Genomic DNA, 1,067,500 nt, shown 5'->3' with positions numbered 1-1,067,500 from the left:
ATCCCTGACACCTTCCAGGATAGAACGAAGGGAAGCCATTTTGAACCTTTTAGACACCAAATAGCGATTCAATCTTTTAAGGTCTAGAATCGCTCTCCACCCCCCTGAAGACTTTGGAACCACAAAGAGGTTGGAGTAAAAACCCCTGTCCCTTTCTTCCTGTGGAACCAACTCAATTGCTTGGATCTCCACCAGGTGTGCAATGGCCTGACGCATCCCTTTTTATTTCACACTTGGAAGATGTGGAAGTTTGGAAGAAGTTTGGGGGGATGGAAAGAAATTCCAACCGCAGGCCAAATCTAACTGTATTCAGGACCCAGAGGTCAGAAGTAATACTCTCCCACTGGTCGGCAAACAACGCCAACCGGCCGCCAATGGTAGCGAACCACAGGAGCATCCGCCGTCGGGACCCGCAACATTTGAGAGAAACCAAGCTCCATATTATAGAAGCGCCTATCGTTCCCACCCGGGGTGGGGAAAGTACCTGGCTTAGCCCACTGCTTTTGAACCACATCCAGAAATACTTTTTGGCACAGGAATCTCCTCCTTCCTTGCAGCAGGCTCCGCAAAGAACCCCCATTTCCTAAGGGCCTTCTTGGACATTGACGCCTCGACCGCTGGCTCCTTCTCCTTCTGCTTTTCCGCCTCTGTCTCGACAGTAGCTGTACTCTTGGCCTTGAACAGCAAAGAATGAAACAGACCCGTGGGGAACAGGCCCGCAAAAGCAGGAACATTGGGCATCAAACCTTCGTCATCAGAGAGCTCCAGCTCCTTCTGTTCGTCTTCCTCCTGGACAGATATCTCGCTCCTCAGTGAAGGGGACACAGCCCTCTGCGCCCTGCCCAAGCGAGTGGCCAGCTCCAGGGCTTGCTTATGCTTTGCCACCATCAGCTCCACATCCGCCTGGTCAGAAGACTGCCGCTGAAGAGCTATGCCATGTGCTATGGCTCAATGAATAAGAGATTGAATGTTGTCAGGTAAATCATCGAATTCACCCTCAAAATGGCCTGGGTGCCAGTCTTTGCTTCAGTGCTGGTCTTGAAGCAGGTTCTAAGCATGCAAAAGGGTGGAAAGCACTTTCCTCTTCATCTACCTCAGAAAGAGGGGGAGAGATCGAACTCGCCCTCAGAGAATCAGAGAGCCTAGGGGGAGAGGGAGAGCGGCACTGCCCTCAAAGAGGGTGGAGACTTGCGAGGGACAAAGAGGCCTTGTCCCCACCATCCTATCTGGGCTTCTCTGCCTGCCCCCATCATCATTGCTGCCACATTTGGGACCAACTTGTTTTGAGATGGCTGGAGGATCAGCCGAGGAAGCCTTCCTCTTCTTCGAACTTTTCTTGGAGGAGGAAGAGGCAGCCTTAGAGGTTCCTTCACCTGGGGAATCAATCTTAGCTGCACCCCTACACAGGCCCACACATGTTCGGCCCCGAAACCCACCTGGGAGAAACATAGCACTGCTACTCCCTCTCAAACCTTGTGACCACACTCACAGGTACCAGCAGCAGCAATGAGCCTGGTGTGGCAGAGAAGTGTAAACAAAATGGCTGTCACCCTCATGACTCATCAACAAAAGCAACCAAAATGGCTGCCACCTTGTGGCCTCACATAAAATGGCCACCACCACAAGGCCCCTACCAAGATGGCCACTGCCCGGGAAAACCCCATCAAGATGGCCATCCCAGGGGCCACAGTACTCACAGGCAGCCATTTCCACAGGACGATAGGCTGGGCACTCAGATGGCCCTGAGGCCGAAACAGCACTGCCGCTCCACAAGTCGGCGCCGACAGCACCCCGGCTTCGCCGACCACAACCACTGCCATGTGGATGTGCCGACGCTCTCCCGACGTGTCCTCGCACTCGCAGCGCCGCCGAAACAGTCTGCCTCTGATAACCAGCGGCAATCGCAGGAGCCCACAAGCAACAGATAGGAAGCCGCACGAGTGCCCTGATAGCCGGCACAGCTAACGGCGCTCCCCTTACATCTGGAGAGCCTCCAACGGCCAAACACAAGGCAAACCAAATCGAAAAGAACCAAGGTGGGAACAACTTGGACAGTCAAGTCAGCCACTCATTCCAGAAGTGCCAAATTTAATAAATAGAACAGAAAAAAACAAAAAGAAATCAACTAACAAAACCCTCAACTCATGAGTAAGCTAAAAATGCATCTCTTTAGGGGCAAGACTGAATCGGAATTGGGGCCAAGCAGGAAGGAGCTAGAGGCGTGGCTTCAACTGTGACTCAGTCTCTTGGGCAAATAAGGACTGAACAACCATCAGCTGCAGAATGTGATTCCTTCCGTCCTTCTTTGCATGTAACATTAGCAAATAATTTTGGATTATTATATGGTCAAAAACTGCATATACTTTGCAGAACATAATATTTTTTATTGTTCCTCTCTAATGTTGATTAAAGTAGTGTGCCAGAGGCGGGTTCCTACCAGTTCGCACCTATTCGGTAGAACCGGTTCGTCAAATCTACCGAACCGCTTAGAAGAGGTTCCACCAGTAGACCCGGAAAGCAGGCCACACCTACAGAAGAGGTTCCAAAAATTTTTGAAACCCACCACTGGTCCTTGGATATGATTATTCTACACTATCATGCTCCTATTTATAAAACTCAGTGCCTCTGTGAAAGGTAAGGATGACTACTGCGTTTGTGGTGCAATCAGAACATTGCGTGTGTTGAAGTTGTTTTAACGCAAACCAAAGATGCCTTTTAAAAAACAAGTTTACCTCATATTCTTATGCATGCCAGTGCTGTGTGTGAGGTAATTTAAGGTGGTTCTGACAAGTGTCATCGGCATCTTCATATCCGGTCACATGGGCGGCAAGCCACTCCCACCCGGTCACATGGGCGGCAAGCAACTCCCACAAAGGAGGCCACACCCACAGAGTAGGTTCGAACAATTTTTGAAGCCCACCACTGTAGTGTGCATATACATAGCTGAGACCTTAAGGAAAGGGTTGCTGATATATTAAAATAACATAAATTTATTTTTACATTTTAATTAGAGAGAGCTGAGCTATAAAGGCTTAAAAGCAGTTACTTTTAAATATATATTAAAATGTAATCTGTCTTTTTTTATCCCATATTGTAAGGTGAAAACAATGATTTTCATCAACAATTGTTCTGAGGGTAAATGAAATACACATTTATAACTAATTTTATGCACTCAAAAAGTATCAGAAATGAAAAAAAGAATAAACAAGAAAAACTACTAATTAGATTTCAAGAATTTGTAGGCAAAAGTACTAAAAGGAAATTAAGAAGAAATTATTGTACTTTATCAAATGATAGTACACTCTATCTGTTTCAGCAGGTACCTTTAAAGCTATATCATATGTAGCATTGCTCCACAGTTCTTTTTCTAGCGTTAACTGATGAATCTGAGCCTCCAATCTCGTCCTCTGCAATTCGTACAGCTCACGATATTCATCTAAAAGACTAAAGGACATGAGAAAGAGATATAAAACACACTCTACAATTCACCCCATTAATGTACCAACTATTATTTGGAGAATATTCAAAACAATTATTTTTATATAATATAATAACAACAACAACAAAAACAATAATAATTGGATGAAACTGTTGATCACATACTCAGCTGCTGTAAAAAAATCACGCAGACTGATTATAAATTGCGGAACAATTCAGTAGCACAAATGATCCACTGGAATTTGTGCAAAAATTATAATATTAAAACAACAACAAATTGGTGGGAACATAAGCCTGAAAAAGTCACTGAAAATCAGATGGTCAAGATCTTATGGGATTTTCGTATACAAACGGACAAAATACTGGCACATAATACACCAGACATCACACTGGTTGAGAAAAATAAGGTTGCAATCATAGACATCGCAATACCAGGTGATAGCAGGGTTGACGAGAAGGAACATGAAAAAATCGTGAAATACCAGGATTTAAAAATCAAAATTCAACCATTATGGCACAAACCAGCAGTGGTAATTCCAGTGGTAATTGGCACACTGGGTGCTATTCCAAAAGCACTGGAATTACATTTAAAACAATTAAAAATTGACAAAATCACCATCAATCAAATGCAAAAAGCCGCACTGCTTGGATCCGCACGCATATTACGAAAATACGTTACAATGTCCTAGGCCCCTGGGTAGGGCCCGACTAGTAACCAATGCCAAATCCGGCGAAACAACTGGCCGCTGTGATACAATTGTGATAATAATAATAAATAGTTTTATTGAACTCTTAATGACTCTGGGGGGTCTCAGAACAATCAAAACAAAGAAATTACAATAAAACTAATATGGCAATAAGTTAAAAAGAAAGATGGCCAGAATGTCAGACCAGATTTAAAAACCTGATCAGATCACAAACTAAAAGACACAAATAATGAATATAATTAAAATCATGATCTGATATATTTGCAATCTTTATTTGCTACATAATGAGTTTTTGTCAGATTTTCACAATTCTGGAATATTGTCTAATCAAAGGAAATCCACGAAAAGATTTGTATTTACTTTCACAAGTTAAAACCAGAAAAAGTCTGAAGATTGAAACAAGAGGTCCATTGGCCAAGTGTATCTTTTACCCATGCTGCATTACATATCAAACATTTCTAAACCTTTCCCAAGAACTGATTGGATGTTAGCTTCTGAATTCTTAGTATTAGTAGTGGAAGTGGAACCTTGACACCAAGAGGGGTCACTGAAGAAGTTTTGAAAACAGTTACTGAACTTCCAAAGTCCACTTTTTATTGCTCTTACACAAATTGCACAGATTTCTGAATGTTTTCTGTTGTGGCCCAGCAGGAGCCGTTGGAGCTGCCGATGGACTCCGATAGCGAGGACCCCTACGAGTCTGCTATGGAAGATGTGGAGGACCCTGGGCAGGGTTCAGACTCAGAGCAGGGACCAGAGAGGCTGGTTGGCCACCAGGAGGCGCCTGAGGCATGGAGCAGTGGGGAAGATCAAAGGGTGTTTGTCCCTGACGCCAGGCAACGAAGGGCGGAGAAACGGAGGAAGCAGTTACGGAGACAGACTCGTAAGAGATAATCAAGCCCAGGTGGTTGTGGCTTGGCCCCTCCCAAAGAGAGTATATATATATAAGAAGAGACTTTGGGAGGAGTCCTTTTGCAGGACACCCTTTCGTAGTAATCTGGAGAACTCCTTGTCTGGTCTGCCTTGTGTCCCCGTGTCTGTTGGAGTCTGGGTTGCTGCCAAAGTCTTGCCAGTGAGTTATATCTGGGCTTTCAGCCAACAGGATTATAATTGCTGTGAATAAAGAGTGGCAAGCAACTAAGCCTGTGTCTGTGTTCATTACCGGACGGAGGGGGGGGGGGGGGCAGAACAGTTTTCTTAATTACATTATCCCATTCTTCACTCAGAAATTCTGTTCCCGTGTGTCAAATTCTACAATGATTAACATTGCCATCAACATAATCAAAGACTCACTTCGCATTCATCTCGGACTCCTTTACTGCTCTTGCTAGCTCCTGATAGGCTTGTTCAGCTTCAAAGGTGGTTCTATGGTCATGTATTCGGATAGTATTTAGTTCCCTGTGGTAAGGACAGATATTCAGAAGGTTTCAACAATCACAGTTTTTATTCACAAAATGAAACAGAAGCATTGATCCGGATCTAGACCTTGTCAGCTGTCCTATAGCTTGCTTGAAATGGAATAACTCATCAGTAATGTGTTTATCCATTACTCTCTGGGCCATCATTTCTCTGTAGAGAGTCCTCATCTGCCTAGGAATTCGTTCTAGCAATTCGACATATCTTTGTCTGTAAGATAGAAACAAGTAAAAGGGGAAAAATACTTACTTTTCTTAAGCATATTTGCATATAATTTAAAAGTTTTTTTTTTTTTTTACAAAGACTGGGAAATTACAAATAGAGAAGGAACATTTGTACATAAAACTAGACAGAACTAGGTTATTAAAAAAATCAAGAAAGGTTTTTTTTTTTTTTTAAATATATTTTATTCAATTTTCACATTCCATTTGCAATCATTTATATACAGGGTATTCACTATAAGAAAAGAAAAAAAAAGGGAATAAAACGAACAGATAAAAAGGAAACACAACTCATCATTCACAACCCCACCTAACCCTTCCATCCTCCATACACCCCATCTACCCCCTCCAACTTTCCTTTCTCCCTCTAACACTCCCCTCCTACTTCCCTTTCCCCTCAAACCTTCCTTCTCCCCTTACTCCCCAGACACCCTCCTTACATTCCCCTTACTCCTTACATTCCCCTTACTCCTTCCTTACTCCTCCCTCTTCCTTCCCTCTACCTCCCTCCTTGGTGTATGCCTTTATTCGAGTGTTGTTTGATCTGATAAAGGTAAAATGAACCAAGGAAAAAAAAAAGAAAAAAAAAAGGAAAAAAAAAAAAAAGAACCACCGTATATAAATACATTCTTGTTCTTATTAAGGCTATGTTAACACCCCCCCACCCCACCCCCCACAAATCCCCATCCCTAATCCTCCCGACTTCCCAGGGCCCACACCTGGCGCTACCTTCTGTCTAAAATATCTTGTGTACATATGGATTAAAAAATAAAAGTAATATATCAAAAGAAAAAAAAACAGAGAAAAAACAGAGAAAGAAAAAAAAAGGGAAAAAAGAAAAAAGGAAAAAAAAAGGGAAACCACTCTTTGTGTTGATCTCAGCCCCCCATCTTTATCTATGTTTAAATAGTATAAATCATTCTATCTATATTTTATTCTCGTCTCTTACTTCTTTGCTATTTACCCCAACCTTCTGTAGGTTCTCCCGTTCCTCTTCCTAAACCTCATGATCCCTTCCGATAAAATTTAAGCAACGTGGTTCATGCCATATATTCAAATATAACTTTACAGACAAGTAATCAAACTTTCCCTTCTAGTAAAATCAAGAAAGGTTTAGATGACACAATGGAACTCAAGTATCTTATGACATTCGTCCCCATGGATATCCTAGAAAGGGTGTTGTTATAGGCTTTACCCATTTCATACACCCTATGTTACACACTTTTAAATTAATCCTACACCAGCAATCAAAATACTTACAACACGGTCATATTTGACTGCGAATATGTTTTGAATTATATACCTCCATACCTAAGTTTAGAGAGGACTTCTCCTCGCTCTGCACAATCCACGCTGACTTGTCGAATGATTTCATGAAACACAATATTGTAGATGTTCTGCTCCACCTTCATCACATCCAGGATATTGTGCATCTTGGGAAAGATATGCGGAAACGATGAAGATTTTTGCAGAACTAGATGTAAAATGGTTATCTACCGTTTGAATGAGTTAGGAGAAAGAAAATAAAAACTTTGAAATATATTTAACATTTTAATATCATTTTTATTCCAGTTGGGTGAGTGTTGAATTGCTCATAGAAGAGATTCTACTGATCATGCCACTCTCAATTATTCAATGGAAAATAGATTTTTGTTACAGCTGAACAATCAGAATATCCCAAAGAACAACATCTGATTTTGACCTTTAATTTTAATGAAGCTATTGCATACTATACTTTGAGTAAAACTCAGCTAATTGTTTCTGAATTGCCCATTCCTCTGGGAACAAAGAGAAATTACAGACCAACCAGAGTCAATATTTCTCTTATTTGCATAAGTCAGTGGATAGGATTTAACTATATCCATCAAGAAAAAAAAACGTTGCAGAGAGGAGAAAATTGGACCAATAGGAAGTCATGGCCCATCGTTTTATTTTAAAAAGCCTAAAATAGTTGTTCTCCCAAACACAGCATACGTTAATATGCTATCTTTCCATCTATCAATAATATTCTTTTTTTGTTAAAACCAGAAAAACAATCTTCATTAACTTAACAAACTCCCCAAATATGGTTAATTGCAGAAAAAAATCAAAGACATGTTATTTAAATCTTGCTAGTAAGTCATGTTGCTAATTTAAAATAATCAGATATGGACAATATAAATGTATGCATGGCTAAATAAAATTGAGCACCACTGAACACTTGTCTGGGATTACAAAACAATTGTTGAAGTCAGATTCCTTTGCTTAAGGAGTTAGAATTTGTGAAGTATTTTCTAGACTAGACAAGGGGTCAGGCATCTTACATATCAAAAACTCTTGACAGTCTTTGGCGTTTATTATTTACTTAATACTTTATCCCTTTTATTCTATTAAAATACATGAAATGCAACATCTCATCACCACTATAAACTCATAATGAAACAATAGAATGAGATGTGGTACATTAAATGGCAAGATTAAGATTTTGCCTTTAAAAGCTGACCTTCTAACACAACCCATTTAGGTACCGGACACCTGTCTATCATTATTTGCAGATTTCCTTCCAGACAATACTGATCACATTTAAAAAAAAGATTATACAGATACTTCTTGACTTACAATCACAATAGAGACAAAAATAGGGACGTATTTTTCAGAGTATAAGACTCACCAGAGCATAAGATGCGCCAAGGTTTTGAAGGGGCATTTTTTTAAAAGTAGGTAGGTAGATAGAGGGATAGAGAGAGAGAGAGAGAAAGAGAGAGAAATACAGTAGGTAGGTAGGGAGAGAGAGAGAGTAGTTAGATAGGTAGGTAGGTAGAGGGATAGAAAGAGAGAAATAGAAAGAGATAGAGAGAGAGAAATATAGTAGATAGGTAGGGAGAGAGAGAGTAGGTAGGTTGTTGGTAGGTAGAGGGATAGAGAGAGAGAAATATATATAGAGAGAAATACCGTACATAGGTAGGGAGAGAGAGAGTAGGTAGGCACATAGGTAGATAGAGAGGGAGAGAAATTCAGTAGATAGGTAGGGAGAGAGTAGGTAGGTAGGTATAGGTATAGGTATAGGTATAGGTATAGGTATAGGTATAGGTATAGGTATAGGTATATAGGTAGAAGGTGGGAGGGAGGGAGGGAGGGAGGGAGGGAGGGAGGGAGAGAGAGAAATACAGTAGATAGGTAGGGAAAGAGAGAGAGTAAGTAGGTAAGTAGGTAGATAGAGGGATATATATATATATAGAGAGAGAAATACAGTAGGTAGGTAGGGAGATGTTTCCAGGTGTATTTATCCATGTGCTGGAGAAGGAAATCGCTGACAATCTGCAGCACCTAAGACTTTGTTTCTGCTGGCACAGCACTTGATCAATGTAATTCTCATCAATCAGTTAAACAGCTTTCCAAAAGGAAAAAAAAAAGATTTTGCACTCTGCAAATCTCCCCAAAACAACTCATTTTTTTGCAAAAACAGGCTTTTTGATTTTTTAAAGGCATGAATAGCCTTGGGGGGGGGGGCTTGCAGAGTGCTCCCAGGGGGGTGGGGAGGGACAAAAATGAGCAAAAAACAGCCTGTTTTTTGCAAAAACAGGTCCATTTTTTTGTTAAAAAAATTGCATGCATAGCCTTATGGAGGCTTATAGAGTACTACTAGGGGCTGGGGGGGGGCAAAAAAGGCCCGTTTTTTGCTCATTTCTCCCCTCCCTAGCCCCCAGGAACTCTCTGAAAGCCTCCATAAGGGTATGCACGGCCATTTTGGTGAGGCGGTGGGGATTCGGGAGGCAAAAAATGCTGTATTCGGTGAATAAGATGCACCCAGATTTTCAGCCTCTTTTTTGAGGAAAAAAGGTGCATCTTATACTCTGAAAAATACGGTACATTGTTGAGTGGCATGGCCATTATGGGAATTACGGTCATCATGGGAATGCACCCAGTTTCACAACCTTTTTGCCACAGCTTCTAAGTAAGTTATCAAATTACTGCCACTTGCAATCTTCCCAATGCCTTCCCTATTGAATAATTATAGGAAGCAATGTGGGAAGGTCACAAATGGCAATGATGTGACCATGGCATGCTGTTCCTTTGTAAATATGGGATAGTTGCCTGTTCTGACCCCCCTTGTCCCACACCAACACACACTCCGAGCCAAAGATAAGTTACGGCATTTAATTAACAGACAGACAGGTCCTTGGCAGCAAACCGGCACAGACAAGCTTGGGCAGCAATCCAGCACAGATAAGGCTTGGCAGCAATCCAGCCTGCCAAGCTCACCATAATGTTCTCTGACATTCGTTCCTGCGTTGACTTCTGCAAAGAGGGACGTGTGCACAAGCAGTTCTTTTATAGTCTGGAGAGGAGCCTAATGACCACCAGCTGAATGCTATTACCTCCTGTAATTGCGTAATTGTTCTTTACGCCTATTAGCTCTCCGGTGCCAGGCATCTAGGAACAACTCCCTTGGCTCCTCCCCACAGCTGACGTCCGGATCACACTTCCTTGTCTCCTCCCCACTGGTCCAAGGCTCAGGCGCCTCCTGGTGGCCAACCAGCCTCTCTGCGCCCTGCTTGGAGTCGGAACCCTATCCAGGGTCCTCCACATCCTCCAAAGCCGACTCATAGGGCCTCTCACTGTCGGAGTCTGGTGGCAGCTCCAACGGCTCCTGCTGGGCCACAACACATGCCCAAACCATGATCAAGTGACACTGCAGTGATCATAAATATGAGGACCAGTCATAAGTCACATTTTCAGTCTGATTGTAACTTCAAATTGTTGCTAATTCAATGGCCATAAGTCTATGTATTGCTGCAGAAGTATCAGGAAAATTATTACCTGTGAAAGCCCTGTTACACCAACATTCGCATCATTAGTTCCAGCCTTTTCCAGCATGGTATCCATCACTTTCAGCAGCTGGAGAACCTCCAGCCTCCCAGAGGGCTTCCTAATAAACCAGAGGAGATGAAATTGTCCAATAATAACACACACAACTGGAGAATTTTGAATTTAAATACAGTATATAAGTGTTGCTTACATAGATGGAAAAACCCGCAGCCTGTTTTCCTCATCTTCAAGCAGAGTTGTGTATTTACTGCAGGAAGTAAAAATAGGATAAATGGCTTGGTTTTTATTGCAGGATTAAACGGCATGTTTATTTTAAATATTTGTGAAACTATGTAGCAATGGTTAGACTTATATACCGCTTCATAGGGCTTTCAGCCCTCTCTAAGCGGTTTACAGAGTCAGCATATTGCCCCCAACAACAATCCGGGTCCTCATTTTACCCACCTCGGAAGGATGGAAGGCTGAGTCAACCTTGAGCCTGGTGGGATTTGAACAGCCGAACTGCCGAACTGCAGTCAGCTGAAGTAGCCTGCAGTGCTGCATTTAACCACTGCGCCACTTGGCTCTTCAATATATAACTAGAACATTATAACAAATGAAGTTGAATGCATTGGTAGCACAATTATTATTTAATTACTGTATTAAATTAGCATAATTTACAACACTTTTTAAAAACAGATATAAATAATGCTCACAAGAAAGTTATATTGACTGTACGCAAAGCTCTGATAGTCCCAGACCTATATTAAAAGCCCACCAATTTGCAATGAAGGTAGTACAAAAGTAAGGAATTTTGCCCATGGGGGAAAAAAAATCCCTATACTTTGAAAGAAGAATGATAATATTCTCCAGAATATCAAAAAAGATCTGAAAACAAAACGAAAATATTAAAATGACAAGGAATAGACGATAGAATACTTTTAATGACTTATAAAAAGTTAAATCAATCAAATTCTATATTAAGCAATGCCCTTTGGAATGGTTTGTAATGAGAAGAATGAAAACCCGTATCATGTAGTCATCACTGACTTGCATAAATGTATAATAAATATAGTTAAGTTACATAAATTGGAAAAAAAAATACAGAGGGAAGCTGGAAGTGTTGCAGCGAGACTGGCTGGAAAAAAGCATGCTCTGCTGAGCCTTGCAGAAATCCAGCCCGACCGAAACCTGTCCTGGAGGGACAGGGGAGAAGGAGTGTTTTGGACGACGTAGAGCAGTGTTTCTCAACCTTGGCCACTTGAAGATGTCTGGACTTCAACTCCCAGAATTCCCCAGCCAGCATTCGCTGGCTGGGGAATTCTGGGAGTTGAAGTCCAGACATCTTCAAGTGGCCAAGGTTGAGAAACACTGACTTAGAGGAACCAGCAGTTCGCTGGCTGGGGAATTCTGGGAGTTGAAGTCCAGACATCTTCAAGTAGCCAAGGTTGAGAAACACTGATGTAGAGGAACCAGCGGTTCCTCGGGAGTTCAGAGAAAAACCCTTCAAACTGGCAGCTGAGGCAGCGGTCATAACTGAATGACCGCCACAAAACTGAGGCATCTGGACCTAAGTTATTGTGCTGGAGCAGTGTTGGAGCGGAGTATCGAAACCGGGTGAGTGATTGACCAACTCACAGGAAAAAAGGAAAAAAACAAACTGATTTTAATCTTAAAAAGGGTCCCGGAGCTGAATTAGCAGCTAACTGGCTTTCGGGGAATTTTACTGAAGTTAAAGAAAGCAGAGAAGGTTAAAAAAATCAAGCATTTCATCTTCTGCAGTTTGGAAATGAAAAAAAATAATAATAACCAAAAAGAAGAGGCATGGGGGGGGGGGCGTCCTTTTTCTCCTTATTTTATTTTAATTTTTGTGGATTAAAGGGGCGCTTTTGACAGCTATTGACAGTCAGCTGCTGGATTGTATTGCGGTTTGGAGAGAGCCATCTACTGGCAAGCAGAAAATACTACATCGGCTAGTGAAAGAAAAAATAAAATAAAAGTGAGATTGCAGGTGTGAAGTGTGACCTTGGCTACAGGGAAAGATACTTTGAAACCATGAGAATTGTTAAGGAGTATCTGTTATCGTAACAAATGTTTGGCTGCCACTGTTTATAGCTGTGAAAGAGGAAAAAAACCTTCAACTTAGACCGGACTGGATTAACGCTAAAACTGAACAATTGAATTTGGAAGACTCTAAACTTGTAATTTAAATGTGGCATAACCCAAAATTTAAAAATCTGTAAAAATAGTTAAACTTGTAAAATGGAGATTTAGATGTATGAGGAGTTATTTGGGATGCTGAAAAGTCTGCATAAACATTAAATGAGGAGGGGGAGAGATAGAAAAACAAATGGAAAATATGGAGCAAGAAGAGGGAGTAAAAAAGGACACAAATGAGGCGCTAGAAGATACTGTGAAAGGAAGAAAAATTGAAAATAAAATGCAGATAGATGATTTCACTGGGATTTTTCAGTCACAAAGAAAAAGCAGACGAAAGGGAAGATCGCCCCAAAAAGACACAACAAGATAGAAAGGAAAAAATGGATTGACTATATACAAAATAAATACGGGACCAAGAAATTCCAGTTAGCCTATGCTTAAGATCAGAAATGATTTAAATTGTTTAAAGTTAGCTCAGCAAGAAGAAGCTAAGATCAATGTAGAGATGTCATTAATTTCTTTATTTCTTTTTTCTCAATAGATTTTAGACTGTGTTTCTTAAAAATCCATACCGTGTACGGGTTCTGGGAAGTCGGGGGGGGGAAGGAGGAGGGGGGTTGGGGGCAGGGGGGAGGGAGGGGTATACATTAGGCTAGACAAGAATTTGGTGGTAAACTAGAACTATTTTGACACACAAAAAATTGTACTCCGATGTCTTACTGATTGAGGAAAGATGAAATGTTTGTTTTAAAAGAAAATAAAATTTTTGAACCTGAAAAAAAAAAAAAGATAGAAAGGAAGGGAAGAGAACAGGGAAAATCCTGGAGAAAGGTACCAGAATAATAAAAACGAATACACTGAAGAAAAGACACTATAACCATAAAACAGGGGGGTGGGGGAGAAGAAGTTAGAAGAAAGGGGGAGAAGAAAAATGATTAAAAGTGGAATTCTTGAGAGCCCAAGAGAAAATGGATAAAGGAGAAAGAAAGGGAAAAAGAGTTGTATTGGTAGAAGGAATAGTAGTATGAGTGGTATTATTTTGCAACTAATTAAGAAATAAATAAATTATAGCATATTGTTAATTGTAGAATAGCAATAGCAATAGCAGTTAGACTTATATACCGCTTCATAGGGCTTTCAGCCCTCTCTAAGCGGTTTACAGAGTCAGCATATCGCCCCCACAGTCTGGGTTCTCATTTCACCCACCTCGGAAGGATGGAAGGCTGAGTCAACCTTGAGCCGGTGAGATTAGAACCGCTGAACTGCAGATAACAGTCAGCTGAAGTGGCCTGCAGTACTGCACCCTAACCACTGCGCCACCTCGGCTCTTAAAAAAAAAAATTTTAAATTAATTAAAAGAAATGCTCTCTATATTAAAACTTAAGTAGAGGATATATATTGTTTGTAGTAAAATAGACTAATAGAGAAATATGAAACGATAATGTGGTGTAATTTTAGAGGGGGCAATTGAAGATATTGTTTATGTAGTAAGAAAAAAGAAGTATGAAAATGGAAAATAATGAAAGAAAACAATTTGGCTGAATGTGAAAACCAAGCTATGGTGTAAAATGGATTAGGTAAATGAGAGGATGTAAAAGGAAAGACTTTGTTTCTACAATATGTGTAAATTTGTATTAAAAAAAACAACAACTTTGGATTGCGAATAGGTACAAAGCCATATAATAGTACTCACTCATCATAATATTCCAAACCTAGGACACCTCTGTTCTTTACAATGTGAAATTCCTCTGGAACAAAGGTGTCTGCTACATTTGCTGCCTAGAAACAGAGCAAATTAAAAGAGAGTACATGAGGCAGACAATAAACATTCACAAGTTCTCCCAAAGATAGAATCGACTTTTATAGATATGCATAAAAATGCTTCCTGACATTTTTAGTGTGTTACTTACTTTTAAGTAAGTAAGTTTTATGGGGGTGGGGGGAAAACTACTTTTTTGTAAAAGTATATACCAGGAGACCTTATTAAAATCTGATTGTGCATCTTCTCACAGGGATACAGCTTGGGGAAGCAAGTTTCAAGTTTATTAGAATTTGTATGCCGCCCACTCCCATAGGGACTCTGGGCGGCTCACAAGAAACATTTAATTTTAAAAAATAGAGATAAAGAAATAAAAATACAGTATTAAAATTCATGTCACCCATTTCATCTAAGCGGGGCTGGATATCAATCAACAGCCCTAGGCCTGCCGAAACAGGCAGGTCTTGACGGCTTTACAGAAGGCCGGGAGAGTGGTAAGGGTCCGGATCTCTGCAGGTAGATCGTTCCACAGGGCCGGCGCAGCAACAGAGAAGGCCCTCCCCCGGGGAGTCGCCAGCCGGCATTGTCCGGCTGACGGCACCCGGAGGAGGCCCAACCTGTGCGATCTTGTTGGTCGTTGGGAGGTAAGTGGCAGGAGGCGGTCTCTCAGGTAGCCAGGTCCTAAACCATGAAGGGCTTTAAAAGTAACGACTAGCACCTTGAAGCGCGCCCGGAAACCAATAGGAAGCCAGTGCAGCTCACGGAGGATAGGTGTAATATGGGTGTATCTAGATACACCCCATATCGCTCGCGCGGCTGCGTTCTGGACCAACTGTAGTCTTCGAACACTCCTCAGGGGCAGCCCCATGTAGAGCGCGTTACAGTAATCCAGTCTTGAGGTGACGAGGGCATGAGTGACTATTCGAAGTGCCTCCCGGTCCAGGTAGGGCCGCAACTGGTGCACCAGGCGAACCTGGGCGAAAACACCCCTGGTCACAGCTGACAGATGGTGCTCTAATGTCAGCTGTGGGTCCAGGAGGACACCCAAATTGCGGGCCCTCTCTGAGGGGTGTATAATTTCAACCCCCAGGCTAAGAGATGGAATGTCTGGACTAACCTTGGGAGGCAGCATCAATAGCCACTCGGTCTTGTCTGGATTGAGTGCAAGCTTGTTCTCTCCCATTCACACCCTGACAGCTTCCAGGCACTGGCACATCACTTCCACTGCTTCGCTGAGTTGGCACGGGGCGGACAGATACAATTGAGTATCGTCTGCATATTGATGATATTTAATCCCGTGCCGCCAGATGATCTCACCCAGCGGCTTCATGTAGATGAAACTGCCTTAATGGCATTTTATTTAATCCAGATTTTTTTTAAACCAATTGATAAATCATGTCTGCCTGAAATCATAGTTTTCACTAACAAACAATCACTCTGCTTGCCTGTAGGGTGTAACAGACTAGGCCCAGCCAATCTCACTGGGTGAGTCTGGGCCATTCTGTCTTTCTTAGCCTACTCTACTTCACACTATTTACTATTCTGGGGAAAAATAGGAAGAAGGACTGACATGAAAGGCGAGATATACATCTAATAAATAAATATTAGTGCTGATCGTGCCAGCTTGTTGTTTGATTTGGGTCTCTAAATAAATAGTGAATATCGCAATCTCTATCCTGCTCTGGCCATTGCATCATTGTTAGTTAGGATATACATTATCTAACTAGATGTAAGAAATATAATTTGTTTAAATACTCTCTCCATATTAGGTCCCTAAGCATGACTTAGAAAATTTAGCTAGTAAATATTTTTGTCTTATGGTTTTATTTTGGAAAAAAAACCAAAAGGACATAAACAGCTATTTGAAGTCCAAATGACATGTGATATTTTTAAGACAATGTGACTACAGATGGAAACCTGACTAAATGCAAATATACAAAAAGAGTAATGTTTTTGACAATTGGCCTCGCTTCTTTCAAGTACATGCTCTCCTGGTCCTATAAATGCTTAGTGCTCAGTCCAAATTATGTCATACCTCCAGAGTTCTGAGAGTTGTGAAATGTTGTCAAATCTTAATCCTGTGCTTAATACTATCAAGATTTTGGCAAAGAGACAGACTCACAGGCTTAGCTGCATATGCATCCTGTTTCAAACCCCTTGGTCCTTTTTGAGAGATGATATCATACAGAAAAGAGACATCCCTTGACAAACAGAATGAAAATAACAGCTTAATTGGGAAACTGCCACAGAATCTTGCCTCTAAAACTCAGAAGAGTACTAACATATGAACATCTAAAGGCACAGTCTGCAAATACCATGCTAATTTTCTGGTACTCTCAGTCAAAATTCTTGCCTGACTATTAACAGGTCCCCATTGCACACAAAATTGCTTTATTTCTTGTAACGATGTTTGCCCAAAACATTTTCCTGCCTTAAAAAAAGTTTTATTTCACCTTTCAGAATGAGCTCTTAATTATCTCCCATTATTTTCATCTTTACTTGTCCGTTTTCTCAGATGTTCAGCTCTCTGTTTTCCTATTCCTGCTTGAAAACTTTGTCAATTCATGATCGCAAACACTTTAACTAGATTTACGCAGTACATTATGAAACTACTGAATTTGCACAGTATCTTAAAATATGGCTAGCAGCAATATGTCGTGCAAAAACAGATAATGTAGCTTTTGCTTCAGTTGGTTGGACAACTATATAAGCATTAGAAATATGCAGAAATGCAAACCTATGATACCACTGTATCATTTCTGCAGATTTGCCTCCCTTATTTATATAGTACAACATGCTTCGTAGTTTTTTTCAGCATTCTTCATGCTACAGAGGTTTTACAAAGGGACAGCTAACATGTCAATAATTTTATCTAAAGTTTTCTAGTGTTCTATCTTATTACCTTCCAGCTCTGGTCAAGGAGATAGGATGCTGTATCAGGTATTGAAATTTATTTCTACGAATGGGGTGTTGCCAGACTCCATCAGCTGTACGGATGCAACCCTGAAGAAGAGGAGAAAACATCAAATCATACTTAAAGGATATGGATAGTCCTGGGGTTACAACTGGTACCCATAATAGATTAAGCCTCTAACATCATAATTGAACTATACACAACATAAAAAGGCACACTTGTATGCTTCAGTCATAATTAATTCTGTTCAGGCATTATAACATTGGAAATTAACTAAATAAATACCACTTACAATCCCCGTCTCTCTCACTGATGCTTCTCAAATGATATCAGCCTCCTATATACACAGTACATATTTACCATGCATATGGTACAATTGTACGTTCTTACTAGGACTTTTATTTGTCAACTGTAGAAGAGTGTACAACTATATAAAAGCTAGAACATATAGAAAGCAATATATACGCAGCCTTACATCCTTCTCTTCTCTGACGATATCCACATAGCCAAAGCCAGACTGTGTGAAGTCTGCAGGAAATTAACATTACCTAAGCTATCATGGTTTAAATGGGGCTTACTAGGAATGCTAATAGGTTAAGTGTTGTGGCCCAGCAGGAGCCGTTGGAGCTGCCGCCAGACTCCGACAGCGAGGGGCCCTAAGAGTTGGCTCTGGGGGATGTGGAGGACCCTGGACAGGGTTCCGACTCCGAGCAGGGCGCAGAGAGGCTGGTTGGCCACCAGGAGGCACCTGAGCCTTAGACCAGTGGGGAGGAGACAAGGGAGAGTGATCCAGAAGCCAGCAGTGAGTTGTTCCTGGATGCACACCATCGAAGAGCTACTAGGCGTCAGGAACAATTACGCAATTACAGGAGGTGATTGTACTCAGCTGGTGATCATTAGGCTCCTCTCCAGACTATAAAAAGCTACTGGTGCACATGCCCCTCTTTGCAGAAGTCAACGCAGGATTGAACGTCGGAGGACAGTTCTGTGAGCTTGGCAAGCTGGATTGCTGCCAAGCCTTATCTGTGTTTATTGCTGCCTGAGTTTGTCTGAGTTGCTGCCAAGGTCCTTATCTGTTTGTTCTGCTTGGCTTTCAGCCACCGAGGTTTTGGTGTCTTGCTATTAAAGTACATTCTAGTTAAGCTTGTCTCGGCATTCGTTACTGGACAGAGGAGGGGGTCAGAACAGTTAAGCATTCTTGATCTCATGTTGCTGGTGAGCACTTCAATACAGCTTACCTGTTATTGGCTCTGTGTAATGTTAAGAACCCCTCCACTACAACTTCTTCTACAAATCATGATATAAAAATTCTACTTTGATTTGCTATGTTCAAAATGAAACTCTGGTTGTTGTTTCTTCCATTCATTTCTCACATCTCACCTTGCATTTACTATGCTTAGTGGCCTCTCATCCCACAATCCTACTTCTTTTTTTTTTTTCTTTCACTATTTCAACCGATTTATAAAAATAAATCGTGATTCTTTATTGCTTTTTGGTGGCTGATTTGCCGAGTGCCAGGAACAAACCAACGACATGAGAACAAGGTCGACATAAGATCAGGTTCTAAACCACTAAAGATTTGTCTGTTTGGACCTAGTTAGAGAACATGGCACGACAAAATCGCGCTCGACTAAAGCACGCCCGATTAAACCGCGTCGCTGATGTCATCAACAGGGCGACAACAGCGCGCGCGGAGAAAGAAGGGCGCTTTAAATAGCGCTTTGAAAGCAAGCCGATCCAAGTTAAGGTAAGGGTTAGGTTTAGGTTTAGGGTTAGGTTAAGGGTTAGGGTTAGGTTTAGGGTTAGGTTAAGGGTTAGGATTAGGTTTAGGGTTAGGTTAAGGGTTAGGTTAAGGGTTAGGTTTAGGGTTAGGTTAAGGGTTAGGTTAAGGGTTAGGTTTAGGGTTAGGTTAAGGGTTAGGGTTAGGTTTAGGGTTAGGTTAAGGGTTAGGATTAGGTTTAGGGTTAGGTTAAGGGTTAGGTTAAGGGTTAGGTTTAGGGTTAGGTTAAGGGTTAGGTTTAGGAGGGTTAGGGTTAGGGTTAGGGGTTAATTTTAGGTTTAGCGTTTACAGCGTGCTTCTGTCTCCGCGCTGTTGTCGCCCTGTGATGACGTCAGCTACGTGGTTTCGTCGAGCGCGCTTTAGTCGAACGCGGTTTTGTGGTGGAACCGTTAGAGAGGTTTGTGCAAGTGGAAATCTACAAAGCTTTAGCATCCCATCGGCTGCCGGGTTAAACGGCTGCTTCCCTTGTTAACCGATGGCAATTAAAGAGGCTAGTCCTGATTAAGGTCCCAAGGGGGAAAAAGAAACCACTAAAATCTACAGGGAGTGCTTCCATAATTTAGCGATTCCCCCCAAGGAAGGAGATCTCCACAATTAGATTTAAACGTAGTTTGCGAAGAGACAGAAAAAAATCTACTTCTGTAGCTAAGAAGGAGAAGGGAATATCTCTAATAGGTCTCCAGGGTTGCCTGTGCTAGTACAAAACCTGCCAAATCCAAATGGCTGGTATTATTCAGAACGATAGCAGACCATTAACCAGTATATGTTGTGATAGATTTTATGTCCAAGGAACAAATATTCCAATGGTGAAAATGAACTTGCAGACCTGAAAGTCAAAAAGTTTTGTTTTCTTGGGTGGTCTTAAAAAAGGAGGATATTGGACTGGATTGGCAGCCGAAGTCAGAGCAACAAATATCTCTTCTGGGATGAAATCACGTCGCAAGGATTTTGAATGGGGTTTGGAGTAAACCTCCACAGTTGATTTGTCTCTTAACTCAGGGAATTCTGGAAAAAGAAGGAAAGACATATAATCACTTCTAAGAAAGAAAGAGATGTCTGCAGCACCAGCAGCAAAAGCAAAAACTAAGGCTGTCCAAACATGGCAAGAGCCTAGGTCTACATCCTAGTGGCAAAAGTGGCAGCATGGCAAAGCTTCACCCTTGCCATATTTGCAAATTGCCATCCTATTTTAGGATGGCAATTTGCATCCACAATAGGAACAACATGGTTACTATGGCATATGGATAGATTGGAACAGCAGTTATTGGGGTACTGTAAACAATAGGCAGAGCATTTGGAAGGTATTATTATTGAATTATAAGATTCACTAGATGTTAGATGTCAGCTGGACAGGTCAATGAGGCCTTATCTTGTGAGGTTAACTAAGATGGGTTTATGATTTTCCTTGTTTTGAAATCTCTAAAGACTTTTTCTAATAACCATTTTGGTCTGAATAAATTCAAGACAATATAAGGAATTAATGCCACATAAGAGTAGTTTTTTCAATGTATTCTTTGAATCCAGGAAATCTGGGATTAATCAGGGGTGAGGCGGAATCAAACGCAAATAGGAAATAATCGCATTTAAATCAATAATTAAAGATGAATAAACTAACTTCAGTCTTCCCTTGGCAAGTTTCTACCCTTAGGAGTATATTAGATATGCATTTTTGGGCCTGGGAAACTATTTTAAATTTTGGTTGTACGTTAACATATACTTTAGGTAGGGATTAAGAAACAGATAATATCAGCTCCCAATTGGAACACTTTGCAAAGCAATAAGGGAACAACGTTTTTAAAAAGAAGGGGTCACTTATCTAGATTCCCAAGTATTCTCTACCTACCTCATCACATTTATCTACTGGAGACCTAAAAACTCACCTAAACTGTTTATTTGTTTGTTTATCCTTTATTTAATTAGATTTAGATGTTACAAATTCCAAAACAATTCTGGATGACTCACAATGGAAAAAAACAAACGGAAAATGAAAAACACAATGCAATATAAATAACCAAGATGGCATCTGCCAACTCAATACAGAACATGTAGAAAATCTTCTCTAAGAAACCCTGTCCATCCTAACCAACGCATGAGCAGCTAAATCTTCAAGGTCATTTTGGAGCCTTATCATGATGGATCACGGCTGGGTAGAAAAAATGTCCCCCGCCTGGGTTATTAGCTAGAATTGTTTAATGAAAGGAACCTGGAGTGCGCTAACTCTGCCAATTTATACCAGCCAGGTGGAACCATGGGAGAAAGGTTTATAGGCAGGAAGAATCATGGGCTAGTCTTAAGACTGGAACTACAGACTTGGGGATTGGAAACAACGGTGAAGTAGAATTGCTATACTTCTTTTCAACATTCCTACTTTAAACAAGTTTTCTGTCTAAGTGGCAACACAAATGCCTGACTGCTTTACAATAGCGAATGGCAGAATGGAAGGTTTGGAATCAGGGATGGGTTCCTGCCAGTTCTAACCTCTTCTATAGAAGAAGTTCCACAAATCTACAGTGCTGTTTAGAACCGGTTCCAGCTCCCTCCCCCCGCCCGTCCGTACATCATCAAGATGAAGAGCGAGAGGAGGAATTCTGGGAGTTGAAGTCCACAAGTCTTAAAGCTGTCAAGTTTGAACACCCCTGGGTTTTTTCTTCTAAAGGGTTAGGGGTGCAAGGATCTTGTAACTTGTCAGCTTTAAGACTTGCGCGCTTCAAATGCCAGAGTTTCTGAGCCAACATTTTGGTTGCTAAACAAGAGCGTTGTTAAGTGAGTTTCACCACATTTTACAAGTTGGCCATGCCCACTCAGTCACATGGCTGGCAAGCCACTCCCACCTGGTCACATGGCCAGCAAGCCACTCACACCAAGCAGGCCACACCTACAGAAGAGGTTCTAAAAAATTTTGAATACCCACCACTGTTTGGAATGGATCTCAGAGATCATATAGTCCAGGAGTGTCCTGCTCGTGGCATCATGGCAGCGTCACATGATGTATCGGGACTTCCCCCTACACTAAACCGGGCATGGGAGTAGCCAGTGCATGACGCATCCAGCCCGCAGGGGGGGAGTTTGACAGCCCTGATATAGTCCAACTACCTACTGAGCACAGGAGTCTACTACTCTAGCTCATCTGGCAGAGGATCATCTAGTCTTTTGTTCCTCCAGAGGAAAATCTTTCACCTCCCAAAGCATTCTGCTCCTCTCTTGAAGGACTCCTACTGTGAGGAAATTTTAGCAATAGCAATAGCAGTTAGACTTATATACCACTTCATAGGGCTTTCAGCCCTCTCTAAGCGGTTTACAGAGTCAGCATATCGCCCCCACAGTCTGGGTCCTCATTTCACCCACCTCGGAAGGATGGAAGGCTGAGTCAACCTTGAGCTGGTGAGATTTGAACCGCTGAACTGCAGATAACAGTCAGCTGAAGTGGCCTGCAGTGCTGCACTCTAACCACTGCACCACCTTGGCTCTGTTTTTTTCTTACTGTTTGGCCTACTGTTTGGCAGGTAGCGCTTTGCAGAGAAGATAGCAAATAATCCATTGTCTCACTTTCTTACAGCCATTTTATTTATTTAAATATATATGGCCACCTATCTACAACAGTGATTCTGGACTTTGTAAAAGGATTAAAACAACAGCTTTAAGCAATAACCTATGATACTTGAAATAAACAATACATTCCAATCATCAAAAACCAAATCAGCAGCAGAGCAAATGTAGTGAATCAAATAATATAAAATGGCATTAAATAATACTTGTGAGATTTACCTTTACTGCTGTCATTAATAAACACTAAAGGGTTCATGTCTTTGACTTGTTTGCTCTCTTCTTTTGAAGTAGAAGGCAAGGCTGGAACTTGCTCCCTCTGATCAGACATGATAAAACATTGATATGGGGTGGTTTTCTCATCAAGAAACTTCTTTGCAAAAGCAAGTTATCTACAAGATATATAGATAAAATAAGAATAGATGGTATGACTGAAAATGACAGTATTCAGCTTCAAATTCTGTACTTACGGATTCCGTGTATATACCTATGCACACTAAGCATATATTTTACATTAATGCCCATATGGTAAGTCTACAAAATACACTCATGTTATCACTTGTGGTGAGAATGAGTTATCTACAGCAGTCTTCCCAACCTGATGTCTCCCATATGTGGCAGACAATAACCCCAAATTCTAGGACTGTTGCCTAGTTTAAAAAAATCTTGGAAGAGGGCAAAAAACCCTACCAACTCTACTTCTTTAATGCTGCCATGTTTGTAAACAGCAGGAATTAAACGCCTTGAAGTTATGTAAGCCTATTGTAAGTCTATAAAACTTCCTCTTATGAAGCATTAGTAAAACCTTTCCTGTTCTAAAGGGTAGTTCCAATATATTTAAACCAGTGGTAGTCAACCTGGTCCCTACCGCCCACTAGTGGGCGTTCCAGTTTTCATGGTGGGCAGTGGGGGTTTGCTGTAACTCTGCTTTATAAATTTTATAAAGTAAAGTTGCTTCCCTACTTTATAAATCACCATTACTGTGGAACCGGTGGGCGGTTAGAAAATCTTACTACTAACAGAGATACAAAAGTGGGTGATAGTTATAAAAAGGTTGACTAACCCTGATTTAGACTGTTGCATAAACCTAATACCTAGTGGAATTAATAATCCCTAATTAAAGGGATTTGTTATTAGGAATATGATCTCTACCTAGGATTTCTGTAGTAATTGTTTTTGGACATTTGAGAAACAGTAATAGTCACAGATGTAGAACTTTATTTACTGAGTGACTATCAATTGATTTAATTTAGGGGGGAAAAACCTAGTTAATAAGAATGCTACCATTTTACTCTCCATCATGAATGTCTTTTTAAATTATTATTTTTTCTGGCTTAAACCCAACGCAATCTTTAGTTTGGATTTCTGAAAATACATTCAAAATTTTAAGAATCTGAGAACCAATCTGAACATCCAAATTCAACAACACAAATAGTAAGCACACCTGCTAGGGAAGAGAATAAGACAAATGGACACACTTAATAATTGAGTGAGTAGATTTAGTTTCTTTAAAATATATATATATATATACTAATTTTGTGTTAATACATGGGGCATCTCAACACTTCATAACTACACGAATTGATTTTCATGTGCTTGAAACCTAATCTGTATAATATTGCTTTGAAACCGTCAGTCACATCACCCTTGAAGTGTAATATGAATTGCCTCCTTATTAATCACCATGCAAACCACTGGATATCTTCCATATTATGTCAACAGCTTTGAAATGTCATTGCTTTTAACGAAGGGAGGATCCTGTAACAATTTAACCATCTGCCCGTTTTTTTAAAAAAAGCCAAATCTGGAACCATTCAAGGAGCCAGTTTTATGAACGTTGTGAATCATCAGAAAACTGTTGCAGGACGTATTTTCCCGCTCCTGGGAACGTCTCTCCAACCTCCAAGACTGAACATTATCCACCACTCCGTCCCCAAGTAAGCAATGAGCTTCCAAGCGATTGCTTCATAAGGACTAGAAGCGTCACCATTCGGCAGCGGGCTGAGTGAAGACAAAAGAGCTCCAAGGATTGCTTTTACCTATTACTTCCGGCTTCCTGGCGGCCGCTGTTGCTATGGGAACCTACGACGCCTTTTGCGTGGGCTTTTCCGGTTTCCTGGCGGCCGCTGTTGCTATGGGAACCTACGACGCCTTTTGCGTGGGCCCTTCCGGCTTCCTGGCGACCGCTGTTGCTATGGGAACCTACGACGCCTTTTGCGTGGGCCCTTCGCGGAGACAAAAAAAAAAAAAGCCCCGCCCAGGAACTCAACCTGCCTCCCCCACCCTCCACGCATGCGCGCTTGGACGCCTCTCCAGACTTCTGTTTGCTTGATTCGGTTCCCGATTCTTTAAAGCAGTGTTTCTCAACCTTGGCAACTGGAAGATGTCCGGACTTCAACTCCCAGAATTCCCCAGCCAGCATTCGCTGGCTGGGGAATTCTGGGAGTTGAAGTCCGGACATCTTCAAGTTGCCAAGGTTGAGAAACACTGCTTTAAAGAAAGCCGTTTTGTTTGTTTGATTGATTCCTGTAAGGCGCAGCGAGAGATGCAGCGAGCACCGTGAATAAGAAGCGGCAGGAACTTAAAAGTACTTAATGCCGCCCATTTGGGGGACTCCTACAAGAAACTGCATCCAGACACGTGAATGCATGGTTGGGATGAGTGTCTTCGAGGTTCCAGATAGAATCCTTACGTGCATTTTAATGTTCCAAGGGTTGACTTCATAGTTGTCTTTGCAATGAAGCGAGGCGTGGAGTTCTCCGAGCTTGGTTGCAGACGTTTCGTTACCCAACAAGCTAAGTCATAGTGGGCAACACACATACTGATATTATAGGTCAGTGGTCTCCAACCTTGGCAACTTTAACTGCAATGATGATTGGGAGAGAAACTAAGATATTATTAAAAGTTGATTTAGTCCAATAGCAGTAGACTTATATACCGCTTCATAGGGCTTTCAGCCCTCTCTAAGCGGTTTACAGAGTCAGCATATTGCCCCCAACAACAATCCGGGTCCTCATTTTACCCACCTCGGAAGGATGGAAGGCTGAGTCAACCCTGAGCAGGTGAGATTTGAACCGCTGAACTGCTGATCTAGCAGTCAGCTGAAGTAGCCTGCAGTGCTGCATTTAACCACCGCGCCACTCCGGCTCTTAGTCCAAGTTCCTAGTTTATTCTTTTCCGAAACTGGCTATTGTTTGAGTGAATTTGCAAATGAATAGGGAAGTTAATATTGCACTCGATTCTGGGGTTCCACCACAAAACCGCGGAGGACAAAATCGCGCTCGACGAAAGCGCGCAGTTGACGTCATCACAGCGCGATGAAAACATCGCGCTGTGATCGAAAAATGTAAAAATAAAGCGAAAACCTTACCCTAACCCCCCCAAACCTAACCCTAAACCTAACCCTAAACCTAACCCTAAACCTAACCCTAAACCTAACCCTAAACCTAACCCTTAACCTAACGCTAAACCTAACCCTAACCCTAACCGTTACCTTTATGTGAATCGGCTTGCTTTAATTTTAATTTTATTTCAATTTTTAATTTTTTTCGTCGCGCTGTGATGACTTCAAATGCGCGCTTTCGTCGAGCACGATTTTGTCCTCCGTGGTTTTGACGGGTCACGGATTCTGGGCATAATTCAAGCTACTTTTCATGATAATACCAAGTCACATGTTTTTTTATTATTCAAAAACCATTTAGCTATGTCAGAGGTGTCAAACTCGATTTCATTGAGGGGCGCATCAGGGTTGTGTTTGACCTGGGGGGGGATCGGGGCTGAGCATCGCCAGCTCTATGTCACTCTTGCCCATGGCGGCCAAGTGCTAAGGCAGGACTTCACTCAGAACCGTGATGGCGAACCTATGGCACATGTGCCTCAGATGGCATGCAGAACCCTCTCTGCGGGCATGCGATTTGTTGCCCCAGGTCAGCTCAGTGCATGCACACGCGCTTCCCACCAGCCAGCAGATTTTTGCTGTACTTGCATGGTGGCGGGGCACATCCGGGAGATGTGCACACGTGCATGAGTGCAGGGGGGGGGGGTTTCACATGCGCATGCGTGGGGGGGCGAGGGAGCATGGTGCTCCCTCCTATGGCCCGTTTTTGGTCCCAGGAGGCTGCAGGGAGGCCTACTAGGCGCAAAACGGGGTGCGGGGGAGTGCATTATGGGGGGCGCTTTCAGCACTCGACAACAAAAAGGTTAGCCATCACTGCCTCAGACGCTCCCTCACTCTCATTATAATCTTCCTTCCTTCATTCTTTCTTCTTCCTTCCCCTCTTTTAATTTTTCCTTTCTTGCTCTCTTCCCATCCTTCCTTCTTTTTCTTTGTCTTTCCCTTTCTCCTTTCCTCCCGTCAATTCTTACTCAAATGGAAAAGGGGAAACATTTTGTTTTGCTTTGTTTTGCTAGCCCTCTGCCAGCAAAAATGTAGCTCTCCCCCCACCCCACGACCTCCATTTTTGCTGGCAGAGGAGGCTATCGTGACCATAAACAGCCCGAGAGGGACGGACACACACACACACACCAAGCTCCGTTTTTGCTGGCAGGGACACCGCGAGCCAGTCCTTTGCTGTTTTTAGAGCAACCCCGCGGACCAGATCTAAGCCCCCCATGGGCCAGTTTTGGCCCTCAGGCCTTGAATTTGATACCCCTGAGTTATGTGTTCTCTTTATCTATCTTCATGCTGTATTCTTTAATTGCAGATCCTATCGTATTATAGTTTGTCTTTAGAATGGAAACAGAAAATTGAATTTGTCTTTTAAAGAAACGAGATTAAAGAGAGACACAAAACTTTTTACCTTAGAACAAATTTAGAAGAACACAAGTTTTATTTCAAAGTAACAAATTCAGTATTCTTTCTGTAAATGTTATTGGATTTGTCCACCACGTAATTACCAAATATAAATAACAAGCATTCCGTGCCAGCAAATCTTAAAATATATACAATGATTTTTTAGGAAAAGCTGGTTTCAGTGTGAAAACTTTCAGTGTGAAACTAGTTCTATTAATATGACATAATTTAAAGGTTTTAATTTATATCAGTCATGTAAAAGTCATGTCTTATATCAAATCTTCCAAGGTTTCCTTCAGCTTGTCATCTTCTAATTTTTTTAAAAAAAAACAACAACATAGTATTGAAACGTGTCTGTTTAATTTTCAGAAATCAAAGGGTATTTCAAATATATTTGCAGAATGAAAATCTTCCAGTTGCCCTTTTAATATATATCAAGCTACTTTTATCCTGGAAAAAAAGATTAACTCTGGTGCTCTGTGGTTACATTAAATCATTTCAGTTAAGTAATTAAAGTTATACTACAGAAAACAAATACAGTACGAGTTCAGTTTGACAAAATTAGACAAAACAGAGAGAAAAAAACAATCAGTATCTATAATGCACTAGAGAACCATGACTCAATTATGAAATATATATATAGACTGTATTTATTTTCCCCATCTCCAACTTTTTTATTTAATTGTGTCACAGCCCCAATGCCTTATGAATAGTTCCGTGACCCGTCAAAAGCGCGGACGACAAAAGCGCGATCGACAAAATCGCGCCTTTGACGTCATCACAGCGTGACGAAAAAGATCAAAAAATTCAAATAAAAATTAATAAAAATTAAATTAAAGCAAGCCGATTCACATAAAGGTAAGGGTTAGGGTTAGGGTTAGGTTAAGGGTTAGCTTTAGAGCGTTAGCGTTAGCGTTAGGGTTAGGTTAAGGGTTAGCGTTAGGTTTTCCGTTACTTTAACGGTTAGGTTTAGGGTTAGGTTAAGAGTTAGGTTTAGGGTTAGGTTTAGGGTTAGGTTTGCGGGGCTTAGGGTAAGGTTTTCGCTTTATTTTTACATTTTTTGAACTTTTTCGTCGCGCTGTGATGACGTCACAGCGCGCTTTTGTCGAGCGCGATTTTGTCCTACGCGCTTTTGTGGTGGAACCGAATAGTTCACATTGACTAGTGAAACAGAGTTCTCTAATATTTATCCACAGGCTATATATCAGCCCTTGTAGGGTATTAACTGTCAGCTACCAATATAGTGATTATGTGTCACATTGGCAAAAACATGTCTCAGGGTGTTCCATACCTAATCCATCCCATTATTACTTTCAAAGGAATGTTACTGAGCAAACTGCTATTTTAAAAAGGACACTGAAGTTTTCCAAATCAATGGTTTTTTTCTCAGTTCTTCAATGCTAATTATGATTTGTATCACTGCAGTGGTCATCAATAAATGTAATAATAATGGGCATATGACCACAAAAATAATGGGCATATGATCACATACTAATAATGTTTGTAAATAATTTAATACTGAAGATATTATGCTCATAGTTGAGAAAGACTAGCTCACAGAAATCTAATGCATGAAACTTACATTTGCTGGCTGAATGAATTTTTATTGATAGGGGGAAAAAACTGTCTATGATTGCAAACAAAGAGAGCTTCACTTCCAAATTCTTTGAACTAAGATCATAACAAGGAAGAGAAGGTAGTATAAAATATACCTTTTATGGCAACCTCTTTTTTTAAAAAGTATCATACAATTGTTAACTGGGTTAATAATATCACATTTAAATTGGTCTTAAATGGCAACCTTTTTGGAAAAAAAGTATCATACAATACTGGGTTAATAATATCACATTTAAATTGGTCTTAAACTAAAGAGAGAAGGAAAGTTTTAAACGCATTTCGTTTTAAATTCTGTGATCTTCAATAGAACACATCATCAGTACAGAAACTGGTCCTAGTCTGAATGTTAATGGAACCCACAAGGCTGCCCCTGATAACTTTGCTATAAGCTTGCCATGTAATTTACAACAAGTTTAGTACTTAACAATGTTCTTCTATTAACAGTTCAAAAACTAAAAGATAAATGAAGCTGGTAATAAATGGCCACTCTTGTGTCGTCAGATTATTAAGAAACTAGGCATCAAGGGAAGTACTAGACGGTACAGTCAATAACACTGGGCTTACTTTAATTTGAAAGAAAAATACTGAAAGATGTCAAAGCAAAACGTTAGACACATTTTTCACAATACACTATTCGTACAGGCAATAATTTTACCCTTCAAAAGCAGTGTTGGATCGTGCCCAACTTTTATTTACCCGAGGCCAAATTACAATTTCTACTAATATCCGTTGGACGGCTGCATCCATAGAAATCACATATTTATATTATTACTATTAGGGGAGAAGCCCCCTTGTGGCAGGTGATCTGAAACCAGGTATTAATACATTCACTTACAAGGGAGGGATATCTTTGATTCATCACCAAAGAGGGCTCTCAGTAACATATTTCAGCAATCCTTTATGATATGGTTTAAGAAATAAAATAAATTGTAAAGGTACCTTAACTGTTCTTTATTTTTTCCCCCCCTTAACCCATATCTGTTTTTTTTCCCCTCAGGTTCTGGACAAAAGTAGCAGCTGGCTTATTCGTTCTGCAGTACAAATACTGTCCAAATGTCCCATTTCAAGTGTGATTCTGATAAAAGAGTTATGCAAATAGTCACTATTATCCAGATCACACAATATTATTTTTTTAAGGAAACAATTGGTAAAAAGGAATAGTACACAGAGAACTATTTGCAATAAGCAAAACAACTAGAAATTTCTTCACTAACCTTTTAGCAGATTTCATGACCAGCATGGAAATGGCTCATATTGGAATAGCTAAGAATGAGAATAATCTATTGGGCCTTGTTACAGGTTTAGCTGCCTAGTGCGCCAAAATGCCATCATTTTCCAGAAATACATACAATTTCCTTTTTAAAAAAAGGCTCAACACATTTATATCATTGGACCCAATCTGTTATCGTTTGACTAAAGAGCATCTTCTGATCTCGGTTCTAATGATAACTCCCAGAGGTCTTCATATCTTAAGGGGGCAAGACCAAGAACGTGGTTTCACATAATCCAGGAAAGTTGGCTAGAAGACACAAGAGGAACAGTAATGTTAGGCAAAAAAAGTATAGAATACTTTGCCTTGTCTAGCACCAGAGGTGGTTTCCTACTGGTTCGCACTGGTTCGATAGAACCGGTTCGTCAAATCTACCGAACAGGTTGAAGAGGTTCCACCAGTGGACCCGGAAAGCAGGCCACACCTACAGAAGAGGTTCCAAAAATTTTTGAAACCCACCACTGTCTAGCACCATCCAATAAACCATATTTACTCACACAATAACCCAAATATATTTTCATTTGGTAACCAGGAAATGCAAAGAATTTATAGAGAACCCTAGGATTCTCATAAATCTACAAGACTCTCCTTGCTAATAAAAGTCTTGACAGACTTTTTGGAGGAGAAATCAAAATTGCCATCACTTCCAGGTATTTCTCATTCAGATTCAAAGTCAGATCCAAACCCTCTGTTTTGAAATTGCTCCATCTGAGATTGAACTTCAGTAAACTTATATGAGGATAAAGCAGCAACTCTACCTGGATACAGAAGCTTTTACAAACTTCTACAGTCCAGGTACCAGACTTGGGAATTATACAATGACATTTCACTCATACACAGTCTCATTGTATGCATGTACTTATGAGATGTGTTCTGGCACTGCAAACCACAACAGAAATGGTGAAAATCCTAATGAACAGAGTGGAACCTAAAGCTAGTGGAGAGTCTAAGAAGTTAATAGAATGAAGAAATTACTAACTTCCATACGCATGTAGTTCCTTGCGGTTCACCGATAAAAGGGCGAATGACAAAAGCGCGCCCGACCAAACCGCGGTGACGAGTTCTAAAGCGCGCCGACAACAGCGCACCGACAGAAGCGCGCTGTACACCTAAATCTAACCCTTACCTTAACTTAAATCGCGCTGCTGTCGGCACGCTGTTGTCGCCGCGTTGATGACGTCACGGTTTTAGCACCGCGGTTTTGTAGGCGCGCTTTTGTCGTGCGCGCATTTGTCGGGTCACGGTTCCTTGTTACCTTCCTGCCTTACCTCCCAAGAATGCATGATCTTAATTTTTCTAGAACTGGAATGCCAGCTGAGAAATTCATAATGTATATATAATATTTTTTTGGAGTTCTTGTCTCTAAATTAATGGCTCTCAATAGCAACTGAACCTATTCTCATTACAAACATATTACTCACATTTTCCCTGGGACAGTACTGACGGGCATATAACTCTTGCCCATAAAGGCAAATAAGGACACCTTGGCCAAGGAAGAGGGACGCCCACATGATGATGTTAAAAATGGGGTTTTTCCGCCGGTCGTGGAGAATGAAGTTGAAAACCACTGAAGGAAGGAAACAACAGTTTAGATTATAAACCCTACTCCCCCCCTCTAGACCCAAATGCATCAGAACATTGTTGCAATGATAAAACATGTTTAATACACTACAAGGCCAGTCAGTCAAGTTGAAAATTAACAACGTAATTTGAATTTTATACTCCAATATGGAAAAATTAAAGGCAGAACACACAGCTATTAAGAGGAGGAAGAAAGAACCTTTCACTCTACTCTATCGTCTCCCCACCCCCTTTTTTCAACTCTCACAATGTTCTCCAGCAAATCTTGGACATTCTTTACTCACACCATCTGTTTTCCAATGAGTACCCTACATCTAAGATATTCCCACCAAACAACTCCGTGCTCAGCCTCAAAACTGGCTCCGGAAAAGAGGAATGACATCTGAGATCAGAAATGATTTCTGGATCAGAGTTTATAAATGCTAGCCATGCTGGAACCTCACCAATATGACATATTGCAAATTTGCCATTTATTATTCAAATTATTTCTTCCCCTCAACATTTTGCTATACTGCCAAGGGATATATTTAATACTTACTTCCAAAACACAGGAACAAGGAGAACATGACTGGATACAGGTAACCCAAGCAAATCGCCAGGGTATATTCATGTACTGCAGCGGAAACGATGAAAACTGACAGCATAGCAATTGCTTTGAATTTTTTTCCAAAGAACTGAGGTTGACAAACAAAGAAAAGAAACAATGTCCAACAGTTAAATATATATATATGACTATATATATATGACTATATATATATATATATACTTAAAGTCACAACCCCTGGTATGCCCAAGTGTGGGAGGAAGGTCACACTTCCACTCTCTGTCATTAGGCTCGTCACAAGAGTCCATCCAGACAGAAACCCAATATTTTTACTGTTGCCTTTGTTATATTTGTGTTTTTATTTGTGCTGATAAATAAATAAAGGAAGACTAGTATAGATCTATTTCAAGCTATTTAGCTCTCATCAGCTAGCCATATCCTTACTGGGATTCGAACCTGTGCTCTATTGCCTCCCAGGCAGGGAGTTAACCATTTGAGCTACAGAGAACGACTCCTTTTATCAGCCAGCCAGGGTGGGAGGTATATACTTAAAGTCACAACCCCTGGTATGCCCAAGTGTGGGAGGAAGGTCACACTTCCACTCTCTGTCATTAGGCTCGTCACAAGAGTCCATCCAGACAGAAACCCAATATTTTTACTGTTGCCTTTGTTATATTTGTGTTTTTATTTGTGCTGATAAATAAATAAAGGAAGACTAGTATAGATCTATTTCAAGCTATTTAGCTCTCATCAGCTAGCCATATCCTTACTGGGATTCGAACCTGTGCTCTATTGCCTCCCAGGCAGGGAGTTAACCATTTGAGCTACAGAGAACGACTCCTTTTATCAGCCAGCCAGGGTGGGAGGTATATACTTAAAGTCACAACCCCTGGTATGCCCAAGTGTGGGAGGAAGGTCACACTTCCACTCTCTGTCATTAGGCTCGTCACAAGAGTCCATCCAGACAGAAACCCAATATTTTTACTGTTGCCTTTGTTATATTTGTGTTTTTATTTTATTCGAGCACAGGTTCGAATCCCAGTAAGGATATGGCTAGCTGATGAGAGCTAAATAGCTTGAAATAGATCTATACTAGTCTTCCTTTATTTATTTATCAGCACAAATAAAAACATATATATATATATATATATATATATATATATTTCTTCAGCTTCTAGAAATCATCCAAAACTTCCTATTAGCAGTTTGTACAGAAATTTATAAATGTAGACTTTTTAAAAATATTGTTTTCTGTTGTGGCCCAGCAGGAGCCGTTGGAGCTGCCACCAGACTCCGACAGCGAGGGGCCCTATGAGTCGGCTCTGGAGGACCCTGGACAGGGTTCCGATTCCGAACAGTGCACACAGAGGCTGGTTGGCCACCAGGAGGCACCTGAGCCTTGAACCAGTGGGGAGGAGACAAGGGAGAGTGGGCCGGACGCCAGCAGTGAGTTGTTCCTGGATGCCCAGCACTGAAGAGCTACTAGGCATCAGGAACAGTTGTGCAAGTACAGGAGATAATTGCACTCAGCCGGTGGTCATTAGGCTCCTCTCCAGACTATAAAAAGACTGCTTGTGCACACACCCCTCTTGCAGAAGTCAACGCATTGACTAAAAGTTGGAGAACTTTTGTAACTAGCTTGGCAGGCTGGATTTCTGCCAACGCTTGTCTGAGTTGCTGCCAAGGTCCTTATCTGTTTGTTATGCTTGGCTTTCAGCCACCGAGGTTTTTATTTTCTTGCTAATAAAGTACATTCCAGTTAAGCTTATCTCGGCATTTGTTACTGGACGGAGGAGGGAGTCAGAACAGTTTTCTATCAGGAGGTACACTAATATGGGCTTCTTTAGAAGAAATAATGGTGTAAACATAGAACAAAATAAATACAAATGTGATATTTCTCTGAAGAGAGAGTTTCCATTAAGTTTTGTACTTAACTTAAATACATGTGTGTATCAAATAAAATAGTTAAATTCAAAATGTACGGATGTACTGCTTCCTTATGGCAGGGAGTGTTCTTGGGGAGTGATGAGTGAAGAATGCTGGGAATGTCCTCCAAGACTATCATATACGACTATCATCCCAGCTGCCAGCTAAAGTAAATAGGCACCTATAGGCAGAAGTGATATAGGAAGAAGCTGGAGTAGGAATTGCTTTAGAGACAACAGCAAAACTGTCATTTCATTCTGTGCAGGAGGCGGCAATGGTAAACCACTTCTGTATTTTGTCAAGAAAATCCCATGGATAGAAAATCTTGGAAGAAAATCTATCTAAAGCGGTTACTTAGAATTGGCATCAACACAATTAGTCAATTACTTATAAGTCTGCTGCTCACCCAAAGGAAATCTCTGTAGGCATAGTAATACAGCCAATCGTGTACTACGATATTCCAGGTTCGGTAATAGTTTGAAAAAGATGTAGAATTCCACCAGTCCTAAAAAAAAGGTGTAAAAACAGAGAATGAAGTTCAGAATTGAGGACCACTATATCAAGGATCTGCTGCTGTTCAAATATTTCAATAGCACCCAAAATATAATCTTCAGATCTCTTAAATCGAGAGATGTTGCCACTTTAAACCAGTTAGTGCAGTGCAGGGGTGGGTTTCAACCGGTTCGCGGCGGTCCCTGCGAACCGGTTGGTCGGCGAACCCGGAAGTAAGTAACTTCCGGGAACGGCGAAGGGCGCACCCGCCCGCGCTCCTTACCCGGTTTTGACGAGTTCTGCGCTTCCACGCATGCGCAGGACGCATACAGCGCCTGCGCGATCCTCCAGGAGCAGCTGGAGCGTCGCGCAGACGCTAGTACGCATGCGTGCACCGCGCGCGTGCACGAGGATGCCACCGGCTGGAACGGGGCAAGAAACCCACCCCTGGTGCAGTGGTAGTGCAAAAACTGGGAACCTGTGAGTTCTAGTCCCACACCTTAGGCAAAAAGCCAGCTGGGTGATCTTGGGCTATCCAGTCATTCTCTCAGTTGTAGGAAGGAGACGAGGGCAAACCTCTTCCAAATATTCCTTGCCAAGAATGCTGCAGGGACTAGTCCAAGCAGTCAACAGACTAGCCCAAAGAACGAAAAAGAAAACAGTTGCAACTTATATTTCTTTTTTTTTTTTAAATACTTAATCCGGGTATTGCCGGGGTCTGTATTTACACTGGAAAAGTTTTTAAACAGGTTTTTGTTTGGCAAAGGATGTCAAAGTTGATCCAAAGTTGGTTTCTACTCAAGCAAATCCTTCCCACTTACGGATTCTGGACTCGTTCAGAACGAGTCTTATTATTTCTTATATAAGCATAAAAAAGCAAGTTAATTTTAACTTAAAATTAAAAACAGGCTGCACCTTCGGTCTGTTCAGTGTTCCAAGTATCCTAATGATGCCTATATAACTTATATTTCTAACCTATTGAAATACTTTAGAATGGAAGCATTCAACTTGATGTTTCCAGAACTGTTGGACTAAATGACCCATCGGATTTTGTTGGAATAGTCAGTGAACAGGAATAAGGTGAGGTGTGACCCCCAAAACATATGGAAGACCCCACAAAACCCTCCCAATATAAGGAACATATTTCAAAAGATCTCACCATATTCTTTAGGGCTTGTCCCTAAAGATCTATCTATCTATCTATCTATCATCTATCTATCTATCTATCTATCTATCTATCTATCTATCTATCTATCTATCTATCTATCTATCTATCTTTCTTTCTTTCTTTCTTTCTTTCTTTATTAGACTTATATACCGCTTCATAGGGCTTTCGGCCCTCTCTAAGCGGTTTACAAATTTTTTAGCAAATTGAGTCAGCAACGTGCCCCCACAGTCTGGGTCCTCATTTCACCCACCTCGGAAGGATGGAAGGCTGAGTCGACTTTGAGCCGGTGAGATTTGAACCGCTGAACTGCAGATCACAGTAAGCTGAAGTGGCCTGCAGTACTGCACCCTAACCACTGCGCCACCTCGGCTCTTCTTTGTAGGGAAAATACTATGAAGTAGATTTGCTAGGGCTCAAAAACTACTTTTTTAATCATTGTTTTTAGGCTGCCCCAGAAACTGTTACAAGCTTCAAGAAAACAGCAGGTTCAGACAAGCTTCTGTAAGACCATCTGCCATTCAAAGACTTCAGCAATTGCTAAGACTAACAAAGCATTTTTTGCTTTCTGGACCATGCCAAACTACCGACATAGTAACAGACAGTGTAAAGTGTAAACACATGGCAATTATGTCTGTCTCTCAGTCTAAATAAAGGAATAAACAAATGTAACTCAGTGCATAACATGCATGTACATCAGAGGTGGGTTCCTACCAGTTCGCACCTATTCGGTAGAACCGGTTCGTCAAATCTACAGAGCCGGTTAGAAGAGGTCCCACCAGTGGACCCAGAAAGCAGGCCACACCTACAGAAGAGGTTCCAAAAATTTTTGAAACCCACCACTGGTCCTTGGATATGATTATTCTACACTATCAAGCTCATATTTATAAAACTCAATGCCTCTGTGAAAGGTAAGGATGACTATTGCGTTTGTGGTGCAATCAGAACATTGCGTGTGTTGAAGTTGTTTTAACGCAAACCAAAGATGCCTTTTAAAAAACAAGTTTACATCCTATTCTTATGCATGCCAGTGCTGTGTGTGATGTAATTTAAGGTGGTTCTGACAAGTGTCGTCGGCATCTTCATATCCGCTCACATGGATGGCAAGCCACTCCCATCCGGTCACATGGGCGGCAAGCCACTCCCACAAGGGAGGCCACACCCACAGAGTAGGTTCAAACAATTTTTGAAACCCACCACTGATGTACATATAGCACAAGTACTACACATCATTTCTTTTTAAATGGGCACCTTTCCCTTTCCTGCCCATTGTCAATTTCTTGCAGTTGTACAGTTGTATAGTTGCAGTTAACCCTTCAAAAAAGGCTGGGAAGACTATGCACTTCTGGGCCTCAGTTACCTGATAAAACATTCTGTCAGCGAAACGGAGCACCTCAGCAAAAGCATTAAGCCAGCAATGAAGGAATGCGAAGAAGGTCAGGAACAGAATCAATACACCTAGGTAAGAATTAAAGGGGAAAAAAGCAAGTTAATTTTAACTTAAAATTAAAAACAAGCTGCACCTTTGGTCTGTTCAGTGTTCTAAGTATCTTAATGATGTCTATGAAAACAACAAGTATGGCCTCTCGTTTTTAAGGATTACTTGTAAGAGTTTACCTTCTGGGGTAGCATTTGAATGAATAGATTTCAGGAGCATCTCAGCATCTCAATGCATCAGTGGTGGGTTTCAAAAAATTTTTGAACCTACTCCGTGGGTGTGGCCTCCTTTGTGGGAGTGGCTTGCCAGCCATGTGACCTGATGGGAGTGGCTTGACGGCCATGTGTTTTCTCTCTCTCTCTCTCTTCCCTTCCTTTTGTCTCTGTCCCTTTTTCCTTTTTTTCTTTCATCTCTCTCTCACTCTTTCTTTCTTTTTTCTTTCTTTCTTCCTCTTTCTCTCTCTGTGTGAGTCTCTCTGTGTGTGTGTCAGTGGTGGGTTTCAAAAATTTTTGGAACCTCTTCTGTAGGTGTGGCCTGCTTTTTTTTCTTCTTCAGTAAATGTGTTTTTATTTTCCATTTTCATTTCGTACAGTCACATATATACTGTGCATAACCGGGGCCATATAACATTAAACAATAAACACAGCCATTCCTCTTGTCAACAATACCCCCCAAAATACAAACCCAATGTACCACTTCGACACTTCATACACCCTTTCTTTCGCCCCCCTCTCCAACTTTCCTTCTTCCCTCCAATATTCCCCTCTATCCTACTTCCCCTCCCCCTCTATCACTCCTCTCTCCCAGTACACTCCCTCCCTTCCTTCTCACCCTCCCTCCCGTCCTCTCTCCCACCCTCTCTACCCCTCTTTCTTCTAGCCCTCTACTCCTCCCTTCGGTGTATTTCTACTATCTATTAATATATTAATATAGGTGTGGCCTGCTTTCTGGTAGAACCTCTTCTAACCGGTTAGGTAGATTTGACGAACCGGTTCTACTGAACTGGTGCGAACTGGTAGGAACCCACCTCTGCAATGCATGTTGAAAAGTGGGATTTGGTTATGAGGGCAATACTGCCGTGTGCAAAACGGGAGAAAGGATGAAAAGGAAACAAGCAGAACAAGTTGACCACTAGGTGTTTGGGAACAAAGTTTAACAATAAGAAAATAGGAAATGTTTTATATATTTAAAACATCTGCTTTGAAGAGTGTTCACTTCAACAAGTAGTATCCTTCCTGTAAGTAGATGATTACTTAGTAGTCAAGAAGAAATATCCACAGTGGTTATATTATCTGGCCATGGTGATGGCCACCTCCTCTGCAGAACATCCACAAAGCACTGCCACTATCTCTATAGACCAAGTAGAATGATGTCTATTGGCTGGTGGGAGGCTACCGGTGGCAGTAGGTGGTCTCGCAGGTACCCTGGGCCCAAGCCATGGAGCGCTTTAAAGGTCTTAATTAGTACCTTGAATCGCACCCGGAAGACAACCGGCAACCAGTGCAGGCCGCCTAAAAGGGGTGCAACATGGGAGCACCTAGGTGCCCCCATGATAACCCGCGCAGCCGCATTCTGGACCAGTTGAAGCCTCCGGGTGTTCTTCAAGGGCAGTAACTGCATTGCATTCAAAAGCTTTGAAGGAAAGACCCACAGGCTGATTGACAGGAGCTCACCTGGAAGAATAGAGTTGAAGATGCAAAGAACTAGTCCTCGTAGACTGAAGTGTCCCAGGCTGTAATTCCGATACGTTGGAATACAGAGTCTTACAAATATGTAGTAAGCATAGAACAATGAACCAAGAATCTGATGAACAAGAGGATAAACCAAAATCAGTTGACAATCAAAGAAATTTGGAAGGAATCACAGGGCAAATTTAAAAAAAAAAAACTGTTGACCATCCATCTCCACCTCAAGTGACTTTTGTTTATTTTACTGCTGCTTAGAATCTAATTGTTCTAGAGGTAGACAGAAGGGTGGGAAATATACTTCTATAAACAAAGAAAATTAGAGAACCTAAACCTCTCCAGTTGCCTTAGGGCAGTGGTGGGATTCAAATAATTTAACAACCGGTCCTCTGCCCTAATGACCAGCTGGGTAGGCGGGGCTCGGTGGTCATGTGACTGTTTGGGCATGGCCAACTCAATGTCACTCAGGTCGATGGGCGCTTCGCCTTAGCTGTTACAATGGTAATAAGGGAGAGGCAGTTTCTGTAAGCAGGGCAATAAAGATTAGGCTAGAAACAACACCAGAATGTTTCCTTCCTGCCTTCCTTACAGGATTAGCCCTGTAAAGTGGAAAAAAACAAAAGGAGATTTCTTCCAACAATCGGTTCTCCGAACTGCTTAGAAAGTTACCAACCGGTTCTCCCGAATAGGTGCGAACTAGCTGAATCCCACCACTGCCTTAGGGCTACAATTCCATATTCTGGAGAGGCTTTCTATAAGTTGCCTCTGGTTTTGCTTTCAGAGTTCTCAGTAGGCAAAAGAAAAAGTGGCAGAATGCTTCTGATCACCCTTCCAACATGTATGTTGGTGGTCTGGACATATGAACAAATGATGGGGTGGACTCTTGAGAGACCGCCTCCTGCCAATTACCTCCCTACGACCTATTAGATCACACAGATTAGGCCTCCTCCGAGTTCCATCCGCCAGTCAGTGTCGACTGGCAACTACGCGGAGGAGAGCCTTCTCAGTAGTAGCTCCGACCCTTTGGAACGATCTCCCCGTGGAGATTCGCACCCTCACCACCGTCCAGACCTTCCACACAGTACTCAAGACCTGGCTATCCCGTCAGGCCTGGGGATAAAGATTCTAATCCGTCCCCACCCGAATGATGAATGAATGTTGTGTTCTATTTTTTACTTATGTGTTGTCTCATGTCTTGTCTTGTATCCCCCTCCCATAAATTGTAAGCCGCCCTGAGTCCCCTCAGGGAAAAGGGCGGCCTATAAATAATAAACAAATAAATAAATAAAACAGTGAGTTAGTTACTATCTATGATTTAGTTGCCACAGGAGTTAACTAAGGGGACTAAAGAAAGAAAAAACCAAAAATTGGAAAAGAAGGAAAGTCTAGTTATTAAGGGGACCCTTCCCACATATGACTAGCAAAGTTGCCAGAACCGATGGGAGTGGGGAGATATTTTTTAAAAATCCCTCAGCTTTGCTGAGGTGGCGCAGTGGTTAGAGTGCAGCACTGCAGGCTACTTCAGCTGACTGCAGTTCGGCTGTTCAAATCTCACCGGCTCAGGGTTGACTCAGCCTTCCATCCTTCCGAGGTGGGTAAAATGAGGACCCGGATTGTTGGGGGCAATATGCTGACTCTGTAAACCGCTTAGAGAGGGCTGGAAGCCCTATGAAGCGGTATATAAGTCTAACTGCTATTGCTATTGCTGAAGGATAATAGCTATGGATCCCCAGCTCTTCATTAGTATTACTATTTACATGTGCATTTTCTCAGGATCTGGAGGAATATACTCAATAAACGAACAGTTGCTTTGAAAACCAAGATAGCTCTAAACATTTTCTAGTACTATTTCTATAGTTTCTGAAGACTCTGAAAATGAATCCTAAAGGACTGGTTCTGGAAATAGATTCAGAAACTGTTCAATGAAGAATCTGAACCGTTTTCTTTTTGCCGACCTCAAAATAATACAAAGGTTCCAATTCTGATTGTAATTTCAACATATCTAGAGGGCTCCACATCATGGAAGGCTAGAATAAGCCAGCATCTTATGTTGGGCTTGTAATAAGCAGTTTGACTTTCCCTAAGAGAAGCCACATATTTACTAGGTAGCAAAACAGGCTCTGATTTATAGCAGGGGAAAATAAAGTGATATAGATATACACAAACAAGACAGCTAATAAGTACCTTTATGTCTAAGGAATGTTTTCCATCCAGGAAATGTCAAAAAGTCACTAACCTGTGCAATCTTGGTAGCCAAATAGCTCCATCTTATTGTGGGCGTTCTGAAAAGAATATGATATCACATTTTCAGTTCTCAAATGGTTTGGTATTATTCCACGCCATATTTTTAGCAAGTGTAATTAAGGGGCTGCCCTTGAAGAGTGTTCGAAGACTTCAGTTAGTCCAGAATGCAGCGATCTATTTCAAGCTATTTAGCTCTCATCAGCTAGCCATACCCATGTTGGGTTTCTGTCTGGATGGTCTCTTGTGACGAGCCGAAGACAGAGAGTGGAAGTGTGACCTTCCTCCCATATTTGGGCATACCAGGGTTGTGACTTTAAATATATACCTCTCACCCTGGCTGGCTGATAAGGAGTCGAGCTCTGTAGCTCAATGGTTAACACATCTGCCTAAGAGGCAATAGAGCACAGGTTCGATTCCCAACATGGGTATGGCTAGCTGATGAGAGCTAAATAGCTTGAAATAGATCTATACTAGTCTCCCTTTATTTATTTATCAGCATAAATATATATATATATGATTTAAAAATATGTGATTTGATATCTATTGCAAGTGATGACTATGGAAGGGATGCACAGAAATTTTATAACCCAACTGACACACTTTCTATAATTTGTAATGGAAGATGCTTCTATGTTTTTTGTTTTTTTGTTCTGTCCGATTGTGTTTGTTCAAAAAAAATTTAAAAAATCTTTTTGTTTTTTTAAAAAGAACTCTGTGAGGTCCGCTGAGCTGAGAGTGAGTGAATAGCCTCAAGTCACGTAGTTGGCTTTCATTCCTAGGGGTGGGACTAGAACTCACAATCTCCTGCTTTCTAGGCTGGTGCTGGCTCTCTAGTTACATCTGGGCTAAAAATGAGCAATACTACAAGCAAATGCATACAACACCAATCCTTTCACAACAGAAATGAAATTGCCAGATGCAAAGTTATTCATTACCTGGGATATTCATCTCGGTAAATAAGAGTGGGAGCAAAAAGAAAATACAGATACTGGGAAACTTTAGGAAGGTGAATAGAATCTGGAGGAAAAAGAAAACAGAAGTGTAATTTGGTACTAGCACATATAACATATGCACAAAAATAAACATGTTCTACCTTGTTCCTGGCTCTTATTAATTCTGAGTACAATGATGCTTCTTTCATACTGTTCTGCCTGAGTAGACAAGTCCTATATCAGTGTTTCTAAAAGTCAGCTGTGTAGACTTTATTTCCCAGAATTCTGGGAGTTGAAGTCCACACAGCTTAAACTTGTTGAGGTTGAGAAACACTGGTGTGTAAACCAGTCCCATCTAATAGAGTGCTACTCCCAAAACAACAAAAAGGACAAGGTGGCTTTATCCCCGACACCTGCGATCAGTAGTCCTTGACTTATGACCACAATTGGGATCAGAACTTCCACCGCTAAGCAAGGTGGTGGTTAAGAGAGTAGTACCTCGCTTTATGATTTTTTGCTATGGTTAAGTCAGTTACTGCAGTTATTAAGTGTATCATGCAGTCATTAAGCATTGCTTGTCAGAAACTAACTGGAAAGTTTGTACATAGTGATGGCGTGACCCCGGGATATTGTAACTCTCATAAAAATATGCTGGTTGCCACAGTGACGTGTGGTGAGGTTTATGGCTGGTGAGGCAAGGAGGCAAAAGCCGCCGTATGTTGGACACAGGGGCAGAGCTTTTGGACACCCCGGCGCTGTGTCCACCATAGAGGTGGGATGCTCGTCTGCCATGATGAAAATGTAAAAATGTAAAAGGAAAAAGGCAAGAGCTGCTGAGGTCAGGCTGGGTTAGCTGCTGCCAGAGTCCCCAATGGATGACTCTGCTTAACTGTTTAAAAAAGCCTCTTAAAAAACCGCCCTCTACAGGAGGAGGCAAGAGAACCACGTGCCTCATCTACATAAGGAATTTTTTGGCTTTTAACCCTTGCTTAACTCTGCTCGAGTGATCATAAAGTCAGACTAAATGAGGCACGTGGTTCTCCCGCCTCCTCCTGTGGAGGGCACTTTTTTAGAGGCTTTTTTAAACATTTAAGCACTAAGCAGAGTCATCCACTGTGACTCTGGCAGCAACTACCTCAGCCTTTTTCCTTTTAATTTTTTTTTCTTTTCATGATGACAGTGGTGAGGCTCTGCCTCCCCTGCCTCCACGTCACTGGATTGCCAAGCACCCAAATGTTGATCATTTGGGGTTATGCTGTGTCGGTTGTAAATGCGAGGACTGGTCTTAAGTCACTTTTTTCAATGCCATTGTAAACTTTGTAGTCACTGAATGAATAGTTGCAAGTTCAGGACAACCTGTCTAGAATTAGCACAAGGGACAATTACTCACTTGACTTTTGAGGAGTAGCAGAGATTATTCGGGGAACATTCTCCCTGACAAAAGAGTGAGCTTTCATCACAAAACGTATCTATAAATAAAACGACAGGTAAGATCGATTAAAAAATAATAATAAAATGGAAGGAAAAGGGCAGATATGGAAATGAGGTAAGAGGAAAAAAAATACATACTATATATCAAAATTTCAATTTTTAAACATAGTATTTAGCCGTGCCCACAAGGAAAAATCTTGAAAAGTTATTCTGTTATATCAAGAAAGGGCCAGCACACAAGCAGATGCTATTCATCCAGGAGTGTAAATTCAGCAAACTCTCGTCTTTCCACAAAAGAGGACATGTTTTGCTGCACTGGTTACTTAAATAATCCAGAGTTCATGTATAAATACATTCCAAATGCTTGAATACGACAGAATAACCTTCGTATCCTTAAAATGTATCATTCGTTCCAAAACTATATTAATAAAATTATAGCTATTCTACTGAAATGGAATGATAGTGGGGAAAATCCAGACTGTAAATGACCAGCATTGGGAATTCACTGACAATTTCTTGAGAAGACGACTCACAAACATCTTTTTTTCAAGGGTACTGAGAAACCCTGTCCCTTAAGGATGAATTAATCCAGCCACAGGTGGCCTTGAACAGCCAGAAAAGCACGGATCGTGTTCAAAGACGATCATGTCTCAAAAACTGTTTCCATATCCTTGGGTCCAACGGGATCAAACTGTTCCCAGATAACCAGGTAAGTCAATTCCCTAGACAATCTCCATAGGCCTATATCACTCTTGGCCTTCAACTGGGAACAAATTCAGGCAAATGTATCCACTAGATGCACACGAAATTCCTCTGGCTGATCCTAGAACTGTGATTGCGCGCATGCACTGCCTTGTGGGTGCACGTATGCAGCGACAAAAAGGTTAGCTATCACTGTCCTAGAGCTAAACCTCCGAACAGAAATTAAATCCTTGAGTTCTAGATTCTAATAATGACCATCCAAACAAAGATGCTCTATATATGTATATTCCAAAGATGCCCAAATTGGAAAAGTAACACAAATTGTTGGCTTTTTATGCATAGTTTTTCTATGTATTTGCATTATATAACTATTATTATGTATTGCTTTTTAAGTTTTTTAAAATGATAAACACATATAACCCTAGGGGATTGTTGTTTCCATAAAAATGTTACTTTTATCCCTTCAACTATAGAAATCAATATTTCAGTAATATTTACCTTTACTTTTATTTTCTCCATTAACTCATTGGGTTCTAACCATATAAATAAGGTATCATTTTACTTTTGTGGTTGACATATTGACATCTTTCAGACACAAAATTTTATAGGTATTCCTTTTGAACTTCACATATTTGTCATATGGTATTTTTGGAGATGAACATTGGGATTTTCTGCTAAATGGTAGATTTTTCCCAATGACCCCTGTTTAAAAATAAGCTGTTTTGATTTATGTTTTTATTTTGAACTGGATGAAAAACAGCATTCCACCCACATACAAAAGGAGAATTTGTACTTGTTTTCCTCTAATAATCTACATATTTCTGCGGGAAAAAGATTTATGCCTTAAGATTTTAAAAGCTACAAGTCCAGTTCCTTACATCCACTTTACAAATAATGAAACTCACCTGTTCGAGTATAATTATAAATCGAGAGGCTGGCGGTAGATCATAAGCCAATACAATGTAAGTTGGTCCAAATCCAAGACAAACTGTTTGGAAAATCACAAACAGTGCCCCAAATAAAGTGGAACGGATGATCTTGTGGGAGGAGTTATGGAACCCCTGGGCCCACTGGACAAAGAGGGCGTAGGGCACAAGTAACGTGGAGAAGAACATGCAAAGCCAAGTTGGAACGACGATGGAAATTTTGCCAAAAGAGTAAACGAGGAAATCAAATTCTAGCACAAGCCTTCAAAAACAAACAAACAAAGAAAACAAAAATATTAATGGAATTTCATTCACCAGGCAAAGATATAATATTTGGGGTGCGATTGGGGGTGGGGGAAAGGAATTAGGAGCTATTAAAATCAAGACTACATGGGGCTACCCTTGAAAAGCGTTCGGAGACTGCAGCTAGTCCAGAATGCGGCCGCACGAGCGATATTGGGTGCACCGAGGTACACCAACGTTACACCTGTCCTCCACGAGCTGCACTGGCTACCAATTAGTCTCCGGACGCAATTCAAGGTGTTGGTTATTACCTTTAAAGCCCTACATGGCTTAGGGCCAGCGTACCTTCGAGACCGCCTACTGCCACATACCTCCCAGCGGCCAGTAAGATCCCACAGATTGGGCCTCCTTCAGATGCCGTCAGCCAGACAGTGTCGGCTGGCGGGCCCCCAGAAGAGAGCCTTCTCTGTGGCTGCTCCGACTCTTTGGAATCAGCTACCCCCAGAGATCCGGACCATACCCACTCTCATGGCCTTCAGGAAAGCTGTAAAAACCTGGCTGTTCTGGCAGGCCTGGGGCTGTTGACCTCACTGTTGAGGTCCAGCCTCGATTAGAATGAATGTATGTGGTGTTGTGATTTTAAACTGTTTTTTTTCCTTCTCTTTTTTGTAAGCCGCCCGGAGTCCTTCAGGATTGGGCGGCATATAAATTTTATAAATAAAATAAATAAATAAAGAAGACTGACAAAATAATTTTACGTCTGATTATTTTTTTAAAAAATACAGGACCCATAAGTAGACAGAAACTTTAAGATACTTCTACACTCACTCAAATGAGAGATATAAACGAGACTGGAAAAAATGGATTGACTATATACAAAATAAATACGGGACCAAGAAATTCCAGATAGCCTATGCTTAAGATCAGGAATGATTTAAATTGTTTAAAGTTAGCTCAGCAAGAAGAAGCTAAGGTCAATGTAGAATGTCATTAATTTCTTTATTTCTTTTTTCTCCATAGATTTTAGACTGTGTTTGTTAAAAATCCATACCGTGTACGGGTTCTGGGAAGTCGGGGGGGGGGAGGAGGAGGGGGGTGAGGGGAGTTGGGGAGGAGGGGGGCTGGGGGGGAGGGGGAGGGAGGGAGGGGTATACATTAGGCTAGACAAGAATTTGGTGGTAAACTAGAACTATTTTGACACACAAAAAATTGTACTTCGATGTCTTACTGATTGAGGAATGATGAAATGTTTGTTTTAAAAGAAATAAAACTTTTGAACCGGAAAAAAAAAGATACTTCTAATAATATTAAGCAGTCTTCATTACTTCAGTGTGGACCGGATATGTTGGCTTACAATTTCTACTAGACTTAGACGATGTAACTAGCAGATGCCACACTGAGAAAGGCTACTATAAAATATCAAACAACATAGTATCATTCAAATGTACCCAAGGACCTCAAGGACAGATTTCAGAACCTTGGCAAGGACACATCCTTGGAAACGTGCCTTTGTTGTAACAATCTCTGTAAATATAATCATGGAGTTCTCTGCAGCTTTCCTCCTCTACACAAAGAGTTGTGTGAGTAATCCCGCCACATTTTATTCATTAATAGAGAAGAGCTGCCAGTGATTCAGGTGTCCAATGCCAAAATGCAGTACCAACTCTGCCTCCAGCTAACGTTTTCAAAACATCCTTACCTTCCCTCGTCAATGAAGTCCACTACGAGTGTGCTGAGGATGAACAACACGAGGAGAGCAATAAACATGTGGTAGATGGTCCGGATGTGATTCACTTCAAATAACTCACTATGAAAAGAAGTTCAATGGGATAAAATAAAATTAGGAAATTTCTAGGAAGAAAAGGGGGCAAAACACTAGTCATTATGATCTTTTAAAAATATTATTGAAAGGGCAAGATTTCTAGTTTGTTCCCTTCCCTCCTAATGATCCTTAAGCACTCAGAACCTTTGTGAATAACTGCCACACAAATAATGAGTGTGAGTTAGTACGTAGGTGAATGATTGCTACGCATTCTACTCACATTTCAAATCTGCAGTCTGACAATCTGCAGCACCTAAGACTTTGTTTCTGCTGGCACAGCACTTGATCAATGTAATTGTCATCAATCAGTTAAAGAGCTTTCCAAAAGGGGGAAAAAAAGTTTTTGCACTCTGCAAACCTCCCAAAAACGGCCCGTTTTTCACTAAAATGGGCCCGTTTTTTTAAAAAAAGGCATGAATAGCCTTGAGGGAGGCTTGTACAGTGCTCCTGGAGGCAAAAAACGAGCAAAAAACGGCCCATTTTTTGTGAAAATTGGTCTGTTTTTTTGTGAAAAAAATTGCATGCATAGCCTTATGGAGGCTTATAAAGTGCTGCTGGGGGCTGGAGGGGCAAAAACGGCCCATTTTTGCTGATTTCTGCCTTCCCCAGCCCCCAGGAGCACTCTAAAAGCCTCCATAAGGGTATGTACGGCCATTTTGGTGAAGGGGCAGGGTTGCGGGAGGCAAAAAATGCTGTATTCGATGTATAAGACGCACCCAGATTTTCAGCCTCTTTTTTTTTTTTAGGAAAAAAGGTGCGTCTTATACTCTGAAAAATACGGCAATACAAAATTTGGCACCTTACAACAGACTTATCAGCCTCATAGCCTGAAATGTTTTTATCTGGCCTCTGAACTAAGATAAGATGCAATCAAAGCAATGCTTATCTACAGTTTAACTTGGAAAGAAAAAAGTGAGAAAAAAGAGAACAGACTATCCCATGTTTATATCAACTATTTTTGTAGCTTGTATATAAAGTTTGAGTTACAGGTAATCCTCGACTTATGACAAAAATTGAGCCCCAAATTTCTCTGCTAAGCCAGGCAGTTGTTAAGTGAGCTTTGACCCATTTTATAACCTTTCTTACCACTGTTAAGTGGATCACTGCAGTTGTTAAGTTAATAAAGTTAGTGAATGGAATCTGTCTTCCTCATTGAAGTGTGAAAAATGGTCATGTTTTTCACTGCCATTGTAACTTTGGTCACTAAACAAATAGTTGTAAGTAAAGACTACCTGTACATATAACAGGAAGTGGCATTAATTAATGATACTTAATTTGCACCTTAAAGGATCAGATAGTTAATAGAGGAACAGCTTCTGTCTAAGGATCAAATCCGCAAAGCCCTTATCCGCGGAGACATAAGCGCGAAGACTAATTGGCACCGTTTGAAGCGCTAAGGAAAAACACGACCCTACCGTGATGACATAATCGCGGAGGGCAAATCCGCGCATTCCCAAGCACTCAGTACCTTAAACCTAACCCTAAACCTAACTGTAAACCTAACCCTAAACCTAACCCTAACCCTAAAACAAACCCCTAAACCTAATCCTAACCCTTACCTTAATTGAAATCGGCTTTCTGCCGCGGCGCCGTTTTAAAGCGACCTTCTGTTGCCGCGCTGTTGTTGCGGCGGTGATGACGTCGCGGCTTTAGCGACGCGATTTTATCACCGCTATTTTGACGAGCGTGGTTTTGTCGTGCCACGCTGTCTAAGACTCTGAACATCTCCTACCTATCAAGAAGTTCTTGAGTCTAGCTAACACATTTCCTCCCTAATTGTGAATCCTTTATTTAATTGATGTAAATTTTATCAGAGCATCCACCAGTAGCCATCTACTAGGGGTCACTTCCAAGTGATACATACATCTAGACTAGTGGTGGGATTAATTTTTTTTTTACTACCGATTCTGTGGGCGTGGCTTGGTGGGTGTGGCAGGAGAAGGATACTGTAAAATCTCCATTCTCTGCCCGTTCCAGGGGAAGGTTACTGCAAAATCCGCATTTCCTCCTGATCAGCTGGGACTCGAGAGGCAGAGAATAGATAGGGGCGGAGCCAGTCAGAGGTGGCATTTACCGCTTCTCCGAAGTACTCAAAATTTGCGCTACTGGTTCTTCAGAACTGGACAAAACTCCAGAACTGGACACGGCCTTCATGAATACCACCTCTGATCTAGACAGGAGACCAGCTTTAAGGAAAAAAGGGAAAAGCAGTGAGTATAAGCCATGGTCATCTCTAACTGGAACTTTAGGCACACCATAGCTAACCAAATGCCTAGTTTCAGCCAAGGTGGATAATGAAAAAAACCATGTAAAAGAGGATAAAAATGAGACAAGTGACATTTACACAAAAACTGGAGAGCTTTAATCACATTTCCAAAGTGGACTGAAGCAACAGTAACTTTAGCATCAGTACGACTGTAATATACAAACTCATTAAAGATACTCACTCCAAGAGAGACTTTCTGGGAATAAAAACTTTTCCATGTTCTGGAGGGGCTCTTGTTCCCCTGTGAAGAAAGGAACAGGCACTATTAAAAAAAAAAAAGACAAAAGATCTCCGGGTGCGCTTCAAGGTGCTATTAGTCACCCATAAAGCCCTGCATGGTAGTGGATCTGGATACTTGAGAGACCGCCTCCTGCCAATCACCTCCCTGCGACCAATTAGATCACACAGATTGGGCCTCCTCCGTATTCCATCGGCCAGCCAGTGCCGGCTGGCAACTACAAGGAGGAGGGCCTTCTCAGTAGTAGCCCCGACCCTTTGGAACGAACTCCCCGTGGAGATTCGTACCCTCACCACCGTCTTGGCCTTCCGCACAGCCCTTAAGAACTGGCTAGCCCGTCAGGCCTGGGGACAAGGATAGTTACCCCTCCCGAATGATGAATGTATGTTGCTTATTACTTTTATTATGTGTGTCTATGTCATTGTTTTACTTCCCCTCCCTGATTTTATGTGAGCCGCCCTGAGTCCCCTCAGGGAAAAGGGCGGCCTACAAATGTTAATAAAATCAAAATCAAATCAAATCAAATCAAATAAGAAATCCAGTCTACTGAGTGAAGAGCCAACATACTTGATTTTGTGACTGTCTTTCTCTGGAAAAGCAGCTGGGGAAGATTCCAGCAGCACCGAATTTGCAACCAAACTATTGACAACTTCAGTAAAATGCTTCTCCACGCTCTTCATGAATGCTGGCTTCAACTGCTGAAAAAATTTGAGAGAAAGAGTATAATAAAAAAATCACAATCACTTAAAGCAACATCTCACCCAAACAAATGCTTGCTCAAACCTTCTTAATATGGGGTCTTTCCTACTCACACTAACTGTAACTGTGGCACAAAACATTCAGAAGGAGGGTTCACTGACAAATGCGCGCACGACAAAAGCACGCTAACAAAACTGCGGCGAGAAAGCCGCGATGTCGAGATCGCGCCCACAACAGCGTGCCGACAAAAGCGCGCCATCAACAAACAATGTGAAAACAAGGTAATAGCCCTAACCCTAACCTTAACCCTAATCACGCTTTTGTGGGTGCGGTTTTGTCGGGGCGCTGTTGTGGGCGCAATTTCAACGTCGCGGTTTTCTCGCCGCGGTTTTGTCGGCACGCTTTTGTCATGCGCGCATTTGTCGGGTCACGCAGAAGGAGCTCTTGAGAAAATTTTTCTCAAATAAGTGAAAACTATTAGCTGAGAGATCTTCTGGAATATAATTAGCATTAGTATATAATTAGTTGTCTTCCATTCTTAACGTATTTCACACATATATACAAAAATTATAAATTAAGTCTGTCACTGAGGAGTCAGATGCCTGCACTATTGTGACTTTTAATCCTTTAACTCCTTGAATTTAAGAAGAGCTTAAAGCAATCAAAATCTTTCATTTAGAAGGTTTAATGCATTTATAGAACTATGACACCAATTTTGTTTTGATGCAGTATTACTTTGTAACAGAAGAAGGAAAAACAACAACGGTCAGCCCCTTATTCTAAAACAAAAGGAGAAAAGGTTAGTGTTTAACTTTGGCTTGTGATCTGCCAAAAGCAAACAAACCAGGAATTTCAAATTGCAAGTTCAGTAAGTTCACAAAAGGCAGGGATTGTTTTTAAAAAGATTTTTTGTTTGATCAATCGCTGCCATCTAACTCTCCACATAAAACAACAAAAACACGTGCCACTTATTTTTACCGATCTAAAAGTCAAATTGCCATTTTTTCCCCCAATTTAAAACGTGGCCATTTTTAATACAGGTAGTCCTTGACTTACAACAATTCATTTACTGAATAGGTTGCCTCTCCACAGTAGGGACAGAATCAAACAGGGTGTGTGGGAATCAGCAAGGTATCTAAATGACCTGATCTTCCCAACACAAAGAATAGCTTTCTTCAGAGCCAGATTTAACATTCTTCCTTCAGCACTCCTCCAGGGCAGGTATAAGAGAACACCTATAGCAGAACGGGATTGTATATGTGGTAAAGGAGAAGTGGAAGATAATTCACATGTTCTATTACACTGCCAGCTATACAGAGCTTGTAGGTCTGCATATATTCTCCCCTTATTAGAGAGATTGCCAGGGAGGGCAGACCATTTTTATCTAGGGTTTCTCCTCCAAGACACTAACCCGGTTACCACGTATGCAGTGGCAAAGTTCTGTGCGGCTGCAATGTCCATAAGGAAAAAATTGGCTACAGAAGTATAGTTGTCATCTTGTACCAATTATCTGGACATCCCTCTAATAATCTCTGGACCATTATGTTATTATCCACTTTTAATGTCAATACTTTTTAATTATATTTTAATGTTAGTATTTTTTAACATAGTGTAAAAACTAATGTGTATTGCTGGTCTTTGACCGTAATGAAGATTTTACTTACTTACTTACTTATTTACTGACCGTTCAAAGTTACAACGGCATTGAAAAAAGTGGCTTATGATTGTTCTTCACACTTAAGAGCATTGCAGCATTCCCAGCATTTGGCCATGTGGTGAAAATTCAGACACTTGGCAACTGCTTCACATTTATGACGGTTGCAATGTCCCAAGGTCATGTGATCAGCTTTTGAGGCCTTCTGACAAGCAAAGACAATGGGGGAGCCAGGTTCACTTAACAACGGGCTTACTAGCTTAACAGCTGCAATGATTCACTTAACAATGGTGGCAAGAAAAGTTGTAAAACGGGCCAAAACGCACCTAACAAATGTCTCACTTATCGACACAAATTTTGTGCTCAATTGTGGTTGTAAGTTGAGGTCTATAGCAATAGCAATTAGACTTATATACCGCTTCATAGGGCTTTCAGCCCTCTCTAAGCGGTTTACAGAGTCAGCATATCGCCCCCACAGTCTGGGTCCTCATTTCACCCACCTTGGAAGGATGGAAGGCTGAGTCAACCTTGAGCCGGTGAGATTTGAACCGCTGAACTGCAGGTAACAGTCAGTTGAAGTGGCCTGCAGTACTGCACCCTAACCACTGCGCCACCTCGGCTGTACAGCAATCTCCAGTAGCAATGTAATTCCCTCAGATCCCCACAATTTCTATGTAACATGGTCAATGGAAATTCTGAGAATTGCAGAAGCTCTTAGAACATGAGAATGGAGAATCTGACTACAGGCTAACTTGGAGTTTGGAGTTTGGAGTAGTTTATTTATATGCCGCCCTTTTCCCTGGGGGGACTCAGGGCGGCTTACAATTCGAAAGGAGGGGAAAACAAACAGATTAACACATAAGACAGTACATCATTAAAAGCACAACATTCATACAATTCGGGTGGGTTACAGTCTTTAACCCCAGGCCTGACGGGATAGCCAGGTTTTGAGGGCTGTGCGGAAGGTCTGGAGGGTGGTGAGGGTACGAATCTCCACGGGGAGATCGTTCCATAGGGTCGGAGCTGCCACCGAGAAGGCTCTCCTCCGCGTGGTTGCCAGTCGACATTGACCGTTTACTTGCTTGTAAACAGATAGGCAGAGCAATATATAACCCCAAAAAAATTTGTTGGTGACATTTATTTACCTCTGCTTCTGCTAAGAGTCGCATCTTTCTTGTTATTGCATGATCAACATCAATTCGACCTAAGGAAAAACAAACCATGTTTTGTCATCTTCAAACAGTAACCATACTTTACTACATATCTTGAAAACATCACTATAACATCCGTGCAGGAAAAAAATATATATCTAAAAGTATACTATGTTAAAATCCATATAGGAAATTAGAGGAACACCCCCCCAACCCCAATTATGCACTCACCTGTATAAGCATGGCAATTCTATTATTTTATTATCAGAAAAATAACTCTTCCAAAGTCAAAATGTTTTCTGCCTCAACGGAATTCTTATACATTATAGAAAAATAGCTATTTGTAAGCTTAAGAACTGAAGGTAATTGGCACAGAAAATTTTGAAGAACTACTCTGGGAATTTAATAAAAAAGAAGAAAACATATATATCAAAAGCAGAATTTTAGCCTAATTTCCCCCCCAACATTATGGTTTTCTATATGGCAGGAATTAGCTGTTTTAATATTTAAGCATATAGATTCTACTTTTACATGTTCAGGTGGTACAGATAAAATATATTTATGTCAATAAGAAAAATACCCAAGGTTATTTTCTCATGAATTTTAAATGTCTCAAAGCTATAATATGCATAAAATGGCTTTTAAAAAATAGGACCCATTCTTCAATTATTGCTCACATAAAACATGCTATTGCAAAAGCTGTATAAAATGCATTTTTCCCACTCTCAAAACTCCTGGACATAAGCATGCTATTAGAACATTCTTCAGCAAGAATGAGATTGCAATTGAATTTTTTCCCCTGTACATCCTTTATTTAAAAAGCCATTAATGTGACTATTCCATTTTTTAAGTTGTGTTAAAATAGTTCCAAATCCCATTCCTATAAAATAGGCAAGGAAATAAATATTTTGGCTTCCAAATCAACACACCAGAGATTTGCATCCTGAACAAGGCAGGTGAATGGGTTAAATATAAGATAGCTATGTTTATCTTTTATATTTCACTTGCAGAATTAAATATTAAGTACAATTGATATTACTTTTCAACACTCAAAGCCAAGTCATATTAACACTCTCAAGGCACAGTAATTCCCAACAAAGTCAGCATGTAATACATAAATACTTCTAGCCACTTGCCTAACTAATTGTGCTTCTATTTTGGAAGACTGTAGTTCTCATTCAATAGTTAGCTTCTAACTATTCTTGGAAGTTATTCACATGACCTCGAATGTTAGGAAACAAACAAATGATAGAATATCAAATCTTGGAAATGGTTGTTCCTTTGTAACTCTTGCATATTTTCCAAGGTCTCTATCTTACACCAATCCTGAAAAGGGCACAGATGATCTAAATCTCTGCTGTAATACAATTTATGACTATAAATTAAAACGTGTTAATCAGAGGTGGGTTCCTACCAGTTCGCACCTATTTGGTAGAACCGTTTCATCAAATCTACCGAACCGGTTAGAAGAGGTTCCACCAGTGGACCCGGAAAGCAGGCCACACCTACAGAAGAGGCTCCAAACCTTTTTGAAACCCACCACTGGTCCTTGGATAGGATTATTCTACACTCTCATGCTCATATTTATAAAACTCAGTGCCTCTGTGAAAGGTAAGGATGACTACTGCGTTTGTGGTGCAATCAGAACATTGCGTGTGTTGAAGTTGTTTTAATGCAAACCAAAGATGCCTTTTAAAAAACAAGTTTACATCATATTCTTATGCATGCCAGTGCTGTGTGAGAGGTAATTTAAGGTGGTTCTGACAAGTGTCGTCGGCATCTTCATATCCGGTCACATGGGCAGCAAGCCACTCCCATCCGGTCACATGGGCAGCAAGCCACTCCCACAAAGGAGGCCACACCCCACAGAGTAGGTTCGAACAATTTTTGAACCCACCACTGCATGTTAATGGTATTATATTCCTACCAACATAATACTACACAATATATTCTATACATATTTAGCAATTCAGTTGGTTTAGCTGGTTTAGCTTTAGGACCATTCCCTCATATATACAGCTAAGATGACCTGGATGGACCACCAATCCATTCATTAAATTGGCAATCTAAAATGGCCAGCACAATTATAACTAGGGAGAGACATCTTAACAGATAACAGTTAGAGAGAGCTCTCACTATCTCTCCCCACTTGTACCTCAATGATAGTGGTTGTGACTCTTAAGGACACATAGCATACAGAAGGCAGAAATATACAAGCTATAGCATTGGATGAGGAAAAACCTTTATAAACTGTTTTTATCTTAGTTATGGGAAAGAAGCTGTGTATGCATATGTGTATGACTGTACAGAATTAAACAAATGTCGGGAAGTGGAGAAGCTGCAATGGGAAACTGAGTATCCTATTGTGAAAGTATATTTTTGCTCATGTGACAATTTATTCCATTCATTTTAAGGTCTCATAAAATACACAACATGTGCGTGTATATTATTTATTTATTTATTTATTATTTATTTATTTATTTATTTATTTATTATTTATTTATTTATTTATTTATTTATTTATTAGACTTCAATACCACTTAATAGGGCTTTCAGCCCTCTGTAAGCGGTTTACAAATTTTTTAGCAAATTGAGTCAGCATATCGCCCCCACAGTCTGGGTCCTCATTTCACCCACCTCGGAAGGATGGAAGGCTGAGTCGACCTTGAGCCGGTGAGATTAGAACCGCTGAACTGCAGATCACAGTCAGCTGAAGTGGCCTGCAGTACTGCACCCTAACCACTGCGCCCACCTCGGCTCTATATGCTCATATTTAGGAGAATATTTAAGACTGAATGATTCCTGATAATACATAGATGAACTTTCAGCATCCCATGTAAATCTGTTCAAGATGAACAAAGCCTGAATAGGCCCTCCACATTATATCCATTACAAAATAATATAAAACCATGCCATTATTTATGTAATTTTTACAGATTTCAGGAATAAGTCTCTTTGACCTGCCAGCATGAACGATTATTTTTAAGTCAGCAGATATATCCCAAAGGTGCTTCTTCAGGAGGCACCTGGACTTCCTTGTTTTTTTTTCTTTGAAGACATTTCGCTACTCATCCAATAACTTCTTCAGTTCTGACGGGATACTGGACTTCTTGGATGAGAAGCGAACCGAAGAAGCTTCTTGGATGAGAAGCGAAACATCTTCAAAGAAAAAACATAAAAGTCCAGTTGCTTCCTGAAAAAGCACCTTTGGGACAACCATGACCTGGAGGACTGAGAATCTCTACAGAGTGTCAGCAGATAAAGTACCAGAAACACATTTAATAGCTCTGAGATCAGTTAGACTTCGTATTAACTAAGATAGGAAATCAGCCTCAAGTCTTATATTACTCAGCCCTATATAATCTTTGCAACTGTTGACTGCTAACCACCCTCCAGACCTTCCGCACAGCCCTTAAAATCTGGCTATCCCGTCAGGCCTGGGGTTAAAGACCGTAACCCACCCGAATTGTATGAATGTTGCGCTTTTAATGATGTACTGTCTTATGTGTTAATTTGTTTGTTTTCCCCCTCCTTTCGAATTGTAAGCCGCCCTGAGTCCCCCCAGGGAAAAGGGCGGCATATAAATAAACTACTCAACTCAACTCAACTCAACTCAACTAATGGGAAACTAAAAATGTCTAGAATGTTATTAAAGAGGAAAATATATGCATCCATCACTTTATTTAAGATATTGTAGTTGAAACTGAAAGGGGAAAAAATACTCTATTTACTCCACATACTCTTTCCCTCATTCTTTCTCCCTGTATAGGGAAGGGGAGATGTAGGAAAAAATGTGCTATGATAGTGTATCAGTGCTTATCATGTTTGCACAGATTTATGAGAGCTTGCTTAGTATCAGTACTGATAGGCAATACTGCAAAAGTAACTTTGTGTTAAAGTGTCAGTGTTAGAAGAAGAGGAAAATGCAAGAGATAGGAACTTGGTCTGCCTAATTGTTCAAGGTCCACCGTAAATGAATCACTATTCCGGAAACTTTAGAACACACAGTCTTTTGCTGAAGTCATCACTTACAAGAAACATGTAGCCTTCCTCTCATATGATTAATGAGTCTCTGTCTATTTGAGCATTGACCTCTGGTAACAAGGCCTTTGTTTAAAAAGCCTGAAATGTGCTTGTCAGTTGGAGCACTCTTGAAGCAAACTTTATGAGGTTGTAAGATTTAGCACAGATAACATGAAGCAAAGAGCTGGGGAAGAAAAAATATTTTATGCAGAGGAACACATGGGTCTGGATCAGAGGTGGGTTCCTACCAGTTCGCACCTATTCGGTAGAACCGGTTCGTCAAATCTACCAGTTAGAAGAGGTTCCACCAGTGGACCCGGAAAGGAGGCCACACCTACAGAAGAGGTTCCAAAATGTTTTGAAACCCACCACTGGTCCTTGGATATGATTATTCTACACTATCATGCTCATATTTATAAAACTCAGTGCCTCTGTGAAAGGTAAGGATGACTACTGCGTTTGTGGTGCAATCAGAACATTGCGTGTGTTGAAGTTGTTTTAACGCAAACCAAAGATGCCTCTTAAAATACAAGTTTACATCATATTCTTATGCATGCCAGTGCTGTGTGAGAGGTAATTTAAGGTGGTTCTGACAAGTGTCGTCGGCATCTTCATATCCGGTCACATGGGCGGCAAGCCACTCCCATCGGGTCACATGGGCGGCAAGCCACTCCCACAAAGGAGGCCACACCCACAGAGTAGGTTCGAACAATTTTTGAAACCCACCACTGGCCTGGATTCAAATTCAATCTCAGCAATAAAACGGCTTCTCTCTGCCTTGGTTCCGCATCTGTTAAATAAGATGGGTCATCGGAAGAGTAGGAAAGCAGAACACTAAGTGAACATTGATTGAGACAAATAAGGAAGAGCATATCTTCTCTATTGAAACTGAACCACGCAGAATCCAGAAGCTAATCCTTTCCAGTGAAACTGGAAACGTGGGAGGACTACCCAGAAAGTGAGCATCTTTTCTACTGAAACAAGAAGAAATAGTCACAGAGAGAATCCTCTCTTTCCCCTCCGTGCTGTCGAGCCCAGGAAGTGACAGGGAATGCTCCCATCCCAGAGGGAGATATACCTGGTGGGACCCAGAAGAAGGGCCTTCTCTGTGGTGGCTCCTTATCTCTGGAACATCATTCCCCCAGATTAGAACGGCCTCCACTCTAGTACTCTTCCTGAAGGCACTGAAGACATGGTTCTGCCAGTGGGCCTGGGGAACCCAGAGCGGGATGCAGCCCATTAAATGGCTCGTGTGATCTGCTGTTGCTGGGACGGGGGTGGTGGTGATTTTATTATATTATACTATATTAATTTATTTGATTCTTTTTATTGGTTTTATTGTTTTAAATATGGTTTTATATTCTGTAAGCCGCCTTGAGTCCCCATGGGCAAACAGGTGGTTATATAAATTCAATAAATAATAATAATAATTCCTAGCGTTCAGTGGTTACAGAAAAGTTAGGGGACTGAAATGGAAGGCCAAATTATTGTTTTCAAGCAATTGTATTAAATGAATATAGGCCTCTTTCAAAAACTCTCTACAAAGGGTTCTACCACAAAACCGCGGACGACAAAATCGCGGTCGACGAAAGCGCGTATGTGACGTCATCGCAGCGCGACGAAAAAGATCGAAAAATGTAAAAATAAAGCGAAAACCTTCCCCTAACCCCCCCCAAACCTAACCCTAAACCTAACCCTTAACCTAACCCTAAACCTAAACCTTAACCTAACGAAAAACCTAACGCTAACCCTTAACCTAACGCTAAACGTAACACTAACGCTCTAAACCTAACCCTAACCCTTAACCTAACCCTAACCCTAACCCTTAACCTAACGCTTACCTTTATGTGAATCGGCTTGCTGTAATTTAATTTTTATTTCAATTTTTCGATCTTTTTCGTCGCGTTGTGATGACGTCACATACGCGATTTCGTCGACCGCGCTTTTGTGGAATGCGGTTTTGACGGGTCACGTCTACAAAGCTATATAAGCTAATTATTCACAGTGACTCCAAGTCACAATTCTCTTTAAAGCGGGAGTATGACTTGATAAATGCATTATGAATCTAGGGCATGCTGTACTACAAGTGTGATCAGGCAACCACTCCTACGTTTCTATTAATGGCACATATACAAGCATTTCTCACTCATACTTAAAATGTGAATATTGCCTAAGCTCTAATTCTATAGGAACTAGTGCCTACTCGGATCAGCAAAACCCAATTGAACAATGATGAAATTCTTTTAGCTATAAATGTGAAAGGAGGGAATGCAAACTTCCGTGACCCGTCAAAACCGCGCCCGATTAAACCGCGCCTGATTAAACCGCGTCGCTGATGTCATCAAAAGGGCGACAACAGCCAGCGCGGAGAAAGAATGGCGTTTTAAATAGCGCTTTGAAAGCAAGCCGATTCAACTTAAGGTAAGGGTTAGGTTTAGGGTTAGATTAAGGGTTAGGGTTAGGTTAAGGGTTAGGTTAAGGGTTAGGTTTAGGTTAAGGGTTAGGTTAAGGGTTAGGTTTAGGGTTAGGGTTAGGTTAAGGGTTAGGTTAAGGGTTAGGTTTAGGATTAGGTTTAGGGGGGTTAGGTTTAGGGGTTCATTTTAGGTTTAGGGTTTACAGCGTGCTTCTGTCTCCACGCTGTTGTCGCCCTGTTGATGACGTCAGCGACGCGGTTTAGTCGAGCGCGGTTTTGTGGTGGAACCGCAAACTTCATTTGTACTCTATTCAAAGATGATTCCATTCCCATGTATTCTGAAATTAAGGGCATTCCTCTTTTATTCCATCGAAATTCTTAGATACTTCCAAGTATTTTCTATTATAAATCACGATTAGGTGTCAAAAAAATTCTGGCAGACCCAGTTAGAATTTGCTCATTGTGAATTGCCTTGCAGATACCTAGCTACTTTGGAAATTAATACTGGAGCCTGGAATATTTGTTGTGATAATTTACTACTCTAGTGAAGGTGGCATTTTCACCAAAAAGAAAAAAGCATTATATGTTCAGTCTTATTACTGTCAGCCTCTGCTTTGCTGCTGCTTCGACTGCCATTGAAACGGGGAGGGGGGGCATGGTATTTGGGAGGGGACTACTACTTGTGCTGGAGGAAGATTCTGGAGTTTCTGCTGCCCGTCTTACTGCGCATGCGGAGGAGGTTTCCCGCCAAGGCCAACGGCACCGACATTCCATCTTGGTGATGCCTTTCGAAGTTATCTCGCACCTGACACTTGGGAGAATTATGATTGGACTGTAACTGGGATGCCAAGGGGTGGGGAATGGGTTATTCTATATATTGTTTGCTTTCGCGCCTAAATAATCAGTCTTCGCTTTGCTACGCTTCTGATCATTTATAATTAGTAAAAGTACACTTGATTTCTATCAATGGAGTCTCGTGGTTTTCGTTCCTAATTATCCAATGGAGGAGTGCTGACAATTACTTTATCCTATACCAGTTTGTTTTTGCTTATACTTCCTCTCATACACACATAACCACCACCCAATTTTAAAGGTAGTTAAAAAGATATGACCTCACTTATGACATTTGACCAAATGAATGTCTGGATGAGAACAACTAGCTTCTCATGCAACCTAGAGACGTGTCTAATTTTCACAAACATTTTTCACTGGAATTATCGTAGGAAAAAAAATATATGCATTAGGCTACATCATTCTGGTCTCCCCAGATATGCTGGATTACTAACAAAAGGATGTTATTGTTATCTAAACTTGTTTTGGTAACTGAGAAGCATCCATGCCTGTGAATTCTTCTGTTACAAAGGAGTGAGAGAAAAACCACTGTTTCTAATTTGATCTAAAACGAAAAGTAGCAGCTGAGAAAAGTTGTGGGTCAGGGATGCCAGGACAATATTTCCTGCATTAAAAAGTAAAGGGGTGCAAATGAAGAAAATTTAGGGAGGAATCATCAGTGAAGGGTTAAGGACCTTGCTCCACTGCTGATTATCCTTGATGAGTTCTTGTTCTTGGCAAGAAAGAAAAAGATTTATGACGGTCAGCCTTGTGCTGATAGTATGAAGTTCTCCAAGAACTTTAAACTTAATTACATCTGAACAATTAAAGGTGATAAAGAGTCATTGTTGTTCTTCAAAGAATACCAGGTAGAAGCATCTGGAAATTATCCATGCTTAGGTGCTTGGAGGAACTGGCATGAGAAAACTGGTACCAGAACTAGGCAAAATTCTATGTCCATTAAGCTATGTTTGGATAACCAAGCTTCCTTCCACACACCAGATTTTGCAAAGAAGACTAATATTAGTAGTTCTCACCAAATCTGCATAGATCAGTGGTAGTCAACCTGGTCCCTATCGCCCACTTGTGGGCGTTCCGGCTTTTATAGAGGGCGGTAGGGGTTTTGTCCGATACCGAAGCACTTTCCTTTTTTAAATTTAATTGACTTCCCTACTTTATAAATCACCATTACTGTGGAAACGGTGGGCGGTTAGAAAATTTTATTACTAACAGAGATACAAAAGTGGGCGGTGGGTATAAAAAGGTTGACTACCCCTGGCATAGATAAATGTAACCAAATGATTGGGACAAATTATTTAAACATTCAATATTGAAATTAAATTAAATTAACATTAATATTGAATCACCTGTGCTAAGACTGAAGTAAGATAGTAAGCACAAATTGACATTTCATTTGGAATTACAGGTTTGTTTGCTCTAAAAAACAAACCTGTAATTACAGGTTTGCTCGCTCTTTTAAAGCCCTACATGGTTTAGGACCTGGCTACCTGAGAGACCGCCTCCTGCCACTCACCTCCCAACGACCAACAAGATCGCACAGGCTGGGCCTCCTCCGGGTACCGTCAACCGGATAATGCCGGTTGGCAGCTCCCCGGGGGAGGGCCTTCTCTGTCGTGACCCGTCAAAACCGCACTTGACTAAGCCGCGCCCGATTAAACCGCGTCGCTGACGTCATCAACAGGGCGACAACAGCCAGCGCGGAGAAAGAAGGGCGCTTTAAATAGTGCTTTGAAAGCAAGCCGATTCAACTTAAGGTAAGGGTTAGGTTTAGGGTTAGGTTAAGGGTTAGGGTAAAGGTTAGGGTTAGGTTTAGGGTTAGGTTAAGGGTTAGGATTAGGGTTAGGTTAAGGGTTAGGTTAAGGGTTAGATTTAGGGTTAGGTTTAGGGTTAGGTTAAGGGTTAGGGTTAGGTTAAGGGTTAGGTTAAGGGTTAGGGTTAGGTTAAGGGTTAGGGTTAGGTTTAGGGTTAGGTTTAGGGTTAGGTTAAGGGTTAGGATTAGGTTTAGGGTTAGGTTAAGGGTTAGGTTTAGGATTAGGTTTAGGGGGGTTAGGTTTAGGTTTAGGGGTTAATTTTAGGTTTAGGTTTACAGCGTGCTTCTGTCTCCGCGCTGTTGTCGCCCTGTTGATGTCAGCGATGTGGTTTAGTCGGGCACGGTTTAGTCGGGCGCAGTTTTGTGGTGGAACCCTTCTCTGTTGCTGCGCCGGCCCTGTAGAATGATCTACCTGCAGAGATCCGGACCCGGCCTTGCGTAAAGCCGTTAAGACCTGCTTGTTCCGGCAGGCCTGGGGCTGTTGATGGATATCCAGCCCCCGCTTAGATGTAATGGATGATGTGAATTTTTAATATTGTACTTTTCCATTTTTAAATTTAAAGCTATGAGCTGCCCAGAGTCCCGATGGGAGTGGGTGGCATACAAATTTTAATAAACCTTAAACCTTAAAAAGAAGATAGGTATGTAAGGTAGACCCATTCAGCGCTATACCCCAGTTGAGTGAAGACTACTACTTAGTACTGTTAACCTTACTGGAAATCATGAGTACTAGGTTCACTACCATAGAAAAGAAAGAGAAATCACAACCTCAGTTTCCTTGGGAAAGTGGGGGGGAGTCAAGAAAGGATTGTTTCTTTTTTTTTTTTTAAATTACAATTACAAAAACATATTCAGAGTCACAAGATGCATTACAAAACAGACTACACAGGCCAGCAGCTACTGAAGCCTACAATTACAGGGCTACCGGTCAATAGAAATTAATGACCCTTCTTGAGCTTGCTTTGCAATGACAAGATATGCTTTATGTTGATGGGACAAACAAAGCAGATATTATTTTGTACTGCCCATTATATGCTTAGTGCAAAGCCACTTGTGCTTTGGAAAGTTACTGTCACCGTGGTAGCACTCATACAGTCCAAAAAAGGATCTTTCCTGTAAATTGTACCCTGGCCAATACTCAAGGAGTTTTCGGAAAGAGAACGGGAGAATTCATTTATGACCTAAATTAAGCAGTCAACACACATCGTCTTTTTGGTGTAATTCTGCCCATTTCTTTTTGCCCAATTAGCAGGCTGTAATTAACCGAATGCTATATAATTACATTCATGTTTAATTCTATGGTTTGGGGTAAGCGACTTGGGGGAGCCTGCTGTCTTGAAATAAGAGGGTAAAATTGCATGGAAATATTGTTCTGTGACAGTAATGGCAAATGAATGAAGGCAGAATCAGGAGAGAGAAGAAGAAAAAAGGGAGAGAAACTTGGGAAGAAGGAAAAAAAACTTTGTACTCTTTTTCCCTTTACTCAAGAGATATTAATCAACCTGGCCTTTGTGTATACAATTCTGAAAAATGACCAAAGGTACCCTCAGATACAGAATGACTGATTTATATCTTACAAGTCCAGGACTACAGAACCGAGACCTCTCACATACCTCTCTCAAGGCAAATTACTCACTTGATTATGGTCCAAGGTTGTTTTAAGAGGGTAAATAAAGTTCAAGGGAAAAACTTCTGGAAAACAGCCAAGCATGACTTTGCATGTGATTCTGAGCAATACATTAGCCTTAAATCTTAACTAACCAGACTGAATACAATGGAGTTGGAGTGGTGTTTGTTTTCCGTCAATTAAAAAGAAAAGCACTTTCTGAAAAACAGTCACAGCACAACCAAGAACAGGTCCCACTTTTGGCCAAAGTTACAAGGAAGTGCCTCCGTTGATTTTGGCTCAGCTCATCACATCATATAGGAGTAATTAAGAATGTGTTTATCTTCTTTTCTCTCTCTCTTTTTTTTTAAGTAATCTTTATTAGTTATACATTTTTTTAAGAGTAAAACATAGAAATACAAATACAGTTTTAAACATACAACCCCCCCCCCGCGGTGACAGTCATTCACAGCCCAACTTTTTTCTTTCCTTCCTCATTGTTAGGTCTCTAAGCCACATCTTCTCATTACAAAATTCAGGGATCTATTACAATACCCATGTTCACTTTTAACTTTCCCCGTTTTAAGTCCCTGCTGTTCTCCTTGCCGCCCACATATACCATAAGTTCCAGCTAAGGTGATGTTCCGTTTCTCCTTTGTCCCTCAGCCAACCCGTCTATTCTGTCCATTTCTGCACATTCATAGATCTTTTTTAATTATAGCATCTTCCGACGGTATGGTAGTGGATTTCCAAAATTGTGCATAAGTTATTCTTGCGGCCACAATTATATGTAGGCTCAAATGCCATATTGAATTGCTCATGTTTTCTGGTTTAATGCTTAGTAGAAGGTTCTCGGGTCTCCATTCCATGCTTGCCCCGGTAACCTCTTTTAGCCATTTTTTAATCCTTCTCCAGTACTTCGTGGCCTCAGTACAGGACCACCAAATATGGTAGAATGTGCCATCCTTTCTTCCACATTTCCAACACAGTGGAGATAACCCAGGAAACATTTTGGCTAACCTCATTGTGGGGAGGTGCCATCTATAAACCATCTTGTAGATGTTTTCTTTGAATGCTGTAGATATTGTAAGTTTAATGGTCTTATCTTCTTTTCTCACGCAAATCACCTGGCTTGTATTACTGGGAGAGGCTGTGTGAATGGATCCATGCAGTGGTTAATGGTTGCTTGAAAGAGTAGGCGATTCCGCTGGCTGTAAAACAGGTAGAGGTCTACCTCCTTTTCAAGAAACCATTGCTGGATCCAAAGGATCCTAACTTTTGAGAAGTTAGTTGACCTACAACTCCAAAAGACCCTCAAGAAAGCAGATTATCTGCCACCTCTTTCAGTGAGGTACAGTACTGATAGACTTGGAAGTTTATTTATTTAGAGCAGTGTTTCTCAACCTTGGCAACCTGAAGATGTCTGGACTTCAACTCCCAGAATTCCCCAGCCAGCGAATGCTGGCTGAGGAATTCTGGGAGTTGAAATCCGGACATCTTCAAGTTGCCAAGGTTGAGAAACACTGATTTAGAAAATGTATAAGGCTGCCTAATTCAGACATTGTGACTGTAGATGGTGTACGCATTAAAAAGGAAAAAAAAAACAGCAATAAATACAGTTAGTCCTCAATTTACAACAATTCATTGAGTGACCATTCAAAGTTACAATGGCACTGAAAAAAAAGTGACATAACTGATTTTCAGTTACGACCTTTGCAGCATCCCTATAGTCATGTGGTCAAAATTCAGATGCTTGGCAACTGGTTCATATTGCAGTGTCCCATTTTGTGACCTTCTGACAAGCAAACCAGATTCCAGATTCACTTAACAACTTTTCAATATCAACTGTGGCACAAATACTGTTGCCATTATGAACAAACCTGCCTGTACATAGAAAGTAGGGAAGGTAGAAACGAGCCAGTTTCCACTGCACCCATACAAAGGTGGAACCATAGAAACCAACCCACTCCTATCTTCTCCCAACCTCCAGGACCCATTAAGGTGAAGTTATAGCAATAGCAATAACACTTAGACTTATATACCGCTCAGTGGTGGGTTTCAAAAAAATTTCGAACCTACTCTGTGGTTGTGGCCTCCTTTGTGGGAGTGGCTTGCTGGCCATGTGACCTGGTGGGAGTGGCTTGCTGGCCATGTGTTTTTTTCTCTCTCTCTCTCTCTCTGCTTCCTTCCTTTTGTCTCTCTGTCCCTTTTTCCTTTTTTTTCTTTCATCTCTCTCTCACTTTTTCTTTCTTTTTTTTCCTTTTTTATTTCTTTCTTTCTTCCTTTCCTTCTCTTTCTCTCTCTGTGTGAGTCTGTCTGTGTGTGTGTGTGTCAGTGGTGGGTTTCAAAAATTTTTGGAACCTCTTCTCTAGGTGTGGCCTGCTTTCCAGGTCCACTGGTGGAACCTCTTCTAACCGGTTCGGTAGATTTGACAAACCGGTTCTACCGAACTGGTGCGAACTGGTAGGAACCCACCTCTGACACCGCTTTACAGTGCTTTGCAGCCCCCTCTAAGGGGCTTACGGGATCAGCATATTTCCCCCAACAATCTGGCTCCTAATTTTACCAACCTCGGAAGGATGGAAGGCTGAGTCAACCTTGACCCTGGTGACTCAACCCTAACCACTTCCCCACTGTGGCTCTTATGAATAAGAAGAGGACAGTTTTCACCCCATATAAACTGTAGAACCTTGGGTGTTGGTAGGAGAAGGCTGGAAAGGAAGTTGGGAGAAGATAAGAAAAAGCCAGCTTCCTGCTCCCTCCCCCATCCCTCCTTCTGGTCCCACCCAAAGCTTACTGGACTGCCTCCCATTTAAGGCAATAACTGTGCTGCACTTATAAGTAAATAAATAACGATTGGCAAACCAAAATAATGGTCATCATCCTAGTTAAAAACAGGTAAGAGCTTATAAATTCAAATGCCGTGAGAAAGCAAGACCAGTTTTACACTATAATTTCTTCAATGCACAAACTAAATTTTGGAGTACAGCTGCCACTTGCCATTAGCAATAGCAATAGCAGTTAGACTTATATACCGCTTCATAGGGCTTTCAGCCCACTCTAAGCGGTTTACAGAGTCAGCATATTGCCCCCAACAATCCGGGTCCTCATTTCACCCACCTCAGAAGGATGGAAGGCTGAGTCAACCTTGAGCCGGTGAGATTAGAACCGCCGAACTGCAGATAACAGTCAGCTGAAGTGGCCTGCAGTACTGCACCCTAACCACTGCGCCACCTCGGCCATACTAGTCAAGGCTAATAGGATGTGAGATCCAAAATATCTGGAAACCATAGCTGCCTACCTCAGGTATAAGCCTATGTTTGACCAGAGGTAGAATTGAGTCAACAGCTGCTGACATACAACTTAAAAACAGAAAAGAAACGCCTCTTACAAATACCAGAAGATTTAATAACTCATAGAAATACACCATTAAACAAGTAAGAACAAGCTGTATGTCATGCAGTTAATCATGAAATCTTACCATTGGTTGATTTAGAGAATGACCAGTCCTCTTCCAGCCTGCTGGGTAAGTCATCTTTCTCTTCTGCAGTGCCATATGTAGCTCGGCGATTTCTTAGAGATATATTGTCTTCTCCCACCATGGTTACAAAAAACTAAGACACTGGAAGGGGAGGAAGGGATAATTAGTTAATGTAAAATATATCACCTTTCTGCGACTAAGCAGTTAGTTTTATTAATTATATTCCAAGGCACTGAGGGATGGAACTAGTCAGAGGTGGGTTCCTACCCGTTCGCACCTATTCGGTAGAACCGGTTCGTCAAATCTACCGAACCGGTTAGAAGAGGTTCCACCAGTGGACCAGGAAAGCAGGCCACACCTACAGAAGAGGTCCCAAATTTTTTTGAAACCCACCACTGGTGGGTGTGTAATGTCCCGCAGTTATCTACGCATTAATAATGATCTAGTAATATTTCCTTATGCATTTTAGGGACCTTTCCTTACATAATTGGTGTTTTCTTTCATACTTTTGGATTTCTAATTTCTGTTTCCGTTAGTTGGCAATTGCTAAAACCAATCCCACGTGAAAAAGTATTCAAAGCCTTCTTGATTTTAATTGTCAATTTATTTATTCCTGCACGTTGTAGTATTTATTCATTTACATATCTTTGTTTTTCCACTGTTGTGCAAACACAATTCCAGCAGCTGCTAACATGTGTAAAATTAAATATATATTATACTCCCTTTCAAATAGCCAACAAAATATTTCTGGTTTTAATTCCATATCTTGCTTTACGATTGCTTCTAACCCCTAACTTCTGAATAGCTACTTGGACTGACCTAAGTACTAATTCATAATTTCATATCCGGTCACATGGGCGGCAACGCCCATCCGATCACATGGGCAGCAAGCCATTCCCATCCAATCACCTGGGCAGCAAGCCACTCCCATCCGGTCACATGGGTGGCAAGCCACTCACACAAAGGAGGCCACACCCACAGAGTAGGTTCCAACAATTTTTGAAACCCACCACTGGAACTAGTGAAGCGCAAAATTAGGAGTCTGGTAACTCTAAGATTACTTAAGACAGGCCAGGTGCCAGGCTAGGATCAGAGTAAGAAAAGAACAGCAAGTGATTTCTTACAACAAATGGATGTGAGAAAGAAACTCAAATCTTGGGGCATACACACACCTTTTGGTGAAGGGGCAGGGCCTCGGGAGGCAAAAAAATGCTGTATTCGATGTATAAGACTCACCCAGATTTTCAGCCTCTTTTTTGAGGGAAAAAAGGTGCGTCTTATACTCTGAAAAATACGGTAAGTAAAAATACAATAGGGTTTATCACATTCTGTTCTTATGCTTAAGGAATTGTAGGTTTTATCCGTCTCTGACCTTGTTTTACAGACATATAAAATATTAACTACATACAAATACCTGCTTTTCTCTCATCTATCACTGCAGGAAGAAGTCGCCAGATCCAGTTTTGAGGGAAGCCACTTTTAATTCACAACAGATAGTATGGATACCTGTTATGCAGTGGTGGGCTGCAAATTTTTTAACAACTGGTTCTCCTCCCTAATGACTGGGTGGATGGGTGGGTGTGGCCATGGGCATGGCCATGGGGTGTGACAGTACTTAGCTCCTACAGTATTCTGCCAGCCAAAATGGGGCATGGGGGTTAATTACAAAATTAATTACAAAATGTGGGCTTTGCTTTGTGACATCCAGACCCAATGATCAAGGGGTGTGAGCTGCACAAAATTATACTTTTGTTTGAAATCTCCCCAAAGTCAGGTGTACACTAAATGTAGACTGACTTTTAGTTACACACCTCCCTAGCAAACAGCAAATTCTGGAGCTCCAGGTAAAGAGGATTCATTTTAGGATGAGTAACCACAGTTTGTAAGGGATGCGGTGGCTCAGTGGCCAAGACGCTGAGCTTGTCAATCAGAAGATCGGCAGTTCAAATCCCTAGCGCCGCGTAACGGAGTGAGCTCCCGTTACTTGTCCCAGCTTCTGCCAACCTAGTTGATCGAAAGCATGTAAAAATGCAAATAGAAAAATAAGAACCACTTTTGGTGGGAACGTAACAGCGTTCCATGCGCCTTCGGCATTGAGTCATGCCGGTCACATGACCATGGAGACCTCTTCGGATAGCGCTGGCTCTTCGGCTTTGAAACGGAGATGAGCACCCTAGAATCGGGAACTACTAGCACATATGTACGAGGGGAACATTTAGTTTTAGCTTTAACCACAGTTTGTATGTTGGAGGTTCCTAAAGGAATGCTGGGAAACTCTGTATTTTAAAGAACGTTTGAGGGAGGGGTGCAGAATAGCCCTTCTATCAATAAATACTTTTTTGGTTTTAGAGAGACTCAGAGCCTGCCTTATATCCAGTGGATTTCATTTTAAATCTTGATATAATTTCTATGAATAACGAATGTAGAATCATAATGGCTAAGTATTTGGTCCTTCACATATCGAAAAAAATACAAAGCTAAGGGATAAACAAATAAAAAGATTGAAAAAAGAAAAGGCTCAGGAAAGAAAAAGAGTGGAAGTGTAAGAAAGAAAGAGGAATAGAAGGAACACCAAAAAAGAATGACTTCCAGCTTTCTTTGGTACAGATATAAGTAAAAAAAATATCAAACTCTAACTCTAAGATTCTATAATCCCATACCCAATCATCAAAGTCCAGATCAACTTTTAATTTCAGTTTCTCACAAAACTCCAGTAATGGTTCATATCGCTTTAATCACTATTTGTTAGGGAAACCACAACTGATTTATGTAATTGTACCAAACTCTAAATAAAACAGGAATGGAGAATTCTAAGTGGTAATGTAGACCCATGCTTCTCAAATTTGGCATTTTTAAGGTGCATGAATTTCAATTCCAGAATTCCCAAGACAGCATGAAGTTCGCCCATCTTAAACTTGCCAAGACTGAAAAATGCTGATCTACAGATAGGATTTCCCATTCCTCTTTTACTGGTTCTTACTTACTTATGAGCGATCATAATGCAAAATGCTACTTTCCACCCCATTCCAGAACACTGATAATGCAAAATCTCCACTTCCACCCCATCCCAGAACACCGATAATGCAAAATCTCCACTTCCACCCCATTCCAGAACACCGATAATGCAAAATCTCCACTTCCACCCCATCCCAGAACACCGATAATGCAAAATCTCCACTTCCACCCCATTCCAGAACACTGATAATGCAAAATCTCCACTTCCACCCCATTCCAGAACACCGATAATGCAAAATCTCCACTTCCACCCCATTCCAGAACACTGATAATGCAAAATCTCCACTTCCACCCCATTCCAGAACACTGATAATGCAAAATCTCCACTTCCACCCCATTCCAGAACACTGATAATGCAAAATCTCCACTTCCACCCCATTCCAGAACACTGATAATGCAAAATCTCCACTTCCACCCCATCCCAGAACACCGATAATGCAAAATCTCCACTTCCACCCCATTCCAGAACACCGATAATGCAAAATCTCCACTTCCACCCCATCCCAGAACACCGATAATGCAAAATCTCCACTTCCACCCCATTCCAGAACACCGATAATGCAAAATCTCCACTTCCACCCCATCCCAGAACACCGATAATGCAAAATCTCCACTTCCACCCCATTCCAGAACACTGATAATGCAAAATCTCCACTTCCACCCCATTCCAGAACACTGATAATGCAAAATCTCCACTTCCACCCCATTCCAGAACACTGATAATGCAAAATCTCTACTTCCACCCCATTCCAGAACACCGATAATGCAAAATCTCCACTTCCACCCCATCCCACACCAATGATAATGCAGTTATTCATCAAATCACTGCAATTGTTAAGTGAATCATGCAGTTATTAAAAGAATCTGGGCTCACTCATTGATTTCCCTTGTCGAACATTGGCTGGGAAGATCCCAAACCCCATGATCCTGAGGTGTGGTAACCATTGCAAATATATGCTGGTTGCCAAGCACCCAAATTTTGATAATGTGACTGGGGGGGGGGGGGGTTGCTACTCTGGTTGTAGGAGGACCAGTCATAAGTAACCTTTTTCAGTCCTGTTGCAACTTTGAATGGTTGTAAGCAAAGGACCACCATTGTTTTGAAAGTATTTTTCCACCACATTTTAAAAACTTTTGTCTCAATTATGACACCTACAGTTTTTTAAGAATAGCAAAAGACCTGCTGAAGCCCCCTGTTTTCATCCTTAATCAAACACACAATTGTTATTAATCCACCAAGTTAACATTTCTTTCTATAAGTTAGAGTTTTGCCATCTGCTAGACCAGTGTTTCTCAACCTTGGCAACTTGAAGATGTCCGGACTTCAACTCCTAGAATTCCCCAGCCAGCGAATGCTGGCTGGGGAATTCTAGGAGTTGAAGTCCGGACATCTTCAAGTTGCCAAGGTTGAGAAACACTGTGCTAGACAGAGAACAAGGATTCATCTCTTGGCTGTTCCTGCAGTCACCGTACAAAAGAGGCTTCCTTGGATTAAAAACTCAGAACAGGGAAGCATTCTACTTTCAATAACTCACTGTACCATTTTAACAATAACCTCTGAGCTGGTTTTCCACGTCTCAGAACTTAGCTCAAATGTGAACAAACCAGAATCCCAACATGTCTTTCCCAATATTTATTCTATCTGTGAGCCACAATGGTGCAGTGTTTAGAATGCAGTACTGCAGGCGGTTCACCGACAAAAGGGCGACCGACAAAACCGCGCCCGACTAAACCGCGGTGACAAAACCACATGTTCTAAAGTGCTACGATGAATTAGCGCTGAATCACACCGACAACAGCGCGGCGACAGAAGCACGCTATAAACCTAAACCAAACCCTAACCCTAAACATAACGCTAACGCTAACCCTAACCCTAAACATAACGCTAACCCTAACTCTAAACGTAATGCTAACCCTAACCCTAAACGTAATGCTAACCCTAACCCTAAACGTAATGCTAACCCTAAACGTAACGCTAACCCTAAACGTAACACTAACCCTAACCCTAAACATAACGCTAACCCTAAACGTAACACTAACCCTAAACATAACGCTAACCCTAAAAGTAACCCTAACCCTAAATGTAACGCTAACCCTAAACATAACCCTAACCCTAAACGTAACGCTAACCCTAAACATAACGCTAACCCTAAACGTAACCCTAACCCTAAACGTAACCCTAACCCTAAACGTAACCCTAACCCTAAACGTAACCCTAACCCTAAACGTAACCCTAACCCTAAACGTAACCCTAACCCTAAACGTAACGCTAACCCTAAACGTAACACTAACCCTAAACGTAACACTAACCCTAAACGTAACACTAACCCTAAACATAACGCTAACCCTAAAAGTAACCCTAACCCTAAATGTAACGCTAACCCTAAACATAACCCTAACCCTAAACGTAACGCTAACCCTAAACATAACGCTAACCCTAAACGTAACCCTAACCCTAAACGTAACCCTAACCCTAAACGTAACCCTAACCCTAAACGTAACCCTAACCCTAAACGTAACCCTAACCCTAAACGTAACCCTAACCCTAAACGTAACGCTAACCCTAAACGTAACACTAACCCTAAACGTAACACTAACCCTAAACATAACGCTAACCCTAAAAGTAACCCTAACCCTAAATGTAACGCTAACCCTAAACATAACCCTAACCCTAAACGTAACCCTAACCCTAAACGTAACGCTAACCCTAAACGTAACACTAACCCTAAACGTAACACTAACCCTAAACGTAACACTAACCCTAAACATAACGCTAACCCTAAAAGTAACCCTAACCCTAAATGTAACGCTAACCCTAAACATAACCCTAACCCTAAACGTAACGCTAACCCTAAACATAACGCTAACCCTAAACGTAACCCTAACCCTAAACGTAACCCTAACCCTAAACGTAACCCTAACCCTAAACGTAACCCTAACCCTAAACGTAACCCTAACCCTAAACGTAACCCTAACCCTAAACGTAACGCTAACCCTAAACGTAACACTAACCCTAAACGTAACACTAACCCTAAACGTAACGCTAACCCTAAACGTAACGCTAACCCTAAACGTAACACTAACCCTAAACGTAACGCTAACCCTAACCCTAAACATAACGCTAACCCTAAACGTAATGCTAACCCTAAACATAACGCTAACCCTAAACGTAACACTAACCCTAAACGTAACGCTAACCCTAAACGTAACGCTAACCCTAACCCTAAACGTAACACTAACCCTAAACGTAACGCTAACCCTAAACGTAACGCTAACCCTAAACGTAACACTAACCCTAAACGTAACGCTAACCCTGACCCTAAACATAACGCTAACCCTAAACGTAACGCTAACCCTAAACATAACGCTAACCCTAAACGTAACGCTAACCCTAAACATAACGCTAACCCTAAACGTAACCCTAACCCTAAACGTAACGCTAACCCTAAACATAACGCTAACCCTAAACGTAACCCTAACCCTAAACATAACGCTAACCCTAAACGTAACCCTAAAAGTCTAACTGCTATTGCTATTATCACTATTTTTATCACTGAAAATAAGAGTTGATATTAGTTGAGATACATTAAGTTCATTCAGTCTTATGTCCAGTCTTAGCTTTCATACTTGTACAAGATGCATTCAGTTTAAAATAATCTGTTTTAATCAGTGAATTAATCTAAGTATATCATCTATACCAGTGTTTCTCAACCTTAGCTACTTGAAGATGTCTGGATTGCAACTCCCAGAATTCCCCAGCCAGCGACTGCTGGCTGGGGAATTCTGGGAGTTGAAGTCCGGACATCTTCAAGTTGCCAAGGTTGGGAAACATTGATCTATACTATCCTAAATATAGTTCAAATGTTTCTTAACTCATATGTCACACTTTAAATATGCAATGATGAATTTCAACTTTTATTCAAAGCAAATAATTTTTAAACATGAAAATATACCGAAATTTATTTTCAAATCTATTCTTGTTATTCTATTTTTTTAAAAGTATTTATACAAGCTGAAGCATCTTCCGTTTGCATACAGATGCTAATCTGCTGTGACCCAACCAATCTTTAACTATAGAGCACCCCCCTCCAGATTTAGTAACCTCAAATTTCTGCAACCCTTTAAGCCTGATTAAGGGAAGCCAGAGCTGTACTCTCCACTACATTTGAAAGGCGTTAGGCTGAGACCACTGGATGAAGACGATGATGAAAGATAAAATAATGTGCAACTAAAAAGAGGAGAAGAAAGATATCGATTTCACCACAAAGGAACAAGATTCAGGAAGTCTTTAAGTTTGACAAACAACAGAGAAGAAAGTGTGGCAAAGTGCACTAGAAGGCGCAGGATCATATGATCAGATTGCAAAAGGAAATGAGAATGTTGAATTTAAGTTTAGACTACCGGAGGTCATTAGTCGGTTTTCAAACTCCTAAAACTGAAGTGTTAAAAATCAGTAGTGTTGAGCAGCGCCATTTCTTTAATAGCAGTAAAAAAAAAGGAGGGACAGTAGTAAGAATTCATAACTAAATTGGAACATCAAGAAAATGTTCTCTCTAGATGTTCCAAGAGAAAGCATTTTGACTAGGTCCAATTTTTTTCAGTTCACCCAAATTCCTCCAGTAATCTCATTTACAGACTGTCTGTCTCAACTAGGATTTCTTATATTCCCCAACCACACTTCTCTTTGTCCCACTCTTTTCAGTCCATGCTAACTGAATTTCTTTTGAGGTGCAACAGTAAACCAGTAAAACATACCTTTTAGTTACCCTTTTTCTCTGCCAATTACCTCCAATAGACCAATCAGATCCCACAGATTAGGCCTCCTTCGAATTCCATCCGCCAGCCAATGCCGACTGGCGACTATCCGGAGGAGAGCCTTCTCTGTGGCTGCTCCGACCCTCTGGAACGAGCTCCCCGTGGAGATTCGAACCCTCACCACCCTCCAGGCCTTCTGCAAAGCCCTTAAAACCTGGCTGTTCCGACAGGCCTGGGGCTAAAGAGCTGTTGCCTCCCCCCCCCCCCCCCCGTCTCGAATGGTATGACTGTTGTGTGTTTTTAAATTATGTATTGTTATGTTTCGTCTTTTTATTTTCTGTCTGTACCCCCCTCCCTGTTTTGAATTGTGAGCCGCCCTGAGTCCCCTTTGGGGAAAAGGGCGGCATATAAATGAAATGAAATCAAATCAAATCAAACCAATTCTCTATTGCTTTTCAGGCGAGTAACCCCCCTATAAAGTATAAAATGGTATTTTTAAAAAGCAGATTTAATACGGTATAAACTTTCTTCACTCAAATCCACTTCAACACTCCCATTGTTGGATGAAAAAGAAAACTTAAGTAGCTGTGAAATGAAGAATATATAGTGGGAGACTGAGCCAGAGTTTCACTTTGTCACAAACTATGTTTTATACCAACATTTGATACCCCTATTCATTTCTCTCCCCCACCTACAAAACAGAGAAAACAGTTTGGAAATTTGCAGAAACAGATTCTATTTCAACATTTATGCCCTAAAAAAAAAAATGAGCCTTTTAAATATCACAAGAAGCACAAGGAAGTGTAAATAATGTTCCTATTTTCTCCCCAACAATCCCATGAGGTAGGATAAGCCAAGAATGACTAGCCCAAGTCATTCAGTTAGCTTTTAATTACAGAAGTGGTTCACCAATTTTCTTCATCTTCCTTTTTTAAATTTTTTTTATTTTAAACACATCAACAAAAACAAACACATGACTTAAATAATGTAGGAACTAGAAGTTCCATCATATATCATACAGCAGTTCCGTATCGGTTTCTTTACAGTTAGTGTTTTCCCTCCTATACATTTCTATCTTACATTCATGGTCCCCTTATTCGTTATCCATTTTTATGTACTATTCTAAATTTATTTATAACAAAATATTGTTTATTCTTTTTCTTTGCCATTCTTATACCTTTATTATTCCATTTAAAAGGTTATAATATACAGTTTGGGTTGCTTTGTTTACCATCCCTAGCACCTGTTGTAACACCACCTTATTTTCCCTTTCTTTTCTCCCTCCCTTCCTTCTCTACTTCCTTCCTTCCTCCTCTCCTTCCCCTTCCTTCTTCCCTTACCTCTCCCCTACTCCTACCCTCTCTCTTCCCCTTCCTACCCTTCTCTTTCTCTCCCTTCCACCCTCCTCTCCTTACCTCTTTCTTCCCTTGCCTCTCCTCTACTCTTCCTCTTCCCTTCCTACTATCTCTCCTTCTCTTTCTCTCCCTTCCACCCTCCTCTCCTTTCCTTCTTCCCTCCCTTCCCTACTTCCTTCCTCCTCTCCTTCCCCTTCCTTCTTCCCTTACCTCTCCCCTACTCCTACTCTCTCTCTTCCCCTTCCTACCTCTCTCCTTCTCTTTCTCTCCCTTCCACCCACCTCTCCTTACCTCTTTCTTCTTCCCTTGCCTCTCCTCCACTCTTCTCTTCCCTTCCTACTATCTCTCCTTCTCTTTCTCTCCCTTCCACCCTCCTCTCCTTACCTCTTTCTTCTTCCCTTGCCTCTCCTCCACTCTTCTCTTCCCTTCCTACTATCTCTCCTTCTCTTTCTCTCCCTTCCACCCTCCTCTCCATTCTTTCTTCATCTTCCTAATCTGGCTAGGAAAAAAAATGAAATTGCCAAGTGATTCCTCACTCATGCATTTACACCTTCACTAAAGTACATACATACACACCCATGCATTTACACCTTCACTAAAGTACATACATACACACTCATGCATTTACACCTTCACTAAAGTACATACATACACACTCATGCATTTACGCCTTCACTAAAGTACATACATACACACCCATGCATTTACACCTTCACTAAAGTACATACATACACACCCATGCATTTACACCTTCACTAAAGTACATACATACACACTCATGCATTTACACCTTCACTAAAGTACATACATACACACTCATGCATTTACGCCTTCACTAAAGTACATACATACACTACCATGCACTACGCCTATACTAGGTCTTGTTGGTAGGCATAATTTCAGCTTCCTTCCATTTAATGCCATGAAGATATGATGGTCCCACATCACATCATCATCTCTGCCAGCTGGGGATGCTGATCCCATCACCCCCAGCTGGCAGAGAGGTGGGCTGTTTAAAAATGATGTTCAGTCTGGCTGTCCAGCAGAGCCAGAGAGGGCTCCCCACCCTACTTCCTAGGAATTGAATTGAATTTATTGCATTTATATGCCGCCCTTTTCCCCCGAAGGGGACTCAGGAAGGCGGCTGGATGTCCACGGTGCAATTCTGAAATCCAGGAAGAAGCCCCCCAGCCAGGGCGCTTTCCTTTCCCTCTCGTTCTCTTTTCATCCACGACCCCAATGAAGCCCCCCCACCCACCCACTCCTCCTTCGATTCCGGGTCCTTGATGGAGGGAGTCCCAATTGCCCAACTCTCCTCCAACCACGTGCAACAAATCGGAAATGGGGAAAGAGCAACGCCGGAGAAGCGACGCAACCGGAGAACTCGCGGCTCGCTCTCGGTCCTGCCCTACGCCGTTCCCGTTGAAATGAACAGAGGACTCTCCCCCATCCGAGGAGCCGAAACGGATCGTGGGGATGGGGGGAAAGGCGCAAGCTCCGCGGGGTTGGATGTTCGAGGTCTCAGCCCTTTAAGCACAAGGGGAGGAAGCGGCGCCAGCTCCCCTCGCTTCCTGCCCCCTTCGCCCCTGCTCCGCAAAATGCCTTGGAGGGGATAAGGAGAGGAGCCGCTCAACCTCGCACGCCTCCCGCCTTCCTTACCTTGGGAACCGCTAGCTCTCTCTCTCTCTCGCTCTCCCTCCGCTGCGCTTTGCGCCTTGCACCACGATGGAGGAAAACAGCCGGGCGCCGTCCGTTTTTCTCTCCGCCGCCTTCGTCACTCAGAGGGCGGGGAAACCCACTCAAGAAAAGGACGAGAGCCGCCGCTGCCCATTGGCTGGGAGCCGCAGAAGCGGCCGGGGCTGCGCCAGCTCCCGAATCCGGGTCCGGGTCCTGCTTAAGCTCGAGGAGGCGGCCAAACTACTCCCAGCCAAGGGAACGGGTGGGCGTCTTCGCTGCTGTCGGGGGCCGCTCTTTTGGGGCGGCTAGTCTGGCGGAAAAGGAAGCTCTTTCAGCGCACAGGCCCAGAGGCAATCGCCCCCCCCCCTGAACCCCGAGCTCCTCTCCCGATGTATCCTTAGGGAAACGAATGAATTAGTATTAGGAGATAGATAGATAGATAGATAGATAGATAGATAGATAGATAGATAGATAGATAGATAGATAGATAGATAGATAGATAGATAGATAGATAGATAGATAGATAGATAGATAGATAGATAGATAGATGATAGATAGATAGATACATTAGATAGATAGATACATTAGATAGATAGATAGATAGATAGATAGATGATAGATAGATAGATAGATGATAGATGATAGATAGATAGATTAGATATACATTAGATAGATAGATAGATAGATACATTAGATAGATAGATAGATAGATAGATAGATAGATACATTAGATAGATAGATAGATAGATAGATAGATAGATAGATAGATAGATAGATACATTAGATAGATACATTAGATAGATAGATAGATAGATAGATAGATAGATAGATAGATAGATAGATAGATAGATAGATAGATAGATAGATTAGATATACATTAGATAGATAGATAGATAGATACATTAGATAGATAGATAGATAGATAGATACATTAGATAGATAGATAGATAGATAGATAGATACATTAGATAGATAGATAGATAGATAGATAGATAGATAGATACATTAGATAGATAGATAGATAGATAGATAGATAGATAGATAGATACATTAGATAGATAGATAGATAGATACATTAGATAGATAGATAGATAGATAGATAGATAGATACATTAGATAGATAGATACATTAGATAGATAGATACATTAGATAGATAGATAGATAGATAGATGATAGATAGATAGATAGATGATAGATAGATAGATAGATAGATTAGATATACATTAGATAGATAGATAGATAGATACATTAGATAGATAGATAGATAGATAGATACATTAGATAGATAGATAGATAGATAGATAGATACATTAGATAGATAGATAGATAGATAGATAGATAGATAGATAGATAGATAGATAGATAGATAGATAGATACATTAGATAGATAGATAGATAGATACATTAGATAGATAGATACATTAGATAGATAGATAGATAGATAGATACATTAGATAGATAGATAGATAGATAGATAGATACATTAGATAGATAGATAGATAGATAGATACATTAGATAGATAGATAGATAGATAGATAGATACATTAGATAGATAGATAGATAGATAGATACATTAGATAGATAGATAGATAGATAGATAGATAGATAGATAGATAGATACATTAGATAGATAGATAGATAGATACATTAGATAGATAGATAGATAGATAGATAGATAGATCGATAGATAGATAGATAGATAGATACATTAGATAGATAGATACATTAGATAGATAGATAGATAGATGATAGATAGATAGATAGATGATAGATAGATAGATAGATGATAGATAGATAGATAGATACATTAGATAGATAGATACATTAGATAGATAGATACATTAGATAGATAGATAGATTAGATAGATAGATAGATAGATAGATAGATAGATAGATAGATAGATAGATAGATAGATAGATAGATAGATAGATAGATAGATAGATAGATATCCTGGTGACTCACAATCTGTAGTTTTCCGTTGGTTGAGGTGGCTAAGTCACTTGAGCATTATATCATCCTTCCTTCTCTTTCTCACCCACGGAGTTTTGCTTGCATACATACTCAAGAGTTGCCAAAGGAGATGCTCTTGAGTCAGCTTGAGGTCTGACGTCACAGTTGCACCCAGCCTTTCCTAGATAGTTTAGGTTCTGGAATTCCCCAAAGGTTTCCCATCACGGAAATTCAACCCGGCTTCTCTAACAATAGCAATAGCAGTTAGACTTATATACCGCTTCATAGGGCTTTCAGCCCTCTCTAAGCGGTTTACAGAGTCAGCATATCACCCCCACAGTCTGGGTCCTCATTTCACCCACCTCGGAAGGATGGAAGGCTGAGTCAACCTTGAGCCGGTGAGATTTGAACCGCTGAACTGCAGATAACAGTCAGCTGAGGTTGGCTGCAGTACTGCACCCTAACCACTGCGCCACCTTGGCTCTTCAAGACCAAGGAAAGGTGAGCTGGCTGTTTAGATACTCATGGTTGTCTGAATTGCACCAAACATTGAAACTGCAAGTTAAGGCTGATCAAATTCATTCAGCCTCTTAAAGGGTAAAACACGATTAGTTTCTTTGGTGTGGGAAGTTTATCACCCAGACCTCTCCCAGAAAAAATGAAATAACCTAGGAAATATTGAAAAGGCAGAATATTTCTCTGGATGTGAAAAGAAAGAAACATGTTTTAAAAGACAAAATAGCTGCCCATCCCCACTTTTTCAATGGGCCATTAAGAAGGCCAAGCTAGTCCCTTTACATAATAAAGACTTCTCCACTTCAGCTCCAGGGGGGATGGGATTAAAAGTATGATAATATTGGCCCTTTACTCAACTGACCACATGGCATCTGAGAACTCATCCATACCTGGATTCAAAACACAGCCTAGAGAGTAGCCCCTGCACGGCCCCATGGGAGTCTGATAACCAATCAGAATACATTTCTTACACAGGAACAGGAAACAGAGAGGTGGGACTGAACAGGTTATAAAAAGCCTAGCCAGCCCCTCCCGCAGCCCTTCTCTTCTTCTCCACCAACATTGAAGCATGTGATCACCTTTTCTGTTTAGGATTCAAGCCATGTGGTCCTGTCCACCATTAAAACCATCTTTCCAAGCAGCCTCCATGTCTCCAGTGTCTTTTCCCCCACTTGGAGCCGAACCCAGAAGGACATTTCTTTCATCACTGAATTGCACCAAACATTGGAACGCAAGTTAAGGCTGATCAAATTCATTCAGCCTCTAAGGGTAAAACAGGATTAGTTTCTTCGGTATAACTATGTGAACCCAGCCCTATGGCGATGACTTAACTCTGGCCAGGTTTATTGGGTCCACGACTCCACATGCCATTCAACGTCAGCCTAATTTGTACAAAGTGTTGGGCTAAAACATGGATCGCTCAAGGTGACAATTCTTATCGGCCATATCAGGTAGTTGCATTACAACTCTTATCTGAACTGGGCGGGGAAATGTAGTATAATGTAACTGGAGGACACCAGAATGGTGAAGAGGCTTTCAAACGCTTTTATGTGGCAGTAGCTTGTGACAAAGTTGCAAATGCTAAATATATCATCTATACCAGTGTTTCCCAACCTTGGCAACTTGAAGATGTCCGGACTTCAACTCCCAGAATTCCCCAGCCAGCGAATGCTGGCTGGGGAACTCTGGGAGTTGAAGTCCGGACATCTTCAAGTTGCCAAGGTTGGGAAACACTGATCTATACTATACTAAAATATAGTTCAAATGTTTCTTAACTCGCATGCTGCACTTTAAATATGCCATGATGAATTTCAACTTTTATTCAGAGCAAATAATTTTTAAACATGAAAATATACCGAAATTTATTTTCAAATCTATCCTTGTTATTCTATTTTTTAAAGTATTTATACAAGCTGAAACATCTTCTGTTTGCATTCAGATGCTAATCTGCTGTGACTCAACCAATCTTTAGCTATAGCATCCCCTCCAGATTTAATAACCTCAAATTTCTGCAACCCTTTAGCCTGATTAAGGGAAGCGAGAGCCGTACTCTCCAATACATTTGAAAGGCGTTAGGCTGAGACCACTGGATGAAGATGATGATGAAAGATAAAATATTGAGAATGGTGAAGAGGCTTTCAAATGCTTTTATATGGCAGTAGATTGTGAGAAAGTTGCAAACGCTAAACATGATTTTAAATGTACAATTAGAGTGTATTAGTTTACATATCATCTAATCAATTTTTTTATGGCTATTACATTTTAGGTTTAGTAATCTGGCCCAAATAAATGCAATCTTATCCGCAACATCAGTCTCTGGAAAATTCTGTGTTGCAATGTCCTTGAGTAATCTTTCATGTCAGTGTTTTTCACCTGTGGGAAGTTATCACCCAGCCCTCTCCCAGAAAAATGAAATATCCTAGGAAATATTGAAAAGGCGGAATATTTCTCTGGATGTGAAAAGAAAGAAACATGTTTTAAAAGACACAATAGTTGCCTGTAGCTTCCTGCCCATCCCCAGTTAATGGGCCATTGAGATGGCCAGGCTAGCCCACTTTACATAATAAAGACTTCACCAGCAGCTACAGAAAGGCATGATAATATACTCAACTGACCACAAGGCATCTGAGAACTCATCACAGCCTAGAGAGTAGCCCCCTGCATGGCACCATGGGAGTCTGACAACCAATCAGAATACATTTCTTACACAGGAACAGGAAACAGAGAGGTGGGACTAAACAGGGTATAAAAAGCCTAGCAAGCCCCTCCCTCAGCCCTTCTCTTCTTCTCCACCAACGTTGAAGCATGTGATCACCTTTTCTGTCCAGGGCTCAAGCCATGTGGTCCTGTCCAACAATAAAGCATCTTTCCAAGCAGCCTCCATGTCTCCAGAGTCCCAAAGGAGTGGGCGGCATACAAATTTCAATAAATTGAAATTGAAATCCAGTGTCTTCTTCCCCACTTGGAGCTGAACCCAGAAGGACATTTCTTTCAACACACCTAAGGAATCCAAAAATGTATATCTTAACCAGAAAAAAAATGGGCTGTTTTCATCAAGCTTTATACAAATGTGTGCTTCAAGTCAAATAATTTAAGCTGTAGTTAATTACATTTTTAACAAAATAGAGAAAGAAGAAAAGTAATGGATTCTGAAATTTCTTTTAACACTAGAAACCGAGGAAATTGTGAGTTCCAGTCCTGCTTTAGGCAGAAAAACCAGCTGGATGTCCTTGAACCAATCACTATCTTGAATTCTTGATCCAATCCACCTCAGAGGGTTTGCTTGCGGAGAAAACAAGAAAAAAGGATTATTAGATATGTTTGTTGCCTTGAGTTATTTATAAAAAATATAAATGGCATAAAAATCTAATACATAAATACTTTAATTTTAGGTCTGTGGGTCACATGACTTTGAAGGAAGGTGAAAGGGCTTGAAATGGAGCATTCCAATTTTTCCAGCATTTGCTGAGCTATCTCTCCTTAATACTAAGAATGCACTAGGCAATTTCTTCTCTCTGCAATCTCCAGCAAGATCTACTCCACTTTAAAAGTGTGTGTGTGTGTATTGTGGGAAGTTATCATCCAGCCCTCTCCCAGAAAAATGAAATATCCTAGGAAATATTGAAAAGGCAGAATATTTCTCTGGATATGAAAAGAAAGAAACATGTTTTAAAAGACAGTATAGTTGCCTGTAGCTTCCTGCCCATCCTCACTGTTAATGGGCCATTAAGAAGGCCAAGCTAGTCCGTTTTAGTAAATAAAGTATCTGCTGAGCAATAATGTTTTAAGACGTAAGAATTTATAGTTGCTACTTTTCTAACGGTTTGTGAACAGGCTATGTAGATTTGAACCTGTTAGGCAAGAAAAGGTTTATTTCCTTGTGAAACAGTGCCACCTGATGTCATTTTTTAGAAACCTGAAAATTAATGGAGCCTTTTTATTTAAAAATGAAACATGTTATTTGGATCTTTTTCTAGATAAGAATGCACCAGGTTTCAAATCTTGTTATTACCAGTAGCAGATATTACGTCTATAGATGAACAATAGAGAAAAGTTAATTAAGGTGCTGGCTTGGAAACCAGGAAATTGTGTGTTCTAGTCCTGCTCTAGGCATGAAAGCCAGTTTAATGAGTTTGAGTCATTTCTAGTCACTCTCTCTTGCCCAATCATCTCACTGGGTGATTGTTGGAAAAAGAAGGAGGAAGGACTATTCTATATATTTGCCACCTTGAATTACTTATAAGGATGGGATAAAAATCTAATACATAACAACAACAACAACAACAACAACAACAACAACAGGGTTGATGAGAAGGAATCTGAAAAAATCGCAAAATACCAGGACTTAAAAATTGAAATTCAACGACTATGGCACAAACCAGCAGTGGCAATTCCAGTGGTAATTGGCACACTGGGTGCTATTCCAAAAGCACTGGAATTACATTTAAAACAGTTAAAAATTGACAAAATCACCATCAGTCAAATGCAAAAAGCCGCACTGCTTGGATCTGCACGCATATTACGAAAATACGTTACGACGTCCTAGGCCCCTGGGTGGGGCCCAACTAGTAACCAATGCCAAATCCGGCGAAACAACTGGCCGCTGTGATACAATTGTACAATAATATAGCTGGCTGGGGGATTCTGGGAGTTGAAGTCCACCAAGCTTAAAGTGGCCAAGGTTGGAGACCCCTGACCTATGGGGTGCTTGGGAATATAGCAAATTGCGACTGAAGCACTTTTCGCAATTCTTACTGCAGATAGCAATAGGCATTCCTGAGTCATTACTACATAGGGTGCAGACCTGAACAACTTGTGACTCTCCCAAGTTAAAATTAAACTAACTAGGACAATCAAGCCTGTGTCATAGAGTACCAACATTTAGAGAATAAAGGAAACCTTTTACTATGGGAAATTGTACTCCTTCATATCCCAAGCAGAGCCCATGGCTTGTTTCTCAAAAAAAAAAATTAATTATTGCAAACAGAAAGACACATCCATAGGCTCCAGAAAATTTTTGTTTCCATTCATAGAATTAATTCGCCATTTTTTATTGCCTGATAGTGATAGTTCAGCTTCAGTATGCCTTGAGGTCATCAAGTTACAGAAAGTTGATTAGAATTCAATGAGATGTTTTATGTATATTACATATCTGGATATTTATAATTATATAGACATACCCAGGTTATGTAAACATTTTGCATGTGATTTCAGAGTTAGAAGTAATATAAAGGTCACTACTGATTGTTATCACTGGGCCATGATTGTCATCCAACCACAGATTTCACCATTATGACTTCTCTGTGTAACTTAGTATCTTGCAAAGTGTCTTGTTTTTTTTTCTTTGGCAAATGACTTGAAATTCTGAGAATTGCAATCCAATAATTTGATAGCCATCATGTTAGAAATGAGAATTTCAATGTTTGCTGTTGTGGCAGTTTTCTAAATATATACCCTCCATCAGAGGTGGGTTCCTACCAGTTCGCACCTATTCGGTAGAACCGGTTCGTCAAATCTACCGAACCGGTTAGAAGAGGTTCCACCAGTGGACCCGGAAAGCAGGCCACACCTACAGAAGAGGTTCCAAAAATTTTTGAAACCCACCACTGGTCCTTGGATATGATTATTCTACACTATCAAGCTCCTATTTATAAAACTCAGTGCCTCTGTGAAAGGTAAGGATGACTGCTGCGTTTGTGGTGCAATCAGAACATTGCGTGTGTTGAAGTTGTTTTAACGCAAACCAAAGATGCCTTTTAAAAAACAAGTTTGCATCCTATTCTTATGCAGGCCAGTGCTGTGTGTGAGATAATTAAGGTGGTTCTGACAAGTGTCGTCGGCATCTTCATATCCGGTCACATGGGCGGGAAGCCACTCCCATCCGGTCACATGGGCGGCAAGCCACTCCCACACAGGAAGCCACACCCGCAGAGTAGGTTCAAAACAATTTTTGAAATGCACCACTGCCCTCCATCATTGCTCACGGGGAACACAACATTATTTTATTCTTCTGTCACACATAATGACATATAGTTCTTTAAAACTGGACAAAACATTTGTTTCGTAGAGTGAAGGATACATTCAAAATGCATAAATCACGTGATTGCATCTGACAAGCTGAGAATATTAAGAACTGCAGGACAGAAACGGCAGTAAGTATTGGTGGGATATGACTGAATAGGGCCTCCTCATTTCATTTAAGTAATAAATATATCCAGGAGGCACCGCTGGACAGTGGAGGAAGAAAAAAATAATGGAAAGAGTTCTGGAAAGAAAGTGGTTAAAAAAATAGGCTATTCCTCCTCTCCTTCTGATGTGCTGTGGCCCCATTTTGCACATTTATTATCAATCAAAAGGTTAAGAATTCCACTGGGATGAGTTGAAACCATCCACAGAACAACATCTGCTTTCACAGCATCAGCTAAGTGGAGAAAACTATTGAAACGCAGAGGCGTATGACTTCACCCCTTTTTCTGATGGACATCAATCCCTTTCAAGGATTGACTTTATACAAATCACTAATGATTTATTTTCCAGGGTGAAGAAGACAAAGATTGCGGCGAGGGTCCTCTTGGATCATAACCCAGTCTGGACGGAATTGGGAAGGGTAGTGCAGGCAAGAAGGTCTTGGAGGTTGAATGAGAGTTTATTTAGATATGAAAAGTATATTAATGATTGTAAAAAATTGCTATCTGTATACTTTGTTCTGAATACGAATAAGGGTATATTCATGGAATTTGTAGGGGATGTAAGTAAAGCATATATGAGAGGAGTACTAAATGAAAATGAAATAAAACATATTAACCAGAAAAAAATATATTAAAAAACAAAAAGAGAGGAGTACTGATGAATATAAACAAAATACATAGACATAAACAAGGGCAAAAACGAAAAGAATTGGAAGAGGAAATTAAAAGAAAAATTTGAAATGTATCCAAATTGTGTTATAGAGGGAAGGAGGTACAAAGGGGACAAAATTAAGGGTTTAGATATAGACAGATACTTAGATAAAGAGATAATACCCCTAGTTAGAGAAGACTATAGGCAAAAGTTGAACTCACAAATAACTTCTGGGGAAATTCAGCAGGTAATCAAACAACTAAGATTAGGAACAATGTAAACTGCTTAAAGTTTGTGTAATGGCAAGAAGCTGAGCTCAACGCAGAGATTTTATTGACTTTTTTTTCTTTTTTCTTTTTTCTTTCTTTTTTTTAATTTCCTTGGTTTTAACATATCTTAGACTGTGTTTGATAAAAAGCTATACCGTGTACGGGCTCTGGGAAGTGGGGGGGGGAGGGAGGTGGGGTCATAGGGGGGAGGGGGGAAATATAGTATGTGCTAGATTTTAAAGTAACACGATTGCACTTGTATACTGTTGCCTTTTTAATTCTAGTGTAAAAATAAGAAGCTGAATATATTGGTAGAAATACACTGAAGGGAGGAGCAGAGGGAAAGAAGAAAGAGGGGTAGAGAGGGTGGGAGAGAGGATCGGAAGGAGGGTGAGGTGGAAGGGAGGGAGTGTACTGGGAGAAAGAGTTTAGAGGGGGAGGGGAAGTAGGTTAGAGGGGAATGTTGGAGGGGAGAAAGGAAAGTTGGAGGGGGGGTGAAAGAAAGGGTGTATGGAGGGTTGAAGTGGTATATTGGGTTTGTATTTTGGGGAGTATTTTTGACAAGGATGGCTGTGTTTATTGCTCAATGTTATATGGCCCCGGTTATGCACAGTATATAGGTGACTGTATGAAATGAAAATGAAATAAAACATATTTGAACAACAAAAAAATAAAAATAAAAAACAAATAAATAAATAAACTGAAAAAGCTAAGTGGAGAAAACTATTCTGTTCATCTCCAGCCTCCAATTCTACAATTGGTACGAAAATAACAATAAAATAAAATTCAATAAAATAAACACATCCTAAAGAATATATCTATATTTAGAAAAATGAAGTTCACAGGAGATGAAAGTAAATCCTCCACTGGAGGCAAACAGATTGCAAAGAGATAAAATACAGTGTTCAAAGCATTACCTCAGTTTCCTTGTAATGGAAAGAGGGCGAGGCAAGTAAATCATCAAACACTATTGTTTGACATATGCACCACAAAAGTTCTTTAAAACAAACAGGATCCCCTCAGTTATTTTTGTTAGGTATAAATTACTGATTGTACAATTGTAGAGATTAACCAGATTTTGCATTTAATAACCGCAGCCAGACTGTTGGTGGCGCAATACTGGAAGAAGGAAGACTTGCCTACTATTCAAGAATGGACGTTGAAAGTAACAAACTTAGCAGAGATGGCTAAAATATCTGCATATCTCAAGGACCATTCAAACGAGAGATATAAACTGGAGTGGAGAAGATGGATTGACTATACTCAAAATAAATATGGGACTAAGAAATTTCGGATAGCTTATGACTAACGAAACAAGGAATGATATAATTTGTTTAGAGCTAGCCTAGCAAGGAGTTAAAGCTCAAATGAAAGATGATATTAACTTTTTTTAAAGTTTATTTTAGAATGTTTTTGTTAAAGATTTATACCCTGTATTGCAGTGTTTCTCAACCTTAGCAACTTGAAGATGTCTGGACTTCAACTCCCAGAATTCCCCAGCCAGCGAATGCTGGCTGGGGAATTCTGGGAGTTGAAGTCCGGACATCTTCAAGTTGCCAAGGTTGAGAAACACTGCTGTATTGGTTCTGGGAAGTTGAGGGGGGGGAGTTTGGGGGGTAGGGTGGGGTGGGGAGTAAATATTTGTAAAAGTTTTTTTTTCAAAATTTTCATTAAAAAAAACAACAACAAACAAACAGGATCTATGTATACATTACAATTTTGATCAAATATTACCCATGAGATTAGATACTTTCTCATAATATTATTTTAAATATGAATATAAATGCCTTATAACTAGCTAACAGAAGAGAAAGATATACTTTTGAAAGCGGGCATTTATACAAAAGGTGTCTACTACCCATTTCATAGGACTGAAGACTGTTTACAGCAGTGGTGGGTTGCAGATGGTATGCCCCGGTACGTGTGTACCAGTGCCTGCCCGGAGCACGGAGTACTGTTCCGGTATGGTGCTCCGGAGGGCTCGCCCACCATCCCTACCTGTATTCGAGCTCTTTGGCGCTTCCACGCAAAGAACGTACGGTGCCTGTACAACGCTTTGCCGAGCAGCTGGAGGGTCGCAGAGTGTCGCAGGAGGTAAGGACGCATGCGCTGAGCCGAGGTGGCGCAGTGGTTAGAGTGCAGTACTGCAGGCCACTTCAGCTGACTGTTATCTGCAGTTCAGCGGTTCTAATCTTACCGGCTCAAGGTTGACTCTGCCTTCCATCCTTCTGAGGTGGGTGAAATGAGGACCCAGACTGTGGGGGTGATATGCCGACTCTGTAAACGGCTTAGAGAGGGCTGAAAGCCCTATGAAGCGGTATATAAGTCTAACTGCTATTGCGCGTGCTGCGTGCGTTCATGTGGCGGCTGCCGAGTCCCGTTGTACCGTACTGGTTGCACCAGGATCCGGAACCCTGGAACGATCAACCCCCTGAGATCCGGACTCTCCCCACTCTCTCGGCCTTCCGAAAGTCTATTAAGACCTGGCTGTTCCGGCAGGCCTGAGGCTGCTGATCCTTGATTGATCTCCAGCCCCACTAAGATTGAGTGCATGTTGTGTTTTTAAATTTGCTTTGTCTTGTATTTGAAATTCTTTTCATATTTTTTAAATTGTTTTTATGTAAGCCGCCCGGAGTCCTTCGGGATTGGGCGGTATACAAATCCATTAAAACCTTAAACTTTAAACCTTAAACCCACCATTGGTTTACAGTATCACAAAAAGTTCAAATAGATACGGATCCATAAAATAATCAGAATTATATGGTATCTGTGGATGCCAATGTGTCCAATATAGTGAGCTACTGCCTAGGCTGTGTTTTGAATCCAGGTATGGATGAGTTCTCAGATGCCATGTGGTCAGTTGAGTAAAGGGCCAATATTATCATGCTTTAATCCCATCCCCCCTGGAGCTGAAGTGGAGAAGTCTTTATTATGTAAAGTGGAGTCGCTTGGCCTTCTTAATGGCCCATTGACAAAGTGGGGGTGGGCAGGAAGCTACAGGCAGCTATTCTGTCTTTTAAAACAGGTTTCTTCCTTTTTCACATCCAGAGAAATATTCCGCCTTTTCAATATTTCCTAGGATATTTCATTTTTCTGGGAGAGGGCTGGGTGATAACTTCCTACACACTCATGGAAAACGCCAGATATGACTATTTCAGATGTCCCCTTTTACCCCCGTGCCAGGATAGGGCGGGTCAACGAGACCCTTCCGACGAAAGAAATGAGCACGGGCAAGAAGCCCAAATCTCTCTTATTTATTCTTTCTCGATCCATTATGCCGAAGGGAGCGAAGCCAAAATACACGAACAGGACTCCAAAAACCACTCCCTCCAAACCAGACTTGCGAAAGGCTCTTATCGCACCTTCAGCCTCGGGGGAGAAAAAATCCCGAAAGCGAAAAGGGAAATGAGATCATTGCACAACTGGGCTTGGTCTCGGCTGCCCAGCGATATCTTGCAGTCCGGTGCCGTATAGCTCCGGCTTCCTCCTTTCCGCAAGGCGGCCATGGAGTGCCAGGCTGGGCTGCTCTTCTACGCCTGCTTAGCGTTGCAATTGACGGGGCCACAAGCGAGGAAGGACCGCGGGGAAGAAGAGGCTGGGAGCGTGGATTTCCTGAGCCGGCTGCAATACGAGGATTTGCAGGAGCAGTTGGGGGCCGTGCGGGACGCTTCCCGTCGCTACTGGGACTCGCTCGCCTGCCAGATGTGGCAGGAAGGCTGCGAGGAAGAGGAGGAACGGGGGACGCAGGGCGAGGAAGAGGAGGAAGGCAGCGGAGGCATCCTGGGGCAGCACGGTAGGGTCTCCCCTGGCGCTGGCTCCCTTTCTCATTGGCGAAAGCTTCATACTTGCAGCCTCCAACTCCCAGGATCCTTACCGTGGTCTCTTATGGGAGAGAGGACGCGGAAGTGCAACACTTTCTCAGTCTATTCCAGTGTTTCTCAAGCTTGGGCACTTGAAGATGTCTGGACTTCAACTCCCAGAATTCCCCAGCCAGCGAATGCTGGCTGGGGAATTCTGGGAGTTGAAGTCCAGACATCTTCAAGTGCCCAAGCTTGAGAAACACTGGTCTATTCTGAACGTGCTATTATAGCTAAAGCATTCGCTGGCTGGGGAATTCTGGGAGTTGAAGTCCGGACATCTTCAAGTGGCCAAGCTTGAGAAACACTGGTCTATTCTGAACGTGCTATTATAGCTAAAGTATTTGCTGGCTGGGGAATTCTGGGAGTTGAAGTCCGGACATCGTCAAGTGGCCAAGCTTGAGAAACACTGGTCTATTCTGAACGTGCTATTATAGCTAAAGCGGGTGTAGAAATAATCCCGTTTGACATTGATATTTTAAAGCTCGGGGATTCAGTCGGATATCGCCCCCTTCCTCTTAAGAAATGCCCCAATAAATGGATTCAAGGATCAAGTAAAAACTGAACTCCCTGAACTCCCACAAGGTTTACCAACACCATACATAGGTTTAATAAATGGTTTTTATGCTGGTTTATCTAAGTAGTTTGGAATATGTTTCATGTTGTTCTGAGACAATTGTAGTAAAAGTAAAATGTCAAACTTTACAACCAAAGTAGCAAAAATCCCTTGAGGACGCAGAAGTGCTGCTCTTCAATGCGACACGAATGTTGGTTTTGAATGTTGGTTTTGTTTTTAATATGTTGTCTTTGTCTCGTTCCCCCCTTTCCCTTGTCTTTTGTGAGCCGCCCGGAGTCCTCCGGGAGTGGGCGGCATACAAGACAAATAAATAAATAAATAAATAAATAAATAAATAAATAAATAAATAAATAAATAAATAAATAATAACAACAACAACAACACTTTCAACACCGTTTCTCTGTCTATTCTGAACATGCTATTGTAGCTAAAGCGGGTGTAGAAATAATACCGTTTTACATTGATATTTATTTCAAAGCTTGGGGATTAAGTTGGATATCGCTCCCTTCCTCTAAGAAATGCCCAAAATAAATTGATTAAAGGATAAAGTAAAAATGCTCCCTGAACAAGGTTTGCCAACACCATACACAGGTTTAATAAATGGTTTTTATGCTGGTGTAGGAAGTTATCACCCAGCCCTCTCCCAGAAAAATGAAATATCCTAGGAAATATTGAAAAGGCAGAATATTTCTCTGGATGGGAAAAGGAAGAAACATTTTTTTAAAAGACAGAATAGCTGCCTGCAGCTTCCTGCCCATTTTCCTTTGTCAATGAGCCATTAAAGCCTGAGCTAGTCCACTTTACATAATAAAGAGTTCTCCCCTTCAGCTCCAGAGTGATGGGATTAAGGCATGATAATATTGGCCCTTTTACCCAACTCTCCACATGGCATCTGAGAACTTAACCAAACCTGGATTCAAAACGCAGCCTATAGAGTTGCCCCTGCATGGGCCCATGGGAGTCTGACAACCAATCAGAATACATTTCTTACACAGGAACAGGAAACAGAGAGGTGGGACTGAACAGGTTATAAAAATCCTAGCAAGCCCCTCCCTCAGTCCTTCTCTTCTTCTCCACCAACATTGAAGCCTGTGATCACCTTTTCTGTTCAGGGCTCAAGCCATGTGGCCCTGTCCAACAATAAACCATCTTTCCAAGCAGCCTCCATGTCTCCAGTGTCTTTTTCCCCACTTGGAGCCGAACCCAGAAGGTCATTTCTTCCAACACTGGTTTATCTAGGTAGTTTGGAATATGTTTCATATTGTTCTGAGACAATTGTAGTAGTAGAATGTCAAACTTTGCAACCAAAGTAGCGAAAACCCATTGCCCCTTTACAGTGTTGTTCTCTATGAAGCAAAATCAAATTTATACGTGCAGCAGAATGAGAAAGTAAAATCCTATGGTGACTGGGCAGAAGAGCCTATGATAGAATCACACGCATAGTGTGTGAAAATAAATCCCCAAGAGCTTCAGGGAAAATGGATTTTTTTAGTCTCCTAATAGGGAGCTAATTCTCTCTCAAAAAATTGTGTGACAAAGAATGGGACATCAGCGGAGAAAAACCTATCCAATTCCAATCTCATCTGAATTACGGTAGTGGTATTGAGTGTTTAAGTTTGCTGACTCCTGGCCTAGGTGCAATTCAAATATTTCTTTTCCCAATCTGATGTTATTACCTTTTAGATTGGAAGTTACCCATGATGACTGAATTAGTCTCTACCTGGTACTGTGGCTTTGGCAGGTGCTGTCCAACAGGAGACTGCAGAGTGGTCAACAATATCACAGGTAAAGACTTTGCTTTCTACTTATTTTAATTCCTCCCCTCCTCCATATTAAAAATACTGCATTACCAAAGGTCAGCATTTATGCTTCTGAAATTTAGCAATGCGATCTGGGACTCCTACACAGCTTTATTTGGCTTAAAGGCTGGTCAGCTTTGCTTTAAACAGTGTGGATTGTGTGTATTATTAAAAAAAATAAGTTATAGTACTCAATACTCTTTTTCCTAACTGAATCTCTTCTAGTATAATACTATATCTTTCTGGAAGATGACAAAGCTATGAAACCAAAACCTTTCCCTTGTAGTTTCAACACACTAAAGTTCCACTGTTCCTTTTTTATTCGACATGGGGACCAATTCTTTCAGTTATAAACTAATGATTGAAGCACTGAGATTGAATACATATTTGATCAAATTAATTGGAAAGAAAGGGTGAACTGAAGGTGATTCTGCTAAAGGCAAGTAGATTGGCTCTTCATAATTCCTCTCCAGACAAGGAGACAACTTGAGATCACCCACAAGTGCTCTGTACGGCGCAGAGGTGGGTTCCTACCGGTTCGCACCAGTTCGGTAGAACCGGTTCGTCAAATCTACCGAACCGGTTAGAAGAGGTTCCACCAGTGGACCCGGAAAGCAGGCCACACCTACAGAAAAGGTTCCAAATTTTTTTTGAAACCCACCACTGGTACAGTGTCTCCACCAAGCTTTGATGGGTTTTGTGTTCTGGGAAATGAGGAAATAGCCATTTTGCTCAAACCACAATTGTCACTGGATGTGCATATTTTCTTCCCTAATCACTTTCAGAAATATTTTTGGTTGATTGTTTTCCATCCTGATTCATTCTGCAGGTCTTGTCTTGTTTTCCAAGTTACTTGCTGAAGCAAAGGATCAAAGATAAGAGATAAGAACGTACATAGAGAGTATGTACAATGAAATGCTGTTATCAGAAACCTTTACTTTCTGAAGGACCATTAGAGATTTTCCCGCCCACATTAAGCATATCATCTTGCATAGCTACAAGAACTATTAGTTTACATAAAGAAAGAAAGCACAGTGAGGTGTTTTGACAAGTGGATTTTCGAGCCAAAGATATAACTTGTGGTTTCGGCGTGCCTTTAAGCAATCCTTACGTTTGACATCTCAATCTCAAGAGAATTCTAACTTGATCTTGCAATCTTGATTTATAGCAATGTAAGAGTTCTGCGGTTTCCAACATGACATGCAAGAGATTCATTCTCTCTTTTTCTGCCCCACAGGCTTGGAACTGGTTCTGAGCAAACGACTCCATGGCCAGCATTTGGCCAAAATAATCGTCCTGAAAGCCGTTCAGGATTTCTTGGAAACCCCACAGCCAAAGAAAGCCCTGACTCTTTCTTTTCATGGCTGGTCTGGTACTGGCAAGAACTTTGTAGCCCGGTTAATGGCAGAGCATCTTTATCGAGATGGCCTAAAAAGTGACTGTGTTAAAATTTTCATCTCAGTACTACATTTCCCTCATCTCGATTACGTGGACCTTTACAAGGTGAGAGGATATTTGTGTCTGTGTGTGTGTGTGTTAAGCAGAGATGGGTTCCTACCAGTTCGCACCTATTCGGTAGAACCGGTTCGTCAAATCTACCAAACCGGTTAGAAGAGATTCCACCAGTGGACCCGGAAAGCAGGCCACACCTACAGAAGAGGTTCCAAACATTTTTGAAACCCACCACTGGTCCTTGGATATGATTATTCTACACTATCATGCTCATATTTATAAAACTCAGTGCCTCTGTGAAAGGTAAGGAGGACTACTGCGTTTGTGGTGCAATCAGAACATTGCGTGTGTTGAAGTTGTTTTAACGCAGACCAAAGATGCCTTTTAAAAAACAAGTTTACATCCTATTCTTATGCATGCCAGTGCTGTGTGAGAGGTAATTTAAGGTGGTTCTGACAAGTGTCGTCGGCATCTTCATCTCCGGTCACATGGGTGGCAAGCCACTCCCATCCGGTCACATGGGCGGCAAGCCACTCCCACAAAGGAGGCCACACCTACAGAGTAGGTTCGAACCATTTTTGAAACCCACCACTGGTGTTAAGTACAGTGTTGTTACTTAGAAATCAGGCATGAAGAAGGTCCATGGATCAATTCTTTTATCTTGGGCAATGTACAAAACAAGGAACTTGAGAATTCCTGGATGTTTACAGAACATAACATTAGTGAAATTTCAATATGTTATACCACATATCCGCACAAGTAGCCTTGATTGTCATTACCTGGGTTATTATACATTCCTGGTTTTAAAAAGCCCTGGGTTGGCTAATTAACTTGAAAGTTGGCTATGTTCATATAAATCTTCCTATTTCCAAAGATCTGCTTGGGTTAATCCTGCTGTGGTTTCTCTCTCTAGCAAAGGGCATATTGGCAGTGGCCGGTTCTTAGGGATTCAAACAAAATAGTGTAGCTTGGCGAGATTAGATCAAAGTACATGGGTTATTTATTTTGACGCAGGATACAAATAGTAAGGACAATATTATTGATCCAAAGGGTACTTCAAAGGCAGGCCAAAGTTTAGAAGTCTGGGTGAGTAGGTTGAATGATGGGCCCCTATTAATATGAATAACATCCAGAGTTAGGTGGCATAAAATTTTAATATATTACGATTGGCTATGCAGTTGGCCAGATCTTTAGAGTGGATTTGGCATTTTTGTCCACTTCTCGAGCTCTAACCAAGGATCTGGGATAGAAAGATAGTGTTAAATAATATTGATAATATTGTTCTGCTCTTAGCCATTGCCAGGTCTTGCTGTTATCTGCTTAGCCTGCTAGCAATAGCAATAGCAGTTAGACTTGTATACCGCTTCATAGGGCTTTCAGCCCTCTCTAAGCGGTTTACAGAGTCAGCATATCGCCCCCACAGTCTGGGTCCTCATTTCACCCACCTTGGAAGGATGGAAGGCTGAGTCAACCTTGAGCCGGTGAGATTAGAACCGCTGAACTGCAGATAACAGTCAATAGCAATAGCAATAGCAGTTAGACTTATATACCGCTTCATAGGGCTTTCAGCCCTCTCTAAGCGGTTTACAGAGTCAGCATATCGCCCCCATAGTCTGGGTCCTCATTTCACCCACCTTGGAAGGATGGAAGGCTGAGTCAACCTTGAGCCGGTGAGATTAGAACCGCTGAACTGCAGATAACAGTCAATAGCAATAGCAATAGCAGTTAGACTTATATACCGCTTCATAGGGCTTTCAGCCCTCTCTAAGCGGTTTACAGAGTCAGCATATCGCCCCCATAGTCTGGGTCCTCATTTCACCCACCTCGGAAGGATGGAAGGCTGAGTCAACCTTGAGCCGGTGAGATTAGAACCGCCGAACTGCAAATAACAGTCATCTGAAGTGGCTGCAGTACTGCACTCTAACCACTGCGCTACCTCGGCTCTACTGCTACTTTTTTGTTTACTGGTTCCGTAATCCTTTGCAATGCCATATTTCTTTTCTATTCTTTAGTTGGTTTTTATGGCAGGCTCCCCAACCTTTGGGCTGTGGCCCACCTCTTGACCTTGAATCATTTAGAATTGGGCTGCAGATGTGGTGGGCGAGCGCATGCACATCATGTACACACACACTCCATTTGCGCAAGAGGTGAGCGGGGCGTGCCTGCCACTCACACGAATGGAGTTGCGCATGTGCCTGTTGGTTGCGCGGAAACGTTCCCTCTCCCACCCCACCCCTGCCGATCCGCAAAGCCAAAAAGTTGAGGAATTCTGCTTTATGGCATCTTCTTCACTCTCCACAAATACTCTTTCAGTATTTATCCCGTGGCACGACAAAACCGCGCTCGTCAAAATAGCGATGATAAAACCGCGTCGCTAAAGCCGTGACGTCATCACTGCGCGTCATCACCGCCGCGACAACAGCGCGGCGACAGAAGGGCGCTTTAAAACAGCGCGGCGGCAGAAAGCCGATTTAAATTAAGGTTAGGGTTAGGGTTAGGTTTAGGGTTAGGTTTAGGGTTAGGTTAGGCTGAGTGCTTCGGAAGGTGCGGATTTGCCCTCCGCCCTTATGTCAGCGCGGTAAGGTCGCATTTGCTTTAGCGATTTGGACGGCGCGGATTAGCACTCGCGCTTATGTCTCCGCGGATAAGAGATTCGCGGTATCGTGGTGGAACCATTTATGCAAAGATAAATTACATTTCAAACTAAAAAAAAAGAAAAGTCCAGTTGCCATAACTCAGCTTTCAGACAACTCTATCTGGATGACTGAGGATCTTCATCGAAAGTTTGAAAATTGTTTGTAAGCCAGTAACTGGCTTGTAGTTGGAGATCCCTTTTGTTGGATCCCCCAGTTAAGATCCCTTTTGTTGGATCTTTCATTATAAGGTAAGTTTTGCCAGAAGTTAGCCATTCTTCAATTTCACATCCTTGTGGTATATTGTTAAACTGCTTGGCTATGAGTGAACACAGACCAATCATATGTTTCAACCAAAAGCTGTGCAGTTCATCTTCACCAGGTCCTGATCAATTCTTGATCTTCCTTACCTGTTTCTCTATTTCTGCTGTTACTACAAATTATTTCCTTTCAATGTCTTTTTTTTTAAAATTCTTATCCACCTCCTTTAGCCAGGCTGCATTCTACTTGTCTCATATCTGCTTCCAGAAATGTGCTTTGTTAGACAATTATACAAGCCTTTTTTCCTATTTTCATAACGTATAATCACATGTATACTATTACATAGCCAATATCATAGTATGTTGCTTATTAATTACATCAGTTCATCTTGCCATCAACTCTCGGAAAAAAACAGAAAACAAAAAACCAATTATTGGCTCTTCTGCTCTCCATACACCATATTTATGCCTTATCCACCACTTTCTTCTGCCTGTCTCCTCTCCCTCCCTACCTCCTTTCTTCCCTCCATCATCCTTTTCTATACTTCCCCTTCCTTTCTCTCCTTCTCCACTCTCCTCTTTCCACTCCTCTTTATTCTCCTCCTCTTCCCCCCCCCTTGCCCTCTCTCCTATCCCTCTTTTCCTATCTTTCTCTCTCCTCTGCTTCCCACTCTTCCTCTCATTCGCTTGGTGTATTTCAGCTTCTCAGCAAACTCCATTCTGTGTTGATGGTATTTATACTTCCATTTCAGGATATATAACATATCTTAGTTTTAAAGAAAAAATAAGAGAAGACAGTATACATGTGCAATCATATTGGGATGAACTCCCCGTGGAGATTCGAACCCTCACCACCCTCCAGGCCTTCCGCAAAGCCCTTAAAACCTGGCGGTTCCGACAGGCCTGGGGCTAAAGAGCTGTTGCCCCCCCACGAATGGTATGACTGTTGTGTGTTTTTAAATTATGTATTGTTATGTTTCGTCTTTTTATTTTCTGTCTGTATCCCCCTTCCCTGATTTGAATTGTGAGCCGCCCTGAGTCCCCTTCGGGGGAAAAGGGCAGCATATAAATGTAATAAAATCAAATCAAATCAATCAAATATTACTTTAAAACCTAACTCCCCTCCTCAAGCCTAATATACTTCCCTCCCTCCCCCCTCCCCCCCAACTTCCCCTCCCCTGACTTCCCAGAACCAATACACGGTATAAATCTTTAACAAAAACAGTCTAGAATATATTTGAAAAAAGAGTAAGAAATTAATAACATCTTTAAATTGAACTTAGCTTCTCCTGTCTAGGAGAAGCTATACAAGCCTTTTTTTTGTGGGAGACCTTTAAAACACTCTCCCTTGGAAAATATTTCTGGTTTCCTTACTAATAGCATATAAACAAGGATTTTTTAAATGGAAAAAAAAACTTTTGATTTTGTTGATAAGTTCATATTGACTTCATTTTTCTTGATGTTTTACAGATTGCTTTTAAAAGTTATTAAGGCTTATGTGATAAGCATCAATTCTAAAAGAGGGGATACAAGGCCATTAATAAATCTCTGGCTACACCAATTTAATCATATTCGTGTCTAAGAGCCGAGGTGGCGCAGTGGTTAAATGCAGCACTGCAGGCTACTTCAGCTGACTGCAGTTCTGCAGTTCGGCTGTTCAAATCTCACCGGCTCAAAGGTTGACTCAGCCTTCCATCCTTCCGAGGTGGGTAAAATGAGGACCCGGATTGTTGTTGGGGGCAATATGCTGACTCTGTAAACCGCTTAGAGAGGGCTGAAAGCCCTATGAAGCGGTATATAAGTCTAACTGCTATTTTCCCTGTTTACTCAGGTCGATCTAACAAAACAAATCACGGAGACCGTTAAACTCTGTGAACAATCCTTGTTCATCTTTGATGAAGCAGAGAAGCTTCACCCGGATCTCCTCAAAGCCCTCGAACCATATATGGGTCGCAACGGCAATGCTGACCAAGTTGATTATCGGCGGTCCATCTTCTTATTCTTAAGGTAAATTTTGTTTTGAGTGTTAAGAGACAAATCCTAAGTCATATTTTTTGGGGGGGATTTTTCAGAATATTAAAAGTCTGAGCTTTTAATATTGAGGAGTAATAATCCAGGGTAAAAAATAAATGAGGTAGAAAAATCTAGAAACATATCAATACGTCCATGAGTTTATTTAAAAGCTTCCTGAAACTTTCTTGCCACTTCCATTAGCAGATCCCGAGTTGCACTTTCTTTTGGCCTAGTTTAAAAGCTGAACTTTGCAAAAGCAGTAAGACTTATTTCTGTCCTTTTACAAATTCTGAATAGTGCAAGTACAGAAACATACAGGAGAGTCTCATTTTGTTCTCTGACTTTACTATCCACAATGTTGCTGATATTCAAAGATATCTGATATTTAGAGAAGAAAGATTCGTGTTCTTAAGAATACCTCTGTCTCTAATCAACTCACCAGTGATACAATAAATAACATTGACTATAAAATATTCATGGGGTCCTGGCACTAGGAATAAAATTCAGGGAAAAAGTTGTCTCTCTCTCAAAATTGCTTCTTTCCGATTCGATTTGAATATATTGATTTAAATCTGGGGATAAATGGGGAAATAAATGGGGAACTCATCAAATTTGCAGATGTCGCCAAACTGGCAGGAATAGCCAACAATCCAGAAGACAGGCTTAAGATACAGAAGGATCTTGACAAATTTGAACATTGGGCACTATCTAATAAAATGAAATTCAATGGTGAAAAGAGTAAGGTTCTACATTTAGGCAAGAAAAACGAAATGCACAGGTACAGTATAGGTGGTACCTTGCTCAACAGTAGTAACTGTGAGAGGGATCTTGGAGTCCTAGTGGACAACCATTTAAAGATGAGCCAGCAGTGTGCAGCAGCTGCCAAAAAAGCCAACATAGTTCTAGGCTACATAAACAGGGATAGAATCAAGGTCACGTGATGTGTTAATACCACTTTATAATGCCTTGGTAAGGCCCTTCCTGGATCGGGATGCTCTGTGCACAGTCACTCATGCCCTTGTCCTTTCTCGCCTGGACTACTGTAACGCTCTCTATATGGGGCTGCCCTTGAAGAGCACCCGGAGGCTTCAACTGGTCCAGAATGCGGCTGCGCGGGTTATCATGGGGGCATCTAGGTGCTCCCATGTTACACCCCTTTTAGGCGGCCTGCACTGGTTGCCTGTCGTCTTCCGGGTGCGATTCAAGGTACTAATTATGACCTTTAAAGCGCTCCATGGCTTAGGCCCAGGGTACCTGCGAGACCACCTACTGCCACCAGTAGCTTCCCACCGTCCAGTGCGACCCCACAGAGTTGGCCTCCTCAGGGTGCCGTCGGTCAGACAGTGTCAGCTAGCGACCCCCAGGGGGAGAGCCTTCTCTGTGGGAGCGTCTTCCCTCTGGAATGAGCTGCCCCCCGGAGCTTCGTATAATCCCTGACCTCCGGTCCTTCCGACGCGCCCTAAAAAGTTGGCTTTTCCAGCAAGCCGGCCTGGCCTGAACAGAATAAAATAAATGATTGATTATTGTTAATTTTAATTCGATTTTTAAAAAAATATGTTATTGTTAATTCTAATTGGGTTTGTTTGGGATATTCTGTTTAATTTTTTTTAAACTTTTGTATTATGTGTTTCTTTTAATGTTGCACGCCGCCCTGAGTCCTTGGGAGAAGGGCGGCATATAAATCTAATAAACCTAAACCTAAACCAAAAGAGTGGGAGAAAAAAGAAATGGGTAAAGAACTATGCTCCACATTTTTATCTCAGTCCAGAAAACAGGAGGTTAAAATGCACATATGATTGTAGAAAGATTGCCTGTCCTTACATTCCACCACAAGCCATTCTGGGTAATTCAAGTGAATTCAAGCTTATTTAATATGAGATTTAATATGAGCTGATTTAATATGATTTAATAGAAAGGAGAAACTTTCACCCTCAGGGACTTTATTGTATAATGATTAACAATCTTGCTCTGTGATACTATTGTGAATATAGGACCAGACAGGTCATTTAAGGTTATATTTTGGTACAACTGCTAAATTCTCTTGGTCAGTGCAGGGATGGGTTTCAACCGGTTCGCGGCGGTCTTCGCGAACCGGTTGGTCGGCGAACCCGGAAGTAAGTAACTTCCGGGAATGGCGAAGGGCCCACCCGCCCGCCCGCATTCCTTACCCGGTTTTGACGAGGTCTGCGCTTCCATGCATGCGCAGGACGCATACAGCACCTGCGCGATCCTCCAGGAGCAGCTGGAGCATCGCACAGACGCTAGTACACATGCGTGCGCTGCACGCGTGCACGAGGACGCCGCCGCCCCCGTTCCAATCGAACCGGTTGGAATGGGGCGAGAAACCCACCTCTGGGTCAGTGAGATACAGGTAGTCCTTGACTTATGACCACAATTGAGCCAAACATTTCCATTGCTAAGCAAGACAGTTAAGTCAGTATTGCCACATTTTTACGAACTTTCTTGCCACGATTCACTGCAGTTGTTAAGTTAGTGACACAAATGTTAAGTGATTCTGGCTCCCTCATCGACTTTGCTTGTCAGAAAATCACCAAAGGTGGATCACACGATCCCAGGACACTGCAACCGTCATAAGTCACATGCCAATTGTCAAGTGTCTGAATTTTGATTCTGTGGGGATGCTGCAGTGGTTGTAAGTGTGAAAACGGTCATAAGTCACTTTGATCTGGGTACTTGAGAGACCGCCTGCTGCCAATTACCTCCCAAAGACCCATTAGATCACACAGAGTCGGCCTCCTCCGGGTTCCGTCCACCAGCCAATGCCACCTGGCTACTACCCGGGGGAGGGCCTTCTCTGTGGCAGCTCCGGCCCTTTGGAACGAACTCCCCGCAGGGATTCGGACCCTCACCTCTCTCCAGGCCTTCCGAAAAGCTGTCAAAACTTGGCTTTGCCGGCAGGCCTGGGGTTGATGAGTTCCCCTCCCCTCTCGACTTGTGTGGTTGCGTGATTCTTGCTTATTTTAATTATCCGTATTTTGTTCTATGTTCCCCTTTCCCCCTTTTTGAGTTGTTCGCTGCCCTGAGTCCTTCCCGGAGAAGGGCGGCATACAAATAATAAAATCTACCTGTAATGTCCTTTTTTTTTTTGTACCCAGTAACACTGGTGGAAACATCATCAATAAGGTGGCCCTGGATTTCTGGCAAGCTGGTCAAGCTAGGGAAGAGATCACCATGGAATATTTAGAACAATTCCTGCGGAGAGAGCTGCTGGATGCCCCAGGTGAGTTGCTGTTTGTTCCTAAAGCTTTACCACCACTCCAGTTCTAACTCGGGTAGTTGTTCTCCTTCTCCGTCCAGACTTTTTTAATCAGTCCAGACTCTCGTTGGCTGAAAGCCCAAAATAAACAAAGAGATAAGCACTCTGGCAGCAAGTCCTACAAACCTTGGCAGCAATGCCAACAAACTCTGGCAGCAATCCAGCCTGCCAAGTTTGTTTCTCGTTAGTCCTTAACGTTGACTTCTGCAAGAAGGGCGTGGCACAAGCAGTCTCTTTTATAATCAGGAGAGGATCTTAATGACCATCAGCTGAGCGTAATTACCTCCTGTAATTACATAGTTGTTCTTGATGCCGAGTAGCCCTTCGACGGCGTGCATCCCGGAACAACTCACAGGTGGTTTCTGGATCACTCACTCTTGTCTCCTCCCCACTGATCCAAGGCTCAGGTGCCTCCTGGTGGCCAACCAGCCTCTCTGTGCCCTGCTCGGAGTCGGAACCCTGTCTAGGGTCCTCCACATCCTCCAGAGCCAACTCAGAGAGTCCCTCACTGTTGGGAGTCTGGTGGCAGCTCCAACGGCTCCTCCTGGACCACAACAAGTAACTATCCATTGTCACACAAAAAGTGTTGCATCAGAACACTATACGGCAGGGTGAGAACCCACTATAGTACCCAGCAAGCTAACCAACTGGAGATAAGGTACCTATGTGAATAATTCAGCAGAATGGGTTCCCACAAGCATTTATTACAAGATGCCTGTACAACACGCAAAGAAGAGAAATGAAGAAAGCAGGTATGAGACCAACTGCTGTATATGGCACACCCTGGCATACATCAAAAACATTTCGGAAGCAGTAGAATGCAGCTTCTGATATCTGAAAGTGGGTATTGCACTGCCCAGAGGCTACCACATGAGGACAAATCATTGAAGAGCCGAGGTGGCACAGTGGTTAGGGTGCAGTACTGCAGGCCACTTCAGCTGACTGTTATCTGCAGTTCAGCGGTTCTAATCTCACCGGCTCAAGGTTGACTCAGCCTTCCATCCCTCCGAGGTGGGTGAAATGAGGACCCAGACTGTGGGGGCGATATGCTGACTCTGTAAACCGCTTAGAGAGGGCTGAAAGCCCTATGAAGCGGTATATAAGTTTGCTATTGCTATTGCTATGCATTGCAAAATTCACTTGGAGGTGGGAGTTACTTATCATGCGATCTACCAGGTCTCTTGCGTGGATTGCCCCTTTGACTGTGTAGGATAGACGGGGAGGAAAATAACCACTAGATTGCAAGGACACAAGTGAACAGTCAGATGAAGAGACTCAAAGTCATTGATAGCCTTTCATTGCAGTGAACAAAGACATACATTCAATTTCACAGCTATTAAGATTGTTGGCTGTGCAGGTACAAAGAGAGCCAGGGAAATGATTGAAGCCTGGGAAATGGGCCCCTCGCCAGTTGATAGTTTTGATTTACCACTTGGAGGTGGGAGTTTTGATTTATCACTTGGAGGTGGGAGTTACTTCTCATGTAATCTACCAGGTCTCATGTATGGATTGCCCCTTCGACTGTGTAGGATAGACGGGGAGGAAAATAACCACTAGATTGCAAGGACACGAGTGAACAGTCAGATGAAGAGACTCAAACTCATTGATAGCCTTTCATTGCAGTGAACAAAGACATACATTCAATTTCACAGCTATTAAGATTGTTGGCTGTGCAGGTACAAAAAGAGCCAGGGAAATGATTGAAGCCTGGGAAATGGGCCCCTCGCCAGTTGATAGGAGTTCTGATTTACCACTAGTTTATCATGTACTTAAGAGCTGAGGACTTGGCAGTACAAGGAAAAAATAGTCAATCACTGTTATTATCTTAAAATAGTACACGTGCATCAAAGATACTATTAAAAATAAACTATTTTTGGCCTCCCCAATAATGCCAAGTAATTAATGATGGTCTAACCTGGTATATAACAATAATAAGGAGATACCGGATGAATTGTCCTGTTCTTTCTTTTTTTTCAGATGCCCACAATTTCCTTCTTCAGGAGAATCTCATAGACTTCCTGGTACCTTTCCTGCCTTTGGAATATCGCCACGTGAAGCTCTGTGCTCGGGACGCTTTTCTTGCTCGAGATCTACCGTTCACTGAAGAGACGCTAGATGAAGTTGCAAGGACGCTATTTGCTCCAAAAGGGAAGACATTGTTTTCTGCTCAAGGTTGCAAATCAGTATCTCAGCGTATAAACTAGTTTCTTCTTTGACAGGGGAAGGTGAAGATGATTTGAGTTTGTTCTCTTTTATCTTATACCAGGGACACATATTTTATTTATTACACTAAGTGGTGTAATATTAACTACATTCCCTATATTATTGGGGTTGCCCAGCTAAAAAAAGGTAAGAAAACTCCATTATGGATATGGAATCTACATGAATGGTATTACTGAAATAGTAATATATCCAGAATATTTTTCTAATACGGGTTACAAATGATGCCTTTGGATCACATATTATTTATCCATTACATTGAGTGTGTTTTTAGACAGCCTGGGGAGGAGACCCCAGTTCTACAAGATGTGAGACTGACTTAATTTTATTTCCAGGTCTTAGGTAGTTGACAATGATTTGAATCAAGCAATTTCCTAGCCTGCATTCTTGGTTGTGTGGCTGGGTGAGGAGTTATCGTATTTCCTTATAATGCAATCTACCTCTTCTTCCACAATCCTGGTGTCGAATTAAGGTATGAAGGAAAGATTTCGTCCCTTATTAGAGGCCTGGTGTCAATCGTTGTTTTATATATATATATATATATGTGTGTGTGTGTGTGTGTGTGTGTGTGTGTGTGTTTATTTGTGCTGATAAATAAATATAACAAAGGCAACAGTAAAAATATTGGGTTTCTGTCGTGATGGACTCTTGTGACGAGCCGATTGACAGATGATGGAAGCAGTTAGCTTCCTCCCATAATTGGGGCTTACCAGGGGTTGTGACACTAAATATATATATTTAGTGTCCAATATTTTTACTGTTGCCTTTGTTATATTTGTGTTTATTTATGCTGATAAATAAGGGTATGGCTAGCTGATGAGAGCTAAATAGCTTGAAATAGATCTATACTAGTCTCCCTTTATTTATTTATCAGCACAAACACACACACACACGCACATATATATATATATCTTTTAAATATCATTTGACATGTGTTAAAATTGCACTTTTCAGAGTATACATATCAAGAGACTAAATATGTGCCATTCTTTTTATTATAACTTTTACAACAGGACATACGATATACTTCTAGTCCAGCACTGAAATTGAGCAATGAAGTTCCAGTTCTATGTGATAAGCACTTCTTGCATAAGCCACTATTGAACTTCTGTCATCCTTGTTGATTAAAATGTTGAGTGTTGCTTTTGTGAGATATTGAAGCTTTGGCATTTACAGCAGGAGGCTTTGCCAGATTGAGCTGGCCAGACATAACTCTGTTTGTAAAAGCTATGTACAGCACGTACACAGACTGACCGAACGCACTATTTAAATTTTTGTAAAATACACAAACCTTGTGCAAAATTGAGCCGTACGTGGAAGGCCAAGTGATTTTGAGGCAACATAAGTGCCCCCAGAATCTGACCTTAGTACAATCCGAATTTAGGAGAGGAAATGTTAGATTATAGAGATTTTAGGGCAAATGATAGTAATTGGGTTTCTCGTTTTCACATTTTAGGAATAATGCTTCACAATTGTAAATACAGGTAGATCTCACTTGACAACTGTCTCAAGATGATGAATAAAAAGTAACTCTGAAACACATTTGCCATTAGTCAGTACATGTCTTCTGCCTGATCTTCCCCCACTGAAACAAGTGATCTTTTCCTGAACTTTCTATCACAGTGTTTTCTCCCCAAAAATGCTACCAGCAAGTTAAGAAGCTGAGATCTGTGATTTTAATTAGCCAGTTTTCAGCTGCTGCCTGTAACTGACAAGTCTTTAGTCATTTTCACACATTTGGTTTTTTGTCTCCTATGCTGCTGGGGACTTAAGCCTCAAGTAATAGCAATAGCAGTTAGACTTATATACCGCTTCATAGGGCTTTCAGCCCTCTCTAAGCGGTTTACAGAGTCAGCATATCGGCCCCAACAATCCGGGTCCTCATTTTACCCACCTCGGAAGGATGGAAGGCTGAGTCAACCTTGAGCCGGTGAGATTTGAACAGCCGAACTGCAGTCAGCTGAAGTAGCCTGCAGTGCTGCATTTAACCACTGCGCCACAGTGGTTAAATAAGCGAGGTAAACAGCTGGTGCTGATGTACTTCTTTGCATGTGTATTTCTCATTGTATACCTGCTTACTCTCTTGCAATCCCTTCCTCTCCAATAAGTGTAAATACAAACATTAATTCCTTTCTTGCTAATTATCCCAGCCTCATCTTTGGGTGAACATTCCAAAAGGGAAAAGGGAAACTGAACAATTATGGGCACAGACAGAGTCATATAGTGCTGAGATGAAAATCCCAATTACGTCTTTTAAAACAAGGGCTACCTATAGTCCCATATAGGGAATACTTTAAAATCTGCAGATAGGCAAGCAGTTGTGCGTTGTGTGCCAGGCGAGTCATGCCCTATATTTCTTCTCCCATAGATTCTGTGAATGCAAGCACATAGACCTAAACCTTCCATTTAACTTTCAGAGTGGCTTGTTACAAAAGCTTATGCAGACTATTGTGGCTAGCCAAAAAGGTATTACACAAATTGTTGACATTTTGTTTTCTAGCCAAAAAGGTATTACACAAATTGTTGACATTTTGTTTGCTAGCCAAAAAGGTATTACACAAATTGTTGACATTTTGTTTGCTAGCCAAATGTCAGCAATGTTGTATTTACTGTCTAAGTAAGCTTGCTAAATGATATAACATTTGTAACCTGTGACTGGGGGTAAAGAAAGAAGAGATCTACAGTGCAGAAGAAAATGTGCCTTGTTATTCTAGAAATATGACCCTGTCTTGAGTTAGCAGCTTCAGCAGAGCCATTCCCATTTGTGTACAACATTTCAGCATCTGAATGTACGCCGGCAAACTGTGTGGATGGTTTCCACAGGAAACTATTGTGAGTTCCTTGAAGGTTGACCTATAACAAATCATTTGTTACAGCTTTCCCATGTTCAAGTCATCATACATGTTAAGTGTGAAATGCCAAACCAGTTCCTTTTCTATTTTTTTAGGTACGTAACTGCATTATTTTCTTTGAGATTCATTATTAATTCAGTCACTAAGCCCTAAAAGAAACATGTCCTGAAATTTAATTGCCAATAAAATATTGCAATTTTTATTTAAAACAAAATGCAAATTGGCAAAAAAAAAATGTTTGGAACAGGCGGAGAGGCAATGCCTCTAAGGGCCTTACTTACATCAAGTTAACACTGTTTGCAGTTCACAGTCAGGAAATAAGTGAAAATTTAAATTAGAAAAAAAAAACCAAATATATTACAAACAACAACAAAAAAACAAAATAACATTTGACAACACTAGTAGTGTGGGTTTTTCTGTGTGAGTCGCACATTTCAGTTTCACCCATTTTAATCGTCAGTGAATTCAACTAATGGAGTGCTGGGTTGATTAATATCCTTAACCATCCATTCCCCCCCCCATCCACCCCCCCCCACCCCCTGGAAATCTACCCCTTACACATCACATAATGTTGGCCAATTTTGCCCTAGGCAATTTCAGAGAAATTAGACATTCCTTAATATGCCACCTTTCTGGATTAGAGGAAAAGGCCACATTTTCACATCATGAGTTGTACTTGAACCAACTGTGCGCACAGGCAACTCTTAATACAGTACTGTGAATGGGAAATAGAAAGTGGTGTCTGATCGTGCTCGTTATTTCAGCATTTCCAAAGTCTGCATTTTAAAACAAGCATGCCATCCGTGAAGAAGTAGAAAAGGGGGTTAGCCAATAATCTACTTTTTGCTTAAAAGAAAGACTGACGTGTCCGAGTTAATTTTTAACACAGGGGCTCATCATATATCAATAGGAGACTGAGCATTGAGTAAGAGAGAAGGGCTACCTCTCTTTAATCTTTTGTGCAGAGGGGGTCATCTTAAATTAAGGCTCATTTCCTTTTAGTTAAGTATAGTTGCAAGATCCACGCTGTCTAAAAACAGATGCATTGGGATGTCCAGTTAGCTGCTTGGGAAATCTAGCAAACGAGCAACATTAAATCAATAAATACCTATCCTAGATTGCACTGAGATGAGGGAAAGCGCTTCCATTAAGATCAAAAGTAGAGGGGAAGACATAAAAGAATATCACAAAGGTTCATCCTTTTTTTCCAAAATACAAGTTTTGTAAATTGATGGCAACTTTTAAACAATTACTTATATTCTGAAATAATACAAAGATTGAACAAGCTTTAATATTTAATTTTAAAGCATGGATGAAATATATCTTAAATTTAGCAATATTTTTTTCAGGAGGTGGAAAATGAAAGTTTTTTTCCCTTGTTTTTTGGCAAAAAAAAAAAAAAATTGAACAAGAAGGATTTGAGCCAGCTTCAAGGACAATAACCAAACAATCTGTTTTTAGTGACTTCCATGTTTAGTGTTTTGATGATACTTCTGAAAATAGAAATCTTAGGCTTCACATCTCAGGCTACTTGCCTGGTGTCACAATATGCCATTAAGCAGAACGACGTCCTTAAGAGAATGAATGCTTTATCTTCAATCCTGATTAAGACCAGAGAACCACGGAAAATGTTACTGAAAACGCTAATTTTCAATGCAGAGCTATGGGTAGCCTACAATCCTTTTTGATTATTGATCCCCTAAAAACGCTACGGTGAAATTTCAGCAGCAAACCACAAAAACAGGAGCAATGAGAAAATCAAACAATAAAAATCTGTAGGTTTATATTTTTCTTTAAAAAAAACTTGTATGACACAATTAATTTAGTAATCCTAACAGCTTGAAAAATTGTTCTTGCAACATCATTCCATTCACAGGAGCCATTAGTTACCCCCAAATTAGAACAATTTTTTGAGCACCTTATATCCCTGCCTTAATGGAAAGATAATATTTCACTATTTTACAAATCCTGTTTGTCCAAAACCACCCATGGATATTATTTAGAGATGAATTTGCTGGAGAAGCCTGATATTTTCGTATAAATTGTGTACTTTATTTTGAACTAACTGGAGTTCGCCAATCTTCAGTGCTACAATTATTAAAAAAAATAATTTAAAAAAGCATGATAATACACTGCTCTAGAATTTCTGCCATTAGGAGCACAATATTATTATTTTTGAATGAACTGTATGTAATATCAAAAGGCTATTTCACATTACGCAAGAGGACTGATTAGCTTCTTACAGTTCCAAGGCAATCTGGGAACATTTTGAATTAAGGAACCAATCTATGTATAGAACACAAATTATTCCACCAACTAAAACCAGAATTCTCTCGTAAGATTCCATTAACTATTAATGCCATCCCTTTGCTACAAATAGACTGTCATGTTTAGCCAGAAGGAAAAGAATTACACCTTAGACTCACAGTGAATTCATTTCTGAACTACTCAGCTTCAAGAACATTATACATAATATACAGCGCTGTCCCTGATATCTTCACTGTGGCAAGGTAGCCAATAAAAAGAAGACATGGAGCACAAATTGTATAAGAACAAAAATAAGGTTTAAGCATTATTGTCCCAAAAGAAATTACTTGAGCAAAAGATATTATCTTCCTACAGTTATCAAGAAAGATCAAAATGGTTATCTGAAACTCATGCAAAACCAGAAAAAATTATCTGCACATCCAAGGTTTCAGTGTAGTATAATCTCAAACAGCTTTCATTCAAACAACATCCAACCTTAAGTTGGATAATGCTAAAATATATTGTATGTGAGTTGAAATTAAACTATCAGGAAGGTACCAGTTGAGGCAATGGCTTTAAAGCTTTCAATGCCTACCAGATATATTCAGAGTCCCCTAATGATCCCTTAGAGGGGGAAAATTGACTGCCTTTCCAGATATAGTGGCTTTCAAATGCTATTTTGCTTTATTACAAAGAGTGGAATGTCAATTGTCTCTGCATTTAATATACAAAATAATGCCAGGATTCTGATTATTATTATGCCATCCTCTAAACTGGGATGAGAAGCTAAAAACAGTCAAAGGTGATTGAGAAGCATTAGAAAAGATCACAGAAAATATTAACAGAAATCTGCCTAGAGTTGGAACTTGATAATTTCTAGTTAAACTTTAATATTTAGCAAATGTGGACTTAAAAACTACATAACAATTTAAATGGACAAAGAAACTTGCGCAATCCTAACCGTTTCGTTATAATTAGCTTCCTGTTTAAATGGAGTAAATTTCATTCTTGATTTCTTATATTTTTGAATAAAGACGTCACCAAATTTCTTGGCTGTGGAGTGTTTATTGTTCAGCCTTCATATGGTGCAAAACTGGAAATATTTCAATAAGTCAGAATACAACGGGAAGGGAAATTGGAGGTCCTCTAATCCAACACCCTGCTCAAGCAGGAGACACTACGCAATTTGAGACAAGTAGCTGTCCAATCTCTTCTTAACTTCTGAAGGCAACTTCTGTTCCACTGGTTAATTGTTTTCACTGTTAGAAAGCTTCTCCTCAATTCCAAGTTGCTTCCCTCCTTTATTAGTTTCCATTGTTTCTTGTCTTGTATTCTGGTACTTAGTCCTTCAGATGTTATTTGGATTCTACATTTCATCAGCCCTACGGTCAGGGATAATAAGGAAGATGATAATTCTAGTTAAGGAGGACCACACTTTCTTCATGAGAACACATGGCCCACATGTTAACACAACGTTTTATCTAAATATGAAGAAAATAGCTAATTTAGTTGTTTGGATTTAGCCAGATATTAAATTCTACCTCGCCCATTCAAGGAAACTGCACAAACTGAGAAGTGAATTATTTTCAAATATAAAGTGAGTTTTGCATTATGAATCCATAAATGCACCAGACTTTGTGTGTATAATTTTGGGAGGGAGCCTGATCAAAATGCTAGAATGAGTACTAATATAACAGTGAAGTACAAGAGAAACCATGTTTCTCTTAATTATCATGCACATTAATATCAACTTTAATCTTCAGTGTCATTTGCTTATGCTATCTAAGGCAGCACCCAGCCATCAGAAGAAAATAATAAAAGTTTGACATAAAAGTCCATAAAACTAGGGAGAAAACCTGAGTGGGAATTCTCAAACTATTCAAGGACCAAGCATGTTCATTTGACATGAAATGCCGTGACCCGTCAAAAGCGCGGTCCACAAAAGCGCGCTCGACGAAAGCGCGTACGTGACGTCATCACAGCGCGACTAAAAAAATTAAAAATTGAAATAAAAATAAAATTAAAGCAAGCCGATTCACATAAAGGTAAGGGTTAGGTTTAGGTTTAGGTTTAGGTTAAGGGTTAGGGTTAGGTTTAGAGCGTTAGGGTTACGTTTAGCGTTAGGTTAAGGGTTAGCGTTAGGTTTAGCGTTAGGTTAAGGGTTAGGTTTAGGTTTAGGTTAAGGGTTAGGTTAAGGGTTAGGTTTAGGGTTAGGTTTGGGGGGGTTAGGGTAAGGTTTTTGCTTTAATTTTACATTTTTCAATCACAGCGCGATGTGATGACGTCACGTACGCGCTTTCGTCGAGCGTGCTTTTGTCTACCGCGGTTTTGTGGTGGAACCATGAAATGTTAATAACTTGAAGGAAACAAGGCAAGGCAAGAAACACTGGATGGGAACTAATCAAGGAGAGAAGCAACGTGGAAATAAGGAAACTTTCTAACATTGATAAAAATTAACAGCTTGCCTTCAGAAATTGTGGCTGTTTCATCACTGGAGGTCTTTAAGAAGGCTGGACTGGAGCCACTTGGTCTGAAATGGTGTAGGGTTTCCTGCTTGAGTAGAGATTTGCATTAGAAGACCTCCAAGCTCCCTTCCAGTTCTATTCTGATTGATTGAAACAGGTGAAAATGTGTTTGGAATCTATAACAAAGAATATCCCATGATATATATTATCTATGTTTAGGGGGTGATTTCTTCTGTTCACTCTCCCAAATTTTGGAAATGTTCGCCATTATACTGAAAATCCACAAAGAAGCATGGACCAAGAAACCTGAGTTTTCTGAACTAATGCACAAGAGTCTATTTCAGCTTTCCTCCCAAGCCACTGTCAATTATTTCAAATTTCAGAAGTTAATAGATATATTGCTCTTTTTTTTAACTTGATGAACAATGTGTAGTTTGATGCATCTGGCCTATGAAGCAAAAGGATTCTTTTCATTTTTCCATTAGCATATATTGTGTACAGATGTAATGACAACTTTGTATTCACACAACCGCTAAGAGGTTCGCCATAAAAATCAATAGGCAGCATGTAATGTTTTAAACTTTCAATACCCAAACATGACCAATTAAAAAAAATTAAAAGGTAGATGAAATTTGGCCCTAATTGATTTCAGATTAATGCTTCTAATTGATGGAAACAAGATACTAAGAAAGGTGCAGTGGCAGGTAGAAGTGATGGAGAAGCTAATGAGAAAATGTGCCCAAGGAAATCCTAACAGAGTGGTTCCCAAACTTGGCAACTTTAAGACTTGTGGACTTCAACTCCCAGAATTCTCCAGCCAGCTCTGCAGAGCTGGCTGGAGAATTCTGGGAGTTGAAGTCCACAAGTCTTAAAGTTGCCAAGTTTGGGAACCACTGCCCTAACAGAACAGCAAACAAAGGAGGAAAAAAGATAAAGAGCTTTTTCTCAAGAGCTGTTACGAAGAAAAGCAAAGTAGGGTGCTTTATATATTCCTTCTTGAGCTCTTGTGATTTTCCAAATCACAGAAAGGAATTGTTCCATTCTGTTTTGATCTGGTCAGAACCAGTTAAGTATTATATCCACTCCAGTTCTTAGCACTTTATTTTATATCACACTTCTTAATCACCCATTTCCCGCAGAGCATCACCGTTATAAGAAAAAATTAGATGACTATAACAAGTAGAAAGAGAAGCAAGAAAGATGATCGGGGACTGGAAATCAAGTGCAACAGGAGAGATGGAGGAAACCAGTCTTGAGAAAAGACGGCTCAGAAGGGAATAAATACCAAGGCACAGAAAAAATGGTCTCAATTGTCATATTCCTGCTGAATGTTAGAATAATTTTCAAATTATTCAACAGTCAAAACAGTTTTTGTGAAATAGTAGAGTTTCCATTCACTTGAAATCTAATATCCGAGCAGGAATTGGACTCAATGGTCTAAATAAACTATATAAATAATATAATGTACAATTCTATGACAAACAGTCTGGTGTAAAAGGAGTCTACAGACATGAACCACTGGAAAATGTGTGCGTGTGTGTACGTGTACGTACACATGTGCAATATCAGAGAAGTACATTTTCCCCATCTCAAGCTACCTGCTACTTACCACAACAAAGTCAATTTATTTTGGAGCAGTAATTTCAGTGACAACAGAATTAGAACTCTGTGAGGGGAAGATTTTTATAAACTATCCCAGCCAGGCAAATATGAAGTTCCATGGCCCCTGCATTTTTAAGACAGATTTTGTATTAAGAGCAGCACACGTAAACATATAAACCCTTGTCCGACATGTAAATAGTATAACTCAAATCCAGAATTCTCTCAGGGAGGCAGAACAGTAACTGAAGACACAATGGGCACCAGAGACCAATTCCAAAAGCCATCAAGAAAAAAAAAAACTGCATAAAAATGGACTTCAATGCAATTATTGTAGACACACGCATAGATATCCATATATTTTTTTCTTGCTCAGAAATGGAAGAAATTGTGCACTGGATATCTGCAGCATGCACTATTCTCCCAGGCTGTGCAGCTGTTTGGATTCAAAATGGGAATAATGATTCCAGGTAGGAGGAACACTCCCATGGAACCTATTGAAAACTACTTAAAACCTCTAAGAGGTTTAGGTACTAAACCTCTTTAGGTGCTAAGAGTGTTAGGTACTGCCCAATCCAAGAAAAAAAAGACAAACTGCAAATAAATATTACGTGAGTAGCTTCGGATGCTCTTTAGCATTGCTGCTTGTTCAGTGTAATTTGTGGAAAACTTAATGGCAGGATTCTAGGTTAGTATGAATGTGCTTTCAATCTCCTTCTCCAGACAATAGGGCTAAAAACCCTTCCATTTATGTATGGTTTAAGGCTGAAATGAACCCACTTGTGACTGAGGCCATACCATAACTAATTATTGGTAGCCAACGGCGCCAGAGGACAAAGTGTTATCACCGTGTTATGTGGGGTGGGAAGATCAGGATTCCTAAGACATTTCAAACAGGGTCTCCATGATTTCTTCTTATTAAGCCTTTCAAATATCTTCCTTGTTTTGTTTCTTGACAAAAAAATAATAATGGGAAACCACAGCTCCATTTTTCAACAGTTTGTTGCTGAATTTCAATAAACAGAATGAGTTCAGGGGATCTGGGATAAACAAAAATAAAAGAGGCCTCATGGAAGCATATAGCCTGATTTCTCTTATCTTTCAGAAGCAAACGTGTTGTGCAAATGCTAGTTTAAAGTCACATTAATCACAGAAAAAGCCCAATATCGTTTCCTTAACATCAGTGGATTTTTCAAATTAGTGGTCCCTATAGCAAGCTGACTTTGGAAGATGAATGAATTTTTGCAACAGGACTACTTGAAGGGAGATGGCAACATGTTTATACAGACTAATCACTTATAATGAATCCATGTGCAGGCAGTGTCTTGAAACTACAAATAAAGCACAAAATCTAAACAAAGAATCCATATCAGCAATGCACCTGAACTGGTATTTTCCAAGAGCAAATTTATAGTTCTACTAGAAAATAGGAAGGCCTCGGGTCTCTAGTTCTCTCAAAAAGAAATGACATTAAGGTAAGCACAATTAAAATAGGAATGTAGAGAACACTAGCAGCATTCTGTAGTGTTTTTTAATTCAAAAGGGCTCCTCAAGGTATAGCAAAGCCACCACTGTACCCAGGTTCGAACGCCAGAGATAAATTAAGAGTTTCTTGGGCATGCTATCCCCCAAAGAACTCAAGTGATTGCCATTGGTTAGCTAACCACGCTATGCTACCCACATGGTGATGATTGCAGTTTGAGTGTAAGGTGTGATTGTGTGAAATCCAGTGGCAAGCCTGCTTAAATTGTCATTCAAGATGCTGTGAAAGAGTGAAGGTGTAAGTGACTAATATGAGATGGGGATGATGAAGGGGGATGCATTTCATCTTCCAGCTCTTTCGTTTTGTGTCTTACGATTACAGCAACCAAGTGCACTGCAGAAGGACTACCAGACAGGCTGGCGCATGCACTTCCTATAGTGCCAATCCTTTTTTGTTTTTTTTAAATATAAAAAGACTTTTCCCTCAAAATTATCCTCTCTTTCTTGGAAAGATGTAGTTGACGTCCAATGGCACCTCTAAGCCTTTCTGACGGGACCTCAGAAAATTAAAACACAAGAGTAGTGCAGAAAAAGAACCTCATCTCTTGTCCAGTAATTTTAATCAACTGGGCAAGCATCCAAGAGAATAAAGCACCTTATTCAAACCAAAGGTATCTTCGTGGAATCTCCTTCCTCCCGGAAATGATCAAGAGCGCGAGCTCTATTTTTGCAACTTTTTTTCACCAAGGCAAATTCTCAACATTTTTCCTGCCTTAGCTGCAATCACCTGACCCCTGTGAAACCTGGCTTCCCTCTTATCTGCCCCATGTACTGAGATGAACCTGTAAACACGTGAGCTCAGTGATCTGAGGTACTTCACATAAAACTTACTCAAGCATCAGTCTTCTCCTTTCAAAACATTAACATAGGGGGGAAAAAATGATTAGGAGGAGAAGTCACTCTCGACTCTCCTCTCAATTTTGTGAACTCTTTTTTTTTTTTCCTTCCTCCTAAAGCAGATGGTTTGACAGAAGCTACCTCTGAACAACATCACTGATTTCTTGAACACAAGACAATAAGTTATTAAGTACAGGGTTTGTTCCGGGCAGATTAGCAGCCATCGAGGACACCTGCAGTTCCTGCAGGCTGAGTTCCAGTTTGCTCACGGCTTCCCGGAAAGCAAATTTGTTGCGCGTTTGAGGGATGCAATCCACATAACCTGAACAGTAATCTAATAGTTGGTGCCCAGTATCCACCAGCTGGCTATTGGTGGTAGGTTCTGCGATGGCACTGGAGAGGAGGTCTGCGCATTCCAGAAGCGCCTCTTTGCTGATCTTGTCTGCCGAGATTCTCTCCGCGGTCTGTTTGGTCTTTCTCAGAGCAACTTTAGCTCCCGCTGTGCCGTTGGCCATTTTAGCAGGTGACGAAGACAACGGTGAAGGCACTTGGGGTGGAGGCATGATTGGCCTTCCAGCTTTTCCACCGGTAGGTGCCGCTGTTGCCTTTTTGCTGCCCTCGCTCTCTTGCCCAGGCTGTACCAATGCTCCGTTATCCAACTCTTCCACTGTCTCTGAGGTACCCGGAGGCTGATGAAGGAGCCTCAGGACTGCTTGCGGTGGCGGTGGCGGAGGAGGGGGTGGAGCACACTTTGGTTTTATCCGCCTGGGTCTATCCCTGTCGCTAGAAGCAGCGCCCTGATGCTCAGACAAGAGCTTGAACCGATTCCCCTGAGAGTCTGTGCCGATGAGCTGCACCTCAGCTGGTGTATGCTTCAGAGTAGGTGAGATGAGAACGGGCACTTTGTGATTATGAGTGGTTGGGAGTATTGCTGCAGCCTTGGCTGGAGAAGGCCAGCCTGGTTTGTCTTCCCCTTCTACGGAACCTTGTCGCATCCCACTGTTTTTCTCTTTGCTTTTCAGGCTCGCTGTCGCCGTGGGCCCTTGGCCGTCCTTCTCCGAAACAGATGTGTCCACAGAAGGAGTCCTGAAAGGAACGGCTGTCGCGCCCCTCGGCAGCAGTTTAGTTTTTGGTCGGCTTCTGGTCAGCGTATGAATCTCTTCACTCCTTTTAGGGAGAAGATCATTGGGCTTGTCTGTGTTCTCCTCGGGCTCGGAGGAAGTGGATACCGTCCTTTCCAGCTGGACTTTGGACCGGTGGCAATTTCGGGGAAGAGTCATTGCCATTCTCTCCTGCTCAGGAAGACCTGCAGACATGGAAGATGTGGAGTTTGATCGGGGGAAAGGTTTCGAGGCTTCATCACCTCCAGTGGGCCTCCCAGCTCGTAAGCCAAATGTCTTTTTAATCAGGCGAGGTGTAAAGAAGCCCGTGAGGCCTGACCAACCACTACCAATGCTTGTGCCCCCACTGCTGCCGCCGCCGCCACCGCCACCACCATCTTCCCCATAGAAGTTCCGTTGTGCAAAGCTCCCAATATAACACTTGGATAAGCAAAGATTTCCATCCTGCTGGGAGGGAGTAAATGAAAATCCATCAATATGCTGCAATGGACCAACTCCGGAAAAATTACCCGTTAATTCGTACTTCTTATGAGCCTGATTTTCCATTTCACGGAAGGAACTGCTACGTTTGGGAGGTGTGGGAGCGTTTTTCTTTTTCATAAAGGAGCTAAAGAAACCACCTTTTCTGTCTCTGGTAAAGGTAGTTTCTCTAGTGTCTTCTAACAGGCCACTCGGTGACTTGTCTCTCTGTTTACGAGGTAGTGCTGGGGATCCGCTGGTTTGCTGTGTGCTTCTGATAAAACCTAGACAAAAGAACAGAAATGTCTGCTGTTCAGGGTGATGCAGTAACTTTGTGCCTCCTTCACACTGAAAGGAGAGGAAACAGCCTTGCTGTTCACCAGAGAAATACTGATATTTAACTAAATATAAAGAATGGGATTTGGTCTGCAGAATTATCCATATATATATATATGTGTGTGTGTGTGTGTGTGTGTGTGTGTGTGTGTGTGTGTGTGTGTGTGTGTGTGTTTTATTTGTGCTGATAAATAAATAAAGGGAAACTGGTATAGATCTATTTCAAGCTATTTAGCTCTCATCAGCTAGCCATACCCTTACTGGGATTCGAACCTGGGCTAAATTGCATACTAGGCAGAGTTCTTAGCCATTAGGTATGTATGTATGTATGTATGTATGTATGTATGTATGTATGTATGTATGTATGTGTGTGTGTATATATATGTATACACACATACATACATACATATATACACATATATATACATACATACATACATACATACATACATACATACATATATATATATATATATATATATATATATATATATGTTGTATTTGTGCTGATAAATAAATAAAGGGAAACTAGTATAGATCTATTTCAAGCTATTTAGCTCTCATCAGCTAGCCATACCCTTACTGGGATTCGAACCTGGGCTAAATTGCATACTAGGCAGAGTTCTTAGCCATTAGGTATGTATGTATGTATGTATGTATGTATGTATGTATGTATGTATGTATGTATGTGTGTGTGTATATATATGTATACACACATACATACATACATATATACACATATATATACATACATACATACATACATACATACATACATACATATATATATATATATATATATATGTTGTATTTGTGCTGATAAATAAATAAAGGGAAACTAGTATAGATCTATTTCAAGCTATTTAGCTCTCATCAGCTAGCCATACCCTTACTGGGATTCGAACCTGGGCTAAATTGCATACTAGGCAGAGTTCTTAGCCATTAGGTATGTATGTATGTATGTATGTATGTATGTATGTATGTATGTATGTATGTATGTATGTATATGTGTGTGTGTGTGTGTGTGTGTATATATGTATACACACACAGACATACATACATACATACATACATATATACACACATATATACATACATATACATACATACATACATACATACATACATACATACATACATACATACATACATATATATATATATATATATATATATATATATATATATATATATATATATGTTGTATTTGTGCTGATAAATAAATAAAGGGAAACTAGTATAGATCTATTTCAAGCTATTTAGCTCTCATCAGCTAGCCATACCCTTACTGGGATTCGAACCTGGGCTGTATTACATATTAGGCAGATGTGTTAACCGCTAAGCCACAAGGTTCTCCTCCTTTATCAGCTGAGCCAGGGAAATAGGTATGTATTTTAGTGTCACAACCCCTGGTATGCCCAAATATGGGAGGAAGCCTACTGTTTCCTTTCTCTGTCTATCGGCTCGTCACAAGAGACCATCCAGACAGAAACCCAATATTTTTACTGTTGCCTTTGTTACATTTGTGTTGTATTTGTGCTGATAAATAAATAAATTGTGACACTAAAATACATACCTATTTCCCTGGCTCAGCTGATAAAGGAGGAGAACCTTGTGGCTTAGTGGTTAACACATCTGCCTAATATGTCATACAGCCCAGGATATCTGATATATATATCAGATATTCCCTAGCATATTATACAAATGAGTAAATTTCTCTATATTATGTTGCTTAAATTTCTTCTGTTTTATTATGCTATACTGCATTCTTAGCAAGAAAAGCAGTTAATCTACAATTGACTGGATTTAGGAGGGGAAATATTAAGGGGGGAATATAACTATGCCATTACTTTTAATACAGAAGTCAGATTAATTTAGGAGTTTGTGCATTCAAATTGATCTAATATATAATCTAAATAGCTGACCAGATATTCTGCTTCCTCCACCATAAACATGGAGGGATGTTTCCATTTTTTTATGTCTATTCACCAGCAGAACAAATGTAACATCCCATTTTAATTACTTATGGATATTTTAACCTGTTCTAGAAGATTGGTGCACCCTTCACATTAGATTTCAAGATTTTTGGGGGGGGAGAAGATGAGAAATCATGTGCAGCAATGTTAGTTGTGATCCAATTTTTCAGAATTCTTTCCCTTCCTTTGAAACATTATTTCCCAGAACCTGAGTTCCCGAGTCTGGACCACTCAAATAACATACCTGGAGCAGAACTGGATGCAGAATGCTCGATGATCTCCTGTGCTCCTTCAATGTTCTCTTTGTTTTCTGTTTGTTTTTTTAAGGTTCTAGTCTTGGAAGGAAGTATAGGTAATCGAGGCAAATATGGAACTATTGAGGAAGAAGATGCGGTCCTTCCAAGTTCTTCGGCCACTTCTGTAATAAGCATGCATGAAATAATTTGTATTCATTAATTACAGGTTGCTTCAGTCAACCAAATCTAAGCAAGAGGAGAAACAGCTGAAGTCAATGCAACAATAAAATACAACGTGTGCAACAAAACCAATATGGTACATGGCTGCAATCAAAAGTTTATTATTAACTGTGGAAATGATTAAATGTTCGTTGGGACAGAAATGCCTTTTGAAACAGTGAAGTTTTTGGAGTGTTATGTTGCCCCTGGGGCAGGTTATTCCAGAGTGTGGCGCTCTTATAAAGAATACTTATTTTGAGGACAATTGTCACTGTACCTTGCATAGTTTGGATCTTTTGTACACATTCCGTGCCCTCTGATTTTATGGGCAGATCTATATAGGATGAGTGGTCTTGAAGACACGCAAGGTACATAGGGCTTTATATATAATGACTGACACACTGAAATGCATTTGGAAACATATTATTAGCCTGTGCACTTCCTACAGCAATGATATTATATTGGTATTTGGTATTTATTCGATTTGTAGGCCACCCTATTCCCCGAAGGGACTCAGGGCGGCTAAACAAAAAACAGGGGAAGGGGAAAACAAATACAGAAAATAAGACAAATAGGACAGTGATACAACAATTTAAAAAACACAGCAAGCACAGCAAATTCGAGTAGGGGGGGGAACTCACCCCCAGGCTTGCTGGGACAGCCAGGTCTTAACGGCTGTCTGGAAGGCCTGAAGGGTGGCGAGGGTCCAAATCTCCACGGGGAGCTCGTTCCAAAGGGTTGGAGCAGCCACAAAGAAGGCCCTCCTCTGGTTGGTCGACAGCTGGCATTGGCCGGCAGATGGAGGAGGCCTAATATGTGGGATCTAATGGGTCTATGGGAGGTAACTGGCAGGAGGCGGTCTCTCAAGTACCCAGGTCCGATACCATGTAGAGCTTTATAAGTAATAACTAACACCTTGAAGCGTATCCGGAGACCAATAGGCAGCCAGTGCAGCTCGCGGAGGATAGATGTAACGTGGGTGTACCGTGGCGCACCCACAATCGCTCGCGCGGCTGCATTCTGGACCAGCTGAAGTCTCCGAACACTCTTCAAGGGCTGCCCCATGTAGAGCGCAGAGCAGTAGTCCAGTCTTGAGGTCACAAGGGCATGAGTGACTGTTGTAAGATACTCCCGGTTTAGGTAGGGACGCAATTGGTGCACCAGGCGAACCTGGGCAAATGCCCCCCTGGTCACAGCCGACAAATGGTGATCTAAGGTCAGCTGTGGGTCCAGTGTTCGGATTGCCCAACTGAAATTTCCAGATGGTGTTCGACAACAGTCCTGAATGAAATTATAATAATCCATAAGGGAGATGGAAAGGATAAGAGGAACTATCTTCAGTGTCCTATCTAGGTAAGGTTACATTCAGTTCAATAACCAAAGGTGGACAAATGCTTTCGTTCTAACAGGAGCTATGAGGACCATCAAAGTCCAGGTCTGCTTCTAATGGGGAAGTAATTACACTGAGAGTCACAAATGATACAATCAATGTATTATAGCAGAATTGGTGGGTTTCTAAATGAATACCCACTCTTTCTTGCCAAGGCTGAATATGAGTCAGTTATACCACATCCAGGCCCTGACAGCCAACAGGTGATGGATGAGGGCTTTCACTGCAACCCTCAGATAGGGATGCACAACTAGATTTCGGACTGCATAAATGGCACAATTAGCCCTGAAGCAGCATGTGATGGGTTGCACAAGAACCCATTCTATAACATCCCACTCAGGAAGGAACACAACCACCATAATATAGTTACTTCAACTATCAATATTTGATTGAGGCAGAATATAAATGTAATAAATAAATAAACAAATAAAACAGGTGGTCCAGTAAGTAACACACAGTACCAAATACTGCCAAAAGGTTTAGACAAGCATAGTTAAGTGATCTGAAGATGAAAAATATGGTTTCAATTCTATGTCCAGGTCTAAATCCTGATTGCAACGAGTTTAAGCAACAGCTTTTCTAAACCTCTTTGTAACTGGTACTCTACTGAAACAGAGAACAGCAAAGGAAAGAAAGAGCTGGTGCTAATAGGTGATGATACAGTGAAGTTTCTATATTCAGTTGCATAATGAGATAGTTTGAAGGATGTCAAAATGCCAAAGTAGCCATATATTAGGCCATATAATATAGTACTAACAGCTAGGTAGCAACATACTATTTTTCAGAGTCTAACAATTCCGAAGTGTGGTTTCTAAAGAATCAAACAACAGAATTATAGAATGCCTTGAATTTTATTTGAAAGAAATTTTTAGAATGTGTAGAAATAGGAACACAGCAGTGTGACTCATTGGAGCAGCTGTTTCTCTTTCTAGAACTTCATAAGGGAGTGGGCACAGAATAGGGCACCTGGTTAAGTTACACTGGTACATAAAAGTTAATTTTATTTAAAATAAAACTAGGTTGAACATGAGGCAATTCAAAAGTCATTCTATCCATCTCTATAATTCTACATAGATTTTCCAAGAAAAACTATGCTCTAATCCACATACTGATCCACAACGTAAGGAAAAAATGACTTTTTCTAAGAATATACTGTAGTCCCAACAAATTCCTTCCAGCTAGTTTCAACTTGTCAAAGAAATGAAAAGTAATCTATCTGAAATTAAGTAAGATCATGATTGTAGCAAATCATACTACATCAAGATATCTGATTTATGGATCAATTCATTGGTGAATTATGATTTAACTGTATAGATGAGCTTGAGATAAAATCTATAGCCTCTCAAGAGTTGTGAACTACAACCTTGTGTGACTTAATAAGAATGACCAAGAGTGCTTCAGCTTGGAATTCAGCAACATTTGGCCATAGTTTCCTCACTCTGGACTAGGGGAAAAGAACTTGGTAAAACTAATTTAAACCATTATTCTCAAATTAATAAGTGGACCAGACCACAGCTGGTTGTTTGCAAGGGAAATTGATTCAACAATTTTGTATCATTGTTGATATGAAAAAAAAAACATACACACACACACTGTATATTTCTTGGGAAGAAATACACCCAAAAAGTGCATATGTATTAGAATAAATAAATACATGCTTTGGCTTGAATATCCTTCCCCCCAATGAACAGATGAGGAAAAATAATAAACACAAGATTTAAAATCTCTTCCTTCCCACATTAAAGCAAAGAAAGAATGAGGATAAATCACAACTTTAGGTTTGTGTGCAAGTCTTCTAGTTCAGTGGTCCCCAACCTTTTTATCGCCGCGGACCAGTCAGCCTGTGATAATTTTACCGTGGCCCGCTGAGCGCGCGCAGGGGTGGGGGGGAGGGGTGGGGGGGCGTTGTTCACGATGACACATTGATTGTTTATATATCAGATTGTTTTGATTAAACAACTTTTATTTTATTGTATTTAAACATGCCTTACAAAATAAAATACAATTACATAAATATAAAGTGCTTTAACATTTTAACAGTTAAACTTTAACTAAGCTCTCTAGTTACTAGAATCTACTGAATCAATGAGAACCCTGAGCTTGTTTTTCTGCAACGAGACGGTTCCATCTGGGGGTAATAGGAGACAATGACACCCGAAGTGTCTTGCTTATGTCCAGTTTATTTCGTTGTTTTGTTTTGGTTGCTGTCACTGCAGAAAACCCCGCTTCACACAGATAGGATGTTGGAAAAGGCAAAAGGGACTTAAGAGCTGTAGTGGCAATCTCAGGATATTCCGCCATGACTTTAATCCAGAACACCGGCAGAGTTGTTGTCTCAAATGCAGTTTTAAGGTCGCCGTCATTTGCAATCTCCAGCAGTTGATCTTCTTCTTGCACAGACATGCTAAATTCGTCTGGTTTGTTGACAAATGGGTCGCGGATCCATTCCTTACCAGTTCGTGGGTCTTTTGTGGTTGGGAAGTAGCGCTCAAACTCTTCTAAAAGCAAAGACAGGTGATCGTGCACCAACTGGGAGAATGAACGCTCAGGCTCAGTCTCTCCTAAAATCCCCGCTAATGTCTGAAACATGTCCAAAATGCCTCTGTTCACACGCCGTCCCCACAACTCCAGTTTGGCTTTAAATGCAGCTACTTTGTCAGCCAACTTGAAAACAGTTGTCATTTTCCCCTGAAGGGACAGATTGAGTTCATTGAGCAGGCTAAATATGTCACACAGGTAAGCCAGTTTTGCAAGCCATACCTTGTCACTGAAATGTGCTGCCAGTGGTGACTTCTTTTCTGAGAGAAATCTTTGCAATGGCTCTCTTAATTCAAACACCCTGGATAGTGATTTGCCTCTGGATAACCATCTTATTTCTGTGTGTAAGAGAAGGCATCTGTGCTCTGTGTCCATCTCCTCACAAAGCTGCTCAAATAGACGCGAGTTAAGGGCGTTTGCTTTGATGTGGTTAATAACTTTAACCGTATCATTAAATACACTGTTAAATTCTGGTGACATTTTTCGGCTTGCCAGCATTTCCCTGTGAATGATACAATGTGTAGATTCGCACTCAGGTGCAACCTCCTTAATCCGAGCGGTTAAACCAGACAGCCGTCCGGTCATGGCAGCAGCTCCGTCTGTGCATATGCCGACACAAAAGGACCATTTTAGTTGTCCTGATATATAACCATCCAGTGACTTGAACAGTTCTGCTCCTGTGGTGTTGGTTGGCAAAGATAGTGCACATAATAAATCCTCATGCACATCCTCCCGATAAAGATATCGCACATAAACAAGTAGTATTGCCTTGTTGTCGATATCTGTAGATTCATCAACCTGTAGTGCGTACCACGGTGATGTATTAATCCTCTCCAACAATTGTGTCTCAATGTCTTCAGCTATTTCATCAATGCGCCTAGTCACGGTGCTAGCCGACAAAGGCACATTTGCTACCTTTTTTACAGCAGCCTCTCCTAAAAGTTCACGACAAATGTCTTTAGTGGAGGGCAAGATCAATTCTTCACCGATAGTGAATGGCTTTTTAGCCTTAGCAATACGGTTAGCCACCAAATATGATGCTCTCAGAGCATTCTCCTTTGTTGCTGTGGTGGCCCTCAGAAATATCTTCTGTCCTTCGTGTTCCCTTTTTTTTCTTTCAAAATACTGCAGGGGTTTGTCTTTTAATCCAGGGTGCTTGGCATTCAAGTGGCGAAGCAGTTTTGAGGGTTTCATTGCCTCATTAGAGAGCCGCTCACCACAAACTATGCAGAGCGGGGTTGGCGCGTGGGAATCACCTATCCCGATAAATCCATATTTCAAGTAGGACTCATTGTATTGTCTGTTAAAAGTTTTATATTTCTTTGATGCTGAAGGCTCTTCTTCTGTCTCTTCACTGGGCCTTTTCTTTTTCCCAAAGAAACTTTCTAACGACATCTGTTTCGCTAATTTGTGGGTTAAATTTGAGCAAAAACAATATACACCTACACCAACCACTGTAAAAATGAGAAAGTACCAGTGAAAAACGAGAAAAAGATGCAAAACATCAGCTTGCCCTCCCCCCCAAAAAATGTACCGACCCATTTTTGTAGTTTTGTTATAGCTGGAGTTACCCTAGTTGGGGAACACTTGTCTAGGTAAGTATTTTATTAATGTAAAAAAACTCCCAGCCCGGAGTACCCCTTTAAGTAATCCATATTTCAGTAAACTGATCTACCGTCAGGCTGTTGCTTGTAAACTGGACTAACTATTTCTAGTTAATTTCTAACTATTTGAATGGAAGATTATATGCTTATAGTTTCTATTCTTTTGTTAACACACAACCACATTTTTATTCTTCTACAGACACCATTTTTAATTACCAGGATAGTACACCAATGACAGCACCATGATCAGAAAATGTTAGATGTTGCATTATTTTCAATATGTATTTGTAAATATATGCCAAATAGATTGCAATCGCTTTCTGGACTTCCTTTAAATTTGCAGGTAAATGCTGCAATAGATATATAGCTCCCATCAGATTGATGATCACCCAAAAATGTTATTCATTGAATTCACTGTGAATCCTTTCTTAGTAAGTGCATTCAAGCCAGCCTACTACTAGCTGGTAGCCTCTCTGTCCATTCACCAAATTATCTGGGACAGGGGTGTCAGAGTGACATCGAAAATGTCAAGGTAATAGCCATGACTATGAAATTAAAAGCCTATTTATTCTTTTATTTGCATCACATAAAAACCAAGATGGTTCCCATCTTGAATTTTTCTAAATACATCCTACATACAACCATGATGCAGGAGTTTTCATTCAGCAAGAAAAAGGACTTGAGCCAAGTCAACATCTGGAAATCTTATCCCAGTCATATCCAACCTAGCTTATTTTTTGAGATCACCTCAAGGCGAGCTGGAGCGGGACGCGCTGCGCCACGAGTTGGAGAGCTTGGAGAGGCTGAGCGCGAACTTGGAGAGCTGCGTCTCAGCCACGTGGAGGGGCTGTGGGCCGACTGCACCGCTCTGGAGGCGCTGCTGAAGCAGCTCCTGGCCGAGCACGAAGGGCTGCAGGAAGCGCGCAAGCCGGGCGCTCCGAGAAGCGGCAGCTGGCCTCCGACTACACGCTGGTACTGAGCTGGAGCTGCGCGCAGAGCCTGGAGCGATACGAGGCCGAGTTGCGGGCGCTGCAGGTGCTGGAAGGGGGCTGGAAGGGGGCTGCCTGGGCCAACAGGACCTGCGTGCGCAAGCTGCGCACGCAGAACCAGGAGCGCGCTGGGCGAGCGGCTGGAAGAGGGGCGGCTGGCGCAGCAGGAGAGCCACGGCGCCCAGCTGAAGTGGAGAGGCTGAGCGCCAGGAGCTGCCGGGAGCTTTGCGCGCTGGGCGAGCGGCTGGAAGAGGAGCGGCTGGCGCAGCAGGAGAGCCACGGCGCCCAGCTGAAGTGGAGAGGCTGAGCGCCAGGAGCTGCCGGGAGCTTTGCGCGCTGGGCGAGCGGCTGGAAGAGGGGCGGCTGGCGCAGCAGGAGAGCCACGGCGCCCAGCTGAAGTGGAGAGGCTGAGCGCCAGGAGCTGCCGGGAGCTTTGCGCGCTGGGCGAGCGGCTGGAAGAGGAGCGGCTGGCGCAGCAGGAGAGCCACGGCGCCCAGCTGAAGTGGAGAGGCTGAGCGCCAGGAGCTGCCGGGAGCTTTGCGCGCTGGGCGAGCGGCTGGAAGAGGGGCGGCTGGCGCAGCAGGAGAGCCACGGCGCCCAGCTGAAGTGGAGAGGCTGAGCGCCAGGAGCTGCCGGGAGCTTTGCGCGCTGGGCGAGCGGCTGGAAGAGGAGCGGCTGGCGCAGCAGGAGAGCCACGGCGCCCAGCTGAAGTGGAGAGGCTGAGCGCCAGGAGCTGCCGGGAGCTTTGCGCGCTGGGCGAGCGGCTGGAAGAGGGGCGGCTGGCGCAGCAGGAGAGCCACGGCGCCCAGCTGAAGTGGAGAGGCTGAGCGCCAGGAGCTGCCGGGAGCTTTGCGCGCTGGGCGAGCGGCTGGAAGAGGAGCGGCTGGCGCAGCAGGAGAGCCACGGCGCCCAGCTGCAGTGATCATGGCCCCCGGCCGCTCCGCGGCCCGGTGCCAGGTACTCCGCGGACCGGCACCGGTCCGCGGACCGGGGGTTGGGGACCACTGTTCTAGTTGCTCAACTTCGTAATTCTAACATTTCGTATAGGTTTGAACTGGACAATGATCTAGATTGTTTTATAATAGAAATCCAATTGCCTAACAAAAGGTACTCAAATTATTGTGATTACATTGGCTAAGCAAAAAAGCCCAGTTTATTTCAAAAATATAATAGAAACTTCAGAATAAGTTAGCAAATTGGTCCTTACCTTCAGAGATGCTAGAATCATGAAACATGGTTTCAAAAGCTTGGTGAGTTTCAGCAAATGAAGGTCTGTCTAGGGGACTCCATTTCCAACCTGCAATGTCATAAAAAAGCAGCAGGGAATTATTATTTCCATTAGAGTTTGCAATCTAATTCCCACTATTCTGGAGCAAGAGTGTCTTCCACTGTAACTCTGACAACATTTTAAAGGTTCTTATGATTGTTTATTGCATTCTATTTTCAAATACCTTAAAATTACTGCCAACATTTCTGAATGTAAAAAATACCTTGAATATAGCTGTATAGTCTGTATTCCCTTTGCAGTACTGATCAGCCAGATATTTTTGTTTGTTTGTTTGTTTTATTGTATTTATATGCCGCCCTTCTCCCAAGGACTCAGGGCAGCGTACAACATTAAAAAAAACACATATTACAAAAGTTTTTAAAAAATTAAATAGAATATCCAAAACAAACCCAATTAAAATTAACAATAACATTTTTTTTAAAAAAAATCAATTAAAATTAACAATAATCAATAATTTGTTTTGTTTTGTTCAGGCCAGGCTGGCTTGCTGGAAAAGCCAACTTTTTAGGGCGCGTCGGAAGGACCCGAGGTCGGGGATTATACGAAGCTCCGGGGCAGCTCATTCCAGAGGGAAGGCGCTCCCAGAGAGAAGGCTTTCCCCCTGGGAGTCGCTAGCTGACACTGTCTGGCCGACGGCACCCTGAGGAGGCCAACTCTGTGGGATCGCACTGGACAATGGGAGGCTACCGGTGGCAGTAGGTGGTCTCGTAGGTACCCTGGGCCTAAGCCATGGAGCGCTTTAAAGGTCATAAATAATACTTTGAATCGCACCCGGAAGACAACCAGCAACCAGTGCAGGCCGCCTAAAAGGGGTGAAACATGGGAGCACCTAGATGCCCCCACGATAACCCGCGCAGCCGCATTCTGGAACAGTTGAAGCCTTCGGGTGCTCTTCAAGGGCAGCCCCATGTAGAGAGCATTACATTTTTGGAAGACCCAGATAAAGGGCTTGAAAGTAAAAACCTCCTTTACCTTGAATGTCTGGTATTCATGATGCTGAAGGTTCCGTTTATTTATGATGAGTAATATCTGCCCATTCTCCACATATTTGGCTAAACTAAAGTCATGTAAGTTGCTGGTCAGAACAACACTGAACTGCTACATGACAAATAAACATGCCTTCATTTGAACCTTCACAAATTTCTTCTAATAGCAGCAAATGGGTAATTGAAAACATTTAGAACTCTCAAGCACCATTTATAACTTTTTGGTCTTTTTTCTGACCAAAATAATCCAGATGCTTTAACTTTACCTTTTTTTTTTTTCATTTATAGAGTACAATATTTAACTTTCTGGCTGGTTTGTAGCTGTTTTTAGTGCTCTAATTTTAACTAGTTAGCTTTTAAGGTAGAGCAAAATGATATCCCACATCCTTGGGGTTATCATTCTCTTCTACCTTAAAAGGCGTACTTATTCCACTTGAATAAGTGAAATAACTTGAATAAATATTTCTGGAAATTTCAACTGACACATAAGGTCTGAAATACAGGTAGTCCTCAACTTAGGACCACAATTGAGCCCAAAAGTGAGTTTTGCCGCATTTTTATGACTTTTCTTGCCACAGTTGTTAAGTGAATCACCATACTTGTTAAGTTAATACCATAGTTGTTAAGTGAGTTTGGCTTTCCCATTAACTTTGCTTGTCAGAAGATCGCAAAAAATGATTGCCTGACCTTGGGACACTATAACCATTCATAAATAACTGAATTCTGAATTCTGATCACATGACCTTGGGAATGCTTCAAAGGATGTAACTGTGAAAAACGGTCATAAGTCACTTCTTTCAATGCTGTTGTAACTTTGAACAGTCAGTACACGGACTAGGGATTTCATCCAATTTCCAGCAATTCTATTTTTATTGCAGACACCCATACCAGAGGCTATACACTGTTCAGGAGTTTTTCTCATCTCTGTTAAACCCATTGTAGTTTTAAGAGGACGTAGCCCACTACAATAAGGAAGCAAGAGTAGCAAAGTTCCCTTGACAGGCTAGTGAACGAGTCCATATCTGTGTTTTAAAAGAATCTTAAAAGGTTTCCTCTCTGCAACCATGAAGCTATGAACTGTGATTTTCTATCAATTCTCTTCCAGCCGTATTAGGAAGCATGAAACATTTATTCAACCTCCTCAGCAGAAATCAATGTTAAAGACCATTCAGTTTTACAGAAGCTGTCATTACTAACAGTGTTTCTGTTCACAAGAAACAGCCTGTATGTCAACAAATTTATTATCGTATGTAATAATAAATGCTAAATGTACTTGGAAAGTTAGTTACCAATTCTTTCTATTTGCTTGTAAAATAAAAACCAGAGCATTATACTCACATGCTCTCATGAGTTCATAGACCTTTGGTGGGCAACCTTCAGGCTGTTCCATCCTGTAACCTTTCTCCAACAGATCATAAACTTGAGAAAGGTCAATCCCGGGATAGGGGGACATTCCATAAGTGGCAATCTCCCACAGCAGTACTCCAAAAGCTGCAAATTAAGCAAGAATGTTTTAAAGCTGCATTGTTTAAACAACACTGATTCTTCTTATCAAGGTATATTGAACTTCTTAACTAAAGAAGTACTATCCTGAGAATATAAAAATAGCTCAATGTAACCTTATAATCCTGATTTACTTACATAAAAGAACTTTGTACTAAACGACTTTTTCTCTCTTACCCCAAACATCTGATTTGATTGAGAATGTGTTGTAGGCCAAACTTTCCGGTGCTGTCCATTTGATAGGAAACTTTGCTCCAGCATGAGCTGTATATGTGTCTCCTGTCATCAGTCTGCTTAATCCAAAGTCAGCTACTTTCACCACGTGATTTTCTCCCACCAAACAATTCCGAGCTGCTAGATCCCTATATAAGCAAAAATTACAAGAAATTACCATATTTTTCAGAGTATAAGACACAGCTTTTTTCCTCAAAAAAGAGGCTGAAAATCTGGGTGCATCTTATACATCGAATGCAGTATTTTTTGCATCCCGAAGCCCCACCCCTTCACCAAAATGGCCGTGCATGCCCTTATGGAGGCTTTCAGAGAGCTCCTAGGGGCTGGGGAGGGCAGAAATGAGCAGAAAATGGTTTTCTGTCCCCCCCGCCAGGCCTCAGAAGCACTCTTTAACCCTCCATAAGGCTATGCATGCAATTATTTTGACGAAAATGGGCCTTTTTTGTTCGTTTTTGCCCCCTCATCCCCCAGGAGCACTCGGCAAGCCCCCCCCCAAGGCTATTCATGCCTTTTTTTAAAAAAACGGGCCTGTTTTCATGAAAAACGGGCCATTTTTGGGAGGTTTACAGAGTGCAACAACTTTTTTTTTCCTTTTGGAAGGCTCTTTAACTGATTGATGAGAATTACATTGATCAAGTGGTGTGCCAGCAGCACCAAAATCTTAGGTGCTGGAGAATGTCAGCGATTTCCTTCTCCAGAACATGGATAAATACACCTGGAAACATCTACCTACCTACCCATTCTCTCTCTCTCTCTCTCTCCCTACCTACCTACTGTATTTCTCTCTCTATCTCTTTCTATTTCTCTCTCTCTATTCCTCTCCCTACCTACCTACACTCTCTCTCTCCCGACCTATCTACTGTATTTCTCTATCTCTCTCTATTTCTCTCTCTCTCTATCCCTTTATCTACCTGCCTACTTCTCTCTCTCTACCTATCTACTGTATTTCTCTCTCTTTTTCTCCCTCTCTATCCCTCTACCTACTTTTTTAAAAAAATTGCCTCTTCAAAACCTTGGTGCGTCTTACACTCCGGTGCGTCTTATACTCCAAAAAATATGGTAGCACCCCTATTTTATTCATTTATTTGTATCCCATCTTTATTATTTTTAGAAATAACTCAAGGCTACGAACATATCCAACGTATCTTTCTCTTTCTATACAAATATATTTCCCCACAAATATCCTGGAAGTGTATGACTGGTCCAAACTAGGATGTTAGAGGAGGCATACAAACATTTTAAGACTGGATTCATTGAGATAAACTGGAAATTGTTAAATAATGACTTCTGAGAATCCACAATTTTGGAACTGTGAGAATCTACAATAAATACTATTTTTTTTTAAAAAAATACAACATTCATTTAGGAATTCTAGGGAAGTAATAGTAATAGCAGATATAGTAGCGGAGGACATAGCCGATGGTTGCAGCAAAAAAGTTCAGTTTCCTAAACTCTTGTCTAGATCAAGGAGAGAAGATCACCACAAGTGGTCCTTAGAGAGACTCCTTGTGAGACCATAAAACAGGAGTCTTTGGTGGGTTTCAGAGTCCTGGAAGCCAAAAGAAACTCAGCTTTGCCCAAGCCGTAGTTGAGAGCCTTCAAACAGACATTGAGTTCACACATTTCCTCTTAATCATTTCAGGAAATGCCTTGTTAACTGCTTTTGGGAAACTAAGAAATTTTAGAATGACATTTCATCTTATGGTGTGATTTTTCTTCAATCCTTAGCAAAAGAAATTTTGTGTAAGCTTAAGAATTTGAAGAAATGTTTTTATTTTGAAATAAACAGCAAAAGAATGAGTAGAATGTTGATTTTTAGAAAGTTACAAACACACAGAGTGAGAAACTACGGTAATTATAAAGATCCTTACGAATTGTTTAAAATCCCATTAAAAATATATGAAAATTTTGAGACTAAATATAAGAATGTAATAGATAAGCATTGGACTAGAAACCGGGATATCATGAGTTCTAATCTTGCTTTAGGCATGAAATCAGTTGGGTAACCTTGGACCAATCCCTCTCTCTCTGTCTTAGGAGGGAAGCAATGAGAAGCTACTTCTGAAAGATTGCCAAGAAAACTACAAGTCAGTATTGATTCAAAGGCACAAAAACAAATAAACAAATCCTAACTGGCTATGCAGGCAGGAAATTTGAATTTCCAAGCAAAAGTTGGAGCTTGTTTGATAATGCACTTAGGCATGTCGGCAGGTTCCTTACACAATTTCAACCAGATCGGAGAACCACACACTATCTAAAACCAGGACAGAACAATTTGGATGATTTTACCTCTAAGCAGTTTTATCAACACACAACACACAATGCAGATCTAGAGATTACAGGGATGGCAGAATAAGCTAATGCTTTTGCTCTAAAAATGAGAAATACTACATCTATTGTTCCTGCTCATTGACAAGATGCTTCATTTCCCCAGCATCTTTCGAAAAATGTTGCGCATAGGATCTATTCTCTCCTGCTGCAAATGCTGCCAGCTTCTACATATTCAATGAACCTTTTATAAACTATAGTGATGGAAAGGAGACGCTGGCATCTCCAGCCGGTTTTTAATTCATGTAGCTTTTTATTGAAGCACTCTAAATCACTCTTGGCAATTCCTGCAGTTCTTGTCAAGATGTTTTCTATGCACCCAAGTAATTCAGTGTTTACTGGCAATATGGTTCTGTAACGGAAGAAGCACAAGCTCACAAGAATAACTCAAATAAGTATTTATTGACAGACATTCCTAGCAAAATAATATTCATCAGGTCAGAAAGAGTTAAAAATGAGTTAAAGGCCAACAACAAGGAGAGAAGAAATCCCCACAGAAAGTATGAATAAAAATAAGCCAATGAAAATGAACTCTAAATGAATTAGCACACACAGGAGGATTTCCTTTTTATGCAACGCACAATTTAGTATTTGAATTTGCTATCAAGAGATGGTGCTGGCTACCAGCTTGACTCGCTTCAAAAAAAAATTGGACCAATTCATGGAAATCATGGGATCAATGGTTATTAGGCTTGACAGAAGTGTGACTGCTTTTGAAGGAGATCTGTGGGGAAACTAGTAGGCTTCCTTGTGCAGCCAACTGATCACTGTGAGAGAGAGAGAGAGAGAGAGAGAGAGAGAGAGGGGGAGGGAGGGAGGGAGGGAGGGAGGGAGAGAGAGAGAGAGAGAGAGAGAGAGAGAGAGAGATCTGTGTGTGTGTGTGTGTGTGTGTGTTATTTGTGCTGATAAATAAATAAAGGGAGACTAGTATAGATCTATTTCAAGCTATTTAGTTCTCATCAGCTAGCCATACCCTTACTGGGATTTGAACTTGTGCTGAATCCCAGTAAGGGTATGGCTAGATGATGAGAGCTAAATAGCTTGAAATAGATCCATACTAGTCTCCTTTTTTAATTTATTTATCAGCACAAATAAAACACAAATATAACAAAGGCAACAGTAAAAATATTGGGTTTCTGTCGTGATGGACTCTTGTGACGAGCTGATTGACAGATGATGGAAGCCGTTAGCTTCCTCCCATAATTGGGGCTTACCAGGGGTTTTGACTATATATGTATATAGTCAAAACCCCTGGTAAGCCCCATTTATGGGACGAAGCTAACGGCTTCCATCATCTGTCAATATAAATATAAATATAAATAAAACTAGGGCAAGATCCCTGAGATTTTCTTCAATTCTAATTTGAATTGAAGAAAACTTGGAATAAGTCTGATCAATCAAATCCTATTATAGCTTCACCCTCAAGATAATGCACTGCAATTCACAGCTACATTCTTACATTCCTGCTTAATATTGAATGTCAAGGTTTTCTGCTGACCTGTGAATGAAATTCTTCTTTTCCAGGTACTCCATGGCAGAAGATATCTGGGTGGCCATATACAGCAAGACAACAGCAGTCACTTCTTCCCGATTGCATTCTCGTAGATAGTCCAGCAGGTTCCCATAGGGCATATATTCGGTTACGATATAAAAGGGGGGTTCTAGGGTGCACACACCTGAAGAAACATAGGAGAGTTGGTAAATCCTTATGTACCTACAATTGTGCAATAAAATCTAATCATTAATTGTCAAACTGGCAGTACTGCATTCTACATTAAAATAAAAGGGGGAAAGATTTCTCACAATTAAAAAAAATCCATTTTAATGTTGTTTTTTTAAAAAATCTCTAGCAATACTACAAAGATTTCTGCACAGATAATTTTGGCACGATAAAATTTCAACAAGATCAAAAAGCAACTAAGGAGAGAGCGGGGGGGGGATGGAGGGACAGAGGAGTGGGGAGAGAAGGAGGGGGAGAGGGAGGAGGGAGAGAAAGAGAGGGGAGGGAGAGAGAGATTATTAACAGTACCCTAATAGCCCCAGCATTGCAATGTGAGATTGCTGCAATGCAATGAAAAGTCACAGTATAATGGCCTAGCAAGATCATGACAATTATGTCAAAAAGAAAGATAGAGAGAAAGGTCAGTAAGATGTAGTGGCGGAGGGGAAGGAGGCATGAGAGTCGAGGTGGCGCAGTGGTTAGAGTGCAGTACTGCAGGCTACTTCAGCTGACTGCTAGTTCGGCAGTTAGGCTGTTCAAATCTCACCGGCTCAGGGTTGACTCAGACTTCCATCCTTCCGAGGTGGGTAAAATGAGGAGCCGGATTGTTGTTGGGGGCAATATGCTGACTCTGTAAACCGCTTCGAGAGGGCTCAAAGCCCTATGAAGCGGTATATAAGTCTAACTGCTATTGCTACTGCTATAAACAAAGCGGGTCCAAATCTTCATCATATGACTGTGGGGAATTGGTCATAACTTTGAGGACCAGACATAAGCCCATTTTTAATGCCATTGTAACTTTGAACAGTTGCTGAACAAATGAATGTTAAATAAAAACTACCTGTAATTACATATGGTCCTCTGTTTAATTAAAAAAAAACTACTTCAATAGTTCATTTTCTATTTCTGGTGACAGGAATCTCTCATCCATAACTTTCTACTTAGGTATTAGAAACGAAACGAAACGAAACAGCAAGACAGATATATAGAAAAATCTGTTTGCCATCAAAATTAAGCAACAAACCCTATTGCTTTATTTTAATGACAAATTTGTTAGCAAAAAGACATCCACATGCCTCTAGTGTGGATAACAGGTGGCCCAGCCCTGATACACACGAAACAATGCCAATTGTTGTTTCTCCATTAGCAAGATGATTCTATAATCTGGATGCCTTAGTAATATTTCTAGTTCTTATGGCTATGAAGAAAAATGGGAATATATATTGCAATAAAAGATTATTTATTGAGAACACAACAGAGACAAAAGACTACACTAAATTTTGGGCTGGGAATGAGGGTTACAACTGGTTGTAGCTTAGAGGTTTTGTTTGCTTTAACCATGGTTCTGAATCTACTTTTTAAAAAAACCATTCCTTTTAGGCATTTGCAGACTAAGAGATGAATTTCAAGGGTGAAAAATAACAAGGGGCCCTTGATTGTCAATTCCACCTCTGCAACTGCTTTAAACCCATTTGCGCAGGTTCACAGATTTGGGGAAAACCAACAAACACAGACGCATTCATTCACATAAAATATAGGAGACAAAAACTGCAAAGATTGCAGTGGGAGGTAGTTTACTTTAAGCAGATGTAGTCTTTTCTAACAGTATAGCAATCAAGTTTGTGGAAAGCTGGAGAGAAAAGCTCTCATGCCTAATGAGCAAACACACTTTCATCAGAGGAAAGCTTTCCATATTTAGAGTTTTGCTCAAACTGGTTCAGAGTAAGTAAAACTTAAATACTATGCCTCAACTGTTTGATGTGTACAGTTGGAATGCAACAAATATATATTTAAAACAAAAAGAGCAGTATGATCAGATTTCTACACTCACCTAATAACTGTACTAGATTTGGATGCTTGATTTCCTTCATGACAGAAGCTTCTTTCAAGAACTCTTCTACCTCCATAGTATCTTCCTGGAAATTGGATAAGACATGCATCCTCTTAATAACCACAATTAATTTGTCTTGATTACAAGGGGGCAAATGACAGACCAAGGTATATAGCCAATTTCCCAGCTCTTTTTTTCCTGGTTCCCAACCCAACCATAATATATAGGAAAGTAGGAACATACAATGGAAAGATCACATCCAGGAGATCAACACTTCTGCAATCATGACTTTCTGAATCTTTCTAAATCCAAAAAGGTCTAACTACTGGCTTCATTGTATTTCCGGAAGTGATCAGCCGGTACCTCTCTGTATCTGCTCCCAAAATAGGTATTCACAGGTACATTATCCCTTAATTTACATTAAATATTTCAGTAAAATTTAGTTACAAACATGTGAACTTTTCCATATGGTACCTCAAGCAAATGATGGAACATATTTTCACTTCAAAATACATTTTTTGAAAGGTTAATCTCTGCAGGAAAGGCTTTTTACACATATATACTCTGAATAAGTCTGTGAGCTGTAGCAAGACAGACATAAAACACTGTAGCAAAACTGAGATGCAGGATCCATGTTTCTGATAGTATATGTTGTGTTGTGACTCAGCAGAAGTTTGCTGTGAGTTGAGTCGGGATGCAGGAATAACAATGCAGTGCTTTAATGGTGCCACGCCCTGGTTGCAGAAGTCAACGTTCATTCGTTCATGGTTCGTGGTTCATCGGTCGTGGTTTGTTTGTGAGAGAGGCACTTGGATAAGTGATTTGCTTTCTTTCTGTAAACCTGGTGTTGCTGTAAGAGCTCTTTGTTTTTGCATTCTGCTGCGTAACCTTTTTGTCAGAGACTTTATTTATGTTTATTTTTGGGCTCGCAGCCAGCATGAGCCAGGACTGATAAAGTTATTTCCTTTTAAGTCTGTCTGACTGTCGTCTGTGAATGAGCAAAGAAGGGGGGGTCAGAACAGTGTTGTATATATGTATATGCACAGTGGTTGTCCTAACCAAGAATTTGAAATTTCCAGCTTACAGAAAGAAGGAAAATGTCAGCCAGTTTTAATAGGCACCATTTCCTAAATGTACAGAGGGAGAGCATCACTATCTGTACAGGTAATCTTCAATTTAGGAACATAACTGAGTCTGGAATTTCCATTATTAAGCATTGTGGTTGTTAATTGAATTGTGCTCAATTTTATGATGTATTTACAATGGTTGTTAAGCAAATCTGGCTTCTTCCATTGACTTGTCGAAAATTGGCTGCAAAGGGTGACCACGAGATGCCGAGATGCTGTAATCATCACAAATGCCTGTTGATTACCAAGTCCCTGAATCACAATCACGTGACCACAGGGATGTTATGATAAATGCAAGGACTGGTTTGCAAGTCACTTTTTTCAGCACTAATTGTTAACTTCAAACAATCCCTTCATGAATGAATTTAAGCTCAGGACTACCTTTAAAAATCTGCTCGTACTAAACAGCCCAAGTTCGCAAGGTTTATGCTTTTGTAGCCACAAACCTCTGATATTCATGACATCAGCAGGCAGTCAAGTACTCTAGGCCAGTGGTCTCCAACCTTGGGAACTTTAAGACCTGTGGACTTCAACTCCCAGAGTTCCTCAGCCAGCTTTGCTGTGGACTTCAACTCCTAGAGTTCCTCAGCCAGCTTTGCTGTGGACTTCAATTCCCAGAGTTCCTCAGCCAGCTTTGCTGTGGACTTCAACTCCCAGAGTTCCTCAGTCAGCTTTCCTCAGCCAGCTTTGCTGTGGACTTCAACTCCCAGAGTTCCTCAGTCAGCTTTCCTCAGCCAGCTTTGCTGTGGACTTCAACTCCCAGAGTTCCTCAGTCAGCTTTCCTCAGCCAGCTTTGCTGTGGACTTCAACTCCCAGAGTTCCTCAGTCAGCTTTCCTCAGCCAGCTTTGCTGGCTGAGGAACTCTGGGAGTTGAAGTCCACAAGTCTTAAAGTTGCCAAGGTTGGAGACCTCTGCTGTAGGCCTAGCAGAGTACACTTCAGATGCATTTCAATAACACCACAATGCTCTCATGACTGCAATCATACCTTGAGTGTTTTTACTGCAACTGTAAGGTTATATTTCTTCCATACTCCAACATACACTTCACCATATTGTCCTCCGCCAAGTTTGTGCTTCATGGTGATATCTGTCCTTTCCATCTCCCATTTGTCATGGATGGGGGACACTCCATAGACTGTGGGCTTATTGCACTTGGGTGCTGGGTAGTGCAAAGTTGTTACAAGGCCATCAGCTACCGTTGAGTGGTGGTGAACTAGTTCCGCCAATGTGTTAAAGCGACTTTCAGCTGTCACATATACCTGTTCAAGAGGAAATGAAGACCTTATATAAAGTGGGCGGCATGAAAACATAAGCAAGTGAGAAAAATAATAATAATTCTTCTCTCCAAATCATTCTCCTGAAACAAAATAAGCAAAGGTTTATGAAAACAAAACAAAGCCTTATGAAATATTCCGAGTATTAAGAGGTAGTCCTTATTCTTGAGATTACTCTCACAATGCAGAAAATACAGGGGAAGCAAAGACAAAAATGAAAATCTGTGGTTAGAAGTGGGGAAAGAAAAGGTTATAAAGGCCCGTGAGAATCTTTTGTTTTTTGTCAGCAGCCAACCTATCTTCTTCTTTCCTGTAAAAAAGGGGAAACAGGGCTACATATAGAAACCTAGACAAGAGTGATTTATGGGGAAGATGGTGGACTGAAGTTTGCTCTGAAAAAAGTGGAGCCAACATTTGCAGCCATGAATAGAGACCGATGAGTAGATTGGCTCCTACAATCCTCTCTGGATAAAGAGAGAGTACAATATTGAAACAAGCTGTTCTCCTTCTGAACGCTCTTCAGGAGGAAACTGCAAGATAGTGGTTTCTGAAAGAGGGATGTGCGAGTTTCATATATGTTAATTAAGAGAAGATGAAGAGATTATGTTAAGGGTAGGAAGTTGCTTTATTGGAGGACTTCTTTTTCCTTTGCCTTTTTGCACTTTTTTCTTATTTTAGTCTGTATTATTTTTATTGCATTTAAAACTTAATAATAGCAATAGCAGTTAGACTTATATACCGCTTCATAGGGCTTTCAGCCCTCTCTAAGCGGTTTACAGAGTCAGCATATCGCCCCCACAGTCTGGGTCCTCATTTCACCCACCTCGGAAGGATGGAAGGCTGAGTCAACCTTGAGCCGGTGAGATTAGAACTGCTGAACTGCAGATAACAGTCAACTGAAGTGGCCTGCAGTACTGCACTCTAACCACTGCACCACCTGCAGTACTGCACCCTAACCACTGCGCCTATTACACCTTTTGTAATAAAATTATTGCAAAAAAAAATAGAAATAAATATTTCTCCCTTAATCTCTTTCTTTTCTCTTTTTGGGAATGCATGCATACCTTCATACTTTAAATGTTATAATCTAATTCTGGAGTGGAAAGCTTCCAACCATTGGGCTTAATTCAAGTTTCACAATCCAGTCCATGGAATATTTCTGACACGCAGCCTTTCAACCGCAATTCAGGTAGTCTTTGATTTCTATCTACAATTGGGATTGAACTGTCTGCTGATAAGCCATGTGATTATTAGAAGAAACCTATGAAAGCACTACTTTTTGCCCCCCAAGATAGCGGAGCGTTTAGACGCTGCGTCTTTAATCTCCTGGTGCCACAGTAGAGTTAGGCAAAAACTAGTCTATACCTGCAGGGAATTATTAAAGATTGGATCTTCTAGTCGACTAGATATTACCAGTGACTTCCAGCAGTCTCATAATATACCGAGTGGCATAGTAAGACTGCCAGGCTCTCCATGGATCGTTGTTGGGCCTAGGAGGCGGCGAAGAGAGTGGAAGCAGAAGCGGGGATGCGGAGCTGGTTTGCTAGTTGGGTTACGGAAGCAGCCTCACAGACCAGCATTACCAAGCATTTTTCTAACCAACTCTAGATCCTTTGCCCACAAAACTGATGAACTAGAGCTGTGGATGGCAGCGAATAAGCTCGCTCGCAACTGCTGTGTAATGATCATCACAGAGACCTGGCTTCATCCACTTGTACCGGATGCGTCAGTGGAGCTAACTAACCGCACCACACACCGCTTTGACAGAAACAGCAACTCCGGTAAAAGCAAAGGTGGAGGACTTTGTATTTACACACGTAATAACTGGTGTACTAACAGTAGAGTTGCTTATACTCACTGTTCTCCAGATGTGGAATTCTTAACTGTCATTTGTCGGCCATTTTATCTACCTAGAGAGATTTCTGTTATAGTTATCACTGCTGTCTATATTCCACCTGATGCAAATGTTAGCTCAGCGCTCTCTAAGTTACATGATGGCATCGAGAGGCAGCAGCAAACTTACCCTGAGGGCGTTTTTATCGCAGCTGGAGATTTTAATCAAGCCAGTCTAAAGTCTGTTCTCTCTAGGTTTGTGCAGTATGTGCAGTGTACCACCAGAGAGTAACAATACTCTAGGCCATATGTACTCAAACTTAAGACAGGTATGTAGAGCAATCCCCCCCTCCCATCTGGGTACGTCTGACCACATCGCTTTGCTACTGTGCCCAAAGTATATCCTCCTTAGGAAAAGGATATGATCAGTCTTGAAAACTGTCAAAAACTGGCCGGAGGGAGCACTCTGCCAGTTGCAGGACTGCTTTGAGACTACCGAGTGGAGTATATTTGAACATTTGGGGCTGCAAGAATTCACTGACACTGTACTCTCATATATTAAAACATGCACAGACAATATAACAGTGAATAAGCGCATCAGAGTTTACAGTAATCATAAACCCTGGATGTCAGCAGAGGTACAATCACTTCTGAGAGCCCAAAACTCCACCTTCAAGGCAGGAAACGAAGACAAATGCAACGAAGCCAGGGCAAACTTGAGAAGAGGCATTAAGGCGGCTAAACAGAAATACAAACAAAAGGTAAAGAAGTATCTGGAAGATAATAACTCAAGACAGGTGTGGCAGGGGCTACAACACCTAACCAACTATAAGAGCAATATGAAAAAAAAATAGCCAATGCTAATGCCCTGCTAGTAGAGGAGCTAAATAGCTTCTTCACCCGCTTTGAGGTCAAAAGATCAGTCTCTGTGGTTCTAGCCCAAAGGCCCTCTGACCTCCAGCCACTCACCCCGGATGAACATCAAGTGAGAGTTGAGCTGAAGGCTGTAAATCCCAACAAAGCTGCAGGTCCAGATGGGGTGTTGGGGAAAGTTGTAAAAACTTGTGCCGACCAATTAACAGGGGTCCTGACAAGGATTTTTAACCTCTCTCTGCAATAGGCTAGAGTCCCATCATGCTTGAAAGCAGGCACAATTATCCCAGTTCCAAAGGAAGCAGCCATAAAAAGCTTGAATGACTATAGACCCATTGCACTGACGTCTATAGTGATGGAAGTGCTTTGAGAGACTGGTCCTACAACACCTCAGGTCCTGTCTTCCACCAAATTTTGATCAACACCAGTTTGCTTATAGAAGCAACAGGTCGACAGGGGACGCCATCACCACTGCTCTACATATTGCACTGAGCCACCTTGAGAAATCTGGGAATTATGTCAGAATGCTTTTTATAGACTATAGCTCGGCCTTTAACACCATCTTACCAGGAATTCTCATTGAAAAGTTGACTGACCTGAATTTCCCTCCCCTCACTTGTGAAAGGATCAAAGACTTCCTGAGGGATCGTCCACAAACAGTAAGCGTTGGGTCCGTTACATCTTCCACGCTGAAGCTCAGCACAGGCTCCCCTCAGGAGGGCTGTTGCCAAGCCGCGTGAGCGCCTGTTCGCTGCCTCCCGCGGCTTGGCGCCTTCCAAATGCCAGTTAATGGCGCTTTGCACGGCTGGAGGGGGGAGTTGCGCAAGCGGCAGTTCTGCTCTCGCTCACCTGCCTCCCAATGCATGGCCCAGCTCTCGTTACGGAGCCAGGGCACCGCCGCCGCCATCCCAGCCTAGCTTTTTCCGCGGCTTCTAACCCGAGTCTTTCAGCAGTGGCCACTCTGGGTGCACTCTCTATGGTTGTATGTTCTGCAGGCAGCTGGCTCACAACCATAGAGTGTGCGCACAGAGCAACCACTGCCGAAAGACTCGGGTTGGAAGCCACGGGAAAAGCCAGGCTGGGATGGCGGCGGAGGTGCCCTGGCTCTGTAATGAGAGCTGGGCCATGCATCATGAGGCTGGGAGGCAGGTGAGTGAGAGCGGAACAGCCCCTCGCGCAACCGCCCTCTCCAGCCGTGCAGAGCACCATTCACTGGCATTTGGAAGGCGCCAAGCTGCAGAAGCCGGGCGGCGTCAAACAGGCGCTCACGCGGCTTGGCGATACCCCTAGGTCAGTGAATGATGCTGTGCCCAGCTGCAAAGGGGGTTTGCTGGGTGGCTGCTCATGAGCGTGGTCACTTCATGGCTGTTGTGTTGCGCTGCTGCAACAGCGCAACACAGCCATTCACCCAGGAGGCTGTGCTCTTTGGGAGCCCGCTCGCAAGAGAGCAGCCGCCTGGCAACCCCAAAACAATAAACCCTCCCCCCACAATAAAGCCCAAGCCATATTTTGTAGGTAAAAAGAAAATAAGACCCTGTTGTATTTTCGGGGAAACACGGTATTGTACCCATGAAAAAAAGTCTCTCAGAACAGATTTACCTTGCCATCTGTGGTGGTATTGATCCTGTAGTGGTAAACACGTCCCTCGTACCTGAGCGAGATTGACAGCTGTCCTGGACTGCTCTCACTTTCTCGAACAAGGAAGCTGCCATTAATGAGGCTGCTCAACAGATATTCAGCTGCACTACGTGATACTGGTCCATGATACCAGGAATGCTTCTCCAGGCTGTTTACTGGAGTGATGTAGTTACTTGGCACCCATCCTTGTCCATTCTTGGAGCGTACTTCACTCCATTCACCATTCTGATTGTAACCCAATACACGTAGCTTCTCACCTAAGGCAAAGAGAAGACTCCAAATAGATAAAATTTTAACTAAATTTTTGATTTATTTTAATGTTGACCTTGTCCTAACCATATAAGAAATAATTTCATTCACACAAACAAGAGTATCATAAAATAGCAACACCTAGAAACTAAGCACAGAGAGTATAACTTTGTGTCCCATGTTAACGTCCCGAGATGTCTTTCACAAAACAGATAGAACATACAATTTATATGTATTACTCCACAAATGACAGTTTTATAGCTTTTCTGTTCTGTAATTTTCACCATGAAAAATCACCATATTGCACAACATGTTTCCTTAATATTCATCATGGATAATCTTATTCAATAAGCATTGACCTGGTTCGCTGGTAATACTATTTCCAATGCGTTTAATTTAGCACATTATACGAACTGCTTAGAATGACTTACTCCTGCATGAAGTCAGTTGTTCATCACAGTGAGTTGTTTATCAAAACACAAATTAAAATGTCCCTGCGTTAACATTATGTGTGAACTACATCATTATGTGCATCTGATATTAGGCTTATAAAAGTGTGAAACATTTAAAAAGCATAGGAATGAGAAAGCATCATAATTACGAGCAGTAGAAATTGGACAGCAGAATAGCAGATATGGGAATATGAAAATCATATGCTTGAATTATCAAAGGAGACTGAATTCTTTAAATCAGAAGAATTTTTCAGTTTCACTACACACTAGAAGTACTGAGGATCTCAAATTTATTAGGACTCAGCCAGATGCTAGTTTGAATTATTATGATTAGATCAAACTAAGTAAAAAACCAAGGTTATAAGAAATTAACTGAATGAAATGAAGACAGTTTGTTGGGTGCCAAGGTATCAACAATGCAAGATACCAAAGTGAATGGTTGCAGATCTTTAGATACAAGAGAAATAAGATCATTGGGGGGGGGACGGGCACAACACTAAGTGACATTTGGAATTTCTAATGTCCATTTACAAAATGGTTGTCACAAGAGACTTGCCTGATCTCAAAATGATCACCAGACAATGAGTACGATCATCTTGAAACACCCATCTCTTATGTCACCAAATTGGCATTGCAATATTTAATAATTTTACAGCATCAAAGATTTTAGGAAAAAGCTCCATCTTCCTCCTAGGAGTATATAAAGATAACCTGGGGCCTAAATACTATCTTGATATGGTGTTTACATATCAGGAGTTAGAGACTGGATAACCATTCTGCAAAGTAAAAAAAAGTTTTTTTAAAGAAGTGGGGAGGCAAGGTAACTGTGATTGATCATAGTGAAAAGGGCATCAAGACTATTTACCTGAACAAAATGGGCAAGAGGTCACCACAACTATGATATAGCTTACTGCTAAATCATAGCAGGTCTGTTATCCAATGCAATCTGAATGGAGAACTACTGTTATGCCTCATTTCTTGAATCAAAAATTACTACAGAAAAAGCTACAGTGTGCTCTAGTAGCAAATTAAATAGTACATTGTCACAGAGAAAATAATTCAATTTCTAATAACATGTATTAATAAGCAGAGCAATTTGCTAACTGGTAGATGCACTGCCAATGCAAATATGGAACAATAAGCGTATCTGATGTTATTTCTGTAAATGTCTTGTAGATTTGAGCAAAAAATTAATACAGTATAAGCCAGGTTTATTGCCTATGCATGAATCTGAAGTCATCTGAAGGCAAATATCACATACACACTTCAAATTCAGAGAGTCCACTTTGAAATTCAAAGTGTCCTATAACCCTGGCACATAATTCTTTTGACTAGGACAATCAAATTCAAGGTTTTACATATGATTAGTCATTTTGACATTTTAGTAATAGTCAAATTTAGTAACCCTATTTTTGACCAGTTACAAACCACATTATATAATACTATTTTAGATTTTAAAAAATTTCATAGTTTAATGAAATAAAATATTGAGCTTTAAAATTTTAATTTTTAAATCAAATGAAAATAATTTTTGGGCTGATTTCATCTGCCAAGAAAAAGAAAAAAATATAAAGGAATATATTTTCCTACATTTAAAAAAATTTAAGAAAGTGCAATCCTCTCCCTTCTTGATGAAAAGTTGTTAAGATATATTTAGTTCATTGTATGCTCAATGATTTTCCCACACGCTATAATTCGAACATTTCTGGGCCCTTCAACTTTTCCTGTAATAATTACTGCTGTAGCATTTTCAAGAAGTACCTTATTTTCCGGAGTATAAGACACACCCGAGTATAAGACACACCCAAGCATAAGACGCAACAAGGGTCTTATGAAGGGAATTTTTTTTTAAAAAAAGGTTTTGCACTCTGCAAAACTCCCAAAAATGGGCCCATTTTTTTTTAAAGGGCATGAACAGCCCTTAGGAGGCTTGTAGGGTGCTCCTGGGGGGTGCCCCCCCAAAACAAGAAAAACACACTCCTTTTTTTTTGCAAAATACAGGTGCATTTTGTGTCAAAAAAAGGGCGTGGATAGCCTTTAGGAAGCTTACAGAGTGCTGCTGGGGGTTGGGGGGGCAAAAGGGGCCGTTTTTTGCTCATTTCTGCCCTCCCCAGCCCCGAGGAGCTCTCTGAAAGCCTTCTAAAAGCTATGCACTGCCATTTTGGTGAAGGGGGAGGAGTTTCGGGGGCAAAAAATGCTGTATTCCATGTATAAGATGCACCCAGATTTTCAGCCTCTTTTTTGAGAGCAAAAGGTGCGTCTTATACTCTGAAAAATACAGTACATTTTATTACTACTGTTACTATTAATGCATGCCAAAGTTAGGTCTTTTTATTATTATATTCAAACATGCTCTCATAGGCATGAACAGGAGACAATTATGTTTTACCTTTGGTGATGCTGAGTGTGTTGTCACCACTTGCTACAAAATCATAAAGTGCAACAAAAAGATTGGGGTCACTCTCAGTGGCTCCGAGAAGATTCTCCTTGGAACTCCACCTGATGGCTTCATTCAGTGTCTGTGGTTCAGCATCACAACCAAAAGGACGGTGGAGAGCCTCTGAGAAGAGAAGGGAAGGAGAAGAGAAAGGATTATTTTTTCTTTGAAATATGATAATATAGTGAATGTAGTCCTGTATGGCACATAAAAATCAAGGAAGAAGGGGAAGGAGAGGAGGAAGGAAGGAAGTAGAGAAGGAAGGGAGGGGAAGGAGAGGAGGAAGGAAAGAAGTAGAGAAGGAAGGGAGGGAGAAAAGAAAAGAAAGAGAAAATAAGGTGGTGATACAGCAGGTGCTAGGGATGGTAAACAAAGCAATCCAAACTATACCTTATAACCTTTTAAATGGAATAACAATAGTATAAGAATGGCAAAGAAAAAGAATAACTATGTGAATGTATACCTATAATTGTATGTAAGAGAATAAATGACAGTAAGAATATAAAGCACAATAAAGGTAAATAATATTTTGGTTATAAATAGCTAAGTATAAATAAATATAGAATTGTACATAAAAATGGATAACGAATAAGGAGATTATGAATGCAAGATAGAAATGTATAGAAGGGAAAACACTAACTGCAAAGAAACCGATACGAAACTGCTGTATGATATACGATGGAACCTATTGTTCCTGTTGTTTTAAGTCATGTGTCTGTTTCTGTTGATGTGTTTATGTGTTTAAAATAAAAATTTATTTAAAAAAAAATCAAGTTTAGATACAATTTCATATAATCAAAATACTAGCAGAAATAATATCATATACAATTTAAAGGCTTCTACTTAAAAGAATTAGAACTTTTCATCTCAGACATGCAGAGATTAGTCAACAGGAATGTTATTAAGCACATGGAACAATGGAATGGAAAAGAGGATCGTGGAGTTATTCTCCTGATCTGCACATAATCAGCAACCACCTTACTTGGCCAGCGAGTGAAGCTCCATCAACTAACTAATGAAACCAAAAATAAAAGCAAACTGAATGACTGAGAAAATGCCATTAACATCTAACCACAATCCACTTTAAATTATGCAGCTGTGCACTCTTAAGAGACATACGCAGAGATATTTAATTGTACTAGATCAAGAGTCAATATAGTATTTAACAAGTAGTGTGTATAGGTACATCATGCTTACTAATTGCCTCATTCAGCCTCATTATGTTCATATGTTATGATAGATGTAAAATGGGTGGGTCACATTACGACCTGATTTTATGACCTTTTTTCCCAGCAGACATTAAGCACACCAGTGGTCTGCTATGGGCACAGTTTTGCCATAAATCAGAAGTGCTTGTTTTCAGCAAAACTATAATAAAACATGGTCATATGACTATGGGAAGCTGCAAACAGTTGTAAATGAAGCCATGTTGCCGAGCATCTGAAACTCGGTCATGTAAATGCGGAGAGCCCCCAACTATTGGAACTTCAAATCTGGGTCACAACTCCTACAAGTGTGTCATAACTTTGAATGGTTGTTAAGTCCAGGTCTACCTGTACTGATTATATCTTATCACCTGCCAGTGATGATCTCTTCTAGTGGCTTTATGGGGAGATCAGATAGCTGCTTAATGAAGGAGGTCTACCAACTAAAATGTAAAAAATTCTGACTTCTTAGCGATGATCCAGAATGTAACTGAGACAGCAAGCAGAATCAGAAAGAGTATTGGTACTTACCTGATAGACCTCTTCTAATAAGGTGGGGATAGCATCCATGTAGGGGTTAACACTGTCCGTTCTCTGATTGGACTGAGTCTGATTAATAATTAATTAATACCGTTTATAACCCGTCCCTGTGGGTAGCTCCACTAAACCTTTGGCGAAGAAAAAGACAAACACACAGACTCAACGTGTTATCCAAAACTGGGAAAACTTTTAATGAACCAAAGGCACAATAACTACAAACTACGATGTCCTAGGGCCCCAGAAACCCCAATACAAGTGCCAACATCTAGAAGGCGTGAACAAAACCCCAATACAAGTGCCAACATCTAGAAGGCCACTTACTAGGGTGGGCCGGATGCTATCCCCAACTTATTAGATGAGGCGTATCGGGTAAGTACCAACACTCTTTCTCAATAAGGTGGGGATAGCATCCATGTATGGGACATACCCAAGCCGGATTGCCCATATGAGGGGGATCAAGACTGGTCTGAGTCACCTGTCCACATGCACAGATTGTAAAACTCAATGCCCAAATGCCGCATCCGAGGATGCAAATTTATCCAATTTATAATTGTGAATGAATGGCGAAGCCCATGTGGCAGCCCTGCAAATCTCTAGGGAGGCTAGGGTCGCCCAAGCGGCCGTTGTTGCAGCACTTCTTGTAGAGTGCGTGGTGACTCCCTGGGGCACCAGTTCCTGGGAAGACAGGTATGTCGTAGCTATGCACTTCCTGACCAATCTACCTATGGTGGGTATCGAAACCTTATGCCCCAATGACATGAACTGAAAGGAAACAAAGAGAGAGACTCAGAACGCCGGAACTCCACGTCCTCTGTATGTAAATCCTCAGGGCCCGCCTTACATCAAGTTTGTGCCATCGCTGTTCTAACGGCCGAGCAGGGGTCAGGCAAAAATTCAGCAGGACCACCTCCTGTGCCCTGTAAAACCACGAGCTGACCTTGGGCGTATATGATGGGTCAAGCCGCAGCACCACCCTGTCCTCGTGGAAGGTACACAGGTCCTCTCTGACAGGGCCTGCAATTCCAAAATCCTCCTGGCGGAGATGATGGCCACCAGGAAGGCCACCTTCAACGTGAGGAATTGCATCAAGACAGTGCAAAAGGGTTTGAAGGAAGGCTTGGTAAGGGCCAAGAGTACCTATGGCAAATCCCATGTGGGGTACCTGTGGACTGTAGGCGGTCTAAGGTTGGATGCCCCTTTCAAAAACTGTCTCACTGTGTGATGTTGAGACAGGGGTTGATCGCTCCCCAGGTCAAAATGGTGCCAAGAGTGGCTACCTGACGTCTGACTGTATTCAGGGATAAACCCTTATCTAAGCCGTCTTGGAGGAAATCCAAGACTTGAGGTACGGAGGCCATGGTTGGGTTGATATATTTGGTGGAGCACCACATACAGAAAATCCGCCAAGTCGCGATATGAATACAGACCGTGGAAGACCTTCTGGAAGATTGAATGGTGTCCACGACCCTGGTGGAGAAAGACTCCTGCATCAGAGCGCCCCGCTCAATCGCCAGGCGGTCAGCTGGACCATTGTGGGTCTGGGTGCTCCAGCAACCCATGGCAGAGGAACATCCTGTCCGGTGGAATCCTCCAGGGCCTTTCCATGAACAATGCCCTGAGGTCCGTAAACCATGGGCGGCGCAGCCAGTGAGGGGCAATGAGGATGACTTCTGCCCTGCTGTAGATGATCTTATGTACAACCCTGGCCAGCAACGGAGTTGGAGGAAAGGCATAGAGGAGTCCCCGGGGCCAGGGATGGGGAAGGGTTCCACTCCCTCTGCCCCCGGTGTGCAGAACCTGGGCGGCTGCGAATTGGACGGGGAGGTGAACAGGTCAATAACCGGGATCCCAAATCACTGCATGACCTCATGGAAAATACAAGGGTGAAATTGCCATTCCGCTTGGTCAACGGTGGCTCTGCTGAACCAATCGGCTTGAACATTCTCTACTCTGAGATGTACTCAGCCGAGACGGACCGGATGTGAGCCTCTGCCCAACCTCCCAATTCACTGGCCTCCCGCATGAGCTGTCGTGACCTCGTCTGTTCACATGCACCTTAGCCGTCATGTTATTATTCTATTCTATTAAATTTATAGGCCGCCCAATCCCGAAGGACTCCGGGCGGCTTACAGAAATAAAATTTTAAGAAAAAGGTTAAAAAAAACAGACAGAAAGAGCAGATTAAAAGAAACACACCATGCACCCAGTCTAAGCGGGGCTGGACCTCGGTCAAGAGGTCAACAGCCCCAGGCCTGCCGGAATAGCCAGGTTTTGATAGCTGTTATCTGTCAGGATCAGAACGTGTTGGCCCCTGACATACGGAGTGAAGCATTGGAGAGCCAGCTGTGTGGCCCTGAGCTCCAACATGTTAATGCTCAGGTCAGTCTCCTCCAGGCTCCACGGTGAGACGCCATTCGTGCCTCACATCAGTCTGCCATTGCCTCAGCCAGAGGAGCCTACGAGAGGCAACTGAGGATGTCATAGTCCAAGAGGCAAACCTCGTGGCACTCAAGGTTGCATCTGAGGAGAACTGGACTGCAGCCACAATTTTGTTCAGATCCTGGTGCACCCTGGTGTCACTGGCCAGGATCTTCTCCTGGAGTTGTTGTAGCCAGGAGGCTGGATCTAGAAAAAAAGGAGGCAGTCGTTGAGGCACTAACCGTCCATGCCGCTGCCTGTGTTGGAATGTCTGGTCGGCCCTCTTGTCCTCAGGCTTGAGGACCTCCCCTTGGGTACCAGGCAATGTTGTGCTAGAGCACAGGGCTATTATTGGAGCATCCACTGACGTTCATTGGAGTAGCTTATCCTGCCCTTCAGCCACATTGTAGTATTGTCTGTCTGCTGTGGAGGGCGCTGGACTGGCTGTGGGCGCAGACCATTGTCTCTGGACCATGTCCAGAAACAGTTGTGGAGCTGATATAATGTCGGCCTCTCACTTGTGCTCTGTGACCCACGTGTTGGCTGACGTGGTGGGAAGTTGCACCAAGGGGGTGTCCCCTTGAGTCCTCAGGTCTGATGCGGTCTTGGCGAGCAGTGTTTTGAAGAGGGCCCGGTGGAAATAGCCCCATAGCTGGAGGCTTGTCAACAGTGGAGCCTTTCTCCTCAGACAACTCCACCTGCGTGGAGATCTAGATGGGGGAGGATCCACCACCCTTATTGGGGGGGGGGGCATCTGTTGGTGGACGATGTCGTGGAATCCCCAAAGATGACTGGTTAAGCTCCTGCAGCCCACCACAATGCCCTGTTTGATGGCCTCTGAAATAACGTCCTGGAAATTGATGCCCGCTGAAGGCATGGACAAGCTGCAGGGCATGGATGGCAAGCAACAGTCCTGCTGGGAGCCTGGAGCAGGCGGGGTGAAGAAGGCCTCTGCCCCTGTGCTACGGTCTAGGGGCTCAGGTTGGGAGCCTCCAGCACTTGTCCACAGTGGTTGGCAGTGTCGATGTGTAACATCGGGCTGAACGGGCCCAAGTTCGAGGTCAGGCTGGGTGTGGATCTGTGGTCTGGTCTGGGGCCTGCTGGCTGGGCCCTATCCTGCAGGGAAGGAGAGGAGAGGCGCTGCTGTTCATTATTGATGTGTTTAACCTTAGCAGTCGCCTTCAAGCTCTTCTTAGATTTCGATGGCTTACTGTGCTTGGAGGCCTTATTATGTGCCCTGATTCCCTCTCCGTCCTGAGAGTCAGATGGCCCCGCAGGAGAAAGGGGAGGTTGTGGTTCTGCAGGCACCCCCGAGTCCACCTCCTGGCTGACCCTGACTGTGCCAGGGAAGGGCCCAGGCATGCTGCTGTCTGCCATTATAATAGCCCCCGATCGCTGCTGCGTCTCAAAATGGCATCTAATAGTCGCTAATAGTCACTAATAGTCGCTATTCAAAATGGTGGTTCGCGCCTTTATTTTACTCCCCTGAGGCTTTGACAGCCAATGATGGCCTCATCTCTCCTGCCGCCCGCCCGCAGCGAAAGAAGACTCTTTGCACCCTTTTGTCCGACTCTGCCGCTGCCGGAAGCCTCAGAAGTGGAGCGGCTTGGTGGGGGCGCCTGTGCGGCGACCGTGGTGCTCCACTGGCCACGATCGGGGAGATAAGCTTCGCGGACCTGGCGCAATTGATAGAAAGCCGGGGGAGATCGGGGAAATAATCCTCAGCGGACTTCTACTAGTCAAGTTTTCTCAACGGGAAGGCTGACCACGCAGCATTGGAGCCTCGCAGCTTTCGCTACACCATGGCTATTAAGGAGACAGTGGTGGGAGTAGGTGGTAGATAATTGCTGAGTTCCACAGAGTGCAACAAAACTCATTCCCCCACCAACAGACCTTAAGGCAATGCCACAGCAATGTGTGGGTCTGTTAGGCCTAGGCAGTTGTGGCACAACGTGGCCAGAAGGGCAGCAAGAGGCAATAGTCCCTTCAGTGATATAAATGTATATATCAGTCTAGTCACAGAGATTCCAACTGAAATTCCGATCCAATTTATATCAATATGAATTGCAAGCAGAACTAGTCTAGGACAACAGGACCATCCTCAGAATGGACTGAGTCGAAAGCTGGGTGGAGCTACTCACAGGGACAGGTTATAAAGGGTATTAATTAATTATTAATCAGAATCAGTCCAATCAGAGAACGGACAGTGTTAACCCATACATGGATGCTATCCCCACCTTGAGAATGATTGTATTCTTTCATCACAGATTTACCACAAATTATCAAGGCTGACCAATAGTTTTAGTTCAACCTCCAATCAACAATTACAGGCATTGCTTATAGTAAGAAGCAAAAAGATTACAATAATGTCAAATATCTCAATGATTAATCTCTTTCTGTTATCTCTTTAAGAGATCTCTTACAAATATAGTGGAAGAAAGAATCCTAAAAAGTCTTAATAATTACAATTGACACAAATGTTCTCCTAATGTATTAATTTCAATAACGCTTACCAATTACTAATAAAAAGATGGCAAACTGCCCATCCTCATTTCTGAGACGGTAAGATCCCTGTAAACCAAACTTTAATAGACTTTTAATCCTTTCAAGAACCTCAAGAGAGAAACATACATTTTTACACAGAGGTGGAATAAGAGCCATGCAAAATATTGTTTCTCAAGCATATACCTTTCAAATCAAGAAAATTGGAAGTAGACGCCTCCTCAGAAAAGGAACAAAGTTGCTCATCACACTCTCTGTCAAAACGACTTGACTGAAGCACTATCTCCACAATCATGGTGCTTCTTACAGAAAGCCAAATCCAACCACTCTCCCAAATCCAAACGTCCTCCTGCAACACAGCATGCTATGCGCACTACTGAAAAGAACAGAGGCCCACAGGGAAGGCAGGACAGTTGGTGTGGGAGGGGAAGCAATGAGCAAAGCATTCTTTTTAGCAACTGGAAACAGGAGACATGGGACATCCAACTGCTAAGGAAGCAAAGACCAAATTCTACGCTCAAACATTTCTGAAACTGATAGGATATAGCGATGAAATTAATTCAGAGTTTAGAATTAAGACTGCGGAATAGAAAATATTCTCCCCCTCCCCTTAGCTGAGAGTTAACATATATTGACAAGCAATATTTTCAGTGTGTATAAAATTAAATCATGATTTTGGTGCGAACTCTTCATGAGCTCCCAATTTATACTTTTCGCAAAGGACAAATGTCCAACACCAGCTGTCAAATTCGCTTGGATTTCAACTTGATACAAGATTGTATTTGTGTTCAACAAGCCTGGTTTAGGGCTAGATACAAATGTATCTGGACAACTCATACTGCAAATGGCAGAACTGTAGTATTGACCCATTATTTTAGGCTGTAATCATGAATATTCAGTGCAGGTAATCTCCATTTATGACCATAATAGTGTCTGGAATTATAGCCATAACTCATGGCAATGATTAAGAGGATCATCATGTGCCCAATCTGATTGTATGACTTTTTTTGCAGTGGTTAAGCAAACATATCGGTCATAAAGTGAATAGCCTGGTCATTAAGCAAATGCCATAGGCATTATGTTAACCCATTGTTTACATTGGCATTTTTTTCCAGAAACCAGAAGTAACTGGATTGGATTGGATTTATTAGTTTTGTATGCCGCCCACTCCCGAAGGACTCCGGGCGGCTTACAATAAAACAGGGAAAAGGGAATAAATAAGACGATACAACAAATTTAAAATACACAACAGTCACAATTGAAGCAGGGCTGGATACTTCAACAGCCCCCAGCCTGCCAGAACAGCCAGGACTTAGTAGCTTTACGAAAGGCCGGGAGGGTAGTGAGGGGTCCGGATCTCCACGGGGAGCTCGTTCCAGAGGGCCGGAGCAGCAACAGAGAAGGCTCTCCCCCGGGGGGTCGCCAGCCGGCATTGGCTGGCAGATGGAACCCGGAGAAGGCCGAGCCTGTGCGATCGAATCGGTCTTTGGGAGGTAATTGGCAGGAGGCGGTCTCTCAGGTACCCAGGTCCGATGCCATGCAGGGCTTTATAAGTAACGACTAGCACTAAGTTTCCAGAAAAAAACCCATAGTAAATTATGGTGATACGACCACAGGACATGGCAAATGGCTGTAAATGAGGGATAATTGCCAAGCACACAAAACACAATTGCGTGATCCTGGAGGGAGGATGCCCAAACTTCAAATCTGGGTCAGAGATATCACTTGGGGTAGTCTGCCATAATTTCAAATGGTCACTAAACAACCGGCTGTAAGTTGAGCACTACCTGTAACTGCACTATCAGTGTCTATATTTTCAGTGTCTTAAGTTTTTAGGGGAGATTGTTGGGAGGGTGCTTGGCACTTAGCTACAGACAGCCCTATGTGAAGCAGACTTAACTTTTTTTTCAGTCAAGCCAAGGTACAGTACTGAGAGGGCATTGGTCACAGGAGCAGATGACCTCTGGAGGGCACAAGATGGCAACCATCCTGGACCTCCTGAATTTCTCAGCGGCTTTCAATACCACTGAACACGGTATCTGGTAATGTCACTTTTTTCAGTGTAACTTTGAACAGTCATTAAATGAACTGTTGTAAGTTGAGGACTATGTTATTTCCAAAACAGCCATACTTCTAAATGTACTTTTCCGGTGAAGGCAGCACATTAGAAATTACATCATTTTGAAGGCATTGAGGAATCTTGTAAAGAAATATCCCTGGAAGGATTACCCACTTGGTCACAGGTTGTCTAGTTCCTGACACAGGGCCTAACTATCTCAGGGTCTGTCTATGTTCCATCCTGTTTTGATCTGATCACTGGCATGTTCCAAGTATAGTCGATAAAACAATGTCATTTAACTAAGGAAATATGATTTATTTATTTATTTATTTATTTATTTGACTTATATACCACTTCATAGGGCTTTCAGCCCTCTCTAAGCGGTTTACAGAGTCAGCATATCGCCCCCACAGTCCGGGTCCTCATTTCACCCACCTCGGAAGGATGGAAGGCTGAGTCGACCTTGAGCCGGTGAGATTTGAACCGCTGAACTGCAGATCACAGTCAGCTAAAGTGGCCTGCAGTACTGCACCCTAACCACTGCGCCACCTCGGCTCACCTTCTTTCTCTGTTCCTGCCCTCCGGAACAGTATTCCCCCCGAAAGTTTATGGGTTCCACCCTAACGTTCAAAAATGCCCATGAAAGGTCTTAAGATTAACCAACCATGGGATCCTCAACAATATTCTTGTCCTATGGGATATGCTAAATCTTTTGTGTTACTTTTCTTTTGATATTTGTTGTTTTTGCCTGTTTTTGTAGTATATAGCATCTGATACTGTTTTGAATTGGATGGCCATATACATTTCACTAATACTTGTTTCAATGCAGCCTTTAATACAAATGTATATAAAATATAAATTAATATTACTAATATTCTAGTGTACAAGCATCTGTATTTCCAAGCCATTATAATTAACCAGTAGAAAAAGACACATGAATTATGTGTGTCAAAACACTGTTAGACTGTACAAAGGCCTATTTGATTTCAGTATATTAGAGTTTAATTTTCATAATAAACCACTAACATACATGACTGTTCAGGAACCATAAAATGTAAACTATGACTGAAAATGGCCTGGATTTAACATCAATTCAGCTTCATTTCCAATATCTGTTAAATATTCCATACCTGGCTTTACCTCAGGACACAGGGCACAAACAGGTTGAGCAGCTTACAACACAGCAAGTTAAAACATTATGCATTCTATCCTCTGTAAATCAAAGAAAACATCTACATTCATCTCAATTCAGGACATACCTCATTGATCATTATTTTAAGAACCTTCCTCCCACACCAAATGAAAGCTAAATTGACTGCTATTACATCACTCCATCCTTTGGTGTAAGTGGAATGCCATAAAAAAACTTATCAGCACAGTATCAGCTGTTTGTCTTGAGAGGCCCCACTAACATTTGTCTCCACCACACCTGTCTTTGCAATTTACCAGTCTTAAGATTCAGTTGTCTATACACTCCAAGAATACCAAAAAGAAAATCACAGGGAAAACCAGTATTATTATTTTTTATTTTTTATATTTATTTATTTTTTATCAATTTCATATATACATTCACAATTATATGATCTCATAACTGTTCTTAATAATATTTATAACAATTTTTCCTACTGTTGACAATATACTTGAAGATTGCTTTTTTAACATCCCATAGATCCATCTTATCTTACAACGGTCCTACTTCTTCTTCCCTCCTCCCTCTTTCCTTCCCTCATTTCTTCTCTCCTACTCCCCTTCCTTCCCTCCCTCCTTCCCCTTCCCTCCTTCTCTCCTTCCCTTTCTTTTCTCCTTCTCTCCTTCCTTTCCCCCTTCCTTTCCTCTTTCCTTCCCCCCTTCCTTCTCTCCTACATTCCCTCCTTCTCTCCTTCCTTCCCTCCTTCCTACCCCCCTTTCTTCTCTTTCTTCTCTCCTTCCTTCCTTCCTCCTCTCCTTTCCCTTCTCTCCTTCCCCTTCCTCCCCTTTACCCTTCCCCTCTTCTTCCCATTCCTCCCCTTTCCTACTCTTACATTCCCTCCCATTCTTCCTCTGCCTTTCCCTTTCTCCTATTCCTCTCCTTTCTCCTCTCCTTCCTATCTTTCCTTCTACTGGAAAACCAATATTAATACAGAGCAAAGTCTCTGCTTATTTAGTTGTTATATACCCCCAGATCTGAAGAAGTCAATTACATCATACTGCTGATGGCTTCTCAGAAATATAAAATCTTTGTGAAAGCAACCTTTGACAACACAGTAAGCAGCATACTAGAGTTATGATACTAATAGAACACAAATGCTACAGCCCTTATTTTTACTCAAAGTTGTATGTACCAATGTAAATCTGTTCTGACCCCCTCCTCCGTCCAGTAACGAATGCCGAGACAAGCTTAACTGGAATGTCCTTTAATAGCAAGACACCAAGACCTCGGTGGCTGAAAGCCAAGCAGAACAAACAGATAAGGACCTTGGCAGCAACTCAGACAAACTCAGGCAGCAATAAACACAGTTAGGCCTTGGCAGCAATCCAGCCTGCCAAGCTCACAGTAATGTCCTCCAACATTCAATCCTAAATTGACTTCTGCAAAGAGGGCCGTGTGCACAAGTAGCTTTTTATAGTCTGGAGAGGAGCCTAATGACCACCAGCTGAGTACAATCACCTCCTGTAATTGCGTAATTGTTCCTGACACCTAGTAGCTCTTCGATGGCGTGCATCCAGGAACAACTCACTACTGGCCTCCGGCTCACTCTCCCTTGTCTCCTCCCCACTGGTCCAAGGCTCAGGTGCCTTCTGGTGGCCAACCAGCCTCTCTGCACCCTGCTCAGAGTCGGAACCCTGTCCAGGGTCCTCCACCTCCTCCAGAGCCAACTCAGAGGGCATTTGCTGTCTGAGTCTGGTGGCAGCTCCAACGGCACCTGCTGGGCCACAACATAAATCCTACTTTTTTTTTCTTACCTCGGAATGTCTAGAGATATAACCTAGAACCCTACAAATAATTGTGATAATACAAGAAAAACATAAAATAATTAGCAATATTTTGCTAATTTTAAATTTGACTATACTTTTGCATACCCTCCAAATCTTCCTCAATGTGTTGGGGGAGATAAAGAATGTTGGGAATAGTACAAATAATCCTGGTAGAATCATCCAAGACTTGAAGATCATCCCAACTGCCCAGCTAAACAAATAGCACCGATAGTCGAGCCAGTCACTGTCTTTCAGCCCAACTCACCTCACAGGGTAATTGCTCTGGGGAAAATAGGAGGAAGAAGAAGAAGTGTTGGGTATATCCATGAGTTATTTGTAAAAATAATAAAGACGGAATATAAATATATACATACTGTATTCAATAGCAGCAATATATGAAGTTACTTGAGGTACAAGGACATTTTAATAGCTAAAGCGTAGTTCATCTCAAAGGCAATGAAAAACCAAAGCAAAGATCTCAGCACAGAAATTAAAGTATTTCAGGCAACTGTTAAGACAAGAAAAAGCTATATCTAAAAAAATACTGAAGAACAAAACAGATTAGGAAAATCCAAAGAAAGCTTTCCTATCCAAGGAAAATGAAAAGTCTTCCAAAAATCTCTGAATTCAGATGGAGGCTGCAACCTCAAATTGCTATACTATAGGACATCAATGGACCAATAGTAACTAATTCAAAGGAGATCACAGAAAAAAAGGAAGGAGGAATTTGGTAGTAGCTCCTAGTACTAGAAGATGAAGTTAGACCAGCATGCTGGTCAATACCAAGTAGGAAGGCTAAAATAATTAATAGAATATCTATAGCAAGGACGCCAAACTCAAGGCCCATGGACTGGATCGAGCCCGGGGTGCTTATATCTGGCTCGTGGGGCCAGCATGGAAATATCAAAGGAGTGGCCACTGTGCTTCCGCAGGCCAAAACAGGCGGCGGCGGGGGGGAATGCGTGCAGGTCCCCCCCGCCGCCTGTTGTTGCCTAGCAGAGTAATGTTGGAGGCCAGGAAGGCTAAAAATGGGCCACGCGGAGGCTCCACATATGCAGAGTGCTACTGAAGGACTGGATTGGACTGGATTACAATTATGTGGCCTCAAGTAAGTGCCTGATCTGGATAGAAAACAAGCAACATTTATGTTAATACTACAGTTTAATGTCAGATTTTACTTACTGTAGGTCCATTTAATCTACAATCTATAATTGACGGACATTTCTATTTACTATCCTGGAAATTTACCTCTGCTGTTAGATCTTTGTATTATCATGTTATTTATGCTATTGTATTTTTATTATTAGTTGAATAATAAAAACACAAGAGTATAAATAGCTTTTCTGCTTGGAAAAGCTATTCACGGTTAAACAAGAAGGTATACATTTAGAAATAAAAAGTTTAGTGGATTATGAAGATTAAGTATGTAAATGTTTGCCAATAATATCTGGTAGAAGAGAAAGAAAAATGGTTATAGTGAAGAACTGTGGAAATAAAGGAGAGAAGGGGAAAAATGCATCTTGAGCCTGTGTCAAACGTCCACCATGGCCACGGCCACCCCCAGCCACACACACACAGACACACACACAAAAAAATTTGGTTTTTTTCCTTCCTCAAAAGCATATAAACAGGGAAGTTCAAAGATTTGAATAGGAGGATGCGAAAGAACTCCCAATTACTTACAGCTTCCAATGTGGCAGCCTAGAGGTACAGCTATAGCCTGCAGCTCTGGGAAGTTCCCCATAGATAGAGGAAGCACACCAGACAAGGCAGCTGATTGATCAAAACAAGCTAAGGAAATAAGAGAATTCACTCCCCACCCCCACAACCCTAACTAAGACAGAATGTGGCCAACTGTTAAAGTTACTAATTTAATGGAAAATTAATTGCATTAATAACAATTATAGTCAAATGAAAATGGATATATGATGATGGTGACATGTATGAATATTTGAGTTAAAATGCTCAAGTTAACATGAATTATGTTTGTTGACTGTGGAAGAGATGCACAAAAGTCTATTTGTAACCAACTGATACACTTTCTATAGCATGTAAAGAAGGATGTTGTATTTGTTTTAAATTAAAAATTAAAATTTTTTAATAAAAAAAAATTAATTGCTTTGCTTAACGTAAAGTTATGTTGTTACAGTAGCTGTGATACAGTTTTCTACCAGGATAAAGAGAAAAGTACCACATAAATGCACTGATTAGCAGACTCTCCTACTTCCTACGAGCAAGAATATCTGAATTTCTGAAAACGCACTGAAGTCATTCTGTAGTTATGACAAAGCACAAAATAATCATTTACCAGATGATAAATTGACCAGAATGCTACCTATCACCTCTACTCCCAAATGCCACTCTTAACCTTAACTTGCCTATTTTGCCATATGAACAATGGGCAATTTTTCAAATGTTTGCACCTGATCAACATTTTTTTCTAAGAATTCCTTTCGAGAAGTGTCTGATCCATTAGCAAATCAGAGTAAAAAAATATGAAACCAATGATTTATTGCTGAGCTCCTGTATGTTCAGAGGTGAGTCTAGACTGTGCGCTCAGTTCTGAGATTTGAATTTTATTCTGGAGTCTCTGTTATTGTATATCATTATAAACTGCATTCTCTATTATACTAAAGAAAAGAGCAAGGTGAACAGGTCTGATCCTAATGTCCCCCATAATGATCTTAGTATACTGTAGTTTCACTGTCAACATAAATAAGCCTAGATTGAAAGAGATGCCTGAAGATCAGAAACTAAATAAGCAATTATACTTCATAAACATAAACATCTCTGTATATCAATTCCCTGGAATCATGCATAGCATAATCCTGTGTTCAAGTTCTCCTTTTGAGTGATTAGTCAGAATGAGAACAAACTGATGGGTTAGGCCTGCGGTAGACCTCTTAGTATCTCTTTCTGACTACTGACCATATATCAGGGAGATCTAAAAGATGCTTCCCTATCTGGAATATATTTTCAGTTCAATCCACCATAGTTCAAATACGTCAGCTTAAACTCTCAGAAGAGCTACATATTTTTGGTACATAAATAGAACTTGAAAATGTAAAGAATCGCAAGTCAGTTTTTCACTATTCTATAGTACACCCATCCTATATCCCACAGTAACAAATTAAAAAGCTATAATATAGAAATAAACATTGCTAAATTTAGATTTTTTAAAAACGAATCCAAGAAAAAAAAAATGAATAAACAAGAAAGTCTTTGTAGAATGAAGCTCGAAATCAGGAGCTTGAACTGGGTTTGTTCCAGTAACAGAGCCAAGTTCTTTAAAATAGGCTCCAAAAGAAATTAAAAGGTCATCTTTCTAAGAGCAACTCATAGAAAAGACCAATCAAAATGATCGGAGAACTAGAGCAGTTCTGTTGCAAGGAAAGATCTCAGTGGCTGAGTTTTTTACTTTAGAAAAAGCCAAATAATGATAGTGGTTTATAAAATCAAAGCACCCCATTCTTGCAATGCTTCATGAGGCCTCATTTTCCAAATTGTATGCACCATTCATTCTGCAAATCAAGCACCCGGTTTTTCGTGATCCTTTGGAAAGCTTCTGGTATTCCCCAGGTCTTGCAAGAACAGGGTTGCTGGCATTCTCCAAATAATACACTGGCTTGGAGAACAACTCTGAGTTCTAAAGGAAAAGAAGATAGTGGTTTTCATATTTTTGAATTCTCTGGTGTATTCTAAAGAGAATGAAAAATACATTAAATTTCAACACAACTCATTGCAATAATTCAACATTTAATATCTTGAATGTCGAGGTTGCTACTTCTGTTTCACTTAAAAGTTGCAATGAAATTTCCAAAGCAGATCATGCTAATACAACAATTCTTGTCTTGTGGTTTACAAACCCTGCCAGAAAGAAACCTCAAAGGGTTTGTAATGTAGTTAGTTGCCCACTTATTCCGCAGAAATTATCTTCAGAAATCATAAGGGCATTATTTTCTAATGAGGAATGAGCTATTGTACAACACTATATGAAATTTACAGCAGAATAAAGTTCAAGGTGATACTGTGAATACTGCAACTTATTTTCACTGGCCAACCACCAGAGGCCCTTTGATTACATTATTAGAATTTGTGGGATTCAGGCAAACTGTTATTTAGCAAATTTGAGAGACCGCCTACTGCCAATTACCTCCACTAGACCAATAAGATCCCATAGATTAGGCCTCCTCCGAATTCCATCAGCCGGTCAATGTCGACTGGCAACTACCCGGAGGAGAGCCTTCTCGGTGGCTGCTCCGACCCTCTGGAACGAACTCCCCGTGGAGATTCGTACCCTCACCACCCTCCAGACCTTCCGCGTAGCCCTTAAAACCTGGCTGTCCCGACAGGCCTGGGACTAAAGACTTCAACTCCCACCCGAATAGTATGACTGTTGTGCTTTTTTAATCGATGTATTGTCTTCATGTGTATAACTTGTTTTGTCCTTCCCTCCCCCTGAACTGTGAGCCGCCCTGAGTCCCCCCCCCAGGGAAAAGGGCGGCATACAAATAAAGTCAAATCCAAATCCAAATTTGGAGTCTGGGGAGGTTTTAAGGAAGAAATGAATATAAAAACTCCCAAGAGATTTTGCACTCTTGGTTCCTATATTTTTTAAATTTGCAAATTTTACTATGAAACTTAAGCAATTTTGCTACCAAATTTCAGCAGCACAATTTTGTGTCATCTTCCAGGATTGGGATTGATTTATAGTGAGAATTAGAGCAGTTCAGTTCCACACCTGCCCCTACCTTCAAACCTCCCTCCTCCATTTGCATCTTTATTTCTAGAAAAATAAACATCCCTCCTACACACACACACACACAAACACGAAAATATGCTCTACTGGGTTGCAAAATTGCAAGTTGAGTGCTGAGGGTTTGGAACAGCCTGAAACTAGTCTTCTGTAGTAATTTTCTTGACTGCAGTGGATACCTTCCAGTTTAAACTAAGTTGATTAATTGCTGCTCAGTGTTAGCTCTAAATCAAATTGTAGTTGATTTTCACCTTTAAACTATTAAAACAAGGCAGCAAATACTGAACTGACTTTGTTTTAACAGGCCATTGTTAACAATTTACCACTAAAGATCCTAAAATCCTTTAATTACAATTGCAATCAGAAATCTTGTTAAAAGTTGTTACACTCGTCAGTCGAATGCAGCTGACCAAAGAAATCTATTTTCATTTCTAGTCTTTTTCCTTTGGGTGGGGGAAATGATATCAGAAGGAAGAGCTTAAATGTTTGTATTATACTGATATAGAGAATTTTTCAGTTGTTATTAAAGTGAACAGCCAATGAAACATTCTTGACTTATAGCAGGGGTGTCAATCTTGCGCTGTCACAGCATCGTCACATGATGTATCACAACTTTTTCTCGCCTTCACTAAATCGGGTATGGTTGTGGCTAGTGCATGACGCATCCTGCCCATGGGTTTGACACCCTGATTTATAGCATACCAAACATCAGCAACCCACAAGGCTGTAAAAATACATAATCCCAAATTATGCTAACAAAATTAAGTGCACCACTAACTATAAGAAGAATTCTAGGATCATGGGTAACAAGAAATTAAAAATAAGGGAAATTTTGAGAACAATTATAAAAAAGCAAAAAGAATAAAGGAAATGGCTAACCCAATCATAGTAAAAACTAATTTTCCTGCGACAGTTCGCATGTTCAAGGTTTGGATTACTGCCTAGCACAATTAAAGCTGTTCAAATGCAAAAACACAGCATGGGTATAGTCTTCATTACAACAGGGTTTTCCCAAGTGGAAAAAAACCTCATCTCTAAAGTATTAATTAGATTCAGCCAAGTTGTAACTAAGCTGCTAGGACACTTCTAGAAGGCCCGTGTGTCTTTAAAGTGATGCTGTGCTCTGTTCTTGCAGCAATAGCAGACTTAACAGTAAGCTTCCCTCTATCCACCGCAAATTTGTAATCCTGATATGATTTACAGCTACACTATTTATTTACTTACCTACTTACTTACCTACTTACTTACTTACTTACAATTCAGGGTTATATCCTGCAGCATCGGATATAAATTTCAATTAGGAGTTTAAGGTAGAATGTATTACACTCCGCCATGGATACATTTAAGGTTTGGAAAGGATTTGTTTTTTAAAAAAGTGCAAAATTGCTCTTATTTTTCAAACTATTGATAAGCTACATAGTAGAAATAGTTTTATATCAAGCTAAACTTTGTAAATATGAATTACAACTTCTGACTGCTCTGTGTTTTACTATGAACAGGCTGTTCTTCCCCTTCTGCAGGTATAAGAGTATATGAAAAGTATAAATGAAAGCCTTTTTTCTGAAGTCCAACTTTCAGTTCTATTCAGACAGCTTAGACATGTATTTGTGTGCAATTGATGATATAAATATAAAAACATGTGCTCTATTTTAAATCAACCTGCATTTACTTTTTCTAATCTAAAAGTAACAGAGTAGAGATAGTCCTCAACTTACAACCACAACTGAGCTCAAAATGTATGTTGCTAAGTGAGAAATTTGTTGAGTGAGTTTTGTCCCATTTTACAACTTTTCTTGCCACATTTATTAAGTGAATCACTGCAGTTGTTAAATTAGTAACATGGTTGTAAAGTGAATCTGGTTTCCCAACTGACTGCTTATCAGAAGGTTGCAAAAGGTGATCAGATGACCCAGGGACACTGCCATCGTCATAAATGTGAGTCAGCAGCCAAGCATCTGAATTTTGATCACATGTCCATGGGGATGCTGCAACAGTCAAAAGTGTGAAAAATGATCATAAGTCACTTTTTTCAGTGCTGTTGTAACTTTTAACGGCCACTAAGCAAATTATTGTAAGTTGGGGACAGTGGTGGGTTGCTTATCCCGTTCCAACCGGTTCAGTTGGAACGGGGCCGGCGGCGTCCTCATGCACGCACGCAGTTCACGCATGCGTCTTAGACACCTGCGCGATGCTCCAGCTGCTCGCGGAGAATCGCACAGGCACTGTATGTGCCACGCGCCTGCATGGAAGCGCAGAAGCCTTCAAAGACCGGTAAGGAGCGCAGGCGGGCGGGTGGGACCTTCACTGTTCCCGGAAGTTACTTACTTCCGGGTTCACCAACCAACCGGTTCGCAGGAACCGCCGCGAACCGGTTGAAACCCACCCCTGGTTGAGGACTACCTGTATTAATGGCAAGGTTTCCTCTTTCTCTGATTCAGTCAGAAAACTAGCAACTGGCCTTGATCTAACTAGAGATCTTACAGTAATCTTATCCTGCATCATTTCAACCTCACCAAGGAAGGTCCTACAACAGGTTCTCTTGACCATTTTGCCCACAATTGCGCTATTGAACCCTGTAGATTTCTGATTACCTATGAACTAACAAACATTCACCAGACCTAACACTGCCTTTTCTATTTTAGGATCCCTCATCACCCTTTTTCTGGACTGAAACCAACAATCTATCTTCAACAGTCACTACAGCTGTGTCAATGTTAACCATGTGAGCTGTCGTCCAAGACCTTCACTTCCTATCTTCTTCTTCCTAGAGTCGTCCCTCCCTCCCTTTTGTCCATCTGTATCTGCTACTCTTCCTTCTCATATTTATTTATATAGCCTTTATTGTCATTGTATAAATACAACGAAACATGGTTGAAATATGAGAACTGTTATCCATCAGAATTTAAACTAATGTTTATTCTTAGCTCCTTATGACTAAAGCAAAATCAGGAAGTAAGTAAAGTTTATTCAGTCAATGACCAATAAACTGAGGCAGAGTCAAATAGAAAATACAAGTTCTTAAAACATCTCAAGTTAGAGAGAGAAGTAGCATAATAGCATATTATGACAGCAAAATGAATCTCTAAGACCAGAGTAATTCTCAAGAATTACTTAGTTTTTTAACGTTAAAACTGCAATATATAAAACTGAAGCACAATGAAATTAAAACCATTACAAAAGAACACTTTAATTATAATCTATAAAACTACAGTGCTATGAAACTGGAAAAAAAAACAATAAACTTATCCCTTTTGCTTTATTTTCATTGGTCTCAAATCTTAAAAAAAAAATGTTTGTCCAATATTTCCACTTGTTTGCATAATACAGGTAAAATAAGATTGGTTGAAAAAGGACAAAGTAAATACAAATATTTTTGTTAAAATATATGTGTGTATATGTTTTGTGAAAAGCCAACAAGAAGCTGTTGATAAGAAACGCCTCCATCACATCTTGTCATTCCCCAGAACAATATCTTTGTGAGATGGAAAGATATGTATATACTGAAGAGATTTGCACTAAGTCTTTAAATAGAATAGAATAAAAGAATTGGAAGGGACCTTGGAGGTCTTCTAGTCCAACTCCCTGCTTAGGCAAGTGGCATGCAGAGCCATCTCTCCAAGCACACCAGGCGTCGTCTGTTGCTCTTCTGGATTCCAGTGCACCAGCTGGTCTTTGCACGCACAGGAGCACCAGAAACCAGAGCAGCAGCTCCCCGGTGCGCATGTGTGCACTGGGAAGCTGAGCTTATGGTTTTCGGCGCATGCATACATGCCAGCCAGTTGGTCTTCACATATGTATGCGCACTAGAAACCGGAACACCAGGTGACCAGAGTCATGCACATGCTGGAAACCAGAAGCTCAGCTTCCCGTTGCACACATGCTCATTGCAGAAATGTTTTGCCAACATTGCCCCATATCATTTCAGACAAATGGTTATCCAATTTCTTCTTAAAAACTCCCAGTTTTGGAGCATTCACAACTTCTGGAGGCAAGTTGTTCCACTCTTTAATTGTTCTAACAGGAAATTTCTCCTTAGTTCTAGGTTGTTTCTCTCCTTGATTAGTTTCCATCTATTGCTTTTTGTTCTACGTTTTTTATATGTTTTAGCCTCCAGTCCCCTAATCATCTTTATTGTTCTTCTCTGCACTCTATTCTAGAGTCTCAACAACCTTTTTACATTGTGGCGACCAAAACGGGATGCAGTATTCCAAGTGTGGCCTTACCAAGGCATTATAAAGTGACATTAACACTTCACATGATCTTGATTCTATCCCTGTTAATGCAGCTTGGAACTGTGTTGGCTTTTTTGGCACCTGTAGCACACTGCTGGTTCATATTTAAATGAGTGTCCATTAGGACTCCCAAGATCCCTCTCACAGTTACTACTATTGAGCTAGGTATCACATATACTCCACCTGTACATTTTCTTTTTCTTGCCTAAATGTAGAACCGTACTTTTTTCACCATTGAATTTCAATTTGCTAGATAGCGCCCAATGTTCAAGTTTGTCAAGATCCTTCTGTATCTTAAGCCTATTTTCTGGAGTGTTGAAAGCTTATTTACTAAGTTGAAACATTTTTTTTTACATTTACACATTAAAAAGCTATTATATAAATTAATTCCAATAGTTTTTTTCTATTAACTCTTAGCAGCTGGGTTATACATTTTAACTTAAGAGACAGATGTATGTATGTATGTATGTATGTATGTATGTATGTATGTATGTATGTTGTATTTGTGCTGATAAATAAATAAAGGGAGACTAGTATAGATCTATTTCAAGCTATTTAGCTCTCATCAGCTAGCCATACCCTTACTGGGATTCGAACCTGTGCTGTATTGCATCTTAGGCAGAGGTCTTAACCATTAAGCCACAGGTCCTCCTCCTTATCATCATATATATATGTTGTATTTGTGCTGTATGTAACAAAAAAGGCAACAGTAAAAATATTGGGTTTCTGCCTGGATGGTCTCTTGTGACGAGCCGAAGGACAGAGAATGGAAGTAGTGATCTTCCTCCCATATTTGGGCATACCGGGGGTTGTAAAATCTAATATACATATACATATATACATATACATACACACACACCTACATGTGCTTATGAGTCACACAAAGACAATCTGGGTTGGGACAATTGTTTCTCAACCCAGGAAAGATTCAAAGGTATTTTTATCACTCATAGAAAATATATTTCCTCAACAATGACTGTCTAAAAAATCTGTACCATCTTTACAGTCTTATACCATTTGCAATCTTCTCTCCAATTTCACATGTAATCATAACGTGCCAATGTTTCTGACTGAACATAAAGCAAAAAAAAGCAATTCCTCTTTTTCATAAATGGAACTTGATGATCAAAAGGGATACTTTAAGTTCTATTTTTTTCACCTGGTCAGTGGAAAAGTGTTTATAAAAAAGAAACCATTGTTTATAAGAGGACTCACAGAAGCACATGTATATTTTAAAGATACAAATTACAAAAGTTAAGAACAAACAAACATTGGATAAAATATTAAAAATTACTTAGTTAATATACTTCTGATATTGGCCAAGAAGCTCCAAAGGCTCAAATCTAACAAATACTAGGACTGAAAGAGCCTGAAATACAGGAACACAAGGATCAATCAAGCTGTGCTTAGAATGTGAGCCCTGAGCACAAAAATATATGCGCACTGATTGTAAGGCCTAGGTACAGTCAGGATTATAGCTTAAAAAAAAACTTTTATAGAACCATAAATGTAAATAAGAATATCCCCATGGGAACAAGAAAATGGATATAAATAAAATCACAAAGAACAGAAGGTGGCAAACTTTAATAAGAAAACAAAAGACAAAGAACAAGGAAGTGATGTTAAAAAAAACAGGGTATCTACAGGTGAAACTCGAAAAATTAGAATATCGTGCAAAAGTTCATTTATTTCAGTAATGCAACTAAAAAGGTGAAACTAATATATGAGATAAGACTCATTACATGCAAAGCAAGATAGTTCAAGCCGTGGTTTGTCATAATTGTGATGATTATGTCTTACAGTTCACGAAAACCCCAAATCCATCATCTCAGAAAATTAGAATATTATATGCAATCAATAAAACAAGGATTGTACATAGAACAATATCGGACCTCTGAAAAGTATAAGCATGCATATGTACTCAGTACTTGGTTTGGGGCCCTTTTGTAGCAATTACTGCCTCAATGCGGCATGGCATGGAAGCTATCAGCCTGTGGCACTGCTGAGGTATTATGGAAGACCAGGATGCTTCAATAGCGCCTTCAGCTCTTCTGCATTGTTCAGTCTCATGTCTCTCATCTTTCTCTTGGCAATGTCCAATAGATTCTCTATGGGGTTCAGGTCAGGCGAGTTTGCTGGCCAATCAAGCACAGTAATCCCACGGTCACTGAACCAGGTTTTGGTGTTTTTGGCAGTGTGGGCAGCTGGAAAAGGAAGTCAGCATCCCCATAAAGCTCGTCTGCGGAAGGAAGCATGAAATGCTCCAAAATCTCCTGGTAGACGGCTGCGTTGACCCTGGACTTAATGAAGCACAGTGGACCAACACCAGCAGATGACATGGCTCCCCAAATCAACGCAGACTGTGGAAACTTCACACTGGACTTCAAGCATCTTGCAGTGTGTGCCTCTCCGTTCTTCCTCCATACTCTGGGTCCTTGGTTTCCAAATGAGATGCAAAAGTTGCTCTCATCAAAAAAGAGGACTTTGGACTACTGAACAACAGACCAGATCTGTTTTTCTTTAGCCCAGGTAAGATGCTTCTGACATTGTTTGTTGTTCAGGAGTGGCTTGACAAGAGGAATATGATATTTGAAGCCCATGTCCAGGATCCATCTGTGTGTGGTGGCTTTTGATGCACTGACTCCAACCTCAGTCCACTCCTTGTGAAAGTCCCCAACACTTTTGAATGGCCCTTTCCTGACAATCCTCTCAAGGCTGTGGTCATCCCTGCTGTTTGTGCACGTTTTTCTTCCACACTTTTTCCCTTCCACATAACTTTCTATTAATGTGCTTTAATACAGCATTTTGGGAACATCCAACTTCTTTTGCAATGACCTTTTGAGGCTTTCCCTCCTTATGGAGGGTGTCAATGATGGTTTTCTGCACAACTGTCAGGTCAGCAGTCTTTCCCATGATTGTGATTCCTACTGAACCAGACTGAGAGACCATTTAAAGGCTCAGGAACCCTTTGCAGGTATTATGGCTTAATCAGCTGATTAGAGTGGGACACTTTGAGCCTAGAATATTGCACCTTTTCACAATATTCTAATTTTCTGAGATTGTGGATTTGAGGTTTTCATCAGCTATAAGCCATAATCATCACAATTATGACAAATCACGGCTTGAACTATCTTGCTTTGCATGCAATGAGTCTATTTCATATATTAGTTTCACCTTTTAAGTTGCATTACTGAAATAAATGAACTTTTGCACGATATTCCAATTTTTCGAGTTTCACCTGTACTTGAAAACTGGAGTCAAACAAAAAGAAGAATTATAAATTTTTTGTTAATTTTACCTGTAAAAAAGTCAACAGAAGATTGGATAGATTTGTTTTCATAAGAACAGAAAGTCAAGATAGCAAATGAAATCATGCTGTTCAGAATGCAGGCTCCAAGGGCAAGTGGTTTCTAACAGTCTGAAATACCATCCTCTTTTATTTTACAGTAACAGACAGCTTCCAACAGTAGTAATAAAAGAAGGAGGAACAGATTGGAATAGGGTAAAAGAATAAGAAACATGAAGATTTCAACGGACATTGTCTATCTCTCACTCCACTGTGCTAAAATAAACACTATTGCTCATTTCATTTATCTTCAAGAAAATCAATGAAGAACTATAAAACAGTTCTGTGTGTTTCCAATAGCATGCACATTACATCCTTGCTACATGAGCTGCATTGATTACCAATTTGTTTCTGGGTCCAACCAGAGTGGCTGGTGTTGACTTTCAAAGCCCTAAGTGCCATTGGACTGGGTTATTTGAGGAACCACCTCTTCGTAATTTCATCGGCCTATTCCACCAGATCTAATGAAATGCGTATGTTATGGGTTCCACATCTAGGGAGTCGTGTTTGGCAGTCCCGAGGCAGCAGGACTTTTCTGCTATGGCACCTATACTGTAGAATCTTCTCCCCTCAAAGATGAGATCATTCCTGAGCTTTCAAAGCTCTCTCAAGCTCTGGTTATTCCAGCAGGCCTAGGGACCCTAGGGAAAAGGTGGTTCCACTATTATTAACATCCCTCCATCTATTATTTTCTTTAGTTCTCTTTATTTTCTTTAGTTGGTTAGTTTTATATTTTCAATGTTTTAATAATTAGAATGTAATGGTTTTAGGTAATGGCTGTTTTATATTTACTGTTTTACTGGATTAGTGTCACTTTCCATGAGATAGGTGGCTAAATAAATTTGATTAATATACAAAACATTTAGTTACTAAAATTGAGCCATACATTGTTACTTACATACTTTTAATAGCTGATTAAGTAAACCGTGTTACCAGTGAGATTATAGTTGGCGAAGACAAGCAAACTAGAGGTCCAATTCCATATTAGAATATATTATGAAAAGACTTATTCCAATTCCAAGTTCAAAAGTCTGAACCAGAACCATAACAACTATTATATGGATAAATTAAATATCACAATAATCTAATGTTGGTCTTGATGATATTATTTGATGAAAAACCTCAATTTATGCAATCTGAATTTATACAATATCAAAATTTATATGTGATAGAAATTTATATAATCTCAAAAAGACTTCAAGAACAAATACAATACAGATAATTTCAAAAATTGGTACCAAATTCAATTTTGTGTCATAGTCAAAAAGAATTATCTGTATTTTTAATACATTTTTATGGGGGGGAAAATGAAAAGTAATTCCAAGTTAGCAACATTTTCTGGTTGCAGGTACAATTGAGCTTGTCATGAATACTGTTTCCTTGTTCGACTGTAGTAGATAAGAATTTGTTTCCACATCTGCAACTTGATTTCAATAAACTGTGGAATGAGATTGAGAGGATAAGCAGCAAACTAGAAGCCTGATAGGCTTCAGGTCAGTGATTACTTTCCTCTCTGCTTGGTATTTTAGACAAGAGGTTTTCAAAATTACTCAAGCTGAGAATCTGTTAGTTTTTTTAAACAATCTGCCAGAACCCCTGCTCTAGAAACAAAGCTCTAGTGAGAGAAAATTGGCTGGGCTTTTTGTCCTTAGTCTCTCATCGACTTCTCTCAGAACCCTAGGACTTCACAAAACAGTTTGAAAAGCTGGCAGACAATGGATTCCACAGTACATCAATGGAATAGATGTTGCTTCCAAAGTGAACAGTGAGCTAAGGGGTAGGAAGAGATTCCTGAAATTCAGCATAGCAAAGCTGGCTATTAAGAAAATAGTAAAATGGGTAAAATGGCTAACTGATAAATGAAATGCATCATACCACTTGCCAGTGAGTCCTACACAAACCTTTTAAGAAGGCAAAACCTATAAAGCCTTCAATTGCCAGCTACAAGGAAATGTTTTGTAGTCCATAACTGAAGTTTAAATCCTGAGTACTTCTTGTTCTGTCATGACTGTTTAAAAAAAACAACCCAAGGAAGGACATTTTCTTTGATTTCCAATCATAGGTTCAAATGCATTTCCTGACTCCCAATCCTACAACTTTATTCAATGATCAACCAGAGAAAGATATCGTAAGTACATGTCTGTGTCTTCTCTCATTTACCAAGGCTTGATTCTGGCTAGCAATCTATTTGGGAGAGTGTTTTTCCTCCTCAATTAAGTATCATATCTCTCCTCTGAGAGAGGACTGTTTCTTGTTCTCTGAATGCCTCCTGCCAAAAAAACCCTATGCCTGAGTTCTATTAAATAATTTCTTTGCATTACTTATCATGATGAAATAGTAGTGCTCATGATTTGAATTGCTATTGAGTGGGAATAGTAGTAAGATCATTGCTACCGATAATAAGGGAGCGAATTAAAGGGGACACTATGTTAGCACTTGTAAGGGTTGTGATGTAAGAAGATACGTTATGAGCATGTCCACATTGTTGCAAGTTAAGTGATTCCTCCATATACGGAGAGCACAATATCATTTATTAGTACAGCTATAAGGTTTTAACAATATTTCCATATATTTTCTCCCAGTCATGGTCCATATGGCTTTTACTTTTTAATTGGTTTAATGTTTTTGTAATGTTTTGTATAATTGTTCAACTTTTTTGCATTGTTTTAATAGTAAGCTGCCCAGAGTCATGAATGGGAGATAGCAGCTGTATAAATTGAACATACAAACAAATATATCTACATTTAGTGCCCTTCTGGGGTTCTCAATGGTGTGCTTTATCTTTCTATACTACTCAGTAGAGGACATGGAACAGGGGTGTCAAACTCGTGATCCATGGGCCAGATGCGTCACGTGCTGGGTCCGCTCCCACCTGGTTTAGCGAAGGGGGGGAAAGTCCAGATATGACATGTGATGACGTGACATAGAAGCTATATTGATAGCATATCACCCCCAGCAATATGGAATGCAGTCACCATAAAAGAATAAGAGTGCAGAAAAAAACAAATTTTCTTCTCTTGATGCACCAATAAAATTAAATACCATTGGACATGCCATCTAATTATCTTACCTATATACATTATGTATCCTCAGGGGACTGACCTGTGTAATTGGCTTTCACATCACACATGCATAATGCGTTCTTCAGAACAAGATGTACAATTGAGGTTCCACAGCTCAAGGAGTCTAGGAAAATGGGGTTTCTGAAGCTTAAAAGCCACAGTTGTAAATTTGAAAATTTCTCTATCTGCCTGCAGCAAATACATAAACTATTTCCTTTTGTGTTCAAGCTGAATGTAAGTATCACTTGTAAAAACTCAAATTACAGCAAAGCAAAATATGAAACAGCTACACAAAAACTACTTCAAATTTCCAAATGCCATACAAGGTTGCAAATCACCCTGTGATATTTAGCTGAATAAATACTATTTGGCAAGTTCCAAATCAGATGCAAGATACAACATAAATAAAATGATGGTGATAATGGCCTATTTGGGCTTTCTTTAAAGATCACATGGACTTCCAACCACAGTAAAGATGTACATGATCCTAGGATGTAATATTGCACGATATAATATTTTATTGTGTCTATTACAACACCATAAGAGTAAAAGAGTAACAGGAGAAACCTTCTTACCTATACCAATAGGGTCCAATAAGGTCCAAAAGCATTGGATCTCCCACCTTCCTTTTTGCATAGCCTCCCAGTTAGAGATGCTAGCTTTTTTGTCTTCTGTTCTCATTAATATCAATAAAAGTCATAATGAAACAGGTTGTTACCCTGAGAACAGTATCATCATTGCAATTCATCCAAAGAATACAAAAAAGAATTATCTATCACAAAACTAGGGGGAGAAAAAGAACATCTGGGGCACTTTCTGGGCTACATGATAGAACTACTTTATAATTGCACTTTGCATGCATCTTACCAACATTATGAATATACTAGAAGCATTTTAAATGTGACCATTTGACAGAAAGCACCATTTCAGATATTAATGAGGAGATAGGCAAGGAAAAATATCACTTCAATTTTATTATGACTACAATAATTAACAAACGGGGGAAGTAATATTGTACTCATGAAGCAAGGATCTCACGTGAAGTACATTCAGACTGCAAAGAAAGCACCGTGTTAGAAAGGTCCCAACCATTCATAAATATAACCCCCAAAGGCTCATAAGCCTGGACAGTACCATACATGCATCAATAAACCTGTCTCTCTTGCACCTTCGTGGTCTCAAGTCCTGTTCCTTTCGTAAGTAGATTGGGCAAAAAAAAAAGCCTCTATTTGCTGCAACATCACTAACATAAAAACAATTCCTAACAATTATCAGTATATGCACCTGGAAAGTAAGCCAAAAGCGAGTTGTACTCCTGAGACACATGTCATAACCTGAAGGGGTAGCCATGTTGTGTGTCCTCTTGACACTTGAATTGAGCATCAACTCATCTATGGGGGACAAGAACTTTCCTATACAGAAAACCCCCTTTCTTGAAATGCATGAAGCTGTTTCTTAAATATTAGTTTAGTTTAGTTTCCCTTTATTTGTATGCCGCCCTTTTCCCTGGGGGGGGGAACTCAGGGCGGCTCACAGTTCCAAAAAGGGGGGGGGGGAAAGGACAAACAATTTTCCAACATGAAGACGATGCAACCTATTAAAAAGAGCACACAACAGTCACACAATTCGGGTTTAATCCGTAAAAAAATGAAATGAATAAATAAATAAATAAATAAATGGCGGAGTCGAGCAGGTACAACACGCTTCTTCCCCTGAAAGTGGCTTCTATTGTCACCTATTCTATTGTCCGCCCTGAGTCCCTCCTGGAGAAGGGGGCATACAAATAAACCAAATAATACAAATACAATCTGCTTAAACCGGGAATCCCCATCCATTAGTATCAGACACTGAAGGCGGCACAAGGGGGGCAAGGCTGCTGCTGCTGCTGCTACCTGCTTGGGCGCTTCCCAACGGCTACCAGATGAAGCAAACCTTTTGTCTATTGTCGGGAAAATTAAGTTGGCACGTTTTTTAAGGCGGGGGGGGGGGAAGCACCAGCCCTGCTTCGTGACATCCCCCCCCCACTTCCACCACCCCCCACCCCATTTCCAGCCTCTGCTTTTGTGCCACACCCACCCGCCTCCAGCATCTGCCGCAACCCACTCCCCTCGCTTCTCCTTCCCTCCCTTGCCCGCCCTCCCTCCCCACCTTACCGTGCTGGGTGAAGATATTGAAGCCGCTGTCGGCAGCTCGCGCCGCGGCCGTTTCTCGCCTCCGGCTGGCAGGCCTACCACTCCCGCTGCTATTACTCCCGCGAAGCCCTCTGGGTTGGGACTGTGGCTGCTGGGCGAGAGGCAGGAGCTGCTGCTGTTGCGGCGGCGGCGGCGGCTGAGGCTGATGTTGAAGCGCGGCGGCACCCGGCTCGCCGACGCGGCCCACCTGCTGGCCCATCCCCGCTCTCCTCCCGTTCTGGGCCCCCGCCAGAGCCCTCCGTCTCCTCCTCCTCCTCCTCCTGCTGCTGCTCACATTCCGCCCCGCTACCCCGCTTTAGGAGCTTCCCAGAGCCGCTCTTCAGCCTCCCTTTCCCCACCGTCCTCGCCGCCGTTCTCCGGACAGGCCGTCACGGGCTCGCCCCCTCAACCCCCGCAGCCGCCATCTTAACCACCGAGCTCGGGGGAAAAGGACAGAACGACTCCCTCTCTCCCACTCTTCCCACCTCCGGTCTTCCAGGGATGTCGGTAGCTCCTCCTGGCCCCGCCTTCGGCCCCGCCCCGAATCGCGGCTCCTCGAGGCTGGCCCCGCCCATTCCTTGCACACCTCGGATCCTTTCTTTGCCGGCTGGCTGGGAAAGCCGAGAAATGGTATTTTTTATTTTATTTTTTTAAATGCACCAGAAGGTTCAGATGAAACAAATGCCCTCGGGTTATTCCCGGTTCGCAATATCCCAGGGTAAATATATGAACATAGCAATAGCAATAGCAGTTAGACTTCTATACCGCTTCATAGGGCTTTCAGCCCTCTCTAAGCGGTTTACAGAGGCAGCATATTGCCCCCACAATCTGGGTCCTCATTTTACCCACCTCGGAAGGATGGAAGGGCTGAGTCAACCCTGAGCCGGTGAGATTTGAACCGCTGAACTGCTGAACTAGCAGTCAGCTGAAGTGGCCTGCAGTACTGCACTCTACCCACTGCGTCACCTTTTTTATTGTGCTTTCTCAAATGTAGGATCGCGAAGTGCATTTCAATGAATGGCTGCATTTGCACAGTCAGTAATGCAATAATATTGCATAGTGCAATAGTGCAATAATGACTTGTTTGCCGAGAGGAATCAGTCCGGGTCACAGAGTCGTTATAATTAAGAGGAAATGTCCTAATTTCATTTCAATGGAAGTAAGTCAGTAAAAATATTTATTACGGTCAAAGACCAGCAATACACATTAGTTTTTACACTATGTTACAAAAAAATACTAACATTAAAATATAATTTAAAAATATTGACATTAAAAGTGGATAATAACATAATGGCCCAAAGATTGTTAGAGGGATGTCCAGATAATTGGTACAAGATGACAACTATACTTCTGTAGCCAATTTTTTTTCTTTTGGACATTGCAGCAGCACAGAACTTTGCCACTGCATTCGTGGTAACCGGGTTAGTGTCCTGGAGGAGGAAGCCTAGATAAAAATGGTCTGCCCTCCCTGGCAATCTCTCTAATAAGGGGAGAATATGTGCAGACCTACAAGCTCTGTATAGCTGGCAGTGTAATAGAACATGTGAATTATCTTCCACTTCTCCTTTGCCACATATACAAACCCGTTCTGCTATAGGTGTTCTCTTATACCTGCCCTGGAGGAGTGCTGAAGGAAGAATGTTAAATCTGGCTCTGAAGAAAGCTATTCTTTGTTTTGGGGAGATCAGGTCATTTAGATATCTTGCCGATTCCCACACACCCTGTTTGATTCTGTCCCTATTGTGGAGAGGTAACCTATTTAGTTCTTCTTGGAACTCCATGTCCTTCATTCTATTAATTACTACTTGCTTTGCTTGCTCAAAGCCTAGGGACATTAAAAATAATGGTGAGAGCCCATAAGAGCCCAGCTTGTGATCAATTGCTTGTTTCCAGGGGGAAGGGAAGTTGTCAGTCAACACTAGTGGGGGACAGTCCCTCTGGAAAGAAATGCATTTTAAGCCAATAAATGACCATCATCTTCCAGGCTCTTACCTGAATTTGAGGCATGCCTGTCTCAATTCTTAACTGGGCATTTGGAGTTCCATTGGGTGCAGCTAAGATGGCTCGCAGGAATTTAGTTTGTATGGTTTCTAGCATTTCAATGGGAAGATTTAGTCAAAACTGGTATAGATAATAGTAGTTTTTAAGAATGGAATGGAAATGCATAGAGGTGGAATGAAATGAAAAAGCTTTTCTCTTTCTTTTTGTTCTATTAAATAGTCTCACTTATGAGCCACAATTGGGACTGGCAACTTGGTTGCTAAAGTGGAAAGCTGAGGAGTTTAAAATCTTATTTCCCATTCCATCGTTAAGCAAAACACGTGGCCACAACTTTTGATTTTTCTTCCACCCTCTCCATTAATTCTGCTTATCCAGAATTGGTCCCAAACCCCTCCACCCCAAATGGCAATCTCATGACCATGGAACACTGTGATGGTTGTAAATATGATTGGTTGCAATACTTTTTTTTTAAACAATCATATTATGAGCAGTCATTAAATGAGGCCATCAATAAACAAGGCCTATCTATGAAACAATTTAAAATAATACATAACAAAGAAATGGTGAAACTAGAAAACTATTTTTAATTCTAGGATTATATAAAGCACCCTAGTGTTTCTCCACACTTTTAAGTACTGATGGTTATTTTAGTTTTGGCATTTTGAGAAAATGAAATCTGGTCATCCGCTAAAAGATAAATTGATGAGAATGACAAAATGCGGACTTCCTGGGAGGAGCTTGCTGATGGTGGCAGCTTAAAATTAGCTGCCCCCGAATTCCTGGTCACGTATCTGTTTAGATGATCATCTATCTGACGCCTTAACAGGTTTCTTATCCTTCAGGCAAGAAGGGAAGAAGATATAGTTTTGCTGGCAAATGCTCTTCGATTTTTGCAGCTTCTATGTCTGCAGAGAGAGGGGGGGCAGCCCAAAGCAGAACGGGGTCTGTGCTGGGAACTTCAAACTGCCTTGGGCAGTACAAAGTAAGATCTCTCCCACTCAGTTCACAGCTTTGATTTATTTGATTTTAATACGAGCTGAATCCATTTACGTGGACATTAATTATTTACCAAGATCCTAGCTTCTCTTTTTTTTACAAGATCTTCCTCTGAAAATCTATTTACTTAGAGACAAAATGCCTCTGACTAGTGTCTCATGATGGGTTATAACAGGGGTGTCAAACTTGATTTCGTTGAGGGACGCATCAGGGTTTTGTTTGATCTTGGGGGGGGCAGGGTGTGTGTGGCCAGGGGGCGTGGCCAGCTCAATGTAACTCGTGTAGGGGGCAGGGTCCCTGTGGTGACCCAAGCTCCGTTTTGGCTGCGACAGCCTCTTGCAACCCTCTTGCCAGGAAAAAACCGAGTGTAGGAGGGCCACACGAAGCACTCCCAAGCTCCGTTTTCACTGGCAGAGGCACTATAGGCTGGTCCTTCACTGATCAAAGGTGCCTGCGGGCCAGATTTAAGTACCCTGTAAGCCAGATCTGTCCCCTGGACCTTGAGTTTGACACCCCTGGTTTATAATAAAAAAAATGAGTACAAAAATATTAAAACAATAACAATTAAACAATCATTAAAATCAAAAATCTTTTAAAAAATGTTTGATACAAACTAGAGGTCAGTTTTCTGGTTCCACCACAAAACCGCGTTTGACTAAAGCGCGCTCGACGAAACCGCGTAGCTGATGTCATCAACAGGGCGACAACAGCGCGGAGACAGAAGCACACTGTAAACGCTAAACCTAAAATTAACCCCTAAACCTAAACCTAACCCCCCTAAACCTAATCCTAATCCTAATCCTAAACCTAACCCTTAACCTAACCCTAAACCTAATCCTAACCCTTAACCTAACCCTAACCCTTAACCTAACCCTAAACCTAAACCTAACCCTTAACCTAACCCTAAACCTAACCTTAAAGCTAACCCTAAACCTAACCCTTACCTTCAGTTGAATCGGCTTGCTTTCAAAGCGCTATTTAAAGCACCCTTCTTTCTCCGCGCTCGCTGTTGTCGCCCTGTTGATGACGTCAGCGACGCGGTTTAATCGGGCGCGGCTTAGTCGAGCGCAGTTTTGTCGTGCCACGCAGTTTTCTTAGTTCTGGAATGCATTTCAGAGAATGCTGATGATTCTTGAGAAGGTTCACCTTCGAGTCACTGGTCTGAAGTTGGAACACCCATCAACACAGTGATAAAAACTACCTTCCCTCCCGAAGGTGGGTGGAAGGGAGAGAAAAAGAAGAAGAGGAGGGAGGAAGAGAAAGAAAGAGAAAGAGAGAAGGTAGGAAGGAGAAGAAAAAGGGTAGGAGTAGGGGAAGAGGTAAGGGAAGGAAGAAGGGGACGGAGAGGAGGAAGGAAGGAAGTAGAGAAGGAAGGGAGGGAGAAACGAAAAGTAAGAGAAAACAAGGTGGTGTCTTAGCAGTTGCGAAGGATGGTAAACAAAGCATTTCAAACTATACCTTATAACCTTTCAAATGGGATACTAATAATATAAGAATGGCAAAGAAAAAGAATAATTATGTGAATGTATATAACTGTATGTAAGAGAATAAATGACAGTAAAAATATAAAGCACAATATAGGTAAATAATATTTGGTCATAAGTAGCTAAGTATAAATAAATAAAGAATTGTACATAAAAATGGATAACGAATAAGGAGATTATGAACGCAAGGTAGAAATGTATAGTAGGGAAAACACTAACTGCAAAGAAACCGATTTGGAACTGCGGTATGATATACGATGGAACCTATTGTTCCTATGTTGTTTTTAAGTTATGTGTTTGTTTTTGTTGATGTGCTTATGTGTTTAAAATAAAAATTTATTACATCCGGAAAAAAAACACCTACCTGCCCTCCCATGGAGGGAACAAACTGCCAAAAATGACACCTCGATTCACCCACGTAACACCTATCCTCCGCGAGCTGCACTGGCTACCTGTTGATCTCCGGGTGCGCTTCAAGGTGCTAGTTGTCACCTACAAAGCCCTTCATGGTATTGGATCTGGGTACTTGAGAGACCGCCTACTGCCAATTACGTCCACTAGACCCATAAGATCCCATAGATTAGGCCTCCTCCGAATTCCATCAGCCGGCCAATGTCGACTGGCGACTACCCGGAGGAGAGCCTTCTCGGTGGCTGCTCCGACCCTCTGGAACGAACTCCCCGTGGAGATCCGTACCCTCACCACCCTCCAGGCCTTCCGCAAAGCCCTTAAAACCTGGCTGTTCCGACAGGCCTGGGGCTAAAGACTTCAACCCCACTCGAATGGTATGACTGTTGTACTTTTTTAACGGTGTATGGTTTTTCATGTTGTAACTTGTCTGTTCTCCCCTTCCCTTGAATTGTGAGCCGCCCTGAGTCCCCTCAGGGAAAAGGGCGGCATACAAATAAAGTAAAATCAAATCAAAATAAAATAAAATAAAATAAAAATGGATATAGGATAACATCATTGGCCTGACACAAGAAAAAAATGCAGTTAAACTTGCAAACCCAACCAAGGTGAAAGAGCTGAGAAAACTAATTCACAAAATGCTGAAAAGTGTAAAGGAGATGTTTTAGGATCAGTGGAGGCATCAGAAGGGTGTGGTGGTTAATGAACACTCTATTCAGCCTTGAAAGCAGTTTCAGGGAACCACAGCTGGCCCAGCTCCATCATCACTATTGCCATGAGTTGCTGAAACGGCAGCCGAAGTGGTACGTTGGATACAGCATTTTGATTTGCTTTTAAATTGTTACCCACCAGCAGTGTTAGAACAGGAACTAGATAATCCAGAACCACCTCCTAATATTGCACTGTATGTGAAGCTCAGCTAAGCGAAACAGATAATTTCTGCAGCAATAACAAAGCTGTAGAACAGACCAAGTCATTGTGGGGTTGCTGAAGCCTGGGGGGGGGGGGGGAGAAGGTGGCTACAGTACAGGGGTGGGGTTCCTGCCAGTTCTAACCTCTTCTATAGAAGAGGTTCCACAAATCTACAGTGCCGTTTAGAACCGGTTCCAGCTCCCTCCCCCCGCCCGTCCACACATCATCAAGATGAAGAGCGAGAGGAGGAATTCTGGGAGTTGAAGTCCACAAGTCTTAAAGCTGTCAAGTTTGAACACCCCTGGGTTTTTTTCCCTAAAGGGTTAGGGGTACAAGGGTCTTGTAACTTGACAGCTTTAAGACTTGCGTGTTTCAAATGCCAGAGTTTCTGAGCCAACATTTTGGTTGCTAAGCAAGAGCGTTGTTAAGTGAGTTTCACCACATTTTACCAGTTGGCCCACACCCACCCAGTCACATGGCTGGCAAGCCACTCCCACCCAGTCACATGGCCGGCAAGCCACTCCCACAAAGCAGGCCACACCTACAGAAGAGGTTCTAAAAAATTTTGAAACCCACCACTGCTACAGTAGTTGATTATATTCATGTTCTCAGTGATATGGAAAGAGAGAATTGACATGTTTAAAAAGGGTGACACCAAGTCAGCATGAAAACTATCCAAAATCAGCCCCCGTCTGTACAGCAATTAGAAATGTCCCTCTGTAGGTTATTGAGCACATCACAACCAGTGACAGAATTCTCCACCGCGGAAGACCAATGTGGCTTTAGACTGGGTCATAGTGGTGTGGATCAGATTTTCACTATAAGGTAAAGAATTGAGTGTAAAAGTTAAGGAAAGCAAATTATTGCTGTCTTGATTGATTTCAATATGAGCCGAGGTGGCGCAGTGGTTAGGGTGCAGGCCACTTTAGCTGACTGTGATCTGCAGTTCAGCGGTTCAAATCTCACCGGCTCAAGGTCGACTCAGCCTTCCATCCTTCCGAGGTGAGTGAAATGAGGACCCAGACTGTGGGAGCAAGTTGCTGACTCAATTTGCTAAAAAATTTGTAAACCGCTTAGAGAGGGCTGAAAGCCCTATGAAGCGGTATATAAGTCTAATTAATACATAAATAAATAGTGCCTCTGATAGCGTTCACTGGAGGTCAATATAGAAAGTTCTTTGTGATCAGCATACTTTTTTGTCCAATTGCCTTTTGGAAAAAGCACCTTTGGGACAACCACGCCCTGGATGATGGAGAACCTCCATAGAAAATTAAAACAGCAAGGAAAAGAAACAAGAAGAAAGCAAGTAGTATTAATCATTTACAACTACATTCAGCAGTTCAAATCCTCTTGTTTTTAAGAGGCTTGTTTTAAGAGCAGTAGGTTACTGAAGTAGCATATTCCTTTCTTATGGGAGTATATGACGGATGAGTAATGTCATACAGTTAGACAAGTTCATGGCAATGTTATGATTTTATCAGTGTGAAAGCTCAAATAAGATGCATTCATTATTTGTAAGTACCTCATTGAAATCTAAATAGGCTTGTAATCTGTTTAGATTTTTATCGTTATTATTTTGTGCCTTCAAGGCAGTCTTCCCTCCTGGCAACTGAAGCGACAAGTCCAGGCAGTTTTCTTGACAAATTTTTTTTCAGAAGTAGTTTGTTATCTTCCTAGGGCTGATAAGAAGTGACTTGCCCTATGTCACCCAGATGGCTTTCCTGCCTAAAGCAAGACTAGAAATCACGACCTTCTTATTTCTAGACCACTGCCTTTAATCAGTACATTAATCTGACTCTCTAGTTAAGATTTTGGCAGTAATAAAATATTTTCACACTAGAGATTGTGGAGTTGCCATGGAAATGGTTAATTTTGAGACAAATATATCCCTGTTCGAGGCAAATATATCCACTGTTCCTACATGCAAAAATGGGAAACAACAAGCTGTTATACAGACTCATAAACAATATGTAAAAAACAGATTTAGAAACAATTCAAAGTACAGGTAGTCCTGGAAGATATGATTCAAAATTAGCTAAACATAGCTAAATCCAGTGGTAATAAGTATAGTTAAATAAAAATTGATAATGATAGTAATGTATACAATGTTGAGCTGTTATGATAAGTAATAATTGGATATGAGAAGGGAAGGTTAGAAATATAAAGATTATTAATAACAATAATAATTGTAATACAAAAACAAAATTAAATACAGTTAAGTTTTAACTAATAGGGGGATGTTATGATATAGGATATAGTTAAATAAAGAAAGGATAATGATAATAAATTATATACATGGAGGATTAGAAAATTTTGGTATTAAATGTTATGGATGTTTAGCTAAAACAGGATATGAGGATTTAATGTTAATGGAGGATTTTACAAATAAGTAAATGAAATGCCAGTATGTGGTTATGTATTGAATCTTGGTATATTTAAGGATGTTTAAATCAGTGTTTTTCAACCACTGTGCCGCGGCACACTAGTGTGCCGTGACATAGTATAAGGTGTGCCGTGGGAAAATTACTTTATATATAGTCAATATAGGCACAGAGTTAAATTTTTTTAACATTTTCTAATGGTGGTGTGCCTCGTGATTTTTTTCATGAAAAAAGTGTGCCTTTGCACAAAAAAGGTTGAAAAACACTGGTTTAAATAACTATAGTCAAATAAAAGTGGAGGTATGATGATGTTAATATAGTAAATATTTGAGTTAAGATACTTGAATTAATATGAATTATATTTGATGACGGTGGAAGAGAAGCACAAAAGCTGATACACTTTCTACAATATGTAAAGAAGGAGGAGTTGTAAAATAAATAAATAAATAAATTTATAATAAAAAAGAAATAACAGTGGGATTCCAACCCTCAATGTGTTAAATATTGTACTAAAGTATATTAACCACATTAAACTTACAATATTAAAAAAAAAAAGTACAGGTAGTCAACTTCTGACCACATTGGGACCAGAATTTCCTTTGCTAAGCAAGGCAGTTGTTCAATTTTGTGCCCAATTTTACATATTTTTTTTTGGACACAATTGTTAAACAAATCAGTGGAGCTGTTAGTGAATCACAATCATTAAGCTAACCTGGCTTCCCCCATTGATTTTGATAGTTGAAAGCTGGCTGGGAAGATTGCACATGATGATCACATGACCCCGTCATAAAAAACGTGCCAGTTGCCAAACACTCAGATTTTGATCACATGACTATGGGGATGCTACAATGGTCATAAAATGTTTCATTACCAATACTTTTTAATAAGAAAAGTTAATAGGTTCAAGGAAAGACAAGGCGTTGCTCATAATGTTCTATAATAGATATCAGTGGTTGAAAATCTTAGTTTTGGGAGACAATGCACAAAATTCTTTATTGCTGTGTGTTATACATCAGCATCAGAGGCTTCCAAATTCATACGATTTTCTCTTACAAAAATGCTGAACATTATTTTTCTAAAGTCTATTACTACCATGGATTCAAGGTATATAGAAAGTTAAAGATCATACTTTGCATCATGGCTTACACTAAATAAAAATTGAAAGAAGTTTTGAAAGTGAGAAAGTTCCCCCCCTTCAATAAAAAGAACAGAAAAAGGAGATAAATTTTCAAAATTATTCCTTATTCCAGGGAAGAAATATTGAACTGACAACTGTAGCAGAATTAACAGCCAACAAGTAGACTGGGTCTACTTTGCAATCTCTCTCTGGATAAGGAGAGGATCTGAAATTGCATAGTGCTCCATTCAGATCAGTGGTGGGTTTCAAAAATTGTTCGAACCTACTCTGTGGGTGTGGCCTACTTTGTGGCTTACCACCCATGTGACCGGATGGGAGTGGCTTGCCACCCATGGGACCGGATATGAAGATGCCGATGACACTTGTCAGAACCACCTTAAACTACCTCACACACAGCACTGGCATGCATAAGAATATGATATAAACTTGTTTTTTAAAAGGCATCTTTGGTTTGCGTTAAAACAACTTCAACACACGCAGTGTTCTGATTGCACCACAAACGCAGTAGTCATCCTTACCTTTCACAGAGGCCCTGAGTTTTATAAATATGAGCATGATAGTGTAGAATAATCATATCCAAGGACCAGTGGTGGGTTTCAAAAATTTTTGGAACCTCTTCTGTAGGTGTGGCCTGCTTTCCGGGTCCATTGGTGGAATCTCTTCTAACCGGTTCGGTAGATTTGACGAACCTGTTCTACCGAATAGGTACGAACTGATAGGAACCCACCTCAGATGCTCCTCATGAGAAGACCATGAGATGGTCTATAGTGAGTTTAGAGCCTCAGAAGAAGTGGGAATAGCTAGCTTCCTCAATCCATGGTTGGCATCTTTAAGGATACTGGATTCAAATGTTGCTTTTTCTAATCACTTTCAGAAATTGGTTGTTAGCTGCTTTTCAGCTGTTAGAAATCTTTGGATTGACAAATTTTACTGGGTACCCTAATCATTAGCAAAAAAAGTTTTAAACAGAAATTTATTTATTTTGAATACATAGGTGGGCCTCAGCTTACGACTTTGATTAGTGATTGAAGTTTCAACAGTACTGCAAAAAGTGAGTTTTCATCACGTGATCACGTGATCATGATTTGGGTGCTTGGCAATCGTCAAACATGATGGTTGTAGAATCGTACAAAGATTCCCAGATAAATTTGAAATAGGATTTTGACATTAAGAGTATGCTTCTGGGAAAATATTTTTGTTTTGTATTCTAACAAAAAAAAAAAAACATGACAGGGTGGGACTTTGAAAGTTGAACACCACAGGGAACTAGAAGGGACTAAAGATTACAATGAAAGCATTGATGAATTTGAGGCTTGTTAAACTGAAGAATTTTGTGTGAAGGGACAAGGTTTAGTTTGCATTAGTTTATTTGTTGTTGTAGTAGTAATGTTTAATAAAATTGCTATTTAAAAAAAGTGAAACTGCATAGTTGTTATTGCAACTCTTGCTTGGAATTGAAGGCATCTATAGCTAGCTGTGCAAAAATTCCATCTGTCTCACAGGCTCTTGACTGGTCTTTCAGAAAAATATCCCCATTTTAGGCCATTATATCAGCTACTTTCCCCTTTATACAGCTGCCAGGTACACAGAGGGCCTATTTATAGGTGATCCTTGAAAAGCAGCACCGATAAAGGCAGAGGGTCCCATATCATATATAAAACAAAGACTCTTATTGACAAAAAGCAATAGCAATAGCAATAGCAGTTAGACTTATATACCGCTTCATAGGGCTTTCAGCCCTCTCTAAGCGGTTTACAGAGTCAGCATATCGCCCCCAACAACAATCCGGGTCCTCATTTCACCCACCTCGGAAGGATGAAAGGCTGAATCAACCCTGAGCCGGTGAGATTTGAACAGCCGAACTGCAGAACTGCAGTCAGCTGAAGTAGCCTGCAGTGCTGCATTTAACCACTGCGCCACCTCGGCTCGGTAAAAAGCCCCCCCCCTACTTAAAAAGGCAGGCTACTGAATTAGGGGTTCCCAGCAAGAGTTGCCTAATGAGATCAGCATCCTGAAATTCATGAATGACTTTCATCTTGTGGTTTGAGACTTCAGGAGTGAATGAAGAAGACAAGGGGCAACTTCATTTGTGGGAGGTGAAAGGAAAAATAATTCTTCTCAACTGTACATCTGCCTGTCTGGTATATTTCCTTTGAGAATTGTTTTAAAAATAAATAAATAAAGCGGAACCAATGTAACAGTAGAAGGTCGGATGAAAACATGGCTGAGGAAACATCTTATTAAAGAAGGTGATGCAACAGGATGTTGATTGCTAGGTACTGAATGGAACATATCTATAGTTGCCTCTGAGCTATTTCATACAATCCAGATTTATGAAATTCTGAAATCCAGAAGACTCCTACACCAACATCAAAACTAACCCAGCTACCTCAGGAAATGAGAACAATGGGCAACTACATAGGTTCAGTCTAGTCTTAGTTCTGTCTCAGGTACCCATCTTCCTGAGCATCCATTCAGAACTAAGAGATAGCAATGGACTAAAAGTGGTACAGGTAGGCCATGATTACTGTGAGTTCAAATAGTGCAATATTTGATTTAGTGGGAATTATGAATTGAGACCAAGTAGCATTTAATGCAATACAAAATTTAGTTAACAAACTTAGCACATGCACAATTAAAATTGGGAGTTTTAGATGCTGTTAAACTTTGCCTATGTGAAAGAGAGAAAAGGAAGATTCCTCAAGAGAAAAATAGTACAGGTGGTCCTCATTTATCAACTACCTTGCTTAGCAACCATAAAAAAATAACTACACTCATTTATGACCTGTGCAGCATTCAATATATAATTGCCATTACAGTCAATATGTGTTATTCTATATTTGACCCATTGCTTCTCTCCCCTACTACATTGCAAAGCAGAGAGATTAGAGAGGAAGGGATTACAAGAGAGGGTTCACCGACAAATGCGCGCTCAACAAAACCGCGCCGACAAAACTGCTGGGAAAAAAACGCGAGTTCGAAATTGCACCGACGAATGAGTGCAGAAGCATGCCAACAGAAGCACGCTCTAAACCTAACCCTAACCCTTACCTTAACAGTAATTGCGCTTCTGTCGGCGTTCTTTTGTCAACATGCCTTTGTGGGCGCGCTGTCGATGTCGAGGTTTTATCGCTGCGGTTTTCTCAGGCGTGCTGTTGTTGGGCGCGCATTTGTCGGGTCACGACAAGAGAGTAGATAGCCACAAATTGGGGAATACACAACAAAAGCAATACACTAGGGCTGGCAGCTGCCAAGTGCATTATGCAAATAGCCTTTTACTCAGGTTAGCAAAAATTCTGTTGACACAACTCTGCCACCAATCCATGTGGCCCCCAGCCTTCAAAGAAATCTATTTTTTTAAAACACAGAATATTGCACCAAGCCGAAAGTAAGCTGCCTGTGTCTGATGAAAAATTGCACCCTAAAATACTCTGAAGCTCAGAATGTAAAACGAATATGGAGAATGATTAACTAATCTGCCTGATTTTTTAAAAAGGAAATTCTTCACTAGGTAAGATAGTAGAATTCTATTGAACTTCAAACTTGTTGGCATTTCATCTCGTAATATCCACAATTATGGTTTCAGCCAGCAGATTTACTACATCCAAGCTGCTGCACACATAAATTCAGTTTCTAGTGAAACCTACTGTTTATTCACCGATCAGTAAATTGTTCATTAACAGGAAGTCTCTTCCAAGTAGCATGAAAAGAACCTGAATATGAGATCTTACTTTGAAGTTGGATACTGAAAATCTGCCAAAGCAGTTTACAGAACAATAAAAAAAAACCCTCCTCTCTCTGGTTTACAATCTAATATTTCTGGCTACAATTCTTAAAGCTGACTTCTTATAAAAAGCTACTGGTTTGGAAATGATTCTGAGAAAACACTAAAAGGAATAAGAGCCAGCAGAGTTGATAGCACTGATGTGCTTTCTTTTCTCTCTCTTACAGGCTGATAGTATGTTACACACCAGTAGGTTGTTCGAACCTACTCTGTGGGTGTGGCCTCCTTTATGGGAGTGGCTTGCCGCCCATGTGACGGGATGGGAGTGGCTTACCACCCATGTGACCGGATATGAAGATGCTGACGACACTTGTCAGAACCACCTTAAATTACCCCACACACAGCACTGGCATGCATAAGAATAGGATGTAAACTTGTTTTTTAAAAGGCATCTTTGGTTTGCGTTAAAACAACTTCAACACACGCAATGTTCTGATTGCACCACAAACGCAGTAGTCATCCTTACCTTTCACAGAGCCACTGAGTTTTATAAATAGGAGCATGACAGTGTAGAATAATCATATCCAAGGACCAGTGGTGGGTTTCAAACATTTTTGGAACCTCTTCTGTAGGTGTGGCCTGCTTTCCGGGTCCACTGGTGGAACCCCTTCTAACCGGTTCGGTAGATTTGATGAACCGGTTCTACCGAATAGGTGCGAACTGGTAGGAACCCACCTCTGTTACACACATACACAGTTACACACCCTTCGCTGACAAATGAGGCCAGAGGACGCAGACTTTTCAAGTCATAGACTCAAGTGCATTCATTGATTGCAAGTTCAAATCCCAAAGTCTTTAATTACTCACCAACAACAGCATTTCTTTCAGAAACTGAAGCAATATGTGACTTGCGTACTACTGATATGAAGTCAGAGTATATTAATCACGCTCTCTATGCAATCCTAACCCAACAAAGCTAAGTGCTATTAATTGTAAATAAGCGTCATCCTAAATGGCTCCACTCATTATAGGAATTGTCACTGCCACCTCCCCAGAGGGTGGAGTTTTAAAAGGACTCTTCTGGTGGCTATTTGCAAGATGTTTAATTCCATATTGTAGAAACTGTTAAGGATGACTGTCTATGGTGACCTTAACACTACCAAGATGTTACCTTGAGGTAAGATGGGCGACATATAAACTTTATAAATAATAATACTCTGCACTTTGCCTTCTACACAGATATGATAAGTGTTTTCAAGACAGCGGTGAATTAAAACTCATTTTGCCAATTTCACCCATTTTTTGTGAATCTCTAATCTTCCGGAGTCTACAATTTTAGTTTTGTCTTAGTAGTGCTTAGAGCCGAGGTGGCGCAGTGGTTAAATGCAGCACTGCAGGCTACTTCAGCTGACTGCAGTTCTGCAGTTCAAATCTCACCGGCTCAGGGTTGACTCAGCCTTCCATCTTTCCGAGGTGGGTAAAATGAGGACCCAGATTGTTGTTGGGGGCGATATGCTGACTCTGTAAACTGCTTAGAGAGGGCTGAAAGCCCTATGAAGCGGTATATGTCTAACTGCTATTGCTCTTTTAAGCACTTTAAAAGTAGCTGTGATCAAAGCAACTTAGAAGATAGGAAGGAGAAAAATTGTGGCTGAGAAAAGGATGTTTACTAGAAAGATATAGAGATTTCTAATTCAGAGAGCTTTTTTTTTTATCAACTTGGAAAAGAAAAAATTAATAAGTATTTGAGGCCAGATGAAGAGAAAGGAGAGTGAAATTGTGTCATGCAAGCTGGGGCAAAATGATGCAATTCTTTCTGCAGTGTCTGTGTTGAATTTGTCAGAGGATGTTAGAGGCCGTGCAAGAACCCTTGGTCTTTTACATCCCCACCTAGTGTCCTGTGAGCTTTCCCTGGCCAAAGTTATAGCAATAGCAGTTAGACCTATATACCGCTTCATAGGGCTTTCAGCCCTCTTTAAGCGGTTTATAGTCAGCATATCGCCCCCACAGTGTGGGTCCTCATTTCACCCACCTCGGAAGGCTGAGTCAACCTTGAGCCAGTGAGATTAGAACCGCTGAACTCCAGATAACAGTCAGCTGAAGTGGCCTACAGTACTGCACCCTAACCACTGCGCCACCTCGGCTCTTATGCCCTTTAGATCAGGGGTTACCAACCTTTCAGACCTCCGGTATCACTAAATTCATAATTTTAACTCCCGTAGATAACTAATATGATTTTTTAAAAATATATTTAGTGCAATGTTAAAAATGCATATATTTTTTCTACGTACCATGGACCATGAGTTAATGACCGTTGCTTTAGATAGAACCAGGAGCAGCAACAGAAGGATGAGGTAGTGTTGATGAATAGCAAAGTAAGTCCACGTGGTTGGGAGATCCTGTGCAGTCCCAGCTTTGTTAACTTGTCTCAAACAATACTTAAAACATTTGCTTAAAATACAAATTTAGTTCTTTACAAACCTTGTGGTAACCCCCCCAATTGGAAATGTAATTAATATATTAATAAGTTATCTCTTTTATCAAAAATTTTCTTTCGAAGAATAATAAGCTCATGTTATTAAAATCTTTATTCACATAATACTCATCTATGCATAGCCTGATCCTTGGAAAACGCAAAACTGAGATTTGTTTTTCCTTTTCCCAACAGTTTCTACTCGTACCCACTCCAAAAGGCAAGTCTTTGGCAGCTTCAAGGTGAACATTTTGTTTCAGCTGCCATATGAATAAGTTACTTCTTAATAAATTATTTATTTTCTTTTTTTTTTAGCAACAGTTCCAGTTCTTCAGATGCAAGATAGCCTACATGTCTGTTCAAGCACAGGATGTCTCTTCCATTTTCTTTATCCTTAAAATAGCATAGAAAAGAAACATGGAGTTATTCGGGAAGTCTCAATCAAGGAGCAACAGCATCTTCCTGGTGTAGATTCATTGTGATTGTACACTTACCACGCATCCAGAAAAAATCATCTTAGCCACTGACATAATTGGGTGGTATTTGATAAAGAGTCTGAAGCTGGTGACCCTCATAATAGCAACTATTAACCATTTTCAAGTTATTGTTATTTGAGACATTTGGCTGAACCCGTCTAACAAAAATCAACTTATTTTTAAAGTTCTTTTTGTTAAAGTAGGCATAACACATGGGTATAAAACTCCATCACGTCACATTAACATATTGCAACATTTTTTGCATTTGCTGAGCGGGGTTGGGGTTGGGCATGGCCTGTGTGTGATGTATCCGGCTTGCAGGCTGCCAGTTTTGACATCCCTGGCATAACATCATCGGTAGGATTTGACATTAAGCCAACCGATAGTTTGGGCAACCACCTTAAGACAATTATTGGCATAGGCTGAAAACATGAGCCTAGAAAATGCTGCAGTGTAAGGAAAGTTATTGAAATAGATGCAAACATGATGGTGTTACTTTTTGCACCTGTGCGCATTAGGGTCTATTTTCAAAAAGAGAAAGCATGTCAAACTGATTTTAAAAACTATTAGAAATAACTGACAACATCTGGACCCTGTCTTTAAATTCCTGTGAACTGACATCCAGGATATAGCTATCAGAAACATTATCTATCATAGTAAATCTCTTGAGGTTTCCAATGCATGTTTCAGGGCGTTAAACATTGGAGTTAACATACAGAATTGTTTCCCACACATTTCCCTCCAATATCTTTGGCAGGACTATCAGGTGCATGAATCAAAACCAAGATACATAAATTTCCTGAAGCTAGAAACACAAATTACAACTCCTGCTAATGGTCACAAAGCCATGGAATCACAACTTGGATGAAAAAAAAACAAAAGATATGCATCTAAAATATCTTTAGTTCGGCTCAGATCTTGAAAACGACAGGCAATCCTTAACGCCTGACAGCGTAACACCTGTAACTTGCCTTACGGTAGTGGATAAAACATTGTTTTTCCTTCCGCAGGCACTCATCATGTCTTCTTAGATTTTCAGTATAGATCAGAAGTTTAGCAACAAATCCCGTTTTTTTTTAAATCTACAGCACTGACAGGACATAAAAGTACTGACTCAAACTCCACTTTGTAGGAGAAATGTTGAGTTCAAGGCGGAAAGAACCCTTACCTTTGAGAACACAATGATTTGCACAAAAATCTCTGATTAGAACTTAGCAGGATTGTGCGGGCCTGAGTAATTTCAGCCTTGTAGATGAACAGGTTTCAACAGTAATCTAGAACAGTCCTTTTCCTTCAGCAGTTTTGGATTTAACAGAACACTGAACACAATTATATATATATTCCCTTGTCCTTTAGAAAATTTCAGCAACAGATGCATGGATGTATATCTATCGGGGAAAGGCAGTAAATCTCTTCAATATCACATTTGCCCTACCCCTCCATCACTTTTTTTTTTTTTAATGGCCGGTATGGATGCCTAGATAGTGTATTCTTTAAACCCCTGAATTAGACTAAAATCTTAATGACTGTACTTGGAATCAGTTAGAAGAATAAGATCTTTTCTGGAACAAGCATGTATCAAGTGTCCCCATACCCATCTCTTCACAGGAAATCCCAGGAGAGTTCTCAGTGCAACATCCACTGCCAGCAATGGAATCCAAAAAGAAAAGAAAAAAAAGATACAGGGCTACTCAAGGGGAACTTTCTTGTCTTCAACAGCCAGCTTTCAAACTACAATGGTTTCTCTTCTGATGCAGAAATGCTGTTGTTTAATTCCAGTTTATCCTGCCCATATAGCCGTGCAGAACCAGTTGTGCTGTTTTCTATTTATTACCTTTAAAAAAATAATCCCCGTCAGTTTCTCTTAACAGCTACAAATGGGAAAGAGTCATTCTATCTTCCACCAATACAATGTCTGGCCCAAATTGATCTGTACATTGCTTTATGGTAGCCAAGATGTTCAGAAGCCGGAGATCCAGGGCATCCATATGGGAGGCAGACAGCACAGGTGCAATGGGATCATGAGACATAGCAGTTTTTAAGGCAGACTTCAGGACTCCATTCTTTATATAATTCAACCTGTTCCATGTGGAGACTCTGATACTGCAGAAGAAAAACATAGGAATGTAACACACTTCGGTTTTTATCGGAAGTCCAAACCTTCAGAAGACTTGCCAAACTATTTTCAATACTTTACGCTTTTTAAATAATGGAATGTTGTTATTTCTTAATCATCTCCCCGTGGAGATCCGGACCCTTACTACCCTCCAGGCCTTCCGTAAAGCCACTAAGTTCTGGCTGCTCCGGCAGGCCGGAGGCTGTTGAAGTATCCAGCCCCACGGTAACTATGAATGTTGTTGTATTTTAAATTGTTTGTTTGTCTTATTTATTCCCTTCCCCTTTTTATTGTAAGCCTCCCGGAGTCCTCCGGGAGTGGGCGGCATACAAGACTAATAAACATACAAACATACATATTATATAAACGTTACTACTCTGAAATCTACATTGAAATAAACACAGTATATCATAATTTACAGCACTACAATGAAAAAAAAGTCTTCCCAAAAGAAGCTTGTCACGGGATTTACTTATTCAGAGCTATGAACTACAGTGATATTCCAGAAACAGTTTTTAAATTAAATTAAAATTCATAAGCCTATATTTAATCACTAGTCTCAGGGAAGTGGGAATAGATGATAAGTGCTAAGTTGCATACAGAATCAATTAGCTTCCCTGGATATGAACTATAAGTCTACTATTTGGTAAAGCTGTTGCAAAATTATGAATATAAAGAATGATACTGTGGATATTTGGATGCATGACAATGAACAAAAGTTTTATTTTTTCCAACAAATGAAACCTCTGTCATGCTCAGTTCATGACTTGTAAGCTCTTGTTCCTGTATTCATCAAATAATTTTTCTTTACATGGACCCCAGAACTTAAGTGATTGTTAAATGCATTATGTGAAAGTCAGTTACAAGCCAGCAAAATCCTGATACCTCAAAATGTTGACACTCCCTCAAGAAAAAAGCTGCAAAAGTTAGAGGGAATGTCTTTCTCCGGCATTAATTCTTAATTCTCTTCCTTTAAACAGCTACTGTGTTTCCCCGAAAATAAGACAGGGTCTTGTTTTCTTTTGACCCCTGAAATAAGCACTTGGCCTTATTTTCGGGGAGGTCTTATTATTTTTAAGGTGCAGGAGGTGGCAAGTGTGGTCACCTCGTGGCTGCTGCTGTGTTGAGATATTTTTGTGGAGGGCTTATTTTCGAGGGAGGGCTTATTTTAGAACATGCGCTCAAAAGCCGGGGTGGTCTTATTTTCAGGGAAATAGGGTAGTTTTTCCAAACGTCTAGAGAACATAGATTCTAAAAACACATAATTGTGTATTTAACATTCTAAAATATTTTCTCAAATTCTAAAGCTGCCTTGGACTTATCATTAAACATAAGAACTGAAAAATACCTTAAATAAGATCTGTCTTGTTTTTAAGATAATATTCAAATAAGTCAATAACTTTTTATTCTGTACTCACATGCAGCACTGATAAAGAGGTGCAAGGATGCTTCTCTCATCCAAGGAAGGGTTTCCAAAACTGAAAAACAGATACAAAATGAAATATATATATATATATATTTCCCTCTGGAAAAGTCTGTACAACAGCTATCAGTAAAATGGTAAGACGGCAACCTTATCCAAAAGTGCCAGAAATGGAAGAAAATTAGCAATGTGCATCCATAAACACCAAGTCAGAAGACATGAGGAAAACTGCTTAATTTCACAACACATGAACAGTTTCAACAGGGAAATTGTGAGCTTTTACATCGATAAATAAGCCATATTTACACACCATTCAAGAGACAATAAAAAAAAGCTAAGAATATAAAAGCTAGAAGATATCTTTTTCAACTGACAACGCCTAGATAAGCAAGGATTAATACCAGGCAAACAATTAAGCAGAAAATAATACCCTAATTAAGAAATTACCAATGACAAAATCAAAACTTTACCAATGACAAAATCAAAATCAAGACCGCCTCCTGCCGATTACCTCCCTCAGACCGATAAGATCTCACAGGTTAGGTCTCCTCCGGATTCCATCGGCCAGCCAATGTCGGCTGGCGACTCCCCGGGGGAGAGCCTTCTCTGTTGCAGCTCCAGCCCTCTGGAATGACCTCCCCGTGGAGATCCGGACCCCTCACTACCCTCCCGGCCTTCCGTAAAGCCACCAAGTCCTGGCTGCTCCAGCAGGCCGGGGGGCTTGTGAAACATCCAGCCCCACGGAAATTGTGAATGTTGCGTCTTTTTAAAAGTGTTGCCTTTGTCTATTTATCCCCTTTCCCTTGTCTATTGTGAGCCGCCCGGAGTCCTCCGGGAGTGGGCAGCATACAAGACAAATAAAATGAAAATGAAATGAAATGAAAACTGCCAGAGCAAGCTACACCATATAAATCGGGAGTTAAGCCCCAAACTTACTGACTCTGGTGCTGTTACGTAATTGTATAATATATGTGCAAAGCAAATAAATAAACTCAGAGGACTCCCAAGTCATTCTTTCCCATAGATAAGAATTTGAAATGTATGAGGAATTCCTGATATTTCAGTTAGCTTTCAAACTAGATCAAACCTTTGGACAACCTTAACACTGCAGTAATTATGATAAACCAATTGTAATTATGATAAACCAACCCCATCAACCTGGGGTTGATGAGTTCCCCTCCCCTCTCGACTGGTATGGCTGTGTGATTTTCGTGTATTTTAATTATGTGTACTGTTGTTTATGTTCCCTTTCCCCTTTGAGTTGTTCGCCGCCCTGAGTCCCTCCTGGAGAAGGGCGGCATACAAATAAACCAAATACAATACAATACAATACAATACAATAATCTGGTGGCAATTATTTTACTGAAGGAATTTGCACGTCAGAGAACATTCCTACCTTTTGGCATTGTCAAGCAGAATAAGCATACTGGCCCCTTCATCATCCTGAAAACTTTCATAATGGTGTCTGTCAGCATTCCCAATCAGATAATCAAAGATGGCTGTATCAATGATGTCAAGAAGCCGTGGGCCTGAATCATAGGGTGAGGTCTTCTTTACAGCATCACAGTAACTCTCGTCATATTCCCATCTGAAAGCAGACACAGAAACTCAACCAAAACACTGTTGATCTTTTAAGATTTATAGTACAATTATGTAACTTCAAAGGGTTGAGAGAGAAGATTGCATAATTGGGGGGGAAAAAGAACTGCTGTTAAATTTAATTTTTTATCTCAAAATCTGTTTGATCAAAGACGATAGCAAAAGATGGCAAAATTGTCTCTTCTACTTCATTTTCTCTTTTAAGATAAAGATTTCTTCATTTATTTTCACCTTTTAGTTCATAAATGATGACTGGCAACATGGATATTCAGGGAAATGATGCAAAATAAAAAAGGATGATCAAATTGGAAGACTGATTTTTTGATATAAGCAGACTTGAACTGATCAAAACTAATACATAGATTGGAATTTCATTAACAGCTGCATGTCACACTTCAACTCATGGACTGATGCAAAATGAAACTGACCCAAACTTGAAACCAACTGCTTCATCCTTTCCTAATACAGATGTGCTTTTATAACGGTAGCTAACCCTATTGGCAGAAAGTAGAACTACTGCTGTTGAAAGCACTCTTTGAAAATGGATTTAGGGATTTTCAAGCAGATAAAATACATCTCAAAATTGAGGCCCTTGCCTTGTCTTATACCATGCCAGCCCAATAAACCTAAAAAATGATTTTGCTTTAGAAAACTTAAGAGGTTAACAAAAGAAAAACAAAAAACAAAAGAGGGACCTTCATTTCTCATTCATCTTTGAAATCTTTTGCCTCCTAGTTTCTCAGTGTGAACTTCGTTCTTCTGCATAAAAGGAACTGAGTTTTAACAATTAGTTAGGAAAAACCAGTGGTGGGATTCAGCCAGTTTGCACCTATTCGGGAGAACCGGTTGGTAACTTTCTAAATAGTACAGAGAACCGGTTGTTGGAAGAAATCTCCTATTGTTTTTTTTTCCACTTTACAGGGCTAATCCTGTAAGGAAGGCAGGAAGGAAACATCCTGGTGTTGTTTCTAGCCTAATCTTTTTTGACCTGCTTACAGAAACTGCCTCTCCAGTTAACCCTTGTTACATTGCAACAGCTAAGGCAAAGTGCCCATCGACCCGAGTGACCTCGAGTTGGCCACGCCCACCCAGTCACATGACCACCGAGTCCCACCTACAAAGATGGTCATTAGGGCAGAGAACCGGCTGTTAAATTATTTGAATCCCACCACTGGGAACAACATCTATTAGCAATTTAAGGCTGATACCTCCTTTTGCCTCTATAATTGTAGTCCATTCTCTGGATTGACCAACTGAAATGGCAAGGAGGTAATTGCTGTGAACTTCATACCTGGCTAACTTGCCCTCCCGGTACGTCCTGCCCCATGGATGCCGATGTTTCTGAAGAGGCCATACATCTGGCAGCCAAAGAGTGAGTGATCCTTCCATGGAATCTCCTTCAGCACAGGCTGGTTCTGTTTCCCGGCAGTAGTAGCACTTCCCATAGAAACAAGTATTGTTACCTGGAAAGCAAACAAACATTAGAACAAAGCAGCTTAGACCTAAATTAAACCCTTATACTAATTATTTTAACACTTCTCATTTCTAAGAAGCTTTCCGGGAAAGAAACCATAGGTTCTAAAAGGGTTGATTTGATGATCTTCATCATCTGTTGCAGTTGGAGCTCACCTCTCTGGGAGTAATGCTTAATTTATGAGGATTGTTTATTTCTAAACAGAGTTGGATTGTACAGTAATTTTATCTTGCATGGTCTCCACCTCCCAGTTCTTTCACTAGTTTGGAAACAGGCTTCAAGTAAACAAGGAAATACCTTTCGGTTCCACCACAAAACCGCGTTCGACTAAAGGGCGCTCGACAAAACCGCGTAGCTGACGTCATCACAGGGCGACAACAGCGCGGAGACAGAAGCACGCTGTAAACGCTAAACCTAAAATTAACCACTAAACCTAAACCTAACCCCCCTAAACCTAACCCTAAACCTAACCCTTAACCTAACCCTAAACCTAACCCTTATCCTAACCCTAAATCTAACCCTAACCCTTAACCTAACCCTAAACCTAACCCTAACCCTTACCTTAACTTGAATTGGCTTGCTTTCAAAGCGCTATTTAAAGCGCCCTTCTTTCTCCGCGCTTGCTGTTGTCGCCCTTTTGATGATGTCAGCGACGCGGTTTAATCGGGCGCGCTTTAGTCGAGCGCGGTTTTGTCGTGCCACGATACCTTTCTATGCTGATAATGAAAAAAATTGGCCAAATACAACAGCAGATACTTAACCGAGGTATGCATAAATGATCTGTTGTGGCATTTGGCCAGATTCTAAAAAAAAAAAATGGAATTCATATTCCAATTTCATATTCAAATAATTCATATTCAAAACCAGCCATCTCAAAATTTAAACAGTCTTCTCTTAACTGTTGAAATAATTGAGTAAAGACTAATTACAAGCAGTCTTCAACTTACAAGAAGTGACTGGAAAAATTGCCATTAAGTGAAGTATTCTGTGACTGCACATAGTTTTACAATCTTTTTTGCTGTGGTCATTAAGCAAATCACAATGGTCATTAAGCAAGATATGACCACAACTTGCGGCTTTTCCCTGCCAGCTTCCCCATGAACTATGATTTTCGGAAGCCGACTGGGAAGGTTGGAAATGGCAATCACTTGACCCCAATATGCTACAAACGTCAAAAAATGTGAGCCGGTTTCCAAGCACCTGACTCGTTAAGCAAGGCATCATATGAGCACGAAAACTCTGCAATGGTCATAAGTGCAAAGACCATTGCATTTTTTTGTAGGTCACTATTTTCAGTTGCTAAACATATACACATAAATCAAAGAGTAGTTGTACTACTCTGACAAATATCAGATAAAGTATTAACATGTCAAATACTAGATCTCAATGGAAGTTTTATTCAGGAATCAAAGTTACTCTCTGTGTGTTTGAGTTTGAGTTTCATTTTATTTATATGCTGCCCTATTCCCTGCGGGACTCAGGGCGGCGCACAAACCCGAAGGATGGGAAGGGAAAAACACAAAAACTACAAAAGTACAGGGCATTTAAAAAACAACCAACAGCCACACGATTCGAGAGGGGAAGGGAACTCATCGACCCCAGGCCTGCCGACACAGCCAGGTTTTAACGGCTTTTCGGAAGGCCTGGAGAGAGGTGAGGGTCCAAATATCTGCGGGGAGTTTGTTCCAAAGGGCCGGAGCTGCCACAGAGAAGGCCCTCCCCCTAGTAGCCAGATGACATTGGCTGGTAGACGGAACCCAGAGGAGGCCCACTCTGTGTGATCTAATGGGTCTTTGGGAGGTAATTGGCAGTAGGCGGTCTCTCAAGTACCCTGATTTATTTCTGATTTTCCACATTTGAGAATGGGGAGTATATTACCATATTGTCCTTACCAGGGCTAAGAGGCACGTGGTGTTTTGTCAAGATTGATGTTAGTCTCAAATCAGAATTTACAACCTAAAGGTGTGAATTCTATATGATTACTAACTCTAATATTTGTATAGATCTGCATCATTATTAATATTGAAAAAGGAGATAATTTGTATGTATGACACAGGGAGTTGTTAAGAGTATGATCTCTAGTGAGCATTCTTCAAATTGTATTTTCCCAAGGATCCAGGAATGTTACGAGAGACTTGTATTTTTTTTTTCAACCTACCTAAAGTCATGAAAGTACTAAGCAGTTGTTCTGTGGCAACAGGTTTGATCTCCGTGCGGAGGTTCACGAACCTACCAACCACAAGCGGGGCCCGCCGGAAGCCCAAGATTCTGTTTGAATGAGAAAGAATAAAATGAAACAAGATATGAATTCATATAACACAATAAAGAGCATAGGCTGGATCTATCTATGAAGCCTGTAGGAATCACCCAGTAAGTATCCTCAAAGGTTTAAGGCTCCTCGCATGTTAAAGTAATTTTAAATATAACTTCTTAATTAGTAATATCTATGTTTTATTTTGTTTTGTACGGCAACTGGTAATTTTTATTGCTCGTTTGGATTTTATAAATTTACTCAATTATGTGATGTACCCGTGGTTCACCCATGAGGCCAATGTTGAGAAAAGACACGGACACGGGCTTTCTCGGGATGAGGCGACCCAGATTAGGGTCTGGGAGCCCCTTTTATTGAGATAGGACAAAGGCAGGAGGAGCAATCAGCATGTGATTTAAGACAGCCTGTCAAACTACAATTGCTAATCTACTGCTCAGGGAAGTTCTGTCTATATATGGTCAAATCCTGGGCGTCATTGGGTAAGGCACATCTAGAGTCAACTATCAGGATGTTATGTCTTTTAGGAGTTTGTTTTTTCCTGTGTGGTTCAGCGTGGCTGCGCATGCCCTGTTATGCACTGGGCCATGGGTGACCGCCACACCTACACAAGGAGTTATATGACAACAGAATTAGAAATTGAGGTTAATAAAAACCTTTTTGCTTCTTTGCACTGTGCTCTTATTCATATGCCAAACCTCTGGATGTCCTTGGCTCAAAAAAAAGGATTTGCCAGAAGGGTTGGATTGTGTTTAGGCTGACTGTTTATTAATTGTTGTAATTAATCAAAGTGGTAGCAGCTCACCTGCTTCTGAAATGTATGGGAAATGTCTTGCAGCAACATAGAAGGACCAATAGTTCTTGAACTGAAGCACCAGAGATTTTCACAAGATTGACCAGAATAAAGATTGGACTTAATTGAGGTTTAAATTTAAATTTATTGGGGAAGAATGTGTCAAGACTGCTAATCTGTACTCTTAACTGAAAAACATGTATTGAAAGACCTGAACTGATTGTCAATTTTTGGTGGAGCACAATTTAAGAATTTAGGCCTTAACTATTAAAGGATTATGTTGAAATAAACCCGCTAAGCATCGTCCCTCTAACGATGCCGTCGCTCTTTGAGTTGGCCCCGAACTCTCAAAAGGATTGGGTCTTCACTCTCTTGAAATTCTACCCCCTATTCCAGCAGAAGAATCACATTTTCTTTTTAGCTAGGCTTTTTTTAAATGTTTAAATTGGTTTATAATTTATATTAACTGATTTTATAAAAGTTTAATTATTTATGTTTTGTCTGTTATTGTTAGTGTGTCATCCTTGCCCAGGGACCATGCTAATCTTCCCTGTGCCAATTTGGCTATGTGCTGCCAAAGTGAGCACCTTTTATTTTGTCAGCCACTTTAAATGCCCTTTGGATAGAAAGGTGAGGTGTAAATTGAATGACTAAATTAAGTATATCGTAACTGTGAGCCGACAAATGCGCGCACGACAAAACCACGGCGAGAAAATTGCGATGTCATAAACGTGCCCAGAACAACGCGCCAACAAAACTGCGCCCCCCAAAACACGCGATTTAAGTTAAGGTTAGGTTTAGGTTCAGGGTTAGGTTCAGGGTTAAGTTTAGGGTTAGGGTTATTAGGTTGTAATTATTTGTTTGTTGAAGGCGCGCTTTTGCACTCATTCGTCGGCGTGATTTAGAACTTGCGGTTTTCTCGCCAGTTTCGTCGAGTGCGCATTTGTCGGTGAACCTATTGTAACAAAGTATCAAAATTTTACCTGTCTAGATGGAAGGCTGCCACCTCTGCATTATGTCTGTCATAACCAGCATATGGCTCTCCTTCTATTACATAGTCTCTGGGATATCTAAAAATGATGAAAAGATAAGTGATTATTTGACTAATGGATTTGATTTCAGATTAAAGAAGAATCCTCGGTAAACTACCACTCTTCTTCACCCCAAGTAGTAATGAGAATAAAGTAATTCTGAATAAACTTTTCTCAGTGCCAAATCTTCTAACAATTAGTTGTACTTCCACATATAGAACTTGTACTTCCACATACTTCACAAACACTTCCATTCCAGAGGCACAGACCAGTGGTGGGTTTCAAAAACTGTTCGAACCTACTCTGTGGGTGTGGCCTCCTTTGTGGGAGTGGCTTGCCGCCCATGTGACCGGATGGGAGTGGCTTGCCGCCCATGTGACCGGATGGGAGTGGCTTGCCACCCATGTGACCGGATATGAAGATGCCGACGACACTTGTCAGAACCACCTTAAATTATCTCACACACAGCACTGGCATCCATAAGAATATGATGTACACCTGTTTTTTAAAAGGCATCTTTGGTTTGCGTTAAAACAACTTCAACACACGCAATGTTCTGATTGCACCACAAACGCAGTAGTCATCCTTACCTTTCACAGAGGCCCTGAGTTTTATAAATATAAGTATGATAGTGTAGAATAATCATATCCAAGGACCAGTGGTGGGTTTCAAAAAAATTTGGAACCTCTTCTGTAGGTGTGGCCTGCTTTCCGGGTCCACTGGTGGAACCTCTTCTAACCGGTTCGGTAGATTTGATGAACCGGTTCTACCGAATAGGTGCGAACTGGTAGGAACCCACCTCTGGCACAGGCCCATTTCTTACTTAGAAGGAATGGTATGGGATTTCAGCAAATATCTATTCATTATACTGATCTTAATTGCATATTCCTCCTATTAGGGAACAATGACCAGGCACTCCTGTTTGGAAAAAAACCTAATGCAAATTTACATGCTAAGGCCTGCTATAATTTGTTACTGCGTTGTGTGAATTTGCAATTCTTGTTTTATGACACAATGAATGCAAACTTTATGACTTATGCACAAGCTACAACTTTGCTCAAATCCAGCCATTAAGCTGTTGTCAGCCATTAAGCAGATACCGTATATACTCGAGTATAGGTCGACCCGAATATAAGCCGAGGCACCCAATTTTACCACAAAAAACTGGAAAAGTTATTGACTCGAGTATAAGCCTAGGGTGGGAAATGCAGCAGCTACCGGTAAATTTCAAAAATAAAAATAGATACCAATAATGTTTTTGAATATTTATTTCAAAGAAAAACAGTAAACTAGCGGTGTATTCAATGAAATACTTCACTCACCTCATGATGCTGATGTCCCGCTGTGATGATGATGTCCCGTGCAGCCGCGGGAGCGATGTCCCGCCTCCTATGACACACGGCACAGTGATTCCTATCATTGGATCACTGTACCAGAGGAGGTGGGACATCGCTATGTGGCTGCTTGCCATAACAAGGAGGAGGTGGGACATCGTTGCAGAGCGGCAGGAGGGGGAGGAAGGGGAATCGTAAGACAGCCCTGCATTACATTAGAACGTGAGGAGGGGGGATGGTGCGGTGCGCGCTGCGCGGCAAACTGACACAGAGGGAGGGGAAACTCACAGGGGCACTGGGCCATTCACGAGTGTCACCCAGCGGCATGGCCCCGCCCCTTTTTCTCCTCCATTTCGGGCAAATTTTTCACTGACTCGAGTATAAGCCGAGGCGGCTTTTTTCAGCCCAAAAAGTGGGCTGAAAAACTAGGCTTATACTTGAGTATATACAGTAACAAAAAAGACTAGAGATGATATTATTTGTGACTGAAGAATCATTTTACCTCTTAGGCTTGAAGACCACTTTCTGTCCACCTTCCAGCACAAGTAGGGCTTTCAACTGGGTGCCCTTATAGCCCACGTCTGCTTTGACGATCTTCTTGGTAGCCATAGCATGCATCACAGCCCCCAGCTCTGGCGTTTCCTCCGGATACACTTCACGTGGCACCACCCACTGGGCTGCAATCTCCCAAGGAGACTGCAGCGTGTGATCAAGTCGCGGGTCCAATTCGATCCGTAGACTCGTCATCATGCGATGGAAGGCGCGCTGGTCCTCGCGGTTGGCTGCGGATGTGTCCAAGTTGTCGATGAGGAAAACCTTTGTGAAGATAAAGATGACGAGGAGGATTGCCAGAAGGACCACACGTTGCTTCAACTTCATGATGATTAGTAGTCCTTTCCTGGTGGCTTATCAAAGGCTACAGGGAATCTCTCACAAAACAAGATAATACGCAGCACAGTTCCTGATTAATTTTATTCAGTATCTTCAATCCAAATGATCCATTGTTGCAACCACCTCTTCTGGTACTCCTGTAATTAAAGTCACAATTGAATTTTGTGCCATTAGCAAATTCAGCAGGTATCTCTAGAACAGAAGTTGCTGATTTATAACTACAATTTACTTGAGAGCCGAGGTGGCGCAGTGATTAAATGCAGCACTGCAGGCCACTTCAGCTGACTGTTAGCTGCAGTTCGGCGGTTCAAATCTCACCGGCTCAGGGTTGACTCAGCCTTCCATCCTTCCGAGGTGGGTGAAATGAGGACCCAGACTGTGGGGGCGATATGCTGACTCTGTAAACCGCTTAGGGAGGGCTGAAAGCCCTATGAAGCGGTATATAAGTCTAACTGCTATTGCTATTGCTACTTAAAAACAATCTATTTCAATGGGGTTACCCATAACTTAGACAGATACGTTTCAAATCAGGACCTACTGAAAAATAGCTCCTACCTCAAACAAATTTTCAGAAAATGAATGTGTTACCACTAAATACGTAGAACTGATTGGGCTTTAACTCAACTTTTATAAAGATACAATTTATTTCCACTTTTCTTGGAACATGGGAAGGCTATTATTTTGTTTCCAACTTAGGCAGAGAGCTATATAAAACATAATTAAAATACCAGTCTTGTGCCATACCATGATGGGAGCAAGTACCTTACTTTGAAGATATTCACGGCAGTATAAAAGACTTGACTTAACTGCTAATTACGATACATAGGAATGGATTATTTGTACCTTTTGAAGGTCCAAATGCCATAGCATGAGGTTTTCATGCTCCAAGGTTAGCACTGTCAGGCTATAGTTCTAATTACAAATAGAACTTTTTTCTATAAAACAAACCATGGTTACTCAAACCAAGATTTAATGCAATGCGTGAACTCAATGAAAATCTTTTTTTAAGAAGTGTGATAATTATATACCAGATATTGTACAAGAAAATGTTTGTTTCTATTACCTGGAATTGCGCCATTCACATTTTTTTTGCGTTTTCTATTTCAAAACAAATCTGTTTTGATTCACAGTAAATGAAGTTTCTACATATTCTCATTTTTCTATCATCTCTATATCCTCCACTCTCTCAATAGTCATTACAATTTTAAATTGTATGTCCCATATAGCATCTTTTATTTATTGAATTCCATTTATATTCTGCACCTTCTCTAATAAGCTCAGAGCAATTTTTAATGGCTCTCACCAATTTTCAGGAATAGACCTGTTTCTGTAAAATACCATGTACATTAAAAACACTGCATTTATAATAATTAGATTTTATATAGAGCAGTAGTTGTAGGCAAATGGTAAAAAACACTTCCTGCAGCAACAGCAAAGAACAGCAGGAGATGATTGAAATCACCTTTAAACCTACAAAACAGCCATAGAGTATTTGTTTTAAAGGAGTAATATACTATTCTCCATGAGCCCCTGAGAATATTTTACAATGCATTTCTTCTAGAATTCTAATCTAACAGTATTTCTCCTACTAGAATCTCATCACAGTAAAACATATTTAATTCTGCAGAACGTATTAAATATTTTTTCACTTGCTAGAATCATAACACAAGAGATGTGCATTCTACTGCTAAAGGAGCAATATAAGCAGTTCTTTCCCAGACTGGAGAAAAAAACTGCGCTAGTACTGTACAAACTCCAAAGTTTGAAAAAGAAGCAATTTCTTCTTCCAATATTTTATAATATTGAACAAAAACTGTATCCTAAATTAATAGAATACAAGGCAGAATTTTAAAAAATGCATAGCACTAGCATCAGTTTGCAAGATTATTTAATTTAATGACAATTTATTAGCAGATAAATACTGGTAGGTTCTAATAACAGTATGTTTGAAATCCAGATGCAAATTCCCAAAACAAATTCCCTGTTTCTTCCAATCCCAAGTAAACTTTCAATTTATAAGAATGTTCTGAAAATCACAAGCAAAATTGTCTGCTGTTTTAGTAGTAGGTAGACTAACACAGTAGAACTAATGTAATTGAAATGGTCTTGGGAAGAAGAGAAATGGAAAAAAAAACCTTTGAAACATCCTGTGTCTGACAGACTGTGAAAACCACAGAAGTGGAAAATGACAGGCAGATGGCATCTATCTTATGCGCATTCTACATGCTCCTTTGGATGTTAATGGCTTAAGACATGCATTTATTCTCATATCGTTGTATTCATCTTAAACTACAATACACAATAATGTATTTTAAATTCAGTTTCCCCAAGACATTAAGTACTACTGCTGAATCTCTTTAACACTGATTATCAGTTAAACCATCAACCATAATAACTGTTGTATTTCTCCAATGTGAATATGAATAAAGCAGGAAAGGGTGTATAGGTGTGTGTGTACATATAAATATATATCAGTGTTTCTCAACCTTGGCGACTTTAAGTCCTGTGGACTTCAACTCCCAGAATCCCCCAGCCAGCACAGCTGGCTGGGGAATTCTGGGAGTTGAAGTCCACAGGACTTAAAGTCGCCAAGGTTGAGAAACACTGATATATATGGATGTGCGCAGGTATAAGTACAGTGTTTCCCCGAAAATAAAACTGGGTTTTATTTTCTTTTGACTCCTGAAAAAATGGCTAGGACTTATTTTGGGGTGGGTCTAATTTATTGACTCACCTTGCGGTGGTGGCATTGACAGCCCCGCCAAGCAGGAGCCCGCTGCTGGCCCACTTCTTCTGTGGCTGCTTTCCACCACTCACACATGTCGCTCTCGGTCTCCATTTCACCATCAGAGCCCTCCCAAAAGCCCTCTGCAGCTGAGAAATGGGCTCTGGATTGATGGGCGTGGCGCCCCTGGCTTCCATTTTGCCTTTAGATGCGTTTCGGAAAGCCCTCTGCAGCCGATAACAGAGTTCCGGATTGAGGCCGGGGACGACACGTGTGAGTGGCAGCAAGTGACCACAGAAGGTGAGACAGGTGTTGCAATTCCACCCCTACCCTAGCTTAATTTTACCCCATCCCACCTCCTGAACTACAGAATGGGCAGGGTCTTAATTAGGGCTAATTTTGAGTGCACACATTCAAAAGCATAATAGAGCTTCTTTTCGTGGTGGGTCTTATTTTAGGTACTATACAGGGAAAAACTGTATGAGATTTATTTCCGATTAAGCCAGTAGTATGGTATGCATGATATTTGATTATTTAGGAATGCTATGAATGGCTGAGAAAGAAATATGGGCATGTGTATGAGATATAGTGATCAGGAACAAAAAAGTATTATATGAAGATGAACTTATGAGAGATTTAGGAAACCCACAAGCAGTATGTAAATTCCAAAGTTTTAATTAAGGGAATGTCATTCTAGAAGGTGTTCTAGAAAATCTGAATGATGAAATGAAAATGACTGTAATTAGAATTAGTATATTAGTATATTAGTATATACTGTACTAGTTTGTACAAATATTTGGGCTACATTATTTAATGGGGGAAAAATAGCTGTTTTAAGAGGTCTGAAAAACATTTTACATTCTTTCATTGAAAGAATTCTAAAGGCATGCAATAAAATGCAACAGTTTAAGGTACTTTTCACATCTCAATATTTTAGAATGATCACCTGCAGACAAACATAACATTTTAAAACTGTTTCAAGCTGCCTAAAAAGGAAAACAAAATTACCTCCAAAAAGATTCCAGCTTATGTTTTCATAGAGGTAAAAAAGTTTCTTTTCTTGCTTGATCAGCAATGCAGACTAAATGGCCTTTATGCCACCGATTAGAGTACAAATCGTGCAGCCATTTTTTTTCTTTACATACCCTTGTAAACTATGTTCCAACTTTTCTTAACCTAACTAGTAACAGTTCCCCTTTGAAAAGAAACACTGATATGGCTTAATAGTGATTCAGCAGTGGATTAATTCACTTCTCTACCATATCCACTCAAAGAAACTTAGTTCTGTACTTCTATAATGATGAGATAAAATAATTGCCCACTTGGTAAAAAAACCAAACCTGTATATAAACTTATAAAAAAACCCTATTATTGTACACTTGATATTGATCAGTTGATGTCTGAATGGACCCCGCTGAAAAACATCAGGACTGTAACCAATTATTGTTGCAATCAGGGCCGGATTTTCCTATAGGCTAACTAGGCTTCAGCCTAGGGCCTCAAGATCAAGAGGGGCCTACATTCAAATTGTTAGCAAAATTAAAATTACACTATTCTAAAAACAGTGAACACTAAAACATTGAACCGAAACTAAGGAGAAATTCTACGCATATGACTAATAAACAAACATAAAAATGTATTGGTTAAGATCGTTCCAGCGCCGCAGCAGTTGGGGAGCCCGCCCACGTTCCCGGCACCGGCGGTCGGGCGAGAGGCGCGGCCGCTCCCAGTAGCCGCCCCGTCGACGCGGAGCCCACCAGCGGTCAGGCAGGTGAGGGCGAGGAGGCCGAGCTGGGCAGCTGAGCGCAGCAGGGGAGGCGGCTGGCCTCGCTGCCTTTGCCGCAGAGCAGAGCCGCCCTCCGTCGGGAGGCCAGCTATATATATATATTGATATATATTGATATATATCACAGTAATGATGTATTTTATTGTCTCTCATGCAATTTACAAACTTAAAAATGGAGGTGAAAGGGCCTCATAAGTGGAATAGCCTAGGGCCTCTTTTCATCTAAATCCAGCCCTGGTTGCAATCATTTAATGCTGCAGATATCAAGGGATAAAGAGGTATAGAGAACAAGAACTAAAAACTGAGAGAGAAAAGAATCAAAATTGAGAAATAGCTAAGGGTAAAAATCTATATGGTGGGTTCAGAATGTCTTCCAAATATATTTATTTTATACTGAAAGACTGACTTTCCAAATACTAAGTACATAAGTACATCAGATCAGAAATTATTATGTATCCATCAATGGAGCCAAAAGAAGTGGCTACCATATAAATGATTAAAAAATAAATCTAATAACTGTATTTATTATTACATTTATTTAATTTTTGTAACATCTTCTCAAATAAAAAGAAAATTGTTTCAAGGAATCGGTTGATTTTTGCAAAGCATGCATCATCATCACATCCTATGCCAAGCAGATTGGGCTAGAATGCATGAATAAGTATAAGTATAATCTTTATTGTCATTGTACTTAAATACAACAAAAATGGTTGTTTGAATCGAATAACATTTCTTATTACAGTCAAAATATTGCACGATACATCCTGGCACCCTATGAACTTATAGCAATAATTTTATAGATTTAGAATTTATTTAACATGACCACTTAAAACACCTGCATCTTATTTTCTTCCAAGTAATTCTATTAAAAGGGTGTAATTACAATACTGCTTCTGCTATATCGTACATGCAAGTGTTAGAATCTGCTTAAAGCTCTCAAGATCTTCATGGGCTTCTCCACCTGAGATCAGGTGTTTGGGAAAAGATCCTTCCTCTTCTGCGGAACCCCCCCCCCCCGAAGTTAAGGAGACTGCTACTCTGCTACTCCTTAAGCACCGAAGGGAGTTTTTAAAATGGATATTGATACAGGCATCGATCTCTCCGGGACATGCAAGGGATGCTGTTGTACCTCCTCTCCTCTTTTACATATTCAATTTTGAAAATGGGGGGGGGGAGACCCGGAGGAAAAAACCCGCGAAGAATACCTTCAGTTTCCCATGGAATAGCAGCAACGCGGGGAGCCCTCCATGCACTTAGGGTGCTAAAGATGCATTATCTACCTATAAGTGGCATTTAATATTTACTTTTCTTTTTTTTAAGCAATTTTTTATTTCCATTTTCACAGCAAACAATCACATGTATACTATACATAGCCAGTATCATATAGTATTAAATAATGATTACATCAGTTCCACTTGTCATCAACACCCCAAAAAATAAAAACCCATTATTAGCTCTTCTGCTCTCCATACACCTCTTTCTTCTACCTCTCTCCTATCTCCTTTCTTCCCTCCATCATCCTTTCCTACCCTACTTCCCCTTCCTTTCTCCTTCTCCTCTCTCTACATTCCACTCCTCCTTATCCTCCTCATCTTCCCCCCTTACCCTCTCTCCTATCCCTCTCTTCCCATCTTTCTTCTCCCTTCTGTTTCCCACTCTTCCTCTCATTGGTGTATTTCCGCTTCCATATCAATATACTTAACATATCCTTGGCCCAAGGAGATAATCTTTTCTTTTTGATATCTTCAGTTCCACGCAGAATAGCAGCATGTGGAGCCCTCCATGCACTCAGGGTGCTAAAGGTGCATTATCTACCTATAAGTGGCATTTAATATTTACTTTTTGATATCTTCAGTTTCCCACGGAATAGCAGCAACGCGAGGAGCCCTCCATGCACTCAAATGTGCTAAAGATGCATTATCTACCTATAAGTGATATTTAATATTTTCTTTTTGATATCTTCAGTTCCCCACGGAATAGCAGCAACGCGAGGAGCCCTCCATGCACTCAGGGTGCTAAAGATGCATTATCTACCTATAAATGATATTTAATATTTTCTTTTTGATATCTTCAGTTTCCCACGGAATAGCAGTAATGTATGGAGCCCTCCATGCACTCAAGTGTGCTAAAGATGCATTATCTACCTATAAGTGGCATTTAATATTTTCTTTTTGATATCTTCAGTTTCCCATGGAATAGCAGCAACGCGAGGAGCCCTCCATGCACCCTAAAGATGCATTATCTACTTATAAGTGGCATTTAATATTTTCTTTTTGATATCTTCAGTTTCCCACGGAATAGCAGCAATGTATGGAGCCCTCCATGCACTCAGGGTGCTAAAGATGCATTATCTACCTATAAGTGGCATTTAATATTTTCTTTTTGATATCTTGTTTCCCACGGAATAGCAGCAATGTATGGAGCCCTCCATGCACTCAAATGTGCTAAAGATGCATTATCTACCTATAAGTGATATTTAATATTTTCTTTTTGATATCTTCAGTTCCCCACGGAATAGCAGCAACGCGACGAGCCCTCCATGCACTCAGGGTGCTAAAGATGCATTATCTACCTAATATTTTCTTTTTGATATCTTCAGTTTCCCACGGAATGATGCATTATCTACCTATAAGTGGCATTTAATATTTTCTTTTTGATATCTTCAGTTTCCCACGGAATAGCAGCAATGCGAGGAGCCCTCCATGCACTCAAGTGGGCTAAAGATGCATTATCTACCTATAAGTGGCATTTAATATTTTCTTTTTGATAACTGTGGCAAAAAGACGCCACAGTTCTGCCCCCTCCAGGTGCACACGTACACGGGATTGCACGCTCCCACAAACACACGCACGCTCGCTCTTTCACACGCACACACAAGCGCTCCGCCCGACATCCCCTCCCTCGAAGGCAAAGAGAGGGAAGCCCCATATATACACTCCCGACAATCCCCCCTTCCCATTTTTCTTTTCCCTTCCCCGATACCTCCTTTGCTTTTGTCCCACTGCCCGGTCTGCGGATCCCGCCAGGGGAGGAAGCACCATGCAAAGTCGGGCCCAACAACTCCTCCACCGGCTTGCGCGTTTGCTTGCGCGCTTTCCCCCCTCGGCTGCCTCCGCCCGCCCACCCACTCCGTCTGCGTCCCTTCTCCTTACCCAGCCAACAGGCGGCAACGCGCCATCGCCGTTCCCGAGGCCGCCCGACAGGCCGGGCTCCCCTCCGCCTTCGCAAGCCTCTCACCTCCCCTGACTGGCAGCCGACCCCACCCACCCGCCCGCTTCTCGCGGTTCTCCCCGCCCCGTCCTCCCGCGCCAGCCAATGGGCGCGCTGGGAAGAGGCCAAACCGCCCACTCCGAGCCGAGCCCAAGCGCGCGCTTGTTCTCGCGCTAAGACTTGAAACTCCGCCCCCCCCACAAGAGTGCCAGAAGGAGCCGCCGCATGCCCCGCTCCACCAATGGTGCTTGATCGCGCTTGCCTGCCTTCTTTCGGTAGCCAATAGGAAAACACGTTAGCTAAGACCCTTCCACGTAGCCTTGGTGGGCGGGATCTTGCCAACTTGTCTTTTTAACTCTCGCGTGTCTGTGAAGGGATAGGCGGCGGGGGGGGGGCGGGAGTTGTCTATGAAAAAAATAAAATAAATGTATAGAAGGGGTTGTTTCAGGGGTGGGTCTCTGCCAGTTCTCACCTCTTCTATAGAAGAGGTTCCACAAATCTACAGTGCCGTTTAGAACCGGTTCCAACTCCCTCCCCCCCCCCGCCCGTCCGCACATCATCAAGACGAAGAGCGAGAGGAGGAATTCTGGGAGTTGAAGTCCACAAGTCTTAAAGCTGTCAAGTTTGAACACCCCTGGGTTTTTTTTCTAAAGGGTTAGGGGTGCAAGGATCTTGTAACTTGACAGCTTTAAGACTTGCACACTTCAATGCCAGAGTTCCTGAGCCAACATGACTGGAGGAGGAATTCTGGGAGTTGAAGTCCACAGGTCTTAAAACTGTCAAGTTTGAACACCCCTGGGTTTTTTTTCTAAAGGGTTAGGGGTACAAGGATCTTGTAACTTGACAGCTTTAAGACTTGCGTGCTTCAAATGCCAGAATTCCTGAGCCAACATGACTGGAGGAGGAATTCTGGGAGTTGAAGTCCACAAGTCTTAAAGCTGTCAAGTTTGAACACCCCTGGGGTTTTTTTTCTAAAGGGTTAGGGGTACAAGGATCTTGTAACTTGACAGCTTTAAGACTTGCGTGCTTCAAATGCCAGAGTTTCTGAGCCAATATTTTGGTTGCTAAGCAAGAACGTTGTTAAGTGATTTTCACCACATTTTACTAGTTGGACACGCCCACCCGGTCACATGGCTGGCAAGCCACTCCCACAAAGCAGGCCACACCTACAGAAGAGGTTCTAAAAAAATTTGAAACCCACCACTGGGTTGTTTCTACGATAGCCGTCGTAGGAACCGTCTTGTAGGAATATCGTATTTTTAATCTTGGCACATGATCCATTTGGAGCAGTGCGATTTAAAAATAAAAAATCAAGAAAACTCCAGCATTCCGTATTTCCCGGCTAGCTACTCCTATATGCTTCATGGGGGGAGGGGGGGAAGCAAAGGCAGAAAAAGTGGCGGCGATTGAAACCACCTCCCACATTCATGAGCCGAGGTGGCGCAGTGGTTAGGGTGCAGTACTGCAGGCCACTTCAGCTGACTGTTATCTGCAGTTCAGCGGTTCTAATCTCACCGGCTCAAGGTTGACTCAGCCTTCCATCCTTCCAAGGTGGGTAAAATGAGGACCCAGATTGTTGTTGGGGGCGATATGCTGACTCTGTAAACCGCTTAGAGAGGGCTGAAAGCCCTATGAAGCAGTATATAAGTCTAACTGCTATTGCTGCTGCTATTCAATTTAAGTCTCCAAAGAAAAGGCTAGGAAGGAAATTTGCTTTGGAAGCCTCACCAGCTTTACTATACTATTGCTATATACCTCACGACCACAATACACCCATCAAAACCTATGAAGCTATTCCCTATTGGAATTACCTGACAGTTCCACTCTCTGTTGGATTGTCGGCTGGGTGGCTGAAGGCGAATCTCACACGGCGGTGGATTTGTCTTTTAGGTACACTAGTACTGATTCTGCTTAACTGCCCCGAGCAATAGAATATATACAGCACGCCTCCTTGAACAAATATTAAGCAATATACGCCAGCGTGTTATCCTGTAAAACCAGGTTGGCAACGTTTTAGGTCAGAGTTCTTCAAACTTCAAACTTGGCAACTTTTAAGACTTGTGGACTTCAACTCCCAGAATCCCAAAGTTGCCAAGATTGGGGGCCCGTTTTGGATTCTAACAGTTTACCTGATCAGGATTCCATATCATGCACAGGTGCAAGCTTTGTTTCAAGTCCTACTGTCCATGGTTCGCTCAACGCAGTTTTCTGGATTATAACAATGTATTAAAACTCGAAGGCTCATTTGACTAAGATATGGCTGGTGGGTTGTGGTTAAAACGGGTTTGTCTTGCAATCATGGTTTTGTCCCACTCTCCAAGTGCCCTACGGCAGATCATTGTTCCCCTTCTTTAAAATTCCTGCTTTGCAGCGTACATCTTCAGAAAGAGAAGAAGACACTCTTCTCTGAAGTAATTCAGTACAGGGCAGGGGTGGGTTCCTGCCAGTTCTAAGCTCTTCTATAGAAGAGGTTCCACAAATCTACAGTGCCGTTTAGAACCGGTTCCAGCTCCTTCCCCCCCACCCTCCGATCAAGATAGCAATAGCAATAGCAGTTAGACTTATATACCGCTTCATAGGGCTTTCAGCCCTCTCTAAGTGGTTTACAGCTCTGCTGGCTGGAGAATTCTGGGAGTTGAAGTCGACAAGTCTTAAAGTTGCCAAGTTTGGGAACCACTGTCCTAGACTTTTCTTTTTTTAAAAAAATAAATAATAATTTGTATCTTACTCTGCAGTTAATGAATTGGAATATTTTTGAAAGGGCGGAGAATTTGAAAAAAAAACAAAAAACCGTCATTCCTCTGCATTAGAACTCAGCACTTAAAATAGAATCACAACGGTAGCTCATGTAACGGTGTGCAAATACATCATGTGAATGGAGTCATCGTTTGGTTAGGCACGGGCTTCCTCTTTCCAGACAAAGGCTGAACTGTTCAAGAGCTCTTAACCAGAATTTGCAGTTTTCAGGGAGCTGAAATTCTTGGCTGGAGGCTTATTTTCTGACGCAGAAGGTGGTTGCAGCAAAACTCTGTTCCCTGCCTGGGACACTGCTGAATAGGGCATTGACTGCCCTTCTCCCCCCCAAAAAGGCAATCTGAGCAGAATCCTCATTGGCATCTTTTTTAACTGCTGAAATTATGAAATGGCGATGCTTTAATTCAATAGTTTGTCTACTCTACTCTTATTTATCTTATTTATCCAGTTAAAAACATTACAGGCCAACTTTAATGGGAATCTCTCTCCTAATTATCCAGCGAGACTTGTTGTTTTTTTTAAACCAGACTGAGTGGCTTCTGATGTTCCCTCCCAAAGATTGTCTAACTGTTCCATCTCTCAGGCTGGGGGGGGAGAAATTATACGCCCCTCAGAGAGGGTTCGCAATTCGGGAGTCCTCCTGGACCCACAGCTGACTCTAGAACACCATCTGTTGGCTGTGACCAGGGGGACCTTTGCCCAGGTCCGCCTGGTGCACCAATTGCGACCCTACCTGGATCGGGAGGCCCTTCAGACAGTCACTCACGCCCTCGTGACCTCAAGACTGGATTATTGTGATGCGCTCTACATGGGGCTGCCCTTGAAGAGTGTTCGAAGACTCCAATTAGTCCAGAATGCAGCCGCGCGAGCGATTGTGGGTGCACCAAGGTACACCCACGTTACACCTATCCTCCGCGAGCTGCACTGGCTACCTATTAGTCTCCGAATCCGCTTCAAGGTGCTGGTCGCTACCTATAAAGCCCTACATGGCATCGGACCTTGGTACCTGAGAGACCGCCTCCTGCCGATTACCTCTCTCAGACCAATTAGATCGCACAGGCTAGGTCTCCTCCGGATTCCATCTGCCAGCCAATGTCGGCTGGTGACTCCCCGGGGGAGAGCCTTCTCTGTTGCAGCTCCGGCCCTCTGGAACGAGCTCCCTGTCGAGATCCGGACCCTTACTACCCTCCCGGCCTTCCGCAAAGCCACCAAGTCCTGGCTGTTCCAGCAGGCTGGGGGGAGCTGAGAAGCATCTACCTCCATGGAAATTGTGAATGTTGGTTTTGTTTTTAATATGTTGTCTTTGTCTCGTTTTCCCCCTTTCCCTTGTCTTTTGTGAGCCGCCCGGAATCCTCCGGGAGTGGGCGGCATACAAGACAAACAAACAAACAAACAAATAAATAAATAAACCAGGAAGCAATAAAGGACAAATTAGTTTGGGAAACATTTTTAATGGCCTTAAGTTATCCTTTCCATCCTTAATGTAAAGCATTTCACAGAAGTAGGGCCATTGATGGGAAAAAAATTTTTTTAACACCAAGATGTTTGCATACATGGAATTTCTCATACCAATTTCAGAGTGAGGCAGATTGATACAGATTAAACTAGCAAAAGTCATCTTTTAATACCAGATACAAGAAAACTTTGAAGTTTTGTGGTCTTTTAAAGGAATTGCAATCCTATTGTTCATTCAGAGGTTTACCTATTTTATTGAAGATCCACTGGCTATGCAAATTTGTAAGGAAGTAATAAGTTTACTTATTGCAGATTGTAATAACAGCATAACCTAAACAGAAAATAAAATAAAAATAATAGTAATCAAAGGAAATGCAACAGGTATAAAGTCAAGTGGGCAAAGAAGCTAACCTGCATTAAAACTAGTGTTACTATTTGGAGCTTAAAAAGTTATTTCTAGTTTTAAAACAAAACTTAACAAAAATAGATTTGACTGATAATAAATGGAAGTACATCTGCAAAAACACTTTGTAGGAGGAGAGCTGTGTTAGTCTATAGTGATTTTAAAAAATCTGGTGGCACGTTTCCAACTAACACGTTTTATCAAAAGAAAAAAGCTTTGATGAGATGCAACTTAGTTCATTAGATGCACAGAATGGCTTTTTGATGAAACGTATTGCAGCTTATAAACACTTATGCCTTTTAATAAAACTATTTATCTGGAAAAGATGCTACCCAATTCCTGATTATCTGCAAGATGATAATTCAGTAGTTCTGCATGCAACTGATGAAAGAAATGTCCTTCTGGGTTCAGCTCCAAGTGGGGAAAAAGACACTGGAGATGACATGGAGGCTGCTTGGAAAGATGGTTTATTGTTGGACAGGATCACATGGCTTGAGCCCTGAATAGAAAAGGTGATCGCATGCTTCAATGTTGGTGGAGAAGAAGAGAAGGGCTGAGGGAGGGGCTTGCTAGGCTTTTTATAACCTGTTCAGTCCCACCTCTCTGTTTCCTATTCCTGTGTAAGAAAGGTATTCTGATTGGTTGTCAGACTCCCATGGGGTATTGCAGGGGCAACTCTCTAGGTTGTGTTTTGAATCCAGGTTTGGTTGAGTTCTCAGATGCCATGTGGTCAGTTGGGGCCAATATTATCATGCTTTCCTGTAGCTGAAGTGGAGAAGCCTTTATTATGTAAAGTGGACTAGCTTGGCCTTCTTAACGGCCCATTGACAAAGTGGGGATGGGCAGGAAGCTACAGGCAGCTATTCTGTCTTTTAAAACAAGTTTCTTCCTTTTCACATCCAGAGAAATATTCTGCCTTTTCAATATTTCCTAGGATATTTCATTTTTCTGGCAGAGGGCTGGGTGATAACTTCCTACACAGCCTCTTAGATTTGTCTATCACCAATGTTTCCCCCCATCCCCAGTCTCACCAGTATGACAATGGCATACTGAATTGTGTCCCCTACTGGTCAGCGCCACCATAACAAAAGTGGTGTTTCATTGAGCATTTACAAAACAGCCCTTCAGGATACATTGAATGCATAGTCTCTAGATGGGGAAAGTGAAAAAGATCCTGATACTTTTTTATGTGTCTTATAATGGTGGCACCAGATTGAGAATGGTGATGACTGTCCTGCAGTGGTGTCTCTATCGGCATTCCATTTGAAGAAACTAAACTAATCTTTTCTCTGCTCCAGGTTTCCCCATGGAAGGTAGTGATATGCAACAAAAGTGTTGGATATGAAGAAAAAAAAAACCTTGGTCCATGGATTCCTACCATAATGCACACAACATAATTTAATAAATTGACATTCATGAACACTTTCCAATTCCATTTAGTATTCATCAATGCAAAATGGTTGAGGTTTATTCGATTTATATGCCGCCCTTCTCCCAAGGACTCAGGGCGGCGTACAACATTAAAAGAAACACATACTACAAAAGTTAAAAAGAAATTAAATAGGATATCCCCAAACCCAATTAAAATTAACAATGACACATTTTTTTAAAAAAGAATTAAAATTAAAATTAACAATAATCAATAATTTGATTTGTTTTGTTCAGGCCAGGCTGGCTTGCTGGAAAAGCCAACTTTTTAGGGCGCGTCGGAAGGACCGGAGGTCGGGGATTATGCGAAGCTCTGGGGGCAGCTCATTCCAGAGGGAAGGCGCTCCCACAGAGAAGGCTCTCCCCCTGGGGGTCGCTAGTCGACACTGTCTGGCCGAAGGCACCCTGAGGAGGCCAACTCTGTGGGATCGCACTGGACGGTGGGAGGCTACCGGTGGCAGTAGGTGGTCTCGCAGGTACCCTGGGCCTAAGCCATGGAGCGCTTTAAAGGTCATAATTAGTACCTTGAATCGCACCCGGAAGACAACCGGCAACCAGCGCAGGCCGCCTAAAAGGGGTGTAACATGGGAGCACCTAGATGCCCCCACGATAACCCGCGCAGCCGCATTCTGGACAAGTTGAAGCCTCCGGGTGCTCTTCAAGGGCAGCCCCATGTAGAGAGTGTTACAGTAGTCCAGGCGAGAAAGGATGAGGGCATGAGTGACTGTGCACAGAGCATCCCGATCCAGGAAGGGGAGCAACTGACGTACCAGGCGAACCTGGTAAAAGGCCCCCCTGGTCACGGCCGTCAGGTGTTCTTTTAAACTAAGCCGCGTATCCAGGAGGACGCCCAGATTGTGGGCCCTCTCTGAGGGGGCTAAAATTTCTCCCCCTATCATCAAAGATGGAACAAGATGCACAAATCGGGATGACGGAAAACACAGCCACTCCGTCTTGGAGGGACTGAGCTTGAGCCTGTTCCTCCCCATCCAGATCCGCACAACCTCCAGGCATCGGGACATCACGTCGAGGGCATCATTTGGGTGGTTTGGGGTAGAGATGAAAAGTTGGGTATCATCAGCATATTGATGGTACCGTACCCCCAAAACCACGGATGATCTCACCTAGTGGTTTCAGAGATTACATGTATCCCACTATATTTTGAAAGGAAGAACTGAAAGATTAATTTTCTTGTTAGAGCTGCACAGTGGTGGGTTTCAACATTTTTTAGAACCTCTTCTGTTAAGTGTGGCCTGCTTTGTGGGAGTGGCTTGCCGGCCATGTGACTGGGTGGGCGTGGCCAACTTGTAAATGTGGTGAAACTCACTTAACAACGCTCTTGCTTAGCAACCAAAACATTGGCTCAGAAACTCTGGCATTGAAGCGTGCAAGTCTTAAAGCTGTCAAGTTACAAGACCCTCGCACCCCTAACCCTTTAGAAAAAAAGCCCCAGGGGTGTTCAAACTTGACAGCTTTAAGACTTGTGGACTTCAACTCCCAGAATTCCTCCTCTGGCTCTTCATCTTGATGATGTGCGGACGGACGGACGGGGGGGGGGGAGCTGGAACCGGTTCTAAACGGCATTGTAGATTTGTGGAACCTCTTCTATAGAAGAGGTTAGAACTGGCAGGAACCCACCCCTGGAGCTGCAGCTTCAGAAGCATCAACTTCTTGCACCCACTAATCTGATTTCTAAAAACATTAAAATTAGCTATACAAAGCAAGAGACTTTCTCTGTATTCCTCTCATCAGTTCTGCTCTGTTCTGTTTTCCTCTAATTGAATGACTTTCTCCTTCAGCTTGATTTCTACTGAAAAGCTGCTTTCACTCATTTCCCCTCCCCTCATTAAAAAAAGACAGACAAAACTGTCCCAGAGATGCATTTTCTATCACAATATATCAGTTCCTCAATAATTTCCATTTGTCCATTCTTCAGTTCCTCAATAATTTCCATTTGTCCATTCTTACTGGAGCATATATTCTGCTAACTCTTTGCAATCATCTGCATTCCTGTAGTTCAGATATACCGGTAGTATTTCTATTCCATCTATAGGTTTTCAGTATCTTAGATTTTGCATTAATCCAATTTGTGTCTCTTCTGTCATTATTTAAAGGATTGTTATGAAACAGAAGATAGTTCCAGGATAGCTTCAGCATAGCCAAACTTTTAAATGTTGATGGGGAAATGGAAACAATCAGCATTTCAGTGAAATGAATCCCTCATGTGAATTTCCTTTGTTAAGTTAAATATGTAAAATCCTATTTTTAGGTATCATAACTAAATAAGTTCTATTTTGCAATAGGCAAACATCCCAAACATAACTCTGACAAATTCCATATCTACCTTTTCTATCCAATTTTCTCCTTGCCTATACTCTAATGAAAGAAATGTCCTTCTGGGTTCGGCTCCAAGTGTGGAAAAAGACACTGGAGACATGGAGGCTGCTTGGAAAGATGGTTTATTGTTGGACAGGATCACATGGCTTGAGTCCTGAACAGAAAAGGGGATCACATGCTTCAATGTTGGTGGAGAAGAAGAGAAGGGCTGAAGGAGGGGCTTGCTAGGCTTTTTATAACCTGTTCAGTCCCACCTCTCTGTTTCCTGTTCCTGTGCAAGAAATGTATTCTGATTGGTTGTCAGACTCCCATGGGGCCATGCAGGGGCAGCTCTCTGGGCTGTGTTTTCAATCCAGGTTTAGTTGAGTTCTCAGATGCCATGTGGTCAGTTTGGGCCAATATTATCATGCTTTCCTGTAGCTGAAGTGGAGAAGTCTTTATTATGTAAAGTGGACTAGCTAGGGGACTAGGGGGATGGGCAGGAAGCTACAGGCAGCTATTCTGTCTTTTAAAACATGTTTCTTTCTTTTCACATCCAGAGAAATATTCTGCCTTTTCAATATTTCCTAGGATATTTCATTTTTCTGGGAGAGGGCTGGGTGATAACCTCCTACAACTCAAAGCAGCAGTAATTAATAATATGGATGATAAAACATTAATAATAAACTCAATACAATTAAAACCCAAAGAAAAGCAAATTAGTTCCATTGGAAAGAAAAAAAATCACCCTCCAACAATTAAAAGTCTGGAGAAAAAGATGAATTTTCATCATTTCCCCAAATGATGAAGGAGGGGAGTCAAATCCAATCTTTATTACAATCACAGAGCACCATCCAAGTAGACTACATTCCATAGTCTGGAGCCACAGGGGAAAAGCCCTTTTCCACGTACTTGAGAGTTAAGCTTCTGGCGGTAAAAACATCTTCAGTCATCAAAGTATTCAATAATCATTTTCATTGTCCTTCTAATTTCTAAAGCATTGAGAAATTCACATACACTATCTGGCATTAGAGTTGGAAAAAAATCTAATTCTTGTTTGTTGAAAATGGCCCACAAATTTCAATTGTCCTTCCAGTTCGGGTTAGGATCCCTCCAACAGATGTTTTAGCCAACTAACCCCAGCACAAACTGTTGACATTTTTTTTTTTACGGGAGAAGAAAATGAATTCTGTTTTTCACATTAAGAGGTAAAGGGGAAACCGCAAAAACTATCGTGCCTAATTAATTATATGTAGATGCTTGGTGTTGGTTTTCATTAAAAACCCAGATGTGTTAAATTCAGGTTGATTTCCCACAGAGGGAACAGTTCTGAAATGTGTCAGCAAGGCCATTTATAACACAAATGAGAGGAGAGAGAAAGAGTGGGAGGAGAGATTCATTAAAAATCTTGGGATTTAAGACAGTCAAAACCTAAACGAGAGAAAACAACAACTCCAGGTGTGCTTAACACATTGTTTGAATCCCTGTACTTTTCCAGAAAAATCATTCCGATGCAATTTATCACCAAATCAATTAAATCAGACAAAACTTTAAAGCTGCACATATGCAGTTTGCAGTTTCTGAAATTTCTATAACATGATCTATAAAAGCTGTTCAGGGACATTTTTGAGACTCACCTTGCATAGTCTTTATAATTATAATGTGGCTTAGCACAATCCATTTATGATAATGATTCTGGAAGGAACATAACTCCAGATTGAGTGACTATTTAGAAACATGTCCCTTTAAGCAGAAGAAAAATATCAGGATACGGTGGATTGATGGAAAGCTTCTGGGGTGGGGGGGGGTGCGAGGAGTGGGTAGAGATGCAACCAATAACAGGTTTGACTTCTGATACATGGTGTCCCATGACTGGTCACACCCTTCATGGCAGCTATTTGTGCATGCCCATTTCCCCCAGTGGTGGGATTCAAGTGATTGAACAACCGGATCTCTGCCCTAATTGGATTTCTTCCAACAACCAGTTTGCCAAACTGCTCAGAAAGTTAACAACCGGTTCTCCAGAAGTGATGCGAACTGGCTGAATCCCACCACTGATTTCCCCCCACAGTAGCCATTTGATCAGAATGGTCATGGTATCTTGTCACAATTTCAAATGTATCCGTCGATGTATAAAGATCGCTCACAGCACTAAAGGGAAGAAAAATGCTCTGTGTCATTCCTACTAAAGCCACCAGGTGGTGCCATTCCTTCAGGCTTTGGATCTTCATGGAGATTTTAATTGAACTTCTCACACATAGTCATTCACAGACAAGGAAGGATGATTTGAAAAATGTCAGTTTAATGTATGCACGGGGAATTTAATGCCTTGCCTTGGAACAAAATCTGAACCTCTCAAGAGGCCTGCTTCAGAATCCTTACACAGGAGAATATAGCTGGACAGACCGTTACATTTTGCTCAGTTTATAGGTTCAGCATTATGTTAAACAGCCAGCAAAGGCTGGGTATTTGAGAACTCCACCACGGGGCCGAGGAACCAAATAAAATTCCCCTCTGTGCTTAAACACCAATGGCTTATTTCATTTTGGCTTGTGGAGTTTCTCATTCACGGTTTATGGTTGGCATACCGCGTGAATCTATTAACTGTTACTTGTTCAGCATATCATCGCAGCTTAGCAAGACCCAACCTGACTCTCAACAAAAGCAGTCTGTCTCTATGTGGTTTCCCACATATGAAGAGATTTTCTGTACCCCTCTTTCCAGTTAGGAAACCATCCATCACTCCAGAGAATGCTCTTTGTAGTTGCATATAGCAGCTCTGGCACCAAGGGTGAATTGCTCTCTCAAAGTCGTTGTGCTGAAATCTCCAAAGACTTGAAATATTTGGGTGCATGTATGCTAAGATGACCAGACGTCCCGCTTTTGGCGGGACAGTCCCGATTTCTAACAATTTGTCCCGCGTCCCGTGGCGTTTTTAAAAAGTCCCAATTTTGGGAAAGAATGCACGACGCAGTCCTCTCCCCCAGCACCATCACTGATTAAAGCCCGCAGCAGAGCTCGGGCGGGCAAAAGGAAGCACCCCACTGATTAAAGTGCTTTCTTTCGCCCGCAGCAGAGATCGGGCGGGCGAAAGGAAGTGCTTTAGGCAGTGGGGTGTGTGCCAGGAGGAGAGGAGAGATTCTTCCCAGCACACACCCCACTGATTAAAGCGCTTTCGGTGGGGTGCATGCCAGAAGGAGAGGAGAGAATCCATATAGACCAAATTTTTTAATGAAGATACCCCCCCCCCCCGGTCAATGGTGTCCCGCTTTATCAATGTTAAAATCTGGTCACCTTAATGTATGTTCAGTTAGCTTCTCTGTGTTATCACAGTCACATTTATCTGTGAGATGTGTTTAAAAATAGTGTGTTGCAATATGGTTGCTCCTTAGTGGAATAGCACTGTCAGTTAAGTGTGAAATTATAAAAGGGTTAATCAACCAACCAATCTGGAGGCAAGGGGGGGCTGTTAGCCACTTTCAATTTGTTTTGATTAAGCTCTCCCAGTCCTCATTTAATTTACAGAAGTCTCTGCCATGGTCTGGTGTCTGGAAAGCATGAAAAAAAATCCCCACCCGTCTTCGTTGCTGTTTTTAATTAGAACAATGCTATCGTCCCAGAGTCTTCCTACTCGCCAGAATTCCAATCTACAGAAAATGTTTTTCCAGGGTAAAAGGACAGAAAACCACCTTTTGTTCAAATGATGGTTACACTTATTTGTTTGTATCCTGGCTTTATTATTTTTGCAAATAACTCAAGGCAACGAGCATATCCAAACACACTTCCCTCCTCCCATTTTCTTCACAACAAACAACCCTGGGAGATGGGTTGGGCTGAGACAGAGAGAGAGAGAGAGATTCACTCAAAGACACCCAGTTGCTTTCATGGCTAAGGCAGTAATGAAAGAAATGTCCTTCTGGGTTCGGCTCCAAGTCGGGAAAAAGACACTGGAGACATGAAGGCTGCTTGGAAAGATGATTTTAATGGTGGACAGGACCACATGGCTTGAGCCCTGAACAGAAAAGGTGATCACATGCTTCAATGTTGGTGGAGAAGAAGAGAAGGGCTGAGGGAGGGGCTTGCTAGGCTTTTTATACCCTGTTTAGTCCCACCTCTCTGTTTCCTGTTCCTGTGTAAGAAATGTATTCTGATTGGTTGTCAGACTCCCATGGGGCCATGCAGGGGCAACTCTCTAGGCTGTGTTTTGAATCCAGGTTTGGTTGAGTTCTCAGATGCCATGTGGTCAGTTTGGGCCAATATTATCATGCTTTCTTGTAGCTGAAGTGGAGAGGTCTTTATTATGTAAAGTGGACTAGCTTGGCCTTCTTAATGGCCCATTAACAAAGTGGGGATGGGCAGGAAGCTACAGGGAGCTATTCTGTCTTTTAAAACATGTTTCTTTCTTTTCACGTCCAGAGAAATATTCCGCCTTTTCAATATTTCCTAGGATATTTCATTTTTTCTGGGAGAGGGCTGGGTGATAACTTCCTACAGCAGGACCAGAACTCATTGTCTCCTGCTTCAAATGTTGTGGGTGCGCCATCACTGGAGGCTTTCAAAAAGAGACTGGACAATCATTTATCTGAAATGGTATAGGGTTTCCTGCTTGAGCAAGGGGCTGGACTAGAAGACCCCCAAGGTCCCTTCCAACTCTGTGTTCTATCATGCTTTCTAGCCTGTGCCATTCACCTTCATTTTATTTCAGAGACTCAAGAAGTGCCAATGAGGAAATCTGAGTTGATTAACATTGATATGCACAACACAGTGGAATCCAAATGAAATTAAAACCAATCTAGAGAGGTGCCATCTACAAGCCTGACTGCCCTGTTAATAGTAAAAAACAGGAAAAATGATCCCATTTGTTTAAGCCCTTTTCATTTCATTACATTTTATTATATTTATATGCCGCCCTATTCCCCGGAGGGGACTCAGGGCGGCTAACAAATCAAATCAGAGAAAGGGGGGTACAGACAAAAAATAAAAGACGAAACATAACAATACATAATTTAAAAACACACAACAGTCATGCCATTTGAAACGGGGGCAGCAGCTCTTTAGCCCCAGGCCTGTCGGAACAGCCAGGTTTTAAGGGCTTTGCAGAAGGCCTGGAGGGTGGTGAGGGTTCGAATCTCCACGGGGAGTTCGTTCCAAAGGGTCGGAGCAGCCACAGAGAAGGCTCTCCTCCGGGTAGTCGCCAGTCGACACTGGCCGGCAGATGGGAATTCAGAGGAGGCCTAATCTGTGGGATCTAATCGGTCTAGTGGAGGTAATTGGCAGCAGGCGGTCTCTCAAGTACCCAGGTCCAATACCATGAAGGGCTTTATAAGTGACGACTAGCGCCTTGAAGCCCTTGGCTTCCTTCCCCTTTCTGTTGTTCTGATCCCAGACAAAAACACACAGCACAGTTGTCCCAAAGGTGCTTTTTCCAAAAGGCAACCGGACTTCCTTGTTTTTTTTTCTTTGAAAACATTTTGCTTCTCATCCAAGAAGCTTCTTCAGTTCTAACTGATCAGTGGGGAAAGTTCTAGCATTAGTTTCTTGTTGTTTCTTTTTCATGCCATCTCTTTTCTTAGTTCTGGGTTCTTTTTTATTTACCCCTATTGTTCCTGCAAATCTTCATTGTTACCTCTGCATTCTTCTGTCAGGTAGTCCAGGTTTAAAGCTTAAGTGAAGTTAGCAATAGCAGTTAGACTTATATACCGCTTCATAGGGCTTTCAGCCCTCTCTAAGCGGTTTACAGAGTCAGCATATCGCCCCCAACAACAATCCGGGTCCTCATTTTACCCACCTCGGAAGGATGGAAGGCTGAGTCAACCTTGAGCCGGTGAGATTTGAACAGCCGAACTGCAGAACTGCAGTCAGCTGAAGTAGCCTGCAGTGCTGCATTTAACCACTGGGCCACCTCGGCTCTACCGAATGATGTTCAAAGTTATTCTCACATATTACTGTAATAATCTGTTCTGACCCCCCTCTTCTCCGTCCAGGAACGAAAGCCAAAACAGACGTACAAAAGAATGTTTTAATCAGTTCAGACTCTTGTTGGCTGCAAGCCCAAAATAAACAAAGAGATAATCACTCTGGCAAAAAGTCCTATAAACATACGTAGCACTGCAAACAGGCTTCTCACAGCAAACCTACTTCTCCAAGTTGGTTTCTCTTAATACGTGAACGTTGAATTCTGCAAGAAGGGCGTGGCACAAGCAGTCTCTTTTATAATCAGGAGAGGATCTTAATGAGCAACAGCTGCTCGTAATCAACTCCTGTAATTACGCAGTTGTTCTTTACGCCGAGTAGCCCTTCGCCTGCGTGCATCCCGGAACAACTCACAGGTGGTTTCTGTGTCATTCTCTCTTGTCTCCTCCCCACTGATCCAAGGCTCAGGCACCACCTGGTGGCCAACTAGTCTCTCTGCGCCCTGCTCGGAGTCAGAACCCTGTCCAGGTCCTCCACATCCTCCAGGGCCGACTCATAGGGCCCCTCGCTGTCGGAGTTTGGTGGCAGCTCCAGAGGATCCTGCTGAGCCACAACAGTAATCTATCAAGGTTACTGAGGTGTGTGTGTGTGTGTGAGAGAGAGAGAGAGAGAGAGAGAGGGAGGGAGGAAGGGAGGGAGGGAGGGAGAGAGAGAGAGAGAGAGTGAGTGAGAGTGAGAGTGAGAGTGAGTAAGAGAGAGAGAGAGAGAGAGAGAGAGAGAGAGAGAGAGAGAGAGAGAGAGAGAGAGAGAGAGAGAGAGAGAGATGTTCCAGACTATCCTTGCTTTGTCTAAGTTAATTATTATTATTTTTTGCAAAAAAATATTGTATAGATGGAGTGATCTGACACGGGAAAACATTTCTAGTTTTCCTAAGTAAAAACATGTGCTTTCTGATTTGTGACAGATTAATTCAATTTAATGGCCTTGAGAATGCACATTTGCACGAAACATTTAAAAACATACCAATAGCACAATATACATTCGGACTAAATAAGGAAAAACAGCAGAGTGTTTTAGGCTGAAACAGGCCCTTTCCTACGGAATTTGAAGCACAGCCATCAGAAGTTCAGCAGATTTAATTCTGCAGCTTCAGGAAAGAAGAGCCTCGCCTCGCAGAGATGCTGTTTGGAGAAAGCCTTTTGTTTTGTGATTCCATTCCCCATGCCACCTTGTCGTTGTTACACAGCGGCCACAATTAAAATCAGGACAGGAGCAGAACCACACAGGAATTATTTCTACCCAGATCCATTTATCATTTGGTCTCATTGGAAACTGAATCAATAACAAATTGCCTTTTCCAAAAAAACAGCTTTGGGGGGAAATGCAGTTTGCATTAAGCCTACAGAATTACCACAGAGTCATATGTTTTTTCTCATGTGCTGTAGCCCTAATTGTGACGTTAACACAAAATCCATATGTTAGCAGTACAACAGTGGTGGGATTCTAATTTAACCAACCTCATGACCATCAATATTACTGGCCCACCTCTTCAAAAATGGGACCTTATTCCTGTAGTGAGAAAGTGGTTACGAGATCACCATTGCTCAGCCGATAATCTGAGAATCAAGAAAAGTGAAAGTGAGGAGAGCACCAATGAGAAATCGATGTGGAAACACCTTGAAGACGGCTAACACTCTTATATAAGTATTTATGTACCTCTTTTATTGTTTTGTGTACGTCTTTTATTCTTATTTAAGTATTAAATGGTTAAATTTGTATATCTTCTTTTTGGAGGTCATTATTATCATTGGTGCATGGAAGAAAACACTTTTATTGCTCTTATGGAAGTATTTGTGTACCTCTTCTTGTTTCGTGTACTTTGTTCATTCTTATTCAAGTATTAGATGTAGAAAATAATTGGTATATTTTCATTTTGTAGGTCGTAAGGGCAAAGAAGTGATGTTGACTTGGGCACGCCCACCCGGTCACATGACTACCAAGCCACGCCCGCCAAGCCACGCCCACAGAACCAGTAGGGAAAATTTTTAGATTTCACCACTGAGGCGGTGCATGGTCTGTATTTGTTCCACATTTGAGCTTTGGCCTCTTAAGAGTAGCTTTGGGGTATGTGGAGTGAGGGAGAAGGATGGCTCGACTCAAGGGCAATTCAGCTAGAGTTACATCTGCAATGAAAGAAATGAGCCTGTTAGGATGGGCAGGGCCGGATTTTCCTATAGGCTAACTAGGCTTCAGCCTAGGGCCTCAAGATCAAGAGGGGCCTACATTCAAATTGTTAGCAAAATTAAAATTACGCTATTCTAAAAACAGTGAACACTAAAACACTGAACCGAAAATAAGGAGAAATTCTACGCATATGACTAATAAACAAACATAAAAAATGTATTGGTTAAGATCGTTCCAGCGCCGCGGCAGTTGGGGAGCCCGCCCACGTTCCCGGCATTGGCGGTCGGGCGAGAGGCGCGGCCACTCCCAGTAGCCGCCCCGTCGACGCGGAGCCCACCAGCGGCCAGGCAGGTGAGGGCGAGGGGGCCGAGCCGGGCAGCTGAGCGCAGCAGGGGAGGCGGCTGGCCTCGCTGCCTTTGCCGCAGAGCAGAGCCGCCCTCCGTCGGGAGGCCAGCTATATATATATATTGATATATATATTGATATATATCACAGTAATGATGTATTTTATTGTCTCTCGTGTAATTTACAAACTTAAAAATGGGAGGTGAAAGGGCCTCATAAGTGGAATAGCCTAGGGCTTCTTTTCATCTAAATCCGGCCCTGAGGATGGGCCTTAAATTACTTTTTATAAAAACAGACTGATCTGAAACACCTGAGAAAGACTCTTCCTGTCCCCCGCCTCTGCTGCACACCCCCTTAACCTCAGCAAAAATCCAAGGTCTGGCAAGAAAGGAGCCAACTATTACAACATTTAATTGGAAAAGCAAGTATCTCCCCCCTCCCCTTGCATGGAGAGAGGACGGAGGGATGGAGTGGGGGAGAGAGACTTCCTAACTGAAGGGGGAAGGCAGAGACTTGAAGGCTACATTAAAGATAAAAGAATTGCAGGAAAGCAATTTTAAAGGGATTAAAAGGGGGGAAAAGAGGAAAAGAAAAAGTCACTGTTCATATTTCTTTGCCACCTGCATTTAATCATGAAAAAGCTTGAGGCTTATTGTAATGAGAGCAAATTCTAAAGATTTGTCTTCAGGTATGAAAAAAAAAGAATCCAGATCTAAGAGAACTCTGTATGTATATGCTTGTATGTATGTTCCAAGACCACACTTGGAATAGTGCATCCAGTTTTGGTCTCCATGATGTGTTCCAATATCCAAGGGTTTGCCGTAAAGAAGAGGAGTCAATCTGTTTTGAACCCCCCCCCTTCTCCGTCAGGAACGAAAGCCAAAACAGACGTACAAAAGAATGTTTTAATCAGTCCAGACTCTTTTTGGCTGCAAGCCCAAAATAAACACAGATAAGCACGCTGGCAGTAAGTCTCACAAACCTAGGCAATGCAAACAGGCTTCTTACTTCTCCAAGTTGGTTTCTGTTAATTCATGAACGTGAACGAGAACGTTGACTCCTGCAACCAGGGCGTGGCAGCACAAACAGTCTCTTTTATACTCAGGAGAGGATCTTAATCAGCATCAGCTAATCGCAATCATCTCCTACAATTACGCAGTTGTTCTTTACGTTGAGTAGCCCTTCGCCTGCGTGCATCCTGAAACAACTCCCAAATGTTTTCCTGAACATTCCCTTTGATCCAATGCTCTGCTGCCACCTGGTGGCCAACCAGTCTCTCCTCGCCCTGCTCGGAGTCGACACCCTGTCCAGGATCTTCCACCTCCTCCAAGGCCGACCCATAAGACCCCCTCGCTGTCGGAGTCTGGCAGCAGCTCCAACGGCACCTGCCGGGCCACAACACAACCTATTACCCCAAGCTCCTGAAGGCAGGACATGAAGCAATGGATGGGAATTAATTAAGGAGAGGAGCAACTTAGGACTAAGGAGAAATTTCCTAACAGAACAACTGATCGGTAGAACAACTTGCCTCCAGAGGTTGTAGGTGCGCCAACAATGGAGGTTTTAAAAAAAGGATTGTCTGAAATGGTTTCCTGCCAGGTAAGGCAGTTGGATTAGAAGACCTCTAAAGTCCTTTCCAACACTGTTATTTTGTTATATTTCGTTTATTTTCTCATCTTGCGGGCTTGGATCTCTTGACAAGTTTGTCATGTTTCACACTCTTTTTTTGGAAGTCCTCATACTTGGGAAGAGGGTTGCTTCCCCAGTGTCAGCTGCAAGCATCTTCTTTTCTTCCTAACTGATTCTCTGTATTGTTCCATGACACCACTGGATCTAGACATCTGATTCTCTTCTTGCACAGTTGCTGATTCTGCTCATCCTTCTGGTTCTTGAATTTAATTCACACATAGGATCCAGGACAGAGGTGGGTTCCTACCAGTTCGCACCTATTCGGTAGAACCGGTTCGTCAAATCTACAGAACCGGTAAGAAGAGGTTCCACCAGTGGACCCGGAAAGCAGGCCACACCTACAGAAGAGGTTCCAAAAACATTTTTTGAAACCCACCACTGGTCCTTGGATATGATTATTCTACACTATCATGCTCCTATTTACAAAACTCAGTGCCTCTGTGAAAGGTAAGGATGACTACTGCGTTTGTGGTGCAATCGGAACATTGCGTGTGTTGAAGTTGTTTTAATGCAAACCAAAGATGCCTTTTAAAAAACAAGTTTACATCCTATTCTTATGCATGCCAGTGCTGTGTGTGAGGTCATTTAAGGTGGTTCTGACAAGTGTCGTCGGCATCTTCATATCCGGTCACATGGGCGGCAAGCCACTCCCATCCGGTCACATGGGCGGCAAGCCACTCCCACAAAGGAGGCCATACCCACAGAGTAGGTTCGAACAATTTTTGAAACCCACCACTGATCCAGGATGCAATTCTGGCAAAATGTCCACTGAATTGTGGTTATTAAAATGGCACACGAAGGTTGCTTTTGCATGTGTCCCACCAACTTCGTTGTAAGGAAGCCAGGACTTCTAGCAGTCAACATATAATTAACTCTGCCAGGCTATAATTAATGGCATTGCTAAGCATAATAGAGGTGAAAATAAGTTCGTCCTTTGCTAGAACTCCCTTTGAATTCTCTGCATCTTCATTGATTCATGGAAGGGGGGGGAGGTGGTTATAAAATATATTTTGGTAAACTGTCAAAAACACTTTCCCAGTGAATTGGGGGCGTTATCTGTTATGACTTTCTTTAGGACAGCCTCATCTAACTATTATGCTTTGTAAGCAACTAAAGGCAATCAATTTTGTAAGATCAGCCACGTTCAAAATATCTGACTTCATGGAAAAATAATCTATAAGAATTAAGTAATTATTATTTGGAAGTAAAATATTCCTCCTCCTCTTCCTCCTCCCCCCTCCTCCTCCTCCTCTTCTTCTTCCTCCTCCTCCTCCCCCCTCCTCCTATGGTCACGGGGGTCTAAATACTCTACCTGGGTTCACAGCATTTTTGAAGTGAAGTGAACATCTGCTTCCAATCAGACAATCCCACCAGCCTATTAAAACCAAAACCTTATGGGGAGGAAAATAAAATGCTTTATAAAACCTCAAAACTGCAGGACCTTAGACTTCAAATAGGAATTCCACTTACATTCACCAATCCCAAGTCAGCAGACAATAGTAATTTTATTTTTGCCTATAATTAAGTACATCCCAAAGCAGGCAGGTTATTATGTATCATATGCAAAGTAAACTACACTATACAATGAAAATAAAATTGTACCTCAGTATAACAATCCAACAAACGTATCTGTATGAGCAAAAGTCTAACTGGAACAATAAATTCAGCTAAATATACCATACATTCCCTTTGTTTAATGCAAGCAGCAAGGAACTTCGGTGTTTTTAAAAACCCAATTCAAATTGTCCCATTTCTATTAGTTTCATCAAGAAATAAAACATGACCTAATTATATTGATAAATTAGAGCAAAAGAGCTATTGGGTGTCCTCTAGAATAGAACACCAAAAATACAATTTCCCCTCTTTTTAAAATTGAATGTTATTAATTCAATTTCTAATTAAGATTTATGGTTTGTATAAACTGTTACGGCTACTGCTGCTGCTACTACTATTCCTGCTGATATTATTTCTAATTAAATGGTGCAAAACAGCCACTTTTATAAAACCGATGCCGGATGCATGCAAACCTGAAGACAGGTTCTTGCAATGAACAGAAGCAACAGTAGCAATAGCAATAGCAATAGCAGTTAGACTTATATACCGCTTCATAGGGCTTTCAGCCCTCTCTAAGCGGTTTACAGAGTCAGCATATTGCCCGCAACAACAATCCGGGTCCTCATTTTACCCACCTCGGAAGGATGGAAGGCTGAGTCAACCCTGAGCCGGTGAGATTAGAACCGCTGAACTGCAGATAACAGTCAGCTGAAGTGGCCTGCAGTGCTGCATTTAACCACTGCGCCACCTCGGCTCTTGACCATATTGTCATCTAGGCTATGAGAATTTAATGTAGCAAGAAGATATGCTGGAGTACCTGACTGAAAGAATACAATGTCAAGATAAAGGAGCCTAAATCAGTGGTTCACCTACAAATGCGCGCTGGTGGGAGTGGCTTGCCGCCCATGTGACCGGATACGAAGATGCCGACGACACTTGTCAGAACCACCTTAAATTACCTCACACACAGCACTGGCATGCATAAGAATAGGATGTAAACTTGTTTTTTAAAAGGCATCTTTGGTTTGCGTTAAAACAACTTCAACACACGCAATGTTCTGATTGCACCACAAACGCAGTAGTCATCCTTACCTTTCACAGAGGCCCTGAGTTTTATAAATATGAGCATGATAGTGTAGAATAATCACATCCAAGGACCAGGGGTGGGTTTCAAAAAATTTGGAGCCTCTTCTGTAGGTGTGGCCTGCTTTCCGGGTCCACTGGTGGAACCTCTTCTAACCGGTTCGGTAGATTTGACGAACCGGTTCTACCGAATAGGTGCGAACTGGTAGGAACCCACCTCTGTGCTGAAACTGAAAAAAAAAAGATTAAGGATCCCAGGGAGGAGTATAAAGGGTGAACTAAAAGGGTAGGGCAAAGCTTATCGCAAGGAATGCCAGGGGTAACAGAATCGAAGAAGTGTAGCTATTTCAATCCATTTCAATCAGTGTGACCAAAAATACAGTTGAAATCAGAAAGTGCTGTGTAAGGAAACTAAAGTGCTAGTTTAGAAACTAAAACTAACAAAACTTGTTGGTCCAAGGTCTCGAGGGTTACCAAAAGACAGAAGAACAACCACAGATGTCAGGTGGTCGGCCTTGAGTGCTCACATATTTCAAAGAGGAGTTTCCCCAGGACGAAGAGGTGGCTGAAGGCGGCGTTTGTGTCTCCTTCATCCTGGTGAAACTCCTCTTTGAAATGATGTTCTGCAGGTGTGGGGGGAGATTTCCTGCACATCAGCAGAGGCGTCTCCTCGCAGGGCTCCTTCCGATGTCCCAGGTGTATTGATTTCCATGCCTTCCTTTCCTGTTCCGTGGACGGAATTGCGAGCGGTGACTCTCACCAGGGCCGGATTTAGATGAAAAGAGGCCCTAGGCTATTCCACTTATGAGGCCCTTTCACCTCCCATTTTTAAGTTTGTAAATTGCATGAGAGACAATAAAATACATCATTACTGTGATATATATCAATATATATCAATATATATAGCTGGCTTCCCGACGGAGGGCGGCTCTGCTCTGCGGCAAAGGCAGCGAGGCCAGCCGCCTCCCCTGCTGCGCTCAGCTGCCCAGCTCGGCCCCCTCGCTCTCATCTGCCTGGCCGCTGGTGGGCTCCGTGTCGACGGGGCGGCTACTGGGAGCGGCCACGCCTCTCGCCCGACCGCCGGTGCCGGGAATGTGGGCGGGCTCCCCAACTGCTGCGGCGCTGGAACGATCTTAACCAATACATTTTTATGTTTGTTTATTAGTCACATGCGTAGAATTTCTCCTTATTTTTGGTTCAGTGTTTTAGTGTTCACTGTTTTTAGAATAGTGTAATTTTAATTTTGCTAACAATTTGAATGTAGGCCCCTCTTGATCTTGAGGCCCTAGGCTGAAGCCTAATTAGCCTATAGGAAAATCCGGCCCTGACTGTCACCATTATGTAAGGAGGGCATGAGGCATTTGGGTTGTGTTACTTGGCCTCTGGCTTCTTTTGCAGCCACAATTGGCTGCAAAAGCGACCGGTGTTTGCTGGAGGCAGAGGCCTGAGTGGCACCCGTGAATCCGCTGTTTTGTGAATGGAGTGGCTCAGCTGATTTGATTAAGGGACTGAGAAGCCCTGAGGTGACGGGGGAAGGGAAGGGCTGCCCCCTGTTCTGGCTAAACCCACCTCTTCACTAGGGCTTATTTTGGGGGGTTTATATTTTTGCCCACCGCGAAAATCTGGCATGGCCTTAGTTTCAGGACATGTCTTATTTTCGGGGTACATGTCTAAAAAGCAAGTTTTTATTCCTTCTTTCTGTCACGTCTTACTTTTATATTCTGATTCACTTTATGTCCTGCCTCAAAACGGCTTTGCAACAATTCCAGCACCTTTTAAATTTTTACAATCTTAGAAGTAAAGACATTGCCAAAAATCATCTACAGGGTGGAAAGGAATCGTCGCACTGCCATTTAGGGAGGATAGCAATAGCAATAGCAGTTAGACTTATATACCGCTTCATAGGGCTTTCAGCCCTCTCTAAGCGGTTTACAGAGTCAGCATATTGCCCCCAACAACAATCCGGGTCCTCATTTTACCCACCTCGGAAGGATGGAAGGCTGATACCAAGTTTATTCCTCAAAAACCGGCCAAAGAATTTCCAATAAGGAGCATTAACTGACTGAGGCTCAGAAAATTTACACTGGGGTATAGTTTTTAGTTTGCATTTACTGGTAGAAAGGGAACATTCAGTTCCTGCTTCCTTTCTTCATCATGCAATTCTTCCACCTTTTCTTATTGATTTTAGTTATTTATTGAAAGCATTTATATGGCCACCTGTTCTGACCCCCCTCGCCCTACACCAAAGCACGCCTAGGATTTATTAACACACAGACTAGACGTTGGCAGCAATCCAGCACAGACTAACCTTGGCAGCAATCCAGCCTGCCAAGCTAGCCACGAGAGTTCTCCAGCTCTAGTGAATACGTTGACTCCTGCAACGAGCGTGTGCACAATCACTCCTTTTATAGTCTTGAGAGGAGCCTAATTACCACCAGCTGAGTGCAATTATTTCCTGTAACTGCGTAACTGTTCCTGACGCCTAGTAGCTCTCCGTTGCCGGGCATCCAGGACCAACTCCTCCCCACTGCTCCAATGCATGACGTCAGGATCACACTCCCTTGTCTCCTCCCCACTGGTCCAAGGCTCAGGCGCCTCCTGGTGGCCAACCAGCCTCTCTGCGCCCTGCTCGGAGTCAGAACCCTGTCCAGGGTCCTCCACATCCTCCAGGATGGACTCATAGGGCCCCTCGCTGTCGGTGTCTGGTGGCAGCTCCAACGGCTCCTGCTGGGCCACAACAGTGAAGTATAATTAAATAACCTCTCGGTAAGCCATTCTTTTGCAGCACATCCCATTCTGAGATCCCCTTTAACTGATGGTACAAGAATAAGTTGTTCAGACCAGATTCTGCCCATCAAAACAATGCATTTTTGAGATGAGGGGCTTGTTTACACTAGCTGCCGGTTTCACATGGCTCTTCTGGTAAACCCAATGCAAAATGAGAATGCTTTGCTTTCCAGATTAAGGTCTGGAATTGTGAATAGTCAGTTCACATTAGGGATAAAGTTAGAAGGAGTTGGTTGAGTTTGCATGCTACTCTTACTTATGATGACCTTAACCACTGTTTTCTTAATTTATCTAATTTCCTGGGTTCACACAACAGACTAGAATATAATCTAACACACAAGATATACACACAGGGGCCCTTTATCCTTGCGAGGGCAGGCAGTGAACAGCAGCTCATTAAAGTGGATGTGTGGCATTTATATAGAGACACATTGCTTTTAAGGAGAAATGTATTTTTTTAAATTGATACCTAAAGTGTCATCTGGATCAATGGCTCTTTCTCTCTCTCTCTCTTTCTTTCTTTCTTTCTTTCTTTCTTTCTTTCTTTCTTTCTTTCTTTCTTTCTTTCTTTCTTTCTTTCTTTCTTTCTTTCCTTCCTTCCTTCCTTCCTTCCTTCCTTCCTTCCTTCCTTCCTTCCTTCCTTTTGTTAGACGAAATGTCCTTCTAGGTTCAGCTCCAAGTGGGGGAAAAGACACTGGAGACATGGAGGCTGCTTGGAAAGATGGTTTTAATGGTGGACAGGACCACATGGGTTGAGTCCTGAACAGAAAAGGTGATCACATGCTTCAATGTTGGTGGAGAAGAAGAGAAGGAAGGACTGAGATGCTGAGTCCCTGGTTTTATGCCCTCTCTGGCCTTTGATCTTGAGCTTGTATTCTGATTGGTTTTCAGACTTCCATGGGCCCATGCAGGGGCAACTCTCTAGGCTGCGCTTTGAATCCAGGTTTGGTTGAGTTCTCAGATGCCATGTGGTGAGTTGGGTAAAGTGCCAATATTATCATGCTTTAATCCCATCTCCCTGGAGCTGAAGTGGAGAAGTCTTTATTATGTAAAGGGACTAGCTTGGCCTTCTTAACGGCCCATTGACAAAGTGGGGATGGGCAGGAAGCTACAGGCAGCTATTCTGTCTTTTAAAACATGTTTCCTCCTTTTCACATCCAGAGAAATATTCTGCCTTTTCAATATTTCCTAGGATATTTCATTTTTCTGGGAGAGGGCTGGGTGATAACTTCCTACACTCTCTTTCTTTCTTTCTTTCTTTCTTTCTTTCTTTCTTTCTTTCTTTCTTTCTTTCTTTCTTTCTTTCTTTCTTTCTTTCTTTCTGCAGGGGTATGAAAAAGAAATCCAATGAAGCAACAGCGGTGGAAGTTTGAGTTCCAACTTCAAATCCAGGATGCACAGAAACGTTGTAATTGCCAAGGCCCTATGCAAGCGAGCAAAATGGCTCCTTCCTTAGCAAGTTTCCCATGTGCGCAACTCAAACAAAGCGGTTCTTAGAACTCAAGTCCAGCTGGCCTCAGCCCTGGAAATGGACACCTGATCAGAGATTCAAAATTCACCCAACATAAACCAGCCTTGCTCGCTGCTGGATTATGAAGCCAAAGAAGCATCCAAGAGAAGGATTTGGCTTTCCTACTTTGAAGGAAAGTTCAGGCTGGAAATGACAGCTGGATTCCCTCCCAGGTGGAAGCGAAGTGGGGGGGGGGAGAGGAATGTAGGAGAAGGTGGTTTTTGCTCTTGAAATCACTGTCACAATGCTTCTTAGTCTTCAAGGGAGGAGACCCAAAATGAAAAAAAAAATCGAACTGATATGTGAGTTAACTCCTTCCTTTTCTTCTTTAGTGTAGCCCAGAGGTGGGTTCCAACCAGTTCGCACCTATTCGGTAGAACCGGTTCATCAAATCTACCGAACCGGTTAGAAGAGGTTCCACCAGTGGACCCGGAAAGCAGGCCACACCTACAGAAGAGGTTCCAAAATCTTTTGAAACCCACCACTGGTCCTTGGATATGATTATTCTACACTATCATGCTCCTATTTATAAAACTCAGGGCCTCTGTGAAAGGTAAGGATGACGACTGCGTTTGTGGTGCAATGAGAACATTGCGTGTGTTGAAGTTGTTTTAACGCAAACCAAAGATGCCTTTTAAAAAACAAGTTTACATCACATTCTTATGCCTGCCAGTGCTGTGTGTGAGGTAATTTAAGGTGGTTCTGACAAGTGTCGGCGGCATCTTCATCTCCGGTCACATGGACGGCAAGCCACTCCCATCCGGTCACATGGGCGGCAAGCCACTCCCACAAAGGAGGCCACACCCACAGAGTAGGTTCGAACAATTTTTGAAACCCACCACTGGTGTAGCCATTTGCAAGATTTAGGCTTTGTGAGGAGGGGAGCAGAATGAGGACCCCAGCTGAGTCCCATCCATATTGTGTTGTGTTATATTTTTTTCTTCGTCTTTGTGTATTCAAGGTATGTAGGTAAAATCTGTCTAAATAGTCAGTGCCTAGTCTATTACCAAGTTTTCAATATGTTTTACTTGGAGGAGCCGAGGTGGCGCAGTGGTTAGGGTGCAGTACTGCAGGCCACTTTAGCTGACTGTGATCTGCAGTTCAGAGGTTCAAATCTCACCGGCTCAAGGTCGACTCAGCCTTCCATCCTTCGGAGGTGGGTGAAATGAGGACCCGGACTGTGGGGGCAAGTTGCTGACTCAATTTGCTAAAAATCTGTAAACCGCTTAGAGAGGGCTGAAAGCCCTATGAAGCGGTATATAAGTCTAATAAATATATAGCCTCGCTTACCCACCTGGTCATTAGGACAGAGAACCGGTTGGTAAATTATTTGAATCCCACCACTGATTACAACGCAATGGTGATTCAGCCTGAAGACCAGAAAAATAAACTTCCTTTTTTAATTAATGCAGTCCTGCAGCCACTGTGGTAAATTATGCACAATTAAAAGGTTTTTTTTAAAAAAAAAAAAAAACACCAAGATTACCAACATAGGTGGTACTTTCCTGGTCTAATGTATCAGGAATGTGGAATCATTGTTAAAGCATTGTGTGGGAGAACAGAAATGATAGCTGTTTCTTCAGAGCTGAATTTGTGCACCAGGCCATCAAGAGTCCTTCCCTTGTAACAGCATGAAATTCAGTGCCTACAATTTTCGGCCCCGCTGAGCTTCATGTTTCTGCAGGTGCTTCCATTCCAGGGGTGGGTTTCAACCGGTTCATGGCGGTCCCCGCGAACCGGTTGGTCGGCGAACCTGGAAGTAAGTAACTTCCGAGAACGGCGAAGGGCCCACCCGCCCGCCCGCGCTCCTTACCGGTCTTGGAAGGCTTCTGCGCTTCCACGCAGGCGCATGGCACATACAGCACCTACGCGATTCTCCACGAGCAGCTGGATGGCACATACAGCGCCTGAGCAAGTCTCCGCGAGCAGCTGGAGCATCGCGCAGGCGCTAAGACGCATGCGTGAACTGCGCGCGTGCATGAGGACGCCGCCGGCCCCGTTCCAACCGAATTAGCAACCCACCCCTGTTCCATTCCCTTGTGTAGCTCCTGTTTCTTTTAGGGGGCTGGCCTAATTAAAAAGGCTGCCAACCCAGAGTCACTGTATCAATGAGATGGGCAGCATTTAATGAATAAATAAATAAGATGTTGGAAGTTTGGGAAGTGATAGTTTAGCTTTTCAGATCAAGTTTTCTGATTCCACTACACATTCCAAATTCCCCCAGGTTTGTAAAACTTCTGCAAAGGAGAAAGAGGCCACAGAACTCCTGGTGGAATACACTCGAATTGTGGAATTTCCCCCTCCTCTCCAGAGCAGTCTTTATCGGCCAGGTGCTATCCAGATGTGCCTGAGAAAATTTATGAGCTATAACTCAACACATCTGGACATATCAGGTTGAGGAAGACTGCCCGGCTCATGTCCTTTGCCTCACTGTTATGCATTTATCTGCTGCTTCTTGCTAGTCGGTGATGTGGAACAGAGATTTGGCAAAATACATGCCATTATAATGGCCAGGCTTGAGTAAATTGCTTTGCTTTGCGTGTTATGGAAAGAGTAGAGAAAATTAAATGCTCACTTACCAATTTTAATGGCAACCATGTTTTTAAATAACACATCATTCCATCCTTATAAATGTTTTTTTTCCCTTTAATGATTTGCAGAGAATGAGTAGCAGTTGAATATTTCTCCTCATTTCTCTTGCAGCTATTGCAACTTTCTACACTACAGCATGGTTCTCCCCAGGGATGATGGGACAGCCACTTCCCTGATAACCTGGTTTAGCATAATGCTGGCCAAGTGCCTCCAAATTGATGCAGCTCAATGTCATTCAAGGAGGTTGTGGTTGGTTTTGCCCTGTTATCCTCCGCGAGCTGCGCTGGCTACCTGTCGATCTCCGGATACGCTTCAAGGTGCTACTTGCCACCTATAAAGCCCTTCATGGTAGTGGATCTGGGTACTTGAGAGACCGCCTACTGCCGATCACCTCCACACGACCCATTAGATCTCATCGTTTAGGCCTCCTCCGAGTTCCATCCGCTGGCCAATGCCGACTGGCCACCACGCGGAGGAGAGCCTTCTCGGTGGTAGCCCCGACCCAATGGAACGATCTCCCCGTGGAGCTTCGTACCCTCACCACCCTCCAGACCTTCCGCACAGCCCTTAGAATCTGGCTATCCCATCAGGCCTGGGGCTAAAGATTGTAACCCGCCCGAATGGTATGAATGTTGCGTTTTAATCATGTACTGTCTTATATGTAAAAGTCTGTCCCCCCCTCCCTTTTGATTGTGAGCCGCCCTGAGTCCCCCCAGGGAAAAGGGCGGCATACAAATAATAAACAATATCAATACCAATACCAATTATGTTCATGCAGAGATTCTAGACTAATTTCGTGCTTGACTCTTCCCCTCGCTCAGACAGTCTCTCACTGACAATACAACGGTGGTGACCGTTAAGAAGAATCTCCCCATACTAAAAGAGTATATTTTTGAGAAGCAGAACTTTTGTTGCTGTTATTGTTACAAGATCTTGTTTGAGAGAAGGCATGCCAAAAGGACTTAGAGAAGCCGAAGAAGAACTGCAGAAAGATCTAAAGAATAAAACTAAAAAGGAAAAAAATAGAGGAGATAAAACATAAGATCAATTTAATAACTCAAAAGGAATTAGCACAGAAAATTAAAGCAGTCAGACAGAATTACTTTGAACAAGCCAACAAGCCAGGGCGATGGCTGGCATATAGACTGAAGAACGAAAGAGAAAAAAGGACGATATATCAATTAAAGGATGATGAGGGAAGAATCCACTACAAAGCGGAAAAAAAGAAGCATATCATTCATAAATACTTCACAAAACTATACGCACAAGATAGTATGGAGGAAATCAAAATAAAACAATATTTAAAAATAGAAAAGATAACACCAATCTCAAAAGAACAAAGGGCCAATAACGTTAGCCGAAGTGGAATTAGTCCGGAAAAATCAGAAAAATAATAAAACCCCAGGACCAGATGGAATACTGGTGGAACTATACAAATATAACAAAATGATATTGGAAGAGCTAGGAGTGGAAATGTTTAATGAGGTTTTAGGAAAAGCCAAGATACCTAAATCGTGGACTGAAGCAATAATATCCCTAATCCCAAAAGAAGAAACCAATCTACAAGAAATTCAAAATTGCAGACCAATTTCATTATTTAACTCCGATGATAAAATATTTGCAGCAATTACGGCAGAGAGTTCCATGGCTGGTTCTTTATGCATCTTTTTTCTCAAGTAGATTGTTCTCTGATAAGCATTTTTGGAGAAGTAAATTGATCCATAGGCCATTTAAGCTGCTTCTCTGCAATGCTCATAACAGCTCGACTCTACCTTGGTTTAAGAAAATCTGGATTGAAACATTTCAGCCACAATCTGCAAGGCATTTGGTTCAGACTGCAAGATATCCCTGCCTTCCCATTGGACATTTCAATTTCCAGAGCCGAGGTGGCGCAGTGGTTAGGGTGCAGTACTGCAGGCCACTTCAGCTGACTGTTATCTGAAGTTCGGCGGTTCAAATCTCACCGGCTCAAGGTTGACTCAGCCTTCCATCCTTCCGAGGTGGGTAAAATGAGGACCCGGATTGTTGTTGTGGGCAATATGCTGACTCTGTAAACCGCTTAGAGAGGGCTGAGAGCCGAGGTGGCGCAGTGGTTAGGGTGCAGTACTGCAGGCCACTTCAGCTGACTGTTATCTGAAGTTCAGCGGTTCAAATCTCATCGGCTCAAGGTTGACTCAGCCTTCCATCCTTCCGAGGTGGGTAAAATGAGGACCCGGCTTGTTGTTGTGGGCAATATGCTGACTCTGTAAACCGCTTAGAGAGCGCTGAGAGCCGAGGTGGTGCAGTGGTTAGGGTGCAGTACTGCAGGCCACTTCAGCTGACTGTTATCTGAAGTTCGGCGGTTCAAATCTCACCGGCTCAAGGTTGACTCAGCCTTCCATCCTTCCGAGGTGGGTAAAATGAGGACCCGGATTGTTGTTGGGGGCAATATGCTGACTCTGTAAACCGCTTAGAGAGGGCTGAAAGCCCTATGAAGCGGTATATAAGTCTAACTGCTATTGCTATTGCTATTTCCTGCTGCAGTGCCCTTCCTTTGCACACATACATGCACACATTTACTCTCTTACACAAACACAGGCATTATAAACAGTTTTTTAGCCTTTGACATAATATTATCCCGCTCTTACGGCTATCCACTTCTTTCTCTTTACCTTATTTCAACAACTTTAGAAGCTTGGTTTGAAACTCTTAGCTTCAGGAATGGTGAATCGGCTCAGCATATTTCCTATTTTACACTAAAATATTTAATGTACTAATTAATAATGTATCAGATGGAGGAGGAAGTATGCCAGGAAGAAGAATAAGAATTCCATATATGGGGAATAATAATCCCATAAGTATATGGAAAACTCCCCGGCCCCCATTTTCTGAAATATGTTTTCAGTATAAACAAAAAGAAAGGCACCAGGGGACATCTTGATATGATGGTCTGACCATCAGAAAGGATTCAAGGAACCGGGCAACTCCTTAAAATCAGGCGCCATCCCACTTCTCCCAACTTTCAAGGACAAGCAGCTATCTTACTAACCTACTGACTAAAAATAGATTTTAATGAATGGGTAGCAGGGATGTGCAAAAGATAGAATTCTATTCTCAACTTGGAGCGCGCAGATCCTTATTTTCCAGGAATAACACTTCTGAAACCTCACATACTACTTCCAGAGGATTTACTTCTTATGATCAACCATCCCAAGAATCAGAGAATCAATGCATTTGGAAGAAAACCAAAAAACACACACACAATTATGAGGTAGAAAACAGTTGTACATTAATGATTTCTTCGCACAGTATTTGCCTGGTGCATGAAAGGCTTTTTATAATTCATGAATAGGGTATCTCTATATTTTTTATTTTCTCTGTGCAATTATCTCTTGCTTTATCTTATGTCTATCCTGGTTGTTTTTTTCTTCGGTTCTCATGCCATCATCCCTCCCACAACTCCATTGTTAACTCCATTACTCCAAAACTGGGAGAAACGATATTTCGCATAGTATATTGTCTCTAAAATGAAGTTCAAAACCAAACTCTTAATCAGCTGAATAAAACGTTTAAATACATATAACATTCACAGTCCTATAAATCCATGTCTTAAATTTTCTTACAATGTCTGAGGTATACGTAGCCATAATCTGAAGTCAAGATTTGAGACAGTTAGGAACTACAAGCAAAATTGATGTGGTTATGTATAATGCACTTTCTGATGGTTTAGAGAAGCTGAATCAGACAGGCCAAGCATCAGGCACATGCTGGGCCAGTGGTGGGTTTCAAAAATTGTTGGAACATACTCTGTGGGTGTGGCCTCCTTTGTGGGAGTGGCTTGCCACCCATGTGACCGGATGGGAGTGGCTTGCTGCCCGTGTGACCGGATGGGAGTGGCTTGCCGCCCATGTGACCGGATATGAAATTATGAATTAGTACTTAGGTGAGTCCAAGTAGCTATTCAGAAGTTAGTGGTTAGAAGCAATCGTAAAGCAAGATATGGAATTAAAACCAGAAATATTTTGTTGGCTATTTGAAAGGGAGTATAATATATATTTAATTTTACACATGTTAGCAGCTGCTGGAATTGTGTTTTCACAACTGTGGAAAAACAGAGATATGTAAATGAATAAATATTGCAATGTGCAGGAATAAATAAATTGGCAATTAAAATCAAGAAGGCTTTGAATACTTTTTCACGTGGGATTGGTTTTAGCAATTGCCCACTAACGGAAACAGAAATTAGAAATCCAAAAGTATGAAAGAAAACACCAATTATGTAAGGAAAAGGTCCCTAAAATGTATAAGGAAATATTACTGGATCATTATTAATGCGTAGATAACTGTGGGACATTACACACCCACCAGTGGTGGGTTTCATAAAATTTTGGAACCTCTTCTGTAGGTGTGGCCTGCTTTCCGGGTCCACTGGTGGAACCTCTTCTAACCGGTTCGGTAGAGTTGACGAACCGGTTCTACCAAATAGGTGCGAACTGGTAGGAACCCACCTCTGCACTGGGCCATTGTCAGCAAATGCTGACCAGAAGGGAAAGGTCAGTACTTGGTAACAGCAAAAAGGGTTCTGCTAAATCACTTAATCACAGCAATAAAATGAAGCCAGCCTGTTACTAATTTCCTATTTACATAAATCATTGCTGGAATATAAAGGAGGCCAGACAGAGTAACGCACTCAGGGAGCAAAGATGAAAAGAGACATGGAAGCGGAAAGGACCAGCAAGACAGTTCTTGTATTGTTTCACTCTAATTAGGATCTACCTCTAGGAATTAGCCTTGAATGCTCATTTTGCACAGGCAAATAGGTTTACCGTTGAACTGTCAAATCCCTCTTGTTTATCTGTCAGCCTGATTCACCACTGATCTGTCAGTGAGCAAACGAAGAGGGTAGAGTTCGTTGGCAGTGTAGTGGAAGCGTATGGGTGTCAACTGACCTGCAGCTTCGCAATCCTCTCAGGGATATGGAGGTAGCCCTTCAGTTCTTAAGAAAAGATGAGCAGATCAAGGCAGGGTCAGTGTTATGTTGGAAGCCCCACCAGCTCCTGTTCTAACTTTCATGTAACTTCCACACAGTGGTGGGTTTCAAAAAAAATTTCGAACCTACTCTGTGGGTGTGACCTCCTTTGTGGGAGTCGCTTGCTGGCCATGTGACCTGGTGGGAGTGGCTTGCCGTCCATGTGTTCTCTCTCTCTCTCTCTCTCTCTCTCCTTCCTTTTGTCTCTCCGTCCCTTTTTCGTACTTTCCTTTCATCTCTCTCTCACTCTTTCTTTCTTTCTTTCGCTTTCTCTCTCTGTGAGTCTGTGTGTGTGTGTGTCTGTCTGTCTGTCTGTCAGTGGTGGGTTTCAAATTTTTTTGGAACCTCTTCTGTTGATGTGCCCTGCTTTCCGGGTCCACTGGTGGAACCTCTTCTAACCGGTTCGGTAGATTTGACGAACCGGTTCTACCGAACTGGTGCGAACCGGTAGGAACCCACCACTGCTTCCACACATCTTAAAGTTGCTGAGATTGAGAAGCATGGCCATAGGCAAACACATCTCAAAAGGTCTCCTCCTCCTCTCTGGACCACAAACATCTCTCCCTTCTAATTTACTCAAACCTCACTTCCTGTAGTAGCCGCTTCATTCTGCCTAGTGGCAGGAAGGGCCCTGCATGACACCCCTAAGAACACAGAGGGAGGCAAAAAAAGGGAGAAAAGAGTATGTATTTTTGGCCTCTTTACCAAGCAATACTGCTAGTAGTACGGCTATGGACTCTATCTCAAGTAGAAACAGAGTACATTCACTTGTATTTTTGTATTGTCTCATGGAATGGAAGAAGAGCATATTAAAGTAGCTTTCTGGGTGTACCCTGAGGGAGAGAAGGCAAGCTGAGGTTTATAGCAGTTAGACTTATATACCGCTTCATAGAGCTTTCAGCCCACTCTAAGCGGTTTACAGAGTCAGCATATCGCCCCCAACAACAATCCGGGTCCTCATTTTACCCACCTCGGAAGGATGGAAGGCTGAGTCAACCCTGAGCCGGTGAGATTTGAACAGCCGAACTGCAGAACTACATTATCACATCTGGGCTGCAAAAACCCAGTTGACCACTAGGTAGGAGCAAAGTGGTAAAGAGGTACACACAAGCAGTGTGAAAGTTTCTAGCGACCGGTGAAAGCTTCTAGCTGCCGTTCACTAGAATTAGGGTTGCAACTGGAGGAGTGGTCAGATTGCATCTGGAGAACTGTTCGCTTCCTCAGAATGTCCTTTTGCCCTTGCTGATATATATTTCTTTAATTGAAAATTTTTGAAAAAAAGGCTTTTACAAATATTTACCTCCCCTCCCTCACCTTCCCCACCTGGACCCCCCCAACCTCCACCCCCCACCCGACTTCCCAGAACAAATACAGGGTATAAATCTTTAACAAAGATGTTCTAAAATAAACTTTTAAAAAAGTTAGTATCATCTTTCATTTGAGCTTTAACTCCTCTTTTGTTAGGCTAACTCTAAACAGATTATATCATTCCTTGTTTCTTCAGTCATAAACTATCTGGAATTTCTTAGTCCCGTATTTAATTTGAATATAGTCAATCCACCTTCTCCACTCCAGTTTATATTTCTCATTTGAGTGGTCCTTGAGATATGCTGATATTTTAGCCATCTCTGCTAAGTTTGTGACTTTTAATGCCCATTCTTGAATAGTAGGCAAATCTTCCTTCTTCCAGTATTGCGCCACCAACAGCCTTGCTGCCGTTATTAAATGCAAAACCAAGTTCATCTCTATAACAGTACCCTTGCTGATATTTTTATATGCATATTTATAGAAAGCAAACACAACAAATGAAAGCTTTTTTTCTACCATCTCAACTAAGAATAGGTGATACTTCCCCTAAAGCAGTGTTTCTCAACCTTGGCAACTTGAGATTGAGATTGAGAAGTTTATTTATATGCCGCCCTTTTCCCTGGGGGGACTCAGGGCGGCTTACAACTCGAAAAAAAAAGGGGGGGGAAACGAACATTTAACACATAGGACAATACGTCATTAAAAACACAACATTCATACCATTCGGGTGGGTGACAGTCTTTAGCCCCAGGCCTGACGGGATAGCCAGATTTTGAGGGCTGTGCGGAAGGTCTGGAGGGTGGTGAGGGTGCGAATCTCCACGGGGAGATCGTTCCATAGGGTCGGAGCTGCCACCGAGAAGGCTCTCCTCCGCGTGGTTGCCAGTCGACATTGGCCGGCAGATGGGACTCGGAGGAGGCCTAATCTATGGGATCTAATAGGTCGAGTGGAGGTGATTGGCAGTAGGCGGTCTCTGGGGAATTCTGGGAGTTGAAGTCCGGACGTCTTCAAGTTGCCAAGGTTGAGAAACACTGCCCTAAAGCCTTATCCTGATTGAGCAGATGTGAGGTGCACAACATTGTCAAGGAGTGAGCTGGAGATTTTAGGATGGACCTGTATACCGATGGTGCTGTTTTGAACACAGTCCATTTGGCTGAAGGGGCTGCGGTGCCTGGAAGAAAACTGGATCTGTCACCCGAAGCCGAAGTGGCTGCATGTGTTTAGGTAAGTCAGTTAAGATTCAGCACAGGACACTGGAATGCGCTTGTGGAATATAAATCAAGCAGCAGGGAAAGCTTGGAAACCGGACAAATCTTTTGGCTGGAGAATCTCCGAATTTTAAAGACCCAGGGAAGAAAAGGCCAGGTTTTGACATGGGGGTGGTGCGGGAAGGAAACTAAGCAGGCTTTGAAAGGAAAAAGGCAGATGGAATTTAATGTTCTTGGAAGCTAGCCCTGGATCAGGGACTCTCCAGTGTGGGCATTGGTCCCCTGCCTTGAAAGAGTATTGAGAAAAACACTGGAATCAGTTGAGCACGTTGTTCAACCATTTCGTGGACTATTCCGAGCAGAAATTCAACCACAAAACCAAACCAAACCATACAGTATTTTTTTTTCTTGGCTTGGACCAAGAGGATCAAGGGTGATTTCATGCTCGAGTGTAGCCTCAGTGGATATAACGTTAGGCTCAACAAGCACGGCTGGATTTAGATGAAAAGAGGCCCTAGGCTATTCCACTTATGAGGCCCTTTCACCTCCCATTTTTAAGTTTGTAAATTACATGAGAGACAATAAAATACATCATTACTGTGATATATATCAATATATATCAATATATATAGCTGGCCTCCCGACGGAGGGCGGCTCTGCTCTGCGGCAAAGGCAGCGAGGCCAGCCGCCTCCCCTGCTCTGCTCAGCTGCCGGGCTCGGCCCCCTCTCCCTCACCTGCCTGGCCGCTGGTGGGCTCCATGTCGACGGGGCGGCTACTGGGAGCGGCCGCGCCTCTCGCCCGACCGCCGGTGCCGGGAACGTGGGCGGGCTCCCCAACTGCCGCGGCGCTGGAACGATCTTAACCAATACATTTTTATGTTTGTTTATTAGTCACATGCGTAGAATTTCTCCTTATTTTCGGTTCAGTGTTTTAGTGTTCACTGTTTTTAGAATAGTGTAATTTTAATTTTGCTAACAATTTGAATGTAGGCCCCTCTTGATCTTGAGGCCCTAGGCTGAAGCCTAGTTAGCCTATAGGAAAATCCGGCACTGCCAACAAGGGGACGGGGGCTTGGAAATGGTTCTAGCTTTGGTGAGGTTTCAGACTCCTTGGTCTTATGGGAACCATATACAAAAGACCACAAAGGTTACTAACTTGCTACAGGGAGAGTAGCATTTGTGCATCTGTGTTTACTTTATGAAAAGAGAGGACTTCTCCTCTATGGCCAGGAGGGAAATGAAAGCAGTTTTGGCTGCTAGTAGAACTGTTAACTCATGACCCGTCAAAACCGCGTTCCACAAAAGCGCGGTTGACGAAATCGCGTATGTGACGTCATCACAACGCGACGAAAAAGATCGAAAAATTGAAATAAAAATTAAATTACAGCAAGCCGATTCACATAAAGGTAAGGGTTAGGTTAAGGGTTAGGGTTAGGTTAAGGGTTAGGGTTAGAGTGTTAGCGTTACGTTTAGCGTTAGGTTAAGGGTTAGCGTTAGGTTTTTTGTTACGTTAAGGGTTAGGTTTAGGGTTAGGTTAAGGGTTAGGTTTAGGTTTAGGTTTAGGGTTAGGTTTGGGGGGGTTAGGGTAAGGTTTTCGCTTTATTTTTACATTTTTCGATCTTTTTCGTCGCGCTGTGATGACGTCACATACGCGCTTTCGTCGACCGCGATTTTGTCGTCCGTGGTTTTGTGGTAGAACCCTGTTAACTAACACCTTCATACTAGAATAGGCTGGTACATTAATACTCCATAGCCTACAGGCCTAAAAGATTGTCTCCATCACTCACACAAGAATGGACAACATGTTGGCAGGAAGAGAAAATTGATGCTAGAAATTCTTTATACTGGAGGTGAGCCGCCTTTTGGTGGCTAAAGGTCACATTAATGACTTCAGGAAAGTTGAGGAGAAACCTGTTATATGGGAAATTTTATGTGGGGAAAAAATCTGTTAAGGTTATTTTAGGCTGATCATATAATTTCTATACACTAACCTCTTCAAAATGTCAGCAGCCACATAGGATTTGGGGACTGAACATTTGTCACTCTTGAAGATTCTCAGTCATCCAGGTCACAGTTGTCCCAAAGGTGCTTTTTCAAGAGGCAACTGGACTTTCTGGTTTTTCTCTGAAGACATTTTGCTTCTCATCCAAGAACCTGTCACTCTTGTTGCATTGAAAAGCACCATTATGTCAAACTCACGATGACACATCATCATGTGATGCAGAGGAGGAGGAGACCTTTTGAGATGTGTTTGCCTATGGCCATGTTTCTCAATCTCAGCAACTTTAAGATGTGTGGAAGCAGAGGTGGGTTCCTACCGATTCGCACCTATTCGGTAGAACCGGTTCGTCAAATCTACCGAACCGGTTAGAAGAGGTTCCACCAGTGGACCCGGAAAGCAGGCCACACCTACGGAAGAGGTTCCAAAAACTTTTGAAACCCACCACTGGTCCTTGGATATGATTATTCTACACTCTCATGCTCATATTTATAAAACTCAGTGCCTCTGTGAAAGGTAAGGATGACTACTGCGTTTGTGGTCCAATCAGAACATTGCGTGTGTTGAAGTTGTTTTAACGCAAACCAAAGATGCCTTTTTAAAAACAGGTGTACATCATATTTTTATGCATGCCAGTGCTGTGTGTGAGGTAATTTAAGGTGGTTCTGACAAGTGTCGTCGGCATCTTCATATCCAGTCACATGGGTGGCAAGCCACTCCCATCCGGTCACATGGGTGGCAAGCCACTCCCATCCGGTCACATGGGCGGCAAGCCACTCCCATCCGGTCACATGGGCGGAAAGCTGCTCCCACAAAGGAGGCCACACCCACAGAGTAGGTTCGAACAATTTTTGAAACCCACCACTGATGTGATGTATCACTTCCACCTCCCCACCTTCACTAAAACAGGGATGAACCTGGCCAGCGCATGACACATCCAGGCCATGGGCTGCAAGTTTGACACCTCTGGTCTAGATGAACTAATGGACAACTGTAGATAAATTCCAATAATCATATAAGACTTGAACTCCTTGAGGTAAAACTATAACTGGGGGGGATTCCACATCACGTTGATTTATTATGGTCTGACTGGACTTGATCCCACCTAGCTTAATGCACTTAATGAGTAACATTTGAAAAACTGCATTTTTTTCTCTTCTCACAAATGGATCTCTCTGATGCATTCATATATCAAGTGTCCTTTTAAATTAAATCTGGAGGATTAAAGTTGACAAGTGACATTATTATTGTTAAAGCAAAGTTATTTTCATAAAAAAATAAGGCGTGACAGCTGAAGAGCTTCAGACATTTTAAAAAATCAGCTGGCGCTATTGATTTCTTCTAAGCCAGAAGAGAATTCGGGGATTAGTTCAAGAGATCATCATGCTTCTGAATAAGCCTCACACTAAATTCAACCCAAAAAGTCTCCAGAATTAGTTCCAGCCTGATTTTAAATGGATGAGCTCCAGGACTTTAATGACTAGCTATTGGCAAACAGTAGAGTTTATTGAAGGTGAGTTTGTAAAATAACAATTAAATCTAGGGGCCACATTTTTTTGTCTTTTTATCCTTTAGTGAAATGTGGAAGCTGACCTTCCGCATTTATCAGCCGAAAGACTCAAATTCAGGAAGCCCCCATTGGCACTTGCACAGCACTTGATCTGGGTACTTGAGAGACCGCCTGCTGCCAATTACCTCCCACAGACCCATTAGATCTCACAGGGTTGGCCTCCTCCGGGTTCCGTCTACCAGCCAATGCCACCTGGCTATTACCCGGGGGAGGGCCTTCTCTGTGGCAGCTCCATCCCTCTGGAATGAACTCCCCGCAGGGATTCGGACCCTCATCTCTCTCCAGGCCTTCCGAAAAGCCGTCAAAACCTGGCTTTGCCGGCAGGCCTGGGGGTGATGAGTTCCCTCCCCTCTCGACATGTATGGTTGTGCGACTGTTGCCTACTTTTATTATTTGTATTTTGTCTTTTATGTTCCCCCTTTTTTTCCCCTTTGAATTGTTCGCCACCCTGAGTCCTCCCGGAGAAGGGCGGCATACAAATAATAAAATTCTATTCTATTCTATTCTAACATCTGCCCGAGAACTTTAACATTGATTTCCCATAGATAGCTAAATGGATTGCTACCAAAGAAAAAAAGGCTGTCACACTGTCACACCAGCAATGGACAATCCTGAAGAGAATTTGCACTTCAGACGGCATCTGCCAGGACTCTCTTATAAATGGGGAATAATAACTTCCCCTAAGTGTGACTATGAGGTCCCACATCATTATGATCAGCTGTAAGCTAAGGGCATACATACACCGGTCCAATATCTTATTTTTTTTCTTCATATAAATCATGCTGTGCTTCAATGGTTAGATGGTATTTGAACACAGATCTTTTTAGCATTTATATTTTACTGTGTGTTTATTAATCTATAGGGATGCAGTGGGCTCAGTGGCTAAGACATTGAGCTTGGCGATCAGAAAGGTTGGCAGTTCAGCGGTTCAAATCCCTAGCGCCATATAATGGAGTGAGCTCTCGTTACTTCTCCCAGCTTCTGCCAACCTAGCAGTTCGAAAGCATGTAACAATGCAAGTAGAAAAATAGGGACCACCTTTGGTGGGAAGGGAACATGTTGCGTTCTGTGCGCCTTCAGCATTGAGTCATGCCGGCCACATGACCACGGAGACGTCTTCGGACAGCACTGGCTCTTCGGCTTTGAAACGGAGGTGAGCACTGCCCCCTAGAGTCAGGAATGACTAGCACATACATGGGAGGGGAAGCTTTACTTTTACTATTAATTTAGATGAAATATTAATATATATAGCTGGTCCATGTAAGGTATACCATATGCTAAATAAATAAATAGCGAAAAGGGAAAACCTCACAAATAAGCAGAGATTTCAAATCCAGGGTGCTCTTAAGCACCAGTGAGTTCTGTTTTGTGGCACAGCCATCACATGACTTACACTAGAATATGATCAATGAAACATATTGTATATAAAAAATTAAAAATAATGTTTGCTTAGAAGTCTGTTGTGGCCCAGCAGGAGCCGTTGGAGCTGCCACCAGACTCCGACAGCGAGGGGCCCTATGAGTCGGCCCTGGAGGATATGGAGGACCCTGGACAGGGCACAGAGAGACTGGTTGGCCACTAGGTGGCGCCTGAGCCTTGGACCAGTGAGGAGGAGACAAGGGAGAGTAATCCAGAAACCAGCAGTGAGTTGTTCCTGGATGCACACCATCGAAGAGCTACTCGGCGTCAAGAACAATTACACAATTACAGGAGGTAATTGCGCGCAACTGGTGGTCATGAGGCTCCTCTCCAGACTATAAAAAAGACTGCTTGTGACACGCCCCTTTTGCAGAAGTCAACGCATTGACTAAAGAGAACGTAACTAACTTGGCAGACTGGATTGCTGCCAAGGTTTGTCTGAATTGCTGCCAAGGTTCGTCGGAATTGCTGCCAAGGTCCTTATCTGTTTGCTTACTTGGCTTTCAGCCACCGAGATTCTGGTCTTGTTATTAAAGGACATTCCATTTAAGCTTGTCTCGGCATTCATTACTGGATGGAGGAGGGGATCAGAACATGTATGTATGTATGTATGTATGTATGTATGTATGTATGTATGTATGTATGTATGTATTTCATTCTTGGTTAAAGTATTGGACTGTTCCAAAAGCTGTTGCAAAATGTTGGACTGGAAAGATAAGAGAGTTGATGGGTATAATATAGGAAACAAATCCAATTTTAATACCATCTTCAACTTTCCTAATAGTTATTCTTTGACAATTAGTTGAATGCAGATACTATAATCTAATGGACATTCACATACGCTTATATCCTGCATTTATTATTTTTGTAAATAACAAAAGTATCAAACTTTCCTAATGCTTCCTCCTCCTTTTCTTATTGTCCCCACAACAATAACTACACTGTGAGGTGAGTTGGCGAAGAGAGAGTGACTGGCCCAAAGTCTCCCAGCTGGCTTATGCGCTGCTTAAGGAGGGCCTAGAACTCATGGTATTCCAGTTTCTAGCCTAGGGCTTTAACCACTGGATCCAACTGGCTCTGATACTGATGCTAAACTGGAGGCCAGGAAATTGTAGGGTTATGACTATCCTTCTGCATCTTTGGCAGGCAGGTGAAAAAATAACAGCGCAAGCAGCTTGATTTAAGCGAAGCATTGTTTAGGAAATGTTTACTGACTACCATGGCAGCAAATTTGCTTTAATAGGTACCAGACTTCCATGGCTCATCCAGTAATTAATGCATTTCTTCTTCACAAAGTGTTAATGTTAATCCCCAACCCGGGAGCTAAAACTTCAGTTATGAATATTAATCTTTCTCAGGGCTGCGTGGCATCCAAAAGGTACATTGACTGAGCCAAGCATCAGTGCTTTGATTTAAGCCCCTACTTTTAATGGCATGTCACTGATTGGCAGTGTAATTAAATGACTAAGTCTTTTGGAAACGGCACCGTGTTTTGTTTTAATCAGTAGCTCATGTGTGCTCTTGGCCAAACTACTGTTCCTTTTGCCTTTGCTCTGTCATATGTAATATGTGGATAATGCAATAAACAAACATTGCTAGCCAGTCTTGTCAGGACGCATTCATTCTGCTGCCTGACAAATACATCTTTCCCCGCACTTATGAAATATTTCAGGGCATGCTACCCTGCCTAGATGGAAAGCCGAATGACTTAATCTACTGTTCTGACCCCTCTCGTCCCACACCGACACACTCCGAGCCAAAGATAAGTTACGGCATTTAATTAACAGACATACAGGTCCTTGGCAACAAACCGGCACAGACAAGCTTGGGCAGCAATCCAGCACAGATAAGCCGTGGCAGCAATCCAGCCTGCCAAGCTCACAATCATGTTCTCCAATATTCGTTCCTGCGTTGACTTCTGCAAGAGGGGTGTGTGCACAAGCAGTCCTTTTATAGTCTGGAGAGGAGCCTAATGACCACCAGCTGAGTGCAATTACCTCCTGTAACTGCGCAACTGTTCCTGACGCCTATTAGTTCTTCGGTGCCGGGCATCCAGGAACAACTCACTGCTGGCGTCCGGATCACTCTACCTTGTCTCCTCCCCACTGGTCCAAGGCTCAGGTGCCTCCTGGTGGCCAACCAGCCTCTCTGCGCCCTGCTCAGAGTTGGAACCCTGTCCAGGGTCCTCCACATCCTCCAGGGCCGACTCATAGGGCCCCTCGCTGTCGGAGTCTGGTGGCAGCTCCAACGGCTCCTGCTGCGCCACAACAATCTACTAACAGCTCTTCCTTCCTTGTGTCAGTTATCAGCCCTTTAAACACTTTTATTTTCTATGAAAATAGTCTGCAGAAGGACTACTGTGAAATGGAATGATGGTGATCTGTGAGATGTTTTTAATCAGTACTATTCTAATAAGATGTTTACATATTTTCGTATATGGTGGACTTGTCAAAAGGTTAAGGCATTTTGGATAAAAATGTGGTCGATCATGCAAAATATCTTCAAAAGAAGGATAAAGTTTACTCCTCAGTTATTTTTACTAGGTATATGTACTGACTTTACAGCGGTAGAGACCAACTTGGTTCTGCACCTAATAACGGCAGCAAGACTGTTGGTGGCGCAATACTGGAAGAAGGAAGACTTGCCTACAACTCAAGAATGGACATTGAAAGTTACAAACCTAGCCGAGATGGCTAAAATGTAGTCCGGCGACTACAGTTAGTCCAGAATGCAGCCGCGCGAGTGATAGTGGGCGCACCGCGGTTCGCCCACGTTACACCTGTCCTCCGCGAGCTGCACTGGCTACCTGTTGGTCTCCGGGTGCGCTTCAGGGTACTGATGACCACCTTTAAAGCACTCCATGGTAGTGGATCTGGGTACTTGAGAGACCGCCTCCTGCCGATTACCTCCCTTCGACCAATTCGATCGCACAGACTGGGCCTCCTCCGAATCCCATCTGCCAGTCAATGCCGACTGGCGACTACACGGAGGAGAGCCTTTTCTGTTGCAGCTCCGACCCTGTGGAACGATCTCCCCGCTGAGATCCGTACCCTCACCACCGTCCAGACCTTCCGCGCAGCCCTCAAGATCTGGCTCTCCCAGCAGGCCTGGGGATAGGTTCCTAATTCACCCGCCCGAGTGTTTGATTGTTGAACGAAAGTTGCGTTTTACTATTTTTTTCTTTGTTCACATTTTGTTTTGTTTTTGATGTTGCACTTCCCTCCCTTGTGATTGTGAGCCGCCCTGAGTCCCCTCAGGGAAAAGGGCGGCCTATAAATTTTAATAAATTCAAATTCAAATTCAATTCAAATATCGGCATACCTTAAAGAGCATTCAAATGAGAGATATAAACGAGACTGGAAAAAATGGATTGACTATACACAAAACAAATACGGGACTAAGAAATTCCAGATAGCCTATGCTTAAGATTAGGAATAATCTAAACTGCTCAAAGTTAGTGTAGCAGGAAGAAGCTGAGTTCAATGCAGGTGTTATTGACTTCCTTTTTGTTTTACTTCCTTTGTCTTAATATATTTTAGACTATGTTTGTTAAAAATCTATACCATGTACGGGCTCTGGGAAGTCGGGGGGGGGGGAAGGGAGGTGGGGTCTTAGGGGGGAGGGGGGTATATAGTATGTGAAAAGATGTTTACACTGCTTTTCATCAAGAGCCATTGAATAGCTCCCCCCTCCCCCCCTTTTCAAAGCTTGAAAAAGGCACACTGCTCAATTTCAGGAAAGTTCTATAGGTAAGGAGGATTTTCAAAGAAGTCACAATAAGTTATTTATACTGGTTGTCAAGCAACTGGACTTTCTGGTTGTTGTTTTTTTGGAGGATGTTTCGCTTCTCATCAAAGAAAAACAAGAAAGTTTTGGACTATATATAAAGGTTCTTAATAACAATAACAATAAAAAAGAACAAAATTAGACACAGCTAAGTTTTAACTAATAGGAGGAAAATGTTATGATATAGGATATCGTTAAATAAAGGATAATGATAATAAATTATATACATGGAGGATTAGAAAATTTTGGTATTAAATATAATGGATGTTTAGCTAGAACAGGATATGAGGATTTAACGTTAATGGAGGATTTTATAAATAAGTAAATGAAATGCCAGTATGTGGTTATGTATTAAATCTTGGTAAATTTTATGATGAAGGACGTTTAAATAATCATAGTCAAATAAAAGTGGAGGTATGATGATGGTAATATAATAAATATCCGAGTTAAGATATTAGAATTAATATGAATTATATTTGATGACGGTGGAAGAGATGCACGAAAGCCTTTTTGTAACCAACTGATACACTTTCTACACTATGTAAAGAAGGAGGATTTGTATGTTGTTTTGAAAATAAAAATTTATAAATAAAAAAACCCCCAAGGAAGTCCAGTTGCCTCTTGAAAATATATTGATATTGACATGCATATAGTAAATACAGAAATACTTCTAAAAATATTTCTTTTTTGAAATTTGGCATGAAATTATAATAAATATTAGATGCGAATACAAATATGACATATATGATTCATCCTTGAAACTTCCATTTGGATGGATGGATGGATGGAGGGAGGGAGAGGGGGGGAGAGAGTGTTTTCAATGCCAGTGGACAAAATTAGGCAATGGCAGTGCTTAAGCAAATTATCCTTAATATACAATTGTAATCAGAATAGCACAAGCATGAGAGAAAATTCTCACTTATGACAATAGCAACGTGACCCGTCAAAACCGCGCTCGACTAAGCTGCGCCCGATTAAACCCCGTCGCTGACGTCATCAACAGGGCGACAACAGCCAGCACGGAGAAAGAAGGGCGCTTTAAATAGCGCTTTGAAAGCAAGCCGATTCAACTTAATGTAAGGGTTAGGTTTAGGGTTAGGTTAAGGGTTAGGGTTAGGTTAAGGGTTAGGGTTAGGGTTAGGGTTAGGTTAAGGGTTAGGATTAGGTTTAGGTTTAGGGTTAGGTTAAGGGTTAGGTTTAGGATTAGGTTTAGGGGGGTTAGGTTTAGGGGTTAATTTTAGGTTTAGCGTTTACAGCGTGCTTCTGTCTCTGCGCTGTTGTCACCCTGTTGATGACGTCAGCTACGCGGTTTCGTCGAGCGCGGTTTAATCGAGCGCCGTTTTGTGGTGGAACCCAATAGCAATGCAGATTTCAGTGCAACATTGTTCAGCTTAACAAATAATAAATTTTGGTGAGCAATTATATAATTATGGTTCAATATTATAGTATCAGCACAGCTGGATGGAAAATTTTGTAAAATTCTGCATGTAGAAAAATAGTAATACTAAAAACGACCTTATAATCTCTTGTAAAGAACTATTAATATATCTTCTGACCTCACTTCCAGGATGAGAATTTTATATTCAATTTTTCTTGGAGATAAGGATGTCAAGATAATTCACCATTGCAAAGTTTGTTTTTGCAGCTTGTAAAACTTGCACATGGTTGATAGCAAAACAGTGAAAGCATGAACGTCTGTGGGTTTATGTTTATTTATTTATTTATTAGACTTATATACCGCTTCATAGGGCTTTCAGCCCTCTCTAAGCGGTTTACAATTTTTTTTTTAGCAAATTGAGTCAGCATATCGCCCCCACAGTCCGGGTCCTCATTTCACCCACCTCGGAAGGATGGAAGGCTGAGTCGACCTTGAGCCGGTGAGATTTGAACCGCTGAACTGCAGATCACAGTCAGCTAAAGTGGCCTGCAGTATTGCACCCTAACCACTGCGCCACCTTGGCTCTGTGCTTATGTGTATCTGTGCTTAGACTATTCTGTACGTTTTATTTAGTAAGTCTAATTTTGTTCATTTTACTGACCTGCACTGAAAAAATTGTTTTGTATAGTAAATAAAAACCAGCCACTAGTAGTGAGATTCTTTGAGAGGAGACCAACGGGCCATTTCAAAAGTGCTTAGAACAGAAGCGGCGGCAGTGAAGATGAAAAATGAAATTGCTGTTTCAAGCTTAGGAAACCACAGAGCGTTCCCCCTCTCCCCACTAATCATCTGAGCACGCATGTTAAATGTCTTTGAGTGTTTCTTATTTTCCCTAGTAGTGTGGCAGTGGTCTGGGGATTTCTTGAGTGAGTAAAAGAAAAGGTGAGAAGTTTGGGACATGCTAAGAGCTTTGGGAGAAAATAAAGAAGCTACAGTACATAATTTCAGAATCTACCAGTTTAAAAATCTTCTTTCCTGGGCAATTCATAAATGTGGCAAGATATTGTGATCAATCTGTTCAATATACGCTGCAAAGTGTTTACAAAACACTATCTTACAAAAGGCAGAAAAGGAGAGATTTTCCCTTTGAGGGGAGAAGTTTGGTTCTGCAAGGCTGGCTGAAAATAGGGTCTTAAAAAGGTTATAATCCAAAGCCAGATTTGCAAAAGAGGACAAAAATGTTCCACCCAACAATTGTTTAGTGGAGGAAAAAGCAGACTGGAAAAATAATCATAAGAAAATTGAAAAGTATTCTACGAGAGAATGAATATGCTGTCATTGTAGTGATTGAAATGATTGATTATTTAGCAATAGCAATATAGCAGTAGACTTATATACTGCTTCATAGGCCTTTCAGGCCTCTCTAAGCGGTTTACAGAGTCAGCATATTGCCCCCAACAATCTGGGTCCTCATTTTACCCACCTCGGAAGGATGGAAGGCTGAGTCAACCCTGAGCCGGTGAGATTTGAACCGCTGACCTGCTGATCTAGCAGTAGCCTGCAGTGCTGCATTTAACCACTGCGCCACCTTATTTACTGTGTGAATAGAGGACAGGGATACCAGAAATAACACAATCTCTACTATGTAGAATACATAAACCATGTGCATTTGCAAAATCTGGCCAAACATTTTGTTTGATTTATTCATGTGTATTGTGAATATTCCTGAGTTACACTAATATTTACCATTTCTATTATCTTACATGCAGGTAGCCCTTGACTTACAACAATTTGTTTAGTGATTGTTCAAGCTTATAATGGAACCAGGGGTGGGTTCCTGCCAGTTCTAACCTCTTCTATAGAAGAGGTTCCACAAATCTACAGTGCCGTTTAGAACCAATTCCACCTCCCTCCCCCCGCCCATCCGCACATCATCAAGATGAAGAAAGAGAGGAGGAATTCTGGGAGTTGAAGTCCACAAGTCTTAAAGCTGTCAACTTTGAACACCCCTGGGTTTTTATTTTCTAAAGGGTTAGGGGTGCAAGGGTCTTGTAACTTGACAGCTTTAAGACTTGCACACTTCAATGCCAGAGTTCCTGAGCCAATATTTTGGTTGCTAAGCAAGAGCGTTGTTAAATGAGTTTCACCACATTTTACAAGTTGGTCACGCCCACCCAGTCACATGGCCGGCAAGCCACTCCCACAAAGCAGGCCACACCTAAAGAAGAGGTTCTAAAAAAATTTGAAACCCACCACTGAATAGAACTGGAAAAAAATGACTTATGACCTTTTTCACACTTATGTTGTAGCATTCCCACATAGTCATGTGATCAACATTCGGATGCTTGATAACTGTTTCATAATTAGGGACAGTTGCAGTGTCCCAGGGTCATGTGATCACCTTTTGCAACCTTCTGACGAGCAAAGTCAGTGAGGAAGCCAGATTCACTTAACAAACATGTTATTAACTTAACAACTGCAGCGATTTATTTAACAATTGTGCCAAGACAGGTCACTAAATGGGGCAAAACTCACTTAATAACTGTCTTGCTTAGCAACAGAAATTTGGGGCTCAATTGGGGTTGTAAATCGAGGACTACCTGTATATGAAGCTCTTCCAATTGCTTTAAGAGCTGAGGTGGCGCAGTGGTTAGGGTGCAGTACTGCAGGCCACTTCAGCTGACTGTTATCTGCAGTTCAGCGGTTCTAATCTCACCGGCTCAAGGTTGACTCAGCCTTCCATCCTTCCGAGGTGGGTGAAATGAGGACCCGGATTGTTGGGGGCGATATGCTGACTCTGTAAACCGCTTAGAGAGGGCTGAAAGCCCTATGAAGCGGTATATAAGTCTAACTGCTATTGCTATATTGCTATTATAGATATTTTTTTCTCCTTTTCCTCCTTGTCCTTCAGCTTTAACTTATATGTAGGCAGCATGTTTTTCCCCCATTTATTTCCCTTCCTTCAATGGGCCAGCATCATGTATTGGTTTTGATCCTAATGTTCAATATCTTATAGATAGGAATAACTGCATACATATTTTATTTTAAATTGGTGCTAATTCACAAGTGAAAAGTTCACCATGTAAAACGTTCCCCCAGAATCTGAACAGAATGGTAATTTTTCCATGTCTTCCACATACTCTACACTCTCATAATTTATAGCAAATATGGTCCTTCAAATTCCACCTCTGTAATTACACCTGAGGTAGTAATGCACCTCAGAGCATTATCACAGTTGATATTCTTGTTCTGCACCAACAATGCAAACAATCAGGGATGGAATACACTTACCTTCCCTAACAGTTCGCAAATGTGACCACGCATGATCCCTGCATGTGCTCTGTGCCAAAAAAAAATGTCCTAAATGGGATGCCGTATAGTTGCAGAGCCACCCACGATTTCCGCTACTGGTTCAGGCGATCCGGTCTCAACTGATAGAATACCACCTCTGCAAACAATGTGTAAAATGTGAACACACCAGCGGCTCAGAAACCAGAGTCTTTACTTAATAAACCATCTACCTTGCAAATTAAAAACACGAAACTCTGATAGGATTCCATCAACCCTTTAGTAATAAGAGTTGTGTTAAGTCAACTGGGGAGTGGATTTCTGCAAGGGACTCTACATGGGTCTGCCTTTGAAGACCATCTGGGAGCTGTAGTTGTGGTAGAAGGTGGCAGTGCAGGTAGTTATGGGTGCACCTTGATACTTCCATGTTAACCTTACTCAGGGACCAGTTGAGTTGAGTTGAGTTTATTGGTCTTGTATGCCGCCCACTCCCGAAGGACTCCGGGCGGCTTACGATAAACAAGGGAAGGGGATAAATAAACAAAACAATACTTTAAAATACTCAACATTCAGTTACCATGGGGCTGGATATTTCACAAGCCCCCCGGCCTGCTGGAACAGCCAGGACTTGGTGGCTTTGCGGAAAGCCGGGAGGGTAGTAAGGGTCCGGATCTCAACGGGGAGGTTGTTCCAAAGGACCGGAGCTGCAACAGAGAAGGCTCTCCCCCGGGGAGTCGCCAGCCGACATTGGCTGGCAGATGGAATCCGGAGGAGACCTAACCTGTGAGATCTAATCAGTCTATGGGAGGTAATCGGCAGGAGGCGGTCTCTCAGGTACCCAGGTCCGATGCCATGTAGGGCTTTATAGGTGACGACCAGCACCTTGAAGCGGGTCCGGAGACTAATGGGTAGCCAGTGCAGCTCGCGGAGGATAGGTGTGACGTGGGTGTACCTGGGTGCAACCACAATCGCTCGTGCGGCTGCTTTCTGGACTAACTGAAGTCTTCGAACACTCTTCAAGGGCAGCCCCATGTAGAGCGCATTACAGACCAGATGGAATTCAAGATGCTGGTCATTATCTAGAAATCCTTCCCTGGCACAGGGCCAAGTTATTTACAAACTGCCTCTCCCTGACTGTTTCTATATGTCCCACTAGGTCCAACAAAAGATGTATGCTGTGAGTTTCAATTGACATTTTCAATTGAAAATGTCAACTTATGGGATTTTGGAAGTGTACCTGCCCTCTGGACCACTGGCTCTGACCCTGCTGGCCTTCTGTAAAGGACCAAATACCCGGGTTGGGGGTTTACACGGCCTATTGATTGGTGTCTATTTATTGTCTTGCTGAGTTTATCCTTGGGCTCACTGTTATTTTTAAATTTTTGCTCATGTTTTTATTGTTTTAGTGTGCTATTATCTGCCCAGACTCACATTTTTGAGAGTAACTATCACATAAATTGTTTAAATATATTATTAAACAGCTAGTAGTGGAGGGGCCCTTGGTTTTTTTTCTGAATTTGGTTGTTTTCTTAAAGATGTTTCATTACCCAAACTAAGTAACATCATCAGTGCTGATATTATCAGTTTGGGTAATGAAAACGACCAAATTCAATGAGCATCAAGAATTCCTCATTTCAACCCTGTGCTACGAATATTCTCCCTTATTGGCAGCTAGTAGATCTTCAACAACCTATTTCACAAGTTCCAACAAATCTGTGACCAACAAACTCTTTGAAACACCATTGAAACCTGTACAGTTGTTACTTGAGAGACCGCCTTCTGCCGATCACCTCCCTTCGACCGATTAGATCGCACAGACTGGGCCTCCTCCGAATTCCATCAGCCGGTCAATGTCGACTGGCGACTACACGGAGGAGAGCCTTTTCTGTTGCAGCTCCGACCCTGTGGAACGACCTCCCCGTCGAGATCCGTACCCTCACCACCATCCAGACCTTCCGCACAGCCCTCAAGACCTGGCTCTCCCATCAGGCCTGGGGATAGGTTCCCAATTTACCCGCCCGAGTGTTGACTGTTGAATGCAAGTTGTGTTTTTATTATTTTCTTTCTTTTGTTCACATATTGTTTGTCTTTGATATTGCACCCCCTTCCCTTTGATTGTAAGCCGCCCTGAGTCCCCTCAGGGAAAAGGGCGGCCTATAAATCTTAATAAAATGACTAAAAAAAAAAAATGACTACTCTGTTATAACTCATGGAAACATACACGTTTTGTCAAGATGTCGTATATATGAAAGAAAATGTTACTTGGCAATGGTATAAACCGATAATTGGATCCAGGGCACCACGAACACATACATCCTCTCCCCCTCCATTTAGAATAGTACAATGGTAATTTCTTGGGGCTGTTCTCGATGACTATTTGGAACTAAAAGAATACGTCTTTTGTTCTGTAGCAAGAGTTCTTAGGGGATAACCATATTATATTAAGATTCTATTTAGAGTACTTTTAAATACAATCTTTTTTTTTAAAAAAAAATCCTTTTGTTGGTGGACTCCTTTCTGTCGCAGAGTCCTTTCAAACTGGGTACACAGAGTATAAACATGCTGAATAAATACAGTCTGCGATTAATACAGTGGGTTGCTATGATCACTGAAACCCCTTCTCGGAAGAATGCTTTGTTAAAAAGACTCTTGTAGCTTCTCTGAACTCTTATCCTTTTGGAAACACTACTCTGCCATTGTTCAAATATCCCAAAATCATACTCTTAAAATCTTGCTTCCAGGTTTTCAGATTTTATGCTTGCAATTACTTTCAGTAGGATTTTATAGACTTTTTCAACCACGCTACTATACATGCCAAATTTTAAAGTGCACTGTTATAAATCAGAATACTTTCTTTTTTCACCAATTGGCAATATTATATTTTCATATTACTTTCCACTGCGCTGAAAGTCACCACATGAAATTGATCAGATATGTCATGCCATTTGAGGAAACATAGCTCCATCTTTAAGATCTGCTGCAACACAATATGATTATGCAAAAGACAATGCACAGAAGCCAAATTTTAAGTAATTTATTTCAGTAGGAAAAAAAATCCATTTTAAGTTCATACATTAAGCTATCTTGAAACAGCTTATGCAAACACACAGTTCAAACATACACACGTGGTAAAGTATTTTTAAAAACTAAGAAAAAAGGACAAGGAACAGCTAAACTGCACATCACTCGTAGAGGTCATAGTGCATTTTACCTCCATCAAAATAGTGCTTGAGGTCAAATGGAGGAAAATATACTAAAATGGCTTGTGTAGCAGTGTGTAGCATAATGTAGACTTTGCATGTTTTTACATATGTGAAGTTCTTAAGGATGTGAATAACTATAAATTATGTTATTGTTAAGGGATACAAAAAGACAAGATTTCACTAAAATCCCCCTTTTCCACATATCTTCTAATACGTTTATGGTAAAGTAAGCCCATTAATTAGTAATAAAAATAAATATTTTTTTCAGGGAAAGAAGGTGCCGATTTGTCCACTGCAAAGAAGGGGCTTTGCACATATTTTATTTTAGATTTTCAATGACACCCGAACTCAAGAAACATGTTGATATGTCTGCAGCTTTGTTTCAGAAAGTTGTGAAAAACCTTAGACTGTAATATACTTTCACACTCTTCCCTCTAGTCTCTGCATGGTCCAGTATCTTTGCAAAAGACTTAACTCTTGCTATTTAAGTTGCATTCAATTATAAGTCCTGTTGTTCAGTTCTCCTCTATCATATATGTGGAAAAATTAACTTAGAGAGCTAATAGTCATGGCCTTCAGAATTTAAGTTTTCTTATTCTTGCTGAAGTTTTATTTCTCAAAATTCAGATATTGTACAGTTTAGAAAGAAATATACGTATTAACTCCTCATGTGTAACTGGTTCTTAAAAAACTGGTTTCTATCTTGGATTTATACAAAATTAATTTAAACGATTCAGTGAAACTTGCACTTCTAGGGCAAGATCTTGCATTGGTGATGATGGTGAAAGAGGAGGGTATGAAGGAATACTTGAGGCATCTATTGCCTAGTCCTGGTGTGAACTGGCTCACAAAAATTCCTTGTATAAAACCAATGAACTGAAACGTATTCAAATTAAGAGTTTTTTTTTTTTTTACTGGGTCTACTAAACATAAAGCTTGACTTTCAAAACAGAAATAAGCTGAGAAAAAGTAAGCTTTTCTACTGGCTGAACAATTCCAGTTATTCAATTGGAGTTTCTGCAAAGCCCAATTTACATGAGTAGTGGAATGCATAGAAATAATACTTGGTGGATTGCCACCTTGGTCTTTCAAACTGGTAAGTAAGGCACTGGCAAAAATCTTATACAGATATAAAAGGCTCATCTCATGATGAGCAGGAAATGTTACACTCCTCTGAATGAATATTCTGTTTCTGTCTTATTTCTAAATGTAAATTTTAAGGTTGAATACAGGCCATTTTAAATGGGAAAACAGAGTGACTCAAAACTCCCCAAAGCTAGGCAGATAGACTTTTCAGAGAAAGTAAAAAATGATTCAAATTTTAGTGTCTTCAAGTTTTCATAGAATATAAGATTCCAAATTAGAACATTAAGATTTAAGAATACTAACAACTGAAAAAAGCAATACGCACAAAAATATGAGGAAGAAAGATGCAACTTGAGCCACTTGATGCTTGCATTACAAGGACATCTAATTTGCAACATATTTGGTTGATCTGACACAAAGGTACAGCAATATGCCACAAAAGGAATCCAAAAATCTCACTTAACATTATTTGAAAATAGTATGTCTAAAACAATATCTAGAGTCAATGTTCTATGATTCAAATACAATCTAGATAAATAGCTGAAACAAAGTTTTTCATTTCATCTAATGTGTTCTGAAAAGCAGCTTCACCCATGTCTTCAATGTATATAGAAAAGTGTGTGTGGATCATTTGCGCGTGAAGCAGTGCAAGTTACAATTTCATTACAAGGAAAATCTTCTTGGCTGAGATTTGACAAAGTAGTCCGACAGTGTTATTCAACCAGCTTCACGTGGGCTAAATGAAATCTGGGAAACGGCTATCAACTTTTCAGGATAACGAGTACTGAGATACTCGGAACCCATGACCCCTGCATTTTATAAAAATGAGAGGAAATTAGAAAGTTGATTAACTGAGGCTCAGTTGGGCATATGTAATATGGATTCTTCATTTACAGTATGCAAGATGAAGAAGCACTCTGTGTGTGTGTGTGCATACGTGCATGTATGAAATGAAGACATATAAGGCATTCTACATTTGTACCAACCAGATTAGTGTTTCTTGTAACAGATCTTACCTTGTAGAATTAAACATTTCTTGCAACTTGATTTGTTTTTAGATGAAATATTAAAATATATTTTAGTGAAATGTGCCTTTTTATACCAAAAATCCAGTGTTTTTTGTTATAGTAAAAATGGAACTCGTTCTGTTTTCTATTAATTATTATAAAAACCATCCCTGATAGTGTTAGCATCTATGTATTTAGCTCAATTACTTAGAAGAAACTTGTACTATCAAGCAAAATGCTTCATTCATATTCAAACAGCATTTAGATTTTCTGATGCATATTTTAAATTATTATTAAAGGATATTATTAATAGTATTAACTGTAAAATTTTACATTACTGAGATTTAACTGATGAATGAAGCAAATTGTTAGAAATTAAATAGATCTTTTTACAAGTGCAACCTTTAAAACTACTATGAAATCTGGAATGGTTCAAGGTTTGAAATATTTTTTCAAATAGATTAAATCAGAACAAATAAATACAAAAACTGCAAAATGTTTATGAGAAAGTCAAAAGCTGTAAAAGTATAAATATCCCTATTTGCTATTTATAGGAAATACGCTAAGTAAAGTTTTTAAACAGAAGTTGAAATTTTTACTACTTTTGCTGTTTTGGGTAATCTATTGGGCAAAAACAAGTTTCCAACCTGGTTTTGAACTGATCCATGTGATCCCTTTTGTGTGTGCTCCTTCTCCAAACCATCCATTTTCTTTTGAGAAACATTTTGATGTAATGAAATAATTGTGAAAATGTTACATAAGCTTCAAAAATGATGCATCTCAGAAAATATGTATGATGTTCTATGATCTGAATCAAATATTGCAAATGTTCAAAAGTACTCACTGAACATGCCAAAACTAACTATATCAGACATCATGAGAAAAACTGGCACGAGTCGACCTTTTATCTTTCAAAACTTTGTGCCTAATTAAGCTGTAGTCTGCAGTTGCATCTTTCTACTCATAAGGGAGGTGATCAATTCGATAAATCTATCTACACATTTCTTTTTCTTCCGCACTTTTTTTATAACAAAACAAATTCCACAGGATTCCACTCCCCAACATTAAAAAATGGGATGCTTTTTTTAAACTCTGAAAAGTGGAAATTAAATTGTGCAAACTCTATATAGTAATACTGCTGGCTAGAAAGATGTTCCCACGAAACATCCTATGTCATTTTATTGGCAGATGTGTAAACTAAGCAAGTAAAAACATGCAGGTCTCCTTTTATAACAAATACCACCAGAAGGTCAGAACTGAGTATTAATTCCCAAAAAATCCAAAATTTAAGTATATTGTGAACTTTATGGCAGGAACAACAGAAACACATTTTAAAAGTGGATAATTTTAATGTCCCCATTTTTTTTTTCCATTGTACTTTGGATGAAAATATTATGTCAGCCTTATTATTTCCTTCTGTGGACAGCTATATATATTCATATTCTTAACTGGACTATAGCACTGACTGAGTTGATTTCAACTGACCTTGTTTCCTTGTGATCAAAATTATTACCATGTGAAGGCTATGAAATTGTCTAGTTCAAAGTATCATGCTATCCTAGTTAGACAGACAAGCGTGAGTTTCTTTACAAATTATCTCACGTGTGGATAGGCTGTTTTTTAAAGGAAATATGTGAAATGGCAACCTATCTTTTCTTACACTAAACCTACTTGTAATTAATCTCACCAGTGGCTTATCTTTTTACGTGCAGATTTTTCTGATTATGTAAGAGCTGACTTTTGCAAATTATACACAAATAAATGTATGCTTCAGAGATACGGTTTCCAGCTCTGACATAAAAGAAATAGAAAAACCTCTAATCTCAATCATGTGCTTCGACAAAAAGGAAAATATAAGGTTTTCATCTGTAAAACAATATTTAGTAGGCAGTAATAAAGATTTTCAGGGGTAAATGTGCTTGTGAAAAAGCATACAATGTGTAAGTAAAAAATATATATGTAAAGGAGAAATGAGGGTGTTTTGTCTGAAAATATGTTGAGATTAAATTCTCAGTTCTGGCCTCCTGATGTTTCCCAGAGCTTCCTTGAAACTGACAACCAAGATCTTTCTCTCTCTCTCTCAAAAAAAAGAATGAATATATTGGCTGTTGTATCACTTGCAGAAAGGAAAAACCTCATGTAGTATCAAATTCTGCAAAGTCAGTGCTTTATAAAAAGAAGATAAATTTTGCATATATTACAGTTGTTACATTCTAAGCTAAACTAATTATACCCTGTCCCCAATTAGCTGAGCACAAGAGCTAATACAGAGGGACACAGATATAAGCTGCATATTTTTTCAAGAAAACACAGGCTATGCCCTTGCACAAACACCCCTCGAAACACCCTTTAAGTTTCAGATGTACTCCTTTTTACAAGGAGAAAAGCTGCAAAAAGCAGGGCTTGAAAAGTAAAATGTAACAAAGTAAACACAAACACAAACTAGCTACAACCTACTTAACCTAAGCACAGCACCGTCAGAGGTTTTACACACGTATACGTACACACACACACACACAAACACACACGCACACAAATTTGGTGTTTCATGTTGGATAACCTTTCATTCTTTAAGGCAGTGGTTTCCACAAGTCAGTTCAGAGAATATTGAGTAGCAGCAAGCCTTATGGTAGTTCATGTCACATTCCATTCCCTGAAATCTTAGTGCTTTTATTCAGAACTTTCGTTTACTTCCTAGTCAGAAGTATAGCTGGCATGCCTTCAGCAGGACTTCTCAAACCGTGAATAGCAATTCAAAAGTGGATGGATCAAATTCTGCAGTAGCTGGTCACTCAAAAGTCATTAAATTGGCAGGAACCTATCAACAGAAGAAATAATTTTGTAAAGAAAATTAGAGATATAACTTAGGTTCAAGTTTAGAAATCAAGTCCCAGTTTCCTGTTACGCAATCAAAATAGACAAGGTTGAGATTTATAAGCTGCTTCCAAATGCGCTAAACTTATAGAAATACACTTTTTTTTTTCAAGAATAGCTTGAGAATTAGGCAAGATCAATAACTAACCTTTGGTTTTTGGTTAGTTTCAAACTGCTCTTTTAAAAACAAATTATAGTTCTCCTAGTTAAAACCAAAATCAGATGCTTCCAAAGCCAGGCTATGGAAGAAATCAAGCCACAGAATTCAATCCTGGACTTGATATTCAGGAACATTTGTTTTAAAATTTTGATTTGGAAGATCATTAAGCTGGAGGGAATATTTCAGGTGTAAGTTTGGGAGACTAAGGAGTCAAAACTGAAAATAGATGGAATTTTCTTTCAAAAATAAAATGTACATATATGTATAGGATAGAGAATAATTGGCAAAGTGTGATGCAAAAAGGGAATTTTGTGAATTAAGGAGATCACAAGCTGAATGGTGGGAAATGATGTGGTTGCAAAAAAGGAAATGTAATTTTAGGCTGCATCAATATAGTAAGGTGATTTCCAAATAGTAGAATATTATAGTTCTACTCTATTCCATTTTAATCAGACCATTATACCCAATGTTTAGTTATGGACTCTCTCTTTAAATAAGGAAAGCTTTCAGAGAAAGGCAGCAAGGATCACTAACTGGAAACTATGTTGAGGAGAGGCTTGATAGTTATACTGTTAAGAGAACATTAGGAGGATATGATAAATTGAATTGAATTGAATTTATTATATTTCTATGCCGCCCTTTTCCCAGAAGGGACTCAGGGCGGCTCACAACCCAAGTTGGGGGGGGGGGGGATAGAGGATACAAATAGGGGGGGAAAAATACTCAGGTATTTTAGGATATTTCACATAGAATAAAGCCATAGCCTGTTATTCATCATCCCATTATTCAGGTCACAAGACAGCTAATTTAAATTACAGGAAGGTAGACTCTAGTTGAACATTAGGAAAATATTCCTGATTATAACGGCAATTCAAAAGTGGAAACAGTTATCCATGGAGGTAATAGATTACTCTTTACTGGATGTATTTAGGCAAAAGCTGGATATTTCTAATGGGAAATATTTTGTTTTGAGCCCCACAATTATGCTTCTTTTAATTAAGACAGAGAAAGTGTCATCCTATCCATCCTGCATATAACCATTATTACCAAATACTCTGTGGAAGAGATCTCCAAAAAGAGAGCCCAAAGCTTGCTCCATTTGGACTGTTCTATTCCCCACAGAGCCATTTGTCATAATGGAAATTATTCTTATTTATTTATTAGGTATCGGAATCTTCTCAGGCTTTAGGTGGCTTACAACAATTAAAAATTAAAACACTGATAATGAAATAATAAATAATATAGTCGCCTAACACAAACATTCACCTCATTAGATACAATGAACATACAAAATAAATGTAAATGGAGATAACCTATTAAAAGGCTGATTTTAATTAACTTTTGGAAGTCATCAACAAAACAGTCAACTGGACTATAAAGCACCTTTGGGACAACCATGATCTGGACCAGGAGTATCAAACTGGTAGCCTGGATGTATCATGCGCAAGCCACACCTACTCCGGCTCCGCAAAGGCAAAAAGTCACGATGCATCACATGATGTCACGTGATGCGATTGAGTTTGACACCTGTGATCTGAATGATTGAGAATCTCCATAGACAACAAAATAGTCAGTTTCGTTTCCAGGGGAAAGGCTGTCATGTCTAAAAAAAATATATGGACTCATTTTTTGGGGAGGAAGAGGAAAGATTTATCTACTCTCACTTCACTTAAGAGAGGTCCATTTCAGATTGAAGATGGTCCTGAAGGTACCTACGTGCAAGTTTGTAAGTTAAAGCACACAATTTGAATTGCACTTGGAAACTTATTGTAGCCAACCTAAGGCTTGCAATGTAGATGTAATTTGCTGTAGCACTGAGTGCCAACAACTGCAGTTTCTGGGTCCTCTTTAAAGACAGCCCAAATAGAACATTTGTAAAGCTCCAAATGAATGTTCATAAGAGCATGTTATTTTAGCTAGATTCGACTGCTTCAGCACATAACCAAAAGTGGGCCCACAGCCTCCATCTATAAATCTAGCAGTAGCCAAGAGGAACTCAAAGTCGAGTGCATCTCCTTCTAGAGGCAACTCTAGAGCAAAAAGAGAAATGCAATGAACAAACTTTGTCTTGCATGGATTCAACTATAATCTGTTTCCATCCAATCCCAAACATGTCCCAGGAGTTCATCTAACTCTAGACATTAGTGGGATTTCTTGATGAGCCCAGGGTAGCAATATAAATATCTGTATCATCAGCATACAGATGTTACTGCACCACAAACGAATGAATGCTCTCTTCCAGGAGTTTCATATAGATGTTGAAAGGGAGAGCCCAATCAACTTTGCTATATCGCATGAGAGCAATCACTGGATTGACCTTTTTTCCTCCCCAATCATTGATTAGAACTATCAGTGCAGGAAAGATAAGAATTTGAAACAATGCTTCCAATCCCACCCCCACCCCGCCTACAAGTAGTCTAGAATACTATAGGTTGATGGTATCAAAGCCTGCTAAGAGACTAAAGGACCAAGAGGTGAGTGGTCATTCACCTAGTTCCCAACAAAGGTAATAAATTAGAATGACTTGATCCCATGCCTTGGTTTAAACTGAAACTGAAAGAGTCCCTAGAAGCCACTTCTAAGGCATTTAGCAGCTGAATTCCCACCATTCAACAGTCTTCCTTCAACAGTAAGGATGGGGACAGGACGGTAGCTGTCAAACAGCTGAATCCAAACAGGGATTCTTAAGGAAGCAGTGTGCAACCGCTTCCTAGTCCAAAAGAACCCTCCACCCAACCCCACTGAGTTGGGACAGATCAATACAAAAATACACAAGTTTTTTGTATCTTGTGATGAACCACTTTATATTCAGGCCTTAATGGTCACTAAAGCATCACTTCATAATTCTTGTTCTCTCACCTGTTGTCTGTTGCTCTGGCAGGCAGCACTTAGATGCTTGAACCACAGCATTGCATTCATTCTATTACCAGCTTGAAACTTGTATGAATTCCCTGAATGACAAAATGAGGAATTTTCCATTAAAAACTAAAACCATCTTGTACTTAAACATTTAAAAAAAACCTAGTGGGTGGAATTAAATCATATGCTTCTACTGACGGAATTTATTGGTTATTTTCACTTGAATACTGTCAAAATCCCCTTGGCAGAATCCCCTAACTTTCGGGAGCAAATCTTGTAGCCATTTCTTCGACCTATCATACAAATATATAGATTTAGCAATGAACACTACAAGTATTTTTAATATATGATAAAATATGTACTCATACAGCCAATCAAGAATTTTCTCTGAGAGAAAAGTACAGAATTTTAAACAAAGGTCCAATGCTTCTTTCATGGACTGAGCCTAGAAGACTTATTTTATTTGTACAATTTTATTTGCAATATAAAGTCATCTCCATCACAAATTATTCACTTATAAGGTAACTTCTCACTTATCTTCCTGGCATATAAAGTTTCTGAGGTGCTATAATAATATTCCAGGCCAGAAGCTCCAGCATTTTTCCATTTTTACCATTTAGGTCACATGACTTATTAAACGAAAAACTAACCTCACATTGCTTGCGTTCTGAATTCCTTTCACCACTCTTTTCTATGGGGGGACTTAAGATAAATTTTTGTTTTCAAAGAAGGTAATTTGATTAAAACATTGAAATGACTTTCCAGCAAGAGATGAATAAATATCTATTAATGGTTAATGTAATTCTTTTTAGTCCTATCTTATTCATTAATTAGGGCCTCATTCACAGCTCACTACTACAATTAAATCCTGAAGGGTTTTGTTTTACACTAATATAACTACAGGAATCCTCGATTTCCAATAAAAAATGGGACTGAAATTTCCACTGCAATTCATGACAGTTGTAATGGAATGATTTTATGACAATTTTTATGATAGACATTAAGCAAATGAATCACATGGGCATATTTTGCTGAAAAATGGCAACAAAGGACACAAATAATGATCATGTATTTGCACAATGTTGCAACTGGTTGTACACGTGAGCAGAATGTGAGCTGTATCCCAAGGATCTGAATTGCAATCATGTGACAGTGGGGGGGTGTTGCGACAGTTATAAGTGCAAATACATAAGTCATTTTTTTCATAAGCTGTGATAACTTTGAACTATCTTAAAATGAAAATTGAAGACTATAATTGATTTAACAACTAACTGCAGGGAGGCGGTATATTTTGAATGTAACATGACTGTTAAATTTAATTTTCTTTTAACAGTTAATAACAACCACTCATGTCCAATAACAGGGAAGAGGTATACTTTAAATGCCAAATGATTGTTCAAGCTACAAATGAAAAATCCAGACAATATTCACTGTTCCTCTTCAAAATGGAATTTAGTATTATTAGTAAAATGGGTTAATACTGAATTTCAATTTGGAGAAGAGCATTGAATACTTTCTGGACTGATTGGCTGAACAGACTTTGACCATTTGGGGGCAAAATCTGCTAATGTCCAATTTGGACAAAGGTGAATACTGCAGTGTTTGTTATTTCTAAAGACAATCAAATCTAGAATTTACTACTAGTAACTAATGTTACTGACCTTTTTCAGAATCTGTGAGTAGGAAAAGATCCGGATGATCGGGATCATCAGCCATCATAACCATCCAACCCACTACTGACACATTCTTACTTGGTGTAGATTTGAACTAAGAGTAGGAGTGAGGGGAACATCAATGAAAGGGAAATAAGAACAAAAAGGCTACAGCAATATTTGCATTAAAAATAATGGCTGCAACAAAAAGAACAGAATTGACCTGCTGGCTTTTGTAATGCAAGACACAGATTAAGTAAAATCCCAGAGTTAATGTGGGACTGGAGCTTGATCCACAAACAGGGGTGTCACAGAAGCAAGTTTTATGTAAATTATGGAAAACCTTTTTCTCTTTCAATTTCCTTGTGTGGACTGGAAGTTGCTATTTTTCCATGCACAGAAAAACTGAACTGAATTTATAAAACTCCTTCTAGATTCTAGATACGGACCTTTCTGCAACAATAGCAATAGCAATAGCAATAGCAATAGCAATAGCAATAGCAGTAGACTTATATACCGCTTCATAGGCCTTTCAGGCCTCTCTAAGCGGTTTACAGAGAGTCAGCATATTGCCCCCAACAATCTGGGTCCTCATTTTACCCACCTCGGAAGGATGGAAGGCTGAGTCAACCCTGAGCCGGTGAGATTTGAACCGCTGAACTGCTGATCTAGCAGTAGCCTGCAGTGCTGCATTTAACCACTGCGCCACCTTGGCTCTTAATTACAGCAGGAGTTTGGAATTAGTTTTAAAAATTGCTACAACTTGCTTGCAGCAAAGCTAAAGGTTAAAACAGAAGAAGCAAATGAACAACGTATTTTGAAAATATGAAGTTTATAGAATGATGGTAGCTCAGTGCTGCAGAAAAGGCAACATTCAGACGGAAAGGCTGGAAAAAACCCTTCTGCCCAAAACTATCCCTTTCAGCTAAAAGCAGGAATACAGTACACACATGTTTTCTCTCTGTAGCCTTCAAAGACTTTGCAGCGTAGTAGAAAAGCTGTGTTCCAGATAAAGCCACCCAGTATTTGGTCCAAGAAGCTACCTATATGATTAGAAAATCACAAGATCAATCAATTCAAAATGTATCTTCCATTGCATCTTAATTTTGTATGTATTTAACTCCTATTCATTTTACACATTAACTAAGCAGAATGAGACTTTTAGGATATTGTTAGTTGTAATCCACATTATATACCGTCATATAACATTTTGTGCTGTGGTGATGCGGAAGGTTCCCCAACAAATGTAAATCTAACATCCAAGACCCCCAAATTAAAAGATATTTCCTGGACATGAACTACTGTCAGTCTCAGGTATTTTTCAACACCATCCACAGGAAGTACATTGGAGGGGTAGCCACACAGATTATTTGAGTCAGTCACAAGATATTTTGCCAGAGTTTGTATTTTATATGCTGTATATCCTGTTTTCCTATCAACTGACTTCTAAATACTTTACAACCTACTGAGGTGTACCTAATTCAAATAGTTGAGCAATCATTGGTGATCTAAACAAAATGAATAATTTAAAATATTTTTGAAACAGGAAAAGCCAATTTTGAATTTTTTTTAAATGATTTATTTAATAACTTACTGTTGGTTTCTTCCCTTCTTTCAACAAAGTTTTTCTTCTAAGAACCCCTTGAATAGTAACAGCTCCTGGATATAAATGAACAGCTAAATCTTCAGATTCTGCAGAACTAAAAAATAAAAGCAAGTGTAAAGTATGGGAAGGTACTGTATTTCAACAGAAATTCTTGAAGCATCACTAATATTATCTGTGGTTTTTGAAACAAAATACTGTACTAACAGATTACTTGTTGAATTTAATTATGGAAAGATATCAACCTTTGGAAAGATTATATATTTTACTTGCACAGCACTAATTAACATGCTAAGAAAGACTTTCACTTTAACAATTAATTTATGAATAACTATAACTTTCACTATTATATATTACGACAAAGAGCTACAAATAATTTTAATTGGCAAAAAAACTGGAATTGGCTCCACTTTAAAAATTCCTTTCCTTTAATTTTTAAATGATTCTTTCCAGACTTTTCCAGATCTGCTAAAAATATTGGTGCGTAGTAGTCACTTGAGTTAATGAAAACAAAGTATAAAAAGAAAACAAAGAAAAACAGCAAGAGCTTAATACATGCACAATGCCATACCAAGATATTTGAAAGCAATAACAGAAGCAGCAGGAAAGCAGGGAAACTGGCCCAGAGCTGTTAAATAAAGCTGTTGTAACATAGGTTGTGTTCTAACAAGTGAGTAGCTGACCAACGTTTAATGACAGGAAATATTTGACTGCACAAGTGTTTGTGTAACTGCATACCAAGCAACTTATGTGGCATAGCCATCACTCTCTAGAGACAGACTAAGAAAGTAAAAAAATTCTGAAACATCTTGGAGAATTTCTTCCATACATCTTTTAACTATTTAGCCCAGGGGTAGTCAACCTTTTTATACCTAGCGCCCACTTTTGTATCTCTGTTAGTAGTAAAATTTTCTAACCGCCCACCAGTTCCACAGTAAAAATGATTTATAAAGTAGAGAAGTAACTTTACTTTATAAAATTTATAAAGCAGAGTTATAGCAAACCCCTACCGCCCCCCATTAAAGCTGGAACGCCCACCAGTGGGCGGTAGGGACCAGGTTGACTACCACTGGTTTAGCCTATAAACTAAGAAAGATGACAAACTGAGCTTTCTCGACTTTCAAAAGTTAACAAATGCTTGTACACATTACAGATCAGATTGTAACAGTTATTTGAAGCTAAATTATGGATAGGTGCTGAAGAATGTAAAAAGGCCTTGATGTGAATGTTAAGTGCTTCTCATAAAATGGTATTCAAAGAAACTTTAAGGCAAGGAATCTCTATTCTTGCATATCATTGCTAAGAAACCAAAATGAAGGAACCCCCTTTTTATCATCTTCAGTGAGACTCATCTTCAGTTTTTGTCTTCTAATACAAACTGCCAAAGATATTTTGGAGAGGTGTGAGAACAAGCAAGGATGGGGAATGAGAACTGATATTGGGGCACCTGGCCATACCTGTTAGCCCACTTCTTTCTGCCTCTCTGGAAATAATGGGCATCCGATTTACAATTTATATGGCTCAGGATAAAAAGAAAAAGCAACTTCTTAACTCTCACTCAATCTTCAACGTTCCAATATTACTCTTGCCACCCAATTACTTTCAGTACCATCCAGTATCATAAATGATGCTTTAGAGGTTGTTTTTTTTTTTTAAAGTAGAGAGTCAAGTAAAACATTTTGGGATTTTTAAAAAAATAATATTACAAAATTAGATGTGCAGATTAAAATGAGCAGCCATAGACTGTGAAGATGAGATTAAATTTTAAGATAGAAATCCTGTTTCGATAGAGAATGTTCACTGATGTGGTACGTCAAGAGAGTATCAAGATAGTTAGAAAGAACAGGAGTGTCAGATTAGATCCACTTCACAAATCAGTCACCAACACCAGAGGAAAGTGTCTGGCCCTTGAACACAAGGGACTAGTACCTGCTGCCCTTCATGTGGCTCCAATAGCCATTTCGTGCTAGTCTTGTCACCGGACCAAGAGAATGGTATAATCTGTTCCTGTTGGATTCCATTATAAATGGTATGGGTTACATTTTTCAAATTCATAGTCATCATTTGTTAGAACACTATAATAAGCTTTCCTTTCTGCTACATTGCTACGTCTTGTTCATGTATTTCATGTTTTCAAAATATCTCTTTATTTGAGCAGCACATGTTCTTGGTGTGAACATATGTAACAATAGAATATTCTTCCTGGCATCCTAATGAACGATTAGACAATCAACACCAGCAGTTAAAACAAGACGTTTCTAAAATCCAAGTGATCAGGAGCAATGCAATCACCTTAGAATATGAGAACATTCCCTCTTATAGTGGTTTAGCAGTGCATCTTGGCTTTTTCTTCTGAACAAATGTAGGGATTATATGGTTCATACAGGGATGTGTGAATCGCTGATGTGGCATGAGTGCAGAAGGGCTGGATGTGAGAATGGATGGGTGGGGGACTTATTCCAGTGACTTACAACATTCTCTGCTGACTTCCCCATTAACTTTCTGGGGAAGTCAGCAGAGAAGGCTGCAAATGGTAATTATATATGACAGTGAGGTGTTTGGCTATTGTAAGTGCAAATGAGTTGCCATGCACCCAGATTGTGATGATGTGACCACAGGAGTGCTGGGACACCCAGAACTCTGAGGATCGATTGTAACTCCATTCATTCAGAACCGTCATAACTTGGATTTGTCACTGACCAAATGATTGTAAGTCAACAACTACCTCTATTTATGTACTTTTCTGGTGAGACTGGTCTATCAGGGGAACCTGGTCTACCCAAATATGGGACGGAGCATATTCTTCCTGGCATCCTAATGAATGATTAGACGGCTTTCGCCTTTCAGTCCCAATCCAGGAACCTTCGCAGGCAGTCTATTTTGTGTTAAATTTAAATTTACCTTTATTTCTTTGTCGGTAAATTTATACCTCTATTTGTATTGATGGAACTATTGTTCTATGCATATTACTGAGCAAAATGCATTAAGTTAGTGGCCTGAAAACACATAATATAAGACAGGGAGGAAAAAGAATATGCAGTTCATCCTGCAGGAAAAAAACCTTTAGTGTTATAAAATCAACTATGATTTTACTAGCTTGTTATGTCTACTACTACTTCATTTGTACTCAACTGGGAACTGCATAAGCACCTCAGAACATTAGTGGTGCTTTATCAAATGATCAATGCATTTCACCTGAAAGCTGCTGCAACGATATACTGTACAAAATAAAAGTAATTTTACAAAAACAGTAGTAAATTTATAGCATGTTTTTATATAAGTCAAATATATATGTTCACTAAGACAGAAAAATCAATGGTCTACTGTTCTAAATTGGTCAGCCTTGCTGTTCTAGGAGTAGCTCAGGACAACTGTCAATTGGGTTTTACTCCAAGCCTATACTGTAAATAGGAGCTTTAGCTTTGGGAAGCTTATTTCAACATTCTTCAAACTAATTGTAAGTCAATGATGAACCACTTATATAAGGTGCATATGTTCCAGTGGTGGGTTTCAAAATTTTTAGAACCTATTCTGTAGGTGTGGCCTGTTTTGTGGGAGTGGCTTGGTGGTCATGTGAATGGGTGGGTGTGGCTTGGTGGGCGTGTGACCGGGTGGGTGTGGCTAACTTGGAAAATGTGGTGAAACTCACTTAACAATGCTCTTGCTTAGCAACTAAAATTTTGGGCTCAATTGTGGTCATAAGTTTTCTTTCTTTCTTTCTTTCTTTCTTTCTTTCTTTCTTTCTCTCTCTCACTCTTTCCTTCCTTTCTTCCTTTTGTCTCTCCCCCCCTCTTTCTTTCTTTCTTTCTTTCTTCTCTCTTTCTCATTTCCTGTTTCTTTATTTTTTCTTTCTCTTTCTATCTTTGTCTCTCTCTTTTTTCTCTCCCTCTCCCTCCATTCCTTCCTTCCTTCCTTGTGTGTATCTCTTTCTTTCCTGTCTGTATCCCTCCCCCTTTCTTCCTTTCTTTGGAACAGGTTCCAAAAGGTACGCTAAATTTCACGAACCGGTTCTGGCGTACCAGTGCGAACCAGGAGAAACCCACCCCTGATATGTTCCCTCTGAGCAAATGTTTGAGCAAAATAGGATTCTGGGACCACTGCTAAAATATTAGTGATAATACACTCTCCAGAAAACTTGCATGATTGAACTATTTTAGCAATTACTTTTTCTTACATTTATAATGTGTAGGAAAAGCAGAGCCTTGATTAAAAAGCACCATACCAGGAATATTTAGCACGCTTTCCTATGTAGAAATGTAAAACTGTCATATGTTAAATACACATTTGAACAAATATAAAATATATTGACTTCTCTTACCTTTCAAATGCTGGCCAAGAAGTTTCTTCACTAAGCTCTGAACCATCACTGCTACCTAAAATTGGAATAAGTGAATCAATTTAAAAACACTGTAATTCTATGATTTTGCCAGGTCTGAAAATGTTTCAAAAAAACTTGTATAAATTACCCATAATAAAACTGACTCAATTGGAATGACATTAGTTTAAAAAGAAAACACCTTATTTCTGGGAGTTTTGTTTATGAGATTATTTTAACTATAGATACTAGTTTTTATGTTCAATTTCTCTTTCCCCACTTAATTGTTAGAACTTGCTTAAATTTGAATAGTTTAATTGCAGAATATAATTTAATTGCATTATATTAAATGAATACATATATAGCACTTGTTCTTCGTTTAATACATTTGTGCCTCTTCTTTCATTATGTTTCTGTGTCTGTAAGCATAAAAGAAATGAAGTAGAACAATAACAATTTAGCACCATCTTCTGGAATTAGCCAACCAAACACAGGAAAAACCTCTAAAAAAAAAACAGTGCCACCATCTCCCTTTTCTGAGAGGATGGCCCAGAAGGATAGCATGAAATTCCTCGCAGTGGAATGAGTGAGATGATATTGGTGAACATCCTGTTCTGAAAGGGAGCAGGTTGTCTTAAAAAATGCTGCTGGGTTATATTCAGCATGTAGATAAGGGAGACAAAAGACTTCAACTTTGCCACCTGAATCACCTGAATGTGTGAATTAACTTAGGTTTGTACTAGGATTCAGTCACTCAACATTGTTCTTTCTCCAGCTGCGTCTTTTCTACTGGTTCATCACCCTAAGTTCTTCAGTGCTTTAAAAAGCAGCACCAAATCTGCATGTAAGGGCAGACAGCTATGATGCAATCTATCTATGGCATTGAACGTCCTATTAAACAAATGTGTAACCAGTGACTTGGATGAACTGCTTACCAGATCCCTGTGAAATTTCCCAGGAGCCTCTGAATACCCATAGGTAGATGCTGGGGTAAACCAATAGCAGTAGACTTATATACCGCTTCATAGGCCTTTCAGGCCTCTCTAAGCGGTTTACAGAGAGTCAGCATATTGCCCCCAACAACAATCTGGGTCCTCATTTTACCCACCTCGGAAGGATGGAAGGCTGAGTCAACCCTGAGCCGGTGAGATTTGAACCGCTGACCTGCTGATCTAGCAGTAGCCTGCAGTGCTGCTTTTAACCACTGCGCCACCTTGGCTCTTGCTGCACTGGGAAGGGCTTTCTGCACTGGGAAGGGCTCATTAACCAAGTTAATGAGTCCTTCCCAGTGCAGAAAGAAAAAGCTATACGTAACTGTTGTGGCCCGGCAGGAGCTGTTGGAGCTGCCGCCAGACTCCGACAGCGAGCGGTCTTATGAGTCGGCCCTGGAAGAGGTGGAGGACCCTGGACAGAGTTCCGACTCCGAGCAGGGCGAGGAGAGACTGGTTGGCCACCAGGTGGCGCCTGAGCCTTGGATCAGTGGGGAGGAGACAAGAGTGAGTGATCCAGAAAACACCTGTGAGTTGTTCCGGGATGCCCGCCGTTGAAGGGCTATTCGGCGTCAAGAACAACGGTGTAATTACAAGAGGTGATTACGCTCAGCTGATGCTCATTAAGATCTTCTCCTGATTATAAAAGAGACTGCTTGTGCCACGCCTTTCTGCAGAAGTCAACGTTAAGGACTAAAAAGAAACAAACTTGGCAGGCTGGATTGCTGCCAGAGTTTGTTTGCATTGCTGCCAAGTTTTATAGGACTTGCTGCCAGAGTGCTTATCTCTTTGTTTATGTGGCTTGCAGCCAACGAGAGTCTTGACTGATTAAAAGAAACCTTCTCATTTACGTTGGGCTTTTGTTCCTGGACGGAGGAGGGGGGTCAGAACAGATAACTCTGTAGCAATCAGAAAGTGATCAGTCCTTGACAAAAGATGAATTCAACATCTTCACCCTTTCATATCACATTGAATTTGTGTTGAAACAAAAACTAGATCTAATGTGTGTCCTTTCATGTCCTTGAAAATGTTGCTTTGTTCACGTTTTTTAATAAAGATTTCTACAAGTATCTCAAAGACCTTAGCCAAATGAAAATTAGCAGCCTAGCTAAGCCATGCTAAGTCAATTTGTAAGTAAGTAAGTCAATGGACTGATATTTATGCCAAGTTATGATCAATGGACCTGTCAGTTGATGGCCATATTTTAGTTAACTTTCACTGCAAAGGATGCTGGGAATTCCTTTCCCACTTGCTTTTTCTAATCATTTTTATTCCCTTTCCATGCTCTTATGTGAGTGTGGAAAATGTAGACCTAACCCAGAGGCTGTTTTTGCATGAGACTTTTATAGAACTTTATACTAGACATTAAACAGGTAGTACATCTTGAGTAATTTTACAACATGGGAGGTTTGAACCCCAAAATCATCAGGTCACTAACTCAATTTGTAATGTGCACATTTGTGGATAAGGCCTATGCATGACCCTTAAATAATATGGAGGAGAGGTTGCATATCAATATAATGAAAAAAAATACAAGTTTGAATTTCAAGACACTTTTTTTTACTGATTGAAATAAAATCTCACCTATTGAAATTCCGCTGGAAAGGGTGGAGCTCTCTGCCTGTCCCCGTAATGGAGCATGTGGTTCCATGACACTATCATCTAAAAGATGCCTTGGTCCTGCATTTGGGAATGTTGCACTTTTAAATTCTGCTGTGTTCATTTTATGAATGAAACTAGAAAAATAGTGAAATACATATTAAGATTGATCACATGTTTAAAGCATTAAATATAACATAGCACCAAAAGTGTATTTAATAATAGATCAGACCTCAATAACCAAATCCAAAAGAAAAGACAAAATAAATAAAGGCAAAAAGAGTTTAAAATGTTAAATGTTAACAAGAATATGTAATTTTATATAGATATGAAAAATAGGCATAGACGAGTTACATTTAATATTTTTGTACTAAAATTCTGCAATGCCTACTGATTTTGTCTTTCTATGTATATGTACATTATACTTTTATAAAGAATGGGCAAATATTTATGAACATGGACAATTAAAGAATGGATTCCAACATTACACTTAGAAGTGGACATGGAAGAATGAAAATGTTATTAGGAAATTATATATGATACCAATGTTTAAGTATTGATTTTTCTTTACCACAAACAGTCTAAATAGAGATTGCCAACCACACTCACAATCATAAAATGATTTGCAAGCAAGAAGCTTTGTACTTTGCAATTTAATTCCTAAATTTTTGGAACAAATGATTAAATATGAAGATTAACTGTATTCCCCCCCCCCTTTTTTTTCTTTTGCACAAGGCAAGAGGATGATCAGTAGTAAGGTGGAGGGATTTAGTGACTGCTGCACCATTGGAAGACCTGAAGGACCAAATTAGAGACAGATCATTTTGGAGAAAATCTATCCCTGTGTTTGCTAACTGACATTGACTTGATGGGCCATAATTAATCAATGTATGAACAATTGGGTTCAGGATATAAATCAATCGGAAACCATGGCTCGTCAGTTCAATGATTATAACTATGGTTTAACAAAACATTATGAACATATATGAGCATTTTGTTGCCTTATACCTAATCAGTTTTGTTTCCTAAAAACAGAAAGGAGCTGTTTAGATCATTGAGTTAACTTGCTAATCAAAATTTCCTATTCAAAGTTCTAACAATATACAGAAGTATAAAGCAAAGGAAATTAAAACAAAACAGAAAAATATTCTAACCAAATAAGTAATATTACTTATAACTGATGGTAGTAATTATGTATAGCTCAAGTTGGCATATTGCATTGTTAGACTTTTCTCTGTTCTTGTCGGTTTCTCTGTTGGGGTTCCAACAATGCCATGATTGCATTGCCTGTCTGCAAATCTGAGTTTGGCTTGTTTAATAAATTATTTAATAATCCTGAATTATCATGATGTACAAATTCAGCCACTACTTTATCTATAATATATATATATATATATATATATATATATATATATATATATATATATATATATATATATATATATATATATATATATATATATATATATATATATATATATATATATATATATATATATATATATATATATATATATATATATATATATATATATATATATATATATATATATATATATATATATATATATATATATATGTAGGTCTCTAGTTGTTCGGGTTTTCTCCCGCGTAGAATTGGAGATGTCTTGGCGACGTTATATATATATGTTGTATTTGTGCTGATAAATAAATAAAGGGAGATTAGTATAGATCTATTTCAAGCTATTTAGCTCTCATCAGCTGGCCATACCCTTACTGGGATTCGAACCTGGGCTGAATAATTGGGGCATACCAGGGGTTGTGACACTAAATCTATCTATCTATCTATCTATCTATCTATCTATCTATCTATCTATCTATCTATCTATCTATCTATCTATCTATCTATATCTTTACTTATATTTATCTTGTATTTACCTATTAAAAAAGGTATCCATATAGTAAGCTATATACAATCTAGTACATGCAATGCATGAAAAGTCAATTGTTTAAAGAAGATACTTAGTTCATATACATGGATTTTTAAATAACAATAATTCAGAGTATCATGGATTTAAATAACAGAAGAAACTGAATCTCAAATAAAATGCTAACTTGTATCCCAAACTGTGACATTTTCTATGCCCATGAGGCATCAGGTTTCTAGGCGATGGAGGAGTTGGTGGTAGCAATGCTCCTTCCCCAGTAGCATTCTTTCGCACTGTTTGGGGAGAAACACCCACTTCAGGGCCTGGAAAAAAATAAATAAAAAGAGTAGAGCAAAGAACAAGTTCATTATTATAATCCTTCAAAATCTTCAAAATAGTTTTGGAAGTGCATATACAGATTTTACCTATTTCCCTCTCTTTTTAGTTTATTTAAAAGTTTGCTTAAATTAGGTTTTCTATTTAACAGATTTTATGGTTATTAGAAGTCCAGAAAATAGGAAGACTGGGGAGTAGAATCAGAACATTTTATTGTTGAATACTTACCAACTAAATCTTCACGAGATGCAGTGGCACGTGGGGTACTGGTCCCAGGTTCTATTTTTAATGAAAGTCTGTGTTAAGGAGAAAAAAAAAGATTTTGCTAATAGCAAATCCAGACTTCTAGAACTTACTTTCATTTTCTAGGAGTTCCTACTAGGAATCCATCAATAAATCATTTGAACCAGATTGGTTGGGGCTAACGTGTTGACTAGAAACAAGGAGAGTGACTTCTAGACCTCCCTTAATCATGAAAGCTTCTGGGTCACCTTGGGCAGTCTCTCTATCTCAGCCCCATACATATCATAGGGTTGTTATTGTGGGGAAAGTAGAGGGTAGGAGTGTTAGGTATGTTATCCACCTTGAGTTACACACATACATACAAGAAAAGGTAAGATAAAAATATAATAATTAGCTTCTCAGACTGGCACCAAATCATGAGTTTGGTCTAGTATAAAAGAGTAACCAATATAATTTGATAGATTTAAATTTTAAAAACTCATTTTTTAAAAATAGGTAAAATACAAAATACCTATTTTTCATTTTAAAAAAAATACACGTGAAGTGCCATTTAAAAACACTGTGATTTCCTGGAAACTTTCTCCCACACTGAATAATAATTTAAAGAAAAGAACAAAACAATTGCACGTATGACAATTAGTCTTAGTTTTTAAAAAATCCAGTATGGATTTATATGATGTATACCAAATACCGTAGTTAATAACAGAATAATTGCAAGGGAAGATGATTAAGAATAGGGGTATATAACAAACAATTCATAATAGTTTAAGATTGTCTTCGATCCTGAACAACTATTGATTCTTATTCATCTGTTATATTTATATCCCACTTTCCTGTAGGAACTCAAAGGACTTAAATGGAAATCTCCTCAAAAACCCTATATTGCAGATTGGGTGGAGAGAATTACTGCTCACCCAGTGAATTTCAATGGATGAGTTTCCTCCTTCCTAGTTCAATGACTAAACTACTACAGGGGTTTCTGTTTGTTATTTTTTTCATTGATTCACTTTTAATTTTAATTTTCAATTCATTTAATATCTACAGCCAAGTGTTACGTTCTAGGAAAGAAAAAGGAAAAGGAAAAAAAAAAGAGAAAGAAAGTATTCATGAAAAGTGAAAGCCTATAAATAGAAATGCACTAAAACTTTGAAACGTTTATAAAACAAGACTACAAATACTTTTTTGTTCTTTATGAAAAATTGCTCTAAAACCAAAAATTTAATAATGAATACATTCCAAGTGACCAGTTTTTATGCTTACTTATAATTATCATCTTCCACAAACTTCTGAAGTTCCTCTATATACTGAACAGAATTCAGGTACTTTTGAACATGAGGCAACACAGGAATATCTAAATAGTAATTAATATACATGAAGAGCAGTTATTTTATTGGCAACCACTAAGATCTATGTATTTTTATATGGCATGATTTCATATCAATGTTAACTATTATTATTATTACCATGTTTTTCGGATTATAAGACACACTTCGCCTCCCCCCCCCGAGGGTGAACATTTGGGTGCTTCTTATACACCGAATGTAGCCCCGCCCACCCACTGGCACCCAACCTTTGGCTTCTGCCTCCCAGCAATTTGCCTTCTTGTTTTATCTCCCCAAAAGCTAGGTGCATCTTATACTACGGAGCATCTTATACTACGAAAAATACGATATGTTACCCTCCCCCCCCCAAATCAGGCATTTAGATGATAAATTAATAAAAAGGAAGTTTCTTACTGAGAGACTACTTTATTTGAAATAGGCTTAGTCAAAATTAAGGGGGTGGCTTCCAAGATCTTTTTGAATAATAGAAAACTTACTGTATCAAAGACTGTTAATTATTTTTTTTTAAAGTGAATGCTATGTTGAGAAAAGTTCTCTCTTTGAAAGAATTTAGTAAACAAATATTATCATTTACATTTGTTGAAAGAGATATATTTTAAGATATAGTCTTCATATCTTGAATGTTTTTAAAATATCTCACCACCACCTTTAATCAAAAGTGAAATTTGAGCAAGCCTCAATTAATATTCAAGCAATTTCATTCACTGCTTGCACATAATGCTGTAATATAAATACATGGTGTAACTTACCATATTCACAAGATTGCTGTAAGTCTGAAATTATTCTAAGAATATTATTCATTAAATTTGATCTCTGCTCATTTTCCAGAATACTTCCTGTTGATGGATAGGCTGAGTCAATATATGTCAAGTCTGAGAGATAAATACCTGAAGATGAATTAAATATTTTTATTATATAGATCATTGAAATAGTTACAGGTATATCTTTCTTACTGTCTGCCTCATTTAGCGACTGTTACACTTGTGAAGGAAACCCCCAGCTTTGTGATCAATCCTCTCTTTTATGATCATTGCAGTATTTTGCAATCACGTGATTACCATTTGGGAGTTTAGCAAATGGCATAGAGTTATGACTGTTGCAGTGTCCCAAGGTCACACCATTTGTGTGTTTTGCAACTGGCTTGTGTCAAAGCAGAGATAATTGAGAATATGGAATGTTTTACTTAACAGCTGTGAAGATTTGCTTAACAACTGAAGCAGAAGTGAGGCTGTAAGTCCTTGTAGTCACATGATTTTTTATTTAGCAATCATGGCACTTAGTAATGGTGTTGCTGATCCCAACTGGGGTTCTAAGAGAGAGAACTACCTGTAGTTCAAATCAAATAACATCACAGCCTTCAGGTCCTGCTTCAGATAGTATTTGACTTTGAAGATATGTCATGCAGTGGTGAGAACCGTTAGCGGAAATTTTGAGTAGTTCGGAGAACTAGTAAATATCACCTCTGATTGGCCCCACCTCCATCTATTCTCTGCCTCCTGAGTCCCTGCTGATCGGGAGGGAATGGGGATTTTGCAGTAACCTTTTCCTGGAGTGGGGAGGGAATGGAGATTTTACAATATCCTTCCCCTGCCATACCCACCAAGCCATGCCACGCCCATTAAGCCACGCCCACAGAAACAGTAGTAAATTTTTTGAATCCCACCACTGATGTCATGAACCTGAAACATTCAACTCTGGCTGTCCATATAAAAGTTTTATATTTCAATCTGTATCTAAACTATATTTGCAATTCAACAAGGTATTTCATTAATGCACCAATTCTATTTTAAAATGCAACTGCTATATGTCTAAATAATTATCATTTGTTCTTTGTATTCAATTATATAAACTTTGTATTTGTAATAATAGCATGCAAGATTGAAATAGTAATTGGTTCTCTTAAAAATATTTTTAGCAAAGGTTTAACTAGCTGTGTTCCCACATTGCTGATAAGATATGTTACCAGATCAATCCCCTTTTTTGTCTGAGACAAAAAAGCTAACTGGCAGAGCATTAAATTGTTTGAAGTTGTGAGTAAGAAATAATTAGTTATTATTTATTCTCTCTGTCCCTTAAGAAAAGTATAAAAATAAGACAAAATCCCCAGTCACCAAGCATCAAGTTGATCTAAAGTCCTAAGAATAAAAAGTGGCATGAAATGGGCAACTTTAGTGGGTCTGTTTACTGTCATTCCTGGAGATTCTGGTCAGTCTAAGAGAAATGGGTTGGTGCTGTTCTTTCTCTGTAACTCTCTTAGCATTTATTCAATAATTTTTTAAAAAAATTTCAGCCTGGTTTGAGCTAACTAAATCCTAAAGAATCTATTGGCTTCTAGATGGCCGCTGAGTGACAACAGAATATATAATCAGGAAAATACTGGATTGTTGATAACTGGTGTCATTGAACTGGGATGGGAATAATAAAATAAAATGCCCAATTTCTCATTCTACTATTAAAAGCACCTGGGTTTCTGACTAAATAAATATTTAAGAAACAGTTAGAAATCCATTAATACATTATTCACCTACATAAAAAATGATTTGATAATTTTTTTCTTGAACCAATCACAAAGTCTTTTCTCCTCTTCCCATTTATTATGTAACTTAAGAGTTAATAGCTTTAAAGTCTTATTCTGTCAATGTTTTTTTAAACATGATTACTATAACAACTGCTTCTCATTAAATAAAGTTAAAAAAGAATCCAATAGGACATTCTGGTTTACATTCTTCAGAATAATAATTGAACACACATATATCCACAAATCTCCTGTTCCTTTCCTTCCTGGAAACAGAAAATTGGATATATCAGTCTGAAAGAATCTCTCTTCTAAAGTAAGCGCACTATGGTAACAGTTAAAGGCAACTTTGAGCAACGAAGTAACAATGCTTTGCAATTACAGTACAGCGCCTAAACTCTATAGTTTCCCCATCTGCAACAGCTTTCCATTCAACTAGCAAACAGTATCTCCTTGTTCATATTGTGATTTCAACTCTTTTTTCCTCTCCCAATTCCAATTCTACTCCAAAGGGCTTGGATAGGAAGTCCTTTGGTTTCCCCCTCTCTCTTTCTTCCCTCCTCCCTTTCTCCAATTACCTCATACATGGGCTGGCAGTTTCTACGTCTAGGCATGCATTTGTTTTAAGAAACACACCCAAGTGTAGTGTGCTCTGCTGTATATGGAAGCAAGTTCAGCTGTTGCTGGTTAGTGCAGCTCGGTTCAGAATGCAAATGAAAGGAAAAGGCACAGCAGCTCGAAGAACGTCTTTTCTGTTGCAGAAGGAAATTATTTAGATAGGTCTTTTGTTAAGCTAAAAGTGAGGGATATGTATTTGGATGTAAATATAAGAAAACAAAATAACACAGAACTGTTCTAGACAACTGTATTGGCACCAGGACGGGGAAATATACAGAAAAAGCCTCTGACGTTTTACTCTTTCAGAAAAGAGTCATCAGAAGGTTAGTATCTATAGATTTTCTTTGCTGTCAATATGCATGCATTTCCCCCCATACTGGATAAGGATGAGTTCGCTGTCACTATAGACACATAGTTTAGAATTTATTGTACTGCATTGATTTTTTATGATACTCCATTATAGAAAGTCATCAAAATACTATTAGTTGCATGCTGAGGGAAGGTGTGGGTTTAGGATCTTCTCTTACGCATTCACTCCCCACTGTTATATGCTTCCATGGTAAAGCTATTTTTAATGTTTTTGTATTAGTTTAATGTTTTAATTTTTTTCTTAATAAAAAAAACTAGCAAGTGAGTAACTCTCAGACTATTTCAGGCATATCGATTGTTAGCAGGAAAATCTGTAATTTAAATCTTCATTTAATTTTGTTCTATTCATGTACTAATATTGAGCCCCAAGTTTTTGATCAAAATCATTCCGTTTGTACTTGGAATAAACATGTATCCCCTGTGCATAATAGATTTCGATAAATGTAAGATTCAGTTATCTCTTTGCTGCTATAGGAACTCAAAAATTGCTGAATTAACTTCCAAAAGAAAGTTAACCCAATATAATGTACTAATTATCTTGGCTCAAAGTTAGAGCCCATGATGACTGGATACAATCATTTCTGTTGTATCCAATAAAGAACAATACAAATACTGGAGTTTTCTTTGGCACAAAAGCATTACATTCTATGTTCCACTGAGTTATATTGCTTATACATGTTTAGTTCTAAAAGCATTTTTTGCTCTTTTAGAAAGAACCATGTGATATTACTATATGCACTGAACAGTTATTCTCAAGTTCTAATTAAAATCGTTTGTTAAGCAAAAAGCAACGAAGTTCAGGATCTTATTAGAATACCTAGCTGTGGAATCTAAGTTGTTGGAATCTATGGCATTCTTCTGCAACCTGGTGCGCTCTGGATTTTTAAAAACTTTTGTCAGACCCAGCCAAGATAGAAAACAACCAAATTAGAAGGTGGCAAAATATCCAGAGGACATCATTTGAAGCAGCTGGTGTAGAATCACTGATATTCATGTATTGTAGTTACCAGTATAGGTAAGAAACAAGGCAATAGTGTTTCATTTTAGCAAAGAATGTATCAAAATAATTTCAGAGCTTTAATTTTATCAGTTTTTATTGATTAAAGTTAATACTGTCCTTTTCAAACTATTTGTATTTAGTTGTAATAGATGTTTACCTACTCATTATGCTTCAGAAACTGTTTCTATTAATCTGGTAAGACAATGTAAGTATTGTGCACTTCAAAATGGAAAATGGAAGACTTATGTTTGCATGTGTGAACTTACTGCTGAATAGCTGCCATTAAGTAGGAAATAATTCCAGATTGTAGATTGTAGAACTCAATGGTAAAAATTATAATTTAAGTATTCTGGATTTTTCCTGGATTTTCTGAAAAGTATGATTCTGCAATCAAGATGTCCATAGAGTTAGGATCAAAGTATTCTAGAATGTTGATCCAATAAATGCTATTTTGCCGGAATTTGCTTAAAAACCTTCAAATGTACCTGTAAAAAATAATTGAACGCCACAACAAATTCTTCATGCTGCAAGAATGGTATTCAGTTAAAATTGTAGTATTCAAGAGAAAGTATTTGAAGTAGTAAGCTATCTTTAGCTTTATTGTAAGTCAAGTACACACTATTTCCTTTTCTGACTGATTTTCAGAGAGTGTGTAAGACATTAATATCACTGAATACTACTATCAGTTCATAGAAATTCTATAGTTACAGTACAAATTTTATTTATTCAGTTCCGTATTCTATGTGATTGTTTTCAAAACAATCAAGAGATGCATCATTTTTATATAAAAATAATGAGAAATGTACATATGAAATCAAATTGAGTGTTGTTCATCATTTTGTTTAACATCTTATCCACACCTAAGGTTCTTGTATTTCCAAAGAAAATAAAATAATACATAGCTTTTTGTGCTGAAGTTAAAATATGTTAATATGTCTTTCATATTTTTTTCATTACCTCGCCAACCTATTTTTCTTAAGATCAACTTAAACAGAACAATTGTACTATATAAATACATTTTGAACAAGTGCCATTTTGCCAACTATTTTAATCAGATTGGCTTGTTGCATGTTACTAACTCAATATTAGCAATGAATGGCATTTTTTTAAAAAAATGGGAAAGTAAAACCAATCCAATAAAGTAATTAAAGAGACAAAATATTTATGGTATTCTAATCAAAGAGGTGTTGAAAATAGCAAAGCATCTGTTTATGTCACTAAATTAAGAAAGTAATACACGTACGTATAAGCAATTGCTTGTTTTGTTTTTACATTGTGTTTTAATTAAGAGGGTCTCAGGACATAAAGGATGGAAGCTTGAGAAACTATTACACATAAATTTCCTCACAAACAAAAAGAATATCAAAATATCTACAAGCAGTAGATTACAAACATTTTAAAAAAAATTCTGGAAATTTTTATTCACAAATTGAGAAAATTTGCAATTTTTCTCAAGATGGAATGTTTAAGAATGACTTTGCTTATGGGCAAAATCACTTTATGTTTAAGGCCATATGAAAAAGAGAACACAAAGCTTTCTTGGGAAAAACTTGTCCCAGATACGGATACTATGCCCAACAAAAACAGCAATGGTCTGATAGCTTCTACTTACAGAGAGATACGGATTGAAGCCAGGGGTGAAATTCAACAGGTTCTGACAGGTTCTGGAGAACCGGTAGTGGAAATTTTCAGTATTTCAGAGAACTGGCTGGTCCCAGAGTGGGAATGGAGATTTTGCAGTATCCTTCCCCTGCTATGCTCACCAAGTAGAACAGAACCGGTAGTAAAAAAAATTGAATTTCACCACTGGTTGAAGCCAATGCTGATTTATGCTAATTAAAAGGAATCAAAAGATCACACAAACATACATTATTCTGGGTACCAATGAGAGCACAACTTAAATCTGTGGCATCTATGGTAGCTGAATCTCAAAAATTAATTCAATCTTCAAAATATTTCTTATCTAAAAACAAAACCATAAGCATACATTATTTTGTATAACTTGTCTGGAAGCTGGAAATGAGTTTAAAATGTTTCATGCTCAGAGATAGGTTCGATTTTTAATTTCTCAGATAAAAATACTCAAACTAAGCTTGGAAATTTTAAAAAAAGCGCATTCTTAAATCATTTTTTGTTTATTGATTGCTGATTACTAATCTTCATTCACATGTATGGAGTGACTACATTCATTTCAAAGATTTCACCTTGCCACCACTTTAAAAAATAAGGAAGACACAATGGACTCCAGTAAGATATAGAAACAAATAGATAACCAATAATGTGGAACATTACGTTAAGGTTCGCTTGCAAAGTTAGAAATGTGTATCACTCCTTTCCATATCGAATTATTTTAATCATACAAAACCTGAAGGCTAAGACAGACTATACAATTTAAATAAGAAACTGTAAGAGCCGAGGTGGCGCAGTGGTTAAATGCAGCACTGCAGTTCAGCAGTTTGGCTGTTCAAATCCCACCAGGCTCAAGGTTGACTCAGCCTTCCATCCTTCCGAGGTGGGTAAAATGAGGACTCAGATTGTTGTTGGGGGCAATATGCTGACTCTGTAAACCGCTTAGAGAGGGCTGAAAGCCCTATGAAGCGGTATATAAGCCTAACTATTGCTATTGCTAAATTACTGCTTTTAATAGCTGAGCGTTTTAATGTACAGAACAACATGTTTGCATATTATGCACATGAATTCAATATTTGGAAAAGCAGACTATTCAATATGAACATTTCCTCTGCATATGCAGAAAAATGTAATTTTATTGCTTTTAGTACATTGTTCCATGAAAAACTAAACTGTCACTCACAAATAATATTCAGCTGTAATAATATATGTTTCCTCTTTATCCATTTATTCCCCTCTCCCAACAATGCAGCCCAGATGTTTAAACCAGGCTGTTTATAAGCAGAATTAATAATTACAATAAGGAGGAGATAAAGCAGATATCTCTGGGAAGAAAGTTCAAAAATCATTTTATTGGCAACAAGAAAGTTTTTTAAAAAAATTAGGGTCATATGAAATGAGGTTTCACATGAACCTGAAACAATTATTTCTGAAACAAATAGATTTTTTAAAAATAAAAGCCAACGAACAATAGCCATAGGATTTGAATTAGTCAATGCATCTCGTATCTGGTTCCAGGAAGCTACACTATTATTTGATATGAATAAAATTTCTATTTTCACATGAAGTGCATTACAATACCATAATTCATATGTAATGAAACTATAGCACAAATCATTCTGCCAAAGTCTGCTAGAAAAAGAAATACACAAAGCTTAGGTGAGCAGAGTCTTAATGGATACTAAAGACAAGGGTACAATCATTGAGATTAGTGGACTATTATCATGGTTCACAATAATGGAAGGAGAAAGCAGCAGCCTAGGACAGTCACAGAGAATTATCAAATTTAAATGAACTTAAATGCTCCAGGGTAGGTGAGTTATATTCCAAGGTATTAACTTCACCCCCTGCAAAAGTAATTGCAGAACTGCTAACTGCAAAACAGATAGTCCTTGACTTATGACTGGTGGTTAAATGACCACAGCCACGACAGCCACGGAATAGGCATAAAACAACACACTGTCCTCCCCCTAGAGTGGTGCATTTTGGGTACTTGGCAATCCGTTCGTATTTATGACTGATTACCAATTACCCTGTGATTATATGATTGCCATTTGCAAGCCTCTCTGCTGGTTTTCCCAGAAAGTCAATGGGGAAGCTAACAGAGAAAGTTGCAAATAGGGGTAGAAGATCTGAAGTGCATTCTCACAACATGCTGAGGGATTTCCCCTTCCATCTGTAAAAATCTGAAGCTCAAAAACACTAGCAAAATCAGCATTCTGAAAGGCCCTTACGCTTAGTATTTCCGAAGTGGAGAAGAGAATGCTAACAAATACCATAACTCTCACAATGGTTCGGAAGACCCTTCTCCATACAATTTGAATAATGTGCCTTCTGAACCATAACGAGAATGGGGCCCATATGCAGAATAGAGCAAGTTGACTGTAAGGTAAGTAGATCCATGTATATTGGGGTTGGGAAAAGGTCTATGTGCTGGTGAGCCTAGCTACCTGACACCTCCTAAGCTATGGCAACTTAATGTGCCAGTGGGCTCTGGACCTCCTAGGACAAGGGTGTCAAACTCAAGGCCTTTGGGACGGATCCAGCCTCCAGTGAGGTTGGATCCATTCTGCGTGGCCATCCTAGAAACTGTATGGGGCTGGCCCGCGTCACTTTGGCCTGGCCCATGCCATCCTGGAGGAGGCGGCCGCACAGGCCCAGTTCTCCGCTGCTATGTGCAGGGCAACAAAACTATTCTGTGGGACTATGGTAAAATATAGTTTAGACCTTCCAACTTTGCAATGTTTTTTTTCCCATAAGAAGTTGGAAGATCTGAAGTATTTTTTTTACTGTAGTCCAACAGATTACTTTTGAACGGAGCTGGAAAGCAGGTTAGTGAAGGGATGTAGCTACCCAGGAGGGGGGGGGGTGACGGTTTGGCATGGGTGGCCTGAAGGGCCCTTAGGTAAGCCGGTGTGGGATGGGTGGGCAGCTCTGCACCCCCTGCCTAGCTTCATCCTCCGCCACCATCCCGCCTCGCTTTGTTCTTCGCCACTTCTTCTCCTTGTTTGCTGCCATAACACAGCAGGAGGCTGAGCAATGAACTGGTGGGGCGGCCACAAAGCGAGCTGGTGGGGGGTGGAGGATAAAGCAAGGCAGAGGGTGCTGAGCTGTCCCCCACGCCCTGCATCTGCTTACCTGCGCGCCCTGCAGCCAGGCCATGAACATCAACACCTCATCTTGCGGCAGCTCCAGGAGCCCCGTCCAGGATCCCATGTGCACCGCTCAACTCTTTGCTGTTTCAGCGGTGAACAATGAGAAGTGGCAACGAATGAAGAAAGGCGGAGAACGAAGCAGTGCAGACCACCATGGAGAGCATGACTGGTGCTACCATGAGGTGGGTGAGATAACAATCTGAACCATCCTCTGCCTTTGTGTGAAAGAGAGACCGCTACTTTTGGCGCCACTCAGTTTCCCATCCCATCCCCACTAGGCTGGTCTGGCGGGGGGAGATTGCCTTCAGTTTTCTCCGCCGCACTGCAAACAGGGATTGACCATTTCCCAAGCCCCACCACTAAAGGCAAGCCCCCTCCGTTAGACCATGTGGGAAACCGAGTTGCACCAAAAGCAGCTGAAGCACACCAGCTGTAGCTGCCCCGCGCCCCACCCACTGGAGACCCCTGGATTTCCTCTCCAACCCTACCCGGCCCCCACAGGCACCACCCACATGAGCAACGTTAAGCTGGCCATGCCCCAGGCCACTCCCAATCGGCCATGCCCACCCCACCCATGCCCCTCCCCCCAAAGGACAAACACAATGCTGATCTGGCCCACAATGAAATAGTGTTTGATACCCCTAATCTATGTGATTTACTTGCAGTATGACTCCAGTGAACTGAATATAGATACCTGCCTTTTACACATTTTCTTTGCTGTGGTTAGCATTACTGATAATATCAGTACAAGAAAATATATTATGATTGTGCATGTTCTATTTCCTTCTCCAACACTGTTAAAGCTTGGGATGCCTAAAGTATGCATGTATTGGGTAAATATGCATAATGCAGCTGCTCTATAAGGCCTGATTCTGTCTTGGACTAAAATAACAAGGGCAACAATAAATACTAATATGCAACTCTCTTGTCTTTTCTCCTATAAGAGTAATAGGTAAGATCTCTGGCGCTGAAAAAAGACCAACACTATCTAGCAAAAAGGAAGGATGAAATGGCATAAGAGAAAGGATTTAATTATGGCAAACTTGTTTTTTTTCTTGCTAAAATACTAGTTTTATGCATCAGTATAGGATAATGCTAGGAGTAGGGTGATGAGTATACTTTTACACGAAGTAAACAGTTAAAATACAACTGAATACTAGGAAGAATTTTACTTATGCTGACAGAGATGGAACATTTCATTTAATGTTGTTTGAAGGCTATTTCAAAGAACAGCACTTTCACTGGAAAGCAAATCTCCAGTATATCTTAGAAGGGAGCTAAATTATATCTTGGGTTCAAATGCAAACAAGCGATTTTCGTTTGGCATTCCTTTTTGTATAGAGAAAAAAAACTTTCAAGAACATAGTCCATTTGCAGTGAAATGTTACCATTTGAAATGTTCATCTGAAGTAGGCAAAATAATATTTAATAGTATTTGAAACTATTTTTACAGTTAAAAAAAACACACAATCATTGCCAGATAAAAATAAATTAAGGAACTTGAACAATTTATACACCACATGACAGAATCTAATCTAATTGCAATATCTGAGGTTTAATAATTTTAACAATGATATAAATACTGTATAACACAATTTTTAGAAGATATTTTGGCATTCATTTTTTGAAATGCACTGCCCTTTAAATACATAATGTAAAATATAAAAGATCAATTCTTTGAATTCAAATAACTATCTAGATGAAAATAATTTTTAAAAACTTACTATACAAATACCTGTCCATCTCCATATTCCTAAGATCTTCAAATATGAAGCCTGTAGTACAATAACCATTTATTTGGTAATATCCTATTATGCACAGCAATAGTAAAGTTCCTGTACCAAATTCGGCAGGTTAGCGAAATATTTTCCCACTGACGTACCTATTCTGTTTGTTCATGTCACTCAAGAGTTTTCATACTATAATATAGGATCACCTCATGCTAATGACAGACAAGTAGGAGAATGAATGGAGGAAGAAGCTTATTTATAACCTGAAAATATTCAGGGTCTTTAATATGAAAACTAAACTTATTGTTTACAAGGTTACAGTTTGTAAATGCAGCACTGCAGGCACAGTGGTTAAATGCAGCACTGCAGGCTACTTCAGCTGACTGCAGTTCTGCAGTTCGGCTGTTCAAATCTCACCGGCTCAGGGTTGACTCAGCCTTCCATCCTTCCGAGGTGGGTAAAATGAGGACCCGGATTGTTGTTGGGGGCAATATGCTGACTCTGTAAACCGCTTAGAGAGGGCTGAAAGCCCTATGAAGCGGTATATAAGTCTAACTGCTATTGCTATTGCTATTCAAGATGAGTATTGCAAAATGTAAGATGATAAATCAACAGAGTTGTTACTGTGGTATTCAACCTATCCAACTGTTGTGACTTTGATTTCTAAAACTAAGATATAAAATGTTTCTGCTTTCTGTACTCCTGTTAATAGTTATAACAGAATATATAATGAATAGGAGAGAATAGAAGCCTGACGGACTGACAAACCCTTAATCTTTCTATCATTTTTGATATGGATTATTTTTATACTGATGCAGTCTTGGCAAGACTTAAAATTGCCCCATTATATCAGCCCATTCTATCTGGACAGGTAGGGGAGGCATGTCCTGGACCTTGTCAGTTAAAGAATTATGACTCTGACTGGCAAGGTCCTGGATTCAGCATTTTCTTTTTGCTATTTGCTCCCACTGCCCAGGCCTTTCGGAAATATCTAAAGACCTGATTCTGCTGTCTTGCATGGGGCTCACAAAGGGCCATGCAGCTGTGGGGCTAATTAATACTCTGAAGGTCTTCTCTTTGCCATTTAATTAATTTTTAATGCTGAATTTTAATTATCCTTATTTAATTTTTACACACAGTATTTTGTTTTTAGTATTTTATTTCTATACCACTCAGAGTCCCTCTGCAAGGCAGATGGGCAGTGTCCAAATTTGATAAATAAAATATATTTCTCTCCATTTAGATCACTTGAAAATGAGGACAGTCCCATGGATTTGGAGTTTCTTAATAATGCTATTATCAAATGGATATTATACAGTAGAGAGTACACTTAAAAAATCCTTTCCTAAACGAAATCCACGTTCTACAGAAGAAGGGAAAAAGTGTGGCTACACATTTATTGTTCCGGAACAAAAAATAACTGGACCAATTTGTGTCAACACTAAAGGCCCAAGTCCAGGAAACAAAAAAGATGAAATTACTAGGATGGATATTGAGAATTTGAAAGAAGTATTATTCAAGCAAAAGCGAGAGATTGATCTCTTGCAATTAGTGGTGGATGTGGATGGAAATATAGTAAATGAAGTAAAATTGTTGAGAAAAGAGAGTCGTAACATGAATTCACGTGTTACTCAGCTGTATATGCAGCTCTTGCATGAGATAATTCGCAAACGAGACAATTCACTGGAACTTTCCCAGCTGGAAAACAAAATCCTCAATGTTACAACTGAAATGTTGAAGATGACATCAAGGTACAGAGAGCTTGAAATAAAATACGCAGCGCTAACTGATCTTGTAAATAATCAATCGGTCATCATCACACTTTTGGAAGAACAATGTCTGCGAATATTCTCGCGGCAGGATGCACATGGTTCACCGCCACTAGTTCCAGTGGTGCCTCATCACATTCCTAATAATCCGCATTATAACCCTACGCTGCTTGGAAGTAATGAAATTCAGAGAGATCCAGGTTATCCTAGAGAGAGAGATGTAAGGCCTCCCCCTGATCCAGCTACTTCTCCTACAAAAAGTCCTTTCAAGATTCCACCATTAACTTTAATAAATGAAGGTAAGCCTTTTCTTTTTAATTTGAACATTTCTAACAGATAAATGTTTCAAACCTTTGTGATTTTTAGCTAATATATCAAAACTTTTAAAAGCACCTTCTACATTGAAACTATATAAGTAGCATTCTGAGCAATGAATCTAACATATTTATAATGTTAAGGGAGACTAAGGAAAGCTCTCATCTCCTTAATTTCCTTAATCTTGTCTAGCAATTTCAAGCAATTACTTTGTTGCTGGTCTTAGGTAATATTATTAATAAAGCTGTAAAGATCTGACAATTAATAGATTGTAGCAAGTTTATATATATATATACTGTCATCTAATGGTTCTCTGGATTTTTATTAGAACAGCCCTATCCCAGTCTAGTATTTAAGCATTTCCACAAAAATAGAAGGGCTGTGTTTGATATAGTAATGTGTGTAGGGAATGCCCTCTTGTGGCTACAAGTTTTTATAACAATTAAATCTTCATTTTGGTATCAGACTGACATAAAGTAATAATATAGAAACTGTGAAAACAATTACAACATAAAACATATATCTAATACCTGTAAGGACAATAACTATAAAGCTAAAAGATGTAGTAGTAAAAGCTATTAGACTTGTACAAATCAAACTCTTAGCCTTCTAGACAGTCAAAGTAGATTTTACTTCATAAGTTAGAATGGGTTTTGAGAAATAGGAAAATACAGAAGTATATACTGTATCCGAAATTAAAAATGGGCAGAATCTCTCTTATCTGTTTGAAACAGATGCAAAATCCTAACACAAAGCAGTTATTTTGAGCTAGCCAAGGTAATAAATAATGATTTAATCTTGGATATATTTTCTTATCATTTAAAATAATCAATGCAGTAGAATGAGCCGTAGAGTACAGATATAATTACATTAATTTACTAAGTTTGAAATACTGCATATAAATTGATTGTTAATTTTTAAAACAGATTTAAGATTATATTTAATTAACATAATTAGTTATTTCACTTCTAAATTCTTCTGAATGAATATATATATATTCTGGCTGATAAGGAGTCGAGCTCTGTAGCTCAATGATTAACACATCTGCCTAAGAGGCAATAGAGCACAGGTTCGATTCCCAGCAAGGGTATGGCTAGCTGATGAGAGCTAAATAGCTTGAAATAGATCTATACTAGTCTCCCTTTATTTATTTATCAGCACAAATGTAACATACATACATACATACATACATACATATATATATTAATAGCAATCATGTCAATATTAGTAATCAAGAAGTTTGAAAATGCTAATTATATAAGTTATCAAGGAACAGTATGAAGAAAAGAAACAATGTCAGTTACTAAAGAAAACATAATGGTATTTAATGTCTCTTTTATACATATCAGTATACTAGTGAAAAACGATGGATATTTCTAAAATGCTAAATTATTTTCCAAAGGCCCATTCAAAGACTGTCATCAAGCCAAACAAACCGGCTATTCCAGCAGTGGGATTTATATGATCAAGACTGAAAACAGTCATGGACCAGTGCAGTTATGGTGTGAGAACAGCCTTGATCCTGGGGGCTGGACAGTTATTCAAAAAAGAACAGATGGTTCTGTGAACTTCTTCACAAACTGGGACAATTATAAGGTAATCATAAAAAAATAATAATCATAGGCTCACTCTTGAACTTAAAAATAAAGGGGAATCAGAATATTTTGAAGTCTGGAACAGATTTTATGATTGGTATAAGACAAGGTGACAAGACTGGAACAAACTGTATATATTGTGATTGGACAGAAGGATAGACAATGTACTAAGTAGGTTAATAGTTAATGGTCGAGACTAGTTGTATATAATGTGAATGTATGGTCACTTCGACTTCGCGGTACTGCATTGTTTTAAATGTAAAAATAATAAAAATATATTTTTAAAAAAGTAGTCTGGAACTACAGTAAAAAAAAAATCAGTTCAAACCTTCCAACCTCACAAGATCTTTTTTTTTCGTGAGAAGTTGGAAGACAGCGGCAGGGTTTGGGGGATGGTCAATCCCCGTTCATGCCACAGTGGAGAAGGTTGGCAGGCAATCCCCTCCACCAGACCAGACCAGCCTGGCGGGGGTGGGGTTGAAAATTGAGCAGCACCGAAAGCAGCTGAAGGCACACCAGTTGTAGCTGCCCTGCCCCATCTCACCTCACCTCATCCCACGGAATGGGCCTCCACCCCACTCACCAGAGATCCCTGGATTTCCTCCCCGGCCCCCACAAGCACCACCAACATGAGTGACATCAAACTGGCCATTTCCCAGGCCACACCCACCCCAGCCACACTCCTCCCCCCTGGTCCCCAGAGGACAACCACAATGCTAATCCAGCCCTCAATGAAATCGAGTTCGACACCCCTGGTCTACATCTAATTGTTTAAATGACATTGTGAAAACGTTGCAAGCATCTTAATGAGGCGTTGCCTCTTCTCCCTACAATGAAAAAAATATTCTTCTAAGAAGGACTTTGTAGTTTGCTATCAAAAGGTAATGTAAAAAATGTTGATAGCATATACACATTAGCCATGGGAGGACAAAGGGTAAGTTGTGAAGATACTACAAAAGATAATCAATTTATTTGGAACATAGTGTGCTAAGAAATGCTTCTAAGAAATGGATTGGCTGCAAGAAAAAGAAAGAGCAAAGTAAAAATACTGGCTGGATCATCTTTCATATTCAAATTTATCTTCATTAATTAATAATTTATCGTGGCCCGACAAAACCGCGCTCATCAAAATAGCGGCGACAAATAAGCGCCGACAAGTACGCGTCATCATTAGCGCGCCCACATTACCGCGTCGATATCAGCGCGACGACGAAAGCGCAAAGGAAGAAAGGTTTTTGTATTTTGAATGTTTTGAAACAGTGAAATGTAAATAAAAGTTAGGTTTAGGTTTAGGGGTTAGGTTTAGGTTTAGGGGTTAGGTTTAGGTTTAGGGGTTAGGGTTAGGTTTAGGGGTTTGGTTTAGGGTTAGGTTTAGGGTCGCATTTTGCTGATCGCTTGGGAAGGCGCGGATTTGCCCTCCGCGCTTATGGCGGCGCGGTAGGGTCGCATTTCGTTTAGCGCTTCCGACGGCGCGGATTAGCCCTTTGCGCTTATGTCGGCGGGGATAAGGGCTTCGCGGTATTGTCAGTGAACCAGAACTTATCACTATTTCCCATTCATAAATCAAACACAGTGAATTATCTTCATGCATGACTTCCCAATGCTTAATTACAAAAATCATATATACTATTTACTATAATTTCCCACCCATTTACCGGATTTTAATCTATTTTTATTAAAAATAATTATAATCAAATCAGTTTTTCACAACTGATATAATACAAATATTTTTACTAGTACTAATTCTAACAATATTAACAATACTAAGAATTCTCCCTCAACCAGTATATAGGACAGGGTATAGTTTCTCATTATCAGTGGTTACTGAGTGGATCCATAACACTTAATTAGCTTGAGGTATCTGTTAGTAAATTGGGAGCAAACTGCTTCAATGTCAGAATCCAGCGGCAAACAAAATTCTAGAAACCACACTTAAGTCTCGCACTTGCATCATGCCTCATGCCCTCTCTATCTTCATGCCCTCTCTATCAAAGAGATGGAGAGAAGATGATAATCAATGTGTCTATCTGTGAACTTTCCACAAATCAGTATTTATGGTCAAAGGTGAATCAATTATTGGATTTATCCAATACTTTTAGAGCATCAAAGATATAATCATCATGTATTGATTATATATTAAAACCTTCTATATGACAAAAGGAAAGCAATTTAATCAACTTTCTGCTTTGTTTACAGAAAGGGTTTGGCAATGTTGCTGGGGAATACTGGCTAGGACTGGAAAATATTTACTTGCTCTCCAATCAGGATAATTACAGACTTCTGATTGAATTAGAAGATTGGAGTAATAAGAAAGTCTATGCAGAATACAGCAGTTTTCGATTGGAGCCAGAGAGTGAATATTATCGACTACGTTTAGGCACATATCAAGGGAATGCTGGTGATTCCATGATATGGCACAATGGAAAACAATTTACAACACTGGACAGAGACAGAGATATGCACACAGGTAAGAATTAGTACTATTTAGATCTACATGCTTCTTATTTTTGCTAAGCTGAGGAAATAATTTGATGAAACACTGGGAAGGTAGAAGACTTTGCAAAATAGTACTCTAACATAAAAATATCTTCAATTAGAATGATCCATAGGCATGTTCAAGTAACTTGCATCTTACTTTTGGCAATGACAAAACCATATGCTTAGAGTTAGGATTTACACTGAAGAAGGTAAATACTGAGTGGAAAAGCTTTTTTCTCATGGGAAAGTATCTGTTCTGACTTATGTGAAAAAGGCAAAAGATTCATATGATCTGTAAATATGATCCGTTTTTTTTGGATTTCAAAAAAAAATTCTACTTAATGTTTCTACTTCTACTTAATGTTATTTCTTTCAGAAAGAGATTCAAAAATATATTCCAAGTCTCCCTGTTCCGTGTTTTGTGCTACTAATTGTACAATGCACATTAAGTTTGGAACTTCTTATAACATTTTTATTTATTTTTATTACATCTGTCCTTGATTTTTTAGAACTTATTTTATTTACTATCTTTCTGTTTTATATGTATGCGTAAGCAACAATTCTGCCATTGATTATTTTATTGCATCTAGCTGTAGTAAACTGATTGACTTGTGAAAGTATATCACACTCAACACAATATATAAAACTATACAGAAAATAAGCTTTGTGGTGATCTGATTTTCCCGAAGACTTGGTCTAATTCTTTGAACTTATAAAGAACTGCACATGCTTATACAGAAATGTGCCTTGTAGTATTGAGTTTAATTCAATTATCAAAAGTAACTTTGGAACTGTTAATAGCCAAAGAATATATTATATGGTTTTAATTTTACCTAAATGCTGAATATATTTTATGGATCATTTATTAGTTGATCATAAAACTTGCTTTACTTTTAAAGAATTGTGAAAAAAATAATTCTATTATTTTCTATCTTTATCTAATAACTGTCCTCTATAAGTAGGCAAAATAACTTATAGAGGCCGATAGAACAAATATACATGTATTTGTTAGGACCATTCCTTTCTTTTCTCAAAATATAATTACCAGATATAATAAATTCCTCCCTATTTGAAAATGACAATAAGCTTCTATAAAATAAATGGAACATAGGAATCATTATCCCCTAGTACAGTGATGGGCAACCTTTTTGGCGTGGTGTGTCAAAAATCGGCAAAAAATCAAGCATAACTCGCGTTGTGTGTCACTTCGACAAAAACATAATTTTGCACAATTTATAGTTGCTGCTAATGGCGCTCACAGTTCCCGTTGGCACTCCGCTGTTCCCTGCTGTGGTGCGGTCGTAACCGACAGTCCCAGGAGTAGACTCTCTGTGCCGGCCTGACTGGAGAGAGGCGCGCACTGTTCCCGCGCTCCTCTCCTGCGGGTCCTCCCTCGCCGCGCTGATGACGTGTGCGCGCACGGCACGCACGCCTTACCAGCAGCCCCTGCGCTCAGAAAGGGGCGGCGGCGATACAGTAAGTGAGTGTGGGCGGGGGAGATCACACGTCCCGCCCCCCCCGTTCCTCCAGCACAGATTCTTTCATCCTCAGCGGCCGTGCAGGAGCCGAGGATGAATCGCATGAAATCCTGTGCGTGTCACCCCAAATGGCTACGCGTGTCAGCACTGACACGCGTGTCATAGGTTCGCCATCACTGCCCTAGTACCTATACAATGCACTGGAGAATTCTATTTCAGCACATTCACTAGCTCTTAAGTTCTATTCCAATTCTTGTTGTGATATCTCACTAAGCTATTTTACTTAATTGACACAACTAATTTTTTCTCTCTTGCTACTTCTTTTCATTTTAATGGCTCATTCTCCTTTCCTCTATGCTAAATACTATGAGAATGATGGAGACAAATATTTGAAGAGGGAATTACTCGAAGGTTTGTTGTAATTGTTTTCCTCATTAAGATAGAAATTACTTCATCTGAACCAATGGGTATTCATTATAAGAAGGATTTTATAAGTACAGTTGGATGATTCAGTAACACCATCCTTCTCTAAAATAGTAACAATAGTGTCCATGGCCAAACACTAGAGATAAATCTGTTAACAAGCTGACTTTTGTAAATTACAAAGAATATCTTTTGTGATGTATCTTAATGTTTTGCTTCTCCCTGCAGGAAATTGTGCCCACTTTCATAAAGGAGGTTGGTGGTACAATGCTTGTGCCCATTCTAATCTCAATGGAGTATGGTATAGAGGAGGACACTACAGAAGCAAACATCAGGATGGGATTTTTTGGGCCGAATACAGAGGTGGTTCATATTCACTGAAAGCAGTTCAGATGATGATTAGACCTATTGATTAAGGCTACCAAAATGTTTTTTTTTTAAATAATCCTTGAGTTTGGTGCAGATGTCATTTTTCTTTGGAGAACTCTACCAAGTATATTTTTCAATCCTCACTATATTATATATGTTACCGTAATTATATACATTTTAATTACAGAGCAAAACTGAAGGCTGCACTTAAAATATTTCTGTATTCATATAAGATATGAATACGAAATGCAGCTATTACCAGTTTACCAGATCTTGAAAAACTTTTGCAAGATCAGGAGGAGAAATTAATAGATGTAAAATGACTACATTTTAAAAGCTCAAGTATGAAACATTTTTCTTATGTGTTAAATAGCCAAATCAATTCATTCTCATAAGATTAAAACTATTTTAGTTTTTATTTCAGAGACCTGAATGTTAGGAAAAAAAACTCTGCTTTAGAGATCCTTATAGGCAAAGAGACAAAAGAATTGGAGTGAAACTCTAGTTTTGTAAGTGTATGTTGCATCGAATAAAGTACTATCATTTCATTATGGCAATTGTTACTAGATAGTGCTCGAGTTACAATGGCAATTGGTTCACTAGGAGATGTGATAATGAAATATAATGTCATATGATGGCAGTTCACGCTGCCATCATTAAGTGAGGATCATAGGTCCTTAAGTGACCAGCTCCTTGTAACTCCCTGCTGGCTTACAACAACCAAAGTCAGTGGGAAGTGCTATTAGCCACAATTCAGAGTCTGACTCTGAATCTGATAATATTGCTCCATCTGGCCTGTGCTTCAGAACTGCCAGACTCAGGAACCTTAAGCCAAGATTCAATTATGGCTGTTCAGTCACAGGTATCTCCTGTTCCCAAATCCCAGATCTAGGCTCATACAGAAGTGAGCAAAGCAACCATCCTCTATGAGGCTTCTAATGAAACAAAGGGCAAAGCATGAGTAATTGCAGTCAGCCGGTTGCAGAGAGGTTTGATTAGTTGCTGAGCTTGCAGATTCTTGGTTGGAAACCACCATTTGACTATCCAGCTCTTGAATCGTGTTACTGCTTCTTCCTTGTGACTCCTGGCCTTTCGACTGGCTGATTGCCCAATTTGGCATCCTGGATCTTTTGGAACATCTCTGGACTATGCTGATATTTCTTTGACTGTATTTGGCTCCCTTCAGACAAAGCATTATTTACTGGGCATTTGAATTTCATTCTTGTCTGCTACTATCTTGCCTAAACTGCAGTAAATATTCCTGCTTCTACAGTAGTTGGTTTTTGTCTGTGTGTCAGCAACCTTAAAAAAGAACAGAAGGCTGACTAGAGATTGCAAGTTCCAGGCAGCTTGCAAGCAGACAGGCAGGTAAGTGGCTGCTGCTGGATGGAAGGAGGTGTGTGCATAGTGCATAGTGGTAAGGGAGGCATAGTGAAAGGGTGGCTGGGCTTAGGATGGCTGCTACTGGAAGAGGTTGCATGAATAGTAAGGGAGCCACAACAAGGGTGGGGAAGGGCTTGGGGTGGCTACTGCTGCTTAGGAGAAGGGTGCACAAGTGGCAAGGACACACCGTATGAGGGCTGAGAGTCCCAGGGAGGATGTGTCAGAGTGTGCAGGTCGCTGGTGAGGTGCAAGTACAGAGAGGCTCGTGAGGCTCACCCAAGCAAGTTGTGACCTTCTCTGCCAACTTCTCTATGTTGCTTAATGTTGCTTATGGGAAGCAGGCAGGGAACAATAGCAATAGCAATAGTTAGACTTATATACCGCTTCATAGGGCTTTCAGCCCTCTCTAAGCGGTTTTCAGAGTCAGCATATTGCCCCCAACAACAATCCGGGTCCTCATTTTACCCACCTCGGAAGGATGGAAGGCTGAGTCGACCTTGAGCCGGTGAGATTTGAACCGCCGAACTGCAGCTAACCGCCAAACTGCAGCTGCTGAAGTGGCTGCAGTACTGCACTCTAACTACTACGCCACCCTGAGGTCACCTCATGTGACCTCAGGGTGCTGCAACTTAACCTTGTTAAGAGCCAATTGGATCCTCTAAATCATGATCCCATGATCAGGAGGGTGCTGGGATGGCCAGACATTCAAGGACTAGTTGTAACCATCATTTGTTAAGGGCTGTCATAACTTTGAATAATCGCTAAACAAATGGTCATCATTTATTGTGGACTACCTGTATTTTACAGCACAATTTTCTTAAGACATGGGAATCCTACTTCCCCCAGTAGAATAAGAAACTCTACATTATTTTGAAAGTCAAATCCAAAATTGGTAGCATTGCTACAACACTGTACATTAGACCAAAGTTATTAATCCTATATTACACATTGGAATTAAGATTTAATAAACAAAGTTGTGTACTCATTAAAGAATGAACTGTTTCAGGAGTTACAAACTATTTAATTTATGTTTTTAATAAAGTTCAATGTACTAGACATGTTCTATGAAATTGATTTCAGTAGTATTTAATGACTGAATGTGTTAAAATATGTTATAGTTAGAATTAAGGTATAATCAAGTGGTTGTAAATTGAGACACCATGTGAATGGACTACCAACTGTTTTTATGATAGTTGTAAAAAATATATCATCTATTAGTATAAAAATATTCAAAATATTCCAGTACTACGTTCCACGCGATGGGGGAATACCTCCAAAATAGTATTTCCAATCACTTAAAAGCTATTTAATTCATAAAATCACATAGCCAAATACAGTTTTTGTAAAACAAAAATGGACTCAACCTTCTTAAATATTAAATACCATCTGTAATGGTAAAATGTATTACATTAGATGTGTTTTATATTCATTTTAGTGTATAGGTACCATATTTTTTGTAGTATAAGATGCACTGGAGTATAAGACACAGCAAGGTTTTGAAGAGGCAAATTTTTAAAAAAAGTTTTTGCACTCTGCAAACCTCTTCAAAATGGCCCATTTTTCGCAAAAATGGGCCCACCTCCCCCCAAAAAGGGCATGAATAGCCCTTAGGAGGCTTGTAGAGTGTCCCTGCCCCCCCCCAAATGAGCAAAAAACAGTCCATTTTTCACGAAAGCGGGTCCATTTTTGGTCAAAAAAAGGTCATTAGGAAACTTATCGCTCCTGGGGGCTGGGGGGGGGGCAAAACTGAGCAAAAACCAGACCGTTTTTTGCTCATTTCTGCCCTCCCCAGCCCCTAGGAGCTCTCTAAAAGCCTCCTACAAGCTATGCACGGCCATTTTGGTGAAGGGGCGGGGTTTCAGGAGGCAAAAAATGCTGCATTCAGTGTATATGACTCACCCACATTTTCAGCCTCTTTTTTGAGGTAAAAGGTGCGTCTTATACTCTGAAAAATACGGTAATTCTTTTACAATCACAACTGGAACCAGAATTTTAATCATAAGTTATTGTGGTTGTAAATTAAGACACAATGTGACCGGACTCAATTTAATGACTGTTTTTATAGTATGGTGGGGTTAGAGACCCCACATACCCACTTAATGGTCTGTTTCTGTTGCTCCCCTCTGGAAGGAGATTTCCAAGTATTTATAGCAGGACTACCAGATTCTGTAACAGCTTTGCTCCTTATGCCATCTGCCTTGTGAATTCGCAGGATTCTTTTTTTCGCCATGTCTATGTATACATTCAAACTAGACTGTGGCGTTTCTCTGTGTCATATATATGGGTGTGTGAGTATATGCCTAATGGTTATCTTTTGAGAGCTGAACGCAATGAAATTTCATTTTAATGTATTCTAATTAGTGTACATTTAAAGTGGCAATAAAGATTCTATTCCATTCCTCTCCACTCTATTCCTAATCTGGGTCCCATCCATGAAGGAAAATTATCTTACCTGGCAGGGCCCAAGAGGAAAGTCTCTTCAGCCCTGGCACCCACCCTTTGGAACATTATTTTCCTTGAGGGCAGGCTGGCCTCAAACTGCTGGTCTTCCTAAAGGGCCTGAAAACATGCTTTTGCCTTCTGGCCTGGGAATTCAGTAATGTGAATATGGAGCCTGCAAAGTCATTCTGATTGTATAATAGTATACTACTTAGGAAACATTCAGATAAGACAGCATAGTCCACAGCTGAATGTGGGCAGAACAAGAAGCTAAGAAGAGATCCTCTCCAAGTTCTCAGGTCTTCCATCCTTCCGAGGTGGGTAAAATGAGGACCCAGATTGTGGGGGCGATATGCTGACTCTGTAAACCGCTTAGAGAGGACTGAAAGCCCTATGAAGCGGTATATAAGTCGAACTGCTATTGCTATTGCTATCATAAAAGTAACAGTGGGAGATTTTTACGTTTAGAGCAGCTATATAAATAAATACTCTCACTCACTAATACTCTATGATCGCTTTCCTTCCTTCTGTCCTCTATCTTTTCTAGTTCATGGCCAACAAATTCTAATTTTTTCTAGCAATTCCCATTGAATTTGCTTTGGAAATCATGTTAAAATGTTACTTGTTTAGGGATTTTGTGTGGATACCTTTCATTATATAGTCATCTCTCTGGCAGTCTGCAGACTACATGGCTTACCAAGTTTCATTTAAATCTTAAAGAAAGGCGTAAATGAGGGTGTTAGTAGAAATCTTACTATTAGTGCTAAGGGCATATCTTTCATTTGAGAATTACTGGAAAATGTCTCCTTAGTAAGAAATTCAGAAGAATTCATCCAATTTTTATATGCACAATTTGGTAATGTATTTCTGAATGCCATTTAAACTTATCTCTAATCTTTTTTTGCTGTCCTTTTTTGGTATCTATTGAAAAGTTTTCCAGATCATATTTAGAGTGAACTATCCCTAGATTGAATAAAGCAATGTATCTACTTGAATGAAGCAACTGAGGCCAATATGTGATTGAATGGTCTTTACACAATACTATAATAAATCTATAGATTAATTACTATATTATATTCAATTACCTAAAATACACAATAGTAATATAGTAATACTTTTCTATCTTTATTTTCATGTTTGACAAATCCATTTACTTGTTCATCAGTAGCGTAAATATATGCTCAGCACTGTAGAAAAACATTGCTATTGGAGGCAAGAACTGCCTCCAATAGCAATATTTTGAATTTGAAACACTGTGTACATCCCAAATACGTTTTGCATTTTCCATATTTACTGAAAGATTTTTCAAGATGTGCCAATGTATTCCTTGACTTGTAGTGCCCTGCTAAAGTCCAATTGTAGCAAAACACACCTTTCAAGGGCAAAGATCAATAAATTTCATGGCTATTGGCTATTACTCCAATTAATTTGTGGCTATCCTTGTAACTAGGAAGGAAGAACTATTCAAAAATGTAACTCCAGATGCCCAGACCTTTGCAGAGGACAAAAACGGTATTTTTGTACAGTTGTTGGATAGGAACTGTGAAAACAAGGACTGGATATTTTTATTTAAAGAGCCAAGGTGGCGCAGTGGTTAAATGCAGCACTGCAGACTACTGCTAGATCAGCAGGTCAGCGGTTCAAATCTCACCGGCTCAGGGTTGACTCAGCCTTCCATCCTTCCGAGGTGGGTAAAATGAGGACCCAGATTGTTGGGGGCAATATGCTGACTCTCTGTAAACCGCTTAGAGAGGCCTGAAAGGCCTATGAAGCGGTATATAAGTCTACTGCTATTGCTATTGCTATTGCTATTATTTATTTTGAGAGTGACTGTTGCTTAGCGCTCTCTCTCTCTCGCTCATATGGAAGCAACATGAAATTTCTAAAATGAAGTAATAAACTGGGCTCTTTTAAAATAATCAATGACTCTTAAGATAATAGCAGGAATGATGATGACAACAAGAGGGACGAGGTGAATTGACCTCTTTTTTTTCTTTTTCAAGTGCTGAAATTCAATAAAAATTCAAATATTACTCCTGAATTCTTAGCATGCCCATTGTAATGTCCAATTCTTCAAAATAAAAAGTATTTTGCACATAATTTATATTTTAAAACAGATGATATATACAAATTTGATAGTTATGAAATCTAGACGCTATTTGCAATCACAACTCAAAGCACTATGTTTGAGAACACAGATTCTGTAAATAACCAAGAAAACCTCAGCTGGCAAGGCTGCCTTAGCCCTCAAGCAGATAGTAGAGTGTGATCATCATCAGCCTTTGTAGGCTGGTCAAGGGTCAAATGTCTGACTAAAGCAGCTTTGAAACACAAGCTTTATTATGTTATCTTATATTGGAAAGAGAATGATTTTAATTTAAACTTAAGTCACAAGATACTCTCTTCAAACAGAAACAGCTATTAAGTTCACAGACGGCAGCCAATATCAGTATTTTAAAAGATTAACTAAAAAAATTAAAGTATTTATCTTACCGAAATAAGGAATACAAGGAGTCATCTTCAAGCTACTAATATAGTCTCGAAGTCTTTTATAATTGTCTTCTTTGCTCATTATGTATTCCAGCTTGTCAAATGAAGCTTTGTCTTTTCGGCTCAGTAACTTTTGGGAAAATAAAGAACAGAAAACTATTACTGTAAAAGCTATCCTTTTATATTTACGTATTTAATAGTTATTTTATATGACAAAATGAGATGCTGAAAAGCCTACAATTGACCAACAAGAAAACATTTAAAACAGACATTGAAGCTATTAAAAAAACAAAACATCAAGGCCAAATTACCCTTCATATTAAATCCCTAGTATTTTGATGGTGATTTTTAAATTAAGTTTAAAAAGTAGCAATACATATAAAAATTTGTCCATGTTTCTTTTCTGCCATTCTCTCTGAACAAAGTAGTCAAAATACAGTGCATACTTCAAAGTCAAAAATCATAAACTGCCATTAGATAATGTGTCAAAGACCCCAAGCATCAAAGTTCAGGGAGCAAAAATTACTGACCTAGATACTGAATATATCAGAACCTAATGAAGACTCCTAACTGAAGAAAAGGTAGAAGGAAGCCATGTGAATTATCTAATAAACAATTATCTAACAATTATCTCTTCTTTTTATAGTTCTCTGCACTGCTTTTCATATATTTCAGAAAATCTTCCAATCTTCCTATTTTCAGAAGGATAGCCTTGTTTTTCTCCAGATAGAAATAGCAATAGTACTTAGACTTATATACTGCTTCATAATTCTTTACAGCACTCCCTAAGTGGTTTTACGGAGTATGTATATTGCCCCCAACAATCTGGGTCCTCATTTTATCAACCTTGGCTGAATCAACCTTCAGCCGATCAGGACTGAACTGCTGGCAGTCAGCAGAGTTAGTCTGCAGTACTGCAGACTATCAACTGCACCACCATTGTTATTGGTATCATCTAAGTGCTAGAGGCCTTTGAAAGAATGGAATATTTATTTGAGGCTGAAATCATGCCTCAGATAAGCAGCAGAACCATTCACTAAGGACCACTACCCTTTCAAGCCTTTAGTTCCTGACCATCTCAGGAAACAAGTACCACTTGTAATTTTCCTGCAGGATTTCTGGGGAAGAAATGGTGGCTTCAAGATGACTCTGTGAAGAATGGAACCAACAACCTTAGCTGTATGAAAAATCAGCAAGCAGACTGGCTCTTAGATAACTTATCTCTGGACAAGGATCATCTATAAGTGCTCCAGACAGTTGCTCCTCTCAAGCAAACTGCAAGCCAGCAGTTTCTGGCAAATTTAGAGTTCAGGGAGACAAGAGAATAAACATCTTCCTCAAACCACAGTTGGTGCCTTTCAAAGAATCTTGAATTTACATACTTCTTTTTCTAATCACTTTTGCAAACTGCTTGGTAACTCTGTTCAGACACTAGAAGCCTTTGGATCAACAGGTTTTCCAATACCTGATGAGTTTCTTCAGTCCTCAGCAAAAAAACTTTTAAATACAAGCTTAAGGACTTTAAAATTTATTATTATGTTTAATATACGGCGATTAAAATTTTGACTTTAGAAAGTTACAAATGTATTTAAGGGTCCAGATTAATTTGAAATAAATTATAAAGAATTTTTCCCATGGAAAAATATTTTTGTTTTGAATCCTAAAAAAATGTGTATGGTAACTTAAGAATTGGACACTACAGATAACTAAATATTTCAATTGAAGGAGAACACTGAAACTGGATTTGGGATATAGCAAAATATTCTAATATACTGAAGGTTATTTTTGAACACTAAACCTAGTTAACTTTAAAAGTGTTTGCCTCTATAGAATGACTATCTAGATGTTATGGAAGAGGAATAAGTTTTACCTGACAAAAATGGAGACTGATTTGAAATTGGAATTAAAAATAACAGGCTACAAGAATAATATGAAAAAAGATGCTACAGTGGATATAAAAAAGAAACTGGTTAATGTTGCAATAATTAAAAGGGTTAAACAAATAGCAAATCAAGAAAGTGTCCTGGATAATTTTCTTATATTGAATAAACAAAAGAGGCTTGTTAAAGCTTTGAAGAATTTTATAAGAACAGACAATGTTTCTTTATACCAAAGATGCCTGTATAATTCATTGGCTAGGCCTGCTCCTTTTATAATTAATGTTTTGTTATTTATTAATAAAAAAGCAATTATTTAATGCAATTTACTCACCGCCCATGTTTTAGTCAACCTGAAGATGGGGGCACTTTGCAATCCAGAAATCACAGCCATAAGAGCATGTAAATTATTTAGTTCATAAAGTTTCTGAAGACAAGAATAGAAATGGAAGCTCAATATCAGGTAATTATTTACTAGTATTAAATCATAAACCTCTGAACAATTTTCTAAGAATGCAGTGCAATAAATAATGGATACAACCAAATGATAACCGATAATTCAGCCAAAATAAAACAGCCAAAGAATTATAAAACTGGACTGAATTATAAAGCTTCACAACTATTCTGTTCTATACAACCTAGATTAGGTTGAATCCAAGCAGAAACTTTCAAATGCTTTCTCTCTTTGCCTGACCTTAGGTTCTATAAATAATATTCTTTTGAGGATTGAGAGAATCTGCTGATATATTTTTCTGATAGAGGGGAGAAAGAAGTACAAAAGAAACATTGAGAGTGGAACAGAAAGCAACCCTATTAATTATTCAACAATCACTTCCTCTCCCCTCATCCTTTTGCCGCAACCCATTCTATCACAAGGATTCCCAAAACATTTGAGGGTCTTGGGTCTGGAGAAGTCCAGATTCTGTTTATGCCCCTCTAGCTATCTAAATGTGATTTTTGTATGTAACCTGGCTTGCCCTGGGGTAAAACGAACAGCTACCATTTCTTTAACTAGGTTAAATGATCAGCAGCACACTTTTATGCTTCTTAAGTATAAAATTGAGGTTAGTAGAACAGAGAAACTGGGGTGGGGGGGTGGGATTAACACAGAAATATAGTATAGAGCAGAAGCATGTGCCTGTCATAGTCCATCTATTGACTTATCTATGGTTCAGAGTTTAACATCTCCACCAAATTGTGTCTATTGATAAAATATACATATTACTACAATTCAAATTACATATTTCTATTAGAACTCTGATAAAAATATCTAAATCTGAAACTATTGTAAATAGAAAATAATTTTAAAATCCCAGCAAATGAAAGTATAAAACCAAGTAAAATAAAATTATTTTGGTGACTGATATGAGCAAATGTTATATTGTTCATGACTTTATCAATAATGTGCTAGAACTATGTGCTCAAGAGAAACGGGCAACCAGTAAATCAAAACTTTTAATACATTATTCAAAAGATAAAGAGCCAGAAAACGTTGTGCACTTTTTAACATATATTTATTTACAAAGGTAATTAATTTGTGATTGATTCAACGTACCATATTTTTTGGAGTATAAGGCGCACCCTTTTCCCTCAAAAAAGAGGGTGAAAATCTGGGTGCATCTGAATACACCATATTTTTTTTTTGCTTCCTGAAACTCCGCCCCTTTCACCCAAATGGCTGTGCATAGCCTTTAGGAGGCTTTCAGAGTGCTCCTGGGGGATGGGGAGGGCAGAAATGAGCAAAAAACGGGCTGTTTTTTTTTTTTAAAAAGGGCCCGTTTTTGTGAAAAACAGGCCATTTTTGGGAGGTCTGCAGGGTGCAAAAACTTTTTTTTTTAATTGCCTCTTCAAAATCTTGGTGCGTCTTATACTCCGAAAAATATGGTACACGTTGCCAAGTTCAGAAGAACAGTTTCACTAGCAATATCATAATCTACTTCTGCAACTTTCAAACATTAATGAAGAATCATTTCCATATGTTGTAATTTCTATAACTGATCAACAATAATAAATTTCTCACATCATAAGTAAATGGAACCAAAATTGTAGTAGGTTTTTGAAATGGAGTTTTAAAGTTAAAACTGTTTTCAAAAACATTTTCTTACCTTAGCAGTTTTGATATAGTGGCTTAGGACTTCAGCTCTTATTTTCAACGTCTGTGCATGAAGAATCTCTCTAACTACCCAAAAGCTTACCTGAAAACAAAAGGTCTACTTTAAAATATACACAAAAAGGAAGTGTAAATACTGAAATAATCAATCAAAATTTTTCACATTATAAAATCACTTAGTCACTTTAAAAGATGCAAATTACTCCATTAGAGTGAATACTTCACTTGTTTGAATTCAATTAGCATAGATTCATTCCATTTATTCAGATAGATGGAGATGTTTATTCTTATTTTTGCTCATTGAGGGCTGGGGCAGAGGTGGGAGAGGAGAGTATTGAGACATCCCTGCCTTTAACAGAAGTTAAGATTTTAACAACAAAAAAGATCATACGATTTTTTTAATTATGCCATTTAATTATGGTGTATACAGTTAGTCTCAAAACTTACATGGTTGAATCGTCTTGTAAAAGCAACGGCGTTTGGTGCTGAACTATATTTTTCCTTTTTATTCCAACCACAACTTGACAGTTCCTAGATGAACAATGAAAGATAATTTAACATCAGTGTTCAGACTGCAAAACAAAACAAGATTTTTCCTTTTATTAATAAAAATTCTATTTATATTTCTCCTTATACACATCCTGGTAAGGCTGATGTGCTTGGTATAATTATTAATTCTGAGTATGGTTTTATAAAAGTACTATGAATTCTAACATAATTTGGACAATGCATGTCTTGAGCAATGTGTGAATCTCTGAATCTTTAGAAGCATTTCATTTGCAATTTCTGTGAATAGTATTCTAAACTGAGATAAGTATATAAACGAAAGCGTGAAATCTGAATTATCTTGTATATCCTTTTTAATGTTTTGTCTAATTGTATACATTTCCATTCAAGTTACAAAACCAGAAATAAGTACTATTCTCTAATATATTCAGGCAAACTATGTTAGTAAATATGCAATACTATTAGCTTGATTCCTTTATAACAAGCCACAAATTGCTGCATTCTGTATGAACCTTGTCTTCTCATTCTCATGACTTTCTGACTTTTTTAAAAAGGGAGTTTTCAGTAACATACTAATTGTGTAAAGATAGCCCCATTCAGACATTATGTAAACTGGAGTATTTACCTGTAGGGGACTCCATTGCAGAATCATCCCTTATCAATGTCATTGAAATGATGTTGGCTTTCCTGCAGCATTCATGAATTTAGCACAGATTATTGCACAGAACGGTCTGTACTCTAGCTCAGGTGAAACATAATGAAACTGCTCTCCTTTGTGCTGAACACATGAATAACTTCAAAGGACTTCAAACATCACTGGAGCAACACTGAGTCGGGAGTTATCCAGTGTGCTCACCTGATCAGTGCTCCAGATTCATAATGCCTGAATGATTTAGAGTTTGTCTGCAATCCAGAACTGGAAACACTCTTCAAATTAGGAAGGACAAGATAAAATAAGGAGAGAATGGAGGGGAAATCTTGAAGAACTGCAAGAAGAGAGTAAGATCACTGAAAGAAGACAGAAGCTTGTTGAAGAACTGTTTATCTGCCAATACTTAAATACTGAAGTACATTACAGGTAGTCTTCAACTTATAACCATTCGTTTAGTGATTGTTGGAAGTAATGGAACTGAAAAAAAATGACCTTTGACCATTTTTCACACTTATGACCACTGCAACATCCCCAGTCATGTGATCAAAATTCAGATGCTTGACAACTGACATTTATGACGGTTGCAGTATCCCAAGGTCCTGTGGTCACCTGTTGCACCTTTCTGACAAGTAAAGTCAAGCTCTTAACAACTATGTTGCTAATAATTTCAATGATTCACTGAACAACTGCGGTAACAAGGGTTGTAAAATGAGATAAAACTCACCTTAACAATTGTCTTGGTTAGCAATGGAAATTTTGGGCTCAATTGCGATCACAAGTTGAAGATTACCTGTATTCTTTTAAGTAACCTATATTTTTATTATCTCCTGAAGGGCAGAGCATGTAAAAAGACTTATCTTATGTGAGAAAGTTATCAGATCAGATGTATCCATGAAAAGTTTGAATGTCAAATTAGAATTGTCCTGGTATAGCATCTAAAAGTTACAATTCCATTATACAAAATAATCTGCTTTTATTGTGGTAAAAGGCAATTGTGTGCAGTACTAGATTTGAGAATTGAAGACTGGATCCCAAAACCAGCAAGAATTCAAAATATGGTAACATGTTTATGTTTTAGCAAAAACCTTTTTTTAATATTTGTCTTATGCCAAGAAATTTTGATATCCGATTTTATAATAACTTTAAGTATCTGCAAATCTGAAAGATACTGTTCTTTCTGCTCTCAAATAATTGATAGTGAGTTTCTATAGGCGAGCTTTTATATTAGATGTACAGCAAGGATAAATTCAGTTTTTTAACATACTAATCTCAAGATGAATAGCTGTATAAATCAATTGAATAAACAAGCAACATTCTAAAGAAATAATTTTAATTATTTGCATTGTTTACCAGTAGCTTTCAATGGGGAACTACATTATTTGCTTATAGTCTGAATTAATTTTGGAAAACGGCTCAATTCAATACCTTGAACTTCTTAAAAATCAGGAGAGTTGCAGAAAGCAAGCTGCAAAGTTATGTCCATGCATATCAGATAATGGCATTACCAAATGACATTATTTAAAAACCCCAATACAAATATTTTGGAACAATAATCTTCACTTCAGCAGATCTTTGAATGAAGAAAAGAAGCAGGGAAAGTAAGAATCGATTTGTGTTCTCTCTTCAACTGACTTCTCTCTTCAACTGAAGAGCCAAGGTGGCACAGTGGTTAAATGCAGCACTGCAGGCTACTGCTAGATCAGCAGTTCAGCGGTTCAAATCTCACCGGCTCAGGGTTGACTCAGCCTTCCATCCTTCCGAGGTGGGTAAAATGAGGACCCAGATTGTTGGGGGCAATATGCTGACTCTCTGTAAACCGCTTAGAGAGGGCTGAAAGCCCTATGAAGCGGTATATAAGTCTACTGCTATTGCTATTGCTATGACCAATAGGAAAGAGCAAAAAAGACATTCAATGGAGTTCATAGACAAGCTGGTCCTACTGCAAGAACAAACGCCTTCACTGCCATCATTCCCAATTCACTTTTCTAGAATATACTATATCAATCTGTCTGGAGTTTCTAAAAACGGTAAGCAATTGATATTGATACCTGTCTGTGTGTGTGTGTGTGTGTGTTTGTGTGTGTGTGTCAGTAGTGGGTTTTAAAAAAATTTGGAACCTCTTCTGTAGGTGTGGCCTGCTTTCCGGGTCCACTGGTGGAACCTCTTCTAACCGGTTCGGTAGATTTGACGAACCGGTTCTACCGAACTGGTGCAAACTGGTAGGAACCCACCTCTGATATGCATGTATTTATATTGTAAAGAATAGCAAATGTTGTTTACTTGAAAAATTATTTATTCTTACCCACAATTATGTGTCAACTTTTTTATATTGCCTGACCTCCAGCAACTTTGGGCAGTTCACAAAACAAAAAAATAATACCATGAGAAACTGCCCATCTTGTACCAAACTCTGGGAGGCTCACAAACAAAAAAGAAAACATCTGTGTCCAATAAACAATCAAACAAAAAATCAAAAGACCCAACACCATAGTTAAACTAAGGACTTGGCATGCTAGATGTCACTAAAGGAATGAGGAATGGCATTACAGCTGAAATTGGTAGTAGTAGAACAGCTTTTTAAATATTAAGACCCTTGGGAATAAGACGTTTGATGGCATTCTCTGGCTAAGTTTCCTTCTATACTTCAAGTATGACTTTGAGGATTTTGCAGCTTTGGGAATAAATGGCAAAAGGGCGATTAGGCTGGATATAGATGTTATTTCTTATAACCTTTAGTGGACTTTTGCTAATCAGAAGTGAATGATGACGTTTGAAGAATTTGTCTATAGATAAGCGATAGGATATGGGATAAACAATTGTTGCATTTTAAGAGAAAGTGATCAGTTATTTAAATTTATATTTATTGAGTCCAAGGAGATTATTACGTTTTTATACATGTAGTCCTCAACTTACAATAGTTTAATTTAGTGACCGCTTGAAGTTACAACACTGAAAAAAGTGATTTATGACCATTTTTCAGACTTATGACTGTTGCAGCATCCTCATGGTCATGTGTTTACATTTGGATGCTTGACAACTGACTTACATTTATGGCTGTTGCAGGGTCCATGGGTCATATGATCACTATTTGCAACATTCTGAAAAGCAAAGTCAATGGGGAAACCAGATTCACTTAACAACCGGGTTACTAATGTAACAACTGCACTGATTCACTTAACAAGTGGGGCAAGAAAAGTCATAAAATGTGGCAAAACTCACCAAACCTCTCACTTGGCAACATAAATACTGGGTTCAATTGTGGTTGTAAGTTGAGGAGTATCTCTATTTCTTTTTTCTTTTTATATCCTTATTTTCATTCTTTATTCTTTTTTTAATTATTGCTATAATCAGTGCGTATTTAAAATTAATTTCTGGAGTATGTCATACTAGTATTTTCTATACTATATTGCCTCCAACCTAATGGAATCTATAAGAATATTTAAACAGCAAAAATACATTTAATTATTACATTATATGTTTTACTTATCTAGCCATTCAGATGTCAATCATTAAAGCTATTAAAGCAAAAGGAAAGTACATTCTATAGGCATCTACTGTATATTAAAAGTAAATGAAATATGGAAATTATCATAATAAAACGAACTTGTTTTCTATCAAATTATTTTAAGTTTTCTATGAAAAACTCACCTCTGGTTGAATAGCTTTAAATACAGGAATATCCATGAGTGTAATCTGGCCCTTAAATCAAAGTTATAAGAAAATTAAAATTATGTTCCTTATTTTACAACTCGGTTCATTTGATTATTTAATGCCAGAACAATTCCTAGCAAAATGATGTTTCTTTACCTATATCAGTGATAACAATTATTCTAGGGCAGTGATGGCGAACCTTTTTCACCTTGTGTGTTTGCGTACACTTGTGTGCCCACCCCCATAACAAAGCCCCCCGCCCCATGCCCCCATGCATGTGCACGTGACGGCTTTCTAGGAGCCTGGGGAGGGTGAAAACAGCCCCCCCCCCCAAGGCTGGAAACGGCCCATTTTCTGACTTCCGGTTTGTGTGTCTGAAACTTCATGAGGAATTAGTTTTGCCGAATAATCACTCTGGGAATGGAATTGTGATGGGCTTCACCCCAAGTAAATGAATCTGATCACGAATAGTTCCTTTTGGTACATATTCTTTTATTTGTAGGTAACTACCATAAAAGGTCAAGCTAAGCTCCAGTTTATGACACTTATCTTGTGTTCTGAATGCTTTAGACATTGCTCAGTAATAAATATGTTCATAAATAAATGGAAGCAATTATGTATTCATTATTTTGAAGCATATCTGATTTCAGCCACAAAATTCTGTGCTGAAGGAATTAAATTCTCACATGCATAAGAGAGAATTCTTACAGTCATTTTCCTGCAATATTTTAAATTTTAAGAGCCCTTAAAAATAAGGATTCTCTGTGGTAAAAGACTAAAAAAGGAAGCTTGACTTGTAGTTCAAAAAACAAACTCTAAAGGCCACACATTCTTTATTTTTCTTTTCACCAAGGTAAAAATATAACATTATTTAAATACAATGCTACAAATAATGCACAAGACCAATTAAAATGGTAGCGATTGAAAATTAGGAATTTATTTTTACCCAATTCTCAACACAGCAAAATCTGTACAAAAATTGCTAGCACCCAGGCTAATGTAAAAGGATTTCCATTCTTTCCATTCCATTCAGAATGCTCTTTGAATCTCAAAAATACTTTTGGAGAAGAATGGTGAACATTCTGCTTATGTAAGTCTGGATACAAGTCATTTTCTTAAAAAAAGGGAGGTATATAGTAATGTTGATATCCTTAAAGTAGTTAATAACAATAGTTTTAGTTTTGATTTGAAAGTCTGTATTAATTTTAATTCTAGCTAATAGTCAATTGTGAGAGAGGACAGCACTGATAAAGAGAGAAAATGTTCTTCCCATACATATAAAGTATTTCTAAGTATTTCTAACAGTGTCTCTTAATGGAGTGTATAGGAGACCTCTGTAAGACTCTTCATTCCTCTGAAGTATCTGAAACCCTCTTTTAACTCTCTTGAAAAAAACAATACGTTACAATTTGCTAAAAGTAGGGCAAAAGGATTATTAGATTAGGAACATGAGTTAATTACTTACTGCATATTCTTCAGGTGTAACTTTCAGAACATCAAAAACTACTGCATCAAAACTTTTCTTCAATTCAGTAGAACCTTTGTCACTCAATGATTCTGAGCTGCTACTCTTCTGTCAAGAAGAAATAAGTTATTTCAGTACAAAAATGTTTTTACAGGAGTAAAAGATTACTTGCATATTATTGTATCTATTCAGTGGCAAATAAAACATTGTCTAGCAGTTTGTTAACTTTTGTCCCCGAAAGAAATATTAAGAACCAGTACATGAATAGACTAAAGTGCTAGGCAGAGACCTAGATTCAAGTTCACATTAAGCTAGATAAGCTAACTTTTGATCAGTCACTAGTTTTTAAACCATTCTGTTTCACACCATTTTTGATACGAACGTAACACTGGAAAAATAAATGATACCCAATTAAATCTTTGATCTAGGCCAGCCACCCGAGACTGTCACGGTTTGGTCCAAAGTGCATGGAAGCTGTGTAAATTTGGATGGGGAGGAACAGCTCTTGCTTAAAGAGCATGCAGAAATCAGCTGTGGTCATGAAGGACTCCAAACAATTCAATCTGGTGCACCAACTGTGCACTAAATCCAGGGATCCTTCAGATAGTCACTTGTTGTGGCCCAGTAGGAGCCGTTGGAGCTGCCACCAGACTCCGACAGCGAGGGGCCCTATAAGTCTGCTCTGGAGGATGTGGAGGATCCTGGACAGGGTTCCGACTCCGAGCAGGGCGCATAGAGGCTGGTTGGCCACCAGGAGGTGCCTGAGCCTTGAAGCAGTGGGGAGGAGACAAGGCAGTGTGATCCTGACCTCATGCATTGGAGCAGTGGGGAGGAGACAAGGGAGTTGGTCCTGGATGCCCGGCAACTGAGGGCTAATAGGCGTAAAGAACAGTTGCGCAGTTACAGGAGATAAATGAACTCAGCTGGTGGTAATTAGGCTCCTCTCAAGACTATAAAAGGAATGGCTTTGCATACGCTCGTCACAGGAATCAATGTGTTTACTAGAGCTGGAGAACTCTCGTGGCTAGCTTGGCAGGCTGGATTGCTGCCAAGGTTAGTCTGTGCTGGATTGCTGCCAACGTCTAGTCTGTGTGTTAATAAATCCTTGAAGTATCTTTGTCTCGGTGTGCTTTGGTGTAGGACGAGGGGGGTCAGAACAGTCACTCATGCCCCTGTTACATTATGGCTTGACTATGTGATGTATTATGTAAGGGAGAAATCCTTGAAGACCACCTGGAAGCTTTAACTAGTTCAGAATGTGGCAATATTAGTGATAGGCATGCCTTGGTATGCTTGCATAACAGCTCTGTTTCATGAGCTGCATTGGTTGCCAGTTTCTTTCAAGTTGTGATTCAAGATGTTGGTCATCACCTATAAACTCCTATATGGCATAGAACTTAGTTACAGCTAATCCCCAAGAAACGATATACCATTTAAGTAGGCATTCAAAGTTACGCATCCCGAAACTACATACGACCTGTTTCAAAGTTATGACAGCTGCAATCCCCCTGCAGTCATTCATGACAAGCCACTTGCTGCAACACATCACCTCACTTCCCCCATCCCACCCAGAAGGGACTCATGGTGCTCAGGGCTGCTTCCCATGCCTCCTGGAAGCAGCTGCCATTTTCAGAACCTTGAGGATTCGAACTGGCAGCTTCTTTTAGAGTTTCCTGCACCAATCAGCTGACCATTGGGAAGCTGAAAAGCTCTCCTGCCTCTTGTTAGTCTTTGGGAAGCCAGTCTCCGAATAAAAAAGGAGCAGCTTTAGGATGAGCTTCCCCAAATATTTCTCTTACTTAAACCCCTCCCTTCCCCAGAAAGCCACATTTTTTTTTTCAATAAACAAAACAAAACAAGCTGGGAGGGACAGATTTTTTGATCTTCCCTTCCCATTTAGGTGCTAAAAATAAAGTCTCTGCCTCTGTTTTCCAATCTATAAACCCTTTAAAAAAATTGACCTCAACTCCAACTGAAGAGGAACAAAGCAAGCAAGAAAAGATTTTTTTTCTGAAGCTTTTTCTCTTGAACTGAAATCATCTCCAAAAGTAAGCTAACCAATACAACAAAATAGAGAATACTGGGTTTTTGCAAACTTTAGCTTTCTGTCTAACTGCCTCTAGAGCAGAGGTTGATTTTTAATGGGGGCAATTTGAACCTTGTTTAAACCAAGTTAATGGCCTTTTAGGCTTTCTCCCCGTGAGTAGAGTTCACTTTTTGAGTAAAGTAAGAATTATATGTCGTGACCCGTCAAAACCGCGGAGGACAAAATCGCGCTCGACGAAAGCGCGCATTTGACGTCATCACAGCGCGACGGAAAAAATTAAAAATTGAAATAAAATTAAAATTAAAGCAAGCCGATTCACATAAAGGTAAGGGTTAGGTTTAGGTTTAGGTTTAGGTTAAGGGTTAGGGTTAGGTTTAGAGCGTTAGGGTTACGTTTAGCGTTAGGTTAAGGGTTAGCGTTAGGTTTAGCGTTAGGTTCAGGGTTACGTTTAGGGTTAGATTTAGGGTTAGGTTAAGGGTTAGGTTTAGGGTTAGGTTTGGGGGGGTTAGGGTAAGGTTTTTGCTTTATTTTTACATTTTTCGATCACAGCGCGATGTTTTTGTCGCACTGTGATGACGTCAAATGCGCGCTTTCGTCGAGCGCGATTTTGTCCTCCGCGGTTTTGTGGTGGAACCTTATATGTAGGGGGGATCAGGATTTTAGAGACGCTTAGGTGGGCCATGGCCAAAAAAAGGTTGGTAACCACTGCTCTAGAGGCAATCTACAGTCTAGGCTTTAAGTCCTCTCAGGATCTCCCCATCCCTGAGCTCCACTTAATGATCTGTGCATTCATTTAACAAATCCACTGGAGAGAGCAGGGATGGCTGGTTGTTACGGTACTTGAGGCATAAATAAAGCAGTCCCAACCTTTCCAGCTTTGCGGACCGGCAGGGTGGGGTGGGGATAAGAGGATGGTTCTGCACAAGTGGTGGGTAAGTACGTGTGTGCAGTTCTATCCATTTGCGGGAGTGGCAGGCATGCACACTTGCCACTTGTGCAAATGGAGCTGCGTGCATGCTTGCCTGCATGTTCGCCTAGGGCATGGCCTGGTAGTAAGCTGTGGGCTGGAGATTTCTGTTACAAAAGAGCTATGTTCTTCTCTCAATTCTTTTCCCTCACATAAATGGCAAATTCAACTTGCATAAATAATCAATCAATAACAATACTCCTTTTCGGTAAAATCCATTAACATGCAGATTTATTATTGATACAATCACTGTCTCTTGATTGTTGAGATTGTTTTCCTATTAGTGACTATTGTGTTACATTTTTACTACTTTTAATTATCAATGGGCAAATTATTCACCTAAATTGTCAAATACTATCTGACAACTCCTAATAGGTAACTCTGAATATTTCAAATTAAAATAATGCTTGAAATGGGATCAAACTATATTTTCAATTATGTAATTTTCATTTTGTTATGTACACCCACGCAAATCTAATCAGTGAAATAACAAGAGGTACAGTCAAAAGACATAACTCCTTTAGTTGCAAAGAACAGTGCTATATAATCACCTTAAAAACAAAACAAAGATGTCCATATAGGTAAATCCTTGGTTAACAACTGGCTGCCTAGCAACTATTTCAAGTTACAACGGATCTGTCAAAGCACACTTATGATCTGGTTCGGGAGTCCTGGTTACTGTACTCCTCCTATGGTCACATGAATGCATTTTTGGCGCTTGGCAAAACCAGTTCACATTTATGGCTGTTTGCAGCACCCCATGTCATTTGTCCATGATTTTTGGCATTTTTTGCCACTTTATGGTGTTTATTTCCAGTTACTAACAAAAAACACCCATTGGATAAAATTGATTTAACAACTGCAGATTTCACTTAATGACCACTGCAAAAAAAGGTATAAAACTGGGCATAGTCACATGGCTTAATTGTTGAACAACTGTCACGACCATAATTTTAGGTTCAATTGCAGTCATATTCAAAGACTACCTGGATTGTTTTTTGCTTACATATTTTATACTGTAAATATGCCTTATAGTTTAACAGCACAGAGGAATTACGTGCATATCATAATATTTAAACTTACCCTCCCTTCTGTACTGTATTATTATATATGATTATTATGGACTGATTCTGTTATTATTTGACTGCATAAGACATTCTTTATTTCTTCCTTACCTCTGAAGCAGTAGCTACAATATTAATATTACTGGTCTGTCCGTTCATTAGGGCCATACTGTTTGCACCATTGACCTTCTGCCCTACATTTGCAGAAGTGGCTTTATTCGTTCACGTTCACGCAAGTTATCATTCCTTAAAAAAGAAAAGTAATGTTAAGGATATACCTCGTAATACAGCTCAACATACTTTTGCTAATAGCCAAATTACCCAAAAAAAATAAAAATCTAATTTAATGCAAAATACAGTGGAATAAAAAATTTACATTGTGCAAAATCACCATTATATCAACTATAATTCAGTTAAATCTTGGGAACTTTAATCAGAACAGCAGCAAATTCAAACTAACAGTACATTACTTTCGTGACCCGACAAAAGGGCGAATGACAAAACCGCGCCCGACTAAACCGCGTCGCTAAAACCGCGACGTCATCAACGCGCCAACAACAACAGCGCATCGACAACAGCATGTCGACAGAAGGGCAATTTACAACAGCGTGTCGGCAGAAGGGCGATTTAAGTTAAGGTAAGGGTTAGGTTTTGGGTTAGGTTTAGTGTTAGGTTTAGCGTTACGTTTAGGGTTAGGTTTAGTTTTACAGCACACTTCTGTTGCCGCGTTGTTGTCGGCGCGATTCAGCGCTCATTCGTCGGAGCGCTTTAGAACACGCGGTTTTGTCACCGCGGTTTAGTCGGGCGCTGTTTTGTCGTTCGCCCTTTTGTCGGTGAACCCATTACTTTAATGACCATCTGAGTCCAGCAAACAGGAAAAATATTAAGATATCTAGTTGGTGCTATCATTACAAATGCTAATATATTTTATTTATCTACATTTGATGTTTATACTGTTTAAAGAGACTTATATATCTACAGCATTGGTGCTTCTGAGAATGTAATCAATTCAAACACATTCTTTGTCTTGTCTTGAACATTTTCTCCATCTTTTCTACAGTGGAATTTCTAACAGCAATTGGGTATCAAGGAGGATAAATATGGAAAATGCCTCTCTGTACTACAAAGTTTATTAGCATTTTTCATTATATTGGACACAGTAGATTTGATCAGGTTAAAATTCACTTTAGAGCTGAGGATTTTTCACAGTTTTGGAGCAATGCCTAAGTACAGTATGTCCAACTGTTTCTAGAGTTAGATAGATCTAGTTTCTTTCCATTTTGGATAAGATATTGATGGATATCTAGACTCTACAGGAGCGTAGTAGGCATTGAAGATATGGAAGTAAATAGAAGACAGGACATGATACTAGAAGTGTACAATATGAAAGTAAATGCAGTGGTCCTTATAAGTCCGTAAACTGATTTTTCAATATTTCTACACGCATTTAGTCATCTACTTACAACTATAATGGAACCTATCAATCATAGTCATAAGTCGTGACAGTCGAAAGTTGGGTCACCCATGTAACCTGATTTTTTGCAGTGGTCATTAAATGAATGTCATGGTTATTAAGTGAATCAATGGTCCACAGTGTAGGTTTTGCTGAAAGCCAGAATTAATGCTGCTTTTTGGGAAAAAAAAACTGTTGCAAAACACTGCCATGTAACTGCGGGACTCTCCTAACTGTTGTAAACGCAGGCCGGGGGAGGGAGCTGACAGAACTATGCCTTAAGTACCCCTAGAGAGGTCTGTGGTAACTTTGAACAGTCATTAAGCAACCAGCCATAAGTCAGGGACTACCTGTAAATATGACTGAAAAATGTGATTTGTTCTTTACACAAGACTTAAAATTAGATAGAGCCCATTCAAACAAATCAATAAAAAACTTATTCATTTATTTATTGACAAAAATGAACCAAACAACATACTTAAAACAATATAATATAATGAGAAACTTACAATTTAAAATAACTTAATATAAACAGAAATTTAAAATTCAATAAATGTTGGTGCAGAAATAACTTTGTGCCAAAGCAACGGCCTAAGCAATGAAGCACATTAAAAAAAGTTGGGGAGGTGCAGGGTGAACATTTGCCATTTTTTCCCCCTAGAGCAGTTTTTCCGTTATATAGTAGCTACAAGGGAAGACAATTACGGGTAATCAGAATTGTTAGCTTCCAGATGTATGAAGTTTAAAGACTATTAAGGATATAAAGGAATGAAAGTTAAGGATCTGTTTTGCCCTCTCTTGATTTTACAGTATTGTACAGGTAGTCCTCGACTTACAACCATTTGTTTAGTGACTGTTCAAAGATACAACAGCACTAAAATGGTGACATGACAAATTCTCACTTTTAATCATTGCAACATCTCCATGGTCACATGATCAAAATCTGGGTGCTTGGCAAACAGCATATAGTTACAGCATCCGGGTGTCATGTGATCAACATTTGCAGCCTTCCCAGCTGGTTTCTGGCAAGCAAAGATAATCGGGGGAAACAAATTTGCTTAACCACAATATTCACTTAATAACTGCAGTGACTCGCTTAACAATCCTGGCATGATTCATTTAACAACTGCTTTGTTTAGCAATGAATATGTTGGGCTCAATTGTGGTTGTAAGTCGAGGACTGTGTATTGTTATCAACTTTCAAAAATGTTTTTATACACACACAAACACACACACACACACACACAGCACACAAATCTCTATTCTGAAGGAAAAATAATTCCAAAATATTCAACATAAATATACTATTAAACTAAAAGCAAATAGCATTTAAGACTGGGAAAGTCTGACTACATGCAAAGTTCAAAACAAAAATATCTCCCATTAATGATGTCTAATGAATCTTGAACTCTTGACAGTTCAGGGAGCTTAATTTAGCAGACTTTTCTTAAGTTTCAAAAAAAAAATCTGTAATGTTTGATACAGGGGAGGAAGCTATGTTTCCAACACCTCCAAAAGTGTTGAAAGTTACAAGGTATGTGTTTGGTGAAAGAATGACGCTAGTGAGGATAAGATAAAAATTTATTTTTGCTTTCTGAGACATAGTTCTAAGGCATAAAATAGTTTTGCAATTGTTTATTGAAAAAAGATAAAAGAAATTGGCATGGACATTGATAACTTGCTAACAATATAGCCTGAGCATTATGGGTTGCCCACTCTTCCATCTTGAAATGTTGCGAACAAACATGAAACAAACAAACATGAAGCTAATTTTAATAAGGGAAAGAATATGGAGCATATCTAAATAATATGTAAATCCTATATCCAAGCTCTCCGGTTCAAGAATAAAAGAATTTAATCCATCAGCACTAATAAAAGAAGATTAAATTAATATACAAAATGTTAGTTATACAGATAATCCTTGGTTAAACTACAGTAACTAGGACTGGTTTTTCTCATTACTGAGTTATGCTTGCAATGTGTATAAAGCATGCAGTTGTAAATCAGCCCAAGAAGGGGGCACAAAAGGCCCCAGCTGGTATACTACAGGCATGTAGGGCCAGGTGGTGGGGGCAGCTAGCATCAGCTGGTAATGGGCAGCCAAATGGTGAAATATTGGGGAAAGATAGGCAGAGGATGGGATTCAACAAGAAGAACTTCTTTATTTTATCATGGCTTGGGACTGGGAGGTACCAAGCTAGGATTTACTTGAATTGGGATGGGTCCTTACCTAATGGCCAGTAAGTTTTGGTTAGTGACAGCAATGGGGACTGCTGAGATTATCATCACTAAGCGATGGGGAATAAGAATCTGTTAATGTAGCCTTAAAATAAAATAGAATTAGTTCATCTAGTAGTGTTTCCTATCTGGTTCATCTGGGAGGGCTGATGTCAGTATTGCAAGTCTGAAAGTACAAACTTCCCGCAGCTACTTTTAGCAATAGCAATAGCAGTTAGACTTATATACCGCTTCATAGGGCTTTCAGCCCTCTCTAAGCGGTTTACAGAGTCGGCATATCGCCCCCCACAGTCTGGGTCCTCATTTCACCCACCTCGGAAGGATGGAAGGCTGAGTCAACCTTGAGCCGGTGAGATTAGAACCGCTGAACTGCAGATAACAGTCAGCTGAAGTGGCCTGCAGTACTGCACCCTAACCACTGCGCCACCTCGGCTCTTTTAATTATTTGATCCACTAAGTTAGGTTACCTTCTTAGTTTCTTTCTCTGGGGGCTCCTACCTCTTGTTTGTTTGTTTCATGGGCAGCCTTTCTTCCCCTTGTTTCTCAACATCATCACACATTCCGTTACATTTGGTGTGTGAACAGTGGTCCTGAGCGGGATTTAAGAGAAGCTCTGGCTGCACTGGTGCAGAAGAAGACCTTGGGTGGGACACAAATGGAGGGTCTGGGTGGGGTGTGAGAGAAACGTGATGGCAGTAGGCAGGGCTAGGTGGTAAAGGCAGCTGGTGGCATCAGATGTGCCCAAAAGGTGGCTGCAAATCGAGGTGGGCCTGAATGTTGTTCATATGACCATGGGGGCATTGCATTCAGTGCAGTGGTGGGATTCAAATAATTTAACAACCAGTTCTCTGCCCTAATGACCATCTGGGTAGGTGGGGCTCGGTGTTCATATGACTGGGTGGGTGTGGCCAACTCAAGGTCACTCAGGTCGATGGGCGCTTCGCCTTAGCTGTTACAATGCAATAAGGGTTAACTGGAGAGGCAGTTTCTGTAAGCAGGTCAATAAAGATTAGGCTAGAAACAACACCAGAATGTTTCCTTCCTGCCTTCCTTACAGGATTAGCCCTGTAAAGTGGGAAAAAACAAAATATTTCTTCCAACAACCGGTTCTCCGAACTGCTTAGAAAGTTACCAACCGGTTCTCCCGAATAGGTGCGAACTGGCTGAATCCCACCACTGATTCAGTCTCATCATAACTTTGAATGGTCAATGAACATATGAAAATTAAGTGAGAATGACTCAAAAGGTTTTATTCTTTACAATCAGCATAAAGCACATTCTTGTGATTTACATATCAACATATTAATTCAACATGTTTTTTGTAAATAATTACAGAAAAAAAGGCTGCTTTGTATCTAACTGGTGATCCACAGAAGCCATCTATTTCCAAGTTATGAATTTATGCTGAAGCAAGATTATTTCAAAATTGTACTAAAGGACCACTCTTAAATGTAAAACTCACTAATATAACTCAAGGTTCATAATTCAAAAATAAGATAACACTGTCTATCGAAAATGAAATTAAGTGTTCTATGACCTTTGGAATGTATTTGATTATTATGGCCTTGAAAACCAAACTTGAAATTAATTAATCCCTTTAAAATGAGGTCAACACAACAACAAAAAGGATAACCTAGATAAGGTTTAATGGCATTCGTGGGCAATTGGACTTAGCTCTTCTGGCTGTGTAGGGAATAATCCCTTCTTTAACTCCACCCTCTGGTTCTGCTTGCCTCTGTCCTACAAATTGGGACTGGAATCTTGGTCACCGATGAAGCAATTGTTAAGAACAAATCCCCACATGACTTCTTCACTCAACAACTGCAATCCTAACACTCTTGATTGTAGTCATTAAGTGACCTCACACATTGTTAACTGAAGAGACCCCACAGGAGGATATTTCAGGGAAGGTCGGGGAGACTCTGGTAGGCTCCACTCAGGAGCTGAAAATCCTCCACGCCAAAATACCAGCAGGAATTTTGGCACGGAGGAGCAGTTCAGACTCTGAGCAGAGAGACATTTGCATGTGACATGTTCTGGGCCTCTCCTAATCCCTTGAGGCATCCTGCACTTCTACTTGAAAGAGCTACTTGTTAAAGTGGAATTCCTCTGACGAGATGCAGAAATAGAGTTCAAATCTTCAAGATTTCAGCTGTTTTTGCACCCTGCCAAAGAAGTTCATCTACCCTCCATGTGCAAAAAGACTCTTTCAGTGGAATGCAAAAACAGTGCTCAATCTTCAGTATTCGAGCCAGTGGTGAAATTCAAAAATTTTCCCTCCCAGTTCTGTGGTTGTGGCTTTGGGGTGGGTGGGTGGGTGGGTCCTGTGACTGAGTGGATATGGCCAACTCAGTGTCACTCATGGCTATGCTCAATCACATGACCTCTCACCACCAAACCCACAGAACCCAGTGGGAGTGGCTCAGCGGTCATGTGACCAGGTGGGCGTGGCCAACTTGGAAAATGTGGTGAAACTCACTTAACGCTTTTGCTTAGCAACCAAAATTTTGGACTCAATTGTGGTCATAAGTTCTTTCTTTCTTTCTTTCTTTCCTTCCTTCCTTCATCTCTCTCTCCATTTATCTCTTTCTTTCATCTCTCTCTCCCACTTTCTTTTAGTTTTTTCTTTCTTTCTTCCTTTCTCTTTCAATCTCTCTCTCTCTCTGTCTGTCTGTCTGTCTCTCACTCTCTGTGTGGCTCTTTGTCTCTATCTCCCTCCGTCCCTCCCTCTGTGTCTCTCTCTGTCATTCTCTGTGTGTGTCTGTGTGTGTGTCTCTCTCTATATATGTATCTCCTCCCTCCCTTTGTGTGTGTGTCTATCTGTTTCTCACTCTGTGTGTGTGTGTGTCTGTCTGTCTGTCTCTATCTCTCTTCCTCTCTCTTTCTGTCTGTAAGCCGCTGTCGTGCCTGTCATCATGGATCAGGCTGAGCTGCCTGTCCTTCTTCAACACCTCCCGGGGGTGCACGTCCATCGTAAAATCCATCGGGTCGTCCAAAGTAGCGGGGCTCAGTATGACCTTGGCTGAGTGAGTGCAAACGCTCAAGTCCGCTGCTTGCACTTCTCAACTAGTTGCAAAGTTCTCTCCAGAGATTCTGGTGGGCGGAGGCAACGCTCGCCTATAGAGCTTTGGCGAAGGGGATTTTTTCTGCGGGATGGAGCCTGGGCGGCTGGGAATTTCCCAACCGAAGTAGAAGGCGAGGTTTTCAAACTAGTCTGGTCCTGCTTGAAAAGGCTGCTGTGGCGGAGCAAAGGGTGCCCTGGCTGAGGAATTCCCTCCTTCAGTCAGTCTCTGGAATTTTTTTTCTTTCTTTTTCTACAGAAGGGAAAGTTTTTTTGACTCTACAGCTCGACGTGATTAAGGCCGTTCTGCTCCTCCGTGGAGCCATTGTGTTTCTTGCCCATGGGCACGCGCTGATAGCCTCTTCTCTCTGATAGCCGCCTGATTAAAAAGGAGGCGGTGGCTCCGCTGGTCCGGAGCCCACCTGGGAAGACAGGGAACGCGAGGGGACCCCTCCCCCCACGGATAGGCTCCGGACCAGCGGAGCCTCCTTCTCCTTTTTAACCAGGCGGTAATCTTCTTTTTAATCAGGTGATCTTTTTAACCAGGTGATCTTCGGCTGGTGCACAAGCCCACTGGCACGCACTGCCCTCTTCTCTCTGATAGCCACCTGGTTAAAAAGGAGGAGGAGGTTCTGATGGTCTGGAGTCCATCCGGGAAGATGAGGAACACAAGGGGATCCCTCCCCCCGCGGATGGGCTCCAGACCAGCGGAGCCTCCTCCTCCTTTTTAACTAGGCGACCTTCAGTTGCTGCACAAGCCCATGGGCATGCACTGCCCTCTTCTTTCTGATAGCCGCCTGGTTAAAAAGGAGGAGGGGGCTCGACTTGTCCGCGGAGCCCATCCGGGAAGATGAGGAATGCGAGGGGGATCCCTCCCCCCCCACAGATGGGTTCCGGACTTGGTTTAGCCTTCCTGGACGTCGCAGCAGCTCCAAGCATGCCGATCTTGGCGGTTTTTGCATCGGGGTGGGCTGCAAGAGGGAGTGAGTGAAGACCTTTTCCAGCCGGCGCAAAGGACTTCCCCGGACTTGCTTTGATGAGCTCGGGGTGATGGGCCCGCACCTCCACCACCAGCAATCCAGAAAAGGTCTTCACTCCCTCCCTCTTGCAGCACGCCGCAATGCGAAAAATGCCGAGATCGACACGCTTGGGGATGCTGCTGCGGTGTCCAGGGAGACTAAACCAAGCCATCCACCACTCCCAGCTGCTTTCGTGGCTTCCCGGAGCGCCAAGAACCTTCACGCTCTTCTCCACACTCTCCTCGGCTCCTCGCAACTGCAATAGACCCAGAAGCCCCATTAGCTCCAAAAGCCGCTACGCTAGCAAAGAGCTTACTTACCTCCTCGGCAGGCAGCAATAGAGAGGCAAGGGCTCTCTATAGGGCTCTTAGAGGCATAGTGCAGATGGGCAGGGGGAGCGAGCAGATGAGCGGCGACCGGATGGGCGGGGCCCGGGGGTGAGCAAGCGAGAGGGCATTCCACCAGTGGAACCGGTTCTAAACAGCATGCTAGACTTGTGGGACCTCTTCTAGCGAACCGGTTAGAACCAGCAGGAACCCACTCCGGCTTCCTGATCGCATTACATCTAGATGATCAAAATGGGTAGGCCCATATTAAAACCATGTTCGTTAGATCACTAAACTTTAGATAAACCCATTAAGCAAAGAATCTGTTCTTGTCTCATTCATTTTGGGGGTATAACAGCGGAATGTAATTAATTCATAACACATAATTCAGGGACTAAATATAGAAGATTCACAAAACATCAATGTTTTGATACTGCACATCAAGTTGTTCCCCTTCATTCTACTTTACTTTAAATTTCCTGCTTTGTACTTTAGTTTTATAATGTTTTAACATAACAATCTATTTTTTATTCCAAGTTGTGAGAAAAATATGACTATATTCAATTAGTGAAAGGAGAATGACTTGGCTCAAAAAATGCATCTCAAATACATTTTGAAAAAGGTTGAGCTAAATAACCTTGCTGTATTTGAGGCATCAAACTTTGGAGAAAAAAAGCATGTGCTTAAGTATTCCTAAAAGGAAGATGTAAAAGTTTGCTTTTAGCATTAATATAAACTGTGACAGGGAAAAAGTGTACTGCAAATATTAAGTCTGATCAATATGGCAATGATACTTTAAATTTAAATTATGTGTAGAAGGCCTGGACCCCTAAAGGCTTCAAAAAGTACATTGATCCATTGTTAATTCTGCTTTTCATATTTACAATCTAATACATAAAGAAGAAAATCTATTAAGCCCTTTTCAGTTAAGATTCTTCTTTATGTTATTTTTATCTCACCAGAAATGTTGATCAGTCCTTTGAATTTAATTACTTAAATGCAAAAACAAGATTGCTTCCCAAAGGCTTTTTGGTATTTTTTAAAGGATTTCACTTAGAGCTTCTATGCATAGGATATTGGGCAAGTTGTACAAGTTCAGTTGAGTTCTTGTTTTATGCTATAATTTTATCTCACTTATTTTGCAATTACAAGTTTTTATTAAAATGTTTTGTGCTCATGCTTTGAAATGTCATTTTATTTATTAATTTTGAAGATCTCAACAGTGCTTTCAAGAGTAGGAAACAAGTTTCAGTATTAAATAAAAACACTAAATCTAGTGTGAAGTAATGTAGAGCTAATTTTGAGAATGCAGAATAACGAGTGGGACTTTGTGAAAAGAATCCTGAGAAGAGTGTGAGAATAAACTAATATAACCCTGTGGATTGACAATATGGAAAACCATTGTATTCTGAGGATTATAGGGCCATATTTTGCTTTCTCCTTCATATTAAGAAAATTCTAGAAGTTTAGACCTCATTCTCAGCTAACCTGTTTGCTTTTCTCTCTTGCTTGCTGAATAAAGAGAAAGGGGGGGGGGAGGAATGTTCACAGCTGCAAAGCTTTCCTTATCTGGAAAGTTCTCAGGATTTTGTTCCCATCCCAGATTAGTCAAGGTCAGATCCTGCAGCCTTGTCATCACAGAAGGAGAGCCTTCTGGAGTCTTTTTAATATAAACCCTGAAATTGTCTTTCAACTTCTGCACAGGCTTGAGTGTTCATTGCTGTGTACCCAGGGCCTAAAAGTGGACTCCAAGCAGCTGAAGGGAGATCATCCTGCCTGAAGTGTTAGGCTTTTATATTTCTGATAATATCTACCTGCTAAAGTTATTAATAAAGTTTAAAATCTCCTTACTTTTGTTCATTATCTCTGGATCCTCAAAGAACCAATTGTGTGGCCACTGCCTAACACTTGGCAAAACACCCTACTTTGATTTTGGTTAGATTCTGTTACCTCTGCTGTACCTCTGTCGTGATCTTGCTTACCTCAAATGGCTAACATCTTCTAGTAAATACTATATACCCTTTATATACTCATTCTTCAGATAAATAGTATCCAACTTTAAACAACATTTAATGGCCGTATTCAATGGGAACCGTCTATTTCATAATGTAACCTCTCTCACGCTTACATGGTGATTTGCAACCAGGAAATTCAAGTAACAAATTTAAGCGTATGCACCCAGAGCTTAAAAAGTATTATTAGACAACAATTACTATTAAAAGACATTAATGGAAAGGAGATCATATCAGCAATAATATGCACTGCTGTACAGGTGGCCCTTAGCTAACAACTTATGCAGGGACTGCTCTAACTAATGACAACATTGAATGAGTAATACTTGTGACCATTGTGCAAAGGTTCCAGCTATTGCAGCACACCTGCAGTCACATAATTGTGATCTGGCACTCGGGCAACTGATCGTTGCAGTATCCTGCAATCACTAATTGAGATTTGTGACCTTCCCTGCCGTTTCCCCCCCCCCCCAAAAAACAAAGTCAATGGGGAAATTGGCAGAAGGTCAGAAGTCCCAGTAATGTAAGGTCCTCACTTAATGACCAATGGTAATTTGCTTAACAGTGGCAAACTGCTATTGGAACTGCTGTGGTTAAGCAGCATGGTCCCATATCATCGCATTTTACACCTGTATTGCTTAGCCACAGAAATTCTGATCCGTATTACCATGTTATGCGAGGGCGAAAACAATTTAGATACGCTCAATATATAAATCTATTACATGGAAGTTTTTTTTAACAAAAAAACTAGATTTGGGCTGTTTTCTATTTGAAGCTTCTAATGTCTAATAGTAGAATTGAGATAAAATGGGAAAGCCCTGTTTCACTTCATATACATATACATCACTCATTCTGGCTATAGATTAGCAAGGTTAAACAATACATTGCAATTTATTAATTTATTTCCTTCCTTCCCCCTTCCTTCCTTCCTTCCTTCCTTCCTTCCTTCCTTCCTTCCTTCCTTCCTCCCTCTTTCCTTTCTTTCTTCTTTGTCACCATTTCTTACTAAAGACTTGCCTTTTTAAATAAATGATATTATCTCCATGAAATCTGAGGAAATAAACCTCTCTGAGAAGATGAAGGTCTAATAAAACTAAGGTTAGACAGGAATAGAGATTTGGAAATTATACTGGACTGGGCCAATGTGATAACTAAGATAGAACTAGAGGAAAAGAAAGCTATCTAAGAAGAAAAAACCTAGAGCATTAAAGAGTTCTTTTAGATTTCAAGCAAGCCTAAGTACTAAGATCTATTGCATCTTACTTTCAACTAGCAATGAATGTAGTCACTTATCAAAATTCATGATTTGCTTGTTATACTAAGGATTGAAAGTTATAAACTTTGACAAAAATGTTATGTTTCAAAATAGATCACAATTTTTGCAATGAGTATCACGTGCATCATGTTAATACTGAAGGCTTAATACAATGTTCTTTCCAAGTCTATGAAATTACGGCAGCATAAAGCACATTATTTTGTCATCTGCTCTTATCATAAGCGTTTTATGAAATCGGTAAGCTGAGGAAGCAATGGAGAAATCAAAAGAAGCACAAAACAAAGTAAACTTGTTTATTACATAAGTTGTCATAACATTGCCACAGAATAGGAAAAATCAATAAAATCTGAATGCTTAGTAATCCTGACAGGCTGTCTCAGGAGATATATATTAACTAAGAACTAGTTCGGGATGGTGAAAATAATAAGTTTGTTGAATCAAAACCAGGACCAATTAAACATTTCAGAAATACAAATGATTATCATAACAAATTTGATATATCAAAATGATTATCTAATTTTCAATTTCATTATCTTTATCTCTAACCAGTATTAAAAGTGGATAATAAAGAATATTTTTTCCATTTTACAGTAACCTAAAGCAGCAAATCAATTATTCTAGCCTGCCTTGATATGTGACTAAAAGCCAGCTAGATAGCTATCCTACTCTTTAAGTTTGTTTATTTTATCACACTCACATACTGGCTAACCAAACTCTAGTGTCTAGACAGTGTATAACAATACAAATATATTCATATTGTGAGAAGTTCCTTGTTAAAATATTAATACTACTGGTATATGAAAAACAGAGCTCAAATTAAAATGATTAAGCAATGAAGAACAACCTTGGACTTACATAATAATTATACTGCTCAAAAAATTTGATGGAAAAGCTATGCTTTTACTTTTTCTAAATATTATTAATAAATGGGCCATCATATGTCAATGAGAAGCTTGTTCCTGATAACCTGACCTATGATGATCTTATTCTAGGCTCCCATCGCCACTGACTTAAGGTGAAAGCAGCAAAATTGTAACCTAAGCTATTTAAACAGGATGGCCAGATTCCATTTCCTGAGCTCAAATCCTGTAAGATTTTTATCAATCTCAATTCTTTGAACTGTACTCGGAAGCATACAGACAACTATTGCTATGGCCATAAGGTAAATTCATATATTTTTTAATAAAACTGGTTAGGTACAACCAGACTCTATTTTTTTTATTAGACTAATTTAGTTCTTCTTCTTACATAATTAAATATACTTTATTTTAAATAAGATTACAAAACAAAACAAAGCAATCACTTCCGAAGTTACCTAGGACCTTAAAGATCAAAGACTACAAATAAGAAAATGCTACAGAAATGCTAATATAAAGCTAGTGAGAAAAATTTGCTATTCGGTCATGGTTTGTACACAGCATTACATCTAAAAAGATTCTGAGCAATTTACAGTATAATCAATAAGATCAATGAAAGTGATACAGAACACTAAAAACCATTTTTTTCTCTATGAGAAAAAGATGCCTATAAATGCCTATAGAAAAAATGTTACAAAAATGAGAAAAAAATACTGCACAACATGTATTTAAAGTAAAATATAGCTTCTATGAATGTAGCCAAAGAATGCAAGAAATAATTAAACTTCAAAGAGGCAGAAGAAATGTGATTTTGATGAAAAGTAAAAAAAAAAAAAGGCAATGAGTTACTAAGTAAGGAACCTACAATAGAATGGAACAGATGTGATGAAAAGATCTGGAATGAAAATGAATCGATGGAATGCTGGAAGAAATTTCAGAGCTTTCTATTTTATCAATTGTTAATATGTTTAATACTAGTTTCAAAGAAAAAAATATGAAAAGACCTAAATGCTGTGAAAATGTTTGTTAAATTATCAAAGACCAAAGAACAGCAAAACTGCAATTTAAACCAGGAAAAATTAACACATTAGGAAAATATAACTGACAAACAATAAACACCAGTAACATTATACATAGTAAAAATGTTAAGAATGGAACAGTGACAAACGTAGATAGTAAAACTGGAGATATGCTAATACAGTGTTTCTCAACCTTGGCCACTTGAAGATGTCTGGACTTCAACTCCCAGAATTCCCCAGCCAGCAAATGCTGGCTGGGGAATTCTGGGAGTTGAAGTCCAGACATCTTCAAGTAGCCAAGGTTGAGAAACACTGTGCTAATATGTGAACATGATTTGCTCAGGGAGCAGCTGGGTGATTGTTTAATATGTGCATGAAGACTGCATGCAATTCTTTTTGAAATCTGAAAAATGTTACTTTTCTTTTACACTAAGGGAAAGTTAGTAAAAGTGAAAGTTAAAAAAAAAACCTATAGAGAAATTAAAATGTGCCTGAAACATATTTGGCAAAAATTTGAAAGAGAATAGAAAATAATGAGCAGAAATTGAGAAGACAATTAGTATGTTATATCCAAGATAGGTTGCTCTCCAAACAAGTACTTTAGATTTATAATCCCTTATTGCTGACTCGTTTGGGTTGAATTTGCAAAAAAATACAATTACAATGTCTAGAAAAGTCAGGTGTTAATTATCCACTAAGTACAACTGTTCAATGAAGGAATACAAATTAAAGAAAAAAAACCTGAATTCTAGCGAAGAGGAGCTCACCATTATTTTGCATTAATATAAATGTGAAATTCTTGGTGCTCTCCAAGTTTGGTTGTTTGCTTGTAGATGTTTTCATTATCCACTGGTAACATCATCAATGTAAGCAAAGAGTCAAGCTTAGAGAGTATAAAGGACTTTATAGGCCAATCATGGAATGGAACGCATATCAAATGGCATTCGTATGCAAATTGCTTCTTTAAGGCTGGAGAATTCTTTCCCTTTGGTGATAAAATGCTGATATTTTATTGAAAGAGTATTTTGTGGACAAATAGCATTACATCCATTCAGGGCAACTGATATCAAGTATCAATAAAGGAGACTATTTGTATCTCAGGGCTGAACTAGGGATCCTTGGTGCTCTGACCTCTAACATCAAATATGTCATAACTTTCCTTCCCAAATCCTATTGCACAGTGGTGGGTTTCAATTAATAGTTTCAACTACTGGATCGTTCATGCGTGTGCTCGTGCGCCACTTCTGCGCATGCACATAAGTGTCTGAGGAGTGGGTGGAGCCTCCTGCCGCCGCCACTACTGGTTCGCCCAATCTGGGGTGAACCAGCAGAAATCCACCTCTGCTATTGCAGGAGATGACCAGGCTGAATCTGAGGGAGGGGGTCAAACGCTTCGTAAGTAACAAGTCCCTGCGCTCCTGCAAGAAATCTAAGCCTACCTACCTTGAATGCTTTTTTAAATCTTCTGCTCATTTCCCTTGACCATTAGTTGGTCAGATTTTTATAGAGAGTTTAAGCTTGCAATAAATCTTTGTACTCGTTTGAACTGCCTGAATTTCCTGATTTCCCTGGCATTTGACATCTACCTGATTTATTCACCAAACTGCAGAAATTAACAGAATCACTTTGCCCCCTTTAAGGAAAATTCTGGCAAATTACAACAGATTAATTTTTTTTCAGGTTCCTTCCTGCACACTAAAATAAAACAAGATCAGGGGAAGGTTTAAATTTTTCTATTGTTTTGTTTCTTATCTTATTTTTCTAAATAATTCAGACAACAAACATACCTAACACTCTTTGCTTCTATTTTCCCCACAACAACCCTCTACACAAATTACTATATACAGTGCCCTGGAATTATACCCGTATTTTTCGGAGTATAAGACGCACTGGAGTATAAAACACACCAAGGTTTTGAAGATGCAAATTAAAAAAAAGTAGGTAGGTAGATAGAGGGATAGAGAGGGAGATAGAGAAATACAGTAGGTAGGTAGGGAGAGGGAGAGAATGTGTAGGTAGGTAGATAGAGGGAGAGAAATAGAAATAGATAGAGAAATACAGTAGATAGGTAGGAAGAGAGAATGTGTATAGGTAGGTAGGTAGATGGAGGGAGAGAGAGAGATAATAGGTAGGTAGGGAGAGAGAGTGTGTGTAGGTAGGTAGGTAGAGGGAGGGAGGGAGAGAAATACAGTAGGTAGGTAGAGAGAGTGAGTGTGTAGGTAGGTAGGTAGAGGGATAGAGAGAGAGAGAAATACAGTATGTAGGTAAGGAGAGAGAGAGAGAGAGAGTAGGTCAGTAGGTAGCTGTTTCTAGGTGTATTTATCCATGTGCTGGAGTAGGTAACCGCTGACAATCTACAGCACCTAAGACTTTGTTTCTGCTTCAGGAGGCAAATAATGCTGTATTCAATGTATAAGACGCACCCAGATTTTCAGCCTCTTTTCTGAGGCAAAAAGGTGCATCTTATCCACCAAAAAATATGGTAGTAAAAAGCAACTCAAAAATTACACTAAAGGAATCTAGGCAGACTAAACATTCTCTTGTTTCATATAACTCTTTGGGATCATCAAGGTTGTTAAAAAAGATAAATCACAATTCCTAGTAATATTATGACCTATGCACCGCCTTCTTCCACAATGTTTTTTGACTTCCCAATCTTGCCACAACATTCTCTGGAAGTCTACCTCTTGCATCTGCTAAGGTATCAATGAATTACAACTGACTATAAAACATCAGCAACTACCGACATTTACAATACACTATGTCTTCGGAGTGGGAGAACATTTGGCTCTCATTTGAAAGGCAAAAGAAGCACTTAGAAATACTGGCAGTTTCCATGACCTTGGACTTTGGTTAAAATTTTTTAAAAACAAACTAACATAAAACTAACCATGATTTGATCTAAACATTTTAGTAACATTAACCACTAGATAGAACAATAAATACTTTACAATACTGGTATGAATAAACACAATAGTTACTTTATAATTGGGTTCTCATAGCATACTAGGCCAAAATAAGTCTCTAGCTATACCCAGACTGTTACACCACTGTGTTTCCCCCAAAGCCTTCCTCTAAATATATACCTCTCCTCTGCCTGCTGCTTTACTCTTCCTTTGGTTTTCAGAGTATTTTCCTTCAGGAATCCTAATTTCCCCTCCCATCTGCAGCTCTTATTTTTTTCATTGCCTACCTAGTACTTTGATGTTTCTTGCGGAATTTTCCACTCTTGTATCTTTGCGTATTTCTTCCCTTTTCCTGACTTTCCATATTTTTTATTCTCTGAATTTTCAGTCGGTTCTTACTTTTTCACTATATCCAAAATGATATTTTCTCTCCTTCCTATCCATTCTGGATTTCTTCTCACTATAGATTCAAATTGCTTTACCTCTCCCCATTTCCTTGTTTTAAGCCATTCCACATATTTTCTCCTATTACAAGAGTTATCCTTGTCCCCCCTTTCCCCATCTTTTTTCTGTTGTCTCTTTTCTCAGCATTGAGGCGCTCTTGCTTCCTCAACATATAATCTCAATCTCAGGTCACCATCTACTGGAGGCCAAACAAACTACAGTATTTCATTTTTTTCCACTTTGCAAAAACGGTTGAAGATGGAGAGAGGTCTAAGAGGATGTGTGGAAAACAAAACAATTATATACAGCACATTAAAAAATGATAAATGTCTCTTCTCACTTTGGAAGTGCAACTCTTAATACGTCATGAAGCAAGTGCTACTTGAACCAAGACAAACTCCATACTCTTGAAGTAGGACAAATCGGGGTTAGTTTGTTCTGTTTATTACATTAAGGCAACAAGGGTGGCTAGTTTATGGAACAACAAGTTGTGTATATTTATGAAATTAGAACATCTCAATGATATCCCAATTAAGATTAAATACACAATAGCCTGTGGGACAAAAACAAACCTCTGATTGGAAGATTGGAAGTAAAATTAAAGCTTCCCTTCTTCTCTGGACATAATAGATGAGGTTTTTAGCCCTAATAGAAATTTTGGCTGATAATATGATGAAATTAGAGGAAGGTGGAAAATAAAAACATCGGCAGGACCGTCGGTGATGTAAGACCCAGACTAATTAAAAGGTTGCAAGTTATCTCAAGCTTACAAAACCAAGATCCTAGGTTAACCCATCAAGGTGTATTACTATGTAAAGGGATTCTAAACACGTGAATTAATATCATTTACATTTGACACGTAAATAGCAGACTTAATCCACTTCTGTGGCAACCTCTAATGGGGTCAGTTCTAGCAATAAAGAGGGAGGGGGAAAAAAAAAGCCGGTGAAGTTATGTGGACAGGCTGTGTCGGAGAAAAAGCCGAAATTGTGCTTTAAAACACAACACACGTCCCAAACAGTCACAAAGGTGCAAGAGACAGAAGAAATAGGTGTGAATTGTGCTTTAAACCACAACACACGTCCCAAACAGCCACACAGGTGCAAGAGACAGAAGAAATAGGTGTAAATTGTGCTTTAAACCACAACACACGTCCCAAACAGTCACACAGGTGCAAGAGACAGAAGAAATAGGTGTGTCACGCAGAAGAGAGCAGGAATTAGGAATGCAATGTAATATCGCTGGTAACCTTAAGTGAAAAATATATCAGAGAAGCGTCTGGGTTTTTGTTTTTTTTAAACACACTATCAGCATAAAGAAAGGCTTGTTGTATGCATGCCTGGGGGGGTAAAAGCGAGGCTTTCCGTTGCGGTCTGGACCCGAGGTCTCTCATCTTCTATACCAGTGTTTCTCAAGCTTGGCCACTTGAAGATGTCCGGACTTCAACTCCCAGAATTCCCCAGCCAGCGAATGCTGGCTGGGGAATTCTGGGAGTTGAAGTCCGGACATCTTCAAGTGGCCAAGGTTGAGAAACACTGTTCTGTACAACTCAACGGAGTTCACCTCAAGCTTGAAAACTCAACGGCCCCTAAAAGCGTCTCTGAAGATTATCCCCCCCACTCCCGCCCGCAACGGTATGAAAGCGGGTCTGCAAGGCGTCAAAACTGGGCTGCCGGGGGAGGCCGAGAGAGGCGCCCTCTTTCCTACCGACCCCCCGCCTAAGCCCGGCAAGGCGAGCCGAAACACGCCGGCTGGAGAAGTGTAAAGTCCGGGCCAGGCGGGGAAGAAAGAGGAGCACCTCAGCGGCGCCGAGGGCCTTGCGGAGCCTCTCGCCCAGCCGGCAAAAGCGGACTCTCGACCACCCGAGCCCCCCACCTCTTTGCCCGCGGCTCCTTCGCTCACCTGCCGAGGAGGGAAAAGGCGAGCGGGCGCCGGAGAAGAAGGCAGCAACGGGCTGGGCCAATCGCCGTCCGGCTCCCGACTTTCCTCCGCCGCCGCCGCTCTCATTCAGCACCGGGAGCCGCTTTAGCGGAGGGAGGAGAAGGAATCTCTCCCCCTCCACACACGCTCGCCGCTCAGGACGGCCGGGGAGGGGAGGCGAGAAGGGCGCATGCGCCCACCATTCCCCCTCTCCTGGAATTCGGCTTGCTGGGAAAAAACGAAAGAGCGCAGGCGCCGGCCGATCGGGCGCCAATGTGAGTCTAGGTAGGCCTAATATCTGAGGAGAAAGCAAAGGGGAGCCTTTGACCGCATTGCGGGGGGGGGGAGGGCTCGGTTGGCCGTCTTTGACACCTCCGCGTTATTTTACTTAATTCTCCCCCTCCCCGATGATCTGAACGGGGGTAACGGTAACGGGGGTAAAGTCAGGTGGTTCTGCTAAGAGTCGGTCCCGTTCGAAGGGAAAAATCCCCCCCCCCACTTCCCATTGGCAGGGGGGAATAGCCGCGTGGAAGCGGCCGTTGTTTCCCCCGGCAACGCTCTCTGACTGGCTTGCCTAGCGTTATCTTCACATGACAGAGAACGGCTTTTTTCCCCTCTATCTCTCTCTTTCCTCCCAAGTACCATTTTGTCTCTCTTCGAGGGATTCCCTTGGAATCGGCTCCCCCCTCGCTTCTTGCCATTTGGTCTCCTCGGGTGGCGCGGTGCCGGGGGGGGGGGAGGCGAGAGGAGGTGGCAAACGGACGCGCGCGTGCTGGGTGAAAAGCCTCCCAAAGGCCAATGTAAAAAAGCCCAGGTCCCTTTTCATAGAAGGGGCATATTTCCCAGATAACGGGGAGGCACACTTTTAAGCTAAAAAGCACTCGCTTCGCGGACCTTCGCCCAGTTCTAACCTCTTCTATAGCAGTGTCTCTCAACCTTGGCAACTTGAAGTCCTGTGGACTTCAACTCCCAGAATCCCCCAGCCAGCATAGCTGGCTGGGGAATTCTGGGAGTTGAAGTCCACAGGACTTCAAGTTGCCAAGGTTGAGAAACACTGTTCTATAGAAGAGGTTCCACAAATCTACAGTGCCAGTTCCAGCTCCCCCCCCCTTCTGCACATCATCAAGATGAAGAGGGAGAGGAGGAATCCTGGGAGTTGAAGTCCACAAGTCTTAAAGCTGTCAAGTTTGAACACCCCTGGTGTTTTTTTCCCCGAAAGGGTTAGGGGTGCAAGGGTCTTGTAACTTGACAGCTTTAAGACTTGCACACTTCAATGTCAGAGTTCCTGAGCCAACATGACTGGAGGAGGAATTCTGGGAGTTGAAGTCCACAAGTCTTAAAGCTGTCAAGTTTGAACACCCCTGGTGTTTTTTTTCCGAAAGGGTTAGGGGTGCAAGGGTCTTGTAACTTGACAGCTTTTAAATCTTGCACACTTCAGTGCCAGAGTTCCTGAGCCAACATGACTGGAGGAGGAATTCTGGGAGTTGAAGTCCACAAGTCTTAAAGCTGTCAACTTTGAACACCCTTGTTTTTTTCCCCTAAAGGGTTAGGGGTGCAAGGGTCTTGTAACTTGACAGCTTTAAGACTTGCACACTTCAATGTCAGAGTTCCTGAGCTAACATGACTGGAGGAGGAATTCTGGGAGTTGAAGTCCACAAGTCTTAAAGCTGTCAAGTTTGAACACCCCAGGGTTTTTTTTTCTCTAAAGGGTTAGGGGTGCAAGGGTCTTGTAAATTGACAGCTTTAAGACTTGTACTCTTCAATGTCAGAGTTCCTGAGCCAACATGACTGGAGGAGGAATTCTGGGAGTTGAAGTCCACAAGTCTTAAAGCTGTCAAGTTTGAACACCCCTGGGGTTTTTTTTCTAAAGGGTTAGGGGTGCAAGGGTCTTGTAACTTGACCGCTTTAAGACTTGCATGCTTCAAATGCCAGAGTTTCTGAGCCAACATTTTGGTTGCTAAGCAAGAGCGTGGTTAAGTGAGTTTCACCACATTTTACAAGTTGGGCATGCCCTCCCAGTCACATGGCCAGCAAGCCACTCCCACCCAGTCACATGGCCAGCAAGCCACTCCCACAAAGCAGGCCACACCTACAGAAGAGCTTCTAAATTTTTTTGAAACCCACCACTGCCTTCGCCGTATGTCAAATGTACTTTAAATGGAGAGGAAGGTTAAAAAAACGTCCCACTGCATTGAATATCAGGAGTATTTTGCGCTGTATTTTATTCAAGTACATGGAGTTTCTGAACGCTGAAAGCCAGGGGCTGAAGTGCTTGACTTGCTTACCCAGTACCACAACGCTACAAAGTCCCGCGTAGTGTGGCCTTCCTTCACCTGGCCCTGGAGAACCTGGGACCCCCCCTCTCCCAAATCCACCTTGTGCCTTGGAAGCTAAACTGGGTGACTTTTGAAACTATATTCTTTCTCAGCCTTAAGTACCTTGCAGGTCAGTTGTTAGGGGATGAGAAATCAATAAAATGCATTCCTAAACGAAAGTTGGGATGTAAACCTCTCAAACTACATTGCTGTCTAAAATACTTGATTTACCGTGTTAATTTTTTTTTCTATAAATATGGGACATGCAAATTGTTGCTATCTTGCAGAAGAAAATAGCTGAGTTGCCAAATATGTTGGAAAAAATATATTAGACTTAACTTTTAAATAATGGCTGTAGTTAAAGGGCAAATAGTACTGCATATAATAAGTTATTATGTAATTATAAAGCCATAAGTCCTTGCCAATTGCACTGGATCACCATTCAAATAGAGTAATTATTCTGCCTACTCCCTAAATTCTAGAGGTTTATCTAAGTTCCTGATACAAATACATCTGTCCTCTTGTTTAAATCCTTACCATATGTTTTCCTATACGCTTTAATCCTTGATAGTAATTAATCAGCTACTGTGGAAAACACCTGTTCTTTTTCATTTCCTTTTAACTATGGTTGGTGGTTAAAAGTCCTGCTTTAGTAAGTTCAAAAAATTAATCAATACATCTTATATAACCTAAGTCATTCTGCAATAACCATATAAAGATTAATTTTAGATGGCTTAAGCCTTATGCAAATGACAGAATTAGAAGTATATTGGATAGCTGAAGGACATAATTAGAACCAGAGAGTGTGTTTATCCTCAGCTTTTGTCTATTTTGTGTCTTTTTTCTATATATTGTTCTATGTTGTTCTTTAATCTGTTTTCTTCCAACTTTCTTTTGTTTTTAATCTCTCCTCCCAGAAGCTGAATTAATTCAACTTTAGCATAAAATTCAGATATAATGTATAGCTATGTTTGATACTGCTTGACTTCAACTTAGCTTTCAGGGTTTGCAAAATACTGAATGTAAACTCACATAAAGAACATGAAATATAGTTGCTTGGTTTGCAATTCTCATGTCATTTATATTGGATTTGATCACAATTAAATTTGTAAAATGCAATGAATAGCAGAAAACACCAGTAGGAAAATACATTTTAGATTTTATATGTCTTTAAGGGGATGGATACAGTATTCATCATTTTTCAGAGAATGGAAAATCTTCTTTGGTATAAAGTTATAAATGATTGGATTATTTTAAGTAATAAGCTCTTACAAACAATGTGATTGATAAGGCTAACCTTACTCATTGAGTTAATTTACATGCATATTAAAATAAATGTTTCATTCACTGATCACATAAACAACCAATCTTTACCTTTAAACAACATCCCTATGATTCTGCAGTTAAACTGATACCTAAAAACCTTGAATTCCCAGAGCTAGTGTGAACAGCTCCCAGATGCTTATTGTTAATCCTCTGTAGCTACGCAGCTTCCACTCTTGCAGTTAATACTTATCACCTGATTACTCTTGGAATGACTAAAGATTCCAGACATCTCACAGCTTGTAGTTGAGTTTGCAGTGGGGCTTATTTAAAAACAAAAATAGGAATTAGGATCTAAAATTGAAACCTTAAAAATTTTCCTACAATTTCCCTCTCTGAGCATAAAATAATTGTATTATTATTGAAAGTTATTATTAAAAGTTCTATAGTGATTTTAAATAGTTTTAATTCTTGTATTGCCTAATATGGTTCCTTCCTCATACTATTAATTGTTTTAGGAATTTGTTGCAGTGTAAAAAATAATATTGTGCTAGTTTTTAATTGTATTGGATCTTGGACTATAAATTTTTCATTTGAAGGTTATATAAAACCAAAAAAAACTTTGGTTGAAAGGGGTAAACAAAAATTATGACTTATTTTCCCCAAGGACCTACTGTAATTTTTTTTTATGTTAACCATGAAAAACTTTAAAACACAGCTTTTGTGGTGTTAGAGGTTACATGAAAAAACATTATATTTTTAAAAACGTGGCCATTTTGTTCAGTTTTGCCATCTTTATAAGCATTGAAACAACATGCTGCAATTAAGATATACATTTGGGGCTATGGTTAATAAATGTTTTCTCTTTGCTTGTGAAATAGTCTTTTGGTAGGTAAATTGTTTTCATCATGCAGAATTTTAAATCTAAGGTGTTGGTTAAAAAGAAATCCCAACTTTGTCATGTAAAATGATGTAAAATCTTTTCAATTTCTGCAATTCCCAGGATGGGGATTAAGAGTCTTAAAAAAATATAGAAACCCAATGTTCTGATTGTGGGAAGTTATCATCCAGCCCTCTCCCAGAAAAAATGAAATATCCTAGGAAATATTGAAAAGGCAGAATGTTTCTCTGAATGTGAAAAGAAGCATGTTTTAAAAGACCGAATGGTTGCCTGTAGCTTCCTGCCTACCCCCACTTTGTCAATAGGCCCATTAAGACTAGCCAGGCTAGCCCACTTTACATAATAAATACTTCACCAGCAGTTACAGAAATGCATGATAATATACTCAACTGACCACAAGGCATCTGAGAACTCATCACAGCATAGAGAGTAGCCCCCTGCATGGCACCATGGGAGTCTGACAACCAATCAGAATACCTTTCTTTCACAGGAGCAGGAAACAGAGAGGTGGGACTGAACAGGTTATAAAAAGCCTAGCAAGCCCCTCCCTCAGCCCTTCTCTTCTTCTCCACCAACATTGAAGCATGTGATCACCTTTTCTGTTCAGGACTCAAGCCATGTGGTCCTGTCCACCAATAAACCATCTTTCCAAGCAGCCTCCATGAGCACCAACCAAACAGGGGCTCATATCTTTCGTCTAACCTTTCATAGATAAGGATAAAGATATAATTCCTTTTCATATACCAATTATAAAAAAAAAATCCCAAAACACTTAACTACACTAAGTAAATAATATTTGCTCCAAAAACAGTTTGGAGGTAATGAGATGAAAACGTTTTGTACACTTACTGGTATTATTTTCCCCATTTCTTAATTGCCCATCTCCCTTAGAGGGGGACATGATGTGGGTAAATGTCCCCCTCTAAGGGAGTTGGGCAATTAAGAAATGGGGAAAATATAAAAATCAATAAAATCTATTGTTAAAATCTTGGGCCACTGTAGGAAGTTATCACCCAGCCCTCTCCCAGAAAAATAAAATATCCTAGAAAATATTGAAAAGGCAGAATATTTCTCTGGATGTGAAAAGAAAGAAACATGTTTTAAAAGACAGAATAGCTGCCTGTAGCTTCCTGCCCATCCCCACTTTGTCAATGGGCCATTAAGAAGGCCAAGCTAGTCCACTTTACATAATAAAGACTTCTCCACTTCAGCTACAGGAAAGCATGATAATATTGGCCCCAACTGACCACATGGCATCTGAGAACTCAACCAAACCTGGATTCAAAACACAGCCTAGAGAGTTGCCCCTGCATGGCCCCATGGGAGTCTGACAACCAATCAGAATACATTTCTTACACAGGAACAGGAAACAGAGAGGTGGGACTGAACAGGTTATAAAAAGCCTAGCAAGCCCCTCCCTCAGCCCTTCTCTTCTTCTCCACCTACATTGAAACATGTGATCACCTTTTCTGTACAGGGCTCAAGCCATGTGGCCCTGTCCAACAATAAACCATCTTTCCAAGCAGCCTCCATGTCTCCAGTGTCGTCTTCCCCACTTGGAGCTGAACCCAGAAGGACATTTCTTTCAACATGATTACTAAAACAGAAAACCTTCCAGAAATAGTTTTCCAAGTCCTACAGGTGGAAAGTCCTCAGATTCAACCTGCAATTACATCTTAGTCTATAGAAAGGTACAGAGGCTTCTATGAAAGACTAACTGCCCAGGACTTATCCAATACGTTCTAGATCCATATCCAATAGAAGAGAATATATGGAGCTCAGAGTTGAGCTGTGGATTCCTTGATGCTATCTGAGCTTGGTTGTTAGCTTGCAGATTCTGTGTTACCAGACTAGGTAAGATCTTCAGTGCTAGGCAAAAAGATCTTAGCAAAGATCTTGGCATTGGGAAGGATATCAGTAACGAAGAAGGAGAAACTTGATATAGCTGAATCATTAAATTGAAACCAAAATGGATAACACCAATCACATTAAATATAAATGGACCCAATCTGCCTAATAAAAGATTTTAACAACTCCAAATACATAAATCTGATGCTTTCTTACAACAAATATATGTAAAACAATACTATGTTGATTTGTTAAATGGGGGGGTATATGGCATCAGGAAAAGCAAAGAAAAATAGAATAGTGGTTATTACCTGGAAAGTAATGGAACAATTAAACAATAAAGAAGAATTTTATTACTGATACTAAGAAATAAAGGTAAAGTTTTAACATTGGCATCCTGTTATTCTCCAAATAAAGATGATGATAAAGCCAGTTTGAGAATTCAAAGAAATTGGGAAAACTTTTGGTGCATTAAATCTGAAAAGAACAGGAGAAGGATGATAAGATTGATAAATGAAATAAATTGTTATACAGAAGATGGAAATAATAGAAAAATAGATTTTCCCCAAGAATTCTAAGTATAAAATGAACAAGAAAAAATTGAAAGCATGCATTAAAGAGTTATAGAATTCACTAGAAAACACTATTACAATTCAAGCAATTAAAGAAGTGATAAAGAGACTTAAAGCAGAAAGGTGCCAGATGCAGATGGACTTACAGCTAAATGTTAGAAAAAATTTAGAAAATGCATATATAACTTTATGCTTTAAAAAAGGGAATGAACTGAAGAAATCTCAATCATGTAGATTGTTTCTTTGTTGAAATTTAATTATAAGATATTTGCTGTAGCTGTACATGTAATAAAATACATTCCCAAATTATACCTAGAGAGCAGATATCTTCAAAAAATAAAGATGCTGGATAATAGCATCTCATACATTTAACATTAGCAATAGCAATAGCATTTAGACTTCTACACCGCTTTGCAGTCCTTTAACTTGGTCCTTAACACCAATAAGACCAAGGAGCTTACAGTGGACTACAGAAGGAATAGCTCAGACATCCAGCCCTTGCTTGTCAATGGAGACCGAGTGGAGCAAGTGGCCAGATTTAAGTTTCTGGATGTTATCATAAATGAGGACCCGACCTGGGGCACTCACATTGCAGCATTGGTCAAAAGGGCCCAGCAGAGATGCTTCTTAGGAAACAACAATTGAATGAAAAACTGCTGGTGACCTATCACTGCAGAGTATTTTAACTCAGTGTTTCTCAACCTTGGTGACTTTAAGTCCTGTGGACTTCAACTCCCAGAATCCCCCAGCCAGCATAGCTGGCTGGGGGTTTCTGGGAGTTGAGGTCCACAGGACTTAAAGTCACCAAGGTTGAGAAACACTGTTTTAACTTACTGCATCTGTGTATGGTTTGCCAACTGCACAGGGGCAGATAGGACAGCACTCCAGAGGGTCAACATCATTGCCCAGAGGATCATTGGTTTCCCCCCTCCCCACTTTGGAAGAGCTTTAGAGCTCCCGCCGCCTTAAGAAAGTTCAAAACATTCTTAAAGATCCATCTCATCCTGGGCACCCTTTTTTTTTGAACTATTACCATCTGGCAGACGGTACAGGATAATAAAAACAAGGACAAATAGGCTGAAAAAACAATTTCTATTCCAGGGCAGTAGCCATATTGAATTCTATGATATAGTGCAATATCGGGTTTTCAATTTCCATTATATAGAAAATAAAGGATGTATGTTTGTGTTTTTATTTTTATAGTTATAATGTACACCAGTGGTAGTCAACCTGGTCCCTACCACCCACTAGTGGGCGTTCCAGCTTTCATGGTGAGCGGTAGGGGTTTGCTGTAACTCTGCTTTATAAATTTTAGAAAGTAAAGTTACTTCCCTACTTTATAAATCACCATTACTGTGGGACCGGTGGGCGGTTAGAAAATTTTACTACTAACAGAGATACAAAAGTGGGCGGTAGGCATAAAAAGGTTGACTACCCCTGATGTACACGGAAGATGGCATTTAATTTCGTTATACCATGTGCACTGACAATAAACTAAACTAAACTTTATAGCCCTCTCTAAGCAGTTTACAGAGTCAGCATATTGCCCCCAACAATCTGTGTCCTCATATTACTGACTTCAGGAGGATGACAGGCTGAGTCAACCCTGAGCCTAGTGAGATTTGAACTGCCAAGTTGCAGGCAGCCGGCAGTCAGCAGAAGTAACCTGCAGTACTGCATTCTCACCACTGCGCCACTGTGGCTCTATTAGAATTTATTAATGAGAAGATAAATAGGACATTTTCAAAAGCTGCCTACAATTCAGAACCGAATATAAGAACTTATAAATGCAACTTGCATATGACCCATTAGCTCAAAGCCAACAATGCAGATTTAAAACTAGTATACTAATCGGCAAAGTCCAGAGTTATGGTAACACAAATGAGGAAAACCTATAGCAATAAAGCCTGGGGAATAGTTTCTGAGAAAGATCTTATTCAGTCTTAATCCATGGGGCAAATGACTCATAAAACAGGTGCATCTAAGTTATTTACAGCTTTAAAAATCAATGCCAATGCTTAAACTTCCTGTATTGCTTTTGAATAATTGAGCTCCACTCTTGGAGTTGCAATTGTAATCCTTAGAGCATCTCTTAATTATGCTTGGAAATGGACCAGAAACCAACGTAGCTTTTTAAAGAAACAAATATAATTGCAATTTCAGCTAAACTCACTGTTTCTCATTCTTGGGAACTTTGAGAAGTATGAATTAGGAATTGAAGTTCACACATCTTAAAATTGCTGGGGTAACAAAGACTGTGCTAACTGAAGTTCCACATGGTGTTCAGAAAAGCCATTAGAATAATTTCCCCAGCCTGTCTCAAAAGTATTGTTATCCTGTCCCTGGATTTTCTGTTCTGGAGGGAAGAGAGCTGGTATACCACTAATAACTGGTTTCATGCCATAGGAACCACCTAAAAGTTCAAGGATATTTGTGGAATTTCAAGGAAATTTGCAAATCTCAAAGTTCATACAGGCTATGAAAGTGAACTTTTATGGAGAATGCATCCATGCCCAGAGTAAGTAAACTCTTTTAGCCAATACCAACTTTTTTGGAGTGAATATATTTTTTTTTACTTCTTCCTCTGCCATTCCATGGCATTATCTGGGTTGAGATTCATGTACAGTCCTTGGGAAAGTTTTGCATGCAAACTAGGTAGTTCTACCCTCATCCTTACAACAGGTAGTCCTCAACCTACGACCAAAATTGAGTTCAAAATTTCTGTGCCGAGGTGGCGCAGTGGTTAAATGCAGGCTACTTCAGCTGACTGCAGTTCAGCAGTTCAAATCTCACTGGCTCAAGGTTGACTCAGCCTTCCATCCTTCCGAGGTGGGTAAAATGAGGACCCGGATTGTTGTTGGGGGCAATAGGCTGACTCTGTAAACCGCTTAGAGAGGGCTGAAAGCCCTATGAAGCGGTATATAAGTCTTAACTATTGCTATTGCTATTGCTGTTCACTAAATGTTTAGGTGAAACATTTGTTAAGCGAATTTTGCCCAATTTATGATCTTTCTCGCCACAGTTGTTACTGCAGGTGTTAAGTTAGTAATACAGTTGTTGTGAATCTGCCTTCCCCATTGACTTTGCTCTTCAGAAGGTCACAAAATAGGACTCCAGGACACTACAACTGTCGTAAATATGAGTCAGTTGGCAAGCATCTGAATTTTGATCCCATGACCAGGGAGATGCTGGAAGTCATAAGTGTAAAAAATGGTCACAAGTCACTTTTTTCAGTGCTGTTGTAACTTTGAACAGTCACTAAATGAAGTGTTGTAAACCGAGGACTACAAAGCACTGCTGTGTAATGTGTGGTCCATGGAATATTTCATGAAAAACCAGTTTTCTTCTCTTAACCATTCTACTGCTTGGGATTTATTTTGCTGCTCTCACAATTGTACTATCTTGAAGTCATTGCTGGCTTCATTGTTACAGAAGACATGCTCAGGCATGACTGTTATTTATTCAGATTAAAAAAAAAAAATCTAAAATGGCCAGAGTTGAAAAGTTGAATGTCTTTCTATTTGATTTATCAGCCCCACAGCAGTAAAACTGCAGGCAAATCTGATCTGATTAAAAATGCTGTGTTTTTTGTTATTCAAAGATTAGAAATATTGCTTCAATACGGTCTAGGCCAGCATTCCCCAACCTTTTCTGCTGGTGGACTCCGGGAGGGATAGTTCTGTGCGAGCGGTGGGTGCAACTCTATTTGCACAAGTGTAGCTTCCTGCATACTCACCCGCTGCTAGCACAAGTGTCAGCGTTCCAAATAACATCCAAAATTAAATCAGACTCCAAAGCAAAGTATTGTTCAAAGTTCCAATTTATTAAGAGAGTCATGTTGGCACACCTGTGAAAACCCGAATCTGAAAGCTTCCCGGGTTTTCACACCCAATTGAAAGTTCAAGATCTTGCCCCCACGCCCACAAGTCCACCCCATGGTCCAATCTCCCACTGCCACGCTGGCAGTTCCACCCATCCAGTTCTGGTCAGGTGCAGAGGTGGAAAGACAAAGGACGACCTTGGCTTCTAGAAAGGAATTTTATTTTGACAACATCACATTCTACTCTTTACTATTTCCCCCTCCCAATTCCCCACTAATAAAACAGCATAGTAAAATAAGAGAGACAAATAGTTAAGGATCTTGGCAGCAACTCAGACAAATAAACACAGATAAGGCTTGGCAGCAATCCAGCCTGCCAAGCTCACAGTAATGTCCTCCAACATTCAATCCTACGTTGACTTCTGCAAAGAGGGGCGTGTGCACCAGTAGCTTTTTATAGTCTGGAGAGGAGCCTAATGACCACCAGCTGAGTGCAATCACCTCTTGTAATTGCATAATTGTTCCTGACACCTAGTAGATCTTTGATGGCGTGCATCCAGGAACAACTCACTACTGGCCTCCGGCTCACTCTCCCTTGTCTCTTCCCCAGTGGTCCAAGGCTCAGGTGCCTCCTGGTGGCCAACCAGCCTCTCTGCGCCCTGCTCGGAGTCGGAACCCTGTCCAGGGTCCTCCACATCCTCCAGAGCTGACTCATAGGGCCCCTCGCTGTCAGAGTCTGGTGGCAGCTCCAACAACTCCTGCTGGGCCACAACACATTTGTATGTAATCCTTTTTGCGCCTGCCTTGTACACTTGAAAAGTGTAATGTCTGAATTCAGCCTCATTTCCCTCTTGGTTTCTTCCTCCTCAGCATGGAACAAAGCATTATCTGTCAGGCTCATCTTATAAAACACAACCCTCTTAGCTTTGTTCTTTTAAGAGCTGCAACTCTTTCCCTTTTGAGTAAGACAACATCTCGAAAACAGCATTGCAGGAACAGCAGGCTGGGATTGCTTTGCTGAATAAACCTCCAGTGATGTCACTGGCATTATCCCCAAATGCTCATAATTCTGAGAATCATGCTCCGTTTTCTCCCCACTCCACACTAGTGCAATGGAGTGCTATTTACTTGCAGTGCTATTTACTTACAGGGTACCTGATAGTCAGTGGTGGGTTTCAAAAATTTTTCGAACCTACTCTGTGGGTGTGGCCTCCTTTGTGGGAGTGGCTTGCCGGCCATGTGATCTGGTGGGAGTGGCTTGCTGGCTATGTATTTTCTTTCTTTCTTTCTCTCTCTCTCTCTCTCTCTCTCTCTTTCCTTCCTTTTGTCTCTCCTTTTTTTCTTTCATCTCTCCCTCACTTTTTCTTTCTTTTTTTCTTTTTTCTTTATTTATTTCTTCCTTTTTCTCTTTCTCTTTCTCTTTCTCTCTCTGTTTGAGTGTTTGTGTGTGTGTGAGTGGTGGATTTCAAAATTTTTTAGAACCTCTTCTGTAGGTATGGCCTGCTTTCCGGGTCCACTGGTGGAACCTCTTCTAACCGGTTTGGTAGATTTGACGAACCGGTTCTACCGAACTGGTGCGAACTGGTAGGAACCCATCTCTGCTGATAGTTTTCCTGCCCCATAATTTGTCTGAATGCTGGGGAAATGAACTTCCCTACACCAAAAACACTCAGCTATAACAAGTTCTCTGGATTCACTAAAAAGCAATGAATAAATAACACAATTCATTTGAAAAAAAAAGAAGAGAGAAAAAAATCAGGTTTACCACACTGCGTAGTATTGTAGGTAGTAGGAAATGCTCTAGGTCCCTCTAGTGGAAGGAGAAAAAACAAATTGAGTTTCAGCTTTGCAGAATGATGCCTGAGGAGGAAAAAAAAAGCTTTCTTTCTAAAGGACAAATAAATTTAAGTGAAGCTTATTGTAAATGTCAAGGCACTAAGACAAGCCACCCATTCATAGGCAACCTGTGGGCCCATCCGTGAGAATCTCTTGAGTTCTAGGAATCCTGAGCTAATATTTTCAAGCAGCAGGCTTTGAAGGGTACTGCTTGTTCTTCTCTAAAATGTCAACCGTGAATTATCGTGATTTTGCAGTGCTTCCACCCATGAACTGTAATAGCATCCTAGCTTTCATCTCTCAAAACAGCTCTTCCTGGGAGCAGAGAAAGCGGATTGAATACAGAGTGATGAGAATGGGAGCAACTCTCGGGACCTCGAAGGTGCCCACATAGACACGAAACAATTCAGTACCGTGAAATGCATTTATTCATGCCATCTCTGGTGCGCCAGGCATTCACTTCCTTTTCGAGTACTCAATCTCTTTAAAATTACTTTCCCTTTATCTTTTTAGTACATTGATGACAGATTAACAAGAGTGCTTAGAATTCTCTTTCCTATTCCCTCCCAAAGTAATCGTCATATTGCTTGTGTCCCAGAAAAAAGCGTGAGTTGTTATTAACACAATATAACCTGCCGTTCTTCTGTGAGTCAAGATTGTGCATTGGGAGCGGATGGCGTCGGGGAGGGGACCTTCCACCATATTATCTTTACAATAACTCTGAAAATTAGATTGGGCTGAAAGAGAGTCATTGGGCCTAAACCAGGCATTTCTAGCTCTATTGTTACCCCAGAACTATTCCTATAATGCAGTGTTTCTCAACCTTGGCAACTTGAAGATGTCTGGACTTCAACTCCCAGAATTCCCCAGCCAGCGAATGCTGGCTGGGGAATTCTGGGAGTTGAAGTCCAGACATCTTCAAGTTGCCAAGGTTGAGAAACACTGCTAGAATGTCTCACAATTATCTTGATCTGAGCTCTGAGGGAACAGCAAGAAGAGACTCCTTTGATCGAACTCCGAGATCTACTCTTGACCCATAGATCCTCTGCCTTCATTCTTGCCTCCCTCTGTTTTCTTACAATAGAGGGGTAGAAGATCCAAACCAGTTTGTGTCACTGGGAAGAGCAGCCTCAGAATTTGGAGATTGGAAATGACAGAATTTTAGACTTTATTTATTTATTTATTTATTTATTTATTTATTTATTTATTTATTTATTTGACTTATATACTGCTTCATAGGGCTTTCAGCCCTCTCTAAGCGGTTTACAAATTTCTTTTTAGCAAATTGAGTCAGCAACTTGCCCCCACAGTCCGGGTCCTCATTTCACCCACCTCGGAAGGATGGAAGGCTGAGTCGACCTTGAGCCGGTGAGATTTGAACCGCTGAACTGCAGATAAACTTACTCACATAGTTCATTATTCAATATACATAGTAGGGAATTGTGGTCAGTTTCTTGTTGTTCATCATTTGGTGCTAATGATGCCAGCCCTTGTCTCCCAGGGGAAAGGAAAATATGCGTCGAAAGCTGTCATATAGCAATAGCAATAGCAGTTAGACTTATATACCGCTTCATAGGGCTTTCAGCCCTCTCTAAGCGGTTTAGAGTCAGCATATCGCCCCCACAGTCTGGGTCCTCATTTTACCCACTTCGGAAGGATGGAAGGCTGAGTCAACCTTGAGCCGGTGAGATTAGAACCGCTGAACTGCAGATAACAGCCAGCTGAAGTGGCTGCAGTACAGCACTCTAACCACTGCGCCACCTCGGTGGGAGTCTGAAATTATTTGCAAAACACCTTCTCTTCTTTCCATATAATGTTCCAGGACCTTGCTTCAGATTCATTGTTGTTTGATATAATGAACAAACTTCAATATTAGTCAGTATTTACTTACCGTATTTTTTTGGACTATAAGACACATCGGAATAAAAGACACACTCAAGATTTTGAAGAGGTAAATTAAAAAAAAAAGTTTTTGCACTCTGCAGGCCTCCCAAACCCTCTGCATGTCTCATTTTTTTTGTGAAAAATGGGGCATGCAGAGAGTTTGAGAGCCCTGAGAAGTGCTCCTGGGGGGCAAAAATGATAAAAAAACAGCCTGTTTTTCATGAAAATGGGTCATTTTTTTAAAAAAAGCAGGAGCATGCATAGGCTTTGGGAGGCTTGTAGAGTGCTCCTTGGGGCTGGGGGGCAGAAACAGGAAGCAAACAACCAATTTTTCACTTATTTCTGCCCTCCCCAGCCCCCAGGAGCACTTTGCAGACCTCCCAAAGCCTATGCACGTCCATTTTTGCAAAGGGGGCAGGGGTTCGGGAGGCCAAAAATGCTGTGTTCAGTGTATAAGATGCACCCAGATTTTCACCCTCTTTTTTGGGGCAGGGGGGAAGGTGCGTCTTATACTCCAAAAATACGGTATCTAAACAAAGAAAGAATGACCAGGGACAGGCAAAAAAGCAGTGGGAGTGGGAGCAACTTTCAACTTCCTGCTGGCTTCCCCATTGACTTTGCTTGTGGGAAACATATCATGAGTTGAAGGGTTGGATCCAGACGTAATCCACTATTCTACACATTGAGAAAATCCCCTGTGTTTTGTTCCTAGTAAATGATACAAAATCCCATTCTTAGCTACAGTACATTTTTCTTGATGGGAAAGAAACAGCTGCCAACCTAATTTTAGTCTAGATCTAAAACAAGGGGAAGGAATAGCAAGAGCAAAAATTATATCAGGAGAGGAATGGAAAATACAGTCACTGGTGACAGTTGTCCGAACAGTTGTTGAGCATGACTCCCTAAGTCAAATGAGAACTTATCGTGGAGTGCTGTCTCCTTGTTTCCTCTCGCCTCCTTATGGCTCATGCAGATAAAAGACTATTGTGATGCTGTGTAGGGAACAGCCGATTATTTCTCTAAGTCTAGCCAAATATGACAGAGCAGAGTTTTGTAGGAAATATAATTTGTGAATTGGAATGGCCAGAGTTCGAGTTTCACTTTATGTTGGCTAATGCTGGGAAAGTAAGGAATGGGAAATATGGCTTTTTTGGGAAGGACTGAAGTCCCTGCATTATGCTTTAGACATGCCCTCCTGGTGAAATTTGATATTTAGTGCAATGGATTTATAATATCTTCTCCAATCGTATCAGTTTCACAGTATTTAAGCACAACCATATTTTGTTCCGCTAGATCCTGTAAACAACGGTAATCAAGACCAATGTGCTTGGTTTTGACATTTATCTTTTGGTTCACCGACACATGTGCGCATGACAGAAGCACGCCGACAAAACCGCAGTGAGAAAACAGCGAGGTCAAAATCGCGCCCACAACAGCGCGCCGACAAAAGCGCGACATCAACAAACAACGCAAAAATAAGGTAATAACCCCAACCCTAACCCTAACCCTAATCCTAATTGCGCTTTTGTCGGCGCACTGTTGTGGGCGCGCTGTTGTGGGCGCAATTTTGACCTCGCTGTTTTCTCGCCGCGCTTTTGTTGGCGCGCTTTTGTCGTGCGCGCATTTGTCGGGTCATGTTATCTTTTCACTGTTTGTTGTATAATTCTTGATTGTCCTCATGTAAAATGGTTTGACTGTAATTCTGGTGCTCCAACATTTTCTTGACTCAACTGAATGGCCTCTTGGCTTGCATGATATGTATTCTGTTTCTGTAGAAAGCAATCCCAATGAGCTTTGCTTTTGGCTAGAACAGGAAACTGGGATGTTTCCTAACTGGAACAAGTAGCCACTTGTAGCTCATCAGCCCAATCCATGTATCTTGTGAATATTTTAAGCTCATGTCTATTGTTTGAGGTATTGCATGTCTCTTAACTGCATTCCAGTCTCTTTGACAAGGTTTACTTATATACATATAGGCAGCACCTATATCTGGATATGAAGGGAACTAGCAGCATACTCCCTCCCCCACAGCCCTGCCATGCTTGCCTGCCTTCCACAACTCTTGGGCTAGCTTGGCAGGCTGGCTTGCTGCCAACGTATTGTCTGTGCTGGCTTGCTGCCAAGGTCTGGTCTGTGCTGGCTTGCTGCCAAGGTCCTGTCTGTGTGTCAATAAATCCTTGCAGTATCTTTGTCTCGGTGTGCTTTGATGTAGGACGAGGGGCGTGAGAACAGATATCTTATTTGAAATTATCAGAAATGAGTGAACGTGGCACATAATAGAGCCCGGGCTCTCTGTGAGTGTGTGTGTGTGTGGATTTAAACCAATCTTGCTGATGTTCCTCCCAATAACTATTTGAGGTAACAGAAAAGCTGGTGCACATATGTTTATTTGGCAGGATGAAGAGGTGACTACACAAAGCAAGAGACTATTCTTTGAAAAAAAGAGGCACCTCTAATCTAGTGTTTTTCAACCACTGTGCCGCGGCACTCTAGTGTGCCGTGACATAGTGTAAGGTGTGCCGTGGGAAAAACACTTTATATATAGTCAATATAGGCACAGAGTTAATTTTTTTTAACATTTTCTAATAGTGGTGTGCCTCGTGATTTTTTTCATGAAAAAAGTGTGCCTTTGCACAAAAAAGGTTGAAAAACACTGCTCTAATCTATTAACAGTAGCAAACAACCTGTAGTTGTGAGAAATAGAGATATTGATAGAAAAACACAAGTGTCACACCCTTGAATGTTGCAAGTAGGCTATGCCAGCTGAAGATACACCAAAGCTGTGCATTTTGCTTGAAATTGATTGTACAACTACCTACTTGGCAGAATCTATCTCCTGCAATGTGGGAAAATAAGAATTTTGTCCCTTTTGTTTTCACTGTTCATCTCTGCTAATGAATATCAAATATAAATTCATATGCACTATGTTCCTAACTTTCACTATTTTAATATTTCTTTTAATTGAATGATCATTTCATCTATCATAACATCAATGAATGCAATGCAAATTTTGTCACATATGGGCTCATAGGCTGCCTCATCTGAGAATGTGTATATTTTTTCTCTCTGAGAAACCTTCACATGAGGAGAGTCCACAAATGTCTTAGGAATGCTTTCAGCAGCTTGAAAATTAAAAAAAATCCCGATCTCTACACTCAACTCACATCTTCTTCCAAGATTCCGTTTTTCAGTTATTCCAGTGCAACATCCAATTTCCTATCTATCTTCCTTCCTCCCTGACAGCATGTCACACTAGACAGTTGTGCTAAGAAACCACATGGATGGGTGAAGCTCAACCACAAGCGGGTGAGCCCTGTTACAACTTCATTGCTAAGGTTGGGAATATTCAACAGTTCTGTATTAGTGCAGAGAAAGACAAAGTCAAAACTGTTTTAAAGTTAAACTTTATTTTGTAATTCTTTATAGGAATATCATTAAAAGACCTCAAATGTATCTCTATCTGTACATATACAAGAACCTGTTCAAAAATATTCACAGAACAAAAATAAATCTTCTTTAGAACAAACCCAGACAATGAAATGCAGGAGTAGATCCCGGGGACCTGAGGAATCCAGCACTATGAGCAGAAAAATACAGGACTGTGGCTTGGAGGATGGGTGGGGTGTGGAGTCATAAAATAAAGATCCAGATAGAAATAAATTATTGAAAACTAACACTGAAAACAAATGTCTGGTAAGATAATTTTCATTAAGGCCCTGAAGAAAGTGTATTGTTGTACTTACAAAATTCATATAAGCTCTCACCAGCACACCCCTCTCGCCCCCATCACTATCCTCTTAGGGGGATAGTCTAACCAAAGGCCGTAGATATTATTTTACCAACACCAAACTAAATTTGAGAAGGAGGTGTTACAGTCGCAACCCAGCTTATTACAAAGCTGCCTACAAGCTTGCGTTTCTGAAATGGCACCATTGGATGACTAAGAGACAGCCAAGTGGAACTCATCTCCCTAACCCAACTTTTTCTCATTTCAACGGCAGGTTGATACCTAGACCGAACCATCAGTTGTTCCAGAATGATACTACTTCTTTCAGAGGACTATGAAAATTCAGCCATCCTGGGACTTGGGTGTCTCTTTCAGCCTTCTACCACCATGCACTTAAACAGACCAACTTGGGCTTCCTTGAAAAAATATAGCTGATTTCCCACAGAAAGAGCAGAAGGTTGATCTCGGGCTGTTCTCAGAGGCATCCCAGTTTAAGAAATGTATCTGAGGCTATTTAGGAATGTGATATTGAAATTATTTTATTGCCAGCTTAGTCTTTTCCATCTTTTTTTTTTAAGCATGAATATAGAACTATAAGAGGAGCAATTAAGGGTTTCATTAAATCTTTAGCAAATTGCTTTATCTGGGGGAAAAAAGGTTCTAGTGCGACCAAAAACATTATGGAAAGGCTGACAGCCTCAAATTCTAGCATGTAGTATCATGATGCCTTTTGGTTTTGACTCAGCTTTATGCACATCTGGAGTAGAAAATGATGGCCTTCACCTTAGCTAAAATACAAATCTCTTAAAGAAGCCATCCAAATCAATTCCTCTTTCAAGTTGAATTTTAATGTTTTTAAAAACACTTTAAAATTAAAAATTGATAACTGTAAAGGAGTTTGTTTCCTCACTGCATAATTTTTAATCCATCGCAAGCATTTTCTTTACTGATTTTTTGTAAGTGGAAAAATAACAATAGCAATAGCAGTTAGACTTATATACCGCTTCATAGGGCTTTCAGCCCTTTCTAAGCGGTTTACAGAGTCAGCATATTGCCCCCAACAACAATCCGGGTCCTCATTTTACCCACCTCGGAAGGATGGAAGGCTGAGTCAACCTTGAGCCGGTGAGATTTGAACAGCCGAACTGCAGAACTGCAGTCAGCTGAAGTAGCGTGCAGTGCTGCATTTAACCACTGCGCCACCTCAGCTCCTACTTCGATAAATGTGTTGATTTTTATAATGGTAATAAGAGACACAAAATGCATTGTGGCCAAAGGAGTTGCTTGGAGAAAGTAGGGATTGGTACAGAGTTAAGGAAGTACCAATTACTTCTCTGTTTAAAACTGGCAATTCACTCCTCTTATTTAGACTGTAAACAATTGTAATGGTAATGCTGCCTAGGGAATGCTGAGATAAGAGAGGGCACAGCCTGCAGCTGCATAATGGGTAGAAAGATATAGAAGGAACTATCTCTAGCTTCTAAAGGAGATGGCTGGAGATTTGTGCTTTCAGAAGTGCAGTGTAGCTTTACGATAAGGTAGAATTAACTCATTTTCCTATCTGGTCTACCTGGGAAAGGCTGACAGCTATTCCCATTTTTAAAAGAAAACAATCACAATTCCAGAATCTAAAGGAATCTATATCAGGCTCTGGTTATAAGAAGGTAAAATTGAAACGGGGAAAAAACTAAAAGCAGTTTAAGAAAAAATGGCAAAGAAATGTTTCTTAAAATGCAAGCTTTCTGCAAAAACAGAAGCAAGAATAAAGAAAACTTTGATGAATATATTTCTGGAAAACTGACAGGTATTCATGGATGTTTTTTTTTTTAAAAAATGAAACAAATCTGAGGAAATTATATAATAATAAATACTGTTTTCTTCTTGGTCAGGAGCTGGCAAATCATGGTTAAGAGCCAGGTGTAAGCATCCTGGGCAAGGACAGCCTATCAGTAGCCTCCACAGAGACAGAGGAGGGGATGAGATCAGAAAAGGTTTTGCCCACTAGTGTATTTGACAAGAGAAGGTTTGTTATCATTTCAATTCATATTAAAATATATTTACAAGAATGAATAAAGGACAATAAATAAAAAAATGTCTTTAAATAAGGAATGCCTTGTAGTGGTAAAGGAGAATGCCTCTTAAGGTCCAAATAGGGCAGGATAAAGTGGTTCTGGTGCTAAGATAAGGTGGACCCTTGCTAAATAGGATTTCAGAATTTTACTGGAAAATTTGGGGATTATCTTTTTTCAACCTTCGGCTAGGTAGCTGAAACGGTTAAGGGAGAAGTTGAAAAACACAAAGACAGAAAAAAGCAAGGGGAAATAAGTTCCAGCCCAGAGACAATCGTACACAGAGGTGCAGTTTGCTTGGAGCTTAACGGAGGAGTAAGCAAATACAGTCAGGGATGGGCAGGGCATGAGCAAAAGCTGACACTTAGTACAAAATAACTCTCAAACTCTTGGTGCGCTTGCTTCAGAGGTGGGTTCCTACCGGTTCGCACTGGTTCGGTAGAACCGGTTCGTCAAATCTACCCAACCGGTTAGAAGAGGTTCCACCAGTGGACCCGGAAAGCAGGCCACACCTACAGAAGAGGTTCCAAAATTTTTTGAAACCCACCACTGGCTTGCTTGCAATAACTTTCTAGCAGGGAGAGCTCAAATGAGTTGATAGAAGATTAGTTAGATCATGTTCCAAAAGTCTAGTTGGCCAGAAGTTGAATTCAAAGAATTAGTGTTTTGGGATGTCAGGGGATTATGAGTTTAACCGCATGGCATTTAAGGGGATTTTTTGGTTTCTTCTAACGACAGAAATCAGGCTAACAAAGTTGGAGCTTATGCTGGTAAAGCCAGTCAGGTGATATGACTCCCCTGGATGCTTCCCCATAAACCTCTCCAGATGTCAGTTTGGAGGAGGATGAACCAGTTCCAGGCACATCTGGAGGGGAGTTGACCAATGGCTCCAAGCAGCCATCTGAGAGGGATTTGATGTAAGCACAGCTGCAGCAGGACAGCCCTGAGGTGGGGAAAACTCGTAGCTTCAGCCAATCAGTGATGAGGAAGAGGAACTGCCTTCTACACCTGATCCAAGAACGGTTCACCGACAAAAGTGCGCCGACAAAACCGTGGGGAGAAATCGCACCGACGAATGAGCGCAGAAGCGTGCCGACAACAGCGCGCCGACAGAAGCGCGCTCTAAACCTAACCCCAACCCTTACCTTAACCGTAATCACGCTTCTGTCAGCGCGCCTTTGTGGGTGCGCTGTCGACGTCGCGGTTTTATTGCTGCGGTTTTGTTGGGCGCGCATTTGTCGGGTCACGCCCAGAGAGAATGTCTCTCTCTGGACTGTCATTTGTTTCAACTCACTAACAGAAGGAACAGGATTTCCTTTCATTTATATGACTCTCCTGGAATCGTCCCTCAAGATCCTCCCAATACAGCAACGGTCTGCAAGCAGTTTTAGAATTTATTTTTTAAAACGGACGATAAGGCATGCCTTTCATTTCTTAATTTATGAGATTATTAGCTAAAAGACGCTCTCTTTAGTCACAGCCTGTAACTCCTTTTTGAAGCTCTGTGTCATTTTAAATACTTTATTGTTAAAGGACAAGCAAGGGAAAAGGTTGCCGCTGGTCACAAGTGAAAAGAAGGAAGTAATAGCAATAGCAATAGCAGTTAGACTTATATACCGCTTCATAGGGCTTTCAGCCCTCTCTAAGCGGTTTACAGAGTCAGCATATCGCCCCCAACAATCTGAGTCCTCATTTCACCCACCTCGGAAGGATGGAAGGCTGAGTCAACCTTGAGCCGGTGAGATTAGAACCGCTGAACTGCAGATAACAGTCAGCTGAAGTGGCCTGCAGTACTGCACCCTAACCACTGCGCTACACTTGGAAGTGTATGAAGTATATTATAATTTTGATGGAGAAGTGTAAGGATATAAAGTTGTGGTTTTATTACACTACTTTTGAAATAATCTGTTGCTCTGGATTGTTTCGTTGTGGGTTGTTGAAAGTCCCCGATTTTTATGAACTCTGGCTAGAAAAAGCAAAAAGCAAATAAAAAATAAACTTTTTGAGCACTAGAGGGAGCTTCGAATCTTTCATAAGTCTTTACAGAGAATAACGTACTTTGCAAATCAAATCAGTATTAAATATTAAAGTATCAAAGAGGTGAAATTAGGTGTGGAAAATTATCAAACCCAATCACTTCTGGTGAAAAAATGGCCAACTGAATACATGTCTTTTTCTTTCCTTTTCCCTCTTTATGCCATACATTTTTTCTTGGCCCTCTCCTGTCTTCCTAGTTTTTCCTTACTTTTTTGAATTTTTCTTCGTATTTTATATTTTGATAAACCAATAAAAAAAAGTTTCAAAAGAAGCTATGGTAAATTTTCTACAAGCTGTTTACAGTAACAGTTTGTTAACAGAGGGCTTTGGAATTTTAATCTTGTCTCGTTTTCATTGTTAATGATAATATTTATTATTTTTATATATTATCCTTATCACTTTTGTTTTTCCTGTTAACTATTTGGTTACTTTGTTCAGTTTGCCGATTAAATGAGAACACTGAAGTCTAATCCCTTGAATGCCGTGCTACTGGGGAAGGTTCAATATACATTTTCCTGCTTAACACTCTCTGGATCACCACAAAATATTCTGTATCTCAAGGCTGTCCTCCCCTGACCACAAGTAAAGAGTTTCTCTTCTGTCTTTATCAAGAGGAAGAGTGAAATACTAGCCATTGAGAGGGAAACAATTGGCTTTAAGGGTAGTTTATGGTCCATTGTGCAAGAAAGGAGTAAGGTAGTTGCAGATAAGGAGAGCGACAGCTGAACAGTGGTGTCAAACCTGACTCTACTACATAGTTGCACTTGCTTTCACTCGCAGTGTGACATATAGTGATAGGAGGGTGGTGGTGAATTCCTAAGCGGGGGGGGGTTTCTACAGGGCGGGGCATAACCTTTTCCTAGGGGGTCACAGCAACACTTGTAATAACAACACAAATAATTCATACACCATTCGAAAGCCCATCAAAAACTGAGTTTATTGACACGATTTAATAGTCAGTATGACCACCATTAGCCCTTCGAACAGCATTCAAACGAGGTGGATAAGAACACAACAAATCTTCAAACAGTTCCGTTCGATTTTCCAGATTTTTCAACACAGTTTCCAAATTCATTCTCAAAGTTTCAACCGAAACAAATTTAACATTTAATAGCTCATTCAATTCAGTTTTTTATGGGCTTTAAAATGAGGTGTCGCGGAAGTTGTAAACTGCTGTCGATCTTGCTGTGACCCCCTAGGAAAAGGTTATGCCCCGCCCTCTGGAAAATCTGGAAAATCGAACGGAACTGTTTGAAGATTTGTTGTGTTCTTATCCACCTCGTTTGAATGCTGTTCGAAGGGCTAATGGTGGTCATACTGACTATTAAATCGTGTCAATAAACTCAGTTTTTGATGGGCTTTCGAATGGTGTATGAATTATTTGTGTTGTTATTACAAGTGTTGCTGTGACCCCCTAGGAAAAGGTTATGCCCCGCCCTGTACAGAATGCAAGAGTTCCTTCTGTTGCCAGCAAGTCGTTATCCATCAAGGACAAGTTATGAAGATGATGTGAGCAGCAAAGACAGTCTTTCCCAAAACAAAAGAACTGAACTCAATTGGTAAACTATGAACTGGTGGGTGGCCCGGAGAGGAAATTGTGGTTTTAGCTACAGGGGTTTTTCTAGGAAAATCCCAGAACTGACTTTGTTTCTGCTATACCTAGATGGAGTTTTTTTTTAATAAAGCTACTCTCTTGGTAATTATAAAGAGCTGAAAGTTTCTTTTGTTAAATGTGCCAAATGGGACAGTCCGGTGGGATCACAGTAGTGCCTACCTGGATCCCAACGGAAGACCAACGTTGTGGACAACAAGCAAAGAATCGGAGAAGAAGAAGAAGCTGGAGGAGTCTCTGGCTCATGAAGCCCCCGGACCAGGGCAGGGGCGCAGCTGAAGTCTCTTTAAATGGCCCAATGGGACGGCTGACAAGTGGCTTGGTGAACAGGGTTCACCGACAAATGCGTGCTCGACAAAAACGCCGCGACAAAACAACGAAGACAAAAATCTTCGCTGTCTTCGCCCACAGAAGCGCGCCGATAAATGCGCGCTGACGAAAGCGCGCCATCAACAAACAACATAATACAAGGTAATAACCCTTACCCTTACCCCAACCTTAACCCTAATCGCGCTTCTGTGGGCGCGCTTTTGTCTTCGCTGTTTTGTTGCGGCATTTTTGTCAGCGCGCTTTTGACGAGCGCGCATTTGACGGGTCACGGGTGAACGGGCTGTATGCCACACAGGGATTAACATTTTAAATTCCCTTCTGTTAAGTGAGCTTTATTTTTGTTCTGTAAGGACATAATTTCTGTACAGTTACTTTTTCTGTGTTAAAGCAGTATCTAGATACCTGTGCGAACTGTTCAGGACAAGCTTACAGTCCTTTTTAAAAATCATCACAAAGACTCTTTACAGTGAGAAAGGAAGTAGAACTTCTGATTTTGCTCTGAGGAAGATGAAAAAGGAGTAAATTGCCTCTCCATGTAAGAAGGTTGCCTACCATGCCAAAGAGGCACCCAGGTTAATATGGGAATGAAAAGCCAAATCACCAAGAGGAAAGTGTGGGCTGGGAGAAGGAGTGGGCAGGGTTCATTCTCCACTGCAAGATGTCAACAGGTGCCGACATAATTACAAATGCAGGAGACAAAGAAAACGGCCCTCGATAAGAAATGTGTACACCAGTGGTGGGATTCAGCCGGTTCGCACCTATTCGGGAGAACCGGTTGGTAACTTTCTAAGCAGTTCAGAGAACCGATTGTTGGAAGAAATCTCATTTTGGTTTTTCCCCACTTTACAGGGCTAATCCTGTAAGGAAGGCAGGAAGGAAACATTCTGGTGTTGTTTCTAGCCTCATCTTTATTGCCCTGCTTACAGAAACTGCCTCTCCGGTTAACCCTTATTGCATTGTAACAGCCAAGGCGAAGCGCCCATCGACCTGAGTGACCGTGAGTTGGCCACGCCCACCCAGTCACATGACCACCGAGCCCCACCTACCCAGATGGTCATTAGGGCAGAGAACCGGTTGTTAAATTATTTGAATCCCACCACTAGTGTACACTGTCATTTCTGACAGCTAGGAAATGCCAGGGAGATAATGGATGCGTTGCGTGATGCCGTTGTCTTGTCCCACAGGAAGTGAAATGTTTTTGGTAAAGACTCTTGAATAGTATTCCTTTTCTCACCTGCTCCGGTCTCATTGCTGGAATGGAAGGCAGGGGGAGGTAGTGCATTTCAGATAAAACTCCTTGTTCTTGGTCTATGTAAACAGCTGACTAATAACATCTAAATTTAAAAACAATCTAAATGGTCAAAAAAAAACTGTTTATAGAAGGAATTAGGAAAAACCAACCAACTAACAAAAAAACCCTAAATAGCAGCGATCAGGTCAGCCACATGCCTATCATTCCCCCAAATAACATATTTTTTAAAAAAATGTTCAGAATTTGTTTATCTTTTAAAACTTTTCATTAGATTTTTACGCATTTCTTGTTTTTTTTCAAACCTTTGATTTTTTTAAAAAAAATCAATATCCGTTTTTCAATTCACTTTTTAAAAACTTTTTTGATCCCTGACTTGCATTAAACAGTCTTTTTTCTGTGTGCTTACCGAGTCAGAAAACTATTGATGCCTGCTCTGCCCTGTGTTACCACGACATGTTGCTGCCGTGGCCGAGAGTTAGTGCAAAGAGGCGGGTTGAAAAACTAGCAAACTGAAATGTGGAAATGTAAATTAACCAGCTGCGATGTTGCAAGGAAGCCCAGGTGGGTTGTTAGCGCATGTCATTTATATGGCTGTGGCAAGCAGTCCAGTTTTCCCTGAAATTTTCTGCTTTTTAAAAGCAGGGATTTTTGAAGATTTTTTGAAGAACACCAGGCTAGGAGTGAGCAAGGGGAATGAAAGATGTCAATTCGTTTGGTGGGACGACTTGCAGTTAGCAGCTGCTGTTCCTAAATTCTCCATTCTCTGTGATGGGAAGGATTAACTAGGCTTGGAGTGGGCAAGGGGAATGGAAGATGGCAATTCGTTTGGTGGGGCAACTTGAAATTAGCAGCTGCTGTTCCTAAATTCCCCATTCTCTGTGATGGAAAGCCTAGGGGGATTAGTAGGAGAGACGCTGCTCCGGGCCTGCATGCCGTAGTGTTCCTTCACTTGAGTCAGAGCACTCATCAATCTTGTGTTGGCTGAATCCAGAGAGAGGATCCTTTTCTCCTGCAAGAACAACAGAAAACAACACCAAACGAGATCACATTTGTCTATGTTCACCACAACCGACAGGACTTCACTGGATTTGAAGCAGTGAAGGTACAATCAAATTACTTCTTCTTCTAAGAGTTTTTCCTAGCCCACCAGCCAAATGCAACACGCTTGCCTCTTTCAGGTGGGAGTTGCCAATTTATACATGTACACATGGATCACACAGAAATACTGTGACAGAACCCGGAAGACCACAGAACAGAGGTGGGCTCCTACCAGTTCGTACCAGTTCAGTAGAACCGGTTCGTCAAATCTACCGAACCGGTTAGAAGAGGTTCCACCAGTGGACCCGGAAAGCAGGCAACACCTACAGAAGAGGTTCCAAAATTTTTGAAACCCACCACTGGTCCTTGGATATGATTATTCTACACTATCATGCTCCTATTTATAAAACTCAATGCCTCTGTGAAAGGTAAGGATGACTACTGCGTTTGTGGATTCCACAAAGCTTCTCTGTAAGATAGAATAGAATGAATGAGCTGGAAGGGACCTTGGAGGTCTTCTAGTCCAGCCCCCTGCTTAAGCAGGAGAACCTATTTCATTTCATTTATTAAATTTATAGGCCACCCAATCCCAGAGGACTCCGGGCGGCTTACAACGAAAGAAGAAAAAAGAAAAGCAAAATAAAAGAATAATTTAAAATTCACAACACACATACGTTCTAATCGGGGCTGGACCTTAACACTAAGGTCAACAGCCCCAGGCCTGCCGGAACAGCCAGGTTTTAACGGCTTTCCTGCAGGCCATGAGAGTGGGTAAGGTCCGGACCTCTGTGGGTAGCTGATTCCACAGGTTGGAGCAGCCACAGAGAAGGCTCTCCTCGGGGGCCCGCCAGCCGACACTGTCCGGCTGACGGTATCCGAAGGAGGCCCACCCTGCGGGATCTTATCGGCCGTTGGGAGGTGTGTGGCAGTAGGCGGTCTCGCAGATAGGCTGGTCCTAAGCCATGAAGGGCTTTAAAGGTAATAACCAACACCTTGAATTGCGTCCGGAGACCAATTGGCAGCCAGTGCAGCTCGCGGAGGACAGGTGTAATATGGGAGTATCTCGGTACACCCAATATCGCTCGCGCGGCTGCATTCTGGACTAGCTGTAGTCTCCGAACGCTTTTCATATAACCTATACTATTTTAGATAGGTGACTGTCTAATCTCTTCTCAAAAACATCCAGTGATGGAGCACTCATGATTTCTGGAGGCAATCTGTTCCACTGATTAACTGTCCTCATTGTTAGGAAGTTTTCCCCTTAATTCCACGTTGCTTCTCTCTGATTAATTTCCAACCATAGTTTCTTGTCCTGCCCTCTGGTGCTTTGGAGAATAATTTGACCCCCTATTCTTTGTGGCAGCCCCTCAAATACGGGGAATTTTGTCTGGGTTTTTTGTTTTTCACTCATGTTGAAATAGTCTTATCACAAAGCCTTCCGCCAGATTCTACCCTGCTCTGAATGAATCGAACAGCTTGACGATAACCCACGTGGGCCTAGTTCTCAGCAACCATATGGAACATCATTCATAAATAACTAAGGAACAGAAATTATGCTTCTATCAATTCAGTGAGCTGGGGAAATTTGCTTTCAATTTAGCCACTGCCTTTATTCAATCTCCAGCAGTGCCTATTGTAAATCCTGTGGCATTATTCCCCACTTAAAACCAGCTTTTTAAACAAAATCTAAAGATTTGTTTTTCTTCTCTTGATAAAATTGGGCTGAAAAGGGAAAAAAAAATCCTGCTCCTGAATAACTCACCAGGAGAACATTTATATTCATCAATGAATACTAAGCAAATACTTATAAATATGAATTATAACCAAAGTAATATCAGTACATTTTAGTGGATGGAATGCCATGGGGTGAGATAGTTTGGTATAAAAGTTAAGGCACCAGGCTAGAAACTGGGCATCTGTGAGTTCTAGTCCTACTTTAGGCACAAAGCTGGGTGACTTGGGACAATCCCTCTCTCATCCCTACGAAGCAATCAATGGCAAACAACTTCTGAAATCTTGCCAAGAAAACTGCAGGAATCAACATTGACTCGAAGGAACAGTAATAACAACAACAAATCTATGGAAATTTTACAAAAGTAGCTTAGAGCACTTTCTAGCTCTTTCATCTTGGTATATTTAGGAAAATGTGACTGACCCTAATATCGATCAGTGTTACAAGTAGGAGATGATTCCATAGGCAAAGGGTATTTTTCATGTGCTGGTCTCATAAGAGTAGCATAAAGGAAACATCAAATTTGTTTTGTGTTTTAAGTCCTATTTTGTCCTGTTTTGTTTTATTTTACGACGGGCAATTAAAAACTGCAATTCAAAGCATTATGCGTTGGTCAGCGTGACCCGTAAAAAACGCGCTCGACTAAACTGCGCCCGACTAAACCGTGTCGCTGACGTCATCAACAGGGCGACAACAGCCAGCGCGGAGAAAGAAAGGCGCTTTAAATAGCGCTTTGAAAGCAAGCCAATTCAACTTAAGGTAAGGGTTAGGTTTAGGGTTAGGTTAAGGGTTAGGGTTAGGTTTAGGGTTAGGTTAAGGGTTAGGTTTAGGTTAAGGGTTAGGTTAAGGGTTAGGGTTAGGGTTGGGTTAAGGGTTAGGTTAAGGGTTAGGGTTAGGTTTAGGGTTAGGTTAAGGGTTAGGATTAGGTTTAGGTTTAGGGTTAGGTTAAGGATTAGGTTTAGGGTTAGGTTAAGGGTTAGGGTTAGGTTTAGGGTTAGGTTAAGGGTTAGGTTTAGGTTAAGGGTTAGGTTAAGGGTTAGGTTAAGGGTTAGGATTAGGTTTAGGGTTAGGTTAAGGATTAGGTTTAGGGTTAGGTTTAGGGTTAGGTTAAGGGTTAGGGAGGTTTAGGTTAAGGGTTAGGGTTAGGTTTAGGGTTAGGTTAAGGGTTAGGTTTAGGATTAGGTTTAGGATTAGGTTTAGGATTAGGTTTAGGGGGGTTAGGTTTAGGGGTTAATTTTAGGTTTAGGGTTTACAGCATGCTTCTGTCTCCGCGCTGTTGTCGCCCTGTTGATGACGTCAGCGACGCGGTTTAGTCGAGCGCGGTTTTGTCGGTGAACCGTTGGTCAGAATTCTGGAACCGTGGCTTTCAACATATGAAACTTTCAGTATCTGGGTGATAAGACACTTTGATCCATTATGTACTGGGCTAAGAGAAAAGTCATCTTGAACCACAAAGATGCTTCCTCTAAAAACATGACTCAGAGCCTTAATTTCCGAATAAAGAACAACAAAAAGATAAGGAATGGAAAAGGGGTAATAACAATACAGATATGAAAAAAACACGGTTCCTTACCTGTGCCTCGATTATTTTCTGCTTAGCATCAATAGTCGCCTGCATTTCTGCGTGGTCTTTCTTTAGCTCCTCTTCCACAGCCATTAATCTACAAGAAAGGAAAGAAAGAATTTGGAGACTAATCTTTCTAGATATCTGGAGCGTCACAAAAGAAAACAAGACAAAACATTGGCTTAGTAAAGACGCTAAAGATGAAAAGATTCCATCTGCTGTTTTATTCCTTGAGCAAGCATTTCAGTGAATAAGCTCCAAATTGTTTGAGTGGGTGCTACAAGGAAATTGGGACGCCTACACCAGCCCAAATATCATCGTCTACAGGAATTGGCATTTCAATTTCCAGAATTCCCAGTTTATATGTCTAAAACAAGGGTAGTCAACCTTTTTATACCTACCGCCCACTTTTGTTAGTAGTAAAAAATTTTAACCACCCACCGGTTCCACAGTAATGGTGATTTATAAAGTAGGGAAGTCAATTAAATTTTAAAAAGGAAAAGGCTTCATGTTGTGGCCCAGCAGGAGCCGTTGGAGCTGCCACCAGACTCCGACAGCGAGGGGCACTATGAGTCGGCCCAGGAGGACCCTGGACGGGGTTCCGACTCTGAGACTGGTTGGCCACCAGGTGGCGCCTGAGCCTTGGATCAGTGGGGAGGAGACAAGGGAGAGTGATCCAGAAACCAACAGTGAGTTGTTCTGGGATGCACGCCGTCGAAGAGCTACTCAGCGCCAAGAACAACTACGTAATTACAGGAGGTAATTACGCTCAGCTGATGGTCATTAGGCTCCGCTCCAGACTATAAAAAAGACTGCTTGTGCCATACTCTTCTTGCAGAAATCAACTCTTTGACTAAAGAGAAACTAACTTGGCAGGCTGGATTGCTGCCAGAGTTTGTCTGAATTGCTGCCAAGGTTTGTCGGCCTTGTTGCCAAGGTCCTTATCTGTTTGTTTACTTGGCTTTCAGCCACCGAGATTCTGGTCTTGTTATTAAAGGACATTCTCATTAAGCGTGTCTCGGCTTTTGTTACTGGACGGAGGAGGGGGTCAGAGCACTTCAGTATCGGACAAAACCCTTACCGCCCACCATGAAAGGGTTCCACCACAAAATCGCGGAGGACAAAATCGCGCTGGACGAAAGCGCGCATTTGACGTCATCACAGCGCGACGAAAACATCGCGCTGTGATCGAAAAATGTAAAAATAAAGCTAAAACCTTCCCCTAACCCCCCCAAACCTAACCCTAAACCTAACCCTAACCCTTAACCTAACCCTAAATCTAACCCTAAACCTAACCGTTAACGTAACGAAAAACCTAACGCTAACCCTTAACCTAACGCTAAACCTAATGCTAACGCTCTAAACCTGACCCTAACCCTTAACCTAACCCTAACCCTTAACCTAACCCTTACCTTTATGTGAATCGGCTTGCTTTAATTTTAATTTTATTTCAATTTTTAATTTTTTTCATCGCGCTGTGATGACGTCACATGCGCGCTTTCGTCAAGCACGATTTTGTCCTCCACGCTTTTGACGGGTCACGCCATGAAAGCTGGAACGCCCACTGGTAGGGACCAGGTTGACTACCACTGGTCTAAAATAACTTGGCCTAAATTGTATTGCAGTGAAATGGAATATAAATGACCCAGGCTTTGAACTCAGGCTGCCTATTCATGTGATGCATTCTAACAATCGTGGCACGACATAACCGCAAACGTCAAAAGCGCGCCGACAAAACCGCGATGTCAAAAGCGTGCCGACAACAGCGCGCCGACAACAGCGCGCCGACAGAAGCGCGATTTAAGTTAAGGTAAGGTTTAGGGTTAGGTTTAGGGTTAGGTTTAGGGTTAGGTTACAGCGCGCTTCTGTCAGAACGCTGTTGTCGGCACGCTTCAGTGCTCATTCGTCTCCGCGGTTTTGACGGCGCGGTTTTGTCACCGCGGTTTAGTCACACACGCTTTTGTCATACGCGCATTTGTGGTGGAACCTCTAACAATATCAAATAACAGTATGAATTTGGACTTAAGAGCAACCTGCTTATTGGAAATAGAGAGGATTTCCTTTCTATCTTCAACCCCCCCCCTAACCTGCTGATGATGCTCTTCATCTGGCTGTCCTTCTCCTCCTGCTGCTTTCGCAGACGCTCCTTGCTGTCTTCCATCAGTGATCTATGCTCTAAAATGAGTTTCTGCATTTGTTGCTCCTGCACGAGGAGACGCTGCTCGTACTCCTCCAACCGGCGACTCGATGCCTTCAGGCGATCCTTGAGCTTGACAATCTCTTGCTGATACTGAAGAACGGGAGGAAGGGAGATAATGTTTTTTCATTATTGATTCATTCATGAGCCAGTTTCCAGGGCTCAAGGCAGCACAACAGAACTAATATAAAGCCATTGCTAGAACCTTTGAATTCTTCCATTTCTCTCTAAATAAGAAAACATCAACAAAAACAAAACAATTGAAGCCAGCACCACGAGAAAGAGACAATTGAAAGCCCTAAATAAATTATAATTTCATTTCAGAAACACGTAACTCTTTTCATATATGGAACTGGTATTTCAAACAGGTCCTACACTGATATAGGTGTATTACCAGCTTCCCCCTAAGCATGTTGGACTCAAGTTGTAAGGAGCCGAGGTGGCGCAGTGGTTAAATGCAGCATTGCAGGCTACTTCAGCTGACTGCAGTTCTGCAGTTCGGCTGTTCAAATCTTACCGGCTCAAAGGTTGACTCAGCCTTCCATCCTTCCCAGGTGGGTGAAATGAGGACCCGGATTGTGGGGGGCACTATGCCGACTCTGTAAACCGCTTAGAGAGGGCTGAAAGCCCTATGAAGCGGTATATAAGTCTAACTGCTATTGCTATTATGAAGGACTTTATTAACATGTGAAAACACTGAAATGAATCTAGAAACATACAGGCAAACATGGCCAGTATGAAGAAATGAGTTCAGACAGATTGACTCATTGTCACTAAACTATGCAGCCCCCCCCCTTATTTTTTAGCTGGAGCTTCTGAGTTGACTTCCAAGAACAATACAGGAGGAAATCTTGAAGGATGTGACAGCGTGGATTAGTTTTTTTTTTAGTAGCCTGAGTAACCAAGAACGGGTCCAGCAAGAAAAGCAAGAGAAGCAGCCACATACTGCTTTTACAAGAGCTCGAATTAAAAATAAACTCTTTTACAAACTTTTTAAAAAGGAAAACGAATCCCAAAGAATAGGAAAATTAGTTCAATGGTTTTGAAAGTAGCCGTCTTAAAGATTCCTGATTTACCTGGCTGCAACTTCTAGACCCCCAATTATCTGACCTAGCTTCCAAGCCCTGACAAAAAGAGAATAGCAACGTCCAGATGTTTGATAACCGATGTAAAGAGCTGTGCAACTTTAAAACCGATGACCTCTGCCCGTTATCTTTTTCGGTGACTTCTGATAGATGTGGCTAGAACCTAGATAACTGTTACCTTTTCTGTGTGATTGGCTTCATCTGGGTTCTGCTCTGCCTCTTCCTCCACTTGCTCATACTGTCCATTGTTTAGGACCCAAGCAGCAGTCCTTTCCACAGGTGACATAGTGGCAGAATCTACAGGCGACTGGATCTGCAGGTAGAATGATATGGATCTCAAATGCATTTAAATTCCAGAATTGGTTTTTTATTATCTTTATGTTTGTTCCAGGTATTGTCAATTTTCAAAATGACTCTGACAGAGGCATTTTTTGTTTTGTTTCTCAGCTGCCACACAGATGTGGGGGAGGATAGGAATGCTATTCTATGGGGTGCTAGACATAACACAGGAAGAGGCTGGTAGAGTTCCAAGGTCATCTCAACAAGTGCTGGGCAAGAAAGAGGGGAGGGCTGAAGAGTCTGCCATTTAGCCAGTTGGACTATGTGATTTGGGACACTTGGGGGGGGGGAGAGAACTATTTACTCTTTTAATTATACTGAACCACGGGAAATATTTAGAGTTGACTTCACACTTGAATGTGCCAATATGACGCACCCAATATAGAACCTTTGAGAAGAGTTCCAGTTTCAGAGTTCTGACTTGGTTGGGATCATTACTCGGAACCATGACATCAAGTCAGCTCTACTAAACCAACCCTCCGTGTCCTGAGCCCCAGCCGCCTGCCCGGGAAGATGGGTAAGACTCAGGGAAGATGGTGGAGAGGGTGAAGGACAGATGCCAGCTGGAGCCATTGGTGGAGACTATGACCCCTGTGACCCAACTATCCCTCATCTGTTGGAGCCCATGTTTACTTGCAGTAGCCCGACTTGTTAGTCTGCCTTCTCAGCTGGCTGAAGTGGAAAGACTGGAGGGTGGCCATGGCAAACCCCTGGGGGTCTTGGACTGTACCAATGGGCTTACCCCCCGAGCCCTGGTTGCTACTCTGGCTATTGGGCGCCTCTACCTCTGCTGGTGGACCCCCCCTCCAATTTGGAGTCAGACAAGATGGCCTTCTTCAACAACATAGACAAGCTGGCCTCCTTCCTGAATTAGGTACTGGCTCAATTAGATTGCTATGTCTTATCCTACCTAACCGGGAGGGTGATGGTGAATGCTGTAGTTGCTAACCTGGACGTGTAGGCTGCGGAGTGGGTGGAAAGCCTCTATGATGAGTTATCACCTGCACTCTATGACAGTGACAATGAGGTAGAAATCCGCCCCTTCACTATTCCCATTAGAATTGTAGTGCCCAAGTTGGCGTGACCCGACAAATGTGTGCATGACAAAAGCGTGCCGACAAAAGCGTGACGTCGAAATCGCGCCTACAACAGCACGCCGACAAAAGCACGATTACGGTTAAGGTAAGGGTTAGGTTAAGGGTTAAGGTTATTACGTTGTTTTCGTGTCGTTTGTTGAAGACGCGCTGTTGTCAGTGCGCTGTTGTGGGCGCGATTTCGATGTCACGGTTTTCTCGCCGCGGTTTTGTCAGCGCGCTTTTGTCATGCGCACATTTGTCGGTGAACCCCATGTTGGAAGTTGAGGAGAGGTTCAATGCCCTAATGGACTCAGGGTGCACTTGGTGTTTAATGAGCCTGCCGACTGTGTTGAAACTGGGAATCTAAGCAAAGTGGCTGTTCAGGGCCTCGAGATTCGAGCAGATCAATGGCTCGCTAATGGGGGGGGGATCCCGTTTATCCACATGACCAAATCAGTGCAGCTAGAAATGGGCCAGCACTGGGAGATGAATCAGTTTGTAATAGTCCCACAAATGACTCAAGCGGTGATCCTGGGACTGGCCTGGTTGGACAAGTGGGGCCCAAAGATATGGTGGGAAGGGGGAAACAGGAAGATACTGTAGGGAGAGGCCTTCTTTCTCCTCCGCATGACCAGGACATGCCATCCCTGCAGCAAAATGCAGGTGATAGCCTGAATACTCAAATGCAACATCAGAACAACCGCCAGGGACTCAGATCAGCTCCAGAGAGTACCAGGATCTGGTGGAGGTATTCAGGGAGAAGGAGTGTGATGAACTGCCTCCACACTGCCCTACAGACTGCACAATCAAAATCATACCAGGGGCAAAATTACCTAAGCCCGAAATGTACTCCATGACCCCTAGGAAGTTGAGGGAGTATATCGACAAGAACCTTGCCAGAGGCTTCATCCAACCAGCCAAATCCTGCGTGGACTTTAGAGGGATTAATAGAGTATGTGTGGAAAACGCGTAACCCTCCCTCTGATGAAAGACATTCCAGCACACCTGGCTAAGGGAAAGGTATTCACCAAACTAGACTCGAGAGAGGCATGTTATTGTGTCAGTATGAAAGAGGGGAATGAGTGGGAAATAGTATTCAACTGCCCGCTCAGAAGCTTCCAGTTCAAAGTGACACCGCTTCGGCTACAGGGAGCCCCTGCAATGTTTATGCAGTTGATTAATGAAGTGCTACACAAGCACCTATGTAAGGGGGTTCTAGTTTACTTGGATGACAGCCTGATCTTCATTGAGACAATGGAATAACACATCAAGCTAGTCTGCCAGGTCCTTAAGAGACTACTGGCAGTGAACCTATAGAGCCGAGGTGGCGCAGTGGTTAAATGCAGCACTGCAGGCTACTGCTAGATCAGCAGTTCAGCGGTTCAAATCTCACCGGCTCAGGGTTGACTCAGCCTTCCATCCTTCCGAGGTGGGTAAAATGAGGACCCGGATTGTTGGGGGCAATATGCTGACTCTCTGTAAACTGCTTAGAGAGGGCTGAAAGCCCTATGAAGCGGTATATAAGTCTACTGCTATTGCTATTAATGCTAAATTGTCCAAGTGCAAGTTCCACCAGACCCACCTGGACTACCTGGTTCACTGAGTATCAAGTGAGGGGATAGAAATGGACCCCACACAAGTGAAAGCCATCTTGAGGTGCCAACCCCCTTGTACCCGCAAGCAGCTACAGAGCTTTCTGGGGTTCACGAATTTCTATCGGCAGTTCATTCCTTTCATTCGCAAAAGTAGCCCTGCTGATCACAGACCTATTGAAGACAGGAAGTAGAACGGCTAAGCCCCAACAAGCCAGCCCTTCCAGTGGACTATGGAATGCCAGAACGTCCCCCACATTGTCAATAACGGTTCCACCACAAAACCGCGTTCGACTAAAGCGCGCTCGACGAAACCGCGTAGCTGACGTCATCGCAGCGCGACGAAAAAAGCACGCTGCGAACGCTAAAGCTAAAATTAACCCCTAAACCTAAACCTAACCCCCCTAAACCTAATCCTAAACCTAACCCTAAACCTAACCCTTAACCTAACCCTAAACCTAACCCTAACCCTAACCCTTAACCTAACCCTAAACCTAATCCTAATCCTAACCCTTAACCTAACCCTAACCCTTAACCTAACCCTAAACCTAACCCTAAACCTAACCCTTACCTTAACTTGAATCAGCTTGCTTTCAAAGCGCTATTTAAAGCGCCCTTCTTTCTCCGCGCTTGCTGTTGTCGCCCTGCTGATGATGTCAGTGACGCGGTTTAATCGGGCGCGCTTTAGTCGACGCGGTTTTGTTGTGCCACGCTTTCATGAATGCTCCAGTACCAGAGCAGCAAGGGGGAAGTGGCCAATGCAATAATCCCCCTCTCTCAGTAAGCAGCCCAGGTGATCATGAGGCGACGAGCCAGAAAACAGTAAGCCTAGTATTGAGTTGACCCAGAAGCTCAGAGCTGAGCTACATTCTGACCCCTGGTTCAAAGACCACCAGCAACTCCCAACCACCAGGAACAGGTTAGCATGGAAGGGGACCAGACTGTACGTCCCAAGTACTATACAAGTCCAAGTTCTGCAGAGAAGCCAGGATGCCAAACAAACTGGACACTTTGGGTTTTTGAAAACTCTACACCTGGCCAGGAGGCAGTTTTAGTGGCCAAAGATGAAAAAGGACATAGAGGGTTATGTTAAAATCTGTGTGACTTGCACAATGATGAAGAAGAGAACAGGTTGCTGCAACAAGTAGCTAAGCCAACCCGACCCTGGGAGGAAATCGTGATGGACTTCATAGTGGAACTCCCCGAGAGTGGCGGAAATATGATTATTTGGACAGTAATTGATCTATTTTCAATTATAGTCTGTCCCAGATTACCCTCAGCTCCAGAGATGGGTTCCTACCAGTTCGCACCTATTCGGTAGAACCGGTTGGTCAAATCTACTGAACCACTTAGAAGAGGTTCCACCAGTGGACCCAGAAAGCAGGCCACACCTACAGAAGAGGTTCCAAAAATTTTTGAAACCCACCACTGCTCAGCTCCCACAAGCTTGTGAAGCTGATTTTGAAGCACATCTACCACCTGTAAGGGGAATAATCTCAGATCAGGGGATTCAATTTATGCCCAAAATTTGGAAGGAAATTCGTACAGTTGATTGGTTCTATCCAAGGTCTTAGTTTGGATTTTCATCTGAACACCAATGATACAGCAGAACGAGCTAACACAATGGTGAAACAATACTTGAGATGTTTAGAAAACCGAAAGTGTTGCGGCGAGACCAGTTGGACCGAGGTGGCGCAGTGGTTAAATGCAGCACTGCAGGCTACTTCAGCTCACTGCAGTTCTGCAGTTCGGCTGTTCAAATCTCACCGGCTCAGGGTTGACTCAGCCTTCCATCCCTTCGAGGTGGGTAAAATGAGGACCCGGATTGTTGTTGGGGGCAATATGCTGACTCTGTAAACCGCTTAGAGAGGGCTGAAAGCCCTATGAAGCGGTATATAAGTCTAACTGCTATTGCTATTGCTATTGCTAAAATAGCGAGCTCTGCCAAGCATCACAAAAATCCAGCCGGACAAACTGCTGTCGGGAGGTCTTCAGATCAGAACTGTCCTGGAGGGACGGGGAAGAAGAAGAGACGTCTCAGACGACCGAGAGGAACCAGCAGTTCCTCGGTAGGTTGGAGAAAAGCTCTTAAAACTGGTAGCGGGGTGGCGGCCATAACGAAATGACCGCTACAAAGCTGGGGCATCCAGACTAAGCTATTTGTGCTGGAGCAGTGTTGGAACGGATTGTTGAAACCGGGCGGGTGATTGGCCAATTCACAGGTAAAAAGAAAATCTGATTTAGATCTTTAAAAAGGTCTCGGATGGGAATTAGCAGCTAACTGGCTTTCGGGGAATTTTTTTGAAGAAAAAGGAGGCAGTGGAAGTTAAAACACCAAAGCCTCAGAGGATTTTGTCTTCTGCAGTTTGGAAGTGAAGAAATTAATTAACAGAAAGAAAGAACCCGGGGGGGGGGGGGGGAAAGTCCTTTTTCTCCTTATTTTATTTTATTTTTTTGTGGATTTAAAGTGCTTTTGACAGCTATTGACAGTCAGTTGTTGGATTGTATTGCGGTTTGGAAAGAGCCATGTGCCGGCGAGCAGAAAGTATTACCGTGGCACGACAAAACCGTGGTCCACTAAAGCGCGCCTGATTAAAGCGCGTCGCTGACGTCATCAGCAGCGCGACAACAGCGACCGTGGAGAAAAAAGGGCGCTTTAAAAAGCGCTTTTAAAGCAAGCCGATTCACGTTAAGGTAAGGGTTAGGTTTAGGGTTAGGTTAAGGGTTAGATTTAGGGTTAGGTTAAGGGTTAGGTTAAGGGTTAGCGTTAGGTTTAGCGTTAGGTTAAGGGTTAGGTTTAGGGTTAGCGTTAGGTTTAGGGTTAGGTTAAGGGTTAGGGTTAGGTTTAGGGTTAGGTTAAGGGTTAGTGTTAGGTTTAGCGTTAGGTTAAGGGTTAGGTTTAGGGTTAGGTTAAGGGTTAGGTTTAGGGTTAGGTTTCGGGGGGTTAGGTTTAGGTTTAGGGGTTAATTTTAGGTTTAGCGCTCACAGCGTGCTTTTTTCGTCGCGCTGTGATGACGTCAGGTACGCGGTTTCGTCAAACGCGGTTTTGTGGTGGAACCAGTATTACACCAGCTAGTGAAAGAAAGAAAATAAAAGTGCAGCTGTGAAGTGTGACCTTGGCTACAGGAAAATATACTTTGAAACCATGAACATTGCTATGGAGTCTCTGTTTTTGTAACATTGCTTGGCTGCAATTGTTTATAGCTGTGGAAGGGGGAAAAAGACCTTCAACCTGGACTGGACTAATGCTAAAATTGAGCAATAGAATTTGGAATACCCTAAATTTGTAATTAAATGTGGTATAATCCAAAAAATTTTTAAATGTATTAAAATAGTTAAATTTGCATTATGGAGATTTGGATGTATGAGGAATTATTTGGGATGCTGAAAAGTGCGCGTGAAATGTTAATTGGTTAAAAAAAAAGATAGAAAATCTAAGTCAGCACATAGAGCAAGAAATAGAAGAAGAGGGAGAGGGGACAAATGATATGATATGATATATATATCCCTCTATCTACCTACCTACCTACTCTCCCTCCCTCCCTCCCTCCCTCCCTCCTTATCTACTGTATTTCTCTCTCTCTATTTCTCTCTCTCTATCCCTCTACCTAGCAACCTACCTACTCTCTCTCTCTCCCTACCTATCTACTGTATTTCTTTATCTATCTTTCTATTTCTCTCTCTCTATCCCTCTACCTACCTACCAACCTACACATACTCACTCTCTCCCTATCTACCTACTGTATTTCTCTCTCTCTTTATTTCTCTCTCTCTTTATTTCTCTCTATTTCTCTTTCTCTCCCTTACCTACCTACCTACCTACCTACCTACCTACCTACCTACCTACCTACCTACCTACCTACCTACCTACCTACTCTCTCTCTCTCTCCCTACCTACCTACTGTATTTCTCTCTCTTTCTCTCCCCCCCTCTCTCTATCTACCTACCTACTTTTTTAAAAAAATTGCCTCTTCAAAACCTTGGTGCATCTTATACTCTGGTGCATCTTATACTCCAAAAAACACAGTATTCACTCTGTCTTGAACCAATTTCACTAGCTTGGATGTAGCTGCCTCTAAACATATTCTTCTGTTGCTGAAATGCACATCTATATCAATTTATAGCAACTTCAGCATCTTTGAAGAAGAAAGTTTTAGAATATCCAAACATGAAGAGAGAGAAAGTTGTGTAAATATTATTTCCATATCTGGTCATACTTAAGATGCTCACCAGCACACAAAGGAACGAGGAATTGTAGCTTCACTATAGTTGGAATGTTGCTTTAATTTTGACAGTGATAGCCAAGCTGTCTTTGGCTGACCAAGGAGGTCTCTCTGTGCTTTAGGCAAGTACTGGTCCTTTGCAATAGGACCATCATATAGAGCAGTGTTTCTCAACCTTGGCAACTTGAAGATGTCCGGACTTCAACTCCCAGAATTCCCCAGCCAGCGAATGCTGGCTGGGGAATTCTGGGAGTTGAAGTCCGGACATCTTCAAGTTGCCAAGGTTGAGAAACACTGATATAGAGAGTTATATTTGGCCGAGATGTACATAGAAGAACACAGCTCCTAGACTGCATCACCACTGATGGTACGCTATTAATTGGAATCCTACATAAGTGACTATAACCAGCGACTGTATTCTTATCTCCTGCTGAAAGAAAACAGAAAATATGCAGTATCAGCTTCCTTGCTATCCAGGGAAGAGAACAGCTGATACTGCAGTCTATATGGATCACTTAGGAAGGCCATTTTTTTAAACCTGGAACTATTTCAAGGAATATGAGACTGCAGAGGGAACCATTTGCTACACTTGTGCAAATTTGGCTATTTCTGTTCACAATATAGGGTTAGGCAATCTTGTTCTGTCTAGATATTGGACTACAGCTCTCATGAATACATTACTATATTCCATGCATAGAAATATATATATATATCTCGATCAATACATTTTGTAGATGCCTGTGAAGCATCAAAAATATTCAGACACAGCTATAGTCAGTTTGAAGGGCATCCTGTTTTGCCCCAGAACCACAGAATTGATTTGGGATTCAGCCAAAACTGAAATGTCCTTTTTTCTTTCCCAAGGTGACTTTCAAAAACAAATTCTAAGGATTCAGTCTGCAGTGGGGGGAAAATAGACCAATTGATGTCCATTGTCTGTTGTTTACGTATCATTACTTTATTAATTTACTCTTCAATCCCTAGGATAGTTTTGCATGTTTATTATTATTATGGTTGGACTGAGAGTCAGCCAGATATTTAGACTGGAATGTGACATTTTTATCCACCTATTGAGTTCTTCCCAAAGACCTGGGATAGGCAGATGTTGTTCGATAATGCTACAGGTATCATTGCAGAACGTAAGCTGTTCCAATTAAAGTTGCCATTTGCATTGATTGATGGTGAGCTTGTCAATTTCAATGATGTTCAAATGTTTTGCAATTGTCTTGGGTTGCACTATTATTATTGATACCATCTTTGGTTTCTTTTTGCCATAGTTATTCTATTGGCTAGTCTTTGTATTTTGACATTTCCCACAGTTCTTTTTTTCTGCTATTCTGCTGTCTCCCGGTTCTGCAATGTTCGTCATCCAGATACTTTCGTCTTATCAACAATTGTTACATCCGGCGTGTTATGGGACATGTAGTTTTATTGTTATTTTTGAGGTTAGAAATAGGAACATATCCAGTACGGATACTGAACATATGCTACTTTCACACACTTCTACAAAAGCACTGTGATCACTGAAATGAGTAAATTGACATTTGAAATTAGAGAACAAGGAAGACGAGCAATTTTATAAGATATGGGACTTGTTTTATCAGTGGCTGGGGGGGGGGGGAAACTTGGAAATGAAAAATGTTTTACTCATGTTTTAACTGAAGGAGTTAAATGACAACACAATGATGCTGTGAAATAGACTAACAACGATACAATGAAAAACTGATACATCGATGAATTGAATACTTTAGAATTTTTTGTTTTAAAATGGATAAGGATAACAATGATTTTATCTATACTTGATAGAGGATTGGTGATATAATGTATAATCCTAAGGATATATTACAAGGATATCTTGTTGTTGATAAATAATTTTAATAAGGGAATAATTAAAAATTGGTATATATATGTAGTGACTATTTAGAATATTTTGTTGAAAAATGAAGGAATAAGATTCCTGTTTGAATGTATGATGTACAAGGACAATAATGAACATAAGCATACCTGATAGTTGATTGGTGGAATTATGCATAATTGAAAACAGTGACATACAAATATAAATGGTTGGTAATTTTTTTTTCATATTGAGATTTGTGATTATATAAAGGTATACTGTTATCCAATAGACAATTAAGAATGTAAGGGAATTAGGTTTATTTGGGGGAAAACAATAATACTAATTGTAATTGAACATATACTGTACAATGAAAGTGAGATATTTAGTTATACTAGATAAAAAATCTGTGATGGTAAATGTTGTTCGAGAACATGGATGCAACAACACTTGTAACCAAACGACATGCTGTATGTGATGATGGGGGTTTTTGTGTGTGTTTTTTGTTTTTCTTTTGTGTGTGTGTGTTTGTTTAATAAAAATAAAAATTTATATTAAAAAAAAAAGCACTGTGATCTCTATTTGGTCATATTTTGCTCATGAATAGACATTTTTATGTGAGACAAGTGTTCTTTAAAAATGAAAGATATTTTCACAACATCCTTCAAAAGGAAAAGCAAATGAATCAAGGACAATGTTTAAGCTGGATGGAAAATCATACATTCATCTATTCTTACCTACGGAAATATATTGTTTCCATCTCTGTAATTCTAATTAGAAATTTTAATTGTAATTTAAAAATGTGGTGCCAGTATTCATGGAAACATCCCTTGTGCTTGCAACATACCAAAGAGTTTTGGCAAGAATGGAATGAGCAAGTAGATTCAACCCACTGAAGTCAAGGGAGGGAAAATTGGCACCCTCGGAATCCCCAGGCTTTGACCGAGAGAACAATTAAACTGAACTCCAGGCAAAGGAACAGCATCGAGGGATGCCAAAGGATCTAATAACATCACAAACACCACCACAGCTGTTTGACGCAAGACTGTGCCGTTTTCAATAAGGAAACAGAAGGCAGCCCCATCAATTGAGATGGGGGGTCAAATTGCAAAAGGAGAACTCGTCTGGATTTACGTGGGGCCACCCAAAGGCATCAATCACAGCTAGAAGCTATTTTGCTTCTTTCCACCTAGCAACCAAGAACTCAGCTGCACAACTCTCTGCTTTCTTCAAGTAAGATCTTGTTTATTTGCCAGCATTTCCAGGAATATACCCTGAAGGCACAAATACTTCTCCCTGGAGGGTAATCATCTGAAAATGCCCTTTTAACCAACAAGGACTATGTAAGCATAGTAGCACACATGCATCTATGCGCAGATGTACATTATACCAGTAGCTGTTTCTAGATTTATGGATTAAAAGAAGAGTGCCTGGATTTCTTGGTATGTTATGCAAAATTCGTCAGTGCTGGTTTTCATGGTCAATTTCTTGGCCAAAATCATCCTGGTTGGTTGGTTTATTCGACTTGTATGCCGCCCTATTCCCGGAGGGACTCAGGGCGGCTGACAAACCAGAAGGGAAGCGTCACAATACAAAAAAGTAAAAAGACAAAAAACAAACAACAATACAAAACAATTTAAAAAGTCACAACACGCACAACAATTCGAGTAGGGGTGGAACTCAGGAGCCCCAGGCCTGCTGGAACAGCCAGGTCTTAACGGCGTTTCGGAAAGCCTGAAGGGTGGTGAGGGTCCAAATCTCCATGGGGAGATCGTTCCAGAGGGCCGGAGCAGCCACAGAGAAGGCCCTCCTCTGGGTGGTCGACAACCGGCATTGGCCTGCAGATGGAATTCGAATCCTAAGATCCCCAGTGACTTACCAATAACCAATATCTTTTAGTTAGGATTCAAGCCTGATAAGGGACAGAAATAGCACTGGCTGCACTTTTAGATGATTTCTGGACTTAGACTAATTTTATTGTCACTTTGAATGTACACTAATCGGCATACATTAAAATGCATGTTGTATACAGCTCTCAAAGGGTCTCCACCTCTAATATAAACATAAACATGACAAGATAAATAAATAAATAAGTACGAAATTACTTATGTATCCATATATGTTATATGACATGGAGAAACAACACAGTCTAGTTCGGATGTATACATGTATGTTGTGGCCCAGCAGGAGCCGTTGGAGCTGCCACTAGACTCCGACATCGAGGGGCCCTATGAGTCGGCCCTGGAGGATGTGGAGGACCCTGGACAGGGTTCCGACTCCAAGCAGGGCACAGAGAGACTGGTTGGCCACCAGGTGGCGCCTGAGCCTTGGATCAGTGGGGAGGAGAGAAGGGAGAGTGATCCAGAAACCAACAGTGAGTTGTTCCAGGATGCACACCATCGAAGAGCTACTCGGCGTCAAGAACAACTACATAATTACAGGAGGTAATTACGCTCAGCTGATGGTCATTAGGCTCCTCTCCAGACTATAAAAAAGACTGCTGGTGCCACGTCCTTCTTGCAGAAGTCAACGCTTTGACTAAAGAGAAACAAACTTGGCAGGCTGGATTGCTGCAAGAGTTTGTCTGAATTGCTGCCAAGGTTTGTCGGCCTTGCTGCCAAGGTCCTTATCTGTTTGTTTACTTGGCTTTCAGCCATCGAGAGTCTGGACTTGCTATTAAAAAACATTCTCATTAAGCGTGTCTCGGCTTTTGTTACTGGACGGAGGAGGGGGTCAGAACACATATACATGGCGAGAGAAACAAATCTTGCAAGTTTACCAGACAGATGGCATAAGGAACAAAATGTTACAGAATCTGGAAGTCCTGCTAGAAATACTTCTAAACCTCCTCCCAGAGGGGAGCAACAGAAACAGACTATGAAGTGGGTGTGTGGGGTCTCTAGCAATGCTTTGAGCTCTAAGCACATAGCTTATAAGCAGTATCCTGAATAACAGAAACGAGCTTCCTATAATCTTCTCGGCTGTCTTTACCACTCTCTGAGTGGACTTTCTATCCGAGGCACTGCTGCCACAAAACCAAACAGTGATGCAATTTGTTAAAACGATCTCAATTTGTGCTTCTGTAAAAAGTGGTCAGGACAGAAGGAGAAAGATGTGCTCTCCTCATCTGACACAGGAAATGGAGACGCTGGTTTGCAAACTTCACTAAGGATGACGTGTAGAGAGACAAATTCAGATTGTTAGTCATCTACACCCCCAGATAGTTAATACTGTTGACCACCTGTATCCTTGATACTGAGTGGAGTAGGACTATGACAGCTCTTCCTAAAATCTACAATTATCTCCTTTGTTTTATTAACATTTAGAACATTGAGAACCAGTTACTTTTCTTGCACCAGTTCACCACCTCCTTCACCTCTTTCCTATTGGCATTTTCACTGTCGTCCTAGATAAGACCCACCACTGCCGTGTCATCTGCATACTTCACAATGGGATTCGTAGCAGATTTGACCCAGCAGTCATGGATCACCAAGGTGAACTGTAGTGGACTCAAGACCAAGCCCTATGGGGAACCTGCATTCATCGAGATGATGGAGTTGGAGACTTTTCTTCCAACTTCTACAAACTGGGGTCTATCAATAAGGAAATCCAGTATCCAAATACATAAAGAAGTATTAAGAAATCTAACAGGTCCAGTTTGTTCACCAAATCCTGAGGAATGATGGTGGAGGGAGTGGAATAGGGGTTTTGCAACCATCCTTGTTCTACTTGACCTCTCGGCAGCCTTCAATAAAACCCCCCATGGTATCTTTTGGGGCTGGCTCTGGGGAGTGAGGTGGGCAGCACTGTATTGTGCTGGTTCGTCTCCTTCTCCAGGATAGATGCCAGTCAGCAGGGATGGGGGAGGGTGAGAGATCCCCGTGACCCGACAAATGTGCGCCGACAAAACCGCAGCAAAAAAACCACGATGTCAAAAGCGCGCCAACAAAAGCGCGCTGACAAAAGCGCGGTTAGGGTTAGGGTTATAACATTGTTTTTGCGTCCCACTATGTTGTTTGTTGATGCTTTTGTCAGCGCGCATTTGTCGGCGCGCTTCTGTGGGCACGATTTTGATGTTGCGGTTTTGTCGTCACGGTTTTGTTGTCACGCATTTGTCTAGCGCGCATTTGTCGGTGAACCAGAGATCCCACTCCTATTTCCTACTATGTGGGCTGGGATGCCGCAGGATCTGGTGCTTTCTCCTCATTGGTTCGACCTCTATCTGAAGCTGCTGGGTGAGCTCATCCACCGCCATGGGCTGAAGTGTCATGAATATGCTAATGATACCAATTATACATCTCTGCCCCTGGTGAATTAAGTGTGATGCCTTGTTGTGGTGCCTGGAGGCTGTGAAGGTCAGGATGGGGAACAACGAGCTTCAACTGAACCTTATGTTAATTTTTCACAAGTCCCTCAGGACTTGGCTATGTCATCAGGCTTGCCCCCCCACCTAAGGGAATTGTAAGTTGTTGAGGTGTCTCCATTATTGTTAATATCTGTTGTTCTCGTCTTGCCTTTTAAACATTGTACAAGTAGCCCTTGACTTATGACTGGTCCTCAAAGTAACAACTACTGCACCCTCCCTGTGATAACATTTCAAGTGCGAGTAATTGGTTTACAACTGATTGTAGCATTACAGGGTCACATTATCACATTTTGTGACTTTTTGTTGTTATTTTGTGCCCAGTGGATAAGCTGGATTTGGACTTACAACCAGATGTTTCACTTAATGACCACACGATTTATTTAACAACACGGGTGACTCATTTACAGATGTAAAATCGGGTCTAGTCTCATGACTTATGGCCCAACAAGTTACAACTAAAATTTGGGGCTCAAATGTGGTTGTAAATAAAGGACTACCTGTAATATGTTTTTTTAAACTATGGATTTTTACATTATTAACCTTTTTTAGTAATGTCACCCAGAGTGACACTGTAATATAAAGATTATAAATGAAGCCGTTTTAATAGTTGAGAATGACTATTTGATCATCATATTAATTATGGTGGTAAATTAGTAAATAGATGATATTATTCTCTCCCCCCCCCCCTTTTCTCTATTTCTGAATCCTGTTTTTATCATATCAAAAACATTTCTCTATTCATATATGCTGTATTTTCTATTTGGTGAAGTTATTTTTCCCCGTCTTATATAAACACAATATATGCGTATACACAAGCGTAAATAAAAGAGGCACACCAAATATTATATGCCTTCTATCTTTTTTTTTAAAAACGTGCCAAATATCAAGCTCAAGAATGAGATTGTTATGATTATTTTGCTTGTTGCTGGAGACACAACTCCATTCACGTGCCACTGAACAGCTGTTGTCCAAGGAGCAGAGAGTGTGGAGGCTGAAGAGGCATACCAAACTACCAATGGCCTTTGTTACTCCCTGGGGCACCATTCCAACATTAGTGCCACAAATACCAAGGCTATGAAAAAAGTTCTTTTATGATTATGAAAGGCTGCCTGCCCATTTCATGCAAAGAATAAAATACAGAAATGAGAAAGATTCTACCGTGGGTAGCAAAATCATGGCTAACGGGACCATGTATGGAGACATTTGTCTCTCTACATCACAAACTCTTCTTGTTCATGATCCTAAAGGATCTAGTTGCAGTTTCCTATTTTTCCTATCGAACATACCACAAAAATACAAGTAATCCCCGGGTTACGATCATTCCCTTAGCGAATGTTCGAAGATACGTGATATGCACCCCAGTGGTGGGATTCAAATAATTTAACAACCGGTTCTCTGCCCTAATGACCATCTGGGTAGGTGGGGGCTCGGTGGTCATGTGACTGGGTGGGCGTGGCCACCTCAAGGTCACTCAGGTCGATGGGCGCTTCGCCTTAGCTGTCACAATGGTAATAAGGGTTAACCGGAGAGGCGGTTTCTGTAAGCAGGTCAATAAAGATGAGGCTAGAAACAACACCAGAATGTTTCCTTCCTGCCTTCCTTACAGGATTAGCCCTGTAAAGTGGGGAAAAACGAAATGAGATTTCTTCCAACAACCGGTTCTCCCAACTGCTTAGAAAGTTACCAACCGAGGTGGCGCAGTTTTGGGCTGCAAAGGGCCAGATGAGGCCTGCGCATACCAAAATGAAGCTTCGGGGTGCTCCGCCTTTCCTGAGCTTCCCTTTCAGGCTGCAAAGTGCTGGATGAGGCCTGCCCATATGCCAAAACAGAGTTTTGGAGGGCCGCACACAGCTGAGAAGCTGGAGACAAGACAGCTTGCTAGATCTTTGCGCAGTAAGTGACCTGGCACAGGTGTGTGGGGGACAATTTGGGGAGCATGAAGTATTTAACGGGCTGGGGAGGCCTTGAGTGGTCTTAAGCAGGTGGCCTATTCCATCACTAGCCCCCCCCCAATGCCCTTCCCCACCCTGAAATACCTCATATGCACTTAAAAAACTGTGCATTCGATTAGCAACTGTGTGGGCAAAAGGAGGGAGTGATCCTGTTCAAGAGATGAGATTCACTCCAGAGATGGGTTCCTACCAGTTCGCACCTATTCGGTAGAACCGGTTCGTCTACTCTACCGAACCGGTTAGAAGAGGTTCCACCAGTGGACCCGGAAAGCAGGCCACACCTACAGAAGAGGCTCCAAATTTTTTTGAAACCCACCACTGGTCCTTGGATATGATTATTCTACACTATCGTGCTCATATTTATAAAACTCAGTGCCTCTGTGGAAGGTAAGGATGACTACTGCGTTTGTGGTGCAATCAGAACATTGCGTGTGTTGAAGTTGTTTTAACGCAAACCAAAGATGCCTTTTAAAAAAACAAGTTTACATCCTATTCTTATGCATGCCAGTGCTGTGTGTGAGGTAATTTAAGGTGGTTCTGACAAGTGTCGTCGGCATCTTCATATCCGGTCACATGGGCGGCAAGCCACTCCCATCCGGTCACATGGGCAGCAAGCCACTCCCACAAAGGAGGCCACACCCACACAGTAGGTTCGAACAATTTTTGAAACCCACCACTGCTTCTCATGTTAAATCTAAAGCAACAAAATTTGTTACTGTTACAAAATTGAAAGAATAAAAGGACCCAGCAGATCAAACACTATATATCACTCTTCCTCTATATTTTGAAACCCACCACTGATTCACTCCCACGAATCCTCAGGTTACGAATGGAATGGGCAGGCTCCATTACATTCGTAACTCGAGGACTAACTGTACCGCAGATCATAGGTCTCACAAAATATGTATCCTAAAAAAAACAAAAAACGTAGCCTCCTATTTAAATTTGTTTAACACCACCCACCCCACCCCGACGGTCCTACCTGCTGTGTTTGCTGCCGCTGAATGGCTCGCACTTTGGGAACTGGGCTCTCTCGGGAGGAGGAAGACTGTTGCCGGGATTGATTTCCCTCCTGAAGAGGCTCCATTGCCATGGTGGCAGATGCCACAGACATGCTGCCTGTGCTTCGAAGGGAAGCACTGTGGGGAAGTGAGTGGGGCGATCTGACCCTTGAGCCGGAACTCGCTTGGTCCGCTTTGTGGATTTGGACCTGCACAGTGTAATTCTGATGAACGGGCATAGCTCGCTTGTCCAACAGGGTGCCCTGACCAGAGAAATCTTCGTTCTGGGTGCTGCGCTTGGCATAATCCTCCATGCTGCTATTGCTGGGTACGCTAAGTTTAAGGTCTTCACTATTCTGGCTTCGGGAACTGGTGACACTCAGGTTATCCAGACTTGATTCCATGGACACTTTAGGAATCGGCTGAGGACAATTGTTGAGATGATAAACTGGATTCTGGAAAAAAAGGGCCTGAAGGATGCCTTGCTGGTTTAATGCCGAATGAAGAGGCCTCCTGACTTGGGGTGCAGTCTGTGGTGTTCTGAGCTGCTTGATATTTGCCACCTGGATGACCGAGATCTGACTGCCGGATAAACGTACCGGGGCCTCGTGCACCATGGATCCAGATTCACCCTGGGTAACGTTGGGATCCTGGAGATTCATCAGCGATATGCTCCGGACGTTGGGCAGATTGCTCTCGTCGCCTTGATCTGAATAAGTCACACTCCGGGATGACGTTTGCTGCATCAAGAGCAATTTGCCTTTGAAATATTCCTCGTTCGCTGGAGGGGCCGACTTCAACTTGCGCTCACTGAGAAACAATCAAAACAATCACCGTCTTAACATTATGCCTGCTTATTTCCACGCACACAAACTTGTTTCTGCTTAAACAATTTCTCTGGCTCCATATTAATCTCCATATTTGAGCCAGAGGTGGGTTCCTACCAGTTCGCACCTCTTCGGTAGAACCGGTTCGTCAAATCTACTGAACCGGTTAGAAGAGGTTCCACCAGTGGACCCAGAAAGCAGGCCACACCTACAGAAGAGGCTCCAAACATTTTTTGAAACCCACCACTGGTCCTTGGATATGATTATTCTACACTATCATGCTCCTATTTATAAAACTCAGTGCCTCTGTGAAAGGTAAGGATGACTACTGCGTTTGTGGTGCAATAAGAACATTGCGTGTGTTGAAGTTGTTTTAACGCAAACCAAAGATGCCTCTTAAAAAACAAGTTTACATCCTATTCTTATGCATGCCAGTGCTGTGTGTGAGGTAATTTACGGTGGTTCTGACAAGTGTCGTCGGCATCTTCATATCCGGTCAAATGGGCGGCAAGCCACTCCCATCCGGTCACGTGGGCGGCAAGCCACTCCCACAAAGGAGGCCACACCCACAAAGTAGGTTCGAACAATTTTTGAAACCCACCACTGGTTAGGAGTTTACATCATATTCTTATGCATGCCAGTGCTGTGTGTGAGGTAATTTAAGGTGGTTCTGACAAGTGTCGTCGGCATCTTCAATGCCAGAGTTTCTGAATAGCTACTTGGACCGACCTAAGTACTAATTCATAATTTCATATCTGGTCACATGGGTGGCAAGCCACTCCCATCCAGTCACATGGGCAGCAAGCCACTCCCACAAAGGAGGCCACACCCACAGAGTAGGTTCAAACAATTTTTGAAACCCACCACGGATTTGAGCTATCCAAGTGGAATAGCCTAGGTGGGCAGGAGTGTTATTTTTGAATGGGAATCGAACCAAAAGTCATCTTGGCTCCTGTGTTGCTTTAAGCGAGTAACATTGTTCTGAAAAGGAACATTTGGCTCTACTCTGGTAACTATCTTAAATAATGCAATGCCCAATCTATACATTTGTTTTAGCATTCTAATCTTAATACTTTTAGCCTGCCTTTAGTCTATCCGCAAGGCTCCAGGTTGCTGTAGGAGAACCATATAAACTACATTCTACTACTCTCATTTTGTTTTGTATTTCCATTAATGGCTTTACCTGTAAGCATTAGTACAAAGGCCACAATGGGGAGAAATTACTCCTTTCAGATGCATATGGACAAAAAGTATAAAGCACATAAAAGATAAAGCCGTAATTATTCAAAAGGAGATCGGTCTGCCTAACATGCCTGCCTTACTCATTCATGACATAAATCCTTATTTGTCATAGCAATAATTATTCATAATTGACAAAAATCTAGAGCAAATGAGGCAGTATCTTTGCTCTGAAATAAGAACTCCAATACTCCAATAAGCCTAATAGTATGAAATCCAATCCACGAAAGAAGATATAATCAGCCTACTTTTGTTGTTAAGGTTTACTGTGATGAAGTAGCAAGAATATTCTTATCCATTATACCATGTTAAATACTTTTAATGTAAGTACCGTATATACTCAAGTATAAGCCGAGTTTTTCAGCCCACTTTTTGGGCTGAAAAAAGCCGCCTCGGCTTATACTCGAGTCAGTGAAAAATTTGCCTGAAATGGAGGAGAAAAAGGGGCGGGGCCATGCCGCTGAGTGACGCTCGTGAATGGCCTGGCGCCCCTGTGAGTTTCCCCTCCCTCTGTGTCAGTTTGCCGCGCAGCGCGCACCGCACCATCCCCCCTCCTCACGTTCTAATGTAATGCAGGGCTGTCTTACGATTCCCCTTCCTCCCCCTCCTGCCGCTCTGCAACGATGTCCCACCTCCTCCTTGTTATGGCAAGCAGCCACATAGCGATGTCCCACCTCCTCTGGTACAGTGATCCAATGATAGGAATCACTGTGCCGTGTGTCATAGGAGGCGGGACATCGCTCCCGCGGCTGCACGGGACATCATCATCACAGCGGGACATCAGCATCATGAGGTGAGTGAAGTATTTCATTGAATACACCGCTAGTTTACTGTTTTTCTTTGAAATAAATATTCAAAAACATTATTGGTATCTATTTTTATTTTTGAAATTTACCGGTAGCTGCTGCATTTCCCACCCTAGGCTTATACTCGAGTCAATAACTTTTCCAGTTTTTTGTGGTAAAATTAGGTGCCTCGGCTTATATTCGGGTCGGCCTATACTCGAGTATATACGGTAAATAAATTCTTCACTTGTCAGCAGAGCATTGTCTTTGCATACAAGTTAACTGCTCCTAGTTCTCCTCTTATTACATTATCAGTACAGCATCTGATTAAAAAAGTGTCAACTGTGACTAAAACCTATTGGCAGGTTGCAGGAACTCTTCAATTGTGGTAGTAGAATTTTGGATTCTTCCTCTTCAGACTGTAGGTCATTGCTAGGGTTCACCGACAAACGCGCGCCGACAAAACCGCGGCGACAACACCGCGACGTCAAAAGCGTGCCCACAACAGCGCATCGACAAATGCGCGCTGGCAAAAGGGCGCCATCCACAACATATTGGGACGCGAAAACGTTATAACCCTAGCCCTAACGTAAAAACCCTAATTGCGCTTTTGACGTCGCGGTGTTGTCGCCGCGGTTTTGTCGGGCGCGCATTTGTCGGGTCACGCATTGGTAGCATTATTTTTGAATGTTATTCCACTTTACACACAGAGAGATACACATAGACACTCTCTCTTATACGGTTTCCGAGTTTAAAGGATAGGCTGTGGTTCACATTGATACGTGTACATGTTTGTACATAGAAGAACCCATCCTATTATTGCCAGGTAACAGGTAGCAAATCTGGACAAAGCTTGTGACTTGGAGAAGCACACGTAGAGTTAAAAATACTGGGCTGAACAAAGCAATTATCCACAGTTAGGTGGATAAAGCACTATCATAATTAGTGCTTTAATTTCAGCAAAGCCCCACTTTTGTAATTATGGCATTACTCTGAATTTTAGTTCTTACTTTTCCCATCAAGCTGAACAAAATTATGTATCTCTCTTTCTTCCAAATAATTTCAACACTAGGCAGACAACGCGTACCTGTCAGCTGGGTCTTCAAATATCTTTTGCAGCCCGGAAGAGACATTGGGGCTTGAATTATGATCTGGATAACGCCTCAACTGTTGCTGGATCGGCAGAGGGTGGGTTGTGTCCTTTGCGATGTCATCGAGAATGCGCGGCAAAGGACCCAGTTTTTCTACGGTTGCCTGTAGGAAGGAATTTTCACCCTGATTTGACAATAAGCAACGTGGCATTCATCATTTCGGTGTTTTGGTTTTGTGTTTGAAAATTAAATAATGAATGTGGATGGATGAGTGGTGAGAAAAGATGGGCATTTGTACGCGGGTGTGAAAAAACCACAAGGGTTGTAATGGAGCAGCAGGCCACAGTGATCCGGTGACCCATGGATGGAAGAGACGAAAGAGGGTGCAGGAGACATTGAGGAAAGAAAAGGAAATGGAAATTAAAAATTGAGCCTCCAAAATAAAAAAAACTTAATGCTCATAAAACTAATGCATGTCAACCCTGAGAGACCGCCTCCTGCCGATCACCTCCCATAGACCGATTAGATCTCACAGGTTAGGTCTTCTCCGGATCCCATCTGCCAGCCAATGTCGGCTGGCGACTCCCGGGGGGGGGGGAGGAGCCTTCTCTGTCGCAGCTCCTGCCCTTTGGAACGACCTTCCCGTGGAGATCTGGACCCTTACTACCCTCCCGGCCTTCTGCAAACCCGTTAAGTCCTGGCTGCTCCAGCAGGCCGGGGGGGGGGGGCCTCTCGAAATATCCAGCCCCACGGAAACTGTGACTGTTGTGTATTTTAAAGTGTTGTTTTGTGTATTTATCCCCTTCCCTTGTTTATTGTAAGCCGCCCGGAGTCCTTCGGGAGTGGGCGGCATACAAGACCAATAAACAACAACAAACAATAAACATCAAATTGCAATCAAAGCCCAGGGTAGAGGAGACAGGGTAGGGAGGAATAATACTAAAATCACGATTAAATTAAAGTCTAATCGAGAAAACTAAAAAGGGATTTTTATTGGAAGCAAATGTTTGCTTGTGGGAAGGAGAGAGACTGTGGTGAATTGAATGCATTCTGCTACAGTTTGAGAGCAGCAATTCGGCAACAGCATTGAAAGAAACCTTAAAGAGCCACAAAAACAGAGGTATTTAAATCATATTTTCCCTTATAACTACTGACGGGAATGAACATTAAGCATAGAATTTGTTTATAAACACAAACAGTATTCCATAACTTCCTGCATTGGATCTCAAGTGATCCCTTCAAAGATGATAGTAACTCACTGGAAAAAAAATGGATTGACTATATACAAAATAAATACGGGACCAAGAAATTCCAGTTAGCCTATGCTTAAGATCAGGAATGATTTAAATTGTTTAAAGTTAGCTTAGCTTTTCTCAATAGATTTTAGACTGTGTTTGTTAAAAATCTATACCATGTACGGGTTCTGGGAATTTTTTTTAATATTTTTTTTTAAATTTTATTTAACATTTATAGGCCGCCCTTTTCCCTGAGGGGACTCAGGGCGGCTTACAATAGTAAGGGAAGGGGAGTGAAAGACAAAATACAGAAAAAAAATGTGAGATAACAAAAAGTACTAAAACACAACATTCACTCAGCATTCGGGAGGGGCAAGAAAATTTATCCCCAGGCCTGACGGGCTAGCCAGATCTTGAGGGCTGTGCGGAAGGCCTGGACTGTGGTCAGGGTACGGATCTCCACGGGGAGATTGTTCCATAGCGTCGGAGCAGCAACTGAGAAGGCTCTCCTCCGGGTGGTCACCAGTCGGCACTGACTGGCGGATGGAATACGGAGGAGGCCTGCTCTATGCGATCTGATGGGACGCAGGGAGGTTATTGGCAGGAGGCGGTCTCTCAGATAGTCAGATCCACTACCATGGAGCGCTTTATGGGTGGTAAGTAAGACCTTGAATTGCACCCGGAGATCTACAGGCAGCCAGCGCAGCTCGCGGAGGATAGGTGTTATGTGGGCGAACCGAGGTGCGCCCACTATCACTCGCGCGGCCGCGTTCTGTACTAGCTGAAGTCTCCGGGTGCTCTTCAAGGGCAGCCCCATGTAGAGCACATTGCAGTATTCCAGCTTAGAGATCACAAGGGCTCGAGTGACTGTCGTGAGAGCCTCCCGGGAAGTCGGGGGGGGGGGGAAGGAGATGGGGGGTTGGGGGGTCGGGAGGGGGGAGGGAGGGATATATATTAGGCTAGACACGATGTGTTAGATCTCAATGCAATGTGACTTCACATGTATACTGTTTTTCTTTAATTTTTCTTTAAAAATAGGATAAGCCAAGTACATTAACATATAGTGGAAATACACCAAGGGGAGGAGGAGTAGGAAAGAAAGATGGGTAGAGAGGGAAGGGAGAGAGGGTGGGGGGGAAGGCGAAAAGGAAGGGGGGGAGCGGTTCTGGAGAGAGGAGTGGTAGAGGGCGAGAGGAAGTAGGGTAGAGGGGGATGATGGAGGGAAGGTAGAAAGTTGGAGGGTGGTGGAAGAAAGAGGTGTATGGAGAATGGAAGAGGTATATTGGGCTTTTATTTTCTGGGGCATTGTCGACAAGAGGAATTGATGCAATTACTGTTTAATACTGTATGGTGTATACATGTGAGTGTATAAAAATGAAAATAAAATATACTAAAAAAAAAAGATGATAGTAACTCCTTGCCTGATCACCACTGAAGAGCCGAGGTGGCGCAGTGGTTAAATGCAGCACTGCAGGCCACTTCAGCTGACTGCTATCTGCAGTTCAGCGGTTCAAATCTCACCGGCTCAAGGTTGACTCAGCCTTCCATCCTTCCAGGGTGGGTGAAACGAGGACCCAGACTGTGGGGGCGATATGCTGACTCTGTAAACCGCTTAGAGAGGGCTGAAAGCCCTATGAAGCGGTATATAAGTCTAACTGCTATTGCTATGATTCTCAAGAAAGGAAGCATATGGTTGACTCTTGGCTGCTGCCTAGATTACCTCCTGCAATTTTCTTGGCAAGATTTCAGAAGTGGTTTGCCACTGCCTCCTTCCTAGGATTGAGAGAATGTGTTTGGCCCAAGGTCACCCAGTTGGGTTTGTGTGTCTAAGACAGCATTAGATTAGACTAGATTAGGACTAGAACTCACCATCTCCCAGTTTCTAGCCTGATGCCTTAACCACTACATCAAACTGGCTCTCTCCAAACTATTAGAATATAGCTTTATTTTAGGAGACGATAATGAATCAAACATAATTTTCTTTAAAACAAAATTGTTCTAAAGCAATATAAATGATGGATATGATGGGACAAAATGAGTTCATTTGCTTTAGAATGTACTGCAACTTAACCCAAGCCCAAAGTGATGGAAGTTCAGTGCCAATTAAATTTCACCACTATCTTTCTACTGATTCTCAATGCTTAGTCTATACCAGTGTTTCTCAACCTTGGCAACTTGAAGATGTCCGGACTTCAACTCCCAGAATTCCCCAGCCAGAAAATGCTGGCTGGGGAATTCTGGGAGTTGAAGTCCGGACATCTTCAAGTTGCCAAGGTTGAGAAACACTGGTCTATACTCTTTTCAGAAATGGATGACGTTATAACACCTTCCTTTTTTTAAAAAAAAAAGTTAAAGTTAACTTTAATCATTACCCAGGAAGCAGCTTGTAAGACACTCCTTGGACGAATGTGTGTCCAGCCAGCCCTTCCCAGCCTTCAAACTAATTTACCTTGTCCACCTCCCAGACAACTTCCCACAGCAAAGAATGCAAGACCGCAAACTCCTTTCCCAGGTCTATGTATCCTCCAAATCCCGGCTTGTTAGAAATGGTGTCCTCGTTAGAGATTTCGGCCAAGAAGCATTTCATATGTGTCCATTCGTGCTCTAGAAAGGCATTCATAAAGGTAATATATTCTTCTTTGTTCCCAAATCTGAGTTGGGGTGGGGGGAGAGAAAAACACGGAGAAGGTTAGCAGTTTGGCAGGAAGTTTCCAAGGGAAACAGTGGGATCTTACAATGTTGCTTAAGATATTCCAAGACGCAAAACGGTATTTCTGTGACTGAATGGCAATTTCTACATGTGATACTTCGTTATCTTTTTATTCCTGATTTTTAACTTTTTTATGTTGTCTCTGTAAGCCGCCCAGAGTCCTACGGGATTGGGCAGCATACAAATTCATTAAATTTCAATTTCAATTTAAATAATGTTGCAGGTAGTCATTATAGAGACACCCCCACTCCCCACTCCCCACTATTGTTAGAAGTTTTCTTGGCTTAACAAAATTTATTTCTCAAGAATTAGGAGGAAAAAAAAGGGAAAGCTGCACCTGTTAATAATAGCAGCATTATCTTAATTATCTTCATTGGCCCCAATCTGTAATAGTGGCAAATGAAGTTCAAATTACACGTAAAGTCCAATTTAAGTATTGAGATTATAAACTTCTTCAGCTGGAGGCAGTAAAGGCCATAGACAATAGCAAGGACAAAGGAATGAATTTAGTATACTGTATCGCCTTTTACTGCTGGCCCCAGGAAAATATTTTTTTATAAACCTTTGGAGTAAAAAGATCTCCCCTTAGTACCCATGGGGGCAGTGTTAGCAGGGGTGGGTTCCTGCCGGTTCTAACCTCTTCTATAGAAGAGGTTCCACAAATCGATAGTGCCGTTTAGAACCGGTTCCAGTTCCCTCCCCCCACCCGTCCGCACATCATCAAGATGAAGACCGAGAGGAGGAATTCTGGGAGTTGAAGTCCACAAGTCTTAAAGCTGTCAAGTTTGAACACCCCTGGGGTTTTTTTCCTAAAGGTTAGGGGTGCAAGGGTCTTGTAACTTGACAGCTTTAAGACTTGCACACTTCAATGCCAGAGTTCCTGAGCCAACATGACTGGAAGAGGAATTTTTGATAGAGCCGAGGTGGCGCAGTGGTTAAATGCAGCACTGCAGGCTACTTCAGCTGACTGCAAGTTCTGCAGTTCGGCTGTTCAAATCTCACCGGCTCAGGGTTGACTCAGCCTTCCATCCTTCCGAGGTGGGTAAAACTCCTACCCAGTCACATGGCCGGCAAGCCACTCCCACAAAGCAGGCCATACATACAGAGGAGGTTCTAAAAATTTTTGAAACCCACCACTGAGTGTTAGTTGCATCCAGATGGAAGGTCATACTGCAGTTATTTTTGCAATATCACTAACACACAACACCAAATAAAAATACATGTGGTCTGCTTCTAATTGGAGAAATCAATGTAGTAGGATTGGGAATATCACTAGTGAAAGCTAACCAGTATCTGGGGCAGGGACGTGCAGTCAGGGGAGGCAGAGCCTTACTACTGTCATCATGAAAAGAAAAAAATGTAAAAGGAAAATGGCAAGAGCTGAGGTCAGGCTGAGCTAGTTGCTGCCAGAATCAACGTGGATGACTCTGCTTAGCGCTTAACTGTTTAAAAAAGCCTCTTAAAAAGTGCCCTCTACAGGAGGAGGCAAGATAATGACATGCTTCATCTATGTCAGGAATTTTTCGGCTTTTAACCCTTGCTTAACTCTGCTCGAGTGTTCATAAAGTCAGACTAGATTAAATCGGAACTGAGCATGCCTGGCTGTGGAATTCTGGGAGTTGAAGTCCACAAGTCTAAAAAAATTGCTGCCTCACCAGCCATAAACCTCACCGCACGTCACTGATCTGGGGCTAAGGACAGGCTGCTTCCTCTTCTGTAAACACTGGCCCAGGATACAACCCAGCCTGCTCCACTAACCTACATCCTATTATTCAAGTGGGGACTTCTGTTTCTAATGTTTTTATAGCTTTTTGATGTGAAACAGAGAAATGTAGCTTTCAAATGTACATTTTTGAACGGAATTTCAGCAAATATAAACTTCTCCATACACTATGAACAGAGATATGGCAATACAGCTGTATGTTATTCCTAAGAAACAACACACGTCATAATGATAAAATAGCAGCGAATCCCTTCATGATCATTACAAATAATGAAATATCACTTGCCTTGTGAAGTTTGCTAAGTTTTGGATAACCTTTGCAATTAGTGTGAGTGCACGAGAGGTACTATCATCTGGGTATTCCTGCATGAGGTTGAAGAGACTTGGAGACATGATAGCCGGACAAAGGAATCGGAGGAAAAGCGAGGCACTGATCAGGCGTTCACTGATATCCTGCTTTCCCCGTTTGAGGCACTGCTGCTTCCAGGATGCAAATACCTCCTTCAACTCCCGAGGAAAGACACTGAAAAGATAACAGCATTTGGCACATTCCCATTGGTATTAACAAGTGAAGTTGCTTCTCTTGCTAGGAAAGTCCAGTATTTTATTTATCAACACGCTGATAAAGGTATTTTTTGTCTTCACTTGGGGGAAAAAAACTATCTAAGGTAGAATTATCAATAAATACGGTTCCCCAGCAAATGCGCGCTTGACAAAAGCGCGCCCGACGAAACCGCGGTGACAAAACCGCGAGTTCTAAATCGCGCTGATGAATGAGCGCAGAAGCGCGCCGACAACAGCGCGCCGACAGAAGCGCGCTCTAAACCTAACCCTGAACCTAACCCTAAACCTAACCCTAAACCTAACCCTGAACCTAACCCTGAACCTAACCCTAACCCTGAACCTAACCCCCACCCTCACCCTAAACCTAACCCTGAACCTAACCCTTACCTTAACTTAAAGCGCGCTTCTGTCTGCGCGTTGTTGTGGGCGCGCTGTTGTGGGCGCGTTGATGACGTTGCGGTTTTCGTGCCGCGGTTTCATCGGCACGCTTTTGTCGTGCGCGCATTTGTCGGGTCACGAATAAATACTAATAATCACTTTCATAAGCTTGGGAACTAATGCTTCCAGTGTCAAGAATTTCATTCCTAGTAAGTTGATATAATATGGATGGGACTGAGTGATCAGGCTAGGTCCAACTCCAGTTCATCAGTCTTGTCACAGTCTAATGGCAAATGTTTCATAGTTGTGGCCTAGTTTTGGCTACGCAAACTCTTTATTTATTTCTACAGGAGAATGAGAAGCATTAAATACTTCTAGATACATCGACTGATTTGCCTTAGATTCTGCATTTTGTTCTAGAAGGAGTCAGCGCGGATAAAATATGAACAGATGCATATTTCTTTGTATGTATAAAATCAATTGCATAGACTCCTTTTCTCTTGAGTGTACAGCATTGTGTAAAAATGACGTAAGAAACACATTGCCACTCCTTGTCTAATTCCTATTAAATGGGTTTGAAGAAGCCCAGCTGCTGGCTGAGTTTCACTTTTTACAATTAAAATATTTCATTCCTAGTGAAAGGGAAGATCGAAGGTAGCATCATGAATTTTAAGTGCCTTCAGATAGGCAATGTGGTATCGGGGGATGCCTCCATTGATGCCTTTGAGACTTATTGAACCCCCTGACTCATTTTGCTAAATATCTCTTCATACCTAAAACATTCCAAAACTAAATTGGTTTTTCTAGCATTTGCTTCGGCAAGCGATCCCTGTAAATGACAAGAAATAATGCTTTATCCACTCACCAGTAGGTATTGACAATTTTGCAGAAGGCTAGCTCACAGCACATTTTGAGATTTGCCTGGTGATCAGCTAATTCATTAGGGGGACTTTTGCTGGGATCCACTTCACAGTTCTCATCCGACTCATATAACGCCTTGATAAATTCACCTAACAATCAGGTAATAAGAACAAGGCAGAAGAAAAAAAATATTAAAAAGGTTCCTGGACAATCTTGTTAGAACAAACAATTATATTGCCTACCACCCACAACAACAAATTCTCCTAAATGTGTCAGGATATTAATATTTCATAAGTCTCCACAAACATTTTTCTTCCCTTCTCTGATTTGAAGTGAAGTCAAGTACCTCTACCTGAATGTAGGATAGTGTGGTGGCCCAGCAGGAGCCGTTGGAGCTGCCACCAGACTCCGATAGCAAGGGGCCCTATGAGTCGGCTCTGGAGGATGTGGAGGACTCTGGACAGGGTTCCGACTCCGAGCAGGCCGCAGAGAGGCTGGTTGGCCACCAGGAGATGCCTGAGCCTTGGACCAGTGGGGAGGAGACAAGGGAGAGTGAGCCTGAGGTCAGCAGTGAGTTGTTCCTGGATGCCCGGCACCAAAATGCTAATAGGTGTCAGGAACAGTTGCGCAAGTACAGGAGGTAATTGCACTCAGCTGGTGGTCATTAGGCTCCTCTCCAGACTATAAAAGGACTGCTTGTGCACACGCCCCTCTTGCAGAAGTCAACACAGGAACTAATGTCGGAGAACATTATGGTGAGCTTGGCAGGCTGGATTGCTGCCAAGCCTTATCTGTGCTGGATTGCTGCCCAAGCTTGTCTGTGCCGGTTTGCTGCCAAGGACCTGTCTGTCTGTTAATTAAATGCCATAACTTATCTTTGGCTCGGAGTGTGTGTTGGTGTGGGACGAGGGGGGTCAGAACAGATAGCACACCTGTCCCTAGTATTGACAATGTTCAAATAACGGGGGATGGGTCTGCTGCTAGAAGGTCTGGTAATAGCAGAAGACAGAGATCCTCATCTCCGATTTTGCTTCTTTCTTCTCCCTATGTGGGAGCCTACCTATCCTCCGCGAGCCTACACCTATCCTCCGCGAGCTGCACTGTTACCGATTGGTCTCCGGATACGCTTCAAGGTGCTAGTCATCACTTATAATGCCCTTCATGGTATTGGACCTGGGTACTTGGGAGACCGCCTGCTGCCAATTACCTCCCAAAGACCCATTAGATCACACAGATTAGGCCTCCTTCGGGTTCCGTCTACTAGCCAATGCCATCTGGCTACTACCCGGGGGAGGGCCTTCTCTGTGGCGGCTCCGGCCCTTTGGAACGAGCTCCCCACAGAGATTCGGACCCTCACCTCTCTCCAGGCCTTCCGAAAAGCAGTTAAAACCTGGCTGTGTCGGCAAGTCTGGGGTCCCCTCTCGAATTGTGTGGCTGTTGGTGGTTTTTAAATTCCCTGTATTTTTTGTTGTAGTTCTTGTGTTTTCCCTCCCCCCCCCTTTGGGTTTGTGCGCCGCCTTGAGTCCCGTTGGGAATAGGGCGGCATATAAATAAAATGAACCTTGAACCTTGAAAAGGAGGGAATGGCCTCCTAAGGCATGTAAAGAAATGGTTAGGGAGCACCTAGCTAAACAAATTACGGATATCAATTTGGAGCCTTTCTTTAATTTTTGGGAATTCCGGGAGTACAAGTGTCATATCAGAGGACTGGAGAGGTAGAAACATTATTCATAATTACAAATAAATCTCCCTAGAAAAAAAGTAAAAGCTCCTTCTCCCAACAGATTGTCTCATCTCTTTCACATATTATTTTCCCGCTATTTTTAAAATCTTAAGTTTCTATTATAGGCTGACAAAATATGAGAGAAAAAAATGGACATTTAAAAAAAAAATCAATCAAAAGACATCAATTATATATTCAGCAGTGTGGAATTTTATCCGAAACATTCACATTTCAGTCACTCTAATATAAAATTCCAATTCTTTTGCATGACTGAGTAATGTGAACAATGAAAATGTTCTGCTTTTTAAAGGAATTTAACATTCTCAAGATTGTTAGAATCTTAAAAAAGATACATTATTTCACCCCACCTCCAAATATTTGGATTGGACTACTTCAACTACTTTTTCTGACCCAATGATGATTCAACAACTTGGACCACCTCTTCTCCCTTAATGGCTTGACAATAAACTTTTAAAATAAGAAATGCCATATATAATCATACAGAAATGTTTCTATACCGAGTGCATCTTGCAGATACTTCTGTCCCACCAACTTGAGATATTCCTCAATGGACTTGGTGGCAAGTGTATTTTCTCTGAAGATCAACTCATCATGGTCCCCACAGCGATCCACTTCGGACATCACCAAATCAGTCAAGAAGTCCTGAAATGGGGAAAGAAAAAAAAAAAAGGTTAGAAAAAAAAGATGATGCATTTAATGGCATGGATACTCTACGGACAGAGGTTGGATAGAATATGCCAGATGGATAAAACAATTGACTCAACAAAAAAGAGAAAATGCTGAAAGAGTGACAGTATCTCCGATTAAGGAAACCAAAGTATTTAGAGACTGTTAGATGCATTCAATCCAACTATTTGCTTCAAATATTCCTTTTTGATAAGATGCAGATCAGAGGTGGGTTCCTACCAGTTCACACCTATTCGGTAGAACCAGTTCATTAAATCTACTGAACTGGTTAGAAGAGGTTCCACCAGTGGACCCGGAAAGCAGGCCACACCTACAGAAGAGGTTCCAAAATCTTTTGAAACCCACCACTGCCCCCCCCACACACAGACAGACAGACACAGAGAGAGAGAGAGAGAAAGAGAAAGAAAGGAAGAAATAAATCAATAAAAAAGAAAAAAGAAAGAAAAAGAGTGAGAGAGAGATGAAAGAAAAAAAGAAAAAAGGGAAGGAAGGAGAGAGAGAGAGAGAGAGAGAGAGAGGAAGAAAGAAATAAAGAAATAAAGAAAAAATAAAGAAAAAGTGAGAGAGAGATGAAAGAAAAAAAGAAAAAAGGGACAGAGAGACAAAAGGAAGGAAAGAGAGAGAGAGAGAGAGAGAGAGAGAGAGAGAGAGAGAGAGAGAGAGAGAGAGAGAGAGAGAGAGAGAAAGAAAACACATGGCCGGCAAGCCATGCCCACCAGGTCACATGGTCGGCAAGCCACTCCCACAAAGGAGGCCACACCCACAGAGAAGGTTCCAAACATTTTTGAAACCCACCACTGATGCAGATATAGTTCACTTAGGCCTCATACATTAAGTCCACTCACTCCAGCTGAGCCACTATTCACGAAGAACATATCCTTCAATGAAGCCTCCAACTTGGGACCATCCTGTTGCTGAGGCAGGCTAACACCACATCAAAAAAATCCAACAGAGAAAGAGTGCTTTCTGGTGAAAAACAGAATAAGCCTAGGAAATATTCTAGGAAGAACCTGACGGGAGATTGGTGGCCTACAGGGCTCCAATTAGCCAGCTGTAGGATTGTCCCCCCTCCCATCCATCGCAATGCTCTATGCCCTGGCAGGCATTTCTGCTAGAGGGGATACAGCCTTGGCCAACAGCCATGAGAGATTAAGATCTAACTAAACACCTCTTCTTAGTCCTACTTTGAAACGCCTTCTGAGAAGAAGGGCATTCCATGCGTAAGTCACACAGCAGACAATATGCTACAGGGTAGAATTTGACTGTAGGACCTGATGGACTTTGCTTGCTATTGGCTGCAGCAATAATTAAGGTCCTGTAGAGGAAAGGTCATGAGATAAATTTCATTGGAGAACAGAAAAAAGTTTACTTTTTTAATTAGTGAGAACACACCAACAACAAACTTAAAAGAATTTAAAATAAGGAGATAATGTACAACATAGCAATTAGCAAACTTTGATCCCATGTACCAATTTACACTTTCTAAACTTTAATTTAAATAACAGGGGGCATTTTTGCAGTTGTTTCTCTTAAAAACACACACACACAAATGTGTGTGTATGTGTGTGTGTTTGTGTGTGTGTTTAAGGGAAACAACTGCAAAAGTGCCCCGTGTTATATCTGCACGGAGAAACAACTTTTAAAAACATCCTTATGTTACAACAGAGGATCTGCGCATACATTTTTCATCTTTGTAAACTCAAGAGTGACTCAAATTGGTGCCTCTTGTCTGAATTTGCTATTTGTGTTTTGTGCCTACTTTGCTCTTTAACAGTTTGTTGACAAGGAATTGTGAGTAATTAGCAAAGACAATCTACATCCAGCCTTTTTCTATTCTAGAAAAATAGCCTCCAGGACCGGACGTTGAATAACAAAATAATCGCTGAATTGTCCATTTGAACTTTGACAGCCAGTTTTGTTTGTTCCTGGAGGAAACAGCAACCTCACTATTCCTACCTGTTGTGGCCCAGCAGGAGCCGTTGGAGCGGCCACCGGACTCTGACAGCGAGGGGCCCTATGAGTCGGCTGTGGAGGACCCTGGACAGGGTTCCGACTCCGAGAAGGGCGCAGAGAGGCTGGTTGGCCACCAGGAGGCACCTGAGCCTTGGACCAGTGGGGAGGAGACAAGGGAGTGTGAGCCAGACGCCAGCAGTGAGTTGTTCCTGGATGCCCGGCACCAAAGAGCCAATAGGCGTCAGGAACAGTTGCGCAAGTACAGGAGGTAATTGCACTCAGCTGGTGGTCATTAGGCTCCTCTCCAGACTATAAAAAGACTGCTTGTGCAAACGCCCCTCTTGCAGAAGTCAACGCATTGACTGAAAGTTGGAGAACTTTTGTAACTAGCTTGGCAGGCTGGATTGCTGCCAAGGCTAGTCTGAGTTGCTGCCAAGGTCCTTATCTGTTTGTTGTGCTTGGCTTTCAGCCACCAAGGTTTTGGTTTCTTGCTATTAAAGTACATTCCAATTAAGCTTGTGTCGGCATTCGTTACTGGACGGAGGAGGGGGTCAGGACACCTACCTACACTTCTCACGCCTCCCCTATGGCACTCTAGATTTTGCCATAACGGTGTACAAAGCCAGTGTACAGAAGGTGTAGAATATAATTTTCTGGAGACTATGGGCATAGAGAAAGCTGGCACAAGGGAGTGCCTTGGCGAACAAAGGGGAGAAGTGCTTGACAGAATGCTCGAGGAAGTGGGGAGAAGGCAAGACAGAACTCCCTTCCTTGGTCCTCACTCCCACTACAGCAGCAGCAGGAGGACTCAGTAGTGTCAGCAGTTTCTCAAGATTCGAGAGTTGGGTGGCTATATAAAGATTTTAAATCAATAAATAGAATTACTAAGAGTCCTCTTGAAGATGGAAGGAAGGCACATTGTGGGAGTATGGGAAACAGCCCTTTGTCTAGAATAATCTTTATGCACTAATCTTAATAGTTTTCTCTTTTAAAGTAAAAGTTGGTTTACTTTTCAAATGTGTTGTCTAGTTTTCAGCTTTCTCCAAGTGGAATCCCTGAAGCTTAAGGTACAATGATATAAAGGCAAACAAGTAAGCCTTGAATATATAACTTGTATATAAGCAGAAAACATTAAGCATTAATTCAAGAAACACACATTTTCCACTATCTTTTTCTTCTTCTCTTTTGCTTCTTGGGCTAAAGATGGCCATATCGATCTATCCTGAAAGCACCAACTGCAATCTAGAAGATGTGTTTGAACAGGGTACTCTCGAGATAGTGTAGCATAATTGGACTGCCTACACTTGAGATAGTTTAGAATAATAGGACATTGGTTTTACACCAAGGAGATTAAAACTAAACCCTCCCTTAGCTTCACCATAAACATTGGGGCATCTTTCTGTCAACTCATCCCTTCTCCCAAAGCTGTTGGGAGAATAAACATTCTACCACAGGATCTCCGGAAGAAGAAGTATATCTATTCCACTGCAAATTCTCTGGAAGAGCATTTTTTTAAGGAATCAAAAGGTCAGCGGTATAAAAAGACAAAGTTGGTTTCACATTGCAAATAGTAAAATGTAGTAAAATGTTACTCTGTATATTCTGCTCTTTGAGGATAATTTTTTAAGAACTGTCCTGCTTAAGACTGTCTTTCAGAAGTTTGCCCATACAACCTGTTGTGACTCAGCAGCAGTCTTCTGTGAGTCTTTTCGGGATGCAAGTTTCCCAATGCAGCTGGGGCTCGTTAGTGGGTCTTCGGGTGATAAAAGGACGGATGGTGCCACGCCCTGGTTGCAGGAGTCAACGTTCCTTGGTTCGTTCAACATTGATTGATCATCGGTCGTGGTTTATGTAAGATACACTTGGAGAAGTGCTTTGTTTTCCTGTAACCCTGATTCAAGGGTACACTTGGAGAAGTGCATTGCTTGTAAGAGTTTTTATTTGGTATTTTGTTATCTCATTAGAGACTTTATTTATGTTATTTTTGGGCTCGCAGCCAGTCGGAGCCGAGAACTGATAAAGAGAGTTCCTTTTAAGTTGCTTGCCTGTCGTCTGTTATCGAGCCGAGAAGGGGGGACAGAACACAACCCAAACCTGAGAGTAAATTTGAAACAATGGGCTCTATTTTACCCACCAGAAGAGGAATAGTCTCTCATTTCCAAATAAAGTGCAGCATCTCTAAAGAAGTAAAAGACACGTGTATAATCTAAATTCATAACTGGTCCAAAAAGAGGCTGTGGCACCAGGGGGAAAAGGGACATTGAGGAGTGGAGCTGGAATCTGAAGAGCTCTGTATCTCACTGCAAATGGTTAAAAATTACTTCGGCTCAACCCACAATTCAAAATAGGGAACTGAATCAAAATAAATACTAATCTTTTAGCAGGAGTCTGTTCTCCCTAATCTGTGGGCTATAAATTAATCTATAAGATATGAGAAGACAATTAGAAAAAAAAGGATAGAAATACAGGTAGCCCTTGAACGATGACCATAATTGAACCTGTCATTATGGTCATCAGTTGTTACAGTCATAGGTTGAGGCACCATGTGACTGGACCAGAAAAAAGTGTTATTAAGTGAACACCGTGGTAATGAAACAACTCAATTTTCTCTAATAGATTTTTTTTTTTGGCCCAAAACTGGAAGTAAACAACTGGCAAAAAACACACACACACCCTCAAATCACAGTCATGTGACCACGGGATGTTGCAAATGGCCATAAAGGTGAGCCAGTTGCCAAATGTGATCATGTGATGATCACAAGGGAGGTGATGGCGAGACCATTGTACAGAGGTGGGTTCCTACCAGTTCGCACCTATTCAGTAGAACCCATTCGTCAAATCTACCGGACCGGTTAGAAGAGGTTCCACCAGTGGACCCAGAAAGCAGGCCACACTTACAGAAGAGGTTCCAAATTTTTTTGAAACCCACCACTGCTAAAGGGTTAGAGGTGCGAGGATCTTGTAACTTGAACAGCTTTAAGACTTGCATGCTTCAATGCCAGAGTTCTTGAGCCAACGTGACTGGAGGAGGAATTCTGGGAGTTGAAGTCCACAAGTCTTAAAGCTGTCAGGTTTGAAGACCCCTAGTTTTTTTTCTAAAGGGTTAGAGTCTTGTAACTTGACAGCTTTAAGACTTGCATGCTTCAATGCCAGAGTTTCTGAATAGCTACTTGGACCGACCCAAGTACTAATTCAGAATTTCATATCCGGTCACATGGGAGGCAAGCCACTCCCATCCGGTCACATGGGTGGCAAGCCACTCCCACAAAGGAGGCCACACCCACAGAGTAGGTTCGAACAACTTTTGAAACCCACCACTGCCATTGTGAGTCCCCTTCGGGGAAAAGGGCGGCATATAAATGCAATAAATTCAATTGTAACTTTGGAAAACGGTTATAAGTAGGTTTTGGGATTGTCTGTTGTATATACCAACAAAGTAAGCAGTAGTTGTGCATATTCCTACCTTTGCTTTGCCAGTGCTCTGAAGAATGTGCACCATAGCACAAGCCATCTCCTCTTTGTTTCGGACACTGATGACTGGTTCCAAAACGGAGCATAATTCAGTATAGTTGTTGGTTACAAATTCAGCAAACTCTTTATATTTTTCCATAGGAAGGACGACGATGGTCTGGTACCGCGACTTGATCCGGATGGATGGCACGCCAGATTTTCCCTTATTGACTGTGGGAGTACTGATGGTGTACCATTTTTCCACAAATTGTCGACCGGTGACAGTAGCTATGGGAATGCTGACTAGACCAATATAATTATTCTTATAGTTTTTCTTTTTCTTTTCGGTGTCCTTGTAGATGTGGACTGTAATGTGATAAGTGGGCGGAAGGCCAGAAAACTCAAACTGTTCGCCCCAGAAAATATTGTCAGCTTTTGATTTACTGGTAGTTCGGGCAACTAATATTTCATCCAGGCATATTTCACAGAAATACTTCTTCTTGGGGGCCAAACCTTTGGCTTCAATGATCCAAAGACGTAACACATTCTCATCTCGACGGCAATTATCCTGGAGACAAGAACAGTTAGGTTATTTATCACAAATAATGTTTATTCTATATAGTTCTTATCTTTCATAGCTACAATTATATTTTTAAGTCCTGACTTCCTATTTATCTTCTTTTTAAGATGGCTTATGAGATAATAAATACATTCCTGAATTTTTCTGAAGGAAAACTCCAAATTCAACACGTCACTGCATGTCTGATCATAAATAGACTCCTAGCCTCTTGAAAAAGAAATAGCTGAATCCAATAGAGGATGACAGTCAACTGAATGATTGAAACTAAACCAGGAATACACATATGTTGTGAACCTTCTTCTCAAAATGAAACACACTTCCATACCCAAAAGTATAGATCCACAGTCTTAATATCATCAGCATCTATGGCCTAGCAGAATTAAGTTTATTTTTCCAGGCAGTAATTACTCATAAAAGGATTATGCTGCTACTCATAAAGAAGAAAAGGAAATAATATAATCGAGAATTTAGAAAGTTCACTTGGGTTGGTGGAGAATATCTTGGAGTCTTGTTGAGAAATTGGGAAGCCATCACCCCTTCTTGGCAACCTGGTGCTCTTCCAGAATGACCTCACCTAGCCCATGTATATTAGGAGGGTAATCTTCTAGAGCCGAGGTGGCGCAGTGGTTAAATGCAGCACTGCAGGCTACTTCAGCTGACTGCAGTTCCGCTGTTCGGCTGTTCAAATCTCACCGGCTCAGGGTTGACTCAGCCTTCCATCCTTCCGAGGTGGGTAAAATGAGAACCCGGATTGTTGTTGGGGGCAATATGCTGACTCTGTAAACCGCTTAGAGAGGGCTGAAAGCCCTATGAAGCGGTATATAAGTCTAACTGCTATTGCTAATCTTCCAGGTTTTTTTCTTTTAAACTAAAATCTCCTAATGGTCAGAAATGGCAGGATGGTAATCAAAATCATTTGGAGAGCTAATGGTTGTTTGACAAACACTTCAGGCAAAATAGAACCCTCCTGAGACAAAACAGGACAAAATAGTACGCTCCCCCCACCCAATTTATAAAGAAACAAGTTCTGAAGCATATTATAACTATTCACATTAACAAATACGGGGAAATTCCAGGAAGTCAAACAAGATCACCACTCCTCTGTGTCTCTCCTATTATCAATCAGGCATAAGAGTAATGAATGTGGAGTGCTCCCAAGTCCATGGAAGAAAGTAGATGGTCATGTTTGGCATTAATATATTAAATATTCAAATTGGGCAACGATGGCCAGGAATTAAGAAGAGTTTCATGATGTGATAGATTCTAAATTTGTACCTACTCACACACCAGTATTCAGCATTGATCCCACTTCTCAATCATTTCCCCGAAGTATTTCAAACAGTAAAATTAGTGATGAACAATGTGACATGTTTACAGGTTAAAGACGTAATCTATCATACATTTTGATCAACGAAGTCTAAGTGGGGTTTATTAAGCAGTCTTCTTTCTGAGGCAGCTAATTTGACGCCACAAATCTACTTAGCAGGCTATACTTGTTTGGGGAAGCAACTTGATATCCCCGGCTATTAATCGGCATGCATTTTCCAATGGATGCTTTCCTGAGGTTGCATTTTACACTATACCTTGTTAGGCTGGAGAGCCCTTCGTATGTTCTCCATCCAGATGTCTCTTTCAGCAGCAGATGTGCAACTGAAGCATTTACTACAAGTGGAACAAGATATCTAGAACATATTACAGAAAGTCAAGTTAAACTTAGATTGTTAATTGCATGAAACAGCAGAGACACCTTAATACTTTAAAACATAGTAGCTTAATGAGGAAATTTAACCAGAATATGAATACATTCATTATTTTAACCCACTGAGGTATTACAAAGCTCCAAGTGTCAGAAACATTATGATCTAGTTTGAAGCCTATTAATTCTCGCTGAAATGTTCACCGAATCCTCCCAACTTGAACAGTTTTCAAATTGGAAATTTAGCCTATAAGGATGATTGTTGTGACTCAGCAGTTCTGCTGAGAGTTTTTTCGGGATTCAAAATTCAGTATGCAGCGGAGGGCTTGTGGGAGGAAGTTTGGGAGATAAAAGGAAGGAGCTGCCACGCCCCAGTTGCTGGAGTCAACGTTGTTCCTTCGTGCGTGCCTTGGTTTGTACAACATTGATGATCAGTCGCGGTTTATGTAAGATTCACTTGGATAAGTGCTCTGTATGTCTGTAACCCTGATTCATAGAAGACTTTGGAAGAAATGTTTTGCTTTCGTTTTGTTCAAATTGAGTTGCTGTAAGAAAGATTTGTGTTCATTATGTTATCTGGTCAAAGACTGTGTTTATGTTATTTCTGGGCTCGAAGCCAGTTTGAACTGAAAACTGATAAAGAAAAGTCCTTTTAAGTTCGCCTGCCTGCGTTTGTTAACGAGCCGTGAAGGGGGGGGACAGAACAGATGATTAAATTAATAAATTTACCTATACAATAATAAACAGTATTGAGGGATATTTTAAATAACTGATTTTTATAGTTAATAGTAACATTAATCATAAACCAAAAGTTTTCTAAGCAACAGTTTAACATTATTGCAAATCCATTCTTCATTTTTTGTTTTCCAATTTGAAGCTGTTTCTAACAAGGCTGCAAAGTGCTTTTAGATTTAAAGAGGAAAAAAGTACTTTGACTCCACATGAGCCCCCATGTAACAATGACTTCTTAAATCAATTACTATGAGTCTCTCCAGGGAGCCTGTAGATATAACAGGAAGGATAGATTGAAGAATTACCGAAAGAGGTTAGGCGTGTGCCCACATATGCTCTCAAGCACTTTTTTGTCTTTTGAATCCAAAGTGCTAGACAGCCTATAAACATTTGCTTATAAAAAGGTTGTGTGCTATTTTGCAGGGAAAAAAAAGACATGGTATGAATTTGATACTAAAGGAGATGGAAAGCAATGAAAATAAGAATAATGAACAAGTTTGAAAATAAAATCTACATAACATAGGATCGCATTAAATATTATGCTTGATATTTTGCATTAATTGGCACTCCCCCTAATAAGGTTTAGGTCTAGGACTAGGTTATTCCTTAGCAAGACTGTGATCTGGTTACTATGGAATTTGAAACATCACAGTGGAGAACTGCTGAAATACGGCTGTTTAAATTATTAATTAATTATATCGAAATGCTTTTTGTTCTTTTTGAGAGAGGCACTTCCCGTGAAAGATAAATCTGAGGTTGTCATCTAACTCACTGTATTTAAATTAGAAAAATTAAAGTTTTTACGGCATTGAACCGAATGAAATATAAAAGAAAACTGTAATTTTTCTTGCTTCTTCAAAAGGGTCACATTTGCTAGGTAGTTTCCATGACAACCAGGAAAAATATCTTTGATTTTCCATCAATGTGTACAATGTGTCCTCAACTTACAACTGTTCATTAGTGAGCATTTACAAGTTACAACAGCAATGAAAAAAGTGAACATTTTTTCACAGCTATGATTGTTGCAGCATCCCCATGATCATGGGATAAGATTTCAGATGCTTGGCCACTGGTTCTGTGTCAAGAAAAGTCGTAAAATGGGTCAAAACTCACTTAGCAAATGTCTCACCTAACAACAGAAATCTTTGGACTCAATTGTGGTCATAAGTTGAGAACTTACCTGTATTTGTGCACATGTATGTAGTTTTCATATTAAATCAATCACACCGGGCTTTTGAGATGTATATTTCAATACATCCCAAATTTAGTTCAGTAATCTTAATGGAAAAGTTATTAATTCAATTTTCCCATTAAGAATACCAACGGAGGGGAAAAAAAACCTTTTGAAAAAAACGTATTAAGGAAATTAGTTGGAAAGTTTTTGAATGCATTAAATATCAATGCCAATTATTCCCAATTTGTGGTCCAGAAAAACTGTGATTTTTGAAAGATACTGGAAGCAGTCATTGATGCATAAATCAAAATAATCATTTCTCCCCACTTTTTTTAAAATGGCAAACATCTCAGGGAATCATTGAATTGCCCTTGATGTTGGAATTCATTTCGGGTGTTTGTGTACAGGGCAGCTTCTGCTGTCTGAAACACACATACACAGGGATGCAAAAACATCGCATCAGAAGCATCTTTCTGGCCTAACTGTCATAACTCACAATGCAGCCTCATGTAACAAGAACTATGTGAGCCAGCTACTCCCACACATGCCCTTTCTCCCCCCTATGCTGTGCTGTAACTTTCTATTCCCCCTCTCCCCCTCCCAATGCCATGCAGCTTATAACTTTCTGTTCCCCCTTTGCTCACCCTTTGCCATGATGTGATTTTCTATTGGTTTATTTGTAGAATGCTGTGAACTTTTCATTAGTTTACTTGTGCCATGTGTGATTATACATGCCTTTTGATACGCTCCTTTTTGATGACGCTGTAACTAACTTTTTCTAATAAAAGAGCCCTTCGAGGATCATTCGAAGCCTTTTGCTCATCCCAAGGAATTTCGTCTGGTGTTTTCCTTTTGATTAGGCAAGGACACATGAGCAGCCCACCAGTGTGGCGACAACGCCGCACCCTTTCTACCTAAAACGTTTCAATATTTCAGTTGGAAACATAGCTGCCCATATTTAGGAGATGATCTCCTAAAATGTTGGCCATTTCTTCTTAGTCATTGGGCTTTTGAGTCTGGGATGGTGATGTTGCAGCATAAAAGGCATTAAGGAAAGGAAACAAGCATCCGGGCAGGGGAAACAAATATTAAGTTGTGCTTCAGCTACCTCCAATAAATTTGGGGGAAGGAAAAGGGACAGTAAATGCACAAGATTAGCTGTAGTAGGTTGCAAATGCTGCTGGACAAACACTTGTTAAATTTTGCAAGTAAAGATTGCAAAAAGCAATCATAAATCAAGGCAAGCTAATTAGATGAACCCTAATCATCACTGATATAGGGTAATCAAAACATGCAAATTAATTCCATTACTAATATGGTCATTAGAGATACAAATGATGCCCAACTGCGGCGCAACTTTCCATCAATTGACAATGGCCCAATAAGAAATTTCCTAGTTCTTTGCTGTTTCTCTTAGTCATTCACTGCCATGTTTTCTTAAGACTGAAAAGAAAGTTCATTTCTGTTCAATAACTGATATCCGTTATCTCATGTACATGAAGATCATCTGATCATCAAATATAACACAACCTTTTCATCAGAGGTGGGTTCCTACCAGTTCGCACCTATTCGGTAGAACCGGTTCGTCAAATCTACCGAACCGATTAGAAGAGGTTCCACCAGTGGACCCGGAAAGCAGGCCACACCTACAGAAGAGGTTCCAAAATTTTTTGAAACTCACCACTGGTCCTTAGATATGATTATTCTACACTATCATGTTCATATTTATAAAACTCAGTGCCTCTGTGAAAGGTAAGGGTGACTACTGTGTTTGTGGTGCAATCAGAACATTGTGTGTGTTGAAGTTGTTTTAACGCAAACCAAAGATGCCTTTTATAAAACAAGTTTACATCATATTCTTATGCATGCCAGTGCTGTGTGTGAGGTAATTTAAGGTGGTTCTGACAAGTGTCGTCGGCATCTTCATATCCAGGCACATGGGTGGCAAGCCACTCCCACAAAGGAGGCCACACCCACAGAGTAGGTTCGAACAATTTTTGAAACCCACCACTGCTTCTCATGCTAAATCTAAAGCAACAAAATTTGTTACTGTTACAAAATTGAAAGAATAAAAGGACCCAGCAGATCAAACACTATATATCACTCTTCCTCTATATTTTTCTTTCTTTGAATACAATGAATACCTTTCTTATGTATTTACCTCAAAGCAGAAGTCTCGTCCAATTATACTGCTATGGAGTGGCATGACAAAGACTTTGTCATCAGTCCCAAGATCCAAAGTCTCAATAGGACCTCCTGGACTCAGCAGAGATTCATGGGAAAATGATTGTTTCAGCTTTGACAAGCCAAGGGACCTGTATAAAGACAGTATAAAGATGGGAGATCAGACACCCAGAAAGAAGTAGGTGATTGAATAAAATTAAATTTTAAAAGCATCTTTTAAGATTTGCCTCATTCCAAAAATTGGTTGGGAATCCCTACCAAATGCCTATCAATATTCAGCAAACTCAGAAACACAAAACAATTCTGCTTTTGGAATTTCGTATTCTGAATTATTGCTGAATGGTTTAAATGTTTTTCTGTTTTTTTTGTCTGTGTGTGTGTGTTTTCTTTTTTTTCCCCATTTTTCATTTTCATACAGTCACATATATACTGTGCATAACCGGGGCCATACAACATTAAACAATAAACACAGCAATTCCTCTTGTCAACAATACCCCCCAAAATAGAAACCCAATATACCTCTTTGACCCTCCATACACCTCTTTCTTTCGCCCCCCTCCAACTTTCCATCTTCCCTCCATCATTCCCCTCTACCCTACTTTCCCTCCCCCTCTACCACTCCTCTCTCCCAGTCTACTCCCTCCCTTCCTTCTCACCCTCCCTCCAATCCTTTCTCCCGCCCTCTCTACCCCTCTTTCTTCTATCCCGCTACTCCTCCCTTTGGTGTATTTCTACTATATGTCAATATATTCAGCTTGTCCTATTTTTACAGTGAAATTAAAGAGAAACAGTATACATGTGAAATTGCATTGCATTGAAATCTAACACATACTATTTATCCCCCCTCCCCCCCTCTCCCTAACACCCCCCCTCCCTTCCCCCCCCGACTTCCCAGAGCCCGTACACGGTATAGGTTTTTAACAAACACAGTCTAAAATATATTAAGATAAAAGAAATAAAAAAAAAGAAGTTAATAACATCTCTACATTGAACTCAGCTTCTTCCTGTTGCACTAACTTTGAGCAAGTTTAAATGTTTTTCTATATGTTTCATAGAATCCAAAATCCTACTAGTAACCTCCGAAGGCTGCATATATATTTTTTTATTCACTACAAATGAAAACATTACATTTATAGAGCTGTGCAGTTTCTCTTCCTTCCCCTTCGTATCCAGTAGATTCCTCTGAAAATAATGCAAAGGGTGCTCTGAGAATGAAGGGGAGGGCCAAAACCTGAGAGAGAACTTCTACAAGATGTTTTATAGATGGCACTTAGATCCTAAAAAAATTGGCTTGTATGTATCCGAATTTACAACCCAAATGCTGGAGATGTGATTGTGTTGATGCTAAGTATTACCATATATGGTGGACTTGTAAAAAGGTTAAAGCATTTCGTGGCACGACATAACTGCGAACGTCAAAAGCGCGCCGACAACACCGCGGCGCTAAAACCGCGATGTCAAAAGCGCGCCGACAAAAGCGCGATTTAACTTAAGGTAAGGTTTAGGGTTAGGTTTAGGTTTAGGGTTAGGGTTAGGTTTAGGATTAGGTTTAGGGTTATTTTTAGGGTTATGTTACAGCGCGCTTCTGTCGGCGCGCTGTTGTCGGCGCACTGTTGTCACGCGGTTTTGACGGTGCGGTTTTGTCACCGCGCTTTAGTCACACGCGCTTTAGTCTACCGCGGTTTTGTGGTGGAACCAAGCATTTTGGATAAAAATATGGTGGATTATGCAAAATATTCTTAAAAAGAGGATAAAGTTTACTCCTCAGTTATTCCTGTTAGGTATAATTACAGACTGTACAGTTATAGAGACTAATATGATTTTGAACCTCACAACGGCAGCAAGACTATTGGTGGCGCAGTACTGGAAGAAGGAAGAATTACCTACTATTCCAGAATGGACACTAAAAGTAACAAACTTGGCAGAGATGCCTAAAATATCAGCATATCTTAAGGACCATTCAGATGAGAAACATAAGCTGGAATGGAGAAGATGGATTGACTATATTCAGAATAAATATGGGACTAATAAATTCCAGATAGCTTATGAGTGAATGAGCAAGGAAGGATACAATTTGCTTAAAGTTAGCTTCACAAAAGGGGAGTTAAAATACAAGTGAGGGATGATGCTAAAGTCTGTTAGCTTATTTTAGAATATGGATGTTAATGTTTATACCCTGTATTTGCTCTGGGAGGTTGGGGTGGAGTGGGGGGGAGTTGGGTTTTGGGGGGAGGCATATATTTGTAAAAAAAATTCTTTAAAATTTTCAATTAAAAAAAATGAAGGGGAGGGGAGATTTGTGAGTGTGTTGTTTGTATCAATCTTGCTTATTTTTCAAAGGAGCTTGGAGTAACAGACATATTTTTTTTTGTATTTCATCTTAGAAACAATTCCCCCAAAGCAGGATTCGTGGAAAGATAATGGGGTCAAAATAACGCAATAAGTCAGTCAAAGATCTGAGCTAGCTTCCAAGCACAATATTATCCTCTACGCTCACTATTAATATTCCCTTTTCAAAAAGTACAAATGGGATGCAAAGAATGACAGATCTATTACCCTTATACTAAAATGTTTCACAATCTATGAGGGTGGGATTGGGTTTTTTTTTGGAAATAGCACAGGAAGATAGATAATCTTACTAATCGTATTCAGGCATTATATTAATTTTGCATGCTCTACTTGGGGGCATTCCTGCTCAGTCATCTTCCTACCGAAGGGATTTCAATGACACTGGTTTCCAGGAGACAAGCTGAGAGAAAAAGCTTTTTACAGCACTTGAGCTCTGAATTGCATCTAAGAGGACATCCTTAAAAAAACAAAAAAACCCTAAAATTTGGGATGACACAAAAACAAAACAGGACCATATTTCCTTCTTTTCATGTCACATTAAGAATTTAGGAGTGCCAGTGCTAAATCACTTCCAAAATATTGTCACGGAAACTGCAAGGACTTGTCCATGTAGTTGCCAGGGATCTAGGCTGACTCCAAAGCACCCCCCCACCACCACAAGCACAAGTTTTGGGATAGTTGGGAGCCATATCCATGGCTTTCCTGACTTCAGGCTATGATCCCTTTTCTTAATATAGTAGTTCATTTGTAGTTTTGATTGTGCTTTACTATGATCAACTAAACTGGACGTGAGCCGTGTGATTGGTATTCCTTATGGTTCACCAACAAATGCGCACTCGACAAAAGCGCGCTGATGAAACCGTGAGTTCGAAATCGTGCCAAAGAATGAGCGCAGAAGCATGCTGACAACAGCGCGCCAACAAAAGCGCGCTCTAAACCTAAACCTAACCCTAACCCTGAACCAGAGGTGGGTTCCTACCAGTTCGCACCTATTCGGTAGAACCGGTTCGTCAAATCTACCGAACCGGTTAGAAGAGGTTCCATCAGTGGACCCGGAAAGCAGGCCACACCTACAGAAGAGGTTCCAAAAATTTTTGAAACCCACTACTGGTCCTTGGATATGATTATTCTACACTATCATGCTCATATTTATAAAACTCAGTGCCTCTGTGAAAGGTAAGGATGACTACTGCGTTTGTGGTGCAATCAGAACATGGCGTGTGTTGAAGTTGTTTTAACGCAAACCAAAGATGCCTTTTAAAAAACAAGTTGACATCATATTCTTATGCATGCCAATGCTGTGTGTGAGGTAATTTAAGGTGGTTCTGACAAGTGTCGTCGGCATCTTCATATCCACTCCCACAAAGGAGGTGACACCCACAGAGTAGGTTCGAACAATTTTTGAAACCCACCACTGCCCTGAACTTAACCCTAACCCTAACCCTTACCTTAACCCTAATCACGCTTCTGTTGGCGCTCTTTTGTCGGCACACCTTTGTTGATGTCGCGGTCTTATCGCCGCGGTCTTGTCGGCGCGCTCTTGTTGGGTGCGCATTTGTCGGGTCACGATTCCTTATGCCCTGTTATTGCTAGAATGCAATTCCTTTTACTGGCATTGGGCACAGTGAAGCGCTAGCTGCTATTTCAGTAAGGTTACGTCAAAAGGTTTCCATTTAGCTTGAATTCATTAAGATTAATCATAATAATAGGAATTTGTAGATTCATGCCGTTTGCTTGTCTTTGCAATGCTTGTCCTGATTCTGGGATAATTATCAGGGAGGGAATTAAATGTTTGTATTTCGAGTCATCATAGAGAAAGGATTGCAACAGAATAAGCAGGCACATAATAGGGAATACCCATTGAAAGTAATGTGCTAGCACTGTTTGCCTCATGTCCTTTAGCTCACAGCGCTGAGTGTGCTAGCCCAACAACTGGCATAGAACATTCCTTTCAATGTATATTTGCCATTGTGTGCCTTCTTACTCTCTTGCAATCCATTCCTCTTCAATTTCTCCACTCCCTGTGGAATGATCTACCCGCAGAGATCCGGACCCTTCCCACTCTCTCGGCCTTCCATAAAGCCACTAAAACCTGGCTGTTCCGGCAGGTCTGGGGCTGTCGACCCCAAAATACGGTCCAGCCCCACTTAGAACGGAGTGCATGGTGTGTTCTTTTAAATCTATCTTTTCTTTCCTTCTCTTCTTTTTGATTTATTTGTATTGTTAGCCGCCCGGAGTCCTACGGGATTGGGCGGCATATAAATGTTATTAAACTTTAAACTTTAAACTCTATAAGGGAAAAGAAAAATGAATCAGCACAGGACAGATTGCCTAAAATGATTGATTGTTTACACAATATCTCCGGTTTTTGAGAGAGAAAAGGGCCAGGCACAGAACAAAATGTACTAACTGATGTAATGATGAGCACGGGATTGAGAGAAAGATGATGTGAAGGTTGTAAAAGCATGACTTAAGTCGCTAAGTTGTTTTTCCAGCAATTTTACACGGTAACTTTTGAACGATTCATTGCACAAGACAGTCGACAAGTGAGGTCTACCTGTTTTGAGAATACATAATACAAGTAGTCCTTGTACCGCCACTGGGACCAGAATTTATATTGTGACTGTTGTTAAGGCCAATTTTGTTATCTCTTTTTTTGTTATGGTTAAGTGAATCAGTACAGTTGTAAAGTAAATCATGTTAGATATCCCCCCCCCCGCTGACAGGCTGCAAGAGGTTTCCACCAAGGTCCTCTGTTCCGGCGGGAACAGAGGTTGAATCTCATTGGCTAAGAGGTCTGACAGATCCCTTCAAAAGGGGATGCTGCCCGACCATTCCTCAGCCGGATGTTTACTTGACTTGCAATAAAGAGCTGTTTTTTATTGAAGCTTATTTATGTATGTATGTATGTATGTATGTATGTATGTATGTATGTATGTATGTATTTATTTATTTATTTATTTATTTGACTTATATACCGCTTCATAGGGCTTTCAGCCCTCTCTAAGCGGTTTACAATTTTTTTTAGCAAATTGAGTCAGCAACTTGCCCCCAACAATCCGGGTCCTCATTTCACCCAACTCGGAAGGATGGAAGGCTGAGTCGACCTTGAGCCGGTGAGATTTGAACCGCTGAACTGCAGATCACAGTCAGCTAAAGTGGCCTGCAGTACTGCACCCTAACCACTGCGCCACCTCGGCTGTTGATATTGTGCCTCCTTTACCCGATCTAACAAATCACAAAAGTTGTTTAGCAAAATCAACTTCCCACATTGACTTTGCTCAGTGGAAGGCAGCTGGGAAAATCACAAATAGCGATCTCATGATCCTGAAATGCTGCAACCACTGTAAATATATAGCAGTTGCCAAGCGCCCACATTTTGATCATTTGACCACAGGGATGCTGCAAAGGTTGTAAATATGAGGGGCCGGTGGTAAGTTCAGTTTTTTCAGTGCCACTGTAACTTTAAGTAGTTGTTATACCAATGGTTGTAAATTGAAGACTATCTGTACTGGATTAGATACACAGTCCTGGTTATAAAGGAAATAAAGATTTGCACACTGCAAATAGACCATTTCTATGCATTGAAGGAGTTATCTGATTTTTGGGGGGGAGGGCATATAAAAGGATGTGAATGATTTAATGAACTGATTCATTAGGTCCAAAATACTTCTTCTAAATCATAGAAGTGTAGTGCTATTATCAAATAGATTCCTATAAAGAAAGTCTTACAAAATACTCCATTTTGCATAGCCAAAAGAATATTCAAAAGTCTCAAAGTTCCTAACTGTATATCCCAATTCTTAGTAAACATTGAAAAGTACAGGGAAAGCTACTCTCCTCTGTGGAGTAGACCTCACAGTGAGAATTTCATTTCATTTCATTTCATTTATTAAATTTATAGGCAGTGAGGTATGGTTGGGTTAATAGAGATAAACATTCGAGCAGTGGCTGGATCTGCAACTTCAGGCAAGCTCACTAGAAACTGTTTTTTTTTTAAACCAAAACAAAAGCTTGTAGATCTTTGAAGTAGAAATTAAAAAGGATATTTTCCATCCAGTGATATTGAAAACCAGAGTATTAACTACATTATTATTTAAAAATGGAAACTGCAAATATTAGATCTCCTTTTTGTATATTCTCCCTTTCAGGCTGTTAATAACCCAACAACTACAAAAGCTTTTTGACACAACTTGACGTCCATTTTTAAAAAACTTAAACGCACTGCATTTAACTTTATGAAAAAATGTAGTCATGCAATCTTCTGACCTCATATTTAAAAATAAGCAGTTATTTCTTAATCATTTCCCCTTTATTCCGGAGTTAAAATTCTTCTCAAATTAAATCTCTACAGTTTGGATTAGAAGGAATCTGGTACCCCCTTTTCTGACTAATCAATCTTAGGTTACGGAAGAGAAGAAAGACAGATTGTGCGTTGTCAACCTATTTCTCCCTCTCTTCTATTCCAACCACTCCTTACCCCACTCCAATTTAAATCCTACATCAGCCTGGTACCTGCATGAATCCAGTGAAGGGAATTACGGCTCATGAAAGCTTGTGATAAAATTGTTTAGTCAGAAAGGTGCTACCAGGCTCCTCCGCCATAGACTAACGCAGCTCTTCTCTTAACGATGTCTAAAGTTTGGATAGCTTGCAGGTTTTAGTATGCAATAGCAGACAACATGTTTCAACTTACAGGCGAGCATAGAAAAGATAATAAGAATGAAACATGTTTGAAAAGAAGGGACAAAAACGGTGCAATGCAATGTGAAGAGCATGGGCGAGCATTTTCTGTAAAATCTGTTTCATTCAAGTGGCTGCCACTACCACTACAAACCTAACATGCTTGTCTTGCACAGTCACCAATATGAACAAGCAAAGTATATCTTACATGTGTGTGGCAAAAGCCAATCTTTAAAAAAAAATGGGGGGGGGGACGTTCCCGTCTAAGCACTGTTATAACAAGCTCTTTTCGAAACCCCCCGGAAATCCAAAAAATAAAAAAAGCGAAGGCCAGAAAGAGACATATTTTCCAACTTTCTCTTTACACCAAGGGAACATCCAAAGAAAAGGCAAATCATCGCAAGCATAACTTTTTTTAGCGCAACGTGCACCGCTAGATCCTTGCAGACAAAAATTAGCCAGCACACCTACGTGAAACAATTGTTCAGCCACCTGACTGTGCATCCCCAAATCATAGCGGTGCCATGTGTCCTGATACCCACACACCTCTTTGGCTACATTGCAGAAGAGGAATCCCGCATTCAGTGGCAAGCCAACGCTTTCCGCTTCAGAGCTCGACAGAGGTACTTCCGAGAAGAGCCAGGGCCAACAGTTTGCGGGAGCAAAGTCGCGTTCTTTACCCGAGCTCGGTTCCCTTACCGCTCAACCCTCTGCCTCCCTGTCCCTCAGGTGACAAAAACAAGGTTGCTGGTACGTGCCCAGCTCTCTCAGCCCTGGGTCTGTTGCCATGGCGCTGCATCCATAAGGAGATTAGGCGAGGTAGACAGCAGGGAGAAGAAGCCGTGGCAGAGCTCAGGGAACACTCTTGGCAAACACCGCAAAGGTGTGATCTTTCAAAGGAGGAGGAGGAGTTACTCAAGTTTCCTTCAAGACACAGACACAAGATCTTTGAGCAAGACAAACGGAGTAAGGGAGATGAAGAGCACAACAAACAGCTTTATGCATCTTTCCCACTTTAGTGCCAAGCAGGCTGTATCCTCTGCTGATCTCTGTTTAGCTTCCTAAGGAGATATCCTCTATTAGAAAGGAAATTATTGGAAAAAGAAGAGGTGTTTGGTGTATCTGCAAAGGTGGAAGTTAATCAAAGGAGGCACTATTGTTGTAAACAGGAACATCACGAAGATCAGCAGAGTGGCAGGAAAACATTTCAGTTTATGTATGAATGTATGTTTTTGTTTCTTTCTTAAGAGTTTCATTGGCCTCTCAAATATTTACTTCGTTTCCACTTAACCTGGATTATTAACTCCCCCCACACCCAAATTCTACAACCAAGAACTATTAAAAAAAACCCATTCACATAAGATAAAAAGTGAGACAGATAATAGGTAACTGCAATTTTTCTCTGCAGAAGTTAATGACGAAATAATCATATAATCTCTATTAAATTAAATACTTCTTAAATGAGGATTAAATCACATTTTATTTTGGCCTTGTCCTACTACCATTGTGGAAAATGATTATTAGTTCACCGCTGAAAAGGTTATAAGTGACTCCTAATTTGCAAAGTCATAGACTCCTGCCTTAACTAACAGCATTCGGTCTGTTCTAGTTAACACTCGGTGAACTTCACTGTGAAATATCTATATTTAGATTCAAAACAGAACATTTTATAGCTTGAATCACTTCCATAATGGTTGGAGAAATCTGCTTCAACTTCCAAAACAACGTTTTTCAACTTAAAAAAGCAGAGTTTGAGCTTGAAAATTGTTCAGACTCAAAATGTTTTATATATCCTTACTTGCCATTGCATATAGCAATAGCAGTTAGACTTATATACCGCTTCATAGGGCTTTCAGCTGTCTCTAAGCGGTTTACAGAGTCAGCATATCGCCCCCAACAATCTGGGTCCTCATTTTACCCACCTCGGAAGGGTGGAAGGCTGAGTCAACCTTGAGCCGGTGAGATTTGAACCGCCGAACTGCAGATAGCAGTCAGCTGAAGTGGCCTGCAGTACTGCACTCTAACCACTGCGCCACCTTGGCTCTTTATATATAGCTCACAAATTATACCGCTAATTCTGTAGCTCACTAGTTTCCTCCTAGTAGGTCACGTGTTAAAAAAAAAAAATCTGGATGCACATAAATAAACAAATAATAGTGGCCACTGATGTGATTTGTTAAAGTAACTGCCACTGACTATGTCAAAAACTTTCCTGCCCTTTTTGTTCAATACCAGGATAAAACAGTGCCATGTAACTGCATCCTTACTAGTTGAATGACTGCTCTAATCATGTTGATGCAAGATGCTATTATAAGCAGAAGCTACCATCCATTAGCAACTAGGCACTTGTGCTGGCTATAGCAACTATTCTATTAGAGCCGAGCTGGCGCAGTGGTTAAATGCAGCACTGCAGGCGGTTCCACCACAAAACCGCGGTCGACTAAAGCGCGCTCGACGAAACCGCTACCTGACGTCATCACAGCGCGACGAAAAAAGCACGCTGTGAGCGCTAAAGCTAAAATTAACCCCTAAACCTAAACCTAACCCCCCAAAACCTAACCCTAAACCTAACGCTAACCCTTAACCTAACCCTAAACCTAACCCTAACGCTTAACCTAACCCTCAACCTAACCCTAACCCTAAACCTAACCCTTACCTTAACGTGAATCGGCTTGCTTTCAAAGGGCATTTTAAAGCGCCCTTTTTCCTCCGCGGTCGCTGTTGTCGTGCTGCTGATGACGTCAGCGATGCGCTTTAATCGGGCGTGCTTTAGTGGACCGCGGTTTTGTCGTGCCACGCTGCAGGCTACTTCAGCTGCAATTCTGCAGTTCGGCTGTTCAAATCTCACCGGCTCAAGGTTGACTCAGCCTTCCATCCTTCCGAGGTGGGTAAAATGAGGACCCGGATTGTTGTTGGGGGCGATATGCTGACTCTGTAAACCGCTTAGAGAGGGCTGAAAGCCCTATGAAGCGGTATATAAGTCTAACTGCTATTGCTATTGCTATTACTATCCAAGATTAAGAAAGAAACAATCCGTTCCTCTGTTTATTATGTGGCAACCAAGAATTTCACTAACCTTTTCGGGTTAGTGACTCTTTCATTCTCATATTGGTTCAGATAACACACACGACGGGAATTGTGATCATACCATTCTCGCACCCAACCTGACAACCAACAAGTTTTTAAAGAAGAGGGCCGAGAAGAGTTTATTGCTCTCTGCATATGAAGCCCATGTGCTGCTTCTGACCTATTTAAAGTCTGAGATCTAAATTGCAGGTTTCAATTATGATTACTATGAGTCAGAGTGGCAAGGCATTAAAATAATTCCAAAGGATTGCAAATCTTTCAGGAGCAAACTTAAGGCTGGTGCTAACACAATGCCAACATCACCCACAATCTAATTCATTTGCCATATGAACACATCAAGGAAGTTTAATTATAGGTAGCATTCATTCACCAAAATGAGATTAGACTCTTCATAGACTTAATATAGCTGATTTAAAATGCCACATACAGTTCCCTAAATTACCCTTCCTAGTGAAATGCTTCATAAACCTTACACTACATGACATATTCAAGCAAATAGGAAGTAAGGCATATCTAAGTCCTTATTGCAGCTTGGTTCGTAGACTCACTGAAGAGCCTTGGGGCAACTTTCTTCCTCAGGCTTACTTGGCAGAATGATAAATTATAAAAAACCAATCTTCAAGTCTGAAGTTTAATAACCAGAGGCTGCACACTACATTTGCTACTTAAAGGTATAGATGTGCGTGAGCAAGTTGCAAACATAGAATGGGGTGGAAAACCAAAATTACCATTTTTCTTTTCACAGGATTCTGGGTCCCTTTGCAATTATTAACTATCTGCTACTGTTTTGTCGCTTTCAAAAAACTTTGAAAAGACTCTTTTCACTGAATGATTCCAGCTAACTTGGAATCCTACGGCACGGTTCCACCACAAATCCGCGAAGCCCTTATCCGCGGAGACATAAGCGCGAAGACTAATTCGCGCCGTTCTAAGCGCTAAGGAAAAACGCCACCCTACCGCGATGACATAATCGCGGAGGGCAAATTTGCGCATTCCCAAGCACTCAGTACCCTAAACCTAACCCTAAACCTAACCCTAACCCTAAACTTAACGCTAAACCTAACGCTAAACCTAACGCTAAACCTAAACCTAACCCTAACCCTAAACCTAACCCCTAAACCTAATCCTAACCTTAATTGAAGTCGGCTTTCTGCCGTGGCGCCGTTTTAAAGCGCCCTTCTGTTGCCGCGCTGTTGCCGCGACGGTGATGACGCGCGGTGATGACGTCGCGGCTTTAGCGCCGCGATTTTATCACCGCGATTTTGACGAACACGGTTTTGTTGTGCCACGCTACGGCACTACTTAACGAAGTCTACAATGGGATGAAATAACGGATGGCAAACAAACAAACAAATAAACAAACAAATAAACAAACAAACAAATAAACAAAGAAACAAAAGTCTCTTGCTACATTACTTTTGACAGGAGGAAATAAGACATCCTCTGACTTCAGGTTGGCAAGCTGAGGTACCCTGCTGGTGTTACACTCAAGGTTTCACTGCTAGTTACTGTGCAACAGACTTATCAACTCTGATTCGTCGAAGCATTAACAGAATCGTAGGACCACTCAAACACACGATATTCACAGAAATATTATAGACCGATTACGAAGCAGCAACGAGGCAAAGTGCCTAGCAGATTCTTACTCCTCCAGATCAAACAGAAGGCAAATCAATCCACCCCCCGCCCCCATTATTGGTGCCTTCTATAAATTAGGGTTAGAAACCAGGCAAGAAATTCGTGAAAAATATAACATGAAAGCCTGCATTATATGACACTGTTTAAGCTGATCTGCCAGGATTCTTTGTACTTTTTTTTTTAAAAGACCCACCTAGAATACAAAGAGTACCGTTTCACCAAGAACCCCAAAGCCATGGCTATTGGATATTGCAGAGCCCAGGAGATGCCATTCTTCTGGAAAGTATGGAGAGGATCCTCTGACAATCTGCAGCTGTCCGATAATACCATAAAATGACTTTTACTAAATCGGGCCGATTCTCACATGGCAATAAATCCCAAGACGGTAAAACCTCTCCCAGCTGTTCACCGAGCTTTAACTGCAGCCATTGACATATGTAATCTATCCCAGCCATCATTCTGCCCCCCCCCCCCCCCGCATTATAAGCAAAACTAACAGGAAGGATTTCCAGGGCCAGTAAGAAAGATCTTCAAGTCCCTTACAATTTACCTAACAGGTAATAATCAACTGCCTGTATACTGAATATAAAAACCTGGTGATTTGTTTTTCTTTTTGAAAACAAAATTTCACAAGTGAAACGCAGGGATTAGTTTAATCCCTTCTTAATCACCTGCATAAGGAGCAAAACAAAGCAGCCGACAAGAATCATATGTCCAATTCATTCTACTTTCTTGCATCTCCAAAAAAAATAAATAAATCCTTCTTGGAGTAAGTAGGAGACCAAAATATGCCTGAAGTGCAAGCTGAAGCATGTTAGGCAGTATCAGAAATGAGACTGTACTGGAAGGATAATTTGCTTCAGACTCTGCTAAGGGAGAGACCTGCAATGGCAGGGGGATTTCTAAGAAATTGGAAAGTGCGTGTGATACACAAATAGCTGGGAACAGCTGTTCATGGCAAGTCGAAAACAAAAACAAAGCTTTCAGAAAGGAGAGAACACTAGTTTACATCAAAGGAGAATTATACACGTTTAGAGATCCGATTCCTTCCGATCGAGGCGTCACAGCGTTTTCTACAATTTCAGTTAAAATGTTTGTTTTTTTTAGTTGGCTTCAGTCTTCTTCTGAGTTTCTATGGTATAAATCTGAAAGAGACACCTATAACAATAGAAAAAAGAAAGGAAGGGAAGAAGGAAGGAAAGGAGGGGAGGAAGAAAGGAGGGGAGGAAGGGAGAATGGAGGGACGAAGGAAAGGAAAGGAGTGGAGGGTAGAAGAGAGAGGAAGAGAAGGAGAGAAAGTAGGAGAAGAAGAAGTGTGGTGGAGACAGGGGTGGGTTTCAACCGGTTCGCGGCGGTCCCTGCGAACCGGTTGGTCGCCGAACCCGGAAGTAAGTAACTTCCGGGAACGGCGAAGGGCGCGCCGGCCCGCGGTCCTTACCCGGTTTTGACGAGTTCTGCGCTTCCACGCATGCACAGGACGCATACAGCGCCTGCGCGATCGTCCAGGAGCAGCTGGAGCGTCGCGCAGACGCTAGTACGCATGCATGCACCACGCGCGTGCACGAGGACATCACCGGCCCCGTTCCAACCAAACCGGTTGGAACGGGGCGAGAAACCCACCCCTGGGTGGAGAGGTAAGGGAAAAAGAATGAGGTAAGGGAAGGTGGGTAGAGGGGAGAGAAAAAGAAGAAGAGGAGGGAAGAAGAGAAAGAAAGAGGAGAGAAGGTAGGAAGGAGAAGAAAAAGGGTAGGAGTAGGGAAGAGATAAGGGAAAGAAGAAGGGGATGGAGACTAGGAAGGAAGGAAGTGGAGAAGGAAGGGAGGGAGAAAGGAAAAGAAAGAGAAAACAAGGTGGTGTCTTAGCAGGTGCAAAGGATGGTAAACAAAGCATTCTAAACTACACCTTATAACCTTCCAAATGGGATAATAATAATATACGAATGGCAAAGAAAAAGAATAATTATGTGAATGTATATCTATAATCTGTATGTAAGAGAACAAATGATAGTAAAAATATTTAGCATAATATAGGTAAATAATATCTGGTCATAAGTAGCTAAGTTTAAATAAATAAAGAAATGTACATACAAAAGGATAACGAAAAAGGATATTATGAATGAAAGATAGAAATGTATATTAGGGAAAACACTAACTGCAAAGAAACCGATTCGGAACTGCTGTATGATATACGATGGAATTTATTGTTCCTATGTTGTTTTTAATGTTATATGTTTGTTTTTGTTGATGTGTTGATGTGTTTAAAATAATATGAAAATAATCCAATTCTGTCTTTCTCATAATTGAAAGATTCCATGATAGAAATAAGAGACTTGGTTAAGACACACTTTCCCCCCCACAAAAAAAGAGGGTAAAAATCTGGGTGTGTCTTATACTCCAAATGCAGCCCTGCTGGCCCCCACCCTTCGGACATTTTCAGCCTCCGCGCATCACATTTTTGGCTGTTCCAGGCTGCGCCACGATCCCTGGAACCGCCTGCTGCCTGAAACGCTCTTTTTCCTTCCCGATTGCAACCGCCACCCACTCTCCGCCTGGGTCGTTTGGAGAAGGGGCAGGTGACGGTGGCTCTGCGTGAGAGGTGTAAGGCAAGGCAGCTTGCTGCTCATCCTGCCCCTTCTCCAGACGACCCAGGCAGAGGATGGTCAGCTTCTGCTCCTGTCCCAGGAGACAGATCTGGCCAGGAGGAACACCCCCCCATTTTTGCAATCGGGGAGGGAAAAGAGTGTTTCAGGGGGAGGGCGGTTCCAGGTGGCGGGGATCGCAGATCTGTCTCCTGGGCCAGGAGCAGAAGCCTCCGCCTGGGTCATCTGGAGAAGGGTCAGGCCGAGCAGCGAGCCAGCTTGCCTTACTTACACCCCTCAGACAGAGCCCACTTCATCTGCCCCCTCTCCAGACAACCCTGAGAGAGGGCGGTTGGTTTCTGCTCCTGGCCCAGGAGACAAATCTTCAATCCCCACAGCCTGGAACCGCCCTCCGCCTGAAACGCTCTTTTTCCTCCCCGATTGCAAAAACGGGGCATGCATGGTTATGGTTATGGTTTTATTATTTATAGGCCGCCCTTTTCCCTGAGGGGACTCAGGGCGGCTTACAATATATAGGGAGGGGAGTACAAGACAGTAAGACATAAAACAATACATAAGTAAAAATAGTACACAACATTCATCATTCGGGTGGGGACGGATTACGATCTTTATCCCCAGGCCTGACGGGATAGCCAGGTCTTGAGGGCTGTGCGGAAGGTCTGGACGGTGGTGAGGGTACGAATCTCCATGGGGAGATCGTTCCAAAGGGTCAGAGCTACTACTGAAAAGGCTCTCCTCCGTGTAGTTGCCAGTCGACACTGACTGGCGGATGGAACTCGGATTCCTCCTGGCCAGATCCATCTCCTGGGCCAGGAGCAGAAGCTGACTGCCCGCCACCTGGATCATCTGAAGAAGGGGCAGGTGAAGCAGGCGCTGTGTGAGGTGTAAGGCAAGGCGGCTCGCTGCTTGGCCTCCCACTTCTCTAGACGATCCAGGTGGAGGGGTGGTTGGCTTCTGCCTGGCCTGGGAGACGGATCTGGCCAGGAGGAAAGAGAAGGCAGAGAAGGAGGAGGAGAGCGTGCTCTTTTTCCTCCCTATTCCAAAAACGGGGTTTGCAGAATAAGCTTCTGACTGAGGCAGCAAAGGTGCAGGGGCTTGCTGGGAACAGGAGGCGGATCTGACCAGGAGGAATGCATGCCCCCCTTTTCAGTCGGGGAGGTAAAAAGCATGCGGAGGCCAAAAAATTGCATTGCGTTTCTGGCAGTGGATCTGGCCAGAAGGAAAGAGAAAGTGAATCTGCGGAGAAGGAGGGCGCATGCTGCACAGCTCTATGATGTGCATTGGGGAATGGGGAGGAAAGCATTTTCGGGTGGCAGCACCGGCCACACGCCCCGTTTTTGGAATCGAGGAGGAAAGCGTTTTCGGGACAGCAGCGCTGTGATCCCCTCCCTGATTCAAAAAATGGGGCGTGTGGCCAAAATTGCTTTCCGCCCCATTCCCCGATGCACATCGCAGAGCCGTGCGTCATGCGCCCTCCTCCTCCTTCTCTGAGCGTTGTTTTGATCCTGCGATCTTCTATGAGCTGCCTTCCTTCTCAAGGCAGAATAACGTTCTGCTATCTTTGCAGAGAACTTCTCTTTTCTATTTTAAGGGGTTGAAAATCATCCCCCGCCCCACCCCACCTCACCCCACGCACTCCAGTTAAATGTGCATAGGGTGATAGGGTTTGTTTTAAATGGAGAAAAAGATCTGTGCTGCTCGTTATCAAAATCCAAGTGGAAAGGAGGATCCCCCGCTGCCTGGAACCGCCCAAAAATGTGAGGCACACAGGTGGCGATGGCCTGTGGCAATCCCTGCAGCCTGGAACAGCTGATTGGGGGTATTACGCCCGGGAATCAGCTGCTCCTGCTAAATCAGGCTGCTGAAGCTGACCAGGCCATTTGCTATTTGCTGCAAGGATGCTAGCCAGATTAATACTGATTGGATGCCGGTAGGCAGAGGCAGAATTTTCCCCCCCAGTTTTCCTCCCCAAAAACTAGGGTGCGTCTTAAACCCGGTACGTCTTATACTCCGAAAAATACAGTATTTTTATTTTCATAATAAATTGAACATGAAACTGATCCAATTCAGTTAAGTATAGTTTCTCTAACTGGTAAATACAGTAAGTCCATTGCCAGGACAAAAAAAAAGTAAAAGCAAGTCCATTAATTAATCCAATTTTAGACTACCCACCTCTCTTTCTCTCTCACACACACAAAATTAAACTCTGCAGGTTTTTAAAAAAATACAAAGTCTTCTTAAAGGCTAAGGTGGGCAGCTGCCCCCATGTTTTATTGTGAAATCAGTTCCACAGATAGGCAATAATCATACAAAAAGCTCAGAACTTTCACAGGTGTTATATGGTGGCAGTGGGAAACCTATGCGTAAATTCCACAAATAAAAATTATTTCTGTTTGGTAGAGACTGCACAGAAAATAGTCCAATGCACGCTAAAATTGTATTTTAATGACTGTAGACCAGTAGTGGGTTGCTAACCGGTTTACTACTGGTTTGCTTGTGCACGCGTGCGCATGTGCACACGCAACGCTTCTGCGTATAAGCATCCAGGCGGGGGAGTGGAGCCTCCACCACTGCCACTACCAGTTTGGCTGAACTGGCAGCAACCCACCTCTGCTGTAGACTGACTGTAAACAAATTTAATCAGAAATATCCAGCCCCACGGAAACTGTGACTGTTGTGTATTTTAAAGTGTTGTTTTGTTTATTTATCCCCTCCCTTGTTTATTGTAAGTTGCCCGGAGTCCTTCGGGAGTGGGCGGCATACAAGACAAATAAAACTAAAAACTAAACTAAACTAAACAGAAAATTAACAAAGGGTTTAATGTATTTTAATTGTATGCAATAAAAAAATCATTTTAATATTTGTATTCTGTTTTCATTCTTGTTTTTCAGTTAAGACGCAAAAAATAAAACTCTATTATTAATACTAGCACACTGGCAATGAGATCATTTTAATCCATGTAATCTATTTAAAGTCGGCAGAGAATGGATCTATAATAATTTCTATTTGACAGTATTTATAGACCAGTTCGGTCTCAGTAACTTGTGGGCATTGTACAAAAATAATCCAAACTATGAATATATACATTAAAATATATCCATATACACATTTTTTTAAAAAAAACCACAAAACCCAGATGAGTGCCAGAATCACTTTAGAATATGAAAGCACTCTGAAATAAATAAAAAAATGTTTTATGCAAACAGAATAGAGGCTAATCCCAAGGAATTATGTAATAGAGAGAGATGTTACTTAGAAAGCTGGCTTCCTGGTCCAGTCCCCTTAATCTCCTGGTCCAATCAAAATTTCCCATCAATTTTAACATGAAGGAAGGTCAAGAGCCAAGGTGGCGCAGTGGTTAAATGCAGCACTGCAGGCTACTGCTAGATCAGTAGGTCAGCGGTTCAAATCTCACCGGCTCAGGGTTGACTCAGCCTTCCATCCTTCCGAGGTGGGTAAAATGAGGACCCAGATTGTTGGGGGCAATATGCTGACTCTCTGTAAACCGCTTAGAGAGGCCTGAAAGGCCTATGAAGCGGTATATAAGTCTACTGCTAAGTCTACTGCTATATTCCGTTTCCTTTCTCCCAAACCCGAGATGATTCTATGCCTTGAGTACAACCTGAAAAATGATGATTGTAACAAGTGTTTGTTGCTACATGATTGGCGGTACTAAACTGACCTTAAGGTTAAGATATGAACAGTAGTAACTACAAAGAGATCTGGTTTGGGCACTCTACATCTTCGGTCACAGTTTTCCCAAGATACTTTCCCAAGATCAGGCACAGCAATTTACACCCAGGAAGCAAATGATTATTATTTCTGCAAGAGTTAGGACTCTTGCTCATCTATTTCTATTTGCACTGAGTTAAATAACACTTTTGAAATTCTGCTCTTGACTTGGTGATGTTCAACCGGTTCACCGACAAATGCGCGCTCGACAAAAGCGCGCCGACGAAACTGCGGGGAGAAATCTGCAAGTCTAAAATTGCACCGACGAATGAGCGCAGAAGCGCGCTGACAACAGCGCGCCAACAACAGCGCGCCGACAGAAGCGCGCTCTAAACCTAACCCTAAACCTAACCCTAAACCTAATCCTGAACCTAACCCTAACCCTAACCCTTACCCTAACCCTTACCTTAACCGTAATCGCGCTTCTGTTGGGGCTCTTTTGTCGGCGCGCCTTTGTGGGCGCGCTGTCGACGTCGCGGCTTTATTGCCGCGGTTTTGTCGGCGCGCTGTTGTCGGGCGCGCATTTGTCGGGTCACGTGTCCAACCATGTTAATATTTGAGAATAGATTAACTGTATTAAATCCAAGAGAAGTAAGCCTTTGAGAAATCATCACAAAGGTATTGCTTTCTTCTAATTAAGACAATATTTTAAAAAAAGGATAAAGAGACAGAAATGTTTCAAAAAACTGAGGAAATGGCAAGCTATTTTAAACATTAGAATGGGAACTTAAAAGACTACCAGAGATAAATGCATTGATATTATGAACACAATCATTAAGCTAAAACAAGCCATTTGAGGAAGAAATGGGTGTTCTCTGAACTAATGACTTCCATCAATACTGCCAATGGTATCACATTACTCACATCTACAATCTCAACCTTCACGTTAGCTGTGTGTCTGTGTGTGTGTGGGGCTCAGTTCACTCAACCACCAGCTGTTAGAATGTAATGAAGTAGAATTGGAAGCCAAAATGCCTCTAACAATACTAAACAATTTACATATTTGTCCTAGGACTTCTTGAATCAGTCTGGTTTTTCAATTACTGCAACGCTTCCCCATTTCTCCTTTTTATCACAATCCTCCCTTTTCAAACATCCATTAATGCAAAACGGAATAATTTTGGAATAATGATTGAAAATTGTCCAGTTTTCAAACTAAAGTAATTATGTTTTTGATACATTCTCTGTCAAGTTGAATTCAACTCCTGGACATGACCATATTGTCTTCTTGTCAATAACACAAAATGATTTGTCAGTGCCTTTTTCTAGGATTTACTGAGTACTAAGTTTAGCCTCGTATTTCATAATGAAGTTAAGAATGCCCAAGGGCAGCCATTTAACTAGCTATGCACTGTTACTGTACTGTTGTGGCCCAGCAGGAGCCATTGGAGCTGCCACCAGACTCCGACAGCGAGGGGCCCTCTGAGTCGGCTCTGGAGGAGGTAGAGGACCCTGGACAGGGTTCCGTCTCCAAGCAGGGTGCAGAGAGACTGGTTGGCCACCAGGAGGCACCTGAGCCTTGAACCAGTGGGGAGGAGACAAGGGAGAATGAGCCGGAGGCCAGTAGTGAGTTGTTCCTGGATGCACGCCATCTAAGAGCTACTCGGTGTCAGGAGCAATTATGCAATTACAGGAGGTAATTGCGCTCAGCTGATGGTCACTAGGCTCCTCTCCAGACTATAAAAAAGACTGCTTGTGACACGCCCTTCTTGCAGAAGTCAACACATTGACTAAAGAGAACGTAACTAACTTGGCAGGCTGCCAAGGTTTGTCTGAATTGCTGCCAAGGTTTGTCGGACTTGCTGCCAAGGTCCTTATATGTTTGTTTGCTTGGCTTTCAGGCACTGGGATTCTAGTCTTGTTATTAAAGGACATTCTAATTAAGCTTGTCTCGGCTTTCGTTACTGGATGGAGGAGGGGGTCAGAACACTGTACTGTAGGAGATGATAAGGCTGAGCCCAAAGGAGGGGTGTAATGCATCATAAGCCATGAGTTCCTGTACGCCCACAAGAGATCTAAGTCCAAATCACCTTGAGTGTCTTATTCCCGCTCATTTCCCTTGACCATTAATAGATCAGATTTTGAACTGCCTGAATCTCCTGACTTCCCTGGCACTTGATAGTTACCCATGAAATAGAAGACTTTTCTACTTTGGAAAAGACCAGGAGAAGTCACAGATTTAGGTTTCTCATAGTTATAAAGACAATTTAAAACGTATTCTTGATGCCTACAGATATATTAGAAAGATAACAATATTAATTTATCTTTAAAAGAAGCTTTATGTCAGTGGTAGTCAACCTGGTCCCTACCGCCCACTAGTGGGCGTTCCAGCTTTCATGGTGGGCGGTAGGGGTTTGCTGTAACTCTGCTTTATAAATTTTATAAAGTAAAGTTACTTCCCTACTTTATAAATCACCATTACTGTGGAACCGGTGGGCGGTTAGAAAATTTTACTACTAACAGAGATACAAAAGTGGGCGGTAGGTATAAAAAGGTTGATTACCCCTGCAATGGATGGATGGATGGATGGATAGATGGATAGATAACAGAGAAAGATGATAGAGAGAAAGTGAGAGAAGATAGATAGATAGATAGATAGATAGATAGATAGATAGATAGATAGATAGATAGATAGATACAGTAGATCAGTGGTAGTCAACCTGGTCCCTACCGCCCACTAGTGGGCATTCCAGCTTTCATGGTGGGCGGTAGGGGTTTGCTATAACTCTGCTTTATAAATTTTATAAAGTAAAGTTACTTCCCTACTTTATAAATCACCATTACTGTGGGACCGGTGGGCGGTTAGAAAATTTTACTACTAACAGAGATGCAAAAGTGGGCGGTAGGTATAAAAAGGTTGACTACCCCTGCGATGGATGGATGGATGGATGGATAGATGGATAGATAAGAGAGAAAGATGATAGAGAGAAAGTGAGAGAAGATAGATAGATAGATAGATAGATAGATAGATAGATAGATAGATAGATAGATAGATAGATAGATAGATAGATACAGTAGATCAGTGGTAGTCGACCTGGTCCCTACCGCCCACTAGTGGGCATTCCAGCTTTCATGGTGGGCAGTGGGGGTTTGCTGTAACTCTGCTTTATAAATTTTATAAAGTAAAGTTACTTCCCTACTTTATAAATCACCATGACTGTGGAACTGGTGGGCGGTTAGAAAATTTTACTACTAACAGAGATACAAAAGTGGGCGGTAGGTATAAAAAGGTTGACTACCCCAGCTTTATGTAGTCAGGGTTCCCTGTCAACTAATGTCCAGGAGACAACTAATATATTCTTTAGCATTTCGTAACTCTTTTGTCAAGTGCAACACTTAACTCTGTGATACCATTTCCCGTAAAAGCAATTACTATGCCGTGGTCAAGACTTTTGTGAAGTAAAATGCACTTCATCAGGGGAAAGCTTGTACTATGACAAAGAATGTCAACCTTTAAGGTGTCACAAAACTTTTCATTGCATATGAAGAGCCGAGGTGGCGCAGTGGTTAGAGTGCAGCACTGCAGGCTACTTCAGCTGACTGCAGTTCTGCAGTTCGGCTGTTCAAATCTCACCGGCTCAGGGTTGACTCAGCCTTCCATCCTTCCGAGGTGGGTAAAATGAGGAGCCGGATTGTTGTTGGGGGCGATATGCTGACTCTGTAAACCGCTTAGAGAGGGCTGGAAGCCCTATGAAGCGGTATATAAGACTAACTGCTATTGCTAAGTAAACTCCAAGTACAACTGTCCTTTGGGAAACTATTCTGGTAAGTTAACCCATTCACCAGTTTGCAACAAGCTTCGGTGGGTCAGTGAGTGAGCCATCATACCCCCCCAATGGCAAAGGTTTCCTTGAGTTTTAAATCGTAGATTGTAAAACCTAAGTGGAACATTTCTGGTAGAAAAAAATTGTCAGTTTATTTTAAGTGAAACTTCTTAGTGGTTTTGTATGTACTAATGCAGATTAATATATCTCGCCAAATTCTTGGAAAACAAATAATCCTTTTTGCCCTTACCTTTCTTCAATGGTCTGACGCCGAAAGCTGGTATTCCTATCTAGCTTAGATTGGCTCTTTGTTCTTTTGATTGAGCCTCTAAGCCGTCTACTAAAGAATCCCTAAAAAAGACACAAGAAAGGAAGTTATACAAACCAGTATTAATATTTTAAAATAACTTCTCTTCAAAAAACTGGCTTCAGCAATACTCAGTGTATGCAACTCAAACAAAGATAATGGTAATTGTGATAATACGACTTATATCTGCCCCAGGTAGGAATTAAAAAAAAAAAAAATCAGTAGCAGGGGAAGAAATTGTATTATATCTTAAAACTCTCTAGGAATAATAGAGACACAGGTTTACGTCAGCAAAAAATAAATTGAATAACACTATAGATTTCTTGAGAATTGCCAAACAAGGTCAGAGAGAGGGAGAGGGAGAGGGAGTGAAGAGGGAATGCTTATGTGGTGTTGACTGGAATGAGAAGCAAGATGGTGGGCCAGGACTGACATTTGCTTTAATTTAATAATTACATTTAAGGGAGTTAATATCTCATCAGATCTTAGCACAGATGATCTGAGATAATGAAGAAATTAATGAAGGTATCCTCTCCCTCACTGTCAGTATCTTCAATCTTTTCTTTCTCAGTCCTTATAACGTACCTATCCTTGAATCAAAAGGAAAAAAAATGTTTTAAACTTCTGGGTTAAACCTCTGACCCATTAAAATCTAGGACAATTATTGTTTAGCATGTCCGAGAAAGTTTTAACACAATTCTATAGCCTCCATTTTGCAATATATGTAGGTAAAACAAAAAAACAACAACATGTGTCTCTGTGGTAGTTCTACAGGCTATCAGACTAACTTACACGCCAGAATGTTCCATTAAAAAAAATCAAGACATGGCTATTAGTAACAGAAAACTCTCTTCATTTTTTCCCCATAAAAGTAAAGTACTGCTTGTAATGATCTAGAGCAGGGCTGTCAAACTCCTGGCCCACGGGCCGGATGGATCACATGCTGGGCACAGCCATGCCCGGTTTAGCAAAGGCGGGAAAAATCCCAATACGTCATGTGACACCGCCATGACAGTGTGAGTTTGACCCCCATGATCTAGAGCAGTGGTAGTCAACCTGGTCCCTACCGCCCACTTGTGGGCGTTCCAGCTTTCATGGTGGGCGGTAGGGGTTTTGTCCGATACTGAAGCACTTTCCTTTTTTTAAAAATGTAATTGACCTCCCTACTTTATAAATCACCATTACTGTGGGACCGGTGGGTGGTTAGAAAGTTTTACTACTAACAAGAGATACAAAAGTGGGCGGTAGGTATAAAAAGGTTGACTACCCCTGATCTAGATATATATTTGGGTGTTAAGTACAGTAGTTCCATTTTGTATTTAATTACTGTATAGCTTGAAACATATAATATTAAAGTATTTTTTCGGTATCTTTAAAGTAGAAAACTAAGAAATTAAAGAAAAAAGAATTTCAGTTACCATGCACATTTAGCATTTAAAAAGCAATTGTTAAACTGAGCCAGGTTCAGATAATTGTAACTCAACTGAGGCAAAATTTTAATCAACAACCAATAAAGGACAGAATAGAGAAGTAATGATAGAGGAAACAAAGGGGGGGCATAGAGACAATAAAAGCAAGATCTATAAAAATAAAGGGCCAATGTCATTAAGGAAGCTATCTATACTTGTCCATGGTATTGAAAACAAACCCAATTAAAGGGTGATTTGAAAGAGAAGTTTTGAAATATGCTTTATATAAGAAAGTAATCAATATATGCTTTAGGCTTTCTCTCAGAGTCACAGTAAGAACATAAGAATAATAATTTATTGCAGGGATTATTCAGAAAAGCTAGCCTCAAACACAATCCTCAATGGAGTATGACATAAACTTGCGAGGTAAATGTAGTCCTCAATTTACAGCCCAGTGGTGGGTTTCAAAAATTGTTGGAACCTACTCTGTGGGTGTGGCCTCCTTTGTGGGAGTGGCTTGCCACCCATGTGACCGGATGGGAGTGGCTTGCCGTCCATGTGACCGGATATGAAATTATGAATTAGTACTTAGGTCGGTCCAAGTAGCTATTCAGAAACTCTGGCGTTGAAGCATGCAGGTCTTAAAGCTGTCAAGTTACAAGTTCCTTGTACCCCTAACCCTTTAGAAAAAAAAAAACTAGGGGTCTTCAAACCTGACAGCTTTAAGACTTGTGGACTTCAACTCCCAGAATTCCTCCTCCAGTCACGTTGGCTCAGGAACTCTGGCATTGAAGCATGCAAGTCTTAAAGCTGTCAAGTTACAAGATCCTTGCACCTCTAACCCTTTAGCAGTGGTGGGTTTCAAAATTTTTTGGAGCCTCTTCTGTAGATGTGGCCTGCTTTCCGGGTCCACTGGTGGAACCTCTTCTAACCGGTCCGGTAGATTTGACGAACCGGTTCTACCGAATAGGTGCAAACTGGTAGGAACCCACCTCTGTTACAGCCATTCCTTTAGCAACAGTTTGAAATGACAGTGGCATTGCAAAAGCAGCCTATAAGTGGTTCTCAACATTTCTGACCATCGCAGTATCCACATAGTCATGTGATCAAAATTTGGGCAATCAAGTATAATACATCCAATTGTTAATAACTCTTCTTGCCATTGTGATCAGGAGGCTGTTATCCTACTCTTGGTTGATCACTCTTCAGGGAACTTCTAAGGTGGATTCAAAAATTCATATTAATAGCTATAGCTATTAGAAACCATCTGGTTCCTCCGCTCACGCTATCAATATTAACTAATTATTCTAGCATTTTCTCACTATTTAAAATTGTTAAATAGTTGTATTGTACACTGGTGTTTTACTGTACAAATAAAGTCTATATATTTCTGAAGTATTTTTAGGAATAGTTGATGACTTGGGACAATGGCTCATTTCTCATGGATTGGTTTCCATCAGGAATATAAAACAGGTTGTGTAGAAGAATTGTGTACATGTTGCTTATTGTCATAGCTACATATTATATGAGTACACCTATCTTAATTTAAATTAAAGCAATTTTAAAGACTGAGTTACATCTGCCCCTTTGACAGAAAGAGTATGGACAGAATGCAAATGTCTATCTTTTTTTATTTCTTGGATATTATTAACGTAGTTACTAAAACTGTATATATCACTTCCAGGGCCGGATTTTCCTATAGGCTAACTAGGCTTCAGCCTACGGCCTCAAGATCAAGAGGGGCCTACATTCATATTGTTAGCAAAATTAAAATTACACTATTCTAAAAGCAGTGAACACTAAAACACTGAACCGAAAATAAGGAGAAATTCTACGCATATGACTAATAAACAAACATAAAAATGTATTGGTTAAGATCGTTCCAGCGCCGCGGCAGTTGGAGAGCCCGCCCACGTTCCCGGCACCGGCAGTCGGGTGAAAGGCGCGGCCGCTCCCAGTAGCCGCCCCGTCGACGCGGAGCCCACCAGCGGCCAGGTAGGTGAGGGAGAGGAGGCCGAGCCAGGCAGCTGAGCGCAGCAGGGGAGGCGGCTGGCCTCGCTGCCTTTGCCACAGAGCAGAGCCGCCCTCCATCGGGAGGCCAGCTATATATAATGATATATATTGATATATATCACAGTAATGATGTATTTTATTGTCTCTCATGTAATTTACAAACTTAAAAATGGGAGGTGAAAGGGCCTCATAAGTGGAATAGCCTAGGGCCTCTTTTCATCTAAATCCGGCACTGATCACTTCCCTTAAAATTTATCATAGCAGTTTGCCCATTCTGCTTTAAAAATTATGGTCATAGAATTGTTTAAAATCAGTTAACACAAAACATACAGTTGGTTTCATAAAATAGCCCAAAAGGGGGGCAAAATCTTGTAAAGTAAGTATTACATTTTTCTTGTTCTTTTAGGCACTTTTTCCAGACATCCAATACTTTTTTCTGAAGAATAATAAAAACTGTACAATATCTACCAGGGTGAAAAGAACTAAGCAAGTTCTCCAGCAGATCTGATTCAGCCAGAATCAAAGACCACAATTATATTTTATGATTATATGATTTTCAATATTTTCTTCATATTTTACAGAGAAATATGGAATAAATATTACATGTATCTTGTAATAATCAGATGTTGCCAATTAATAACTGTGTCACAGATCATCAGTTACTACATTTTAGGAATCACACTACACCTATAGGTTATTAATAATATTGATTAAATATTATTTATATGGCGCAGTGGTTAGGGTGCAGTACTGCAGGCCACTTCAGTTGACTGTTATCTGCAGTTCAGCGGTTCTAATCTCACCGGCTCAAGGTTGACTCAGCCTTCCATCCTTCCGAGGTGGGTGAAATGAGGACCCAGACTGTGGGGGCGATATGCTGACTCTGTAAACCGCTTAGAGAGGGCTGGAAGCCCTATGAAGCGGTATATAAGTCTAACTGCTATTGCTATTGCTAAATGATTTTTTTTACATTTGCCTGTTTTGTTATTCAAAATCATGAAAACAAATATTTATTAAAAGACATGAACATAAATTACTTCTACTTCATTCTTAGTCTTTCTGGTTAATAAACCCTAACATTTTTTCCAGAATCTTGGCGCTAGATGTGTTTTGCCCTTGTCAGATGAGCTTTTCATCTAATGGGAAAAAAGAGGCAACTGCTTAGGAAGAAAGAAAAAAGCTCCTGGTTGTTCATAAAACTTACAAATTTATTTTAATGATACTTAATGATACCCCAACTTGAATGTCTGTATGTAATTTTTAATTTTATGAGTATTTTTATTATTGTGAATACACCCTTCTGTTGACTTTTACCACTTTAAAAATATTCTTTTCACAAGGAATAAATAAACCCCTTTTAATTTTTGCTACCTGTATAAAATAGCATCAGTTGAAATAGTCATTTAGGGAGCACTATCATTTTTTATTGTTGCTATATGGCCAACGAGTGATGCTTTAATTTTTCCCAATTTCTTATAAGCTTGTTAATGTTTTTAATTAGAAGATTATAACTGCTTCCTCATATATAATTCAGATCTTTAGTGAAATAGTATTTCTAAACACTTAAGATTACAGTGCCTAAGGGTGCAACAAGCTGCAAGTTTTTCTGGGGAACATTTAAAAAGCATCCTCTCTCTTTGAAACGTGAACTTGCTACTGCCCGGAAGATATATTTAGCAAACTGAAGTAAACTTTAAGGTAACTTTAGCTAAAACTGGTCAGCTTTCTAATGTCTTAAGACTTACAAAGCAAAATATTACCTGCAAAAGACTGTATTCTTGGTTACGTATCTTTTATGCCCCAGCTTCAACTTCTGAATTAGCCAATAGCCCTAAACTAGTGAACTGCAATGGCAAATAATAAAAATGGGGACACCTGTGCCATAAACAGATCTCATCTGTTAATTAATGGAACTTAGCAGAAAGGTCAGTATGCTAAATAAACTGCAATAGTTTATACTGTTGTTTCATCTGTATAAACTTGGTTTAAAATCTCCCCCAGCATTATTATTATACAATTGTATCACAGCGGCCAGTTGTTTCGCGGGATTTGGCATTGGTTACTAGTCGGGCCCCACCCAGGGGCCTAGGACGTCGTAACGTATTTTCATAATATGCGTGCAGATCCAAGCAGTGTGGCTTTTTGCATTTGACTGATGGTGATTTTGTCAATTTTTAACTGTTTTAAATGTGATTCCAGTGCTTTTGGAATAGCACCCAGTGTGCCGATTACCATTGGAATTACCACTGCTGGTTTGTGCCATAATCGTTGGATTTTTATTTTTAAGTCCTTGCGATTTTTTCATGTTCCTTCTCGGCGACCCTGCTATCACCTGGTATTGCTATGTCTATGATTGTGACCTTATTTTTCTCAACCAGTGTGATGTCTGGTGTATTATGCGCCAGTATTTTGTCCGTTTGTATACGGAAGCATTATTATTATTATTAATATCATTATTATTCCATTTTCTTACCCCAAGCTCTGGAAATCACTCTTCACATAAAGTACATCTTTTTAGGACAGATCATTTGTGCCAAGATGTATAATAGCATCAACGTCACAGTCCTTACTTGCATTCTTGACTATCTTAAGAATACGCCTCTTGTCTCTGCTGGCAGTAGCACCTGGCAGACACCTGATCTGTTTCAAAACCTCCATATCCTTTCCTAAATTTACATCCCTTACGATTGAATCACCAACCAGAAGGTGACTTCTCTTTTTACACACCTTGATCTTCTTGTGCGACTGATGTGTGATACCTGGGTTCCCATTTTGCCTTTCCAATGAAAGTTCTTCATTTTGGACCACAATCCCCTGCTTATTTGAGTCATCATTATCACAACTACCTTGACCTGTCTCTTTAGTGTCCCCATTAAGGTCACCAAGGACGCTATATGTGTTATGCTGGGTCACAGCAAAAGCTTTGTGTTTATGGTTCACAGCTCTCACCATGCCAGATCCCACGGTTGTCCAGACTGCTCTTCTCCTGCAGGATCTTTGCGATAGAGGGGGTTGATAGCATGGCATCTCCACAGTGTGGAATGGCCGAATTGGGCACCTAATTTCTACTTGGAGAGCACCGATTAGAGATTCTAGGTAGGTAATCTGTCTATGTAGACTAGTAATTTGTTTACAAAGGGGACAGTATCCAAATTTGAAAAGAATACTGCGAAAGACAGGTGCAAAATAGATATTACATTGCACTAAGCTGGTCATTTTGAAATAAAACAAAATCACAATCTTAAGCGCACTAATCCAGAATGTATTATTGCTATTTTGGTTTATAGATATATGATTCTACCTAGTCCTCTTTGTCTCTCTGACTCCGCCCTTGTAGCCTATAAAAAAAACCTATATTTTTCTCTGATTCTTGATTTTCTTCTACCAACACACAGACACAGACACAGACACAGATACACACACACAATTTCTGTAGCCAAGATGCATAAAATGACTGACTCAACAAGCAGAATGTGGCCTTTTCAATTCTGATTTTACTGTTTTTTTGCGGAACAATTTCAACTGGTGATGCATTGGGCCATAACATTTACAATTCCCAGTGATGATCAGGATATTACATGCTGTTAAAAAGCTGCACCAGGCTCTGATACTAGGGTGAGCTTACTAGATCACTGGTGGGCAGAGAGTTGATTCTTAAATCCTTGAATTGGTGATAAAACTGACTCACAAACGTATTTATTTTTCTCGCCTATCCCAAAGATATGTTTTTGAGGTAAATTCTTAACTACATAACACATCGATGAAACAACTTAAAAAATATGGGAATAATAGCAACGCACTTAGAAGGAAAAACATGGTTAAAACATTAAGCTCTAAAGCATGCTGCCAGAGGGAAATAATATAACACCTTTTTCAGAAGATGCCACTGAGAGAAGAAAAACATGAAATTGCACAGGTAGGAATGAGGATAAAGAACCACATATTTTGAGGGAACGCAAGGAAATAAAACTAAGGAGGTGAACTAAGTGGGAGGCTAATTCCAAGGATGGAAGTTTTTCACAGCACTTCCTGGCATTAATTAGAAATCTGCTCAGTGACAACTTTCTTGGGATTTACAAAATTGCAGGACGAAAAAAAGGGGAGGTATGCAGCAAGATTGACAGATCAGGTAAAATAGAAATAATTGAAACTCACCAAGTAAACCTGTATGATAGCATATTTAAACAAAATGATATCCATTATGAATATATACTGTGTACAATACGATAACATTAATTATACAAATTAGTACAATGTAATGTATTCCATTAAAGTTACAATGGAAAGAAACAGCATAACGTGGCGGCTAGCCAGGTGTCCTACTGAAAGTGATCGCAATTCATAACAATCAGGAATTTCTGAATTTAATGAGAACAAGCAAGTATGCTGGTAAACTCTATTGATTGTTCTTCTTGTTCAATGGGAATGGCTGAAAAGATGAGCAGAAATATTTCAATGGCTATCTTGATCTGTGAGCCACAATTTTTGACTGTTTCCTCGGATGGAATTCATTATTATTTGTTCTTGGCTTTTAATTCCTGATTAATCTGGGAGAACAAGCCAGATTTCAAGTTTATATATCAAGCAGACTAACCATAGAAGAAGTCTGCTCAGCTGGTTCCCTTAAAATAAGCCAGGGGAGCAACACAGCAATGAGTTTGTTCAGACATAATTTTCAGAAATGTGGCATATGAGTATAGCAATTCATTTTAAAATAGAATAAAAGTGTAGTTGTGATTTATTATGTTTATTTCGTTTGGTATGCTTTTTTTTACAATAAATTATTAACATTTTAAAACAAACAAACAAAACAAAAGCTAGAAAAGCTAAAAGAGGAGAGAAAAAATTACAAAGTGAACAAACCAGTAATGTAAAAGTCATAAGTTCAGGTAAATCAAGCACAAATCCCCAGAATACTATTAGTTTAGTTATATACATCTAAACACCTTATTCTGAAAATACAGATCAGGATTACAATCAAGTTAATTTATAATTATGGTTAATGTATTGAGTAAAATCTCAATATATTAAAAAAAACCAATGTATCATTATCAACAATAGCAATCAACACACCATGAAACAGGACCTATAAAATTATAGTCTTGTTAATAAGAAATCTATCTTTAAAGATTAATTTAAGAGAAAATCAAATTTTAGATTATACCCATACTCTAAGATGTGTTTTTCAATATGAAGTTATTTTAACTATCAAGGTATGCTCCTTCAACTTAATTTACCATTCTTCTACTGAAGCAATTATATGCATTTTCTAATGCAAATTGTAGAGTTTCCTAACAGTTGTTAGGACAAGCAAAGCTACTTCATTATGCTTTGAAAGAAATATAACATTCAATACGCTAATATTTCGTAGAACGATGACATGTTAGAAAGGGAATCAAACTTTTAGAATTTGGTTATAACTCAAATTTTTGGGATTTTTAACATTGCACCAAATAATGATGAATGGTCTTACCTAATTGTCCAGGTTTTTTTTTACAAACAAATTATCAATTTTAGCAATCAATTCTTGAGTAGTAAAATATTTTACAATAATTTTCCCTAAGTTTGTGGCAGTAAATTTAACATTGTTCTTCCCTTGAAATTCTAATTGCTACATATCATTGTTCTGTCTAAAGCCTTTATCCATTTATTTATATAGTATTTAACTTGCTCACTTTCTGAATCATATTTCAAAGTCCAACTTGTAAATAAGGCTACACTAAAAAAAATTCTTGAGGCTATTTTAATTGGGAATTAATCTCAGAAACAAAATTCCATGTGAAGATGAGAGAAGGCTGGTTTCTTTGCTTCTGGAATTTCTAGAACTATTCTAACCAGATCTATCTGCTGCTCTTCTGAGGGATGGGATTTCAGAGGATTTCTTAAGGCCATATCATAAAAAGAAAGATTTGAGTTACAGACTCTTTGGTTCACAGCCCAGACATAGCTTTTATGCCACACCAATATTTTCTTTTATAAATGAGCAGATGCAATATTCCAGAAACTTGCTGGCAACTACAGACATTTAAAATTGATCCTTGCTGAAAGGGATGTACCATCAAAGTAGTGTTTTATTTTATTAAAGGAAGTTATCAGTATTCTTTCTGCCCACACAGTACATTGTATTACCGTAATGGTGAACCTACGGCATAAGTGCCACAGGTGGCACACGGAGCCGTTTGTTAGGGCATGCGAGGCATTGCCCTGTCAGCTGCACGCACTGGCCAGCTGACTTCAGCCTTCATTTTCGGCTCTTTTTCGCCCTCCGGAGGCTTCTCCTCCCTGCGCATGAGGGTGGTGGTGTCACGGGCATAGAATTATACTTTTTCAAATTATACCAATAATTATTACGCCCGCGCACAACGCCCTTGCAATCCCGCCACTTTTGGCACACGATGGCAAAAAGGTTAGCCATCACTGTTTTAGTAAATTATGCTCTAGATCCGAGGTGGCGCAGTGGTTAGAGTGCAATACTGCAGGCCATTTCAGCTGACTGTTATCTGCAGTTCGGCGGTTCAAATCTCACCGGCTCAAGGTTGACTCAGCCTTCCATCCTTCCGAGGTGGATGAAATGAGGACCCAGACTGTGGGGGCAATATGCTGAGTCTGTAAACCGCTTAGAGAGGGCTGAAAGCCCTATGAAGCGGTACATAAGTCTAACTGCTATTGCTATTAAATGCTGCATCTTCTGGGACCAAAGAAATGTCACGGCCCTTGCCCTCTGGAACAGCATTCCCTTAGAGATACAAAAAGCACCCTTTTTACATTGCCTAGGATTCTAAAAAGCACTGAAGATCTGGCCTTGGTCTTAGGCCTGGTTTTGATGTAATTGCGGGACCCCCCTCAATTAGCTTGATTTGTTATGGTTTCATTGTTTTGCTCTCAACTACCTGTGAAATGGAAAGCTTTAAACTTTTTAAAAAAATAAATTTTATTTGTAAACCACTTAGAATCTAAGGGTGAGGGTGGCTATAATAAATTTAAAATAACAACATCACTATAGTGAAGGAAAACAGTGGTTTTTTTAAAGGTTAATCAGGAAATACCAGAGATTGAGTCAAGACATTCTGCCTGCACAACGTGTGCCCCACATCACTCAATGGGAGCCCAAGGACTGCATTCAGGCAACTACCCGGAGGAGGGCCTTCTCTGTGGCTGCTCCGACCCTCTGGAACGAACTCCCCGTGGAGATTCGTACCCTCACCACCCTCCAGGCCTTCCGCATAGCCCTTAAAACCTGGCTGTTCCGACAGGCCTGGGGTTAAAGACTCCCTGCCCCACTTCGAATGGTATGATTGTTGTGTTGTTTTTTTTAACTATGTATGGTTTCTATGTTTTTTTGTAACTTTGTTTGTTTTTTTCCCTCCCTTTGAGTTGTGAGCCGCCCTGAGTCCCTTCAGGGAAAAGGGCGGCATACAAATAAAATGAAAATGAAATGAAATTCAGTTAATGCTGCTAAATATAAACTGATCTGAACATACTGTTAGGCAAGAAATGGGTATTTTAAAAGAAATAGCAATATTAAAGGGGAAGATGAAAAACTTAATTTCCTCCGATAGTCTCCTAAATGTGAATAAATCCCAAGCTCTTCACAGCAATGAGTTATTTGAAGGGCTTCTTCCAAATTAAGAAGAAAAGAAAGCATTCATTTCAGAATATTATGCAACTATAAATCAAAATTCCAAGCACTGGACAAAGGCCCATTAAGTTGTGCACTTGAGTAAATTTTTTTTTCTTTCTGTATGGATGCCACTGTTCAGTGCCTAGAAGAATGGGTGATGAAGTCTCTACTGGAATTGAATGTTCTATTCAGAAGTGGATTTTTAAAATAGCCAGGCTGTGCATATTAACAACTGGAAGAGGAAAAAAGAAGAAGAAGAAATTGAAGAACAAAGACATATCACATGTCCTGCAAGTAATGTGTTTCGAGAGCCTTTTAAGACTGCTAATTTGTTTCTAAAGATAACATCACACTTAACCCGGAAACTGAGGTTAACAATCAATACTTGATTGTTCTCCAACCTATCGTTTTTTTTATTATTATTCTGTTCCTTCAGGGGACTGAGCCACCTGACTTCACAGTTGGTGCCATTTTACTCTTTCAGTGACTGTAAGGAACATTTGTTGGAAAGCAGCTGCATCTGAAGACATCTAGAATTCAGTTTTATTGTCAGGTATTGTCCAATTTACTCCTTCCACTAACCAGAAATCCAAGCAGCAGCAAAGCTTCCTAGAGTGTCTAAACAGAACATCTGATCTGCAGGTTCCCTAAAAAGAATAAGAGTTTGAATGTTGGTTTCCTGAGCCTACAGGAAACCAAGTTGTATAAGAGCTCAAGCTCTCAGTGTGCATAAATAGGAGGTGGCAATGAATTTACCCCTACACGAGAGTGACTTCAAATCTTCCTTTTGTATAATAACATTAACATTGAAAAATTACGTTTGGTACAGAAATAGAGCTGATGTATTCAGAAGTGTGTGTGTTTAAGCAATTTCCGGAATCACCATTTTGTGGGTGGAAGGCAATTGCAAGAAGTTGGAAGTACTGTATATACTCAAGTATAAGCCTAGTTTTTCAGCCCACTTTTTGAGCTGAAAAAAGCCGCCTCGGCTTATACTCGAGTCAGTGAAAAATTTGCCCGAAATGGAGGAGAAAAAGGGGCAGGGCCATGCCGCTGGGTGACGCTCGTGAATGGCCCAGCGCCCCTGAGTTTCCCCTCCCTCTGTGTCAGTTTGCCGCGCAGCGTGCACCGCACCATCCCCCCTCCTCACGTTCTAATGTAATGCAGGGCTATCTTACGATTCCCCTTCCTCCCCCTCCTGCCGCTCTGCAACGATGTCCCACCTCCTCCTTGTTATGGCAAGCAGCCACATAGCGATGTCCCACCTCCTCTGGTACAGTGATCCAATGATAGGAATCACTGTGCCGTGTGTCATAGGAGGCGGGACATCATCATCACAGCGGGACATCAGCATCATGAGGTGAGTGAAGTATTTCATTGAATACACCGGTATTGTGTGATAATAATTTGTTATGCAGAGCAAATTTTTACAATGGCTACTGTATATTTAATGGCCACAGGCAGGCTGTATATGTTATTCAATGGGCAATGGCATTATTGGTATCTATTTTTATTTTTGAAATTTACCGGTAGCTGCTGCATTTCCCACCCTAGGCTTATACTCGAGTCAATAACTTTTCCAGTTTTTTGTGGTAAAATTAGGTGCCTCGGCTTATATTCGGGTCGGCCTATACTCGAGTATATACGGTACTACTGTTTTCAGAGCCTGCTTTATTAACTCAGATTTAAAGTTTAACATATTGTGTGAACCCACTCACAGTCATCTTCTGAATGTGAACTCTCAATAGGTTAAATCAAAGAGTCTATCTGGTCCTTTGTCAACAACGGTAGATAATTCTAAAATGGCATCATCTTCCTTGGCTGCGTCTAGTTTGGCTCTTAACAGTTTGGGGGTTTTGGAGATGAAAATGCCATCCATTTATTCTTTGGGAATTGTGACAAGAAAGCTGAAATCTATTACTAAATTGTTATATGACGATAATTCTATATTGGACTGATGATGTTAAGCAAGAGAGCAAGATCCTTTTGTTACATGATCTGTTAATGCTGAACAAATACTGAAATTCTTATTCAGAATTATCCATGGGAAGAAGAAGCCACGATTTTTAAAAGTATGTAAAGAAACCTGTAATGAAGTGGGAAGGAAAATTGAGAACGTGGGGATATATACATGCTAATTAAACCTGTAATGAAGCAGGAAGGAAAATTTGAGAACGTAGGACAGAGATATATACACGCTAATTAAAACAAGGAAAGACATGAGAACAGTAAAAACAGATAGTTTTTACAGATTCTTAAGTAGAACATAAAATAACATTCCAGAGTATTGTTATTCATTACTGTCATTTAAAAACTTGTTGCAGTTCTGTTGGAAGAGCCATTTAATTTTAATTGGTTTGCATTGTAAATGACTCACCCTCAGCATAATATTAGGGGAAAAAATGCAGTAATTCAAGTACGGGTACTCCCTACTTTGGTCCACCCAAATTTCCAAGGAAATTTGGAGTAAAATTATAAAAAACAAATAATTTACAACTGAATATCTGCCTCACACAAAGAAACTGAAGTATACAGTGATAAATTTCCATCTGTAGAATAGGGGGGGGGGGAAATCTACCAGTATCAGAATTATTATGAAGAATGAATATTTTGGAATACAGAATCACAGACAATCATATGAATTGATATGTTTTTAATCATAATTTAAGAAAATCTGACTAGCCACCCCCTACCCATCCAAACAGAGCTGCAGGGAGCCACCCCCTACCCATCCAAACAGACTAGCCACCCCCTACCCATCCAAACAGAGCTGCAGGGAGAGTAGCTTAAGGTAGCCCATTTGGGCTTCCTTCTTGGAGAGTTGCTTGGAGACTGTTTATCCTACATCAGTGTTTCTCAACCTTGGCCACTTGAAGATGTCTGGACTTCAACTCCTAGAATTCTCCAGCCAGCGAATGCTGGCTGGGGAATTCTGGGAATTGAAGTCCAGACATCTTCAAGTGGCCAAGGTTGAGAAACACTGTCCTACATGCTGTAGGGAAGGAGTGTCAAACTCAATTTCATTGCAGGCTGTATCAGGGTTTTGGTTGACCTTGGGAGGGGGGGGGAAGTGGGCACGGCCAGGTTGGATGTGGCCAGCTCAATGTCACTTGTGTCAGGGGTCCTTGTGGTGGCCTGAGTTCTCGCGGCCCTCCACAGCTCCCTTTTTGCTGGCAGAAGCATTGCGGGGCGGTCCTTCGCTGTTTCCAGGGCAGCCTGGCGGGCCAGATCTTATCACTCTCGGACCAAATCCAGCCCATGAGTCTTGAGTTTGACACCCCTGCTGTAGGGGTCAATGCTATGCCATAGACAGACACTGAGTTTGTCACATAATCCCATTGAAAGGAAATGTCTACTTACTGGTACTCGGAAAGGTGATGTATTTGATGTATCTGTGGGATTGCTTGTTCCAGAGATGCTCCGTCTTCGAGGAGATGTCTCTGGTGGAACCTCTGAGATAGGACGAGGAAAATAAATAATGGAGAAAATAAGTTTTTCTTTAAATAGAAACATCCTTCCCACTCCCTATGCAAATCTTTTAATATAATGATTTTATTATATCAAATAATAAAACTACCCATGTATAATGTAGTTAACAATGTAATATAAAGTTACAAGAAAAGAAATTTGGGGAAATTATACTAGAGCTAAAACAATCCCAAAAATATTAAACAACCTGGTTAGAAGTCTCTTTTATTCTATTCATTTTGCTCCTTTTGTATAATAAAGAATTCAAATTGATCAAGCAATCAAATATAGATTTATTTATCAAGGGTCTCTAATAATTCTGTTGGCTATTCTTCATGCAGAAAATCTATCATTCCTGATGTCAGGATTGATTTCAAATAAAGAGGATAAGATAGCATGCAAAACTCACTTGCCCACCTTTTATTGCACAGTACAATATCACAGTACAAAAACTATCTCAGTTTTTCATTCAGTATTTAAGAATTTAGTAACTCAGCATTACAAAATAATCATTTAGAATGTTATTTAACAATATTACTAAAAATATAGTAAAATATTATTTAATTAGTAGTTCAGTAACTTCACTTTAGTTGTAAGCATGTTATGTATTCCCTTTTTACTCTTTTAAATTGAACTTTTTTCATTTTAACTTATTCTATATAATTTGTTTAGAAATTCATCTTTTATTTTTTCCTGGACTATAGTATATATTCCAAGACGGCCTGGTTTTCTCCCAGAACATGTCTACAATTCTCCCAAACTCCTCCATCTGCCATGGAGTGGGCTAATGCAAACATTTAAGTGTTGGCTCATCATACTGAAATTCCTACAACAGGAAGTGATGGGCAGTTCCCTTGAAAGTTTTGTAGATACTGCTTCAAATTTCACCAAAATATAGCATTTAAAAACATGCTGCCTAGACTTACAACAGTTCATTTCGTGATTGTTTGAAGTTACAGTGAGACTGAAAAAAGTGATGCACAACTGCTTTTCACACTTACAACTGTTGTAGCATCCCCGTGGCCACCTGATCAAAATTCAGATGCTTGGCAACTGACTCATACTTATGGCAGTCGCAATGTCCCAGGGTCACGCGATCAATTTTTGCAATCTTCTGATAAGCAAAATCAATGGGAAAGTCATATTATCTTAACAACCCCATTCCTAACTTCCTAACAGCAGTGATTAACTTAACAATTGTGACAAGAAAGGTTGTAAAATGGGGCAAAACTCATTTTAAAAAATGCTTTATTTAGCAACAAAAATTTTAGGCTCAATTGTGCTCATAAGTCGACGACTACCTGTATTTAGATCAAGGGGCAGGAAATTTTTATCTTAACCAAATTTCAAAAAAGGAAACGTATTTACATCTGGTGCCCTGTAAAACTTTGGTTAAAATTTCAAATCTGGTTTCAGCTATGGACTTTATAAATGTCAGAATTTCTTTTCCAGCTCAAAGATTTTGAAGGTTCCTCTTAGCTATCTAGTTCTGCATTACTTTGAAGGAATTTCTAATTCTTAATGCCTATGTGTTGGATACAGAACGTAAGTTTGGTTTCATTGTTAAAGCCGATGCTCAACATGAATCACAATAACAGCAAGGCTAGACTTCCATAAGGCAATTCCCCTCTTCATGGCAAAAATGGTGACTCCAGGTCAGGGGTGGGTTTCAGGCGGTTCGCGGCAGTCCCCGCAAACCGGTTGGTCGCGAACCCGGAAGTAAGTAACTTCCGGGAACGCCGAAGGATCCACCCGCCCACCCGCGTTTCTTACCCGGTTTTGATGAGTTCTGCGCTTCCACACATGCGCAGAATGCATACAGCGCCTGCGCGATCCTCCAGGAGCAGCTGGAGCATCGCACAGGCGCTAGTACGCATGCGTGCACTGCGCGTGTGCACAAGGACACCGCCGGCCCCGTTCCGAACCGGTTGGAACGGGGCGAGAAACCCATCCCTGCTCCAGGTTCTCACAGTTTTCATCAGAATGATGGAAGCATATCTGTCCTTTTTAGATAACATCTCAATATATGTAAAACAACAACAACGGATCTTGTGTGATAGTCCAATGTTGCTGCACACATACACACCCTTCACATATGTCAATGCATTGATTCCTCTGTTTCCTACAGCCTCATCCGTGACCTTGAGCAAATTTCACAGGTAATCCCATCAGGGACCCATACCTCACACATCAATTCGGTTTTTGACCAGTTAGGAAGCATCATCTTGCAAAAATGCCTGTCTTGATTCTTTCCACTTAGGTATGCCACAATCCTGCTTTAGCTCACCTTCCAGTTTCTGGACTCTGGACTCTTAATTAATGACAAATGCTGTTGCTATGTGCTAAATTTGGATGGTAGCAAAGTGCGTGTCTTTATTCCAATTCAGATGTAATCATATATCAGAGAGAGATTTGTCTTATATTTGCTATTTTGTTTATTCAGGAATTCGTAATTCGTAATTTAATAAGCTTATATGCCGCCCAATCCCGTAGGACTCCGGGCGGCTTACAAATACAAGATAAAACAAAATAAAAAATAGGGGAAAGACAGGAACAATTTAAAAAGAACACACCATACACTCGACTTAGCTGGGGGCTGGACCTCATTCATGGGTCAACAGCCCCAGGCCTGCCGGAACAGCCAGGTTTTGGTGGTTTTTTGGAAGGCCGCGAGAGTGGGAAGGGTCCGGATCTCTGCGGGTAGATCGTTCCACAGGGCCGGAGCAGCTACAGAGAAGGCTCTCCCCCGAGGGGCCGCCACCCGGCATTGTCCGGTCAATGGCACCCGGAGGAGGCCCAGTCTGTGAGTTCTTATCGGCCGTTGGGAGCTATGTAGCAGGAGGTGGGAAAACTTCCTGCCATCAACACAGCATGTCTGTGCGTTCTGCAGTCCGTCCTGAAGAAACCTAAGGAATATACAGTAGCTCCAATTTTACCAGGAGAAAGATAGAGGGAAAAAAGAGCCGAGGTGGCGCAGTGGTTAGGGTGCAGTACTGCAGGCCACTTCAGCTGACTGTTATCTGCAGTTCAGCGGTTCTAATCTCACCGGCTCAAGGTTGACTCAGCCTTCCATCCTTCCAAGGTGGGTGAAATGAGGACCCAGACTGTGGGGGCAACATGCTGACTCTGTAAACAGCTTAGAGAGGGCTGAAAGCCCTATGAAGCGGTATATAAGTCTAACTGCTATTGCTATTGCTAAATAAAGTTATCCATTCCTATCAACCTTCAGATAAGCTCATAGGGCAGTGATGGCTATGGGGGCATGCCCACACCTATAATTCTATGAGCGTGGACCCCCCCCCCACTTTTGGCGTGTGATGGACCCGTTTTTTGCCCTCCCCAGGCCCCAGAGGCTTTCTAGGAGCCTGGGGAGGGCGAAAATGGCCTCTTCCCATACGAGGGCTTGCAGTTGAAAAACAATGGGAATATGGCCTTAGTTGAGAATTTATAGAATTTGTGACTTGCAGTAGTAGTTCTGTTAACAACTTTTGGAAATGGTGCATATTATATGCTCCTTTGCATATAGGGATGGGGGAGAGGCTGAGAGAGCTGAACTTGCATTCAAGTTACTTATGGAGTTTGATCAGAAAGGTTTTAAGAATTGTGGGAAAATATAACAAAAGGCCAGAGGCCATTCTCTTAACTCTTCTCACAGCTATAGTTCAGTAACTCTTCAGTAACAAAACAGAAGAAGGCTACTTCACCTCCAGTCCAATGCTAACAAAAATTGTCTAAGCAGTTATCAGCAAGCTGCTCTGATAGCCATGATTTACTTGGCTGAACCTCTGAGTTTTAACAGAATTGATCCAATATAGCCCATTAATAAGAGAGAGAGAGAGAGAAGATATTAGAGTAACAAAGAAATTAGAAAAGTGCTTTCATGCCTCAGTTCTCATAAGCAAAGTTTGGTTAGAATTTCAGGAATTGAAATCTGCACAAAACATATACAACCACAGTATACAATTGAGCTTACAAAAAGAGATGGGCTAATTATAAGAAAGAGGGAAACAGAGGCCAGTCAATGTTGAGAGAACTACAAAACAGCACTATAAGAAGGATAGGGCGATAAAACAGAAATTTATCAGTATCAAAACAAAAATTAATGCCGCTGTTGAATAAAAGGAACAGAGTTGGAGATACTAACGAAATATTACTTTCTAATAATAGCATCAAGTGGGTCTGTTACAGAAAGAGGGAGGAAAGACTAGAGGTTCCTAGCATAAGGATTGAAGGATGGAATTGCTTAATTTTTCCCAGATACCTTACATTGATAGATATTTTTAGGTATTTAGTTATATCTAAAAATCAGGTCAACTTCCCTTCAGCTGCTAACAACAATAAAGTTACCACAAGCTAATCAAATGTTTATTTCCAGCAAAGATCTGGGCAGCAGAAGAACAGTCCATTCGTTTGTATTTTGGATAAGTGCAAGTATAAAGAGAAAACAAAGGCGTAACTAAGTTTCTGTCCAATGGCGGAAACTTATATGTGGAGAACTGTACCAATATTATCGACACAAAATGTAAGAAATACCCAACGATTGCTATAGAAACGTTGCAATGTATTATAAAGCTTTAAGGATAGTAGAAAGAGGATGGAGCCCTACCTTCAACTGGGACTGTGGTTGGGAAGAAAGCACTCAGTAGGGCTGTTCAAAGCGGTTCACTGACAAATGTGCGCTGGACAAAAGCGCGCCGACAAAACCACGGGAAAAAACCACAAGTTCGAAATCGCACTGACGAATGAGCGCAGAAGCGCGCCGACAACAGCGCGCTGACAGAAGCATGCTTTAAACCTAACCCTAAAGGTAACCCTAAACCTAACCCTAAACTTAACCCTAACCCTAAACCTAAACCTAACCCTGAACCTAACCCTAACCCTTACCCTAACCCTTACCTTAACCGTAATTGCGCTTCTGTCGCCGCTCTTTTGTCAGCACGCCTTTGTGGGCGCGCTGTCAACGTTGCGGTTTTATCGCCACGGTTTTGTCGGCGCGCTATTGTCGGGCGCACATTTGTCGGGTCACGGTTCAAAGCATCCTGCGGAGGTCCTTTGCAAGGGCTGGATGCAGGAACAAAGACCCTCTGCTTACTCCTCAAATTACAAGGGGCGCGGCATGGTTTTCAGTCATCACTTGGGTGTCTTTGAGAGAGACCTTCTGTCTGCATGCACAGGGGGACACTTCTGCTGGGACCACTTGCATGCAGGAATGGACGGTAAAGGCTTTGGAAGTAGCCAATAGAGATGCTCAAAAAAGAGAACAGGTTTTACGGTCCTCTTTCACCTGATCAGTGCAAAGCATCTCTTTTTAATGTTTGGCACAGCCCCGGTTGTTAACCTTTTTCCTTTGATGCCATTTTCTTCCTAAGGAACACTGCTCCTAACCCTGGTGCTTGATGGAGAAGACATAGTGGTGGACTTCTCCTGAATGAATGCCCTTCTGAATGCTTTTAAAATATTTTAAAATGGGGAATGGGATCACAGCTATCCAACGGTTGTAATCAGAATATTGTTTCCCCCCCCCCCAACTGTCATATGTTAAACCTGTTTGATATCTTGCCTGGCCGTGACCCGACAAAAGCGCGCACGACAAAAGCGTGCCGACAAAACCGCATCGCTAAAACCGCGATGTCATCAACGCGCTGACAACAGCGCGTCGACATCAGTGCGTCAACAGAAGGGCGATTTACAACAGCGCGTAGACAGAAGGGCGATTTAAGTTAAGGTAAGGGTTAGGTTTAGGGTTACATTTAGGGTTAGGGTTAGCGTTACGTTTAGGGTTAGCATTAGGGTTAATGTTAGGTTTAGGGTTAGGTTTAGGTTTAGAGCGCCCCTCTGTTGGCGCGCTGTTGTTGGCGCAATTCAGCGTTCATTCGTCGGTGCGGTTCAGAACTCGCGGTTTTGTCACCGCAGTTTAGTCGGGCGCACTTTTGTCAGTCTCCCTTTTGTCGGTGAACCTTGCCTGGCCTGGCCTAAACCTTGAGCCAAGGTGGCGCAGTGGTTAAATGCAGCACTGCAGGCTACTGCTAGATCAGCAGTTCAGCGGTTCAAATCTCACCGGCTCAGGGTTGACTCAGCCTTCCATCCTTCCGAGGTGGGTAAAATGAGGACCCAGATTGTTGGGGGCAATATGCTGACTCTCTGTAAACCGCTTAGAGAGGGCTGAAAGCCCTATGAAGCGGTATATAAGTCTACTGCTATTGCTATTGCTATTTGGTAGCATAATGGCAGCTTTAAATGAAGCAATATGATTTGAATAATGTAGACCTAACACTCACATATGTGACAGTAAAAATAAATAAATTAACTTTTAAATACCTGGGCAAGAATCTATTCTATGACAGATCAGGAAAGAATATACCTGAGGTGTTATTTTAGGATTCCCTTCATTGTTTTCCGCAGAATATTAGTGGGTCTTTTTTTCCAGTGAGATACTGAAAACAATTTTTAAAATTATCCCGAGTATAACAATAGTAAAAGAAATAATAGTTTCAAGCAGTATTTCTGAAACTTTCTGCAACTACAGACTGTAAAATTCAGAAAAAGTGGAAAATATCCAAGTAAACAAACCCCCTCTCTCTTTTTTTACATGGTTTAAAAAGTGGGAGATTTGATATGGAGCATTTTCTCCATCTTAAAAGCCCCCTTTAACTCATTTTTTTAAAATTTATCATAGAATCATAGGGCTGGAAGGGACCTTGGAGGTCTTCTAGTCAAACCAATGCCTAGTCCAATGCCTGAATTCTTACATCAACCTGGACAAATGATTGTCCAATCTGTTATTGAAAACCTCCAGCAATGGAGCACAAACAGCTCCAAAGGCAACCTGTTTCATTGATTAATTGCTCTCATTATCAGGATATTTTTCCTGCGTTCCAGGTTGGATGAGCTTCCACCCATTGCTTCTTGTCCTTCCCTCAGATGCTATGGACCTCCTCTTCTGTGTCAGTCCTTCCATGTATTGGAAGATGTGTATCATGTCAACTTTAAGGCTTCTCTTCATTAGGCTAAACATTCCCAGTTCCCTTAAATTGTTCATCATACGATTTAGCTTATCAGTAGTTGCTCAGTAACATATCATAGCTCTTTTCCTTAGATGTAGTTTTCCAACCTGGCTTAATTATTTTAAACCATATTACTGTAATGCAAACATACCCACAAGCTAGGATAAAAATCTATTCCAGAGGACATCCTACAAATATCTGACTTACTTCTTTTCAACCAGAAATAACTTGATTCATATGTACTGTATATAATTGGCACAGAGAATAAAAAGCTAATCTTTCAAATAAAGTTTACAGTGAAATAATAACCTCAGCATGCAATTGACAAAAGGCAATTTAGACATACAAGCCTTGATTTTTCTGGGGAGCCATACAGTGAACTTTAGATGCAATGAACCAAATTTTAGTTTGGACTTCACTTCCAAACAGTGGTGGGTTGAAGGCAGTACGCCCGGGTACAGGTGTACCGGAGCCAACCCGGAGCACCGGATACTGTTCTGGTATGGTGCTCCAGAGGGCCCACCTGCCTGCGCTCCTTACCTGTGTTTTAAGGCTTCTGCGCTTCCGCGCACGGAGCATACAGCACCTGTGTGACGCTCCGCAGAGCAGCTGGAGCCTCGCGGAACATTGCAGAAGCACTAGGACGCATGCACATGCTGCATGCATATGGGTGCACGCTGCACGTGTCCATGAGGCCCGTTCCAACCGTACCTGTTATAGCCTCGTAAGTCCTTGGACTTACGAATTACAGCTCGGCGGCAGCCAGGCGCGCCTTAGCCAATCAGACGCGCCTGCCGGTTGCCGGGCTGTCATACGCGAGTCCATTGGCTGAACTATCTGACAGCCGAGTATAAAAGGCTGTCAGACGAAGGAGAGGTGTCGGTCTACTCACAGTTGATGTTCGTTACGTTCTTGCTCGAATAAACGGTTCAAGGTTACCTCAGACGCCTCCTCGTTATTTCTACCGCCGATCTAACAGTACCGATTGGAACAGGATTTGAAACCCACCACTGCTTCCAAACAATGGGTAAACAGCTTGGACAAGTAGTTGATGTAATTTGCATCCAAATCAAGTTAATACAATTATGTATTAACTTGATTTGCATAATTACAGCAATCTCATAGACAGACATAAATGTTTGCAAAAAATAAGTTATACCATTGTTAGCATGAAAGTAAATTAACCCAAATGACATGAACTGATGCAAAATGCAGACATTTGGTTTAATGGACTTTCAGATGTAATAAACTTCCTTGCCTCTAAATGGTCATGTACTGTAACATCTGTAACAACCTTTGCAGTGATGTAAACACATCTTCCCAAATCAAATGTCACTCTCCAGCCAATGAAGAGACTGGGAGTTTCTCGGGTCACACACAGATTTAATTCCTGGCATTAAGATCTTTAGGATGAAAAGGATAGCGAGGATTTTTAGGAGAGAAAGAAGAGAAAAGCAGACACTTGCAATCTCATTAGAGTAGATCTCACACGATATGAAGCTTCATATATTGTGAAGCTGTGCGGGAGTTTTCTTGTGAAATCATGACACTCCATCCTCGAGAAAAGGGGGGTAAGACTCTACAATACAAACCCACACGCTGGGGCTACAGTATCTATACTCTTAAACAACATTTGCCTTGGATTGAGTACTGCATCAAGATACATGCTGTTGGACAATCTTATATAATTTGTAGTTCAGATTTTTTAAAACTTTTCTCTTAAACTGGCCTCATATACATATGGAGATATGAAAGAGTCATATTTTGCAATAGACTATTTGAGCCGAGGTGGCGCGGTGGTTAAATGCAGCACTGCAGGCTACTTCAGCTGACTGCTAGATCAGCAGTTCAGCAGTTCAAATCTCACCGGCTCAGGGTTGACTCAGCCTTCCATCCTTCCGAGGTGGGTAAAATGAGGACCCGGATTGTTGTTGGGGGCAATATGCTGACTCTCTGTAAACCGCTTAGAGAGGGCTTAAAGCCCTATGAAGCGGTATATAAGTCTACTGCTATTGCTATTGTTTGTGAAGCTCGATGCTGTCTCCTTGATCAGCAGAAGTTTTATCCATCTCTGCATCGAAATATCCTTTTCATTAATAGTGGTAGGGATTCGATGCCAACCCAGGATAATTTTGCCTCTTGAGCCAATCATTTTTGGCCTCATCTACCTTGTTACATCACTGTAGGAACAAAATATTTCTTTAAAAAAACAGTCTCAGTTGTATTACAAGGGGTAGGGGAGAGAGAGAGAGATACATCCTGTTAAAAAGTGAGTTTCCAGCATGTGGAATTATAGAAATGAATCCTATAAGTACCAAAACTGAATATCTCATATAGTACCTACTCTAGGTTCAAGGTTCAAGGTTCATTTTATTTATATGCCGCCCTATTCCCAGCGGGACTCAGGGCGGCGCACAAATCCAAAGGAGGGGAAGGGAAACACAAAAACTACAACAAAAAAATACAGGGCATTTAAAAACAACCAACAGCCACACGATTCGAGAGGGGAAGGGAACTCATCGACCCCCCAGGCCTGCCGACACAGCCAGGTTTTTAACGGCTTTTCGGAAGGCCTGGAGAGAGGTGAGGGTCCGAATCTCTGCGGGGGGAGCTCGCTCTAATCTAACGATGGGTAAATATGTCCTAGAACTGAGTAAGCTAATGGGGAATTCTAAGACTTGAATGGTTCTTCGGAACTGTGTTACCTTGTAAAGAGATTTAATCTTTCTGAAGTTTGAAAAACATGACAACTTTTCCAAGAGATGAAGAAAAGAATCAGATATTTTCTGATTTTGTGACAATCGAGTCTTGGAGCCCTACCTCCTGTAACACTTAGAATCCTTAATTGTGGACTTTAAAAGTGTATTTAACATGAAGAAGATTGTGTGCATTTTTACAAGTTTCTCATGTAGAAGGAAATTCAAACTTGACTACAGAATACCCTTTAAGCAAGAATTCTGGTCAACGTTTTTATATGGCTTCACAATATTCTGATCCAATATGGCAATTCTTATATTTCCTAAAATAAAATGTAATATGACTAGTTTTCTTTTTTAAATTTTTATCCAATTTTATCAAAAAAAAAAAATCATAAACCAGTATTGGCTTACTTTTTAAAAACGTAAGTGCAATGCCCGGGTGTAAGTAATACCGATGAACTAAAATGTCTTTAATGGGGCCTTTTACAATTTTCACGTTATCGTTTATTACGAATTAACACAGCCCCACCTAAGTACATGCTACTTGATACATAAATCTTTAGGGAAAATGGGATGCAAGCCAGAAATAAATTTCTTCAGATGAGGGAATTGAAATTAGACAGATTCTCTCAGGCTAAGAGGAACAGATGGAGGGGAAAGGAGGAGAGAGAGAGACTAGGCAGAAGAAGGGCATAAAGTTCAAAGTATCTGTGCCAACTATGCCTGCCACTGAAGGTAATGAACTCGTATTTAGATAACCATTTAATGTTAAGCCAAGGAGAAAAATCACATACGTAGTCGTGAGACTATTCTCAGTCGTAAAATCAAAATGAAAATTCTGCTAATTTTTCCCCCCCCAAGGTTTGAAATAAGTATCCCAAGCCTACCGTACCAAGGAATGACAGGAGACTTCGCTCATCTTCTGTGCTGCTATCCAGCCACTCGGCCGCATCCCCAGGAGAAAGGAGACTCATTTTCCAGCTAGAAAACTTTTCCATACAGTAGATGATAGCGGCATAAATCTGGGAAGGGAAAGCGGGGAGACGCGGAGGGTCTCGGGAGGCCAGTACTTTGGGCTTTCTGGCTGAACCGAATAAAATGGAATGTGGGAAAGAAAGGATACCGTGGGCCTGGCTCCGGTTTTCCCTAGCTGACGGACTGATCTGATTAAAAGACAAGAGAGGCAGGAGGGAAGATTTGATGTCAGCTTCTCAGCTCAAGCAGGGGGAATAAAAAGAAGATGACAGGCTGGTGGCCTCCAGTCCAAAAATGACAAAACTGCTTTTAAAAATGCGGAGGCATGGAAAGACAAAGAAAAAATGACCCCACCAGAGCGAAGATTAGCCAAGCCATGCAGTTAATAAAGTGTAATATATGATTGCCCTATATCCTTTTAGGGGGTGGGGAGAAAAAAAACGATATAAAATTCTTGTAGCTTTGTTTTCCAGTTTTCCGAAGGAAGACCATTTAAGAATCCTTGCCAACAACAGAGGGGTTTGCATCGCCGCCGGACCTCTTCCTGATCCAGCTACAATTACAATAGCATCTGACTCCCTTACAACACATTTGCTCAACGCAATGGCAGGTTGATCAATCTGTGAATAGGAAGAGTCCCCTCCCTCCTTCCCTCCCTCCGCACGGCAGCTGCATTGATCGACAATAATGGAATCTGTTTCTGACTGCCAACAACAGCATTAAGGATATTAGAACAGCTCCTCTTCGTCAGAATGAGAAGCAGGCCGGCGCAACCCTGGTTGGGCTTCGGCCTCCTTGGTTAATAGGGCTCCCCCCTATCCATTGGGAAAGACAAAGGAAAGGGTCAGCAGAAACAAGACCTGTTAGGAGAATCAAAGGAGCCACAGCTACAAAAAACAGGGACCAATTAGTTGACAAAGAAGAGAGTATAAGAAGGCCGCCCGCTTCCCTTGACTGTTCTGCAGCTGTATCTTGGGTGCATCCTGTATTATTTTTTGCAACATAAAACTGAGGGTGTGAGAAGGCAAGATTGTTTTATATGACTTATATGAAGGGGTCACTTTTTAGCTTTGCACAAATAAAAAAAGCAAGCGATGAGTTCTGGAAAATGGGAAAAATCTGGGCCTTGCAAATCAGAAGAATCTTTCTCCCTCTGAGACTGGTGCTGATGTTCTGAGAAAAATCATTCCCATTAAAGGAATAGGATCCCTTGTTATTCTTTTAAAATAAATCTACATAAAAAGCAACCCCACTTAGTCATGCACCCTACTAATTATCATTAGAAATAACCTTTTGGAAGGAAATTATATAAAAACCCATAACCATAACGAGCAGGTTGATCCAGTTTTAGCAATAGCAGTTAGACTTATATACCGCTTCATAAGGCTTTCAGCCCTCTCTAAGCGGTTTACAGAGTCAGCATATCGCCCCCACAGTCTGGGTCCTCATTTCACCCACCTCGGAAGGATGGAAGGCTGAGTCAACCTTGAGCCGGTGAGATTTGAACCGCCGAACTGCAGATAGCAGTCAGCTGAAGTGGCCTGCAGTACTGCACTCTAACCACTGCGCCACTGATCAAGAATACTTAGTGCCTTTTTTTTCCAATGATGAAATTGAGAGTGGAGAGGACACCAAGAAAATCCCCTAGCCATGTGCTTCTATAAGTCTGGACTATATTCATAAACATCTGCCTCAACAGGCACTATATAGTGCTGGCAATGAGAAACAAGGTGATCAGTTGAGCAACAAAAAAAATCTTTGATAATCAACCAAATGTAATTGAATTATGAATTTAGCCATTATGAAGGGGAAAAATAAACACAAATAGTTGATTTTCCCTGTTTAAATCCTACCACGTGATCAAGTCTCTAAAGTACATTCTCTTTCAGTTTAAAGTGGCTGGTTCTTTTTGATTTTGTCACAGGAGATTATTTCCACAACTGCAAACGTTGAAATGAGAACGACTTTTCCCAAAACCAGAGAACGAGATAGCCGATGCAGCCTTGCAATCCAGAATTTATTTACAAAGGAGCTCTTGATAATTTATATGCTCTGGGAAAAACGTAACAGATGATGGAGTGAAACCTCAAGTACATTTCAAACTTGGATTTGTTCAAAACTCTGTTTACGTGAAACCGAATCCATAGGGGGAAAAAACCTACACCACGTCTGTGAAATACTCCAACTTCATATTGTATCAATACGTAGCTGAAAACATATTTAAAAGTCTAAATATCAATATGTATCATAACATAAGAGATTGTTTTTGGAGATGTCACATGTCTGACATTTAGGAGTCTTAAGCCGCTTTTGTTGTCTTGCGGATTTAGAAGTTGAATTTCTGATAAATGAAGCTTCTCAGAAGTTTGCGTATAAGCATTTTATAATGCAGTCTAGTAGCATGATCATTCATAATGCATGCAAACACCAGACCCTCGACAGCCATGGAAAGAGACGCTTTGTGTGCACAAAAAGCAGGAGTGGAACTATAATAAAGTGCATTATCTTTTTAAGCATTATGAAGCCACAAAAGATGGAGCCATGGAACTGACTCAAACTAGTCCAAGGGGTCCTAACTTTGCAATAATTTTCTTTTATATTGTTGAAACAATATATATTAAAACATCTGAAGCTAATTGAGACTGAACGAAAGTGTTAATTTAGCATACTTCTTCCCACTCCAAGTTATCAGGTTTGGCAACCAAAGCTTAGAATTAGCTACATATAAAACAACTGACAAGATTTTTGGAGGTCTGTGTTCTAGCAATTACTTTGTAACATAAGGAAATAAAACTACACCATGAATATTAACACCTCACTTGTGCGCTTTAGTTAAGGAGGATAATAGAATAGCCATGAAAACTAGGTCAGCCTTAAAATGCAGCATATTATTGCAATGGTTGATCAGCTTTCGCAAAACATCAGCTTTCACAAAACAAAACAAATATACCATGTTATCTAATGCCCCACTGATGTGGTATGACTCTAAGACTGCTTCCAGTTGCTTTGGTTCCACCACAAATCCGCGAAGCCCTTATCCGCGGAGACATAAGCGCGAAGACTAATTCGTGCCGTTCGAAGCGCTAAGGAAAAACGCAACCCTACCGCGATGACATAATCGCGGAGGGCAAATCCGCACATTCCCAAGCACTCAGCATCCTAAACCTAACCCTAAACCTAACCCTAAACCTAACCATAAAACAAACCCCTAAACCTAATCCTAACCCTTACCTTAATTTAAATCCGCTTTCTGCCGCCGCGCTGTTTTAAAGCGCCCTTCTGTAGCCGCGCTGTTGTCGCGGCGGTGATGACGTCGCGGCTTTAGCAACGCAATTTTATCACCGCTATTTTGACAAGCGCGATTTTGTCGTGCCACGGTTGCTTTCACATCAGCTAACCACCCAACAACTCTTTGGTAAGAACTGACATTACTTCTTGGATGAGAAGTGAAATAACTTCAAGGAAAAGTCCAGTTGCCTTTAAAAAAGCATCTTTGGGACAACTCCTTGCTACATAAACAAATGAAAGAAATTCCAGATAGTTTATGACTGAAGAAACAAGGAATGATATAATCTGTTTAGAGTTAGCCTAGCAAAGAGGAGTTAAAGCTCAAATGGAAGATGATACTAACTTTCTTTAAGTTTATTTTAGAACATCGTTGTTAAAGATTTATACCCTGTATTTGTTCTGGGAAGTCAGGGGGGGGAGGTTGGGGGGGGTTTGGGGGGGAGGGCAGAGGGGGAGGTAAATATTTGCAAAGGTTTTTTTTTCCTAAAAAATTTCAATAAAAAAAAACAAATGTGTTCCTCTTCTAAGCATGTGTTGAAGAGCCGAGGTGGCGCAGTGGTTAGGGTGCAGTACTGCAGGCCACTTCAGCTGACTGTTATCTGCAGTTCGGCGGTTCAAATCTCACCGGCTCAAGGTTGACTCAGCCTTCCATCCTTCCGAGGTGGGTGAAATGAGGACCCAGACTGTGGGGGCGATATGCTGACTCTGTAAACCGCTTAGACAGGGCTGAAAGCCCTATGAAGTGGTATATAAGTCTAAGTCTAACCGCTATTTCTTCCATCTGCAAACATGACCAGTTTTACCAGATGCAATAAGTTAGATATTATCAGCATGAAGGTGGAATGTGTTAAGCCAGTCACCAATCTGGTACATCTTTTTTTTCATTTCAGATGGAAAGCAAATCAGAAAGGGGTGAGAACCACAGAGTACACATTTCCTCGTATGCAATGTTACGATTGGGCTAGCTGTATCGGTTTGGCAGAGATTTAAGTTATTACTCCTGTAAAGCATCAGAAAGTTAAAAGCAAATAATTGTTCTCAAACGTCATAGATCACAAAACTTCATTTCCTTTTATGGAGAGGGGGTACCTTTAAGTCAGCCATGACTTCCAGCAACTGCTGGACTGCAATTTTCTTGCCAGGATTGCAAAAGTGCCTTGCCATTGCCTGCTTTCTAGAGCCGAGACACAGTGACTGGCCCAGAGTGACTGTTACCTTGACAACTGATATGTTAACCATTACACCAAACTGGGTCTTTTTAATCCTTTGGTGCTGTTAGGCAGCATCAAACGATACAAACTAAAGCAGGACTTATTTCTGGTAATTGTGCCTAACCTTACTGCTTTGGTAAAACATCCATTAGTATAATTCCTGTATTAGCCCACAGCTTGTCAACACAAGTTAGCTACTTCTAAGTGACTTAGCTGCTAACTTCTGGTTCATTCCAGTACATGCTTCATCCTGACAGAGAGGCAGCTAGCCAGCAAATATTTGCATGCTATGTATACTGAGTGAATGCTTCACCTGGAAATAATAACACCCTAGCCAATCAGCAGGTGCCCAAGAGAATAAAAACACCTCCTCTCGAATTCCAATGGAGTGGTATGTCTGGGTTTAAAAGTATTGTTACTTTCCTTTGGAATTGCTATGTTTCAATTCTCTGGCTTCTCATGGGGAGTTCTGCATTGTATTTTAACTTTAATACTGCCATAGCAGGGGTGGGTTTCTCGCCCCGTTCCAACCGGTTTGGTTGGAACGGAGCCGGCGGGGTCCTCGTGCACGCGCGCAGTGCACGCATGCGTACTAGCGTCTGTGCGATGCTCCAGCTGCTCCTGGAGAATCACGCAGGCGCTGTATGCGTCCTGCGCATGCGTGGAAGCGCAGAACTTGTCAAAACCGGGTAAGGAGCGCGGGCAGGCGAGTGGGCCCTTCGCCGTTCCCGGAAGTTACTTACTTCCGGGTTCGCCGACCAACCGGTTCGCGGGGACCGCCGCGAACCGGTTGAAACCCACCCCTGTGCCATAGGCTCATTATGTAATCTTAGGTGAGACATTTTCTATATGCATGCATGGGAACAATACAGGGAGACTAGGGAATTCAGAACGGTAGAAAGAAACTAGCTACTAAGGTACGAGGGAGCAATATTGCATTGAATGGCTGATTCTAGAACACTAGTGGCTTATTTGAATCACAAATTGATGGACTGACTGCAGCTTCCTATTGGTTGGTCCACTTGGCAGCACATTATGTTTTGCTCAGGTCAGTACATTAAATAATCTTGACTGATACTTCACGGTAATACAGCTTGATGGAGACTGAAAAGGCAGACATACTTTCTGTAATTCTTTTTTAAATAATCAATGTATCTACTGACTTCTACTTATAATCATTCGTATGGTAATGAATGACCGATGGACTTAGTTTAGTTTAGTTTTATTGGTCTTGTATGCCGCCCACTCCCGAAGGACTCCGGGCGGCTTACAATAAACAAAGGAAGGGGATAAATAGACAAATAGACAAACAACAATTTAAAATACACAACATTCATAGTTCCCGTGGGGCTGGCTATTTCAACAGCCCCCCAGCCTGCCTGAACAGACAGATCTTCGTGGCTTTGCGGAAGGCCGGGAGAGTAGTAAGGGTCCGGATCTCCACGGGGAGCTCGTTCAAGAGGGCTGGAGCTGCAACAGAGAAGGCTCTCCCCCGGGGAGTCGCCAGCCGACATTGGCTGGCAGATGGGATCCGGAGGAGGCCTAGTCTGTACGATCTGATCGGTCTATGGGAGGTAATTGGCAGGAGGCAGTCTCTCAGGTACCCAGGTCCAATGCCATGTAGGGCTTTATAAGTAACGACTAGCGCCTTGAAGCGAGTCCGGAGACTAATGGGTAGCCAGTGCAGCTCGCGGAGGATAGGTGTAACGTGGGTGTACCTGGGTGCACCCACGATCGCTCGCGCGGCTGCGTTCTGGACTAGCTGAAGTCTTCGAACGCTCTTTAAGGGCAGCCCCATGTAGAGCGTGTTACAGTAATCCAGGTGGGATAAATGACATATTCAGCTATCAAAGGAACCAGCAGTACTTCACAAAAGAAACTGAAGGCTGAAACATTCCTGCACAATTTGAATCAATCGGGTGGACAGATAGGAACTTGTAACCTCCAGCTATTTGGGGAACCATGGATGTTCTCATTCTGCTAAAGGCCATTTTGGAATTTCAGAAAAAGTATAGGCACGCCATACAATTTGGATTATTGTGGCAGCAAATTGCTTTCTGACTTGGAAGAAATCAAAAGAATCCAGTGGGAAGATTTAAATTACCTACAAAACAGAACCACAGAGTTATTCTATCCACCACAGCATTTGCGATACCAAGGAGTTTGTCATCAGTTTTGGATTATAAATGTGGATTATCCGTGTTTTAACAAACTGGTTAGTACTTTCTCTTGATTTCAAACATGTATATGTATATTAGGAAAAAAAGCACAATTGCTTCAGTTAATCTGTTTCATCTGAAGTTGTTGAGGAAGGAGAGGGAAAAGGAACTAATAAAATGCAGCTAAGGAAGGACCAATATTGCTAACACTATGACAAGAATCTTTACCCAGGTGTTGTTTATAACACAAAATACGATTATGCTTCCTGGCAAAGAGCTTTTTGTAATATAAATATTACAATATAAATATTGTGCTTCTATATACAAATGTAAGCAACAATTTCTATGTTAAACACATGGAATTTTGTGAATAACAGTTAATTTAATTGAATGTCACTGATCAATAGCAATAGCAATATAGCAATAGCAGTTAGACTTATATACCGCTTCATAGGGCTTTCAGCCCTCTCTAAGCGGTTTACAGAGTCAGCATATCGCCCCCACAGTCTGAGTCCTCATTTCACCCACCTCGGAAGGATGGAAGGCTGAGTCAACCTTGAGCCGGTGAGATTAGAACCGCTGAACTGCAGATAGCAGTCAGCTGAAGAGCCAAGGTGGCGCAGTGGTTAAATGCAGCACTGCAGGCTATGCTAGATCAGCAGGTCAGCGGTTCAAATCTCACCGGCTCAGGGTTGACTCAGCCTTCCATCCTTCCGAGGTGGGTAAAATGAGGACCCAGATTGTTGGGGGCAATATGCTGACTCTCTGTAAACCGCTTAGAGAGGCCTGAAAGGCCTATGAAGCGGTATATAAGTCTACTGCTATTGCTATTGCTATTGCTATTGCACTCTAACCACTGCGCCACCTCGGCTCTTGCAGGGAGCCTTGAAGGAATGGGATTAAAAATAATTTATAAAATATTTTATAATTTTATAATTATTTATAAATATTTTTATAAAAGATCATTAGTGTTTCAGATGTCATAACACTTTTTGGGCTTGACACTCCGCACTTTGGCTAGCGAAAGAAAAACTCGCAGATTAAAAATTTATAAGTTCTAATTTATTAAAAATATAACACAAAAATATTATGTGCGACTAGGAACATCGACCTGTGGTATGTCAAAAAAGCAAGATTAAGGGTGACTGTACTGCCTTATTACTGTAATTCACAACAAGCTTGTATTTAAAAAGTTCTGTCTTCAGTGTAACTATGAAAATACAAATGCCCCATTTGTTCTGGTTGCGTGTCAGTCTAATTACACCTATATATTTTTGCACAATTTGATAACTGTTGTTATTTTATTGTGGTAATTATTGACATTATAGAGTTGTAAAAATAAATTAATATAAGCAGGATGGAAAAAGTAAAGTCTGAGAAAGTTGCAGAGGGAAAATGTAGTTTTCAACATGGAGTGGCACAGTGGTTATCTATTAAAGTCCCTGCTTCAAATTTCATTTCAATCACAAATACAGTGGTCAGCCTGAGGGAAGCCATTATTTTCTTCATATTGGAATATCGCTAACCTACTTTTCAGAGCAAATGTATGGATTTTGAGATAATGCTTCACTCCCTGTCATTATTCTAAATATATAACAAAAAGTATCTAGGTAATATTCTGCTGTTTACTATCTCTCCTTTGGGCTGGATGTTCCGTTGTGATAATTTGTTCCTGAATTTTATGAGGCAAATTATCCCTAAAAAGTCAGAAGCATTTTTAGAGATGGCGCAAGGTAGATTTCCCACGATTTCAGGACCAAACCTCACCGCACTTCATATTAGGCATATTTAGCATTTTAAGAAAATATTCTGACAATGAAAGTTGATACAGGGAGGAGCTTTCTCATTCACAAAATGGCTGCAATGGTAGCACGGCTCATCTCATCAGAAAACAAAAATTTGTAGGTGAGGAAATTTATTTGAGCAAAATTTCTAGCATTACAATAATGCTCCACAGTGTACATTTATCAGGTACTGCCTCTTTTCAGTCCATAGTGCATCCACAGCAGTGGTGGGTTTCAAAAATTGTTCGAACCTACTCTGTGGGTGTGGCCTCCTTTGTGGGAGTGGCTTGCTGCCCATGTGACCGGATGGGAGTGGCTTGCCGCCCATGTGACCGGATATGAAGATGCCGACGACACTTGTCAGAACCACCTTAAATTACCTCACACACAGCACTGGCATGCATAAGAATAGGATGTAAACTTGTTTTTTAAAAGGCATCTTTGGTTTGCGTTAAAACAACTTCAACACACGCAATGTTCTGATTGCACCACAAACGCAGTAGTCATCCTTACCTTTCACAGAGGCCCTGAGTGTTATAAATATGAGCATGATAGTGTAGAATAATCATATCCAAGGACCAGTGGTGGGTTTCAAAATTTTTTGGAACCTCTTCTGTAGGTGTGGCCTGCTTTCCGGGTCCACTGGTGGAACCTCTTCTAACCGGTTCCGTAGATTTGACGAACCAGTTCTACCGAATAGGTGCGAACTGATAGGAACCCACCTCTGATCCACAACATACTATATTGCTTGAGTGTGCCAGTGAACATTCCCTAATTTCCCCTCTCTGTACTTCCAATGTATTACTAGTGAGTATAGCGTCTTGTTTTCTCTTTGATTACTACAAAATGTTGAAAAAGTTGAGTAGTCTTCACCTTTCAAAGATGCAGAGCATCTTTTTGGAGAAATCTTGGCTTTTGACAGAGAGAAATAATGGTCCTTCCTCTATCCCAGTGTTTCTCAACCTTGGCAACTTGAAGATGTCCGGACTTCAACTCCCAGAATTCCCCAGCCAGCATTCGCTGGTTGGGGAATTCTGGGAGTTGAAGTCCGGACATCTTCAAGTTGCCAAGGTTGAGAAACACTGCTCTATCCCAACTATCTATTTGTGGTTAGAAAGTCTAATAAAAGAAAAATGAATGGTTATTTTGAAGACGTCACTTTTTGTCTCTACTGGGCTGTGCAAGTATATATCAACTGATTTTAGGCTTAGATGCCAGAGGTCTGCCACACTTGGCAGAAACTTATTGTTGAAAGAAGGATGGGAATCATTGTATTCATATTAGGAACAAATGAAAAAAAATGTCACTTATTCCATGTATTCCATACATTTTTGCCTTGAAGAGCACGCAATCTGACATTTGCCATGGAAAAAAACTCCAGAGGAAAAGGAAACAAAAAGCTAAACCAGGAAGAATAGGCATTTCATTCCATTTCGATAATGCCTAGGTGTTCTGTCCCCCCTCCTTCACTCGTTAACAGACAACAGGCAAAGAAACTTAGAGGGAAATCACTTTATCAGTCCTCGGCTCAAATTGGCTGCGAGCCCAAAATAAACTTAAAGTCTCTGCCTGAAGATAACGGAATGAAAAACAAATCTTTCTTACGGCAAGACAAGGTGAGCAAAACGAAAGCAAAACAATTCTTCAAATGTCTCTACGAATCAGGGTTACAGAAATCAAATCACTTCTCCAAGTGTTCATCAAAGAAACCACAACCGAGGATCAAGGAACGTTGAACGAACCAAGGAACGTTGACTCCTGCAACCAGGGTGTGGCACCATCCGTCCTTTTATCGCCAGAATACGCCACTAACGAGCCCCAGCTGCATTGGTAATCTTGCATCCCGGAAAGACTCACAGAAGACGTCTGCTGAGCCACAACACCTAGGGTTTAGCAAATCACTGTACAGAAAAGATGGGGTTTAAGGAGGAATTTGAAGGGAAGAAATTAGATAATTATGGAAAACTTCCAAGCAAAGAGGCAAAGAAAACAGCAGAAAGGAGCCTGAATGGTAAAGAACAACTAAACCCAACAGCAAATTGGAGAAGACCAAAGAGAACACTAAAATGGTTCTGGAATACGGGAGCAGACAGGAAATTACTATATGAATAATAATAACATCAACCTCACGACTGGAAAAAGCCTTCATTAAAAGAGGAGTAAAAAGGTCTTATTAAGCACTTACTCACAATATTTTTCATTACTGTCTACAACAGGAAGGCCATGTCACACAAACACACACAAACACACTACACACACACACACAGCACCATGAGATATAGAACCGACTTTGCAAGCCTTTTAAAATAATAAATCGAAGTTCTTCGTTTTTATATCCAGCTTTGGAACTTTTTTTCCCCCCAGTTCCATAACAGGAAGCGTTTTTGTCTGTTGCAATTCAAGGCCGATGACAAGTTAATCATTCCCGCTTCGAGGGGGTGGGTGGGTGAGATGGGGAGGAAATAGTTAATTTTAAATCCAATCCAGTGTAAGGGTTAGGGTTTTAAATGTGTCTTAAATGTCCTGGACTAATGAAACACAATTTACTTGTCCCAACTTGTTTTAGGAAAATTCTATCTTAATGAAAATAGTTGTTCTCTTTCAGTCCTACAATGTATCTGTTTGCAGCTTGCTTCATCAAGTTACAGACAGAATAAAAAACTGTCTTAAGACTGAAATCCTATATCTTTTCCCAGGCATCAGTTACAACTGAACAAGATTCACCTGTGAACAGACCTGCCCGCACTGGAACTGAACTATATCAGAAATCGAAACAACTCCCAATATTGGAGAGTTAATGTTGGGCGATGAATGTATGACTTTTGAAGCAAGATTTGGGTTGAAAATCTAACCCACTTTTCAGTAATTTCTAATCTTCAGAGTGTTCCACATTTGTGCAATATTATGCTGGTGCATTTGCTCCAACACAATTCGATCCCCCAAAGGGGAAATTTCCCTGCTTTCCCTTTCCCCTGGGGGAAAAAAAAACGGTGTAAAACAGAAGCCACAAAACAGACAAGAGAAACACAAAGGCAGTTCAAATATTCCTCTGACCCTTCGCCATAAGCGGGGGGAAAAAACTCTCTAAAGAAACAATACTGTTGTTCACAAGTCAGATATTAGAGGACAGCACCTCCCTCTCCCAATCCCCCACCCTAGAAGGAACAAAACGCCACTCACCAACTTCTTAAGTCACTTTGACAAAACTACTTTTTGTGGGTCCCAATTTTCCTGGGGCGGCAATAGTGGCTGAAAGGGACTTTACCTGAATCCTCCATCTCGCGAACTTGCCAGTGGCTCAGTCATGCTCCTGCCAGAGCCCCACTCTCCCAGCCCCACTTTCAGCAGCCACGCTCCTTGTCCATCCTCTTGCCTGGGAATGCAGAAAGGCCGGCACCAAAACAGTGGCCGGGCCTCCGTGTTCTCTCTTTTGGCTTCTCAAAGCAGTTTAACAATAGCTGCACTTTCTCTGGCTCGCATTCTCTCCCACTGCTAGGAGCGTGCTGGAATCCCCAGGCGTCCGTCTGTGTGCACAGAATCAAACTAATAGGGACGGGTTTTTTTTTCTTTTCCTTTGCCCAAAGAGGGGGTGGGGGGCACGTGTGTGAGCTGGAGGCGGCTCCAGGCACTGAAAACATGAAGTCAGTGAATGAAAAAGTTTGACCGACTGCTTGGCAAATTCAGATTAGCCGGTCCACTCCTAAGGTGCCACCTCCTTAAATCTGAACACCAAAGTAGGCACACCAAAGATTTAAACAAAGGAAAAGAATAGCAGAAGGCGGCAAACTTCATATCAAACGTTCTTATGAAACTGAAGCAAGGATAAAATTAGTTTCCTATAGGCACTTTTTTTTTGTTATTAAAGGAAACCACTGTTTGTTTCCTTTATTTCCCTCCAAGCCCCCCCACCCACTAGCAGAAATTCCAATCAAACCAACCTTCCCTGCTTGCTCAGGCAGTCTGAGAATAAAAAACAAATTGCAGTCTTTGAAATAGTACTCATTCCATTTGCTTTTAATGCGTTGACGTGAAGACATGACTGCAGTTTGAGCAATTTTAAGAATGCCGCTGTTTGATTTTAGTTCCCACCTGTCCATCCAGAACTGCCAAAAAAATAAAACCCAGTCAAAACTCCCTCTTAAGCCAAGACATAAGAATAGCTCTATGTTTTGCTGCTACAATTAATCATGAGCATTTATCCTCCTGCAGGGTCTAAACCTTTGCTGAGGTTAGAGAGAAGATCCTATTCCCTTGCTGATTTTACAACAGTCATCAGATTTCCCCTCCCCTCCTAGAAATAGGGATAGTAACCTTGATGAATTGAGCTTCTATTGCTCACAAGGGAAATCCACTACAAAGCTTAAGGGCAGGCTTTAATATAAAAAAGTTTTTTTTTTTAAACAAACACAGACAGACAAAAACATATAACATAAAAACATCTTCCATTACGTACAGTGTGTATGTTGGTTACAAGGTTTTTGTGCATCCTTTCCATAGTCATCACTTAAACTTTATATAAAGTCACATATTGTCAATCAAATATGTGTATATACATTGTTATCATAGTACTTCATTTATTTGACTTTCACTATTTCCTCATTTTAAGCAAAATATTCTAAATATGGGTTCATTTATATTGTCGTAGTTCATTACATCATCTTCAATGTATCCAGTAATAAAATATTTTATATCCTATTCTGATTCATTTTTGGTAACATTCTCTAATAATTTTCAATTCCATGTGAATTTATTTATTTTTAATCTAACCACAGATAAGATAAATCCCATATCCTATAAAATCATTTATTTTCTTGTTCTCTAATTTCATATGTCAACTTACTCATTTCAGCATGTTCCATTGTTCATATCATTAATCAAATATATAGATATACAATTATTATGATTATAAAACTTTCATTTAGTATAACTATTATTACCTCCTTTTTATGTAATGCATGCTAAATTTAAAGTATATATTATGGCATTTAATTACATCATCCTGGAATCATCCAATGGTATTACATCTTTATATTCTCACTTACAGTTTATATAAAATTCCATATTGTCCCTCTAGTATATATAGATACATTATTATCATTGTTAATCATTTATTCACCTATAACTATTATTACTTTGTCTTATACATAATACTCAAAATTTAACTAAGTTTAACTTAATTTTCGTTGTAACATTTCATTTCGTCATCCTGTATCCTTCCATAAATCGTGCCATCCAATATCTCTTGCCATTTGTAAAATCTGTATTCTAGTTGTTTTCTTAGTAAATCTTATGTGAACTTCTTTTAGCAACTTGTTGTTCATTGCATATCTTTTAAAGACTCGAAACCCTTCATCTGTTCTTTCCATCAGCTTGTCTTTGGTTATCACTAGTGCTTCTGCCAAAGGTATACTCCTTATCTCTGCCAAATTTTATCCCCTTTCTTCTTCCATGTTTTGAGGTCTAAGATAGAGTTCTAGTTCATCAACCTCTTCAATGTCAATAGTTTTCCTCTCATTATGGAGGGTAGGACATGGAATTTCACATATGTGAGATATGGGCAGCTATATACATTTGCTCAAGAAACAAACAAATTGCTTTAATTTACACGAAGGCAGATATTTAAAAAAAAAACTGGCAGTAGGAACTGTTTTGAGAGTAGAAATTATTACCCAGAGACACGAGAAGGTCCCTTTCATAGTACATTAACTTTATACTACATACTATCTTTTTGATGTTTTAATATGTATTCCTGCAGGATTTGAGGGTAGGTTTTGATGGCCCTTAAAGGGCCCTTTCCAGTTCCATGATTCCATAAATGAACTTGAGGTTGTTTGGAGGTTCTAGCAGGGGAGCGCAGCTATCGTATACCCTTGACCGAAGATCGGTACACTCCTTCTATCTGGGATGGTCGTCCCCTTCCACCGAGCGCGCAGCTTCGGGAGGGACGCACATGGAGCGGTGAGGGAGGAAGGGGACACCCGCCTAGCCAGCCAGATCAGCCGAATCAAGCCTGGCGATCAATGGGATGACAGATGTCGCAGCCAGATCGCCCTCACATCTGCATAAATGAACTAGGCAACACATTACTCACCGAGTCATCCTTTCAGTGATAACAAAGAAACAGAGTGACATGGATAGGCACAAAAGCAGTGGAAACAGGAGCAACTTCCTATCAGCTTTCCCATAGACCGGTTGTGGGAAGCTGGCAGGGAGCACTGGAAATCATGATCATATGCGTGACCCGTCAAAACCGCGTTCCACAAAAGCGCGGTCGACGAAATCGCGTATGTGACGTCATCACAACGCGACGAAAAAGATCGAAAAATTGAAATAAAAATTAAATTACAGCAAGCCGATTCACATAAAGGTAAGGGTTAGGTTAAGGGTTAGGGTTAGGGTTAGGTTTAGAGCGTTAGCGTTAGGTTAAGGGTTAGCGTTAGGTTTTTCGTTAGGTTAAGGATTGGGTTTAGGGTTAGGTTAAGGGTTAGGTTTAAGGTTAGGTTTAGGGTTAGGTTTGGGGGAGTTAGGGTAAGGTTTTCGCTTTATTTTTACATTTTTCGATCTTTTTCGTCGCGCTGTGATGATGTCACATACGCGCTTTTGTCGACCTCGATTTTGTCGTCCGCGGTTTTGTGGTGGAACCGTACTAGAACTCTCTTGTCCTTCTGTTTATAATCTTCAATTGGCACAAACAGTACATTGTAGCACAAAAACCTTTGAATCAAAGTACCTCGGATCCACTAACTTACAAAATCGAGGGCTCATTCATTAACTCCTGTTCAATTGCAATTTTAAGGATCTTCACAACAACTCTACATGCAAAATTACAGCTGCTGCAGTGTTGCCACAGTTAGTCACGGTAAGTTAGTGGATCCGAGGTACTTTGATTCAAAGGTTTTTGTGCTACAATGTACTGTTTGCGCCAATTGAAGATTATAAACAGAAGGACAAGAGAGTTTTAGTACAGGGAGACCTCGACTTAGGATGACAACTGAGCTCCAAATTTCCACCGCTAAGCAAGGAAGTTGTTAAGTGAGCTTTGTCCCATTTTATGTTTTTTTTTTTTGGCTACAATTGTTAAGTGAATCACTGCCGTTAAGTGAAGCAATTAAACAAATCTGGCTTTCCCCCATTGACTTTGCTTGTAGGAGGCCAGCTGGGAACGATGCAGGGGTGGGTTCCTCCCAGGTCTAACCTCTTCTATAGAAGAGGTTCCACAAATCTACCGTGCCGTTTGGAACCGGTTCCAGCTCCCTCTCCCCCCCGCCCATCCATACCATGCTTGCCCCGTCCACCGCTCACTGATTGGCTGGCTCACCAATTGCCCCACCCGCTTCTAAGAGTCCTATCTAAACCTTAAAGTCTTAAAGCTGTCAAGTTTGAACATCCCTGGGGGTTTTGAACATCCCTGAGGACCCGGATTGTTGGGGGCGATATGCTGACTCTGTAAACCACTTAGAGAGGGCTGTAAAGCCCTATGAAGCGGTATATAAGTCTAACTGCTATTGCTATTGCTATTGCTATTTTTTCTAAAGGGTTAGGGGTGCAAGTGGACTGTGGCAAGTTGTCCCATTCCAATGTAAACAATAGGTAGTGGACATGAGTCACAATATTCCCCCCTCCCCCCCATGCAGACTGAGCCCTACTGAAAACTTTCTCAGAATTTGTTTTTTAAAAGTCACCTAGAGAAAGAAAGAAGGTTGTTTCGCTGACTCCCAAATCAATTCTGTGGTTCTCTGGGGCAAAATAGGACACCTTCCAAAAATAATATAGCTGTGCCTGAATATTTGTGATGTTTCACAGGCAGAAAAGCAGGATATCCTCAAAATTTATTGATTCGTGTATAATTTTCCATGCATGAAGTACCGCAACGTATTCATGAGAGCGGTAGTCACAAATATCTGGACAGCACAAATTGCTTATGCTCTATATTGTTTTTAATATGAAGAGAAATAGTCAAATTTGAAGAAAAATAGCAAATGGTTTCCCTTGTAATCTCATCTCATTCTTCTTGGAATAGTTACAGTATTAAATTTTTTTAGCAACAATACTTTTAACACCATGAAGCAACATCATCTGCCTATCCCAGCTATTTGGAAAGAACTAGGTAGGTTTGTCAACCTGGTCCCTACTAATGGGCGTTTCGAGATTCCAGGTGAGCGGTAGGGACTTCGGAGGTTAAAACCTCCTTTTGAGCGAGTGGGCACGCGCGAGCGCACCCATCAATAAACCAACATGTGCGTGCACGCAAACAAGCAAACGCGTGGGAAGAGGAAGGGGAGGAGTGGAAACTGATAGCAGGGATAGGCAGATAAGTGTTGTTACCTTATAAAATAAAGCGGAGCAGAGCAGTTGCAAAATAGGAGAAAGAAAAGTTATAGGCAGGAGAGAATTGTTGTTGGCTGATAATAATAAGTGGGGCTGACTAGCTCAGCCTTACTTTTGTACATTGCCCTAAGGAAGATAAAACAAACGGAGATAAAAAGGAAAACATTAAAAAAAAGGGAAGAAAAATAGAGAAAAGGGGATAAAATAAAGGAGGAGAGTAAGCAGTGTTTAGTCTGGCTCATAAATTAAGTTTTGTTATCTTCTAAAATAAAAGAAAGAAATAAGTAAAGGAAGGAGAAAATAAAAAAAAGGAAAAAGGGATCCTTGATATAGTGAAATACTATAAGAAAGGTAAAGAAGAAGAAGGCAGGAAAAGGAATTTTTTTTTGATGGTGACACTTAATAAAAATTGGCACCTAACACAGCATCGTTTTGGGTGTTCGTAATAAAAGGGAAAAGAGGAGGGAAAAAAGCACTGTGTGGAGTGCAGATCAAAACGTAAGAGTAAAAGTAGTTGTTAAATTGTGAAACAAATTTAGAACCCAGGTCTGAAAAAAAGAAATAGGCTCATGTTCCGCACTTGCGCAAAAACTGGTGGGCGGTAAGGAAATTTTTCCATCAAGAAAGATCCATTAGTGGGCGGTAGGTAGAAAAAGGTTGACTACCACTGAGATAGATGGATAAAAATGCCAAATCCAGTTTAAGCAATCTGGCTGATTGTGCAACCAAACATAATAATAATACGTAGACTAACATTCTCACCAAGCCATTTCAGCATTGGGGCAAGTAACAACTTACAACAGTCCATTTAGTGACCTTTCAAAGTTACAACGGCACTGAAAAAGTGACTTATGACCATTTTTCACACTTAGTCCACTGCGCCATCCCTATGGCCACATGTTCAAAATTCGGATGATTGGCAACTGGTTCATATTAATGAGAGTTGCAGTGTCCCGGGGGGGGGGGGGGCATTTGATCATCTCTTGCAACTTTTTGAGATAAGCAAAGTCAATGGAGAATCCAGATTCACTTAACAACCGTGTTACTAACTGCAAGGCAACTACAATGAGCCGAGGTGGCGCAGTGGGAAGAGTGCAGCACTGCAGGCCACTTCAGCTGACTGCTATCTGCAGTTCGGCGGTTCAAATCTCACCAGCTCAAGGTTGACTCAGCCTTCCATCCTTCCGAGGTGGGTAAAATGAGAACCCGGATTGTTGGGGACGATATGCTGACTCTGTAAACCGCTTAGGTTTATGAAGCGGTATATAAGTCTAACTGCTATTGTTATTGCTATTGCTTAAATTTTGCTGTGGCAAAACTCAGCAATATAGATTTTGGATTCAATCGTGGTCATAAATTGAGGACTATCTGTATACACAATATGACATCAGCAATAAGCAAGTTCATGTGGAAGAATACCCCAAGAACTTTGCCAGGAAAAGGGGGACTTCTCTCCTTGGCAGTAGTTTATGACTGCTGTTATTAAACATCTGGCATTCAGAAGGAACCTGTGCTGTGATTTGGCACAAAACATATCCCCACCGTGACCCGTCAAAATCGCGGAGGACAAAATCGCGCTCGACGAAAGCGCGCATGTGACGTCATCACAGCGCGACGAAAAAAATTAAAAATTGAAATAAAATTAAAATTAAAGCAAGCCCATTCACATAAAGGTAAGGGTTAGGGTTAGGGTTAGGTTAAGGGTTAGGGTTAGGTTTAGAGCGTTAGGGTTACGTTTAGTGTTAAGGGTTAGCGTTAGGTTTAGCGTTATGTTAACGGTTAGGTTTAGGGTTAGATTTAGGGTTAGGTTAAGGGTTAGGTTTAGGGTTAGGTGTAGGGTTAGGTTTGGGGGGGGTAGGGTAAGGTTTTCGCTTTTTTTTTTACATTTTTCAATCACAGCGCGATGTTTTCGTCGCGCTGTGATGACGTCAAATGCGCGCTTTCGTCGAGCGCGATTTTGTCCTCCGCGGTTTTGTGGTGGAACCATCCCCACTACACTCCAGTTTTTGAAATGCTGGATCCTTTTTTTTTAAAAAAAAACCATATATTGGCAGAGAGCATCCCCAAAGCATCCACATTCTCATCTTTATTTTCAGAAAACAAAACTAACTTTCTAGTAACCTGAGGAGCTGCACCCTTCATTTGTCAATGCTAACGCTTGTTTAACGATCAAGGAACAAGAGAATTCTTCAAATGCCACAGCAGCTTCCCAAAGTGATCAACTTCAGGGAATTGGTTTTTAAAGCTCTTCTGATAATAGGCAAAATGGGTTTTTATTTGGGGTGTCTGTGTGTGTGTGTGTGCTACACAGATATTGCAAAGTGAGCACACTGATTTGAGAAAATGTTGCAGGGAAGCCTAGAAATAAATATTTATAGGCCAGCATTGAACTGAATTTAGTTCAAGACGGTTCCACCACAAAATCGCGGAGGACAAAATCGCGCTCGACGAAAGCGCGCATTTGACGTCATCACAGCGCGACGAAAACATCGCGCTGTGATCGAAAAATGTAAAAATAAAGCTAAAACCTTACCCTAACCCCCCCAAACCTAACCCTTAACCTAACCCTAAACCTAACCCTTAACCTAACCGTTAACGTAACACTAAACCTAACGCTAACCCTTAACCTAACGCTAAACCTAACGCGAACACTCTAAACCTAACCCTAACCCTTAACCTAACCCTAACCCTAACCCTTACCTTTATGTGAATGGGCTTGCTTTAATTTTAATTTTATTTCAATTTTTAATTTTTTTCGTCGCGCTGTGATGACGTCACATGCGCGCTTTCGTCAAGCGCGATTTTGTCCTCCGCGCTTTTGACGGGTCACGGACAAAACAAATGAAACATATCTCCTCTAAACAGTAAAATGACAAGATTCCAGAGTAAATATCCCTCTTTCATTTAAAGAGAAAGTGTTGGCTGCGCAGAAAGCCATTGAGTGCTACTGTACTTAAAGGGGATTTCAGAAAGGCAGAATAAAGTAATAATGCCTGGAAATCAGTCAATGTTTGAGGAAGGTGGATTCAATAGCAATACAGCCTGTTCCCAGTAAGTCCAGTCATTTTGAGAAGAAAACTGACATCCTCAAGGCATGTTACATCTAAGATGAACCCATAAAAGATATTAATTGCTGTCAGGCTGAGCCTCACAGGAAACTAGAAATACAAAACGTGGGACGCCCGAGGGCTTTTTTAGAGAGCTAAAATCTGTTCACTTGAACCACTAAATGTTCAAATGGCCATAAAGAAGAGGTTTCTTTTTTTTAAAAAAAAAAAAATCACAGTTCCCTGACAGGTTACAGCATACCTGTATTTTCTTTTGGGTATGTGTATAAATTTAAGCTACAATAGCAATAGCAATAGCAGTAGACTTATATACCGCTTCATAGGCCTTTCAGGCCTCTCTAAGCGGTTTACAGAGAGTCAGCATATTGCCCCCAACAATCTGGGTCCTCATTTTACCCACCTCGGAAGGATGGAAGGCTGAGTCAACCCTGAGCCGGTGAGATTTGAACCGCTGACCTGCTGATCTAGCAGTAGCCTGCAGTGCTGCATTTAACCACTGCGCCACCTTGGCTCTAATAGGTGCTTACAATAGGTGCTTACCTGCGTAATACATCTGCAGTGTATTGTTTTCCTTTTTTAAGGAAAAAGTTTTTTTGCTCTATTTTAGAAAAAAGAGCCTCTCTCAGAAGATTACAAAATGTAATCAACTCCACCCAGGACAATTATATTAAGGAGTATCGGAGTAGGGCTCTTAAGCTGTTCATCAGTGAGAAGTCATTTCACAAAATGGAAATTGTGGTGGAGCTTCAAGCGATCAAAAATGAAACCATCCTCCTCAAGATTGGAGTCTTTGCTATGACACAGTGAGAAACAGAAGCAAATAACCAGAGACAAGCATAAATTTGGACCACAAATGTGCTTTTTGCCTGATTGCCAACTTCTACTTTCAAAACAAATAACATATCTGACTGTACCAAGATCTCAGCATAAATCATAATATTATGAGTTAATGACAATAGAAAAAAACATCCACATTTGTGGCAAAATAATTGGGAAACTTGCACGAATTGATGGGAAATTCCATCAACAGCTATATACTCTCCCCTCCTCCTGTCCTTGTCTGTGTCAAACTATAAGATAGAACCTAAGTAGACCTGACCATGATTAAAATCGTGCCCCACCTCAACCCCCCCTCCCAATCTGTTGATGAGCTCATCCCTCTAGGCTCTCTCTCTCTCTCTCTAATTATTCCTTGGAGTAAAAGGAAGGAATCTAAGCTTTCTCCCTCTAACATCAGTCTTGCTCCCATATGAATTCTTTAAAGAACAGTGGAACCCAGTTTTTGTTGTGGTTCTGTGGTCCATCTCAACATTACAGGTGGTCTCAACAGACCGATTAATACCCTTTTTGATTTTTAAAGCTCAACACGCACACACACACACACACATAAATCATTTTAATATTTGGAGCGTCGCCTCTTTAAAATGATGTATATGAGGTTCCGGGCTAACTGTATAACAGAACAAAACCATGTTTTAATTCAACTGCAGCATCAATGCCAATACTACTGACAAATTAAGAAAATAATGTAGGGGCACGATCTTCTTAGTTTGCCAGACAACCTGGTTTTTGTAAAAATAAGCCCAGTTTCCATTATTAGTAAAAAATAACATCAGTCCAAGTTCAGATCACTCTGAATGTTTTCCACAATTTTTGCAGATCCTGTAACTGTGGACCACAACCTGAGCTTCCAAAAAGCATTTGTCTATGATTAGGTTTTTTCAGTTCTTTCTCCTTAGCTCCTAAAACTCTCATTTTTTTCCTTACAGGTTGCTTTTTAGCTCTTTGCTTAATTCTGAACTCTTTGTACAACCCTTTACTTTTATTTCTTAAAAGAATTTTCCCAGCCATCGTCAGAACTATTTTCATTATAAACTCCATTAGTTTTTAACCTCCTGAACGTTTCAAATTATCATGTCTGCTCAGTCAATTTCGGGGGCTTCTTAGTTGCAAGTACAATTAAATAAAACCACTGATTATATTACTGCATGGCAATTTATAGTAAAAGGTTACTGGGCTTGTTATTATTCTATTACACTTATATTTATGTTCCAGAGTACAGTACTTATTTTTCTCATCAAATGAGAATAAAATACTATTCTACTATTCTATATCAGAGCAGAATCTGATGTTATGGGAAGTGTCCATTTAGCATAGTTTTACTTTGCCTTTCCTCCATGTCGGAAATGATACGTCTAAGGCCCTCCCATGAATTTGCTGCCACGGGCATTGCGTACACATGTTTCTTAAGAGCAGGAAGATGCTGCAGATAAATTCATTCCGTCTTCCCAAAATGCCAGGAAGGAAAAACTTGGCATCGTTACTGCTGTACTTGACAGATTCACTTTACCTTGGTCTCACAAGCACTCTAGGCTCTGCTATCAGTCACCAAGCTTAATTGGCTGCGCCTGGCATTTAAACCGCATTCCAACAGCTAATGGCCAGCTACAAATGCCAGTAATTGCTCCCGCTATCTCAGAGACTGAGATCATCAAACTTGGTGTATTCATATTACATGTTCCAAGGGAGACATCCTGCCACTCATGCTGAGGATTCGAAAGACTCTAGCATCGCTGCTCCAAATTATCAGCCATTTTGTCCAACTTGATATTTTATAGAAAATAGATTCTCTGAAAATAAACTCTACCTGAATTCAAAATTTAACATTGTAGGACTGTTGCAAGGTTGACTGAATATCAGGGGGAAAGGGGCCAGAGGTGGGTTCCTACCAGTTCGCACCTATTTGGTAGAACCGGTTCGTCAAATCTACCGAACCGTTTAGAAGAGGTTCCACCAGTGGACCCGGAAAGCAGGCCACACCTACAGAAGAGGTTCCAAATTTTTTTGAAACCCACCACTGGTCCTTGGATATGATTATTCTACACTATCATGCTCTTATTTATAAAACTCAGTGCCTCTGTGAAAGGTAAGGATGACAACTGCGTTTGTGGTGCAATCAGAACATTGCGTGTGTTGAAGTTGTTTTAACGCAAACCAAAGATGCCTTTTAAAGAACAAGTTTACATCATATTCTTATGCATGCCAGTGCTGTGTGCGAGGTAATTTAAGGTGGTTCTGACAAGTGTTGTCGGCATCTTCATATCCGGTCACACGGGCGGCAAGCCACTTCCATCCGGTCACATGGGCGGCAAGCCACCCCCCACAAAGGAGGCCACACCCACAGAGTAGGTTCGAACAATTTTTGAAACCCACCACTGAAAGGGGGCATCTGAGGACCTCCCCTTCCCCCTTTTTTTGCTGATGGGCCCTGGCAGACTAGCTTGACAGTTATGGTATGTGGTAACAGTGCTCTAAACAATGCCAAGCATTGGAGGCCGTCTTCATTTTAATGTTCTATGAAAATTCAGAGTGACACCATGTCAAAAGGAATGTTGAGGAGAGCCAGGTGTTGCCTAGTTAAAAAAACCATCAGTGGTGAGGCTTGGTAGCTTCCCAAAGATGCAGATTAATGATATTGATCATACTTTCCTATGAAAAATAGTCCTTCCCCTTTACAGCATACAGTATGTATTCTAAAATTACCAAAACCACAGACCTAATATACTTTCCAAGTTACTCTCCCATTTATGTGGATAAAACACAGTGTCATTTCCTTGGTATAGTGCTGATAAGTGGTGCTGATAAGATTACTGCAATAATTTATAGGAATATTTAGGAAGCGTACTAACCTTTAATAATAACCACCGCAAAAATCAGTCTGATTTTTCTAAAGAATTTCAAGTATTATTTTTATCACTCTATTTTTCACATGTCTTTTCAGTGCTTGGACAGCTACTAAGCTGGCTGTTGCATTGAGTACGTCAATAAGCTAGCATTTCTATGAAGGGTGTAGCATTTCCACAGCAAAGAGCTCGTTCCAGAGGGTCGGAGCAGCCACAGAGAAGGCTCTCCTCCGGGTGGTCGCCAGTCGGCATTGGCCGGCGGATGGAATTCGGAGGAGGCCTAATCTGTGGGATCTAATCGGTCTATTGGAGGTAATTGGCAGCAGGCGGTCTCTCAAGTACCCAGGTCCAATACCATGAAGGGCTTTATAAGTGACGACTAGCGCCTTGAAGCGTATCCGAAGACCGATAGGCAGCCAGTGCAGCTCGCGGAGGATAGGTGTTACGTGGGTGAACCGAGGTGCACCCATGATCGCTCACGTGGCTGCATTCTGGACAAGCTGAAGTCTCCGAATGCTCTTCAAGGGCTGCCCCATGTAGAACAATCTATGAGGTAAGGTTTAGTCTCTAAAAGAATTTATGCCACACTGCTGCATATCTTTTGATTTTTTTTTGAAAGACAGTCAGCAGTGGAGTTCCTCAAAAAATGAACGAAATGTGTATTTTAGCAGAGGCAATTCTGGACCCCAGACATAAGAGAAGGACCATCTGGAATTGGATAAATGTCTGTATCTTGTATTTTCATCCAGAATTCCCAGAAAAGTCCCATCATCTGCCACCTTACAAAATGACTGTGGGTCTCAGAATAAAAACGTATTAGGTGCTACACAGCAGTATGGCCTCTTTGGAACTAGCTGGCATGCAGCCAGGCTGGCGCCCCCAGCTCCATCTACTTCTAGGCTGCAGGATTTGCCAGCTCCTTCGTGGCAGCTGAAAGAACTGACCCAGGCAGCAGCAGGAAGAGAGGACAGAACAGTATTTCTACCTCTGATCTGCAGGAAGCATCTAATGAGGAGATGCAAAACAAGGGGGAGGGAGTAAATCTGGAGTTCATTCCCATAACAAATATAATAAATAATATAATAAATATAATATAATAAACATAATAAACATAATAAACACAATAAACATAATATAATATAATAAATATAATATAATATAATATAATATAATATAATATAATATAATATAATATAATATAATATAATATAATATAATATAATATAATATAATATAATATAATATAATATAATATAATATAATATAATATAATATAATATAATATAATATAATAAATATAATATGTATGTATGTATGTATGGTAGGGTAGGGTAGGGTACGGTAGTAGTGTAGTGTAGGGTAGTATAGTAGTGTAGGGTAGTGTAGGGTAGTGTTGGGTAGTAGTGTAGTGTAGTGTAGTATTGTAATGTAATGTAATGTAATGTAATGTAATGTAATGTAATATAATAAATATAGTATGGTAGGGTAGGGTAGGGTAGGATAATATAGTAGTGTAGTGTAGTGTAGGGTAGGGTAGTATAGCATAGCATAGCATAGCAATGTAATGTAATATAATATAATAAATATAGTATAGTATAGTATGGTATGGTAGGGTATGGTAGGGTAGTATGGTAGGGTAGGGTAGTATAGTAGTGTAGTGTAGCGTAGCGTAGCGTAGCGTAGCATAGCAATGTAATGTAATATAATATAATAAATATAGTATAGTATAGTATAGTATAGTATAGTATAGTATAGTATAGTAGGGTAGGGTAGGGTAGGGTAGGGTAGGGTAGGGTAGGGTAGGGTAGGGTAGGGTAGTATGGTAGGGTAGGGTAGTATAGTAGTGTAGTGTAGTGTAGTGTAGTGTAGTGTAGCGCGCATAGCATAGCAATGTAATGTAATATAATATAATAAATATAGTATAGTATAGTATAGTATAGTATAGTATAGTATAGTATAGTATAGTATAGTATGGTATGGTATGGTATGGTATGGTATGGTATGGTATGGTATGGTAGGGTAGGGTAGGGTAGGGTAGGGTAGTATGGTAGGGTAGGGTAGTATAGTAGTGTAGTGTAGTGTAGTGTAGTGTAGTGTAGCGCGCATAGCATAGCAATGTAATGTAATATAATATAATAAATATAGTACAGTATAGTATGGTATGGTATGGTAGGGTAGGGTAGGGTAGGGTAGGGTGGTAGGGTAGGGTAGTATAGTAGTGTAGTGTAGTGTAGTGTAGGGTAGGGTAGGGTAGCGTAGCGTAGCATAGCATAGCAATGTAATGTAATATAATATAATAAATATAGTATAGTATAGTATAGTATAGTATAGTATAGTATAGTATAGTATAGTATAGTATAGTATAGTATAGTATAGTATAGTAGGGTATGGTAGGGTAGGGTAGGGTAGGGTAGTATGGTAGGGTAGGGTAGTATAGTAGTGTAGTGTAGTGTAGTGTAGTGTAGTGTAGTGTAGCGCGCATAGCATAGCAATGTAATGTAATATAATATAATAAATATAGTACAGTATAGTATGGTATGGTATGGTAGGGTAGGGTAGGGTAGGGTAGGGTAGGGTGGTAGGGTAGGGTAGTATAGTAGTGTAGTGTAGTGTAGTGTAGGGTAGGGTAGGGTAGCGTAGCGTAGCATAGCATAGTAATGTAATGTAATATAATATAATAAATATAGTATAGTATACTATGGTATGGTATGGTAGGGTAGGGTAGGGTAGGGTAGGGTAGGGTAGTATAGTAGTGTAGTGTAGTGTAGTGTAGTGTAGTGTAGGGTAGGGTAGCATAGCATAGCATAGCATAGCATAGTAATGTAATATAATATAATATTAGCTTCCATAAGGTGAAGCTAGGCAAAATCACATCAGATACCTGTACAATTCAAGACTCTATCACTATAACCTGACTATAACTTCATATTGCCCATTCCATGATATAAAAGCCTTATTCCATCCACTTGTTTCTCAACTCCTTGTGGTATGGTTATTAACCAAATAAAATGATGTAATCCTGGGACAGAAAGTAGGCGTTTTTTTGTAAATATTTACTCAGAGGATCAAGTGACTGCCACAAACCTGTCCTAACCTGTACCCTGCAATGATTTGGAAAAGCTCAATCAATGCTGTATGTTTTAGAAACATCTTACAAGTTGGGAGGAGAAATAAAAATAAGTGCCATTTCCTGGGTTTTTTCCCCTTCACTGGCAATGATACAAATGTAAAAGTGCACCATCTATCAATAAGAATCAGCCTTGAGTCAGAAGCAGGGCCTAGAATAGCAATAGCACTTAGACTTATATACCGCTTCACAGTGCTTTACAGCCCTCTCTAAGCGGTTTACAGAGTCAGCATATTGCTCCCAACAATCTGGGTCCTCATTTCATCCACCTTGGAAGGATGGAAGGCTGAGTCAACCTTGAGCCGGTGAGATTTGAACCGCCGAACTGCAGATAACAGTCAGCTGAAGTAGCCTGCAGTACTGCACTCTAACCACTGCACCACCGGTTATTTTAAAGAATAAAACTTGGAATCTCCTGGGTATGTTTGTTTGTTTTGTTTGTTTTATTAGTTTTGTATGCCGCCCACTCCCGAAGGACTCTGGGCGGCTCACAATAAAACAGGGAAAGGGGGATAAATAGGACAAAACAACAATTTAAAAATACACAACATTCACAATTGAAGCGGGGCTGGATACATCAACAGCCCCCAGCCTGCCGGAACAGCCAAGACTTAGTAGCTTTACGGAGGGCCGGGAGGGTAGTAAGGGTCCGGATCTCCATGGGGAGCTCGTTCCAGAGGGCCGGAGCAGCAACAGAGAAGGCTCTCCCCCGGGGGGTCGCCAGCCGGCATTGGCAATGAAGCACTGCTCCCACACACAGGCTTCAGTGTCTTTGGGGGTGGGCAGGGAAGGATCTATATGAGACTTGGAGGTGCTTGTCATGAATGAGATGATTAAGTGATCTCTCAATTGAATGGTTGAAAGATTTTATTCTTCCTTTCCATTTTTCTTCTTCTTTTTGCTATGAATTATTCTTTTTCCTTAGTAAAAAGAGAACCATCTGTTAAGGCAAATTGATTATCTGTCTTCTAATGATGCTGGAACATTATGTTGGAACGGTTCACCGACAAAACCGCGAAGCCCTTATCCGCGCTGACATAAGCGCGGAGGGCAAATCCGCGCCGTCCGAAGCTGTTGTTGGTGTGCTTCTTCGCTAATTTGTCGGCACGATTTAGAACTCGCGGTTTTCTTGACGCGGTTTCGTCGGCGCGCTTTTGTCGAGCGCGCATTTGACGGTGAACCGATGGGGCCAACCTGCTCCAATTACCTGAGATATGTATAATGTAAAGTTAAACGGGGAAAAAAAATGAGCATGCATCCATGTAGAAAAGCCCAGTGGGGTAGGATGTTCAGCATAGGATGCTTTCCCTATTCTCACCCTTCTTGCTGTTAGGTAAAATTGTTAGTCCCTAATGAACCAAGCCTGAATTCTAGCATATAAGATAATGAAAAGGCAGAACTCCTCCAAGAGGGTACGGTCATTAACTTCTGTTCCCTAGACCTCATTTTAGGCCAGCTTTCCTTCATTTGCAACAATTAGAGCTTTCCAAACACAAGGGAATCTAAAATGGTATTTTGTCTTCTTCCCAATTAGAGCAAAGGAACAGCAGGGTATGCTGTTGCTAATTACAGGCTTGCTATGGTGTCAGATTTTTTTTTCCTGGAGCTTTGATTAGAGAGAGATTTGCCCCATAGGTTCCCATCCTCTGAAGTGCTGCTTTAATAGATGAATCTGAGGCTTCCTGTCCCTTCTACATTCCTCACAATTTGATAAAGCAGAAGGCTACTTCCAGGGGTGGGTTTCAACCGGTCCGCGGCGATCCGCGTGGACCGGTTGGTCGGTGAACCCGGAAGTAAGTAACTTCCGGGAACGCCGAAGGGCCCACCCGCCCACCCGCGCTCCTTACCGGTCTTTGAAGGCTTCTGTGCTTCCACGCAGGCGCATGGCACATACAGCGCCTGCACGATTCCCCGCGAGCATCTGGAGCGTCGCGCAGGCGCTAAGAAGCATGTGTGAACTGCGTGCGTGCATGAGGATGCCGCCGGCCCCGTTCCAACCGAACTGGTTGGAACAGGATAAGCAACCCACCACTGGCTACTTCTTATGTATTTTAATTGAATAACTTAATGATAAAAACATGAACACTTGCTATAGACGAACAAATGAAGAATTGCAGAAGCAAAACTGTTAAAGGAGTTGCACATGCTGCTTGGATGTTGTTGTTTTTTCAAAAGACCACTGAGGAGCTACATGGAAGTACCCCAAAAGACCAATTTCTACATTGATTACAAGAAGACTGCCTGTTTGCGCTGATGCCACATATTATCATATATGGTGGACGTGTAAAAAGGTTAACGCATTTTGGATAAAAATATGGTGGATTATGCAAAATGTTCTTTAAAAAAGGATAAAGTCTACCCCTCAGTTATTCCTGTTAGGTATAATTACTGACTGTACAGTTATAGAGACTAACTTGATTTTGCATTTAATAACGGCAGCGAGACTGTTGGTGGCGCAATACTGGAAGAAGGAAGATTTGCCTACTATTCAAGAATGGACATTAAAAGTAACAAACCTAGCAGAGATGGCTAAAATATCAGCATATCTCAAGGATCACTCCAATGAGAGATATAAATTGGAGTGGAGAAGATGGATTGACTATACTCAAAATAAATATAATAAATATAAATAAGAAATTCCAGATAGTTTTTGACCGAAGAAACAAGGAATGATATAATCTGTTTAGAGTTAGCCTAGCAAAGAGGAGTTAAAGCTCAAATGAAAGATGATACTAACTTTCTTTAAGTTTATTCTAGAATATCTTTGTTAAAGATTTATACCCTGTATTGGTTCTGGGAAGTCGGGGGGGGGGGAGGTTGGGAGGTGGTGGGGTTCGGGTGGGGGTTCCACCACAAAACCGCGTTCGACTAAAGGGCGCTCGACGAAACCGCGTAGCTGACGTCATCACAGCGCGACAACAGCGCGGAGAAAAAAGCACGCTGTAAACGCTAAACCTAAAATTAACCCCTAAACCTAACCCCCCTAAACCTAATCCTAAACCTAACCCTAAACCTAACCCTTAACCTAACCCTAAACCTAACCCTAAACGTAACCCTTAACCTAACGCTAAACCTAATCCTAACCCTTAACCTAACCCTAACCCTTAACCTAACCCTAAACCTAACCCTAAACCTAACCCTTACCTTAACTTGAATCGGCTTGCTTTCAAAGCGCCATTTAAAGCGCCCTTCTTTCTCCGCTCTCGCTGTTATCGCCCTGTTGATGACGTCAGCGACGCGGTTTAATCGGGCGCGCTTTAGTCGAGCGCGGTTTTGTCGTGCCACGCGGGTGGGGAGGGCAGGGGGGGGGAGGTAAATATTTGTAAAAGTTTTTTTTCCTAAAAATTTCAATAAAAAAAAAGATTGCCCGTTATAGTTATAATATGAAAACCCATTTTAATAGAAAGTTTTTTGTTTTTTTTTAGAAAAACATACAGGATAACGATTAAAACAGTTTGGCTGGAGAAAGATTCTGAGGATGACTTCCTTCAGTGAACAAAAAGCAAATAAAAAAATAAATAAAACGTATCCTATAATCAATTATTTCAAAGAAGACTCGGATGCGGATACACACACATGAGTGCAACCATCAGCCAGAATTGGAAAGTCTAGATGCTGTTTCTCTGCAGCTAGAAATGTAATTAAAGTAACGAGGAACAGCTGTACAAGGTGATGAACTCTCCACCCCCCCCCCCCCGTTTATAACAACAATGTGCAATAATGACCCAGCCATGATCAAAGGCAAACTGTTTGCCATTAGATAACTCTCCCATTTGGGACGCTATGTAAAAGCATAGAGGGTGGTTACTGAAGTTGGCACGTGTTTTAATGCAACATTACCAAATGTTTAGAATATCACCAGAATTGCTCTTTTATTAAATTCATTCTCACTTTTAACAGGAACTGTCAGCCTCTGTTTTGCTGCTTGCTTCTCGGCTGCCATTGAAAAGGGGAGGGAGCCAAGGTGGCGCAGTGGTTAAATGCAGCACTGCAGGCTACTGCTAGATCAGCAGGTCAGCGGTTCAAATCTCACCGGCTCAGGGTTGACTCAGCCTTCCATCCTTCCGAGGTGGGTAAAATGAGGACCCAGATTGTTGGGGGCAATATGCTGACTCTCTGTAAACCGCTTAGAGAGGCCTGAAAGCCCTATGAAGCGGTATATAAGTCTACTGCTATTGCTATTGCTATTTGGGCGAGGGAAATAATCTGTACAGGAGGACTGTTAATTGGGGGTTGTTCTCACCATCTTCTGCGCGTGTGGCAAGGAGGGGAGTTTCCCGCCAAGGCCAACTGTCCGGCATACCAACCTGGTGATGATTTTTGAAGATATCTCCCACCTGACAGCTGTGGAGATATTGGATTGGACTATGGGCTGGGCTTAGCAATAGCAATAGCAGTTAGACTTATATACCGCTTCATAGGGCTTTCAGCCCCCTCTAAGCAGTTTACAGAGTCCGCATATCGCCCCCACAATCTGGGTCCTCATTTTACCCACCTCGGAAGGATGGAAGGGTGAGTCAACCTTGAGCCGGTGAGATTTGAACCGCTGAACTGCAGATAACAGTCAGCTGAAGTGCCTGCAGTACTGCATTCTACCCACTGCGCCACCTCGGCTCCTACCAAGGGGAGGGGAATGGGTCCTGTATTGATATCTAATGCTTTCGCGCGCTTTTGCTCAGATCCAGCTTTGCCTAGCTTCTATTTACTTATAATCAGTAAAAGTTCTCTTAGTTCTGCAAAATGGAGTGGAGTGGTTTCTTTCTTGGTTATTAAGTGAAGCAACATCTGACAGGAACAGGATTCCAATCTTCTTGTGACTGGCTATGTTCCTGTGCTATCCAAGGAGGTTCTTTCATCCTAGTAAAAGAATCTGAACACATAAACCTGATGATAGAATCTGAAGCGATGACGGCCGTATCAATATGTTCCCACTACTGTATCTAATAACTGATGCTATCGTACACTTAATTTCAGGACTTACGTTAACCTTAAAGTTCATTGCCATCGAGGGATTTGAACCCAGGCCTCCAAAGTTCAAATCAAACTGCCGAAACACTGCAGTACACAAGGTAAGGCATGCAATGGACATCAACATCAATCTTCAGCTACTATTTTTCCACTGAATAAAATGTTTGCTAATTAAAACTAGCCAGATATCATCTGCATGTCTATGCATTGAAACTCTACCCCACAATTGCTGCCTTAGCTATTTCATCTCTTCCCCTCTGCCTTCCAGCATTTGGTGGTCATACCAAAGCTATTTTAGGTACAGCTGTTGCCAGGAATGCTGGTAGCACGTGTTGCTGAGTGCCATCTGTTTTATTTTTCTTTCCTTTTTTGCTCCAGTCACATCCAATGCTCTCCAGCATGACATCAAATTTCCTTGTGATTTTTAAGAGAGAGAGCACACCATTTTACTTGCTGCAAAGCATGACCTTCAAATTATGAAATTCACCCAAACAACTAATCCTAAACTAACCAAAACTAATGAGTTAATGGGAAACTTGAGAGGTGGCGCAGTGGTTAGGGTGCAGTACTGCAGCCACTTCAGCTGACTGCTAGTTCTGCAGTTCGGTGGTTCAAATCTCACCGGCTCAGGGTTGACTCAGACTTCCATCCTTCCGAGGTGGATAAAATGAGGATCCAGATTGTGGGGGCAATATGCCGACTCTGTAAACCGCTTAGAGAGGGCTGAAAGCCCTATGAAGCGGTATATAAGTCTAACTGCTGTTGCTATTGCTATAACTGTTCTGACCCCCCTCGTCCCACACCAACACACTCCGAGTCAAAGATACTTTACGGAATTTATTAACAGACGGACAGGTCCTTGGCAGCAAACCGACACAGATAAGCCTTGGCAGCAATCCAACACAGATAAGCCGTGGCAGCAATCCAGCCTGCCAGGCTCACAATACTGTTCTCCAACATTCGTTAATGCGTTGACTTCTGCAAAGGGGTGTGTGCACAAGCAGTCCTTTTATAGTCTGGAGAGGAGCCTAAGTACCACCAGCTGAGTGCAATTACCTCCTGTAACTGCGCAACTGTTCCTTACGCCTATTAGCTCGCCGGTGCCGGGTATCCAGGAAGAACTCACTGCTGACATCAGGATCACACTCCCTTGTCTCCTCCCCACTGGTCCAAGGCTCAGGCGCCTCCTGGTGGCCAACCAGCCTCTCTGCACCCTGCTCGGAGTCGGAACCCTGTCCAGGGTCCTCCGCATCCTCCAGAGCCAACTCATAGGGCCCCTCGCTGTCGGAGTCTGGTGGCAGCTCCAACGGCTCCTGCTGGGCCACAACAGGAAACTAATAGGAAAACAGTGCGATTCAGAGACATTATTTTGGCCTTCCTTCACAATTTTTTTCCTAGGTACTTATTCTGCCCTTTCCACCTTACTGTTGCTACTGCTTATCATATCTTGCACCCAGCCCTACTTGATGCATTGATTTTTCTCTTCATTTCAAGACTGCCAGGTTGTTCTTGAATGTCAATGTAGTAATATGTTTCAACTGATAAGTTATATTCCTGTGCATTTTGTAACTTTTGTTTTCCTTTAAAAATCAAAATCTCATTTCTTTCTTGTAACACTGCCTATAATGCCTTCCTGAAAATAAACAGAAATGAGTAAACTATACTGCATGGTAAACATTTCACAAATACTCCTGTGATTACTCAAACCACAAAATGCTAATGGATAAGATACAAGTAGCCTTCCACTCACTGATAGTTGCCTCTTATGCATTCTTCCCTTCAGCAGCACCCTGGCCAGTGCCCGTTCAATGCAAGGTTTGCATACATTCTAGTCACTCAATGATACCATCCTGTTCTGACCCCCCTTCTCGGCCAGGAACAAAAGCCAAAACAGACGTACAAAAGAATGTTTTAATCAGTCCAGGCTCTCATTGGCTGCAAGCCCAAAATAAACAAAGAGATAATCACTCTGGCAAAAAGTCCTACACTCCGACGCAGCACTGCAAACAGGCTTCTCACAGCAACTCACTTCTCCAAGTTGGTTTCTGTTAATTCATGAACGTGAACGACAACGTTGACTCCTGCAACCAGGGCGTGGCACAAACAGTCTCTTTTACACTCAGGAGAGGATCTTAATCATCATCAGCTAAGCACAATCATCTCCTACAATTACGCAGTTGTTCTTTACGTCGAGTAGCCCTTCGTCTGCGTGCATCCTGAAACAACTCCCAAATGTTTTCCTGAACATTCCCTTTGATCCAATGCTCTGCCGCCATCTGGTGGCCAACCAGTCTCTCCGCGCCCTGCTCGGAGTCGACACCCTGTCCAGGGTCCTCCACCTCCTCCAAGGCTGACTCGTAAGACCCTGTTGGAGTCTGGCGGCAGCGCCAACGGCTCCTGCCGGGCCACAACACCATCCCAACAAAGTAGGGCAAATGAGGCAATGCAGCATTATCCTCGGATAAACAAGTAGTGTGATGTGCAAGAGGGAATATTTGTATATCTGCATCTAATAAGTTCCAAGAAATTAGTTAGAGGTCTTATCTAGGTGACCTGCTGCTAAAGGCTAAATTTGACACAGCAGGGACACCAGAGGATTTATATCTTGATATTGTCTGGCTTATTTTTCAGGCAGTCTGTGACATCAAATTTAATATCACAACAGGACATGGTTGTGTGTGAAGTGAACTTTCCTTGAAGGATGTGAACTAAAATTTTGGATGCAAAGAAATGGTAACACAAGGGACATTCATTTTTCTCATGACTTTTATCATAAATTTCCAGGATTCAACTTATTCCAACCTCACACTAGCAGAATAGAATTTCTGTTATGGTCACTGGCCAGAATTTCAAACAGAAACACATAAATAAAAAAGTAAAATTGAAACAAGGTAAAATATTACAACTGGTGGGTGGGCTCATAAATGAATAGGTCTGCCTAATTTTACAGGCTATGGAACAAAATGTAGCTTTGTTCAAGGAGACTGAATCAATACTGGTCCGATAATAATAACAACTGTACATTTAAAAGATCAGAATTTCCTGGGTGGTTTACCAGGTAAAATATTATAAGGTGGGTCCTTGAATCTGAGCCGAGGTGGCCACAGTGGTTAAATGCAGCACTGCAGGCTACTTCAGCTGACTGCAGTTCTGCAGTTCGGCTGTTCAAATCTCACCGGCTCAGGGTTGACTCAGCCTTCCATCCTTCCAAGGTGGGTAAAATGAGGACCCGGATTGTTGTTGGGGGCAATATGCTGACTCTGAAAACCATTTAGAGAGGGCTGAAAGCCCTATGAAGCGGTATATAAGTCTAACTGCTACTGCTATTGCTATTGCTAATCCTTGTAGAACAGAGGTGTCAAACTCATGTCTTCGTCATGTGATGTATTGGGACTTTTCAATTCAGCATAAATTAGGCAAAGAAAGAGGAGGAGGAGGAGGAGGAATATATCCCCCCTCCAACTTTTCTGTTTTTATCTATTAAGCAATTATAGCAGGGGAAACCATTTGCATTGCTGTAATTTTCCCCCCCTTTTCCATATATACCTACCCTATTTTTCGGAGTATAAAATGCACCAAGATTTTGAAGAGGTAAATTTAAAAAAAAAAAAGCTTTTGCACTCTGCATACCTCCCAAATCCTCTACACATTTTTGTGCAGTGGGTGGTGTTTTGGGAGGCCACAAATGCTGTATTCAGTGTATAATATGCACCCAGATTTTCACCCTCTTTTTTTGGGGGGGGGGGGAAAGGTGTGTTTTATACTCCAAAAAATATGGTAATAAAGATATCAGATTTGTGAATTAATGAAAAAAAAAACCTGACTCGTGACTTCTTCTATCCTATCAGCTGTCCATCAAAATGCCAAGGGCACTATTTTTTATGCACCGTTGACACCAAGATGCTGGGAGGGAAATGCACTCTTATAATCCAGGGCTTCTTAATTTTTACCTTTACATTTTGCAGTATTTTCCCTTGAACATAATCACATATTTACCAGGTGTTTTTTTTAAGCAACAGTTATATGAATTGCTGTTATATTAAACAGAGTAGGGATACCAAATAGTAAAAAAAAAATACACATTTATATACTGTATGACAGTTTAGTCCTTGCAGAAACACTCTTAAGAAAATTAAAGTCTTAACTAAGCAACTCCAAGAAATAGCAGGAGACATTTTAAACCACCGTAAAAAGATTCTGCACTTATTCCCAAAGGCCAAGATTAAATGGCTATAAATCCGAGGCTGTAAACTTCAACATCTTAGTAATCTAAAAGCTTCCTACTTGCAATTTAACAGGAACGTTACTAATTCAGGTAAATCCAACAAAGCAAATGAACAGTTCAGTATCAATTCAGAATGACACTGCTTATATAGCCTTTCCTGGAACATTTCTAAAAGGCTTTTAGTTCAGGCAAGATTATTAGAGTACAGCGGGATGTGGTTTCTTGAATGCGAAATATTAGCTTAGAACGCAAAGTTTCTTTATATAATTACCAAGCTTAGTAGCTCCCTCTGGTGGATAGTCAGGAAACTGACCCTCAGAAGGAACACTCACAGTTCGTCGAAGGCAACGCCCTTTGGTGGGCTCTGCTGGCTGCTCTTGTCCTCCTTCGACTGCTACCTGTACATGAAAAGAATACAGGGATGATACAATTTTCAGCTTTCAATATAAATAACTGGAAGAACAACTTATTTTTTTTCCTGATTCAAAAGTCTTTGCTATTACCCTAATGCACATTGCAGATATTTCATAGGTATCTGAGCCACGATTTAAAACTCAGTATGCCTAGAAGGGTACCTAAAGCCTGGGACATGCTGTGCGTAACATCTGGCAATCCCTTTTCTAAATTATATGTTTCTCTTCTTTCAAAAAAAAAAAGTACAGTGATATAATCAGTGGGGATAATGATTGTGGTTGAGGTGAAAGCAATACTCATGAATGCTCAACCACTATCAAGATTGTGCCTACAGTGAGTTTGTGTTGATATCTTCATATGATAAATTTTAGACACTGAACTCTGAATTCATTTTTTCGTCTAGCTTCCTTGACTGCCTTCTGATATACTAAATGTGGTTCAAGTTTACTTGAGAGACCGCCTGCTGCCAATTACCTCCCACAGACCCATTAGATCTCACAGGGTTGGCCTCCTCCGGGTGCCATCTACCAGCCAATGCCACCTGGCTATTACCCGGGGGAGGGCCTTCTCTGTGGCAGCTCCGGCCCACTGGAATGGGATTCGGACCCTCACCTCTCTCCAGGCCTTCCGAAAAGCCGTCAAAACCTGGCTTTGCCGGCAGGCCTGGGGGTGATGAGTTCCCTCCCCTCTCGACATGTATGGTTGTGCAACTGTTGTTTACTTTTATTATTTGTATTTTGTTTTTTTATGTTCCCCTTTTCCCCCTTGAATTGTTCGCTGCCCTGAGTCCTCCCGGAGAAGGGCGGCATACAAATAATAAAATTCTATTCTATTCTATTCTATTCTATTCTACTTGTTCAACTGTGCAGTACAGAAAGCATGATATCAGATTTTCATCCCTCAGGCAGTTGAGCTGTCAAATTGAGTTGCATATATAATATACTGAAAAAAAGAGAAAATTATTAAGCGCAGAAACTGAATTATAATAGGATGAGCTTTTGTAAAATGAGTTTAAATAAGGATTTTGAGAATCATGATCCAGAAGTAGCAGCTTGAAATTACAATATTGCTCCCTGAAACACTAGGAAATCAAGTTATGACAGCCTTGTGTAAAAAAATTTACTAAAGAACTTCACTGATTTCCTTCATTTTGGACTTTTAGCTAAAAGGTCTGTTTTCAATTGGACACAATTTTGACAGTGTCGGCATTTTAACTTATGGTTTTAGATATGCTTGTTCTCAGTATATATTCAAAGTGATGGGTATGTGTAATTTCATAGTATTTATGGGGGTTAATTATTAAATTAATTTGCAGTTTGTTTATTTCTCCCATCAAAAGAATGGAAAATCCAGCAAGAAATTCGAACAGTGTAAAGCTTTTTCCAAACCATTTCTGCAAAAATGCATCAACTTCTAAATAATTAAGTGGGAAACTATCAACTGGAACTAGCTTACAACTGATAAATAATTGTCTCACCACTTGCCAATATTTCTCTAGTAACTTTAAAATGTTTCAAGCTCTAGTCAGACTTGTTATAATTGATTACAAATGGACTTTTTTTAAAATACAAAGTGTGAATCACAATGCCAGCACTACTCTCTTCCCAGGTAAATAGCAATAGCAATAGCAGTTAGACTTATATACCGCTTCATAGGGCTTTCAGCCCTCTCTAAGCGGTTTACAGAGTCAGCATATCGCCCCCACAGTCTGGGTCCTCATTTCACCCACCTCGGCTGAGTCAACCTTGAGCTGAGTCAACCTTGAGCCGGTGAGATTTGAACCGCTGAACTGCAGATAGCAGTCAGCTGAAGTGGCCTGTAGTACTGCACCCTAACCACTGCACCACCTCGGCTCTGTAAAGATTTGCAGACCTTGTATGGTCTAAATCATAATCAGACAAGCGGATTTGCACTTGTGCAAAAGGATTTCCCTTCCAAAATAGCAGTATGGTGGGGGCCATAACTGGAATGACTGAGCAATTTGGCCCCCTGGCTTCAGATCCTATAGAATATCCAATGCCACCTGTGTAATACCAGTAAAACAGAGTCTCTCTTGACCCTTCCCGTGTGTCTTCCAATATTGGTCCGTGGTGAGTACACAAGTCCTCACTTTTGCACAAGTGAAAACCCACTTGTCTAATTCTGATTTATACCATTGAGAGATTGCAAATCTTCATCTGGGAAGAGAGGAATGCTGGCCTTCTGAATCACACTGTGTATTAAAAAAAAATATGTGAGAAGTAATTTCCTGGAATGAAACATGGTTGGCAAGAAAGCAGATCTCTACTGTTCTCAATTTTCTGATTCAAAAGTGGTAGGCTATATTCGATTTGCCCTCCAAGGATCTATTCAGATGCCAGGAACATTCAGATCAACCTTCCCAGAAATATGTAGAACTGCACCCACTGATCAAGTGGTCGACTGTCTCGTCTTTCTCATTATAGAGGCGACATTTGCTGTTGGTGGTAACATGTTGAATTTTTGCCTTCATGCAGTTTGTGGCTAAGGCTTGTTCTTGAGCTGCCAAAATAAAGCCTTCTGTTTCTTTTTTCAGTGCTCCTGATCTTAACCAGTTCCAAGTTAGCTTTTGGTCAGCTTTGCCTTCAATACTTTTCAAGTATTGGCTATGCATAGCTTTGTTTTCCCAATTCTCAGCTCGCTTCTCAATTACTTCTTTCTTATATTCAGCTTTTGACTTAGTTGTCTTTAAAAGGCCTCTTTTATTTACTTCCTTAATCATTGGTTCTTCATTTTTCTAGATGTAGTCATTCAATCTCTGTCTTTCTTCTTCCACTGTCTGTTTTACTTGTAGGAGTCCTCGACCACCCTCTGCTCTTGGTAGATACAATCGGTCAACATCACTTTTAGGGTGCAAGGCATGATTCATTGTCATAAGCTTCCTTGTTTTTCTGTCCAAATTGTCCAACTCCATTTTGGTCCAGTGAATTATTCCTGCAGAGTATCGAATAACAGGTGTAGCCCAGGTATTTATGGCTTTTATATTGTTTCCTCCATTCAATTTGGACTTTAATATCGTGCAGATTTGTCGAATGTATTTGGCTGACATTGATTCCTTGACTTTATTATGCATTAAGTCAGAGGCCTCTAAAATCCCCAAGTACTTGTAACCTTCTTCTGGTTTTATTGCCTTTATCATTTCTTCATTCTCAAGTTCTATTCCATAATCTTCTATGACCTTGCCTGCTTTGATTGCCATTGTTGCACATTTGTCAATTCCAAGCTGCATGCCAATATCTTGGCTAAATTCTTTTGTGCTTTCAATTAATGAATTCATTATTATTATTATTGGTTAATCTTTGGAGAGATTCACAGCTTTTGGGGCTGGTTGGTAGCTCAACAGCTCGAGTCCTAACCAAGGACGTAGGAACTGTTAAGGTAACGTCGGAGGATGTAAGCTGTTCCAAGTAGGGTGGTTTTTTCTAGAATCAGAATGTTCAAGTCAGGTAAATTTTCCAAATAGTGAGGTAGCCCTTGGAACAACAACACAATTTCTTTTTCCACAGTTGCTCAACTTCAATTTGCAAGTCCTGGTACTTTGTGATTATTATTGTTGTTGTTATTGTTATTATTATGTGGTTAATATTTGGTGAGATTCACAATCTTTGGGGCTGGTTGGTAGCTCAACAGCTCGAGTCCTAACCAAGGACCTAGGAACTGTAAAGGTAATGTCGGAGGATATAAGCTGTTCCAAGTAGTAGTAGTAGTAGTAGTAGTAGTAGTAGTAGTAGTAGTAGTAGTAGTAGTAGTAGTAGTAAGTAGTATTCATTGGTATTGAGGGGCCTGATAATTAATGTCTCTGTTACAATGAGGTATCATGTTCTGTTTGTTTTCAGTTTTGAGTATCATGCTCATTTATCAAGTTTTTAATCTAATGGGTTCTTCCAAGTCATGAATCTCCCATCTTACTGTATGCCCTAAATATTTCCATTCTAAGTGTATGTAACACCTTGTATTATTCTCTGTTGAAGGACATCTTGCTCCCCTTAGTCCAGTCTTCCAACTTGTTTATTTATTTATTTTTATAACAAACTTCTAAACTGCCCATCTCCTTCACATAGAGGCTCTGGACAGTATACAGTTTAATCAATATAATACATTAAAAACTGAATAATTTAGGATTGATTTGTTTAATGTAAAACAACATTATGAAACTACAGAAATGAAGAGTTCCAAGATGGGGAGAGACTAAGAGTTGTTAATGCAGGTGTGTGTGTGTGTGTGTAAGAGAGAGAGGGAGGGAGGGAGGGGCTACACAGCCAGCTTTTCATCCATATGATGAAATCCCACTTTCCAAAGTGGAAACCCACTTTGTTCAGATTGCATTATTATCTCGTTCTATTATCCTATGTATTGTCTAGTCCTTCCAATCTTTTTCACCTGCAAATCTGATAACCAACCAATCAATACCATTATCCAGGTCATTAATAAAAATGTTAATCTTATTCCCAAGAAAGATCCCCAAGGAACATGCTGATCCCTGCTCTCCAACTCAACCTAGAGCCATTCATGTTGACATTCTGAATATGGCTACCCAGCCAGTTATGGAACTATCTTAATGTAGTGCCAGCCAACCCTCATTTTAACAGCTTGCCAATGACAATTTATGCATAACTTGGCAGACATTTTGCTGAATCGCATTCTCCTTATTCAATAAAATAGTTATTTTGTCGAAGGAGACAAGGCTTGTCTCATTTGACCTATTTTTGACAAAGTCATGCTGATGCTTAGCAATCATAGCATTGTCTTCAAGCTACTTTTACAAATAGCCAGTTTTATCGTTTGCTTCAATGTCTTTCTGGGTATTGATGCTCACTAATGCTTAACAATTATTTGGCGCTTCTTTCTTTCTTTTCTGAAGTCAGGGACCATATTTGCGGTTCACTGACAAATGCACGCTCCACAAAAGTGTGTCGACGAAACCGTGGCGAGAAAACCATGAGTTCAAAATCGCGCCGATGAATGAGCACAGAAGCGCGCCGACAAAAGCGTGCTCTAAACCTAACCCTAAACCTAACCCTAAATCTAACCCTAAACCTAACCTTGAACCTAACCCTAACCCAGTGATGGCGAACCTATGACACGCGTGTCAGTGCTGACACGCGTAGCCATTTGGGGTGACACGCACAGGATTTCATGCGATTCATCCTCGGCTCCTGCACGGCCGCCGAGGATGAAAGAATCTGTGCTGGAGGAACGGGAGGGGGGGCGGGACATGTGATCTCCCCCGCCCACACTCACTTACTGTATCGCCGCCGCCCCTTTCTGAGCGCAGGGGCTGCTGGTAAGGCGTGCGTGCCATGCGTACACACGTCATCAGCGCGGCGAGGGAGGACCCGCAGGAGAGGAGCGCGGGAACAGTGCGCGCCTCTCTCCAGTCAGGCCGGCACAGAGAGTCTACTCCTGGGACTGTCGGTTACGACCGCACCACACTTATCTCAGTTCACGGCAGGGCTGTGGAGTCTGCTGCTTCCAGCTCCACGTCCTCATCAACATGCCGCTCCGGCCCGTCCCTGCTATGAATATTCATATTCTTCGCCCTCGCGTCACTAGGAATATTCATAGCAGGGGCGGGCTGGAGTGGCATGTTGATGAGGACGTGGAGCTGGAAGCAGCCGACTCCACAGCCCTGGTTCACGGCACCCCAAACAAGTTCAATAATATCAAGGGCAACATACGAAATCGACTGATGAACAAAGAAGTTACTAAGCAGGTATGTTAAATAATTTGTTTTTGGTTTATTAAATACAATTATATATTGCAATTATACATTTTTGTAGTTTAAACTATAAATTGCGCAAAATTATGTTTTTGTCGAAGTGACACACAATGCGAGTTATGCTCGATTTTTTGCTGATTTTTGACACACCACGCCAAAAAGGTTGCCCATCACTGCCCTAACCCTTACCTTAACCCTAATCGCACTTCTGTCGGTGCTCTTTTGTCGTCGCGCCTTTGTGGGCGCGCTATCGACGTCGCAGTTTCATCACCGCGGTTTTGTCGGTGCGCTGTTGTTGGACGCGCATTTGTCGGGTCACGATATTTGCTCTTATCCAACTTTCTGTCACCTCCCAGAAGCTCCAGGATTTCTCAAAGTTTACTATTGAGGATCCAAATGATCTTCAGTCAGTTTCTTCCATATTCTAGAGCAAGGGTATCAAACTCAATTTCATTGAGGGCTGCATCAGGGCTGTGGTTGACTTTGGGGGGGACGTGGCTGACTGGGGGGAGCATGAGCAGCTTGATGCCACTCCCTAAACTGCTGGCAGGTTTCCTCTTTGCATTGGGTATGCTGGCCTGATATTTCCTCTTCACACTGGATAGATTGTTCCAAAACAACATGAGTAGACCCACGTGAGTAGGCCAAAGCGACATAGAACAGCCCCTTACATTTTCCAGGATGGCCACACAGGCTGGATCCAACCACATTGCGGGCCGGATCCGGGCTGCGGGCCTTAAGTTTGACACCCCTGTTTTGTATTTCATCATCATGTTCTGTGGTTCTGTTGTGTCAAACTGTTGTGACTCAGCAGATGCCTTCTGTGAGTCTTTTCAGGATGCAAGATTAACACTGCAGCTGGGGCTCGTGAGTGGCGTGTTCTGGGGATAAAAGGACGGATGGTGCCACGCCCTGGTTGCAGGAGTCAACGTTCCTTGGTTCGTTCAACATTGATTGATCATCGGTCGTGGTTTATGTAAGATACACTTGGAGAAGTGCTTTGTTTCCTGTAACCCTAATTCAAGGATACACTTGGAGAAGTGCATTGCGTTGTAAGAGTTTTTGTTTGGCCGAGGTGGCGCAGTGGTTAAATGCAGCACTGCAGGCTACTGCTAGATCAGCAGTTCAGTGGTTCAAATCTCACCGGCTCAGGGTTGACTCAGCCTTCCATCCTTCCAAGGTGGGTAAAATGAGGACCCAGATTGTTGGGGGCAATATGCTGACTCTCTGTAAACTGCTTAGAGAGGGCTGAAAGCCCTATGAAGCGGTATATAAGTCTACTGCTATTGCTATTGCTATTTGTTATCTGGTCAGAGACTTTATTTATGTTATTTTTGGGCTCGCAGCCAGTCTGAGCCGAGAACTGATAAAGAAAGTTCCTTTTAAGTTTGTCTGCCTGCCGTTCGTTAATGAGCCGAGAAGGGGGGGACAGAACACAAACTAGGTAACATTTCCATGGTGATGTTACCTAGTTTGGGTAATAAAACATCTGCAAGAAAACAACCCAGCTCAGAGAGCACCAAAGTCCCCTCAATCCGATAGGCGTTTTAGATGTTAGTCAGGTTAATTAATGAATGTCTTAAATCCATTTGTTTAGTTACTTTTTGATATTACTCCATTGGAAAAAAGTGACAGTTTTTCACACTTATGACTAATGCAACATCTCCATGGTGACATGATCAAAATTTGGATGCTTGGCAATTGACATGTATTGTGACAGTTGCAGGTTCCCAGAGTCATGTGATCATCCTTTCTGACCAGATTTGCTTAACAAACATGTTATAACTTAATAACTGCAGTGATTCACTTTACAAACTTTGTTGTAAAATGGGGCAGAAGTTACAAAACTATCTCACTTATTTACTGCCTCACTTGGCAACAGAAATAAATTATGGTTCATATGTCGAGGACTACACGTATTGATCTTCGGGGAGGTGTATTCCAGAGGGCAGTAATTTTCCCTGGAAAGATATAGTTCCTAGGTCCTAGAAGATGACCTTGTTCACTTGAGAGGACCCAGGGGATGCCCACTCTAACTGAATTCACCATGTGGGTAAATGATATGGAAAATAATGGTCCCTGACGTAGCCAGGCCCTATGAAGGACTTTACAGGTGATAAACCAGCACCTAGAATTGCATCCAGAAGCCATATGTAATCAGTGAGATTTCTATCTTCAAATTGGATGGGTGGGTGTTGTGGTCCAGCAGGAGCCGTTCGAACTGCCACCAGACTTCGACAGCAAGGGGCCCTATGAGTCGGTTTTGGGGGATGTGGAGGACCTGGACAAGGTTCTGACTCCGAGCAGAGCACAGAGAGCCTGGTTGGCCACCAGGAGGCACCTGAGCCTTGGACCGGTGGGGAGGAGACAAGGGAGTGTGATCCGGACATCAGCAGTGAGTTGTTCCTGGATGCCCGGCACCGGAGAGCTAATAGGCGTAAGGAACAATTACGCAGTTACAGGAGGTAATTGCACTCAGCTGGTGGTACTTAGGCTGCTCTCCAGACTATAAAAGGACTGCCCCTTTTGCAGAAGTCAATGCATTAACTAATGTTGGAGAACACTATTGTGAGCTTGGCAGGCTGGATTGCTGCCAAGGCTTGTCTGTGCCGGTTTGCTGCCAAGGACCTGTCTGTCTGTGAATAAATTCCGTAAAGTATCTTTGGCTTGGAGTGTGTTGGTGTGGGACGAGGGGGGTCAGAACAGGTGGGGTAGGGTGGCAGGGAGAAATAAGGAAGCATAGGAAGTCTGGAAACCTTTCAGGGTAATGGATGAAATGCACATAACTTTAAACAAGCAAACTGGAATCTATTCAAATGTTGCTAAGTCAGAAGAAACAAAGTCTCTCTTACCTCCTTTTCCTTGTTCAGCAACACAAGCTGATTGTTGGTCAGAATACAGTACTTTGTCTCCCATATTATAGTTTCTGAATCAGGGGACTGACCACAAGATAGTCTATGAGTTGCAGGTCCTTTCACATCTGTAAAAAAAAAAGCATAATTGGAACATGTCAGTTACCCCCTCAGCTGAAAAATATAGATTTAGCACAGCAAACCTATGCATGTTTATTCCCTCTGGGACATAGTCAGAACTGCATCTTATAGTATTGTGTTGTGGCCCAGCAGGAGCCGTTGGAGCTGCCACCAGACTCCGACAGCGACGGGCCCTATGAGTCGGCTCTGGAGGATGTGGAGGACCCTGGACAGGGTTCCGACTCTGAGCAGGGCGCAGAGAGGCTGGTTGGCCATCAGGAGGCACCTGAGTTTTGGACCAGTGGGGAGGAGACAAGGGAGAGTGAGCCTGAGGTCAGCAGTGAGTTGTTCCTGGATGCCAGGCACAGAAGAGCTAATAGGCATCAGGAACAGTTGTGCAGTTTCAGGAGGTAATTGCACTCAGCTGATGGTCATTATGCTCCTCTTGAGACTATAAAAGGACTGCTTCTGCACACGCCCCTCTTGCAGAAGTCAACACAGGAACGAATGTTGGAGAACATTTTTGTGAGCTTGGCAAGCTGGATTGCTGCCAAGACTTATCTGTGCCGGTTTGCTGCCAAGGACCTGCCTGTCTGTTAATTAAATGCCATAACTTATCTTTGGCTCGGAGTGTGCTTTGGTGTGGAACGAGGGGGTCAGAACTGTATTGCTTACTATATTTGTAAAAAAAATCCAACTGCACATCCCTGGTATCCACCTACAGTATGTCTATTAAATATTCTAATGACTGAGATGATAAAATCACAGAACTGCAAAACAGTTGAAAATGCGTAGATACAAAATCCATGCTACTGCAGGAAAATGCCACAACAGCAAGAAACTCTGTAAAAAAAACAATCTTGTTCATTGATTTCAATGGCCATCAAACTGCTTCTCTAGTTGACGCCTCTAAAAACATACTGAAACAACAACAAAACTTTGAATATTCCTATAGGACTTTTCAGATAGAGAATAATTTAAAGTGGAGACATTACTCATGCTCTCTATATAAAGAAACCTAGACATTATGTATAGAGAGTCTACAGAATACTGTTTCAGAATTCCAAATCTAAAAAGAATCCATTGTGAGTGACTTTGAAAATACGTATGCATTGAAGAGCTAGTTTTAGTGAACCATAGATTGATGGAAATATGTCTTTTGGGGAAGAACTGTCTTGGGAAGGAGTGGAAGGAAGCCAAGAATATTTGTGACAATAACAGATATTTTCTCCAAGGACATGTCTCTGGCTCTTTATGTGCAGAAGCTCAGGCAAAGGATCAAACTAAATTTTGGTATGACATCTAAATCAGTCTAAACTAGAGTTTCCCAAAGTGGCCAATGTTCTGACCCCACTCCGCCGTCCAGGAACGAAAGCCAAAAGCAAAGGTAAATAAGAATACTTTGAATCAGTCCAGACTCTCGTTGGCTGCAAGCCCAAAATAAACAAAGAGATAAGCACTCTGGCAGCAATTACTCCAAACCTAGTCAATGCAAACAAGCTCTCCCAACAAAGCACTTCTCCAAGTTGGTTTCTCTTAATTCGTGGACGTGAACGAGAACGTTGACTCCTGCCAACAGGGCGTGGCACAAACAGTCTCTTTTATAATCAGGAGAGGATCTTAATCATCATCAGCTAAGCACAATCATCTCCTACAATTACGCAGTTGTTCTTTACGTCAAGTAGTCCTTTGTCTGCGTGCATCCTGAAACAACTCCCAAATGTTTTCCTGAACATTCCCTTTGATCCAAGACTCTGCCGCTACCTGGTGGTCAACCAGTCTCTCCTCACCCTGCTCAGAGTCGACATCCTGTCCAGAGTCCTCCACCTCCTCCAAGGCCGACTCATAAGACCCCTCGCTGTCGGAGTCTGGCGGCAGCTCCAACAGCTCCGGCCGGGTCACAACAGGTCAATATCCTCAAGGACTATCCAAGGGATCGATGCTGTTGTTATTATTTGTAGTATTATTAAAGTAGTATTTATTAAATTATTTTCATATAATAAATGGACATCTTGCTGGTTTTGGTTCCAATTATGGTCATAAATCAAAGACTATCTGAACCATGTTTTACATTTCTTATCTAATACTATCTCTTGGAGAAATTGTAGGAAGGAAAAACCAGAAGGCTTTGGCTCTTTATGAATTTTCTTATATTGAAGCAATACAAGAATCACCAGTCACACTAGCACCTACCATGTACAAGCCTGGCATTCTGCAAGCAATTCCATCAACAGATACATTGATACTTGAGAGACCGCCTCCTGCCAATTACCTCCCTACGACCAATTAGATCCCACAGATTAGGCCTCCTCTGAATACCATCCGCTAGCCAATGTCGACTGTCGACCCCTCGGGGGAGGGCCTTCTCTGTGGCTGCTCTGGCCCTCTGGAACGATCTCCCTGTGAAGATTCGGATCCTCACCACCCTTCAGACTTTCCGCAAAGCTATCAAGACCTGGCTGTTCCAGCAGGCCTGGAGCTGATGAGTTCCCAGCCCCACTTGAATTGTTGCGACTGTTGCGTTGTTTTTAAGCTGTTTTTTGTATTGGTTTTTGTCTTTGTTTGTTTTTTGTATTTCCCCCCTCCCCACCTTGTTTGTTAGCCGCCCTGAGTCCCTCGGGAATAGGGCGGCATACAAGTGTAATAAACATTGAATATTGATTTACAACCAGCCTATGAACCCGAGAATTGAAATCAACCGCACAGCCAGACACAGCCATGACCCTCAACCAAGCCATGAAAGCCTCCAACCAGCTCTTCACCTCCCAATGACCCTCACCTGACATGACCCATCACAAGATGCAACCCACGCCTGACCCAATCACAAGACCCACCACAAGACCCTCACCTAATGTGATTCTTACCTGACATGGTCTCATCACCAGACCTACTGACCACACAAAGCCTTTATAAGCAGAAGAACACTGACACTAATATCCCCTGAACTCTGCTGAAGATGTTACCTAGCCTGTTTCATACATTAGGAATTTGAATTTGAATTTGAAAGTTTATTTATAGGCCGCCCTTTTCCCTGGGGGGACTCAGGGCGGCTTACAACTCATGGGGAAGGGGATACAAACAATGACACATAAGAACAATACATAATTAAAAAGAACACAACATTCATGCCATTCGGGTGGGGGTGGGTTAAATCTTTAGCCCCAGGCCTGACGGGATAGCCAGATTCTGAGGGCTGTGCGGAAGGTCTGGAGGGTGGTGAGGGTACGAATCTCCACGGGGAGATCGTTCCAAAGGGTCGGAGCTACTACCGAGAAGCCGCTCCTCCGCGTAGTTGCCAGTCGACACTGACTGGCAGATGGGATTCGGAGGAGGCCTAATCTGTGTGATCTAATTGGTCGCGAGGAGGTAATTGGCAGGAGGCGGTCTCTCAAGTATCCAAAAAACAACCCACAAGAAAATAAACCTCCACCCTCATCCTACACCTGAGCTAGATAATCACCTCTATCGCAAATACTATGTTCTTTCGAGTTTCAAGAGAAACTTTTTTTTTAGTTTTGATGGAGATTATTACCAAGAGTCAAAAAACCGAAGTACAAAATTAAGATTATATTATTTAATTAAGCATTTATTATTAGACTTGGCATATGACATGTTGTTTCCAACTTCCCTTGAGTCCTTCTGAATGGGATGACTCATTTATAGTTTTTAAAAACCAAGCATCAAGCAGACAACTAATGGACTGCAAAAGAAATTCAAAACAGGAGGAAACGTAAGGTTGTTATTTCTGTAAATGTATTTATAAATCCATACAGGACAATCTGCGTTTTCTATATGACTCAGAAGTACTCTTCATTTTCACTGACCTTGGCCAAAAGTACGGTACTGTAGTCGCATCACTTGTAAATCAAACTTCACCACTAGTGGGTGGTGAATCCATGGCAAGAGGGAAAGGCACAAAGGAAAAGTTCAAACACACACACACACACACACACACACACACACACACACACACACACACATCATTAATGGAGCTCCATTAACTTTAGAAAATGCATAAAGAGCCAAACCTTGCTGGTTTTTCCTTCCTATCATACTATCATTTGTCAGCTGTGACCAGGGGGGCCCTTTGCCCAGGTTCGTCTGGTGCATCAATTGCGGCCATACTTGGATCGGGAGGCACTCCAAACGGTCACTCACACCCTAGCAATAGCAATAGCAGTTAGACTTATATACCGCTTCATAGGGCTTTCAGCCCTCTCTAAGCGGTTTACAGAGTCAGCATATTGCCCCCACAGTCTGGGTGCTCATTTTACCCACCTCGGAAGGATGGAAGGCTGAGTCAACCTTGAGCCGGTGAGATTTGAACCACCGAACTGCAGATAGCAGTCAGCTGAAGTAGCCTGCAGTACTGCACTCTACCCACTGCGCCACCTCTACCCACTGCGCCACCTAGTCACCTCAAGGCTGGATTACTGCAACGTGCTCTACATGGGGCTACCCTTGAAAAGTGTTCGGAGACTGCAACTAGTCCAGAATGCAGCCGCGCAAGCGATATTGGGTGTACCTAGGTACACCCACGTTACACCTATCCTCCGCGAGCTGCGCTGGCTACCTATTGGTTTCCGGATGCAATTCAAGGTGTTGGTTATTACCTTTAAAGCCCTACATGGCTTAGGGCCAGCATATCTGCGAGACCGCCTACTGCCACATTCCTCCCAATGGCCGGTGAGATCCCACAGGGTGGACCTCCTTCAGATGCCGTCAGCCAGACAATGTCGGCTGGCGGCTCCCCGGAGGAGAGCCTTCTCTGTGGCTGCATTGACCCTGTGGAATGAGCTACCCCCAGAAATCCGGACCCTACCCACTATCATGGCCTTCAGAAAAGCTGTTAAAACCTGGCTATTCCGGCAGGCCTGGGGCTGTTGACTTCATTGTTGAGGTCCAGCCCCGATCATAACGTATGTATGTGTGTTGATTTTAGCTTGTTTTATTTTCATTTCTTTATTATTCTTTTTTTCCCCTTGGTTGTAAGCCGCCCGGAGTCCTCCGGGATTGGGTGGCCTATAAATCGAAATCAATCAATCAATCATTCTCCAAATGATCACAGCATTTCCCACTGAAGCATATTTACTTCTTTCACTGGTTTCTCATCACTTTCAAAGTTCTATCTTTTTTTTAACATTCTCATTGTTTATGGCTCTTTATGTCCTATCATTTTTCATCCTTTTTCATTTCTATGACCACACCGAAATGTTCTCTATCATAAAGTCAAGTTTTAAAAACACTTGTTATACTTGCCTGGAAACCCTTAAACTTCTTATTCACAGGCTTATTGTTTTTCTTATCATTGAAATGATTTTGCTTACCTTATTTCTATCTTTCACCATTCTTTTTGTTTATTTCTATATATAAAGATTGTAAGTTTTATTTATGTTGACTATAAACTTCTCTGAATGAATTTTTGGCTGAAGAAATAATGTTCTATTTATCTTAATTTCCGTATTTTAAACAAGACCTTCCATGGGAATGGAGTTTAATCCCTAGATGTCCGTAACAGTTTTAATTATATCATTCTTCTTGAAACTGCTTTAAACAACAAGAGGGCTCAGGCATACCTATAATGATTTTTATGTGTCAATGAACCAGACACACTTGTAGTATTAAAATGCAGGAATGTGAATACTGTAATAATGGAAGGTACACATTTTCAGTAATGAAAAATATAAACCCTTGCAAATTTGACATAAATAATGTAGGTGATTAAGTGAGGATAAGATATGCAAATGTGCTATGTAAATACAAATGCATATTTTCCAAAAAGGATTTTGAAAATCCTTACTGGATTACTGAGCAAAAGAAACAATAGTTTGCATTTTGCTACCTATTTTGTATCCGGGTTTTCTTACTTTCCTATATATTAAATTTATTTTCTTTTATGTGCTTCATTGAAAAACTGTGAGCTTCAATTCAAGGGTCATTCTTATACCACAAAAGCGATTTGTGAAAAATTCTCCTTCCATCTCCAAATCTCAGTTAAGGATTTGATAACTTCAATCATACGGTTCTGAGACTCTCCAAGACCTAAAAACTTGATTGGGAGGGAGAGGAGAATCGTTAAAGAATTTGTGGATCTCTAATATATTTTTTAAGCAGAGGGAAACACAAGTCTAATAAATGTCTAATTTAGGATTGAATATCAAAGCTTGTTCTGTATTTCCTACTCTGGTAGCCTTGGAAACCAGCAGCAACAAGAAGGCCATGACGAATATTCAACAATGGAAGATGGAACTTGTTTTGCTGTTGTGTTTCCAAAATGCTTTTTTATTTTCAGCAGCCAGCTATAGGCACCCTATTATATTTTGATGATCGCATCCTAGTGAGGGCATTTCACCTCTCAAAATAATAGATTTATAGATGGCTCCACGATGCTTTATAATGGATTATTTCCCTGGATAACTGCTCTGTCACTTGTTGAAATAAGGGATAGGTCTGTCAAATAAATAGAGGGTATTGCTTAAAAACCTGCTTGTCAGTCTCTGTGCTAGCTGTTGCCTTCAGAAGCAAACAGAAATTAAAAATCAAACAAATAAATCTCTTGTGTGATTTTTAAGAAATTAGATGGGAGTGGGAGGGAGGAGGGAGGGAGAGAGATAGAGAGCTATAAGTTTTTCTTCTTTCTGAAATGAATCACATATTCTCAAAATGTTGACTTAAAATAAATTAAGATTTTACAAATTGCATTTTATGCCTGTTGAGATATTAGAATGTCACGTCGTTCTACAATGCATAACCTGGATTTTTTTTAAAAATTTTTTTATTATAGCTAACATTTTTTTCCTTCACAAAATGAAATAAATGGTAATAAACAACGGTAATATATATCATCATATCCAGCAATATTCTTTCTCACCCAAAAGCATTTATCTTCAATACTACCTAATATAGTGTATCAAAAACTAATATACAAGCTTTTGCACAAGATTAATGGTAACAAAACTCTATACTATATCAGTTCTCTTCTGCCTCCCTTGATAAAAATTAATAACTGATTTATCACTACATATATAGTTGATGTATTTTGAGCTCTTGCTATTTTCATTCTATTTCAGAGACTGAGAAATGAAATACTGCAACTATCTGTAAGGAACAAGGATATTCATCTCCACTAGATGGCAACCAAATATTCCCAAAGAATATTTAGTCTTTATTCACCCTTCTGCTCCACGGCTCCATATGGTTTATGGCATGTGGATAAACCCTTTTGTGAAAAGTAAGAGATTCCAATAGCTTCGAGAACAATAGATCTTTTTACAGGAGATTCATTTCCATAAGGTCACCCTGCTGGAAATATGCCATTTCTCTGTCAGTATAAATTAGCTTCTGAGAAGGCTTCACAGTCAAACTGAACTGTTCAAGCTTATATTTTTTATGACCAAATAGCATGAGTACATTTCATCTGCAAGGATTAGTTGAAACTAAGTTTGGCTCAACTCAATCAAACTCTCATCGATCAAATTAGTTTCTTCAAGTTCAGGTTGCAATAATAAAACCCAAAATTGGATGAACTACCATTCAAGATTCTCAGGAACAATGACCAATTATCAAGAAAGTTAACCGTTTGATAAAAGTGAAGAACAAGGTGCAAAAAAGACGTAAGCTTTATCTAAATGTTAAAGACCTATTTATCCTCAATATTACAAGATATACACTTTAAAAGATTTCAAAATTATAAGCAATTTTGGAGCATAGAGCCTCAGTGTAAAAACCAAGCCCTGTAACTATCTGCAGGTTGCAGGTAACAACTGTCAAATCTGCAACTTCACAAGGGAACTCTCACAGATAGATATACTTCTACCACTACAAAATTTACTTGTTGAATGACACGCTAATCATCTGAAGTTATAAAAAATAATGTGTCCTTTGAACGGGGCTTGGCTCTGGTGACATCATGAAAATATCCATGTTGGGGCAGTTATACAGCAAGAAAGGAATTTGCAAGCCTTCCAAAAACCGCAGCCAGGAAGGCAAACAATGTGAAAAAATTGGGAGTTGTCTATAATTAATCTATTGGATTACATCTCTAATCGCTGCAACTATTTATAATTTGCATTGCAATTCCAGCAGTGTATCAAGATCCTTCCCCAAATTATCTACCAAATCAAACCAGGGCATCTAAACATCTAAAAAGTATAATAATATGCGGAATTGTATGAGGGCTACTAAACAGTATTAACCACATTTGAGGAAGCTGGAGTTTCAATAAGTAGCAGATATTTTGTTTTCGGACTGCATCGCGGATCAGCATTTGGGAATGAATTAATAAAAATATGGATTAAGAAAGATTTAGAAAACACATAAATGTTGTCATCTGCAGAGAGAGTGGGGGAGAGAAAGAGAAATATTAATGGTTACATGGGGAAAATAAAAGTTTATTAAAAGAGACATGACAAATTCATTGCATTGTATGTATGTGTATGTATATGTGTGTGTGTGTATATATATATATATATACTTTATTTATTTATCAGCACAAATACAACACACACACACACACACACACACAGACACATATATATGTCTTTGGTTATTCGGGTTTTCTCCCGCGTAAAATTGGAGGTGTCTTGGCGACGTTTCGACAAAGTCTCATTCGTCATCTTCAGGCTTCGTGCTTCCAGGAGCAATGTGAGATCTCGGCTGTTTCTTCCTTTTAACTGCCAGTGGGGGTTTGAGCTGATTGGGTGGGAGCTTGGCTGTGTTCTGATTGGGTGGAGGTGTGTTCTGATTGGTTGGGGGTTTGTGTTTCATGTAAGGATAGGAGGGGTTTAAAGTGGCTAATGGTGCAGTTGCAGTCTGGCAAGCACGAAACCTGAAGATGACGAATGAGACTTCGTCGAAACGTTGCCAAGACACCTCCAATTTTACGCGGGAGAAAACCCGAATAACCCGCGAAAACCTCAGAAAACAAATTGTATGTATGTATGTATGTATGTATGTATGTATATGTATGTATGTGTGTATATATATATATATATATATATATATATATATATATATATATATATATATATGTGTGTGTGTTTTTATTTGTGCTGATAAATAAATAAAGGAAGACTAGTATAGATCTATTTCAAGCTATTTAGCTCTCATCAGCTAGCCATATCCTTACTATATATACTATATATATATATATATATATATATATATATATATATATATTTATTTAGAGTCACAATCCCTGGTAAGCCCCAATTATGGGAGGGAGCTAACTGCTTCCATCATCTGTCAATCGGCTCGTCACAAGAGTCCATCACGACAGAAACCCAATATTTTTACTGTTGCCTTTGTTATATTTGTGTTTTTTTTATCAGCACAAATAACACACACACACACACACACACACACACACACACACACACACACACACACACACAGTAAAACAGAATAGGTTGCCCTATAATAAATATCCAGTAAAATAAGATATGGGGCTCTTATTAAACCTTGTTTCAGAATTTAGAAGAAATTACATATTGCTTGACAGAATATTCTGGGCTGGTTAGGCAGTTCTCAGGTAGAAAAATATTCAGATTCATCCTCCAGGACCTAACAGCATTAGGTGTCAGATTAAATTCATCTTGCAATTCATTGTGCAGAATTGTGTGTTTGAACAGCAGTCAAACTCAATCATACCCCATTCAGAGCAAAAACTGTCCAGACCATAAATCAGCAGTTTATGCCGCAGGGCCCTTCTCTAGATCAGGTCAAGATTATTATTGGAGGTAGGCTCATTAAGCAAAATGCAAATTTTAGACTGCCCGTCTTAGCATATGGACCTAACAGAGCAACCATATTAAGAGTTGCTTCCAATATCAGAACTCCATCCAAGCAGAACTGTGCTTACTACCTTTAGAAAGGTTCACCGACAAAAGGGCGAACGACAAAACCGCGCCTGACTAAACCGTGGTGACAAAACCGCGTATTCTAAAGCGCTCTGACGAATGAGCGCTGAATCGCGCCAACAACAGCACAGCGACAGAAGTGCGCTGTAAAACTAAACCTAACCCTAAACCTAACCCAACCCTAAACGTAACACTAAACCTAACGCTAAACCTAACGCTAAACCTACCGCTAAACCTACCACTAAACCTAACCCTAAACCTAACCCTTACCTTAAGTTAAATCGGCTTTCCGACGCTGCGCTGTTGTAAAACGCCCTTCTGTCGCCGCACTGTTGTCGCCATGTTGATGATGTCACGGTTTTAGCAACGCGGTTTAGTCGGGCGCGGTTTTCTCGGGTCACGCTTTAGAAACTGAAGTAAATGAAATTTACTGGATCTGACTGGACATTCTCTCTCTGCTCTAAATACATGGACTAAACTGTTGTAATATTCTAAATTTATACATTTTTTTTTAAGGTAAAGGTTATATTACAAAATGAAAGCGTTTACGTTCAACATACTCTTCCACAGTCCTTTTTTTAATCCCGTGAATGCCCCGTGCAGTATCAATCCTGACCTTATGCAGAACCTCGAGCATGCCAAAGAGGTTTTGCTACCTGCGAAGACTTCCAAACTCAACTTAGAAACAAACATCTCTCATTCTTGCAAATCCTGAACTCAGGAAAGACAAATGGTCATTCGCCCAGGCTGTCATGCCGAGTTTTTGTAATGGAATATGAGAATGGCCTTGGGGAAAGGGGAGAAGACATGCTGCTAGGAAACAAATGGACAAGAGAGGGAGGAGCCCCCAGTTTTAGAAATCTCTTGGTTTTGAAAGATTAATACAGATAGTCCTCACTCAAGGACCAGTCATTTTACATCCGCTTGAAGTCACCCAATGGCTGTTTTACAGCTCGTAAAGCACCTGCAGCCCTCATAAATGGTCGTACTGCGTCCCGTCCCCCCGTAGCATATTGGGTGGAGCAGTTTTACAACCTAGTTGTAGTGTTCCCCAGTCAAGTGATCGCAGTTCTATTTCTAACCGGTTCGGTAGATTTGACGAACCGGTTCTACCGAACAGGTGCGAACTGGCAGGAACCCACCTCTGGTGCCACAGCGGAGAAGACCTGCACCCTAGAGCCCACCAAATGTAGCTCCCTAGCTGGTAGGATCCATTGCATGCCTTCTCTGCTACTGGGCTCCCTAGCAGACGTATGGCGGACGTAATCAGAAAGAAGCAAGTCAAAACATTGAATTGTACCTGGAAACAAAGTGGTAACCAATGAAGCTTGCAGAACAGATAGTCATATGCCTTTCTACTAGAAAGACACGTAATATCCATACTACTGTATTTTGCAGTTGAAGTTTCTGAATGCTTTTAAAGGGCCGCTCCGCGTAGAACGCATTACAACCTTTGAACAGGGAGGTGACTAGGAACTCTCTCCAACATCAGACATGAAATAGAAAGTAAATCTTTATTACGGTCAAAGACCAGCATGAAATAACCAAGGGTGTCATGATCATTAAAAAAAAATCTGAATTGTGGCTAAATCTGTTGATCAATAATCCACTATACCCCATACCTGTTCCTATTGCATTTACACACACACACACACACACACAAACACACACACACAACCTTTAAAGCCCTACATGGCTTAGGACCAGCATACCTGCGAGACTGCCTACTCCCACACTCCTCCCAGCGGCCGGTAAGATCCCACAGGGTCAGCCTCCTTCGGATGCCATCAGCCAGACAATGTTGGCTGGCGGCTCCCCGGAGGAGGGCCTTCTCTGTGGCTGCCCCGACCCTTTGGAACGAACTACCCCCAGAAATCCGGACCTCACCCACTCTCATGGCCTTCAGAAAAGCTGTCAAGACTTGGCTTTTCTGGCAGGCCTGGGGCTGTTGACCACATTGTTGAGGTCCAGCCCCGACTGAAATGAATGTATTTGTGTCATTTTAACTTGTCTTATTTTATTTTTATTTATTTATTTTTTATTTTCTTTCTCTTCTGTAAGCCGCCCAGAGTCCTTCGGGATTGGGCGGCGTATAAATAAAATTAAACCTTAAACCTTAAACACTCATTTTCTATTCCTTTTTAGTGTGGTCAAAGAGAATTAGATCCTGAAAATTACATCAGGAATAGAGCTTCAGAGCCCCCCCATCATTTGAACAATTCAGGCCCTGACAGTCTGTTTTACACAGATAAATGAGAATCTACCATACTAATCTTGGTTTTAATGAGGACCTACAATGGATTCATCCAGCTGTTAATGTTTTCATCTGTGTAGTTCAAAAGACAGAATGTGCTCATTACTAAACAGTTTCAGTTAATAAATGTCCCTACAGAGCTTGTATCTTTCTGTATACAGTATTCCTTCAGGTGAAAGAATGGCATAAAACAAAACAAATAAGAACATAATTACTTTATAGAGAAATAGAGTCTCCAAAATAAAATAAAATAAAAGCCCAATTTGGTTAGCATTCCATTTTGATTAGAACATGCTTAAAACCCTATCCTAAGTTGAAAGGAGCAGCGTGAGTTACTTTTTCCTCCCAAAACAGAAATGTAACTCGAACAAAGAGATGGGTTGATTCTGTGATTTCTCAATGTGCTTCGAAGTATTTCAAGTTTCAACAATTGCCAGTTATTTCATTTCTATTCTTTTCTATAAGAGCAGTAGATACTTTAGGCTATTATTATTACTAGCAACCCACACCATGAGAATTCTCACTAAGCTAAACATTATTTCAACTTAAAATGGATTTGGGAAGCAATTGGACAAAGCAATCTTAAAGTGGCTAGAAACTATAAGGGCTCAATTGTAAATAATTTTAAAAGGATATCATCCTTAGTTATTCTCAGCGTGACTCATACATAACCACACCTCATCTCTAAATGACTGTAAACTGTTAAAATCAGTTTTAATTGTATTTTAACAGTTTTCACATTTACTTTCTTAAATGCAATAATTATATCACCAAACTGATTAACAGTAAGTTTCCAAGCCATGAAGTGTTTGTATCTCTCTCTTTCACAAACAAACACACACACACACACAAACACACACACAGAGACGTTGAAAAGGAGCCGAGGTGGCGCAGTGGTTAAATGCAGCACTGCAGGCTACTTCAGCTGACTGCAGTTCTGCAGTTCGGCTGTTCAAATCTCACCGGCTCAAGGTTGACTCAGCCTTCCATCCTTCCGAGGTGGGTAAAATGAGGACCCGGATTGTTGGGGGCAATATGCTGACTCTGTAAACTGCTTAGAGAGGGCTGAAAGCCCTATGAAGCGGTATATAAGTCTAACTGCTACTGCTACTACTGCTAAAAGGTGCTTAGCTGAGCACATTAAGGGAGTTGATTAGATTTTAAGCCCAAATAATTAGATGTTGAGTACTGTGCCAATAAAAACTCGGTGATGTTGAAGGTCATTTATCGGTCCGGTTTTGGTTTCTTTCCAACTTGTTCAGGATAAGGAAGTGGACTGGCTATTTTGAGGATCTAGCTCTCCACGCAATGTTTGCTTTAATGATGCCCAATTGTGCTTCCCATTTCAAATACTAATAGATGCTCTTTTCCCCCCTTGAACCTGAATTCAGCTGAAGTGGAGTTAACATTATCTGGCAGTGACATCACAGCATGAAAAAACCCCAGCAAAATACCTGCATATTGAAACTTTTCCTGCAATGGATCGTTGGCTTACCTGAATGGTCCTCTCTGTGCGGTGCGGGAGAGTCCAAGCATGGGACATACCCAAGCTAAATGTCACTAGGGTGGGGGAGCAATCGAGTCAATGGTCTCTCCACTGGAATGAATACCCTGAAGGACTCGTCTCCCAAACGCCACTTCCGCTGATGCAAACTTGTCAAGTTTATAATTCCGTACAAACTGTGATGACGAAACCCACATTGCCGCTTTGCTGGTTTCTTCTATGGGAGCTTGGGTCGGCCAGGCAGCTGTGGTTGTGGCACTCCTCGTGGAATGGGCCGTGATCTAGCGTGGTACCTGTTTGGCCTGGAGTTCATAGGCAAGAGTGATGTAGGTGCACAACCATCGGCCGATGGTTGCAGATGTAACTTTACGTCCCATCAATGCCGGTTGAAAGGAAATGAAGAGGGATTCTAACCACCTGAATGTTGCAATGCGTTTGATGTATTTGCGAATGGCGCTATGCACATTGAGCTTATGCCATCTGCATTCTCTAGGATGTCTCGGGCGAGGACAAAAGTCCGGAAGGATGACCTCCTGGCTCCAATGGAACCAGGAGTTGACTTTGGGGAGGAAAGAGGGGTCCAGTCAGAGTCCATGACTCTGTCTGGTTGGATGAGACATAGGTCCTCCCTCGCCAGCTCTGAGATCCTCCGTGCAGAGGTGATGGCAATTAGAAAGGTAGCTTTGAAAGTCAGGTGTTTTAGGCTGCAGGATTGGAGAGGCTCGAAAGGTGGGCCAATCAGCGCCCTGAGGACAGTTTCCAGCTCCCATGTTGGGTATCTATGGACAACTGGGGGTCGCAGGTTGGTGGCTCCCTTCAGGAAGCTACGGACCCTGGGATGACGCCCAAGAAAGAGACATTCGCTGGGGGCCAAGAAAGCACCACCACTTGGCATCGAAGCATGTTAACCGCCATCCCTTGATCCAAACCCTCCTGCAGAAAATCCAAAATTTGTGGAATGGAGGCGGGAGCAATCTGTGACTTTGCACACCACTTAGCGAAGGCTGTCCAGGTGGAATCATAAATTCTGTTAGTAGATGGTTGTCGCAATGCCTGTATAGTCTGGATGACCTTGGTGGAGACCCTCTTTAGAAGGCCCCTCTCAAGTGCCAGATGGCCAATTGGATGGAATAAGGTCTCCTGGCTGAGAGAGATCTTGTTTTTGGGAATTCGCCACGGCTGGACAACGGACAGGCTGATGAGGTTGGTGAATCATGCCCGCCTGGGCCAGAAGGGCGCTACCAGAAGTACTTCCGTCTGCTCCAAGAGGATCTTCCAAATTGCCCTGGGAAGAAGTGGTAATGGCAGAAACACGTACAGTAGGCTGGGTGGCCAGCGGCAAAAGAGAGCGTTGACCCCTTCTGCTCGTGGGGAGCAGAACCTGGAGAAGAAGCGAGGGAGATGCGTGTTCTCTGAGGTGGAGAGTAGGTTGACTAGCGGAAGGCCGAACTTCTGTATTATTTGGAAGAAAAAGTCCGGGTGCAAGTGCCACTCTGAGTGATCGATGGTGGCCCTGCTCAGCCAGTCCGCTTAAACGTTGCTCACCCCGGAAATGTGGTCCGCTTGAAGAGAGCTCAGATGCTTCTCTGCCCAACGCCCCAGATGCTCTGCTTCCGCCATCAGCGATTTGGATCAGGTGCCCCCCTGGTGGTTGACACGCCCCTTGGCTGCTACATTGTCTGTGAGAATCATCATGTGACGGCCCTGTATATCTATCTGGAAGTGTAGAAGAGCTAGTCTCGCCATTTTCAGCTCCAGCCAGTTGATACTGTGCTTGAGGTTGGAGAGTCCAAGTTAATTGTAAATCTGTAGAAACCCCGTTGAAAAGCGTCCATTGGGCTAGACTGAATTGAAAAATCTGAGGTGTCAGCAGCAGAGGCGTGGCTAAAGATCTTTCAATTCAATCTAGGGCAGTCAGATAAAATTTAACCCATGCTTGGACTCTCCAAGCAGCGCACAGGAGAACACTGACCTTCTCAAAGGAGCCTAGAAAGCAAACAGCATGAATAGTTCCAACAACAGCCTGAAAGGTCCCAAGACTTTTGGGACCAACTATCAAGAATAAAGGAACCAGCAGCGGATAAATGCACTGCAATGATTTGCCAGCTTTCGTTCTAGGGCTGAAAGAGAATGACTGGGACAAGGTCACATTGCAAGCTTTCATACCTAATGTGGAACCAGAACTCATGGCTTCCCATTCAGTTTCTAACCTGGTAGATTAACCATTGCACCTTTCTCCCCTCTATTACTTTGGATAATATTTAAAAGGATTCAAACTATATTATTCCCCAGGTTTCCAGGGCATCTTTCAATAACATTTCAATAAAAGAAATTAAAGAGGAAATAAGTGTAAAGAAAACGTCACCCTTGTGATGTATTTTCCCTTCTCATTTAATGGGCAAATCTTAACTTTGTACTATTGCGGTCCACATTGTAGTCCAATTATTATAACTAAATATACCATTTTTGTATCACTGCTCTATTCATACAATTATTTCTAACAATATTTACAATAAGAAAATCTTCTAGTTTGCCCCACGCTCATACAGATTTTCAAATTCATCTTAAGTGTCTAGTTTTGATGGTTATTGTTTTGTGTCAAGTAATGGGAGAGTTACACAATACAAAATACTAGACTGTGATTAAGAGGTTTTAAATGCCAACGTCAGCATAGCTCGCTCATAATAAGAGGTTTTGATTGTAGAAGATCAAACCAGCCAAACCAGCCATAGGCTCAATGATTTCCAGATGTTTACAGACATTTACTGCAATAATCAGAAACATTTAGACAAGTTTTTTTAAGGGAAAGGTTAAAAAAAACCTACATGTTATAGCTGAATCAATAACGTCTATCAAATTAGATTGTGTATTGAGAATCTGAATGGGTAATTAAATTGAAAAGGGAACGCTTTCTTCTCGTGACAATAATTTTCTCAGTGGAAATTTAACAGAAGCCCAGAGTGTGATAGTAAGTAATCTTACTTAGATTACTAAATAATCTAAATCTCTCCCCATCAATAACTTTAAACCTTCTTTTCCTTGACTTTTTAGCATGCATCAAATTACCTGACAGGTGACAAAGCTACAGGTATCAGATGGTAAGAAGAATCAGTTCACTGACTGGGGTACAATTTAAAGTTATTTTTTTTTCCTACACAATATTTACTTAGCATAATTTCCTTTTAAATGGACACAGTGATGTCACTTCCTGCCTTTTGTGTGAAAACAGTGACAAGAATGCACAGAAAGAATTTGAAACTGAGAAAGTTAAAAGCAGGAAAACTAATTCTAGGAAAAAAAATAGGAAAATGCACTCTAATCTGCTATACTATAAGCACCTTTATACTCGGGCATCCTGTGACAGAAATTTGATTGATTCTGAGCTAATGATTTTAATCTTCTCTGTGCATCATCAAAGCAAGAAGAATAGAATGTTAATTGGGCCCGAAGACTAATGCAATTGTAGTTTGGGAAATATTAATACCTGTATCTCTTACATAATATAATGCAACGTTTTATCTATTCATTAAAACGATTGCTTCCCATTAAAAAGAATCTTGATTAATTCTAATTTTAGTTTAACTAACTTGATTGACAATTAAGAAATATAATTTCACTTATTTAATAACTGTTATTCTAATGGGCCAACATGGCTAGAAACACTGAACAATTACTCAGAAACTAACGGCGTTAAAGACAATAAAATGTTTAAACAGTTCATCTGAGAATATAACATCAGTTTCCTCAGGTAATCAAAACAAAAAAAAAATTAAATGCCATAGAGAAAAGACAATTTAATTTTTCCAAAGAAAACACTTCAAATCATAATCTCTGTGAAGGGAGCAACCTGGCTCAGAAACAAAAACTAGGAAAACAATTATTATACCTGCAGCCAAATCCAGATGTTTGTCCTCCATTTCATCTATCACTGCTAAATCCTGCTCTTCTCTCCGGTTCAAAATCTTGGAAAGGCTTCCAGAGAGTGTAGAGAAGAAGCCACGAATAAAGTAACTGTCCTGATCACTGCTTTCTGGTTGCAGAAGAGGATTCGGATTCTTGTCTCTCCACTGTGGAGCAGGTTCAGAGATAGACCTGCGGAAGGGAACTCGAAATGTCCTGGCTGCTGGCATGGCAACCTTTTCTTCAGCATCTTCTTGATAGCCATCAGCAATGAATGTTTGCAGCCTCGGGGGCTGTTCATCGGCTTTTGATGCATCTGTTCTCTTGGTCATCTTCCAATGAAGTCGAGGAGAAGTCTGCCATCGGTAAGTTCCAAGAAGCTTTGCTAAATTCAAACCTGCATCTTCATATACCTTTCTACTCTTCACTTGGTGATACCAGTGATAGTCCTTCAAGCTACATCCTATTTTTGTAGGGTTGCCGTCCTCCTCTGAAACAGATCTCCGAAAAAGTGCAGGACTGGGGTATTTTTTAAAAACACTCATTTCTCACCAGTTAACTTCAGGAAACCTCAATTTACACATTTATTTAATAAACATATTGCTACTCGTTGAGATTCCCACCTGAGCAACTTCTGCTGTGCTAGTACTAGATGTCCTTGAAGACTTGCTACTGAATAAACCTAGTTCAGACTCAAATCTCAATATCTTCAATTAACATAGATGCCGGTAAAAAAAAGCACAGAATTAATGTGTATCCAAAAATAATTATTTTAAGCTGAAACAGCTTGCAAGTGACTTTCCAGTTCCCCCGGTTCATTTCTGACAGACTTTCAGGAAGTGATCAACAAGGGGGTGGGGTGGAAATAGTAAAATTCAACAAAGAAGTGACAAACCAATTACAGTTCTGCTTTCCATTTCTAACTGCAGTATAAAAATAGAAGATAAGAAATACCTTTAGCTTTCCTACAGTAAAATCAAGCAGAATTGCCCCAAAGATCTTGATAAGAAAAAATTACGTTGCATCAGGATGAAGAATTGACAGTGATACTGGTTGGAAATGTTTCAATTCCTGAATAATTCAGTATATCGTTTATGGTTGCCATAAAGTTTTGCAAATCCAGGTCAGGAATCAGATGCACAAGAACCTAATACAATCACTCTCCCAAAGACGCTTATAAATGCACTGCAGCTGAAAGAAATAATGTTGCAAAGGAAAAATATGCACATAGAAGGAGAAATGAGAGGGGAGGTAGGTGGTGTTTAGTCAATTACTGACCAAAGCAAAGAAGCAGACCATTTGGAGGCAAAATCTTGTGGCAAATGAAACCTTAAAAAAAATGTGCATATTTTTAAAGTGAGCAGGATTTTTGTTTGTATAAATCTAATTAGAGTCAGTAGACTGGAAAGTAATATCCTATCTAGTTAAGTAAAAGAAAAACTGCCACATCCAGAATTTAGGGAACAGCTGACTATATTAAATTTGCTAAAGAAAACTTTATCTTCTAACAGACGCAAGCCAAGTTTCAGTTCAGATTATAACAATATGGTCACTGTTGTGGCCCAGCAGGAGCCGTTGGAGCTGCCACCAGACTCCGACAGCGAGGGGCCCTATGAGTCGGCTCTGGAGGATATGGAGGACCCTGGACAGGGTTCCGACTCCGAGCAGGGCGCAGAGAGGCTGGTTGGCCACCAGGAGGCACCTAAGCCTTGGACCAGTGGGGAGGAGACAAGGGAGTGTGATCCTGACATCAGCAGTGAGTTGTTCCTGGATGCCCGGCACCGGAGAGTTAATAGGTGTAAGGAACAGTTGCGCAGTTAGAGGAGGTAATTGCACTCAGCTGCTGGTAATTTGGCTCCTCTCCAGACTATAAAAGGAATGCTTGTGCACACACCCCTTTTGCAGAAGTCAACGCATTAACAAATGTTAGAGAACAGTATTGTGAGCCTGGCAGGCTGGATTGAGCCTTGGACCAGTGGGGAGGAGACAAGGGAGTGTGATCAGGGCGTCAGCAGTGGGGAGGAGCCAAGGGAGTTGTTCCTGGATGCCTAGATAAATTAGATAAATAAATTAATTAGCTGACCTAGAAACACCCAGGTCTTTAACCCCTTATGTAAGACCAACAAGGTTGGCGCCATCTAGACCTAGGGGGAGGGGGAAGGGTGTTGCTGTTCCCCAGAGCAAAATAAAAGGAGTAACTCCTAAGTAGCACAAGATGACATTGTCAAATATAGTAGATGGAACCTGGATCATGCCAATTCCTCAAGTTATGGCGAGATGAGAAGAGATATTAACATGACTTGACCCTGTACTTTTGTTCAGTTTTATAGGCGATAACTAGCCGCTTAAATTGCACTGAGAAGCCAATTGGGACCCAGCGTAGGTCGCAGAGCAAAGGTGTTCCATGGGCATAGTTTGAAAGGCCCCATTCTTCCCATGCCACAACACTCTGGACCACTTGAATTTTTCAAGTGCTCCTCAAGGGTAACCACATATAGAATGCATTACAGTAATCCAACTAGAAGATGAATAAGCCATGAGTTGGCACGAAATTGCCACGAAAAATGGCTTCCCAATACAGAAATGGGTACAACTGGCACATATGGTGAATTTGTCCAAATGCCCTTTGGACCACAGTTGCCACCTTCTCTTCGAACAGGAACCACAAATTGGGGGTGGGGTGGGGGGAGCATAAATCGCACACTAATGCTATCTGAGGGAATGTTGCCCTGTTCAAAGATAAAGATAGCAATAGCAATAGCAATAGCAGTTAGACTTATATACCGCTTCATAGGGCTTTCAGCCCTCTCTAAGCGGTTTACACAGTCAGCATATCGCCCCCACAGTCTGGGTCCTCATTTCACCCACCTCGGAAGGATGGAAGGCTGAGTCAACCTTGAGCCGGTGAGATTAGAACTGCTGAACTGCAGGTAACAGTCAGCTGAAGTGGCCTGCAGTACTGCACCCTAACCACTGCGCCACCTCGGCTCTTTCTATCTGGAGATAGAAAGTCTCCCGATCTGGGGATGGGGGATCTCAAAACCCAGAGCCTTAATCTTCTCAGGTTTGAGCTACAGCCTGTTCTAGCACCCACAATTTTCCAACACTGGGAAAGAGCCTTGATGGCATCACTTGATGGCAACCTAGAGCACAGGTGTATGGTTGGCTCATGTTGATAGATGACCTTCACCAGTTCCTTAATTTAAATGTCCGACTGAATCAGGGAGAGATTAAGGTGGTCCAAGGCTGTAATCACACCCTATTCCAAGTGGCGATTGTGGTCTCAGTTGAACCATGTACCAGAGCCCATTATGAATTCCAACAGTTCATTAGGGACACTGCTGTGCAGCAGGGATGCTGGTACACTAGCAACTAATCCCTATACTCCAACTTTGCAAACAGGCTCTCACATCCATCTAACTGCAATACTGTACCCTTCAGAGTCCCTTGTTCATCAATGGCTCTACCCCTGCCCTGGCTCAGCAGGGTACATCTCCAAGCCTATCCTTGGCACCCTTATTTCGAAGCTTCTCCATTGGCACCCAACTCAAGGAAGTTCATCTGTGATCATGAATGAATGAACTGGATCACTAATAGCAACTTCAGAAACCAACTGGGTAAGATTTATGTTGTGTTTCAAACACAGCTATTCCTCTCTCATCTTTACAATCTACACCCTAACATTCACACCATGCCATCCAGATGTGGGTTCCTACCAGTTCGCACCTATTCAGTAGAACCGGTTCGTCAAATCTACCGAACCGGTTAGAAGAGGTTCCACCAGTGGACCCGGAAAGCAGGCCACACCTACAGAAGAGGTTCCAAACTTTTTTGAAACCCACCACTGGTCCTTGGATATGATTATTCTACACTATCATGGTCCTATTTATAAAACTCAGTGCCTCTGTGAAAGGTAAGGATGACTACTGTGTTTGTGGTGCAATCCGAACATTGCGTGTGTTGAAGTTGTTTTAACGCAAACCAAAGATGCCTTTTAAAAAACAAGTTTACATCATATTCTTATGCATGCCAGTGCTGTGTGTGAGGTAATTTAAGGTGGTTCTGACAAGTGTCGTCGGCATCTTCATATCCGGTCACATGGGCGGCAAGCCACCCCCATCCGGTCACATGGGTGGCAAGCCACTCCCACAAAGGAGGCCACACCCACAGAGTAGGTTCGAACAATTTTTGAAACCCATCACTGCAGCAAAGCAACTGACATTTGACAAGTTCTAAAACCTTTTAAAGGTAGTTTAATAGCACTAAGATTATGACGCAGCAGGTTTCATTGGATTTGATGGGTTTTTTTAATAGTTACAGAACGTTTGATGTAAGAAAGGCACATATATAAATTATTTAAATAAATAAACAAAAAAACAAAACAATATTGCTGATTTTACCTAAATTTCTTCAGACCCAAGCGTCCTAGTGACATAAAAAATAAGGCCTAAAACCTAAAGGCTATCTTTTGTCTATCTTTTTACTTTTTAGAAAGTACCATTCCAAATTGCTTACTGAAATAAAAACAGGGAATGGAAAAAGCAGAAACGGGGGGGAAAAGTATTACTATGGGATTTTTGTCATTTCTTATAAATGGTATAAATGTTTGGCAACAAATGCAGATGTCAATTAGGAAAGAGATGCTTTACATAAACACCACTGGGGGGGAAATCCATCAAAGAAGAAAGAAGAGAAATAGCATTGTCTGTGTAGTTTTTGAACTCAGAATCTGGCTTCTCTGTGTTCTGAAGATGATTCACTGGTGTCTCATGGTGTCTCACTCTTTGTGGTTTAATCTAGACGACTTAGTAGCTAAAAAGAGACTTCTTGAAAAATGCCAGGTTCACTTTATAAATCAAACTTGGCGTGGAATTCTTTGACATTCATTACACTGCCATTAATACTAATAAGCTTCTTTTAAAATAAATAACTTATTAAAATCAATGATGTATCATAGTGATTGATGCAATTGTCCTAGCAACATTAAATATGTTCACTCTATACTTGATCTCAGCCCAAAGGCTGAGAAGTAGTACTTTGTGATGATTAATGATCGTTATAAAAATGTGGATAAAATAAGGATGCTCTTCATTTATTCATGTCAACACATTTTCAAACATGGTTTAGGTTTAGGTTTATTAGATTTATATGCCGCCCTTCTCCCAAGGACTCAGGGCGGCGTACAACATTAAAAGAAACACATACTACAAAAGTTTTTAAAAAATTAAATAGAATATCCCAAACCCAATAAAAATTGACAATGACATTTTTTTTTAAAAAAAATTCGAATTAAAATTAACAGTGATTGATAATTTGTTTTGTTTTGTTCAGGCCAGGCTGGCTTGCCCAACTTTTTAGGGCGCGTCGGAAGGACCGGGGATCGTGGATTATATGAAGCTCCGGGGGCAGCTCATTCCAGCGGGAAGGCGCTCCAACAGAGAAGGCTCTCCCCCTGGGGGGTCACTAGCCGACATTGTCTGGCCGACGGCACCCTGAGGAGGCCAACTCTGTGGGATCGCACTGGACGATGGGAGGCTACCGGTGGTAGTAGGTGGTCTCGCAGGTACCCTGGGCCTAAGCCATGGAGCGCTTTAAAGGTCATAATTAGTACCTTGAATCGCACCCGGAAGACAACCGGAAACCAGTTCAGGCCGCCTAAAAGGGGTGTAACATGGGAGCTGCTTCCATTATCAATTGCAGTTTTTGACATTATTTTTTAGGTTTAAAGTCTGACTTTTCTCCAGAAGCTTAAAATGGCCCACATGTTATCATCATTTCGTACTAATAAGCCTAGGTTAGGATATGAGAGAGTAAGTCTCCATGCTTAAGGGTTAATTTGGCTGTCAGTAGTTATGAAAGTGCCTCTGTTTAATCAGTCTTCCAGACAAAAAGGGCATATTAGATTCTATGGAGTCTGAAGCAGTGGTGGCATACAACCGGTATGCCCCGGTACAGGCGTACCGGTGCCTGTGGGCAGCACCAGGTACCGTTCTGGTATGGTGCTGAGGAGTGCCCACCCACCTGCCCACTCTCCTTACGGCTATTTGAACCGATAGGGGCTTTCGCGCACGGAGCATACGGCCCCTGCGTGATGCTCCGCTGAACAGCTGGAGGATCGCGGGTGGTAAGTATGCGTGTCCGCGCTGTGTGCGTGCTGTGCGCGTTCATGTGGTGGACGCCAGGCCCCATTGCAGCCTACCGGTTGCAACGGGATCCGGGACCCACCACTGGTCTGCAGCAAAGAGGAAACCCATGTCTTCGTTATAGAGAGTAAGCTTTACAAGATATGAAATCTGATTAATGTAGTTATAGTACCATTGCCACGCACTCATAAAATTATCGTACAATGCTCCATCAAGCCATACTGACTACTGATGATTCCATGGCTAAAAAGCTATACAAGTGCTCCCCATCTGTTGGCTTCACAGGTAAACAAGACACGAATCACAGACAGGTGAGTTAGTTCTACTTCATTGTAACTACATCGCTACATTAACAGAATCTTGCAAATCCAAAAATACATTTCTAACTCCGTCTCCTTTATAGATCAAGAAACTAGAAAAGATCCCTTCTGAACCTCTTGCTCTGTCCCCTATCCAGGTGTGAACTTTGCTGTCTATTTTAACCAGGGTTTGTTGCTTTTGGTAGTGAAGGTACATTTTACTCTTAAACCTAAAAATTGTTTTTCAGTCTACATTAATCACTACATAAAGCTTCTTTCGAAAGTAGGCAATTCTTGCATTTCTACAATCACAAGTAGCTGGTCGTACCTGATATTGAGGCCTAGACAACTTACTCTACTTATTGAAGAGTTAGCTTGGAAGGAGTAATGTCTGAACAGGGAATAATAAATCTACACAGTAGGTAATCTCCCCTGGACACATATAAACGTAGTACAGTCAGAAATTTTGGAAATATTAGAATTTACAAACACACTTTTCCCTGAACTTTCTTTATTCACTTTTGACCATGGATAGAAGAGTTTTCACCATTTGTTTTTGAAATATCAGAAGTTCCTTCAAAACTGGGAACAAGCATATTTATTGTCATGAGATCTGCCTCTTGTGTCATCAGTTGTCAAAAGGATTGACTGTTTTGATGGATGAATCACGGGTACAAATCCTTATATGGCACTAAGAATGGAAAGAAGTACTTTCTGCCAATTTTCAGAAGAAAGAACAAAGTAATACTTTTCATTCAAAAACATGGTGAGTACGGATCCCAAGGTTAAGCAAACGTCATGAAATTTGGAAAAAGGAAATAAGTGATTCATCAGGACACAGTCTCCTTGGAAGAGTCTGGAAATATTAACAGAGAAGTAACTGAACCATTTACTGATTTAGAAAGCAGCTCTTTCGTCCATGTTTTTAGAGCAGATATCAAAAGGTATGTTGAGATCAGGGGTGGGTTTCTCGCCCCGTTCCAACCGGTTCAGTTGGAACGGGGCCAGCAGTGTCCTCGTGCATGTGCGCAGCGCACGCATGCGTACTAGCGTCTGTGCGATGCCTCCAGCTGCTCCTGGAGGATCGCGCAGGCGCTGTATGCGTCCTGCGCATGCGTGGAAGCGCAGAACTCGTCAAAACCGGGTAAGGAACGCGGGTGGGCGGGTGGGCCCTTCGCCGTTCCTGGAAGTTACTTACTTCTGGGTTCGCCGACCAACCGGTTCGCGGGGACCGCCGCGAACCGATTGAAACCCACCCCTGGTTGAGATTGAGACCATCATGTAACACATGGGGACACAACTTTTTTCACAAGTAATTATATTGCCAGCACAGCAGCTGAAATAAGAGTCGAGAGAAATAAAAATCCAAGGGTCATACATCCTCTTTCAATGTGTCTTTTTCAACCTAAGCAAAAGTTGAAGGCCAGAGTAATTTTGTTTCTGATTGCTATAAGCACTTATTTTCTGTTTTGACCATGTACCAGATCTCAAAGCCTCCAGACTGTTTATTTACAGGGCTCAGAAGGCTGTCGCGGGGATGCGTGTCCAAATATTGTAGCCTCGTCTTGGTTTTTGTTGTTGTTGTTTCAACTCCATTTAAAAATTCATCAAGTTAGGTAAACTATACATACTGCATATTCACATACAGCTGCAATCTGCCTCAAGCTGACAGCAGTAATGGTGTTCAAATTGTGGAGCACTCATATTTGAGACATTTGAGAGCTGCTAAATGTTAATGAAAAATGATTAAGCAATCACTTTAAAGGGTAAGCAGAAAAAGAGAGGATACAAGACAGGGATCTCTTTCACTCCTTAAATTACAGTGCGGCACTTATTTTGCTGATTCTTACCATGCCTTTACCTTAGCTCCAGGATGACTTACATGGGACCTCTTTTAAATTTATCCTCCCAGTAACCTCCCTCTGAAGTAAGTTGGGCTTGTAATAAATAAAGTGTAATAAATAAAACTTAATCTATGTACCTGAAAGGGAGGTAAGATTGTTTTCCCCAAGTAATTACCCACTGACAGCTAAAAATAGCTGCAGGTATCCATGTTGAAACATGTAGATTTTTCAAGCTTAGGCATGAAAAAGGGAAGAGTGACTTACTCCATGAATTTTAATTATTTTCAAAATGTCTTAACAGGACTCTCCCTTTCAATCAGCCGAGGTGGCACAGTGGTTAAATGCAGCACTGCAGGCTACTTCAGCTGACTGCAGTTCTGCAGTTCGGCTGTTCAAATCTCACCGGCTCAGGGTTGACTCAGCCTTCCATCCTTCCGAGGTGGGTGAAATGAGGACCCGGATTGTTGTTGGGGGCTAATATGCTGACTCTGTAAACCGCTTAGAGAGGGCTGAAAGCCCTATGAAGCGGTATATAAGTCTAACTGCTATTGCTATTGCTAATCAGTGGTGGGATTAGGGCGTTGGTACTTACCTGATACGCCTCTTCTCATAGTGGGGGGAGGAGTATCCAGGATGGGTTTGACCTTATCCTCTCGTGATTGGTTTGAGTCAGATAAGCTCTTTGGGCTCCGCCCCCTGGCAGTGAGCATGCCCAGTTTTATGACGAAGAACTCTCTCCGACTCGTTGCATCATTCACTCCAGACTCTTGATTCAGTTTTTTTGCTTTTATTGTCTTCAACATCAATAATTAAATAACAATATAAACAATGAACATAACACTTAGTTGTACAAACATAGTCAGGGAGGGACTGGATACTCCTCCCCCCACTATGAGAAGAGGCGTATCAGGTAAGTACCAACGCCCTTTCTCCATAGTGAGGGGGGAGGAGTATCCAGGATGGGACGTACCAAAGCCTGCACGTCCCTAGGGAGGGAGATCCCTGAGGCCATATGTCCCCCTCTCAGGCCTGTTGAGGCACGGGTCCTGCCCTGTGAACCGCCTGCAACACCCTGCGGCCGAACGAGGCCTCTGCCGAGGCAAAGGAGTCCAACTTATAGTTCCTAACAAAGGGAGAGGGGGAAGCCCACGTGGCTGCCCTGCAGATTTCGGCCAGGGATGCTTGTGTGGCCCAGGCCGTGGATGTGGCTGCACTCCGTGTGGAGTGGGCTGTGATATGATCTGGTGTCTGTAACCCCTGCGATTGGTAAGCAGTGGCAATGCAGGTTCGCAACCACCTGCCGATAGTGGTGGAAGTTACCTTATTACCCAGGGATCCTGGTTGGAAGGAGACAAACAGGGCTTCGGATTTCCTGTTTGGCCTGGTTCTCCTGAGGTAAATCCTCAGAGCCCTCCTTACGTCTAGAGTGTGCCACTTCCTCTCCAATGGGTGAGAAGGGTCTGGACAGAAGTTGGGCAAAATCAGTTCCTGGGCCCGATGGAAGCAGGAGCACACCTTGGGAATGAAGGATGGATCCAGCCGTAACACCACCCTATCTTGGTGAAAGACACAGAGATCCTCCCTGGTGGACAGCGCCTGCAGTTCGGATATCCGCCTGGCGGAAGTGATGGCCACCAGGAAAGCCACCTTCAGGGTCAGGAACTTAAGGGAAACTGTTTGTAATGGCTCAAATGGGGCGCCCGTTAGAGCGTCCAATACCCTGTGTAAATCCCAGGAAGGGTACCTGTGTACCGTAGGTGGTCTGAGGTTGGAGGCCCCCTTAAGGAATTGCCTGACCATGGGGTGGTGCGTCAGGCTCTGGTTTCTGCCACACAGGAGAACTGATGAGATGGCTGAGACCTGTCTCCTAATTGTGTTAGGAGCTAACCCTCTATCCAGGCCCGCCTGGAGGAAGTCCAGAACCTGAGGTACCGTAGCCTGGATGGGGTTGAACCCCCGGGAGTTGCACCAAGAGTCAAAGGCCCGCCAGGTGGAGCCATAGATGCGCTCTGTGGAGGGCCTGCGGGCGGCCTGGATAGTCCTTATCACCCTAGGGGAGAAGAGGTCTTTCCTCAGGATGCTCCGCTCAACCGCCAAGCGGTCAACTGGAGCCATTGAGGATCCGGGTGCTCCAGCGCCCCCTGGCTGAGGGAGATCCTCTCCTGGGGAATTCTCCAGGGCCTCTCCACTGACAGAGACTGGAGATCTGCAAACCAAGGCCTCCGGGGCCAATGAGGAGCCAACAGAACCACTTCCGCCCCCTCCTGAAGGATCTTCCGTATGACCCTGGGAATCAGGGGCAAGGGAGGAAAGGCATACAAAAGACCCCTGGGCCATGAGCTCCGCAGAGCGTCCGTCCCTTCCGCCCCCCGTGTCCGGTACCTGGAGAAGAACCTCGGGAGCTGAGTGTTGAGGGGAGTGGCGAACAGATCGACTTCCGGGCGCCCGAAGCGCTCGGCCACCTCCTCGAATATCGCAGGCTGTAGCCTCCACTCTGAGTTGTCCACCTCGGCCCGGCTGAGCCAGTCGGCCCTGGTGTTGTCCACCCCCGCTATGTGTTCTGCCCTCAAAGACCGGAGGTTCCTTTCGGCCCACTGACCCAGACGTTTGGCCTCCTTCATGAGGGCCCTTGATCTTGTCCCCCCCTGTCTGTTTATGTGAGCCTTGGTGGTGATATTGTCTGTGAGGACTAATATGTGCTGGCCCCTGACCGAATTCTGGAACCGTAACAGAGCCAGGCGGACCGCCCTGAGCTCCAACCAGTTTATGTTGTGAGTCCCTTCCGCCTGAGTCCACTCTCCTTGCGCCATCTGAGCCAGCAGATGGGCACCCCACCCACTCAGACTGGCGTCCGTCGTTACCGTCAAGCGGTCTGGTGTCCAGAAGGTTTCGCCCTTTGTGATCGCTGGGGATGTCCACCAAGCCAGGGAGCGGGAGACGTCTAGCGGGAGAAGTACCTTGGTCTGCGAACAGCTCGTGCGTCTTCGCTGGAACGGCAAGAGGAACCATTGGAGATCTCTGGTGTGGAGGCGAGCCCACGGGACGATGCCAATGGCGGAGACCATGGTGCCTAGTAGTTTAGACAGAGTGGCTAGGGACACCTTGCGCTTCCTGGCTATCGAGGAGGCTAGCTGTCTAAGCGCTATCTGTCTGTCGGGTGACAGGAAGACCATGCCCGCCTGGGTGTCTATTCTGGCTCCTAGGTGAATCAGACTAGTAGAGGGGTGGAGGTGACTCTTGGCTAGGTTCACTGTAAACCCATGGTCCCTCAGGACTGTCATGGTGATGTCTAGGTCTTGCAGAGCGCCCCTAAAGGAAGATGACTGCAGGAGCAGATCATCCAGATAACATTGGATGCGCACCGGGACCTGTCTCAGGTGCGCTGCCAGCGCTGCCATTACCTTTGTGAATACCCTCGGGGCCGAAGACAGCCCGAAGGGGAGGGCCCGGTACTGATAGTGGTGACCCATGTAGCAGAACCTGAGATACCTACGGTGATCCTGGGCAATGGGGATGTGCAGATAGGCCTCAGTGAGGTCTATGGAAGTGAGAAAGTCTCCTTGTCTAACCCCCTCCAAGATAGAGTGTAGGGAGTGCATCTTGAACCTCCTCTAGCGAATGGAACGGTTCAGGCGTTTCAAGTCAAGGATCGCTCTCCAGCCCCCAGAGGCCTTGGGGATGACAAACAGGATGGAATAGTGCCCCTGACCCTGTTGCTCTGGAGGCACTGGCTGGATCGCCCGGATCTCCAACAGGTGTTGGATGGCTTCCTGCATCAGCAGCCTCCGGGTCGGGTTCTTAGAAACCGGACATATCCGGAAGAAGCTCGGGGGACTGGAAAGAAATTCGAGTGAAAGGCCATGCCTGATGGTCTTCTGCACCCATCTGTCAGAGGAGGTGAGGTCCCAGCGGTCAGCAAAGTGCGCTAAGCACCCCCCAATGGGGAGAGTGCTGGACCTAGCTTTAATATTTGCGGAAGGAGCGCCCCCCTCCGCCTCCTCCGCCCCCTCGAAAGGGCCGCTTCTGTTGCCTGCCTCTTTGCTGTCTGTCTGGGTACCTCTGTCTAGCAGGGAATCCCCCTTGATACTGCCTGCCTCCTGAGAAACCTGCCTCTGACCCCCTAAGGAAGTCCTGACCCCGAAAGAAGGAACCAGAGTCCTGACCCCGGGAGTAGGAGCGTCTGGGGTATGGAGTTGACCTGAAGCTGCCTTTCTTCTGGGCAGTGGCGAGGACCTTCCTCTTGTCCTTGTTCTCAACCAGGAACCGGTCCAGAGCCGAGCCAAAGAGGGAGTCCCCTGTGAAGGGGGCTGAAGCCAGGCGCCACTTGTGACGAACCTCCACCTGCCACTGTCGAAGCCACAGCAGCCTGCGTGATGCCACCGACGATGCGATCGCCCTGGAAGCGAATCTGGCTGCAGCCAGGGTGGCATCCGATGAGAACTGGATGGCCGCTGCCAGCCTGTTGATGTCCTGATGTGACCGGGCATCTGCTATGGGGGTGCGTTGCTGTAGCTCCTGCAGCCACAGCAAGGAAGATCTGATGATGAAAGAGGCTGTGGTGGATGCTTTCACAGCCCAGGCCGCTGCTAAATGGCCCCTCTGCAAGGTGAGGTCTGCCTTCTTGTCCTCCGCCTTCAAGGCATCCTCTGGCTCCCCAGGCATGTTGGTGGATGTATGAAGAGCCACGATTGGATCATCTATGGTGGGCTGTGCAAGTAGCTTAGCCAGCTCTTGGTCCACATTGAAGAACATCCTGTCTGAAGAGGAGGGTGATGGGCCCTTTGTAGGAGATGCCCATTGGCGCCTTATCAGGCCTAGGAAGGTCTTGGGCGTAGGAACAGTGTCTGCCTCGATGGCCTGCTCGTCAAAGATGTTCTCTGCTGAGAGGCCCTGGCGTTGGGGTGTGGCCTCCGCTGCTCTGTTGCCTAGCTTGACCGTTGCCTTGGCCTTGAAGAGCAGGGACTCAAACAGTGAGGGCTGGAACAACCCAGTGAATGTGGGTTTAGGAGGAGGCATGCCTTCATCCTCTGATAGCTTGAGTTCTCTGATCTCGCCTTCCTCACTTTCATTGTCACTGTCCTCCTGGGATGAATCTGAGGAGCTGTGAATCTCTTCCTCCTGGGCCTCTGGGAATTCAGGGGCCCTGGGGGTGGGGGGGAGGGGGGCCACCTGAGGCTGTGGCTGCTGGAATGCTGCAGCCATGTATTGCTGAAAAGCCTGCATCATTAATTCTTGGAAGTTGGGGGCTCCTGTGGGAGGCGCTGGGTTGGGGCTGAAGCCCCCCTGAACAGGGGGGGGGCTGCCCAAAAGGGGAAAGCCAGTAGGCAAGGCTGCCCCCACAGTAGGGGTGATAGGGGATTGCCACCCCTGAGTGGAGCCCCAAAGCCCCGAGGTGTCTATAGGGATCCTTGTTGGCAGGGCTGGATTCTCCCCTGAGCCTCCGCTGGATAAGGGAGTGCCTGAATTTTCCCCCCCTTTGCCTGGGGCGTTCTGATGGCTGGCTGCTTGGTTGCAAAGTCTCTCTAAAGCCTTATGCCTCCTCCGCTCGTATTTAGAGGGCTTGGGGGGCTTGTGACCCCTCCCTTCCTCTGGATCTGCCCTGGGGGAAAGGTGCTTGGTTTTGCATTTAGCCTTTCCTCTTCCCCCCCCTCCTCGGGCAGTCTCTGGGGAAGCCACTGACCTGGGTGCTTGTTCTTCTGCCCCTCCGGTGGGGCTGCAGTCCCTGCTTGCAACTGCCTGGGATTCTCCTTCCTGGTAGTTGCTGGGCGCCGCCATTTTGGACCACGTGGGTCCTCCCGGCTTCAAAATGGCGCCGACCGGCTTGCAAAGGGGCGCGAAATTTAAAAGTGCCTGAAGCGAGGCTTGAGCTCCTGAGAGCTTGCCACGTGCGCTCCCAGCCGGATTCTCTTCCTCCTGCCTCTCCTCCGATGCCGCTGTGGCCAGGAACAGCTTCTTCGGATTCCTCACGATCCTCTGGCCACGTGGAGGCAGCACGGGCGCTCCAGGGCGTTTGAAAGCCCTGGTTCGTCGCTCAACCCTTGAGGGGAGCAACGGAGCGCTCCAGCGACTTACAAGCCTCAGCGGTTGGGGCTGCCTGCTAGAGGCTTTTGCCCTTTCTCCTGGTTAGGGGCTGCCTGCTAGAGGCTTTTGCCCTTTCTCCTGCTGCCTGGTCAAGCTCCTCACTGAGAGACTTCGGATCTCCTCAGTGTCCAGGGCAGCCTGCCGCCCCAGGGGGGCTAGTGGCAGTTCCAATCTTGCAGGAGGAGGCTGTGTATGAAGCAGGGAGGCAAACTCGACGGGTCCAAATGAATTTTCCTAGTAAATTCCTGGAGCTCTCGAATGAGCAACTTCTCACGAAGGTTTTGAGTCAGAAAACTGGGCATGCTCACTGCCAGGGGGCGGAGCCCAAAGAGCTTATCTGACTCAAACCAATCACGAGAGGATAAGGTCAAACCCATCCTGGATACTCCTCCCCCCTCACTATGGAGAACAGCCAGTTCGCACCTATTCGGGAGAACCGGTTGGTAACTTTCTAAGTAGTTCAGAGAACCGATTGTTGGAAGAAATCTCCTTTTGTTTTTTCCCCACTTTACAGGGCTAATCCTGTAAGGAAGGCAGGAAGGAAACATTCTGGTGTTGTTTCTAGCCTCATCTTTATTGACCTGCTTACAGAAACTGCCTCTCCAGTTAATCCTTATTACATTATAACAGCTAAGGCGAAGCGTCCATCGACCTGAGTGACCTTGAGTTGGCCACGCCCACCCAGTCACATGACCACCGAGCCCCACCTACCCAGATAGTCATTAGGGCAGAGAACCGATTGTTAAATTATTTGAATCCCACCACTGCTTTCAATGTACAAGTTTCTTCCTTGTTTCTGTTTCTGCTGGTAAAACAGAAATGTGTGTATTGGTACGGGGGAAGCTAGATATCACAAAGGAAGGGGGGGGTTTGGTTCACTGTTCTCTTTTGGAGGAATTATAATTCCTCAATTTATAGTTGTCTTCTTTTTAGATAAATATAATATCTAAGAAAGACAAAAAGAAGGTCTGAAATTAAACATTCAATTTTTATTTCTTCCAAGTAATCACTGTTTTAGCATATTTAACTGAAATTAAAAAAAAGGGAAACACTTCAGGTTCTTTGATATCAGGAAGCAAGTAGTTATGATTTAAGAATGATCTAGACTTCTCCTACCAGCTGCCTCATTAAAATATTCAACTGTTTCATAGTGTTTGTCTTCCTGAAAATCAATGTAGCTTCCTGATTTGTGCAGAAATGTTGAATTACATCTGTGGCTGCATACAAATTGATCCAATCTGCGAACATGGTTTCGTAATTATGTGTTCTTTGTACATCATTCATCTGAGATTTCCTCCAGTTGTATCTCTGTTGCAAGTTTTGACATTCTTACTCAAGAAACCTTTAAGGGAGAAGGATATTCTAACAGCTGCATTGTGAAAAAAAGTGTGATTGCAACAAGTCAAATGTGACCTTCCATTCTAATCCAAGAAAAAATAAATTTCTTTAATGTCAATATCATGTAGTAAAACCAGTGCACCTACAGATAAGAGAAAGAATAATATTTACACTAACAGAATAATATTTATATTACTATCTTATTTTGCACTTTTATTTAAATAAGTAGCAATCTGAGATTTAGAAAATAGAACTGGAATGGTATACAAACTCATTTCTTAAGTTATTATATTTTTATTATTTGTTTAGATCTGTAACTTTCAAAGACATGCCAGATAATCTGAAATAAATAAATTAAAACATTAAATTACATTGTGGCATCCTACACAATCTACTAGTGGGAATGAAGCCCAAATTTCAGAGGCAGCAGTAACAAAAAGCTGAAGAACAATTATAACATTCTTTATATCTTAAATGCACAGGAAATACTAACAAGGACCTGTAAATGTGGCAGAAAAATGAGAGACTGAGATGCAAAGGAAGAAGCTTGTTTCCCTTTTTGACAATCATATTTTATTCATTTCTTAAAATCAAGTCCACAGAAAACTGAAGAAGTGTTATCATCATAGGTGAAATTGTTCTCCAAAAACATTTGAAGGGATAGTTTCTTTTGGTCATTTAGATAAAAGCTGAATAAATAGATGAACTTTTTGTTAAACAACTAACAAATGTATGTAGGAAATATGCCACAGTAGTAAGGGGAAACGGTTCACCAACAAAAGGGCGACTGACAAAAGCGCGTCTGACTAAACCGCGGTGACAAAACCACGAGTTCTAAAGCGCTCCGACGAATGAGCGCTGAATCGCGCCGACAACAGTGTGGCGACAGAAGCGTGCTGTAAACATAAACCTAACCCTAAACGTAACACTAACCCTAACCCTAAATGTAACGCTAACCCTAAACCTAACTCTAAACCTAACCCTAACCCTAAACCTAACCCTAACTTAAATCGCCCTTCTGTCGACGCGCTGTTGTAAATCACCCTTCTGTCACCGTGCTGTTGTCACCGCACTGTTGTCGGCGCGTTGATGACGTCACAGTTTTAGCGACACGGTTTTGTCAGTGCGCTTTTGTCGTGCGCGCTTTTGTCGTGTCACGCGGGGAAACTTTAACCACCATGATATCAATGGGAGACAAACTGCAGCAAGTGGGGGAGATGAAACAGATTCCTAACCAACCTAGCTGACAACTTTCTCATAAAAAAGGTAGAGGAGGGAACTAGAAGAAAAGCTATACTAGATCTAAATCTTACTAATAGAGAAGAAGTGATAGAGGGAGTTGAAATTGCTGGAACATCTGACAAGAGTGACCATGTCATATTGGAATTCAATATAATGCTAGCACAAGCAATAGAACACAATACAGCCACTGTCCCAAACTTTTAAAAGAGCTGATTTTTAACAAACTCAGAGAAAGCCCAAGAAAAAATTCCATGGATGAAAATCCTAAAAGGAAAAAACAACTCAAGAAGTGTGGGAAACTCTGAAAAATATGATCATAAAAGCTCAGTGCAGCACAACACCACTGAAAAAGAAAAACAAGAAATCCAAGAAGAGACCAACATGCACAAAGATCTCTCTGATAAACTAAAAGACAAAAAGGACAAGTACAAAAAAAAAAGGAAAGAGGAACACATAACTAAGGCAGAATACCAGCATATAGTCCAAATCTGCAAAGATGAAGTCAGGAAAACTAAGGTTCAGAATGAACAAAGACAGGCAACAAAAGTGAAAGATAATTTTTAAAAAAGTTTCTTTCAACATACAAATAACAAGGAAAAAGACAAGGAAACAGTAGGTCCACTTTACAGAGAAGATGGCAAGGAAGTAACTGGCACAGTGGTGGGTTTCAAAAAAATTTCGAACCTACTCTGTGGGTGTGGCCTCCTTTGTGGGAGTGGCTTGCTGGCCATGTGACTTGGTGGGAGTGGCTTGCCGGCCATGTGTTTTCTCTCTCTCTCCTTCCTTTTATCTCTCTGTCCCTTTTTCCTTTTTTTCTTTCATCTCTCTCACTTTTTCTTTCTTTTTTCTTTTTTTCTTTATTTCTTTCTTCCTTTCTTTCTCTTTCTCTCTCTGTGTGAGTCTGTCTGTGTGTGTGTGTGAGTGAGTGTGTGTGTGTGAGTGGTGGGTTTCAAAATTTTTTGGAAGCTCTTCTGTAGGTGTGGCCTGCTTTCCGGGTCCACTGGTGGAACCTCTTCTAACCGGTTCGGTAGATTTGACGAACCGGTTCTACCGAACTGGTGCAAACTGGTAGGAACCCACCTCTGAACTGGCAGTAGAGAGAAAGCAGAGCTTTGCATCAGTCTTCATGAAAAAAGAAACTACCAACCTACCAAAAATCTAACTATAAAAGACAGACTGGAAATAAAAATTAAAATAAGCAAGAAAATGTTTAGAGAACATCTATCTGATCTTGATGAATATAAATCACCGGGACCTGATGGTTTACATCCCAGAGTTCTGAAGGATCTGGAAGATATTATCTCAGAAGCATTGTACCATATCTTTCAAAAATCCTGGAGCACCAGGGAATTACCTGAGGATTGGAAAAGAGCTGATGTGGTTCCCATCTTCAAAAAACATGAGCATTTTTTAAGGAATGCTCTGAAAAGGATAAATATATGTTTATATTCCATTCAGGAGGAGGAAATGCTCTTACTTCAAAATTTGGTTAGGAAAGGAGGAAAGAAGGGAAAGGATTTACTAGTAGAATAAAATAAAATATGTTAACATTGTTAATGGTACGCAGTTAATATGTTGTGAGGGAAATAGATCAATACTATTAATTGTGGATAACTAAGCAAAATGTTTATTATATAAAAATTAAATATGAGAATATATGTTATCTATAGTAAAATAGAATAACAGATGAAAATGAAATGTTAAATTTGACTAATTTGGAGGGGCAAAATGCTATCTATTCAGAAGAAATTAAATTTAAGATGGAAAATGTGGAAAGAAAATAATATGGCTAAAATTGGAAACGGAAATATGATGTAAAATGAATGGTACATTTGAGAAGATGTTAAGGGGGGAAACCTTGGCAACACTTGGTTTATAAAAGAAGTCAAAATATGTAAGGAAAAATTAAAAAAAACTTTGTTTAAAAAAAAAAGAAATGTGATGCCCAATCAAATCATATTATTATTATTTTGTTTTGCTCACATAATATAAACAGATTTCCTTCTTTCCTTTTCCCCATACCTTATACATTGATGACAGCCACATCCTCTATGACAGCTTGTCAAATTTAGGAGACTTAATTCAAGCGGCCTTCATTTCAGGCATAGGCTATTAAAAGACCGTCTCACAGCAGGCTAACAGGACATTGTACAACTGACATCAGAAACATTGTAAACTGTGAGTAGGAAGAAGGGAGCTGAATTTCCTGTCTATAAGCAACATCTGTAGAGTTATCTCCAGCTATATATAGAAAGGAAGTTACAAACTGCTCCCAACTAATATTTAGTTGCCAGATTAGTTATTTAATCCTTCCAAAATTAATAGCATGGTCTAGGTCCAAAAACAGTGATATTTCATTCATTGAAGCATTAAGTTACATACTGTGGCTAATCCTAAGAGTATAATTAATTATTTGACAGTTCCCAGAAGCCATCATTGTACTCTTAACAAAACCATCAACTCATCAAAATTGCATGGCTGCTGAACAGAGTGATATAGCCTCTGGTTATGCCTGCGACATCATGCATCACTGCTGCACTAGACATTTAATTGTCAAATATTCCAGACTATTGTGCTAGTGGAAAGTGGAGTCATAGGGCATCAGACCACTGGGAACACTCCAGCTACAGCTATGAGAAGCTACAGTTGCCTGGAGTTACCATAAGCTTCAATTTTGTTTTGTAACTAACAGCATCTGTGACTAGGACAAAAGGTGCAGAAAACAGAACAGAGAATTCTACCTTAAATTTGCTCTTGGAATTTTGATGGTAAAAGGTGAATTTAGTTACTAAACAAATTGCCTAGGACAGCAAGGATGCATGCTGTTGCAGGCCTGGCCAGAGGTTGTTAGCAGTAGCAATAGCAGTTAGACTTATATACCGCTTCATAGGGCTTTCAGCCCTCTCTAAGCGGTTTACAGAGTCAGCATATTGCCCCCAACAACAATACGGGTCCTCATCTTACCCACCTCGGAAGGATGGAAGGCTGAGTCAACCTTGAGCCGGTGAGATTTGAACAGCCGAACTGCAGAACTGCAGTCAGCTGAAGTAGCCTGCAGTGCTGCATTTAACCACTGCGCCACTCTATTCAGTTGTAACTCTTTAAGGGTTCACCAGAATGTTATCTTTATGGCCCTAAAGGAAGCGAAAAAGAGGCAAAATGTATGAAGGTATGCATGGCTTCTTTGAAATCTGTCTGTGGCACCAACCCCAGTTGCACCCTGTAGTTTGTTGTTTGTTTAAACAAGGGAAAGGAAAGGTAATTGGAAGAAAAGTGACTCCTGGCAGCAGGTGGGAAAATTGTTGTGGCCCAGCAGGAGCCGTTGGAGCTGCCACCAGACTCCGACAGCGAGGGGCCCTATGAGTCGGCTTTGGAAGATGTGGAGGACCCTGGACAGGGTTCCGACTCCGAGCAGGGCGCAGAGAGGCTGGTTGGCCACTAGGAGGCACCTGAGCCTTGGACCAGTGGGGAAGAGACAAGGGAGTGTGATCCTGACGTCAGCAGTGAGTTGTTTCTGGATGCCCGGCACCGGAGAGTTAATAGGTGTAAGGAACAGTTGCGCAGTTAAAGGAGGTAATTGCACTCAGCTGCTGGTAATTTGGCTCCTCTCCAGACTATAAAAGGACTGCTTGTGCACATGCCCCTTTTGCAGAAGTCAACGCATTAACGAATGTTAGAGAACAGTATTGTGAGCCTGGCAGGCTGGATTGCTGCCCCGGCTTATCTGTGCCGGTTTGCTGCCAAGGACCTGTCTGTCTTTTAATAAATTCTGTAAAGTATATTTGACTCGGAGTCTGTTGGTGTGGGACGAGGGGGGTCAGAACAGAGAATTTAAAACATTGCTACCAAAATCATGTGAGATCATATGTTGCTCGCACCAAAAGCATCACTTGACTGAGAGAAGTGATGGCTGCCCCATTTGTTCAAGAAAACAGGGAGTCTCTGTGTGATTACTAATATGTTCCAACTTAAGAATTTTGTTGTAACCTTTAATCAACTTGACACATGTCTTATCTGGCTTCATTTTAATTTCGGACAAGAACTCTTATTCTTCTATTGAGTGTTGTAGTAACTCCTTACAATTCTTTGTTAAGGTCCAAATTTGACAGGCTGAAGCCAAAGCTAATTTCATTGTATTTATTTTGTACAATGACAATAAAGAATATACTGCTAAAATGAGTTAGTCAGAAGTTCCAACTTGGTTACAAATGAATCACGCTCAACTATCCCATCATTAAGATCATTTAAAACATTTAAGAATAGTGTGCACGTACATTCAAAGGAATCTTATCAATATTAGGATACCTTTTAGGATTAATTAGGATTATATTATTAAATCAAATTATTTGTTTAATTACATATTAAGGCATGGAAATTTCAAACTTTTGGAAAATTTCAAATTTGAACTCAATAAATCTCACTGTCAATCCTCTTGGTTGAAGTGTCTAAACCAACCAACCAACCAACCAACCAACCCAACAAGTTTTCATAATGTATGTTGTGAATGTTGCTTTATCATTTCTATTTTCTATTTCATATCAATTAATGCAACATAACACACTGGTTTAATTCCTATTCCTACCTGCCAAATATGTAATTTGCAAAGCACTGGGTAATGGTAAAACATCTTTCATTGGCTAGCACAAAACCAAAGAGTTCTAAAAAATGTAAAGTAAAAAATTTATTAAAATACTTCCAATTACTTCCAAGCTAAACACAGTCCTCCGACAGCATTTTGGGGGGGTCCTAACCTTCCTACCTGCCCCCAGAGCTCACCAGCGGCCACTGACGAGCCTCCCGGTAGTGCCTCGACCGCGGTGGTCGCGGAAAGCAGCCGCGCTCCAAGCTGCCTGTTCCGCGCGTCAGAAGGCTATAAGAAGGAAGTTTTCAATTGGAGGAAGAAAATAACAAAACCTAATGCTTCCTAACCTACACTCCAAACACAAAAATAAGAAAAGAGGCTACACTAAGCTGTTTGGAGAGTCCAACTTGCTGTCCAAGAACTGGAGCTCCCCAACTGTGTCTTTTTAGGGCGACTTGAGTTTTTTAAACTGAGCCTCTAAAGGGAGCAGGAGGCGTGGCTATACAAACTTTGAACTCAGTCCTTGGGCAGCAAGCTGAAGTTATGAATGTTGTGTATTTTAAATTGTTGTTTGTCTATTTGTCTATTTATCCCCTCCCTTTGTTTATTTTTTGTTTGTTTGTTTGAAGAGCCGAGGAGGCGCAGTGGTTAGGGTGCAGTACTGCAGGCCACTTTAGCTGACTGTGATCTGCAGCTCAGCGGTTCAAATCTCACCAGCTCAAGGTCGACTCAGCCTTCCATCCTTCCGAGGTGGGTGAAATGAGGACCCAGACTGTGGGGGCAATTTGCTGACTCAATTTGCTAAACATTTGTAAACCACTTAGAGAGGGCTGAAAGCCCTATGAAGCGGTATATAAGTCTAATAAATAAATAAATAAATATTGTAAGCCACCCAGAGTCCTTCGGGAGTGGGCGGCATACAAGACCAATAAAATACAAAAATACAAATAACCATGCTTGGACACTCCAAGCAACGCTTAGGAGGACAGTCATAAGTCACTTTTTTTCAGTGTTTGAGCAGCCACTAAATGAATGGTTATAAGTTGTAAGTTGAGGACTACCTATATATGGATTCCTCCCTTCCCCTTAACTTATCTAGAGTCAGATGTTTAAAATACTACCAAGACATCTGGAAATTGAGATGCCACAAATAGGTACTAGAAACTGAGCTAGAACACAGTCACTATAACTCATTACTCTAAGCCAAATTCAAGGGAATGGCTTACACGCTAGTTCTCCTAGAATTTATGTTAGAATATCATTTTTAAAAATTCTGGCTTTGGGAGAAAACAAATGTTGATTTGTTATAGAGCAATAAATTCATCCAATTGTCAAGGCAGAGTTTTTGGGTTGTTTTTGGAAATGCACCAAACATTGAATTCACATATACAGATATTACTGTGCTATATGATTGTGTGGTGTAACCGGACCAAGTTAGAACAAGGGAAAGCATAGCTGGAAGAAGTGTGGGGAAAAAACTAAATTGGTTCATGTCACTCTCATATTTTGAGTAGAAGGTGAAGCGGTAAGGGTCTTTGGCCAAGGACTCCTATTGGTAAGGTAGGTACCGGTAGATATTTGAAGCCTTATTGCCTGCACCAAAGTTGGGGCTCTAACCATTACCTAACCCAGGTGTGTGTGTTTCTCTGTGTGTGTCTCTCTCTGTGTGTGTGTGTGTGTGTGTGTGTGTTCTCAGAATATAAATTAATCTGGGAATAATATTCATTTAGAGCAGTGTTTCTCAACCTTGGGCTGGCTGGGGGATTCTGGGAGTTGAAGTCCACAGGACTTAAAGTCGCCAAGGTTGAGAAACACTGATTTAGAGAATGTTCAACTTTCCTGAAAGGATGACATTTAATGACTCTCATCTATTAATACCTGAAAAAACCTCTCTCTACACTTTATTTATATTACATGTTATTGAATTACATATTTTGGTATACACATCCCTAGATTTTTAATGGATTTGATACAAATACAAAATTGATATTCCTTAAATGGATAGGTAACCAAGTTATCAGCTACAGGCATCAATTCCAATTTGAACCAGTTAATAGAATGTCTTGCTATTTCTAAAGGCATCCATTATTAGCATCAGCAGTGGAACAATAATTAAGGATTAGAAATCAACAAAAGAATATCTTTTCCAAATAAAATCAATTTCTGTTCCATTGAATTATATAAACGTCTGTAGATCTCCCTATGTTATCTAATAGCACAATAGCTCATGGGTCACAAGCAAGCTTTAGCCTATTTGCAACAGGGCTGCGTGAGTGGTGGGCCGTGGGGCGCACATGTGCATGTAGCCCTCTTGCTCAAACAGCGGGCACGTACCTACCCCTCACACAAAACCATCCCAGTATCCCTCCGCACTGGGTCCTCATGGAGTAGAAGACCAGCAAGATCCCTTCAAACTGTTATTCTGTTATTCTATAGTGGAGAAAATAAAAGGTCTACAAAGTATATATTCCTCATTGTTGTAAAGTACTACAAGTGGGTTAAATCTGCATATTCAGTAATGCAGTAATGCATCAAATGAAGAACTATCTGGGAGAAATTTTATTTCAATTTAAATTCCTAAGAACACTTTTTAATAATAATGTTGGATAGACTTACTGTGCATTTAAAATAATAATACTAAAATACTAATACTACATAAATCAGCTGCTTTTTCCTTATAAATCCATGATTTAAACTGCTTTAGTTTGAATCAAATATGTATGATACATGAAGGCTTTGAAGATGGCAGATTCCAGCAAATACAAAATACAATAAGGCGAAGTATGGAATCAATCTGAATGTTATAATACAGTATTGATTGAATGATCTTCCCTGATCTTCTTCTAGTTCATTTGAAAGGCAGGGAAAAATGCCTGTGTTTATGCAGTACTTTACAACTGTATCCGAAAGACTATTTTCCACACACATTCCTACTGCATTCCCATTAGATGGGAATCTGCTCAATTTATACCTCATATATTGAAATACAACAGGTGGTTTACTTAGGATATGGCTACTCCATCACTGGCCCATCTCCTTGAGGTTCACCGACAAGTGCGCGCCCGACAAATGCGCGCCGACAAAACCGCGATGTCAAAATTGCGCGGACAAATGTGTGCCGACAAAAGCGCACCATCAGCAAACAACATAGTGGGACGCGAAAACAACGTTAACAACACTAACCCTAACCCTAAACTAAAAATCCTAATCACGCTTTTGTGGGCACGGTTTTCTCGGCGCGCTTTAGTGGGCACGCTTTTGACGTCACGGTTTTGTCGCCGCGGTTTTGTTGGCGCGCATTTGTCGGGCGCGCATTTGTCAGGTCACGCCCCTTGATAACAGAACATTCTTGCCAAGAGGTTACTAGCTCTATATTGTCTTCTTTTCCTGCGCCTAAGAGGGATTTTCCCCACGGTTCTTTTAATTCACTTCCTATTTCTCCTGCTCTATAATCTTTCAAGAAGTTTTACATTCTGTGTTTAATGGATTGCTTTTTAATTGTTTTATCACGTCGTCTTTATTTACTTAATTATATTGACTGAGAAATATGCAGCTATGCAAATGCAACAAAGACAGACTTGTTATATGGTCTGAAGCCAACTTCCTTGCTTCTGTCATCGGGCACACTTTATTATATGCACACTTTATCCTATTTTCTACCTGTGGCACATTTTAGTTTGGGCTATGTTGGCCTCTCAGCTCATCCCTGCTTCTGGACCACTGACTCCACCACAAGACTCATGTACTTATGGACTTTATTCAATTTGTAGGCCGCCCTATTCCCCGAAGAGACTCAGGGCGGCTGAATAAAAGCCAAGGGAGGGGAAATTACAAAAAGTAAGACAAACAATCAGACAATACGAACAATTTAAAAGCACAACAGACATAGCAAATTCGAGTGGGGGGGGGGACTCAACCCCAGGCTTGCTGGGACAGCCAGGTCTTCACGGCCGTCCAGAAGGCCCGAAGGGTGGAGAGGGTCCGAATCTCCACGGGGAGCTCGTTCCAAAGGGCCGGAGCAGCCACAGAGAAGGCCCTCCTCCGAGTACTCGCCAGCTGACATTGGCCAGCAGATGGAATACGGAGGAGGCCTAATCTGTGGGATCGAATGGGTCTGTGGGAGGTAATCGGCAGAAGGCGGTCTCTCAAGTACCCAGGTCCAATACCATGTATAAGATGTATAAGAATGTCACTTATTCATGAAGTTATAGCAGTATTTCTCAACCTTAGCAACTTGAAGATGTCCGGACTTCAACTCCCAGAATTCCCCAGCCAGCGAATGCTGGCTGGGGAATTCTGGGAGTTGAAGTCCGGACATCTTCAAGTTGCCAAGGTTGAGAAACACTGAGTTATAGCATTCAACTGACATCCTGATTAGTTTTTTTTAAAGTAGGTGGATGGAAACTCCCAGAAAGTAATTAGAATCTGCTTGTGAGGCAAGCTTTATTGTTCTTTGCTAATCTGCTGGTTATATTGCCTGACCAACATTAATACTGAATCTTGCACTACTATAATAATAAATTTATCCTAAAAAAACAAAATGCGGTTTTCATAGTTATATCTCAAGTATTGAAAAGCTCGGATTTTTAAGTATTCCAGTAACTTGCAGGCAGCAAGTTTTTAAATTATTCCCTGTTTTTGGTTAGGAAAAAGAATTCAAACACAGATAAAGTATATAGTGCAAAATATTCTTACCAATTCTAAAAATAAATTTCACTGAGTAAGCTTCAGGGCTCTTGCAAATGCTGCTCACTCAAGTTACCGAACGGCAGTTTTCCAGCCTCTGCATTTGAGATACGATGGCAATTTTCACACTCCTGCGCAGATGACGTAAACCACAGGAATCCTAACTGACCTGAAAATCCAGCCATTGGTGGCTGCCAATGTGTTCGGAAGGATTTTAAACAATGCATCATCACTTGGATACGCATTGCATGCATTGACAATTCCCACAGGAGGGCCAAAATGACTGGCCAAATACTACAAAGAACCAGAAACCCTGAATCAGGTTCTGAGAAAGAATTTACCAAGATCTGGGAAATGGAACTTATAACAAAATCTTCTTTAATAATATTTTAAATAAATTGGAGAAAGAGATGAATGGAATGATTTATCTTTAAGCAAGATTTTTTCCCCCATAGAAATCACCTCCGTTAACAACTATAACGATTATAACTCAAAGTGTTACAAAAATATTAGCAAAAACGCATGCTTTTGAACTTTGCATCTGGAATGAAAAAGGCTTACTGATTAGCAGAAATGGAACCCCGATAGAATCCAACACAGAGTAGTGGGTACTTTGCATCTAACCATAGTTTGTGTGGGTTCACCGACAAATGCGCGCTAGACAAAAGCGCTAGACAAAAGCACGCCGACAAAACCGCGATGTCAAAATCGTGCCCACAAAAGCGCGCCGACAAAAGCGCGCCGACAAAAGCGTGCCATCAACAAACAACATAGTGGGACGCAAGAACAACGTTATGACCCTAACCCTAACCCTAATCAAGCTTTTGTCGGCGCAGTTTTGTTGGTCCGCTTTTGTGGGCGCGTTTTTGATGTCATGGTTTTGTCGCTGCGGTTTGTTTTTAAATAATTTTTTCCCCACTTAACACTTACCCTATTATGTTGTACCCTGTTATATTCTGCGCGCTATTTTTAAATCATCATACAATTAAGATAGGTTTATTCAAATCCAGAGTACATTAAAGCATAAAGCTTTATTAGTGTCACCTCCAGAGAATAATCCCATTAACTGGAATGCAAATCAACATGGTTCCACCAGAAAACGGTAAAATCTTTAAAATTACTAATTTAAAGTTACCTGTTCTTGCTTGGTAATGATTCAACAGTGCACAGTTTGAAGTTAGAGACTTAAAGAAACCTGAAGCTTTTTGAAACACATAAGCTCTATCAGGAATTTTGTCAAATTTGAAGTATTTTATGTCACATATGATCTTTTTTTATGAATTTTTCAGAAAATAGACCGTAAATTAATAAAGATGAAGTTAATTTTTCTTTCAACAGCTTACTGCAAACAATTTGATATTGTTTTAGAAATAATTTTCCAATAGTAAGAAAGTAGAGAAAATAAAATTTGGATTGATCTTAAAACTTTTTACATAAATAATAAATAATAAATAATAAACCATAAAGACCAAGTTAATCTTTCCTTCAACAGCTTACTGCAAACAATTTGATATTGTTTTAGAAATAATTTTCCAATAGTAAGAAAGTAGAGAAAATAAAATTTGGATTGATCTTAAAACTTTTTACATGATATAAATACTACTAATAAAATGTATTTCAAATAAACATTTGAAGTATTTCAAATAAAGTTCCCTGAAATAATCCTTAACAAATTTAATATAGTAGCACATTCTTTTTTTAAACGATTTCAAAAATTTCATTTAGTAAGCGACCCTCAGAGTATTTTCCAAAATATTTTTAAAACGTCACATCTGTTTTTCACCAACTGAATGTAATTATAGGTACTAAGTTAAATCTACAATTTAATTTTAAAATTAATTAAACTTTGGCATGATCTTTTTTATGAATTTTTCAGAAAATAGACCATAAATTCATAAAGATCAAGTTAATCTTTCCTTCAACAGCTTACTGCAAACAATTTGATACTGTTTTAGAAATAATTTTCCAATAGTAAGAAAGTAGAGAAAATAAAACAATTTGGATTGATCTTAAAACTTTTTACATGATATAAATACTAATAATAAAATGTATTTCAAATAAAGTTCCCTGAAATAATCCTTAACAAATTTAATATAGTAGCACACTCTTTTTTTAAACGATTTCAAAAACGTAATCTTCATTTAGTAAGAGACCCTCAGAGTATTTTCCAAAATATTTTTAAAACATCACCAACTGAATGTAATTATAGGTACTAAGTTAAATCTACAATTTAAGTTTAAAATTAATTAAACTTTGGCATGAAAGGACCGTTGTGTTACCGGAACAGTAGTTCTCTGTGCGCTACGGGAGAATCCAAGAATGGGTTCAACTTCAGTTTGTCTGCCCGGTAACAAAGTTATTTTAGAGTCTTTTAGCCACACCTCCCAGCCTTGACTACCTCAGTTTCTCAATGAAGATATGGACAACAAAAAGACTTTGACGACCTGCTGTGTGTTTTGACTCGGTCATCTTCATGTAATCTGGATGTGGACCCGGATTTTTGGGTGGGGTTGGATTCTCCCACAGCACACAGAGAACTGCTGTTCAGGTAATACAATGGTCCTTCTCCTGTGCGCTGCTTGGAGAATCCCAAACTTAATGTCCTATGGGCGGGATGATGGATTGTCTGGGTTCCTGTCAGTTTTGAGCACCGCTTGTAGGACCCTCCGCCCAAATGACGCCTCAGCCGAGGCGAACGAGTCAAGTTTATAGTTCTTAATGAACGGTGATGGAGAGGCCCAAATGGTTGCCTTACATATTTCCTCCACCGAAGCTTGAGTAGCCCAGGCTGCTGTGGTGGCTGCACTGTGAGTGGAGTGAGATGTGATATGACTTGAGAGACCGCCTGCTGCCAATTACCTCCCAAAGACCCATTAGATCACACAGATTAGGCCTCCTCCGGGTTCTGTCTACCAGCCAATGCCATCTGGCTACTACCCGGGGGAGGGCCTTCTCTGTGCAGCTCCGGCCCTTTGGAATGAACTCCCCGCAGAGATTCGGACCCTCACCTCTCTCCAGGCCTTCCGAAAAGCCGTTAAAACCTGGTTGTGTCGGCAGGCCTGGGGTTGATGAGTTCCCTTCCCCTCTCGATTGTGTGTCTGTTGGTTATTTTAAAGGCTTGTATTTGTAGTTCTTGTGTTTCCCTTCCCCTCTTGGGTTTGTGAGCCGCCCTGAGTCCCGTTGGGAATAGGGCAGCATATAAATAAAACGAAACTTGAAACCATCTGCCGATAATAGCCGATGACACCTTCTTGCCCATGGAGGCAGGCTAAAAAGATACAAATAATGATTCAGTTCGATGAAAGGAAACTGTTCTCTTGATGTAACATCGAATTGCCCTTCTGACATCCAATTTATGCCACCGCTTTTCGGTGGAATGAGTAGCATTGGGACAAAAAGTCGGGTAAAATTACTTCCTGAGACGTGTGAAAATGAGTGTATATTTTAGGAACAAATGATGGGTCCAGTCTGAGGATGATCCTATCAGGCTAAGTGATGCACAGGTTCTCTCAGACAGACAGAGCTGCCAGCTCTGAAATATGCCTCGCCAATGTCACTGCCACTTTAGTGTCAGATGGCAAAGGCTGGAAACCCTTAATAGCTCGAACAGTGGATTGATGAGATCCTGTAAGACCAGGGAAAGATCCCATGTGGGATATCAATGAATTACAGGTCGTCACAGACTCGCTGCACCCTGGAGGTAGACACCTGCAGGTGTCTAGACAGGGTGCGATTGGAACCCAATTGTAGAATTGTTGATAAGTCGGTAACTTATCGAAGAGTGTTTGGGACGAGCCCCTTGTCAAAGCCGTGGCAAAGCCATTCCCTGATCGAGGTCAGAGGCCTGCCTTGGGGGAGATGGATTGTCCCTTAGCACTTTCTGTGCATTAGCAAATTCTTTTTCCAAAGCCTTTAATCTTCTGCTGGCATCTCTATCTGATGCAGAAGACTTGTGGGATGATGTCTTGGCCCTGCCTGACATGAGAGCCCCTTTAGATGACCCCTTGGTCCCTCTCTTCTTGGGGGGAGGCTGAATGAGCATAGATGGGCCTGGATGAGGTTCAGCCACCTCACTGTGCTGGTCAGTCATGTTTAATAGGCAGGTAGGCTGGTAACCGAGATACACTCCACTTACCACATCAGGAACAGTTGTGCAGCCGACTCTGTAGGTTATGTTTATCTACAGCCTCACCAGGTTGTGATCGAGTACTCGGACAGGGAAGGCCCGGAGCTGGGTTGGAAGAGCACCCAGGAAGGCTTGTTCAAGGGCTCTGGCGCTGGGACCACTGTAAGAAGTATGCAGCTGCAGGAAGAAATCAGTCCCAGTTAATGTCAGAGCTGCAGATGTAGACCTGGTTGTGGGATGCTTTGAAGTGTTCCAGACTATCTAGTTGCAGGTCTATGAGTACAAGTGCTATCACTGCAAAGGCAGTCTTCCTGCGTCCCGTGCGCTGCTCGGGCTGCAACCGACACTAATGGCAGCTGCAACCAAACGCTGTTCCAAAATGGCAGTCGCGCTGAGAAGCAGCAGAAAATGGAGATGTCTTTCAAGCCTGGAGGCCGTCTGGAGTCCTTGCCGCTGCCAAATGAAGATAGCGCACCCTGGCTTGAATCGCTAGCCGACCTACTGGGCACTGCAGTGCCTCGCGGAGAACCAAGCCTCTTGCGGAGCATCGATTTGTAAAGCGGAGGTTTGATGGCTGCACACTGACAGCTCCGACTTCGTGCGAGGCCTGAAGGGAACCTGTCTTGCCTAAAGCCCCGTGAGGCCATTTGACAGCTGTCAAATTGTCCGCAATAGTTCTCCTAGGTACTGTTGCTGCTGATTAATAGATGGAGAGTCCAAAAATACATCAATTTTAATTTCGCTGCTCAATAAATGAGAAGAGAATCAAAAGTCACACGGATGGACTTGACTGAGTTGGGAAACTGAGACATTCAAGCCAAGGAGGCATGGCTAAAAGACTCTTAAATAACTCAGTCACCGGCAAACAAACTGAAGTTGAACCCATGCTTGGATTCGCCAAGCAGCACACAGGAGAAGTGTTGTGGCCCAGCAGGAGCCGTTGGAGCTGCCACCAGACTCTGACAGCGAGGGGCCCTATGAGTCGGCTCTGGAGGATGTGGAGGACCCTGGACAGGGTTCCGACTCCGAGCAGGACCACCAGGAGGCACCTGGGCCTTGGACCCCTAAGGAGCCCCAGCTGCATAGTTAATCTTGCATCCTGAAAAGACTCACAGAAGACGTCTGTTGAGTCACAACAGTGACCATTCTCCACCAATCTCATTTCTGACTTTACACTCTGCTTCAAATGTATTCATGCCCCAAAGTACAAAATTAGGGACTGAACCCAACTCTTCTCTGATTCTTGGAGTTTGGAAAGCGATGGCATCCTTTCCTCACATTCTTGTAATCAGAGTGCTTTCAAAATGCATTTCAAAGTCAGAGGGGAACTCTCTCGCTCACCAGTGTCCTATGCTTTATGCCAGAAGTCTTGTGGGAGGGTGCCATGGCAACCAGAAATAATGGCTGGCTACCAAGGCCAACCCAATTGCAATCATACGCATCAGCAGAACGTTCCTTGAAAATGCTGATTTTGAAATATAGAATCCACTGCAAGGAATCTGATACTTTGCAAAGTTGACTTGGACATCAGAGATATTTTCAGTGCAATTAGATACATTACGGTCAGAGATTATGTCTTTGAGGACCTTGGACCATCATGGTTTTTTTTTAAATACAGATGTGCAACCTTCTGATAGCTGGGAGATGCACAGAATTATGGCAGGCAAAGGAGATGCAGAGAGGTTGAATGTTCTGATTTTTTTTTTTTACTGTCATATATTTTAACTTCATGGTTTATTTTGAAACTGCCCATTTGCAGACTCAAAATATTAAAGAGGAACTGAAGATGACAAAAAATATGTCTGGGAGATGTGGTCTTCTCACTCCTTAGACAATTGAAAACATATATATATATATATATATTTGTTTTCTGAGGTTTTCGCGGGTGTTACTATGTAGGTCTTTGGTTATTCTCACATTGCTCCTGGAAGCACGAAGCCTGAAGATGACGAATGAGACTTCGTCAAAACGTCAACAAGACACTTCCAATTTTACGCGGGAGAAAACCCGAATAACCAAAGACAGACAGACAGACAGACAGACAGACAGACAGACAGACAGACAGACAGACAGACAGACAGACAGACAGACAGACAGACATACATACATACATACATACATACATACATATATATATATATATATATATATATATATATATATATATAATCTATCTATCTATCTATCTATCTATCTATCTATCTATCTATCTATCTATCTATGGCTTTTTTTTTTGAGATTTTTTTTTATTGTTTTAGTTAAACAAAAGAAAAAAGAAAAATATCATCTTTCGTTACATCTTGTTAGAGCCGAGGTGGCGCAGTGGTTAAATGCAGCACTGCCGGCTACTTCAGCTGACTGCAGTTCTGCAGTTCGGCTGTTCAAATCTCACCGGCTCAGGGTTGACTCAGCCTTCCATCCTTCCGAGGTGGGTAAAATGAGAACCCGGGTTGTTGTTGGGGGCAATATGCTGACTCTGTAAACCGCTTAGAGAGGGCTGAAAGCCCTATGAAGCGGTATAAAAGTCTAACTATTGCTATTGCTGAAAGCGTATCGATTGGTTACAAATATATTCCGTGCGTTTCTTCCACAGTCCTTACATATACTTCATTCAAATCATGTTGTACAGTTTAAGTCAAGAAAGAAAAGTTATGTATTTTACTATCCCTGTACCATAATTCTCATTTGGTTACCATTGTTTAAACATGTTTTTTATCTAGAATCATTTATATTAAAAGCCCATTTGCAGACTCAAAATATTAAAGAGGAACTGAAGTTGACAAAAAAATATGCCTGGGAGATGTGGTCTTCTCACTCCTTAGACAATTGAACACATATTATTGGCTTTCAACACCTGCTTGGCCCAAAAGTAGGCCAAAAATCAGCAGAAAATAATGTAGGAATTTCAATTCTAAAAAAACTTTACAAGTTACTATCATGGAGATCCAGTTTAGTGTAATAGTTAAGGTGCTGGCCTAGAAAGCAGGAGACTGTGAGTTCCAGTCCTGCCTTAGACATGAAAGCTAGCTTGATGATTTTGGGCTAATCACTCTCTCTCAGTCCAACTCACCTCACAGGGTTGTTTTTGTGGAGAAAATAGGAGGAAGGGGTATTATGTATTTTCATTGTCGTGAATTACTTATAAAGTAATGAAAGTGGAATAAAAATATAGTAAGGAAGTAAATAAGCAATCTTCTCTGATGGTGTCCCCAGAAAATTAGTGGGGAAGCCAACAAGGAAGATTGCAAGCTTGGCAAAAAGACTCATTTCTGAGGACTGGCCTCTCTGTAGGTAGAGAAAGACCCCAACCTCTCTGCATGTTTGAACCTCTGGTGCTGAATTTCAAACAGGCGGCTGAGGTTAATATTCGTTTCTCCCCATCTCTGGAGAAAGCTCCGTAGAATCAAGGAGAAATAGGATTTCACAATCATGCCTGCCTGGCTTTACAAGCAAGCGTGGAGTCCAGGGGTGAAATTCAGCAGGTTGTGACAGGTTCTGGAGAACCGGTAGCGGAAATTTTGAGTAGCCGAGGTGGCGCAGTGGTTAGGGTGCAGTCCTGCAGGCCACTTCAGCTGACTGTTATCTGCAGTTCAGCGGTTCTAATCTCACCGGCTCAAGGTTGACTCAGCCTTCCATCCTTCCGAGGTGGGTGAAATGAGGACCCAGACTGTGGGGGGCGATATGCTGACTCTGTAAACCGCTTAGAGAGGGCTGAAAGCCCTATGAAGCAGTATATAAGTCTAACTGCTATTGCTATTGCTAGTTTGAAAAACCAGCAAATACCATCTCTGCTGGCCCCAGAGTGGGGCAGGAGTTGAGATTTTGTAGTATCCTTCCCCTGCCATGTCCACCAACCTACACCCACAGAACCAGTAGTAAAAAAAATTGAATTTCACCACCACTGATGGAGCCCACAAACCCCTCTCTTCCCATATTTGCATAGCTTTCAATAGAAGGAAGGAGAGAAGAATCCAAGCACGGAACTTGAAGTCCTTCTCTTTTTGGCTCTATGGAATCTCAGCATCTGAGGTTTGGACAGATACAGAGCTTAGCAAATGTTCTGAGCAGAGGGGGAGTGAGTTTGGACTCCATCAGAGGTGGGTTCCTACCAGTTCGCACCTATTCGGTAGAACCGGTTTGTCAAATCTACCGAACCGGTTAGAAGAGGTTCCACCAGTGGACCCGGAAAGCAGGCCACACCTACAGAAGAGGTTCCATATTTTTTTGAAACCCACCACTGGTCCTTGGATATGATTATTCTACACTATCATGCTCATATTTATAAAAACTCAGTGCCTCTGTGAAAGGTAAGGATGACTACTGCGTTTGTGGTGCAATCAGAACATTGCGTGTGTTGAAGTTGTTTTAACGCAAACCAAAGATGCCTTTTAAAAAACAAGTTTACATCAGATTCTTATGCAGGCCAGTGCTGTGTGTGAGGTAATTTAAGGCGGTTCTGACAAGTGTCGTCGGCATCTTCATATCCGGTCACATGGGCGGCAAGCCACTCCCATCCAGTCACATGGGCGCCAAGCCACTCCCATCCGGTCACATGGGCAGCAAGCCACTCCCACAAAGGAGGCCACGCCCACATAGTAGGTTCGAACAATTTTTGAAACCCACCACTGGGCTCCATGTATGCTTGGATTTTGGCAGCCATGATCCAGACATGTACTGAGCTTGAGGTCCTTCTTGTCTTGTTCATGTGGAGGGCTCCAAGCAAAGATGGAGAGAGAAGGACCTGGTTTACTTAAACATCTGTGAGATTGCTTAACAACAGAGAGCGCTGGAATCACGGTTGTTGAGCAAACTGGTCACATAACAACTTCTTTGCTCAACAGTCACAATTGTGGTTGTTACTTGAGGACAACTCGTAACTTCCAGCTGTCACAGAATCAGAAAGAAGTATTCCCAAACAAGAGATACGAAGGTGCTGGTGCTGGCGTTTTTTGTTGTTTCTGAGAGACAATCTTCTATGGAAGAAAACTGGATATCATCTTTAAATACCTTGGCTCCTAGCTGAGTTACCTTTCAAGTCTGTCATCAAATCTGTAAGGTGTCCTATGCTGTCAAGAAGCCCTTTTCTCTTTCTTCCTAAAGAAGCACAGATATTTCAAAGAAGAATTATGAGTATCACTCATTGGTGTGGTTAGTTTTTTTTTAAAATCTCTCCCTCTGCTTTTCTTCTTCAAACATCATTCAAAATTAGATAAGTCCGAAATTACTCTTAATTTTTGTTTTCATATGCGCTGCTTCAGAGCTCAGATGAGATGGAGGAATGTTACTAATTCCTAACGAAGCTTATAGATGATAATCAGCGGGAGTGATTCTTGCAATTTTCTCTTCTCCTCCCCATTTATTATAAAGGAAAACTTGAAGGAAAGGAAGTTAGTTACCAGAGAACTGTTCATAAATATGCAGAACTGACCTTTACTTCCAATGTTTAACTTAGATTTTAATCTTTATAATTTCAGTTTATTATCCTATTATCTCATCACCTCTTTTCTGACTTCCAGGATGTTTTAAAAATATAGGCGTTCCACTTTACATTAATTATAGGATGCTGTTGTGGCCCAGCAGGAGCTGTTGGAGCTGCCACCAGACTCCGACAGCGAGGGGCCCTATGAGTTGGCTCTGGAGGACCCTGGACAGGGTTCTGACTCCGAGCAGGGCGCAGAGAGGCTGGTTGGCCACCAGGGGGTGCCTGAGCCTTGGACCAGTGGGGAGGAGACAAGGGAGTGTGTTCCTGATGTCAGCAGTGTGTTGTTCCTGGATGCCCAGCACCGAAGAGCTAATAGGTGTCAGGAACAGTTGCGCAAGTACAGGAGATAATTGCACTCAGCTGGTGGTCATTAGGCTCCTCTCCAGACTATAAAAAGACTGCTTGTGCACATGCCCCTCTTGCAGAAGTCAACACAGGAACTAATGTCGGAGGACATTATTGTGAGCTTGGCAGGCTGGATTGCTGTCACGGCTTATCTGTGTTGGATTGCTGCCAAGGCTTATCTGTGCTGGTTTGCTGCCAAGGACCTGTCTGTCTGTTAAGAAATTCTGAAAAGTATCTTTGACTCGGAGTGTGTTGGTGTGGGACGTCCCTAAAAGGATGCTATCCTTTTAGCTAAGACTTTATCCTGTTACAATTTTATTTACAATGCATTAGTTATTTTAATTATATATGTATTCAACATGTTTTTTAGGATTCGGCTATGTCTTTTGTATTTAAGATTATGTATTATGAAAGAGTAAGAAATTCAATGCTTTGTCTGATAACTTGACTAATTAATCTAACTCCGCAAGCTTCCTGTCATGATTATAGCCTGTCAAGTCCTTTGTTATTCGCTCAGATCTTTTTTTCCATCAAAGTTGAATATTCACTTTGAAATTATGTGTATAGCCAATTGTCAGAAGAAATCAATCCAACCTATGTCAAAATTTCCCTTATATTTTCCTGATAATGCAAACTCTGAAGGTAAACTTCAGTAACTGATCCACAAAATGTAACTTCTTCAATACAGTTTGCTTACAAAACATGATAGCTAACTTGGAGGTTCAAGGTTCATGGTTCATTTTATTTATATGCCGCCCTATTCCCGGCGGGACTCAGGGCGGCGCACAAACCCAAGGGAGGGGAAGGGAAACACAAAGAACTACAACAAAAAAGTACAAGGGAATTTAAAACAACCAACAGCCACACGATTCGAGAGGGGAAGGGAACTCATTGACCCGAGGCCTGCCGACACAGCCAGGTTTTAACAGCTTTTTGGAAGGCCTGGAGAGAGGTGAGGGTCCGAATCTCTGCGGGGAGCTCATTCCAAAGGGCCGGAGCCGCCACAGAGAAGGCCCTCCCCCGGGTAGTAGCCAGATGACATTGGCTAGTAGACGGAACCCGGAGGAGGCCTAATCTGTGTGATCTAATGGGTCTTTGGGAGGTATCGGCAGCAGGCGGTCTCTCAAGTACCCAGGTCCAATACCATGAAGAGCTTTATAAGTGACGACTAGCACCTTGAAGCGCATCCGGAGACCAATCGGTAACCAGTGCAGCTCGCGGAGGAAAGGTGTAACATGGGTGTACCAAGGTGCACCCACAATTGCTCACGCGGCTGCATTCTGGACGAGCTGAAGTCTCTGAATGCTCTTCAAGGACTGCCCCATGTAGAGCGCATTGCAGTAGTCCAGTCTTAAATGGGTGCTGGTAAAACATTCCTAAACCAGCCTTTTGACCTAAGAAAAGCACATTTAGCTCCATTACTACATTATTTAGAAGAGACAACAGAACCATAACTCTTGAAAAGTGTTTTCAGCAGTACATACAATAATACACGAAGGTTTATACTGAGTATTAAGAACAATTAATCAATGGAACAGTTTGCCTCCCAGAATTGTGGGTTCTCTAATACTGGAGATCTTCAAGAAAACATTGCATCCTTTCTCGAGGATGCAATAAGTTCTCCCGCTTTGGACAGGGGGTTGGAATAGAAGACCTCCAAAGTCCTTTCCAGCACTAGGAGTCTGTGATTCTTTGCCACATTTAAATATGAAACCTATCACTTTTTTTTCTCACCAAAAATGATGCTGTTGATGAGATATATTCAATTTCTATTTAGCTAACAGTTCTAGTAGTGAGATAGGGAATATATATTTAAAATATATATTTTAAGAACAGAACATTTTAAAAAGAGATCCAGCAATTGTCTTTGATTAGCAAACCGTTGCATTTCTCCTTAGATCCAAAAGAATGTTCACTAAAATCTCACTAGATTATCAAAGGCAGGAATAATTTGATTTCCATTTATTGAATTGACTCATTTCTTACAGATGTTTCTATTGGGATAGCAATAGCAATAGCAGTAGCAGTTAGACTTATATACCGCTTCATAGGGCTTTCAGCCATCTCTAAGCGGTTTACAGAGTCAGCATATCGCCCCCACAGTCTGGGTCCTCATTTCACCCACCTTGGAAGGATGGAAGGCTGAGTCAACCTTGAGCCAGTGAGATTTGAACCTCCGAACTGCAGATAGCAGTCAGCTGAAGTGGCCTGCAGTACTGCACCCTAACCACTGCGCCACCTCGGCTCTTATGGTCATGACATGTAAAAAAGAAGGTGCAAAATATTAACAAATTTGAAAAAGCAGTATTGGGAGACATGAACTCAGAAACCTACACGCTTAATAATTATAAACTCGTTTATAATTCATACTGTAAAAAAAATGTGTCACATGACAGGAAAAGGGGAGCAATTCCTTGTACAAGATAATTATGATACACCATCACAAATATGATAAGAAAAAAAATGTTTTAGAGATTTGGACATTGGTAAGAATGATGGAATTTTATAGACGCATAGTAGCTAAGGACATTCTTTTGAGAACAGGAAGCACGACTGGAATTAATGAAGCAAAAATATTCTGCAAGTGATAAGGAAGCTGGAAAAACAGCACAGGAAAATAATAAGACAGGAAAAACATTGTCATTTAAAATTTGATGCCAGCATGAAGAATTTGGTTTCCTCTGTCAAGATAGTGGCATTAAATAACGTTGATTTCCAAAAACCATCCATTATCAAGCATATTAGCAATAGCAGTTAGACTTATGTACCACTTCATAGGGCTTTCAGCCCTCTCTAAGCGGTTTACAGAGTCAGCATATCGCCCCCAACAACAATCCGGGTCCTCATTTTACCCACCTCGGAAGGATGGAAGGCTGAGTCAACCTTGAGCCGGTGAGATTTGAACCGCTGAACTGCCGAACTAGCAGTCAGCTAAAGTAGCCTGCAGTACTGCACTCTAACCACTGCGCCACCTCGGCTCTCTAGAAATATATCATCTAACATTAAACATGGTTTTGACATTTGTGCATCCAATACACTCGATCCTGTTCTGACCCACCCCCTCTTCCTACACCAAAGCACACCGAGACAAAGATACTTCAAGGTTTTATTAACACACAGACTAGACCTTGGCAGCAATCCAGCACAGACTAACCTTGGCAGCAATCCAGCCTGCCAAGATAACCACAATAGCTTCTCCACCTCTAGTAAATACGTTGATTCCTGTGACGAGCGTGTGGAAAGTCATTCCTTTTATAGTCTTGAGAGGAGCCTAATTACCACAAGCTGAGTTCACTTATCTCCTGTAACTGCGTAACTGTTCTTTACGCCTATTGGGCCTCCGTTGCCGGACATCCAGGACCAACTCCCTTGTCTCCTCCCCACTGCTCCAATGCATGAACGTCAGGATCACACTCCCTTGTCTCCTCCCCACTGGTCCAAGGCTCAGGTGCCTCCTGGTGGCCAACCAGCCTCTCTGTGCCCTGCTCGGAGTCAGAACCCTGTCCAGGGTCCTCCACATCCTGCAGAGCCGACTCATAGGGCCCCTCGCTGTCGGAGTCTGGTGGCAGCTCCAACGGCTCCTGCTGGGCCACAACAGATCCAATATACCATTGTTGACTATCTGTTAACAGAGTTGATAGATTGAGCTAATGAGCTGATACTCAATTCAGATAAACTAATAATTGTTTGTGGGTGCTAAGAATTAGAAGAAATCTGATAGCAACTTTTCCAGCTAACAAATTTAGTTAAAAGGCATAAGTTTTCAGGAGATCTCAAAAGGTCACACTGGGTTTTTGTTCTGACCCTCCTCCTTGCTCGTTCAGAAACGACAGCCAGACAGAACTTCAAAGGAAATATATTTACCAGTCCTGGCTTGAGCTGGCTGCGAGCCCAAAATACACATAGATAAATTCTCTGGCAAAAAGTTAAACAGCAAATGCAAAAACAAACTCTCACAGCAAACCAGGTTTACAGAAAGCAAATCACTTATCCAAGTGCTTCTTTGAATCATGAACACAAACTAGACCAGGAACGGAGCTGAACTAACGAACAAACGAACGACGTTGACTTCTGCACTTAAGGCATGGCACCATCAGTCTTTTATCCACAGGAGAAGATCCTTAACTAGCCCCAGCTGCTTGTTATCTTCTCCTGTGAGCATCCTGAAACCACTCACAGGAGATTTCTATGTCAGTCTGATAGCAGCTCCAAAGGCTCCTACCGAGCCACAACAGGTTTTTAACACAATTGATGTTTGTAGTGAGTCTCAAGTGTAACCTGCATCTTCATAACCAACATGTTTTCTCCTTTCTCCCACTATCTTCACCCCAATTTAAATCTATTTCGCTCCACAATTCATCTGATGAAGTGAACTATAGCTCATAAAAGTTCATACCTTTTAATAAAATAGTTACTTGGAAAATGTGCTAAAAACACATGGTTTCTGACTACCATATACTAATGTGGGTCTCTTCCTAGAGTAGGTAGTTGTTGAGTTGTGTCAAGTGGTCTTCACTCAGTTCAGAAGCTCAGTTTCTGGGTTACACATACACGCCTTATCAACCATCATTATGGTAGATAAGGAGGTCCAATGTTTTTATCAGCTTTGGAGAATATAGCAATTATAACAAAGTGCCTATCTGATCTAACGGTTAAGGAACCAGATTAAAAAGCAGGATACTGTGGGATTCAAGTCCTGCCTTTGCCTTAGAGAGCCGAGGTGGTGCAGTGGGTAGAGTGCAGTACTGCAGGCCATTTCAGCTGACTGTTATCTGCAGTTCAGCGGTTCTAATCTCACCGGCTCAAAGGTTGACTCAGCCTTCCATCCTTCCGAGGTGGGTGAAATGAGGACCCAGACTGTGGGGGCGATATGCTGACTCTGTAAACCGCTTAGAGAGGGATGAAAGCCCTATGAAGCGGTATATAAGTCTAACTGCTATTGCTATTGCTATTGCCATGAAAGACACATTTGGGCCACTCTTTCAGCCCAACAGACCTCACAGGGTGGTTGTTGTGGGGGGGGGAAATGAGGAGAAAGATGTGTTAGATATATTCATCACCTTGAGTTATTTGTAAAAATAATAATGTGGGATATAATAAAATAAAAATAAAAAATAACCTTACTTGGACAGAAGGAATCCTGAAATAATGTATTCACAATCTCAGAATGCCTATTTTGGATTACAACAGTGAATTATATGTGGAGTTGCCTTTGAAAGTAGACTGGGAACTTCAAAACTGAGCAGCTACATAATTTGTTCTCTCAAAATCTGGTTTTCCTATTAAAGCTCTCCTGTTAGGCAGTTCCAGATGTTTATGAGAAATCTAATCTAAATGCCACCAAGCAGTTTTTTTTTCAATCAAATCAAATTCTAAGCAAACAGGAACCCCAAAAATATTGTCTTGAAGGGTTCTCAGTCATCTGTTATATCAAAAAATGAAGTCTTGGCTCAACGTTATTTGTCTGAATATTATACATTTTTGAGAAATAAAACATTTAGAGATTGGTAGGCCTCAGGCCATGAAGAGCCGAGGTGGCGCAGTGGTTAAATGCAGCACTTCAGGCTACTTCAGCTGACTGCAGTTCTGCAGTTCAGCTGTTCAAATCTCACCGGCTCAGGGTTGACTCAGCCTTCCATCCTTCCGAGGTGGGTAAAATGAGGACCCGGACTGTTGTTGGGGGCAATATGCTGACTCTGTAAACCGCTTAGAGAGGGCTGAAAGCCCTATGAAGCGGTATATAAGTCTAACTGCTATTGCTATTGCTATGTAGTAAATCTGTAACACAGACATTTGAATCAGGGATATATACTCAATTAAAGCTATTCCAGAATTACAAGTCCAGGATACAGAATTTATTGTTAAAAATATTGAATACTGAAAGCAGGTGTCTTGATATAAGTCTTACGCTTATCTTCGTATATGAGCTGTAGTGTCAGGACTCCAAATAGAATCCAAAATAAAATAAGAATCCGAGAGGCAAGAGGTTTCTCAAATTTCCAATTTATTACAAGAGCCATGTTGGGGCATCTGGGAAAACCCGAATCTAAAAGCTTCCAAGTTTTCCCACCCAGTTGAAAGTTCAAGATCCTGCCACAACACGCACAATTTCATCACATGGTCCAACCTTCCACTGCCACGAAGACAGATTCTTCCCAAGCCCAATCAACTAATTACAGTATTTGCCATGCATTTGTGTTCTGATTAGTATGTTTGTTTTGTTTGTTTGTTTTATTGACATTTATAGGCCGCCCTTTTCCCTGAGGGGACTCAGGGTGGCTTACAATTAATGGGAAGGGAGTGTAAGACAAAACACAAGAAAGAAAAAAATGTGAATAAAAAATAAACCGATAAAACACAACATTCATTCAGCATTCAGGTGGGGCGAAGTTCGGGTCTTATCCCCAGGCCTGACGGGATAGCCAGATCTTGAGGGCTGTGCGGAAGGTCTGGACGGTGGTGAGGGTACGAATCTCCATGGGGAGATCGTTCCAAAGCGTCAGAGCTGCAACTGAGAAGGCTCTCCTCCGCGTAGTCGCCAGTCGGCACTGACTGGCGGATGGAATTCGGAGGAGGCCTACTCTATGCGATGTTCTTACTGTCAACCTATCTGGATCCTTTCCGAGAGACAAACCTTCAGCATACAGTATTAGATGTGGTCATTAAATATGCCAGCGACTGCTTAGGGGTTGCTGAATGAATTTCAGTTCCCTTGAGCTGAATTCAAGGTCAGATACATATTTCAACTATGGGATACAAACCCCTAATACTATGCTTCTGTCCATTTTCAAGTAAATAAGTTTCAATAGCAATAGCAATAGCAGTTAGACTTATATACCGCTTCATAGGGCTTTCAGCCCTCTCTAAGCGGTTTACAGAGTCAGCATGTCGCCCCCACAGTCTGGGTCCTCATTTCACCCACCTCGGAAGGATGGAAGGCTGAGTCAACCTTGAGCCGGTGAGATTAGAACCGCTGAACTGCAGATAACAGTCAGCTGAAGTGGCCTGCAGTACTGCACCCTAACCACTGCGCCATCTCGGCTCTTAATCTCCCAATCCCATAATAGTTATTCAGGTTACAGTATTATCTCAGGCTCTGAACTGTAAGAAAATGTTTTATCTAGTCATTCTTCTTTATAAATTTGCTCTATTACTAAATATCTAGAAATCAGAAAACCAAAGAGAATTCTGATAGTTAAGACCAAAGCCACTAAGGGTAGTGTTTCCTACATTTGTGGTAGCCAGGAATTTAAATATATCTGTATTAAATACAAAAGTACACTGTGTTAGTAACTGAAATTGCTAACTCTTACTGTTCAAGAAAAGAATTTGACATTTTGTGGAGACAGCTAATTTTTCTACATGACTCACTGAAACGTCTACCTGATTTATTGAATCCTGAGCAGTGAGCCACAAAAATATGTATTGTGACGCCTCCCCTTAATCTTAAAAAGGAGGAAATTTTGCTGTGCCCCTCCGTGAGGAATGACTGAAAGCAAATAAGCTGTCAGGCCTGCATTTAAATTCCTTTTAGAGTTTTGGCCTGCCACACTTTCTCTTATTTCATTATGCTGTTTCTTTAGTATAGTTGATGGGAGGGGGGAATAGACAGGAGTAGGATTGTGGAATGTATTGTTTTCATTCTTTATTAGAAGCCAAGGTCATCCTTTGTCTCCGCACTAGTACACCTGACCGGAAGAAGCTGGGTGTGGATGCCAGCGTGGAAGAAGAAGATTGGACCATGTGAGGGATTGTGGGTGTGGGGACAAGATCATGAACTTTTAACTGGGTGGAATCCTGATGTCATTTCCAGTATTGGGATTAACACAGATGTGCTAAGATGTCTGATTTATTAAATTGGAACTTTAAGGATTGTTTTGCCTTGGACTCTGATTTAATTTTACATGATACTTGAAACGCTGACATAAGCACTATTACTTAGAAGGTCCATTTCTTGCAATGTTTTCCCTAATAAACAATTGGGGTATTCACTAAGAGGAACAACTTCTAGAAACAAGATAATTAAAACAAAACAAAACAAAGAGATGAGATCTCACTGAGAGATTGAAATAAATTCCCAGCATTACAGAGTATCATGGGGTATGGCAAAATGTTCATTCAAAAAGCCTGCACCATTCAGCATGACAGAATACGCTGCTCAAAGAATAGCTACAATGGCATGATTTTTTAGGCCATTAACTCCTCCTTCAATGAAGTTACAAAAATGCCAGCATATACAACTGATCTTGAAAAAGAAGGTAGCAAATGAGCAGGGGTATTACCATAAAGATAAAGGAAATATAGGTAATGACTTTTAAAGGAAAAGTAATGCTTTTAAAACAAATTGCCCAAAACTTTTAAAACAAACATTGCCACAATAAGTCAACCAAGGTTTTATTAATGTTAGGTAAGCTCCCCGTTGGGAGACCGAGTGTGTTCAGAGAAGCGTTGTGAGAGTTGTATTGGAGAACACACAAACCAGCATACAGAGACACTGCAGTTTAAATAGGCTTTTACTTTTGTGGAACTAGAGGTATCAGAGTCCATCAAAAAGTCCAAGTCATACATGGATAAGACAGCCAGTCATCAATGTCTTTCAGTTAAGGGATAATCCAAATAACATAGTCCATAATCATACAAACAGTCTGGTACTCAAAGTTTGCTAGCAGTTGCAAAACTTACAATAGCTCACGGCACTTTTTAACAGCCAGCTTCCAAAACACTCAGATCAGATCAGCCCAGCATCTAACAAACAGAGAGCTAACAGTCATTCTGGCTCCCTCTTATGGCCTATTGAGGAAAACAGCAACCAATCACATTTTACAGTACGATTTAAAGAAACAGGTATAGCATTGTTACATGATTTATATATTGCCAACCCAACCATTAAGATTATATTCCCAACAATTAAGACTAAAATATTTCTTCAAATGGCACTATCTATCCTAAATTAATTCAGATGTACACAGTACTCCCTATTTTTTCCCCCACACAGGAATTGGTAGTAAGTTAGGCTGAACAAAAAAGATTGGCCCATGCTCATCTAGTCAGTTGTCATAGCTATAGGTGGATTGTGTGATGTTCTCCAGGCCTCTCAAGCCATAGCCAATTTGGCTTCCTCCTTCTTTTCTCCCAGGAGAAGGGAGAAATGACATGGCTCCCTGAGACAAACACAGTTTGAAGATGCTCCCAGTATTCAGAAGTGACAGCTCTCATTTTGATTCTAGCTGGGAGTTTAGCTTTCAGTAGGCAAATTATTAAATCATCTAACCTCCAGGAAGGGAGGGAAACAATCATAATTAGCAATTTTCATTTCTATTTACAGTAGCAGTTGAGAAAGCTCACTGCAAAGGGCCATCAAGAAGCTTACACTGAGAGACTACCTCATAAATATATAATGTAGAATTGAAACTACTTTGCCAATTTCATTTGTGTGTTAATTAATTTTACATTGTTGTCACTGAAACATTTGGCAGATGTATCTGCATGCTGTTTAAAGTTGTTACTATGCAATGTTTTCAAATACAAAAAGAACTGAATCAACAAAAAAAAATGAAATATGTCACTCACATTAGTTGGAAAGCACAATAATTCTACTTTTAATTTCTATCCACACCAGTAGCTGAAATCAATCTTGAGAGCAACAAAAGAGAGGGCATCTCCATATACCAAAGAGTTGGCTACTTTATTATATATTGAAAGCCACAAAAGCTCTTGCAATCATTTTGTAGGTGCTAACATAACAAGTCAATGGCTGGTTTTGAGTCCTAGGATCTCAGCAGATATCTGATGAGATTTTAGTCAAATACACAATATATTAGATCCCAAGGATGTTAACTAGAGGAAAGCTGTTGCTTTGGTATTTGTTGGCCACATTTCTGTCATGCTCTCTATCCAGCAATATTTATTGCTTAGAAGTCGTCGTCCCCCAAAATATTGAAAGACAGTGGGTCTTTCAGTGTTTGAAAGCAAAGATTCTTATTCATTGCAGCCATCCTGAATTACCAATTCAATATAGTATAGCATTACACACACACACACACAAACACACACTCTCTGTACAGAAAAAGCAGTTTGGTATGGTGGTTAAGGTGCTGGCCTAGAAAGCAAGAGATTTTGAGTTCTAGTCCTGCCGAGTTCTAGTCAAAACCTGGCTGGGTGACTTTGGGACAATCACTCTCTCAACCCAACCAACTCCATTGGGTTGTTATTGTAGGGGGGAAAACCATAAACCAGAGTGTTAACAATGTTTGCTGCCTTGAGTTGATCAAAACCAGAGGTGGGTTCCTGCCAGTTCGCACCAGTTCAGTAGAACCGGTTCATCTAATCTACCAAACCGGTTAGAAGAGGTTCCACCAGTGGACCCGGAAAGCAGGCCACACCTACAGAAGAGGTTCCAAAAATTTTTGAAACCCACCACTGACACAGACACAGACGCACACACACACACACACACACACACACACACACACACACAGAGACTCAAACAGAGAGAGAAAGAGAAAGAAAGGAAGATAGAAATAAATAAAAAAAGAAAAAAGAAAGAAAAAGTGAGAGAGAGATGAAAGAAAAAAGGGGAAAAGGGACAGAGAGACAAAAGGAAGGAAAGAGAGAGAGAGAGAGAGAGAGAGAGAGAGAGAGAGAGAGAGAGAAAGAAAGAAAGAAAGAAAGAAAGAAAGAAAGAAAGAAAGAAAGAAAGAAAGAAAGAAAACACATGGCCGGCAAGCCACTCCTACCAGGTCACATGGCCGGCAAGCCACTCCCACAAAGGAGGCCACACCCACAGAGTAGGTTCGAAATTTTTTTGAAACCCACCACTGATCAAAACATATATTCAAAAAGGCAGGATAAGAATCTAATAACAACCAGAATAACACTGGCTTTAGAAAATATTAAAGGGGAAATTGTACCACTGCCAACTATTAAAAAATAAAACCTCTTTTGATATTTCAATCGAAATATTTAACTTTACGGCAGTTTTCTTTTCTTCAACTCTGGAAAAAGAGGCTGTCAGCTGTCAACTATGATTAAGGCCAAAACTGAAGCCACATGTGACAAAAATATTAATTTCAGAAATGGGGAAACAACTTCAGAAACGGCCGTGGAAGCAACAAAGAAAGGAAAATATTACAAGCCAATGTTTGACAAGATGCCTAACAAGACAATGCATCCCAACTCTTTTTACTTCAGCTTTAAACTGCCATGACTTTTCACCATGCTAATTGCCTCTATTAAATGTTAGGGGAGCAAACAGGAAACCTATTGGAAGCTAACCAAGAACTACAACTCTGGTATTAAAATAAACAATGAAAAGACCTTTACAAAATTGATTTGTTCCGTGAAGGTGCTACAAGAACATGGCCAAACAACTCTAACAGCCTACAGTGAGAATAACAATACGTCTGACATGGAAAAGGATCTTAAAAAGTATGAACAAAAGTTAAGAACTTTTTTTAAAGCCTTCGGTAAAACTGGATTATTAAGGGTTGTAAATGGACAATATTGAAAATGTAAGTTCTTTTAAGACATTATTAGCATTGCCCCCTCCCTTGAAGGGGCACTTCTTTCGTTAGAAGTCTGAAAAATGGAAAATAAAATCTTCATTCTCTTAAGCGAAAAAAATCATGCTACCTTAAGACACACACAGCATCCCCTATCAGTCACATGGCTCTGCAGAAGTAACTTTTTTTTAACATCAAATGTTCTACTTTTAATTGGCAGATAAAATGAATACTACTTTACTATATACATACCAACACAGGAGTCAGTGGGGTTGTTAATAGAACCGGTTCAAAACTTTGCTTAATCGTGATAATTGCTGTGTAACCTGGGAGTAGACTAAAGGAATGCAATTTTACGGGGGTGGGGTGGGGTGTTAGGAACCACATAGATTAGACGAAATCGAAGAAGCCACATAACAGCTTGCCAATATGTCTCAGGGTTGGCCTTCTTGGCATTCTTTCCCGGGCTAGTTGGTGGGAAATACAGGTGTCACAGCATACTTGAGAGACCGCCTACTGCCAATCACCTCCACTAGACCGATAAGATCGCATAGATTAGGCCTCCTCCGAATTCCATCAGCCAGCCAGTGTAGACTGGCAACTACTCGGAGGAGAGCCTTCTCGGTGGCTGCTCCAACCCTCTGGAACGAACTCCCCGTGGAGATCCGGACCCTCACCACCCTCCAGACCTTCCGCGCCGCACTTAAAATCTGGCTATCCCGACTGGCCTGGGGTTAAAGACTCTAACCCCTACTCGAGTTGTATGACTGTTGAGTTCTTAAATGATGTAATGTTTTTATGTTGTAAATTGTTTGTCCTTCCCCCATCCCTTTTGAACTGTGAGCCGCCCTGAGTCCCCCCAGGGAAAAGGGCGGCATACAAATAAAGTGAACTGAACTGAACTGATTTTATGCTAAAAAGAAAAGTACTACAGTTACTGCTGTCTTATAATGTAAGATAGACTAGGAATAAAACAGACAGAAACTATTTCACCAGTGCACAATTTACACTAAAACTATCCTAGATCAACAGATGATTTACCATGCTGGGTATTGATGTCAGATGCAGTTTTTATTTACTTTTTCCTTTCTCTGGAGCTTACAATGGGGGGGAGAGGGAGAGGTCAGTTGCTATGAATTTGGTGTTCCAATTATTATGTTTTCCCCAGATAAAGAACAAAAATGACTAAAATCAGATGCTACAGAGGCAATTTTTAAATCCTAATTTCCCCTGAAAAATTACTCTAGAATATTAGAGTAATTGCAACCATTAATGGCATTTCAAAGTTAGAAGGTGTCAGGCCTGCAATTATATTCCTTTTAGAATTTTGGCCTGCCCCACTTTCTCTTATTTCATTATGCTGTTTCATTAGTACAGTGGATGGGAGGGGGGAATAGACAGGAACAGGAGTAGGGTTGTGGAATGTATTGTTATCATTCTTTTCAAGAAGCCAAGGTCATCATTTGTCTCTACACTTTTACACCTGACCGGAAGCAGCTGGGTGGAGACGCCAGCGTGGAAGAAGATTGGACCATGTGATGGATTGTGGGTGTGGGGACAAGATCATGAACTTTTATCTGGGTGGAAGTCCAGAATTGGGATTAACACAGATGTGCTAAGATGTCTGCTTTATTAAATTGGAATTTTAAGGATCGTTTTGCCTTGGACTCTGATTTAATTCTACATGATACTTGGAACGCTGACACAAGGTACTTGTGACTATTTCTCACATTTAGGATTGTTGCAGCATCCCCATGGGATGTATTTATGGCATTTATTTATGAGGGCTGCAATGTGCCAGGGTCATGTGATCATCTTTTGTGATCTTCTGACAAGCAAAGTCAATGGGGAAGCCAGATTCACTTAATAACCATGTTACTAACTTAACAACTGCAGTAATTCACTTAACCCCTGTGGCAAGAAAAGTCATAACTCACTTAACAACTGTTTTGCTCCCAATGGAAATTTGGGGCTCAACTGAAGTTGTAAATCAAGGACTATCTGTATACATTAGCTTCATTACAAATCAACACCAAGTCAAAAATAATTGTTATTGTTTAATTGTCACTGTTAAATGACCTAAGATAAATTTAAAATAAAACAGTACCATGACAGTTTAGTACATGGTGTGCTTCTATTGATTGATCTGGATATAAGATAGCTTTGTAGTTAAGGTACAAAATAGAATCAAAAAGCAAAGTGGTTCTGTTGGTCGTCAGTCACTATCCATTTACTTTTACTGACCTAAATATTGATTTTATGAGATGTCAGATAAATGGGATTCCAACTTCACAACATTAAGCTCATGCCACTCCAAGGTTTTCTTAATATCCAGGATCATTTTTTACTGGGTTACAAGGAAGAAAAAGAGAAGGGATTTTGATTTACATGCAATGAAGATGAAAATGCAGATTCTTACAGTCCCCAGGTACTGCTGGATTTTCAGATGAGGAGATGGTCAATGAAAGTAGAATGACAAGGAACGACATGGTAAAAAGGAGTTGTAATTTAACTGATGTAGACAGTTGCTGAGGCCCAGAGATCAAGTTCTAATAAATTAAAGAGTCCATCCAGGATACCTAGACCATGCAAAGGACCAGAGGTGGGTTCCTACCGGTTCGCACCGGTTCAGTAGAACCGGTTGGTCAAATCTACCAAACCATTGAGAGGAGGTTCTACCGGTGGACCCGGAAGTAAATTCCGGAACGCCTGTAGAGGGGAAGGAAAGGATGACATTGACTAGTGAAATATGTAGTGGTCTATAGCAATAGCAATAGCAGTTAGACTTATATACCGCTTCATAGGGCTTTCAGCCCTCTCTAAGCGGTTTACAGAGTCAGCATATCGCCCCCACAGTCTGGGTCCTCATTTCACCCACCTCGGAAGGATGGAAGGCTGAGTCAACCTTGAGCCGGTGAGATTAGAACCGCTGAACTGCAGATAACAGCTGAAGTGGCCTGCAGTACTGCAGTACGGCTCTTATGCACATTCTATATAATCCCCCATTAGTGTATATGGGATACAGTGAGTTTTTTCAGAATAACAAAAAATAAATAAATTGTAAAGGAAATCTCACTAAGCCTATATCTATCCCAAAAGATGTAAAGGAAAGCTACAGTCTAACAAATAAGACTGTAAATATAATACCCCACCCACAACTCTTTAAAGTAGATATTTCATGAATCCAGGAAAAAGGTGCTGCTGCTTTATAAAGTACCAAGTAGATGCTGTGGGCTATACATTCCTATATATTCAAAAGCAGTGCACAGCCCTAACAAACATTATTATTTAATGAATTTAAGTTGTTGCCACTGCTTTGAAGTTAAATTCAGATATATGGATGCCTCTTTCTTTTCTGTGTAATATCTCTATCTTGACTGAGAATGCTGACATCATCTTGGCCACTCCCACCCAGTCACATGGCCGGCAAGCCACTTCCACCCAGTCACATGGCTGGCAAACCACTCCCACAAAGCAGGCCACACCCACAGAGTAGGTTCCAAATTTTTTTGAAACTCACCACTGCAAAGGACCCTGGAATCTCCCAGGCTTGGCTAATTACCAGAAGACTTCATAGATAAATAATGTAGGCTGGTTATAGGCATTACTATGAATAAGTCAATCTATATGAAGCAGTTAGATGAAAGGGTCTGAAGTAACATTGATTGATTGATTGATTGATTACATTTATATGCTTCCCTTTTCCCCGAAGGGGACTCAGGGCGGCTCACAATTCAAATCAGGGAAGGGGGTACAGACAGGGAATAAAAAGACGAACATAACAATACACAATTTAAAAGCACACAACAGGCATACCATTCGAGGAGGGGGGCAAAAGCTCTTAGCCCCAGGCCTGTCGGAACAGCCAGGTTTTAAGGGCTTTGCGGAAGGCCTGGAGGGTGGTGAGGGTTCGAATCTCCATGGGGAGTTCGTTCCAGAGGGTCGGAGCAGCCACAGAGAAGGCTCTCCTCCGGGTAGTCGCCAGTCGGCATTGGCGAGCGGATGGAATTCGGAGGAGGCCTAATCTGTGGGATCTAATCGGTCTATTGGAGGTAATTGGCAGCAGGCGGTCTCTCAAGTACCCAGGTCCAATACCATGAACATGCTGATTCACATTAACATGCTGATTCACAGCCACTTGAGGGCAGAACAGAGAAGAAAGCAAAAAGTTTTTCTAAAAATCACAACTAGTAAGAATTGTGTTTCTACAATGAATAGGCATTTACACTAACACAAGGAACGATTTCAAACTGATCAATACATACATTTCAGAGACAAACCCACCTGGGATCACTCATAATTCCCTGATTATAGCGCTACCGAACAAAATATTCGTTATATTCATTTATGTTAGGGTGCAGAAAACATTTCATATATATTATTTTGGGATGATTTTACATTTTGAATATATTGAAATATAATTTCCAGTACATTATTTAAGCTACCCAGTGAACATATTACAAAGATCAGCTTTAAACCAAATGTTGTGCTATATATAATTTTTAATGTGCAAATATATAATTATCATAATACACTTAAAAACTTATCACACCACTAGAAAACATGGCGAGGCTTGGTTGGCAACAAAACGCAATTCTACTACAATTGCTTTAATTATATGAGGTAACTACTCCATTAACAAAGCAATTATATAAAGCCTAAAGGCTAAGTAGAATACGTAGCATTTAATGCCGACGCTACTGGAAAACTCAAAAAGGCAAAATCTTGTCACATGGCAACCACTAATATGGAATTATTTGTTCACAGAATAAAGCATAAAGCAAGAAATGTAATGATTTTGAATATATATTAACTATAGAATTAGTATTTCAAAAGGTACTTCAATTATATCTAGCTTCAAAATTCAAATTGCCAGATTCTATTGCAATACTCTCCCATAATCTTCATTATATTTGGACTGTCATTGCAACTCAAAAATAGTGATATCGGTCACAAAATTATGCATTAATTGACAATCTCACCATGAAACATAATAAATATATCTTCTTGTTATTGTAGTTTAGGAAGACAAACAGCAATAAAAATATATATTACCCAGAAATTTTAAAACAACAACAGATCTATCCCCAAAGACGGGGGGAGAAATCACGCACGAGGCAAGAGTCTAAAATTAAGCTACAGAGTCTAAAAATGGAAATGTGAAATAAGTGAGTCAAAGAAAATTCCTGATTTAAGTTTTTATAATTGGCAACAGTATCCAAATATACAATATTCAAGAACCAATTTAGGGTAAAATACAGAGGTGGTATTCAGCCATTTCTGACAGGTTCTGTAGAACCGGTAGTGGAAATGTTGAGAGTGGGGAGGAAATGGGGATTTTGCAGTATCCTTCCCCTGCCACGCCCACAAAGCCGAGCTGGCGCAGTGGTTAGGGTGCAGTACTGCAGGCCACTTCAGCTGACTGTTATCTGCAGTTCAGCGGTTCTAATCTCACCGGCTCAAGGTTGACTCAGCCTTCCATCCTTCTGAGGTGGGTGAAATGAGGACCCGGATTGTTAGGGGCAATATGCTGACTCTGTAAACCGCTTAGAGAGGGCTGAAAGCCCTGTGAAGCGGTATATAAGTCTAACTGCTATTGCTATTGCTAAAGCCACACCCACAGAACCGGTAGTAAAAAAAATTGAATCCCCCCCGCCCCAAACTGGTAAAATATTTTTTATCCAGAGCTTAACATTCAGCAAGTAGATATAGAAGAGCAAAAAACTAATTTTTTTATGTTGCAGATACAGAAAGCTCCATTGACGAAGATTATCAATTACTACAGAATTCAACAACACAGGCTCAAATTTTAAATCTTATGTTTTTCTCCTGTCTTTTACATGGGAAAGATTTATTTGTGCTTTTCTTTATGGCCTTGGATGTTGAAAACCTTTGCATCGTGTATAGATAAAAGTCCTAATTAATCTTAATTCTTCTTCTTCTGGCCCTAGCAATTCTTAGCTTCTTTACACCTCTCACCTATACTGTCTTCCCCTGATAAATCATATTTCTTCCATTTTCATTTTATTTGAGCAGCATTCTTCTTTATAGTAGCGTACACTCATTTTTCTTTCCTTTTTTTTTAAACAAAGCTTTTCTTAAATCTAACCATTTTATATTATATCACTAGCTGAATACCCATGCTCCACTACAAAACCATGACCCGTCAAATGCGTGCCCGACAAAAGCACGCCGACAAAACCGCGGTGAGAAAAGAGCGAGGTGGAAGTCGCGCCCACAGAAGCGTGCCGATAAATGTGCGCCGACGAAAGCGCGATTAGGGTTAAGGTAAGGGTTAGGGTTAGCGTTCTTACGTTGTTTTCATGTTGTTTCTTGATGGCGCGCTTTTGTCGGCGCACATTTATTGGCGCGATTTCGACCTTGCTCTTTTCTCGCCGCGGTTTTGTTGGCACGCTTTTGTCGAGCGCGCATTTGTCGGTGAACCCTACAAAACTATGTGATCGGGCTTGATAAATCAACACTTACAGTTTTAAAATGAATGAGTAGTTACCATCAACCTCTCCCCTCCCCTTCTTTCCTTCAGGCTTGCCCCACTGAAGCCTCCCCTATCCTATCCCTTTCTCTCCCTCAGGTTTGCCCCATAGAAGCCCCACCTATCTTATCACCTTCTCTGCCTCCAAATTCCCAGCCAGGAGGCTGGATGAATCATGCACTGGCCATGCCCACATCCAAGTTTTCAGGTTGGGAGGGAAAGTAGAACGCCTAACTCCTTAGCATCAGAGCGTGTTAATAATAATATACGAAATACTAATTCTCTGATTGTCCTTTTGAAAAATCCTTTGTTAATGGGCACCTAGAAGCCAAGAGGAAGACACGTGCCAAATTTCAAGTTTGTAGGCTTTATGGTTCTGGAGATTTCGTGATTCCTGCCTGAGTGTTTTTGTGTTTATATCAGAGGTGGGTTCCTATCAGTTTGCATCTATTTGGTAGAACCAGTTCGTCAAATCTACCGAACCGGTTAGAAGAGGTTCCACCAGTGGACCCGGAAAGCAGGCCACACCTACAGAAGAGGTTCCAAATTTTTTTGAAACCTACCACTGGTCCTTGGATATGATTATTCTACACTATCATGCTCATATTTATAAAACTCAGTGCCTCTGTGAAAGGTAAGGATGACTACTGCGTTTGTGGTACAATCAGAACTTTGCGTGTGTTGAAGTTGTTTTAACGCAAACCAAAGATGCCTTTTAAAAAACAACTTTACATCCTATTCTTATGCATGCCAGTGCTGCGTGTGAGGTAATTTAAGGTGGTTCTGACAAGTGTCGTCGGCATCTTCATATCCGGTCACATGGGCGGCAAGCCACTCCCATCCGGTCACATAGGTGGCAAGCCACTCCCACAAAGGAGGCCACACCCACAAAGGAGGCCACACCCAAACCCACCACTGGTTTATATATATAGATTTGGTAGCATCTAGCTCAGCCTCTCTGATTACAAAAAGCTAAGCAGGATCAGACATGGACAATATCTAAATGGAAACTATCAAGAAATTCATATCTAAATGCAGTCATCATTAAATCATTACCTGAAAAGGTCGCAATAGCTAGCTGCTTTTATACTGTTGCCATGGATGCATATCATTAATTTGCAATCTGAGAGAAACTTAATTTTTAAAAAAAGTCTAGCTGTTTGATTAAATGACGTATCGTCACGGTTTTTCCTTCGTGGAGCTGGGATGGGCATGGCCTGTGCGTGATGCATCCGGCTCATGGGCCGCCAGTTTGACACCGCTGGATTAAATCATAGTGTTTCCCATCACTCTCATAGTTAATACAAGCAGAGATTATGCTACTCATCTGACTTGTACAACAACTACAGAACTGTGGGTACCCAAACATTCAACGGTGGAAAAATCAGCAATCTCCTCTTTCTATTGAAGGTCAAATCTGTAACTACTATATATACCAAGTTTGTCCATTTCAGTTCAGAACAGTGACACTTTTAAGCTTTTCCAAAGAATTTTCCAAACAAGCATTACCAGTAGTCTTCAATTTACAACCATAATTGGAACTGGAACTTCTGTTGTTAAATGAGGTGGTTGTTAAGTCGGTCACACCCAATTTTATGCTCTTTTTTGCTGCGGTTGTGGAATTGTGACCGTGGGGATGCTGCAGTGGTCATATGTCTGAGGACTAACTTTTTTCAGCTTTGTTGTAACTTCAAATGCAGAAATTATGGTCCATGATGAGTAACTGAGTGAGACAAGAGCAGGAATGGAAACGTGAAATCTCCTCCACGGAACGTTTCCATTCTGACCATCTCCTATTACCTTTAAGCCATGGCGTTCATATTTGGGGTTTTAGAATTCAATTAAGAGCAGGAAAGTAACAATTACTCTCCTTCTTCTGCTGGATCATTTTGTAATTTCTGGAGAAAAGTAGGCATAGCTCAGCATGAGAATCCGGTGGGTTCCGGATCCCGTTCCAATCAGTACGGTTGGAACGGGCTGGCATCATCCACATGGACACGCGCAGCATGCACGCATATGCGCGCATGCATTTTACCGTCCAGCAATGCCTCCACAACGCTCCAGCTGCATCGCGGAGCGTCGCACAGGTGCTGTACGCACCATGCACAGAAGCACCAAAGACTTTAAAGACAGGTAAGGAGTGCAGGTAGGTGGGTGGGCCTTCCGGAGCATCGTACCAGAACGGTACCCACTGCTCTGGGCAGGCTCCGGTACGCCCATACCAGGGCGTACCGCCTGCAACCCAACACTGATGAGAATGATCTTTGGGTGTGCTTGTAAGCCTGCTTTTTTCTAGTCTGTGGGGTCACGCTTCAGATACTCCTTTGATATTTATTACAGATCTTGGCAATAGAAGTATAATTTGGTTCCAGTGTAAATTCTGAGGTTTTCTATTTACAGCCAAGATAACATTGTCATCTGTCAGGCATTCTACTCCAACATTTCAATTAATTTTGTTTCAAACAATGGACACCCTTTAAATAGCCAACAGGGGATACAATTCTTCCTGACATGCTAATGGAATTTTTTCGTAAATGAATCTACTTCCTCTCTCACTTGGTAACTAAATGGTTCATGTAGCTTAGACTTCAGTCTCCAACATGATATAATATAGAGCATGTCATTTCAGTTTTACTTAAAGTGCTTCTGATTAAATGCAGATCCTTTTCATCTCATAATTGTAAGAGCAAAGTGTCACACATCTAATTTTGTTCGTAATTCCAAAGTATACTGGCAACTATTGAAGTAATACAAAGAACCTCTATTAAGAAGGGGTCCAAAGCCAATGTATTCATAATTTTGAAAGTCCATTCCAGATTGGGAGCCGAGGTGGCGCAGTGGTTAGAGTGCTGTACTGCTAGTTCGGCAGTTCAGCTGTTCAAATCTCACCGGCTCAGGGTTGACTCAGCCTTCCATCCTTCCGAGGTGGGTAAAATGAGGACCCGGATTGTTGTTGGGGGCAATATGCTGACTCTGTAAACCGCTTAGAGAGGGCTGAAAGCCCTATGAAGCGGTATATAAGTCTAACTGCTATTGCTATTGCTATTGACACTGCTGCAAACATGCAGTTCTACCATATCTTGCAATATTATGATGCCACTTTTGAATCATACTCTATTTCTTTAGTATCTATGATAATATTATCATATTGACACTTACAATGTCTGCATTTCCAAGCTTTCTGGATAAAGACATTTATAGAGTACTATCAAGCAGGAATATCTCTTCAGCCTTCATGGAAGTCTTGCAAGAAGCGATGTGTTTAAGACAGTTCCATTCTTGTACATTCCTCAACTAATTGGTGCAAGTTGTGTACTATTCAAAATTAAGATGGATGCTGGAAAGCGTTCAGGTTATATTTCGTTTTTAATTGCAATTCTTTTTTTAGCAGTATTTTTAAGCTCTTGGCATAACATCATTAATCATGTTTCTATTTACTGAATGGTTTAATTCTCCCAAAGCAGATTAGTCCTTTAACAATGAACAATCTAAAAATATCCAGGCAAGTCTTGGTAATAGTAATCTGTTTGCTGTAGAAATGGAATTTCAATTTCTCTAGGTTCTATTATTATTTGGTTATATTGTTTTCAAAACAGTGCTGCTGATATTTTTTAAAAAAATGCCTTTGCACATCTTTTAAATCAGTGCATTTTAGGAAAAATACATTTAAAAATAAACAATAAATAAATAACAAGCAAGTGGCTTTTGCATGCAATAAAGTTGCATGGGATCTGATCCTTTGTGTATTACACTGGAAAGGGAAATAATGGTAGTGGAGAGCAACATGAAAGTCACATATTGGATTGGCTAGGCCTCAAGTAGAGTGAAAAATTACAATTGAACAGCTGTTGCAAATAGCAAATATGATCAATCGGCAGTATATACAAAAAAGGGAGATTTTCATTTATTTCACTTTATAATTGAACTAAAAAGCACTTAATGCACCAGAATATTTTACCCGACTAATGTTGAAGCAGAATATATTGCCTTATCTTCTCACAACTAAAGTTATATTTGAAAATCTAAATTCCCTACCCTACAAGTTTTCATTGTAAACCTACCTGGCAAATCAGCTCCGAATGTCTCTACATATGACCGTCTGTGCACAAGAGCAAAGATCAAACTCTAAAATATGAAAAAACTAGTATAGATAAAAGATACATAAACTAAAAACTAAAAGTATATATAAAAAGCAAGAATCTAGAAGAATCTAAGAGAAGGGATAGGAACATCAGATGGGCTTAGCATAATAGTTTAGTACAAGGAAGAGTATATCAAGTTAAAAAACACTTTAGGTGAACTATGTTTTCAATAAATCTAGTTTATAGCACAAGTCGCCATCCAATGAATTTTTAGTGCCCTTGCACAGAACCTGACATTGTTATCTATTGTTGGTTGCAGCAGGGTTGGTATCTGAAAGTAACAGAGTAGTGGAGAATTCTCCTGTGTGCCCTGGGGATTTATGCAATAATGTTGTGATGATGCCAATATGATTGTCCAGAAGCACATGCTCTATTGTTTCTGAACGTCCATTGTCTCTCCTGGTAAGGAATCTTCCTGTATCAGTTTTCAAGGACAGCTGAGAGGAAGACATGACATCGTGCCAAAGTAAACGCCCTTTGGTGTTTACTGTATTTTTCGGAGTATAAGACACACCTTTTTCCCTCAAAAAAGAGGCTGAAAATCTAGGTGCATCTTATACACTGAATACAGCATTTTTTGCCTCCTGAAACCCTACTCCTTCACCAAAATGGCCATGCATAGCCTTTAGGAGGCTTTCAGAGTACTCCTGGGGGCTGAAGAGGGCAGAAATGAGTGAAAAACATTTTTTGCTCAATTTTGCCTTCCCCCCCCCCAGCTCCCCAGAGCACTCTATGAGCCTCCTAAAGGTTATGCATGCCCTTTTTATGACAAAAAATGGGGCTGTTTTTGGAAGGTCTGCAGAGTGCAAAAACTTTTTTTAAAAATTTGCCTCTTCAAAATCTTGATGCGTCTTATACTCCGAAAAATACGGTAGGTATTTTAGTTTAGTTAAGTATGCCATAGGGGAAGCAAAGTACCATTGCATTTGAGGGGGGGGGAATACTTATGGAAATGTTACCCCCCCAAACTGTATACATTTCCCAAGTGTCCAAGTTAACTCAATTCCCCCCCTCAAGACTTGCACTATTGGGGCAGGGCTGACGTTGCGACGATACGACATGCAATCTTGGAACTGCCAATTACCTCCCACAGACCCATTAGATCTCACAGGGTTGGCCTCCTCCGGGTGTTATCTACCAGCCAATGCCACCTGGCTATTACCCGGGGGAGGGCCTTCTCTGTGGCAGCTCCGGCCCTCTGGAATGAAGTCCCCGCAGGGATTCGGACCCTCACCTCTCTCCAGGCCTTCCGAAAAGCCGTCAAAACCTGGCTTTGCCGGCAGGCCTGGGGGTGATGAGTTCCCTCCCCTCTCGACATGTATGGCTGTGCGACTGTTGTCTACTTTTATTATTTGTATTTTGTCTTTTATGTTCCCCTTTTTTCCCCCTTGAATTGTTCGCCGCCTTGAGTCCTCCCGGAGAAGGGCGGCATACAAATAATAAAATACAAATACAAATACAAATACAAGATTGCTGTCAATATCTCTGCTGCTGGACAGTCCTTTTGGACCTAAACCATCCTGTAGAAACGGTGATAGAGAAGGGCACGTCCTGCTGATCTCAGGGACATTGCAAAGTCCCTGATTGATCCAGGGGGAGCTCTTTTTTCTGGCAACAGAGAAGCAGCCATTAGGCTGCAGTAGGTTGAGACAGCCCCTGAACATAAGAAAAGCAGGAGAGAGTGTCGAAATGGTGAGATAAATTTTTCCTATTAGAGAAGAGAACAACCAAAAAGACTTAAGAGTAAAATTAAAATTGGAGACAGAAGGGAGTAAGTGGCAAATTAAGTCTGAATTAAACTTAGTGTGTTATCCTTTTTTAATTTTTTTTTTAATGGATTGAATTTTTACAAATGCCTCTTACTTTTTAAATTGAACTGGTTTCTTTTTTCCTTCTTCTATTTTTCCTCTTTTTTCATATTGGTGGATTATGAATTTCTTTTTCTTCTTTTTTCAATGCTCGGCTGGATTGTTTCTTTTTAAGAATTTTTTTTCTTAAGTTTGGAATTTAAAGAGAGGGGTAAAAGCAGAGGGAAAAGAAGTAACACTGCCACTTAGAGGCTGGAGGCTTGGAAACATTTTTTTTCTTATTCCCTTTGAACATCTGACTTATATCTTATACTTCAAGGCTCCTGATTTTCTTTATTAAAAGGGATAGTGGGAAGAGTATGGATTGTTTATGCAGATGCTCTTCTGGAGAACTATCAATAGCTGGACTGGAGTGAAGAGAAAGCCTTGACTTGAAAGATTATTGTGAACTTGTTTGAAACTTAACAAAAAAGCCTTGAATGTTTTAATGGCAGTGTTTATAACCTGGAAGAATAGAGCAACATGAAGCAGAAAAAGAACTAACATTACAAATGATTATGCTAGAAATTCAAAAGGTACAAATAAGTACAGAGAACATTGAAAAGAGAATGGAGAATATAGAACAAAAAACAGAAAATATAGAGGGAAGAGTTGAGAATATTTACAAAATGATGATGAAATTTGAGGATGGAGTTCAAAAAATTGAAGGAAAATATGAACAAAGTTATAAGAAAATTATTGATATTGACAGCAAATCGAGCATGGTTGGAAATGACAGGAGTGGAATATTGAAAGCAGAAATTAACAACCTGGAACTCTATCTCAAACCTCAAAACATGGAAAAAGCTCATTAAGAACTTTGATATTCGATATGAATGTAAGTAATGACTCTGGAAGAGATGCACGAAAGCTAATTGAAACCAATTGACACTTTCTACAAAATGTAATGTAAGATTATTGTTTTTGTGTGTGTTGTTTGTTTAGTAAAAATAAAAAAATTATTTAAAAAAAACATGGAAAAAGAAAAGGGAGAAAATCTGGCAGAAACAAGGAGAGAAATTCTGGCAGAAGGATCGGTGATAACTAAAGACAAGCTGATGGAAGGAACAGATGGAGGGTTTCGAGTCTTTACAAGATATGCAATGAACAACAAGGTGCCAAGAGAAGTCCAAATAAGATTTATCAAGAAAACAATTAGAATACAAATATACTACAAATGGCAAGAGATATAGGATTGCACTACTACTGGAAGGACACAGGATGATGAAATGAAATGTTATAATAAAAGTTAAGTTAAACTTAGTTAAATTTAGAGTATTATGCATAAAATAAAGTAATAATAGTTATAGTCAAATAAATGGTAAATGATAATAATCCATATATATATATATATATATGTATGTATGTATGTATGTATGTATGTATATGTATATGTATATATATATATATATATATATATATATATATATATATATATATATATATATATATATATATATATATATATATATATATATATATATATATATATATATATATGTTTTCTGAGGTTTTCGCGGGTGTTAGTATGTAGGTCTCTAGTTGTTCGGGTTTTCTCCCGCGTAGAATTGGAGATGTCTTGGCGACGTTTCGACAAAGTCACATTCGTCATCTTCAGGCTGCTTCAGACTACTTCAGGCTTGGTGTTTCCAGGAGTAGTGTTTCCACTACGTTTCCACTACTCCTGGAAACACCAAGCTTGAAGTAGTCTGAAGCAGCCTGAAGATGACGAATGTGACTTCGTCGAAACGTCGCCAAGACATCTCCAATTCTACGCGGGAGAAAACCCGAACAACTAGAGACCTATATATATATATATATATATATATATATATATATATATATATATATATATATATATATATATATATATATATATATAGAGAGAGAGAGAGAGAGAGAGAGAGAGAGAGAGAGAGAGAGAGAGAGAGAGAGAGAGAGAGAGAGAGAGAGAGAGAGAGAGAGAGAGAATATGAAATTTTATACAAATTGTGAGGACTATGGAGAGGATGCCGAAAAGCTTTGTTATAAATGATAAACAATTCTATATAGAATAGAATATAAAGATGTAATACTATTGGATGATTTCAGGATGATGTAATGAAATGCCATAATATAAATTTATTTTAAATTTAGAATTCTTTAGATAAAAAGAATGTAATAATAACTATAGTCAAATGAATGTTTAATAATAATCATAATAATTGTGTATATATATATATATATATATATATATATATATATATATATATATATATATATATATATATATATATTAGATTGATGATATGAGACTTTATGTAAATTGCAAGTGAAACTACTGTGAGGAAGCACAAAAGTTTTGTAACCAATCGACACACTAAGTAATTGGAGGAGGGTTTTTATATGTGTGTATGTGTGTTTATGTTTGTTTTATGTTTGTTTAAAAATAAAAACTTTTTTTTTAAAAAAAGACTTGCACTATTGTAAACATGAGTTGGGGTGGAGGTACCCAATGGATTTTAATTAACTGAAAAATTCTAATAACTTCATTTGCTACTAGTATCTTCTACAATTTTTTTGTCTGCACAGTGCATAATACAATTAATTCAATAAGTTCAAACTAAATTAACCTTTTCATGAAACCTTTGAATTACTACATTTGGAAGAGTGGCAGCTATCAGAATGTCACTTCTCCCACAATTTGTTCCTGTTTCAGATGCTGCTAATTCCCCCTAAGAGATGTCACCTTTAAGAAATGTCAAAAGCTGTTCTATGGCTTTTTTAATGTGGGTTAAAAAACCTGAAATATTCTAAAGCTAGCTAGGATATCTGGTTATCTAAGAACATACCTAAACTTGTATTGCTTTACTCAAAAAACATGTTCATATAATTCATGAGGTCAAATGTAGATATGGTTTTTCTTAAAACAAAATCTGGAATGATTGATTTTATGCCACTTTAAAAAGGCAAAATTAAAAGAACAAAAACCCTATTTCAGATCCTATTCCTTAAATGTGGAATTGATTTGTCACAAAATGGATTTCCTTGGTTGAAAAAAAAAGTTCGAGTAAAAATTCTTTAGGACCCAAACAGTTGAAAACAGCTTAGGAAAATGTTAATCTTTATCCTAAGAGAAATATATTAAATATACACATACATTCCTATATTCAACATTCAGGAAGGAAAGAAATACGTAATGTTACTTTTTCAAAAACAAAAGTTTAGAAGGAAGAATGGATTACATAATTCAATAGGGAATTATTTTTAAATATGAAAAAAAATCACGAATAAATTTTAGAAGCAATAAATGAGAACCATTAAAAAAAAGCTAAAAACAGTACTCCAATAATATTCACTTTAAGTTTAAAAATTGTAATCTTGACAAGGGGAAGGGAGGTGAAGGGGAAAGGGAAGGATGAAAACATATATTAATTAATCCAGCATGACTCAAAGTTTTCCATTTAGTAGAATGAACATAGAATCAAATGATAAATGTATGGTCTCAATATTTACTTCATTTATCCTAGTTTAAACGCTGGTTAATTTAAACTAGAAACAGAATGTCAAAACATAATTAAGATTAACCACAGTTTTGTCAAGATGCAGATTCATAACCCATGGTTAGAGTTACGACTTCTGAAGTGCAAGTAAAGGTTTTTGAAATATGCCTCAAAGCCAAACCACAATTTATACTTATGTCAAATTGTGGTTTAATGCTTATGTCTCAATGAATTCATGATTGTGGAAGAGCAGTATGAATGTAATAATTTATTCTGCATCTTATTTGTGAGGAAGTTAGTTTATAAAAGCAAACTTATTATAGCTTTTGTGTCACCTTTTATTGGTTATTTTAGACTCAGAAAGAGAGAAAAAAATAGGTTGACAGTGAGAAATGCCATTTTTAGCACAAATCTCAATATCTAAATTAAAAACAATAGCCTGAAACAATTTGAGCCAACTTGTATATTATTTCAATCATTGAAACATATGCTAGATTTTAACTATAGCAACTCTAACTGTGCAAAGCATTTTAAAGGGGCACTTTGCAAATCATGTTAGCACAACTGAAATATCCCTCTGAGATGTGTTAACAGCCTCATCCTTCAGAAAACACATGCGGCTACTTTAAAATCTGTTCTTGATCGTCAGTGCACTGTATATGTACGTATATGCATAGGTGTACCTGCACTGATATGCTTCTGGTGGGATTGGCAGGACACACGCGGACAAATACTGACTTCAAAGTAACATGAGTGTTGTGGCCCAGCAGGAGCCGTTGGAGCTGCCACCAGACTCCGACAGCGAGGGGCCCTATGAGTCGGCTCTGGAGGATGTGGAGGACCCTGGACAGGGTTCTGACTCTGAGCAAGGCACAGAGAGGCTGGTTGGCTACCAGGAGGCGCCTGAGCCTTGGACCAGTGGGGAGGAGACAAGGGAGTGTGATCCTGATGTCATGAATTGGAGCAGTGGGGAGGAGACAAGGGAGTTGGTCCTGGATGCCCGGCAACGGAGAGCTAATAGGCGTAAGGAACAGTTACGCAGTTACAGGAGATAATTGCACTCAGCTGGTGGTAATTAGGCTCCTCTCAAGACTATAAAAGGAATGATTGTGCACACGCTCATTGCAGGAGTCAACTAAAGCTGGAGAACTCTCTTGACTAGCTTGGCAGGCTGGATTTCTGCCAAGGTTAGTCTGTGCTGGATTGCTGTCAACGTCTGGACTGTGCTGGATTGCTGCCAAGGACTGGTCTGTGCTGGATTGCTGCCAAGGTCCTGTCTCTGTGTTAATAAATCCTTGAAGTATCTTTGTCTCGGCTTACTTTGGTGTAGGATGAGGGGGGGTCAGAACACATGAGTATAGCAAAGGATGTGGCTGCTTTAATGATTCAAGAATGGGGCCTGTGTTTGTCCTTCAGAATGATTTAGAACAAATACAATTGCCAAGTCACATATCACCCTAAGTCTAAAATACAAAGTTGTTTTTTTCTTATTTTTATTAAGTTCAATAGGAAGCCAGTCTCTCTTTTGTGTCTCTCAAAAAGACAGAAAAGAATTTTTCTGGTGAGTGATGCCCTTTTTTTTTAAAAAAAATGAGAAATTAGATCATAAAGGATGTCTGCCAACATCATCTAGATATAGGACCAATGCACCATAATGGATTCAAAAAAGAGAAATGGGTACAATTTGCTTTGCAGAGCTTTACATGCACATTTCCAGCATAATATTTCTTGGACACAAGCACTGCAAATTCACATGATTTGAAGTGGGGTAGCCTCAAGATGTTCTGGAGACTGCAAATTTTGCTGTCTATGGCAAGTTCACTTTTGCTGAACATCATGGTTTTATAACAAGGCTATGTATAGGTAGCTGTTGTGGCTCGGCAGGAACCGTTGGAGCTGCCACCAGACTCCGACAGCGAGGGGCCCTATGAGTCGGCCCTGGAGGAGGCGGAGGACCCTGGACAGGGTTCCGACTCCGAGCAGGGCGCAGAGAGACTAGTTGGTCACCAGGTGACGCCTGAGCCTTGGATCAGTGGGGAGGAGACAAGAGAGAATGACACAAAAACTACCTGTGAGTTGTTCCGGGATGCACGCAGGCGAAGGGCTACTCGGCGTACGTGGCACGACAAAACCGTGCTCGACTAAAGCGTGCCCGATTAAAGTGCGTCGCTGACGTCATCAACAGGGCGACAACAGCGAGCGGGGAGAAAGAAGGGCGCTTTAAATAGCGCTTTGAAAGCAAGCCGATTCAAGTTAAGGTAAGGGTTAGGTTTAGGTTTAGGTTTAGGGTTAGGTTTAGGGTTAGGTTAAGGGTTAGGATTAGGTTTAGGTTTAGGTTAAGGGTTAGGTTTAGGGTTAGGTTAAGGGTTAGGGTTAGGTTTAGGTTTAGGATTAGGATTAGGTTTAGGGGGGATTAGGTTTAGGTTTAGGGGTTAATTTTAGGTTCAGCGTTTACAGCGTGCTTCTGTCTCCATGCTGTTGTCGCCCTGTGATGACATCAGCTACGCGGTTTCGTCGAGCGCGCTTTAGTCAAACGCGGTTTTGTGGTGGAACCCTCGGCGTAAAGAACAACTGAGTAATTACAGGAGGTAATTACGAGCAGCTGCTGCTCATTAAGATCCTCTCCTGATTATAAAAGAGACTGTTTGTGCCACGCCCTTCTTGCAGAAGTCAACGTTCTCGTTCACATTCACAAATCAAGAGACACCAACTTGGAGAAGTAGGTTTGCTGGAAGAAGCCTGTTTGCAGTGCTGCGTTTGTTTATAGGACTTTTATCTCTTTGTTTATTCTGGGCTTGCAGCCAACGAGAGCTTGGACTGATTAAAACATTCTTCTGTACGTCTGCTTTGGCTTTCGTTCCTGGATGGAGAAGGGGGGGGGTCAGAATAGGTAGCCATCACTTAAAGATCAGTCCCGTAGTGACCACTGGGGCGAGTGTGGGGCTAACAAAAAAAAAACTCAGTACTGGAACACTCCAGAACCACTCCTGATGGGAACTTGCACAAGGAGATGAGCCAATCAACCTTACACAGCACAAAGCAATTTCCTGCGTCACTATTATATTACTTTTTTCCCCATTTCGTTGCAAAAATGCTGTTCTTTTTCTATTTTCTTCAGGCCTATTTTAATGCATCTAAAAGATGCTTACAGAATCTCTTGTAAGTAACTCCAAAGAGATGAGAATTTTAAAAAAATGCATATTGTGCAATTACAATGCATCCAATATTTTCCACGAAACTCAATAAAACAGCAGGTGCCACTAATTAAAACTTCTTGTGTTTCTGCTGAATTTGAAATAAACCTCAAGAAATAATATGTTCTCTGCCACTCAGTAAGTAATACAGGATGGTTTATCAGGAGCAAAATATTATATACGTATAAAAGAAAAAGAAGCTATTTTCTGAAAGCAGAGGCAAATATTCCTCCTTATCTAGAAATTTGGTTCAGCAGTTTTCAGTGGTTTCCAAAGGGGGGGAAAAATGAATCGCTTACAGGCGTGTATCCTGCTTCTAAACTCTAAACCTTTTGCCCTGTTCTCATAAAAGTGACATTTTAAGAGTTGTATGATACAAAGGTTTCTCTCAGTGCATGTAGGAGAACAGCATTTTCATTATTCAAGAAGAAGAAAGCAGACTGGCCTTAAGCTTTAAAAAGCAAGTGTGTTATTCAGAGGTATGAGCTGAAATGATGTAGCCCTCTTGCAATGCAGTCCTATATGTTAATTAAAGAGCATTTCCATGCAGAGGATTACAGCTGAAGTGATAAACCTTGATCCCTGCTTACAGGCTGATCTTGCATTGCCCTGGTCTATTCCTATCCTTGCGCTGAGCTGCATTCCAGACTTTTAGAAAGTGCCTGGCATTAAGCTACCAAATAATATACAGGTAGTAGAAGGAGCCGAGGTGGCGCAGTGGTTAAATGCAGCACTGCAGGCTACTTCAGCTGACTGCAGTTGTGCAGTTCGGCTGTTCAAATCTCACCGGCTCAGGGTTGACTCAGCCTTCCATCCTTCCGAGGTGGGTGAAATGAGGACCCGGATTGTTGTTGGGGGCAATATGCTGACTCTGTAAACCGCTTAGAGAGGGCTGAATGCCCTATGAAGCGGTATATACGTCTAACTGCTATTGCTATTGCCAGTCCTCGAGTTATGAATGTAACGGAGACTGCCTATTATATTTGTATTCCTGATCCCGAGGGTCCGTAGGATTGAATCACATAACTTGACCGCGATCACTCTCTCCTTTCGCCCACGCATTCGCTAATTGAATGCTCAGGTCATTAAGTGCACATGAAGTATCTCAGGGTGGGGAAGGCCATGGGGGGGGGGGAGGTAGTGATGGAACAGGCCATCTGCTTAAATCACCCAAGGCCTCCCCCCCCCATTCATTGAGATACCTCATGCCCCCCCACAATTGCTTCCCCCCCCCATCCTGCCAAGGCGGATATCCACAGGTAGGCCTGTGAAGACTCACTTACCTAGTGAAGATCTAGCGAGTTGTCTCCTTTCCAGCCTCTCTGCTGCAGTTTCTTTGCCTGTTTCTGGTGCTCCAAAACTGGAGTGGTGAGAGCGGAGGGAGAGGAGGGGCAAGTGTGACCTGCTCCGCTTCTCTGACTCACTGAGGCTGCCTGCTGCTTCTGGAGCAGCAGCAGTGCCGGATTTTCCTATAGGCTAACTAGGCTTCAGCCTCGGGCCTCAAGATCAAGAGGGGCCTACATTCAAATTGTTAGCAAAATTAAAATTACACTATTCTAAAAACAGTGAACACTAAAACACTGAACCGAAAATAAGGAGAAATTCTACGCATATGACTAATAAACAAACATAAAAATGTATTGGTTAAGATCGTTTCAGCGCCGCAGCAGTTGGGGAGCCTGCCCACGTTCCCGGCACCGGCAGTCGGGCGAGAGGCGCGGCCGCTCCCAGTAGCCGCCCCGTTGACGCGGAGCCCACCAGCGGCCAGGCAGGTGAGGGCGAGGGGGCGAAGCTGGGCAGCTGAGTGCAGCAGGGGAGGCGGCTGGCCTCGCTGCCTTTGCCGCAGAGCAGAGCCGCCCTCCGTCGGGAGGCCAGCTATATATATTGATATATATTGATATATATCACAGTAATGATGTATTTTATTGTCTCTCATGTAATTTACAAACTTAAAAATGAGAGGTGAAAGGGCCTCATAAGTGGAATAGCCTAGGGCCTCTTTTCATCTAAATCCGGCCCTGAGCAGCAGGCAGCCTCAGTGAGTCTCCTCTAAAGGCTTCCAGTCTCAGTGCGGAAAAACGTTTACATGCTGACAGGAGGCTTGGGGGCAGCGACATTGGGTTGCTTCAAGCCTCCCATTGGCATGCAAACCTTTCCTGTGACAGACTGGAAGCTTCTGAGGGCCCTGATCTTGCAGGAACTCAGGCACCCATTCTTTGCAAAAGTGGATGGGTGCTTGAAGTCTCGCAAGATCATGGCCCCCATGATCACACAAAGTGTTTGAATGCCGATGGGCGCTTTGAGGCAGCATGATTTCACTGCCTTAAATCATCCCATCAGCGTGCAAACATACTTGTCCTGGAGCCTGGAAGCTTCATTGGCATGCTGAAATTGTGCTCCCTCCAAGTGCCCCACTGGTGTTCAAACACTTTTCTCCCGGAGACTGGAAATTTTGTTTGCATGCCAATGGGATGCTTTGAGGTGACAAAATCATACTGCCTCAAAGTGTCCCATGAGAATATTTTTTTTTTTTAGGATTTAGGATTTTATTGGGAATTTATATGCCGCCCTTTTCCCTGAGGGGACTCAGGGCGGCTCACAACAGTGAAGGGAAGGGAGTGCAAGACGAGACTTAAAAAGAAAAGAACCGTGATTAAAAGAAAATTAACCATAAAAACGCAACATTCACTCAACATTCGGGCGGGGTGAGAGTAATCCTATCCCCAGGCCTGACGGGATAGCCAGTTCTTAAGGGCTATGCGGAAGGCCTGGACTGTGGTGAGGGTACGGATCTCCACGGGGAGGTTGTTCCATAATGTCGGAGCTGCAACTGAGAAGGCTCTCCTCCGCGTAGTCGCCAGTCGGCACTGACTGGCGGATGGAATATTTACAAAACAATGTTGAAACTTGAGGACAGAGTTCAAAAAACTGCAGAGAAATAGGAACAAAGTGATAAGGAAATTGTTGACACTGACAGCAAACCGAGAGTGGAGGGAAATGATACGTGAGAAATACCGAGAGGCTTCCGGGGAGTGGCCTGTCGCCGGTCGGCAGCTTAACAGAGCTGCCCCCAGAATTCAGGATCGTTATCTACTCAATATCAAGAAGATAACTCTTTTTTCAGACAAGAAAAAAGCAGTGAGGAATCTCAGCTGGTAAGAATCTTCTTTGAAGTTCACAGTTTGTTTCTTTGTGAGCTGTGGACGGAGGGGGAGGATCGACCCAAAGCTGAGTCATTCAACTCCGACCTGAACTTCGCAGCTGTTATTCACAGCACGAGACAGGATCCCCTCCCCCTCAGGACAATCTTTAGAAAAGAGACTATTAAAAATCAATACGAGCAAAGACCAACCTGTGAACTTTTAAACCTTTCTCTATCTGAAATACCAGCTTCAATGTTATAAAAACCTCTTTTGCTTAATTGTCTTCAAAATGGCGTTTACAGCTTCTGCATCTGTTATCTCCGGCTTCCTGCTACAGAAGTAAAGAAATAATCTCTTATAATTTAATTAGAGCTACTCCCTTAAAGCTTTCAAGACTCTTTGTTGATTCAGACACATTCCAAACATTCTAAACGGACTTTCTCTTTTGAAATCCTCCATAAAACCCCTTGGAAAAAAAAAAAGAAAAAAAAAAAAGAAGGGAAAAAAGGGGGGGGGGAGGAATTTCTTTTTCTCCACATAGCACAGTGGATTAGTAATTTAGAATAAATAATTAAAACCAAAATATAATGGCATCCAAATCAACCTCTGTTAAATTACCTCCGAAAACGTCTCCCTTACCTGGCACAAAGTTGCAGCCCCCACCATCTATGCCCCCTAGTGGAGATGTACTAACAAAAGAATTTTTTCTGGAAATGTTCAAAGAATCCAGAGAACAGAACTTAGAAATGTTTAAAGAATTCAGAGAACAGAATCTAGAAATGATTAAAGATTTCAAAGATGAAATAAGGAATGAGATGGAAGTTCTATATGACAAATTCGATACAAGGGTCACTAAAATGAATGATAATATGATGGGAATTGTAAATGTGATAACAGAATATATTTCTGGAATGGAAGATAATTTAGAAACTCTCAATGAAGCTAAAACTAACCTGATATCCAAAACTGAAGTGGTGGAACAAAAAATTGATAATGCTGAAAAACAAATTATTATGATACAGTATAAGCAGATGGAGCTTGCATTAAGAGTGAGGGGGCTGCGTGAAGAAAAGCAGGAGAACTTAAAGCAAATGTTTTCTGAAGCTTTTGACCGTCTGGTGGGAAAACCGGGATTCAATTTTGATTGGCAGATTGACAGGATTTTTCGTGTTAACTCATGGGCGGCAAAACAAAGGCAACTTCCCCGAGACGTGGTAATATACTTTGTTACAAGAGAATCTAGAAATATGATACTACAAGAGTCCTACAATACTAAGCTTCAAATTGGTGCACAGGACCTGATTGTTCTGAAAGAAATACCGCCTCAGATGCTAAGAGCCAGAAGAGATTATGCTTTTCTGGTGGAAGAGCTCAGAAGGCGCCAGATACAGTACAGATGGGATGCCCCATTCGGTATTATAGTTACAATGGACAAACAAAGATATCGTCTCAGCTCTGTATGGAAAGCTCGTGATTTCTATCATAAGATTCTGAAGATGGGATACCCTGAACCTTCGGGATATGGTGAAAAACCACGAGACGAACAAGATAAACAGCAAACCACACAACCATTAGATAAAATGTATCATCTCCCTCTTCCGGAAGGGCAAGGAGTCAAGGAAAAAAGATCCAACCGCAAGACCACCAGACAAACGGATAAACAAGCTACTATGCAACAATCTCAACAATCATTGGCCACTGACCAAGGAGCTACTGCAACAAGCTCAGAAGCTGTGGGAGGAGCCAAACCAAAGGTGAGACAGGCCTTGCGGGAGGCTCTAAAAAAGCTTCAGGCAACCAAAAATGACAACTAAGATTTTGACATGGAATGTTAACGGATTGAACTCTCCACAGAAAAGAAAGAAAATATTTCATTATCTTAAACAGTTTAAGAATGACATAATTTGCTTGCAAGAAACTCATATCAAATCAACCGATCAAAAATATTTGTTTAACCCCAAACTGGGCCAACATTTTGCGACCTCAGCCATGGAAAAGAAAAATGGCATAGTAGTATATTTAAGAAAAGACATTAAAGCTGAGCTAATTGAAGCAGATCCCTTTGGAAGATATATTGCATTAGATTTAATCTTAGAAGGGAAAAAGACGTTACTTTTGGGAATTTATGCTCCTAATCAACAACAAGATGGATTTTATAGAAATCTCCATGCTAAATTAGTACAGTGGGATTTTGAGTCTTGTATATTAATGGGTGACTGGAATGGCGTGATCGACACCAAAAGAGATAAGAAGACAGCTCGCCCGAACACCAAATTTCGAGCTAAGTTACCCAAACCCTTTTTTGACATGCTGGACGACTTTGAATTGCGAGATGCTTGGCGCGAGAGGCATGCAGAAGAATATGACTTTACCTTTTTTTCCAATAGACATCAATCTCTTTCAAGGATTGATTTTATACTAATTACAAATGATTTACTTTGTAGGGTGAAGAAGACAAAGATTATGGCGAGAGTTCTTTCAGACCATAATCCAGTCTGGATGGAATTGGGAAGGGTAGCCCAGGCAAGAAGGTCCTGGAGGTTGAATGAAAACTTATTTAGATATGAAAAGTATGTTAATGATTGTAAAAAATTGCTATCGGAATATTTTGTCTTCAATATGAACAAGGGTACATCTTTGGAATATGTATGGGATGCAAGCAAAGCGTTTATGAGAGGAGTATTAATGAATATAAATAAAATACATAGATACAAACAAGGGCAAAAACGAAAAGAATTGGAAGAGGAAATTAAAGGGAAAGAGTCAGAATTAACATTGAAGCCGGGAGATACAAAGATTAGGGAAACAATTGCTATATTAAAATCTCAGTTTGATATGCTGATCTCTGACCAGGTAGCTACTAGTTTATTATATGCTAAACATAATACTTTCTGCAATGCAAATAAACCCGGTAGGTGGTTGGCTTATCAGATTAGAAAAAAAAGGAAAGCTCGAAATGTATCCAAATTGTGTCACAGAGGGAAGGAAGTGTTTCAACAGGAAGAGATTCAAAAGGTATTTCGGGAATTTTTTACAGAGTTGTATAAAGGGGATAAAATCAAGGACGGAGATATAGACAAATACCTAGATAAAGAGAAAATCCCCCTAGTCAGAGAAGAACATAGGCATAAGCTGAACCAACCTATAACCTCTGGGGAAATTTTGCAGGCAATTAAACAATTAAAGTTAGGGAAAGCACCAGGCACAGATGGTTTAACAGCTGTTTATTATAAATATCTACAGTTAGAAATGGTAGAACCCCTCAGAGAATTATTCAATAAAATTCAATCGGGAGGGAAAGTGCCTCCCTCGTGGAAGACTGCGTTCATATCGTTGATACCCAAAGAAGATCAAGACCTTGCCCAACCAAAAAATTACAGACCTATTTCATTACTTAATATAGATTATAAAATTTTTACTAAAATATTAGCAAATAGGCTAATGGGGGTAACTCAGCAACTGATACATACCGATCAAACTGGTTTTATACAGGGCAGACAGATGAAGGATAACGTTAGATTAATTATCAACGCTTTAGAATACCTGGGAAAGAACAATCAAATCCCGGCCGCATTCATATTTTTGGATGCGGAGAAAGCCTTTGATCGAGTTAATTGGCAATTCCTGCTGAAGACATTGCAAAAAATGCAGATAGGAGATGGCTTTTTACGGTCAATTGGTGCAATATATCAGCAGCAAACAGCCCAGATCATTGTCAATGGAAGTCTGACAGACTCCTTTCAAATTGAAAAAGGTACAAGACAGGGCTGTCCTCTGTCCCCATTATTGTTTATTATAACTTTGGAAATACTGTTGAATAAGATACGGGGCCTGGGCGGTCTAAAAGGGATCAAAATTAGACAGCAAGAATATAGAGTTCGTGCATTTGCGGATGATCTGGTTATAATATTGGAACAACCGCAGGAATCTAGTAGGGTATTATTGAATACGATCAATCAATATGGTCAAGTCTCGGGATTTAAAATAAATCTAGGAAAAACCAAAATAATAGCTATAAATATGACTATCAAACAGAAGGAAGAACTGGGGGCGACGCTAAGATGTGAGGTAGTTAAAAAAGTTAAATATCTTGGAGTTGATATCTCAATTTCAAATGGGAAATTATACAAGTATAATTATGAATCACTTTGGCATAGTACACAGTTGGAGTTGAAAAGGTGGGAAAAACTGCATTTGTCCTTGCTGGGTAGAATAGCGGCAGTAAAAATGAACATTTTACCAAAATTTTTATTTCTTTTTCAAATGTTACCAATACTTAAAAGAGATGCGAATCTTTTAGAATGGCAGAAGGGTATCAACAAATTTGTGTGGGCAGGAAAGAAGCCGAGGGTAAAGATGAAAATAATGCAAGATGCACGTGAAAGAGGAGGATTGAAATTACCTAACTTAAAATTATACTATGACGCAGTGGCATTATCTGCAATTAGTGATTGGATTCATCTAACTAATGACAGAATTTTGAATATCGAGGGATATGATTTGTTATATGGTTGGCATGCTTACCTGTTATTTAACAAAAAAACGGATAAGAAATTTAAAAATCACATCTTAAGAAATGCTTTATTGCGGGTTTGGAAAAAATATCAACATAAACTAAATGATAAAGTGCCCATGTGGGCAATTCCTAGACATGCAATTGAAAATATGAATGTAGAACAAAAACACGATAGAACCACTTATAGACAACTTCTTATCTCAGAAAGAGGGGTGATGGAACTAAAATCTTTAGAGGTACTTAAAGAAGAGAAGGTAGTTCAAACGTGGTTTCAGTATGGTCAACTACAAGCTAGGTGGAAAACAGATAAAAAAACTGGCTTTGTAAAAGTTGAGGATAATTTGTTTAAACAAATAAGAGATCAAAGCTCAATGCATATAAAGAGGATATATAATGTATTAGTACAGATGGATTCTGAAACGGAACTGATTAAGGATTGTATGATAAAATGGGCTCAGAATGTCGAGGAACCAATAATGCTTGATACATGGGAAAGAATCTGGGTAAGAAATGTGAAATTTACACAAGCACAAAACTTGAGAGAAAATTTTTATAAGATGTTTTATAGATGGCACCTAGATCCTAAAAAGCTTGCCTCTATGTATCCAAATGTTCAACCTAAATGTTGGAGATGTGGTTCTTGTGATGCTACATATTTTCATATATGGTGGACATGTCGTAATGTTAAGGCATTTTGGATAAAAATATGGTGGATCCTGCAAAACATCTTTAAAAGAAGGATAAAATTTACCCCCCAGCTGTTTTTACTGGGTATATGCATTGATTTTACAGTAGCAGAGACTAATTTGATCCTGTATTTAATAACGGCAGCAAGACTCTTGGTGGCGCAGTATTGGAAGAAGAAAGATTTACCCACAATTCAAGAATGGACTTTGAAAGTTATGAACTTAGCCGAAATGGCCAAAATCTCAGCATATCTCAAAGAACATTCAAACGAGAGATACAAAAGAGACTGGAAAAAGTGGATTGATTACATAAAAAGTAAATATGGGACTAAAAAACTCCAGATAGCTTATGCTTAGTATCAGTAATAATTTAAATTGTTTAAAATTTGGGTAACAGTAAGAAGCTGAGTTCAATGTAGAGATATTTCAGACTGTGATTGTTCAAAAATTATACCATGTATGGTCTTTGGGAAGTCGGGGGGAGGGAAGGGAGGTGGGGATTTAGGGGGAGGGGGGAGGGGGGAAATACAATATGTGTTAAATTCCATGATTGTATTTGTATACTGTGGCTTTTCAATGTTAGTGCGAAAATAGTACAAACCGAATATACTGGAAGGTAATAGATACCGAAGGAAAGAGTCGAGTGAAAGAAGAAGGAGGGTGGAGAGGGTGAGAGAGAGGAGGAGGAGAAGGGAGGGAGGGAATGGAGAGGGAGTGATAGGGTTAGAAAGAAGGGGAGGGGAAGTAGGCGTAGAGGGGTGTGTGAGAAGGAAGAATGAAAGTTGGAGGGGGTTGAAAGAGGGTGTATGGCAGGCCAAGGTGGTATACTGGGTTTGTATTGTAGAGGGCATTTTCTATATAAGTGAGGGCCGTGTTTATTATTCAATGTTATATGCCCTGATCAAGCACAGTGAATATGTGATTGTATAGAATGAAAACATAATAAAATATACATTGGGAAAAAAAAAAAAAAGAAATACTGAAAGGAGAGATCGATAAACTGGAACTCTATCTCATACTTCAAAATATAGATGAAGAAAGGGGAGAAAATTTGGCAGAAAAAAATGAAGAGTAATTTTGGCAGAAGCACCAGTGATAACTAAAGGCAAGCTGATGGAAGGAACAGATGGAGGGTTTCGACTCTCTATAAGATATGGAATGTACAACAAGTTGCTAAGAGACGTCAAGACTTATCAAGAAAACACTACAAATGGCAAGAGATATTAGACTACTGGAAGGATACAGGATGATGAAATGAAATGAAACAATAAAATTAAGTAAAACTTAGTTAAACTTTGAATATTATGTATAAGGCAAAGTAATAATATTTAGTGTCAAATAAATGATTAACAATGATAATAATGCATTTATATATACTAGATTGATAATATGAAATTTTATATAAAATTGTAAATGGGACTATGGATATGATGTTGAAAAGCCTTTTTATAAAAGATAAACAATATTATATAGAATAGACTATAAAGATGTAATATCATTGGATGATTTCAGGATGATGTAATGAAACGCAATAATATAAATTTATTTTAGATTTAGTATGCTTCATATAAAAAGGATGTAATAATAGCTATACTCAATGAATGTTTAATAATCATAATAATTGTATACATATATATATTAGATTGATGATACTAATAATGGAAAAAACATGGAATTGGAAATTATTAGAGAATGTTACCAATACTAAAATAATAGAATGACTCAGAATAGGAAATGAAAAATACTTTATTATTGGATATATTGAAGATGATATAATGAATTATTATAATATAAATGAATTCATATTTAGAATACCTCATTTAAAATGAAGAAACAATAGTGATAATCAAACAAATGAAATATTATAACACTAATGTACACAAATATATTTGATTGACAATATGGGACTTTAAAGTTTAAGTGATGACTATGGAAAGGACGCACAAAAACTTTGTAACCAATTGACACACTGTACGTAATTGAAGATGTTTTATGTTACGTGTCTTATTTGTTTATGTTTGTTTAAAAATAAAAATTTTATTTTAAAAAAGCGACCCATGGGCGTGCAAATGCTTTTCCGTGCCAAGACTGGAAGCCTTTGGATGAAACTCAACAAGGCTGCCTGCCACTCCAGAAGCGGTAGGCAGGCTGAGTCAGAGATCTAAGCAAGGCACACTCGTCCTGCCCGCTCTCTGCTCTCCCGTCTCCACTTTTGGAGTTCGGGAGCAGGCAAAGAAACTGCCGCAGAGAGGCTAGAAAGGAGACAGCTCGCTAGAACTTCGCAAAGTAGTAATAGCAATAGTAGTTATACTTATATACTGCTTCATAGGGCTTTCAGCCCTCTCTAAGCGGTTTACAGAGTCAGCATATCGCCCCCACAGTCTGGGTCCTCATTTCACCCACCTCGGAAGGATGGAAGGCTGAGTCAACCTTGAGCCGGTGAGATCTGAACCGCTGAACTGCAGATAACAGTCAGCTGAAGTGGCCTGCAGTATTGCACCCTAACCACTGCGCCACCTCAGCTCCCTTAAGTAAGTGAGTCTTCAGAGGAGGAGGAATAGGCAGGGCAAATGTTGCAGTATCTCTGCGGTCATTCGTAAGGGTGAATGACTTCCGTGGTACTGCAACATTCGTAACCTCGGGACTGTGTCATAAGTACTTGGACAGGATTATATCACAACTTTAAACAATCATTAAGTGAACTGTCATAACTCGGGGATTGCCTATAGTCTTGGCATGACTCCCTCCCATTCCCAACCATTTATATGATCCAAAGGCCAGTGGCTGGGAAAAGAAGGAGGGAAATTTAACTTGCAGAAGGTCATAATCGGAGGTGGGTTCCTACCAGTTCGCACCTGTTCGGTAGAACCGGTTTGTCAAATCTACTGAACCGGTTAGCAGAGGTTCCACCAGTGGACTCGGAAAGCAGGCCACACCTACAGAAGAGGTTCCAAAATTTTTTGAAACCCACCACTCACACACACACACACACACACACACATACACACACACAGAGAGAGACTCACATAGAGAAAGAGAAAGAAAGGAAGAAAGAAAAAAGAAAAAAAGAAAGAAAAAGTGAGAGAGATAAAAGAAAAAAAGGAAAAAGGGACAGAGAGACAAAAGGAAGGAGAGAGAGAGAGAGAAAGAGAAAGAAAGAAAACACATGGCCGGCAAGCCACTCCCACCAGGTCACATGGCCGGCAAGCCACTCCCACAAAGGAGGCCACACCTACAGAGTAGGTTCGAAAAATTTTTGAAACCCACCACTGGTCATAATTAACAGGGTTTCTAAAGTGTGATCCGTGGAAACTGGAGAGATCACTTGATGAGGTTCCATGACAGGTTAATGAAGGAAAAGTTAACTCAAATAGAGCCAGTTTTCTATCATTAAACATGCCCCTTAACATCTGTTTAAATACGAACAGGCTCTTCAGCCGAAAAATATTTTAAAATCCCTTAGTTTTGATAGGAGCTAGCTTATGCTGCTTGCAAAATGAAAAAAAAAAAAAAGGTGAATGCAGGCAATTTATATACAAGGCTAAAATTATTCACATCAATCTCAGGGCTTCAAAAACACATTTTAAGATGCTTAAATAACCAAACACTTTAGGGATATATTAGTCATGGGTGCCTCGTTTTCTTTTTTTAAAGCACTGGCTGATTTTGCTAAAATTGGGATAAATCATCCTGTACATTACGTGTACAATTTCATTTTAGATATAGATATATTGGTGTACAGCACTAAAAAAGTAGCCATAGACTGCCACGCTGAGTTGAATAAACATTTGGCAAGTAGGGAAACGCTTTAGAAATTATAAATTGTATTTTCTGGCTTGAGATTTCATGTGCCAATTTGGGAGGCATTCGCAATGTAAAGAAATGCTTCCATGAAACCCTTTAGCCTTTTCAGGGAGTAAAAAGAATATTTATCAAGAAACAGAAATATTTCAATGGCCAAATTCTCAGCATTTCCTGTTCTATTTTTATTAATACTAGTTTATTAGCGGTAGTTTAACAAATGGAAAAAGTACACTTAGTTTATGACTAATAAAGCAATTAAAAAATAACTGAATACGCTTTTATTTTGGGCCTGGCTAAACAAAATGGTAGGGGTTTTTTGTTAATTAAATTCCTTCAATGTCTAGACTTGTCCCAAAATAATATTCAGGATGGCAAATATCTTCTAGAAAAGTGCTGAACATAAAAAATTCTAGCAATTGTTTCAAAATCACTCTAAAAAGTATTCCTTCTTTGAGGTATATTAGTACAGAGTTGTGGCCCAGCAGGAGCCGTTGGAGCTGCCACCAGACTCCGACAGCGAGGGGCCCTATGAGTCGGCTCTGGAGGATGTGGAAGACCCTGGACGGGTTACGACTCTGAGCAGGGTGCAGAGAGGTTGTTTGGCCACCAGGAGGCACTTGAGCCTTGGACCAGTGGGGAGGAGACAAGAGAGAGTGAGCCGGACGCTAGTAGTGAGTTGTTCCTGGATGCACGGCATCGAAGAGCTAATAGGCGTCAGGAACAGTTGCGCAGTTACAGGAGGTAATTGCACTCAGCTGGTGGTCATTAGGCTCCTCTCCAGACTATAAAAAGACTACTTGTGCACACACCGCTCTTTGTAGAAGGCATTTAATAACAGACAGGTCCTTGGCAGCAAACCGGCATAGACAAGCTTGGGCAGCAATCCAGCACAGATAAACCGTGGCAGCAATCCAGCCTGCCAAGCTCACAATAATGTTCTCCAACATTAGTTCCTGCGCTGACTTCTGCAAGAGGGGTGTGTGCACAAGCAGTCTTTTTATAGTCTCGAGAGGAGCCTAATGACCACCAGCTGAGTGCAATTACCTCCTGTAACTGCGCAACTGTTCCTGACGCCTATTAGCTCTTCAGTGCCAGGCATCCAGGAACAACTCACTACTGGCATCCGGATCACTCTCCCTTGTCTCCTCCCCACTGGTCCAAGACACAGGTGCCTCCTGGTGGCCAACCAGCCGCTCTGCGCCCTGCCCGCAGTCGGAACCCTGTCCAGGGTCCTCCACATCCTCCAGAGCCGACTCAGAGGGCCCCTCACTGTCGGAGTCTGGTGGCAGCTCCAATGGCTCCTGCTGGGCCACAACACAACTCCTTCCTCAATCTTACCTTCTCATATTCAATCTCAAAGCATTAATAGCAAATTTACAGCACGCACATAAATCCGGCATAGAAAATGAAATAAATCTCTGTTGAAGCAACATGCATGCAAAAGCCCTCTCACAATTGCATATTCTAATCCCAATCCATGTTCTGTATTTTAAAAGTATCTATAAGCGATAGATAAAAGAAGCAAGAAAAATGAACCACACAGAAATTACTTTGGGTTTTTATTACTTTTTGTTATATATTTCATTTCTGGGTGTTATCAGTCTACCAAATTTGGAATCTCCTGTAAAATTATACAATGTAATTGCAAAAAACACTTTAAGCAGCATATGAGATTTGCAGCTTCATTTCAGTGCTATAAAAGATACAAGCAACAGTAAAATGAAATTATTTTGCCAGTACGAAAATGAAGAAACAAGTTTCTGCAGAGATCAGAGGCGATGTAGCTAGTCACTACAAGTAACACAACCGCTTGAGATAATTAAAAACTGTCCTCTATAGCAATTAAAAAATTATGTCGCTATATATTCTATTTAAGGATGTCTACTGTCTATGTTTTAGACTATTATACAGCAATTCCGACCTTCCTGTTAGAGAAAAAGATCAAGGAAATGTTAGGAAAACATAGATGCCTGGATCCTGTCGCATCTTAAATTCTATGAATGAACCAGAATATTCCAAAGCCTGATTTGGAAGCAGCTTATTTGACATGCAACTGTTTCCCCCCCACCCCCAAAAAAATCAATCAGTAACACCTGTTCGCTGTTCTATTCCAATGAATCTCAGTTCATTAGACATACCTAGTATTATGAGTCACAAAACTACATTTCCGAAATAAAAGTCAACCTATCAGTTAAAAAATAAAGAACAATATTAATCATTAAGTATAAATGCAACTGAATGGCACATTGCAGCTACCTGCAAAAAAAGCTAGCTGAAATGGGCTACATAAGGTATTCTAAAGGAGTTTTAAGGCAAAATCAGGATAATCCAGAAATCCATTTTAATTCATCTCAATAGACAAGGATAAAAGTGGAAGTGATGAACTCCCATATATCCCGCTCACAGGCTAAATCACTCAGAATATATCCTCAGAGACAAGATCAATCTAAGTCACGCCTATAAATTCCACAATCAATATGAAATCTAATTCAGAATGGATATGAGCAATTCTATCTGCAAATATAAAATTATAGGGGAATTGTTTTAATAAAGTCAGATGGGGTTGGCAGTAACTTGCCACCAGAGCCATTCAGGGTTTCTTCTCCTAGTGAGAACAAGTGTGAGATTACCTTCTCTTGCGTAGTTACATTACATTATATTACATACTCTACATTAGTACTAGCAGTGCAGAGGTGGGTTCCTACCGGGAGAACCGGTTTGTCAAATCTACCGAACCGGTTAGAAGAGGTTCCACCAGTGGACCCGGAAAGCAGGCCACACCTACAGAAGAGCTTCCAAATTTTTTTGAAACCCACCACTGGTCCTTGGATATGATTATTCTACACTATCATGCTCATATTTATAGAACTCAGTGCCTCTGTGAAAGGTAAGGAGGACTCCTGCGTTTGTGGTGCAATCAGAACATTGCGTGTGTTGAAGTTGTTTTAACGCAAACCAAAGATGCCTTTTAAAAAACAAGTTTACATCCTATTCTTATGCATGCCAGTGCTGTGTGTGAGGTAATTTAAGGTGGTTCTGACAAGTGTTGTCGGCATCTTCATATCCGGTCACATGGGCGGCAAGCCACTCCCATCCGGTCACATGGGCGGCAAGCCACTCCCACAAAGGAGGCCACACCCACAGAGTAGGTTCGAACAATTTTTGAAACCCACCACTGTAGCAGTGATTAATTCCTGAACCTCATCTAGCTTCACAATAGGAATAGACTTTTCATGGAGGATGTTCAGGGCAGACTAGACTTTTGTGTGTTTTTTAAAAACACACAATTTTATTTGTACAGCGGGTGTTGTGATCAGATATAAGCATTAACAGCAGCAGCAGCATAAGCATGGACAGGGTGGGGGACAGTATTTTCTTTTTCTTCTATTTTTTTCTGGTCTGGCTTATGTTCAGTTTGTCTTGGGGTAGATGTGCAATGGATAGATGGTCATCTAGAACATTGTCGCTACTGTGTTTGTGGATGCTGCATGCAGTGGGCCCAGCCCATTTCCCAACTCATAATTACTCTTGTTAGGAATATAATCTAACGGTTGGGTTGGCAATATATTAATCATGTAACAACGTTGTACCTGTTTCTTTAAATCATGCTGTAAAATGTGATTGGTTGCTGTTTTCCTCAATCGGCCATAAGAGGGAGCCAGAATGACTGTTAGCTCTCTGTTCGTTAGATGCTGGGCTGATCTGATCTGAGTGCCGTGAGCTATTGTAAGTTTTGCAACTGCTTGCAAACTTTGAGTACTGAACTGATTATATGATACTGGACTATGTTATTTGGATTATCCCTTAACTGAAAGACATTGATGACTGACTGTCTTATCTGTGTATGACTTGGACTGTTTGATACCTCTATTTCCACGAAAGTAAAAGCCTATTTAAACTGCAGTGTCTACGTATGCTGGTTTGTGTGTTCTCCAACACAACTCTCACAATGCTTCTCTGAACGTACTCCCTCTCCCAACGGAGAGTTTACATAACAACTCTGCTGGTGATAATTACAAACACACACACACACACACACACACACACACACACACACACACTCATTGGACCATTATTTGCTGGATTGGTCATCAACCTTCCTTCATATTTTCTATAATTGTCTTCCTAGTATCTCCACATTCTTTTAAGTGGTTCCTCTCAGCTCAAGAGACACTGAAAGAATTCTAGACATGCTACTTAGTTGTTATAGGGTATAATAATAGAATCTTGAAAACTTGTCCAAGTTTTTCTCTCTTCCATCTGAGCCGAAACGAAATCAAGATGGAATTATTTTGGATTTCTCACGCATCCTTCTCCATCTGGATTGGACCATCTAATCTCTTCTTCAAGCCCCCCCCCATAACCGTTTGTTTCTTCTTTCCTCAAACTCAGCTCTAAATTCCTTTAGTTTACCTTCCCATTTCAAGTAAAACTATAATAATTGAATCCTTCATAAACAAATGTTTGAAGCAAATGCCTTAGTTTTAGAGAAAATATACTAATCGATATTTTACCACTTTTCAAGAAAAGTTAGTGACTGCTTTTCACCAGGAAACATTTCTACACATTTTATACGGGTGACCTGCTCACAATAACTGCAAACTTGAATGTAGACTTTATTTACACATCATAAATGTTCCACTGTATTTTTTATAAAAGTTGGAAGCAAAATTCTGTTCAGTATGGAAGGCTAGGCAAGAGTCAGACTTACGGTATCTGTTAAAAGTAGCTTTACGCTACTCAGGGAGAGACTCTAGTACAGAGGTTCTCAACCTGTGAGTTGGGACCCCTTTGGGGGGTCGAACGACCCTTTCACAGGGGTCGCCTAAGACCATTGGAAAACACATATTTTAAAAAAAAATACGGAAAACATAAAATAATTTTATGATTGGGGGTCACCACAATATGAGCCAAGGTGGCGCAGTGGTTAAATGCAGCACTGCAGGCTACTGCTAGATCAGCAGTTCAGCGGTTCAAATCTCACCGGCTCAGGGTTGACTCAGCCTTCCATCCTTCCGAGGTGGGTAAAATGAGGACCCAGATTGTTGGGGGCAATATGCTGACTCTCTGTAAACCGCTTAGAGAGGCCTGAAAGGCCTATGAAGCGGTATATAAGTCTACTGCTATTGCTATATTGCTATGAGGAACTGTATTAAAGGATCGCGGCATTAGGAAGGTTGAGACTCACTCATAAAACTCTTTAATGTGATGGCCATTTGTCATCAGCATTGTACCCTGATTGGGCGGCAAGTTGCTAGGCAGCCTGCGGATTTCCCAGCCTTCTGTCTTGCTAATAATTCACAAGGGGACCTACCAACTATTTGCTGACTCATAGGCAAACACACTGAGAAAGAAACATATTTGCAATTCTCAGATGCATTTCTTTGAGGGAAGACTTTTAAGAGAAACTGATTGGCATCATGCTGGGACTTTGCATTAAATATCTCTGAGAAGAGTTCCACCTTGTTCAAACAATCAAGGAACCCGAGAAAAAAGCTTCTATTCCCACAACGTTGTTGCTAGCCAATTGAATTATCACTGAGGCTAAACTTCAGTTTCTTTTAACCCATTTTTTTTCTTATTCTATATAGTTTTTTATAAAGATTTCAAAAAATGGCTAACACCTCAGTAAGCAAAGCAAAAACCTGCAATGTATCAACTCTGCAGGAGAACTGAGTGCAATTTAAATGTGTTATCTATCAGCATCAAATTGCAAATGTTTAAGATGTCATACCAAGTTTGTAAAAAATATCTCTGCCTGGATAATCCCTGCCATTTCGTTGTCTGAAGTACCGTACAGAAAACATTTCAATGAACTATCAGATTTTTAAAATTGATCTACTTTAGAAAATAAACATTATACTACCACAATCGTTTTCAATATATTATCTTGTGCAGGATAAAAATAAACGAAATATGCAACTATATTAAACAAAATGTTTATGAAGCCACTCTCAGAGTAAATTAAATGTGATATGACATATGTAATTAGTTTCAAAATGTCCTTGTTTACAAATGGCAACTATATAACAAAGGGCCAAAAATCTCTATCCTGTGTTCTACCATTTTTTTTAATATGGGAATGCAAATATTTGGAAACATGTATGATCTTTAAATGGACATACTGGTATAAATTAAGAATAGTAGATTGAATTATAGATATCAGACCTCTGTTTTTGAAAATATTATCACCACCGTATGATCATTTTAAGTTGTTAAATTTATTTGAACCTCTCCTTCTCAAATGAAAATAAATATTACATTTTTAAATCAGGATTCTAGGGTAACAAAGCAAAATGGTTAGCTTGATAAATCAACCCGTTTATTTCCCCACCAAATGCCATGTATTAATACCAAGATTGGATTTAGCCCTGTTAATAGAAGCAAAGTGTTCAAAACCCCAAAAGTACTTTAATCACCATTTTAGTACTCAGACAGTGAAACATTGGTTTCCAGCTGAGGACTATCTCATTTTCTCCATTATGGTCAAGTCAGAAGCAGCTGGTGATTGGGTTAATTGCATGTTTAAGCAGAAGGGATGCTTGTGTTTAAACATACAATCTAATTATCTTCCTACAAGGGCTTTTTATCCAACTGAACACTTGTGTGTGTGTGTGTGTGTTGCGGGGCTGTGGGGGATGGGAGAGTGTAAGAATCCAAAAGAGGGGCCAGGGCTAAAGGAAGCAATGCCTGTGACCTTTGTAGCCAAATATCCAATCTGTTGTTAAGGATCAAACTTCTCAACATGATCATGATATTCAGCCAATCATACCAAGTTGGATTTTAGCAATAGCAGCAATAGCAATAGCAGTAGACTTATATACCGCTTCATAGGCCTTTCAGGCCTCTCTAAGCGGTTTACAGAGAGTCAGCATATTGCCCCCAACAATCTGGGTCCTCATTTTACCCACCTCGGAAGGATGGAAGGCTGAGTCAACCCTGAGCCGGTGAGATTTGAACCGCTGAACTGCTGATCTAGCAGTAGCCTGCAGTGCTGCATTTAACCACTGCGCCACCTTGGCTCTTTTATAACAACTGTAGTACAAATATACTGTACATCATCTGTTCTGCTAGGGTTACAGAAGAATAAACAAAACATAAAAACACAATACCAAACAATACCAAAACAGGAAGAAGTTATTCGAAAAATAATGGACTGTGCTGAAATGAGTAAATTGACATTTGAAATTAGAGAACAAGAAGATGAGCAATTTTATATGGAACTTGTTTTATCAGTGGCTGGGGGGGAAAACTTGGAAATGAAAAATGTTTTACTCATGTTTTAACTGAAGGAGTTAAATGAACAACACAATTATGCTGTGAAATAGATTAACAACGATACAATGAAAAACTGATACATCGATGAATTGAATACTTTAGAATTTTTTGTTTTAAAATGGATAAGGATAACAATGATTTTATGTATCCTTGATAGAGGATGGGTGATAACCCTAAGAATATATTACAAGGATATCCTGTTGTTGATAAATAATTTTAATAAGGGAATAATTAAAAATTGGTATATATATATGTAGTGACTAATTAGAATTATTTTGTTGAAAAATGAAGGAATAAGATTTCTGTTTGAATGTATGATGTACAGGGACAATAATGAACATAAGCATACCCGATAGTTGATTGGTGGAATTATACATAATTGAAAATAGTGACATACAAATATAAATGGTTGGTAATTTTTTTTTCCATATTGGGATTTGTGATTATATAAAGGTATACTGTTATCAAATAGACAATCAAGAATGTAAGGGAATTAGGTTTATTGGGGGGGAAACAATAATACTAATTGTAATTGAACATATACTGTACAATGAAAGTGAGATATTTAGTTATACTAGATGAAAAATCTGTGATGGTAAATGTTATTCGAGAACATGGATGCAACAACACTTGTAACCAAACGACATGCTGTATGTGATGATGGGGGGTTTTTGTGTGTTTTTTGTTTTTCTTTTGTTTTGTGTGTGTGTTGTTTGTTTAATAAAAATAAAAATTTATATTTAAAAAAACATAAAAACACCAAAGCCAATAAAGAAGGCTTTCTCACTGAACTACCGAAAAGAAGGACAGCAATACTGAATTCTCAATGTGTTGTATCATAAAGAAACAGCAACCAAAGATTAATGGAGCCAATCCACAATTCCTGTAAAGTACCAATTTCAAATCCAGCGCTTATAAAATGTGCATAATTTAAAAGGAAATTGAGGCTTCACGCTTATTTCGAAACCTCCTCCCAATGGGGAAAATATATAAATTAAAGGGGCATTAAGGTAACAGTTACTGTGTTGATAGATGTTTATGGTTTTTAAAATAAATGATATTATAAAATTACACCCTTTTAAAGTATAACTTCCTTGCATAGCCTCAGAATAAGAAACTATATGGCACCAAAGAATATGAGCTGCAAATTTTCCCATTAGAATCTTATATCAGCTCTTAAGTAGTTTTAAGAAGTTTATTATTTCCTGGGCTTCTGCTTCTTTAACAGAAAGAGATGATGTTTGTTAGTTTATGGGAAGATTGGGAAGAAATGGAAAAATTCACATAAAACCCATGACTATCTACCATAGTCACTCTTTTACTTGCTCCTACCACTATCAGGAACAGTTTGGTAGATTAGCAGTTTAGTGTTCAGGCACTCAGTAGGACAAAAACCTTAACAAAACTAGCAAATTCAGGGTATTTAGCCTGGCACTTCTAAGCAAGATGGGATCTTTTAGGAGAGAAACAACTCAAGAAGTTTGTCTCCAAATGGGTTCCTCATTAATACTAGTTGAAACAACTAAGTGGATAGAGACTGGGATTCAAGTACCATATTGCTTTTTTATGAATGTTAAAGGATTATTTAGAATTCTGGCTTATTCCTTTGTGCAAGGACTGTATATTGTAGAAAATGTTTTCCATGCTCTAACGGACAAAAGAGAATTTTTAAACCTTCCTTTAAAAATTTAATTCTTCAAAAATGTGTTAGAACTTGTGCTGTTTCCCTTCTATTTTGCATGCCAAACCCCTAAAGGGGCTGGAAGGTATTTCAGGATGTTATTTGCCAGACTGTGAAGGGCTATTATAAAACTGGGAGTTCTGTTTAACAATTGCTTGGTTCTCTTTCCTGTAAGAATATAAATGTTTAAAGACAGATAACATCAAGAAGCAGGAGGGGAGGGGGAAATGTAAAACTGTGAGGTGGAGGTATATCTACATCTATATCTATATCTATATCTACCTCTATATGTGTTTATATGTATTTGTGTGTGTATATATAACATATTTTTCGGAATATAAGATGCACCAGAGTATAAGATGCACCAAAGTTTTGAAGAGGCAAATTAAAAAAAAAGTAGGTAGGTAGATAGAGGGATAGAGAAGGAGAGAAAGAGAGAGAAATACAGTAGGTAGGTAGGCAGAGAGAGTAGTTAGGTAGGTAGATAAAGGGAAAGAGAGAGATTGAGAAATAGAGAGAGAGAGAGAGAGAAATACAGTAGGTAGGGGGAGAGAAAGAGTGTAGATAGGTAGGTAGAGGGATAGAGAGAGAAATAGAAAGAGAAATACAGTAGATATGGAGAGAGAGAGAGTAGGTAGGTTGGTAAGTAGAGGGAGAGAGAGAGAGAGAGGGAGGGGGAGAGAGAGAGGGAGAGAGAGAGAGAAAGAGAGAAATACAGTAGGTAGGTAGGGAGAGAGAGAAAAAGAGTTAGAGAAATACAGTAGGTAGGAAAAGAGAGTGAGAGTAGGTACGTAGGCAGATAGAGTGGGAAAGAGAGAGAGAGAGAGAGAACTACAGTAGGTAGGTAGGGAGAAGGATAGAGGGAGAAAAATAGAAAGAGATAGAGAGAAAAATACAGTAGATTGGTAGGGAGAGAGAGAGTAGGTAGGTTGGTAAAGGATGAAGGCCTCTTCGTGCTGATGTCGCCAATCCATCTTATTTTGGGTCTCTCATGAAATGGAAATGGGTTAGTCACGTAGCAAGAACTACTCATGGTAGGTAGACAAAGGCAGTCACAGAATGGATCCTACTTGATAAAAAGTGAAAGAGACCTAAAACATATAATACATACATACATACATATTACAATGATTAAAAACAAATACAATCAAAACTCAGAGAAAGGAAAGCAAAAAGCAGAGCAAAAAGCGCCAAGGAAAAAGTTTAAAAAGAACAAAAATAAAATAAAATAAAGAAAAATAAATGAAATATATAAAGTGATTTCCGGTCTTCATTACAGGTCAAGGACTCTTGACTTACAACATTCATTTAGTCAAAGTTGTACAAGCAATATCAATGGGTGAAGCCAGAGTCACCTAACAATCTCATGATTCACTCAACAACTGCAGTGATTCATTTAACAACTGTGGCAAATGGGGGACAACTTATTTAACAACTGTCTTGCTTAGCAATGGAAATTTTGGGTTCAATTGTAAGTCAAGAACTACCTATACAACAAGTACATAGAAACAAATTTTGTAATTCTGCCCCTATAAGGTTACAACCAGATGTCTCATTCTTTCGAAAACCTGTATCTATAATCAAATCCAAATCAACTTTTCAATTCGGATGTCATCAAAAAGTCCATAGTGTGCTGTCAGAAATTCATGAAAACACGTCTTGATCAACTAGACGAAATTTATATTCCTCTCTTTTATCTCTGAATACCTTTAGTTCATGCAAATATTTGATGATTCTTCCATTTTTCTTTGCCACATTGCTTAGGTTTCTTTGACGCTTCAACAAGCCTCTTTTGTAAATCTAATAAAAAGACATTATCCAGATCAGCCTGCTTCTTTTGTATAACCAGTAAAGACTTTATCCAGTTCATTCTCTTGGCCTGTCACTTGCATTTCCACTTTAAATACCTTCTCTTTTTTAATCCAATTTTTTCAGATTCCACTAGTTTTGCATACAGCAAGATTTGTTTCACATTTGCAATACTTTCATTAACAAATTTTCAACATTGTCTATCCATGGAAGCAGACAATGGCATATACACAACAAACACCTGTTGTCACCACATTTTTTTCCACCAATGTTTCTAGCACAGAAGTGAAGAACCATAACTACTTTTTTGAGGGGGTAGTCATGAAATCCAAGATTATGTCTTCAGAAGTTGACTTCAAATTCCCCTGCCCCCCTGCAAAGTAATAAAACAGGGAAATTAGACTTCTGGTTGGCTTAATATAGCCCTCCACAATCTTTTAAAACAGTAAAAAAGTCTCTGTCCTAAACCTTTTGAACATTCCCATTAGCCACTTTAGACTCATTTATTGGATAATGCCACCAAAATAATTAAAAAATACTCCATATAACTATCCAAAATATCTATTAACAGATTGCAACACAAAATATGTCAGCATACCTACATAACGTCTGTTATTATGGGGACTTTATTTGATTTGAATGTATGTATGTATGAATATGGATACAGTTGTAAGTATAAAATATGGAATCTTATATACAATAATCACCTCAGAAATCGTGACCCGACAAATGCGCGCTGACAAAACCGTTGCGACAAAACGGCGAAGTCGAAAGCGCGCCCACTAAAGCGCACCGACAAAACCACGCCCACAAAAGCACGATTATAGTTATAGTTATAGCAGTTAGACTTATATACCGCTTCATAGGGCTTTCAGCCCTCTCTAAGCGGTTTATGGAGTCAGCGTATTGCCCCCAACAACAATCCGGGTCCTCATTTTACCCACCTCGGAAGGATGGAAGGCTGAGTCAACCTTGAGCCTGGTGAGATTTGAACCGCCGAACTGCAGATAACAGTCAGCTGAAGTAGCCTGCAGTACTGCACTCTACCCACTGCGCCACCTCGGCTCTTAGGGTTTTTAGGTTAGGATTAGGGTTAGGTTTAGGTTTAGGGTTGTTGATGTTACCATTGGTTTTGCGTTGTTTTCAATGGCGCACTTTTGTCGGGCGCGCATTTGTCGGTGAACCCTCAGAAATAGCTATATAGATTAAAGTCTGCCTTTTGTCCTCCCACTTTTGCCAGAGTCAATAGCACAGAGGATTATTTTGGGAAAACATGAGTTTTCTATACAATTTAACCAGTACCTGAAGCATCAAATACTCTCTTGTCTGGGTTTATTATTAGCTAGTACCATTTTCCCCTCAGGGAAAAGGGCGGCCTATAAATCCTAATAAAATGTCTAAATGTCTAAATTTTCTTTACATGTTGCTATTTGATAACATTCAGTTTGTACAATGAAACAACAGCTCTCAAGCTTTTTTTTCCAGTGAACCATGAAACAGGAAATTGCTTTAATAAATCATTATTTGTATTGCAGATGGCAATTCGTATTCCTTGCTCATTAGCAAGCAGGAAATCATTTGTTAAGTCATTTGCTGCTGCGTTTTTGTTTTCAGGGAGATCAGAAATATCTTACAATTATCAGACTTCTTTTACAACTTCTGAAGGCGTGACTTTAATTTCTTTATTTGCAATTTCTTCATATATATATTTTTAGAGTGCAATATCACATGCACTAAAATGTATTATCATTCTCATCAGGAAAGGTCCAATTTTGGCAGTCAGTGGAACTGGAGTTCAAAACTAATTCTAAATAGGTATAAAGAACTTATAATTATCACATTCCTGGTTTAGGCATTCCGTTTAACGGTATCAATGATTACACTGTACTTGTTACCTAACCTGTTATGCGATAGTTTACTTTGGTTTCACTGGAAAAAATTCATCAGGATATATGATTGTACATAAAGAATTTCATGGCATTTGAAACCAGTCTATATTTTCACAACCCTCACATAAAATTACATTAATGGTAGCCTAATTCACACCTAATGAGAAGGAAGGACTCACTGGAGAAGAGCCTAATGCTGGGAAAGATTGAGGACAAAAGATGATGATGATGATGATGATGACAGAGAATGAGGTGGCTGGATGGAGTCACTGAAGCAGTCGGTGTGAGCTTAAATGGACTCCAGGGCATGAAGGCCTGAAGCAGTGGTGGGTTTCAAAAATTGTTCGAACCTACTCTGTGGGTGTGGCCTCCTTCGAACCTACTTTGTGGGAGTGGCTTGCCGCCCATGTGACCGGATATGAAAATGCCGACGACACTTGTCAGAACCACCTTAAATTACCTCACACACAGCACTGGCATGTATAAGAATATGATGTAAACTTGTTTTTTAAAGGGCATCTTTGGTTTGTGTTAAAACAACTTCAACACACGCAATGTTCTGATTGCACCACAAACGCAGTAGTCATCCTTACCTTTCACAGAGGCACTGAGTTTTATAAATAGGAGCATGATAGTGTAGAATAATCGTATCCAAGGACCAGTGGTGGGTTTCAAAAATTTTTGGAACCTCTTCTGTAGGTGTGGCCTGCTTTCCGGGTCCACTGGTGGAACCTCTTCAAACCGGTTCGGTAGATTTGGCGAACGGGTTCTACCGAATAGGTGCGAACTGGTAGGAACCCACCTCTGGCCTGGAGGAATGTTGTCCATGGGATTGCGATGGGTCGGACACGATTTCACGACTAACAACAGCAACAAATTCACACCGGGTACTAAGCCACAATAAGGTTTAGGCCTGAGCCTTGGACCAGTGGGGAGGAGACAAGGGAGAGTGAGTCGGACGCCAGTAGTGAGTTGTTCCTGGATGCACGTCATCGAAGAGCTAATAGGCATCAGGAACAATTGCTCAATTACAGGAGGTAATTGCACTTAGCTGGCGGTCATTAGGCTCCTCTCCAGACTATAAAAAGACAACTTGTCCACACGTCCCTCTTTGCAGAAGTCAACACAAAATAGAATGTCGGAGAATTTTGTATGAGCTTGGCAGGCTGGATTGCTGCCAAGCCTTATCTGTGTTTATTGCTGCCCAAGCTTGTCTCTGCCGGGTTGCTGCCAAGGACCTGTTTGTCTGTTAATTAAATGCTGTAATTTATCTCTGACTCGGAGTGTGCTTTGGTGTGGAACGAGGGGGGGTCAGAACAGGTAACTGTCCAGTCTTTTCTTTAAAACCTTCAGGGATGAAGCCTACAACTTCTGAAGGTAAGCTGTTCCACTGTTTTGTCTTCACTCTTCAGACGTTTCTCCTTAATTCCAGATTGCTTCTCTCCTTGATTAGTTTCCATCCATTGTTTCTTCTCTTGCCTTCTGGTGCTTTGGAAAATAAGCTGACCCCCTGTTCTTTGTGGCAGCCCCTCAAATCCTGGAATACTGCTCTTATGTCACCCCTAGTCCTTCTTTTCTCTAGCCTGGCCATTACTCAATTCCTGCAACCGTTCTGTGTATGTTTTTGTCTCCAGGCTCTTAATTATCTTAATTATCTTAGTTCTTGGCACTTTTTCCAAAGTCTCAACATATTTTTTGTAATGTAGTGAACAAAACCGGCCGCAGTTTTCCAGGTGTGATCTTATTAAGGACATATGTAAGCAGTACTAATATTTCACGTGATTTTGATTTTATGCCTCTGTTTATACAACCAAGAATTGTATTAGCTTTTTTGGCTGCTGCTGCACACTGCTGGCTCAAGGTTTGAATGAATGTTTGAATGTTTATTTTATTTATATGCTGCCCTTTTCCCCCGAAGGGGACTCAGGGCGGCTCACAACTCAAACCAGGAAAGGGGGATACAAACAGAAAATTAAAATGACACAAAACAATACATAATTTAAAACACACGACAGTCATACCATTCGAGACGGGGGCAACAATTCTTTAGCCCCAGGCCTGTCAGAACAGCCAGGTTTTAAGGGCTTTGCGGAAGGCCTGGAGGGTGGTGAGGGTTCAAATCTCCACAGGGAGCTCGTTCCAGAGGGTCGGAGCAGCCACAGAGAAGGCTCTCCTCCGGGTAGTTGCCAGTAGACACTGGCCGGCGGTTGGAATTCGGAGGAGGCCTAATCTGTGGGATCTAATCGGTCTAGTGGAGGTAATTGGCAGTCCCTCTCCCAGTTCTATTTTTGAATGAATTTCTGAATGAATTTCTGGAATGGATGGATGGATGGATGGATGGATGGATGGATGGATGGATGGATGGATGGTGATATTGCCTGTTATAGCAGAACCCATCATTTTCAGATAGGTAATCAAAGAATACAGCTATTAGAAGGAAAATAAGCAGATTTGCTCCTTTTGCTGCCTCATCTTCTTAAATATAATGGATTCTTGTCTCTCTGAAGATTATCACACAAAGTGAGATTAAATTTCATTCTTACTCTCTGCATTCTTCCCAGACTTGCTCCAGAAAATAATAAAAATTGAAGACAGGATCTTTCCTTTTAGGTTTCATGGATAAGCAAATTGAAAGAAAACATGGGACTTTGCTTTTGTATATAACAATGGCAAGACTTTTATATGCGCATTTTATTGGAGGGATATACAAGAGTAGAGAACAGAATAAAGATATACAAAGAAGAATGCTATGAGAATTCTCCTTTTACAAATATGTTATAGTAATATGTGTTTAACATAGTCATATAACAGAGCAAGACAAAACATCCACAAAATAAGAAAATATTGCATTTATCTCTATTAGGATTTTGCAAATTTGAATACCGCTTTTATTAACCACACAACTTTTAAAGCTGTAGTTGACCTAATGAGTAATCTATCATGGTTAAAAATGACAACTTTATGCTGAATCTATAAAGCTATTATATAAAAGGCAATCACAATTCCAGAGTATCGTAAACTGACGCAGTTTTCCTTTTTCCTTTTATTCTTCCTTTCTTATTTTAATATACAATCACAGCAATTCAAAGAAAACTGAAATACAAGTAAATATGAAACACGATTTATTCTACTGAAATTTTAAAAGGGAACCATATCAAGTGCTGTCCAATGTTCTGGTTAATAAATGCAAGACAAGAGAACATTCATTTCAAAGTTCAACTCAATTTCTATTTTATTATGGAATATTCTTAATAATAATGGTGGCAACTGTTCACCACCATGTATTCTCTTAAAGATACAAGATTATTTTCGTTCTTACTAATACAGTGTAATCAAAAACAATAAAAATCAAATTCAGCCATACTATATATACATCAAGCTAAAGTTCTCAAACAGAAGGAAAGTTCTCTTATGGGAATGGGAAAATTTCTCTACCTTTAAATCAAAATGAAAACCTATTTAAAACTTGGTCCTTTAAACATGAAAGCAAAAAAGCATGACTCTATTTTAATGAACTTTATCAAACATTTGTTTTGCCTAAATACATTTCAATTACCTAAAACCAATTTATTTGGCTTGAAATTAGTCTATCCCATTTAGTCTTTTGCTCCACAATTTGTTCTGGGATATGTCCTTGTTAGTCAGACATACTCATTGACATAGCTATGTAACACCCAATAAAAAAACAAAATACATTTCTGAAATATATGATTCCAGATCTGGTCTTTTAATTCATGTCCCATAAATTGCCGCTTCCTCTTTGCATACTTAATCTGAGGAGCCAAAAATGTAGAATCATTATTAAGTCAGTCATAGCAAAGGGAAATTCCTTTCCATGTTCACATAGTTTGTGGCTTGCCCCACCTAGTTGAATTAGTTCTATTATTTCATTAGAAAAAAATGTGGGTTTTCCTCTTCCCTTTTTCATTTTGCTAAATTTCTGGTCCAGGCTAGGAGGGCTGATCTAGAAAGTTGATGAGATTTAGTGATATTTCTTTGTAAGAACAGTTATGTAAAAATATTAGGAAAGTTTAAGACTTTCTGTTCTGAGAGGTCATGAGTCACAAAAATGGATTTGGTATAGGCAGGATTCATAGCATTCACCATTCTGATGTTGCCTCCAAGAATAGGGGGGGACTATTTGTGGCTGGACTTGAACCAGAGGTGGGTTCCTACCAGTTCGCACCTATTCGGTAGAACCAATTCGTCAAATCTACCGGTTAGAAGAGGTTCCACCAGTGGACCCGGAAAGCAAACCACACCTACAGAAGAGGTTCCAAAAATTTTTGAAACCCACCACTGACTTGCATGCTTCAATGCCAGAGTTTCTGAGCCAATATGACTGGAGGAGGAATTCTGGGAGTTGAAGTCCACAAGTCTTAAAACTGTCAGGTTTGAAGACCCCTAGTTTTTTTTCCCCCTAAAAGGTTAGGTGTGCAAGGATCTTGTAACTTGACAGCTTTAAGACCTGCATGCTTCAATGCCAGAGTTTCTGAATAGCTACTTGGACCGACCTAAGTACTAATTCATAATTTCATATCCGGTCACATGGGCAGCAAGCCACTCCCATCCGGTCACATGGGTTGGCAAGCCACTCCCACAAAGGAGGCCACACCCACAGAGTAGGTTCGAACAATTTTTGAAACCCACCCCTGGTCCTTGGATATGATTATTCTACACTATCATGCTCATATTTATAAAACTCAGTGCCTCTGTGAAAGGTAAGGATGACTACTGCGTTTGTGGTGCAATCAGAACTTTGCGTGTGTTGAAGTTGTTTTAACGCAAACCAAAGATGCCTTTTAAAAAACAAGTTTACATCCTATTCTTATGCATGCCAGTGCTGTGTGTGAGGTAATTTAAGGTGGTTCTGACAAGTGTCGTCGGCATCTTCATATCCGGTCACATGGGTAGCAAGCCACTCCCATTCGGTCACATGGGTTGGCAAGCCACTCCCACAAAGGAGGCCACACCCACAGAGTAGGTTCGAACAATTTTTGAAACCCACCACTGACTTGAACACAGAACTAGTCTTAACACCTAGCTCACAGATACACTCTGTAATGCTTGGCATTTCTATAAATGTCGATGTGCTTCATTTATTTAATTCTCAGTAAAACAATCAATCTTATTAACTGAGGTATTGTTGAATCGTGCTTGTTACTGCTAGAAATCAAAAAGCCACATCATGTACTGTGGGGTTGTTTTGGAAGGCAGGAAGAAGATGGAAAGCAATTCTGTATCCAAAAGACACAGAGTAAAATCTGGCAGAACATTCTCCAGAAACCTCATATGTATCTACCGAGAAGAGCATGGGTGGTTGCATTTTTAGATTCAATTTATTAAGCGTTAAAGCAGAGGATAATCATCATCTAACAGAAATGACATTTTAAAGCCATAGAATTCTTTTAACACTCAATTTTATGTCTACAAACCTAACAAGGGAAGAAAGGGTTTATTTAATTAATAATTTTATGAGGAAAGGATTTCCTAGGTACTTGCATAACACATTTCTGTCAGAAATAGAAAATATAACTTTGTTCATGCTGCAATGCAGGGGTGGGTTTCAACCGGTTCGCGGCGGTCCCCACGAACCGGTTGGTCGGCGAACCTGGAAGTAAGTAACTTCCGGGAATGGCGAAGGGCCCAGCCGCCCGCCCGCGCTCCTTGCCCGGTTTTGACGAGTTCTGCGCTTCCACGCATGCGCAGGACGCATACAGTGCCTGCGCGATCTTCCAGGAGCAGCTGGAGCATCACACAGACGCTAGTACGCATGCGTGCCCTGCGCGCGTGCACGAGGACGCCGCCGGCCCCGTTCCAACCAAACTGGTTGGAACGGGGCGAGAAACCCACCCCTGCTGCAATGATATTTACATCAAAGTACCAGAACATGTACATTACATTCTCAGTTATTAAATCAAGCAAAAATATTATTGCCTCCTCATTCCCTCATTAAAACTTTCACATTTCCCACATTTTGAAAATATATCTGAGGCTATTTGGTGTCAATTTTCATTTTTGGACAGAGGAAAAACTCTCTGCAATTGTATTTTTTACTCCAAATTACAAGATAGTTAAGAAAATATTCATATCTTTTAGTCCATCAAAAAAAATATATATCAAACATTCAATTTGTTGATGTTTTTACTAGCTCCAATTAAAACAAAAGAAAAAAGCCTTTTTTCAAGCTTTTTTCAGAATTATTCATCAAGTAAATTCCTAAAATGGGGATGGAAAGAAATGAAAAGGTTCAAATATTAGGCAGCTGTGAGGCTTGCAGCTCATATTCAGTGAAAGGAGGTTAAGAGAAAGAAAGTTGTTGAGTCCTCAACTCTGAAAGTACATAATATAGAGATATCAAACCACAGCCTCTTTCTAAGTTTGGCTTAGCAGAGACCAGAAATAATATAATCTCTATATCAGCAAAATCAGGAAGTAATTTAGGATATGTCATTAGGTTCCAAGTCAATTAAGCAAAATTGTATAGAAATAGCTAATGATTAATGTTTCTAAATGTAGTTATATTTCGGGTTGTACAAAATTCACTTCGTGAGTAAGAAAGCTGTACTCTCAATGGCTGAGAATGTGGTATTTCCCAAGATACTGAAAGTAGTCATAGTATGTTCATCCATTAAAATAAGCAATTTTAACTCCTCATTTGGGAAATACAGTAGCTCCATGTATCTTCACTGTATCTTCATTACAACGATAATGAAGAGTTTAAGCAACAATAGCATCCAAAAATTCTTCATCACACGTGTTAAAAACATGTGACAAGGCAAGAAAGCCTCAATACTAAGTATATATATATTCAGCTGTGGAGGTGTGGAGGTATCAGGTTTCTGGGTATGCAGTGAATGAGGTTAGCTTGGTTGATCAACAGTGAGACACTGGTGAAGTGGGCACAACAACGCCTGCATTTTCTGTGCCATATAAGAAGAGCACATATTCTTTCCCCTGTCTTTACCATTTTCTATAGAGGGACAACTGAAAGCATCCTGTCGTATCGTATTACTGTAGTTTGGAAATAGTACTGTTTCGGAGGAGGAGGATGTGCAGAGTGGTTAGGACAGCAGAAAAGATTATCCACTTCCTTCTATCCAGGACATAACATATAAGTATTGTATGACTAGGGTCCGCAATATTGTCATGGACACTTCACATCCTTCCTGTTCTGACTCCCCTCGTCCCACACCAACACACACTCTGAGCCAAAGATAAGTTATGGTATTTAATTGACAGACAGGTCCTTAGCAGCAAACCGGCACAGACAAGCTTGGGCAGCAATCCAGCACAGATAAGCCGTGGCAGCAATCCAGCCTGCCAAGCTCACAATAATGTTCTCCAACATTAGTTCCTGCATTGACTTCTGCAAGAGGGGCGTGTGCACAAGCAGTCCTTTTATAGTCTGGAGAGGAACCTAATGACCACCAGCTGAGTGCAATTACCTCCTGTAACTGTGCAACTGTTCCTGACGCATATTAGCTCTTCGGTGCCAGGCATCCAGGAACAACTCACTACTGGCATCCGGATCACTCTCCCTTGTCTCCTCCCCACTGCTCCAAGGCTCAGGTGCCTCCTGGTGGCCAACCAGCCTCTCTGCGCCCTGCTCGGAGTTGGAACCCTGTCCAGGGTCCTCCACATCCTCCAGAGCTGACTCAGTCTGGTGGCAGCTCCAACGGCTCCTGCTGGGCCACAACAGGTGTCTGTGTATGTATGTATATACATACATATTTTTCTTTGAGAGCAGGCAGAAGAATTGCATTTTTAATGTGTTCCAGTGTGCTCAAAGAAAAGAGTGACAATAAAGAGTATCTTATCTTACCTTGCATAGCTAAGAGATAAAATCAATTCAAACAGTCTCACATTTGAATCAGCTACAGATTTATTTAATTTTGCTACTTTTGTTAAGAATGATAAAAATATCAGATACAGATCAACAGGAGCTTTAATAATACCTTTCTAAGTATTATCAGGGCTAGCTGTAGCCAATATCAACTTTTGAGTCTTCACCTGGCCCAGGAAAATTATCAAATTTTATGAAAGTAACTGTAATAAGTATATTTAATATGAATCTAAAAGAATATGAACTGCACACATGCCCTTGATATTTTATGTTGGTATATGAAATTTTAAGACAGCTTTTCCCAATACCAGTTGATTAGTTGTCAATGTATTAATGTGAAAACTGCAACATTTTTAACGGTTTATTAACCTTTATTAGTAACCATTTCCTTTTTCATAACAAACAATTGTTTGCCTATTATGTTCTTTTGTAAGCCAAGATAAATTAGCCAGGGTCTGTGGTTCCTAACACATGCTAAATAAACCACAGGTGAGACCCTCTGTGATATGTTACATATACCCACTCCCAAGGAAGAGCCAGTTTAGTTTAGTTTAGTTTACTAAACTAGAGCCGAGGTGGCGCAGTGGTTAGGGTGCAGTACTGCAGGCCACTTCAGCTGACTGTTATCTGCAGTTCAGCGGTTCTAATCTCACCAGCTCAAGGTTGACTCAGCCTTCCATCCTTCCGAGGTGGGTAAAATGAGGACCCGGATTGTTGGGGGCGATATGCTGACTCTGTAAACCGCTTAGAGAGGGCTGAAAGCTCTATGAAGCGGTATATAAGTCTAACTGCTATTGCTATTGCTTTTGCTATTTATTTGTATGCCGCCCTTTTCCCTGAGGGGACTCAGGGCGGCTCACAATTCAGGGGGAGGGAAGGACAAACAAGTTACAAACATGAAGACAATACATCATTAAAAAAGGCACAACAGTCATACTATTCGAGTGGGGTTGAAGTCTTTAGCCCCAGGCCTGTCGGGACAGCCAGGATTTAAGGGCTACGCGGAAGGTCTGGAGGGTGGTGAGGGTACGAATCTCCACGGGGAGTTCGTTCCAGAGGGTCGGAACAGCCACCGGGAAGGCTCTCCTCCGGGTAGTTGCCAGTCGACATTGGCCAGCTGATGGAATTCGGAGGAGGCCTAATCTATGGGATCTTATTGGCCTAGTGGAGGTTTGGGAAGTAGTACTAGACCACTGCTAAGTTCAATTTCTTCCCTTAATGTGCAAACACTGAAACCACAGCCCAGAATCTCTGCTATTACATCTTGCATTTTTTTCTACAGAACTATCAATAGTCTCAGTGGTGATAATATTGCATTACTGCTAAATCCATCGCATTCCTAGCCCTGAATGCTCCTTAGAGATTCATGTTAAGTGCTACACAGTTCCTAGAGGTATACCACACAGGTTAATGAGATCCAAGATAAAGTCCAATTTTTTTAAAAAAAAAAACTTAACTGTTTTTGACATCTAATTTAGTTCCTGGAAAATACACTTTTACTATTTTATCTCTGCACCTGAGATATGGGAAAAATTGAACAGTGAATGGTCATTATATTAATGGCTCCCTTGACTGCAATGTTAGAAAAATGTACTGTATTTAGAATTTATCAAGCTTTCCTTCCAGCATTATTTATGACAAAAACAAGAACCTTCCCCAGCTCTTTCCAGTGTACTCTGGCTAATACAGGCTATAAGACCACACTAATAATTCTTTTTTTTTTCTTTTCATGGGAAAAGACTCGAATACAACAAGACCAGCATATATATACAATATCAAGACAGCCTTCAACATTGACCCAAAAATAGGTAACATCTTAAGAAACCCCAAAGACAAAATCCAGCTAGAAAACCAAGGAGTCTACGAAATACCATGCAAAATCTGCCCTGCAACATACATAGGACAAACGAACAGGAGAATAAATGCACGAGCACAAGAACACAGTAAGAAAAAAAGAAAAAACTTCCTCCCTTTTCCAGCACCTTAAAGCTACAGGACATGAAATTAATGTTGAAGGAACCAGGTTAATCTCCAAAACAGAACACTTCAATAAGAGAATTATGGAAGCTATCGAAATAGAGAAACATCCCCACAACATGAATAAACATGACGATACCTCCCGTCTACCAGACATCTGGAAACCAGCCCTAGTCAACAAATGAGCCCCACCCACCACCCAGGCCGTTACAACACGAAACAACAATAGACACGCAGCCAGCACCAATCAACCAATCATGATACAACCACACAACCAATCATTACACTTACTGAAATAAAGCCAGCACTCCACACACCCCCACCAAGATTTATAGAAAGACAGCAGCTCCGATCATACTTTAAGCCCAAAACCCAGCCTGAAGATGGCGAGTGAGACCTCGCTGAAATGTTGCCAAAACAATCTCAATCTTACATGGGAAAAGACCTGAATACAACAAGACCATATATATATATATATATATATATATATATATATATATATATATATATATATATATATATATATATATATATATATATATATATATATATATATATATATATATAATGAAAAAACAAAATAAAATGCATAATTATATATTAAAACAGTCAAATCCATCTGATCATGTACTTCTTTTGTCCACTTAAACCAAACAGGATCCTGCATTTTTCCTTTTATGATAAGCTAGAAATAATTATTTGTTTCTTTGAATATTCTATTGCCCATTATACTTGAAAAATAAAGAGCACTATATTTTCATAGATTTTAATTTCAAGAGATATATGAATATATAACAGAGCATCAGCAATCTACTAACAGTCTATGCAGGATACCAAGATTTATTAACATCTTACATGGCAGCTAATTTTGGAATATTCAGCACTCAATTGCTAAAGTTTCTAATGTTTGTGTCTTAGAATACGTGCTTATTCAGAAATAACACCGAATTTCCCAAAAGCACAGAACTAATTACAACTTTGTGAAGTGAACTAGTTCATTGCCCGACAATCATTCTAATTCACAGCAAGAGAAAACAGGGAAAAAGGCCAATGCAATGAAAGCCTACTTTTGCATCCCCCAAACAATGGGGAATGCAACCTCTTTATGAGTGATAACTGAAAAACAGATAGAAACCTCTTGAACACTGGAGTGGGAGAGGGTGGTGAGGATTCCATTCTGCTAGGAAGAAAGGGCAGTAATTCATATAATAATAAGATAATTATAAGCCAAGAACTTGTGGCTTCTTAGGTTTTTCTATGACAGTTATTAGAGAAGGTTCTTTTGATAATTTATATCCAGGCTGTTTTTTCCTGTAACTCCTTTCCACACGTCAACAGGACTTTTAGCGCCATGGATTTCCTTGTCAACAAACCAGGCAGGGATAATGGAATACTCCTTAATTCTGGTCCACAGAAAGAGTTATGGTTCTCACCCTTGTTCTTTTTCTTTTAGAGAAATGTTCTATCAAAGGCATATTCACAGATTCAGGTACAGTTTATGGAGAGAAAAAGAATGGAAATCTCTAACCCAGGATAGTGGAAACACCAGTTCTGGGATTGAGAGCAGCCTTTCTTAGGCATTCTTAGTAACGGGCTCTTTCTGCCTCTCAGGCAAATTAATGAAGGGCCTCAATTAAGTATGAAAATGAAAAAGAACAGCCACAGCTAATGCTTTTGAGCCAGGATATAACCTAAGGCTTCTTAAACTTTTTGTTCTCGTGACCTTGCCTCCCTTCCCAATTGACGCATTTGTAGAATATTTATTATATCGTGTCAAAATAATAAAATTAACATATTTTTTCATGGAAAAGCCATGAAAAAGATTTTTTTTTAACAAATCAAAAATAAGAATGAGTAAGAGCCGAGGTGGCGCAGTGGTTAAATATGCAGCACTGCAGGCTACTTCAGCTGACTGCAGTTCTGCAGTTCGGCTGTTCAAATCTCACCGGGTCAAGGTTGACTCAGCCTTCCGTCCTTCCGAGGTGGGTGAAATGAGGACCCGGATTGTTGTTGGGGGTGATATGCTGACTCTGTAAAACTGCTTAGAGAGGGCTGAAAGCCCTATGAAGCGGTATATAAGTCTAACTGCTATTGCTATAAGCTGAAATGGCATTTGGGACCAAGTAAGAGAAAACACAATGGTGTGTACTGAACTTACCAAGAAGCAGCTTTTATTTAAAAGCTAAATGATACCTGAATACATTTGTGATCACTCTAGAATGGCTTCTCAAATCTCCCTCCCTCCCTCCCTGTCCTTCCTTCGTTCCTTCCTTCCTTCCTTCCTTTCCTTCCTTCCTTCCTTCCTTCCTTCCTTCCTTCCTTCCTTCCTTCCTTCCTTCCTTCCTTCCTTCCTTCCTTCCCTCCCTCCCTCCTTCCTTCCTTCCTTAAAATAAATAAATATATATATTTATTTATATATATATTTATATATATAAAATTGTCTCATTCTTATAAAATAAGAATGAGACAATTTTAAACTTTTGCAATCTTTAACATCTGATAAATAATTTTTATTTCACGGGACCCTAAGAATGTCTTGGGAGCCCCCAGAGGTTCTTGGACCACACTTTAAAAAAAAATATTGACCTAAAGTATTGTAGATATGTTTAAATTCGCAATTTCGCAATTTAATGAGCTTATATGCCGCCCAATCCCAGAGGACTCCGGGCGGCTTACAAATACGAAATAAAATAAAATAACACATAGGGGAAAGAAACATACACAGTTTAAAAAAACACACAACATACATTTGGGTTAACTGGGGGTTGAACCTGAGTTAAAAATCAGCAACCCCAGGCCTGTCGAAACAGAGTTAAAAGAGTTAAAGTTAAAAGCCGTCTTCCCTTACTGTTGTCACTGCTTATAGCATCTGAAACATTTTCAGTAGAAGCCGATAGTGGCCATTCCATTTTACAGAGAGAAATAATTTTAACCTAACATAGTGACAAATTGCAAATTATTTGATATGGCAGTTTGCCTAGAAGTATACATGATATTACCACACTTTTATAGTAACAAGACCTAGTCAAACAAATATTACCAGCTTACTCATTTCATCTCCCTTATTGTCTGGGTTTAACTTGGCAACAACTGCTCCAAGCTTATGTTTCAGCAGTGCCTGGAAGTCCAGTAATATTTTAGTGTTCAGCAAAACATTTGTATTAGCTTCCCTTGCATAACAAACAAGGAAATAAATAGTGAATTGCTCCCTCAGAGGGAAAGGGCTGCGTAGTCTGACATAGTTTGGAACAAAACAGCCATAAAGGCAATATTCACCATCTTAAATTGCTAGTTTTAAGACTGAATCATGATGCATTTTTATCACAGAGAACACACGAGGCTATAAAAATCTGAGTATGGGAATAGGCGAGGCATTCTGATACAGATTTATTTTAGGAGGTTACATACCAGGGAGGGCTTGAAAAAGAAATAGGAAATAACACTGAGTCTTGTACATCAGCCAGATCAGTAAATAATTTGACATCCTTTTTCCAGTCTCTCAACAACCTTTGCTATAAATACAGATACCAAATGAATGCAAGTCAGTAACCACAAAAAACACATGATGAACAAGGGCAATATCTTCAAGCAATCATTAATAATAATCCAAAATACATCTGGAAAGAGGAGGAAAAATGAGGTTCATACTCTGCCCATTCATACTTATAGATTAAATATGTCGCCTACCACAGTCAAATGTCTCTTGGAAATTTACAACATCATCCAATTCATTAAAATATTCATAGTGCAATATAACCTGCAAAGGGAATAACTCGGAAAAATATGCATGCAAAATGCAAGACCTCGAAAAATAAACAAAAAGAATCCAGTAAATGATGATAATCTCAGCACAAACATTATTCTAAATAATTCTGTTTTGAGCCGAAGTGTTAATAAAGTGGGGACTCATCCTATCTCAGAAGAGAAGCGGGCACAGCAAAAGAAAAGCAGAATCTGTGGGCTGGTCAAACAAAATGAACCTGCTTTTGATTTCTTATAAACGCCAGCACTTAAATACAGATCCCAAGCTGATAGAATTTCAGATCATAATGCTTCCACATTGCTTTCAAGCGAATAATGGATTTATTCAAAATTAGCACAATGGGCAGCTTGCTAATAATTTTCAGCACCTTCATATTTTAGCATATTCTGAAATAATGATGCCCTACCAGTCTTTTTAAAAAGTTCTATGAACCTACATTCCCATCTGAAAGTAAATTCTATTGAACTTACTAAGACTTTTTTGAGCAATTATGCTCACGAGAATGGCATCAGTCTGAGATCATTTTCAGGCTTCTGTGTTTCACCACTCTTAGCCAGAGAGCTAAACCGGGTTTATTTTCTTCTTAAATGCTATTTATTTATTGAATTTGATGCAAAGCTTTAATTACTTATTTTATGACACTGGGATTTATTTCCCATTGGAGAAACTACTTCCTTTATTCCTCTTTCCAATTCCTGAACTTTAGATCCTGAGAAAGACTCTAGAACCACCTTGATGGTTCTGAAGCTGCCCTTCACTTAGACCAAGCAGAGTGAAATTCAAAAGAGGTAGAAAGTGTCAGGGATACAGTCTTTTTCCCTCTCCTTCTCTTTTGCACAGAATGAAGAATTTATTGCTGCAACTGCAGCAATTTGAGGCAGCACAGTGATTTTCTCTTATTGGTTTCAATATTAGAAATGAAGACAAAATAGAATGCCTTCAAACTATAGAAGGAAATATGGAAACTCCCTTAAATTAATATTAGTAATAAAGCCTTATCTTGGATTATGAACACGTGGTTACAATTTCACCAAAACCAGAAGAACACAAAATAATTTTGGCCATTCAACAAAATTTCCACCTGCTGCTGGATCCAATGGCATAGCTATATAGAGATCTCACAACAAATATAGTACTTCTGAACCTGAGAGGTGAGGAGGGAGGTATTAACACAATGCTGAAAAGAAAGGAATTACTTTATATATATATATTTTAATAAAAGGAAAGGGATTACTTTTTAAAGGCATAAAGAGGAACCACTGATGCCAGAAGATGGTAATCATACATACTATTAAAACGTTCACATTACATTATATTTTGATAAACAGCAGAAGAGCAATGAGGCACCATCTTAAACCTTGGATTACCAATTAATCCTCATCCCAACAAATGTAACAAATGCAGCACGACCATGTGACACACAAGAAAACATATATTTCACAAAATTAATTTTCAGTGAAAACTGATCAGTGGAACAGCTTGCCTCCGGAAGTTGTGGATGTTTAAGAATAGATTGGACACCAACTTGTCCACAATGGTATAGTTGGATCTCTTGCTTGAGCAGAAGGGTCAGACTAAAAGACCTCCAAGGTCCCTTCTAACTCTGCTATTCTGTATAAAATGTGAAACCTACATATCATCAACGAAGTATCAAAAGGGGGAAATATCTCCTCTGATATCTTCATGAGAAAGTATTCATATATCAAAGGGAGTTATTCTTCTAAAAACAGAATTCAGACTCCAAGTTTGCAATCACAAGCTATAAGACACTCCAGCATTTTCAGCGATAACTGCCACCATACATTCCAAAACTATGGAATTTAGGAATTATTATAATCCCTGCCCTGAATAAAGAAATAAAGCCAAAATGGCTAGAGGGGTGAAAAGGAGGAAGAACCAGGAGGGTGCCTGCACTTTATAACTGCACAGAATGATGAAGCAACTGTTTCCAAAAGGTGGGCTTGGAAGCAGAGGATTCAGTAAATGGAATCCTTTAAAAACAGAGCAATAATGGTGATTCACAAACCAGACAAATGAGACCAGTGGTGGGATTCAGCCAGTTCGCACCTATTCGGGAGAACCGGTTGGTAACTTTCTAAGCAATTGGGAGAACTGGTTGTTGGAAGAAATCTTTTGTTTTTTCCCCCACTTTACAGGGCTAATCCTGTAAGGAAGGCAGGAAGGAAACATTCTGGTGTTGTTTCTAGCCTAATCTTTATTGCCCTGCTTACAGAAACTGCCTCTCCAGTTAACCCTTATTACCACTGTAACAACTAAGGCGAAGTGCCCATCGACCTGAGTGACATTGACTTGGCCACGCCCACACAATCACATGAGCCCCGCCTACCCAGCTGGTCATTAGGGCAGAGAACTGGTTGGTCAATTATTTGAATCCCACCACTGAATGAGACCCACTGATGTTCCAAAAAGCAAACCCATCTTACATTAACAATATGCTTGAAGGTATCCCCAACAAAGCAGAGGAAACACTATGCAAAAGGACCATTGCATAGAGAAACCGGGGTGGGGTTATGCAGTTGGTTAAGGTGTCGTCAGAAAGGGGTACACAATTTTTCCCCCCTGCTTTACTTCCAGCTGCATGCAAGCAGCTACAGCCAGATAAACTCAAAGCTCTTGGGGAGATCATCCTTCAGAGCTCTTTGAACTGCAACATTTTTTAAAGCTGGCTTGGCTTGGAAAGGGGAAGTTGGCCAGGTGTGTTACCTGCAGATGCTCCAGAAGGAAGGGATGGAAGTAGGTGGAAAGGAGGGGGAAACCAGGTGAAGCAATGCAACCCCCCCCCCAGCTGGAAAGAACTCACCGGGGGTGGGAGGCACCCTAGCCAGCCCGGGGAGATGGGAACCCACCCGCTTCGCTTTGTCCTTTGGCAGGAGAGGGAGATGGGCAGGGATTTTAGAAGCAGCACGGACAGAAAGAAAGGTGAGGCTGGAGAGGTGAGTTGGAGCCAGGGACCAGGCGCGCATGGGGCGGGGAAGGCTTTTTTCCCCCCTCCTTACCGTAGACCCAGAGCCAGCCCTGCCGCTGACAGACCGATTCCCTTAGGATCCGCTCCAGAGTGCTGGCCGCCCCGACGAGGTCGGCGGGTCCGGGCAGAGAATTCTTCAGCCGCTCCAAGCAAGAATCTCCTCCTTCCCCGGCGTGCTCCATCCGCTGCTTCTGCCCCGGGCTCAGCCGCCACCACCACCGCCACCACCAAAGCCCCTTCGAGCCCGTCACTTCCTCGGTCTGCCACTACAGCTTTGCCCCGGCTGGCGGGAGCCGCCCCCTTCCCGGTCACTGGCTGCAAGCGCGCCGCGGCTCCATCCCGAGGCCGCCGCCTCCTTCTCCTCCTGGGACGAGCTCGCTCGCAACCCACCCGCGGAGCTCCGTCGCCCCGTGCGCGGCTTCTCCCGCAGCCCCGGCGGCATCCCAGGGAGGAGCAATGGAGCGCCGAGCCCTGCTCAGCCGGCGACCCGACCCTTCCTCGGCTCCAAGCAGGCACGGGGCGGACAGTCGCCGGTTGCGAAGGAGAATCTCGGCCAGGCGCGCTCAATCGCCCGCCGACGCCGAGCGCCACGCCCTCCTCGGCTCCCGAGCGAGCGTCGTCATCCTCTTCCAGCCGATGATTGGCGGTATGCAAATGAGGCAGGGGCCCTGGTGGGACTCGGGTTCCCCCCCCCCTCTCTCTCTCTCTCTCTCTCTCTCACACACACACACACACACACACACACACAACTCTGAAGCTTGCTGGGTCATTTTGAAGTGTTTCTCTCTCTCTCTCTCTCTCTCCCTCCCTCCCTCTCTCTCTCCCTCTCTCCCTCCCTCCCTTTCTCTCTCACTCTCCCTCCCTCCCTTTCTCTCTCACTCTCCCTCCCTCCCTCTCTCTCTCTCTCTCTCTCACACACACACACAAACACACACACACAACTCTGAAGCTTGCTGGGTCATTTTGAAGTGTTTCTCTCTCTCTCCCTCTCTCCCTCCCTCCCTTTCTCTCTCACTCTCCCTCCCTCTCTCTCTCTCTCTCTCTCACACACACACACACACACAGACACAACTCTGAAGCTTGCTGGGTCATTTTGAAGTGTTTCTCTCTCTCTCTCTCTCCCTCCCTCCCTCTCTCTCTCCCTCCCTTCCTTTCTCTCTCACTCTCCCTCCCTCCTTCCCTCCCTCCCTCTCTCTCTCACTCTCTCACACACACAAACACACACACACACAACTCTGAAGCTTGCTGGGTCATTTTGAAGTGTTTCTCTCTCTCTCTCCCTCCCTCTCTCTCTCTCTCTCTCTCCCTCTCCCTCCCTCCCTCCCTCCCTTTCTCTCTCACTCTCCCTCCCTCTCTCCCTCCCTCCCCTTCTCTCTCACTCTCCCTCCCTCCCTCTCTCTCTCTCTCTCTCTCTCTCTCTCTCGCCTTTGCTCAAGCGGAGTTTGTTTTTTTTTGCCTTGGCTGAAGTCCCAGGTAGACCAGAAGCCAGGTATGCTGAATAGCACACGCCCATTGGGCTCGCGCACCCAAGGCAAAAATGGAGTAGGAAGTTTTGGTATGCAGAAAGTATGCAGTAGCCGGATTTGGGGGTTTTGTAGGGAGCTGCGACCACCTGGCGTTGCAAAAGCTGTAGCTCTCTCTTTTATCCCTTCGCAAACGAATTGATTCTGGTGCAAATTTTTACCAAATCAAAGCCAAGCTTTAAAAAGAAGCGTGCAAGGCAAAAAATGCATAATTACAGTTTTTTTCTGATCGGAGGAGAGAAGGTCTAGACCAGTGGTGGGTTTCAAATTTTTTTAGAACCTCTTCTGTGGGTGTGGCCTGCTTTGTGGGAGTGGCTTGCCGGCCATGTGACCGGGTGGGGGGTGGCCAACTTGTAAAATGTGGTGAAACTCACTTAACAACGCTCTTGCTTAGCAACCAAAATGTTGGCTGAGAAACTCTGGCATTTCAAGCACACAAGTCTTAAAGCTGTCAAGTTACAAGACCTTTTCACCCCTAACCCTTTAGAAAAAAAAACCCAGGGGTGTTCAAACTTGACAGCTTTAAAACTTGAGGACTTCAACTCCCAGAATTCCTCCTCCAGTCATGTTGGCTCAGGAACTCTGGCATTGAAGTGTGCACGTTTTAACGTTGTCAGGTTACAAGATCCTTGCACCCCTAACCCTTTAGAAAAAAAACCCAGGGGTGTTCAAACTTGACAGCTTTAAAACTTGAGGACTTCAACTCCCAGAATTCCTACTCCAGTCATGTTGGCTCAGAAACTCTGGCATTGAAGTGTGCAAGTCTTGAAGCTGTCAAGTTACAAGACCCTTGCACCCCTCACCCTTTAGAAAAAACCCCCCCAGGGGTGTTCAAACATGACAGCTTTAAGACTTGTGGACTTCAACTCCCAGAATTCCTCCTCTTGCTCTTCATCTTGATGATGTGCGAATGTGGGGGGAGGGAGCTGGAACCGGTTCTAAACGGCACTGTAGATTTGTGGAACCTCTTCTATAGAATAAGTTAGAACTGGCAGGAACCCACCCCTGGTTTAGACATAGCTGGATCAAATGAAAAATCAAGCCCCCTTGTTCAAAACTTTCACACTGCACAGAAGCAAATTGTTTGGATGCTATGTTGCACTTTTCCAAAAGTGGAAAAAGGCTGGATACTCAACCTCTGTTTCAAAAAGCATTTTGCCTCACAAAGACCAGGGTTTTTTTCTCTTTTCACGGGAAGTAATTGCTCAGTGGGCATAACTAGCACTAAGGTAGCGCTGAATTACAGTGATTTGTTGTTGTCCCTTATGTTTTCACAATCTTGCTTTGAAACGGTCTGTGACTGAAGAGCAGTGATAAAGCACTTGAAAAAAAAGATTCCCATATTTAGTCCCAGGTGTTTCCCCATAGGATTGGTGAAAAACAGCTGTTTGAAGCCCCTAAAGCGGCTGACTGAATGCCAGATTTGTTTATCTGACCTGCTTGGAAGGAATGGGATAATCCAACTAAGGGCCAGAATTCCAGGACATCCTGGTAGCATTAGTTTCCTGCAAGAGGATGGACAAGACAGATAAAAAAGGGTGGTTTTTTTTTACAAATCTAATCATTAGATCAAAAGTTGCTTGAAGAAAATATGTAACTGAACAATGCTGTGTATTTGTAAGTCACATGTATGACACAGTTGCTGCTACATACTCGGCAAGTCCCTATGTATCAGGGGTGGGTTTCAACCGGTTCGTGGCAGTCCCCGCGAACCGGTTGGTTGGCGAACCTGGAAGTAAGTAACTTCCGGGAACGGCGAAGGGCCCGCCCGCCCGCGCTCCTTACCCAGTTTTGACGAGTTCTGCGCTTCCACGCATGCGCAGGACGCATACAGCGCCTGCGCGATCCACCAGGAGCAGCTGGAGCATCGCACAGACGCTAGTACGCATGCGTGCACTGCGCGCATGCACGAGGACGCCACCGGCCCCGTTCCAACCGAACCGGTTGAAACAGGGCGAGAAACCCACCCCTTCTATGTATGTGTATACATAATTATGTAATTCATTTCTTACAGTTCTCTATTAAATTTAGAAATTTACACTAAATGGTAATTTTTAAGTATATCTTATAAAAAGCTTTAGGTGGAAAGCTGTTAGAAAGGTTTGCTGGCTATTGATTTAATGCAGTGTTTTTCAACCTTTTTTGTGCAAAGGCACACTTTTTTCATGAAAAAAATCACGAGGCACACCACCATTAGAAAATGTTAAAAAAAGTTAACTCTGTGCCTATATTGACTATATATAAAGTAATTTTCCCATGGCACACCTTACACTATGTCACGGCACACTAGTGTGCCGCGGCACAGTGGTTGAAAAACACTGATTTAATGCATATCAATAGTTTTTGGGGAAGCCACTCATGATTGGAACTAACTTTAAGAACTCATTTTCCTGAAGTTAATCCCATTTATCCTGCAAGTATTTGGTGTGTAGATCAAGATTACTTGAGTAGGTTTCTCTGTTGATTTGAAATATTAGTGGTAGGACAAAGATTAGTATCAAGGAAGTAATTTAGGATATATCTAATTTTTGATATTACCTGCAAGGACGCAAAGACTCCAAACTCCAAACTAGGAAAACCCAAAACCTAGTCTTCTTAAGTGGTTCTCTGAAGTTGTCTGGCTTCTCATGATGATGATTCATTTAAATAGGCAATTTCTTTCTGTTCGAAGTTTGCTAATTTTGTTCTAGAGAGTTACCTTATATTTAGTGGAATCTTTAAATAGCTTCAAGGATCCTTATTTCATTAGAAACAACTAGCAAGTATGTGTGTAGTGCCATTTTGAATTACTGTATATTTGATTTGTACCTTACTCTGTCATCCAAGCTCTAAATTGCTGCTGTCTTGGCTCCTTTTATAACGGAGGTAATATTTTAGAACTGACGAGTTACATTTATTTCACCAAGCTATTATGTGATGTATTTGATTTTGGCTCTGTGCTGTAGAAAGCAAACTACTATCATTTGTAAGTATTTAAAAGCTTAATATTTTCTGCGTTTCAAATTACAAATGCTGTATCGTGCATACTAAATGTCATTGTCTAGAACAGTGGTTCCCAAACTTGGCAACTTTAAGACTTGTGGACTTCAACTCCCAGAATTCTCCAGCCAGCAGAGCTGCCTGGAGAATTCTGGGAGTTGAAGTCCACAAGTCTTAAAGTTGCCACGTTTGGGAACCTCTGGTCTAGAATATAGAATAATAGAGTTGGAAGGGACTTTGGAGTCTTCTGGTTCAACCTCCAGCTAAAGCAGGAGATCCTGTACCATTCAGGACAAATGGCTTTCCAGTGTATTCTTGAAAACCTCTAGTGATGGAGCACCCATGACTTCCGGAGGCAAGCCTTTCCACTAATTAATTGTTCTCACTGCCAGGAAGTGCCTTGGTTCTAAGTTGAATCTCTCTTTAATAATATTCTACCCATTGCATCTTGACCATTCCTCAGATACTTTGGAGAATGGGTCAACCTTTTCTTCTCCTCAAGTTCTAGTAGACTGCTATCATATCACCCCTAGTCCTTTTCTATGTTAGACTAGACATACCCCGTTTTCCTCAATCAGTCTTCATATGGTTTAGCATCCAGACTTCTTATCATCTTTGTTGGTCTTCTCTGCACTCTTTCTGGAGTCTCAACATCTTTTTTTTGTATCATCGTGATCAGAATTGGATGCATTATTACAAGTATGGTCTCACCAGTACAATATAAAACGGTACTGTCACTGAATGTGATCTTGAAACTGTCCCTCTGTTGATACATCCTATTTCTGCACTAGCTTTTTTGGCATCTGCAACACATTGCTGACTGATACTTAAATGGTGATCTGCCCCAGAGATGTGTTCCTACCGGTTCGGCACAGTTTAGCCAAGTAGGTAGTAACTTGGCCGGCCACTCCCTGAACCGGTTTTTATCGGTGGTGGCCAGTGGTGGGTTTCAAAAATTGTTCGCACCTATTCTGTGGGTATGGCGTCCTTTGTGGGAGTGACTTGCCGCCCATGTGACCGGATATGAAGATGCCGACGACATTTGTCAGAACCACCTTAAATTACCTCACACAGAGCACAGGCATGCATAAGAATATGACATAAACTTGTTTTTTAAAAGGCATCTTTGGTTTGCGTTAAAACAACTTCAACACACGCAATGTTCTGATTGCACCACAAACGCAGTAGTCATCCTCACCTTTCACAGAGGCACTGAGTTTTATAAATAGGAGCATGAGAGTGTAGAATAATCATATCCAAGGACCAGTGGTGGAACCTCTTCTGTAGGTGTGGTCTGCTTTCCGGGTCCACTGGTGGAACCTCTTCTAACCGGTTTGGTAGATTTGACGAACCGGTTTTACCGAATAGGTGCGAACTGGTAGGAACCCACCTCTGGTGGTGGCGCTATCTTGGTTTGTGGTTCTGCGCATGCGCAGAACAATCTTCATTGCAAAATTTTAATTTTTTTCCCCTTTTCTAATGTTGCGCGCATGCGTAGATCTTTTTAGGTGCATATCTGCAAGCGCGCGGAGCAAAAATTTTTGTGTGCTGAACCGGCAATAATTCCAGTAGCAACCCCACCCCTGATTGGTGCCAGCATTTTGATTCTCACCAACTCAAGGTTGACTCACTCTTCCATCCTCCCAAGGTAAAATGAGGACCCAGGTTATTGGGGGCAATATGCTGACTCTGTAAACTGCTTAGAGAGGTTCTAAAGCACTGTGAAGCAGTATATAAGTCTTAAGTGGTATTGCTACTAGAAGAACTAGATCCCTTTCACATTTGTTACTGCTGAGGCAGGTACCACTTATTCCATATCTGTGCATTTGGTTTTCATTGCCTATGTGTTCTGACCCCCCTCCTTGCTTGTTCACAAATGACAGTCAGACAGAACTTCAAAGGAAATATATTTATCAGTCCTGGCTCAAGCTGGCTGCGAGCCCAAAATTAAACGTAGATAAAGTCTCTGGCAAAAAGTTTCACAGCAAAAACAAAAAGCTCTTACAGCAAACCAGGTTTACAGAAAGCAAATCACTTATCCAAGTTCCACTTTGAATCAGGTTTACAGAAAGCAAATCACTTATCCAAGTGCCACTTTGAATCTCGAAACGATGAACCACACACGACGAACGACGAACCCCGAACGTTGACTTCTGCAACTAAGGCGTGGCACCATCCGTCTTTTATCTGCAGAAGACGACCCTAACGAGCAACAGCTGCTCATTATTCCTGCATCCCGACGCAACTCACAGCAAACTTCTGCTGAGTCACAACACCTATGTATAGAATCTTTTCTTTTTCTCATCACTGAATCGCTTTTTGTTGGATAGACCCAGGGTTCAAATCTCTCACGGTCCTTCTGAATCCTGAGTCTTGTCAATTAGCTATTAGCTATTCACTATCTTGTTATCATCTGAAAATTTGAATTTACCCTTCTATTCCCTCATCTAGATCATTTATTCAGATTTTAAAGAGTACTGATAGTATCTTGAGGTACCCCATGGCAAGCTTACCTCCATGGAGATGTAGTTCCACTGAGGACTGCATGGTAAGTGTGGTTGTCGGTCAGTTGCGACTGGCTAACAACTAGGTTGTCTATTCCACATACCAAGAAGTTGGCTTTGGTCTACTTATGTTCATAGCCTTATTCATTAATTTTGTCATTTTGCCAAAGAAGGCAATAAGGTTGCCTGTCACGGTCTGTTTTGACAAACCCATGCTGGCTTTGAGTACTTGTCTTGTTTGTTTCTAGGTGATCATAAATACGGCTCCTTAATTATCTTTTCCAAGATCTTCCTAGATATTGGTGTCAGGCTGCCAAATACCAGAAGCAATTATGTGAAAACAAGTAATTCAAGCCACCAGATGTTACCTGACAAATCAAATGCTAATGTGCCATGCAATTCTTTGTATATTAAATTCATGAGACTAATACCTACTCCTAGTTAGTAGTAGAAGTGCACAATTTTTCACCGGTAGAGTTAATTTCCAAAAGGATTTGGATAAATGTTAATGGCACCGAAGTATTTGCTATTCAATGTAGTAGCATCAGAAGAAATATTTAAGTACAATTATTACTATTAAATTTACATCCGTCTTTTATTTTATAGAATTCAAGGTGGCATGCATTATGCACCCATCTCCCTCCTTACTCCTCAAGAGGTGGCTTTGACTGAGAGTGAGTGATTGGCCTCACCCTACCTAAGAAATTGAACTCATAGTCTTACGCTTTCTAAATTAGCACTTTAACCACAACGCCAAACTGGCCTTCCCATAGTTAATGATATCACAATGTTTTATAAAAGAATGAAACAAGGACTTTGAAACACATTTTGGCTAATTTTATAAATAATGAGCTTCTAATATTGGTATGAGTGTACACATATACTCATCTGTAGCTTAACCAGGATTTATTTATATTCATCTGTAGCTTATCCAGGGTTTATTAGCCCGCTTAGAGAGGGCTGTAAAGCACTGTGAAGCGGTATATAAGTCTAAGTGCTATTGCCACTTAATAAACCACAATTGATAAGATTTTCATAGTACATTAACCAAAAGCTAAGCCAATCACTTTATAGCTTAAAGCTATGGTTCTATAGTTGAATAATTACATTAATTAGAGGAGGAAGGAAGGAGAGAAGAAAGAGAAGAAAGGGGGGTAGGAAGGAGGGAGGGAAGGAAGGAGGGAAGGAAGGAGAGAAGGAGAGAAGAAAAGAGGGAAGGAAGGAGAGAAGGAGGGAAGGAAGGAGGGAATGTAGGAGAGAAGGAAGGAGGAAAGGAAGGGGGGAAGGAAGGAGAGAAGGAGAAAAGAAAGGAGGGAAGGAAGGAGGGAAGGAGAGAAGGAGGGAAGGGGAAGGAGGGAGGGAAGGAAGGGGAGTAGGAGAGAAGAAACGAGGGAAGGAAAGAGGGAGGGAGGGAAGAAGAAGTAGGACCGTTGTAAGATAAGATGGATCTATGGGATGTTAAGAAAGCAATCTTCAAGTATATTGTCAACTGTAGGGAAAAAATGTTATAAATACATATTATTAATAACAGTTATGAGATCATATAATTGTGAATGTATATATGAAATTGATAAAATAAAAAAAATTACATTAATTAATTAGAAGAATGAGCCAGATTTGTACCATCTCACCCATTTTCTTTTAAATTTTTATAATAATGGTATTTTATTGGACAAATAAAAAAATACCATCTTAACCTGAATATGCTATTTAATTATCAGCTGGGTCTCCTAGAGCTAGAATAAAAATCTACAGACTTCTCCTCCTGGGACAGTTTTAAAGGAAATTTTTTAAAACTAAAAACGTATTTCATTCCTGATATTCCCAAATATGTTGGGGTTACGAGTTCTAGAATTCCCAGTTTCCAAAAATCCAGTTATGTTCTTCAACTGCAATTGTTTCATATGGGGAATGTTTCTGATTTTACAGGTGCCATAAATAAACATTTTAAAAGCTTAAAAATATATGTGGACAATTTTTAAAATTTTTAATCTGAAGGCCCTGGATGCTTTTATGTTTGAGATGCTCCGGGTGCTTCATTTCCAATCCTTTTTAATTGCAGCAAGGTAGAATAGTAAAAATATGGTAGAGTCCCTACTCCCCCAGATTCAAACAGAGATTATTGTCAAGGGTGTTTAGGACAGTCCTTCTTAAAGGGTGGTCCAAGGATCCCGGGGGGAGGAGGGGTTTTTCCATAAAAATCAAAATTATTTGCCAGATACTAAAGTTGTTTGCAAAAATTCAGAACAATGTCCTTGTTCCTGGAAACTGGTTTTCTTGTTATAAAATACGCTACCTAGAGCTAGTTAACTGTTTCCCTCCTCTGGTTTAATTTATGATTTTAGCCTTCTGTTTAACCTTGCAACAGTTGGTTTTTTTCGTATGGGATGCTACAATGCCACAGACCATGTGGCTATTTCTTTTGCTATTGTACTATTACATCTCACTACCTCACAGCCCCTGACCTTTGGGGCCCATGGGAAGAGGCATTGTTTGCAATCCATTCCTCCTAATCTGCCTATTGTAGAAAAGGATCCCTTTGCGAAAATGGCGACCCATTTTCCTTTCTCCCTGACAAGTTGCAAGAAAAGGCAAGGCGGCTTTGCATCATAGCAACCCTGAAGGGTTTCTCTGCCGATGACCCAATACACAGACGCAACATGAATTAGAAACGGAGGAGGGGGTGCTGGCGATTGACTGGATTTCCTGTGCATGGAATGGAAAGGAGGGTGGGGGGATTTATTTATTTTGGGGGGGGCACATCAGGATGTGCAATAACTCATGGGTGGGACAGTGAGTGTCAATTCTCACACCCTCCTCTTGACGCCGGGGAAACGGCTGGCTCAGGATATTCATCCCTTGCAGACTCTTTGCTCTGAATGGGCAGAACTGAAGCGTGACCCGTCAAAAGCGCGGACGGCAAAAGCGCGATCGACAAAATCGCGCCTTTGACGTCATCACAGCGCGACGAAAAAGATCGAAAAATTCAAATAAAAATTAATAAAAATTAAATTAAAGCAAGCCGATTCGCATAAAGGTAAGGGTTAGGGTTAGGGTTAGGGTTAGGGTTAGGTTAAGGGTTAGGGTTAGCTTTAGAGCGTTAGCGTTAGCGTTAGGGTTAGGATAAGGGTTAGCGTTAGGTTTTTCGTTACTTTAACGGTTAGGTTTTGGGTTAGGTTTAGGGTTAGGTTAAGAGTTAGGTTTAGGGTTAGGTTTAGGGTTAGGTTTGGGGGGCTTAGGGTAAGGTTTTCGCTTTATTTTTACAATTTTTCGATCTTTTTCGTCGCGCTGTGATGATGTCACAGCGCGCTTTTGTCGAGCGCGATTTTGTCCTACGCGCTTTTGTGGTGGAACCGAACTGAAGATGAACACAAACCACTTTTGTCCCTCAAAAGCACTTTAAACTGCTTTTGTGGGATAGGGTATTGGTATTGGTATTTTATTATTTGTATGCCGCCCTTCTCCGGGAGGACTCAGGGCAGCGAACAATTCAAAGGGGAAAAAAGGGGGAACATAAAAGGCAAAATACAAATAATAAAAGTCGACAACAGTCGCACAACCATACATGTCGAGAGGGGAGGGAACTCATCACCCCCAGGCCTGCCGGCAAAGCCAGGTTTTGACGGCTTTTCGGAAGGCCTGGAGAGAGGTGAGGGTCCGAATCCCTGCAGGGAGTTCATTCCAGAGGGCCGGAACTGCCACAGAGAAGGCCCTCCCCCGGGTAATAGCCAGGTGGCATTGGCTGGTAGATGGCACCCGGAGGAGGCCAACCCTGTGAGATCTAATGGGTCTGTGGGAGGTAATCGGTAGCAGGCGGTCTCTCAAGTACCCAGATCCAATACCATGAAGGGCTTTATAAGTTACGACTAGCACCTTGAAGCGTATCCGGAGACTGATCAGTAACCAGTGCAGCTCGCGGAGGATAGGTGTAACGTGGGTGTACCGAGGTGCACCCACAATCGCTCGCGCGGCTGCGTTCTGGACAAGTTGAAGTCTCCGAATACTCTTCAAGGGCTGCCCCATGTAGAGGGGCAGTAACAATGTGGATATGGAATTTTCCTGGTTGGGGGGGGAACAGACAATAGAATATCAGTTTCTATTGTCATAAATCTATTCAGTCCTATAGTCTAAGGCAACTCAATTCCATCATTGTAGTTGCCCTTGGGGGGATGGGGAGGGCATGGCTGGGGGGCGTGGCTAAGGTAGGCATGGCTGGGTGGTCACAGCCTAATGGGTGGGCTTGGCCAGCCCGACGTTGCTTGTATCGTGGGGTGCTTGGTGATCAGGCATGGCTGGGAGGTCACAGCCCCATGGGTGGGCGTGGCCAGCCCGACGTTGCTTGTGTTGTGGGATGCTTGGTGATCAGGCATGGCTGGGTGGTCACAGCCCAATGGGTGGGCATGGCCAGCCCAACGTTGCTTGTGCTGTGGGGTGCTTGGTAATCAGGCATGGCTGGTGGGGAGATAGAGGGGTCTCTGGAGGAAGGGGGTGGGACCAGAGCGGGTGCCGGGGCCTGATCCACCAGAGGAACAAAGACAGGCAGAGGTGTTGCTGCGAGGCAGGCCAGCCATCATTGCCACACTGCGCCTCCTACACGCTTCGTCCCTGCCATCAAACCTCGTCCTCCATCAAGCCTGCCCCGTCCACCCATCCCACTCACAAAGGCCCCAGCAAATGGGAAAGGCAAGGAGCCCCCGTTCCCCAAGAGGCAGCTGGGATTCCGCAGCCTGCACAGCAAAGGTGGGTCCCAGCCCTGCGGCTTCTGGACTGACGCTTCAAGCAGCAGGTAGAGGCGCGTGATCTGGCCTGCCAGAAGCACCGGGCTACTGTGCAGCCACCTGCTCTATCACAGTTGCAGCGGACATAGGCAAAGACAGATGGGGCTGTAGTGAGGCACCCCAGATGGTCACTGTCAGCACCACTCTGCAGCCTATGCGTGCTCGGCCCCTTCCCTCAAATCTCAATCTCCAGCAAGCCTGCTCCCCACCCTTTCCATCGTTGGGACCACCAAGTTCCTGCAACTGGCCTTAGAGCCAACGCATTGGGTCACGCTGCCACCTTGGCTCCGCCACCTGGCAGGTACACAGGAGGCGTCAAGTGCGCGAGCACTGGAGTTCTGGGGAAAGGAAGCACTCAGAATGCAGTCAGCCTGCAGGGCAAGATGATCCCCCGAGGACGCCAGGCCATGCACGCACTCACCACCTCCTGTGCGCACGCCCAGGGGACAGGGTGGGGGCAGTCTTTCGTGGGCTCCAGGGCGCGGATTTAAGGGTGGCCGTGTTCCAGCCTGAATGGCCGGCCACCAGTTTGTACATTGGCACCCGATCAGCCTCGGCTGGGCCAAAGCACCACGGGCTGGTCCTTTGCTGCTTCCAGGGCATCATGGGCCACATCTGGCCCGCAGGCCTGGAGTTTGACACCCCTGGTTTAAGGTAAGAGATATTCTTGTGTAAAACTCCATCTTATAGCAGAAATCGCAAGTAGTACATATTTACTCATTTGCTATTTAAACCTGCTTTTCCTTCTAATACTTCTTTGAGGCCATAGTGAGTTGTGAGACAGCCGAGGTGGCGCAGTGGTTAGAGTGCAGCACTGCAGGCTACTTCAGCTGACTGCAGTTCGGCAGTTCGGCGGTTCAAATCTCACCGGCTCAAGGTTGACCCAGCCTTCCATCCTTCCGAGGTGGGTGAAATGAGGACCCGGATTGTTGTTGGGGGCAATATGCTGACTCTGTAAACCGCTTAGAGAGGGCTGAAAGCCCTATGAAGAGGTATATAAATCTAACTGCTATTGCTACTGCTAGTTGTTAAATTGGAACTGGCAACCTGTGGTTTATGGTTTCCCTTCACACATAGGATATAAAACCAACGTTGCAATTTACAGTTCTAGTTTGAAAGGTAAAGCGTACCACAACTCATCTACACCCACAGCCAAAAATTGTGATTTTTTGCATTCCCCTCTTCACACACACACATACACACACATATACACACACCCACTTACCCCAAACTGCTACCTTCCAGTATTCTGATTCAGATATTCAGGTACTGTAAGGAAAAATAGGAACCATCTGAACAGTATCCCATTCTTATGTCTGCAAAAGCATTTAAGGTGTTTCATTCCATAGGATGTCAAGAACCAAGTTCTGAGATGCTGATTCCAGTGTGACCCTGAAATACAGTATGGGGTGTTTTTTTTTTCCTTTTACAAAAGAGAAAATAACTAATTAAATTGGCCTGCTTAACTGGAGGAAAAAAAATGTGTGAGTCAAATACAAGCCTCCTTTTCTCACCAGCCAGCGTGCAGGTACCAGTAATTACAGTATTTAGCAGTATAAGCTTTTAAATGTCTCCCCAGATAAATGGATATAGGTTGGCAGCCTTAATCAAAGACCAAATCATCAAGCCAAACAATCTGTGAAAAAGCATTGAGTATCCGCAGAAGCTCCGGATTTAGGAGGAATTATTTTACTGGGGAATCTACTGCATATCTAATCACATCCATATAATTTTTAAATCATGAAATAAACTAAGATAATGTTTAATTGTATGTTACAATCAAAAGAAGTGTTTGCTTCCTAGATTCGGATTATGCTTCAGATCCGTGTTATTTTCCAGTGACCTGTGCAAAATGTGGGATTTTATCACAACACCTACTCAGAAGAATAAAATTATGCTATAAGGAACTATAATCACCATTAGGCTTCGCACTCTTATTTTCCAATGATGTATTTATAATTATAATTATTATTTTAGAGAGCCCATGATTATATAATGTAATGAACTGCCTAATGAACCATGACACAAATTGCTAACTACTCGCAGTTTGCTGGGGGAAAGTTAGCAACTCATGCAGCTTTATGATTTATTTATATCTGCTGGGAGGTTTTACTTTTCTATGTGAAGTTGATTTTTGTGGTGGGGGTGAAGTGGGGGTGGATTCCTGCCTTCCATGTAAATAGCAAAACTCGAATCCTCCAATTAGGCTAGATAATTGTTCTGACCCCCCTTCTCCGTCCAGGAATGAAAGCCAAAAGCCACGTAATTAAAAAGGTTTCTTTTAATCAGTCCAAGCTCTTGTTGGCTGCAAGCCCAAATAAACAAAGATAATAGCTGCGGCAGAAAGTCCTATAACTCACACCGCAATGCAAACCCGGCTTCTCTTATCTCAACCCACTTATCCAAGTTGGCTTCTCTCGGTTTGTGAACGCGAACAAGAACAATCACTAGAACAGGAACGGAACGTTGACTTCTGCAACCAGGGCGTGGCACCAGCAGTCTCTTTATACTCAGGAGAGGATCCCAATGAGCAACAGCTGCTCGCAATCATCTCCTGTAAGTACTCAGTTGTTCCTTCCCTCGAGTAACCCTTTGATGGGGTGCATCCTGCAACAACTCCCAAGTGTTTCCCTGAACACACCCTCTGAGCCAATGCTCTGCCGCCACCTGGTGGCCAACGGCTCCTGCCGGGCCACAACAGATAGTATATAATCCTATTGACTGATTCTTTTAATCAGTCCAAGCTCTTGTTGGCTGCAAGCCCAAATAAACAAAGATAATAGCTCTGGCAAAAGTCCCATAACTCATAACAAAAGTCCCATAACTCATCTCTTTAAGCAATGACGGTATATAACTGCTGTCATCTTTTAAATTTGGTATTCACTGTTGCTTGGATCAGCCCAAACGACTTCATCAAACAAAACGCTTTTGGAAAGGCAGGCAGTCTTTTGGGACTAGCAGAGGGATGTTGGATTTTGAAAATGTACCAGAGGTGGGTTCCTACCAGTTCGCACCTATTCGGTAGAACCGGTAGGTGAGAGGGTGAAGGGGGAAGATGAGGTTTATAAGGAGGAGTGGTAAGGGGAGAGTGTAGAAGGAGAAAGGAAGGGGAAGTAGAGTAGAAAACAATGGAGGGAAGACAGGATGTAGAAGAGTCGGAAGTAGAGGAGAGAAGAAGATAGGAAGAGAGGGATAGGCGAGAGGGTGAAGGGGGAAGATGAGGTGTATAAGGAGGAGTGGTAAGGGGAGAGAGTAGAAGGAGAAAGGAAGGGGAAGTAGAGTAGTATGGAAGCGGAAATACACCAATGAGAGGAAGAGTGGGAAGAAGAAGGGAGAAGAAAGGTGGGAAGAGAGGGATAGGAGAGAGGGTAAGGGGGGAAGACGAGGAGGATGAGGATAAGGAGGAGTGGAATGTAGAGAGAGGAGAAGGAGAAAGGAAGGGGAAATAGAGTAGAAAAGGAAGATGGAGGGAAGATAGGAAGTAAGAGAGAGGTAGAAGAAAGAGGTGTATGGAGAGTAGAAGAGCTAATAATGGGTGTTAATCTTTTTGGGGTGTTGAGGACAAGTGGAACTGATGTAATCATTATTTAATACTATATGATACTGGCTATGTATAGTATACATGTGATTGTATGCTATGAAAATGGAAATAAAAATATGTTTATAAAGGAAAAAAAAAGAAAGGTAAATATATTTTAAAACTTATAATAGCTAAATATTTATCCATGCCACATGAGATATATAACACAGGTAGTCCTTGACTTACAACAGTTTATTTAGTGACTGTTCAAAGTTACAACAGCATTAAAAAAAGGTGACTTATGATCATTTTTCATACTTAACGACCATTGCAGCATCCCCATAGTGATGTGATCAAAATTCAGATGCTTGGAAATTGGTTCATATTAGGGCAGCCCTAACTACTGCAGTGATCCACTTAACAACGGTGGTAAGAAATGTCATAAATGGGGCAAAATTCACTTAAGAGCTGTCTCACTTAACAACAGAAATTTTGGGCTCAATTGTGATAATAAATCTGTATTAAAAACACACATTTGTAAAAAAGGATTGAGTCTGATTTGGGTTCAGAGGGGCCATTCCTGTGAATAAGGTGATGCTGGAGGCTCATATATTATATTAGTTTTTTTCAGGTTAATTTGTATTAAATACGTTTTTTGCAAAGTAAAAACAATATAAGTTTAAAGAAACAAGAAAGAAGAAAGAAAGGAAGGAAGGAAGGAAGGAAGGAAGGAAGGAAGGAAGGAAAAGAAAGAAGAAAGGAAAAGAGAAAGAAAGAAAAAGAAATAAAAGGAAGGGAAAGTGATGTAAAAACAAATGAACTAAAAAAAAAACAAAAGAGATAGAAAGATTTAAAGGTGTGGCTTCCAATCTTTTTTATAGCAGTTATAAATACATTTATATTTTATCCTTTCTCTCTAAGTTTACATAATGGCTCCCTTCCTTGTGTTGAAAGAAATGTCCTTCTGGGTTCAGCTCCAAGTGGGGAAAAAGACACTGGAGACATGGAGGCTGCTTGGAAAGATGGTTTTAATGGTGGACAGGACCACATGGCTTGAGCCCTGAACAGAAAAGGTGATCACATGCTTCAATGTTGGTGGAGAAGAAGAGGTTCCACCAGTGGACCCAGAAAGCAGGCCACACCTACAGAAGAGGTTCCAAACATTTTTTGAAACCCACCACTGGTCCTTGGATACGATTATTCTACACTATCATGCTCATATTTATAAAACTCAGGGCCTCTGTGAAAGGTAAGGATGACTACTGCGTTTGTGGTGCAATCGGAACATTCCGTGTGTTGAAGTTGTTTTAACGCAAACCAAAGATGCCTTTTAAAAAACAAGTTTACATCCTATTCTTATGCATGCCAGTGCTGTGTGTGGGGTAATTTAAGGTGGTTCTGACAAGTGTCGTCGGCATCTTCATCTCCGGTCACGTGGGTGGCAAGCCACTCCCCATCAGGTCACATGGGTGGCAAGCCACTCCCACAAAGGAGGCCACACCCACAGAGTAGGTTTGAACAATTTTTGAAACTCACCACTGGAATGTACCATTGGTGTCTTCACAAAACATGTTCCACCTTAGGCATGGCCAGACATAGTGCATCGTTTTATTAGAAGGTAAAGTGGTGGAAATTCTCCCCAGCACTTCTAAAAACCAAGACACTCTATATAGTATCGTTGTTGTGGGGGTTAGCGGACACAGGGTTTTCCTTTAAGATATAATCATTCTTGTGAATAAAGATAATCCTTGAATCCGGCACAGTGTTTTACAGTGTTTTGATTTTTGCTCAAATTATTTTAATGTCAGGATGAGTGGGGTACCACCATGTATCAGGGCATTCTGTTTCATTAGCTAATTGCCATTAGATCAGAGTTAAGTATTGGTAACTGCCTGGAGAAATGCTTAATATTTCAACTTATCTTCAGGAACAGCTTATAACTCTTCGAAAGAAGTATTAATTCTAATATTCTCTTTGATCCATTCCCCTTTATTAAACATATTTTCTAGTCTATCATGCTTTTGCAATCCATTTCAAAAAATGTGAATTTCTGCTTATTTGGGAAAGCAGAATATGGTTCACTTGGTCCAGAATGAATTACTTGGTTTTTCTATGCTACCCTTAGTAATCATTTTCAGATACATAGTTCAAAGACATCTCTCTCCTTGTTTCTCATACTCTTACTCAAAGTTTGGCTTTCCCAGCCAAACTTTATCACTGGAAAGACCATTCCTTCAAATACTTTTTATTTTATTTTCATTTAAATTTCCTTCTCCTTCATAATTTTGTTTAGAATTATCCGTCTTCCTCTGAAGGACTTCTCCAGCACACTGTCCATTTTTATTTATTCTTCACCTCCCCCAAACCAAACCATCTTTATTTCTTCAACGTGAACTGTAAGCCTACTAAGTATGTTGATTATTCTTTTATTTTTCAATTTATAGCATTCACACAGATTTTTCACTTTCTATTTTTCCTTTCATAATGAATTCTTCTAAGTGATCCTCACCTTAGTTAACAAGCTCTGTCATCTTCCTATTTCGTGTTTGTGCTTTTTATTCTGATTCTAGCTGATCTCTCCCAATCTTGCCATTCTTATAATACATTAACTGTGTTAAATGGAGACTGAGATAATGAGAATGTTTTTCTCATACCCTTTTTATATTCTGAATCATTCTATTCCTCGGATTTAGTTCTTACAATAGATCCTTGTTCATCGTAATAATTTGTCAGAAGAATAATCAGATGTCCTGGTTTATGTGTTAACTTTAATATGTTCTAGATTCTGCCATGACCTACACAGTCAAAGAGTTTGCTGTCGACAATGACTAAAAATAAACCTTATTTTATTTTCTCCATTATCCATTTTCTATTTGGTACAGAGCCTTTCTTCCTTTCCGGACTCAATTGTGTATTTGTAATTTCTCCCTCTCCATGTGGTTCTATTTTTATTTCCAGGCTCTTAATGAAAACATTGCCTGTATAAGGAAAAAATGCAATTTCTGTAAATTGTCTATCTTCGGCCCATTCTACATTCTGTTCCTGCAGCAGCCAGTTAGATGAGTGTTGAAGCTTTGGGTTCTTTTGTGTTACCTGTCCCTAGTTAAAGTTGTAGGAAGTTATCACGCAGCCCTCTCCCAGAAAAATGAAATATCCTAGGAAATATTGAAAAGGCAGAATATTTCTCTGGATGTGAAAAGAAAGAAACATGTTTGAAAAGACAGAATAGCTTCCTGTAGCTTCCTGCCCATCCCCACTTTGTCAATGGGCCATTAAGAAGGCCAAGCTAGTCCACTTTACATAATAAAGACTTCTCCACTTCAGCTACAGGAAAGCATGATAATATTGGCCCCAACTGACCACATGGCATCTGAGAACTCAACCAAACCTGGATTCAAAACACAGCCTAGAGAGTTGCCCCTGCATGGCACCATGGGAGTCTGACAACCAATCAGAATACATTTCTTACACAGGAACAGGAAACAGAGAGGTGGGACTGAACAGGTTATACAAAGCCTAGCAAGCCCCTCCCTCGGCCCTTCTCTTCTTCTCCACCAACATTGAAGCATGTGATCCCCTTTTCTGTTCGGGGCTCAAGCCATGTGGTCCTGTCCACCAATAAACCATCTTTCCAAGCACCCTCCGTGTCTCCAGTGTCTTTTCCCCCACTTGGAGCCGAACCCAGAAGGACATTTCTTTCATCAAAGTCATGATAGCTTGATTATTATTACAATTAATGATCCACGTAAAGACATAATGGTAAAGGACACAATGTACCAGCTGCAGTGCTGGAACGTTAATGCTAATTTGGAATTAGAAAGGAGGCATTTATATAATAAAGGTCTGTCTGTCCCTGGATACTGTCCCAAAAGAGACAAGAAGAGAGGATTCCGTATGTTCTTTTAGAAATGACAGTACAGCATTAGGTGGACAGTAGTTTTAATCTCTTCCAACAGCAAACTCTTATCTGGCTAATCGTCTTATGCCATGCCCCAAAGAAATTCTTCCTCGCTTTCTGCCAAGTAAAAAATGGGAATTTTCTACAGCAAAACATAACCAGCTCATTCCTTGAAACCTTCGGCTCTGATCCCGGAAACCCTCTGGTGCCCTGAAGATTTGTATCAGGAAATAACTATTTTAGTTCTGGGTTTGGCCTGGCTGGGCTGACATAATGCTATTAGGCTACTGCCAGTGGCTGTATCTTCAGTGGAAGAGAATAGGGCTGACTATAACTGAGATAAGATGCTTTGTTTTTCAGGAAACTGCTCTCTATATATTGCTGCCGGTGAAATATTTCATTGCTCATTGTGGTTATTATTATTTTGGGAGGAATGTAAACAAGGACAGGTTCCAAAGAACTGACATGGAAGTTTCTATGTACACAATACCTGTAGTGTCATATTTAGGAAAGAGATGCTTTGAAATTTGGAGGTGAAGGAGTTTCATTCTGTGCTCAGCTCTTCTTTTGAGATTAAAGCCCGCTCTGCCCATAATGGGGTGGGAATTCCTTCAGGCAATTGCTATTTATAGCCTTATAAATGAGATGCCTGGAATTCTTGGGATGTAACAAGCAAAAAACAGTCCTATTCACAGACCCAACATTTTAACCACTCAGGCCACAATGAAGTTTTTTTATAAGGAGTATAGATGGGACTATATTATTCTATGTGGCATTATCATTGGATATCAGTCTTACTCAGATTATTACCTCCGGATATAATATTAGCCAACTTTCACCTGTCCATTGTTAGATCAATTGGCAAGTAGGACTAGGTAAATAACTCTAAGCTGAAGCAGAAGAAGATAGGAAGCGAGGGATAGGAGAGAGGGGGAAAGGGGAAGATGAGGTGTATAAGGAGGAGTGGTAAGGGGAGAGAGGAGAAGGAGAAAGGAAGGGGAAGTAGAGTAGAAAACGATGGAGGGAAGACAGGATGTAGAAGAGTCGGAAGTAGAGGAGAGAAGAAGATAGGAAGCGAGGGATAGGCGAGAGGGTGAAGGGGGAAGATGAGGTGTATAAGGAGGAGTGGTAAGGGGAGAGAGGAGAAGGAGAAAGGAAGGGGAAGTAGAGTAGAAAACGATGGAGGGAAGACAGGATGTAGAAGAGTCGGAAGTAGAGGAGAGAAGAAGATAGGAAGCGAGGGATAGGCGAGAGGGTGAAGGGGGAAGATGAGGTGTATAAGGAGGAGTGGTAAGGGGAGAGAGGAGAAGGAGAAAGGAAGGGGAAGTAGAGTAGAAAACGATGGAGGGAAGACAGGATGTAGAAGAGTCGGAAGTAGAGGAGAGAAGAAGATAGGAAGCGAGGGATAGGCGAGAGGGTGAAGGGGGAAGATGAGGTGTATAAGGAGGAGTGGTAAGGGGAGAGTGTAGAAGGAGAAAGGAAGGGGAAGTAGAGTAGAAAACGATGGAGGGAAGACAGGATGTAGAAGAGTCGGAAGTAGAGGAGAGAAGAAGATAGGAAGCGAGGGATAGGAGAGAGGGTGAAGGGGGAAGATGAGGTGTATAAGGAGGAGTGGTAAGGGGAGAGTGTAGAAGGAGAAAGGAAGGGGAAGTGGAGTAGAAAACGATGGAGGGAAGACAGGATGTAGAAGAGTCGGAAGTAGAGGAGAGAAGAAGATAGAAAGAGAGGGATAGGCGAGAGGGTGAAGGGGGAAGATGAGGTGTATAAGGAGGAGTGGTAAGGGGAGAGTGTAGAAGGAGAAAGGAAGGGGAAGTAGAGTAGAAAACGATGGAGGGAAGACAGGATGTAGAAGAGTCGGAAGCAGAGGAGAGAAGAAAGATAGGAAGAGAGGGATAGGAGAGGGGGAAGGGGGAAGATGAGGTGTATAAGGAGGAGTGGTAAGGGGAGAGTGTAGAAGGAGAAAGGAAGGGGAAGTAGAGTAGAAAACGATGGAGGGAAGACAGGATGTAGAAGAGTCGGAAGTAGAGGAGAGAAGAAGATAGGAAGAGAGGGATAGGCGAGAGGGTGAAGGGGGAAGATGAGGTGTATAAGGAGGAATGGTAAGGGGAGAGAGGAGAAGGAGAAAGGAAGGGGAAGTGGAGTAGAAAACGATGGAGGGAAGACAGGATGTAGAAGAGTCGGAAGCAGAGGAGAGAAGAAAGATAGGAAGAGAGGGATAGGAGAGAGGGTGAAGGGGGAAGATGAGGTGTATAAGGAGGAGTGGTAAGGGGAGAGAGGAGAAGGAGAAAGGAAGGGGAAGTGGAGTAGAAAACGATGGAGGGAAGACAGGATGTAGAAGAGTCGGAAGCAGAGGAGAGAAGAAAGGTGGGAAGAGAGGGATAGGAGAGAGGGTGATGGGGGAAGATGAGGTGTATAAGGAGGAGTGGTTAGGGGAGAGAGTAGAAGGAGAAAGGAAGGGGAAGTAGAGTAGTATGGAAGCGGAAATACACCAATGAGAGGAAGAGTGGGAAGCAGAAGGGAGAAGAAAGGTGGGAAGAGAGGGATAGGAGAGAGGGTAAGGGGGGAAGACGAGGAGGATGAGGATAAGGAGGAGTGGAATGTAGAGAGAGGAGAAGGAGAAAGGAAGGGGAAGTAGAGTAGGAAAGGAAGATGGAGGGAAGATAGGAAGTAAGAGAGAGGTAGAAGAAAGAGGTGTATGGAGAGTAGAAGAGCTAATAATGGGTGTTAATCTTTTTGGGGTGTTGAGGACAAGTGGAACTGATGTAATCATTATTTAATACTATATGATACTGGCTATGTATAGTATACATGTGATTGTATGCTATGAAAATGGAAATAAAAATATGTTTATAAAGGAAAAAAAAAGAAAGGTAAATATATTTTAAAACTTATAATAGCTAAATATTTATCCATGCCACATGAGATATATAACACAGGTAGTCCTTGACTTACAACAGTTTATTTAGTGACTGTTCAAAGTTACAACAGCACTAAAAAAAGATGACTTATGATCATTTTTCACACTTAACGACCATTGCAGCATCCCCATAGTGATGTGATCAAAATTCAGATGCTTGGAAATTGGTTCATATTAGGGCAGCTTTAACTACTGCAGTGATCCACTTAACAACGGTGGTAAGAAATGTCATAAATGGGGCAAAATTCACTTAACAGCTGTCTCACTTAACAACAGAAATTTTGGGCTCAATTGTGATAATAAATCTGTATTAAAACACACACATTTGTAAAAAAAGGATTGAGTCTGATTTGGGTTCAGAGGGGCCATTCCTGTGAATAAGATGATGCTGGAGGCTCATATATTATATTAGTTTTTTTCAGGTTAATTTGTATTAAATAAGTTTTTTGCAAAGTAAAAACAATATAAGTTTAAGGAAACAAGAAAGAAAGAAAGAAAGAAAGAAAGAAAGAAAGAAAGAAAGAAAGAAAGAAAGACAGGAAAAGAAAGAAGAAAGGAAAAGAGAAAGATAAAGAAATAAAAGAAAGGAAAAGTGATGTAGAAACAAATGAACTAAAAAAAACAAAAGAGGTAGAAAGATTTAAAGGTGTGGCTTCCAATCTTTTTTATAGCAGTTATAAATACATTTATATTTTATCCTTTCTCTCTAAGTTTACATAATGGCTCCCTTCCTTGTGTTGAAAGAAATGTCCTTCTGGGTTCAGCTCCAAGTGGGGAAAAAGACACTGGAGACATGGAGGCTGCTTGGAAAGATGGTTTTAATGGTGGACAGGACCACATGGCTTGAGCCCTGAACAGAAAAGGTGATCACATGCTTCAATGTTGGTGGAGAAGAAGAGAAGGGCTGAGGGAGGGGCTTGCTAGGCTTTTTATAACCTGTTCGGTCCCACCTCTCTGTTTCCTGTTCCTGTGTAAGAAATGTATTCTGATTGGTTGTCAGACTCCCATGGTGCCATGCAGGGGGTTACTCTCTAGGCTGTGATGAGTTCTCAGATGCCTTGTGGTCAGTTGAGTATATTATCATGCCTTTCTGTAGCTGCTGGTGAAGTCTTTATTATGTAAAGTGGGTAGCCTGGCCATCTCAATGGCCCATTAACTGGGGATGGGCAGGAAGCCACAGGCAACTATTCTGTCTTTTAAAACATGTTTCTTTCTTTTCACATCCAGAGAAATATTCTGCCTTTTCAATATTTCCTAGGATATTTCATTTTTCTGGGAGAGGGCTGGGTGATAGCTTCCCACACTTGCATATTGTGCCTTTTCAAACCCACAAACCAGCTGAGATACCCGAGCTGGAATAAGAAGCCTGATATAATCTGAAACTAAACCATGTGGAAACTACTTTCAGCAGAATGTTCATAAAGGGCTCGAGTCAAATTCCACTGAATTTGTTTCTATTTATCATGGGGGGTGGGGGGAGAGGAATCTAGTCAGATGTGGCACTGAAATATACTATGCATATACTAAAAGTAGCCAATCAGTACCCTGAACCCTTGGCTTAGGCATTAAAAACATTATTTTTTTAAATGTTAGTTAAGAAACTAGGAAAATATTAGCCCTGGAATCAGGCAGCCTGCTTAGAAAGGGCATTCCACATACAGTGGATGGGACTGCAATTTAGAAGACAGCCAACATCCATCTAAGATCTCAAGATGAGTTATTAAAAAGAAAAGTGTCACCTTTGAGCAGGCTTGAGTGAAACAAGCTGCAAAAAGTGAAAAGTCAGCATTCTAAGTATATTAATGGAACATTTCAATTCTCTTCCATGGAACATATGACTAAAGACATATTTAATAGCTATGAATGAAAACCAGAGGTGAGTTCCTACCAGTTCGCACCTATTCGGTAGAACCGGTTCGTCAAATCTACCGAACCGGTTAGAAGAGGTTCCACCAGTGGACCCGGAAAGCAGGCCACACCTACAGAAGAGGTTCCAAACATTTTATGAAACCCACCACTGGTCCTTGGATATGATTATTCTACACTATCATGCTCCTATTTATAAAACTCAGGGCCTCTGTGAAAGGTAAGGATGACTACTGCGTTTGTGGTGCAATCAGAACATTGCGTGTGTTGAAGTTGTTTTAACGCAAACCAAAGATGCCTTTTAAAAAACAAGTTTACATCATATTCTTATGCATGCCAGTGCTGTGTGTGAGATAATTAAGGTGGTTCTGACAAGTGTCGTCGGCATCTTCATATCTGGTCACATGGGCGGCAAGCCACTCCCATCCAGTCACATGGGCGGCAAGCCACTCCCACAAAGGAGGCCACACCCACAGAGTAGGTTCGAACAATTTTTGAAACGCACCACTGATGAAAGCGCACCCATTATCATTGTCCATTATTGTGATGTATATCACCCAGTGAAAGGATTAATCTGAATTAATTTGAAAGGTTTAATCTGAGAGGATTAATCTGAATTAATCTGACAGGAGAGCTATCCTGTTACTGCCACTGTGCTTAAGTTTTTTCCTTCAACTTGAAGCCTGCGCTCTGCAGTGGTTTATTTGCACCTTCAAGGTGTTCCAGTGGCACCGTAGTTTTCAATCTATCGGTGTATATGTGAAGTGACCCCTTGTTTCATTTTCGCTTGTTTGGAATCACAAGAGTAATCCCTGGGAAGATCACCTGTGATCAAACCAATTTATGGAATTTTACAACTCCTTAGTCTGGTGGCAAGTCAGGAAAAATATATATATTTGCAGACACAACAGGAAAGTCCGCACCTCAAAACTTTCCAAAGAAATCATTTCTTTGAAGTTGAATGGAGGCTAATGTCCACAGTGACGCAGAGGATTAAATAGTGAAAATATTTATTATATAATATTTGCTGCAGTTGCTGCTTCCCTTCATCTCTTGCCAACTCTCTTTCAGAGATATACTCAGACGTGGCCTCTTGATCTCACAATGAAAGCTTTTCTCTTTCCAGCTTTTTCTTCCAAATACTTGGTGGAAAAGGGTCCTTCCTGTCTGTCTGTCTGTCCGACCGACTCTATCTATCTATCTATCTATCTATCTATCTATCTATCTATCTATCTATCTATCTATCTATCTATCCATCCATCCATCCATCCATCCATCCATCCATCCATCCATTCCTATCTATCTCTATCTCTCTCTCTCTCTCTCTCTCTCTCTCTCTCTCTCTCTCTCTCTCCCTCCCTCCCTCCCTCCCTCCCTACCTACCTACCTACCTATCTATCTATCCCTACCTACCTACCTACCTACCTACCTACCTACCTACCTACCTATCTATCTATCTATCTATCATCTATCTATCTATCATCTATCTATCATTATCTATCTCTATCTATCTCTCTATCATCTATCTATCATCTATCTATCATCATCTATCTATCATCTATCTATTTATCTATCATCTATCTATCTATCATCTATCTATCTGTCTATCTATCTGTCTATCATCTATCTATCTATCATCTATCATTTATCTATCTATCATCTATCTATCTGTCTGTCTATCTATCTATCTATCATCCATCTACCTCTATCTATCTATCTATCTATCTATCTATCTATCTATCTATCTATCTATCTATCTATCTATCTATCTATCTATCTATCTAATCTATTTATCTATCATCTATCTATCATCTATCTATTATCTATCATCTCTCTATCATCTATCTATATCTATCTAAAAGAGCCAAGGTGGCGCAGTGGTTAAATGCAGCACTGCAGGCTACTGCTAGATCAGCAGGTCAGCGGTTCAAATCTCACCGGCTCAGGGTTGACTCAGCCTTCCATCCTTCCGAGGTGGGTAAAATGAGGACCCAGATTGTTGGGGGCAATATGCTGACTCTCTGTAAACCGCTTAGAGAGGCCTGAAAGGCCTATGAAGCGGTATATAAGTCTACTGCTGCTATTGCTATTGCTATTGCTATCTGTTTATCTATCATCTATCTATCATCTATCTACCTATCTATATCTATCTATCTATCTATCTATCTATCTATCTATCTATCTATCTATCTATCTATCATCTATCTATCTATCTATCTATCTATCTATCTATCTATCTATCTATCTATCTATCTATTTATCTATTTATTTATCTATCATCTATCTATCATCTATTATCTATCTATCATCTCTCTATCATCTATCATCTATCTATATCTATCTATCTGTTTATCTATCATCTATCTACCTATCTATCTCTATCTATCTATCTATCTATCTATCTATCTATCTATCTATCTATCTCTATCTATTTATCTATCATATATCTATCATCTATATATATCTCTATCATCTATCTATCTATCTATCTATCTATCTATCTATCTATCTATCTATCTATCTATCTATCTATCTATCTATCTATCTATCTACCTACCTACCTACCTACCTACCTACCTACCTACCTACCTATCTATCTATCTATCTATCTTATCTTATCTTACAAATTTATATTGCTGCCCAACTCACACATGATGACGACTCCAGAGAAGTTTACAACATTAAACATGGGCTTTAAAACATTGTGTCTGAACATTCATAGTAAAGTAGGTTTGTTTATAAAGACCCACTGACCTTTTTAAAAAAGGCAAGAGGTTAATAAGGTTACTGTAGTGGAGTGTGGAAGTTGGTGGCCCTGTCACAATGTCCAAGGTCTTCCTAGAGTTCAACAGGTTGAAAGAGTCTTCAGTGAGTCTGCTTGTGGCATCTTGTGGGTTCTGCGAGATGGATATTGTCAGACCTTTGAATTTGTCCAGATCAGGAAACTAACTTTGAAAAGACTCTGTTAATATAACCTATTGTTGGGGTCAACATGCTGACTCTGCAAACTGCTTAGAGAGGGCTGCGAAGCACTGTGAAATAGTATAAATCTAAGTGCTATTATCTCAGTAAAGAATCTTGCAAGTCTAATTGTGTTTTCCTTTCTTTCCCTCTTACATCCTATTGAATCAGGGAGGAGACACCATGATTCTTTTCCTAATTTTTTTTTTCCCTTTCCCAGGAGGCAGGGCATTTTTCTTCACTAAGTGCTTTTGTAATACTTCTCAATAATACTTTTCTGGATTTTTGTGAACTGCTTAGACTAATTACTTAAAATAGGTATCTATAGAAGTCCTGTAAGAAAGAGAAAGAAAGAAAGAAAGAGAGAGAGAGAGAGAGAGAGAGAGAGAGAGAGAGAAAGAGAGAGAGAGAAAGAAAGAAAGAGAAAGAAAGAAAAAGATAGATAGATAGAAAGAAAGAAAGAAAGAAAGAAAGAAAGATAGATAGATAGATAGATAGATAGATAGATAGATAGATTATTCCAGTCTGAATAGGCTGTTTGATTTCTTTCTATGTGAAAATCAAAACACTATCCACTGTCCAGTTCAGCTGCCAGGCTAGACGAAGTACATCTAAAAATGTCTCATAGATCTTACGCTTGTAGCCTAACACAACAAGAATAGATCTGCACATTCAACTTGGTCTTTTGCCACTGTAGGTCATACACACACTCCCTGAATGCAAAAAAAATAAATGTCCTTCTCTTCCTACTCCTAGGAAGACTTCCAGCTTTGATTCAAAATGCCAGTTTTCCTACTTGAACAGTCAGTGGTGTCCAGTGCCACTTCCCCCCCCCCTTTAATTTTTAACTTTCAAGGTAGGTACTTTGTGAGGCTAAACTATTAGATCTTCCTTCTTGCAACATTTTCATGAACCTTCAGAGGAACATGGGAATGAAAGAATAAGCTATTACCCTGTTATTTAGATTGTTATGGCATCGGATAAAAAAAGTGGTACCACGGGGATTAAAGAAGCAAGAAAGATCTGTGCTAGTGTGATAGGAATATGGCGTGATGGTGTGAAGATATTCATGTGTTTGATGATTTGGGAAAATAAAAGAAATGCATAAAAACTACTGTTGTGAGAAACGTCCCTAAAAGGAAAATGAGGATGCTGGCTCATCTGTCCACCCCAGGGGTGGCCATCCGAGTTTGTTTTCTCTGCATGGATGGGAATGGCAAGTAACAGAGGAATAACTATGGGCGTCCTATGGGGTGATGCTTTGGACTAGGCACCCATCTGGCCCTGTTGCCAAAATCAGGCTTAGAATTTCTGAAGTTGGCTTATGAAACAGCTGGGAGCAGCAGGGGTGACCAGCAGCTGAGCCTGCAGAGTGAAATTCTGTTCCCTAATTGAACAAGTAGCAAAACGTCCTTATTTGAACCAATGACAATGTTACCAGGAGCCACAAGAATCCTTTTTGTAACATACTTTTTCCCCTGATGAAGATTTCTGCCTTTTCTTTTCTCTGTAAATGTGTTTTATTTTCCATTTTCAATTTCGTACAGTCACACATATACTGTACAGAACCGGGGCCATATAACATTAAACAATAAACACAGCCATTCCTCTTGTCAATAATACCCCAAAAAATAGAAACCCAATGTACCTCTTCGACCCTCCATACACCCTTTCTTTCGCCCCCCTCCAACTTTCCATCTTCCCACCATCATTCCCCTCTACCCTACTTCCCCTCCCCCTCTACCACACCTCTCTCCCAATACACTCCCTCCCTCCCTTCTCACCCTCCCTCCAATCCTCTCTCCCACCCTCTCTACCCCTCTTTCTTCTATCCCTCTACTCCTCCCTTCGGTGTATTTCTACTATCTATTAATATATTCAGCTTGTCCTATTTTTACACTGGAATTAAAGAGCAACAGTATACAAGTGCAATCGTGTTACTTTAAAATCTGACACATACTATATATCCCCCCTCCCCCTAAGATCCCACCTCCCTCCCCCCCCCCGACTTCCCAGAGCCCGTACATGGTGTAGATTTTTAACAAACACAGTCTAAAATATATTAAGACAAAGGAAATTAAAAAAAAGAAAGTCAATAACATCTCTGCGTTGAACTCAGCTTCTTCCTGTTGCACAAACTTTGAGCCGTTTAGATTATTCCTAATCTTAAGCATAGGCTATCTGGAATTTCTTAGTCCCGTATTTGTTTTGTGTATACTGATTTCTGCCTTTTCTGATATAGTTTGTTCAGGCCTAATAAAGGCAGACTTTGTCTAGGGTCTGAAAATAAATAGGATTGCACCTAAATAGTATTTGGATAGGAAGTCACCAATGAATTGTCTCTGGGCCTGAAAAGGAATTTTTTTAAAAAATCCCCCCAAAAGATATTAGTGATATTATCAAACCACTTTTGCTGTGAGTGGATATGCCCACATAGGCACCAGAACTGGGTTCATTTTTAAAGTGTCTTTATTTTTGGTACAGGCAACTAATAGAAAGCTAGATGCAATTATTTCTTGGTCTTGCATAAAATAAGTGAACAACTGTCTATGGATCAACTCTAACAATATACACAGTTTTATATAAACTAAATTCTTTCTATGCCTGCTTTGAAATAAACATTGGATTATAAAAAGTTGAAGATTCTAATCCAAACATTAGGCTTACACTCCTATTCCATTTGCAATTGGATGTCTAGTCAATATCCTTTATATTACATGTTCTTATAAGTTAGAGAAGGCTATTTTGCTTGTTTTAATTTCCCATTTGTAATTTATCACCGATTAAAACTCCAGAGGTTAGTGAATTGGAAATGTTTAAAAACTGATAACATAGAATTTTCTGAAAAGGTTATATATTGAAACAACACATCTATGAATTCAAATGGCCTTGAATGACCATAGCATAAGCGTTGCTAGATTTCATAAAAATCTCCCCAAGGACTTAAGGAAGTTGGTCCAATCCATTTGGAGAACATGAGGTTGGAGAAAACTGCCTCTCAGATGAACAAAAGCACATTGTTTTCCGTACCTTCCAAGGAATGGAGCAATGTTTGTCTCATTGGACTGAATGTTGTTCTTTTCTGACTTCCCAAAACCCATCCTGTTTGGAAAAAAAAATCAGACCACAGCGGTAAGAAACTGAAATATATTTTGAAAAGGATTTAATGTGGAATATTTTTAAGAAACCCCAAGTTGTCAGGTCTCATGAGAAAGATACCAACTTAACCTGATGTTAAACTGACTTGGATTCCTCAATTTGTCTACCATTATAAAAAGAGACTTAGAACATGTGTTTTATATATAGACCAAGCGTATAAAACATTTTTCACTCTATCTACATTCAAGGAGAGACAAGCAGCAAAAATGAAATCTGGTTAGCATTTATCCTTTTCCAGGAAAAAAAAAAGTGACTTTTAATGTGACCTAGAATCGATCATTCATTTCCCTCCTATTTTCACAACTAAAATCTCTCACAAGCTTGTTCACAGGAGTGCGAGGCTTTCCCCCTTTTTAAAGCACTTCTATATATGAATATGTAGAATCACAACCTACAAAACGTTACAAAAAGAAAGATCTATATAAAGCAGCCCTGTGTTTTTAGTGGTTTGCTTTTCTTATGAAAATGAAAAGGCTTGACCATTTTCAAAAATAAGCACATCTCTACTCCTTAATGAATTAGTTAATTTATCCAGTTAATAAATATAATAAATTAATATTCCTGGAAAAATGTAATAGAGGTGAGGTCTTGAAGGAAACCACTAGAAATGAAGATTTCAGTTCTAACAATTTTAATGAAACATTTTCCATTGATAATTATTGGGGTCTTTTTTGTAACTAATTGTAGTCATAGTAATGAATCAGTCAATCCCAGGGCTAGCTATGATTGGGAAGTGGAAAAAAAAACATCCCAAAAAGCATTCCATTGCAGAAGGCAAGTTTGTTTATATCAGATGCCAGAAATAGGAATACTATTAATATTTTGAACTCCAATAGCCATCCACCCCATTCATCATAACCAGTAGTAAAAGCCTAAGGAAATTGCCCTCCAAAATGCCCTAAGGGCTCCACAGTGCTATTGTGTTACTTTCAAGGTATTTTTTGCATGTGATTACTGTAATTGGAATATAATGTTGGAAGAAATGTCCTTCTGGGTTCGGCTCCAAGTGGGGAAAAGGACACTGGAGACATGGAGGCTGCTTGGAAAGATGGTTTATTGGTGGACAGGACCACATGGCTTGAGCCCTGAACAGAAAAGGGGATCACATGCTTCAATGTTGGTGAGGAAGAGAAGGGAAGGCAAGGAAGGAAGAGAAGCTGAGTCCCTGGTTTTATGCCCTCTCTGGCCTTTGATCTTGATCTTGTATTCTGATTGGTTGTCAGACTCCCGTGGGCCCATGCAGGGGCAACTCTCTAGGCTGCGTTTTGAATCCAGGTTTGGTTGAGTTCTCAGATGCCATGTGGCGAGTTGGGTAAAAAGGCCAATATTATCATGCCTTAATCCCATCACTCTGGAGCTGAAGGGGAGAACTCTTTATTATGCAAAGTGGACTAGCTCAGGCTTTAATGGCTCATTGACAAAGTGCGGGGATGGGCAGGAAGCTACAGGGAGCTATTCTGTCTTTTAAAACATGTTTCTTCCTTTTCCCATCCAGAGAAATATTCTGCCTTTTCAATATTTCCTAGGATATTTCATTTTTTTCTGGGAGAGGGTTGGGTGATAACTTCCTACAGAAGAATAGCTTGACTCCCTCTGGTTGAATGGCAAGGGAGATCATTTGGCCACTTCTTGCATTCAGGTCCTCAAAAGATGAGGCTGGGCACGCCTTTGATGTTTGTCTATCAATCCCACATTTCTATGGGGTCAGTTGGGGCCAATATTATCATGCTTTCCTGTAGCTGAAGTGGAGAAGTCTTTATTATGTAAAGTGGACTGGCTTGGCCTTCTTAATGGCCCATTGACAAAGTGGGGATGGGCAGGAAGCTACAGGAAGCTATTCCGTCTTTTAAAACACGTTTCTTCCTTTTCCCATCCAGAGAAATATTCTGCCTTTTCAATATTTCCTAGGATAATTTCATTTTTCTTGGGAGAGGGCTGGGTTGATAACTTCCTACAGTAGCTTGCAACTGTTGCAACACAACGAACAATAAAGTTGTGTTGCAGTCGCTACCCTTCCTCTTCCTTTCCTGCAACTGACACCACAGACTGGGATCTAGGCGGGCAGCGGCGGGGTGTGTGTGTGTGTGTCCACTCAAGTTTCCACACACGGTCCGCTCCGTTCTGCTGCGTGAGCCGGAATCCCTCTCAGGCTGTCCGTCACAGCTCCTCTCCTGGTCAAGCAGAAACAGGAGTGAAGCTTCGTTCTCTCCGTTAATTGCAAACCCAGGGAAGCGCAGCGGGGCGTGAATGGGGTTTTCCTCTCCTCTCAATCTTTCACGGACCATTTGAGCCGTCCAAACCGGGCGGTTTTTTGACGAGTCGCCTCGTTCCTGGCAATAAACCAGGCGGGGAAGGTTCCCTTCGTCCCCATTGGGCTAAGAAGTTCATTGGATGGGCGGAAACTTCCATGGGGAGGTGAGGACGAAGCCTACGCTAATTGATCTGACTGGGGTGAAGCGAATGCGGAAGCCAAGCGCCGCCCGCGACGGTCGAGTTGCCTTCCCCGGGCGGCCTGGCGATGGGGAGCGGAGGCTTGTGGCTGCGTTGGTGCCTGGCCGCTAGAAGCGCTTCCCGGTTGGCGCGTCCCAGGTGCGGGTTTTTTTGCTTATTGGAATCGCCCTCTTTCCCCAATGTCTTCCCAGCCGCCTCCCTCCCTTCTTCCAACCTTACAAGCCAACATCCTTTCCCACTTGGGCCATTGGAAGATCGAGTTTTGCTTCCCGTTTGCGAAAGGAGGATCCCAGCTGTCCCTTGCTGTTAACCCCAGTTTGGTTCCTCGCCTGGGTTTCTTGCCCCCGCTGATCTCCGTGGATTAAAAGGAGCATTGATTGCCTGCAGCTAAGCCTGCCCGTTTGAGAAGCAAAGCCTTGAATTCCGTGAGATCAACTCGTAGGGAAGGAGACGAGGGGTGGGTTTTTAACATGAATGCCGCACACCAAAAACGTTAGCCGGCTCTGCAGCATGTTCGGCAGTACTGAATGAACGGGCACTTTTCGCCCTTTGAAATATTCGCCATTTTCTATTTTGATCCAACCTCCCCATTCACGGCCCTACCCCGAGATATTTTTTTGTAAGGAACCTTCTGTCTGCCACCCACCTCTATACATGCGGCTTCACTCAGTTCCAAGTAGCAATTGGAATCCGGACAATTAGATGGATAGATGATAGGTAGGTAGGTAGGTAGGTAGGTAGGTAGGTAGGTAGGTAGGTAGGTAGGTAGACAGACAGACAGACAGACAGACAGATGATTGATAGATTAGTTGATAGATGATAGATAGATAGATAGATAGATAGATAGATAGATAGATGATAGATAGATTAGTTGATAGATGATAGATAGATAGATAGATGATAGATAGATTAGTTGATAGATGATAGATAGATAGATGGATGGATGGATGGATGGATGGATGGATAGATAGATAGATAGATAGATAGATAGATAGATAGATAGATAGATAGATAGATAAGTTGAGATATTTTTTTGTAAGGAACCTTCTGTCTGCACCCACCTCTATACATGCGGCTTCACTCAGTTCCAAGTTGCAATTGAAATCCGGACAATTAGATGGATAGATGATAGATAGATAGGTATGTATGTAGGTAGACAGAGAAACAGACGATAGATAGATTAGTTGATAGATGATAGATAGATAGATAGATAGATAGATAGATAGATAGATGATAGATAGATTAGTTGATAGATGATAGATAGATAGATAGATAGATAGATAGATAGATAGATAGATAGATAGATAGATGATAGATAGATTAGTTGAGATATTTTTTTGTAAGGAACCTTCTGTCTGCCACCCACCTCTATACACGTGGCTTCACTCAGTTCCAAGTTGCAATTGAAATCCGGACAATTAGATGGATAGATGATAGATAGATAGGTATGTATGTAGGTAGACAGACAGACAGACAATAGATAGATTAGTTGATAGATGATAGATAGATAGCTTGATGATAGATAATGGTAGATGATAGATAGATAGATTAGTTGATTGATAATAGATAGATTGATGATAGATAGATAGATAGATAGATAGATTAGTTGATAGATGATAGATAGATAGATAGATAGATAGATAGATAGATAGATAGATAGATAAGTTTATAGATAGCTAGATTGGTTGATAGATGATAGATAGATAGATGATAGATAGATTAGTAGATAGATAGATAGATAGATAGATAGATAGATTAGTTGATAGATGATAGATAGATTGATGATAGATAGATAGATAATGGTAGATGATAGATAGATAGATTAGTTGATAGAAGATAGATAGATTGATGATAGATAGATAGATTAGTTGATAGATGATAGATAGATTGATGATAGATAGATAATGGTAGATGATAGATAGATAGATTAGTTGATAGATGATAGATTGATGATAGATAGATAGATTAGTTGATAGATGATAGATAGATTGATGATAGATAGATTGATGATAGATAGATAGATGATAGATAGATAGATAGATAGATAGATAGATAGATAGATAGATAGATAAGTTTATAGATAGCTAGATTGGTTGATAGATGATAGATAGATAGATGATAGATAGATTGATAGATAGATAGATAGATAGATAGATAGATAGATGATAGATAGATAGATTAGTTGATAGATGATAGATAGATTGATGATAGATAGATTGATGATAGATAGATAGATGATAGATAGATAGATAGATAGATAGATAGATAGATAGATAGATAGATAGATAAGTTTATAGATAGCTAGATTGGTTGATAGATGATAGATAGATAGATAGATTAGTAGATAGATAGATAGATAGATAGATAGATAGATAGATAGATAGATAGATTAGTTGATAGATGATAGATAGATTGATGATAGATAGATAGATAATGGTAGATGATAGATAGATTAGTTGATAGAAGATAGATAGATTGATGATTGATAGATAGATAGATTAGTTGATAGATGATAGATAGATTGATGATAGATAGATAATGGTAGATGATAGATAGATTAGTTGATAGATGATAGATTGATGATAGATAGATAGATTAGTTGATAGATGATAGATAGATTGATGATAGATAGATTGATGATAGATAGATAGATGATAGATAGATAGATAGATAGATAGATAGATAGATAGATAGATAGATAGATAGATAGATAGATAGATAGATGGTAGATGATAGATAGATGATAGATAGATTAGTAGATAGATAGATGGTAGATAGATAGATAGATAGATTAGTTGATAGATAGATGGTAGATGATAGATAGATGATAGATTAGTAGATAGATAGATAGATAGATAGATAGATAGATAGATAGATAGATAACTATTAAAGGTGTGCCATGTTTCTTCCTGCTGCTAGCCAGCTACTGATTAGGAAATGGTGTTAACGCTCTGCCTCACTTTGTATCTGCTGCCTGGCTGGCCCTTTTACCAAAGCTGTGGCTTCCCACTACATCAGAACTCAATGGCCCTTTCCTAATTCATATGTCTCCCCCCCCTCCACACACACACTTAATCTTAGTGTATTCAAGTTCATGGGTGCTTCTGGGCTCCCAGCATTTCCTCAGCCGGGCTTTTTTCATCCTAGCTCAGGCTCTCTCTTCAAGCTTTTGTACTTTTTCTACATTTTTCCAATGTGGTTTTGTTTTTTTCTGCCTTGGCCCTCTCTACTTGCAACTCTCCTGGATTCCATTGCTTCCCTATTTCTTTTTCAATGCAACATTTCTCTTCCTCCTCTTGAATAACTTAATCATTTGCTGCAGGATCAGCAAAAGAGAAATGCAAATTGTGCCAAGTTTGATATCTAGATTCCCCAGTTATGATGTACTCAATTCCTCTTAAGAAACTGGTCAGTAAGAACTGAATGGGATTGCACACATACAAAATACTGAATAAATTAGGTCAATGCAGCCTGTGCGGTCTTTTTAGCTGTCTTTTTAGCTCTCCCTTTCATTATTTAGCACACTAGAATTAGCAGGGTGGCTCAGTGGCTAAGACGTTGGGCTTGCCGATCAGAAAGTTCAGCAGTTTGGTGGTTCGAATCCCTAGCGCTGCATAATGGAGTGAGCCCCCGTTACTTGTCCCAGCTTCTGCTAACCTAGCAGTTCGAAAGGGCGTAAAAATGCAAGTAGAAAAATAGGAACTTCCCTTGGTGGGAAGGTAACAGCGTTCTGTGCGCCTTCGGCATTTAGTCATGCCGGCCACATGACCCTGGAGACGTCTTCGGACAGCGTTGGCTCTACGGTCATAATGGCGAACCCATTGCACGACAAAACCGCGCTCGACTAAGCCGCGCCCGATTAAACCGCGTCGTTGACGTCATCAACAGGGCGACAACAGCCAGCACGGAGAAAGAAGGGCGCTTTAAATAGCACTTTGAAAGCAAGCCGATTCAACTTAAGGTAAGGGTTAGGTTTAGGGTTAGATTTAGGGTTAGGTTTAGGGTTAGGTTTAGGGTTAGGTTAAGGGTTAGGGTTAGCTTTAGGGTTAGGTTAAGGGTTAGGGTTAGCTTTAGGGTTAGGTTAAGGGTTAGGTTTAGGGCTAGGTTAAGGTTTAGGGTTAGGTTAAGGGTTAGGTTTAGGGTTAGTTTTAGGATTAGGTTTAGGGGGGTTAGGTTTAGGTTTAGGGGTTAGTTTTAGGTTTAGCGTTTACAGCGTGCTTCTGTCTCCGCGCTGTTGTCGCGCTGTTGATGATGTCAGCTATGCGGTTTCGTCGAGCGCGGTTTAGTCGAACGCGGTTTTGTGGTGGAACCTGGCGAACCTATGGCACATGTGCGAGAAGTGGCATGCAGAGCCATCTCTCCGGGCACATCAACCGTTGCCCGTTGCTCTTCCCGGTTCTGGTGCATACATGCACAAGTCCAGCTTGTCTTCACACGTGCAGGAGGGCTGGAAACCAGAAAAGCAGCTTTTCTGCTTTTGGTGAGCATGCACACACTGTAAACTGAGCTTCCGGTTTCCAGTGTGCGCATGCATGCCAGCTAGCTGGTCTTTGTGCTCACATGCACGTGGCACGACAAAACCGCGCTCGACTAAAGCGCGCCCGATTAAACCGCATCGCTGACGTCATCAACAGGGCGACAACAGCGAGCGCGGAGAAAGAAGGGCGCTTTAAATAGCGCTTTGAAAGCAAGCCGATTCAAGTTAAGGTAAGGGTTAGGTTTAGGGTTAGGTTAAGGGTTAGGGTTAGGGTTAGGGTTAGGGTTAGGGTTAGGTTAAGGGTTAGGGTTAGGGTTAGGTTTAGGGTTAGGTTAAGGGTTAGGATTAGGTTTAGGGTTAGATTAAGGGTTAGATTTAGGGTTAGGTTTAGGGTTAGGTTAAGGGTTAGGTTTAGGGTTAGGTTTAGGATTAGGTTTAGGGGGGTTACGTTTAGGTTTAGGTGTTAATTTTAGGTTTAGCGTTTACAGCGTGCTTCTGACTCCGCACTGTTGTCGCCCTGTGATGACGTCAGCTACGCGGTTTCGTCAAGCGCCCTTTAGTCGAACGCGGTTTTGTGGTGGAACCCACATGCATGCCAGAAACTGGAAATCAAGTAACCGGCACTCATGCGCACACCAGAAGCCGGAAGCTTGGTTTCCCGGCGTGCACATGGGTAGTAGGGAGCTGCTCTTCTGGTTTCCGGCGTTCCCACGAGTGCATGCCAGGTAGCTGCTCTTCCGGTTTCCGGTACTACCTCCTCCCACCCGGGTGTGCACTCCCGTTTCAGCACTCTGTGCCAAGAAGATTTGCCAAGACTCCTCTACGGCTTTGAAACAGATGAGCACCACCCCATAGAGTCGAGAATGACTAGCACATATATGCGAGAGGAACTTTTACCTAGAATTAGCACAAGCTGCTGCCAGCTGCTGACCTGGCCCATCCCTTGGCAGCATATTCAAATTTGGGTTCGTTGTTCTTCTGCAGATTGTAATCCATCTGTTTTGTGAAGGTCAATGTAATCAAAACTGCCAACTATAAAACAGCTTTTGCCATTTCTTAATGGGCAGGCTGGGTGCACAAAATGGAACCTTACAGGCATATTCATGATAAAAAACTATGCTCTCCTGAGACAAATTACTCTATGGAGGTTTTTTTGCATGAGATACTTGTAGTTTTTCATTTACCCTATTCCTATTTCAACTGCTTGGTTAATGAGTTGCAATATGGTTCTCTGGGATGGCTATTTTGTTTTTGTAAGTTGGACCTAGCCTTATCTTCCCTTCTATTCTATTTCTATTTATTAAATTTATAGGCCGCCCAATCCCGAAGGACTCCGGGTGGCTTACAGAAATAAAATTTCAAGAAAAAGGTAAAAAGACAAACAGAAGAGAACAGATTAAAAGAAACACACCATGCACCCAGTCTAAGCGGGGCTGGACCTCGGTCAAGAGGTCAACAGCCCCAGGCCTGCCAGAATAGCCAGGTTTTAATCGCTTTTCGGAAGGCCATGAGAGTGGGGAGGGTCCGGATCTCGGGGGGTAGTTCATTCCATAGGGCCGGAGCGGCAACAGAGAAGGCCCTCCTCCGAGGCGCCGCCAGCCGACATTGTCTAGCTGATGGCACCTGGAGAAGGCCCACCCTGTGCGATCTTGTCGGTCTTAGGGAGGTATGCGGCAGAAGACGGTCTCATAGATATCCTTGAATTTCTACCTGGCAAAGTCATACATGCTAGAAGACATGTGGTATATCTGGAAGGGAATGTTGCCATTAACCGTGTCCTGTGCCTGAATGTTTGTGCGGCTAGTTCAGACTTGTATGCCTTTGGGAAAACTGGAGGATTTTGTGTTATGTGTAGGTGTGTGGCATTACATAATGCCTTAAAACTAATTACCGTAAGTGTGATCTCAGGCTGTGCACTGAGAGCCAAATTCAGCCACATTTCTAAATGGATATTTACCTATTAAAGAGACAAATTCAAAAACGGAGAAACCAATTCAGAAATGATACATTGCTTTCAAAATTAGATGAAACATTTATTATTTAGCACTTAAGGAGCTTTGAGATCTTAAAAATGATTTACAGGACGAGCTTACTGCAAGACCTTTGGGATATATACCAAAAGTCTGGATTTTTTTTGCCAGCTTCTTAAAGATTAAAAACAATTCATTTTCTGCAATCCTGTTTTAATGGAGGTCGGGAGACTTCCAGACTTGAGAAATTTGAATTCCCATTAAGAGATTTTTATAATCTGATTATCTTTTTAGAAAACTAAAACAGAAAGGCTTTGTGTACTTCACAGATGAACATAGTTACAATATTTTAATGGGCTGCAAGGTATTTTCTTAAATAAAAACATTGTTCTGGGGTGATGACATCATTTGAAGTAGGTGAGTTTTAAACAATAAAATTGGAGAAAAATTGAATTCACAAAGTAAAGAAGATAGTTGCTGCTAGTATTACCATACTTAGTTAGGAAACCTGTTGTGGCCCGGCAGGAGCCGTTGGAGCTGCCACCAGACTCCGACAGCGAGGGGCCCTATAAGTCGGCCCTGGAGGATGTGGAGGACCCTGGACAGGGTTCCGACTCCAAGTAGGGCACAGAGAGACTGGTTGGCCACCAGGTGGCACCTGAGCCTTGGATCAGTGGGGAGGAGACAAGAGAGAGTGATCCAGAAATCAACAGTGAGTTGTTCCAGGATGCACGCCGTCGAAGGGCTACTCGGTGTCAAGAACAACTACGTAATTACAGGAGGTAATTATGCTCAGCTGATGGTCATTAAGCTCCTCTCCAGACTATAAAAGAGACTGCTTGTGCTACGCCCTTCTTGCAGAAGTCAACGCTTGGACTAAAGAGAAATGAACTTGGCAGGATGGATTGCTGCCAGAGTTTGTTTGCATTGCTGCCAAGGTTTGTCGGACTTGCTGCCAAGGTCCTTATTTGTTTGTTTATTTGGCTTTCAGCCACCAAGATTTTGGTCTTGTTATTAAAGGACATTCCATTTTTACGCTTGTCTCGGCTTTCATTACTGGATGGAGGAGGGGGGTCAGAACAGAAACCTAAGGGACATTGAGAGACAAAAGCTTTAGCTGCAATAAATTATCATTTAGCAAATTCCAAATAGGTATAAATACTTACTCATTGTATGTTGAATGGAATGAATAAGTATTCTGAGTCAAAGGCATCCAGGAGAGAATGGGACAAAACACCACTGCGATATCCTTAGTCTGATCTCCATATACATTCTATTGCATTGTTATCTCTGTGCACATTCAGGGAAGACAAAAGGGTACCTCTTTCTTGAAGGCGTTCAACATGTCCATATGCTTTTGTTTCATATTAGGAAGGCTGTAAATGAATGAGAAAGCATTCGTTGAAAAGAAACCGGGATGAGCAGTGACCTGGAAAATCAATTTTATGTGGGAGGATTGAAATTGCTAGATACATTTAGTCTGGAGAACCTGGAAACTGAGCAATGGGGGGATTTTGGGGAGGGTTTCTGTAATGCTTTTAAGACTGCCTTGACAAGTCCCTACAGTTTTCTTGGCAAGGTGTTTCAGAAGTACAGGTAGTCCTTGACTTACAACCACAATTGAGCCCAGTTTTCCCCAAACTAATGAAAATTGTGGTGCCCCATTGGTGTACCTGAAAGTGTATATTTTCTAGAGACTGTCACTCTTGAGTTTAACTTGGTTACCAACTGACAATCAAAGGCGTACGAGCAATTCTACCTTATGATGCCTCCATGGCGTCTCTTTTTTACAGGAAGAATATTTTTGGCTCTAAATCATGGGACCCCCTTTCTCCAGCCAGCATTGCCTTCCTGCAGTCGCAGAGGACCTATCGAGCCGTACTGTGCACTGAACTGAAAAAGCCATTGGTCGTCAGGGATGTCCCATCTGCTTTGCTTCAGTCGCACGAGGTAAGCGAGGAACAATACTAGGGTCGAAAGTTCTCCTGCATGATGAATGAAGATGGTTTTATTTGTAGGATTTATATTACCGCGAGTGTTTGCTTAAAACAGATCGGGTCTTCGGCCTTTTCAATGCAGGCCATTGGAAAGATAGCAATAGCAATAGCAATAGCAGTAGACTTATATACCGCTTCATAGGCCTTTCAGGCCTCTCTAAGCGGTTTACAGAGAGTCAGCATATTGCCCCCAACAATCTGGGTCCTCATTTTACCCACCTCGGAAGGATGGAAGGCTGAGTCAACCCTGAGCCGGTGAGATTTGAACCGCTGACCTGCTGATCTAGCAGTAGCCTGCAGTGCTGCATTTAACCACTGCGCCACCTTGGCTCTTGATTACATTCAGATCTCTGGTAAGTTCACTTGAGAGACCGCCTACTGCCAATTACCTCCACTAGGCCAATAAGATCCCATAGATTAGGCCTCCTCCGAATTCCATCAGCCGGTCAATGTCGACTGGCAACTACCCGGAGGAGAGCCTTCTCGGTGGCTGCTCCGACCCTCTGGAACGATCTCCCCGTGGAGATTCGTACCCTCACCACCCTCCAGACCTTCCGCATAGCCCTTAAAACCTGGCTGTCCCGACAAGCCTGGGGCTAAGATTTCAACCCCACCCGAATAGTATGACTGTTGCGTTTTTTTAACAATGTACTGTTTTATGTGTGTATTTTTGTCTTGTACTCCCCTCCCCCTTGGATTGTGAGCCGCCCTGAGTCCCCCCAGGGAAAAGGGCGGCATATAAATAAAGTAATCCGTATCCGTATTAAGGCTTCTCTTTCTTTCTCTGATCAGACTTTTGAGAGGAATCCAAATTGGACTCTTTGAATACAGTTCAAAGCTGTGGGATGTAATTGGACTACACCTATTTTCCATTTAAGACTAACTTGCTACAGATGTTGAATGAATATAGCTATACCCTTTTCTTTCTTTTTTCCCCCCTTCGATTTTTATCATCTTGTCTCATGGCCCGTTTCCTACGGTAGGTATAAACCAGTGGTGGGTTGCTCATCCCGTTCCAATCGGTGTGGTTGGAACGGGGCCGGCGGCGTCCTCGTGCATGCGTGCAGTTCACGCATGCATCTTAGCGCCTGCGTGATGCTCCAGCTGCTCGCTGTATGTGCCATCCGCCTGCGTGGAAGTGCAGAAGCCTTCAAAGACCAGTAAGGAGCGCGGGCGGGTGGGCCCTTCGGCGTTCCCGGAAGTTACTTACTTCCGGGTTCACTGACAAACCGGTCCGCACGGACCAGTTGAAACCCACCCCTGGTATAAACTATCCATCTGGCCTTAGTAAATAATTTGTCATTTTTTAAAGGGCCTCTGGAAAGGAAGTCCAACAAAATGGTTGAAAGAAAATTGTACTATTGCTGCAGTTTTAGAAAGAATTTACTAATTTAAGCAAATAGTTTTTAGCCTAGTGATTTACAGGTAACAATCACTTGTTCAGCAACTGTTCAGAGTTACAACAGCACATGACTACTACAGCCACATGATCATAATTTGGATTCTGTGCAACCAGCTAGCAGTTATGACAGCCACAATATCTTGCGCTCATGATGTGGCCATTTGTGGGCTTCAGTCTGACAAGCAAATTCAGTGAGGAAGCTGGCAGAAGGTCACAAATAGTGATCATGTATTGTCCCACCTAATGACTGTGCAGGATTTTCTTAACAATCACAACTGGAATAGCCAGTGTATGTTGGCACAGTCATCGGACATCAAGCCTGGCCATCATATCACTTAGTAACAGAGTTGCCAGTCCCAACTGCCATTATTGGCAAGAACTACATTGCTAGTTGGGAATAAAAGAGCCAGTTCTTCTGAAGCATCTTAAGATATTCTTGCTAGGTTGCTTGTTGCTGAATCTACAAATGCTCTTTCCTGGCACCTGGAAAGAGCATTTGTAGAGTCAGTTTGCTCTATGGGAAAAGGCAACACTTAAAACAGACTAAGAAAATAATGTTCTTTTATTCCCTGTTGTTAATGAAAACCAGTGACTGTGATGGAAGAGAGCATTTGGAGTTCAGGATAGAATTGTTAGGTTCTTGGTGCTCTCTGACAACTCAAATAAACAAGCTAATAGTAAACAACAGCCTAATTAAGGAACCACCAAGAACCACTCCCAGCAACATTGACATGGCTTCTGATGTTCCCTCCCAAAGATTGTCTAACTGTTCCATCTCTCAGGCTGGGGGGCGAAATTATACGCCCCTCAGAGAGGGTTCGCAATTTGGGAGTCCTCCTGGACCCACAGCTGACTCTAGAACACCATCTGTCGGCTGTGACCAGGGGGACCTTTGCCCAGGTCCGCCTGGTGCACCAATTGCGACCCTACCTGGATCGGGAGGCCCTTCAGACAGTCACTCACGCCCTTGTGACCTCAAGACTGGATTATTGTAATGCGCTCTACATGGGGCTGCCCTTGAAGAATGTTCGAAGACTCCAATTAGTCCAGAATGCAGCCGCGCGAGCGATTGTGGGTGCACCAAGGTACACCCACGTTACACCTATCCTCCGCGAGCTGCACTGGCTACCTATTAGTCTCCGAATCCGCTTCAAGGTGCTGGTCGCTACCTATAAAGCCCTACATGGCATCGGACCTGGGTACCTGAGAGACCGCCTCCTGCCGATTACCTCTCTCAGACCAATTAGATCGCACAGGTTAAGTCTCTTCCGGATTCCATCTGCCAGCCAATGTCGGCTGGCGACTCCCCGGGGGAGAGCCTTCTCTGTTGCAGCTCCGGCCCTCTGGAACGAGCTCCCTGTTGAGATCCGGACCCTTACTACCCTCCCGGCCTTCCGCAAAGCCACCAAGTCCTGGCTGTTCCAGCAGGCTGGGGGGAGCTGAGAAGCATCTACCTCCATGGAAATTGTGAATGTTGGTTTTGTTTTTAATATGTTGTCTTTGTCTCGTTCCCCCCTTTCCCTTGTCTTTTGTGAGCTGCCTGGAGTCCTCCGGGAGTGGGCGGCATACAAGACAAATAAATAATAATAATAATAATAATAATAATAATAATAATAATAAATAACATGGCAAGCCACTGGTATATAAAATAAGAGTAAATCCCACTCCCTTCTAGCACTGATGATATTACCTAGTTGGATAATGAAACATCTGCTAGAAAAGAACCAAATTTATAGAACATCAAGGATCCCATATCAATGACTCTGACATCTGTGTATCAATACAATAAATATTTTTTGCTTTAGCATTACTTGACAACCAGAAGCCATAACGTACTATATCTGCTTGCTACGTATGGCAGAAAAGTGATCTTGTAACCGGAAAGCATGAAATATAGGTTGAGGGAGAGAAAGAGAGAAATAACCTTATTTTCGTAAAGACAAAATAAAATTGGCCAGTCTTGTGAACCATAACTGCTGTCACACATTTCCTCACAAATTTGGGAAAACATTTTGAAGCTTTGAAAGAACAGATATTAGTTTTTCCTTGGTGTTTGAAATAACTAGGGATCATGTATGTTACTTGAAACAAAGACAAACCATCCTCTCCTCTTGTTATTATCTTCCAAAAAATGAGTTTCTGGCAGCATTTACTCACTGCATCTGAAGGTGAGGAATATGATCTCTGAAGGCTTTTAACCAGTAGTGGGTTTCAAATTTTTTTAGAACCTCTTCTGTAGGTGTGGCCTGCTTTGTGGGAGTGGCTTGCTGGCCATGTGACCGGGTAGGAGTGGCTTGAAGACCATGTGACTGGGTGGGAGTGGCTTTGCAGTCACGTGACTGGGTGGGCATAGCCAACTTGTAAAATGTGGTGAAACTCACTTAACCATGCTCTTGCTTGCAACCAAAATGTTGGCTCAGAAACTCTGGCATTTGAAGCACGCAAGTCTTAAAGCTGTCAAGTTACAAGACCCTCGCACCCCTACCCTTTAGAAAAAAACTCCCAGGGGTGTTCAAACTTGACAACTTTAAGACTTGTGGACTTCAACTCCCAGAATTCCTCCTCCAGTCATGTAGGCTCAGGAACTCTGGCATTGAAATGTGCAAGATTTAAAGCTGTCAAGTTACAAGACCCTTGCACCCCTAACCCTTTAGAACCCCCGCCCCCAGGGATGTTCAAATTTGACAGCTTTAAGACTTGTGGACTTCAACTCCCAGAATTCCTCCTCTCGCTCTTCATCTTGATGATGTGCGGACGGGCGGGGGGAGAAAAATGGACCTGGTTCTAAACGGCATGGTAGATTTGTGGAACCTCTTCTATAGAAGAGGTTAGAACTGGCAAGAACCCACCTCTGCTTTTAACTATTGAGTTATGGTTAGTCTTTAAGGTGCTGATTAACACAACTAGCTACTCCTTGGGAAAATGATTACATTTATAAATTATATTTCCCATTTATTTTTGCTTGCTAAATTGATCGTAGGCTGGACTTTTAAAACAAAGATTAGAATGTCTTCTTCAATCGTGTTTTGAGTTATTAAGGTAGGAGTTTTCAAAATGCAGTGATGCATATGGGAAAAGAGGCTGTGGTTATTATAAGAGAATGCAAATGAGGATTTTTCACAGAGAGTTGACATTTCTTAGACTTGTGGATTTCTTGTTGATTAGGTCATGGAAGCCGTATAATGTTTGCAGTGCAGTAATCAAAACTGATATGCTTTGAAAAGACAGAGTGTCAGCTACTACTCTAGACAGCTCGTAAAGAGACCATAAAAAGGCTGACAACATGATTAATAGACAATAAAAAATTAATGTCCTACTGAAAAGCAGAAGCAAACAAAAATGGTGGTAGTTGAATCCCTATTACATTTTATTGGGTTAACATAAAACAACAAAAAATTTCCCCAGGACAGTAGTTAGCCTCAGATTTAAAAGCTTGTTCAGACCTTGGTATATATTTTTTCACTTCTAGGAACGTTGAGCCTGTCTCAGTGGTGGGATTCAAATAATTTAACAACCGGTTCTCTGCCCTAATGACCAGCTGGGTAGGTGGGGCTCGGTGGTCATGTGACTGGGTGGGCGTGGCCAACTCACGGTCACTCAGGTCGATGGGCGCTTCGCCTTAGCTGTTACAATGTCATAAGGGTTAACCGGAGAGGCAGTTTCTGTAAGCAGGGCAATAAAGATTAGGCTAGAAACAACACCAGAATGTTTCCTTCCTGCCTTCCTTACAGGATTAGCCCTGTAAAGTGGGGAAAAACAAAAGGAGATTTCTTCCAACAATCGGTTCTTTGAACTACTTAGAAAGTTACCAACCCGTTGTCCCGAATAGGTGCGAACTGGCTGAATCCCACCACTGGCCTGTCTAGTATTATGCTTAATCCTGATGGGGTGCATTGTTTTGCCCAAATCTTGCAAATGACTGGCAAAGCAGGCTGACCCATAGCACTTCTTTTTAGGAATCCAGGAAAACAGGCCTATTTTTATGAATAATGTAAGGTATATTTGTAGCCTGAGAAGAAACTGGGATTATAATAACTTCCTTATCAGTTTAGTAAAAACTATTTCTTCTAGCTATAATTGATAGGACAGGTATTTATTTATTCACCAGATTACTTTATGCAACCTCCTGTTTATTCTCTAGAGAGCCAGTGTCAGCGTTCCAATATCATGTAGAATTAAATCAGAGTCCAAGGCAAAACGATCCTTAAAGTTCCAATTTAATAAAGCAGACATCTTAGCACATCTGTGTTAATCCCAATTCTGGAAATGACATCAGAATCCCACCCAGTTAAAAGTTCATGATCATGTCCCCACACCCACAATCCATCACATGGTCCAATCTTCTTCTTCCATGCTGGTGTCTCCACCCAGCTGCTTCCGGTCAGGTGTAAAAGTGCAGAGACAAAAGATGACCTTGGCTTCTAGTAAAGAATGAAAACAATACATTCCACAATCCTACTCCTGTCTATTTCCCCCTCCCATCAACTATACTAATGAAACAGCATAATGAAATAAGAGAAAATGTGGCAGGCCAAAATTCTAGACCTTGTGGAAAGGAAGCAGGATCAGATGAGGAATCCACTTTTTTCCCCCTTTGGTCTCTTCTTCCTTTGCACAAAACTACAGCCAGGAATATTAGGAGAATTCCTTAGATTAGTCTTATATGCATGTATAGAAAATAATTCTTTTATTTGTTACATTTCCCAAGTTAATCAGATTACTCGCTGTGGCTTCATTCTAAAAAAGAAGAAAACATGGTACTTAAATGTTTAACCTGTCTCCTCCTCCCCTCTTTCTTACACACACAAAGAGTTTTCTGGTGGTGTGAGGAATGTGGATTGTCGTTTTTTGTAGGTCAGAATTCATGTCCGTTGCTGTGGAATCAATTTTGCGGACATACTGGCCTGCCAGGGTCTTTACCAACATCAGCATCCTCTCCCATTCATCCCAGGTGAGTGAAAACATTTTCATGGTGTCTTGTGAGGAGCCCTAACATAAAAACAAAATCTCCACCCTTTGCTAGATCAGCCTTCTCCAATAGATGTATTGGAATAAATTTATCCAGTGATAGAAAATGCAGTTTAACCTCCTAACAGTGTCATGTTGGAGAAAGCTGATATTAATTCCCTTTCTATTCCTAGATTTCTTTTTTTTTCGTGATAATTTTTTTAATTTCAAACACATAAGCACATCAACAAAAACAAACACATAACTTAAAAACAACATAGGAACAATAAGTTCCATCGTATATCATACCGCAGTTCCGAATCGGTTTCTTTGCAGTTAGTGTTTTCCCTACTATACATTTCTATCTTGCGTTCATAATCTCCTTATTCGTTATCCATTTTTATGTACATTTCTTTATTTTTTTAAACTTAGCTACTTATGACCAAATATTATTTACCTATATTATGCTTTATATTTTTACTGTCATTTATTCTCTTACATACAGATTATAGATATACATTCACATAATTATTCTTTTTCTTTGCCATTCTTACATTATTATTATTATTCCATTTGATATTCCTAGATTTCTTAATGAGAACCCTGCTTTGTAAGAAGACTATGCAAATTTCAGACATACATTTTTTTATCTAAGATGTAACCCCAATACATATAGATAAACTACATATAGACTTGAAAGTGGAAACGTTCGACTCTACCCACAATGGAGGAATGGTTGGTGAACTTGCAGAGATGGCTAAATTAACTTCCTTGATTATAGAAAAGACAATATCTATATTTATGGTTGGTTGGGAACCCCTTTTAGACTTGTTGCATGAAATGGGAAAAAATACACATGATTTGTTCTGGTGATTAGGGGGAAAATGGATGATAGGAAAGAAAAAAACAGCTTTTTATATAATAGCAATAGCAGTTAGACTGATATACTGCTTCATAGGGCTTTCAGCCCTCTCTAAGCGGTTTACAGAGTCAGCACATTGCAGTCTGGGTCCTCATTTCACCCACCTCGGAAGGATGGAAGGCTGAGTCAACCTTGAGCCGATGAGATTTGAACTGCTGAACTGCAGATAACAGTCAGCTGAAAGTGGCCTGCAGTACTGCACCCTAACCACTGCGCCACCTCGGCTCCTTCTAATCACAGAATAAGAGATAATTTTGTAATATTTGCTGTAGAGGAAATCAGAAGCTTCTTTTTTTCCCTATTTTTTATTTCTTCCTGCATATAAGGTTTTTACCTCTTGTTTTCCCTATCTTTGTTCTTTCTATTTTGCATTAGTTGGAGGTTTGATTTTCATTTTCTTGAAAACTTAATAACATTTATTTAAAAAAAGATAAATATAAAAACAGGATTAAAAAATGATAATAGTATTAATATTTTGTTCCATTTAAAAAAATATTCTTTATTGTGCTCATGGTGACCTCTTCTGGCCAATGCTCTGCAATGATTATATATCAGTTGTTTTAGTATGGGATACACACACACATAGAGAGAGAGACAGAGAAACAATGTGTATATACATACATACATGTGTGTGTGTGCATATTGTACATACAGTATATAGGAAGAGGGGGAGGAATAATGTAGAATCCATTAGTGGTCAAGAAAAGGCATAAATGTGTGCAAAATTTCAAATCCTCCAGAACCCTTCAGATGAGATAAAGTAAAATGTAGCAGTTGGGAGGAAATATGAAAAAAATATCTCCAAATTAGGTCAGATAGACCTCTAAAATCCACATTTGGAGCCTCAAAATTGAATTTTGAAACTGAATGCAGTGGTCACCAGAAGATGATGGGGTAGATATCTCAGCAGATACCAATACTTGGCCAGGCTTGTTTTAGCTCAAAAACTCAACAAAGTAGGACCTGGCTGGTATTCGAATGGAAAACCATCAGGAACTTCCAGGTTACATAAGAAAAATGAAAAACATCTCAGTAAGAAACAGCGATAACATTTTCTTACTGCCACAAAGATAATTATATGTCAGTAAGCCACTCAGAATCATTGGAGCTGCAAGATAGGTGGCAAATAAATTTGATAGCTAAATAAATAAGAGTCACCAAGATTTTGACCAGAAAAAGCTGATACTCAAGAGTATATTTAATATTACAAGGCAAAGAAAATTACTAATCTTGCTGTCCTTGCATCTCCTGAAAACATCTATAATTCAGATCTGTTCCTTTGGCTTAAATCTTTTGCTAGACAGAAAAGAAGTTTATTTTCCTTGTTACCAAGTCTGTGTTTCTACTCTACATGTAAGGTGATTGCTACTAGTGGGGAAGTAACTGATGATAGATGTGACAACTAGTGGGGAACTGACTGATGATTCATGCAATAACTCTGTATTATTATAGAGATGATGTTCTGTTTTAGGAATGGAATACTCAGGAGATGTGGTGGAGACTGGGAAAGCTGTCACCAACTTCAAAGAGGTAAGGAAGATTATTTGGAATAAGCTTTAAAAGATGATCTTGTTATGCAAAGTTGGTGTACTCCTGGCCTAAGAAAAAAGAATATGGAAATTCCTTCAGTAGTTGCTCACAGTTGTAATCTGTGAACTAGGACAGCAAGAGAACGAGAAGAGAATATGTATAAATGCGCATGATTTCTTAAGAAAAACGCACCAATTGTAAAACAGACTTACCCAGTATTTTCACTCTGAAAATAACTAGGAAGAATATTGCTCATATATCCCAAATGGATTTGAACTAATGTATTCATAATAGTACAGATTTTTAGTACTCTTTATTGTGTTAATTTTTCAGCAACAGTAGTTTCCCCAAATGCCATTGATCCAACGAAAAATTAAAATTAATCTTTCCGTGGTTTTTTTTTTAATAGCAAACCTAGCAACGAACTCTAGAAACTGAAACATTGTCATATTGTATATGTCTTAAGAAAAATGAACATGAAACCAATATTATTTATTGTATTTTTGGACAACTTTTCTGACTTCCCAATAGGCTTTGAGCAAAAATAGTTTTATGAATTTGTTGCCAATTGTACAATAGTAGCAATATATGCCATTTTGCTTGTACTTTCATTAACTAATTCTAGAAAGATAATATAATGCAATTTTAGTCAAATACAGTGTCACTTGTGGATTATCCTCGTGTTCAGTTCTTTGATGATGAGCTGAAATACATTTTAAAGGGATTCTTTACCACAGAGAGTCGCAGTGAAGCTCATCAAATTCTAATCTCACATTTTCAATGTTTTGAAATATTCAAGAGACTCTGTCATTAGAGTTTTATGTAATATTGATGAGATTCCCTTTATATGAAATTAAGTAAAATTCCTTATTCTTCAGAAACTCCACATTGTAGCTGTAATAAAAGCTTACAAATCTTGGTTAACTTTATCCATTTGGAGCCAAGTGGGAAATTGTGACTAATCTTTCTACAAAATGTTTTCAACAATAACAAGATTTTTAACTATCAACCTTGCTCAGAGCTTCTGGAGCATTCCTTGCAAGAAATGCCTGGAAGATATCAAGATCTGTGTCTGATAAATCATTACACTGATGGTATAGCATTCAGAATGGTTTATAACTTGATTCTTTCTAATGTACAATTTTGTAAACATTCATTCATTCATTCATTCATTCATATGTCCAATCTAAGATTCACGTAGTGAAATGCTGATTAAAATGTTGATATTTTGGGTCACCGACAAATGCGCGCTCGACAAAAGCACGCCGACGAAACCGCGGTGAGAAAACCACGAGTTCTAAATCACGCCGACGAATGAGCACAGAAACGCGCCGACAACAGCGGGCCGACAAAAGTGCGCCTTCAACAAAGTAGTAATAACCGCGAGTTCTAAACCTAACCCTAAACCTAACTCTAAACCTAACCCTAAACCTAATCCTAAACCCTAAACCTAACCCTAAACCTAACCCTGAACCTAACCCTGAACCTATCCTGAACCTAACCCTAAAGCTAACCCTGAACCTAACCCTAAATCTAACCCTGTACCTAACCCTAAACCTAACCCTAAACCTAACTCTAAACCTAACCCTAAACCTAATCCTAAACCCTAAACCTAACCCTAAAGCTAACCCTGAACCTAATCCTGAACCTATCCTGAACCTAAAGCTAACCCTGAACCTAACCCTAAATCTAACCCTGAACCTAACCCTAAACCTAACCCTAAACCTAACCCTAAACCTAACCCTAAACCTAACCCTAAACCCTAAAGCTAACCTTAAAGCTAACCCTGAACCTAACCCTGTACCTAACCTGAACCTAACCCTAAACCTAACCCTAAACCTAACCCTGAACCTAACCCTAAACCTAACCCTGAACCTAACCCTGAATCTAACCCTTACCTTAACTTAAATCGCACTTCTGTCGGCACGTTGTTGTGGACGCGTTGATGACGTCATGGTTTTCTCACCGCGGTTTCGTCAGCGCGCTTTTGTCGTGCGGGCATTTGTCGGGTCACGGATATTTTAAATATGTTCTACCTGTTTAGATATGTTTTTAGTCCTTGGAAAAAGGGGGAAAGTGCCAATTTTTCTCATCCTTATGGTTCTCTGATGATGCTTTTGGACAGGGGGACTGTGTCATTGGTGTGACTGATGGAAAAGCTCTGGCCGAAGAGTGCATTGCAAATTCAAAGGTATGAAAAAAATACCCACCCTCCAGTATTTTTAAAATTATTTTCAAAAACCAAAAATATAAATATGTAAGAGAATAAAAGAGGATTACATGAATATTTATCACTCATAATTTATTCAGTAAATTTTGTTTATATATTCAAAAAATTAAGTTTAGCTCACTTTGCCTAATTTTAAAAGAGGAAAGAACAATGGGAAGAGTACATATATGAAGTAACAAAAGAAACACAATTTATTTTGTCGTCTTGTCAAAACCTCAAGTGATAGGAAGCTGATCCAACAGAAAAAGAGTTTTTACTATCATAGAAATTTTTTTTAAAAAAAGACTGTTCTTCCTATTTGTAAAATCAACCTATTTACAATTGTAAGATCACACAGAAGTAATTTCCTCTGTCCTGTTGGTTAAGGTGGCAGCATATTTAAGATTGTGTATCTTTGGAAAAATTGTCTTTTAAACTGTGCTACATCTCATACTGTTAGTTAATTGGGATTGTCACTTGTGTCCTGAAATCCTTTATTGCAGAAAATAAGTTCCGAGAATACTACCATATTTTTCGGAGTATAAGATGCACCGGACTATAAGATGCACCAAGATTTTGAAGAGGCAAATTAAAAAAAAAGTTTTTGCACTCTGCAGACCTCCTAAAAACGGCCTGTTTTTCATGAGAACGAGCCTGTTTTTTGTCAAAAAAAAGGGCATGCATAGCCTTTAGGAGACTTATAAAGTGCTTCTGGGGGCTGCAGGGGCAAAATGTTTTGCCCTCCCCAGCTCCCAGGAGCACTCTGGAAGCCCCCTAAAGGTTATGCACGGTCATTTTTGCAAAGGGGGTGGGGTTTTTGGGAAACAAAAACTGCTGCATTCAGTGTATAAGATGCACCCATATTTTCACCCTCTTTTTTGAGGGAAAAAGGTGCGTCTTATACTCTGAAAAATACGTTAAGTTCAGACGGCTCATGATGCTTTTGTTCAGGATTTTATTTTATTTTTCGAAAGCTGCTTTGGAAAATCCCCCAAGGAGTATCTTATGAACAAGCTGCAGCACTGCCTGCTTCATATGGGACAGCCATCTTGGCCTTGAAATATAGAGCACAAACACAGCTAGGGTGAGTAGAAGCCCAACAATAGTACCACAAAGTCTTGTTTGGTCAACAAAGTTCTGGGTTGTGTTACAATTATGTAATAATTGGTAGCTATCTTGAGGCTTTCCATGTATGGAAGATACCAAGATCATTAGACTGATTGCATATCATTCAGAATTGTTCCATTATTTCAGTTTATAGTCTGATTTGTTCTAATGTACAATTTTGTAAATACTGTAGATGACTTTTTGCTTTAGTTTTAATATGTTGATATATTTGATGTGCATCGGATTTGAAGTAAATGTTTTTTTCCCTAATAAAATGGACTGCTAAGAATTAGGAATTGTAAGAGTAGTTGTCCAAAAAGTTGGCTGCTTCCTTAGTTATATCACTTCTGTTTGAAGAAATTAGAAGACATATATTGTACCCTTATAACCAGAGGTGGGTTCCTACCAGTTCGCACCTATTCGGTAGAACCGGTTCATCAAATCTACCGAATCGGTTAGAAGAGGTTCCACCAGTGGACCCGGAAAGCAGGCCACACCCACAGAAGAGGTTCCAAAAATTTTTGAAACCCACCACTGGTCCTTGGATATGATTATTCTACACTATCATGCTCATATTTATAAAACTCAGTGCCTCTGTGAAAGGTAAGGATGACTACTGCGTTTGTGGTGCAATCAGAACATTGCGTGTGTCGAAGTTGTTTTAACGCAAACCAAAGATGCCCACCACTGCTTATAACCCACTCATTCTCTGTCTATCCCTTCAGCCAGTAAGATAGTCATGGACAACGAAATACAGATTTAGGACGGGCAGTAAGTACTACTGCTAGGTCAGTCTTGCCCAACTTTATGTCCTCAAGATAAATTAGAGATCCTTCTGACTTGCTTTTTTTACTGCGTTTCCCCCCGTAAAACAGCCTACAGAAATTTGAAACCAAATCCCTAGAGCTTCTCTGCCTCATCCTGCAATACTACATTCTAACCACTGCACCACCACGGCTCTATGGTCAAATGGTCAATCCATATTAATTGATAAACTACTAAAACTCTTGTATTTGTAACTTTTAACTGGGTGAAATGGTGCATTATGGGGAAGAATTTTGTCAACCAAGTACCTTGAAAAACGTTTGGGGACTACAGCTAGTCCCGAATGCAGCCGCACAAGCGATATTGGGTATACCGAGATACACCCATGTTACACCTGTCCTCCGCGAGCTGTACTGGCTACCAATTGGTCTCCGGACGCAATTCAAGGTGTTGGTTATTGCCTTTAAAGCCCTACATGGCTTAGGACCAGCGTATCTGCGAGACCGCCTACTGCCACACACCTCCCAACGGCTGATAAGATCACACAGATTGGGCCTCCTTCGCATGCCGTCACCCAGACAGTGTCGGCTGGCGGGCTCCCGGAGGAGAGCCTTCTCTGTGGCTGCTCCGACCCTGTGGAATCAGCTACCCCCAGAGGTCCGGACCTTACCCACTCTCATGCTGTTAAAACCTGGCTGTTCCGGCAGGCCTGGGGCTGTTGACCTTATTGTTAAGGTCCAGCCCCGATTAGAACGAATGCATGTTGTGAATTTTAAACTATTTTTATTCTTTTTTTTTGCTTCTTTTTTCCTTCCTCTCTGTAAGCCGCCCGGAGTCCTTCGGGATTGGGCGGCCTATAAATTTAATAAATAATAATAATAAAAAAAATAGGCTAATGCATCCAAAATATGAGACCCATGACTCCTGTGGAATTGAAACTTGGCAAAGTTTACAAAATATTTTGACATAAAATTTATCATAAAGCATTTTATGACCTAATACCAAATGTCATAAAATATTTTCTGCGGTTCTGTCGTTTGACGAGTGCTATATGGTTCATTGTGGGCTACTTTCCAGACAGATACAGAAATCTCTCTGAATGTCTCCGTGAAGTTTTAAGAACTTTTTAAATATATTAGAAGCTCTGCCATCGTTGAAGGCATTGAGGAACCTAGTAAGGAAATATCTCTGAAACAATGATCCGAAAGGTCACGGCTTGTCTACCAAAGAATGAAAATGTTACAACAGGAAAGAGAAAAGCATACAATGCACCAGGTCACCAAGGGCAATGTGCTTATCAGTTAGAGAAGGCATTTCACACAATGAAGGATATTGGTTAGGACTGGAATTCTAACTAAGGAAACTGCCAACTATGTCCCTTAAAATGTATGGCTGTTAAAGCTATATGAAGAACAGAACAGCATAAATCTATTCCAGATATGTGCTAAGGCTGTGCTGTGGCAGGTCCAGATTTAGGGCACATGACTTTTTGTCATCTATGGAAGGACTGGAAGGGAGCATAGGAAAATCAGCCTGATTTGATGGGTCTAATTTTCTTTATAGTGAGCCTAATAATGTAGACAGACAGGGGTGGAGTGAAGTGAGAAAGTGTGTCAGATAGTCTTTTAATGTTTTAGATCAGGGATCTCCAAACTTTAAGCCTTGTGGACTTCAACTCCCAGAATTCCTCAGACAGTCATACTGGCTGGGAATTTCTGGGAGTTGAAGTCAGGTCTTCAATATGCCAAGTTTGGAGGTCTCTGTTTTATTTTATTTTTTAATTTTTTAAACATTTTTATTTTATACACATAAGCACATCAACAGAAACAAACACATAACTTAAAAACAACATAGGAACAATAAGTTCCATCGTATATCATACCGCAGTTCCGAATCGGTTTCTTTGCAATTAGTGTTTTCCCCATTTCTATCTTGCGTTCATAATCTTGTTATTCATTATCCATTTTTATATACATTTATTTATTTATTTATACTTAGCTACTTATGATCAAGTATTATTTACCTATATTGTGCTTTATATTTTTACTGTCATTTGTTCTCTTACCTACAGTTAAAGGTATACATTCACATAGTTATTCTTTTTCTTTGCCATTCTTATATTATTATTATTCCATTTAAAAGGTTATAAGGTATAATTTGGAATGCATTGTTTACCATCCTTCACACCTGCTATGACACCACCTTATTTTCTCTTTCTTTTCTTTTCTCCCTCCCTTCCTTCTCTACTTCCTTCCTTCCTCCTCTCCTTCCCCTTCTTTCCCTTACTTCTCCCCTACTCCTACCCTCTGTCTTCTCCTTCCTACCCTCTCTCCTCTTTTTCTCTCTTCCTCCCTCCTCGCCTTCTCTTTCTCTCCCTCCCACCCACCTCTCCTTACCTCTTTCTTCTTCCCCTACCTCTCCTCCACATCTCACCTTATTTTCTCTTTCTTTTCTTTTCTCCCTCCCTTCCTTCTCTACTTCCTTCCTTCCTCCTCTCCTTCCCCTTCTTCCTTCCCTTACTTCTCCCCTACTCCTACCCTCTTTCTTCTCCTTTCTACCCTCCTTCTCTTTTTCTCTCTTCCTCCCTCCTCTCCTTCTCTTTCTCTCTCTTCCACTCACCTCTCCTTACTTCTTTCTTCTTCCCCTAGGAGGTCTCTGTTTTAAATCATCAGCATTTAACACATCTCTCCAGTCTCAAACAACGCTTCTGTGTTTTTTTTTGCAGAGAAACTGTTTTGGTGACTGCGGCCGCTGGGGCTACAGGGCTGGCAGTTGTCGATGTTGCAACTAATGTCCTTAAAGCAAAGGTATTCCTTCTTTCACCAGTATTAGAATATATCTAAGCAGTCTTCCAAATCAGACAAGGATGCTGAAACACCTTGAAAAACATTTTACCCCTTCTGGTTTCAAATAATTATTTCCCCTTTAAAATCAGGTAACAACTAGGTTAACACACAAGATTCTACTCATAAAATTACCTTTCTTTATCAGACTGCAGTGTTCGGAGTTGCCATTCCTACAAGTGTTCCTCACTAGTTCACAACAGAGAACCTTGCAACTTCTTGAAAAGAAGTTTTCGATTATTCCTCTCCTAAGCAACTCACTGCTCTGTTCTAAAGGCTGGTCTAAAACTGCAGTGTGAAGGAAGAATAATTGAATTGAATTTGAATTGAATTTATTGCACTTATACGCCGCCCTTTTCCCCGGAGGGGACTCAGGGCGGCTCACAACCCAAGTCAGGGAAGGGGATACAAATAAGGGATAAAAAGACAAACAAAACAATACACAATTTAAAAGCACACAACAACCATACCATTCGAGGGGGAGGGGGGGCAAAAACTCTTTAGCCCCAGGCCTGTTGGAACAGCCAGGTTTTAAGGGCTTTGCGGAAGGCCTGGAGGGTGGTGAGGGTTCGAATCTCCACGGGGAGCTCGTTCCAGAGGGTCGGAGCAGCCACAGAGAAGGCTCTCCTCCGGGTGGTCGCCAGTCGGCATTGGCCGGCGGATGGAATTCGGAGGAGGCCTAATCTGTGGGATCTAATCGGTCTAGTGGAGGTAATTCGCAGCAGGCGGTCTCTCAAGTACCCAGGTCCAATACCATGAAGGGCAGTTCTCCTCCCAATAAGCTTCCTTTGGAGAAAATAGCATTAATTTTACTTACGAAGAAAAAGAAGGGAAGAAACCAGAAAAGTGCAACCAGACTAATCACCTTAATTTCCATCCAAATTAATGTTAGAGGGAGCAGCTCCCTCTAATCGATTGTGTGCTAAGTGTGTTGGCCATGGTGCCCAGGAATTATGGCGGATACATTGGATGGTTCAAAACTGGGGAACTTTAACCTCGGGCGGAAAGGGCTCATCTATTATAATGCAGCGATGTCAGTTGGAAGAATGTGCAGTTGTCTTTTGGGATTGCAGGTGATAGCAGCAGCAGGAAGTGATAGTAAATGCCACCTGGCTATCCAGAAAGGAGCTCTCGAGAGTGTGAATTACAACGAGGCTAGTCTGAAAGAAGAAGTGAAGAAGCTAACAGCAAACAAGGGAGTTGATGTGGTTATTGACACCGTTGGTGGAGACATCTTCAAGCAGGCATTGCATAGGTGGGCTAAAGCCATGATCTATTTCGGTCAAACTTGTGGGCCAGATGTGTTACATGCTGACCATACCCACACCTGGTTTAGAGAAGGGGGAAAAAGTCCTGTGATGCCCTGAGTTTGACACCCCTGCTTTAAATCCTTTGTTTCTGAAACCGTCTAGCACTGTCCTCCCCACTCTTTGTATAATTGCATAGCAACGGCACATCTGCTCTTTCTCTTTAGAAAATAACCCTTTTGCTCTAATTGATGACTTGATGATTTCCATCCATTCAGGAATAAATTTTGACCCACTCAAGGAGTGACGGAGCTGCTATGTTAACTATTTGATCCAAGCATTAATCTCTGGATCTCTTTACAGTCTGGCTTTTGAAGGCAGAATTGTGGTGGTTGGTTTTGCTGGAGGAACAATACCGTCCATTCCAGCCAACATATTGCTTCTGAAAAACATCTCTGCTCTGGGATTATTCTGGGGCCGGTACCGGGATGAAAAGTTCCCAGTCTTCTCCTCAACCATTTCTTCAGCCCTTTCGTATTACCAAGAGGGTCAAATCCAGCCTCACATAGGAGGAGTGTTCAAACTAGAGGAGGTAAGGAGAGGAAGCTTGGCTTTTAACAGCTTTGAAGTTTTTGCAGAATTTCTTGGATTGTCCAATGGACAATCTTTATAACAATGAAAGAAAGGCTGTAATAAAATTGGGTGAATATATGTTTTTGCAGAATTTCTTGGATTGTCCAATGGACAATCTTTATAACAATGAAAGAAAGGCTGTAATAAAATTGGGTGAATAGATGTTTTTGCAGAATTTCTTGGATTGTCCAATGAACAATCTTTATAACAATGAAAGAAAGGCTGTAATAAAATTGGGTGAATAGATGTCTGTATGTCCTGCTTCTATTTTCCAGGATTTATCTTAGGAGAAAAGTATAGCTCAGATTTATCACAGCTGCTTTCTGCATAGGACTAGAGTATAAACTGGCTTTCTGAATAAAAACTCATCCATAAATTTAAATGTTGCAGGTTACTGAAATCCAGTAATTTTGTCAGTATAGTGGGTGGCATAGGCAACCATTACCACAATGTTTGTTGAAGTTGAAGTCTTGCTATGGAGTAAATAAGTTTTTCCCAAAGGAGATATAGAGCAGATGGTATTAGCCACTCGTGACCCATCAAAACCGCGCTCGATTAAACTGCGTCGCTGACATCATCAACAGGGCGACAACAGCCAGTGCGGAGAAAGAAGGGCGCTTTAAATAGTGCTTTGAAAGCAAGCCGATTCAACTTAAGGTAAGGGTTAGGTTTAGGGTTAGGTTTAGGGTTAGGTTTAGGGTTAGGTTTAGGGTTAGGTTAAGGGTTAAGGTTAGGTTTAGGGTTAGGTTAAGGGTTAGGTTTAGGGTTAGGTTAAGGGTTAGGATTAGGTTTAGGGTTAGGTTAAGGGTTAGGTTTAGGGTTAGGTTTAGGATTAGGTTTAGTGGGGTTAGGTTTAGGTTTAGGGGTTAATTTTAGGTTTAGGGTTTACAGCGTGCTTCTGTCTCCGTGCTGTTGTCGCCCTGTTGATGATGTCAGCTACGCGGTTTAGTCGGACGTGGTTTAGTCGAGCTCGGTTTTGTGGTGGAAACTTAGCCACTAGCAAAGACATGAAATGCAAGAATTTCCAATGTTGCATTTCCATTTTAGATTCAGGCAGGGATCTGAATGACTACAAATCCTTGCTCATCCATGAAATTTAGGGGGTTAAACTCTTATCTCTCAATGCTCAACTCTCCTTCTTATGAATATTAAGATGAAGCTGGTGCCTAGCATGTATTTTATGCCATACTCTTGAGGAAAAACAGGTAAAACTTGAAATAATATTGAAATGAGGTTTCTCTTTAAGAGGAATGCCTCCAAAGCTTTGCCATGCTAGCTTGCAGTTGAAAATAATGATGGAATCTTTCAGTTCATCCAATCTATTTATCACTAATTGCTTCTAATTAAGAGTCCAATTGCTTTTCATATCTCATTAAATACATGCAAATTTAACTCCCACAATTAACTTGGGAAAAGCTTTAATGTTGGTCATTGTCTTTAATTATGGAAACCATTTTCTTTAAATAGTATCTTTAATTGGATTTTATCTAGATTCTTACATTCAGTTCCAGGGGGAAGGGGGGGGGGATTATTTCTGACTTTGCATAATTGTGACTTCCTATAAAATTTTCCAATCCACCAAACCAAGTTTCTGCTTTTGCCTAGTTTTATGCCACTGGGGATAAAAGCAAAACAATCTTATGTTTGCAACTTTCAAGGAATATACTTGGTGCCATAAAATGTACTTCTAGGATTAACATTTCATAGTCCAGGATTCCGTGAGCCTGATTGTGTGTTTATTGCATAGTGAATATACAAGTGACACTAAATAGATTTACACCTCCAACTTTGTAACATTTTCAGTGACCCTTTCTTTGAATTGCTATTTAGGTAAACGAAGCCTTTGCACATGTGATTCAACGTAAATCTACAGGAAAGATTGTCATCTCAATTCATTAAACCTCTTGGGAAAAATGTGTCTTCTGTGTTACTTCCTGCTGAAGAGAGAAGCTGTTGTCACTGAGTTCAAATCACTCAGCCTGTGACAGGCCCTTCTGGATTACAGAAGAAACTTTCTAGCCAAGCAAACTCATTTATTTTTTTACCATTTCTGTAATGGGTCTTGGATGTCTAGACACCAACCCTCTTCCGGCCAATCACCACCGCTGAACCACAGCTAGCTTTCCTCCCCCATTGACTCACTGCCAGCAATTGTCCTCTGCCAATGGCTCATGGCCCTCCGCACAAGCCACAATAATCACAAGCCACTTGAGTGGTGGGCAGAAGCCAGAGGTGGGTTCCTACCAGTTCGCATGAGTTTGGTAGAACCGGTTCGTCAAATCTACCACGCACGCAATGTTCTGATTGCACCACAAACGCAGTAGTCATCCTTACCTTTCACAGAGGCACTGAGTTTTATAAATATGAGCATGATAGTGTAGAATAATCATATCCAAGGACCAGTGGTGGGTTTCAAAAAAATTTTGGAGCCTCTTCTGTAGGTGTGGCCTGCTTTCCGGGTCCACTGGTGGAACCTCTTCTAACCGGTTCGGTAGATTTGACGAACCGGTTCTACCGAATAGGTGCGAACTGGTAGGAACCCACCTCTGGTCTAGAGCCACCCAATTGGTCTGAAAGCGTCAAAGGGTCAATGAAGCCATACACCACCATTTGGCAACGCTCTTTGAAAAAAAATGTGTGGAGTTGGTTTGGTTTGGTTTATTGGTTTGGTTTGGTTTATTGGATTTATATGCCGCCCTTCTCCCAAGGACAACATTAAAAAAAAACCACATATTACAAAAGTTAAAAAAAATTAGAGCATCCCAAAAACAAACCCAATTAAGATTCACAATAACATTTTTTTAAAAATCCGATTAAAATTAACAATAATCAATCATTTATTTTGTTTTGTTCAGGCCAGTCCGGCTTGCTGGAAAAGCCAACTTTTTAGGGTGCGTCGGAAGGACGGGAGGTCGGGGATTATATGAAGCTCCGGGGGCAGCTCATTCCTGAGGGAAGGCGCTCCCACAGAGAAGGCTCTCCCCCTGGGGGTCGCTAGCCGACACTGTCTGGCCGACGGCACCCTGAGGAGGCCAACTCTGTGGGATCGCACTGGACAGTGGGTGGCAGTAGGTGGTCTCGCAAGTACCCTGGGCCTAAAATCCTGGCCCTGGTGCTTAAAAAATACCCTTGTGGACTGGCGGCAGTGCACACATCGCTGGCAGTTGCATGCCACCCCAGCCTGCCACTGATTGTGTTGCACACTGCCCCCACAATTGCCCTGCTCACTGCCAATTGCATGCTGCGTCTGCAGTGCTATTACTTCTGCCCACCACCTCATTAGCTGGTGGTTATTTGTCCTGTGCAGCAAAACGCCCATGTCTAACCCTACCTTGGGGAACGGGCAGTCATGAAGAGCTGGGGGTGGAGGGCCAGGGGCCATTGGCGGTGGACAGTTGCTGGAAATGGGTCAGGGGAGGAGGAAAATTAAGTGTGCAAAACTAAGCAAAGAAGGCGTGGCCAAGGGTCAGCGCCTAACCATCCCATTCCATCTGTAACTTCTATCAGAATCCAAAGTTGGTGATTGGTCTTATTCCAACTTTTCTGCCATCAAAGATTGTAGATATTGTGCAGACACCTCAGTATACTTTGGCCTGGGGCAATGTTCTTTCCAAGCTGAGACACAGGAGCTAACGGTACTATTTGGGCTTTGAAGATTAGGATGTAAGGTACTCTGCCTAACAACAACTGTGTGCATGTTACTAAAATAAAATATATAGGAATAATGGAGTGATACTGGCTTTATTGTTCTGCACAGTATCTGGGGGATTTCTTTTGAACTTGAAGAGAGATAGCAGACTGGAGGGGAATAGGAATATTGGGGAAATGGTTGTATCTTGAGGAAGGACAAAATGATGATAATCTATATCTAAATTTGTATGTTTGTTTCTTTTTTATGAATAAAATATATGTAATTTTTCTTGAGTTGTTTCTGTTAAGCATTGCATCTCGTGTAAGTGCATTCCTAAAGATTTAATGTATAATGAAACTCCTACAGATCAGGGATGGGTTCCTGGTTCTTCTACTGCCGGTTCACTCAGGGACGTGCTTTGCATGCGTAGTGGTAAAAAACAGGATGGCGGCGCCGATGGCAACGGCGATAGATCCAGTTCAGGGGCATGGCAGGCTGAGTTACTACCTATTCGGCTGAACTGGTCCGAACCGGTAGGAACCCACCTCTGCTACAGATATAGGTGATGCATGGCAATCTTGTGAATTTAGTATCTGTTATGTATTTAATATATATAGTTGTGTTAAGCCCTGCTAAAGTGAAACTAACCTTTAGATGATCATAACTGTTAATGTTCCGGCGTTCGCGTTGCATACAAACAGATATTCAGTTTGTTTGGTGAAAAACTTTTATCTCTATCTAAGAAACTACGTGATAACCAGCACTAAATGACAATGATACAAAGGTAATCAAATCAAGTCAGTTCTAACCAAGTCAACACCATCACCCATGTATGTATGTATGTATGTATGTATGTATGTATGTATATGTATATATACATATACATATACACATACACGTATGTATGTATGTATGTATGTATGTCTTTGGTTGTTCGGGTTTTCTCCCGCGTAAAATTGGAGGTGTCTTGGCGACGTTTCGACGAAGTCTCATTCGTCATCTTCAGCAATGCTCCTGGAAGCACGAAGCCTGAAGATGACGAATGAGACTTCGTCGAAACGTTGCCAAGACACCTCCAATTTTACGCGGGAGAAAACCCGAATAACCAAAGATGTATATACTAACACCCGCGAAAACCTCAGAATATATATATATATATATGATTTTTTACAACCCCTGGTAAGCCCCAATTATGGGAGGAAGCTAACTGCTTCCATCATCTGTCAATCGGCTCGTCACAAGAGTCCATCATGACAGAAACCCAACATTTTTACTGTTGCTTTTGTTATATTTGTGTTGTTGTTTTTTGTGCTGATAAATAAAGGGAGACTAGTATAGATCTATTTCAAGCTATTTAGCTCTCATCAGCTAGGTTCAAATCCCAGTAAGGGTATGGCTAGCTGATGAGAGCTAAATAGCTTGAAATAGATCTATACTAGTCTCCCTTTATTTATTTATTAGCACAAATAAACACACACACACACACACACACACACACACACACACACATATATATATACACACACACACATACATACATACATATATACATACATATACCATTACCCCACCCAGCTCCACCCAGACGACACCCACCCACCATCACCAATCACCATGACCCACACCCTCAGCCACGCCTCCACTCAGTGTCATCATCGCCTCTTTCCTGGTTAACCGCGTCCGAGCAAAAGAGTTACATCAGAGTAGGCAGTTGCACCCAAGTAGAAGAGCCACATGCAGCTACAGGCTCAATCGACATCAGAGAGGCAACATCAACGTGGCAGCGTTAGTGGCGTGTAAGCATGGCCGAGCGGGCATGGTGATAGACAGGTTCCCCCGGATGGCAGCCTGAGGGCTTACACTGCAACTGTTTTGGAGGGAAACTTAGAACAATCATATTTGGGCGTGTTCTTTCAAGTATTATGATTGGTTAAGGCCCTGTGGTCCCAGAGTATAAATTACAGGGATTTGCCTGTTGTTCCACAGTTCCAGTTTGAGTCAATAAATGCTGTTGTATGTATGCTGGTCTGTTCTTGCCTACTGCAGCCCACTACACAATAGTATCTAAGAGCTTAAGTAGTCTAAGTGAGAATAACTTTGCCATCAAGAGAGCCGAGGTGGCGCAGTGGTTAGAGTGCAGCACTGCAGGCTACTTCAGCTGACTGCAAGTTCTGCAGTTCGGCTGTTCAAATCTCACCGGCTCAGGGTTGACTCAGCCTTCCATCCTTCCGAGGTGGGTAAAATGAGGACCCGGATTGTTGTTGGGGGCAATATGCTGACTCTGTAAAACCGCTTAGAGAGGGCTGAAAGCTATTGCTATTGCTATCAAGTTGTACATGAACAGGAAGAAGGGATGTTGGTTTATACATTTCTTTCTTTCATTCTTCCCCCATGTCTAATAATTTTTTTTATAACACTTTTGGTTTTGTATGATTAATGTTATTAACAATCAATTATCTGCACTTGGTTTTCACTATATTTAATCCTAGAATCTGTCTCATTTCTGCTAGCAGCACAGTCTAAGACCTGACCTACTAGCATCTCTTCAGATGTTATTTCCATACAGCTTTTTCATCTTTTAGTTGGTAATTAAGGAGCACAGGTCTGCAGCTGCTGACTCTTCCTTCTATGGTGAGGCCATAGACAATAATTATTGTAAGATCTCAACATTCTCCTTCACTCCTATTCAGCAATTTAACCCTGAAATATGAACGGAAATCAGAAGCCTCATAACTGAGAGCTGAGTACGATACAACCTCCCAATTTTCTGTGTTACTTTCTTCTATTTTTTAAAAAATCTGAAGAGTCTCATTCAGTTGCCTATCTTATTTAAAATTTTGCATCGGGTTAGCAAAACCTGGCTAAATAATTTATTACACCATGGCAGGAATAATGCTAATTTTAAGAAATAATAATGCCTCGGTTATGCATTTTGTTAAACGGGCCCGCATCACCTTTCTTTCAAATGTGGTGTTTAGAAATTAGCCGTCTGTCTTCAATTCTTCCCATTGTGTGAAGTTCTGACAAGCAAAATTGGGTTCATGCAATGTGGTAAATTATAATGTCCTTGGAAATAGAGGTTGATATAATTTCCTGCTGATTGGCAAATACAGTTCAGGGAAAGGCTCGTAGGATTGAAGCAAATTACGTTGTTTCAGAATGCCTTCTCTGAGTTTGAATAGAGATTACTTCTTTGTTTTAAATTATATTTAAATTACACATTTTCATCCGTTTTAGAGGGTGAAAAAACTATATGATCTGAAGAAAGATTAGAACATTCACAATTTCTCTGTTTTTTTTAATTGTTGGGTGTGTGGGTCCTTCCTAAATCTTTGATGCAAGAAGTCCTAAAAAGTTCATGTCCATTTAACAGGAAATAATTGGGAATCTTTAAGTGGGCAAATAGAGCAGCTAAGAGAAAAGAGGAAGCCGACTCTGCTTCTTCGGGATCTGGTGTGCACATTAGTCATAATAATAGCACCTCTTTTTATTTCCTGAATTACACAAATTTATATTTATCATTAATTAGACTTATATACCGCTTCATAGGGCTTTCAGCCCTCTCTAAGCGGTTTACAGATTTTTAGCAAATTGAGTCAGCAACTTGCCCCCACAGTCTGGGTCCTCATTTCACCCGCCTCGGAAGGATGGAAGGCTGAGTCGACCTTGAGGCGGTGAGATTTGAACCGCTGAACTGCAGATCACAGTCAGCTGAAGTGGCCTGCAGTACTGCACACCCTAACCACCGCGCCACCTCGGCAAATGTTTAATTAGACGGTCATAGGAACCCATAAGGCTCAGTAAATGGAACAGAATTCCTTTGCTTATTTTATTTGCTACTTCCTGATAAATAAACAATGTTATCGTTTATGTAAAAGCTTCCCAATTCTGGCTCACGCAACAAATGGCTTGGTGTTATTGTAAAACCCTGAAGCATAAACCATCCAATCCCACTTTAACCTAGTCTAGCATGATGTTTGAACACAGTTTATTTTTATGTCTGAATGCGCTCTTTTGGCAGCCATCGGTAAAACACTCAGAAAGTCATGCATTTCAATATTTCTGTCCCACATCCAATTACATGAGTTCTGATGTTTTCAGATGACCGATTCCTGTAAACCCACAATTTCTAAAGTATGATATTAATATTTTTCAAAAGCTGTGTTTGGCATTATTAATCAAACACGTGCATTCCTTGTTTTTGCTTATCTGACACATGTTTAAATTACTTTCCCCTAATTCTTTGTCATGTCTCTCAGACTTAGATATTCTGTTTTGGAAGCAAGTTAGGTGGATTTAAGAGCCCAGGTGCATTCAGCCTTCAGAAACCTTTTGTAGCAGATTTTCTTTTTTTCCCCAATTTTTTATTTTATCAATTTCATATATACATTCACAATTATATGGTCTCATAACTGTTATTAATAATATGTATTTATAACAATCTTTTCCCTACAGTTGACAATATACTTGAAAATTGCTTTCTTACCATCCCATAGATCCATCTTATCTTACAACGGTCCTACTTCTTCTTCCCTCCCTCCCTCTTTCCTTCCCTCATTTCTTCTCTCCTACTCTCCTTCCTTCCCTCCTTCCTTCCCTCCCTCCTTCCCCTTCCCTCCCTCCTTTCTTCTCTCCTTCTCTCCTTCCTTCCTTCCCTCCTTCCTTCCCTCCTTTCTTCTCTCCTTCTCTCCTTCCTTTCCCCCTTCCTTTCCTCCTTCCTTCCCCCCTTCTTTCTCTCCTACATTCCCTCCTTCCTTCCCTCCTTTCTTCTCTCCTTCTCTCCTTCCTTCCCTCATTCCCTCCTTCCTTCCCTCCTTCCCTCCTTTCTTCTCTCCTTCCCTCCCTCCTTCCCTCCCTCCTTCCTTCCCCCTTTCTTCTCTTTCTTCTCTCCTTCCTTCCTTCCTCCTCTCCTTTCCCTTCTCCCCTTCCCCTTCCTCCCCTTTACCCTTCCCCTCTTCTTCCCATTCCTTCCCTCTTTCCTACTCTTACATTCCCTCCCATTCTTCCTCTTGCAGCAGATTTTCAATATTGTGATATAGTAGCTAAAAGTTGAGATTTAGAAATTTTTCAGTCTGCAATGAAGTTAAAGTTTGTATATCAATGTACTTTTTTCTAATAAACTATACAATATAGTTGTAAAATTTTGAAATGATTTATGTAGGGTATAGTGGTAGTGAGGATAGTGATGATGATTTATATAATATCTCTGCTTTAGACCATCCCAGTGTGGTAAATTGGACTGAGTCATTAATGCATTTTTATGTTTAATTGTGGACTTGATTGTGTTTCCCCCTATCCATAGTTAAACATTTTATAATGTACCCCTTGATAATAAGTACCACTTTATAATGCCTTGCTAAAATCACACTTGGAATATTGCATACAATTTTGGTCACCATGATATAAAAAAGATGTTGAGACTCTAGAAAGAGTGCAGAGAAGAGCAACAAAGATTAGAGAACCGGAGGCTAAAACATGACAAATGTTTACAGAAATTGGGTATATCTAGTTTAATGAGAAGAAGGACTAGGGGGTCACACAATAGCAGTGTTCCAATACTTATTCTCCAAACTACCTGAAGGCAGGACAAGAAGCAATAGATGGAAACTAATCAAGGAGCGAACCAACCAAGAACTAAGGAGAAATTTCCTGGCAGTTGAACGATTAATCAGTGCAATGACTTGCCTCCAGAAGTTGTGGATGATCTGGAAGTTTCTCAGAAGAGACCATTTGCTACATTTCGGAACGAAAGCCAAAACCAACGTAAATGAGAAGGTTTCTTTTAATCAGTCAAGACTCTCGTTGGCTGCAAGCCACATAAACAAAGAGATAAGCACTCTGGCAGCAAGTCCTACAAAACTTGGCAGCAATGCAAACAAACTGGCAGCAATCCAGCCTGCCAAGTTTGTTTCTGGTTAGTCCTTAACGTTGACTTCTGCAGAAAGGCGTGGCACAAGCAGTCTCTTTTATAACCAGGAGAGGATCTTAATGAGCATCAGCTGAGCATAATCACTTCTTGTAATTACGCCATTCTTGACGCGAGTAGCCCTTCGACGGCGTACATCCCGGAACAACTCACAGGTGTTTTCTGGATCACTCACTCTTGTCTCCTCCCCACTGATCCAAGGCTCAGATGCCACCTGGTGGCCAACCAGTCTCTCCTCGCCCTGCTCGAAGTCGGCACTCTGTCCAGGGTCCTCCGCTTCCTCCAGGGCTGACTCATAAGACCCCTCACTGTCGGAGTCTGGCGGCAGCTCCAACAGCTCCTGCCGGGCCACAACACCCATGCAAAGAAATATATTAATAAATCAACAAAACCAACAGTACTCATATATATCGTCCCCAAATGTCTGCTCATATATTTCCAAGTTTTTACAGCGCGTCTAAAAATTAACAAGGATGCTGATCTTCTGAGAGGAACTAATTCAGCAGGAACTCCGTAGAAAATGGCTTGTTTCTTGTTTCTGAGATTCCTGTTGCTGAGCCTCACATAGGAGAAGACTCCGCGTGATTTCTGATTGCTGGCATGCCTTATGAGGCAGACTGTACTTGGAGAAAACAGTTCCACAGATAACCGTATCTCAAACCAAGTCTTCAGAAGTTATTTCCTGAATTTTGAATTGCACCTGGAAAGAAACTGGTGCCCAGTGCAGCTCCTGTAGTGGTGGAGATAGTATGAGCACCTCCGGTTGTTTAATACACAGATTAAGCATTTTGTAGCAACTGAAGATTCTAGTGTTCCATTGGGAAGTGATAAAATTGTAAGTGGTTTTCTCCGATCCCCAAAACTGCCTCAGTTGGTGCACCAACTGAAGCTGCATGAAGACTATTCCATAGCTTCCGTTTGCTCTTTCAGAAGCTCAGAACAACCTTGAGATTATTAACCAGCTCCTCCTTGAAATTGGATTGGATTGGATTTATTACATTTATATGCCACCCTTTTCCCCGAAGGGGACTCAGGGCGGCTCACAATTCAAGTCAGGGAAGGGGGAACAGACAGGGGATAAAAAGACGAACATAACAATACACAATTTAAAACACACAACAACCATACCATTCGAGGAGGGGGGCAAAAGCTCTTTAGCCCCAGGCCTGTCGGAACACCAAGGTTTTAAGGGCTTTGCGGAAGGCCTGGAGGGTGGTGAGGGTTCGAATCTCCACGGGCAGCTCGTTCCAGAGGGTCGGAGCAGCCACAGAGAAGGCTTTCCTCCGGGTAGTCGCCAGTCGGCATTGGCCGGCGGATGGGATTCGGAGGAGGCCTAATCTGTGGGATCTGATCGGTCTATTGGAGGTAATTGGCAGCAGGCGGTCTCTCAAGTACCCAGGTCCAATACCATGAAGGGCTTTATAAGTGACGACTAGCGCCTTGAAGCGTATCCGAAGACCAATAGGCAGCCAGTGCAGCTCGCGGAGGATAGATGTTACGTGGGTGAACCAAGGTGCACCCACGATCGCTCGCGTGGCTGCATTCTGGACAAGCTGAAGTCTCCGAATGCTCTTCAAGGGCTGCCCCATGTAGAGCACGTTGCAGTAGTGATAAATAACTTGCCACAATAAGAGCTAATGTTGGAACTATCTCAGAATCAGTTGATTTCTGGACTTAACATCCTTAACAACTGGTTAATCTGGTCAGGATTGTTTGAGCATCTCATTGTTTGATTTGGGTTGTGGGGGGGGGGCAAGGCCATAATAGAGAAGTATCAAAATGCTAGAGCTGTTTTATTTTAGGCAGAACTCGATGCAAATCACCCCGATCTAGATCCTTCAGAGAACCCTAACCCTCTCAAGTGTCAGCTTCACCCACAATAAACCTTTGAAACATGCTCCCCGCGGCTCTTAAGGAGTAAGGAATGACAACATAGCATCCTCCAGACTGTCAGTGAAAAGCTCAGCACGGGGTTTAACAGCCCCAGTGTAGAAGAATCCTTATTTAAACTTCAAATCCTTTAAACTAAGCTATTAATTTTCCCTGTGTGCTGAGGCTGCCAGATTTGACAGGACATGGAAGCATGATCCATTGACTTATCCTTGTGGAATGGGATGCTTTGCTGCCTTTGACTGTTCAGCCTTGAAACACTGTTCAGAAAAGTGTACTTAGGTTCCACTTCTGTTGACATAACCAGTGCAGAATTTATTCCAGAAGAGGCTAACATTAAATCAGTGGTGGGTTTCAAAAATCGTTCGAACCTACTCTGTGGGTGTGGCCTCCTTTGTGGGAGTGGCTTGTTGCCCATGTGACCGGATGGGAGTGGCTTGCCGCCCATGTGACCGGATATGAAGATGCCGACGACACTTGTCAGAACCACCTTAAATTACCTCGCACACAGCACTGGCATGCATAAGAATATGATGTAAACTTGTTTTTTAAAAGGCATCTTTGGTTTGCGTTAAAACAACTTCAACACACGCAATGTTCTGATTGCACCACAAACGCAGTAGTCATCCTTACCTTTCACAGAGGCCCTGAGTTTTATAAATATGAGCATGGTAGTGTAGAATAATCATATCCAAGGAGTCTGAAATGCCTTTTCCTACAAGGGGCAGTAGAGCTAGTTAGCACACTAACCTGAAATTTTGCAAATCACAAGTTTTGTTTTTTTGTTTTATTTATTTATAGGCCGCCCTTTTCCCTGAGGGGACTCAGGGCGGCTTACAATCAAAAAGGAAGGGGAGTGTAGGACAATACGAAAAAAGAAATGTGCACAAAGTAAATTAGACAATAAAACTCAACATTCACTCAGCATTCGGGAGGGGCGAAATAAGATTATCCCCAGGCCTGACGGGTTAGCCAGTTCTTGAGGGCTGTGCGGAAGGCCTGGACGGTGGTGAGGGTACGAATCTCCACGGGGAGATTGTTCCATAGTGTCGGAGCCGCAACAGAGAAGGCTCTCCTCCGAGTAGTCGCCAGTCGGCACTGACTGGCGGATGGAATACGGAGGAGGCCAACTTTATGCGATCTGATGGGACGCAGGGAGGTAATTGGCAGAAGGCGGTCTCTCAAATAGCCAGATCCACTACCATGGAGCGCTTTATAGGTGGTGAGTAGGACCTTGAAGTGCACCCGGAGACCAACAGGTAGCCAGTGCAGCTCGCGGAGGATCGGTGTTATGTGGGCGAACCGTGGTGCGCCCACGATCACTCGCGCGGCCGCATTCTGGACTAGCTGTAGTCTTCGGATGCTCTTCAAGGGCAGCCCCATGTAGAGCACATTACAGTATTCCAGCCTAGAGATCACAAGGGCTCGAGTGACTGTTGTGAGGGCCTCCCGATTCAGGTAGGGCCGCAACTGGCGCACCAGGCGAACCTGGGCAAATGCCCCCCTGGTCACAGCTGAGAGATGGTGGTCAAAAGTTAGCTGTGAATCCAGGAGGACTCCCAAGTTGCGGGCCCTTTCTGAGGGGTTTACATTTTGTCCCCCCAGCCTGAGTGATGGTATGGTGGTCAAATTTTTGGGAGGGAAACACAACAGCCACTCGGTCTTGTCTGGGTTGAGTATCAGCTTGTTTGCTCTCATCCAGTCTTTAACGGCTTCCAGTCCCCGGTTCATCACGTCCACCGCTTCATTGAGTTGGCACGGGGCGGACAGATACAACTGTGTATCGTCCGCATATTGGTGATATTTTATCCCGTGCCTTCGGATGATCTCGCCCAGCGGTTTCATGTAAATGTTAAATAGTAGGGGGGATAGGACCGACCCCTGAGGCACCCCATAAGTTAGGGGCCTCAGGGACGATCTCTGCCCCCCCACTAACACCGACTGCGACCTGTCCGAGAGATAGGAGGAGAACCACTGCAAGACAGTGCCGCCCACCCCTATCTCCCGCAGTCGTCGCAGAAGGATACCATGGTCGATGGTATCGAAAGCCGCTGAGAGGTCCAGGAGAACTAGGATGGAAGCATGGCCTCCATCCCTAGCTCTCCAGAGATCATCAGTCAATGCGACCAAAGCGGTTTCTGTGCTGTAACCGGGTCTGAAGCCAGACTGGAAGGGGTCAAGATAGTTAGCTTCCTCCAAGGTACGCTGAAGCTGGAGAGCCACCACCTTCTCAACAACCTTCCCTACAAAGGGGAGGTTGGAGACTGGACGATAGTTATTAAGAACAGCTGGATCCAGAGACGGCTTCTTCAGGAGGGGTCTTACCACCGCTGTCTTAAGCGCGGTGGGAAAGTACCCCTCCCGAAGAGAAGCGGTAACAACCGCCTGGATCCAGCCTCGTGTCACCTCACTGCTGTTGGCAACCAGCCAGGAGGGACACGGGTCCAGTATGCAGGTGGAGGCACTCACAGCTCGCATAGCCTTGTCCACATCCCCAGAGGCAACTTCCTGAAACTCAACCCAGAGATGGTTTGCCAAGTTTTCTCCTTGTGTCTCGGCTGGATCTACTGGGGTGGAGTCCAGGTCCGCTCGAAACCGGGCAACTTTGTCCGCCAAGAACTGGACATACTCCTCAGCCTTACCCTGTAAGGAGTCCCCCGTCTCCCTCCTATTTAGGAGGGAGCGGGTTATCCTAAACAGGGCGGCTGGGCGGGACTCGGCGGACGCTACCAAGGAGGCAATGTATGTTCTTTTTGTTGTTCTTAAGGTCCGAATATACTCCTTGGTGCATGCTGTCAAAAGTGCCCGTTTCGACTCGGACCTATCGGACCTCCACGAGTGCTCTAGGCGTCTCCTCCGGCGCTTTACCTCCCGGAGCTCCTCAGTAAACCAAGGAGGCCTCCGGGGGCCGCTGACCCGGAGGGGCCGTAGCGGCGCAATCCGGTCTAGAGACTCCGAAGCTGCCGAGTGCCAGGCAGCGACGAGGGTCTCCGCCGAACTGTGGGCGAGGGTATCAGGAATAACCCCAAGCTCCGTCTGGAACCTAACAGGATCCATCAGTCGCTTGGGGCGGAACCAGCTGGTCGGTTCCTCCTCCCTACGGTGGGGGTTTGGCCTCCGGAAGTCTAGCCTCAGTAGGTAGTGGTCTGACCACGACAGGGGTATGATCTCATTACCCCTCAGACCAAGATCGTAACTCCACTGCTCCGAGAGGAATACGAGGTCAAGCGTGTGACCCGCTGAGTGAGTTGGGCCTCGAATTACTTGAGTCAAGCCCATGGCTGTCATGGAAGCCATGAACTCCTGCGCTCCATCAGAGTGTTCACCGAGCGAAGGCAAGTTGAAGTCCCCCAGAACTATAAGTCTAGGGAACTCAACCGCTAGCTCGGCTACTGACTCGAGGAGCGAGGGGAGGGCTGCTGCAACGTAGTTGGGAGGCAGGTACGTAAGCAGCAAACCCACTTGACCCTTGAGGTCCAACTTCACTAGCAGGGACTCACACCCGACAAGCTCCGGAGCAGGGATCCTACGAGGTACTAAAGACTCCCGGACTACAATAGCCACACCGCCACCCCTTCCCTGGGCTCTCGGCTGGTGTAGCACCTGAAATCCGGCTGGGCACATCTCGACGAGGGGGACTCCTCCCTCAGGGCCCAGCCATGTTTCAGTAATACATGCCAGGTCTGCGCCCTCATCAGTTATCAAGTCCCGGATGAGGGGGGCCTTATGAACAACAGACCTGGCATTTAGCGACAGCAGCCTGAGACCAGGGTCCTGAACACCCGCGCCATCTGACCTTGGAGTGGGACTCCTAGGGCCGGAAGGAGGGATCTCTATGACACAGCGAGCCCTCCTTCCCCGATGATGGCCTGCCCTAAAGTCCCCGCCATATCTGCCTCTCCCTGTCATGACCGCAATGCTCCGACCCTCACCCGTGGTTGTGGTCCCCCCAACCACCCCGATGACCCCCGCATACCCCGGCAGGTCCTCCGAATCAGTCATACCCAAACTCTCACTCAAACAATCCTCACGAAATAATTAAAACACAAAGTTACAACAGTAATAGTAATAAAAGTGAGATCATTCATATCATCCCATGCAATCCCATGCACTCAACATACCTATTTAAAATAAAATTAGAAAGGTTGCGCCGGTTCGCAAAGTCCGTACTAGATGGTATACAGAGGGGGAGGATAACGTTTCCCCTCTCTAGTAAAGCTGAAAAAAAGTCCCAAATGTCTAAGAAAGTAATGTGAAACCGGGAGTCCTCCTACGCCCAGATGTTTAGAGGCCCAGCTGGAAAAGGGCCAAATGGCCAATGGGGGAGATAAACTGAGGCTCCCCACTGTCGATAACAGGCAGTAGAAAAAAAGTCCCATATCTCCTATGATGGAGCTGCTTCTTAAATCCCCAGTTACTAACAATGAGGACTCATAAGTATATCACTTAATGTATTTCCATCCCATCTCCAAAGGAACCTTCTGAACGAAATCTTTATGGATTACAGAGTTATAGCAATGAAATGAAGACTAAGCAGTGAAAGTAGGCCATAGCTGCAGAATATTAAAGAAAAATATTTCCTTGGTAAAATAATAACCTTATGAAGGAATAAAGGAAAAAAAGGAAGATCCACCTATCCCAGAAACCATTTCTGCCAATAATCATCAGTCATCTGAACAACAACTGTAACAAAGAGAGATTCAGGATTCCCAACATGAAAAACTGATGCAGGCATAATTTTGCTTATCTTTCCCACCAGTTGTTAGTATAAGCCTGACAGCTGTCTTTTTTAAATTGCTCTGTAACTAAGTGCAGCTATACATTGTTTAACTAAATAAAGAGCCTCATTGATGCAACTTAAACAACTAATGAGAAACAAATGAATCACTTTCTGCTGGGCAACTGTATACAGCAGTGAATGAAATGAATGAGCCCACTTATTTGCCACACAAAAACTGTATTTTCTGTGTACATGTGGAACACAGATGGAAAATTTTAAAAATGTTTTTGAATTTGAATTGAATTGAATTTATTGCATTTATATGCCGCCCTTTTCCCCGAAGGGGACTTTTGGCACATGAAATTAAAAAAATGTGCCGGATTCTGTGACCCAAGTACTTGAGGTTGTGTTACCCGAGTAATGATCATCTTATTTATTTATTAAACTTGTATGCCATCCGCCTCACCAAAAGTGACTCTAGGCGGCTTACACCCATTCAATAAAAAATACCATATAAAACATTAAAACAATAGAGATCTTAAATTAAAAATTCAGTTTAAATTAAATTGACCAATATTGAGCGGAAGGGAGCAAAGTGTGTAAGGAGAGGAGACTGATTTGATGTAATTCATGACCTACCTCCAGAATGCCATACCCCCATTGGAGCCCCAGGCCAGTTGGAATGTTTTAAAGCTCTTTTGGAAGGCCAAAAGGTTAGGTGTGGATCTCACCTCGGGGAGGGGGGCACAATGTTCCAAAGTGTGGGAGCCAGAGCAGAAAAGTGTGTGCACAGCGAATTGGCAGTAACCCTGGCAGCAACCCACCCCCGGACTAGTCCCATTGGGTTGAGATGGTTCCTCAGACCATCTTTAAAGCCATGAAGGGCTTTAAAGGTGATAACCAACATCTTGAATTGGACCTGAAAGCAAACTGACAACCAGTGCAGCTCACAGAACGGTGGTATAACATCAGTGGTGGGTTTCAAAAATTGTTCGAACCTACTCTGTGGGTGTGGCCTCCTTTGTGGGAGTGGCTTGCCACCCATGTAGCCGGATGGGAGTGGCTTGCCGCCCATGTGACCGGATATGAAGATGCCGACGACACTTGTCAGAACCACCTTAAATTACCTCACACACAGCACTGGCCTGCATAAGAATATGATGTCAACTTGTTTTTTAAAAGGCATCTTTGGTTTGCGTTAAAACAATTTCAACACACGCAATGTTCTGATTGCACCACAAATGCAGTAGTCATCCTTACCTTTCACAGAGGCACTGAGTTTTATAAATAGGAGCATGATAGTGTAGAATAATCATATCCAAGGACCAGTGGTGGGTTTCAAAAAATTTTGGAACCTCTTCTGTAGGTGTGGCCTGCTTTCCGGGTCCACTGGGGGAACCTCTTCTAACCGGTTCGGTAGATTTGACAAACCGGTTCTACCGAATAGGTGCGAACTGGTAGGAACCCACCTCTGTGTAACATGGGTCGTGCTAGGGCCCCCAAGAACTGCCTGTGCAGCTGCATTCTGTTCAGTTTATCTTAGAAAGTTTGATGGTGTGTTAGAGATGAAAGAGTATCCATCAGTTCGTGCAATGTGATAGATTAGACTAAAATAAGGTCAGATTATTTGTGACTCAGTCCAGCAACTCTGGGTACTTGAGAGACCGCCTCCTGCCAATTACCTCCTCGCGACCCATCAGATCACATAGATTAGGCCTCCTCCGTATTCCATCTGCCAGTCAATGTCGACTGGCAACTACGCAGAGGAGAGGCTTTTCAGTAGTAGCTCCGACCCTTTGGAACGATCTCCCCGTGGAGATTCGTACCCTCACCAACCTCCAGACCTTCCACACAGCCCTCAAGATCTGGCTATCCCGTCAGGCCTGGGGGTAAAGATTGTAATCTGTCCCCACCCGAATGATGAATGTTGTTTCTATATTTTAATTATGTACTGTGTTTATAGATTATTGTTTGTTTTCCCCTCCCTGTAAGCCGCCCTGAGTCCCCTCAGGGAAAAGGGCGGCCTATAAATAAACTTTACAATTACAATTACAATTAACTCTCTTAGCATTCTAGGTGAATTGAGACCCCCACATTAAGCCATGATCTATCTTGTTTATGTTATGGACCTGCTCCATAGGTAGTCATCAACTTGCAAGCCTCCGTTTAGTGACCAAGTTACAACTGTACTGTAAAAAGGGGATTTCTGACAGTTTTTCACACTTATGACCATTGCAGCATTCACATGGGTCATGTGATCAAAATTCAGGCACTTGACAACTGTCACGTATTTATGACTATTGCAGTCTCCCAGGTTCATGTGATCACTATTTGTAATTTTCCCAGCTAAATGCTGTATTGCTTGTACTTTGTCTTTTGGTTAATTAAATTAATTCTTAGAGCACCAAACGATAATTAACAAATTAGTTGGAAAAGCCTGAGGAATAATTTGATCTGCTTAATGGCAAAACTTAACTAGCAGAATTGAATGTCAAAGGCATGGAATTTAAATATATCCAAAAATAACCCACAGAAAGAGAAAATTGAGAAATATGAATCACAAAAGACACGTTGGAAGAAATATAATCTTTTCTTTTCTTTTACACTACATCAGGAACTCATCCTGGATATCTGTCTTCTAAAGCCCCACTTTATTATTTTCAAATTATGTTGCCAAGTTTCCTTACTTATTTTTCTTCGCCTTTCAGCACTTTGCATTATGGGGTGTTCATAATGCTGGGTTTCAATTTTTTAAAATAAAACTTAAAGGTTAAATCATGTTTGTTTAAAAAAAGTAATCAAGGAGCAGTTATAAAAAAGAATCATGGATTACTGCTTGGAGTATCAGATCTTAATCAAGACTGACTAAAGGCTCATCTCAATTACCCACCTGCTGAGGCAAACCCCTTTATATATTGCAAATGCCAAGTAACAAATCAACACTTGGCCAACCAGCCATCTGATGGCATTTGAAGAATCAAAGCACTGTCAGTCAACCAGCAAGAGACACACTTTTGTTTTGAGAACGTATGCGTTTGCATTATATTGTTAGCGTTTCCCCCCCTTTTTTCTGTTATTATTTTAACAGCAATAAAATAAATTTAAAAATCAACATAGAAGAGACAGATTCAGTACAAGCTAAGTAATTTAGCAGAGAGTAGGGTGGGCAATGGTAGACCTGCCAGCTAATTCTATCTGTCTTTCCAATGACACCAAGAATACTTTACCCTAACTGTTGTGGCCCAGCAGGAGCCGTTGGCGCTGCCACCAGACTCCAACAGCGAGGGGCCCTATGAGTCGGCTCTAGAGGATGTGGAGGACCATGGACAGGGTTCTGACTCCAAGCAGGGCGCAGAGAGGCTGGTTGTCCACCAGAAGGCGCCTGAGCCTTGGACCAGTGGGGAGGAGACAAGGGAGTGTGATCCTGACATCATGCATTGGAGCAGTGGGGAGGAGACAAGGGAGTTGGTCCTGGATGCCCGGCAACGGAGAGCTAATAGGCGTAAAGAACAGTTACGCAGTTACAGTTTCTGTGCGTGAGGGAGCAGTCACAAATGTAGAACTCTGTCTTCTGCTAGCGCTGCAAAGAATAGCCATGTTGGTAGTACACGCCTATGGCTAGCTGCATCTGTGGAGTGCGCAGAAAGGCTTAGAAGCAGGCAAAATTTCTCTCCAATCAAGCATAAAACTAGTAAAAAGAATGGCCAGATGAAACTCCTTGCAGGCAGACATAATGGAAAATATAATACATCCACTGATGATAACACTTAGGAGACCTTGACTGTTCCAGGATTAAATCAATCTTTGGTATAGCCCACAACAAGAGCTGTCTCTAGAGAATGCTACTACTTTTCAAAAAACATTTGTAATGCTCTTTAACATTTCTTTTAAAAATGCTACGGAAAGGCTTAACATGATTGACATATTGCAGAATTGTCTCTGCTCTAATTCTAAACAAGAATTCTCTGCAGCCCTAATTGTATTTATCCTCTTTCTTTTCAATGACACCAAGAATACTTGAACTTTCTTGCACAACACCCCAGCTTTATAGCAATCTCCAAAATACTCAATTGTTGCACAAAAGGGATTTCATTTTTTTCCCCATTTTATTAAGCATTTATAGGCCGCCCTTTTCCCTGAGGGGACTCAGGGCGGCTTACAATAAAAAGGGAGGGGAGTGCAGGACAAAACACAAAAAGATAATGTGAATAAAAATAATTAGCAATAAAAAACCCAACATTCATTCAACATTCGGGAGGGGTGAGAGTAAAGTCTTATCCCCAGGCCTGACGGGATAGCCAGATCTTGAGGGCTGTGCGGAAGGCCTGGACGGTGGTGAGGGTGCGGATCTCCATGGGGAGATTGTTCCATAGCGTCGGAGCTGCAACTGAGAAGGCTCTCCTCCGCGTAGTCGCCAGTCGGCACTGACTGGCGGATGGAATTCGGAGGAGGCCTACTCTATGCGATCTGATGGGACGGAGGGAGGTAATCGGCATGATCCTCTTTTACTGGCATGATTTTTACATGGTAAATTACTACCAAATTTACCTCTCAGTGCCACATCTCACCGAGTTCCCATAACCTAAATCAATTTAGCCCAATGTTTTCTCCCTGGTTGTCTAGCACAGTGGAGGGCAGGATAGATCTGTCTCATGGGATTTAGTCAATGACCGACTTGTCCCTTTGCCATTAGAAGTTGCTTTTGCTACAAAAAAAAACAACACCACATCTCGAACTCACAAGTCCCTTTCCTCTTTAAAGATAACATGAAGGGAAAGAAGTCACTATTTCAGATTCTTTTTAAGGAAAAAAATCCAGAAGCAAAGAAGTATATTGGTTGAAACTTAGGCTATTAAAGTTTAGACACCGCCAGATGTGCCTTTTATGATAGATACTCCTTCGTATAATTGAGCAATCATCTTGATAAAATTAAATTGCAAGTCAGTCAATTTCCTGCTGTTACAGTTTATGCACTTCGGAAATCAATCTCTAAAATAGAAATGCATTTGTTGGTGGGCCACAAGTCTGTAAGCTAACCAAGAGCAGTTGTTACATGTTCAGTGCTGACTATTTTTCATTTTGTCAGCCAAGAAAGCAACAGAACTGCTTTGTTAATCTGCCCCATAATTTCTGTCTATATTAATCATAAAATAAGGTACTTCATTTTAGATTTCAGAGCTGGTAGAGCAACTTTTGCCAAAAGCACCAAAAACTGGTTCAATGACCGTGGGATCACTGTGTTTGATTGGCCTCTCCATTCTTCCTCCATACTTTGGGTCCTTGGTTTCCAAATGAGATGCAAAAGTTGCTCTCATCAGAAAAGAGGACTTTGGACCACTGAGCAACAGAAATTTGGACCACTGTGCTTCATTAAGACCAGGGTCAACGCAGCCGTCTAGCAGGAGATTTTGGAGCCCTTCATGCTTTCTTCTGCAGACGAGATTTATGGGGATGCTGACTTCATTTTCCAGCTGCCCACACTGCCAAAAGCACCAAAACCTGGTTCAATGACTATTGGATTACTGTGCTTGATTGGCCAGCAAACTCGCCTGACCTGAACCCCATAGAGAATCTATGGGGCATTGCCAAGAGAAAGATGAGAGACATGAGACCGAACAATGCAGAAGAGCTGAAGGCCGCTATTGAAGCATCCTGGTCTTCTATAACACCTCGGGCGTGCCACAGGCTGATAGCTTCCATGCCATGCCGCATTGAGGCAGTAATTGCTGCAAGAGGGGCCCAAACCAAGTACTGAGTACATATGCATGCTTATACTTTTCAGAGGCCCGATATTGTTCTATGTACAATCCTTGTTTGATTGATTGCATGTAATATTCTAATTTTCTGAGATGGTGGATTTGGGGTTTTCATGAGCTGTACGCCATAATCATCACAATTATGACAAATCACGGCTTGAACTATCTTGCTTTGCATGTAATGAGTCTTATCTCATATATTAGTTTCACCTTTTAAGTTGCATTACTGAAATAAATGAACTTTTGCACGATAATCTAATTTTTCGAGTTTCACCTGTATTTAATATTCACAGGATTTTGCCTCATAATTGCATGCACTCTTAGGTCTTTTCTCGCAGAAAATTCAAATAACCGCAGAAAAACATTAGCCTCTAGCTGTATTTGTTCACAGCCTGAGTCATCCCTGAAAAAATTCTGATTGTGAACCCAAAATCGAATTATTTCAGCAAGGTATTTTACATAATACCAGCTTTTTTTCAATGGTTCTCATTCAGCATGCAACTCTGGGCAGCTAACATTCTATTAAAAATAATTAACACAATTAAAACATATTGCACTCAGGTGGACTCAAAAGCAGACAACCACTTTTCCAAAGCAGCATTGATAAATGGAGGATTAGATTCAATCTAATCTTCTGATAAAGGAATTTTATTTAAATCAGCTGCCGTGTTTTAGTGAATAAATGAGGAATGATGCTTGTTCTGAAATCAGTGGGTGATGGCAGTAATAAATTGATTTGCATGAAATAAAAATAATACAGTATTACGCCATGTAAGATCAACATATCACAGATTTCATAAGTGGCTGAAAAGAGATTGGGCTTTTTTTTATTGCTATCACCATTTAGCAAACGTTACAGCTCTTAACCACTATAGGATATCACAGCTTAAAAACAAGCATCTGTAAATAGAACGTGTCAGCTTTATTTTGCATAAACTCTTTTTTTAAGTTTTTTTTATTTTTAAACAAACATAGACAAACAAGACATGTAACATATACAAACATCTTCAATTATGTACAGTGTGTTGATTGGTTACAAGGTTTTTGTGCATCCTTTCCATAGTCATCATTTAAACTTTATATAAAGTCACCTATTGTCAATCAAATATATTTGTATACATTATTATTATAGTACTTCATTTGTTTGACTATCACTATTGTTTCTTCATTTTAAACGAGGTATCCTAAATATGGGTTCATTTATATTTATAATAATTCATTATATCATCTTCAATATATCCAATAATAAAGTATTTTTTATATCTTATTCTAAATCATTCTATTATTTTACTATTGGCAACATTCTCTAATCATTTTCAATTCCATGGTTTTTGTTTTTGTTTTTATCTAACCACTGGTAAAATAAATTCCATATCCTATAAAATTGTTTATCTTCTTGGTCTCTAATTTCATGTGTCAACTTACTCGTTTTAGCACATTCCATTCCATTATTCGTATCATCAATCTAATATATATGTATACAATTATTCTGATGATTAAACATTTACTAAGTATAGCTATTATCACATCCTTTTTATGTGAAGCATATTAAATTTAAAGTAAATTTATATTATGGCATTTCATTACCTCACCCTGAAATCATCCTACGGTATTACATCTTTCTATTTTATTCTATACAGAATTGTTTATCTTTTATAAAAAAAGCTTTCCAACATCATCTCCATAGTCCTCACTTGCAGTTTTTATAAACTTTCATATTATCAATCTAGTATATATAAATGTGTTATTAGCATTATTAATCATTTATTTGACTATGACTATTATTACTTTGTCTCATACATAATACTCAAAGTTTAACTAGGTTTAAGATGCCAATTGAAAGAAATGGGTCTAGAAAACCATCCTTTTAATACACAGTTGGCTGGGCAACTTTGAACCAGTCCTTCTCTCTCTCAGCTTATCCTACCTCATGGGGTTATATATTTAAAAGCAGGGGTGGGCTGCTATGGGTTCGGGAGAACCCATAGCAGAGGTGGGTTCCTGCCAGTTCGCACCAGTTGGGTAGAACTGGTTCGTCAAATCTACCGAACCGGTTAGAAGAGGTTCCACCAGTGGACCTGGAAAGCAGGCCACACCTACAGAAGAGGTTCCAAAAATTTTTGAAACCCACCACTGACACACACACACACACACACACACACACACACACACACACACACACACACACAGACAGACAGACAGACAGACAGACAGACTCACACAGAGAGAGAAAGAGAAAGAAAGGAAGAAAGAAAGAAAGAAAAAAAGAAAAAAAGAAAGAAAAAGTGAGAGAGAGATGAAAGAAAAAAGGAAAAAGGGACAGAGAGACAAAAGGAAGGAAAGAGAGATAATAATAATAATATTAATAATAATATTATTAATAATAATAATAATAATAATAATCACAGATCATTCAATTGGGTAACATACACAGTGAACAGTAACAATAGAATATGTGAAATTGTAGTATTTTGCTCTATTGCCTGATCTTTATTCACCATTGAAAGTTAAATGTTAATATTTCACCTAGCTAGTTGCCACCAAGCCATAAACTGATTTATTTACATTATTATGCTTCCTCAGATGCCTTGTTGCCAGCTTTTTGCCTCCCCTTCTGAAAAACAGAACTAACAAAAATCCCATTTTCTCCCTTGAAAGTACTGTAATTGATTTATTTACAGACAAATACTTTGTCTCCTGCCACCCCTCCTCTATCTACTTGAAAAAAGAAAATCCCAATTCCCCCTGCAAAACAAGAACACAATATACAGATTTACACAATAATACTTTTCTATTCTTCCTTCCTATGCTTCAGAGTCAACAGATTAAAAAAAAACACCTTTTGAAGTGGTTTCTGCGGGAATTAAATTCTGAATCATGCCAATAGTGACAAAAATATCAGTGCTGCTATGACTTTCATTCACCTAAAGCAGATCGAGCATTACTATTTGGCAATCAGGAGAAAGATGTTGAGTTCCAGATAACAGCCACTAATTAAATTACTGTACATCCAGTCAGGTTCTTTGTTTGATCCATCCTAGGCTCTTCCTTTAACCAGAGAAATAGAGGCGAGCCAAGTAAAATTTGGCAGAGCAGTCCCCTTAATCCTCAAGGCACAGACTTAGTCCTTACATCTCTCTTAATTATGGAAAGAAATGTTCTGGCAAAGTTGTTTTCAACCGTCTCTCCATGATGCTGCCTTTATCTTGTTCCTAACCAGAGTTCAGATTGCGTTAATTCAGTTTTCGTTGTTCTAGCGTTAAATATTGCTTATCTTCATAAGAGACGCAACAAACCCAGGCAGTTTTACAATAGGCAGGATTAGATGTGTTTTGACAACTATTTTGTCGGTGTCCCAGGTGGGTAATTACGCACTGGGATCAACCAGGTACCTGTAAGCCACTTTGGCTGGTGTGAATGTGGATCAGTGGTGGGTTGCAGGCAGTACGCCTGGTACCTGCATTCCGGAGCCTGCCCAGAGCACCAGGTATCATTCCGGTATGGTGCTCCAGAGGGCCCACCCGCCCACCCGCGCTCCTTACCTCTCTTTAAACCCTTTGGTACTTCCGCACACGTGCATGGCGCATACAGCACCTGCGCGACACTAAGCTGAGTAGCTGGAGCCTTGCGGAGCCTTGCGGAGGCGTCGCTGGTGTCAGCGTTCCACATATCATGCAGAATTAAATCAGAGTCGAAGGCAAAACTATGCTTAAAGTTCCAATTTAATAAGGCAGGACATGTTGGCATCGTGCTGTGGGATCCCAATTTCTGGAAGTTGCATCAGAATCCCACCCAGTTAAATCTTGTCGCTACACCCCAGGGGTGGGTTTCAACTGGTTCGCGGCGGTCCCCGCGAACTGGTTGGTCGGCGAACCCGGAAGTAAGTAACTTCCGGGAACGGCGAAGGGCCCACCCGCCCGTCCGCACTCCTTACCCGCGCTCCTTTGATGAGTTCTGCGCTTCCATGCATGCGCAGGATGCATACAGCGCCTGCGCGATCCTCCAGGAGCAGCTGGAGCATCGCACAGACGCTAGTACGCATGCATGCACCGCACGTGTTCATGAGGATGCCCGTGGCCCCGTTCCAACCGAACGGTTGGAACGGGGCGAGAAACCCACCCCTGCCACACCCGCAGTCCATCACATGGTCCAATCTTCTTCTTACACGCTAGCACCTACGCCCAACTGCTTCCGCTCAGGTGCAAAGGTTTGGGAGACAAAAGATTTACGGTTTACGGTTTATTAAGATTTGTATGCCGCCCACTCTCTAGAGACTCAGGGCGGCTTACAGATAAAAGCAGGAAGGGGGAACATATAAGAATTAAAAGAATAGACGTTAAAATTTCACAACATTCATATAGCTTAGAATGGGGCTGGATAAATCAACAGCCCCAGGCCTGCCGGAACAGCCAGGTCTTAATCGCTTTGCGGAAGGCCGGAAGGGTAGTGAGGGTCTGGATCTCCACGGGGAGATCGTCCATAGGGCCGGAGCAGCTACAGAGAAGGCCCTCCCCCGGGGAGTCGCCAGCCGACATTGACCGGCAGATGGAATCCGGAGGAGGCCTAGTCTGTGTGATCTTATAGGTCTCTGGGAGGTAAATGGCTTGATGACCTTGAGCTAGGAAGGAATTTTTTTATTTTGAAAAGAACACATTCTACCCCTTGCTAAATCCCCCCCCCTTAATGAGAGTGTGGCAGGCCAAAGACACTTAAAGGAACCGCTGCAGGCCTGACAGCTGGATGGTAAGACACATGTGCATACCAGTTGCAACGGGATCCGGAAGTATAGGGTTCAAGGCTACGTCCTCCCCTCCAGGCTTGTTTGGATTTTTTTCATGGAATCTCTCTATAAGGTGATCAGCCTGGATATTTCTACTCTTTACCCAAGATGCCTCTGACAAGGAGTAACCCTTCCACTTAATTAAGTACTGGAGTTGCCTCCTGTGCCACCTCGAATCAAGGATGCATTGCACCTCATAATGGGTTTGGCCCCCTATGACCACAGGGCCTGGGGGATCCTGGGGCAGTGGTCTCAGAGTGGATCCGACCATGGGTTTTAAGAGGCTACTATGGAATACTGAGTGTATCTTCCCTAGTAGTCGGGCAGTTTCTGTTGCACAGAGACTGGGTTGATGATATTTACTATGAGCAATGGTCCCACAAACTTTGGTCCCAGTTTCTTGCTAGGGAGTCTTAACCTCAAATATTTTGTGGAGAGGTAAACCTTCTCTCCCACCAGGAATGGTCGTTGCAAAGCTCAGTGTTTATCTGCCTGTTTCTTATAGGTTTGTGCTGCTTTAGCTGCCCACGCATTGGTGCTTGGGATGACACAATGGACCGCAGGAACTCCCTCCAGAACTTAGCCGTGAACTGGACCCCTCTGTCTGAGATAATTCCTCGAGGTATTCCATGCAGGCGGTAGATGTGCCTAGATGGAACAAACAATCTCCCTCCATTCCACTCCAATCTGAAATGTAAACAGGTAGTCCACATTTACTTCAGGGCCAAAATTTCTGTTGCTAAGCAAGTCGATTGTTACCTAAGTTACATCCAATTTTATGAACTTTTTTTTTTGCTATAGTAAATCACTGCGGTTGTTAAGTGAATCATGCAGTCATTAAGTAAATCCAGCTTTCCCCATTGAGTTAGTTTATGGAAAGCTGGCTCTGAAGGTCACAAATGGTGGCCACATGGCCCCAGCATGCTACAACTATCATGAATACATTGCCAATTGCTAAGCACCAGAATTTTGATCATATGACTGGGGTTGTTTCTTAAGTGTGAGGATTGGTCATAAGTTAATTTTTTCAGTTGTAACTTCAAATGGTCACTGTTGTGGCCCGGCAGGAGCCTTTGGAGCTGCCGCCAGACTCCAACAGCGAGGGGGTCTTATGAGTCGGCCTTGGAGGAGGTGGAGGACCCTGGACAGGGTGTCGACTCCGAGCAGGGCGAGGAGAGACTGGTCGGCCACCAGGTGGCAGCAGAGCATTGGCTCAAAGGGAATGTTCAGGAAAACATTTGGGAGTTGTTTCAGGATGCACGCAGGCGCAGGGCTACTCGGCGTAAAGAACAACGGAGTAACTACAGGAGGTGATTACGAGCAGCTGATGCTGATTAAGATCCTCTCCTGAGTATAAAAGAGACTGTTTGTGCCACGCCCTGGTTGCAGGAGTCAACGTTCTCGTTCACGTTCATGAATTAACAGAAACCAACTTGGAGAAGTAGGTTTGCTGGAATAAGCCTGTTTGCAGTGCTGCCTTTGTTTATAGGACTTTTATCTCTTTGTTTATTTTGGGCTTGCAGCCAACGAGAGCTTGGACTGATTAAAACATTCTTTTGTACGTCTGTTTTGGCTTGGACGGAGAAGGGGGGGTCAGAACAAGTCACTAAATGAATAGTTGTAGTCAAGGACTACCTATAGCTTGAGAAGGGCAAGTGGTGCAACTTAGTCATTATATCTGCAGATACAATGCAGACATTCCTTAAATGACTGTGAAGTTTCCGCTGTTCGCCCATGAGGCCAATGTTGAGAAAAGACAGGAGACAAATTTTCTCGAGATGGAGCGACCCAGATTGGGGGTCTGAGAGCCCCTTTTATTGGGATAGAACAAAGGCAGGAGGAGCAATAGCATGTGATAAAAAACAGCCTGTAAAAGTACAATTTCTAATCTACTGCTTCAGGAAAGTTCTTTCTATATATGGTCAAATCCTGGACGTCAATGGTAGGGCACATCTCAGAATGTTATGTTATTCACTATCAGGATGTTATGGCTTTCTCGGAGCCAGTTGTCTCCTGTGTGATTCAGCGTGGCTCTGCAGGCCCTAGTATGAACTAGGCCATGGAGGACACACGCCTACACAAGGAACTATATTACAACAAATGACCTGCTCTCCTTCTCCTCTTCAGATATTTCCAGAACCTGTGTGGGAAATAAGGTTGCTGCTCACCCGAGAAGAGGCAAATTAAGAATAGCCAGCAACTCAAAAGAACTGGAGTCATACATCAGCAGCTCCATGGCAACACATTCATCCCCATGGCTGCCCAGTAGCACAACAAGTAGAATTTCACTGATGGGTGGAATGGAACAAATGGAGCCAGGATCCCAGCTGTTTCTGGCAAAGCACAGCCAACCCACTCTCTGAATCCTAACACTGTTGTTCCCATGTTCAATAGAGGACACACAAAAAAATACTCAATGGAGGGTGAGTTTTTGGAAGTGGGAGGGTAGATGAGGGAGCAAATAAAAGGAGAATTCATATAACAAAAGCTTTTTCCCGATCCTGGGGGAAAAAAATTTTAAACCATTTTTAAGGAACTCATTAACTACCTGAATGTATCACATGCTATACATGTCTTGGTTCAATAAAACCAATAAGGAACTAATTAACTACTGAATGTATCACATGCTATACATGTCTTGGTTCAATAAAACCAATATTCATTTTTACTGTTGTTGCTATTGTTCATATTGACAGATTCTCCTCCAAACACCTCTCATGTCAAACAAGAGAGAAATAATCAGTCTCCCTAGAACAGGGGTGTCAAATTTGTGGTGTTACATTGTCACCATGTGGCGTATCATGAGTTTCCCCCCTCTTTCACTAAACTGGGGGGGAGGGCGTGGCCCAGTGGTGGGTTTTCAAAAATTTTTGGAACCTACTCTGTGGGTGTGGCCTCCTTTGTGGGAGTGGCTTGCCGGCCATGTGACCTGGTGGGAGTGGCTTGCCGGCCATGTGTTCTCTCTCTCTCTCTTTCTCGAGGTGGCACAGTGGTTAGGGTGCAGTACTGCAGGCCGCTTCAGCTGACTGTTATCTGCAGTTCAGCGGTTCAAATCTCACCGGCTCAAGGTTGACTCAGCCTTCCATCCTTCCAAGGTGGGTGAAATGAGGACCCAGACTGTGGGGGCGATATGCTGACTCTGTAAACTGCTTAGAGAGGGCTGAAAGCCCTATGAAGCGGTATATAAGTCTAACTGCTATTGCTATTTCTCTCTCCCTCTCTCTCTCTCCTTCCTTTTGTCTCTCTGTCCCTTTTTTCTTTTTTCTTTCATCTCTCTCTCACTCTTTTTCTTTCTTTTTTCTTTTTTTCTTTATTTATTTCTTCCTTTCTTTCTCTCTCTGTCTCTCTCTCTATCAGTCAGTCAGTCTGTCTGTCTGTCTGTCTGTCTGTGTGTGTGTGTGTGTGTGTGTGTCAGTGGTGGCTTTCAAAAAAAATTGGAACCTCTTCTGTAGGCGTGGCCTGCTTTCCGGGTCCACTGGTGGAAACTCTTCTAACCAGTTCGGTAGATTTGACGAACCGGTTCTACCGAATAGGTGCGAACTGGTAGGAACCCACCTCTGGTGTGGCCAGGGTGTGACATGTCTGGCCTGCGGGCTGTGAGTTTGACACCCTTGCCTGCCCTAGGAAGTCCCCTTTAGGTCCCTTTGTCTCGCAGCTGCTAGTCTCACCTCATGACTTCGAAACTACTTGTAAATGACTGCAAGGAAGATCATCCAAGAGGAAAACCTGGTTATGTTTGGCTTGTTTTCTTTCTTAGATGGCCAACACAGACTAGAGTTCTTCCAGATTCCATTAGGAGAACTGCAGGGTCTTGCTGCCATCTCTTCTCCTCTTCTTATAAAAGAGTGGTTTGGCTCTTGATTCTTTCTGAAGATGCAAGATAATTCTCTTACCTCTTAAAAAGAGCCAAGGTGGCGCAGTGGTTAAATGCAGCACTGCAGGCTACTTCAGCTGACTGCAGTTCTGCAGTTCGGCTGTTCAAATCTCACCGGCTCAGGGTTGATTCAGCCTTCCATCCTTCGGAGGTGGGTAAAAAGAGGACCCAGATTGTTGTTGGGGGCAATATGCTGACTCTGTAAACCGCTTAGAGAGGGCTGAAAGCCCTATGAAGCGGTATATAAGTCTAACTGCTATTGCTATTGCTATTCTCTTCGGTACAGTTGGGAAACTCCCTCCCATTTATGCAGACCAGTTGCCCAAATCTCACCAGTATTTTCTTACTATTTGTATCCAACCTTAACTGTACCATTTATATCTCTTCTACCATACTTTGACCAGCAAGAAAGAAGAGGGAATATGTTAAAAACAGAATCTCTTAAATTTTAGATATGCTTATTTGTTTTATCCGCCCACCATGTATAGTCTAGTCAAGAAATTCAGCACGTCAAGTACCGATGAGAGTACCAATCTTTCCCCAAGTAACAAACCTATTTCAAGAGCTGTACTTGCTGCTAGTTTGCATCCAGATACAATTCAACATGCTCTTGAAATCATACATTGCTCGGGGACTAGATATTTACAAGACTGCTTATGCCAGTGGCTTTTGCTCATCCAGTGAAATTGAGTAGGGTTACTTGCTCCCATCCCATCTCTTAAAGATCTGCAGGACATTGATGAAAGAAATGTCCTTCTGGGTTCGGCTCCAAGTGGGGAAAAAGACACTGGAGACATGGAGGCTGCTTGGAAAGATGGTTTATTGGTGGACAGGACCACATGGCTTGAGCCCTGAACAGAAAAGGGGATCACATGCTTCAATGTTGGTGGAGAAGAAGAGAAGGGCTGAGGGAGGGGAAACTGATGATATCATACTATTTTTTTTTTTACCATGCTAAAATAAAATTGGCCATTTTATGAAATTAAAATAAATACTATTCTCACAAGCAAATGGGGAAGGGGAGAACGATGTCTCATTCATCAGGATATCATTGCACAGACAACGCAAATCAATGCCTGCATTATTTTACACAAATGCTGTAGCGACATATTCAGGTCAGCATATATTTGCATCAAATACTTCTACCATGCTGCATTTCAATCAGGAAGATATTTTCCAGCTGTGTAAAAGCACCAATTTGATTTTTCTTTGTCTTCTAAATAAACTTCAATGTGTTGTGCATTAAAAAAAATGGGGGAAAAAAATTCTATTCTTGTAATTTTCTCTCCTCTATTCTTTATATATTAGGAATGGCAGTCTCACCCAGGTGAGGGATACTCCATTGAGAAGGATAGAAATGTTACCTTCCCAGATGAGACGGCTTGCTTTAGATCTTTTCAGTGTCTTTAATATTTTAAAATTGACTATATCAAACGTATTCATTCCTAGATCAGATGCAGTCACTAGGAAGTAATAGTTAACAATTCTAGGAAAAAAAAATAATAAACAATAGTAATCCCATTTTCTTCAAACTTACTTTTATTGTGCTCACAGTGACATCTCCTGGTCATTTGTCAGTACTGGCTTCTATGAAAATTAAATCCTTAATTTAAAGGGCCATTTATGGGGACAAGGTTTCTGTTAAATCAAAATGCTCATTAAATGAGAATCTGCATTTGTGCCTATTTGCATCAGCCAAGGTGGCGCAGTGGGTAGAGTGCAGTACTGCAGGCCATTTCAGCTGACTGCTAGTTCGGCAGTTCGGCGGTTCAAATCTCACCGGCTCAGGGTTGACTCAGCCCTTCCATCCTTCCGAGGTGGGTAAAATGAGGACCCGGATTGTTGTTGGGGGCGATATGCTGACTCTGTAAACCGCTTAGAGAGGGCTGAAAGCCCTATGAAGCGGTATATAAGTCTAACTGCTATTGCTATTTACATAATCACAACATTGACCTAAAGGGCATTATTTGCAATGAAATCTTGGATTAATAGACATAATTTATTAAGCACAGGTGAAGTCTAAATGAACAAAAACTCTAGTCTACCTGAATTGTGCTAAGCTGAGATCTGTTAAACTGAGGATTTAATATATTTGTGCAGAATGTCTGAAGCCATGCTTATGTAACACAGGGGTGGTTCACGAAGAAAAGGAAAATCCATAGGTGCATTTCTTTTAAGGATCAACCAAATTGACAATAGAAAAAAATAATTTTCAGATACTTTGGGTAAGATGGAGTTAAACCTAGGGGGTTGGGGTAGAATGAAAAATCTGTAATTTAATCTAGGTGCTGTAAAATGGAATGCTATAGTTTGGATTCAGTCCAGAGGTCTTAGCAGAGTGTGGTGAGAAAAAAGTCAAGATGTTGGCCAGGAAGATGTCTTCAAACTCCATCTGTTGTGTTATATATCATGACAATCATACAGTTGTGTCTACTATCCTGACTTTTTTGACCATACCCTTTGGACAACATTCAGTCTCAGGGTGGATAGCAATAGAATTCAGACTTCTACACTGCTTCATAAACCTCTCTAAGCGGTTTACAGAGTCAGCTTATTGCCCCCAACAATCTAGGCCCTCATTTTACTGACCTCAGAAGGGTGGAAGGCAGAATCAATCTTGAGTCACTCACAATTGAACTCCCGGAGTGAGCAGTGAGTTAGCCTTCAGTATGGCATTCTAACAGCGGTGGGTTTCAAAAATTGTTCGAACCTACTCTGTGGGTGTGGCCTTCTTTGTGGGAGTGGCTTGCCGCCCATGTGACCAGATGGGAGTGGCTTGCCGCCCATGTGACCGGATATGAAGATGCCGACGACATTTGTCAGAACTACCTTAAATTACCTCACACACAGCACTGGCATGCATAAGAATAGGATGAAAACTGGTTTTTTAAAAGGCATCTTTGGTTTGCGTTAAAACAACTTCAACACACACAATGTTCTGATTGCACCACAAACGCAGGAGTCATCCTTACCTTTCACAGAGGCACTGAGTTTTATAAATAGGAGCATGATAGTGTAGAATAATCATATCCAAGGACCAGTGGTGGGTTTCAAAATAATTTGGAACCTCTTCTGTAGGTGTGGCCTGCTTTCCGGGTCCACTGGTGGAACCTCTTCTAACCAGTTCGGTAGATTTGACGAACCGGTTCTACCGAATAGGTGCGAACTGGTAGGAACCTTGTACTTGAGAGACCGCCTGCTGCCAATCACCTCCCACAGACCCATTAGATCACACAGGGTCGGCCTCCTCCGGGTTCCGTCTACCAGCCAATGCCATCTGGCTACTACCGGGGGAGGGCCTTCTCTGTGGCAGCTCCGGCCCTTTGGAACGAACTCCCCGCAGAGATCTGGACCCTCACCTCTCTCCAGGCCTTCCGAAAAGCCGTTAAAACCTGGCTGTGTCGGCAGGCCTGGGGTTGATGAGTTCCCCTCCCCTCTCGATTTGTGTGTCTGTTGGTTATTTTTAAATGCTTGTATTTGTAGTTTTTGTGTTTCCCTTCCCCCCTTGGGTTTGTGAGCCGCCCTGAGTCCCGCTGGGAATAGGGCGGCATATAAATAAAACAAAACCTAAACCTAAACCTAAACCCACCTCTTCATTCTAACCACTGTGACACCACAGCTCTTACAACGAAATGAATTGATCACCAGGTAGCAACATCTGACTATTCTAGATTCCGAGGCTAATCAGGGTCAGAACCTGATTAATCAAACCTCTAAGGACTCTCTGAGCTATTGGCTGGATTAGAAGGTCAAAGGGGCATTCCAGAAGAAAGCAAGGACAAAGCACTCCTCTGTTGAAAACTGAAGGGCACCTGATAAATGATTGAGTTAATCAGGAAGAGAAGTGGGGCCCCTTTAAATAGTTGTTCATTAGTCTGACAATTTTATAAATTGAGATAGAAGGTTTCTCATGACACAATATCTATCTATCTATCTATCTATCTATCTATCTATCTATCTATCTATCTATCTATCTATCTATCTATGTGTGTGTACATATGTGTGTGTGTACATATGTGTGCATATATACTCTGTGTGTATACATATGTGATCATTTAGGAAAAAAAATCAAAATAATAGTATTTAATATTTCTACAGAATGCTGGTTATTTGGATCAAGGTAAACTGCTAGGAAAATCACTATTAATCCAGGTAAACATGATGATTAGAAATGCATAAATCTATCCTTAATAGTAATGATTGCATTACTGTGCTAATTTTTTAAAAAAAAATATTTACATGCCACCAATTTAAAGAAAATTGCTATTTACTTTTCCAGGATTTTGCTTTGTAAAGGAATTGTATTTTTATATTGTATCAACTTATATTCCTTGAAAAATAGATTGTGATTATGGCATCCTAGTTCTTTTACAAAGAAGAATGATTATAGTAAAACTTCCAGGGTATTATGGTCTTTAATGCATAGCTGTGCTATGCACCTTCTACTTCATTGTTTGTAGAACTAGGGATCATTTGATTGCCTTGAGAGTATGTAGCTTTTATTTTTTTTTCATTTTGTCTTCATTTTATTGTCTACTTATGGAATTCTGGTCATTGTCTGCAATAAAGTTTTGTGTGCTGGTATAAATAGAACAACATTCTAAATTGCCCTCTGGCTTGAGAATGCAGGAGGTAGACTACACTGAAATGGGAAAGAGAGTGTTTCAGATCATTATATCAGTGGCAGACAATAGGTCCCTTCCTGCTTTAAACATAAATCGTTTTGCAATCATAAAGAGCAGACGGAGTTTGCTGTTCTTGTCTGATGGTTTCTATGCCACTGCTAAATAGTAGAAAATAACACGAATAGCTAATAAAAAATTCAGTTTTTTTCCAAAACTGAATATATGAGATAATTTTCTAGCCTGAAGTGAGCCACCTTATGTTGTTAAAACGACAGAACAAGCTACGGTAGAGCTCAACCGCTTCTTAATACTTATTGTGCGATATCTGATGCTCCTTTCCAAAGGTGGGTTCCTACCAGTTCGCACCAGTTTGGTAGAACTGGTTCGTCAAATCTACCGAACCGGTTAGAAGAGGTTCCACCAGTGGACCTGGAAAGCAGGCCACACCTACAGAAGAGGTTCCACTGCTCCAATGATATTCAACATTGACAGCTTTAAGACTTGTGGACTTCAACTCCCAGAATTCCTCCTCCAGTCATGTTGGCTCAGGAACTCTGGCATTGAAGTGTGCAAGTCTTAAAGCTGTCAAGTTACAAGATCCTTGCACCCCTAACCCTTTAGAAAAAAAAACCCCAGGGGTGTTCAAAGTTGACAGCTTTAAGACTTGTGGACTTCAACTCTCAGAATTCCTCCTCTCGCTCTTCATCTTGATGATGTGTGGACGGGTGGGGGGAGGGAGCTGGAACCGGTTCTAAACGGCACTGTAGATTTGTGGAATCTCTTCTATAGAAGAGGTTAGAACTGGCAGGAACCCACCCCTGGTTAGGAGAAATAACTTATGAGCATAGTTCTATCTAAAGAACTTTGGATCAAGCTAGTGCGTCTACATATTTTTTTCCCCTTGACTGGTGTTCTTTATAAAGATAATTATGCTAGATGTACCATAAAAATAGATTAAAAATTGGTACATCACAAAATAGATGTACTAATGCAATAGAACAAGCTTACCCTTTTTAATGGGAAGACTACAAGGCCGATAGCTAACTATCCATTTTAATGTATTTCATACCATAAAATGAATAAAGTAGAAAGAGCAAATTTGTTATTTAAGCACTTGGATTGGCGAGGTTAGGCAAACAAGAGAAATTAAAGGAAAAAAAGGAGTTCTCTTATGCTTAGGGTTTGAAGCTTTAAGTTCTGAATTGAGTTTAACAAAATACAATTTGTGCATTGACATAATATGCAGTATCAAAGTTTTAGGATTTAATGGCTGGTTCGCTCAATATACCAAGACAATAAATAAACAAAAAAACCACACACATATATATTGTATGAACTGTACATATATATTGTATGAACTCAGCCATTTCATGTGTAAATGTTTTTAAAGTGCTTCAATTAGAATGTGCAATTTAAAATTCTCTACATCCTATATGCTCTCTACTGTAAAATTAATTCCTTGCCTAATTACAAAACAAAACAAAAACAATCTTTGGGGGAATTGTTCATGACTCAATTTAAATTACTGTCCTACCGACTTGTTTTCATACATCTCTGATTCTGACAATGTATTGTATCTGAGAAAGGCAAGGAGGCAGAAAGGCTCCAAATTAAACCAGATGGACTCCACACTGTTTTTCCTTCTGGATTTCAAAACTGACAAATATTATCTGAGAAGTTCTTACTGCCACCCATGATTGTACAGTGAGTCCAGGATTGGGTATCAACCCCAGTGTTAAATGCAAAGAGAGAGAGGGAGGGAGGGAGGGAGGGAGGGAGGGAGGGAGGGAGGGAGAGAGAGAGAGAGAGAGAGAGAGAGAGAGAGAGAGAGAGAGAGAGGGAGGGAGAGGGAGAGCAGAGGCTCTTGGAAGTGTAGGAAGTTATCACCCAGCCCTCTCCTAGAAAAATGAAATATCCTAGGAAATATTGAAAAGGCAGAATATTTCTCTGGATGTGAAAAGAAAGAAGCATGTTTTGAAAGACAGAATAGCTGCCTGTAGCTTCCTGCCCATCCCCACTTTGTCAATGGGCCATTAAGAAGGCCAAGCTAGTCCCTTTACATATTAAAGACTTCTCCACTTCATCTACAGGGGGATGGGATTAAGAAACTTTACCCAACTTACCACATGGCATCTGAGAACTCAACCAAACCTGGATTCAAAACACAGCCTAGAGAGTAGCCCCTTGCATGGCCCCATGGGAGTCTGACAACCAATCAGAATACATTTCTTACACAGGAACAGGAAACAGAGAGGTGGGACTGAACAGGTTAAAAAAAGCCTAGCAAGCCCCTCCCTCAGCCCTTCTCTTCTTCTCCACCAACAGTGAAGCATGTGATCACCTTTTCTGTTCAGGGCTCAAGCCATGTGGTCCTGTCCACCATTAAAACCATCTTTCCAAGCAGCCTCCATTTCTCCAGTGTCTTTTTCCCCACTTGGAGCCGAACCCAGAAGGACATTTCTTCCAACAGTTTTAAACTACAGAAAAATATGCTGAACGGAGAACCTCCCGGCATTTTCTAGGAAAGCTGGCTGCACTGCTAATTCTCCTGTTTGGGTTTCATCATTCGTGGCTTATTCATAGATGGGAAAACGGGTCGTGATTTCTTTCTTTCTTTCTTTTTTTAAAGCAGACCTTGAATATTTCCCCCCTGCTCAAACAGGCAAAGAGGTTTTGTCTCAAAACTCAGTTTGCAACATTGACTGCCACTCTGTCAATACAAGGCAAGCATAAATTATACACAACCTTCAAATTTCTCAACTACTGGAGTGACCTTTTTTCAGGGGTGGGTTCCTGCCAGTTCTAACCTCTTCTATAGAAGAGGTTCCACAAATCTACAGTGCCGTTTAGAACCGGTTCCAGCTCCCTCCCCCTGCCCGTCTGCACAGCACCAAGATGAAGAGCGAGAGGAGGAATTCTGGGAGTTGAAGTCCACAAGTCTTAAAGCTGTCAAGTTTGAACACCCCTGGATTTTTTTTCTAAAGGGTTAGGGGTGCAAGGGTCTTGTAACTTGACAGGTTTAAGACTTGCGTGCTTCAAATGCCAGAGTTTCTGAGCCAACATTTTGGTTGCTAAGCAAGAGCGTTGTTGAGTTTCACCACATTTTACAAGTTGGCCACGCCCACCCAGTCACATGGCTGGCAAGCCACTCCCACCCGGTCACATGGCCAGCAAGCCACTCCCACAAAGCAGGCCACACCTACAGAAGAGGTTCTAAAAAATTTTGAAACCCACCACTGCCTTCTTTGTATGGCGACCTAAATTTAACTATCTAACTTTTCCCTCACTCTCAGCGGGTAAAGAAGGAACAGCTGCGGCAGGGAGGACGAATCCCCGCTCGAAGTTTCCGCTTAACTGACGTGGCGAAGGAAGCCTGGGATAGCGCCTATTCTAATGAGCCGATGCAGCGGCCGAGCTTGCTACTGTCAATGGGATGCAGAAGCATCTGCAAAAGCGTTTTGCTTCAGTGGGAGACTTTGTAAGTAATCTCTGTGAAGGTATCAGTTAAGAAGAATTGCGGAGATTTGAAAGGTGAAGCAAGGGAAAGATATATGAAACGAGATAGAAGAACAGATATAGAATGAGTGTTGTCTCTTGAGAAAACTTTAGTTTCTTTTGGGGAGAGGGAGGGAGAGGAAAGAAAATAGTTCTTTCCCCCCCCACAATGCTTGTTTACAATCATGTGTGGATCAAGTTTTGTTCCAGCTAAGAATTAGCCCTTGGTGAGACTATGTTCCAGAGGTGGGTTCCTACCAGTTCGCACCTATTCGGTAGAACCGGTTCGTCAAATCTATCGAACCGGTTAGAAGAGGTTCCACCAGTGGACCTGGAAAGCAGGACACACCTACAGAAGAGGTTCCAAAAAATTTTGAAACCCCCCACTGGTCCTTGGATATGATTATTCTACACTATCATGCTCCTATTTATAAAACTCAGTGCCTCTGTGAAAGGTAAGGATGACTACTGCGTTTGTGGTGCAATCAGAACATTGTGTGTGTTGAAGTTGTTTTAACGCAAACCAAAGATGCCTTTTAAAAAACAAGTTTACATCCTATTCTTATGCATGCCAGTGCTGTGTGTGAGGTAATTTAAGGTGCTTCTGACAAGTGTCGTCGGCATCTTCATATCCGGTCACATGGGCGGCAAGCCACTCCCATCCGGTCACATGGGCGGCAAGCCACTCCCACAAAGGAGGCCACACCCACAGAGTAGGTTCGAACAATTTTTGAAACCCACCACTGCTATGTTCAATTTATCTTCATTGGTGATCTGCATGGTGATCTACCTCCTGTTGTGATTAACAATGTGAACGGTGTGAATTTAAGCAAGATGGCTCATTCAGTTCTGGACCTGTGTCCAAGGTTGAATTACTTGCTCCAGTTGCTATACTATGTGATAGAAAAAAAATACAGTATCACCTAAGGAAATCTGAATTAGAATTTCTTTTTTTTTCTACACCTGCATAATCTAGTTTCCTAGTAACCGTGTATTTCAGTTCAATGTGAAATCATCAAGCATTTTGACTGGATTTCTGTCGGTACCCCATAGTATGTCCTCTGTCTCTGATGTAATTAATTGGGCTAAGAGAAGGAAGGACTCCTGGATTCATTCTCTTTCCTCCCATTGACTCCATAAAGGCAAGTTGCTACCTTCTCCAAGTCTCTGTCCTCCATCCTCACCTTTCTGCTATAGCTTCACCTTGAGGACACCTGTTCTACCTGGCCAGTACTCACTAGGTTTTACCTGGCCAGTACTAAGTTTTCAATTTAGAATAGCTTTTGGAACAAACCAGTGGTGGGTTTCAAAAATTGTTCGAACCTACTCTGTGGGTGTGGCCTCCTTTGTGGGAGTGGCTTGCCACCCATGTGACCGGATGGGAGCGGCTTGCCGCCCATGTGACCGGATATGAAGATGCTGACGACACTTGTCAGAACCACCTTAAATTACCTCAAACACAGCACTGACATGCATAAGAATATGATGTAAACTTCTTTTTTAAAAGGCATCTTTGGTTTGCGTTAAAACAACTTCAACACACGCAATGTTCTGATTGCACCACAAACGCAGTAGTCATCCTTACCTTTCACAGAGGCACTGAGTTTTATAAATATGAGCATGATAGTGTAGAATAATCATATCCAAGGACCAGTGGTGGGTTTCAAAATGTTTTGGAACCTCTTCTGTAGGTGTGGCCTGCTTTCCGGGTCCACTGGTGGAACCTCTTCTAACTGGTTTGGTAGATTTGACGAACCGGTTCTACCGAATAGGTGCGAACTGGTAGGAACCCACCTCTGGAACAAACCTGAGCATCTTATGGCTCTTGAAGCAAATTGCTCCAAGCCATTTGTCTTTCATTATAAAAACCCATGAATATGTAGAAAAGGTTCCTGACGATGGGGGAACCCAAATAATCCAACTTTGCTGGGCAACTTCCCACGCCATTCTACTCTACCTGCCTTTTAAGTGATGCAAAACGCACTAAATATTTAGTTTGTTTGGAAGGATCCAATGTATTGTTTACAAAGGTTTAAGGTGCCCTTTGCTCTGCACAGTCAGGATTATTACATTGTCCAGGACTTTGACACCAGCAAAGAACTGAGAGTGCTCATCTACGGTGGGTAGAAACTTGGTCAGGTATCCACCCATGTGGCAAATGGACTTTGACAGCTGTCTTGGAGACGGAGAAGTACCCACTGAGGCTAAGCTGAAAGAACTGGAGCTGGTGGTCTCATTTCTAATAAAGGTATGTGCATTGTAAGCAGGAGTGTTGTGGCTGTATAAGACATAAGATAGCATTGCTCACTCAAGTTGTCCTGGAGTTATCCTGTAGCATTTTACCTCCATTTCTTTTTCCTTGCTCTTTTGGTATATGAATGAAATAGGTTTCACATACACAAATGTTAGAGCTGCACAGAAGACAGGTTTGATAGAGAGGGTTGCCATCAATAAAAATGTGTTGTCAGATGTTTGTGCAATATCACTCCCTGCTGGTTTGGGCAATGTGATTGAATGACTGATGTATAGATAGAAGGTGGTCTGTGTATCTGTATGAACCTTTTAAAAATGGACTAAGAGACCAGAAAGATCTCAAGTTTATTCAGCCTTTAGGGAACTGCTACAGATAATTTTTTTCCAATAATAGTGATATAATATCGTAAAGATTAAACCGAATGTCAGGAAGTAATCAGATATCTGATGTTATCATTAACTATTACTAAATAATGAAAGTATTTATCAAGTCACTGTTTTCTGATAAACCAAGCGGGATTTGTTGTATAATTTTGAAACAATGTATGTGGATTGGCCTGATTATAACTCTTTATTTTCATCTAGCGTTAAAGTTACCAATGTTAGATATCAATTAGTGTGAAAGCTAATTGCAGTATTAAAATCTTGCAAGAATTCTGTGCCTAGGGCATAACTTGTTTCTTTAACAGTAACTTCATGTATTTTCTATCAAACTACAAAGAGGTGAATAAATATTAACAATCTCATATATTCTCTTTTCCAAAGGGGGAAAAGGTTTTTTTAAAAAAAATCCTAATTTATAAAGAAGTTATAGATATGCCTCTACGACATAGCAAGAATAGTCTTCCCTGGAGACTTTCTAGACTTATAACCACGAAGGCAAAAGCCGTTACAGTTTGGCTATCTTGTTTGGAAGAATGCTTCTCTTCATTGAACCTACTGCCTTTTGATTGTTTTTATATTTATAGGAAACCAAAGAAATGTAGATACTGAACAAAATCTAAATAAGAACAGTCTTTGATAAAAAAAAGTCCAGAATGGACCCATGGATGCCACCACGACAGCCCCAGGACCAAGGGAGGTGTGGAGCCTGGTTTGAAGGATATGGAAGAAGCCCATGGAGGGAGGCCTACCATGGTCCTCCACCTCCACATTTCAGGCATGAAGGATACCACCCTGATTTCCAAGTAGGACCTCCGCCTTGGCTAGATACTCAGCACCACCATCCAATCCGTCATCCAAGACTCCAGAATTATACGAGACCAAACTCCAGGGCAGAGTATTACGAAAGTAGCTATCCAGACTGGTCTTACACAAGGTGAAGCTCACATGAAAAATAAGGAGTGACAATGTTGGGAAAAGATATAGACAGGCAGCACAAGGAGGTCCAGGTTGTGATTCCAGCTGGTTCTAAATCATAGTCTAAAGAAATAAAATCCTCCGATTCAGTGGTGGGTTTCAAAAAATTTTGGAACCTCTTCTGTAGGTGTGGCCTGCTTTCCGAGTCCACTGGTGGAACCTCTTCTAACTGGTTCGGTAGATTTGACGAACCGGTTCTACAGAACTGGTGCGAACCAGTAGGAACCCACCTCTGCTCTGATTTCAGAAATTATGGGAAAGTGTGTTTTTATTGCAGTTGGGATTGTTTTGAATCTGTTTCTCTCATATCTCTAGAGCTCTGCATGGGCTCCTGAATAAGGTCACTTGCCACCATAATAATCTTAATTGTGACCTTTTGGATCCTGCTGTATGGCTGAACAGGAACATTCACACAAAATCTATTTATTTAGCCTTGTTGTCGTATTTAGCTTTTCTTCATCTTGAAAAGTTTTAATCTTAGATTAATCTTTAATCTGAGATCTTTGATCTTAAAAGTTGTCTTGAAAACTTTTGTTGACAACACCACCACCACTTTATTTTGGCCATTGAGTGACTATGGAGTTGTGGCTTCCCTGCCTCGTATATTGTTTAATGTGCAATTCCTTGTGTATAGTCATGATTCTCTTGCCTATACTGTATGTTGCTTAATATGCGGTAAATATTTAGTATGTTTTATGTGGTCTTGCTTATTGCGATGTTCCCGTGGGTCGTCCATGAGGCCCATGTGGAGAAAAGACAGGACACGATCTTTCTCGGGATGGAGCAACCCAGATTGGGGGTCTGGGAGCCCCTTTTATTGAGATAGGACAAAGGCAGGAGGAGCAATAGCATGTGATTAAAAACAGCCTGTAAAAGTACAATTTCTAATCTACTGCTCAGGGAAGTTCTGTCTATATATGGTCAAATCCTGGGCGTCATTGGTAGGCCACATCTCAGGATGTTATGTTATGAACTATCAGGATGTTATGGAGTTTTAGGAGTTTGTTTTCTCCTGTGTGGTTCAGCGTGGCTCTGCATGCCCTGGTATGAACTGGGCCATGGGTGACCCACACCTACACAAAGAATTATGTTACAACAGCTTATCTATTCTTTGCATTGAAACAGTTGTTTAGCACTGCATGTTTTATAGATTTGCCTGTGTTTATACAGTATTATGTCCAAATTAATGTACTGTTTTCCCCTTATCTTTGAGCATAATTATAATAATAATAAACTAGAAATTAATATTTCCGATCAACACTCCTAAACACAAACAAGAAATCAAAGGAACAGCTACCCAACGTTCAAACCAATCCATTTATGTATAATTGAAAAATTGTGAAAGTGAAAAAATCAGGGCCAAGTTATTCACATAATGGAAGCTATAATTTCCTGCTATTATTTTAATCAGGCCTTTGTATCTCCTAAATTAGAATGCAAAAGCTTTGTGGTTTTGCCAATTTTTTTTACATTTCACATCCTTCAATTTGTCCCATCTTTTTGTTAGTGCTGCCATTACTTATTCTATTGTCTTATAAATCATGGAGATCATCACGGAGAAAATCTATGTAGGCACTAGGAATTGAAAGTGACTTGATGTCCCATAATCAATAAATAATAATATGTACTAGTTTCTGGATCCATTTTTGATGAACTATTTCCATTGTATACAAAAAATATACATAGCCTACTGTTGTGGCCCAGTAGGAGCCATTGGAGCTGCCACCAGACTCCGACAGCGAGGGGCCCCCTGAGTCGGCTCTGGAGGATGTGGAGGACCCTGGACAGGGTTCCGACTCTGAGCAGGGCGCAGAGAGGCTGGTTGGCCATCAGGAGGCACCTGAGCCTTGGACCAGTGGGAGGAGACAAGGGAGAGTGAGCCGGACGCCAGTAGTGAGTTGTTCCTGGATGCACGCCATTGAAGAGCTAATAGGCGTTAGGAGCAGTTGCGCAGTTACAGGAAGTAATTGCACTCAGCTGGTAGTCATTAGGCTCCTCTCCAGACTATAAAAAGACTGCTTGTGCACACTCCTCTCTTGCAGAAGTCAATGCAGGAACTAATGTTTGAGAACATTATGGTGAGCTTGGCAGGCTGGATTGCTGCCAAGCCTTATCTGTGCTGGATTGCTGCCCAAGCTTGTCTGTGATGTGTTGCTGCCAAGGACCTGTCTGTCTATTAATTAAATGCCGTAACTTATCTTTGGCTCGGAGTGTGCTTGGGTGTGAAACGAGGGGGGTCAGAACAGCCTATTAAAGCAAATTTTTCTGCCTCTTATTTGGCTCATTCCTTTTGGATTACTTTTCAGGCAAGAATATGAAGAGTTGCACCATGGCTTCGTGGAGGACCCTGAAGCGTACCAAAGATTCAACCAAGGACATCCAAGCAAAAGAGGTACTGCGTTCCCCCATAGGAAAAATGGCCAAGAACATTATGGAACTAAAATATCTTTCTCTAGTCTGGTGCCTTCTGGGCTAAAACAATTTATAATTTCCAACCAGTACTGGCAAAGACCGATCCGTATAGGAATAATGGATATTGGGGAATGCTGAAGTAAAGTATAGGGTGTGCTTGCATTTATGTGTGTTATAGGAAGTCATCTGTAAGTATTTTTTATTCTTTATGCATTCTTTGTATCAGTGGTGGGATTCAAATAATTTAACAACCGGTTCTCTGCCCTAATGACCAGCTGGGTAGGTGTGGCCCCGTGGGCATGTGAGTTGGCGTAGCCAACTCAAAGTCACTCACGTCCATGGGTGCTTTGCTTTAGCTGTTACAATGTAATAAGGGTTAACCAGAGAGGCAGTTTCTGTAAGCAGGGCAATAAAGATTAAGCTAGAAACAACACCAGAATGTTTCCTTCCTGCCTTCCTTACAGGATTAGCCCTGTAAAAGTGGAAAAAACCAAAAGGAGATTTCTTCCAACAACCAGTTCTCTGAATTGCTTAGAAAGTTAACAACCGGTTCTCCCGAATAGGTGCGAACTTTGAACCAGTCACTCAGCCCAACCTAACTAACAGAGATGTTCTTGTAGAGGAAACTAGGTAGAAAGTGTCAAATATATGCGGTCTTCAAGTTCTGTAAAACTGGTGATGTAATGTAACACCAAACATTTCAGTTTCTTATCTCGATCTCAGTCTCGAAATCTTCCTGGAATCACGTGTTAAGTCCAAAATTCTATTTCAGTTCTGTGGTTCCATTTTTAGGATTAAATAGTTCACATTTCTGTCTCTTTTTTCTCTCTCTCTCTTCTCCTCCCCCTTTAGCTTAGCCTTATTCTGGATTCCTCTATATCTTTTCAGCTTCGTCCTCATTTCTATAATTCCTCTTGGTTCTTCTCAAGGCATTTCAGCTGCAAGAAGCATGGATGCTATTTTTCTTCATTAATTTCTACTTCCCTTTGAAACTTTGAAAAACCACAGGTAGTTCTACTTACTTCTAACCTCATTTAAAAAGAACCATGGGCCAAAGTTTTACACACACACACACACACACACACACACACACACACACACACACCAGTGGTGGGTTTCAAATTTTTTTAGAACCTCTTCTGTAGGTGTGGCCTGCTTTGTGGGAGTGGTTTGCTGGCCATGTGACTGGGTGGGAGTGGCTTGTTGGCCATGTGACTGGGTGGGCGTGGTCAACTTGTAAAATGTGGAGAAACTCACTTAACAACGCTCTTGCTTAGCAACCAAAATGTTGGCTCAGAAACTCTGGCATTTGAAGCACGCAAGTCTTAAAGCTATCAAGTTACAAGACCCTTGCACCCCTAACCCTTTAGAAAAAAAAACCCAGGGGTGTTCAAACTTGACAGCTTTAAGACTTGTGGACTTCAACTCCCAGAATTCCTCCTCTTGCTCTTCATGTTGACGCTGTGCGGATGGGCGGGTGGGGGGGAGGGAGCTGGAACCGGTTCTAAATGGCACTGTAGATTTGTGGAACCTCTTCTATAGAAGAGGTTAAAACTGGAAGGAACCCACCACACACACACACACACACACACACATACACACACACACACACACTTCATTTCTAATGCATGCCCTTTAAAAAATTAGGTGTGCTATAGCTGGGTTGTAAATATCTGGACCACCTGTAGGTGAAAGTAGTGGGATTCTATAAACAAGCGGCCCCAAATCTTTTGGGCACCAGGGACTAGTTCCATGGAGAGAGGTTTTTCCTGGAGGGGGCATGGTTTCACATACTACTTGCATCTCATGGATGGTGCTTCACTTGCAGTTTCTTGCATGCTGCAACCCAGTGCCAATCTACAAACCAGGGGTTGGGGACTCCTGCTGTAAACCTTCCATCATATGGCTTTTAAGATTTCTGCAGCACGAATATGATAGTTCTAAAAAGTGAAAGCTACCAGTCCCTGCAATTTTCTTGGCATGATTTGCAGAAGTGGTTTGCCACTGAATCCTTCCTAGGCAGAGGTGGGTTCCTACTAGTTCGCACCTATTCGGTAGAACCGGTTCGTCAAATCTACCGAACCGGTTAGAAGAGGTTCCACCAGTGGACCCGGAAAGTAGGCCACACCTACAGAAGAGGTTCCAAATTTTTTTGAAACCCACCCCTGGTCCTTGGATATGATTATTCTACACTATCATGCTCATATTTATAAAACTCAGTGCCTCTGTGAAAGGTAAGGATGACTACTGCGTTTGTGGTGCAATCAGAACATTGCGTGTGTTGAAGTTGTTTTAACACAAACCAAAGATGCCTTTTAAAAAACAAGTTTACATCCTATTCCTATGCATGCCAGTGCTGTGTGTGAGGTAATTTAAGGTGGTTCTGACAAGTGTCGTCGGCATCTTCATATCCGGTCACATGGGCGGCAAGCCACTCCCATCCGGTCACATGGGCGGCAAGCCACTCCCACAAAGGAGGCCACACCCACAGAGTAGGTTCGAACAATTTTTGAAACTTACCACTGTTCCTAGGGCAGATAATGAGTGACTGGCCCAAGGTCACCCATAAGGCAGGCATAGAACTCATGGTATCTTGGTTTTTAGTTTGATGACTTAACCAGTGCATCAAATTATATTACAGTTTGGTTTAAATAAGAAAACATTCCCACAATGGTGACTTGCTAAGAGAAGGAGGAGGTGATAGGTTCTCTTCCAGAGCAAGTAGGATTCCTATAATCCTAGCCAGCATTTGGGAAAATTACTGTAACTCAACCATTTCATTTCTCTTAATTGTTTCTCAGCTTCATGCTGTTTACCTGCAATCCTCCCCCCCTCACAACCAAGGTAAATAATCATTATTATCTAATCTGTTCCACTAGTGCAGGAGCATAGATCAATTGGGTAGTCTAAGGAGAATGGCATTCCATGGCTTTATGCCTAATTCTGACTAGCCTTTCATTCTTAATGCATGCAAGAAGACCTAATTGTTTATATTTACTTTATACAGATCCACGATGGGGAGATAACTGGAGTGAAAGTGCAAATTCCTGGAACCAGAATTACTATACAGATCGCCAGCTTAGGAGTGGCGACGACTCTTTGGGGCATTATGATGTTGCACTCACTCAGTAAGTAAAACTCTTGAGCGACAATGTTTAAGATTGTCCATATCCAGTTATTCTTAGTATTGTTGGCTCAATGGATGGTGTTGTGGCCCAGCAGGAGCCATTGGAGCTGCCACCAGACTCCGACAGCGAGGGGCCCTATGAGTCAGCCCAGGAGGACCCTGGACAGGGTTCTGACTCTGAGCAGGGCGCAGAGAGGCTGGTTGGCCACCAGGTGGTGCCTGAGCTTTGGACCAGTGGGGAGGAGACAAGGGAGTTTGATCCGGATGTCATCAGTGGGGAGGAGCCAAGGGAGTTGTTCCTAGATGCCCGGCACCGGAGAGCTAATAGGTGTAAGGAACAATTATGCAATTACAGGAGGTAATTGCACTCAGCTGGTGGTCATTAGGCTCCTCTCCAGACTATAAAAGGACTGCTTGTGCACACGCCCTTTTTGCAGAAGTCAATGCAGGAACTAATGTTGGAGAACATTATTGTGAGCTTGGCAGGCTGGATTGCTGCCACGGCTTATCTGTGCTGGATTGCTGCCCAAGCTTGTCTGTGCCGTTTTGCTGCCAAGGACCTGTCTGTCTGTTAATTAAACACCGTAACTTATCTTTGGCTCAGAGTGTGTGTTGGTGTGGGACGAGGGGGGTCAGAACAGGATGGCCTCAATATTTATTGACAAAATCTCTGGCCAGTATGAGGACAGAGTTGTAGATGTTATCTTTGTCTTGTCTTCAGTGTGTGTGTGTGTGTGTGTGTGTGTGTGTGTCTATGTATGTGTGTCTTCACCCTCTCTTAAAACTACCTCGCCACTGGAGATATTTTAGATTTTTCCAAGCTGAGGTGTGTGAGAAGATGTATTCATCTTTCAATTTTTCATGCATAGAACCTCTATACATTATCTTAGGCAGTGATCCCCAACCCCCGGTCCGCGGAGTACCTGGCACCGGGCCGCGCAGCGGCCGGGGGCCATGATCGCTGCAGCGGCCGGGGGCCATAGTTTCTTTCTGTATGCAAATTAGGGCTAACTGGCACAAGGGGTGTTACTGGACCGCTGGTGGCACTCTGACGTCACCAGCGGCCCACCGCCCCCCTGTGTCCAGCGCCGCCCTTCTCATTCCTTTTCAGCGCTTCAACGCTGGCCGATTCCTGAAAAAAACCTAAGAGCGCCTGCGCAGCTACGTAGGGCTAGCGTAGACAGCGCTAGTAGCGTAGCCTTGCACTTTATATTTATGTAATTGTATTTTATTTTGTAAGGCATGTTTAAATACAATAAAATAAAAGTTGTTTAATCAAAACAATCTGATATATAAACAATCAGTGTCGTCGCGAACAACGCCCCTCCACTCCTGCGCGCGCTCAGCGGGCCACGGTAAAATTATCAAAGGCTGACTGGTCCGCGGCGATAAAAAGGTTGGGGACCACTGATCTTAGGGTTCTTCTAAGAAAATTACAGTTAGTCCTCGACTTACGACCATAATTGAGCCCAAAATTTATGTTGCTAAGTGAGACAACTTAACAAATGTTAATAGGTAAGTAGGTAAGAATATTTCAAAATATATCTCTCGGTTAAAAGAGGCTATTGAGAGACAGGTGAAAACATTCTTAGGTGTATCAGGAAGGATTAGTGTTATTAAAAACGAATTTAGCATCAAATACATATTTTCAGAGCAATGCTTTTTTTTAGTCCAGCTTAAATATCTTAAATAGTTTTTGTTTTAACTTATTTAAAAAGTTAATGATTATTTTAAATTTGTATGGATGGAGCAAATATATGGTTTGTCATTGGCTTACTTATTAACCTAAGTCATGCATTAGAATGCAACTTTTTTTTAGCTACCTGTGATCATGGGCTGAAATTGTAAGATTCAAAATTACAGTTTACTACCCTTCTGGCCCAGAGATGTTGGTTCTTATCATGGTAGGAATTAGATTTTTCTCTAGCACTAAAGGTAACAGGCATAGGTAATTTACTATATATATAATTTACTTTTCCCCTCTCTTTATACCGTAGTGTTTTTATATGTAGTAGACTAAATTTAGTTTTGGTAATACAACAATAATATAGTTATAGTGGTATATTGATGTTTAGCTTTTATATCATTTCATAATCACGGCTTTTAAAGAAATGTTTTATATACAGTACATACATATATCAATATGAGAGTCTGTGCCATGTTGTGAGTTAAAGTGCTGGGCAGGGAGCAGAAAGATCCAGGTTCTAGTTCTCCCTTAGGCAGAGAAACAAGCTGGTGACTTTGGGTAACAGAAAATTATTATTTCTCCCCCTATTCTCCTTCATTATATTTCTTTTCCCTGTTCAGCACTTAAAGTTGTGTCACGCTGACCAAATGCACAAAAGAGAAATTTTATGCATTTTTTCACCGTAGCTATAAGATAAAGCCAAACTGCTACATATAACAGAATCGTGACCCGTCAAAACCGCGGTCCACAAAAGCGCGCTCGACGAAAGCGCGCATTTGACGTCATCACAGCGCGACGAAAAAAATTAAAAATTGAAATAAAAATAAAATTAAAGCAAGCCGATTCACATAAAGGTAAGGGTTAGGTTTAGGTTTAGGGTTAGGGTTAGGTTAAGGGTTAGGGTTAGGGTTAGGGTTAGGTTTAGAGCATTAGGGTTACGTTTAGCGTTAGGTTAAGGGTTAGCGTTAGGTTTAGCGTTAGGTTAACGGTTAGGTTTAGGGTTAGATTTAGGGTTAGGTTAAGGGTTACATTTAGGGTTAGGTTTGGGGGGGTTAGGGTAAGGTTTTCGCTTTATTTTTACATTTATCGATCACAGCACGATGTTTTCGTCGCGCTGTGATGACGTCACGTACGCGCTTTCGTCGAGCGCGCTTTTGTCTACTGCGGTTTTGTGGTGGAACCAACAGAATATCAGAGTTGGAAGGAGCCTTGGAGGTTTTCTAGTCCAAGCCTCTGCTCAAGCAGGAAACATTTCAGACAAATGGTTGTCCAATCTCTTCTTAAAAACCTCCAATGATGGAGCACACACAACTTCTGGAGGCAAGTTGTCCCACTGATTAATTGTTCTAACAGGACATTTCTCCTTAGCTTGGTTCTCTTCTTGATTAGTTTCCATCCATTACTTCTTGTCCTGCCTTCCTGCTGTGTAGAATAGGATCTATCTAGCAGAATAACTTCTATTCTATCGGAAGAACTACTCTACAGATGACGCACTTTCCCGTGTGCTTCATCTTAGCTTGGTGCACCTGGAGGAGAAGAATACTTATGTGTGAATGCTGTTTTTCGATTTTAGTTCGGCGTTCCACAGCATTTTGGGAGCATTTGAAATATTTCTATTAGAACTATTAGATTCTGTTACAGCTTTGTTTCTGTTCTGACTCCCCTCGTTCCACACCAAAGCACACTCCAAGCCAGAGATAAATTATGGCATTTAATTAACAGACGGACAGGTCCTTCGCAACAACCCGGCACAGACAAGCAGCAATAAACACAGATTGGGCTTGGCAGCAATCCAGCCTGCCAAGTTTACAGTAATGTCCTCCGACATTCAATCCTGCATTGACTTCTGGAAAGAGGGGCGTGTGCACAAGTAGCTTTTTATAGTCTGGAGAGGAGCCTAATGACCACCAGCTGAGTGCAATCACCTCCTGTAATTGCGTAATTGTTCCTGACGCCTATTAACTCTTCGATGGTGTGCATCCAGGAACAACTCACTACTGGCTTCCGGCTCACTCTCCCTTGTCTCCTCCCCACTGGTCCAAGGCTCAGGTGCCTCCTGGTGGCCAACCAGCCTCTCTGCACCCTGCTCGGAGTCGGAACCCTGTCCAGGGTCCTCCACATCCTCCAGAGCCGACTCATAGGGCCCCTCACTGTCGGAGTCTGGTGGCAGCTCCAACGGCTCCTGCTGGGCCACAACACTTTCCTATGCCATCTGTCTGGTAAACTCGCAAGATTCATTTTTTTTGCCATGTTCATATATACATCCAAACTAGACTGTGTTGTTTCTCTGTGTCATATAATGTATGTGGTTATATGCTTGCTTATTTATTTATTTGCTTATTTATTTGTTTATCAAGTTTATGTAATGTATATTGGAGGTGGTGACACTTTGAGAGCTGTATGCAACAAAATTTCATTTTAATATATGCCAATTAGTGTACATTTAAAGTGACAATAAGCTCTGAGTTCTGGTTCCACCACAAATCCGCGAAGCCCTTATCCGCGGAGACATAAGCGTGAAGACTAATTCGCGCCATTTGAAGCGCTAAGGAAAAACGCGACCCTACCGCGATGACATAATCGCGGAGGGCAAATCCGCGCATTCCCAAGCACTCAGTATCCTAACCCTAACCCTAACCCTAACCCTAACCCTAACCCTAACCCTAACCCTAACCCTAACCCTAACCCTAACCCTAACCCTAAACCTAAACCTAACCCTAAATCTAACCCTAACCCTAACCCTAACCCTAAACCTAACCCTAAAACAAACCCCTAAACCTAATCCTAACCCTTACCTTAACTGAAATCGGCTTTTTGCTGCGGCGCCGTTTTAAAGTGCCCTTCTGTTCCTGCGCTGTGATGACGTCACGGCTTTAGCGACGCGATTTTATCACCGCTATTTTGGCGAGCGCGGTTTTGTCGTGCCACGCTGAGTTCTAAGATTGACTCTTCTTCTTTGTGGCAGCCCATTAGATATTGAAATATGACTATCATGACATCTCTAATACTTATTTTCATTAAACTAGACATACCCAGTTCTTGCAACTGTTCTTCATATATTTTAGTCTTCAGTCCCCTAATCATGAGCCAAGGTGGCGCAGTGGTTAAATGCAGCACTGCAGGCTACTGCTAGATCAGCAGGTCAGCGGTTCAAATCTCACCGGCTCAGGGTTGACTCAGCCTTCCATCCTTCCGAGGTGGGTAAAATGAGGACCCAGATTGTTGGGGGCAATATGCTGACTCTCTGTAAACCGCTTAGAGAGGCCTGAAAGGCCTATGAAGCGGTATATAAGTCTACTGCTATTGCTATTGCTATTGCTATTGCTATTGCTATCATCTTTGTTGCTCTTCTCTGCACTCTTTCTAGAATCTCAACATCTTTTTTATATTGGGCAATGAAAACTGGATGCAATATTCCAAGTGTGGTCTTACCAAGGCATTATAAATTGGTATCAACACTTCATGTGATCTTGCAGAAAACTGCAATTCTTTGCGCATCTAGTATTCTACAGATTTTTCCAATACAGAATTGTAAGCTTGTGGGAGGGGGTTCACCGACAAAAGGACGAATGACAAAACCGCGCCCGACTAAACCGCGGTGACAAAACCGCGTGTTCTAAAGCGCTCCGACGAATGAGTGCTGAATCGCGCCGACAACAGCGCGGCGACAGATGCGCGCTGTAAAACTAACCCTAACCCTAACCCTAACCCTAAACGTAACCCTAACCCTAACCCTAAACGTAACACTAACCCTAACCCTAAATGTAACGCTAATGCTAACGCTAATGCTAACGCTAATGCTAACGCTAACGCTAACGCTAACCCTAACCCTAACACTAACCCTAACCCTAACCCTAAACCTAACCCTAAACCTAACCCTTACCTTAAGTTAAATCGGCTTTCTGTCGACACGCTGTTGTAAAGCGCCCTTCTGTCTCCGGGCTGTTGTTGCCGTGCTGTTGTTGGCGCGTTGATGACATCGCGGTTTTAGCGACACGGTTTTGTCGGCGCACTTTTGTCGTGCGGACTTTTGTCGGGTCACGGTGGGAGGGGACGTTATCAACAGAGAGAGCTTTTTCTCACCTGGCAGCTAACTTGGTGATAGGTGAAAAAGATTTAAGGGAAACATTTGCTTGGACAGTTTGCTGTGTACACATGATGAGGAAATTGTCAAAATTCTGAACTATTAGAATCTTGTAGAGAACAGTACATATTCATTTTATGTACTTATCATGGTATAAGGAGACATATATACATTTGCTGTAAGGTTGAGTCCAGTAGATTTTAAGCTCAGCCTTTTTATTTTTCCTTTGATTTCCTCTAGATCTAAGAACCAGAATTCCTATGAAGACAGCTATGCTTCAAAGAAAGATGCTTCCTACGATATCAGCTACCATTCTCCTTTGTTGCAAGAACACACTTGGGATAATTTCCAAGAGAACTCTTTGAAGAATGCCGCTGTTCCAGCCCATGAGGTATTTAATCTCATCCTTGCTGACAGTTTAGCCAGTGGGAGGAAAGAGGTCCAGACTTTGTGATTTCCTATTTTTCCCCCCAATAATAAAATTCCTTGGGGGAAGGAAGGAAGGAAGGAGAGAAGAAAGAGAAGAAAGGGGGGTAGGAAGGAGGGAGGGAAGGAGGGAGGGAAGCAAGGAGGGAAGGAAGGAGGGAAGGAAGGAGAGAAGGAGAGAAGAAAGGAGGGAAGGAAGGAGGGAAGCAAGGAGAGAAGGAGAGAAGAAAGGAGGGAAGGAAGGAGGGAATGTAGGAGAGAAGGAAGGGGGGAAGGAAGGGGGAAAGGAAGGAGAGAAGGAGAGAAGAAAGGAGGGAAGGAAGGAAGGAAGGAGGGAAGGAAGGAGAGAAGGAGGGAAGGGGGAAGGAGGGAGGGAAGGAAGGAGGGAAGGAAGGAGAATAGGAGAGAAGAAAGGAGGGAAGGAAGGAAGGAAGGAGGGAAGGAAGGAGAGAAGGAGAGAAGGAGGGAAGGGGGAAGGAGGGAGGGAAGGAAGGAGGGAAGGAAGGAGAGTAGGAGAGAAGAAACGAGGGAAGGAAAGAGGGAGGGAGGCAAGAAGAAGTAGGACCGTTGTAAGATACTATGGGATGGTAAGAAAGCAATCTTCAAGTATATTGTCAACTGTAGGGAAAAAATTGTTATAAATGCATATTATTAATAACAGTTATGAGATCATATAATTGTGAATGTATATATGAAATTGACAAATAAAAAAAAATTCCTTGGGGAAGAAGTTATAGATTATTTTGCATTGTTTTAATTCAGGCTACCATTTACTCCCATATATTTTCTATGTTTCCCCCCCCCCCCTGCATAGCTTTCATTGCCTGAAGGGCCAATCCCGCTCCAACAGTACAAGGAATCTGGTCTTAGTTCCAGCAGTTACGAGCTTAGTCAATATATGGAAAATTCTTCCAACCACTATGAAGCAGCTCCTTCCAAGGATTGGAGCCCTGCTCAGCCAGGTGAGCTATTCAACAAGGATAAGATGCAGGGTGGCGCAGTGGTTAAATGCAGCACTGCAGGCTACTGCTAGATCAGCAGTTCAGCGGTTCAAATCTCACCGGCTCAGGGTTGACTCAGCCTTCCATCCTTCCGAGGTGGGTAAAATGAAGACCCAGATTGTTGGGGGCAATATGCTGACTCTCTGTAAACCGCTTAGAGAGGGCTGAAAGCCCTATGAAGCGGTATATAAGTCTACTGCTATTGCTATTGCTATTGCTATTAAAGCTAAATACTTGTCAAAGACTGGATAGAACTATGGTGAAACTCAGGGTTAGAGAACCAAAAAAAAATTCTATTTAGTTCAGAAGGACCATCTGAAGATTCCCCCAAATTTGAATGCTGGCACTAGATTGGGCTAAAAAGCTGGGGGAATTTCATAGCAGCTTGATCTGTAAGGAGGGAGAGATGTTCTGGGTATAAAGAAGGTCTGAATAGATCTGTCTATGATCATTTAAATCTGAATAACATGGCTATGATTTCTTGTTGTGATATTAGTGCTAATTTGAATCAATTTCCTTTGAAGGATATGTTATGCTAAGATTGGAGAGAAAGACCCTGTTTTATGGTCTACCCAGTTAGATTGGATGGTCTTAAGGACTTAGGTCAGTGGTGGGTTTCAAAAATTGTTCGAACCTACTCTGTGGGTGTGGCCTCCTTTGTGGGAGTGGCTTGCCACCCATGTGACCGGATGGGAGTGGCTTGCCACCCATGTGACCGGATATGAAGATGCCGACGACACTTGTCAAAACCACCTTAAATTATCTCACACACAGCACTGGCATGCATAAGAATAGGATGTAAACTTGTTTTTTTTAAAGGCATCTTTGGTTTGCGTTAAAACAACTTCAACACACGCAATGTTCTGATTGCACCACAAACGCAGTAGTCATCCTTACCTTTCCCAGAGGCGCTGAGTTTTATAAATATGAGCATGATAGTCAGTGGTGGGTTTCAAAAAATGTTGGAACCTCTTCTGTAGGTGTGGCCTGCTTTCCGGGTCCACTGGTGGAACCTCTTCTAACCGGTTCGGTAGATTTGATGAACCGGTTCTACTGAATATGTGCAAACTGGTAGGAACCCACCTCTGACATAGGTTTTTATCTTTTGACTTGTGATGTTTGTTCCAGATTTACAAACTAGTTCTGGATGAACTCCACTTTCTATCCCCCCACCCCTTTCTAGGTTGTTCCTAAAGCTTAAAAAAAAAAATAGTCAAGCTTTTATTGCTTTTATTCCTACCCTACAAAAATACCTTTAAAAAAAACTAGCATTACTTTTATTATGTTCATTATTTTTTGGTATAAAAGTTTTTTTTATTTTTAGACAAAGACAAACAAAACATGAAACATAAAACCATCATCAATTACATATACATATAGCATGTCGCTTGGTTACAAGCATTTATGCATCACCGCTTTCAATTATATATATAAAATCACAGATTGTCCATCAAGTATACATAGGTACGTTATTATCATTATAGATCATATGTTCAGCTTAAATTGTTATTCCTTCATTTTAAACAAATATTCTAGAGATTAGATTCATGTATATACCGACATTCCATTGCGTCATTATAGCAATAGCAGTTAGACTTATATACCGCTTCATAGGGCTTTCAGCCCTCTCTAAGCGGTTTACAGAGTCAGCATATTGCCCCCAACAACAATCCGGGTCCTCATTTTACCCACCTCGGAAGGATAGAAGGCTGAGTCAACCCTGAGCCGGTGAGATTTGAACAGCTGAACTGCTGAACTAGCAGTCAGCTGAAGTAGCCTACAGTGCTGCATTTAACCACTGCGCCACCTCGGCTCTTATTATTAGTCTATTTAGTCTTTCTAGTATCACATTCTATTGTTCTTGCAATATGAAAAAATTCTCCAACATTTTGTAGTTGAGCATAACCACTTTCAGTTGTATATAGTCACTGATTATCCATCAAATATACATAGATACGTTGTTATCATTGTACATCATATGTTCAACTACAATTGTTATTCCTTCATTTTAAACAAAATATTCTAAATATTTGATTCATATATATATATATATATATATATATATATATATATATATATATATATATATATATATATATATATATATATATATATATAAATATTCTATTGCATCATTTAAATCTATTTAATAATAATATGTCTTTATGGTATCACCTTTCTCATTCTATTATTACAATATGAAAGACTTCTCCAAAATTTTTCATTTCCGTATTTTTTTATCTAACCACTGATAGAAGAAATCCCACACCTTATAAAATTGTTCATCTTCTTGTTCTCTAATTCCAAAGGTCAATTTACTCATTTCAGCACATTCCATTATTTTTCGAATAACTTCCTCCTGCGTTGGCATTTTCTCGTTTTTCCAATTTTTTGCAAATACAATCCTAGCTGCCGTTAAAACATTTACAATCAAATATTTCAGATCTTTATTATATGTTTCTGGTATGATTCCCAATTAAAAATGTCTCTGGTTTAAAGTCTATGTGTTTTTGTATCATTTCCCCCAACCACGTGTGGATTTTAGTCCAGTATCTTTTAGCTTCTATGCAAGTCGACCACATATGGTAATATGAACCGGGTGTCTGATGACATTTCCAACACTTTTCTGACTTGTTCTTGAACATTCTTGCTATTCTCTTTGGGGTAAGTGCCACCTGTAAAACATCTTATACAAATATTCCTTGTATGCTGTTGACATTGTCATTTTATAATTTTGAGATCACAATTTCTGCCATTTCTCTAGTTCAATCCCATGTCCAAAATTCCCCCCAAGCTATCATAGTTTCTTTAACTTGCTCTTCCTTTAACTTAACCTCTAGTAAACGTCCATATAATTTTTAAATTACTTTTTCATCACTACCTGTCAAAATTTTATCTAATTCAGTCATTTTATCATAGAAACATTCCATTTTATGATGATGAGTATATACATATGGAACTACAGCCGTAGCTGTAATATAGTTTTGAGCAGTTCAAAGACTCTAATTAACACCTACCAGATCACTATGATCTCTGCATGCCAAGGGGTGAAAGGATGCCTTCCTTTGTTTCCCTAGAAGGTGAGCACTGCCGTGACCCGTCAAAACCGTGGTCCACAAAAGTGCGCTCGACGAAAGCGCGTACGTGACGTCATCACAGCGCGACGAAAAAAATTAAAAATGGAAATAAAAATAAAATTAAAGCAAGCCGATTCACATAAAGGTAAGGGTTAGGTTTAGATTTAGGGTTAGGGTTAGGTTAAGGGTTAGGGTTAGGTTTACAGTGTTAGGGTTACGTTTAGCGTTAGGTTAAGGGTTAGCGTTAGGTTTAGCGTTAGGTTAAGGGTTAGGTTTAGGGTTAGGTTTAGGTTTAGGTTAAGGGTTAGGTTTAGGGTTAGGTTTGGGGGGGTTAGGGTAAGGTTTTCACTTTAATTTTACATTTACCAATCACAGCTCGATGTTTTCGTCGCACTGTGATGATGTCACGTACGCGCTTTCGGCGAGCGCGCTTTTGTCTACCGCGGTTTTGTGGTGGAACCGGGCACTGCATTTGAGGAAGGTTGCATAAAAACCTGAATCGTATTATCACTCTCCTTTTCAGTTTTGAGAGGAAGCATTTTTGAACTAAATGGACTAATGCACAAAATTCCACTAAGAGCTGTTCTATTGTACTTAATTTTAAGGACATGTCAGAAGGAAAGGATGTGCTCTCATATTACAAAAACTGGATACCTGGTAAATAATGACCAATTGGTTAAATCTGAATGCTGCCAAATCTCTACTATAAACTCATGGAACCTTGCAAATGTCACATTTAAAATGGCCATAGCAACAATCTAAAAATCAGTACATTTTTTGATACACTATACACAGTAAGACTTGCATAGTAGCAATATTGTACAATCAGTTAATCAATTGTCATTAATCCATAATCACATATAAATCAATGCCGCAGATCAAAGAATCTGGACTAGAATCCAACTTGGTAACTATCAGTTTATTTTCCATTGTGTTTGATTTCTGAATAGATACACATGGTTTGGGGGATATTTGTGTTTGCAGTTTATCATTTAGGGGTGTCAAAATGGCAGCCCGGGGGCTGGATGCGTCATGCACAGGCCACACCCAGCCTGGCTCCACAAAGGGAAAAACATAGCGAAATGTCACATGATGGCAATGTGGCGCTGCAAGTTTGACACCCATGATCTAGGCCATCTGTCCACCAGTAAAAGGACTTTCTTTTTGTCTTCTAGCTGAAGACTTCCAAGCTATGTCTAGCCATGTGACCTCCCCCAAATTTACCCTCCCTCACGTACCTCTGTGTTTTGGAGCTGGGGGGCAGCTGGTCCGAGGATGTCCAAATGATCCGGCAGCTGGACAACCTGCTCTTATTGAGATACATAGCCTTGAGGTAAACATCTAGTTGCCCCTTAGTAACAAGGTATGATATTGCATATCTTCTTACATGGAATCAGTACTGTGGCACTATTTGATTGCTCTTTGTTTCCTATTCCTTCGTTTTACTTTCTTCTCTGATTTACCTGTCTAATTTATATTTGTTCCCAGTAAACGATATCTTTTTTTTCCCTATAAGCACCTCCCATCATTCCTCTTATAGATAATTGTTGTGACTCAGCAGAAGTTTGCTGTGAGTTGTGTCGGGATGCAGGATTAACAATGCAGCTGGGGCTCATTAGTGCCGTCTTCTGGAGATAAAAGGACGGATGGTGCCATGCCCTGGTTGCAGAAGTCAACGTTCGTCGTTCGTTCATGGTTCATTGTTCATCGGTTGTGGTTTGTTTGTGAGAGACACTTGGATAAGTGATTCGCTTTCTGTAACCCTGATTCAAAGAGACACTTGGAGAAGTGATTTGCTTTGTAAGAGATCTTTGTTCTTGCATTCTGTTATCTTCTTGCCAGAGACTTTATTTATGTTTATTTTGGGCTTGCAGCCAGTCTGAGCCGAGGACTGATAAAGTTATTTCCTTTTAAGTCTGTCTGCCTGTCGTCTTTGAACGAGCGGAGAAGGGGGGTCAGAACAGATAATGTAGTTGTTATAATGCATTCTCAAGACACCCTCAATTTCTAACTGTTTGGCAAAAGCATCCAATAGATTTTTCAGAGTTCAGCTTACATATAAAATACTCTGAAATAAAGGAGAGTGCAGAGGTTATGCAGGCAAATAAAGTCTGTATTGCAAACTGCATTTTGTAACCCACTTGATTATGGAGATCCAGAGGGACTGCACTTTGAGTTAGGAAGAGCATGATTCTAAATTCTCCCTCCTCAAAGATAAACCCTGAGGTCTCAACTGTGGCTTTTCGGCTCAGTTTAGATTTAACATCAGGCAAGCTCTGATACCCTTTTTGGATCAAAGAGATTGACATAAGAAATACAAAGTTCTTTGAACGTTTATTTAGAAAACAATAAAGTCAGATTTCAGTGTACCATGGAAAGGGAACTAGAACATAGGTAGTCCTCAACTGGCATCGGACCTGGGAGCCTGAGAGACCGCCTCCTGCCAATTACCTCCCATAGACCGATCAGATCGCACAGACTAGGCCTCCTCCAGATCCCATCTGCCAGCCAATGTCGGCTGGCGACTTCCCGGGGGAGAGCCTTCTCTGTTGCAGCTCCAGCCCTCTGGAACGAACTCCCTGTGGAGATCCGGACCCTTACTACTCTCCCGGCCTACCACAAAGCCACTAAGATCTGGCTGCTCCGGCAGGCCAGGGGGCTGTTGAAATAGCCAGCCCCACGGTAACTATGAATGTTGTGTATTTTAAATTGTTGTTTGTCTATTTGTCTATTTATCCCCTTCCCTTTTTATTGTAAGCCGCCCGGAGTCCTTCGGGAGTGGGCGGCATACAAGACCAATAAAATACAAATACAAATACAAGTACAAACTTACAACCACAACTGAGCCCGTTTTGCTAAGCAAAATAGTTGTTAAATGAATTTTGCTCTATTTTACAACCTTTCTTGTCACGGTTGTTAAGTGAATTACCACAGGTGTCAAAGTTAGCAACATGATTGTTAAGCGAATCTGCTTCCCCATTGATTTTGCTTGTCAGAAGGTTGCAAAAGTTAATCATATGCCCTGGGGCACTGCAACCGTCATAATATGAACCAATTGCCAAGCCAAGCATCCAAATTCTGATCATATGACCATGGGGATGCTGCAATGGTGTGAAAAAGTCACTTTTTGCAGTGCTGTAACTTTGAACAGTCAATAAATGAACTATTGTATGTCGAGGACCACCTGTAGATAGATATGCAAAAGGCATATACTTTCTGCTGACTTAAACCACTATGCTGTAGCATGCTGGCCTAACTATTTGGCTTAATGAGTGTAGGCAATTGTTCTGATGCCCTCCTCCGTCCAGTAACGAATGCCGAGACAAGCTTAACTGGAATGTACTTTATTAGCAAGAAACCAAAACCTCGGTGGCTGAAAGCCAAGCATAACAAACAGATAAGGACCTTGGCAGCAACTCAGACTAGCCTTGGCAGCAATCCAGCCTGCCAAGCTAGTTACAAAAGTTCTCCAACTTTTAGTCAATGTGTTGACTTCTGCAAGAGGGGCGTGTGCACAAGCAGTCTTTTTATAGTCTGGAGAGGAGCCTAATGACCACCACCTGAGTGCAATTACCTCCTGTACTTGCGCAACAGTTCCTGACGCCTAGTAGCTCTTCGATGGCATGCATCCAGGAACAACTCACTACTGGCTTCTGGCTCACTCTCCCTTGTCTCCTCCCCACTGATCCAAGGCTCAGGTGCCTCCTGGTGGCCAACCAGCCTCTCTGCGCCCTGTTCGGAGTCAGAACCCTGTCCAGGGTCCTCCACATCCTCCAGGGCCGACTCATAGGGCCCCTCGCTGTCGGAGTCTGGTGGCAGCTCCAAAGGCTCCTGCTGGGCCACAACGGGCAATTATTGTTAGAAACCTACTTGTGAACATAATGCTAAACTACCAAATAGTTTCTTTGTTTTGGCTTAATGTGAGTTATAATTCCATTTTTTTATGAGTGAACCAGGCCATTATACCAAGAGCCGAGGTGGCGCAGTGGTTAGAGTGCAGCACTGCAGGCTACTTCAGCTGACTGCAGTTCTGCAGTTCGGCTGTTCAAATCTCACCGGCTCAAGGTTGACTCAGCCTTCCATCCTTCCGAGGTGGGTGAAATGAGGATCCAGACTGTGGGGGCGATATGCTGACTCTGTAAACCGCTTAGAGAGGGCTGAAAGCCCTATGAAGCGGTATATAAGTCTAAATGCTATTGCTATTGCTATCGCTATAATTTATTGTCAATTTTGCTATACTAAAATCAGCAAGCCACGCCTTTGAACCTGCTTCTGTTTTACAGATTATTCTACATGACACGGCTGAGCAGGAAACAATGAGAATCTTTCCAGGACCTCTAATCAGGTACAAGGCTTGAGGGGAGAATAGGTTCGCCCTTGCCCTTTCAAACAGCAGCCACGTAAGCCAGCAAAGTTTGGACTAAGGGTAACAAAATGGAAGTAGACGAAATTAATTCCTGGGGAAACTTTGGAAGTTCGCCTGTGTCAGGTCCTTAATAATACAGGTAGTCCTTGACTTACAACGACAATTGAGCCCAAAAATTTCCACTCCAAAGCAAGGCAGTTGTTAAGTGAGTTTCATCCCATTTTATGACTTTTCTTGTCACAGTTGTTAAGTGAATCACTGCAGTTGCTAAATTCGTACCATTGTTATTAAGTGAATCTGGCTCTTCCATTAACTTTGCTTGTTAGAAGATCACATGACCCTGGGACCCCGCAACCGTCGTAAATACACGCCAATTACCAAACGGCCAAATTTTGATCATGTGATCAATGTGAAAAACAGTCATAAGTCGCTTTTTTCAGTGCCATGGTAACTTTGAATGGTCACTAAACAATTGGTTGTAAGTGGAGGACTACCTGTAAATGGGTGCAGTATACAATACTATTTTAATTCAAACTTTTATGTAGCCATCTATCGATCCAGGTCTTAAGTGCTTTCCTGAAAGTTAAAAACATGGTTGAAATGACAGTAAGCTTCTACAGTTCTTGTTCATTCTGACAAATAATCCTGTCTCACGATAATATGGGACTGTTGGAAGAGATGTTCATCTTGGTTCAATTCCAAGTGGGGAGAAAGACTCTGGAAACGTGGAGACTGCTTGGAAGGATGGTTTAATGCTGAACACGACCACATGGGCTTAAAGTCCCAGGTAGCTGACCACATGGAGGATCTATCTATCTATCTATCTATCTATCTATCTATCTATCTATCTATCTATCTATCTATCTATCTATCTATCTATCTATCTATCTATCTATCAAACTATCTATCATCTATCTATCTATTTATCTACAGTATCTATCTATCTATCTATCTATCTATCTATCTATCTATCTATCTATCTATCTATCTATCTATCAAACTATCTATCTATCTATCAAACTATCTATCATCTATCTATCTATTTATCTACAGTATCTATCTATCTATCTATCTATCTATCTATCTATCTATCTATCTATCTATCATCTATCTATCTATCTATCTATCTATCTATCTATCATCTATCTATCTATCTATCTATCTATCTATCATCTATCTATCTATCTATCTATCTATCTATCTATCATCTATCTATCTATCTATCTATCTATCTATCTATCATCTATCTATCTATCTATCTATCATCTATCTATCTATCTATCTATCTATCTATCTATCATCTATCTATCTATCTATCATCTATATCTATCTATCTGTCTATCATCTATATCTATCTATCTATCTATCTATCTATCTATCTATCTATCTATCTATCTATCTATCTATCTATCTATCTATCTATCTATCTATCTATCTATCATCTATATCTATCATCTGTCCCCTCTCTTGGGCCTTGCCTTTGAGCTTCCTGTTCCTGTGCAAGGGGCTGGGGTCTTAGCTAACTTTGTATCTGTCTGTCTGTATCCCAGGCTTGGTTGAATTTTCTGTTTCCTTTAAGATTTTTATTTCTCTTTTAGGGGAAATATTCTGCCTTTTTAATATTTCATATAATATTTCATTCTCCTGGGAGAGGGGTGGGTGCTAACTTTCTACATGACTAAGAAAAGATACCATTGGGATTTTCTGCTTCAGGCATCCCATACCTTAAGGGGCTCTTTTGTTATGGCATTTTCTCAGGAGAAAATCTGATATGTATTTTACACGATTTGGAGATGTTTTTAATATGTTGTGAGTCAGAAAAAGTATTGCCCAGTAATCCACCTATTTTGGTTATGTGGCAGAAAACTAAAGGGGGAGGAGAATGGAGGAAAAGGAAGAGGTATTTACATATTTCTTCATTATTTGCTGGAGAATGTGATTACTTGAACCACCTATTCCTGTGACTAGATCTACAGGATGAGCTGTACTTTTAAGCTTTCCAGATGCTGGATAGATTGCTGGCTTGCCAGAAGGTTCCCGTTATGGGAGCTGCCAGAGCAGTCTTTCTAAAGTCTACAATTACTGGCTAATGGTCCAGAATGGCTGGCTGACATTTCATCAAAGGGGAACGGTGACAGGAAATGGTCTCCTAATAGCCAGGAATCGCTGTTCAGCTTTGGGAGTGAAATACTCATCAAAGAGGACGACAGATCTGGAGGAGGAGGAGGCACAAAAATGGCTTATGGCAGTTTGATGTATGAATGTGCAGAGAATGAGGCAGAAGAATCAGGAGGAAAGTGTGTGTGTGTGTGTTTGGGGGTGTGTGTGTTAACAGAAACATGGGTGTTCTCTAGGGAAGGTGACATAAATGCATGACCCGACAAAAGCGCGAACGTCATAAGCGCGCCGACAAAACCGCGGCGCTAAAACCGCGATGTCAAAACCGCGTAGACAACAGCGCGCCGACAACAGCGCGCCGACAGAAGCGCGATTTAAGTTAAGGTAAGGTTTAGGGTTAGGTTTAGGTTTAGGGTTAGGTTTAGGGTTAGGTTTAGGGTTAGGTTTAGGTTTAGGGTTAGGGTTAGGGTTAGGGTTAGGGTTAGGGTTAGGGTTAGGGTTAGGGTTAGGTTTAGGGTTAGGTTTAGGGTTAGGTTTAGGGTTAGGTTTAGGGTTAGGTTTAGGGTTAGCTTTAGGGTTAGCTTTAGGGTTAGCTTTAGGGTTAGGTTTAGGGTTAGGTTACAGCGCGCTTCTGTCAGCGCGCTGTTGTCGGCGCGCTTCCGGGCTCATTCGTCGCTCATTCGTCACGCGGTTTTGTCGGCGCGGTTTTGTCACCGCGGTTTAGTCAGGCGCGGTTTTGTCGTTCGCGCATTTGTGGTGGAACCACATGAATGATTATCTAGGACAGTGTTTCTCAACCTTGGCAACTTGAAGATGTCCGGACTTCAACTCCCAGAATTCCCCAGCCAGCGAATGCTGGCTGGGGAATTCTGGGAGTTGAAGTCCGGACATCTTCAAGTTGCCAAGGTTGAGAAACACTGATCTAGGACATGCTTTTTCTGTGACCTGCTTATACGAAATGGCACAAATATTACACAGATGCATTAAATCCTGCTGAGATTTAATTATATTAATGTTGTGGCCTTCCTTTCTTCTCTTTCAGGGAAGATCTGCACAAGATGGATGTAATGACGTTCTGTCAGCGCAAAGCCGCCACTGGCTGTGACCTGACAACTAAGCAGGGCCGAGATTCTGCCTTGCTTTGGAAGCTCCTCCTCCTCCTTTGCCGACAAAATGGAGTAGGTATAACAGAGGGCAGTCTTGTGTGCTTATGGCAAATGATGAATTCAGTCTAGACAGGATGAGTCTCTATTCTTCTGGGTTGGGGGGTAGGTAGGTTGTCCCTCTAATAGAATATACTCTGCAGATCTGCAGTATTTTAATTGCTTCCTTGGGGTGTCTGAGGATTACACAACATGACATAGTTACTGGTCTAGTAGTGGGATTCAGCCGGTTCGCACCTATTCGGGAGAACCGGTTGGTAACTTTCTAAGCAGTTCGGAGAACCGGTTGTTGGAAGAAATCTCCTTTTGTTTTTTTCCCACTTTACAGGGCTAATCCTGTAAGGAAGGCAGGAAGGAAACATTCTAGTGTTGTTTCTAGCCTAATTTTTATTGCCCTGCTTACAGAAACTGCCTCTCCGGTTAACCCTTATTACCTTGTAACAGCTAAGGCGAAGCGTCCATTGACCTGAGCGACCTTGAGTTGGCCACGCCCACCCCAGTCACATGACCACCGAGCCCCACCTACCCAGATGGTCATTAGGCCAGAGAACCGGTTGTTAAATTATTTGAATCCTACCACTGTACTGGTCATAGCATTGAAGACAGAGAACATTTGATCTCTTTCTTTCCCCCGTTTACCCCAATATTGCCAGTGCTGGGTTATTGACTTTGGAAAGACTGTGGTCGGTCTTGTGCCTGAATATCCTTTTGTAAACGTATTGAAAGCATGTGGGCTGTCCCTCTGGTGAAACTTCCCTCTATCAATGACGGGTTCCTCCACCCTTTCCAAAATCATTTGAGGTAGCTTTTGGAAGACATTAAGACGATGTTAATCCTCAAATTCTAGCAGTAAAGTAAATGAGTTAGTCCCTCTGGAATGAGCTGCCCCCGGAGCTTCGTATAATCCCCGACCTACGGTCCTTCCAACGTGCCCTAAAAAGTTGGCTTTTCCAGCAAGCCAGCCTGGCCTGAGCAAAACAAATCAAATTATTGATTACTGTTAATTTTAATGTGAATTCTTTTTTTAAAAAAATGTGTCATTGTCAATTTTAATTGGGTTTGGGATATCCTATTTAATTTCTTTTTAACTTTTGTATGATGTGTTTCTTTTAATGTTGTACGCCGCCCCGAGTCCTTGGGAGAAGGGCGGCATATAAATCTAATAAACCTAAACCTGAAGCACAGATTTGATGATTGAGAAATCAGTTCTTGAATCTGGTTTTCATGAATTTGGGCGTCTTATTTCCTAGCAAAGTAAAATGTTAAAATTAAAAACAAATGAAAGTATGAGGCACTCTGGGAATGCCCATGGTTTTCGTACTTGAGAGACCGCCTGCTGCCAATTACCTCCCACAGACCCATTAGATCTCACAGGGTTGGCCTCCTCCGGGTGCCATCTACCAGCCAATGCCACCTGGCTACTACCCGGGGGAGGGCCTTCTCTGTGGCAGCTCCGGCCCTCTGGAATGAACTCCCCGCAGGGATTCGGACCTTCGCGTCTCTCCAGGCCTTCCGAAAAGCCGTCAAAACCTGGCTTTGCCGGCAGGCCTGGGGTTGATGAGTTCCCTCCCCTCTCGACATGTATGGTTGTGTGACTGTTGTTTACTTTTATTATTTGTATTTTGTCTTTTTATGTTCCCCTTTTTCCCCCTTGAATTGTTCTCCGCCCTGAGTCCTCCCGGAGAAGGGCGGCATACAAATAATAAAATACAAAAAATACAAATACAAAATGGTTCTGTTCTGTCCATATTCTGCCACTGCCCTTTTCCTTGCTGTGTTATTACCACTGATATTTCTGATCTTCCAATCCATCTAATGTTGTGCTGTTTCCTCCCTCCCATTCGCAGTCCATGGTGGGATCAGATACAGCTGAGCTGCTGATGCAAGATCGCAACTATCGGGAAAAGTATCAAAGACAAGAGCCATGGGCGAACCCGATTAACCTGACGGGAGAAGAATGGCCAATGCCTGGCTGTGGAACCGTGGACCTTCTCACAGGGGAGATGGTCCCAACGGCTGGCACACCAGAGCAAAAAATAGAGAAGTTCACCAAACTCCTTTTCTATGGCAGAAAGAAAGTAAGAGCGAAGTCTCCATGTTTGCTTTCTGAGGGGATTATGTGCACAGAGCCTCCTATCGTTATAACCTCAAATGTTTACTCGTGTGCCTGTGAACCCACAGTTTCATTTCGCATGAGAAATGCAGGGAGAATGCAAATCAGACGCACTATATTTCCACAGAGAAATATATTGCTTTTATTGAGAAGTACAGCACTATTAGACTGTCTTTTAATTAAACTCTTATTTTAACGGGCTGTACTCCACTGGTTTTATTATCTTGCTTTATGGAACTTTGTTTTATGATTATTTACTTTTGTCAAATTATTTTCGTGGGGACGTTGTTTTTATTGTTTTTGTATAGCTCCTGGGGCTCCTTCATGAGGGAAAAAAAACAGTAAAAGACTAAATTGCGATAGGAATAGTTAAGGAAATGATTATATTGGTTCAGAAGTGACAGTTTGATGTCTTTTGCATGTTTAAGGTTACAGCTTACACAATCTCTTGCCACTGGCTATGCTTGCTAGTTGATTTGAAACATCTAGAATTTCCAACCCCTAAAGGGTAGCACGGAGCCTGCTCTGCGTGCCAAAGACCCACAGGCTCACTTTTTCAGATCTTAAAGAATCTCAAGTTGCTGATCTTGTTCTGCTTAATGCCTGGCTAATACCTGTTTTTTCTGTGGAATATAATATTAGGGTAATAACATTTCTCTACGTTTTCTCAATTCTCCTATCCATTATACTTAAACAGAGCACTACCCTGTGCATGGATACCAGTGGTGGGTTTCAAAAATTGTTCGAACCTACTCTGTGGGTGTGGCCTCCTTTGTGGGAGTGGTTTGCCACCCATGTGACCGGATGGGAGTGGCTTGCCGCCCATGTAACCGGATATGAAGATGCCGACGACACTTGTCAGTACCACCTTAAATTACCTCACACACAGCACTGGCATGCATAAGAATGTGATGTAAACTTGTTTTTTGAAAGGCATCTTTGGTTTGCGTTAAAACAACTTCAACACACGCAATGTTCTGATTGCACCACAAACGCAGTAGTCATCCTCACCTTTCACAGAGGCACCGAGTTTTATAAATAGGAGCATGATAGTGTAGAATAACCATATCCAAGGACCAGTGGTGGGTTTCAAAAATTTTTGGAACCTCTTCTGTAGGTGTGGCCTGCTTTCCGGGTCCACTGGTGGAACCTCTTCTAACCGGTTCGGTAGATTTGACGAACCGGTTCTACCGAATAGGTGCGAACTGGTAGGAACCCACCTCTGATGGATACATTGGAGACCACTGATATCTAGGCTAGCTCTCATCTGCCATGAACCTTGACTGTTAGTCACATTGGAAAATAATAGTATGGGACAGTGTAGGGTGCAGTTGGTGGATGTCAAGAGTTTTGATTATTGATTGCTTGCTCATAGGAAGCCCTGGACTGGGCTATGAGGAACCAGCTGTGGGGCCACGCACTCTTTCTATCGAGCAAGATGAACCCAAGGATTTACAGCTGGGTCCTGACTGGGTATGTAGAATGCTTTGCTTCTTCTTCAACGTGAGCTGATATTTTAAATGCCCACATTTGCCATGTCTGACAACATGATTTATTCTCCCCTGTTGCAGGTTCACAAGCACGCTGGCCTCCAATGATTCTCTGCAGACCCTTTTCCAGCTCATGTCTGGGAGGATACCCCAGGCATCTTTGGTATTGGTTTCTGCCTCCACCCCTCTGCTTTCATGGGTCCTGTGTATCTGGCCTAGGCAGGAGGGACCTGAGGCGAGGAGAATGTCAAGTGAAGATGGACAATGAAGGGCAGCTTAGATGGAGGGGCCAAGCCTAAGGCACCAGTTTGATAGGACCAGGTGGAAACCTCTAGGTCCCTGGAGTCATGGGCTCTTTGTGCAGAGAGAGCAGGGCAGAAATTGAGAGACCGCCTGCTGCCAATTACCTCCCATAGACCCGTTAGATCGCACAGGGTCGGCCTCCTCCTGGTTCCGTCTACCAGCCAATGCCATCTGGCTACCACCCGGGGGAGGGCCTTCTCTGTAGCAGCTCCGGCCCTTTGGAATGAACTCCCTGCGGAGATTCGGACCCTCACCTCTCTCCAGGCCTTCCGGAAAGCCGTCAAAACCTGGCTGTGCCGGCAGGCCTGGGGTTGATGAGTTCCCCTCCCCTCTCGACTTGTATGGCTGTATGACTCTTGTGTATTTTAATTACGTGTATTGTGTTTGTATCCCCTTTTCCCCTTTTGAGTTGTTTGCCGCCCTGAGTCCCTCCCGGAGAAGGGCGGCATACAAATAAACTAAATCTTAATCTTAATCTTAAATGCTACAGAGCATCTATTAGGGAGCATAAAGTAGAGAAGTACCACAGTCTAGACTAGGGCTGTCGAACTGTTTGGATGTTCGGATGTTTATTATACTTGTATGCCGCCCTATTCCCGAGGGACTCAGGGCAGCTAACAAACAAGTGGGGAAGGGGGAAATACAAAAAACAAACAAAAGAGAAACAAGATACACAAAACAGATTAAAAACAACACAACAGTCACAGCAATTCAAGTGGGGCTGGGAACTCATCAGCCCCAGGCCTGCCGGAATAGCCAGGTCTTGACGGCTTTGCGGAAAGCTAGAAGGGTGGTGAGGGTCCGAATCTCCACGGGGAGATCGTTCCAGAGGGCCGGAGCAGCCACAGAGAAGGCCCTTCCCCGAGGGGTCGACAGTCGACATTGGCTAGCTGATGGTATTCGGAGGAGGCCTAATCTGTGGGATCTAATTGGTCGTAGGGAGGTAATTGGAACTCCCGGCCCACAGGCCAGATGTATCACATGCTAACCGCAACCACGCCTGGTTTAGCAAAGGGGAAAAAAGTCCTGATATGTCAGGTGACGCGACCGTAATGATGTGAGTTTGACACCCCTGATCTAGACAAATCCCAAACTAGACTTTCTTTCTTTCTTTGTTTGTTTATTATATTTATATGCCGCCCTTTTCCCCCGAAGGGGACTCAGGGCGGCTCACAACTCAAACCAGGGAAGGGGGAAACAGACAAAAAATTAAAAAACGAAACATAACAATGCATAATTTAAAACACACAACAGTCATACCATTCAAGACGGGGGCAACAGCTCTTTAGCCCCAGGCCTGTCGGAACAGCCAGGTTTTAAGGGCTTTGCGGACTTTGATAAAAGCAAAACTTTTTTTAAAAAACTAAGAATGGGCACTTAAGGGGATTGCTGGAATCACTTACTGTTTCTGCCTTTCTCCTTCCTTGCCACCTCTGTGCATGGGAACATCTGAAGACGCCATAATTGGTGTAGGCATGGCATATGTGCAATCCCAGGAAATGTCTGCAAGTCTCAGCAGGGAAGATTGCTCAACTTTTTCTAGCTGTCAATATTGACAATAACTTGTTGACACCAGCAACAGTTATGGATTGCTAGGATACCGAGACTTACTGTAGTTATTGGATCGGTAGAATCCAGGGCTAAACCAACCTTCTCTATTCTGACCTTTTAATCTAGGACTTGACCAATTTTGTTAACAATGCTTGAGAAAGTGTAAGTTACAACACAGTAGGTTAAAAAGGGTCCGCTATATCCTATTCATTTATTTGGTGGCTAAATAAGTTAAGCTTCTTTCCCCCCCCCCAAAATACCTTTTTATTTTCCATTTTCATAACATACAATCACATGTATACTATTACATAGCCAGTATCCTATTGTATTAAGTAGTAATTACATCAGTTCCTCTTGTCATCAACGCCCAAAAAGATAAAAACCCATTATTAGCTCTTCTGCTCTCCATACACCTCTTTCTTCTACCTCTCTCCTACCTCCTTTCTTCCCTCCATCATCCCTTCCTACTCTACTTCCCCTTCCTTTCTCCTTCTCCTCTCTCTACATTCCACTCCTCCTTATCCTCCTCATCTTCCCCCCTTACCCTCTCTCCTATCCCTCTCTTCCCATCTTTCTTCTCTCTTCTGTTTCCCACTCTTCCTCTTATTGCTGTATTTCCACTTCTGAGCAAACTCCAATCTATGTTGATGGTATTTATGCTTCCATATCAATATACTTAACATATCCTAGTTTTAAAGAAAAAATAAGAATCCGTTCCTATTTTGGGGGGCATTGTTGACAAGAGGAACTGATGTAATTATTATTTAATACTAGAAGATATGGGCTGTGTATAGTATACATGTGAATGTGTGTTATGAAAATAAAATAAAATATTTCAAACAGAAAAAAAAAGAGAAAATAAAATAAGTTAAGCTTCTTAACTGATGGACATGTAAGCCGTACCTGAAAAGTGCTGAGGAAATATGAGGTGGCGCAGTGGTTAGAGTGCAGCACTGCAGGCTACTTCAGCTGACTGCAGTTCTGCAGTTCGGCTGTTCAAATCTCACCAGCTCAAGGTTGACTCAGCCTTCCATCCTTCCGAGGTGGGTAAAATGAGGACCCGGATTGTTGGGGGCAATATGCTGACTCTGTAAACTGCTTAGAGAGGGCTGAAAGCCCTATGAAGTGGTATATAAGTCTAACTGCTATTGCTATTGCTATGTCTTAAATTTATTGCCTATGTTCTGGGAATGATTAAAAATAATCTTGGTCTAAAACAGGACTGTCAAACTCCTGGCTTGCGGGCTGGATGCATCATATGCTGGCCACACACCCACCCAGTTTAGCGAAGAGGAAAAAAGTCCCAATGCAGCACACGATGCTGCCGTGACAGTGATTTTGACACCTCTGGTCTAAACCAAAAGTGATTATAGTTAATCAATAGTGTCAAAGCTGAATTGGAATCAGCTGATTCATATTTAGGCTGGGATTTAGGATCTGGCAATCTGGCCTTCAACTGAACAAAGAAGTGTGGAATGTGTTAAAGTGTGAAATTATGCTGTTTCTGCCTGCCAGTTTTAGGGCCATAAGCTGCACTTGTCCCTTCTCTTCTGAAAGGAGTGGTCTCATAATTGACCTAATGAGGGTGTGGACCAGTGGTGGGTTTCAAAAATTGTTCGAACCTACTCTGTGGGTGTGGCCTCCTTTTGTGGGAGTGGCTTGCAGCCCATGTGACCGGATGGGAGTGGCTTGCCGCCCATGTGACCGGATATGAAGATGCCGACGACACTTGTCAGAACCACCTTAAATTACCTCACACACAGCACTGGCCTGCATAAGAATATGATGCAAACTTGTTTTTTAAAAGGCATCTTTGGTTTGCATTAAAACAACTTCAACACACGCAATGTTCTGATTGCACCACAAACGCAGTAGTCATCCTTACCTTCCAAAGAGGCACTGAGTTTTATAAATAGGAGCATGATAGTGTAGAATAATCATATCCAAGGACCAGTGGTGGGTTTCAAAATTTTTTGGAACCTCTTCTGTAGGTGTGGCCTGCTTTCCGGGTCCACTGGTGGAACCTCTTCTAACCGGTTTGGTAGATTTGACGAACCGGTTCTACCGAATAGGTGCGAACTCGTAGGAAACCACCTCTGGTGTGGACATTGGCTCAGATATAGCTAGCCTGTATTCCAGTGTCCTTGGTAGGAATAGTTGTTTCAGGTTGCATTCTAAGGGCATATTCTACCGTCTGTCTTTGCTGGATGACTAGGGCAAATTAAAGTATAGTTTGATGAAGGAATGAATTTACTGGGGTGGAGATAGTCTGAACGAAACACTCTGAGAATTCTCATAGAGAAACTGTTCTGCTATTACCCCTTTTCTTGCTGCGTTATTGTTTTTTCTTCTTCTTATGAGCATTCAAATCATCTATATATGTGGTTCCTTGGTTCCAGGTTCTCTAGCAATCTAAATATTTCCTGCTGAGAAAGAAACCATGAAGTCAAAAGGATTAACCACTGATCCATGGGAGGCAATAATGGGCCCAGAAACTTTGGTATACTTCAGAAGGCAAAATGTGCTGAAAGTTTACCTCAGGCCAGCCCTCCCCAGTTTAATGAGTCAGTGAGGTGACTGATTCGTTAGTGTTGGAGGCAGAATAAAGAAAGCAGACTCAAGTGCCCCCTCAACGCTGAAGCTTCCTGGGTTATTTCAAAGTGTTTCTCTCCCTCCCTCCCCCCTCTCTCTCCATCCCTCTCTCCCTTTCTCTCTCTCTCCCTCCCTCTCCCTTTCTCCCCTTTCTCTCCCCCTCTCTCTCCCTCTCTCCCTCTCTCTCCCTCTCTCTCCCCCTCTCTGCCTTTCTCTCTCTCTCCCTCTCTCCCTCCCTCTCTCCCTCTCTCCCCCTCTCTCTCCCTCTCTCCCTCTCTCTCCCCCTCTCCCTCTCTTCCTTTCTCCCTTTCTCTCTCCCTTTCTCCCTCCCTCTCTCCCTCTCTCCCTTTCTCCCTCTTTCTCTCCCTCTCTCTCCCCCTCTCTCCCTCCCTCTCTCTCTCCCTTCCCCCTCTCCCTCTCTCCCCCTCTCTCTCCCTCTCTCCCCCTCTCTCCCTTTCTCTCTCCCTTTCTCCCTCCTTCTCTCCCTTTCTCCCTCTCTCCCCTTTCTCCCTCTCTCTCTCCCTCCCCCTCTCTCCCTCTCTCTCTCCCTCCCTCCCTTTCTCTCTCTCTCCTTCTCTCCCTCCCTCTCTCTCTCCCTCCCTCTCTCCCTTTCTCCCCATCTCTCTCCCTCTCTCTCCCCCCTCTCCCTTTCTCTCTCTCTCTCTCCCTCCCTCTCTCCCTTTCTCCCCCCTCTCTCCCTCTCTCCCTCTCTCTCCCTCTCTCCCTCTCTTCCTTTCTCCCTTTCTCTCTCCCTTTCTCCCTCCCTCTCTCCCTCTATCCCTTTCTCCCTCTCTCTCCCCCTCTCTCCCTCTCTCCCTTTCTCTCTCTCTTTCCCTCTCCCTCCCTCTCTCCCTCCCTCTCCCTCTCCCTCTCTCCCTTTCCCCCCTCTCCCTCTCTCCCCCCTCTCTCCCTCTCTCCCCCTCTCTCTCCCTCTCTTCCTTTCTCTCTCCCTCTCTCCCTTTCTCCCTCCTTCTCTCCCTTTCTCCCTCTCTCCCTTTCTCCCTTTCTCCCTTCCTCTCTCCCTCCCTCTCTCCCTCTATCCCTCTCTCCCTCTCTCTCTCTCCCTCCCTTCCTAGTTGTAATGTCAGCACTGGCAAAGATTATATATTTTCTTTGTGCTTCAAGTCAGAAATCCTCCGTGCTTTGTTTAATGTTCTTTTGCTAAATGTGTGAACCAAAATGGTACAATTGATTTGTTTCCCAAATATTTGGAGCATTTCCCCTGGATCTTACGCCATACAGAGGAAACAACTTTGAGCAAATAGCGACGTTTTATCTCTTTTTGCACCCTGTAATTCCCCCCCCCTTTTTTTTGACTTTAGTCCTGTGGAGATGAGAAGTGGGGGGACTGGAGACCACACCTGGCTGTCATGCTGTCTAATCAAGTAGGAGACCGGGACCTGAATTCCAGAGCTATCATCGCTATGGGAGACACCTTGGGTGAGGAAATTCAAACAGACATGGGGTGAGGTGGTGGTGGAATGATTTCCAGTTCTAATGCCAGAGGAGTTGAATCTGCGTTCCGTAGTACTTCAGCTGCATACAAATGGAGGAATCACTTAAAGAGGAAAGGCTATGTGCGGAGAATCACAGAGATGTCATCCCTCTGCCGAACCTTTGATCCTCACTTGATCGTCTCATATAATTCCTCCTCTCTTATCTCCTTTCTCCACATCTGCCTGAAAAAAGAATAACAATATCAGAAATGATCAATGAGGTTGGCAACCACAAAAGAACTAGAACTTTTGTTGTATTTAACTATACAGGATTGGCAAACTATTACAATATCCATGTCTTTAAAAGAGGGGTAATGTGGGTGCATTTCAATGCTACAAAAAAGTTTGCAGTTTCTCCCAACGAGTTTTCTCTTTTCTCACAAGGCTTCCTTTTTCTTAAAACAACCATCATGCATTTTGTATTCTCTTATGTTTTTTCCAATAGATTAATGCGTGCCTTTTTATTTATTCAGCTGGGAAAGGGTTAATAGAAGCTGCTCACTTCTGCTATCTGATGGCAAATGTCCCTTTCGGCCACTATCCAGTTCAAACAGATTATATGGTGTTGCTGGGAAGTAATCAGAGGTGAGTGAACAAGAAATAGAAGTTCCCACAATTTTTTTAAAAAACCCATTTAATTTTATACTTTTCTTTCTCAAACTGGGGCTTATCCCTTTCAAAATTCCCACGAGCCACCTTAGCACTGATTCCAAGTTGAAGCTGCCCTGAAGCACACCTAACAATAGTGGATGGTGCTTGAAGACAAGATAGCATTTTTTGCTGAGGTGGTATGCGATGGTATATGAGGATGGGAAGATAAATAGTTCATGTAGTGGGAATTAGAACTGAGTTTAGGATTATATTATGTCTTCAGCAAAGAAAGAGAGCCATGGAAAGGGAATAAAACAATATCATTTGCTAATAGATGCATATTAGATCACAGCAGTGGTGGGTTTCAAAAAAATTTAGAATTTTTTTCCAGTTTGCAACACGCGCATGTGCACCGGTCACCTAGTATTCTGATTTCTAGCATGCTTGCGTGCGTGAAGACTAGCTGGCCGGGCCACATGGGTGCTCCGGAAACCGGAAAATCATCTTTCTGGGAGGCTGCTCTTCTGGTTTCCAGCGCTGTCGCCCGCGTGAAGACGCCGCTGGCCAGTGCGGCGGAATCTGGAAGAGCAATGGGCAATGGCTCACGTGCCTGGAGAGATGGCTCTGTGTGCCACTTCTGGTACAAGTGCCATAGATTTGCCATTATGGGCCTATTCCATACCAGACAAAAGATTGTTTAATCTTTTCTTGAAACTGTCCAGTGATGGAGCATTCACATCTCTGGGAGGCAAGCTGTTCCATTGATTAATTGTTCTCATTCTCAAGGAATTCTTTCTTTAACAAGCTTCCACCCATTATTTTTTGTCCTGCCCTCGGGAATTTTGGAGAATAAGTTGATCATCTCTTCTTTGGGACAGCTCTCAAGTACTGGAAGACAGCTATCATGTCTTCCCTAACACTTCTTTGTTAAAATTAAGTTCCCTTAACCATTCATTAGTCATTAATTTCTACTATTATACTCTGTAAACCAGACTAAAGTGAATCCCTCTGAATCAGTGGTGGGTTTCAAAAAAATTTCGAATCTACTCTGTGGGTGTGGCCGCCTTTGTGGGAGTGGCTTGCCGGCCATGTGACCTGGTGGGAGTGGCTTGCCGGCCATGTGTTCTCTCTCTCTCTCTCTCTCTCTCTCTCTCTCTCTCTCTCTCTCTCTCTCTCTTTCCTTCCTTTTGTCTCTCTGTCCCTTTTTCCTTTTTTTCTTTCATCTCTCTCTCACTTTTTCTTTCTTTTTTATTTATTTCTTTCTTCCTTTCTTTCTCTTTCTCTCTCTCTGTGAGTCTGTGCCTGTGTGTTTATGTGTGTGTGTGTGTGCGTGTGTGTGTCAGTGGTGGGTTTCAAATTTTTTTGGAACCTCTTCTGTAGGTGTGGCCTGCTTTCCGGGTCCACTGGTGGAACCTCTTCTAACCGGTTCGGTAGATTTGACGAACCGGTTCTACCGAACTGGTGCGAACTGGTAGGAACCCACCTCCGCTCTGAATTAGGGAATAGATCTGAAATGAAAATGTAAAGAAAATGTGGGAACTAGGCAATTTTTGCAAAACTGGACATTCTGATTTTGATAACTGTATTTGAATTTAGCCTGCGATTACTTTAGAAGTAAATCTACTAAATGGAATGTCACGGGATTTGGTTCTGAATGATTTTTATAAAATCAGAGGGTACAAAATATTAATAAAACAAAGCGGAGTGTCTTCAGTAGCGATAAAATAGAATGATAGAGCGCTGGAGAGAAAATGATATTGTGCCAAATAATAAATATTAGCATAAAATAAATAAAATAATAAAAAAGCATATCCTGTATGCTGGGATATAGAAATATAATGTATTCATTTCCTCAGCCCTTCTCTTTTGCTGTATAAAGATTCACCAGCTACTGATTTCACTAGCGTTCAACGTGGATGTCAAAATACTGATGAGAAGTTCAAGTATTGGGCAGACCAGGGAATATTAAGATTAAAATTAATTTTAGCTTCAGGGTGGAAAGGAGAGTGTTTGGTATTCTGAGGGGCACATGTAAGTGATTCTCTAGCTGATGAGATAGGTAGTGATCTGAACTCCAGTGTACCAAAGTGCCCTGTTAAAGCTAGCTTCCTGTAAGATAAGGCAAACGGTGCAGCTGATGTAATCACTTACCTTAAGAGGCACAGGTAAGGTTAAAAATCCAATTTACAGAGCCAGCAATTCCACTTATATTAATAGCGCTCTGGCTAGATAACAAGGATAAGTGTTTAATGATTCATTTCACCTTTTAAGCTGGTTGTGCCTTATTAGTATGACAAAGCCAAACATCCCTTGCATCTTCAAGCAACACACGTAACCAATTCTTGAGAGTCGCTTAAAGCAATTTCTGTGAAATCACATGTGTTTAGAAATGTAGTCTTAGGTGTGATGAAAGAAATGTCCTTCTGGGTTCGGCTCCAAGTGGGGAAAAAGACACTGGAGACATGGAGGCTGCTTGGAAAGACGGTTTTAATGGTGGACAGGACCACATGGCTTGAGCCCTGAACAGAAAAGGGGATCACATGCTTCAATGTTGGTGGAGAAGAAGAGAAGGGCCGAGGGAGGGGCTTGCTAGGGTTTTTATAACCTGTTCAGTCCCACCTCTTTGAGAAATGTATTCTGATTGGTTGTCAGACTCCCATGGGGCCATGCAGGGGCAACTCTCTAGGCTGTGTTTTGAATCCAGGTTTGGTTGAGTTCTCAGATGCCATGTGATCAGTTGAGTAAAGTTCCTTAATCCCATCCCCCTGGAGCTGAAGTGGAGAAGTCTTTATTATGTAAAGTGGACTAGCTCAGCCTTCTTAATGGCCCATTGACAAAGTGGGGATGGGCAGGAAGCTACAGGCAGCTATTCTGTCTTTTCAAACATGTTTCTTCCTTTTCACATCCAGATAAAATATTCTGCCTTTTCAATATTTCCTAGGATATTTCATTTTTCTGGGAGAGGGCTGGATTGATAACTTCCTACAGGTGGAACCAGAGTTTCTGCTTCCTGCTTCCACAGAAGTTAACAATGAAGTATCCAAAGGCAACCTTTGTTATTATTTTTCCTCCCTTTTTTCCCATTTAAGGCAACCTCCCCCTTTCTTAAGTTTTCCTAATCTTACAAGTTCCCCTTAAAAAAAATAAGTAAAGCAACAGCTCCACCTAGGAGTAGAGAAACAATCTCCCTGTATCTTTCCAGCTCATATTATATTGTAAATGAACTCTTAGGCACTCAAAATGAAACCATGGAGACAGCTGGTCTATAAATACATCCCTCTGGGAAGCTGTAGCTATTTGTTGAGCGGAAACTTAACAAGAATTGGGTGGGTAGGGAGCTCAAAGGGACAAGCCCAAATTCTGTTTATTACCCAATAAGTATCCCTATTCTTCCCATTCCACAATAATCATAAAACAGAGGTCTTCCAAATTCACTATTTCTACCTTGCTTTATATTTTCACTAAGTCTCCGTTTCATGAAGCCAACACAAAGGAAAGGAGGAAACTCAAAACGTTGCATTTATTTAAAGCACTTACATACTGTATTGTCTTCCACTTGTTCAGCGCCAGATGACTTACTAAAATAAAAATGAGGATACAAAAATGAAGCCTCCGTATTGTTGAATGAAGAGGAGCAGAGAAAAATCAAACAGTGCTAGCGGGAAACACATTTCTATCATGAGCAGTTTTATTTTTAAAGCCTATTAAATATAGTGTATTCATCAGGGAAGAAACATTAAAAATAGATTCCAATTTTTAGAATGAGATTTACCTTTCGTTTTGCATAATAGACATGATGTGCCATTTTCTTTAATATTTTGAAAAATATCCAATAGTGAAATTTTGGTAATACTTCAGTGAAGCTTAATTGCCCATTAGTTTTTAAATTAGTTAAACAATCACCTACCATTTAGACTGCCAGCATCTCTAATTTTATCCTCCAACTTCTATGGAAGACAGTATTTGATGGAAAGAATAAATTGGGCTCTAAGGATGAAATTAGCTTCTGCTTCTCAACTCTTGATCTGATTTTTTTTCCCTTTCAGACAGACCTTTTCCCAGTTTGCAAGGACAGAATGTATTCACAGAATGGAAATCCTTGAGTATTGTCGGTTACTGGGCTGTCCCCAGGCTTACATCCCTCCTTTCCAGGTAAGACCGAGCCAATTAAAAAGGTCCAAATGTTCACAGGCCTTTATAATAAAAATATTTCCTCGAGTGAGGGCATCTTTTTTTTTAAAAAAAAATTTAAAACACATAAACACATCAACAAAAACAAACACATGACTTAAAACAACATAGGAACAAGAAGTTCCATCATATATCATACAGCAGTTCCGTATCGGTTTCTTTACAGTTAGTGTTTTCCCTTCTATACATTTCTATCTTGCATTCATGGTCCCCTTATTCGCTATCCATTTTTATGTACTATTCTATATTTATTTATAATTAGCTATTTATAACAAAATATTGTTTACCTATATTATGCTTTGTATTCTTACTATCATTTATTCTCTTACATATAATTATAGGTATACATTCACATGGTTATTCTTTTTCTTTGCCATCCTTATACTTTTGTTATTCCATTTGAAAGGTTATAATGTACAGTTTGGGTTGCTTTGTTTACCATCCCTAGCGCCTGTTGTAACACCACCTTATTTTCCCTTTCTTTTCTCCCTCCCTTCTCTACTTCCTTCCTTCTCTCCTTTCCCTTCCTTCTTCCCTTACCTCTCCCCTACTCCTTCCATCTCTCTTCCCCTTCCTGCCGTCTCTCCTTCTCTTTCTCTCCCTTCCACCCTCCTCTCCTTACCTCTTTCTTCTTCCCTTGCCTCTCCTCCACTCTTCCTCCTCCCCTCCTACTATTTCTCTTTCTCTCCCTTCCACCCTCCTCTCCTTTCCCTTCCTTCTTCCCTCTCTTCCCTACTTCCTTCCTCCTCTCCTTCCTTCTTCCCTTACCTCTCCCCTACTCCTTCCCTCTCTCTTCCCCTTCCTGCCCTCTCTCCTTCTCTTTCTCTCCCTTCCACCCACCCCTCCTTACCTCTTTCTTCTTCCCTTGCCTCTCCTCCACTCTTCCTCCTCCCCTCCTACTATCTCTCCTTCTCTTTCTCTCCCTTCCACCCTCCTCTCCTTTCCTTCTTCCCTCCCTTCTCTACTTCCTGAGTGAGGGCCTCTTGTTTAGTTTAGCCAAGTCCCATGACCTGCAAATGGAAGGAGGCAGTTTTTGAACTTCAAGGAGTGCAAAGCTTCTGGGGAAGGGATATAGCGCAGTACAAGGGATTCTATCCTTTTACAGTAAGGAAGAAAAGAATAAGATGCTGTAAAAACAGAAGCACTGAAATCTCTTTAGTAGGATGGTTGCGAAGGAGCAAATAACAGGTTGCTTCTGACTCCTGGTACCAGAAGGGATCCCCCAGCAAGCCCCACCTCTTCTGGTGATGCCCTTGTTGTCAAAAGAAACATATTTAAAAAGCACAGCTGCAGAAAGGTTGCCCATTCCTGCTTTATGAAGATTTATTTAAAACTATTCTGAACGCTGTCGCCTTGCATGGAGAATCTGAGGCAATTCCACTAAAGTATGTATGCTTTATATAGTTACCTGTTCTGTCCCCGCTTCTCCGCTCGTTAACAGACGACAGGCAGACAAACGTAAAAGGGAAGAACTTTATCAGTTCTCGGCTCAGACTGGCCGCGAGCCCAAAAATAAACATAAATCAAGTCTCTGACAAGAAGTGAACAGAATACAAAACAAAACTCTTACAAAGCAATTCACTTCTCCAAGTGTCTCCTTGAATCAGGGTTACAGAAAGCAAATCACTTATCCAAGTGTCTCTCACAAACAAACCATGACCGATCAATGATGAACAAATGAATGAACGTTGACTCCTGCAACCAGGGCGTGGCACCATCCGTCCTTTTATCACCAGAAGACGCCACTAACGATCCTCAGCTGCACTGTTAATCTTGCATCCCGAAAAGACTCACAGAAGACTTCTGCTGAGTCACAACCATTACCTCTGTTAATTTTTTTTCAGTCCAGGTTATAATTCAGTGGTCTATCAAAATTATAATCTTCAGGGCTGTTTGTAGTAAAAAAATAATTCTCCCTTCCCATCTCTCCAATAATTCAGCACCACGTTGAGCACCACGTATAGTCGTGTGGGAATGTAGGCAATTGGCTTTCTAAGTGATACCATGCACTGCAGTTACTGGATAATAAATGTCAAAAATACATTACTGCCAACTACACTGCCAAGAAATTCCAAGGAGCATTGACACATGTTTAACTAATTGGTTTCAAAATACTTTGGAGAGGAATCTGTAGTCTGCACTAGGAGTTTTTTATTCTTGGAACTAATTAATAGTATTATTTTGACTATTGAAAATCTTTCATGCACAGGAGCTCAGTGATTTATTTATCAAGCTTATTAACACGGATAATATTACTCACATAACATTTCTTGGGTCACTACTTTCTCCTTGACATCTGACCACAGCAGTTAACTCAGTAGCTGAAGGCCAGGATTCATGCCAACAGGAGCAAATGGACTGTAACACTGAGAGTAATTCGAGTGTGTGAGTATTTCCTCTCAGGCGCCCATATATTGTCTCTTAATTCTCGTTCATAGGTATATAAACTGATTTATGCATCTCGCTTGGTGGACTATGGTTTCGTTGCTCAGGCCTTACATTATTGTGAAGGGATTGGAATGGCACTTCTTGCCCAGAGTCAGAATGCTTATCCTGTCCTCTTGGATCAAGTTATCAAGGTGAGTGTCAGCATTGACTTCATTTAGTAATCAAACTTCAATTTGAATTGAAATCAAGTGTACTTTTACTAATTATAAACGAACAGTAGCAAAGCTAAGCTGAATCTGGTTAATTAGGCGCGAAAGCGAATAATGTCATGTATAACTCAATCCCCTCCCCTTGGCACCCCAGTCCATAGTCCAATTATAATGCACCCAACCAGTGGTGGGTTTCAAAAATTTTTGGAACCTACTCTGTGGGTGTGGCCTCCTTTGTGGGAGTGGCTTGCCAGCCATGTGACCTGGTGGGGGTGGCTTGCCAGCCATGTGTTCTCGTTCTCTCTCTCTCTCTCTCTCTCTCTCCTTCCTTTTGTCTCTCTGTCCCTTTTTTCTTTTTTTCTTTCATCTCTCTCTCTCACTCTTTTTCTTTCTTTTTTCTTTCTTTCTTTATTTACTTCTTCCTTTCTTTCTCTTTCTCTCTCTCTCTCTGTCAGTCTGTCTGTCTGTCTGTCTGTCTGTCTGTCTCTCTCTCTCTCTCTCTCTCTGTGTTGTGTGTGTGTGTGTGTTTGTGTGGCAATGGTTGGTTTCAAAATTTTTTGCAACCTCTTCTGTAGGTGTGGTTTGCTTTCCGGGTCCACTGGTGGAACCTCTTCTAACCGGTTCGGTAGATTTGACGAACCGGTTCTACCGAATAGGTGCGAACTGGTAGGAACCCACCTCTGCACCCAACTGTCAGGTGGGAGATAACTTCAAAAGGCATCACCAGGATGGAATGCTGGACAGTTAACCTTGGCGGGAAACTCCCTTCCTCCACATGCGCAATGAGATGGTCAGGACAGCATCTAGAATCTTCCTCTAGCACATCATGATTCCCCTCCCAAATACCATGCCCCCCCCTCCCCGTTTCAATGGCAGCCGAAGCAGCAGCAGACAGTGAGTTTCTGGTTAGGGACCCCCCAATAAGAATTGTGTTTATCTCTCAAAAATTATAATTCTTCATGTACTTGTAATACGAGTTGGAATTTTCCACTGCAGGGAATGTCATGTACAGTTCATAATGCAGTTGTCTACGTTGTGGGTGTTTGTTTATTTATCGAATCCAGACTCTGTCCATCACACTTTCCTTATTGGCTCTGGTCAGTTTACAGAGTTAGTCTTTGTTTTGTGTTGTGAAAAGAGTTGGGAAAAACTTTTTTTTTAAAGTAACACATGTCAACCCACAACGCAGATTTCTTTCATTTGCACCTGCAAGGCAATAAACGAAAGATTAAAAGGGAGGGACATGATGCAAAACAAACTGTAAGATATTAAATGTGTACTTAGCACCGCTTTCAGCGGCTTCTTGGTGCTCTAAGCAGGACTAGATTGCAGTATGTGAGAAGAGTTGTTATCTTTCCTCCCAAAATAATGGGCTATGATAAAAATGAACATTTCATGATTGGTGCAGATTAGAAACTCGTGCTGGTGCCAAAGGATAGTTCTCTTCAATGCCAAATAAAAAGGGGGGAATTTTATCGGTAATCGTGGTATAGATCGTAAAGTGTTCTGACCCCCCTCCTCCTACACCAAAGCACACCGAGACAAAGATACTTCCAGGATTTATTGACACACAGAATGTGGTTCCAAATCCAGAATGCAGCTGCGCGAGCGATACTGGGTGTACCGAGATACACCCATGTTACACCCATCCTCCGCGAGCTGCACTGGCTCCCTATCAGTCTCCGAACGTGCTTCAAGGTGCTGGTTATCACCTTTAAAGCCCTATGTGGCTTAGGACCCGGATATCTACAAGACCGTCTTCTGCCATATACCTCCCAGCGTCTGATAAGATCACACAGGATGGGCCTTCTCCGGGTGCCGTCGACTAGACAATGTCGTCCGGCGGCTCCTCGGGGGAGGGCCTTCTCTGTAGCTGCCCCGGGCCTATGGAACGATCTACCCCCAGAGATCCGGACCCTCCCCACTCTCTCGGCCTTCCGAAAGTCTACTAAGACCTGGCTATTCCGGCAGGCCTGGGGCTGTTGACCTCTTGAATGAGGTCCAGCCCCACTAAGGTTGAGTGCATGGTGTGTCTTTTAACTTGCTTTTCTCTCTATTTTAAATTTCTTAGTATTCTTTTTAGAGTTGTTTTATGTAAGCCGCCCAGAGTCCTTCGGGATTGGGCGGCATATAAATTCATTAAACTTTGAACTTTACTCATTTCCATCTATTTCTGATTATTTTCTGTCCATCCCTGTGGCCATGATGAGGAGAGGAGAATTGGGAAAGCCATAGAGATAAGCCCCTTTTTGGAACTTTGTAGAATTTTGTTTCAGGCATGGACGTTAGAGGGGAAATTAATCTTATAATAAGTTCAGACAAATGGGGAAGATGAATGACTTGTATTACCAAAGAAAACTGGATCTCTTTGGGGTTGAGTCCAACCCTATGGAGTTAATTAACTACTGTAGATACAAACTCTGTTTTGGACATCGTTTCTTCCCTTCTCCAAAACCTGTCAAATATATCATGCAAATAGTAAGAATGATTTTCAGTTCCTGAACTTTCAGAAAGACTGAACTGCTTCTCCCTTTTATCTATAACAATGAGATAACTCCAGTGATATTCACATCGAAGTAGGCATGTACAAGCTCATAAAACAGGGTGTTTTTTTTACCATGATGCTGCCATGGCCTTCTTGATTGTTTTGACCCCCCCTCCCTACTAGAAGCTGCTGCATTGTCCATTTTTTATTATAAAAGCAAAGAAAGCAACTTGATTTCAATCTCTTGTCTGAATGAACACCTGATTTTTGTGCACAATTCTTAAGCAAGAAAATTGCATTTGATTACAGGTTTATTATTTGAAACTCCTTTAGTACAAATGGAATATGCTCAAACAACTACCTGCTGTATTTTGAATTGATTCACAGAGTCCTCAAGGGCAAATAATTTCAATAATCTGTCCTAGAGGTTACCGTGACATATGTCAAAACGGCCAAATAATTACTGTTCGAAATAAGCTGCTTCTCCAGTAAAATCACGAATGGGGGCTTATTCACTTGAATAGCAGCAGCTAAGATTATGTCAGTGCACGGCAAAGCCTCTGCCTTTCCCTAATATTGGTTCAGTTATATACCAACTCAAAGGAAATGACTCGTCTCAATTAAAACAGCCAAATTGCAAAAAAAGTACTTTGCATATTTCAAATACAACTGTTATGAGTCAGCCTGTTTTTTTTCCTAACATTTCATCTGAAGAAATTTACCGGTATATTTTGCTTCATTTGGGTTTCTTTCACATTCACACATTCATAAGAAGGGGCTGTAGGCCCTTCTGTTGTGGCCCAGCAGGAGCCGTTGGAGCTGCCACCAGACTCCGACAGCGAGGGGCCCTATGAATCAGCTCTGGAGGATGCGGAGGATCCTGGACAGGGTTCTGACTCTGAGCAGGGTACAGAGAGGCTGGTTGGCTACCAGGAGGCACCTGAGCCTTGGACCAGTGGGGAGGAGACAAGGGAGAGTGAGCCTGAGGTCAGCAGTGAGTTGTTCCTGGATGCCTGGCACCGAAGAGCTAATAGGCGTCAGGAACAGTTGGGCAGTTACAGGAGGTAATTGCACTCAGCTGCTGGTCATTAGGCTCCTCTCCAGACTATAAAAGGACTGCTTGTGCACATGCCCCTTTTGCAGAAGTCAACGCATTACCGAATGTTGGAGAACAGTATTGTGAGCCTGGCAGACTGGATTGCTTCCGCGGCTTATCTGTGTTGGATTGCTGCCAAGGCTTATCTGTGCCGGTTTGCTGCCAAGGACCTGTCTGTCTGTTAATAAATTCCGTAAAGCATCTTTGACTCGGAATGTGTTGGTGTGGGACGAGGGGGGTCAGAAGACCTTCAATCTGAGAAGCATCTTTGACCTGTATCAGGAAATAAATCCCTCAAGGGGAGTAGCTGACATGAATAACCTGCTCATAAGAATCAGATTTGGAGATGATGGTTGCAAGTGTGATGTGTATTCTGATACAGAGTAACATCGATATAGGGAAAAGGCTCCATTCATCGACTGGTTCTGCATAATAAAAGTAATCCAAAAAGGTAAAAGCTACTTTGGGTCCATGCTTCTTCTATCTATTTAGGAGATGGGGGGGAAAACAAATGAGCAGGCAGCATTTGCAATAGTACCCAATCAAAATGTGGCACCTGGGGTCAACATCAGAGAGGGGCTTCTTTTTGGTGGAAAGGTGGGTGGGGGATGTTTGTAAAGCACAGCTATGTATTCTATGTCAATCCCAACAATATACATGTTCTCCAGATGTACCCTGCCAATTGTGGTGTAAAATTATGTTGCTACTAAAACCAAAGCTAAGGGACTTCCAAATATTTGACCCAGGGATTGCTCAGGAGGACTGTGGTGGGTGCTTTTCTGTTGCTTTGTTTCCTACAGCTACCTTAGAGAACAAGTTGCAAGTTTCCACGGTGTGAGAGCACTGAGCACCTGGCTACTTCAGAGATCTATATCGCTGTATTCCTACAACAGTAGAAAGCTAGCTGGCCTTCACAATAGTTGTCTCTCTTTATGGGGAAACCTTTCATATAGTACGTTATTGGCCCTATTTGCTTGGGATATGTCTACGGCTGGCCCAGTGGTGGGTTTCAAAAATTGTTCGAACCTACTCTGTGGGTGTGGCCTCCTTTGTGGGAGTGGCTTGCCGCCCATGTGACCGGATGGGAGTGGCTTGCCGCCCATGTGACCGGATATGAAGATGCCGACGACACTTGTCAGAACCACCTTAAATTACCTCACACACAGCACTGGCATGCATGAGAATATGATGTAAACTTGTTTTTTTAAAGGCATCTTTGGTTTGCGTTAAAACAACTTCAACACACGCAATGTTCTGATTGCACCACAAACGCAGGAGTCATCCTTACCTTTCACAGAGGCACTGAGTTTTATAAATAGGAGCATGATAGTGTAGAATAATCCTATCCAAGGACCAGTGGTGGGTTTCAAAAAATTTTGGAACCTCTTCTGTAGGTGTGGCCTGCTTTCCGGGTCCACTGGTGGAATCTCTTCTAACCGGTTCGGTAGATTTGACGAACCGGTTCTACCGAATAGGTGCGAACTGGTAGGAACCCACCTCTGGGCTGGCCCAACAGCTATTGATGGCTGTTCGTTGTTTCTTTTTGAGAGAAACTGGAGACAAAGCCTACAATTTTCAGCCCGCCTGAATTGCCTTCTGAGGCAAGAGCCTAACCCTGCTCTTTGAAAGAGCTAATGCCGCCATACAACAAATCTTTGTACCGTATGTTTTTGTAAGAACCGAGTGAGGACTTTGGTGCAATTGAACCCATTGGAGCACTCAAGTAAATGGTCCAACCTAATTAATCTTATTAAACGTAATAAACAAAAAAGTGTGTTAAAAGCCATTTTCACAAGAGTTGCTCTTATGCTACATGCTACATTACTACAATTAATATTAAAACCAGGAGTACAGCTCTCTGACTTTCCTAATGTTAGTATGACACATTTTCTTCCTTTGAATTGTTCAAGGTATAAATGAATGTTGTGCTGAACTCTGCTTCTTGTTCAGGAAAGGTCTTTACTTCGCCAACGAGCGACAATGTTTTTGTACCTTTTTCGAAGAGATTATAAGATTAAAAATATTCTCAGAAAGAGAGGTTTCAGGAGGCGGCTGATTTTTCATTTGTTTACTCTGAAAAATGCCCAGTGTATTTGCTTGTGGCATGCACCCAGTGGTGGGATTCAGCCAGTTCGCACCTATTCGGGAGAACCGGTTGGTAACTTTCTAAGCAGTTCAGAGAACCGATTGTTGGAAGAAATCTCCTTTTGCTTTTTTCCACTTTACAGGGCTAATCCTGTAAGGAAGGCAGGAAGGAAACATTCTGGTGTTGTTTCTAGCCTAATCTTTATTGACCTGCTTACAGAAACTGCCTCTCCAGTTAACCCTTACTACATTGTAACAGCTAAGGCGAAGCGCCCATCGACCTGAGTGACCTTGAGTTGGCCACACCCACCCAGTCACATGACCACCAAGCCCCACCTACACTGATGGTCATTAGGGCAGAGAACCAGTTGTTAAATTATTTGAATCTCACCACTGCATGCACCAGGATTTTATCCTCCATATAGCTGGTTGCTTACCATTTCAGAATTAAAATTATATTGTACCAGCAAGATGGAAGGAAGGAAGGAAGCAAGCTATAAGGAACTCCTACAGGAACTGTGATCCAGCAGAGCAAGGGGAAAACGTTATTTACCACTTCTAGCAGATAAGGAAAATAAGGGGAACTCTTATCCCCTTCCTGTAGACTTTCTAAACCAGTTCTTATCTCTCCTCCTATTATTTCATTCTGCTGAAAATAAAATCATAACACATAGGAAAAATTTAAAGGGGAATAAACCACTAGGCACAATCCTAATGCAAATAGATCTTAGATGAGATGAATGCGAAGGGTGCTGCTGTTGTGACCAAAACTTCAGACACCAGCATGAAAAATCCAGATGTTAGAGGGAAAAAAAAATCCATCCAGCAACATAATATCTCAGAATTATTTTCAAAGGAGATAGCAACCATCTCCTTTTTCCTCTGATGAGATTTAAATTGAAAAACAGGGTAAAAGAGAAATATGCTTTTAGGAGCAGTAAAGGAGATGGTGGGAGATTCATCTTCAGTATGCAGTCTTATTAAGGTGAGAATCCAGGAAGCTGTTTTCAGGCAATTTAAATTAATTTGTGCAAAAGATAAATTTTAAGGCATGCTGTGACTAAGCAACATGGCTGAGCATTCTTTGGAAATGTGAATGATGCCAGTATATTAAGATCTGTTTCCCTCACTAATTAGAACATATGACTCCCTTGCAAAGCAGAAAGCAGAAGGAGAAAACACCATTCGTTCTTATTAGCAAAGCTTGATATTAATTTTAGATTATACTAAAAGCAAAGTTAGCTGGCACATTCTTTTTTAGACACGGTTTAAGGGCAAATTGGGCAACTTATAGTAAAAGTACAACTTATAGTATCAGTTATTTATAAAAAGAACAAAGATTGGATATGAATCAGAGGTGGGTTCCTACCAGTTCTCACCTATTTGGTAGAACTGGTTCGTCAAATCTACCAAACCGGTTAGAAGAGGTTCCATCAGTGGACCCAGAAAGCAGGCCACACCTACAGAAGAGCTTCCAAAATTTTTTGAAACCCACCACTGGTCTTTGGATATGATTATTCTACACTATCATGCCCATATTTATAAAACGCAGTGCCTCTGTGAAAGGTAAGGATGACTACTGCGTTTGTGGTGCAATCAGAACATTGCGTGTGTTGAAGTTGTTTTAATGCAAACCAAAGATGCCTTTTAAAAAACAGGTTTACATCATTTTCTTATGCATGCCAGTGCTGTGTGTGAGGGTGGTTCTGACAAGTGTCATTGGCATCTTCATATCCAGTCACATGGGCAGCAAGCCACTCCCATCCAGTCACATGGGTGGCAAGCCACTCCCACAGAGGAGGCCACACCCACAGAGTAGGTTCGAACAATTTTTGAAACCCACCACTGATATGAATAAATAAATATACTGGTAATCCCTGAATCTCTTTTGTATATCTGGAAACTAAGGCACAGTTTCTTGCAATATTAATGCAAAGCAGATGAAAACAGAATTTAACTATCAAAAACGTCCTCAAAATTCCCCCCACTCACCCAGCCCTGCCCGCCTGTATAATGTGATATTATTCACTTTCCAGATTCTTACAATGTAGTTCCTGGTGGTCATATTCCAGTTCTGTTAGAAAATAACCCAGGTTGCAACTGAGCTGATTTTAATATTTTCTTATAGCTGCAACCTTTTCTAACAAACCCTCTTGATTGCTTATGAAAGATGAGTTAACATCTTTGTAAAATATTGAATTTAGTCCTCCAAAAAAAACCCAGAACCTAAAATAAACACACCGAAACAAACTCAATCACATACAAAGAGATGCTTGTATAAAGGATCCATAAAAGCTGGACTTTTCTAGTCATTTTGTGTTTCCCTCCCTTTATTTGCTCATCGAAGTCTTAAAAGGTTTTAGTAGAATACAACTCTTGGTTTTATAGTATCAGAAAAATAGTTCTACTGAAGTTCTACTAATGCAATGTCTGTAGAGTGCAAGATTATTGCTATATTCTCCTCTGCCCACAATTTATTTGCTTCATTTAATAAAAAAACAAACAACTTTGTCATGCAGAAGTCTCTGGTAGCCTAGTGACTAATAATCCTCTTTCCAATGGAACAGCTGGCAGATCGATTAAAGTTCTCTGACCCACGGCTCCTGGAGAAGGCAGACTATAAGATGGATTTGGAACCAGACTGGCTCACTGAACTCAGAGCCCGTTATCAACAGTGGGAGGTAAGAATTGTGGGATGGTGTGCCCTTGCAGAGGGATTGATTTGTGATTTTGTGACTCTGGCACTTGAATGATGTGACATCAACATGTTACTGGAATTGATTATTATTTTTGTTATGCCAATTCTATTATTTTTATAGAGGAAGTGAACACATCTAATACTCCTTCTGGGGACACCATCAAAGAAGATTGCAAGCTTACTTATTTACTTCCTTACTAGATTTTTATTCCACTTCTATTCCTTTATAAGTAATTTTATAAGTAATTTTATTAGTAATTAATTTTATTAATTTTATTCTTGTTTTGCAGCCACTTGTACCAATTGTTCCAAATTTCATAATATTCCGACTCTTCTTTATCTTTGAATTTCAGTGTTAATTTGTCCATCTCTGCACAATCCAAAGTTTTTTTTAATCATTAATTCATCTGAGGGGGTATTATTTTGTTTCCAGCATTGGGCAAATGCTATTCTAGCTGTAGTTAGCAGATGTGTTAATATGTACTTAATTTTCTTTGAATATTTCCCTTTGATTTTTTGAACACAAAAATATTGGACAAAAATTTGGAAATGGGTGCAAGAAATTACAGGAGAACAGATAAAATACAAACCCGAAATCTTTCTACTGGGAATAATCAAAGGGCAGTTTCTAGGTTTCTAGCTTGGTGCCTTAACAACTAGACTACTTGATGATCAGTGAAAAGGATTCTTATTTTTTCAAACACAGGAATGAAAGTTAAGATCTGGGACAGCCAAATATGTGGCTTGATACAGCTACTGTGTTTTCTTTATAGGTTTTCCGTTTCCTATTTAATTGTCATTCATTGAAGGTATTAGTTTTAAACTGAGCTGGACTTCAGTATTCTGGGGCTGGCAGACTTGGAATTTAGGGTGTTTTTTTAAAATTGATTCTACATACCACAATATTTATCAGCTGACTGACTGATTAAAAAAAAGCCAAGTGGAACCAGACTCAATTAATACTTTGACGGGAGCCAGCCAGAAAGTCTCAGGACTGTAAGTTAGAGATGATAGTCAAAGTGGCAAACTGCTTTTATATTTTGCAATATATTTTATATTGTTGCCAAAAAAACCCCCATGGATGGGTCAATTTAGTCACCAGGAATCTAGTTCAACTCAAAGGACTGACTGACTCTTTTTTCAATCTTTATAAGGACTGAAGCCAGTGCCGGATTTAGATGAAAAGAGGCCCTAGGCTATTCCACTTATGAGGCCCTTTCACCTCCCATTTTTAAGTTTGTAACTTACATGAGAGACAATAAAATATATCATTACTGTGATATATATCAATATATATCAATATATATAGCTGGCCTCCCGACGGAGGGCGGCTCTGCTCTGCGGCAAAGGCAGCGAGGCCAGCCGCCTCCCCTGCTGTGCTCAGCTGCCCGGCTTGGCCCCCTTGCCCTCACCTGCCTGGCTGCTGGTGGGCTCCGCGTCGACAGGGTGGCTACTGGGAGCGGCCGCACCTCTCGCCCGACCGCCAGTGCCGGGAACGTGGGCGGGCTCCCCAACTGCCGCGGCGCTGGAACGAACTTAACCAATACATTTTTATGTTTGTTTATTAGTCATATGTGTAGAATTTCTCCTTATTTTCGGTTCAGTGTTTTAGTGTTCACTGCTTTTAGAATAGTGTAATTTTAATTTTGCTAACAATTTGAATGTAGTCCGCTCTTGATCTTGAGGCCCTAGGCTGAAGCCTAGTTAGCCTATAGGAAAATCCGGCCCTGACTGAAGCTGAGGAGCGGGAACTTACTGATTCTCAGGCCAGTCAGAATTTTTATGTCAACATTTAACAAGTGTCGTCCTTCATTCTCAAGGCTGGGAAGAGGATGACAAAACATCTACTGACTTAAAAAGGCAAGAGGAAAAGATGTAAAATTTAAAACCCTGGAATAGATATAGATATATGGAAACACACATAGGCAAACTAAGCCTGATTAATTTCCGTGTTCTAACTTGACTACACTAAAGTAATTTATCTAGCTATGAAACTAGTCTTTAGCTAGTCTATGAAACTTCTTCTGTAAATAACTTCCTGCTCCTAAATATGGGATTAGATTTCTGGTGAACTAAGATTGAATTGAATTGAATTTATTAGATTTATAGGCCGCCCAGTCCCGGAGGACTCCGGGCAGCTTACACAAAACAAGAAAAGAAAAAAACAAACAAAATTAAAATAAAGATTTAAAAATTCTCCAACACACATACGTTCAGAGTGGGGCTGGACCCTACATAATAAGGTCAACAGCCCCAGGCCTGCCGGAACAGCCAGGTTTTAACAGCTTTTCTGAAGGCCATGAGGGTGGGTGAGGTCTGGACCTCTGGGGTAGCTGATTCCACAGGGTTGGAGCAGCCACAGAGAAGGCCCTCCTCCGAGGCCCCGCCAGCCGACACTGTCCGGCTGACGGCATCCTAAGGAGGCCCACCCTGTGGGATCTTATCGGCCGTTGGGAGGTATGCGGCAGTAGGTGGTCTCGCAAATACCCTGGTCCTGAGCCATGTAGGGCTTTAAAGTTAATGACCAACACCTTGAATTGCGTTCGGAGACCAATTGGCAGCCAGTGCAGCTCGCGGAGGATAGGTGTAATATGGGTGTATCTCGGTACACCCAATATCGCTCGCGCGGCTGCATTCTGGACTAGCTGTAGTCTCCGAACGCTTTTCAGGGGTAGCCCCATGTAGAGCGCATTGCAATAATCCAGCCTTGAGATGACAAGGGCGTGAGTGACTGTTTGAAGTGCACCCCGATCCAAGTAGGGCCGCAATTGATGCACCAGGCGAACCTGGGCAAAGGCGCCCCTGGTCACAGCCGACAAGATGAAGAGCCAAGGTGGCGCAGTGGTTAAATGCAGCACTGCAGGCTACTGCTAGATCAGCAGTTCAGCGGTTCAAATCTCACCAGCTCAGGGTTTGCTCAGCCTTCCATCCTTCCGAGGTGGGTAAAATGAGGACCCAGATTGTTGGGGGCAATATGCTGACTCTCTGTAAACCGCTTAGAGAGGGCTGAAAGCCCTATGAAGCGGTATATAAGTCTACTGCTATTGCTATATTGCTATTGCCCTACCTGGTGTAAAATCTAAACCTAACCCTAATTACTTTGATAGTGGTTCAGGTTGTCATAGACACATATTATATTTTATTTTCACCACAATGGAGCTCTATAGTGAAATGTAATCCTATGCAGTGAATAGGGGAAGGAGGAGTCAATTTTTAAAAAAAATTGATGTAAGGAAGACCCTCTCCCAAGAAAAACAGAGGCAGAGTTAGTTGGAGAGAGAAGTAATTCAGATATTTATTTAAAAATAAATCAGCTGAAGAATTGTTTAACTAAAAGTCTCAGGCTTTTATAATATGAAAAGCAAAATAGGAGTTGGAACTCTTAGTCATTCTGCAGTGATAAAGGCTTCTCAACATAAGTAACTCTTCAGTCATATGAAGTCCTGTAATTTGCAGATGGATTTGATTTTAATAACTCTGTTTGGAAACTTGTTCCAGAATGGCCATCAACCGGAATTCAAGAGAAGGGTAAAATTAGATGTGCGCTATCATTTATGCTATGGAAGACCAGATGGTGCAGATTTTTAAATGTCTAAGGTTTTCTGCTGCTGCTAGTAAGGTGGTTAGTTTCTCTTGAGAAAATTTGATGAACTTTGGGTGCCCAAGAGACCTTGTGTTTGGTATAGGCCAGTGGTGGGTTTCAAAAATTGTTCGAACCTACTCTGTGGGTGTGGCCTCCTTTGTGGGAGTGGCTTGCCACCCATGTGACCGGATGGGAGTGGCTTGCCGCCCATGTGACCAGATATGAAGATGCCGATGACACTTGTCAGAACCACCTTAAATTACCTCACACACAGCACTGGCATGCATAAGAATAGGGTGTAAACTTCTTTTTTAAAAGGCATCTTTGGTTTGCGCTAAAACAACTTCAACACATGCAATGTTCTGATTGCACCACAAACGCAGTAGTCATCCTCACCTTTCACAGAGGCATTGAGTTTTATAAATATGAGCATGATAGTGTAGGATAATCATATCCAAGGACCAGTGGTGGGTTTCAAAAACATTTGAAACCTCTTCTGTAGGTGTGGCCTGCTTTCCGGGTCCACTGGTGGAACCTCTTCTAACCGGTTCGGTAGATTTGATGAACCGGTTCTACCGAATAGGTGCGAACTGGTAGGAACCCACCTCTGGTATTGGCATAACTTTCTGGATCTAAAGACAAATCTCTCATTAGTGGTGCAAAAATCCAGAGAAGTGCTAAAGTTTCTGTATCTCTTTTTTGTTGTTCTCATGTCTATCCATTATTTAGATTTGCCTGTTTTCTCTCCCATTGTTGCACCATAGTCAGGAAGAAAGGAAAGGGTGAGAAAAGAAAGAGAGCAGCTAACACTGATCAACGAAGAAGCAAATAAAGCTTCCAAGGCTCAGCACTGGCCATGGAGGAGAAGGTGGTGTAGGAAGTTATCACCCAGCCCTCTCCCAGAAAAATGAAATATCCTAGGAAATATTGAAAAGGCAGAATATTTCTCTGGATGTGAAAAGACAGAAACATGTTTGAAAAGACAGAATAGCTGCCTGTAGCTTCCTGCCCATCCCCACTTTGTCAATGGGCCATTAAGAAGGCCAAGCTAGTCCCTTTAAATAATAAAGACTTCTCCACTGCAGCTCCAGGGAGGGATGGGATTAAAAGCATGATAATATTGGCCCTTTACTCAACTGACCACATGGAATCTGAGAACTCAACCAAACCTGGATTCAAAACACAGCCTAGAGAGTTGCCCCTGCATGGCCCCATGGGAGTCTGACAACCAATCAGAATACATTTCTTACACAGGAACAGGGACTGGGACTGAACAGGTTATAAAAAGCCTAGCAAGCCCCTCCCTCAGCCCTTCTCTTCTTCTCCACCAACATTGAAGCATGTGATCACCTTTTCTATTCAGGGCTCAAGCCATGTGGTCCTGTCCACCATTAAAACCATCTTTCCAAGCAGCCTCCATGTCTCCAGTGTCTTTTTCCCCACTTGGAGCCAAACCCAGCAGGACATTTCTTTCATCAGTGGAAGGAATAGCAGCAACACTAGCACTTCCAAGACTTTTCCCCCTCCCTCTCTAAATTTCATTTAGATGTAAAGAAAAGCTTCCTAGTGGTAAAATACATAGAAGAATCTCCACATAAAGCTGAAGATTCTCTGTTTCTGGCAAATTTCAAGGTCTCTCGTGGGGAGGTTGACTGGTTTTCCTGCACATTGCAGAAGACTGGACTGATCAGTTTCAGCCTGACATTTCCATTATTCCTCTGTGCTGATCTTTTGGCGTGTTTCCAGATAGAGTCTTCGTTTGGGCTACCGTCTTTGGGCTGTAAAAATCCAAATTGCACACTGCAGCAAAAACGGTATTAAAAAACTCAAATTCATTGTTGTTCTCTAGTGGATTGTCTGGGTTTTTGCAGCCTATATTCCACAACCAGGTTTCTTAAGGGGGTAGAACAAGGAATGCAGGTACAGCTGGACAGGCCTCCCATGCCTGGGGACACAAGAGAAGGGACCCCCTTGTATTTCTGGTATTTACACCACTCTTCGATACTGACAAACCTAGAATATTTAGATTTAAGATGGCTGCATAGGAAAATGGATACGTTTGAAGATTTGCAGAAATAAAACCACCTGCCTCAGACAGACTGGTTAGTTCTAGGCATTGTGAATTTTATTATTTGCTTATTTAATTCTTCAATTTATATAGCCACCCATCTCACATTCCGTATGTGACTCTGGGTAGCTCACACACTTTCCAAGGCTGCATTGGAACTGTTTTAATTTTAATAAGGAGTATGCAAATTGAAGAAGCTTGGAGCTATTCAAGAACAAGATTATTAAAGAGGCCGGTAGAAGTTTGCTAAAAAGCATAGCCATCCAAACAAAGGATGGGTAAAAAAAATTTTTTGCTCGGCTATTTCTTTCAGTAATATTTTCTGGTCCCAAAACCACTGGGGCCAAACTATTTATATTTTATTTTTAATAAAGGCTATTGAAAAGGGAATTATCAAAAGATTAAAAATTGGCTTTGGAGGTTCATCCCTTAGATTATTATTACCTTTAAAGCCCTACATGGCCTAGGACCCGGATATCTACGAGACCGTCTTCTGCCGCACACCTCCCTAAGACCGATAAGATCGCACAGGCTGGGCCTTCTCCAGGTGCCTTCAGCTGGACAGTGCCGGCTGGTGGCGCCTCGGAGGAGGGCCTTCTCTGTTGCCGCTCCGGCCCTATGGAATGAACTACCCCCAGAGATCCGGACCCTACCCACTCTCATGGCCTTCCGAAAAGCGATTAAAACCTGGCTATTCCGGCAGGCCTGGGGCTGTTGACCTCTTGACCGAGGTCCAGCCCCGCTTAGACTGGGTGCATGGTGTGTTTCTTTTAATCTGCTCTCTTCTGTCTGTTTTTTAACCTTTTTCTTAAAATTTTATTTCTGTAAGCCGCCCGGAGTCCTTCGGGATTGGGCGGCCTATAAATTTAATAAATAGAATAGAATAGAATAGAATAGACTCTTTCTTCCCAAACTTTCATAATCAATCCTGGAGTAAACCATCTTTATAGTGTATATAAATATAAGGATTGCTGCATCCCCAAAAGTTGCCCATTTTTGTGATAGGGGATGTTGCCCACTCTTTGCCCCATCCTGTTACAGAAGGAAAGCAGACCAAAAGTTTGACAAACTTTATTCCACAGCCATAAGAACCTACAGTGATTTAACTGAAGGGCTTTAGAAGTACTTGTTGTGGGAAGGGACAAGCACGGGGGTCATTCAGAATGTCATGCAAAAATTGCTGAATGTTACAAATATAGATAAAGAGGTCACAGCTGCATTCTAAAGTGAGAATACATGCAAAATATAATGAGGATTATATTTTTTTTTGAGAACCAGTTTGCAAGCTTGATGATTCTGCCAAATCGTGAGAAGTGTCTTGGAGACCAACAGCTGTGCAGTGTGTTTAAAATTGATATAAAAACTAAAGGAAATGGGTTTTCAGAAGTTGTCTAAAAAAGCTTCCAGAGTGCATTGCCTCCAACTGACTACAACATCTTTGGCAGCAAGAAATTAGGCTTCTAGGAGAATTTTATAGTTAGCAACCAGCACAGCGGCAAAGAATGTAAATGGCCAAAGAAGCATCTGTTGAAATAGACGTAGTATGTTTACGAGGAAAAACAACATCGAGTCTTGCAAGGAAAAATAAACCATTCTTTCAATAAACTATGGCTTAAAGAAAGAGGTCTTGCCTAATTCTGGCCAGTTCATCTGGCCAGAATGATATCAGAGTTGTTGCCAAACTAAAAGCAGAACTGGGAAAGCGTAACTAGAGTTACTCTAGAGCAGTGTTTCTCAACCTTGGCAACTTGAAGATGTCCGGACTTCAATTCCCAGAATTCCCCAGCCAGCGAATGCTGCTCTAGAGTGTGGAGTAACTAAATGATTGTACGCCAAGAAGACTGGCATAGTTTGCATATACTTAAAAAAACTTAAAAAAAAACCCTGTACAAGAGAGAAACCAACCCTTCTCCATGACCCGTCAAAACCGCGCCCGACTAAACTACGTCGCTGATGTCATCAACAGGGTGACAACAGCCAGCACAGAGAAAGAAGGGCGCTTTAAATAGCGCTTTGAAAGCAAGCCGATTCAACTTAAGGTAAGGGTTAGGGTTAGGGTTAGGGTTCGGTTTAGTGTTAGGTTAAGGGTTAGGGTTAGGGTTAGGGTTAGGGTTAGGGTTAGGGTTAGGGTTAGGGTTAGGGTTAGGGTTAGGGTTAGGGTTAGGGTTAGGGTTAGGGTTAGGGTTAGGGTTAGGGTTAGGGTTAGGGTTAGGGTTAGGTTAAGGGTTAGGATTAGGTTTAGGGTTAGGTTTAGGGTTAGGTTAAGGGTTAGGTTTAGGGTTAGGTTTAGGGTTAGGTTTAGGGTTAGGTTTAGGGTTAGGTTTAGGGTTAGGGTTAGGGTTAGGGTTAGGTTAAGGGTTAGGATTAGGTTTAGGGTTAGGTTTAGGGTTAGGTTAAGGGTTAGGTTTAGGGTTAGGTTTAGGGTTAGGTTTAGGGTTAGGTTTAGGGTTAGGTTAAGGGTTAGGTTTAGGGTTAGGTTTAGGATTAGGTTTAGGGGGGTTAGGTTTAGGTTTAAGGGTTAATTTTAGGTTTAGGGTTTACAGCGTGCTTCTGTCTCCACGCTGTTGTCACCCTGTTGATGATGTCAGCGACACGGTTTAGTCGGGCGTGGTTTAGTCGAGGGTGGTTTTGTCGGTGAACCATTCTTCTCAATAGAAATAGGGTTCTTCCATGATTTTCAAAATGAGCCAGTCGATTAGGTTCATTTTAGGTTGAATTATATCATTTGGTAGAATTTTCTTTAAACAGGACAAACAGGAATTTAAAGGTCTCTTGGGTTGTTACAGTTGAAAACATCTACAGCACTTGGAAGATGTTTTGATTTTTCAGAAATGGCAACTTAGTCTAAAAGCCTAAGTCAAGATTGCCCAAACTTTTTGGTCCTGTAAAAGCTGTAATTTTCAAATAGAACAAACATAATGTAAATTACCTCTGATGCTTGGAAGAGTTTACATATCTGGGACATTGCAGAAATGAATATGAAATGAGCCCACATCCAAATAATATGGAAGCTATTTTAAAAATAAACTATTCTACTATCTTTAATAGAACTAGCAAGCTTGGGGGCACGGTACAGAAATTTAAAAGGTGTCTACATTTGACCAAAGATTTTATCAAACTAACTTTAAATATACTGCTCAAAATGTACCATTTGATGGTGGGGACAGATGCAAGATAAAGTTTTTAGATGTGTCAAGCATCTCTTAACTGAAACCCTGTTATTGGTATTCTATAATGTCAACCAGCATCCTATTATTATAATTCCCAACAACAGCAGCTATGAAATAGGAGGAGGAGGAATGCTCCAAAAACTTAAAGGGGAGCTGAGGTCAAAAGTCTTTTCTAAAACATTTACAGATCCAGAAACACAATATGCCCAAATTGAAGGCAAGATTTTATGGGAATGTGGAATCCTTAGAGCTATATACAGACCAGAAGGAATTGGATTTCCCTGATAAGTTGCAAATATTTAAATTTGCTTGGTTACCAATGAGATGCCAGAGTCTTGTCCTTGAAATATTGTAACCCTCATATTGAATATAGTGGCAGATGAGCCGAGGTGGCGCAGTGGTTAGGGTGAATACTGAAGGCCACTACAGCTGACTGTTATCTGCAGTTCAGCGGTTCTAATCTCACCGGCTCAAGGTTAACTCAGCCTTCCATCCTTCCGAGGTGGGTGAAATGAGGACCCAGACTGTGGGGGCGATATGCTGACTCTGTAAACCGCTTAGAGAGGGCTGAAAGCCCTATGAAGCGGTATATAAGTCTAACTGCTATTGCTATTGCTACTTTATTTTGGCATCTGCTATAATTTGTGATCCGGATTTACTGAAACTTTCAGAAGAATTGATGATTGCTTTTAGATTCTTTTATTTGGTAATGTATCTGGATCAGTGATTGCAATGAAGAATGTAGATATGCATCTGTGCATGCAGTGTTTTGAATTGTTTGGAGAAATATAACTTTGCACATAATAGAGCTGCTATCACTCTTTATAAACCTAATGGAGAAAAAGTGGTCTAAGCTGCAAAATGAATTTCTAATAGACATTCACATACTCACCATATTGAACATATAATATATAATATAATTAGTCCTAACCTATATGGCATTGGTTTCTCAGGATCTCAAAGATGCATCAAATTAGATGATGAAAAAGAAGGTCAGAACAAGCCATGCAGGAAACATCCTATGAGTAAAATAAAACAAACAATTAATAAGTAATTTCCTTATTTCATTTGTTCATAAGATTTATAAACTGCCTCGCTCCAGAGGAGGTAGGTGGAGTGACATCAGATTAATTTTAAAAAAGCAGCAATCTTTTTATTTTCAGGAATTTCCAGAAACATAGTCAAACTGGAGAAGTTTGCCAGCAGCCCAAAACTCAGAATTTGAATTAATATCAAAAGATATCAATGTTCAACCTTGATCGTCAGATTCAGGTTCCTAGTCTTCAAACAGGAAAGGCATGACTGTAGAGAGGAAGTGATTCAAAAGCTAATACAAGTAGAAACTGCTTTCTGTAGCTAGAAATAGCAACCATGTGTAGAGTAGACAGTGGTGGGTTTCAAAAAATTTCGAACCTACTCTGTGGGTGTGGCCCCCTTTGTGGGAGTGGCTTGCTGGCCATGTGACTGGTGGGAGTAGCTTGCCAGCCATGTGTTCTCTCTCTCTCTCTCTCTCTCTTTCTCTCTCCCCTTCCTTTTGTCTCTCTGTCCCTTTTTCCTTTTTTCTTTCTCACTTTTTCTTTCTTTTTTTCTTTCTTTTTTCTTCTTTCTTTCTTTCTTTCTTTCTTTCTTTCTTTCTTTCTTCCTTTCTTCCTTTCTTTCTGTTTCTCTTTCTTTCTCTCTCTCTCTCTCTCTCTGTGTGTGTGTGTGTGTCAGTGGTGGGTTTCAAAATTTTTTGGAACCTCTTCTGTAGGTGTGGCCTGCTTTCTGGGTCCACTGGTGGAACCTCTTCTAACCGGTTCGGTAGATTTGACGAACCTGTTCTACCGAACTGGTGCGAACTGGTAGGAACCCATCTCTGAGAGTAGACTAATACCCATAAATGGGGTAGAATAATCTCCAGGTGCTATTTAGTGCTCTGTTTCCTACCTCAGAGGTAGGAAATTGAAACTATTAATGTTTTGTCTATTTCCTAGTGCAGTGTTTTTTTTAAATTTAATTTAATTTTATTTTCCAATGACTTATTCTTTAGATTTTCTTTGCATTTAATGTTTTATCCTACATTAGTCCACTGTGAGTTGCTTGGCAAGCAGGCAGTCGTATACCTAGAATGAATAAGTAACTAAAGAAACAAATAAATAGGGTAAATTCGTTATTCTGACTTGTTGAAATTGAGGAGTTTCTGTTTTGTACTTGCTTATGTGGTGCCCCAGAGCTTATACCATTATCGGGATTTGGATTTTATGTGTGTTTTCTCTCATATCTAATTTAAGGATCAAAGAGAGTTTCCCAACACCACATCCATCCAGCCAGAGGTTTTCAGAGGCAATGGATCAATATCAGGTAAAAGAACAAAGGAACAAATTGCGCCAGGCGTACCCAGAAGGTGTATCTTAAAATGCATCCGATTAAACCAAACTAAACTCTTTCAAGTTTGATTTGAAACATTTGAGAACTGAGTTGGTTTCAAGTATACATGACACTTGGAAAAGGGGATTTTAGGTTGAAAGTCTGCCATTGTAATTACCTATGTATTTGTCCAGGAATATAGACAGTAAGCCCTAATGCTACCATTGAGAGATGGAAGGAAACATAGTGAAATTCACAAGACTGTACATTTCTCCTAACTGTGACCCTTATAAAGCCTTCTAAAAACAATAGCTTTTGGCCATGGCTTTTTTTTGGGGGGGGGGGGCAGGGCATATGCTAGTATATTATGATGATTGTCCTCTCCCTATAGAGCCGAGGTGGTGCAGTGGTTAAATGCAGCACTGCAGGCTACTTCAGCTGACTGCAGTTCTGCAGTTCGGCTGTTCAAATCTCACCGGCTCAGGGTTGACTCAGCCTTCCATCCTTCCGAGGTGGGTAAAATGAGGACCCGGATTGTTGTTGGGGACAATATGCTGACTCTGTAAACCGCTTAGAGTGGGCTGAAAGCCCTATGAAGCGGTATATAAGTCTAACTGCTATTGCTATTGCTATGAGGAGAATTAGCAGTTAGCAATAGCAGTTAGACTTATATACCGCTTCATAGGGCTTTCAGCCCTCTCTAAGCAGTTTACAGAGTCAGCATATCGCCCCTACAGTCTGGGTCCTCATTTCACCCACCTCGGAAGGATGGAAGGCTGAGTCAACCTTGAGCCGGTGAGATTAGAACCGCTGAACTGCAGATAACAGTCAGCTGAAGTGGCCTGCAGTACTGCACCCTAACCACTGCGCCACCTCGGCTCTTTTGTAGCCTAATGCAGAATTCAGAAGGTTGCTTCTGAAAAGAATGAATTTGCTTTTTGGAATCTAATTCTGTTCTCCCTCTCTTTTCTACATTTCACAAATCTTTCAGAGAGCTGTTTTTTGCTTTTTTTTAAAAAAAAATATCCATCAGTTTTGCATAGAGGCACTGTACCTGAGAATTACTGGTGGAAGAGATAATCCTATTTGCAGTCTGATCTTTCTAGAAATTTAAGCCTTTCAATGGTTATGGTTACAAATTATAGTTACAAGGCCAATCTTCTTTTAAATTAACCCATTTAAGATGTAGTTTTTAAAAACCTCAATAAGATAATTTATTCCTCGCCTCTTTTTCTGATCTATCAAGTGGGAATGATACTAGTATTCAAATTTGGATTATCAGGTTTGGCGCCTCATTTTGAGTTTGCGCAAGCTGGGGTACCCTGGGAGAATCTAGAGCATCATCCTTGTAGACACCCATCACCTGTTCATTCAACTGGGCACCAACCAGATGTGGATCAACAGCTGCATATCTATTCTGGACATGGACATCCTTCAAAGAGGACAGATGCTAGTTTAGAGGCTTGTTCAGCAGAAAATGACCAAAATTCCACTCTGTCTCTAGGAGGTCTTTCAAATGACCCTTCTTCACATCTGAAACAGCCACCAGGTAAAGATGGGTGCTTCTGCAGCTGTTATCCATGATGTTCTGTCAGTTGACTTTAATTGTAAGAAACTATGGGGCCACCTTTATTGTTTGTTCTATTGCACTTTATTCTCCTCTAGTGGACTGCAAGAACATTAGGGGTAGAGAGTGAAGAAATTACTGAAGTAAACAAATATATTTAATCTAGAAAAATAGTGTATGTGCATATCAAATTCTATCTATCTATCTGTCTGTCTGTCTGTGTCTGTATATATATATATACATATCTATATCTATTTAAAGTCACAACCCCTGGTATGCCCAAATATGGGAGGAGGTTCACTGCTTCCATTCTCTGTCCATCGGCTCGTCATGAGACCATCCAGACAGAAACCCAATATTTTTACTGTTTCCTTTGTTACATTTGTGTTGATTTGTTATCAGCACAAATACAACATATCTGTATCTGTATCTGTATCTGTATCTGTATCTGTATCTGTATCTATCTATCTATCTATCTATCTATCTATCTATCTATCTATCTATCTATCTATCTATCTATCTTCTATCTATCTATCTATCTATCTATCTATCTATCTATCTATCATATCATCTCTCTATCTCTCTATCTCTCTATCTCTCTATCTCTCTATCTCTCTATCTCTCTATCTCTCTATCTCTCTATCTCTCTATCTCTCTATCTCTCTATCTCTCTATCTCTCTATCTCTCTATCTCTCTATCTCTCTATCTCTCTCTCCCTATCTATCTATCTATCTATCTATCTATCTATCTATCTATCATCTATCTATCTATCTATCTATCTATCTATCTATCTATCATCTATCTATCTATCTATCTATCTATCTATCTATCTATCTATCTATCATATCTTCTATCTATCTATCTATCTATCTATCTATCTATCTATCTATCTATCTATCTATCATCTATCCATCTATCCATCTATCCATCTATCCATCTATCCCTATCCCTATCCCTATCCCTATCCCTATCCCTATCCCTATCCCTATCCCTATCCCTATCCCTATCCCTATATCTATCTATCTATCTATCTATCTATCTATCTATCTATCTCTCTCTCTCTCTCTCTCTCTCTCTCTCTCTCTCTCTCTCTCTCTCTCTCTCTCTCTCTCTATCTATCTATCTATCTATCTATCTATCTACACACACACACACACACACACACACACGTGTTTAGTAATGGATTATATACTACTTAAGGAAGGCACAAAAGAAGAGGAATAATTGTTCATTCAAGAATAAAACACAAGACAACCACAGAATTCTAAGTAGCATTTCAGTTTTAAGTACATTTGGTAAACCACCATATTCTACCGCTGCTGATTGTAATGATCTAGAAATAATTAAATTAGACAAGTGAAATTCTACATTTAAAACTCAATTCAGATAACTAATTTCAAGCGTGTCTCTTTTCGCAAATATTGTTGATCATGCCAGGCTGTATTTATGCATTAAAACAATTTCTTTTTAAGCCTTGAATGGCAGGAAGACAATCCTTATCTTGATGTTAAATCCCAAAGGCTCTTTGAAAGACAGGAGCATTTGCTAATCCTTTGGATTTCAGGGTAGTTAGGAAAGACGTGGATTGTTTGAGAGAGAAGGATGATATGTTTTGATGGGTGATATTGAAGGCTGTGTAAATAGTGTGGGAAAATATTGTGATGAAAACGCCCTAAAGAAGAGAAAATAAGAAATATTTGAATATGGAGAAGCGAGCCAGAGATCCACCTGCCTGTATTACTCCATTCCACTTTAGTTGGTCTTTTTCTACTCACCTGTTCTACGGCAAATCATTGAAATCCTGGAGATGTTCCATAAACATGTAAAACCTATTGGTTTTTTTGTTCCCTGAACTCATACTGCATAATGTGGGACTTTTGGATCCAAACAGACAGAATCTGGCCCACCACATGCCTGACATTGCTATGGTGGAAAGAAAAAAAGTCTGGTTTATTGATATTGCAATACTAGGTGATGCACAAATTGAAGAGAAACAGCTGGAGGAAATAACAAAAGCGTGATTTGCAAATTGAATTTGAGCAATTATGGAGGAAGAAATCAATAGTTCTACCAATAATAATAGGAGCCCTTGGAGCAATACCAAAAGGGCTGCCTAGATATGTGGGAATTTTCAGCTTATTAGATCTGAATATCCTGATTTTGCAAAAAAGCCCACTCTACTTGGAACTGCCTATATACTTAGATGCTACCTTAACAGTTCTTAGGTCCTTGGTTAGTACTTGAACGGTTAAATTTTTACCGGTTCCAGACTGTAAATCTGAGATTTTAAGATTAACCATAACAACAACAACAACAACACACTATTGTTATAAAAATGATCTTATTTTGGCTCCTCTATCTTCTACTCAGCACTATCATGCTTGATAATAACCATTTCATTATTTCCAAAGACGGTACTGCAATAATTCTGCCAATTTCCAAACGATTCCTGTATGTTCTTGCTTGGATCTAAATGGCACTGTGGGTCAAGGTGGTCCTACCACAAAACCGCGCTCGACTAAACCGCGTCCGACTAAACCGCATAGCTGACATCATCAACAGGGCGACAACAGCGCGGAGACAGAAGCACGCTGTAAACCCTAAACCTAAAATTAACCCCTAAACCTAACCCTAAACCTAACCCTAACCCTAAACCTAACCCTAACCCTTAACCTAACCCTAACCCTAAACCTAACCCTTAACCTAACCCTAAACCTAATCCTAATCCTTAACCTAACCCTAAACCTAACCCTTAACCTAACCCTAACCCTAACCCTAACCCTTAACCTAACACTAAACCAAACCCTAAAGCTAACCCTAAACCTAATCCTTACCTTAAGTTGAATCGGCTTGCTTTCAAAGCGCTATTTAAAGCGCCCTTCTTTCCCCGCGCTGGCTGTTGTCGCCCTGTTGATGACATCAGCGGCGCGGTTTAATCGGGCGCGGCTTAGTCGAGCGCGGTTTTGACGGGTCACGGGTCAAGGTAGATATTATCTCTGAGACTGTTGATGGCTCTTTATGTGTCTTTTGCTCCTAAGAGCTATGGAGATGGCTCCAACTTAGTTTAGAGTTACTACTGGGCATACCTGCTGGTAATTCCTCTGTGCCATAGTCCCAGTCCATGTACACCTTATTTTCTTCACAGTACCAATTTGTCTTGCTCTTCAGTTGACATTTGCGATTGCTTCTAGGAGAAAGAAATCATGTAGGGAAATCGGGTCACAGATTGGATTCAGGAAACGTCTACGAAAGAGCAGCGAAGGAACAATGAGACCCTCCTTTTTTTGGCCTGCTTTCTAAAAGCACATTAAACTGAAGGTTAAAATAGATGTGACATTAATCACAATGGCTTGATGTTTTTGTTGCTTTGTAAATAAAGAGCCAGGCCCTGCTATGAAACATATGCATTGTTCTTTTTATTTGCCCAGGTCCCAAATCCTATTTTGCTTTTTTACAAGATGTCTCCAAGCAGAGGCGGATGAAAATATGAGAGTTCAGGGAGCAGAGTTTTATTAAGAAAAGGACAGAGGGAAGAGACAAGTATCTCTTTCTTTCTGCTCCTGGGTGTTAAGGAGCAGAAAACCTGGGTTTCCCACGTATTAAAAACAAACACAGAAATACTGTAACAGGTTGAAAAGAAAAGCCATGACTTTTCCGTGGCAGCAGAGGGAGTGCTCTCTCCTCTTTTCTAAGTTCTTCAGCATTCCTGCTTCATGGGATATATCAGTGCTGCTTTTCATCTGAGGGAAAAAACAAAACCAGGGAAAGTCAAATGGAAGAGTGGGCTGTCCTGCATGAGATTGTGTGTGTTTGTGTGCGTTTGAAATTTGTGTCCTAAGCTTCTGCAAACAATACAATGCTAGAACAAATGTTAAATTCCTCATATAGGTCTATCAGGAAGTTCATTTTACCCACTCAGCCATTGTAACAAAACCATTTGAGAGACCGCCTACTGCCAATTACCTCCACACGACCTATTAGATCTCACCGGTTAGGCCTCCTCCGAGTCCCATCTGCCGGTCAATGTCGACTGGCAACTACGCGGAGGAGAGCCTTCTCGGTGGCAGCTCCGACCCTGTGGAACGATCTCCCCGTGGAAATTCGTACCCTCACCACCCTCCAGACCTTCCGCACAGCCCTCAGAACTTGGCTATCCCGTCAGGCCTGGGGTTAAGACTACAACCCGCCCGAATAGTATGACTGTTGTGTTTTAATTATGTCTTATATGTTAAAAGTTTGTCTCCCCCCCGCTTTTTAAGTTGTAAGCCGCCCTGAGTCCCCCCAGGGAAAAGGGCGGCATATAAATAAACTTTAAATCAAATCAAATCAAAATCATTCCCAGCACAAGGATACCTGTGGAAAAATTAGCATTGTTTAACATTCTTTGTAAAAGAAAGAAGGGGCTGAAATTGTCATAGCAGAAAGCGTGTTTTCCCCCCCTGCCAAATAAAATTGGAATGGGGAAGGTTTGTAACTGAAATTTTTTTCTTACCTGTTTTTGTCTGCCTACTTCCATATATAGCAATCAGTGACGTGCAGTCAGGGGAGGCAGGAGAGGCAGAGCCTCACCACTGTCATCATGAAAAGAAAAAAAATGTAAAAGGAAAAAGGCTGAGGCAGTTGCTGCCAGAGTCACAGTGGATGACTCTGCTTAGTGCCTAACTGTTTAAAAAAGCCTATTAAAAAGTGCCCTCTATAGGAGGAGGCGGGAGAACCACATGCCTCATTTAGTCTGACTTTATGATCACTCGAGCAGAGTTAAGCAAGGGTTAAAAGCTGAAAAATTCCTTATGCAGATGAGGGACTTGTTTCTCTTGCCTCCTCCTGTAGAGGGTGTTTTTTTAGAGGCCTTTTTTAAACAGTTAAGCAGAGTCATCCATTGGAGACTCTGGCAGCAGCTAACCCAGCCTGACCTCAGCAGCTCTTGCCTTTGTCCTTTTACATTTTTACATTTTCATGCTGGCAGGCAAGAGCAGAGTTGAAATCCCTTTCTTTCTTTTTGCCTCACCAGCCATAAACCTCACCGCGCGTCACTGATAGCAATATATCTTTATGAGAAGCCAGTGATTTTAGTTTGCCCAGAGCTGCTTTTAGGGTTTGAGGGTGTTTTTTGGATATTATTCCACTATTTCTGGGAGCTCAATTTCGAATAGTGCCCTGAACTTTTGTTTGGCCTGCAGGGGAGACTGTGGAATCTTTTGGGCGGGACCATTTTCCTGGAGATCCAAAGAAACACATTCCAGAACATCAGGTAAGAGAGGGAGAAGAGAAAGGAGGTCCATGAGGGTGGCAGGATCCAGGAGTCAGATCTAAGATTTCCCCCCCCCCCATCTCTTTGACAAACATAGCATTTCTAGATTAATTATTGTTTCAAAGCAATCCGGGTGGGCAATTTTAATAAGCCTTTAATAGGTCTTATGACATATTTATTATTAAATAAATAATAAGAAGAGCCGAGGTGGCGCAGTGGTTAAATGCAGCACTGCAGGCTATTGCTAGATCAGCAGTTCAGCAGTTCAAATCTCACCGGCTCAGGGTTGACTCAGCCTTCCATCCTTCCGAGGTGGGTAAAATGAGGACCCAGATTGTTGGGGGCAATATGCTGACTCTCTGTAAACCGCTTAGAGAGGGCTGAAAGCCCTATGAAGCGGTATATAAGTCTACTGCTATTGCTATTGCTATATTGCTATTCATTTGATTTTAATTCTTCCTTATAACTTTTATAAATAACTCAAGGTAGCAAACATATCTAATTCCCCTTTCTCCTCCTATTTTCCGGACAACAGCTACCCTGGTAGGTGGGTTGAACTAACAGAGAGTGACTGGCCCCAAATCACCCAGCCGCCTTTCATGCCTAAGGCAGGACAAGAACACAACGTTTCTAGACCAGTGCTTTAACCACTACACCAAACTAGCTGTCATATATATGCCACCTGTCTTGCTGATTCTACTTTTTAAAATTAGGGACCACTGAATTGAGATATTCCAACTTCTTGTATCCCACTAGTGACTCATGCGTCACAAAAAGCAGCAGTTCTGTGATGAAATTGGATGTGTGAAATTTGAATAGTAAAACTAAATTCTAGTTGCCCTTGAGAAAGTCACTTATCTCCCACTTTCCATCTTTAATAGTATTGATTTGTTATAGGAATGGAAACAACGTTGAGTTGTCTCACTAGATTTTCTCTGCTATTAATTGATACAAGGAAAGACTTTGATTTACTCTTAGTTTTACAAATAGGATGATAAACCAACTATGGGTTTAGGCTACAAACAAAACTGTTGTGGCCCAGCAGGAGCCGTTGGAGCTGCCACCAGACTCCGACAGCGAGGGCCCCTATGAGTCGGCTCTGGAGAATGTGTAGGGGACAGGGATGTGGATGTGGAGGGGACAGGGTTCCGACTCCGAGTAGGGCACAGAGAGGCTGGTTGGCCACCAGGAGGCGCCTGAGCCTTGGATCAGTGGGGAGGAGACAAGGGAGAGTGATCCAGATGCCAGTAGTGAGTTGTTCCTGGATGCACGGCATCAAAGAGCTAATAGGCATCAGGAACAGTTGTGCAAGTACAGGAGGTAATTGCACTCAGCTGGTGGTCATTAGGTTCCTCTCCAGACTATAAAAAGACTGCTTGTGCACACGCCCCTCTTGCAGAAGTCAACGCATTGACTAAAAGTTGGAGAACTTTGGTAACTAGCTTGGCAGGCTGGATTGCTGCCAAGGTTTGTCTGAGTTGCTGCCAAGATCCGTATCTGTTTGTTATGCTTGGCTTTCAACCACCGAGGTTTTGGTTTCTTGATATTAAAGTACATTCCAGTTAAGCTTGTCTCGGCATTCGTTACTGGATGGAGGAGGGGGTCAGAACACAAAACTATCATTTAATTGTCTCTATGGATATGCTCTGTTTGGGTTACCTTGTGCTGATGTTTTCTCTTTGATGCCAGGCCATTTTCAATGCACGGACCCGGACTGTCTCTGAGAGTTCCACAATAACCCTTTCAGAAGATCCACCAGAAGCCTCCCAGGATGAAACCTCATTGGAGAAGAAACTAGTGGAGAAAACAGAGCAAGAGGTAGTGAAGGTGAGGCAATCTTGTTGAAATTTCAGCTGTTATTATCTGAAAATTATGCAGTTGTGAATGCTAGGATTATATTCTATTCTATCTTGAGCGTGGTGGGATCATTGTAGGTAATTTGACCCATGATGAAATTCATACAACACCTTAACTGCATTGTGGCAGCCAATTCATATTAACTACGAAATAAGGTGTATTATATATTTCATTTATTACATTCCAGTGAGTATTATGCCGGCTTCAAGGAGCCGAGGTGGCGCAGTGGTTAAATGCAGCACTGCAGGCTACTTCAGCTGCAGTTCTGCAGTTCGGCTGTTCAAATCTCACCGGCTCAGGGTTGACTCAGCCTTCCCTCCTTCCAAGGTGGGTAAAATGAGGACCCGGATTGTTGTTGGGGGCAATATGCTGACTCTGTAAACCGCTTAGAGTGGGCTGAAAACCCTAGGAAGCGGTATATAAGTCTAACTGCTATTGCTATTCAATTCTGAAAAAAATAATCAGTTTAGATCTACAAAAGAGGCCATCATTGATTTACTTATTTACTTTAAATGTATCTATTTGCTTTAATGTGTGTGTGTGTGTTTATACATTTTTAAAAAATTATATGAGGGAAGAAGCCTGTTCAAGATGCAGAAACTGAATGGATTTGGTCTACTTGAAATAGATGTTCATGAATGATTTTAAAAGCCAAAATCAGTATATTAAATTGTACCTGACACCTGCTGGTGACCAATGTCCCAGTGTTTAGTCTGAACAATGACTCTCATTCTCTAATAGATAAGTTAGAGCAGTTGTAGTCTTTGAGTAGTCATGAAGTCTAGACTGCTTTGCAGAAATTTAACTGGGACATGACAAGGGCATGGGTCAGGGGTCTCCAGGCCTCCTCCAGGAAGAGCTTCCAAGTGATGCACCAGCCGGTGCTAAGCAAAGGCTCTTTAATTATAATCTCCCATTAGCCATCCAACAATAGCCATGAGTCTAAGTGATTCACAAATCACAGACCTGCCATTTCAAAGGGAGGACAATCTCTTCCAGAATTATCACGGGTGCAGAGAGAGGCATCATATGGTGGTTCTCAAGCTGTGGTCCATGGACCCCTGGGAGACCGTGACCCGTCAAAACCACGGTCCACAAAAGCGCGCTCGACGAAAGCGCGCATTTGACGTCATCACAGCGCGCCGAAAAAAATTAAAAATTGAAATAAAAATAAAATTAAAGCAAGCCGATTCACATAAAGGTAAGGGTTAGGTTTAGGTTTAGGTTTAGGTTTAGGTTTAGGGTTAGGGTTAGGTTAAGGGTTAGGGTTAGGTTTAGAGCGTTAGGGTTACATTTAGCGTTAGGTTAAGGGTTAGCGTTAGGTTTAGCGTTAGGTTAAGGGTTAGGTTTAGGGTTAGATTTAGGCTTAGGTTAAGGGTTAGGTTTAGGGTTAGGTTTAGGGTTAGGTTTGGGGGGGGTTAGGGTAAGGTTTTCGCTTTATTTTTACATTTATCGATCACAGCGCGATGTTTTCGTCGCGCTGTGATGACGTCACATACGCGCTTTCGTCGAGCGTGCTTTTGTCTACCGCGGTTTTGTGGTGGAACCCTGGGAGACACCAATGTCATCACAGTGACTTTGTGACGCAAAGAAGAAATGTTATTATTTAAACCTTGAGTTCAGTCTTGGTGGCCTGTGGCCATAGTCCGTGGCCTCCAATATTTGAGAGGTTGCCACAAAGAGGAGGGAGTGAACTTATTTTTCAAAGCATCGGAGGGCAGGATAAGAAACAATGGCGGGAAACCAATCAAGGAGAGGAGCAACCTTAAATTAAAGGAGAAACGTCCTACTTAGCCAGCGGAACAGCTTGCCTTCAGAAGTTGTGGATGCTTCATCACTGGAGGTTTTAAAAAAAAAATTGGACAGCCATTTGTCTGAAACAGCATAGGGTCTCCTGCTTGAGCAGGGAGTTGGAGTAGAAAACCTTCAATGTTCTTTCCAGCTCTATTCTGATTGATTGAAAAGGTATTTAAAGCAAGTCTGTGGTGAAGAGAAGATTGAGAGCCACTGCCATATGTTTTGGACAAACTGCAACTCAACTTCCTTGGGCTTCAACTTTAGCCTATTTCTTCCCAATCCATACAGCCTTCAGGCGCTGGTCAGAGCCCCCATGATATATCCTGATATCACCAGCTTGGTCAGGGTAGAGATGCCTATCTGGGCATAATCAGAAAAATAGCAATACCTGATCCCAAACTGATAGAGGTTTTCTCCCAGCAATTTACATAAATATTAAATAAATATTAAACAGGAAAGAGAGATACTTCCCTATTGTAGCAGGCTCTCTTTCCCACTATTGCCATTCAAAACCATCCACTCGTGAAATCATAGAACCAGTGTGAAACATTGCCTCCACTTATATATGATTTCAAAATAAGGGTTTTGATAAGAACAGCTTGAGTCAGACTATGTTTATGTTTATGTTTATTTAATTTGTATGCCGCCCCACTCCCAAGGGATTCGGGGCGGCTAACAACAAAGGAGCGGGGGGATACAAATAGGACAAAAGACAGACAGAGTAAAAACAACAGTCATAACGATTCAAGTGGGGCTGGAAATTCTTCAGCCTCAGGCCTGCCGGAACCACCAGGTCTTCGTGGCTTTGCGGAAAGCCTGGAGGGTGGTGAGGGTCCGGATCTCCAAGGGGAGATCGTTCCAGAGGGCCGGAGCAGCCACAGAGAAGGCCCTCCCCCGAGGATTTGCCAGTCGGCATTGGCTGGCGGATGGAATTCGGAGGAGGCCTAATCTGTGGGATCTGATCGATCGTAGGGAGGTAACTATGGAAATGTAATGGATCTTCCATGTTCAGAGTCAACATGCCATTCAAGATTAGATATGAGGACAAACAAGAGGGAAATTAGTTTGTTTCTAGGCCAGTGGTGGGTTTCAATTTTTTTTAGAACCTCTTCTGTAGGTGTGGCCTGCTTTGTGGGAGTGGCTTGCTGGCCATGTGACTGGGTGGGCGTGGCCAACTTGTAAAATGTGGTGAAACTCACTTAACAATGCTCTTGCTTAGCAACCAAAATGTTGGCTCAGAAACTCTGGCATTTGAAGCACGCAAGCCTTAAAGCTGTAAAGTTACAAGACCCTTGCACCCCTAACCCTTTAGAAAAAAAAACCCAGGGGTGTTCAAACTTGACAGCTTTAAGACTTGTGGACTTCAACTCCCAGAATTCCTCCTCTCGCTCTTCAACTTGATGATGTGCGGACGGGTGGGGGGAGGGAGCTGGAACTGATTATAAACGGCACTGTAGATTTGTGGAACCTCTTCTATAGAAGAGGTTAGAACTGGCAGGAACTCACCCCTGTTCTAGGCCTACGTGTGAGCTTCTCAGAAACATTTAATTGGGTTCTTTTGGAAACATAATGCTGGACCAGAAGAAGAATTAGAGGAATGAAAAACCACTGCAGATGAAGAAGATGAGGTTGGGGGAGGCTCATAATCTCAACAGTAAAATGTGAGATTCCAGTTCCTCCTGCTCCTTCATGGCATGCTTATGGCTGGATCAGAGACTGAATGTCTTCTATGTCTAGAAGAAGAAAAGACCAGCATGTTCCACTCAAGATTTTGTATCCCTCCAGACTTCTGGTTTTGGCTGGTTCCGTTGGTTCCGTTCCAAGGCAAATAAAGATGAAGAACCATCTGAAAAAAATCCAGTTGCTTCTTTGGACTCAACTACTCCAGTTTCTCAGGTAACAAAGAGTCTTTTTTTTTTTTTTTAGAAAAAGAGGTTTTTTTGGGGGGGGGGTGGTGGTAGTGGTGGTTTCAGCAATGTGTCTTCAGAAAAATCTAGTTTTTCTCAGCAGCAGAATCTAGCAGAACAGCAGGAGTTATCATGAATGGTCTTTTAACTGATAGAAGTTCTGAAAGCATCCAAGGACCCCAGCTTGAAAATATTATCCTAGACTGTTGTGGCCCAGCAGGAGCCGTTGGAGCTGCCACCAGACTCCGACAGCGAGGGGCCCTATGAGTCGGCTCTGGGGGATGTGGAGGACCCTGGACAGGGTTCCGACTCCGAGCAGGGCACAGAGAGGCTGGTTGGTCACCAGGATAGCAATAGCAATAGCAATAGCAGTAGACTTATATACCGCTTCATAGGCCTTTCAGGCCTCTCTAAGCGGTTTACAGAGAGTCAGCATATTGCCCCCAACAATCTGGGTCCTCATTTTACCCACCTCGGAAGGATGGAAGGCTGAGTCAACCCTGAGCCGGTGAGATTTGAACCGCTGACCTGCTGATCTAGCAGTAGCCTGCAGTGCTGCATTTAACCACTGCGCCACCTTGGCGCCTGAGCCTTGGACCAGTGGGGAGGAGACAAGGGAGAGTGATCCGGACGTCAGTAGTGGGGAGGAACCAAGCGAGTTGTTCCTAGATGCCCGGCACCGGAGAGCTAATAGGCGTAAAGAGCAGTTACGCAGTTACAGGAGATAATTGCACTCAGCTGGTGGTCATTAGGCTCCTCTCCAGACTATAAAAGGACTGCTTGTGTACACACCCCTTTTGCAGAAGTCAACGCATTAACTAATGTTGGAGAACTGTGGCGTTAGCTTGGCAGGCTGGATTGCTGCCAAGGCTTATCTGTGCTGGATTGCTGCCAAGGCTTATCTGTGCTGGATTGCTGCCAAGGACCTGTCTGTCTGTGAATAAATTCCGTAAAGTATCTTTGGCTCGGAGTGCTTTGGTGTGGGCCAAGGGGGAGCGGGAGTCAGTACATAAACCTATCATTTTAGGGAGGCTGAATACAAAAAGTGGGATCACTATTGCTTATACAGCCTGTTTGCGTTTTGTAGAAAACCAGTGAGACACTGGAGTTGTTGGGGTCTTTGGGAATCTCGTATTACAGCTGCTGGAGGCTTCTGTGGTGGGGAGAGGGAGACTGAACTACAAGGGAAAAGGCTGGAATTGACAGCTTCATCTGACACACACACACACAAAGTTTGATTCCTTGTACGCTCAACAGAATCAAATAGTAAAGCTTTTGTCAGATTGTACCACTTTCAGCCACTGTGAGGATCAAACTTTGGAAGGCCCCTAATGAACCCCAAGTTAAAAAAAAAGAACAACTGTAAGTAAAAATGAACGCCTCAGTCTGTTTGCCGAGAGAACAAACAGCATGACGAAGTGAAAACTTGGCAGGATCTTCTCTGACATATTTCGTTTGTGCAGAAAGGTTTTCACACGGAGGAACATTCTTTCTTCCTTCTTGCACCCTGCAGTTGGTGTGTCTAAATAAGAATCCACAGATGCATTATTCATGCGTTGTCTCTTGTGCTGGCCGTCTTCTCTTCCACTGCCCTCACCTCAGTCTTCGTCTGTTTGTCTTCCCACCCCAATTTCCAACTTTGTACATACTGTACAGTACCTCCATTCCCCACTGTGAGTGTTTTGTTAATATTTATGATGTTGTTAAGGATTTATTGGATTCTTTTCTCTTCCACCCATCCTGGCTTCAGGTTAATTTTTTCTCTCGCATTTCTTTTCATTCATTCCTCTTGTTTCTTCAGTACCTAGAGATAAAGAAATACTTGCTTATTTTTATTGATTGCTTTGCACTTTTATTGTGTGGAGATAATAACATTGTTAATAATGCAGTTATTGATACCAATAGCAGGCAACACTTGGGCAAACTTGAGTCATCTCAGAAAATGGGTTGAACATGGTTAACGCTTAGATGGAAACCACTAGGAAATTTTGGTGCTATAAGCTAAACTGGGAAGTCAGAAAAGATCTAAAAGAAAACAGTGGCAAATAAGGATTATGTGTATTTAAAATTGTTGATTTACCCTTCTCACAAATGTAACCCTGGATGGCTTACCATAAAAATAGCTAAAGAAAAAAAGGAAAGGATATGAAACAAAGTTGTGTGTGTGGAAACATCCCCAAGAAAACATGAATTGGGATCTGAAAGAGACACCTATAACAATAGAAAAAGAAAGGAAGGGAAGAAGGAAGGAAAGGAGGGAGGAAGGAAGTAGAGAATGGAGGGACGAAGGAAAGGAAAGGAGTGGAGGGTAGAAGAGAGGAAGAGAAGGAAAGAAAGTAGGAGAAGAAGAAGAAGTGTGGTGGAGAGGTAAGGGAAGAAGAATGAGATAAGGGAAGGTGGGTAGAGGGGAGAGAAAAAGAAGAAGAGGGAGGAGGAAGAGAAAGAAAGAGAAGGAATTGATCCTCAGATTTTCTCAGGCAATACTGTGTTTCTTGGCTTGGAAATTAACTTTCAATTTCTTGGCTAGTTCGGTCATTTCTCACTTTCTGAAGTAAACTGACAGCCAGATGACATATAATTAGCTTTCTTTGGGGGAGAGGAAATTAGAAAATAAAAATAATTAACTCAGTGATGTGTGCTACAACAGTTATAGGTAAAATGGTGTCATTAAGAATAAGACGGAGGGATGGTCATGCTTAGGAGAACCTAGGAGTTTTCAAGAAGTACTCCTCCCTCCATTGAGTTTTCCTCCTTCAAATGTTTCAGGTAAGACTGAATAAGTTTAGTAGCTCCACTGAACAGGTTGTCCAGATGTGACTGCGATGTTTATTACAGGCACTCAAGAAAATGTTGAAAAATGATGTTATTTATCAACAAGTTTCAGCCCTGGTGATGTTTGTGGTGTATCCGTTCTTTCTTCCCACATTGACCTGGCTTCTGTCTCTTTCAGTTGGTTGGGCTGCTCCCAGGAGATTTGTGTGAATTAATTGTATTCCTAAAGCATTTTGAATAATCATTGTTAATAAAGAGGAACTTTCCAATATAATGAATAGACTGAGCTCACAAAATAGCAGCTGGAAAATGACCTTTGCTTCATTTTGAATTTCCCTTGGCAAAAAAGAAAATTGAAAATGCAACGGAAGTGTACTTGAAACATCTGAATTGAATATTTCTTTGTAATGTCCTATCATAACTATCTTGGTCCTTTGCTTTATTTCTAAACTCCTTTGGTGCAAGCTCCTTTGTACTACCAAAGGAAGAGCAAACCTGCCTTAAAGTTGAATCCTTACATAACAACTAATGCTAACCATTGGACAGGTCACGTTCTTCTAGGACTTCTGGGGAGTCACGTGCGCTGACAAATAGTTGCTTCATATTTCAGGATTTATTTATTTATTTCTAAGATGTATATGGCCAATCCTCTAGTAATGTGCAACTGTGGGTAGTGAACATCAGTATTAACAGTGGTGGGTTTCAAAAATTGTTCGAACCTACTCTGTGGGTGTGGCCTCCTTTGTGGGAGTGGCTTGCCGCCCATGTGACCGGATGGGAGTGGCTTGCCGCCCATGTGACCGGATATGAAGATGCCGACGACACTTGTCAGAACCACCTTAAATTACCTCACACACAGCACTGGCATGCATAAGAATAGGATGTAAACGTGTTTTTTAAAAGGCATCTTTGGTTTGCGTTAAAACAACTTCAACACACGCAATGTTCTGATTGCACCACAAACGCAGTAGTCATCCTTACCTTTCACAGAGGCACTGAGTTTTATAAATAGGAGCATGATAGTGTAGAATAATCATATCCAAGGACCAGTGGTGGGTTTCAAAAAATTTTGGAACCTCTTCTGTAGGTGTGGCCGGCTTTCCGGGTCCACTGGTGGAACCTCTTCTAACCGGTTCAGTAGATTTGATGAACTGTTCTACCAAATAGGTGCAAACTGGTAGGAATCCACTTCTGAGTATTAAAAAGACAAATAATAAATCAATACAAAAAAGAAAAGAAAAAAAACCAGGCGCCCAATCCATAACAACAACTATTGATCTCTTTAGTCTCTGGGCTCCAATCTTAATATCCCAGAGCCTGTGAGAAATGCCAGTTCTCCACTAATTTAAGGAAATATGGTGGCCTGCCTGATCTCAAGGGGAAACATGTTCCTCAAACTTCTCAGGAAGGTTGAAGGTAATAGCCAGCAATTTATTTCATCACTATTGTATATTTTCCTTCTCTAGGAGAAAATCCCTCAGCCCCTTTTCGTTTCACCCACGAATGAGGCAAAATCTACTGCACGTCATGGCCCTCCTCCCCTTTCTCCCACAGAAGGCAATCCTTTTCCCAAGAGATCTCCAGGTAAATATAACCCTGCATGTTTCTGAATGAATTGCTCAACATTTTGTTAGTTTAGTTGTAACTGAGGTGGCGCAGTGGTTAGGGTGCAGGACACTTTAGCTGACTGTTATCTGCAGTTCAGCGGTTCTAACCTCACCGGCTCAAGGTTGACTCAGCCTTCCATCCTTCCGAGGTGGGTGAAATGAGGACCCAGACTGTGGGGGCGATATGCTGACTCTGTAAACCGCTTAGAGAGGGCTGAAAGCCCTATGAAGCGGTATATAAATCTAACTGCTATTGCTATTGCTAACTAAAGATTTTCTGTTTCCTCAGACGGACCACGAGATGGGTAGGAAAGAAATTTAATAATAATTCCATGCATAGAAATTTTTGGCATTTCATCTCCTTTTTTGTGCATAACGAAACCCTACATTTTTGATATACCCCTCAACTTTTGGAATCAGGTTCTCGGAGACAGGGAAAACTAAAGGGTTTTACTGCTGAGGGAGGGTGGAAGGATGATGGATCTTCATAATTGTCCCAATGTCCCAATGGTCATGTGATTCTGATTTCGGTTTTGGGCAACTGGCCCTCTCAATTCAATATCACATCAACATCATTTGTGACCTTCACTACTGGCTTCTGACAAACAAAGTCATTGGTAAGAAGTTGGCAAGCGGTCACAAATGGTGATCACACCACCACAGGCTGCTATGACCATGGGAGATTTGCCATTGTTATGGCATAACAATACAGCTGGGACTGCCACAATCACTGTTGTATGTCTGCATGACATTGCACCATATCACCCCGAGGACAACCTGTACTACTTTAAATCATCATCTACTTTTGAAAAACATATAATATTTGTTATTTCTCCAGAAGCTCAACATTCACAAGGCCATAGCAGCATGGAAGCAACTATCATTTCAGATGCTGGTGATCAGGTGAGATGTGGAAAGCAGTGTAGAATACAAAATGAAACCTTTAGTTTGGGGGAAAAAAATGTCATTGGGAAAGTCAGCAATCTAGTCAAACAGACTTTCTGGCAATCCAGGTTGGAAGAAGAACAATGTTGTGGCAACTTCACTTTTGGTGGTATAGTACATTCCAGTGATAGGTTACCAGAACCTGTTTCAGTTTTCCGGTTTCCATAATAATCTTGATTTGGGCTTATTGGATATGAAATTCAGAGATATATGAAACCATGGGTAACTTACTTCTTGCTTTTCTTTTTTTTTCCAATCTATTTTTTTATTTTTAAACATAAAAATAAAAAAAAACAATATTAAAAAAATGATCTCATCCATTACATACAGCATGTCGTTTGGTTACAAGTCATTTTGCATCCATATTCTCAATTACATTTACAATCACATCATTTTTCATCTAGTATAACTAAATACCTCACTTTCATGTATATTCAACTACAATTAATATTTTTTTCCAATAAATTCCCTTACATTCTTGATTGTCTATTTAATAACAGTATACCTTTATATAATCACAGATCCCAATATGAAAGAGATTTACCAACCATTTATATTTGTATATCACTGTTTTCAATTATGTATAATTCTACCAATCAACTATACTTCTTGCTTTTCTTTTTTTTTTCAATCTATTTTTTATTTTTAAATATATAAAAAAACAATATTAAAAAAATGATCTCATCCATTACATACAGCATGTCGTTTGGTTACAAGTCTTTTTGCATCCATATTCTCAATTACATTTACAAGCACATCATTTTTCATCTAGTATAACTAAATACCTCACTTTCATTGTACAATGTATATTCAATTACAATTAATATTATTTTTTTTCAATAAACCCAATTCCCTTACATTCTTGATTGTCTATTTAATAACAGTATACCTTTATATAATCACAGATCCCAATGTGAAAGAGATTTACCAACCATTTATATTTGTATATCACTGTTTTCAATTATGTATAATTCCACCAATCAACTATACTTCTTGCTTTTCTTGATTACTCTTGACAATTCATAATTTATCCCCTGCTATTTCAGACTAGTTCCTTCAGACATCAATTCAACCCTGATAGCATGCCTCTACCCCCCACAGAAGGGACAGTTCCTATGTACAACCCTACTCAGGTATGTGAGGTTACACACGTAAAGTGGGCAGTTGTTAAGAAAGAGACGTTTCAGGCCAAGTAGCTATATTATAATACGCTATAAACAGAAACCCAAGAAAGGTATCAATAGAACAATGTGAACCTTTCTAATACATCTTTAGAATCCTCCTAATAATCCCTCAATAATGGAAAAAGAGGCTCACCTAATCTAGATAGCACAAAATTGGGAAAGACCGATACAATTGAACATTTTGCTGCAGACTAGCCAGGAAGGAAACAATAGCTTTTCTTCGATGCCAGTCTCTTATCCTAGAGCAATGGGTCTCAACCTTCCTAATGCCGCGACCCTTGAATACAGTTCCTCATGTTGTGGTAACCCCCAACCATAAAATTATTTTATGTTTTCAAAAATATGTGTTTTCTGATGGTCTTAGACAGTGGTGGGATTAAAATAATTTAACAACCGGTTCTCTGCCCTAATGACTATCTGGGTAGGTGGGGCTCGGTGGTCATGTGACTGGGTGGGCGTGGCCAACTCAAGGTCACTCAGGTTGATGGGCGCTTCGCCTTAGCTGTTACAATGTAGTAAGGGTTAACCAGAGAGGCAGTTTCTGTAAGCAGGTCAATAAAGATTAGGCTAGTAACAACACCAGAGTGTTTCCTTCCTGCCTTCCTTACAGGATTAGCCCTGTAAAGTGGGAAAAAAGGAAAGGAGATTTCTTCCAACAATTGATTCTCTGAACTACCTAGAAAGTTACCAACTGGTTCTCCCGAATAGGTGCGAACTGGCTGAATCCCACCACTGGTCTTAGGCGACCCCCGTGAAAGAGTTGTTCGACTCTCAAAGGGATCCCGAACCACAGGTTGAGAACCGCTGTCCTAGAGGTATACTTTCTGTATGTCTGGAGGAATAGGAGGAAGAGAAATGTATGGGAAAACCTGTGTTCCAATTGTTTAAGCAATCCATTATTAAATATAGTTTTGTGTGAGTTCATTGGCAAAAAAATATGGTTAGAGTTCTGAAACACAGTGTAATGTTGATACTTTTCATAACTATCATTTTGGAGCTGCAAACTGTGATAAAATATTGACATCTTAAATGTTCTTATTGCACAGTCAATGATTTGAATTATGAAAAATTGCCAATGTTACAAGACAATTCTTTCTTATCAGGCCTCTGGCATTGGGCATCTGCAACAGAATTTTCAGCAATACTACCCACATCATCTGCAATACAAATAATCCAGGATACTTCTGTGACTGTTCCCCTGATCAGAAACCATTTCCTTACCCAAAGATGACAGTTCTATGATGTCTTTGCTACCCTTCCTGCTTACTGGCATTTGAGCTTGTTATCAAAAGGATAACAGCACATGTGTTTATTGTTTAATGTTATATGGCCTCGGTTATGCACAGTATATATGTGACTGTACGAAATGAAAATGGAAAATAAAAAACACATTCACAACAAGGAAAAAAAAAGGATAACAGCACAAATGTGAACTATAAGCCCCTTTCAGTTTTATTTGCTTGGTATTTTTAAAAGACAGTTTTACAGCAAATGGCATAGAGATGGACATAAAATAAAAAGAAAAGGGAACACCCCCCTTTATTTTCTGTCTTTTGTTCTAAGAAGGGAACTGTTAATACATTGCCACTTAACAGGTATTCATAATCTATTGCTCAATTGGTTTGAAATTGTAGTCCAAACATATCTGGAGGATGCTAACTGGGAAAGAACAACATCTTTTTAAAATAAATGTACATAGGATCTCTTGTATATTTGCTTGAGAATAAATCGGTTGAGATCTGTGTAATTTCAGGGCAAATTAAATTATGCTGTACTGAAGAAGAACATATACTTAAACATAGCTACTTGGGAATAAATCTCATTTTTAAAATTTGTATCTTCTTTGTTAAGAAGTTGTATAACATACTTAGGGTTTGGTTCCAGCCCAGTATTGTATGAAAACTTATACACACACTCAAAGTCATTTTATGTAGTGCACAATCTTGAAATATTTTACATATCATCCCAGTAATAAAACCAAAAATTGTAGTCCAATGGATGTTCTTGTTAATAAAAAAATGCTGGCAGTTAAATGACCAAAGCGAAATGGCTTTCTTTTGAAATACATGTTTTCTGAATAAAGTTATGTTTGTTAGTATATTGTTGTACTCTTCATTTCTTCAGTCTTGAATCATCGAAGATTTTTGTATCAATATAGGAAAACGTTTTCCACTGTTGTAGCCCTCAATTTGTGACCTTGTGAACTAGATCGCAAGTGGCACTTTTGATGATTTGAATTCGAGAACCTTGTCCCAGAGTGTATCTCTTCCCCTGACCCCTTTGGAAATTATTCTGATGGATGTCACATCGCTGGGAAGCATAGATAGGCTGTATTGTCTTGAGAAAGCTCTGGTCAGCAGTAATCCTATCTGGATTACTACTTTTTCTGGTAGACCTTCTGTTAAGTGCTTGTAAGTTAATCTGTAAAACCATAATCACATTTCTTCTTCTCACTTTGATTTAGGGACTAGGCTGCACTGCTGAATTGTCTTTTAATCCTATATAGCATTGACATTTGCTTGATACAAATCGGTTTGTGGTACACAGGGACGTGCAGTCAGGGGAGGCAGAGCCTCACCACTGTCATCATGAAAAGAAAGAAAAATGTAAAAGGAAAAAGGCAAGAGCTGAGGTCAGGCTGAGCTAGTTGCTGCCAGAGTCACCATGGATGACTCTGCTTAGTGCTTAACTGTTTAAAAAAGTCTCCAAAAAAGTGCCCTCTAGAGGAGGTGGCAGGAGAACGACGTGCCTCATCTAGTCTGACTTTTTATGATCACTCAAGCAGAGTTAAGCAAGGGTTAAAAGCCAAAAAATTCCTGAAGTAGATGAGGCACGTTGTTCTCCTGCCTCCTCCTGTAGAGGGTGCTTTTTAGAGGCTTTTTTAAACAGTTAAGCAGAGTCACCCACAGTGACTCTGGCAGCAACTAGCTCAGCCTGACCTCAGCAGCTCTTGCTTTTTTCCTTTTACATTTTTTTTTCTTTTCATGATGGCAGGCAAGAGCAGAGTACATCTAAGCTTTGTCTTCCCAACCCCAAAAGATTCTGAGCAGCACATGGCATCAACCAAAAACATAATCAATAGCAAATCCAAATTAATGTAGAACGAAAAAAATAACTAGGGTGCAAAAGCAAAGCAAAAATAAAACCCAAGGTAAGTGCCCATGATAAGTGAACTGGGACCAAACACATATTGGAACAACTTGTTTACCAAATTGCAGCAAGAAGAGGCTGCACATAGTTCTTAGGAAAAAAATACCATAAAGTATTACGGAAAAGGCAGGCCATCTCAGTCATGCACCATGAACCTCAGTCAGGGTGGGACTGAATTTTCAGTAGACTCTTTCCCAGAGCAGATATAATTCTGGCAAGGAATTGCCTGATTTATCTCACTGCTGTGCAATTCAGGGTTTTAAAAAATAACGTCCGAAGACTCGAGCCAAGGTGGCGCAGTGGTTAGGGTGCAGTACTGCAGGCCACTTCCGCTGACTGTTATCTGCAGTTCAGCGGTTCTAATCTCACGGTTGACTCAGCCTTCCATCCTTCCGAGGTGGGTGAAATGAGGACCCAGACTGTGGGGGCGATATGCTGACTCTGTAAACCGCTTAGAGAGGGCTGGAAGCCCTAGGAAGCGGTATATAAGTCTAACTGCTATTGCTATTGCTAGACTCGGAAACCAATGCAGCAACTTGGGGTGCAATTTCATATTGTGCTGGCTGAAACTTCTGAGTGAGCTCCGAAGACCTCTTGCAGAGCGGGTTTCAGGAGTTCAACTAATGGTGATCAAGGCACGAGTTACTAAAGGTCAAGCTGCCTAATTTCCACTGGCTGCTTAAGCAGATCACAAGTCAGGAAGAACCCCAAGTCACGAACCCCCCTGGCTTCCTCTGGAGTCACTATAAAATTATTGCCAATGTTTCCATGCTCTCTTTTTAGGCCTGGTTAAAGGTGGAATCACTATTATACAGGGAAAAAAATGAATCTAGCTTATTTTTCTGCTTGGTATTAATTTGTCTGATTAATAAAACCACATTTTCAAAACTTCTGAGTATTATTTATGATTACGGGGAGACAAGGAGCATACTAAATAGAGGCACACTGGTTTACATGCACACTGCTTTCATTATGTATGCGGATCAGAACATGTCCCTTGAGTTGCTGAAGTAGCACACAGATGTATAAAATTTGCATATATGTCCTCCTCCTCCATGGGTAGACGAGGCATCAAATGCTGGGAAAGGGGAGGAGGCAGAGAAGAGCCGAGGTGGCACAGTGGTTAGAGTGCAGTACTGCAGGCTACTTCAGCTGACTGCTAGTTCGGCAGTTCGGCTGTTCAAATCTCACCGGCTCAGGGTTGACTCAGCCTTCCATCCTTCCGAGGTGGGTAAAATGAGGACCCAGATTGTTGTTGGGGGCGATATGCTGACTCTGTAAACTGCTTAGAGAGGGCTGAAAGCCCCATGAAGCGGTATATTGCTATAAAATGGCATCAAGGTGTGGACAACCCAAATTATTTAATACAATTTTCCCAACCTGAAATCTGGGGACCTATGGTGATCTCTAACATCACGGTGAGGGGCTGCCTGATGCCAAATTAAACCATTTTTTAAATTGCCCAAGTTCCAAATTATTAAATCTTACATTTGCTTAAAACCATAGACTTATGCCACAATTTCCCCAAATTTGAGAAAATTCCATAAATCTTGTAAGACTAGACTGAAATATGAAAATGTAGTCATTGCTTGATACTTTAATTTTTACACGCATACTTTTAAATTGGGAGGCACAGGTAGTCCTTGACTTATTACAGTATGCTTAGTGATCACTCAAGGTTACAATAGCACTGAAAAAAGTGACTTATTTTTCACATTTGTGACCGTTGCAGCATCCCCATGGTATTGTGAAATACATTCAGATGCTAGATTCACATTTCTGACGGTGGCAGGGTCCCGGGGTCATGTGACGTTTTTAAAACTCACAGCCTGTGGACACCCAAGATGTTTTTAAAACTCACAGCCTGTGCACAGCACACACTCTTCCAGCCCCTCTGCCTCTTCCCTCTTCCTGGATTCACTCCGATGTTTTTAAAAGAGTGGAATAGTGTGTGTGTGTACACAGGCTGTTGGTTTTAAAAATGTCTTGTGTGTACACAGGCTGTGGGTTTTAAAAATGTCTGAGTGAATCCAGGAAGAGGGAAGAGGCAGAGGGGCTGGAAGAGTGTGTGTAAGGTGGCCAGTAATGTTGAAGAGCGGCAAGGACAGCCATATTTCCTCTGTAAGTAGCTGTTTTATTGTTTTGTGTACTTATTTTATTCTTATTTAAGTAGTAAGTGCACAAAATAATAAATTTCCTTTTTTACATCTTTTTTGTTGGTCATTCTTTGGGGCAAAGAATTCAGTGACATTCTTCTTGGCCACTCCCACCCAGTCACATGACTGCCAAGCCACTCCCACTCAGTCACATGTCTGCCAAGCCACTCCCACTCGATCACATGACCACCAAGCCACTCCCACCTGGTCACATGACCACCAAACCACTCCCACAAAACAGGCCACACCTACAGAATAGGTTCTAAAAATTTTTGAAACCCACCACTGGGCAAAGCTCAACAAATTTCTCATTTAGCAACATACATTTTGAGCTCAATTGTGATCGTAAGTTAAGGGCTATGTGTACTTGTACTGTATAAGCTCAGATGCCAGAATGCTCACAGGTCCTGGGTGTTGACCTCTACCTAATGTACAGATTGGAAAACTGATTGGAAACCTCAATTGATGACCACAATTGGGACAGGGATTTTCATTGCTAGGCGAAATGGTCATGAAGCATGATGTCATGTGACTGTGTTACTTAGCAACGGCAATTCCTGGTTGCTGTTGTGAATCACTGTGAGTTGTTAAGTGTCATATGGTTGCCATTTGGGATCTGCTGGCTTTCCTATTGAATTAGCTTCTGAGAAGCTAGCAAACAAAGGTTGCAAATGACTATCGTGGGACTGTGGGACTGTGGTTTATGACATTAGAATCACAAACTAGGCACTGAGGGCCTGGATCGTAATCAGTGACGTGCGGTGAGGTTTATGGCTGGTGAGGCCAAAAGAAAGAAAGCGATTTCAACTCTGCTCTTGCCTGCCATCATGAAAATGTAAAAATGTAAAAGGAAAAAGGCAAGAGCTGCTGAGGTCAGGGTGGGCTAACTGCTGCCAGAGTCCCCAGTGGATGACTCTGCTTAACTGTTTAAAAAAGCCTCTTAAAAAAACGCCCCTCTACAGGAGGAGGCAAGAGAACCACGTGCCTCATCTACATAAGGAATTTTTCGGCTTTTAACCCTTGCTTAACTCTGCTTGAGTGATCATAAAGTCAGACTAAATGAGGCAGGTGGTTCTCCCACCTCCTCCTGTAGAGGGCGCTTTTTAAAGAGGCTTTTTTAAACAGTTAAGCACTAAGCAGAGTCATCCACTGTGACTCTGGCAGCAACTACCTCAGCCTTTTTCCTTTTACATTTTTTTTTCTTTTCATGATGACAGTGGTGAGGCTCTGCCTCCCCTGACTGCACATCACTGATCGTAATCATGTGGCCACAAGGAGGCTACAATGGCCAAAATTGCAAAGACTGGTTATAAGTCCTGCTTGTTCAGTGCTCCTGCAAGTTTGAAGAGTCACTGAACAAGTCATCATAAACTGAGAGTTACTTGCAATTTAGAGGAGGGAGTCTATTAGTTTTTTCTAAATTTGCCTGCTACCTTCAAGGAGAAGCAGTGGTGGGATTCAGCCGGTTCGCACCTATTCGGGAGAACCGGTTGGTAACTTTCTAAGCAGTTCGGAGAACCAGAGATTGTTGGAAGAAATCTTTTGTTTTTTCCCACTTTACAGGGCTAATCCTGTAAGGAAGGCAGGAAGGAAACATTCTGGTGTTGTTTCTAGCCTAATCTTTATTGCCCTGCTTACAGAAACTGCCTCTCCAGTTAACCCTTATTACATTGTAACAGCTAAGGCGAAGCGCCCATCGACCTGAGTGACCTTGAGTTGGCCACGCCCACCCAGTCACATGATCACTGAGCCCCCACCTACACAGATAGACATTACGGCAGAGAACCGGTTGTTAAATTATTTTAATCCCACCACTGGGGAGAAGGAAGATATTAAACATGGAATTGCAACTGGGGAGCGTTATTGTCTTAATGCAGAGAACTTGTCAGCCTCTGCTTCGCTTACTTGCTTTTGGCTGCCATTGGCAACGAGGGGGCGGGACGGGGCATGGTATTTGGGGTGGGAATAAAGGGTACAGGAGTGATAGTCAAAAAGGGAGTTTTGTTCTCACCATCTTCTGCGCATGCTGATGGTCGATGTTTGGACCGGGTCAAGACCAACCGTCCTCCATACCAACCTGATGATGCTTCTTGGAGATGCAACCCACATGACACCTGAGGGAATTGCAGACTGGGTTATGGGGTGGGGGTTGTTGGAGGGAGGGGGCTGGGCAAATGTTTGATATGTATGATTTCACGCTTTTCTGACTCAGACCTTGCTTTACTCCGCTGCTATCTGTTCACAACCAGTGAAAGTACTTTTAATTCCACAAGCAATGGAGTTGAGAGGTTTCTTTCTTGGTTACTAAGGGATGCATCAGTGGCGGGTTTCAAAAAATTTTCGAACCTACTCTGTGGGTGTGGCCTCCTTTGTGGGAGTGGCTTGCCGGCCATGTGACCTGGTGGGAGTGGCTTGCCGGCCATGTGACCTGGTGGGAGTGGCTTGCCGGCCATGTGTTTTTTCTCTCTCTCTCTCTCTCTCTCTCTCTCTCTCTCTCTCTCTTTTTCCTTCCTTTTGTCTCTCTGTCCCTTTTCTCTTTTTTCTTTCATCTCTATCTCACTTTTTCTTTCTTTTTTCTTTATTTCTTTCTTCCTTTCTTTCTCTTTCTCTTTCTCTCTCTGTGTGAGTCTCTGTGTGTTTGTGTATGTGTATCAGTAGTGGGTTTCAAAAATTTTTGGAACCTCTTCTGTAGGTGTGGCCTGCTTTCTGGTGAAACCTCTTCTAACCGGTTCAGTAGATTTGACGAACCGGTTCTACCGAACTGGTGCGAACTGGTAGGAACCCACCTCTGGGAGGCATGCTCATCAGAATTTTTCTTAGAGCAGCCTTGACCCACTATCTTCCCACTTCCTGCCATATGAATAATTCCAGGAAAAATCTTATGATTTACTAATGTATGAACTAACTCCTAGGCTGGAAATGTACCTGTGATGGGGAATTTACTGGCATCAATATTCTGTTCAGAAAATATGAAATCTTTAACGTTAGTTCAGAAAAAGCAAGTATTGTTTCTCTCTCTTGTCACCAAGGGAATATGTCAGTGATGCCTTCTGCTGCAGGCCACCCTTGGGCTTTTGCAAACTTTTCATTTACATTAACTTGCCACATGTCAAGATATATTACAATGTGATATGGATAACCATAAGCCTGGGGAAGAGAGGCATTGCTTATGGCTGGCTACCCCTGGCATTCCAAAAGCCTTGTTGGATATTCTTTTCTTTTTACTTTAATTGAAGAAACAAAACATTAAAATGTGAAATTACAAGTAAAAAAAAAGAAATAAACCTGAGATGAAAATAAAAGCTAAAATGACTCTTTAAAAAGCACAAATATTTAGGAGCTTTTGATATGTGACTGGGTGCAGATCTAATCTGAAGGAAAAAATGCAAACATATTAGGTATTTGATTCAGAACGATACTGGTACAAACTTTATTAGAAAAAAAAATTGTTTGTATAGCTAATAAAAAGCAATGATAATTCATTAAGTACAGGACTTTCAGAATTCTTTGATATTGTTTTAACTTTTTGACCAGATCTATTTTGCTAACTTCTAGGCTACAGAATCGTGAAACAAATATTTTTAATGTTTAATCAGTGTATATCAGAGGTGGTATTCAGCAGGTTCTGATCAGTTCTGGAGAATCGGTAGCGGAAATTTTGAGGAGTTCAGAGAACCAGTAAATACCACCTCTGACTGGCCCCGCCCCTATCTATTCCCTGCCTCCCAAATCCCAGCTGATCTGGAGGAAATGGGGATTTTGCAGTGTCTTTCCCCTGGAGTGGGATGGGAATGGAGATTTTACAGTATTCTTCCCTTGCCATGTCCACCAAGCCACATCCACATCCACAGAAATTTGAAATTTAATAAAATTTAATAAAATTTGTATGCTGCCCACTCCCTTGGGACTCTGGGCAGCTTACAGACAAGATAAAAAGCATTAAAAAAATTAAAGGTAAAAATACAGTTGTTAAAATTGCACACCATCCATTCTGTCTAAGTGGGACTGGACATTGATCAACAGCCCCAGGCCTGCCGGAACAGCCAGGTCTTAGTGGCTTTTCGGAAGGCCGGGAGAGTGGTAAGGGTCCGGATCTCTATGGGTAGATCGTTCCACAGGGCCGGCGCAGCTACAGAGAAGGCCCTCCCCTGGGGGACCGCCAGCCGGCATTGTCCGGTCGACGGCACCCGGAGGAGGCCCAACCTGTGAGATCTTGTTGGTCGTTGGGAGGTATGTGGCAGGAGGCAGTCTCTCAGGTAGCCAGGTCCTAAACCATGTAGGGCTTTAAAAGTAACGACTAGCACCTTGAAGCGCGTTCGGAGACCAATAGGGAGCCAGTGCAGCTGGCAGAGGATGTGTGTAACATGGGTGTATCTCGGTACACCCAGTATCGCTCGCGCGGCTGCATTCTGGACCAACTGTAGTCTTCGAACACTCTTCAGGGGCAGGTAGTAAAAAAATTTGAATCCCACCACTGGTGTATATGCATTAGGAAGTATAGAAAATAGATAGCAGGACTAAATGTGAACGATTGTTGGAGGATATTCTCAGTTTTCCTTCCTTCCTTCCTTCCTTCCTTCCTTCCTTCCTTCCTTCCTTCCTTCCTCCCTCCCTCCCTCCCTCCCTCCCTCCCTCCCTTCCCTTCCCTTCCCTTCCCTTCCCTTCCTTTCCCTTCCCTTCCTTGCAAACAGACTTTGAATTGGTTTCCTATACTGCAGTGGTGGGTTCCGGATTCCGTCGCAATCAATATGCTGCGACAGGGCCAGGCATCCACCCTGTGCATGCGCGCTGCAGGCACCTGTGCACCCACCACCTGTGACGCTCCAGCTGCTTGGAGGAGTGTTGCATAGGCACCGTATGCTCCTTGCACATGTACAAATGGCCCGGTTGAGTTGAATACAGGTAAGGCAGGAGGGCGGGTAGGTGGGCCCTCCGGAGCACCATACCGGAACAGTACCTGGTGCTCCCAACAGGCACTGGTACACCTGTACCGTGGTGTACCGGCCGTAACCCACCACTGCTATACTGCTGAGAATCTGTAGCAACATTTCCAAACTTAACACCATATTGGGATTAAAGAATCCAATATTCCCATCCAGCATCTGGGAAGATATCATTATGGGAAAATATTTTACTTTATAGGCAGGATATTGTGCACTTCATATTAAAAATATGAAAACATAGTGATGCAGGAGGGGGTGCACAGGTAAACCCACCAATGGTTGACCAGGTTAGGTGATTCTAACAGGCTAAATATTACAACCTTTAAAATGCTTAATACTGAAATCAAAGCTCACTTTTGAACTACTGGCCAAAAACTTCCTCTTTCTCCTATTGCAAAAATTAAGGGAACGTAAATGCAAGCTTTGCACAAGAGTGAAACAGGAAAGCATGGGTGTAAGGAACAAACTAAAAATATTCATGACAGCCTTTTGCGTGCTTTAAAGTCAGCAATATTTTAACCTTCAATCAGCGATATTTTAGCAATATTTTGGGCAATATATCCTGTTTGCTTCATGAGTAACCAAGATTCACTTCCCTATTGTAACTCGGAACTTTATGAGAATCTTGTAGTTGTAATTTTCCCAAAAATATCTTTTACTGATCTCAGCAAGGGTCTTGACCCTAAAATGTATCCGCCTATTGTAACGCCTCTTGATTTGTAATGTTTAATTAAAAAGTATAAAATCTCTGCCAGGGGATAGCCCCGGCAGTTCAGTCTTGGTGTCAATCCCACTGAACTCTGGACGCGTCCAATAAACCTGTCTTCTCTCGGAACCTTTGTGGTCTTGGCTCCTTGTCTTTCGTAAGTAGATTGCAAACCTCAAATCTGCTGCAACAATAGAACACAGAACAACAAAGTTACAGGTCATCTAGTCCAATTCCCTGCACAAGCAGGAGAGTCTATCATTTCAGACAAGTGGCTGTCCAGTCTCTTCTTGAAAGCCTCCAGTGATGGGATACCCACAACTTCTGAAGGCCAGGCATTCTGCTGGTAGGTTGTTCTCACTGTTAGCTAATTTCTCCTTAGTTCTAGGTTGCTTTTCCTCTTGATCAGTTTCCATCCATTGGTTCTTGTCTTGCCTTCTGGTTCTGGAAAATAGTTTGCTCCTCTCATCTTGGTGACAATCCCTCAAATACTGGAACACTAATAGCATATCTGCCCTGGTCCTTCTTTTCACTAAACATCCACAATTCCTGCAACCATTCTTCATATATCTTAATCTCCAGCCCCTTAATCATCTTTCCTGCTCTTTTTGGCACTCTTTCCAGAGTCAGAATTGCTTTTTAAATCCCTTCGACAAGAAACTATGCATAATTAATCTGTTCCTCCTTATCATGAATGTAGCAAGGAGTTATTCATAGCAATGTGTTCTGACCCCCTCCTCCATCCAGTAACAAATGCCGAGACAAGCTTAACTAGAATGTCCTTTAATAGCAAGACCAAAATCTCAGTGGCTGAAAGCCAAGCAAACAAACCGATAAGGACCTTGGCAGCAATTCAGATAAACCTTGGCAGCAACTCAGACAAACCTTGGCAGCAATCCAGCCTGTCAAGTTAGTTACAACAGTTCTCTTTAGTCAATGCGTTGATTTCTGCAAGAGGGCCGTGCCCAAGCAGTCTTTTTTATAGTCTGGAGAGGAGCCAAATGACCACCAGCTGAGCGCAATTACCTCCTGTAATTGCGTAATTGTTCCTGACACCTAGTAGCTCTTCGATGGCATGCATCCAGGAACAACTCACTGCTGGCTTCTGGACCACTCTCCCTTATCTCCTCCCCACTGGTCCAAGGCTCAGGTGCCTCCTGGTGGCCAACCAGCCTCTCTGCACCCTGCTCAGAGTCAGAACCCTGTTAGGATCCTCCACATCCTCCAGAGCCGACTCATACGTCCCCTCACTGTCGGAGTCTGGTGGCAGCTCCAATGGCTCCTGCTGGGCCACAACAGCAATGGAAGTCCTTGCCATGATTGTCAGAAATCTTTAGCATTTGGGCAGACAAACTCATATAACTTCACACCTTTTTTTTTTAAAGGGCTAGAAATATAATATTTTGAGAATGGAAACAGAGAATCTCAGGAAATAGATTCTTTTGCATAAACCACATGAGACAGATGTTCTAATTTCAGGCTCTAGTAAAATCTCAGCATCTACCATTTGGGGCAAGTTGCTTTGAGGCTCACTTTTGAAATATAAGCAAGGTTGAAAGGGAAAGCAGAAAGATTTATTGAATGAGTGAGGGCATAAAGAACAACTACCATTCACAAGTTTCATTTCACTGACAGTAGTATATTTTAATGCAGAAGCAGGCAATTCCTTTGATCGTTAAAAAACAATTAGACACCCGAAAGCTGCATATGGGGAAGGGGTGAAAGGAAGAATGATGATATGATGGTGTTAGACAAATGGCTAAGATGGTTTGGAAGGACTGTTTTTGTGGTGGTGGTTTTTAAGTGTTATATTTGCAAAGCCATTCTAAAGACGTGCATTTTATCCCTCCTGGGTGGAAAAAACAAGAAGCACCATTTATACATAAATAATAAGAGGCATTCATATGTGCAGAAAGACATCAAGTTTAACTCTGGGGCCATTGTGGAGATTGTGTCAGCTTCTGTTTACCTAGAGATTCATCGAACTGTATAAATTTAACCAGAAGTGCGTAACATTTTGCATGACTGTGGTGTGCTCATCTCTGCTTTAACAGTTATTGTAAGGAAATAGAAGTACAACGAGGTTCAGTGTAATATATATTTGACCACAAAAAGGAACCAGTTGGAATCCTCAACTTGCATTAAGAACCAAGATCACAAACAACTTAAAATCCTCGAATCCTACTCTTAGATTAATTCTGATTGAAAACCGTAAAGAGATGTTTGTGGTAGCCGTGGCACATTGCACTTAAAGCTAAAGGGCAATCAAGTAGTAAACCAAGGCAGGTTGAAAGCCATTTCTCTGGGTACTGAAGATCAGAGAGTAGAGTTTGCAAAGATTCTTTCAATAGCAACTTTTCAGCAGCCCCGCCGGATTGCAGTGCTGTAAGATTCTCATGATAGTGATTCCCATTAAAAAATGATGAGGGTAGAGGAAGCCTGTGGCTTTGCCGATATTACTGCCCTACAATGCTCAACTGGCACATAGGCAAAAGTGAGAGATGTTGGGATGTGTTGCAATCCAGCCATGTCTGGAGGGATACATGTTTCTCACTCTTGCTTTTAAGATTTAAAGCTAGCATAAAAGCTACATACTTATTTACATCGATAAATACACAGCAGACCTTCATTACTTGATGTCGTGTCTTGTGTTTGCCCCGAGTCTGTTCTCAACAGAGGTGGTAGATGTGGTTTTTGTGAAAAAATGGAAGAGCCTCTAATCATTGCATTCGGAGGAACACTTCAGATTATATCACTTGCAGGACAAATTACATTTTCCCGGGTTTTATTTTTTTGTATTTAAACTGTAAGCGTGCTGTTTTAAGAATTGATAATCAGAGTCTGAATAAAATATATCTATGGTTAATAATGTAGAATAAGGCACTATTCAGATCTCTTCTTCTGATACAGATTCAGTAGATGAGATTTCAGAGAGAAGCCCCTCAGGAAAAGATTTAAAGTTTTGTTGGAAACAGAATATTCTGATTTGATTATAGGCAGGAGAGTTATCTAGCTAGTTCTACCCTATGAATATAATACTATTTTTTCCCTTTTGCATGAATTGCTCTAGAATTGTTCTAAGGGGCGTGCATAAGTGCACCAATGTGCCAGTGGTGGGTTTCAAAAATTGTTCGAACCTACTCTGTGGGTGTGGCCTCCTTTGTGGGAGTGGCTTGCCACCCATGTGACCGGATTGGAGTGGCTTGCCACTCATGTGACCGGATATGAAGATGCCGACGACACTTGTCAGAATCACCTTAAATTACCTCACACACAGCACTGGCATGCATAAGAATATGATGTAAACTTGTTTTTTAAAAGGCATCTTTGGTTTGCATTAAAACAACTTCAACACACGCAATGTTCTGATTGTACCACAAACGCAGTAGTCGTCCTTACCTTTCACAGAGGCACTGAGTTTTATAAATAGGAGCATGATAGTGTAGAATAATCATATCCAAGGACCAGGGGTGGGTTTCAAACATTTTGGAACCTCTTCTGTAGGTGTGGCCTGCTTTCCGGGTCCACTGGTGGAACCTCTTCTAACCGGTTCGGTAGATTTGACGAACCGGTTCTACCGAATAGGTGCGAACTGGTAGGAACCCACCTCTGCAATGTGCCTACTGTCCCTGTCCTAATGTTCCTTTATATTCGTATCCATTTCATGTATTCAAAACCATGTTTATACTCATTATTATATGATAATAATGGGTGTTAATCTTTTTGGGGCGTTGAGGACAAGGGGAACTGAAGTAATCATTATTTAATACTATATGATACTGGCTATGTATAGTATACATGTGATTGTATGTTATGAAAATGGAAATAAAAAGATGTTTATACGAAAACCATGTTTATACTTATACATGTTATCTAATAGATGCTTGATGAAATAAATAAAATAAAAAAATAAAAGAATTAAGGTCTCAGAGGGGCTCCTTGATTTGGTGGTTGTATGTTCAAAGAAAGCAGAGTGCTGGAAGTATAAAAAAGTACAAGGGACCTATTATCACATATGGTGGACCTGCCCGGAAGCACAAAAATATTGGACAAAAATTTGGAAATGGGTGCAAGAAATTACAGGAGAACAGATAAAATACAAACCCGAAATCTTTCTACTGGGAATAATCAAAGGGAAATATAAAAGGAAAATTAAGTACATATGAACACATCTGCTAACTACAGCTAGAATAGCATTTGCCCAATGCTGGAAACAAAATAATACCCCCTCGGATGAATTAGTGATAAAAAAACCCTTTGGATTGTGCAGAGATGGACAAATTAACACTGAAATTAAAAGATAAAGAAGAGTCGGAATATTATGAAATTTGGAACAATTGGTGGCTGCAAAACAAGAATAAAATTAATTAAGCCAAAAAAACTATGAGCCGAGGTGGCGCAGTGGTTAGGGTGCAGTACTGCAGGCCACTTCAGCTGACTGTTATCTGCAGTTCAGCGGTTCTAATCTCACTGGCTCAAGGTTGACTCAGCCTTCCATCCTTCCGAGGTGGGTAAAATGAGGACCCGGATTGTTGGGGGCAATATGCTGACTCTGTAAACTGCTTAGAGAGGGCTGAAAGCCCTATGAAGCGGTATATAAGACTAACTGCTAACTGCTAGCTAGCTAACTGCTCCAATTGCACACACATCATGACCTTCTCTTGTGTGATGCTTTCCAAGTTTCTGTAGTCAGAGGCTGTAGAGAACACCTGTATACCTGTAACATCCAGCACAGTCTGGCTACGAAGGACACTAACATTCAATGGCAGAAGGGCAGGTTGGAGGTGAAGTACGCTGGAACAAACCCAATCTGTTTTCTATTCATGACACATTATCACTGGATCGGGCTGTTGTTCCCATATTTTAGGTCAGTGATGGCGAACCTATGACACGCGTGTCAGTGCTGACACGCGGAGGCATTTGGGGTGACACGCACAGGATTCATCCCTAGGTGACCAGACATCCCACTTTTGGTGGGACAGGAACGATCTTTCATCATTTTTCCCGCGTCCCGTCCGCTTCTCAAAAACCCCCGCTTTATTTCGGCGCTCGCTGGATCTCCCGCCCATCATTAGCTGCCGCTAGCTCGCTCATTCCTTTCCCCCATCTAAGCCAGCCCAGTCTGCCGCTCACTGATTGGCCTGGACTCCAGCCAATCAGTGAGCTGGCTGGGATGGAAAACTAAGCACGCGGCATCCTAGCCAGCTCACTGATTGGCTGGAGTCAGCTTAAGCACGCCGCACGAGTCTCCATTTCATTTCGACTTCGCTGTTTGCTTTTGCTGCTTCACTGGTGAGTAACCGGTGGGAATCGGGAGGCTTTGCCGCTTAGAGTGGGCGGCGGCAGCCTTTAGCAAGGGAAGGCCTTCCCTCGGGAGTCTGGATTTCCCCCCCCGCCTCCTCCACTAGCCTTTGTCCCTCCACAGGGCGGCTGGGGGGAGGAGACGGCCCTCCTCTCCTTCTCCCCCTTTGCGGAGTTGGGCGGGCGGGCCGCCTCCTCCCCCCAGCCACCCTACTGTGGAGGGACAAAGCAAAGGCTAGTGGAGGAGGCGAGGTGGGGCGGGGGGGGGGGAAGCCAGCCCGCGGCGGCTACTGCCAGCCCGCAGCCTCCCTACCCTGAGAGAGAAACCTGGGATGCGGGGGGGATTCTCATGGGGCGGACTGCAAGAGGGAGGGAGGGAGTCTGGGGCGGGCGGATGGCAGTGGGATCGCTGCCCGGGAGCCGCCAGAAGCCTGCTGCGGTGGGAAGCGAGTCTGCAAGGCTTGGTTGCTTCCCACCCGGAGGTGGCGGCAAGAGCAGCGCGTTGTTGTTGTTGAAGATGCGGGGGGGATTCTCATGGGGCGGACTGCAAGAGGGAGGGAGGGAGTCTGGGGCGGGCGGATGGCAGTGGGATCGCTGCCCGGGAGCCGCCAGAAGCCTGCTGCGGTGGGAAGCGAGTCTGCAAGGCTTGGTTGCTTCCCACCCGGAGGTGGCGGCAAGAGCAGCGCGTTGTTGTTGTTGAAGATGCGGGGGGGATTCTCATGGGGCGGACTGCAAGAGGGAGGGAGGGAGTCTGGGGCGGGCGGATGGCAGTGGGATCGCTGCCCGGGAGCCGCCAGAAGCCTGCTGCGGTGGGAAGCGAGTCTGCAAGGCTTGGTTGCTTCCCACCCAGAGGTGGCGGCAAGAGCAGCGCGTTGTTGTTGTTGAAGATGCGGGGGGGATTCTCATGGGGCGGACTGCAAGAGGGAGGGAGGGAGTCTGGGGCGGGCGGATGGCAGTGGGATCGCTGCCCGGGAGCCGCCAGAAGCCTGCTGCGGTGGGAAGCGAGTCTGCAAGGCTTGGTTGCTTCCCACCCGGAGGTGGCGGCAAGAGCAGCGCGTTGTTGTTGTTGAAGATGCGGGGGGGATTCTCATGGGGCGGACTGCAAGAGGGAGGGAGGGAGTCTGGGGCGGGCGGATGGCAGTGGGATCGCTGCCCGGGAGCCGCCAGAAGCCTGCTGCGGTGGGAAGCGAGTCTGCAAGGCTTGGTTGCTTCCCACCCGGAGGTGGCGGCAAGAGCAGCGCGTTGTTGTTGTTGAAGATGCGGGGGGGATTCTCATGGGGCGGACTGCAAGAGGGAGGGAGGGAGTCTGGGGCGGGCGGATGGCAGTGGGATCGCTGCCCGGGAGCCGCCAGAAGCCTGCTGCGGTGGGAAGCGAGTCTGCAAGGCTTGGTTGCTTCCCACCCAGAGGTGGCGGCAAGAGCAGCGCGTTGTTGTTGTTGAAGAAGAAGACGCCGGGGCCAGCCTGCTCGTCCATGGCTGGAGCCGTCGTCGCGGGCGGGAGCGACCTTCCGTTCTTCCTCCGCACCTCGCCCGCGCGGTCGTTACAGTCGCTGCTGGCGTCCGCCACCGCCGCTTCCCTTGTCCGTCTCGATTGCTGGAAGCAGTAACAAACGGCGCGTCTGCTCCGCTTTCAGCGCCTTGACAGCCACCCCAGCGAGGCTACCGGGCCTCGCTGGAGTCAATTGCCAAACCGCGCTTTGAGGACCTGAGGCATCTTGGGAAATGCAGTTCCCTATCGGAAAGAATGGAGTAGCTGCGAATTTGTAACAACAGAAGATAATAACTTGGTGCTTCGCAGATTACGAAAATCTCAAGTTTGATTTGCTGTTTTTTAAAAGTTAGATAAAGAAATTATGCTGTGAAAGTGACTAGAAAGCCTCCCCTCCCCTTCCTGTGTGCGAGAAAGGGAAGGAGAGGAAGGAAGGAGGGAGGGGGGAAGGAAAAGAAGAAGGGAGGGGGGGAGAAGATGGAAGGAGAAAAGATGGATGGAAGGAGAAAGAATGGGAGGAGAAGGAGGAGGATGGAAGAAAAAGAAGAAAAAGAAGAAGGGAGGGAGAAAAGAGGGAAGGAGGTAGGAAGAAAAGGGGAAGAGAGGGAAAGAGCAGGAAGACAAAGAGGATGAAGTTGATAGGCAAGAGGAAAGAGGAAGGAAGGAAAAAAGAAAAAGGGAGGGAGAGAGGAAAGAAGAAAAGATGGAACTAGAAAGGAAAGAAGGGAGGGAGGGAGGTAAGGGGAAGACAGGGAAAGAGCAGAAAGACAGAGAAGGTAGATAGGCTAGGCTAGGCTAGGCTAGGTAGATAAGAAATGAAGCTGAAAGAATGGAAGGAGGAAGGAAGGAAGGAGGAAGGAAGGAAGGAAGAGAAAAGGGGGAAGGGAGTGAGTGAGCAAAGAAGAGAGGATGGAAGGAGAAAGGAAGGAAGAGAGGGAAAGAGCAGAAGACAGATAAGGTGAAGATAGATAAGCAAGAGGAATGAAGGAAGAAGTGAGGAGTCTTGAGGAGGGGGAAAACATTTAGTGACCAGAGTTACAATGGCATTGAAAAAAGTGACTGATGACCATTTTTCACACTTAGCGACCGTTGCAATCAGGGCGCAGCATAGACTGTTTTTGGCCTTTATGATAGATATTCTTGATATTTAACAGGTAAGGCGTGCACAGAGAGTCTACTCCTGGGACTGTCGGTTACGACCGCACCACAGCAGGGAACAGCGGAGTGCCAACAGAAACTGTGAGCGCCATTAGCAGCAACTATTGGGGTGCCATGGACTTGTAATTGCCCACAATAACTGAGATAAGTGAGGGGGAGGTTGTGCCAGTTAGCTTGTTAGGCTAGTTAACCCCTAATTGGCTATCTAGAATTCTATCTGCTGTCACTGGCCCACTGATGGAGCACCCAAAAAATAAAAAACAAAGGTTAAGTAAAGGGAGTGGTAGTGGCAGTGGCCGACCCTTTCAAGAGACATGGAGCGAGATGTATGGCATTATAGAAAAAAATGGCAGATCATTTTGTGTTCTATGTTCTGAAACGGTAGTAAGCAGAACATGGAATATAAATAGACATTTTGAAACTAATCATTCCCAGCTCTTGGAAAAAAGTGAGGATGAAAGGAGGGAATACATTTCCAGGAAGCTACACCTTTATAAGAGCCAATCTAACTCCATCCTTAAATTTATGAAAGGCTCTACAAATTTAAACTCTGCAAGTTTGAGCATTGCTCACTCCATAGCTCAGCATGCAAAAGCGCTTAATGAGGGAGAATTTATTAAAGAAACTCTCCTAAGATGTGCGCCAGTTCTATTTCACGATATGCAGAATAAAGATGCAATTATTAAGAGAATATCTGAGTTACCACTCAGTAGAAATATCATAAAAGACCGAATAATGAGACTGAACACAAACGTACAACAGCAATTAAAGAGAGACATAAGGAATTGTAAATATTTTTCCATCTCTCTTGATGAAACTACTGATGTCACATCGCATGCTCAGTTGGCCATTATTGGTCGATATTCTGATGGTCACACAATGAGAGAAGAGTTGATAAAGTTAGTATCAGTGCCAACAAGTACATCAGGAAGCGAAATATGTAAGGTTGTTATGCAAACATTTTGCGACCTAAGCATTGATATATCTAAAGTTGTGTCAGTGACGACAGATGGTGCCCCAAACATGGTGGGGAAAAATGTTGGATTTGTGAAATTGTTTACAGAAGCTATTGGACATGCGATTGTGCCTTTTCATTGTATTATCCATCAGGAGGCTTTATGTGCCAAGGCAGGATTCACTGACTTAAATGACTTAATGTCAGTTCTAACAAAAATAGTTAATTTAATAGCTGCTCGCCCCCTTCACAAGCGAGAATTTTCAGCACTTTTACAGGAGGTTGATTCCACCTACAGTGGACTGCTGATGTACAATAATGTAAGATGGCTGAGCCGAGGCAAGGTTCTTGAGCGCTTTGTGGAGTGCTTTGAAGAAATTAAGGTATTTCTTGAAGAGAAGGATCTGGGAAACTTTCCTCAGCTCAATGATGATAAGTGGGTCAACACCCTGATGTTTTTTACAGATCTCTCTGTTTATGTTAATGAACTGAACTTAAACTTACAAGGTTTTGGCAAAAGTATTGATGTTATGTTTGGATACATAAAAGCTTTTGAAAGTAAACTAAAAATTTTCAAGCGAGATGTAGAAACTAAAACGTATAAGTATTTTCCTCGAGTACAAAAGCATTTTGAGAAGGTCAGTGCAGCTGTACAAAATGAAGTGGAACTCTTGCATATGAAGTACCAGCATGTTTTAGACTCGTTACTTGACCAGTTTACTGATAGATTTAGTCAATTTAGAAGCCTAGAACAGACCATGAAAATAATTAAGTATCCTGATGTAGTAGTCTACAATAGTTTGGAATTAAATGGTTTCCAATGGATGCAAATAGATGATTTGGAGATGCAGCTTGCAGAATTTCAAGACAGCATCTGGGCTCAGGTGTTTGTCGACTTGAGGTCAAAGCTTGAGAATCTGGAAAGGGGCCGCTTGGAGAATAAAGATGAATGCCACTACGAACAGGAAATTTGGAGTGCCTGGAACAGACTACCAAATACTTTTAGCACCCTGACAAATATAGCAACAGCTTTACTCACAATTTTTCCTTCTACGTACTTTTGTGAGACCTTATTCTCAGCATTAAATAATATCAAAACCAACAAAAGAAACAGATTGACAGATGAGGTTAGTAGCGCTTTCTTGGGCCTGAAGTGTACAAAATACCAACCTTCAATTGAAGATTTAGCCAATGAAATTCAGCAACAAAAAAGTCACTAATAGGCAGGTTAGTTAAAGAATTCGCCCTCCCCCTCACTTATCTCAGTTCACGGCAGCCAACTCCACAGCCCTGGTTCACGGCACCCCAAACAAGTTCAATAATATCAAGGGCAACATACGAAATCGACTGATGAACAAAGAAGTTACTAAGCAGGTATGTTAAATAATTTGTTTTTGGTTTATTAAATACAATTATATTGCAATTATATATTTTGTAGTTTAAACTATAAATTGCGCAAAATTATGTTTTTGTCGAAGTGACACACAACGCGAGTTATGCTCGATTTTTGCCGATTTTTGACACACCAAGCCAAAAAGGTTGCCCATCACTGTTTTAGGTAATACCTCCTGATTTTGCAGGAGTAGATAAAGACAATGAGTGCATTTACATTGTGAGTTCAAAGTCCCAGGAGCAAAGGCTCCCATCTGATCTGTATTCCTCCCCCTACATTTTTAACGTTCTGTTGTTCTTATGTCAGTTCCAAATCACACAGTACAAACATCGGTAGAAATTCTGAAATCAGATTGAATTCCAGCTTCCCTGCATATGTCAAGTAGCAGAGTAGGAATCTGTCCTCTTTCGTTAAAGATTTTTTTAATGCATCTCAAGAGATCTCAGCCAAAGATCATGACCAAAGTGAAAAAAATATGTATGCTTGGCTTGTTCCATTTCAGACCAGTGGTGGGATTCAGCTGGCTCGCACCTATCCGGGAGAACCGGTTGTTAGCTTTCTAAGCAGTTGGGAGAACCGGTTGTTGGAAGAAATCTCCTTTTGTTTTTCCCCCACTTTACAGGGCTAATCCTGTAAGGAAGGCAGGAAGGAAACATTCTGGTGTTGTTTCTAGGCTAATCTTTATTGCCCTGCTTACAGAAACTGCCTCTCTGGTTAACCCTTATTACCATTGTAACAACAAGGCGAAGCGCCCATCGACCTGAGTGATTGTGAGTTGGCCATGCCCACACAGTCACATGACCACCGAGCCCCACCTACCCAGATGGTCATTAGGGCAGAGAACCAGTTGTTAAATTATTTGAATCCCACCACTGTTTCAGACCCACTGTGGTGGCTATATCTCTGGATATATAATGCAACTCACCTCACAGGGTTGTTGTTATGAGGACTGTAGGAGAAGGAAGGTGCTGTCATTGGATTTGTTCACCAGCTTGAGTTATTCGTAAAAGTAATAAAGGCGGGATATAAATAAATAAATATGCAAACCCACAATAATTCAAACTCGATTGCAGAAAATACGACTTCGGCAACAGAGTGGTCAACGCCTGGAATGCTCTACTTGACTCCGTTGTTACAGCCTCAAACCAGTGGTGGGTCGCAATGTATTTTACTACCGGTTTGCTCGTGCAATCATGCAATTGCGTGATGCTTCTGAGCATGCAGAACCAGCAGCAGCCCTCTTCTGCCTCAAACCCTCACAGCTTCCATCTCAAACTGTCTACCGTGGATCTCACCCCATTCCAAAGAGGTCCATAAAAGGGGCGTGCATAAGCGCACCAGTGTGCTACCGTCCCTGTTCTGATCCCCCTCGTCCCACACCAACACACACTATGAGCCAAAGATAAGTTACGGCATTTAATTAACAGAGAGACAGGTCCTTGGCAACAAACCGGCACAGATAAGCAGTGGCAGCAATCCAGCCTACCAAGCTCACAATAATGTTCTCCGACATTAGTTCCTGCGTTGACTTCTGCAAAAGGGCGTGTGCACAAGCAGTCTTTTTATAGTCTGGAGAGGAGCCTAATTACCACCAGCTGAGTTCAATTACCTCCTGTACTTGCGCAACTGTTCCTGACGCCTATTAGCTCTTTGGTGCCGGGCATCCCAGAACAACTCATTGCTGACGTCAAGAACACACTGCCTTGTCTCCTCCCTACTGGTCCAAGGTTCAGGCGCCTCCTGGTGGCCAACCAGCCTCTCTGCACCCTGCTAGGAGTCAGAAACCTGTCCAGGGTCCTCCACATCCTCCAGAGCCGACTCAGAGGGCCTCTCACTGTCGGAGTCTGGTGGCAGCTCCAATGGCTCCTGCTGGGCCATAACACGTCCCTATATTACTGTCCCCATTTATCAGTACTTCCTTCCTTTGTTCATGTTTTTGTTCATACATACACTTGTTATCTTGTACATGTTTGACAAATTAAATAAATAAATAAGTAATAATTAACCAACAATAAGATCCTTCAGTATACACATCTAATTATCAGGTTGAGAACACACATATAAACATGCACATTTACACAAAGCTACTTTATAGACAATCAGATGTCTGAAAGATTCCTAGGTTAGTAATTTTTCTACCCTATTATTCTTCTTTGCAAAATAATTTGTTTTATTTTGGGTCATAAAGAGCCTTTTGTCATGTAAGAATTTGAAACAGTGTTGTCCAAACAGCTTTAGCATTTCATAGAGAAACTGATTTAAAACCATCCGGTCAGGTTGTTTAATAACTGTTGCTGTTACTTAAGAACTGTGCTAAACTGAACACTCTGCTGTTTTTCCTTACCTCCTAATTTTCAGTACAGTACAGGAAGTTTCATACAAAGCCACTTCCCCCAGTGATAAAGAACACCACGGTCCTTGCTGTTAAATACTATTTTGTTAGCACTATTGATGTGTTACCAATTGAAATTGTGAACCGTGGGAAACAAAAATGTAACCCAATTACCATTTTCAGCTCTAGAATATAGAGAAGAATGAATTTAAGTAAGCCTTACATACTTCTGTCTTACACAAAACTGAAGCAAGGGGAGAGAGAGAGAGAGAGAAGAGAAGAGAAGAGAGAAGGAGATGAAGATTCCTTTTTATGGTTTTCTCTTTATTCCAAGATAAAAAAGAAAATGCATCCGTAATGCAAAATTTCTATGCTGGAAATCCCAAATTCCTTATTTAATTTAAAGCAAAACAGAAAGCAGAAAAGGAAGATGTCTAAAGCCTGAAAACATCATTTTCTCACATTTTCACTCTTTCGCTAACGTGGGGCTCTTCCAAATTGTTGGATGGCAGCTCCCATCACTAGCCATGCCGGAGTTGTGCAAGGTATCTGGATCAGAAGTGGTATTCAGCAGGTTCTGACCAGTTCGGGAGAACCGTTAGCGGAAATTTTGACCAGTTGGAGAACTGGTAAATACCACCTCTGACTGGCCCTGCCTCCATCTATTCTCTGCCTCCCGAGTCCCAGCTGATTGGGAGGAAATGGGGATTTTATAGCAGTTAGCAATAGCAGTTAGACTTATATACCGCTTCATAGGGCTTTCAGCCCTCTCTAAGCGGTTTACAGAGTCAGCATATCGCCCCCAACAACAGTCCGGATCCTCATTTTACCCACCTCGGAAGGATGGAAGGCTGAGTCAACCCTGAGCCGGTGAGATTTGAACCGCCGAACTGCAGAACTGCAGTCAGCTGAAGTAGCCTGCAGTGCTGCATTTAACCACTGCGCCACCTCGGCTTTTGCAGTAACCTTCCCATGGAGTGGGGAAGGAATGGAGATTTTACAGTATCCTTCCCCTGCCAGGCCCACCAAGCCACGTCCACAGAACCGGCCGTAAATTTTTTAAAATCCCACCACTGATCTGGATCAGCACCAGACTGAGGGAGTTTGATCAAATAGTATTGACAAGTTTGGCTGAAGGTATAGTTAGATTTGCTGGGAGATTTGGGGATGCTTTACAGTTGAGAAAGATGTGATTGTTTAGCAAGGAAATTGCTAAACCAGGTTGCGCAGTGGTTGCAGGCTACTTAAGCTGACTGCAGTTCTGCAGTTCGGCTGTTCAAATCTCACCGGCTCAAGGTTGACTCAGTCTTCCATCCTTCCGAGGTGGGTAAAATGAGGACCCGGATTGTTGGGGGTGATATGTTGACTCTGTAAACCGCTTAGAGAGGGCTGAAAGCCCTATGAAGCGGTATATAAGTCTAACTGCTATTGCTATTGCTAAATTGTTTACCATTGCTAGCAAAAAACTCCCGGTTGCCCTAACTGCATTGAATATGAAGAAAGCTTATGATCTTGGTGTGTTTGTGTGGTGTCTGTGTGTGTGTGTCTGTGTGTCTGTGTGTCTAGGTATTACTCAATTCTGGTACCAAAGTAAATCCCCGAGCTCATTTGATTTTTGCACCTGACTCTGCTTTCTGGTGAATATTTTATTCTAACTATAACAAGAAATAGAAAGAGAATCCCCTTGTTAATAGACAATTTCTTATAAATCCATTCACACCACAGAATCTACATTTTTTTTTTTGGCTAATGCTATTTATTTATACCTTCAGATTAACTGATGGAAGGGTAAAAATGGAAAACTGTATCAGCTAGTCATATTTACATATTTATTCAAAAACACACCGGGTCTTACTCAGACCCCAATGAATAGTTAATTGCAGCTTTTATTCTAATGTGTAAGCTACTAAGGCCAGTTAGGAAAGTTTCTTATCAATCATCTTGAAGCTTTTTTAAAAAAATGCTTGGATTTTCAGGACAAAGAAACCTTAGTAGTCCCTTTCAAAAAATCTACTGCCATCAAATCCTGGCCATTTTTTCATCCAACACAAGGTGTCTCTCTTTACTTTGGAAGAACAACACAGCTAAGTCCCCAGAATGGCAATAAGTAAACAAAATATTGGGTATAAAACTGCAGAGGATAAAACTGCCTCAGTTCCAGGTGGCACTAGTTCTTTATACCCTCTAATGAGGAATACACAAAATCATTTACAAATCATAAACTGTTTGATATCATTTTTGAGGTTTGAGGTATTTCTATCTGGTTACCTCATTAGAGTCTTCCCCATGGCTAAGTTAATGTAATTTCCTCTGGAAAAAAAATATGTGAACAGCATATGTGCATCGTTTTCATTGTGTGGCCCTACTTTTCCTCACAAACAAGGCCAGAGAGTGGAGTTGTTAGCAATAGCAATAGCAGTTAGACTTATATACCGCTTCATAGGGCTTTCAGCCTTCTCTAAGCGGTTTACAGAGTCAGCATATCGCCCCCACAGTCTGGGTCCTCATTTCACCCACCTCGGAAGGATGGAAGGCTGAGTCAACCTTGAGCCGGTGAGATTTGAACCGCTGAACTGCAGATAGCAGTCAGCTGAAGTGGCCTGCAGTACTGCACTCTAACCACTGCGCCACCTCGGCTGTTCTTACGCATTTAGCGCATATCAACTTAAGGAAGATGGTAGTGGTTTGTCCTACCATTAAACCTGACAGCCTTATACCACATTTTTCTTAAATGTAAGATGGGGCTGGAACAAATTTTTACAGAGTTATACCTATGAGATTAGCTCTCTCTCAAAACTTGGTTTGGAAGTAGCTGATTTGCTGGTTGAGAGCTTTTTAATTTTTTTTTAAAATTTTAAACACATAAACAGATCAACAAAAACAAACACATGACTTAAAACAACATAGGAACAAGAAATTCCATCATATATCATACAGAAGTTCCATTTCTATCTTGCATTCAGGGTCCCCTTATTCGTTATCCATTTTTATGTACAATTCTATATTTATTTATACTTAGCTATTTATAACAAAATATTGTTTACCTATATTGTGCTTTATATTCTTACTATCATTTATTCTCTTACATACAATTATAGGTATACATTCACATAGTTATTCTTTTTATTTGCCATTCTTATACTTTCGTTATTCCATTTAAAAGGTTATAATGTACAGTTTGAGTTGCTTTGTTTACCATCCCTAGCGCCTGTTGTAACACCACCTTATTTTCCCTTTCTTTTCTCCCTCCCTTCCTTCTCTACTTCCTTCCTTCCTTCCTCCTCTCCTTCCCCTTCCTTCTTCCCTTATCTCTCCCCTACTCCTACCCTCTCTCTTCCCCTTCCTACCCCCTCTCCTTCTCTTTCTCTCCCTTCCACCCTCCTCTCCTTCACTTTCTCTCCCTTCCACCCACCTCTCCTTACCTCTTTCTTCTTCCCTTACCTCTCCTCCACTCTTCTTCTTCCTTTCCTACTATCTCTCCTTCTCTTTCTCTCCCTTCCACCCACCTCTCCTTACCTCTTTCTTCTTCCCTTACCTTGGTTGAGAGCTTTTCATAAGCTGATCCTGAAGATCCTAGAACTGAAAAGAGTTACAAGAGAAGTGGGATCACCCAGAAATGATCTATGTGATCAAAAAGAAACAACTCATGTCTTTCCAGTACTTGCCAGCCCTCCGTGTGCTGCTGCCAAAATCAGAACAGACCTGGAAAACAGTTCCCAGGGCAACCTAAAATAACTGATAGCAGCTGGATATGAAGCGGTATATAAGTCTAACTGCTATTGCTATTGCTATATATCTTCTACGTTAAAGCACCTGATGTACTGTATTATTACTTGGGGATTGTAATGATTTTTTTTATTTCCCTTGTCTGCATAGTTCTAATTCTGAAATAGTCTTGTGCTATTTTTGAGATGCACTGCTAAGAAAAGTTAGCATTTATTTATTACAATATTGGCTAGTTTATTTTCAGTTTTCTTCCCAATATGCCAGTTCAATATTAAGAACATGTAAACATGCCCTGGTGTGACATTTTCACTGAGCTATCACCATGACTCCAGGTTCCATTGTTCTTTTTTAAAAAAAAATGTATATGCACTATCCAATGCATTGTACAGTGTGTGTTTGTGTGTTTGCACTTCCTTTGCATACCCACTGTTATTTTAATGCCCATTCACCAGTTTGAAGACATTCTTTTGAGACTATTTGCAATCCCATTCATAAATAATTTGGAATCAGCAGCAAACTTGGACACCTTCCAATTCATTTGTAAACAGGTTCAAAAGCAGAGATTCTTCTGGGGTCTTAGTTTAAATGAACCCCTTTCAATTCTCTGCTTTCCTGTTTTGGAGCATTCTTTGAGAACTACATTTCACAAATATTCCAGATCTCTGGAGTTGGGTGAGGGAAGAGCTTGCAACAGCTGATCCATCTTTTGAACCAAAATATATCCTACCTGCTGAAATGAACATATTCTGCATAATATAAAGAAATGTGCAGGTCTCTTGAAAACCATCAATGATAGTTACAACAAAGAAATTTGTTTGTTTTTCTTTTTTGTTCTGTGTAAGCCGCCCACAGTCCTTCGGGATTGGGCGGCCTATAAATCTAATAAATTAAATTAAATTAAATTAAATTAAATTAAATTAAATTAAATTAAATTAAATTAAATTAAATGCAGCTTTCAAAAATGTTTTTAAACTAACATTCTTAGAAAAATCTTGAGAAAACCAAGAAGGGAAATTTAGGTCTGCATTCCTAGGCAGCCAAGCAAGATTTATTTTATTTTATATTAATATTATATTATATTATTATTATTATTATTATTATTATTATTATTATTATTATTATTATTATTGGCTATAGATCCATGTATTGCTTGAACCAACTATTGTAGTTTGGAAATCATATTTGTAGTTTTATATTAACACAACAAATTATGTTTATTACCCAGGGTAGATATGGTATAGCAAAACCCAGCTTCATGAACCAAATGAACTCTGATTGTTCTTTGGCTAGTCATTTCAAGAGCCAAGGTGGCGCAGTGGTTAGGGTGCAGTACTGCAGGCCACTTCAGCTGACTGTTATCTGCAGTTCAGCAGTTCAAATCTCACCGGCTCAAGGTTGACTCAGCCTTCCATCCTTCCGAGGTGGGTGAAATGTGGACCCAGACTGTGGGGGCGATATGCTGACTCTGTAAACTGCTTAGAGAGGGCTGAAAGCCCTATGAAGCGGTATATAAGTCTAACTGCTATTGCTATTGGTCATTTTTGAAAATCATATTTAGTCAGAATTGTGAAGAATTTCAATTTATTATGAACAAACTTAATTTCTTCCTCTTAGGTAAGGAGAGGAGGATGGAAAGGAGAGAAAGAGGAGGAGAGAGGGTAGAAAGGGGAAGAGGAAGAGCAGGAGTAGGAGAAAGGTACGGGAAGAAGAAAGGGGAAGGAGAGGAGGAAAGTAGAGAAGGGAGAGAGGGAGAAAGGAAAGGGAAAGGAAAGGAGGATGGAAGGGAGAGAAAAGGAAGGAGAGAGGGTAGGAAGGGAAAGAGGAAGAGCAGGAGCAAAGGAGAGGTAAGGAAGAAGGAAGGGGAAGGAAAGGAGGAAGGAAGAAAGTAGAGAAGGGAGAGAGTGAAAAGAAAGAGGTAAGGAGAGGAGGATGGAAAGGAGAGAAAGAGGAGGAGAGAGGGTAGGAAGGGGAAGAGGAAGAGCAGGAGTATGAGAAAGGTACAGGAAGAAGGAAGGGAAAGGAGAGGAGGAAGGAAGAAAGTAGAGAAGGGAGAGAGGGTGAAAAGAAAGAGGTAAGGAGAGGAGGATGGAAAGGAGAGACAGAGGAGGAGAGAGGGTAGGAAGGGGAAGAGGAAGAGCAGGAGTAGGAGAAAGGTACAGGAAGAAGGAAGGGAAAGGAGAGGAGGAAGGAAGAAAGTAGAGAAAGGAGAGAGGGTGAAAAGAAAGAGGTAAGGAGAGGAGGATGGAAAGGAGAGACAGAGGAGGAGAGAGGGTAGGAAGGGGAAGAGGAAGAGCAGGAGTAGGAGAAAGGTACAGGAAGAAGGAAGGGAAAGGAGAGGAGGAAGGAGGAAAGTAGAGAAGGGAGGGAGGGAGAAAGGAAAAGGAAAGAAAAGCAGGATGGAAGGGAGAGAAAAGGAAGGAGAGAGGGTAGGAAGGGAAAGATGAAGAGTAGGAGCAAAGGAGAGGTAAGGGAAGAAGGAAGGGGAAGGAGAGGAGGAAGGAAGAAAGTAGAGAAGGGAGGGAGGGAAAAAAGAAAGGGAAAATAAGGTGGTGTTACAACAGGAGGAAGGGATGGTAAACAAAGCAACCCAAACAGTATATTATAACCTATTAAATGAAATAATAAATGTATAAGAATGATAAATGTTAAAACATCTGTAACCAAACGACATGCTGTATGTGATGATGGTTTTTTTATGTGTTTGTTTTTTTCTTTGTTTTCTTTGTTTTTTTTCATTATTGTGTGTATGTGTTGTCTATGTAATAAAAATAAAAATAAATTATAAAAAAAAAAAATGCCAGAAGAGCAGAAATAGATAACAATTAGATTTAGAAAACAAAAACAGTATACTTGTTGTTACTTAGGGTTTTTTTTTCTTTTGAGATCAATTTGGCATATTTTTTAAAAATTGTTTATATGTCTTCAACAGCTGCTTTGTTGCAGCAGATTGAGGTTTGTAATCTACTTACGAAAGACCAGGACTCGATACCACGAAGGTGAGAGAAACAGGTTTATTTGATGCATCGAGTTCAGCGTGTTCACACACCAAAATCTGAACTGCCTGGGCTCTGCCCAGGATGCTACTTTTATGCCGTGTTCCACGCTGTGCATTCTCAAGGCGTTTCCATACACGCGACAAGCATGACATTTCGAAAAGGAGAAGTTCATTTGGAATGTTACAGAGAAGTAGATAGGAAAAATACAAAAAAGAGAAATTCCTATAATGTCTTAAGCTGTCAGCAGTTTTTACCTCTGTTCTATCTCTCACCCACGCCTGGCTTCCTGTGCCCCTCCTTTACAGGGTCTTGCCACACTGTTCAGCTCTATTTTTAATACTTATGAGGAAGTTAGAGAGAAAATTCACTCCAGCTAAAAGTCAGCTTTGGAACTCCAGGGCACTAGAATGAAAAGCCAAGCTAATATGAATTTATAAGGTCCATTCTATTAAGACCACCTAACCTGGCCAGCCACTGGTGGGTTTACCTGTGCACCCCCTCCTGCATCAGCTTGGCCTTTAGATGTTAGCAAGCAACTATCGGATTCCTTCTAATTTCTATGTAAAAGGTGCCAAACCAAAAAGTATGCCGAAGAATACTTTTTTACCTTCTTAATAGGTTGTCAGCACTCGGCTTCCAAGGAAGCACTTGCTGGACTGTTGCTTTAAATTTTAAATAGCAAGGATCAGAGGAAACTTTGATCAGATCCGTGCCTTTTTCATTTGCAGATCTACATCTAGCTCATGCCCACTGCCAGTGGGCAGCCAAAGCTTCCACACAGCTCAGCTTGGAAGGCCGGTTTTAATCTTCCTGCAGAGCCGGTTTCATCAGCCGATTCACTCAGGCAGGTGAAAGCGCTGTGCTGGCTGCACATCAGCTGAAAAAGAAACAATATTAGCATTTCTTTTTTCGTGGCTGAGGAAAAAAAACATGGTCTGCGGAGCTTATTTGTGAAGCTTCTTTTAAAATCCTGTGAGCCACATTTTAAAAAAAAGCGCAGGAACCACAGGCTCTCACCTTTTGTGTTACTGCTGTCGTTTAAGAAGAAAATCTCAAAGCCAGGTATTTATATTGTTAGAGAGATATAATCTCTTTTAGTTGGGTTGGGTGATTACATGGAATTTGAAGCCACACTTCGTCGGTTGAACGGATGGCCATTTTTTTGCCTGCACATTTCACATCTTGCCCCATCTGGATAGTGAGCTGTACATTCCTGTGCAGTAATTTTGGATACTGCATTGTTTTGGTGTTCACATTCTCTAGATTTAGATTTAGATTTATTTTATTTGTATGCCGCCCTTCTCCGGGAGGGACTCAGGGCGGCGAACAACTCAAAAGGGGAAAAGGGGAAACATAGAACACAATACAAGTAGTTAAAATAGCCAAGAATCACACAACCACACAAGTCGAGCGGGGAGGGGAACTCATCAACCCCAGGCCTGCCGGCAAAGCCAGGTTTTGACGGCTTTTCGGAAGGCCTGGAGAGAGGTGAGGGTCCGAATCTCTGCGGGGAGTTCGTTCCAAAGGGCCGGAGCTGCCACAGAGAAGGCCCTCCCCCGGGTAGTAGCCAGGTGGCATTGGCTGGTAGACAGAACCTGGAGGAGGCCTAATCTGTGTGATCTAATGGGTCTTTGGGAGGTAATTGGCAGCAGGCGGTCTCTCAAGTACCCAGGTCCAATACCATGAAGGGCTTTATAAGTTACGACTAGCGCCTTGAAGCGTATCCGGAGACTGATTGGTAGCCAGTGCAGCTCGCGGAGGATAGGTGTAATGTGGGTGTACCGAGGTACAAATAATTTTGGACTTTACAAATAATTTATTACCCAACAAAGTAATGATCTCAGTTCCACCTTATAGTCCAAGCTCAATAGAACAAAGAGGATTTGAACTGAATAGACATCCCGTAAACCAGGTGTGTCAAACTTGTGTCGTCATGGTGGTGTCATATGACGTATCGGGACTTTTCCCCCCTTCGTTAAACCAGTCGTGGCTGTGGCCAGCACATGACGCATTCGGCCCATTGGCGGGGACTTTGACAGCCCTGCCTTAAACTGATATTGGGTCTAGAGCTGTCTATTTCCAGAATCTCTTAGACTAGGATGGGTGTGATACACAAATAGTCCTTGACTTACGATCACAGTGTCATGGTTTCGAGTAATGCTCCCAACCAATTCAAGACTCCGAGGTCCTGGCTTCCTCAAAAATCCTGTTTATTGGGTACATCATATTTGCATGGTCAAATGTGAAACCAACACTGAATAATTCCCGCTTTTTTGGTATAATTAAAGAATAGATACTGGCCACCACCTTCTTGTGTCACAGGTCATGTTAGCCAACTGTTGTGGCCCAGCAGGAGCCGTTGGAGCTGCCACCAGATTCTGACAGCGAGGGGCCCTATGAGTTGGCTCTGGAGGATGTGAGGGTTCCGGCTCCGAGCAGGGCGCAGAGAGGTTGGTTAGCCACCAGGAGGCGCCTGAGCCTTGGACCAGTGGGGAGGAGACAAGGGAGAGTGATCCGGAGGCCAGCAGTGAGTTGTTCCTGGATGCCCGGCACCGAAGAGCTAATAGGCGTCAGGAACAGTTGCACAAGTACAGGAGGTAATTGCACTCAGCTGGTGGTCATTAAGCTCCTCTCCAGACTATAATAAGGACTGCTTGTGCACACACCCCTCTTGCAGAAGTCAACGCAGGAACTAATGTTGGAGAACATTGTTATGAGCTTGGCAGGCTGGATTGCTGCCACGCCTTATCTGTGTTTATTGCTGCCCAAGCTTGTCTGTGTCAGTTTGCTGCCAAGGACCTGTCTGTCTGTTAATTAAATGCCGTAACTTATCTTTGGCTTGGAGTGTGTGTTGGTGTGGGACGAGGGGGGGGGGGTCAGAACACAAAAGTGTCTTAGAGATCACATAAACAGATCAAATCCTTTCAGGATTCTTGGATGCTGTGAGGCTGTTTCCTCTATAGCCCAAGATTTGCCAGCAGCGATGGACTTTGGATCTTCATTATTCACTCAACGGCCTTCTCTGCAGCCTCTTCTCTTCCAGGCAGAATCTTCAAATCAGACTTTGTGACACTTTAACTTGTGACTGATGTATTAGATTCCGATCGTTCTTCTTAAATGTTCCATAAGGCAAAGGGATGGCAATCCAAACTGAAATTATTGTTTCGATGAGGTGGAAAAACCCTCCGGCTAGCGGACTCTCTCTTTTGTTCCCTACGGATCCACCTATGTGATCTGAATCCTCAATGGCCATTCATCTTATTCACTTAATGATCCATTGCAGGAAACAACTTCAAACTTCTGTGTCTCACTGAAACATGTATGGGCCATAAATATTCATCAGTCTCTCTCTTTCCCAGTGCTATTCATCACCCTAGCTTGGAGGGTTCTTAGGGGCCCTGATGCTTGGCAGGCAAGAAACTCCTCAATGGAGCAGCAAAGGATGAAACATTGGGGAAGTCAGCCCACCCACCCTTTGCTTAAGATCTCTTGCCAGAGGCAGAGTAGACCAAAGCTGTATCTTCTTTCTCTTCCTTTTCAAGTTCCCTCAAGAAGAGAAGCCTGAAGATAGAAAGTTGCAGCCTGAGGATGTGTTCAGATTAGCTTTTTGTTGCCCAAAAATGTACACTGCTTCTGAACATAGAGTTTCATGTTCATGGTACTACCACTAACTGTATTGTTCCTCCATTAATTTGTAAACCATTGATTAGAAAAATACAATTGAGATGGGAACGCTGTGGTTAGGAATCCTAAACGTCTAGAGATTCCCTGAATCAAATTAGATAACTTGGTGGGAACGAGGAATTTTGATGCTTTATTCCTTCATTATGCTTTCTGGATGTATAGATTGCCATTATAGATAGACTGTATTTAAAAGATTATATGGAAGAGGAATATGTTTTATTAAACAGGACTGTATTTATTTGAATGTAAAAGTGACATGCTAAAAAATATGAAAAAAGATACAGTATTACACAGGATATACAAATGGAACCATCTGATGTCTAAACAATTAAAATTGATATATACAAATATATATATTGTGGTTTTCACGCAGCGGTTTTGTCGGCGTGCTGTTGTTGGGCGCGCATTTGACGGGTCACGTGAAGAAATATCCCCAAAGTCAGATGTACACTAAATGTAGACTGACTTTCAGCTACACACTTCCCCAGCAAACAACAAATTTTGAAGCTCCAGGTAAAGAGGATTCATTTTAGAATGAGTAACCAGTTTGCATGTTGGAGGTTCCTAAAGGATTGCTGGGAAACTCTGTATTTTAAAGAAAATTTGAGGGAGGGGTACAGAATAGCCCTTCTTTGCCTGAGGCTGTAGACCTGGCACCAATCAAAACACTTTTTGTGAAACAGCTGATCCACACTGACAGGGTAAGGCACTACTATATGAAAATAAGAGCAAACACCACTCCCTTCTAGTACTGATGATGTTACCTAGTTTGGTAATGAAACATCTGCAAGAAAACAACCAAGCTCAGAGAGCACCAAGGAACCCGCAGTTCATCCCTGAGCTACAAATATACTTGATAAACACTTTTTGATTAGAGGGACTCAGACTCAGAGTCTGCATTATATGAGACGGCTCCCAGTGGATTTCATTCTAAATGTTGATATGATTTCTGTAAATAAGGAATGTAGAATTATAATAGCTGAGTGTTCTGACCCCGCTCGTTCCACACCAAAGTACACTCCGAGCCAAAGATGAGTTACGGCATTTAATTAACAGACAGACAGGTACTTGGCAGCAAACCGGCACAGACAATCTTGGGCAGCAATAAACACAGATAAGGCTTGGCAGCAATCCAGCCTGCCAAGCTCACAGTAATGTCCTCCAACATTCAATCCTGCGTTGACTTCTGCAAAGAGGGGCGTGTGCACAAGTAGTCTTTTTATAGTCTGGAGAGGAGCCTAATGACCACCAGCTGAGTGCAATTACCTCCTGTAATTGCGTAATTGTTCCTGACGCCTAGTAGCTCTTCGATGGCGTGCATCCAGGAACAACTCACTACTGTCATCTGGCTGACTCTCCCTTGTCTCCTCCCCACTGGTCCAAGGCTCAGGCGCCACCTGGTGGCCAAACCTGTTCTAAGAACTGCACAAATCTGATGTAATGTAAACCTCTACGGCTAACAAATACTATTTATAGCTTATCATGTTATGGAAACGCGGCCATTATGACACATTCATTAAGGAAAGCTATTCCATATTAAAGCCATATGTAAAATGAAGGAGCGACTTCTAACAAGTGCCAGGAAAACTTGTTCTGAGTCTTGTCTACCAAGAAGGTAATATTGTTATCTAACATAGAGAAGATGTTTTTTTTCTGGAAGGCAATCTCATGACGAATTATGCATGCCCCTCATGTTCTTTTTTTTCCTTCCAGGTATTTCTGAATCTTGAAATGCTCTCTGACAACATTTCTCTCTGACCAGGAAGACAGCTGTGACAGACTCGGTCCCTGTGACAAAACACTCAAGAAAAGAGTTCAGAGGACCAGAGAATTAAGTTTACAGTTCAGGAGTTGAATTCTATACGGTATTCTGTAGGCAAAACTCAATTTTGAAATGGGGCCAATGGCCAATTGCAATTCTATCCTGAAAGAGGCTACAGATCACAACTAGCCAGTGGGGAAGTCAGCTTATAAACAGAGAAATAAGGTTCACTTTCAGTTCAAGCTCAGTGTGGTTAAATGCAAAAGATGACAGATTGCTCCTTCATATTTAATATCCACATAGAAGAGAAATTTTTAGCAGCTGAAACGTGCCATACTTCACTTGAAGTTTATTTACATATTTATTTCCCATCTTTATTATTTTTTTTACAAATAACTCAAGATAGCTAACACCTCATACATACTTTCCTCCTCCAGCAACCCTGCGCGGTAAGTTTGGCTGAGACAGAGTGATTGGCCCAAGGTTACCCAACTGCCTTTTACGGCTAAGGCAGGACTTGAATTCATAGTCTCTTGCTTTTAGCCTATTGCATTAACCACTAGACCAAATGTGTTATGTCTTATTTTGTACCTGGTCACCCCACTATAAATTCAATTTAGACCTTCAGTTCAATTTATAAAGTAAAGTGAAGGTTTAGACTTCATTTCAATGTGAGCATGCAGTTTCTAAATTAACTTTAAAAACTTGAATGTAAATTACAAAAAGTTTCAGGAGACTTTAGAGGAAACTCCTATTTCAAAGGAGGGCCTTCCTTCCTTCCTTCCTTCCTTCCTTCCCTCCTTCCCTCCTTCCCTCCTTCCCTCCCTCCCTCCCTTTCCATTGACAAAATTATAATAAACAGAATGGGAAACATAACCAAACCAGTAAAAATGGTGCACATTAATTCATTAACATTAGTAAAAGTGCAATAATTAGAGCAGTTGCTAAAAATTAAAAAAAAAATTAAGCCTGATGAATACGCTCCACTGTGCTAACTTGATTAAGCTATTCTGGAAGCTTATTTCACTAGCTGGATGCCAATATAGAGAATGTCTTACCCCCATTCTGAACTGTGGTCAAAATAAGAAGGCATCCTTCTCTTACAATAAAGCTAGGCTGTTGTTCCTGGAAGTAGGAAATTTCTTCTGTTTATAAGATCCATAAAGTTTATAGATTAACAAAAACATCTTTACCGCTAATCTTATATATGCAGAGAAAGAAAGCTGGTGGGCTGCCCTCCCTGCTTCTCCTACCCCCTTCCCTCTGAGTGAAGAAACAAACACACGCACGCATGCATGCATGCACACACATACACACAAATTACTTACAATTACTTACAAATTATATTAATCTTGAATTCCTCCCCCTCCCTCCGACCCACATACCTTTTCCAGCTGTTTCATAATCGCAGAGGATTTCAACTCTGCTCTTGCCTGCCATGATGAAAATGTAAAAATGTAAAAGGAAAAAGGCAAGAGCTGCTGAGGTCAGGCTGGGTTAGCTGCTGCCAGAGTCCCCAATGGATGACTCTGCTTAACTATTTAAAAAAGCCTCTTAAAAAAACGCCCTCTACAGGAGGAGGCAAGAGAACCACGTGCCTCATCTACATAAGGAATTTTTCAGCTTTTAACCCTTGCTTAACTCTGCTCGAGTGATCATAAAATCAGACTAAATGAGGCACGTGGTTCTCCCGCCTCCTCCTGTAGAGGGCACTTTTTAGAGGCTTTTTTAAACAGTTAAGCACTAAGCAGAGTTATCCACTGTGACTCTGGCAGCAACTAGCTCAGCCTTTTTCCTTTTACATTTTTTTTCTTTTCATGATGACAGTGGTGAGTCTCTGCCTCCCCTGCCTCCCCTGACTGCACGTCACTGTATATGCTTAGTAAAGGATTATTAGTAGCATTATGCATTAGCTGCTGTCTATGGACCATTCCTAATGATAGCCCTACAAACAGTGTTTTATAGGGTTCCACCACAAAACCGCGCTCGACTAAACCGCGTCCGACTAAACCGCGTAGCTGATGTCATCAACAGGGCGACAACAGCGCGGAGACAGAAGCACGCTGTAAACCCTAAACCTAAAATTAACCCCTAAACCTAAACCTAACCCCCCTAAACCTAACCCTAAGCTTAATCCTAAACCTAACCCTTAACCTAACCGTAAACCTAATCCTAACCCTTAACCTAACCCTAACCCTAACCCTAACCCTTAACCTAACCCTAACCCTAACCCTAACCCTAACCCTAACCCTAACCCTAACCCTAACCCTAACCCTAACCCTAACCCTAACCCTAACCCTAACCCTAACCCTAACCCTAACCCTAACCCTAACCCTAACCCTAACCCTAACCCTAACCCTAACCCTTAACCTAACCCTAAACCTAACCCTAAACCTAACCCTAAACCTAACCCTTACCTTAAGTTGAATCGGCTTGCTTTCAAAGCGCTATTTAAAGCGCCCTTCTTTCTCCGCGCTGGCTGTTGTCGCCCTGTTGATGACGTCAGCGATGCGGTTTAATCGGGCGCGGCTTAGTCGAGCGCGGAGAAAGAAGGGTCACGGTTTTATAGTAATCCAATCCATGACACTTACAATAAGCATCTTATTGTAGGAGGTAACGCGTAAGTCAAGTTATGCCTCTCTAGGAAGATTGTACGGGGAGTACAGGGAAAGTGCAATTGATTGGCTGCTGTCTCCAAGGCATCTGTCCTACGGGAAGCAGTTTCAACCTAACTTCCTTGACATTTATGAAAGGTTGTTCATTTTATCATGTTGCAAAAATCTCTGAGCAGTTTTCAATAAATAAAATGCTGCCTACAGAATAATATGAAATATACAAGGTAAATATCAACGCCACCTGGAAGGAGTAAGTGACAAATATGTCCAGTTAAAAATACTTATTCTTTCCAAGGCTGGTAGACCCTATGCCTGAGAGTTGGTAATGTGGTGGTGCTGATGGGGGGTTCTTAGGCAAATCTCCATGGAAAGGAAGTTCCTTGAGACTTCTGATGGTAAACGAGAAACACAAGAGAGTTATGGCTGAATCTTTTTGATGATTCCAGTACAGAAGAGAGAAATACACGGAAGAGGATGACTTCTGAATCTAGCCTACACTGGGCTTTCAAAATCAGTAGTTAAACTGAGTCTGAAAACATGAATATATTATTTTAGCATTGTATCATCATCATGTTCCAATTTACAATAGTCAGCCATTGAAAATGGGGAATTAAAGTCTGTCCTAGTTTTCAGAGATCCAGGAAAATGCTATGAATTATGAGGCAACTATAATCATCAACCTTATTGTGGAAATGGGTGGCATATACATTTAATAAACAAAAACAAAAAAAAACCAAGTATAATTTGAATCGAAACACATGACCCCTGTGTAGAAAAGGGTTCCACCACAAAACCGTGTTTGACTAAAGCGCGCTCGCCGAAACCGTGTAGCTGACGTCATCACAGCACGACAACAGCGTGGAGAAAAAAGCACGCTGTAAACGCTAAAGCTAAAATTAACCCCTAAACCTAAACCTAACCCCCCTAAACCTAATCCTAAACCTAACCCTAAACCTAATCCTTAACCTAACCCTAAACCAAACCCTAAATCTAACCCTAAACCTAACCCTTAACCTAATGCTAAACCTAACCCTAAACCTAACCCTTAACCTAACGCTAAACCTAACCCTAACCCTTAACCTAACACTAAACCTAACCCTTACCTTAACTTGAATCGGCTTGCTTTCAAAGCGCTATTTAAAGCGCCCCTTTTTCTCCGTGGTCGCTGTTGTCGCCCTGCTGATGACGTCAGCGACGCGGCTTAATCGGGCGCACTTTAGTGGAGCGCGGTTTTGTCATGCCACGTAGAAAAGGGGACATTCCTGGCCAGTGGATGAGACAAGGACTTTGGGACAAGAATGAATTTATGAGGATGGAAAGTTGGGAATTGGAACTTTTCACTCCTTAAACTTCCATTCTCATTTTTACTTTACTTACTTAAAAGAAAATGTTGCTGCTAAAATTGAGCCATTTTGCTCTCAAATTTCAAGGGCATAATTTGTAGTCTTTTGAAAGCCACTGATGAAGAGGTTTAGAGAGGCACATTTGCCTACTATTTGTGAAGATAATATAGGTAGGGGAAAAATCAGAAAGTGCATGATTTTGGTTTTTTTAAGAATACATTATCTCCAGTTTCCAACATCTGTGTTTGACCTCAGGAAAGATATTCTTCTTTTAATCTAAGTACATATTTTAAAATTTAACAAAACAGCTTCTTTATGATTAGCACAATTATTTTAAAATTTTAAAGAAGCCGAGCTATTCAATAACAGGTTAACTCGAGGCTAGATTACATTGCCATTGCTAATTTCAAAAGTATATTGCTGATTAGATACCGAGTCATTTGTTCTGAAGAATATAGATGGTCAAAACACTCCAGGAACTCGATCATCAGTTTAATAAATCTTTTTTCCTTCTGGATTTGTCTTTTTTTTCAGAGTGCATAGCACGCAGTCATGAAACTGGAGGAATGCCTTAGAGAAAAAGGTTTTTCCTAACACCTCTGGATGTGCCTGCTGTGAGAAGCCAGACATATGGAATGCATTCATCAAAGCTGGGTCGATGCGTGATCCACATCTGTCTAGCATGAATTTAATCACTGTGCTGCAAACAGCTTCATTCCCCCCCAAAATTGGATGTGAATGATAGTTAAAACAACTGTGCAATCTGTTTTCCTCTCTCCAAGCAATTGTTTCTGGCCAAACAGTTTTGGCAGATTTATTTTTAAATGACACACCTTAAAAATAGCTCCCTCCCTACAAGCCCACTTAACCAAGGGCAAGATTTGTGCAATAAATAGAAGTTGTCCTTGGGGTTCCAATGAGCTTAGTATGCCACTTTTGCATTTTGTGCCTGTGTGACAGAGGTGGGTTCCTACCAGTTCGCACCTATTCGGTAGAACCGGTTCGTCAAATCTACCGAACCGGTTAGAAGAGGTTCCACCAGTGGACCAAGAAAGCAGGCCACACCTACAGAAGAGGCTTCAAAAACTTTCCACTCTCTCTCTCTCTCTCTCTCTCTCTCTCTCTCTCTCACACACACACACACACACACACAGACACAGAGAGAGAGAGAAAGAAAGAAAGGAAGAAAGAAAGAAAGAAAGAAAAAGAGTGAGAGAGAGATGAAAGAAAAAAAGAAAAAAGGGACAGAGACACAAAAGGAAGGGAAAGCGAGAGAGCAATAGCAAGCAATAGTTAGACTTATATACCGCTTCATAGGGCTTTCAGCCCTCTCTAAGCGGTTTACAGAGTCAGCATATTGCCCCCAACAACAATCCGGGTCCTCATTTTACCCACCTCGGAAGGATGGAAGGCTGAGTCAACCTTGAGCCTGGTGGGATTTGAACAGCTACAGCCCTGTAGTCAGCTGAAGTAGCCTGCAATGCTGCATTTAACCACTGTGCCACCTTTACGAGAGAGAGAGAGAGAGAGAGAGAGAGAGAGAGAGAGAGAGAGAGAGAGAGAGAGAGAGAGAGAGAGAGAGAGAGAGAGAGGGAGAGGGAGAGAACACATGGCCGGCAAGCTACTCCCACCAGGTCACATGGTCGGCAAGCCACTCCCACAAAGGAGGCCACACCCACAGAGTAGGTTCCAAAAAAATTTGAAACCCGCCACTGCTGTGTGAATGCGTGAGGGTCCATCCACCCTCATCCAAGGGTTCTTTTGAGATCAAATCACGTAATAACCAGCTTCATGGAAGCTATGGCTTTCAGGGATTATGATCATTGGAGGTACATAAAGTTCAATGTGTAAAGCCAGTATGAAAAAAACACCATTTTATTTACTCACAATTATATTTCAGATTTCCCTTTCTTTACAGAGCTACACAGATTGTAAATGCGAATTGGTTCGCACAGTTACTTTTTCATCACTGTCGTAACCACAGATTAGGCCTCCTCCGGATTCCATCAACTAGCCAGTTTCGACTGTCGACCCCCCCCGGGGGAGAGCCTTCTGTGTGGCTGCTCCGGCCCTCTGGAACGATTTCCCCGTGGAGATTCGGACCCTCACCACCCTTCAGGCTTTCCGCAAAGCCGTTAAAACCTGGCTGTTCCGGCAGGCCTGGGGCTGATGGGGTTCCCAGCCCCGCTTGAATGGTTGTGGCTGTTGATGAGTTTTAATTTGTTTTTTTTGTATTTGTTTTGTCGTTTTGTCTTTTGTACTCCCCTTTTCCCTATTTGTATTTGTTTTGTCGTTTTGTCTTTTGTACTCCCCTTTTCCCTATTTGGTTTGTTAGCCGCCCTGAGTCCCCTCGGGGAATAGGGCGGCATACAAGTTTAATCAAATCAAATCAAACTGTGAACTGTTGCTAAACGAGGCAGTCACTAAACAAGGACTATTTGATTGATTTGATTTGATTTGATTACATTTATATGCCGCCCTTTTCCCCCAAAGGGGACTCAGGGCGGCTCACAATTCAAATCAGGGGAGGGGGGTACAGACAAGAAATAAAAAAGACGGAACATAACAATACATAATTTAAAAACACACAGCAGTCATACCTTTCGAGGCGGGGGGCAACAGCTCTTTAGCCCCAGGCCTGTTGGAACAGCCAGGTTTTAAGGGCTTTGCGGAAGGCCTGGAGGGTGGTGAGGGTTCGAATCTCCACGGGGAGCTCGTTCCAGAGGGTCGGAGCAGCCACAGAGAAGGCTCTCCTCCGGGTAGTTGCCAGTCGGCATTGGCCGGCGGATGGAATTCGGAGGAGGCCTAATCTGTGGGATCTAATCGGTCTATTGGAGGTAATTGGCAGCAGGCGGTCTCTCAAGTACCCAGGTCCAATACCATGAAGGGCTTTATTAGTGATGACTAGCGCCTTGAAGCGTATCCGGAGACCAATAGGCAGCCAGTGCAGCTCACGGAGGATAGGTGTTACGTGGGTGAATCGAGGTGCACCCACGATTGCTCGCGCGGCTGCATTCTGGACTACTTGTACGGTGCTGTAAACATCCATTGGGAGCTGGCTATGGTAGTGTGATTTGCTACTAATCAGTGTGTTTTCCTGGACAGGGCCTTGAGACAAACTGATGGCACTTTAATCTGATCTACCTTGACTGTTCTGAGTAGCTTTCATTAAAGGCGAAAAGTCAGGTCCCTGGCCCTGCTCCTGGCTGATTTTTCTTTTCTCTTGGCCTTTCTTGCCCATACATCTAACATTCTTTTCTGATCTCTGCACATTGACTGAAGTCACTGCTCTTTGTCCTGGTGTTGCAGTGTTGCCGCTTTGTAGAATGATGTCTGATTGATTTTCGCTTCGTTTCAGTTCAGTGCACATGATCTTCCTTGGCCACCTTCTCCCCCTAACTCCCAGCGCAGTCCCAGCAGTGCAAAATGATGGCTTCTGCTCAGTGGAAAAGAGATACATGATGCTAGAGCTCAGGAGTGGGTTCCTGCCAGTTCTAACCTCTTCTATAGAAGAGGTTTCACAAATCTACCATGCCGTTTAGAACCGGTTCCAGCTCCTTCCCCCTGCCCATCCGCACCACGCTTGCCCCGCCTGCCGCTCACCAATCGCCCCGCCCACCTCTAAGAGTCCTATCTAAACCTTAAAGTCTTAAAGCTGTCAAGTTTGAACACCCCTGTTTTTTTTCCTAAAGGGTTAGGGGTGCAAGGGTCTTGTAACTTGACAGCTTTAAGACTTGCACTCTTCAATGCCAGAGTTCCTGAGCCAACATGACTGCAGGAGGAATTCTGGGAGTTGAAGTCCACAAGTCTTAAAGCTGTCAAGTTTGAACACCCCTGGGTTTTTTTTTCTAAAGGGTTAGGGGTGCAAGGGTCTTGTAACCTGACAGCTTTAAGACTTGCACTCTTCAATGCCAGAGTTCCTGAGCCAACATGACTGGAGGAGGAATTCTGGGAGTTGAAGTCCACAAGTCTTAAAGCTGTCAAATTTGAACACCCCTGGGGTTTTTTCCTAAAGGGTTAGGGGTGCAAGGGTCTTGTAACTTGACAACTTTAAGACTTGCACTCTTCAGTGCCAGAGTTCCTGAGCCAACATGACTGGAGGAGGAATTCTGGGAGTTGAAGTCCACAAGTCTTAAAGCTGTCAAGTTTGAACACCCCTGGGGTTTTTTTTCTAAAGGGTTAGGGGTGCAAGGGTCTTGTAACTTGACAGCTTTAAGACTTGCATGCTTCAATGCCAGAGTTCCTGAGCCAACATTTTGGTTGCTAAGCAAGATCATTGTTAAGTGAGTTTCACCACATTTTACAAGTTTTATTTATTTAGTGGATTTATTTATTTAAGTTGGCCATGCCCACCCAGTCCCATGTCTGGCAAGCCACTCCCACCCAGTCACATGGCCGGCCAGCCACTCCCACAAAGCAGGCCACACCTACAGAAGAGATTCTAAAAAATTTTGAAACCCACCACTGCTAGAGCTGTACCAGGGAATAATAGCCCTTTGCTACACATGAGAGTTTTCAAAGCCTCTGAACTCTACTTGGGCTGTCCTGGATGTGGCACTTCAGACAGCTATGTGCAGCACCAAGGGCTAAGAGGGCAAAAAGCTTGAAACTATGCACAAGCGTTTTTCAGTGGTTCTTCTCTTGAGAGGCTATTTGCGGCCCTTCTCTTGAGAAGGAACTTTGAGCTAATCATGCTGATTGGAAGCAAAAGGCTGCGGTCAAATGCTTATCATTCTCCGGCAATAAATTCCTAGGGAAATTATGGCACATTGTTCAAACTGATGCAAGAACAAAGACGTACAAATGGGAGGAAGTCTAAAATGAAAGCAGGGGAGAGATTTTTGCCCAAGGAAGTCTGCAAACCGCTAGAGAGACTTCATTCTCATTCATAGTAGGTTTGTCCTCTTTGTTCAAATTGTATTATCAAATATAATTTAGTAGTAACATAAAGGGAAAAAAAACTAGGCCTATTTTAATTCCTCTCTCTTCGCTCTGGTATTTTTTTGAGATATTAAATACCTTGGATCCCACTTCCACACAGGCTTGGGGGTTCATAGCTTTTATGGTGACCGTCGGCTTGACCAAAGGGATCTCAGAAGAATATATGTAGGACATCATATGCTGGTCCTTGTATTTGCCTCACAGCAGCTGTCTGGTGATCTGGATATGGAAGGCAGGATGTCCAACTCTTTGAGGTGGTTAGATCACTTTCCAGTCTACAGTAAGATTGAGCTGCCACCCATGATCTCTGTGGAATAAGTGGTCAATTCTAGGTACTTTTTATATATAATTTTTTATTTTAAACACATAAACATATCAACAAAAACAGACACATGACTTAAAACAACATAGGAACAAGAAGTTCCATCGTATATCATACAGCAGTTCCGTATCGGTTTCTTTGCAGTTAGTGTTTTCCCTTCTATACATTTCTATCTTGCATTCATAATCTCCTTATTCGTTATCCATTTTTATGTGCTATTCTATATTTATTTATACTTAGCTATTTATAACCAAATATTGTTTACCTATATTGTGCTTTATATTCTTACCGTCATTTATTCTCTTACATACAATTATAGGTATACATTCACATAGTTATTCTTTTTCTTTGCCTTTCTATTGTTATTCCATTTTAAAGGGTATAAGATAGAGATTGGATTGCTTTGTTTAACATCCCTAGCGCCTGTTGTAACACCACTTTATTTTATCTTTCTTTTCTTTTCTCCCTCCCTTCCTTCTCTACTTCCTTCCTTCCTCCTCTCCTTCCCCTTCTTTCTTCCCTTACCTCTCCACTACTCCCACCCTCTCTCTTCCCCTTCCTACCCTCTCCTTCTCTTTCTTTCCCTCCCTCCCTCCTCTCCTTCTCTTTCTCTCCCACCCACCTCTCCTTACCTCTTTCTTCTTCCCTTACCTCTCCTCCACTCTTTCTCTTCCTTTCCTACCATCTCTCCTTCTCTTTCTCTCCCTTCCACCCTCCTCTCCTTTCCCTTGCTTCTTCCCTCCCTTCTCTACTTCCTTCCTCCTCACCTCTCCTTCCTTCTTCCCTCCCTTTCTTTTTCTGTTGTTATAGGTGTCTCTTTCAAATCTCAGTTTATGTTTTCTTGGGGGTGGTATTTCCACAAACCCATATCGTTTCATATCATTTCCTTTTTCCCCTCTTTCGTTCTACAGTCTATATGCCAGCTATCGTCCTGATTTGATTTCACCATTCTTAACCTTCTTATTTTACTCATAACTATTATTTTGGAGTGTTGTTATATTCTTTCATTGTTTTTTGTTTCTTTCAATTCTAGGTACTTTATGGATCCAGGAGGATTCTTGTGGGCACTTGAGGAACTTCAAAACAATGGTTGGCAGTTCCATCAGTTGAAAGATTCTGCCATACAGAGACAGTATAACTCCTAAGTCAGACTTCCTTTGTCTTCCAGTCCCAGCTGAGAGTCCTTGATTTGCTAAGAAACTGTAGGAGAAAAAGCAATAGATGTTATTCCTGGAGACCTGGTACAAGGCAAGCTAACTGTCATGGCTCCTTCACTTAATAACCAAGAAAGAAACCACTCGACTCCATTTTGCAGAATTAAGTGTACTTTTACTGATTATAAGTAATGAGAAGCTAAGCAAAGCTGGATCTGAGCAAAAGCGCGCGAAAGCATTAGATATCAATACATGATTCATTCCCCTCCCCTTGGTAACCCCAGTCCATAGTCCAATCGTATATCTCCACAGCTGTCAGGTGGGAGACATCTTCAAAAATCATCATCAGGTTGGAATGCCGGACAGTTGGCCTTGGCGGGAAACTCCCCTCCTTCCACATGCGCAAACGAATGGTGTGAACAACCCCCATTTAACAGTCCTCCTGCACAGATTACTTCCCCCACCCAAATACCATGCCCTCCCTCCCTGTTTCATGGCAGCCGAAATGCAAGCAGCAAAGCAGAGGCTGACATTAACTGAGCATGGCTATGTGCATAGGTTCAAGCCCATACCATGGCAATCAGAACATTGCATGTGTTGAAGTTGTTTTAACGCAAACCAAAGATGCCTTTTAAAAAACAAGTTTACATCCTATTCTTATGCATGCCAGTGCTGTGTGTGAGGTAATTTAAGGTGGTTCTGACAAGTGTCATCGGCATCTTCATATCCGGTCACATGGGCGGCAAGCCACTCCCATCCGGTCACATGGGCGGCAAGCCACTCCCACAAAGGAGGCCACACCCACAGAGTAGGTTCGAACAATTTTTGAAACCCACCACTGCTTTAATTCAACACAATCTGTGATACAAGGTAATGCTGCATACTCTCCACATATGAGGATGCCTTAAAGAAAGGAAATTGGAGCGATTGTTTCAGAAATGTGATTATAGAATAAATCAGGGAGCCTGCTAGGAAATAATAATTTTTGAATGCAAATAGGGATGTTTCCCCCCCCCCTAATGCAAGCTAATACAGGTTTAGCCAGAAACCAAGCTGAAGGTCAAAAGGGTACTTGATATCCAAGCAAAAATAAAGCCGAACGGATGCTCATCCCAAGGACACTCCAGACTTTAAAAAGAGAATATACAGCTTCCAGTATCTCGGAGGCTATAACCCCACCTAGGTAAATCAATATTTGGATTTTGAGGAATAGAAAGAGAGTTCAGGGGGGTTTTCTGCTGATTGGTGGAATTAAAATGAACCGAACATTGCAAAAGCAGGGCTATGAGATATCAATTTGCATGACAAAACAACAGAGTCAGAAACAGGTCATTTTAACAATAAATCTACCAGATTGGGCTATGTACAGGTACCTTCATCGGTGAGTTTGTTGGGCAGTGACTTAATATTTGCAAGTCTGCAGTCCATGAAAGCACCTCTGTTATATTTAATCAATAAACGAAACATATAAATAATGGGACTTTGACCCCTCTTCAACAACCCAGGAGTATCTTTGTATTCTAGGCAGCCCTCAAGACTGCTGACTCTGCTGCTTTTCTTGAACAAAATTGATTTTTTTAAAATGCCAAGGTGCTGTGCAGCAATGCCAATAGAAATGCAGGGATACAAACTTAACACAGGGAAGTCTGCAGTGGTGGGCTTCAAAAAACTTTCGAACCTACTCTGTGGGTGTGGCCTCCTTTGTGGGAGTGGCTTGCTGGCCATGTGACCTGGTGGGAGTGGCTTGCCGCCCATGTGTTTTCTTTCTCTCTCTCTCTCTCTCTCTCCTTCCTTTTGTCTCTCTGTCCCTTTTTCCTTTTTTTCTTTCATCTCTCTCTCACTTTTTCTTTCTTTTTTCTTTCTTTCTTTCTTCCTTTCTTTCTCTTTCTCTTTCTCTCTCTGTATGAGTCTGTTTGCTGTGTGTGTGTGTGTGTCAGTCGGTAGAGCCGAGGTGGCGCAGTGGTTAAATGCAGCACTGCAGGCTATTTCAGCTGACTGCTAGTTCGGCAGTTCGGCGGTTCAAATCTCACCAGCTCAAGGTTGATTCAGACTTCCATCGTTCCGAGGTGGGTAAAATGAGGACCCGGATTGTTGTTGGGGGCAATATGCTGACTCTGTAAACCGCTTAGAGAGGGCTGAAATATAAGTCTAACTGCTATTGCTAACTGCTATTGCTATTGTTTCAATAAAATTTGGAACCTCTTCTGTAGGTGTAGCCTGCTTTCCGGGTCCACTGGTGGAACCTCTTCTAACCGGTTCGGTAGATTTGACGAACCGGTTCTACCGAATAGGTGCGAACTGGTAGGAACCCACCTCTGGAAGTCTGGCTGAACATTTCTAGGATAATGATGAGCAGGTTCAGCAAACAATTCCATTTCTTTTCTTTTGCTCAATGACCAGCCTAAAGCAAGTTACAATTCAATTTAAAATACTCACATTAGTGTATAATATATTATATGTAAATAAAATCTAACTTCTAACTATTAACACGATGTTTATTAAGTTAAGTCTATTATTTAAAATGCAATATCTATTGCTTAGATTAAAATACAATGACATAACAGTATAAATGTGGATCATAAAATCTAATGAGTCTAAACTACTGGGGGGGCAATTTCTATATTCACACAAGCAGAGACTCACTGCATTCAGGAGGCAACTTAGCAATATTTACAGCCATTCCGTGAGATTTTATTGCTTCTGTCAGACAATGACAATTGAAGATAATACAAATGTAGTTGATCTAAGCAATTTATTATTAACAGATGTATATAACGTGCACAAATATAAAAAGGACAGTATAAGAAAGAGCAGTGGTCTCAATATTTCCCATTTCACATGCATATATTTGATCATCATAGGTTTTTTTAAATGCATGTCTTCCATACCAGCTTTTAGTAAAATGTCAAATTATTCCAGTTTAAGTGCTTTTCTACATTTAGATTGATTAAGATATTGGATCAATTTTAAAAAGAACAGATCGAGTACCAGTTTTGTGCGGCAATAAAGCATGAGCAATAGCAGTTAGACTTATATACTGCTTCATAGGGCTTTCGAACCTACTCTGTGGGTGTGGCCTCCTTTGTGGGAGTAGCTTGCTGGCCATGTGACCTGGTGGGAGTGGCTTGCCAGCCATGTGTTCTCTCTCTCTCTCTCTCTCTCCTTCCTTTTGTCTCTCTGTCCCTTTTTCCTCTTTCACTTTTTCTTTCTTTTTTCTTTTTTCTTTCTTTCTTTCTTTCTTTCTTCTTTCTTTCTCTTTCTTTTTCTCTCTCTGTGTGAGCTTTCAGCCCTCTCTAAGCGGTTTACAGAGTCAGCATATCGCCCCCACAGTCTGGGTTCTCATTTCACCCACCTCGGAAGGATGGAAGGCTGAGTCAACCTTGAGCCGGTGAGATTAGAACCGCCGAACTGCAGATAACAGTCAGCTGAAGTGGCCTGCAGTACTGCACCCTAACCACTGCGCCACCTATGAAGCGGTATATAAGTCTAACTGCTATTGCTAATGCTTTATTGCCGCACAAAACTGGGGGACAGCATTTCAGGACAAGACAAGGCTGCCCGCTATCCCCTTTGCTATTTGTTTTAACATTAGAAGGCTTAAATAGAAACATTAGAGAAGAAAAAGAAATAAAAGGAATGAAAATTAAAAAGGAAGAATACAAATTGCAAGCGTTTGCAGATGACCTGGTCTTCATTTCATTTCATTTCATTTTCATTTTCATATCTTAGAGGATCCATTAGAAACTGCACCCAAATTGATAGAAAAAATAGAGGAATATGGAATAGTAGCAGTGTTGAAAATAAACAAAGATAAAATAAAGATTTTGACAAAGAATATACCATCAAGACAAAAGGAAGAATTGGCAGAAACCTTGAAGATCCAAGTTACGAAAAAAGTCAAGTATCTGGGGATATACTTGACAGCAAGATTCAGTACACTTAAAGAGAACAATTATCATAAACTTAAACAGCAGATTGCAATAGACTTGACAAAATGGGAAAATCTACAATTATCAATGATAGGGAGAATATGTACAATCAAAATGAATATATTACCCAAAATCTTATATTTGTTCCAGACAATTCCAATCAGATTAGGGAAAGATTACTTTGACAACCTAAATAAAATAGTGCTGAAGTATATTTGGCAGGGGGAAAAAGCAAGAATAAACTTAAAATTGTTACAAGACGCTAGAGTAAGAGGAGGATTTGGTCTGCCTAACTGGGAATTATACTATCAGGCAACAAGCTTGATGTGGGTTAAGGAATGGATAACATTAAGAAATGCTAGATTATTGACTGTAGAAGGACATGATTTATTGTTGGGATGGCACGCTTTCTTATGGTATAAGGCAGTGATCCCCAACCCCCGGTCCGCGGAGTGCCTGGCACCGGGCCGCGCAGCGGCCGGGGGCCATGATCGCTGCAGCGGCCGGAGGCCATAGTTTCTTTCTGTATGCAAATTAGGGCTAACTGGCACAAGGGGTGTTACTGGACCGCTGGTGGCACTCTGACGTCACCAGCGGCCCACCGCCCCCCTGTGTCCAGCGCCGCCCTTCTCATTCCTTTTCAGCGCTTCAGCGCTGGCCGATTCCTGAAAAAAACCTAAGAGCGCCTGCGCAGCTACGTAGGGCTAGCGTAGACAGCGCTAGTAGCGTAGCCTTGCGTAGGCGCAGTTTGTGCTACGCTATCTACGCTAGCCATACTGAACAATCAATGTGTCGTCGCGAACAACACCCCCCCACCCCTGCGCGTGCTCAGCGGGCCACGGTAAAATTATCAAAGGCTGACTGGTCCGCGGCGATAAAAAGGTTGGGGACCACTGGTATAAGGGAACTAAAATCCAGGGGTATTTCAGAAGACATTATATAAGGGAGGCTTTGCTATCAAATTGGGAGAAGATTAAAAGGCAACATTAGTTAGAAATTCCAGTCTGGTTACCATCTATTGAAGCTTTTTCATATCCAGTAATATATAAAAAGGTACGAACAGTTAGATATGGTGAAACATTGAATGCTGAACTTAAATCTGTGCAAGTTTTGGAACAGGAAGAAATAAAGATGAATTGGTTTTCATATCTGCAAATACAATCTAGATATGATAAAGATCTTAAAATGGAAGGTTTCTATGATAAAATGAGTGAGTTAGATATAATTCTGACAGGTACTGATGAAAAAGTTATTAAAAAACTATATGGACACTTACTAGAGGTTAAGCTAAAAGAAGAACAAGTTAAAGAATCTATGATAGCTTGGGGGAAAATTTTGGACATGGGATTGAATTAGAGAAGTGGCAGAAATTGTGGTCTCAAAATTATAAAATGACAATGTCAACAGCATATAAAGAAAATTTGTATAAGATGTTTTACAGGCATTTATCCCCGATGAGAATAGCAAGAATGTTCAAGAACAAATCGGAAAAGTGTTGGATATTATATTACCATATGTAGTGGACTTGCATAGAAGCTAAAAGATATTGGACTAAAATCCACACTTGGTTGGAGAAAATAATACAAAAACACATCGACTTTAAACCAGGGATTTTTTTATTGGGAATTATACCAGAAATATACAACAAAATTTGAAATATTTGATTGTAAATGTGTTAACAGCAGCTAGAATTGTATTTGCAAAAAATTGGAAAAATGAGAAAATACCAATGCAGGAGGAAGTTATACAGAAAATAATGGAATGTGCTGAAATGAGCAAATTGACTTTTGAAATTATAGAACAAGAAGATGAACAATTTTATAAGGTATAGGATTTATTCTATCAGTGGTTAGATAAAAAAACATGGAAATGAAAAATGGTGGAAAAGTTTTACAATATAAGAACAACAGAATGATACAGATGATATTACAAAGGTACATTATTATCAAATAACTAAGAATGATGCAATGAATGTTATTACATATATGAACCCAATACCTAGAATATGTTGCTCAAAATGAAGGAATAATAATTGTAACTAAACAAATGAAGTACAATGACAATAATATTTTTATATATATTTGATGGATGATTTGTGATTTTATATACAATTGAAAGTGGGGACTATGGAAAGGATGCACAAAAGCCATGTAACCAAACAACACGCTATATGTAATTGAAGAAGGTTTTATGTTTTATGTTTTGTTTGTTTTTGTCTGTCCAAAAATAAAAAATAAACTTTTACAGAAAAACAAAACTGGGGGCCAACATTTCAGGTGATGGACGTCATTACACAAGTTTGCACAAAGATCATGGATGCAGGAAGAACAAAATAAATGAAAAGCAAAGAACTTGTTGAAGAATAAGCAAAATTTCATAGAGAAGTCTTGAGGGATTTGACAATTTTTGTGAGAATTTAGTGGTGCCTATTATTAATTTTGGAAGAGGATCAGAGGGTGCCAATTCGTGTGGCTGAACCACAGTATACAATAAAAATAAGTTTGGATGGAAAAGGACAGAGGTGGGTTCCTACCAGTTCGCACCTATTCGGTAGAACCAGTTCGTCAAATCTACTGAACCGGTTAGAAGAGGTTCCACCAGTGGACCCAGAAAGCAGGCCACACCTACAGAAGAGGTTCCAAACATTTTTTGAAACCCACCACTGGTCCTTGGATATGATTATTCTACACTATCATGCTCATATTTATAAAACTCAGTGCCTCTGTGAAAGGTAAGGATGACTACTGCGTTTGTGGTGCAATCAGAACATTGCGTGTGTTGAAGTTGTTTTAACGCAAACCAAAGATGCCTTTTAAAAAACAAGCTTACGTCATATTCTTATGCAGGCCAGTGCTGTGCGTGATGTAATTTAAGGTGGTTCTGACAAGTGTCGTCGGCATCTTCATATCCGGTCACATGGGCGGCAAGCCACTCCCATTTGGTCACTTGGGTGGCAAGCCACTCCCACAAAGGAGGCCACACCCACAGAGTAGGTTCGAACAATTTTTGAAACCCACCACTGGAAAAGGACTAGAACTCACAAATGCTGTATGCTTAGCTAGGTCTGTCTAAAGACCCATCATCTTCGGCTGCACGCAGATACCCAAAGTCTTCTCAGAGAGCTGTGGGGAAGTATTGTTGATTTGTTGAATGCATGGATAAAGAAAAGCCAATTAATTGGTATTAAATAGAAGAAAAAACAAATTGGTTCAAGGTACAGATGTGAGTGTATTATTTTTGCTATCCCCTCTGTAGAAACCTTCAGTGCATCTCGCTTAATATTCAAATGGAGATAATTGAATATTGAAGTGGTAATTGGTATGACATTGAGACATGAAAGTTAGGCCCATTAGATGAGAGCAATGGAGCCTCTAGGGAAAACATGCAAACAAGATAGTTTTGTTGGACAAGCTATAATGGACAAGTTATGTTTCTGGGAGTAATTGTCTCCTGAGTACATCACATTTACTACCTTCCAGCTATTGATTCAGTTGCACCTTTCTTAGAATACGTTCTTCCAAAAGTATGCCTTGATGAATTAAATGGCCAAATAAGTTATAGAACACATGACACCAGCCTATCCTTGACAATTCACCCTACTCATGGGCTTTGTAGTATCCAGCACAAAAATTCTCCCTCTTTTCCCCAGACTCTTACAGATAGAAAATTTGTTAGTCTGTATGAAATGATCCAGTGTTCATGGCCAAAGGGGCACGTATTAAAGATCTTACCTTGCCAGCTTCTAGATCAGTTGGACTGTGTTCCTCATTAGCTCCAGATAGCATTCCTGGCTAGAGTTGTTCCAGGTTGTAATTAAAAAAAAACATTTGGAGGATATTAAATTGGGTAACTAGGTTCTATCTGTGAGTGTGGAATTTTATTCCTGTGCTGTGAATAATAAACAAATAGGAGATGGCATTTGCTGTTGTCTTTCTGTAGATGATGTCTGCAGCCTATGGAACAATGAGCATAAACATAGAAGATGTAGTCAAAGGAGCATTTCTTTGATTATTGCATCTACTAAAGATTGCCTACATCCCATAATTACTAGTATTGAAGGTTTAAGCATTCATTGCATTATAAATATATATTTAATAATATATTTATTAACATTTGCTTTAATTAATTAATTACTAGATGGAATGAATATGTTTTACTTTCAAGTTGATTTGCGTCATCGTCCCCTGTGATTCTGCAATCCGGAATGAAAAATAAAACTTGAAAAGAAAGGTGGTACATCAATCAACTACATAATAAAATGTTAATCATTTTCTTTCCTTCAAGCAGTGAGTTGTTAAATTTAAAGGTATCTTGATTTAATATCCCAAAGGCTTGTTTGGGGGAATAGTGATGAAAAAGTAAGTTTATTTACATGTATTTATTTCTTAAAAGGTTGGTGATTAATCCATTAATTTGGTTTTAATGATCAATAATTGTATTACAGAAGGAGTTCATTAGAACTGCTATTCCTTCTGTTCAGCTGATCAGCAGCCTTAAAAATGCCAGGGATATTTACATTCCTATGAAGCAAGGACCTTATCTTGCTGCTCGTTTTTGACTGACATCTGAACTTCAAGAGTTTCTTTCCAGGTAGACAAAATATGGGTTGGAGGGGAACTCACTGAGATTATTTCAACCAATTTCATTGTATTTATTTTGTACAATGACAATAAAGGCCATGCTCCAAACCAGATCTGCACCCCATAACTAAGGAATAATTTCCTGACAGTTAGAACAATTAATCAGTGGAACAATTTGCCTCCAGAAGTTGTGAATGCTCCAACACTGGAAGCTTTTAAGAAGATGTTGGATAACCATTTGCCTGAAGTGGTGTAGGGTTCCCTGCCTAAGCAGGAGATTGGACTAGAAGACCTCCAAGATCCCTTCCAACTCTGTTATTGTATTATATTGTAAGATTGAATTGAAACTCAGAAATGCAGTGGATTTGGAATGTAGGTAGAACTCATAGGAAAATCACTTCTTGATAATAAAAAAAAAGTTAGAAATTTTCAAAGGAGAGAGACTCTATGACCTCACTGCCAAGAATGTTAATTGTAGTTGACCCAACAAATGAGCTGGGTTAAAACAGAATCAAGGAGAGTTATGTAACTTTCTCTTTTCAATCCTCTGTGTCATCTGTCAAAGATTTGGATTTTGTCCTCCTTATACCATTTCTTAAAGGCAGCTTCTCTACTTTCCATCTTGCAGTCTTGAACATATTCCTACCAAATTTGCTTTCACAACCAACTTCCTTTCTTGACATACTTTCCTTTTTAGATCAGCAATGTGCAGAACTAAGAATAAAAGAAAGGTACAGGGATAGTAGGAGAAGCATTAAAAAAATGAAATATGAGCATTTCATTGCTAGAGCCCAAATCTTTGAATACTTCTGGACAAATTGAGTTGCCTTATGATTACAGTTGCTTTAATCTACCAGGTTTTCAACTCTATCATATGGCTTTCATTCTACTATCTAAAATCCTGTTGAATAAGAATTTTTCTGAATATTGTTGTTTTTGGGCCCAGTTACAAACTATGTGATCACTTTCAAATCTTGGTAAGTTTTAGGGAAAGTTATAGTAAACAGAGATGTAATTTTCCAGCCTTGAAAGCTCTTGAATGTATTTGGTTGATTATATAGATAAGATCTTAAAATTTGATCCAGAAATCACATGAAAACCTGATGCTTTGGAATAATCCAAATGTGAAGATAGCGGAAAAGTATTTTAATAGAATGTCTGGGCTAAATCAAGATAAATGCCTTAGATCACTTGATTTATAGTGGTTGCTTTAAAGATCTTGAAAAATATATTGCTCCTGCCTGGCAATATATACTATTGCAAGAAGTACTGACAAAATAGTATGGTCCAGAAAAATGTAGCAGTTTCTAAAGCAACTGATATTCTTCCACTATAAATAAAAATAAATAAAACAACAAGATGAAAATCAAATAGATAGATGATAGGGTGGACAGACAGACAGACAGACATAACCTGAAATATGGAATGAAGAATTGGCCACCCAATCTTGGTAAACCAAGAAATCCAAATCTTAAGAAAGGTGAAATATACTTTTACTATTTAAGGGTAAAATTAACGTATAAAGATATATTGTTTTGTAGCAAATTGATGAAGATCTTTAATTTTATCAAATTTGGTAGTCTCAGAAAAGAGGATAATTTTTGTAGAGAGAAAATTATCTTCCTTATGTTAGGGAACAGATATGTTTGTTATCTATTTTTTAAAAATGCCTTTACATTTCAAAATAAGAAGACAAGAATAGAATGTTTTGCTATATGGTCCAGATTTAATGAAAAGTTTAAGAACTGAATTGAATGAGACTAAATTTATGCTATAAGGATTGTTAATCTTAGTTTATTTCAATCACTGTAGTCTATGTGGTTTTTATGTTGTATAATCACTACTATATTTTATTATTGTAGTAGTTATTATATTTCATTTGTAATTTTTCAACCAATATTAATATTGTTTAAAAATGAGAGATGGTTGGCAAACAATTCGCAGAGATTAATTGGGAAGGAAATCAAAGTGAGAACATTTAAACTATATAGTTTAATTAGGGTGGTGTTGGGAGTGTTCCTGTCTGAGATATTTTCATACATTTCTCTCTTTTTATTGGTTTAAGCCCTGTTTATTGTTCATTGCCTTGGTAATGAATCTTCCTTTTCTCTGCCAAGGTCATCCTCTATACTTTGCACAATAACTGAATTTGTAATCCAAAACACCTGAAGTTCCAAGGTTAGCAAAGAGTACTTAAGGAATGAAAAATGGAGCAACTATAAAGAATCCTTCTTTGTGAAATAACACTTCATTTGAATTTAGCTTTCTTTCCCATACATTGCCATAAACTCTGTGTAGGCACTTGCATTTACAAGACAAATAGCTGCAACCATTGTGGTATTTATTATAACAGCCCTGGAAAAAATAGCTCTAGAATACAATAGAAACTGTCTAGTTGGAGTCCCTGTATGTTTAGGAATTTTATAACATGGAATTCTTCACCTCAAGTTATTAGATTCCTAAGGAATTGGATATGAATAAAATTCCTTTCTTGAGGTATTGGAATAAGAGGGAAATCTCTCTTTAATGGTGGTATAACTATAGACAGTCCTCCTGAACAGTGGTGGGTTTCAAAAATTGTTCGAACCTACTCTGTGGGTGTGGCCTCCTTTGTGGGAGTGGCTTGCCGCCCATGTGACCGGATGGGAGTGGCTTGCCGCCCATGTGACTGGATATGAAGATGCCGACGACACTTGTCAGAACCACCTTAAATTACCTCACACACAGCACTGGCATGCATAAGAATAGGATGTAAACTTGTTTTTTAAAAGGCATCTTTGGTTTGCGTTAAAACAACTTCAACACACACAATGTTCTGATTGCACCACAAACGCAGTAGTCATCCTTACCTTTCACAGAGGCACTGAGTTTTATAAATAGGAGCATGATAGTGTAGAATAATCATATCCAAGGACCAGTGATGGGTTTCAAAAAATGTTGGAACCTCTTCTGTAGGTGTGGCCTGCTTTCCGGGTCCACTGGTGGAACCTCTTCTAACCGGTTTGGTAGATTTGATGAACTGGTTCTACCGAATAGGTGCAAACTGGTAGGAACCCACCTCTGGACCAATTATAACAATAAGTTATTTAGAAGAAATAACCTAAAATTATTTTGGAGAAATGCAAAAGCCAAAAAATCAGTTCATGTATGATCTGTATTGCTTCTAAAAAAGCATTTGATTCATCACCACATAGTTATGTCATCAAAGATTTGGAAGCAACTGGTGTCAGTAAAAACATTAAAATATTTATAGGTACCCACCTCTGCTCATAAATGACCAGTTGTTTTCAAAGTTACGATGGTGCTGAATGATGGAATTTATGATGCATTCTTAGAATTGGAGTCATTGTTTCTGCAGTCATGCAATCATGTTAAGGCACTTCACCATGGGCTTGCAATTTTGATGGTTGCAGCATCCTGCGGTCACATGATTGCCATTTGTGTCCTTCACTGCCCATTCTGACAAGCAAATCAATGGGGAAGCCAGCAGGACATCAACAGTGATGATCACATGACCTCGGGCTGCTGTAATCACACAGGGCTAACCAGGACACTCAAATCCTTCTCACCTATTTTTGAGCCAAATATCACTAATCTTGTACCTGTGCAATTGGTTTTTATCCATAAGTGTAGAACCTTATGTTTCTTGCCTCTGAGCTGCATTTTGTTGGGTAGGGCCCAGCCTTTACACCTATCAAGATCTTTTTGAATCTTGAGCTTGTCTTTGAGATACTGGCAATCCCTTCCAGCTTTGCATCATCTGCAAATGTGATGAACATCTCAACTCTCCCTTCATCTAAGTCATTTATACAATGCAGAAGAGCACAAGCCTTAAGGCAAAATTCTGAAATATCCCACTGGATACTTTCTTTTTGTTGACATGGAGAAAGCAGCATTCCTTTTAAAAAGTGTGAATAGTGCACTGAGTTCAATAAATATAGCATAATAAATTCATCTTGGAAACATGAAAAAGAGGATACTAATACAGCTGTCTTCAAGAGGGCAACAGAGCCCGTGATGAAATGTGTGATGATATCTCTACATAATCATTGAGGATTACTGCAGCTACTGTTAAGCACTAACTTTACAATGGGATCAAAGCCTTAAGCGATTGAAGCCTTACATTCTGCTTTGATAGGCTCACTTAGCTCTGCCCATGTACGAGCTCTTCCAATATGGCCTTATAAGAGCCGAGGTGGCGCAGTGGTTAGAGTGCAGTACTGCAGGCCACTTCAGCTGACTGCGATCTGCAGTTCGGCGGTTCTAATCTCACCAGCTCAAGGTTGACTCAGCCTTCCATCCTTCCGAGGTGGGTGAAATGAGGACCCAGACTGTGGGGGCGATATGCTGACTCTGTAAACCGCTTAGAGAGGGCTGAAAGCCCTAGGAAGCGGTATATAAGTCTAACTGCTATTGCTATTGCTATTCTATTTTCTCTCAATGCAGTGGGGCTTTTATATATCCTTGAATTAATGTTGGTTCCACTGTTGCTCCAGAGGAAATGCTGTGGTTAGTTTTGAAATCTGTTTGTTGCTGGTGAGAACTCGTGCTACATTTTGCTGCCTGGCTCCAGGCATTCCATTCCCCTCACCTGTGCTGAAGGTATTAGGGAGTGTTAATGTGTTCCCTTATCTTTCTTAGCTCCTCTGGAGGGTAGATTTAGTGCTATCCCACAAAATGGCTAAGAGCCAGTTAGGTGAGATGATTAAGACACCAGGCTAGAAACTCGGAGATTGCCCTGCCTTAGGCATAAAACCAGCTAAGTTATTTTGGGCCAGTCACTCTCCCTAAGCCCTCGGAAAAAGCCAAGGGCCAACCACTTCTGAACCTGTCAAAAAAAAATTGCAGAGATTAGTCTCCAGGAAATAACATTGACTCAAGGGTGCAAGCGTGCACACATGCACAACACTCACACAGACGGCAACTCACAAGCTTTGTTTGGTTTCTTCTCATGATAAAAAGTCACTGGCAACTCGCTGATTATTTGCGTTATTTTGCTCTCCTGTTAGCCAGCTAGAGAAAATGCCGGTCAGCTCAATCCTGCAAAACCAAAGTGAATATATTTCTGGGCTGAGGGCAAGAGGCAAAGCTTACGTTTGTATGAAATTGCCCTTAGGCAACAAGATATCAGAGATGTCATCTCCAACTTAAATGCTACTCATACCTTTGTCTCTTCTAGCAGGGATCTAGTAGATAGGATTCGGCTGGCTAATATAAGCCTTTCAACATTTTGCTTATTACCTGTACTTATAATTTATTTGGTCCATTTCCAAGAGTCCCAGAATGAGTCTCACTCTCTTAGGCTGACCATTTATGCTACAGTGGTCTGTCCTGGTTTCCAAAGGAAAAAGAAATGAGAGTAATTTGATCCTACTATGCTGAGTTTAGAAAATTGAAAAAGAAGTCAGTTTTATTTTACCAATGAGATATAACCCAAATCTGTTTAGCAACATTTGCTACCCAGATTGTGATAGGAGGTGACAAGAGAAAAAAAAACCCTGCTGTTTCCTTGTATTTAGAGAGTCAATTTAAGTGAGGTTAATTTTGGAGAAATGCTCTGCTTTTTTGTAGAAAACATAGTTCTCTATAGTACATTAAAAAAAAACTAGCAAAATTAGGGCATAATATTTTGTGGACGGCAATCCATTTGTTATGAAGTGACCGCAGAGTCCATGAAAGCTTATGGAATAATAATTTTGCTAATGTTTCTGGTTTATAGCAATAGCAATAGCAATAGCAGTAGACTTATATACCGCTTCATAGGCCTTTCAGGCCTCTCTAAGCAGTTTACAGAGAGTCAGCATATTGCCCCCAACAATCTGGGTCCTCATTTTACCCACCTCGGAAGGATGGAAGGCTGAGTCAACCTTGAGCCGGTGAGATTTGAACAGCCGAACTGCAGAACTTGCAGTCAGCTGAAGTAGCCTGCATTGCTGCATTTAACCACTGCGCCACCTTGGCTCTAACTCTGCATAGCTACTGTATATCTCTGATACCTAGAAAACCCTTTCTATTCACCTTACTTTTGCTCCCCAGCCTCTTTGAAACAGGGAGTCATCCTGCCACAAATGAAATATAGGGAACAAAGAACACTCCATACCAAATTCATGTATTTATTTGTGTTAGGTAAGCTCCCCGTGGAGAGAGCGAGTACGGTCAGCGAAACATTGTGAGAGTTGTGTTGGAGAACACACAAACCAGCATACAGAGACACTGCAGTTTAAATAGGCTTTTACCGAGGTGGCGCAGTGGTTAGAGTGCAGCACTGCAGGCTACTTCAGCTGACTGCAGTTCTGCAGTTCGGCTGTTCAAATCTCACCGGCTCAGGGTTGACTCAGCCTTCCATCCTTCCGAGGTGGGTAAAATGAGGACCCGGACTGTTGTTGGGGGCGATATGCTGACTCTGTAAACCGCTTAGAGAGGGCTGAAAGCCCTATGAAGCGGTATATAAGTCTAACTGCTATTGCTATTGCTACTTTCGTGGAAATAGAGATGTCAGAGTCCATCAAACAGTCCAAGTTATACACGGATAGTCAGTCATCAATGTTGTTCAATTAAGGGATAATCGAAATAACATAGTCCAGTATCATATAATCAGTTCAGAATTCAAAGTTTGCTAACAGTTGCAAAACTTACAATAACTCACGCCACTCAGATCAGATCAGCCCAGCATCTAATGAACACAGAGAGAGCGCGCTAACAGACATTCTGGCTCCCTCTTATGGCCGATGAGGAATACAGCACCCAATCACATTTTACAGTATGATTTAAAGAAACAGTTACAACATTGTTACATGATTTATATATTAGCAATAGCAGTTAGACTTATATACCGCTTCATAGGGCTTTCATCCCTCTCTAAGCGGTTTACAGAGTCAGCATATTGCCCCCAACAATCCGGGTCCTCATTTTACCCACCTCGGAAGGATGGAAGGCTGAGTCAATCTTGAGCCGGTAAGATTTGAACAGCTGAACTGCAGAACTGCAGTCAGCTGAAGTAGCCTGCAGCGCTGCACTCTAACCACTGTGCCACCTTGGTATAAACCAACCATTAAAATTATATTCCTAACAGTTTGTTTAGTTTCTTGGGGAAAAAATCTGCATGGCCTGCATACCCCCCCCCCAAAAATGCTATTCCCTAGGAAGGAGGGTTTTTTTTAGAACAGGTGAGGCTTGGGAAGCAAAAGTTCTCTCCCATAAGCTCCATGGAGTCGTAGCAATTCAAAACATTGCCAAACAAATCAATAGCTTCAGTATAGACAAAGAGACCAATGCTTTGCAAAACAGCCAGCGCTGTGGGATTTGAGAGATCACAACTTTATCAAAGCAGCCCAGAATTCTCGTATGCAGGTGCATTTTAATATTTTGTATAATTAACAGTTCAGACTGAACCATCTTTTGTAGTGTACAACTTGGCAAGCTGTTATGCCCTTTGTTTATTCTGACTTATTACATCGTGTGAACATAGCTTTATGGTTAGTTCAGCATGATGTCTGGTGTATCACGTTGTACCAATGCAGCCACCTTGAAGGTGAATCTGAAAAGGGAAACCTCTGGTGCAAAAGAATAAACTACAGAAATATAATATCAGAAAGGTCAACATTAATTCTCCCAAGACTTTCTAGGTCTGACTTTAAAACAGTCATATTTGAATACTAGGATTTCCAAGGAATGTTTGAGAAGTCACTGAATGTAATGATCAAGCAGCCTGATTCCATTACTTGTGGCTTGAACTGAGATCTTATCCTAACAGTTAGCTTAGCAGTGCCAAGAGCTTGTTGTTCCACCAGCTTGTTGTTACTCTTGTTATCACAATCTGTAAATTTTTCCCCATTTAATTTCCCTCTGAACTTAGTGCTTAAAATCACAAGCATTTCTCCTTCCCAGACCCAGGGTACGGATACATATATCTGGCAGTTTAAGAGAACGCTTAAAATTGAATAGTGCTGACCCTTCTCCATAAATGATAAATTTGTTAATGTTTAAAGTGTCTCAGGAATTTTTAGTGCGATGGTGTGCAGAAAGTAGTGAGGAAATTTACAAATAGATCTCTGGGGCTAATGCAATAGATGGCAAGGATTTCTGATTCCAAACTGTTTAGCAAGTGACGAAAATGACTCTTCCTGGCCCTACATTTTATAATTATATGTGTATGTGTGTGTGAGAGAGAGGGAGGAAAGAGAGAGAGAAAAAAAGGGGGAGAGGGAGGAGAAAAAAATTGGAGAGAGGCTTGTGGGAAGTTATCATCCAGCCCTCTCCCAGAAAAATGAAATATCCTAGGAAATATTGAAAAGGCAGAATATTTCTCTGGATGTGAAAAAGGAAGAAAGATGTTTTAAAAGACAGAATAGCTGCCTGTAGCTTCTGGCCCATCCCCATTTTGTCAATGGGCCATTAAGAAGGCCCAGCTAGTCCCTTTACATAATAAAGACTTCTCCACTTCAGCTCCAGGGGGATGGGATTAAAGCATGATAATATTGGCCCCAACTCACCACTTGGCATCTGAGAGCTCAACCAAACCTGGATTCAAAACACAGCCTAGAGAGTAGCCCCCTGCATGGCCCCATGGGAGTCTGCCAACCAATCAGAATACATTTCTTACACAGGAACAGGAAACAGAGAGGTGGGACTGAACAGGTTATACAAAGCCTAGCAAGCCCCTCCCTCAGCCCTTCTCTTCTTCTCCACCAGCATTGAAGCATGTGATCCCCTTTTCTGTTCAGGGCTCAAGCCATGTGGTCCTGTCCACCAATAAACCATCTTTCCAAGCAGCCTCCATGTCTCCAGTGTCTTTTTTCCCCACTTGGAGCCGAACCCAGAAGGACATTTCTTTCATCAGTGTCTCAGGAATTTTTAGTGCGATGGTGTGCAGAAAGTAGTGAGGAAATTTACAAATAGATCTCTGGAGCTAATGCAATAGATGGCAAGGATTTCTGATTCCAAACTGTTTAGCAAGTGACGAAAATGACTCTTCCTGGCCCTACATTTTATAATCATACGTGTATGTGTGTGTGAGAGAAAGGGAGGGAAAGAGAGAGAGAGGAAAAAAAGGGGGGGAGAGGGAGGGGGAAAAAAGAGAGAGAGGTTTTTGCACAGACCAAAGAGGGGTAATGTTTTGCAAAGGAAAGAAGCAAAAGTCAAAACTGACAGTGAATAGTGAATGTGAATAAGTTATTCCAGACATGAGAAGAGCCGAGGTGGCGCAGTGGTTAGGGTGCAGTACTGCAGGCCACTTCAGCTGACTGTTATCTGCAGTTCAGCGGTTCAAATCTCACCGGCTCAAGGTCGACTCAGCCTTCCATCCTTCCGAGGTGGGTGAAATGAGGACCCGGACTGTGGGGGCAAGTTGCTGACTCAATTTGCTAAAAAATTTGTAAACCGCTTAGAGAGGGCTGAAAGCCCTATGAAGCGGTATATAAGTCTAATAAATAAATAAATCTAAAAAAAAAAAGTTATTCCAGACATGTGAAAAGTTGGTATTTTGAAGGCACATAGGAAATTGCCAATGGCGCGGGGGAATCTGCTTCCATGGTACTTAAAAAACATTTGCCCTGTTTATTTGTCTACCCAAGGCCAGTGTTACCCTAAACTTTCATGCAGCAAATTCCTTCTCCATTAGGAAGAGGATTTATTTTGCTTTAAGAAAAAGAGGCTGGTCCATTCTTTGCAAGCAAACCAGTCAAACTGTCAGCTGTCTTGGTGCTGCCGCCCGGGAAGAGAAATATTCTAGCATTGCAGCCCGCAACCCTTTATGTCCCAGCAGGAGCTGACCTTGTGATAGATGGGTTTGCATGCAATATTGACAGAGTGAAGACTGCAGGAAGTCAACTCCCTCCCTTCCCCCTCCCTTGGCAGTTTCCTTTTCATAATTAGCAGGCTCCAGGATGATAAATGCCCTCACGGAGTCTATGAGGTAGATAGTACGCATGTTGAAATGTTCTGCTGTTCGGATGCACATCTTTGCATGTATAATATCAGCATACACAACTGAGACTAGGTGTGTCATTGATATGTGGGTGTTTATAGATGAAGCGATTTGGGCGAATAGGCAGGGAAAAAAATGTTTTAAAAAGTGGGGGGGGGGAAGCTTTGGACAACCGCACAGCTCACAGTTGATTCGCGCAATTGTTGGAAGCTCTTTTGTTTTTTTGCTTTTAAAAGCATTTTTTCCCTGCCTATTCGCCCGAAGTGGTAGGAAAAAAAATGCTGTAAAAAACAGGAAAAAAAAAAGCTTCAGACGATTGCGCAACTCACAGCTGAGCCTCGCGATCCTCGGAAGCTTTGTTTCTACTACCGGTTCACAGAACCAACGACAATTGTCCCTACTGGTTTGCATGAACTGGTGCGAATAAGTAGCATTTTATCCCTGCTGTTGTTCAATTTCCCATCTGTATGCAGACTCATGGTATTGGACCTGGGTACTTGAGAGACCGCCTGCTGCCAATTACCTCCAATAGACCGATCAGATCCCACAGATTAGGCCTCCTCCAAATTCCATCCGCCGGCTAATGCCGACTGGCAACTACCCGGAGGAGAGCCTTCTCTGTGGCTGCTCCGACCCTCTGGAACGAGCTCCCCGTGGAGATTCGAACCCTCACCACCCTCCAGGCCTTCCGCAAAGCCCTTAAAACCTGGCTGTTCCGACAGGCCTGGGGCTAAAGAGTTTTTGCCCCCCTTCTCGAATGGTATGGTTGTTGTGTGTTTTAAAATTTTGTATTGTTATGTCTCGTCTTTTTTATCCCGCTGTCTGTACCTCCTTCCTTGATTGAATTGTGAGCCGCCCTGAGTCCCCTTCGGGGAAAAGGGCGGCATATAAATGTAATCAATCAATCAATCAATCAATCAATCAATCAATCATCATCATCTTGAATGAGACCAATGGCAGTTGTATCATCTGCAAACTTCATCCTTTAAGATGCAGTCTTAAAGGATTCAAGGTACTAATTATGACCTTTAAAGCGCTCCCTGGCTTAGGCCCAGGATACCTGCGAGACCACCTACTGCCACCGGTAGCCTCCCACCGTCCAGTGCGATCCCACAGAGTTGGCCTCCTCAGCTTAACATGTTTGGTGTTTGTTTGTTTGTTTATTATATTTATATACCACCCTTTTCCCCCAAAGGGGACTCAGGGTGGCTCACAACTCAAACCAGGGAAGGGGGATACAGACAAAAAATTAAAAAACGAAACATAACAATGCATAATTTAAAACACACGACAGTCATACCATTCGAGACGGGGGCAACAGCTCTTTGGCCCCAGGCCTGTCGGCACAGCCAGGTTTTAAGGGCTTTGCGGAAGGCCTGGAGGGTGGTGAGGGTTTGAATCTCCACGGGGAGCTCGTTCCAGAGGGTCGGAGCAGCCACAGAGAAGGCTCTCCTCCGGGTAGTCGCCAGTCGACACTGGCCGGCGGATGGAATTGGGAGGAGGCCTAATCTGTGGCAGCTCCAACGGCTCCTGCTGGGCCACAACACAGGGTGGGTATATAGTCAAAATGAAATAACAACAGCCTTGTAAGGTAGGCCAGTATAATCAATCACCCATGTTGTGGAAAAATGCTTAAGAGCTGTGCATCCTGTATCAGCATCTGCTTATTGGTCAATGACCAAGGAATGAAAAGGACACCATCCACTTTGTCACGGGAAAGCGGCTGCTAAGAAGGCATGCTTAATGGCTGAGAGCCTTTCACAAGATCAATATCACCTCTAGAAAAGATTACATGCTATGCTAGGCAGCAAATAGACCTTTGCTGCTGGATTTGGAAACCATTTATAAAACCTATTAGGGACAATAAAGCAGAACAGCGGAAAAAAAAGAACAAAGAAGAACCCTTTCTATTCACAGCAGGCTTCTGATTCTTGGGTCCCTTCCTCTATCCATTATATTAAATGACCAGATTAAAAGCCAGATACATCAAAAAAAAAAAGATTTGCCATGATCATTGGTGACAGCGGCAATGTGGAAGTGGGTCACAGTGACAATTGCATTGCTTAAACTTGCTAAACAGTGTACCTTCCACGACTGGGGCTGTGATTCAGATTGCATGGCCTGTCGCTGCTTTGGAAATCACTCAAAGGCAATAATCAAATGGCAAACTTTCTTGAAATGGTTTGGAGAAAGTAAAAAATATATTGGTACGATAAAAGTGAAAGCCTTGTGGAGCTCCAGGTTCCTCCCGGAAATAGATTGTTCCGTGGATAATACTTCAGTTTAGCAGCACTTTAATAACGCCAAGAGGAATCTGAAAGTCTCCTCCCTTCATTCGACCTGAGAAATATGTTGCAAACAGGTTGACTTGGCCCAAACAAGTAGAGGTAGGCTAACTTGTTTCTGGGGTTAGATCAGAGGTGGGTTCCTACCAGTTCGCACCTATTCGGTAGAACCGGTTCGTCAAATCTACCGAACTGGTTAGAAGAGGTTCCACCAGTGGACCCGGGAAGCAGGCCACACCTACAGAAGAGGTGTGTGTGTGTGTTGTGACTCAGCAGAAGTTTGCTGTGAGTTGAGTCGGGATGCAGGAATAACAATGCAGCTGGGGCTCGTTAGTGTCGTCTTCTGGAGATAAAAGGACGGATGGTGCCACGCCCTGGTTGCAGAAGTCAACGTTCATTCATTCGTTCGTGGTTCATCGTTCATCGGTCGTGGTTTGTTTGTGAGAGGCACTTGGATAAGTGATTTGCTTTCTGTAACCCTGATTCGAAGAGACACTTGGATAAGTGATTTACTTTCTTTCTGTAAAGCTGGTGTTGCTGTAATTAGCTCTTTGTTTTTGCATTCTGCTGCGTAACCTTTTTTGCCAGAGACTTTATTTATGTTTATTTTTGGGCTCACAGCCAGCGTGAGCCAGGACTCATAAAGTTATCTCCTTTTAACTCTGTCTGACTGTCATCTGTGAACGAGCGAAGAAGGGGGGGCCAGAACAGGTGTGTAATGTCCCGCAGTTATCTACATATTAATAATGATGTAGTAATATTTCCTTATACATTTTAGGGACCTTTCCTTACACAATTGGTGTTTTCTTTCATACTTTTGGATTTCTAATTTCTGTTTCTGTTAGTTGGCAATTGCTAAAACCAATCCCACGTGAAAAAGTATTCAAAGCCTTCTTGATTTTAATTGTCAATTTATTCATTCCTGCACATTGTAATATTTATTCATTTACATATCTCTGTTTTTCCACTGTTGCGCAAACACAATTCCAGCAGCTGCTAACATGTGTAAAATTACATATATATTATACTCCCTTTCAAATAGCCAACAAAATATTTCTGGTTTTAATTCCATATCTTGGTTTATGATTGCTTCTAACCACTAACTTCTGAATAGCTACTTGGACCGACCTAAGTACTAATTCATAATTTCATATCGGGTCACATGGGCGGCAAGCCACTCTCATCTGGTCACAAGGGCAGCAAGCCACTCCCATCCGGTCACATGGGCGGCAAGCCACTCCCACAAAGGAGGCCACACCCACAGAGTAGGATCCAACAATTTTTGAAACCCACCACTGGGGAGCAGCATACATATAAATTTTGAGGAAATACTTAAAAACCAAAGAGGGCAAAGCAAACGAATCTGTGAAACAACATGAATTTTGCTAAGTAGCATGAAGTCTGAGCAATAAAATACAAAGTTGTTCTTCTGAAGTCACTTATGTCAATTCATTTCACAGAAGGTCGTATCAACGAAGCTCAGTGATGAATAACTGTCCCCAAATATTTTATATACGTACACAAAATCTTTATTTAGACATACATGAAAATGCATGTAGAGATAAGTGAGAAAATACAAATTGCATCTATACACAGAATAATTAAAGATGTAACAAAATGCCATTCAGAAGGGAGCAAGCAACAGAAGGATAACATGCTAAGCAGTGGTGGGATTCAAATAATTTAACAACCGCTTCTCTGCCCTAATGACCATCTGGGTAGGTGGGGCTCGGTGGTCATGTGACTGGGTGGGCGTGGCCAACTCAAGGTCACTCAGGTTGATGGGTGCTTCGCCTTAGGTGTTACAAGGTAATAAGGGTTAACCGGAGAGGCAGTTTCTGTAAGCAGGGCAATAAAGATTAGACTAGAAACAACACTAGAATGTTTCCTTCCTGCCTTCCTTACAGGATTAGCCCTGTAAAGTGGAAAAAAACAAAAGGAGATTTCTTCCAACAATCGGTTCTCTGAACTACTTAGAAAGTTACCAACCGGTTCTCCCGAATAGGTGCGAACTGGCTGAATCCCACCACTGATGCAAGCCTTTATATAGGGTTTAGAAATATAGCTAAGGATCGAACGAAATGAGGAGGGGGAAGTAGATCCAACCTATATGGCTAAAAGATCACTACCTTACATGGATTATGGTATAAAAAGAAGTAATGTAATTATCTTTGATAGATTGTGGTTGGCATTGTGAAGATTGACATTACTGAACAACTAAATAAATGTAGAAATGTTCCTCGCACAGAGTCCCAGAATATAATATTATTCTTGCAGCTGCTCATATAACTTCACTTGATAGATGTACATGGAAAAGGCCTCCAACATGATTGAATTAACACACTTTTTTGATTCTTTTAAAGGTACTGTCCAATCCTTCCCCTGTTTTATGGCATCCTCTCTTCATGTCTCCTGCATCCTCTCTTCATGTCTCCTGCTTGGGTGAAAGCATTAAACAGATCTGATTCAAACGTCTTCAAAAGTTTATGTTCTTTAAAGCAGCGGTCTCCAATCTTGGCAACTTTAAGACTTGTGGACTTCAACTCCCAGAGTTCCTCCGCCAGCAAAGCAAAGCTGGCTGAGGAACTCTGGGAGTTGAAGTCCACAGGTCTTAAAGTTGCCAAGGTTGGAGACCACTGCTTTAAACAACATGCTTAGTTAGATCGAATAGATTGATATGGCATAAAAAAGTGTGCAATAAACATTTAATCATTTAGAGACCAGCCCCGCTATGTTCAGCGACACTGACTCGCAAGTAAAAGCACAGGATTGTATCATAGGCTCGTAAAAGAAGAAACTTTAATGGAACATCTGCAGCATTTCCCCTTAAATGGTCAAATGGTCACTTGAGAGACCGCCTACTGCCAATCACCTCCACTCGACCTATTAGATCCCATAGATTAGGCCTCCTCCGAGTTCCATCTGCCGGTCAATGTCGACTGGCAACCACGCGGAGGAGAGCCTTTTCGGTGGCAGCTCCGACCCTATGGAACGATCTCCCCGTGGAGATTCGTACCCTCACCACCCTCCAGACCTTCCGCACAGCCCTCAAAATCTGGCTATCCCGTCAGGCCTGGGGCTAAAGACTGTAACCCACCCGAATGGTATGAATGTTGTGTTTTTTAATGATGTACTGTCCTACGTGTTAAATGTTTGTTTTCCCCCCCCCTTTTCGAGTTGTAAGCCGCCCTGAGTCCCCCCAGGGAAAAGGGCGGCATATAAATAAACTTCTCAAATCTCAAATGCAAAGAAGAACAAGGATTTTGCAATTTTAAAAGTGGGTTTTTTTTGAGGAAGGGGATTTTAAATGATTGCAATTTGTCATGTAAGTGTTGGCTACAGAAACCATCTCTTTGAGAGAACTTCTAAGTGTTGGCTACAGAAACCATCTCTTTGAGAGAACTTCTAAAGTTGCTTTCTTTGTATCTTCTCCCTGTGGCTTCTGGTACTAAGAAAAGGAATATGATTTTGCAGGTGGCTCTAATAGATACATCTGCCAGTGAGAGGAAGAAAAAAAAAAACCCTGGATTCACATATTATGATAAGTTATTGTTTGCTTAATCACTGTGTATTGAATGTGATAATTTGCTAGGTTGATAGAACTGGCAAAAATTGCAACTTCAAAAACGGACTGGGCTATAAAGCAAGACAAAAATGAACAAACACCATTATTGTTTAGTGTCTTATATGAACCAGGTCTTAAAGTGGGGCTAATCTTGACAATGCCTTGCTCATCTCATTTGGAAAGGTAGATGTTTCAACAAGCTAAAAAAAAAGGATTCAGTCACAAATGATCTGAGGGACTGCATTTAGCAGATGAGAACCTTCACAGTTTTTGTCAAGCTCACTTGCTTAATAACACTAGACAATTGTCTCTCTTTTCTAACATTCTGAACATTTCTTTTCAATTGCATTTTGGAATCAACTGATATATTAGCCTCTTAAATCTCATAGACAGATTCAGCCAACAGTGCGATTCTATTTTGCACATTGCGTCTGAAATTCATCCTTTGGGTCATTTAAAAATTAGAATGGACATTACCCACAAGGAAATACAGCAGTAAAACCTTGTATGTTGCCCTCCTGAGGTGAAAGGTCAGGTGACTGAATCCTATCTGTAATTTATTAGCTGATTTTATTATTCATGGCGGGTCGTAGTTAAATGGCATGCAGTTCGAGAGCAGAGGTGGGTTCCTACCAGTTCGCACCTATTCAATAGAACCGGTTCGTCAAATCTACCGAACCGGTTAGAAGAGGTTCCACCAGTGGACCCGGGAAGCAGGCCACACCTACAGAAGAGGTTCCAAAAGTTTTTGAAACCCACCACTGGTCCTTGGATATGATTATTCTACACTATCATGCTCAGATTTATAAAACTCAGTGCCTCTGTGAAAGGTAAGGATGACTACTGCGTTTGTGGTGCAATCAGAACATTGCGTGTGTTGAAGTTGTTTTAACGCAAACCAAAGATGCCTTTTAAAAAAGTAGTTTACATCATATTCTTATGCATGCCAGTGCTGTGTGTGAGGTAATTTAAGGTGGTTCTGACAAGTGTCGTTGGCATCTTCATATCCGGTCACATGGGCGGCAAGCCACTCCCATCCGGTCACATGGGCGGCAAGCCACTCCCACAAAGGAGGCCACACCCACAGAGTAGGTCCGAACAATTTTTGAAACCCACCACTGTTCGAGAGGTAGACAGCTGAAGTATGCATCTCCCTGGGATGTTCTCATGAAGAAGCATTGTCATAACTGGACTGAACTGGGAATTGAGAAAGCTTGCAAAAGAAATGCAAACAACTGAAGAAACCGCGTTGGACCAATTTGGTCTGAAAGAGGCTATTGCTAATGCGATTCCAGTGGGATGTGTCCCAAATCTTAGTAGATAGGCTAAAGGCTAAGGGGAATTTTAAAATAACGATTTTAAAAAAGATCTCCTTTGTAGGAAATCTCAACATTTCTCTTTGGGTGGGAAAGAAAGATCCAGCACAGAGACAAGAGCCACCCTACCGAAGTGAAGACTTCTTTGCTTTCCTTCTCCACCCAAATGTGCACGCATTTGTCGGTGAACCCAGCTGGTAGCTATCTTGCCTTAACCAGAGAAACTGTGTACGTTGCAATAATCAGAGCCAGTGGGTTCCCCCCCCCCCACTGAAAATTATTTGCTTCTCCTGGGAATAGAGGCAATTTATGTTGTGGGTGTAAAAGCAGAACAGAGGAAAAACTCTCCGTTGTGTCCTGTTCGCTTAACTCGGCTTTGTATTTAGCATTACAGTTCTCCCTGCCTTTCCTGATCTGTGCCCGAAGGGAAGGGAAATGAGTTAAAACCATCTTCAGATACGTTTGTATTGATTCTGTCACATTTTTTGCAGCTTGCTGACAAGTGATGGATGGCACATAATGCCGCTAGCACAGTACATTACGTTTCGCATCCAGGGGCTCCTAAATCATTTCAAAATTTCAAATTCCCCAATCAATATTTTAACAGAAGAAAGCAGAATAGGTTCCTTTTGCTAGAGGAATGAGAGCAGAATGCGCATATGGGAGGGAACAGTGAGAACAATATGTGTATTCAAGCCAAGCCCGGCTTTGGCAGTAGAAACAAGTCTCCTTATCTGGAATGTCAAGATTTTTTTTTCCTCCTTAAAAATACCATGGACCTAGCAGAGTCACCATCCCATCCTCACTCACTCAATCACAGATGATCAGCCCGATCTTTCCTTGAAGGACTGTGTGATGAAAGAAATGTCCTCCTGGGTTCGGCTCCAAGTGGGGACGAAGACACTGGAGACATGGAGGCTGCTTGGAAAGATGGTTTTAATGGTGGACAGGACCACATGGCTTGAGCCCTGAACAGAAAAGGTGATCACATGCTTCAATGGTGGTGGAGAAGAAGAGAAGGGCCGAGGGAGGGGCTTGCTAGGCTTTTTATAACCTGTTCAGTCCCACCTCTCTGTTTCCTGTTCCTGTGTAAGAAATGTATTCTGATTGGTTGTCAGACTCCCATGGGCCCGTGCAGGGGCTACTCTCTAGGCTGCATTTTAAATCCAGGTTTGGTTGAGTTCTCAGATGCCATGTGGTCAGTTGGGGCCAATATTATCATGCTTTCCTTTAGCTGAAGTGGAGGAGTCTTTATTATGTAAAGTGGACTAGCTTGGCCTTCTTAATGGCCCATTGACAAAGTGGGGATGGGCAGGAAGCTACAGGCAGCTATTCTGCCTTTTAAAACATGTTTCTTCCTTTTCACAGCCAGAGAAATATTCTGCCTTTTCAATATTTCCTAGGATATTTCATTTTTTTCTGGGAGAGGGCTGGGTGATAGCTTCTTACATGAGCTACCTAAGAGGAATATACAGTTTTAATACTGTAGTAAATTACAGTAAGCCGCTTTCCCATTTTTATTGGATTACCATGAGGGAAAAGAGGTTTTTGTCAGGTCCATTATCATGTCCTGCCATTCTATTGGAAAGCGGGGCGGGGGGGGGGGGGTTGTAGGAAGGCTTGCTGGCATTTTTCACATGCTTTTTGCTTTTGCTGTAACTGCCTGGCAATGAGGAGGGGGATTGTCTTTGGGGACAAGGAGACTTCCTCCTAGCCAGTTGCAGTCTGATTCCAAGGACCATCGTGCCCCGAGAGTGAACTATTAACTGCCTAGCACCCAGTGGTGGGTTTCAAAAATTGTTCGAACCTCCTCTGTGGGTGTGGCCTCCTTTGTGGGAGTGGCTTGCTGCCCATGTGACCGGATGGGAGTGGCTTGCCGCCCACGTGACCGGATATGAAGATGCCGACGACACTTGTCAGAACCACCTTAAATTACCTCTCACACAGCACTGGCATGCATAAGAATAGGATGTCAACTTGTTTTTTTAAAGGCATCTTTGGTTTGCGTTAAAACAACTTCAACACACGCAATGTTCTGATTGCACCACAAACGCAGTAGTCATCCTCACCTTTCACAGAGGCACTGAGTTTTATAAATAGGAGCATGATAGAGTAGAATAATCATATCCAAGGACCAGTGGTGGGTTTCAAAAAAGTTTGGAACCTCTTCTGTAGGTGTGGCCTGCTTTCCAGGTCCACTGATGGAACCTCTTCTAACCGGTTCGGTAGATTTGAGGAACCGGTTCTACCGAATAGGTGCGAACTGGTAGGAAGCCACCTCTGCTAGCACCTCAGCATTCTCAAAACAACCTTGTGATATCACATTGCTTGCCGGTGGACTGGTCAGGGGGCTTAGGTTCGGGGAAACAAAGATTTGCCTTGTTCTTTGCGGGAGGTTTTCAGATTCTGCTTGACTTTACTGCAACCACTTTTTCTCAGTAAAAGTCCTTTTGATTCAACCCAATGAAATCAAGAGTTTTGCTTTCCTGAGAGACCAGCTGGGGCAGATCCTCACGGTTTTACTCTCTCCCTCCCCACTTACAACTTTCGGAAAACCCACCTGATGGACTACATTAATAATTGTAAAAAAGCCAATAAGATGTTGTGGGGCATTATTTCAGAAAAGGTTTCACCAAGAAATCAAAGGTGATTGTTTGCCATTCTTCCTTAGCATGTATCTCTGTGGTGTGGGAAGTTATCACCCAGCCCTCTCCCAGAAAAATGAAATATCCTAGGAAATATTGAAAAGGCAGAATATTTCTCTGGATGTGAAAAGAAAGAAACATGTTTTAAAAGACAGAATAGCTGCCTGTAGCTTCCTGCCCATCCCCACTGTTAATGGGCCATTAAGAAGGCCAAGCTAGTCCACTTTTACATAATAAAGACTTCTCCACTGCAGCCCCAGGGGGGATGGGAGTAAAGGCATGATAATATTGCCCCTTTACTCAACTGACCACATGGCATCTGAGAACTCAACTAAACCTGGATTCAAAACACAGCCTAAAGGGTTGTCCCTGCACGGCCCCATGGGAGTCTGACAACCAATCAGAATACATTTCTTACACAGGAACAGGAAACAGAGAGGTGGGACGGAATAGGTTATAAAAAGCCTACCAAGCCCCTCCCTCAGCCCTTCTCTTCTTCTCCACCAACATTGAAGCATGTGATCCCCTTTTCTGTTCAGGGCTCAAGCCATGTGTCCCTGTCCAACAATAAACCATCTTTCCAAGCAGCCTCCATGTCTCCAGTGTCTTTTTCCACCCTTGGAGCCGAACCCAGAAGGACATTTCTTTCATCGCCGCAACCACTTTTTCTCAGCAAAAGTCCTTTTGATTCAACCCAATGAAGTCAAGAGTTTTGCTTTCCTGAGAAACCAGCTGGGGCAGATCCTCACAGTTTTACTCTCTCCCTCCCCACTTACAACTTTCGGAAAACCCACCTGATGGACTACATTAATAATTGTAAAGAAGCCAATAAGATGTGCTTCCCCCCCCCCCAAACGAATACCTATAATACATATGTGTGTGTGTGTGTGTGTGTGTGTGTGTGTGTGTGTGTGTGTGTATTTGAGAGTGAGAGATAAATTGTGTTGGTCAGGGAAAGGCCAACCTTTTCTTCCCTGGGCACTGTTATTTTCGTAAAGAATGCAAGTCCTACTCTTAGTATTAAATTAAAAGAGAGAGCACGAAAAAGAAGTGTCTGAAGCACTCATGCTTCCCTCCGAGTGCACCAGTTTCTATCTCCTGCAGCCTCTAGAGGCTATTTGCTTATATATGAACTTTCAAACTGCCTTCAGACAATCTTCACACAATTCCTTTTGGGTCTGGCCAACTGACCTTTGGAGGCAAAGCCCAGGAACTGTTTTGTTCCAATGAAATCACCTCTGTGTAAATATTTGCTTTTAGAGCAGTTTCTTTTTCTTTATCTGCCTAGCCTGTGTTTTTAAAAAGACAAAACAGGAACCCTTCTTAGACTGCATGTCAGTTACCTTGGATCAGTGTTTCTCAACCTTGGCAACTTGAAGATGTCCGGATTTCAACTCCCAGAATTCCCCAGCCAGCGAATGCTGGCTGGGGGATTCTGGGAGTTGAAGTCCGGACATCTTCAAGTTGCCAAGGTTGAGAAACACTGCCTTGGATTATCCCAACACATGAGAAAGGCACAAGGCTGAGGACAGCTGAGGCAGAATGGTGAATCGGTTATTCCTCATCTGATTCCCACATACACATTTTTTTAAAATAATTTTTTATTTTAAACACATAAGCACATCAACAGAAACAAACACATAACTTAAAAACAACATAGGAACAAGAAGTTCCATCGTATATCATACCGCAGTTCCGAATCGGTTTCTTTGCAGTTAGTGTTTTCCCTTCTATACATTTCTATCTTGCATTCATGGTCCCCTTATTCGTTATCCATTTTTATGTACAATTCTTTAGTTATTTATACTTATGACCAAATATTATTTACCTATATTATGCTTTATATTTTTACTGTCATTTATTCTCTTACATACAGTTATAGGTATACATTCACATCATTATTCTTTTTCTTTGCCATTCTTATATTATTATTATTATTATTCCATTTGAAAGGTTATAAGGTATAGTTTGAAATGCTTTGTTTACCATCCTTCGCACCTGCTAAGACACCACCTTATTTTCTCTTTCGTTTCTTTTCTCCTCCCTTCCTTCTCTACTTCCTCCTTTCCGTCCCCTTCTTCCTTCCTTTACCTTTTCCCTACTCCTACCCTTTTTCTTCTCCTTCCGACCGTCTCTCCTTCTCTTTCTTTCTCTTCCTCCCTCCTCTTCTTCTTTTTCTCTCCCTTCCACCCACCTTTCCTTACCTCTTTCTTCTTCCCTTACCTCTCCTCCACACGTCTTCTTTCTCTCCTACTATCTCTTCTTCTCTTCCTCTCTCTTCTACTCTCCACTCCTTTCCCTTCCTTCGTCCCTCCATTCTCTACTTCCTTCCTCCCCCCTTTCCTTCCTTCTTCCCTTCCTTTCTTTTTCTATTGTTATAGGTGTCTCTTTCAAATACTAGTTCATGTTTTCAAATACACATTTTGAAAAAAAAACAGTGCATTTGTGCTTGTATTAAATATCGTTCCAATGTTTGCATCAAAGTTCACATCACAATTACAGCTGTGAAGTCAAAGGGTTTTCACAGACAAAGACAAGGGTGCTGGAGGTTCACACGGCTTCCGGTGATCCTCTAGCGAAGATTCTGCGTGGTTCAGCGAACCCCCAAATCCCACTCCTGGCTGGTACCACCCACCCCACTCCTCCCACCCCGCCTCTTCCAGGAGTGTCCATGCAGCCCATTCATCATGTCAGGTAAGTGCAAGGAACAGACAGAGGCTCGGGGAGGGGGGAAAATGGGCCTACTGAGGTGGCGCAGTGGTTAGGGTGCAGTACTGCAGGCCACTTCAGCTGACTGTTATCTGCAGTTCAGCGGTTCTAATCTCACCGGCTCAAGGTTGACTCAGCCTTCCATCCTTCCGAGGTGGGTAAAATGAGGACCCGGATTGTTGGGGGCGATATGCTGACTCTGTAAACCGCTTAGAGAGGGCTGAAAGCCCTATGAAGCGGTATATAAGTCTAACTGCTATTGCTATTGCTACCGGAGGTTCCGGAACTCCAGAAATGGGCCTGTTTCTGGGCTCCGGAGCCTGTGGGAAGCAGTTTCTGCATCCCAGAGGCTCAAGGAAAGCCTTCGGAACCTGGGGAGGGTGAAATATGCCCCCCTACTGTGGTGCAGGAGGCCGACTAGCCCATGCCCACCATAGCCACACCCACCCAGCAACAGGGCAGGGAATTCGTTGCTGGAATTTTTGAACCCAACCCTGGACAAAGGGCTTTCCCCCCCCCTTCCGCCAGTGACTTGAGATAGGCAAGAATCAGTGGTGAGATTCAGCCAGTTCGCACCTATTCGGGAGAACCGGTTGTTAACTTTCTAAGCAGTTCAGAGAACTGTTTAGAAGCAAAAACTCATTTTGTTTTTTCCCCACTTTACAGGGCTAATCCTGTAAGGAAGGCAGGAAGGAAACATTCTGGTGTTGTTTCTAGCTTAATCTTTATTGCCCTGCTTACAGAAACTGCCTCTCCGGTTAACCCTTATGACATTGTAACAGCTAAGGCGAAGCGTCCATCGACCTGAGTGACCTTGAGTTGGCCATGCCCACCCAGTCACATGACCACCGAGCCATGCCTACTCAGCTGGTCATTACGGCACAGAACTGGTTGTTAAATCATTTGAATCCCACCACTGATGTGAATTATCTTCCACTTCTCCTTTGCCACATATACAAACCCGTTCTGCAATAGGTGTTCTCTTATACCTGCCCTGGAGGAGTGCTGAAGGAATGCATTGCCTACCCTAAGGCATTTCGATAGCAATAGCAATAGCAGTTAGACTTATATACTGCTTCATAGGGCTTTCAGCCCTCTCTAAGCGGTTTACAGAGTCAGCATATCGCCCCCACAGTCTGGGTCCTCATTTCACCCACCTCGGAAGGATGGAAGGCTGAGTCAACCCTGAGCCGGTGAGATTAGAACCGCCGAACTGCAGATAACAGTCAGCTGAAGTGGCCTGCAGTACTGCACTCTAACCACTGCGCCACCTCGGCTCGATGAGAACTTCACACACTGAAAGTGTGCAGCACCAAGGCTTGCAAGTTTTAAATAGCTCCCTTAAAATACTCATTTTGTTTTCCTTTTCCTAGGTTTAGCACTTTTTTCTTCACTCACGTCACTCTTTATTTCTTGCTGTCATTCATACATGGACAAGTGAAGTCACTGTCTCTGTATGAATAATGGAAACACAGCATCCTGGGCAGCCTGGTTCCAATGCTTCTCCTTTAATAGGATGGAAAACAAGGGAAGAGAAAGGATGCAATGGTGAGTGATCAGCTGTATATACTTTAGATCAGGGGTAGTCAACCTTTTTACACCTACCACCGACTTTTGTATCTCTGTTAGTAGTAAATTTTTCTGACCGCCCACCAGTTTCACAGTAATGGTGATTTGTAAAGTAGGGAAGTAACTCTACTTTATAAAATTTATAAAGCAGAGTTACAGCAAATGCCTACCGCCCACCATGAAAGCTGGAACGCCCACTAGTGGGCGGTAGGGACCAGGTTGACTACCACTGCTTTAGATTTTGATCACTGACATAGGAGCACCCTTGTAAGGGAACGGGTGACTAGGGTTGAATCCTTACCTTTGTACAAGTCTTTAGCAATAGTAACAATAGCAATAGTTAGACTTATATATCGCTTCATAGGGCTTTCAGCCCTCTCTAAGCGGTTTACAGAGTCAGCATATTGCCCCCAACAACAATCCGGGTCCTCATTTTACCCACCTCGTAAGGATGGAAGGCTGAGTCAACCTTGAGCCTAGTGGGATTTGAACAGCCGAACTGCTGAACTGCAGTCAGCTGAAGTAGCCTGCAGTGCTGCATTTAACCACTGCGCCACCTCGGCAGATGTCTTCTGTGAGTCTTTTCGGGATGCAAGATTCACGATGCAGCTGGGGCTCGTTAGGGGCATGTTCTGGGGATAAAAGGACGGATGGTGCCACGCCCTGGTTGCAGGAGTCAACGTTCCCTGGTTCGTTCAACATTGATGGATCATCAATCGTGGTTTATGTAAGATACACTTGGAAAAGTGCTTTGTTTCTGTAACCCTGATTCAAGAAGATACACTTGGATAAGTGCTTTGTTTTTCTGTAACCCTGATTCGGAGAGACTTTGGAAGAAGTGCTTTACTTTTGTTTTGTTCAACTTGTGTTGCCGTAAGAGAGATTTGTTTTGTATTCTGTTATCTGGTCAGAGACTGTACTTATGTTATTTTTGGGCTTGAAGCCAGTCTGAGCCGAGAACTGATAAAGAAAGTTTCTTTTAAGTTTGTCTGCCTGCCGTTTGTTAACGAGCCGTGAAGGGCGGACAGAACAGCCAACCTAACGCTGGCAATGATCTTTTGTTATTATTCTATATTTCCTAAACAACTGAGATATAAGTGGAGCAAATACAAGTTTTTAAAGTTAAAAAAAGATAATAGCTTAAATGTGAGGTTGTTATTTACAGATAGATGGGTCTTATTCTCTCTTAATAAATAATTGCTGTTCTTTTTTAAAATAAAGGTACAGTTACCCTTCACTTACCCATCACAATTGGAACCAGCAAGTGCTTCCGCAGTTGTTAAAGGGAATCACCCGCAAATGTTAAATATGATGTTATGTAATCGTGACTTGCAGTTTTATTTCTGGCTTCTCCATTGACTTTACTCCAGGGCTGTCAAATTTCTGGCCTGCAGGCCGAATGCATCATGCGCTGGCCACACCCCCATGCCCCATTTAGGAAAGGGGGAAAAGTCCTGATACATCACAATGATCACAAGCTGGGCTCTTATGGGCTTTCACCATTATTCTTAATGTCCCTAGGCTTTGAGCAAGCAAAGCAAGTAGTAATTAATAGAATGAGGGACATGGAGTTCCAAGAAGAACTAAATAGGTTGCCTCTCCACAGTAGGGACAGAATCTAACAGGGTGTGTGGGAATCGGCAAGATATCTAAATGACCCGATCTCCCCAAAACAAAGAATAGCTTTCTTCAGAGCCAGATTTAACATTCTTCCTTCAGCACTCCTCCAGGGCAGGTATAAGAGAACACCTATAGCAGAACGGGTTTGTATAGGTGGCAAAGGAGAAGTGGAAGATAATTCACATGTTCTATTACACTGTGAGCTCTACAGAGCTTGTAGGTCTGCACATATTCTCCCCTTATTAGAGAGATTGCCAGGGAGGGCAGACCATTTTTATCTAGGGTTTCTCCTCCAGGACACTAACCTGGTTACCACGGATGCAGTGGCAAAGTTCTGTGCTGCTGCAATGTCCATAAGAAAAAAATTGGCTACAGTATAGTACCATCTTGTACCAATTATCTGCACATACCTTTAACAATCTTTGGACCACAATGTTATTATCTACTTTTAATGTAAATACTTTTAATGTTAGTATTTTTAATATAGTGCAAAGACAAATGTATATTGCTGGTCTTTGACCGTAATAAAGATCTTACTTACTTACTTACCTGATACATCACGTGATACTGCCGTGACGACATGAGTTCGACACCCCTGCTTTAACCTGTCAGAAGCCGTCTGTGAAGCACACAAATGCTAAGCATGTGATTGTGGGATGCTGTGACCGTTGGAAATGTGTGCCAGTTGCTAAGCACCCAAAGCTTAATGACATGATTACTGTAGCTGCAAGTTCAAGGACCAGTCACAAATCTTGCTTTTTCAATTCCATGATAATTTCAAATGGTTGCTGAACAAGGCAGTTCGTAACTGAGGTCTACCTGCATTTCTCCATCTCCTTTCCTTTCCCTCTCTCTTGAGCAAGGTCTGAATATTCATGTACTTTATTTCCCTATTCATTAATGCTTGGCACAATTCCTAGCCTTTTGTTTTTAGCATGTGGCATCCCAAGGGCAATAATCAAGTAAGTGAACATTTCTCAGTAAATCCCTGGTAAAATGTAACTACGAATCGTTACAAGTAAAATGGGGTCAGACTCTAACATAACATTTATTATTTTACTAATTGGTATTCAACTCTCAGTCCAATACGTCTATCTTGCTTGGCGATCTGTCAAAAATGATTAGAAGTATTTGCTTTTTATTTGCATCTCTAAACAAGTGCACAAAAGGTTCCAGCTATTTTTAAAGTCACAGCTGTATAAAGTTGTACATGATGTGAACTTTCCAACACTTCTCACTCACTTGAGATCATGTACATGCAATTATACTTATATATTTAATTGGGTTGCACACGTGCAATCTTCAAAATAAGCATTCAGCTCAGCTATTTTAATTTGTATCTTCTCACAATATAAACCTCATAGATTTGTTTAATATTAGACTTCCACTTTATATTAATAGTTCAAAAATAGTTACAATGATCAGAAACTCAATCTCTGTTAATTTCCACAATTCAAAATGTTTTGGAGTTCTTAACAACACATTTAAAGCTCTATGTTTCCAAACCAATATGCTTTGTGTCTTCTGAAGCTAACATGATATTTTAAAAGCTTATTTAGTTCTCAGGGAACTCTACAGCTATACAGATTATTGTTCCCAAAGAAAATCAAAATTATGAAACTAGGGTAATTGACTTTCATTTTAATCACAAAGAAAAAGATTGTTCCACTTGGAAATAAATTTATCAGAATAGATTCATCGCCAATTTGTGTGAACATAAAGTCTTAATTTCTAGTACATTTAAATGAACTCTTAATTTATCATCTTGAAATATTGTCTCCCTTCTTTTTTGCTCCTTTATCTTGTACTATACAAATACATTTTTTGTGAATTTCTCAGATGAATGATTTCAGTTCACTCACTGTTACCATATATCCACAAAAGACAAATTTCACTTTGACCATTTCTCAATTGTTTTTTCTCCTAAAGGCAACTTATTACAGCTATTTGGGTTATTTGCTTTATTGCAGTTATTTCTGTGATAGTACAGTGTTCTGACCCCCCCTCTTCCCACACCAGCACACACTCCAAGCCAAAGAAAAGTTACGTCATTTAATTAACAGACAGACAGGTCCTTGGCAGCAAACTGGCACGGACAAGCTTGGCAGCAATCCAGCACAGATAAGCCATGGCAGCAAGCCAGCCTGCCAAGCTCACCATAATGTTCTCCGACATTGATTCCTGCGTTGACTTCTGCAAGAGGGGTGTGTGCCCAAGCAGTCCTTTTATAGTCTGGAGAGGAGCCTAATGACCACCAGCTGAGTGCAATTACCTCCTGTAACTGCGCAACTGTTCCTGACACCTATTAGCTCTTTGGTGCCATGCATCCAGGAACAACTCACTGCTGGCATCCAGCTCACTCTCCCTTGTCTCCTCCCCACTGGTCCAAGGTTCAGGTGCCTCCTGGTGGCCAACCAGCCTCTCTGCGCCCTGCTCGGAGTCGGAACCCTGTCCAGGGTCCTCCACATCCTCCACAGCTGACTCATAGGGCCCCTCGCTGTCAGAGTTTGGTGGCAGCTCCAACGGCTCCTGCTGGGCCACAACAGTACAGCATCTGCTGCAGTACGTCCCTGAGTAGATGTTTATGTTCTTGTTTTTCATATACAAGATGTCTTTGATCCTATATAATCAAATGAAAGAATCCCAGAATCTGTTGCTTAGATGTCCAATGTCAAACACCCTCAACTATGAATAACAATAGCAAGATTCAATCTGGGTTGGTCGCCCGGACCAAAGGTTTAGCCTTTTGAAATCATGCTGGAGCCCATCCTGAGATGCAATAAATAGCAATAGCAATAGCACTTAGACTTATATACCACTTTGCAGGGCTTTACAGCCCACTCAAAGGAGTTTACAGAGTCAGCCTATTGCCCCCAACAATTTGGGTCCTCATTTACTGACCTCAGAACAGATATGGGTTCCTACCAGTTCGCAGCTATTCGGTAGAACCAGTTCGTCAAATCTACCAAACCGCTTAGAATAGGTTCCACCAGTGGATCCGGAAAGCAGGCCACACCTACAAAAGAGGTTTGAAAATTTTTTGAAACCCACCACACACACACACACACACACACACACACACACACACAGACAGAATGACACAGAGAGAGAAAGAGAAATAGCAATAGCAGTTAGACTTATATACCGCTTCATAGGGCTTTCAGCCTTCTCTAAGCGGTTTACAGAGTCAGCATATTGCCCCCAACAATCTGGGTCCTCATTTTACCCACCTCGGAAGGATGGAAGGCTGAGTCAACCCTGAGCCGGTGAGATTTGAACAGCCGAACTGCAGAACTGCAGTCAGCTGAAGTAGCCTGCAGTGCTGCATTTAACCACTGCGCCACCTCAACGCAGTGAAAGAAAGGAAGAAATAAATAGAGAAAGAAAGAAAAAAGAAAGAAAAAGAGCCTGGTGGGATTTGAACTGCATAAGATTGCACCCAAATCTGAAATTCTTAAACTTTACAAATAATTACAATTCTTTGGATCATGTTGAGCTCTAGAAAAAATTGAAATGTTATTGAGTCACTCTTGCTATTTCTTTGATTCTCTCTGCAATATTTTTCTACTCTATCTCTTCATTTGGATCCAAATGAATTCTATGTAATCATCAATATACTCTGAAACCATTGGCAAACAGGCTAATTTTACATTTAAAAAAACCAGCTTTACTTTATTTGTGTTATGAAACATCTTCAATTTTATTGATTTGTAATCTTTCTGCTTCTCAGAAATCTTATTAAAAGTTCATTAAATCTAAATTTATTAATGCAATGTACATAAATGTAAGAAATATGTTTTCGGATGCATCCAAAGTTATTGTTATTTTTATCATTTTTTTTCTTTATGCCTTTTGATATGACGTCTGTGTGATATGGATGGATAAGGTATATGCCACTTGCTCAATGCTCCCTATGTCTAGTATTAATTGTCTTTGTAACATGTAATGTTAAAGAATGGAATCTTCAATTTAAAAAAGACAATTAGATGATGTTAGATAAATTTAAAAAAGATGATTACTCACTATGCTTTTCTTCAGGATACATATCTTTTGTGCCCAATCCGTTTTGAAGTTGACATCTTCTCCCTAAAAAAAAAAAAACTTTTATGGAAGTCTGAATACTTAAATTATAATTCTAAAAATAAGATACGTTGTGATTTTAATACAGGTAGTCCTTGACCTTTGACAAGGTCACAATGGACCCCAAAATTTATGTTGCTACCGGTAAATGAGACATTTTACAATCTTTCTTTAATTTTATCTGCAAAATCTATTTCTGAAGATTTGTTATAATGGCCTTGCTACTGGAGATGCAAGTTAGAACATTAACTCATACATTTTGATCTTGCCCTTTGTCATTCTTGAGATCAATGTTTCTCAACCTTGGCAACTTGAAGATGTCCGGACTTCAACTCCCAGAATTTGCATTTGCTGGCTGAAGAATTCTGGGAGTTGAAGTCCGGACATCTTCAAGTTACCAAGGTTGAGAAACACTGCTTTAGATGGTCATGAGCAGGATTGTTACTATCCCTTTTGAACCAGTGGTGGGATTCAGCCAGTTCCCACCTATTCGGGAGAACCGGTTGGTAACTTTCTAAGCAGTTCAGAGAACCGGTTGTTGGAAGAAATCTCCTTTTGTTTTTTCCCCACTTTACAGGGCTAATCCTGTAAGGAAGGCAGGAAGGAAACATTCTGGTGTTGTTTCTAGCCTCATCTTTATTGCCCCATTTACAGAAGCCCACATTGCATTGTACCAGCTAAGGCGAAGCACCCACAAAGTGAGTGACGTTGAGTTGGCCATGCCCACCCAGTAACATGACCACCGAGCCACACCCACCCAGCTGGTCATTAGGACTGAGAACCGGTTGCTAAATTATTTGAATCCCACCACTGCCTTGAACTGTCCTCGCCATATTATTTATTATTAGACTTATATACCGCTTCATAGGGCTTTCAGCCCTCTCTAAGCGGTTTACAATTTTTTTTTTTAGCAAATTGAGTCAGCAACTTGCCCCCACAGTCTGGGTCCTCATTTCACCCACCTCGGAAGGATGGAAGGCTGAGTCGACCTTGAGCCGGTGAGATTTGAACCGCTGAACTGCAGATCACAGTCAGCTAAAGTGGCCTGCAGTACTGCACCCTAACCACTGCTCCACCTCAGCTCTATTAAAAATGCCGATGTTATTCTTAACTATTGTCCCCAAGATATCAAGAACTGTAGAGCCTGGGGGCATGAGGGCTGATTTTTCTAAACACTCAAAGAAAAAAAGTTATATTTGATTTGCAGCAATGTGCTGTTTGCCCAGATTAGAATTATTATTTTTTAAACAGGAAAACTTCCAGTCATTATAGTTAACCTTTTTTGTAGGTATTTTGATTTATAATGTTTCCAAGCTTTTCCCTTCGTTTCTCTGATACTATTTCTTAATAACAATATTCTAATAGAATAGTATTTATTAATATTATTTCGTAATATTCTTCATAGGAATAATTTTGGATTTGCCCTTACAAAAAGTTATTGAAGAGTGATGATGGACTACTGCTAAAATTCCAGTTGATCATTATTTAGATGCAATGTTTTGATTTCTGCTCTTAAAATAGCATGCAAGTCACAAGGCCTTCAAATAAAAGTTTAAATGTTTTTCCATGACAAAAACATTGTAACTTAGCAGTAGCTAAAGTAACACAGCTCCTTCTACTAACACCACCAGCCCCAGGATCTTAAATAGCTTATTTTGGTCCTGGGTACAGTAATATAGCAATGAGAAATTGTGGTAGTAGTATTGTGCTGTGTTTGGCTTGAAGTTCTCATGAGTTTTCTAAGCAAACTAGTACATTAGTTTTCATGTACTGTTTTTAAACAATATATTAATTGAAAAAATATATTATTAATGTGTTTCAGGTTGTGTCACATAAGATGTGATTGTCTCAGTCTAGTTATATTACAGGAACAAATTATACATAAGCGAAAGCAGCATTATTTTAGAAAAGGTTTCACCAAGAAATCAAAGGTCATTGTTTGCCATTCTTCCTTAGCATGTATCTCTGTGGTGTGGGAAGTTATCACCCAGCCCTCTCCCAGAAAAATGAAATATCCTAGGAAATATTGAAAAGGCAGAATATTTCTCTGGATATGAAAAGAAAGAAACATGTTTTAAAAGACAGAATAGTTGCCTGTAGCTTCCTGCCCATCCCCACTGTTAATGGGCCATTAAGAAGGCCAAGCTAGTCCCTTTTACATAATAAAGACTTCTCCACTGCAGCCCAGGGGGGATGGGAGTAAAGGCATGATAATATTGGCCCTTTACTCAACTGACCACATGGCATCTGAGAACTCAACTAAACCTGGATTCAAAACGCAGCCAGAGAGTTGCCCCTGCATGGCCCTATGGGAGTTTGACAACCAACCAGAATACATTTCTTACACAGGAACAGGAAACAGAGAGGTGGGACTGAACAGGTTATAAAAAGCCTAGCAAGCCTCTCCCTCAGCCCTTCTCTTCTTCTCCACCAACACTGAAGCATGTGATCACCTTTTCTGTTCAGGGCTCAAGCCATGTGGCCCTGTCCAACAATAAACCATCTTTCCAAGCAGCCTCCATGTCTCCAGTGTCTTTTTCCCCACTTGGAGCTGAATCCAGAAGGACATTTCTTTCATTAGTGGTATTTCAATAACAAAGTAAAAAGCAAGCACTGGTCAATTTCCTTCACAATAGTTGAGCTAGAGGGGAAGTGTCCCTTCATTATACTGTCCGTCAGAAGATCTGAAGGAAGAAAAGTATGAAGATACAAGGCAGACTTGGAGACAATTTCTCTGTTCTAATCAGATGCCTCGCAACCTTGGTCCCCAGCCACTTGTGATCCTTGCCTCAGGCCAAAAATAATTTGCCAGACCCAAGCAACATTTCTAATTCAAAAGTTAATAACCTTTGAAATTGGATTTTAATCAAGTCGTCTTTACTTCTCGACACAAGATCCCCATTTGGGGACTCCAATAAACTTGACTGAATGGCTCTCAGAGATATTGTCTGGTTCTTTTGTAATTACGTGGCAAAAGAAATACTTTTTGGTATTCCCTCATCTGTTTTTGCATTTAGGATATTATTTCTTGATTTTTTTTAAAAATTTTTTTTGATTGAAGTGAATTCTTATTTCCCCAAGTACTGAAAGCCCTAATTAAGGGGTACTTATAATTGCCTTCGGATAATTTTTTTTTACCTTAAAGCAACCTTGCTTTCATAGCAAAAATTTCCTAATTTTACAAAGGGTTAGGGTAACCCTCCTATTCTTATAAGGAGCCAAGGTGGCGCAGTGGTTAAATGCAGCACTGCAGGCTGACTGCTAGATCAGCAGTTCAGCGGTTCAAATCTCACCGGCTCAGGGTTGACTCAGCCTTCCATCCTTCCGAGGTGGGTAAAATGAGGACCCGGATTGTTGTTGGGGGCAATATGCTGACTCTGTAAACCGCTTAGAGAGGCCTGAAAGGCCTATGAAGCGGTATATAAGTCTAACTGCTATTGCTATTATTGCTCACATTATATCAAAAGAAACTATAATTCCTTTGTTGTTTAGTATGTTGGGTGAGCTCAAATTATAGAACAGCAAGTTCGGGTTAGTAAAATTTGTGAACTTGGTTTCTTTTTTCTTTTAAACTTAACAGCTTTTATTGATAGATGTAACAATCATTTAAGCATCGGCAATAGTAACTCAAACTTCCACCCCAGGCTCAATGCTGATAGAAGTTATCTGTTTGACAATCTCTGAAGGACTGTGTAAATCAATGAGGCGCTTATGTACGCGCATTTGGAAACGATGCCAAGTTTTGGAAGCTTCACCACATGGTGTTTTTCTCGTAGTGATTCGCAGGGTCTTAGTAGGCATGCGAACAGGCCCTTTCACTTTTAGATTTTTTTCTTTAGCACCTCTGATTTATAAGTAACAACTAGCACCTTGAAGCGAATCCGGAGACCAATGGGCAGCCAGTGCAGTTCGCGGAGGGTAGGTGTAACGTGGGTGTATCTAGGTGCACCCACAATCGCTCGTGCGGCTGCATTCTGGACTAGCTGAAGTCTTCGAACACTTTTCAAGGGCAGTCCCATGTAGAACTACTGGGCGTTTCGGGAATCCAGGTGGGCGGTAGGGACTTCAGAGGTTAAAATCTCTGCAAGTGGGCAGGCGCGAGCGCACACATCAATAAACCAACGTGCACATGCACGCAAACAAGCAAGCACACAGGAAGAAGAAGGGGAGGAGCGGAAACTGATAGCAGGGACAGGCAGAAGCAGAGCAGAGCAGTTGCAAAATAGGAGAAAGAAAAGTTATAAGCAGGAGAGAATTGTTGTTGGCTAATAATAAGAAGTGGGCTAACTAGCTCAGCCTTACTTTTGTACATTGCCCTAAGGAAGGTAAAAAAAAGGAGATAAAAAGGAAAAGATTAAAAAAAATTAACAAAAAAAGGGAAGAAAAATGGAGAAAAGGGGATACAATAAAGGAGGAGAGTAAGGAGTGTTTAGTCTGGCTCATAAATTAAGTTTTGTTATCTTATAAAATAAAAGAAAGAAATAAGGAAAGGAAGAAGAAGGAGAAAATAAAAAAGGGAGAAAGAGATCCTTGAAATACTATAAGAAAGGTAAAGAAGAAGAAGGCAGGAAAAGGAATTTTTTTTGATGGTGACACTTAATAAAAATTGGCACCTAATACAGCATTGTTTTTGGTGTTTGTAATAAAAGGGAAAAGAGGAATATTCCACACTTGCGCAAAAACTGGTGGGCGGTAAGGAAATTTTTCCATCAAGAAAGATCCATTAGTGGACGGTAGGTAGAAAAAGGTTGACTACCACTGGTCTACTCCTAACTCTGTGGATGCAGGTTTGATTATTTGAACCATGAATGGCTCTCATCTTCAGTTCTCTAAATCTGAATGCTTAATTTACAGTATCTGAATGATCCAAGATGAAGCTGGTTTGAGCTGAGATAATAATGGGCACCAGAAAGTTCATCTAAAGAGCCATATGCAACAGAGTAAAATGTTGCTATGCACACATGTATTGAGGTTTATAGCTGAACACATAACTCAAATGGATTACATGAATATATATTTGCAAGGCAATATCTAGGGATGTAACCAGAGGTGGGTTCCTACCAGTTCGCACCTATTCGGTAGAATCGGTTCGTCAAATCTACCGAACCGGTTAGAAGAGGTTCCACCAGTGGACCCGGAAAGCAGGCCACACCTACAGAAGAGGTTCCAAAATTTTTTGAAACCCACCACTGGTCCTTGGATATGATTAATCTACACTATCATGCTCATATTTATAAAACTCAGTGCCTCTGTGAAAGGTAAGGATGACTACTGCATTTGTGGTGCAATCATTGCGTGTGTTGAAGTTGTTTTAATGCAAACCAAAGATGCCTTTTAAAAAACAAGTTTACATCATATTCTTATGCATGCCAGTGCTGTGTGTGAGGTAATTTAAGGTGGTTCTGACAAGTGTCATCGGCATCTTCATATCCGGTCACATGGGCGGCAAGCCACTCCCATCTGGTCACATGGGCAGCAAGCCACTCCCATAAAGGAGGCCACACCCACAGAGTAGGTTTGAACAATTTTTGAAACCCACCCCTGGATGTAACATACTATGGAATTACTTAGAGGTTTACCATCAAATGAGTTATTGAGCTATAAACCAAAGCTATCCAGAAAGTTGAATTCAAGGTGGCCAAGTATGTACTTGGTAAGCAGGGGGAGTCAGCCACATGAACATCTTCTGTTTATTGTTCTAATAGTGTTTAAGGTGCATCATTGCTATGAAGAAGTCATGAATAGAAGGCATTAAACCATAAGGATGCAACATTTTTTTGAGATAAGAGTTGAGGCTTAAGATGCACAGGACAGAATATAAACAGAATGCAGGGAGACACTTTATTGTTCCTGAACAAGGTGAAATTAAGGTATCTTAATTTCATTTGCAAGATTAAGGTTTGGCTACACTCCCAAGGAAGCCAAACACATCCAATCTAGAAAGCCCCCCAGCAGATGCTGTTTCTGAAATCTTAAACAATCAATTTCATGTCACAGACCTGCTCCATTCCTATTTTTTGCCTCACTGGGAAAAAAAATCAATTTGGTCTGCTTTATAAAAGGGGAAAATTACAACCCCAGCTGATGTGAAAACTGGAGTATATTTCACAGCTCCCAATTATGGCAAGCTGGTCAATGCAGAAGAACAAACCTGTCAATGTTAACTGCTGCACTTGGCTTCTGGAGAGGAGCTGGGAAAAAAAAATTCTGGGCAGGCAAGAGGATTCCTAGAGTGTGAATTGCCTCCTTGGGAAGGGTTTGTTAATCGCTTAGCAGAAGGGCAAGCAATCTTTGCATCAGCTTTCTGTTGAGGAAGGACTTGGCAAGTTACACAGACATTTTGAAGACTAATACGGAAATAGTGCCACTACACGTTAAAAAAAAACAAACAACCACGTTTAAATTTTATTTCAATTGCAAATCATCCGATTGTTTGATATGTTGGAGATGGTTAATTCTGCAGCTCTGCAAAATTGCTGCTGCTTCTGCTTCTGCATGTTGTTTATTCAGCCTTTGATAGCCCTGTCATCCACTCAGCAGGAATGATATTGGCTTGAATAGAGTGCTTGTCTGAGCAGAAAGGCTGTGTGTAAATTGAATAAGTAAAAATAAATAAAAAAAAGATTAAATCCTTTAGGCCAGTTGCCAGAACTGAAGCTCAAAAGCCATACAAATAAACACGGGGATTTGGATTCCCCCCTCTTTATAATCATAGCAATGGTAGCAATAGCAGTTAGACTTATATACCGCTTCATAGGGCTTTCAGCCCTCTCTAAGCAGTTTACAGAGTCAGCATTTTGCCCCCCCAAAACAATCCGGGTCCTCATTTTACCCATCTCGGAAGGATGGAAGGCTGAGTCAACCCTGAGCCGGTGAGATTTGAACAGCCGAACTGCAGAACTGCAGTCAGTTCTGAAGTAGCCTGCAGTGCTGCATTTAACCACTGCGCCACCTCGGCTCATGCCTGTGTATGTGTAGTGATTTCACAGTTTTGGATCCAGAACTCAAAGTGAGATGACATTTACCACATTTCAAGCATCTTATACTAACTCAATAACATTAAGTGAGGATTTGTTAAAATCATGGTTTACCGAACAAACCAAAGTAGATTAGTTTATTCCTAAGGTTAAACCACAAGGGGGGAGTTTGCATTAGGGTTGTGCGATACTTTGGATTTGGTTCCAACGGGATGTTTCGGAGCACATGGAAGTGTGAATATAGCAGCTGTTTGTAAATGCCTCAAAGCAGCTACATTTTTTCCCTGAGATTCTGTGGCTTCCCTCTGTGATCCTGGGAAACATCATACAAATCAAGATGATTCCAAAATGACAAAACATGTGTCTCAGACACATGGATTGTGTTATGACATCACAAAGCTAGAGTCAGGCCTGCAGTTATATCCCTTTTGGAATCTTTGGCCTGCCACACTCTCTCTTAATTCATTATGCTGTTTCATTAGTGTAGTAGTTGGGAGGGGGGAATAGAAAGGAGTAGAATTGTGGAATGTGTTGCTGTCATTCTTTTCTAGAAGCCCAAGGTCATCTTTCGTCTCCGCACCTCTGCATATGACCAGAACCAGCTGGGTGGAGATGCTAGCATGGAAGAAGAAGATTGGACCATGTGATGGGTTTGTGGGTGTGGGGACAAGATCATGAACTTTCAACTGGGTGGGAATCCGATGTAACTTCCAGAATTGGGATTTTACACAGATGTGCTAAGAATGTCAGATTGATTAAATTGGAACGTTAAGGATCATTTAGCCTTGGACTCTGATTTAATTCTACATGACACTTGGAACGCTGACAGCTAGTTTTATCATTTTTCTCCCTCCCTCTTGTGGAAATTGCTTTAAGAACAATTTCTCTTGTAATTATGTTCACTTACCCCTTACTTCCCAATCCTCCATTTTGGAATTTAATCCAAAGTATTGTACATCTTGCTGAATAAAATTGAACAAATCATATTATGGCTTAGTGCTATGTGTAAATCCAACAAATGTGTGCAGGATAGGCACATTGCTATTATGCATAACTGTACATGCACAGCTGCATTGAAATCCATTTATTAAATGCCCAGGAATCCCAGATACAATAAGGCACTTTAATTTCCTGGTATTTTATGCAAGGAACTTAAAAAAAAATAACAGGAAAGGATATTTTATACATTTGATGCATTATTATGTACAATGTATTTTTCTGTTGCACTTCCCCTAAAAATGCTCAAATATAAATTCTCAAACAGCAAGGAAACAGTCCTTCCCTTAAGCTTAAAATATAAAATGCATAACACATAGCAGAAGAAATGAAAGAAGAAGAGGAGGAGAGAAAAGACATTTTTGTCATGCCTATCTGGGTTCAAAAACACTTCTGTTACCCATCTGACATGGCTGTGTGCTAAAAAAATGTCAGTGGAGAGCTAAACTTTCAAGAGTATGTTTCATGTTTCCTTTTCTCTCTCTCCAATGAGCGGTCATGGTGTTCTTGCCCATGCATTTTATGTGCATGGAAACTAGAGATAATACGCATAATTGTCGCACTCAAAAGCCTGGTTTCTAGGGACCTGAATAAAATTGTAACAATAAGAACTTTAGTGAACATATGTTGCCTGCACGCATTTTTAGAAAGCATCAAGTTCTGCCCAGCAGATATTATTTGGGAGAAAGATGAACGATGAACAGGTGCCTCCCTCTGTGAGGTAGATGGGTGGTTTTTATGAGAAATACAGATAAGTAAGATGCTTGTAAATGAGGTTGTATGTTTGGAGTATATGAAACTCCCTCTTCTATTATAGAAGAGGGAGTTTCATAATTCCTCCCCCTCCCTCCAACCCACATACCTTTCCCAGCTGTTTCACAATCACAGAGGAATTCAACTCTGCTCTTGCCTGCCATCATGAAAATGTAAAAATATAAAAGGAAAAAGGCAAGAGATGCTGAGGTCAGGCTGGGTTAGCTGCTGCCAGAGTCCCCAATAGATGACTCTGCTTAATGGTTTAAAAAAGCCTCTAAAAACGCCCTCTACAGGAGGAGGCAAGAGAACCACGTGCCTCATTTACATAAGGAATTTTTCGGCTTTTAACCCTTGCTTAACTCTGCTCGAGTGATCATAAAGTCAGACTAAATGAGGCACCTGGTTCTCCTGCCTCCTCCTGTAGAGGGCGCTTTTTAGAGGCTTTTTAAAACAGTTAAGCACTAAGCAGAGTCATCCACTATAACTCTGGCAGCAACTACCTCAGCCTTTTTCCTTTTAATTTTTTTTCTTTTCATGATGACAGTGGTGAGGCTCTGCCTCCCCTGCCTGCACGTCACTGCTTCTATTCAACTAGAAAAAGTATTTTTTCCTCCTTTGCTCTAAACTACCCTATTTACTTCCTGCAGCTGCCTAAGAATCAGAAGCCAGACACACTTAATGTACAGTAATGAATGCCAGATTCCCATCGTAAAAAGTGCACGTATTAAAAACTGCTAAAATTTGCCTTTAAAACAGTCTCTTAAAAAAGAAGCCTAGGAGAGTTTATGAAAAAAAATATTTTTTTTGCTGGCAACAGGACAAGAAATAATTGGATGTTAAATCAAGAAAATGGGAAAGACGGAACAGCAAATCAAAGCAAGTGGAAGAAAACTAGGTCTTGGTAGAGAGAAATCTACTTACATTAACTTTTGACAGTTTCAGCAAAGACAAACTATATATAAATCTTGCTTTGAATCCTTTCAGCACCTTGCTGAATAAAATGAAGGGCTGGGTCCAGAAGATAATGAGAGTGGGGATTTTTAGCCCCCCTCCAACTGGCAAAAGCCTATTATCCCTTTAAATTATCTGCTTGCATGGGTAAAGCTGTCGAGGCTATTTGTTTTTTTACAGTTCTAGATGGATTTTGATAATTGTGAAGTAGGTGAGTTTGCTGTGTCTCCATTGCACTTTGAAAATGGGGAAAAGCGATAGTATTTGCACGATTTCTCCTGAAAACGTTACTTTTTAGGACATTTAGTAAGTCAGTTTTAATGGGGACTGAATTGATAATAAATGGGTGAAGAGAAAGAAAATGCATTTGATTGAACGTGGATTGGAACACATTTTCAAGGTTAACCATTATTGAGAAGATAATTGGTCAATAGTTTTGCCAGTTAGACTGGCTGTTGATTTATACGATTTTCTGAGACCAACTGGTATCATCTTTTGTAGATAGATCATTGCAATCATTGCATCTTGGTGTTTTAAATAATTATCAGCTGCTAGTGGCTGTGGGAGTAAACTAATTCCTGACTGCAATTCAAGATATTGGTTAAGAACAGCTGCGGCTTGTGTTCTTTTGTTGCCTTTAGAAGCACAGCTTGCGTGACAACACACACACAAGGCAGGATATGTAGCTATGATTTGCTGCCCCCAAAGGTTTGTAATCTTCCAGTATTCAGTTGGAAATGAGAACCTATCCCTGTGGTGTTGCTTAATTTTATTTCCTGAGTGTTAGTTTAGTTTTATTTATTTCAATTGCTTCGTTTCTCAATATATTTCATTCTTTTTCTGCATTTACATTGGGCAATCTAATTTGAGTCGTTTGGTGGGGGAATTGTGGGGTTATTTTTAAAGCATGGATAAAACCACACTTCTAGGCTGCCTTGGAGGGCTTCTGCTTCATATATGATTCCATAAATAAATATGTAACGGTCTAAATCTTTGCAACATACATCACCTCTCAGAAAGCACTAAGCTATGGTGGCTGGGGGAAAAAAACTTGGAAATGAAAAATGTTTTACTCATGTTTTAATTGAAGGAGTTAAATGATAACACAATCATGCTGTGAAATAGATTAACAACATACAATGAAAAACTGATACATCTATGAATTGAATACTTTTTTGCTTTAAAAAGGATAAGGATAACAATGATTTTATGTATCCTTGATAGAGGATTGGTGATATAATGTATAATCTTAAGAACATATTACAATGATATCTTGTGGTTGATAAATAATTTTAATAAGGGAATAATTAAAAATTGGTGTATATATGTAGCGACTGTTTAGAATATTTTGTTGAAAAATGAAGGAATAAGATTTCTGTCTGAAGGTATGAGGTACAAGGATAACAAGGAACATAAGCATACCTGATAGTTGATTGGTGGAATTATTATGTATAATGGAAAATAGTGATATATAAATATAAATATAAAATCTTTTCTTTCACATGGGGATTATATAAAGGTATACTGTTATCAAATAGATAATCAAGAATGTAAGGGAACTATGATTTATTGGAAAAAAATAATACTAATCGTAATTGAACATATACTGTACAATGAAAGTGAGGTATTTAGTTATACTAGATGAAAAATCTGTGATGGTAAATGTTATTCGAGAATATGGATATTAAACACCTGTAAAAATAAATGTTAAAATAAAAATGGACATAATTAAACATAAAATGGATCTATTAGAAAAGGAAGAACTGGCACAAAAAATTAGAGGTGCTAAACAGAATTATTTTGAAAATGCGAATAAACCAGGCAGGTGGTTGGCATATAAGCTGAAAAAAGAGAGAGAAACAAAGAAAATATTTCAACTAAGAGATAAACAAGGAGAAATTCAGTATGGAAATATTGAGAAAAAAATATTATACAAGACTACTATGCTAAACTCTATGAACAAGAGAAGGTGGAGGAGGGACGAGTTAAAAAGTACTTACAAGATGCCAATCTCCCCCAGGTATCAGTCGAAATTAGAACAATGTTAGAAAGTAAAATAACAATGATGGAGCTAACAGAGGCACTTAAAAAACAAAACAATGGGAAAGCTCCAGGACCAGATGGGCTACCTGTGGAATTTTACAGAACATTTGAAGAAACACTGACTCTTCCACTCCTACAAGTCATGAATGAAGTGATGTCTGAGAGCAAAATACATGATGCTTTTTTTATTGTTGTCTGTATGTGTTGTCTGTGTAATAAAAATTTCTAAAAAAAAAAGAATAAGCTATATTTTAAATTCCAAAATCACCTCACTAGTGCATTCTTTAAGCCTGGGTTCCCTCAACCAGCAGCATTTTTGTGAATATTCACTTGTCCCCTCAGGGGTCTGAATTCTAAATGGAGATGCAGTCCTTTCTTCAGAGAAGCTGTTTGAAATGGTGTTTGGGGGGTGCCTTTCTTTCCATGTTAACCTTCCACTTGTCTCCCCAGCGTTGTCAAAGCTTCTGCCCAGAGTCCATTTCTCATCTGTTGTTGTGGCAGTAATTGAAAGCTGAGTGGCAGAGGGTTAAAGAACAGCTGTAGGGAGATAATTAATGCTCTCTAACATTTTTGTGCAGCCTTCAGCACCTTGCTGTGACACAACCTTTAACATATGTGCTCTTGGCAGCTAAGCTGTTAAAAAAAATCCTCAAGAAATCTGCACCCCACTCTGCCCTTTATCAAGGAGTTGTCACCCATCTAGGGCAAAATGGACGAAATTACTTGGAAAATAGGATAAAATATAAATTTAGAGACGTGGCTGTCAGAATTGCCCTTGAGAACTGTAAACTGGTACTTGGAGAGATTCTTTCCATGTTTTTATAGTTCTCCTTAAAATATAGAAGACTCCAGAAAGACTTTTGGGCATGCTCTGGCCTAAAAAGAGAACTTCCATTCATCTTCTGCTGAAACAGATGTGGTGCAGTGGTTAGAGTGCAGTACTTCAGGCCACTTCAGCTGACTGTTATCTGCAGTTCAGCGGTTCTAATCTCACTGGCTCAAGGTTGACTCAGCCTTCCATCCTTCCGAGGTGGGTGAAATGAGAACCCAGACTGTGGGGGCGATATGCTGACTCTGTAAACCGCTTAGAGAGGGCTGAAAGCCCTATGAAGCGGTATATAAGTCTAACTGCTACTGCTATTGCTATTATCAGCTGGGTTCTTCCTACAAACAGAATCACAGCAAAGCAATGTGACTTTTTGCATGGTAGTCTATTCAGAAGAAAGCTCTATTAGTTTCGGCTGAGTTCCCCTTGGAAATATAAATTCCAGCCATAGTGACAGAATCTGGCTCTAGTACCAAATTACATAACCAGTTATCCTGGGATCCATCAATTGCTACAAGCTCTCTTGTTTATCCCGTAAATCCATCATTGCTACAAGTTCTCTTCATTCCAGGAACCTTTTGAAGAAAACCGAAATAAAATAAATTGGGCCAGATTAGACAGTTTTATTAGGTGGATAGAGAGATTGCAAGGCCCACTTTTAATATGAACTTGCTGAATGGAAAAGTAACTCACTTTTTTCTTAATTTAATTCGGAGAGTCACTGATTTGACTTGGGCTCGCATCCAAAATGTTCTACAGCCTACTATTAGAAATTAACAATATATATGACTTTAGGTAAACAAATACTATCAAGCTGAGAGTGATGGAAAATAAATACATCTGGCTTGAATGCAGAGGCAAATTGATGGCTCCTTGTTATCCCAATTGCTGGCTTGAAAAATGAGGCCTATACATTAAGTTCTGCCAGATCCTGAATAGAATTGTGCCAATTTGCATAGGTATCTCAAATCAGCTCTTCTCTTTTTTGTGGTCAGACAGCTTCTGCATATAGGGCCAGTGATGTGCGGTGAGTTTTATGGCTGGTGAGGCAGCTTTTTAGACTTCAACTCCCAGAATTCCACAGCCAGGCATGCTCAGTTCCGATTTAAAGTGACAGCATTTTTCCCCCTTGCAAAATAAGTTTTTCCATTCTTTTTCTTCTCCCTCCCCCTCCTCCCTCCCTCTCTCCCTCCCTCCCCCCTCTCTCAAACAGACACATGCACACAGAGAACTCCGATCCCTCTCTCATTCGCTCACTCTCAAACACAAACACAGAAGTTGGATTGGATATATTTTCCAAAGGCTTGAAAGCAGCTCCTCTGCCATACCCCCCTTCCCCTGCTGCCTTCCAATCAAACTTTTTGAATTCCTCCCCGCTCCCCACACACGCACCTTTTCCAGCTGTTTCAGAGACGATTTCAACTCTGCTTCTCCCTGCCCTGCCCTGCCCTCCCCTCATGAAAGGCCAGAGCTCTGAGTCAGACTGAGCTAGTTGCTCCCAGAGAACTCTAGAAAGCCTCTAAAAATGCCCTCTACAGGAGGCGAGAGAATACGTGCCTCATTTGCATAAGGAATTTTTCGCTTGTTAACCCTTGGTTATCTCTTAAAAGGCGAAAAACTCCTTATGCACAGGAGGCCCCTAGTTCTCTAGCCTCCTCCTATGGTTAACACAAAGCACTGTTCCAAGTCACTGTGAATCTGGCAGCAACTACCTTGGCTTTAATTATTTAAAAAAAAATTCTTTAAAATCCTTTCCTTTTCCTCATGACTGGTGAGGCCACGCCTCCCTTGCCTCTAGTGACTGCACGTCCCTGCATAGGGACTATCCCAATCTGGGATCAGTGTCATCGCTTATCCTTGTGAAATTGGGGGCATCATCTGTAGCTGAGAAGCTAATTCCAGTTCAGCTGCAACTCCAGAGAAGATGCTTTGTGGAAGAGCAGCAAGGTTTATGCAAAGACCCATCAGATATCACAGGGTCGGCCTCCTCCGGGTTCCGTCCACCAGCCAATGCCATCTGGCTACTACCCGGGGGAGGGCCTTCTCTGTGGCAGCTCCAGCCCTTTGGAATGAACTCCCCGCGGAGATCCGGACCCTCACCTCTCTCCAGGCCTTCCGGAAAGCCGTCAAAACCTGGCTGTGCCGGCAGGCCTGGGGTCGATGAGTTCCCCTCCCCTCTCGACTGGTATGGCTGTGTGATTTTTGTGTATTTTAATTATGTGTACTGTTGTTTATGTTCCCTCTGAGTTGTTCGCCGCCCTGAGTCCCTCCTGGAGAAGGGCGGCATACAAATAAACCAAATACAATACAATACAATACATTTTTTTTCATTGGCTGGAATTCCTATACTAACATTGGAACCCCCCTCCCCATGACAAAATACTATGAGCCCTTGCTGCCGTTCCATATTTTCTTTCATGGACTGAGAGCTTGTTTTTTTCTTTCTCCTACACAATGCCTGCTGTTTCCTCCTTCTCAACAAAACAAATATAAGGAAGCAAGGATGACATGGTTTATTGCACTGGCTAGAATGCTGACCATTATGCTCCTCATCTGACAGATAGGCGCTGCACTTGGTTCGTGAAGATCTTCCTGAGATGGTTCAAATGCCATGTGCTGAGTTGGGACCAATATTATCATGCTTTAATCCCATCCCCCCTGGAGCTGAAGTGGAGAAGTCTTTATTATGTAAAGGGACCAGCTTGGCCTTCTTAATGGCCCATTGACAAAGTGGGGATGGGCCGGAAGCTACAGGCAGCTATTCTGTCTTTTAAAACATCTTTCTTCCTTTTTCACATCCAGAGAAATATTCTGCCTTTTCAATATTTCCTAGGATATTTAATTTTTCTGGGAGGGGGCTGGGTGATAACTTCCTACACTGGGAAATAATGGAAGGCATCAAATTGTGGCAAAGTAGTTTATCAACAGCATAAGCAGAACTTGCTTCGCAAAAAGTTCTCAGTGTTTAGGGTGGGTTAATCAAAGTTTGCAAACCCAATCTGTTGCAGCAACCCAAATAACTGGGCTTATATATAATGCTAAGCCATGTGAAATACATTCTTTACAGGAAGGATTGTGAAAATGAAGTGCTTTGGATACTGTATAAAGTATTATTTAAACACCATGCATTATTATCCAAAGGTGTAATTATCCTGCATGTCAACAGACTAGGTATTTCCAAATGTCAGTATGCTTTAGGAAAGCAGGAGCACACAGAAATGTTGATGCTTCAGGGGAAATAGAATTACAATTTTATAGCTACAAGGGAACACAATTACTTGAAAAAGCTGAGCATGTAGAAGAGGCAATTAGTTACCACCCAGCTGCTCTACATCTGTTTCAGTATTGAGTAAAGAAATACACTGGCTCAGATTGCTTCCAAAGAGTCACATTGGAGTTATTTTGCTATACAGACCCCCATGCCCTCACCTGTGCCAATTGCAGCTGGGCATTTTAGAATCTATTTCCCTGCGGGCATGATACCCACTGGGCTGCACTTCAAGGAGAAGAGTCTTTAATCAAGCAGTTTCATTGATCCAGAGCAGAGACTGCCCATTTCCAAGGGAAATTTCCTAATTGTACTTCTATAAAATTACAGAAAATGGGGAAAGTTCCACAGGGCAACATGAAAACATTCTGAAATTCCAGTATCAAATTTGAGATCTATCATCAAACTGTTTCTTGGATTGCTATTGGCAAAATGTTAAGGATGTGAGTGTCCTTTAAGGGTAGTAATTTCTGTTTCGGGGTTCTGGGAGGAAGTACAAATTTAACATGCTGGGCTTGAAATGAAGATACATAAATATAAATGTTTATGACTAACAAATGACAGTAAGATGAAGAAGTGAAGTCCGGGATTTCTAGGACTTGGTGTTATCAAAATGATCTGAGAGTCTAAGATATGCTTGAATCTGCTTGAGAATAGAATAGAATAGAATAGAATAGAATAGAATTTTATTATTTGTATGCCGCCCTTCTCCGGGAATATACTCCCATGCATGAGTGCAAGTAAAAGGTAAGCCTTGCTTCTAAACAATTAGTAATAACTTTAAACTTCAGTATGTGTGTGTGATTTAACATCTCATAATAGGTACATTCACGCATACCATTAAGCTGAAGGGATTGAGTACATGATTTATGGTGTGGCACTACCACACTGGGCTGTTCACAGCAAGTATGAATGCAACCTAAGTGTGTAATTTCAACTTCTTTGTGTATGTATGTGTCACAGAAATAGAAAGCAAAAGAATTATAGCATAAAGCCAGATCTACAGATTTAATATAGAAATGTAAAAGTATGCATGCATAGATATATGTGAGTTGGTATAAATGTGTTATTAGTAGAATGAGAAAGTTTATGGTATAAAATAGGCGCATAAATAGAACTATATTCAGAAAAAAAATCCCCTTACTATGAATTCATAGCACCTTTTCTTCTATGGCCTATATTCTCATTTTTGTTTTGATGGTATATTATAGACATTTGCTTAATGCTCTTTCCCTTTTCAAGATGTATTTACCCAAAACTAAAATCTGCATGTAAGTTTTGAGCTGAAGGAGCCGAACTATTCAGGGACAGAGATGATATAATGCCTTTATACCCTTTATAGGCATGCAGAATAAAATAAAGGTATAATTAATGAAGCCATAATAATACAACTTCATTAGGGTTTTTTTTTTTTTTTTGCAATTTGAAAGCATTGTTTGGGAAATAGATCAGTTGCAAACAAAGGGCAGCTTTTTTCAAATAGAGAAAAAAACCTTTTGAGAGAAATGGCATTTGTAAATCCCACCAATGGGGAATAATAAAAAAGGACACATAGCAATAGCAGTTAGACTTATATACCGCTTCATAGGGCTTTCAGCCCTCTCTAAGTGGTTTACAGAGTCAGCATATTGCCCCCCAACAACAATCCGGGTCCTCATTTTACCCACCTGGGAAGGATGGAAGGCTGAGTCAACCTTGAGCCGGTGAGATTTGAACAGCCGAACTGCAGTCAGCTGAAGTAGCCTGCAGTGCTGCATTTAACCACTGCGCCACCTTGGCGCAGTGACAGGTTGAGATGTATTTCATAAAGTTTTAAGCTATCTACTGTAATGATTCAACAAAGCATCAATACTGAGAATTTATCATCATGTATTTTTATTAAGCTTAATTATTTCCAGACCAATGATCAGTGAATTGGAAGCCCTGCTCTCATATATTGTTTGTCCACTCACCTGGGTTGTTATTCTTGAGTCTGTTTATTTGTTTCTATATGTATGGATCCAAACATGATGCTTGATGATCTCATTAATTTGTGCCTCACTATGGTAGCTGGGTGTAGATACTGCGCTGAATGTGAATTACAGCTAGTTAAGGCAGTTAATTGCTTTGTTATGCTTGTCAATGTGCCTTTTGGATCAAAACTGCATCGATTGCTTAATTGCACACAATTTTTCAACCATGCCTCAAGGTGATGCCCTCCAGAGATGTTAACCTACAATTCAACTTGTGGGAATTGTAGTACAACCCATCTGAAAGGTGCCAGTATGACAGTGACGTGCGGTCAGCTTTAGCCCCGGTGAGGCACTTTTTAGACTTGTGGACCTCAACTCCCAGAATTCCACAGCCAGGCATGCTCAGTTCTGATTTAAAGCGACAGCATTTTCCCCCCTTGCAAAATAAGTTTTCCCATTCTTTTTATTCTCCCACCCCCTCTTCCTCCCTCTCTCCCTCCCTCCCCTCTCTCTCAAACAGACACACGCACACAGAGAACTTCGATCCCTCTCTCATTCACTCACTCTCAAACACAAACACAGAAGTTGGATTGGATATATTTTCCAAAGGCTTGAAAGCAGCTCCTCTGCCATACCGCCCCCCTTCCCCTGCTGCCTTCCGATCAAACTTTTTGAATTCCTCCCCCCTCCCCACACGCACCTTTTCCAGCTGTTTCAGAGACGATTTCAACTCTGCTTCTCCCTGCCCTGCCAGAGCTCTGAAGTCAGACTGAGGTAGTTGTTCTCAGAGAACTCTAAAAAGCCTCTAAAAATGCCCTCTACAGGAGGCGAGAGAATACGTGCCTCATTTGCATAAGGAATTCTTCGCTTGTTAACCCTTGCTTAACTCTTAAAAGGCGAAAAATTCCTTATGCAAAAGAGGCCCCTAGTTCTCTGGCCTCCTCCTAGTTAATACTGAGAGCAGACACCAAGCCACTGTGACTTGAAATCTGGTAGCAACTACCCTGGCTTTAATTATTTTAAGAAAATTATTTAAAATCCTTTCCTTTCCCTGAGGAGACTGGTGAGGCCCCGCCTCCCTTGCCTCTAATGACTGCATGTCCCTGCAGTATGAGGAAGGATAAACTAAGTTAAATAACTCGTATGTTCTGAATGTGATGAACTGTGCACCTGGAGAGACAGTGGAGAGGATTTCCAGGGAGGAAGGAGTACAATCATCAGAGAGAAGCCCGAATTAAAAGACTGCAGTTCTTAGCTGGAAGATAGAGAGGTGTGTATGTGTGTGTGTGGGGGGGGGGAAGAGTTCTAGATATAGCCACATCTAGAATCTCTCGGGATATATCTAGTAGGTTAGATGGTTATAGATTTAGGCTGGCAAGATTCTGTCCATTAGGGGTAAGCAAAGAAATGATTTCACTCTGTCATCTCTGGGTTAAGAAAAATAGAAACAAGAAAAAATCCGAAAAGGGGAAAAAAAACATATAATTGTACCATCTGCCTTTATTTCTACAGGGTAATTGTCACCTTAAACTTTTTCAAGACCTTTTGTCACATTTTAAATCCCCAAATCCTATAATTATTTTTGAGTCTTTCAGAAAAAAAAAGTCTGACTCTTTTCTCTGACCTAACTGGTCCACTTTGTCATTTCTGCAAGTTAACTTTCTCTAAAGTTTACTTTATAATCCAGCCTTCCACTGTAGGCATTTCATTGATTTTCTAACTTTTGGCTTGCAATAATCTTGCCACAGATACCATAGACCAGTGATGGTGAACCTCTTCAGTACCAAGTGCAGAAGAATCCTGTGGCTTAGTGGTTAACACATCTGCCTAAGATGCAATACAGCACAGGTTCGATTCCCAGTAAGGGTATGGCTAGCTGATGAGAGTTAAATAGCTTGAAATAGATCTATACTAGTCTCCCTTTATTTATTTATCAGCACAAATACAACACAAATGTAACAAAGGCAACAGTAAAAATATTGGGTTTCTGTCTGGATGGTCTCTTGTGACGAGCTGATGGACAGAGAATGGAAGCAGTGGACCTCCTCCCATATTTGGGCATACCAGGGGTTGTAACTCTAATTACATATATATATATATATATATATATATATATATATATATATATATATATATATATATATATATATATATATATATATATATATATATATATATATATATATATATATATATATATATATATATATACACATACATACACACACACACACACACACACACACACACACACACACACACACACATACACACACACACACCTGTTCTGGCCCCCCTTCATCCCACACCAACACACACTCCGAGCCAAAGATAAGTTACGGCATTTAATTAACAGACAGACAGGTCCTTGGCAGCAAACTGGCACAGTAAAGCTTGGGCAGCAATCCAGCACAGATAAGGCTTGGCAGCAATCCAGCCTGCCAAGCTCACAGTAATGTCCTCCGACATTCAATCCTGTGTTGACTTCTGCAAGAGGAGCATGTGCACAAGCAGTCTTTTTATAGTCTGGAGAGGAGCCTAATGACTACCAGCTGAGTGCAATTACCTCCTGTACTTGCGCAACTGTTCCTGATGCCTATTAGCTCTTCGGTGCCGGGCATCCAGGAACAACTCACTGCTAGCGTCTGGCTCACTCTCCCTTGTCTCCTCCCCACTGATCCAAGGCTCAGGCACTTCCTGGTGGCCAACCAGCCTCTTTGCGCCCTGCTCAGAATCAGAACCCTGTCCAGGGTCCTCCACATCTTCCAGAGCCGACTCATAGGGCCCCTCGTTGTCAGAATCTGGTGGCAGCTCCAATGGCTCCTGCTGGGCCACAACAATTACCCCACCCAGTTTCACCCAACACTGATTTGTTATTCCTGTCTATATTTTAGACAATTTAGCTGATGCCACATACCATTGGTACATCATTTTTCTCTTGAATTATGAATTATCTTGAATTTGAACAAATGTAAATTTAACATCACTTTCCCTCATTTTCTTATGAGATTATAATTTGTACACAATTCTATTTCAAATTCAGTTTTATTCTTCTCAATTCCAATTGTCTTTTGTCCATATTATATTTGTTCATTCGATTTCCACAACATTCGTCTTCATTGATCTCTGGGAGACAGAGGACTTTTTCCATTATCTTTATCATTGGATTATTTTTGCTATTTCTCTCTCTCTCCCTTCCTCCCTCTCTCTTGTTATTTGGAAAGAACTTTCTCCATGCAAAACATGTGCCCTCTAGTTTTAGCAATAGTACTTAGACTTAAATACCGCTTCATAGTGCTTTACAGCCCTCTCTAAGCGGTTTACAGAGTCGGCATATTGCATATTTTATGTTGTCATTCAAGCAAGCACAAATAGATCTCTCTTTCAGCATTCTTGCTCCAAAGAGGAGATTGAAGTTAGTAGCAATAGCAATAGCAGTTCGACTTATATACCGCTTCATAGGGCTTTCGGCCTTCTCTAAGTGGTTTACAGAGCCAGCATATTGCCCCCACAGTCTGGGTCCTCATTTTACCCACCTCGGAAGGATGGAAGTCTGAGTCAACCTTGAGCCGGTGAGATTTGAACCGCTGAACTGCAGATAGCAGTCAGCTGAAGTAGCCTGCAGTACTGCACCCTAACCACTGCGCCACCTCGGCTCTTTTTAGTAATGGCTCTGTGCTTCCATTACATGATCGTTTGTACTTTAAACTAGTGTAAAGCTGGAATAGGAGAATTTCACTGGTACCATAAATATTTTTTCCTTACTCAGGGGGATTTCAACAATAAAAGGACAAACTTGAACATGGGAGGGCAGATATTTGGAGGCAGCATTACTTTGAACACCCAGAAGCTTCTGCATCCGAGGTGGCGCAGTGGGTAGAGTGCAGTACTGCAGGCCACTTCAGCTGACTGCTAGATCAGCAGTTCAGTGGTTCAAATCTCACCGGCTCAGGGTTGACTCAGCCCTCCATCCTTCCGAGGTGGGTGAAATGAGGACCCAGATTGTTGTTGGGGGCAATATGCTGACTCTGTAAACCGCTTAGAGAGGGCTGAAAGCCCTATGAAGCGGTATATAAGTCTAACTGCTAACTGCTACTGCTATCCCAAACCGAGTGTCTTCAAAAGTGCTCAGGGAGATTGTAACCCAGCTACACCACTCAGATGAAATTTCCACATATTATAGCTGAATTTCCTCTCAAGAAAGTATGTAGAGAATTTAAAAATAACAATAACCAGAAGTTAATGTTGCTAGATAAGTGACGCATGATCTGATTTTTTTAAATAAAAATATTTCTTTGGAGAGTTTACAACACTTTTCCCAAAAGCAGTGATTAAATAAAGCCCCCCCCAATGCAATATGTGAACATATACTCTAAAATATTTGAATTTAATAATACATTTGGAACAAAAATGGTATAAGGTGTTAATTATGTATTTTCTTGGTAAAAGCACACCGTTATTTTGGCTGCACTCTTTGAAGACCTGTTTAGTCTGGAATCATTCACTTTCGTATGAAAATTTTAATTGGATGTTCTCATCTGTGCACGGTGCTAGAATTGCAAAAATATTATGCCGGACTATTTCTGTTCTTAATAAAGTTAAAGCAATTGTTTGTGTGTGTGTGGGTAGATGCTCAGTGCTTGGTGCCAAGCTTCCATATGGTAAGCAACAGGAAGGAAAAAAGTAGAGCAGATGTCTCCTTATGTGTTAACAACGGTGTCCATAGGGAGGGAGATTAAAAAGTCAGTTGGGCAGTCACAATTTCACAATTGAAGGCTTGCCTCTCACAAATGTTATGCACAGGACACATAAAATAGAGGCAAGGCTTCTCTTACACAATCACCATTTCCATCATGATTTTGTTTTTTTTTTAAAAAGCCCGTGTGTTTGTTAATGAATTGGAAATGAAGGGCGTTTATGTCTCTGCATTTTATCTACTCTCTCGGCCTTCCGAAAAGCCACCAAAACCTGGCTGTTCCGGCAGGCCTGGGGCTGTTGAACAAGGTCCAGCCCCACTTAGACGGATTGTATGGGTGTGTTGTTTTAAATTGTACTTTTTTAATTGTATCTTTCTATTTTTAACTTTTAATTGTTACCTTGTCTTGTAAGCCGCCCAGAGTCCTACGGGATTCGGCGGCATACAAATCTATTAAATTTCAATTTCAATTTCAAACTGAAACTGAACAAAGAAAAAGAGATATAAGGAAAAAGCTTAAAATGCATTGAGAAAGAAAGAAAAAAGTAGAAAAACATATAAAATATAAAGTATTTTCTGATATTCTTCACATGGCAGTTGTGAACAAACATTAGTGCTAGACCTTGGTTCAACGACAAATGCGCGCCGACAAAACTGCGGCGAGAAAACCACAACGTCAAAATCGCGCCAACAGCGCGCCGATAACAGCGCACCGACAAAAGCGTGCCTTCAACAAACAAACAACGCGAAAACAATGTAATAACCCTAACCCTAACCCTAACCCTGAACCTAACCCTGAACCTAACCCTGAACCTAACCCTAACCCTAACCCTAACCCTAACCCTAACCCTGAACCTAACCCTGAACCTAACCCTGAACCTAACCCTGAACCTAACCCTAACCCTAACCCTAACCCTAACCCTAACCCTAACCCTAACCCTAACCCTAACCCTAACCCTAACCCTAACCCTAACCCTAACCCTAACCCTAACCCTAACCCTAACCCTAACCCTAACCCTAACCCTAACCCTAACCCTAACCCTAACCCTAACCCTAACCCTAACCCTTACCTTAACCCTAATCGCGCTTTTGTGGGTGCGGTTTTGTCGGCGCTCTGTTGTGGGCGCGATTTCGACGTCGCGGTTTTCTCGCTGCGGTTTTGTCGGCGTGCTTTTGTCATGCGCGCATTTGTCGGGTCACGCTAGACCTTGAGAGACAAATGATTTCACTAGCCGATTTCAGAACAAAAATAAAAGATTTAAAAATGAAAGGAAGAGAGAAAAATAACATAGTAATCAAGATGGATATTGTTCACGAGCAAGGACAAAGAGATAGGTGGGAAGGACATAATGTATCCATCACTGAGCCAGGCGGGGGGGTGGGTGGGAGAAAGAGATGTGACTACTGGTAGCAACAGTTTGGATATGGTTAAACAGATCACTGAAATGATTAGCTACCGAACCAAAACATATTTCCTATAGTTAATATTTTGCTCGGTGATAATCCAGTTTTTCTGTCTCTGGCTTTTCCTAAATCCACAGCTCTGAGAACTCAGTGATTGCTTGCATTGTGATGCTTAAATGAGATTATCACAAGGTGTCGGTTTTTTTTTTTGTCATACATAGAGGAATTTGTTGTGCCATGTTTGGTGTCATGATTTCCCCAGAGATTCTTTACAATAGCAATCGCTGTAAATAAAGGACAGAATCAAGACCTGTCTTGTAATAGGATTGTGTTTGCCTAAAGGCTGGAAACACATTCCCTTGACTGCGTGGTGGTGTAGAATAGTATTTTGATGCTGTATAACAAATTGAACAAAAAGTATTGCAGCCTCAGCAGGGTAAGATAAAAATACGATAGATAAATATATGTATTTAGGGAATTCACTCTGTAGTACTAGATCTATAGACCCAGCGCCTTGTGTGAGCTGCTTAGACATAATTCGTTCAAAAACTTTATGGACTAAGTTGGGTTTTTCCTAGGTTACGAAATGACTTGTGTATATAACAGTGGTAGTCAACCTTTTTCTACCTACCACCCACTAATGGATCTTTCTTGATAGAAAAATTTCCTTACCGCCCACCAGTTTTGGCACAAGTGCGGAATATTTTTTAGAAAGGAGGGTGTTTTCTAAAAAAGAAATGTACGTACATTTATCTTTTTATTTCTACTTTATGCATGTTTATAATGTTTTTAACTTTATAAAGTTTAATTAGAAAACAATAAAGTAAATTGAAATTAGCTTTACTGGTGATTAATGAGATCTTTGAGGCTGATGCTGCAAGACTAAATATTTGATATCTGGTTCGATTTTTGTAAGGAACAAACGAAGGTCTCCCCTTTCGGTGATATTCAGACCGTTTCTCTGTTTGCTCATAATATGATTAACAGCACTAAAGCCTGATTCTACAAGATATGTGGTAGCTTCTGCCTGTCCCTGCTATCAGCTTCCACTCCTCCCCTTCCTCTTCCCATGTGTTTGTTTGTTTGCGTGCACGCGCATGTTGGTTTATTGATGTCTGCGCTCGTGCCTGCCCACTCGCTCAAAAGGAGGTTTTAACCTCCGAAGTCCCTACCGCCCACCTGGAATCCAGAAATGCCCACTAGTGTGTGGTAGGGACAAGGTTGACGACCCATGGTATATGAGGTTGGAACCAAATGTGGCCAAGGGTCTCTGGAAATGACAACCTACCATCTCTTCTTCAAGAGCCGAGGTGGCGCAGTGGTTAGGGTGCAGTACTGCAGGCCACTTCAGCAGACTGTTATCTGCAGTTCAGCGGTTCTAATCTCACTGGCTCAAGGTTGACTCAGCCTTCCATCCTTCCGAGGTGGGTGAAATGAGGACCCGGATTGTTAGGGGCAATATGCTGACTCTGTAAACCGCTTAGAGAGGGCGGAAAGCCCTATAAAGTGGTATATAAGTCTAACTGCTTTTGCTATTGCTAATTCCCCACTGTGTGTTTTGGCAATACAAAATTCCCCACTAACCCCCGCTCTTTATCGCTTGTGCCCAGCAGAATTAATGATTACTTGGTATTGTTTAAGTTCTGTGGGATGGGTTAAAAATGATTGAAGTTTCAAGATATAATAGCAATCCTTCCGGCCTAAGTTGGAGGTAAATCTAAGTTGGAGGTAAATTCTCTTCAGTCTTGCCCTTTGCTAGGACTTCTGGGCAATGTAGCACCAACACATTTGAAGTGCATCTGGCTGGGAAGCTTGGCTCAGCTGTACTATCTCAGTGAAAAGTAGGTCTTAGAATGAGATGATCCAACTAAATGCTGAATTTAGTAGAGCATTAATAGATCCAAGCAAAACCCATAAAGTTGAGCATGTAGTTCCCAAACCATAGGACTAGGAAACATGGATCAAATCTTCTCTTGATTGGAGTAAAGGGTGGTGGAGACAATCTTCCCCAACTCCTGCCCTTCATCTTCTGCCCATAATGTGCCCATAATCATTAAGCATCATAGGAACCCAGAGATTGGAGTACAGCTAGAGGAGAAGATTATTTTACATAGCTGTATATTCCTTCTGAACCTTTATTTCTGGTTATGTCTGGTGCCTATCATTAAAACATGTTGATTTTCTTTGATTTGATGTGCTCGCTGATTCCCACTGATCTCCACTCCACCCTCTGTTCCATAATTTAAATTCTTCCTTATTTTTTTTCAATGAAACATCCGCCACATTTCAGTTACTGAGACAAATGACAAAAATGTTCTTATCATAATAGCTCTGCAGGATATGGATTGTACATGTAAGCAACTGAATTTCTCCTAGTTTTGCTCAAGCAATTAAAAGGAGTTGCTCTGTTACCAGCTGTGACTACTAAAAACTCAAAAGATTCTGCCTCTGGCTTGCCTTTGTAGGAATTATTATTATTATTAGAAAAAATATTCTAATAATAGAATAAATTACAATCCATTGAACTAAGAATAATTCTAGCACAGTGTTTCAAATTAATCCAGGCCCAAACTGAAATGATTGGAAATTAAAAGAGTACTCTTCTTAGATACAAATAGGTTGGGTAAAAATGTGAAGTGGCAAGAATGCATAAATCTTTTTTGAGCAATGCATGACATACAACTTGGTTTACAGTTTCTGTATTGGCTTTTGAGAGAGGATATGGGTAGCTGTCACTAGAACTGGAATCTCTGATAATGTCTGGAGGATGTGGAGGATCCTGGACAGGGTTCCGACTCTGAGTAGGACTCAGGGAGGCTGGTTGGCCACCAGGAGGCACCTGAGCCTTGGACCAGTGGGGAAGAGACAAGGGAGAGTGAGCCGGACCCCAGCAGTGAGTTGTTCCTGGATGCCCCGCACCGAAGAGCTACTAGGCGTCAGGAACAATTATGCAATTACAGGAGGTAATTGCACTCAGCTGGTGATCATTAGGCTCCTCTCCAGACTATAAAAAGACTGCTTGTACACACGGCCCTCTTTGCAGAAGTCAACGCAGGATTGAATGTCGGAGGACATTACTGTGAGCTTGGCAGGCTGGATTGCTACCAAGCCTTATCTGTGTTTATTGCTGCCTGAGTTTGTCTGAGTTGCTGCCAAGGTCCTTATCTGTTTGTTCTGCTTGACTTTCAACCACCGAGGTTTTGGTGTCTTGCTAATTAAAGGACATTCCAGTTAAGCTTGTCTCGGCATTCATTACGGGATGGAGGAGGGGGTCAGAACAGGTAGCTGTCACTAAAACTGGAATCTCTGATAATGTCCCATGAATGGCTTCACATCCTTCAAAATGTTAAAATGATACCAACAGTTTGCAGTTCAAAGCTGATCAGGGGGAAAAAATGTACTTAAAGTGCACTGAACTCTGCAAACAATGTGCTTGAAAAGATTGTTTTCTCAATTAGCAATAGCAATTAGCAATAGTTAGACTTATATACCGCTTCATAGGGCTTTCAGCCCTCTCTAAGCGGTTTACAGAGCCAGCATATTGCCCCCCACAACAATCCGGGTCCTCATTTCACCCACCTCGGAAAGATGGAAGGCTGAGTTAACCTTGAGCCGGTGAGATTTGAACCGCCGAACTGCAGATAACAGTCAGCTGAAGTGGCCTGCAGTACTGCACCCTAACCACTGCGCCATCTCGGCTCTTGAAGAAGAGATGAACGTTCATTGACTCATGTAAGGACAAAGTCAACTCCAGTCAATTGCAAATAAGCAGCTTTGTTGGGAAGAGCTTACATCGTGCAATGGAGCCTTAAATACCATCAAACAACATCTACCTATCCCAGGTTCATGGGAAGGGTAGAGTAAGATGGATAAAAATACCAAATCGATCTAAATATCTGGCTGACTGTAAGACCAATTCAGTGGTGGGTTTCAAAAATTGTTCGAACCTCCTCTGTGGGTGTGGCCTCCTTTGTGGGAGTGGCTTGCTGCCCATGTGACCGGATGGGAGTGGCTTGCCGCCCATGTGACCGGATATGAAGATGCCGACGACACTTGTCAGAATCACCTTAAATTACCTCACACACAGCACTGGCATGCATAAGAATAGGATGTAAACTTATTTTTTAAAAGGCATCTTTGGTTTGCGTTAAAACAGCTTCAACACCCGCAATGTTCTGATTGCACCACAAACGCAGTAGTCATCCTTACCTTTCCCAGAGGCACTGAGTTTTATAAATAGGAGCATGATAGTGTAGAATAATCATATCCAAGGACCATTGGTGGGTTTCAAAAAAATTTGGAACCTCTTCTGTAGGTGTGGCCTGCTTTCCGGGTCCACTGGTGGAACCTCTTCTAACCGGTTCGGTAGATTTGACGAACCGGTTCTACCGAATAGGTGCGAACTGGTAGGAACTCACCTCTGGACCAATTATAACAATAAGTTATTTAGAAGAAATAACCTAAAATTATTTTGGAGAAATGCAAAAGCCAAAAAATCAGTTCATGTATGATCTGTATTGCTTCTAAAAAAGCATTTTGATTCATCACCACATAGTTATGTCATCAAAGATTTGGAAGCAACTGGTGTCAGTGAAAACATTAAAATATTTATAGGAAAAAATAATGAAGCTGTGGAAGGTAAAATTGGTTCTTGGATATAAAAAATATGGGCTTGTCGGCATTAGAAGAGGCAACTTCCAGGATGACTCATTATTACCCTTAATTATTTGCTTATGATCCCACTTTCAATGATTTCATCAAACAGCAAAAAAAAAAAAAAAAAGCCTTACCTTTGCTTTATATGGATAATCTGAAGTTTTATGGAAAATCAGAAATTGAAATCAAGCCATTGATAAATAGTGTAAGAATTTTAGCACTGATACAGCAATGGAGCTTGATGTAAAGAAATGTGTTACAGTACCAATAAATCAGGGTAAAACCATGAATAGTAATGGGATTGAAATTCTGAATGGCCAAGCCACCAGGAGCCATCAGGAGGAAGCCTATAGGTATCTGTGTATTTTTAGGGTTGGATAACATCAAGCATGGACAAATTTAAACTGTGATTAGAAAAGTGTTCTGACCCCCCCCTTCTTTGCTCGTTAACAGACGACAGTCAGACAGACTTAAAAGGAAATAACTTTATCAGTCCTCGGCTCAGACTGGCTGCGAGCCCATATTAAACATAAATAAAGTCTCTGGCAAGAAGATAACAGAATGCAAAAACAAAGATCTCTTACGGCCAAACCAGGTGTACAGAAAGAAAGCAAATCACTTCTCCAAGTGTCTCTTTGAATCAGGGTTACAGAAAGCAAATCACTTCTCCAAGTGCCTCTCATAAACAAACCACGACCGATGAACGATGAACCATGAACGAACGACGAACGTTGACTTCCGCAACCAGGCGTGGCACCATCCGTCCTTTTATCTCCAGAAGACGACACTAACGAGCCCCAGCTGCATTGTTATTCCTGCATGCCGACTCAACTCACAACAAACTTCTGCTGAGTCACAACAGAAAAGAATACCTCCAAAGAATAAGAAAATTGCTAAAAGCAAAATTAAATGGTAGAAACTCCATAAAAACCATCATTATCTTCGACATACCTGTGATGGGATACACTGCTGGAATTATTAACTGGAATTATTAACAATGTGAACTGGGCAGTTTGGACCAACACTCCCCCCCACCAAGAAAACTGATGACCATGCACTGTGCATTACATTTCTATAGAGATATTGGTAGATTTTTGCCCTTCAGAAATGGAGATGGATTTACTTCAAGAGAAACAAACTCTCAAAGAAGAAAAGCATGCATTGGCTGATTCTGTAAAACACAGCCAAGAACAACCATTGTTGCAAGTTAACAGTTGGAAAAGAAAACATGGATATCAAAATAATATGATCAAGCACAAATAGAGTGCTGGCAAGGAAAATCACTACATGGTCAATTTGTACAAAAGATCGAAGGGAAAGTGGAATAAGATAAAACCTGGCAATGGCTTGCAACTGGAACATTAGAAAAACAAACTGAATGTCAGCGTTCCAAGTATCATGTAGAATTAAATCAGAGTCCAAGGCAAAACGATCCTTAAAATTCCAATTTAATAAAGCAGACATCTTAGCACATCTGTGTAAATCCCAATTCTGGAAATGACATCAGAATCCCACCCAGTTAAAAGTTCATGATCTTGTCCCCACGCCCACAATCCATCACATGATCCAATCTTCTTCTTCCACGCTGGCGTCTCCACCCAGCTGCTTCCGGTCAGGTGTAAAAGTGCGGAGACAAAAGATGACCTTGGCTTCTAGTAAAGAATGACAGCAATACATCCCACAATCCTACTCCTGTCTATTCCCCACTCCCATCAACTATACTAATGAAACAGCAGAATGAAATAAGAGAAAGTGTGGCAGGCCAAAATTCTAAAAGGAATATAATTGCAGGCCTGACACTGAACACTTGTGAACACGCAGTGGTTAGAGTGCAGTACTGCAGGCCACTTCAGCTGACTGCTATCTGCAGTTCGGCAGTTCAAATCTCACCGGCTCAAGGTTGACTCAGCCTTCCATCCTTCCGAGGTGGGTGAAATGAGGACCCAGACTGTGGGGGCAATATGCCGACTCTGTAAACTGCTTAGAGAGGGTCGAAAGCCCTATGAAGTGGTATATAAGTCTAATTGCTATTGCTATTGCAAGTGCACAGCCAAATCAAGACTAAAATTGAGAAATAATCCAACTATTTAAAGTGCAAAGAAGCAAAAGAAACAGTAGATCATATACTGAGCTTGTGCGATAAATTCACATAAACTGAATATAAACAATGATGTAATACAGTTGTTGAAATAATTAAATTGATATGCTACTCGACTCCCAGTGACCCTGTGCTGTCATATGATTATTTGAGATCTTTTTTGAAATGGAATTTTCACATATATACTGCAAGTAGATCTATGGGAAATTATCTAAGTGTCAAAGATGTTAATGTGATTTTGAATTCTATACTGAAGCTTTGGAATCTGTTTATCAGGAAATATGGCTCTCTTGAACATGGGTGGCTAAAATAACTATATCCAGAAATTATAAAATATATTATTCTAAATGTAATGGAATGGCTTTTGAACTGTACAATTATCTGTCTTGGAAAAGGCATTATTTTCTACTATCAAATATGAAACAATATGTTTTACTCTGCCAATGCATTAGTGAAACCAGTAAAACTATTTTAACATATAAGATAGATTTTTCTTTCTTTAGTTTTTAATTTTTAAATTCTTTTTGTTGGATTGTTTCCATTATTATTTATGTTGAAGGACTGTTTCATTTCATTGTTTTTTTTTTAAATGTATTTTGTCAATGTTTAGCATTTTGGAAAAATAACAAAAAACTTTAAAATGTTTTAAAAAGTCAAGGTTTTTCTTCCTGGTTGATATTTATTTATTTCTATTTATTAGACCCCCCCCCCCCCGCCTTTATTAGTTTATAAGTAACTTAAGCCAATGAACATATATAACACTCCTATTTTCCCCACAACAACCACCTTGTGAGAGAGTAATTGGCCTAAAGTCACCCAGCTGGTTTCATGCCTATGGTGGGACTAGTAGTAGTACAGGGCGGGGCATAACCTTTTCCTAGGGGGTCACAGCAACACTTGTAATAACAACACAAATAATTCATACACCATTCGAAAGCCCATCAAAAACTGAGTTTATTGACACGATTTAATAGTCAGTATGACCACCATTAGCCCTTCGAACAGCATTCAAACGAGGTGCCTCTCGAAAGGCAATGCATTTTATTCTGTCAATGATCCTTTGTTCTTCCGAATCGAATTTTCCAGCCATTCTTAAAGCAAATTTAACATTTAATAGCTCATTCAATTCAGTTTTTTATGGGCTTTAAAATGAGGTGTCGCAGAAGTTGTAAACTGCTGTCGATCTTGCTGTGACCCCCTAGGAAAAGGTTATGCCCCGCCCTAGAATTGCAAAATAATGACTGTTTGAAGATTTGTTGTGTTCTTATCCACCTCGTTTGAATGCTGTTCGAAGGGCTAATGGTGGTCATACTGACTATTAAATCGTGTCAATAAACTCAGTTTTTGATGGGCTTTCGAATGGTGTATGAATTATTTGTGTTGTTATTACAAGTGTTGCTGTGACCCCCTAGGAAAAGGTTATGCCCCGCCCTGTAGTTGTAGTAGTAGTTTATTCAATTTGTATGCCGCCCTATTCCCGAGAGACTCAGGGCGGCTAACAACCAGAAGGGGAAGGGGATACAAATAAGAAAATAAAAGACAAACAATTAAGATACAACAACAGGCGCAACTTCGAATGGGGCTGGAAATTCATCAGCCCCAGGTCTGCTGGAACAACCAGGTCTTAGTGGCTTTGCGGAAAGCTGGAAGGGTGGTGAGGGTCCGGATCTCAACGGGGAGATCGTTTCAGAGGGCCGGAGCAGCCACAGAGAAGGCCCTCCCCCGGGGAGTTGCCAGTCGACACTGGCCGGCAGATGGGATTCGGAGGAGGCCTAATCTGTGGGATCTGATAGGTCTTAGGGAGGTAATTGGCAGGAGGCCGTCTCTCAAGTACCCAGGTCCGATACCATGTAGGGCTTTAAAAGTAACGACTAGCACCTAGCACTAGAATTCACAGTCGCCTGCTTTCTAGGCCAGCACCTTAACTGCTACACCAAGCTAGCACAAACTAGCAAATTGTGTAATTTGCCACATAAACCATAGAATCCTGTACAGCTTTCCTTGGTGAATTAATTGAAAGCATGGCGTTAAGACAAAAAATGCACCGAATTGTACTCATTTCAGCACCTTATTATATTCTTTCAAGTTGGTCTTGTATCATGTCAGCAGTGCAATAATAATGCATTACTCAATATTTCTAGTGGAATAGATGAGATATGAGATTGGATCATAATTGGATCTCTCAGTATATCTCAGTTCAGAAAAACTCAGGTATTGGGTCTGCCATATACTTCACAGAAAAATATAGTATGTTTGTGAAAGTGTAGAGAGGGCATAGGAATTGTTGAATATTTTGAAAGACCTCTCTGCAGAAGTATGAAAAAGGGAAAGGCTTTGTCGTTTATGGTCCATAATACATTGAGGAGGGTGAGTAGAACTTAGTATGGGTGTGCTCCAGTGGTGGGTTTCAAATTTTTTTAGAACCTATTCTGTAGGAGTGGCCTGTTTTGTGGGAGTGGCTCGGCGGTCATGTGACCGGGCGGGCATGACTTGGTGGGCGTGTGACTGGGTGGGTGTGGCCAACTTGGAAAATATGGTGAAACTCACTTAACAATGCTCTTGCTTAGTAACCAAAATTTTGGGCTCAATTGTGATCATAAGTTTTCTTTCTTTCTTTCTTTCTTTCTTTCTTTCTTTCTTTCTTTCTTTCTTTCTTTCCTTCCTTCCTTCCTTCCTTCCTTCCTTCCTTCCTTCCTTCCTTCCTTCTGTCTCTCTCCCCCTCTTTCTTTCTTTCTTTCATCTCGCTCTCCCACTTTCTTTTTCTTTCTTTTTCTTTTTTTTCTTTCTCTCTTTCTCTTTCTATCTCTCTCTCTCTTTTTTCTCTCACTCTCCCTCCATTCCTTCCCTTCCTTTCTTGTGTGTATCTCTCTCCATTCCTTCCTTCCTTCCTTCCTTCCTTCCTTCCTTCCTTCCTTCCTTCCTTCCTTCCTTCCTTCCTTCCTTCCTTCCTTCCTTCCTTCCTTTTGGAACGGGTTCCAAAAGGTACACTAAATTTCACGAACCGGTTCTGGCGTACCGGTGCGAACTGGAAGAGCAATAGCAATAGCAATAGTAGTTAGACTTATATACCGCTTCATAGGGCTTTCAGCCCTCTCTAAGCGGTTTACAGAGTCAGCATATTGCCCCCAACAACAATCCGGGTCCTCACTTTACCCACCTCGGAAGGATGGAAGGCTGAGTCAACCCTGAGCCGGTGAGATTTGAATAGCCGAACTGCAGAACTGCAGTCAGCTGAAGTAGCCTGCAGTGCTGCATTTAACCACTGCACCACCTCGGCTCTTAAAGAAACCCACCCTTGGTGTGCTTGGGGGTGAAATTCAGCAGGTTCTGGAGAACTGGTAGCGGGAATCTTGAGTAGTCAGATAACCAGCAAATACCACCTCTGGCTGGCCCAAGAGTGGAGTGGGAATGGAGATTTTGCAGTATTCTTCCCCTGCCACACCCACCAAGACATGCCCACAGAACCAATCGTAAAAAAAATTAAATTTCACCACTGGGTATGCTACTAATATTTTAGGAAGGAAATTCCAGATTACTACCAACAGGGTGGAGAAAAGGCTGAAAGCATTAAACTGTCAAAGCCAAATACATAAAGTTTTGTAAATATGATTTTTTTTCCAAATTTGCAGATAAGGGCCATTGTTTGCTAACCGTATTGTTTATGATTGCACGTTGATCTCTACGTAAAGGAGAACTTTCTGCTTGATATAGTTAGTTTATTGGTTTTGTTTCGTATGCCGCCCACTCCCGAAGGACTCCGGGCGGCTTACAATAAAAGGGGAAGGGGATAAATAAGACAATACAAAATTTAAAATACAACAACATTCACAATTAAAGTGGGGCTGGATACTTCAACAGCCCCAGGCCTGCCGGAACAGCTAGGACTTAGTAGCTTTACGGAAGGCCGGGAGGGTAGTAAGGGTCCGGATCTCCACGGGGAGCTCGTTCCAGAGGGCCGGAGCTGCAACAGAGAAGGCTCTGCCCCGGGGGGTCGACAGCCCGCATTGGCTGGCAGATGGAATCCGGAGAAGGCCTAGTCTGTGCGATCAAATCTGTCTTTGGGAGGTAATTGGCAGGAGGCAGTCTCTCATATATGAGATGCTTCCATAGAAAGTGAATCCACAGTCCCGCAGATTTGCTCAGAGAAGCTATTGTTTCTGTCGCGCATAGTCATTTTTTTGACTACTTGGGAGTCTTTGTCTTCTTTTCATAAAGAAAAAGACATTTCTTGGATTCAATAAGAACTTTAAAAGTGACAATACCAGTAGGAAGTTGCACAAACAAAATCTGCAGACACAGAAATTCCTTTTTTTCTATATAGAATGCATGCTCTGAACACTACACTTAGAAACTGTAGCTATGGCAGCAGGGAGATTTTCTTGGAATTGCTTACAGCTCTTTCATTGTTAGCATTTTCATTTGTCCTGACAGCTGGAACCAAAGCTTTCTTGTAATGCCTGCCTCCTTTTGTAGTTCTGATCTTGCCCTTTCCACCCCAACTTTAAATCTCCCCCCCCCCCGAACCTTCCATTTGGCCTAAGATCTTGGTTTTTGTAAGGACTTTCTTCTAGAGTGCACCTATGATTTCAATGACTCTGTCAAGCCAATCAGAAACCTTCCAGGGAAATATAAATAGCAGCAGGATATAGAGAAGCATTGCCTACTGACAGGCCACTAGATTAAAGCATTCTTAAAAAATGAATGCAGTTTTTGGTAAAAGGGAATAATAAACTAGATAGGTGGAAATTGGGAAATCAGCCTTAGAAAATAAACTAGCAAGAACTGGCACAGTTTACTGTTGTGGCCCAGCAGGAGCCGTTGGAGCTGCCACCAGACTCCGACAGCGAGGGGCCCTATGAGACAGCCCTGGAGGATGTGGAGGACCCTGGACAGGGTTCCGACTCCAAGCAGGGTGGAGAGAGGCTGTTTGGCCACCAGGAGCCTTGGACCAGTGGGGAGGAGACAAGGGAGAGTGATCCAAAAGCCAGCAGTGAGTTGTTCCTGGATGCATGCCATTGAAGAGCTACTGGGCATCAGGAACAATTACGCAATTACAGGAGGTAATTACACTCAGCTGGTGGTCATTAGGCTCCTCTCCAGACTATAAAAAAGACTGCTTGTGCCACACCTTACTTGCAGAAGTCAACACTTTGACTAAAGAGAAACTAATTTGGCAGGCTGGATTGCTGCCAAGGTTTGTCTGAGTTGCTGCCAAGGTTTGTCAGACTTGCTGCCAAGGTCCTTATCTGTTTGTTTGTTTGGCTTTCAGCCACCGAGATTCTGGTCTTGTTATTAAAGGACATTCCATTTAAGCTTGTCTTGGTTTTCGTTACTGGACAGAGGAGGAGGGGGTCAGAACAGTTTAGTTAGCTGGATATGTGTTATGAATTTAGAAGCCCCTTGTTCAGCCACAAATAAATTAGAACATTTTGCAGACTTTGTGAACCATCTCTAATCTCAGCCTGATAGTACCAGAAACATCCATTGGGGGAAGGGGCAGATGCATTAAAAAAAATCAAGATGGCACCCATAAGCCTATGGTTAAATTCTCATCCCTTTTTATGTAAAGAAGGGGCAAGAATTCAATTCTAGGGTTGCAGCCCCCATTGTGAGCTTTTGGGCTTCCCTTGCAGAGACAAAGGGAGAACACTGACTTTCCTTCCTACAGGATTCCAAGGATTCTGAGATAGTGAGCTATTCTGACCCCCCTCATTTCACACCAAAGCACTCCAAGCCAAAGATACTTTACGGAATTTATTAATAGACAGGTCCTTGGCAGCAAACTGGTACAGATAAGCCGTGGCAGCAATCCAGCCTGTCAAGCTCACAATACTGTTCTCTAACATTAGTTAATGCATTGACTTCTGCAAAAGGGGTGTGTGTACAAGCATTCCTTTTATAGTCTGGAGAGGAGCCTAATGACCACCAACTGAGTGCAATTACCTCCTGTAATTGCGTAATTGTTCCTTACGCCTATTAACTCTCCGGTGCCGGGCATCCAGGAACAACTCCCTTGGCTCCTCCCCACTGCTGACGTCCGGATCACACTCCCTTGTCTCCTCCCCACTGGTCCAAGGCTCAGGCACCTCCTGGTGGCCAACCAGCCTCTCTGCCCTCTGCCCGTACCGGGGCGTACCGCCTGCAACCCACCACTGGAACTGGTACAAAAGACTGAATATTTTAGAGCACTTCATAGTTGCTGCCATTCCTTGGTTCTCTGTTGGCATAGGTTATGGGCCGAGGTGGTGCAGTGGTTAGAGTTCAGTACTGCAGGCCACTTCAGCTGACTGCTATCTGCAGTTCGGCGGTTCAAATCTCACCGGCTCAAGGTTGACTCAGCCTTCCATCCTTCCGAGGTGGGTGAAATGAGGACCCAGACTGTGGGGACGATATGCTGACTCTGTAAAACCGCTTAGAGAGGGCTGAAAGCCCTATGAAGCGGTATATAAGTCTAACTGCTATTGCTATTGCTATTTGCACCTTAGACAGAAATGATACAAGGGACCTACACATATTGCTTAAGGTGAGGCTAGCAGCAATAAAGTAGTATATTGTAAACCCACTTATGTGTCTAATGTGTCATGCAACCTGAGACAGGAATCAATAGCTAGGTGAATGTGAACCATTTCTCAAATCAATGATACTGAAATATTAAAAGGAGTCTTGCATTAATAACAAAGCAGAGTGAAGAACACTTAATTATTTCAAGAAATATTTTGCTGCAAGAAGAGCCTAAAAGCCCTAGTGTGGATGATTGCTATCTACTTACCAGCAAGAAGCGTATTTTGAATAGGTAACAAAATAAAAACTGTCTAACGAACTGCTGAATTGTCAACACAGTGCTAATTATCTTATGAGAAACTGACTTTTATGAAAAAAAATAAGGAATGTATGAATAAGCAACTAAGCTTCAGGGATTGGTCCCAGCTTAGTTAAGTTGACATAAAGTGCTTCAAAGCTGAATGGGGGGTAAAAGGGATACAATATAGAATGAACATCAAATCCCAAACATTTGGAATGAAACAAAGAGTTCTCTTAGGACCAAACCCATGCAAACCAATATTTGCTAATTAGACACTAATTTGGAAATAAATAGTCTGCCTATTGGCTTACCTTTATTATAAATTGTGCTCAGGGAATGGAAATGAATCTTCTGTTGCTTTCTTTAACTTCTCCTGTCCAGCTGTGTGAAGTTGCTTTTCTCCACTTGATTTATTCCTGTTACTGGACTTTGATTTTGGAAAGCAATAGCAGGCTCATGATGGCAACTTTCTGTTTAGTTTCTACATCAAGTAATATGCTTACTGTTGAACCCAATTAGTGAGTTTTGAAATAAAGTTGTGGACCATGACTGAAGAGTTGGAATTAATTGCACAAAGTTGCACGAAATCTGTACCAATGCAGTATATTCAGAAAGCTTTTCAAGTTTAATGTTTATCAAATGCTCTACAATAATGAATTTGGGATTAAATGACACTTGGCTCTCCCTTTAAAAATAATGGAGAAGACAAGGTTTTAATTGTTCATTAATTTGGAGAACTTGGAGGTATGAAAGGGAGAGTACAGCAATATCATTAGAATGGTTCTTTTCCTCCAAAAATGTTTTCCATTTCCTTATTAGATTCTTGTTCTTCATAGCTCAATTGCAATTTCGGAATCATGTTTTGCTCGAAGTTTGCCTTTCCTCAATAGCAATAGTATTTCGTACAACTGGAACAGTGGTGGGTTTCAAAAATTGTTCGAACCTACTCTGTGGGTGTGGCCTCCTTTGTGGGAGTGGCTTGCTACCCATGTGACTGGATGGGAATGGCTTGCCGCCCATGTGACCGGATATGAAGATGCCATCAACACTTGTCAGAACCACCTTAAATTACGTCACACACAGCACTGGCATGCATAAGAATATGAGGTAAACTTGTTTTTTAAAAGGCATCTTTGGTTTGCGTTAAAACGACTTCAACACACGCAATGTTCTGATTGCACCACAAACGCAGTAGTCATCCTTACCTTTCACAGAGGCACTGAGTTTTATAAATATGAGCATGATAGTGTAGAATAATCATATCCAAGGACCAGGGGTGAGTTTCAAAAAATTGTTGGAACCTCTTCTGTAGGTGTGGCCTGCTTTCTGGGTCCACTGGTGGAACCTCTTCTAACCGGTTTGGTAGACTTGATGAATCGGTTCTACCGAATAGGTGCGAACTGGTAGGAGCCCCCCTCTGAACTGGAAGGACTAGAAAATGTCAGTGAAGGTATGCAAAATAATTTAGGAGTAGGACTGTACTTTTACTGAACCAATGCTGATCCCTCCCAATTTGATTATTTTCCTAATTTAAATCCCATGTCTGTATTGTCAAACCAAAATGTACTCATACAGTTTTGCACTGGGTAATATTTTCTTCAGTCCGGGTTGAAATATGTGGGACAGAAAAGATGTATGTTGACAACCACATTTGTTAAGCAGTGCATTTAAACTGGTTATTTGCATTGGAAAGGAAAAGTAACTGCAGTTTCCTGACACTAGTTTCCTTCTGAAAATCATCTACCTCAAAAGTGCAATAAATTTTTCAGAGGCAACTAGCAATAGAGGAGATTTTCAACAAAACAACAGAAAGATCCTAGCTGAATTGGGGCCATGAAACTGGTTTTTTTTCTTTCAAATCCAACTACACAACTGAAAGAAATTTTTATTCCAGATAAGCTGCTTTCTCTACAATGCATTTTATTATGTTAATTCATGTGTTACCTAGATATTAATATCTTTTTATTGGTCTTTAGCCAGTGGTGGGATTCAAATAATTTAACAACCGTTTCTCTGCCCTAATGACCAGGTGGGTAGGCGGGGCTTAGTGGTCATGTGACCGTGTGGGCGTGGCCAACTCAACATTATTCAGGTCGATGGGCACTTTGCCTAGCTGTTACAATGTAATAAGGGTTAACCGGAGAGGCAGTTTCTGTAAGCAAGGCAATAAAGATTAAGCTAGAAACAACACCAGAATGCCTCCCTTACAGGATTAGCCCTGTAAAGCAGAAAAACACCAAATGAAGATTTCTTCCAACAATCGGTTCTCTGAACTACTTAGAAAGTTACCAACCGGTTCTCCCAAATAGGTGCGAACTGGCAAAATCCCACCACAGTCTTTAGCCCTTTTTGAATGAGGGAGATCCATCTAACCAAAAGGTTATACACTAGGAAACATCTCTGTGTCCCAGACTGACCCATGTCCCTTTACTGTTAGAGTAGGCTGCATTCAACTGTACACCTTTTCTGTCATACTAAAAAGCATTATATGAAGGCCTTGATTGATAGACAGCATAACCCAGTAATCATTGGCATATTTAGTAATCTTGAAATATGGAGAGAACATCACTTGGAATATAAGAGGAATGAATGATAAAAAGCATGAAAGCATGAAAGAAATTAAAGAAAAATATATTTGTGATGTGTCTATAAAACTAAGATAATAGGAAAGAATATAGTACATATGAATGTAAGCACTCTGATCCTTTGGAGCAAAGTGGATGAATACATCCAGGGAAATGAAGATGCATATTTAACCTTGAATGAAAGGACTAAAGTGGATTTTTGAAATTATGAATTTGTGCCATGCAGGTTGTTATAGATAAGTACAGTGCGAAATAGGAATCCACAGATAGGGGAGATACCATTCCAAACAATGAATTAAATCCAGTCAGTAGAAATATAGAGGATTATAGGTAGGGTTTGAGACAATAGTGTAACATTCTGAATGAATATGATGGAGGGCTGGATATTTGGGTATCTGGACATGAATGGATGAATGGGATATGACAGTATGGAAAAATAATTGGGTCATTGGAGACCCAAGAATGAATATGAAAATATAAGCAAAATAAGGTATTGATCATGTATGAAAAATTATTCAAAATACATGTGTCTCCAGACAGCGTGAATGAAAAAAAGGATATTAAAAAAGAGGATACGGAAGCTGCTTGGAAGTGAATGAAAAGAAATGAACAGAAAGGTGTGGTGGTGTTGTACTCATATGAAATATGAAAAAGTATGCTCGATGCAATTAAATGAAAGAGGCTGTGAGTGAAAAAATGCATATAAAAGAACAATCATTTCAAAAAGGGCGAGAGAAGAATAGCGTTGACAGAAAAAAAAATAAGAGTCAAAGAGAATAAGGAATAGTTAAGGATCATTTGTGGTAATGTTAAAGGTGTGTTGATTGATGATGTGATATATGTGCAGTTTGTATGCAGATGGTGCCATACATGAATGATTTGCAGCAAAATATGAACAGATTGTATGATGAAATGAAAAGTATATATCTAAGCATTCATGGATCAATGATCAATACCATTGTACGTACAGGGCAGGAAAAATGAGCAAAGTTGTAAATACATGGCAAAAAATTAGAAAAAGCACATGAATTTGTATAACTCCTTAAATGTTAAAATGGTTAAGAGATGCAAAAGCTAGTAAAGAGGTAATCGTTTGGGCAGTGAATAAATATTGAGAAGAGTGAAAATAGTAGTTTGTTAGTTTGAGTGTCTCTCGAATTTTTATATGGAAATGAGAGTTGGGCTAAGAGAAATGTGGAAGTAATTTGAATGCAGCAGGAATAGGGTGCTTAAGAAGTATGAGTGGCAAAATAAGAAGTGATAGGGTCAAAAGTGAATGGGTAATGAATAAATATGGATTGAATGAGTGACAAGTATGAAACAGGTACCTGAGCTTGATGTCGTTTAGTTTCAAAGAGAATGAATGAGGATCTGTTTGCAAACAAAAAAATATGTGACCAAAGAGTGAATTGGTCAAAAGGAAAGGGAAGACAGGAGAAGAAAGGTGTGGTTGGATGCAGTTGTTGAGATTCTCAAAAATGGGAGGTGGAAAAAAATATACGAAATAAAAGTCGATGCATCAAGCAAGGAAGTTCAGCTTGAAAAGCAAAAGAGGGAGATACAGTGAATAGTGTTAATGGAAACCAGATTTTACGTAAAAGCTGTATCCCAGAAGCCATAGGATCCTCCAAAATAAAAACAAGATCATTGGCAAAAGCCTAGACCTTAAATTCCTGAGCTTTAGCTCATAACCCTTTAATTTGTATATCACTCCTCACTATTCTAAGAAGGGGTTCTAATGTAAGGATAAACAGTAGGGGGGATAATGGGCATCCTTGTCTTGTGCCTTTACCAATCTCAATAGCAATTTTGGAAATCTACTACCATACCATCGGAAGATGCCATAATTAAAAAGATTTATGAGTGTGCAGAAATGGACAGAATGATGGGTTGGCTGAGGGACAAAGGAGAAACGGAACATTATCTTAGCTGGAACCTATGGTATATGTGGGCGACAAGGAGAACAGCAGGGACTTAAAACTGGGAAAGTTAAAATAGCAGTTGTTAACAATGGGAACTATATGAGCCGAGGTGGCGCAGTGGTTAAATGCAGCACTGCAGGCTACTTCAGCTGACTGCAGTTCTGCAGTTCGACTGTTCAAATCTCACCGGCTCAGGGTTGACTCAGCCTTCCATCCTTCCGAGATGGGTAAAATGAGGACCCGGATTGTTGTTGGGGGCAATATGCTGACTCTGTAAACCGCTTAGAGAGGGCTGAAAGCCCTATGAAGCGGTATATAAGTCTAACTGCTATTGCTATTGCTATTGCTAACTAAAAGTGAACATGGGTATTAGAATAGATCCCTAAATTTCATAATGAGAAGATGCTGGTTAGAGACTAAACAATGAGGAAGAAAAAAGAAATGTTGGGCTGTGTCACCGGGGGGGGGGGGGAGGGGAGGGTTTGTATGTTTAAAGTTGTATTTGTATTTGCATGTCTTATTAAAAAAATGTATAACCAATAAAGACTATTAAAAAAAAACCAGATTAAGGAATGTTTCTTTTTCTTTAAGGCAGACCTTCCATTTCTTTGATTTACTATTTATTATTTCATTTCTGGCCTCTTCATAATGTTGCTCACCCCAAAATGAAATGGTGTGATGCAGTGGTGGGTTTCAAATTTTTTTTGAACCTACTCTGTGGGTGTGGCCTCCTTTGTGGGAGTGGCTTGCCGGCCATGTGACCTGATGGGAGTGGCTTGCCAGCCATGTGTTCTCTCTCTCTCTCTCTCTCTCTCTCTCTCTCTCTCTCTCTCTCTCTCTCTCTCTCTCTCTCTCTCTTTCCTTCCTTTCTTCTCTCTGTCCCTTTTTTCTTTTTTTCTTTCATCTCCCTCACTTTTTCTTTCTTTTTTCTTTTTTCTTTCTTTCTTTCTTCCTTTCTTTCTCTTTCTCTTTCACTCTCTGTGTGAGTCTGTCTGTCTGTCTGTCTGTCTGTGTGTGTATGTGTCAGTGGTGGGTTTCAAAATTTTTTGGAGCCTCTTCTGTAGGTGTGGCCTGCTTTCCGGGTCCACTGGTGGAAACTCTTCTAACCGGTTCGGTAGATTTGACGAAGCGGTTCTACCGAATAGGTGCGAACTGGTAGGAACCCATCTCTGGTGTGATGGGTATATTTGTGTGGATAAAAGTTTTTAAAAATGGATGTTTTTATAGCATTTCAATGCCAAAGGTTTTTGTTTTGGATGGAGGGTGATTGAAAGAGGGATTGGTATATTTGATTTCAGTAATGGTTCTGAAAGCCCATTCCCCATTCTGGTCCAAGAATTGTTGTGACCATATATGTAGGTTTTTTTGTGCGTTGCTTATTTTTCTGCATTGGAATTCCAGGATTTCAAAATTGATTCATAATATGTCCCATCACGTTGTTGTCAACTCTTAGCTACCACATAGATAGATTTTCTCTATGGTGATCTGTCCATAACCGGGTCTTTCAGGTGTTCTAAAAGTGATTTTAAAATAGCAAAACACCATTTGGAACCTCTTTTCCTCTATTATCTCTTCGCCCTTACATGCAACAAACTGTCATTTCTGAGTATATTCAGAGATGGATCATCTATCTGAAATTATTTGCGAAAAATGATTCCTGTATACCAACACGCCAGTATGACAATACACATTTGAAAGAGAAAAGGCAATTGTGAGTGTTTTAGCCAAGATGCTTCAAAGCATTGTCCTCCTGGAGTCATTTCTTTTCGCATCAATCAGCTTTAGCTGACTTCATGAATCCTGTGATTAAAGATGTTATTGCAAATAATACCTTACTTTGTTGTTGGAATACTGATAGGTGATATTATTCTCCTACTTGCATATCATATCATATACACATACACCCTTTCATACAGAAAGATAAGCACAAAACAGCAGATGTTCACCACTATCAGGTTTCCCAGCAGAATGAAAATAGGAAGAATGAGAATAGGGAAGTGGAATGTGCAATGTTATTTCTTGCAGTAAGGCAGTTAACAGGAATAAAGTGTGTGTGTGTGTGTGCATGCACGCACTACATTGTACTTCAATAGCAATAGCAATAGCAGTAGACTTATATACCGCTTCATAGGCCTTTCAGGCCTCTCTAAGCGGTTTACAGAGAGTCAGCATATTGCCCCGAACAATCTGGGTCCTCATTTTACCCACCTCGGAAGGATGGAAGGCTGAGTCAACCCTGAGCTGGTGAGATTTGAACCGCTGACCTGCTGATCTAGCAGTAGCCTGCAGTGCTGCATTTAACCACTGCGCCACCTTGGCTGCCTAATGTTGAATGTTGAATGCAAGTTGTGTTTTTATCATTTTATTTTATTCACATATTGTTTGTTTTTGCATTTCACCCCCTTCCCTATGATTGTAAGCCGCCCTGAGTCCCCTCAGGGAAAAGGGCGGCCTATAAATTCTAATAAAATACTCTAAAAAAAAATACTCTTCACTGCAAAAAAGCAATGACACAACATTAAGATGGCCCATGTTTGGCCTTTTTAAGTGTACAGCTTGAGAGAGAAGTCACTTGATTTGCCATCATACTTTTATGAATTCAAATTTCAAATTCAAATTTAATGAATTTGTATGCCGCCCAATCCCGAAGGACTCCGGGCGGCTTACAGAATACAAACTCTAAAAAGGATAAAAATTAAAAATAGGGAAAAGGCAGATTAAAAAAGAAACACATCATGCACTCAACAGCCCCAGGCCTGCCGGAATAGCCAGGTTTTAGTAGCTTTTCGGAAGGCCGAGAGAGTGGGAAGGGTCTGGATCTCTGGGGGTGGGTCGTTTCATAGAGTCGGAGCAGCTACAGAGAAGGCCTCCCCCGAGGAGCCGCCAGCCGACATTGTCAGGTCAACGGCACCCGGAGAAGGCCCATCCTGTGAGATCTTATTGGCCGTTGGGAGGTATGTGGCAGAAGACGGTCTCGCAGATATCCGGGTCCTAGGCCATGTAGGGCTTTAAAGGTGATAACCAGCACCTTGAAGTGCGTTCGGAGACTGATAGGGAGCCCGTGCAGCTCGCGGAGGATAGGTGTAACATGGGTGTATCTCGGTACACCCGATATCGCTCGCGCGGCTGCTTTCTGGACCATGAAAACAAAGATGAGATCTGGCTATGTGGAATATGAATGTATGAGATTCTTGTATTTAGATCAGGCCCCTTTTCTGAGCTCTGGTTGCAACTGTTTATCTTAATAGCTATGATCTCAGTTTTGAAGTTACCTCTGGAAAAATTGAGGTTGTGGAGGAAAGTTGTTGGCCCTTTTCTTTCTAACATACTAAGTTTCGATGGAGAACAAATTCCACGTAGAAGTTTCAAACAATGCTTCATCTTCAGCATGAAATATGTCTGCCTAAGATTTTTTTCCAGTTACAGTTTTCAGCTATTTGATTCCTTTGTGTAAAACCATCTGGAAATGAAGCCAGTTTTTAAAAAAAAACACTTTCACCTTTCATCTGGGCTTCCATTTTGATCATGGTGATGGGTTAATTGGTGGCTTCTCATGTTTCCTTACCTTCCTAAACCGGTAAAAATGAAAAGAAGAAAACCACACTAACCACTTCTATTGTTGTTTGGGTTTTAAGATCAAATTGGCACAATTTTTGGTAATTTCAATTTTTAACTGCTCCTCTCATCAGAGAACTTGTAACAAACGAAAATGATTTTAGCAATAGCAATAGCAGTTAGACTTATATACCGCTTCATAGGGCTTTCAGCCCTCTCTAAGCAGTTTACAGAGTCAGCATATTGCCCCCAACAACAATTCGGGTCCTCATTTTACCCACCTCGGAAGGATGGAAGCCGGTGAGATTTGAACAGCCGAACTGCAGAACTGCAGTCAGCTGAAGTACCCTGCAGTGCTGCATTTAACCACTGCGCCACCTCGGCTCTGATTTTGAATGACAGGGGCCAGTGACAGGAGGGAAAAGGGCATTTTTGATACAGTGCACAGTTTGTATTGAATCTGGTGAACTGAACAATAGCACAAGCTAATATAAATCTGAAAATACTTTTTATTCATAGCAAGAAAACATCAGTAGAGGTTGAGTCCTCAATTGTCTAGGGTTGAACAAAATACAATATAATGTGTTCCTGTACTCAAGAAATGTTCAGAGGCCTGCTTTAGAATTGGGAGAGGCTGGTCATGTGAACCAGCTCTAAGATGCTGATTTTGCAATATTGGATAAAGAAATCCAGGTTTCTTTGATGACACTGTTTGAGAAAAGTGAATTTTTGATGTTATGGTTGCTTTGAATATGCCGACTCATGTTTCTGAATCTAAATTTATTTTCTACCATGAACCCAAAGAATATGTTTAGCATTTATCATTCTTATACATTTATTATTTCATTTAATAGGTTATAATATACAGTTTGGGTTGCTTTGTTTACCATCCCTTCCTCCTGTTGTAACACCACCTTATTTTCCCTTTCTTTTCTCCCTCCCTCCCTTCTCTACTTTCTTCCTTCCTCCTCTCCTTTCCCTTCCTTCTTCCTGTACCTTTCTCCTACTCCTGCTCTTCCTCTTCCCCTTCCTACCCTCTCTCCTCCTCTTTCTCTCCTTTCCATCCTCCTCTCCTTACCTCTTTCTTTCCACCCTCTCTCCCTTCTCTACTTCCTTCCTTCCTCCTCCTTCCCCTTCCTTCTTCCCTTACCTCTCCTTTACTCCTGCTCTTCCTCTTTCCCTTCCTACCCTCTCTCCTTCCTTTTCTCTCCCTTCCATCCTGCTTTCCTTTCCCTTTCCTTTCTCCCTCCCTCCCTTCTCTACTTTCCTCCTTCCTCCTCTCCTTCCCCTTCCTTCTTCCCGTACCTTTCTCCTACTCCTGCTCTTCCTCTTCCCCTTTCTACCCTCTCTCCTCCTCTTTCTCTCCTTTCCATTCTCCTCTCCTTACCTCTTTCTTCTTTCCCCCATTGTAACCAAACGACATGCTGTATGTGATGATGGGGTTTTTTTGTGTTGTTTTTTTTTCATTGTTGTGTGTATGTGTTGTCTATGTAATAAAAATAAAAAATTTCTTTAAAAAAAAGAATATGTTTAGCTTTCACATGAACACATACACACAGACATAATTTGGATTTGAAGGACTATTCTACTATCAGGGTGTCTGAATACAATTTGATAAGGATTTTTCTGTTCATGTACATGAAACACATTAGATGGTCTGATGTTCTTTCTCAAGGTGGCGCAGTGGTTAAATGCAGCACTGCAGGCTACTGCTAGATCAGCAGGTCAGCGGTTCAAATCTCACCGGCTCAGGGTTGACTCAGCCTTCCATCCTTCCAAGGTGGGTAAAATGAGGACCCAGATTGTTGTTGGGGGCAATATGCTGACTCTCTGTAAACCGCTTAGAGAGGCCTGAAAGGCCTATGAAGCGGTATATAAGTCTACTGCTATTGCTCTCATCTCTTCTATGTTGACTTGGTTTCACTGACTCCCCAAAGGATGTGGGTGATAGAAAATATATGATGACATGCAATTTGATCAATTTGGGAGCCTTTTCTCTTGATATCTGGATCATGTTTAACTCCTCAATGATTTTAAGCTACAACTGCTCTTGGAAATAACATTCCACATAGCATAATATAAAATCCCGCCAGCATATGTAAATTATTACATGACAAAGATCTATAAATCTCACTCAGCATGCAGAAACTCTGAACGTAATGATCTGTTTTTACCAGCCTCGTGGGCATTATCCTGTTGACGTATATGCAGGGAATGAAGGATAAATTTTGAATAATGCAGTCTTCAGGCATTTTCGGGGTGCATTGTAACCACAAGCTCTCCTTTTGGAGAGGCCTATAGATTTGCACTAATTTAGATGCTTTTGAAAATGGGACATTCAAGCAAGCTGTTTACAGCTGCTTCACCCCAGGAAAAAACAACCGAAATGATCTCATCACTGCAGAATTCCATTTCTGGGGTGGAGCTCTGGTGTTTAAAGAGCTCTTTCTACAGATTGTACATAAATGAAAACTTCTAAGCACCCATCATCTTGCTCCCACCATTGCTTTCATATTTATTAACTTACGTATGGAGCAGTGGTGGGATTCAAATAATTTAACAACCGGTTCTCTGCCCTAATGACCATCTGGGTAGGTGGGCCTCGGTGGTCATGTGACTGGGTGGGCGTGGCCAACTCAAGGTCACTCACGTCAATGGGCGTTTTGCTTTAGCTGTTACAATGTAATGTGGATTAACCAGAGAGGCAGTTTCTGTAAACAGGTCAATAAAGATTAGGCTAGAAACAACACTAGAATGTTTCCTTCCTGCCTTCCTTACAGGATTAGTCCTGTAAAGTAGAAAAAACAAAACAAAAGGAGATTTCTTCCAACAATCGGTTCTCTGAACTACTTAGAAAGTTACCAACCGGTTCTCCCGAATAGGTGCGAACCGGCTGAATCCAACCACTGGTATGGAGTCAATACATGCAAATGGATATGATTTCCCTAAAAGAGGGTTTCCTTTTTCACAGAAAGAAACAACACATACACCATTTATCGATTTTTAGGAGACAAGGGCAACTTGACTGAATAACACAGACCACTTAGGACAATGGAGAACTGCTACAAATAGAGTGAAAGGCAATAATTGTTGCTAAATGAAGAAAATACCCAGTCTGTATGAGTTATAAAAAGAAAAGGAGAAGAAAAATGAAGACATAAGACTTGGCTTTAATTAGAGGGTGATGATTCCCATCCTGTTTTCTGGGAAACTGATTGGGAAATTCACAACAAGAAAATTGGTACAGCCAGGCCTTCCTGAAGGTCACCTCACCCACCAGCCATTATCAATCATCCCCAGAAGTATGAAAAGGCTATAGTTGAGTGTATTTTAAATTCTCACTTCGCAGTAGACAACCTGAAAGGCCAGAGAACGTTGCCAGCTGGAACAAGTAGAATCTGCTGTAGTATAGACAGCTTCTATTCCATTCCAATTGATGTAATGTAATACGTGTTTCATAAACATAGAAAATGTATGAGAAATTGTAATATAGCACAATATCTATCTTGTGTGTGTAATAGAGCCCATTAATTTGCTATGCTATACATTTTTAATTGAAATTGCTTTGGAAACGGTGGCATTGATTATTTTTGCCTCTTTCCCCATATTTAATGAACCAGTGATTGTGCAAGTTAATTGATGATGTTAAATGCTTTCAGCTCCCATTTTTACAAAGGATGGGTGGGTGGGTGGGACATGTGCCAAATGGACTTCTTGCTGAAAGGAGGCACTGGCGGGGGAATAAGTATGGCTGTTTTTCTTTGATAATAACAGTATTTGATCTAATCCCCAGCCATATTATCCATATTTTACGTGCATGAGCAAGTTATTTAAGAACTAACTGCTCTTCCTATTTGCCGGAGGACATTTCTAACACCCATCTGTGCAAGAAATCCTATATCATATAGCAATAGCAATAGCAGTTAGACTTATATACCGCTTCATAGGGCTTTCAGCCCTCTCTAAGCGGTTTACAGAGTCAGCATATCGCCCCCACAGTCTGGGTCCTCATTTTTACCCACCTCGGAAGGATGGAAGGCTGAGTCAACCCTGAGCCGGTGAGATTTGAACCACTGAACTGCAGATAACAGTCAGCTGAAGTGGCTGCAGTACAGCACTCTAACCAGTCAGATGGTCCCACAAATCTCAAGTAATCAGCTCTCCTGGTATGTACTGTACATCTTAGGCTTACAGCATTACTTTGAATTTCATATTAATGATTCAATCAATCTATCTCCTAGATCAGTGTTTCTCAACCTTGGCAACTTGAAGATGTCCGGACTTCAACTCCCAGAATTCCCCAGCCAGCGAATGCTGGCTGGGGAATTCTGGGAGTTGAAGTCCGGACATCTTCAAGTTGCCAAGGTTGAGAAACACTGTCCTAGATAGATAGCTATTGTTTTGACCTAGCCTTCCTCAGCAGCATGAAGCCAGGTCCTCGTCCCGATAAACCCCTTTTACTTAATTCACAATGAATTCCTCTCCGGCAAAGTCTTTCCTCTCCCACAGTTTTTCAAGAAAGTTCACAATTACTGACCTTTATCAGGCTTGGAGAGTGGCCAGGCCGATATCTTTCAGGTACTGAAATACATGGCAAAAATGCAGGAATGAACTAATTGTCTCCTGCAAACTCCACTCCCCTTTTGCTCCTCTTTTATTCTCTATGGGAGGGGCTATTCACTGTCCACCTGTGGTCTTACTCCCAAGTCGACCCTTGTTCCTTAGCTGTTGCCTTCATCTGGCAACTCTGTCCATGCGCACACTGGGAACAGGCTCCAGCTGTTCGTCTGCCTCACTGATGTCTGACTCTGAAGGCAGCTGATAACTGTCAGACAGCCCTGGCCCCATTTCTGCCTCTGACACAGCCTTCATCAGAGTCTTCGACAGATTTCAGGACTGGCCCATGTTCCTCCCCAACCTCCTCACTGTCCAAATCTGGTGGGGCACAACAACTATCTAGATAGATAGCTCCAATCCATCTGTAATCTGTTATTTAACAAATTTAACTAATTCGGAGGAGAGCCTTCTCGGTGGCAGCTCCAACCCTATGGAACGAACTCCCCGTGGAGATTCGTACCCTCACCACCCTCCGCCCGGAGCCAAGGTGGCGCAGTGGTTAAATGCAGCACTGCAGGCTGACTGCTAGATCAGCAGTTCAGTGGTTCAAATCTCACCGGCTCAGGGTTGACTCAGCCTTCCATCCTTCCGAGGTGGGTAAAATGAGGACCCGGATTGTTGTTGGGGGCAATATGCTGACTCTGTAAACCGCTTAGAGAGGCCTGAAAGGCCTATGAAGCGGTATATAAGTCTACTGTTATTATTATTGCTCCAGACCTTCCGCACAGCCCTTAAAACCTGGCTGTCCCGACAGGCCTGGGGTTAAAGATATTGACCCCACCCGAATTGTATGAATGTTGTGCTTTTAACGATGTATTGTTTTATGTGTTTAACATGGTTTGTCCTCCCTCCCCCTGAACTGTGAGCCGCCCTGAGTCCCCCCAGGGAAAAGGGCGGCATACAAATAAAATTATCTATCTATCTATCTATCTATCTATCTATCTATCTATCTATCTATCTATCTATCTATCTATCTATCTATCTATCTATCATCTATCTATTCAACTAAATAACATGGATTGTATAATGCTTTACATATTTTTTTACATCTCTGACAGAAAATCTAAACTAGAGGACATTATGATCCTGCACGACACTAAATTCGGTGTGTTAGTTGCATGGTGTGAAGGTTGTCATTTAGATTTCTCTGCATGCTTCCTGATCTTTGCTTCGTCTCCCTTCTTTACTTAAAAGTGTCATTTTTAGGGAAGGGAGTTAGTGGTAACAAGCTTCAAGGGCTTTCTCTGGATGTGGATTTAAGATGAAATTGCAAAGTAAATAAATAGCTCACTCTGTTTATAAGTACCACAGAGGAATAATAACATGTAGAGAGGGCGCATGGGCTTATCACATCTGAAGTTTGCTAGTGATGGGCCAATAACAACAAAGCTGTTCTTTATATGTGATACATGGCATGATTTTATTTTATTTTTTAAAAATAGAGATATTTGTGGTTGTAAGAAAAGTTCAGTAGTCTAATATCGTTTGGTTATAGAGCCAAGGTGGCGCAGTGGTTAAATGCAGCACTGCAGGCTACTGCTAGATCAGCAGTTCAGCGGTTCAAATCTCACCGGCTCAGGGTTGACTCAGCCTTCCATCCTTCCGAGGTGGGTAAAATGAGGACCCAGATTGTTGGGGGCAATATGCTGACTCTCTGTAAACCGCTTAGAGAGGGCTGAAAGCCCTATGAAGCGGTATATAAGTCTACTGCTATTGCTATTGCTATTGCTATTGGTTTCCTTTACTATCAGCATCTTTCAAAAAAGGCCACAAGCAGAGGTCTTATGGAAAGCTTTATGTACTAGCATAATTGTGTCTTGGTGAGCTGGCTGGATTATACCGTTCTCAGTAACACTGGACATACTGTACTCGTTAAGAGGATGTTGGAGTTATGCAAATAATGCTGTAGCAAATTATTTTGATCTTTTGTTACTCTATGGTCAGGCCATATAATTCATGTTAGAATAGTTTGTTAAAGTAACAGACTTTGGTCTTTGGGAAATTTTGTTCTTAGAACTAAAAAAATTGTTCTTGCCAAATTGCAGTTTGTAAAGCCATTTAAAAAAAAAATCACATATCATTGATTGGTCTTCCAAACAGATTCTTCTTCTAATGTGTTACCTGGAATTTTCTTTGGTTTTAATTTTATATTTAGACTTTGTAAGCTGCTTTGAATGTTAAGGAGATACAAAGAGGCTTATCATAAAGAGGATAAGAACAAAAGGCATGAAGGGAAATGAAAGTAAGTGGAGAAGCAGAAAGTATGATTCCAGAAGGAGAAAGTATGGAACATAGGTTCATCTTCCAAGAGAACACTGGATTTGAACTTGCTTGGAACAGAATGAAAGGAATTATGTTATGATATGTCACAGAATGTTTATAATTACCTTAATGGGAAGCAGGCTTGGTAAAATAAAGAAGCAAAAGAGATTATGATGAGGAAAAAAAGCAGATAAGAGAATTATTAATGCCAAATAAAATGAAGGTTAGAGACAATATTTTGCAACACACACACAGACACACACACAAACACACACACACTTTTGCAACAAATATAATCCAAAAAAGCACATTGCTGCTAAGATTGAAAGAAGAAGAAAAGATTCAGAACAAATCTGTTATTTTGTGATGTCAGTTATTGTAAAATGTATGAGGAGACGCCTAGAGCACTTGTGGAGGTCCGATAAATCCGAACCGAGCACTCTTAACAACCTGCACCAAGGATTACATCAGGGCACTTAGGGCAGCAAAGAGATCTTATATTGCCACCTTGGTTGCGTCCGCCGAGTCTCGTCCAGCCGCCCTGTTTAGGATAACCCGCTCCCTCTTAAATAAGAGGGATACGGGGGACCCCTTGCAGGGTAGGGCTGAGGATTATGCCCAGTTCTTGGCGGACAAAGTTGCTCGGTTTCGGTCGGATTTGGACTCCACCTTTGCAGAGCCAGCCGAGGCACGAGAGGACGAGTTGGTTGACCATCGCTGGGTTGAGTTTCAGGATGTTACTTCTGGGGACGTGGACAAGGCCATGAGGGCTGTGAGTGCCTCCACCTGTGTACTGGACCCGTGTCCCTCCTGGCTGGTTGCTAACAGCGGGGAGGTGACACGGGGCTGGATCCAAGCGGTTATTACCGCCTCACTTCGGGAGGGGCACTTCCCCGCCGCACTTAAAACGGCGGTGGTGAGACCCCTCCTGAAGAAACCATCTTTGGATCCAGCCGTACTTAACAACTATCGTCCAGTCTCCAACCTCCCCTTCATTGGGAAGGTTGTTGAGAAGGTGGTGGCCTACCAGCTCCAGCGGTCCTTGGAGGAAGCCGATTACCTGGACCCCTTCCAGTCCGGCTTCAGACCTGGTTACAGCACAGAAACCGCTTTGGTCGCATTGACCGATGATCTCTGGAGAGCCAGGGATGGAGGCTATGCCTCCATCTTGGTTCTCCTCGACCTCTCAGCGGCTTTCGATACCATCGACCATGGTATCCTTCTGCGACGACTGCGGGAGGTGGGGGTGGGAGGCACCGTTTTACGGTGGTTCTCCTCCTACCTCTCGGACAGGTCGCAGTCGGTGTTGGTCGGGGGTCAGAGATCGACCACGAGGCCCCTATCATATGGGGTGCCGCAGGGGTCGGTCCTGTCCCCCGTACTATTTAACATCTACATGAAACCGCTGGGCGAGATCATTCGGAAGCACGGGATAAGATACCACCAATACGCGGACGATACGCAGCTGTATCTGTCCGCCCCATGCCAACTCAATGAAGCGGTGGACGTGATGAACCGGGGTCTTGAAGCCGTTAGGGACTGGATGTGGGCTAACAAGCTTGTACTCAACCCAGAAAAGACCGAGTGGCTGTTGTGTTTCCCTCCCAAAAATTTGGCTAGTGTTCCAACGATCAGGCTGGGGGGTCAAAATTTACACCCCTCAGACAGGGTTCGCAACTTGGGAGTCCTCCTGGATCCACAGCTGACTTTTGATCACCACCTGTCGGCTGTGACCAGGGGGGCATTTGCCCAGGTTCGCCTGGTGCGCCAGTTGCGACCCTACCTGAATCGGGAGGCTCTCACAACAGTCACTCGCGCCCTCGTGACCTCTAGGCTGGAATACTGCAATGTGCTCTACATGGGGCTGCCCTTGAAGAGCATTCGGCGGCTTCAGCTAGTCCAGAATGCGGCCGCGCGAGTGATCGTGGGTGCACCTCGGTTCGCCCACATAACACCTATCCTCCGCGAGCTGCACTGGCTACCTGTTGGCCTCCGTGTGCACTTCAAGGTGCTTCTTACTACCTATAAAGCCCTTCATGGTAGTGGATCTGCGTACTTGGGAGACCGCCTTCTGCCAATTACCTCCTCTCGACCCATAAGATCCCACAGATTAGGCCTCCTCCGAGTGCCATCTGCCAGCCAGTGTCGGCTGGCAACTACGCGGAGGAGAGCCTTTTCTGTAGCAGCTCCGACCCTCTGGAACGATCTCCCCGTGGAGATTCGTACCCTCACCACCCTTCAGACCTTCCGCACAGCCCTCAAGATCTGGCTATCCCGCCAGGCCTGGGGGTAAAGACCATAGTTTGCCCCCGCCCGAATATTGAATGAATGTTGTTTGATCTTAGTTATATATTGTATTTTTATGTTATTGTATGTCTTCCCCTCCCATAAGTTGTTAGCCGCCCTGAGTCCCCTCAGGGAAAAGGGCGGCCTATAAATAAACGCAACCTAACCTAACCTAACCTATGAATGTGTGTGTATTAGGAATTTATTGTGCTTGGTTGATCTTGAGTAGCTATATGATGCAATGAACCAGAGGTGGGTTCCTACCAGTTCGCACCTATTCGGTAGAACCGGTTCGTCAAATCTACCAAACCGGTTAGAAGAGGTTCCACCAGTGGACCCGGAAAGCAGGCCACACCTACAGAAGAGGTTCCAAATTTTTTTGAAACCCACCACTGGTCCTTGGATATGATTATTCTGCACTATCATGCTCATATTTATAAAACTCAGTGCCTCTGTGAAAGGTAAGGATGACTACTGCGTTTGTGGTGCAATCAGAACATTGTGTGTGTTGAAGTTGTTTTAACGCAAACCAAAGATGCCTTTTAAAAAACAAGTTTACATCCTATTCTTATGCATGCCAGTGCTGTGTGTGAGGTAATTTAAGGTGGTTCTGACAAGTGTCGTCGGCATCTTCATCTCCGGTCACATGGGCGGCAAGCCACCCCCATCCGGTCACATGGGCAGCAAGCCACTCCCACAAAGGAGGCCACACCCACAGAGTAGGTTCGAACAATTTTTGAAACCCACCACTTCAATGAACAGTCATGACTATGAAATGGTTTGTTACTGAATGAAGTATGAGTCGCATATAAGTAAGGCATCTATGAGAATATATGGAATGCTTAGTGAATGGTTCAAGACTGAGCAGTGAATAAGACAGGAATGTGTAATGTCCCTCTTCTATTTTAATGTGTTTCTGGACAAAAGTATAAGTAATGCTTATGATGATGGTAGAAGTGTTTTGGTTTTGAGATGTTATTGTGTATGTGTTTTTGTATGCAGATGATGCTATGTTGAGCTGAGAACCCAAACAATTTGCCATAAAGCTTGAATTAATTGTATAACATAACAGACAGCATAAAACTTAATATTGTATCAAGTTGAATGGAGTGGATGAAATTCTTAAAGATACGTAAGAGATTTAAAGAATGAAAGGAGATATATGTGTCCGTCTATGGACATGGAAGGAACAATGAAAGCAAAGCCATCAACAATTAAGAGATGTGGTTAATTTTGTTGCTGTAAAATATACAGTATGTAGCATGTTTCTTTATCTCTATTCTGCATAATACTTATTTCCATGAAAGGACACCCCGATATGTTTGCATCATAATTGATATATGTATTAGATGCAAATGGTTGAAATAAAACGAAATAAAACAAGAACTCGGAGACTGGGCATGATAGAGCCAGTTATGAAGCATTTTGAAAGATGAAATGCTGTTGAGGATATATTAATCTACATTAAGCAATCCTAATTGCAGATGTGTTGACTATCTGTAAAAGAAAGATTCTTTTGGATTTTTTTTAAAAAAATATACCAGTTTACATCAGGCCTCTAGGTGGCAGTATTACTGTTCAGATGCCAAGAGATCCCAACCTATGTAAGCGGATGATATATATACTGTATAATATGAACTATTGAAATCATGGAGAGATTTACATTCAGCACCAAGGCTGAGGAACAGCAGCTTGCTGGCTTCCACGAGACCATAGTCGTGTATTTTGGTTTATTCATCCAAGACATGAGGAACAAAACTAGAGGAGAAATTTTAGACACTCTGAATTCAGCATGTCTTTTAGGGCAGTGTTTTTCAACCTTGACAACTTGAAGATGTCCGGACTTCAACTCCCAGAATTCCCCAGCCAGCGAATGCTGGCTGGGGAATTCTGGGAGTTGAAGTCCGGACATCTTCAAGTTGCCAAGGTTGAAAAACACTGTTTTAGGGTAGTCAAAATTCTGAGCACAAAGTGCTTTACTGTTAATTTGAGGTATTTAGGATATCAAATATTGTCCAATGCTCCACCTGTGTATGTGTACACCAATGACCTCTGATCTCCAAACTGGAAGCCCCAAAGCTTGCCTTTTGTAGAGCAACCTAAACTGAAGAGGTACCCCAAAAGTTCTAATTAGAGAATCAGGAGTCACTTCAAAATAATTTTCAGGAGGGATTGACAGATACCGAGTGTCTTTTTATTCTGAATGCAGACCTCTGTAATGTGATAATTATTAGAGCCCCTGTCATCGTTCCAAGTATCATGTAGAATTAAATCAGAGTCCAAGGCAAAATGATCCTTAAAGTTCCAATTTAATAAAGCAGACATCTTAGCACATCTGGGTTAATCCCAATTCTGGAAATGACATCAGAATTCCACCCAGTTAAAAGTTCATGATCACTCAAATGAGAGATATAAATGAGACTGGAAAAAATGGATTGACTATATACAAAATAAATATGGGACCAAGAAATTCCAGTTAGCCTATGCTTAAGATCAGAAATGATTTAAATTGTTTAAAGTTGGTTCAGCAAGAAGAAGCTAAGGTCAATGTAGAATGTTATTAATTTTTTTTATTTCTTTTTTTTCTCAATAGATTTTAGACTGTGTTTCTTAGAAATCCATACCGTGTACGGGTTCTGGGAAGTCGGGGGGGGAAGGTTGAGGGGGGTTGGGGGAGACGGTGGAGGGAGGGAGGGGTATATATTAGGCTAGACAAGAATTTGGTGGTAAACTAGAATTATTTTGATATACAAGAAATTGTACTTCGATGTCTTACTGATTGAGGAATGATGAAATGTTTGCCTTAAAAGAAATAAAACTTTTGAAATGAAAAGTTCATGATCTTGTCCCCACACCCACAATCCATCACATGGTCCAATCTTCTTCCACGCTGGCATCCACACCCAACTGCTTCCGGTCAGGTGTAAAAGTGCGGAGACAAAAGATGACCTTGGCTTCTAGTAAAGAATGACAACAATACATTCCACAATCCTACTCCTGTCTATTCCCCCCTCCCATCAACTATACTAATGAAACAGCATAATGAAATAAGAGAAAGTGTGGCAGGCCAAAATTCTAAAAGGTTTAGGTTTAGGTTTTATTCAACTTGTATGCCGCCCTATTCCCGAGGGACTCAGGGTGGCTAACAAAACCAAGGGGGGGGGACAATACAAAAGGAATATAATTGCAGGCCTGACAGCCCCATTGAAGTGCTTGAGATTTGCACTGTAATGCAAAGTGTAATGTGTTGCACTGTAACACATTTGTTTAGCAAATATGTAAATTATATTTCAATTTAAATATTTCAAACTCACATAAAACTTGAATATTTGTTTGTTTGTTTGTTTGTTTGTTTGTTTACGACTTCTCATTTTGAAGAAGAGATGAGGAAAAAATCAAATGTGTTATAAACATCTGTGATACAGATCAGAGTTTAGAGTTTTTAGAGTTTTATTAGTATTTGTAGGCCGCCCTTTTCCCTGAGGGGATTCAGGGCGGCTCACACAAAACCGGGAAGGGGGAATACAGACATTAAGATAGAAACATATAATAAAATAGTAGGCAACATACATTCATCATTCGGGAGGGGTAACTATCCTTATCCCCAGGCCTGACGGGCGAGCCAGTTCTTCAAGGCTATGCGGAAGGCTTGGACGGTGGAGAGGGTACGAATCTCCACGGGGAGCTCGTTCCAAAGGGTTAAGCCAGGTGTGTTGTGGCTTCCCAGGGCTTCCTGGATCTAGCTATGAACTCTATGAACCAAGAAAGACCAAAGGCCTTGTAAGACGTGGCAGCCTGTTGGAGAAATTAAGAATGTAGGTTTGTTTTCCTCATTGACAATCATTTGTGTTTCTTCAAAAGTCTTGGATAGTCATTATGCCCTTCCATCTCCTTTCACTTATAATTAAATTGGGAATTGATCCAATAAATACATTATTTGAGATGAAAACCCTTCTTTTGACTGCATTTTTTCAAGAAGACAGTATAGAAGAGTTCTGCAAAAGAGTATAAAATATTTAAGTAGTAAAGTTGTAATGCCTAGAGACAAGGTATGTAGGTGTTTGAATATCTAGAAAAAAAAAGAAATCTTTTTTATCTATCTCAAGAGCTTTGGAGGGAGTCCAATGTTGCATCCAATATTGACATCAACATGGACCCAAGACTTCACACCTTTCCGACTATTCAACTTCCTTTGTTTCCAATAGGTTGTAGGTAAGGCAGAGTAACCAGAGTAATTTGGGCTCTAAGGCTCCAATAAACTCTGAGGATTATAGCTGTTCTCTAGCCAGGATTTACAGATTAAATCAATACCCAGTAAATACCTACAATCTGGATTTAGTCAAACTTGATAATTCTGGGAATTGTAAATTTAATTCATCTGCAGCAGAGGTGGGTTCCGACCAGTTCGCACCTCTTCGGTAGAACCGGTTCATCAAATCTACCGAACCGGTTAGAAGAGGTTCCACCAGTGGACCCGGAAAGCAGGCCACACCTACAGAACAGGTTCCAAATTTTTTTGAAACCCACCACTGGTCCTTGGATATGATTATTCTGCACTATCACGCTCATATTTATAAAACTCAGTGCCTCTGTGAAAGGTAAGGATGACTACTGCGTTTGTGGTGCAATCAGAACATTGTGTGTGTTGAGGTTGTTTTAACGCAAACCAAAGATGCCTTTTAAAAAAACAGGTGTACGCCATATTCTTATGCATGCCAGTGCTGTGTGTGAGGTAATTTAAGGTGGTTCTGACAAGTGTCGTTGGCATTTTCATATCCGGTCACATGGGTGGCAAGCCACTCCCATCCGGTCACATGGGTGGCAAGCCACTCCCATCCAGTCACATGGGCAGCAAGCCACTCCCACAAAGGAGGCCACACCCACAGAGTAGGTTCGAACAATTTTCGAAACCCACCACTGATCTGCAGACCATCTAGTTAGGAGGCTAGCATAAAATAAGATTTTATTTCTTTAAAATACATGCTGATTTTACCACACTTTTGAATTTGCTGGGTAATGAGGTGTGATTAACATTATTTTTCTGCTTGCATACTTAATTACCTCAGAGTCAAGGCAGCCTGCACTGTTTGATTAGGGCCCTGTTAGTCCTCAGGCCATGCAAAAAAGCTATTCCACAAAATGGGCTTGATTTAAATGTCTCTTCCCCAAATCGTTGGGCTTCTATTTGCTGTGATTTGGGTATCCCTTCAGTGACCAACCTTTCAATTGAAGAGAACTAGAACAACTAGTGCAATGGCTCTCAATGATGTCTTTTTGTGACATCTTCGTCAGGTCCATTCAAACACAAGTGAAGCTTTGATTTGTTTTTGTTTTGTTTTGTGATTTGGTGTATTATATCTAACCCGTTTAGTTTATGAGTCAATGTATTATGCAAAAACAGCAAATGAGTTAATTCAGTAATAAGGTTAAGTATGAAGTGGGAACACAGCCCAAATACCAAAGGCCTAGGATACGAAGAACTCATCTGCACCTCTTGCTTATCCCTAAGCACAGTTATGGCCCACTAACCATTTCTCAAAGGCAGGAATATACAACAACACTTGTAACTTTTCTGCAGCCTGTTCTGAAGTGATCTTCCACCTGCTTTTTGCTGTTTATAAAGGCAATGCTTGTGCAGTCTGTTCTGCTTTTTTAATTTTGTCATTGCAAAGTCTTGGATCCAATTAGCTCATGTGAATTGTAGAGAAAATATCTTTCCGCTCTGGTTTCTACCCTACACAGCCATTTTGTCCTTGGCTGCCAGATGCCTACCCCAACTCCAAAGAGACTGATAGCAATAGCAATAGCAGACCTATAGACTTATATACCGCTTCATAGGGCTTTCAGCCATCTCTAAGCGGTTTACAGAGTCAGCATATTGCCCCCAACAACAATCCGGGTCCTCATTTTACCCACCTCGGAAGGATGGAAGGCTGAGTCAACCCTGAGCCGGTGAGATTTGAACAGCCGAACTGCAGAACCGCAGTCAGCTGAAGTAGCCTGCAGTGCTGCATTTAACCACTGGGCCACCTCGGCTCTGTATATACGTATGTAAAGCCTCAACATGCTCCACTTTTCTCAGGCATATCTCAGATCTTATACGGGTGCTTTATGTGCAGTACATGAAATTACTAGCAGTGTGGCGTATTGGTTCAGAGTTTCCCATAAGCGTGAAGGATATGGCGTTAAAAATTTGAACATCAGTAAGTTGAAAACACAACAGCAAGATCCATTAGGAATTAACAGTGGCCTTCTGGAATATTGATTTAGTTTTAACTGGTTTATTGGTGGCCCAGTGGGAGATTGGATGCATCAACAAAGAATGTGCAGCAGTTTTGGGGAGGGGCTGACCATAGAGTGACTCCCATCTCCCTGCGAAGAGCATTTTTCTTTCTTATTTTTTAGTCCAAAGAGAAAGACTACTACATACGTTTACCATTTGACATGGACCCTATCTGTAGACATGTGTGGACTATGGATTTCCCACTGAAGACTGATTCTTCAGAGCCAAGGTGGCGCAGTGGTTAAATGCAGCACTGCAAGCTACTGCTAGATCAGCAGTTCAGCGGTTCAAATCCCACCGGCTCAGGGTTGACTCAGCCTTCCATCCTTCCGAGGTGGGTAAAATGAGGACCCAGATTGTTGGGGGCAATATGCTGACTCTCTGTAAACCGCTTAGAGAGGGCTGAAAGCCCTATGAAGCGGTATATAAGTCTACTGCTATTGCTATTGCTATTCAGTGATTGAGAGCCAGGGGAGAGAAATAGTGGGGTTGTGGTTAATGGAACCCTAGAATCCTGGACCAATTAGTGAGCCTGGCAGGGGGGGGGGGATTCCTATGTTGTGAATAGGAGTGTGTTTTTGAGTGTGTTGACTGTAAGTAGGGATGATTGTTACTGAGCATCCTGAGCAGTGGTGGGTTTCAAAAATTGTTCGAACCTACTCTGTGGGTGTGGCCTCCTTTGTGGGAGTGGCTTGCCGCCCGTGTGCAGCCTCACCAGAGCTCCATTTTCAATGGCTGTGGTACCACAGGCCAATCCTTTGCTGTTTCCAGGGTGAACCATGGTCCTGATGTAAGCATCCTGAGGGTCAGATCTGGCCCGTGGGCCTTGAGTTTGATGCCCCTGACCTAGATCACGACTGAACAGTTCTAAATCTTTCCACTGAGATTTCCTTATGACAATGAATGTCAACAATGGACAACTTCCTTGAACAAATCAAAATGATTAAAAAAAACCTGCATATGTATAGTATTAGTATCTGAGGAACATAACCTTGTCAATGAATAGGCTGATTTCCAATGCATTTGTACAAATGATCCGATTTGGGCATGAAGCCACCAAAGAAGCAGGAAATCAATGCTAAGGCAGATTTTGTGGCATGTTATCCACTAGGAGCTTACACTGACAAGTTACAATTTGGTCAACTGGTGTGCAATCTGTTCTATTGCTTATCAGTTTGTTTCCAGACAAATTTCAAAAAAGTATTTTTTTAAAAAAGAAATTGAGCTAAAATCTATAGTCCCCAGCAATGTTAACCAGGATGATGGTTTGTATTCTAATGTATCTAGACAAGTGTTTTTCAACCTTGGCAACTTGAAGATGTCTGGACTTCAACTCCAAGAATTCCCCAGTCCGCATTCGCTGGCTGGGGAATTCTGGGACTTGAAATCCAGACATCTTCAAGTTGCCAAGGTTGAGAAACACTGATCTAGAAGGTGTCAGGCAGGTATGGCTGCCCTACATAATCTTGGACAGCAGAGAAAACGAATTCTCTGATTTAGACATCCCTGTGTTTATGATCCCAAAAACAAATCCTCTGTATTGAAATAGGTTGGTAATTCCAGATTGTGGAATCTTTTTGAAAGTGACCTTGGGCTTAAAGAACTAAGACTAGAGGGAAGAGGAAGAGTCATTTAGAGTAAAAACAGTTGGAGGGCAATTGCATTCCTTCTTCTTCCAAAGACTCTAGGACACTTTTATTTGAGAAAGAATTCATAGTTGCTGCTATTGGTAAATCAAGAAGAATTGGTACAAAAGCACAAGCTATGGGCTCTTCTTCATCTCCAAGAAGGGCAATTATCTGGATATCCAACTCTGCTTGAACTTTTCTATCACCTAGAAATACTTATATGGTTTTATCCAGTCCATCACTGTTTTCAGGCTGCAGATTAATATGCTGCAATTTGAGAAATGAGCTTAATCTCTTATCCTTCTTCATTTGACGCTGGGGGCAGGGAGAGAGAGAGGTGCCTATCAACCCCTCTATTTTATGGTTCTTTCAAGTCATCAATATCCAGTTTGGAGAACTGTTTTCATTTGAGCTTGTTCACTTATGCGAAGGACAGAAGTCAGAATATTTATTGTGGTATTTAAAACATTGGTGGCTCAATATTGAACCCCTCTCAGTTATAAAAGTTGAAATTTCCCATGGATTAATATTAAACAAAATGCACGGGTAGTGTGAAATGTTGGCCAACTGTCTCTAGAGGGAGAAGGGAAAGGCAGGCAGGAGCACATGGTAAGAGGGAATTTCTGATCAAAGAGGCAGCTTCAAGTGCCTTTCCTATCCCTGCTGCAAATTGCAGGCCCAGGCTTTCAGATCTCACATATAGCAACATGCATGTACATACACACACTCACACATAGAGAGTTGTTCTGACCCCCTCCTCCGTCCAGTAACGAATGCTGAGACAAGCTTAACTGGAATGTCCTTTAATTGCAAGACACCAAAATCTCGGTGGCTGAAAGCCAAGCAGAACAAACAGATAAGGATCTTGGCAGCAAGTCAGACAAACTCAGGCAGCAATAAACACAGATAAGGCTTGGCAGCAATCCAGCCTGCCAAGCTCACAGTAGTGTCCTCCGACATTCAATCCTGCGTTGACTTCTGCAAAGAGGGGTGTGTGCACCAGTAGCTTTTTATAGTATGGAGAGGAGCCTAATGACCACCAGCTGAGTACAATCACCTCCTGTAATTGCGTAATTGTTCCTGACGCCTAGTAGCTCTTCGATGGCATGCATCCAGGAACAACTCACTACTGGCCTCCGGTTCACTCTCCCTTGTCTCCTCCCCACTGGTCCAAGGCTCAGGTGCCTCCTGGTGGCCAACCAGCCTCTCTGCACCCTGCTTGGAGTCGGAACCCTGTCCAGGGTCCTCCACCTCTTCCAGAGCCGACTCAGAGGGCCCCTCGCTGTTGGAGTCTGGTGGCAGCTCCAACGGCACCTGCTGGGCCACAACAGAGAGTACTTTTTTCTTTGGTTCTGTGAGGATAATAATGCCACAGTGAATTATGCCAGTCTTCTTTACTCATGCTTCTTAATTTCTCCGTGGCCTGAGTCATGTGGAATGTATCCAATTGCAAAGTTAAAGGTTGCTGGTGTGTCTAGATGTCAAAACTAGTGAGTTTTGGTACATTTTTCTGTCGTCATAGCATCTTCTTGTTCCCAAAGTAATTTTGTGTTGAAACAAAAGGACAAATGACTAATTTAGCTGGTGTAAGGAATATAATGGAGTCAATAGATTTATCCCACTCAGTTCTTAGGGACAGCCAAAGGCAAAGAGAAAATCACCAGGGCCAAGAGGGAAAAGCTAGCATTTTCCTTTAAATTATCATATTTTCCCATAGTCAGCAAGTTGTTGATGTGAGTCTCACTTAATCTGATTTATCTGTATCTTCTATCAGGAAAAGCAAGTTCTTTGGGCATTTCTTTTGGGCAATTTTTTAAAGATGCCATCATCCAGAAAAGGTTCTATATTCAAAGTGTGTCTCTCCACCTTTATATACAGCTCCTTACAACAGATAATAGACTCCTTTCTCAACAATTCAAGCAAAATTCACCATGTGAGAAACATGGTGAGATACAATAAAAAAATGTATCCATAAGATAATGGAACCAAGGAAGAAAAATAAAAAAGGTCTTAAAAAATACAAGGGGTGGACAAAGGATTTTAAAAAAAAATACTCTGAAGGAAATGTAAGATCTGAAAAGTAGGAAAAACTCCTGAAACTTAAGCTTAAATGTTTCAGCAACACCTGATTACTTTTGGAAAGGAAGAAAATGAAAACTGAAGTCACAGGATTTATGGTGATTACTTTATTTACTTAGTTTGCAGAAAAGAAGGTTGAGAGAGGATATGATAGCTGTTTTGAAATATTTCAAGGGCTGTCAAACATTATCAAGAGTTTGAACTTATTCTCACTAGAACTAATAGGATGAAATTTCACAGATGTTGGGTGTATGAGGGTTCATGTCACTGTTGACCAGTGGTGGGTTTCAAAAATTTTTCGAACCTACTCTGTGGGTGTGGCCTCCTTTGTGGGAGTGGCTTGCCAGCCATGTGACCTGGTGGGAGTGGCTTGCCGGGCATGTGACCTGGTGGGAGTGGCTTGCCGGCCATGTGTTCTCTCTCTCTCTCTCTCTCCTTCCCTTTGTCTCTCTGTCCCTTTTTCCTTTTTTTCTTTCATCTCTCTCTCACTTTTTCTTTCTTTTTCTTTTTTTCTTTCTTCCTTTCTTTCTCTTCCTCTTTCTCTCTCTGTGTGAGTGTGAGTGTGTGTGTGTGTGTGAGTGGTGGGTTTCAAAATTTTTGGAACCTCTTCTGTAGGTGTGGCCTGCTTTCCAGGTCCACTGGTGGAAACTCTTCTAACTGGAGCCGAGGTGGCGCAGTGGTTAGGGTGCAGTACTGCAGGCCACTTCAGTTGACTGTTATCTGCAGTTCAGCGGTTCTAATCTCACCGGCTCAAGGTTGACTCAGCCTTCCATCTTTCCAAGGTGGGTGAAATGAGGACCCGGACTGTCGGGGCGATAGGCTGACTCTGTAAACCGCTTAGAGAGGGCTGAAAGCCCTATGAAGCGGTATATAAGTCTAACTGCTATTGCTATTGCTATGGGATGGAGGGAACCTTTTAAGCCATGAAAAAGAGAGAATGTGTTGGTTCTTAAACTGGTATAAGTGAAAGAAGAAATCAACAAAATGCGTACACACATTCTGTGTGATGTATTTGCCTCCTTTTATTTCAAAGTTAGGGGAATGAGGAGAAAGAAAAGAAAAAAAAAAGAGAAGCTGGGAAAATATTCATATGTGTAGAAAAGTAAATGATCCTTACTTTCCAATAAAAATACATGCTTGAGTTGCTAGGGGAAATTTCCTCCCGCAAATCCAATTCCATATGAAGCGATGAGAGGAACAAACTCCATTAGTTCAGTAATCTGTTCTCTCTATACTTTGATTAGTTCTACGATGGAAAGCAGGTTTGCCTATTAGATATATTGTAACTTTTATCAACCCTTGTTTCACAATGGAATAATAATCCTAATTTTCCTAATAATATAATCTGTGTATGCTTGAGCTCTCAAATGTAAACTGCAATCTTATAGTTCATCAGGGAGTAACCTCTTTCAACTCATTTGAACTTGCTACTGAGAAAGCATAAATTTATTCAGTATTGTATCTTCAATCTTCAATACATTTTTGTTAATTCTTCTAGGAACAGTTAATAAATGGTTTGGGCATATTTAAAGCTCTTCACAACTTGGTTTGGGAATTTCTTCTTTATTGCTTTATCTTTGTATTCTTTCACTGCAAAAAGGAACTAATATTTTCCAAAGGAGTCTAATCTTCCCTGACTAGGATAATTGCAATAGCAGTAGACTTATATACCACTTCATAGGCCTTTCAGGCCTCTCTAAGCGGTTTACAGAGAGTCAGCATATTGCCCCCAACAACAATCCGGGTCCTCATTTTACCCACCTCGGAAGGATGGAAGGCTGAGTCAACCCTGAGCCGGTGAGATTTGAACCGCTGAACTGCTGATCTAGCAGTAGCCTGCAGTGCTGCATTTAACCACTGCGCCACCTTGGCTCAGTGTAATATGTAAAGCTGAAGGCCACTTCAGCTGACTGCTATCTGTAGTTCAGCGGTTCAAATCTCACCGGCTCAAGGTTGACTCAGCCTTCCATCCTTCCGAGGTGGGTGAAATGAGGACCCAGACTGTTGGGGGCGATATGCTGACTCTGTAAACCGCTTAGAGAGGGCTGAAAGCCCTATGAAGCGGTAAATAAGTCGAACTGCTATTGCTATTGCTATATGCAAAAATTACATGTTTAATTTGTCATGTGATGTGCGTTTTGTTTTAGTCATTCAGTCATATGCATCATATGCTTGCTTTCAGTTTTAGTGTCTGTTGCCTTGTGGTGGCATTTTTGATTTTTTTTTATTAAAAGTTTTACAATTATATACCTTTCCCCTTCCTTCCCTACCCCCCAATTCCACATCCCCTCCCACCCTCCCCCACCAACCTCCCGGAGCAAATATAGGGTATAAACATTTGGTTCACCAACAAAAGGGCAAATGACAAAAGTGTGCCCGACTAAACCGCGGTGACAAAACCGCGAGTTCTAAAGCGCGCCGACGAATGAGCGCTGAAGCACGGCGAAAACAGCGCGGCGACAGAAGTGCGCTGTAAACCTAACCCTAACCCTAACCCTAACCCTAACCCTAACCCTAACCCTAACCCTAACCCTAACCCTAACCCTAACCCTAACCCTAACCCTAACCCTAACCCTAACCCTAACCCTAACCCTAACCCTAACCCTAACCCTAAACCTAACCCTAAACCTAACCCTAACCCTAACCCTAACCCTAACCTTTACCTTAACTTAAATCGTGCTTCTGTCGGCGCGCTCTTGTCGCCGCGTTGATGATGTCGCGTTGATGACATCGCAGTTTTAGCGCCGCGGTTTTGTCAGCGCGCTTTTGTCGTGCGCGCATTTGTTGGGTCACGTAAACATTTAGTAATCATACACTAAAATAAACTAATTTTTGATTTTTGAGGGTGGTGATGAATAAACCACTGACCACTAGTCCATTGTAATGGGAGATATAATTCTTCTTAGGCATATCCATTAATGCACAAGAATAACCTATGAAATACTGGAGGTATAAAATAAATATAAGAGGAGAAAGAACAGTGTGCAGAGACCTGTTAATAGATATCTGTGCTAGTAAGCGGTGATGGTGTGGCAATGAGGCTTCAAAAGTTTTAATCCAGGCCATTTTGGACTAGGCCATTTTTTGAACTGGGCCATTTTGGACCTAGGAATTAAGACCCTGGCCTAGGAAACCAGGAAACTATGAATTCGAGTCCTGCCTTAAAAACTAGCTGGTCACTCTCTCTCAGTCCAACTCACTTCATATGGTGGTGGTTGTGGGGAAAATATGAGGAAGGAGTATTAGATATGTTTGCTGCCTTATTTATAAAACCAATAAAGGTGGGATATAAATAAATAAGTAAATAAATTGTACCTCTAAACAGTTTAGAATACAGAGTGAATGGACCTTTGAAATATGGATATTTCTGTGGCCTTTCCTGGGGATCGAAATGTAGCAGAAAATGAGACAAGACCAGCTCTTTGTCAGAGGGAGAGGTTTATTTGTGCAAAGGTTCAGTAGCGATTGATCAAGCAAAAATCTGAACCCCGAAGGGCAGTTGTTTACAGTCTTTTATACTTTTAGCCAACATACCGATCATTTGTCGTGTGGCACGACAAAACCGCGCTCCACTAAAGCGCGCCCGATTAAACCGCGTCGCTGACATCATCAGCAGGGCGACAACAGCGACCGCGGAGAAAAAAGGGTGCTTTAAATAGCGCTTTGAAAGCAAGCTGATTCAAGTTAAGGTAACCGTTAGGTTTAGGGTTAGGGTTAGGGTTAGGGTTAGGTTAAGGGTTAGGGTTAGGGTTAGGGTTAGGTTTAGGGTTAGGTTAAGGGTTAGGGTTAGGTTTAGGGTTAGGTTAAGGGTTAAGGTTAGATTTAGCGTTAGGTTAAGGGTTAGGTTTAGGATTAGGTTTAGGATTAGGTTTAGGGGGGTTAGGTTTAGGTTTAGGGGTTAATTTTAGCTTTAGCATTCACAGCATGCTTTTTTCGTCGTGCTGTGATGACGTCAGCTACACGGTTTCATCGAGCGCGCTTTAGTCGAACACGGTTTTGTGATGGAACCATCCCAAAGTACCTGGCCTTCCTGTGTCACGTAGACCTCATATACAATCTTCCAAAACAGAGACAGGACATTCATTGCTCATTTACCTCCCCACAGGGGGTATTGGTACAAATATCCCTGTTTCATTTGTTTTAGTTAGGTGAAGCCAACAGAACAACTAATCTTAAGGGTAATCATTCCTTTTTCCCATTCCACGTGGTAAAGAAGCTTTTGACACCCAAATAATCTTGTCTAGTTATCAAATTCTCTTTTAATAACAGCGTCTAGATGTTAGATCCTGAGCTACTAATTCCTACATTAGCCATTACTTTACCTAAATCTGGTAAACAGCAACTGCTTCTGCTGCTACTTTATGAATAAATTTAGTTCCTGTTCTGAAATTTCATTACATTGCAAGCTGTGTCTCGGAAGAAATCAGAGCTACCTTTTTCAAGTTTGTGTAAAGGGTTTATGGGCTGTTTAGTTTGTTTTTAATTGCGGGTTTTAAAACCTTCAGGCAATTTCAGTCTTCCAAATGCATGATATAGTTGATTTGATGGCATGATCACTCATATCTAGTACATTAACCAACCATTGCTAAGGGAATGTCACTTATTTTAAGGGTGGTGGTGGGGAGAGGAGTGACAGTTTAGGGATTGCATTAAGAACAACATGCAGTCTAAGCTTTAGCTGCTGCTAATATTAAAACAGAGCAAATTGAACTCCTGCTAACAGCATTAAGTAGGTAGCTTTCCTCAAATAAATGAAGAGTGCTCCATGATGGTGTTACTTATGAGATGCAGTGTATCTTCTATTTCATGTTGTTGTGTGAAAATTGATCACAATATACTGTAAATTACACTGTAAATTTCTATAAATTAGCCCACTTTACCATACATTCTTCAATTTGTTCTTCCTGTATTTTGAATTTCCAGGAGCCGAGGTGGCACAGTGGTTAAATGCAGCACTGCAGGCTACTTCAGCTGACTGCAGTTCTGCAGTTCGGCTGTTCAAATCTCACCGGCTCAGGGTTGACTCAGCCTTCCATCCTTCCGAGGTGGGTAAAATGAGGACCTGGATTGTTGTTGGGGGCAATATGCTGACTCTGTAAACCGCTTAGAGAGGGCTGAAAGCCCTATGAAGCGGTATATAAGTCTAACTGCTATTGCTATTGCTAAAAACCTTGTACATTTGAGCATTTAATGTTCATCGTTGGTGCACAACTGTATTTCTAATTCCTTTTGTCCATTTTGATCACTGTTAATGGAGAAACAGTTACGTTTGTACTGTTACTATATTATTATTATTAGTTTATTGATTGATTAGTCTTGCGACCTTATCAAAAAGATAAAGTACAGCATAGTACATAAGTCTAATTTCAGAACAAGGTAGATAGAAGGAAATACAAATGATGAAATACAAATATATTAACACAAAGCGATAGCAATCAGATAAATGAATCTCCTTACAGAGCACTGCACTTTGTTCAATGTATTGAGTTCATAGGACAACTGCTTTAGTTATAAACTTAGCACTTCTACTGGTATGTACAATATGTACATTTGAGCATAACAATCTGTGGTTGGATTGAGCCGAGGTGGCGCAGTGGTTAAATGCAGCACTGCAGGCCACTTCAGCTGACTGCAGTTCTGCAATTCGGCGGTTCAAATCTCACCGGCTCAGGGTTGACTCAGCCTTCCATCCTTCGGAGGTGGGTAAAATGAGGACCCGGATTGTTGTTGGGGGCAATATGCGGACTCTGTAAACCACTTAGAGAGGGCTGAAAGCCCTATGAAGCGGTATATAAGTCTAACTGCTATTTCTCAGTGAGCTGTTCTTTCCAAAAGGAGTAAGTATTTAAGTAATTTGTTATTGTATTATTTATCCTTCTAGTATTAATTGCTCCCTTGATGAAACTTCAAATTCCCCTTATGATTTCCCAACAATTCCCAATATTTCAGCTACCTGTCCTTGTCTGCTGTTCTCTTCTATGATGTACTTCTTCATTAAGACCCATAAGAGCATTTTTGGGTACAACCTGAGTTTATATCTATTCTATACTCTCAGTATGTTGATATTTTAAAAATCTACATTAATGTTTATGCTATTATAGCATAGGTACCTGTTCTGACCCCCCTCGTTCTACACCAAAGCATGCTGAGACAAAGATACTTCAAGGATTTATTAACACACAGACAAGACCTTGGCAGCAATCCAGCACAGACCAGACCTTGGCAGCAATCCAGCACAGACTAACCTTGGCAGCAATCCAGCCTGCCAAACTAGCCACAAGAGTTCTCCAGCTCTAGTGAATACGTTGACTCCTGCAACGGGCATGTGCACAATCATTCCTTTATTGTCTTGGGAAGAGCCTAATTACCACCAGCTGAGTGCAATTATCTCCTGTAATTGCATAACTGTTCCTTACACCTATTAGTTCTCCATTGCCGGGCATCCAGGACCAACTCCCTTGTCTCCTCCCCACTGCTCCAATGCATGACATCCGGATCACACTCCCTTGTCTCCTCCCCACTTGTCCAAGGCTCAGGCGCCTCCTGGTGGCCAACCAGCCTCTCTGCGCCCTGCTCGGAGTTGGAACCCTGTCCAGGGTCCTCCACATCCTCCAGAGCCGACTCATAGGGCCCCTCACTGTCGGAGTCTGGTGGCAGCTCCAACGGCTCCTGCTGGGCCACCACAGGTACCCATGCCATAGAAGGAATGCAGTGACTCAGTGGCTTAGACACTGAGCTTGAAAGGTCAGGAGTTTGGCGGTTCGAATAACTAGTGCCACATAACAGAGTGAGCTCCTGTTACTTCTCCCAGCTTCTGCCAACCTAGTAGTTTGAAAGCATGTAAAAATGCAAGTAGAAAAACAGGGACAACCTTTGGTGGAAGGTAACAGAATTCCGTGCCCCTTTGGCGTTTAGTCATGCCGGCCACATGACTATGGAGATGTCTTCGGACAGCGCTGGCTCTTCAGCTTTGTAATGGAGTTGAGCACCGCCCCCTAGAGTCGAGAACGACTAGCACGTATGTACGAGGGAAACGTTTAACTTTACCATGCCATCTAAACCTCAGGTGATGATCTTCTAACTCTGAAAGTCACTTGTTTCTCACCATTCTTTTGTCAAGACCAAACAACAATTTGCGAAATACCATTTCAAATAGCCCAAACTTTTCTCTGCACCTTGTATTTATCTAATTTCCCCCCCCTTGCAATAGACATTTAGCTATATCTTTTTGCCATTGTTTAAATGGTGCATCAGTTGTCTAAACAGATCTTGTCTGAAACAAAAACATCCTTCTTAGTAAAACAATCATTTTTTCAGGTTCTCCCTAATTTTAACAATTTTAATTTCTCCCAGCTTAACATGATCTTCTTAATGACATCCCATGTCTTAACATAATTATTTTCAAATAACATTTTCAAAGCAATGGGTGGAAATTAATGAAGGAGAGAAGCAACGAAGAACTAAGGAGAAATTTCCTGATAGTTAGAACAATTAATCAGTGGAACAACTTACCTCCAGAAGTTGTGAATGCTCCAACACTGGAAGTTTTAAATAAGAGATTGGATAACCATTTGTCTGAAGTGGTGTAGAGTTTCCTGCCTAAGCAGGGGGTTGGACTAGAAGACCTTCAAGGTTCCTTCCAACTCTGTTATTCTGTTATTCTAACATACAATTCCTATTTGTCATAGTAATATCCAAGAATGTTATTTTTATCAATCTTAAAACCAGTTTTCTCCATCAGTTCTTTGATCTTCTAATTTCATATTTTTGTTAACTTTATCTTTTAATTATTAACTTTGAAACCTGCTAACATATCAAAGTCCTTTCATTTATCCATTACTGTTTCTATTCCCTCAATCCTAACAGGAATCACCCTCAAACATCCTATACTTATCAGTTTCTTTTTAAATCTTAACTTCCATAATTTTCTCATCTTGTCTTATATCTCTATTCAGTATTTCAAAATGAACAAAAGTCAAGACAGTGGAAATCCATGTCTTGTCCCTCTCTGAATCTCAAAAGGTTTTGGTAATTCTCCATTAATAATCAGTTGTGCTTTCTGAGAAATATAAATCAATCTTGTTCATTTAATAAAATTATCTGCAAAATTAATATGAGCTATAAATAGAAAAAAAATCAATTCAAATTGTCAAAGTCTTTCTCTGCATATAAGAATATCAATGCAGATTGTGATTTTTTTGCATTATGTTGTTCTATATTCCATATTATTCAAAACATTTCCAATATTATTTTGTAGTTGTTTCTTAGGTAAAAAGAAGCATTGATCTTCCTGAATAACATTCTACAAAATTATCTTTAACCTTTCAAAATTGTGGTAAATGGTTTGTAAACATTATTCAATAAAGATATTCCTCAATAGTTTTTTTTGTTAAAGCCAAATATTGTCCCTCTAAATTAGCCTCTTTCTAGCTATAAGGAATGCTGCCATTTTGTAGAAAAATGTTCATTTTTGGTGTAAAGTTTATAAAAACCCATCTTCAAAACATTGTGATATGAATGCATTTGGTAATACATCTACTGTATAAACATATCATAATCATCAGTCAATATAGATTTTGGATATAGTTAAGTGTTCTGTCCCCCCGTCCTCGCTCGTTAACAGACGACAGGCAGACAAACTTAAAAGGAAATAACTTTATCAGACCTCGGCTCAGACTGGCTGCGAGCCCAAAAATAAACATAAATAAAGTCTCTGACAAGAAGATAACAGAATGCAAAACAAAACTCTTACAAGCAATTCACTTCTCCAAGTGTCTCCTTGAATCAGGGTTACAGAAAGCAAATCACTTCTCCAAGTATCTCTCACAAACAAACCACGACCGATGAATGATGAATGATGAACGTTGACTCCTGCAACCAGGGCGTGGCACCATCCGTCCTTTTATCACCAGAAGACGCCACTAACGAGCCCCAGCTGCATTGTTAATCTTGCATCCCGACTCAACTCACAGCAAACTTCTGCTGAGTCACAACAGTTAAGAATTTACATACAGGCAGTCCTTGACTTAATGATCACACCTGAACCCAAAATTTATGTTGCTAAGGGAGACAATTGGGAGTTTTGCCCCATTGTAAGACCTTTCTGCAGTTATTAAGTTAGTAACTCAGTTGCTAAGTGAATCTGGCTTCCCTATTGACTTTGCTTGTCAGAAGTCAAAAAGGATGATTACATAAATCTGGGACATTGCAACTGCCATAAATATGAATCAGTTGCCAAGCATTGGATTTTTGATCATCTGACCACGTGGATACTATAATAGTCATAAGTGTGAAAAATAGTCATATGTCACTTTTTTCTGTGTTGTTATTACTTTGAATGGTGACTAAATGTGTGGGGATTTATCATCCAGCCCTCTCCCAGAAAAATGAAATATCCTAGGAAATATTGAAAAGGCAGAATGTTTCTCTGGATGTGAAAAGAAACATGTTTTAAAAGACAGAATAGTTGCCTGTAGCTTACTGCCCATCCCCAGTTAATGGGCCATTAAGACTAGCCAGGCTAGCCCACTTTACATAATAAAGACTTCACCAGCAGCTACAGAAAGGCATGATAATATACTCAACTGACCACAAGGCATCTGAGAACTCATCACAGCCTAGAGAGTAGCCCCCTGCATGGCACCATGGGAGTCTGACAACCAGTCAGAATACATTTCTTACACAGGAACAGAAAACAGAGAGGTGGGACTAAACAGGGTATAAAAAGCCTAGCAAGCCCCTTCCTCAGCCCTTCTCTTCTTCTCCATCAACATTGAAGCATGTGATCACCTTTTCTGTTCGGGGCTCAAGCCATGTGGCCCTGTCCAACAATAAACCATCTTTCCAAGCAGCCTCCATGTCTCCAGTGTCTTTTCCCCCCACTTGGAGCTGAACCCAGAAGGACATTTCTTTCAACAAATGAACTGTTGTAACTTTAGGACTAACTGCACAAAACATGTCAATTTTAAAAAAATATTGCTGACATAAATTTCTCTCCCAGGTTTTTGTGAGTTAAATATTTTACATCGTTTTTCCCTAATACTTGTTTCTTGTAAGGTATCATTATTTTAACTTTTTGAAATAATTATATTTTTTCTGTTTTGAGGAGCATTTGCTATTATTTATTTACTTTAATATTCCATATGAAGCATTTGTAATTCATATCTAGGCCAAGATTTTGCAAAAAGTGGAATGTTAAAGTGGAATCCTCTTCAATATCTTGTATTGTAGGATTTGTTTGCTCTCATCTGTTACTGTGTTTTCCATTTATATTTGCATTTATATTCAATTCCTTTATATTTTTCCAAAAATGTCTTGTTTTCTGCAGGGTTTAGTCTGAATAATCCTTTTTTTAAATGTAAAAACCATCTCTCTGACTTATCCCATCTAAATAGAATGTTCTTTTGTTTGAGTCCGTCATAAAAATATGTTTTTTTCCTCTAATTGGAATTCTTAAATCTAATTTCATCTGTAAATATCAAACCTCTTTTTAAAATGCTGCTATGAAACTTGGTCTCCTGTCTCCTTCCTAACAAAGTGCATAAGGACATCCCGTGGAACATTTCTTAATTTTGCAAAACATCTATTAATGCTATAGATTTTCTTTCTTTCAGTGTCATCTTTCTCCCAATAGAGGAACTTAGAGATTTAGCAATCTTTTATCTGATATCTTCTCCGTGTTTTCATTCAATTGCTCTAAATTTTAAGCAAAAATCTATTTTTCTCAATTCCAGTAATACCAACTTGCCAATCTTCCTTATCTTTCTATTTATAATTTCTGTCTTACTCTCCAAAGCTTCCAGTTTGACAGTAATTTATTTTAAATATGTAGCCAAATGACATACAGATTCTTCAATCTTCTTAACTTTTTTTTATTACATCTTTTTTTTATTCCTGCAAATCCCTCTTCCGTTTCCTTTTTAACCAGTGCAGTAATCTTTTTGCCAAATTCTTCAAACATTTTCTGCAATAAATTTGCAGAAAATGCCCTTATCCATAAACTAGTTCCTGCATTCTTCTTCTAATTTAGCAGTTTTCCTTGTGATTGCCATTGTGAGAAAGCGAAAGTATGTCGATTACTTTGGTGAAAATAAAAGGCAGACTTCTCCTTTGTTCTGTTTTGCTTTTCTCTGCCTTTATCAATTTATTCCCAATTAGCTCTCTGTAGTTACCTACTCAGTTTAGCTCACATTATTCTTATCTTCTTGTTTTGTAAAATCCATCAATTATCTACTGTTCTTAATAATAAACAATCAACATTCCCACAAAAGTCCAGTCACGTTAGCCCAATTAATTTTGCTATTTTCAAAGGCACATTTGTCAGAAAAATATATTTCTTCTGTTTTTTTTTTCAAACCACTGATCCCTTTATCCATTTAAATCTTTCTTTGATCACAATGTTTTTAATCATTTTGTTTTTAAATGAAAAGGGTCATGACAACAGATTTTGACTATTATAATGTCTAAAGAGCCTGCAAATGTTTTTTTTTAAATGTCTGAAATTCTGAATGTATCTTGGGTCCCATTAATCTTCAACTGGGGATGTTATCATTTCTTGTTTACTTCCTGATCATTCATTTTTCAAGTTGAATGGATTGTTCTTCTTCTTCTTGTTTTTAGAATCCACAGAATGGCCAATAGAGGAAACACTTGTTAACCATATGGTTGTTGGCCACATGGAACCTATTAAATAAGTATCACCATTTGTTGTGTAGGTGACCTGGTTCAGAAACAAAAGGCTGAATTCCATATGAAGGATTAACATAGGTAGTGGACCGTAGTAGTCTCTTATGTGCTGTATTAATTGTTTTGTGTTTATAGCTATTGTTATATTCATTGTCTCCTTGGATATGAAGAATACATAATCACTGATGTACTGTCGCCAAAATGGGATGAGATCTCAACACTTCCATGTATATTTTTACAAATCCAATTTTTTAAAAAGAAAACAACTTGAGAACAAAATACTGAAATGTCTTGCAATTGTTTCCTTAATCCTGCCACGACTTGCCTTCATCATGTTTTTCTGCAAGAAATATCATGAATCATCAATTTTCTGTGGCCTCTTCTCCCCTCCACTGTTCAGTTGCTGTTTTCTTCATCAGAATGAGGAAACAAGGAAAACAAATAGAAATAAATTCCTCCAGCTATAAAACTGGACTAGATCAATAGCACTCTATTGAAGCTAAAAGTGCTTTTTAGGCAAAATTTACTACCAGACTACAGATTCTTAGTTGGAACAAGTGTTACCCTACAAATGGTGGAACTGAATTTCTTACCTTCAAATCAACAATAAATTGGAGAACAAAATACCGTGACCCAACAAATGCACGCATGACAAAACCGCGCCGACAAAACTGTGCCGAGAAAACAGTGACATCATAAACGCGCCCACAACAATGCGCCGACAAAACCACGCCCACATAAGCGCGATTTAAATTAAGGTAAGGGTTAGGGTTAGGTTCAGGGTTAGGTTCAGGGTTAGGTTTAGGGTTAGGTTCAGGGTTAGGGTTAGGGTTAGGGTTAGGGTTAGGGTTAGGGTTAGGGTTAGGATTAGGATTAGGGTTAGGTTTAGGGTTAGGGTTAGGGTTAGGTTTAGGGTTAGGGTTAGGTTTAGGGTTAGGTTTAGGTTCAGGTTTAGGGTTAGGGTTAGGGTTAGGGTTAGGTTTAGGGTTAGGGTTAGGTTTAATGTTAGGGTTAGGGTTAGGTTTAGGGTTAGGGTTAGGGTTAGGTTTAGGGTTAGGTTTAGGGTTAGGGTTAGGGTTAGGGTTAGGGTTAGGGTTAGGGTTAGGGTTAGGTTTAGGGTTATTAGGTTGTTATTACTTGTTTGTTGAAGGCGCGCTTTTGTCGGCGCGCTGTTGTTGGCGTGCTTCTGCATGCATTCATCAGCATGATTTCGACCTCGCGGTTTCGTCGGCACGCTTTTGTCGAGCGCGCATTTGTCGATGAACCCCAAATTCTGGGTGTGATGCATGCAAACTTGGACTTCAATGGCCATGTTCCTTTCCTATATATTCGAAAACTTAATTTTGGGGTCTTTTTTGTTTTTTTTCTTCATTGGTTTGTTTTTGTCATACTGTTTCCCCATACTTTTCCAGTCTTGCTCTCTGAACCCACAGAGAAGAAATCTAGCAGTCCCATCGTGGCAGTTTGAAAATCTCCATTCTGTCTCCTTTTTGTATTGATTTCCAAGGTTAAACATTATTAGCTCTTCACTCTCTTTCAAAAAAATTTCATTTCTAGGCAGCTTGCCTGTCTGGTTACCTGCTCTAACATATGCCAGTATGTCAGTGTGCATCACGAGACATCCAGGACTGGATAACTATTTGATGATTCAGATCACCAGATTATGCTCTCCAAAATGTCACCGTTTAAAATGGTGACAGACAATCCTGCATGCATGTGATGTATTCTCATGCCAGAATTCTTTGTCTGCTGCTTGTTCATGCTGAAACACACTTCCAAGTGTTTACTACTTGTTACAAACACTCATCTAGAAGGGTGGGAAGTGGATGCTTGTTAAATAAGGCCATAGGAATTCACATGCTTGTACCCATGCACGATACATTGCTCTTGTCTAGCCTCTGGGAACACAGCAAATGGTGCTTAATTTGAAGAATGAACAAATCTCCCTTTTAGTTAGTGTTAAAATAGCACCCTGGAAACCTCTGAGACAGCTAGAAAAAATAAGGCATTGTTCCTGATAAGGAGTGGCTTTAATGTATTTGTCTTCGTGACCCGTCAAAAGCGCGGAGGACAAAATCGCGCTCGACGAAAGCGCACATGTGATGTCATCACAGCGCGACGGAAAAAATTAAACATTGAAATAAAAATAAAATTAAAGCAAGCCGATTCACATAAAGGTAAGGGTTAGGGTTAGGGTTAGGGTTAGGGTTAGGGTTAGGTTAAGGGTTAGGGTTAGGTTTAGAGCGTTAGCGTTAGGTTTAGCATTAGGTTAAGGGTTAGCGTTAGGTTTAGCGTTACGTTAACGGTTAGGTTTAGGGTTAGATTTAGGGTTAGGTTAAGGGTTAGGTTTAGGGTTAGGTTTGGGGGGGTTAGGGTAAGGTTTTAGCTTTATTTTTACATTTTTCGATCACAGCGCGATGTTTTCGTCGCGCTGTGATGACGTCAAATGCGCGCTTTCATCGAGCACGATTTTGTCCTCCGCGATTTTGTGGTGGAACCATTTGTCTTATCTAAGATCAAGACGAATACAAATGGTGATTCTATTTCACTGAACACTCATATATAGTATATTATCTAAGAAAGATTTTTTTTTTCACGGCTCTCCTAAAAACACCTTTTTTTTAAGCACCTAGCAACAAGAGGGCAGCATACTAAGCAATTTTTTTTCTTTAAGTAATAGCCAATCTTGCCAGGGGATATGAATAGAATAGAATGGGATGAGATGGGATGGGATGGAATTGAATGGAATGGAACAGAATGGAATAAGAACAGAACAGAACAGAATATTTGGCGAAAATTAGACACACAAGGAATTATCCCAAGTGCAAAAGCTCAGTACAAATGCATAGCAACAGAGTAATAATAATCATAACAACACACACACACAATATTTTAATCCATTATAGTATTATAATTACAATATAATGTTATAATAAAACATTTGCATTAATTTTTAAAAAATAAATACAAATAATAATAGACATTCAATACATAAAGTAGCAGAAACTTCAGATTAAAAACAGACAAACAAATGAAACACAGGAGACTATCTTGCTCTGGATTTTTTTTGCAGCCAATCTGGAAGTATATTCAGTATCTTCTCTCAATCTAAGCTTTGTCATATGCACCTATCCTCCGCGAGCTGCACTGGTTACCGATCGGTCTCTGGATACGCTTCAAAGTGCTAGTCGTAACTTATAAAGCCCTTCATGGTATTGGACCTGGGTACTTGAGAGACCGCCTTCTGCCAATTACCCCCCACAGACCCGTTAGATCGCACAGGGTCGGCCTCCTCCGGGTTCCGTCTACCAGCCAATGCCATCTGGCTACCACCCGGGGGAGGGCCTTCTCTGTAGCAGCTCCGGCCCTTTGGAACGAGCTCCCCGCAGAGATTCGGACCCTCACCTCTCTCCAGGCCTTCCGGAAAGCCGTCAAAACCTGGCTGTGCCGGCAGGCCTTGGGTTGATGAGTTCCCCTCCCCTCTCGACTTGTATGGCCGTATGACTCTTGTGTATTTTAATTATATGTATTGTGTTTGTATCCCCTTTTCCCCTTTTGAGTTGTTCGCCGCCCTGAGTCCCTCCCGGAGAAGGGCGGCATACAAATAAATTAAATCTTAAATCTTAAATCTTAAAATTTGTGTCATAACCATGGTGATGATGTAGCCAGGGCTGGGATCTGCCCAGCAATTCTTGCCCATTTTTAAATGCTGCTTTCTTTAGTTGCTGCTAATTTTTTCTATGGCTATTTTTTTCCTTTTTTCCTATTTGCATTTCAAGCTAGCTTGCTTCTCCTGTCCTAAGCCCATATGGCAAAAACAAAATAAAAAATCCCGAGGTGATCAATGCTGAATTGTTCAGGTGTGTGTTTGTGTGTGTGTGTGTGTGTGTGTGTTTGTGTAATGCCAAATTTTTCCTGTACCTGGTTTTACCTAATCCACTACTTGATGAATGATTAAGGGATTAGGTCTGGCACTAAGGAAATTGAAAACTCTCCTTCCCACATGCTGCACTGGTGCCTGATGCTTCTTTTGGGGTAGAAGAGGGAATACATTAAAATGGAAGATTCTGCAATTATTTTCAAGCTGTAAGACTGTACTATATGATAATTTGTTGAAAGAAATGTCCTTCTGGGTTCGGCTCCAAGTGGGGAAAAAGACACTGGCTGCTTGGAAAGATGGTTTATTGTTGGACAGGGCCACATGGCTTGAGCCCTGAACAGAAAAGGTGATCACATGCTTCAATGTTGGTGGAGAAGAAGAGAGAAGGGCTGAAGGAGGGGCTTGCTAGGCTTTTTATACCCTGTTTAGTCCCACCTCTCTGTTTCCTGTTCCTGTGTAAGAAATGTATTCTGATTGATTGTCAGACTCCCATGGGGCCGTGCAGGGGCTACTCTCTAGGCTGTGATGAGTTCTCAGATGCCTTGTGGTCAATTGAGTAAAGTTCCAATATTATCATGCCTTTCTGTAGCTGCTGGTGAAGTCTTTATTATGTAAAGTGGGCTCCGAGTTCCATCTGCTGGTCAATGCCGACTGGCAACCACACGGAGGAGAGCCTTCTCAGTGGTAGCTCCGACCCTATGGAACGATCTCCCCGTGGAGATTCGTACCCTCACCACCCTCCAGACCTTCCGCACAGCCCTCAGAATCTGGCTATCCCGTCAGGCCTGGGGCTAAGATTGTAACCCGCCCGAATGGTATGAATGTTGTGTTTTAATTATGTATTGTCTTATATGTAAAAAGTCTGTTTTCCCCCCTTTCCTTTTTGGATTGTGAGCCGCCCTGAGTCCCCCCAGGGAAAAGGGCGGCATATAAATAAACCTTCTAAATCTAAATCTAAATCTAAATCTAACCTGGCCATCTCAATGGCCCATTAACTGGGGATGGGCAGGAAGCTACAGGCAACTACCGTATTTTCACCCATATAACCCGCCCACGCAAATAACCCGCACACGCATATAACCCGCGGGTTTTCCGGATCGTGTAAAATATTTCCCGTATACCCTGCCCACGCATATAACCCGCCCACGCATATAACCCGCGACGAGTAAAAGAGAAGGGAAACAGCTGAGATGGGGGGGGAAGAAACGGAGAAAGAAGCCTGCGCACGCTGGGGAAGAGGAAAGGAACGGAGGAGAAGGAAACAGCTGAGATCGGGGTGGGGGAAGAAACGGAGAAAGAAGCCTGCGCACGCTGGGGAAGAGCTAAGGAACGGAGGAGAAGGAAACAGCTGAGATCGGGGTGGGGGAAGAAACGGAGAAAGAAGCCTGCACACGCTGGGGAAGAGGAAAGGAGCGGAGGAGAAGGAAACAGCTGAGATCGGGGTGGGGGAAGAAACGGAGAAAGAAGCCTGCGCACGCTGGGGAAGAGGAAAGGAACGGAGGAGAAGGAAACAGCTGAGATCGGGGTGGGGGAAGAAACGGAGAAAGAAGCCAAGCCTCCGATCGTGTAAGCCTCCGATCGTGTAAAATATTTTTCGTATACCCCGCCCACGCATATAACCCGCAGGGGGGCGCTGTGCATGTAAAAACCGCATATAACCCGCGGGTTATATGGGTGAAAATACGGTATTCTGTCTTTTAAAACATGTTTCTTTCTTTTCATATCCGGAGAAATATTCTGCCTTTTCAATATTTCCTAGGATATTTCATTTTTCTGGGAGAGGGATGGATGATAACTTCCCACAAATTAATTGTCTAATATTTGCCAATGCACTTTTGCAATTAAACCTAAGGCAAGTGAATTGTGAAGCTGTCTATTGGGGTCAGCCTTTCTCCCAAGTGCAAAGGCACATAGGATGTCTCCCATGGATCTTAAACCTTCAAATGGACGAATGCATTCTCTAAACCAGTGGTTCCCAATCTTTTTTTTGTCCATGCCCCACCTAAGCATCTCTAAAATCCTGATGCTTCCCCTCTGTGACATATAATTCTTGCTTTACTCAAAAAAATGAACTCTACCCATCCGGAGGAAGACTAAAAGCCATTAACTTGGTTTAAACAAGGTTCAAATTGCCTCCATTAAAAATTGAATTGCCCCCCCTGTGGGGCATGGGCCCCACGTTGGGAGCCACTGCTATAAACCAATCTAGTTTGAAGATGTTTAGGGCTTTATATTGATCAAAGCCATCCCATTGAATTGTGCCCAGAAATAGTTCAGTAGGCAGTGAATCTTTTGTTTCAAGGGAATCGCTTGTTCCCTATAATTGGCCCCAGTCTGTGGTCTGGACCCTATGGTTCTTCCTATGAAGAATACTGATTAAGTGGAGTCAAGTGATTTGACCTACATACGAAGCGCTGCTCTGGAAGAAAACTCATAATTCTCTCTGCTCTCCTATCCAGAGCAAATAATAATAATAATAATCCTTTACTAACCCCTTGGCTTCCTAAGCAGTTGAAAAACAGGGGCATCTTTTTCAAGAAAAGTTTCTTATGATAGGAGCAGCAGAGACATTTCCGCACTATTTGATTGTAAATGAATAAAAAATCTGGGGGACCAGCAGGCAGGCAGGCAGGCAGGCAGGCAGGCAGGCAGTATGGCTGGTGTTGAAGGAAAAGTAGGTATACTTTTTTCTCGATAGCTGCTTTTTTGTAGTGTGGGAAGTTATCACCCAGCCCTCTCCCAGAAAAAAATGAAATATCCTAGGAAATATTGAAAAGGCAGAATATTTCTCTGGATGTGAAAAGAAAGAAACATGTTTTAAAAGACAGAATAGCTGCCTGTAGCAACATCTCCATCTCCATGGTTTGGTAGCTGAGCTGCCTAGTTTTTAAGAGCACAACACAAGTATTAGATAAGTCTGGATTGTCTATACTTGTGTAGCTGAATGATCATTCTCCTTGCCCACTGGAGTAGTTTCAGAATATTGATGCAAAACAGCCTTGGTGGTAGGACAGACAATTGTTCCCCATTTTTTATTACTACAGCTGAAGGAATGTTTCAATTAAAACAAGGTCTAGCACATCACCTTTGTTTGTTAGTTTAAAAAAAAACAGTTTTCTGTTATCATATTAATAGATGTTGTTTTGTTATTTTATGCCTTATTGTTGCAACGTGCTCTACATGGGGCAGCCCTTGAAGAGCATTCGGAAACTTCAGCTTGTCCAGAATGCAGCCGCGCGAGCGATCGTGGGTGCACCTCGGTTCACCCACGTAACACCTATCCTCCGCGAGCTGCACTGGCTGCCTATTGGTCTCCGGATACCCTTCAAGGCGCTAGTCGTCACTTATAAAGCCCTTCATGGTATTGGACCTGGGTACTTGAGAGACCGCCTGCTGCCAATCACCCCCACTAGATCGATTAGATCCCACAGATTAGGCCTCCTCCGAATTCCATCCGCCGGCCAGTGTCGACTGGCGACTACTTGGAGGAGAGCCTTCTCTGTGGCTGCTCCGACCCTCTGGAACAAACTCCCCGTGGAGATTTTAACCCTCACCACCCTCCAGGCCTTCCGCAAAGCCCTTAAAACCTGGCTGTTCCAACAGGCCTGGGGCTAAATAGCTGTTGCTCCCATCTCGAATGGTATGACTGTTGTGTGTTTTTAAATTATGTATTGCTATGTTTTGTCTTTCATTTTTTTTTGTCTGTACCCCCCTTCCCTGATTTGAGTTGTGAGCTGCCCTGAATCCCCTTCAGGGGGAAAGGGCAGCATATAAATACAATAAAATCCAAATCCAAATCCATTGTGTTCAATCCATATCAATCCATAATTTAATACAATGTTATGCAGGCTACACACCCCATAGATATTTTGCTTTTGGGGATGTTTTACAAGGAAGAAGCCATACTATGATGAATGAAGCTGATACAGCATTGACATATTTCATACTGTCATTGTTTCTCTCAAGTGGAACATATAAGTGATTTTGCGTAGAGTACCTTAGAAATAGTTTCCGCATCAGTTTACTCCAGTTAGCGCCATTTCCTCTAGGCTATATGAAAAGTATGGAAAAGGGGAGGAAGAAGATATTGTACTGAATTTGCCATGGGACCTAATGATGATTTCAATTTTGCAAAGCAATTTTGGAGCAATTTGTGTTCCATATTGGGCATTGCCATCCATGTAAGGGGTGTTTCTCAAAGCCATGTTCTTATGAATCAAATATTGTTGTTAAGCCCTGCAGTCTTCAAAGTATGTTGTAAGATTATAATTATGCATTATCTCTGAGCATTGGATAAGGACCAAGAGGATGAGCACAAATGAGACAGCACTCCAATGAGAAAGTAAATAAATACTAACAGAAAGACTGTGGTGCAAACTTTATGGTCCTTCGTGGAAAATGAATGCACCACTCACCCTTTATTTTTTATTGACCCCATTCCTGGGGGGTTAAGGTTTGGTTATTCTAAATGTACTGTCAAGTGATTACTTAGATGCATTCCATTTCACATTGCAACAGCTCATAAAGAAGGCATAAGTAGGCTGCTGTAAGAGCTGTAACCTTGGCACAAGCATTCAGTAGGACTACTAAAATGTTATTTATTGTGATAGAAACTCCATATACATACACTTCTTTAGAAATGGAGCCAGTAGAAAATCAACATCAAAGTATCGAGAGAGAAGTCTACATATAATAGGAGGATGACAGTGAATGCATAATGGTATCTTGGAAGGGATTCAATCTCGTATAAAACAAAAGCCTTCTGTAGTAGTATCTTAAGGCCTTATTCAATTATTGGTTTGAATGAGCCTGCTTTTTAGAATACAGACATTAGCTATTGATCTGTGTGAAACACTTGAACATGATAATTTCATAATGGTAGTGCTGGCTATTTGAAGTAGTGAATTTAAAATATGTTTGCCTTAGATCTAGCAAATGATTTTTTTTTTTAAAAAAAAAGATTGATCGAAGATAGCAGTAGGTTGGATTTCAAAGAGGGGGATGTGATTGAGGCATTAAATTTCCAGCTATGTCAATTTTGTCAGTCTTGAAACTCATATTTAAACTCATTTCCTAATGTTGATTCCATCTTCAGCCAACCCAGCTCTCTTTCCACTAGTAGGTTTTCTAAGGGATATTTCCGGACACTCACCAGATCCAATCAGAAGTCAATTTGCTGAAAGTCTCAGATCAATATTTAAGCAATGTTCTTTTGGATTTAATTTGTGTTTGTTGGATTTGGATTTGATGGCCCCTTGTCAACCTTAGCTGACATTGATAAAACTAATCAGGATTAAAGAGAGGCCACTGGCTGTAAGAGTTGTAAGCTGTTTTGAAGCATGTTTGCCACGACAGCAAATTATAGCAAACAACTTCTTTATTGTTGCTAAGATTGCCTTTGAGGTCACCATGAATCAAAAGGATTAAAGGGAGACCTCCTGCTCCGTTCCCAAGAGATGAAGCTGTGTGCCAATAGTGTATTGCTTGTATTTCCTTCCAAACAATTTAGTTTAAGTAACATGGAAATTTGCAAAACAAGTATCTCAACAATTTTTTTTAGATAGGCCTCCAAAAAATGTGGGACCATTGAGAAAGTGTTGCTTCCAAGTGGCTACCCCAAATCTCTTGTTCAGAAGAATATGGTAATATATAGCTTCAAAAGCCTCTCTAAGAGGTCTTAGCAAATCAGCTGGGTAGCCCACTTCTTTTTGTCACAGACCTCAACAATAGAATGATCCAAGGCATTTATTTGTAGAACTTGGGCTAGAAGCTAGCTGCAATCTGCATGATTCTATGAACACACTGAATTTTTATTTAATTTTTAATTTTTTTAAATTTTATTTATTATTTATAGGCCGCCCTTTTCCCTGAGGGGACTCAGGGCGGCTTACAATTCATGGGAGGGGGTGTGCAAGACAAAACATAAGACAGTACGTGAATAAAAAAAATAAACAATAAAACACAACTTTCATTCAACATTCGGGTGGGGCGGATTAAAATCTTTATCCCCAGGCCTGACGGGATAGCCAGATCTTAAGGGCTGTGCGGAAGGTCTGGACGGTGGTGAGGGTGCGAATCTCCATGGGGAGATCGTTCCAAAGGGTCGGAGCTACTACTGAAAAGGCTCTCCTCCGCGTAGTCGCCAGTCGGCACTGACTGGCGGATGGAACTCGGAGGAAGCCTAATCTGTGCGATCTATCTGAGCTAATTTATTAGTATATTGTCTCTCAAAAGGAAACCAGTGTGATTTAGTGCTTAATTATTATATGGAAAAGTCAAGGAGACATGAAGTGTCGCCATATTAGTTTTTAATACAAGAACAACTGTCTTTTGATACATTAGTTAATTGGTTAATTAGTAAGATGTCACTGAATTGGGTTATCCTCTGACAACCATATGGAGAAATGGTAGCCACCTTGACTTTCTTTCAGAACTGAGGACATATTTTTGATCTTATCCATTAAACTTATTCACTCCCTTTCTCCCACCTCCCTTAAGCTTGTAAGCATAATCCCATAAAGACTAAATTATGTATTACATAAATTTTCATGGATCATAATCCATTTGATGGTGAAGACACACTAGGTGATTTGAGCCAATTATAATTTTTTATCCCAGCCTATCTCAGAGACATATTATTTGGGATATAATTGAAGGTAGATTACTAATACATGCTACCTTGAGATCTTGAAGGAATGATGGAATATAAATCTAATTAATAAAATAAATGATTATGTTGACAACTGATCAATAATAGCCCAAACTCTTACTGGCCCAAGTAAATTTAATCATAGATAGTGCCACTGTGAAAAATAGCATTCCATTCATCCCCTCTCCTTTTAAAACCAAATAACTGATAAAATACAGCAAAAATAATTTCATTTCTTCAGCCTTAAGTTTTACAAGTATGATTTACAACTTGTAGCTGACTGCCTGCCAGTCAAAACAGTTTTGCTCTTTCAGGATAAGCAAGAACACTTTTCCCCCCAAACTTCAGCTTTCAACTCTTATTAACTATAAGCATTATTAACTATATGTGCTAAGTATATTATGGAATATGTGCTCTACTCTCATCCTACCACTAACCCATTCTTCTTATGCAAGAGTTACAAAAGCTTTGCAGATATTAGTGGTAAATTTTCCTCTTCCTATCTTAACCAAATGAATAGGAAGCTGCCTTGATGTAGCTGATGATCCTTTGATAAATAAAACCATTGATTTTTTTCCCATTAATTTCAATCCAACTAAAGGTCCTCAAGTAATAATTATATTAGCTGCTCTTCTTCTTCCACTGTTCCCCTATATTATGCCTTCAAGGATTTTATTGACCAGACAACTCATGAACTAGCAGCCTTCAACATGGCAAAAACTGTTTAATCCATTTTAGGATTACTAGCCATCCTGCTTCTGGATTGCACTCAACAGTGTTTCTGGGCCATTATAGTTGTTGGTCCAAGTTATTGATTGTGGTTACCAGCCAACCCCTCCCTTTCTAAACTTCTTGTTCCCAAAATTGTCCATTGTGTTTTTAAAACATGTTTCCCTGTGCCATTTCATATCTATCACTCCTTCTTCCGAGGTGGCGCAGTGGTTAGGGTGCAGTACTGCAGGCCACTTCAGCTGACTGTTATCTGCAGTTCAGCGGTTCAAATCTCACCGGCTCAAGGTTGACTCAGCCTTCCATCCTTCCGAGGTGGGTGAAATGAGGACCCAGACTGTGGGGGCGATATGCTGACTCTGTAAACCGCTTAGAGAGGGCTGAAAGCCCTATGAAGCAGTATATAAGTCTAACTGCTATTGCTATTGCTTCTTCTATGACAACTATTTCCCATCAGAGTCTAAACTAACATCTAATTTCAGCTCCTTTTCAACAACATGAATATTAGCTATTTGGGTGTTTGCGTGGAAATACAAACAGGGAGCTTGACTCTATGACTGAGAACGGACTCATTATAATTTCCACAAATACCTTCATCACAGTGCTGAAATTCCAGATTAAAAAGCCAAGTTATTGTACTGAGATGGCATTGCTTGTGCTTATGAATATCTTTTGAAGGACTCAGAATGGTATTTGTGTGTGTGTGTGTGCGCGCATGAATCCTTGCTCTCATAGATCTCTTGATGGCTTTCAGTATGATTGAGCATGTCATCCTGGGAATTGAGAATAGAGGCCACTGTTTTGCTCTTTTCTCCAAGGCTGGAGGTCCAGCCCTAAACTCTCTTATGTGAGGTGCCCCAGGACTCAACTCTTTCCCTCACTCTTATCTATTTGAAACTGCCTGCCTGCCTGCCTGCCTGCCTGCCTGCCTGCCTCTCTCTCTCTCTCTCTCTCTCTCTCTCTCTCTCTCTCTCTCTCTCTCTCTCTCTCTCTCTCTCTCTCTCTCTCTCTCTCTCTCATTTATCACACACTCAAAGTTATACTAACTCATGACACTAACAGCAGTAATCATAAACTAAGAACATAAAATATATTCTGACTATTGTAAATATACAGACAGACGGACCGAAAATAGACTAAAATTATAGGAAAACTCCCTTAAGGAAAGGCTAACATTTAAAAGCAATTTTTAAAATTCTTCAAACAATTGAATTCCATAGCGCTGGAGCAGCTACTAAATTCCAGGCGGACTCCTTCCAGCATTTGCAATAGGCAATTAGACAAGGTCATAGCTCCATTTGGCACCTGAAATTAACTTGGAAATCTATTGGAAGAAGCTTAGCCAGAACAGGTATCTATGTTCCCAGTTGGAAGGAGCCAACAGAGATCTGGCTGCCACATTTTGTTGTATTTTCAAAGGCATCTTAATGTAGAACAATCTGCTGTTATGTAAATAGGAGCTACCCAATGTATGGATAATGATAGCTAGTTCAATTCTCTCCAAGAAAGGGCATAATGGATTGATTACTTTCATCTAAAGAAGGTATTCCTTGCCCCCACTCTGACTTTGGACAATCAAGGACATGATAGGGTAATAAAATATCCTCAAACTACTTTTTTTCTATAACTACAGTGTATCAGGATCAGGGGTGGGTTTCAACTGGTTCGCGGCGGTCCCTGCGAACCGGTTGGTCGGCGAACCCGGAAGTAAGTAACTTCCAGGAACGGCGAAGGGCCCTCCCTCCCGCCCACGCTCCTTACCCAGTTTTGACGAGTTCTGCGCTTCCACGCATGCGCAGGACGCATACAGCGCCTGCGCGATCCTCCAGGAGCAGCTGGAGCATCGCACAAACGCTAGTACCCATGCGTGCGCCACGCACGTGCACGAGGACACCGCCGGCCCTGTTCTAACCGAACCGGTTGGAACGGGGCGAGAAACCCACCCCTGATCAGGATATAACACATACTCCAGTCTATGAGCAATCAGATTTAATAACACTCTTCTCTTATCTGAAGCCAGTTTGGAGAAAGAATAGTTTTCTGTACAAGTCATAGGGGCACTCCTAGCTAATTGAAGGTGAAAAATTAATATTCTCCCAATCCTTTCTGAAAAATTCCTGGCCTATGGCAACTCTTCTCATTATTGTTTCTTTTTTTTCAAATTTACAAGTTTGCCTTCCAGCCAGATCAATTTTAGATCACTCTGCATATGACTTTCCATGGCTCTTACTTTCAGCAGCCTTCATAGCATCCCTTAAGGCACTGTCTTTAACCCCTAACAGGTTACATTTTATACATTCTGGCTATGACAGCATGAAACTAGTATCCCCTGTTGAGACAGGCTTTACATTTTATAGCAACTAAGAACCAAGTGGGAAGAAATTGTGTTGCTTTCACCTTTTAGGTGAAATCTGCCTTTTGGGATATCTGGAGCATCCTGTGTTCACTAATTGAAACAGTCAAAATGTCAAATGTGCTATTTCAATAATGAAGGAGTGAGAGTAAGTCTTCTGTGGTTGGTAACTGTTGCTTTACACTGAGATGTCAAGGAAGGATTTTTGTTCCTCAATTACAAAAAAACTGTTTTATGCCAAGAATCATCAGGGAAAGGGAATGTTAAGGACACCTTTAATCCCTGATGGTTCCTCCATTGTTGTGCATCAGCAAATATTTGCACAAGGATTTTCTGGATGAATTTCAAGCCTTCATTCAAAGAGGGTTGCAAATGAAATTACAAGAGAATGAAGATAGTTTTATTTGAATGTAAATGTCAAAACTTTTACTGCCTTGTCATTATGAGGCTGCTATGGGGTGGGTGAGTGATGTCAAGTATATGGAAAACTGGAAAAATAAATTTACACACAATTGTGGTACTTTGGAGTGACTTAGTAATGATGGCCAGAGTGTAAAGTTATGTGTAAAATATGACAGGTTGGGGTTAAGAGAAGCAGAGGGAATTGAAGCAGAATCTGATTTACTGACAAGATTACAATGAAGTTTAGCAGATTTTTCTGCTGCTTATTATTCACGCCATGATTGTTGGGTGATAAAGTTACAATAATTACTAGCTTTAATTTTTTTTCTAGGCACTTGTGTTTCAGAAAAATTCAGCAATGTAAGGAATCAATTTAGTCTATTCTGATTTAATCAAGTAATTCAGAATGGTTTCTGCAAACTATGTCATGCCTGTACAGAAAAGATGAATGCTACTAGCTCTAATGAATGCACCTAGTTCTAGCTCAGAGGTCTCCAGTGAAGTGAGATGAGAAATTATATTACCACATGATACACAGGAAGTAGAAGGGAAGGATGCAAGGCTGTAAGGGATATCTCCAAGATGAATCATGATTCACCACACGAAAGTATCTAGTATCTCAAAGGGCGACGAAGCCCTTTCCCAATTCAAGGTAATTGGAATGTGTTCAAAAAGACTTAGTGGTGCTTAATGCGAATGGTCTTGGGAAGAGAATTCTCTCCAGTCAGAATCTATGATTCTAGCTAGATCAGTGACGTGCGGTGAGATTTATAGCTGGTGAGGCACTGACACAGGGGTTTCAATTTTTTTTAGACTTGTGGACTTCAACTCCCAGAATTCCATAGCCAGGCATGCTAAGTTCCGATTTAAAGCGACAGCATTTTTCCCCCTTGCGAAATAAATTTTCCTTCATTCTTTTTCCTCTCCCTCTCCCTCCTTCCTCCCTCTCCCTCCTTCCCCCTCTCTCAAACAGACACACACACACAGAGAAGTTGAATCCCTCTCTCACTCACTCACTCTCAAACAAACACAAACACAGAAGTTGGATTGGATATATTTTCCAATGGCTTGAAAGCAGCTCCTCTGCCATACCCCACCCCCATTCCCCTGCTGCCTTCCGATCCGAGCCTTTGATTGCAGGTGGAGCCACGTTCCCTTTTCAAACTTGTAATCAGTGAAGCTGAGCTTATATACTTTTATCCAGCTCTGTGTGTGTGTGTGTGTGTGTGTGTGTTTGAAAAGGCAACGTGCCTCTGCATGCAATCAAACTTTTTGAATTCCTCCCCCCTCCCCACACCCGCATCTTTTCCAGCTGTTTCAGAGAGGATTTCAACTCTGCTCTTGCTTGCCCTCATGAAAAGAAAAAAAAAGTGAAAAGAGAAAGGCAAGAGCTCTGAGGTCAGACTGAGCTAGTTGCTCCCAGAGAACTCTAAAAAGCCTCTAAAAATGCCCTCTACAGGAGGTGAGAGAACCACGTGCCTCCTTTGCATAAGGAATTTTTCGCCTTTTAACCCTTGCTTAACTCTGCTCAAGTGATCATAAAGCTAGAGTAAAGGAGACACGTGGTTCTCTCGCCTCCTCCTGCAGTTAAGCACTAAGCAGAGTCATCCACTGTGACTCTGGCAGAAACTATCTCAGCCTTTCTCCTTTTAAATTTCTTTTTCTTTTTCATGATGACAGTGGTGAGGCCCTGCCTCCCCTGACTGCACGTCCCTGAGCTAGATTCAGTTAGAGCAGACGCTCCCCTGTCTCCCGTATGGACCTTTGCTCTTTCAAGGGAAGTCCATGGTAACAAGACCAATCACAATATTGGGATACTTTAAGATTATATAGAAGGAGTAATGCTGTAGAAACACATCCTTCCTAGTGCTTCACGGAAGGCTAGACTGGTATAGGAAGTAGTGGGTTTTCATGTCATCCATACATTTATGTTTAAATATGTCTAGGAAATAACTACAAGAAGCTCTATTTCATTTAATTTGCTCCTTCTATCCTAGCGGCTTAAAGAATGAATGGTATGCGGCAGGTTTAGCCACCAAAGTTCCAGAGGCAATACAGAATGATAAACAGTTCCATCATCACCTCTGAAAAGATCATGTATGCAACTTTGCTGAGTGTTAAAAAAGGAGTCAAAATATGTCAGACCAGGATTTTATTTCCTGTAGATACGCCAGAGACTTTTTGCCATGCGCTGAAGCAAGAGGCCGGTCAAAGGCAATGAAGAAAAAGATAACCACACACCAGAGTGGTTGAATTCAATGGAATTCAAGACACCTGGAAAACTGAATGATGAAGAGAACAGAAAGCAAGACAATTACCCTGGATCAGAGGATGAAGATTAGTGAGCCAAGAAAAAAAAATGGAACATAAGTCCAGAAGAAGATGACTTAGCTTCTAAGTCATCTTCTAAGTCAGACTGGTGATAAGAGGCAGACCTTGAAAAGCAGTAAGTGGGTGATGGGTGAATGAGTGATGCAGAAGCAGAAATCTGGCTTCAGGAGAGAAGCAGTGGGTTGTGGTCCCAAGGCTGGTTTCAAGGAAAGTTTACAATCAGGCTAGAAAATGGGAGATCATAAAACCTGGGAGATCATAAATTCTAGTATCACCCCACAACAGTGGTGGGTTTCAAAAATTGTTCGAACCTACTCTGTGGGTGTGGCCTCCTTTGTGGGAGTGGCTTGCCGCCCATGTGACCGGATGGGAGTGGCTTGCCGCCCATGTGACCGGATACGAAGATGCCGACGACACTTGCCAGAACCACCTTAAATTACCTCACACACAGCACTGGCATGCATAAGAATAGGATGTAAACTTGTTTTTTAAAAGGCATCTTTGGTTTGCGTTAAAACAACTTCAACACACGCAATGTTCTAATTGCACCACAAACGCAGTAGCCATCCTTACCTTTCACAGAGGCACTGAGTTTTATAAATATGAGCATGATAGTGTAGAATAATCAAATCCAAGGACCAGTGGTGGGTTTCAAAAATTTTTGGAACCTCTTCTGTAGGTGTGGCCTGCTTTCCGGGTCCACTGGTGGAACCTCTTCTAACCGGTTTGGTAGATTTGACGAACCGGTTCTACCGAATAGGTGTGAACTGGTAGGAACCCACCTCTGCCCCCCACACGAAGATCACTGGCTGACTTTGGCCAGTTTCTTTCTCTCCAACCCAGGAAGGAGGCAATAGCAAAAACCTCATTAAAAAAACCTGTGGGGATTTGTGGGGATTTGTCCAGGCAAAGTCAAGAACTGACTCAAAGGAGAAAACACACACACACACACACACACACACACACACACACACACACACACACACACACACACTGTTTTTAGCCACCCAACTTTGATATATGATGTAATGGCTGACACAATGAGTCTTAACTATACTTCAGATGTTTCAAAATCTTTTGCTTTTGAAAGCAACTGAATGATACAAAACTACCCCTAAGATGCAAATGTTTGATTGAATGGCATTTCTTATTACAAGCCTTGCCAATAAAGTAGTTTCTGATATATTTTCCTTATCAAACTCTTTTACAGCTATTTCCCCCCACCCCAAATCTAACATTTTATTCAATAGGTAATGTTCTAAAGGTTGCTTTTAGACTGTTGAGTGTTCGTACAGTTCATTTCCCAATGCCATTTTAGTGTGTTACTGTTCTCTTTGATGTGCGGCACCTTAAACCGAATGCCACATTCATCTGTACAGATCTAGCAGTGTTATTTCTAAATCTCCACTATTGTCATTTCTGCTAATGGTATTTGAAATGGCATAACTTTTCTGGCATATCAGAATTGTTAACAGCCACCTATTCCACAGTCTGCATTTATTCACCTCTTCTCGCCTTTCAATAGGTCACCCACCATATATAGCTTACTCAGTTCAATGTCAGTGTTATCATTATGCCTTGTGTGTTCCAAAAAAATATATATATCTTCTATAAAATCATACAAGCTCCCGGGCTTTGATCATCCTTTACTTTTCTTCTTTTCAAATGTCCATTTCAGGCATTCTGCCTCATGCTTTGCTGATGCTGTGGAGGATGAGAGAGAGGACTTTTTTGTCTCATCCCCAAAAATGGGCTATCCCTCTGGATTCTACACATTGTAGCACAAATGTGCACAGTGCTGTCTTCAGAGAATTGGGATTGCAAAGAAAGAGGCAGGGCTAGCAAGATAAGTTGTCTTAGGTCAGGTTTAGTGTTTGGGGAAAGTCATGCAATCTCAGGTCTAATTCCAGAAATGTCCCTTTTGATCAGAGGGAACAGAGAATAACAATGATTAAACCAGCCAAGATAGGCAGCAAGAGTTCAATATATCAGTGATTTCTGTTGAAGTGTCATGGTCCAATCTCAAAGGTAACCTGGTCACAGAGGATTTTATATTGGACATTATACCTACCTTGTGCTTATAGTAATTAATCTAGTACAAGGTCATCATGATCAGTCATATTTCCCAAAGGCATGGAACTCAAAAATACATTGAGCCTAACATAGTTGATCTCTTCCTTGGGTTTATCTTGAAAAGATTAAGGGTGGAGCTATGGTATGTGCCCCATTGTCCCTTCCATGTTTAAAAGTTCATTATTCTAGAATAAAACTAAGGATGATGCAGAATTATATTAGGGAATCCTGGAACTGTTTTTTTTCCATCTCCTTGGTGATGATATCTCTTTTATCAGACAAGAGATAAGCAGAACAATTCATTTCTAAACTGAAATCAGAAAACTTAGATAAAATCTAGGAGAAGAATAGCCTCTTCCCCCTCCCTCCACGCAACCACAATTTTCAGAAGTCAGATTCAGACTTGTCGGGGGTTAATTTTTATGTGTTGAACATAATGTGTAGCTAGTCTCTAACATAGGTAAATGAGCCATCAGAATTATGCTCATTATTCAGACTGTTTTTTTATCAGAGTTTAGGGAACAAGCTAGGCATTTTTCAAGATAAGGAACATTATCACAAGTTGTTTGGCTGATTCCTGTTTTTTAAAATTCCTTTGCCTCTTCTGCAAATGAATTCTCAGTGGTATATCTTTCTGATACTACTAGTTATACTTCCTTTATTCCTTTGCCTCTTGTGCTATTACCCAATAGCTATTTGGAATACCACAAAAGGAATGCTATTTTTTTTAAAAAAAGAACCCAACCAAACAGCTTGACTCCTCAATTAAGGCATGGGACTCCATCAGGAACTCCAATTGGACTTCAAGCCAAACAAATTTATTTCCTTTTCCACTCCATGTAATAGTCAACAAAGCCCTAATTTTTTATTGATTATCTCTTTCTGTTGTAATATAGTTCCTTGTGTAGGTGTGTGTTCTCCATGGCCTAGTTCATACTAGGGCCTGCAGAGTCACGCTGAATCACACAGGAGACAACTGGCTCCGAGAAAGCCATAACATCCTGATAGTGAATAACATAACATTCTGAGATGTGCCCTACCATTGATGCCCAGGATTTGACCATATCTAGAGAGAACTTTCCTGAAGCAGTAGATTAGAAATTGTACTTTTACAGGCTGTTTTCTATCACATGTTATTGCTCCTCCTGCCTTTGTCCTGTCTCAATAAAAGGGGCTCTCAGACCCCCAATCTGGGTCGCTCCATCTCGAGAAAGTTCGTGTCCTGTCTTTTCTCAACATTGGCCTCATGGACGACCCACGGGAACATCACATTTGGTAGCAGAGGATGGTTACTTCACATCTTTCCTAATGAAAATTATTACAGCCTACTTAGGACTGTCTCTCTTAGTTGGAATGCAATATATTTCTTCTCCTTCAGAGATAGTTGCTGATTGATTTTCCTCTCCCAAGCTTTGGAGGAGACATGGAGAAGTAAGCCTCCACTGTTTATTCACAGAGTTAAATATAATGCCTTACAGGGATACCAGATAATATTACTTGCTTAAGAACTCATATAACTAAAGAACTAAGAAAACACTAAAGCCATTATGTTTTCACATATTATTCATTGTTATCAATCCTTTATTTTTGTCAAACATTTATAACAGGGACCTGCAACTTTTGTTGTTTTCTTTAGGTTTTATGTGGTATGTCAAGAACCATACTCCAAAGATGGTTCACCAACAAACGCACGCTCAACAAAAGTGCACTGATGAAACCGTGGAGAGAAAACAGCAAGGTCGAAATCGCGCCGATGAATGCGCGCAGAAGCATGCCGACAACAGTGCGCTGACAAAAGCGCGCCTTCAACAAACAACTAATAACAACTTAATAACCCTAACCCTAACCCTAAACCTAACCCTAAACCTAACCCTGAACCTAACCCTGAAACTAACCCTGAACCTAACCCTGAAACTAACCCTGAACCTAACCCTAACCCTAACCCTAACCCTAACCCTAACCCTAACCCTAACCCTAACCCTAACCCTAACCCTAACCCTAACCCTAACCCTAACCCTAACCCTAACCCTAACCCTAACCCTAAATTGCGCTTTTGTGGCCACAGTAGTGTCGGTGCGTTGTTGTGGGCGCGTTTATGACATCGCAGTTTTCTCGCCACGGTTTCATCGGTGTGCTTTTGTTGCGCGCACATTTGTTGGGTCACGTCCAAAGATAAATGAAACCAATGCCCCATAAGTGGAGAGAAGAGGAGTTTAGAGGCGAGAAATGGGTGTCTTATGTTAAACACGGGCAAAGCTTAATTCCTTACACCTGAATATGCAAAACAAATGTGAATAGGCAAATAAAATCCTACATTTTTGCAGCTACACATATAGGAAGTTTCAGGGTCCACAAAAGGAATGTTGATGGTGTCTTACATGTGTCCTATTTCCCAAAGCACTGAAAGGCAAAACAAGAAGCAATGGATGGAAAATAATCAAGGAAGGAAGCAACATACAACTAAGGAGAAATTTCTTTATAGTGAGAACAATTAATCAGCAGAAAAGCTTGCCTTCAGAAGTTGTGAGTGATCAATCACTGGAGGTTTTTAAGAAGAGACTGGACAGCCAATTGTCTGGAATGATATAGTGCTGGATGCGTCATGCACTGGCCCCGTTCACTCATGTTTTAGCGAAGGGGGGGAAAAGTTGTGATATGTGATGTGACGAAAACGTGACGCCGTGTGTTTGATATCCCTGATGTAAGGGCTTCTGCTTGACAAAGGGGTTGGACCTCCGAGATCCCTTCCAACTCTGTAATTCTGTTATTCCTCCCCAGACCGTACTATTTGCATACTTGGATTATAATTTTGTGTTATCTGTATTTACCTGTTTAAATTAAGGTGCTTTCAACATATATGCTTAGACAGATGCATTTAAGGAGTTTGGCTCACCATGCAAAGCATCAGCTTTGGGATAGACAGACTTGTCAATAGGAGGACTTAAGTGCAGAAAAATGCCGGTTGCCAGGGAGAGAATTGAGGAATAAGGATTGAGGTACATACAGTAAAAAAAGACTAGGATGTAATTCTATTTTCTGCCACTTCTGCCAAATGTCTGCCTGAATGGGTATAAAGATGGGGACACAGAACCAGAAATAAATCAGGAACCTAGATTCTGATCAACTCCAGCCTACAATTGCAAAATAACTTCAAAGTTGCTTGCTGCCTGCTATGAGTTAAAACAAAACACAGTTCTATGTAAGTTATATTGTGGTTTACAACACCCACACTCACCTATCCACACCCACCCACCCACAAATAGATGAATCAATAGGTACAAATCAGTTTAACTACACAAGGTGAAAACTTTATGCGTACACAACTATTTGCTTCCATGTATGAGTATGTATGTCATAGGATAATTTTATACATTTTTCCTATCAGAGTACTCTGGAATAAATCTGATTCACATCAAACTCCTCTGATCTCTGATGATTCCCTTATTTGGACTATAGTGGAATATTCTCCAAATTCTTCTTTGAGTAGAGAACATGACACCTGGTATCCGAAAAACATGGTATGTAAGACTTCTCATGCATTATTTTGCTACCTTGACTTGCACCCATGCTTGCTGATTCTGTAGTCAGTCAACCTTTGTTCACTTGAACTACTTGCTTTTACACCTAGTTGTAATGAGATTCTGCAGCTGAGATGCACAAGGAAAGACAGCCTTCTATACCCAAGAGTTTTTCCAAACAAGTAATTTATTATCTAGTATTCCACTCTCAACAATCCAATGTACAACGATTCAGTGTAATCAGTGGTGGGTTCCGGATCCTGTTGTAACTGGTACGGTGCAACGGGGCCGGGAGTCCACCACATGAGCGCAGCGTGCACATGTGTACTTACCACCCATGACACTCCGCGATGCATCTGCGACGCACCAGCTGCTCAGTGGAGTGTTGTGCAGGTACCGTATGCTCCATGCGCGGAAGCCCTGAACAGCTCAAATATAGGTAAGGAGCACAGGCAGGCGGGTTGGCCCTCCGGAGCACCATACCGGAACAGTACCTGGTGCTTCCAGCAGCCACCAGTATGCCCATAGCAGGGCATACTGGTCGTATCCCACCACTGAGTGTAATGGACTCAAGTGATGTATGTGTCAGCGTTCCAAATACCATGCAGAATTAAATCAGAGTCAAAGGCAAAACTATCCTTAAAGTTTCAATTTAATAAGACAGGCATGTTGGCATCATGCTATGGATCCCAATACTGGAAATGACGTCAGAATTCCACCCAGTAAAAAGTTCATGATCTTGTCCCCACACCCACAATCCATCACATGGTCCAATCTTCTTCCTCCACGCTGGCATCCACACCCAGCTGCTTCCGGTCAGATGTACTGGTGCAGAGACAAAGGATGACCTTGGCTTCTAGTAAAGAATGACAACAATACATTCCACAATCTCACTCCTGTCTATTCCCCCCTCCCATCAACTATACTAAAGAAACAGCATAATGAAATAAGAGAAAGTGTAGCAGGCCAAAATTCTAAAAGGAATATAACTGCAGGGCTGACAGGATGTGCATACAGTATGTGACTCAGGTTTTAGTGACTAGTAATAAAATAATTTATATCATTAGAATTTCTATAATTTGTCATTGCTACAGTTAAGAACCTAATTTTACAATATTGTATATTGTTATATTAGAATCACTGTAGTTGACATCTTAGAAGGCAACATATGAAATGTATCTGCATTGCTTGCACTTGGGACTAACATGTGTCCTATAAGCTGCTAACATTACCATCATTAAGTGATGAAGATACATATACAGCAGAGGTGGGTTCCTACCAGTTTGCACCTATTCGGTAGAACCGGTTCGTCAAATCTACCGAACCGGTTAGAAGGGGTTCCACCAGTGGACCCGGAAAGCAGGCCACACCTACAGAAGAGGTTCCAAAAATTTTTGAAACCCACCCCTGGTCCTTGGATATGATTATTCTACACTATCATGCTCATATTTATAAAACTCAGTGCCTCTGTGAAAGGTAAGGATGACTACTGCGTTTGTGGTGCAATCAGAACATTGCGTGTGCTGAAGTTGTTTTAACGCAAACCAAAGATGCCTTTGAAAAAACAAGTTTGCATCATATTCTTATGCATGGCAGTGCTGTGTGTGAGGTAATTTAAGGTGGTTCTGACAAGTGTCGTCGGCATCTTCATATCCGGTCACATGGGCGGCAAGCCACTCCCATCCGGTCACATGGGCAGCAAGCCACTCCCACAAAGGAGGCCACACCCACAGAGTAGGTTCGAACAATTTTTGAAACCCACCACTGATATACAGTATATTATGGGGTTTGGTGTTGGCGGGGGATAATCCTTCCCAAAGCAGGCATCAGCTCAGCTTTATCTACTTGAAACTAGCAGCGTCCCTCGTCTGCTTTGCTGTCTGAGTATTATAAGCAGCAGCAGGGTGCCTTCTTTTGATATCCTTTTCAACTCAGCTCTCCCTCAGTTCAGCAGATGCTAACCAGAGATGAAAATGTATTTTTAGGTTTTTCTTCTTCGGTGGTTATTTTTCAAATGATCTGTTATAATTTCATGCTTAAATAACACTAAATAAGCTCCTATGTTTGCACAGTGTAATTGGAAGAGACATGAAAATCAGGCAAACCAGCATCATTTTCACTGATACTGATATTCCCCCACCAGAAAAATTGCTTGGAGAATTAACCCTTTCACAACACTTCCAAAGAGAATATTCATAACATGTTATGGTTACAACTGGTATGCAGTGGTGGGTTTCAAAACTTGTTCGCACCTACTCTGTGGGTGTGGCCTCCTTTGTGGGAGTGGCTTGCCGCCCATGTGACCGGATGGGAGTGGCTTGCCGCCCATGTGACCAGATGACTGCAGTTCTGCAGTTCGGCTGTTCAAATCTCACCGGCTCAAGGTTGACTCAGCCTTCCATCCTTCCGAGGTGGGTGAAATGAGGACCCGGATTGTTGTTGGGGGCAATATGCTGACTCTGTAAACCGCTTAGAGAGGGCTGAAAGCCCTATGAAGCGGTATATAAGTCTAACTGCTATTGCTAACTGCTATTGCTATTATCTTTGGTCTTGACTCTGGTTTGTGGCCCCTTGCTCACCTTACCTTAGACTTTCAGTTTCTCTTCCCACAAGCCTAACAGAATGAAAGCAGCTAGAGAAAAGAAATTGGATTCAAACCATGTAGGAAAAAGAAGGGCAAGAAACAAGGGGAAATAATTGACTTCCTAAAAGGCATATGACATTTTATCAAGTTGTGGTGCATGATTATCTTGTCTGCACTTGAACTACAAGTTCCAGTCTGACAATTACTTGGATGGGAGACTTCTAGGGAATTCTAGGGCTGTAGTCAGACTGGGATAGATGGATGGATTGGACAGATACATCAATTGATAAATAGATATATATAAAAATGGCTACAAATAAGCTTATCTCAAAGGATATTTTACATAGAGAGAATGTGATTAAGGTTGTGATGGACTGCCTGCCTTCCTCGAACCTATTCATTTCCTGAGTGTGACTCAGCCTTCCATCCTTCTGAGGTGGGTGAAATGAGGACCCAGACTGTGGGGGCGATATGCTGACTCTGTAAACCGCTTAGAGAGGGCTGAAAGCCCTATGAAGCGGTATATAAGTCTAACTGCTATTGCTATTGCTATTACTATTTTTATTCGATCTCTAAAAAAGGAAAAGCAAATATTTTTAACCTCACTCCCAGGTATGACAGAGCCCTGCTGTTTTTGCATCCTCCCCCTGCTCACTGTGCCCCTCACACTCTCCCAAACAGACAGCTACCCAAAGGCTTCTGTACATACAGCATCAGATATTTTGACAGCTGGAAGCTCCTAACAGTAGCCAGGCAACAGCCGCTTAAAGTTCTGCCTGTCTCGGGGAGTGACAGCTGCAGAAAGATGATTAGCAGCCCCCACCGTCACTGCCAAGCCCAGCTTCCCTCCCAAGTCTTGCCAGCTCGGAGGTCAGTCCATCAGGTGCAGGTGATTGCCTTGTGATGGAGGCTGTCAACCGAGCCTCGCCATTTTCATTAGACGTGATTTCCTCTCATTAACTTGCATAGTAATGGTCAAACAATAAATAATTGCTTAAATAAATGCAGAGGGAGTAGTTTACTCTGGACAATCACTCTGCTTTTCTGAAATAATATATTTTCCTGGCCCCGGACAACAGATTTCTCAGTTTCTTAACTGAGTGGATTTTTCAAAGCTTTACCCCATTTCCTAGAAAATAAGAAACTTAAGAACCGAGGAGTCCAAGTATTGCTAAGTTCACATTTCTTTTGTAATAATATTATGCAAGTTGGTTGTTTTCCCAGTTTTCATACTTTGCCAGTCCCCCGTCTAATTATTTGCTAACACCATTTAATTATTTTCTCACATTCACCACTGGCATAAAACATTTTATTTACATATACACATACACCAGTGGTGGGTTACAAATCCAGTTCCAACTGGTATGGTTGGAATGGGGCCAGCGGTGTCCTCATGGGTGCGCACAGAACATGCTCACATGCGCGCAGTGTGCAGATGCCTCTTAGCGCTTCCGCGGTGCTCCAGCTGCTTCCCGGAGCATCGCACAGGCGCTATATGTGCCATGCGCCTGCGCGGAAGCCCAGAAGCCTTTAAACACTGGTAAGGAGCGAGGGCGGGTGGGTGGGCCCTCCGGAGCACTGTACCAGAACAGTATCCGGTGTTCCGGGCTGGCTGCAGTATGTGTGTACCAGGGGTGGGTTTCTCGCCCCGTTCCAACCGGATCGATTGGAACGAGGCCGGCGGCGTCCTCGCGCATGCACGTGGCGTCCTCGCGCACGCACGTGGCACATGTGTGCACGCACACGGCACACGCATGCGTACTAGCATCTGCGCGATGCTCCAGCTGCTCCTGGAGGATCGCGCAGGCGCTGTATGCATTCTGCGCATGCGTGGAAAGCGCAGAATTCGTAAAAACCGGGTAAGGAGCGGGCGTGGGTGTGCGGGTGCGCGCGGGCGTGGGGGGGGGCTTTGCCGTTCCCGGAAGTTACTTACTTCCGGGTTCGGCGACCAACCGGATCGCAGGGACCGGTGCGAACCAGTCGAAACCCACCCCTGGTGTGTACCAGGGCGTACCATCTGCAACCCACCACTGACATACACATACACATATACATACATACATACATAGACACACACATTTTTAAGTCCCAGTTCCATATTGCTGGGTCCAGATGCAGTCACCCTCTTCTTAAAAAAACAGGCTTCTTTGAGGGCATTGTAGGAAAAGCAAAACGACCAGGCATAAAAATGGAAGAAAAACTCCTTTGCTTACCATATCAATGTGAAGTTGCCTAATCCCAGTTTTCCAGACAAATGAACAAACTGAAATACAATTGTTATACTTTTTCAAAGTTTGAACAGTAATGATCCAAGTAAAAATCTTCCAGATAAAAATTACATTTGTACAACCTACATTGCAGTGGTGAGTTTCTACTGGTCCGGACCAGTATGCCTGGACCGGTAGCGGAAATCGGGGTTTTGTTTGCAGACCCATAGAGCTGTAGGCCCCGTACCAGACCGGTAGCGGAAATCGGGGTTTTGTTTGCAGACCCATAGAGCTGTAGGCCCCGTACCAGTATGGTCTCTCCCCTGGCCTTCCCCTGGCTCACTCCACCCACCCACCCAGTCACCGCTTTCTCTCTCTCTCTCTCTCTCTCTCTCTCTCTCTCTCTCTCTCTCTCTCTCTCCCTCCCTCCCTCCCTCCCTCTCTCTCTCTCTCTCTCACCCCGCCCATCCACACCATGCTTGCCCCACCCACCCACTTCCTTTGCCCGCCCATCAGGCAGGGCTGTAGCCAGCGGGCGGAAGGCGTGTCAGTGGCAAGCAGTAAATGAAGCATGCACCGCTTACTCTCTCTCTCTCTCTCTCTCTCTCTCTCTCTCTCTCTCTCTCACCCCGCCCATCCACACCATGCTTGCCCCACCCACCCACTTCCTTTGCCCGCCCATCAGGCAGGGCTGTAGCCAGCGGGCGGAAGGCGTGTCAGTGGCAAGCAGTAAATGAAGCATGCACCGCTTACTCTCTCTCTCTCTCTCTCTCTCTCTCTCTCTCTCTCTCTCTCTCTCACCCCGCCCATCCACACCATGCTTGCCCCACCCACCCACTTCCTTTGCCCGCCCATCAGGCGGGGCTGTAGCCGGCGGGCGGAAGGCGTGTCAGTGGCAAGCAGTAAATGAAGCATGCACCGGCCAGCATCCCTGCCTAAAAGCAAAAAGGCTTTGGAAGCTGCAGCTGCCCCCTCCCCCTCCCTTTTGCATGATTTCTTTCTTTCTTTCTGGTGGAGCAATTGCCTACTTGGAGCAACCGTACGGCTCACCTGCACTGGTGGTCTCCCTGGTGATGGGCGGGTGGTTGCGGGCGCTCAACCAGCTTGGGCGCAGCCAGACCAGAGCACTTTCTCTCCTCCCGCTGCCAAAAGAAAGAAAGAAGGGAAGGGACTGGAGCCTGCTTGGAAGGGAGCTGTGGCAGCCTGCATGTCCCTTTCAGGTATTTCAACCCCCGGGAGGAAGGGAGTCCAGGGGGCATAAAGGGAGCAGCAGCTCCACTGTGAGTGGAGGGCGTGGAGTTTGGCTTCTCCCTGCCTCAGCATTCAACGCTAAGTGCTGCAGCAGAGAGAATCCTAACTTTTTTCTCTCCCTCCATTCACAGTGGAGCTGCTGCAGCCTTTCCTCCACACAATCCCTAGTTATGGGACCAGCCTGCTCTGCCCTGCAGTATTCAGTAGTCCTCTGTTTGGGGGGGGGGATTTGAATGTTGAATGTTTATTTCATTTGTAAGCCGCCTTTTTCCCCCGAAGGGGGACTCAGGGCGGCTCACAACTCAAACCAGGGAAGGGGAATACAGACAAATTAACAACAACACAAGACAATACATAATTTAAAAACACGCAACAATCATACCATTCGAGATAGGGGCAACGGTTCTTTAGCCCCAGGCCTGTCGGAACAGCCAGGTTTTAAGGGCTTTGCGGAAGGCCTGGAGGGTGGTGAGGGTTCGAATCTCCACGGGGAGCTCGTTCCAGAGGGTCGGAGCAGCCACAGAGAAGGCTCTCCTCCGGGTAGTCGCCAGTCGACACTGGCCGGCGGATGGAATTCGGAGGAGGCCTAGTCTGTGGGATCTAATCGGTCTGGTGGAGGTAATTGGCATTTGGTTGCAGCAACACCAAGAAATGGGCAGCCTTAGAAGGCCTGTTCATCATTCCCCTTTTCCTCCCAGCCTTGCAAAACTAGAAGTCTCCCCCCCCCCTCCAAGCAGCAACTGAGACTGTGCAGGAGGGAGGCGGGGGGGGGCAGGAGAAGATAATTGGACAAGAGAAGCTGAAAACCAGGAAAGATGGAGCGATCCCAATTCTACAGCAAGAGGCGTTTCTGAAAAAGGGAGGGGGAGGGGCAGCCACAGCTTCCAAAGGCCTTTTGCTTTTAGCCATAATTGCCATCAGAGCAAATGTTGTGTGGGGGGGGGGGCAAGGAGGAAAGGGGTCCAAGAAGCCCAGAGGTGGGTTCCTACCAGTTTGCACCTATTCGGTAGAACCGGTTCGTCAAATCTACCGAACCGGTTAGAAGAGGTTCCACCAGTGGACCCGGAAAGCAGGCCACACCTACAGAAGAGGCTCCAAAATTTTTTGAAACCCACCACTGGTCCTTGGATGTGATTATTCTACACTATCATGATCATATTTATAAAACTCAGTGCCTCTGTGAAAGGTAAGGATGACTACTGCGTTTGTGGTGCAATCAGAGCATTGCGTGTGTTGAAGTTGTTTTAACGCAAACCAAAGATGCCTTTTAAAAAACAAGTTTACATCATATTCTTATGCATGCCAGTGCTGTGTGTGAGGTAATTTAAGGTGGTTCTGACAAGTGTCGTCGGCATCTTCATATCCGGTCACATGGGCGGCAAGCCACTCCCATCCGGTCACATGGATGGCAAGCCACTCCCACAAAGGAGGCCACACCCACAGAGTAGGTTCGAACAATTTTTGAAACCCACCACTGAAGAAGCCCAGCACCCCAAAGAGGTCCGCGCAGACAGGCTGACGGCTGAAGCAGAGAAGCGGGAGAGAATCGGAGGGGATTCCCTTGATTGTCTTCCTTTCCTCCCCTCCCCGGAGGGAAAACCAACAGGAGGTGCTTTTGGGGGGCGAGTGGGCTGCATGGTCTCCGAGCTGCATCCTCTTTTTTTAAAAAAAAATGGTTAAAGTTGGGTCCCCATCCCTCTTGGACCTCTGCTTGGCCGTCCACAATAGATTGCCAGGAAAAAAAGAAAAGAAAAGATAAAGGAAAGAGGGAAGTCTGCAAGATGGTGGCAATGCTCTTAAATTGCTTAAGAAAGGAAGATCCATTCAGGGAGCAACTCCTGGGTCCATTTCCTTTAAGGCACCACCAGTGGACCTTCGAGACAGTGTTGTCTGTGTGTTTGTGTGTGTGTGTGTTTGTGTGTGTGAGTGTGTGTGTTTTCCCCAAAAGGCCACAGGGGTGCTTATCCCCGCCCACACATTTTCCCAGATGCTGCAGTGGAACAAGATTGGGTGGAAAGGAAGAGGCAGTTATAGCAATAGCAATAGCAGTGGACTTATATACCGCTTCATAGGGCTTTCAGCCCTCTCTAAGTGGTTTACAGAGAGTCAGCATATTGCCTCCAACAATCTGGGTCCTCATTTTACCCACCTCGGAAGGATGGAAGGCTGAGTCAACCCTGAGCCGGTGAGATTTGAACCGCTGAACTGCTGATCTAGCAGTAGCCTGCAGTGCTGCATTTAACCACTGCGCCACCTTGGCTCAAAGTTATCTTTTCAGGCTTGTGTATGAGGAAGGAGAAGTCGCTTCTCTCCCCCAAGCTGGCTGGCCTGTTAATTTGAAAAAGAGCAATAAAAGAGAAGCACGTTTCTGCACATAACAGAAAGGAAAGGAAACATTGAGAAGTGTTGAGGAGCTGAAAGGTGTTTATGTGTGAGTCAGGGAATTCCAGACCAGAAAAATTGTTTTGTATTCCAGATAAATTAGAGCTGGTTCTTTGTGAAAGATCTGTGAGAAATTTGAAATGATGCAATGAAGCCTAAGGAAAAAAAAATAAAGCAGAAAGATTTAATTAAAGGAAAAGAACGGTAAAACATCCACCAAATGCCTTTCTAATGTGTTTTCAATTGTAGGATTGGAAATATTTGATTGACTGTATTCTTTAATGTTGAAAAAGAATAATCTTTATCAGTGTAAGCGGAGGTGTATTCTTTGAGCTTTAATGCAGTTTGCAGAAATCATTGTAGTAAACTGAATGCCACTGTAGAACAACATTTCTCACCAAAAATGCAATTTAATGGAGAGTAAAATAAGATTTTACACAGGCAAGGAAAAATGTAGAGAATAGGTGGTGCCTGGCTCAACTGGAAGTAACTGAGACAGAACTGTGAGATGGAAACTTATCAAATAGATCCAACCTAGAAATGAGAAATTTCTTGTCAGAACAATTAGAGAAATGGGATGCTTTCAGAAATTGTGGGTATATCACAGTGGTGGGATTCAAATAATTTAACAACTGGTTCTCTGCCCTAATGACTAGCTGGGTAGGTGGGGCTCGTGGTCATGTGACTGGGTGGGTGTGGCCAACTCAACATCAATCATGTCGGTGGGCGCGTCACCTTAGCTGTTACAATGTAATCAGGGTTAACCGGAGAGGCAGTTTCTGTAAGCAGGGCAATAAAGATTAGGCTAGAAATAACACCAGAATGTTTCCTTCCTGCCTTCCTTACAGGATTAGCCCTGTAAAGTGGAAAAAAACAAAAGGAGATTTCTTCCAACAATCGGTTCTCTGAACTGTTTAGAAAGTTAACAATGGTGCGAACTGGTTGAATCCCACCACTGGTATATCATCACTGGAGGTTTTTAAGAAGAAATTTGTCCATAATAGTATAGTCTCATCTCATGCTTCAGCAAGGGTTGGACTAGAAAACCTCCAAGATCCCTTCCAACTCTGTTATTTTTTATAAATCTCTCCACTCAGTCTTACCAAGAGAATGGTGATAAACAATATTTGGAAATGTACATCAGGCGGTCTTCTGACAGAAAAATCTCATCTTATTGGCTAGTATCAAGGGGAAAATGACTTTGAAAATGCTTCCTCTTCCACCATAACATGCAAGATGAGGCAAAGACTGGCTGGGAAGGGAGGGGCAAGAAGATGGGATGGGATTCCTCCGAATCCCATCTTCTAGCCAGTGCAAACTGGCTACTACCCGGAGGAGGGCCTTCTCGGTGGCTGCTCCGTCCCTTTGGAACGAACTCCCCGTGGAGATTCGGACCCTCACCACCCTCCAATCCTTCCGCGCTGCTGTAAAGATCTGGCTGTCCCGGCTGGCCTGGGGTTAAGATTATAGCCCCTCTCGAATGGTGTGATTGTTGTGTTTTTTCTCTTTTAATATGCTGTATTGTTTATTGTTTGTTGTTCCCCCTCCCTTTTGAATTGTGAGCCGCCCTGAGTCCCCTTAGGGAAAAGGGCGGCATACAAATAAAGGCAAAAGTAAAGTAAAAGTAAAGGGGCAAGAAGAATCCAGGCGATGTGCCTCTCCATGTGAGTGACATTGAGTTGGCCATGCCCGCCCAATCACATGACCATACCCACCTAGCCATGCCCACCCAGTCACATGACCGCCAAGCCACTCCCACCTGATTACATGCTAACCAAGCCACGTCCACAAAATAGGCCACGCCCACAGAATAAGTAGTAAAAAAAAAATTGGAACCCACTTCTGCTACATTGCCTTTTAAAACATTTCAGAAATCCAAATGACCAGAGGTGGGATAATGTATTCCATATTACTTCCAAAAGTGATTGGTTAATGTCTTGGCCCAATTTAAAATATTGATGTAACAGTCCTAATCAGTTGGGATCGTTTTATTTGAAGCAACTCCTGAATGCATATAAAATACCTACCCAAGCATTATGAGTGACCACACACACTCTAGGTGCAGGCTTGTTGTTGTTGTTAGTTGCAAAGTCATGTCCGGCCCATTGCAACCCCATGAACAACGTTGTGAACAAGAAAAGGTCCTTTCTGTGCTAAACTATATTTACCATAATGTACATTTATTTCAGTGGTGGGATTCAGCGGGTTCACACCTATTTGGGAGAACCGGTTGATAACTTTCTAAGCAGTTCGGAGAACCTGTTGTTGGAAGAAATCTCCTTTTGTTTTTTCCCACTTTACAGGGCTAATCCTGTAAGGAAGGCAGGAAGGAAACATTCTGGTGTTGTTTCTAGCCTAATCTTTATTGCCCTGCTTACAGAAACTGCCTCTCCTGTTAGTCCTTATTTACATTGTAACAGCTAAGGCGAAGCGCCCATCAACGTGAGTGATGTTGAGTTGGCCAAGCCCGCCCAGTCACATGACCACCAAGCCCCACCTACCCTGCTGGTCATTAGGGCAGAGAACCGGTTGTTTAATTATTTGAATCCCACCACTGATTTCTTTCTTTCATTTTGTCTTCCAACAGCCTTCTTTTGATTAAAGATCCTCATGGGATTGTTTGTTTTTTAATGCTTGTTATTTTTTAGGGTTAACCCATGTTCAATTGTGTAGTGTACCTTACTTGGATTCTTGAGCTGATTTGGTGTGTCCTTTATGCTGTTGCTTTAGTTTAAAAGTATTAAATACTATTTATTCATTTTAAATTGGGTTTACAGTATTGATTGTGAGCTACCTTGAGGAGCATAAAATACTGAAATGAATAAATAAGTAAAAGAATGTCAGGCTTGGCAACTCCTTCACATACAAAGTTCCTCATTCTGCTGGAGATGCTTCCTTCACCTTTTTTGTATTGACTTCTTCTTTGTAAACTTTGAACTGGTAAGTTCCACAGGGCAGGGAATGTATTTTTAATTGTATTATTTCCAAGTAAGGTGCCATGTACCTGGATAGTATGGCATAAATGATAAATATTTGAAATAAAAAGTGAACTCCTCTAGTCCCTGAAAGTAGCTCCTAAGAATCTGGAGATGTTTCAAATTTCATCCTCCAAGTTTGAGGATACATTTCTGGTGAGAAAAGAAAATCCAACAATGATTTATTCCCCCTGGCACTCACAATTATTCCTTCCCTGATATTGGGACTCCAACGACAGAAAGAAGGGATGGGGAAAGATCAGAAGAGATGGAGAAGGGAACCTTTGAGTGCAGGAGATCCAATATTTTCTCATTCCTCAAGTTCTTCTCCAGCAGAAGGAAGAATCTTTGCCATCTCTGTCACTGATGAAAAAAAAGTATCTCCCTCCCATTGATTGTAATTAAACTCAGTTTAATTAAACGCACCTTTTTGTCAAGATGTGTTGGTTGTATCGGAGGGGTCTGCTAGCAGTTCAGTTTTGAGTCTCGTGGTTAGGTCACTTGCTGGTTGGTCTTGCCGGTCATGGCATTTTTGTCTGGTGGTCATTTGGGCAGCTATTTGAGGAGAGGGAATGATGGGATCCACCACCTGTTCCCGTTCACACACTTGCTACTTACCACCTACAAAGCCCTTCATGGTAGTGGATCTAGGTACTTGAGAGACCGCCTCCGGCCAATTACCTCCTCACAACCCATTAGATCGCATAGATTGGGCCTCCTCCGAGTTCCATCTGCCAGTCAGTGTCGACTGGCGACTACGCAGAGGAGAGCCTTTTCAGTAGCAGCTCTGACCCTTTGGAACGATCTCCCCGTGGAGATTCGTACCCTCACCACCCTCCAGACCTTCCGCACAGCCCTCAAGACCTGGCTATCCCGTCAGGCCTGGGGTTAAAGATTATATTCCATCCCCGCCCGAATGTTGAATGAATGTTGCTTTACTCTTTTAATTATGTATTGTCCTATATGTCTTTGTATGTTTCCCCTTCCTATATAAGTTGTAAGCTGCCCTGAATCCCCTCAGGGAAAAGGGCGGCCTATAAATAAACTTAACCTGAACCTGAACCTGTATTGGGGCATGCGGAAGAGGGCATCAGCTAGAAAGTTGCGCCCCTCTGGAATGTGCTTTAGTACAAAGTCAAAGTGGTTGAAGTATTGAGCCCATCAGATTTGTTTGGGTGATAGTTTCCGTGGGGTCCTGAGATCCTCCAGATTTTTGTGGTCAGTCCAGACTTCGAATGGCCACCCCTAGACTTCGGGGGGTTGCAAGCCTAGGACGTTTTGTACTTTGGCTGGGTCCATCTCTATTCCCTTATTTATTTATTTATTTGTTTGTTTGTTTATTTATTTATTTATTTGTCTTGTATGCCGCCCACTCCCGGAGGACTCCGGGCAGCTCACAAAAGACAAGGGAAAGAGGGGAACGAGACAAAGACAACATATTAAAAACAAAACCAACATTCACAATTTCTGTGGAGGTAGATGTTTCTCAGCTCCCCGCAGCCTGCTGGAACAGCCAGGACTTGGTGGCTTTGCGGAAGGCCAGGAGGGTAGTAAGGCTCCGGATCTCAACAGGGAGCTCGTTCCAGAGGGCCGGAGCTGCAACAGAGAAGGCCCTCCCCCGGGGAGTCGCCAGCCGACATTGGCTGGCAGATGGAATCCGGAGGAGACCCAACCTGTGGATTCTAATTGGTCTGAGAGAGGTAATCGGCAGGAGGCGGTCTCTCAGGTACCCAGGTAATTTGACATTCAGTAACCCAAGTAGCCTAGCTGTTCATGGTGGAATTAACATTTTGATAGCTTGATGTACAGGTTGCTGCCAGAAGTTTTTCCAGTACCTGTCGGAGCAGGGGTATGTGGACTTCAGCTGACAGTATGCGTGGAATGCACTCCCCCTCCTTCTCTCACTATTGTTGCAGCAGATCAAAGGTTGGGGGCTTGATCTACCTTCGAAAGGAACAGGACTCGAGACCACGAAGGTGCGAGAGAGACGGGTTTATTGGTGCATCGAGTTCAGAGTGTTCACAGACCAAAGTCTGAACTGCCTGGGCTATCCCCAAGACAGTCACTTTATACTTTTCTCCCAGTCCTGCTGTGGCAGGGTGTTTCCCTGTAATGTGGGCAGAATGACTTCACCCCTGAGATAACCACCTTGGGAGGGGTGTTTTTGCAAGCAACTGACGCGTGTCCCAGGAAAAAAAGGGAAGTAAGTACATATTTCTGAGAAGTGACAAAAAGTACATTATGGAAAATTACAGAAAGAGAAGTCATTGTATTATTTTGCAGTAAAAGAAGTTTTGCAATTACTATCTTACACCCACAGTTGTTTTCATGTGCCCACCCTTGTTCAGTAGCTTGCCACACAGTTCCAGTAATATCGTACCTATTTATGAGGAAGTGAAAAATAAAGTGTATCAAGGTTCAGTACCAACTAATATGAAGTTATAGAAGGCCTATTATAAGGCCATGGTTTCTCTGGGGCTGGGTGGGTTTCCCTGAGCAACCCCCTCCTGCCTCACTATGACAACGCTGGGAATTGACACATAGCTAATATCCCTATTTTCTTCATAACAAACCTGTGAGATTAGGTGATTGATTGATTGATTGATTACATTTATATGCCGCCCTTTTCCCCGAAGGGGACTCAGGGCGGCTCACAATTCAATCAGGGAAGGAGATACAAACAGGGGGATAAAAAAGACGAGACATAACAATACAAAATTTAAAAACACACAACAACCATACCATTCGAGAAGGGGGGCAAAAACTCTTTAGCCCCAGGCCTGTCGGAACAGCCAGGTTTTAAGGGCTTTGCGGAAGGCCTGGAGGGTGGTGAGGGTTCGAATCTCCACGGGGAGCTCGTTCCAGAGGGTCGGAGCAGCCACAGAGAAGGCTCTCCTCCGAATTCGGAGGAGGCCTAATCTGTGGGATCTGATCGGTCTGTTGGAGGTATTTGGCAGCAGGCGGGTTGAGAGTGAGTGGCCCAAAGTCATTCACTTGGCTTTCATGTCTAAAGCAGGACTAGAACTCGTAGGCTCCTGCTTTCTAGTCAGATGCCTTAACTACTAAATCAAACACCCTCTTAGATTATTATGCTGTTATTGTAAACTGACTATTAACCATTTAAGCAAGCTTGCTTTGACTCAGTCAATGAATTACTTTTTTTTTTTTTACTGAAATCTGATATTTATTACATCAACTACAGTTGTGAATTTAACTTCATCAGAAATAGTTATACATTAAAGAGGGGAAAAGAAAACACAACCCAACAACAGTAATATTACATTTAAGTAAACTGATAACTTATTCACTAGTAATCTTAATGGAAATGAAGTACTTTTTACAAGGGTCTGAAGACCTAACCATATAATCCATATGTTGTTTATATGAAAACACTGTTTTGGAATTGGAAACTGATCCAAGGATTAAGAGGTGAAACTGAGCATTTTTTGCCCTTGATTACACCAAACAGTCTTCTCCATAGCCAGATTTTTACTTGCTGAGATAGAATTGGGATTTTAAGAGTTAATCCAGTGTTGTGGCCCAGCAGGAGCCGTTGAAGCTGCCACCAGACTCCGACAGCGAGGGGCCCTATGAGTCGGCTCTGAAAGATGTGGAGGACCCTGGACAGGGTTCCGACTCCAAGCAGGCCGCAGAGAGGCTGGTTGGCCACCAGGAGGCGCCTGAGGCCTGGACCAGCGGTGAGAGCCAAAGGGAGCGTGCTCCTGAAGTCAAGCCTTGGAGCAGTGGGGAGGAGACAAGGGAGTGTTATCCTGACGTCATGCATTGGAGCAGTAGGGAGGAGACAAGGGAGTTGGTCCTGGATGCCCGGCAACGGAGGGCTAATAGGCGTAATAGCAATAGCAGTTCGACTTATATACCGCTTCATAGGGCTTTCAGCCCTCTCTAAGCGGTTTACAGAGTCAGCATATTGCCCCCAACAACCATCCGGGTCCTCATTTCACCCACCTCGGAAGGATGGAAGGCTGAGTCAACCCTGAGCTGGTGAGATTTGAACAGCCGAACTGCAGAACTGCAGTCAGCTGAAGTAGCCTCCAGTGCTGCATTTAACCACTGCGCCACCTCAGCTCTAAGGAACAGTTGCACAGTTACAGGAGATAAGTGAACTCAGCTGGTGGTAATTAGGCTCCTCTCAAGACTATAAAAGGATTGGCTTTCCACAAGCTCGTCGCAGGAATCAACGTATTTACTAGAGCTGGAGAAGCTATCATGGGTAGCTTGGCAGGCTGGATTGCTGCCAAGGTTACTCTGTGCTGGATTGCTGCCAAGGTCTAGTCTGTGTGTTAATAAATCCTTGAAGTATCTTTGTCTCGGCGTGCTTTGGTGTGTGAAGAGGGGGGTCAGAACAGTCCAGGAACAGAAAAAGGAATGCTTATGTTAGGCAAAGAGACACTCTAGGAATGTTACATCTGTCTTCAACCTTGGGTGGAGATTCCCAATCTCATAGTGTAAATTTGAAGTCCTTTCCACCCATGCTTTCTCCTTCTTTTCATAGCTTCTATTTCCTTGCCTCTGTGTCTTGCCAGCCAACTTTGTCTTCCCATTTGTTCCCACCCGTTTTTACTTTTTCCTCCATCCAGACCCTTTCCCAATACTTCATGCATAAACCCAGCCCAGCTGTGTGTTTGTATCAACATTTGCATTTCTGCTGACTGCAAAGATTGGTTTAATTTCATGGGTGTCATTTCCTTCCAGGAATCTCTCTCTGAGCAACAGGCCAATGAATCCCTGATAAAACATATTTTCCTACGGTAATGATTTTATGGCCCCATAAGTCATGAATTTATTATGATCTCAGCCCCTGCTGCTGATTGCTGTAAAATGCGAAGTAATTAACAGCAAGCGACAGCTACTAGTCCCACCTGATCGTGTGTTCTTTTCTACACTGATCACTTTGATTAAAATAATGACTAAAGTCGTGTGAAGCTGGGCTGTAAAATATTAGCATGATTAACACCACAGCCTAAAAAAGAAACAAAGGTAATGGGGCCAAGATTTGAGAAACTTGAATATATACTATTTATCACTCGTCCTACCATTATTCCATCTCGTTTATGCATTCTCTTTGGGTTAAATTATGTATGGGCTTGAGGGGGAGGCCAAAGGGCAGACCAGCTAAGCATCTTTCAGGCTGACAGCATCTTAAGTGCTTCATTTAATTTCTCCATGCCTTTGTAGTGTGCAGAGGAAGGAAAATAAGATCATAAAATATTGCAGAGATTCTCATGCCATTCAGAGGGAAGAGGTATTTAGGAAGGAAGGGGAAAACAGTTCTAAATATAAAGCACAGCTACCTTACTGCTAAATCGGCTTGGCATTTCTTCATTGGCTTCTTGTAAACCGGCCTAGTTAACAACCAGGTCCTAATCTTACACTTGAAATTATCCATCCAATGCATAGATTTTGAGTTTTTTTTTTTTTTGAGTATTTTATTAAGATTTATAGGCCGCCCTTTTCCCTGAGGGGACTCAGGGCGGCTTACAAACATTAGGGAGGGGGTGCAATACAAAATAAACAATATGTAAACAAAATAAAGTAGTAAAAACACAACATGCATTCAACATTCAGCACTCGGGTGGGGCAAATTAAAGACTTATCCCCAGGCCTGTTGGGAGAGCCAGGTCTTGAGGGCTGCGCGGAAGGCCTGGACGGTGGTGAGGGTGCGTATCTCGACGGGGAGATCGTTCCACAGGGTCGGAGCTGCAACAGAAAAGGCTCTCCTCCGTGTAGTCGCCAGTCGACATTGACTGGCGGATGGAATTCGGAGGAGGCCCAGTCTGTGCGATCTTATCGGTCGGAGGGAGGTAATCGGCAGAAGGCGGTCTCTCAAGTATGCACACACACAGAATCATTATATAACAAAATGTAAATATAAATAAACATCTAAATGTGACATAAGAGGGGCATGCTTTTGGTTGCAGAAATAGAATTTTTAAAAAATAATTATATATTTGTGCAGAAAATCAGAAACACCACAGCATATCTAAGTATATCTTCCAAATATATTCCCTTATTTTCTATTTTGCTACATAGCTTCTTATTTAAAATTTTGAGTAAAAACTAGCAGTATTGGCAGATTAATCCCTTTCCAGTAAAAAAAGCTCTGGGTTTATTCCAAAATGTTTTTTTGGAAAACATTTGGTGCTTGTGGCTTTGGCATTAAATCTACTCTCAACTTCCACCACTATATTTTGTCCTATCAGAATTCACCCTATTGTCATCTTCACCTTAGCACTTTGCTGGCATCCTGTCATAAATTGTTAGGAAGTAGGTGAAAGGGAAGTAAACAATTGACACGTAGAGGATAGAACAGTAATGGCTAACCTTTTTGGATCCAGTTCCCAAAGCGTGCATGTGTGTGAATGTGCGTGTGTGTGCCCGAATCCACAAAATACCATGTGCGCATGGCCCCTGTGCATGCACCATGCCCCCTTACAGGCACACACTCTCCCACATGAGATTTGCCCCTGTGCATGCCCTGCACCAGTGGTGGGTTTCAAAAATTGTTCGCACCTACTCTGTGGGCGTGGCCTCCTTTGTGGGAGTGCCTTGCCGCCCATGTGACCGGATGGGAGTGGCTTGCCGCCCATGTGACCGGATATGAAGATGCCGACGACACTTGTCAGAACCACCTTAAATGACCTCACACACAGCACTGGCATGCATAAGAATAGGATGTAAACTTGTTTTTTAAAAGGCATCTTTGGTTTGCGTTAAAACAACTTCAACACACGCAATGTTCTGATTGCACCACAAACGCAGTAGTCATCCTTACCTTTCACAGAGGCACTGAGTTTTATAAATAGGAGCATGATAGTGTAGAATAATCATATCCAAGGACCAGTGGTGGGTTTCAAAATTTTTTGGAACTTCTTCTGTAGGTGTGGCCTGCTTTCCGGGTCCACCGGTGGAACCTCTTCTAACCGGTTCGGTAGATTTGACGAACCGGTTCTACCGAATAGGTGCGAACTGGTAGGAACCCACCTCTGTCATGTTGGTAAAGAAAATGGTCATGTTTAATCCCTGAAGTATCATATTTGAAAGGTAGACTGTTGATTGGGTAATGGATAGGCACACACAGGCTTAACAGTAACAATAGCTCTTTATTAAGTACAACAAGTGAGAACAATCCAGCGAAGGTTGAATCTGACAGCAGCCCTTTTATAGGGAGCTGTCAGACCCTTCGACCAATAGGATTAAACCTCTGTTCCCACCGGAACAGAGGACCTTGGTGGAAACCACTGTAGTTAGAACTAATATCTAACATGCCATGCGATTCCCCTTTCTCCCTTTGAAGCATTCAGCAATCTTCTGCAGTCTTGCAATTCTCTGCTAAATGGTTTTTGGGCCACTGCCAAAATCCCTTAATCCCCCTAAGCACCCCCTCTATTACAGATTTATCAGCCATGATTGCCAATTAACTAATAGCCACTTTCAACCCCCTCTTCTATCTAGATCCATCTTAACTGCCAATGATGACACCTCCATTCCAGTTCTTTCCATGCCTTGCCAGCATACCTCCAATTATTTAGGACTTCTTATGCCAACCCAATAATCTTTCTTCCTTGCATGGGAACACTTTCCCGGCTGAAATTAAACTAACTTCTAATTTCAACTTCCCTTAGTTACCTAGCACAAAATGCTAGTCTGGGTGTCTACGTGGATATATGAACAACTCACAAGAAACCGCACTTTAAAACACAATTGAAGGAAGAATTGCCTACTATTCAAGAATGGACATTAAACGTAACAGACTTAGCAGAGATGGCTAAAATATCAGCATATCTTAAGGACCATTCAGATGAGAAATACAAGCTGGAATGGAGAAGATGGATTGATTATATTCAGAATAAATATGGGACTAAGAAACTCCAGATAGTTTATGAGTGAATGAGCAAGGAATGATACAACTTGTTTAAAGTTAGCTTTATAAAAGGGGAGTTAAAGTATAGGTGAGGGATGATGCTAAAGTCTGTTAGTTTATTTTAGAATATGGTTGTTAATGTTTATACCCTATAAGAGCCAAGGTGGCGCAGTGGTTAAATGCAGCACTGCAGGCTACTGCTAGATCAGCAGTTCAGCGGTTCAAATCTCACCGGCTCAGGGTTGACTCAGCCTTCCATCCTTCCGAGGTGGGTAAAATGAGGACCCAGATTGTTGGGGGCAATATGCTGACTCTGTAAACCGCTTAGAGAGGGCTGAAAGCCCTATGAAGCGGTATATAAGTCTACTGCTATTGCTATTGCTATTTGCTCTGGGAGGTTGGGGGGGCTGGGGGGAGCTGGGTTTTTTGGGGGGAGTTATATATTTGTAAAACTTTTTTAAAACTTTTAATTAAAACAACCACAATTGATGTCAATCTATTCCAAACAGTTTCCATATCTTCTTCCTTTCTGTCTGCTTTATGTTTATTATTCCGAGAGATGGGTTATACTTTAATAGCTTATGTAAAACTTATATTGTCTGTTTCTGCACTTAGTCTATTTTAATTTGTTTCCCTACTTGTTTTTTTTCCCATGTCCATTTTCCTAGGACTTATTTTTTGTAGACACTACCAAAAAATACCTTGTCCTACTACTCTTTCATTTTAAACCCACTTCCAATAATATTGGTATTTAAATTATTTTTAAAGGACTAATTGACATTGAAGGATTTGTGGGAGGGGATCATCATCACATTCAGGAAGTGTTAACCTTCTTCTCTGAATTGCAATTCTTCTGAAAAATCTTCCTGGCATGGCAATTAAACTTTTAAAAATAAATTTAATTGCTGCACGGAGAGAAGAGCCAAGAGAAATCTCATGCCCCACAGACCTTTAGTGCTTTATTTGTGAGCTGTGAATCTATAGGCAGAATTATTTTACAGACTCTTTCAAAGTTCACTGTTAAACACAAAGGGCTATAAGTCTTACTACAGGCACAAAGAGAACAGGATATTGTTCTGAAATACAAACTGGGATGCAATCTTTTGTGGTTTGAGGCTGCAATCTTGGTTGTTTGGTTGTTTTGTTCATATCTGATGGTCAAAGGTATGATGACATAAAAGGAGAAATTGGCTGATATTGGGGAGGTTAGGAAGGGTTAATATAAAATAATTGCATGCTAAGAATTAAGTTGTTTGCTACTTATAGGGTTCTCAGCATCACAAATATGGATCTGATACAGTGGTGGGTTTCAAGATTTTTTTGAACCTACTCTGTGGGTGTGGCCTCCTTTGTGGGAGTGGCTTGCTGGCCATGTGACCTGGTGAGAGTGGCTTGCTGGCCATGTGTTCTCTCTCTCTCTCTCTCTCTCTCTCCTTCCTTCCTTCCTTCCTTTTGTCTCTCTGTGCCTTTTTCCTTTTTTCCTTTTTCTTTCTTTTTTCTTTTTTCTTTTTTCCTTTCTTTATTTCTTCCTTCCTTTCTCTTTCTCTTTCTCTCTCTGTGTGAGTCTGTGTATGTGTGTGTGTGTGTGTGTGTCAGTGGTGGGTTTCAAATTTTTTTCGAACCTACTCTGTGGGTGTGGCCTCCTTTGTGGGAGTGGCTTGCTGGCCATGTGACCTGGTGGAAGTGGCTTGCTGGCCATGTGTTCTCTCTCTCTCTCTCTCTCTCTCTCTCTCTCTCTCTCTCTCTCTCTCTCTCTCTCTCTCTCTCTCCTTCCTTCCTTCCTTTTCTCTCTCTGTGACTTTTTCCTTTTTTCCTTTCATCTCTCTCACTTTTTCTTTCTTCTTTCTTTTTTTTCTTTCTTTATTTCTTCCTTCCTTTCTCTTTCTCTTTCTCTCTCTCTGTGAGTCTGTGTATGTGTGTGTGTCAGTGGTGGGCTTCAAAATTTTTTGGAACCTCTTCTGTAGGTGTGGCCTGCTTTCCGGGTCCACTGGTGAGACCTCTTCAAACCGGTCCAGTAGATTTGACGAACCGGTTCTACCAAACTGGTGCGAACTGATAGGAACCCACCTCTGATCTGATAAATGGTTATCCTCCCCTAATTAAGTGGGGAAATATACAGAAGTCTTTCAGTTTTCTTAAAGCAAATGAAAATTTTCTTTCGTTTCTTCATTGCCGAGGAACATCTGCGACAACCACGAACTCTGTAAAATAGGATTAACTCTGCTTTGATATGTATTTTAGAGGTAGATGTGCTGCTAAGACTTAAGCGATTGGCACCAATTAATAAAGCCTAACACTTGAGCAGGAAAAATAAGTATTTTTTTTCCTCCTCCATACATTTATTAAAGAATCCAGCAGAGAAGAATTAAAATAGTCAGTGGCAATAAAAAGCAAAATTGAACTTACTAAAATGTATTAGGCTTCATTATGCAAATTTATCAGGAATCTTAATTTTTAAACATTGTCTGAGATATCACAATATGCCCTAGCCTTTAATTTGTGCCCCCCATTTGAAGACAAGGGGTTAGAGGAGTTCTATTTGAAATTGAAATTGAAATTTAATAAATTTGTATGCCGCCCAATCCCGTAGGACTCTGGGCGGCTTACAGAGACAAGATAAAAAATAAAGAAATTTTAAAAATTAGGAATAAAAGATACAGTTTTTAAAAAAATAACACACCATCCATTCTGTCTAGATGGGGCTGGACATTGTTCAACAGCCCCAGGCCTGCTGGAATAGCCAGGTTTTAGTGGCTTTTCAGAAGGCCAAGAGAGTGGGAAGGGTCCAGATCTCTATGGGTAGGTCGTTCCACAGGACCGGAGCAGCAACAGAGAAGGCCCTCCCTCGAGGGGCCACCAGCTGGCATTGTCCGGCCGACGGCACCAGGAGGAGGCCCAACCTGTGCGATCTTATTGGTTGTTGGGAGGTATGTGGCAGGAGGCAGTCTCTCAGATAGCCAGGTCCTAAGCCATGTAGGGCTTTAAAAGTAATGGCTAGCACCTTGAAAGGAAGCACCTAGGAAGGTGGGATATCTTACAACAAGGAGGGATATTTGAAGTGACCAATCACTGCCTTGATTTGATCTGGTGCAGTGGTGAGATTCAATTTTTTTTTACTACTAGTTCTGTGGGCATGGCTTGGTGGGTGTGGCTTGGTGGGTGTGGCTTGGTGGGCGTGTTGGGAAGGATACTGTAAAATCTCCATTCCCTCCCCACTCCAGGGGAAGGTTACTGCAAAATCCCCATTTCCTCCTGATCAGCTGGGACTCGGGAGGCAGAGAATAGATGGGGGCGGGGCCAGTCAGAGGTGGTATTTACCAGTTCTCCAAACTACTCAAAATTTCCGCTTCTGGTTCTCCAGAACTGGTCGGAACCTGCTGAATACCACCTCTGATCTGGTGTCTTCCAAGCGATTTGTAACATTTTGCTTTTTCCACCTTTGAAACGTTTCCATGGGGAGTTTATAATGAGATGAAGCATAACATTCTCAAAGTAGTTTAGAGTTTAAGCAATTTTAATTAGTACAATAATAATAATGTAAATATGTAGCAGATAGCAGAAATGTGGAAACCTTAAACTATTTATTCTGACTTCTGGGGGTTTTTTTGGGGGGGGGGGAGATGACAAAGGCACAGTTGTTCTGGCTGCTGACATCTCTGTTGCATAACCTGATGTGTCTGAGAGAGATAAGCCTTCCATAATAATCTGATACGCCATCAATTAGAAAGTTAAAATGAAAAAAAGAAAAGTACTAGTGCCATCACTAGGGTTTGGCATCCAGGAATGTAATTAGAGTAATTCCTCCCTCTATGAGGACAAATAGGGTGGCATTCAAATTATTTTTCTTTGTTTTCGTCTTTGCAACCATTAAATCCCCCAATCATTAGAGAGTAAAATAGGATCTGGATGATTAGGCTCCAATTTTAATGTAATTTTTGTGTGTTTCATAAAGCTATATACTCAGGAGACGAAAAGCTTAACTTTATTGGCGAACATCAAACGTAAAGGTTAAACTTGATGTAGTTCTTATTGAATTACTTTCCTATTCCTCCATAGATTAGCATATCCTTGAAACAGATTTCTCTTTTTGATTCAAGTGTTACCTGAAATTCTCTCCCCCCCCCGCGCCCCAGGAAACTGAGCTTTAATCAGAGGCTGGAAATAGTTAATAGACTTTTCGGTCACCCTCCTTCTCTCCCAACCTTGACACAATTTCTCCCTCCCTGCAGTCTCCCAACGAAACAACTTGACAGGAGTTCACAACGTTTGTGTATGTGTGGATGCCCGTGCCCACCCAAGAGAAAACATACTCAGAATATCTGCAGTGTACAGGGCCGGATTTTCCTATAGGCTAACTAGGCTTCAGCCCAGGGCCTCAAGATCAAGAGGGGCCTACATTCAAATGTGTTGATGGTATTTATAATTCCATTTCAATATACATAAAAAAGAAAAAATAGCAGTATACATGTACAATCATCCAACATCCCTCCTCCAACTTAGTAAACTCCACTCCCTCCCACCCTCCCCCCAACCCCCCCAACCTTTCCCCACCCTGACTTCCCAGAACCAATACAAGGTACAAATCTTTAACAAAAACAGTTTAAGATATACTTAAGAGAAAACGTAGAAAGTTAATAACATCTTTGAATTGAGCTTAATTCAATCCAATCCTTGAACTGTAATCTTAAGGGCTATTTTTAATCCTCTGTTAATATATTCGTCCACATTTATTCATAAAAATCAAGAAGTAAACCAGAAATTGAAATCAATTAAGTAAAGTTATATTATTTCAATTTTTGAAGCAAAAGGTGATCAGGAGATAGAAGAAGACTGGAGTACTGCAATGTGCTCTACATGGAGCTGCCCTTGAAGAGTATTCGGCGACTTCAGCTAGTCCAGAATGCGGCCGCGCGAGCGATCGTGGGTGCACCTCGATTCACCCACGTAACACCTATCCTCCGCGAGCTGCACTGGCTGCCTGTTGATCTCCGGGTGCGCTTCAAGGTGCTACTTGTCACCTACAAAGCCCTTCATGGTATTGGATCTGGGTACTTGAGAGACCGCCTACTGCCAATTACCTCCACCAGACCGATAAGATCGCATAGATTAGGCCTCCTCCGAATTCCATCAGCCAGCCAGTGTAGACTGGCAACTACCCGGAGGAGAGCCTTCTCGGTGGCTGCTCCGACCCTCTGGAACGAACTCCCCGTGGAGATCCGGACCCTCACCACCCTCCAGACCTTCCGCGCCGCCGTTAAAATCTGGCTGTCCCGGCTGGCCTGGGGTTAAAGATTCTAACCCCTACTCGAATTGCATGACTGTTGAGTTCTTAAATGATGTAGTGTCTTTATGTTGTATATTGTTTGTCTTCCCCCCTCCCTTTTTGAACTGTGAGCCGCCCTGAGTCCCCCCAGGGAAAAGGGCGGCATACAAATGAAGTGACTAAATGACTAAATGACTAAAGAAGCAGAGTTGTTTGGAATTCTTCCAAAGTTTCTCTTGACAACATAGTTTGCTCTGCCTCTAGGCAAAGTCTTCCTGGTATCTCAGTGACAGTGAAGTACACCTCTTCTGAATCTACATCAGAGCAACATCCATCTGTCCACCATATTTTTATGAATTATCATTGAAAGGATGATGTTCCCATAGTCCTTCAATTTATATATACCGGCTGGAGTTGGAGGTGGTTGTAGTTCAAAAACATCTGAAGCCCACGGATACTCATCTCGAAGGTATAGCAAACCTCTTCCTCTTCCCTTGAAGTTTATTCTGTAATATCTATATTTCATTTCGGATTGACTCATATTGTTGAAATTGGGATTTAGGGCAGCTAGCGGTGGGCAAAATGAGACTTTAAAACTAGCCACAAAGCAATAAAGATGATCTGCCAATGGACTGAAAAACCATCACTGCCTTGCTTAAGGACAATATAAACACAACCCGTAACCAAACAGAAGCTGTGGATTTTTTCCTTTGATTATTTACACTAGTTTTAATGTTTAAAGGTTCTCAATAAAGTATTATTTGTGGTGCAGGAGGATTAGCGAGATAAATGTTTCAACCCATCCCACATATTTGATATAGGATTTATTTTTTAAAAACTTGCATTAAAATGCTTGGTTTCCTTAATACTCTGCATAAGCAGGTTACGATTACTCAGAGGAGTGGAAAACAGTGTTTCCCTTCTATTTTTACTCCATCATTATTCCATGGAGTATTCTACAATTCAGGTCTCAAAATCTGTGAATACTCTGGGGTTTGGATCCTAAATGAACCTTGGCAGATTCCGTGGTTTCAGGTGATTTATAAACTGTTGCTGCCCAGCAGGAGCCGTTGGAGCTGCCACCAGACTCCGACAGCGAGGGGCCCTATGAGTCGGCTCTGGAGGATGTGGAGGACCCTGGACAGGGTTCCGACTCCAAGCAGGGCCAGAGAGGCTGGTTGGCCACCAGGTGGCGCCTGAGCCTTAGACCAGTGGGGAGGAGACAAGGGAGTGTGCATTGGAGTAGTGGGGAGGAGCCAAGGGAGTTGTTCCTGGATGCCCAGCACCGAAGAGCTATTAGGTGTAAGGAACAGTTGTGCAGTTACAGGAGATAATTGCACTCAGCTGGTGATAATTAGGCTTCTCTCAAGACTATAAAAGGAATGATTGTGCACACGCCCTTTTGCAGGAGTCAACGTATGCACTTGAGCTGGAGAACTCTTGGGGCTAGCTTGGCAGGCTGGATTGCTGCCAAGATTAGTCTGTGCTAAATTGAAACCCACCACTGGGGGATATGAATAGAATTTCTGCCTATCTTTGCTTCAATACAAGAAGGACAGAGAGTGAAGAAGTAAGGACAGTCGTACAAGGAAATCAGGGAGTAAAATGATTTTGGAAGGCCCTCTATTGATTCTTCACACATTCTGAAAGAAAACTTGAGATCTTGGCCCAGCGTAGTGGAACCTGACTTGAATAAGATGTTATTCATGCAGTTCACATTAACCATTATACAGTACTTTATTATATGTGAGGGTCAAGCTGTTATTATGATAAATGTTAAAAGATTACAGAGTGCAAGACTCAACCTTTTGATCTCCTTTAGCATACTGATCAAAATATAGTGCCACACTTTGTTAAGTATTATTCTGAAATCAAGGTATATTATGTCTACAGCATTCCTATGATCTATTTAGACTGGATCAGATATAATTAATCTGGCAAAATGTTTCATTGAAAAGTCCATGCTAATCCTTGATAATTGCTGCAGTTTTCAAGATGATGACAGATTAATTGCTAGAATTTTTCCAGGTATTATTGCCAGACCAGTTGTCCTCTAGTTTCTTGTACCTTCCTTTCCAGTTTTTTGTCCTTCTCCTTTATGTCAGATTCATTGGAACCAGTGGTGGGATTCAAATAATTTAACAACCGGTTCTCTAATGGCCTAATGGCCAGCTGGGTAGGCGGGGCTCAGTGGTCACGTGACTGGGTGGGTGTGGCCTACTCAACGTCACTCCCGTCGATAGGCGCTTCGCCTCAGCTCTTACAATGTAATCAGGGTTAACCAGAGAGACAGTTTCTGTAAGCAGGTCAATAAAGATTAGGCTAGAAACAACAACAGAATGTTTCCTTCCTGCCTTCCTCATAGGATTAGCCCTGTAAAGTGGGGAAAAACAAAAGGAGATTTCTTCCAACAGCCAGTTCTCCGAACTGCTTAGAAAGTTACCAACCGGTTCTCCCGAATAGGTGCGAACCGGCTGAATCCCACCACTGATTGGAACCATTTTCAATTATGCATTTAGAATCACCTACTAAGAACTCCCACTCATTTTGATCTCGTTTTCTCATTATTATCGCCTGATAAGGAATCCTACATATCACTGTTCTGAATTAATTAAAATTTGGTTTTTTTTGAAGTCCAGCTTTTATTTCCTTTAACAACTCCAGCATACTTACTTTCCCCCAATGTTCCCAAATGTCTCCCCCCACTCTATGTTATCAGCTAAATCTTCCCCATTGGTTAAGAAAAAGTGAAGGGTGACTGACACTTTTGTGCCATCTTCCACCCTCTAAAGGAGAAAATGATGAATAGCTGGTGAGGAATTGCTTGATATGACCAATTTCTGGCAGATGTTATGTCCCAAAAGATGGCAGGGTAGTTAAAATTGCTTATCATTGTTTAAAAAAGTGAAGAAATAAAAAAGACTCCTATTTGACTTTCCTAAATTGCCTGTTGTAAACCTTGAGATGAAATATTTTCGGAATAATTGAATATTTTTTAGAAGTTTTCATATTTGATGTCAGTTAAAATTACAGTATTTGAAAGACTGTTCTTTTCAACAGCAATTATTGATATGCGGTTTTGCCTGTTAAGTCATGGCGCCTCACTTCCTTAAATATTTTATCCTAATTTCCCTCTTCCCAATGTTCCCTTCTAAATCACCATGAAATCTGTTTTGTTCTGCATAGGCATCTACTGTTTTCAAAGAATGTGGAAGCAAATCTATTTTTGAAGCATGCCGCCAGGGTCTGCTTACCTAGTGACATATTTTAGTTCTAGAAATGGCCACAAAATTAAGCATTCTAATGACCCTCCATTTAAAAAGCTCTTCAGGGAATATTTACAGGGTGATTTCCACTATTCTGTTGCTGCTTTACATTTTCCATCTCAGGAATTAATTCTATATAATGTTCCTTCCTTTTGAGAATCTCTGTGGATCCTGTTAATAAGTGTTAATAGGAAAGGATAGCATGTAACGTAACTTGCCAAATACTGAAATATGGTTATACTTGATCACAGAGTGAAATGTTCTTGCACTGATTAGCTCTGTCAACTGTACAGTTTGGTGCTGAATATTGCCTTTTAGTTCATATACTTTTGGTCTAGTTCCTTAATGGTATAATTCATATTGGAAGGGGGGATATTCTTCCCAAAGGAAAGTGAGATCATGTGGGTTTGGAAGGAGACCCAATAACCAAATGAAATCACAAGCCTGCTCTTCTCTTCTTGTTGTTTTCAATCAATTGTTTGTTAAAAAAAAAGGGGGGGGGGACACAAGCAAGCAAAAGGAAAAAAAATACAAAAATACAAAAATATAATATCTGCAGGTGAATGCAAACATTGCCAAGATTGTACAATTAGGGCTCAGTCTATTGTTGATGAAAAATTAACCATAAAAAAACAAATTATTTATGAGTATATTAAATGCAACTATTAGCACTAGAGAGTAAAAAGGACAACAGCAAATTCACTTCTTTTCTGCTAAGTATTATTCATCCATCAGGAAATTAGCTATCTATTATAGACTAAAGAGATCATTGATTAAGTTTAGCTGACATGGATAGAATGTACTTTACAAATGATTGACAAATTATGTAGGTTGGCCTTTGGCTGTAATTTTAAAACTTAGTATCAAACTTAGCTGCACTTTCAATCAATGGAAATACAAAATTAACAGAGATGAAGGCAAGTAATAGGAAGGCTGAAAGACACTTTAATGCCATTTACTTCATTGTGGTATGATAAACCTACCATTCTACCATACATAGATGAATATGACAATTAATGTGCAGTCAATTCTGCCACAGTGAAAACCTTTACTTAATACATAGTATTAAGTATGACTTATTAAGCATCCTTACAGTCTTATATCATATTAACTCACATGTGTGCAAGTCAACATCTATAGTAAATTAATTTTCTCCAATGAGCCCTGAGAATATTTAACTTCAGATAGCAAAATTTTATATACTACTCACTGTACTATACATAAAATTACACAACAAAAATAAAAGTACAAGAAATGTTTTAGACAGCAAGAAGCAATCTGGTGTGCAGCTGGTTTTAAAGTATGGTTTAAAATCCCATTATTGATTAGCGGTAGCTTTGCTTAGTGGAAGGAACTAGAGAGAAACATCAAGATTGCTACTCCAAAGCTCAGTGTGGCACTGATCACTCCAAAAATTGTGTATTTCTGATTAAATGGACTAATAGTATAAATCAGCTTCCTGGAGGTTTTTTTGTGTGTGTGTTCCTATAGCAAAAGTTTTTATTTTTTATTTTATTTTATTTTATCAATTTCATATATACATTCCCATTTATATGATCTCATAACTGTTATTAATAATATGTATTTATAACAATTTTTCCCTACAGTTGACAATATACTTGAAGATTGCTTTCTTGACATCTCATAGATCCATCTTAACTTACAACGGTCCTACTTCTTCTTCCCTCCCTCCCTCTTTCCTTCCCTCGTTTCTTCTCTCCTACTCCCCTTCCTTCCCTCCTTCCTTCCCTCCCTCCTTCCCCTTCCCTCCTTCTCTTCTCTTTTCTCTTTTCTTGAAAAAAAACAATAGAAGAAAAAGTTTTCATGAAGGGGAGGGTGGAAAAAGAAGTGGCAAGAGATGTAAAATAACGTAAAGCAGAGAAATTCAAGTTTCCAAATACCCCTTGCTTTTAAAAAGAATAATTACTCAGAATGAAGGCTTCATTTCTTGTGGCAATTTGTATCAAACAGCTGAAAAGGCCATGAAAGTTCCTGCCTTTTATTTCACCGTCATTCATCCTCTTAGAATCCACAGCATTCTTGAGAGGCAGGTTGTAATAACCCTGTCACTAGCCTGTTGAGGAGCTACAGTAAGAAAATGTCAGATCGTCACCACTATACTCTATGAAACAAGGGAAGGAGAAATGCAGCAAGAAGGAAAATAGAAAGAAAAAAGAGTGCCCAGTATTATCTACGATGACAGAATGCTCTTTCTTTGAAAAGGTAATTGGAACTGTCAGCAGTCAGCCATGTTTCCGTGGTGACCAGTCTTGGATCACCGTAGTTGTGTTTACAGGAGGTATTAGGAGGTGGGAAGATGATTCCCCCTCCCAAAAATATTCTGTTTCCTTTTGATCTGTACTTTGCTTGATGATAAGATATTATTAGCCTAGTTCCCTATTGTTGCCCAGCAGGAGTCGTTGGAGCTGCCACCAGACTCCGACAGCGAGGGGCCCTATGAGTCGACCCTGGAGGATGTGGAGGACCCTGGACAGGGTTCCAACTCCGAGCAGGGCGCAGAGAGGCTGGTTGGCCACCAGATGGTGCCTAAGCCTTGGATCAGTGGGGAGGAGACAAGAGAGGGTGATCCAGAAACCAACAATGAGTTGTTCCGAGATGCACGCCGTCGAAGGGCTACTCGGTATCAAGAACAACTACGTAATTACAGGAGTTAATTACGCTCAGCTGATGGTCATTAACCTCCTCTCCAGACTATAAAAGAGACTGCTTGTGCCACGCCCTTCTTGCAGAAGTCAACGCTTGGACTAAAGAGAAACTAACTTGCTGCCAGAGTTAGTCTGAATTGCTGCCAAGGTGTCGGACTTGCTGCCAAGGTCCTTATCTGTTTGTTTATTTGGCTTTCAGCCACCGAGATTCTGGTCTTGTTATTAAAGGACATTCCATTTTACGCTTGTCTCGGCTTTCGTTACTGGATGGAGAAGGAGGGAGTCAGAACAGTTCCCATAGAAGAAAAAGTGTGGATATGACTATGGCATCAAGGAGAATGTCTTAGAAACTTCCAGGAGGATATGTCAAAATCAAAGAGGATTCTGGGGAGAAGAAGCTACAATAAGTACAGGTAGTCCTTGACTTACAACAGTTCATTTAGTAACCACTTAAAGTTACAATGGCACTGAAAAAACTGATTTATGACTGTTTTCACAGTTACAATTTTTGCACCATCCCCATGATCATGTAATCAAAATTCGGATGCTTGGCAATTGGTTCATACTTAAGGCCATTGCTGTGGTCACGTAGCCCTTTAACTATCAACCAGAACCTCCGTTACAGGCAATCCTTTTGCAACCTTCTGACCAGCAAAATCAACGGGGAAGCCAGATTCACTTAACAACAGGATTACTAACTTACCAACTGCAGTGTGTCAAGTAACACCCCTAACGAAAGAAGACGCTGAGGGTTGAGTTTCCTTAGAGTTTCATTTTATTAGAGTGTCATATTGGCAACTCTGGGAAAACCTGAATCTGAAAGTTTCCAGGTTTTCCCCACCAAAAAGAAAGTTCAGGTCCCTGCCCCAGCACCCACATGTCGATCACATGATCCAGTCAGGCACCATCTAAAACTGGAGATGCCTCCCAGTCACACCATCGCAGCTGCAGGGCAAGATGTCCTTGACTCTCCGAGAAAGGAATGTTATTTTGACTATATATCACCCACAGTCTGTATGATCTCCCCTCTCCTCCCCTCCCATTTTCCGGTAGACAATGTGGCAATTCTGAAGACTTACCCAAAGGTAAATTACCTGCCAATTACCTCCTCGCGACCTATTAGATCGCATAGATTAGGCCTCCTCCGAGTTCCATCTGCCAGTCAGTGTCGACTGGCAACCACACGGAGGAGAGCCTTTTCAGTAGTAGCTCCGACCCTTTGGAACGATCTCCCCGTGGAGATTCGTACCCTCACCACCCTCCAGACCTTCCGCACAGCCCTCAAGTCCTGGCTATCCCGTCAGGCCTGGGGATAAAGATCGTAATCTGTCCCCACCCGAATGATGAATGAATGTTGTGTACTATTTTTACTCATGTATTGTTTCATGTTTACTGTTTTGTACCCCCTTCCCTATATTTTGTAAGCCGCCCTGAGTCCCCTCAGGGAAAAGGGCGGCCTATAAATAATAATAAAACTCTAAAACTCTAAACTCTAAAAGATGGTCTGACACAGTGATTCACTTAACAACTCTGGCAGGAAAGGTCGTAAAATGGGGCAAAGCTTACTTAACAAATGACTCACTTAACAACAGAAAGTTTTGGCTCACTTGTGATCGTAAGTTGAGGACTACCTGTAAGGGAAGTTCTGGCTGATAGTTAAAGGGCTACAATGGTTACAATGGATTAGACAGTTCTAGGGGGCTATTGAAAAAAGATTGTGGAATATTGGTTTCCATTCAGAGTACGTTTGGCTGGAAATCCTAAAAACGGATTAAGCAGTTGACATTAATTAGGATGTATGAGATGGTGGGTGAAGCCAGGGCAGGTTTTATCAAAGCATTTAATAGATCGAGCTCTTTTGAGAACTGCTTGAGGAACTTAAGAAAGACAGAGAAGCTCTGTTCCAAGTTATAATGAATAGAGATGCATATAGTGTCACTTGTCAGATTAAGTTCCATCCTCTGAGGGGAATATGAGGATACTGAAAGGGGGGATTTTGGTGTGTGCGTGAATTTGAAATAATTGCTTGAACGTGTAGGTAGCCAGAAGACCAGCGAGTGGCAAGATTATCTCCTGCGCACACTGAAACAGTTGTGAGAAAACGTAGAAAACCTCCTGCTAAAAATGTAGAAGATTATGGTACAGTAAATATATGATTCTGAAGTCCAGGGGTGGGTTTCAAAAATTGTTCGAACCTACTCTGTGGGTGTGGCCTCCTTTGTGGGAGTGGCTTGCCACCCATGTGACCAGATGGGAGTGGCTTGCTGCCCATGTGACCGGATATGAAGATGCCGACGACACTTGTCAGAACCACCTTAAATTACCTCACACACAGCACTGGCATGCATAAGAATAGGATGTAAACTTGTTTTTTAAAAGGCATCTTTGGTTTGCGTTAAAACAACTTCAACACACGCAATGTTCTGATTGCACCACAAACGCAGTAGTCATCCTTACCTTTCACAGAGGCCCTGAGTTTTATAAATATGAGCATGATAGTGTAGAATAATCGTATCCAAGGACCAGTGGTGGGTTTCAAAATGTTTTGGAACCTCTTCTGTAGGTGTGGCCTGCTTTCCGGGTCCACTGGTGGAACCTCTTCTAACCGGTTCGGTAGATTTGATGAACCGATTCTACCGAATAGGTGTGAACTGGTAGGAACCCACCTCTGATCCAAGCAGAGCGTTCAATACTATCAAGGGTCTTCCTGTTCTATTATTCTATGACCATCAGGCAGCAATCAAATGCAGCTTTATAGTTATTTCCTCTCTCTCTCTGCACATGTTAAAGCACATGCCTTTTACATATAGCACTGCCCCAAATTTCTAACTTTATGAAACATTACATAACAGAAAGAGTATGATAGGCATGGGCTATTCAATAAATTCTGTAATCCAAATAGTGTGGTGGGCATATCTCTTTAAAATCTGGAAGTATGATGCTCAGAAAAAATAATTATCTATTAACAGCTGAACATTTTAGTTTTCTACAAAGCTATAAATTATGAATATGGGAAGGACTGACAGCTTAAAGGTTTTTAAATTAAAAGTTATACGGCATTATAAATATGTCATATTTGAGATCCTATTCATTTCCAGGTAGTGGTGCAGAGTTCTAAATAAATTTGGATATCCTTGAAAGTTATAGAATGCCTTCAGGAAACTCAAGAAAAACTCAATTAATTTAGATATGCATACCAAGAACCAAAGGGATGGGGCTCAAAGTACAAGAATATTTATCTTAAGGTCAGTCTTATTTTTGTGTAACTCTATTACCAACACTGATTTTTTTTTCAAAAACACAAATACATTATTCTACATTTTCGTATATTTTATAGGATACAAATTTGATTGTCATAAATTCCTCTAAAGAATGCTATGAACTGTTGAATATTTTCTGTAAAGTATGTCTCTTATGCTCTTCTTTGGATCAACAGGATTAGGCAAACAAAACGTTCAAATAGGACTAGGAAAGAAATTTGATACACATGTCCATATAACTTATCCTGTTTTCACTTTCGGAACCTATATGAAAACCAGAATCCAGGCTGGAGTAGATATGCACACCAGTGGTGGGTTTCAAAAATTGTTCGAACCTACTCTGTGGGTGTGGCCTCCTTTGTGGGAGTGGCTTGCTGCCCATGTGACCGGATGGGAGTGGCTTACCGCCCATGTGACCGGATATGAAGATGCCGACGACACTTGTCAGAACCACCTTAAATTACCTCACACACAGCACTGGCATGCATAAGAATATGATGTAAACTTGTTTTTTAAAAGGCATCTTTGGTTTGCGTTAAAACAACTTCAACACACGCAATGTTCTGATTGCACCACAAACGCAGTAGTCATCCTTACCTTTCACAGAGGCACTGAGTTTTATAAATATGAGCATGATAGTATAGAATAATCGTATCCAAGGACCAGTGGTGGAACCTGTTCTGTAGGTGTGGCCTGCTTTCCGGGTCCACTGGTGGAACCTCTTCTAATCGGTTTGGTAGATTTGACGAACCGGTTCTACCGAATAGGTGCGAACTGGTAGGAACCCACCTCTGATGCACACTTTTCTGAATGTTGCAGTTCTGCAGCTCAATACTGAAAAAAAGGTATGAACAACAATATATATGCTATGGATAAATATGCCAAAATGTATATACGATATTAGGAGAAAATATATACAAAACATGTTAGAATAAACTATATGTATGTATATCTGTATGCAAAATCTTTATAAAATTGATTTAGAACTCTTTCATTTTAAATCACAAACTGGTATAGCATCAACTGCAGATTGGAAAAATAAGAAATTGAGCAACATTAAATTTGTCAGGTTTGTCTATCCTTTAGGTATAAGGTAAGTGCCATCAATAGATTCCACATCTCAGGGTTTTTAAAAAATCTTGGCTGATCTAGGGTCTATTTGCGTCTCTGCCTAGAATTCAAGAGATCTTTGGAGATACACAAATGTAAGAAATGTATGTTATGATTGTGTTTTAAAAAAACTCCCCCAGTTGAAGCATCTCCTATGTTTGTTGTCATAGAAGTTCTCAGATCCTCCCAATAAGATTTTTGTAGAAGAATTATTTATTGCACGGGTGATAGTAAACCTTATAAACATACAAGTTTCCTTATTCAGCTGAGAAAATTTCTACTTGAGTTCCTCTGAGCCTTGAAGGCAGACCTTTCTGTGGGACCTGGCCACAGAAGCAACAGGAAATTGCTGGGATGGAAGGAGAAAAATAGGAAGATAGTAACGGCAGTGATGTTTCTCTGATTGGAAAAAATACTATTTTTCTGAGATGGTCCTTGGAGCAATATATTATGAGTTGGAGACTCTCCCGCAGACAGGCAACCACAAGCTGTCACACCAAGGACTTTCTTACAATGATAAATATGCAATTGGTGGCCCAGGTGGCAAATTGATCCAAGGCGAGTTGTATGCCTCAGGCACAGTGAAGTGGTTTCTTGGAAGCGGATAATAGTAGCAGGTAGAAACTTGCTCTGCTTCATTATATGCCTCAATCAACTTATTATGTTTAATGATGAGGCTAGTTCTCTGTGGAAGTCAGAAATATTACTTCTACCAATGCAGTTATCCAGCCCAGAGAAAATATTATCTAGTTGTTGCTGGGATTAATGCCTCAATCCCATGTTACAGATTACATCAACACTCTGTTCGTAGTATTTCTACTAAGTGCAATTCTAGAAGTTGCATCTGCCTAACTCATTTACTTGCCTGTGATGAGTCTGCCCGCTTGGTAGTCAGCAATGGTTCCCACAGTTCACATTAGCATCACTCCATGCTTAGTTCCATGGCATGTTCTTACTAGACAGAACACACGTAATTTTTTTTGCTCAGCTGACCCATACTGTTGAATAGATAGCAATAGCAATAGCAGTTAGACTTATATATCGCTTCATAGGGCTTTCAGCCCTCTCTAAGCGGTTTACAGAGTCAGCATATCGCCCCCAACAACAATCCGGGTCCTCATTTTACCCACCTTGGAAGGATGGAAGGTTGAGTCAACCCTGAGCCAGTGAGATTTGAACAGCCGAACTGCAGAACTGCAGTCAGCTGAAGTAGCCTGCAGTGCTGCATTTAACCACTGCGCCACCTCGGCTCTAATAAAGATAAATTCAACAGTATGGGTCAGCCTTTTGCTTAAAAGATAAGAACCTCAGCTGGAAATAAGCATGTTTAATAAGATGCTGATGGTATTATTTATTTCTAATTTCACTGAATTCCCCAAGGAAAGTATCTTCTCAGTATGGAGGAAAGCCCCATACTGCTCTTCTAATCATGCTTGGAATTTTCCATTTCCATTTCCATTTATTGAATGTATAGGCCGCCCAGTCCCGGAGGGCTCCAGGCGGCTTACAGAAATAAGAAATATTAAAAAGGGTTAAAACAGATAGGACACAACAAATTAAAAGAAACACAACATGCACCCAGTCTAAGCGGGGCTGGACCTCAATCAAGAGGTCAACAGCCCCAGGCCTGCCGGAAAAGCCAGGTTTTGATAGCTTTACGGAAGGCCATGAGAGTGGGTAGGGTCTGGATCTCTGGGGGTAGCTCATTCCATAGGGCCGGAGCAGCAATAGAGAAGGCCCTACTCCGAGGCGTTGCCAGCCGGCATTGTCCAGCTGATGGCACCTGGAGAAGGCCCATCCTGTGCGATCTTACCGGTCTTAGGGAGGTATGCGGCAGAAGACGGTCTCGAAGATATCCGGGTCCTAGGCCATGTAGGGCTTTAAAGGTGATAACCAGCACCTTGAATCGCGCTCGGAGACCAATGGGAAGCCAGTGCAGCTCGCGGAGGATCGGTGTACTGTGGGTGTACCTTGGTACATCCAGTATCGCTCGCGCTGCTGCATTCTGGACTAATTGTAGTCTCCGAACACTTTTCAGGGGCAGCCCCAAGTAGAGCGCATTACAGTAATCCAGTCTTGAGGTGACGAGGGTGTGAGTGACTGTTTGAAGTAGGGCCGCAACTGGTGCACCAGGCGAACCTGGGCAAGGCCCCCCCTGGTCACAGCCGACAGGTGATGTTCCAAAGTCAGTTGCGGATCCAGGAGGACCCCCAAGTTGCGGACCCTCTCTGAGGGGAGAAAATTTTGTCAATGGATGGGTTTTCTGGGCAATAGCATACCTGAATATGACCATGAGGTGACACCTAATGCAAAATTATGTAGATAAGGGCACATACAATCTCATGTCACTTTCACTGAGTTCTGAGGAACAAAGTAAATAATTCACCAAGTAAATTCTGTGATGTATAAGCCCTCATAATCATATGGCTCCCTTCAGATCTACACAAAGCACTGCAGAAAAAAATACATTGCAATTCCCATACCAATACTTTATTCAGTAAGAAATCATTTCGATCCAGACACTTTTTGAGATCCCCAAGTGTCCTTTTCAGTGTTCTGGACCATTAAGGGATTTGTTCACTGCATATAAAGGATGCTTAATTCATTTTCTATCCTCTTCTGATGTTCTTCTAAGGTGAACACGTTCAATTTGCGCAAATCTTCTGATGGCTCTAATTGACTTGAAACTATCATCTCTCCCCTTGGAAATGTCACCTAGGCCTTTTGAAGTGCAATTCTGGACAACCAAGATCAATAAAAAGTTGCTTTGGCTAAGCATGTTAACAATTGGTTGACATTTGGCTTTTATTTGAAGTTTCTGAAGTTGTGTGTCTAATAGTTATTAATTTATAACTTATTCTGGAATAAGAAGTGTGGTTGTAGCAGTTCGAATAGATCCTGCTCAATGGCTCTGGGAAAGTAGACAAATTTAGGTACCTCCTCTGTTGATTTGTAAGTGAGAGGACAGAATGTTTTCACTAATTCAACTAGAATTCAATAAACACATCAGATGTAGTCATAGTTTATTGGCCCCAGAAATGTGAGTGCATATTATTTGATGGAGTCTAGCCCATTCAGGGCAGATGACCAACTCTGAAAAATTGTGAGAATTCAGAGGTGGTATTCTACTGGTTTGTACTGGATTCAGAGGTGGGTTCCTACCAGTTCACACCTATTGGGTAGAACCGGTTCGTAAAATCTACCGAACCGGTTAGAAGAGGTTCCACCAGTGGACCCGGAAAGCAGGCCACACCTACAGAAGAGGCTCCAAAAAATTTTGAAACCCACCACTGGTCCTTGGATATGATTATTCTACACTATCATGCTCATTTTTGTAAAACTCAGTGCCTCTGTGAAAGGTAAGGATGACTACTGCGTTTGTGGTGCAATCAGAACATTGCGTGTGTTGAAGTTGTTTTAACGCAAACCAAAGATGCCTTTTAAAAAACAAGTTTACATCATATTCTTATGCATGCCAGTGCTGTGTGTGAGGTAATTTAAGGTGGTTCTGACAAGTGTCGTCGGCATCTTCGTATCCGGTCACATGGGCGGCAAGCCACTCCCATCCGGTCACATGGGTGGAAAGCCACTCCCACAAAGGAGGCCACACCCACAGAGTAGGTTCGAACAATTTTTGAAACCCACCACTGACTGGATTGCATGAAGCAGTAGTGGAAATCAGGTGTGCGCACTCACATTTGCAAACCAGTAGGGAAGGTAAGTGTTTAGCACCCCTGTGAGAATTGGACTACTTTCTCCTTTCTCCTTTTTTGCATTTTAACCTGGAATATACTTGAGGATAGGACTTAACTGGATGGGAGGTTTTCTATCTTTTTCCCAAGAAAAAAAAAACATATTTTTTTTTTGCCTTGAAAGATAGAAGTTCCACTGTGAAGACATTTCAGCAATGATAATAGGAAATTTTCATACAGTAAACAGGCTGTGTTACATGAGTCCTTTGTGTTGCCTACTAGATTTCCTCCCCAAAAGTTGCTGTTAAATTTCAATTTTTGTGTGTATAAGGGAAAAATAATTCAACAACAATGAAGGGTGTCAATGAAGAGTCGCTTCATGTGAGATGGGCAGGCATATAAAATTTATAAATAAACACCCTGTATTTCTTTTAGAATACTCTGCATTTCAAACTGGAGGACTGATTTGAATGTGAAAAGAGACTAATTCATTTCTTCTCTTAAGTAGCATTCTTAAATTAAGGAATAATGTCTCAAATATTGAGTCAAATCAACTTTATCATACAGCCCTGATAAACGGAGACCATTCATAATTTCTGTGAGGAACCTGAGAAATCATTCCCTTTGTAAATTGCTTAATTTTGGGTCCAAATCACGATTGTTCTGGATGAAACTATGGCGTATAACATCCTTATCAATGATTTTGTTCAACATGTAGGAATAAACAGCACCTAAAAGTTGAGATTCTAGAAAGAGTGTAGAGAAGAGCAATAATGATGATTAGGGGACTGGAGGCTAAAACATATAAGGAACAATTGCTGGAATTGGGTATGTCCAGTTTAATGAAAATATGGACTAGGGGGTTACATAATAGCAGTGTTTTGATAGCGGGTGTCAAGCTATTCTTCAAAGAACCTTGGGGGCAGGACAAAAAGCAATGGATGGAAACTAATCAAGGAGAGAAGTAACCTAGAGCTAAGAGGAAATTTCCTGATAGTTAGAACGATTAATCAGTGGAACAACTTGCCTCCAGAAATTGTGAATGTGCCAACACTGGAAGTTTTAAAGAAGAGATTGGACAACCATTTGTCTGAAATGATATAGGATTTCCTGCCTGAGCATGGGGTTGTACTAGAAGACCTCCAAGGTCCCTTCCAATTCTTCTGTTCTGTTCTGTTCTGTTCTGTTCTGTTCTGTTCTGTTCTATTCTATTCTATTCTATTCTATTCTATTCTATTCTATTCTATTCTATTCTATTCTTTGAATTTTCCACAGAATTTATTTTGGCCATTGGAGGTTATCAAACAAAAGACAAACTGGGTTTAATTTCTAGCAGATAATGCTCCAGATGTCCATGGGTCTTGCGGTACTCAGTATATGGATCTGTGAAATATATTTTATATGCTTCTCTATAATTCCCTGCTACGGCTATAAATCTTTGAGATTCTTCATAAACAAAGCAAGAGGCAGAATGTAGCAGAGAACAATCTATAAGATACTTTTTGGCAATATTAGTTTTAGGAAATATAGATTTTCAGAGGAATGATAGGGAGATAATGTATGGTGGAGCTGGTATCAGTTAAATGGAGAAAGTGTTTTCTGCTGACGCTAGATGAAAAGGGGAAAAAGCTCCCCAGTATTTTTCAAAGATGTATGAAAAATAAGGTTGAGAGTATTGTCAGGCCAGTGTATATAATGCATATACATATATATATAGACTTCTACAGAAAAAAAATGTGAATTATGTAGTAGTATAAATTATGCAGATAGAGCAAATGTGCATAGTTTTTCTTGTTCTATATACTTTACTTTACGATGGGTACTGTTTATATAGTCAATAAACATTAGGCATGCAATGACATAGAAAGCACTAAATTTTCTCTCAAGCCACTGAAATTCTGATGCAAGCTTTAACTCACCCTATTGATGATGTCTGTGATTTCAGAAGGAGTTGCCATGAAGTCTGTTACATCTTCTGAACATTGGAACAAGAAATTAGCTCTTTTCTAAGAGCCGAGGTGGCGCAGTGGTTAGAGTGCAGTACTGCAGGCTACTTTAGCTGACTGCTAGTTCGGCAGTTCAGCGGTTCAAATCTCACCGGCTCAGGGTTGACTCAGCCTTCCATCCTTCCGAGGTGGGTAAAATGAAGACCCGGATTGTTGTTGGGGGCAATATGCTGACTCTGTACACCGCTTAGAGGGGGCTGAAAGCCCTATGAAGCGGTATATAAGTCTAACTGCTATTGCTATTCTAAAAATTAAAAAAGAAGACACTACCACTGTCCTGTATCTCTGTGGAATTGTAGCAAAGGTGAACAAAATCAATTAACTACAAGTGGCATGAATACATCTGCATTACACTGAATCAGACCTCAGATCCTTCTTTCCCAGTGGTAGTCAACCTTTTTCTACCTACCGCCCACTAATGGATCTTTCTTGATGGAAAAATTTCCTTACCGCCCACCAGTTTTTGCGCACGTGCGGAATATTTTTTAGAAAGGAGGGTATTTTTTAAAAAAGAAATGTACGTACGTTTATCTTTTTATTTCTACTTTATGCATGTTTATAATGTCTTTAACTTTATAAAGTTTAATTAGAAAACAATAAAGTAAATTGAAATTAGCTTTACTAGTGATTAATGAGATCTTTGAGGCTGATGCTGCGAGACTAAATATTTGATATCTGGTTCAATTTTCGTAAGGAACAAACGAAGGTCTCCTCTTTCGATGATATTCAGACGGTTTCTCTGTTTGCTCATAATATGATTAACAGCACTAAAGCCTGATTCTACAAGATATGTGGTAGGGAAAGGTATGAATAAATTGAACATCATTTTCCACATCCTCTTTTCCCTTTTATTACAAACACCAAAAACAATGCTGTATTAGGTGCCAATTTTTATTAAGTGTCACCATCAAAACAAAATTCCTTTTCCTGCCTTCTTCTTCTTTACCTTTCTTATAGTATTTCACTATACCAAGGATCCCTTTTTCCTTTTTTTATTTTCTCCTTCTCCTTCCTTTACTTATTTCTTTCTTTTATTTTATAAGATAACAAAACCTAATTTGTGAGCCAGACTAAACACTGCTTACTCTCCTCCTTTATTTTATCCCCTTTTCTCTATTTTTCTTCCCTTTTTTGTTAATTTTTTTATCTTTTTCTTTTTATCTCCTTTTGTTTTATCTTCCTTAGGGCAATGTACAAAAGTAAGGCTGAGCTAGTTAGCCCGCTTATTATTATTAGCCAACAACAATTCTCTCCTGCCTATAACTTTTCTTTCTCCTATTTTGCAACTGCTCTGCTCCGCTTTATTTTATAAGATAACAAAACTTGTCTGCCTATCCCTGCTATCAGTTTCCACTCCTCCCCTTCCTCTTCCCACGTGTTTGCTTGTTTGTGTGCACGCGCACGTTGGTTTATTGATGTGTGCGCTCGCACGTGCCCACTCGCTCAAAAGGAGGTTTTAACCTCCAAAGTCCCTACCGCCCACCTGGAATCCCGAAACGCCCACTAGTGGGCGGTAGGGACCAGGTTGACGACCCATGCTCTAGTCTAGACAAAGCATCTGCTTTTTAAAATTCTTTTGCTGGAGCTTCGACCAATTGAATTGAACATGATATTTTCTGTGCCTTCAGAATATGTGCTTCAGACCAAAATATGAGCCAATGGAATGTACTTCCTGCATTCATTGGGTTCCCAAATATGTATGTTTCATCATATCTCCTCTAATAAAGACTTATTTCTTTCACTGAAGAAGATATTATTTGTTTAGCCTGTGTCAGTTTTAGGCTTGGGGCTACATAATAGGCTTGCATTCAAAATAGAGGTTTTTAATTATGGTTGTATTTCTTTTCATTTGAAAACCCAACTATACGATTATTCAATTAAAATGCTGCTAACCATCTTGCAAGTCTTCGTCTGAAAGTACAGTCTTCTAAAACCTTTTATTAGATTATCTTGAGTGCTTGGACTGTGGATTAGAGGACATTACAATGCAGTTAAAATTAGCACTACCAGCTCAGCTTGACGTAGAAAAATGGAATGAAAAGTAGAAACAGAAAGTTTTATAACCCTTGGAAATCCCTGGAAGTAGGGAACAGACAAGAAACTTATTTAGACTAGGTTCACATAATTAAAAAGGCTAAAATATACAATCTTCTTGTTTGTGACATGGCCTTTAAACAAATATACCGTAGTCAGGACCGGATTAAAGATGAAAAGAGGCCCTAGGCTATTCCACTTATGAGGCCCTTTCACCTCCCATTTTTAAGTTTGTAAATTACATGACAGACAATAAAATACATCATTACTGTGATATATATCAATATATATCAATATATATAGCTGGCCTCCGGACGGAGGGCGGCTCTGCTCTGCGGCAAAGGCAGCGAGGCCAGCCGCCTCCCCTGCTGCGCTCAGCTGCCCGGCTCGCCCCCCTCGCCCTCACCTGCCTGGCCGCTGGTGGGCTCCGCGTCGACGGGGCGGCTACTGGGAGTGGCCGCGCCTCTCGCCCGACCGCCAGTGCCGGCAACGTGGGCGGGCTCCCCAACTGCCGTGGCGCTGGAACGATCTTAACCAATACATTTTTATGTTTGTTTATTAGTCACATGCGTAGAATTTCTCCTTATTTTCGGTTCAGTGTTTTAGTGTTCACTGTTTTTAGAATAGTGTAATTTTAATTTTGCTAACAATTTGAATGTAGGCCCCTCTTGATCTTGAGGCCCTAGGCTGAAGCCTAGTTAGCCTATAGGAAAATCCGGCACTGACCGTAGTCACTGTGATTTGTAAACTATGCGTTCTGACAATGGGCAATAATGGGTTATCCTCTAGACAACTTATAACTGTGGTTTAATGTGGTGTCTTGAATTTAATCTTTGGTTTTCGCCATCAGTCACAAGGAGGCTGTTTCCCAGAAATAACTTTAAAACAGATTGCAAGCTCAGTGCTTGGACCCTCCATCGCTACCATGAAAGAGAACACTTAGTTGATTTAGTTCAGCTATCACTGAGCCAAGGACTGTTAAAATGAGAAGACCCATCTGGTCTCATCTGTTACCCTCAGGAACAATTATGACAAAAAAGCTATTTAATACAGGAAGGGAAGATCAGCCTGACTTAAACTTGATCGAAATTGTCTGCTCATCTTACACAGCTTTGTTCTGGACTTAACTCATCTCTATCTTTTCTATTTTTTCTTCTAACATAGATCTTATCTTTTATATTTGTATGTCTAACAGTAAGGCTTCTTGGAGAAATAAACAGATAGTCATTTTTTAGAATTTGAGGGTAGTCTGTTTTTTGTTTTGTTTTTTGCATTTCAGTAGTTCATACTCTTCCTATCTATGGTTATTAGATTTTAGTCTTGGTCTAAACTGTTGATTCTTAACTTGATTTTGCATGCTCTTTTACTTATTCAAGGTTCTTTTTCTTTCCCTAATTATTACTATCCCCAAAACAAAGAATAGCTTTCTTCAGAGCCAGATTTAACATTCTTCCTTCAGCACTCCTCCAGGGCAGGTATAAGAGAACACCTATAGCAGAATGCGTTTGTATATGTGGCAAAGGAGAAGTGGAAGATAATTCACATGTTCTATTACACTGCCAGCTCTACAGAGCTTGTAGGTCTGCACATATTCTCCCCTTATTAGAGAGATTGCCAGGGAGGGCAGACCATTTTTATCTAGGCTTTCTCCTCCGGGACACTAACCCGGTTACCACGTATGAAGTGGCAAAGTTCTGTGCTGCTGCAATGTCCATAAGGAAAAAATTGGCTACAGAAGTATAGTACCATCCTGTACCAATTATCTGGACATACCTTTAACAATCTTTGGACCATTATGTTATTATCCACTTTTAATGTCAATACTTATTAATTATATTTTAATGTTAGTATTTTTTGATATAGTGTAAAAACTAATGTGTATTGCTGGCCTTTGAACGTAATAAAGATTTTGCTTCCTTACTTACTATCCATTTGTACAATGCTTGAACTAAAGCAGAGCTGTCAAACTCTCAGCCCATGGGCCGGACATGTCATGCGCTGGCCACACGCCCAGTTTAAGAAAAGGGGAAAAAAGTCCAGATACATCACATGACGCCACTGTGACGATGTGAGTTTGACACCCCTGAACACCTATCCATTTATACAATGCTTGAACTGAAGCTTCCCCCCCCCCCCGACATTCTGCATTCCTTTTGGAAATAAAAGATTTATAAATGCCTTCGTAAGCAGTGCCTGCCCTGCATTTTTTATGATGAGTTGGAAATTAATTCCATTTCCAATGGCATTGGGCTATCTATTTCCTGCATGCCACTTTCCAAACAGGTCTATAACTCTCCTCTGATTACTGAGTTGGGGAGCTATGGGTTCCTCTGCCTCAACTTTTCTGACTGGCTCTTGAACAGAAGGCTTCTCTTCATGTGCAATATATACACATGTGTGCTTAATTTCTATTGCTGAAAGAACCTTGAATTGAATTGAATTTATTGCATTTATATGCCGCCCTTTTCCCCGAAGGGGACTCAGGGCAGCTCACAATCCAAGTCAGGGAGGGGGTACAGATAAGGGATAAAAAAAGACGAACAGAACAATACACAATTTAAAAGCACACAACAACCATACCATTCGAGGGGGGCGGGGCAAAAGCTCTTTAGCCCCAGGCCTGTCGGAACAGCCAGGTTTTAAGGGCTTTGCGGAAGGCCTGGATGGTGGTGAGGGTTCGAATCTCCACGGGGAGCTCGTTCCAAAGGGTTGGAGCAGCCACAGAGAAGGCTCTCCTCCGGATAGTCGCCAGTCGGCATTGGCCGGCGGATGGAATTCGGAGGAGGCCTAATCTGTGGGATCTAATTGGTCTATTGGAGGTAATTGGCAGCAGGCGATACTGAGATATTAGATATTAGATATTGGAAGAAGGCGATACTGAGATATTAATGAAGATGTCGCTGTTTGCATATTAATGTCTCTTACTCTGAACTGTTTCAAACTTTATGATTTATATATATATGGATCAAATGTAATGTTTTAATACTTCTTCTGAAAATCCAGATGAATGTCATTTTCATAATAGATTCCTTGTTCCCTCCACCGTACTATGGCATCATATTCAAGTAGTCAGTATATAAAATCCAAAAGCTTTTAAAAACTATTTTTCTCTGCGTTGATGAGCAAATTCATTCCAGATGTAGGTCAGAGTTGTTTTGTTGAATTTTCCCTACATATTTCCTGCTAAAACCTATTTGTTTTTCTGGAACTGCCCTTTCAGCTCTGCTACATCTGCTCTCTGGAAATTATAGCTTTGAGTGCCTGATTTGCACTCTCTTAACAGTCCCATTCATAGTAGAAAAGAGGCACTGGAAATTCAACTGACCCTTTTATCTGAACTAAACAGCCCGAAATGTGAGTATACAAGGCAACCATTACCTATAAACAGTTGCATGGAGGGAAGGCTGATTAGGCAAGTAATCTCAATATGAAGTTTACATTATTATCAATCGTGACCCGTCAAAACCGCGGTCCACAAAAGCGCGATCGACGAAAGCGCGCATTTGACGTCATCACAGCGCGACGGAAAAAATTAAAAATTGAAATAAAATTAAAATTAAAGCAAGCCGATTCACATAAAGGTAAGGGTTAGGTTTAGGGTTAGGGTTAGGTTAAGGGTTATGGTTAGGTTTAGAGCGTTAGGGTTACGTTTAGCGTTAGGTTAAGGGTTAGCGTTAGGTTTAGCGTTAGGTTAACGGTTAGGTTTAGGGTTAGATTTAGGGTTAGGTTAAGGGTTAGGTTTAGGGTTAGGTTTAGGGTTAGGTTTGGGGGGGGTTAGGGTAAGGTTTTCGCTTTATTTTTACATTTTTCGATCACAGCGCGATGTTTTCGTCGCGCTGTGATGACGTCAAATGCGCGCTTTCGTCAACCGCGATTTTGTCGTCCGCGGTTTTGTGGTGGAACCGAACTAAACAGCCCGAAATGTGAGTATACAAGGCAACCATTACCTATCACAGTCGCATGGAGTGAAGGCTGATTAGGCAAGTAATCTCAATATGAAGTTTACATTATTATCAATCTCTAGTTCCATTAGTTGAAAGGGATTAGCATAACAAAAGATGGTGCACTCTCCCCCTTCTAAAAATAACAAAAAATGGCTGGACTTGGGCACGGGATAACATCCTGTACAATATTTCAGACAAAAGTCTAGCACAGTGGACTTATTTCAACTCAGTCCTCCAGGAGACAGGAACAGCTGAGAAGGAACAACTGAGAGGGATTTGCAATTCATTATCTGTCACTTAACCGCTTAACTTTGTTTAATAGGAAGGCTGGCCTGGGAAGGCGCACCATTAAAGAACTGCTGATTGTTTCGACTTAGTCTGCTGGAAATGTTCTAAGCCAGAGATGAACTTCTGGGGAATGACACCAGACTCACCAGGTGAACAAATGGTATACTTGACTGTTCTGACCCCCTCCTCCATCCAGTAACGAATCCCGAGGAAAGCTTAACTGGAATGTACATTAATAACAAGACACCAAGACCTCGGTGGCTGAAAGCCAAGCATAACAAACAGATAAGGACCTGGGCAGCAACTCAGACAAACTCAGGCAGCAATAAACACAGATAAGGCTTGGCAGCAATCCAGACTGCCAAGCTCACAGTACTGTCTTCCGACATTCAATCCTGCGTTGACTTCTGCAAAGAGGGCCGTGTGTACAAGTAGCTTTTCATAGTCTGGAGAGGAGCCTAATGACCACCAGCTGAGTACAATCACCTCCTGTAATTGCGTAATTGTTCCTGACGCCTAATAGCTCTTCGATGGCGTGCATCCAGGAACAACTCACTACTGGCCTCCGGCTCACTCCCCCTTGTCTTCTCCCCACTGGTCCAAGGCTCAGGTGCCTCCTGGTGGCCAACCAGCCTCTCTGCACCCTGCTCTGAGTCGGAACCCTGTCCAGGGTCCTCCACATCCTCCAGGGCCGACTCATAGGCTGTCGGAGTCTGGTGGCAGCTCTAACGGCACCTGCTGGGCCACAACACGTGACCATTATGAAATTTGATGTTATCACTCATTGGGTAGAATTCAGGATATAAGTAAAAAATACTAACACTAATAAATACAGGTCGTTCTTGACTTGCAACCATTTGAAGTTACAACAGCACTGAAAAAAGTTGAAGACTATCGGTAATATTTTGCTTAATGAACATTTCACCCCCACTTCCTTTGTCTTTAAGAAAGCTACTATTGTTTAAAAGAATACTAGAGAGAACCATGGGATGTCCTTACTCAACTATGAGGAATATGACCCTTGTTAAGAAAGAGAAGGAGGCCATTAGATGCATGCTTATTTGTGCAAAATAAATGTCCTGATTTTGATGCAAATGAACCACCTCTGGGTGTCCATTTGTATTTCTGCTTTGATTTTCAAAGTTTTATTTAACTTCTTTTATATATCCAGTAGAAAGGTCTTTCCCAGGTCTTTCTCTTGGCTTGTCCTTCGTGTTTCCACTTTAGCTTTCTTCTCTGATTCATAATCCGCCCTTTTTTAAAAATTATCCCATATCCCTGGTTCTAATATTTCTTCATCCAGTAAACTTTGTTTCATATTAGTCTTCCAATGTATTCCTTCAAATACATCTTTTGGAAATAATGTATCCATAGAAACATGTGTCATTGCTTTCACTGCTGACATCGTAGTTACTAATTTCCGGCTCTGTCCTTTGAAAATCTCCTGAAATGTTTTAAATATTATAATATTTTGTGTTATTTTGTAAGGACAAGTTCATGCCTTTTCCCCCTTTCCTTTTTGGCCTTACAGCAGTGATGGTGAACCTTTTTTTGCCTCGGGTGCCAAAAGCACGCACGTGTGCGCTATCACACTTGAGTGCTCACCCCAGTGGTGGGTTTCAAAAATTGTTTGAACCTACTCTGTGGGTGTGGCCTCCTTTGTGGGAGTGGCTTGCCGCCCATGTGACCAGATGGGAGTGGCTTGCCGCCCATTTGACCGGATGGGAGTGGCTTGCCGCCCATGTGACCGGATATGAAGATGCCGACGACACTTGTCAGAACCACCTTAAATTACCTCACACACAGCACTGGCATGCATAAGAATAGGATGTAAACTTGTTTTTTAAAAGGCATCTTTGGTTTGCGTTAAAACAACTTCAACACACACAATGTTCTGATTGCACCACAAACGCAGTAGTCATCCTTACCTTTCACAGAGGCACTGAGTTTTATAAACATGAGCATGGTAGTATAGAATAATCATATCCAAGGACCAGTGGTGGGATTCAAAAAATTTTGGAAGCTCTTCTGTAGGTGTGGCCTGCTTTCCGGGTCCACTGGTGGAACCTCTTCTAACCGGTTCGATAGATTTGACGAACCGGTTCTACCGAATAGGTGCGAACTGGTAGGAACCCACCTCTGGCCCACCCACATAACTTAATGCCCCCCCCTCAACTCCGTGGACTGCACATTTTTGCGCAAGGCTTCCCTGCCACTCCCTGCTCTGGCTGCTTCCCCTTGGCTAACACCCACCAAGGGGAAAAGTTGCTCTGGCACAAATGGGCAGAGACCAGGGTGGGGGATGCTCAAGTGTGCTCCTCCATCAAAAAATGTCCCTTATCATTCTCCTGTGTAAAGATTGGGCCCTTTTTACTCCGGCAGTGTGAGTCCAGTTGCTAAATCCCCCCCCCCCCATCAAAGAGGATCCTGGGCACTACAGTCAATAGACAAATGAGGAAGGGAGCTGCTGGCACAGGGGAAAGACAAGTGGCAAGAAGAGAAGAAGAGGGGCTTCCTTCCCTCTTGCTGGCTGCTCTGTTTCCACCCCCCCTTTTCCTACACTATTAAAAGAGGATCCTGCCTGGTCACAGGAATCCAAAGTGAAATGAGGAAGAGAGCTGCCTGCATGAGGGAAAGTCAAGCAGCAAGGAAAGAAGAAAATTGGACACTATAGGGCACAGCAGGATCCTCCTTAATAGCGTGGGGGAGGGGGGGGAAACAGACCAGCCAGCATGAGGGAATAGCAATAGCAATAGCAGTTAGACTTATATACCGCTTCATAGGGCTTTCAGCCCTCTCTAAGCGGTTTACAGAGTCAGCGTATTGCCCCCAACAACAATCTGGGTCCTCATTTTACCCACCTCGGAAGGATGGAAGGCTGAGCCAACCCTGAGCCGGTGAGATTTGAACAGCCGAACTGCAGAACTGCAGTCAGCTGAAGTAGCCTGCAGTGCTGCATTTAACCACTGCGCCACCTCGGCTCTATAAAGAAAGAAGCCCCTTTTCTTCTTTCCTTGCTTCTTGTCTTTCCCTCATGCCGGCAGCTCTCTTCCTCATTTCCGGTTTGCGTTGGGCTTTTTTTTGCCCTTTGTAGACTTCAGGGAATCCTCCGGAGAGCGAAAAATAGCCGAAAATCAGTTTGCCAGGGCGCGCATGCGTGCCAGAGCTGACAGGGCAACGCTTTGCGTGCCCTCAGAAATGGTTCCGCATGCCACCTGTGTCACCATGTTTACCATCACGGCCTTAGAGTCATTAGTGCCCTCTAGTGTCCAATTTCTGAAATCATAAAGTCTCAGATCTCTGTTATGACTTAAGATCCGTTCCTATGAATTTGGGTTCCCATGTTCTTGTTATATCATTATTTCCAGAATCTTATAATAAAAGGTTCTATATACAAAATCTGTCTAGACACCTTAATTTGTTTATCATTTCTTAGATCAAAGTTTTATTATTTTTGCCATTTGTTTCCACCTCTGTACACTCTGTAGGTTCACCCACAAAACCGCGCTCGACTAAACCACGCCCGACTAAACCGCGTTGCTGACGTCATCAACAGGGTGACAACAGCGCGGAGACAGAAGCACGCTGTAAACCCTAAACCTAAAATTAACCCCTAAACCTAAACCTAACCCCCCCTAAACCTAATCCTAACCCTAACCCTTAACCTAACCCTAACCCTAACCCTAACTCTTAACCTAACCCTAACCCTAACCCTAACCATTAACCTAACCCTAAAGCTAACCCTAAAGCTAACCCTAAACCTAACCCTTACCTTAAGTTGAATCGGCTTGCTTTCAAAGCGCTATTTAAAGCACCCTTCTTTCTCCGCGCTGGCTGTTGTCGTCCTGTTGATAATGTCAGCGACGCGGTTTAATCGGGCGCGGTTTAGTCAAGCGCGGTTTTGACGGGTCACGCATTCTGTACAAGTTTTTTTTTCAAACTTGTCAATCTGAAAGCATCTAATAGACAGCTAAACAGGCAATTCTCAAAAGTGCTGAGAAAGTGAGGTTAGCAAACTCCGTGTCCTTTAAAAGGCCCCAGTGCAGTTGTGAACATGAGGCTAATCCCATCATTTTCTGGCATTGAAACCAGTGGAATACCACTGAGAAGTTATCTGGAATACATGTGGCCAATCACCCATTCTCTCTTTGTCCAGAGAGGTTCCAAAAAACGGATCTACTTGCTGATTCCTTGGCCTTTGCTGTGATCATCTTTCAGAAGTAGGCTTCCCCAAGAAGTCCTAGTACTGATGGTATCGAAGCAATGTTCTTGCTTTTAATAGACTACATCAGTGGTTCCCAAACTTGGCAACTTTAAGACTTGTGGACTTCAACTCCCAGAATTCTCCAGCTAGCTCTTCTGGCTGGAGAACTCTGGAAGTTGAAGTCCCCAGGTCTTAAAGTTGCCAAGTTTGGAAACCACTGGACTATATCTAGTGGAACTTTACAGTAGTGGAAATTCACAGTAAGGAATTAATTTTGCTTTCCCTGTCAAGTTTTTTTTGGGGGGGTGTCAGGGTATTTTATTGAAATTCATTATTCAACAGTCTCCTTCCTCCTTGTTTCTGTGGTAGAAGCTAAAGCAATGCTCCCCAACATTTTGAGACTACCAGGGTGCAGAAAGCTAAGGTTAAGTTTTCATAGAAACCTTAATGTCAAACCTATGGGTTCCACCACAAAACCGCGCTCGATTAAACTGCGCCCGACTAAACCGCGTCGCTGACGTCATCAACAGGGCGACAACAGTGCGGAGACAGAAGCACGCTGTAAACCCTAAACCTAAAATTAACCCCTAAACCTAACCCCCCTAAACCTAATCCTAAACCTAACCCTAAATCTAACCCTTAACCTAACCCTAAACCTAACCCTAAACCTAACCCTTAACCTAACCCTAAACCTAATCCTAACCCTTAACCTAACCCTAACCCTAACCCTAACCCTAACCCTAACCCTAACCCTAACCCTAACCCTAACCCTAACCCTTAACCTAACCCTAACCCTAACCCTAACCCTAACCCTAACCCTAACCCTAGCCCTAAAGCTAACCCTAACCCTTACTTAAATTGAATCGGCTTGCTTTCAAAGCGCTATTTAAAGCACCCTTCTTTCTCCGTGCTGGCTGTTGTCGCCCTGTTGATGACATCCGCGATGCGGTTTAATCGGGCGCGGCTTAGTCGAGCACGGTTTTGACGGGTCATGAAACCTATGTAGCATTTGGTCAAGGATGATTTCTTGATGGAAGCTGCTAGCTATGTACGTATCTCTATAATATTGAAATAAAAGGCTGAAGGGAGTAATAGCATTTCAGCTTAATTTATAAATGACCCTGATTTAGGAGTAGCAGGTAAGATAATAACCTGCTTCCTTTCCAACCTTTTGATTCACGAGGCCTCTGTTGATAATAAAGTCCAAGTTCAAAAGCTTAAAGCTCTCTTCCGTAAATCTTATCTGACTAGAGTCAGTGAAAAAGGAACAATTTTATTTTTATTTTTATTTTTAAAAAAAGAAGAGCCTTACATTTTGTGTTGAATGTGTTTTCTAGTTTAGAAAATAAAATTTTACACATACATATGTGGATTTAACTCTCTGGTCATTTTAATACAAGATACTTTTCTTAAGAAAAGTGAGATGAAATGGAGAGTGGTTTGCTTCGCCGGGTTTTTGCAAGAGCATTTGTTTCATTCTTGATGCGAATTTTAAATATGGCCTTTCTCCAAGGAAGGATCATGCTTGATCCTCAGCCAACTCAGCCAGGCATTATTAGAATCTCTGCAGCCAAAAGGAAGTAGGTACAGCATTTTTTGAATAGCTGAGACTGTGTTTGATTATTAAAATGTGCAGATTATTCTGAACCGAAATGGGGATTTTGAATTATTATCAAATGGACAAATATAAAGCTATGACAAAAAATGTAAACCAAAGATCAACATAACACATCAAACAACACACCAAACAAGGCTCCTACTCTGTTTTCCCGAAAATAAGACAGGGTCTTATTTTCTTTTGATCCTCCAAATAAAGGCTTGGCCTTATTGTCGGGGAGGTCTTATTATTTTTCATGTGCAGGGGTTAGCAAGACCACCAGCCCCACCCTCTCCATCCCACCACCTGCTTACCTGCAGCCACAATGACCCAAGTCCTCCTTGCATACAGCCCTTCACTTGCCCTGCTTGCTGGCCGCTGAACAGCTGACTGTGCTGCTCTGGCCTTGCTGGGGGCTTTTCCTGGCAGAATGAAAACACACACACACACAGACACCAGAGGTGGGTTCCAAGAGCCGAGGTGGCGCAGTGGTTAAATGCAGCACTGCAGGCTACTTCAGCTGACTGCAGTTCTGCAGTTCGGCTGTTCAAATCTCACCGGCTCAGGGTCGCTTCTCACCTGCATATTCACATTGAAGGCTCAAAATGGGGCGGTTTTTTGCAAACGGCTTGAAAATGGGGAGGAGGATATTCCTGCCTCTCACCCTGTTCTGAAGATCAGCACAGACTGAGAACAGGATAAGAGACAAAATCCCTCCTCCCCGTTTTCAAGCGGTTTGCCACAATGCCCCCTTTTGAGACTTCAGAATATTCCAGGATTGCAGCATTGAAGGCTCATAATGGGACATTTTTGCAAATGGCTTGAAAATGGGGAGGGGAGATTTTCCTTCCTCTTACCCTGTTCTGAAGCTCAGCACAGACTCAAAACAGGTTAAGAGGCAAAATCCCCACATTTTTTCTTAGTTCTAGTTTTATTCTTTCTTTGACAAGTTTCCTTCTGTTACTTCCTATCTTGCCCACAGGTACTTTGGATAATAGGTCGTCCTGTTCTTTGTCACAGCCTCACAAACATTGGAAGGCTGTTATCATGTCAGCCCTATTCTTTCTCTGTGTTAGAGTAGACATACCCATTTCCTTCAAACATTCATCATATGTTTTAGCCTCCAGAATCATCTTTGTTGCTCTTCTCTGTACTCTTTCTAGAGTCTCAACATCTTTTTTGTATCATGGTGACCAGCACTGGACCAAATATTCAAAGTACAGTTTTAACAAAGCAATATAAAACAGTACTGATACTTCATGTGATCTTGATACTATCCTTCTGTTGATGCAGCCTAGGACTGAATTGGCTTTTTTTGGCAACTACAACACATTGCTGCCTCATTCTTAAGTGGTTGTCATCTCACAGTTATTGGCTATTGAGCCAAGTTCCATCTATTCTATACCTTTGCATTTGGTTGTTTTTATTTTCTTGCTTAAAAGTATAAAACTTGCCTTTTCTCACCACAGAATTGCATTTAGATGGATAGAGCTCAGTGTTCAAGTCTATCAAGATCATTCTGGATCTTCTAAAGACTATCTTCCCCTCAGCTTGGCATCCTCTGCAAATTTGGTGAGTATCCCTTCTATCCACTCATCTAAATTGTTTATGAAGATGGTGACGAGTATTGGGTGAAAGACAGAACCTTGGAATTACCAAGATTAAAAAAAGTTTCAAAGTTTAATAGCATTTGTATGCTGCCCAATCCCGTGGGACTCCGGGCGGTTAACAATACAAATCAAAAAGAATAGAAGGAAAGAAAAGATAGATTTAAAAGACACACCATACACTCCATTCCAAGTGGGGCTGGACCATATTTTGGGGTCAACAGCCCCAGGCCTGCCGGAACAGCCAGGTTTTAGTGGCCTTACGGAAGGCCAAGAGAGTGGGAAGGGTCCGGATCTCTGTGGGGAGATCATTCCACAGGGCTGGAGCAGCTACAGAGAAAGACCTCCCCCAAGTAGTCGCCAACCGGCATTGCCCGGTCGACGGTACCCGGAGGAGGCCCAATCTGTGTGATCTTATAGGTCGTTGGGAGGTATGTAGCAGGAGGCGGTCCCATAGGTATCCAGGTCCTAAGCCATGTAGGGCTTTAAAGGTAACGACCAGCACCTTGAAGCGCATTCGGAGACCGATGGGAAGCCAGTGCAGCTCGCGGAGGATAGGTGTAACATGGGTGTACCTAGGTACACCCGATATCGCTCGCGCAGCTGCATTCTGGACCAATTGTAGTCTCCGAACACTCTTCAGGGGCAGCTCCAAGTAAAACGCATTACAGTAATCAAGCCTAGAGGTGATGAGAGCATGAGTGACCATGAACATGACCTAGAACTCCCCTGGCTCCTTATCTCCCTCCTTCAAGCTTGCTAGATTGTTGTGCTGATCAGTGAGAAAACAGAGCCTCTTACTTAACAGAAAATAAGAAAGCCTACTGAACTCTCAGTGACACCTTTGTCTATTCCCTCTTTGACTTTGAGGTTTGTTTTATTTATATGCCGCCCTATTCCCTGCAGGGACTCAGGGCGGCGAACAACTCAAACGGGGAAGGGAACAAACAAATACAAGACAAGCATTTAAAATATCCAACAACCACACCTGTCGAGAGAGGAAGGGAGCTCATCAACCCCAGGCCTGCCAACACAGCGAGGTTTTAACGGCTTTTCGGAAGGCCGGGAGAGAGGTGAGGGTCCGAATCTCCGCGGGGAGTTCGTTCCAAAGGGCCGGAGCTGCAACAGAGAAGGCCCTCCCCCGGGTCGTAGCCAGATGGCATTGGCTGGTAGACGGGACCCGGAGGAGGCCGACCCTGTGCGATCTAATGGGTCTTTGGGAGGTAATTGGCAGCAGGCGGTCTCTTCCTAGGAAGAAAGTAGGGACAGAGAATTAGACAGGTTTCTCTATCTTTGTGAATGGATAGGTGGAATGAACAGAAAGGAAACGAAAGGGTGGGAATGAAATAGAGGTGAGTTGAATGATGCATTTAATTATGGTGCAACTACTGCCGTATGCTTGAATGGCTGTGAGGCATGTAAAAGATTAAATGGCATGAGATGAATGCTTGTGTGTGTACCCAGGCTTATATTCTAGCTCCATCTACTTTGAACTCTCTCTACCAGGCCACTTCTGATCTCGAAGCACATCTTTAATTTTAGCATCATCTTAAATTAGCAGATTTCCTGCAAGTAAATGAGGTATAGAAAGACAAACATTTACATTATTTAACTGCTTCCAGAGGCCTTTGTCCTCTCCAGCGCCACTCCTTTCCCTAGCACCAAATCCATCAATTCCTGCGAGTTATTTGATAATATTGCTGTGCTATTTCCAGTCCCACTGACAGAATCAGATGCCTTGTTATAACCGGCTGCATTAAACAACACTGTCAAATGAAGCTGAGGACAATGACATGAAGAAAGGTAGCATCAAAAGAGCTCACACACTCCCGCGTCGAAAGTATAAGAAATTGAAGGGTAATTTTCAATACAGATACAGGCATGAGAACTGAGAGACCAGTGCAGCTCAATCCTATTTTTACAGCACTTTTTGACAATCAAACATAATTTTAACATATATTTACTGGTGATTTTACAAATACTGTTCCCTATACGATAACATCCTCATATTGCACTTTGGCAGGAATAAAATAGTGGCCTTGCTGCATTTTCCTGGTGAGTTCACAGCCACTTTGTCAGATTCGCTGCCAGTCTTACCAATGAATTATTCCAAAATAATAATAAAATGTGCCAATAAGATGCCACTCTGAAATTTCATGGTAACTGGAAAATATTTAACTAATAAAATAGCAATAGCAATAGCAGTTAGACTTATATAGCCTCTCTAAGCGGTTTACAGAGTCAGCATATTGCCCCCACAGTCTGGGTCCTCATTTCACCCACCTCGGAAGGATGGAAGGCTGAGTCAACCTTGAACCGGTGAGATTAGAACCACTGAACTGCAGATAGCAGTCAGCTGAAGTGGCCTGCAGTACTGCACCCTAACCACTGCGCCACCTCGGCTCCTTCCAAAAAGAAATTCATGGGATTTGAAATTAGAGTGAGACCTTTTTTTTAAAAAAATAATTTTTTTTAATTTTTTTTAATCAATTTCATATATACATTCACAATTATGTGATCTCATAGCTGTTATTAATAATATGTATTTATAACAATTTTTCCCTACAGTTGACAATATACTTGGAAGATTGCTTTCTTAACATCCCATAGATCCATCTTATCTTACAACAGTCCTACTTCTTCTTCCCTCCCTCCCTCTTTCCTTCCCTCGTTTCTTCTCTCCTGCTCTCCTTCCCTCCCTCCTTCCTTCCCTCCCTCCTTCCCCTTCCCTCCTTCTCTCCTTCCCTCCTTCCTTCCTTCCCTCCTTCCTTCCTTCCTTCCCTCCTTTCTTTTCTCCTTCTCTCCTTCCTTTCCCCCTTCCTTCCCCCTTCCTTCCCCCCTTCCTTCTCTCCTACATTCCCTCCTTCCTTCCCTCCTTTCTTCTCCCCTTCTCTCCTTCCTTCCCTCCTTTCTTTTCCCCTTCTCTCCTTCCTTCCCTCCTTAGAGTGAGACCTTTTTAAGACACTCCAACTCCCCTCTTCATAACTTTCCACCCTTTCTGGGGTTGAGTGTTGTAATTAATTGTAATTGAACGACTGTGCAGTCTAGGAAGACATTTTCTTGGATCAAGAATCTGATGAGAAGTTATAGTAGGAAAAGAAAATAGAGTAAGTGTAGCATGCATACCGGACATAATATCTACGATTTGGATTAAACCTAATTTTACCTGAAAGGGCTTCCTTGCTTTTTCTCTTAGCTTTCCTGGCATCTCCATTTCAATTATTCTGGATGCAAAGGGCAAATCTGTGGTTACGCTAGCATTTGTTTCTTTAATATCATCGAGTGAAATGAAATGTCTCTGTGACAGGCTTACTTTTTTTTTTATCACATGTGGAAGTGTGTGAGACAATTCTTTGATTTTCAGCATGCTAGCAGCTGGTAGATTTTGCTAGGTTTATTTGCTTATACAGTATATTAAATCATTGGTTCAATTTATTTACATTGCCTCAGTCCAAACAGATTCTAAGCAATGTCCAAAAACAGCTATAAAGCAATATCTCAGTAATTATACACACACACATTAATAATAATTAATGCTCTTATTAATAATAAATAATACACACAAAAATAATACACACATACATTAAGATCACACAGATTGGGCCTCCTCCGGGTGCCGTCCGCCAGTCAATGTCGGTTGGCGGCTCCCTGGGGGAGGGCCTTCTCTGTAGCTGCTCCGACCCTATGGAACGATCTTCCCGTTGAGATCCGGACCCTTACTACTCTTCCTACTGTACCTGAGAGACCGCCTGCTGCCAATTACCTCCCACAGACCCATTAGATCTCACAGGGTTGGCCTCCTCCGGGTGCCATCTACCAGCCAATGCCATCTGGCTATTACCCGGGGGAGGGCCTTCTCTGTGGTAGCTCCGGCCCTCTGGAATGAACTCCCCGCAGGGATTCAGACCCTCACCTCTCTCCAGGCCTTCCGAAAAGCCGGCAAAACCTGGCTTTGCCGGCAGGCCTGGGGGTGATGAGTTCCCTCCCCTCTCGACATGTATGGTTGTGCGACTGTTGCTTATTTTTACTATTTGTATTTCGTTTTTATGTTCCCCTTCTTCCTCTTTTGAATTGTTCGCTGCCTTGAGTCCTCCCGGAGAAGGGCGGCATACAAATAATAAAATTCTATTCTATTATATTCTATTCCGGCCTTCCGTAAAGCTACTAAGACCTGGCTGTTCCGGCAGGCCTGGGGCTGTTGATTAGTATCCAGCCCCACTATAAGCAGTATGCATGGTGTGAAGTTTTAATCATTGTATTCTTATTTTTAATTTTTATATATGTTTTGTCTTGTCTGTAAGCCGCCCAGTGTCCCAAGGGAGTGGGCGGCATACAAATGTCAATAAATTCAGATTCAAATTCAAGCTAGATTTGGCACAACAATTTGATCAGCCAGAGCTTTTGAAACAATTTTTTTTACTATGTTTCAGACAGCCATGAAAAGAGGGCTATAGGAGAGGAGCCCCTACAGATCAGCCATATGGCTCGCTCTCAATGCATTTCCTGATAGATGGCAATCCTTAGCATGTATTCCCTGGAGAAGGCAGGCCAGCAAGCATGGGAAAGTTGGTTTCCTTAATATTCAACCATTACAGGGTTTTCAAGGTAGCATCCAGCTCCTTCAACTGCACTTGGAAACACATCTGGACTAGCTGACATATCTGGGTGTCTTTCAAACCCAGATCCATGTAGACTACAATAAATAAAAGGGATGGCAAAGGCACAAGCAACCATCCTCATGTGGTTGTAATCGCCCCACTATATGAAGCTGGTCAGAACTTCCGCCTGCTCTTCTAGTAGAGACATGAGTCCAGAAGGGCCCCCAGGTTGTGTGGTGGTCTCTCATGAGGAATAAGACACGCATGCAGGATGTCTCGGGATGAGAGCTCAGAACTGACTCTGTGACTCTCTTTTATTAGCACACTCATTAGCATACAATGTTATCACTTAGGCGGCCAGAGTTGCCTATGGCCAGTTACTTTTATGAGTCATTCATCCTGTTTTCCACATCCCATGTGCTTTCATTGTTTCGTGTGCACTATGGCACATCCTGTGGGAGCAGTTCTCTGCAATTATTCCCACAAGGTTGCAAACTGTTTCCTTTGTGGGAGCCCAGCATCTTTGAAAGTCCTAATTGGTACAGTTCTGGAATAAGTAGTTTACTCAACAAATAGATTTTCTCTTGTTCTATACCTTGACTATCTCTAGGCTCTGGGACATATTTCCTGCTGAATCTCCCATTGGCCCCAGGGCAGAGATATACAATAGGATATTCCCAGTATGTTGATACTTCTTCCTGAATTGGCACATGCTCTCTCCCAGCAGATTCCCATAGCTGTTAAATGAGATATGGGAAAGGCAAACGCTGAGGCACCACATGTCTCCTTTGTGAGTTGCATTGGTTATTAGTTAGCTTCCATGCGTGACCCGACAAAAGGGCGAACGTCAAAACCGCGCCTGACTAAACCGCATCGCTGACGTCATCAACGCGGTGACAACAGCCAGCGTGGAGAAAGAAGGGCGCTTTACAATAGCGCGTCGAAAGAAAGACGATTTAACTTAAGGTAAGGTTTAGCTTTAGTGTTAGGTTTAGGGTTAGGTTTAGGTTAAGGGTTAGGTTTAGGGTTAGGTTAAGGGTTAGGTTTAGGGTTAGGTTAAGGGTTAGGTTTAGGGTTAGGTTAAGGGTTAGGTTTAGGATTAGGTTTAGGGTTAGGTTAAGGGTTAGGTTTAGGATTAGGTTTAGGGTTCGGTTTAGGATTAGGGGTTAAGTTTAGGTGTAGGGTTACTTTTACAGCGTGCTTCTGTCTCCGCGCTGTTGTCACCCTGTTGATGACGTCAGCAACGCGGTTTAGTCGTGCGTGGTTTTGTCGTTCGCCCTTTTGTCGGTGAGCCATTTCCATGTGCAATTCATGGTGCTGATTTTCATCTGCAATTATCTTCATGGCATAAAGCTTGGCTATTTGAGGAATTGTTCATCCCTGCTCACCCAATAATGTCAGGCTGAGTGAGAATACTTGAGATCCCTTCAATTAAATGGTGTCCTCTGTTGGAATCTAGGAAATGCATATTCTCCATCCTGATGCCTGACCTCAGGAATAGAATCCCATCCTGTCACTGTTCTGCAAAACTTTCAAACCCCCTTTTCACTCCCTGGTTTAGGGTTTAGAATAGCTGGTGAACCTCTGTTAGTTTTCTGTGTCATCTTGCCTTTTCTGAATGCAAATGTTTTTTTTTTCTTCCATTTTATTGTTTCCTACTTTTGAGTAGGCAAGTCACTCAGATTCACTGGGAATCAAACCGCCTCTAAATCTAAATAAATAAGTAAATAAAGTCTATATATACTCCCTGAATGGATCTGCCCCTAACATAGTAAAGCATTGGAATATAATGCTTCTGATTTCCAACCCTTAAAGTAGTCCAGAAGGAATCTGTGATATCAACGGGTATTGAGAAGTCAAGAATGGTTAAACTGAATTCATTTCCCACAAAAGCATGAAAGCAACCGATGTGGTTTCTGCCCCATGTCATGCAACCCTTATAAAAGATGAATCTGGTTTAATGATTCAGAGAAATCATTAATGCGTGCTAATGCATAAAATGCACGTATATGAGTTATTCCAGAGGGACCCACTTAATTCGTATCTTCTCAGAATCTCAACAGAGAATGCTGTCATAAATAAGGCAGAGGACCCATCCTCACTCATACACTGCCTGGAGAACAGTGCAAAACCGTCTGAATCCAAAATATTTCTGGAGGGCAGAAATGAACATCATCTTCCACACAGCTGCAGCTTGCTGTGAACCTCACCTCCACCCATTTTTTTCCAACTCTAGGCTGAAAGTAAGTTTTGCACCCCTTGTTGGCTCAAGCAATGCTGCAACTTGCTGCAGTTTATATATTTTTAAAAACAAATCTTTGCACTCTGAGTGGTTACTGTGCAGATTTAATTTATTGGTTTTATTTAGTTTATTGATCTTGTATGCCGCCCACTCCCGAAGGACTCCAGGCGGCTTACAATAAACAAGGGAAGGAGATAAATAGACAAAACAACACTTTAAAATACACAACATTCATAGTTACCGTGGGGCTGGAATATTTCACAAGCCCCCCGGCCTGCTGGAGCAGCCAGGACTTGGTGGCTTTGCGGAAGACCGGGAGAGTAGTAAGGGTCCAGATCTCCACGGGGAGGTCGTTCCAAAGGGCTGGAGCTGCAACAGAGAAGGCTCTCTGACGGGGAGTCGCCAGCCAACATTGGCTGGCGGATGGAATCCGGAGGAGACCTAACCTGTGAGATCTAATCGGTCTATGAGAGGTAATCAGCAGGAGGCGGTCTCTCAGGTACCCAGGTCCGATGCCATGTAGGGCTTTATAGGTGACGACCAGCACCTTGAAGCGGGTCCGGAGACTAATGGGTAGCCAGTGCAGCTCGTGGAGGATAGGTGTAAAGTGGGTGTACCTGGGTGCACCCACAATCGCTCGCGCGGTTGAGTTCTGGACTAACTGAAGTCTTCGAACACTCTTCAAGGGCAGCCCCATGTAGAGCGTGTTACAGTAATCCAGTCTTGAGGTCACAAGGGTGTGAGTGACTATCTGAAGGGCCTCCCGATCCAGGTAGGGTCGCAATTGGTGCACCAGGCGAACCTGGGCAAAGGTCCCCCTGGTCACAGCCGACAAATGTTGTTCTAAAGTCAGCTGGGGATCCAGGAGGACTCCCAAATTGCAGACCCTCTCTGAGGGGCATATAGCAGTTATAGCAGTTAGACTTATATACCGCTTCATAGGGCTTTCAGCCCTCTCTAAGCGGTTTACAGAGTCAGCATATTGCCCCCAACAACAATCCGGGTCCTCATTTTACCCACCTCGGAAGAATGGAAGGCTGAGTCAACCCTGAGCCGGTGAGATTTGAACAGCCGAACTACAGAACTGCAGTCAGCTGAAGTAGCCTGCAGTGCTGCATTTAACCACTGCGCCACCTCAGCTCATAATTTCAGATGCAGGAAAAAACACCTCATCTGAGTCAATGATCACTAATCCTGTAGTTGTCCAATCTTTGTTGCCAAATGGTTTTAACACGATAACCACACTTGCCTGACTAATTGTTATCTCACATGTGAAAACATGACGTAAAAATTACTGTTTTCTTCTCTGAACTACTTATTTACCTTAAGATGAAATACCAATGGACTTATTTAGCCGAGCCGAGGTGGCGCAGCGGTTAAATGCATCACTGCAGGCTACTTCAGCTGACTGCAGTTCTGCAGTTCGGCTGTTCAAATCTCACCGGCTCAAGGTTGACTCAGCCTTCCATCCTTCCGAGGTGGGTAAAATGAGAACCAGGATTGTTGTTGGGGGCAATATGCTGACTCTGTAAACCGCTTAGAGAGGGCTGAAAGCCCTATGAAGCGGTATATAAGTCTAACTGCTATTGCTATTGCTATTAATACAGCGATGATCTGTGGAAAGTAGGTAACTGAAAAAAGAGAAATTGTGAATTTTTTTTTTTAAAAAAAATCATTTCGGTCAGATTTTGAAGCAGCAAAGTTCTTCATGTCAGACAAATGTGGTAACCCCCCTGCTTCTGAAAATTTGTACAAGAGAATCTGAGCAAGCTTTACAAAGGCAAAATGTTGGGAAGGAAATGTGGTTTTAAAGCTGATTATTCTACATGCGTAAATGTGTATTTCACACCTGTAATTCTCTATGTATACATTTAGTTTAACCATAGGTAGATGAGAGAGAGGGAGGGAGGGGGAGGGAAGGAGGGAGGGAGGGAGAGAGAGAGAGAGAGAGACAGACAGACAGACAGACAGACAGCTCACCAACAACAGCCTATGGGTTGAATATGGCTCACCACGCAAAATCATCCAGCCTATAGCTCCTAAATCAGTGTTTCTCAACCTTGGCAACTTGAAGATGTCGGGACTTCAACTCCCAGAATTCCCCCAGCCAGCATTCGCTGGCTGGGGAATTCTGGGAGTTGAAGTCCAGACATCTTCAAGTTGCCAAGGTTGAGAAACACTGTCCTAAATATATCCATCCATTCAATGGGAAGAGGAGCATTATCCATTCAGCTTCCCCTTGTGAGCAGTTTTGTCTCCTCCAATGGCCATTCTGGCAAGGGCTTCAGCAACTGCCTCAGCATAGGCAGAACAACCAGCCCTCCACCTGATGCTGGCAAGATTGAGTTGCAGAACTCAGGAGGAGAAAATGGCAGCCTCTGGCCCTTTGCTGACCCAGGGGGCGATTGGCATCCAGCAAGAGCCACCTATGGAAAGGAAAGCAATTGGCAATTGGCTTTCCTGACATGTAAAGTTGGGAGGGCAGAGCGGAAAGGAAAATGTCCAAGTTGTGGTAACTCCCAGTTAGCTACAACTTGAACTTTTGCCAAGTTGCTTCTGAAGCATCCGAACCCTGACAGAATAAATCTAGTTTGCCTCAGCAAAGTTAGGAGCAGATTACTTCTTCATAGGGAGTACCCAGGCTCAATCCTTATTAGTTAGAACTAAAGAAAGAGAAGGAGAGAGGGCAGGAAGAGGAAGAGAGAGGGTAGGAGTAGGGGAGAGGTAAGGGAAGAAGGAAGGGGAAGGAGAGGAGGAAGGAAGGAAGTAGAGAAGGAAGGGAGGGAGAAAGGAAAAGAAAGAGAAAACAAGGTGGTGTCTTAGCAGGTGCGAAGGAAGGAAGGAGAGAGACCAGGAAGAGGAAGAGAGAGGGTAGAAGTAGGGGAGAGGTAAGGGAAGAAGGAAGGGGAAGGAGAGGAGGAAGGAAGGAAGGAAGTAGAGAAGGAAGGGAGGGAGAAAGGAAAATAAAGAGAAAACAAGGTGGTGTCTTAGCAGGTGCGAAGGAAGGAAGGAGAGAGACCAGGAAGAGGAAGAGAGAGGGTAGGAGTAGGGGAGAGGTAAGGGAAGAAGGAAGGGGAAGGAGAGGAGGAAGGAAGGAAGTAGAGAAGGAAGGGAGGGAGAAAGGAAAAGAAGGAGAAAACAAGGTGGTGTCTTAGCAAGTGCGAAGGATGGTAAACAAAGCAACCCAAACTGTATATTATAACCTTTTAAATAACAAAAGTATAAGAATGGCAAAGAAAAAGAATAACCATGTGAATGTCTACCTATAATTGTATGTAAGAGAATAAACGATAGTAAGAATATAAAGCATAATATAGGTAACAATATTTTCATTTCATTCATTTCATTTATTATATTTATATGCTGCCCTTTTCCCCCGAAGGGGGAAATATTTTGTTATAAATAGCGAAGTATAAATAAATATAGAATAGTACATAAAAATGGATAACAAATAAGGGGACCATGAATGCAAGATAGAAATGTATAGAAGGGAAAACACTAACTGTAAAGAAACCGATACAGAACTGCTGTATGATATATGATGGAACTTCTTGTTCCTATGTTGTTTTAAGTCATGTGTTTGTTTTGGTTGATGTGTTTATGTGTTTAAAATTAAAAAAAAAGAACTAAAGATTTCTTTCCCATCTGAATATTTCCACAATTTGCTCACCGCTCTGTGGAATGATGAGGAGGCACTGTTTCCTTTCATCATTCTGGCAAGATGGTGTCAGTTCAGTATCATTGGCTTCAAACTAGGTTTGGTACATATCACCTGTTTGCATTAGCAGTCTAATTTTGTGGTCTGGCAGGTTTTGCTATTATTGTTATTATTTTAAATCCACAACAAATTTGGTTCAGAGGGTGCAGTTATACCATGCTTATGGCAATATGGGTTCCCTGATAGGGTTTCTCAAGCCCTCCATATTATCTGAATCCTGCCTTGCTGTGAATGGATAAAGTTTTTGCTCAAGGGACTTTTTTTTTTTTTTTTTTAAAAAAGAAGATTCTTGGTTACTTAATGCAATGCAACCACCTGCTCCCCATGGATTTTTCAGGCTTCTTTGCAAAGGAAAAAAAGACAGATGCTGGATTTGGTTTGATGCATTTACATTTACATTGTGTTTGCACAGCCACGAATTCACTGGAGCAGAATGCCTACCTTTACTTTTAGCAGAACTCTGTTGGGTCCATTTCAATTCAAAACAGCAGGGAGGGTCTACATTTACCATGATGTATTTTCCTCTCCTTCGCTCTTCATAGGTCAGGAAATGATCTGGTGAGTTTTCTTCTGGATGATACTTTATCTATTTTCTATTAACAGGTTTCATTTTTTATGACTTAAGAATCAGGGCCTCTTAATGGCCTTAGATCATTGCTAGGTTTAATGTCTTTTTCCATTTCTCATTTCATTTCTCGTAACTGTAATACAGTGGTGGGTTTCAAAAATTTTTGGAACCTACTCTGTGGGTGTGG

General features: G+C 41.4%; 10 protein-coding genes, 1 long non-coding RNA gene and 1 pseudogene across 22 annotated transcripts in view; 5 read left to right on the top strand and 7 right to left on the bottom strand.

The window, feature by feature from the left end:
• AXDND1 (axonemal dynein light chain domain containing 1) overlaps positions 1 to 24,737 on the bottom strand; it is a 62,435-nt gene extending 37,698 nt beyond the window's left edge. For all 3 annotated transcript variants that reach the window (XM_087726852.1, XM_087726853.1, XM_087726855.1), the window contains exons 1-12: positions 24,627 to 24,737; positions 22,949 to 23,118; positions 20,010 to 20,188; positions 17,392 to 17,492; positions 16,612 to 16,690; positions 14,424 to 14,509; positions 10,782 to 10,838; positions 10,583 to 10,691; positions 7,094 to 7,215; positions 5,631 to 5,771; positions 5,439 to 5,543; positions 3,324 to 3,444 (exon numbers count right to left, since the gene is read on the bottom strand). In XM_087726852.1, coding sequence (XP_087582978.1) covers positions 3,324 to 3,444; positions 5,439 to 5,543; positions 5,631 to 5,771; positions 7,094 to 7,215; positions 10,583 to 10,691; positions 10,782 to 10,838; positions 14,424 to 14,509; positions 16,612 to 16,690; positions 17,392 to 17,492; positions 20,010 to 20,188; positions 22,949 to 23,057 — 1,209 coding nt within the window. In that variant the 5' untranslated portion in view covers positions 23,058 to 23,118; positions 24,627 to 24,737. The remainder of the gene's footprint in view (positions 1 to 3,323; positions 3,445 to 5,438; positions 5,544 to 5,630; positions 5,772 to 7,093; positions 7,216 to 10,582; positions 10,692 to 10,781; positions 10,839 to 14,423; positions 14,510 to 16,611; positions 16,691 to 17,391; positions 17,493 to 20,009; positions 20,189 to 22,948; positions 23,119 to 24,626) is intronic.
• Positions 24,738 to 29,138: 4,401 nt separating this feature from the next.
• SOAT1 (sterol O-acyltransferase 1) lies at positions 29,139 to 78,638 on the bottom strand. 2 transcript variants are annotated; one of them, XM_087726840.1, is made up of 16 exons: positions 78,514 to 78,638; positions 67,730 to 67,870; positions 53,539 to 53,597; positions 50,608 to 50,738; positions 49,984 to 50,043; positions 47,414 to 47,521; positions 45,451 to 45,733; positions 43,803 to 43,881; positions 42,416 to 42,497; positions 41,473 to 41,518; positions 39,225 to 39,354; positions 37,474 to 37,571; positions 34,863 to 34,961; positions 32,525 to 32,660; positions 31,827 to 31,972; positions 29,139 to 30,654 (listed from the first exon to the last, which is right to left on the bottom strand). In XM_087726840.1, exons 2-16 carry the CDS (start codon positions 67,848 to 67,850, stop codon positions 30,598 to 30,600), a joined length of 1,635 nt encoding a protein of 544 aa, XP_087582966.1. In that variant the 5' UTR covers positions 67,851 to 67,870; positions 78,514 to 78,638; the 3' UTR covers positions 29,139 to 30,597. The 2 variants fall into 2 exon arrangements, with proteins under 2 accessions (XP_087582966.1, XP_087582967.1); XM_087726841.1 differs by having other exon boundaries at positions 50,608 to 50,735.
• A 12,196-nt stretch (positions 78,639 to 90,834) lies between these two features.
• On the top strand, positions 90,835 to 107,840 carry TOR3A (torsin family 3 member A). Its single transcript, XM_087726838.1, has 6 exons — positions 90,835 to 91,401; positions 93,726 to 93,827; positions 95,079 to 95,344; positions 100,018 to 100,193; positions 103,316 to 103,440; positions 105,454 to 107,840. The coding sequence occupies exons 1-6, from the start codon at positions 91,113 to 91,115 to the stop codon at positions 105,678 to 105,680; spliced, it is 1,185 nt and encodes a 394-aa protein (XP_087582964.1). The 5' UTR covers positions 90,835 to 91,112; the 3' UTR covers positions 105,681 to 107,840.
• An 8,283-nt stretch (positions 107,841 to 116,123) lies between these two features.
• Positions 116,124 to 177,402, bottom strand: ABL2 (ABL proto-oncogene 2, non-receptor tyrosine kinase). The gene is made up of 11 exons (XM_087726837.1): positions 177,108 to 177,402; positions 147,832 to 148,002; positions 144,703 to 144,998; positions 140,110 to 140,382; positions 137,997 to 138,081; positions 135,944 to 136,121; positions 132,061 to 132,245; positions 131,719 to 131,871; positions 129,314 to 129,403; positions 121,375 to 121,548; positions 116,124 to 119,102 (listed from the first exon to the last, which is right to left on the bottom strand). Exons 1-11 carry the CDS (start codon positions 177,343 to 177,345, stop codon positions 117,376 to 117,378), a joined length of 3,570 nt encoding a protein of 1,189 aa, XP_087582963.1. The 5' UTR covers positions 177,346 to 177,402; the 3' UTR covers positions 116,124 to 117,375.
• Positions 177,403 to 192,739: 15,337 nt separating this feature from the next.
• Positions 192,740 to 213,818, bottom strand: FAM20B (FAM20B glycosaminoglycan xylosylkinase). 4 transcript variants are annotated; one of them, XR_015698238.1, is made up of 9 exons: positions 213,712 to 213,818; positions 205,660 to 206,185; positions 203,776 to 203,862; positions 201,889 to 201,998; positions 199,548 to 199,719; positions 198,054 to 198,245; positions 196,653 to 196,712; positions 194,287 to 195,221; positions 192,740 to 193,035 (listed from the first exon to the last, which is right to left on the bottom strand). XR_015698238.1 is itself a non-coding variant. In XM_087726836.1 (9 exons), the coding sequence occupies exons 2-8, from the start codon at positions 206,034 to 206,036 to the stop codon at positions 194,990 to 194,992; spliced, it is 1,230 nt and encodes a 409-aa protein (XP_087582962.1). In that variant the 5' UTR covers positions 206,037 to 206,185; positions 213,712 to 213,818; the 3' UTR covers positions 192,740 to 193,035; positions 194,953 to 194,989. The 4 variants fall into 4 exon arrangements, 3 of the variants coding, with proteins under 3 accessions (XP_087582962.1, XP_087582960.1, XP_087582961.1); XM_087726836.1 differs by having other exon boundaries at positions 194,953 to 195,221; XM_087726834.1 differs by lacking the exon at positions 192,740 to 193,035 and having other exon boundaries at positions 194,286 to 195,221.
• On the bottom strand, positions 203,279 to 203,379 carry LOC148043372 (U6 spliceosomal RNA; annotated as a pseudogene).
• A 4,229-nt stretch (positions 213,819 to 218,047) lies between the features above and the next one.
• On the bottom strand, positions 218,048 to 346,674 carry RALGPS2 (Ral GEF with PH domain and SH3 binding motif 2). 3 transcript variants are annotated; one of them, XM_087726827.1, is made up of 20 exons: positions 342,028 to 342,123; positions 328,111 to 328,245; positions 323,922 to 324,029; positions 322,454 to 322,504; positions 318,094 to 318,177; positions 317,642 to 317,731; positions 315,871 to 315,963; positions 313,663 to 313,789; positions 288,654 to 288,791; positions 287,822 to 287,912; positions 286,547 to 286,614; positions 286,170 to 286,305; positions 284,079 to 284,230; positions 281,509 to 281,563; positions 279,120 to 279,197; positions 277,182 to 277,287; positions 276,538 to 276,630; positions 275,597 to 275,702; positions 273,936 to 274,027; positions 218,048 to 218,309 (listed from the first exon to the last, which is right to left on the bottom strand). In XM_087726827.1, exons 2-20 carry the CDS (start codon positions 328,165 to 328,167, stop codon positions 218,226 to 218,228), a joined length of 1,809 nt encoding a protein of 602 aa, XP_087582953.1. In that variant the 5' UTR covers positions 328,168 to 328,245; positions 342,028 to 342,123; the 3' UTR covers positions 218,048 to 218,225. The 3 variants fall into 3 exon arrangements, with proteins under 3 accessions (XP_087582953.1, XP_087582954.1, XP_087582955.1); XM_087726828.1 differs by lacking the exons at positions 218,048 to 218,309; positions 342,028 to 342,123 and adding exons at positions 269,622 to 270,860; positions 346,513 to 346,674; XM_087726829.1 differs by lacking the exons at positions 218,048 to 218,309; positions 279,120 to 279,197; positions 342,028 to 342,123 and adding exons at positions 269,622 to 270,860; positions 346,513 to 346,674.
• LOC148043371 (uncharacterized) lies at positions 220,244 to 702,164 on the top strand. The gene is made up of 2 exons (XR_015698237.1): positions 220,244 to 220,273; positions 701,318 to 702,164. It is a non-coding gene; the product is annotated as an uncharacterized LOC148043371 (long non-coding RNA).
• Positions 290,967 to 307,414, top strand: ANGPTL1 (angiopoietin like 1). The gene is made up of 5 exons (XM_087726822.1): positions 290,967 to 291,360; positions 300,164 to 300,988; positions 302,407 to 302,600; positions 304,796 to 305,066; positions 307,207 to 307,414. Exons 2-5 carry the CDS (start codon positions 300,175 to 300,177, stop codon positions 307,392 to 307,394), a joined length of 1,467 nt encoding a protein of 488 aa, XP_087582948.1. The 5' UTR covers positions 290,967 to 291,360; positions 300,164 to 300,174; the 3' UTR covers positions 307,395 to 307,414.
• On the bottom strand, positions 370,946 to 640,217 carry RASAL2 (RAS protein activator like 2). 4 transcript variants are annotated; one of them, XM_087726825.1, is made up of 18 exons: positions 639,672 to 640,217; positions 513,801 to 513,928; positions 505,069 to 505,195; positions 458,171 to 458,262; positions 443,711 to 443,811; positions 421,586 to 421,739; positions 417,406 to 417,504; positions 415,256 to 415,810; positions 409,650 to 409,794; positions 407,413 to 407,557; positions 405,892 to 406,128; positions 403,622 to 403,823; positions 399,934 to 400,100; positions 395,977 to 396,805; positions 379,791 to 379,925; positions 378,418 to 378,620; positions 376,340 to 376,427; positions 370,946 to 373,005 (listed from the first exon to the last, which is right to left on the bottom strand). In XM_087726825.1, exons 1-18 carry the CDS (start codon positions 639,820 to 639,822, stop codon positions 372,841 to 372,843), a joined length of 3,723 nt encoding a protein of 1,240 aa, XP_087582951.1. In that variant the 5' UTR covers positions 639,823 to 640,217; the 3' UTR covers positions 370,946 to 372,840. The 4 variants fall into 4 exon arrangements, with proteins under 4 accessions (XP_087582951.1, XP_087582949.1, XP_087582950.1 ...); XM_087726823.1 differs by lacking the exon at positions 639,672 to 640,217 and adding an exon at positions 531,422 to 532,224; XM_087726824.1 differs by lacking the exons at positions 379,791 to 379,925; positions 639,672 to 640,217 and adding an exon at positions 531,422 to 532,225.
• On the top strand, positions 680,417 to 700,487 carry LOC106546797 (protein Cryzl2). Its single transcript, XM_087726731.1, has 9 exons — positions 680,417 to 680,593; positions 686,897 to 686,993; positions 689,383 to 689,441; positions 691,567 to 691,632; positions 692,625 to 692,734; positions 696,248 to 696,329; positions 697,439 to 697,620; positions 697,976 to 698,204; positions 700,076 to 700,487. The coding sequence occupies exons 1-9, from the start codon at positions 680,417 to 680,419 to the stop codon at positions 700,142 to 700,144; spliced, it is 1,071 nt and encodes a 356-aa protein (XP_087582857.1). The 3' UTR covers positions 700,145 to 700,487.
• Positions 702,165 to 739,056: 36,892 nt separating the features above from the next.
• SEC16B (SEC16 homolog B, endoplasmic reticulum export factor) lies at positions 739,057 to 821,449 on the top strand. Its single transcript, XM_087726816.1, has 26 exons — positions 739,057 to 739,190; positions 740,164 to 740,513; positions 742,861 to 742,946; positions 745,974 to 746,094; positions 752,105 to 752,255; positions 753,105 to 753,252; positions 757,544 to 757,701; positions 760,652 to 760,713; positions 763,895 to 764,030; positions 765,863 to 766,093; positions 767,504 to 767,601; positions 767,700 to 767,781; positions 773,387 to 773,504; positions 774,034 to 774,145; positions 778,198 to 778,303; positions 780,781 to 780,921; positions 789,173 to 789,286; positions 800,395 to 800,464; positions 801,753 to 802,019; positions 807,219 to 807,289; positions 808,979 to 809,116; positions 812,729 to 812,839; positions 817,089 to 817,206; positions 818,068 to 818,132; positions 819,221 to 819,307; positions 820,462 to 821,449. The coding sequence occupies exons 2-26, from the start codon at positions 740,233 to 740,235 to the stop codon at positions 820,528 to 820,530; spliced, it is 3,141 nt and encodes a 1,046-aa protein (XP_087582942.1). The 5' UTR covers positions 739,057 to 739,190; positions 740,164 to 740,232; the 3' UTR covers positions 820,531 to 821,449.
• The last annotated feature ends 246,051 nt before the right edge of the window (positions 821,450 to 1,067,500 follow it).

Source organism: Thamnophis sirtalis, unplaced genomic scaffold (genome assembly GCF_051295495.1).
Source record: "Thamnophis sirtalis isolate CommonGarterSnake01/CBP01778 unplaced genomic scaffold, rThaSir2_p1.2 scaffold_12, whole genome shotgun sequence".
Taxonomy (NCBI): Eukaryota; Metazoa; Chordata; class Lepidosauria; order Squamata; family Natricidae; genus Thamnophis; species Thamnophis sirtalis.
The sequence above is the reverse complement of the archived record's forward strand: the minus strand, read 5'-3'. Positions and strand labels throughout refer to the sequence as shown.

Coding starts and splice junctions, on each gene's coding strand:
- RALGPS2 (XM_087726827.1), bottom strand. CDS start 328,167: ATGGCCCTAATGAACGGACAGACCAGTAATATTAATATTGTAGCTACT. Junction 286,615..287,821: donor GTGGAAGATGATAATTATAA/GTAAGCATAAAA, acceptor TCCTTAACACAG/ACTTTCATTAAAAATAGAAC. Junction 279,198..281,508: donor TCTTGGCCAGCATTTGAAAG/GTAAGAGAAGTC, acceptor GGAATCCAACAG/GAACAGATTATACCATTCTC.
- LOC106546797 (XM_087726731.1), top strand. CDS start 680,417: ATGGCGTCTCTTTTTTACAGGAAGAATATTTTTGGCTCTAAATCATGG. Junction 686,994..689,382: donor TCCTCTCCCATTCATCCCAG/GTGAGTGAAAAC, acceptor GTTCTGTTTTAG/GAATGGAATACTCAGGAGAT. Junction 696,330..697,438: donor CTAATGTCCTTAAAGCAAAG/GTATTCCTTCTT, acceptor TTGGGATTGCAG/GTGATAGCAGCAGCAGGAAG.
- SEC16B (XM_087726816.1), top strand. CDS start 740,233: ATGGACCCATGGATGCCACCACGACAGCCCCAGGACCAAGGGAGGTGT. Junction 752,256..753,104: donor CCGCTGTTCCAGCCCATGAG/GTATTTAATCTC, acceptor CCCCCTGCATAG/CTTTCATTGCCTGAAGGGCC. Junction 789,287..800,394: donor CCCGTTATCAACAGTGGGAG/GTAAGAATTGTG, acceptor ATCTAATTTAAG/GATCAAAGAGAGTTTCCCAA.
- SOAT1 (XM_087726840.1), bottom strand. CDS start 67,850: ATGGTGGGAGAAGACAATATATCTCTAAGAAATCGCCGAGCTACATAT. Junction 42,498..43,802: donor TGCTACTCCTCAAAAGTCAA/GTGAGTAATTGT, acceptor TTTTTCCTCCAG/ATTCTATTCACCTTCCTAAA. Junction 32,661..34,862: donor CCTACAGAGATTTCCTTTGG/GTGAGCAGCAGA, acceptor TGTCAACCTCAG/TTCTTTGGAAAAAAATTCAA.
- FAM20B (XM_087726836.1), bottom strand. CDS start 206,036: ATGAAGTTGAAGCAACGTGTGGTCCTTCTGGCAATCCTCCTCGTCATC. Junction 201,999..203,775: donor GCAGCCTTCCATCTAGACAG/GTAAAATTTTGA, acceptor TCATTCAAACAG/AATCTTGGGCTTCCGGCGGG. Junction 195,222..196,652: donor CCTCTTTATCAGTGCTGCAT/GTGAGTACAGAA, acceptor TTTCTTCTGCAG/TATCAGAGTCTCCACATGGA.
- RASAL2 (XM_087726823.1), bottom strand. CDS start 531,980: ATGAGTGTTTTTAAAAAATACCCCAGTCCTGCACTTTTTCGGAGATCT. Junction 513,929..531,421: donor ACATCTGGATTTGGCTGCAG/GTATAATAATTG, acceptor TTTTTTTTACAG/ATGTGAAAGGACCTGCAACT. Junction 378,621..379,790: donor AAGCCAATCACACAGAAAAG/GTAACAGTTATC, acceptor CCCGTTCTTCAG/TATCAGCAAGAGATTGTCAA.
- ABL2 (XM_087726837.1), bottom strand. CDS start 177,345: ATGGGCCAGCAGGTGGGCCGCGTCGGCGAGCCGGGTGCCGCCGCGCTT. Junction 148,003..177,107: donor CAATATCTTCACCCAGCACG/GTAAGGTGGGGA, acceptor TTCTCTTCTCAG/AGGCTCTCCACCGTCCTTTT. Junction 119,103..121,374: donor TGCATCCAGTTCTGCTCCAG/GTATGTTATTTG, acceptor TCTTTTGTCTAG/GTTTTATCAGAAGCACACAG.
- ANGPTL1 (XM_087726822.1), top strand. CDS start 300,175: ATGAGGACAGTCCCATGGATTTGGAGTTTCTTAATAATGCTATTATCA. Junction 300,989..302,406: donor ATTAACTTTAATAAATGAAG/GTAAGCCTTTTC, acceptor TATTTTCCAAAG/GCCCATTCAAAGACTGTCAT. Junction 305,067..307,206: donor AGACAGAGATATGCACACAG/GTAAGAATTAGT, acceptor TTCTCCCTGCAG/GAAATTGTGCCCACTTTCAT.
- TOR3A (XM_087726838.1), top strand. CDS start 91,113: ATGGAGTGCCAGGCTGGGCTGCTCTTCTACGCCTGCTTAGCGTTGCAA. Junction 91,402..93,725: donor AGGCATCCTGGGGCAGCACG/GTAGGGTCTCCC, acceptor ATTACCTTTTAG/ATTGGAAGTTACCCATGATG. Junction 95,345..100,017: donor ATTACGTGGACCTTTACAAG/GTGAGAGGATAT, acceptor CTGTTTACTCAG/GTCGATCTAACAAAACAAAT.